General features: G+C 37.2%; 6 protein-coding genes and 3 long non-coding RNA genes across 70 annotated transcripts in view; 5 read left to right on the plus strand and 4 right to left on the minus strand.

Moving 5' to 3' along the window:
- Positions 1-121,171, plus strand: part of LRMDA (leucine rich melanocyte differentiation associated) — a 669,624-nt gene extending 548,453 nt beyond the window's left edge. Inside the window, 2 exon segments of the mRNA XM_083843533.1 lie at positions 16,839-16,923; positions 119,291-121,171. Coding sequence (XP_083699659.1) covers positions 16,839-16,923; positions 119,291-119,370 — 165 coding nt within the window. The 3' untranslated portion in view covers positions 119,371-121,171.
- Positions 121,172-158,545: 37,374 nt separating this feature from the next.
- LOC310902285 (uncharacterized protein) lies at positions 158,546-244,339 on the plus strand. 5 transcript variants are annotated; one of them, XM_083843597.1, is made up of 10 exons: positions 158,546-160,250; positions 164,071-164,138; positions 164,264-164,310; positions 167,212-168,727; positions 173,465-173,642; positions 202,318-202,469; positions 206,948-207,034; positions 207,598-207,633; positions 231,655-231,782; positions 234,932-237,885. In XM_083843597.1, the coding sequence occupies exons 7-10, from the start codon at positions 206,981-206,983 to the stop codon at positions 234,987-234,989; spliced, it is 276 nt and encodes a 91-aa protein (XP_083699723.1). In that variant the 5' UTR covers positions 158,546-160,250; positions 164,071-164,138; positions 164,264-164,310; positions 167,212-168,727; positions 173,465-173,642; positions 202,318-202,469; positions 206,948-206,980; the 3' UTR covers positions 234,990-237,885. The 5 variants fall into 5 exon arrangements, with proteins under 5 accessions (XP_083699723.1, XP_083699719.1, XP_083699720.1 ...); XM_083843593.1 differs by lacking the exons at positions 164,071-164,138; positions 164,264-164,310; positions 167,212-168,727; positions 206,948-207,034 and having other exon boundaries at positions 158,546-159,366; positions 207,598-208,795; positions 232,770-244,339; XM_083843594.1 differs by lacking the exons at positions 158,546-160,250; positions 164,071-164,138; positions 164,264-164,310; ... (1 more) ...; positions 173,465-173,642; positions 206,948-207,034 and adding an exon at positions 193,314-193,540 and having other exon boundaries at positions 207,598-208,795; positions 232,770-244,339.
- A 4,389-nt stretch (positions 244,340-248,728) lies between these two features.
- KCNMA1 (potassium calcium-activated channel subfamily M alpha 1) lies at positions 248,729-721,326 on the minus strand. Of its 17 annotated transcripts, none has more exons than XM_083843583.1 (31): positions 720,030-720,746; positions 590,592-590,756; positions 501,336-501,397; positions 437,186-437,279; positions 433,541-433,652; positions 409,881-409,956; positions 405,382-405,457; positions 403,302-403,472; positions 401,548-401,639; positions 388,240-388,350; positions 386,218-386,323; positions 384,698-384,780; positions 381,931-382,000; positions 380,934-381,089; positions 367,205-367,314; positions 364,943-365,011; positions 360,769-360,780; positions 352,390-352,476; positions 348,386-348,462; positions 311,629-311,722; positions 299,814-299,937; positions 296,641-296,865; positions 293,280-293,472; positions 271,034-271,147; positions 270,234-270,317; positions 267,647-267,777; positions 259,830-260,024; positions 258,619-258,737; positions 257,319-257,543; positions 255,219-255,247; positions 248,729-249,519 (listed from the first exon to the last, which is right to left on the minus strand). In XM_083843583.1, the coding sequence occupies exons 1-31, from the start codon at positions 720,348-720,350 to the stop codon at positions 249,365-249,367; spliced, it is 3,738 nt and encodes a 1,245-aa protein (XP_083699709.1). In that variant the 5' UTR covers positions 720,351-720,746; the 3' UTR covers positions 248,729-249,364. The 17 variants fall into 17 exon arrangements, with proteins under 17 accessions (XP_083699709.1, XP_083699710.1, XP_083699701.1 ...); XM_083843584.1 differs by lacking the exon at positions 255,219-255,247 and adding an exon at positions 338,657-338,830 and having other exon boundaries at positions 248,729-249,516; XM_083843575.1 differs by lacking the exon at positions 255,219-255,247 and adding an exon at positions 338,657-338,830.
- Positions 721,327-724,336: 3,010 nt separating this feature from the next.
- On the minus strand, positions 724,337-895,068 carry DLG5 (discs large MAGUK scaffold protein 5). 39 transcript variants are annotated; one of them, XM_083843544.1, is made up of 40 exons: positions 894,622-895,068; positions 855,011-855,079; positions 840,858-841,023; positions 836,289-836,432; positions 834,699-834,882; positions 830,588-830,847; positions 826,774-827,086; positions 823,051-823,281; positions 821,519-821,703; positions 820,827-820,952; positions 819,961-820,093; positions 817,241-817,368; positions 816,390-816,565; positions 815,844-815,947; positions 815,429-815,521; positions 813,509-814,528; positions 811,226-811,364; positions 809,142-809,286; positions 808,525-808,646; positions 807,332-807,421; positions 805,882-806,050; positions 801,993-802,155; positions 800,942-801,075; positions 800,235-800,399; positions 799,706-799,889; positions 798,624-798,772; positions 798,143-798,313; positions 796,840-797,036; positions 795,974-796,117; positions 795,672-795,799; positions 794,778-794,887; positions 793,210-793,319; positions 771,930-790,813; positions 760,749-764,454; positions 760,535-760,624; positions 746,830-759,186; positions 746,181-746,266; positions 745,815-745,987; positions 732,844-733,106; positions 724,337-728,100 (listed from the first exon to the last, which is right to left on the minus strand). In XM_083843544.1, exons 1-33 carry the CDS (start codon positions 894,923-894,925, stop codon positions 790,710-790,712), a joined length of 6,060 nt encoding a protein of 2,019 aa, XP_083699670.1. In that variant the 5' UTR covers positions 894,926-895,068; the 3' UTR covers positions 724,337-728,100; positions 732,844-733,106; positions 745,815-745,987; positions 746,181-746,266; positions 746,830-759,186; positions 760,535-760,624; positions 760,749-764,454; positions 771,930-790,709. The 39 variants fall into 39 exon arrangements, with proteins under 39 accessions (XP_083699670.1, XP_083699663.1, XP_083699661.1 ...); XM_083843537.1 differs by having other exon boundaries at positions 746,830-755,938; positions 756,546-756,617; positions 757,816-764,454; XM_083843535.1 differs by having other exon boundaries at positions 746,830-764,454; positions 771,930-772,059; positions 772,698-790,813.
- Positions 894,603-903,109, plus strand: LOC310902289. 3 transcript variants are annotated; one of them, XR_014586624.1, is made up of 5 exons: positions 894,603-894,685; positions 896,122-896,208; positions 896,336-896,487; positions 897,068-897,220; positions 898,327-903,109. It is a non-coding gene; the product is annotated as an uncharacterized lncRNA (long non-coding RNA). The 3 variants fall into 3 exon arrangements; XR_014586625.1 differs by having other exon boundaries at positions 894,617-894,685; positions 896,062-896,208; XR_014586626.1 differs by having other exon boundaries at positions 894,634-894,685; positions 896,158-896,208.
- A 4,270-nt stretch (positions 903,110-907,379) lies between these two features.
- Positions 907,380-945,312, minus strand: POLR3A (RNA polymerase III subunit A). The gene is made up of 31 exons (XM_083843574.1): positions 945,131-945,312; positions 944,874-945,009; positions 944,200-944,337; positions 943,494-943,665; positions 942,788-942,942; positions 941,671-941,910; positions 940,784-940,946; positions 940,464-940,600; positions 939,799-939,902; positions 938,624-938,765; positions 937,989-938,129; positions 936,707-936,776; positions 935,873-936,000; positions 934,292-934,430; positions 932,109-932,273; positions 931,674-931,846; positions 929,336-929,447; positions 928,107-928,225; positions 926,647-926,784; positions 924,904-925,074; positions 924,092-924,205; positions 919,356-919,442; positions 919,188-919,270; positions 917,550-917,720; positions 916,786-916,879; positions 916,587-916,679; positions 915,931-916,095; positions 915,113-915,277; positions 914,637-914,768; positions 913,078-913,210; positions 907,380-910,112 (listed from the first exon to the last, which is right to left on the minus strand). The coding sequence occupies exons 1-31, from the start codon at positions 945,172-945,174 to the stop codon at positions 909,964-909,966; spliced, it is 4,173 nt and encodes a 1,390-aa protein (XP_083699700.1). The 5' UTR covers positions 945,175-945,312; the 3' UTR covers positions 907,380-909,963.
- Positions 945,313-945,448: 136 nt separating this feature from the next.
- On the plus strand, positions 945,449-951,391 carry RPS24 (ribosomal protein S24). Of its 2 annotated transcripts, XM_083843598.1 has the most exons (7): positions 945,449-945,579; positions 946,288-946,353; positions 946,709-946,918; positions 947,421-947,531; positions 948,394-948,411; positions 950,277-950,312; positions 951,192-951,391. In XM_083843598.1, exons 1-5 carry the CDS (start codon positions 945,577-945,579, stop codon positions 948,397-948,399), a joined length of 396 nt encoding a protein of 131 aa, XP_083699724.1. In that variant the 5' UTR covers positions 945,449-945,576; the 3' UTR covers positions 948,400-948,411; positions 950,277-950,312; positions 951,192-951,391. The 2 variants fall into 2 exon arrangements, with proteins under 2 accessions (XP_083699724.1, XP_083699725.1); XM_083843599.1 differs by lacking the exon at positions 948,394-948,411.
- Positions 951,392-1,057,908: 106,517 nt separating this feature from the next.
- Positions 1,057,909-1,153,433, plus strand: part of LOC310902288 — a 455,554-nt gene continuing 360,029 nt past the window's right edge. Inside the window, exons 1-4 of the long non-coding RNA XR_014586613.1 lie at positions 1,057,909-1,058,450; positions 1,058,676-1,058,763; positions 1,068,042-1,068,193; positions 1,073,593-1,073,688. This is a non-coding gene — a long non-coding RNA (uncharacterized lncRNA). The remainder of the gene's footprint in view (positions 1,058,451-1,058,675; positions 1,058,764-1,068,041; positions 1,068,194-1,073,592; positions 1,073,689-1,153,433) is intronic.
- On the minus strand, positions 1,111,178-1,114,730 carry LOC310902290. The gene is made up of 2 exons (XR_014586627.1): positions 1,113,937-1,114,730; positions 1,111,178-1,111,590 (listed from the first exon to the last, which is right to left on the minus strand). It is a non-coding gene; the product is annotated as an uncharacterized lncRNA (long non-coding RNA).

Genomic DNA, 1,153,433 nt, shown 5'->3' on the forward strand with positions numbered 1-1,153,433 from the left:
TGGTCAGTGCAAGCTGTGGCCTTCACTACTGACTTTCCTTTGGCTTTGAAATAATGTGAAGCAAATATTGCACAATTTATTTATATTACTAAGCTAGAATAGTACAAATTCATCATGGCACGTGTTTAATGAATTAAACACCAGTGAACAGGTTTCATGTTGACAAAGTAGACATGCTTTCATGGAGATCTTGTTGGCCCTGTGCTGTGTAACGTATTTTATTGATGAGATACAAAATAAAACCATTAGAGAAACAGTTACCAGATTATGAAATAAAATTGGAAAACCAGTAAATAACAAGAAATTGCAAGTCAAACTGGGTGCAAGCAAGCAGCATGCATTTTTACAAAGCCAGATGAAAACACTGTATTTCCCAGCTAAGAATATAGACCATGCTTGAAAGAGTAGGGATTCTATCTTAGAAGTCAATGACTCTGATAAAGGCTTGTGATTATTCAGCTGAATATGCTTTCCCAGTACACACACCTGAAATAGTACTTTAAGGTACCAAGTATGAGCAGGAAATTTAACACCGCCATTGTATTTATTAGTGGTACAACCACTTTGAGAATACTGTGTTTAGTTTTGGAGAAACCTGTGGTTATAGAAAGGTGCTGGGACACTGAAGAGGGAACAGGGTGGGAGTGGTGGGGAGATGACAAGGCAAGTGATTTTTTAGAAGAGTAGATGAGATGGGCCATGGTGAGAAATTCCAGGAAATTCTGTCTATCTTAAGTAAGCAGGGGTGTGTGAAGAGATGCATGCAAATAGCATCAGTTCAGGTGAATGGCAACATGAGGAATAAAATTCAGCACTTCCACCTACCCAGCAATGGATATGAGAAGAACCAGCTGTTGCACCTGGAACCTTACACACCCAGCACAGGAAAAAAGAATGTCAATGGCCCGGCTAATTTGTTGGAACAGGTTTCCTAGATTTGCAACAGACTGTATGTAGATGGCAGGGTTTTAGCTAAGACTGGAAGTGCTCTGTACACGTAAGCCTTGTAATCAGAGGAACAGCTGAAATCAAGAAAAATATCAACAATACTCTAAATGAGTGGTTAATCTCAGCCTTAAAAAAAAGACAAAACAAAACAACCAACCAACCAACAACAGCAAACACAAAACAAACCACCCTACCCTCATCCCTGAACTATAATATGTCCTAAAGATGAGCAAATTTGGGGGGAGTAGTTTCTGAGGGAAACTATTGAGCTGAGGGATGGACTCTGTCAGGTGCTATCTTCGTTTTACAGGTAAGGACCACTAGTTAGAGCATTTGCTCACTGAGAGCATCGAAAGCCGCTCAGAGAGGCAGAACCTAATGCATTTTGGGATGATGTTCATTAAATCCATCATCTCAAGAAACAAAGAATTCTTACCAGTTTTTCATCACCACACTCATAAGCCAACTTTTGGGAACCTCACCATCCATCTGAACTCCTCTCCTCTAAATAAAATTAAAAAATGGACATCACTTCTTAATAAGTTGAAGAAAAGCAATTATAAAAATTAATTATGATATGGAGTTTACCCTCTTCTCATTATGCATTGCTGAAATAGAAGTATGGATAAGAAGTCACAGACAGCTCTGTACTGCTTTATGTAGGACATTATTTTAGATGTAGTTAAGGTAAATTCAAATCCTAAAGTGTCAGCCCTGCAACAGTGTTTTTTTTTTCTTTTGTGTATAGCAGATTTACCTTTGTGTTTTTGTTTTTCACAAATTTGTATTATATTTTCCATAGCTATTTTTGATTGTTGCTCCCTCTTATAGCGTCTAGTGTTTCCCAGCATTTTTAGTTTGATTCACTAAAATAAAATCTAGGTAAATATGATGTCATGCTGCTGATTTAGCACTGTAGTCTAATGCTTTTGTATCTTTTATACCTTAATTTGTGAAGATCCTAATATTATTTCTTTTTCATTTGTTTAATCATTCCCATGGGCATTTGTTTTCTGTCTTCTATGCAGGTGCTTTACAAGTTAATGATACATCAGTTAACCACATGATTTATGTCCCCCAAATTTCCTGTATTTGTATTATGCTGTGTCATGCAAGTCATAAAGCCTAAATGTGTTTTCCATGACAGCTCAGCTTTACTGTGACATTGCCTTCTTTTGGTTAACCCCTCTGGAAACAAATCTGAAGATAGAATTTTGAAATCATCAGCTTCCAAGAATGTTTTACATATTGGCAGGTGGTAGCTGAAAAGCCAAAAGGAAGAGGCAAAGTGTGTCCTGTGTACATGCTGGGCCTTCTGTCTGGGAGAGAAAAAAACAAAGTCAGGCAAGGGGGAAATCTCACTGTATAAGCACATGAACAGTTCATCCTGCTAGTTTTCTGGACATGATAGGGAGTCCAGTTCTTCTAATTGAGATCCAGATGTGAGACCCTTCAGAAGATAATTCTTCTGCCTCTTGTCTTCCCCTCCCCCAAACCTTGGAAGCTGTATCTTCAGTCAGGTCATCAACTCTATAAAGAGAGAAAGCGGAAGTCTGTTCTGCATTCTTCCTTTTTTTTTCCTTCTCAGTGTGATATTGGTGTGTATTTCTTACTGGATGAACACCAGCTTCATCTTTGCCTCCTTTCCAATTCCTATAAGCATGTTCAATTAAATAATATTTTTCATGCATCTGGAAAAGGTCCCTTCAAAAGTTGCCTTTGTAGACCAGTGCTCTTCTTCCTGTTGTATTGCCTTACTTTGATGCAGCGGACTTACTTTAAGATTATCATAATGATACAGCACAAAACTTTGAGGGTATAGGTCTTTTTTCATTGATTTATTATGTGGTTGGTTGTTGTTGTTTGAACACTGAACATTTGACAAATACAGCAAATTGAACATACAAGCTATTTCAGCAAAACTATCCCTAGAACTTTCAGGATGGTTATCATGGATGAGTTACCAATACAACATTTTGTAACTGGAGTTGTGTGTGTTTGTTTGTTCTTTTGTTTATTTTTTAAATATTATTTCATGCTCTCTAGTGTGTTCTGAAGGAAATCATGCTTCAGCTTAGCCCACATAGCAAGCAATACCCTCAGTAACTTTAAAATTCAAACCTTTCATTAGATGACCTTTTCCACTGGCAGCTTTCCTTAAATTCTGAAATCCTTCAAAAGACACTGTACAACATGAAGCTATCATGCAAAGATGGTTTTATGTTTGCCCAGTCTCAACCTACTTAGCGCAAATAAAATTTTGTGTGAGTCAGCTGGAGATGTTACAGCCCTGTTAAAGCCCAGCCTGTTAATTACAAACATTTTGCACTGTTTGTGTGATGCACAGATTTCATGGAAATACAGTCACTTTGGCAGTGCGTAGTTTTACAGGAGTCATCAGTCTGTTGGACAATAGTGATTATAGGAATAAGGACAATGCACAAGCTATTGGAGTGAACACTTTAATGTTGATACTTTTTTTTTTTTCTGGTAAAAGGAATTTAGATTAGAGGATATGCAAGTTATTGTAGCAATTAGTTTTTCTAAGATGTCTATCTATAAGAAATGTTTCATGGTAGAAGAAAAAAAGCTAACAACTCTGTGGTAGAATACAAAGTTTATTACATTTCTAGACTACATTATCCTTGTCAGCTAGATTAAAGCATTCTCCTAGTTTCTTTCCTATATTACCATAACAAGTGAGGAAATAATGTAGTGTTGTTACACAGAGCAGCTTATAAATTTTGACATAAGTGTGAGAGAAATCACTTGAAATGTGAAGCAACCAAGAGGAATAATTAGGAACAGCAGAATGATCTCAGTAATATGACAACAGTTTCTAAAGCACCCCACAGGATTGAAATCATCAGGTTTGCTTGACCTATATCTTTAATAATACAGCTCATTGCCCTTGTATTGAAGCTAGAGGGTAGGACAAAGTATAAGCTTTATCATGTTTTAGGAGAAATTGCAAAAAGTTTATTTATTAACACAGCACAAAACGGCCCATTTCTATGATTACCAAACAGAAAAGCAACTTGGGCCACAGTTCACCACACAGAACGTTTCACAGTCAGGCATGGCTGGCAAAAAATATTATGTAACACTCAAATAAGATAAATGGCTGCACTGGCAGTGGAAATAACCTTCTGTTTAATTAGAAAATAAGAGCTATATGGGACAATAAAAATGGTTACTGCTGCCCTCAGTCACTGTTTAATAAATATGATAGTGCTGAAGATAATGCTAAGTGTTATTTATTTGTGCAATATTACAGCCTCAGTAATTGTTCATGTTCTTGATAGTTACCCTGCATGTAGAATGAGTCCCTTTTGCATTTTCTTTGTTTAATTCATAAAAAGGGAGGAGGATTTTTTAAACCTTTAAACTGGTTTTATAAGGCATGGATGTGTGATTGAAGTTCATTCACCTCTCAGTGGTACTGTAACCAAACTACTGGTTTTCCTAGCTGACCTTTGGGATAATTAAGCTTTGAGTCTAATAGTTCCCTGCTTTTCTGGCTGGATTGTCTATCTGCCTTGATTATGCTTCTGCATCTATGAGACGAGAGCATAATTCTTTTTTTTTTTTTTTTTTCTGTCCATTTCATCACAATTGTGCTTGTAGTTAGTGTAGTTCTAAGGTCTGGCTTTGGCTTCCTTTGGAGTTGTAAGCACTGAATGAAGTCCTGCAGGGCACGTTGCTGAAGATAGATGATTTCAGTGAAGGCTTCTCTCTAAAGGGAATTTTTACTAGTAAATTGAGCATCAAATTGTGTTATGTGCATATGTATCAAAACTTCCCCATACAGCATGTTGATGAGATACAGACTTTATTGCTGGTTTCGTGTATTTAGGAATGCTCACATTCATCAAATGCTTGATAGAAAAGCAGGGTACGGGATGTGTTTCACAACATGTTTTTCACAGGCTTGGTATCCCACCCCTATTGCTCTAATTTGAATCTACAGTAAGTACAGGGATTTGGAAAAAGGATGTCAAAGATGTTGCCTGTTATTATCTAAGGGGAAAAATTCAGATGTTTCATGAACAAGTTTCAGCCCCTCCTTCCTTGCTTACTCTCCATCCCCAAAAATTATACTATATATCAAGAGGCAAAACAAAACAAAACCCCTTTTCTTCACACAATTCACTTTAAGCTTCAAAATCCTCCAAAATCCCCAATCTCCCCTTGCAGTCTGGTTCCCACTCTCCAGCTTTCCTCATCTCCCTCTGAAAGAAAAAAGCTCTTCTTTAAGGGACTGATAGGTTGTAGAGCGATGCTTAGCAACAACATTCCTGTGCCTTAAGTAGCTGCAAGCCCCTAGCTGAACCCTTTGATGTGACTGTCAGGGCAGATTTATTTTGTTTTAGCACATTGTCTACTTGTCCAGATGTATCAGGAGATAAAAAGGAGTCATGTTTACACTCTTTTGGTGAGCGGGAGGAGGAGGAGGAGATGTAATTAAATCGCATTTTTGATGAATCTCTGAGAGATCGAGATGAAGAAAACAGAAGTTGGCTTGAATATAGAGGGGAAACCCACTTGCCAGCCCTAACACCTGACATTGTCAGAAAATGAAGTGTAAAGCCATAGCACAATGTGTTGATTTGGTTCTGCTGAAGTCTTTTGATTTCGTGTTTTCTCCTGTGCCGATGGTTCATGAGCGTCTTGAAAGACCTATTAGAAAGAAGTGGTTGTGCACCATAGACTCTTTCCTGTCTGTCTTATTTAATAAATTTGTTTGTCCAGGTTGAAAATAACTGTGTTTTTGCCTAGAATGTTAATGTTATAGATCACATATCCCAGGACTTCTGGCTGTGGTAAGTGGCTGTCAATCAAATACTTAGGGGGGAAAAAAAAAAAAGGAACCTCAGTGATCTTGGATAAACAAATGTGCAGTGTAAGGCAGGCCTTGCTGAATTCTTCCAGAGAACAAATACCACAGATAAATCCATTTTTGTTTATTTGCTTTTTAACTTGCACATTTAGCAACACCACTCTGAGCTCTATTAATAACCTGCGGTGCGCAGTGACAAGTCTGATTCCAACATTCAGTATGCTGTGGGTATGCCAAGTGAATAAAATGCTAGTTTTAATCTGCTGTTACAAAAGTCACTCTATTTGCATTTTAAATAGGTTACACTACAGCACCCCCTTCTGCTGACTAAGTAGTGTGACAAGAGGTTTTAGCTGCAGTTCAGTTTTGTTCCCATATGGCAGAATGAAGGTGCCTTAAAAGCATTTTTAACCTTCCAGTTTCTTAGTTCTCACTAAGCAAGCTGATCAATGTAACAGAACACTAGTTAATAAACTGATGTCATCATATAATTTTTAGGACTCGTCTTTCATTTTTGCAACATTGTCCATACTTCTGAAAAAATGAAGAAAGACGGGGCAGCAGAATGAATAGCAAAGCAAAGCCAACCCTCTAACATTGCTAACAGTTATGTTTGGGCAGTGAGACATGCATGTAGTTCTGCATTCCACTGGTTGTCATTGACTTGAATGTGTTTGCAAGTGATGATATTAATGTTACTGATTTAATTTATGGGAGAGTCTCAGAGGTTCCTACCCAGAAAAGCAATTTACCATACTGATTTCCCCTTGACTTCTGGAAAATCTGTGGGCATCAGATTTGCAAAAACAAGTGTGGAAGCCCTGAGTCATCTATATTTCAAAATATCATTCTGAGAAAAGCAATATGTAACAATACTGTAGATAACGTGTGCTTGAGCTTTGCATCTGGGTTTATATGTACTTTGTATGCTACTAATAACTGCCATAGTGAAGCATAAATCACAGAATTACTCCATTTCAGGTGTTTTTGAAAGTTAAAGGTATTTTCTTTTTGTAAGAGAAGGTATTTTCTCTTGTAAGAGAAAATGTATTGTGAGTATCTTGTTTTGGACACTCTTTCTGTTTGTCAGACTAGTTTGATAATTATTGTATGGTATAAGGCAATACACAGAATAGCATATTTTGATTTGGAGGCATTCGTGTGAAATTCCTAGGGAAATGCTTCACAGTATGTTTATATGCTCAGGATAGCATTCTAGCATATACGGTATTCCAAAGAACATAGAGCATTTCAGGACAGTCTGCTTGAACGAAGGTGTATAAGAATCGTCTGTCATTCAGTAGGATTTAGACATGAAAGTTTAAAGAACTAGAGTTGTGTTCTGCAGTTCTGATATCATTGGTTAAAAAATATTTTATGGGACAACTAAAAGAAACTTGCAGTCTAATAGATTATCAATGTATTTCCCTTCACATAAGTGACCTGCCTGTGCTTTTGCACCTCTGATGAAGTTATATAATCTAAGAACTCAGTACTGTTCTCTCACTCCTTCAGAGCCACTGTGCGATGAGCGAAATGCAGTGAATGGCACTGCTTGCATCTCGTGGTTCATTTGTGGTTTGCTCTATAAGACACATCAAAGAATAGTTGTGTATGACTTTTCAAAATTCTATGGCAAGATTTGCAGAGTTTTCTGTTTTGGGGTATGACATGATAATTTATTTATTTTCTTGCATTTTCTTTATGACTGTACACCCATTGAATCCTTCTGCATACTGTAAATGAAAAGAAGTTAGCACATGTTCCCATAAGGTGAACTGGTGGAAAAGATACTAGTAAAGAAATTTAAGAAAAAATGTAAACTTCTTGGTTGAATTTACTGTCCCAAACTCAGAACATCAGTCAAGGCAGCAGATTCTTCTGCATTGCTTTATACTTTTGGGGGGGTCTTGTGTCAATTTCCTGGTTAATTAATGAATCAATGCCTAAGAGACAATATGTATTCAGAAATCCATTTTAGGGAACAGTATGATTTAGCAACTTTGAATCTATCTTGTAGTGTGATTTTATTCTCCTTTTAAAACTGAGCCTTAAGATTTACAACAAATAGGTTTCTTGTTGGGATATATTGATGGGTAATCCTTTAATTCACTGTTGTGTTGCTAGCATTGGTAATTGGTCCTTTGGGGACAGATTCTATTATCTAGCATAATGAAAAATATTGAGCCACTTGAGGAATAACTCTCAACTTGTCACAAATGAAAATATTAGAATCTGGGATATGATTAGGGAGAAGTGGTCATACTGAAGTTCTTTCCTTAAGCTCATGAAATGGAGTGACCAAGCAGAATCTTTTGCATCCTTTTGCCACTAAATGCAGGTAGCTAAGATACAAATTTTAAACAGATAGAAGGCAAATATCATGCATTAAGAAGCCACTTTTTCTGCTGTGTTTAAAAAAATAACATTAGGTAGTTGCTAAAATACTTGGCTTTCAGTGACAGAAGTTGAAAATGATTGGTCTTGAAAGTCAAAAAGCCTTATGGGTGTTTTCATGTGTTATGTGTTACAGTAGAACAAATCAATTCAGGCTTCTTAGATGCAGTCATTGCCTTGTGATTAAATTTGTGTAAAGTCTTGGAGCCTTTGATCAAAGGCATTTGTGACTAGGTCTAATCCAAGCTCTTTAAGGTGTTTAACTTGGTGGGGGTGAGGGGATGGGGGCTGATAACAGCTGGGATTTAAATTTAGTTTTGCTGAACTTTTGTTTTGAAAGGATTTCTATTATACACTGCTTCCTTTTCCATACAGAAGATGGATCATTGAGTAAACCTAAAAGGGAAAGAGGAAATGGGTGGGGACTTTGAATTAATCTTCTGAAGAAAAATGTTTGATCAGCGGGTAGGAGAGGATGAAAACCTCTGATGTTGACGGCAGGCAACTTTCTGACTAGTGTGTGATTGACAACTTTGATGCTCCAGTGGGGAACTAGTGTCCAGCCGTGCTCAGGCATCCTCTGTCTGTGGGTGGTAGTGTTAATAATGTGGCAACTGGAAAGATTAATTGTGGACAAGCAGCAGGATTACGAGGAGGGCTTCACAGGTCTAAAAGGAACAGTGGTAGGAAGGCCTCTGATCTGTCAGCCCAAAAGGAAATTAGTTAGGGCAGGCTGGAGCAGGCTTAAAAAAGAGGAGGGGGGAAGAGGAGGAAGATGGAGTAATGGGAGAAGGGAAACATTTAGGATATTAAAGCAAAATGAAGAGGATATTGAAATAGGTTGTAAAGGGTTGGGACCAATGTTCTCAAAAGACCTTAATATGCTACATCCTTCTACAGTACATTCAGAGTTCAGCTTGTTTTGCAGAGAACTGCAAAGTGAGTTTTGAGGTGGTTAGAACCACCACATTAGGTAAAACCTGTTGTTTTCAAAATGAACCTGAGAATAAACTTAAATTCAGAATTTTTAAAGACTCCTTAGATGGAAAATACACGGGAGAGAGTTTACTTAAGCTTCTCCTGCAAGTAACTATCTGCTGTGTGTTTTACTTCCCACCCTTTTTGGTAGAAGTAGGGATTTTGCCAATAAATTCTGTGTTACCATTAAAGAGGCCATTCATCATGCTTACTAATGTTATTAATCAAGATACACCACAGTACCCTTAAAATGAGATCATTTTGATAAATCATGTATGACATGAAAAGACTTTATTCCTTTTAAGTGCAATTTAGACTGTAATTTTTTTCCTCATTTATGATTCATGGAAGAAACATGGATAAAATTCCCTTGCACATTTACACCTTATCTTCAGTAATAATTCAAAACTGCTCTTAGATGAAAATCCAAGGTCTGATTCACCAAAGCTGAATGCCAGCTCGTTATTTTCTGGCATTCAGTAGTCCAAAAATAATGTCCATACATTAGGTGCTTTTCACAATAGTTGAATTTGGCTGCACACCAGACATATCGATTACACTCAATTAAGCCTAAATACGTAAGAATTATCTTATGTTCATTTACATCTTTGATCCAGTTGCTTTCAACATTTCAATATAATATTAAGTGCAAACCAAAAGGTAAAGTAAATTCAAGGGAGAAGTTATAACCTCTCTTATATGAGAATGAGGGAAATATATTCTGAAATGCATTGCATCTCCTTCAGCTCCACTACTTCTGTTAAATAAGCAAAATCCTCTTGCCTTTTCTTGTTAAAGGTCATTGGAATTGGAAGGTCAACCAAAATATAAGATTGCTGTTCTTGTCTTCCTAGTACTACAATAATTTGATCTACTCTGTTAGTAGCATCAGATATGAAAATAGCCTGGTAAAATGTCCTGAATGAATATTTGCTTAGTTCAAAGTCACACTCTTCATTGTAGCTGAAACACTTGTGTTATTTATTAAACTAAAAAATGTCAGAAATGGGTTGCGGCATTCTTTGCTAACACAGGTATGGATTTGTTAGATAAATGCTTGTTTATTCTGGCATTTAGAAATATGGAAGGGAAATGTCTAGTAAAGAGATTTAATTTGGGAAACAGAGTCATTTAAGTTTTGCTGTTTCTGAACCCATGACTGAAAGAGGATTGGCTTATCTGAATTACAGTTCCCCCTTTACTTTCTTCAGAAGCTGAAAGTATTTTGAAAGAACATGTGTGGTTGCCAAAAATAGCAGTCCATTTGTATTTTTTGAACCAATGATCTATACAAATTGGTTTCTATGCAGCAGATGAACAGTATATCTACACAAGATGTTCCCTTCCTGGTACCTTCTGAATATTGCCTTTTTTATTATTATTTTTTTTTTTTGTTCTTAAGTCTAATTAGGTTCCTGGACTCTTAAGAGCTAGTTGCCACTGTGGGCCTGATTTTAATTTCCTCTGGAAGTTAGAATGTGTTACCCATTCTTTTTTGTTTGTTTATTTTTCCTTCATGCTTTATGTTTGCATACTAGAGAAGCATTTTTCACTTCCATGAAGTAATGCCCAACAGATTTAGAAGTTCAGAGTTCTGTTTATTATTATTATTTTTTATGATTAAGATTATTATATTGGTAGGATGAAGAAACGTAAAGCCAAATAAACCCCTTATCCTACCAATACCTGCCCTTAAGTTCCCTTCTAGTCTCATGAATTCTCTTTATTGCTGATAAGAAAAAAACTTGGTGAAAAGAATCCCTGTAGTTCACAAGGAAATTATTTGTAACGAGGTACATTTATAATAATAAATTAAAATGGTGTATTAGTTCAGAGTAGTGTAATTGTATTTATCTTCTTTATTACGACTGGTTAAATTACTGGTTTTATTTATTTTTTTAATGTCTGCTGATGAAAGAAAGTTGTTCAGATCTTTGTGACATTAGGCAAAACATAAAACTGAGACAAAAAAAGTGGTACCTCTTTTCTTCAGTTCCACCTTCCGTACAATATTCATTTGTGGTGCTCCTGTTTTATTTCAGTACCAAGGTCTAACGTCTAAAACCAGATTTTGAAATAAATCACTGTTTCTGTGCAGGGTGAGGAGGTCATCTCAGTAAGCCTCTACAGATCAGGCAAGTTGTGATAACACCATGCCTCTGTTTCCCCCTCTCCCTCTTAATTAAAAGTTCCCTTAATTTATGCTGGAAGTTTAGTAAAGACAACTGCTAACCTGTAGTTAATTGTGCTTGGCTGTGGAGCAGGGGAATTGGTAAATCCCATTTCATCAAGGAAAGCTGTCTCCCATGTAATCATGCCATGCCACCTGTTGGTATTTCTAAACATATCAGCGTATTGGGATTTGTCACAACTGCAGGCTAGCCCATTGGAGACCTATATCCCAGTTCACAGGAGGGGAAAGGAAAGCAAGACCTTTTGCTTTTGTAGCCTGCTGTATATAGTTGTCCTGTCAGGTTCTACCTTTGCATATTTTTCAGTATCCTTCTTTACCCCTTTTTTGAAACTTTATCTTTCTTTCACTGACAACCCTTCTGTGTGGTTCCTGAATTCACAAAAAAATGAACACATTATAAATAAAGTTCTTCCCTAACCATTCCCTAGGATAAAGTGGCTAAAGACTTAGTGTATTATTGCTTTCTATAATATTTTCTGCTATCACGAGACTCTCAAAGACCTCACAGTGAAATTAAAGCCCCATTGTGCTTGGTGCTGTGCGAATTTACGGGAAGAAACATTCCCTCTAGACTAGTGTTTTGATACTCTCTTCAAGCATGTAATAAATTCAATCCACAATGAATACATTTAATTTTTGTTCTATTACTAGACAGGCTATGTTTCTGATCACGCATCTGTACACGATGAATATACATAAATTAATATTTTATCTGTAAAGGATGAATTTCTAGTTATGTCTAAATTTTTGAAAAATGTTGATGAGCAGGTGTGTGGAAAGTTTCTGAATGTTTTATCACAAACATGAACAAATTTAGATGGTCTAATATATTCGTAGGATTGAGACACATAAACTGCTGCAGCCAGTGTTAGGGAGTGAATCAATAAATGGCTGCCATATTGGTACATACATATTTAGGCAAGTTTTTAAAGTTCATGGAAATTATTGAAGACTGTTGCTATTGTGTTTCTTGGGGACAGTATGTGTGCCCAAGGGATCCAAAACTAGTCCTTAGACTAAATAGATGTTTATGTAGAGAATTCTTAAAATGATAGTAAGCCACCTTTTTGTTCATGTATAATTAATTTTAAGTCTTGAGTACAAGCACATTGAAGACAGAATAGGCTTATCATGAAAATATTGCTGTGTGTTTAGATAAAACAAAAAGTTTTTCAAAGGCAAGTATGAGTTGATAATTTACATTGGAACTATACCACAGATTATCTCATTTATCGTTCTGGAGAAATGTTTTTGTCAATTAAAAAAAAAGAAGAGGTAATGCAGTGATTTGCTTAATTGTTGTTTCCCTGTGCATATATTAAAAATCTTTTGAATATTCATATTTCCTTAATGAATTCAAGTTTTGTATTTTGTAATGTGATAAGTACCATTGGTTTTCCATTTTTATTTGAACATAAGTCACCAAATGAGAAGCAGCAAGCTTTCAAATTGCTAAGGTCACTTCTCTGTGACCTTACTAGATGACTTTGACAAGTGTTAAAACTCTGATGAATGAAAATAAACAACACTATCAGAGAACACAAGAATTCTTGATAATCGTGGCTCAGGCTTACAAAATGAATATCATGCTGTCCACAAAAAGAATTTGCTTCTTGGTCAGTTCCCTGGAAAAAAAAATTGACAATTTGAAATGCTGGAGATTTGAGATAATCATATTAATTGAGAAACACACTGTAAAGGAGAAATCTTACACCCTTAAAGTATTTCTGAGGTTAGAGATATACAAGAGAAACTTTATGTCTTGAGTTCCACATTAAGTAATATATTCTTCATTATTTTGTTTTTCTCTGTTTTCTTATCTACCATTCTAATACTACTTGTCAAGTTATATCTAAGTCTTTCCTGAGTACATATTTTTCTTACATGGTGCTGAGAAAATATCAGCAGTATACTTGTAAGGTTTGTCACTATGCACATGTGTGGTTTTTTTAGATGCCCAAATATCTGTAAAGAGATGCTAAGATTTTTACTAACATAGCAAAAAATATATCAACTTATGCAAACGATAGAAACTAGATATCCCCTCACTTCATGCTTGGTAAACCAAAAAAGTATGGACTACTGAAGCTGTACAGCAGTGTTTCGAGTTCATCTGCTGTGTACAGTGCCTGCTATAAGGATGACCAAGGGTGGTGTTAGAACTCAGCATGAGCTGAATGATCATGATTCATCATGGCATTGTTGTCTTCTGAGGTGTTTGGCTATTAAATTGCTTTAAATAAAATTGCACAAAGTTTAAACGCACTTTTCTCCCCCCCCCAACCCCCCTCTTTTTTAATTATAGCACTTCTTCCTACTGTAGGTTCTGCAGTATGTCTAATTTTGATGAATGTGGTTTGAAGGTCTGTTACTCTTTTACTATCTATTTAGGACCAAGTACAAAAATTTTTAGCTCAGACAAAACTTGTAGGTTAATATCAAGACAGAGGTATAGACCTCAATTTAGCAAGTGTTTGGCTATGTGCATAACTAAGGCTGCAAGAAACTTTATTGGCCTTGTAACTTTTATACCTTGTACTGTTATATACTGCAAAATTTTGAAGACTATAATGCTTGCGAGAATACAAGCTTCCAGTAATAATACTGTTAGAATTTCCTTACTAAGCTCTCTGGTTACGTGTACCTGTAACACTGAAGTTACCACCTACTTTAACCAGGTTTCCTCAAAGCTGTTTATATTTGTAGTTTCAACTGCGACAAGAACTCCTGATGCATATGTCACCAATACTTAAAGACATAACTGTCACATGTCACTGCTATCACTGTCAAAATATTCTTGTGAATATTAAGAATAATGCGATCTATACAAATCTATTTGGAAAATACTTGGGGCCAAACATCAATCTGCAGTAGGGAAAACAAATTGTCTTTTTGCTGGGGCACAGGCTTACTCAGAAATGTGATTCAGAGCTCCAGACAATGTTTTTTTTTTCAAAACAATCCTAACCATGGATGATATTCCATAGAATTAAAGCTGCTCTAACTGAATGCTTAGCTCAAAGATAATGAAAACTGTTCTATATTTGACAGTGAATTATATACTGTACATAAAGTAGCAGCAAAACACCAATAAACAAAACCTCCTGTTCTTGCTTTTCCTAAAATTGGAAATAAAGCTAAATTCTCCCTTTGCTCCAATATCCTTTTTAGAAGCTCTTGAATTTTGCTCACTCAGTGGTATATTGCTGAAAAGGCAAAGTCTCTTCCAGAAATTTTAGGAAAAGCTATCATCAAGCTGTCAAGCTGTCTAAATTGAGATTAAAAGTACCAAAGAGAAACCTTCACTATTATCAGAGTCCCAACTAAGTACACTTGAATAGGCAGATAACATACAGAGTGTACAGTATGAGACCACTTATTCCTCCAGGTTTAGGAGTGATTTACAGGGATGAGGTCTTATATTAAACAGTTAGTGACATTTTTCTTCTTGTCTTTCCCAGAATTTCTAGGCCCAAAGAAAACAGGTAGCTGTGGATAGATGCCTGTTCCTGGGATTATTTTCACATGTCATATTGCTGGCATTGATCTCATCCTCTGAGGTGTTAGATTCCCTCAGCTCATAATGGTCATCAGAGGGAGGGTCTCCAGTCCCTTGTAGTCCAGGGTAGATTGGGCTGCATGTTTACAGTTGGTTAAAATCAAAGGATTATTCTCTTTGTCTGAAGGCAAGAGCTGTGTTTATAGTATTACCTCTCTGAAAAGGACAGCTTATTGTCACTGGTGAGACAGCAGACAGGATTTTCTAGAGTTTTCTTCATGTTTTGGCAAACCTGTCTCTATTATGACGTCTGTCTTAATACATGATGCGTTTTCATGTTATGCACTGAGTTTTACTATGGACAAAAATGGGACTATAACTATGGTCTGACATAAAAATTGAAAGCAAAAGCTTAGTATATTAATCTACTCGGTCACTTACCCTTGTACATCTTAATATGCTACCATCTATATGGCTATAAAAAAGAAGATTTATAGGTACTTTAACAAAACATTACCACTAGTAACTTTTGTTATTATGGATTTCTGCTTGTTGTTCTCAGGTTTAGCCTGGTAATAAGCTTTTTCTTCCACAAGTACTATTTTATGTTTACTTCTTAACCCACCTTTTTAAATCTGGTTTTGAATTAATTTCAATTTATATATATATATATATATATATATATATATTTGAAGGTATGATTAATTACAAAATAATGAGAGATGTAGGTGGATTGCTTTGGTTGAATTTTGTTGTTTATAAGCCAAAATATAATTTGAAAACAACCTGCGCAGAAGATAATTATTTTCTTAAAATTCCCTTAGTAAATTATTATGAGATTCAAGAAATAATTTAGTTTTTGTACTTCTTCATTTTACTTGACTTATCTTTTTAATTAGAAATAATCATGTAACTTTTAGTGAACACTGTCCTTTGTCCTTTATATCTTCTATTAAAAACTTTATATTTGTTACGTACATTGTGATGAGTAGATTTTAAACACTCCAGAGCAAACTCAGTGCCTGAAACTCAGTGCATGTCACTACCATGGTATCAATCCATTTAACTTAAATTAGATGTTTTAAAACACTGTGACGATTCTTTAAGATTCTTTATTTTCATATCCCCTTCTAAGAATGTAACACTACTGTTCTATAACTAAAAAGCAAGATGGTAAACATGGCTTGTCATTATACTGCTCTTTCCTTCAGATGAAACCTTCTTCAACTGTCTGAAGATTAGTTTACAGAAAACTATAGCTCCAGAATCTAATCTTCTAAAATCAGAATCATAGGATCTTGAAATATTTCTTTATTATGGGGGAAAAAAAAGTTTCCTCTCTTCTTCCTTTAGCATTTTGCTTTTAAGGATTCTGAGTAAGTCTTCTTGGGACTTGTTTAAATTCCTTAGAATACTGAGGTGGGTTTTTATGTTTATTATTAAAGAATCTATATTATTTTTTTAAAAAATGAAAAAAGTCCACTTTTTGTACATTATAGGTATTATCAGTTTAAGAGATTCCTTTGTTTAGCTTACAGGGCAGTGGAATTATAGAATCTGGTTTTTGCTTCATTTTGAATAGTATGGTACCTTATCCTAGCTTTCTATTTTCCATTTTCTTTTTTTGTTTGTAGATTCATAACTTCCTTCAGGTAAATGTTTTTCTGTTTCATCAAGAGGAACATTTTTAATATTGCCCAAATATTTCCTGATAAAGATGGTAATTTTTTAAAGCTGTGAGCTGTACGGGGAATATTATTTTAGTAATGATACCTAATATCATAGTGTAAACTCTTGTGAATACAGCTTTTTAAAAAGATTGAAAGCAGCCTTAACAAATTAAACTTTCTCTCAGTTATCAGTAATCTTCCATGACTGGTGATTCTGTGCACCTGTAAGCGCATCATATTGCAGATATATCCTCTTTGTTTAATCACTGACCTTCACTCAAGAGTACTGATAATATTTGTTTTATCACACAGGCCTCCAGCGAAGCTGTCTGCCTCTCTCCAGAAATGAACTATACACCTCTGCCTTCGGGATCCAGGGACCTCACCAATCATAGAGGTATGAACTAAACTTTTATTGGTATGGACTGCTGCAAGGTGGTAAACTTTGTTGTAAGGCCTTCTCTGTATTAGTTATTGCTGTATTAGCACTTTATTTAACATTGTGCCTTTCAAGCACTAGATGAGAAAACCATACCTGTCAAGACTACAGATTTTAACTCATATTAAATAGGAGTTCAAGGTGGTCTGCTGGGAAAGCAAATAAATCTGTGGAAAACATTCAATGATTTTTGTGTGTGTGTGTGTGAGAGAAAAACCTAAAGAGATTAGAGTACTTAAATATTGCTAAGTAGATGATTACATGCAGTATTGGTAATTTTGAGAGAATTGTAAACTTTCTAATATTTGTAAAGAGAGAGCTTTTTGGCAGTTTAATAATTTAGGGCTATAATTTTGAAACGTTAACATGTTTTCCTCCCAGTAAAAATTGATTCTTCTATGTTTTTCAATGTTAAAGGTGGATCAGTGTTCAATTTCCTTTTTCACCAATCCTTAGAACTTAAAAAGCACCTTGGGCAAATTCTTGAATTCCTTCTGCATACCTATGGAGCAAAAAGTTCAGAGAGCAGGTGAAAAACTAGATCAGTCAAGAAGGGCAAATTCCAAGCTCTTTCACATTTGTTATATAAAGGAAAAATTTATAAAGCTTGCAGCGTTTTTCAGTATGAAACCAGAGCACCAATACTCTTGTGTTTTCCACAGTATGCATTTGATTACATGGGGATTTTAATAGTTCAACTTTTCCGAGCTGTAATCATGTAAACCATTTCTGTAGAGGAGTGTTTTGTATAGAATACCAGAATCAAAGTAAATCTTGTGTTTATGAATTGATGGTAACTTGGTTTTAGTGTGTGTTCTACGACAGTGCAGGTGATCAAGGTAGTGTTAGTAGAATGCCTTATTATTTGAAACCTTAAGAAAGAACCAGGTAGGCAGCGCAACTGGACAAGGATCCATGATTCAGATGGGAAGAGTGAGGAAAGCAACTGATTAGGCTTTCATTCCTTGCAGTCTGTATCGCTGTTGTTTTGCAAGGGCTCAGATGGATATCAGGCCACATCCTGTCCTTGGCGTAAACTGATATGTTGTACTGAAAATCAGATGTCCTGAAAGTGCTGTAGTGTGTTGTGTTCTGCCACTGAGGTCGTGTAAAGAGAAAGGACTGAACCAAAATCCTGGATTTGAGCATACACCTGGACTTCAGAGATTATAAAAACAAACAGACCAAAATAACTTCAACCCTCTCTATCCCCCATTTCCTCATCCCCCCAGATAAAATTTAAGGGGGGGGGGGGTGGGGGGGGGGGGGGAGAAAACAAACAAAAAACCCAAGGTATGCGTTGTGGTTTTGATTTCCAGGAAAGCATATTTGCTTTGAGGTTGGATTGCTGCTGTTGGATTAAATAGCCAGGGTCTAGCATGACAATAAGTAGAATAACAGAATGTTCTAAATGCCTAAGATCTATTAAAATACATTAAATATGTATCTAAGCTAGGTATCCTCAGATATGTTTATTTATATGATGGTGAATTAGGGGTGCGGCTTCATGGCTGACTTTGACATAGAGATGCCAGTAGGTTTGTGCATCAAAAGTTGTCTGCTTTGCAGTATGGATTGACTTCTGGAGCTATAGCAGGTGCTACCCACGTGTCTATATGGGTGCCTGTTCAGATCTGGAAATCACCAGATACTGAATACCACTGTCTTCACTAGGGTTTGAGAGTGCCTCCTGCCTTGCTGTGAAGGGGGAGAATGATATTTCCCAAATTATCAACTTTTTACCCTTAGCTATTCACATACTTCCATATTATTTCTGTCTTTACTCTTCCCAGAAATATTCTGCTTTGCATGCTAAACAGATGCTGAAAATTTCCTCGATGATTAAGCACAGTTATGTATTAAGTGAATAGAGAAGAGAGTGTCATCCAAAAAAAAAAAGGGGGGTGGGGGTGGGGGGAAGGAGGTAAAATTGGCCCTAAAAGAGACATTGTTAACATGCTTCAATAAGTAATATGTATATATATGTATGTATTCACAAGGAAATCATTAAGAAATCTTTCCAAAATTCCAGGTGTTGTAAATAAAGCTTGGAACAACCTGCTGGCAGGGTTTATTAACTCAATCAACTTATTTTACACAAAGAAATATGTCCAAGTTCACAAGCCCATAAACGATTAATTGGAGTCAATAGAAAAATCTCCAAGAAAAGAATGAAATACTTATTCGTAACCTAAAATAGCATGTTTATCTTTTTTTTTTTCCACTGAATGCTTTCAGTGTTGTAAAAAAATGATTGAATCAGCTGTTGTATATGTAAAACGTTGGCAGTTTTCGACCCAAACTGAAAAGAAGAATGCTCTAAGTTTGTCAAGCACTCTTATTTGTCCCTGGAGAAACTTGTTTACCAGAATCTGAAAGTCTGTCAAATGGTTTGGTACAGCTGTAAATAGATTTTTGGGATTGGGAGGGGGAGCAGAGCAAACAGTGTTTGAATAGTAGAGTTTTACTTGCGAAATTCATAGCTATATATAGGGAGAAATATGCAAGGGGAACAAAAGCATGTTGTTCTGCTTGTGTTGCACTATTTATCTTAAACCTTTCACGTTCACATATTTGTTTCCAGACAAGATCTGGTCTTTTGGGGTTGACTCAGTATTTTGTACAAATAACGTTTAGGAATTTTAAAAATCTCCCTCTCAGTGTCAGAACCCACAGAATCTGCATATGACAGTGCTGTATTAGAGTGGAATAAATACAAGGGTATAATCACTGTAAATATTATATCAAATGCTACGATGCTTGTGTCTAAGTACATGATGAGAGTGATAAATATTGAATAAACATTTTTAAGCTTTAGAAATTTTCTTCCCATAAATTACATTGTTGCTCAGAAGCTCTGTTCTATGCCGAACATTTGCTCAGTCCCATTTATTTCTTAGTAGAAAATGTATTGGCCTTCTTTGGTGCAGGTTTTGGGCACCTGACAGCAATATGATTTGATTCTTTATGAGATCTAATTACTGTCCCATTAAGCAGGCCTTCCAAAGTGGTAATTTTATAGCTAGCTTTATTTTTGTTTAGATTTCAAAACGATGATCTTAAACTCCTAAGGGTCTTTGTTAAATTAGTATCTTATATTTGATTGTATATTTATTTTTATATTGTTTTAGACATCAGTGATTTAGTTGTGTGAATTTTGTACAATTCTCTTACCCTGATAAAAATAAGTCAGTTCATAGACACCTCCCCCTGTCATACAGCATGCTTTAAAAAAAAAATAAAAAAAATCCATGATTTGTATTATAGTAGTTCTCAAATTTGCTACTGAAACAAAATAAAATGGGCCTGACTTCTCTTCCTGCTTCTCCAGATCTAAGAAAATAGCTACAAAAAAATCAAACGTATATACTGTTGTTTTTAAATAGAAATGGCCATGCTCCCAGTACACAAAATTAAAGAAATGTAATGTGTTTTAGTAAAAATATATTCTGAAAATTTTGCTTATACAAAACAGTGAAAATGACATATGTTGACCTGTTACCTTTCTGTTCCTTATCATCATCAATTTATTAACTGAGTAAATATAAAATCTTAAAATAGAGCTTTAAAATACTTAATGTAGTCATAATTGATGGAAAAAGAAATTTTAAAATTGTAATATCCTAATTTGCTGGATGTGCAGAAAAATGCTACTTTCTCCCCTTCCCCTAAGTTAGGTTGTATATTCCTTCTTCTTAATGTCATCTCTGGTAAGGAAGTTCCTTTGTTATGTTTAAGCATTCAGACTCAAGTTGCCTTCCGAAAAGAACAGTGCTTTCCATTTGCTGGGGAAAATAGTAATTTTTCATTCTATCTCTTGAGAAGCAAAATTATTAAATCATAAATATAATGAAAATCTGTTTTTCCCATATAAAAAAAAAGTGCTGGATGCTCTTTGTATAAACAGAAATTTTATAACATTGTCTAGTATCTGATTTACTTGAAAACCTATTAGTTTGCCAAAGCTATTTGGTTTCCAGTAACATTTTATAAATGACTCCCTTTCTTGAGATCTTGCTTCTGGGAACAACCAGAGGTAAGTCTTCCCCATAGGTTACTGGTGGAAGGAAGAAGAAGCAGTTTCTGTTAAAAACTAAGCTTGTATTTATGTATGTAGTTTTTAGAGCCTTAGATTGGATTTACGCCAAGTTTTAATAGTTCCAATCTATTCTGGCTTGTAAGAACTTCCTGAACAAATCCACTGTCCTGTTCTGGTATCTATTCAGTTAATTATCCAAGCATTCTGGTATGCACAGAAATTATTTTCTCTTTTTTCCCCCCTCATTTTGAATTATAAGTGCCTGAATGAAAAATTGTTATTTACTCTAGAAGTATGTTTGAATTACCATACTGACACATTTTCTTACTTTCTGAAGCAGTCCAATTTGAGAAAGAAAGTCTTAAACTACATCCAAAAGCAAAGCCTAGAAGTCCAGGGACAGAATATTTTTGTTTTCCATTAGTCCTCTTTTTTTTTTTTTTTTTTTGAGACAGAGAGATTGGAAAAGAAAAGAAGTTCCTTCTGAATTTCTCTTTTGCTCTGACGGATGTATTGAAGAATTGTTTTGAAATTAAGACTTTTCCAAACTTTAGCATTTTTAAGCAAGCAAAAGTATGTTGGCATATAGTCTGTTACAGAGACATCTGCATTCAATACACCTGTTTTTGTTTGATCACAGAAAAATAAACAATTATACTGTGCTATAGTACTCAGAGTATATAGGTATAGAATTTTTAGTAATGACTGGTATGACTGTACATAATGCATTCTGACTGATTTTTAGGGTGTAAAATCCAGCTACTAGCTTTGTAGGAATTGAGATATGTACTAAGTCGAGGCAGAAGTATACTTTGGAATGCACAATGAGCACTGGGTGACCCAGATGTCCTAGAATTTACTATCCACTAGTTGTCAGAGAGACCTACTACTTTCCAAGTCTGGTGTTGCAGACAGAAGATGGAATTTTTGGAGAACCGGGAGGAGTGTGTGTGAAAGAACCAGTTGATGTGAGGTGTGAAAGTCCCAAATGATCCTCCAGGGATTTTCCTGTTCTACCTCAATTTGCTCAGCATGTGCAGATTTTAGACATAAATATTCTGTGGTTCATCTGGAACTAATATGTATTGATCATTCAAGGACTAGGTCTTGATTTTTAAAATGATGCTTCAAATTTAGAAGTAAAATTATAGAATTGGCACACACTTCTTAATAATAAATGTTAATACACACAGTCCATATTTTTGAAGGCTTTCAACTCAATATATGTTCAGTCTGAAAAGCCGTGCTATCTTTAAATCACAGACATAAAAAGAAATCAGCTAGCATAAAAACTTACTTCCAGAGAGATAATTATCCTGTTTATATTATCATTGCAGTCTTCTCTGTTATTATTATTGACACAGTTGTTAGGTACTCATTGTGTTTTCAAGCCAGAGGCTTATTTAGAGTTTGAAATTGATTGCTGGAAAAGTCACAAAGCAATTTACGTGGCAGCTTATCATAATTAGTTAGTTTCCTTAATGTGAACTGCACTTTATGCTTATCAATTGATTTTTCTGTATAGCTGCATAAAACAGCTCATTGTGTGCTGTCCAAAAAGAGAATAATAATCATAAAATAACTGTGAGTAGTATTTTATCATTCAGCTAATCTGATAAATTCTAAAATAAATTTTAACAAAAGATGTATATACATGTATATAGGAATATTTGCTTAAACTCATCTGACAATTCAGAGCAGGATGAATAAGAGAACTGCAAACGGATGCAATATATGAAAATTCAGAGGCAGAGACCTGTGAATAGTGGGTAATTCTTTTTTTGTTGGTTTTCATGAGGTGCAACCATATTTCTAGTTTCTAAGCTACATTATTTCAGAGTGAGTGATAGGCTGCACACCTCTTAGGCCAGGATCTTCTGAACGTGAGATGACTGACCATTTAAAAAAAAAAAAAAAGTGGTGGTGAGGTGTTGCAGTAACATGGAACAGAAAAATATCTTCCAGGAGCAAGAACACTCAAAAGCTGTGACATTTCCTATTGATGGCAGAAAATATGTCCCATCACTGAGTTGTACTGTGCTCATGACAGCCCCAAGGGGAGTGTGTGGAAATCCTCTTCTTCTGGCACTGTAGGAGATGACTAAAATAAAGATTCTGTTATGATGAAAAGAAAGAAATGTCATTTGGCTTGCCTTCTGTGATATGAGAAATTGGGTTCTAGTGCCTTGCTTAGTTTTTGAGTTTGGAAAATTTTCATTAATGGAAGCACAAGTTACACTGGAGAAGTATGGGAAGCAAAGTGATGGTAAAGATGAGTGCCAGTGCGAGAGGAGATTTGAATAAGAAAAGATTTGGTTTTCCTGTCTTAGTTTCCTTTAGTTAAAGACATTTGAAAGACAAAATCTGTCAGTGGTAGGCTGGAGTCCTTGCAGTTTGGAGGTGTAAGAAGATAACAGGAGATGTTTACAGGCTTCTCTATTGTGAACTAATTGTTTTTGATGCTACTGAGAGGGGCTTATCCTGCAGCCACTGCTAGATGGGCTTTGTATGTGCATATAGACCTGCCAAACCATATACTTGGAGCTGATTTGAAAGGTATGGTCCTCTGTTTCTTCAGTGGTGAAGCTGATTTCGTGTTTCTAACTGTGTTTTTCCCTTCCAAACTGCACTCGAGTTTATTTCCACTCAGTTTCTCTGATGCGGTTGCTTTGTGGGAATGGAGAAGAATAGGTAAAAGGGATCAGTGGAACAACGTAAGTGGGGAAAAATGCTAGAAGGCGCGTTTTCTTAGAGAGGCTTATTGCCTTGAAGTGCTTCCATCTGATAACAGTAGCCCACATGTATTGGTATTTGCCCTGAGTCTGCAAATGCATTAGACATGTGTCCCCCGTTGTGTGAATTGACACACAGTCACAGATGTTGCCTTTCAAAGAAATCAAGAGGTCCAGCACACACAATCCATTCAGCTTTCAGCCTTGGAGTGGTTTATTGCTGGGCAGTAATGAAAAAAGCAGATTAAGGAGTGTCTCATGTAGTACCTCTCCTGAGCCTTAATCTGTTTGTTTACTGGAATAGAACCACCACAATAACAGTGGTCTTTTGTGGACCAATTTACCTCACTTGCTCAGTAGTGATAGTCTCAGCCAGTGCTTGCGTGTTTCTGTGTAAAGCACAAAGACTTTCCCAAATGCGGAATAAATTGTGGTTGGATTTGAGTGTGACCTTGACTAATATGGTTCAAGAAATACACTTTCTGGGTCATTGAATTCATGTTCTTGACACTTAGAGGGTCAACAATTTCTTGTCTGTGTACAAAAGGAATGTTGGAGTTGAATCAGTGTACTTCAGATTATTAAAAATTCAGCATTAAAACACGTTATTTTCCATGATGAGAGCAACTAGGCATGTGAAACCAGGGTGGGGTGAAAGAGTTGGGAATGGTATATAAAGTGACTTTCAGTTTTGTTCAAAGCCTTTCCTGATGGTTAGAAAAGTTAAGATTAATTTTTAAAAGACAGTATAGTTTTAATTTGTGAGTATTCTCTGTGTTCTGGGGTTTGAAAGTGAACCCAGGGGGCTGAGACCAAGTGGACAAGAAGTTCTAGGAAGATCACTTCCTGAAGTGCTACTTTTATGTGGGAATGAAATAATGGCGTTTTGGGGGCAAGACTTTTAAAGGCATTAAGATTAACTTAACCTTAGGTACTTAAGGAATTAAGTGTTTAATCAAGTTTAGGTTAAAATTTTGTTCAACATCTAAGGAGTTATGTGCAAAATTCCAGTTCTATATCTAATGGGAATTAGGAATATAAAACTCAGCCTTTCAAAATTATCAGCCTTTTTCTTTTCCCAGATATTACAGTTTCATTTTTTCCACAGTGCATGTTTTCTAATCTGACTGTTGAAGCCTTGAAGCCTTTTTTTTTTTTTTTCCTTCAGTATTCCCATAACTTCTGTTGTTTTCATTGCAACTTTCCCCACATTTGCCAAAACTAACCTGGCAGTCTGGGCCTCAGTCACCCATACAAGTGTCACATCAGAGTGAGTATGATTAATGAGGAAAAAAAACTTAGTTCAGATTTTTGGGTAGACTAGAAGGTGTCTGATATTTCACAACATAGCTCATTTTGTCATGCTGGCAATAAGAAAACATGAGAATGCTCAAGCTCCAAGTAACATGAGTATAAGGTGGCAGAAAAACATAGAAAACATTGGCTTCCTTTAGTGGAAACTTGGGATCCAAAACCATAAATCTGTCTAAAATCTTCAGATATGCAAAAGAACTAAAGATGCAATGAGTGTGCAACTGGAGATTAAAAATAAATAAATAAATTGTCCAGTAAATTTGCCACTTGGCTTTATAATAGATAACCTTTTACAATACAGAAGGTCAGACGTAGGCTGTGCTACTTACAGTCCTTCCAGAAGAAACATGTTCAAAGCACATACAGTCGCTGAGCACATACAGTCGCCTGAGAGATCCCCATGTTTGGTTAGCACTTCAGCCTAGCCTGTTTTTTGCAGGAGTCCTCCAATTTTATCATTCAGGCATTTTTACAGCCTCATTGGAACAAATAAACAAACATCTGGAATCATGTGGTATATTTAATTAAAAACTTTTTGTTTGGCCAGAAATAGTAAAATCATGAAAAATTGCCTGTCTCCAAGCTCAGAAAGGCCAAATGATGAAGCTGTTTGCTACAGACAGTTTTACAATGTATTGAAATTCATAGATATGCACACCTGCTACAAGTGCCCCCCCCCCTTTATTTAGATTCATAACCATTAATGAGTGTTTAGTACACAGATTGTAACCCTTGTTTAAATAGGAATTTACTGTTTTTAATAACATACAGACACATGTTACTATATTCCAAACAGCGTATACTGTTCCATAGTAAACAGAATAAAGCTTTATAGTCTTGGTTTAAAAAAAAAAAAAAAAAAAAAAAAAAAAAAAGGAATCTTTACAGTACAGGTTCCAGCTGAATATTCTGTCAGGTGAGCACATGTTAATTCCAGAGGCAGTAAATATCTGCCTCATGCCATGAGTCTGTATATCAAATGTTGGAAATGTAGTGATGGCAATTTCTCTTCAAAATTTATTCTGTATAAGGAAAAAGTAAATTTTCATTCTTTCATTTCATGCTTTTTTGAGGAAAATTTCTGGAGTCTCTTGATGCTTTTGCAGATGATACTGCTTGCTAATGATCTGAGATATTTTGAATTGCACATGCCAGTTGGTCACAGAATATTCTACGATTCAGGATTATTATTTATGAAAACTAGTTAGCCTAATGGACTACTACCATTTTGCATGCACTAATAAGGGCCTTTGAACATGTGACACAGTCTTATTTTTGAGCTTGTACATCTCAGTTTCTAAATAGCTAAATCTCTACTGAGAAAATGATATGCACACAGGAAGATCTCCTGCAGCTGAATATTGATCACCATTCTTCATATTGCTTATGATGAAAATAATTTGAACATTCAATTTTGAGCTGCTTTTCTCTGAGGATTTAAGATTTCTTAGTGGGATAGGATGCTTACATGACCTTGGCCTCTCTCCTCTGGTTAGTTACTGATTTGAATGAGGGAGAAATGGGAGTCATCAGAAACAAAGTACTAATTCCCACATAGTGAGTACATGTAGAAGCCTACTTAAAAAAAAATAAATAAAAAACTAGGAGGAATAGGTGAGGAAATAAATTTCCTGCACAGTCAAAAGAGCAGACATCTGCATAACAACAGTGAAACTATTTTACTCCCTTGTGTGTTGGTTCTTTATGGTTCACACATCATACTGTAATATACGTTTCTTCCAAGCTATGATCAGCCAAAAAGATGCAATGTATTTTGAATTTCTTCATTCCATGTACGTAGTTTGTTAGGAAGCTGTGGGTGAAGGTTCCTTTCTTTAATTTTGCTTTCTGGAAAGAAAGGGCTATCTTTGTGTTATTTTACTGCATGTCCTTATGCAAGAAGAAGTTGTCAGTGTTTTATAGAATATGAATATCTGTATTCATGATCTAACGATATGTTTGTTGATCAAAGTTTCTTTCAGAGCTCTGAAAGTAAATGTTAGGAAGGTTGACACCCCTACCCCCTTTTTTTTTTTTTCCTGTTTTGTGATGTTTCAGTGGTCTGTTAGTAGCCTCAGTGCTAGAAAAATAAATGATAGGAAGTACCATGACATCCTTTGTTAGCTTTGTATGCCCTTAAGCAGAGAGCTCACACCTGGGGAGAAGGGAAGGAAAGAGGTGAACAGTAAGTATAAACAAGGGAAATTGTTTTGTGTTCCTTGCCCAGAAGAGGATGGTTGATCTTTTTTTTTTTTTTTTTTTGATATCCATTGTTCTCCCTCTTGCAGTTTGGGAGATTTTGCAAGTTATTTCTATTTACACAGGAAGGAATTCTTTTACTGCATGATTGACAACATTGGTGTGTTTTTGTAAGACCTTTTTAAGAAAGCTTGTCTATGACTCTAAAGTGCCTAGTAAAGCTAAGCAACCACCTGAAAGACCCCCCACCTGTGGCTGCATAAAACTGAAATAAAGAATGGAAAATAACCCATTGAGTATGCACTTTCCCACCTACTGAGAGCAAAATGCAATGCAATTTTAGTACTTGCATGCCACTGGGGAAAATAGACTCCTAAAATCACATAGTGAAACACTGGAAAAATTCAGTGAATTTGTACTAAGCACTATGTTATAAAACCTAAGGAACCGTAGTCTCTGCTTCTCAAGTGAAACAAGATTTGTATTGCAGTTCTGTTACAATGCCTACCAAATGTAATGATGATATTTAGCACAGTAGGCTGGAGGGGAAAAAAAAAAAAAAAGTAAGGCTGGTGAATAAGGGTCCTTTCGCAGGAATGCTATGCAGAGGGGGATGCAAGCAACCCTTGTTATGTCTACTTAAAGACCAAGCAAGATTGTAATCCCTGAACTTCTTTTGCTTCTGTTGAGTGTTGTGGGGTCACACACAGAGAGGTGGAAAGTGAACATGGCCTGAGTTATCTTTTTCAAAACTATTTATGGTAGTAGACTTGATTTCTCACAATGAATGGAGAACTAAATTGCTGTTAATGTCTGGTCTGAGTGTAGTAAGAATACATGTGTACCAAATCTAAGGGGCTACTATGCCAGTATGCTGAGTTTCCCTGCATTGGCTTAGCTTCCTCAATACCAACTGCTGCAGTAGGTTAGGAACTGCATTCAGATTTGTTTAGATAACTGCATCTGTCCCATCTCTACCTTTTCCTTATAGGATGGAGGCAACTCCCAGATGGTGTTTTTTTGCCGAACTGTATGGGGGAGCAGCCTGTCTTAACAGTCATTTTTGTTCACATGAAATAGAAGGAGCAGGCTCAATGCAAATCATCCCTTGGGCCCTGCTGGGCGAGCTGGACAACCCCCCACCAAAATCAACCAAACCAACCCCACCCAATTAATTCAGTTGGCAGATCATTTCCTACTTTGTGAAGACAGTGAATGATAAATTCCACTGGGGAAAAAAAGAGAGCAACTTTATAATAAATAGATTAAATATAACCTACTAGATCATTAAGAAGCAATTTGTGCTTCTGAAGCAAACATTACTGATGTAAAGCACATATGTTAAGAAAAAGAAATACCAGGTGGAAATGACAATAAGGTAAGAAGGAGGTATATAGACATCCCTCAGGCTCCAATTGTAGATGTAAAGTTTGTCTCTGTCCTGTTATCTGATGTTAGATAATAATGACAGAAGTGTGGAGGAAGGCTGAAGGAGTCCCTTGCTTAACTGTTAATCATTGCACTGCTTTTTTTCCACTTTTGTTCCACTCTGTTATTGTAAAAAGTAATCCCTTTACCAAGGTGAGTTTAACAATAAAACAGAAGCCATCTGATATTTTTTTTTTCTTTAAAAATGTGTTTGCAATAAAGGAGTACAATGGTTTTATTCAATGGACCCACAAATGAGCAGAATTAGATCATCAAAACATGCTATGAAGGAGAGTGCTTAGTGTCTATAAGTTCTCTTGTTCTGCTGATCCTTAAGTACTTTCTACTGTCTGCATCTTTGGAAAGATGACTGTTCAGATCTGGAAGAAGTGAACTAGTTAAAATAGACTGCAAGGCTAGTAAATGACATTCATTTGGGAGATACAGGAAACATCAATCAGGCAGAAGAGGTTCTTGTGCAAAGTTAAAACATGAATTGAGGTTTGATAAATTAAATAAAAATAAAAAATTAAGGTACAGGTATGATCTGTACAGTACAAAGAAAGCCAGGAAGAGTTCTAGGGGAGATTCGACCAGTGAGGATAGACACTGGCTTTCTGTAGCTAAGATACAGTAGTTAGAAATGCACTGAATGGGAGATCCACACAAGACAAGTCACAAGCAAGAACACACTTCTAACCCTAAGTCGTCTATCCTGCCTACAAACAGTGTTTTCCTGGCGGATTAATATTTAGTTTATACCAATATAACAGTTCTCTAAAATCATTCTTTGTCAACTTACGACTTAAAGAAGCTGCAGCGTTTTACCAGGGAGTCAAATTTTGCTCTGGCATTCTTTTTTCACTGTCACAAGCAGGAAAGGCGAAGAATTAATACTGTTACTGTAAAGCTGTGGGGGTTATTCTGGATTTGTTCTTGCATATTTAAGAGCTCAAATATAGAATTATTCTGTGGAAACTCTGGAGGATGCCAGTTTCTAAGTCAGCTTACAAAGTTGTGCACTTAGTTTATACCTTATTGACAGTTTGGGAGGGCAAACAGCATCTGATTCATAAAATGAGGTCTCGAGAGTAATGAACAAAGTTTTCAAATCTGAATAAATATTTTGGTTTATATTATGAGTTATTTAAAATTTGAACAGGATAATTCTGATAGCACTGAGTTTTAACTAGTTCCCTCTTCAGAAGGTACTTTTAAATAGATAAAGGTGCAACAGCAAGGTCTAATCATTTTGATCTGTGAAGGTCAAACACACTTTGTTTCATCATAAGTAGTTTTTAAGTATGGAGATGGAGCAAAGAGTGAAACACAAAGCCAAAACATGGCGGTCAAGCTGATGTTTATATTTTTAAGTAAAAGAATTAGTTTGTTCCTTATCTTAAGTTTTTGCTCGCTTTGTGATTGTTTGTCTCTTAAGGGTGTTGAAGGATTATTATTTTTTTTAAGTTCCAAAGTAAGCTATTTAATACCAGTTTGCAGGTATTTTGGACTTTCCTAATTTATGGATTTTGAGATAAATCTTTTTTTTTTTCAAATTCTATATTATTTCTTAATAAAAAGGACATCTAATTTTTGTTTCTTGACAATTCCCATGTTTCACAAGCTTAACACAAAAAAATTCAGTCAATCTAGGAAATGGTTTCTCTGATCTGTAGCTTAAAGTACTGCTTTGGATACAAATATATTAGTACAGGAGGGGAATCTCTAGGCAGTTTCTCCCTCTGGCTGTAGTTAGACCTGCACAGATTAAGGGGAAGAAATCCATACACATGCTAGGCACCTCTGTACTCTGAAACAACTAGCTGCAGGTGTTTTAGCCATGCACATGTGGATATATGATGAGGCTTTTCAAATTTTCAGCCTAGTCTTCACTTTCAGGGTAATGAAATGTTGAAGGAGCGGGGAAACAAGATACGTATATATGTTGATGTTATGATGTTGTGCATAGTGAGTCCATCTCAGTGTGGCTACAGATTGTTAAGCATCACAGCTATACAATATCAGTTTTGTATCACATCCTAAAGAGTCACCTTAGGTAGCCTAAAATTTGTTGACAGTATATTAGAAGAGTAACTTAAGAAGGAGAATTACTTCATAAGTGTGAACATTTCCTGTAGTGCCTAGATAGATACTAGGAAGCCCTCATCCAAATATTGATCATGTTTTTTGTTCGTTTGTTTTGCTTGTTTTTATATGTTGTTTGCCAAGCTCTACATGGCAACAGAATAAATTGAAACTTCTGGGTGAATTCTATCCAAGATGTATATGAACTTTCTGCTCCTCTTTTAAAGTAGTTTAAATATTTTGTTCGATTGATCATCATCAGTATTATTTTTTTGGTGACTCTTGATTTGAAAGTAGACTTGGAGATGCCTAAGAACAGCTTGATGAGATTTAACCTCTGTAATAGGTTGATAGATAACATGTTTAAATCAGAAGGAGGAGGGAGGCATTATGATATAGATCATAGTGTAATTTCGGTAATCAAATTCACTGAAATATGTCATTGAAAATATACTTATGAATCCTAAATCATAGGATGACTGTCAGATTTCTTTTAGTCTATGAACAATGGCAATCATAAGCTGAAGATGAAATACGGTCAGAGCTTCTGTCTCTTTGACAATCACTCCAATATTTAGACAATGTTCTCATAGATTTCATTAGTTAGCTCATGCGTTTTACCTTTTCCCTCATGTAACTCTAATACCCCATGAGAAGCCAAGACAAGCAGAATTGAGTGTTATCTCTCATAATTATAAAAGAATTTACATATGAATATGTAAAGCCAGAGGAACTTTCAAGTATGATCCCATGGATTGCTCGTGTGACCTAGGGAATAATAGGGCTGAATTTGGTGAGTTTCGATGTGCTTTTGAGCAATTACAAAACCTTCTCTAACTGATTTAGAGCCTCCTACCTTTTCCTATGCCTGTTGCATAGCTGAATGAGGTTTAAGTTTATTTTTTCATATGCTGTTGCCTTGATGTTTAATAAAGAAAAGGGAGGAAAAAAAGAGAAAAACTAACAGCAGTGAGACAGTCTTGAAGAGCTGCTTTGGCTAACAAGCCAGAGAGAGTGAAGAGATTCTGATTAACAAGGCAATCTGCTTTTATGAAGTATCTTTTATGCAGTCTCTCTGGGCACTTGCAGTGCAATAATCTGTGGAGCTTGGCTAAGTAAAGCAAAATCTTGAAAGAATGGAAATTTTGAAAGCAAGGAAAGAAGGGAGCTTGATCTAATGTCATAAGGCAGGGAGTTTTGGAGCCTTGGGGCACAATTAACAAAGGGTCTGGCACCTGCCGTCTCCAGTCTTTGTGTTCGTTAGAGAAAGATTTAGTAATCCTGCTCATGGGATGTAGCTCTTTCTTGTCTTGACTTCAACCCACCCTGGCTCAGAATTTATCTGAACACCTGTGTGGCAATAACATATCATTTTGGGCCCCTCACTAAAAGAAAGATACTAAGTTGCTGGAACACATTCAGAGAAGACCAACAAAGTTGGTGAAGGGACTAGGACGCAAGGCATATAAGGAGTGGCTGAGTGAGCTGGGGTTGTTTAGTCTGGAGAAAATGAGGCTAAGGGGAGACCTCATGGCTCTCTTACAACTATCTGAAAGGAGATGGGTGTTGGTCTCTCTTCTCAGGTAACAAGTGATAGGACACAAAGAAACAGCCCCCAGTTGTGCCAGGGGAGGTTTAGATTTTATATCAGGAAGAATTTCTTCACAGAAAGAGCTGTTAGACATTGGAACAGGCTGCACAGGGAAATCATGGAGTTGCCATCCCTGGAGGTATTTAAGAGATGCGTTGGATATAGCACTTAGGGATGTGGTTTAGTGGGGAACTTGGTGATGGTTGGCTAGGTGATGGTTGGACTCGATGATCTTAAGGTTTTTTTCCAACCAAAGTGATTGTATGATTCTATCTCATCTGCAGTGATCTTTTAGCCTTTGGTGATGTACAATTTGCATTTTAATAAATGATTTTCATTTGAATATATGATACAGTGCCCTTAAAAAAGATTCTCTGTTTTAATAAAGATCCCACTTTTTGTAGCAGCCTTTCTGTTCAGCAATTACAAAACACGGTTTGAGGGAAGGAGCAATACCATATCATTTAGTCTGTTCAAACCCACCGTTCTTTAAAGATATTGTGAAGAAAGTGACAGCAGCCCAGCTCAGCTTTAATGGGCAGGTGATGAAGAAGCCAATGGCTTTTTCATCTAAGCACAAGTTTTTTCCTGTCCAGTAAACCCAAATATTGAAGTGATCCACGCTATACTTTTTCGAGTTATTCACAAAAATAATTAACTGTTATGTGATCGCTTCTGACGCTGTGTCATTTCTTTGCTGAAGCTGATGCTATTATGGCTATAAACTACTATAGCATAACAGCTGTTTATCAAAATATTCATGAAAATCTTCTGTGACAGGAGAAATGGGCATACTTGTAATACTGTTTCCATGGAAAAAGATGCATGTGCTTAGATTTAGTCAAAATTATGGCATACTGTTCTAAACTTGACAGAAGTAGTTCAGCACATAATCCATAATAAAATAGGAACTTGTGGTATTTAAACACTAATTCAGTGCATATGGGTTTGTATGGAAATACTATGTTTAAGATATTGCAAAACAGGTTTTTATAGCCAATGCTACCCAAGCTATGGCATATATCCCAATCCTGAGTAAGGTCTTTATCTGGGGTCCAGGCTGTGGTTCCATGGTTTGCTGTCTCTGCCCTGTAAAACAACTAGTGGATGTTACATGCATTTTTGATTGATGCGGTATTGAGGAAGATTTGGGAATTTAAAAAAAAAAAAAAAAAAAAAAAACACAACATAATTACAAAGCTTAGAGAACAGTAGGAAATGAAGCCAGGAATGTACCTATAATTTAGGGTAAGGAGTAATAATGAGTGCCCATAAAAATAAATAACCATGATGTTAAATAGACTGCAGATCATTTGCACCTTGAGGCTTTTCTCAGATTTTGTGCCAGTAAAGAAATGTGGTAATAAGTCCTCATGCTTTTAGCCAAAAGAGTTTCTTGTGCACAAATTTTATTTGTTGTAAGTAATTTGGATAGTCTCAGAAATATTTAGGAGTATGAAGGGGGGAGAGGAGGAAGATGAAGGCAAAAGTCCTAAAAAAACTTCACTACTTTGAAGAAGTACTTTACATTCAATTGTCCTTGATCACAATTTTTATACTCTTTCTGACTCTTTCATATCCAATAACGCCATTCTGAAATCTATTCTGAGCAATTTTAATTATTTCAGGTCTATTCAATAAGAAAACATTTTTGATCACTGTAGACATGCAGAATAAATTGGTGTGATTGCTGACCAGTTCTTATAACAGCCTTGAATGTTGTCTCTTAGCTTGTCCTTCCGCGTGTCAGTCAAAAAGTAAAATGCTTTGTGTCTTTGTTAACTTAGAGACATGTTGTTGCATGTAAATATGTTGGGCTAGAGAGTGAAGTATAACTTTTCCTTTACTCCCAACTGTAGGAAAAAGTGAAGGATCAGCTTCCATAGTTGAGGAATTAAAAGCTTCTGCCCAATGTGTGGTGCTACTCAGTGCTTCTGCTTTATCACAGAAAAATTTGGCTGATTAAAAATTACCACACTGCTGATTTTTGAATAACATTCTTCCATGTCAATATTTATTCACAGCCCATGTTGTAATCCTATTTGTTGATAACATAGTACTGTCTATATGTGCTAATTAGCATTTTACAGCTTTCCTTCTCATTCTTGAAGTTTCATTGAATTTATTAGTTAGTTATGTATTTAACATTGCAGATCAATGATTATCATCTTCTGTACAGATTCAGGCAGTTTACACTTGATTGTGTCATACTGTTGTGTAAGAATTTTTGTGGATGTACTCTTTCTCTCTGACTAAATTTGTTGAACCACGCTGAAAAGAAATTTGGAAAGCAACCTGATTTTAGTAAAACTTTATTAGTTCAGTGAAAGGTGGAACAGTCAACAACTTCTCCATACTTCAGGTTCCCAAAGCAAGAAGGAAATTTATCCTCTCCATTGAGACATAAACTAGTTTATTTTCAGTCATTTATCTGAAAGGTTGGTGCTCACCGCAGTAATTCATCAACCATTTTTTGTGAAGTGTATCTGGCAGGCCTTCTTGGCATCAGCCTTTGAAATTCTAAGAGTTCTTGCATCCTCTGGGAACAGAGTGACTCTTCTTCTTATTGCACATCTGGAAGGAATGTTTCTGCCTTTTACTTTCAACAGGGAGAGATTTTTAGGATAGTAATTTCACTTCATGGAACTGTGTGCTGGTATCTTCAATTCTTTTTTTTTTAAGATGGAAAAGGGAAAAATGCTACTATTTATAAAGTATCTTTGTATTGCGATTTTAATTGCAAACCATAAAATTATCATTATTGTATAAGAATAACAATGAGAGCAGAAAAAAACGACACTGGGAAAGCTTTATTAATGTTACCACTAAATTAAAGATTTTATTAACAATATTAGTGCATTTTAATTTGTTTAAACTAATATGAGTTACCCTATTGTGTTATTTGACCTCATCAAGCACCTGGTTTAATGAAACTGATGCTTACTTCTGTTGAATTTAATGTTCCTTTATAATAACAGCTTAGTAACACTTCATACAGAAAGAAAATTTTCATTGTAAATTTAAGGTTTCCAAAGGTGAATTTAGCTATTAGGAATTTATTATATTTTAGGAATTTAGGAATTTATTATAATTTATTATTATTAGGAATTTAGCTATTCACACCTTGTATTCAGTTCTGCAGCATTAAGTGAATGACAAGAAATGTCCTAATTCTTTGTTGCAAAACATCAGTTGTAAATGTTTGTGCCTAATTATTTAACTTCTTTATTCAAATGAACAACTCTCAATTCAGTATTCCAATGTAAATAATTATCTAAAAGCTCATCCTCTTTATTATGAAGTTATTATTTATTACCATTATTAATCATAATTATTTAATAGGATCAATTACATTGCTTATCCTAATCCAGCAAAGCATCTGAACTGTCACTTAAATTCCATTATGTGCTTTGGCCTTTTGTTGAATATGGATGGCTTTAAGCATATGCCTAAAAGACTTATTGAATGAAAGGCTAGTTATTGGAACAGGGGTTAATGCTGTTTGCAAGCTTTATGTTAATAAAAATCTAGAAAAGATTGAATTTGGTTTTGTATTTCAGTGAAGAATGGCGTAAGGCAGAATGCCAACAGGAGATGCCTTAATAATCCATAAACCTGTGGTAGCCAACTAATTGGGGACATTATAGAAAATCTTGGCTTTATGTTGGCCAATATTTCTAACGTGAGTTTCCATCAATAAGTGCAGGAAATACTATGCATCTAATATAATACTAATAATACTAATAATATAATACTATACATCTGCATGAAGAAACTAAAATTCAGAAAGTTCTGAAGACGTTATAGGCGTTAAATTTTTATCCACTGCATTATAAAAGAGACATAGATTGTTTTTTGGTCTTCAGAGTAATGTTTTCTCATTACTAATTAGTAGCAAAATCTCAATAATCTTTCATAAGAATAGCTCTGTTTCCGCCAGTTTCTGATTCAGTCTCCCACATCTCTTCATTCCTGACTGGAATCCCAGTCCCAATATGTATTTACTACTACAGCTAATGATAGTTATCATGGTGTATGTACACAGTGTTATCAGCCTTCTTGCCTCTGCAATACCATAATTAATTGTTCTATGCTACAAAGAATTGTGCAATTGAAAGTCCAACGTTTTCAACAATATTCTGAGAAGCAGTGTACAAATATAAATCAATTACTACTGTTAGTGGACATTTATGATCTCAGAATTTTCACTGTCCTTGGCAGATCTGCTTTCTTCCTTGTGGCTTGCCAACAGGGCTTCCTATATGGGCTGATGAAATTTGAATGTTATGAAGATGGTATATGGGTTTTGTGTTTAAGTGAACACAAGGAGGTTTTAGGCTGAATAATGGTTTTGATTTGATTTCAGAATTTCATTAATTGTTTTCTTTGTTTTTATTCCTGTTTGTAATCCCACTTTGTTATTTTATAGGAATTTCTTGGTTCACCTTTCTCTTAAAATTTCCACGTTCTTAAGCTGAAATCATATCCACACACTGTTCCACACTGGAACTGAAAGACATGAACCTTGAATTGTATAGATTCAGGTTCTTTGTCGTGAGTTTTCTGTTGTAACCTGGCCTTCATGCAGTCAAGACCTAGGAATCAGGTTGTATTGTCTATCCAGTATTCACAAGTTTTTCATATTCAAATATTTCATGCTATCCCACTTATTGTATGCTATTATTGCTTCCATACTGTGGGACTATGTTCGTTAAGGTGTCTAGATGCATGAAGATGCTTCTCTCTTAGTAATATGAACCTTAAAAATGTAGCCTTTAGACAAATATATTCACCCTCAATAAATGCATTTGAAAGGTTAAATTTTATGAGTGGTTTCACATTCCTATGTTTCTATGATTCCATTCAAAGATTCCTTCTCCTTGAAAGCTGTGAAACGGAATGAAGTTTTCCTCCCATTGTTCCACCTAATCAGGTGAATTAGTATATTCCAATTGATTTTTTTTTTTGTTAGCTTTTAGTGCTCATATTTTGTCCCTTTGGGCTCTTACACTGTTCTGTGGATTTTTCCTACCCCTTTCTCTTGCCTATTCTATATTGGCTCTTCTTTATGTGAACTGACATTGTTTTTCATCTAGGAAGATTTTAGAAACAACACCGCTGTGATATGCAATGTGATCTGACGGCGGTCAGAAGCTGTCCCTATGGAATTGTATCTATTTGACTGTTCCTCTGAGACTTGCATTCCCAGGCCCTTAGTCCATCTCTGAACCTTTTGCTTGAGCTGATTCATCTGAACCAACTTCTGAAGAACTTAATAATTGTCTTCAAGATCAGTTTGCTACCAATGCATTGATATGGAGCACATAGTCAATGCATTGACTGTTCTAAGAAGAACACAAAAGCGTTAGTACATTGCAGTCCTTTTAGACTGCAAATTCTTATACAGCAGCCTCGTTACTACGGATTTCATGACTGCTAATCCACTACAGGAGACTATATGATATTTTAGCTCTATTCCATATAACTGCCCAAATAACAGATTTTTCTACCAAATCATTTGGTAGAAATTTCCTTTTCATCTGTGTCTGTTTGTTAGAAGTTTGCTGATAGGAAATGTGTTGAAGTAAAAATTTACGATTTCCCAACATATCCCTATATAGTGTTATTGATTTCATAGTTCAGCTTTCCTTTTGCTGTAGTGAATTTTACTTTTAGGGGATTCTACAGTGCTAATCTCCTTGGAATTTAGTGATTATCACACCCAAAATAGGCATTAAGTGCTACATTCCAGAAGGAATTATCACCTTCTATCATCTAGCTAAGCAGGAGCTATGACTAGCACTTTTCTAAGGGAGAATGAATGAATGAGGAATTTCTAGTTTCAATTCATACTGTAGCCACCACCACTAGAAAATGAAGAGGAACTTTCTGTGAACATCTGCAGGCACCAGAACAGAAATACCTCTGGGGTGGATTGTGCTCTTCCTAGTCTTCATACTTCCAAGAAACAAATTGAAAAACTGTGTGGTTAAGGATCATTTTTATTATTAATTATGTTCTTGATCTGTATATAACTCACCAAAGAAATCAAATACCTTTCCCTGCTTGATCTGGAATAGGCAGTAACATCTACAGTGAAGTTAGGGTATTACTCTGTGAAAGTAATACTGCTTATTCGAAGAAAACTGATAGAGTTCTATGGTTTCCAGTAGGGGCACCCACATGGTGCCTCCTGCCCATACGTGGCCTACTAGACCAATTTGTCCATCCTGTGTTCTCTTTCTGGATGCTCCCTTTCTCAGGAACCCCTCCAATGCAATGCTGGCACGGCGTATTCTGTAGTCATGATGAATACCTAGTATTAATGCTGAAGGAAGTTCATTGAATTGAGCACTGGGCTTCACTCCCTTGTTTCAGTGGCAAGTTCATGCTCTGAGTACAAATATTCAGAAATAATTCTTCATTGTTATATTCTTAGGGTTCAAACCTTCTTTTTTTCTACTTTTTAATAACCTCATTATTACACACTTCTAATATCCCAGAGTAGATGGCTTTGTTCTTGAGTGACATCCACATTTCTTTTTTCAAACTACTCACCATAACCTGGAAAAGAATAGAGCTCTCAGATAGACAGTCAGTGAGTGTCTCTGTCAATGGCAGTATCTTGGTACAATCTACTTCAGTAGACTTGCAAGCCAAACTAAATTATAAATTACTGTGGAAGCAATCTTCAAGATTATGGATACTTGCTAATATGTCTTAAAATGTTCTTCCTGTAGTAGCATTATGATTAACTGGCTGTCCATCTTTTCAGTAGACAGTACAGCATGAAAGGAAAGGAAATTCATATTAGATTTTGTGAATAGATAAACATAAATAGGTTTAAAACAGTCAAGAAATGAGTACTACTATTGGTGTGTTTTTTACTCAGATAAGTGATGCTTTTACCTAATATTGCTGCTTCAGTCACTGTACTTATTTTTAGTCTAGCAAAGACTTTGGTAAAGAACTTCTAGCTCTTGGTGAAACAAAAATTCAAAAATAACCTTCAGCTCTAAATGCTGAGCTTTTTTTTCCCATTCTAATCTATTATCCCAGTTCTGTTGTGTAGTTAATTCTGTCATTCATTTCTCTGGATTTTTAAAAAATGGCTAGAGGAATTGGCTGAATATGAATTGATCAAATATTAGTGAAATTTTAACACTAGATATTTCACTCAATGGAACTTGTTAACTACAAATAGGAAAAATAGTTTTATATTTCATTAGTTGAAAGTAGGAAAAAATATTAATGTATATAAAAGATATACCATATTGATAATTTCATAAGATATTCAGAAGTCTATTCAGTGTAACAGTTGGGATACTAAAAGTTAGACTGGATTCTGAAGCAAATGAAGAAGCACAGGTCTTTACAATAAGATAAAAATGTAAATTTTATAAAAGAGCATCGATACAAACATTGATTTTATGTCTCTTTATAGCCTAGTAATTGCTGAGGAAAGAGTGTCTTCCCATTTGGATTACGGTTTTCACAGACATGGTGTAATCACTGGAACCACGGTAATGACTTAATCTCCCTAAAGTTATCCCATTGTAGTTTTCTGAGAGATGTTAGGTATTTACTCACATGGGATACAGCATGAAATTCAGATTGAGTAATGAAAGAGTTGTGATTCAATTCTCTTCTACCTTCTACTGGACACAATTCCCAGAACTACAGTACATGTGAAGAAAGATAATATCACAGTTAAGCTGAGGTTATATGCTTCCTGCTGCAATGCTTGCATATTGCTCTGATGAACACGAATAGTATGTGAATTGTATGTTGACCTCTTCACTTGGATCCAGAGGAAAAATAGAAATGATGGGAACATGAGTGGATCATGTTATGAAATCCCACATGCTATTTTTTTTTGCTTGCTTTTACTTTCCCATATGCCTATTTCAATATTTAGGTCTCCCAAAGTAGTGTAGACTACCTTTTTTTTAGTTATGGGGACTTAGCATTTGTCCTGCATCCCTTTGTCATGATGGCATTTGCTCATCTCTCATTTTCTGTCTCTCTGCAAGACCCTGTACTACTTCTTTCCCTTATTATTCTAATCCCTAGATTGCATAGAGTACAAGATGGGAGTGATGCCGTGAGCCTTTTATGACTTTTCTGTTGATGATGTGGAAAATTGTTTGTGAGGACAGGGAATTAACATAGGAGAATTAAATAAGCTAAAAGTATAATCACTCCTGAAAACAATGCAAGATAATCTTTTAGGAGAAAGCATGCAGGTTAAAGAGATTCACAGAGATGAGGCTAGGAAGTATATATAAATGCATGTCATGACACCTACTGATATATGTGAGAGTGAAAAAGAAAGTTAGAAGATTACAATATGATAGAGAAGAACGGTGGATGAGCTGGGGATTGAACATGCATAACCCCTATGTTACCCTCCTTAGGTGTCTTTGATGATAGATCCTAATGTTGAGTAACTCGTTTGAAAGATATTTGGAGATTGTTAGGAGTTCAATATGCTAATGAAAGTTGTCAGATGTCTAGAAAAATTGCCTTTACACACACACACACACACACACACACACACACACAAAAGTAGAGTTAAATACCAGACGCTTGATATATCTTGGCTAAGCAAAAGGAAAGAGCACTGGTTGACTAGGAGTAAGTATGTATGTAATTAATACTGCATATATAAGCAAGGGCATAGAAGAATAATTAAAGTTAGGTTAATTAACATCCTTCAGAGCTGAATAGCTCAACAGGAGAATGGAATAAGGAAAATAAAATTAATTTTCAAAACCAGATAGCTAATAAGTAAAAATAGTAATAATAATAATAATAAAAAATGCAGGACCTACTAGAGAGAACTGTTGAAGAATGGTGAAAATAATGTGTGTAGCTGGCCAAAAAAGTCTGCAGCTGTCTAGTGAAAGGAGACAGAATTATCACTGGGATGATTGTCCATGGTATATACAATGAGGAAATAGAAATTAAGTGAAATAAAAGCAGAAACAGTACTGGAAAAAACTGCAATGTTATTACCTGCAGAACAGCCTTCTGAAATCAGTAACAAAACCATAATTTGAAAATGGACTTTAGCCAGCAAAGGTCAATATGTAAAGGAGAGGAAATTTAGAGATAATGACTTACATGCAAAAAAACATTACAGAGGGAAGATTTGGGAAATTATTTATAGGTTCTATGTTGTTTGGCTAATCAATGAGAAAAGAGCACAAATACCACTTGCAATCTGTAGGAATGCAGTAAATGTTTGTTAAAATATTGAAAGATAAAAAGATTTTATTCAACTTTGGTGCAGTTTACCAAGCTTTGGATCATGTTCACAGAAGATTTGTCTTTTTAATTTTTTTTCACTTTTTAAAATGTAATTAAAGGCACTCTCTACATGGTTGAGCTACGTTTGGCATTTTTATGTGTCATTAATTGGATTAATGGAAGATTATTTGCCCTTTTCTTTATTAGAAACATTGATGTGAAAAAAATAATACAAATTTTACACCAACACTTGGTTTTGTAGCTTTGGATAAGTTGGATTAGTATGGAAGCTTTATGCTCAGATATGGTGAAGTTTATGTGATTTTTCAATCTGTGTGAAATTACAGCTGTTTTTATTGTGATGCCATAAACCCTCAGATTTTCCAATCTAATTTAATCTCCTTGAAATAGAGAAAATATAACTTGAGTTGTTAAAGGATGTCATAATTTCAGTTAAGTCTATTTCAAGCTTTCTGCTTTGTCTGGATGAGGATGAAATCATGGAGAGAAAAAAAAGCAAAAAAAAAAAAAAAAGCGCAACGGAACAGTCTCCAAAGGTTTCTTTGGAAAACTTAAGACCTCAAGTTGCATTTCAAGAAACTAATCTGGGCTGTGTATCTGGTAGAGTATAGTAAAGAAACTTTTTTTTTTTTTTTTTAATGTCACATCTCTGGAGAGAAATTCTGAGTCTTTTTTTTTTTTTTTTTTATTGCAATCAGGTTTCCTCTAAATATGTTACACCTTGCAGGTCAAAATGATTTACTTCTATATTTTGGACATCTGAGTTCTATTCTACTGTTGCCAGTGTGTTTTCAGCTGTGCCAAAACTGAGCAGGTCTGTGGTTCCTTTGTAATATCAAAACGAAGACATTTATCACTGAGATTTATCATGGGACAGCTAGCCAGATGGTTTGGTATTTTAAAGGTGAACTGTTTGGGTCCTGATTAGCTCATGCGATCTTTTAGTTAAAGACAACTATATCAGACGCTCACTGGCAAGGGTTAGTGTTTTTATTTTGTTGTTGTTGTTGTTTCTTTGTCCCTTTTTTTAGCCATGCAGAAAACATTAATAGAATAGCAGATGTGGCATAGATTGTCATTTTAGAAAGGAAACTAAGTCATAACCAATTCTATTGATTGCATTCTAATTATAATGTGACCTCCTGTTGCTTTGCATTGAAGCAGCATTCATTTCAGACACATGCTGATAAACAACATGCACAATAAATGACCCTTTAGAGGGGCAATTGCAAGATTCAGGTTTGGAATTTTTGCTCATAACAAAGGCATTTATTTTGCCAAGTCTGTAGTATTAGGCCAGAAAGAATGAATTTCATTATAAAGAAATCAGACTTATTGGGAGCAGAGCCCTGTGAGCTTTGAAATGCTTTCATTCAAATTATATTCAGATTTTAAGTCATTATTGATTATGATATAGACTGGCCATTTTAAGGCACCGAGGAGACAAATGAAAGGCTAGACTCTTGTCTGTGTTCTTACTAAAGCTAAAAGAATCTTCAGATGGTTGTGTGTTTGGGTACTTATTACTAACGAAGGTGGGAATGCTTATTTGACCCTGAGCTGTAAATCAGTTTAGAAATCTCAAGAGAACGCTGCTTCCCATGAGATTTTTGTTACTTCCTGATGCTTGTCAAAATGGAGGAATCATGACAGTAACTTTCCCTATAGGATTTTGGTACTTTGCATTCTGGTCTTATGCATGACTAAGCAGGGCAGAGACAAGGGGAGAAGGAGGTATTTTTTCACTTACTGAGGGAATTTTCATGGTTCTTTAGGATGGCAAAAAGGAACACTGAGGTTTATAACACCAGGTAATAGCTTTCATTACAGCAATCGATGTAGAAGGGAAAACAATGATAAATGTTTTGGACACATATGCTGTTCTTCAGGTCTGTTGTCAGGACACAAAGCTTATTTGTTTAATCAACAGACAAAAATGAATACAGTACACAAGTATGGAAGGAAGAGCAAGCCTGAAGAAGGGCATATGTGGCAAAAACATTTTATGTCTGACTCTTTTTTCTGCATTAGTTGCTCTAATTGTAAATGTATTAAATTGTATAAAGGCATACTTCACAGTGGAAAGTAGACTGTGGGATTGAGTGGTTCTTTGTATAGAACGATGTCAGACTAGAAATTACAGGAAGGAAATTTGAAATCCCAACTGATCTATAAGATAAACTGGGTATTGTTACTTATTTTTACATCCAACAATTGGATTTAGATAATCTTGATAAATGACATCAGACAGATAGTAAAAATAATCTGACAGCAGACACATTTTGAGTATCTTTAAAAGTAAGTCTTTTTCTTTTTCTTTTTTTTTCTTTTTCTTCCCATTATTTGTCTGTGGAATTAAGGACGTTTATTTCAATTAAAAACACTATTATTTCTATGAAAATAGAGTCAAATGAGCATTATCGGGATACCAGATTAACATTTCTATTAAAATAAAAGTCCACCTGGCAGTATGAAAGGGGAGTCTCAAACTCCTCTTATACCTGCCTCTACCTCCACTTGGAAAGACAGAGATGATTAAGTTCTCTGGTTGTCACTCTTTACTCCACAGTTCCAGTCCTTGGTGCCACTGGTGGCATGTAAAAGCACTGATAAAACATATCAGCCTAAAAATATCTGAGTCTTTTCTACTTTTCTGAAGTAACTGAAGGCCATGGGATTTGTCCTGCTCACTTTTGCTTTTTTCAGCTCTTTCTGAGTTGGAAGCTTTTGCCATGCGACGCTTGAGTGCATTCAACTCAGAGTTTGTTTGTTCTAAGCATATCACCCTGGGTCTCTCTTAAGAGTATAAAAATGTTGCTTTCACCTCTCATTTCAAACTCTTGAGTTTCACATCATTAAATATTCCTATTATAATATATATAATATTTGTATCATTGTACCCATATAGATTTCAAAATAATTTGTTCCCCCCAAGCCCCACCTTTTTTCTACTGATTTTTCAAGAAATTTGTCATACAAACTGAGTCCAAACTAGCCCATGAGATTGCAAAATTGTATACTGTCATAGTCTATTGTATGTGGTTGACTGAAATTAAATCTGTTCTTAATAAAAGTTACCTCATAGCTCTCCAAACTGCTTAGGCCTTCTTTTAAATTCTGTGGTCTCAGAAAATCAAGTTATCTTCTATGTAAAATCTGTTGCTGGGTCGGAACCAGCATTAGATTGATTATTCAGAAAAATGCATATTCCTTATTTTGGAATGAAAATGGAACAACAGATAATACATCCCCATGGGTTGACTGTTTAAGCTAGTCAAAGCTTCCTTTCAGCTTGAATGTTAAAGTTTTTTTTTTGTTGTTTTTTTTTTTTTTTGGCTTAGAAGAGGCTGCAGTATTTGAAGACTAGTCTTGGTTTTTTTTCCTCTCAAAAGACAAGCATCCTTCTGATTGTACTAGTGACAATCAGTGGTTAGATGTGTTTCAATAACTAAAAGATGGGAAATTGATTGAATGGTTTCATGCTGCTTACTACCAAAATGTTCTTTTCCAAAGAAAGTAAGGAAGATACTGAGGATTTTTGATTATATATTTACTACGTCTTAGTTTTTTGTCAGATTGGAAAACAAAACACAGACGAATACTTTGTCGAAATTCAGTTTGCATTGTTGATAAGAATCAGAGGTAGAAAAACTATTTTGTTGAACTTTCTGTACTGTTTAGGTCTGTTAAGTCTGATGCGTTACCTCTCGGCTTTCAGTCCTGGTTCAGTAGGAGCTATTTCTTTTCAAGGATATTCAGATCTTTTTATGTTTAGGAGTAAGGTCTTAATTCCACATTCACACACATATGCAAGCACAAATGTCTCCATTTTTACATGCCCACTTCTGTCAAGAATGGTTGGAAAACTTTCTGCATTGTTGAGTACTCCTAGATGGAGTACTATGGAACACAGTACTGAAAAGTCTTTAAGGAGTACACTCCCTTCTCTTTACTCACTTAGTCTTTGTGTTTGTTTTCTGACATCAGTTTAACAAGATGGTTTGTTTGAAGATTTTATGGAAAAGTCTTACATTTAGGAAAGAATGACAGAATCTTAATTTTAGTCATTTTAGGCCATGAATAGAGAGCTGGAATGTCTCAGGTCTCTATGTAGTTTTTAAAACTCGTGATGTTTGTTGATTTCATTAACTGACAGGTATTCCTCTTAGAGCATTTAGACATCAGACAAGAATGTATTATGCACAATTTTGTCTTGTGATGATAATATAGTAGAGCAGGAATGCAGCAATATCTCCTACAATATGTATTAGAGGTGAATTTGGCATGCAAATACTAGTTGGGAATATCACATTCAATAATCATGTTAGGGTTATATATTTTAAACATTGTAAGAAAGCATCAAGTAATATCTTATTTTCAAGAGTCTCTTCATTATTCATTTGTGTTAGCTTGTTGCAGTATGTGTGTGTATAAATAAAAGAAAGGCAGAAAACAAGTTAGAAGAGATGGAAAACTAATGATTCAAGAAATCACATAGCATCAGATAATTCTATTTTGAAATCACAGCAGTAGCACCCAGCGGCATAAACTCCCCAAATTGTTAGTGAAACCCCCTTTGATATATCCAGTGCTACAGGAGCCTGAAGGCACTCTTTTTTATTAGTGCCTAATGTTTCCTGAAAGAAATGTTTAACAGACATTAATATATATATACCTGTTTAATTTTATAATCCAGTTTCTTTGACACTTATTTACTGGTGCTTCATCTTGCTATTTGGCTTTAATGTTTAGTATTATTTTTACAGCTTTGAGTATTTCAGATTCTCTAACAGATTCGTATGAGTGATTTTGGTAGGCAGTTTTTGTCCTGTCTTCAAGACTGTCTTTTACCTTCACCTTTCAATTATCTTTTTAAATATCTTTTTCTGATCTACTGGGCTATATGGCTCAGCGTCGAGTGTAGTGAAAGCCTGGGAAGCACATATCCACAGTCTTCTCTGCCATCATATTTATGCAGAAATATGTAGTCTGGGGTTGTTGTTTACAAATGCAGTTGGTCTTACGAGTCTTACACTCGTAGCATTCTGATCACCTAGTGAAGAGGTGGAGGGAGAAATTGAATGGACAAACATTAGTAAGCTACTCTTTTTGAAGACAAAACTGTTGCTCCAAATGAATTGCACACTCCTCTAACTTAGCCCCAAATAAGCTCTATATATGTAACCTCACTGTACAGGAAAAGCTCTCTTCCAAATGATATATGAGTATATGCTTTCATTCTGCTGAAGTGGGACTTAAGCACGGTTTACTGACAGACTGGTTAGAGAGTTAAGATCTTACTTTTCAGAAAAGTTTTGTTTGGGATAAGCTTACTGTGCTGAAGACATGTTGGGAAGGGGTCAGTGTGTGTGTCTGTCATTCTGCTTACAGTAAAATTTCCATTGAAGAGAAACTTTGTAGCAGCTTTCCTTAAAAAGAACAGAATTTATTGCCCTGAAGTTGAATATCTAAGCATTACTGGGAACAAGGGAAGAAAGGAGGAGCTTTAAGGAAAGTGATTCCTGAGGTTTCAGAAATTGGCACAAGTTCCTTCTTGTTTCCCATCTGGTTTAAAATGAAGACATCTTAGAACAGAATGGAAATATTCTCACCTACTTTGTCATCCTTTCAGATCATGTCAATTCATCAAAGAAAAATTCGATTATATGCCTCCCTTCCATCTCCCCTTGTCCTCTAGTAGATGAAGGGATAAATACTTGGATTATGATAAAATTATGAAGTTGGTCCTGATGAAAAAACACAATGCAACATTTGTATGGAAAAATCAGGGTAAAGTATCATTTTAATTTGAGAGGACAACTCACTTCAGTTTAAGAAGTTGATTGGACGATGAGTTTTGACAAGCAATGTCACTTCAAGAAGATTCAGATGAATGAATTCCAGAGGTCAGATCTAACAGCTGACTCCCAAATACTGTAGCTTTGCCTAGTAATGGATTGATTTGAACCAGGAAAAAAAAAAAAAAAAGGGTATGTAATTATGTGGTTAACCTTAGCACTTAGTTTTTTTTTTTCTGTCTTTGCAAAGCCAGTAATTTAAGAAGGTGATCAGAACAGCCAAACGCCTCAGATTTTCCTTTTTCATCCTTATAAAAACCCATCTGATTAATGATGGAACTCAATAAATTACAAAATAAAAAATTGGGCTGGTAGATTTGGTTTACAATCTCATGTGTTACTTATTTAAAAATTGGATTGCACTGGAAAACGTCTGGCTCTGTGGGCAAAGGAAATATTGGTAGATGTTTCAGAGAAGATGGAGTTGCATAACCATATATTTATTCCTATTAATCTGCTATATTGAAAAGGAAAATGTAGGACTATGTTTTTGCAACTGGAATCTGGATAAGAGTGGAAGCCTGATTCCCAACATACCTCCTTGCAACTGCTACAGTAGTTCTGTGTGTCAATCTTTGGGTTTGTTGATGTGACTATATGCATACTTCTGTGTAGTACCTGTTCATTTAAGCTTTAAATTTGCATAGAAAATGTTTTACATGGATGTGGATCACTATGATAAATGCTTCTTTTGGTCTGGTATCTACTGCTGTTTAGATGTGGCTTTAGATCTGTTGTGGTCCTTCTGTGAAAGGGTAAGTAGGAATGTTTAACAGCAATCTGAGAAACAATCCATAATACCTTCTTCTCCCTTGGAAGCAATCTATATCTCCAGGTTTGGCAACGAGGTGTTATCAGTTTAATTCCCAATGCTTTCTTTTACACTGTTTGGATATTCATTTTTAAGATTAGTTTTCCTTTTCTTTTTACAGTTACAACTATTTTGAATGTTGCCAATTCATGAGATACGAACATGGCTCCCTGAAGCCATGACAAAAAGGATCATTACAGTCCAAATCCTAAAAGGTTGACAGTAATTGCTGGACAAATTTTTAATAGACTATAGGTCGCTAAAATCATGATTCTGTTTGTTATTTATTTCTTATGGCTTTTGGTTTTCCTACCCTTTTCCCAAAAAAATTATATCCTCATTTAACATTCTGTCTAACAAGCTGCGACTTGGAAAATGGTTTAAAGGGAAGAGTTATTGCCAGAAGGGTTCTGAAAACACAGACTGGTGAAACTATTTGCAATAATCATCATAGCTGGAAGCTTAGATTTTCTTTCTAAAGTGCTTTTGAGCTGGAATCTGCTGCCTTTGAAGTCAGTGAAGAGTTTTGTTATTGACCTTATTGATCAGTCAATTGGTCTGTGTTTCCATGAAGTGGGGATGGCAAAAATGCTGTTGTTACTAATTTTAGTATTAACAAAATCAATAAAATTTTCAGTTTGATTTATTTGTAATGCTTTCCTGACAAGCTACAGTTGGCATTACTGATTAACGTACTGTTTTTGTTTTGTTTTGTTTTGTTTTTCTCTCTGGTAAAAGAATTTAGATTCAGGCAACAACTTTGTGCCATTGTCAGGCCTTCAGTAGAGGCACATCACATACCCTTTGTTCCTGTTCCCTTCCTTGCCATGTCTTTTTTCTCCTTGGAAATCCTCAGTTTCCAGGGGTATGTTAAGCTGGCGGGCAAGTTTTAGGTGAGATTTGGCTGAAAAAGTAGGCTGCAAATTGTTTGAGACAATAACTGTTAATGAAAACTGTGCTTTCTACAACAATGGTTTTAATATTTGGGTGTGCCCATATATGTGAGTGTGTGTAAGATAGGATAGTAAGGAGAATGGGATAGACCAAGACATGTACATTAAGGTATGTTGGAACTGTGCCAAATGAAAATTGTTATTTGGTTCCTTCATGTCCTCATTCTCTTTGATGGTCTATGAGTCTCAGCTGGACTAGCAATCTATTTTATAGACACATTTCTCTCCTTTAGCAGCCAGTAATGTGTCAATAAAGTAACACAGTACCTTTTCAATTCATTGGCAGTTAAAAATAATTGAAAAACCTGGGAAATTTCAAAACTGCTTTAAATCAATAGTGAGCATAGTTTTAAAAACAAATAAATAAAAGTTATGTAAAACATTACATTTCTAAAATTAAAAAAAAATAATAATATTTCAGGGTGTCTCCCTCTTACCAAGTTGAAATCAAACACAAATTCAGGAAATACTTTAGTGTCACTAAGTCTCAATTTTGTTGCTGAAGGAGTTTCACATCAAAAGTTTTGTTTGGTTGTAAGCAAAGTATCCTAATGATGTGTACAGAAAATATTTTTATAGAAAAGAAATGGTAAGAAATACATTGAAAATATATGCCATGCCTTACTTATCTCTTAGTTCATTTTTAGTAAGAAAAGAAGAGCAAAAAGCCATATATATTTTTTTAACAGTACAAGTTATTTGTTCACCACTTACGGTGTGCTGACCATCACTTGGTTGTCAGAGTCACAGAAGAATCTCACATCAAATGCTGAATTTTTGTCACCAAATTTTACATGCTACAGAGGAATAACTGATCATTATTTGGAAGATTTATTTTCTCCTGATCTTTTCCTTAAGGAAAAGTTTATGCCATATCTAACTAAATGTTGAAGGAAATACTTACTTTTGCACAGTATCTTTGCATGTTTAGCTAGTCAATATAGTCAATATAGTCATTATTTATTTAGTTCTTTTTCCCCATTGTAGTTCAAACTGCATTTTTTTTTTTGTAACTGAGATAGGCTAATCCATTTTTTACCGAAGCAGTATTCCCAATTTTTTTCTCATTGGCATGTTCTTGCAAGATTCCAAACCTTCCTTCTAAAAAGTATTTGTGTTACTAGAACATGATGAAGAGCCTTTGTTGCATATTTCATTCGGTATTCAATGCTGAATATTTCATTCACTATTCTATATTATGTAATATAAGTGCTAAAATTCATGGAAGCAATTGTCTTTTTTTTATTATTATTATTAATTTTGGTGTAGCAGCTCTCTTGTTTGTTTACTTGTCTTTCGGGTCATACCCTTAATATTGGTTCTTTATATTGAAGATTGGATTTAGAATATGGGGATCCCATTTCCCCTTTTGGTTGCTACTCTTCATTGTCATTCATTTTTTTCATTGTGTTTTCTGGAGAGTGTCCCAGTTCCATCTCTTCAGTGGTTGATATTATCAATGTCATGTTGTCCACATTAATTACTGCTAGGTAGAAAACACCTAGCCATGTGTACTTCACATTTCTCTTATTTGAATTAGGTGCCTTGCAATCCATGGCTCTGAAATAGAATGAGCTGATATCATGTGCCTGGCCCTGTTAGTTTCAAAGCAATTCTGGCAATAAAAATGTTTTGTGGTTTTGGGCATGACATTAACATTTGTTTTCCCTTAGTTCTTGTTCCATTTCCTTGATAAAAAGTCTTTGATGCCTAAGGGGGTGACCTTTTCCTTCATATTTCCATAAATTGAGTATTCACTTAGTTGCTTAAGAAATTACATGTGTAGCCCTCCTGTTCACAATCCGCATTTTGGTCTCTGTGCTTTGGCTGGCTTCTGGTGGCCCTGTCTTCCCTGTATGCATGTTAGGGTGTCTCCATGTCAGTCATATGTCAGTAACCAGAAGCTTGCAGGACAGTGGAAAGTTTTAAATTAACAACTCACTTTAAGAGGCAAAATTTTACAGCTGCTGTAGAAGGCATTTTGCTTCTCTTACCTAGTATAATGTCTCACTACCTGACCGGTTTCTCATTAGCTGAATAACTGTCAGTCTGCCAGTTATTGCTATTCTAGGGTGATTATTTTGCTTTTATTTTCATTTATTTTGCCCCTCTATTTTTCCCTTTTTTTCTTTCCCTTCTCTGGATCTTGATTACTTCAGTGTCACCTTTGCACTGCTGGAATCTAACCAGCTGTTCGTATAAAATCTGAGATACTCCCTTCTCCCCATCACAAATATACAATATAATTTACTCTAGGCACTAGTATCATATAATCATATATTGCAATTCTGGAACTATTGAAAGAGAGCAGCTTGTATTTCACATTTTGAAAGTTAGGCATGAATAAAACTTAAAAAAGTTTAAAAATAATTTTAAACCAACAATTCATTTGAAACTTCATAAATAAATTTATAAGCTAATTTCTATAAAACAAACAAACACAAAAAACTACCACTGGTTGAGTGTAGTTATGTAGTAATTTACACTGATGGATTATCTAAGGAATCACAGATGCTTGCTTTTTTTTTTTTTTTTTTTCCCCACCAGCCATCCTAGAGCAAGAAATGGTTTGTGTCTAAGTGTGTGGTATAGGAGGATTGATAGGCCTTACGTAGAGTTGGGAAGTATATTGGGGAAAGGAAGTTGCTACAGAGTAAAAGAAAGATGAAAATGAATTTCATTTGCAAAATGAGATGCTTAGAATATAGTTCTAATCTACTGTGCTTAGCATTTCACTAGAGGCTTCCACATTTTTAGATGTGTAGAAAATATTGTGGCAGTATGTATTAGCTGTGTTCAAACTTTGGGCTATATTTGGTTTACTCTGTGTGTGTATGTGTGTGTCTGCCCATGGCAGGGAGGGTGGAACTACATCATCTTTAAGGTCCCATCCAACCCAAACCGATTACACCTTTTGGGGTTGCTAGAAGAGAAGGAAGGGGAGTTGTGGTTTAAGTCTCACAAGTAAAAAGGATAGCAACTTTATGGATTAGCCTTAGGTTTCTTCAAGAGTTAAGTACTTCCAAATGGAAACAGAGTTGAGTTCAGAAATTCTTATTGCTTACTTGCGTATGAGGAGAGTATGAATATAATATATACAAACATCAAACAATAAAAGTAATAGCCTCTAAGGGGAAGGGAATTATTTTCTTTTGAAACCATGATGTCATGGTCTTACCTCACCTTTAGTTTCAGCCAAGCAAATAATGTGTACTGAGCTCTCTATCATGTACCATTATAATTAGCTCTGTCAGGTCTTAGCCCTGCAACCCTCATGCAGATAATATGATAATATGTCTTCATAACCAAGTGACCTTACATGCACAATATTTCTCCCCTTATGAAGATTGCATGTCAATAAAGTAATTGAGTCTCAGAGGCTGCAGCGAGTGAAGATTTAGATGATTGGACTTTCAGGGCAGTGATGTATGACCGTTATTATTCTACTTGTCAGAAAGCTGCGTACAAGCGAGGATGGTCAGAAGATGACAGGGATGAAAGGTTGTGTTTCATTAAAAAAAATATTGCTGTTAATCACCACTCTATTCTTTTGAAAGTCATAGAGGAAAGAAACTCCTTTTTCATTTTAGCTCTGGTTAAGAATTTAAACATGAACACATAGGCTTTCAGAGCCAGTTATCCAGCTTCATTATTACTTAATTAGGGAAATAAATTATTATTTCAGTTAATAAAATACAACAAAATGATAGACACAGAGACCACCTGTATTCTTCTATCGCATCATTTTAAATTAACATTAAATAAATCATGCTTAGCTTTAAAGCAAATTTTGCCTACAGCTTTAAGTAATTATAACAAGTGCTATGAAGCTGGTACAAAATCAAACCATACTCAATTCAACTATTTTTGCTTGTGCTAATTTGTTTGGACAATTGCAGTGCTTGAAACATTTATATTTCCATACTTTGTAAAAGCAAATATTTTTTTTTTCTCACTAAGCTGTTTTGTAGCTGTAAATTTGTCTTATGATATCATAACAGCTGGAAACTTGTAGCTTGACAAGGTTTTGTTTCATATTTAAACAGCTTAGAAATTATGTTTGAAACATAGTATATTTCGTTCTCTCTGTGAGACTTTTTTATTTTGTTGAACATTATCTTGGAAGTATCTGCAATGCATTTTAAAACAGATTATTTATGCATTCATTTAGTTAATAATCCCTAATGATTTATATATAGCAGAGCTTTCTTATATACATAAAAAGACCAAAACTAGCCCAAAATAGTATTTACTGGGTAGTACTATATAATGAAATACGGATGTAGGTTTTGGAAGGCTGATGAGCAAAGAAGCTTGACAGTGCTTTTAGTGAGTAGAAAATCCTAATGGAAGCACATTCTTTTTGAAGAGCTAGTTTCAGAAGTCTTTAAATCTTCACAGTTAGGAAATTGACTGAGATATAGCAGCTCTGATGGAGAAAGAGCTTATCAGATGATTTTTGGCTATATGTAGTAAAGCAATAATTTATCAACTAAAATTAGCCACTGCATCTTTTCAGGACTGAATGCTATAAGGACAATTTTGTAAACACAAGCAATAGAAAACAAGAATGAAAACTTTGTATGAAAAGTGAAAATGATGAGCTCTTTTATGCTTACTCCTGAACACATTTTTAAACTAGCAAGGTCGTTGTTTGCAAACTCGTCTTCACTATTATTAATGATTTTTTCAACAACAATGTTCCATGTGACTAAGGCCTTGTTGTTCTAATTGCTATATGGAAGGTAAGTGATATTCTCTGTTCAAAGGTAAAATGGGCATTTGAGTAAGAAAACAGAAAGCTCCCAAATTATGGGTATTTAATATCTGTATTGCTGTGTTGTTGGTAGGTGTTGGACAGGAGCAAAAGCCTCAGTCTCTTGAGCTCTTTGTTAAATAAACTGATCATTGTGTCTCCTTTTCTTTCTGTGTATATATAACATTAAGAATACAGCTGTTGGTAAATCAAAATTGGTGTCTCTTGACATAGGTTTTCTTGAGTCAAATCACAATCCTGTTAAGTCAGCCACAGCATTAATGAGAACATTGGTTGCTTTCTCTGGTGCAGCTGTAGAACAAAGGCTTTCAGCTCTGAAAGTCCTGGAGAGTTCAGAACGCGGAGGGGTCACTAAGGAACCGGAGGGGGATGAAGAACTTAAAAAACAAACTTGAATAGCGAAGCAAAAAGAAAAGCTAATAGCCCATTATATTTTTATATGCCCTTTTAAATAAGGGAAGAAGATTGATACCTTCCAGTCAAATGGAAGACTGATGTGAGTGATCCGACTCCCCTATCAATGTGACATGTGACTCGCTGTTAACAGTTATTGGTGTTGATAGGCACACCCCACACAGAGAGCCAAATGCAGTTGTTTTGATCCCTTGTTCTTTTATTTCTGTCCCTTCTCCCTGTTTTCTGTCACAGTGTCATGTTAAATCATTGTTCGGTGGTACATGCGGAACCTCTCAAGTACTGAGATACCAGACTTCAGGAACCATATTAAAATGAATATAATAATGAGAACCAGAAGGCAGCACAAAACCACTTCCCAGGAAAGGAGGCAGCTAATAAGTGGTGTTGGTGGATTCTGGGGAGAAGAACCAGAGGTGCATCCTGTGGACGAGTAGGTGTAGGCTGGCTTGTCCCAGGGTCCAGTTTACAGGTGCGCTGAGAAGATCAGTGCTGATGTCTGTCACTTTGTACACATCAACATGCTTATTTGAAAAAAAACAGAGTAGTCACTGGTTATCTGGTAATCAACTCTGGTATGAAGAACAGTTATAAAAAAATAAAGCGCTGTGTTTTTTATTCTTCCGTGGAGGTCTTGCTAGCCCGGCTATCTGTATTCTCCCTGAAGGAGTGGATACTGTCTTCCCTCTGCTTTGCCTAGGAACATTACCTTGTGATCTAGAACTGCCTATGTATTCAACATACACGCAAAATGTGTGTTTTATTCTCCAGTTGTTCAGGCAGTTAGTTGGGACTTGCTTTTCAGATTAATTAAGAGTGCTTTTTATGTTTGCCTGTTTGGAGAGTAGAATACAAATTTGCTTTCTATTTTGTAAGCTTTTAACTGGAAATTTGGATATTTGTCGCATTTTATCTGAGTCAAAAAGTTTGGCAAAGATGAGGAGTTTGAATAATATTCCAGCTATAGCCTATTTTTACATGTGTTGATGTATATATACATGCTAGCTTGACAATAATTCTATTCACAGCAATAGCAACAGCAATGATTGATGTGGCTTAAGTGTTTCCATTTGTTTATAATTATATGAAATTTTTTAGCTCTGTGAGATAATTTGGTGCCTTATTTCTGTCCAGAGGAGAAGGCTCTTTCAGTGTTTCTTTTTCATTTTCTAATATTTCATCAGGTAATCCCATTGTTTTTTACGTTTATAGATTCATGCAGTCCAAAGCCATTCAGAGCGGCTGTTCTGCAAAACAGACCGTACATTTTGCATAATAATCCCTTAACTGTGGTCAGTAAATTGTATTTGCTAAAGCCTATTTTACATGGAAGCAATGGCTTGATTCAAAAATGTAGACTACACTGATTCACCTGATGGTCTGTTCAAACTGTTAATCACTGTGGGGCTTAAAAAAACAAACAAACAGAAAAACCTGCTTTCTGGCTTGCACTTTCAACCTTGCACTAGCTTTATAATATTAATACTGAATATTAGTCCTTTAATATTTAGTATTTTTTTCTTGTCTAGGGTAATTATGCAATGTAATGAAATGGCCTCAGTCTTTTTTTTCTTTTTTGATAAATTAAAAGCATTGTACGGTTGAAACCCCTCACTCTGAGTTATTTCCTCCAATTCTCAAGTATAGCTTGTGACTCTTCATCACCTTTTCCAATTTTCCAACATGCTTTAAAAATTATGGCAGTCAGAACTGTTTGTACTGATCTAGTCTCATGAATGAACAGAAGTAAAACCACTTTAACCATTTTCCATACCTACTCTGTTCCTCTCAATTTTCTCTCTCTACCCCTTTACACATACAGAGCTTTCTTTAACCCACCTTGTTTTACCATCATATTAGATTTTGTTGAATTGCTTGCCCACAGTGTTCCCTAACTTATTTTCAGAGGCTCTGCTTAGAGTTATGTAGTCTCACATTTTAAGGATGTGGCCAATCCTTCCTCAGTCCCTGATAAATACTCTTAGATGATGATGACATTGATGACAGGCGTTTCTTTTATTAACTTTTATTTTATTGGCACTAATGGTACTAATTTGTTTTTTTTATTCATTTATTTTAGTGCTGCATGGTACCAGTTCATTACTAGGTATTTATTACAAAGTGAATCTGTATCTCCTTTTTGCCTTTCATCAAAACCCATACCATTTGTTGCTAGTGTATCTGGACAAGGAGTTAATGTCTGTTTGTGAATCAGTCTCTACCCAGTGCTTCTGCCACCACCAAAACTTGGGATGTTTTCTGTGCCCAAGCAAAAATAGGACAAGGTGGGCTGCTGGCACACTGCAATCATAATGCTCATTCATTTACCTTCCAGAAGTGGCCAAAGATCATGTCACGAGGCTAGATAGTTTGTAAATGAGCAGAAAGCAAGAATGGCTTGAAGCCATTTTTAGTTTCTGCTTCCTCTTCATTCTGAGAATCTGCATCATTTTGTCTCTAGCAGCATGCATATATCTCCATATAAGTATATGCTGTACCATCTTTGCTTAAATAAATTATGAATGTATTTGTCTGTTTTTCCTTAATGAAACAGCTCTGTCTTCCATTCCTTTCTACTGCTTTTACCATGAACTTGCAGCCTGCCTTGGATTTAGTCTTTAATGTAATTAGTTTGCAACAGAAATAAAAGTGATTGGTGGCTTACCAATGTTTTCTCCACACCCATCTGTTTTCTTTTCTGCCTTTTAATACTGGGAAAAGAATGCACTCTTTCATTAAATCTAGCACAACTCAAAGGTCACTTCTAATTTGCATTTTGAGAAAGAAACTGCATAAAAATTAATCAAATTCTCTTGGTCTTGTCACAGACAAGTCTAGGGACAAAATGTCTTAACTTTTGTTTGTCTTTCTGAGATAAAATCAATTTACTCCTAAATGCCTTTGCTTTGAAAAACAAATCACAGTGCCACTGCCTTTCATATTTTAGCAGTTATAGTTCAGCATGCAAAAATATCTGTAGTTTTCATGACGGCTGGAACTCTGCTTTACAGTTATTTAATATTAAAGAGAAATTATCTGTATGGTCCAAAATTGTTTTACCTGGAGATTCTTTTAAGTTTCCGTACTAGCAGACAGTGGAAACCTTGCCACATTAAACAACTTTTACATGATGATGATCTTGAATGTAAAAAGGCTATCTGGGGAAATTGTTTAGAATTCTGTACTTATTTCTTCCCCAACAAAGTTTTGTTAATTGTATCACCATTTTTGTTTTAAAATCAACTGTCCTGGTTTCAGTTAGGACAGAGTTCATTTTCCTCCTAGTAGCTGGCAGGGTGCTATGTTTTGGATTAGGATGAGAAGAGCGCTGATAACATGCTGATGTTTTAATTGTTGCAGAGCAGTGCTTACACCAAGCCAAGGACTTTTCAGCTTCTCTCTCTGTCCTGCCAGTGAGCAGGCTAGGGGTGCAGCAGGAGCTGGGAGGGGACAGACCCAGGACAGCTGACCCAAACTGGCCAAAGGGGTATTCCATATCATCTGACGTCATGCTAAACAATATATAGGGGTGGCTGGCCGGGGTGGGGGGCCGGCTGCTCGGGGATAGGCTGGGCATCGGTCAGCGGGTGGTGAGCAATTGCATTGTGCATCACTTGTTTCTTACACATTATTATTATTAGTACTATTATTATTATTGTTATTTTTATTTCCCTGTCATAATAAACTGTCTTTATCTCAACTCACAGGCTTCACTTTCCGGTTTCTCTCCCCCATCCCAGAGAGGGAGGGGGGAGGGTGAGCAAACGGCTGTGTGGTGTTTAGCTGCCAGCCGGGTTAAACCACAACAATCAACATGTTTAAAATCTTCATGATGTGATGGAGGTTACCAAAAGAATGGTGTCCAGAAACATTAGAAGTAGTGACATGTTACTAATCATATGGTAGTTAAGCTATCTGAACCACAGAAAGACAGTCCCAGGTAAGGACTAGATGTGGAACGATCCTCTCTCCAACAAGAGGATATTGGCTGCCACACATGTTTCTGGAGTTTTATTTATGTATATGTCTTTTATTCAAATATCCTCCTCTGACCACTTCTTAATACATGCGAAAAAGCATCTTTTGAAATTATCATGGTAGACTGACTAACTAAAAGTGTATTCAGTAAAACTATAGGTTTTATCAAAGAAGACTTGTGGAGTTCTTCAGGTGGGTCAACTTCATGTATGGCCATTCACAGTCTTTATGTTACTTGGCATCAAAAGTCAGCTATTGACTCAGAAGCATTCTTCAGTGGCTCTGAGTTATTTTGTCAATCATAGTAAACCTTTTTAGCAACAGTTGTTGATTCAAATAGAGTGTTATTTTCTTCACTAGCCTAAGTGGTATATTTGAAGTATTTAACATAGTCTCAGTAGGTGCTAAATGATATTTTTAACAGCTTAACAGTGGAGGTATAATCAAGTTTCTTTAATAAGTTATTTTTATTGTTGTTTTGTGCCCCTCCATGTGTTTTTTTGTTCCTTACTTCGCAAGTACTACTATGCCTGAGAAAGAAATAAAACACCAATGTTCTAATTCTATTACTTCATTTTAAGATCTTAATTCTTAACCTATTTTTCACAGGGAGTCTTTGATGCCTGCCTGAGTAGTAACTCTTCAGAGAATGAGTTGTGTGAATATATAATTTAATAAAAACATATGTTATAACTGTAAGCCCCTGTGGCCTGCCAACCATTACATTATCTAGATCTTGCTGATGTGTTTGTGTTGTCGGATTCTTTGACAATGGTGTTACTTCACTCTTGAAGATATGAAGAGCACCCAAAACTGCTTAAACTGGTAGCCAGTGGAAAGCAAAACTGGAGCTGATGAAAAATTTGTCTTGAGTGGAGGAGTATTTTAAAACTTGAAATGTGTTGAACCTGCGACTGGCCACAAAAATATGCTCCAAGTATTTTCTCTTTGCATGCTGTCCTGAGGAGAGCTGGTGGGGAGGATGTCCTGTAAAGACTCACATAAGAAAAGACATTCTGTCTATCTGTATCATAGTGAGAGAAAAGTACCTGTTCATAGCAAGGCCAGCCTTTAAGAGCTGCTGCTCCTACAGGTGAGTTGGAAAAACTCATGGAACTAAGTATTACAGTAGAGATAAAATAGTCATTCAGAGTATGTTTGGCCTGATCAGTCCTGCTGTCATTTACAAGTGAATAATTAGAAACTATTGGAGTCTCTTAAGGTAACACCTTTTTCTTAGGTACTAATCTGACAATAATAATTCTTATAATTATGTAATTTAACACGTGTGAATATTATTACCAATTCAAAGTAGAATATTCACAACTTCTTTTAGAGTTTTCAAGGATATGTGTTAGGTCCTTCTATGAGTAAATAATACATTTCACTTTTAAGGCTCTTTTTAATGGGGTTCTCAACATGCCTGTGCAGTCTATAAATAATGCATCTAGATTTGATGTTGACTAGTGTTGCTTCTGGTAATTTGTTTTAAAGTATGTAGTGTGTCAGCTCTAGGTTGATGTAAACTAACAATTGTAGCATGAATCCTATACTATGGACGTTTAGCAGTAGGTTAGTTAAGTTATAGGAAAACAGATCTTGTTTTTTATGTGATTAAAAACTAACTGGTGAATCATCATAGTGCCATGATATGCATACACTGAAGTAGAAAATCCCTGCAGTTCATGGGGTAGAACTGTTATCTCTTCTCAGGGGAGTTCTGCTGTATCTATGACTATCAGGAAGAATGTTTGTAAAAATGACTTATGAAACTGCTGTACTTAAGCTTCAAAACTTGAGCTGAAGCTCTTTCAGTTGTTTTATCAGCATGTTCCCCACTACGTGCGGTGAGGACCTTCTAAACCACTCCATCAAAATTATTCTCTGTCCAGCAGCAACTGCCCCAAAGAGAAGAGTGATTATGTACACTGGCACATGAAGATTAAACAGCTTGCTCCTGCTAGAAGTCTTAAGCTTTCTGGCCCAACCTCCAGCACAGCAAACAAAGCACTACAGAAACATTTTGACATCTGAGTGCGTGTAGCTTCTATTTTAATCCAAAGGGGGGTGTTAAAGTATTCTGATAGCCAAAATAAATGTAGAAGGGTTGGGAAGGTGAGGGGAGAGTCTCTTTTCACAAAGCTGATATTATTTGCAAGAATAGCAACTTAGAATCCAGCCTATTTCCTCTTTAAGCCTAGAGATTTGAACAAAATTGCTGCTAATCAAATACAGTAAAACAGCACGGGTTCCTTAGTTTATGAGGATTGTTGGTTTTGTTTCAATTGTCAATACCTGAGGATACTGCTAGTAAGCATAACAAGAGGATGAATGTGACATTAAGTTGCATGTTTTAGGCAGATTAATTGCAACTGGGAATCAAGAGAAAGAAATCTTGTTTTGTGTGGCAATATCTTACAATGCAGGGCTTTTTCAGTCAAGAGCAATAAAGCATAAGGTTTTGGAATGATAATTCAGAAGTATATGTCAGCCATCATTGTTTCCTCATTGGATTTATGACATTTTTATTGCTCTTTACACCAACAGAAGTACTAAAATATTCAAGAAAACACTAGTGCATTTTCAGTTAATTTTAAATGTAAAAAGAAAAAAAGAATCCAAGACATGCCAAAAATCACTGCTGGTTTACACTAGAATAAAAAATGCAGTGCTACCAATTCCTGAAGGTAATTGAATTTCTGAATGTGACTGCAAACTTCAAGTGAGTATTTTAAAAATACATAATATTTTATTAATTGTTTAAATACTATTTTAGAAAGAGACGGGACTTTGAAGAAAATGTAAATAAATAGACTCTGCTAAGGAAATTGGAATGGATTAGTTTATAAGGGGAAATGGAGAGGAAGCGTCCTGTTGGGCTCAGTAAAATCAGAGAGAATTAAAGCCTCGGTTCACCAGTTTATAATCTTCAACACATGTATGCACGTGGTAATGTCCCATTGGCAGTGGGATGGTAGCAGAAAGTATCTTTGGAAACACAAGTTGCTTGTGAATTTTTTTGAAAATGTATTCTGAAATGTGACTACACTGCAAGTCTCTGTGATGAGCAGACTGAACATGAAGGGCAGGTGTGACCATCGTTGGTGACTTGGGCATAGACACAGTTTAAACCTAGCAGACGTTTAGGATGTTGTGGCATGTTTAAGTGCTTTGACTCTTGAGAAGAATTACTGTTAGGTTCCTTGTGTGCTTCAGTAGTTGTATTTCTGTTCGTTTTTCTGTCTGGAACTAGAATGCTTTGGATTAGTTCTTTTTTTCTTATTCTTTTTTCTTTTTTTTTTTCTTTTTTTTTTTTCTGGAAATTCTGTAATGTAGGTGGATAATCCTGCACAGCAAATCTGAGACCTCAGCCCTGACATCCCAAGTTTTTCTGCTCTTACGTGGTAGCACCAGGACAAAGGATCCAGAAAGTCAAATTGCATATTTTTGTGATGACTGTCCATAGGGTTGGAAATAGGTCAAGTTCCAGAACAGAGCAGACTTTGGCCAAGAATTTCAAATATCATTTCAGTTGCATTGATGCATGCATGGAAACTGTGCCGCAAAATACTTTTAGTTAATCTTCTGGTACTAACTTCAAATGAGAGGAAATAGTTGTGCCTTTAAAGTCAGTCTTGTGATTTGCATCAAAGATGATGTTCTCATTATTTCTCTGTTTCTAAATAACTAGGCTACTGTGAGCTAATTTAGATTTTTTTTTTTCATTTACCACATGTTTTAGATGTCCAAAAAAAAGTAACATTCTGTAGCCCTTATTATACCTCCTTGTCATACTCCCTTCCCTCCCCCCCCCCCCACCCCCCCCCCCCCCCCAATATCTCATTTGAAGAGTCATTAGTGGGAATGATTTCCATCCAGGGTGGGCTAGGTAAACAGTCTTCTCACTTTTCAGTCCCATAATATTGATTGTGATATATGGTGTGGCTAGGTATATTGTGGTTGCTGTAGCATAAACACATTATGCTTTTGTAAAGGTAAGAGGGCTCCGTCTCTATCTGTTGTATAAACAGAAAGAAACACAGCAACTCATATATCAGGTCTGGTAATTCACCTCTAAATTAATGCAGTGTTTTTTGATGCTATGTTTTTACTTGCTATTGAAAATTTGTAGAAAATGATAATTCTGAGCAAAGGGAATGTCTGGGAAGCTATATTTTGAAATGAAATGTGAATGGTGAATTGTATATATTTATATTTTTATAATAGAAATATACAAATACATTCATATTTAAGCAGAAGAAGTAAAACCAAGAGTATGCTATACTGTCAAAACAATCTACTACTAAGTTTACTGCTTTGAAACTTTATAGGTTTCACTTATTTTTTGTAAAATACCTATCTTGGATGAGAAGATTTAACTTTTTTTACCTTTTCTTGCTCTCATAAAATGAAAATAGTGTTGCATTCTTCTTCTTACTATTATTAATCTCTGCTATGTGAAGAAATATTATAAGTTAAGAAGCAAAGGATTCCCAAAAGACCGATATTGTTTACCATTCTTTAGCTACTGACAGACTGCTACCCTGGCAAAGAATTATATTAATAAATGTCTTCAACTTGGAAACTCAGTCTGAAACGGAACACTGAAATGACCTATAGTAAAGGGGGAATATGAGCCAGGGTTATCACCCAGAATTCAAAAGAGGAAAGATAGGGCTGAAATGACCTGACATACCTCTCAAAGGGGAGCTGTATCGCTCAAGAGCTGATGCTGCAGCATCAGTGCCACACACTCTTCTGCACTCCACCTACCTGGGATACAGACAGGGCTTTTTACAGAACCAGTCAGAGCATGACAAATGTTCGTTATGTTTAGGTGGCTAATGGGTCTGATGCCTCATGGACTGTTTCTATTCTTGTGTTTCAACTAAGTCGATCTACATTCAGATGCACATCAGTGTAGACTGCTGTCATTCAGGATTTTAAAGGACAATACCTTTTTTGATGGTTTGTTTCACTAGCAGAGAAACACAGTTTTTTGGGACCTATTTTCAGCAGCCTAAGGCTAGAAACCTCCATTTTTCAACAATATTGTTTACTGGAAAGGAAAGGCTTCAAGATCTTTGTGACGAGTTGAAGACCGTTGTCTCAATAACTAGTGATGGGGCTCTGTAATACTGATAAGTCTCTGTAACAGACAGGGCAATGCTAGAAGATTTATTTATTTATTTTTGGTAACGTAATGCTATGATAGCAAGCTTGTAAAGCCAGGATGACAATAATGAAGAATAAAATATATTAAAATAATTATAAAGTCTGTCAGTCCACTCGTGTGTGCTACTCTCTGCCATGTTAGAAACTTTTTTTGAGAATGCAAGAAGTGTGGTCTGTGACTTCCTAACATCACTTTTAATGACTTCTAGTCCTATTTTTGTCATTGTGACATACAATGTAATCTCTCTGAGCAGGTTTTACTTCTTAAAGCAGGGTTAGAAGCTTCACATGGGAGATCTGAAATGTACATTTGTTTAGTAAACATCTGTGAAATATCTGAGAGGTGGTTCTGGAAAATGATAGGTTATTTTATTGCTGTTGCTGAAGCTGTAAAGCAAACTGTTGTTTCAGATGTTGTGGTATTTAGAGATTTCTATTAGCTAACTCAGTTTCATCAAAAATATTGACTGAAAATGCATGTTAACATAACCTTTTATTAGTCTTTACCTAAATAAAATTCTGGCACCCAATAAGAATTTGGACATTTGGGTGTCCATTTTATTAGTCAGTATTTATTTCTAATCGATCTTGGCTGATTAGAACTATAGCATCCTTAGGCAAAGCAAAGCAGATGGTAGTCTATAAAATGCGTTTTATCAAAGTGGAGTCAAGAGTTAATGCTATCATTTTATCTATTTCAGCGCACTGATTACTTCAGCAACTTGGGGATAGATTTCCCTGATCCAGGACTTCCCTGTGGTCAATTAGCTCTTGTTGCTTTCAGTGGCTTTCAATGTTTCTTTGCTTAAGAAAAATGTTGATAGTCTTCTCATATATGTTTTCTGGAAAGTTGCAGCCAAGATTAGTAGTACTGTCCTTCATATAGGAAGAATTTGATGGTCATCATAATTATTGATATTTTTCTTTGGTTAGGTGAATCTTTCTAATTCTTGTGCTGTTGTTGTCTTTCTCAACTCCTTTCTTCTCATTCTGTCTCAAAGTCACTTCAAACTGATGACCGTGATGCCTGCCATTGCTTCAACACTGTTTTCTCTTATATCTCTCTTCTGAAACATTGCTCATGGTGCCACCTGAGACTGTAACCTTTCATGACCAGTGGCCATACAGCTTTAGAGATGAGCGAAACACTGATGCCAAATCAGTCAAATCAGTTACAGGGCTGTTAGCCTGATTACTTGTTTTAAAACTCCTGAATTATTATCAGAGAGAAAAATAAGTGTGTGTAAATGGTGTATATTATACATCTATAGTAATGAGAAAAGTTTTCTAAAATTTTGTTTTAATTCCTCAAGCTAAATTGCTGCACGCATCATGTGAAGCATAAGTGGTTTTTGTAAGTGTGCCTGTAGAACCTGTGGTAAAACTCATTTCCTTTCACCATAGTATTGTCAGCACTTTAGTCTGGCCAAAATAATTTTAATTCATCATTTACCTGTAGCAGTAGGTTATGCGTTACAAAAGAGTCATGAATTATTTTATCCACCATGTCAGTACTATCATATCTACTAAAGATTATGTAAGTTTAAGTTCCACAGTAGCAGTGAACAACACTACCGGAGATGAAAGTTCATAACAAAATGAAAATTTTTGCATAATTTTTGCAATCCCTAGTGCATAGTAGGGGCTGGCAAAACAGTAATTATCTGAAATCTGATCTGGAGACTCTCAACCAATGAAGAGATCTTTAACTCTGAGATCCTGAAATTAACCATGAGACTTATTAAACAAAATGATACCCTCTTCCACACACACTCAAAACCTGGATTCATGGGATTCTTTCCATTAGCTTTCTTTCTGAGATTATAAGATTTAATTCAGGTCAATTTTCAAACTTTTCAAACTTTTTCAAGCAGGAAGCCTAAAGTCTCACAGAGATATGGTAGAAAAAAGATGTCTTAATTACAGCAGCTAGATGTTAAAGACAAACATAGACCTGGAAAACAGTAGGATTTACAGTGCTTCTGTTTCAGATGCACAGCCCATATTAGTGACTTAAGAACATTAATGTGTGGGATCATTGACACATTTTGTAGAATTTTCTTATTTGAGTATCAGGAGAAAAAAAGATAAAATATGTATGCTTCATCTTTGTTTTTTATCCTTAGGTGAACTTTCTTAGGCACCTAACTTTCATAGGAAACTAAAATCCCATCAGCATCCAATAATATTTAGGATATACAGTGTACTTAAAAATAGGAACAATGTAAAAAATGCCTTGATAATTTTAAACATTTCTTCCTTGTGCCTTCATGAGGATTGACTGAGGTTTGATGTAATTTTTGCATATACGATCAATGATATTTTAGGATGTATCAATAGAAGAGTAATACAAGTTTACTGGAGATGATTACAGGTCTTGTGTCACTGACCTTTGATATAACATTGGAGCTGCTTTATTTTTAACCCTGAAAATAAGCCTGTTGAGATCAGAAATTCCACGCTGCTGCTTTTTTTCTCCTATGTAAGCAACAGCTGCAGAATTGAAATGTTGCAAATAAATTTACTTGTGCAAGTGTTTTAGGAGATACAGACATTCCTACCAGCCACTGAGGCTCAGATAGACAAGCTCTTCTTATGCTGTCGAATACCAGAAGATTACCTGGCTGCTGACGATCATTTTAGGTTATGGCAGGAGGAGATTAGCTGAAATTTATAACAGCTCACATTTTCCGTTTTTTCTCGGTTTTCAGAGTGGCATGGAAATTATATTTGTGAATCCCTGGGGATTCTCACATTGGTGTCAGTTTTCAGATTTTGCCAGATACATCTAAATGTGGACATAAAATGTAATGGAAAGAAATTGAAAAAAATATCAGTTTCTTGATTCTTTATTACTGCAGTTAAGAAAGCAATTCCTCAGGCTATTACACAAATCTTAAACTGGGAATAAATGTTAGGATGAAATCAGATTCTTTAAGATTCCTTTGCCTGTACATATCTTTAAAAGAATCATATCAGAAATACAGCAGCCACGTGGGCTTTGAACATTTTTTTGGAAAGGTTGTACCTCAATCAAGAAAGGTTGTACCTCAATCAAAATTCGGATAAAACGATTATTTTAAGATAAGTTTTATAACAAAAGCTAAATGTATTATATGTATGTGCTGCCAAAGAATCTTTCATTACCTCACTTTCATGTTCACCAACTCTTTATCCACCTCAGTATTAGCAGCTGTTAAGCAAAATATATTGGAAAAAGTTTCTATATATTCCTTACAAAATAGTCATTTTAAATTGGCATTATACAGGAATTAATGTTACTTTTAATTAAGCAAATAAATTGCATAAATTTATTTCTTCAAGATATTGTATATAAAAATTGTAGGATATTGTCAGATAAAATGGGGCTTACCCATCTTGTGAAGTGCAGTGTCAGCAGGACATACCATCAGTACATAATACAAAACTCGTCTGGTGCTTTCTCTACTTTTCTCATGGTTTGTCTCCATGGATGCTAATCTAATAAAGAATATAGGTAAAGTTGCTATGGAGGAATTGAAGTGACAAAAAGCATTTCAAGTGTTAAAGTGAAGATTGACTCAGACTTCATTTTTTTCCGGTATTTAGAAAAAGGAGAACTCAGTTTTACAAATACTTCCAATCTTTATTTTGAGCTGGATGTGATGATGCCTACTCCAGAACTTTGGAAAATGTATATGCAGATACTAATGTCATGGCTTGGTTTTTGTCTTAGAAGTTTTAATATATATCTGAAGCTGTTAAAAATGGAGCACTTTTATCATTCTTAAAATTGTGATTGGAATTTATAGGAAACACAGATACATTGAAGAACCCAGAGGGAAGGAAAAGGATCTTTAATATTTCAGTGGTGTTCCATCAGATTCCAACTGGCCAGAGTTTTTGAGAAGTGTCTGGACTTCACCAGTATGTAAGGAAACTAAGAACACATAAAAGATAATCTTTTACTATATGGCAAAACAAACAAACAAACAAAAACAACAACAACAAAAAACTCTTAATACCTACATTTTCTCTTAAAAAAACACTAGAAACTTGCTAAAGTGAAGATGAAATGTACCGATGGGGTAACCACAACATTATTCATGCATCTTTTCAGTGTCACTTGAGAAAGAGTGAAGGTGAATTTCTTGTATGGAATTTAAACAGCTCCCAATAAATTTGTTTTGAGGAATGGCCATATTATACTGTTTGAAAGATAAGGCTTCTGTAGTTGATGTCGAGTGGAGAGGATACTGGAAGAGAAGTTGCTTCTTGTAACCAACTTTCTTCCCTCAACCTCCTCAGTGTATTCCTGCAATAGTGATCAAGAGTTGGTCCATGTGTATGTATGTATCCTTGTCTTTTTGTTTTTGTAGTATCTCTTGTAGTGTATTAAGCTGGGTAGTAAGTGATTGATTGTTCCTGGAGAGTGCTGTGTACACCGTTACTGCGAAGTCTGAGCTTATATTTGACAGTTGTAGCTTGGAAATGTGTCTGAACTTGCTTGTTTGTGTTACAGCTTAAAGGTGATTTATTACATTTGATCTTTGAGAGGTGCTACAAGAAATGGTTTGATAAATAACCGCTCATAAGAGGGTAATTAAACTTTTAAGTTCTACTAAATAGTGCTATTGTTATTGCAATTTAAAGATGCTGACTTTGTTTCTTACCTATGTCTATGCCCTTCGGTGTCTGTTTTCTACTTTGTATATATAGGAGAATATGTCAAATATTTAATCTCTATCACTAGGCAAGTGTGTATTATTTGCAGCTTTCAATCTGTAAAAGCCATAATTGACTGGCTTAATCTTTACAGCAATGTGAAATGTGCTTGTTCATCTAAAACTTAGGTGTTACTTTATCTGAAATAAAAAAAAAAAATACCAAAATAATTACAAAAATATACTTAAATTCCATGTTTTACAATTATGGCACCATGATCAGATTTGTGCCAATATTTAGCTGAATATAAGAAAACTTATTTTGATATTTGCATAGCACAAAGTGGTGACAGTAACTAGTTAAGATTCCAATATATGTGGATTTTCAGCTACTCATAACTATGATATTTGTAAGCCTGGGGTATTTTTTTAGTTACATTTTCACCAAAGGTGAATATTTTTAAAAACAAAAATTAAAATTAAAAAAGTTCAGTGCAGGGAGATGTAAATAATTGGAGGTATAAGGAGAGGAGGTATGCAGTAACCACTCAATTCTCATGTATCATTTCAGGTTATAAAGAACAGGCTTTGCAGCAATCAGCTATGAATGTTTCAGTTGCATTTTTCAGAAATACTAAACAACAACAACAACAACAAAAACTTAGAATAAGAATGTGCAAGTGCATACTTAACTACCTAGTGAAAATTATCCAAGAGACATTGTAAGTTGAGGCAAGAACAATCCTCACTGCCACACACTAAATGTCTGTATTCTATCTAATCTGAAGGGCTGGACAAGGCATTCCTCTGAGTGTTAGCCAAATATTTCCCAAGTGTGGTGTTGTAAAGCGAGCTTTTCTTATGAAGCAGTAAAGCTTCAAAATCTTCATGTGTGCAATTTATGTTGTGGGGTGTTTTTTTCTTTGTTTTTGTTTTTTGAAAATAAACAGAATAAGGAGTTCCTTATCAGAAATATCATAAAGAAGATATTGATGTTTCACTTTTTGTGTAAAAAAGACTCTATCATTTAATTTGCGCAAGTAAGAACTATGTTAAGAATATTTATACTTCATTTTCTGCTTTCTGCATTTGAATGTACTCAATTACAGTTTTCTTAAGTGAAAATTGCCCGGTACCTTTTCACATAGACAAGAAAGATCTTAGAGTATTGTACAATAGTTTATTTCAACGTAATTTACTAAACAATTTGGAAAGCATTGCAAAAATTACAGTGAAGCAGTGAAGTCCTTTCACTTAAATTATGCCCACGTCTAAGTCTTCTCAGCTTGAAGTACAGGTTTATATGATATCCTGCACAGAGATCCTTTTCTGACACAGGCTAATAGTTTTTGACTTTTTTTTTTGAAATTCTAAACAAAACAGACTATAGCTTAGTTAAAGTAGCTGAGTAGTAAGGAGATTTTATCATCAATTTGATCAAAATTTTGTATTTGATTTTATCAAATATAGATGTATTTGTTGCTTTAAATGTGTGAGTATTTACTCACTTTTTTCTATATACATTGTGTGAAAAAGTCACTGTTACTTTTCAGTAAGGAAAAATATATGAAATAGTAAGTAGCAAAATACGTTAAACACTAAGTAGTTCATTTAAGTATTGGAACAGGTTGCCCAGGGAAGTGATAGGACATGACACTAAGGAACATGGTTGGATGATGAGACTCTGTAGGTCAGGTTTATGGTTGGACCTGATGGTCTTGAGGGTCTTTTCCAATCAAGATGATTCTATGATACCATGATTCTATGAAATGAAAACTAGCAAATATTAGCTTATTGGTATTATTGTTGCATACTATTTAATACTTATTTAAATACCAATATATACCTATTTAAATATTTAGATACTAATTAATTACTATTTTATATGTTAATTAAAACTTATGTGAAGTAGCTGAAAAGTAATTTAGTATCGATGTACGGTATTATCAGAGAGAGACTAAGGAATCATTTGACCAAGATATATGGAATCAGTTGACTTCAGCACACAGGTCAGTGATAAGATTTCAGGGGATAGTATTGATTTGGATATATACCTTTACTTTGTGCTTTTCCTATTTTAATATTTCCAGTGCATTCACTGTATGCAAACTATCCACACTTTGTGTGAAATATAGAAATCTAGAAGCCCTCATTTGGAACTGATTACAGTTTTCTTCTTGTCCCAACAGCTTTGTAATTTTTAGCCAGAAAGAGAGAAAATTACAATATCTTTATGCAAAACTATTAATACTATATAGTTTCTTGGTATTTTAAAGACTTTTAGGTTTGCAGTTACTGGTTATGAGTATACAACTTGAATTAAGTAGCTATTAATAAGAAAATAGGGGCCACAGATCTTCATGTGCTGAGCTTATTTAAATATCTTAAAGTTTATACATCTAAAAGTGATGTTAAGCGTCTAAAAGTTCTAATGGTGGTTAGGTTTCTGATGTATATTGTTCAACTTACTAGTGCATATATTAAATATGAATACCTCTGTCTGTAACTGTATGCTTGTTTTCCCATATCAATAATAGTTAGGGCATAAAAGAGCTTAGATCAAATTAATATTTTGTCTATTTAACCAAGTTTTTTGTATACTTTCAGTATAAAGATTCTGCTCATGTTTCATGTTCACAGTAAGCTGTTTCATCACAGCTAGTTTTTATTCTCTTTCCTTCAATCCTTTTTTTTTTTTATAAAGGTGTCTTATTTTGTTTTAAATAATGAGATTTCTGATTGTTTGCATAGGCTTGCCAAGATTGTGACGTATCTTTGTATAGTACTCATATGCAGTTTTTTGAACACTTGCTTTGATTATTTTCAAAATTACTTTAATGTTATAATTCCTAGTATCCACGGGAGAAGCTTTCAGCTAGGAATGTTGCCTTCAGGATTTTGCTGTGTCAGCTATTCAGAAATGCTAAGAATACTGAACACTTTATATCACCTTTGATATCAATTCTCTGCCTGTCTGTTCATTGTAGAACTGAGTCAGAAGTGTTATTTCTGCTTATTCCAGTAAATCCTTTGCATCTTCTTAATAAGCTGAGTTGGTGGTTCTACCCTCCCTGCCAGTTCCGTTTGCTCCTTGTTCACTGCTGAGTATCTGAAACTGGTCAGAGTTTCACAGCACCCAGAATGTGTTTTTGAAAATCTGTGTTGAATATTTCTATTTTGATATTTTTATGTATGTTTTAGCTGCCTCTTTTTATACGGTATTGATTTTGAGTTTAAAGAGTGTATGTAGGCTTGGATCTTGAAAACTAACTGCAACTTACACAGTTAATTATAATAGTGGAAGTACTATGGCACAACTCCTATGCTTCCAGTGAAGCACAGATACAAATGCAAACGAGATTCATTTTGATGTGCTCACTGAAAACTGAAAGCCGTATTCATTTAAGTAAGGGACAATATGGACTGAGATAATTAATCTGCTATATATTCATATTGCAGTGTCCATACCTTACTTCTGATACTATCTATTATGGTGCTGTAGCATTTTTCATTCTTTCTTTCAGTTAGGTAGCATGCTTCTGACAGGTAGAGGTGGTTTTTGTACTGAGGGATTAGGAAGATCTAACCCACACATTCTCACCTCAGCACCATTTGCGCTATGGCCATTAGTAGCCCGAACAATGACACAGTAGTTTTTGCCGTTGGACTGGGGGGCCTGAGAACAGAGCTGCTTTTGCTTGGGGAAGTGTTTTAATATAAAGTCCCCATAGGTACTTGCCTATGACTGTACTCATCTGTATTTAAGCTCCAGACTCCTTTTTGGTGAGGCACCCAAACCAAACCTGGGATTTTGGTATTTACCATTTCTGATGTTATTTACTGGTAAATACATGAGTCCCACCGATTTGGAAAGTGTAACATTTTGTGTGTTTCATATCTGTGTTAGAACCAATAGAAATAATCCTGTGTTAATTAGCTTTGTATGTAATGTGCATGGGAAGAGAAAAAAGGACTAGTTCCTTTAGTTACGTACTTGTCTTTTGTGTCTGTTCTTGAAGCTTACCCACAGGCTTACTGATACAAGAGCACTTGCTTTTCCCCTTGCTCTCCTTTAGAGTTATGGAAAGCTGTATCAAGGAAGTGCTTTTTTCCCCTTTCTCTGTCAGGTCATCTTCATCTAGTGTGGTCATGTGAGAAAGCCTTTGCTGTCTCAAAGGACAATTACTTCTTTTCTCTTTATTTGAAGGCCTTTATCCAGCTCAGACTAGTAAATTAGTACAAAGTGCTTGCTCAGAACAAAACTGGAATGATGTGATTTTATTAAATGGGGTTTGCAAAGGCTACCGTAAAAGTGAGGAATGATTTTCAGTCACTTCTTCTGAACTGTGTTCAAGTTCATGTCCCTGAGAAAGCTTAAAAGAGCTGCAAGCACTAATTATTTGTTTAATGATTTGGCCACCTTTATAAAAACTGCAAAACTAAGTTTTTTCTTTACTGCTTTGAATCATTGCTCTAAAACCTCTCTGTTTAACAGTTAACCATAAATCTTAAGTCTTTATTTTTTGATAGTGTGTTTTGATATGTCCTAATACTTTCACAGTCATCCACAATTGTCATTAATGATTACACTTGTGGGGATGCAGGCCAAGAATAAAACATAACTGATGGGTGATCACAGTGATTAATTTTACAGTATTGTATTTGATTAAGAATAGTGTTTCACATAATATTCAAACTATTGCCTACTGTAAATTGTGCAATTTTTTTAACCTGTATCCCAGGGATTTCAACAGTGGAACATCTGTTTTATTTTGAGAAAAATATGATAACCATCTGTTTGCTTGGAAGATGTGAATGAAACCAGACCACATTTGTTTGCAGTGTTATGGATTATCTGGTCTTACATTGTTTATGAATAAATCATGCAGGATGGATAGCACTGGTAACCACCATAGTATATTTTATACTTCGTTTAAAGCATAAATTTATGTATTTGTGATTTTTCCTGTAGACGCTGAAAAAATTTATGTTTTAAATAAAGAAGCAGCCTGTTGCATTTCTAGGCCAGTATTAAGCTCATGGATACCAGAAATTCTTCTAAACCAAACCATGCCCACTGTTGTTAATACGTATGAGAATATAGGATGATAGCTACAAAGAAAATGAAAAAATTAGCCTGAGCTCAGGAAAAACAAAACATTTTTTTATTTGAGAAATAATGTTCTGTCATGCATCTGTGCTGTGGCATAACGTGGATAGGGTTAACTTTGCATGTGTAGACTGGAAAACACCTCTTGCAAGCCCTCATGCCTGATTGCGTTACTGACTGTCATAAATCCTTTGTGTAGAAAACAAAATATTTTGGATTCAAGGGAGTGGGTGGATGTACAAACATCTTTGTGTTCAAGGTAATGAATGGGGAGATGCCCAGGTTTGAATAGGACACTAGTTTGTGCAAATGTTTGTGAGTTGTGTCCATCTGTTCAATAGTCACTGTATTATTATAGTGTAAAAGTTAGGTCTGCATTTGGTTGTAGCTGTGAAACTAATGCGGTCTTTTGGTTCTGCAACACAAAAATATGTCTTCTACTGACAGTTTATGGGCTGATTTTATACTTAGTAGCCTGCCAGTGTTATACAGCTGCTTTGGGACTGTTGTTCCTATATCACTTTTTGGTATTCCTTGGAGTCAGTACTCCTGGGCTCAGTGCTTTGAAGATACCTTACTAAAGCAACCCACTGAAGTCTTAAAATACCTTGTAAGAATTTGTAAACCTCTTGGTGGGTATGCAGCCTAAAGTCCACCATGCACAAAAGATTCTGATGAGGCAAGTAGATCAGGACTTCAGACCTAATACTAACTACAGGATTCATGAAATGTGGGCACCAAGTTCAATGCTTGATTGGTAACTTCATCCACTCAGCTGTGAGGTGATTTAAATCGACTGCTTCCTCTCAGTGGTTAGGTACTGCTCCTCTCACCTTTGATGTGTTGCATATGCCTTTGTGTGGGTGACGTAGTACATATTAAGATGTGAAATGTTAGCACAAATTTGGTGTGTTAGCATGAATGCTGGAATGAATTTGGGATTTAGTGAAATCTCCTAACCACGTACGCATACCCTTAATCTTAGCCACTGATTTATCTGTTCAGCTGCTTGGCTAGAACTGGGGATGGAACACCTTATATTTCAATTGGGCAAGGGTGTCTATATTATGTATTAGTTAATTGAGTTTCTCTGTCCTGCAGGAGTCGTTCTTTCTGAATCTTTCTTCTTTCCCTTTGTTTTGGGGTTTTAAGGGTATCTTTCTTGTTACAGTTGTGGCTTCAGGGCTATTTATTTATTTATTTATTTATTTATTTTTACCTCTCTCACCGCTTCTCAAAGTTCATCTTCCCAGTCAATTCATCTGCAAAACAGACTGGCAAAATCTAGTGCAATATTGTAATCTGCAATATTCACTCTAATCTATTATAACCTTGTAAACTGGGTGCAGATTTCTTCATCTTGTCCTCCAGTGTCCTAAAAATACATTGGTCTTTTGTAGTCTCTTTGAGGTCAGCTAAAGTGAAAAAGGCAAATTAAATTCTTTATATGCACATATAAGAGATGAGAAAGGGGTTTTTGAATGGAAAATTGGTAGAGGGAGATACTGGATAACTGTATTGTGTTTTCTGTTACTTTTTTAAATAGGTTTAAAAAAAAAAAAAAGATAAAGGGGGGTGGAGAGGTTTCTTTCCTTCTTTCCCCCACAGCTCCAGCTGTTAAAAGAAGATGAATACTTGCTGGAAAAGGCCAGTGGAGAGTTCCTTTTATGGGAGCACTTGTTGATGTAAAGTGGCTGGGGTCAGTGTTAAGGGTGGCAGGATCTTTCCCTGCTCCACCACGGCTTTCTAATAGCAGCAGGGAAGGGGGAAAGGTAGAATTTTACTCTGCTCTGTCAGTTCACAATTGATTTAAGGTTCCTGGAGGAAGGTATGCTAGAGAAACAATGTAGAAAATAGTTATGTCCTGACAGCTTCTGCAGGAGCAGAATAAAAACTCTGTGCTGCATCTTTCCTGTGCAGCAGACCAGCTCAGTTGCAGAGAATTAAGCCAGCTATTTGGAAATTCTTTCTTAAAAGCTGCTGATTAGACATAAACAAATGCTTAAATTATATCGTTCTAGGTAATGCACAGTAATTACTGTAAAGTGTTCATAAAGATATAAAATATCCGTGTTTTATACTATGTTTTTTAAAACATTCCTGCATATTTATTGCTTGGGAATAACGACAAGAGTGAACAGAATAGAATCTAAGAAACAATCTAAGGAAAAGTTCTAGTCTTTTCCTTTAATTGTGTACACCACGGATTTAATGTTTTATTGAGAATTATTTTATTACTCATTTGTACTTACTATTTTGACAATACTGAAATACTTTTCTATAATTTATATCAAGGTTAACACAGGAGTTCATTAGCAGTGATCTTCCAAACATTTTAGCTGCACTCTTGAGAATAGTGGCTTTAAAATCCTGAAAGGTAAAACTAGTGCACTTGGTTACTAGGTTTTGAACTTTTGAGTTCACAGTCTGAAAAAGAGTCATACTAAAGAATTTCTTTTGAAAGCAAGTAATTCCTTGCTACTCAATGATTAAAGAATTACAGGTTTAATGAGGAGTACTAGACTGAACGAGAATTGACAATATGAAAACTGGTTCCTTCCCAGAGGACAAAGGACAGAGGCTGTGTTATGGCAGAGAGCAAGGACTTTTGTCCATTTTTGAATATTGAATTGGATGGACAAATCCAAGTATTTTCATTGATATTCTAAGTACTTTTTTTTTTTTTTAAATCCTCAATTTGTTAACTGTTGCCAAAAAAAAAAAAGGCGTTGGGTTGCTTTTCGTTAGGCAAAAATTCAAGTCCTGGAACAGCAAACTCCTCAATAATGTAACTAGTCTTGGAAATATTGTTTCATGAAAAATCAAAGCTTTCAGTTAACTGATCAAGGTTTTGAATCATAGTGCATTGAAATAGCAGAGGTGATACCTCAAGCTCTTAAAGTATAACTGCTAAAACAATTACAGAGGAGTGTTAATAAAAGGAGGAGAAAGATAAATCTCATTGAGGCCAATTTGGATAAACTGTTACTGGAATTTTATTTTCTGTACTCTTATCAATATTATAATGAAAATTGTTAAAGTGGTAATCAATGTTTGTGTTTTAGCTGTTATTTATTTATTTATTTATTATTTCTATTTATAAAAAATATAAATATTGAGGAAAATAACCCTGATTCAAAAAAGACCTTTTTAATGGAAGGACTTCGAGGTTTATATTACAGTTGCAGATGCATGGTGAGAGACGATTTGAGATTTAGTAAAAGAAACATACAGATGAGTGAGTCTTTCTTGTAATACTTCTTGTCATGAATGTTGGGTTGTATTTGCCTTTCAAGATCTTCTATTATTGTGACTGCTGACATTTTTCTCTCTCCCTGGATCAGTTCTTAAGGTTGAGATGTTCCACTGAAGATATTTGCTCAGAGCCCTGTGGGATGGTAGAATTTGGCACTGTGGAAGGTGCCTTTTTGTCTCGTTTCAGCCTTTCTTCAGTCTTACTACTCCTGTGGTAGTTTTGTGATGGGAACAGTTTACTCTTCTCTCTTGTGTAAGCCTAACTTTCCTCCATGGTTTGTATGTACGAGGGAATGGAATGATGACAAGGAGTTGTGTGTTATTACAGTGCTCCTTCACTTAGATTCTTGTTCTAATTCTTCCTTCCACGAGTCTCTGGTAAATGTGCTGGAGTAGAACAGGCCAGGCAGGAAAGTCTCCAGACTGTGTTTTGTGTGTGCTTGGAAGTGCTTATTCACATGCTGGACTGGGAGTCTGCCAGCTTATGATTATGACAGTGGTGACTTAATTGCATGTGTAGAAGACCTTATCTGTAAAAACAGTTAGCACCATATTAATCATAGACTTGCAAATGTAGAGGTGCTTGTTCCAGACAGAAATGGGGATGGCTGGGTTAGAAATATCCTCTTTGGTGGCACTCATCTGTACCATGAGGGAAGCACTGATAAGGGCTCGTTCTTTAGAGAGGATATGGAGTCCCCTCGTTCTTCCCCCTCTCCAACCTCTTGTGCCATGCCCTGGATCATCTGCAATGAGAGACCAGAGTGCTTGTGCTGGGTTCCCTGCTTCCAGCTCATGGCAGAGTATGGGGGGTTAAGGAGCTGCTGAGAGCTGCATGCTATAGGCAACATGTGAGATCAGTGTCCCATTTTGTGGATGGATTGTAGGAAAGGTTTGGGACAAGATAAGTGGAAGTCTGTGATACAGTTTTCAGAGTACCTGATAGGTGAGGGGTGCAGGAATGGAGGAGTGGGCATGATTTTTGTGACAACTGAAGGACTGGAAAGGTAAGAATATTAACTGTTGGGGATGTACCAGCAGAGCACAAGTGTGTTGGGATCCTGTTTTGAGCAGTACACACCAAGAGGCTGGGAAATGAAAGCAGCAGCATATGACTTCCAGTAAGGCCTGGCCAAGAACCAGAAGCTGTCATTGCTTTGGCTTGTTATCTGTACTGCCAATGGTGCCAGGATGATTCTTACAAGCTGTCTTCACTACAGTTTAATTTGCTTTCTAAGCCAGACATGCATCTTATTCCTAATCCAGTGTTCTTGTCTCATTATGGATATCTACATGTATCTAAACCAGGCTTTGGCTGATTTTAGCATGTAATGTGTGTGTCCAGCCTTTTTTCCCTTTTCTGCAGGCAAAGTAGTGAAATGCAGTTGAAATAAGGTGCATGAGCTTAGAGCAGGTCCCTTGCAAAACAGAAGAAAAATAGGCAATTCCTATTAAAAAAAAAAAAAAAAAACAGAATGAGGGAGAATTTTGCACAGTCAAAACTGCTCCCCCTTTTTTAGCTTACTGTGTTGCTTCTAGAAGGGATTATTGTCCATGTCCAACACCTATACCATATTCAGAACGTATTTGAAGCCTGAATGTCAGGAAAGGGTTGTAAGAAGCTAATATGGATTTTATTGAGTTCCAGGTTAAGGTTCTGACTGCTAAAATAAATCTCAAGAGTCAAAGTCATAGTATCTAATATTCAGGACGGTTTGTATTTCCAGTACTATCAGTCTTCAGATTTTACTTACATGTAAACATTTAGATGAACATTAATGGGCTTATTGATTGTCTCAACATGGTATGATTTATTGATACTTTTCTCAGACTTCATAATATTAATTTGCTAATTGCTCCATTGATTGGTGTTCTACAAAGAAAACCCCAAATTGAGGAGAAAAAAAATAACAAAACGAACCAACCAAACAAACAAAAAACAACACACCACCACCAAAACCTGTGGAAAGTGAAGATGCTTTTTTCTGCATAGTATAGCTGTGTGTAGAAACATGTACTTAAAGTTAATAAGAACATATAGCAGTTGTAAACCAATATAGTTGATTTTGAATATAAAGCCACAATCTCTGCTAGTTGCATTCCTGACAGGAATCTGTGTTACAAGGTTTGTACCATTACTATAGGCTGCAATGGTGGCTTTACAATTTAGTTGTTCATATTTGAAGGATCATTTAGGGACTGCAAACTTAAAGCAGACTCATCTTGATTTTTTATTTTATTTAGTTTATTTTGGGCAAGTTCTGCCACCCCCTTTCTGTAGCAGCTTGCAGCAGCTTGTAGTAAATGTTCCCCCACTTCAAGGTAGCTGCTTCAGCCTCATGAAATACATGAAAGTTGCAGCTTCTCAACTTTGTTTCATCTTTACCTCAACGCTCCCTTTTAAAACATTTTAATTCTGCATTTAATTTTTATATATTAAATAAAGGACATAACTTACTTGTTACCAAAATCAACACAATCGTCCATTGTTTATTACAGTGTGTTAGGATGCTTTATTTATGTATTTAACAATTCCTGATGTTATGATTAAGCATTTCTGAACCTCCCTTTTTGAATTAAAACACTTAAATGCACTTTGAATTCCCTTGTGTTGTTGTCTGGAAAGATGGAGAAGACAGTAGATCTGCAAGCTTCAAAGCATTATGGAAGCTTTTAACATCAGGTGCATGAGTTAACTTGTCTGCCTTCACGAAATGCAATGAATTCAAGGAGATAAAAAATTGAGCATGTACTTCTCAGTTTTCAGAATTAATGCTAAATTGTGTGCTGAAGTAGTGTTTGTCCTTTGTTACCTTGTAAAAGTAAAACACTGGAGAAGAGAGGTTCCACTGACTATTAAATTCCTGCAAGTCAATATTTTGTTCCTAATATTAAAAAGAGTATATGCATTTTAATAGTAGGACCAAAATAGTGGTGAAAACCTCATTACTGTCTCTTGCAGATGTACTGACTTCTCTTATAGAAGAACTTGTATCGTCTAAGCAAGAGTAGCATGGAGCTTAACTAAGTGGAGCATTTTGCCCTTAGTACTGTATCACTCTGTCCCACAATACAAAACCTAATTAGTGCGTCCAAAGAAGCGTTAAATAGATTTCATGCTGTTTAATAAAGGCATTACGTGTTTTTGTCTATTGCAAAACATTAGAGGGAACGTTCATAGTGCATGTTTCTGCTGCCTCTTTCACAATTAAGGTGCAGTTTTACATTGTATCTGCCTCAGGAAGGCTCAGTAACTTTTTTGCTCATCAAATCTTTCCTCTCGTTGTTATGCTCTATTTGTTTTCATGTTATTGCGTAATGGTATTGAAATAGACTCTTAATGCACATCTTCACTACTCATTTCAAATTGTGAGGGACAGCTCTTAGCATCAGCATATATCAGGCTGTGGTGACCTGGGGTTCAGTAATTCTTTTTTGGTGCTGATCTTTCACTAGTAACTAAGAAGAAAGAGTTTACTTTGTGACATCTGTAGCCCGAACCTTTTCATTCTTTTGAGTTCTCATTAAAATGTGAGATTTCTTCCCAAGGGTCACCATTACTGTCAGGTCTACACAGCCATAATGGTGACGTTTTGTTTCTGATTTCATCCCTTAGCTGGCCTTGTCTGGCCTAAAGTGTCTGAAGTGCAGACCTTCTAGACTATATATGCTGAAGTTTAAAAGGGAAAAATATCACCTTAGGGAACGGTAGAAAGGCTTCTTGAATTCTGCCCAATCTTGCCTTGTTGTACATGAACCTATAAAATTATCTAAGCAACTAATTAAGGAATACCTCACTGTATCTAGCTAACATGTTGTTTGCCTGTTGGCAAGGTATCCTTTTTTTTTTTTTTTTTGTAGGCTCATCTTTGGCTTTAGCTCAGTTTCTTTAGATGTTTTTAAGTGATGTGAGGTTTAAAGTATTTATTAAAAGTTTTATGTGAAATGTTACACATTATTCTCATCTAACATGTTTTGCTAAACATTTCTAAGACTTGGAAATTGTGCTGAATTAATCTTCATAACTTGTGTTTTATGTAGGTTTGTGGTAGTATGAACTCATGTAGAGAGCATCAGTGACAAAGCTCTGAATCAACCACAGAGCTTTGGTTACCCTTAGCCTACCGTAGACATTTGATCAGGACCTAGTGATACATGCATGTAACTATCATTGCATGACATCTGCTCAGAGAGTATTTGAGAATGGTACTTGCCAGCTCAATATTTATCAGGAAAGCTGCTAAAGCTGTGTCATAGCACTTCAAGATCAAAACACTGTGGGAACTGTTCCATCATTATGCTCTCAGCTGCTGGTGCAACATAAATTTGTTCAGCCAGCCTTATTCTGTATCTTGTAGTACAGCTAATCAGCGTAAAATACCTCTAAGTCTTGCAACACAGTCTTAGATCCCACCTTGGAGTCACGAACTTCTCACATATATGTCGTTTCAGGAGTATTGAAAGAGCTAGCCGCTTCCAGAAACACTGAAAGCGCAATAAAAGGCAACATAAGAAAACACTTAATCAAGTCCAGAGACAACCAGTGTCTTTATGTAGTTACTTCATGTAAGCCTGCAAAACCACACAAGTAGGAGTGCGATCTGAAGGTCACTGAGTGCAGTGAATTTTCCAAATGTTATATAATTAAAGAAACACCTGTGCCCAAGCCAAATAACTTCATGCTGATCTGCTGTGAAAATGTTATGCTTAATAACCCTAAAAATTTCTTATGCCCAGTGGAGGTTACAAACAGAGCAAGAGGCATATATAAACATGAGACATTAGTTCAAGATGTCTTAATGGGTCTCTTAAGATTGATTTACTAATGTTTCAGTGTGTTTTTCTTAGTTGCTGCAATTATGTTTAGCACACTTCAGGTGGGTCAAAATGAATTTTAAGACTGCCAAAGATTTATGAAGACTTCAATTCTACTCCTGAATTGCTGATGTTCTTAAGCCAACAGAGGTTTGGAAGGGGGATCACAGGTCACATATCCTATTCTAAGGAGAAAGTAAAAAAAATTCCCAGTGCTTGATGTTGGTCACCATATCGAAGTGTCCTCGTTTGTCTCTGAAGAGAGTGCTATTGGTAAAACATCTGAATGTTATAGATTCATACCAGGAGGGAAGGAAGTTGGTGCCAAATCTGAGTTTCTTGAGGCATTTAAACTTTTCTATACAGAAGGAGAGCAAGAAGAGGAAGGAGAGATGACGTTAATATTTTAGGACCATGAAGAATCCATAGAAATTTGGAGGAGGGAAATCCCACATAAGCGAAATAAGATTTTGATGTGGGTGGAACACATTTAAAAGCAGGTAAAATAAGATAAATGAAAAGGCAGAACAGATAAGCTGCAAGGGTATTTTTCTGCCTCTAAATTTTACATATGCATCTCTTTCAAACCTTCCCCACGGAGTGCCAAACTACTGATCACTCCTAGGTTGCACAGTGAAGCAGGTGAGAGCATACTAGTAAAAGGTGTGGTGACGGTTCTGTATTCATAATCATTTCATCCTAACAAGCACTTATCCGTTCATGCAATTGATGTATATACTTATCTTGCTGTTGCTAACCATGTGCTAAATATTAAAGTTCATTCTTAAGGATAGATTGGCAAATTTCTGATTTCACAACTGAATAGGTTTACCCATGACTGATAACAGCACTACTTGGAAGAGAAATGCTCATCTACCTGCCTCTCGCCCTTAATCTGGAGCAGGTCCTTTCTGTTATTGAGTTCAGAAAACACTCTTAACTATCTACATCATATTAAATGTCTAAACTGAGTGACTGATATGGGCTAGTTTGCATTTAGTCTCAGGTTGCTCTTGACTGTAACTGAAAACCACACTGATTTGATGTTTGCTAATTGGAATTTATGAAACAAGTAAAGGCCATAAATCTTGAAGTGGTAGTGATATCCAGGCGTTTGTATCTCTAAATCTGTGCATCATCTGTCCAAGAAAAAAAATGATCTTATGTTTGGAGAGTCAGAGGTTCAAATATCTATAAAGAAATTTAAAGTCATTATTAGTTCCTAAAATGTAAGGTCTAGAATAAAAGCCCACTGGAAGATAAATGGTGGTGGTATTGAATTGAGCATGCAGAAACAAACTTACAAGAGTTAAAAAAAAAAAAAAAGAAAAAAAAAGTCTCAGATCCCTGGCAGTGAAGGTACCTTTAAGATTCACTGGAATTTGTGTAGTAATAGTCACCTGTCTATACAGATCTCAAACAGAAGGAGGATAGTCATTTACCAAAATACTGTTGAACTGTGAAGGCAAAGTCAGCATCTTTACTTGGTCCAAGAAACATGTGCAAAGTGCAAATGTTTCGTATGTGAAACCTCATAAATTACACAGCATACTTCCACACAGTCTGAAGTTTCTATTAGGTCCTCTTGGGTAGCTCTTGAAGTTACAAAGGTAGAACTAACTGTGGTTAAGGTCTGAGGACACAGTCTTTTAGCCAAAGATAAAGGCAGAAAAAGCATGTTGGATATCAGGCAGAATTAAAAGTAAGAGCTGAAGGAATCTGATGCTCCCTATGTCCTTAGCTAATTAAACAAATCTTTACACTAGGAAAATCAGTATGCTCCCTCTCCTCTCAGACTTAGCCAAGTCCTCAGTCTACATACAGTTTAGTCAGGGAAGAACATCTTCCTTCCGCAAAGGAGTGAATAGCACAACGTCACTGATCTACTGAGCTCTTTCCATTCTGCATGATGAAATCTGACTAATTAATTAACTTGAATCATGTATATTCAGGAATGGTCGTCCTCAAGCTACATAACCAGATGTATATGTGTTGTAGGTTGTGATAGCTCATTAAAACAAAGTCCATAGTTTGCCATAGATTCTCACTAAATCAGGACCTAAAAGGTAAAGCAACAATATTTATAGATAAAGGTGATTACAGTTATGCTTATTTTAAGGGAGTGTTGCGTATTAAAAAATCTTGATAAGTAATTTTACCAGATAATTAAGTTCTTCCAAAGTTACAGTGCTGTGTGAAATTGTTTGTTTCACCTAGATTTAGTTGCAGAGTAATATGTTGAAATCTTCCATTCTGGCATGGTTTGGAAGCTAACCTTTTTTTTTTTTTTTTTAAGTGAAGCTTTGGTTTTGACTTCTTCAACTGGATTACAATGCTAAATTAAGAAAGATGAAATTTAGGGAAGACAAGCTAGTCAAACAAATAGACTTATTTTGGAATTTTCTCTCATGGAAGACATTTTTTATTGATTATGTTCTCAAATGGACTGAACACAGATCTAGGATTTTTAAATCCTTCCTAAGACAGATTTTTTGTCCCATACATTCTAAGATGTTAGTGAGTGCCAATAAATGGTGTTCAAGAACAGTGAAAGTATTTCTGGGTTTTGTAGGATGAATAACATGGTTTCTGTATTCTAAATGCTTCCTTCAGCAACACTTATCATCTATTAGCAACTCCTAATCTTTATTTTTTTTATTTTTATTTATTATTTTTCCTTTTAGATTCCTTAACAAGAAGACTGATTTTCAAACACAAGATACCCAGCAGCATTCAATCAATTTAGCTAAGTCATTGAAAGCTGCTGAACAAAACCTGGGCTTTAGCAGCTTAATTTTAAGTAGTCAGTTTTGTATTGTTGACATAGGTCTTCAGACTCCATTGACTAAAAGAGAATAAACATGTAAATGAATACCTGGCCAGAATGCAAGCAGAGTTTGAGTAATCAGGAATAACAGAGCTGGACACTTCAGCAAAATGAATATGGTGACTAGTTGCAGTGTTTGACAGCACTTACCTCAAAGCAGCATCTGCAAAATCATTGTTTCTGCTGCAGCTGGAATAGGAAGTGATTATGCGATGTGTTATACACTGTTATGTGATAACTCTGTGTGAATGTTGACTTCTTAACAGAGATCACTAATCTATGCTATCAGTCCTGTTTCATAAAAAACAGTGCAACTGTTGTGCAATGCTGTGCAATTGCAGTGCAGTGCTGCTCTTTTATACCCAGTAAAGGAATAGTTCTGGGTTTCATACAGTGAATTCATATGTTTGACTTGTGTTCTGTGATGTTCTGAAACGGACCTTGGATCCTGAGATCTTTAAAGTTTTATGCTGAGTATATTTCTCAGATGATGTGCTTGCTGCTTGGAGGACAGATAAGATTTATGGCTCCCAAAGATTTTGGTCTATTGTAACTTCTATGTAGGGAATAGGGGGCATTGGCAATGGTAACAGAAGAAAGGAAAAAAAAAGTACTGGGAAGGGAAATAGCAGAAAAAGAGAAATTTTCAGGTTCTGAGGCTGGAGTTTATTATTTCGGTGTCAGACATTAGTAAGTACATTTTCAAAATGATGCCTGTCTATTTAAGAGAGTGGTTATTGAAGAATGATGGATAATCCCACATTGGTGTTGCATAATGTTTTTGGCTTGAGATAGTGTGTGTTGATGCATGAAAGCAAACATTAGATGCTATGAGGTTTTTGAACCAAGCACAGAAAATGTGTGTTGCCCTGCAAAAAAAAACACAGTCCTTTCCAATGTACAGTTATAGGCAAGACTGGTAAGTGCACATATATGTTACTGTTGTAGAAACCAGAATGTTGAAACCATATGGAAAAATGTTTTTAATGCCCTATAAATTGCTAAAGATTGCTGTGTTTTCAGTTTCATTGTTTCACTTTTAGTTTCTAAAACTTAGGACAGATAATTAAAAGTCCATGTAATAAAATAATACACCATACTCTGTTCAATTTTCTCTAGGCATACCATGTATTGATAAATTCAGTAATATGTTTTAAGAATAACATATTTATGAAAATTGCTTTTCATCTATTCTAATTGAGATTGGGAGTTAAACATTTTGATAGATTCACTGTTTTTTATTTATTAATCTGAAGAAGAATACTGCAGTGATCTTGCACTTTTGGCATTTTGTTTCAGACAATAGTGATAAGCTAGTTTTTTTATCCAACTAAATAAATTGATAAATACAGCAGATTCAGAGCATTTACATAATCTTTCCAATGTCAACACTCATTTAAATTATCCTAACTTTATTCTGAATCTTCAAAATCCAATTACCAGCTAATAATAATTGTCAGTTTTACTCTAAACCTTTAATGATAGGTCACAAGGGATGTTGTACCAGGATTAAATCGTTGTAGACTGTAGCTATGCCCAGCCTTGAATTACTAGCCTCTTATCTCACGGTAACAGAGCTACTATATGTTTTGTCACCATTTTTGCTAAATAGAATAAATGTCACCAAAATTAATTTCATCTTTCTTAAATTAGCTTCTTAGTGTGATTTTTCACTTCAGTCAAAATTTATTTCTTGAAGAATTTAATTTCCTTCTTAATCTATTTTCTTTGAGAAAGAGGAGGAAGAACATTCAGGAACAAATGCCTTCTAAATCATTCTGTGGCTAATTTTGAAATTTACCCATTACTAATAATTGCTGACCCCTGCAGGATAGAGTTTTTTAAGTTGCTGTATACTTAAAATTAGACTGGTTCTTCCTAGATCATTCTGGCTAGATTCTAGGCAATAAAAGATGAAAAGGGGGGAAAATTCTGCTTGTAAGGAAAGGTAGTGCTTGATCATGTGAATACAAGATTTTCCATATGATGAATGATTCGAGGGAATGTTGTAGTTACGGTGTTTCATTTAGTTGCACTTATTATTTTTTAATTGTATTAAGGACACATACAAGTGAAGGAAAATATACTTCAGGTAAGGAATAGCTGTAAAGCTGGAAGAAATGCTGCCTTGAAAACAAGGCATGGAGAGCTGGCATTGTTGTACAGTATAGTGACACCTATAGTGACACCTGGCATACTTAAAAATATTTCCAATGAAATTAATATTTTAAAGGCGTTAAATACGTGACTATTGGCAAACTGCTTTCTATTACATTTCTCTTTCTTTTGATTTTAATGACCTCAGTCCAAAACTTCTTGTAAAGTTACAATAGTTCTCCTAAAAAGGGAAAAAAAAAAAAAAAAAAGGAGGATTCAAAAGATTAACCTGAAGCGACAACCTCTTTTTTGAAATTATCACTCAGCTGGTATGAAGAAAAGAATGGAGTAATAGGTAAAAAGAAAAAAAATATATTTAATGCTCATAAATAACATCTATTTGAAATTATTGAAATCTAGAGGGAGTATATTGGCTGGAATAGTAAAATATATTAAGTGCTTATGATTTCCTTTTGGAATTTTGTTTCTCTTTAAGAATCTATAACATAAAGAACAGGGATGACTAGAAAAAAAAGAGTGATTTCTTCTGTCAGCTGCACATGATTATCAAGGTTTTGTAAACTCAATTAGTAAAGAAGAGTATATCCAAAATCTGTTTAAATATTAGTGCCAGCAGTGCAGAAAATTAAACAGAGCATACGCATTAATAATCTATTTAATGTTCTATCAACTTTGAACAGCTGTAGCAGTTGTAATCAGGCATTTCTTTGTGGCATACTACAGACTTGTATAGGAGTAGAAAGTCACTACTAGATTACTGCAGTGGGTGGAAAGTCAGAAGTGTCTGTCACTCTTCTGACTGTGAAGGGAATCTGTGTATAGGAAAACATTGCTTTTGTGTTTAGCTGAGCTGTCAGCTCCACTTTTATTTGAGATGTTGATATTTTTCTGTATCGTGGCACTGTATCTGTATCATGATATGTATCTGGAACATGACTGAAATATGGCCTCAGAGAAGAGGAAAGTCATAAGAACCTGTACCAGGATATGGCTACTCTTGCTACCTCACCATTTCTGAAAAAGAAAGCATATACCAGTCAGGTTGGATAAATGGAAGGTCACTTTGCCAGCTGAATGATATTCTGAGGAATTGAGCTTTAAATTCTTTCATGAAAGACAAGTGATACTCACTAGCCAAATTAAGTAAAAATAGAAAAAATAGAACATGGCATAAGAATGTGCAGAGTGCTTGTGCTGCCCACCTGTCCTGATATTCTCTCGTTAATTGTTGTTAGAAGCAGATGTCTGGAGAACAACTGAGCAAGGGTATATAATTCTTCGCCTTACTACTTTCTTAGTTTACTGACCTGCAGTGGCTCTTCGGTCTCCTCTGGCATTCACGTAAGTGTCTTCTATGCCCAAAAGCCTTCAGCAAGGAATTTCAGTCTCATGTTTGTCATGTAAAGAGTCACATCTTTCTGTTTATTTTGAATCTATTTCCTACTTCTTTCTTTTGATGAACTCCAGATCTTGAACTGGAGAAGACAGTTGAAGCTTAATTTGTCCTAACCTTTTCCAAATCATACCTGATTTTGTAGACCTTTAGTAGTTCCAAGTCTAAACCTGGTACAGCAGGATTTCTGCATGTTAATTAAGCAAAGCTGAACATGTGTAGGGCTGGTATTTTGACAAACTTAAAATTGAACAATTTTTGTGTACTGTAATCTTGTATGTACAAATGAGAGAAAAAAAAAAAAAGGAAGAAAAGAAATTTAATCTTTAGTTTTTTGCTGGTTCTATTCCAGACTGTATTTAGGTAAAGAGGACTGTGGTTCCAGAGTACCGTCTCCAGAACAGGCAGGTGATCTGAATCAGTCTCTGCAATTTCTGGTATCACATGAGGCAGAAAGGAGGGCTCCCTTGTTAGTTACTATTTGCCCTCAAGTCCTTCTTCCTCTTAATTTATGTTAAAAGAAACATATGACAACAAATACCTTTCTGAAAAAGGCAAGAGGTTTCTACCTTTGTAAATGCCCCCCTTGGGGGTATTATTTTAATGTTCCCTTGGAGGGTTTTGTTTTGTTTTTGACTTTTTTAATAATTTATTTGCTTTGTTTTCACTTAATAGAAGTGGAAGGAGACAGTATAACCAATTGTCAAACAGCAGAAATCTGTGTTGAAGTGGGAACCTAGAAAGTCTACAAAAATGAAGTTTGAGTATGAAACAGGTTGAAGTTCTGACTCTAATTTACTCCTGAGAGCCAAGGTAATAGTAAGGTTTTGCAAATGGTTCATGATAACTAATAGTATGTTTCTTATGTGTTCTAAAACATACTCCAAAGAACAATTTTCCAAAATATATTTCTAGTCTAGCTTAGCATTTTGATTTGTTAGGAAGTGTTTACTGTGCTCTCATGGTTGTAAATAATCATGCTAATTTGGGCAATGCTAAATGTTTTCTTCCAAATTCTAATTGTATCTGGGTTTAGTTATAGTCACATCCAGTCAAAAATTATTTTGGTAAGATTTAAGTGCATATTTCTAACCTAGGAAATGTTCTGGATTGAGTTATGTGGCATCATTTCTAAGAATAGCTTTTACAGTGACCGTAAGTAATCCTTATTACATTAGTCATCTCTCTTTTGTTCCTATTTAGTCTTTTCTTTGAGTTGCCTTTTTTTTTTTTCCCCTGTTGATCTTCATACAGGCTAGATTAAATAAATAAAGGAAAAATATTGTTTTGTTTTGGCCTGAAAAATCCAAGTGTAAGTATTTCTTTTGCTCATCTTTTCAGTTAGCAGGAGTACAATTTACTGCAGAATGGCACAATCCCAAATGTCTTTGCTGCGCAGTGAACTCAAATTAGGATTAAAGATTGTCAATTTTATTCTGAAAAGCAATGCTAGGATAATATTGGCCATCTACCAAAGCTGTACAAGCTTGAAAAGTTTTGCTGAATGTGCACAGAACTCCATCCAAGCATGGGCAGTTCACACTGGCAAAGGTCAGCTCTCTTTTTCATTCTGTAAGACCCCTAATTTTTCATCATTAGAGTCTTTAAGGATCGGTATGGAGTTCCACAAGAGATAAGGAGTGAACACAGGTTTGTAGTATGATGGCACAGGGGCTGCTCAATATTTTGAGCTACATGCCAGGGAATATTTGTAGGTGGAGGAGGATGCGCAGAGCACCAAGAAACTAAAATATTTCTTTCTTCCCTATGGAAACCTGGGCTTTTGATAAAATAACATATATAAAGTCCATGCTGCTGTGATCATATAAGTACATTTCTCCTTGGTCTGCTATATGAATGTTGTTTAAGACATGCAACAGATGAATGGGATTTATTCAGTTTAGGGGTGGAAAAGAACAAAATCAATTGCACTGTGCTAAGGGAATAAAATATGTGGTTGAACTAAATAAACAGGACCAAAAACAAGTACTCTAGAGTAAATGTTGCATTGCATAATGTTATGTACTACACGTGTTGCAGCAAATAGTGATAACTGACTCTTTACTGCAAATATGCTATTTTTCCACCCCACAGCTGAGGAAGTGTTATACTGTGCTGATATGCTTTCTTACTTTCAGATGGGGGTTATTTCATATCTCACCGAGTTATGTTCTATTTGAGTTCTTGACCTTTCCGTGGCAAGTGTGTAATGCAAGCCTCTCCTACATTATTTTTTATAGTGATATGGCTATGCAAACATGGATATATCAGGATATTCTTCTAGTGAAGAGACAGCTTATGACAACAGATTTTTTTTTTTCTAGATCTAGGCAGAGCATCTTGAAAAATACAAGCTAATTCTGTGGTGGGGTGGTCACCGCAGAAACATCTTGTTTGTAATGTTACAAATTACTGGCAAAGTCAGAAGGTTAAACTGGGTCAGAGCTAAGCTGCAAGAGGTTAGCCTAGCTCACCGTTGAAGCTTTTGGAAATTCAGTCAGCTGACTTTGCAGTGGAGCAGATGATGGGTCTTGCACACGCTATTCCACTAGCTCAGATGTAATGATAGTGACCCTCAGCAAAGGATGTCAAAAGCAGTTAGAAACTGAAATAGAGATTAGCATCCTAAACAGACACAAGCATTTCTCTGGTGACAATTTGTCATTGCTTACAGGACTGATAGATTCAGCAACAACACTATATTGTAAAATTCAATATTGTCCTAAGCATGGAAGATCGTCAAATGGTCTGACTTTGCAATATATCGTATCCTTGCCACATGTGTGGGGGTGGCTATGAGTATTTGTTTTTAACAATAGGAAAAATCTGAAATATTGGAAGAAAGGGGATGTATCAGTTGAGCCACTTATATTCAGTAATATCAGCTATTTCAAATCTGGATATTCCAAGTCCATTTCCTTTATGCACAGTGCTGTTTTAAGCATATTGGGATCTTCTCATATTTTGAAAGTAGTTTACCTACGTTTCTGTGGAACAGCACCAAAGGTAGAAGTTCTTATTTACTGACAGGCTGGCTACCTTAGGTTCCTATCAGAACTGCTGCTGTTTCTCTGGTAGCGTAACGACCTGGATCTCCCCTTACAGTCTGTTGCAAGATGTAGGTGTGCTTTATCTTCACTTATTCCATTGGTTATCTTACCTATTTTGTTGTTGTTGTTTTGGTTTGATTCCTTTTAAATGGTGCTTATGACTACTCGAGGAAAAAGGAAATGTGAAAATGGACACAGTAACTTTTTTTGAATCTGCATTTGTGCCATTCATCAAAATATATTTCCTTCTGACCCTGACAACATTCAGGGCTATACTTGGGCTTGGTGATTGCAGGTGATTCCTCACTCCCTCAAACTGCTTTCACATATCTCATTTTCAGGTGAAACATGATATTCATGGTGCATTCATTTCCTTCCATTTCATGTAGGTGAAAATACATTTCATGTATTTTCATATAGGCTATGGGCAAAATCTTTGCTTCCTTCTCTGCTCATTATTTTCCGGCAGAGCAGTAATGTGTAACCTGAAAGGCAGAAGGATGTGATGTTTGCCCACCCTCGCAAGCAATAAAGGGAAAGCTTCTTTGTGCACCAGCCATCCCCTGTATGTGCTAATAAAACAGTTTCTCTTGCTTTTGAATAATACCAAGAGGAATCAGAATAGAACTGTGCAGTTACTCATTGTAAGCCTCTATACCTCGCATAAATGCTTCCCCAGCTCTTAGCGTCCTCCAATGTGGTTTCAGCCCACCTGTAGTTTTGACCAGAGCAAGACCATGTAGCTCAGTGAAAATGTGGATATCTATGGCATGAAAAATAAGAAAGCATTTGACAACAGACATCTCTTTATTGCAGTGGTGAAAGGTTTTATTTGGCTTACAGAATTTTTAATAGAAGTTTAACAGACTTGGGGTGGGTAGGGTGTGTGTATAGTTGCACTGGATACGGTAATTAAACACAATACTGGCTGGCTGCTGTATTATGAAGTGGCTTAGATAATATGAAGGTATCTTTTCAGTTCTTACATAGAAGAAATTTACTGTGCATGTATTGTAAACCTTTGATTTATAAACTTCATTGGTTTCATTAATACCTAGGGTCTTCATTCTTGTTAGCCCTGAAAATGTCTGTTAAATTTTAAAGTATTTATTCATTTATTTGAATTGTGACCTCATTAGAGTGAAAACATGGCTTCAGATCCTTGCCTACTGTAAATCATCCAAGTCTTGTAACTAATCCCGGCTAAAGATCCAGGCTGTAAACTGAAAGACTGCCCTTTCCATTTGCCTCTCTCATTCCTAAATTCTGGTCCTGGTGTTAGGAACATCCCCATACCAACATCAAAAATTGTTTCAGTAACTTGTTTTTTGTGGCTTCTCCTGGTTAATACAGTAATCTCTCAATGCACCTAAAACTTATGTGGACAGGTGTATGAGAAGTAATGTGGTAAATTTCTTCAAAGAAGGAATTAGAGGAAGGTTGTTCACAAATAATATGAAGAAGTGGTGAAGGTTGGGATTGCAAAAACTGTGAATGCCAAATGAGCTTAGGTTTCAATTTGTCTTTTTTTTTTTTTGTGGTAAGAACAGCTTCATTTTTGAAGTTTTCTAAAGGACTGCAGTTAATCTGTACAGCGTCTCATAAAAGTGGCTAAAGGGGTAAAACAGAATCATAGAAATATTTTTGAAACTAAAGTTGGCAGATTCTGGTTAATGAGTGTCTTTTTTTCTTAATGTTTCGTAATTCAAATTCAAAACCATCTTGAGATTATTGTTGGACTGTGGCAGTTGCATAACTTGTTGGGGGTTTGCTCTGCGTAACAGGTTTCTTTTTCTTCCCCTATTTAAAGATATTGGAAAACCCTGGTACCTAATCTTTTACACTAAATCCCAAACTGTTTTATTTATAGTTGCCAGAAGTAAGTTCCTAATGTCATCTTAATTAGAAACATGTGGTGAAAAAGAGGCAACTTTTAAGCTGACACTATTTTTGAGTTAAAATCTGGCATCCCCTTTCTACTGACAAGCCTGACAACTGCAGCAGCAATCACCTCATCAAATCTCTCCGTTGTGTCTCTCCTGGTTTTTGGCATCCTTCCTGTCTAAATTTTTATCAGATGAGTGCTTTTTTCTTGGCAAGTATTTTAAATACCTTCTTGTAGCTTTATCTCTGCACCGTCACCCTTTGCCCTTAATGTCATTTCTCACATGTAAGGCTGTGGCAGAATTCGAAACAAATTAGTTAAGAACGTAGATTCAAAGACCAGTTTTGTTCCTTGGCTCACCACTCTGTTCTCCCCCCACTTTCTAAACAGCAACATGTCCCCGATACCACAGGAATGCTCAGTTTTTAAGATGCATTTTTGATGCTTTAAATTTTTAGCGCTGCAAATATCTTCTTTCTGCTATGGTGTGGCCTGTGTTGCTTTTCTTTGTCTTGCTTCTTCATGCCATTGAACAGTTTGCAGCTGGTGATAGCTGGACATCAAATTCCAAGTTTTTGAAATACTTGGTAGGCTATGTCAGCATAAGAATGGGATAGTATGGTATGGATGCTTTAGACCGCAGCCAAACTAGGTATCTTTTCTGCAGTTTTTCTCAAAGCTGGGCTGGAATAGACTTTCTTGCAAGAATTCTGGTATTTCCTCTTATAGTTGCTGTTGATTGCGAGGTTGATTCTGAACCTTGAAATTCAGATGAACGTCAAGAAAAATGTTTTCTGAGAAAGTTATCCAAATGAATTTGTTTTTTCAAATAAATGCTTAAATATTGGATGACATTTGCGATTTGAATTCTTATGAATAATGATAATTTTAGCATGTGTCCAAAGGAAATTCTTGTTTATCCTACACAACGTCAGTTATGTCTTTGCTTAGATTAGAAACGTGTTCGATCTCAGCTGACATTTGTAAGTAAAGGAATATAGAAGTAGAGTTCTGTCTTCCCCTTTATATATTGTTTTGAAATGAAAAATAAGTTTCATGGAAGCAGAATCCTATCTGGCCTTTTATTTCTCAGTTGAGGTGTATGGTTTGTCAGACTCTTAGAATTTATGGTTCAACATCCAGCCTAAGTTGAGACTGTTTTTTGTAGCTTTGAAGGAGGAGGAAAAAAAAAAGAGAGAGAGAGAGACAAGGCAAGAATAAAATGAAGACAGTTTTTGAGCCTTAAATAAATCAATGGGTCTCAAAGTGGTGCTTCATAGGCAAACGTATTTTGTGATAACCCGATTTAAGAATTGTATAGAGTTAACCTATCAGCAAAATAACTTTATGTATAAAGAAATTGACAAGTCTTGAGAGCTTTTGTGGTCTGAACCTGAGATTCAAATATGTGGTCTGCAATGTAGATAACGTCCTGTGTGAAAGTTGTAATGCATGGACACAACTAGCAATCATTGATCACATATACTGTGGACAGGACTCTTTAGAAGAAAGTCTTCCTAGTAGGACTGTTTTTTCAGTACTACAGAGATGTTAAAAACCTTTTTGACACCTCTTCTAGTATTTAACTTTTTTGTGAGACTGTTGTATTAATATAAAACGACACACGACTGCCTTAAAATGAATTTTAACCCTGAAGAGGTACCACAAAATTAGTGACAGTGTACACAGGTCCAAATGCCAACACTGATGTCAAGGACAGCCTCTGTGGGCAAAGCTCCATGTCCAGTAATTTCTGCCCAGTCATGGGAGTTGATAGTGTTGGCTGTTAATGTGTCTGCAAAACTGAATCCTTTCCTCATAGAAACCACGTCAACATTGCAAAGCTCTATCAGAAGCTGCTGGAGTACCATTGGGTTTAAATGTATTTATTTTTACATTACTACAGAGGATATACTTAAGCAGGTGAATTCATTAACGAAAGATGCTGGTGCCAATTCCCAACTATTTCTGTATTGTTAAAATGGTCCTTCTTATGCGCCATTAGAAAAAAATATTTATTCTGTTACAAAGGGTGCATTTTAATTAAAATTTTGATGCCAAAGAAGAAATTTATTTTACCAAATTCCACTTTGTTCAATACACCAAAAAACACATTCATCATCCTCTAGGAATACAGGAAATAATTGTAATGTGGAGTGGGGTTTTTCCTGGGTTGTGTTGTGTTTTGAAATTCAATTTTTAAAGACATTGTTTTACAGTAAAGATTAGGATCCTTTTCCTTGTCAAACAAACTACTACTACTACTACTAATAATAATAACAAAAAAAGCAAAACAAAAAACGCAGGTGTTCAGGTTGGAAAAAGTGATTTTGAAGTTATTCAACCACTTTTCAAAAGGACTGTTAGAACAAAAATCCATAGAATATAAGTAGTGGCATTCTAGATCTACTTTCAGAGGGCACAGATTATCATAACACCTCTTTGTAATTTGTGAATCTGTACTGCAGCATGGCCTTTTTATAGATATTCTTCCAGTGTGCAAAATGATGTCTAAGTATGGGTCTCTGCAGAGCCCAGGCAGTCAGTTCGTCCTCTCCATTACCTGGGGAAGGAGGGTGGAGGAGAGTCTGACTGGGTTTTAAGATGTAATCTATCGTAGTAGTGTTCTCTCCACGTATTACATTTGTGACCTGCGTTGTAGGTTAAGATTTTCAAAACATGAGCCTAAAATGAATCTTGCACAATTGTATTTTCAAAAGTAATTAATATAGTAACTCTTACTGAGAACACTGTAAGCTGCTGAATGCTCAGTAAATGAAACCCCTCTTCAGGGTGCCATGAACAGGCAATAAACTTCAAATGGTTTTGAATTTGAGTAATGGAGCGTTAAGGAAACATACTAATTAAGGTAAATTTGGCAATTTTATTGGATCCAGTTTTCTGGTTTCTTTAGTCAATGAAGGCCACTGTAAACTGCTGGACACAGGGCATTCTAAGGTGCTGGCTGCTTCTTTTCATTGCCTAATGGGAGTTAAGCTCTTCTGAATATCCAGACTCAGTTGTAGTGCTACGTTCTTTTGAAAACTCCAGTTGTAAATCCCAACTTAAGCAACTAATGAAGTGGACTCCTTTTCCAGTGCTCAGCACCAACCCTCCCCTGAAGGCAGTAGAAGCAGCTAAGCGTGCTGGGTTCGTTTCTATCGATACACATCTGAAAACACCTGCCCTGGGAGTTTAAACTAGCTAAGAACTAGTTTCTGAGGGCAAGACTGATGTGGTTCAAGCTTTTAGGAGCAAGAGAACAATGTACAAAATGCTGATCAGGTGCATAAGTGTCTGAAAGTCTCCATCTGTCTGTGCTTTAGTTAGTAAAGTTGCCTAAGCGTGTAATGCTCCGCTGCTGCTCGTATCAGCAGAGGCTGCCATTTTGGCCATGCTGTGGCTTTGATGGCTGAGTCCTTTCCTGGTCTCTTGTGATGTGAAAATCCTAAAGCCTTTGGGAGTAACAGGGTATGTCTGACTGGGCACCATGCACTCCAGCGCTGGTCAATGCAGTCACAGGTACATTCACTCTGAAATACCAGGCAGAAGAGTAACGAAATACTAGTCAGGGTCGGGGCTATTGTGAAAGTCTGGGAGAGGAACATGGTTTTTTCCACCTCTCTAGTGCCATCTGACAATTTATTTTCGGCTTCCTCTCTCACAAGGTGACCTCTGATGAGAATACTCTTTATTAACTCTACCTTATGCTGTAGGTCACAGTGCTTGGTGGTGTGTCCTGTTGTCCCAGTTTTGTCAAGTGCACCCAGGCGACATCCCAGCTGGGGTTTGTGTTCCCCATGGTGCACCATGGAGCTTGAGTTTGACCCACCAGAACCTGTGCAGCAGCTTCTTAACCAAGATAGTCAGGGAAACAGAGCAGAGCCTTGTCTCTTCCCTGTACAGAGATGTGCATGGGGACAATATTTGCGGTACTTTGCAGAACACAGATTCAGTCTCTGAAAATCTTTCTTCATTATCACATTGTAGGGATCTTAGGTGCTAGCTGGAAACTCAGAAAGGCATAATGGTCCTCTTTGTTGCCAGTGTAATGTCTTTCTGGGTTTAGGTTTTCGTATGATTTTTTCTCAACCACCTAAATTAGTTACGAATAGGATTTAGGGACTCCTGTAAATTTAATCCTTAAATACCTTAAATTCATTGGAAAATCTCATCATGTATGAGCATTGTAATATTTTTTTCTTGTTGTTTATGGTATAATATGCAGTCACTCTAGTAAATCGTCTTACAGAAGAGCAATCAACCATCTAAATGTATGCAATCCTGCTTCAGTGTAGAGACTTCCTTCCTATGATCACCATCATGAACTAGTTCAGTCACCGCTTTGTATTGCAATGCTATGTTGTTACTTAACAAGCAAAAATATTTTTGGGGTGCTTTGTGTATTAGGATGCAGGACAACTAAGGCTGTAACTGACCTGTCCCCTGGAAATGAAGATGAATGGTAACTCTCCAGTCTGCTACTGAATGTTGGTGCTAGTTATTTTCCAGTCTTGCATAGAACATGTGCTGCAAGGCGTAGGCTATGGCACAAATGGACTATGAGCCTTCTTTCAAATTTCTAATTCTGTGCCATTATAGGATCAATCTTGATGTTACTTAAAACAACATGTAACTATGTGGAGAAGTTAAAGCTACAATCTTACATGCTAATAGAAGAAACTATTAGGAACTGAGATGCTGATTTATTAAAAAATCTTGTGGAATAGCAAGCTATAAAGCTCTTGAAGCCTTTGTTCAAAGGGAATGCTTAATACAAGGATTTAACACTAAATGCACTTATTTTTCAGTATAATGTGATGCTGATTTGTAGAATCAGTGCACAAAAAAATATTATAACAATAATGTTAGAAGAAGGTTAAGCACATCTTTATGAAAAACTAACATTGCACAGTCTCATTGCTGGTATTGTTCTCTTATTGCATTGTAGCATGTGCAACATCCAGGTCACTGCCAGTGCAAACCAGACAAGCTTAAGCTGTGATGAGTGATACTGAAGGGGGGCAGCGTGAGGGGGGCTGCGTGTGCGGATCTGGATTGTCTCAAACTCAGACCCCAAGCAGAGATCCAGTGCTGGCAAATACAGTGAGAGTCTGTGGGGAAACTTTGCAACTGAATTCTGCAGGGAATGGGAAAGAGTAGTTCCAGATAGGCCACCTTGACAAAGGTATTAGGTGTAGCAGGACATGCTGGTGTTCTGAAAACATTGACAGTTATGAGCTTTTTAAGCAAATGTTTCTCATTTCTTTTCTCCCTTTGTTAGTTAAGTTGGATTGGGTGGCTGGTGCTGAAACAATTTAATCCTTGTCTACAAAGCAATTTATTGCAAGTTATTGCATCCTATTGCAATTGATTGCTTTATTGTTGTTGGCGTGTTCTGTGCTTTTTCTCTTAGAAATTTCATTTTGCAAATGTAGTAATAATATTTTACATGTGTAGAGTGCCTTTCATCACAAAATGCTTCACAAACTAGATAGAGGTTTTTCAGTCACTCAGTTTCAGCTGTTTGAAAGGGAGTGATGCTGGCATCAGGACATGCAGTCATCTTTGCCCATGCAGTCTGGCCAGGCTGAAGCTTTATCATGCTGTCTACTTTCTTGTAACTTATATTGACACCTGAGTAATAAATAGCCATCTTCCATTCCTGGCTCAGATGCATTTACTGCTCTGGCTCAAAAACTGAAGTACATGTTGGGTAGGAAAACAATTTCAATTCTACTGGCTGCCACCCTGTTTGTCTGACTGGCCACAAAACTAAGGAGAAAACAAAAACAAAAAACAAACAAACAAAAAATGTAGAAGAAAGGAACTTCAGACCAAAACAAATGTATTTTTAAGTCTCGTTATCTTGTGAATTGTTTTAGGAGAGTTTGATTTTAAAAAGTGTTACTGATCCAGATCCTGTATTTATTTGACCAAGCTCTGTTGCTTTTAAAATTTGCATTTGTCTTATAGTTATTTTATTGTGTGCTATAGCCTAAAGCTAAGACATTGTATTAATAAACCAGCTAGAGGTAAGGGCACAAGATTTGGTGTTCTGTGGTAAGCTGGCCTTAAATTTGAGCAAATCCTTGGAAATCCTATGGCATTCAGTGGAAGAGCTGAATTAATTTAAACTGAACTACACACAACCTTTTAAAAAATAAATCTACTACTGATATGGATAATACTACTCTCTTAAATATTCAGCCTCGGTTACTTACTTTAATTCAGTGGATTTTTCACTGTCTCCACATAACTTCCGTGTAAAAGGAAAGGATAATCTACTGGTTCAGACAAAAGGCTTAAGCACAGCTGATCTGTCTTCTGTTTCCTTTGTATCATGTTCTTGCATTTTTTTCCTCAGTCTCTAAAAAGGAGATGACAGCACTTCACTGCCTCATGATTGTGTAAGGATAAATACATTAATTGTGATCTGTTCAAAATGATTGAGCTGAGTATGTAACTAGGCCAATGTTTATAGAGAGAGATGCTTTCAGATGAGAAGTTGGGATATTTGGGTCTTGGAGCTCCAAGTATGGAGGAAAAGATTATTGATCTTGTTCAAAGTATTTAGTAGTGAAACGGTTAACAAAATATATGTACAGGCAATGTTTAGGTTTCAGAGTTAACACCCTATTGAGATGATTGAAAATAGTTCACATCTTGCTGAACTGTCATTTTGAGCTGTCTGCCAATTTAAGAACATATTGCTGCCTCAGTTAACATATGGTTCGAGTTGATACAGTTTTCTGTGCAACCATGAGAGCCAGACACATCATTATATGAAAATGAAAACAAATGGCTGAGTCCTGAGCTCCACTGCTTTAGCCCCCCTGGTGCAAGCACGAGTTCAAAGCCACCTACTCTTCCCATTCAGAGATTCTGCAGCGTGAGAGAGTTCCCATGCGATGGTGAGCCGTGGTACCCAGCTCCCATGCCACAGGGCCATGGCACACAGCCTGCGAGGTACACTGGCTATGTTAAAGAGCTGGATCCCAACCTCTTGCTGTATCTTAACTGTGTCATACTGTAAGTTAATGCTAGCAAATTGAAAAATAAAGGTGAAAGTTTCTAAGGAAGCACTATCTTTGGTAGTACCATGAGGTAGCTTTTGCTAATCTGCACAAGTAAGTTGAAAACTCTTCCACAGGCTATATAATAGCTCTGTTCTGGGACACCTGCAAATGTTTTGCATGCTATTTGACTTTTTTTCTTTTGTGATGTGATAGAAATTCCATAGTTGTGCTACAATTTGCTTTGCTTTTCTTATTCTAAGTTGTGGTTTTACCATTGCATATTTTTTCTACTTAAGCTAGGTAAATTTTGCAATATTCCCATCCCACTTGTTATCAGCGTATTTTCCTTGCTGAATCTCCTGGTATGTCTCCTGTCATAGCAGGAAATTAGTTCACTACAAACAAATTATATTTATATTATTTTGAAGGTCTAACTAAAGCTGATAAAACCAAAACAAAATAAACCCCATGAAATTCAAATTCATCTTTTCCTTGTGCGGTGGGGCAAGATGCAGACCAGAGTGACTCAGGTTATGTATACAGCATAAAACTATCCAGCTTTGTACAAATTGACTTTTTTCCTTGTCCATATGGCTTTGTAACTGGCTCATTTCCCAACATTCTTTTTGACTTGACTTTCAGATTCAAAGGAATCCAAATATCTGACCAAAACTCATTAAATTTTCTCCTGCCTATTAGAAGTAAGTATTTGTGCAAAATGAAACCACAAATCAGCTCAGGCTTGCTTGTGAGATTGATGAACCATAATGAATCTTTCAGTGAACTCAGTCTAAATTTCAAGCATGTTATAAAATACAAAAGCGTATCCAAGATTCACTTTGACTACATCCCAACATATCTGGTAATTTATTTTAAGGTCACTTATTTGGCGGCACTTACAAGGCAGTCAACTGACAGAAATGCTCCTTAGCAGTGCCACCTGCAGACTGCCTATATACATGGTGGTATACAAATTGCCGAGACATGCACCAAATGGCAGTTTTTTGGCTGGTTATATAGTGGCAGGGCGGCATTTATTTCTTCGCACTGCTTGAAGATATAGGCCAAAGTCTCATGCTGCTTCACAGAGGAGGGAGGCTGTTTGGATCCAGTGTCACCTCCTCTGCACTCTTTGGACTTGGTTAGAATTTGTTCCCCGTTGTGCCTTAGCAGAGAGCATCCTGTGATGGGATCATAGCTCACAAGAGTGTGAGGAGCCCAAGCAATACTGCACAGGCAGGCTCAGCATGGCATCAGCCCTTCCATGGTGAGGCTTGCAACAAGCAGTACAACACCTTCACGGCAGATGTTTTGTCATTCACATGTGTAGTGTGCACCTTTTCCAAATCTTTGTAGAAAATCTTTCTTTGGCCCTAGGTCTCCCAGAGATCCAGGGCTGTAGTTTTGACTGTCCTCTTCCCCAAACTTTCTGAAGCTACATACTTGTGTAGCTTATTTAGAATGCCTCTTTTGCACCTATGCCATGGCTAGGTTTGTGCCAGATTCAGGTGCTCTCTTCAGGGTTCTCTTCACCTGGATTGATATTTAACAGTAAGTCCATTGCTGGTACTAGAAGCAAATTGTCTCATACTTCCTTGCTTTCAAATATATGCATAAATCCATGTTTATAAGATGGCAGCACAGGGATTGTTGCTGTAGGTGGAGATCATTAAATCCTAGATGATGTATTAAGCCCACCTGGAGATTTCTCTGATACAGGGTGGAACAGGGAACCTGTCAGCTTTGTCTTATATCAGATCTTCAGTTTGGGGATCTAAATTACTGCCATTAGGCACAATGAGTCTAATGCTGTACCACAATGAGTTTAGCTCACACTGTTTAGCTCACTCTTTTATTTGTAGGTAGCAAAGAGGAAAGAAACCAGGATGCATTTCATTGATCTTTCCATGTTGTAAATGTAACATTCATGTGCATTTTTGTTTGCTTTATAGCTGTTCTCTTTCCTTTTCCTTATTTAATATGCACTTCATACTGTGCCAAGGGGTCAGTAGGGCAAATCAAGGAGCCAGATGGCTTACCTCTACCCTAAGGAAACATACCAATATTTAGCTGGGCATTCTACCAAATAAAGGCAGGACTGGAATCCACAATAAATGTGAGAGTTGGTTAAAGCTGTATCCTTTTCTTAGATTCACAGCTACAACCTCCTTAAGGCATGAGCTTTTCATACTTCACTGCCACTTTCCAGCTTTCTCCAAGTAACTGCATCTTAGGAGATATTAGAGGGGGGTGCAACTCATTTTATTTATGGCTTTTGCACAGAAACAAGTTTCAGTTATTTTAATCTGACTGAAATAAGAAACCATAATCCATGGATGAAAAGACAGTGGACAAACTCAGTTAAATCCCTTGTACCCTGAGGACGTATATTTTGTCCATTTCTGTTTTTTTATGTTCCTTTTTTTCTGCCGTTGTTCCCAACTTTAACTTCTGAAAAACCAAGCAGTTTAAGTGGCCGGGCCTGGGGAGCTTATTTGTATGCAGCACAAATTTCAGGATCTGTTCCCAAGCCTGTGCAGAGTGAAAAATGGCCTGCATTTTCTTGATAGCCCATGTGGTTGTAAAGAATAAATGGCTAATGAATTACAGATGAACATTGACGCAAATTAATCTTCCTGATGTCCCTGGGTTATATGGCAGCCATTTAAAAGTTTAATCAATACACTAAAGTTGAAAACATGCAGGCACTGCAGTTGTTTGGATGTAATAAACATCAGAGGGAAACGGGAGGCTTGTACCCAGTCCATGTATCATAATGACAGGTATTTATGTTTAATGGACTAAATATTTTTTATTGGAAGAGAGCAAATGTCAGCTTAACTTTGTAAGCCCCGCATTCAACTTTCCTTTGAGGTTGGTGAGAGACGGCTGACATGTCATTGAAAATGAAATGTAAAAAAACCAATTGAGACAAAGCGAGGATAAGGAGCTGTTTTGCCGACGAGATGTTGCTTTAATGCTCTGCAACTATTCATTAAATAAAATGTAAACTCTACAATTTCAAACGTTGCAGTAAAATGGTTTACTAGGGCAGACTTTTAATGGCTATTAGGGAAAACAAGAGCCAACCTCTGCCAAATATTCTTTTCTGGGAAGCATTTTATTTGAAAAGTCTTTTCCTGAGTTAGAATTTCAGAAGATTTATAATTACAGAGTGGTTCCCCCCCACCCTTCTTTTTGAGACAAAGAAAAACCAAAAAAAAAATAACTTTCAGAACAACTATTTGATAGTCTTTTTTTCCCTTTTTTTTTCCTCCTCCTTCTTTTCCTCCTTCCTTCCCTCCCTCCTTTGAACAGAGTAATAGCTTTATATAAGCTTCCCAGAGGCTTGGATATTAATTGCACTTGAAGTCAATAAATTTTAGAGCCATGTGTGTCCAGGACTTACCCATCATTGCTATAAATGGGGAAGGAGGTTATCCAAGACTGCCACATTCACCAGGCCTGCACAGTCACTTGGCTATGTGGAATTCCACATGAATTTTTCTGTAGATATTAAAAAATATATATAATCGTTGTCATATCATTTGGTCTTATTAGAAGACAAACTTCTTCCATGTTAAACAAAAATACTCTAATAAATGGAAGAAGAAAGGAAGATCATGTTCTAGCATCTTTCTGTAATTTCTTTTAGCGCCCTCTTTCTTGACTGATCTTATCTGAATGGACGCTTGAGAGTCTAGAGTGGTCTCATGAAACTTCTGGTAATGTGTACTATAGAAGAAAGGGAGAATGGTCTCAAGGTTTGTTTCTTTCGTGAGTAGCTGAACTGGTCCTCTCTTGACTTTTTCATCTCTTTTAAATATTCCATTCACTTAAATCATTGCTCTTACTAGCTCAGTGAATCATCTGTTAGAGATTTGATGCCTAACGTCCCACTCCATGATACATCTTCAGACATATTTTGTTGGCTTCACCAATGACTGTTTAAGGCAGACGTATTGGCAGAATTTTCATACTTCTTCAAAGGCACTCAATGTATCTCACTTCTGTTCAGCAGGTAAGCAACTTCATTTTAACAGCAATATTAGTCTCAGAATCAGCTTGGTATGTGGTATTAGGTTCTACTTCACATAAGGTGGCTACTGACACTGTGAATAAAGCCAGATCTGGCTAAGTAATGTAGAGTGATAGTATTGTGTTTATAAGATGTTACAGACTGCTTCCTGGTAACAGAATAATTGTTGAAGAAGCATCTGGAAATATTAATCTTGTCTACTTCCTGGATGATGAACTATTTGCATTTTTAAGCAAGCCCATAAATAATTATGTTTACACCATGGAAAGCAAAAGACTGGACATTGGCCAGACAGTTTGCAAAGGCCAAAGAACTTAGTGCAGCACAGCATTGAAATAATGTAAAAATTGTCTTCTCCACTCTGGTCCCATGCCCACTCCGCCCCACCCTCGTGCCCCTGCGTCACTTGTCCTAAACAGAGTAGCTTTCTAGCCTCAGTGACCCAGTATCTGATGATACTTCCAGATATTCTCCTGATCTTTCTCATAATCTTATATCCTGTGGTAGGCAGTGGGTTTCTCCTTCCATTGTATGGCCATATCACACTATGGTTAGGATTTACCTGGAATGCAATGGGAGACAACTGAGCCATGGCATACTGTTCCATGGCCATGAGATATGGTCTACTGCATAGCTCCAAGCTGACTTTAACGTGACTGGTGAAGGGGAAGTTTGCAGCCTTATCATTGTCATAATGAAGCATCAAAGACACAGAAGCAGGGTTGCATTGTGTTGCTAAATTAAGTTAAAATTTGGTTCAGTTTCAAAAATTTTCTGTTCCATAAAGCTCAAAAGCAGTTTTTCTGGTAACCTTTATTAGTGAAGTAAAACAGCAGGTATCTATAGCATATTATTAATAAGATTGCACCAAACAGAGCTGGTGCTAGCATAAAGTCAGAGATAAAGATTGGGTAACGTTAGTTCGAGTCTCATTATCAGACAGAACACTCCCTTTTCAGTAACTATTCACAATAAAATATGAAATCCTTTGTAAAAGGGGCTGTTGGGGAGTGTTGATATGCCACTATCCAGCACACTACTCCCACAGCAGCAAACCTAAGTTATTTTCTTGGTCAACCCATCATACTATCTGAGTAAATTACTCCAAGTTAGAATTTCTCAAGAAGTTTGAATTTCAGTCAAAGAATATCCAAAAATATTCTTTTTACTGTGGTTTCTGTGTATTTAATTTCTACAGAGAGGCTGCTGCTATGTACTATAGGCTTAATGGATAAAATAGAGGAATAATAATAATAAAAAAAACTTCTGTAAAAAGATTTTTTTTTAATGCAAAAAGCAACAAATGGAGAGCTTTAAAACTTCACATTTGGAGATAGGTTCAACTTCAAGAAACTATCTAAACGTATGAAAAAATATTGTCAAACGACAGAATTATTAGTGATTAAACATGGCTCTTTGATGGCATGTTTCTTTCAGTTCAAAGTTACGTGGGTGTATATATGTACTTAAGTACAGCAGCCTCACACAGCTGTCTTGAAGATTTACCAGCCCAGGCACACAAATCTACCTGCTCACCCTTTGCCTTAATAAGTGAGGATGAAAAATTTAATGGCATTTTATCTGTCCATCAAAAAAAAATGCCCAAGACTACTGGCTGGCTAATGTTTTGCAAGGCTGATATGTACTGTGTATTTATGTATATTTTTGTGTTTCACTTCTTTCCTACATAACACCAGTGCAAAACTGATGCAAAAATGTCAGTCCTATAGTTAAAATATTAATAATAATATAAAACTATTATTCTAAAATGATTTGAATCTAAATGAAGAAGAAGCTAGGGAGCCAAGATTTGATGTAGTACCTTCTTCTTTACTGTGTTCATCCTGAATTTCTGAGAAATATGAATGTGGTGTTAGAGGAAGATTCCAGTCACAACCTTCCTGAACTGGGACCCACAGCCCTGACAGCTATTCAAAAATGAAGTAACTTTTGGTTCTAGTTTTGTATAATGAGTGTATATAAAAAGGGGTTTACTTCTACATTATCCTGCAGGTGTAACTCTGCTGTCTGTCAGTTTATCCTGTATTTTATTTTGATGAAGAGAAAGCATTAGGGAAGGGGAAAAAAATCTCTTCATCAAAAGCTCAACGGGTAAGAAAAAAGTCTCAAGACAATGTCATGTATTGCTGGTTATTTGTGATGGTTAAAAGAATTATCTGAAAACAAAGAAGTCTTTCACAATGAATCTGAAACACAAAAGCTTTAATAACATTTACATCTGTGTATCATCCGTGTCTCCAAATGCAAGTCATGAATAACACATAAACTAGAGTATATAGGGAACAGAAGTGCTAGCACATCATTTAAAATCCAACACACCCCATCGTCAGTGGAATCAAATACACAGCAGGAATGGTTCCAGTTGATAGACACACAATGAAGTCATTGAAAATGAAAACATATTAATTATGTTCCTTAAGTTTAAGATAGTAATGGTTGAATTCTCTGATCCTGGAATAATATTAATGCCCAAAACCCATGCAGGAAAAGTGTGTAAGGCTTCAAAAATTGTGGAAGATTTTGTTTTAAATTCACGTGTTTGTGTCTCACCCATGACTGACTCCACAGCATGGAGGGTAGCAGCAAGAAGAGCAGGAAGTGCAAGACAAAGACAAAACCAGAGAGAATTATCAACAACAACAACACAAAAAGATGTTCTTGGTCCAAACAAGCCACTTGCACTACATGAGCTAATTGTAAGAATAGACCATTTCTAAACTGCAGCTGTTATGTGCTTAAGCAAACCCTGCTGGGAGAACTGCTTCGTAGAACACCTCTGCGAACACAGACACAGAGAGCCCTTTGATAGAGGAATTCAAAGTGCAGTGTTTAAGGGAAACCTTTTCCTTTTTTGAACTTTCCTGAGCTTATTGCAGGATGTGATCCTAGCTTGTCACTCTGCCATAAATTTCCCTTTCCTATTTTTTTTTCTGTTTTCATTATCTTTTTGCCGATGTTGAATCAAAACAACAGAGGCTAAAGGTAGTGTGTGTGTTGAGAAGGGGGGGGAGGAGGGTTGTTCAGGTTGTGTGATAGAAAATGATAGGTGTCAAAAAAACAAACAAAAAAAAACCACCTAGCTTGGTTGTGGTCATTTTCTTTGTATAGCAGTGTTTTTTGTTTGTTCCTGGGGATTAGTAATATCACTCATATGGTAATTAATTTTTAGATGTGTTCTTTACTCTTCTTTCTTCTCCCTCCTGCAAATCCTCATCCGTGCAGCTCTCACACAAGACTATTGCACCTGGGCTTCTAACTATATTAACTCTATTGTGTCAATGTACTGAGTGCCCCTGATCCTTAACATCTTTATGCTAAAACCCAAATCCTCCCAGCAGCAAGGGGTTAATTGTCTTCTTTCAATGCACTTTAAAACTCTCAGCTCTTGGGAATAATGTTTCCATGAGGGTTGAATGTAATTACACAATAATATAGGTACTCTGTCTTATCTTCAGTGAATGATACTTTAGTCCTCGCTGTTGTTGCTGCATGTGTTTATTTTGGGGCTCTTCCTTCAGCATATTTGATGCAAGGTATTTCCAAATCTGAGCCTTTGGGCTTTAAATGTTGTGCCACTTCTTCTGTTCCTTATTCACTACAGATTATGTATAATTGATGACCTGCATTTACAGACATGGGTGGTATACAGATGTAAATGTTATTATAGCTTTTATATTTTATGTTCTCTCTGAAAGATCATTTTGTCTTTGAATAATACTCCTGTTCAGATTTTGGGGGGTTTATCTCTAAAAGAGAATATGAAATGGATATTGCACATCGTATATTTCTTAAAAGTAATTTGGAATTTTAGGGTATGGGATTGGTGGTGACTGATACACTGCCTAGATGAGATATATCCCTTTGAAAATAACAGCGCCAGTACATGCCTGCATCTGTCTCACCTCATAATTCACTTTCACATTGGGTTATGGATGTCTGCATTCAGTGAGTCTATCTTCCCTTTAGGTATTATTTCAGCCCTTTGAGATAATAAGGAAAGTTTAATTGCGTTGTTAATTGATTTTTTGCACAACATTATTACCTTGATTGATTGCAGAGTTGATGAAAATGTTAGACACAGGCAGTGTAAAGTATCAGCCCAGTAAGGAGTGGGAGCCTTGTGGAGAATAGATAACCTTGATGTTAAGAGCTATATCCTTCAGATATGTCTTCCCTTGACATATTGATGGCCCTTGAAAAGGGAAAAGCTGATTGTATGCAGAATGCAATCATTAAACCCACTTCAGCTGGCTGTTGATTAATTTGTTTTTTCCTGAAGGATCTAGTTAAAGAGAAGGCCTCACTAGTATCAACAGCAGCCATTTTCCAAGCTTCAGATTATTCTTAACCCTCTCTTAGAAGAAAGAAAAATGATACTGTCTTGGTTTAGACGGGCAAATTGTCTGAAAACATTCAGTCCAACTGCAATTTGGGGATTATGACACTCACTTTATCCCGTTAACTACTGCTTCCTTGACGACCTCTCCTCCCCCTGCCTTCAGTATTCAGCTTCATTCCAGCCACAGCTAGCAGGAAGTCACGTTTGATGTTTTCTGGGTAAGGCCTGTGTCTGTTCTCAGCAGAGATGCCAACCGGGATGTCAAGTTTGTTTTGCCCAAAGACTGAAATACTTCAGTAGCGTATAGCTCCTTCCCAGGAGCCTCTGAAAGGACCAGAGGGTTCACTGCACACATGTAAGTGGTTAAACTTTCCTTATCCCTGAAAAAGATCTTCCTTGAATAATTTTTTTCTGTTATTGCTTTTGAGATCTTTGAGGTCTTCAGCAGGGCAGTTGTATTGTGTATTGCTGCAGTCAGAGAGCACAAAGGATGCCGTGGAAGTTGGTGTGCCTAATAACACTGCCCCTGGCACTTACTCCTGCAGGACAAAGCCCAGGTTTTAACAGCAGCAGTCACATACCGTGCTCCTTGATATGTTTAACCGAACAGCGGCTGTACGTGACCAGCTCTCCAGCCAAATTCACGTGATGGCTAATTCCAGAATAGCTGCTACCTCCATAGCGCTTTCTGATTCTGTGTCTCAGTGTCATCCACTATGAGAGCAGAGGTGAGGAGTGTTACCTGTGAGAGCCATTGCCTAAATGGCCTTCCTGTGGCAGATGCGGCTTCCTTGGCAGAAAACCATTCTCTGGGTTGGGGGACAGCTTCTGTCCTAAGCAATTCTTCCACTTGTATCAGCAAATGACCCAAGCCATCTAAAACGTTTATGTGGCTTTAATCAAGCAATTGACTGTCTTGGAAACAGAATGCTGTGGAGGCTTTACCCTTCAGTTAACCGTTTAAAGGCTATTCGGTAAGGCAGTAGGCAGTAGGTTATTGCTTCCTGTTTAGCTTGGTAGTCTCACAGACAGTCGCTGTTAATTTGTGCTTGTGAGTGATACAGTGATCAGTGTTGCTTGATTGTTTGGCCAGATGTGTTTTATTAGGTCCAATGTGCACATTTGCCAGTTGGCTCCTTTTTAATATGGGGACATGTTAACTTACGACATAGTCAAGTCTGACAAATTTGAACCAGCCAAATAAGTGAGTAATATTTTCAAGCTGTCAAAGTGGGTGAATACTGATTAACTGACACACTCCAAAAGCTCTCACCAATATCCGTGCTCCAGTGCAAAACGTTTACTAAGCATAATACTTGTTAGAAAGTCTTTGGTGCTTTGACTAAACTTTAATAACTCTGACCCTAATGGAAGGGTTTTAATGTGCCTCTCTTGAACTATTCCTTAGCCTCCTATCTTTTATCTTTAGCAAAAGCTTCCATAGAGGCTACAAGTGTGCTTGTAAACTGCATTCTGCTGTCCTCTGTGATTTAACCTTCAGCCCCTCTCTCATTAGCGTATTTGTAAAAGGAGGCTGAGGAAGGGGGAGAGAGTTGAAGACAGGAAACCATGACAATATTTTGGCATTCAGTATTGGAGGCAGGCAGTGTTTGGGAATTAGACTATGGCCAGTAAGGATTTGGCAATAGGCTATGGTGGTGTAGATGTGATATAGTATAGAACTAAATTATGCTAAGAGACAAGCCCAGGCTTGGTCCAGAGAACTAGGCATTTAGTGAACGTTTAGGGTGCTTGGATCCAGATGCATTTATGATTTCATTTGGTGCTATACAGCAATAGCTACAAGAGGGAAGGGAGTTCACCAGTTATTTGGGGTCCGGATGTGTCTCACAGAGTTCTAAATGCCTTTAGCTTCCACTGGAAATCAAGGGAACCCAGGGCCTTGTAGTATCAGCTTCTTAAGAATGTTTGTTTTTGTATTAGCAAGAATCATAGCAATCCTATCATTAGCAATGAGTTAAATGTTTCCTTTGTTTCTGAGGAAGGGCTTATAGAAGGGAGCAAGTAATAGCATGCAAAGAACGTTCCCTTAACGGTATCATAATGTGACAGCAGCACTATTTCATTATGCTCTTTAATTTTATTTGAGAGACTTTCTTTCCCAGCTTTAAAAATAAAAAGCAACTTGTCTTTATTTCAGATGACTCTCTTGAGAAATTTCAAACCAGTTGAACCAGACTAAGTTTTGTATGGCTTTTTTTTTTTTTCCTGATGTGAACTCCTCCAGCAGGAACACATCTGAGATCCAAAAGCAAGTTTTACTCATGAGATGAGCCAAATTTATGTCTAAACTCTCCAGAAGGGCTCTGCCGCTCAATTTTTTTCATATAAGAATTTGTAATTTTATTGGAATGCTTGTAGACTTTCTGAACAATTATTCCAAAAGTTTGCTTTCTGCCACATAAATCACGGTACATTTGTTTAATTCTATCACAGTTACTAAAAGAGCTTACTTCCCTCTTTTTCCCCCCTTACATTTACTTGTAATGCAATCTGTGCATGGTTAAAGTTTGTGAAGTAAAATATAATTATATTCACTTTCTGTTTTCTTAATGACCCTGTCATTCTTTATAGTTTAATTCCATTGCTGATTAATGTACATATTATTAGTAGAATGTTGTCCAAAGTCTAGAGCAGCCTATAGAAATGCCATTTTTGCATATGTTAGCCAAATTAACTGAAAATCTTGGACATTAATATGGTGAGTGTATGCTCAACAGCTGAACTTTAATATACAACCTCCTTGCCCACTACACCAAAGGCATTAAAAGTGTCTCTTAATGTCGCTTCAGTGATCACACCAGTGCATTATCAAAAGTAATAGACTGTTGAAAACAGCACTAACATTTATGTTGTGAGGGACTACAAAGTGCCACCCCAGCTGCCCTGGGAGCCGGTGGTGTGCACGGCCATCACCACCCCGCGGACAACATTTTGAGCCTTTTGTTCAGACCACTGCCCGGTGACAGCCTTCTGCAGCCATCTGTATACACAGACTGATGCTCACTAAGGTTAGTCCAACCAGCAGTCAGGCTCCTGGGCGAAAGGCTGAAAGCAAAGACTGTATGAATATAGGCTTTGATCATGACAGAACAAGAAATTGGCTGCAAAACTAACAAACAGTATTGCTTTAATTGTCAGCGCGGCGTATTTCGCTTGCTGGTGTGGTCCGTTTTTTAGACAAATGCATGCTGCCCTCTAGTGCTGCTGCTCTCAGCGTGGAGCTGCTGTCGGGGAGTGGCTGGTGGTCTAGTGGATGAAATTACTGGTCCAGTTTGGGTGCTTGGCCATCAAAAGAAAGCAGTGCAGCCTTTGTGACGTTGGTTGAGAGATGGAGGATGCTTAACAGATGCAACCTGATTGGCACTGGATCCTTACAGTAATTTGTTCTGCTTTTAGTCTACTGCTTTTATTTAGACCAGTACGAGAAAATGAGGTATATGCAGAAGTGTTCAAAAGACTAAAAGAACTATGAACCCATACTTCTTTTCCTCCATCCCCCTCAAGAGTGGTATTCTATATATACGAATTTAAGTGTCATTTAATCCGTAATACCTGGTGTGCTGGTATTTTCTGTGTATTTGGGTTTCTTTGACTGCAGTACCTCACTGAATATACAATTTATGTGCCTGAGTATTTAAAAACATCTGCCTAAAAATGTCAGCATATTCAGCAAGAAATATTTTGTTGTAAAGTCTGGATTAATTCAATCCATGACATTATCTGAGAGTGTAAAAACTGTAAAGACACAGTAAAGAGACAAAAGCATTTGGATTTTTTGTTTGGTACTTTTTACTTCATTTTCATTAGAGAGACAGATGCACACACCCCCCAACATATTTCTCTGATGATGATTACAATAAGCATGGAAAGATTCCAAAGAAATCCCAAGTGTGGGACCTTAAATTGTAACAACGATACCCAGAGGAGTACGGGACTGGTTAATGATTTAAAGTATTATGCCCTAAATGCTCCTATTTTAGCCAACAGTAAAGAATCTGTAGACAGCACATGCCCAGATCAAAGCTGATCATGTCAATGTCATTCAGGGAGGGAGAGATACCCTCCTTTCTCCCTTTTCTCCCCCCTACCCTTTTTTTAAACAAAGTATGACATCTGAGGAACAGTGTGTTGATTGTTCCACTGCCAGGATATGCATAATGGAAACATTAGCTCCAAGATAACTTTTAATCTGTCAGCCTAATGGCTCCTTAATGTGTAGAGGGCTTTAAATGTATGTCAGCCAGGGCTGTATAAAGTAATATAGTTTGTGGCCTGAATGGATCTAGATGACTCCGCACCATGACACAATATGGTTTATTATTAAGTATCAGCTCATCAGCTTATTCCCACGGACTTGGACAAGCTTCTCAATTTTCCAGTAACAGATTATGTGAGAAAAAGCTTGCAGTGCATTTTTTTTTCTTTACTCTTTTTTCTCTTACTTCCCCCTCCCTCCCCCCTTCCAAATTACAAGTTTCATCCCCAGCTGCATTGGGAGCCCTGAAGTGTATTTACAGCAGGCTGCACTTTATCACACATCAGCTTGACTGCTAGTTTACACTGAACATTTATGCAGCTCCCTTGGCCTGGGATGCAAACTTCACGTCTTTATATTCCTATCACCTTCATAGCAAATTTTTCCAATGTCTCCCTGTTGACTGCTTTCCTTCCCCTCCCCTACTCTCACTTCCCCCTTTTTCCCCCCTTCCTACAAACAGGCCAGTGAGACTTGACATGTCGCAGTACTTGTCTGTGCAGGATACTCGCAATAATTCTGGGTCTTAGTTTGCCTGCCCTGATTCCTCTCAGCTCTAACTTAGGTGTGTAATTCTAACACCATTGCCACAGAATGGATATGGATTTAATTTTGTGCCATTCAGTAATTTCTTTCAGTCTGAAGGACCACTTTATGCCCCATGCTGTAGGGTGTCCAGAGGAAAATATTATCATTTTTTGGAATCCCTGTGCAGGGAGAAGAGCAAAGAGGCAATTCGTCTCCCCTGAGCATGAAGGCTGCCTTCCTTTAGCATTGCAACCCACAGAGGGAGGGTTGTGATTAGGACAGTTGTTTCTGCTGTCAAAAGGACATATTGAAAGGTACTGAGTCTTCCCATGAGGTCCTCACAAGCTTATAGGTCAAAATAGGCAAGACAAAAGAAATGGATACAGGATAGTGATGCAGACTGTAACAGATGCCCACTTTATTCTTCTTGTGTCTTGACTGCAACCTGTAGTGGGGCATTTGGAAACTGCAGTCACAACAAACAGGTTGAACTGTAGTGGTCAGGGATTCCTTCACATTGCCAATGACGGTGGCAGCTCTTCTGTTCTTTTTCCATGTCATGTTGCAGTTTTTGAGCTTCAGCTCCTCCATACTGACAGTGGTCTGTTTGCTGTGTGTCACTGCATTTTATCTTGGTAGGGCAGGGTGAAAGCTTGAGTAGACTCTCTGTGTTACATACCTGGCTGCTCTGAGGAGGACTCAGTGACCCAGGTGGTCCCTTACACTTTTTATTATGTTACAGTTGATCTTTTCATGTTCTTGTGTCAGAAAGTTCACGGGCTGGAGCATATTCAATAGAAACTTGTTTTGTTCCACCAAAAGTAATCACGAAGAACAAAAAGCCTGCCTATAATTCCCTCCATTCTTGTCCTACAATAAGTTTATCATTTTAAATTTGTAATTAATTGGCCGATTTTACAGATTATGGGTCAAAAACATAACTCAAAAAGTGTTCTTTTCTGCTTTTGGCTCTAATAGATCTCCAAAGGTAAATGATTTCTTGTTCCTAAATTGCTCAGACTATTGTTCTTTATAAAAATGCATTTTCTACATTTTTACAGAAACAACTAAAAGGACCAACTACAAATGCATAAATGCGTGAAAGTTAAAGCAGGTGAATGAACCTTTGAAGAGTGAGTGACTTGGACAAGCACTCAACATTTGGGGAAGGGGAGGTTCATTTTTTTTCATTTGTAAAGTATCTCCCTGCTATTACAGCCACAAGACTCAGTAGAACTAAAAGCTCACTACTTGGGCCCGAGTCAACTTTTTGTTTATTCTTTTTTTTTCTCCTGTCACTGTGAAATATTTAGCATCTCTCCTCCCTCCAGCACCCTCCTCAGGTTCCCACCCTTGTGTGCTGTGAAGCTTTGTACAGATTTATGCTCACTGAATACCAGGCTGATTTACCTGAATTTCATTTTTTTTTTTTTTTAGTTTTATTTACTTGCTTTTAAATAACTAGATGGTCCATTTCAATTAATTTGTGCCAGACATGATTTACCGAGGATTAAAAAGTGAATATTTTGAAGGAGTATGTTTGAAAATATTTTGATGCTTTTTACAGCATTCAGATGCTTAATGTTGTTAATGATGATTTTAAAATAAATAGCTCAGGTATAATTATTTTTTTAAAGAGAAATTATTCTGACTATAATGACTGTGAATATATATATAATCTAATAGTCCTGATTTAGAAGGGGATAAAAGAGAGAACCTATGTGCTATTGAAGGTCTGTAGGATTAGGCTCCTAATTTCTTGAGAAACCCTAGTGCTTCATTTCTTATAAAAAAATCAAAGTGAAATTCGAGATAAGAAATTGTCAACTAGACATAAAGTTATTATTTACGTGAAGATAAACATAAAATGAAAAAAATATTAAACTCCTGTGCAAAAGGATTTTTGTTTCAAACTGGCTTCACTTATACCCTTAGAGAAAAAAGTTTTAGAGTTTTAAATTGTAGCAGCTGATGGATGTGTTTTGCCTAAATCAGTAGCATTGTAGATGTGAAACTGTTTGTAGATAGGTATTTATTCTCCTCTGAATGTTGTAGGTAGGGAATTATTTCCTGTAAAGGAAGTTCGTATTAATATTTCAGGGAATTTTGCAACTTCTGTTCATTAATTGTAGGAAATGCCCAAGTGCCTATGAAAAAAATGATAATGGTATTGATATTTCATCCTGAAGGGTCTCAAAACAATTTACAGACTGGTAGTATAACCACACTGAAATGCACGCAGCTTCTTGGTGGAACATGGCAGCTGTTTAATAGCCCATAGCAAAACTATACAACAGCAGGGTGTGGAAAAAGAGATAAATATGGATCAAATACAAATTGGCAGTGGAGGATTTAGGTACCATACTCAAATTAAACTTAGGCAAAGTGGAATCCTCCTAGAATATCAAGTCTGTGTGTGAAGTCCTGCACTTTATCTGACCAGAGTGCCTACCTAGTATGAGGACCTGTGGTTAGCCCATGTGAGAGACAGGCAGAGGACTGTATGCTGAAATGTAATCCCTGCTGTGTACTGTAAACCAATGTTTGACAGACAATTTTAATTGTGAATACTTTGCTGTTTGCAGTTGCAGAGGGGTTTATTAAAAACATTTGATGTTAAAATGGGTGCCTTAGGGGATCTTGGGCAGATGTGGCAATAGTTTTGGAGGGGGGGTGGCAAAAGTTTTGGCTTGACTACTTAGTTCTAGTAATTACTTTTTAAGGAAAACTGAATGCTGCTGGAGAAGGCTGTGCTGCTAGCAGCTGCCCCATCTGTGATGGCTGAGAGGTGCTTTTTAATAGGTACAGAGCAGTTATTTACTAGGAAAAAGCGTGAACCAAGATAGACAATGAGATGCTACCAGATAACAATTCCCATATGTTTCTGTTGGTCTGATCTGAATTTGGACCTATGGCTGAGGCTGTATGATCTATAGGTTTAGTACATCCCATTGCAGCTTCTTTTTATCATTTTCCCTGTAATACATGAACATCTCCAAACTTTTTCTACTCTATGAAAGTGTACGGAGTTCCAACTGCACAATAGCTCTCTGCAACACATGCCCAATTTAAAAGGACCAAACATGACTTGAACAATTTTTCATGTGCTTTAGTATGCATGTATGTGTTTATTTATTTATTTGGATAATTGGGTTTTCCCTCAGCTAGGGAAAAGCTGGTGTTGCTGACATTACAATGTGTTTGTGAAGAAAGACTGATACCACAACACATGCAAGCAACTGCAAGGTCATTACTTACCCAGCATAATTAGAACATCCATTCCAAAGGGGGAAAACATTTAAAAGATAAAGGGTGAATTTAAAAATGATTTTTCCCAATGCATTTTTTTCATAATTATAGTTTTAACAGCTTGTGGTGATGGTAGAAGCAGCTACTTAAGAAAAATAAGAAGCCTCATTCAGGGAAGATGATCCCTCAAGAGACTTTGTGTTGTCATTCCTCAAGAACCGTGAGCAGAAACCTCATTCAGGATGCTGTGTGTTGTTTTGATGCATAGGCTAGATAGTTAGCTTATTATAGCCAATGCTGGATATTTTAATTAAAAAACACCACAAAAGTCACAGATGTCACTGATTCCTGCCCTTGTCCGTGTGCAAAACCATATTCATGCTCCTGGACTGCAAGGACAAGTACAATTGCAGATGGGCAGGAGGCAAGCTGTAGGTTTCCTAAATTCACATATCTTAGCATCAAAACCCTTATTGCAGCACATAAGCCTTTTGTAGTTCTTGGTTTTCTGCAGTTACCAAAGGGAGGTGGGAAATGGAGAGGAAAAACAAAACAAAACCCAACCAGTCACCGCATTTAATTTATGAGCCAGATTATTGTTTTACAAATAACCTTCATGATAAATAAAGTATCATGGCAACATTTTCAACTGTGCTTTTATCAAGACTCTCTGAGCAGTGTGTGTAATATGCCTGGCAATCGAATCACAGCTGTGTGCCTTGGTAGGGAATCTCTGCGGAGACAACACTTCCTTAATTTAAACAATTGTAGGCTGCAGGAGTTCAAAAATTTCAGCTGACTTTAACTGTCACTAGCCCAAGCACCTTTATCCCCAGGCGAGCAGCAGCAGCTGGATTTCATTTCCTGCTGCCAGACTGTCCGACATCTTTGCTGAACATCCCGGGAACCGAGCGTCTTTACTTTAAGGATTTTATTCAAGGTGACAGCTCCTCACACTTTAGCGTTCAGATCACCTCAAGTAGCTGAGATATCAGTGAAAATGAGAGCACTTCTCCAGCAAACTCCAAATTTAGATTGACTGAGGTTATCCTTAGGCCTGTAGACCCAACCTCCGTGACAGAACAGGCCTGCCAGTAACTTTAAAACTACAGTGGAGTTTGTAATGATGTCTGGGGAGAAATATTCTGCCGGAGCAGTGGAGAATACTAAAAGCGATAGGAAATGATGTCAGATTTAGTTAGGGCTGGAGACAGCGCTGGAATATACTTGGCATAATATGGCACCGGTATCTCTGTCAGTATCTCTGTTTTCTGTCACCGCACACAATTCGGGGCCTGTCTGTAGTCCTGACAGTGTCTTTTCAGATCAGGTTATTGCCAACTCGGAGACTCGCTCAGCGCAACACCATACAGCACCCTTTGTTTGAAGTCTGCCCTTTTGTCGTTAATGCACTTGATGTCTATTTAAATCTGACGGTGAATGCAGTATCTGTTTTCCTGTCAAGAGATCATTGACAATATTAATACCTCATGTCCTTGCCTCATTTTCTAAGTGCTGACACCTAGCTACAGTCTCCAGCATTCATCAAACAGCACTCTCTCACCAGCATCTCTATAAACAGTCTCACTTCCAGTCCTCAAGAAATGCGGCAGACCTCAAACAAGACTTTTATCAATGCCAGTGAAAAAGGACTCTGAAGAATGCCGTAAATAAACTGTTCGTATCCTTTACATTTAGAGCTCTAAATGGTCTTGTTTCCAATCTAATGCCTGCTGCAGTTTGACTTGGAATATCGTCTGTTTAGGGGGAAAAGCTGGCTTTTTGTTAGACGCTTGCTTAGGGACGATAACATCACCCTTTGAGTGTGGAAACTGCTCCACTACAGAAATTATGGAAATTGAAATTATTGAAGAATGCTCTGTGGAGAAGGGGAGTAGCACCAAGCACTGCACTTGTCCCCATTTTTTGCTCTCCTGAAGAGGAATGTGTTTTTCACAGTGAATGATGGGAGTATCGTTTTTTTGTTTTTGTTTTGTTTCGTTTTCCACCGGAATGTGTTACCATGATGTTTGAGAAAGAAAGGAGAGCATGGGTTGACATTAATCTTCCACATCCCATGCCTTCCAAGGCTTTAGTTGCTTATCTGGCACACATTGCACTGGAAACATAGATGCAGAATATAAAAGCTTACATATCTGATTCATACTGCAGGTGGATACAATACCTGCTGTGTGAGTCCTGGCAAGCCAGAACTGAAATGAATCGAGGATCTGCTCCTTCCTAATCTTTACCCTTTATGTAAGGCAATGATAGTCTCCTTTCGGCTAGGTTATGTGTGCCCTTATGGGGGTGAACTACGTACTTCAGCGACAGCTGTGGCAGACGCTCCCAGGATAGGAGAGACTCTTTCACCTTCCTTCTGTGCATGGGAAATGACTTTAATTTGACTATATGTGCCTGGGGGCACAAAGAACAGCTCTGCTAGTAAAATTTAGCGTCTTTGAGGATGTTCACAGGTGGGATGTGACTGTGAACTTACGCTTTCACATACCACTTAGTACCACCAGAGGGGATGCTTTTGAATAACGTAGTGAGATCTGCAGGTATATATGTTTCACCCACAGCAGTTAAGGCTTTGTCAGGCATCTTGCCTCGTGTACACACTGAGAATAATGTGCCTTTTCTCCCAAAAGCAGCGTTCTTGGTAGTTTTTGAAATCATCCTCTATATGTAGCAATATTTAGCATAATTAACGCTTGAATTGTTTTTAATCATCAGGAATACCATGTAAACACATAGTAGGGAGATTGCAGACAGTACAAAATGTAAGTCCCATCCAGACTCTCTGTTTTTCAAAAATGGTCGAGGGTTACTGTGATTTAAAATACAGCATATGATGTTCTAGTGTGATGTCATTCCATTTTTGAAGACACTTACAGGTATTTGTTTAACAGGATAGCTCGCGCAGCTATATGAACACAAGTTTTCCCACTGGATTAAAAGTTGCTGATTGAAATGGTAATACTGAATATTTCTGACGTAGAAACTTTCTTATGCAGAACGACAAGAGAACTGTTCCCTTTCCTCCTTCAAATTTCCTTGTTTGTGTGCCTCTGAATGTTGTGCCACCACTTTCCTAATTGTAATTAATTTCCTGTTTCCTGTAGGCATTTTGGGAAAATGTCGCTACATTTACTACGGAAAGCATTCCGAAGGCAACAGATTCATCAGAGATGATCAGCTATAGAACACAACGCTCTTTCGTGCCTCTTAAGTCCCTCCACATGAGAAGCAAAAATTGCATCTAAATTTTAAGCATGTAACTAAAGTCCTCTAGTGCCTTCTGCTGACTTTGCCAAGCCTGTCAAGATCATCCTTCTATCTTAGTCTGAGTAGCCACACAGAGATTGACATGATTGCCTTTAAGCAGGCCCCATCCACCAGTGTGACAGACAGCTGCAGCCGAGCACCCGGCCTGACAGGAGGAGCACCGTGATGGATTGCCTGGTCCAATTGCTGCTCGCAGAAGAGCAGGGGTCACACCTGGGGCTTCAGTGAGCATGCTCCATCGGTCGGCGCCTTAGCAAAAGCAGCGCGTTTATCTCCTGCTTGCCTGTTGAGCGAGAGTGGCTGGCGATATCAAAGTGTTTATAAAAGAGAGAAGCTATAATTTCAGATGAAAAAGCCCCTTATCTGTTCTAAGTTTTTTTCCCTGTGAATTAAGTGATAGTGTTTCTATCATCTCCTACATGCTCACACAAATCCTCTTCATAGAGCGTGCTTGGTTTTTCCACAAATGATCCTATATGGATTATTCTTTCTTTCCACAGGAAAACAAAATCCTGAAAATATTTCAGCTATGCAAAGTACTATCAATGTGTATTTTTGATTATATGCAAAGGAAAAGGGTTTAAACAATTTCTCAGACAAAATTTGCTAATTATTAAATTACATCTCAACGTTTGCTTACTCTGACCTTCAGAAAATGGGTCATTTTTTATTCTGTAGTGGTTGCACAAGGTTGTCTGTATACTTGGAAAAAGCCCTCAATTATGATATTGACAGTGTGCATTATTCCTGGTTTATTGCACAAGATATTTTTAACTTGTGTAGAGAGTGCATTTCAAATGAAATGCTTAAATTTGGAATGAAAAAAGAGCTTAAAAAGAGGGATATAAAATAAAATTGCCACCAGATGGGTATGATTACTCAGATGGGAAAAAAGACAATAAAAGTAACTGGTGGAATTAACATAATTAACAGCTTTACTAATATATTATAGAGAAAAGTTCTGATTAATACCTTTTGAATTCTACATAAGAAGGGCTACTGTCAAGTTTTCAGTGAAAAACCAAGAATGTGTAGCATATTTCCTGCTGGTCTGTGAAACAGGTTGGACATGCTTAAAATCATGAACTTCTTACTGTGAAAAAAAGATCCCAATGTCTAATAAATATATAATGTTAAACACTGCTAGTTACAATGTGAGTGACCTAGGCATATGCAAAAATTCTGCCCTCTGTTCCAAACTTATCCATATTGGTCCTAGTTGAGCGTCATCGCTGTCTGGCTGTTCTTGGTTTGTTTGAAATTACTTGATGCTCCTAATTTAGAAGTTGCCTAATGTTTTTGGCCATTGTCATGGCTGGTGTTGCATGTGGAAGTAAATGATATGAAAGCCACTTGTAATACCTCTGCTAACGTCATAGATGGTCACCAATGAAATGCCAATTCACCTTAGAAATCCTGGGAGATATTAGATAAAGGAAAAAAAAAGCATACTTTTTTTTTTCCCACAAAAATAATTCTTACAAGTATTTAGGGCACTTGCCTTCTCTCTTGGTTACCAGAATAACAGCAATTCTAGTTTGTTCATATTATTATGTCTGTTTTGAAGCCTCCACATGCTGTGGCATATTATAGGCAGCAGGGTTCTGCTGGGTGTTGAGAATAACCTCATGTCACTTTCAGTCTGGTTGCATGTATGTTCTTGTCTTTATGAAAGGCTTTAACCCTGCCTCAAACAATAAACAGCACTTGCAAACTGACCGCATGATTTTTCCATCTTTATTTTGCTTGTTTACTTTTCCTAATGTCAAAACCATTTGTATCATTTTCAGGAGTGTTTTGTTCCATGCAAGGCTTTGGAGGCAAAAAATATTTTTGGAATGAGAGATGTGATCACAGTCTCATCCATTTTGGTTTCTTTTTTCACTTGGAGGATCATATACCTATAGTTAAATATGATAAAGCCCTAATTACAAGTTGCTCAAAGCGAATTGAAATTAAATGTCACTGATTCTGGAAAAGCAAAAGGATAATATATGAATAATTATTTTATATTGCTAACAAGTGTTAGGGTATTGTTTAAAAACTAGTGTGTGTGGATGTTTATAGCTGTTTATACAAACATCATTCCTTTTTAGCATGTGGAGCATTTTCAAGTATCTTTGCTTCTTCTGGTGTTGTAATCCACTGGTTAGCCTAAGTGGGTTTAGCTAAAGAGAACTGGGCACAAACAAGATTTGAAGACATGTTTGAACACCTGCCTCTTGAATGCTGCAGTGGAAATTCATAACAGATACAAAAAATACATATATAAAAATGTGCCTTCCCATATATGCATTGAACATTTGTAAAGCTCTTCACTTTTTTTTTTTTCCCTCACATTGTACAGTGTCAGAAGATAGATTTATTCTGTATGGACTATAAAGAAAGCTTGAGCAAAAGTCTGTCATTTCTTAAAAGCCACACAACCAGCAAATCACGAACACCACACAACAAAATAAAATAATAAAAAGAAACAAAATATTGTCCATTGTTATGGAAAATTATCTTCAGTAATCTGCTGGACCTTTATGCTGGACATTGTACAAGCTTTCAAATTTTCTGATCTTTTGTAAGTACAATTGCTCTTAAGATAATTCAGGTGAAATACCAGTTCATTTGGCAGCATACTAACAAATATTTATAGTGCAAACTGTGCATATGAAGTTGTACTAGTGCTCCTCTGTTTAGCACAATTACTTATTTTGAAAAGTCACTGAATTTCATCCAAATGTACTGAATGTGTTGAACCTTGCAAAGTTACTGTTACAGTCTGCTGTTTATCTCAGTCTGTGGTGTAACTCTTCTAATCTGGACAAGGGAGGCTTTCCATCCAATTTCTCAGTGTTACCTGGCCCCTAGGAGTGCTTGGGTTTAAGGGGGACACATGTGCATGAAGGACAGCAACATGTACAGGTGTCCTGCCAACAACTACCCTGTGTTGTCCTTCTGTTAGAATATCAGATGAGCAACCTCTGTGCCCTCTTTTGTAATGGAGGGGCTTCTCAGAAACAAACAGCTGCTCTTGTTATCCTTTTCCAAATTTTTCTTAAAACTGTTTCTGTCCATAATACCTACAAATAACTTCACAATAGTTTGCTGTGACTACAGCTTCCATGCTGGGAGGGTGTTGTCTCTTCCTCTTTCTGAGCTTTTTCTGCTGGTCAGTTCCCATCTGTTGTTTCTTGTCTGAGACTGAAGTTCTGTGAGGGTGAGGGTATGTACGTGAGGATATGGCAAGGGGTATCCTCAGCAGTGCTGGGGGCACAGTGTCATCTCCTGTCCCCAAGAAAGGGACAGGCTGCTCGTCCAGCCTGCCTCTGCATCTATGGCAGTTCACAGAAGATGGCCAGCTGTACTATGTAAGCTTTAAAGCTGTTAAGTCTTAACTAGCTGAGAGCCAAAATGAAGATAGTTTTCTCCTCTTCTGCTCTCAAGGTGAGAGGATGGCATTTCTAGGTCTTCTGGGGAAGAATACGTGGTGCACAAACCAACCCTGAAGCCCCTTAGTTGTGACCTCATGGTATTGCTGTGGAGACCTCTGTTACCTTTGCAGCTAGTGGGTCCCCAGATACCTAAGTGGTCTTACTGGATAGAAATAAAAATATTAGCTTGTGCTTGAGTAGCTCTGCTAAACAAATAGTGTAGACCCAGCTCTACCATCTTATTTTAGGTAAGCCTTCTGCCAAAATCCCAGTATTTGTTTTTATTTGAATAAAAGGTGCATAATCGAGGCTGATGGGTCAGACTAAGGGAAGCTAACACTGAGAATTTTCTGAATCACTGGATATTGGTCTTATGTTGCTCCCATTTAAGTCAGAAGACAGAAGCAAACCTGCCTGTGCTTTTGAAATTTCTTTCTTTAAATTACAGGGTTCACTTGCTGCCAGTGGGTGTATTAATATTTTTTTCCTGCCAACTATACGAGCATGTTGGGAAATGTTTACCCCCCAGCAGAGCTTTGCTAGATGCAGTCTATGTGGGGAGGTTCTGAATCAGCCCATTTTATACTGACTCAGACTGAGCCTTACCATATATTTCTACTTTAAGTGGTGTGATAGCTGTCACAGGAGCCTCTGCTTGCCCAATTTGGGGAGATTTTTTTTTTTTTTTTTTTTCTTCCCTATTACTCTGTGTAGATTTGTCTGTCTGTGTTGTTAAATGGTTGGCATATGTGAAAGAAAGAGGTGAATTTCAGTTTTCCAGAGGTGTAGCTGTATAGGCAAGATTGTGGCTGGATGTTTGGCACTTTCTAAGTAGCCATTTGCAGGATTAGTCTGGGGAATTTGACAGTGAATCAGGTGATATCAAGTCAGGGTCTTACATGCCTTGCCAGCTGTTGTCTTCTATTCCTAAAGATCTCTAGCTGTGTCTGCCTCAATTGCCATGTCATTGCTCTGCAAACAAGTGATGGCATGAAATAGGTAAGTGCTCACATTTTCTTTTTAAAGTGAAATTTCTACTTCGCTATAAGAATTGAATTCGGTATAAGAACTGAAATGCATAGTTTGCTTTTTCAGTGTTTTTGTATATACACCTGGTACCCATTACATCTCACTGTCTAGTCTACTTTTGCTGTTTAGTTAAAATTTGTTTTCTGTATTCCTTTCTACTTGTAGTAATGGGAATAAAAGAAAACAAGATATGATTGTGAGAAGACAACCATCTACTGTGGGACCATGGCTACACTAACAATTTCAACTAATGCCCAACAGGTGAGCATTATTATATATCGAAGCAAGTCTGAATGGCTTGAAGGACCAAGCTGGTTTATGCCTTCTGGTTTTGAACCTACCTGAAGTTAACCTGTGACTGTGAATAACTGATATAGCCTTTGATTTCCTTATGCCACTCTGGCAGTATTAAATGGTTAGAGAGTGTTGTCCTACCTACAGCTAACGCTCATTTTACTTGTAATATGACCAGAAAAGCTTACAGAGATCTCAGATTATCTGCGAGTTCAGCCCAAGAAAAGTGACTTCTTCCAATCATTTATAACTTGTTCTTAAGGAATCTTAAGAGTATTTTCTTTGGCATTTGTTATGTGAGAATGTGCAGGATACAGCCAGCACTCCTGTTTCATCAGGTCTATTTGAATTAATATGTTTTCTATATGTGGTACTAAAAGAGATGAATCTTTCTTAAAGTTACCTTTTAGGTTAGGTGACTGTGATGGACTTGCCTCTGGTGGTGTTGTCAACCTGAAGCTGACCCTTTCTTAGAGTTGCTGACAATTAGATTAAGGTTTCAGATCAGGATTTTCACAAGCCTTCAAGGAGCAGATATTTTTAAGGACAAACTAAGTCGTGGTCATGGCACATTCACAAAATATCATCATCATCTCAGCATCCTGAGCATTTTAAGGTAACAACATCTTCGAAAATATATTTAGTTCAAAGTTAGTTGCATTTGGAAGTTATAAGGTAAAAATCTATTTTATCTTATCACATTACATGCAATGTTAGGGCTGTGAGAGCAAGTTCCTAAGTACGTTCAAAACCACTTCCCACCACAAGTTTAAAATTTCTCAGAAATATTTTGCATTCTGATTGAATGTTTTGCTGCCAGTTTAAAAACAAAACTGTGTAAGGTCAAGTTTTTTTTTTTTTTAACTTATATCTTAATCTAGAAAGTTTTTTTAATTGACTATCTCACCCCTCATCCACAGTTCCACCAATCCTCCTAGAATATAAATATGTCCTTATAGTATTATACTTTTATAATAAAGTCTGTAGAATATAATATGTTTAGAAAAGTTTTTACTAACGTTATGTTTTAGTTTATTATACTTGGAAGTAAAGAGGAGTTTCACAGAATCCCTTCAGATCACAATCAAATACTCTGGAGAAAATCAGTGGCAGAAGAGTGCAACTTAAGAATTTCTACATCAATTTTACATTTGCATGAAGCAAATAAATAAATAGAATACTAAGGTAACTGAAATTGGTATTGCTGGCATAACTTTTATCTCTGCACTGTTGCTTTTATGTTAATGCTATTTTTTGCAATTCGGTATTTAAGATTCAATAGAGTAAAAACAAAGAAAGGTTAAGATTTCTGAAGACAATGTGCTTATTCATTTTATAGGCTTCTCTGATTTTATAAGACCTTTGAAACAATGTATGCACTCAATTATCTGGCATTCAGTGTATCTATCGAGTAAGCAGACAGTTGTGGACTTCAGGGAATTTTCAAACACACATGCTGTTCAACCTTAGCAATCTTCTTTTTACCTAGGAATTGTTTTCAGAAATTCCCATATAATGAAATTTCTGTTTAAGTTGATAGCTGTAAATGAGGGCACAGTTGCTTCATTTCCTTTTGACAATAAGCCAAATGCATCCCTGGTGGAACTCCATTGATTTAACTCTACTTGAGCTAAGCTACACTGGGGATGAATTTGGCCCAGCTTGAGATTTTTTTATTCATCTTTTCTTTAATTTCCTTTAGCTTAGTAGTCAATTTAGGGCTGGTCAGAGGATTACAATGCAAGAGAGGGGAAAAGAAAAACTTCTCTGCTCAAGATCATTTCCTTTTTAATACCCTACTGATTTAACCATGACTTGTAATGTGTTTCAGGTAGCCAAATTTCAACATCAATTTTGGAAAAAAGTTCACTATACTTGGAGTCTCCTTCCTTGGCTACTTCCCAAACCACCAAATCACCACCTACTATACAATGTGCATATTATAAAAGGCAATGGAAATGTCAGTGAGCTGGGAAACATGGATAAACTGCAGTTATCAACTGGTGCCTAATATGGTTAACTTGAGCCCCACTAATTGCACACCTCTTTGGCCATTACTTCAGATGAGGGTGGAGCTGCAAGATCTCAACATCTGTAATGCCTAACATACCACATACCTTTCCCCCCAGCTACTGCTTGCTGTGCTTGGGTTTCTGAGAGCCTTGGGTGGTTTCTGTTCATGTGATGCTCATGCCAGTCTTTTTTTTTTTTTTTTTAATAAGTTTTGGTTATTGTGGGTTCACACCCAATAAGTTTCAAGATTGAGCAAAGGCTGAAAGCATCATTCAGCCAAAACCACTACTGAGCTGTATGTGGTTTTCATCTGAAACCGTAAATCAGCTACATTCACTGAGGGGTTAGCAAACCTGGCCTGAATGTCAAACCTCCAGCAACTCTCCCAAATCAGGCTAGCTCTGGGTTTCATTATGAAAGGTTTGCACAGCTCTAGCTAAGCCCTCATTTTCCACTTTCAGATAAATGCTTTTTCAGCTGTATTTATGAGACTTAAGAGTAAAAAACCTACCAGCTGTTAATGTTAATCACAAGTTTATAGCATAAGCACATTCTGAGTCTTATCCTCTTCCCTTTCATGTCGGTGGCAAAGCTTTCAACATCAATGGCAGTAGGAGCAAATATCACAAAACATAGGAATACACACCCACTTTAAAGAGAAAAAATAGAGGTTTGCTTTGAACAAACAAACCCAGGAACAGGACACGGTACACTTGCGTGTTTTGCTCCATGTGCATATTCATTCTCTCATCAGGATGCACTCAATGGCAATATGGAAGCAAGCACAGGTTTCAGCTTAATGCTGGAACGGTTTGCATTTTCTTATGAGACACCAAAATACATGTAAAAGCAGACTCTTTGACATAAAGAACCAAAATATGCAATATAAAATCACGAGCGTCTATCACCTGTGGTAAGAAGGAAGCCCAGAATTGTTAGTTCTGAAGCAGCAGCTGGCTGATAAGTTTCTGCAGGTTTTGACAGTGGAAACAGTCTGTTATCTATCAGAATGGAAATTACTGTTATTTTACAGAGGTTTAGTCTATTCCAGATATAATTATTTTTAACCATTTAGCTAGGTCTGATGGTTTTGGCTTTTTTTATTTTTTTATTTTTTTTCTCAAATCACAGCATAAATGATTCGATCTATAAGACATTCTGCTACATTTGTCATTTGGGTTTTGAGGCTTATAAAAATGTATGTCCCTGTTTCCATACTGGAAAAATATAGATGATAGCATGCTCTTCTTACCTGACAGGATTATAAGACTTAGTTAACTGAAACTTTCCCAGCTCTGTTGCAATAACATATCACAAAAATTGTGTTCTCACTCTGTTTTTATTTTGTACAAAATGCTAAATTTTAACTTTATATATATATATAAAACTGAATCCCAAATAAATGTCATTGTTAATGCTATTGTTAAAATTTATCCTTTAGGGCATTCTACCCAAAGTAGCGGTGATAACAGTTAACTTTTTTGAGCAGTTTGAATTTGAGGCCGTATTTTCTAAATATTATTTTCATCCATCCATCCTGTTCATGTGTTTGAAAATGTGTAAATACTACAAAAAGCTTTGGTTGTGTTTTCTTGTTTAATTAGGTCTGTGTCATGCTTGCATAAATTGCAGTAGCTCCTAGCTAATGCAGAATACTGCCTTTTATCAGAAGTCTGATATCACACTGGCAGTCCTCCTTTCCTTATCCCTGCAGAGAAGAAAGGTAACATCACGAGAGGTTTGGAAATCTTGTTTATCCTTAGCTAATAATCACTGCATTATTGACGATAATAAATATATTCTGGTCCTTTCCACCTTTCTGCCTGCCTTTCACTCACTGATTCTCCAATTAGGCTGAATGCAGTAAATTCTTGACTGTGTGCAGTGATAATTCTGGTTACTTGTTTGGTATTAACTTTTTCATTTAGTCTTCAGTGCAGTCTTTAAGCATTGACTTTTAAAGTAACTTATCTAGAGTTTAATAGAAATTAATGAATTTTTGCTTCCAGTTATGGTCTTTCGTCTAGCAATGAAATTAATGGTGAAACAGTGCCTCAGAGGAAAAACAAAACAAAAAATTGTAGGATCCCTGGATGTCAGGATTGAATGTACAATGAGGTGCATACACAGCAAAGATAGGGTGCAGCACTGAGGACTGGATTGCTCATCTATGCAGAGCAAGAGTGGATGCATTTTACTTGAAGGTTTGGGAATGCCCTCTACAACGTCTCAGGTTACCCCCTGCTAAATGAGCATCTCACATCTGAGTCCAGCTTTCTTCACTGTCAAATGTAAATAGGCAGAATGGTTCTCCTAAAAAGCAATCGCTATCGTTAGGATCCCTCTAGGGGATTCCTCTAGTACTAGCAGGGATATGGGCCAATATGATGTATTTTCAAAAAACATGATTAAATTGCATGTTTGCTCATATGTGTCACCCCATGTGCCACCATCGCATTTTTGTTCTTGAAGCTAATTTTTTAAAAATAAGAAATTTAACTAGGAGCCCAAATAATTATTTTAACAAGCTAAATTTTCTAAGTCCAACAGCTAGTCAAATCTAGCTGAAACATGGCCAGTTGAAATGGGTAAAGAGAGCCCCAGAGTAAAATTACACAGTGTTTAACTGTGTGAAACATGTCTGGCTGCCCATACACAGTCACAAATAACTCCAGGAGAATCTGAAGAACTCAGGCTGCCCAGGGAAAAGAAGAAAAATGACAATGTATTGTATCAATTAAACCCAAAGGGAAAATGTGATAATCAAGACGTCCAGTTCCAGGCTTTTTTGTTTGTTTATCTTAATTTTCAAAGACAAAGAAATCCCAGTTTGAGCTTAGAAAAGATGTGCATTTATTTTACATAGATGATAATGATATGAGACTGCTCTCTTCTTCTGAATTGTGTTTTCAACTCCTGGAGTCCTGCCCTGAGAACCCTTAGTGTCCATTAGAAGATCCGTTTTGTACCCTTAGACTATGTATTCTTATCAAAATGTTAATTCTTCCAAGTCTTGAAAAAGGCACCCTGTTATACTGTGTATTTTGTATGCCAAATTAGTCCACTTTAATGGAAAAAGAACAGAAACGTTAAGGAATTCATGTGTATCTGAGTTGTGCACATCAATCTTCTAAGGCGGCACATAACAAAGGTCAGAAATAGCCTAGCGCTGTGTTTTGTGTAGCGCATCATTCTATGAGAAAATGTGCCCAAGTTCCTCCTAAAACATTGTTTTCAAGCATGGTTACTACTGAATATATTTCTAAATGACAAGGTTTATTTGCCTGTATTTTGATATGTTTAGGGGAAACTCAGGCTGACAGTTAGAGGAGGCAGGAAGAGGGAGCTACAATAAGTTCCACCCAAACACAAAATGTCATCTCTTCCCTAGCTAGGATACAGAAGCATCCTGATGAAAAAAAAAGAGCAGACATTTAAAAGTTTCTGACATGTGTCACAGATGCAGCCATTGAGCCACTGTTCCTGATGTAGCTCGAAATGACAGCATCCAAGCCATTGGAACTGGCTGCGGGACATTCAAAGTTTGGTGTGTGTCGCATTCAATCCTTGTCATGGCATATCTAGGGAATAAAAAAGACAAATGGACACAGGCAGTAGTGATAGTTCAAAAAACTTAAAATAAAGCTTCCCAGTCTAATTGATATTATCAAGCTGTGCTAACATTTACCAGCCACCAAGTAGGCAGACAGGAGGTCAGCACCCTTTTTTCCGGAAATTTTCCCCCAAGTCAGAAGGATAAATCTTTCAAGCTTTCTGTAAGGGTGACCCAAATACATGAACTGTGTACTCAGAAATAGCACTGACTTGCCAAAGAAACTCCTTAATAATCAAAACGTATAAAGACAACAAGGCTTCAGTCGCTGATGAAGCAACTTGTCATGTGTGCCCCCATGTTATTTATTTATACTAGCTGAGGATCCAGCCAATAATGATGATTATTGTACCAAAGAGTTGAATTTATTGATTTATTGATTGTACTACCTCTGGATATTTTACAGCCTGCATTTCTGATTATATCCTTGTAAATCTGAGGTGCAGACAACTTAAAATAACATTCTTTTTAAGCTATCATGTTGATATTTTCTTTGAAGTAGTGCATCTTTTAATGCTGGCCCCAAAAGTTTGTGCAAATAAAACTGATTGTTTGTAATGGCTCAGGAACTGCAGCACAGATCACTGGAATCAAGAGCTTTGTGTTGAGGTTTCCAGAGAATTTATGGTCAGCAGCCCATTAGCTTGTCATTGATTGCAGTGGATGAGCACCTGCTCCTCATCTAACTTCCAGTTCAACATAGGAGATACCTTTCTTTTTAACAGCCTGGGAGGTGAATACAGAGGATTCAATTTTAGCATTTTCCAAATACAATCAGACTCTGATAATGCGAATCCCCTGGCAAGTTGAAGTTGGAAAAAAAAAAATCTTTTGTATTAAAAAGTCAGTGGTACCTACAGGCTATTGGAGTGGTTTCTAGTTAAATCTTTTGGCTACCTAGGCATAGTGATAAATCAAGCATGGGTTTAACAGTATTTCCTTCTGTATGTTAAAACAGACATTATAGATGTTAGGATGGAGGAAAAGAAGGTTCAGTGAAGGAATGTGTTTAAAACACACACTTTTTGTGCAGCTTTATGAAAGGACTGACAAATAAATTTGTTACCTTAAACCATCCATCACATTACTGGAGAAGAATGTTGTATAGTTTTGTTGTCTGAGGTTCTAAAATATTTTTTTAAACATTCTTTTTCTCTTTGCATCCAAAACTAAAGCTAAAAGTTGAAAACGTTGAAACAACAGCAAAAACAAAAACCCCACATTGTTATATTTCTATCCTGGGTCGGAAATATGAAAACAATATATCCCAAAAGACCTCTTTTTTATCCTCGTATAAAATACAGCTTTAGGAGAAGTCAAGTTAGCATGCTAACTTAGACCTGAACTCTGAATGCTTTGAGGTTCTCCCTTTGACAACCTTAATACCAGCTATACTGACATTCAAACTTGGTTGACTTGGTTGCCCTCTGGAAGAAAAGGATGCTCAGAGTTGGACTCCTCCATTACACGATTTCTTATGCCTTGAGGGGTATGTTCATGAGGTATTGCCTGGTGAACTCTTCCTGTGTCTAAATTAAGAGACTGGTGAGGCACATAGTTCAGTGGGGCGGAGGTTGCAGCAGGCACCAGTATTGCTGAGGGACAGAGCAGGTAGGTGCTGACCTGCCCATAGAGATTCCCTTTGTACAGCACATTGTTTGCCTCAGTACCAGTGCAGGGGAAAACATACTAGCTTGAAACTCTGTCCTTTCTGCACAGGACAGATAGATTGAAGCGCCCATGGGAGGCTGGGTTCACCTCCAAAATTCCTCTTCAAAGATATGTAGTCAAGACCTACAAGGATACGAGAGCAAAACCAAGGTAATGATATATTTTTCTTTATGGCATATCACAGAGAAAATAAGCCTTGGTCAACTTTCAGCTGGTTTTGACTGTCAGCATAAATGTAAATTAGTAGTGCAAGGTGGTTTCATTGCTGGCAGAGAACAACATTTGAAATTGTTTTGCTGAGGCTGTGCACCATTTCTGTGTATTGGTGATTGATGCACAAAAGACTTGGAATAAGAGAACGTGGTGCCAGCTGAGATTGTAGGTTCTCTCTCTTTTGGATCATGTCCTCTTGTTAAGCTTCTTGGACTCTGGAAACGTTGTGGCTGCACATCTGCTTCTTCCAACAACCTTTTTGCATGTTTATGGTCCTACACACAGTGAAATTAGAAAGTAACAACAGAAAAATGAATTAATAAGAAGAAAGTTGTAGAGGGGAAAAGGCATGGACTATACATCATTCTTTTACAGTAATGACAATGAACAGAGGAAAGACAGTGGGTGGAAAAAATATTTTTAAAACTGTTTTTCTAATATTTGTGGCTATAGGTGGCAAGCTTCATAAATCATGTAGAAATGTTTAATGATCTCTAGCAGTGACTGTGTTCCACAGGGCAGAGTTAAGGTTGTGGCAGAAAGCCCACTCCTAAGTTTTCTTCATTGCGCATCATCTACTACTGAAAATAGGGTGTGGTTATTTTTTCCAATTATCATAAATGAGCTATCAGTTCAAAGAAACTAGACTAAAGTGCGGGAAAGAATGTCTTCATTCAAATTATTGTGTTCATTATTTCTCTCTGTAACGGAAACTCAGTTGTATTTTTTTTCCCTGCCAGATAATTCCAGAGGATTTATGTAAACTAGGGATTTCCTATTTGCCTTAATGGCAGTTACCCCACATGGTACAATAGATCATTGGCACAGCAAAGGAAGATAAGTCAAAAGACCCCTAGAGAGCAATGTTGATTTTAAATATTTCTCTTCTGTTATAATAACTTCCATAGCATTCTATGCATTATGAAATGCCTGATAGAGTTAATTTGCTGCATTGTAAAATAAAGCCATCATTATCATTATTAACTGTAATTAACTGTGCATCTGATCACGGTGCATAATAGAAAAAGACAAATATAGCATAAAAACACTTTAATATCATAATTACCGGTCCATTTGTATTGTTCTTTGTAAATATGCAAATGCAAAGTAATTTGATTGAATGTGTTGAGCTACGTTGCTTTTTGCTTATCCTACTCTGATTACAAAGATCCAGTCTTCTCTACGAACATTTTTGGCTTCAGATGTTCTTTTAATGGCAACCTGTGAGAAGGAATGAAAACAAACAGCCCCAATAAAGTGTGCTGGGGCCACTCTATAATGTCATTTCCTAGAATTTTACTTTCTAAGAACATTTTAAGCAAATTTATGCATTTAATCTGTGGACTCAAGTCTTGCAGTGGTAAACCTAGTTCTACAGAGATTAAGTTGGAAAATAGACTTTGCTAGGAAAGAAGAAGAAAACGAACGTTGTGCTGTGCAGCAGTAAGTCATAATGTCATGGACCAGAATCTTTAGGTAAATTGAGTATTCTTAACTGCAGGTCTGGAGTGGAGTTACTAGTTTTCCTGGTCTGTTGAGGACTCTTGGTCCTAGCACTGATTGCCTGGCTCGTGAAAAGAAGTGGAGTTCCAAAGTTTGTATGGCCTTTGAAATAACAGTCTTAGAAAAAGCTTTCATCTCATAAATGAAGGTAAGCCCAAGCCTGAAAGCCTTCCTAAAACTAGATGAAATGGCCTGGATCTTTTCTTCTTTTGGGAACTGGCCATTTTTGTCTGCATTGATTAAAGAGTCTAAACTCAATGAGATTGCTTGGGAAATGAGCTAATTAATGAAAAAAGATTTCAGGATTTGGCACTTTGGTAGGAATGTCATGGACTTAATGGGATTATTGACCAAGGGAAGAGCTTGCAGGACCTCACCATAGGCAGTTTATTAAAAAGAATCCATTTAACTTGCCTCTGAAATGAAACCACTGTAATGATTAGCCTTTCTGAGATCTGCCTGTTTTTATGGTCAGATGCCACCTCTTTTTCTGCAGCATTAGTCCTAGTGCTTGTTGCAACATTATTCTGGGTGTTTTCTGCTTAACTCAGGGTGCCACTGATTCCCAGAAGCAGCATATTTCCAGTTTCCTTTAAGAGCTGGTAGTGAGGCTCGGGGTGCTTTATTTTGGTTTATTTTTGTAACGGTCACTCCAGTAAAGCAAAGTTACAGTTATGAAAGGTTTTAGTGGGGAACAGGGTTGGAGGAGCACTGGTGGGAAATTTGCCCACAGATGGGTAAGCAACTTGCTGTGGTGCTGGACTTTTTCATGTACTCTCTCACAGAGATTGGTTACCTTTTTTAATATAATAAAGGATGAAATGGTTAAATACATCACAGTTTTGCCAATAATAGGTGTTGGTGTATAAGTCTAACTGGCAGTCAGACTGCCCAGGTTATTGATTTTACTGTCTAATGGCTGAAAGAGATGTTATCTTGATTAATTAGAAGTCAAAAACAAATGCATCTTGCTTCTATTAGATCTTCTGGCATTTGCTTTCTTTTTTTTTTTTTTTTCCTCCCTCACCAATGTTGTTGTACATGTACCTTTAAAATGTTTTAAACTGAAAAGCTATCAAGGTCAGCAGTATACAAGCCCAAGTGACTTTATTTCAGCTGTCAGCGAGTCCTTAAAGCATACACCGATTTTGGTGGTTGGAAGGCACTCTTTTAGAGCATAACACTATTCATTTAACCTCAAAAAAGGAAAATCCAGTGGGCTACTCAGTGGGCTACCTAGTGCTCTTGAAGTAACTTATCACCTCATTGTACTTTTGGGCAGAAATGCTGACATGCTGTCTGACTATTACTTTATATATTTGCTGATGGTTTTACATGAAAAAATATTTTCCTCTTTTGAAGTATTTGGTGTTCTTCTGTAGAGGTACTTGATGCTTACTGTGAAGAAGCTTCAAAAAAAAAACATTCCAATAGTGAAACAAATAAAAGCATACAACTTTGTATCAGCTACCTGAATTATGATCAGTAAGATGATAGAAAAAAATGGTAGATGATGGGGTGGGGGAAAGCCTACGTTTAGTCAGCAATAACAAAACCTGTAGATTATATTATATCACATTAATTATGACTTCCTGGAGGTTTACATGCTCTCAGAAAGCCATCAGCAAAGAATTTAAATTAAAAAAATAAAATAAAATAAAATAAAAAAATCTTGTGCTTTTATAAACAATTTACACTTTACAGAATTTACCTCAATCCAGTGAGTAGTCTTTTGTTTCTACTCTAGTTTTTTTTTTTTTTCTTAAATATGAGCATGATCTAGAACTAAAATTACCTTACAAAATATACAGAAATATACTATATTGCACACTGGGTTGCGAATCAAAGTGAAATTACCGCATAATTACCGCATTTGCATTTCATAACTTTAGAACAGGTTCTTGTTATCATAACTGGTTTGATTCCAAAAATGCTATAAAAATACAAAGGGCACATTTCATATCTTTTCAAAATCTTGGGAATCTCATAAATGTAGTAGCTTTCTGCTCATAACAGTGTGTATAGTATAACAGAAAAACACACAGCACTGACACAAGCTTTGCTGCATCACTTACTGAGCAGACGGTTTATGTGCCTTCCTTTTTTTCTTACTTTCTCCACAATATTTTAGCATATAGTGAATCTGTTTATTGAATTCTGAATTTTCTCCTCTAGATCTTGTTGTCATGAAAGAATAGTGTCTAAAGAAGGATGGCCTCCAGCACTGTACAATTTATAGGTGTGGAGTGGTTTAAATAGCCAATTTGTAAAGCTTCAGAGTCAATTTATGTGCTGTTTTTCTGGTGGAGTTTACCGAGACAAAGTGTAAAATGCACAAGACTTCTAGTCAACTATTGTCCCCACTTTGCTTGGCAACTTGGTATTCCCCAAAAAAGACTGGGAGCCTGTTCAGCCCAAGCAAGGAACTGCAAGTGTTTTCTGAAATAAGGACTTCAAATATACTCTGAGAAGGACAGGATGTAAATCAAGGCAGCACTGTGGTTATTTTAATAGGCATTCTTACCATTTGTGCAGGTCCATGCAACTTCTTACTGTGCAGTTAAATAAAATGAGAAGTTCCCACAGCAACATCCATGAAAACATCCATGGTCATTTTTGACTATAGGCCTGCTGAAATATTGACCTGAATTTGATTTAGTGGAAATTCACAGTGCAATTTCAGTAAACTTAGTGCTGCTGATTGCTGTCGGATTGAGTGCATTGGATAGCAGGTTTAGGTAGCGGTGAGATTAGCCATCTTGCATTGTTCTGCCACCATCCTTTGTCACTGATCTGAAAGGGCATCATCTAGGCAAGCCTGTAATTCGGTATTTATTTTTTATTTGGAGACTAACTGGGAGGGGGTGCCTGCTAGTAACAGTTGTAATGCTGAACCCTGTTCTGTAAAAACTGGACTGAACTATATGAGTTGTATGTATCTAATAAATATGTGGTATGTATATGGTTGTTTCCATCTGGAAGAGATGTTGACTTCTTGTTCTCTTACCAGCAACCACATCCATTTTGACTGAATTCTTAGACAGACAAGGAAGTAAACTGGAGGGCAAAACCATAGATAACGAGGAGTGCAGACCTAAGTCAGTGTTGTGATCATCATTATTCTTATTACTATGCCCTCTATGCAAATAGGACCCAAATTTGTTAAGAACTGACAGATTTTGTCACATTTTAGGTGCTTCAAGGTCTAATCTTTAGAACAACAACAAAAAAAGACCAAATGCACAAACCAACCAAAAAAAAAATCATTATGGCTGCAATAAAAATATTAAAAAAGGGACAGAGTAACTGATGCAGTGGCTTTGGACTAAGTGGTGCATAGGAATTTTTACTAGTTTGCCACTTACATATGGCACAACAACGCAGGGGCCCTGAAGAGGTAACATCCAGGGCACTGGGCTGTTTTAGCATGATCCTGATCTCTGATGGATGTGAGAGTGTCATGCTGACCAGGCCCTCTTTTTTTTTTCCTCTGGCATTTCCCCTCATTTTCCCCTTCACAGCATTACTTCTGATCCATTCCTCTGCTCCAAATGAACTTTTTTTTTTTTTTTTTTTTTTTTTTTTCCCTGAGCAATGTCACAGTTCCTTTGTGGAATACAGGAAAATAAAAACTGTAAAATATTGATTCTGTAAGTTTACATGAGGAAAATGCAAAATCTTTCTTCTGAGCCTTGCAATTGCTGTCAGAGGGCTGCCTCAGCTGTTAAGCAGGGCCCAGCTAATGCAGTCAGGTTTGTTCCATCTGCCACAGCTTTGAGTGACAGGTATGGCCCACTGCACATCCACTGAAAACTAGCATCAGGGAATGACATACAGTTTGATAACATAAGATGCTTAGGTTTTTTGGCTCAAGTGAGATGTTCAGAGCTAATAGCCCTGTGAGCAGATTTTCAGCTGTGATCTGTACCTTGAGATATCGGTTGTGTCTGGCTCAGGAAAAAGGGGAAAGAATGAAAGCTTATTTCTAGAAAGGTTTCCGATGAGCAGCATTTGTCATTGAAGGGGAAGATGGGTATAATTAGCTTGTCAGTCTAGTTTGGGCTGAGCTAGCTTTCTGTGGTAAGAAAGATGGACTAACTGCCAGAAGAGCTGACAGGCAGTCGATAATGCAGCAATTAATGTCATAAATAATTCTGGAACCAATTATATCAAAATGGACTCCAAGCTTTAAAAAGGAACAGAATTCCCTTATTCTTCCTGCTAACAGCAAGAAGCAGCTTTCATTTTTCTCTGTAATTACTTTTCATTGTATATAGCAATAAAGTAGGGCTTCTCTGTCCATATTTAAAACTTGTCTTTCTTGCCTTCCTCCTCCTCCTAAACTGTCTTTACTCCACAGGACAAGGTTGTTACAGCAGATCTTCACTGAGGTGAATGTATAATCTTTTCACATGGTTGTTACATGATAATTTCTGCTGCACCTAAATGACTAAGAGCCAAGTTTTCTCAAATGTCATGGGCAATGACAGCAGAAAGCACCAAACAATGGCATTTGGAAATAAAGACATTTGTGAAATAAACTGATTTGTCTTATTATTTTAAAGGTTGCTCTGACTTTGATTACACTGAACTTATTGATTTTTTTTCCACCCCTCTTCCTGTGCTGTTACAACTATGGAATCCGAGCCAAGCTATTCCCTTTATACTGCAAACACAATTCAGAACAGCCCTGTGAGTTAATGGACTTCCCTTACAAAAGACACCAAGTTACAGACACCCTCTTGAATGATATTCTCTTTAGCTGCTTCCCCATGTTCTGTAATACATATGTAGATAACACAATGTCTGTACTAGCAAAACCCCACACAGTACTGCTTTTGCTAATGGTCTTTTCTGTAACCCCATCTGCTGTTTAAAAAAAAAAAGGGGGGGGGGGGGGGGAGAGTGGGGAATGTAGAAGAAGTAAATTACTGTAGCATTCGTTCACAGCTTTGTTCAGAGCCTGACAAACGTTTCCAACTTTTCAACTATGGTGGCATTTACTCCTGGGAGGTTGGGGAAAACAGTTCATGAAATTCCCACTGTTTTAAAACCAGAAACATCTGTTGGTGTCACATGCAGTTTGTTGGCTGGGTCCAGGACTAAAGAAATCCAGCAGCTGATCAGCTCTCTCCTTAGCAGTAGGTGTCAGTATGGTGAGTGGTAATTACAACAGAGAGTTTTAGAGGACACACAATAATTAGGCTAGCTAACAAAAGCATAAACACTGGCATTTACCATATCTAAAATGAGAAATGTGTCTGCTGTGCCTATACGTTTTTTTCAGACCGCGACAAAAGAAGCATAACTAGTTTAATCAAGCTTTTAAGGAACAAAGGCTTTCAGGTTTGGGATATACAGCTCATTGTTTTAGTAGGAAGAATGGGAGAAAGAGTGAGAGCTCTCTGGTGTGCAAAGCCCAGGCACGCAGCGGCGCAGAGCTGGCAGACCTGGCGTCCCTTCCAAGCCCTGCTACAGAGATGCTGCTGAGCGACTGCAGGGAGGTCGGGGCGCCTGTCATCGCAGCTTCCCCATGTGAGAAGCACAGAGACCGCTCACCCCACAAAGGCGGTATGCATATTAATGCAGGTAAGGCTTTTTTAAGCAGTTGGAGATCCTCCATAGGAAGGGCATGGAAATTCAGTATTATTGAGGAAAGACCATCTGTTTCACATCTCATTAATTACTATGTCCTGTTTCTACCCTGCAGCCCAGTAAGGCCTGAAAACAAGGAGCTGTGTTTAAATAATACTGCCTCAGTTAAACTACAGCATATGTAAATTAAACTCAGTTTTAGTCCAAATGACCCACCTCAACCTGCAGCTCACAGGAGTTACTACAAAATATAGCAGTAAGGTTTGCGCAGAATCTCTGAGGGACAGCTCTGTAGCCTTTCAGTGGTCTTGCTGTCAACATTTTTTTTGCTATGTTTCTGTATTTTTAGGGACTGTACTTCACTGTCTTCAGGCCCCAGATCATTCAGTGTATCATTTCTCTTCAAAGGAGGTTTTGATACTCTCCTTTTATTCATAAAAAATGATTTCAAGCACCAAGGTAAAATCAGTTGGCTCTAGTCTGACAAGAGTGGTCTAGCAGGCAGCATCTCTGTTTTGTCTGCACAACTCCTATTGACCTCCATGCTGGGGAAGTTCTGTTCCATGGTCAAGTTGACTTCATAAACAGGCCAAGCAACTTAGAGTAAAATGGCAGATTAAATGAGCCTAATTTAGCCACCACCACCTGTGATGCTACCTTTCTCTAACAGTTCAGCTTTTCTGGTAAAACTGACAATATCCTTGATGACACTGTAGGAAATTTATGGCTAAGTGAGCAACTGCTAAGCTTAAAACAAGTAACAGATTTCCTGTTGGTCAGGAAGGTGAGTTGTCACAGAACAATCAATATTAGCAAAGGCTTCTAGTATCATTACTTCTACTTCTAACAACAAATACGGAATGAGCTTTTATTTTATTCTTAAACAGTTTTAAATACTCTATATTGTTAGTCATATTTTAATGACTCCTAAAGATATATCCTATGAGATATTTTGTAGTCCTGAAAAGGCAAATGCAGAATAAATTAATGGCATGTCTTAGAGATTGCTGATCCTCTATCCTCTAAATGCCTGAAAATAGCTCTTTGTAGAGGTGAAGTGCAAAATATAAAGACTTTGACACCTTGGTTTAGCTCAAGATGGGTGATATTATTTGGTTTTATTCTGTGTATGTTAGGATGTTATGTGTTTATTTTATTTTTTTTTCTGTTGCTTGAAGGTGCACAACAAAATTCCAACCTTGTATGGCTATTTACTCCTGAGATCACTGAAATCATACATACTAGTTATAATTTCATGAATTTGTGCTATTAATACAATAATGACTAGATTTTCATCATAAACTCTCATAAGTATCCTTCTGGAGTAACCTTACGGTACTCCAAAATACAGTGCCCTATGTCTAAAACACAAAAGTAGCAGCAGCAGTGTTAGGGCAGTAACAAAGCACGCAGAAGCAGAAAGCGGAAGGGGCAAGAATTCAGCTTCAGTAGGTCTCTTTCTCTTCTAGAAAGAGGCTCACAGACATCAGTATAATTGATGTGATTTTCTTTCTTTTTTTTTTTTTTTCTTGATGACTGACTGATTTACATAATCATATAAATTTTTAAACATACCTTCCTTTTTCCTTTAGGTCTAATTAGCTGCCATTTACTTCAGAGTTGGGTTTCTTGTGCCTTTTACTGCAAACCCTCTTTTGCTGCATCACAGTTTGCATTGCTTGCTCAGATCTGGCTTGTCAGAAGGCCCAGCATGTCCAAACAATGACAGATTTTTCTGAAGCTCAGTTCTCCGTCATGCAACCAATTAAGAAGCCAGGTTGATGGTGAGCAGAGAATGAAAGGGAAAGGAGGGAGAAAAAAATGAAAAATGTCATACTAGTTCAGCATACTTAGATCTTTGAAATGTGGCTGTACATATCACAGACTTCTTCCAGGGGTTTGAAAACCTGACCTTCATTAGGTGCCTAAATGGGAATTGAGGAACTTTAATATTGTTGTCTTTGGACCATGAGCTCTGAGGGCACTAACTTTGCACGTGAGCTCCTAGAGCACTGTTTCAGAAGAGATTTTCTGAATGACTTTAATAGAAACAGTAAATAATACAGCATGAGTGCACAGGATATGAGTTTCTTCCTAGCAGTTTTGTTATTGAAAGAAGTGTTTTATCTTCTGTGGTTTCTCCAGCAACCAGACTAACATACATTTAGTTTTAAAGCATCTATCATATTTTATGGCTTTGGTAGATAGGTGTGCTTAAAAATATTTTTGTTCTTGGCATATATTTTCTTTATTTTTCTGAATCTTTCTAGATCAGTTCTTGAAACTGCTGGAAACAGAACAAGGGAAAAAAAAAAAGAACACAGAACAGGTTAATGGAGAGCATGCTAGTTACTAATAATAGTAAAACCACGCACCGTAATGTGAGCAGGTCTATGAACCTATCTTTGGCCCAAAAGAGCGGGAAAATAAATCTTGCTGAGGAAAAGGAAGAAAAGAGGGGCAGGAATATAGAGCGCTATCTACTACAGTATATACAGGCTGTTGTCTACTGAGCCACCAGACTTTGTATCAAGGAAGTTATGGATGATGATGCTATCACTTCTGTTGATGCTGATACGGTTTTATCCGGTGAGTAATTATTTCTTGAGTGAAAAGAAGGACATTTAGGTTAGTCTTATGGTATTACTGATTCTCACCAAAACTCTGATCTTGGATTTCATTTTAAGTTTGTAATGGCTTTGTTTTTCTTGGTTATTGAGAGTGAGCTTAAAAATTAACCAATCTTGTGCCCCTCCATAAGACTGCCTTCTAATGCTCCTACGAAAATTAATGTATTTTTAATGTTTTGATTTTTGAAGAGGAGGAACTCATCACCACTTGAATTCTAGGAATCAGAAGTCCTGCTTTTCTCTGGATGAGAAATAATGCCAGATGTGGTCTTAGAAAAGTCTTAAGTCTGCTTATGGAAGAGGAAACTGCTACCCTGAGGCAAGACCCAAATGTGAAGCTACATTGGGACTCAGAGAGCTCATACATTCCAGAAATGAATAAAGACAGTTAGCACAGTCAAAAGATATACAAAGAAGTGCAAGAGAGTGATGTTGAGACTGTCTTTTCTCATAAAAAATATAATCTGTTGATAATATAGCGTTGGCTACCTTTCTCTCAGAAGATGTAAAGCCTTTATGCTGTTCCTTTAAATGGACAAATAGTAAAGTCACTAAAAGAATTAGGACACCCTGAGAACATAATGATGTTATCTCCTCCAGTTCGTCTTCAGAGTGGAGGGTAGAAGGGTGTTAAGTTACTACCCAGATTATTTAAGCATTTTCCTTTCAGGGACTTTTGCAAGATTAATGCTGATATCCAGTTATAAATTTGAATTTCACCCATGCTTTTTCCTGAGGTGCCTTTTTTTTTTTTTTTTCTTGGTAGACAGCAGGTGAGGTTAATTGCTCTTGATTCAACATTAGCAGGATTAAGTTTTCTTGGCCTCTCCTCCTGCTGAGGAGGGTTCAGTTTCTTTCCTTTGGTTAATGTGTCAAATGCCTCCTTCTCCTCTTACCACCCCTTCTGCTCCCCCATTAACTAACTTTGTTGAAATACATAAGACAATAAGAGAATACACTGTGTAATCAAGAATGAAAAATAGTATCATTTACCACAGTAAATCATAGCCAAACAACACAGTTATAATAGAAATACCTTTCCTATGTCTGATCCACTAACACATACTTAGTCAGATAACAAATAACTTATTCTTGGAGAGAGTGCCCTGGATTTGATTTATCTCTGAGTGTAAGTAAATACGAAAAGGCTGCCAAATCTGCCTATATAAATCTCAGCTATCTCAAAATGTTGTGTATGGGGGAAATGAAAAATTAAGAAGGTGTTTCTATCCTATCAGGGTATGGAGGCAAAAGGTTCTGCTTTTAATTCTTTTTAGAGATGATATTTCTCTGCTTGATACCTGGGAAGAATTAAAGCAGAGCTGGAAAAAATACAAATATATATATATTGTGCCAAATTCTGGTCTTATTTTTGCTAATGTAAATCTGGAGTAGATCCACTAAAGACTCTGGAATTAGTCTGGCTTTGTCCCAGTGTAGCTGACAGCAAACTGAGAGCCTTTCAAATTAAGTAATGGTTAAATCTCAGTGTTGTTAAGATTTTTTCATTTTGGTTATAGTGGCTATTGCTTGTTTGAATAAATAGAACAAAAAGAAATCATCTGAAGATACTTATATACTGCTGAACAAGTAAGAATAGAAAGACAGGGTCAATGTGAAAATCAAGGGTAAGAAAATAATTTCTGTAACCGTTGGTTGCATATGTGTATTCTTGTCTTGCAACACCACTGCACACTTAAGTGTCATTTTAGACAGGAAAGAAAGAGGAGGCATGCAGGGCTAGATCATGCCACTTTAACTCGAGTATTAAGTAGTACCATAATCCAGGCATAAATCCTGCCAGTTTGTAAATTCTTGCCCATGGGCTTTATATTTCTCTCACTTAATTCAGTGGATATCACTGGAATTACACCACAGTGGTGAGTATCAGAATTAGGCACTCTTTCTCCTGAGTGGGCTGGTGAACAGGATGCTCTGTGTGACAAAGCGTGTCAATTAATCTGAAGTACTTGCTGAGCCCCAGTCCATCTGGGATTTCAAGGTAGTTTGTTACCTCCAAGGTGGAGGGTTTTAGTTGAACGTGTCATCCTACGCAAATTCATTAGATGAAAAGTGAGTATCATCTTACATTACATAGGTTCAGCTGGAATGCATACAATGTCAGCAGTATGGGAGAAGAAAACATGTGTTGAATACATCTAGTGTGTCTTGGGTCTCTGAAGGTCACTCCACTAAAGTAATATATAGTGCTAGTGCTAGTGGCTCAAGGTCAAGTCAGCTTGCTTTTCATAATGCATAAACCTGAAGCTCGCTCAGACACCAATCATCTGACCTAAACCTTGGAACAAATATTTTACTAAGTAAATCAGTGAGCATGCTGGCATTTCTATTAACCTTCAATGCACTGGTGACAGAAAATGAATAATGATAAATAATAACTCAGGCCTGTAAATCATGTTTAGCATCAGAGGAAAAAAAAAAAAAAGAGGAAAAAGAAAGAAAAAAAAAGGGTCTGGTGTGCTACCATCTGCTAAGCTGGATGAGCCTGTAGGAAGAAACCCACAACAAAGGGAAATGTGTTCTCCCCCTCTCCTTCCCACAACCGTTTTCTGGACTCGAAAGTTGGGGGTAGAATGGAGGGGGCTTTTCAGAAGGACTGGTGAAGGAAGCACTTGAAAGTGAAAAGCTGAATGTACACAAACTGCAGGGAGTCGGAGTAAGATGTGCATAGTTACACAAGCTGGTAAGATTGTTTGGCAAGCCTTGAAATGGATGAACTCTTCTCTTGTTCTTTCCCACTGTCTGACCATCAACAGCTGTCTGGTGATAATAGCAGACCTACAGCAATTTACCGGGGTTGAGGAGCTGCTTGTTTTATTTTTCTTCTGTTTTTCTTTTTCAGTTGTTTTGCTAATGGTTAGGGTCACCATATCCACAAAATTGCCTTAAAAATGCCCATGAAGTAGGAAGAATTGAAACACGTTTAGCTACACCTAGCTCCTACCCTCTGATACCTGCAAATCTTTCAGCTCATTCAGAAGTGGTCTGTTTCTCGTATCCTTTGGATTTTAACCAGTCTAAGTTTAGACAATGCAAATCTGAATATTGATTTATTATAGAGTTCATTACAAAGAAGGATTTAAGAAGGATTTTCCTAGCAGCTGTCTAAAATACTGTTTGCACTTTCCAAATGTGCTTAGACATTTTTTATTATTATTATTTTGATCTATTTTTGATAGAAAATAAGTTTTGAAGACTCAGTGGTACAAACCGCTTGTTGTGTTGAGTTCAATGTCTTAGCTGGGAATGTGTTTGTAATGAATTGTCAGGTTGGAGATCTTGAGCATACTTTGCACCCCTGCTGCAAGAAGGGAATGCAGTAAGCATCTTATGAGGTTGCTGCTGCCAAAAACCATACTGGACTCTCCAGCCTTGTCCCTTTGCAGGAGGGTGTGCTGTGACTCTTGGATGGGAATGAAGATAGAGACCAGGAGCATAGAATGATGGTTGCTGTGTGTGGGATCACAGCAGGACATATACTCAGGACCATTTATAGGTTGACAGCAAGAACGTAACAGTTGTTCCTAGGCTCATTTTGTAATTGTGCTTTAGTCTGCTGGGGGATCACAAAAACCAAACCAACCATATCTAACCTGAGGAAGAGTAAGGACTAACTCCTGGGAGGAGAAGATAATCAGAGTTAGGTACTTCAGTTAGTATCTGTAATTCACTTTTACTTAGAAGTGAGTGTAGAGTAGACTTTGAACTTTTCAAAGTTTAAAAGCATTCTTTTCCTTCACTGGACTGCAGTCCAAAATGCAGTCAAGTGCCAGCCATAAAGTTCAGGTTCTTATCTCAGTTCAGATTCCAGACCAGTCTTTGTCAGAAAAATTCCAGGTCCTTGAACCTAGTGTTCTTTTTGACTAATTCTCTCTTTCAACCAAAATACTAATAAATGTATTCTTTACGATCTGGACTTATGTTACTTCAAAGGTTTGTGTTTAAATTATATTCCCAATTGGTTTACAGTAACATGATATCATGTACAGTACGGTTACCATGTGACATAAGAAACAAAAGCAAAAAAAAGAGTAGGTCTACACAACTCTAAAATTATTTTGTATGTATAGGTAAAATCATATCTTGGATGCAGCTCCTATTAATTTGGGAAGTTTTTCCTCCATATGTAATTGCATGAATCCGATCCCTGCATCTGGCCCCGAGAAAGATCCCTACTCAAAAATAAATAAATAATAAATCAATAATGCTCATGGCAATCCTAACACAAGAGATCACTCAAGTCCAAATTAATTTCTGCTATACCCATTGCATTCTTAAATACACTTATGACCGATTCTTTGAATAAATTAAATATGCATAAAAATACACACATCTGAGTGATTCTTGACAAGCAGTAAGTATAAGGTTGAGTTCTTTGTGGATTTCAGACTCCTCTCTCTTTAGATACCAGCCAATTCTCCTTTGAGGTCTGATGTTTACAGAAATGCATGAACTATTGACTTTGTGTATGGGAATTGTTAACAAATGAAGGAAGGAAGGTTGAACTACTCTATTAATACCTAGGACTAAATATCATCAAATCAAAATTCATAGAAGATACGAGATATTGTAATGGTGTAATTAGAAAGTGGTCTACTGTCCTAAAGCTATCTTTCAGTCTAAGGGGAATCCAGCATTTTCACTCTGTCAGATGATCACAAGCCTTTTTTTTACCGAGTCAGTAAAACTTCTTATCTGTCTTGCTTGGTATAGTGTAGGTACGGTGCAATTCTGTGTTTGCCTTCTTGCCAATAATGCTGTAAAATTTTCTTCATGTTGAGTGGTGAACTGTTATATCAGACCCCTAAAATATTTATAAGATGTACACATGAAATTTAATGTTGTACTACTGAGATATGGCAAAAGACACTACTACCACTTCACCTTATCGATGGTAGCCAGAAAAGGTTGCAGCAAAGGCAAGCATTCACACACTAAATGACAGTATATTCACCAATGAGGATGGACATCAGTAGTAGCGACTATAACAATTCTCCTTGCATGATGGAAAGGGTAAACCACTTTATAGATCAGAATGTATGCTACATAGCTCCATCTAAACACAGAGCTGCATCAGGTACTGAGTGTGCTGCAGGTGAAAACTTTAAAAACATACAACTTTGAAAACAACGTTTGTGTAACTGAAGTGAACCTGGCTTTGAAGCAGGTGCTGTAGGTGTCATATTGGCTATTTATAACAAAGTATGTTAGTCAGTTTATCTCCATCTCCATACCTAAACCTTTACTCGATTCTTGTGACTCACATGCTACAGAATACAGGGGAAAGTATGGAAAATCCAGTATTTCTGTCATTGCCAAAGTATTATGTGTTTAAAACCAATTTGGAAAATGTCCTCAACATAAGAAAAAGTGAAAAAGAATGCCATAAACCAGCCTCCTTGCATCAAACTCAAAACAAGTATAATGACTAATAGTATGTTCCTTAAGTTTGGCTAAAGTATTTGTTTTATTAAAGATCTGTTTCATGAAAAATGTCAAAACCTCAGAAAAAGACATCAGATTATTTTACTAAAATGGATGTATGGACACTACTTCCAAAGAGAAAACTTATCCTCAGAAATTAGGTACAGTTGGCTGCTGCATTATTACATGCACATTTTGCAGATTTCTTGAGGAAAAATTAGCCTCATCCCAAAGGGACCATCATAAATATACTTTATTCAGTCTGCTGCGACATCATGACTTGCCCTTGAGAAGGCATTGTCCATTAAGCAAAAGTAAGCCCAGCTTGTATGTATTAGGTATCTGATGCTGATCATTCCCAAGAAAAGCCCGACAAATTGGTTTTCAAGCTGTAACATTCTGTATCTGCATTGGTAATGTGGATCTTTGCATCTTGATCCTCACTTTTTTTTTTTTTTTTTTTTTCCCCTGAACAAGGTAGAAGTAACTTGAGCAAGACTGAATAAACTCAAAAAAAAAAAAGTTGCAATGAAACAGATTGTGAATAAGAGGTTATGCTATTTTCTTTGTACTTAATTTAGATATTTTATGCCATGTTTCTGAGGTTGCTCACAACTTTTAGGGTTGAAAATAACCCTCAAAAAACTATGGCTGAAAATAATAATTCAATTAGCATATCATCACCAATGAATAGATTTATATTAGCCTTAATACCAAAAATCCTTAGAGATTTGTTGCCTATTTGTTCATTTCAAGTGGTTCAAAGAAATATAAATCTTTTTTTATTATTATTATTTTTTACAGATTAAGAAACTAAAAAGAGTTCAAGTGATTTTCCTGAAGTTTCACAGCAAATCGGTACCAGAACCATAAATTATTCTTTCTATTAGCTGTAAACTATAATGAAGAATGAAGATATTGTTAAAGGGGAATCCCAGGTTTCTCATCTGGAGAGTACTTAATGGATCAATTTTATTTCTGACCCTGTTGTCAGTCCTATGCATTTACACACACACATACACAATGGTGAAAAAACAAAAAAACAAACAAACAAACCTACATGAATCCAAGTTGAAATTATCATGAGCAAATGAGTACCCTGACCTTCTTTTTAAACTTTTGATGAAATTGGCTCTATCCATCTGTAGGCAGACAAGGGAAAAAAATAATTAGTAATTAGTACTTACTAACCACTTTATAATGAGACTCTATCAAATTAAAAATAAAAGTCTGTAGTTAAGATTGGATGTGTAATTTTAGCCATTCAGATTTCTAAGGATTTCAAAGATGATCCCAAACATGAGCACAGACTGGAAGAATTCATTGAGATAAGCCCTGCAGAGAAGGACTTGGAGGTTCTGGTGGATGAAAAGCTCGACATGAGCCAGCAGTATGCACTAGCAACACAGGCAACCAACTGCATTCTGGCCTCATCAACAGAGAAGTGCTCAGTAGGTCAAGGGAGGTGAATGTCCCCCTCTACTCTGCCCTAGTGAGGCCCCATCTGGAGTACTGCCTCCAGATCTGGGGCCCCATGCACAAGAAAGACGTGGACCTGTTAAAGCGGGTCCAGAGGTGGGCCACAAACATTATCATAGGGCTGGAGCACCTCTCCTATGAAGAGAGGTCGAGAGGGATGCGGTTGTTCAGCATGGAGAAGAGAAGGCTCTGGGAAGACCTCACTGTGGCCTTTCAGTAAGTAAAGGTGGCTTATAAAAAAATACGTCGAGTGACTTTTTACATGGGCAGATAGTGATAGGACAGAGGGGTTTTTAACACTAAAAGAGGGAAGCTTTAGATTGGATATTAGGACGAAATTCTTAGCAGCTGGTGAGGCACAGAACAAGTTGTCCAGAGAAGTTCTGGATGTCCCATCCCTGGAGGTGTTCAAGGCCAGGTCAGATGGGGCCCTGGGCAACCTGATCTAGTGGTGACATCCCTGTCTATGGCGGGGTGGTGGTGGTGGTTGTGGAACTTGACGGTCTTGAAAGTCCCTTCCAATCCAAGTCATTCTATGAGAGGAAGGACAGTGTGCTGAGCAGAGTTTTGGGGCACGTGTTATGATTACACTCCCAACTTTGTCAAAATCTTAATATAAAACTTTAAAATATTACTTAACTGTAAGCATGTACATTACAAGGCTAGGGTGAGAGGCTGGTGCATCTACAGTTAAGCATGCATTCAGAAATATGACAACAATGGAAGTACCTGTGATTTGCTATTGCATAATTGGGGACCTAAGTTTTATTAAGCATTCCTAATGAGAAAGGCAAAAAGTGGTCCTTTATACCTAGCCTTCTGGCCATCTATTTTCCCAGGAAGTTTGCCCTAGTGTGTGTAAATGTATGTAATGAAAAAGAAAACTCTTAATTAGAGTAGGGCACAGCATCTTACATCTTCTCATGAAAATCATGTTACATACGGAAAAACAATCTAATAACTAACCATTTCTTTTCATCTATATAAGCAGACTTGTTCTTACTGAAGATGAGTTCATAGCCTGAAGATTTTGTTGGAAATGCATTTTGAGTTGTGAAAAGAGTGAAGAAAACTGAAGTTTTCAGAAAGAATTGAACTCGACTTTTTTTCCTCTATTGCCAGCTTTTCAAGAATATATTTTCTGTAAAGAATGTACATGTGAAGAAGGTTCTATATAAAGGAGGTCTTTTTTCTTTGAAAATTGCCCTCTCCTTTGAAATTTGGTTTTATTACAATAGCCGTTATGTTTTGTTTTTTAACATGGATCTTTAAGGTCTCATTATAAGCATTTCCTCGTGCATTATACTGTTCAAAATACAATACATGTAGAAGGGAGGCAAATATTTGTTTCGTAACAGAGATTTTACAACTGGCTGACAGTACATCGACCTCATGATTTAGATACTGAAAAAAAAAATCTTGTAGATGATATATGTGCATCTCTCTCTTTGAATAATTCAGTAGTGTTTAGACAATAATTGTTGTGCATGGTATGTGTCTCTGCACCCAAAAACTGGATTTTTCCAAGTATGAGAATCATGGATTGAGTACATATCTACAGATAACAGAATAAATGCCTCATGATGTTGTGTTCTACCTAGCTTACAGGTTTTAAAATTCTCAGGGTAAAAATATCCATTTTAACTTCTAGAACTTCTGTGTGCTCGCTGAACAATCAATATGTCAAGTACCCAAGCCTAAATAGGCCCTTATCAACATAAATGTAAGCTGGTATTTTCTAAAAGTACTTACATTCAAATTAAACAGCAGCTTCTTCTTTTGCATTGATGGGTCTATAACTTAAAGCACTGAAATCCATTTCACAAATAAGTGATTGGCCCTTCAACTATTTGCCTTACAGACAGGCAAATGCAATATATGTCCTCTACAGACATCTCAATGAACATAATCATGATATCACAATAGATCATGTTACATCAGTATATGTTCAGGTCACGTAATTTACTATCGGCAATGCTAGGATTAACAGGGCTAGGTTATATGGATGCTGCATAGAAAGGTTTGGGTGCATTATGCTGACGCTTTGGGCTTTAAAATGTTAATATTGCAAATGAAAGGTACGCTTTGTGAATCATAAATCTAAGTGTCTATTTTTCCTTTATGCTCAATAAATATACTTCTCATCAACTTTTAATTATTCTGTTTCCATTATTCTGTCCTGAAGAGGATAGCACTCTCTAAATCATCCACTTCTAAAGTACACCACAGCATAAGTTTAGTTAATTAAACCATATATTTTATTAGTACATACACTTCCATCTTGTAAAACTATACACACTGCTGGAAAAAAAATAATATAGGGAGGTTTTTATTTATTGCAGCTGAATTTAAAATGGCATTCAAAAATTTTAACATGATTAGATATGCATATTGCTTAGTAACTTTATTACAAAAATCCAGTCTCAAAAACTTATAAACTTATTGTCTACCTATTACTACAAGAATGGGAAACTTTTTGAACAAGTTGACTTTCCCACAGAGCCACTTGCAGCGTATTTAATGCTTAGTATTATCAGAACTTTATTGGGTAAATGCTCATCCATTTAAATAATTCTTTACTTTATTTCACTAAATAATGACATCTCTTAGAATGAAATTCAAATTTAGTGGAATTAGAAGATCTTTCTATTCTTCTTAACTTTGAGTTTCTATTTGTTTATTGGATCATGTACCACCTCCTATTTTAGGAAGCAAAATTTTCAAAGCAGAGTTATTTTATGGTCCAGTGTAGGTGCTGGTAGGGTGGCAAGTCATTCTTGTTACAGGATCCGAGAAGATGCCACGATACACATGAAAAATAGTAATAAAATATTGTGTCACAGTAGCATAATTTCATGAGCTGTGTAAATATTTACCATAGCATCAAGAGCTCTATGAAGATTAAAATCAGCTTTGGTGGGTACGGTCCCAGGTATTTTCTGCTTAGATGTAAAATCAAACCAAACCAACCAAAAACCTCAAAACAAAACAAAACTGTTTGAACATCTAAGTACAAGTTCCCTGAGATTTGACCTCAAGAGACATGTTTCTGATTGACATAGCTTCTACCATAGTACCAAAACGACTGAACACTTTCCTTCCCGACTTCGATGTATAAATTAAAAAAAAACCAAAACAAACAAAACAACAACAACAAAACTTAATCTGTCTTAATCGGTCGCCTCTTGCCGAGGCGACCGGCTCCGGGGCAGACGCGTGCTGCAGCGGAGCGCGGGATCGGGACAGGCAGGGCTATTTTTCGGGCATCGAGCCTACGTGAGGGAGCCGCCAGGCACCGGCAGCCCTCGTGAGGGAGGCTGACGAGGCGTAGGCGGAGCCAGCAGCGTCAGCGACAGCTCCTCCCCCCGGCCGTTCAAAGGCAGCCCTTAGGGAGCGCGAGCGACCAGGAGCGCGGCGACCAGGGCCGGCAAACAGGGAGTGACGTGGCAGTGAGCGAGGCAGTGAGCGCGGGCAGGAAGGGCGGGGACCCATCGTCGCTCTGTTGCAGCTGCCTCTCCCTTCGGTGCTTGTAACCTGCTTGCGTAGAACCTGACCATGGTATCAACCAGGCAGAAAACCGTGGCCTCTGCATCTCGTGCGGCATCTCCAGCCACGGTCACCAGGGTGGCTACTCAGACGGAGGGCTCCGGGAAACACGCAGCCGTCCAGGTCCTGGGCTGCAGAGTGTGCCCCAGCCTTCTGTCGGTCTCCGACAGCAGTGGTGGGTATGCCTGTGGGAGGTGTGCCCAGGTTGAAGAACTGCTCAGCCAGGTAGCGGTGCTCCGGGAGGAGGTGAACAGGCTCAGGAGCATCAGGGAATCGGAGATGGAAATTGACTGGTGGAGGTGCACTCTACCCTCTCTGAGGCAGGCTCACGAGCCTGCCACAGCACAGGCGTCTCCTGTTATGCAGAAGACGGAGGTTCCCTCCTCCTGCCAGGCAGCGGGAGGAGACCTAGATCAAGGGGGGGAATGGAGGCAGGTGCCTATTCGGGGTGGTAGGCGAGCCCTCTCTCTGCCCACCTCACCTTCTCATCTACCCTTAAGTAATCGATATGAAGGACTAGAACAAGACAATCTGAATGACAAAGTAGATAAAAACCCATCCCAGTTGGAGGGGGCGCCTAAGACAAGGCGACCTACACATCGCATTGCCACATCATCCTTCAAAAAAGAAAGAAGGGCTATTGTTATGGGGGGCTCCCTTCTGAAAGGGACAGAGGGACCGATATGCCGACCGGACCCAACCCGCAGAGAAGTCTGTTGCCTCTCTGGGGCTCGGGTGAGAGACTTCGCCAAGAAAGTCAAGCACCTGGTACGGCCCACTGACTACTACCCGCTACTGGTCTTTCAGGCTGGTAGCGATGAAGTAGCAACGAGAAGTCCGAAGGCGATCAAAAGAGACTTTAGGGATTTGGGGCGACTACTTAGAGGATCAGGGGCGCAGGTTGTGTTTGCCTCTGTCCTTCCGATAGGGGGGATCGAAGCTGAAAGGCGTGCTGTTCACATAAACTCGTGGCTTCGAGACTGGTGTGACCGGCAGAACTTTGGGTTCTTTGATCACGGGAAGGTCTATGCTACACAGGGCCTGATGGCACCGGATGGGATGTGCCTCTCTCGGAGAGGGGTAAGGATCTTTGGTCAGGAGTTGGCAGGGCTGATAGATAGGGCTTTAAACTAGAGTCGAAGGGGGAAGGGGCTAAAACCAGGCACGCCGGTGAAGACCTAAGGGAAGGTACGCTAGAATCAGAGGGGCTGTGTGCCAGTGAGGTCCTTCGGGCAGATCCACAAGGTGCTGAGTGTAAGGAGACGCACCTGAAGTGCTTCTACACGAACGCACGCAGTATGAGGAATAAAATGGATGAGCTAGAAGTCCTGGCCCAGTCCCGCAACTACGACATCATCGGCATAAGCGAAACCTGGTGGGATGAGTCCTGTGACTGGGGTGTTGCGATAGATGGTTACAGGCTCTTCAGGAGGGACAGGCAGGGTAGGCGAGGTGGTGGGGTGGCGATGTATGTGAAGCAGGGGATGGACTGTGTGGAACTTCAGGTCAGCGATGGCAAAGTTGAGAGCCTCTGGGTAAGGATCAAGGGACGAACGAATAAAGGGGATGTCGTTGTGGGAGTCTATTACAGACCGCCTGGCCAGGACGATAGCGCCGATAAATTATTCTTTACAGAACTAAGAGAGGCCTCGAGATTAACTCCCCTTGTCCTTATGGGGGACTTCAACTTGCCAGACGTTAACTGGGAGTGCCACACGGCTGACACGAGCAAGTCCAGGAGGTTCATGAAGCACCTAGATGATAACTTCTTGGTGCAGGTGCTAACGGAGCCAACTAGGAAAGGTGCCCTCCTAGACCTGTTGCTAGAAAACAGAGAGGGTCTGGTGGGAGATGTGGTGATTGGTGGCCGCCTTGGTCATAGCGACCATGAAGTGGTTGAGTTCAAAATTTACGGTGACAGAAGGAAAAGTGCCACCAAAACCTCATCCCTAGATATGGGGAAAGCGGACTTCAGGCTGCTCAGGGAACTAGTCAGCAAGGTCCCCTGGGAAACTGCTCTTGAAGGCCTCGATGTCCACCAGTGCTGGTCATTCTTTAAGCGATGCCTCCTAGAAGCACAAGATCAGGCAATTCCTAAATATCGCAAGTCAGGCAGGCGGGGCAGGAGGCCGGCGTGGCTGACCAGGAACATTCTAATGGAGATTAGGCGGAAACAGAGAGTGTTTCGCTACTGGAAGGAGGGCCAGGTGTCATGGAAAGAATACAGGGATGCTGTTCGTGTTTGTAGGGAGAAAATTCGTGTGGCCAAAGCACACCTAGAGTTGAAGCTGGCTGTGTCTGTGAGAGAAAATAAAAAGGGCTTTTTCAGATATGTGAATGGAAAAAGGAGAACTAAAGAATACATAGGGCTGCTCCTTGATAGGGAAGGTGTCCTCACAGACAATGACATAGGCAAAGCAGAGACGCTTAACGCCTTCTTTGCCTCTGTCTTCAATGCCGATGATGGGCTTTGGGACCCAGGGTGCCCTGAGCTGGAGGACCGAGACGGTGGGGATGACAAACTCCCAACCGACCCTGAACGTGTGCGGGATTTGCTACTCCACCTGGATCCCTACAAGTCCATGGGTCCGGATGGGATTCATCCCCGGGTGCTGAAAGAGCTGGCGGACGTCATCGCGGAACCTCTCTCAATTATTTTTCAACGATCCTGGGAATTTGGAGAGGTCCCGGTAGACTGGAAGCTGGCAAATGTTGTGCCGATTTACAAGAAGGGTCAGAAAGAAGACCCTAGCAATTACAGGCCTGTCAGTCTCACGTCAGTGCCTGGTAAAATCATGGAGAAGATGGTTCTCGAACTTATTGAGGCTCACCTGGGGGACAAAGCAGTCATTGGTCCCAGCCAGCATGGGTTTGTGAAGGGTAGGTCCTGCCTAACTAACCTGATTTCCTTTTATGATAAGATCACCCGTATGATGGACCAAGGGAAACCAGCTGATGTGATTTTTTTGGACTTCAGCAAGGCTTTTGACACGGTTTCCCATAGGATCCTACTGGACAAAATGTCTACCATACAGCTAAATAAAAACATCATACGATGGGTGAGCAATTGGCTAACGGGCAGGGCCCAAAGGGTTATGGTAAATGGGGCTGCGTCAGGCTGGCGGGCGGTCACCAGTGGGGTCCCTCAAGGCTCCATTTTAGGGCCAGTACTTTTCAATATTTTTATAAACGATCTGGATGTAGGAATAGAAGGTATTTTGAGCAAGTTTGCTGATGACACCAAACTTGGAGGAGTTGTGGACTCGAATGAGGGTGGAAAGGCCTTGCAGAGGGATCTGGATAGGTCGGAGAGCTGGGCGATCACCAACCGCATGAAGTTCAATAAGAGCAAGTGCCGGGTCCTGCACCTGGGACGGGGAAACCCTGGCTGCACGTACAGACTGGGCGATGAGACGCTGGAGAGCAGCCTAGAAGAGAGGGATCTGGGGGTCGTGGTAGACAGCAAGTTGAATATGAGCCAGCAGTGTGCCCTGGCGGCCAGGAGGGCCAACCGTGTCCTGGGGTGCATCAAGCACGGCATCGCTAGTAGGTCAAGGGAGGTGATTGTCCCGCTCTACTCCGCGCTGGTGCGGCCTCACGAGTACTGTGTGCAGTTCTGGGCACCACAGTATAAAAAGGACATGAAACTGTTGGAGAGTGTACAGAGGAGGGCTACGAAGGTGGTAAAAGGCCTGGAGGGGAAGACGTACGAGGAACGGCTGAGGTCACTGGGCCTGTTCAGCCTGGAGAAGAGGAGGCTGAGGGGAGACCTCATCACAGTCTACAGCTTCCTGGTAAGGGGGTGTCGAGAGGCAGGAGACCTTTTCTCCATTAACACCAGTGACAGGACCCGCGGGAACAGGGTTAAGCTGAGGCAGGGGAAATTTAGGCTTGACATCAGGAGGGGGTTCTTCACAGAGAGGGTGGTTGCACACTGGAACAGGCTCCCCAGGGAAGTGGTCACTGCACCGAGCCTGTCTGAATTTAAGAAGAGATTGGACTGTGCACTTAGTCACATGGTCTGAACTTTTGGGTAGACCTGTGCGGTGTCAAGAGTTGGACTTGATGATCCTTAAGGGTCCCTTCCAACTCAGGATATTCTATGATTCTATGATTCTATGAAAACAACAACAACAAAACTTAATCTGTGTTTTATCTCCAGGATAGTTTGAAATTAAACATTCAGTATTCTGTTCCTTGAAGTCAAGTAACTTCTTTCCACCTACAGAGTCTACAGTATTGGAAGAATAATATTGTTGAATGAGCAGAAGAGTGTTCTCTAAATGCTCCTTTCCATACCTCAGAAAGATATTCGGACCAAAGGTCTCAATAGAATGGCAAGTTTCTAACATCAAATTCCAATCATTTCAACTGCAAGAAAAAATAAATAAATAAAGCCCTCTCAAGGGCTTTATTCATCAAAACCAGGAGTACAGTGTTCAAGAAACTAGTATGATGTAGAAATCGCATGATTAGAATCATGTTTATGCACTATTTGATCACTGTTTGGACTTGTCCTTTCCTGTGACTTCAGGATTCTTGACTGGATAAAAAAACAGGGTATAGAAGTTAAGATTGTGTCCTATTCTTATTAGTTAGAAGGTGTGATAGGTTAACTTTGGCTGGCGGCATTAAGGGATCAAGAGTGAGCAACTGCTTGAAATATCCCTATTTTCAGTGTTCCCGGCCTGCAGATGATTCATAGAATCATAAAGGTTGGAAAAGACCTCCAAGATTGTCTGGTCCAACCATCGCCCTACTACCAATGTCACCCACTAAACAATGTCCCTAAGCACCACTTTGAACCTTTCCTTAAATGCTCCCAAGGATGGTGACTCCACCAGCTCCCTGGGCAACCCGTTCCAATGCCTGACTTTCTGAGAAGAAATGTTTCCTAATTTCCAACCTAAAACCTCCCCTGGTGCAACTTGAGGCCATTCCTTCTAGTCCTATCACTAGTTATCTGCGAGAAGAGGCTTACCCCAAGTTCCCCACCACTTCCTCTCAGGTAGCTGTAGAGAGCAGTGAGGCCTGCCCTGAGCCTCCTCTTCTTCAGACTAAACAACCCCAGCTCCCTCAGCCACCCCCTCACAGGACTTGTGCTCCGGCCCTTCAGCAGCTTCAAAACCCTTCTCTAGACATGTGTCAGGCCTCGATGTCTTTCTCGTAGTGTGGGGACCAAAACTGAACACAGTACTTGAGGTGTGGCCTCACCAGACCTGAGTACAGGGGGACAATCACCCTCCTGGTCCTGCTAGCTACACTATTGCTGATACAAGCCAGGACACCGCTGGCCACCTGGACACACTGCCAGCTCATGTTCAGGAGCCCTGTGTTCATGTTCATGGAAGCCCTGTGAGGGGCAGCCCTGTGAGGAGTAGTCCTTTGAAGAGCAGCCCCTGAGGCTCAGCCCCTGGCGGCCATTATCTGCCCGAGGCCGCCCCTCCCCGAGGACAGGTGCGAGGCCTCAGCGCACCACGGAAGGCCGCCAGTAGAGGTGTTTCTCTTGTCTAAATACTTCTTACTGATAGCACCGCAGTCTTGTTAATAGCATCCTCTTACCCCTGGCTAGACTCACAAGGTCTTGACTCACACATGATATAATTAAAACTCCCAATTTACTTGAATTTGATTTTGATATGGACTTTGGTATTAAGTTCTTCACCTGTGTTTCATGACTACCGTCTGCAGTGTCTGTATTTCCTTCCCCTTGTGCAGGATGGTCCAAATCAAGAACTAAGCCAAATGGAAGATGCTCTGTTTCCATTTTTAATTCTGCAACAAGAACAATGCTCTAAAGTAAATAATGATCAGCTTCTGCGAAATAAGTGAGAGTAGAAGAATATTTTTCCTTGATAGAAATTTCTCACTACTTCACATTTGGTACTGAATTGTGAGATGTGTCTTTGCTTTTTTTCTGTGTTTGTCTTCCACCATAGAAAAGGTGTTAGGTATTAGTGTAAGGTACAGTAGAACAGAGAGCTATTTCTACGTGGTTTGGTCTCTTTAGACACAACTGCCTCAGCACCGTTGCACAGCAGTTCGTGGTCTGGCACCATTGGTTAAAACATGGTGACATTAGCTGGTTTCTTCGATGCTTCTTTGATTTTTAAACAAAAATACCTATCGTTAGTTCATATAGTGGTATGAAAGTGTAAGGACATAAAAGAAAAATGTAAAACTATGGTTTTCGGTCAACAAAACCACACAGAAAACTGAGTTTTAGAAAGGCATTTTAAATGCTTATAAGCAACTGCAAATCCCTAGGAGTACTGGCAGGATATATGTTTGGTTCAGTCTAAAACAGTGTATGAAGATTCTGTATTTAAGAACAATAAAAGATTCTTTTTCTCTTAACTACTGCTGAGGCAGTTAAGAACCCTGTATGCTTCTTATACCCCTCAGGGTGCCTATGTTTTATTGATGGTGTGGACTCTTCCCTAACCCTAGCGTACGCTGTGCAATGGCAATCAGCCTGGCCTGGAGCTCTGAATCAGCATGCCCAGCTCTAAACACAAACAGCAGTGCTGCAGCTTGCTGCAGACTTTGACTTTTACTCACATTATTATCACCAGCTAGAGAGGGGTCACATGAGGGAAAAACTCCTTTTTCTTTCAGCGGCAAGTGGGGGGGGCGGGGGGGTGTGCTGTGCCCCTGAAGCAGGCGCTGACTCCGTAATGGATACCAGCTGACCGGGGCTGCTCACTGATGTTCTCCAGTCACCAAGCACCTACACCTTTGATTTCATCCATGGAGGGTCAGTGTGTTTGGGTCCATGAGCCTGACCCTGCAGCTGAAGTTAGCTGAGTATACTGGTATTCAGAAATGAACCTATGCCAAGTGGCTCCACTTCCTCACTATTTACAGGCCTCCATTCCATCTTCAGGGGTATTTTGAATGTGTTTTAAATATATTTGCTTTCTAGAGGCTGTTACTAATTGAAAAGCTTGAAACAAAGTGCTTTATTCTGATAATGTGTCTGGGATTTCTCGAGACATCAGAGTTTCACTCTGCGAGAAGACAGGCAGCAACGCCTGCCAGGGCCTAGCTCACCCCTTGGTGAGGGCGTGATAATCCCCACAGTGTGCTGCCATCAGGGAGAGCCTGACATCACCCTGAATGTGAGTGCTTCAGGTTACAACTTAAACACTGAGATTTTACCTCTGTCTGCCATGAGCACACGTATGAGCACATTCATTATTCTTATCAGCAGAGCTGGGATTTGGAGAGCTGGGGAAAGTGAAACTGAGGAGTTAAATCCTAGCAGGGATTGCAGGGCCTCAGCTGGAGAATCTCCACAAGCTTGGAGCAATCAAATGCAGCTGAGGCCAATTTAAAACAAAACAACAACAAAAAAATATGCCTGTTCTCCTGGCAAGGGGAAAGGGGAATTCGTAGAGCTGTTCTCAAAACAATAGCTCTGATGGTATAAAAAGGCATGTTTGTGCAAGAAAATTAAGGTATACATGTCTGTATATGCAAGTATGTGTGAGTACAGGCTGGGTATTTGTTTGATTAAGAATCCCAGAAATAAACATGTAACAGCAGAGGAGCTTTTCATTGTTTAATCAGGGTGCTATGTGATCTTACAGTGGTTATATTCTGGCCCTGCCAAAAAACCTGAAGGCTGAGAAAAAGAGCAAAATTTTTTTTCTTGTAAACTCTCCAAAATAAGTAATTTGTCTAACCAGTGAAAACCCTCTTGCTTTATAGTAGGTTTGTTCAGAATGTTGAAATTGTATTTTTTTTTTTTATTTGTTTGTTTTAACTTGATAATGAAATTTCCCAGAGAATTCTGCAAGTAACTCAGAATTGCACTTATTTCTTATGAGCGGTTACTGTAGTTGGGTTTTGAACTTTTAATAGGTTGAAATCTGGTATGTAAATCAACATACAAGCAATATTTTTTTTTTTCCTCTCTAGTAAGTATATCTACCAGAACTAGCATATTGATATTAATATTTATGGTCTTTTAATCCTTAGTTCAGTACTTATTTAAAGTTTGTCACTTTTGCTTACACTAATGTCAATAGAATGATTTGTTAGATCAGTGAAGAGCATGTAGTAAATCTTAACGCTGGACTTTAACTGGTCCTTTCAGCAGTTTGAAAAAAAGCCTTCTTTTTTTTTTAAGGGGATTTTTTTTTTTTTTTAACAGTTGCTTGAGTTTTTCTCTGCTTCCAGGTAGGCTAAGATAAATCTTATCTGGTTACATTACCAGTTGTGTGTCACGCTATCTTAAAATGTCCTGCACATATCTAGTGTCATTGTAGGAGGGATTTCAAATTTGATTATCATGGTAATTGTACTCAACAGAAATCTACATTCCTGCTAAGTTTACAAGGTACATTTTATTCTTTTTTATGTTTTAAAGAAAAGCCTCATGCTATATTCATTCAAAGGTTTCCAAACCTTTGTTTTTCCTTAGAAGGTGCCCTAGATTTTATTCTTTAATGTTGTTCCTGATTTATTGAATGTCCATGTTTCCCAGGATAGTACCATCTTTTGAGTTATACATCATCAGAGTGACTCATTCCAATGATGTATTGCATTAATACATCATCAAAGCGCCTTGCTCTGCTCTTGCACTAATGATATGTTAGTACAATACATCATCGGAGTGAACTGCACTGATGATGTATTACTTAGATGGTGATGGCATTCTGTGAAGAAAAGGTTGAGGAGCAGGTTCAATACAGTCACAGGAGAAAAATTAGTCAATACAGGGTATAACTGTTTCCCTGGTAGTGATGCTGATGCTAAATTAGCACCATAGCCCCTGATCTGTACCCTTGCAGAAACAGTGAGACATGCATTATCCCCGAAAGAGGAATGAATTCAGAACACTCAGCAAAATGATTTTACAGAAGAGTGGAGAGGTGTAACTATATGTATCACTGGAAAGCTAAAGGTTATACATATAGCTATAATTACTGGCTACTGAGAGATTGAATGAATCAAAGAGGGCCAAAATAGGACAAAAGTCTACATGTGTTCAGAAGCTACCTCTCTGTTGGAGAACGAGTCACATGGGAGTACAGAGATTATAAGGGCTGTAAGTGAGCTGTCTGAGTTAAAATGGCTGCCACTTAGAAACCTCTATCAGGGATATTAAAATGTTGTGAGGCATCTAGGAAGGCCATGCCACAGTATTTATTTAACTTTTAATTATGTTCTCGTCCTAATCGTACTATGTTGGGCTAACAGGCAGAACATGTCAGTAACTCAGTGCAGTGTACTTTCTTGTGAGTTCCTTGTGCACTCGGTTAAACAAAATTTCCAAGTTAGGTGTGCACAGCTGTTATATATGGAAATTAAAGGACAATAAAACCTGGTCTTTAAGTTGCTTAAAAATGTCTTTGTCCCAGATTAGAGGGAGAAATTCTGCTGCAAAATATGTCTATATTATGCTGGTATCTTTCTAGAAAAATATGTAACTGACTTATTTGTTTTTACATGAACATATCTCTCTAAATTTCTTAATACAAAATAACATGTTCTCTTTATTCTTGTTTAAATAAGAATGAGTTATTGGCCTTCTCACCGCTGAGGTTGTACAGCCTTTCAAGAGAGGGCAGCTCCTTTTCTCCTAATTGTGGTGGTGTTAGTGATTTCTGGAAGAAGGTGTTGGAACTGCTGTTTTGTGAGTTTGCTTTCTAGAGGGATGGAGGTGCAAATTACAACATCGATGGCTTTCATTTTAATGTTGAGAACAGAGACAAGATATTATACCTGGATTTATTTATTTATTTAATACAAGGGATAGGCTGCTATTTATGCCCCAGAACCGTACTCTGGCTGGGCTGGCAATGCATTCACGTCTCAGGCTGGGTGTCTTTTAGCTCTGAAACTGAGCAGAATTACTTTCATGCTCTAATGCAGGTGCTTGCCACACTCTGCATCAGCCTCATGGTCTCATTCTTGATTCCAGACTTAAAAAAAAAAAAAAATATATATATATAAAACAACCATTGCTTTTTTCTGTGTGGACAGCTTTGGATGCTAGTAATGCTGAAAGGAAGGACAAGCGTGCAATCTAGGTACATGGCAGCATGTGTCTATGCTTCCTACCAGTGTGAAGGGAAATGCTCTTGTCTGCCTATACCAGTAGTATCACTACACAACTGTTTGAGGACTCCTATTCTTGCTGGTTCAGAGTGTCATATATTCCCAAACCACCTCTTCTGTCTGTCTCTCACCTTTTATACTTGCCTCCCTTTCTTTCTCTCTCTCTCATTTGTTTCCCGCTCTTCCTTTTTGTGACTGTATTAAACTCGAATAATGTAGTCAAGATACACTTTAAATATAAGTTAGCCTTTCAAAAAAACCATATTGTGCCAGTTCTTAAAAAGCCATAATGCTTTGTGGCAATATTCCCAAGATATTTATCAAGGCAGAAAGTCATTGCTTCTTATTACATTCTTATATTGCTGGATTCTACTCTTAGGGACTGAAATTGCTGTTTTAAGCTTTTATTTGGAAATGAATGCTTCAAAGCTACTCAATATTTGCATCACTGTTGTAGGTATTTTTCAAAATAGCTCTCTGTTCTAATCCTTTATGGTCTCTTTATAAGAAACAGCAAACATTTTGAAAAGCTACCAAGAAATTAGTAAACTTATTTTGTGTCCACCAATTTCTGATGTATCTGTTAGACAAAATAAATGTGATGTTCCAGTAAATGCAGCAGAAAGAACTGAATTATTTCTTAAATAATATTTTGAGTATTATTTCAGTGATACTAATTCTGATTACTGAAATATCAAAAGTATCTTTGTCATCTTCCATTTGTGGATTTGTACTGAAGCCAGGTGATATTGCAAACAGCAAGGCATAATGAGGAAAACTGTAAATGTCATGAAAAGTACTGAGGTTCCCACTGGGTATGTTTGAAATATTATGAACCTTTGTCCTGAACCTGTTTGCTTGACTTCTGTATCCCTATTAGCAGTAATGGTTTTTAATAATGTAAGAACTGGAACGTATCCTTTGGGTCTGGACAAACCGAAGCTGTTTTATACGTGGCTCATGCGTATGTGTTTTACATCATCTAAGACAATCTGCCATAACACAGGACAAAACAAGATTTTTTTTTATATAAATCAAGCTTTCTTTAAGATAGAAATTACTAATTGCAGAAATACACAAGTTGTTCATAATTTATAAACAATAAACACTCCTTTTGGCGGGCTGCCATGCAGATTCTTTTCTGCTCAAGGTCTAAACTGTGAATGAGAGATTATGTGAAAGTTACAAATGGTGTGACTAGTGGACCTGGCAGGGTTTGAAGTAATATTGGTGCCCATTAGACTCTGCTAGGAGAGGCTTGCTTGAAGATATAATACAAGTTACTGGAAGTGACTGTATCAATGAAACGTAAAGTGAAATATACTGTAGTCTTACAGCCATGAGGTAAAGGCAGAGCATCATCTGAGTCTTTTGCCATTCCTGACTTTAATGTAGTTGTGGGAATGCAGATAAGCAGTTACTTGTACATCTGGATTTCTAACGATTCAAAGTTCACTTAGCTTTATGCTTATAAAAGCAATTTGCCATAAAGTGAACTTTTTTTTGGTGAAAACGTGGGAGTTTTAGGCCTCAGACGTTACCATATCTGGCAAACAGTTGAACACTCATTACTCTGAACTGGCAGCAATGTTCTTTCTTTCTCTGGCCTCCTCTGACCTGGCTTACTTGCTGGGGATCACCTGTGATGTTGTTTCCTTCTTCTCCTGCTTGCCCTGCCAGTGAAAAGTGGGTATACAATTTGAAATGGGTAACCCAGCTGCCTTGCATCACACGAGCATCATGCTCAGGCTTTTTGAGTTAGTAGTGGATTCATAGAATCAAGGAATGGCTTGGGTTGGAAGGAACCTTAAAGACCATCTGGTTCCACTCCCCCACTATAGGCAGGGATGCCATCCGGGGCCTTGTCCAACCTGGTTTTGAACACCTCCAGGGGTGAGGCATCCACAGCCTCTCTGGGAAGGATTGTTCTTGTTTGTTGCTTGACCTGGTTTTCTGACAATGCATAAAATGCTTATGTACCATCTGTGAGGAAGCGAACAGTTTAATGAAGTTAAAATATTTAGTGAATTTAGTTTAAGTCTTGATTTTAGGGAAGTTAAGAACCTAAACGTTTTTAACGTGTTCATCTTCTTTAGTTAAATTGCAGCTTACCATCTCCGTTCGGAATCTGTACCGAGGAATCAGTACATCTTTAAGATCCAGTGTGAGTTACTCTCCCACCTCTGTAACCTAATCTTCTCTTCCTGTATAATTTATATACTAGAATTGTAATTCCCCATTGATTCACAATCAAAAAGCCCATTGATTTTTGTTATTCCACTGTTTCAGAAATGGTTTGCTGCATTGACTAAAGGCCTGAGCCGAAGCTCACTGAAGTAAGTGGGAGTCTTTCAGATGCCTCTTAACAAGCACTGGATCAAATTCTAACAAGCACCTTTTTCTACTAAAAACCAGCAGCAAAACCTTTACAGATTACCAATAGGGGAATACTGTAAGGAGAACAAATTCATGTTTATACACACATTTTCTCTGAGGAATGTTCCCTTAGTGTTGGGGACAGCAGTATAATAAATCAATTATCTGATTAAAACCAAAATAATTAATGTGCAATTATGACAGATGCCAGGCTCATTAATATGCAAATATTCACAAAATAGCTGACAAGTTGCACATTTGCAAGATGAAATCTTTAAAAATGAACATCCCTCTGTGTTTGCTGAACATAAGGGCAGGAAATCTCTGATTTGGTCGGGGAAAAGAGCAACATGTATTTCCAAATAATTTTGCTTTCGTTTATCAAATACACGTTCCCAAGAGTGAACAATGAGCTGTGATGTGTATAAATAAAGTCTCTCTCAGTATTCCAAAATTTAAAAAGTTTACTTACAAGTGGCAAAACTAGTGTAAATCTGAGTCATTCAAGCTCTGATAATATTAATATGTATATGTACTTCTTCAGTAAAGAAGCTACAGTTTGTTACGTCACTATTTTCACTAGTTAACCATTCACTAATTAACAATCTGGGTTAATTAGTATTTCCACATCAATCATGAATTAATTTTTTCATCCTTTGACTTTACTTAATTGCAAATTAATTGCATATTAACTGCTCATAACCAGATTTACACATTAACTAATGTTAAGGTAACCTATGTAAATTCATTTCTCCTCTGAGTTAATTATTAGTTAACTACCTTGGAAATTATTCACTAGCTATGCCTACTTCATTATATTCCACCTTACAATCATTATCTAGTCTCCTGTTAATGATTGAATAAACTCCTTCCTCTGTTGATTTTTAACTAGACATCTCTTATTAACCATTAAATAACCCCATAATTGGTATATCTGTTCAAAACCTCAGTTTACATGTGTCTGCGCTAGTCTCATTGCCACGTAGCAGTAAATTAACCCTGCACTTGACAACTTCATTAAATATAACAGGCCAATGTCTGAGCTGGATTAAACTTTTACCTCCTTTGCTAATGGCCATCCTGCTGTCAGAATGAAAGCACCACTCAGGAATGAATGTCATTGGTTTTGGAGAAGATGTGGTCATAGTGAAATGTCCACAGCTCTAGTCTTTTTTTTTTTTTTTTTAATTCTTCCTTTTGGATTTAATAGCCAAAAGTCTAAAGTCTATTGCGTAGCTATAGCAAAGCTGGGGGAAAACTTCCCAGTCAGGCTCGCTACATCTTACATTTTTTTTTAAAACAGAAATGTCTCTATGTTTAGACAAAATGTCCATTTTGTTATCAAAAGTGGCTATTGTAAGAAGCAAAAAAATAAAATAAAAATCTAGTTTCGGCCACAACTTGTTTCTTTTGGGAAGTAGAGTAGAGGATGACATTCATCTCATGATGGATGTTCATGTGCAGAATATGTACTTGTCACCATTTGAATAAATACTTTCCTTCAGTCAATAATATTATCATAGGAAAACAAAGAAAAAGATAAGACTCAGATATGTACTGCATCTAAGTTAACAAAAAAAAAAAAAAGGAAATGCCAGGTAATGATTTTCTAGAGGAGCAAACCAATTTGTCAAAAAGAAATCACTCCCTGAATTAGAAGTAGTGCTTTATTAGTATCAATTTACTGAGTGTCTATACATAATGACAAAAAAGCTTTTCTCAACATACAGGTCTGAACCTCTGGTCTGTGGTTGAGAATAAGTGCATGGCAATAACTAGTGTAGCAAATGGGTGACAGCAAATAGGAATTTCCTTGCCCTTCATATTTTCTGCATGAGAGTTCAGAGTGGGTGTCTGGGTAAACGAGAAAGGGAATCTGTGAATTGTCTCATTTGTTTTACTCTTGATTATTTCAGTCTTTTCCTAAGTTATATAGTGAAAGCTCTTCAAAACCTTTATGCTAAGTGGCTGAACACAAAGTACTACTGGATAAGCCAATTACTTCAAAAAATCTTGTCTTTTATCACTTTAAAAACACCAATTTGTAGTGTATTAAAGTGTGAAGTTTTGTTACATGTAGCAGTTTGACAATCTTATCTGGTGTTGGCCTTTCATTCCTTAACAACTGGAATGTTCACTGACTTCACGTTTTCTTCAGTGTCAAAAGACAACTTTGATGCCAGACTGTTACAGAAGCTCTAAAACCATGTATGCAATTAAGAGCAGACCTAACGACTGTGCAAGGAATTACTTTCGTGGGGTTAAAGATGTTTCTTTTTGAAGGCAAAGCAAACCATGAAATAAGATACGGTAACAATACTGAGATTTATATATTTAAACCCTTCTAAGCAAAACTGTAGATGAATTACAGTCAGAAGAACCTGTCTTAAGATAGCAAATATAACCAGCAGAATATTTTTTGTATATATATAATAATATAACAATAATAAAGTCTGATTAAGGAAGTAGGAAAAGGGGAGGGTGGGGGAACGATGAATAAATGCGTCAGAAACAAACAAAATTGCATTAGAAATACCGCCTTCAGCTACAAAGATAAATCCATAAACAGCCTTATGGACAAGGAGCTACTTAAAGATTTTTTAAAGGGAATAAAAATGGGGAAAGTGAATAAACAGATGAAAATCCTAAGAGTGAGATGAATTCCATCTGTGGCCAAAGGCATCAAATGACAGACTGAAAAGAAATTGTTAAAATAAGAACTAGTTTGGCAGGTATAAAACCAATGCTTTATTGCATGAATTCTTCTGTTATTGTCAGTTTTTCTGTAAGCAGCTCCTTCAATCTTGTACCCTTTTTTAAGCAGAATTTTGATTTTCTGGTTAACTGTTTCTCTTAAACAGTTGTTTCAAAGGCTTGTGACACACTTTTGATATTGTCAAGTTATCTGACTCCGTGGAAAAACTTCGCACTCGGACAAGATGACTCCTGGATCTGCACATCATGAAAGAAAATGCTATGAAATTTTTTTCAAGGGGAATAGGAGCTATTCATTGTTTAGATAAGCACTTCCTACTAGCTTAGCCTGGCTGACGTTTCAGGATAAACTTGTTCTATGTTCTGCTTCTTTACAATTCATGTGCCGCTCTTTCAATATCTTTCCTCTAGCAAGAAATCTCCCTGCTCCATCCTAAAACGTCATGCTTTCTGCTAAGCTACACCGTTTTCAAGTACTCAAATATCATCACAGCTGTGATGCCATAGACTGATTGCCCATGGCATGTTATTCTCTTCGTACAGATTGTTTACCTGTATATGATGTAAGGCTATATAAGAGTTTCCCCTGTATGTATTTGAAATATAAAGCCTGAAAGTGTTGGTGTTGCCTTCCTTGCTCACAAAGATGGACAAAGCGGTGGTTCAGCAAAATGGTGGTTCAGTGTTGTCACATGCAGGGATGACTGCTAAATGAGGATGCAGGCCTATCTAAATTTGTGTCATTCGTAAACTTCTAAATGATATTTGTTTCTGCAAATGGGTTTCCCTAGGGTGTTAGTGCACTAGGTTATAGAATGAATATAACCATCTGCAATTAAAATACATGGTATTTTCAGTTGTTCATTGTAGTGTTATCTCCTAGGCTTTATACTTGGTTTAGGAACCAATAATTTGTTTATCTCCCTATTTATTGGTTCATTTAATAGTTGACAATAGAAACATCTTATCAGTCAAATCTAGTCAAATAATTTCTAGTCTGACAATACCAGGAGAGCTAAGTACTCTCATATCAATACAGAATTACCGTTATTGATACCATTACTGACTGCAGAATGCTTTTCATGAAAATTAAGATATTCACATTGTGGCTTTTGAGTGCTTGATTTCACATCAAATATTGCCGAAAAATGTCATGTACCTGATATGTGCCTTTGAAAATACCAAAGACGACAACAATAATTCTGGACTGTGTTCTCAAGCTCCTATAACTTCTAGGAAAAATAAAGAAAATGTTACTTATGTTGTTCTCTCCTCATTGATATCTCAGAAATAACAGAGCAAATTTATAGTAATAGTAACAAGATGAGAAATTATTTATATTACTTGTACATGTTGCATGTAGACTCCTGTTGGCTATACATTGAAGCAGGCTCAGATTTATGCTTTATAATACCCAGTTTAATCATCTAAACTGTTGTAGCTGTAATGGAATAAAGCACTAAATTTTGAGTATTGGAACTGATGACAAACTTCCTTGTTAATTGGCTGCATCTGGAGTAGAGGACTTGATGAAACTGAGTACATACAGCTGTTTTTAGCAAGTCTGAAGTATTTAACTTCTAAAATGTATCACTTCAGTAAGACACTTAGGGGGTGAACCAAAGTCAGGAAGCTTTTGTATGTTAAGTCATGGTCAAATAGGTAAGACAAAATTCCTGGCACCAGAAGGTAGACATGGAAGTCTGAAAGAAAAGCTATTTTATGTGATTGTTTTTTATTAAGTGGAATTATTTTGATAATTAAGCCATTATTTACTCTTCTTTTTGGGTATGTCTGAGAAAACTGATTAGGCAAATACTGTTGATGATTTGCTTAACAATTTTTAAAAGGTTTAAGTCATCAAAAACAGATAGGTCTACAATATATAGCTGTAAACTGCATTTGCTAAAGACTTCCATGTTTCATAATAAAATAACATTAGAAGTGGAAAAGATAAGATGATCTACTTTGGATTGCAAGTCTGAGAGCCATTCTTCAGCTAAGGGATGCTGTTAGTTAATTCAGAAGTAAATGAATTTCTGATCTCTTGGGTTTAGGAATTCAAGATAGTCAAATATGATGTGCACTTGCTACATGATTCCTTCAGAAGGAAAGATTTAAGTTCAAAGCAATACTGAAATGGCAATGGTAGTTGAAATCATACAAGTTCCTCAGATATTTCCCAAAAATATTTTCTTTGAAGGAAAAACATGTTCATTGGAATTTAGATATATTTTTATTTTACTCTTTTTAAGTTAAAACTCTGATTTAATGCTTTAAAGAAGTGGTGGTTTTCTAGATGCAGCTCTTAAAAATAACCAAATTAAATTTTTTTTTTCTTACAACATAAATTTTTTTTTTTTTTATGATCTTAAACTACTATTATACTTCTCAACATTTTTCCTGTATACTCTATTGCCCCCTTTTATTTTTAGGGGAAAAACACTGTGTAACCTGGAACAGATTGTTTTGTTTGTATGGGATCTTGTGTAGATTTAATTAACACTACACTGTCAAGACTTTAGGGTCAGGGCAGATTGTATTAGAAGAAGGACAAGTAGTTAATGAATTTGCATTGACTAATCCATACAAAGCTAAAGATTTTTCTGTCAGGATTAATGTCCAAAACGAGTAGGACACACTATTTGATACATTATCTTACACTGAATCACATTCTTATTGGGCATAAGATTAAAGAACTATGTTATTTTGTCTCCTTCCATTCATATATACAACTGTTTTTTGCTATAATGCTGATGTATAGTTATTGCATTAAGAATTCATTTAATCATCAGTAATGTCCTGTTGCAATTCCTCTGTTTAAGATATGTGTACTTGCAGTAATGGGATAAATACCGAGTCTTGCAGATCTTCATGTCATAATAGTTACTGCTGATGTGTAGCTGTTCAGATTATTACAAATTTTTATTTATGCCTTCAGTTTGAACAGAACTGTTGGAAGACCTGGTGATGAAACATATTTTTTACTTTCAGTTGCTGTCCGGATATGTTGTGACCAAAAAGAGTTGCTGTTTATTTAAAAAAAAAAATAGTGGCCTAAATGAAATGAATACTTGGTGATCCTGTGTTATTTCAGGAGGCAGAACTTGACTGAAAGAATTGCTGTAATGTTTTTTCTAAGGAAATAGGGCATTGCTAGTATTTTGTCAAAATAGTAAGAAGAGAGAGGATAAGCCCTTGGTTCTGAAAAAAAGGGGTTAAGGAAGATGTCTCATCAAGTTTAGAGCACAATTTTGGAGACTATGTGAAATAAGCCAATGAAAAAATATATCGTCATTGTCATAAGAGATGTCCGTTTAAATCCCAATAAAGAAATTAATCCACACAATAGCAACAAATGCTTAAAGAGAGCACAACAGGGGGAGAGTTAGGGCAAGCTGTTCTCTTTAAGCATTTTTTCCCTTTATTTTTAAAAGTTGATTGCTTTGTTTAGGACTTAAACCATGTAGCTGGCTGGCAAACGGAGACATTCACCAGATCTAATGCAGCACCTTTAAATAGTGCAGTTTGTGCTAGTTGTGTTTCTAAGAGGATAGTGAACAAATCGTGATCTCTTATTTACATCTTCATTAGTTCCTGTTGTCTGTTATATATAGAAATGGCTACGTAAAAAAAAAAAAGGGCAAGATTTCCAAACAATGAATCAGTAAGTACCGTGTTCAAAATATATTTGAATTAAATAGCAAGGCAAACTATAAATGGGGACAAAATAGTAAAATACACTTCTAAGCAAGGAAACAGGTGACTTTTTTGACAAATTAGGCTATTAGCTTGATAATTCTATAAAAATGAATATTCAGGAACAACACTAATTACTTAACTTAAAAAACAAGGCTTTGGGTTTATGGTAGTTAAATGAAAATGGCATTTCTATTCTATGTAATGGTCTTAAAAAAGCAAAAGCCAAAAAAAAAATTACATTGTACTAGGAAGATTAGAAAGCAAAAAAGGAAATGATAATGCTACTCTATAAACTCATCGTATTCGTACATTTTTAACACTGCAGCGCTGATCTTTCCAACTTTAAAAAAAAAAAGTAGAATTGAACAAACTTCAAAAAAATACAGTCATACAGTTAACAAGGATGTTCTCAGGTATGGAAAGAATTTCATATGAAATTCTAAATTCAAACTAAATTTAGTGAGATTTCTTAATCTGGAATGAGAGAACTGAAAAGGTGTGTGGAGAGAAGAATCATTAATAAATAAATAAAAAAGACTTTTCAAATTTCTCCATGTGTAACTATGAGTAATTCTCACCAAATCAAATGTTCTGAAGTCCATGGATGACACCTCGAGCTCAGGGATTTGCTGAAGGCTTGACGAACATAATGGAAAACTTTTTGGTTTAAAATTATTTTGTGAGAATTGGTAGTAGATGGAAGTTACTTTATCATGCATCCAGGTCCCTCTGCCTCTGTTACCTAAGAGAGAAAGTTCATATCTTGTGTAAGAGTGTTTGTAATGAAGTCCTTTTGTGTTGTTTTCCCATTTTAAGAGAGAGCGATATCTTTTAGTTCAACTAGTTAAGTTGCTATTTGAGAAATGTTTTGTTGTCTGAGGCCCAAGTCTAGTTTACTCTCTATATGAAGTCATTGCACAGAAAATGTCTGGCAATATCTAAAAAAGCTTGAGTAGTTTCAGTGCTGCTTAAAAGTATCCAGAAGAATAATACGATAATATAAAGAATAAAAATTAGTTCATGAATAATATTCACCTGTAAGATAAGAGCAATGGAAGGTTGTAAATTAATATTTAGGGCACATCCTTCAAAAGTGGAGAATACTAAACGTGATTTACCTTGCTAGTAAAGCTGTTGGCTGTGCAGATTACATTCATCATTATCACTTATTACAGCCATCTCAAGATGAATGTCACTGGCTGACACCAACCGTTTGGTTCCTGAGGTGAATGTGATCATACACCCCTCGTAAATACTACTCACTTATGTCTCCTGCTGTCTTATTTTTGATCAACTCTCTGCTGTAAATACCAGCCGCCTACTTTCATACCACATGGTACATCATGGTGCATTTAGGTGTTGTATATAAGTGCTTTCACAACTGATGCAGCTATTTTAAACTGAGGATAGATCTCTGTAACTTAGATAAATCAAATGGAAACTCTCTCTTCAGGGAGAACTCTAACATTTCCACTATCCAAGAGCTTGCTCAGGCTCTATATCTGTGTGCTTCTCAGTTTCTCATTCATGACCATGGAATTCATCCATGCCAAATGTTCTCTTTTTATATTCTCTAAATGTTAGTAAATTTATTTTTTATCACTTTTTCCTCGATTGCTTGTATGTGTAGTGAAATCATTCCTTGTGCATCTCTTTATTCTTCTGTTTTGCCTGTGGCTTTTCGAGTTTGGTGTTTTTGATAGTCAATTGAAATAGTACTGTTTGTGAATCTGAAATATCAGCTCTTGCAGTGTATTGGTGAAAATTTCATAAAAATCTTACAGAACCTATATTTGGGTTGGACTGCAAGGAGAATGGATTTCATCTGTTATTCAGAAGAGATCGTTTAGTTTCATGGGATATTCAGAAAACTTGGGTGTTCTTCCCTTATCAGGATGCCCTTTTCAAGATTCTGTTGCTATTTCTTTGACAAGAATAAGGAGGGGAGAAAAAAAGAACTTATAAGAACTGTTGTGCTGCATCAGAATACTACAGATAATATTGCTATTTGCATTCTTCTAAGCTACAGATAAAATTGAGGCAAATGAGGTAATGATAATGGTGCCCCATTAAACTCCTTGGAGCTCTAAGAGGAAGGAGCGCTCAGAAGTGTAGTGGTGGCAACAGTTTTAAGTGCTTCATTAAGGAAGTGAAGCAGTACTTAGCTTTGCTATCAGATTCAGAAAGATTTCTGTTTAACCCATGGAATACTGTATTTTTGACATAAATCTGTGTAGTTGCTAAATATCTTTTGAACATATTTGATTTCCATATAAATGATTTCTCTGTGGTTAGGAAATAATTACTTAAATGGGAGATCATATCCATACCTTAGTCTTCTGCAGTATGGCATTTTTGCATATTGGGAAGCAGGGGGAACAAATTTGGAGCGTTATGCAGTTGTGTGCTGCCATGCCAGAGTGGTGCTAGTGGGGACAGCTGTAGTTTCCATGTCCTTACCTGTCCCCTCCATATTTGCCTTCTTAAATGCTCTCTGTATTTTAAAAAGTTCACTCTGTCAGTCACTGTCTGTTATGTGGTGCAGACAATTTAAGTATGGTTTTATATTAATAAATGTGTGATAAGACTCCTGCTGCTTTCCCATGTGGAAAGCCACTATCACATGCTTTAAAGACAAATACTCGTTTGTACTGCTCATACTGCATTTTATTTCTCCTTTCTTATTTTTTTCTCTAGTTAATCAAGCAGCAGAAAAAAAAAGTCTGGATTTTAGATGTCATGAAACTATGGCAATGCAACTGAAAACCACCTTTGGCATATTCCTCTGAAACACCAGGTATGAGGTATGGTGCGGTGGAAGGAAAGAGTCCAGCTTGCTTCACAACCTTTGCCTGGAGCTGCCTTACCTCTCAAGGTAATCAATGCTTCAGCCCACAGATCAGTGGTAAGAATACAACTGTTAGCATGGGGACGGAGGAATGCAAGTGTAACACTTTAAGTTCCCATCAGCTCTACATTAATCAGGATAAGGCAATGAAATTCTACCCCAAACTACATTTGTTCTCTCATTTTGTTAATTGCAATCACTTGTTAGCTGGCCAATTAGCATGGTAAGGTTGTAATGCAGAATGCAGTCAGCCAGGGGTCAGTAAATACAAAGCCCTATGTTGTCACATCTTGTAACTTCACAGGTTGTTTTGTTGTTAGGAAAAACATCTTTAGTAGTAGTGTAGTGCAGCAATAGAACAGGTGATCCAGAGAGTTTGGGCAATTTGCTTGAAGGCTCTTAGAACTTGCCTAGACAACACAGTTGACCTGATCTACTGTTGTCAGTAGTCTGTTGTGAGGAAGCAGGGGCAGCTCACTACCATGGAAGCGGTGGAGTTCACCAGCAAAAAAACACTGGAGACCTCACATCTTTCTTTGCTGTTGTGGCAGATTACTACTATAGATGTTTAGCTATGTTGTACAATGTATTTGTTATATCTGCAATGACTTACAAAAATAATTATTAATGCAGTTACTCTGGGTTGCAGAGTACTCATCATTTGTGTCTGCATGGTAGCCCGCTGTAGGATTCTTGTGCAGGTTTGCATTTGGCAACAAGGGCAGAGTATGAAAAGGGGCATGCAGAAAAGGGACATTGCAAGATCCTTTACAAAATGGTGTGTTTTTTCTTCCTGCTTTCAGACATACAGCAAATCAATATTCTAATCTTGCTATAGAATAACCCATACTGTTATAGCTGGTATGATACTAATCATTTAAAACTGGTATATTATAAGTATCTGTGCACTTGTGGAAGTGCATGCACACACAAAAGTGTGCAGCACACTTGCACTACAAGTGTTAAACATACTGTAACATTTTCGACAGATTTCCAACAGATGAAAAGCATTAGAGATGCCACTGAATGTGAGGCTGGTCTGGATAACCTCCAGAGATCTTTTCCAACTAACATTTCTGTGATCAGTCTCTGAGTCACTCTTCAGGAAAAGCTGAGTATTATCATAGTAGAATAGATTTAAGACTGACTTAAGATCAAAGGTAGTCAATTCTGTAGGCATTTTAAAACATTCAAGCAAATTAATAAGCAACTGCTTACACACTAAGAATTCTTTCTTAGGGATTTATAAAGCCAATGAGTGTCCATGCTTCTATTCAAATAGAACTGATGAAGCAAGTATGTGTCTCACTGTATTTTTGTTTTTTTGTATTTTTGTATTTTTTGTATATTTTGTATTTTTGCTTTAAAGATATATGAGGACTTCAGGGTAGGCACTGCTGTATATGTTTGTACAGTCCATGATCAGTGTCTATCAGCATGGTTATTTCACAAACGAAACATATTACAGTCCTGCATTACAACGTAAACTCTATAATGTTGTGATGAAGGATCCAAGAAAAGAAAAAAATATATATATACATGGTATGATAATACAGGTACTAAGGCTCAAATTCAAGAAACTTTCTTATGCATAGAGGAGTGATGTAGGACTAATTTGTATATATAATTTTTAAAATTATGTGTTACTAGGCTGTTTTCATAGCTCAGTGAAACACTTATTTTGTAACTAAATAGCATCATTGTCAGTACTGTTTCATTACTATCATTCAAGAACGGGCTAATTTCTTTTGGTTCAAACTCCTCTTAGTGAGAAGGATTTAAAATATATATGCATATATAAACTTATAATTCATATTTTATTTTTTAAAAAACATAATATATAGAATATATTTATAAATATACTATATAATAATATTAGATTTTATTTTCTATTATATACTACATATATATACAATTTTGCCTTTCTTCTAATGAGTTCTTTGTTTCTAGTATCTGTAATGACTTACTAAAGACTCGTGAATGTACTACAGATCCACTAACTCTAGTATATAGCGTAGCTTGGCAGAGGGAATGCACACAAAGTTACCGGTAGAAAAGAATTAAGTGGATTTCATCACTTGACATCAAGCTGTAATGAATCTAACAAAAACTCTATTGTAGATCTTATTAGATTTTAGATGCATCATGGCTTAGATTCATGAGAAAATAGAGGCTTTTAATACAGTGTTGTAAGTGGAGGCTGTGCTGCTAGAAGGATGGGAAATTTTCAAGTAAATGTTTATTTGTGGGGGCTTGGAGCAATATTTTACTGTCTAAAACTAGTTGGGTTTTGTTTTTTTCAGAGGTAACTCAGTGTGCTTACTTGCACCATATTTTTTGTGTGACCTTTCCTCTTATACCTTGTGAAAACAAAATGTTGCTAATCTAGACTGAGAATTTTTGCTTTGTATAATTTGACATTAGTAATGTGGATGGTCTAATGCTGAACAGCATTGTTTTAATTACTTGTTCCTTTCATTATGAGAGTTCCATTCTAGAAGAATATGAAAGTCAGAATCGAAAATATCTGAATTCACTGCATCCCAATTTGAGTACAGTTTCATTGTATAGCTAGAAAAAAAAAAAGATTACATTTTCATTTGATTAGACTCATGTTTTTAAAAGCTAATTGTTGGGGGTGGGGGGATTGTAGGGACATGTAGAGACTTGATGTAAACCAAAAGTGAAAAAATATACTTTTTTTTCCTGGTGGAACTATATTACCCACTTATATGTTAATTTATATTTTTACAGACAGACATATTGAACTTGTAACTCATGTTGGTTGTTCTTGTACTGTCTGTGTAGCAATTTGAAAGGGGAATGCATTTCTCTTGGTCCATCAAGGGAGTTTGTTGCTGCTACTTTTCATCAGTTCACACAAACTGCCAAAACCAATGTCTGCCTTGCCTTCCTTATGTCTAATGCACTTTCTTTATAAACTCTGGGGATTAGACCAAGCTTTTATAACTGGCAGCATGGCAGAGCAAGGGAGGAAGGCAAGAAGGGGAAAAAAAGATACTAAAGCTTCTTACTAGGACACTAGGACCATTGCTTTTCATCAGAGCTGTCCTTGTGAAATGGTGATCCTTCCAGCAGCCCTTGGAAAGTTGTACTCCACCACTAAATGGAAAACCACAGTTATGCTCTGATGGATGTTCAAGATTACTGTATTTCTTATTCTCACTTTTTACAGTTTCAAATAAATGTGTCTCTTGTTTCCTGCTGCCTTACTGCTCCGCAAAAGTGCATTCACATGAGTGAAGAACTCCTTACGAATCCTCACAGATCTGCTGGACTATCTGTTTCTGTTATGCCTTTTACTACTGTCATGAGAAGTCAATATTTCATGTACATCTCTTTCCTCTGAAATCCAATCTCCTTCCTGCCTCTCTCTTCATTTTCTGAATTTTAGAATCAGGGTGCGTTTTTTTTCAGTTTGCTTATTTATCCATGAACCAACTCCTCCGCCTTGTGTTACTGCTTTTTCCATTGAAAGTTTCAGTCCTGCTTATAACACACATTTAATGCTTCTGCTCCTTACTAATTGCTTATTGGAAAAAGTAATATCTCGATGACACTTTGCTCATAGAGACTAATCGCTAAAGTGCCTGCCACACACGCAATTTTCTATTCTTTAGCCCATCCTATTTCTTTGATATTTCTCTACCTACAAAGTCCTTGGCTTGGACTGGCGTACGCTTCGCTGGGTTAGAAACTGGCTGGATAGCCGGGCCCAGAGAGTTGTGGTGAATGGAGTCAAATCTGGTTGGAGGCCGGTCACTAGTGGTGTCCCCCAGGGCTCGGTACTGGGGCCGGTCCTCTTTAATATCTTTATCGATGATCTGGATGAGGGCGTCCAGTGCACCCTCAGTAAGTTTGCAGATGACACCAAGCTAAGTGCGTGTGTCGATCTGCTCGAAGGCAGGAAGGCTCTGCAGGAGGATCTGGATAGGCTGGAGCGATGGGCTGAGGTCAACTGCATGAAGTTCAACAAGGCCAAGAGCCAGGTCCTGCACCTGGGCTGCAACAACCCCAAGCAGAGCTACAGGCTGGGAGATGAGTGGCTGGAAAGCTGCCTGGCAGAGAAGGACCTGGGAGTACTGGTTGATAGTCGGCTGAATATGAGCCAGCAGTGTGCCCAGGTGGCCAAGAAGGCCAACAGCATCCTGGCCTGTATAAGAAGCAGTGTGGCCAGCAGGTCTAGGGAGGTGATTGTCCCCCTGTACTCGGCTCTGGTGAGGCCGCACCTTGAGTACTGTGTTCAGTTTTGGGCCCCTCGCTACAGGAAGGACATGGACGTGCTCGAGCGAGTCCAGAGAAGGGCGACCAAGCTGGTGAGGGGTCTGGAGAACAAGTCTTACGAGGAGCGGCTGAGGGAGCTGGGCTTGTTCAGCCTGGAGAAGAGGAGGCTCAGGGGAGACCTTATCGCTCTCTACAGTTACCTTAAAGGAGGCTGTAAAGAGGTGGGGGTTGTTCTATTCTCCCACGTGCCTGGTGACAGGACGAGGGGGAATGGGCTAAAGTTGCGACAGGGGAGGTTTAGGTTGGATGTTAGGAAGTACTTCTTTACCGAAAGGGTTATTAAGCATTGGAATTGGCTGCCCAGGGAGGTGGTGGAGTCACCATCCCTGGAGGTCTTTAAAAGACGTTTAGATGTAGAGCTTACCGATATGGTTTAGTGGAGTACTTAGTGTTAGGTCGGAGGTTGGACTCGATGATCTTGAGGTCTCTTCCAACCTAGAAATCTGTGATCTGTGATACAATTTACTGACTCCTCAAAGGAAAAAAAAAAAATACATCTAAATGTACGCATTTAAATACTTTTTTTTTTTAGTTTTCAGGTCTTGCATATATATTTGAGAGACTAGACTAAAAATCAGAAATAGGTATAGGCTGTGTACCACAGATACTTATTAAGGTCCTTCCTTCCTAGGCAGGTACTGACAGAGTTAAGTGAGATCTCCAAATTATATATTCAACACGTGGGCAGGGTTAGGAATCTCAAAACAGCACCTACAGCATATACTATTCTCAGTGGGGGGTAAAAATGCTATAGGAAGTTCAGGAGAGGGGAGTACCTGACTTATGTGGAGATACATTTCTCCATAAGGAATATGGAGATAGAGTTTCAAACCCATTCTTTCCACCTCTGCAGAGCTCACTGGTTCTTTGCCAGAGCCCCCTAGGACTAAGTATTTAGTCCTGCATAGGATTTTCTAGCGTGTGTGCTCTCCTGGCTGTGATGACATATATGTTGCATAAAATAATTAGAGATTCATGGGTGGACTCATGGGAGAACATGATCCTTCAGCTCTGAGACTCTGTGGTTGCAAGTGGGAGAAGGTGTAAGGTTTCAGTCCCAGGCTCTGCTCAAGGACTATTGTTTACAGGAGGCAGGTGAAGACATTTGTCTCAGCTGATTGTTATGAAAAGTTGGGGGGGGGGGGGGACGGACACACAACATGTGACACCTGCAGGGAAGTCTTGATGGTTTTCTTCTAATTAATTCATTAAACTATTTAATTCCATAAATCAAAAAACTGTGATACAACCTATGACTGTAAAAAAATGCATTTCTTCCCTAAGGAGTTCCCCTTTTGTAGGTGTGATCTATAAAACACATCACAGCAATCCAGCTATTAGAATTTACATCTTAAATATTCCATGAGGTTAAACGAATTGGCTGTAGCTGTAGTGGTGGTACTTTGGCATTACTCTCCATGCAACTGTAAAATCATTTTAGACTGAAGACAAGACACTTGCACCATATTTGAAGTTTTGTCCCTTTTTTACTCTCTCCTTCCCAGCAACCTTGGTTAACATCCTATGATCTTTAAACAAAGATTACTTTTTTTTTTAATGACATAGAATTAAGATCCCTCTAAGAGCAGAGTAGGGCAAGGTTTTAAAATATCGATGCTTATTTACTTATTCAGAATGAGTTTTGAGCGTAATGCAGAATTGATTGTAGGATAGGAAAGACTGGTAAGATTTGAAGGTCTGAATTGATGCAGTAATTTGACAGAATGTAAGCACAAGTTAGTAAGATCTCTACCAGTTTTCTTTGAGAAGATAGCATTTTTTTCTCTTTCAGTATTGCAGCACCTTTTTACAAGTCTGGTTTACACGGTGTTCTTTATTAATTCACTAATTTTGCACCAGTACAACCAGATTGGTTTCAATAGAGTATGTTATGATTTACATTACTGAAGGACAAAAAACTTTTCTTACACAAAATAAATTTGACTCAGTAGGTTTCGCTTTCCTGTTGTTGTTTATTCCATGTAGTATGCTTTTTCAGTAATCTTTTAATTTCTCCATTGTTATCCTTACCCGTGTATATCCTGACAGCTGTCTCATTTGTTCAGAAAGTGTGAGAATAGCCGAAAGACTTTTATTCCTTCACTTTCCCTTTCCCACAAATAACAGTTAAAACACTAGCAAAGAATGAGTAAGAATAAAATGTTGGGAGAAATATATAGATGGATCTCTGTAATGGTCTCAATAGTTCCAAGATAATGGAGCTGTTAGATCCACATCAGATCATGCTTGCTGATAAGTAGTTAGTACAATCTGTCTGCTGCCATGAGATCATGTATGAGGAAAAAGGATTGTTTTCGCTTTCTTTAAGTGGCCTTATTTACATAGCTATTTTCTCCCCTGTCAGTAACAGAGCTGTGAGAATTCTTTTAATACACAAATTTTTAAAAAGACTGTGTTGCTATCCAGATTTCTATTTTTTCTTTACTAGTAAGCAGCATCCATTTTCTCCTTGTATTGCAGATCTTTTTTCCTTATTTTATTGACTTCATGCCTTTATCCGAATCAGCACAGCTTTTAATGTAACTTGTAAGCCTGTCATTAGGGACTTGATGGAAGCCTTCCTCAAATTGTAAATAAATTATACTTTATGTACAGCCATTATCATCTTTCTCTGGGGGTTTCAATGGCTCCAAGCTTTTGTGGTATAGACCATATCCCTTTAGGCAAGATATCCCTTCAGGATATTTCCCTTCAGGCATGATATGCTGGTTATAGTCATTACAATATTACTTTGATTATTCTCCAAATTACCCCTCATTACTGTACATTTTCTCTGCTTTTCTCATTACAGATATAAACATCGCATGTCTGTTGTGTTTTCAGTCACCCTTCCATTCAACTCTGTAATATACAACTTCTCTCAGTAATTTTTAATGGATTAAGAAAAAAGAGAGACCCAATTTCTTGTTATGTATGTTAAGTTTAAAATACAGGGAAATCAGAATATGGTTTGTTATTTAATTCAGAATTTAGCGTGCTTAAGTAACTAATCAGCTGCAGTAGCATGTTATAAAAGGCGTCTTTATGGTTCTGTTAGGAAGTATTATGAAATAGTCCTTGCCTTACTTCTTGATTGTCAACTGACCTGGGCTCTTTCAAAGCTATAATAAGAGAAGCGAGTTCCAGAGTTGAAGAGCCTTTGCTGAGAATTTCCTGTCAACATCCCCTGACATTTATATTTAGCGACTCAAGTGTTGCAGCTGACCTCAGCTGTCATGGCGGAACAAGGGGAGAAGTAGGTTACTTAATTACAGTCATTCAAAACCTTGACAATGCTTAACAAGTTATCTGTTATGATTCCCATTGGGTTACATGATTTCATGGACATGAATGCTATTGTCTGTTACATCATGTCCTATGGGAACATACAAGGATTTATTATACAGAGAAAAATTTGTGTGACAGCATCTTGAACCGACATATTCAGAAATGTCTTATGACCTTAACGACTTCCTTTTTAGTTCTTTTTAATATAAAAGATATACCCCCAGCATATACATGTAACAGATACAATAAACTTCTGCAAGTACTAGTCTGTAATTACTCTACTTTTTTTTGACTGTTGAAGAGTCACAGAAATTTGAGTCTCCATTTAAAAAAAAAAATTCTTTCTTCAGTGCCTACCATAGAAGACTGTAAGTGTCAAGTGTTCCTCTTGTCATCACTTTTCATAAGCTCATAGGTTAATCTTCATTTTCAGCAATCTCTTCACTTACTGTCCACGTATAATGTAGCTTTTATTCTGTTTCCACAGAAGACATTATCCTTGTATTTGAGGTTGTGTTCCAAGGAAGTCATGAAACTAGAGTCTTGGGTAAATTCCTTTGAAGGAGTTTCAGTTATACAAAACTCACGGGAACTACAGGTTTTCTGTGAAACATCAGTAACCAAATAATTGCTTCTGTACACTTTTTTCCCCTCTTTTTTAATGTTTGATCCTGTTGAAAGTTCTTAGCAACATTAGCCATACTTTAAAGCTTTCAGGAAGAAGCTTGGTACCACATGGAATTTCAACATTGTTCTTCTGAAGCTGACCAAATCCCACTTTGTATAATAGTCAGGCTGTGTAGCTTATAACATTATTGTAACAGAAGTTAATTATTGAAGTACATCTTTTCTTACTCTTGTGTGAGCAGTAACTGAATGGTAATAGTGGTCTTAAAACTACAATTAGTGGTCATGAAAACAGAACCTGAATTCATCTATGAGGTAGCACCACACATCTCCCCAAACCATTTCAGTAGCTGATGCAAAATTTACTGAAGCAAAGTCAGAAGATATGAAGCATGAAGATGCATGTTAATCATTGGAGATTTGTGTGCTATCCCTTTCTTTTTTATTTTTCACATTAACTCTATGTGGTTACAGCCAGGAATTTGACAGACTATTCTGCTACTACGCTGCAGTAGCAGAGAGCTCTGATTGGAGGCAGAAAGATAACTTCAAAAAAATAAGTAGATAAAGCTCTTGACATCTTCCTGTGGAACTTAAAAGAAGTTTAAGCAAAGGTATAGTTCTAAAGGACACCTTTAATTTTAAAAACAGCCTTTCTCTCAGTCACACCTTTGGTTCTTTTTGAGTCACAAATTTCACGGAACTTGCAAGAACATAAATTATTTGTGAGGCTTCTGAAATTTCATTTATGGGACCAAAACGTTCAAATGGTATTCTTGAGGGACTCGGGCCTTGCTCACAGGAGAAATCTGTCCTGGGGATATGCTTAGTGATTACACCTAACAGAGCCTGAACTGGCAATACAAGGTAAGCAGGCGTGTATTCCATATAACCACTGATAAGTTAGGGCCTTTATTCTTAGTTTTCTGTTTAGCCATCTTTGTATCTCTTGGTAGTCCTGCACATCATTTAATGTCAGTTCCTGAATGCTCCTGAATCTATGGCAATGCTTCAGGATCACTTTGGTTGGCTGCAGGTAACAGATGCTTGGTCCTAGCTTTATCTCGACACAAGCAGATTTTTATGCTAATAATATGAGGTTATTTTTCTTTTTAGTTTTCTCTTTTTGCAAAAAAACTTCTAAAAAAATTAGTGTTCTGAGGGCTTGTTCAGTCGCTTCAAGGTACAAAATGATCTGGAATACAAGTCTAGATTGTGCCTTAGATTGAACAAGTTCTAGGAAACAGAAATATGAGTTTGTCTCCATAACCTTTGTTTTTGATGAGACGATGAAATACCATTTGTGGCTTTGGAGGAATTATGAACTACAGGGAAACAAACAAAAAACCAGCCAAACAAAACGTCTTAAAATAGCAGCACTATTTGAACAAGAACTTTAAGTAGACATACATAAAGTGTCATGCCAAAAGACTCATTGTTGAAAATATTTTTCTCCAATATGCATTATTCAAATCTTCCTTTGTATTTTAGTTTTTGATCTAAGATTTAGTGTAGTGAGAATTTAACTTTTATTTACATATGTGTCAGCAAACTTATGTTTCTTTTCACACTAATCCTTCTCATTGATGCGGGCACCATTCAAATGAAAATTAAAATATTGTCACTTGATAGAGACAGTAATTGTCATCACTGATAATTATGAACTACCCAGAGGAATTCCTGCCTAGCAGTCAGGAAATGACTCAATTTTAATATTATCTATGCCTATTACAAACCTGAAAGGAATACCTCATACCGTCTTCTATGATCTGTGTGATATCACAAATGCAAGTTTCTGTCTTCTCAGAGCTAATGATTAATGAAAAATACGCTACTTAATTTTAAGAAAAGTAGCTTTTTTTTTTTAAAGTTATTGGAATTTGTTTGCTTTTTTCTTTTCCTTTAGAATGGTGTGCTGTCTCGTCAGCTTTAATTTGCGTTTAATCACAGAATCACAGAATTGAAGGGGTTGAAAGGGACCTCGAAAGATCATCGGGTCCAACACCCCTGCCAAAGCACGTTCCTTAGAGCAGGCTGCCCAGGTAGGTGTCCAGATGGGCCTTGAATATCTCCAGAGAAGGAGACTCCACAACCTCCCTGGGCAGCCTGTTCCAGTGCTCCGTCACCCTCACTGTGAAGAAGTTCTTTCGCATGTTGGTGTGGAACTTCCTGTGCTCTGTCTTGTGGCCATTACCCCTTGTCCTATCCCAACAAACCACTGAAAAGAGGTTGGCCAAATCCCTCTGTCTCCCACACCTCAGGTATTTATACACATTGATGAGATCCTCTCAGTCTTCTTTTCTCCAGGCTGAACAGACCCAGGTCTCTCAGCCTTTCCTCACAGGGAAGATGCTCCAGGCCCCATATCATCTTTGTGGCCCTCCGCTGGACTCTTTCCAGGAGATCCCTGTCTTTTTTGTACTGGGGAGCCCAGAACTGGGCACAGTACTCCCGGTGAGGCCTGACGAGGGCAGAGTAGAGGGGGAGGATCACCTCCCTTGACCTGCTGGCCACGCTCCTTTTAATGCACGCCAGGATCCCATTGGCCCTCTTGGCCACAAGGGCACGCTGCTGGCTCATGGTCAACCTGTCGTCCACCAGGTCCTTCTCCTCAGAGCTCCTCTCCAGCAGGTCATCCCCAAGCCCCTTAGAAATAGAAGAATAGAATAGAGTAGAATTTCTTACTGTAGAAATAAATCATTATACCTCATTTTTTGGCTAACTTGGAGTTTCAATCATCATATAAAATGAGAGCTCTTAGTTGTGTTTCAGAATTAATATATAAAAACCTGTCTTTTCCCAGTGTTCTTTCTCATGCGTGCATGTACTGTCAGATTATAAAGTAATTCAAGATTAGTGAAACATGGTCAGGTTGATTAACAACCAACAATTAAATAATTTCCCAGTGAAAGACCTTAATACTTTTAAATTCTTGCTATTGGGTTGTACAGATCTAGTACCTATAACACAGACTGCCACTGTGGATGTAGAGAATAGTGTTAGCTGTACTTTATTGAACTCCAGCAGAGCGTCTTGGAACACCATGGGCAGTATATTTGCCTATGATTCTATCTAGAGAATCTTTTATTAAAAACATTTAAGTAAAATATATCAAAATAATAACGTATGATTATATCAATGCAAATTTCATGCTAAAATGGTAAATTTGTACTCAAATGATAAGTTTTCAGTTTGCCTGAAAGCAAATTGCACAGGTTTACTGATGTATATGTGCTCTACCCAATTATGCAAAGTAACGAGCACTGATGTGAACCTTTTGTGCAACATAAACTAATCAAGATAAGAATACAACTGTCAATTGGTGAAGAGAAACACACATCATAAAACCAAATGTTGAAGAATTAAAATAAATGCTGCACATATGACTGTATGTCATTACTACATTTACATTATGTTTGCTCTCAAGGCAAATGTGATTAGGAATCCACTGTTAAAATGTTATCCTTTCCTACTTGGGATTGTGGGAGTAACCAGCTGTTTAAATTTTTTACTGCCTGTTGAATAAAGCCTGAATCAAGCACTGAGGTATTTAAATGAATTCTGTGTTTTTTAGCTTGTCCAGTTACAGTTCAGAGTCTGATAGATTTAAGACGTAGAAACAAACATCCTCTGTCATATACAGCCTGGCCAGCATTATGGCAGCGCTGCAAACTTTCCCTGTCTGATCTGTTAACCTCTGGAGGGCATGACGCTCAGCAGCTGATAAAGTGCTCTATGCTGAAACCAAAATTATGGGTTCTAATGAACCTCAGAAATGCTGCTGTCTTTGAAATGTGACTCCCTGTCCAGTGAGAAGTGGGCTGTTTTCACAATATTGAACAGCCACTAGATGATAATGACCTTCAATAGCTACAGCTTGGGGCTAGATCTGAGTTTGATACTAAGAGGTGAAAAGCTTTCAGACTCAGTACCAGTCCCTTGAGCTATTTAGTCCTCCCAATGACTTATTTCTTGGTAAACATAAATCCCTTTTGTCCTCATAGTGCTTGTTACTCTGCAGCAGCTTTTGTACAGGCTTTGTATCATATCTGTATGGTAGATTTTCTGTTGGTTTGAACCCTAGTCTGTTCTCATTCACATCATCCGAAGAAAAAAGAGAAAAAGTGCTATTGGTATGAGAACTTGTTTCAAAGTCCACCAATGTCAATTAGCTCCAGCTTTGCTGGGCTTTGAATCTTCAGTGAAAGGAATTTGGGCAGCTGTGTATTCTTCCTTTTCCTCAGTGCAATCCACAGCTCAAGCTCAGCATTGCAGTGCGTGTCTCAGAAGTCTAACTGGTTAGGTTCAATTCAAATCTATTGCCAATTTTGGCAGTTAAAGTACATCTTTAAAGCAATGTGTGCACGAGTGGTAAAAATAATCTCTCAGTTCTACTAGCAGATCAGATTTTCTCATTAATACACACAAAGCATTCTGCCTGTGATTCTTCTTTCCTCCTTGTAACTTCTGTCTTCCTCTTGATTGAGTAGGTCAGTAATGTAAACTGATAAATTGCAGAGAAAAAAGGTGTGGACGTGAAGACTTTCATCATCCTCATCACTTTAGAATGGCCTCTGGTGAACGAATCTATACCTACATGCTTACACAGCTTTTTTTTATATTGAGTATTTGTTAAACATTTTCATGATAGCTATAAAATAAGGTACATAATGTGCCCATGTTTACTAGGGACATACCGTGATACTGTATGGTTACACTAGAAGTTACAGATCTAAAGCATCTTTGAAGTAATGTTTGTATCGAATATTCTTTACTTATCTGGAGTAGGACCCATATGTGTAGACTGGCAAATACAGAATCGTTTATTTTCCTTCTAACATCAAATTCACTTTTATTGTTGTTGTTATTAAACCACTAGCTGATTATTACTGTATTTAGACTATACTTTGTCTCTGCACATTTATTCACAATTTGTAACTCCTGTTACAAAGAAATTAATTCAGGTCCATTCAAATATAGCTTGGCTTGGAATGTATATTTAATATATATTTATATTGATGTACTTGATTGTAAGGCCCCAAGTAGATTGCAAACATGATCAAAATAAGAATATAAGCCATAAAACCTTGTGTGCCTTTGTTGTTGTACTTTAATTCTGTTAATCGCCCTAGGTAAAGATTAGCTGCTGTTGTCAATTTAATTCAGCCTCAAACAAAGCAACAAGGTCACTTTTTTCTTTCCTTTTTTTTTCTTTCTTTCTTTCCTTTTATTTTTATTTTTTTTAAACAAACAGGATTGAGTTGTCATGTAGTTCTAATAGGCAGCACAGGGAATCATTAGTCCACCTCAGCTCCCTGACTGATGGGCATTTCACTTCAGTCATCTGACTGAGCACTAGTGGCCCAGTACTATTGACACCATGTCAGAGCTGAGAGAAGATAGCTTAATCGTCTCAGACACTCTCTGCATTGATTTGACAAGTTGCTGTAATGACCTTCTTGTTTTTCTGAAGGATTACTGTTTACCCAGGGAGGTGCTGCTGAGTGCATGTACTGCATTGTCATGGAAACTATTATTGTTGCATCTTGATCCCATTAATGCTGTGGTGTGTGACACAGATATGAGAAGCTGAATATTTCAATGAAGCACAGTCTACCTCAGCAATACTAATCACTGACCGTTCATCAGGCTTACAAAATTTGCAGCTAATTCTGCACAGCTTGGCCAACAGGAATTAAAAGGCCATAGTGACTTAGGGTACTGACCCGTCTTGTCTGGGTATTTTGTGAGGCCCAGGTAGCTTCTTAACTTTAAAGGAAGAAAGTGCCACTGCTTCTTTTGTTTGTTTGTTTTCTTTTATATTTTTTTTTTCTCTCTGACATAGATAGTTTGCCAGAAATTTAATTTAGGGTGTTTTGTATTTGAAGGAAGAAAAAAAAAAAAACACAAAACACAACAGGAGAAGAAAATACTCCTCACATATGAAGCATGAATAACCATCAAAGAAAATTTTTTTTTTTCTTTTGGGGGGGGGTGGGGGGGAGTTATTTGGTGTACGGGACATTTTCTGGATCATGTTGGAAGTGTAGCAGTCTATAACTAATGTATTGTTTTTACCCCTATTTCCTTGTACCTTTAATATAATAGCAACATAAGACATACCTCACACCTTATAACCTTATATTCTCCCTTTTCCAGAACAAGCATATTTTTTCTCAGCCATTTCCTTCTGGCATTTGGTATATGAGTGTGTGATAGTTTGATCTTACTGTCTCTAGAAATTAGTTTCTTAGTACACCGCATTTGGCAACAGGCTGAAACAAGCATGGTCTCAGCAGTGATTTTGACAAAAAAGAGTGAAAGAGCCACCGATAGGAAGCAAATAGTCCTAACAGGTTAGTCTGTAAGATGTGATAGCTGATTTCTTGGAAAAGACAGTATAGCAGGCTCCCTTGCAGGCTAGATCTAATGATTAAGCAGCAACAGAAGTGGTTGTTCTGACAAATTTGAGCAATTTCCTGTACATTGATTTTTGATGAGAAGAAAAGAAAATCCCCAATGTTTTTTACGTGAAGAATCATCTTTTATACATGGCTTAGTAACTAGGAAATATTGTTGGAAAACATGTCAATAGAAGATGAGCTCTTAGCCAGTGACCATAAGCTGTGAATGAAAGAATGATGTTATAGAAGTAGCACTTTAGGAAAAGGGGGTTTTATTTGAAGATTAAGATTTATTTCAGTTTTATTCTTCATTCCTCATCTTACGTGTTGCAAGGATACCCAGGCTTAGAATCTGTTATATCTTAAGATGTCTAACTGAATTAGACGGTGAAATCAGTGCCTAGCTGTAGTAACACCCACCATTTCTCTTCATTCAATCCAATGTACAACTATCCAGTTACCAGTTAGTAGTTTGGGTTATTGACAGATGTGTCTTATTGACTTCCTTGTTTAACCTAATGAATAATGAAATGCCTTTCACCATATTTGAGAAAGTACTGAATAATATTTCTTGCACCGTGTCATTGGTTTTCATCTGATCACATAGTCATTAATCCATCTGCTTTGATTCTAAGTGTTCTTGGTGAGATACTGTCGTACAGTTCCAGTACAGTTCCTCGCTGCATGGTATAGTGTACCAAATGCTCTTTGTGGTGTTCTTTGAGAAAGATGTGCAAAAATCACTGTTTTTGAAGGTTTATTTCTCATTAGCCGGGCTAGGAAGGTTTTTTCCAGTAATGTTGTCTGGAACTGATGAGACATAAATATTTAAGGGTTTTTTCATTGATCAGCTATTTCAAATGATGTACTAAGGTCAAAGATGGTTATGATTACATTTCCTTTTTTTATGGAGAGGAGTAAATCCTTCACAAGTATAGAATGGCCTGAAATCTTCTGAGAAGAGCTATTCTTGAAAGACAGAATTAGAATACAGACAGAATACAGTTCCTGTATTTGCATTTAGGCCTATTTCTCAGTGGCCTCTGGGTTTGTTCTCAATGTGGGAAATGTGCCTTTTTGTGCTAAGGAAATCCTTTGTTTTAGGGCTCACTTGAGCCAAAGTAAATCTATAAAATGACTTCTGGTTTGGAAAATATTTGTCAGGTTCACATTCTGAGCTTTTGTTTGCTTGGAACTTCCCAGTCCTCCGTTGCAACAACGAAAATCATGGATAGCGGTAGCCCAGCATTACATAAGCAAGTATATCTTGCACTGAGTAAGCTCAGGAACTAGGCAGGATCTGAGACTCTAAGGAAGCACTGTGTTCATTGCTTGACTTCTACACGTGCAAAAGTGTGCTTGGTTCCATTAGGCAGAAGAAATTATTTGACCGGGACAAGAAATGGTTCTTTTATTTTCTGTCCAATGTCCAAGGCAGCTGCTTGTTATGTGCAACAGGAAATAGAGCCCAGGAATTCTTCCTTCCCTGATGCAAATCTAATCTAATTTATGCCATGCACAGTTATTTGTTTATTAAAAATACAGCCTGAGGTTGTCAACCTTAAATAATCAGGCATAAACAAATGTAATTAGTACCATTTCATATTTTTAAATTCTCTAGAGATTAATCTTTTGCATTTATTAATGTGTGTATGTGTGAGATGTATACACAGCTCATGTACAAAATAAAATGCACTTCTATACGGCTATGTCAGACAGGAAAAGACCAGAATATGTACTACAGTAAAGTAGATCATATGGAGTTTAAGTAAATATTAAAATGACGGACTCCAGAAGAGATTCACTGTAAACCTGCTGATCGACAATATGTTGTCTGCTGTATCAATATCCTAGTACCTATGATTCAAATTAAAGCGTGAGTGAATATGGGATTATGAGTCACTTTAAATTCAAACATATTTGAAATTGATAACTCAGCATAATTGCAGAATACTTACTTGGCACTAGAATGTTCATTTAGCCAAAAGGGACACTGCGTGCAGCTGAAATAACACCTTAAGACATTGAAATTAAAAGTGTACCTAGCTTTATTTTATTTAGTTTATTTTATTTATTTATTATCAAAATCCAAATTTGAATACCAATAAAAATGAATTCTACATTTTTAAAGACTGCTTCAGTCCTGTCCTGGTAGGCTTAAATTGGGATCCTTGTTAGAGCTTGATAGGAAAGGGGGAAAAGGGTTAGGAAAGAGCTTGATAGGAAAGGGCTTTTATAGGAAAGGGGCTATCTTTCCCATTTAAACCAGGCAGTAGGGTTTTATGGCCCTGGGACTGCTTTGAGGTGACATGGTTCTACTCTTGCTTCTTTAAAGGACACTCAATCTGAAAGGTGTTTAACCAACTAACAAATAAATACTCATTTAATATCCTTTTTGGAGAGTTACAATACATGTATTTGGACCACTAGGACCAGATTTCTGCTACAATTTTAAAGCCAGTTCTATAACTAGTGTTGTGTGGAAAGACTCGGTCATGACAGCTAAGCACTAATGTTTCAGGACTTCATACTTCGCAAATTATCTCCAAGAGCTATGAACTGAAACTTCAGGATGGGTCTGCTGAGAAGATGTAAGGTCTGGGAAGACAAAGTTATCCATTAAGCTTTCTTATTCTATTGTGGTATTTCTGCATTTTATACAATCTTGCTGTTACTACAGTTAAAAATCAAAAAAGCACTGGTGGAGCATTTGATATTATGTTAGGTACAAAGTGTGAACTTTAAGGCTTGGTTGACAAAAAGATAACTTGACAGTGCACACAAAGTAACACAAACTGCAACTAGAGCAGCTGCTGCCTTGCATCTGAATGAGTTTGGAAGATGAGAAAGATGATATGTGCGCTGTGAATTTGTCTCAACTAAGCATGAATTGCAAAGCTTTTTTTTTATTATTTTTTTTTTAACCCCAAATGTATAGAAAGAGTTAGTGTGTTTAAAAGCAAACAAAAGGGAAAAAAAAAAAGTCAATTTTTTTTGAGGCATGGATCAGCTCTTGTATTGATTGTGTACTTTACTTGCCATGTCTCAGCAGTCATAAAGGTGTTCTGTATGCCTAGCAGTCTTAGAAGAGTGTTGTTAAGCCAAGTATTCATGGAGCTTTTAAAGCTGGTGCTTTTAAATCGTGATCAGTCATATGACGCACCAGTTTTTGTGCCACTTTAAAACCATTGAGAATGGAAAATAGGCCACCACTAAGGGATTTCTGTTTGTGATGAGGCATGTTAGACCCTATCTGCAGCCAGACTGTTACAGATTAAGTTTATACAATTAGAAACAGATTGGACAAAGAACTTGTAAATATAGAATGATGAATAAGTTTTTACTGGCAGGACAGTGATCTACTTGTTGTAATTTCAGTGGACATTTGATATGATTACTTTTGTCTGTGATATGTAATTTCATAGGCCCAGAATATTCAACATGAAGCCACAGAAAAGACAACAGAGGTTTTCTAAAATAAATCCCTCCTGTTTTATGCCAGAATTTGCGTTAACTGTAATGATTGGTCCCAGTCTGAACAGCTGCTTGTTGCTGGCTAACTGCTATAACTATTTTTTTCATATGAGACATCAATGACATATCCGTTTTCTCCAGGAGAGAATGCATTTGTTTGCTGAAACCAGTACCTTCACATTTTCAAGCAGAAGTTCCAATTGCCAGTCTGGTAGCATTAAAAGATTCTTTACCAGGATTAAAGTTTTAAGAAATATTTCACAAGAGATGATGTAGACAGATTGTTCCAGGTATGCGTTGCACACAAAGTATCTACTTTAATTGGTTTTGAATTTTCATTTATGATGTTTATAATAACATCATAACTCTTATTTCTCATAGCACGGTACCAAATATTCTCAAAACTGAAGTCTGATCAGTTTTCATGTTGCTGTTTGCAATCAAGTATCCTGTAGCTATCCAACTTTTCCAAGTAGAATAACTATGAATTCTGCCAGTTTTTAATAGATGTATGTTCCATCATGCTTCTCAAAAGCTTTATTTCCCTTTTGTGGATCTCTTCAATTCCACTCTATTGTACTTCTGGTGAGGCAAAAACATACAATACTTCATATGAGGGCATCCTATTGTGCAGCACAAAGAAGCCCCAGCTCTTCCAAATAATTTGCTTCGGTTTTTATTATTATTATTGTATATGAAATGCACTTCATTTAGTAGTAATGGAAAATAAGAATTTCCCAAAGATATTTCTGTTGAAGTCAATTGGGAAAGTATAAATCTGTTGGCAGTTAGGTGGAGCTCCTGGAGAGTAAGAATATGAGCAATTATTCCTCTGAATATTTCATTGAAAATGTAACGTTTCTGGCACACTTGAAGCATTTGTTTAGCTAAGGGGAGTTGGACAGTGGTTTTTGTTTGGTTGGTTTTTAAGGAGAGGATATAAATAATTTATTGTTTAGCAGACCTGCCATGTTGCAGTGAGAAGTTATTTTACCCTGCCATAGGGAAAAGACCTAGGTCTCCCCGTGTCTTTTAGCAGAGTGCAGCATCAAGTAGCAAATGAAGATTTTTACTAGACACAGCTTTATTTTTGTCATTCAAAAGGATGTTCTTTTTGGTTCCCCAAGTTTTTGAGTTTCTTTAGTACCTTTTACCCTTGTTCTGTTTTTCCTCCTGTAAAAGGGACAGCAGAAGAACAGAACCAAAGAACAGAATTTAATTGCTAAAGCTTAAGCAGAACCTTGTACTCATAATCTGGACCTCAGTCCAGCTCATACATTCTTGACACTCCTCAAGGTAAATTTTGGAGAAAACATTATCGAGAAAATACTGTTGTCTTTCTTTCCGCAGGACACATCATCCACTCTTCCTTTTTTTCCTGCATTTGCTTATTTAAATCTCAAGCTATAACTACTCCAGCAGTCTACCGGAAAGTAAGCAGGAGTACGCTCATGAGACAGCAGTTGTGCTGTGGTAGCTGCCAGCATACATCTTCTCAGGTAGATGTGATGTAGCACAGGGCCCTGGTTGACAGATGCAGGTGATGTGGTATTTGAGGATTAGCAGAATGCCCACAGCTGTGGCTACAGAGTAGGGAAGCACATGTCCTTGATCACCTTAATCTCCTGTATAGGTACCTTTGCTTCCTTGAAGCAGGATGCCTGGAAGTATTCTTTATAAAATAACCCTTCATTTTGCTAAGGGTCTGCTGCAACTGCTTTTAAAGATGAATTGATGTAATTGCTGCGACAGCATTCCTGGCTTGATTTTCCTCTCTCTTCTGCCAGTGTGTGAACAGCAAAAGGTTCATCAAACTCATGGGAGTGGGTGAGATTGAGTTTGGATTATTTCAATCCGTATTTGTGTTACTACCTTTGCTATAGTACTTTTGAGAAATTGCAATTTTTTTCCTGTTTTCTTATTCCACCCATTTCTAAGAAAACTTCTAAATTTCCTAAAGCGTACTCTACATATGGTAAAGGCTGTGGGTGTTGTTTTTTTGTTTGTGTTTGTTTTTCCTAAGCTTAGTTTTGTTAAGTTAGTATGTCTAAACAATACTATTTGATTTATTCATTCAAATGTCTCATTGCTGCTTTGATCTGTTTCAGTTGCAACTTTTCCATTTTGTCTGTAGTTGCATTTGCTATAGCATTACCTGGTCTTCATAAGTCAGTAGAGTTTTGAGCAAAGGAGTATGGTGATTTCTGCTCTCTTTCAAAGTCTCTTATTGAAAGTAAACTTGCTAAGATGAGCTATTAGCAGCTTTACTACAGTCTGTAATTTTTTTTTCTGGTTTCTACCACACAGCAATGAGTGGCAAGTCTGTCAGCATGGAAAGAAAAAAAGCCTTTGCTTATACTGTATCTTGTGGTTCATTGCATTGTGACACTGATTTTTTTTTATTATTATTATTTTTTTTTGTGTGCTGGCCATGGTAGTAAATACAGCTAAGGCTGTTTTACATCACTGATGAGAATATTTATTTCATAGGGCTTGGTTATGAGACTGACTTCAAATCCTCTTTCCCCATTTAAATCATCCAAATGTTTTTCTATGTCATTATATAAATATTAATTAATACAGAGAGGAAATGTTAGTTATTCTTATTACATAGTTTTTTGGACATTCAAGCCTTCTTTGACTTTTTATTAAACACTAACAATTACAAATTCCACTTTGTCTATGAACCCTGTTTATAGACGGCATTATTCACTCAATTGACTGTAACAGTTATGATTACCATCAGTGATTTAAATATATGTTTATGTTGGAATGCGGAAGGCATTTCATTATTAATGCATTCTTATAAATCTGGCTCTCATTTAGATGACAATCAGTTCAACCAATGCATTTTCCAGTTCTTACTTGTGTTTGACTGCTGTGTGGAAGTTGCAGACTCATTTAAAACATCTTTGAATAAGGCATACAGGTGTGCATTTTCCTAGATAGATCGCATATCCATGAAAGTTGTAAAATCATATGGTATTTTACAGCCCTTTAGACAAACTTGCCATCAATATTTTAGTGTATTTTAATCAAGAGGAATAAAGCATTTATTTTTTAGTAGTTGGAGTAACAGTTAATGAATGTGATTTCTTTTTTTTTTCAAAGCAGTCATTAACTTTAAAAAATTAATAGTCATTAATTTAAAAAAAATAGTCAAACAGAATTCTTGGTGTTCTTTTGATACGTAAGCACTAATAATTAGCCTCTTATCTAACCTTTGTTTCAATTTTACTTTTGATCAAGTTAAAAATGCTTCTTCAAGGTTAGATAGATTTTATGCTATTTCCAAGTGTTTGCCACAGTAATGCCTTAGTTTGTTTAAAAAAAAAATAAGCAGTGTTAGCATGATTTGCAGGGCATTTCCTATTCCCTTCTTCTGACACCTTTGTGTTATTGTAGAAAACTAAAGACATAGGGAATCTGCAGATTTGTTATAGCGATGGGAAGTATTTCCACCTGGAGGTCAAGCTGGATGCAATGGGGCTGAGATACCATGCCGACATCTCTGAAGCCCTGTGTGGTTGAAAGCGAGTCAGAAGGAAAGAGAGTGAAGTGCTAGGGTTATCATACTCAAACGGGAATTCTTTGTGGAACAAGCACCTAATAAACGTTAGGTATGTCGAAAGGCCTAGGTTTTATTGGAGTTTTCTGGTAGAAACAAGTTTCAGAACTGAAAAGCGAGCTGCTTTATGTGCTTGATATTGCACTTTCATTACTTTAGGAAGTTTGTTACTACAGTAATTCATGAATCCATTTTTTATCTTTCTTCTCTAAGATATTTGCCAGTTCTGTCTTTATTACAACTACTGTCATTACTCATGTTTCGAAAGATGCTGTAACTTAAGTTCAATATTGTATGTACTGTAGTGAGAAAACCTGCTGCTGCCCTTTCTCATCTAATGAATGCCAGAATTGTCACAGGAATAATATATATAGACCAATTAAAAAAAACCTGCTATTTTAGTTCTTACAGGAGGTATATGGTGGCAACTATGATCTTGTAGGCAGTGGCACTGTATTTTGACACTCAAATCTAACCACATGTAGCTCCTTAAAACATTTTGAGTCTTTTGAATTTGTACCTTTTGTTGTCAAGTAAATAAAATTATTGTAATTTTAAAGTATGAACCCCTGAATTTTTCTTTGCGTTCTCTGATGTTGTAAAAATAACTTACACAGCCAACCTCCTGAATAGTATAGTGGGCCTGACTAATGTTAGATTCACTTAGGAGGTAGAAGAAAGAGTCCAATTGAATATGTCTGTCTGTGAGAAGACATGTTGATTTGCTATCTCCGTTCTTGTGAAAGTAATGTCATTCAAAACGATATACTCTCAGAATGTTTTACCTAAGTTGCTGCAGTCGTGGTGAATGGGGAAAGCCTATTTCTCTGTGAACATGACTACATCACTGACTGAGAAATGTTAGAGCTGTGTAAAGCTGCGTCAGCCATATAGCTGGAAGGGTAAAGTGAGCATAAGTTCTAAAACACTGCAGTCTTTCCAGCTCTGCTCCAAAAAACAGTACGGAAAGAAATTTTTGCTGCCATGGGACTTCCAGTCCTGAGGAGGTAAGTCTGCTCAGTGTTGGCTTTCTTAGGTATTCAGATCTCCAAGCTGTTAGGAACCTACAGCTATGCTCTTTGAGTTTAAAACCAATAATCCATAAAATCAATTTGTTCTCTTGAGAAGACATCTTGAGGTGCAGAGCTGACAATAATCTTACTTATAGTTATAAAAAAACATCAAAAGTAGTTCAATAACAGCCACTGGACAGAATAGTCCAGGGTGGGGTTTTCAAAAGCGGTTTAGGAGCGTAACTTACTCTGAAGGTCTGTGAGATTTATGCCGTTACACACCTCTGGCACCTGATTAAAAAATCCCGTTTCAGCAGATAGAATTTAAGTACCAGTACAGAGTCCTGTTTATTCAGCTTTTACCTGCTATTGTGGACCTGCTATTTCAGTTCTCTGTGCCAACCTTATTTGTATTGGCCATTCTCTATAGAAAAACATTTTCAATGACCTCAGGACTTCCATTGTGCAATGGCATTTAAACGCTCATAACTCTCTGGGTCTTTCTTTTGTTGAGGTCATCCTTGGATTGCATGGCTTCATTAAGTGAAGACTATGTCCTAGAATATGTTTATGATGGACTTGGGTTTTGATTGTGGCCTCTGAATAAAGCTACAATACAAAGAATGATTATCTTTCTTCATGAGGTCAAGATGTTTAAATTGCTCTGAGAATATGAAGACTTTCTTTTATTGGATTGTTTTAATTGCAGCTAACAACTTTTATTTTCTTAACACTTGTGTTTTGAGTTTCATTAATGTAATAAGAATGTTACATGGATTCACAGTCCTATAAGGAAACAAATTTCATTTGAGCTTTAATGCAACAGCGTATGCAGCAGAGTGCAATAGGATATAGAGTATTTCATCTCCAGGTCACTAGCTTGCATTTGGCTCCAAGGTTATTGACAGAAAGTAATTATAATATGACAGTACGATATAGGCCTATGGTGATTTTTAGTCCAAGCATGTTGCAAAAAAACACAACCCCAACAGCTTCCCTTTGTGCTCAGAAAATGTATTTAATCTTAAGGCAGAGACGTATGAAGACACTTGTTTGCATGTTTCTTTAAACCACTCTCTCTGAGCATTTGAAACACCAAAACCTTCAGTGGAAGGGTTCTCCCTCTGTCATATTTGCACAGCACCCAAGGAAATAGCGTTGATTACTATCCAAAATCTGTGATTGTCTGAGAAGCTGAAAATGGGTTTTGGATTTTCAGGTGTATTGTTCATAGTAATGAGTAAATATTATATTGGGGCCTGATCTGAAAAATCATTGTTTCTGTCATGACTTGCATTTTCTGTGGTCTACAGATGATCAACATGAGCATCCAGCCGTAAATTAAAAGCAATTCTGTAAACAGTAGCATTCAGACAGGATTAAATATTTCAGCCTCATTTTTAATTTCAGTTTCTGATTAAGCTTTCCTTGATGTTGGCACTTACAAGGCTTACGTCTGGAGAAATTTTTAGGTGATGAGCTAGCAACATAATTGACATTGTTAGAAGAAAGCTAACTTAGCTTTAGCAAAGGGGATTCTGGAATCTCTCTTTCTGTAGATGCTTAGAAGAAGAATACAAAGCAAGCTAATCTCTCAGCACTTAGATGAGACACTGTGTCACTCACATCATTTTAAGGAAAAGAAAGTGGAAAGGATTCAGGTGCAGAATAGCTACATTTATTGATTCCTTCTTCAAAAACAACAAAGACTGTAATATTAAAGGACTTAGAAGTTAACTTTTTATTTTCAAATCAATGAGTTGCTATCATCATCCAGCTACTCTGTGGTATCTCATCTCCTTTTTATGGCATGTGTGTGGTTAAACATAAGTCAATTTTTTCCTCAATTCTCTTTACTGTCAAGGATAACAGAAGGGTGTTTATGTATGTATGTTTGTTTACATTCAAATCATACCATGAAGGATGTATAGCCCAGCACAAAGCATGCACTTCACTGTATCAGCTGCACCATTGCACTGTGTATGCCTTGAATATCACATGCTGACATCTTTTTCCATTTTTTAAGGAAATATGTACTTTTATGTTGACAATACATTTCACAGTCCATTGCGTCAAGGAGTTTTAACATTGCTTCAGGTCTGCCGATAGATTTTTGTTATTGCTGGTAAAGCTTTGCTGATCAGATAGTTTGTTATTATCTTCCACCAATTAACTTTTTTCACAACCCAGAAAAGATAAATATAGTAATTACATGTAATAATTAGAAAACCTTGTATAATGAAGCAAGAATTTTCAGGTTAATAAATAGCTGAATGTGAGCCTGCTTAATTAATCACTAAGCTGTGGACCCACTGCAATTCATATGTCAATCCAGGCTCTTTTATGGAAGTGATTTGAATCAATTGCTAATGAAATTGAGAAATTTAGAAGCGGCTTTCCAACTTTCAAGTGACAGGGCTCATATTTAACTCAAGAAATGTGACAGTTAATGACAACATAAAAGTGCCGTGAATCATTTGCTAGATCTTGTGAGAATTACAGCATCACCCTATTGAAATAGCTCATAGCTGATGAGTGTGAAAATAAACAGTCATAATTACATATTTAGATATCTAGGATGCTGCTTAAAATGTAAGAGAGTCTGTCAGAAATAACCAAAGGACAAAATCCTACAAGTGTTACAACAACATTTTAAGAATTCTCCTGGTTTGCCTCGTAGATGAATTTACACTTCCTACTGCTAAATCCTAAATCCTAATCCTTTAGAAATTATCATGCACTGTCTTTATTGAATCAATTTCTTTAAGCTGTCAAAGTATTTTATTCAGTAATTCTTCTTTTTTAATGTAATTAACATGCTTACTCTTACTCAGTTCTTTGAATTTAAACTATTCTGCTGGTGCGTTTGTTTCCTTAACTTTGTACTTCCAGCCACAGTTTTAATTAATTAAAACTTCATCCAGATATAATGAGACAGTTATTGTGTGTTAATGAAATATCAGTGTAAAGTGCACTAATCAATAATTAATTTAATTAAGGTATATATGAGACTATTGCTATGTAATTAACTGAAAACTGCATAAGTAACGCATGCATATTTAAATTTTCATTAATAAGTTTGTTAGGAATTTTCAGATCATGCTGTTTTATGGATTTACATGAAAGAGATAAAATTAAAGTGTTTGCCAAAGAGATTCTGAAATAGACATTAAATGGAGTCCTGAATCATTCTGACAGTACTGTAGCAAATTTAGGCAATTGAATCCACACTAAGAATGAAAGCGTGCCTTCTCGGAAATGGAATAAAAATCTGCGGGAGATTTCTTTTAACCTATGAGAGTCAAATATCTAAAACATCCTATAAGATGAAATTACACAAGAGAAAATATATTCTATATTTGAAAAATGTGCTTTAGAAAGGATTATGAATTATGGAAGCATTTTTGCTATTCCCTGCTAAAGCTGGATCATCCTACTAACATGTTCTTCAGGCACTTTACTTGTTAAAGACTATGTTCTATTAATATTGATGAAGTTATCTCCTTTGCTCATTGTGAGTGACTTTTCTGAGAATTTACCAACGAATCTGATATTTAAATGTGCTGCTAATTCAATACATTTGCTAAACTTTTAAATTCCAAATGAATAATACTCTTCATTTTTCCTGTATATTCAAAATTCATTGCAGTTTGTATTATTGATGATTATTTGTATTATTGATTATTATTTGCAAGGTATTTGAAATCCATAAAGCTTTTGAATCAAAAAAAGCTTTTTAACAATAATTCCTTGGGGTATCCTAATAATATTCTACTTACCCAGATGTTCAGCACAGAAGTCACAAAACTGACTCTCAGACTGAGTCTCTAAATTAAAACTTCATTATTGTATACTAGCAGTTGTAAACAGAATGAATTTTACAAGGTAAAGTAATTGTCACAAAGAACAGCGGTGTTTTTCACAATGGAGTTTGACCATAGTTAGCAGATGGAAGAGTGAGAGATTTGTGATGATGAATGTCTTTTACAAAATGTAGCCCATAGTTTGGATCTGTGTCAAATTTTTTAAGTTCAGTCAATGCACATGTTTGTTTCTCTGTCTAGGTGAAGCACATTGAGAACTGGTCTGTCAATTTTTTTTTTCATGTTGTTTTTGTCACGAGGCTTTCAGCATCCCCAGGGCCATGCAGTCCTTCTCGTGCATAAATGAGCATTTTTTTTATTTTTTTTCAATAACATTTAATAGGAAGGACTCTAGCAGAGCGTGATTGGTTCAGGCTATATATCTTTTAAAGAAAGATGGACGTAAAAGACCTCGTTTTCTTTTGAAATAGATCTCAGACATCAGTATGCTCTATTTGTTATTTCAGAGAGGAGTATTTCTGAGAGGGCATATGCAGTATGTGTCTTGTGACTCGAAGTATTTTGGCTCAGTTCCACGGGTTGCAAGACTTCAGTCTTCCATCAAATAGACTTAGATCCATTCAAGCCAAATTCAATGATTCTACTGTAAATTTCAAGTGGATATTTTTTTCTTTTTAGATCATAAATTCTTGCCTAAGTTTTCATTTAAAATGGCATGTTTCAATGTAAAATTACATTTCATGAGAATTATTTTAGTACACTTTTTCCTAATAATCATAACAACCTGCCAGAAAATACCCCAGTCAATTCTAGAAATAGTGTTCTAGAAATTTTCTTATAAAAACCTAAAACATACTACAACATACGCAACTGACAAAAAAGTCCATACAAAGAAATAAATAAAGTGGAAAAACATTTCAAAGAAGCATTTGGAGGTAACTTAAGCAGTTATCCCAGGAATTACCTCAATCCTGCTTTGTAAAGAAAGCATGCTGTGACATGTTGTATTTAGAGTTCCAAATTAGAGCGAAATGACTTCTTGAGCTATTTCTAGCAATGCAGAATAAAGGTGGTTTGTTTTCATGCCTTATGGATCATATCCTTTGTCTTGTGAAGTGTTGCAAACATATAGTAAGAAACAAATTTGGACATCAAGGGAGTTTAAAATAAAATTTTAACGATACCTGTTTGGTATTATGAAATAAGTGCACGCCACTTTTATGCCATTTATTGTGTGGGTGATGTGTTTTTGTTTAGCTGAGTTCTGGTTTTACCTGTAAGAAACTAGAATTTTCAAAAGTTAATCTAAGTCATTCCAAAAAATGTGTTTAACTTGTAACGAGAATTAATCATCCTCAGTAGCTGTCATTGTATATCAGTTTTGGAGGGAGTTTCATAACTAACTTATAGTTGCTGGTTAATTTTAAATGGCGTATATTAGGTGAGATTAATTTTCACCTGTATTGCTTGTATACTCAGTGTATGTTTAGAAGTAATTTAAGTTAAAAACAGCTGGGATTTTTTTTTTAATTATTTCATGTTTATACAATAGCTTAAATAATAGCTTTAAAAAACCACTTGCCTTACTTCTCTGGACAGCTGCCACAAATCAGTACACCCATTAATTATATGATTAATTTTTTTTAACATGTTTAGCAATTTAGTTGGATTTGGAATGGAGTCATAATTCAGTATTTTATATGAGCATTGGTTTATACTTGTTACAGTATTTCAAAGGGATGCTATTCACATAGAAATGTCATATAGCCACATGCTTATACTGTGAAATGAACCATAGGCCTTCTTTTCTAAACCTACTAGGAGGAAATATTGCAAAATTTCTCTTTCAAAACTGCATATGTTAATTTATTTATATTAAAAAAAAAAAAAAAAGTTGAGCAATTTCTCCACCTCCTCTGCTTTATTAAATCAGAAATTTCAAACACTGGTCAATACTTTTCCAGGAAGCTGCTAATCAGAGTACTAGATAAGACTGATATCTAAATGCATTTTCAAAACCACAGATTCCTATTCATCTGTTAAGTTAGAATATAGTAGTCCTCCATCTGCATCTGTACCTCTTATTTAAAATGGGAAGTAATACTGGAAACTGTAAAATTGCAGAAATTGTATATCCTCAAAGCTGAAATTGAAGAACTGATCCTGCATCTCAACTGATTTTCTGATCTCTATTTCAAGGTCAAATCAACCTCTTTTAATGCCTGGGTGTGACCCCACAGCACGGGACCATAAAGACTCCATCCACAAATTAAAGATTTCTCCTGCTGGCAGGCCTGCTGAGTAACCAAGCCCCAAGTCAAAATCACCTTCTGGTAAACACAGAGACTCTGGTAAGCTTCTGCTTGGGGTAGGAAATCTTTGCAGGGAATTGCACTCCCAACAAGAACAAACCTGATAGCCTGGATGCAGAGTAGTCCCTGGTACGAAATACTTGCCGCATTTTAAGAATGTAGGTCTTCTGCTCACCTCTGTTAAACTGTGGCTTTTCAGGTCTATGTGCAGGTGCAATTGCATCTGCTACGCACCCAGGTTCACCTTCCGTTTGAAATTTGGCAGGTTTCCCCTGAAGTCTCTTTCTCTTGTTGACCCACATCAGAAAAGGCAATCTTCATCTTTGTTTTGCACCAGTCTTAAGATCTGTTTGCATTTATTTGTTTCTCATACAACTCCAATGGTATTACTCAAATGCTATAAAAAATAGTAACGGGTAGATGTCATTTCCTATTCTTGTGACAAAGCAGAATCTCTGTTCGTTTGCCTTTTTCAGGACTTGATAGCCTACCCAGGCCTCACTTCTAAACTTTTCCTCCTTTTGCTTCTCATCCCAGGAAGAGACTCTTTCTCTTATAAGTATCATGCAGAAATGTGATTTAAAAAATAAAAGCAATGAACATGATAATTACACACATTCTATTATTTTTATCTTTTCATATAAAAGTGTTTTCTTGTAGAGAGCTGTAACATACTATGCCATACATAGTTTATGTAGTGCTCAGGGACAAAACACAAAGGGGCCTTCCCAGTTAGGTTGGCCCATTAGGTTAATACGTATAGACAATTTCTGTAGCTCTCATACAAGTTGGATGTGGATAGCCCTACTCAGACCCCAGGATCCCCATTTGCAGACCCAGTTCACGTTATGTTCCGAGTAGTTCTGAGAAAACAGGCATATTCCCCTTCTTAGTGCCAAAACAATATACCTTAACTGTTCTGTTATCCTCTCGTTTATAGTGAACGTAGTACCAAACATAAATTACTGCCCAGAAACAACATAACTATTAATGGGCTCTGGATGAGAGGGGAAAAAAAAAAGAAAGAAAAAAAAAAAAAAAGAATCCTTCAATTTTCTTACTTTTCAAGCTTAAGGATAGTGATGTGACATGCCATCAGTCCAATTTACTGGGTATAAAACTAAATTAAATCAATGCATGAAGCTCTCATTGAATATGCCTCAAAATCAGTTCATCTACCATTATTGAAAAGTATCACATTTAAGTCTTAATAATTCTTTACCCTAGAGTGCTATTAATGTCATCATTATTATTATACTTCCCTATCTTCGATATATCATAGTTGTTAGAATTCAAGTACAAAAATCAATGGGAAATTTGCATTTGATATAAAATATTCTAATCTATCACAATTAATTTTCTTCCCTGAATTATGTTAATTATCCTCTTCCCCACCTGGGAAGAAAACCCTATTGCATTCTTGACTAGATTTAGATCTAAAGCTGGTTCCCTGCAGTGCAAATCTTTGATAAAAATTCCATACTTGCTCTCTCTTTGCTTCTATCTTTTGTACACACACCACAGTGAGAAACATTAAATGAAAGGTTTGGTTTGACCAACAGCTTTTGAATACAGAAGACAGCTGTTTTTCATTTGAATAGGAAAAAATATATATATTAAAAAAAATAACAAACCCACAACTTACTCCCTCAGCTCTTGCCGATGTGCAATTAAGCTGTACACATGCAATTTCAAGATCAAAAGCAGCACCAAAAACCCGCTCATGATTGACTGCTCAACAGTTTACACACATCAAAAGAAATATCTTTGACAAGCAGTTTTCTTTAGTTGTTTCAAAGGTTAATATCACCTCTTTGTACCTTGAGGAGAACTTCTCATCCTCAAAAGTCCTGTTAACTCTTCTTTATTAAGAAATTATTTTAGACAACTGTTCATTGAGGACTTACAGTCTTGTATCTAAAATATTAAATGTCTGATTTATCATAAGGACAATTTCTTTAGTCTCTTGACAATCAACATCACACTAATCATTGCTGGCTTTTCCAGGTCTTTCCCCAAATGTTTGAGTAACAGAGTTTGCATCAGTTACCACTACTTGCACTGTTTTATGTAAATCTTACTTATCTCTAGCTTTAAGTTTCCCCCGTGAATTTTGCTTAAGGTGTCCTTTCCACCCAGATCCTCGCATCTGAGGGATGCTATGATCATTTGTATTTAAAACACATTTCCAAATTCACGGAAATCCTCAAGGCCAATATATTTTCTCCCAGTTTTTGCTCATGCAGATGAATCTCACAGTGCGTGGTCATGAATCCTAGCTCATCTGGGGCCTTGAAAGATACATATATACCACAGGAAAGTGAGTAATTGTGGGGGGAAAAAAAGCAGCAACAAACAGGTCTGTGCCAGGTCTGTAAGAACAGGGCTTTACCCTAAAGGTTTAGGCTGGTTGTGCTGTTTATTCTGAATTGACATCCAGGAAATGTACTTTATTTAATACTTTTTCCCATTAGCTTGCAGTTAGTATATGAAAACTTTCTAGTGTAATTTGTTAGTGTCCGTTTTTACACTTGATCTGGGGAGATTTTATAAGAGGCTGGTGAGATGTGACCACATCTCTCACTTTAAATGTTGATTTTCAATTTGAATGAGGTTGTGAAGTCAAAATGCAGGACAGACAGGGAAGGACTCTCTCTCAATGACTCTTTTAGATTGCAGCAAGAAAATATGAGGGTAAATCCTGTTCTCTAAACACATAGATTTACTGGACTGTGTCTTCTTGATATTTGTACTTTTGTAAAATTACCGTTTACCACACAGGTCCAGAGGTTTGTTGACATAGGAAATGTTTTAGCAAGATTGATTCTGCTAGGTGTAATGTGGCCCGGTCTCCTGTAAGGACGTAAAGAATTAGGTCATTGATTACAGTGCTTATGTGCTTTTGTTCACTTCCCCAACCTTATAATATTTTTTTCCTTAGCAAATAGATAACTACAGAATAATTAATATTCCCCTGGAAATCCTAGCAATTACATTTTGAAACAAGGGAAATGACTGCTAATATCTTACAGGGAACAGACAGGAGGGAACAGACATAAGTACACAGGAATTTCTATGTACTTAAAAGGCAATGCATGAAACTAAAAGCAAAAATACATGGCTTTTTATGAAGAGGCTTTCTGTGATATATTTGCCATATATTTGAAATTCATTAAAATAAGACTTTCCTGGTGTCAGTTTGATACAGCTCAGACACTGCTGGAGTGGGTCAACGATAAAAGGACTGGAGGTTTCATCCCAAGTTTGCATACAGAGAAAACATTTTTGGGGACTCTGCTCTTTCTCGAGCAGAACAGTGCACTCACACACAGCGCAATGGTGTTTGCCCGGAGTTCCACATTTGTGGTTTTGCAGCATGTATAGCACTCTCAGGGTTATCCTTTGAGTGCATAAATGACTGCAGAATATATTCAAACAGTTCTAATTCAGTCAAAAATAAATTTAGAGCAGTCTTAGAGAACAGGCCACATTAAGAGTGCATATTGGTATTTCCTGTCTTTCAGTCACTGTGGGAATCAGTTGACATCACTTGCATTCAGAAGATGTAAAGGTGTCAGAAAACTGGAGCTGGCACTGTGCACTAACTCAGTTTGGAATTGCTATTGCTCTCCTCTAAATACAGAATGAGTCTGTGCCTTGGGTTTCTTCTTCCCTTCTTACCACCTCATATTGCTTGAATAGTTGATAAGTCATTTCTTGTCTTTTCAACTGGATTTTGTATACAATACATTCATATATTGATAACCTCAGATACTTCATTCAAACTTCTGTTGCATGAGTTTCTGTTTCTCTGTGTCTGTACTACATGTGTGTGAACCAAATTCTGTGTGATAGATTATGGGCAACGTCTGCACTTGGTTGTCCAAGCAGCAGCTGTTTTTGAATTGCCAATCTTATCTTGAAGAAACATGTCTTGTTAAGCTCTGAACCAGGTAGCTTATCTCACCTCTGAGGCTGCATATCAACCTGAGGTCTGGAGTGAAATGACTTCAGTGCTATCAGATCAATTTGCTGTGAGCAGCCCACATCACAATACTAGTGCACATAAATCAGCTGGCTTTGGCAGTTTGCTCAGGAGAGAGCTAGGCCTACACCTTCAGGACCACTGAATTATTTCTTCTCTCTGGAGAAGTCTGAGAGTCAGAAAAGATCCCTTCAGGTCAGGGCTGAAGTCTCAAAGGGAAGCCATCAGAGAGGCAGCTAAATTTTACTTCAGTATGCTGGGCATCCAACACTTTTAAGTGTTTTTAGGCTGTGTTTTAGTTTTAAGCTAAGTAAGAGAAGGTTAAGAGGCTAATCTCAGGCACAGATAATCAGAGAAACCAATGAGATGCGTACACAGATTGCATGTGGCTTCCTGATTATTATATATACTAGTTGCTTTCTCTGAAATGAGGGTCTTTGCGTTACTCGGCAAATAGTACCGTCTATTGTGTGAGCATCCAGACGTATGGTTCATCAGCCTAAAAGAATTTTTTTTTGATTTTACTTCATAGAAACAAATTTATTGCCCTTCAAAAGCTTATTTCATGATGAAGACATGTTCAACAATTTTGATATTTAGTATGCATGTAACAATGCAGGTAATACATTGTTTTCCTTTATTACTGACAATCAGGTTGTACTTTCCTTTCCGTAGTAACAAAAAGTAGTTTTAGCAGTACACCTGTCAAAATATTTACCTCGTAGGCCACCAAATTTCAAGTCAGCATCTGCTTACAATTTTTAGTTCTGTTATCAATACCTGAAGGAAGCAGATGACAGTGTGGTAGTACGTTATGCATTTCACAAGTTAAAATGAAATAGCAGTTTAGATTTGGGATGCATCTCGGGGTCCCTAAATGTCTGTGAGCAATGAGTGGGATCGATGTATTTATGTTATTGTTCCTTAAGGTAATGGCATTAGTGCAGCACTTTTCAATAACTACTTTTAATTTGAATCAGTGTGGTAGCTATTAACTCTTGTCAGGTAGGTTTTTTGTTTGTGTTTTGTTTTTAACTCTAGGTATTGAATGTGCCATTAGTTGTCCTCAGAACACACAGAGATCAAAAAACAGATACCAGAAATTGCTGCCAGTAGAGAGACTAAGGACAGAAAAAAAGGTTTAGCCTCTCTGAACCCTTTCAGTCTCCCCGCTTTTTGCAGGTAACCCTAAAAGGCTGCCGAAGCAGAACTTGTCTGGTAGGTTGGCCAAAACTCATTTGCTAGCAGCAGCATCTGTACCCCCTGCTGTAAACAAGATGAGAACTGCTGCTCACACTAAGGCATGCTTGGTGTTTTCCTGCAGCTTTAAATGTAATTAAAATAAGGGGTGTGTCTGACAAATGGAGGAGGAAGTATACAAAAAAAAAAATCAAAGATGTTTTTTCAAATGCTAGAGATGTTATATGAAGGAAACATTATGGATGAGAGATGGTTAAAATTATTTTTCTAAGCCCTCTCCCCCCTCATGCCCCTGCTCTTGTTATCAGCTCTGAAGCAGGAAGAATCTATTCTCCTTTCACTTACCCACATTTTCTCTGACACCTTTCACTTACCCATATACATTGTGTTCCCCATGGAGGTGTTCATCTTGTTGTAAAAATGACACTTTCACGGATATGACTGTAGAGGCTGAAATGTTGATTACCAGCATTAATCATTTCGGGAAATACCAGTTTCTAACAATGCTACTTTTCTGGTGTGCATATAATGTACATAGAGAGGGACAGACAGATGAGTTACATGCTAGTGTATGGGACAGGGGAGGAAGTGCCAGTACATATTTACTTTTGGCCATTTGGGGATTGATCTATCCTTTTGTGGTCACGTTTTAAAAATAGCGTTGACTTCCTGTTCCAGTTAATTAATTTAAGGAGTCCTCCTCTTTGGTGGTGCTTGACGCTGGTTTCGTTAATGTGTAATGAGATTTCCCCTTGCGCCTTCATTGTCAATGTTTAAAAGTGCATCTGTAGGGAAGGCTGTAGACCATCAGTCTGGAATCCCACTTCCGTCTCAGCTGCTTCTCTCCATATTGATGGCATACAGGATAAACAGAACAAGTTAATTTGTAATCTTAGATAGAAAATGATAGCTGCGCTGTTTCTGTCATTGAACACTCTGCCAGTTTAAACAGCTGATTAGTCAGCTTCTGTGGAATCGATCTGAATCAGTTCCACCTGCGTGCACCCACCAAGAGCCACTTTATTGTAAATCAATCATTCTGAAAACATCTCACAAAGGGGCCAGTCCTCACTAACAAGCCATCAATTTAAACTGTCTGTCTGGAGCACTCAAGAAATTAGAAGCGCAACAAACATTTATTCTAAAATTATGGAGAAGTCATTTCTTTAAACCACAATCTGTAAGTATTTGGTGTTTGTGGTAATTTTTTTTCTTTTAATTCATACGCATTGGGTTACTTTTCAGACATCCCAAAAGCGCGTGTGCTTTCTCCTAGGAGAAAACAGTATGTTCGGAATTTTAACAATAGTGGATGGAATGGATGGCCTTTATTACTAGAAGGCAGCATTAACAGTAACTCAGAGACTTTATATCCTGCCCTTGTGCCCCTTGGGTGTTAAGATCGATCCCTAGAGTCAGAGAAGTTCTCCTTATTCTTTGACATGATGAATTGCTAAATTTTGCCTGTGTAGAGAGTGGGTCTTCCAGCTGGCAGTGGCTGGAGAAGTTGCCCCAGGGGGAAGATACAGATATATGGTTTGGTCTCCAAACTCTTCCTTTAAGACGCTTCATACTACCCTAAATAAAAGAGAGTGAAGAAGGTATATTCTATTTTTTTTCTCCTTTTATTGGCCTGTCTGGGCATTTCACTTATGTCAACAAAAAAAGCCGTGAGAATCATGTTTTCAGGTTGAGTGCATTGTTTAGAATCTCTGGAGTCTTATTCAGCTTGAGGAAAAAAAATATGGCAGCACTACGTTTTCAAGGCGCAGTGCAAAATGCTACGTGCAATGTTATGCCATGTAATTACATGTTGCCACATGATTGTGTTGTCAACACTGTGTCTGATTACAAGGTAATTGCTTAGTTACTAGCTTTAATGCAAAGCTGCTCAGAGACTTGTGTGCTACACAAATGTCCCAGTCCTGGAAATAAAATCAAAATAAAAGTTCAGTGAAACCTCATGTGATAGCGTGGAAGGTAATTGTACTCGCAGATGGTGTTGGGACTGATCTATCTCTGATTAACCTCAGCTTAAATCCTCTTATTTATTGTAGGATAGTTTGGTGAGATATCTCTTAGAAATAGTGTAGCGTATTCACAGTAAATTTGGAGCTCTAGCGTCTCCCTCTCATAGCATTGGATTGTGGGTGGGTTTCAGATATTTAATACGGCTATAGTTGTCGTGGTCTTCCAGCCCACACAAGTGACTTCTGCAGTTAGTCTCTCTAACCAGCCCTACTTATTTTAAGAAGTTAAGAAGTGGTAGATATGAACAAGACGATGTCAGCTGGTAATTCACCATACCATTTGACTTTCTAACTGTATGGATACCAAAAAAAAAAAAAAAAAACCACATTACTATTAAAATATGGGATGACAGGAATTTGGGTGATGCCTCTTATGTATACTTTACCAACACTCATTTATGGGTCCCCTCAGTAACATCTGATTGATAGTATTCCTCTAGATAAAAGCTGCAGAATGTGGCAGTGCTCCCTCCCTTCCTCTTCCTGAGCACAAATTCTGCCCCTCCTTGCCCATTGGTCTCACGGAGCTTTGGAAGCCTCTTCATTCTCCGTTGCATAAATCCCCTTCCGCAATCTGTTCGGGAGGGTAGATGCGTGAAAATCTGTGCAGCTGCCTTCAGGAACCAGAAAATACAGTAATCACATCCTTAGGTATCACGCTCCAGACACTCTGAATCAGTGGCAGGATTGTTATTACTTAAGTTGGAAGCAGTGCCAGAGCCTATTGATTTCTAATCCGAGCTATCGAACAAGAGAAGCTCCTTTTGCAGGTAAGTGAGCTGTTTCTGGGCTGAAGGAAGACAAGCTTTGCAGGGGGAGGTCCTCTTTTCTCTATGGAAAGTTCCCATGGGACTTTTCTGTTAGGGCTTTCTTCAAAGGAACTTCATCTGTCTTTGTGGGCTGGGTTATTTTAAATGAGACTCCTGTTCCTCAGCTGTTTTCAGGTAGGGCTGGACCAGCTGCTTCCTGGATCTGCTGCCTAAGTGCACTAAATTACTACTTCTAGTGTGAAAAGCCTACGTGATAAAGATGATCATTCTCTTGGTGTTTTCAGTCAACTCATGCTTTTGCACAAGTGATATTCATGCCAGTGTTGGTCATGATTTCACAGAATCACAGAATTGAAGGGGTTGGAAGGGACCTCGAAAGATCATCAGGTCCAACCCCCCTGCCAAAGCATTTTCCTTAGAGCAGGCTGCCCAGGTAGGCGTCCAGATGGGCCTTGAATATCTCCAGAGAAGGAGACTCCACAACCTCCCTGGGCAGCCTGTTCCAGTGCTCCGTCACCCTCACTGTGAAGAAGTTCTTTCGCGTGTTGGTGCGGAACTTCCTGTGCTCTATCTTGTGGCCATTACCCCTTGTCCTATCCCAACAAACCACTGAAAAGAGGTTGGCCAAATCCCTCTGTCTCCCACACCTCAGGTATTTATACACATTGATGAGATCCTCTCAGTCTTCTTTTCTCCAGGCTGAACAGACCCAGGTCTCTCAGCCTTTCCTCACAGGGAAGATGCTCCAGGCCCCATATCATCTTTGTGGCCCTCCGCTGGACTCTTTCCAGGAGATCCCTGTCTTTTTTGTACTGGGGAGCCCAGAACTGGGCACAGTACTCCCGGTGAGGCCTGACGAGGGCAGAGTAGAGGGGGAGGATCACCTCCCTTGACCTGCTGGCCACGCTCCTTTTAATGCATGCCAGGATCCCCTTGGCCTTCTTGGCCACAAGGGCACGCTGCTGGCTCATGGTCAACCTGTCGTCCACCAGGACCCCCAGGTCCTTCTCAGAGCTCCTCTCCAGCAGGTCATCCACCAGCCTGTACTGATATGTCCGGTTGTTCCTCCCCAGGTGCAAGACTCTACACTTGCTCTTATTTAACCTCATTTAATAACCTCATTTCTACTTAATTAATTTGGTACTATCCATTCATCAGCCAAATCCCTGTGCCCATTTATCATCATGATATTTTTAATGGCAGGTTTTGAGCTGAGCAGGAGTACCTGATGGAAACTGCGTGATGATTATAGTTTCCTGAAAGGGGAATGATTTCAGCCCACGGGTGGGGAGGGAAAAAATAGTAATAATAAAAAAATCCTAGAGCTAGATAGGAAAGTAATCATTTTCTATATTATTTACTGTCTGCCTGCCCCATTCATAGAATTAGACTGCATGCCCTTACCCCAGTTCTGTAGGCCACCATCAGGATGTGGATCTTTACTTCTACCTAATCCTCCCATGGTTGCTGAAACTAGTAAAATTCACCAATGGAAGAAAATTCCCATGAGCCAGTAAATGTGCTTTCCCTCTGGTGCAGTTGCCTGCTGTCTGATGCTGAGTTCTGTCTTCTCTGTGGAGGAGAATATGGCTTTAATTACCAATTTAGTTTATTACTGCTATTTTAATATGACAAATCTGATGATTTTATAGTGCGTACTCATGGGATCCTGTATATGAAATACCTCACCATAGGTGTTTGATTATCGTGAAAGCTTGTTTCAGAGACATAGGAAAGGTGATATTACAAAGCAAGGAGTTGTCTGCTTGTAGCGAGCCCTGGATGAAGGATAAACAGGAAAAATGATAGTCTAGAACAAATCTGGAGCTCAAACTCAGTACAGCAGAAGTATGCAAAGCAATTTTAAGCAGTGGGATTCTGATTTCGAAAGAACTGTACAAGTTCAGGAAGGTGAAGCTATGTACATAAGCAATGGCTTAACTAGGGGATGGCATAAGCTAGCAGGAACATTGACAGAAACAGTCCATCTCTGGTCTTCTGGTCATCCCACTGGTCTTCTTACAAGATGAGTATGTATTAATGCTTTCTTATTGGTAGTTCTGCAAATTACCTTTGTCATGTTGCACGAGTTATGCAGTGACTACCAGGTTCCTACAAGTATCTTCTTTCTATTTGTGCTCTATACATTAAGGTGAACACCTAAATGAACAATGCAGTTTAGTATCTCTTTCCTGAGTGGTAATTTTTGGTAATTAGGACTCCTTTTCTCTGTGTACTTTATTTCTTGGTATTGAGTGCTTATCGCTGCTTTGTAACTGTTAGTATATTTTTACTGCTGTCTTGCTGCTAGTTATCGTGAACGTTATGAATTGATAATATTGGACCGAATGCTCAGGGGGCACAACAAAAGGGTAGGAATATTGTTTTTTTGTTAATGTTGTCAATTTCTAGGATTTTTAAACTGAAAGATGAAGAGGGAAAGTGCAAACATAGTTACTTCCATATTATTTCATTTTGTTATTACAGGATGGTGAGTTACCATAAACTACAGTTAAAATGCCTGCGTTAAAGAGATACCGTGTACTTTTTCACTACTACTATGTGGTGAAAAAAATATTTTAATAGAAAGAGATGTTGTTAGCTTATTGTGGGAGATGATATCTGGAGGCATCTAGATCATAGTAGCTAGTTCTGAAAATGTAATTTGTTGAATCTCTGCTGAGACTGTAGTCTGACCCTGGTGTCTGTCTTACGGGCCGCATTTCAGTGTATTTCAGGGTGAAATGGGACAACCGAACATGGTCTAGCATTATGCAAGGTCATCTATCTTCCCTTCCAGTCAAGTTATGCATTATGGATTTTTTTCCATGCCTTTTTTCAGGAACCAAGTAAGGAGGTGACTAGCCAAGTCAGAATAATATGATGGGACAATGTGGTTTTAATGAGTATAACAAGTTGTGTTTTCTTTGGGACCCTTGTATGCAAGATCCTGCACGAGGATATGCACACTGGTTTTCTGTGAGACTGTGCAGATCTATGCTGAGATTTCAGACCTCTCTGGCATTAGGTGTTGACTCCCATAATGCAGTGTAAAGCCCTGGGCACTCCTGGCATTGCAACAGTTGCCAGAGTCCAGAAGACCTGCATTAACCAACTTGCAAGGAGGTGCATTGCAGGTATGGAGATAGTTATTAGTATGATGATAGCTTGTGCATAAGGGATTAAAGGGCTGAAAAATGAAAACAGCTCCATCTGTTCTTGCCAAAAGGAACCAAGGTAGAAATTCACAAGTTACTTACTGTCTTTAGTATGTAAAGTGTATGTTCCATTAGTTATAAAATAGAAAAAAAGTATTGTAGCAAGGCACGTAAAAACTGCCATAATTTGAATCCAGATTTATCCATATTTTTTCCTAGTCTGTCAGTGGTTAGAACACTTTCTGTTGTAGCTCACCCACGCTCTAAGCTGCATGTGTAGTACAGCACTGAAAGTGGCTCTATAATGTCATTTGGGGCTTTGTATTTATTGTTATGCAACACTAGTTGTGCTCATTTTGCAACCAAGATAAATTATATTTACATTTAAATGCCAATTTTGCAAATTTAACTTGGGAACGGGGAGTAACAGTTTCTTTTTGGAATCGTATTTTGACCCTAGCAATAAAAGTTGAGAATTGCCAGAAATTTCCATAGCTTGGCTGAAGCTATTCTCTAGTCCAAAGTCAAAATAGAGTACCTGTTTAAAAATAGTATGGATTATGTGTGATCTGAAAAGAATTACGCTCCAGTTGCTGTAGCACTTCAGACCCAGTTGCACCGCAATAATAAAAAGTGATAAAATGTATTTGTATCAGTCAAGTGAACAGATCTATTTTAGGATGCACGTGAAAGAAAAGATAAGCAAATTCTGTTCTATTACTTTGATTTTAGTCTTCTATTATTCCGTCGATTTAAACTGAATTTCTGTGGACTTCTGCTAGTGTAACTGTGATCACATTCAAGTCTATGAAGTAAAACTCAGCATTGATGTGAACGATGGTCTAAATCACACTACCTGTTTGTTTAGAATATATTCCTGATCATCTGACACTCGTACTTCATATTCATATCCTTATGCATTTTACCCAGACTGCTCTAGCATGTGTATCCAATTATTCCAGGCTGTTTTACCAAACTCGACTTCAAGGGGGAGCCCCTTCAATATCCTGTTTGTGCTGTACTCCAACGGCATTGTGCAGTTTAACAGAATTTGGACTAAAGGCTGTACGACAGCAAGCATTAAATGAGAGGAATAGTATAAAAAGACTGTGAAATCTGTGTATTTTTGAAAAGACAGTAAATGGCATCTTTAGAAGCTATTCTGTCATATCCTTTGCTCATATTAGAAATCCAAATGTAATATTTATTTCTGACGGAGAATTTCATTGAAGCACTTTAATAGCTGTTTTGAGAAGTGTTGGTGTTTTCAGGTCTCAGCCAGTAGTATTTTTGGGTGGGATGGACTGCTGCCTGAATTAAAAAGCAAAGAAACAGAAACACTCTCAGAATCCTGTTATTTACTGGCATGATATTATTATCAGACTAAATGCAGAGCTGTGTGTAAAGAAGAATAACTCTCTGCCCAGGCACCCAGTCCAACATAACGCTCTACAGAAGGCTACTCTATTAATTACAAAATATAGTGGTCCCACTAGCAATTGTAACAGGACTGATCAATCCTCCTCAGCAATGAAAAAATCAGACAGTCTAAAACGCTAGTATGACAACAATGTATAGTTTGGGACCTAAGAAGTGCAATGACAATAACGATAAAAATTCCCATTTATGGAGCACTTTGTCAAACAAACATCTCAAGACACCACACAGTAAAAACATAAGAAAATGAAATCAAACAGAGCCACGGGCCTGATTGAAGGGAAATCATTGATCCTTATTCCTAAAAGTACAATGAAAAAAAAAAAAAAAAGCCCTTTATCTCTGAGGTTTGGCCTAAAAGTTAGAAAGCCTTGGAGGCCTAAACATAATAACCTGGAGACAATTTCTTTTCTTGCTCATTCTATATTTGTTCTGGCACTACACGGGATTGGGTGCCCGAAACAGTAGATTACAGCTGATTTAGAGAGCATGGTTACCACCTTCTAGCCCAAAGGGCTTTTCATTATTATAGAAATATTTTAGAAAAATATTTCTGGGAGTACTATCTGCCCTAAATTTGAGGAATAGTGCAAGAACTTATATCAGGTCTGATCCTTTAGCTGTTTTCTTTCCTTTTCTCCTTTGCGGCCTTCCATCTCTGCCTCAGAGTCACGCAGGCAGGTCTAATACGTTAATGCTGAAATAAGCCACAGAAATTTCTCTCCTTGTTTCCTGCTCTCCTAGTCCCATGTTCCCTTCAGTTGATACTGGGATTCCTGTCCCGCATCCAGCTGCATTAAGCTTGATTATGGCTGTAATCCCAAGTTCAAACCTTTTTGTCCATTCTTCAAATGCAAGAGTAGGCACAGTATCAGTTTTCATTTTGGCAGATATGCTAGGTAAAGAGAGTTAAATATCAAAAATGTCATCACTAGTACCTCATTCCGCTGCCCAACAGCATAAGTGTGGAGGAAAGAAAGTCTATTAGTCATTTATGTCTTATAGATTACAATGACACACATTATAGTTCCATGGGGCTACACAGCTACTCATAAATGCCAACTGTTTGTTTACATTTAAGACCCCCCCCCACCCAATGAGTTAATAATAATTAGGATAATGACATGATAAGGATAATAATATGACATAGTAAGGATAATAACTGCATTTATTTTATCGTTAATTTTCCATTTGTTTTGATTTTAAAGGTGAAAGTTTATACGAGTAAACTAACAGGTGTCAATCTATCACCAGTAGTGCTCTGAGGTATTATTGCTACCGGAGGACTCCTCAACGCTCCTTATTGTAATTGCAAGAAAGTATATGCCAACGTCTGTTGGGAGAAAGAATTCCCTAAATGGAATTAATCATAATTATTTTATTATTTGGAATGTGAAGGCATGAATCCTCACTGAATACAGAATATGCTTGTGATTTGTTTTTATTTTTCCACATTTGTAAGCGTGTAATTCTTTGCACTGGTTCCACTGACGGGGAAATACTTGGGCCATAAGGTTCTGAAAAGTGTGTTAGAACCAAAAATTGGTGGTATTTCTAAATGTGTGTATTTGATAGCCAGTAATGCCTAATGTCTAGCAGGAGTAGTTCTGTCTTTAGACTAAAACCAGTTTCTGGACATCTAAGTCTCAGTCTCATTCACTTATCTAGACAGCATAGACACTTTCTCCCCAGGAGTTGACACAGCAGGAACTCCAACTATATCCTCTATGTGTGACTCAGAACAATAAAATAGTTATGATGTAAGGAAAAGAGCTAGAATGAAGCTCCGAGGAGGACCTCCCGAGTGACAGTATGACCCGTTATGGAGCTTCCTGCAATATCAAATTGGGACCAGTAAGAAAATGGGTACTGGCAACTGGAGAAGCCTATAAACTATCCAATTGCTGCAAGCTTTCTTGCAGCAAAAAGAAAACTTTTTGTGTCTGTGTCTATCCCTCAGATGTAGCACAAGTTGATGATTTTCTTTATGGCCACTCCAACCTTTCAAATGGTTCAGGTGTCTGTCTCGATCCTGAAGGGACCGACAAATGAGCTGAGGGTGTTCCTGCCGGTTCCCTAACAAAAACGGCACCCCCCATCTCCATGCTCAGAGGGACGTTTATGTTAACCATCAGGTGCAATGAAGAAACCCAGCAGAGCTCCCCATTGATATCCTTTTCCTCAGGTTCAGCTGTTATTGACATTACTCCCATGTTTGCTTGGATAATGCTACCTTTTGTCATTTTTGTTTGTATGAAACCAAATGTTGGATAGAAAAGATGCCATGTGAATAAGGCTATCTGTAAAGTCAACACTGTTGATGAATTTCATCACACTGGTCAGTCTAGGTTGTGTTAACTCTATGTTCTGTGAATTCTGCATGAGCTGCACAGTTAGAACCTAGAAACTGTTCTCTTGAAACAGAAGACAAATGATAATCTAGGCAAACTGTGCCTACACCAGGTGGAAGCCTGGGGGGGGGGGGGGGGGGGGAAAAAGGCTGTTGACTTGGGCTAGGAGTGCAATCCTTCTAAATGTTCCCTGGGGATGAAACAGAACTGAAGTTAAACCCTCTTGCTCAGCAATATAAAGCAAACATAGAAAAGCACATAAGTAGGTTTGATTGCTCCAAATTTGAAAATGTATTTCACTCCTGTAGGCGTTAAATGGTGGCATTTGAATAAGAGCAAATCTGGATTACTAAAGGTCTCAACTAAACATTTTTCTTTCCTCGTCAGGAAAGTTTAATCTGCAAGCTATTAATTTTTTTAATAAATGTTAAATAAACTTTTTTTTTTTACTTAAAGCGTATTGTAAAATAGTAATCATTGTGACCTCAGACAAGTTTGCAAAAAGCTTCTGTTTAAAAAAAAAAGTGTTTGCATTTTATCTAATTTGAAGTCGATGGATAAACAGAAAGAAACACATTCAAACCGCATTTTGCAGGAGGTGCAAAGTCACCGAATTCATTAAATGTTCATTAACAATCATTAAATACCCCTTCTAGAATATTCATCACGATCAAGAATGTGTACCAATAGTTGGAAATTTTACCTCTAGATAGATTATAGAGATTATAATAGGTTTTTCTTACATGTCTGATCCGAATATACTGATATGAATGAAGACCTCTATTAGCTCAAGTGACTTGTTAACAGAAATTATATTTGGGATCATTCTCTAGTCCTGCATCGCCACAACAGTTTCACGGAAGTTTGATAAGGCTAGCTGGTAGGGCATACTCAATATCACAAGTAGCATGAAGAAGTAGCTCTCAGGTTTTTGATGAAGCAGAATGATCATGAAGGAGTAGATCTCGGTCAACCGGGACATCTTATTTTGTTTAGTAGTATTGGATCCAAAATATTGCGAACAGCTGTACTGCATATGCAAAAGGTGTCAACTACTTTAGAGATAAAAAATCTTTTTGTTGTTGTTGTTCCTAATTTGCACTGGAAAAAAGCAATGCCTCACTGAGGAAAATCTTGCATAACAAAAATCAGTTGGACCATGTTCAGCCTGGGGACTGCTACCACTTCTGGGAATCACTACTGTAAATTTTCAGTCCTACTTCACAGTTTTTTCATATATGTCCATAATTAATATACCTTCACGTGGCTCCCAGGCTGTCGCCTTGTAGGACCATCAAGAAAACAGACCGATTACACCCCATTGGGTTTGATGCCATGTTTCTTCATACAGTCATTCATCTCCTGCCATGGTAGTCATTGACTGGCGAAACATCAAAAAGCATCTCTTCCTCCAGAAATGAAAAAAATGAACAGATCTAATATTGTTCGTATGTAGCGCTAACGTTGTCAGAGCCCTTCTTGTTTTCAACCTGAAATAGAGCATGCATTACACAGTACATGCGATGGCCTAATCACAAGTCTGCTCTGTTAATGACAGACTAAATATGAAAGAGTCCAAAGATTTTCTGGCCCAAGAAGGCAAGAAAGAGAGGGAGCTGTAGCAGATAGACTTTGAGAAATCTTTGATTTAATAATCCTCTCTTTTGAAAGGTAAAGGCCCAAGATTTCTACTTTTAACTTTATTAACATTCTCTTTTAACACACTTCCTTTTGTAATGATAACAAAACATACATGCATTGTTTATGATCTGATCTAATACTGTTTTAAACAAGAACATTAATAAAGCATGAGTCATGTTGCAGGTAAGAAAAAAATGAGAGGAATTGCAGGAACGAATGCCCAGTCAGAAAACCGTGGCTCTTCAATGCAAAAATATTTATTGTGTGATGCCAATAAATGAATCACAGGAACTGACCCTTTAGTTCTTTACCAAAGTCCATAGAAGAGGAATGAGATTCAGAGTAGACGCATATTATATGTGGGACTCTGCATCTACTTATATAACAAATATATATATATATATAAAAAATATGTTGTTCCTCATAATGATTTGAAGAATTGAATACACGTCAATAAATTGATTACAGTGCAACAAATGACTTACAAACTAATAAATTGCCATTTGATTTTATGGTCGATAGAACATTTAAAGAGAGGATATCTAAGCAGTAGGTGCCATGATACAGGCACACCTGTGAGAGCAGCATCCCCTAGCTAGGGTTTTGAAATCCATGGTGACAGACTCCAGGGTGTGTAGGTGGAGCAAGGGGGAGAGAGGAATAGGAAGAGAAGGTAGCCAAGAAACCTTTGAACTTACTCTCATCGTTTTTATAGCCCTAGCTAATAGAAGGAGTCACCACCAGCACCAGTACAGAAGAACCAGTAAGAGGAAAGCAGGCAGTAGAAAGGAAGAAGGGCGTGCATCAAGAAGGAATAGATTATTATTATTATTTTTATGCACAGGTCCATCAAAACCTGGCAGCCTGCAGCGATGGGAAAGAGACATAATATGATAAAGCTTGGTAACCAGCATGTGTGATTGAACAAACCAATGAAGAGATAACATTTGAAAGCTTTACAGCTTGGAAAGCTGTTAGCAAGCTGGTGTCCCCTTCATCATTTTTAATTTTACTTTTACTGCCCTTCATTTGCTTTGACGGGTTGATGTTGCCATGGTGCAGTTGAAATTCTCATAAAAGTGCTGTTACCCTTTCAAGATGGCTATTTTTTCCTAGGGTTTATACCACATTTTATAGTTATGTCAGAAGGTTTACTTGGTTTATTAATTCTCCAAGCTCTGATATTGCTCTGAAGACTCTGGGTTGCAGTTCGGCTTTTGCCTTTTAATTTGTGAGATTTAACAAGCACTACATCAGTGTGTTATATCCCTCCATAATTTAAAATGTATTCTTTTGTTAATCAGGTTACATAAAATTTCAGCCTGTCCCTCAACTCTTTGATCTTTCGTTTCATTTTAAAAAAAAAAAGATCTGTATACAGCTATTTGGTTCCTTTTCATACTAACCCCCCAACTTGTAAATGGTTTATCTGGTGTAGGAAAATAATTTTAAAATATGTTTTTATTCCATATGAAATAACATCTCAAGTATTCATAGAGATACTCTTACGCTCACAGTGGAAGTCAATTCATGTCAGATGCGAATTGGTCCCGCGGTGTTTTTGCAGTCACAACTAATTTCCCTTTTGCTTGCTCTGTAGCGATTCAAGTTAAGGATATATGGAGTGAAACGCTTGTCAGCAGCGGTGCGAGTTAAACTTTGTTGGAAGATGTTTCTTTTAAAACCAAAGTACACGTTTTGATAAACTTGAAAGGCCGCTAGTCATTAAGAAATGTGTTATATGACCCCTACTCAGTGTGAACAATAGCCTAACTTCACAACTTGAGTAGGACTTTGGGGAACGGATGGGTAGAAAGGACAAGAGGAGAGTGAAGTATGACTCGGTATGAAAAAAAGAGGTCAGAGCCGGGCCCTGCTACGTTAAATTCTAGAAAAGTAGTTCATGAAGGATAAGTCCTGTAAAGGCAGCTGGTAAGATTTATTCGTTTGCTAACATTTCCAATATTGTTTTGGAAGAAAAAGGGAAGTTAATAAGTGAAGCATAGCTGGCTTTCGTAGCGATACCAGTGTTAGGGGAAGGATGGAAAGTTTCAGACACAACTTTATTGACTTAGTATTTAACCCTTTCAGCAGAATTAAAACCAAAAATTAGAAGCTCAGATTTTGCTGTCTCTTCCAAAAAGCCCTCCAGGAAGGCTCTGAAAAAGATATTAAGCGGTGCGGTTAAAGGCAGCACGAACTAATCCAGAGATGAAGTCAAGTTGCATTTGGACATAATATTTGAATGATCACAGTTTTTGAGTTTCTCAAACCTGGTTTAGTCCAAATTTTGGCACTAAAATAAAAAGAAATAATCAAACAATTTAAATGTGAAATAAAAGTCAACAAGCAAACATAGGAAGACCCAGAATCAGTCCTACAAGGAAGTACTGGAAACATCAGTTCTTGTGAGCAAGTCCTTTGGCAAAACAATATGTTGAAGAGCAACGGTTAGGTATAACTTCACGATACTTTGGGCAAAACCTACAGAAAATCTCGGATATCTACACCTCCGGAGACACAAACCATATGGAATGCATAGTCTAGCTCTAACGGGAACAGCTATTATTAGTGTCTTCCACAGCTTTGCTTTTATTTCCCTCCAAGTACCTCTTTTATGCTGTAGAGTACCAACTGGTACAGTCGTTTATATTTATGCATAGCACAAGGACTGTTTCCTCACGTATGACAGAGTTATATCCTCTAAGTGACAGGAGAACTCAGCTAGTTTTTCTGGATTTAGTACGCACTGAAAATTAGGTTCGCCCCTAATTTAAATGTTGCATATTCAAAACCCTGGAATTTAGAAGAAAGCTTGTCTTTGGAAAACAAAAGGTAAGAAAATTTCATCTAGTTATCCCAGTCATCCAGCTATAGATCCAGACAGGTCATCTGAATAAGGAACACGTATTTGTTCCTATTTGCATCTGTAAGTTAGGAAGGAGCGTAAGGGAAGCGGAAAAACAGACGGTCTCGATACAGAAGTATTACAGCATCAGGCGGTGATGCGTTTTTTCCTCCTAAGTTAATAGGTTTGTTCCCATCACCCTCGCCAGAGTACCGTGCAGCTCTATGTCATTATGTTATTTTAGTTGAATGACAATGTAAATGTCATCATAATCGCGATCTACCCCTAAAGCTGTATCATTTCATTTTGGTCTCTTGTTAAATACTTTCATCCCTAATTGCCTTTTCCTTCAATGAGAAGACTTACAATGACAACTACAGCATAGCTGAAAAACAATTAATCGTATCAGTCAGACTCTCATAATGGAGCACCTTAATAAGAGCAAGTTCTGTACTTCCTGAAGGAACAAGATAAATTAGGTTCGTAGTCTATTATTTGAACAAGAGTATCTGACTTATGGCAAATCTATCTGAAAGAGTATTGTAGAATAGTATTTTATCTTTAAGAAATGCGTTTTCTAAAAGTAAGATATTTACTTCTGTTGCAGTAAAGGATTTAAACGGAAGAATTTCTCTCTAATGTTTGTCGAATCATACTAGAATGATGAGGTAGAAGAGAGCCATACATCAAACAACCAGCGTGAAAAACTTAGCGTTGTATTTTATTTCGAGAGGGGAGGCTGAGAGCAGAATGCCCAAGGGTTTTGCCAAGAGCCAACTCTCTCTTCCTTATTTACCAAGCTATATATACCACGAAGAAGGTGACAGCACGCTCTTAAACTTTTTCTACCGCTGAAATTTACAGAGGCGCGAGTTTACTGTTTCTTTTGCAAAGAACATCAGAATGTCGGTGCCAAAGACTGCATTTCTCCAGCTTTGTATAACAGCTATAACGTAAAGAGAAGGAAGGCAGGTTTCTTTCTGTAGCTGCCCCATCCGTTTGACCTCTCTGTCAAGTAGAGGGCCAGCAACGAATGAAATGAGAACTCTGGCATTCTTCCCAGTCGTGTCTTTTGGTCTTTCTTCCTCTGCAGTAATGACTAGTGGCAAGTATCACAGGAAGGACTTACTGTGGTGGCCGTTTTCTAATGAGGTGTCCTCTATATTAAGCATTAAACTGACACTGAGGACTCATTTTCTGAGTGTCTGTGAGACATCATCAAAGAATTACTGTGTTTTACTGGAGGAGAGTCCGACTTGCAGTGTAACATCTGAGAAATGCTATACCATGCTGAAATTTTCTATACGAGTTCCTTGGGTTTAGCTCAAATAACACAGTCAGATTTGATCTTCCCATGTAAACACTTGCTCCTAACCTTTACCTGAAGCGTAAAGAGGTTTATGAGTCAGCCAACACTTTATTGATAGTTCCTGATTCCCGAGTCGGATACAGAGAAGATTTGAGGTGGTCGAAGTATCTCTTTATACAAAGTTTCTTAAGGTGTCTTACGGAAGGAGACTTACCATGATTTTTTCACTTCCACATTACTGTTGCCTTCATTTAATTGACTTGGTGTCTTTGGCTGTAATTTTTAACTCCTGTGATGAGCAGGGCTTTTTCAATGATTTAGATATGTTGGGTTAAAAAAAAAAAAAAAAAGTTTATCAAAAGGATGAAGTTCTCCATTCTTGCTATGTTTTCTACTACTACATCTGGAGACTGAGGAAGAAGAGCAAGGCGGGATGGTAAACCCTAGGTGCAAATGGGCCTACTAGAAGTAGGGTTTCATAACCATCAAAATGTTAACAGGGGTTGAGTTCAGCGGTGCGGTTTTTCCCCGTCATGGATACAGACTGCCTACCTAACCGGGTGGAGATAACGGACCACATAAGTCCTTCTGGTAAAGCAGCTTTGTTTCAGAGGAGTAGATGTGTTGTTGCAGGCACTTACAGTGATTTTTGGAAAACCCGCACTAGAAATGATATATGAAGAAGCAAGAAGACTGAGGAAAGCATTTACAGATACTTCTTCCAACATTTAAGAGTACATAGCTACCGGGAGCCTCTCTCCTCTTTCTTGCTTGAATAAGTAAGAGTTCATCTCCTTCCGAAAGACCGGGCTAGATACCATGCTGCAACCACAGCAGCAACTGTGGGCTCCGTTTTCTTCCAGTTGCGGAGACAGACCTCAGGCCTAAGGATCCGTAAGTGAAATTAGGAGGGCTGTACGTCCATGTATAATTACTGCTATAGTTACAAGATATTTGGCCCTTAAATATATATATATATATAAAATCAAGCCACTTTAGAGACAGGTTTCTTGAGTTGCAAGAAGAATTAAACTCCTTTCCTTTTTGAGACTTCAGATTCATACATGGCAATCATCCTTCTAGGATTCCTTTGTGCCTTGAGGGCTTCACGGGTCAATCTGTCAGTCTTCTGTGCATGTCCCGCTAGTTCAGGATGGCAACAACCAGCGTCTCCTTCAGCATGTGGGCGCTTCATCACATAGGACTCTACCATAATGCATTATAGTAAGGTCACGTTTCTGGCCTCTAAAGATGTATTTTTAACAACCAAGATCTCAGCTGAAGTTCTGGACTGTCCCATGTCCCGGGGAGACAGACACATTTAGTCTATACAAAGTAAATGTAAGGTTTGGAGTGAAAACTGGCTTTCTGAACAGATGAAAGACAATTTGATGCCTGTTGCATTGCAGCAGCAGGAGTGATAGTACTAAAATTAACTCAGCCATTAGATGTATTATGGTCTGCAGTTACAATAACGAGTCGGTCTGTAAGGTATGTGGCAAGTTTCATGGAAAACCCTCCCGAATATGCCAGTAAACATTTTCCCAGATGCAAGAAAGATCTCCATAAAGATCACATCCCAGTGTTTAGCACTTTGAGACATTTATCATTGACACAACAGTAGGACTACTACTCCTACCATGACTTTTATGAAGTTTACTGGTTTTAATAGAGATCCTTTCCACGATGTGGAAGCGGTCCCGCAATTCCTTACAATTTTGAATAAGTATTGATACTTTTAGAGCAGCTTCTTTCTCGTAAGGGACCGAGAGGTGTGTTGTTTCAGTGCTTGCATAGAGACAAGTTTGGCGGTTCCGTGAGGTGGTTGACACAACGTTACATCTGCAATTGAATATTTTACAAAGATAAGACTTCTACTGATATCCAATAATATGATGAAACACAAAAGAAAACATGGTATCACGGGGAACAGAGGTGATATTATTTCTGGAAAAAATACTCTCAGGAAAAAACATCACAAGCGTTGATTTTCCAACCAGAAATTTACAAAACATCGTATTTGCCATATTGGTAGTATAGGCCTCATCTTACACGCAAATAGCATCCTGCGACCTCACCGATAGTAATCGAATGCCTTTCTGTCGTAAATGGCAAGATCAGGACCGCAGCGATCGCAGCAACAGTTGAACATGGTGTCAGGTCTGCTAGAGCTATTCTTCTCTTATTCCTATCCTAATCTGTGCAGAGGCTAATATAGGGGGCCTCTGATCTAGAGGCAAATGCTGCAAATAGTAATACTAGGTCGTTTTTGCTTGTTTGCCTAAGATATGTGTTTCTCTGGGTTAGGGACAATCAGTATTCAGAGGTACAAATGTTTGTTTAGCGCTATTTTGCTAGGCCGCTCTAAATGGAGGAAAGGTTTGCCAGATGGTTCGTACAAGGAAGTTGTACTGTTTCATTTCTGAATCCAAAGTTGTCAAACTTCTGAATCCTGGGAATAACAATTTTCCTCTCGGCTTTTCCTCCTCAGCTTTTCTTGTATTTTGAAGCGTAAACGCAAGGCTTTATATCCCATGTTTCCTAAGATCGGAGGTTTGGGGATCCTAGGAGCATGTTTCCAGCGAAGACTTTTTTTCTGGAAGAACTTTATCACGAGCAGCTGGGTGGACTCTGGTGCAGCTGAAATGTCTGATACCAAGGCAAATGACATTGCTTGAAAATGATGGCTATGAAATGTGAGTACACTGCAAATCACTCGGCTGCAGAGTCTCAGAATAAGAGCACTGCAGAGCTGATGTATGGACCAATGTTGCCATTTAATGTGGTTTCCCAGCAAACCTTTCATAAAATTCATGACTGTAGCTGACCTCTGTTACTCTGTCCCACTCAGGGGAAAAAAAAAAAAAAAAAAAGCTGTAACGCAGCTCTCTAAGGCAGTGCACTGAATAGCGATGTGTGATGTGAAGCAAGGTGAGAGGAATCCTGTTTGCTTCACCACAGACACTAGAGGTAAGCCTGTAGTCAAACAGTTGATTAAATGTCACAGCATATTCGACAGCCTTCAAGACTGACGAGGTTCTCTGCTGACCATGTTCAAAGCAGGAGTCCGATTCAAATCCCATTACCACCACCTCCGTTGCCCGTGAAAAGTCCAAAATGGCTTTACGGCTATTAAAATAAAAGCAGAATCCACAGTCGCCTGCCATCAGGAAACATACAGCTTCTTTATATTAGTATTACCACAAAATATGAGACACGATGCCACTTACAGTGTTTTGCTCTCGTATTAGGTATAGGTTCTCGGCATCTGGCTTACACGTAGCTGTGAGCGCCGATGTTTCCTGAAAGTAGCAGTTCCTGTCCATCCTAGAAAGTCTTAGCTTCTAGTGTTAAAACCGGTGTACTATTTTTCACGTTCACCATATCCGAAGGACAAGGGACAGTTGCCAGTGTTATATATTAAGTAAACGAATGCCACAGCAAGCTGAATCAGAGAGGCTAAAGGACTAGCTGACATAGTCGTGTCCGACTCGCTTCCAGAGAGAGAAAAGCATTGGAGGTGTGTGGGGGTATATAGCCTGAGGTGCTCAGGTACCATAATTACATGGAAAAAGGCAAAGAGCGTCTAGACAGATACGTGACACATTTAAAAGGGAAGGGAGATGGACAGTGAAGAAGCACTTGATTTCCTCCTCCCTCTGTGCACAAGGTAAAAACCAAATCCAACTCCCATTTCTACTTCCCTGCGTTTCAAGTTCCCACTTTCCTCAGGGAACCTGTTTAAACTATGAGAGGTGAGAAGGTGTAGTCTTTCACATTGTAAAATGATTCACTTAGTTTGTAGAAAGCGACTTGACGCAAAGGAAAGATATCAGCTACAAGTGCACACTTGAGTTGCTATCACCCAGTAAAAATATGTGAGCTCTTCCATTCCTTCAGATCATAGTACTAAACAAATATGTGCCTAATGCAAGTGTCCATGTGTTAGTCTATATCTACCCGATGAAAATAATTGGTGAATACAAATGGAGAATTCAAATGGTGAATACAAATACTACGTGGTTCGTAATCGCGTGCGATTTTGATACCCACACCATCAGTAGAGCATGCCATGGTATATTGGCTTCTCTAGGAAGGCGATGTATTAGTCCCTAATGTCTGTGGCACAGGTGAGAGCAATTGGTTTCTTCTCCGTAACTCCACATTCTCTCTTCCAGTGTGTGTGTGTAAAAAATGAGGGAGGGCAGAAAGATGTAGAAAAGATCGTGCTTCCTGAGAGGAAAGGAATATCCCTTGTTCTAAGGCTGTAATAATTAGGGAATGTCACAGGGTTTGCCTACCGAACAACGCGCCTGAAGTTTTTGCAGGTCAGCTACCAAAACCATTCTCTGTGGTAGTGATATGATAATACATGGTGGCAGCTGCATGTCAGACCTTCCACAGCTCCATCCCAGTCATAGCTCAAACAAGCTGTACATACAGTAATACAGTGCAATAGAGTAAAAAATTTACAATATAATTAATCTGTGTTATTCCAGTTCTCTCTGGACTATACAGTACCTGACCTGACTGTTCTTTTATTTACTCCATAGTTATTCTCGTTTTGTAGCTATTTTCTTTAGCTTGCAGCTCTACGGTCAGTCTAAGGACAAGATGTTCCTTCCAGAGATTAGTTGCAAGCAGTAACAAGCGAGCTGCGTAAATGTCTCTTTTCTTTTGCGTTGTTCCGAAAACCCAGAATGAGGGGGAAAAAAAAAAGTCTCCTTCAGCTCAGGATTTAGGTCGTAAATTAAGATTTTTGAGGTTGATGTTATTCTTTTGATGTCTGTGAGTAATTACAGTAGAAGAGTTGCAAGGCGAGCCAAGCCACACCCATGCAAGTTGTAATTCTCTAGGTTGAGAGTGTTTTTGAAGTCACTAAAATGCAAGAGCCAGATATTTTTTAATTTTTCAAGATTTTAGTATTTCAATAAGTTTGGTTTTTTTTTGAGTTTTAAAAAATTTGATTCATAAACAATGGTAGGGATCGCGCATCCCACCGGCATCATCTGTCCCATGCCAGGACGTTTAATCTAGGCATAAGTTACAGCTACAGTTGTAAATACCTCTTCCATGAGGACAGAAGAGGTTAACATTTAACCAGCACGATCAAGTAATAGAAAACGAAATGGTAGTAGTTCCATGCTCAGTTCCTCTGTTTCTTTCTTCTTCTGGACAATATAAATGTGCTGGCGGTACTAAATGCCTTCATTCATAAGCGAGTACAAAAAGATTAGTCTCTAATTATTTCTGGCACATGTCCTTTAAATTCAAAGTCTGTAAATCACGTCGGGCAAAGGGTAATATGTCTTAACAGGTTACACCTCCTGAAGGATTTCGTGATTGACATCAAAATTGTTTCCCCTCCCTCTCCTCTGACTGACAGAATGGCAGGTGCAAAGCAATGGCAGCGTGCTCTAATAATGTGTCAAAAGACCTTAAATCAAGACTAATGCGTCTTCAAGGATAAGCTCCCAAATGTCTGTACGGCACAAAATGCAACTGTAGGGCAGGTTCATCCTGGGACTAGTATATCTTTGCATTCTCCAAAGGCGCTTTTTAGTTAGGATTCTGGGAAGATTACATGGCAGAAGTTTTGGAAGTATTTCTCCTTACAAAGTCATCATCGGGAGACAAAACGTTTCTATGCTTACTACTCTAAAGAGAAGGAACCGCTCACTTACATCTAGTGGATTCTTTGCACAGCGATCCTTTAGGTAAAGTGTAATCTGGAACCTGAAATAGATAAAAATATACTTGGTTCAGCAACTACCAATGGTCACGCCTTAGAACAAAGCTCAACATGTAACGCCGGAAAAAGCATATGATGGTAAGCATAAATAAGGGTGAACACCTCAGAGAGAGATTCGTATAAGGCATCTCCGAGGCACAGAAATTTGTGACCTACAGAGAAAGCGAACACAGAGTCAAAAGGATGACAGGTCCATGTTATTTTACAGAGCAGGTCTCTATATAAAGCCACTGTGTATTTGTACAAAGAGACCATTTATGGCATGCATAAATGTAAAGTATTGAATGAAATAGCAAAGCAGCCGTTGAAGTCCAGTCAAATGAAAAAACAGACTGTGTATGGAGTCCAGCAATGGCATGAATTCTGTCCAAGAGTAGATGGACATTATCCGAACCCCGCGAAGGTTCGGACCGGGGCCTTGTTTCTCACTTCCCATTTTTGAGGGAAGTTGAGGGGAGGAATCAAGAGTACCAAATGCAGGGATTTTTTGTGTACAAAACGCAGAATGCTTTTATGTGTTGTTACAATGTCTCTCAAGACAAGAGATGTTGTATTTGTTACACAGGTTTAGTCAGAATATTATGAATTTTAATGAGGAAAAAACGGCAGTCCCGTTGATTATACCTCTTCTTCGGAAAGCAATTTTTGTGCATTAAAATGGTAGGGCATTTTAAGATAATCATTATCCAGAGAACCTCATGCCGAAAATTTGTAGAAAACCTGGAATTGGATATTGGCATGGTCAATGTAAGTAAAAGCTTGTCTATAATAAAAAATATATATAAATGCAAATGCATATATAGTATTTATATGTGCAAAGAAATGGGCAAATCATTTTAGGATAGGTACGAGGTACGGGCATGGGAAGACAGGGATTTTTCCCTTTAAATTTACTGTTCAGCATTCGCACAAGGTGCTAAGAACGGACGGAAAAGCATCTGTGTTTCACAAATGGCGTGATGGTCGATAGTGAAATGTTTTGGCCAGCACAATCTAGTCGGTATCGAATGTTCTAGTAATACCGTGTCAATGTGGACAGCATACCAAGGGTAAAATAGAAACTCTGATAACAAACAGCAACAAAGGCTAATTATTTCTTTGGCCTTAGACAACACGACCATGGGTAAAAGGCAAGCCATCCTGGCAGGACTGGTGGGATAAACTTCCAGTAATTCTTCCTGACCTGTGAGAAAATAGAGGTTTTAGGCCATCAGGGCTCCCCAAATAAATTAAACTAAAGGTAAAACAATTTAAGAGCTTTGTGTAATGTTTATGTGCAGCGTCTTGTTTCATGCTCAGTCTGCCCGGCAGCAATGAGCCTGGGCGAGAGATGCTGGAGGGCAGTTCTTTATGGAAAAATCCAAGGAATGTTTTGCCTCCATAGAGACAGCACTCTTTAAGGGTGTTTCCCAAAACATCTGTTTGGGTATCTTTTAGTCCTCAGCAATAGGATGACAGACACTGGGAAGAAGGAAGGACTCACACAATACTGCAGTCCAGGCCAGGAAAAAAAATACAGAACACCGTATTGCACAGCACTCTATGGTTTCTGGACATGCCCAGTCTGAACAGCAGCTCCAACTTCCCAAGTTGGTACTTATTCCCAAGGAAGCGGGTATGAAGAAGTTACAAGAGACGGCAGGGCAATTCAAAACAATAACACAAAACAAGCTAAACACAGCTAAAGTGAACTAAGTTAAAGGGAAAAGGAGAAGGAAAGGAAAAGGGAAAGGAAAAGGCAAGGCAAGGCAGTCTCTATATGTCATAATTGTAGGTCAGCTAAAGGAAAAAAAAATACCCAAAGAAAATCTTGCTGTCTGGCTGACAGTGAAGCAATAATCATGAGAACTTTGCAGAAACAGTCTACCCACCTTTTTGAGCACAGCTGGGAGCCATTTCTTTACCTCTGCAAACCACAGTATCCCATGACCTACCTTCACAGAAGCATTATGGCCTCCCGGCCCGTAATCCCGTTCTAGGATCAAAATCCGGTTCACGTAATTGCTGCACTGTTTTTTCAAGGTAAACCGCTCAGATATGCATAAAATCAATGATCGTCAATGCCAGAGGCACATAAAACAAAGTACACTGACATATAGTCAGTAATTGGCATTATATGCTGTTTAAATGAAGATATACGGCTAACGGCTGCGGACAAAAGTTTCATGTTTGCAAGCCAAACACCTAACCTGAGAAAGAAGTTAGGATTTTTTTTTTCTTGGATTAGCAGTAATATTTAGGGAAAAAAAAATTTTAAAAAGTTGAAATAATGGGTCTTTCTTTGTCTCCAAAGCAGCATTTTTGTGGTGGTTGTTAGCGCCATTTGATGCGAGCTGACTAATTTGTCAGATTGTCTATATTTTAGATAAAACGCTACAGAAATGCACACTATGATCAAGTCGTAACCTTCCACCCACTCAGCCTTTTCAGGAAACATTTCCTTTGGAAAAGTTGGTAAAATACGACAATACTCCTAAAACTCATTTTTCCCTTTGAAGCTTTACTTAACCTTTAGGCAATAAAGTTAATCACTGAAGTGAGAAATTGAGCCTTTTAATAAGGCTTTTAACTACACAACCTAATGGAACTTAATCGAATGGCGTCCCTGCCACTGTGTTAGTTGCATGCGTGTTTATGTATACTGCAAAAGCAAAAGAAATACTGTTCATGCCTAGAGATTTATTGTCCTATGGTAAGTGCAAACCAGGACTGGAATATAAACAGACAATTCTTTCTTTTTAAGAACCACAGTTTGCCGGCTTTCTTCTTTGTGACTAATGACCACCATGAAGAGCTTCACAGCAGTGTGGCCTGTTACCGGAGCCAGAAAATACTTGTTTTTGCCTACAAGGGCAGTCTGTGCATTTTAAGGTATGTTTATCATTATTTGTCGTGTTTAGCTGTTTGTTTCTTTAAAGACGACTCACATCTCCAACCTCTGACAAGGTTTAACCAGTGCCGAGGCTGCGGCAACAGAAATTTCCTAAATCCAGGCATTTGCGACGCAGTAATTAAATGCCCGCATGCTACTGTCGTCCCCCCTGCCTCCTAATCCCAGTAAATTTTGAGCTTTCTAAAATCAGGCCATTTCAGATATGAATAAATCTATATGTTAAACCACCCTCTTCCCCACAAATACAAATCTGAATATAAATGTCAGGACCTGTGCACGTGTCTAGTCGTTATACGAGAGCATTCTGCCTATCCGGAGAAATGATTTGACTGCTCTGTATCGCATTAGACCACTGTCATTAACGACAGAGGTGTCATTTTGATGTGATCTGCGAGGCAGTAGAAGCTTTGAAGGTGAAAGATAGAACAGTCATGGATAAATTGTGCTCTGAGTATGCTGCTATCGCACCATTATCGCTCGCAATTATTTCACCGAGCGACACTTCTGATAAAAAGTCATCCGCCTCGCTATGGAAAGAAACTGCAGTTTGCTGAAGCACATGGCAGATCTGTTGATTTTTAGAGCCTGACAAAAAGCTCATTAGTTTTGGCCCGATCATTCCGCACTGATCTTGAGCTCTTTTGCAACGTTCCTCCCTCCTTTTCCCCCTCCGCCCTTTGTTTTCTGTCAGCTTCCTTGTCTGAGATGGCACTTTTGCTTGTATATGTTAGTGTGTCGCTATTTTCTGTCTCCTCCATACCACTTTCCTGGATGTAACCCTTTTTTATGATGTTCCTTACCTCACCCTTAACAGTGCAACGTTTATTCCTCTGTTGGTCTAATGAGGTTGTGGTTTTTTTTTCAACCTTTTTTATTTTAATCTGCCAAACATACGAGATCTACCTTATACATATAAATAGCAGCAGGTCGCAGGCAATGAAATTTCATTGTTACTTTTACATTAGACATCCGATACTGATTTGTTGCTTCAGCCAAGCTCCACGGGTTGAGAACTACACCTAAGTAGAGTGATATCGTGGGCCTCCACCCAAAAGCGAAAGCTTCAAACAAGGGGAAGCATGTAGAGAAGATAAATTCCCTCTGGAATGTGTTTATATTGACTCATTTCCTTGGACGCTGATGTGTCTCCGATGGGGAAAAGGGGACAGCAGAAAGCGAAAGAATCCCTTAAGTCAACCGTGTGATCAAGAAAAAGGTAAACAAAGTTACATACCTAAGCGTTTAGGGTGAAAGGGCAAGACAAAAGGTCCATAATTCATCATCAGATGTTTCTTTTCTGACTAAGCAAACAAACAAAAAACAAATGAAATAATGAAGACGGTGGTCGTAGAGCAACAGAACAAATATGTTGAGAGATATTATGAAAATGAGATAATATGAAAGGAGAAAACTGTAAAGATCATGGAAAGCAAACAGCTTTGGAGCGTGCTGTGCAAGATTTGGAGAAAGCAACGGGTCAGTTTCCAGCAACGTGAGTTTTACCAGGATTGTGCTACTCAGTCTGGGGGGTTAAAATAATCAAAGTCTAACAGACTATTATTTTTGCTCTAAATTAATGGCCTCAGTCTAGTCCTTATAATTATGTCTTTGCAGCATTTATTATCAGGGGACAGGAGATATAACCGGCGGGAGAGTCTGTCCCGATACGAACAGGCCCGTAGGTCAGAGGTGTAGTAACGAGAGAATTGCAGGAGGACGATGAGTGGATCCCACAGCCTCCAACAGCATGAACCTGATTATGAGAGACCCTATAGAACCGAAAAAAATAATTAGCTGATAACTATGCAAATTGTACCGTGGATACAGCCGTCATTGTGAGTGCAAACACTTTTACAGCTTGTGGGCTTTTTTCGGATGGGAGGAGGAAACCGCACCGCAGCTTGGGCCACATATAAACTCTCTGGTGGTCACTGTGCAGCGCACCACAACGTTTTAGAGGGACAATGGGAATAAAGTTTATATCCATGTCTTCCAGGACTCATATCTGCTGTAGCTTGAGGCGTAAAAGATGCTTGTTTGTAGAGGGTTTCTCTGATCTGTATTCCTCAAGAGTATCTTAGGAGTCGAAAATAATACAAGTAATAAACAGCATGACATACAATGTACTGTTAAGCATTTTAGGGGACAAAACCGAGAATGTTTAGCTACTAGAATGTAGCATTATTTGCATTAGGAAAGCATGCAGTAGGTAGGCACGGCATATCACGACCCTTTGCCTTCTGAAATGGACCTCTAGGTGTATCTTGGAATTTCCTAATAAAGATTAATATAAAGCATAGTTTATAACAAGTATAGATTTTCACATCTGTGTTATAGACAGTTTTGACTTGCCTCTTGCAAGCAAAGGACATGAGAATGAGAAATGACTTGAAGAAAGGATGTAAGTGAGAAGGGACAATAATCCTTAAAGCTTCTGCACGCAGTAGGCAGTAGGTTTCAATCTGGGCAGAGCGCTCGCTTTTCACCGAGATTTGAGACATCAAAGAAGCATTACAAGGCCCCGCCTGCTGATTTCCCTAAAAAACTCTCTGCAGTCATTCAAGGTTGCATTAACAGAACTGTTTCTTGAAAGTCCAGCTACAGCAAATTGATTTGAATGACTGTGGGAAGTGTCATCGCTCGGAACTATGATCTTCCCTGCAAAATCTTTGGACAGAGTCCAAGCACGAGAAAGCATCTGCAGAACCTAAAGTTACGAAACAATGTATCCTCGCAGAAACCGATCCAACACTGTAGGGAAAGGGGGAATGCCGAATCAATCAGCGATTTTAAAGGGGTTTCTTTGTCACGCGTACCGTCCACACAAACAGCCTAGTTACCCGACTACCAAAATCTATGCGGCTCCAAATCCCATCCTCTATTAAACCTTCCTAGCTATAATTGTCTCCACACCTAAGCATCAATTCTTTGTCTCGTTGCAGGTTCCCTAGTTCAGTCCAGGAGTCGTTTAATAATTAGAATAGAATCTGTCAAATTCTGTTTCTCAGAAAGCCATTCAACAGAGCATGAGACTACACGGTAGCCTAGCCCGATGACTTTGTGTTCTCTATGTTCCCCTGTCTTTTGCAGTTTTCTATTTCTCCTTTGCATGTACGCTTATATGCAGGATGAATGAAGGATACAAGTGTGCAGTATGGACCATAACATCGCAGAAGAAGCGGTGAAGTTAGTGTGTTATGAAAAGACAGAACAGAGGTGGCTAATCACGCGTGGTGGGGGATTGGAAATGAATTTTACGGCACACCTCAGAAAGTCTATCGTAAGGAAAATTTATCTTCGAAGCAATTCCTTCCTCGGCAGGAAAATATGTATGAACAAATCATCACCTTTCTTGGCCTTAGCTGATATTACCAAAGGTATCCGCCAAGGAACCGGTCCTGTTTCCTTCAGTTGCAGACGTTAAACGGATACAATGCTGGCTTTTAAGAAAGCTTTGCATTCAAGCTGTAAGTTCAGGGTGGGGGAAGGCCGGGAGGCACCAAACTCAGCCCGTACACACAGATTACGCATCCTACGTGCAAAGTCTTTGATTTATGCTGAAACCAACAGTTAGTGATTTGTTTTGCACTGTTGCCTGAAGTAAACACATTTCAAAACATATATTGTACTTTAAGTAACGTCAAACTAGAACTGTGTGCTGGATAACACTAAAATGAGTACACTGAAAAAAAAAACACCCACAAATCTGTTTACAGTTTCTCAACAATGCGAAATCTCAAACCTAAGAGGTTATTTTACAAATCTTTTATGTGATTGGATTTGCAGTCCTCTGTGGAGAGTCTAAGAAGGCAAAGACGTTGGAAATAACGATTTCTTCTTCCAAGTGGAAAGAGAAAGTGGGAACTAAGTAAAGGGGGAAAAAAAAAAAGTGCTCTGGAGAGTTTGTCTCTCGCAGACACATCCACCGGGACGCTCTGAACTCGCTCTCCCACTGATCATAAGATCTTTTGACAGAGACTGAGTGCCTGGTTACTGGACGCTAGCATCTCGTTGCAGGAAATCAACAAGAAAGTAGAAACAGGCCAACCACACTCAGAGGCAGATGAAAAGTTTGGCATAAGGGATAGTCCAAAAAGAAGTTGGAATAATGTGTGTTTTTAGGCTATGCAGTGGGGCGGAGGCTGGAAACAGAGGGAAGGAGTGTTTTTTTAAAGAGGTCAGTCACGTACCAGAGCCAGAAATCACGTGAAGGACCTGGCATAACTGCAGAAACACTACATACCATGAGTCCTCACGGATACGTAATTAAAGTTAAGTGTTTTCTGAACTAACCAGGACCACACAAATTCTTTGCGGATCAAATCTGCCTAGGTTACTTTCCAATTTACTGTGTTTGGATATTGTTATTTGTTCACCCCTTTCCCTACTGTCTTTCATAGCTGGAATTTCTTAAATACATCACACCTCTTCGGAAGGTCTTTCAGAAGCCTTGCAAACTTACTTGTTATATAAAAAAGTAAAGGTCATGCATAGCCAGTACATGAAACAAAGTAAGTCCAAATACTAACTCGGAGCAACCGATTCCATGGATCAATAGGAGAGCCAGCATAAGGCAGTACAGTTTCAGCTGAAAAATAGCACCGACATCAGAACCGGAGTCCCTTCTGAGAAACAAGAAAGGCAGCTAAGTGACAGAGGATAGACAGGGAACTATCACTTGCTAGATGATCGTCTCCCTTTGATCACTCAACAGGGATAGTAACTGGATAGTAGCAGGCCCAGGGCCTGCTCCCAGAGGGGCTCTCCGCTGGCCTCAGCCTTCTCCAGGCCAGATCCACCAGCTCTGCCAGGGGCTCCTCCGCAGGCCGCAGCATGGAGATCCGCTCTGCTGCAGGACCCACAGGCCGCAGGGGGAAATCCCGCTCCACTGGGGGCCTCTCCACAGGCTGCTGGGTGTCCTGCCCCACCTCCCGCCCTCCCTCTGCACTGATCCTGGGGTCTGCAGGGCTGGTTCTCACTCCTCACTCTACCAGCCGCCGTTGCGCAGTAGCTGGGAGAGTGAGGAGTATCTATTATAATGTCTAGTAGTACTTTTCACAGTACTATTTTTATATGCTCTGTAATATAAGAAATTGTAGTGATGTTTAGACCTCAAAGCTGCAGGAATTGTTGATCGATCCACAAAGTAGTGCATTTTTCATAGAAGAATAGAGCGACTTGGGTCGGAAGGGACCTTAAACATCATCTGGGAACAACCCCCTGCCAACACAGGCAGGGATGCCACCTGCTAGATCAGGTTTGCCAGGGCCCCATCCAGCCTGGCCTGGAACACCACCAGGGATGGGGCGTCCACAACCTGTCTGGGCATCCCATTCCAGTTCCTCACCAGCCTGAGTAAAGGTAGTCTTCCCCCCATGCAATCCAAATCTCCCCTCCTGCAGTTTAAAACCATTCCCCCTTGTCCTGTTGTTGTCTACATGAGTAAAGAAAGAGTCCATCCCTGTCCTTTTTATAAGAACCCTGTAATTAGTGAAAGGCAGCAGTGAAGTCTCCACAGAGCCTGCTCTTCTCCAGCCTGTACATCCCCAGCTCTCTCGGCCTCTCTTCGTAGGAGAGGTGCTCCAGCCTTCTGATCATCCTCGGGGCCCTTCTCCGGACCTGTTCCAACAGGTCTGCACCCTTCTTCTGCCGGGGGTCCCAGACCCAGACCCAGTACTCCAAGGAAGTGGGGCCTCATGAAGGCAGAGCACGGGGGGATGATCGGCTTCCTTGACCTGCCAGCCACTTTCTTGATGCAGCCCAGGATACCATTGGCCTTCGGGGCCACAAGTGCACACTGCTGGCTCATGTTGAGCCTCTCATCCTCCAGAACCCCGGAATCCCTCTCCACAGTGCTGCTCTCAGGAGGTTCTTCTTCCAGTCTGTACTCATGCCCAGGATTGCCCCGTCCCAGGTCCAGCAGCCTGCACTTGGACTTGTCGAACCTCAATTGGTTCACAAAGGCCTACCTCTCAAGCTTATCCACATCCCTGTGGATGGCATCCCTTCCTTCTGTCAACGGCATCACTCACTCAGCTTGGTGTCATCTGCAAACTTGCTGGTGGTGCACTTACTTACTTACCTAATCCTATCATCTACGTCATAGATGAAGATATTGAAAAGCACCAGTGCCAAGACAGGCCCTTGAGGGCCACCACTTGTCACCGGCCTCCACCCAGATGTGGAGCCATTGACTACTACTCTCTGGGTGCGTCCATCAAACCAATTCCTTACCCACAGAATGGTCCACCCTTCAAATCCATATCTATTGATCAATCATCTCTCCAAGGTAGAAATCAGGATGTCATGTGGGACTGTGTCAGAAGCTGTACAGAAGTCCAGGTAGATTACATCATTCGGTCTTCCTAAGTCAACTTGCTTGCTTGCTTACTTTTACTTGCTTACTTAAATGTGGTCACTCCATCACAGAAGGCCAGCAAGTAGGCCAGGCATGATTTGCCCTTGGTGAAGCCATGCCAGCTATATCTTGTATCACCTCCTGGTCTTGCAAGTGCCCTAAAAAGGCTTCCAGGATCGGGTCCATGATCTTCCCAGGCACAGAGGCTTAGCTTCCTGGTCTGTAGTTCTCCAGGTCCTCCTTTCTACCCTTTTGAGAAATGGGAGTGATGTTGTGTGCTGTTTTCCAGTCACCAGGGACTTTGCCTGACTGCCGTGACTTCTTTCTTTCTTTTCAAATATGATGAATGATTGATGGAGAGTGGTGTGGCTGCTTTATCAGCAAGTTCCCTCAGAACCCTGATGTGTATGTCACCGGGCCCTATAGACTTACTTATAGCTGTTCAGTTGCACCAGAAGGTCCTGAATTGCTCTTTGCCTACAGTGGGAGGGACTCTGCTCCCTCAAGCTGTGCCTAGATTTTTGGGAACAGGAGTGATGTGGGCAGCCTGAGTGCCAGTGAAGATTGTGGCAAAGAAGTAGCCGTGAAGTACCTCAGCCTTCTCCCTTCCTGTCATTACCAAACCTCCAACCACATTTGTTAGAGGCAGTACACTCCTCTCTGTAGTCGTTTACTTTTCTGGCCAGTGTACCTGTGGAATCCCTTTTGTTTGTTTGTTTTTGCATCCCTCACCACAGTTAGGTATGTCAGTGCCTTGGCTCTACTGATCCCATCTATGCATGTCCTGCATGTCCCGACAGCGGTTTTGTACTCGTCCCTGGGCACACAGCCGTTTCCACTGTCTGTGCAGGTCCTTCCTTCTTTTGTCTAAGGTTGACTGGGAGGGCATCGGCCAGCCGTATCAGTTTCCTACCCTCCCTGTCTGATTTATTGGATATGGGAATGGAGAGCTCTGGTGCTTGCTCTCAGAAAAGCATCTCCAAGGAGTTGCCAGCTCCGATCAGATCCTCTGTCCCCAAGGACACTGTGTCCCATGGACTCTCCTCCACTAATGGGGAGAATAACTGGAAGTAAGTGTGCTCCCCTAAAGGTGAGGGTCCTGACCTTGGTCTTTAACAGGCTCACATCCCCTGAGATCACAAAGTCAACCAGGGCGAGGTCCCTGCAATGCAGACTGCCTCCAATCCTAATGTGTGTCTCGAGGTCATCCACAGTGGTGAGAACCAGGTCCAGAAATGCCTCTCCTCTGCTTGGCTTGGCTAATACCTGGAGGAGGGAGTAGGTCTTGTTCCCAGCGCACTCCAGGAATCTCCCGGAGTGCTTGCTGTCTGCCGTGTAGCTTTCCCAGCAGACATGCAGGCTCTCGTCCCACTTGGTCAGGTGGGGCCCATCCAGCGTCAGCATTCCCGGCCTCTCAGGAAAGCGTCAGAGATCGTAGCACCCGAAGCCCCAAGAATGGCACCAGCTGTGCAGCTGATCTTTCACCTGATCTGCACATTGCCTCTTCCCTGGGTGACAGTCTCTTGACAGGGAGGATCAAGGAGAACCATACCTGGGTGCCTGGTCTGTTCAACATCTTTCCAAGGGACTGAAAGTCCCCTTTGATGCGGTGTAGTTTCCTTGTACTGACCCCAGTTCTCTCTAAATGAAAGAGTAGGAACGGGTGGTAGTTGTGTGGAGGAACTAAACCAGGAAGTCCCTATTGGTGTTATTATCCCTGACTTGTATGAGCCCCAGAGCATCATGTTTAGCGTGTAGGGGCAACTCAGGGGCCAGGGGGAGGTTCCTCTGTCTGCTCTGAGCAAAGATGAGGGTCCAGCCTCCCTCGTCTTGGGAGTCCATTGATCACACCAATGCAGGGTTGGAGGCTCCCTCACCAGTCTCCTGAGAGGATGTAAGGCAGGACTACGGCTCAACTGGTGCGGGTGCCAGTGCCATGTCTCTCATTTGGATCGCCAGGTGCTTCACAGCCTGTAGAGCTCCTCTCACCACATGGCCACTTGCTCAAAAACTGTACCCACCAGGACATGCTTGCACCCACAATGCCCAATTCGGCCCTGGGGCCCCCGGGGGACCTCGGGAATGTGGAGCTCCCCACAACTCGGGGCCAGGAAGCTCTTTCGGTCCTCAAGGGCTGTGTCTGCACGTAGGCATCTGCCCCCGGGGGGCCACGGCTCCTCCGTCCGGCTCGGGGGCTGAGACCGCGAGAGCGAGTCCGTGGGAGAGGCCCCTGGAGACGCCGACGCCGCGGCGTTCCGCCGGGTCGGGACCCTCGCTGGGCTCTCTACGAGGGGGTCGCCGCCACCGTCGGACGAGGCCGCCTCCAGAGAGCGCCGCTCCCGCCCGCCGCGCGAACTGCCGCGTCCTGTCCCTCTGCCGGCCCCGCCCTCCGCGCTCCCTAAGGCCCGCCTTTGTGCACGCGCGCCGGCGCCCACGCGTCGTCAGCGGCCCTCGCGAGGCGTGCGGGGCCCGGCGGCTCTCCCGGCTGCTTCTGGGGGCCTCGGTGCTTGAAAAAAGGCGGTGCCCGCCATCTCTATGTCTGCGTGTATACATATGCAAGCGTGTATATATGTACATATATATAAAAATACACACATATATAATACCATGTATCAGTCCATTCTCCTGGTGCTTAAGAAAGTGGAAAGATGACCCGATCCTGTATACATCTATCTGGCCTTGCAATTTCTGCCACTCTCTTACTGTGTACCGTACAGGACACCAGGTGCCACCGCTCTGTGATGTGCTCTGTTTCAGTGCTGTACAGCAGGCAGTACTGCGATGGCATGACCTGACAGCGCTACTTCTCACAAGACCATGCGTGACTAAAGGGGAGGTTAAAGGACAACAACCTGCACGTACCTTGCCCACGCATGTTCCACAGGCACGGTCTGGTGACAGGAATCCCATTTCTCATTTTTACTTGACTTCTTTTCCTGACTACGCCTAAGGATTATCAGTATTCAGGGGGAGAGAGGGTCAAATGTTAGGAAGGCAGCACTCTTGGTCTAGCAAAGAATACTATTGGTAATCTCAGGGGACCAGTGCATACTTTCACCAGATTTTTGTCAGTACTTCTGTCACTACCTGAGCACTGTTTCACTGCCACTGTCACAAACAACAGGCTCACGCAGTTGAAAGCTGGGACTGCTATGAGGCACTACAGCTGTTCATTAGCTCTGGACTCACTTTTTAATTAGGGTCTTTAATTGCCATGTCCTCGGTACTTAGAAACAGGCCTGAACATCCTCTACCTTTAGACTGCACATATGTACATATACACATGCATCTACATATATTCACAGACAACTACACCTGGACAAGTATCTCCTTTGTGCCAGATGCTTGTGCGGGGACCAGGCGTCACATTACACCTGCATTGACCCTTATTTTCCCATCTCACAACAGATACCCATTCACGGTGACTACTGAGCCAGTCCCTCACTCCCTTGTTCTCATTCTCCTTCAGTACTTCTAGCAGTCAGCCTTACTAGTTAGTGCCTGACCACGACAGGGTATGAGGTCTGGTATGACCAGCTACAGTATCTATCATCTCAGTATATGTCTCTGTGCAGATTTACTAACATTTAGGCACTCATCCATCACACTGTTTTACGCACAGAAATTTCAGTTTTTATGGCACAGTTTGGCCTCCTTTCCCCAGTGAGATTATTTAAGGATGGCTTTGAGGTGCACTCAGGGAAGTCGGAACCAGTTAGCTACCCTGAGGGTGGTACCAAACCACATTGTTGCACAGTTCTGCAGAGTTCTGCACAGGTACTATTGAGCATTGCTTTTTCCCTGGGGCACTCTGTTATTTGCCTGGATTGCATCTGACGCCAGTGCTGACGTTCAGTCCCAGCTTTTTCGTATTGTTCATCTCCCAGTCGGAACCAAACTAACTGCTTGCAGTGCTCTACCCTCCATCTTTCCTCTCCATGGTTTTATAGCAGACAGGGTCTATCGTACTGCGGTTCCTTACCAATACAATGCCCCGGTACTGAAAACTACTGATGTCAGCTTTGATGACACAGTTATTTTAATTAGCAGAATCCCAAACACGTGTAGGTAATCTTATAGACTCCAAAGGGATTCTCGGTCTTCTTAATATAATTCATGGACACATATCTGGACATAGGATTATACCTGGTTCCTTGTCTGCAATAGAGAAAGCATAATGCAAATTTTGCCATTGGTTTTTACGTACTTTTATGATACGAAATCAGAATCCTCCGGCAAAGTTTTGGGTCCATCTTAACCTGAGCAATCGGAGCTGAGGTTGTCAGGAGATGCTGTGTTCAGCCGCTGAAAGTAACTGAATTGTGCCAGAATTATGACAGTCGTGACTAGAACTACGTAACTGGTGCTAGGGTGACAGTAGTTGTTACAGCAGACTTATTTGCTTACAGCTCTCGCGGGACCTTCCGCATTGGCTGATATGAATTATTATTAGACAATGGCTGGTCCAGGAAAACACGCGAGGGCATTAGGCGCCTGTGTTCCTCTTAGTTCAATGTATTAATAGCGCTGGTTTCACAACTACAGTCTTATTTGTGACTTGGTGTTACAAGTTAGACAATATTTTGGGACACGGCCTGTCTCAAAGAAGATGCAACACACAAACAGAGAAATCTCTCCTTGTTTTAGAACACAAATACATAAATTTTAATCTGAGAAAAATACAAAATGAAACCATGTACAAGTTATGTACAAACCCTTTTTACAGGACAATATATTTTTCCATAATTATTACATGTGATAAAGTCAGGTAGATCATTTCTGAGCACCACCATTTGTTCTCTCGCCAATCCTTCACGTTAAAATGTAAAATGATGAAGTCATACTCCTTTTTCTCCATGAACCTCCTTGTAAGTTGATAGCTGCTTCTCAGTGTACTTTTTCCCCAAGCCCACACCAACCTACAACTACATAGACAGGTGTAGCATCAAAATATGCTGTATACATGACTTTGTGTGTGGTTTCTTGGCCTCTTTTTATTTTTATTTTTATTTTTGTCTACTTATTTATTTTTCTGAGGAAAGGAAAAAAAAATTAGCCATGACCTCTCCAGAAATGCAAAAGTTCATGTTCTATCACTGACTTTTCTTTTGCTTTTTCCTTTTTTTTCTTACTTTTTCTTTTTTTCTTTTTTTCCCTAAACTGACGTGACATTCTTTGCATTGGCTAGGCATGTGTGTCCCGAGATATACCGTCACAGTAGCGGCACTCTTGAACGGCTACTTGGTGTAACTTCTGCTGACCTTTTTGCATGGCTCCTTTTTGTAATTGTCTAGTCAACACAATGCTCGTATGCCCCATTTTTGATTTCTGAAAAAAAATCTCTTTTCCTATTACGTGAACTCAGCTGCCTATATATCATTGCTGTTGTTTTTAGGTTATAAAGCTCTCCTTTAAATTGCATTGATTGAGGCAGAAGGAAGCTTTCCCTTAACCTCACTGAGATTCTAATTGGATGCAGCATTATCGTCTTTCAGATTCATAAGAAGTTAGCTATTGCTGTTATTTAGACCCAAAGTGATACACAAGTGCTTCTCACATTTTCTTTCCTCCCCTTCCCCCTTCTCATTTTGACAGTTACCAGTAGTACAGCATTAGATAAAACAGAGACGTTATACTGGCAGCATAGAAATCTATTGATTTCAGTAGAATTTACTTGGTTCTATAGACTACTGAACATTAGAGACTACTTAGTTTCACTATGGCTGCATGTTCTATAGCAGAGAATATTTCTCTGTGCAGGATAGCTACACTGGTTGCATAAATATAGCTTTGATAAGTGCTGAGGCAGACTTGACCCCAGTGTAGGCCTCAGTACTGTCACAAATGGTGGCCACAGCTGAGTGGCTTCTTGATTCCTTTCTTTGTTTTGGATGGGGGCTGTACCGACAGCTACAGCTCACTACAAAAACGCTACAGATAGTATGCCTGCTAACTGAATATTACCGGATCTATAAATGACATCTACATATATAATGAAATTAAAAACAAAACAGTCTGCCAGGCATGGGATTGGTAAAGCACCTTTGGAATCTACATGAAATAAAATTCATGTTCAGATGTTGTGGTCAATGGTGGTTCGGATGGCGGGGAGAGGACAACAAATAAGGGAATACACAGACCTCTTCTTTCACCTGTTTTTTTTTTTTTCTCTTTTTTTTTCTCTCTCTTTTTTTTTTTTTCTTCTACATCTGCCATTGACCGTGGCTGATGTTCCCAGGCCCTCGTGACACAAGGAAAGGATTTCTGTCTTCGCTTTGTCCTGCTCTTCCCCTTTTGCGTGCTTGATGGCTTTTTTTAAACAGATTTTGAACTAGAAATGGAAGGTGGGACACATGCTTCCTTTGAGGCTGAGGAAATTCATAACGATAACAGCTTTCCCCATGAATTTTTCCCCACACCCCATCCTTGGTATGCTCTCATTTCAAATACATTGCTCTGCAGCAGCCTTTAGGAACATGCTTTGCGATGAGAACATGTGAATGCCTGCTCTGTTTTTTCTGAGTCCGTGTGAGTCGGCTGTCCCGGGGAAGTTGTTAACAGGTTTATGGATTAAATGGCAAGTGACCGGGCAGTGAGGACAGACATGTAGGATTTTTACATTACTGCTTCCATCATGCATCCGTTTACGCATCCGGTTACTGTGGTACTTTCTAGACTTAGCTCACACCCAAACAGAACCGCCAAAAATAATCCTCTGCGTTTGAATACATTTTTCTTTCCTTCTCCTACTCTATAAAGACTTCAGGATGTGCAAATACTCCTTGTGTTGGCAAAACGAAAATCAAAACCAGACCACACAACAAACAAACACCAATGGAGTCTCCTCTTGCTACCCGTCGACCTGTAAAAAAAGGCTTTAGACACCATTGTTCTAGTATCCCGTTGCATATTCAGTGTCAACCCCTTTTCCCATTTTCTATATTTGGCCGAGGACAATTACGCCTTTCCCTGTGCATGCGATCTGACTCATTGGGTTGCTTTTCCTTTACAAGTGAAAAATAGTAAAAAAATATTCTTTACTGTGTCTAAATGTGGCTTCCTGTACATCCACAGCTGCTACAACAGCCTGTAGGCTTCTGAAGACCCAGTGACTAGACATCTGTGTGGCTCGATAAGGCTACACAGGGTCCTCATTACAGTCATTTTTACCGTCTTCACCTTGTATAAGTATTGCTGAGTTTCCCTTCATACACACATGGGAAATAGTTACACACTGACATTTGTACGAGAACCTGGATGTCCCTGCCGTGCTCTTGCTTGTTCCCTGTCCTCACGCGCCTGTCTTTGGGGCTGCTAGGGTCGCTGTGTGCCATAGGTGGAGTAATAACCTTGTTCATGAACCTGTAGTGCTGCTTAAGTGACCATGTCCCCAACCAAGAGGCTTGTACTTTGAGCCACACATGCACCTGCTGTTTAACCACAGATGCTGAGTTCAACACGCAAGAGTTGTCAACACGGATGGCATTTTTAGACAGTCTTTGCAGTATTCGAGAAGCTGTTTGTGGTTGCCTTTTTTTTTCTAATTTTCTCCCTACCAAACAATATATTGTGTGCCCATTGCCTTACATGCACCACTGAAACAGTCACATTGAGGCCTTAACCATTGCATTTAGGCTCAGACTATCCTCTTTCCGCATTAACTTGTGCTGAGCGTGGCTGTCAGGGGGCTGTGCACAGTGCTCTGCCCAGGCACACCCTGTCCGATGCCGGGGCAGCAGGCAATTTTGTCCTTTCACTTTGGTGCTGGTGCGATTCAGGGGCTGAGTTAAAATACTGCCCACTAGACAGAGACCAGCTGGCTTGCAGGCACTGTGCGAGCATGCCACCATGTGCATGTGGGACATAGGGCTGACAGCACAATGTAAGCATACGGCCGGCATGCAGCTAGCCACCTAGAGTGGCTTCTCCGTGTTCAGACCATGTGAGACCAGTAGATACATTTCCTCTATGTGTTAGCCCTTGGGTAATATATGCCCTTTCTCTTTGTGTACGTCTTCACCCCATCTCTCCCCCACCCCCCAAAAAAAAAAAAAAAATTCAAAACTGTCATCCTTTGGTGGTGGTTCTGACCTGCACCCAATACTTACACACGCCCCATATACATGTATCTGTATCCACATATATGTGTGTGTGTGCATTCACACATGTGAAAACACACACATGGTATCCACCACCTGATTTACACCAAAGCCTGTTTAGCCTTGATTGATCGTGCATGCAACTCCTGCGAAAGCACAAATTCCATTTTTTCCTTCTCTTTTGAGAGAGGGGTAGGATTTCTTCAGGAACCTCAAAATTTCATTTCTCCTTCAGTCCTCATATTGCCCATCAGCTGTCCTTAGGTGGCTTTCCCAGCCCCTCGCTGTGATGCCACATAGCATATCCAAACCTTAGTGCTGACCTTACTGTGGCGATTAATGGTTGAGGTCAAAGATCTCTGAGAGGCTTGCTACATACTCCTCCATCTAATTGCTAGAAGCCAGTCCTGAGCCTTTGATCACTGAGAAGAAGAGCAAGAAAGTATTTTTGATTTCTCTTAGGTTTTCTATAACTGGGAAGTCCAAACAGCACAATTATACCTGCTTGTCTCTCGTTTATTGATCTATTTTCCTACCCTTATATACAGACCTATCTGCGAGAGTGATCAGAGCTTGTCCTTTACCTGTGTACAGTTGGCAGCTTGGCATTTCAGTGTGTGACGGTTACCCAGGACAGACACACAAACCTTAACGATGTAGGACTGTTGTGTTTGATTCGTTAGTGTGTTTTATACTTTGAGTACTCTATTCTGAAGGAAGGATGCTCAGAACTGGCACCATGTGCACAGGTGTAATTTGCTATGCCCATAGCTTACACACCAGTCTTAGAAGAAGACAATTAATGTGCACTTGGTGAGGTCCAACACCGTTTTCGAGATTTCTCCTGTACGCGGGACTGGCTTTTTCCACTGAGGTTAGCATGAAAGCAGTTCATAAATGAAAAAGGAGCGCTGACTTCAATGAAAAGGCCTAACACGATCCACTGCAGAAACTGGATGCAGATTATAACATGTCGTTAGCTCGAGTGGCATAGATTGGAAGAACTCGCCCAAATCATCTTCTGTTCTGGGACTGTGAAATGAGATAAACATGGTCTAAATAGTAACGAGAAACTGCTTAAACTGTTTCGTTTCTTTGCAGGAGATTGAAATATTTTAAACGATCCAATTCTACATATACCGCATAACATTTCCTGTTATTTTCTTTAAATACCTATTCTACAAAATGTAACAACAAAGTAGTCGCAGTCCAAGAAGTCACTCCAGCATAAAGCCTATTAGGTGGTAGTATGGTTACATTTGTACCGCAGCCAGTGGACAAACATCGAGGCCGAGAGAGCTTAGCTTAAATGTTGGATTACATAGTGGACATCATTGTTTTGACAACATATTAATCTGCTTTGTATCAGGTTGATTCACGGATATTTCTCTAATGATAAAAGTAGCATGGTATGTTTTATTGCGGTATTTCACAATTCTGCGGAATTACAGAGCCTACGGTTATCTTGCACCATGAAAAGCTGCCTTTCCTACTTGCTGGCTCCTATGTTTTTGTTTTATTCCTTAGTAACACAGCCTTTTCATTTATTTTTTTTATTCACACAATTGTATCTGATGTTGCTACTTTGAGATAGATAGGTTTACTGAATCATTTAGACCACCAAATGCTTGGGTGAATAGATACTGCAGCACAGATATGAGACCACTTTTCTGTCTGCTGGCTAGAAAGCTTGTTGGCTTACACAAAAGGCACCTGTCGATGGCCTTTTGTAAGGTAGAATAAATACATTCATTATTTTTACTTTGATTTGGTTATTGCCGTACTTTTAAGTGTGGTGTCCCCACAAAGCAAACTAAAATAGATACATAACGGGGAAAAAAAGACAGTGCCAAACTGTGATGTCACTTGGTACAGCACATCACTGACAACAGTGCATTGACATGTTGTCAAGCTGAGGCAAAGCCACGGGTTTTTATCCTGATCAGCGCTCAGCAAAGGCAATTCAATGCCCTTCACAGAGGCTTGGGCTATCACCACAGGTCTGGGGCTAAAGCTTGCTGCAGATCAGGAAGAATTTGGGTCGGATACGCAAGACTGATGCGGACCCATCAGCACTTCAGAGGTAAGAAACCAACAGAATATGGTGGATGAGAAAGCTTATGGCTTATGAGTTCACGCACTGTTTAGGCGCTCCAGCTCGCACTGCTGTAATGCGTGGCAAAGAAGGAATTGTCTGGAATAAGCCTCTGCTGATGCCGGGGTTGCCATTTATAACAAGTGCTGCCTGTGAGCGCCCTGCCTACGTGTCCCTCGGCTTGTGGTGGTGATGTTCCACAGTACACTTGACATCGCGGAGGGCTATTGAGGATGCGGGGCTTCTGCTGGGGCACTACAGTGCGTGGGGTGGTTGGACTTGCATGTCACTGGCAACGAGGGTGAGTTGCATATGGTAATAAAACCAATAATGTCTCAAGAGTGTTATGTGTACAAAAATATGACTTTCACCTTTGAAAATAAATAGGTTCAGTTTATTAAGAGCTGGTGTCAATGCTGAGCAAAATACACATCCTTCCGTAAAGAAACATGTTGTGGACTGTTCTTTTTTTCTTCTTTTTTTTTTTTTTTTTTTTTTCCCTTCCTTTTTTTTGGGGTTTACTACAATACAAGTTGGGCCTTCACTTATTTCCTTTTTGTAAATATCTCTTTTGTCTCCCTGGATTATATAGCCTTATAACTGTGACCATCATCCTCCTTTAGGCCAAAGACTGGGGTGTGGTGTTTTTGATTATTATTTCCTGTCTTAGGAGTCCGGCCACATCTGCAGTTTTTGAAAGGGAAAATACTTTACAATGAAGAAAAAAAGAAAAAAATATATATTTTTCCTAATAAAGAAATATAATTTAAACTGCTAGAGGCTATACATGACTAGTTCTGATTATGTTCATTTAAAACTGAAAGTTTCCAAAATACATGGAAGCAATATTAAAGGCAGACAAACAAAGATCTGTCTACTTTGTTTCCCCATTACGCTTGCCCTTCGTAACTTCTCCGTCAGTGGTTCGGCATGTAAGAGGAATAAATGTCACGTCACCGTTCATGAAGTTTGTCGGGCTTTAAAAAATTAGTTCTGGCCTTGAAGGAGTCAACATTCGTCTTCAACTTCTCTGATCGGTGGTATCAAGCTGCTTGTGGATTTGTATTGATTGATCTGATTGGCCATGTGAGTGCTCATGGGCTTGATTTGAATGTTTCTGGGATAGGCATTATCCGGCTCATCTGTAAACCATTTCTTTTCTGCTAGGGAGCAAAGTGGGTAGAGACAGAATAAGGAGGGAAAATGAGAATTTCTCATTAGTGAAGCACACAGACACACAGACACCATAACAAGGGGAGGGGGTAGCAGTCAGTAAAGTCTATAGAGAAAGGGCAATCAATAGAAGGTGACTTTGACTAATTACTAGTGGTACAGTGCATTAGATTAATGCCTCTGAAAATACTTTTTATAGATGGAACATGACGTGTTGGCATATTTGATAGAAGTTAAAAAAAACCTGGCAGTTTGTTTGTTGGACGTGACAGCTTTTGTACTTATTTTTTTCATGCTCAGGTGAACGTCATCTGATCCCTTTTTTGAACTAATGCTAAAAATAAAGGGTTACACTGAGAAGCCAGGGAGAGCGGATGGAGTAAGGGTGATGTAGGAAAGAGCATGTGAGTCCTATACAGAGAAGTACCCCAAAAGTCAAAGACGTCTCTGAACTGTTTCAGCTGCAGGTGCTCGCTCTCATGCACAATGAAGACCCGCAGGGTGTCCCACAGCTCTTGTGGCCAGAGGGACACAATCCTGCCAGGGATGGCTGTGACTCAGCCGCCCGGCTGCCAGTCCCTTGGGTCTGGGATGGTGTGTGACCTACCTGATGCTGCGGGAGACTGTAGTGGGGTGTCACGCCTGAATGGATTGGTAGTGATGCGTGACAGCAAGGCAAAGGAAGTGAGAACGTCCTTACAGGAATATCAGAGGGGACCCTGCTTCTTTCATATCTTTCGGCAGAGCCTGATCATAGGAGGAATTTTACGATACTGATCTGGGGTGGGCTGGGAGCAATGTGGGAGGGAGGGTGGCTGCTGAGAGGCTGTAATACTGCAGCTACAACCTCACTGCTTAGGCTTGCGGCTGCTGTCCTGCATTGTTCATAAGCAGGTGTGGACAAAAACTTCTCAAAATTCACAGCGGAAAAAAACAAAATCACCATGATTTTCTTATGCACTTCAGAGAGCAAGTACTGGTATAATTTCTAACTGACAGATAAGGAACTTGGCAGGATAGCTCCATACAAGGACTTGGAAATGGCTCCTCTTTTTGTGGCTTACAGTCCTTGCATGCTTGTGCTTTGACACGGATTTGTGAGGAGGCTCTCCACTCTCCCACCTCTCTCTGTCCCTCATTTCCAGAGGTGGGTGTGCAGAGCAATGAGCTCACGTGGTTCTACAGATGCGATTCTGCAGCGGTGGCGTTTCCATTGCTGCATGCCATGTTTAACGTGAGCCACCACAGAGCTGCTGCGCTTACATTTATACACTGCTGCTCATCCCAATGGGGAACCCAAATAGCTTTGGAGGCCTTGCTTTCTCACCGTATGATACAAACTAGCACTTCTGCTTACCCCTGAAATGCTGCTGTATCCTGGCTGGAATCGGGGCGGGAATGGGTGGGGTGCTCATTTACAAACGAAACACAAAATGACAACAACCAAACCGAACGCAACAACACACGCACACAACTAAATCCACCTCAGACCAAGCACAAAAGCTTGGGAGGTGAGGCCAAGAACAGAAATAGGAAGACCGGGAAGAGTGAGGGACAACCATCTGAGCGCAGATGCATTAAAAATAAGCGACTAGCTTCAAAGGTCAGGGCTCTGAAGAGCTGCATGGATTTACCGACTTACTGACTTTCTCAGTCACTCTGGTGAATATGAAATTTAGGCAATGAAACCTCCTGCGTATTTAAGGTGTCTACTTGCAATGCAAGCACCAAACCCCAAACTCATGAGGGCTTAATCCCTCTTTTTTACTGATATATTTGTCACCTGTGCTTATGCTATTATAACAATAAAAAAAAAAAAATTAGAGAAAGAAGTTATATCAATTATTAGGGGTTGTTTATTGAGGGCAGGCAGATTTGCTGCATTTCTATTCCTATACTCAAAACTAGATTTTTCTTCTTTCTACACTATCCCACTCACTTCAGATTAGGGTACATGTTTTCCTGCCTGCTTACAGTTGCCTGAGTCGGGATGTTGTTTCTTCTCCCATCTCTCTCTCTCTTACCTATTAAAATTAAGTTCCCTTTGATTTGAACAGATTGGACGATAGGAATTCATAATGTTACATCCCGCACACTGAAGCTAACTGATTAAGTGCTTTAAATTATTCTTCCTGACACAATGATAAAGTTACAATCTGTTCGGAGATGATCTACAGCTTGCCAGACTCCTACTGCTTCTTTCTACATTCATTTATCTTTTTGTCAGGGAGCTAAAAAAAAAGGGGGGGGGGTGGGGGGGGGGGGGGCAGGCCTTGATTCCATAGATCTTTTAAAGTCATCAGAATATCTGAATTATTAATGAGACTTTAAGGGAACAGCTCCTGATGGGGGCTGGTTTAGGAAAGGTTGTAGGAAAAAAAATTTGGGAATGTGTACACATCAAAATAATTTCGGCTCCATTTAAAAAACCATTTAGTTTGAGTGTGACACATGAACCATTATGCATTTGTGGAAACCAATTTTATGTGATCTACGATTAAACTAACCTTTCCGAGAGGTGTAAAGTGTGATGGTTATCATATTTTAAAAGCCTTGAGAGATCACATAAACAATTTCAAACTAACAGTTTTCTAATGGGTTGTGTTTAAAATGATTTTGAGGCGAGTTAAGCGCCGTGAACTTTTATCTCTAGATTATTTTTTACCATACGGTGCACAAACTTTCCTTGCCAACAGAACTTGCTGCAAGTTATTGCGATCTCTAGAACAAGAAAGGGAAGAACGGTGCTAGTACTATGGATCTGGGATGAACTGTGGCGAGCGAATAGTGATTCCATTGCCCCTGCTTTCCCCGGAATGTGTACCGCAAGCCACTTCTTTATGTGTTACTCTTTACAATAAAACTCATGTCAGAGAGCTGATCTTCACAAATTGACATCATCAAGTCTCTTTCTGCCTTCGCTTGGCAAGTAATTAATACGGACGATAATTAGTAAGTGCAGAAACCTGTAGATTCTCCTTTCTTTGGCTGGTTACATTTTGTTTTTAGGTGAGACCTTGATCCGGGAATTATCATCTCCAGCATCTATGCTTGGACCCGGCTTTACACCTGTCTCAGCTCTTTTCTGCTGTTCAAAACGCCTGTTCTGTCCATTGCCCTCTACACTTTGAAATGGGAGGTGACTGACACTCCCCATCTTCACTTTGGGCCACTGGTGTGTTTTGCTCTCAGTTACTAAATGCCCTTCTTTGATCCCTCACACGGTTTTCCATATTTTCCTTACTATGTTTTCAGTCTTCCAAAGTCTAGGTGCAGAGCTTTAGGTCTCTTACTAACCATAAACAATTACACCAACAAAACCACAGCCTTCTTCCTTTAAATCTGTCCAGACAAAAAATTTCCAGGTCTTCACATACTGGTTTCTCCTCCAAAATAGTGGTGGTTCTCTGTCACGTTCTGTCTGTTTCTCTCCTTTCTGGCACATGGATATTGATCCTTACCATATGCGTTTCTGTGTTACAGAGAGAACGAGCCTTTTTTTCCTATTTTTCAAACAGAGCTCTTTCAGAGAGTCCCTGATCTTACTCTACTTGACGGGTTTGTTTTTGACATCACTTGGGAGATGTTGGAACAGCTAGGTACCTTCAAGTATCACGAAGCGGAAAACATTTACTTCCTCTCAAACGTGCGCTCGTGTTTCTAACGGGCTATCAGTGCCTGAATGCATCTGTGGGGGTCTACAGGGCTTCATACTTGTATTGCAAATAAATAGGTGCTACTATCCTGTGTAGGACTTCCCTGCGGCATCAACATATATCAATGATTAATCGTACAATGATCAAAATTGACATTTCATCAACTTCCGTTGGACTCCCACACTTTTCCTGAACAAATTTATTGCTCTGGTGCTTTAAAAATTCTGGCCTGAGCAATCATGTTTGAATAAGTGTCAGTGTGAAACACCCTCTCGTCTGAGCAGAGGCACAGAAAGTCCCGGCTAAACATGCTGCAAAGTTTTATTAAATCTGTATTCTCACCACAATTCCTGGTTAGTTTACAATCCTTTAAACAAGGATTCTATTTTTTTTTCTTTTTGTGACACCTCCATCTCAACTGCATGCGTGGCCTTGTGTTTGGGTAGCCCCTGCCCCCAAATGGGTAGTGTGTTTAAAACTAGGCTGAAAACTCTCCTCTGCTGTTTCTTCCCATCTGAGAATAATTAAATGAAAGTTCCTCTGCTCTCTTAGTGATTCTTGGTTTCGCAGATGCATATCTCACTTGAAGTAGGCAGGAAGTAATTTGCAGGGATAGAGGAAAAAAAAGGAAACTATTCTTACCTTCTGGGCAGGCCTTTATTTTGCTCTGAGACAGTTAAAGATTTGGGACAGAAATGCTATTCTGGACTTCCTCTTGTTTTTTTCTTTTTTTTTTTTTTTTTCTTTTCCATTTTTTCAAGTGGCAAACTCCCTACTTTGACAAGGGGATTTCACTGGAAAATGTCTGACTCTGCTGGTTTAGGTCAGTGGGAACCCGTGCCGAGAGCCTGCGGGTGTGCAAGATACTATTTTGTGTCAACATACAGATCCACAAAGTCACTTACAATCCTAGTTTCCATTGTAGAAACCATGCTGGGACTGAGATAAGTTGCAGGACCTCCATTTAAGACTCTCATTTGTCATCTGTTGACATCGGTAATAGTGCAGTTTTTCCACTTTCACAACTATCAAGGGTAGCTACTAGGAATGTTTGATTTGGGATAGATGTCTGAACAAACAGGAGATTTCTTGGTATTTTCCAGTATAAAACTTTACTGTTCCTCTACGTTTAATGACCGACCTTCCAAAGTCCTTACTATTTCTGTATCAGAACATTGTCACTGAAAGGAACTATTGGGTCACTTAATGGTGAAAATTGCTCAAGGCATAACTGAAAGCCACAACTTTCGTCCTGCAGACTTAAGGTCAGAGGACAGAGGAAAATAACTTCGATATGATCTGAAGACTTCAGATATTAGATATTTCTCTTCTGTTGCTCACAAAATAGACAAACTGTTTCTCTAATGCAGACTGTTTATGTTTTTTCTTATTTGAGTTGCACTGTTATACAAACACCATTTTTTGGTAAAATCATTATTATTTAGTATGTGACAAGTGGCTACGTATTAACACTCTTCCTTCCTCTACTAAATGGAATACAGATAAAACATTAATGGAAAAGCATTTTGGTGTCAAAGCCATTAGCGTTCCTCCAAAATGCATAACTGCTCTCCAGTATTTTCCGTCAATATCACCAACATAAAAAGATGCTCATGTGCATACACGAGGGACGGGATAGCAGGGAGGGGAGGAACGGGGCTAGAATGAGGAATGGGAAATTACAATAATGTCTGCACTGGGGTAGGCGTCTTCATTGGGCAGGAACCTAGGTGTTTACGAGAGGACACGTGCAATTAGAAAGGCAAGCAGATGAGAGGATCAAAAATAAAACAGGATTGAGCAACAGCAGCAGCAGCAGCCAGTTTTACTTCCGGTTTGGAGGGAAAAAAAGGCAAAAAAAAACAACAAACAAACACCCAAACATACAAGCCAATAACTGCATAAAGTTTGTAACTACTTTTTTTTTTTTTTTTTTTTTTTTTTTTTTAATCTCACAGGTTTTCACAAGGACAAAGTTATAGAAGGAAACCCACAGCAGTTGCTAGGTCATGCAGAACCATTAATTATCATACCTTGGCCCATTCTATTCATCCTTGTTGCACTTTAGAAAAAGAAGTAAGCTATGTAAGTTTTACAATGCTTTTAAACTGTCATATTTCCTGTTGAGCACTTTAACTGGCACATCCTTGTAGTCATAAATATTCTCGGGGCAAAACACGATAACTTTCTTTGAATGAAGAAACACACGAATGTGTCTTTATGATCAAGAGCAACTGTAATATACTCGTTTGGGGGGGGGGAGCGACCAAAATTTGCCTCATATTTCACTGACAGGAGTTACAGATGCGTTTGAATGCACACATACGTATATACTGCATTCCAATCGTGCTTAACACTGCACGGTGGCACTCTCCGTAGCCCGCTTAGATGGTTCCAGGTTTTGTCAGTAAAAGTGCTTGGCTTCTTTGTCAAATCACACAGCAAGCAATTCTTCAAACTTATCATGCTTGGGGAAGGGGAAGGTAGAAAACAACACTAACCATAAAAGCACCTTGTCTGGGTTGGCTGTTACAATGCTCATCGCTCCCGCGTCAAAGTACTTATTTTCCCCCTGCATGCTTTCTTGCTGGGTAGCGATGTGGCGTGTTTCTCCCGGCCTTCCTACCTGTTACCCTGGGCACCTCTTCACATGGCCTAGAACTATTTCTATATATTTTGGAACGTTGGCATTTGGCATTAAACTCTAGGCCTCGAGTATCCTTTTTGTGGCTGTCTAGGATAGATTCCTTTCCACTACTTCATTTACCTCCTTGACACAATCTCTGGCTGGATGAGTAATTGCTGAGAATATGCAACAACCAGACTCTGGCATGTGCCTAGAACATGATGCCTCGGCATAGTGAATGTTTTCACCCCGGCCCTCTTGTTCTGCTCGTTAGCCATCTAGGGTGCAGCACCTTTTCTTTCCAATTGGGAGAGGAACCTCTCAGATCTCAAAGGCGCTCTGTTGTCTTCCCTCGTGTTCCTGCTTAACGTGTACTGGCACACCCCTGTTATAAAAAAAACAGCTGGAACATTGCCTGGGATTTCCAGAGGGTCCTTGCGTATCAGGACTCTCGTTGGAAGATTTATACCATCGCTCTAACTAGGAAACACTAAACTACCATCTGGGGAAAGGAATAAAGTCCCCCGAGAACTAATACTTAAATGCAGAAAAATGCGTGCTCTTTTCTGAACATTATTTATTCTATACATAAGGTGACTAATTCACCTTTTAAAGATGCAAAAGTCCCAGCAAGGCAGTTTTTATTGACTTACGTCTGATATTTATGATACATATGGCTTTTTATCCCAAATGTCAAAAGTGAAAGAAAATATAGCTATTTCTGTGGCCGTATAAATAGAATAATAATTTAATATGCAATTAGACTCTTTCTAAATTGAAATTAAACCATTGGAGTTTGACAACTCCATTCCCAGACAATTTCAGGATTAAAGGGTAAAAAAACCGCTATCTCCAAAAGGCTCGTATTTCAGAGAATAACCTAAAACGAGCAACTTCGTCCCTGATGTCGCTTTGGTATAAAGCAGGTGCGTAGCAATAATCTATACAAAGAGTGTAAGCCCTATACAATATAAGCTTTGAGAGTGAAAAATTAGTGTTTTTGCTGTTGTTGTTGTTTTGCAGCTGGTTAGTTTTGTAAGCTTCAACTACATGTGGCAACTCCTGTAAATACGATTATAAAAACCTACCGCAACATACATCAACGCTTCTGTGCTAATGACTTCCTTTGTGTAACTCTAACATCAAAAGTGTTGACATTAAATACACTCTGTTTTTTGATACGTAGAGTAACTGCAGTGAGTTATTTAAGTTTTCAGTGTGCCTATGGGTTTTAGAATTTTTATCTCCCCTAGCATCATAAATAACTTTTTGGTCCGTCTGCTTTGTTGCTGTTGTGCTTAAGGGTTTTATGGTGGTGAAATAAAAATGACAATCTCATGCACACTGTCATACATATGCAAAAAATGTGTACAAAAAGGGAGAGCTCCATGGCAAAACGGGGAACGTTACTGTTGGACACATTAACTGGGGAGAATGAGTGGTGAATGCAAGTTTCACACACAGTGGGAGCAGGTACACACATCAAAGTCTATCTTCCTGCACGTACTTCTGTTTTTCCCGGGAATCCCTGGTCTTGGTGCGGTTCGGTCGGTTTGCTGTGGATGGGATGGAGTGAACAGATGAGCTCTTCTTGCTGGAAGAATAGGAGGAATGGGAGGAATGAGAAAGACTGGCTCGGGACTGGCCGGCGTTGTGGTCAAATTGCATCAAACAGAAGATCAAGTCTGTCGGCACAAGCTCAAACTCGTACGGTGGGTTTGTGATAACGTAACTGGAAAGACATAAAAGGAAAGAAAGAAAGAAAGAAAGAAAGAAAGAGAGAAAGAAAGAAAGAAAGAAAGAAAGAAAGAAAGAAAGAAAGAAAGAAAGAAAGAAAGAAAGAAAGAAGGTTTAGATCTCACCTAAAAAATTATTCTAGAGATGTTACCTCTTGAACACTTATCCAGATTTCTGCCTTTCTGTTTCTTCAATATATACCTGATTTTAGCTGACATATTACCAATTATTTGGTGCTATCTCATGTTAGATATCACTTTCTGGATGTTTGTTGAGTGGGACAGACATACTGAGTAGGATGTTCTCCAAGGGAACTGCATCATGATTTTTCAGAGAATACAGCATACAGTTCACCCTCCTATCTCTAGCTGCATTGGAATGCAGTGACTCTAGCAAACAGATTCCCATATTGATAAAAAGCAAAAACAGACCTACCAGCAATGTCATTTTCAAGCAGGTTCAAATATATATTTACTGTATGTTTATTAAATACTTAAATACTGTCACCTGAGCAAAGAATACAATTATTTGTCTGGCTTATGACTGTACCTAACACAAGTATATCAGGAAGGTCGCAGTGAGGTTAATTTATTTTCACTTTATTTTTTTTCCATTCCACCTGTGGATTCGTGACGTCACCAAGCATTTATAAAGAGAAATCCACACGTACAAGGATCCAACATTGCTAATATATATCACAGGCCTCACATACACATTTCTCAATTTCAAGATTCCACCACTTTCAACCAATCCTCTTTGAAGTGTAGGAAAGAGCCCAATGCTAACATCTTTCACGCAAAAAGCATTGTACATGCTCAAAGCAATAGGAATTTTTGGTATGGGCAAGAAATGAATACAAACCACAAAGCTCACTTCTTTTTTCGTTTGTTGGTTTGTTTTCAAGTGCATTCGGTGCTGGAAAGAGATCTGGTTTGGCTGCCTCAGGGACGGAAGTCTCTTATTATTCTGACCACTAATCCTAGGTACAGTGTCAACCTACACTGATTCCTACTTCTACCCACTTTGTCCAAATCCATACAGATGCAACTCCTTTGGTGGACTGGACTTACCGTTTAGTGCATTGGCTGGGAGTGCTTAGATGTGCATCCCTTAATCGATAAATTCCAAAGCAAAGCATATTGTACGTTTTCAGTGCTTTACAAAATAGATCTCCGTAACAACCTCCATCCTAGGGTTGAAAAAAAAAAAAAAAGGAGGTAAAGAGAAACAAGAGAACAGCACTTTTTTGCTCTTTTCTCGTTCAAAACCATGACAGTGCAGTGGATTTTCAGTAGGATCTTCTACAAAACCGACAATGTATAGACAGCCTGTTTTTAATATGAATTTCCTTACCCAAGACAATGAATAAACTACACATTTCATTTCACATAAAAACAAATATATAAAATGATCATTATTTTTGGCAGCCTTGGTCCATGAAAAGTTACCATAGTAGTAAGAGTGAATTACTTGCTTTCGGATGGAAATGCAATTTGGATATCAAACGAGGCATAATTCTACACATTATATTATCTGTTGTCCTACTATTATTCATAGTTTTGACTCTTTTTGGCAGTAGCTGTACTGTCATCTTGACAAATAAAATCGCTGACAAAAACAACTGAAATAAGGGATCTGAGGAGTTAAAAGGATACTAAAACCTCTCCCACTTTAAAAAAATGCTGATATGTATGCCATATTTCATAAATGATATCAAATAATTGCTTTGACTAGCAAAACACATTAGTTTTTAACTAATTACTTTTTAGCTTTTCTCTTGGGATAGTGGAGTGAGAATGTCGGAAAATTAGGCTTTCAGTATAGTTCATCCATAGCAGAAACCAAACCTTGCAGCTTGGTTCCCAGGCTAATACGTATATTTTAACTGAGAACTGAAAGCTCCGTGCAAAAACTAAATAAACTTATCAAAACCTGATGAGGGTGTACATATTGCTCATGTTTACAGCGCATTATGATTAGGAGGGTTCTTTCCTCCAAATTGGCTCATCCATCTCTTTAGATGACATCTAGGAACAGCCAAGCTTTTCTTTTTTTGACTCTGCTTGAAATACTCAGGAAAGTACACTAGGAGGTAATGTAGCTTCTTAAAAAGCTTAAGAGCAAACCTGACAGCTGCGTAGTAAAGTTTCAAACCATCCAAAACATTTGAACCGAATAATCAGAATGATGCACCAATTAGAATAGATTTTTGATTCGGTCTCAGACACAACACATAGACCACGGGACCGGCTTTGGTCCTACCTCTCTGTTGTGATCTTACCCCTAGGTCTGCAAATGGCCCGTCATACAAAGCCAACTGAGCAACTCGACACCTGTCCCTGTTTGCAAGTGTCTGTGGTGTGCTGTAACCTCCTCTCAATGCATTTTCCTCGGCAATCAGTGCTTCCAGCTCCGGTGTGGCTCCTCCTGTTACCAATGTCCGTATCAGTGTGAGGATATTGTCATTGAAGTATGTCTGCCGAGATAAAAGAAAGCTCTTTAGGCAAATACCATTAAAGTCACAACCGAAGACATCCAAATTACAACTTTTCTGGGTTTCTGCTGTTTAAAGTTCTTGGCTGTCTCTTCAAATAATTTTATATAGAAAGTGAAAAGACAGCAGCCTCCAATTACTCTATTTGCTTTTATCCCATTAGGCTCCTATACTAGATCCTTCCTTTTAAACACCAATTCAGGCTGATTTTTGTTAAAGTACAAAAATTTGAATGATTTATGTTTCCTATAATTGGTGTTAGTAGTGATGCGATGACTGCTTTCCTTCTCATTGCCTTCATGTCTAATAATGGGCTTTAGGACATGTAATTGTAAAATTCAGACCACATTTACAGCTTACGCAGGCTAGATTGCCTCTTTCCTCTTGTCACCAATTCGTTGGGGAGCTGCCTTTGTGCTGCAAATGTCATTACTTATTACTGCGGCTGGACTCTAGCAGTCTAACCGAGGTATTGTACTAAACATCTTATTACGAGACTTGACAGTGTTCAGACATAAGCGTGTATCAATTAAACATCTCGAGTTCATTCCAGATAAATGTATGATGAGTTTGGGATCCTGGTCGTCCTTTTAAAAAACTCTAGGGTATAGGGTAAGAGTGGTTTATTAGGAAAGATTTACTCCACACTGACATTTTGCCAGCATCTGTACCATTGCTGGTCTGTCAGGCAAACAATGGGCATTTTAAATATTAATTTAATGCCAGATGAATGACTTTCAAGTTCACTTGAAAGTATACTGGTATAGTTCAGAGAGACGCAGTTAGGTATCTGCAGTGTTACATACTGGGAAAAAAAATAATGATCAACAGAAAAAGGAGACACCATCGCTTACGCCGACACCAATGTGTGGGTTTTCAGAAGCTTTGTGAGTGTGGAGAACGTGTGAGAAGAAAATGAGCTAGCTGTAGAGTACACGGGATTCACATTACTACACTTATGACTTTTATTGAACTTAGAACTTGGAACAAATCCACTCCGACCACGTGAAAAAGGATACTGCACTCTCAAAGAGCACTTGTTATCCAAATACCTCGATAACCTTTTCCAACGACATTCATTGCTCTATCCATATAGTGCAATTTTCTTTAATACATGGGTAAACTGAGGTACAGACTGAAATGTTTTATCCTGAGATAAAAATGCAGACCAGACTCCCTATCCATGTTACTTTGATAGTCTTTCTTTGCATAATGAAACTTCAGTGTCATTGTTTCCTTGGTATGACAGATAAAACAGGCGAACATGAATTCTACACGGCAATGGTTTTCACCGTTACACTGAAGTTTCAAAACTTCAGGCACCTCTGCTTATTTCCATAGCCATATATGCCATTCCCCTCTCGACAACATTAGAATGAGAGGAAAACACTGTTACTGTTATGCAAGTCCTAAAGCAAATCTTTGCATCCCATTAGCTCCAAATGTTTAAATTACCCTGGATAAGGCAGTATGTATTTTCAAATACGAAGTGTACTGTGAAGAGTAGTGTGACATTACCTGGGGTTCAGGAGGAATCGGTCTAGAACAACAGCTATTCTCTAAACAGCTCTTACATATGTGGATGGGCTGTGTAACCATTCAAGTGTAATTCAAACCTTTCTAAACATATGGAAAAATCATTGTGACCCCTTGCGAGACTGTAAGTCTGGAGTGATTATATGACGTTTAATAGGTGAGAGACCAGACAACCTGGTGTGACTGTTTATTCTTCAATTAATTACTTGTTCCTCAATGTCACTGAGGTGGGATTCACAGGTGCCCTTTTTGGCAACACTTCCCACTCCACATTATACTGGGGCTGTATTACTCAGTTTATTATAGATCTCATATTAAACTTGTAAATGAAAGCAGTGGTACAACAACTTATCAGGTCAGGCACCAGTCACAAACTTACTGGCACCAATAAAATAAACTAAAACAACATAAAATAAAATTGAACACCCCCCCCCCCCACCGCCGCAACCCACTTAGGATAAAAATAAGCCCAGTTCTGACTTATGTCAGAATATGCCAACCAGGAGTAACTCTGGGAGCCATACACTACTATGAAACTGATGCAAATGAGAAACGAATCAGGTCTATTGTCAATGCAACTGAATGCTGTCACCCGAGAAGGGCCTCCCACTGCTAGAAAAATGTTGAGGCAAAGCTACGACACTTATTAGCAAAGGAGACACCATTTCTCTTGGAACAATGGCTTCCTTTGGGTTTCTCGCCTGACTGATGTGGATGCCACCATTTAATCAGATGGATGAGTGCAGCCAAATGATGGTTTTGTTTGTTTGCCATCAATGAGTGAAAAGATTACAGCTTTCAGGATGGATTGTGTTGGCGTTGCAACTGACCGGAAAATGCCCAGACGTTACCAAGAAAGGATGGGTGAGGAGGAAGTGGTCTCTTGGCATCTTTTGCTGAATAGGGTTGCTTCCTCCTGTACTAATATTTACTGCTCCTCAGGAAAAACCCATCCACCCCTGCTTTCAATTGTGACAACAATCAGACTCCTTTCACTGCCTCTTGCCAGTTTGGAGCTGGAGAACACTGAAAAGCTGAACTAGCTGATATCCATTTCCTTTGGAATAATAATACACTGAAATTAATTTGAGAGTGATCTTGTACTTGCTCTGTGGGAGGGTACATGGCCTGGATATGCCAGTACTTGTAAGGAAGCAATCCACAGAATGACTTTGGAAAGGTGCTGCTGTGCTTAAAGTAACACGGCACTCTCCAGTAATGGCAGTGATTTCCTTTTCTTGGCTGTAAAATCAGAGCTGAAGACAGACTTGTTTGCGGCTGCCATTATCTGTACCCCACAATGAACATCTGTATAGTGTCATTATAATCAGCGTCTGCAATGCGAATATGACATAGGTACCAGCTTGATAAAATAAAAAATGAAATGCATGATAGACACTAGAACTGGGTAAACAGCAAGCAAATCCTGGCATAGATATCTGAGGTAGCACTGCCACCTAGCCTATGTGTCCGAATTGTTGTGTGGCTCTTTCTGATGTTTCGGGGACACTTTCCTGTTTGTTCAATCATTTTTTAAAGTATAATTACTAGAGCGCTTATGTTTTGCAGTTAATGCTGTCAAGCCTCTTAAACTAATTGGTCTTTTACAGAAAATTTAACTGAAAATTAGCACATCTTTTAATAACATTGCTTTAACTTTAATAGCACTTTTCTTTTCATTTATAATTACTCTAAAATTGTCATTTTCCAAGTCATATCACCATTTTTTTAAATGTTTGCTAGGGTGTTTTTTAATATGGATTTCTTCTAGGAAGGCCCCTCCTCTACTGCGTGCTGTTTTTTACCATCTCTTTCATGCAATTGTTTTAACTCCCTTTTATTTTGCAGTTGGAGGAATTCTGATGAATGGATAATGTATATCCAAACATGGGGAACGACTGAGCTAACACCAGTAACTTACTAAACAGTTACTAAACAGTTCTTTAGGACAGAATAAAGAGCAGAAAAAAACAAAAGGGTTTTATGGTGTTTGACAGTGTACTGCTTCTCAAAATAGTGTCCAAAATATAAAGAAGTTTGAAGCACTTTGTGGTAAATGATGCTGTTTGCTAATCACCTGAACAGACTCGCGCAAAAAGAGTCTTGTGTTTCACAATACCCATATAATAGATTACACCAGTTTATTTTCTTCCTACATAAGACTGTAGGAACTCTGAAGAGGGAAGAACTATTGAATACAGGATGTACTGAAAAGTTGCTTTTACCTGTTTCACTTTCTTCCACTCTGCTGCTTTTGCTTATATGGAGAAATAGGATTTTGTGTTATAAAAGAAAAGCCTAGACCTGAAGATCTAGCACAAGGACATACATTCTAGGATATCAGCTGTTAAATTTTACTGTCTGGTTCTGGAGATCGGAAGGGAGAAACACAGATGCTATCTGGTCTAATGCCCGCGTGTATGACAGGAATGCCAACCTGCCAGAGCTTCTCTGGTTTTCCTAGGTTAGGCACCAAAGGGAGACACAGGCAAGCTTTGGCTCTCAGGCCAGATTTGCAAGCCTTTGAAAGTACTGCGTGTTGATAAAACTGGTTTGCTCACATGCACTGGATTTTCTGAAATAACTGTCGCAACATCACCCAGAAAAGGACAAAGTCCTTCTCAGAAAACCAAACACCTTGCTTCTCTTATGTCATGTAAGTTTTGTTTAGATGAAAACAATCTCTTTACAACAACTTCCACATTGTCTAAAAGATGCTTCTAATCCCCTGGTTATCACTTTGGTGAAGAAAATGTACCTTGCTTTCCAGGACTGGCCCCACCTTGAGTCTGACTACAAATATTCCTTCCCTGTTTTTGCATATGTTATGACAAAACCAATATTACTATATCGCTCAAGTCTCTGATGTCTGCAGATGTCTCTTCACAGACATAACAATGACTAGCTGGTGTGCTTTAACAATAGCCACTGCTACACTTGAAACTTGAACCACACATGTGGTCTTCACACAGAGTACAATCAGGCACTTCAGCTAAAGCCTGGAGAGATGACTGTTACCAAGTCATCAGAAGGCAGTGCAGTTTCTGAGCTCATTACTCTCTTCTGAGCAATGATCTTCAAACTGCCACAGTGTGAATCACAGGCTTTGCGATACTCTGCCTTTGCTGCAGAGGACAAACTGTAGATAGCCTGTAAGCGGCCTTTTGAGAAGTACGCTTAATTACGCATTTTACCTTTGATCTAGGAAAATATCAGACAATTTCAAATTTCAAATGTCTAATACTATCAAGCACAGGAATAACAACAACACAAAAGTAATGACTTCGAGCATTCAGAGTTGATTCAGTAAGTGACCACAGGTTTTCTGGGATTTGCGAGTAGGGTTTAAATCACTATTCCCATATTAATAAAGTTACATATACTACAATACTTTTTCAACACTGATTAATACTGTTGAATTGGTATTCCATAACTGAATACTTTAAACAACGCATTATACTTGGCAATGTGATTTGAGGATACAACTCTGCATAGACACTTCATAGAAAAGGATTACTGTGCAATACATATTTTGTCCCTCTTTTTCTACATATAAGCTTCCTTCAAGTTTCAAATCGCCTGGATGTTGGAAAGACTACTGTGTGAATGGGTAGTATGCCACTGTCTACTCTTATTCTATTTTCTACTCTTTCTGACACCTGTTTTTCTGCAAAACTCCACTTCTGTAAGAAGCAATTCATTCTTAATGAAGCAGTTCACGCAGTGTGCATTTGTATTTTAGCACACATGAGGAAGTGCCATTCCTGAGATATCGACAGAGATCATAAATTGGAACTTTGCTATAAAAATTAGGAAACAATAAAACTCAGTCACTAAGTGGACTGAATAGTGAACTATTTTCTTGTCCCAAAATGAATTGGGAAAGGCCTGCAGAATGTGATTAATTTTCTTCTGACAGAATTCCACCTAGTTGCATTGCAGACTGCAACTAATAGGATGAATGTACAACTGCACATCTCACAGTTTATAGGATTTGGGGTTTGGTGTGCCATTACTGGGTTGAAGGTAGGCACACTATATAGATGATGGACCCCAAAACCGAGCGCACTCTAGAAAACCAGGGATAATACAGTGCAGGTAAATTAGTTTGCGTGAGAAATGCTCCTTTCCTTGGAGAACTGTTGAAAGAAGCATACATCCTTCCCATGAGAATAAGGACAGTAAAGGGAAACCATCTCACATATCTTACACTTTCTGGAGGGTTAGGAAGATTTTTACATTTCCAACTCTTTACTAGGCCTTTGAGGAACGAAAGAGAAAATAACACTGCCACAAATCAGCAATGTGGTGAAACAAAAGATGGAACAGTGACCAATTCTAAGTGGCTGATCCTTAACTTGTCTTCTTGATTTTTTTTCTTTCTTGGTTGGAATTTTCAATTCCTGTTATCACGCTTCTCTGGCTTCACGCTACATATAACATGACCACTTAGCTGTGCCATTGTATGAAAAAGGTCTCTGTTGAAGAAAGGAATTACAGAAATGGAGGGACGTGTTGTCAAAATCTAAACGTGAATGAAAGATGGCAATAACTAAAAATCTTGTGAGGATCATGTGATGAGTTCCAGGTAGAAATTTCTACAGAGTATTGTTCTATACGTTCCTTACTGACTCTCTATTATCTACATTATGTGTGTTTGCACAAGAAAGCAATGGTGTACACAACATTTTGCTGTCTTTTTGTGGAAATGTCAGCGGTGATCAGAAAAATTAACCCAGCTTCTTCCAGGACTCTGGAAATGGCCTGCAGAGAGATTCATTCGGGGACATTGCTTCGAATAATGTGAGTAGGTGAACAGTTCTCAGTATAAAAGTTGGAACTTTCCTGTTAAATTACTGCCATTTACAATGTGAAAATGCTAAATATTTTATTCCTAGAGATTTTAATTAGAGAAGGTATAGCGTTTAGGTGTGTTTGCTTAGGCTTTCTGAATTTGTCAAGTCTGCAAAACATAGCCAATAACTTTTCAACAAGGTATTTTCTGAGCTTATTGCAAATTCCTAGGCTGCTTTAGAATAAAATGTTGTCACTGTTGACTGATACTACTCGGCTGTGGATGGATCATAGGAGGAATATAGCAGAGAATAAAAATTTGAAATATAGGTACATAAATATGAAATGTGAATAAAATATCAAATAATAAAGATCAATGTGATTTTTCCTTACAGGCAGAAAGCTTCATTCTGATTTTAGGTGAAGGTCAGTCTTGGCTCCTTAAAAGAAACCCGTTTGCTCTTTTCCAATATCATGTGGGTTTTACAACAGTTGATTTCCAGCACCATGGAACTATATTCCAGGGGGAGCTCTGAAAGCTTACGCTCGAATTTTCAAAAGGCTACACCCTTGCTATGTTTAGCAGAGCTTAGGGTTCCTCTGAAAGAAGTGCAGCCTGCATGGAGCAAAACTGTTCTGAAAACGTAGCCAATATGAAGCAGGGGAGGGTGAACAGGAGCATGACTGAGACGTTTGATTTGAAACTGTACTATGGCTACAAAACAAAACCCTACTGTAGACATAACCAAAGGCCACCATCTGTAGTTGGTGGCATGAATTTATAGTTGGATTCACCAGGCTGCTCGTGAAAAAAGAGTATGACCTCTCTTCACATAAATACAGTTCACCTGATGTGTACATTAGCTTTCATATGGTTCTATCAGTGCTCCTCAGCACTCACAGAATTGTTCCCAATTACAAGCTTAAAACACGGTTGACGCTGTCGGACATGCACAGTGAGCACAGAGACTAACACTGAATTTGGGTCTGGGTTTCAGAAGGGAGATACAATATTGTTTGGACACTATGAGCCTTCAGGCTGGACATGAGACTCTGCTTTTAAAAATCGTGGATTCGTGGTGGTCCTGGATATCTCAGCTGCTTAAGGGTCTCTGGATCCAACTGAAAAAAACCCTTGCTTATGCTCCGGAATTCTCTTGACATCTAGGAAAAAAGTATCTTTTCCTAACTACCTGCGGAACAGGGATTGCACTTTCATACTCTTTCACAATAAGTCTGATGGAGGAGAATGAAAAAAGGTTTGGTTTGCTTACTGCGCTCATGAGAGAGTCCAGCACACTGACAGCAAATGCGGTTCCACATGCAAAGGGCTGCGTGAGATACAGTTCTGTGTCTGGATCGTCGTCATCATCTTGGTCCAAGAACTGAACGTTTGAATCATTTACTGAAAACGATAATAATAATAAAATCATAAGGTGCTTCTGCATCTCCAGCATGTGACCTCACATTTTACACAGTCAGAAAGAAAAAGAAACGGCATATGTCTGGAAACACAGACTTGTGTCTTTGACATCACTGAAATTAAAATCAGGATGGATGTGAAAATGTGCATTTAAAAATCTTTGGGTCAGAATCCTGCTCATAAGAGGTGACTCTCTTGCTCTTCATAGGTGACTCCCTTAGCCGTAAAAGTAGTTTCTTGGCACCGCCTGCCTGCACTCCACATGAGATCCACAGGGCTCTTTTATATATTGAAACAATCTTGGTGTTGGTCGGGTACAGTGGCTAGGGTTGTATGCATGTGTAGTGGAATGTTATCAAAAGACAGCAAGTCTGAACCCCTTTGTAAAATCGAGGCTGCCCATAAAACTCTGATCTAGCCCACAGGCATCCGTTCGATGTGCTGCTGTGATTCTTGCTGGAGTGGTGTTAATGCACTTACAGCTCAAAAGAGGATACATTGTCCCTTCAACGGGCATCTGTCTGAATGAATGAGCAATACTCCAGCTGTTCTCTTGCAGCATCGCCTTTCTCACGTATTTGTCTCCCTAACCTCGCTTCCACAACCTTTGTCTTAGCCAGTGTGAAAAAGGATCTATATCGGGCTGCTTTAAAGAAAAGCCCAAACAAAGTCACATTTGTCATTCAGTCTTTCTTTGGCATTTCATTGTCACAGTTAGGCTCTCTACTTCCACCTCATGCCACTAAAAATAGTTGTTTCCCTGAGATCAGTTTATTGAGTGATTCGTATTTCATTGCATATTTCATTTCCATATTAGTCCTCCTCTGGCATGAAAGCACTGATTGCTTAGTAGTGCTATTGCAATACAATTTACCTTAGTAAATGACAAACTGATTCAAATTCCCTTGCAAGGAAAGGAAATTACAAACTTTTTTTTTGGCATTTGCTACTGCGCTCTTTGACTATGTCCCTATTCCTTGTGTGAGCCCATCTGCTGAGCCAACACAGGGAGCTTGGAAATCAACATGAGAGCTGCTGTTAACGTTATCAGATTCTGGCTCTGAACTCTTTAGTTTTAGCCATTCTGCCTGCTATTCTGATCTTCCTTCGTGTATAGTTTCATTTTCCACCCAATCCTTTTTCAACCTGTATATACTATTGCACTTGCCGTGCTTAGCTTACAGAACACAAATAATTACAGAGAAAACCTCGCTACATCTTTCAGAAAGAGGTGAGCATTGCTATACTCCTTCTAGAGCACTGCTGAGATAGTACTTGGCCATGATCATACACCAAGTCAGGACCAGAGCTGAGGTAGGATTTAAAAACCCTGCCTTCCCACTCCCAGATGTAACCATGTGAGCATGACACCTCAGCATTTTAAATGGAGAAGTGTTCTGCTCTCTGAGTTGGAAGATTTTCACCCTAGCAAACACCGATACCTATGCTACTCCTTTCTTTGTACAATGGCTATCAATTTATCCTCTGGGATCTTGAACAAAATAGTATTTGAAAGCCTGACGTATCGTTTCAAAATGTACTTTTTGAAGAGCTTGTGCCCTAGTTTAATTTGCTAGCTGAGAGCAGGCGCTATTGACAGTAGCATTCTTTTTCCACTTACATCTGGCAGACTAACACCTGACTTTGACACGCACTTGCTAGCCGTGCGTGGTGTCAGTTTCCACAGTACTACAAATCTAATGTGAATCCTGCGAGTAGAGCTTCATCCTCGATATCTTTATCTGCCTGATGCAAGTTAGCTGCTATGATTGCTATGAAAGGTCTTCAGGCTACGTGAGTTAGGCTTGAATGTGTGGTGCTGCGCCATAGGAAATGCTAATCAAACACTGCTTGAAAAAGCTTCTGAGATCTCTCTTTACTGAGAGGGAACAACACAGAAGCTTGGATGCTTTTTTGCAGCTTCAAAATCCGAGCTTCTGAGAGATGGCCTGCTCCCCCAAATAAACAAATAGCTGGAGGGAAAGTGTGATACTGGGGTTTCTTTCCTGGTTTCTTTACTTCTTCTTTGACTTCCTGTGAGAACTGCTAGGGCATGTCCACCAAATTGACAATAGGCTGAAATAACAAACGGAGAAAAAGAAGGAGAGAAAAGGAGAGAAAACTTGGTGGGGGAGGGCCCGGGAAATGGGAATCCAGGTCAGAGAAAATGAATTGGTGAGAAGATGCTATGAAAACAGCCGGCAGGTCAGACGAGTGTGATCAAAGGTTTACTGATGCTGCATGAAAAAAAAATCATTAAGAAAGGCCAGAACGAGACAGTCAATTTCAACCAGAACCACAAATAAAACACATTCAAAGCAGTGCCATGAGGGTAGCCCCTCTGATACAGCCAGATAAATAAAGAAAAAGCTGATGACAGTAAGAACAACAACAGTGGAAAATAAGACAGTGATGTGAAGGAAAAAGGCACTTCTTACCCAGTTCAGTTATCATTAGAATGTGGGTTCCACTGTTTTTTTCCTGACTGATTGAAACCAAAGGCAGAAGTTTGCCAGGCTTAGCTAATAGGTAAAGTATTTAGGGGGGAAAGAAAGTACAGAAAGAGAATAAAGTAAGGGAAAAAGACAGGTAAGGCTCTAAAAAATAAAACTGAAAAAGAAAATAAAAGGACAAAGGACCACAAATCAAGTTTGTATTTGCCATGAAAAAAACAGACCAGCTTCTGCACTTCACATCACACCACTTGACAACATAAATACCCACAGCCAGAGTGGAAATCAGAGCCTGGTTACCTACCATCATCATATTCTCAGGGGTAAAATTTCTCATACTGTTATACAGAGTTGGTTACACATGATTAAACAGTTCTGGACCATGAAGAAATAAACCAATGGCCTCTTACTATTGATTAAATGCACAGGAAATGTCTGCTCATACTTACAGTGCTTCTTTTTTTTTTTTTCTTTTCCTAACCTTATCCCAAAGAACCCTGTTTATTTGTTACACTATGTAAAAAGCATCTTGTCTGATAGTGTTTATTTAGGAAAATTGAGAAAACCCAAAGGAAAGAGAGAAATATAATTCAGTTTTACACATAAACTGAAACAACGGTTACTAATCTTTCTTTAGAGGGAGTAATTCACAATAGTTATCAGAGGAGAAAACATGGCAGTATAAGATACAGTTTAGGTAATTTTCTTATGCAGTCGCGTAAGAAGGGAGGTGGGGAAACAGACAGGGAAGAGTACACGAACGGATAAATGTTAGCTTCTCTTACCTAGCTCTGTTATAATAGGGATGTTGGCGCCTGTTGTAATGGAAGGTTGACGTAACAGGCCATGGACCGGACTGTTGTCTGGAGATGACCTATCCATCCCAGGGGGTGTAAAGCCTGACAAATAAATAAAACAAAATAACATGAAGAAATTTTAGACAGGAGATTCTGTATGTAAAAAGTTTATTTAGGCTGTAGAAAGATATACGGACAGAAATTAAAAAAAAAAAAGAGACAATCAGCAGGGAATTTCCTAACCATTTTTTTTTTGGGGAAAGGTACAGTAAAAACATCTGCCTTTCTTTTTTAAAAATTGACTTGATTTTCACAAATTATTTCTTAAAAGCATAATCCTTCAGAAATATACAAGTCATTTAGAAAGTAGGTTATTTGGTAGCTAAATGTTGTGCTTGCCTAAGTAGGAATAAAAGCAATAAATATACAAAAGGACTTTGGCTTTATCTAGGCTTATTTTAGTGTTTCAAATAACCCTTAAACAGGTGTCTTTCCTTAAACCTCAATTACCACTATAAAGAGTACTGTTTGTACACAGTAGTACAACCACAAGAAACTTCCATTATCCTGTTGTAAGCTTCTATTAGTTAGTCTGATGTTTGATCAACATGCAGCATTTAGGATTTGTCATTTTCCAGGAGCAGTACAACGCAGACAAAGTTTTTTTTGCGTTTCAGACGTACCTTCCATACCCTGCATTTTTATGGGGAACCCCAGTTATAGGAATACTGTGATGAAAGGGCCCATTCTTACAGAAAAACAAACAAACAAAGAGTAAAGAAGGACAAAGATTTTCAAAGAATGTTTAACAGGGACACGTGAAAAGAAACTAGAACAAGACTTACATCTTTGAGGATGTATGGGAAACAAAGGTGGAAGAGGAAACGCATCAGCTGGCACTCAAAGAAAGAAAAGAGCTGGAGAGCAGCAAGGTTCACCTCTAACAAAGATTGTGTTTTCAGCCTGATTCTCTGCATGGTTGGAAATGAATCCCTTGACAATTAGCATTTTTTCTTTTATTTTCTTTTTCTTTTTTAACTAAAAGAATACCCAGGCAAAGCTTTTTGGAGTTTGATTGTCGGTGGTGGAAGACAGGTAGTTATACAAAACCTCATGCAACAGCTAGCCTAGCATGCATTCCATCTCCCTTGTTTATTGCAGTTGTAGAAAGCATGGGAATGTTCATTTAACATCATCACTGCTGAAGTGATGGTGAAGCCAGCGTTTGACTTTAGGATTTCATTTAGGACCACTATCAAGGCGATATTTTTAAGGAAATATTTGTCATTTGGAACACGACTGACCCAAACTCCCTTCAAAATACCCATTTGTGAGAAAACTTTTTTTTTCCTAATTTGGGCCTGAGTTCTTTAACCTCACACTGGACATCCAGGACCAGATTTCTGACCGGCTCTCATTACTGATCTGAAATACTTTTGATTTCTTTATATGCCAATTCTGAATTAATCACAGCCAAATTCGTTCCTGATGTAACTTTGTTATTTTCTTGCAGTGTGGAAACCATTTTCCTGAGTTTAACTCATTGGTGCATTCATCTGATACTAAATTCGGAATGAGATGACGTGATATTATCTACTTTACTTTCTTCAGCTATAGGACTAATTTATGAAGTAGGAAATCTGAACTACACTGTAGTTTTTAACATGTGGTACTGGTTCTATATGGTCGTTGCGAGGACTTTTTGGTTCTTTTCCAGTGATGATTACCTTTGCTGCCAAACTGTCCCAGAAATTTTGACCACTCAACCTGGACTTCTTGATGTAATGGGATTTTAATTCTTATGTGTCATTCATTTCACTTCTCCCTAGGTTTTTTCTATATCAAATGTAGAATAGATAACTAATAAAACTAGAATCATTGATAAGAGATACTTACTGAGCCCTCCAAAAGGTGGCAGTACGAATTTCCTTCTATCATGAAAAGCTATACACATTAGGATAAGGGAGTGAAAAGTCTGTAAAGGAGTTCCTTAAGAGAAAAGAGGTGAATGTGGTATCTTCAGCAGTCTTGCAAGATAAAAGCATTGCCACAGGCAAACCTAAGACAGCAAAGCACTTCTATATCATATTATCGGTGCACAGAAAATCATTTGACTGCAGATTTCTTAGAGACAATCAGAAATGTTGGCTACATGAACAGTTGGTCATTTAATACCAGTCATTGCACTGAAACTATTTCGGTGAGACCAGCATGGTAACAGTGGTTTGCATTTCCAACTGGTATTGTTTTGCAGACATTTCCTTGTGTCTGGCACCAGAACTGATAGCCATTTTGATTCTTGGATTCCACACTGCTGCATGACAGAGCCTAGGATTCCTCACACTCACAAACTGAGTCTAATGGAGATTTTCCAGGAGCCACTTCACAGGTCAGAGGTAACTGTGACACTCCCACAACAGCAGAACAAAATTAAAGTGGGGCCCCAAAGGAAGGGAATGCTATCTGAGAACAGGTAGATAATGTGAGACCTCCTTCTGCAGCAGGCTCCTATGTCTAAGTTTTGCGTTCTATTGCACTACAGGAAAAGCACAACAAGGCCCTTGTGACACTATATTAAAAAAGTTCAAGTAGCTGTGGACTACTTGAACTGTTACAGTGGCAGGACTGACCAGGTTGTCTGGAGAATTACAAGTCAAAAATGGCAACAGCAAGACTTTTGGCACTCATATGAGAGAAAGCTATTCTTGCTCCCAAGCAGCCTAGGGTTGTACTGCTGGGAGCATCCCTAGAGACCCTGCTTTTCTCCTTTTCCCAAGGGCTCTTCTCTCCCCATCTCTCTCTCCCTAAAACAGCTTTCAGTAAAGCAGGCTCTTCAGATGGAATAAGCACATAAGCATTTCCCCTATCAGCTAAAAGCAAATTGAGGAAAGTTGGCACACCTGCCCCTAAATGCGTAAACCTTTCTTGCCCTGCCACTGCTGCAATGTGCACACAGGCGCACACAACTGCGCGCACACACACATACACTCTCCATAGGTGGCTATTTGCAGACACCTCTCTCTAACCCTTCAAATATTTGTCTTCCTATGATGGTGTTAGAAGATTGAGGTAAAAGTGTCATTTCTGTTAGACACAGGCTGTCAGGAGCTCTATAATTGCACACTGCATACCCAGTGCATTCAGTCTGAAATGCAGGAAGCATGTTAAAGGGATTTTGTTTTCTCCTTGAGTGAAACACAGACTCACGCCTTAATATTTTTCATTCTATGGTCTGGGGAGATGTAAGAAATGTCTGCTATTTTATTTTAATTTCCCTGCCTGGTGAAGACACCTCTAAAAATCTGCTTTTGAATAATATAAAAATATTGGAATATTTTGAGAAAAAGAAGAATTGGAATTCTTGGAGATTTGTTGTGCCTATGCTTGGAGGCAAAAGGCATCATCGACCTTCAGGCCACACTCCTGCTCCCAGCTTAAAATGTAAATTCCATAGATAGCCTTTCTATTTTTTTTTTCCTTTAGCAGGGAAAAAAAAAAGTGCAGGAAAACTAACCTGCTTTATCACAACTTTCATTTAAAGGCATGAAAAACTACAAGTGACAGCTGTGCAAATTCAGTGAATGTGACATTTTTGAATTTCTTCAACTTGACAAGTAAACACCTTAAATCGGTAATACTATATGCATAATACATGACCTGTATTTTGACATCCATCATCAAATGCTGACTTGAGAAAATACAGGTTTGTACATCAAGGAATAGCACCCATAAAGCAGGGAGAAATTCAGGTCACAGGGTATTAGGAAAACTCTATTTCATTACAGAAGCTGAAACAAGCTAAGGCATCAGATTTAAGATCCATTTTCAGCTGTGAAAAGATTCAATTCCTCTGCAGAGAGCATTCATTTAGAAATGACATGCTTTCCTCACAGCCTCTTTTCATTTTCCTTTTCATATTCCATTTTCTCCTTCAGTCCCCAAACCTTGTTCCACTAATGCTCATAAAAATGGTAAAACAGGGCTGATAGTTGTGATCTTCTTATAACCACAGTGTCTCCTTGCTCAACAAACAACCAAGGGGGTTGCAGCTACAATTGCTTAACAGCATCAACCTCTAGAGTAAAATTCATGTGGCCTCTTAAAGCTTGAGCACACTAAGGAAATACAATGGCAGCGAGGGGCTTCTGAGGAAGGACAGCTGGGGTCATGCCTCCACAGCTGGTGATAGTGCTAATAGCCATAACCTCCAAGGGAGGAAACGGCTTAGACTTCAGCAGGATGTAGCAAGTCCCTGTCTTTCTCTGAAAGAAGATGCTGCCAAACAGTGGATTAATTATATCACATCTCTGAGAAGAACACAGAACCCGGGCTCCTTACATGCTCAGTGTCAATGAGGACCAGCAGTCCCTGCTTCTTTCTCAGCAGCGGCCTTCCATGTTGGGAGGCTGGGACTTCTGTGCCCCAAATCCTTTACCTACACTGAAGCAGTCTGAGCCTCCTGCAGCCACTGTGGAAAGCAGCTGGTTCCACACCTTGGTTCTGTGCAAAGAAATATTTCTCAACTCCCTCTGGGATGCTACTGCTAAAGTGGGTGGACTAACCAAACAGTTGCATTAGAGACAACACCCTGTCTCTTTAAGACATTCTGTGTTTTGCAGAAGGAAAACCCCTGGAAAACCTCCTCTCAGTGAGGTAACCTCCTGTTTCCAAGAGTTGCTGTGGATACAAGTGCTGCCGTGCTTGGAGCTTGGCAGGGCCTGTCAGCCCTGACCCCTCCTTGTCTCCGTTAATTCCACCTTCAAACACATGAGCAGTACAGGGCTTCTGCGAGACCTGCGCCTGATGAACCAGGCCCTGGCACTCTCAGGGGAGCTATAATACTGGCTTAGCAGGAACATACAGGTACTCTGGGAGCCACAGTGGCACTGTGATTAAATTTGAAATTATGAAATGCTGGCATGGCTTAACAGTGACTTCTGCTGACTGAAAGCACTGACAATAATGTTTGCTCTGCTTATGCCTTGTTTGGAGCAACTGGCCCGATGGCCACATGATCTGCTGATTTTGCTGGCCGGAAACTGCTTTTCCTTTGTTTCTGTGCAGTTCACTTGACTGAGTAAAGTCCTGAGAACTGCAGGAAGGCCTGCTCTATGTAGCAGTAGATATATCCTTTTACTTGGCTGATACACCAGTAAAGGCTTGCTGGGGTTTTGAGGTTGAGACAATTTTGGCTCTTGGATGGATGTACGCCATTTGTGTTCCACTGACTTCACTGACACCCAGATGGGCATATTCCCAAACCAAATTTTTATTTTAAATTCTAAAAAAAAATCTTCCATTGAAGAGGGTCACAGAATATCCTTTACGGCCTCTTGCCCCTTCCTCCTTTGCTTCCCATCCCTTTCCAAACATGCATGTTTTCCTAAACTGGAACTCTGTGTAACCAGAATGCAGTTTACCAAACTGAAGACCCACCTGGCAGATCTAAAGGTTGTGATCCTGTCATTAAAGTGCCATTTAAATTGATAATGCATTTCAATTAATGCTATCCTAGGAGAAGGTGCCATGTGATTCATTGGGTACAGTAAGCACTACAGTCCACAAAAATATAATTTATAAAGCATACATGCTATGAACTAGCTCTGGCTCATCTGAAAATGATGAAGTGCCATTCATATTTTGAGTAGCACGCAGGTGGTGAACTACCAAACACATCCCTGCCAAGTTATTGCACAGGAATATAAGACAAGGATTTTCATTAGGCAGAGCCAGACAAAAAGAAATAATTCACTTACAAAAGGACCTCACAGCTATATCCCGTTGCTACCATTTGCTGACAATGTCCATTAATATTCCATTGCATTCAAAGTAATGATAGACTATACCTGTTAGTCTCCAAAGTACAGCCACTGGGGTACACCTGGAAAGTTCAGCAGCAGTCATGCAGATAAAGAGCTGCTGACATTCATGGGAATCTGTTACCACCATTCAATTTAGAAACAATTCTAGCATCAGTATCCCATGCGATCTCAGTCAGAGAGTTGTAGTTTGGCCTTAGACCCTGGATATCCTAAATTCTGATTTCAGTTCTGACTTTTGCTGTCATTTGTGCCTGAAGATATAAAAATCTCTTGGAGGTTATCTCTAAAGTTCTTGAAGAGACGAGGAAAGTGGGAGAGCAGATGTGACTGTATGCTCCCAGCTCTCTTAGAGACTGCAACATCTTCAGAGATGCTCTCTTACCTGCCTGGGCCCAAACACAGGCCACGCTACAGACAGTGGAGGGTGAAGAAGGATACCGGTTTCAATTGTAACAAGCCTCCAATGATCTGGGACTGGAACAACCCCTGAGGCACTGAAAGCTGAGAAACACCCTTATAGAGAAAAAGCTGTTCATCTTCCTCCCAGGAAAGTGCTCTTCTCTGATATCAGTTCTTTCCCGTACTGTTAAATTACAGAATGCTCATAGTGAAAATGTCCCAATCAAAGTTCTTAGGAAAGCACGGGGTAACACTGGTCTTTGTTCTCCCAGGATGTGTAAGTGGTCCCACATAAAACTGTAAAGATTTTATAGGTTTACGGGTTCTAGCACTGCTCTTCTGAGGCAGAATTCAGCTGTAAAATCAAAGACTAGGAGAAGGCTTGATTTTCATCATTTTGAGGTCTAGGACTGAATGATACCACATTGTTTCTGTTTTCCGTTGTGAACAGCATAACATGTTAGAATTAGAGCTATATTTTAATCATAGCACAGAATCCTATATAACTTTGAGCCTTTCATTCACAGCCATACATGAGTCCTTTCCCAGTATGAGTCTCATTTTGAATTTCACTATGGAACACACACAAAAATTCAGATGAAGGCCTTCTGAGACTAATGCATTTTTACAAAAAATCTCACATGGTAATTACCCAGACCATAGCTCTGCCCAGTTTCATCACAAGCTTACACAACTCAAAATTACCAAAACAAATGGTCTTTCTTTACCACTGCTTTGCAAAGCATAGCCGTGATATTCTCTTGATATACTCTGTGCTTTTTCAAATTTTGTTCTGGAAGAATCAATAGAAATAAAGACGTATTTGTCAAAAGGAAGAAGAAAGAGTAACACTTGTTCTTTCAGGATTTTTGGATCAGCAACTATCCAAAACGCTTCACTTACTATGGAATGTCCTTAAATTCATAACATCATCAGAAAATATAATTCTGGCTTTTTTACCTACTTTACTTATAACTTAAATGTTCAAGGTGTACATTTTTTGAATTGTTCTTACTCTCCATTTGCCATTTGATAGGTTTCTATACCACATAATTCTACAGTATAAGGTTGGTAGCATCAAAGTACAGCACAGGTTTGCAGCTAGAAGATTTTGCTATATAACGAAGCCAAATCCTTCTCGGTTTACTCATTAATCACCTACACATATCTAGACCTCAGGCAAACATAAATAAATATGGTGAATAAAACGTATTAAATAAATTAAGCTATATTATCTAGTTCACAGAGACAGGTATTCAGTAAATGCAAAGAAAATGGAAAGCTTAACGTTAACAATTACATACAGGCATGTTAGTTGAAACTCTACATTATGTCATTATATCAAATAAAGTAAATTTTTCCTAGTCAAATAAGGAAGAGCAAAGCTGGATGTTACAGACAGAAATCAATAAAAATATTTTAATAAATAAAAATAACAATGCTGTCCACCGCATGATTGGCAACTGCTGAAACATAAATTAAACAGATTTCCCATTGCTGCTTATGGGAAAATTATGCAGATTAGAATGTGATTAGGTTTATATCATGAGACTCAATTTGGACTTTTAATCTATTAAGCTCCAATAAATGAGGCATCTGAATAGCTCCCCTGAGCTGTGACAGTAATAACCACAGCAGTCATTTTTTGCAGTATGTATTCCTGCAATTTCTTTAGCAGATGAGGTTAAGAAAATTCCACATCTTTAAGTACAATTACTTAGAAACTTCTACAAAATTTTCAGGTGTATGCAGTGAGGAAATGGATCCATACAAAATGCTTAAACAGACATTTTTTTGATAATCAGCATCTGTCACTATTCTAGCAATATTGTTTTTACATCAACTTGGATTTACTTACGGTTGACTTCATGGTCTGTGTGGGCTAAACTGTGCCAGCAGACTTGTAAATTACTCAAGCTGGAACTGAGCTGGAAACCTATGGTAAAATGTCATTACGTTCTCTATAGGCTGGGTCAAAACTAAAATCCCACATTCAAGGCTGTCTTGGGGAAAAGATTTAACTGTAACGGCTAAGGCCTCATTTTATCAAAGGAATCTGAACTGGATTCCCAGAGCTGAGTGCTGAGACAGGCTGGATTCAGATCAAGACCACCTCTAATTTATATGGCAGGTATGCTCCACAGGCTTACTGCACATTTCCTGTAGTTTAATCTCTTTACAAGTATCTGAAAGTTCTCCAGTTTTACTCCATTTTGTAAAAAAGCAACTCTAGGCAAAGACTGCCAACTAGGGAGCATTTTGTGCCCATGTCCAGTCCTGCCACATTTCACCATAGCCTGTCACCACTCTTTAGCTCTTTAGTGGCCTGGATGTCATAAAAGCACACAGTCAAGTGACAGTATGCAGGTGATTCCAACAGATTGAATTTGTAGGGTTTGATTGAATGCTTGGAATAAAGGATCATATGTTTTGTGTTTTGGCATGAATATATTTTTAAATATATTAACAGAAATATTAACATACATTAATAGATATCAATTAAATTAATAGAGAATTATATGTTAACAGAAAAATATATTAGCATATATTTTACATATTTTAGCAGAGAATTTCCTTCCTGTCTTCACACTTTCAGCATACTAAAACAAAGATTCTCCACAAGCCAATTTTTTTACCAGAACTCCACACTGGACTACTTCAGTGCTGGAAAAAAATCAGTCAACTCTTTGTCGCTCAAGTTTTGCCTTCTATTATGCATACGACTTCAGAGTAACATCTCTTTTAAAGACTTGTCATATATGAAAACAAATATCAAGTCTGCATAACACTACCTCAACCAGCTTTTCCAGAGAAATGTCACTCTCCCCAGGGTTCAATAAACACTGTGGAGAATGATAATTGCCTAAGGAGCATTTGTATACTTGAAATAGAACCCTCTTGATCCAACAGGGGGCATCCTACATCCCTACTACAGTTTAATCTCAACCCTGAAAATAACACATGGTGCCCAATTTGACATGGGAATAAGGAAATAGCATTTTAAGGATTGTAGAATATTTTCAAAATGCATCATTCCAACAGCAAAATTATTTGTTCTGTAGAATTATCAGTCTAACTGGCCTGTATGAGGACCAACCCTGTCATGTACAATAAAGTACCTCCAGAAAGTACTTCCATGAAAACAAATGTCAACCCTCTGACACTGAAGTTCACAAGAACAGCTAACATATCAACCCAGCCTTATACTCTGATTAGCTCAAGAAATTATCCCTGTTTTGTATGTCATATATACAGAATACCACATTCTATTTTGACTCTGGTCAGGAATATACGGACAATAATGATCTCCATTTCTTTCTACTTCTCTCTCTCTCTCTCTCTCTCTCCTTCTTTTCTTTTTTTTTTTTTTTTTTCCCCTCACATACAAAAAAAAAAATTGAATAGAAATTGCAGAGATATGGATTCAGGAAGAATTTGAGGTAGTTCTCTAATTGCATATTCTTGAAGGGTGTATTAGCACCACCAGATTAGCTACACATATTTCCTAAAGTTATGTCGACACGCCTGCCTGACAAATAACAGTGATACTACTGGTGGTACCCAGTCTGAATCTCTGCTTTGGTCAGTACAGGCTCCAGAATCAAAAAGCCAGATGCAACCTACACCTCTTATGGCCATTGTGAGGGAAAGAGTATCCAAAGCACATAGTCACCAGTTTAAATAAATAAATAATTTGCTAATATATACACATATATGTAGGAAAAAAAAAAAAAAAGTATACAGAAAACCATTGAGATACTGTCTACTCTTAGGTAAAAAATGAACTTTCAGTTGTTACCTTTGCACTGTTTTGGCTCACAGTTTTTCCCCTTTTCTCTGAATATTAATCGTAGAAAGAAAAGTAATTTATTATCATGACAGAGTTACACGTGTTACATTATTTTATTAGAGTTTTTGTTAAAAACCTTAAGACTTTTGCTTGTCTCACTTGGTTCAAATATCTTTGTCCATTTTAAAAAAAAGCACCAGCGGAAGTTTCTCTACACCAGCTCTGCTTCTATATTATTTATATGGGATCCAAAACCCATTTTTACTAGAAACTCAGATGATCAAGACAAAGGCACCAGTAAAATGTTATGTGATATTCTTTAGGTAGTGAAAAATCAAGTGGCAACCATTACATGTATGGCATGCTATCCAGTATACAGTACAATTACACTGAAAATTTACATCAAGCTGTTTTTTAGTTTTCAGCCTTATATTGACTGTTTATTGTCACTCATTCATCTATATATTACTGTTTATGCCACTTACAAATGGCATAATCTCTGTAAGTACTTAAACAGCACTTAAATACTCTATACACATCTCCATAATCACTTAAAATTTCCTACACAATATTATTTACTGTAAAGCTAGACAGATCAATAAAAATTCTTTGCTTTCATATTGGAATTTCATTACTACAAATATCAGTAGAAACAGCCATCCTTTCCTGTAGGGGTTTTGAACGCTTTTGAACATCTATATCTTGTTATTTGCTTCTAATAAATATTCACGTTGACATGTGATTTTTTTCATCAGACAGAAGTGAGAAATAATTCAAAAAGTTGGCATCTGTGGTTTGTGGTGGGGCCAGTCTGAAATTTAAACCTGCAGATATATATTAAGGTCTTCCTCTAAACTGCATTATAACAGAAAAATGAATTACCTGTTTACATTTGAAATCACAAAGTACATGACCATAAAGGACAAACATCTAAGTAAGCTTAATAATGTGGAATCAGTTTCCTCTCTTGCAAGGAAACTATACTGAAATGTGTATTACAAGATACCTTGCATAAGGACTTCCCTTCCTTATCTATCCTGACAAACATTCCACTAGTAAACAAAGGATATCTCGTGCTTGGACTCATATGAGGAGAGTCCTATAGAGCTGAGAATTGACAGAATACTACTCCTGGAGGAAATGCTTGGGAAGGCTCTGCTGCTCCCCTGCCTCCCCTGGCTGTACTCTCATGAACACTTGGAAAGAACTTCCATAGGTCTTTTCTAGATTGCAAGAGAGGTTTCTACTCTTTGACCAAAAAAAAAAAAAAAAAGAGGACATTTCTTCCCTTTCATGAATTTAGGCTCATCAACATCTAATAATGGAATCTAAAAACAAAAAGCCTGTGATTCTGATCAGTTTTCAGTAAAGTTACTGTAGGTGCTGGACACTAAAAATAATCAAGCGGGGTTGAGAATGGAAGCAGTACTTCACATGCCACATTTCTGGCTAAGAAAAAGTTGCAAATATGGCTTCAAGTCTGTGTTTGAATGACTGCTATAATTCCAGGAATCCTTTTCCATGATTCTGTGGCAAATCCCTTCCCAGCATAATACTGGTTTTATGAACTCTAAAGAAGATTTGGTAACAAGGGGCAGACAAGGAAGTGAAGTACCATATAATAGTGTCTGAACATGTGAGTTCTTAGGCACACACTAGAAATAGCTAGGTTGATAAATTGGAATTACATGGGAAAATCTTTCTGATATTTGTCTTCTAGGAAAGAGATCCCCAAAGCATTATTTAAAGTAGACTTAACACAGATTAGATAAATACATTTAGATAAATTAAATAATTAAAACAGATTAGATAAATAAATTTAATAGTGTCATGTACATATAAATATACATATACATATATTTATATATATATATATGTGAAATTATTTCGGAAAAGTTTTAAGTTACCATTCTAGAAAGATATCTTCATACAGGAACAGTTAGAAGAGGAAAAAAATGCAAATTACTGTGGCTTTTTAACAGATATTATTTCTAAATATACAGCTTAATATCCTAAACAAAATCGTGCACATACCTTTTCTGCATTTATTTTTGGTTATGGCGTAAACTGTTTTTGAGCAAGCTTCTTCTTGTCAGTAATTGAATGTTTGTTCATAAGAATACCTCATATACTTGTAGCATTATCAATCTAATCCATCTGTCCTCAATAAAAGGAAGAAACAATTCCACGTATTTTTCCAGCACCTATATGACACTGTCTAATTTCAGAGAAATCTCTCTCTTTTTTTTTTTTTTCCTCCCCTCCCTTCCCCCCCCCCCCCCTTTTTTTTTTTGGTTTGAGGATACATTCTTTCAAAAACGGCATTCTATCTTTGCCCTCATTTGGAGAATTAGTCAAGGAACAAGAAAACTGCCATAAATTTACCAGAAATAAAAAGTCCTATAAAGACATCTCATTACAGAGTTATAGTTCTGCCACTGTATTTTAGGAAAACTCTGTAAAGTCAAACAGAAAATATATATTTACAACGTTGAGATACTTCATCTTCCAGTACTAACCAGTACTCATACTCCTGTATTAGTATTATAGTATTCAAAATTTAAAGTTGAACAACAACCAGTCCTCAAATCAATACGAAGAGTGCAGTCTCAACCATACGCTCATAGGATATACATTAGAACTCTAACGAATGTTTGCAAAAGATCATGTATTCTTAGGACATTACCTAAACTAGATATTATCTTACTCTTGTATCCAATTAAGTCAGCATAGAAATTCTATTTTATTAATCTTGTCCTGTTGAATAAAATTAAGTCACAATACCTAGACAAGACCAAAGCTTACCCTTCTTCCTTCAATAACAAAGACTACTATGCCCTTTGTAAAGTTCATGGCTTTACTTTTCTGGGTTTGATTTGTTCGGATAGTAAAAACAAAAGCTGTAAAAATACAGCATAAGGAGCACAGCAGGTATCGAGACCCAAGTGAAGGGAGTGCCTCAACACAGCCTGCATACCCAACTCTGAGGATGCTGAAAGCTTTGGATGTTGTAGGTAACCAGAAGCTACCAAGTTTTTAGAGAGTGCCTATTTTGGAAAGGCTGAGATGCCTCCAATTTACCCATGTCAAACTTCAGGATCAAATATGTTCTGATAAAAGAACTATTCATTTAGCTTTACCTTAATGCTGTCAAAGTTTACTGGCAGTTCTCCAACTTAGTAGTGAGTGTTAACTTCTACACTTCTACAATGGATATCACAGACCAGGATTTAATTGGCTAGACCTAAAATCTTGCTTTCTCCCGGAGCCTTACTAGCTCCAGTGGAATCTACTGGATATGGACGCTTTGCATCTCTTCCACATTAAAGACAAAAGCAGTGACATTGATCTCTGAAGTCATGTATGTCCTTTTACAAAAAGTACAACCTTTATGCATATAAATAACCATCTATTAAACAAACAATACATACAAAAGAAAAGAAAGATAGTGGAATAGTGCTCAAGAGGCTGCCTGTTATGGTATATAACTTTCAAACTATCTACTAATCCTGTCATATATTATCTATATGTTCCATTTTCTTGAGGTTATCTTCATAATCAGGATGCTATCACAACTATCATGGGCATTGGAACTATTTTTAATTTTAATTTAAAGAGCAATTAAAGAAAGACAATGGATACACAAGATAATAAAGTAAGTGATTAGCAGCATGCAAATGACATAGGCTTAATGATAATACCCTGTTCTATTCTCCAAAGGGCCTGTTAAGAGAAGCCCTTCCTACATGTGGTTGTTCAGCTAATGTGCCTCAGCCTACAATTACAACATTGCTGACACCATTAACCACTGAAACAACATCACTTCATGAGATCCTTGTTGTCTCATTAAAATGCAAAGGGTCAGGTAATTTACCAGCATTGTGTGTCTACTTCTGTTGAGGGTAATTAACAAGCATTACCCAGCACGGACTCCTACTGAGATCTAGTGAAACTCTCTGAAATATTAAAAAACATTTTTTCATATATTTGATGGGAATTTGAAAGATTAACAATTATAACCTCAACACACCTTTGTATTCAAGAGCCCTAGAAATACAGAAATATAGATATGTTCTTACTATCACAAGACTTTATGGTTGGTTATTTTAGAAACTAACCTTTTACTTTTCGAAAATTTACTCTTGCATACTTGGATCTAGATATGTATCTCCTTCTGCTATTAAGACTGTTTAAAACACAAAGAGGCAGAGCAGCAAAAGACCTTGTAGTTTCTTGAAGACTTAAAAAACAAATGTTTTTTTTCAAAAAGACATTTTTCTGTTAAACGCAGAGATTGGAGTAGTACAGCCAAATGTCCACGTTATCTTTCCTCCTAGTAATTAAAAGTCCATACCAACATTTCAAGCAACCTTGATGACATTCACTATTGGTTTACATCTCGTCAGGGAGCAGAATGGTCTCTTATTCTTTAAATGGAAGTTTTGGAACATAAAACACATTCCAATAAAAGTGAACAGAAAATTATGAATTCATTAAACTACTTTGGTATCTTGTGCTATATATAATATTTATATTCCAACTACTGTAAAATATGCTTTAATATCTTTAGGCAACTAAAAGGACTTAAATATTTATAAAATGGCTAAAGATAAAGTATAGCTCTCTTATTCCTACATACAGATGATGTAAGGCATGCAATCAAAGACAATAACACTTTCAACCCATTTGTCATCTTAAAGGAGCCTTTCAACTTCAGATCCCTTGTGTGCAATCTACATAAGAGTTGTTGCCTACATAGGCAACTCCAGAGGAGTTTGCTCCTTAAAAACTACCAAGAGTGCTATACTTCACATAAAACAGGGTTTTCTGAAAATGGAGACAAAACTATAAATTTGCAGGCAAAACAGCTCCAAGTGGGGCTTCAAAATACTGCTGTATTTATCTCTGGGACATCTGGGAACAGGAAGCATTTTGATTTAATATTTCATAACATAGAGGCAATTGCTTCCTTGCCTGGTGTATAATTAATGCTCATAAAAAGAGCAGGTTTTTTTATTCCTCAGCATCAGAAATGCACAAAACAGTACACCTTCATAATAGGGGGTTTGCTTTCAAGATGTTGAACAGCAAATAAAAATAAAATAGAGTCACCGTGGATTTATATCAGTCTTGGGATGGTTAAATATATTTATAGTATAAGTGTGAAATCACGTGCTTGATATACGGTGCTATCTACCTCTTTTGCCCAGTTTTATCTTTCTCTGGCTGAAGCAGAAGGTATCTTGAAAGCAGAGGAGGAACAAGCAATTGTGAAAGTTTGATGGTATTTGAGCTAGGACCTTGCAGCATTTCTCAAATACAAGGAAATTGCATCAAAGAAATGTCTCTCTCCAACCGTTCACCAACACATTTTTAGTTCATAAGCACTAGAATCACAGAACTCTTTTTTTTTTTTTTTTTTTTTTTAAAGCAGTTTTTCTCTCCACCTAGCAGAACTCTGAGAGAGACAGAAAACCCTTCTCCATGTGTTCAGGTTCCAGCAGTTAATGCTAGCATCCAGCTACAAGGAAAATACAAGAAATGCAAATGGTGCTGTGTGGGAACTTTTCTCTCAAGGGGGTCTTGTGAGGGCTGGAAGGCTGGCTGTGTCCTGTTTGACAGAAGGGAATGACTCCTAACATAGATGGCTTCTATAGCCCCTGAAACAAAGTTAAGTGAACAGCCTCTCTCCCATCTAGCCTCTTTAGTTTATTTAAGTCACAATCTTGCACATAATCTAACTTTACACAGGTGGATAGTTTCATTGAAGTCAAAGAGATTTATTAACCTGTATAACATTAGGCACATAACTTACATTTTTGAACAACAAAGCATCAGACTATAAACTTGCCAGGGCAAAGGCCATATTTTATCCTTGTATATATCAGGACTATGACAACAAGCTCTTAATCCCATCCAGAGCCCCAATGTGCTATCATCAAATAAATAACAGCTATCAGTTGATCCATCTGGTTCAGGAGGATAAGAAATGATGTGTATGATGCCAAAAGGTAATACTGAGTTATTTATCACAGTGACCTCATCTTAAAAAAATTATTTATTTTTATTATTATTTTTATTTATTTATTTATTTATTTTGGTGTGCAAATTATGATGTGGGACCCGTGGTGGGAAGTTAGGAAACCCTTATCTCATTTTTCAGTTATTAACTTCATTACCTAGGATGAAGTTTTGAAAGCTAATAATGAAACAGAACTACAACAAACATTCCAAAAAATCAGTTGGTTAAACAATAACAACCAACTAAATACATTTTTTTTAATAATCAGATTATGAATTTTGTTTGTCTACACAAAAGAATATTTACACAAACTGATGCTAGCAAAAATACGTGGAGCACTCAGGAACACAAAACATAAGACTATCCTTACCAGGTGTAATCCCTGCACTAACCTACCAATCCTGACAAAATGATCATCCTGATGTATTTGAAAGTAAGGCCTTTAATTTTTACTTTTTCATATGATATAACAAATGAAATGTAGGAAGCAATGCTGGAGTTGCCACAGATTATTGAATTCTGTAACAGTCTAAAAGATAACTGCATTTATGATCATCAAACCTTGTATTTTGAACTCTTCACTTTAAAGCTCTTTCTCATGACTGTAAAGTCAGAGAAAAAATTCAATATTTACTAAAAAAAAATACCCTTTCAGGATTATTCATATCAGAAATTTACTTTTTGCCTTTTGAACTTTAAACATTTCTAACAACACTACAATACAGTTATCTCTGAAAATGACACAGAACCTTTGCTAACTAAACATTTTCAGACAGCATTTATCCTTTCTCTTCATTTAAGGACTTTCCCTTATTTCCAATCCTGATAACACTATTGTTCTCTCTCTTTTGCTAACATCTTAGATAAAACAATCAGGAATAATTTATTAGTAGAGGTGAAAAATAAATCATTACCTGCAAAGACAACAGAATGTAGATCTGAAATTGGTTTTAATGGGAGTTTTCTTGCAGCAGATCAGGAGACAAAGTCCACCAAAAGTTGCAGTAATATAAGACTCAACCAACAGGTTGAGAAATGAATCTAACGACACTCAGTGGCTAATGAGTACCAACATCTTCTCTTGTCATCTTCCTAAATCAAAGCTTAGGCTTGCACCAGGAAAAAATGATGATGAAAGCACCAGTGATTTTTAAAGGAACCAGATCAAATGAAACTAAACTTGTACGAGGATATTTAGCTTGTATAATCGGATACACGTGAAAGTCCGTGTATAAAATCCTGTGTATGTTTACTTGATTTTATAGGATTTTCCCCAGAAGAATCCTACCATGATGTATGAGAGATGTATTACCCTGGAGTTCATCCTCTATTTTTTATTCTTTCTTATTTTTCATTAGAGGATCTATTATGAGAACTGTAAGTGGAGGCCTTAGGAAGATCTTTCGTGTTGAAAGGGAGTTCCTAGGGAAAATTCTCGTATGTTGAAGTCCTTCAGAAGAGACCTGCAATTGCTACTATGCGGAAATACAACTACCTTGCTGTACTGTGATTTGTCTTGTAATGTCCATTAAAAATATGTTACTATACAGCCTCCCCTTTCTGTCCTTTAAACCTGCTTGAAGCCATGACTGCTTTTTTTCTTTTAATTTTTATTTTTCTACTGTTTAGTAAGTGCTTTTTTAATGAAATGTACTGCACTTACTATGAGGGACTCAAAATAAGATCTAAATCACTAACCAATAAACAAAAATTATTGAGTTGGGTATCTGAAGTTACTACCCAGAGGCTACTCTGGTACAGTATTTATAAATCTCTAAACAGTTAGGTATAATTGTCTTTCTGTTTTTTTGGGAAGAAAGCCAAATAGCAGTTTTAGTTACAACTGAAGAAAAATATTTTGTGTTGGGTCCTGTTCATCTGGTGGCTAAACCGACAAGTAAAATTCCCACAATGTAAGACTGAAACAAAATAAAGGAAACACGAAAAATTATATGGAAACAGTCATTAGGTGCTACTTGAGGAAGAAAGGATGGAAAGGTCAACAGAAGGAGGGAAAGGAGAATTACTGGGGCTTTCCCAACATATTGACCAAGGCAAAGACCATCCTAGACTCCTTCCTGGGTGTCTTGGAGAAATGTTATTGCGAGGGTACACAAATGCTTACCATGGATCTAGTATTCTTTGGGCTTCTCTCCAAACTACCTCTTGATAAAATAATCTCACTTTCTGGTTGAGGGCACAGACTAAGAATTGGAAAGAAACAAGGGACAGTAAAAACAAATCTCCAGTACCTGAGTGTGGCTTTTTCTTTTTTTTTCCACCACCACAACTGTACCTTTGTATGAACAGTTCTAGAGGAAGTGAACGATATAAACAGGACTTCTTTTATCACAAATAAGACATCTGACTGAGATTATGAGTCATTTTGTGAATAGGCAGGAAAAGCTCCAACTCTACAGCATTTCATATTTCAGAAGCTGAGGTATCTTAAGGAAAATGATAAGGTTTGCTGCAGCTTCAGTGGGATATGCTTTGGCCTTGTGTCCTTAGAATTTACATCTCCCAAAGGCAACAAACTGCCCCGATGATTTCAAAAAGTTCATTTTCAGGACACCAGTCTGTACCCTTTACATTTAGTGGGTCTAAGGAGTTGCCAAGTCAGCCTTGAAACCTTCAAAGGCCCTGAGACTGCTTTCAGCAGGAGAGCCTTCAACGACACAAGTTCACTTTGAAGAAGTGTCTTGTTCATTTTGAATAGAATTACATACTACATTTTATGAAAAGAAGATTAGCAAGTACTTCCAGAACAGTTAGTATGCTTTTCCTTCTAATGTACGTTGCTTCATAGTTCTGTGTAGTCATCAACTAGACAGCTGATGATGACTGTAGATCTGACATCTTAGATAATTTAGTCTTATCTGCTCTGGGTAATCCAGTGTCTGCTGTAGCTCTGATCCAGTATATATTTTATTTTCTGTGCCTTGGAAGCATAAGGACAAGCGAGCTATTTTTTTTCCTTCTTCTTCTGGAGGTTAAAGCAGAACACTCCAGTCAGTTCAGAGGAAATTTTGGCAGGATCAGTTAGGACTCAAGGCTAGAGGACGAAAGTGTTGTCACAATATTTACAGAACGACTGGATAATTCATTCTACCCAGTCCAAAGCCCAGATGTATTTTAATGGTATGAGGAGACACTAGCAAGTCTTTGTTCCTGCATGTATGCTTAATAAATTCATCTTGACCTAGTAATGATAAAAATTCAGTAGATTTAGCTTCCTTATGGAAATTAAATAAATAAATAAATGAATGAATGAAAGAAAGAGAAAAAAAAATCTGTTGGGAGCTGGAGGTCCTGTTGTTACAGAACTTTGCCTATGAGGAAGCCTTGCTGTCATATGTCCACCCTTTTTTTTGTTTTACAAGGCCTTTTCTCTCAGAACTCATCTGATTTCAGTTGTTGGTGCAATGCTACTTCCTTGGTTGGAAAGGGGATATTTAGATGGATACAGAATGTTGGCTAGTGCTGAATGTTTGTGCAGATAGGTTTGGAAGAGACTTTGCTGGTAAAGGAGGTGAAGAGGGTGAGACTTTGGGGAAAAGGGAATGAAATCCCAAAATTTGGGGGGTTCTTTTCCTCCTACTAATAGAATCACAGAATCATTAAAGTTGGAAGAGACCTCTGCGATCGATCATCTGGTCCAGCTGTCCCCCCTACCACCAGTACTGCCTGTGTCTGCACACACAGGACTGAAAGCAAGAGCTGAAGTGTGAACCAGAGCCATACCTGAGGTCAATGGACTGTTTACTATCTCACTCATTCAGACAACTGATTGCATTAGTTCCCTCTTTTGTTTTCTCTTTTTTTCCTCTTCTTCTCCTCTTAATTGTCCCTAATCAGAAATCTGTCAAAATCCTCTCATCTTCTCTGGACAGAAGATCACTCAAAAACACAAAATGAAGTAAAAAAAAAAAAAAAAAAAAAAGGAAAGACAGCTAAAAAAGAACAGCAACAACAAACAAAACCACTCCTTGTTTTACTTATGGTGTAGTGGGAGCAAAGAGGCATTTCCACCAAGCAGTTGAGCATCCTGAGCCCCTGTGAGCTGAGGTGGCAGGTCACCCTCAGGGAAGGGCTGCAGAGATGCTCCTGGTTTGGCAGTAGAGAGCTGCAGCCACTGGCCACAAACCCCATCAAGCCCATGGATGTGGGCACCCATGGGTGCCTGCCTGTGGCTGCCAGAGCCCCCAGCTCCTCCTGGTCCCCCTGCCTGAAGCAGGCTGCCCACAGCCCTCCTTTTGGAGGCTTATACAAACTTCAAAGTTTGTATAAGCTGATGTGAACTGGAATGTTTAAGCAGAATAAGTACATTGAATAATACACAAACGTATAAGCAAAAGTACAGTGACTGTTCATGCTGTAAATAAAAATGCTTACTTGCTAGTAATAAGCTGTGAGGTGGTTCTAGTATGCCACTCCTTGACCAGCAAAAGTTGAATCATGTTGTTTATATGATTTTCACAATAGTTGTGACCACTGTGTTAAAAGTTCATTTTGTCAACTAAAATGCTGCACTGGATATAATTTCTGGTAAAGTTTGTGCTATCTATTGGTCTAATTGCTTCCAAAAAACTAATCATTGCATTCAAGGTCTTTCTAGAAAATTTACTGCACTAAAAGCAATGCAACCAATTCAGTAGTTATGGACACCGTAATCAGAGAATTTACTGGGAAGATACTTATGAAGCAACTAATTTTAGAAATAACACCTCCTAGTCAGTGCTCCAAACTAAAATAGGCTCCTGGTCATCTGACTTATATTATGCCTTGTTTCCACAGAAAATTTGCAGAAAGAGTCACCTTTTTTACACACAGAATAATATTTGTCTGAAGAAATGGACAGGAATTCCAATGAACTAGCCTATTGTCCCTCTGCTTCTCTGTATCAGCACCACTGAATAGGTCTAAAGGGATTTAGACCATGACCTCAGTCTACATTTCCTGAGCAATAGGGGCTGTACCGTAGGAGCAACCTGAGTATTACAGTCACAGATCCATACAACAGTTCAGGCTGGAAATGACATCAAGTGATGTCTAGTCCAACTTCCTGCTCAAAGCAGGGTCTGATATTAAATTCCTTTTTTTTTTTTCTTTTCTTTCTTATTCTGAGCGTTTTCCATATTTGAGAAGTTTCCATATTCTATTCAAGAAGATATACTTCTGAGCCTCTGATACTTGGCTCATAATTCTAAATTCCTGATTAGAGTGTGAAGACAAAGAACTTAGTCTTAGTTCTCCCTCCCCTTGAGGTAAAACTATCTCTAGGTCAGGCTCACAGGGAAACTGCAGACCAAAACACTACCCTTTCTACACCTACATTTAAAGCAGGGCTGGATCCAGAGGGAATATTTGCTGCACCACTTCCTATGTTTATCAAAGGTAGGGCTTCAGCTGCATAAGCTGCAAGACCCTTCAGGGATGGAAAGATGATTAATTTTACACTGATAGTCTTTGCCAGGGTGCTTATGACTGCTTTGCAGCTGCTTTGCACAGCCACAGTTGGTGTAAAATAGCCTTTGGCTACCAAGGAATCAGTCCCCTACTCTCAGCAAAGACTGAAAGATTTTGATCAACATCCTTAAATGGGATGAGTACATGTCAAAGCATGGGAAGACATCAGCTTTGAGTTACTTCTAAGTGGCTTTTTGAGCAAGAAGGCACAGGAAGTATAAAGAGATTTAATTTAAAATTTTTGCTCTTTTTGTTTAACTTTGTGGCTTGTACTACTCAGCTCTTTTTCTCTCTGGCTGCAATGTGCTTTACATAAAAGAGAAATGTTTTTATACCGAGGCTTAAGGTATTCCAAAGTTACTATGACTTAGCTTTGACTCTATAACATCAACTGCCCTGATAAGAAAACCACTGAGCAGGGGATGGTGAGCAAGCAATGATTTCATACATTTTTTAGGACAATTTTAAAAAAAGAGAGAGAGGGGAAAAAAAAGAAAGAATGAAAAAAAGAAACAGATTCATGTTCATTCATTTTTCCTCTGCAAGATGTGCTTTGTGATATAGCAGAGACACTACGTGACTGTCCCTTTAAAAGCCATCATACCAATCAGCAGGTTTAACTGTCAGGGAAGCTGATGTAGGGCTCTTTGAATTACTGAGTGAGGGATATTCTTCTTGCCAGGTCCTGTCCCCTGTAGGCACTGCAGAGAAGTATTATAGGACAGTCCTTACCTTGGGAATTAGCCTGCAAGACCCCAATGCTGTCATCAAACTGCATAGATTTGATGTTGAGTGACGCCAAGATGCATTCCTTGTCCTGCAGCGAAGCATCATCAATATTATTCTGATTGGCTGACAGGATAACGCACATGTCGCAGAGGTTGATGTTGACAGCCCTTAAATCAGCCCGACTTAATGGCGTACCCTTCGGCACAGAGAAAAAAAAAGGGGGGGGGAATTGCAGGAAAGGAAAAAAAGAAAAACAAATTAAAGATTGAGAAGGAGCTTTGGGAAATTATTTAACAAGTATCTTTTTTATGCTCTGACATTAAGCTGGTCTAACTATGTGCCAGGGAATAGGAGATGTGTGCTAATCTAAAGGGTAGTTGGTGCTGATGGCAGCATTTTGGGTTCGGTCTCAATACTCAGTCAAGCTATTACTAACAAACAAGAAATAGGAATAATGCCAGCATTCTGCATCTCATCGGTGACTTGAAATTGTCTTGATTTAAGTTGCTATCATGTGGCAACCTCTGGCGCTCTGAATATAACACAGGGTGTGTTTTAAATGTCTATTTATCTGCTACCAAATCGCAATGGTCTTGGGCAAAAGAATAACAATTTAAACAGGAAAGCATTGTGTGTCCTAGACATCTGAAATGCAATCAAGATAAAGCTAGTTTTTGTACCTGGAGCAAGCCACAAAAAAATTAATCCTTTTCACTGCATGTTTTTGGTGCTTCTAGAAGGAAAACACATTGATCTTCAAAATTGTGTGATTAAATGCTTGGAAATAGAAACAAGACTAACTAAATGGTCACAACTAATGCACGAGTCTCTGTTACCACAATCCTCAATCAGAGATTGCAATATTGAAATGAAACATTGCGGTAGATCACGGGTTTCATAGTTAACACAACTAAGACGTGACATAACCCATTATGTTTGGTTTACAACACTTGCCTTTCACATCCAACAGTCCATATCTCTAGTTAGAACATATTGTGTCTATGTCACAGAGGCTGCAAGTTCCAGGAAAAAAAAAAAAAAAAAGTATGGAAACTAGATTCTGCTCTGCTGCCTCGCATGGTTTGGCATCCAGAGACCCTAATGATGAGAAAGAGACTACGCTGTCCCCTTTTTACACGACTGTCACAAAACAGAGTCAAGACCCTATTCTTCTATCTCCTGATCACTCACGGTGAACCACTCCACCAAGAATATTCAATGCAAAAGTGATTTTAAAATACGCCAAGTGAAGGCAGGGTTCAATTCTTCTGCAGTGATGGCCAGCTAGTTTCAGATACCAGCATGACTATTTCAAGTTACTTTCAAAAATTTTAGGCCAGAACCCCTGTGGAAAACAGCATCTATTGAAAGGATATGCTTTCATTGTAAAATACTCAGAGCTTAAGATATGATTATTCTTGCCACCTTAATTCTGCTCTTTGTGTCTGTACTGTGCACCAAGTGAAGCAGGATTCCTGTGGGGAAAAATAATATGTAATCATGTAATTAATTGAAGGCTTACTCCTACTGATTTTATGCAAAGGGACAGAATTAAAGCTGCCTGAGGATATTTAAAATTGGCATTTGCCTACTTTTTACGAGTTTACTCAGCAGCTTAAACACAACTTTCAGTACAAACTTTGTATGAAATTTTTAGGTAATTTTTTTTTAAACACTAACAATTGTTTTTATGTCTAGCTGTAACCACATTCCTATCAGATATAAGCAGCAACCTTACTTTGTGAACCAAAACACTGTGAATAAAGAAATGAGTTTGAGTGGCCTCCATTTAACACATGATCTCTACCAGCATGATCTCAGTAACTTTATTAGACTTTTAGCAGAATAATGCTGATAACTTTTACTTTATATCACCATTTTGAAGCACATAGGCTGAAGAAAAAAAAAAAAAAAAGGCCTTGAAGTCTGTGCAGTCTTCAGCTCCCTTGATATATAAAATACAATAATTCCTTTACGTATTCTGTATTTTTAAAGGTATACTAACCAACAATTTAGGCTGTATAACCTGAAATTAGACCAAAATTTTCTACAGCTGGATGCAAACTGGGGAAAGTAAAGGTGGTATGCATTTCCTTAATGCCTCTTCAGAATTCAGAATCAAAACTTTACAAACACACGTTACAGTAATGTAACGTACTGGATACAGCTGGATTCCATTTTGCTCACAGATCAAATATTATTATTTTGATTCTGATTCCTTAGTCTTTATCCTTCACAGTGACTGGAATTAAAAGCGATTGGCAGGATTAACTGACCAAATCTGATACTGACACCATTTCTGTGACAGCAGAGAATCTTGTGACACCATCTGTTGGGTCGGTTTCCAGAAAAGAAAGCCAGAGGCTAACACTAAAACTGCGTTTACAGTAACAAGGACATACAGACTGAATTAATCATAAAGTGAGGGCAGTCTTTCCATTCTATTGCTATCTTCCTGATTATTCACATCAGATTACATCCATTATTTATTTATTTTCAATTGCTGAAATGTAATTATTAAGAACAGGTAAACTCCAAATTTTTCATTCTGATTAAAACACCCACCCTCACTTTACTCTGTATAGTCTAGAACATTGCTTTCGTGCTTTTACAATAAGATCATTTCCCTCCTGCCTGCATCTTTGTGGGTCATTTATAGCTATGATCATGCTAGTGATCTGATATGCGTCTTCATTTGTTTGTACTGGAGCTCATGTTTCTACATTTTGTGCACATAAGTGAATGATACTGATACATAGAGTGGAGAAATAGGACCTCTGAATGGTGGTTTTAGTGGCTGTCCCTACTAAAATCAATAGGAGCTTTTCACTGATTTCAAAAGGGTCAGGGTTTTGCCATACTTCCTCAACTGTCTTTTAGAATGGGTATGGCAGAAACTGAAATACTACAGCAATGTTCCTATAAAGTTGGCCAACCTACAGTAAGTTTTTATAAATTTAGACACCTATTATGTAGATAGAATAATGATTTTTTTTCCAAAGGTTTTGCGAGTATAAATGCAACAATAATGTCATAAATAACTACTGTCATTCTGTGATGGAAGTCACATAAGAACTGGCTACATGCAGCGCACTACAGTGAATGTTCAATATATAACACAGCTAATACATTTGATAGCAGCTGAAATTCATCCAATGAGGATGACGAGGCACTGAACACTGCGGCAAATATCTTCTAATAAGGTCTCACAGGGCTCTCTTTTCATAGACACAGTAAGGGAAAAGCTAAGTCCTCAGGCCTATAAGTAGACAAAGGTAAAAAAAGCCTAAGATCAAAGTCAATATGAATCTGTCCAGCTGGTGTCCTAAATCACAAAGTATCAATAACATGGCTTTGGACTTACAGGCAAGATTGAAACCTTTGGGAAGTTATGCAGCGTCTCCCACTCCCTTCTCAGGTATTCAAGTGAACCCACAAACACAATGTGCTTGAGTTCATGGTAGTGAAAGTTGCTGGCTCGTAATGGCATCACTAAATTTCTTAATCCAATCAAAGCAGATTTAACATCCCCAAATATGCAAACGACTACATGCCCACTTAAAACTGTCATCGCTGCTTCACTTCGAGTCTAAAAAACAAAACACAACAAAACAAAAAGACAAAGGAGAAATGAAACAAAGGGAAGCTTAAATCAGATATTGAGTTTTAAACCAGGACAAATACAACTGTCAATGTTGTTCATGCACAAAGAAGCACTTTGATAATAGCTGTTCATTTTTACACTTATTTATCCTTCATTAAATGTGCTCAGCAGAAGAAAATTCCATTCTTGTTCACAAATCCTTCAGCATTCAGAAAGACATTGTACTGGACCAAATTCTGATCCTGTATATGTTGCTGCACGTGTGGATTAAGACTCTGGTTACAACAACAGAAGCACTACGGATTTAGCTATGAACAGATTTTGACCTACTGTGCATTCAGCCATTAGAAGGGTTATAGGAAAGAGATGCAAAACCATGCTTTAGCTTACAAATCACTAGTGTTTTTTCAGGACCAATCTGAAAAGCAATGTGTGAGTGCTCAGTGGTCTTAATAGGGTTTTTGTGGCATCACAGGTATCTTGTGAGTTGAGGACCATATTCTCTTATAGTCAATGTTCTCATTTTAGAACAACCTGCTACCACACTGAGAAGCAATCGAAGAACCCTCTACACTGCTCCGCTTTACCATAGATGCCGACCATACTTCAAGCTTCTCTCAGAAAGAAAAATCTAGCATGCAAGATCATGACTAATACTAACTTCTCAGGCCAATCAGACTTCCTGAGTATTTGGATAGACAGAAAGAAACAAATCTCATGAAGTATATTTAACTGATGTTCAGAATTATCTTCTTGTCTCAGTGACAAGAATTACATTTTTGCACTAATCTCACCAGTGGTAATATCAGTTGAGCAGGCAATTCAAACACCAAGATGATTACATAAAGTCATTAGGAAACCATGACCTTCATTTCTGGAGCCAATCTTAGCATTACTGCACTCCATCAAGTAACTGAAAATCTACTGATATCATATTGCCAAGAAGTTTTGCCAATGAATAAGACAATGGTGAACTGCATAATTTACCTCTCACTTATCCATAGTATATGTCCTGTTTCTGAATTGTGGAAGCATGACAATGTGCAATATGGACCGGAATATGTAGCAGAGATGTTCATTATATAATAAGAAGGGGAACTCTGATTAGAAGTTCTCTAATCTGTTAAAAAGAATACAAGCTTCCAGTTTCTCTTGGGCAATTAGCCTGACTTTTGTACAATTCTACCATAAGAGTGGTCTTGGCCCTTCATACAGAAGAATACAAGAGTGAATGCTGAAGTTAAGCATGTAAGTTGCCCCATGCCTCTACAGATAGGTCTGCATGGACTACTGAGACTTTAGAAGGCAGACCAAGTCTTTAAAAAAACATATAATAAAAGGCACCGCACAGTTGTTAATCTGTACGTAGTCATGTCTATCTGACTGTGTCAAAAAGAGGAGTCCTTACTACCTGATACTGCTCAAATGTTGCAGAGCCAAGAGACGTTGGGCAGGAAAATGAATTATTTCCCGACCAAGACATCGTCAAGTATCAGTTAGAAGACAACCTGGGAAATCTTCAGATTATGTACTAAACTGTATTTGTGTGATATCTAAGGACAATGTTAAATTTTCATGGATCTGAATGTAGACATAAATTGTGAACTGTGAGCTTGAAATGGTGTAGGGAAGCATTTTGTTGGCAATGTCTTTATTGGTGATACTGCACAAAACAAAAAGAACCTGGCCAGACTCACAGATTCACAGGCTAGTAGGAGGAAAAACTGACATGCCATCATCAAGAGATAAGAAGTGAGGGACTCCACAGTGACATTTTCAGAGAAATACTCTGAAGAGTGGGACAATATATAAAGGTTGTACTAAGTCATCTTCTAAAATGTGTTCTGAACATGAAGGCAGATTTATATCGCTGTCTGTTACAAAATATTGTGCAGCAGGGTTGCTCCTCCTTGCCTGCTGAATACATACATATAAATGCATACTAATTAAAGCTGTTCAGCCAGGCTCTGTCCCACAGCTCAATCTCTAGAATTTGGAATTGACTTGCTTGACTATCTAAACACCAATACTGCAATTCTGAGCAATGTCATATTTAAAACAGAAACCCCCAAGGAGAAGTGGAAACAAGCTTTTTACCCCTGATCATTACAATAAACCAGGGCTGTCACCATCATTGGCTACACCATACCACAGTGCAGGAAAATCTAAGATAGCAAACTCAGGAAAAGCTTTATAAAGTGCAACAAAGTAAAGATCCACAAGGGAGTTCGTTTCAAATATCATCAGTTTTGAGAATGGGATCTGGAGTTAGTTACTTGTTACTCTTAGGCATGAGTACATGAACACAAGTGGCACAAACCTTCACTGAGCAAAATAGACTGTGATAGGCCTTCTAATTATTTTTAATGACTTGATGCTTCCCCAGTTAAACAAATGAAACAAACAGACTAGGCTCACTGCAACATGCTAGAAAAGCAGACTAGTAGTACTACTTACTCTGGCCTATTTGGGCATCTTGACATGTTGGAAATTGAGAGAGAAGTTTTAAGAGAGCAAAATTCATATAAAAAAATAAGAGATAATGCAAAGCAGCACTTGCCTGTATTAGAATCATTACTAAATTGTGTAAAGACATAAATGGGTTACGTAAACATTTAAATATTTCCAGCATGGATTCTCTAAAGATTTAAACTCGATATGCAAATTTCAGTTTATGAAAAAAGAAAACAACAACAAAAAAAAAGCAGTATATTTTGGACTGATTTTTTTATTATTGATTCTGGTATACAGATTTATATAATAATAATAATAATTCCTTAACCAAAATGCTAGCTTCAATTTTACCACATCGTGTTTCTGATTTCAATATGCTAGTTTACAGGATAGTAGAGATTAATTTATCAATATGTTAGACATCAGTGCTATTTGTTCAAATAATCTCTTTTCAAACACAACTTATCATCAGTACCTACCAAAATGACCTTTTCAATGTCCTTGGCTGGACACCAATGAAACATCCCAGTAGAGTCATATTTTTTCACATTGGCATCCATATTGTCAATCTGTTCATTGCCAGGAATTAACAAGGGGTCATGCCTGGGGAAAAACAAGTTGAGGACAATGTAAGTGGAAAATATTATGAATTATGGATGGAAAAATATCCCAAGAGCTGTGTACAGAGGGAAAAAAAGTAAAAAATGAAATGTATTTACACTTTAACATGCTTTCTGTGCAGGCACTTTAAAACAAAGGCTAAAAAGAAAAAAAGATTAAGTTTTAAATTTTGGGTGCCATTTGAAAGATTTTACATGCTCTTTCCACATCAATGACCATTTAGTTTTAAACAGGGCTTCCTGACACCATCATGTACATAAAAGGTTTTTGTTTTTTTTTTTTTTGCCAGTCCCACCCCTCCAAAATAAATATCAGGGTTGCTATTAGCATCTGCAATGAAGTAGAAAGGATAGGAATAGAGCCCCATGCTGACTGACCGGCATAAGTATGGAAAGCCAATTACTTGCTTTTACCACATATAACTTCTGACGTGATGCTCTTCACAGTAAAAGCTTTAACAGGCTGCACTTTAAATATTTTAGCAATTTGCCCAATCATATTTTGCTTTTCCAAACTGAAGCCCTTTAAGAATTCAGCAGTATGTCATTTTAGAGCGGACTGACTAACAAATGCCCACATCTGGAATACATGATTTTAATACCAAACAACAATGTCCATTTTCTCTGACAACTGTATCTGTAATAACCTCCTAAGTGTGTGGTGTTGTTATTTTTTTCCTTTTGTGTGTGTGTGTTTTCTAGCAAGATTTGAAAACACAAGGCTTCTCAAAGGAGAAGCAAATAAAAAGATATTTTCATAAATTTGCTTCCGGCAGTACAGCTACACCTAAGCACAGATTCATACAATACACAGTCCTTTATTTATACGCTGAAAAACAAAACAAAACAAAACAAAACACATTGGGCTAAGAATTTCAACACTCTCACACTCTCAGATGTTAGTGAGGACCCCTAAGTGATTACATTATACAGCACAAAGCATTAGATGGAGGACCTTCTTCACAGAGAACCAGGTAAACTGATCCCTGAAATCTTACAAGTAAACAAGGAACTGATCTTTCTCTGGCAAAACTACGGTCTTTACTTTAGGTTTCTGTCATGACTTCTAGAAATATACTGACACACAATTGTAACCTTTCAAAGAAGACTATATTTCTACTGTAGGAATGTGCCAAATATTCAGAGACAGGTAGACCAATTTTAAAGCAGTTTCCTTTTTGAAGACTTTTAAGGAAATGCCCATATTGGCTGAACTCTCAAAACTGGAAAGTTTCCTGCTTTTCAAGCACTTGAGCCAGCAGACTGTGGTAAGACCCTTTCTTTTCAACTGTCCACTAAAGGAAACCTTGAATGTTGTGCATGGCATAGGTTAATTTACACTGAATATAGGACGATAAGTTACCATATTTAACACAGTTACACTTGCATGACTAAGAAAGGTATAATCTCTAATTCCTTCAGGGTGATTACTTTGTGTAATTTCATAGTCACTGATCATATAGCCATTGAAATCAGTGGAACATTCTCATTCATTTCATTCAAACAGGGTCAGCTCCAAAGATGGTAGCTTAAAAGAACTTGAGAAACTATTAATATAATGATCCAGTTAAACCAGAGTCTCTTCATGCTTTAAGAAACAGCAGTGCAGTGGACAGCTAAGTCATAAATCGGACATTTGGAAAGAAGAAACACTATGTTTTCAAAGTTTTTTTACATTCACTCAACAGAGATAGAGTTCAATGCATTTCACTGGCAGCAGAAGAATCTCTAGGGGACTGCATGCAGTCTCTGACCCTGCTCCAGGTTTAGTAATGAAAGTTTTTGCAAAATTGTGCTCCCTGTTCTGTGGGAGACAGAGGTGACTTGTTGTCACCTGTACCAAAGTTTTTTGTTTTGTTTTGTTTTTAATTTCTATAAAAATATCCAGACTCTGCATACTTTTTTACTCCATTGGTGAGTGAGCTGCAACCACGGCAATTTAGCTTGAGATCTGACTCTAATGCTGTTCGTAGTGTGCTCCTTTCTCATCGTACTTGCACGTGGTACAGTAAGGTCTGCAGCCATGGATGCAATACTGTTTGAAGGTAGTACTGGAGTTCAGACATTTAATGGGACTTTATCCTGGTTATTGTTTTCTGATGGAATGCGTTAGCTACGTGTTTCCTAATAAGAAACTTTTTCAAAAGGTGAGGAATCTTCAGGAGAAATGTTTTTCTTTGTCCTTTTTTTTTTTTTTCTCCTCAAATTTTCATAAGACAATTCTCCATGAGCCTTTCCTAGCACAGCGCTAAAAAAAAAAAAAAAGCAAAGTTCATTGATCAAATATCCTCCTCTCGTTCTTTTCCTCTGAGAAACCAGATGCATATGGGAGGGAGTTTTCCCCTTTATCAGAAAAACTACCTTAAACCAATTTGTAAAAAATGCACCATTCTAATTTTCTAATCAGTGTATCTTGACTGCTCTGAGACTTGAAACTAAATAGATCAGTTGAAGCTTTCACAAAAATTAATATTTAGCAATACTGTAATCCCTTTCACAGAAAGGTTACAAACTGAAATATAATAACAGATATCTGACTTGAAATGATGACCAACTGCCTTGAGGTCTGAGTCAATTTTTAGTACATGAGTGCTTAAAGCCTAGTTGTAGTCCTGTCTTGGATAAGGGCTTTGCATCCTATAAGGGAAAATTTAAAGTAGTTTGTGCCAAAGGTAAATCAGAATTTTACCTCAATACTTTATTTTCCAGTTACATTAGGTTTAAACACAGGAGTGCTGTAGATGGCATGAGGAGTGTGAATAATCAAATATAAGTTTCCTTTTGAAGTTTTAGATAATATGTATATATATAGAGAGAGAATTAATATGTGCACTTATTTGTAGGATGATAAACTATTTAGATCCTCTACTTTCACTGTTTGGAGTACAGCAAGTGGTGGTCTTAAAAGCAGCAAATTGGAAGGGGCACACCACATAACAAGGAAGTATGCTAATAGAGCCTGTTGTACTATTTTTTTGTAAGATAATGGATTATTGCCTGAGAAGGAAACTGTGATAAGACTAGCCATGCTTTGTGTTTCAGAATCTGTGTTTTTTACATATAATTGTGTCCATTATATTGAATGTATGAATCTTCTGAGCTAGGCTAATATTTTCATCTCTTTAGTCAATGATTTTCCATCCTCCGTAAAGCAATCTCTGAAGATGTCTGCAGAGGTTGAAAATTGTTTACAACTTATTGTTTCTAGGGTCAAACTTTGTCCTCAGATGATAGCGGATACTTAGGGAAAAAAAAAAAATATATATCTTTGGACTTGTTTGTTTTGCTGTTGTTGTTTCTTAACCCATGTTGTGTTTCTGAAGTACTATATTAACAACATAGTATTACTAGTTTAGATATATACACATTCATAAATCTGGTGATTCAAACTTGTTTTGCGAATAGTAAAAATTAATTAAGACAGATAAACAGAGGCCAAGGCTGTCAAATCTGCCTAAGGGGTTTGGACACCCTCTTCCCATTAACATTCATACTACACATAGCATTATATTTGTCCTTACAGCCAAATCAGGGACTGAATGTTTCTAGAGCATTTCAGTCTGCCTCACCCTTGAAAATGGCCCTGTCAAGCTATGCTTGAGTCACATTGGCAGGTTACTCTGGAAATACTTGTATTAGTGCTGTAGTTATGATGTCCTCCAGGGCTATAATGCTATCTGCTTGAAAAATGCTTGAAAAATTCACATTATGGAAAGGAAAAAAAAAACAACCTTCTACCAATTAAAATCCAAATTTTTTAATTTTTTATTTTTAGATAAGATGTTGGCTTTTATGGCTTGCAATGACCAAAGCATTTGGTCCTTCCACGTAGGAAAAGACAGGCATGAATAGCATGCATGGAAGAAAAAGAGCGAAAGCTACATTTCCCTCATTCATAACCCCAGTTAAAAATTTGCCTCTCTGGTTCTTACAGCAGATATTGCATACACATGACTTAAAATGAAGAGCAAAATGCCTTCTTTTCAAGGTTTTCAAGAGCATATTATGCCACTTATGATCAATTAAACTTGAGAATGACATTAAATGCCATGTTACAGCAACAACACCAAAAAGCCTGCCTGGAAGACAACAGCTAGACCATAAATCCCATTTGCTGCAACCCTACTGTGAAGAAGCCAACATTACATTTCAAAGAGCACTGCTTTCCTTGCAGACATTTATAACCACTCCAAACTTACTTGCAGATTTTGAGTCTGGAACTTTGGAATAATAACTGGGGATGGACAGAACTGGAAAGACCACTGCCTCATTTAATGACTAATGTTAGCATATCCTTTGTCACCTTGTCTTTATCCTCTTGCTATCTCTTGTATGCAAGTGCGCATTAGAGCAATATACCCTCAGTGATCTCCAGTGGAACTCTCCTGTATGTTGGGCACCGAGAACAAGACTTTCATGGCACCAGAATGGACCCTGGTATGGTTTGAAAACTGACTGTAATCTGTTAGTCTTTGTGCATCAGTAAAACAATGCCTTGACTCCTTTTTATTCTGTCCTACAATAGAATTGTAGAAAAATCGATGGCAAAACAAGCCCAAGAACCATGCAACTCCTCCTTTTCCTGTGTTTTTTAAAGTCTGCAATTTTGCCCTTCTCACATAGATATGCTATGTCTGATTCTTGCACACAATGAAATGGTAAGCAGTCTCCTAGTAGACATTCAGGGTCTTGAAACTCACCATGTGTATGAGCCAGGAACTTTGAGTTTTCCTACCTTACTTTGTCCACGGATGTGGATGTGTGTTTGCGAGCATAAGCACACACATATTTAATTTTAGGAGGAAGGACAGGGTTTGCTGAAGATAAGGACTGAAGATACACTAGAGAATGTCTCATGCCTTTGAAATTTCTCCTACAACTATCCTAACAAATTGTGGCAATTAACATGCTGTTAGTGTTAGATGTATGCAGCCAGTGCAGGTGCTAATAATTGAAAAAGCATTTAGAGCTTTTACACTCTGGCTGAATATTTCATGATGTGCTGCATGTTTCACTATTTACTCCATGGGCCTCTGTCACTTCAATCTTCTCTGACTGCTTTGACTTGTGCTATAAAGCTCAACCAAGATAGACTGACGGCTTGTCACAGGCAAACTCCACCAACTCCTGCAGTTCACTGGGACTAGCTGTGAAGGTTGTCACGACATTCTGATGGAATTCGGCAAATGTTTTGTGACTAATACACCCAACATTTGTCGGCTACCATTAGCCATTCTCCATGACCCTCTGCAGTCTGTGTATATGGCTGTGTATATTAAGTTGTAATGAGAATTTGTTGCCTATGTATTTTACACTAATGATGCTCCTACTGATCTTTACTTTCACAGGTTAATCAGCAATTAATTTTGTAAAGATTCAGTGCACAGATGCAAGGAGCTTTAGAGAATAACATCTAGTGCAACTTCAGAAAGAAAACCTGGTGTTTTACTGTTAAATGCTTTTATTTGCATATTCAGAATCTACTAATATTGGCTACAATCCTACACTGTCTTACATTTTCCATAGATATACAAAGAGGAATGTATCTAATACAGTGGCTGGTACACAGTGCCCTGTGCTAGCTTACAGGCTGAACTACTGTGCTAAGAATACTAATGATTCTTCCTCCCCTGTTCTCCTTTTCTCTACTCAAATATTGCTAAAGTTTTTTGTTTTGTTTTGTTTTTTTTTTATCCTCAGAAACCTTAGTGATGAGTTCATGTTAATTTATCAAGACTACTGAGGATGCTGATATAGAGCTGTTTACTGTTAGAATCTTGCTCATTAAAGTATCTTGCTACCTCAGGACATTCTTAGAATATGCTTCTGAGGTATCAATCCTTTTACACAGGAAAGTAGCAAAATAGTTAACTTTCAGAGTTTTACATAAGCAGCTTAACAAGGGGGAGACAGGCACACAGCCGATGCATCCTCTGTTCTTAAAATTTCCCATTTATATGTACTCAAGCTGCAGAGCTAGCAATCATTGAAAGGTAGGAGAAAGTACCTGAAAAAATAATTTTTCATTTGAAAAATATAAACTCACAGTTCAGTGGCATCATAAAATATAGGAGTGATGTTTTCCACTTAAATGAGGTGTAGCCTTTATACCTTATGATAAAAGCTACCTCTGTTGCAAATCAATGTTATAAAAATTAGCTATTTTCTTTAAACCTAGTTTAAGGCTGAAGAGCTTCTTCTTTCCTTTACCTTGATCTGAGTGGGTCTTCTCTTACTCTGAACTTTATAAAAGAGCTTGTTGATTATTTTTTTTCTCTGGAAAATTCTCCTTTTCTTTCCTGACTCTGTTCTCTCATCTCAAAAACATTTGCACAAGATTTCACATTACTCTGAAAAACAATCTGATACTGTTCTTATTTCCATAATTTATAACACAACTACCAATGGTAGCAATCATCAGCGGGCTAACATATACTACTCCCTACCATTCAAACCTTTTCATTCTATAAACTTGGTAAAACCCGGTCTAAGAAAACATGGTGATTACTGAACCTGGTGCTTTTATTTGCAGCAGTGAACTATCGTCAAACAGAACCAGGAAGTGAATTGTGCTATTAGGAACCTGCTGTGTCACAGCTTACTTTTAATTTCATATTATCACTGCATAAAGTTAGCCTTGCAAATCCTTAACAAAAACTGTCAATTTAGAATATGTTATGAAAATCTCCAAGGCTGAAGGACATGAATATAAACCATTAGTACAATTAAACTGTGAGCTTTCACTGCTTCAAAACTTGCCTTCATACCTGGTTTAGGAGAGTCTCAGAAAATGATCAGATTAAACTCATTTTACCAGTTTTTGTTAAAGAAATATTCAGCCTCTTGACCTCTCCTCATTTATTTATTTATTTATTTATTCAATTCCTGCATGAAAGCTCCCAGTTTCAGCTTTTGGAAGGGCAGTGCTACTGTGGCAGGGGCTATGCAAATTTACCCTGAGAGGCACCAGAAGAAATGTGTTTGCACATGCGAGGACATGGAGCTGGGTGGGCAGATGAGGAGATGTGCACAGCCATTGTTCATATATTTGGAATATTATAGCCAGCTTCAGAAAAACAGACATGAGGTTTCCCCGTCAACTTCAGATAAATAATCTCAATAAGGTTTCCAAAAACGTATGCCAAAAAGCTCACTTATTCCATGTCACTTAGCTGGGTCTTGACAGTCTCTGAACTAGTTTTATGGTTTAGCTGGGAATTATTTTGGGGCCTTGATCAAGAAAAATCCTCAGGCTTACGAAATTCTCCTTGGCAACACACTGAAAACCCAGCATCCTCTGATGTTGCTGATTCGTATATGATCAGGGACTCTAATGATAATGACCCTTTGCTGAGTATGCTACTTGTCTAGAGGCCTATGTCAACTACACCACTCCGTTCAGAGTGGACAGGGACAAACTATTTGTTTGCTCTTCAGGCCCCTTGGGCCCTGTCATATGCTATTTGTTCTTGCATTAAGAGGTAGTTTGACTCAGCTGGGCTGACATTTCCTTTAACTCAGTGTATTCCACTCATGCAGTAGCAGCTACCAAAGCATTAAGTGAAGACTTGAGCCCCAACAACAATCCTTTTAAGTGGCTTTTTTGATTTAAACCCAGGGCTTTTCACATTTTTACTGGTCACTCTAGAATCAACAATGACACTTTCTTAAAACTAGCTTTGCTACTTGATACTCATGTGACATAGCCTGTTTACCATGGCTGTTCATCAATAACAAACATCGAAACTTGTGACTGTCAGATAATGAACAGGTGACTTTATGTCACTGCCTGACACCAGAAGCATCAAATAGCCCCACTTTCCTCTCCATCTCATGAAGAAGGAAACTTGATATGTGATTATTATTCACAAATTTCTTTCCTTTTCCTTTCACTTCCCATTTTAATTTTACTTCTTTTGTAATAGTATGCCCTTGTGTTTACATCTCCACAGGAGAAGTATCCTTCCTTTTTCCTTTTTGAGTTCAGGTATATTTGAAGAAGACCCATGTTCTTGTGGGTTTAATGGGAAAGACTTCTGCTGGTGTGAAACAGATAGAAAGTAATTCTGACAATGCAGAGTGGCTCAGTATTTTTCTAATTAATTCACATTTATAGCTACAGTTGCATTCTGAACTATTTTTACCTGATTGACCACTGGTTCTTCTGGCATTGCATCAGTGTGATTCTGCCTACGTCATTTGATGTGATACAGGAGTCAGTTAGAAAAGTGACTTTCTAAATGTGAATCTAAACCATGTATGACATATACGAAGAACATTTGAATATGTACCATTTATTTATTTTGGGTAGTGACTTATTGACATCTAGAGACAATAACATTAAAAAATTGACATTAAAAAGATGTCTTCAATCTATCTATCAGCATCAGATTTGATAATACGGAATTCTATTTATGTGTGAGTTAATGTCAGGAATGCCCACCTTCTGACCAGTCTAAATAAGCACGTGTCAGAACTCCCAGGGGATACCTGTGATACAGCTTCTGGTCCTCTGTTCTATTTCAGTGACAGCAGAGGTCCCATAGTTTCATCTCATGGCATAATACCATCTTCCCTGATTTGCCCCAGCCACTGCGGAAATCTAAAATCTATTCAGCATTTTCAACATTGTCTTAACTGTAAGGCTGCTCATGAAGTGACTCTAGAGTCACAGCTCTGATTAGAATTTGCTGATGAACTTTCCACATACTACTTCTCTTTTACATGCTCCAGTCTTGTTCTCCAGGCCCCCTCTAGACCTAGGTCCGCAGCTGAGGAAACAATCTGCCAGCTGTTTCTGTGGGAGGGACAGGGGTGAAGCTGGATTTGAAAAGGAGCTTTTAGTGTAAATTTATGAAGAATATTGCAAAGCTATATATCAACTGCAGACATGACAATGTTTTAGCTGACATTTTTTTTGTGTACTTTTAGCTGACTTACACTAAATATTTCTGGGCAGGAAAGCAAATACCTGTCACTTTAGGTAACTGGCAAGTATACAAACTAGCAAATAATACATCCCACCTTCGTTTATTGTAAAGCTGAAAGATGGACATTGCACACAAAGCTATGCAGAGTTTTCTTCTGATTTAATCAGCTTTCTCTTATTTAGCACCTTGAACCAAAGGTCAGTCAGTGTAGATAATGGATAAGACAAAGAGACCATTGGGTTTGGGGAGAGGCTGAGGGTGCTGGTGAATAAATTTAGCAGTAAGAGAGAAGAAGAAAACAATGTCTAGATCTGGAAGCCTGGCAAGTTCTCTGCTTGCTGCTCAACCTGTATTTAGCAATTCTGATATGCTACTGAGCAGACAGCTCAGGCTCAGGACGACCACTCTCCCTCAGTCCCTCTTCAGCAGGCAACGAAAGCAGGCTCCACTTTGAAAATCTTCCCCCATCATGCAAACTGACACAGGCATGCTTTTCAAAAACCCACAGCCAATCTGTTGATCATTACTTATTTACAAAGGCCTTCGGGCAGAAAGTCCTGTAAAAACCATACTTGATACGGTATACACTAGCTTTTTCTGCTTGTGGAAAAAAGTACCCCTAAGGCTACCTCAAACCATCACTTTCTATTGCACATAAAATGTACCGTGTAACACTAAAGTATTTAATATATATGGTATAATATATCTACAGGAAAGGCATTTGTGTAGAAGTATGTTACCCTGTATTTGGTAATTTGATGTTTTGCTGAAGGCTATGACTTGAAAAAGCCTGCACCTAGTACAGAGGACCTGTCATCTCAGTACCCAAGAGCCAATAGAATAAAGAAGTACCCTTAAGCAGCAAAACTTTGACACAGCTTTGAAGCATATGAAAACAGTATAACTCCCCAGAATTATTATTACTCAAGATCAAAGAAATGAGGCATACTTTACATAGCAAACAGGGACAGTGCACTCAGCTCCAAATGTTTCTTTTTTTTTTTCTCTCTCTTTCTCTCTCCCCCTTCTCCTTTTTCTTTTTCCTTCCCCAAAAATTAGTATTTGGTGGCAAGACACTTTCTCACATTTTAAAAACTTTAAATGGTTAAAACTATTAGCACCAGATAAGAGGACTGTCCAAAGGTAAGTAAATTGAAAATGATGCTAGGCTGACAACTGGCATCATAAAAATGAGAAGCTTGCCAGTATGCTCATTTTATTCTTCCTCATAAACTGTAAACAAGCATGTAAATCAGTGTCATATGGGCAAGACTGAGCTAACAGGAAGGCAGAGAACTTTTAATGATACATTTAACAGAAATAGATGGTCAAGAGTCAAAAAAAAAAAAAAGGACACAGCTGGGTGCATTTTCCTCTGTGAATCAATCTCACTTCTGGTTCTATAGTCTAAACAGAAATGAAGAAGACTTGTAAAAGTTATGTCCTTGAATATGCCCTATATTGCAGAAACAATAAACAAATATGGATGCTCCTTTAAAAATTCCCAGTCTACTGACTGAAATGCAAAAAGACATATTACCTACCTGTAACCCAAATTCTTAAAGGAACACAATAATTGTCAACAATAAAAGAAAACACAAGTGAATTTATATAGGAAAGAAATATACATTCATATCATTTTTTTCACTTAACCTTTGCGTTTGCAGAGCAGTTACTGTTACACATATACCAAAACCCCAAACTGCATGAAGGTGTCTCTATCTAAGGAAGTTTGCACTTTTTCTATACGCAGTAGCAAATCACTGCTATGATATTTAGTTATGGATACAACTATGGACCGAGGTTCTAGTCTGGTTATTTTAGATATGCAAAAGCAGAGGAGGAACTGCATCCTTACAGAGGACTCCACATCTACTATTTGATCCTCTCCTGACTGACTTGAACAGGCAAAGGGTGAAGGAAGTGAGACAGAATGCAAATGTCATATTATTTTAATAGATTTCAATTTCCTGTTGTAGTTCTAGTTTTAACAACACTCTTAGAGGAAAATTGTCCTATGAAATGGAACTACACAGCTATACAAAGATGTTAGAAGTGTAAAATAATGTACATATAGCAACAGGGGAAAAATATCACTAACAAGATAACATTTTCATCACCCACTTTTAGAGTATATACTACCCTTTTAAAAAATCCTCGTATTTCATAATTAATATGCTTTTAACCTGAGTACAACTGCATTACTTTTGAACTTTGCTTTGGCAAGTACATAGATTATTAGACTTTTTTATCAGTCTAAATCAATTAACAGAAATTTGATTTCAATCGACAGGATAAAAGGAAGGTAATATTCAGGTTCATTTTTGATTGTGATGATACATCTCACATATGGCCTTAAGTACAGAAAACAGTACTCAGAGGGAATCCAACAAAAAGAGAATTGCCTGAGGCAAACTAACCACATGAGTTCCTCTGATTGGATAGTGCTATCATTAGTGCCACTGCTGTTTAAGAACTACACACGGACAGGACAGGGTGACAGCTAAGACTTTAAAGCCTATGTATTTTTCAAACAGCTTTTCAAACTGTTTTTCATGACAGAATTTTTTTCAGCTCTATCATTAACTGCTGACAAGCTGACAGAATAAATACTTCAGCCTTTCAGAAACCATCTAACAATCTTTTTTTCCACCCCCTCCCCTTATTTTTTGATGTGGGGGGAGGAGAAGGGGAAGGGAGGAAGAAAGAAAGGAGATGAAGACATGAGTTTCTTACAGTCTTACCTCATCAGTTTGGGTGAGGAGTTGGGTGAATTTCTCATGCCTCCATTTCGTTGCTTTTTTTTGGGTGATAGTGTCGATGGCTGCTCATCTTCAACTGGAAATATAAGGAACTCATGAGATTAAGCACTGTTCTAAGTGCAAAATGAAATACAAGTGAAGTAGCAAAGAACACACACTCTATGTCCATTCACGCACTGATAGTTCATTGCTAACATAGGCCCAACAGTAATAAAAATCAAATACATGTTAGTCAAAGAAATTGGTTTGAAGGAGAAGCAGGGAAGAATACCAGGGTTTTGAACACAGGCTTTCAAATTGCTTTCATACTTCAAAAACAAAGGGGGGGAACCACACTTGGGTTATTCTTAGCATTATTTTCAGTTAATCTGCACTACGGAAAAGTAAAATTAGTGCTTTGCTATATTCCCAGAAAGATAAAGCACTATTTGCAGTACCAACATAACAGCTGCCAGCCTGCTTTTGCTAATGAGCCAGACACCAGTTGGTTCTTGCTCCTCACATGCCAAACAACAGAGTCTTCATGAAGAGATGTAAAATATTCAATGCGTTGATGTTCAATGATTCAGTTAGTTGGGACTGTGAGCGCAGCCTGCCATTGTGCACAGATCTCCAGCACAAGTCAGACCTCATCACTCTACCCTTCTCACAAAAGGGAGTTGTAACAGGAGAGAACAGAATGAGGTTGAATGGAAGTGGGGAGACAATACCTGTGTAACAGAGGATGCATGTGTTACACAGTCTTTTAATGAGGATGAGGTGCGCTTTCAATGACAGATCAATTTCCAGATGTAGAATCACTTATGATTTTGCCAATCATAAACTAATCTTGGATAACCTATGTCACAATGTTTATTGTTTAAACAAGTGCAGCTTCCTAATAGCTCATCTATAAGAATTAACCGTCATCGTTACTGTTTCAAGACTGTTATTGCACTTAATAATCCGTGCATAAGGTTTACATTTGCTAGCAAAGGGAATTATGCCTGCTTTCTCATACTCACACTAATGCTGAGTTATTCTAATGTAAAGAAGGAAAAACAGACTTTTTTCATCCTATTGTTAACTTGAAAATGAACTAGAAGGTAATATAACTGACGCCTAGAAGGCTGTTACTTTAGAGCTAAAAGGAAAGAGATTAGTAGCAGCAGTAGTATCTGTATTAAAAGAGCTTAATACACATTAGCAGTGCACAAGCAGAGGCTGGAAAAAAAATCAATTTGCAATGAGCTACATAGGAGCGACAACAAAACCACAAACCTGGATATCACCTGCCCTAGATTTATCTGGGAACAAATTAAGCAATATCCTTCTGCTATAGCCCTCTTCTGATGCTACTTTATTACAGTCTGTGTTCTAGCCTGTCATGTCTGTCTGTTTTCCAAAGTCTGCTGTGGAACTTCATTTTGCCTTGGTCAAGACCGAAGGACTGGGCCCTGAAAAGACAGATGTGCTGTCTTTTTAAATGACCTGGCATCACGTAACACATCCAGGCAATCAAAGCAAAAGAAAACTTAGCAAAAGAGAACAAAAGCAAATGAATCAACCAAACAAATAAAAAAATGCCCCAAACAGTTGCGTAAAAGGTTATACTTATTTCAGAGCAATGACTGTCTTATAATGATTTATTTCACTGATTTAACTCTCTGTTCTCTGGCAGCATCCCCAAAGACAAAGCCATTTCATTCGAACTTTTTTTTTTTTTTCCTGATGCTTATTGATGACTAGTCTAGTTCTATTCTTTGGTTGAGATAGAAATATGTCCATATAAAATTATCAGAAATATGCAATTGGAAATTTTCTTTCTGGGATTAAACTAGATCACTTCGTTATTCAGTTATTTGTAAACTGAAGTGAGTATTTACAGAATTATTTTGTTGGTAAGAAACTTTTTTTTTTTTTTCCCCCTGATTATATCAAAGTGCAAGCATTTGTGCATTTCAGAATACCCCTCTTGGAAATGGCATAGTCTCGCTATAAACTTGTCTATCAAAAAGTTATTCACATGCTATCCCACAACACAGACAATAAACTGCTTTCAAGACATACACTGTGCTTTCTTGTTCTTTATAGTATACAAATATTCAGTTCTAAACTAATGATTCCAACACTTAAAAGATTAAATGACCAAAAACTATGCAAAACATTCCTTACAGAAACAAGCTACAACTGATATGTTTCACTCTCCTGGTAGTAAAAATTCTAAGTTTCACTTAATTTAATCTACTACCGTGGAGTTACAGAATATTAGTAAAGAGATTCAGTATTACACCGTAAGTATATTGATATACGATTTTAATAGTGTAAGGAAGCTATGTACCCATCAGGACAATATACAAAATCTTACAGGAATACAAGACAACTGTAGATTGTATTATAGCTGTTATATTTCTATGAACAATAAAAAACAATACTAAAAAAGAGTAATTTTCCAAACTTTCAGCTAGTTAAAAAGACCTGTCTGATCCTTTCAAATAAGGATCTTTTGTACTGCATGGTCCAGCATTCATGTTCTCCACTGCTACCAGTTGGTACTACTTTGTTGCCCAATCATAATACAGTCTTGGTACTAATCAGCCAGAATAACCACCTATAGATTTCTAGCAGTCTGAAGTTATTTTTTTTACTGCATATACAGTAAATAAGCTCCCTCTTTTGATATGTGCTTGTCATACTCAAACTGTTACTTTCACTAATTGGCTGTAAAGTCCAAGGTTAATGTGGCTCACTAGTTAATACCTGTTAGCAAAGCCTTCTGAGATCTCAATTCATTGCTAAAGCAATGCCTTGCTAAGCCAGGAAGCCATTCATTTTCATTGCAGCAATGAAAGATAATCTGTCTTAATCATATTACATTCAAACAAGATTTTGTTTTTCAATGAAATCTGTGTGCAGAGTTTATAGTGCATCTGCAGTTTAGATATGCAGCTCTGTAAGAATGACAGAAGGGAATCTATGTAGCTGAAATATATGAATGGAATGGAATAGAGACCATTACCTAGGGTGTGGTTCCTAAAAGTGTTGCAATGATCACTTCTTAGTAATAAGTAGGATATAAAACATATTTCATTACATACAATTATCAATTTCCTGTGTATTTAAAGAAACAGATCCAGAAAAAAAAAATAGCAGTCATAAAATATCAATTTAGTTTCATGGTTTCTGTGTCTGCATTGATTTAAAAGGGAGTGTTAAATGTACTTGTTCTTCTGAAAGACAACTATATTTGAATAATGGGTTGTGATATATGATAACTCAACTCTGATGTTCTGTGTTTGACTTAGTGCTTTTGTTAATGAGAATGTGCCCCCATTTTTAGTATATTTGATGTCTTTATGCTACAGCAGTCGTATTAAAATGCAGTCATATTTTATTATGCAGACTTTCCTTACCAGCTTTCATGAAAAGTGCAAATAAGTTCAAGAATTGGACACAGAATTTTATAGAATCTGAACTCAATCCAGCCTCTGAGTTCTAATAAAATTCAAGATCTTGTTTTGCGCATCCCTAAGTATAACACTTACTGTACTGTTGTAACAACCCAGTGCTCACTTGTCTAATAGGCACAGAATCTAACAGTTTTGCAGTTCAGGAAGACTCAGTGCTAGAAAAATGTCAGGCAAATCTAATGAGGCTTCAGATACTCTGGTTTATGCTGGGGTTTAATTTAAAGTTACACTGATGTTTTAACATGTTTGCTTATTCTTGAGTAAAGAGGATTCATTATTTCAATGACATAACTTCCAGACAATGTTCCATGAATTGATTTAAGATGTGCTGCTAATTTTAACAGCCTTAATGTGGAGCTGAACATCTGTAACAACATATTACTTGACTTTCATCCTCATTTCATTTTTTAGGCAAAATAAAAGGAATGCCTTTCAGAAACGGTGGACTAGTTCATAACTTCTTCCTTTGTTATTTTGTTACCATTTTAAAATAAATATGTCTCCTTCACTGTCTCCCTCAGGTCACTACTAGCACGGTCTATAGACTCCATTTTTTAGGCCCTAAAAAGAGCTGTAATCTGAAATAGCATCTACGTTACTGAACAACACACAAACTGGAATACCTGGTAAACTTCTTTTGCCTAGAATGTAAATGCTTCAGAGCAAATAAACCATATGAAAGATAAAGCACAAACCACCCAGAAACATTAGTTGACTAGCTATCTTGATTAACTTATTAATCACCACATCTGGAGAAACCCACATCTGTAAGCACTTAACAGAGCATTAGTAATGTCATAGTCACATTGAAAACAGATTGCAAAACCATGCACAAACCAATCGGAATTGCCTTATGCATCCAACTACGGGGCTACCTACGGAGATCTTGGTTCAACCCAGGCTTTTGGGAGTGGTAGCGGTATTTTACAGGCAAGCTGAGTGCCCTTTGCAATCTACAGTAGGTAGATTTTCCTTGTTCAACAGAACTCAATAAGTTAAGGTGCAGCAGCGAGGGATTGTTGGGTAGGAAGAGGCTCCCTTTACGGTTATTAACAAGTGGAACAGGTTCCGGGGCTCCTTCAGTGGACTTGGCACCAACCAGTGCATTAGTAGTTGCATTCTTGAATTGATATGAACTTTTTGGGTAACTTGGTCTAGCTGCATTCTTTACTTCTAAATAATAAGAAAAAATGTAAATTAATGTCTTTGTATCGAAAATGATTTCAAACCATGAATCAGTTTTGATATCATGTGGAATTACAGACTTTAAAGCTTAAAGTATCAGTTTCTATAGTTGAAATAAAGGTTTATACCTGCAGCTTTTTTTTTATTTTTTCCCCAAAAATGGCTTTTTATAAAAGAATACTTATAAAAGGATTATTCCACAATATTATTATCTTTAAGCAATAATCCCATCCTAGGGTAAGTGTGTCTGAGGCAACACTTATTTCCCACGTGTTGATAAAGGCTTTGAGATCTACTAGCTGTGGAAGATGTTTATTCCCCATATTCTACTGAAAATGACAGGGGAGTTAGAACACTGCTGCTATTCAAATACATAAGGAATAATAGAAGAAAGGTCAACACTTTAAAATCGTGCAAGTGTACTTATGGAATTAAACTAGTATTTAGGAACCTACATAATAGTAGTTGGGTGTTCAGAAGTGCTGAGTGCTGTAAATTTCAGGAGGTCAGATATGTAGCATCTCTGAAAATAAGGCTAAAGTTTAATTTCTTATAAACAGGTTTGATTTGAAACTGTGACCTTTTTTTTTCATTTTTTAATATATCAAAGCTAATTGAACAACAAGAACATGCCATCCTCTGAAAAAAGACAATAATACAATGTTCGCCAAATATTTTTGGTAAAAATACACAGTAATGCTTGTTTCATTCTGAATGAGTATATTATAGAGAAGAAGGTATACTACTGAGCCAGTAAGATCTTATATTCTGTTATGTGTTATGAGGTGAGGAGGTTGGGTAGGGAATAGTTTATGGACTGATAATCTTGCACCATTATTTCCATATGTTTCAATTGCCTTAAAGTTTCCATGGAGAACTTTGAATATACAGTAGCTCAAAATCATTTGAGGAGGTCAGTGTGCTTTTTGGCATTTTCGTCTAGTTTACTATTAGCTAGAATCATTATATTGTAGATGGACAGATACATAAATAGCATCCACATGCTTGCCATTTGTGCTCAAGCACTAAATCTGTCTCTATCAAAAAAGCTGATTATATGTGAATCACAAGAATACTTTGAATGTACTCTTTAACCAGGTTCACTAGGTTCAACTATTTGGTGACAAAGTCTCCATTCCTATTCAAAGATCTCAGAGTTAAAAGCTTGCTGCTACTCTGAGTGATTTAGATTTAAAAAACAAAATAAAATTAAAAAAAAAATCAGAACAGAACCGGAGTCTAACTCAGGGTTATTTTGCTCTTTTTCTAATAATAGCAACATTTAACATGTAGTAAGAATAATGCATATTCAGGAAAGTTGAGATGGCTTTTAAACCACTGGAGGATACCATATATCTTTCACTAGGAAAACTTCCACAAAAGAATTGCTGTGTATCATATTGGATACATTACTCAAAAATTATCCATCTTACCTCAGAGTTACTGCTTTTTGGTCAAATCTTGTACTTCTCTCTTTGGTATTCCTCTAGTGAAACAATTTTCAGATGATAAAATAAACCTGCAGAGCCCTATCTCCCTATGCAAGCCACTGGTCAAGCACGTATTTGTACAATTCAAAATATATCTATCCAGTTCAACCTTTAAACTACAGACAGTAACATTGGAAATAATCTATGTATATCTATATGCCTGCATCAAAGCATCTTCACACACAATGGAAGGTAATAATGCTTATCCACCCTCCAATCAACTTAAGAAATAACATCTTTTCACAGTCTCTTCTGGAGTTCAATAAGTGATAACCAGATACGAGATGTAATCCTTATGCACTAAACTTCTATAACAGTGTATGTCTTATGGTATATTCTATGCAGATAAAAGCAAGGATTGTGTGCTTTCTCCATTCCTCTAACACAATTATGTATTTTTTACCCTAGGAGAGTAAAATTGTTTGCTTTTATTCTAAATAGCCTGTCAAGATATACTGTACCACCAACACATCAGGATACACATGGATATACATGTGCAAGCACAGAGATGCAATTTTGAAAAAAAATATAACTGTGTTCTCAGATTAAGGAGTATTGTATAACTAGGAGAGAAATATAGGCCAATGCTGTCACTTCTGCAGGCACATAATATTATGTGCAGGACTTAAAACACTTTTAAAGTATCCTGTTGTTCAGCAAAAGCAGATACTTTTTATGAATAGTTTCTTAAAAATCTGATTGGGTGTTTGCACTAGTATGTTGGTTCATTTCCATGGAAAACATATTTGTGACACAGAGATTGCTCTTAATTATATGGAACTGAATGCATCCTTACAGACTGTCACTGCCTCACAAGGTTTGGCAACCAAACTGCTTGGATTGGGGTAATTTGTTGTACCACTGTGCAATATTAAACCAGAACCTCCACATCCACAAGAGTTCTCCTCTAAGTATGTGATGAGTTTAGCACCAGCAAGTCTACTGAAAGAGAACTATTTCCTTGTCACAGTTAAAAAAGTTTTTCTTTATCTAATATGATATAAGCAATTATTTTCAATGAAAATGGTCACAGGATGAGCGTGTTGCCTGCATTGTACATTTTGCCACAGTTTGTTAGAACTATTCAGGACACTTACCATGTACCCAAAGGCGTTATTATCACTAAATAAGAATCATAGCATTTATTGGTCATTTTGAGAACAAATGAATAGCTTACTGAGAATGGCAAACAATAAGGAAGTGGATAAGCGTAGTAATTTAGGAAATTCCATGTTTTCTGTAATATTTCCTAATTGCACTACAGGAAAATACTGTGCAGAACTTGATCAAAAAAAATCTGTCAACATTAGATAGGTAAAAAGTAATACCTTTAAAATGTGAGATATTAATGGGATTTAGATAAAGGCAGTTTGAAGCTGCATACGTTTCTACCCCCTTCCCCCCACCCTCAAGAATTCTCTTTCAAGCTCAATGATTATACACTTGCCTACAGACTGCATTGAGGAATCATGCTTGTTTCTATTTCTATACATTTTATTTATTATAATGAAGATAATTTGAAATGCAATCTGCAACTCCCTGAACATTTTTAAAATAACCAATGTAGTTAATATAATGCCTATGGCAATCTCTATTTATTCTTTGCAAGCACACACTTGCCATAACTTAAAACTGGGCTGAGCTTTAATTTAAATGTAACAAGGCAGAATACCAGTACAGCGCTTTCAACAAAATGGCTGAAACTGGCTTCAGCATGATTTGCCTGGAAGGGAAGATGAAAATGTGTTTTAAAGGGGAAAAAATATCCTGACCAAAACCAGACATTCTAAACAACCACCACCAATGCCTACCACTCCCTTCCTCCCCCATCTCTATCAGCTGCTAGGCTTTCAGCACTGTTTTTCGCCAGACACTAACACAGTGTTTTCCTTCGTAGTCAGCCATCAGCCAGAGCTGTCACTTGCAGATACTTCATTTTTGTTTCAGTCTAATTCATACTGCACCCCCTTAATCTCTGCAGTGAGTAATGCCATGTCCCTGTATTGATATGCCAGATCCAGCACTAGAATCATAGAGAGTGCTTTTAACAGTCAGACTATCATTGTTTGAAACAATATTTTATTCCCCCCTACCCCCCCACCCCCATTGTCTTTCTCCTAAGCATCTTTCCAGCTGCCCTCCAAAGGAGCAATCACTGCTCTGCAATCTGACTTGTCTTCCATAAAGCTCATCTTTCATATGCTAGGTGAAGAGGAGCTGCAGCTCAGTATTACTAAATGCAGATAATCAATATGCCGATTGAGCTTTTGGCTACCAGAGATCTTTTGATGGGAACGACAGTGAGCATGACTTCCCTCTTTCAATGACAAGCCTGTTTAGACTTCGCTACCTACCACTTTGTGAATCAGGCAACTGAAAATACCCACAGCAATTCCTCCAAACTGTCAGCTATTGCTCTGATTCTACCCAGCACCCCCTGCACAAGACAACAGATTAACCATTAGGCTAGATATGTTGAAAATATACAGCTTCAACCTTTCCCCAGTTAGCTCAGAGCGATGTATAGATGAGTATTTCAACCGTCAGCTGCCGCATAGACTTAAACCCCTGCACAATAACTCCTGGATTCATCTGCCCCTTGTCAAACTTGCACAGCTTTAGTTTGAGCATACATAGTGTGGCAGTTTCACTGCGGATCTAGAATAATCCAGACGGCTGCTGTCTCTTTGTTAACAGGAAGCTAAACTGATGAGTTTGTAATGCATTTCTTATCAAAGGTAGTTTCAAAAAAAAAAAAAAAATGCCCAATCAGTTTGGGTTGGAATGTAGCAGAGTATCAAAATATGGTTTATCCAGAACATCAGTTATTTGTTCAGAAAAAAATATATATATTTATTCTGTCTAAAAGTCACTTTATACCAATAAAATATTTTAAAACAAATTCGTAATTATTACTTGATTTTTTTTGTAGTAACATATGATGAAATCATTGGCTAGAAACTACAGTGCGACGGTGCTTGATAAGATACAAGAATTTTAGAAACTGCAGAGCAGTGCTTGGTTTTTGTCTGAAATGGTAATTCAAATGAAAGAGGATGGCTGTTTTGGTTTCTATGTGCATTGGAAACTCAGGAAAATGCATTTCATTTTTTACTGTTGTTTGGTTTTTTATTTTGTTATTTTCATGCAAAGAGAAACAGATGTGCTGGATATCTGTACATACTAGCACCATTAGAAGTGCAGGTGAGGCTCACTGACTCTTAGTTGCAGTTTGTGCCTTCTGAAGCAGATAAGAAAACATCAAGATCTGAGAATGTCAAGAATGCATCATTTCAGAATATTTTACAAATACTGAATGGTGCTTACATGAGACATTCTCTTTGAAACAGCACAGCCCAAGAAACATTTTATTTTTTTTGGTCCCAGGCTTGCCCCTTTTGGCTAAAGGTACCTGAAATTGATTGAATGTCAAACAAATTGCCTTTTTTTTTTTTTTGGTCATTCAATGTTTAAATTTTATATTAATACAGTATCTTTCTGTCTTACTTAACTGTCATCACACAAAAGCAATTGAAACAAAGCTACAGGTTTCTACCTCACCTCTGCTTTTCCCTGAATGCTATTAAAAGACAGTTAACACAAAATGTGGATTGCTGCTAGTCTGGATGTTGCTATATGTTCTATATAGCTGCTCTGATCTTCTGTTAAACTATGATAAAGTTAAAGTTCATGAGCTTTTAGGGTTACACATATATATAGAATGAAGGACAAACTGCAGTTTGCAACTGGAGTTGCAACTGGAGTTGCAAACTCCAACAAATTTTTAGCTTGCATCATTTGATAAAAAAGCTCAGGCTATTGTTTTATGGCACTTACAGCCTTTAATTTATTTCTAAGAGTAGAGCAACCCTCTGAAGTTACTGTATAACTTTGATTTTTCTTTGCTCCCTCCAGCTTAACTCAAGAGCATAGATATTCAAAATGCTTTCCAGAGATGCCAGTTGTTATCACTTCTCTATTACTATGACTTCAGACTTCATTTAAGGCTATTCAAATTGTGGCTGATCTACAGTCTATTGAAGTCAGAGAAAACACTTACATGGACATCAGTGGACTTTAGATCAGGAGTTGTTCATATATCATGCTTCAGGGTGCAAGCTGATAAAATAGGACAGGAAGAAAGCATTTTTCATATATATATATAGAGAGTATTTCACAATTGGCTTGGGCATTTTAGAGAAGAAAGGCTTCCAATTTCAAGGACCTAACTTCTTGTTCCTGTGTAGAAGTATATATGAAATGTGATACTGCTTGTATGCAACAACCATCTTCCCTTTCCCCTGAGAAGTATGCACAATAGAAAAAAAGCTATTTAATTTAATTTCCAATTAAATCCTAATTTATACTTACTCATATAACTATGACTAAGTCATAGTTCCACCAAACCTTGAACACATTTTCTGGTTCTAATTTTAGTATTCCTCACGCATTTTTCTTGATTTTGAGAATCTCCGTTCTTCATTGTCTTCTCATCTTAGGATTCACTCTGTAACTGCTTATGCAAGCCATTACATTGTTATTGGCATGCTGTCAAATAAAAAGCTACAACAACTAAAAAAAAAAAAAACCACACAAAAAAACACTTTATTTTGCCCTGTCCATCTAATTATCCAATTGACTTCTTCACATGTTGCATCCATACACAATACTATTCAAGTACAGTAATGTTTACTTTGGGAAAGGGTTAAGAAAGGAAGATATCTAAATTATAGAACTTATAGGACAAAACTTTGTCTGTGTTCACAGGGGTGTGTTTTTCAGGAAAATATCAAAGTCAGGGCACTTGACTTGTCTTTTGAGAGCGCACTTTGTAGAATAAGGAAACTCAAAGTCTCTCATCAGGTATGGTGGGAATAAATATTCTCCCAGTTAAATTTTAAATTTTGTTATTCCATTTTGGCACACTGTTCTGCTGTCTGAACACTGAGGAGGAGCAACGGCAAAACATTATCCTTGTGTCTCAAACAAGAGCTGTTCAGAACCTGTGTGTCCTACCCTGTCACAATTAGTGAGAAGCTCCAATTTTAGAGCTCCAGCTGCTGCATCTGGCAAAGTACAAAAGGATTGCTCAAAGCCACACGTTAACTTTTTAGTAGAACATCTGATGGTACCATGACTACAAAGACAGGACTGGGAATCTCCTGACCTGAAATTTAGTTCTGCTACTGATCTTTAACACAGCTTTGGGTTGCTCGTTTACAGTCAATGCTATCTTAAGTGAGTTCCTCACTCAGAGCTCTTGCTATGACTCAAGTGACCAAATTATCTGAAAACATTGCTGATAATGACTCATTTTCACAGGTCTGCCAGGTATAACATGATGAGGTTCTATCGCTGTTTTGAAAGTACATTGAAAATATATTCCATAAAAACATACAACGTGCATATGTGATGGTCCTTGAGTGGTTCTAGAGTGTTTCGTTTAGTTAAATTGGACATGAAGGTGTGTATCTTTTCCACATCAGAACATCTTTTTATACCATATACCATATTTTTTATTTTGATTAATCTATTTTTCTTTCCTTAAAAAACAAACCAACAAAAAACAAGGCACAAAAACCAAACAAATAGAAATAATACAGTGTCTATGAAAAGACACTGATTTATTTATGAGTGGTCCTTTGGCAGTTCCCCATGGCATGGCATGTAAAGTCACAAGGAATGTTTTGGCGGGGATTATTTAAGAGTAGTATCACACAACAAACTGTAGCGTTAAAATTTTCCACACCCACAGCTGTAAATTCAGTGCATTGTCAAAGACTATTCTTGTTTCAATACATAGCAACCCACAGTGTATTGCCCTCTGTCCTCCTGGCTCGGAGAAGATTTTTGACACCATTGATAAAGGACCTGGAGGCAGAAGTTGCAGCAGTAGGAGGAATAGGATGTAGTTACTCAGTTCTGTGTAACTGTAGGAGGAATCTGACCTGTTGCTACAAAGTAGGGGAAGTTTCCCCTTTGTGACTGAATATGCTCAGTCACTCATCAGTCACTGCTAAAACCAGTGGCTTATGTGGACAAAAATAAGCCCCTATAAAAGAAAAGATGGAATTCCAAAGCCCACTCACCACTGTGCCTTGCTTGTACAGTTTCCCTCAGCTCTATTAAATTCAGTGGGAAAATATACAATGCACTGAAATAACTTAGGGGAAAAAAGGGAGCACAGGAGACCTTGGTGATTGCTCTGCTCCTTAGGATTAGAAATCTTGTATTTACAGCACAGATTCCACAGGAAGAGAGAGTTACTCAGTGCATAGGAAAGGGATAGTTATATGCTTACTTATTTGGAGTAGGCCTCTACAAATCTCAGCTAGGTCTTGCTGCAACTGTTTCCTTCCTAAGAACGTTGGGAAGTCTAGATTTCACCCTGCAGATATCTAATGAGAATTATTACTTTGTTTTCAAGTTCAAAGTGCCAATTTATCTCTACATCTTAAATATACACATTTCCACTGCAATTCCAACCTACATATCCTGAAATTTTAAACCAAAATAACCTTTTCCCTAGCCTGTTCATGACAAGTTTAAAAACAGATTTGTGATGAAGATGTTTTAATCAACACATTTCCTGAAAAAGACATAGGAGGTCCCCTTGCCAATTTCCTTACCAGTATTACATTGCTGAGTAAAGAAGAGATTCGCATAAACTTCTTATAAATCTATGGGACTGTATTCCTAACTTGCAAGATTTTTTTGAATTCTTCCTCTGCTTCGTGGTCAGTTGTCTTAGTTTCTTAGTTCTTAGAAACGCACAACTTAGAGGACATTGCTCTTTTTTTTTTATTATTATTATTTTTTTATTTTATTGTGTGCGTGTGTGTTTATATATATATATATGAGGTTAATGTGTCACCAGAAAATTCTTTTTTTTTTTCTTTATAAACTTTGCTACCACTGAATTTCTTTTCCTCCTGGCAGTTGTTTACCCTATACAAAAGGGTGTAGTACTGTCTGTGTCTCTGAACAAGAAGAATTGAAATCCTGACATTTAACTTTAGCTTTCTTATCATCGGCCTTATCTGGCTTTCATCCACATCAGTGGAAAAACTTCCATTTATTAAATGTTAATAGGATCAGGCTCAGTGATCCCCAAGACTTTCAGGTTCAGCTGCAATATTCCTTTGAGATGAAGGTCTTCACACTACTGTTACCTGTGAACTCCTAATATAATTTTCATGTTAACTAAGCATAAAATGCTGTGTATGTTTATGTACATGTTGGTCTTAGATACATACGCTTACAGAGTATATACCTATTCAAGAACATCTGTATACAATTAAAACGAACCAAAATAGTAGAATTACTTTTTTTTTTTTTTTTTAAATAATATTATTTCTTCACAAAAGAAATGCATTAAAAAGTTCTTGGGGGCTTTTCTGGGCTACTTATTTCTAAGCTCGCAGCACCATCTGCTGGTTATATTGAGTTTCAAGAACCAGTGCTGTTTTTGTATCTTCCAATCTATGTACAAGTGTAGAAAAGGATTTCTTACTGCTGTTTTACATAGAAATTGTATTGTCAGAAGACAGATTTTTTTCACACTGGTTGCAGTTAAACAATATTACTGGAAGTACGTCTTTCACAAAAATGGGGAATGTTAAGAGCTGACAAACTAGTTCTCATATGCAAAGTACTGTAAGTTGCAGGGTACACATCCAAATTATGTATTAAAAGCCTATGATGTTTTTATCACTTAGAGATACAAAGTTTAACACTGTTCATGACAGTAAGAAATCAGTATTTTTTTCCCCTAGGTGCTCCCTACTTCAGTGATTTCTATGATGTACCTCAATGTTGTAAAGCTCTATTTTTCTCCGATAAAGTGTATCTAAAAAACCAATACCATCTGATGAATACATCAATATAACAAAAACCCAAGATAAAAATAACTAAGACTAAATCTGCATAATAATAGTAAAAATAGCAAGAGCTACAATAGAGGTGGAATATAATTCATTGTTATTGAGAATTAGGGAGGTATAGCAAAAAATAACAAAAAAAAAAAGGAAGAAAAAAAAAAGGAAATGGATATGTGATGTCTACCTCTGACTGTATCTGCAAAAGAATTAATACTTACACCTCTGCCAAAGCTGAAATTGATTGTTATGGGTAAGCAAGGGCTGGCAATTTCATAAGGGTAGAAAATAAAGTGTAAGCTAACAAATCCAGTGGTGATAACTAATAATGTTACTTACAACAGCAGTTTGATCTCTAACAGAGTACTCAGAAGGATCAATGTACTTGGCAAGGATCATATTTTTCAGATAAAACCTAAGCAGGATCAAAATACGTCCATACCAAATAAATAAATAAGACTGTTATACATTCCCTCTGATTAAATCTCTAATACTTAAAAATACTACACTGATAACTCTGAAATACACGTAGAACTTAGGATTGAACTATTTAGAATTACTGTAAGAGGGAAATGCATGCTATCTCACACTTACTTCATGTAAGACTAGCTATAATGGCATAAAATATGCAGACTAACAACATATGAATGAATAAAATAATACTGACTTGACCAGCAAAGTAGATTGATAGTCTATTTAAAATAATAACAAATCTGGTTTGTTGTTTTTTTAAAACAAAAGATACACAGAGATGTCATGCTTGCTTATTTCACAAGGATCAGGAAGATTGCACAAAGAGATCATAATCCATGATGAGGAACAGCTTTAGAAAGGAAGCTTCATCAAAGGTAAATGCATTGTGCTACAAACCATGATGTGCGATACGCACATAGACTTTATGAGAAGTGAAAGTAGCCTAACAGCAGCATCCTCACTTTTATCACACAGCGGCAAGAGGAGAGGAAAGAAGGTAATGGAGAATTTTGACAGATTGTCACAGTGTTGAATTAGCAGCACAGGTTGGTTAGCTATGTCCCGCAAAACAGTTGGCATGTTCAGTGTTATATCAAGGAAATCATTTATACCCTGAGTGTAAAATAAAAGGCAGAGGATGTTCATTTCAAAGGAGCTAGCATGATGAAGAAGAAAGAAGACTAACAAGAAAACAAACATCAAAACAAAACAAAACAACAACAACACAAACAAACAAAAAACAACACAGGAACAACACTTTAAAGCAAATTCTGTAGAAAATCACCATAACTAATGCTGTTTGATTATCACACCATTTTCATGATAAAGTCCACAATCACCTGGAGAAAGAGGAGCTCTCTTCCACAAAGAACTGATATACTGGCTATCATGAGATTTATGGGTCAGTTACTACTCTGAAAGTAACTATATCAACCACAAATGCCACAGGATGTCCATATATTTGGAAATTGTGTTGCTCCCAGATGTTTTGAGAGTCAAATACTAAAAGCATCCAGAAATCCAGTGCTCAGGGGACAATGACAGCTGTCAAGAAAGCCATCTTCCAAAGCCAAATTGCTTACAGCTCTACCTCTGAGGATTTTATTTTGTCCATCTTGAGGAGAAAGAAGAGGGAAGACAAAAGACTTATACGCTAAAGGAAGATTAAAACCAAATGCATATTTTGACAGATTTTTTTTCCTCATGGGCAAAACTCCAGGATACTGCTGAGGAAATCTGTGGCACCTGAGGGACAGCTCCAGGATATTTCTTGAGGAGTACACGGAGTTTGAGTATGAAGGCTGAATATATCAGCCCAAAGATACAAGTCTTGCATTCCCTCAAGCTACAATTTGAGATGCAAAACAGAAGCTTGTCTATCTATTTAGCAGAAGTCCCAGTAAAACTGTAGATGAATAAGCTGAAGCATTCAAAGAGTCAATCAGCCAATGCAAAGACCATTAGAGCTTGATCATATACTAGACATGATAACACCATAAACTTGATTCAAAAATAAGAGTATATATTTTTGTTCAAGGGGGAGATAGTATATTCAGGAATTATTCAGAACAAAAAAGTTCCAAAGACCATGTTATAATAAAACATGTGGTGGTCACAGAGGAGATCTAATACAAAAATTAAAATAATTGCATGCTCAAAAAGAGACAAATTTAAGTATAGGGTGTTGTAAGAATGGCAGAATTATACAATAGTGGTGTATTGTAGAGGAGGTACAGGATTCTTATGATGTAAATCAACATGCAGAAGACTTTGGTGCCAATGGGTTAAAAGATTACTCTTGCAGGATTTCAGACTGATGTTACATCAAACAAAGCTAGACTATCTGGTCACAGAGCCTTGGTTTGAGTCTTTCCTGTCACTGCAAATTGTGGGTTCTTTCAAACATAACCAAAGACTTTTGCTGAGTCCTATAACTCTCCAAAGTAAAAGATACCTGTAAGTTGGACTCCTTTTATGGAAGATTCTTGTCAAATAGCTAGGATTACATTACTGATTCCATTCTCTGCAAGTCCTTATGTTATAATTATCACCACAGAACCTGTGCCGAATCTGACATCTGTCCTAAGTCTACTGTTCTCTCATCTTTCCTCCAAAGGCTGGATGATATGTCTGGATGAAGAAATCAATAAAGTATATCTTGTTACTCAGGACAGTGAAGACTCTTGACTGGTAACAATCAAAATATATTCAATGAAATGTTTAAATACATATATTCATCTTCCCTTAGACATTTTTTGTGTGGAACACAAGCAAAAAAATCCAGCTTTTAAGAAGTCTGGAAAAACTTAGATCTTTACCAAATGAAAACCGATTTAAATTTCTGCAGATTTTTCTGTGTGCAAAATGCATCAAAAACAACGTTTCCATGCCTACTTAAAAAAAATACAATTTATCAACAATTAAAATTAAATTCAGATAATACTAGATATTTTCTCTGAAAATCAAAGGCAGTTCTTAGTATCCAAGAATTGGCAAAGTGTATTTTGTTGCTTCCCCTGTCATTACAAAGCTTATTGGCCTATCTCACAACCAAGTAAAAAAGCAGTATTTCATGACACAAAAAAAAAAAAAAAGAAAATTAAAAAAAAGGACAAGGTGCAAGAATGGCTATGAGTCTGATTCCATTATTGGTTAGAAATATTAGTATGACATCCGAAAATTTCAGGAATGTTTTACATATGTTATAAAGGACACTACATTTTGGAAGACAAAAAAGCACATCCTGTTCTACTCAACAGTGTATCTCACTTCTTTTCACCCTTCTGCTGCCTCATCATGTAAATTATATTCATTTTCACACTCATGATTCTAAATAAATATTGTATCACTTCTTCACTGCCACCCATCTTATGAACAGCTGATCCCTGAGAGCTGGACAGTCCTCTAGCATGTTTTGGTAAATCAGAAATAATTCAATAGAGATAAATAATGAATAAAAAAAAATACTTGGCAAATGGCATTGGTAATGGAACATATTATCAGTGTGCAACTGTGGATTATTCCTCATGTTACTCATGGAACAAGAATAAGCATCATCTCTACATTAGCCTCAAATGCAGTAGCTTTTATTCTTTGCTAAACAGAATCTTGATTTTATTAGCTGATGGAACTTTATCACCCAAATGTTTATCCTGACTTCTAAGTTGCTGCCCCTATGTCACAACTGCGTTACTGCAAATCCAAGCAATATGTCTTCTATAGGATCAATAACTACTATAGAAAAGAGGCTAGTTATAAAAATAAACCTTCTGCAATGCTAGATGGTACACCTGCTAGTCCATTCAGGCAAAAATTTGCTCAAGAACAACATCTCCATTTCTTGTTGCCACTCTTCCTCCACAGCAAAGCTATTGTGATGTACACTCTCTCTCCATACTGTAATGCTGTCAAACAACATGTACCATTAGAGTTGGAGAGTGAAGATAATATCAGGAAAATGAGAATAGAGATAGCGGGATGTTCAGTGCAAATAAAACCTTTTATGCAAGAACAAATGAAGAAGATTGCATGACAAAGATCAGAGATTCTATAATGTGGGTGGGTTTGGTGTTTTTTTTGATTTCACTCAGGAGTTCCTCACAGTGAATAAGGTCTGCGTTCCAATTAAAGTTCAGAAGCTGCTAAAAACCGTAGATGATTTTTTTTCCCCCAGAAATCTAAAAAGAGATTCATCCCTATTGATGCAGATAAACAGAATTTATTCAAGCCCTCTTAGTATCTCCTTTCACTTTCCTCTCCTCCTCACTGCGTATCTATGACTTCCTTCAGCAAAGATCAGAATACATGAAAATTGGCCTGCGTAGGGAATCACTATGTCAAAAGGATGCCTATTCAGCTTACATTCGGTACTTCAAAATATAAGGATCTCAGAGCACTTCTCATCACAAAATATAATACAATATATGGAAAAGGAACAAAAGTCACATAATAAGTCAGTGGCTCAGTCAAGGTAAGTATCTCTGTCTTGTGCCATTTCTGTTTCACTTTTGCCTAGCTAAAATTTCTATTCAAACCAAAATATCTGCAGGAATTTTTAACTACATGTCACTAGCCACATCTTACACTTTATTAATGCTTTTTCCATCCTTCCTTTTCAGAATTGTACTGTACTAACAAGACCTGATTTGTATCAGTGAAACATATATGTCTGAAGTAGCATACATTATGTTTCCTAAAGTCACTGATAAAAAGTGAATCACAACAATACAGTATTAAATAATATATAAAATATCACAATGAAAGCTATATCAGTGTGTTATAAAAAGGTCAGCTAACAGAAGCTGGTAAACAGTTTCACAAACAGTAAAAGTACAACTGAAATTTAACCTAAAGTACGTTATCAACATACTTAAGAAATTATATACTAAACAAAATCTATGCTTTTTTTGTTGCTGTTAAATCAATTAAAACTCTTCCTTTTCTGTTCAACTACCACCCCTCTACTATAAACTCTGGCAAAGTGATCATATAGTATGGGTGCTGGTTTTGGGGTACTTCAAGTACCCCACATGAAGTTACAGGACAAAAATCTCTTTTTAGGAGACACACAGACAAAAATCATGAGCTATGTGTATTGGCATACACAAATACCTGGAAAGGTCCTAGGAGCTCAGTAGAAAATATGATGACCCAGAAAAAAATTGTCTTGCAAGTTGCCTCTGGCTCCCAGGGACAACTCTGCTGAACCTACACTGGACTTGATAAAATCCAAAGGTCTTTTGTTTTAATTCAATGGACTCTCCTAGCTAAGGAAAGCATTAGGTTGGCTCCTTCTGGCTCCAATTCTAGCACTTACTGAATCACATAGTATGTGAATGAATGGACACACTACAGCTAATGTGACTACTAACCTCATTAAAAAATATATCTAAAATATATTGAATTATCAGATGATGGAAACGCTGTGCTTTTTTTTTTTCTTTTTTTTTTCTCTTGTTTTTACATCATCAGAAACATTAACAATCTGATATATAATGCAAGCACATTTTAACTGAGTTTGGAGGGGAGTTAGTCTATTTTTTTTTCCTAATAAGCTGTATTCCATTTTAGATGTCAATATTATATCATAGTCTGTTGTATATTTCAATAAGCACCTCCTTGTGTACATTACAATAACTTTAGATCAAATGAAATATAGAAGACCTAGGCCAGAGAGAACTTCTTTTTCTATGAACATGATGGACAATATTCCAGGTCAGGGAACAACTTTTTTCTCTGAATTACAAAACGATCCAACCAATAAAGACATCAAATGAAAATATATATGTGTGTGTGTAATAAATACAAGAGTATGAGAAGTACAGGCTTTACAGATCAACTGTTCATATTAGTTTGGAAGCCATTTGAAAAGAACACAAATTATGCATTAAAGTATATCTATGATTAGCATGAGCTGATAGCTTTCTACTGTTATTGGTTCAATATTAATTTGAGACCTTGCCCAATAACATCAACATAAATTAGCTCAGACTCAAAATGGCAATCAGCTTGGGGGACCTATCCTGAAAAGTGGTACTAACATCTTCCCAGCATCAATGAGCTTCTCAATCCTGCAGCTGTTTCTAAAAGCTTCCTCCCAAAGGCACATTTAAAACTAAATTAAATGCAACTTTGACTTAATTAACGTTTTAAATGATAATGAATACAATGTAGATTCATAGAAGGCATTTACATTGCATTATAAAACTGATAAAATTTTAATAACTCTTTGTTAATAACTTATGTCTCTCCAGACCCATAAAGCCTAAGGCAGTTGGTGCGGTAGTCTAGGGTCTAATCTAGGTTCCTAATGCAGGTGGAATAAGGAGGCAGAAGACTGACTTGACATTTGACATTTGCTCCAAGCTTGCTCTGGATCAAGCCACTGTTTGTTCATAAGTACTTTATTTCATATAGTAAAGGTCAGAATTTGGGCTCAAGGCAGGGCTATGACAGAAATGCTCAAGCTGAAACCGAGCCAGCTATGGCATCTGTCGCTTGAAATAGCTCAGAAAGAGTAGAGATAGAGAGCTAACCGGCTAGCATCTGTCCCACACCAAGGAGGTAACAGGAAGAATCTGCTGCCTGGTGGTAAGAAACTGTCGTGATGAGTTTCATGACAACCAGCCACACTCAGGAACTAAAAATGCAAACATAATTTCCATGTCACCTTGCATAAGACCCTCTGTTTAATTCACTCCACAGGATGCTGACAGCATTTTTTTCTAGCTTGTCCCTATCAAAGCAAGCCACTCAGTAGTCTCTTCCCTGTGACCCTAGTAAGAATCACTACTCAATATAAAGGCCTAAAGGAATTAAATCTAGACTTCTTGATCTCTCCCTTCTCCACCTTCCTAATTCTTCAAAAGATTTGTTGCTAAACTTAGCAGGGCCTCCATGGTGACGTGAGATTTCATCTCCTTGTTACAGACATAACAGATCGGGCAGAGCACCCTCTTATCAGCCTAGCAGTATATACCACATCAAAAAAGTCATCTGAAAAGGCGTGTGCTTCATTATTTATATTTTCTGGTCATGGATAACAAGCCAGATTGTCTGATTTCTACCATTCTACTGCTTGACAAGGAACAGCTGGGGGGGGGGTTATTTTTTTTTCTACTCTTGCATTTCTACATCTCGATATTAATCTATATGCTTGTATTATATCCCAAAGAAAAATAAATAATTTAGCAGCACTCAGGTTCTATTAAAATATACAATAATAAAAGGAATTAATTTTTTGACTGTTAGACCTACCTACATACTTGAAGTCACCTATCTTAAAATACATTATTTCATGCTACTTTTCCCCCTCTTATATTAACATCTTCTATTCAGTGACTGAAAAGATAATATAAAAGTTCCAGCGCATTCATACACATAAAGCAATACACGAGACTTGTGATTTGCCAATACCACAGGCTACAGAGCTGGCTGCAAATATGGCCAAACTCTTGCACGTACAAGCACTGACTTCATATCAGAGTCTACTCCATAAGAACCTCCACAGAACAGCACAGGAATCTCCCACTTTTGTATTTTCTTTCCCAATTGTTCCACTGCCTAGTTTTATATGCTTCAGGACCCCATTACATAGTTTTGTTAACAGCAGCTTTCTTGACAGTAGTTCATTCTGAGAAGAAGGCTAATGAAGATTAGTTGTTTTTCTTCATTATCCAATAGCAACATAGACTACATTTAGATGATACACTGATATACCTGACTTTTCTTCTCCTGTAGTGGACTACTATCTAAACTGAGTTATCTAGAATACTTTGTCTCTGTAAAAATGAATGCTCTCTAAAACATCCACAGCTGTTCGTTTTTACATTATTTTTGGTACTTCTAAAAGACACACAGGCAGACTTGTAGAGGTATTTAGAGGAAATGTTATGGCCACGACAATTCTCAGGGGCACAACCCTGGATCCAAGTAATTTTATTGACTTCTGTGGGAACTGATGTAACTGAAGTAAAAATCTGTCACTTTGAAAGAAAGAAAATTTTTTGCAACTAGGTTTACGTAAATCCATCTATTCCACACAGCACGGTTCACAGGCTTACTTCAAAATTATTAGATGATTATAAATAGCACTGTATGATTTACTTCATATGTGTTTTTGAATTAATATGAATTTATTTGGCACTATATCTTATTCTAATTGTCAATTTTCACTACTCTCATTAAAAAAAATCACTACATCATTTGTGTAAAGGTTATACAAAATAACGCCATTGTTCTCCAGTATACAGAGGTAGGTTTTTTTTTGTTTTGTTTTGTTTTGTTTTTTTTTTCCAGAAAAGTAAGCTGTAAAAACAAATCGGTTTCTAAACATTTGTTTACAACCTTAGAATGCTGCCCTGATGGGCAACATCTCTGTCTCCTTTCCCAGCAGACCTGATCAGTTGTTTATTCCTTCCATTTCTTCATCCTCAAAACACTAAAAGTGTGCTATTGGCACACTTTTGGTCCTGTCTGTGCATGACAGAGTAGACAGTGTGACCTCAGAGGGCTCAGTAGGTTATATCTAAGAGAGTCTCCATCCCTTCTGTGGCCACAAGACCCAGGTTCATCACAATATACCAACCTTGGCTTATGCTACCCAAAACACTGCTCCACTCTTGTAGAAAATGATTTTAAGGCCTTTGAGAAAGACTCAACAGCTAACTTGACTGTTTTGTATAAACCACGTGATGGCACTAGAAGAGCAGGTGGAATAGATGCTTCTCAACCAGGCTTAGCTCAAAGGTAGATACATACTTTGGCCACTTTCAAAAAGTAAGCTTTCACTTTTGTATCTAGAACTTGTCTTAACACAGTCTTTCTTTCTAAACAAGATGAATGGGAGTTTGGGCTGAACCATGAATTAAAAGTACAGTGAAAATCAGCCTTGTCTTTTGCTCTAGAGATCCCTGATATTCACCAAAGTCAGAGTCTTCTTGTAATGCTTCTCAGAGATACCAGACCATGCCAATCCATGTTTTCTCACAAACTGAATAACATATTTCTAGGCCTAGTATCAAGAATGTCCTTCCCTCAGAGCACAGGGAAGTTTAAGTTCCCACTACAGTAGGCATGGCATAAAATCTTGACAAGTTTAGATAAGGTTTCCTTTTGGAACCTGAACTTCTGATCTTCTAGAGAAGCAGCAGCCATATGAAACACAGAAAACAGAAATTAAATGTTTCAGGTTAAGATTCTGTCTGCATCAATTAATCATTTGAATAGCGCTCCCCAGGATTTGGCACATTCCTAAACAGAAACATCACACTTACTAGTAAAATAATTTCACTGTATAGGCCACCTCAATTTTTTCAGTTGCTGAGTGCCTCTCTTCACTCTAATTTGCATGAATCACAGAATCATTAAGGTTGGAAAAGACCTCCAAGATCATCTGGTCCAACCACCACCCTACTACCAATGTCACCCATCAAACCATGTCCCTAAGCACTATGTCCAACCTTTGCTTAAACACCCCCAGGGATGGTGACTCCACCAGCTCCCTGGGCAACCTGTTCCACTGCCTGACTGCTCTTTCTGAGAAGAAATGTCTCCTAATTCCCAACCTAAACCTCCCCTGGAGCAACTTGAGGCCACTCCCTCTAGGCCTATCACTAGTTACCTGCGAGAAGAGGCCAACCCCCAGCTCCCCACAACTTCCTCACAGGTAGTTGTAGAGAGCAGTGAGGCTTGACCTGGGCCTCCTCTTCTCCAGACTAAACAACCCCAGCAGTTCCCTCAGCCGCTCCTCATAGGACTTGTGTTCCAAACCCTTCACCAGCTTCATAACCCCCTCTCTGGACATGTTCCGGGGCCTCGATGTCCTTCTTGTAGTGAGAGGCCCAAAACTGAACACAGTGCTCGAGGTACGGCCTCAACAGAGCTGAGTACAAGGGGATGATCACCTCCCTGACCAAATCTACATTACCAAAAAAATTACTTGGACCATTTGACCACTGTTCATGCAGCAATCTACCAAAAGCAGATAAACCTGAAAATATCTGCAGACACACACAAAACTATTTCCTTATGTTTAGAAAGATCATCTCTATTTGTGTTTTTTTTTTTTTCCCAAACAGCTGCCTATGAACTCAAAAGCTATTTTAATGTAATTATATTTAACCATAATAGGTTTTTCATTCACTGAAAGTACAGACAATATTATAGCAGAGAAAATCATTCACAGTGGAAAATATACTGCAAGTGTTTCCCTATGTATTATACAATTAACACACTAAATCCTGCATACATCATTAAATACGTAAATTGATATCTTCTACTTGACATCAGATTCTTACAAACAGCATCAATTCTTGCAAAAAATACTTATTTTTTCAAGAAGTTTGGCCTGTGATTTTATCTACCTTAAAAAAAGAAAAGCCTGCTTTTGTAACCAAAAGGAAAAGGGAAAAAAAAAAAAAAAAGAGAGAGAGAGAAAGAAAGAAATGCATTAAGTGATTGTAGAAGCAAACCAACCCAACTGAGGCACCACGACCAAAGCAAGCCCTGTAATAGTATAATGACCTTTAATGAGTGTCTGGGGAAACAATACAGTCCTAGCATAAAAGACAAAGGGCAAAACCCATCACGGCTCCACTGACACTAATTTAAAATGATTTTCAGAACAACTAAAGAATGTAAGAGAGGTAATCTGATCCACCAATCTGACCTCACTTTGATTATGGGGCCCTGCTGCTGCCATTTCTAATTGTCAAACACTCTACATTTCACATCTGCTCATATTTAATGAAAAGCTGACTCTCACCACTATTCTTTGAGTTAACTAGCTCTGTCAAGATGGGCATCATACGACCCCTGTGCACTGCAAAAGAAAACACAGTGATTTCTATTGAAGCCGTGCCAGTGAAATTTTGCATGTGTATATATATATATATATATGTATATTTAACTGGAAAAGAAAGGCTTCTGCTGGTTTGTAAAGAGCATGAATTGGTATTGATTTTCATAGTTATTATTAACAGTCAAGGGTGAATAGTTGCACAAGGAGAAGAGTAAGTTCTCTTTTGATTTGATGGAGTGATGAAGGGGGAAAAGCCCCTTGAAAGATAGGATGCTAAAAATCCTCAAAGCTGTCAATACCACTTATCCTTCAAAATATATTTAATGTGTTTCCCAACAATGCTGATTCTGGTGGCAATAAAACCATGCAGTGGATATTTTTGGCTCAGCAGGCAACACAATCAAAAATGTTTAATTTTTCTGCCTCTGTATAGTCCTAAGTGAACTAAGTCCTAAGTCCTACAAATTATGGTTTTTTATTTCCTTGCCAAACAAGTGCTAATAGCAGAAATCTCACCCATTTGTAAGGGACATATTCATTTAGCCCTGTCTGCTTGCTGTTAGCACCCATACTGGGACCTAACCACTTAATCTCTGTACTAGTCCATATTAATGTAAACAATAGCAGACGTTGTGTTACAGAGGCTTTTAGGTTATTGAGGTAACACTGCCTGCAGTAACTCTCAATCCAGGAAGTTTTTACAGTCACTGTTCTTAACAAACAAAAATATTTTGTTCTGTTTTACCCTAATACAGGACTCTCTGAAGGATAAAAACTCCTGTAGCTTAGAATAATATCTAAAACTGTCTTTCCCCTGAGGTGATGTACAAGTTACAACCAAGTAAATAAAAACGATATTCTGGGTGCTTATACACATAAACAAAGAGAAGATTTCTGGCAAAATCTCTTAAGAAATCCTATTAAATTCAACTTAATTGACATAGTCTTCAGGTATAAAAATACTAACAAAAATCATAGTATTGGTATATACTCCACATTTGTATCTGGAAAAATATTTCAAATGTCAAAAGAGCTAGAGAAAAGTCATTCACCACATGGACTACATACTGCAATACACATATGGCATCAAAAGGCAACCAGATGCATAATCTACCAACTACATTATATTCTTAGTAGTGGAAGGCATTTTTATTCGTGATGACTTGTAATGTAAAGCGGACATATTTCCTGATCAAAACTCTTAATATTCCTTCTAGATGTATCTGAATAATTTGTCAGTTTTTCTTTGCTATTTGGATAGGGAAAGGAAAAGAATCCCTGTCCCAAGATAAAGTTTTGCCTGTTACGGATGTCTGTAGAGGATATGTAAAAAAAATAAAAATAAAAATCACTATTTAACAGTCTTCCTCAATAGTTCACACTGATAAAGAAAGCTTTAGAAAGCTTTAGAATCCCTACCACTCAGCCAAAGAATTAATAGATACTTAGAGCTGGTTCTAATTTCTCTCTCTTCTCCTTCTCAAACTCTGACCTTTCAAAGAGCTTTGGGGGCATATTCCAGAATGGTACTGTCCTGCAAGGCATATTCCACAGCTAATTTCAAACAGTTTGCATCACAAAGTTTCCATCAGGCTAGCCCTTCTACAGAAGCACTACAAAAGGTACATCCATTTTATTAAGGTTTCTGCAGTTTCAGTATTAGATGGAAGGTCTCCCATATTAATCATAAAAGACTACAAACAAAACTAAAGACAATGGTAGCAGTCTAAAATAGAATGCCAGCTTCAGAATGGCAGTCTAAAACAAAATGCTAGAAGCAGTTCAGCAACTAAGTTGTATCCTTTATATTTACTCACTACCTATTATATATTGCTCTATTGCTAAGCCTATTACAGCTGCAAACTTAGCACCAGTCACAGATTTAGACACAGATCTGTTCCTCCAGTAAAGCATATACTGGTTAATTAATGACAATTTATATTGTATGAATTAAATAAAAATATGTCACTAAACTGCACTACTAAGGTCCTGCATGCTATTGCAAGAGCATGCTTCATAAAGAGCACACGAAGCAAAATAATGAATTCCATTTTTTGTATTAAAAATAAATAGAAACAGAAATATAAATACAGAGCTGTATTAAAATTTGGTTTTGAATTTTTAAAAAAGCATCAGCCCAGTAAAACTCACAGAACTACAATGTACGACACAAGACGGGGATGATACCACAGACACCACAGACATGGAACAGCATGTGTTGGTGTTAAAACTTACAGGCACGTAAACTGGTGGAGCAATCATTAACAGAGACAGAAGAAAGTGGGAAGGCTCTCTCAAGGGTGTCCATGTTACTATGTACACTGCCTGACATGCAAGAGCAGTCACGCTCAGAGCGTCCGCAATCAAAACAACATGCCAGTTTCATTCTCTTGTAGATGGACATCTTGGCTATAACCATGTGTTGGATGGGAGGAGAGGAAGAGCAGCAGGTTAATGGCAAGGTTATATATATAACAAGGCAGCTGGAAGGTAATTTAAGGGATTTAATACAGGCCTTAGTTTATGTTAACAGTCTTGACCCAGGAAAAAAAAAAGCATGAGATTATTGATAACACTTTGGCTGTACATTAAAAGTAGGGCAAAAGATAAATTGTTCTTTATTTCTCTTCAGTCTTAAAGGGTGACCGCAGATATAGGAAGTATTACTGATTACAGTCAAGTGTTTGGATCAAAAAAGAACATGGTAAAAGCAGAAAATCCCAAGAATATATTTTTCCCTTGGCACAATTAATACTGCAGGGCTAAAACAACAAGAAAATATAAAGCTGCTGATCCACTAGAAGTTTTTGATCTATTCTGCTTCCTCTAAAAGTTAAAAACTTTTATATATATGTGTGTATATATATATATGTATGCATGTATACACAGACGAAAACACACATACACATATTCTTACATACACACACTCACACATATACATGTATACACATACACACATATATATAAATTTATCCTCAAACATATGCTAATAATTGCTTTGTATTAAACTGTGCCAGGGAACTCCTTTATTGCAATAAATTACATATTACTGGAGACTTACAAGATGTGCATAAAATTTTCTGAAAAATTGACTTCATTTACATTATATCTTCAGGAATTCAAATTAACTCTTGACAGAATACCAAAATTTGCCAATATAACAGACACAACTAATAATGGCAAATATGCTTGACATTAAAATCAGTTCACAAATAAGGCATCACCAAAAGCACACAGAGCATTGGTCCACTGAAACATGCTGAACCAATCACTGGCACGCTTTTTACTCTGAGGAGTACTGAGTCTGGACAATGCAACTGGATTGAAAGGTAGATCAAGAACCAAATAACTGGATGTAGAATTAGGCATTGATTCCAAAAGAAGTGCCAGGTTGGAATAGAAAGTTTATGTTCTTTAGTCATGGGAAGGACAGTCTTATTGTTAAGTATTTCTAGAATCCTATTTTATAACAGCATCCTATTTTATAAATGTACATGTAATTACCGTTATGCAATTTTGTATGTTACCTCAATCACAAGTAAGTTTAATTCTCAAGAACTGCAAAGGCCACTTAAATTGTTTCACATGTTGCACTGAACCAACACTTTTGGTAATGGTTTAGATTGAACTGACTCAATTATACTAAAAACAAAACAGAACACCAACAGGCAAAAACAAAACCTTACAAGCAAATGCAAGAAAAAGGTAATGTTTCTCTAGCCTGTACCTTCAGTTTAGGATGTCTTTTTTTCCTTACTTTTATTTATTTATTTATTTATTTTTGTATTATAGCAGTAACATTAAATTATTAATGATTTCTCTCTTTTCTTTTTCCAGTTTTTTAATGCTACAGTCAACAGGGAAGAGGGATTGAAATTGCTCAAATGGGTCAAGTCCTGTTCTAAGGCCTTGATGACTTGCCATACAGTATATTTGTCAAGCAAGGGTAACATTATGATTGTGGAAAACAGGCATTGAGGGAGATGGATGAGTGATCTCTTCAGCAGCGACTCCATTCCTCTAAAACTTTGCTCACATCACTACTGCCATGTTCTTTCAGCATCCTAGTAGAGTTATCTTAGAGCTGTTCAGAAAGTCATCATGCAGCATCAGGCTTGTTCATTGCATGGTACATCATTCCTCATAGCTTGGCTTTTAGTTAGAAGGTTTCCACTGAAGCTTTTGATGCATACACATTCAAACTACACAGAAAATTCAAAACAGCATTTGTTTTCTCATAGTTTCCCTCTCTCTAACTTTTCCCAACATATTCTTTAAAATTGAAAAGTTGGGCAGAGAAAAAAAGTTACCAAAAATGTGGAAGTGTTTCCATTATGCCTATTTTATTATTTTCACTTCAAGGAAATGAAAGAAAAATAAAGAGCATTTGTGAGACACGCTAACAGTAGGTGAGGGAAAAAGAAGGCCCATTTTGTTTTAATTACAGCTGTTTTGAAAGACTTTTTCTAATCAAATGCTGTAAGCAAAACACTGCACAGAAATTCTCAACTGCTATGTTATTGGTTAGTAACAGTCCCTGGTTTTCATTTACTTGTAGCCATTACTTGTTATTGTAGCCATTACTTGTCAACAGTCAATAATAGGATAGGACATATTTATTAAAATTAAAAGAAATTATTCTTAAGGACAAACACGGTCGGGAAGGAAAACTTTTTGTACCATTTTCATCAGACTTAAACCAATGAAGTTGGGAATTTAAGCACTTCTGTTCAATTGGGGAAGGAATCCATGGTGCTTCTCAAAAGTAATGCCCTTTCAGGGACTGTTTTTAACTAGTATTATCAGTTGTTCTGGAGATCATGCATCATTTTAATATTTCACATCATTAACATGCAGGAAACAGGCTTGAACCTGAAAATGTAAGTAGCAGATATGACTTGCTATAAGGCTTTTGATCAATATATAAGCAACTGCATATCAGAGCAATACATTTTGAAAAAAAAAAAAAGAAAAGCATGCCGTTACTCTTCATTCCTTTTAAACAGTCATTGTTACATTCATACCAAATACAATATTTATTTTCTTTTAAATAAAACAAAACATGGGTTATTATTAGGGATGGCTAGTGACAAGATCAAAGACAAGACAGAAATGATTTCAAATGGTACAAGCCACAAACATACCATTTCCTATTAAACTTCCATAAACATTAACAAAAAATGGGAATCATCAGAGAGACAGGGGGACCTTAAAAACAGCCTATGGGTGGGTGTTAAGTTCATTTGACACCTGTAGTACCTGCATAAGAATAATCTCATTTTTATCCATAGAAATGTTATGGATGTTCAATAGAACTGTTATTTGTTAGTAAAAAATTAAGTTGGGACATAAAGGATGTTAATTCCCTATTTCCAATTGAATAATAAATGGATAAAAAGGAAGAAGAGATCCGTCTATTTAGTATGATAACAATCCCCTAGCATTTGTAAAAGTGTCAGGGGAAGTAATCATGGAAACAGAAATCAGACTAATATAATAATTTACTGACAGAACAAGGCATATATAACCAGAGACATTTTCTGATTTGGTAAGAGCAAAAGGAAAGTAAAATTGTTGAGTTATTTATAAAAACAAATAAATACTTTGAAAACTTTTTGTTGCAGTTTTTCTGAAAAGGCAATAGCCTTCCATTCTAATGAGGAAGGAATGTGCCTTAGATGTCTACACTTCTAGCAATACCTTGCTTTCTCATGTCAAAAACTCAAAAAAGTCCAGTCAAAATTTCTAGATTATCTGGATCTGAAGTGTTACTTAGTGTTCACAAATAGTAATGGGAAATATTTCCAGCTGCAAAAATAAGCAAAGGAAGCTGCAGAATATTCTCTATCTAAGATGTCATGGAACAGCTCCTTTAAAAAAAAAAAAAAAAAAAGGCAGAACAAAGTATCCCTTCATCTTTGCGCTTTTTTTTTTTTTTAATTATTTTTTCTCTCCTCTATTTTGTTTTGTTTTTAACTTTACAGACTACCCAATCCTAGTATTCCACCCATCACTACAGCAGTTTTCCTTGTAACCTCAACGGTAACAAAAAGTAGATCTACGAGGACACCTAGTGGATCTCCATGAGACAACAGCTGGTTAAGAATGAACTGTAGTTTGCTTGACCAGCAAATGGTTAAAAAAGGGTCCCACTACACTTAAGAATTGAAATGCATATAGTGTCATTCCAATTCATCAAGTTCTCATAACCCACACTAAGAGCAAAATAACAGCAGCGTTAAAGGAAGACCAGACTGATTTAATCGCTTTTAGGGATGTTGGTTAACATGAGACTAAATTATTGAATGGACTTTGCCCAGCAAAATTTGTTTTCTGAAAAATACAGCAATACATCTTAATCTGTTTGTGACAATTTTTCTCTTACCACAACAGGCAAAGCTCTCTCTCCACTATTTAAGTTTTACAGAATAACTTCAAGACCACCTACTCAGCTTGTTCACTAATCTTACAATTTTTCTAATTAAAGGCAATTGGTTAGTTCTTTGCTGTAATTCATATGGTGCTGTTCTTTGTCAAAACTGTAGAAACAGTGGACATTCTGCCCTATTTTAGTAGCTAAAAGAAATAATGCTGTATTTATAGACCAATTCATTTTAATATTCAGTTATCTTCATGAACTTTGCTTCATTGCCTTAAAGACTCTCAGCCAATGTACTCTCGAAGCTAGCTGCATTTCTAGGCAAACCGAAGGTATTGGGGATTTGGGAGAAAAAAAAATAAGCCAAACATGCATGAACTTTTTTTTTTTTTTTTTAAATACTCTTCTAGCATGAAGAGCTTTTTTGATTGATTATTTATTATTATTTAAACTAGTTTATCTGAGTTTATCTGGTCCAGAAAGGCTTTAATATAGAAATAAATTTACAATAAATACATTGTAATAAATAAACCCAAATTACTTCCATTGTTTTGCCTCTAGGTCAATTGGATGCATTATTTTATCCATAGCAATTTGTTTCTTTTTGGTTTATTGATTCTTATTATGCTGTCCTGACAATCTGCTTTTCTGAGTTCCCTGTTTTTCTGCTGTGTCATTCTCTTGGCTAGCAATAGATACTTGGAGAAATTTCTGTTCTATGTATGAATAATTTCTATTACAATGGGATCTCAATCCTTTACTGTAGAAATGGCACCACAATTCATGATTAAAAAAAAAAAAGTGATTAATGATTATCATAATGAAGGCCATCATAATTACAAGATGGCCAACGCTGTATCATGCAACTCCAGGAGTGTCAACTTTTCCCGTATTCTTTTCAAGACCCTACAGTGTGTACAGCTGAGAGGGGAAAAATATCACAACCCGGATTAAAATCTGAAGTGTTATCAGAAAACAAATTCATAATATACGGTGAAATAGTGAAAAAGTCTCATAGACTCACTTATTTATAATAGCTGTGGTTGTATAGTATCACTAGCACCCTCAACCTGGTACAGTAATGCTTCATTGCAGCTATGAAATATTTGATCCCTCTTGCTGTTTGAAAGATCAAGCCAACACTGCCTCTAACCAATATATTTTTTGCAGTGTTTGTATTCCTAGGGAACTAATTCTTTCCATGTTTTATGTATTTAAATCATTATGACTGTGCACACTAAAAGTGACTGACAAGAGCCTCCATAGATTCTGTATATTTTGAAGTGGTATGACTTAGTTTGACATGAAGTGGTCTATAAATTTCATATTCTATATATAATAATAATAATATAAAACTTTACAGTTTAGGTCCTGAAAAAACAGCGTGGCTCTCTACTCATGTAATTATTTTCACAACAAGCAAAACTGTTATAGCTGGGGAAAATAATCACTGTACCTTGTTTGCTGTTGAGGATAGTTGTGGGTTTATATATTAAAGTTAAACATATTAATTCACTGTCTGGCTTTCCTCCTACCTCCCTTATTTTTGTCAGTGGGGAGAAGGGAGTTAGATAAGGACAGTATAAGACTGTTGTGTTGTCCCTTGTGTCAACTATGCAATTGAAAAGACAAAGTACAAAAAAAAAATTCTAACGTATCTGACAATTAATTCAGCTTAACTGGGCAAACAGTGCTATAGTGCTATTACCCCAGCCTAACCAATAGCCCTGAAAATTCATGAGAGATCTCTAGAATCATTTCAAGGAAGTGCCACTGCCAAGATCTCACTTTCAAATAGGGATAAAAGATAAGGTTGTGAAAAAAGGGACAAAAAAGTGGAAAAGGGGAAAACTGCTGTATTTTCTTCAACGTCACCCTAATCTCCGTGGGTGTAAACGATGAGAAACTTGTGGGTATGACGTCACTGCTACATGCAACATAAATAAAGAAAAGAACCGAAATACTGAACAAAAATACTCTCTGCTAGAGAAAGACAGGTTGGACCGCACTCTGGGCTACAGGGAACCCATTTTTACTCACAATAGATCACTATCAGTGTGCAGTTAAAATATAGTAGGGGCCGTGTTCCAAGGCAGCAAGAGGAAAAATAAATCAAAAGTTTGTCAATTGTCATAGATTACAAGAAATTCCTTCAAACACATCAATGTACACATGATATGTCCCCTCTGGGGTTCAACCCCCATGGTTCACAGCAAGCACTGTCACTGGAAAAAATATATGCAGAATTAGACCACAGCTGTTGCACAGAATGAAACAAACAGGAGGCGTAGGTCATCCACTTAAGAGTTTTCATCCCAACATGGCTTCATTTTATCTAAATATATACATGTATTTGGCCCGTTGTGAAAAAACTACAGTTAAATGGAATTGGAAAGAGATTGAAAGCATTCCGAAAATATATTAACAATCTGTGAATAAAATTTCCACACAAGCATTGCTCTGGACAATGTGACATCAGCATTCATATGTTATTCAGGGATAGGGATGGGTAAGGAGAAGGAGGGATGGCAGAAACTGCAAAAGGAAAGCAAGGTTACTTTAATTATCCCTGGCCTTGTGGAAACGTACTGATCTGCCCTGAATTATTAATATTAGGCTTAACAGGTTTGGACAACTGGCTATGTAGGTCAGACTCACGTTTAGACCCCAACAATACCACAAGCTAACATTCAGATAGCATCTAAATTGATGTGCAACCTCAGATGCATTATTAAAGAATGTGATTTTCGAGTGTCACAGGAAGCTGCAATAATTAAAGCCACAATAATTCGGATTTCCATGTAAAGAAATATTCTTTCACATATAATTCACCTGAATGTGCCAATATTTTTACACAAAACCTTTCACCTTACACATTTTCCACATTCAGCTGTCTCTAATTGCTATGTTGTTCACTAATTTATATATATTTATCATATAGGACTATATATATGCATGTGTGATTATTCACAATGTCTTTTGAAACTCACATTGACAGATTAGCTGTTGACAGAGCAGTTGACAGTTTCTTAATTCAGTAGGGAAAGAGTTTTCATAATTTATGCTTTGTTTTGGTTAGACTGCACTTTTAAGACCAACAATTTGTGTAGCTTACAGATGGATAACAAAGTTAAGATTTTCAAAAGTGATTAGTGATTTGAAAGCTAAAACTAAGGCATCTTACTTGAATAATAGACTGCACTAAAGACTTACCTTAAAAAAAAAAAATCCAATCCCGTGAAAGGGATCTTAAGATCACCAAAAATCACTAATTACTGTTGAATTTTTTTTTTCTGATTGACAGTACTTTGAAAGCAAAACAATGATATTATTCCTAATAGTTGTGAACATGCTGCTAAGTGGAAGCTGTTCTCAGCTGTACTGAAAGTTGCCATATATCATGGTGCCTTCAACTGTATGCCTGGGGGGGAGTGGGAGGCAAGGAGGCAGATAGGGATAAAGGGGAAATGACAACAAAAGGGAAATTTAAGATTTTGCTGTCTTTTTTTTTTTTTTTTTTCTCCTTTCTCACCTGACTGAGAGGACTCCCTCCTTCATGCTCAGTGCTCACTGCAGCAGCTCTGACAGCCTCCTTCCTCAGCCTCAGCCTAACCCCATCACCCCATCATTTTGCTTCTACATCTGGGCAACATCCCTTCACTTATTGGACTGATACAATGATACATATCCTTCCTTTTGGGACATTTCCTAGTGTCACACATAGAAGTTGTCACTCTCTCCTCTCCTTGGCCTGCTGTTGGCAATATGGCCATAGTGTTGGCTGGGGGACAGGATACTCTGTTTCCTTCCTGTTTCCTAGCACTGAGGTTACATGAATGTTCACACTCTTGTACTTTGTACTGTGTTTTCCAGCTTCTTCCAATATATAGATCTCCCATTAAAATGGCAATGTTCGGATTCTTTATTATTATTATTATTATTTTTTGATTTAGCATGTGTGAAAACCATACACCATGTGAAGGAGTAGAGAAGAATATACTTTTTTTTTTTTTTGTGTGTGTGTGTGTGTGGTCAGCATTGGACAAAATTTAACAGGTAACATATTTCTCCTTCTTAAGCATTGGGTAATTTGGAAAAAAAAGATCGGCTTTGTGAGTTACAGGCACCCTAAGGCATCTGTAACTTGCTTTACCAGAACTTGCTCAGAACTCACATTGGCTTTGGCAGCAGTTCAAAGGTCACATTCTCACATGGATAAACTGTTCTTGAACAATACATTAGGCAATTTTTATTTTTTTTTTCAAATATGTTAGGCAATGCATACATTCCTTTCACATCAGGCATGCTTTCCATGTGTTTTACTCTCCTTGTGGCTACTGGGAGAAAAATCCCATTTTCTGTCAGTGCCTCAGCTGTTTTCTCTCAATTATATTACTTTGTTCCACACTCCTACTTTCTGGGAGAAGAGTTTATTTAAAAACTCTACTGACATGTTTTTTTCTTTTTAAAATCCATCTTTTAGAATTCATCAGTTTCAAATGCCCCTTAAAGTTAGATAAAGTCCAGTTTAGTTTGTAGTGTGTTTTTTTATTTTTTTTTCCTCCAAGAGAGTGCAATGACAATGAGGTGACTGGATCAATAAATAAGACAGTTTATGTTTGTTTGTTTGTTTGTTTGTTTTCCTCCTCTTAAAAGTACAGGTAGAATAGTTGGGATCAAACTCTTCTGAGATTTTTCGTTTTACCTAATCAGTGCTTTTGTACTATATGATCTTCTTCATAACAGAAAATCATGGAATGCACATAAATATTCACACATCAGTTGAGAAAAGGATCCCTAAATCCTTTAGATTTCAATAGTACAAATACGCATGGGTCATATACAACTGTGTCCCAAATGAGGTTGTGACAGTTTCTGCAAAACATCTTTTAAAAGTATATATAGATAAAATACTAATGTCTACATATTTATAAATATACAGATGCAAAGTCTGATTTAAATTTCCAAGCTGAATTATTTCTTCACACACAATTTTCCAAATAATTTAAACAGCAGACTTAAGAACCTTACTAAAACAAATGTTAGCATTAGAGCTACGGAATCTATTGAGAGCAGATATTTAAGGCACTAGTATTTTATTTCTTTCAGACAATCCCTTACTTCAACAGAAATTATAATTTATTTCAATAATAGTTTATTTCAATAGTTACAATATGCAATATTAATCTCTAGATTCATCTTTTGCAGAATTGTGTTCAGCAAGGAAAACAAAAGCTCTTTACAGAAAACTATTGAAATTACTGGATTACTGCATGGTATGAATGAGAGCCTCACTGTTAACTCATTCTTAATTTAGAAACCTCCAAATTAGATCTATCTTGGTTTAATTTAACTCTTGTCTATTTTGGATGCTAATGGACTTTTCTATATGGAAACAGGTGTGACTGGTGTGAAATTTAATAAAAATATTTCCAAAATGCAAATGCACTTATTATTTTGTTGTAAAATAATTTTTTATCTTTTCTGTACCACTGTGTAAAACATGTAAATGCATGTACAGATATTCTTCAAGGCTGAACTGTTCATGGAAAGAAGAGGAAGGGAGTGATAGAAATATTACTTACGCCGTTTGCAGCCACATTTTTTTATCCTTTTGGGATCTGTGATGTCATCATGACAGGCCTTGCAGTAAAAAAATGCCCTAGAGAGACAGAATGGAAAAACTGACACATTTCTTAATCCATACAAATGAAATTAGTCCCACATTTCCTCTTGTTGCAGTGCCAAATTAATGAAACATGCCAGCACTAATTTCCTTTAATCTCTGAAGTTTTAGACATTTAAAGTAGGAAATATTTGCTGCAAGACCATTACATTCAAACATAAGGCTTCAAATTAGTGTTTCTTTTAATATACTTTTATTTTAAAGTAATTGGGAGAAGGGATGATAATTATTACACAGTATATCAGTGCAGTTGTCTTTTTTTTTTTGTCAAGGCCATCTAGTATCCTGGGCCAATTTTTCAGCCCAGTCACCAATAGGACATAGTTTTAGATAAAATGAGAGATTGTAATGTGATCAATGTGACAATAGCAACAGACACACCATTTGCAAGAAATACAAAAAATAAATTAAAAGAAAGAAAATCCACCCAAAATTAGTTAATTTCTAAAGGAATAATAAATGAAAGAACTGGCATAGTCTTGATTAAGACTACATTTTTTTCTTTGATATTGGGGCAGAATCATACCAGTTTTGAAAAGTCAAGCAAGTCAAACGAAAAAGTCAAAATAAAAAAAAAAAAATAAATAAAATAAAAATGCAATTAATAAGGTGAACAGTCTAGGTCTCCATGTACCCTTTTTGCTTATTAACTTCTACTTCTGTATCAAAAAGGCTCACCACTAGCTGAAGCACAAAGAAAACTAAGGTGGAGATAAAGGGTAAATATTTGGTTTTATATAAGATTAAAACAAAATTTCAGTTCAATAAATATGTATCAGACTGCCCACAGGAGAGTTTAAGCATATCTGTCAAATCAACATGTTGTGTAAGACAGCTGTGACACATTCAGCGAGGATCACACAGCTGGCCTGTAGCTGGACAGTTACAGCTTACCAGGATTCTTGATGGAACAACACATTAAACATACTTTTTAACCTGCTGAAATTTCCCTGTGCTTATCTTTATTCAGGATATGTTAGCTACATACCTATCTTTCCCAACCCTCTCTCATTGCATATTTCTTAATACAAATTTGCTGTAAGAACCAAAAGTATCACTTTGCAGACACCCATGGACTTTGCAGATTGTACTGCTCATTGACTTAGGATGGTTGGATTGCTACAACGCTAGAGAGGTCATTGAATCTACGGTCAATCTACGGTCAAAAGTATAAAAGTATAAAACGAAAAATAAACAATATATACACAGTCTCTGCATAAACACAACCTTGGTAAGTGCAAGTAGGACTATTGCTAGAGTTATTAATTCTTTTCCAGATTAAATAGATACTATATTAATGGAAATGTTCAGAAGTATGAACTAGTTACCTAATTCATATAGTCACAAATTTATCTAAGATATTTCACATCTCTGAATTATGGAAGATGTAGTTCAGGAGAAAGATGGCAGGTCTAGTATATGAGATATTGACCAAAAAATACAAATTTAAATTTTCAACAAGACTTCATTAAATGCTATTAATATTTCTAACATCAAGATACCATGCAAACTACTGGTAGAAAACATAAGTCTTAAATGTAGCAGACTTAATTTCTCTGAGACTTCCAGAAAATTTACTCTTCCTAGCTGTGAAATTGTCTTAGTCTTTCCAAGACTCAAAATGTAAAATGAAAGAACCTTTTCTGAGCATGTGCATACTTCGCTGCAGTAAGATTCTGGCCTTTAAAATATTCACCTTCCACCAAATAGACAACTACCACCTCTAAGCAAATGTGAATTAAATATTTTTCACACCATGAGTGTGTGAGCAAAGACATAAGGAAAGAAAAGAAAACTGTCTCCAAATTCTATGCTATTCTTATTTTCCACTTCAGATGTAGTTCCCAGTACCAAACAAGAATCAACTGTCACAGATATTCCCTCATACAATCTCCTGACCTGCATTGGACCGAGGTAATTTCTACAGCACGTTTCTGAAGTCCACTAAAGGACAAATGTCCTAAGGAGTTCCTCCAATTCAATGTGCAAAGAGCTGTGCAATGTGCAAATCTGCCTGAAGTAACTGCTGTAATAAAATCATTCCTCTATATAATTAGGTTGAATTAAGAGTAGTTCTGATGTTAGTACTAAAATGTAAGTAGATAAAGAAGGATAAATATATAGCTCATGTACTTCGTATGATATTTAAACACTCAGGATTTTACACAAACATGTTTGCCTAGATATAATTGTTTCTAATAAGAAACTATTGTTCTAAAAATGCAAAAATAATTCTAGCAAGATGAATAATTGCACATTTCATCGTAGAATATATGACTGATAATTATTTAAAAAATAGCCTAAAGGACCTGCAATTTCTCCATTAGTATACAACCCATAATAATTTGAATTTCAGGTATATAACTTGTTTATTTTCATCTTATTGACCTTAAGAAAAAATAAAACTTTTTTTTTTCTTCCTGAAGAAAAAAAAAATCTAGAACATTTTCCTGACTCTGATTCTCAGCTCCAAAGGTTGAAATCAACAATTTTCATAATTGTTTTTTTTAGTTGAAGCACATCTGATAATGATTTGCTTTGCATAGAACAGCTAAGGAATGTGGGAAAGGAGACGGCATGTTTCTAAACAAAGCCTTCTGCAAAAAGCCATGCAGAAATGGGAATTCCTATTCAGCTTGCTATTAGATAAAATATGCCTGATGAATGATGTGCAAATTTTCTCTGAACATATTAGTAACAGTCAACTGGCCATAAAAATGATATGTCAGGTAATTTACCTGAAATAAGTCTGAAATAATTTCATAATAATAATTTCTATAAATGATTCAAACAAACACAAACACCTAGTATCTCAATATAGGAGTGTGTAGACTGATATTTAAACGTAGAAAAGCGAAAGAGAAGAAAAGAACGCTGAAAGGCAGCGTACCTGAGGCTGTACTGGGTGCAAAGATGGTGCTTGAAAAGTGAGAGGACAGAGGCATTGCTGTGCTCTTTTGTATGCTTCATCTAGACAAACACCATCTTAACTCTTCCAACAAAAATATAATTCAAGTTCTTAGTGATTTCACTATTTTGATGTTTTGACTTTCTTTAAATATTTATAACAAACATGCATTACTTAAATATTAATTTCATGTTAATTATACAAAGTTTAGGATTAAGTAAACATTATCATTTAATATTTTATCTTTTTTCAATCCTATGGATAGACATTAAATAATTATTTATTTTAAAAACTATTTTCTCACATTGCTATTTTATTCCTTCAAAGCATCTTATAATCATAACAGACCAGAGTTCGTATGTTTTGTCCTAAACACAATACCATAAAACTCTTTTTCATCTAACACAAATCTAAAACATCCAAATACACTGAACCAGCGAAATTCTCTACAATGGTTGAATACATTATACTTTTCTAGTTTGATTTATGATTATGTGAACATAGAATATGTAGTTCCATCCAAGAAAAATGACAAGAACGTAAATATTATTATGCTAATGCAGTTACTGAATAAATACAACAGCTTGCTCACATCAAATATTTGATAGTCTCTATATAAATAAGAACTACTCTAAACCTAAAACTTGGACAAAACTTTCAACCCAGTTCTCTCCGAGAGTAACTCTACTGAGACAAATTAATTTATAGAGAAAACAGATCAAAATATTTTACACTTTCCAGTAGGACTCTGAAAAAAAAAATCTTATATTTTTTCACATTTGTTGTAAAATTATTTCACTTCTTGATACTTAGCACTACAGTAAAAAAATGGCATGCACACATCTCAAGACAAAGTTGTTTCATTAGTGTGTCAGTTCAATTTTCCCTGAGAATCTTTCAACATGTTACAATGAAAAGTAGTTGAGGTGTTTATAAGAAAAAAAAAAAAAAAAAACCTATATCTTTGAATTTAAAGACAAAAATGTGTGAATTACCTTTTTACTTCTTTGGCATCACTTGCAATGAAGAATCCTAAGGTACCTTCCTGAATCTTGACATGGTTTCCAGGATTGATTAATATGCTGCTCAATGAAACAGAAACAAAAACAACAACAAAAATAAATTTAAATTACTTTTAACTGAATATTCAAAAATATCTTTATTTTATTCTATTATAGGGGACCTGCTAGTTAGGAAAGGCTGCAAGGAAATTTTAAGCCATTCTTCCTTGAAATTTCCAATCAAATAACATTTTCCACGTGCCATTGCTTTAACAAAAACATAAATTTGAGACATTCACATGCTTTTCCCCAAAATCACATCATCCAAGTGTTTACATCTCCATTCATATGTTTTTGTATGAAATGCATACTGTACAAAATAACAAAGCCTCTCAGAAATAGGATGTGTGAAGCTGAGCTTTTTAGCTCTCTTGCTCTGTCATACAGTGGTGAAAAATTCAAAATATCGTGAAAAGAACCAGCAACCACCACTCGATAACAACACAAAAAGTAATTTATGAAGCTAAACCCTTTTATGCAAATTTGTTCCAATTTCTAGTGAAATAGAATGTTAGTGGGACCCCTATCTGGACATACAATGTTATTGCTTAAAATAATAAATACACATACACTCAAGGGGAATGGTACAAGACAATCAGTCACGATAGCTGAAAAAACATAAAATGAATTAAAAAAAATTAAAACACTGCTATGCAGCCAAGGAAGAACAAAAATAACCCAACCACACTGACAGAATAGCCTTAGCTAAATATGATGAAGGAAATTATAAACTGCTATAAAGAACTGAGGTACCCTATATTTCTTTATGAATTATTGTATTTTCACTAGATATTACTTAAGGAAAATTGCAAACCACGAAGCTAAATATGCATATGGAGCTAGAGATAGACATAAATATATTCTTCTATTACTACTGTGTAATATGACTAATTTTTTTAACTCGATAAAATTAAATAAACTTTTCAAAAGTTCCCACTTTTTTTTTTTTTTTTTTAAAAACTCAGTCTTTGTAAGTCACAGTGTAGTAATGGCACACATGCAATCCAAAGTGCATAAAGACTACTAGCAATTCAAATGCCGGTATAAAGATACACATAGAAAAATAGATAAAGCACATATCTGGATAGACATACATTACTTAAATTAAAAGGTCACAAATCTTTGATGTTATTGGTAGGAGAAAAAATGGATCTCAGAAGATCCCATATTCAAAATAGTATTTAATTTCTATATATTAGTAATAAATATTTGTGACAAATAGTATACCTAAAAGCTTTATATATTCACATGGTTATGTGTGATTACACATGCACAAAAGGCTGTATAAAGGCTGTATAAAAAGAATACTCAGGCTGCAAAATAAAACACTTAAGAATTAAAAGGGTGGTCATACAGCCATAATTTAGCCCCCATTATGCAGTCATTATGATAAAATCTTTATTTATGATAAAATTATGATAAAATCTTTAATTTAATATTCACAAGCTACATTTTTCTTACAATCTGAGACTACATTCAGGAGCATCTTGCTGCCATTACTCTAGACGTGGATTCGTGTAGTTTATCTTTCTTACGTACTGCAGTGTTCATCAGAACAGTGTACAAAAGATTCAAAGATATGTAATTTATTTTACAACAAAAATGAAAATATAATGCTATTCCATTTTACAGATGAGTCACTGATGACTCGATAGAGTCACTATGAGATAAACTAGCTATTAATTTGGGATGCCTACAGCCTATTTTTTTGTTAGTAGCTTATCTCCTTATGCAGTTTCCAGGGACTTTTGCTGCAAGTAAAAATGCTTGGCATTTCCAAAAACCTAGCCTCTGGTTCCCAAAATAACAAACACTTGATCAGAGATCACCTGTAAAAATTTTGATTTAATTTGTTAGCTCACTCTCACACAGATTTTGTATGGCAGAAGCAGAAAAAGAAATTAGTTTTCAAAGTAAGTGTTTACCCAGGTATCTTTCATTTTCCTCATTCACAGTTTCAAACTTTGCAACAGTTTGAAAGGAGAGGAAAACTAGAGAAAATGGAATGTATCACCACAGAATACAGGTTCACCTCCACAGCATATTTCAGCAGTATTGCAAAAAAAAAATGAAACATGAAGGTTTAAATACATTCTATAGTATAATGCACACAGATAAATGGCAATGAATTAAAGGTTGCATAGCTAAAGTTCACATCTGGTATTTCATTTCTCTGTGTTTTGGGCTTACTGGTTGGGCTTGCAAACCAAAACATTTATTTAATGCAGTTTTAAAATGTAATAAAGCTGACAGAAAACAGAACAATCAATCAAACAAAAAATTAAAATAAAAAATGATTTCTTCATAGGAAATCAGTCACTCAAGTCACAAACAGGTTTGGAAAATTTACATTCCGTGCACAAACTTTTGTCACTTGAGTAAACAGAATGCTTATTGGCTGTTCCAGAGACAGCTTAGCTGGCCATCATTAAGACAGATAAGACACATACAGTCTAATACACTAATACATTCACAGAAAAAAAATAGAAATAAAATTGGGGATGGCGAATCTTAAGTCTCTGAGCCGAGGTAAAACACTTCTCAAGAACCATCAGGGAGTCATTCTGCCAGTAACTCTCCAAAGTGTTTCTGCCAAAACATTCTATCATGTCCTTTCAAAGTACGTGCTTCCATCTTCAGGCTTTCCTCCTCCCTGCCTCCTTATCCTTAATCTGCTGTTTTGCTGATAATTTAGCTATCTTCTACAGATGCTAGTCTCATTTGCTTCTTTTAAGCTGCTCTTTCTAAAATATGCAAAAAAAAAAAATTATATATATATATATAATACAGTTAGGTTTGGCTATTTTTCTTGGGTACCAATGAGTACTGCTCTGTCAGAACACTTTTTTTTTTTTTTTTTGGACCCTATTTCATTCTTTGACATTAATCGTGGCAGTATTACAGCCTTTCAGTGAAAACAGATGAACACATTTCTTTACATAGACACAGCTTTTTTTCTTTTTTTTTTTTTCCTCACAGAACTTAAAACTTGACAACATAATAAGCAGCTCTTTTAAGAAGCAGTGAATGTAATCTCAAATCAGAAGGAACTGGCTTCATTTAAGTTGCAAACATACTGAGAGCATGATTTTGTATCTCAATGTTTTCTGAGACACATGAAATCAGTTCACTGAAATCAGTGCATAGACTTTATTTTTGTCATACTTCATTCACATATACTTATTTTCACAAATACAGTGTATTTATAGCTACAAAATATAGATGTGATCACAGTTAATGTAGTATGACCCCAGCAGCAAAATCGTCTGTTGGGAATAAAATATAATTTGCTCCATCACTGCTATTGACAATGAGTTACAGAAAAGGCTCATAAAGCTTCTGTTTTATAGGGACACACTGATATTTAACCAGAGCAAATTCATGAACAATTTCTACTGAGTCTATATGGATTTATTAAATATGCTACTTATTAAAACAGCAATCTCTCTTATGAGACCCGGAGTGTCATTAGCTAAAGCTATGCTTTGATAAGCACTCACTTTAATATGTACAGCAAGGGAAACGTTTTGAATTAAAAGACTTAAGTAAAAGGAAAAAAAAGGACCAAAAAAAAAAAAAGATAACAGGCTTAAGAGCATACCAAAAAGAATGCATCCATCAGTCACTTAGAGATGCATGTATTTGTTAAAGCAGTTCATGAGAATGTGCATATATATATCCTCCCAGATGAGAAATACATGACAAAGGAAATTTGTGTTTTAAGAGGGAAAGCTTCAGCTAACGTCTCCTGTTTATATATTGCCAAGGCTGGATGGCTTTGCAGGTATAGGAAAACACAGGAAAAGGAGAAAATGACAGAAATCCATTATGTTTAACGGGAAGATATACGGATAACCCATATTCATTCTGTGCCATGTATTGGAAAATGTTATTTAAAATGACATCCCCGATTTTTCCAAATATGTATGTTTTCATCATATAACAATTTGATTTTCATGTCTGTGAAAAAAGCACATGAAATCAAGCAAGGAATAGCTAGTAGTTAAAATCTAAGATCTTAATTACATTTTACACCTTTATAACATTTCTAGTTTAGGCTACCTCAGACACTAATCAAGTAATAGCAATCTCAAAAAACTTTCACTCATAATTTCCTTAACAATTCTAGTTCCAGAAATACATTCCTCAAAACAAACCTTTTCATGACAGGTTTGACGTGACATTGCTATATATATATATATCTCTACATATATAACCTTTTGAATTGCTTGCTCCTTCATACATGAAAATTTAGAACACAAGGCAATTACAGCCATGGAAGTTGAACATGTGTAAATCAAATATGATTTAATGCGATTAACAGTAATTTCCTTTACTTTATCAGCATGAACTTAGGAAAAGTCATTTCCATTAGCTTATGATAAGACTAAAATTTGTTTGTAAGCCCCTTGTGGAATGTAAAATGACATTTAGAAAACTCTGCTTTACACTTAGCTGTTATATAGCAAAGGTTAGTCCATTTGCTACCAGAAGACCTGGTAACTATATGCAAGACTGCATCTAAGAGTAATGCTAATGTCATACATCAAAAATATGGAAATCATCTAGTTGTACTCTCAGGAATCATGAATGATAGAAGCTATACAGTTGAAACTGGGTTCCCAGATGAACTGAAAGCACGTGAATCACAAATAGGAATTAGTGCATATTTAAGAAGTACAATTTAAAAAAAATGGAAAAAAATATAGTTAGAAAAACAGTAAAAGAATGCTTGGGGACGTCTTTTACTTAGACAGTTCAATGGAAACTTAAGATAAGACATGATGACTTTTCCAAACGTCAGTGGAGAAGAGGTATCTAACAGTAACTGTGTTAATTTTGATTGATTTACTCACTTACTGGATTATATACTATGATAATACTAGTTGCAGCTCTTTTATGCTTTGCTTAACTTCAATTACTGAAGAATATCTGAAGGAGAACCTGATGGAGGTTTGAACTGTATGACAGTTTGTGAACTGACACTTTGACACAAAACTAATTCCTTTCAACTAATTATATTTTACTAATTTCTGCTGCTGGGTGATATTTATTTGTCTCTTACTTTCAGATGTCATACAAGTTGGAAGAGAATTATGTTCCTTGTGTTGAAACACCCTTAGAAAGTTTGATGGCTGATCTAATTCCATTTTATTAGGATTTATAAAATGTTATTTTTAATAATTTATCAGTATACTAAGTTTTTAGTAGTATATGAAAAATATGTCCTGTAGCTTTCTATAATATTTAGCACTCTATTATATGAGAAGCATATGGGAAAAAAAAATAACCAATCAGCTTTAGAGTCTGAATCATAGTTACACTATCTGCATTTATTGGCAGGCAACTTGTGAAATGGCATGGCTCTGCAATTTTCAACTTGAAACTGAGCAGGCTTCCATTACTGCGCAAATTGAAAATGAACATAACTTTGAACTCTTAATCTAGGCATAGCATTTCTATGGTAGAAGATTCTTAGATTTGTATAACTGTCAGTCTTTTCTGAGAAAAAAAAAAAAAGAGGCATAATTTTAGCATGGAGGAGCTGCAGTAAAGGTCTTGAAACTAAGCTGAAAAAGGCATGCAGAGATGCCCAGCAAGTACAGTACAGAAAACAATCAGGCAAGGGCAACAACATTTTAGAAGCACTATATGCAAGCTAAGACATGGAAGATATAGATGAGGTCAGTCAGCAGATATATAGACCAGAAGAGTTCTCCTTAAGATTTTCCCTTGTCATCAGCCTCCGTTTTGTACTATTCTCATTTGTTCTTAATTTCAGTGTTGAATTTTAGACAGCACTAAGAATAAGATTTATCTCATCTATCTTAGAATGGAAGCTGCTTTCAAGAACTGTCTGTCTTCCCCTATAAGCATGGAAGGCTGAATAACTAAAAGGAGACTGTTCTATACTGAAAAATAAGATGATGTGAATCTCAGTATCAGTGACCAATTGAACAGTTTCCTTCATCAAGGAAACTTGTTTGATTCAGTTGCACGCCCTTTTTTTTCCCCCAGGATTTAAAACTACCCTTGTAACTGTCATCCTTGTCAAAAAAAAAAAAAAAAAAAAGAGAGAGAGAGAGAGAAATTTGTTGAATTAAATGTAAATGAAATAAAAATGGCAAAGTTTGGACTAAACAAATGACAAAAGCTGTAACAATTCTGTTTTAAACCTTTTGGTAGATGTACTGTACCATTCCCCATGTGACTGAAATAGTAACATCATATATTAATCAGGAAGGTATAGTATTATATGCTATTAATACATTAACTAAACCAAGACTATTTGGTATTACTATCTAAAGCTGCCACATTGTTAAACACATCTAGTATTTTTGACTGTTTCATGCCATGCCCAGATGAAATGCACCATTATTAACATAATGGCTTCTTAAAATATGCCATGTCATTCACACAATTACAGACTTAAAATTACAAAATCAGTTTGAGGCAACATGTATTTTAAGGGTATGTTTCTAAGTGGAGTGTGAGGGGGGTACATAAATCCCAAAATGGGAGTTGCATGCATACCAGCTTCACACTGATTGTAACTTGTGAGTATTGTTTTTTTCTTCTGGGCTCTGTCATTAACATTAATTCAGACCCATATTGCTCTACACAGAAAAATCCAGTAAGACACTAAAAAGAATACAAGGCAAAAGACATAGGGCACATTACATGCTACAGTATATTAAGGCTTAATTACTACAAGCATATGAAAAGGTTGCTCCCAGGAGTTAAGTCCTCTACAATAGCAAAAAAATAAGTTATGGACTACAGGATGTGAGGCATTTTATTGGGGCATAATCCAAACTAGTTCAATGGTGTTGGTGAATTCAATATACTTTAAAGCAACTAAATTATTCTTTCTGGTTCCAGAAGTGATTATCAATACAATGAAGCAGCACAATATATTTTATTCTGGGAGCAAGCAACTTTACTTAGTACAACACTTTTTCATATTGACCATCATGCCAGCGTTCACATGCCTTAACCACAAGATAATATATACTTAAAAGCAAGAAGCGAAGTAGAGGTGCAACAACTGCAGATCCTTGGAGATGCTAAGTGTTGCAGTAACTTCTCTGCAGTTGGATCATATCAATAATGCCAAACTGACAGGAAGCCACCTCTCTTTTCACACATCTACTCAGAAACCACAGGAGAATAAGTATAAAAAATAAATTTAACATAAAGCACACGCAACAGAACAGACATGGAAAGTAAAGTTTGGGGAGAATGACGAGGAGGGACATCAAAATGTCTGGACAATGAGAATGGGTCTCCAAAAAGCACCATCAACAGTCAGACTGCTATGAACAATAAGAAAAAAAAATGGCTGAAAGGGAAGAAAGATGAGGAGAGGGAGGAGAGGAGATGGGACAATATGGAAGAGCATCCCTTCTTGATTTCATACAAATCAGTAGCAGCAGACATCATGTAGGGAGCATAGAGAAGGGCTCTCAGCATGGTGTAGCAAAAGAAAATGCAAAACATGCAATTCCAAAGGAAAAAATTGAACTTAGAAACAAATAAATTCAGTAACATCTTCATAAATGAGCTTAATAAATGTCATTAAAATGAATGTGACATATAGTACAAACTACCCATGGCACTTTCACTGGAACAGTACAATAACTTTAATGAGTACTGTATTATGAATAACTGGGCTCAAAACAGGGTCAGCAATGCAAAGAATCAGGCATTTGGTTGTTGTTAATGGAAGGTGAGACTACAAGAGCAAATGAACTTAACTACTGTACTGTCAGACGTATTTTAAAGGAAGACTGGGGAAAGAAGAACATCAATGAAGGTGTGAATATGGAGACAATATGGCAGCACAAGGGCTGGTAAAGACAAAAAAATACACTGTCACAATACAGTACAAATAATAATAAAAAAAAGACGAGGGGAGATGTTAACAGTAACATCTGTTTTTCAAATATAACAGTCTGATACACCAATGACTGCATAAAGGGGAAAAAAAATTCCTAAAACATACTTTTTTATTTTGTATTTCCTGCAAAGAAGTTAGTGCATGAGTCACAAGAACCAACAGAAAGACAAAATGCTATCCTGTCTCCTTTTTGAGATTGGGGGCTCATATATAAATACACACACATATAGATATATATATATACACACACAGACTAATGAATATATATATATATGTATATATATGTGTGCATATACAGAGAAAGATAGACAAAGATGTTATCTTCCTGTGTTCTTGACAAGGAATTAGTCCTGAAGTTAGAAGGAGTGGAGGTAGGGTTGAGGTTGGAAGGAAAGGTAACGAAGAGGGCATACCGCTTTCGGCTTCTGCAAACGACAAGAAAAAAATTGCAAATCAAACACTTTGATAAGAAATCAACTGACATCAAAGCAAAAGCAAAAAAACCCTTTATATAAAAGTCTCCAAGGCTCAAAGGTTTTTCTGCTGAGAATGAGGACAAATATATGGATAGACAAAGAGAAAATTTAACAAGAAGAGTAAACAAAGGGTGCAGGAGGGAAGAATCTTTCCTTCTTGCTTACTTATGTGGAAAAAAATTAAAAAAAATGGGGAAAAATTAAGTAAAAATATTTGTAAAAGGGATTTCAGATGAGGAGTTTGAATTACTGTATTTTGAACTTTCAAAATTTTCCTATCTATTCAGCAAGCTCTGCTAGGACACTTTCAGGTTGATATTCTCCATATTCCTTTAGCATTTTTTCTACAGCAGAAATAAAAGCTCCCTGCAAATGAACTATGAAAGAACATCTTGTAAATCTAAAGTATTTGGCTTGCACAAGGGACACAAAAAAATTACTTAATAAATGCTTACTGCCATTAAAAGCAAGGATTATAATATTCCCAGGTAGATAGAGATGAAGGAATGGCTGACTCATATTGTGACCTGGAACTACTAAAATGCAGATCTGAGTAGCTTGTCAGAAACTCACTAAGTTCAGTCACATTTTGTACACTGAGAGGTTTCTCTGCTAATTGAACAGTAATTCAAACATTATTAAATATATAAATATTAATATATCTAATCATAGCTATTTTCATTAATCGTTAAGATATTCTGATGAGAAACAGTTATATAAATAAAAAACATACTATATTTTGCCTATTATTTGAAAATTATTTTATACATATCAAATCTAAGAATATATTGCCTACATCAGGCTTTGCAAAATTCATTTTATTTCAAAGCACTTTAAAATTCTGCTTTTAAACAAGCATTTAAAATCATGATTTTTTTATAATTAACAATCAATACTATCAAAAGTTGTTACCAGATTTTGTTTACTGCTTTAGGTACAGAGTTTTATGTACAGCTTTATGCGCTTTATGTTCAGAGTTGTGAAAAGAGGTGAAAAAAATGTGAGCAGGAAACTCAGCTATTGCTAACTGATAATACTGACTGAAATAGAGTTCTGATGATTTTAAGTTAACATTGATCTCAAATTTCCTATGGTAGAACTAACAGAATCTGGTTGTAAATCAGAAAGCTTTAGAAAGGAGCACCTAGGAGACTCTAATAGACAAAACAAACCAAAAAGAAACACATAAGTTTGTAGGTAAATGAGTACTTGTACTTTTCTACATTTACTGAAGATACTGAAAAAGTCAGTGAAAAATCTGCCACTGACTTAAAGTGGTACTAGGATTTTTTCTTAACCTTGAGGTGAACATTTAGAGAGGGGATTAGGAGGTCTAGAATGCCCTCGAATTACCATTTGTGAGAGCTGCATGCACTTCTGAATTCACTTTGCAGTTGCTTTAGCAGTGATTACAAAGTGATGAACACATATAAAACTAATCAGATATATAATTATTTTTCTATATTAAATTTATAATATATTTTAATATATATTAAAACTAGTAACAAAAATCAAGTGGTGGAAGATTTCATTCCTTAAGCAGAAAATGATATGAAAGTTTTCTCTGGTCCTAGACCTACTTCAAATATAGGAGCAAATCGTGCCTCATACTATGAGGGTGACAACTAGATAGCATTCTAAATTTGTATTTATACATATAATTGTTGCTATAAATCATAAACTATGTAAACTTCTCAATATTTTTACAAAATATGAACCTAAACTGAAAACATAAAATACATCAGCATGTATTTATCAGTCATTCTCCTGATAGAATGAAGGTTGTCATATTCAGTTTCCCTATCACATTTATGAATTATCAATGAAGAATTGAAGACGTGAAGTAGGATAAAATATCTCCAAAGTTAACATCAATAAAATAATTGGTGAATGATAAGTTTATCATGTTCAAAGACAGCTTGCACTTGTAAACCATATTATTCTACTTTTTATCTTAATTCCTCATCTTGTCATTTAAGAAGACACAAGAAAATGCAAGTATACCTAAAAAGCAAGAAATAGAAGTTTTGTTCCATTACCTTTCTGATTAGACTAACAGACTCCAGCTCAGAAAACCAGAAATACGTACTTAACATATTTGTGTTGAAGAACACAGGGACAAGTAGAAATGTAAAGATATGCTGCAGGTAGCAGTGTGATTTACCAAACAGTGACCATAAAATTATCACTGTTTTATGAAGTTAAAAGTTACTACTGTGGATCAGGGTTAATAAAATGATGCGAGTATCACAGCCTACACACTCTCCTCTTGTTATATGTGTTTGCAAAATCTAGCTGTTAACATCCCTTCATTACTACTGCTTCCTGTAATTCTCAGGCTCTTTTTTCCACTAAACTAATTCATTATGAGCTGTTACCTGTGTGGCTTTAAGTAAGAAGGAATATATGATTATATCACATTGTGTTACTTTTTGTGGGATCCTCTGCATCACCTTGTGATTAAGAACTCAATCCAACTCCCACTGAAGTTAGTTCAAAGAATGATATGGAAGCCATGAAATATCTGTTATTACTGGAAAAGACTATAATATTAGCACTTAAGAAACTAAATGACAAGTGAAGTAACGACAACCTAAAGTTTGTTAATAGTTCTCAGAGAAACCCAAAGGAAACCAAATACTTTATAAATATTTTAAATGCAAAATATGGTAAACAATGTCATTGCTGTTAATATTGCAGTTGTTTATGTTTTTGCTAGAAAATTTAGATTAAACTGCCCAGAGATAAAAGAATAATTACTCATTTGCTTTACATTAGGTAACGCAGAATGAGATCAATGAGTGGAAAAGTACTTATTTTAAGATGAGCCTATGGGAGCTGGAAACAGTAAAAAAATATGATATTTCAAAAAAGGATTTCTTAATCAGCATAGTGTGGACAAAAGTAATATCCAGTATCACATACACCACTTCACATACCACTTACCACATATAAAAGAATAAAGCAAAGCCATGTACAGGCCATGGAAATACTGTCATTAACAGTTGCAATATTAGATTTCTGTGTCAAATGTTTTACAGATACTATCACAGGTTTTATAGATATTAATACTGAAAAAAAAGACATAATAATAAGCATTAAATCAAAACCTCAGAAATTGTGGTATGAACTCAGATAACAGAATTGGTTCTCCTTCAAGAAGAAAAAATTGCCCTCAAAGGTTTAGGTAATTGGTGGCCAATTACCTGTAAGCTGATGTAATATATATCATTCCAGATTTACTGCAACACTTATGAATGTAACTTTTGACAGAGAAAATAAAATTCAGCTCAGAGTCAGAATAATCAGATTTCTATTACATGCCCCTCCACATGTTGCAGACCACATTTATAACATTTTTGTTATACAATAATGAATGTTGTGTAAATGCACTGATGGACAAGTTGACAGAAACTTGACTCCAGTATACACTCAGATTCTTAAGATTTGTTGTACAAAAGGTAGAAACGCCTCCTGTCGGTGAATTTGTACTAATTATAATCGTGAAATTTCTTCGTTTTGGATGAAGAAAGGTGTCAGTCAGCTGGAAATTTCACAGCTAAATTAATCTTCCAATTACCTGATGGTATTCATATATACAGTCTTTGTCAGAATAGATACCATATAAATATTTATTCTATATTTCCATTTGTCCTGTATCCTATGTAGAGTGGTACTTCCGAACTTATTTACATGAAATTATTATTTTGATAAATACAAATAGCCATAACGAACTGTGATTTCACATCTGCTTTCCACTTTTCCATTTTCAGTAAAACATTGGACTTCTGATTATAGTTGATAGAGTATGAACAAAAAAACTTAATAAAGTACATTTTAAAAAAAATAAAAATTGCACTTCTGGAGGTGGGACACAACACTGTCCCTCCCACCTTCTACTAAATGTTCGGACTTTGATTTGGCAGAGGAAAAACAGGGCAGAAATACAAACCTTTCAGTGCTATGTGAAATGGTGTAATGTGATGGCATGCTAATTATACTCTGAGAAGTTTCAGAAGTATAGGGATACCTATGTGAATTCTGAAAAATAAGTAGGCAAAATTATTGACAGTGCATTCCAGAACTTCTGAATTTGTAGTCAAGGACATACCTGCTTTCTCGTTTTTCCGACTTGTATTCTATGGCTATCATTAAGAGCTTTAGTTTCGCAAACACCAGTCTGCAGAAAGACGACGACAAGAGTCAGTTCTTTTTCATAACCAAAATCATGTTTATAGGGATGAATGAAAATTTACACTTGCTAAGATGTTTACCCATTCTTCACTAAGATATACAAAGATCATGTATTAAGGACTTTCTTTTTTGAAAATAATAAACACATTTTTTTCTTAAAAATATAAACTAACAACTCTCTTGAGTTGTCACACGGCTTAGCATAAGGAGCAGCACTATATTACTCAGTCTACTTAAGCAGTAATTACAAAGGTCATGACACAAAACATAAAATTGCATTTGAGTATAGCTGTAGATACGTTAGGAAATTTTTTCAAATCTTTGCCAGAAGTTAGTCACATGCTGATTGCAGTGCACACCCCTTAGAAAGTATGTATAAACATACATTCACTATTAATAAGTCAACATTTGGCAATTCCTGTCACAGAAGAAAAGCATAACTGGAATCTATTTTTGACCAGTATATGGGAAAATACAGGCTGATACTGTAATATATATTTATTAACTGAAGCAAACTTTTCATACTTCTGAAAAGACAACTGACGTGGCATTAAGAGAGCACAGTAGGACCTTACAACCTCTGCTTTCATGTGCTGGCTCTTGCTGTCTCACAGGTGTGTCTACGAAGACTATTTAGCATGTATTCCTTGGTTGGGTGGGGGTGAAGGGGGTGGCCAGCCTTTTTTATTTGAGGGGAGGGAGGGAGAAGGGGAGGGGGTGCAGAGGAGAGTTTATGACAGAGATTGGAGAAAAGTGTCAAAAAAAAGAGATTTCTCTGGCAGAGTCAGATGAAGTCTGATTTTAATCACAGTTAGAAAATGGGATGCTTTATTTAGAATCACGTTTATTAAGAGTCGTAGAGGCTGGCTTGGCCATTACTTGAACTGAGCTCAGGTTTGTGGTGTCTAAAATTTGACATGTTTGCAATGCTGAATAAAATCCCGAGTTTGGGAAAACATTTAACAGCTATGGACTGATCCAGCATCACTGCTTCAGAGAGGCAGAAAATTGAAGTGGGAACATTATGTGTGGATTAAATTTTAACAGTCCAAAAATACAGAAGAGGTACCTCACCCTCTGAGATAAGTTAAAGAGAATGACTCAAAGATAGAAGCAAGAACTTAACAGTGACAGACAGTCCACGATGTCTTGCTCTGTGATAGTCAGTGGCTTAATTTGGAGTCACTCTCAGAGTAGAAACTGCTACTTCTATGAGTACACCCAGAAGAGAAATAATCTGTTCTGGAGCTGTGAGAGAATGCAGACAAATAGTGAGCGTTGCCTACTTGCCTAACTTAGTTCTTTGACATGAAAGTGTAGTCTATGACTTCTCTGATTAGCTCCCCAAACATGGCCTATTATAAAAACATACAAAAAATATCATGACTTACATGGGAATATATGCCATGGTTGTAAAACATGCAACAATACACTGTACAAATGAAGAGCAAATAAAATCTTTACAATTTTGCCTTTTCTTAAAATGGAAGAGAAAATACAACTGTGCTAAACTGTTGTATTTTGGTGGCCATAGTAGGTATCACTGCAACCCTACACATACAAATCTGTCATCTACAGAATGATTCTAGTACAAATTTAAAGATTTTCAGTCTCTAGAATTAAAGTTGTAGCATGTCTTATGCTATGGTTATACACTATATGCTTAAAATACTCCCTTTGCCTTACAGAATATTTTTTTCAGACATACATTTCTCTTGGTAAATACAGTTTGCAACCAGTTCCGTAAAGCTCTGGATGCCACGCTGCTTGCATGACTCCACTACATCTGCTTCAATTAATGAACAGTTTCCTTGGAATGGGACATAAGCCAAGACAGTGATGCTGACAAACACTATTCAAAGAATGGAAATCATTAGAAGAAACAATAGGACAAGTAAATAACTCAGCTTAAATCAATTGCTGGTTAATTTGTTCAACACTGAAAACATTTACGCTTTCATTTACAATCACTGAATTCCAAATCTCTTTTGAAAATGGGCATTATAATGTTTGGAATACTTCCATGCTGTGATTGCTTTAATGTTTATTTTATTGGCTCCCATCTGATGTAGGAACAACATTAGGACTGTAGCAGAGTGAGAAGGTCTCCTACAGAAACCTTTGGTTTCACTTGAGAGCAGGCAAACAATTATGTCTATTAATATGTATTTCTACTTACTCACAAACTGCAGGGAAAGACAAACCCACAAAGGCACTAGACAGATATTCTGTATACATTTCATTTGCAACTCCTTCCAGATAGTATTTCTGCCACGTATCCTCCTCAATCTAAAAAAAAAAAAAGAGAGAGAGAGAGAGAGAGAGAGAGAGAGAGAAACACAGACTTAGAGTTCTGAGTAAATTAAAAAAAAAAATAAATCTTTAAAATTAATTAAAAACTTCTTAAACATGTATCATTTTTTTAACAAATAAGTTAACTGACCACTCAAATGTTATGGCATTTATTTTATTTTATTTTTTAAACCAAGAAAAAAAAAGAGTTTATAAAGACAGTAAATCCTATGTAAAATAAAACACTCAATTCTTGGCAGGCACATTCAGTATGACATGAAATAAGGTGGTGGAGAGCTTAAGGAGAAAAAGCTACTCAATTTTCTGTTTTTGAAAATTCTCTAGTGAAATAGCTGCATTATATTGTTACTGAGTCTCAATGTTTGTTTTCATGTTTTTTGGAAGTTTGTCAACACTCAAAAAGCATCATTTAAAATTCTAAATAATTGTTCATTAACAAGGTAATATGAGAAGCAGATATACTCAAATGGTTTCAGTGTGTAATATAAGACTGTATATATGTAGAAGAGTAGTCAGAAATGGAAGTAACGAGAGAAGCTGAGATATCAGAGATTCTCTTTTTCTGAAATAAGGTATGTGATCTTAGAGATCATGAAAATATTTATGTTTACTTTGTGTCTAAAAGCTGTAGATCGTTCTTTGCAATGAACATGAGGAAACATTTAGTTCCACTGCTTAGGTAGCCCCATTATGGTCTTCATCTTACAGAGCAGAAAGTGAAATGATACTGATTTTAGATATAGAGGCCAAAAAAAATATAAATTGATACAGTGAGAAAGTATTCATTCGTTTATTTTAACTCTTGGTAGAAACTTGCAAAGCTACCTCAAAGGTTGAAATACTAAATACCAACTGATCTGAGGACTTCGATAACTCTCTCTATTATTTCACAAATTGTCTTTGTCCAACATCTGCAGCTTTTCCCAAGCTCTGCCCACACTGCGCAAACAGGCAACAATACCAAACCAATCCTGCAGGAAACAGAACTGTAGCGAGACCAAATGAGGTGGCAAAAAGATGCTTCAGGAACATCCATCCTTCCAAACTGGTGCAGGTAAGGCTCAAGCGCTTTAAGCTACACTGCCTATCTTGCTTATCTGAAGTCCCAGAGCCAGTGTAACTGCAAACAGCTAAAACTGAGCCTTTTTTTTTCCACTACGTAGGGAACTCTCAGCACGTCAGAATCTTTATCAAAGAATTCATTTCAATAAGATAAACAACTTGTTACTGCTTCAAAACTTTGTGCAGCTACATTACTGCCCACCATGTCAAATTCCTTGGATAATATCCAGCCAACGATTTTTATGGTATGGAAGGCCTTATGGCAGTAACCATAGGTTTGCATATTCTTTATGGTAAAACCATTACAGTATATTAGGAGAAGTCTGGGTTTTGTTATGAATATATATTACAAATATCAATATAAATGTACATCTCTGTCAGTATTCAAGCAAAGAAATTAAGACGTGATGTAAGTGAGTAGGGTAACAGCATCCAAATGGATTTTTCAGGCATTAAGCAATAAATCAAATCAAGAAAAGAATCTTTAAGCAACAATTTATCTTTGTCTGCTCTGTCAGACTACAGCTGTTTTAAAACAACATTAAAGCAAGAGGTTCTTGCATTACATACAGGGCTTAACTGAAGTATCTCCACCTAAATTCAAAAAAGGATAAAAATTTAGGGTGGAAAAAATTAAAGCACATACTCTGATCGCCAGACAGTTCAGAACTGTGACCGACAACATAACATATGCAGCATCCAGTAACTGGCTTTCTGGCTCTTAAATTGAAAAACGAACTCATACCTACATAAATGTTATTCAAGATTTTTTTTCCAGGTATTAATCTTATTTTTCATTTAACTAGCTTATTTATACCGTTGCTTAATAAGTTTTATTTCTTATTATTTTAATCTAAATTATGCTTCTAAACCAAGGTAAAAGCAAAGGAAAATGGTAACTGTGTAACAATTTATAAAGTAAGAAGCTAATATTTTTTAATTTTAAATTAAATGTTTAGGAACTGGAAAAATATTATTTTTGCTTTTAAAATCTTGTATAATTTAGGAAAAAAATATATGAGCACAAGTTGTAAATGTAATCTGCATTTTAAAAACAAAAACTTTAAATGGTAACTGAGATCTCTTCATTCCTTAGAAGTCCAAAACCAGATGTTTCTTGTTCCTTTGTATACTGTCCTGGTTTTGGCTAGGATAGAGTCAATTTTCTTCCTAGTAACTGGTATGGTACTTCATTTTGGATTTAGGATGGTAATAATATTGATAACATCCCAATGTTATAGCTGTTACAGAGAAGTACTTACACTAAGCCAAGGACTTTCCTGCCAGCAAGGAGGATGGGGATGCGTAAGGAGCTGGGAGGGAACAAAACCAGGACAGATGACCCAAGCTTGTAAAACGGATGTGACACTATGCTCAGCAATAAAAATGGAAGAGTTGGCCAGGGGTCTGCCATTGCAGCATCAGTCAGCTGGTGGTGAGCAATTGGGTGTGCATCATTTATTTTGTGCGTTCTTTTCTTTTTATTTTCTTGTTTTTCCTCTCTTTTGTTTATTGAACTGTCCTTATCTCAACCCATGAATTTTAATACCCAACCCCCAACACTCCGATTCTCCTCCATCCTGGTGCAAGGGGAAGGGAGTAAGCAAATGGCTGTGAGGTGCTCAGATGCCTGCCAGGTTAAATCACGACACACATTTGAATTATACTGCCATGTACCATATTCTTACTTTTGTCCCAAATCATGAAACTCAAAAAACCCATAAAATCAGAAATATACAGAAACACAGTGACGTTCCTTTTCTTACCGCTTTCTTTATCTTTCTTATCAGGAAAGCTGCCTTCATCCTGACTCCCCGCATTGCCTGTGAGTTCTGTAAGTCTGCACTTGAATTTGCCTCTTTCTATTCTCCACCATTCATTACCTGACATCACAAGCAATTCCAACTGAACTGTTACTCTAGGCTAATGTCCCATATATCCTTCTATTTCCCTCTTAACTACTTTATCCAAACTGAAGTCTCAGCTTTCCTGACATTTAGTTGTGCAGGTATAGCCTCCAACTCAAAGGTTAGTTCTTACCTTACCACCCCATTGGCAATGTTACTACCTCTTCTTTTAACCAGTATTGAACCACACCAGCACACAGCATTGTGCCTATCTTTCAAGCTAATAAAGCGGGTATTTTCTTTGCCTTCTTCAACCCAGCCACTATATGCTTAGACCATACAAACCTTGTTTTCCCATATATCAGTATAATCTGTGAAAAAATGCCTAAAGTGTGTTAGGAAAAAAAAAAATCACCTTTAAAAGCCATATAAGACAGTAGGACCAATTCATTGTCCTAGCATTTTGTGGCTATCCAGTACCACAAGTGTGAGAGATACAGTAGTCATTCATGTTAAGCTCACTGACTAAAATCAGGATGATATTACCAGGAAATAAAGCAACAGTCCCATTGAAAGGATTCAGAAAAGGAATTACATTTGAGCCTCTGGGGATGCAAAAGCACATGTCAGGAGTGTAGAGTCCTAGCAGCATAAATAAGACCTACAACTGTGCTGTCTAACTTGAAGATCCATTTTCATACCATGTCCACACACAGCTTGTACTGAAATGCTATAATTATGATGAGCTTTTTAAAATTTTACAACTTAAAAGCATCTCTTCCCTGATCCACAGCTCATTTAAACCACTTGAACCAATCTCTACTGATTGTGAAATGCTTAGGATCATTGTCCGAACAGCACAAAGTAAAAGGAAACTGAATTGTGTTTGACATGGTCATTCAGGTGAGGGAAATAAAATTAAGATATTATTATATATTATGTCATTACACAAAGTTTATTAGATTGGTATATTGTATTATTAAATATTATTACACTTATAATTTTATGTATTATTTTAGATTATATTTTTCATTGGAATTTAATGTGACATAAATCTCTGTTGCAGAATTTTCCAGTATTAAAAAAAAATAAAACACTGCAACAGGTATTTTACCAGGACTTGTACCGTATTTTATGTATCTTTTATCCTACAGACTTGGTACTAATTTGGGATTCACCAATCATTTCCTAATGCTAAACTATTCAAAAGGCAAACTTTCAAAGGAACGTTCTAAAGAACAGAAGAATTACAAACTTTTTAATAACCCAGTAAAATATCAGTTACAAAGAAATTATTTTTTTTAAAATTTCTTCTCCTGCTGACAGGCTGCCAGGTAATGAGTTACTTCGGTTCTGGAAAAGTAAACAAACAACTGCAAGAATAAATTACAATATGAAGATGATCTAAATCGTACACTCCCTGACAAGTGGGCTGCAAACAATCAAAAGAAATTTCTTCCATAGAAATTGTTTCACCATTCGGAGACCATGTGGGATGCTAAAAGGGATTTGCATTGTGTTATTCTCCACCACACACAGAGAAGTCATATCACATTTTTTATAACCCTTTTATTTATGTGAAGCTTGCAAACGTTGCTGATCAGAAGTTCTTTATATATGAAAAACAGATAAAGTGCTGACTGGATAAAAAACAGAGTAACGACAGTTAGAACATGTTTGTGACAAGCTCTATTTTGTGGCTTTTTCTTAGATTGACACCACCTGGGGTTGGAAAAAATATACAAGGAGAAAAAAGATAAGCATAAAGATAGCATAAGGAAAACCAGAGTAAGGTAGTTTTCTACTCCATTTCTCCTTTCTACTTTCTTTTCTGGCTTTCTTTTCTTTAAGCCACTAGGCTTGATTTGGAGGAAGGAGCTGCAGGCAGGTCTGAAATTCAGCTAACAGCTCATCATTAGTTAAGAATTCAAGAAAGGACTGAAAAAAAAACTTATTTACATAGTAGTGATCAAGATTCATAGGTATTGGTTAGTGTTAAATTTACCTTCATGTAGTGACTGGAATGTTGAAGATATGTTCTGTTAGGATACTATGAAATGTTGATTAATGATATATGGGATGTTATAAAAGATTATTAAAATATAATGGAGAGAAGATGATCTTTGCATTTTGTCTGCACCTGACCTATGACTTTTTCCCTGTAACTTCAAAGAGATAGATGGTCACCTGCCTGGTATTTTGTGAAAGGCAGTATCTGCTGGTCTGCTAGAAATGAAACAATGATTAATAACCTCCAGCGTTCAATATTTAATTTCTAATTCCTTGAGTCATGCAGCCACCCTGCATTTTAAGTAAGGGCTCCACAAGAAAACACACTCAGTTTCTCCCATAATCCATATCAGCAAGGTACTGATTCTAAAACATTTACAATGACAAAGAAGTATCCTGATACTCCTGAAGTATTAGGAGTTACCGTACTCTTGACTAATTTAGGGCTTTCTGATACTTTGTAGTAGCTATTAACCTCATATACTGTATCCTTAAATAAATTTGCTTATTCAAAATGTGCATCTATTTTATTTTAAAAATAACTTGAATGATTGTAATCCATTCATTTTTTTTTGATTTAGTGATACTCATCTTTTACTTATCTACTCATTAATAATTTGTCAAAATTTAACCATTAATGTGCAGATGAAAAAATCTGTCCCATATACACTTACAAAACAGATGTTTTTCATGTCAGTCGGCTAACAACAATGGAGAATAATAAAATGTTTTGCTGTGTTCAGCAAAAAGAGCTGAATTTGAGGTGAATATGGTCAAGATTCTACTAATCAAGGTTACCATAAATCTCAGTCAGTAAAACTATGAAAATTACTATGGTTAGTTAAAATTATATCTTGTATTTAGCCTAGCTGAAAATGTCACCAGTGAAGAGAACAACCTTGATTTTAAACTACAAAACTTTCAATTCTATGGTAACCCATTTCACGCTGATCTTATTGCACCCTACTATCATTTAATATTTTCCCTTCTTTCTTTTTTAATTTCTTGCATGTTATTTCCATTTTATTTTATTCATTTAATTTTATTACGATAGGCCCCTACAGATCTTATATAAGGTAAAACTGTTAGTCCCACATTTTGAGGGTGAGGAGAAGAGAAGCAGAAGCTTCTAGTTCAGGAAAAACACAGAGGTTTTTTTTAAATTTTTTTTTTACTTGATCACTGAATGAAAAAGTATGCTTTGAAAAAGTACTTCTAAAACACCGGAGCCTAAATGTTTTCAACCTTCAGCATATAAAATTATAACTACATGAGGACAGAAAAAAAAAGTCAGACATGCTTTAAGAATGCCCATTCATGTTTCATATACAGCTCTTGATGTTCCCTAGATTTTGACTATAAACAAAGGCAATAGGCAGTTCCTATAACCACAGATGCCACTTACCTCTGCAGATTGATAGGAAGAAAATATTATTATTATTAATCAGGTACTTAACTCTACTGTTAATTGTTGGTAATTCGGTTATTTAATATATCTGTTTTGGTTTTGGCAAGTCATTCTTATATGCTTTGTGCATTTATATCTCAGATCTCTGGAGTTCAACAAATCTCAGGAAATTTTCTTCAGTCTACTCTATATTGAAAGTACAGAAGAATGTTCTCAGGGGGATTTTAAAATTAAAATCTACCATACTGCATGCCACGTATAAAAAGCTTTCCTTTGTGTTGCACTGTTTCTACAGAGGATAATCACACTCTTGGGGTAAGATCTGCTCCTCTCTGCCACTCAATAAATTACTCAGAATGGAGTAAGGCAAAGGACTGTTGTCCAAATCCTCAGTCTGAGTTGAATAAGACATGAACTCACTTCTCTTTCCATGGATATTGCTCCTAGCACATTTCAGAAACATCTCTCCAGAAGTATGTCAGTGATGCATCAGCGCAATGAGGACACTCTTATTTTTTGTAGCCAAAACACTATAGAGACAACTTAATCTACCTCTCTACTATAGCTTCATATGTTCTAAATAAATTCTCTTTCAATTTCCTCTTTATTTGCTCTAGAATTTGTACTCTCTTGTCCACCTAAGCCTATTTACCAATGTTCTAGAAAAAGGAAAATAATATTTATTTTACATATTCTTTATAAAGGTTATATGCTTTAGCCAAATGGATACAATTTGTGTGTGAATTTTCAGATGAGGTGACTTGGGCTTTTTAAAGGAATTTGTCCTCTAGTCTCCCCATGCATATTTTCCAAAGATTTATTAAGAAGGTGGATGGGAAATCTGCTTAACCTCATGCTATCTTAAATTTATGGCTTGTTTTTGGGCTGGGAGAACCAGAGGACCAGGCTCCACTACATTTCTTCATTTCTTATGAATCTGACTTTCTAAGAACCAGCAGTGTTTTTTTCTGTCAAGAAGCTACAATAAAGCACAGCTAGAAGAAGCAAAAATGGTCAAAGATAGGTTAACTGAAGAAAAAAGATGATTTTTCCTTGGTAACTAGATGAAATGATAAAACTTCTGCAGTGACGCAGATGACAGACATTATAAAAGCTACAATGATCTTTGTTCCTCTCTGCACCATTAAAAGACCAAACTTTGAGGTCTATAGGAGAGAAGTCCTTTTGAAATGTAGCTTTACATTTCCATAACAACTACAATCAGGCAACCTTCTTTAATGAGTAGTAGTATAATATACTCCTTTAACATATTCAGCATCAACTAGATAGCTAAACACATAAGGAAAATCCACCTGAACAAGGAGGGAGAAGTGATGTTTCATTTACTCTTCAGGAACAGACATTTTAAGAGAGATTCAGTTTGTAAATCACTAGCAGTTTTGTCACTTGATATGAAGAAACTATTTCAACCGTAGAAGAAGAATATTTGCAACAGAGATGACGTGTTTGTTTTCAACTCCTAACTGGAACTGAATGAAGACAAAATAATTAAATAATTGATCAAGAGCAATTCTATTCCCAATCTCGCTCTTTTTTTTAATATAATTTAAATATGGACCCCCTACTTTACTTATGCAAATATTGTACACCTCAAGCATATTACCAAGCAATGACAAAAGACAGACACTTCTACATCCCTTTCCTTTCCTTACAGAAAAGGAACATTCTTCTGTTTGGAAGACATTCATCTGCATGATCCTAAGTAGCAGGCTTAGCAGGTCATTCTGTTATTTTTACTCCTGAAGTTAAGTAACTAACATACTTCAAGCAGATACTGCAGCAACATCAGTAAATGTAACTTTCTAGAAAGATAACAAGACAGTACAATTAGTGATTTATGATGCAACAACAAGGAAACATTCATGATCATTGACTGACAGCCACACTATAGCATATACTATATTCTTTTGATTTTGATGTTGAATCATAGCAAAATGTTATCACAGGATGCTATGTTGGTTCAAATAGTAAGAATTCATTTCTCTCTTCAGGGACTTTACAAACTCAAGAGCAAATTCTAACAAATAGTGACAAAAATTTAAGCTATTCCAAACAAAGCTAGGTAAAGAGCACTTATCTCTTTGTGTTGGATCTCACACAAAATGTGTCATAAAGTGATCTGAACCTACATCTCTCACATTCTACTCTAGTACTCCCTCCTCTGCTCTCCTCTATCTGTATATAGGCACAATGTTGTTACCAGCAAATACATTTACATAATATTATCATTTACCAGTGAGACAGAGAGATCAAAAAATGATGTACATCTCACAAATACAACCATTAGTATTGTCAGGAAACCTTAACACACCCAGCCCTACCCCCTGTCAGGATAATTATCAGCAGCTCTGTAGCCCCAACTGACCTACTAAAGCATTTGCTTCTCATTGTAATGACATAGTTACATGTAAGAAATTGAGTGTATCTGAAGCTGACAATGCTATATAATCTTCTCTGTCAAAATTTAGGTCTCACTATCAAGACAGAGAACTAAGACTAGAATTGTAGTATGACTTGGGATATTATACTATACTTTGCATTAAGCAAGGAAAAGCAGGGAGAGGATGATGGAATGTCTTTATAAATATTAAGGAAGTGACAAAATGAAAATTCCTTTATAGCACAATTAAAATAGCTGTAAAGCCTGCCACCTGGCATCGAATAAGCTCAGCTCATCACCATCCAGGGAAGAGCAAAAGGCAGCACAAATGCTTCAAGACTAATTTCAGATGTTTAGAAGAACACTGTCCATTATACATTTTGAAATACGTTTTATTTGGTAAGCAACCCTATTTTATTGGATAAAAAGAAAAAAATAAAGTGCTGTAGAAACCACGTGAAAGTTGTCACTATTTACTTTTTAAAATACATATAAAACTTGCTTTTCAAAGATGCCCAGAAGGTCATGTGGAGAAATGTTTTACCAGAACTGCCTAGAAAGTAACTTCTTCACTGGAGCAATTCATCTGAGCCCTCGCTAAGCTGTTTTCTTCTACATACATCTAACACAGGGACTCCTGCTAGCACCTAGGCTCACAATGCTTCCAGGGCTTCCTGATAATTTTGTAATTCTCTTCTCCACCACATTTTTTTTTCTAGCTACATACATGGAAATAAAGAGGAAGTGCAAACATAATATTTTTGACTGGTGGCTGAAAAATAACTTCTCCAATGTATTTTTAACATTTCCTCATCCTCACTCATAATGCCCTTTCAGTCTACGCAAATTGCTTGTGTGAATGTCTGGCTTCATTGTACCTTTAGACACAGAAACCAAAATCTGACAGATAAGTGTCAGATAATTGGCTCAAAGAAGCTCATAAATTCCTAGCAAAGATTTAAGCTTCTCAGATTTAGTCTTATAGTCAAATTTCCTTAAGCATCATTACGTGTTAACTATCTTTTTATTTGATTCTATCATTTTCCTAAGTCAAGGTACTCTGTTTATTACACAGCCTCCTTAGGAGCCTCACACTACGAGAAGTTTCATTTTTCACCTATTTACAAGTTCTCCTTTATTAGAGGAAACTCACTGAACAAACCCTAGTCTCATACTTTAAAACTGCCCAAGACTGCCTAGGTGGCCAAAAATAAATAGAAAGCCAGTTGATGTGTTCCATCAGTGTGATGTACACCCGTCTGATGTAAATCTGCATGGCTTCATTATGTCCATCTATCAGCCTGCACTAGAATAGAATGTATTGAGAGAAGCGGGCATCACATACGTGTGGGTGTGAGCAACAGATGCCAAAAGAGCCCACAGAACATTCCTGCTCTCAAAATAGCTTAGAAGAGAACTGAGACTGCTCTAGATCATTTTTCAATTCTGGAATGATGCCTACTGTCTTACCAACAGAGCAAAGACAAAACTAATTCATTTTGTGGACTTGTGTTACACTCAAGGACCACATTCCATACTTTATTAATTTATGCAACAATACTAACTCATGTTGGATTACATGATTGCAGACACGGACAAAATTTGACCACCTCTGCCTTTTATTCTATTTACTTACTTTTTGCAATGTTTTTCATATGGGTAGACTTCTGGTATGCATTTGCTAATCCAAACAATACTGAAAATGCACTACAGTACAGTATTTCAATCTTTTGCTGGGACTACGCAAGCAGTAAGTCCTGATTTCTTTATTAATACAACGATAGCACTTTCTGCTATAAAAAGAACAGACTATTGAAATACAGTTTACAGGTGTAAAGCTTTTGGCTTTTTTTCTCCCCTCAACATGATTTGTTGGACAGTCTTTCTTCCTTTATAAACCCTTTTTGTTACAACTGTGTATCACATACTCTTTTTGAGCTGATTTTCTTTTTATCCAGTTGGTGCCAAAAGGAGCATAAAAGATTCCATGTGAGATTACATGTCTAAAACCAAAAAGAAAATATTAGACACGAATATAATATTTTGAGGTTTCTTAGTTTGTTTTACCTTTAATACTAGGCAGACTGTTTACACAAATCATTTTGTTGTAAAGTAACATATAATGAGTTAAATGTGTGCAATGTCACCATCAATCATGTTCATTTTTGTTTGACTGCCCAAGCATTTATGGCACATTAAATGACTTTCTGATCACATTATGAAGAAGGAGGAACAAACACACACTTCAAACTTTTTTTTTTTTTTTTGAGAGAAATTTCAGTAAATATCCCTGGCAATCTCCTAGCTTGTGTGAGACTCTACTAACGTTTGCTCAAGGAATTTATGAAGGTCTGACAGCACTTAAATTCAGTGCTCTAAATGAAAAAGACTGGAAGTCCTTTTAGGGAATGTACATCTTTCTTTAAATAGAATCCTCCTTAACAATTCCAATTAACAAAGCTGCTCTTCTACCATACTCTCTCTAATCACAGCCATCACTTAGTAACAGCTTTCTCTTTCAAACACAGCTTTTGGAATGAGATAGTTTGCAGAAAGAATATCTTTTCAGTTAAATAAAGAAAGAAACCTTTTGCTATCACCAACTGAGTTGAATTATCACGGAAAGGAGTATATTCTCAGTTCTTCTATATTTTACTTTAGATTTTAACACTCAGAGTTCTTTGAAAATGATTACATTCATTTAACTTACCTGGATCACTCATTCTTAGTTAAACAGCAACATTTTTAACCAATACTAGCAGAGTCTTGCATTCTATCAATGCAGTATTTGACAGCATTCTGTTAGTGCCACCTGAAGTAACACAATTTAAGGTATGTCTGCACGCTACTCTGTTTATAACTATATATAATCACAGATACAAGAACAAAACTGACAGTGATACCTTCCTCTAAATCAAATTTGTTGTTATTTTTATGTTTATTCTGTACATATAGAAGCAATCACAATCAATAAAATGCAGACTGTCTTAACTCATTTAGATCCCATTACAGGATTGGGACGGTTTCTACCTCAGCAAAGGGGCAAAGTGCTTTGCAAAACTGAGCATTCAGCTTAAAATTGTTCATCAGTGAAACAGTCATGTTTCATGACATGGAAATTATTATAAGAATATCTTATAAAATAATATAGGGTTGAAGATGGGTAAGATACTGGTGTAAGTGGTCAAAGACATTTTCTGGAAAGATGTTACCTTTAACTTTGCATTTTTTGACTTGTATAAATATTTTAAGTACAAATCCAGACCATAAGTGTTTGTCTCTGGCACAATTCCCCAAAGCCAGACACTTTCTGAATCTCTCTCTCTTTTTTTTTTTTTTTTTTTTTTTTTCCTCACTGCAAGTTCAATTTCGACATTAAAGTAACTTGCATTAAGGCTGGGGCTTCTGAAGATATATACTGGATTTTCTTGGAGATAAATCATCACTTCTGATTTTGGAAGACAGGAGCTGAACAAAAGTTTTTGACCTACTTCTGACATCAAGAGCAAGTTCACAGAAAACTTTGCCACATTAATTTGAATATATTCGTTTGACTACTACAAATTTTTGAGACTCCTGAGAGTGAATGACCTGCAAAAAGAATGAAGTTCACAAAAAAACTGAATTTTCTTCAGGATATAAGTAGAAAGAATTAATATCTGAGTGACTATATGCTGATGAATCATGGACAGTTTTCAAGTTTGGCTTTACTGAAGTAAAACAGCTTTTTTACTTGAACATGAATAAAGATGCAAGCAGCCTAACTGCAGACAATAAACTGCAAAGCCCAGATTTATTTCCATACTGAAAATGGGCATTTTTTGACAGTATGTAGTAGACACAAGAATCTGTGGTCTCCATTACAAGGAGGATTCCAAAGAACACCTTAATAAGAATTTCAGGACTTCCTGAGAAGTGAATAAAGACTCACTACTCTACAATGAAATGTGCACCTCTGTGGAACAGTCCTGGCTTTCTCACCTGATAACATTAGGCTTTATGTTGGTATTTCTTTGTTGGTGTTTTTGTTTGTTTGTTTTGCTTTTTTTTGTTGTTGTTTTTTGTTTGTTTTCCTTGCTAACTAGCACAATGGACTTGAAATGTCCTTCCTTGAACTCCAGTGTTTCCTGTCCTATTAATAACAATCAAGGGATTGGAAACTGTGCATCCTTGATATTTGGAATTACTGTCCCAGACAGGGGAAGGAAGCATGAGAGAAGCATTGACTGCTTCAATCAAGGCCTTGGTCCAGTTGCCATAGAAGTCTGCATTAACTGCATTAAAATTTTGCCATTTAAGTTTGAAAAAGCTCTTTTACTGAGAGGAAACACAAATGAAGTTGTAGGAAGTTTAGGCTTTGGTTCCAATACATTTCTTATTTACTCTCACAGTCAAAGGTCCACTATCCACTTGATGTAAAAGAACAAAATGATCAGTCCTTTCTTCTGGGCACTTTTTTTTTTTGCCATATGGGACATATACAAACCACATTTTTGTTTTAGCAGAAGGGACTTTCCTCACAGATAAACACATGGTTTGTTTAAAGCAGAGCAAAACACAAAACACCAGAAATATCCCCCCTGAAATGGATGATACTTTGATCAATTTTTTAATGCCAAACTTTCCAAATAAAAACAAAAACATAACTTTGACAGAACCTGACAGTTTTCCCAATTTGCAGCAGGGATCTTTTGCATGCAAGTGTGTGCTGTTTTCTTTGTTTGTTTGCCTTTTTTCTTTTTTTTTTTTTTTTTTACAAAAGTTGTTAATGTGTTCCTATCTGTTGCATATTTCAGCCATTTTCTCTATACAACTTTCTGACAAACTGAATTGCAGACTAAAACATTCTAATGAGACAAGGCATTACCTTTATGAACGATCTCATAGAGAAGAGGTTGGCTAACATTGTTGAAAGGCCAGGTGCCAGGCAGCTCTGGGCTATGAAACCCAGCTTGAGCTCAGCGAGACAGATTGCATCATCCCCTTCTTTCCAGTTCCAGCTTGGGATATTTAGTAGATGGGCCTGAAGAAATTAAAATAAAATGAAACAAATAAAATAAAATAAAAATAAACTCCACAGGTGAAGAGGCAGAAATACTTCTGTAAATACAGTACAGTAATGAAGGAGATAGAAGTGAATGACTTTGTTACTGGCTTTATTTATTTATTTATTCTTCTGACTAGCGAAAATTACTTTAAATACCTAAAAATTAGTTTTATGCTAAGAAGGACTCCAATCTCTTATGTATCTTTTTATTATAGACAAAATTTCATATTTCTCAAGCCATGTTCTAGATGCATATATGTGGCTGTGACACTGCCAGGCCCATACTCACATCTGAGTGAGCCTTCATTTTCACCTTAATTATTATTTTTTTTTGAACCTGCAATTTGGCAATTACAGATCCACATTGCCATTTAAGAAATATAAATTAACTATAAATGGTTAATAAGACAATAATTCCATGTTTTTTGTAACTATTCAGAAAGAATTGACTTTCCACAAGAGCTGACTTGCCTAGAAACCACCAATTCATTTCAGATAGCTCTAGTGCAATAAGCTTGACAAAATTTACAGATTCTGAGTGGTTCATCTGGAATCAATAGCAAGTATGGACACTGTAGCTCTGAGAATTATATCCTAGGTAGTTAATAAATGTCAGAGGATTTTGATAAGGTCACTTGCATATATAATAAAATTGAATTACCTTGTAACTGGATTACGTGACAAGGCTTATTAGGGTGTTTGGAAAGAAAAATGCTTATTGTTAGTGAAGCTAGAAAAAATAGTGTATGAGTGCAAGGTAGCAAAACACAAAGCAACTAAAACCTGTGGGGAGATACTCTACTGGTTGTCACATTACCTTATTGTGATACTGCAACATCTGAGTGATAATTCTTATCTTCGGATGGTAATTCTTTATTGAAATAACTCTAAAAGTAAAAGAAATATATGATTAAAATAACATTTAGTTGGTGGGATATTTGGATGTTGTATCCCAGCACATCTACTTCACTGTGTTGTCAAGTCCCACAGTTAAAACTGTACTCATGTATTTTGCTGTAAAGCATAATAATCAAAGTTAAACATATGCAAAATTTACATCTAGTCAAGTTCATTTAACAACCATCAAGTAATAATAGAGAACAAACTTGAGGATTTACTCAGTTTAATGGCTTCATTACTGATTTTGCAGATAAAATAAAAATATTTGTTTTAGCAGCTTTGTTCAGATATCCCATTCTTTATGTTAAGCAAATAATACACTTGCAATTATTGTCATCTTTAGTGATTATCTTTGTTTCTTTGAATCAATGTAATCAAGTTTTCCAATGATAAATGTCTGAAAGGACATTTCATCCCTCCACCGTTATTTGTTTATAGTTTTTAGACTTCTATCATATTTAAACACCTTGAAAGATGATTTTATTTGACATGAATCCAAGTGCAAATTCATCTTCATTTTTTCTGCATTATTCCTAAGCTCGATATCGAAACTGATATCTGAACTCTGAATTTATAACAGATAGGTCTACTTCCATAATCTGCAGCTGTTACAGCTATTCTTCGTTATTTAATGAGGGTAACATATATTCAGCTGTGTACATATTGAAAATGGCTGGAAAGAAAATGCTGTAGAACTGAATAGACTTATAATGTGTTAGGAAGAGAGAATGAAAAAAAATGCAGTAAAATTAATGAAAGAAACAAGCCATGTTCTGTATGTACAAACTTAAGAAAGAGGGAAAAAAGAAGGTATTCATTATTTCAATTTACATCATCTTGTAAAAGGACAAAACATTTATTCCTACTAATTTTTCATTTCTTTCTGAATTATTCAATTAAACATTCTATTTAATTGAATTAAATTCATTTAAATTTGAGAAGACACAAGAGAATTCCAGTCTTGAAATTACACTTTTGCATTTTATTACATTTAATGTATTAAAGGTATTAAATGTGTTAAGAATGCACTAATCTGCAGCTGAAATACTTTTAATATATTTATGCAACTAACATGAAAAATATATATTTTTTTGCATTAAAACACAAAAGCATGACTGAAAAATAAAATTAGGCATATATAAGCCCTGCCCCTTCCACAGACACTCAGGTATCTTGCGCATAGTGAACTTTTTCTGGAGAAGTAGCTTTACTAAATTTCTTTTTATTTCTCCTATTTCCTTCAACTCCTGGAATGCAAACATTTGACAGACAAATAAAACTGGTTCATTGCACTGGTCAATTTTGTTTGAGAATTTTTTAACTGATCTTTGACGTTTTAATTTTTAAAAGGTCAGACTGGTCTCATTAAAACTAAGATCATATGAACAAAACACAAAAAAATGGAATGGCTTAGTTTTACTGTAACTCTAGCTGCCATCCACTAATTGACCCATTCATCCTCTTCCTTCAGAGAATACAGGGAGGAAGCAGGACAAGCTTTGGTGACCCCTAATATAATAAGTGACTTGTTAATCATCATTAAGCAATGTTAGTCTTCAGTGTTAAAAAGGAGGATGGAGCTTGGAGACCACTGTATCGTTGCTATCATGAAGTTCATACCTCACTTTCCCCAAGTAGTGTGATTACTTGGGATAGCAGATTTACTGAGGAGCAATGAGGTATGAGGTGATCGAAGGTCCTTCTGTCCCGTTGTCAACACCAGCCCTTGCAGGGCGTGCATTTATGTAATTTATTGTTGCAGCAGCACAACGACTTTTCCTTTCCTTTCACTTCTGCTGTTCCTGTGTGTAGTTATGAATACTTCAACTCTAAGGTCTACAAAATGACAAAGAGTACCAAAGCTCATGCTCCATGCAGCCATGTCATCCCTCTCTATGACATCTAGAAAAACTGAGTTCTTAAAGTAACAAACACAGCAAGCAATGAAGATCCAGAAGAGAGATGTTGCCTGCCAGTGGACTTGGAGAACATTAGTAAATTACTCTGCTGTAGGAACACAACAGTAATCACAAGCCAAATAACTGCAGCTGATTCTATTTTGGATGCACTAGTTTGAGAACTAGTACTGTAACATGACCTGTAAGTGGTTATAACAAAGAAACGGAAAAGATGCTACATAAAGCTTTCATGTCCCTTTTGAAAGGATGAATTTTTACCTACACCATGAAAATAGAGATTGACAGGCCATTTCTGAAAAAAAAGAGAAATTAAAACCTGTGTGATTCCTTCATTGACTTAGCAGAGAGGAATACATAAATTGTTAGTTGTTTACACAATTACAGTTAAACTATATTGGAAGAAGAGCAATCAAATATCTGAATATGGAAAGATACTGTAAATGAGAAAAAACGGCCAATATACAAAGTCCAAAACAAATACCCTGATTTCAAATTTCACTTTTGGTTCAGTTTTTCCTCTGATCATAATTTTCTCTTCTAATATGCTATTTATAAAGCAGCTAAATTAAAACAGTTTAGGCAGGAATTTAAGGGGTTCTGAGACAATCTTAAAATTTGCCCCCTAAAGAAAGCTCTGAAATGGTCTTCAGGATCATTTATCAGCATTGATCTTCAGATCAGCAATAAAGCTATGTGTGGCTATGGCCTATTTGAACACCAGAAGTTGGCTAATCAAACTTAAGAATTAAAAATTAATGACATTACCTCATAATATTGGAGGCATCTTCAGCATCTGGGTCAGCGCAGTATTTATTGGCAAGAATTAGGCACGCATCTGCTGACTCTATCTGAGACACCGAAGAAAAAGAAAAATAATTAGCAACCTCTGTTTTCAGCTATTTGTTCATGATAAAGTATTAGGGATTCCAACACTGCCATCCTGATTGTGAATGTCAGTTCATAATACTAATAAGAAAAAGTGTTACAAGACTTTATAAGCAACAGGGGTGATGGCAACAGCTTTCATATACACATAGCAATTTCTTGAAGCTTGTTAATGGTGCTCAGACCAGGTTGATAGTTCCATTCATTACTACTACATTGTATAAGCTAAAGCATAGAGTTTTTAATGGATATATCTTTTGTAATCAGATACTGAAATTTAGACCCCTAAATCCATAGGAAGTTCCTGTTATATTAGTACAGTGCTGCCACAAGTCCTGCAGTTTTGATTGGGAATTTAAGTATCTTCTTCTTAGAGACAGGAAGAGATGGCTGAACCTATGATTTAGAATCTGAGCACCAGTTTTCAGGAAGCACAAGGACGAGAGAACATATCTGTTCACAGGACCTCTATGTTCATACAAACCTTAGCCCTATTTAACTCAAAGCAGATGACAAAAGAATTTTTCATTGTATACAACCAAATATCAACACAAAAAAGGGTGTAACAGAGAACAAAATACCAGTATACAACTTCATGGTCATAATGAGAACACTGATGAACTGAAACACAGTATGTGTTGGGCTACTAAAGGTTAAGCAATTTCTGTAGCCAAACTGGACAGAAGACATGATTACTACTCCAGAAAGTGCTAATGCTGCATTAAAACCTTATTGGCTTAAGTAGCTGGTTTACATTCCATTTGAGGGAAATTAAAAAAAAAAAAAAAAAAAAGAGAAAAAACAAGGTGGTGCTCTATCTGACAGATACAGCTTTCCACTTTTCTTCCTCTAACCTTCATGCTTTGCTTTAAAAGTACAAAAGAATTTACTACAGAGAATTCTAGACAATGAACTACCTCATTCTAACTACCAAATATCTTAAGTTGTATTTTTATCAGGATTCTAGAGAATAGAAAAAGGATTTGACTGGTGAAAAATCATTTTCTAATTGTTCTGATGAAGGTAAGACAGGAGCATTTTAAGCAATTACAGTAAGACAATGTTCTATTATATCAAACATTAATGTTAAATAGACTCTTGAACTAAACACCAATGAATAATTCATAAAGAGTTCAATAAAATGGCATACAATGTTTCTTAAGTCACAGCATTACTGTAGCTTTGAAGATCTAAACATATAAAGAAAACAAGGTTTATGGACAGATGGATAGATATTGTAATATTGGAATTTATTAGACAAGCTAATACAAAAGGGGAAAACATTTTTGGGGGAGCACCTGAATAAAAATATCACGTTTTAGATATTATTTATTAAAATAATGCAATGAGTAGTTAAATAAATGTCAGGTAGCAGGAGAACAGAACAAAAGAGCTATTACCTTCACTCTTGCCAGGTCATGGGGATTAAGGACTGAACCCTGATAAAATTCCACCTGAGTGAAGTGTCGTTTAAAGAGAGCTTCCAGCTCAAGGTTAGGGGAGATACTGCATCGGGAAGAGGAAGAAAACACAAGAGAAAACAAGAATTCAGTTTCCATAACTGTCCCATTTACTTCATTTATTTATAAACTGACCCATTTATTTATTAGGTGTTCAGACTTCTGCTGATGCTTTTCCTGTGGTGTAGAAACAGCATGCAGTACTTAAAAGACAAATACTATACTGCTTACACTTCCTCTCTTCTGTCTACAGCACGTCTGGCCCATTTAATTGTGCCACTCTGCATGTTCTTTCACACTGCATGTCACTTTCTCACAGATGTGAATCCAGAAGAACTGGTGCAAAAGTTTGAAAACATCCTCTCACCTCATCCTTCCATAGAAGTCATCTGCTAATGCAACAATCCTCTGCATGTACCTACCACTCTCAAAATGGTTGATTGCATCAAATAAGAGAGCTCAGTGCGAAATCACTAAAATCCAGGAAAGGAATCCCATCAGGACCCCTGTAGCCTGTAAGAACTAGAATTAAAACAAACAATTTTGCTGTGACTTTCTGTCTCATTTCATTCTGCCATAAACACACGACTAAATGGAAGAGCATCTATCATATAATGGGGAACAACCTTGGAAGTACTTTTCTTAAATAGCTATGTTACAGGTGCATGAGATCATTCTGATGCCAGATGTTAAATTAATAAGCAAATAAAACAGATATATGCAAATATTTGTTGGGGGGCGGGGGGAGGATAAAAATAAATAAAAAAAAAAACAGGCACAAATAAGTAGACAGGTGCTGAACTCCCTTTACATGCATATAGTTTCGCAGTTCCTATCACCATGATTTTCACTGTGGAAATTCACTTTCCTCTTGTAGTCCATTCCTGTTATTACTTAGAACTGGCAAAAAAGAAAATGAATAAAGTAGTTCCTTGAGGATATCATCTGTAATTCAATTCAAAAGGTATAGATAAGAAAAGAAAAATTGTGCAAGTGCTGATTCTTAGTTTTCCAGCTTCATTTGTTGAATCATCACAAATGATCAGCTTTTAATAATTTTCTTTAAAAGGAATAAAAGTATAGAACTTGCTGCTAAATACAAAAATATCACTTATTCATAGTTTAAAGCACTTTGAAATAGATGCTATTCCGGATCAGAAAAGAATATTCACACTGCCTCTCTCCCAAGCACATGGCTATTTCTAACAGATTCTTCCATACGTACACCTATTTCACTTTATATCACTTGTAAGGCAGAGCCTGTAACTACCATCAACCACCTTAAGGCATTCTTCCAAATCTCACATGAAAAAAATGCAAGAGACGTCATGTGTAGGTATGTATATATGGGTAAAAGAACAGTACCAAGTATGGTGACAAGAATTTCTCTTCTACCTTCACTATAAAGTAATGCATCACATTTGTATTAAAACTACTTCTATGCCTACATTTTTCTTTTTATAAATGTTTTGCAATACAAAATATGCACTTTTTCCTAGTGAAATGAAAGGTGAAAAAGTGTTTTCAGATAGCATAAGTTCATACAACACACAGCATTTTTCACTAGTTTTACAGATTTTACCAATTATGCTAGTTTCAAATAAATATTTTATGCTAAAGAACTCTCACATCTATTTATATTTCAATATATATTTTTTCTCTCATAATTACACTCCTATTTGAGATATCTAAACCACAGTTGACATGACTGGCTCTGAAGTCTTCTTGAAATACTCATACAAGTGGGCTTTGCAATGCATTATAAAACAATTGCACAAAACTTATCTTTCTTCAAAATACCTTATACTGTTAAAAAAAAAAAAAAAAGGAAAAAGAAATTGCATATATTCGTTTTAGAGTTGTTTGGAGTTTGAAAAGTCCTATATCTTCCCACACAAGATATGACTTAATTCAGTGAGTTTTAGTAACCTATGATAGGACTTATATTGAAAATTTACTCACTTATGGAGAAAGACGATTTCTACGTTGACATCATCCCTATCCTTGTGCAGGAAGTCCTTCAGGAAGTTGGACACACTTTCAAGTGTTATGTGACCACAGACAACTATGTGCCTGTTATAGAAAAATCAGAGTTAGTTTTGCAAAGAAAGTAAAACAAGCAAGAAAAAAAGCAAAGAAGAAAACAGTAATTTATTGGCCAAAAGAGTATTAGTCATCTTGACATTTCTCTAACACCCATTCCACAAAGTCAGAAAAAATAAAACATCAATTCCAAAAGGTGATTTGCAATTCAAAATACATATACATTCTCACCTGCAAAGATTACTATCAACAAACCATTTGGTCAAGCATACTGCATATTTAAGAGCAAGTGGCATCATTTATATACATATTTATATGCTGTATTAACCAGTCCATTTCAGAGTCATATTTCTCTATTTCATACACTTTTTTTTAAAAATCTTTACTTCCTTTACCGAGAGATACTATTCAAAAAAATTTTTATGACATAACGAGACAACAAATCTCCCTAAAATTATTCTATATTTTTCCACAGTTAAAAGCTGACAGTTAGGCCAATGAAGGCAACGCAAAGCTTGCCAATTATAGGCCATAAGCAATAAATAATAAAAAAATCTTGCTGTAAGTCCTACAGGGAGAATACATTACAATAAGAAATTAATTAACACACTATTGCAATAGATCGCTTAAAGAACCAAAGCTTGCACATACTGAGGTTACAAAGGTTCCTTATACTCAACATTTTTCCATTTATACTGAACTGATGTATCTGACTATGCAAGATGGAAGCACATACCAACATATACATTCTTGAATTATACAAGAAGCTGAGGAAAAGGCCTAGGAAACTGCATTCTTCCTGACTCAATGGATCATTGTTCCTCTATTATTGTAAAGCAAAGTCCAAAATGTTCTTGATTAGAATATCCTACGTTTTCTCTCAGTTTCCTTCATGGAATAAACTCAACCCATATTCCATTACTCTGTTTTATGACAGATGGTGATTTTGATATGCCTAATGCTAATACTTCCAATTATCACGTTGCTTACAGAAGTCAGGAAGATGGTGATACAGACAATTACTGAACTAAGAGAAAGCCAACTTCATTACAGTCATACGGTCTACACACAAATGATTACAAAGACATAATTTCACAAACTTATACGAGCACTTGAGCTGCCAATCCGAAGCATGGTATTTCAAAGGGAAAAATTAGACTGCCCAACTCTCACTTATTTCACAATTATTCTGTGGACAACTCAGTAATGCAGAAACCCCACAGGCTGGAAGCAACAAATAACAGGTGGCAGCAATGATTATTAATGTAACGGGCCTGTTCTTGCTTCATAATTTGGTGCTTGATGAAATGTGTGTGAAAGTTGCACAGAACTCATTGGAAAAAGGATAATGATGCAGAGCAGAGAATAAATCAACAGCATATATCATGCAGTAAATAATATCACCATCACTGTACTGTTACTTTTGCATTGGTTCAGGTGGTCACTAGGAAAGCAAAACACAATATTATACCAGTCCAGCACACTTTATGGTATTTTTCTACTACTATCACTTCTATAAACAGCATAGGACAGTTTTAAAGGCTTATTTAGAAATACGATAATCTCAAACGCTCCTCCTGCACGAGTTCTCAGTGACATCACCAGGCCTCAGATATAATTTTAGACATAGTAACCATAAAAAACTTATATTTTTCATTCCTTTTGACAAGAAAAGAATACACGTTGATATGAGATATTTAACATAGGACTCAATACTATGAACTTTTATTGCTAAACTAGCTATCTGGAGTGTTAGCTTTGGATTCACCAAGATTTAGCTCAATCTTAACCTAAGATCTTGGTGCAGGAAGTATACAAAGCACTGCATGCTTCTCAGACTGTAAGCACTTACAAGCACAAAATCCCTAACTTCAAGCTTTACTGTTTTATGAGATAGTAAGCACAATATCAGAAAACAAGACAAAATATATTAGTTCATACCTTTTTGGTGCAAAGGGTCCCAGAGGTTTCTTCTGGGATCTTTAGAGTTTGGCAAAGTTTCCAGCAGCCTCTGTGCTGCATAAAACCATGCCTGCATTCCCATTCTGAAAAGCACCTTTCCACAGTTTCCCTAAGGGATCAAATCACCTGAGCTCCTGGCACTGCGTGTGCGTGTATTATTGTGCATACAGTCTGATCAGAGGATAATAGCCTTTAATATAGGGCAAGATATGATTTCAAGCACTAAGATTCCCACCCTACCAAATGGATGAATGTCCATGCATTAATGAATCCAATACATCATTGTAACTAGAATTTTTCAAGAAAGTTCAGATTCTGAAAAGACGTTCAATACCTTTGTGGCTTTTTTGTTGTGTTTTTTTTTTTCATCATTAAATTCCACATTTTGAAGATATGGACTAACCAATGAGAAAAACTACAGAATAGACAGAGTTTGTAACCCACGTTAATCTATTACAGAAGAAATTTTCATAGGATTGCAAGATTACAGGATAAATGAGGTTGGAAAAGACCTCCAGAGGTCTTCTACTCCAAAAACCTCCCCCTAAAAGCAGCTGCATTTGGAACAATAATTCACTCTTGCTATGATTCTCTTTCCGTACGGTTTCATACCAATCTGATTCAGGGAAAATAAAACATTTGGCTGTCAAATACACTTGCATTTGAGCATCAGGACTGATTATTTTGGAAGTGTCAGAAGGCATCTGCACCATGTGTTCATTTTAGCACTCTGATTTTGGGTTATTTAGGCATTATCCTTTCTTCCTGTCTTTGCTGTTCTTATATAGTGCAAGACAGCATCCTGAGCAGTGATTGTAACAAAAAACCGTCCTGGTTTTCAAACAATGTTTTCTGATGAGAGACTAACATTAATTTTTGGTTGGAAACTCCCACAAAGAAATCTCCTTTTACCATAAATTATATTTTTGCTTAGAAGTAGAAGAAATTGAAAACAGCTTTCCTATTTGCCCAGAGAGAGTTATTCAGTACATTATCTTAGAAAACTAAGAGAGTTTATATTGTTCCAATCTGTCCTGTGTATGATCTGAAGATTTATAGCTTCCTCTGTTTGTGCCAATAATCATTCCCTTTCCATGCACCACCCAGTTTTTGCATGCACCATGAGCTAAGGTAATGCCAATATATTGGATATCTTTTGCTTGCAGCTGGAGGTGCTTGGTAGGAAAATACTGTATTAATAACTTTGGTTCAACTGAAATGTCTAATCTCTGCATTTAGGTTTTGTTTATGAAAATCCTCAGAAGTAATACAGCATTCATCTAAATTATTATTTTCTTTTTGTTATTTAAAAATGAAATTTAGAATTTCCCCTATAATATTGAAAAGCAAACGTCATGATTTTAGACATTTTCATTGCCGATAAGTATTCAGGAGGACTACTACTTCTGTAAAGTAACAGTTGTCAGTGCAACTGCATCAGAGGTAAAATTTGGTTAATAGAAGCATGGAAATCCATACTACGCAATTGTAATGTTGCAAAAATCATATTTTACAGAGAATACAAAGCCTATCAAGGGATATATGTTATCAAGCAATGTGTCTGACTAATCCATTCTTCTCCCATATCCATCTTCCTAATGGTCATTAATTATCAAATACAGAAGAAGAGTACACATATAAAAAAAATTATTCTACCCAGCTGAAATTCTCTACGGTACCTTATTTTTTTCCTCTCAAGTACTGACAATGAAACATCATCTAAAAATGCAATAGCTCCTTATAAAGTAAACAATATTGCTGATATAAGGTCCCTACCCACCACAAATACAAATAGTTTCAGGAAGAAAAAATGAAACAAGCAAAAGCTAAAACATCTAGAATTCCAACATGAGATAATTGAGAACATATGCTTAATCCACGTAAATAGCACTGTAAATGAAAACAGATCCACTGTGAACATGATTCTTCAAAAAGGTTCTTTACGTGGTTCTTCCTTCAGAGGACACAATACAAAATGTAAATCTTTTGCTTGTTTATTTTCAAAGAAATTATATCCATTTTATTGGAACAAGTATAAAGAACTTGAAAAAACTCACTTTAACTAGTCTGTCATAATAAATCAAAGATAATAAATAGAAAATTCTGTTCAGCATTCAGTTGAATACACGGTGTTCACTTGTCAAGTAACGAAATGATATATAGCACATATTGATCTAGATGTCTCTATAAAACTATAATATTTATATCAAATACATGTGCTCAGATATCTTTATCATCTTTCTGCTTAGTTTTCTGATCATACCTTCAACTATCAACCATCTCAATTCTTTTTTTGCATACCAGTAGCAGACTGCTGTGGTTGAAATCAACATGCCCTTCTAAAGTCTAAGTGTTTTTTTTTATCAACAAAGGACAGGTCTCAGTCACTTTGTCTTCCTAACAGAAGTCAATAAATGGCAACAGATTCTGTAGATATGATCTTCTTGTTTATCTGTTAGATCAGCATTCTTTAAATATACTAATGTATAACACATTGCTAGCTGCTTGTGCTTTTATGAGTTACCCCAATATTAAGATACTATTAATTCAGTTCAATTAAGTGATAATTCTACACTTGTGCTTGTGTCTCCCCCCCATTAGTCAGTTAAACACATGCCTTATTTTAATATAAACTCCTCTCTCAGACTAATACAGACAGAGTAATAAGTGATGTACAACCATGATTTGATGTTTTTCCTCACAGAAGACTTGATGAAGCTCTAAGGACCACTTACTGTTAATATTGGCTGTAGCCAATGTGTACAGTGAGACTTTCAAATAGCCAGAATAATATATTACAATATTTTAACCATAAAAAACAAACAAACAACAATAACAAATCTTGACTATTACATATATGACAAAAGCAAATACTGAGAACCATCCACCTGGAGTGGACACTTTTGGACAAAAGAAAAAAATAAATATTTAAAAAAAAATCTGTCTTTATCTTAACCTACAAGCTTTTACTTTTTTCTGATTCTCTCCCCCATCCCACTGGGGAGGAAAGGTGAGCGAACGGCTGTGTGGTGCTTAGCTATCAGCTGGGTTAAACCACAACACCATCTGTAAACTATTCTCTCATAGAAATTATCTATTCTTTCCAACAGGTTCTGCACTCTTCAGATTCTTTCATACATTATGCATGAAGAAAAAGGAATTAGTTAATATCAGAAAACGCTCAAAAGTGCAAGATATACATTCAGTATAGACTATACTATATAGGTCAGTGGATCATACATCAGATTAAAATAAACAGAAAATCATTAATGTCACTCATTTAAACGTTACCTCTGATACAGACATGAATTTACTGTGTGATCATTATATGTATTAAGAACCAAGAAGAAATCTTTTCAATTTCTTAAACTCAAACTTGTTAATGGGCACAACAAATGTACAGCCACATACAAGACCCTGATTAGTTGTGAATTATGACAGCTACAAAACTGCGGCAAGCACACATATATATTCAGGTTTCAGTCTTGCTCAATGAATATTGGTGGTATGTCACTGGCAACACTTAAATGCTAGAAAGTGTTTTTCTGAACCACACAGAAATAATACAGAAGAATTCTGTTATGTAGGTTCTCAAATATTTCATGCCCACCAAAGTGAGATTTGTACTACAGAAGAGGCTTATAGAGTGCATTTCAGTGACTTTATTCCTGAATAAATGGCACACTCCTTTGTTTAAACTGCATATTACAGTGTGCATCTAAGTCTGTTTGCAATAGCATATTCTCCTAAGTGATTCACTGTGAGCTTCTTTATTTCAGCTTCCTTGCTCAGGTACAGTTAAATGAAATTACCTTACGCTATTATGTTCTAAGAACTTGTGCAACACTTGTCTATAAAGCAAGTTAAGAAAGAAAAGTTAATATTCTTAGCTTGATGCATGCCTATGAAACTGCGATAATAATAAGAAAATACAGTAATTTGTTTCTGCTGGGGTCTGGATTAGATAAGAGGCTTCCACCAATTTAAAGGATGAAGACTCATTCTTTCATTCAGTCTTGATGGTACTATCATCCCTATCTACAGTACTTCTACTTTCATAAAAATACCACAACATTAGACACAACACAGCTGCATCACCATGAGAAATTAGTGCATAATTTAGTATAAAAAGAAGCAGTTAAAACTGTTAAATGTTACTGCATATACAAGAGGTCCATACTAGAAAACTTGTAGTGCAACACAGGAGTAAACCATACCTCCACTGCTTTCATCTCACCTGCAAACAAACTTTAATCTGTTGCTATAATCACACAAAACCCTAGGCTTCCTTGTACTATTTTGTGCAGCAGGTTATCAGACATCAGACACACCCTGTTATTATTTATGAAATTCATTATATTTTCTTCTGAATTGATTGTTATGCTTCCACCATTATTCTTCTTCAAAGTTGCCTTATGGGTTTTTTTGAATGCTCAATAAGCCTTTATAGACAATGCAGAAGGTAGCAAAGGCTTTAAATTTTTTGAGTATTTCATTCACGGCCAGAGCCAGTGCATTTCTTTCCACTGAAATCACCCCAAAGTGTCATGACTGATTTTCTGCAAGAGCACCTGAGAGGAAACAAAGAAGTCACAATTCCTTAAAACTTGCTGATTAATTCACCAGTTCTGGCATCACATGTTCCCTTTCGTGGAATGTCCACACTGAAAATCATGGCTTATATATTTTGTGGAACATGGTAAATCAGCAAATTTATAGAACAGAGTCAGTCTTTCTTGGGACAAAATTTGGACAGCAACAACTGCTACTTTGATGCCTAACCAAAAAAGCTTTTTCAAAGTTTAGGCAGAGAGAAAGAAAGAAGTTGAATTTTTTTACACTTTTAACTAGAAGTATAAAATTATTCAGGATCTGAACGTGACTTGAGACCTAGAAGACTCTTTAAAAAAAAAAAAGTCATAATATTGTTATATATCACTTCCCACACTTCCCTTCTTGCTTTCGCAAGAATGGATATAGTTTAATAAGTATGCAAAAATGAGGGGAAAAGTCTGTCCTATTAGTTCTATCTGTCAGTCTACTTAACACTCATCAGATTTTCTTTATCACTAAGTGAGACTTTATTTGAAACAGTGGGATTAGAAGAATGGCTAGCAGATGGGAAATAGAGACACCCCTGGGGATCATAATGCAATCCATGTCACATTCTCTTATTACAGTCTCATCCCACTGGAAAATAGTATCTTACATATTGTATCAAATTATTTAATATAATCTAATGTCACTTTCTTTGGAGCTATGTCTCTCATTACTGTTGCAAGTGGACCTTTGCCAAAGTATTTGGATAAGCATAAAAAAAAAAAATTGTTCTAATTTTTAATCAAATTCAAATGTCTAATGAATCCAAGATGGTCTGTCAACTTAAATTATCTGTTTGTCTTTCTGTTTACCATATCTATCTGTCCACAGTTTTTATTTTTCTCTGTGAAGTTTAGTTATTGAATCCCATGTTTCCTTCTGGAAGGAATCTCTAACAGATGATTCTTCCAATTGACATACTGATGATTTGCTAATTTATGGCTTGTAAACTTCAGAAATCTGAAGAAGAATCTGCTTCTCTGGGAAGCAGAGCAGATCATGAGAGAAGGGAAACAGGAGATTTGAATAGCTTATGCAGTAAAGAACCGTGATGGCATTAAAATACAATGTTTAATCTTGAACATTAGAGTAATGTGTCAAGATCATTTAAAACATCTTTTGAAAATTTAACAAAGTTTAGTTTATATACTATCAGGACAACAAATAATAATAAAATTCCTTTTCACTGTCTATATTCATGTGAAGCCATGTTGTTGCCTCATAAAGAGTTTTCATCGGAGCTGATAGGAACATTGCATACAAAAGGAAAAACATTTTAGCCCATGAAATTAAAAGGTAATAATTAAATGCAGAGGAAATAATGGAAAAGACAAACAAACAAACAAAACAACAACAACAACAAAAAACACATTAAGTTATCCGGACCCTCTTTCAGTCCATCAATTTACCAATGTTGATTCCATCTGTTTTCTAGAGCTTTGTGCAGGCTAACTTACAAAAAGCTAATGCCTTCAAATGGAAAATACTTCACAGAATTAAAATCCAGTCTGATCATATGAACACATGAATACAAAAATGAAAAAACTTATTAGCAACAATCTTGATTCTCAAATAAATGAGTAAATTCAGAACAAAAAGTTAATTATAAATTACCAGTAAAACATATCTGAATCTTTAACCAAATCTCAGACGAGACCTGGATAATATGAAGGTTAAAAATAAATAAATAAATATGTGTTTATATATATATATGGCTTAAAAGGAATAACAGACTATTTTTAAAGCCCTATTCTGGCTAGGACTGAAACTGTAAGTTCCAAACATCACAAAAAGCACATTAGCAAAATTTTAGTGATCCCCAAACCAAAAGTTTATTGAAGAAAACCTCACTCATGTATGACTTAAAGCTTGAATTCTATAGTTAAGAGGTTAGTTGGAGCACTTCCGAAAAGCATCCAAAGCCAAAGTGATCACTGCCTCTTCCATCCTTCCAGATGTATCCATGCATGAGCTAACCTGTAAGCTTATTGCTCTTAGTCTAAAAAATAATAGTCTACCAGCACAATGAAATTAATAATAGCATGACCTGTTCATCCCTCTATGATACTTCAGTTAAAAAGGACCCCTTCAACACTATTTCATGAGCTCTACAGACAAGTAACAAAGAGCCTGGAAAAAGTAAGTCATCCTGAAAGTCTCAAAGAGAAAAGAGCTAAATGTGGATAGCATGTACGGAAGTGGCTAATGGTCTCAAATTTATTCAGAAGAATGGCAAATATTAATATCATTAACATTCAAACTGTATATCATTTCAGTTTGTTAGTGATGAAAACAAATGTCAAAACCAACCAAACAAAAAAAATCATAAAACCTCCCCTGCTTTTATATATAAATACATATTATTTTATAAACTGATGTCTAATCTAGACCTTTGTAGAGCTTTTATAATATTGTAATAAATAGATCATATCTTTTCCTTCTCCACCCCACAACTTGTTACATCTAGCTTTTAACTCCAGTATTTTGTCTATTAAAAACACTAGTTATTAATGATACTAGTTTTTCACTAATTTACTGAACATTTACTTTATTTCCTTACCTTCTGCATTAAGCAGATTTTATATAAGTCTATGTTAATAAGATTCCATGTCCTATAGAATATTGCAGATATTTTTCACTGCAATGACATTATCCTTAGTGATGAAGCAATTAATAAGAGTTTAACTTTCATTATAAATTTTTGTCTACTTTGTATTTCAAAAGCATTCATCATCTTCATAAAGCATAAACTTGACTCATTTAAGTCTCACAAAAATTCTGTCAGGTAGTTACCAGTCTATTACAATAAATAGTATTTTTCTATAATACTAAAAGTATTTTATTATATCAGTAAAACATTGGCTAATATATAAAGAATATAACATGCATTATCTGCTTTGCAAAAATTATTTCCACAAAATGTAAAATCATATACTACAGAATTAATCCACAGAACTGGATGCAGAGACAGGAAGTAAAAACAGCAGTAGTGACTGATGTGAGCAGTAGTGGCTCATGTGATATAACAGAAACTACATAGAAAACTATTTAGAAAATTAAGGAGGTTACTTTATTGTTATCATAAGATACCTCTTAGGAACATTCAAAAACAATATTTTTCAAGTTCTGATTGCTTCTTACGTCTGAATTTTATTTTACAGTTACATCTTAGATATCTTAGATTTTTATTTATTTATTTTAATATCAAAATATTTTCTGTCTTTGTAATTACAGCCTGCTCTCCATGTCATTTGTATTTAGCAGTGATTCTAGCAAGAAAAAATTGTTTTGCGTAAAACTAAACTAACTAAACTTAGAAAGCCCTTTTTTTCTTCTCTACTGACTATCTGATTCGGTGTATCAGGACACAGTAAAACCTTTAGAGAGTCTTCTGATGAACTGATCTGTGCACAGTAGCAAAGCAGCTGTTTAACACTAATCTCATTACCTATCAGATCTCACTGCTTACAAATCTGAAATTCAAGGATTATTATCCTTTTGAGTAATTTTTTTTCTTTTTTTTTTTTTGTTCCCACTTGGTTGCAATTGTGACAATTAATCATCAAATGATGCCTGTCATCAAATGTGTATGTTTGATCTTGGTCACATTTTGTATAGATATGCTGGTATGCATTTTGCCGTATATGCAACAGCGAGTACTGCTGCTGTTTTAACAGATGAAACTTCAGTCAAAGGCTGTAATAATATTCCTATTTTACGTTCTGTGAGACCTTAGAAGTCTCATTACAGGAATACATTATTAAGCAGAGATTATAAATCAAATTAAAAAAAAAAAATCCCTGTGGAATTTTGTAACAAAGCTATCTAGTATCTAGTAGATTTAACCAGTGATAATTGCATACAGAGAGAGAAGTATGTTTCTTTATTGTGGGAAATTATTCCTATATAGTTTATGAGACCTTTGGGGACCTTACTGGCTGAAAAATAAAATGAAATGTGAGATTAAAATTGCTGGTGTTTTCTTTTTTTTTTTTTTGTTCTCCCTTTAGGAAGTGGAGCCTGTAGAACTTTTCATGCATACATTCCATCTCCCAGTTCAACAGTTAACAATTCTTGAGCAAGACTCTCCTTTTAGTAATAAAGCATACAGTGCAATCCTTAAAAGATATGAAATCATATGTTAATTTTAACTACCCATCTAAATTTTTAATAGTCATATGTTATTCCACAGACATAATTCATTAGGACGCATTATATATATAAATACTACAAAGCAGATTCCATGTACTTATCTATTTTGGATAAAGAATTAAAAGTACACACATTTAATATTTTTATAGTTGAAACAATCTCTTTCAACAAAATTTAGCTGCTTTCATTTTCTACATGCATTTAATTTTATCTGGAAATTTTCTGACATTAGAAATAGAACAACTGTAGTTTCTCATTATGTTTGCTGCCAGAATTTATGCTTGGTTGTTCAACTAAAGACCTTATATTGCTAATTACTACCACATGTCCATATCCCAAGCAAAGGAAAACGTATTGGTTCTGACAATCCATTCTCTCATCACTGAATTCCAAATGAAAACTTAAATTTTGGCCAAACATAACATTTCATCAATCTTGTTCTACTGACTGCAGAAGCAACATCAAACAGGGATTGTTAATAGCTTTTTACTGTGCAGTTCCCAAGCTTAGATTCTCTGATGAAAGACCCACATGAGCAAAAGACTTCTTTTAACTACTTAGTAATTAACATTTGAACCAGAAAACAATGCATAAAGTAAATTGAACATTTTGTATGTTGATGACAGAGCTGAGTTCCAATTGGCAAGTTATATGGGCAGTAGAGGTCAGCAGAGAAACCCCCAATGACAGTGAGCTAAAAACAAACAGATAGTGCAGATAAAGACAAAAAGAAAAGGTGAGAAATTAAAATGAAGCATGCCCCAAAGCTATCAGGAAGCCTTCGATCTAGAGTTGAGGTTTTCAGGATGTGGGGTTCTGACTGAAGATCAAGTCCAAGTTCAGAGACATCTGAGCAATGCTAGGTACTAGTGACAATGTAGAAGAGGGGAGACTACAACTCTGTATGCAAAATAGTTTTAAAGCCATATTTACATCTGCCATAACTCTTTTGTAGCTTCAAAACCAAAAATGTAAATTCTCCATTTGAAAAAGCTCTCTTGAGAAAATAGGTATGAATACAAGTATGAAGCTGAGTAGGCCTCTGTTACAAATACACATTTTGGGAAATTAATGACACTTCTTTCAGAAATACAGTGCAAGTTTCCAACATTACTGTTTGCCAGAAAATAAATAAATAAATAAATAAAAAACCAAACAACTTTAGACATTTGAGGGTAGCTTAAAAATAGAATTATTGAAGTTGTCATTTATATGCCTATTATTCGTTAAGCAATATTATAAAATATAACTAACAAAAAAAAAAATTGATCTATCTACCCGGCGATGTAAATCAGTACTCTTGAATTAGCTCTGTGGGGCATTTGCAGTCTTTCTGCTCCACAAAGAGGAGAAAGAATTTACTAACCACAGTACACATCTACGAAATGAAGCATAGGTGATGATTTGAAAGGAACAAGGTGAAAAACATATCTGCTTGAAGTACAGAGAGGGACAATTAATTAGATATGTGTCTTGGAGATCTTTCCTATTGTTCTATGGAAGCGATTTCATATAACTTGTTGTTCAGGGCAAATGTATCTCTACCAGTGAATTTCATAATGATATGTAATGACACAGAGGATGGCAACGTTAATGGTGATATAAAGAAGAAAATAATATATCTACAAGTACATCTAGTTCATTAAAGGCTATACACCATCAGATCTAGATGCTGGGAATGCCAGAAAGAGCTAGTTTTAACTTGGTAAAGAAACAGGCTTTCAAAAGAAATGTAATGAACTAATGTGGTCTAATAAAAGATAGTTGTTGCTACAAGCCAAAAATACTATTTTTATTTTTTTCTCATACTTCATTGATACTAAGGCTACTACTTTCTCTTCTTAACATAGACTTTACAAGGTTAGTGGAAGAGAATCACTTTAAAAACCCCTCGTCATAGATACTAAAACTATGATTTTGTGCAATACCCATTTGCAGTTAATAGTTGGTGCATGAAATCTGAATCTGTTTTTTGAACATTTTTCTTATTGAAAGATTTCTTATTGAAGATTTTTCTTATTGAAACAGCACTATTAATTGTCTGACAGAGTTATGGAATAACCTAATCAACATAAATGTCTTATTTTGCGCAACAGCAAACTGGAGTTTTGTAGTCTGAGTGGTATCCAGGTTCTCTTGAAGCAGGGCCAAAATGTTGTGACTTGTACCGTAGCATAGCCCAGGTCTCTATAGTGTGACAATTCTCTAGTGGTAACATCTGATGACAAGGAATACAGCCTTTTAAGCTGTAAGTCAGCTATTACCACCTTCAGGGGCTGTTCAAAGTCACACAACCACACCTGGTCTTTTTTGACTTACTTTCTGCCTCGAGTTGAGTTAAAAGTCCCGCCGTATTTCTTCCGATTAAGGATGAGAGCAGCAATTTCTGGCACGTAGCGAGCAAACATTGCCTACATGCATGAAACAAAAACACAAAAAAAAAAAAAAAAAGAAAATGGCATGCAGAGAGTGTTCTACTGCAGCAGAGGCAGCAGAGCCTCTTGAGATACTTACTTTCTTCCACTAACCGCACTATAGGAACCACCATATTTCTTGCGGTTTCCTATTAACTCTATGATTTCAGGGACGTAGCTGGCAAACATGGCCTAAGAAGAAGATAGGAGACAGAAGAAAAGACTAAAAAGAGAGGCCAAAGAAAGGGGGATGATGAATATTTTCAGAAGATATATATCCTTAAGATCTGAAAATGCAAAAGAATTAGATCTGGGAAGGCGTTTAAAAAGAAAATTTTAAAAATGTGAAAGTTCTTATCAAACAAAACATGAGGGTTCAATGTAAAAGTTGGTCTTGGAGAAGGTGCATACTTTATAAATTAAGAAAATGGTCAAAAGAGGAAAAATGGGCTCACAAAACAAAACAAGAACAAAATGAATTCAAACTGCTATCTAATCATAAAGTACAGTTATGTTTAATTCTTCCTATAAATGGGAGGGGAAAAAAACTATCCATCTCCACTGCAAAAAAACAAAACCAAAAACAAGTATTACCATAACGGTTGCATTTCTATTTTAAAAGACAGACTTTTTCCCCTGTGATTAGGATTTAAACAAAGACAAAAAGATGTAGTCAGGGTCAAACCCCCTGCTGAGAAACGAAACAGTCACCACCACCCCCCCAAAAAAATAGGAAAAAAAAAAAAGCAAAAGTTTATGTTTTTTAAAAGGATTGGAATAACATATGATGGGAAAAAAAGAAAAAAAAAAGGGTTTAAGGAGAAAAAAAAATATTCTGCCATGTTTTGTCCAACAAACATCTTCCTTGTGGCTGGATACTTCGAAGAGCTACTGCCAGTTGGAATGGTCTCTCTCTTCATATGTCAATAAACATAGATGGGAACGCATATATATATATATATGTATTTGTGTGTCTGACATATACGGCATTCATAACATCAGTTATATACATATCACCTTTGTAAGATGTATGTATACGTGAAATCAATATATAAGAGTAAAATAACAATACCTATGTATGTATGTGAATTAATATATATTGTTAGTCATCTGTAAAGCACTTACCTTGCACTGTGTGAATATTAAAATAAACCTTGCTGTTTTAGAGAGAAACATTGCAACAGGCCCCATAATATTATTAATATTGATACATAATAGAAAAGTTGACACAAGACAAGTAGCAACTTTGGTGCTATGTATGTACATGACAAAAAACACCAGAATTTGCTGATATAAAAGGACACTGGTTATGGCCATGCTTTGTGTGATAAACTGTGAGTTAAAATTGTGCTACATGACATGAAAGGATGTTTGAAATTAAAGAGAATGTGGTTTGCCATCATCAGGATCAGGCAAGCTGCTCTTTAAGGCAGTCCAAAGCCACAGTGTTTGTTGGAATTCTGGGAAGGAACACAGAAGGGTGGGTAGACTTCTGAAACCGCAAAGTGCCTCTAAGTAACAACAGCATTCTCAAAAAATTCCCTACACTCAGTTACTGGAAAGTAAAAAACTAGGAATAAGTTTATAAGCGGAAATGTTAAAGCACTTCATGTATTCACATGCATTATGCATTTAAACGGGATAATAACAATTCTGACTCCACTAACTGACAAGTTCTGCCAAGTATTAATCTACAGAAAAAATATGGTGTGCGTTAAACTTATTTAAGAGTTTAATAATTAATTTTAATTTACTAAGACATATTATTATTTCTTCAATTATAACACTGAGATATACAAGGTCAAGTTTTAAGGTAGAAGGAATAAATAATAAGTAATAAAATTATTATTTTACCAGTCCTCCAAGGATGAAGAAGACCATGAAAAGGCGACCAAGGGTTGTTTTTGCATAAACATCTCCATAACCAACAGTGGACATTGTAACCATCAGTAAATAAACACATTCCCAATATGTTAGCTGTTGATTATTTTGGAAATTTTCCCATGGATCCCCTGAGTTCTCCACCTAAAATGTACAAGAAAATATGTAATAATTAAAGAAGTAACAAAAATTAACTCTATTGATAAAGAAATATATATATCAGCATGTAATATAAACTCTGGATCCTTTCCTGTGATTTATTTTGAAGAAACAGAGAACCTAAGCCTGTCCTTATTATAGCCTTACAGTTCTTTTGCCAATATGCGTAGTCTTGCCACTCATACTATTTATGGAAAACATTTTTTTCCAATCACTGCTAAATAATATAAATTACTTATAAAGAACAATAGGGTTCATTTCATACCAGTTTGTTCAGATATTTTCCCGTCTATATTATTTCTAATGGAATCATACTGCTTAATGTTTTTGTTTGAAACATGCAGCTGTTAATAGCATTAGTGACATGCTAAGTTTCATGATGAACTACCACAATACCATTTTTCCAATTTTTATTGGAAAGCTATTGTATGTGACAAAGGTAAGTTATAAATTTATCAGTGGGAAAGGAGTATACCCTCTATAATTTCTGTAAAAATTTGTTCCACAGTAGGAAGCCTGGAGTTTGAGAATTCCTACACAGAGATGTTAAAAAAATAATTTTAAAAAAAAGTATACCACAAAAGAAAACATCCAAAACTTCCTAAGAGTGAAAATTAAATGCCAAACATTTCTCCCTGGTAACCATTGATAGGATATTTGTGACTGGCACAAAGCTGTGCCAGGGGAATTATCAGGCTACGCACTAGAAAAATTTATTTACAATGAGGGTGGTCAAACACACCCAAACATGGTCTTCCTAGCAAGACAGTTGATGCCCCATGCCTGTCAATGTTCAAGTGGCATTTAAATAATGTCCTTAATAATATGCTTCAACTTTTGGTTAGCTCTGAAGTGGCCAGGGAGCTTGACTTGATGTTTCTAAGTCTCTTCCAACTGAACTATTTTATTCTATTCTAAATGACTTCCGGGATAACTAGAAGATAAACAACTGAATTTAATGTTATATAGGTGAACATAGCACAAGGTAATTCAAGCGAAGTCAATGAAATTACTGTAGATTAACACCAATATCATCAAATTATAGTATTACTCCAAAACCATTCCAGAATAACTTATTACTACTAGCACCTCAAAATTTTCCTGATTCTAAGTTGGTCTTAAAATGTTCTTAGTGGACAAACACTTCAAATACTTAAACATATTTAATTATATTGATTAAATAATTTAGGAAAAGCTATTGGTTTTAAATGCATACAATTGACATATACCTTTCATATAAAAGAATATTAAAATTTATGAAAACATACATAATTCTATACTAAGTATCTTACATTTTTCAGGTACTTTTAAGTGCAGAATAAGAATTTATGAAAAAAAAATCTGTATTTCGTGAAAGATGCATCCAAAAAAATGAAATTTAAGATCAAAACAGAAGGCGTGCTACCCTGAATGTTAGCATGTTAGTAATCCTGTTACTTCTTGTGGAAATACAGTGTGTTTTTTTTTCTTTTCTTTTTTCTTCTTTTTTTTTTTTTCCTGGTACAACCATTGATTTACCAGGACCTCACTCAATTCAGACTCTGCCTACAACTTCCAGGAAGCACTTTCAGGTAGTTACTTAGGAAACATTGCCACCTACTGGTAAATTGCAATCGTTCAAGAAGTTGCATCAGTTCAAGCCTCATAGTTAACTATTGCTGAACCCAAATATAAATGTTAATGACGTATTACTTACTATTCAGAATAAATTTTGATTAAAAGCCTGAACAACTGGGAACTGTGATTTCTTTTTTTTTTTTTTTTTTTTTTTTTAATTGTACTCAGTAGATGTACCAAGGGCTTAACCAGAGCAAGAAAATTTCAGGTAATAAAGTAGCTCAAATAGCAGGTGATCCATGAAAAAAGCCAAAGAAATATTTTCAAACATACTTACCAAGTGTATGAACCCAGCTGCTGTCAGCCATGTGCTGATAAATATAGAGCACAGATTCACGAGCTTGATGGAATTACTGTGGAGGGGGAAAAAAAAAAAAATAAAGGTAACATATACCGAAATTTATCACTCATTTTTACTATGTACTTGCATACAAATGTATATTTTAGACTGAAAGATTTTCATGATGATTTCTGAACAGAACCAGGCTCCCTAAAAAAACTTAATCAATGGCTTACGCAAACCATGTATTATTTTTGTCTTTGCAGAGATCACATCCGTGTAATTTAGATGGTTTGGAAGAGCTAAGAAATGGATTGAAAGGGAAACAAACTAGAAAAGTTCAAATGGATTTGAGAGCAGAAGGACGAACAGAAACCTTAGCTACATCTGGACTTCTAACAAGATAAATTAAAAAAAGAAACCTTCCAGAGAAACGAAACAAACTCTTTTTAGTCCCACTGAGTAGTATATGCCCTACTGTAGTCTGAATTGATTTTGAAGCAAGGACCTCACTCTGAGTTCAGCAGGAAAACGCCATACTTAACAGCCTCTGGATGAGGTTTAGGTAAAGCTTGGTCCCTCTGTTCTTACAAAAATCACTATGATTTGAAAAGCTAGGAAGGATGTTCAATAAATATGCAATGAACTGAAGTTCATGTATTGTTATGTCCAAATGATCTTAACCATTCATGGAATTGTATTGAAAGCAGCTGTCCTTTGTTTCTGAAACCACATCTAAGAAAGAGCGAAGCCTCAGAAAAATCCCTATTATTCCCAAAGCAATATGTTCCAAAAGAAGAAAAATAGGGAAAAACTCACTATCAATGTGTATCACTATCATGCATTAAGTTCTAAACAAAGTTGAGAAATGAACCTGGGAAATAAGGCAGACATTAGCTCCACTGGAGATATTTTTTAAGAATTACAGTTGATGAAGTGGGCATCTGTAGGGACTAGGAAAGATGCACAGTTGCTGTAATGATTATTGGACTCAAAATTATGATGCTATAACTTCAGTTTTGCAACTAATTAATGTTCATGCACATCAAAACATTCCCTGTTTCACTTTCTGAAGGTATGGTTGATTAATATTCATATTTTGTTGATGATCGCAATCATAGCACAAGACTCTAACCCATATGTTCCAAGATTAAACAAAATGATAAATATCATGCTGATGCAAAGCTCCATTATGAACGGCTAAATATCATCCTTCACCTGAATTTAGGCCAGGAGAAACTCCTGATGCAATAATGTGTCAGCTGGTTTCCACATATTACTGTAATACAAGTAAATGCTAGCAGTCATTAAAAATAACTATTTACATAACTTGTCTGTAACATTTTAATTTTGCAAGTTTATTAAAAATTGCACCTTCTCTGTCCTCTATGAAATACTCCTGTTTCTACCACAGTCTAAATATAGATGAAGGATTAGTCACAAACATTTTCCTGCTCTTTAAGCTCTTTCTAACATCTGTGCAAAATCCCTTACTGTGAGTCCTAAATCCCTGTAGTTTTGTTGAAAAAATATTAGAAAACAGTGAAGTGGAGGAGAGAAAATTTCAACTCAACAACACACAATTCATTATGTTTCATAAACATGGGAACTAAAAAAAAATTGTGAGATTCACTTCATTTCAAACTAGGGAAAAAAAGATCATAGGCAGAGTACTGTCTCTTAATAGGCCACTGTCAACCTTTGCTTTTTTCATATAGATTCTTTTCAAATATAATTGATAATTTTTAAGATATTCTCATAATTATCACTACTTTGCTACTCTTCTCACTGCCTCTGTTTTTGCAGTGTTTAACTTCTTCCTTTGGACTCTAGTATTTCGTGTGGCCCTTCTTGTCTATTGTGTGATTGAGATGTGTTCCTTTAATCCCCACACCCCAATCAGTAACCAGTAGTAATTTGCATTTAAAGTAAAATCTTTTATTTAATGAAGGAAATAGGACAAGGAGGACAGAGCTTCTTCTCTAATTGCATCAAATATTAAAAACATAGCAGTGCCCTTCTTACCCTATGAATTTCTTCTCCTGTCAGTAGTTACTTTTTATTAGTTTCAAGCACACTAAAATACCTTTAGATTAATTATTTCCATATTTTTCATATGAACACGTCTCACCTTAAACAAAGAACTATCTTCTTTTTTTTTTTTTTTTTTGCATAATTTTATATACATGCTCGGTTTCTTTTTCTGTAATATCATTTCAGAGCTAGTAATGATATACAGAATTTGATATTTCAGTTCAACAGTTCAAATTCTGTCATTAGTCCCTTGATCTTATATACATAAATTATCTATGATGTTGAAAAATTCATTGAAAATTAGAAATGGATTGCAAGAAAAGGTGAAATTTCTTTTTCTTCTTTTTTTTTTTAAACTGAGCATAATTTGAGATTTTTTTTATTTTTATTTTTTTTAACTCAGCAAAACAATGTTGCAGTAGCTGGTCAAAAGTATGCAATACAAAATAAGAGTTTAAGGTAACAATAAGATTTTATGGCTACTGTAACTGAAACTGCTCAATTTTAGGTAACTAAATTTTATTTAAGCAAAAAAAAAATAATGAGAGCAATAGCTTAAATGCTCTATCTCTTGAAAAACTACTAAAGATTGTCCATTTGCAAAAAGTGCTTTTTTGCTTCCCTGAAAGATTAATAATGCAGAAATAGGCCAAGAAAATAGTATTTTGGTACTGTAACAGCATATTCACATATCTCAGACCATCTCTGCTAAATAGGTTTTATTTATGGTGGTAGTTTAGAATATGCTGAAAAAAAATAATTCTCATTTAAATTTAGCAGTAGTAGTAACAAACCCTTTTTTTACTTTCTGCAAGTCAAATCCATGTAAAATAAATAAAAAAGAAGGCACTCACATGTCAGATGTAACTAAAAACTTTTCTAAAATAAATAGAATTTTTGTCCATTTGTTGTAGTTTGACTCATCCACTTTACAAAATGCTGCTTTGTGAACATCAGTAGTAATCCCAATTATTAAGTTCATTTCAGGCTTATTAAGTAAGATACACAAGAGAACAGATGATATATTCTTCTATTGAATAACTAGAAACAGGGAGAGACATAAAAAAGTGTTCTGAGGTACTGACTGTTGATGAACTGCTGGGGGTTTTATCAGATGAGTAAACTGAAACAGTCACATCAGAAAGTTCTGCCTTACAAACTTTCTAATAGTCAGCATTTGGGTTTTACAGATATTTGGGCATTCCGATAAGATAATTACAGAGATGATAACTGATCTAAGAGTTAATTTTGAATGAACAGGTCAATCTTGAATAAGTGAACATAATTAATGCAATATCCCTTCATTTATGAATCTGGAGGTTTACAAGTCTTCCACGTTTGAAAGGGACTTTTAGTCTTTACCCGAAACTCTCTGAGTTTCTGGGACTTTTCCATTGATTGCTATGTTTTCTGTTGAGGTTTTTCAGTGTGTTGCAAACTTATTGGATAGTCTGTGCTCCTGGACAAATTAATCCCTTTCTTTACCAAACCTGTAACATTCTAAGCTACCGGGCTATATCCTGTATGTTTATTTTCTCTACTTGACAACAGCTGGGTTTCTTATAGTCACATAGCTGAAGACAGAGTCTGACAGTTCCAGAGAACAGAAAATAATTTTAAGGTTAAGGAATGAAGAAACAGCTGTGTACCATGATTGCCTACAAATCTGAAGGATCTGTTTGCCCACGACTACTAATTAACATAGCATGTAGACAGCTATCTGCATATTAAATCCTCACACATGCACCTCAACTGGTAGAGAGAGCATAGGAGTTCAAAATGGAACTGAGTTTACAGTACTTACTGGAAGTTAGGTTCAATACTTCAGCTGGAGTAATTTAGGAAATGATGAAAGGCAAAGCATCTACTACTGTGAGGCATGGGAAGGTTCCTTTTTTGTTGCTCAAAGTGGTCTTTTGTTCAAAGTTGTGCTTTTTCTACACAACTATCATGTATTAATGGCTCAAAGAATCAGTGAAAAACAGAAGGTTAACTGGGGAAATATAAAATATTCTTTGAAAGGAATGCTAATGACAATGAGCACAAAATAAAGACAGCTGAGTGTGAAATAATGATTATTTTCCAAAAAAATTTTTTAGCTGTATTCCATTGTTTGAATTTCGATTTCTGTTTTGGCAAGGCAGTGGAATACTGACTGATAATGTGAAAAGAAATAATATCTAATCAATGAAGAGCTCTGTAATTCATTCAACTTTTAGTTTATCTGCATTCAGTCTAGGTCAGATATTCCAAGTAAAACCTTCTACAGATAGCATGGAAAAAGATGCTTATACTGGTAAATCATTCATCAGCAAAGTAAAAGTTTTAAAGAACAGATAATGAATAGGTGTCTTTATTTATTTTTTTTTTCCCCAGAAAAGAAAATCATATATTACTAGGACCACAAAGAAAAGCCATTTCTGTTCTGCCATCAATACTCAATACACAAGGAAATGTCTTACCTTGTTTTAAGGATATTCAGAAACTGCAATATTTCTGAAAACTGTATCAGTCTAAGGGCTCTTAAAAATCTTAAACCTGCATTAAAGAAAAAAAAAAGACTCTAGTAAAGAAAGTAAAGAATAATCCATATTGTAACAGCATTTCACTTCCAATGACAGTGACTAGTGAAATCAACAGAGGTAGCATACAAAATGTCAAATACCTTTGAAGTGTTCTTCCATATTTAACAGTTCCAAGATCCTAACCGTAACTTTTTCAAATTGTTTTAAACTTAATTCTTTAACTGCTGAAGTATCCTACCAGAAAGCCTTAGTTTAGGTAGGAAGCCATGGGAGGCTTATATAGGCTGAAAACTAAGGGGAAAAAAAAAACACACTGATGTTCTGCTTGTAGTTCTAGTACGCATGACTTTCTCTTCCAGACTGCCAAAGACACAAACACATCATAAACTTCTCATTCCTCCAACGTCCCACATCGCTTAGTGAAAAATAAGAGATTATGGGCAAGAGATCTGATAACCCAGATAAACTAGGCTGTGGATATGTCTGATTAAACTGGTAAATCTTAATGACGTAAAATCTTTTATTGTAATAATGGTCCCTATCTCCACCCCGATTTCCAAAAATTCAACCAGAAGAACAGGCAGTACACACACTCTCTCCTAAAAATTAAAATCTGCTATATAATTCTGCCTAGTAATAGATTACACTCTATTAAAAGTAGCAATTTTTACAAAGAAATAGCATTTTGTGTTGAAATCAGGTTGCCTGAATTTCCCAGGCAACTGACAAGCCAGTGAAAGGCAATATGCAAGAGAAATAGTATAAAGGATTAAGGGCTTAAATTATTAAGAGAGACTTAAACTGATAGTAAATTGTCTGCAGATCTTTGGCATATGAATAAAGGTACATAACATACTCTACACACGCACAACTTAAAAAAATTAAAATATGGCTTTGAGGAAAATTTTTAGTAGACAGTGCAGCCAAGAGTTACATAAAAATTGTGTAATATACTACTGTGGATGTTACAGTTGTGTTGAGGGTTGCTTCATCTCATACATCCCCTTTATTGACATATTTCACCTACTTCCAGTGCTATAAAACACTTTTTTTCTTTCCAGAAATTTAAGGAAAGAGTGATCCTGGTAAACATATAAACTTGGGCACAACCTTCCTCTTCTCAACGTACAGAGGTTCCCCTCAAGAGCAAAGATGCATGTGATGAGATGTGTGTTAAATCAAGGCTTTCTTTCCACAATACTCTACAAAAGTTACTAAATTTATTTTATTTTTCACTCTTGGTAACGAGACAGGGAACAAGATAAAGGATGTTGATTCTGTAGGTCTTAGCTAGCTAGTATGTTAACGACTCCAAAGATAAGGGAGTAAAAGACTGTATGCATAGAACCAGAAAGAACTGGCTTGACTGCTGAAGTCTGTCAAATGAAGGGTCAGAAATTTAGAAGACTCCTGGCCTTCATCAAAAGACCACCAGAGTACACCAGATGACCACCCAAGGACTCCAGTATGCATGTGAATAGGTGCGGGAACCTACGTTAATGATTCTTTGGAGGCGTGATGAATACGCAAGAGACTTATGGGTAAATGAAATGAATATGTATTTGTCCCACTAATATAAACACACTACCAGTAACCCTTGGTGTGTGTGTGTGTTAGGTGGAGCGATCCCCCCCCCTACACCCGGTGCCGTAATAAAGAATACCTGCTTAATAACTTTGGTTATTGAGTTTTCACTGCATCAGTAAGGCTCACAAATAGCCACGAGTGTAGAAAATATCTGTGTATCACAAACATACAGTTTCTTTTTAATTAATGGCTATATAGAAATATGAAGATTAATCACAACTTAAAAAGTGGATTTGGGAATCTAAGCAAAAAAGCAATAAAATGATACTTAATAATTCCAAGTGTCAGATCCATTTGAAAGAAGAGAATAATCATTTTAGATCATAGTTCTCAAATTGAGAGAGACATATCCCTCTGCTGCACTTGCAGTAGTTCCCACAAATGGTACAATTCAAAATTATGTGCATTTTGAAACTGTCCATCACTCCACTCCCTAGCAACTTTTTAATATATGAGTGGTCAGAGAAAAATCCCTCATTTCAAATGAACTGCATCTTAAGAGAAGTTAATGAGCTATCCATTGCAACATTTCAAAATGAAGACTCAAAATTTAGCAGTAAAACCTTTGCTACCAGTCTTACAATGTTTAAGATACATTTTAGTTGTCTTACAATGTTTAAGATACATTTTAGTTGCTACGACATTGAATAATAGAACAAAAAACTGTAGCTTCAGTGTATACTTTGCTGAAAAAGAAGAAAATCTTTACAAATTAAGTTCTGCATCTGCTACAGCCTGCACTATTTTAAAGAATTCCCTTCAGAATTTTGAATGTGTGTATGTGTGCGCACGTGCATGGTGAGGCTTAAAAGTTCAGCTTACTTGGTCTACAAATAGAACTGGCTTGTAAAAAATCACCATGCAACCTCTATATCTTTTGTAGGACATTACTAGTGAGGTTGTGTTTTATAGCTGAAGGAATTATTACACAGAATGGATCAAATTTTGATTCTCAGAAACCTCAAGGTATTACCTACTCTGTGTGGCTCACCTGCGAGTAAAAACGAAGAGAAAATGACAGTTTTCCTTACCATCACAGTATATGAATACTTTCCAATATTCTACTCTTTTCAAGACCTAAATGATACTATTATTGGATTCCTACACCCATGTCATTTTAAATGATTTTCTGTGCTTCCTGTCTTGTAAATAATGAGTTTCAACACACTAGAAAGAATACAACCTTTAATAATAATCTCTTCCTATGTTCATAGTATCAAGCCATAACAAGGCATAAAGCCTATGAAAAGGCACTAGAAAAAGGAGGACCCTCTAGATGATATTGAAAACTTCATAGTCAAATTACCATGATCCTATATGATACTACTTCATATTTTCTAGAAAACACACCTAATATATAATTATCTTTTGTACAGAAATCAAACATTTCAGAAATATTGATTTTTTGTAACTAGGCTTACAAAGAAACAAGCAGAGGCTGGGAGTAGAATTTTTAGTATAAACCACTGTGAGAAAGGCAGACTGTTTGCAAATAAGGTTAAGGTAAGGACTGTTTGCTTATAGTTGAGTGGGGAAGAAGTTAATTTAAAGTAGAAAAAATCAGGTATATGCATAACAACAGGACATTCCAAAACAGCCTAAAAAAGAGCTCTGAAAAGTGATCTGAGCTAAACAGACAAAAGAACTGGACAATGGTAGGAGTACAGCTGGCAGGTTGGTGTAACCTTATTTTCGGGTACTTATAGTATCCTGCTCTCAAGTTTTGAGTGTGTAAGCATCAGTTCATTGCCTGTTTGTAAATGAAATCCATTATGCCTACAATCTTTATTCCCCATAACACCATTAACACAGAATCAGTCAGCCAACACAACTCTATATATTAGAGCAAAATTATACTAATTTGCACATCTCCCCAGTGGGGTATCTTCAAATCACATGAAGACTGGGTGGTTTATTGGCAATATCCACTAATACTAGCTGAACTGAAACAAGGGAGAAAGGGGAATTCCCAGTCTTGAATAATTAGTTTTAAAGCTGTGAAAGAGATAGGAGGTGCTGTCTTTGAATTATTGTTTCACACTCTAAAATATTTAATAGCATGGGCTGCACAACCATCTGCAGCAAATTCTGTGCATTTTGAAAGACTGCAGGTAATTCAGAAGTTTCACAATTACTCTTCAAATAAACTACAAAAGCAATGTCTAGGAATAAAGTGTAAGCATAAAACTGATGAAACAAGTCTGCCCCAAATATGTTATTCATGACACCCTGCACTTAGCAAATGGATGATGAATCAACTGAATAATTCCCAGAGGAAAAGTCTGAAGAGCACTTCATTCTGGTGCTGGAATTAATGACATGCCAAAGTGTGCTTGTAATCATGTATGCACCCATAAGCTGATGACACAGTAATCCTCACAGCAATAACCTTGTTGCAGTGAAACTGTTGTCAGACTAAAAATAGCCTGAATTATTCAATAGGTATCTTACTATAAATCCACACTAGATCAAAATTAAACAAAGTTAAATAGAAGAGATTTTGATGAGTCTCACTCAAGAGTACTTATCAAGAACAGGTCCATAAAGAATAGCCTGGCTTTGAAAACTAATAACATGCAATAAGTAACACAATGACCCATGCTATGCTCTCTCACTGTTTCCACCCAAAATTTGACTCATTTACTACTAAGATGATGTTATCTCTTTCAGGCTCACCAACTCACCAGGAACAGAAATTTATGACATTTGTTTATGCATCAAAACTACAAACGAAAATTCTGTAATAAAAACACTGACAAAAATTTCTGTTTTCAAAAGCTGTGTGAGCTACTCATACAGTTGTGTACATATCTCTTTCCTAAGTAATATTTGGGAAGGTTTTATGTATGTGGGAAAGATTTCTTTTAATATGAAATAACTATAAAACTGCTTTACATTTAAATGATATTAATAGTAATTGAAATAGTGTAGATTTCTTATGTATTACAGTAAAGTCCATTCTAACTTTGCACATTTAATGGGAACCAATTAACCTAAAGTTAATTGAGCAAGCTGCTGAATAGAACACTCAAGAAGTAATTGCCATTTTGTCTCTATCATGTCACTTACCTTTTACTTGGCAAAAGTTTTTTATATGGAAATTTTCTCATGGGATCTGATTGGAATAGGATATAATCCTATATACTGCAATTTATAAAAAGAAAAAACAAAAGTTTCAAAAGATTTAATTTACCTAGAAAATCACTCTAATTAGAAGAAAAATACACACAAAATCAAAGGCCTCTTCTGTTTACAAATCTTCAGCTTCTAAATGCATACTAAGGTATGCTTCTGACCTGCAGTTTCTCTGAGCTGCAATGCCTAAGATAAAGCTATGAGATCCATAGATTTCTAGACCAGAAAAGACTATTATGATTGTCAAACCAGATTCCTCTAATATAACACAAAGTATTTCAGTCAATAGTTTCTGCCTCTAGTGCAATAATTTCAGTTTTAGATATAATGAATGACTCAAATGAGCCTCCAAGAATACCACAGGATTATTTTCTTACTGTGCAAATATCTGTTTAGCTACATGTGTCACTACTAAGAACGAACAAGCAATTTTCAAAGTACACTGAAAAATTAAAATGTGTGTAACTTATTCTATTCTTTTTACCACATAGTTTTCTAGCTAACATAGGAGGTTACTGGGAATAAAAGAAGCAATTATATTTCAGAATTAAAATTAATTTGCACAATGCATATATTTATTAGAGCAGATAACTACCAAAAGTTAACTGGTAAATTACTTGATTACATTAAGCTACCAGAAAATTAGATATTTCTAGTAACAAGGGAGAAACATGTACCAACCTATGTTTTTGGAAGTATCTACAAGTTCAGAGCTGTCAACCTGGGATATAAAAAAAAAAAAAAAAAAAAAAACCTGACTCCTAGAGATGCCTACCTCCTGAAAACCTATGCACTGAATTTGGATATGAAAAAGTGACACATCCAAATCTCTCAGACCAATTTTGAAAGGTGACTAAAAGTATCACCCCAAATAACTGAAAGCAGTCTCAAATATTACAAAAGCCAATGAGCTGTGCAAAAGGAAACAACATATTATGTTGTTGAAATAATGGGATAGATACAGAATACAACAGGAGTATTTTGATTCATCTTTCTGCGTACTTGTTCACTTCTGTGAGGTTCAAATATTCTGCAGCAATTGCTTTCTGAATCTTTACTAAGCTCAGCAAGATGAATGCTTTAAATCAGAATAGTGGTATAACTGTGACAATAAACTAAGTGACAGTAGCAACAAAATTAGAGTAGAAAATTATTTACTCGATGAAGTTTACAAAGAAAAATGATTTTAAACTTTGATTTCATAGACTTAAAACTTGCTCAAATATGGTATTTTCCTGTCAGTCAGACAGTTCTGCAGTCTTGACCGAATTGATGCTTTCAATTGGATAACAATACAGCAGTGATCAGAAATTGCCATAGGTTACAAAACCCCAGAAAGGAAATTTACAACTGTAAGTCGGTAATGAAGAAGAGGAGAAAACAACCAAATTATTATTTGTCCTTAATGAGATTGTACAAAACAGAAACAGGAACCGGATTATTTTCTCATTCAATATAAGAGGTCAATCTAGTGTAACAGAATCAATTAATACATTATTATATGTATTAATATATGTATTATATGTATTAATTATTATTATAATATATTATTTCTCATCAGTGAAATACATAATACCTTTCTTAGTGTCATATATTGCTTTTTCTGTCAGTTGCATATCCAGAAGTACTGGCATAAGAACTTAAATCCAGAGAGTTTTTGTGTACTATTTCTATTATTTGCAAACCATTCACTCATTCATCAGAATCTTATCTTCAGTGAATTATTTCACTGTTCATCAAACCTATGAATGGCTACTGCTACCCTGTATATGATTGAGACCATATGTTTTACAGAAGAATGAATAAACAATAAATCCTTATTTAGGAAATCACTTCGAACCTTTTCTGAGACCAAAAAAAAAAAAAAAAAAAAGGAGGGGTAATTTTTAGGATGCAAAATAATCATGTTCTGAGTGCTTTCACACAGTGTAGCAGAGCAACCTGAAATTCCACTCCCTGAAAATGAAAGCTCAAAAAAAAATGGTTAGAAATAGCACAGGAGTAAGAGAATCTGCAACACAGCCCAAATATGTTGATACATTTCCCGGTTTCTGTTATGCAAGTGTACAAGCAGAGAAAACAGGCCATAGCATGAAAAAATCAATAACCTATGAACCAGGGAAGTGAAACTGCAAGTTAAGAATCTACACAGGTTGTATAATTCCTTTAAAATAGTGCTGTATCAAAAAACTGTTAATAAATATCTCTGCTACACATTTCTTTAACTTACATATCCACCTATTAACATGACAGCCATTAAAAACAAAACAAAACCAAATAAACAAAACAAGAATTTCTCAATAACCATATCATCACAGAACTTTACTTTCCAGCCTTCAGTAAAGACTGAATTATTTGATTCTAGCTGAAAACCAAACCCCTTTGAGGAGGTGTTGGAGATATGGGCACATTACATCATGTGAGTTTGGGAAGGAATTTTTCCTAAAAAGCAACTGAAATCCTGTAGTGTTATTTTAAATATGAAACAAACAATGAAGCAAACAAACAAAAAAAAACTTTTCCAAACAGAATTGCACTAACACCAAAGACAGAATCACAAACTACAGTTCTGAAGAAAACGTTTAAAGTTGGAGTTGGACCTTACCCCAGTAGGAGCCGACCCTATAAAAAGACACCAAGGAGTTTTGAAAAGTATGTTGTTCTTCCTTTTCAGGACTATTATGTCCAGCTTTAACACGATATCCATTCTGGAACAATTCTCCAAGAGACTTTTTACGCCTTCTAGTACTTTTATAAGTTTCTGTACGCGTGCCCCCAGAAGGGTTGTGGTAGACTAAAATCTTGCTGGGAATCATGACTACGTATCTTCTGCTTCAGAAGCACTGCACATAAGAAGTATTGTGGTCCAGTCTTCAGTCACAGCATCCACTAATAATGAAGTTATTTTTACATCTATATCCCTCTTTTTTTTTCTTTTTTTTTTCCTTTTTCTCCTAATTAAGTATCACAACAGAGAGACAGCTCAGAGTTCTTTCTTTAACAGAACTTCTCTTTGAAAGCAGATTTATTTAACTGGACACAGGATAATGCAAAGTTCACCTTTACATGTTGTTATCGAAAGCTACTTCTGTATAACCTATTTCTGTTAGCATGAAACAAATAGAATTAATACAAATACAAAACTGAGCTTCACAAAACACACTAAGAGTATCACCAAGAGGGTGGACAAAACAAATCAGAGAAGCAGGCAGGCAGGCAGTACAGATGCTCCTCTGATCCGTGATGTACTAGAGCTTAAAAGCCATCTTCTATCTGGATATTACCACATAAGCTTCTTTCAGCTACACCAGAGAGCCACACCCATCAATCCAAAACCTACAAATATGATGCTGTTCACTTGGAATGAAGAGGTACTCTCATAAAGAATATAATTGTTGTAGATCATGTACATAAATAATAAATGTATATTGTTTTCTTTGGCAACTTTAAACGTGTATCTTCTGGTGAAAGTTATTATGTAGAAGGCAGAAATCATGTTATCAGCCAACTCTTACAGGATTTTTTCCCAGATGAAATAAATAAAACACAACAGCCCTTTATCTAATCCCAGCTACATTACAGAAGAAAAAAAAATTTAGCCATCAAGAGCACAAAGAATAGAGCACATTAGGTCTCTCAAGCAGACTTGCTCTATGAATATTCAGAAAATGGGATTTTTGTTCAGCAACTATCTCAATAAGAAAAAATAAATAAAAATAAAAAATAAATAAATAAAATGTAAAGGTGAGATGGTACCTTCCATGATATATGATGTGCTTTTCTAGTCAACTTCCTGACTTTGAGCATAACATACACATTTCATTTTGAAAAGTTATCTTCATTTCAAGGAATGTTTATCATTCCTATCTTTTGCCACAAAAGTGCCACAAAGATGTGTATGCCAAAAATATATCAATGCCATCTGTATTACAATGAAATGCAGACACAAAAATAGACTACACCATGTGCTTATAGGAAATGTACAGTATCTCAAAGCATTTTAGAAATGTTATCAAAGTGTGACAATGCCAAATAGAGAAACGGGAAGCACAGTACACATGAATTTCAAATTTCAAGTGTTATGCAGAGACTGAATAAGAAGCAAATCATTTCAGTGACTTCTTTACACTGTAACGTTTACACTATGTTCTTACAAACAGCCTGGTCGGGTTCCCACTGGTCACAATAGTAAAGCTCCCCTGAGTCCAGTAGGTAGTGTTTAAATCTGTACAAATGCATGCAGACATATAGAAAAAATATCTGTGAGTATTTGAATTATTCCTCTCAGATTGGAAGGATTTTAACAAGGTAGTACTTATCTGTGTTACTAATCACATCCTGTACTGCTCAAACTGAAAGAACATCCTACTTATTTTTTACCACGTAAGCCATACTATTTTTCTTTCTTTTTATATTTCACCTTGACTAGAATTATAATCTTGTTTTTATTCAATTTTAAAGCTATCATTAGTGTACTTTGTACTTGGTACAGCAAATGTTTGGGTGTAGAATCCATTAGTCTTGTGAGCCCAGAATATCTCTAAAGCAAATCAGTGTTCCAGTAATAAATTGGAATAGCCAAGCTTTTTGTTTACATAACCTATATTTTGGCTTTAGTAATCTGACAGTATTTCTTTAACTCTTTCAGCTCTCTGGCATAGGGGATGATAGATTTTTATTGATTTTCCCCCTTTTTGTTTCAGTGCACTGCTAAATCTGTTGCATATATCAAAATATAAAACTAAAAAATAAAATAAAATAAAAACTGGAAATACATCTGAAATAAACCTGATTCACAAGTTAAAAATATTAATCTAGACTTCATTAGCAGGAGGATGACAACATTAGTCCTGAGAAGGACTAATCAGCATCACAGACAGATGTTTCTATTAATTTCCAAAAAGTTTCAATTACTAATTACCATGCAGAGATGTTTTTTACTTTCACGTCCCGTGCAGAGGCTTCTTCTAGGATAGTTTTAGCATTTTGTGCTACAATCTGATTATGCAAGATAGCTTATTGTTTTCAGTAAGAGTAAGGTTCTCCACCATCTATTTTATCTAATCTAAACAGGCAGCAATGCACATATTACAGGTTAATTTCAATGGCACATTTGAAAAGCTTTAATTAAACAGAAACAATCAGTGCTTAGGGGACTATTTTTTTTTTTTTTTAACATGATTATTATCTAGTTAAAAAGTGAATGAAAGAAACAATGAGCAGCTTCATAAGTGTTTGACCAAAACCTGAAATTTTGTCCTGACCAACTTTTTAGAACAGTAGATGTGACTGTGATAGGAATTCAACAGGTAAGGTGGCCTTGTTTTCTCCAGATTCAGCAGCAAGCAATTCATTGTAAGGTGTTAAAGATTACTGTACAGATCAGTCACAAGATACCAGTCTCAGTGCTGAACCAATTTCCCACTATCATTTCAGCAATACAAAAAAGTAAATTAATCTTCAGGACTGCATAGAAGAGTTTTCTCAATCTCAATCTTAGCTGTTAAATTTGTATTCGGAGAAATCCCACATGTTATCTAGACCTCATCTTTACATCCAAATGGCATAGGGTTAAAACAAACAAACAAAGATGGTTCTTCAATTATATCTGATCCCTTCAAAAAAAAAAAAAAGATTTGATTCCCAACTCTAATATAAATAGGACAAAGGACAGTTCTCAAACGTCGTGAAATTTTCACAATAAAAAATATAACATGCAGGAAGATAAGGCCATATTTTTATTGCTTGTATTTTTAAAAATTCTTCAAAGAAAACAAAGGCAAGTAAAACTAAAATTGTAATGCTTGTGCCGACTCTTTGTAAACCCTCCAGCAGAAAATTCCCTAACACTGAAAATCAATGAAACGATTTTTAGATAGTGATTTAAATAAAGCAAATGAGGCAACACAGGGCAACATTATGGACTACAGATAATTAGTCAAATCTTTAGCATTTTAGAAAAATGTTATACATGAGAACACGTGCTTAATGTCTAGCCTTCATACAATGCGTCAGGAAGGCATTGACTATATTCCCTCACTGATGGGAAGGTAAATCATACTTAAGCCATAATTTTCTACTTCAAGAATATTACTTGCAAGCAGCTGAGCTCTGCCTTCATTTTAGCTGTGCAGGAATTGGGTGCTTCAAAAAGCATGAAAGTATTATTCAAAAAATCCACAGTATTACCCAGAGGGGGAAAAAAATGGTTTGTATGCATATAAAAACTATACAGGTTGGCCAACAACTACGTCTTTGTTACAAAGCTGTAACCTGTCAGTGAGTTATGAGAGAACGAGAACGATCTGATGTCTTAACTCTCAATAAATGATTTAGAAGTTAAACTTAAAGTCCAAACTTAAAGTCCAAACTTAAATTCCTGAAAAAAAAAAATGTATGTACATGCATTATTTTTATCTTTCAGTCTAAAACAAAATCTTAAGATATTGAATGACACTCAGAAAGCTTGGCACTAGCAGCAACAAAAACAGTCACTACATGCATAAACATTACCTTTGTTGTCTTCTCCCTTAACGTAAAATCATGTTTAGTTTATACCACTTCAGGCAATGACTATGTCACATTCCATATAACAAACAGAGATATACTCCAGGACTGAGTGAATAGTAGATCTTCACATAAAATCAGAGAATTTTTTATCTTGTAAAAATTGTACTTTGGAAAGGATAAGCAATATTCATGCCCACCCTGGCGCGGGGGGGGGGGGGGGGGGGGGCAGGGAGAAAATGAAGTTATTAGTATCTTGTTGCTTTTTTTTTTTTCCTTACAGTTGTATAATCCTTTCTAGATAATGAAGTCTGTACTCAAAAAGGATGTAAAAGATGCCTTTTTTACTTCTTTGATTTTGGAGAATATACTAATTGGACAGTTTAAATGATGATGCTACTAAAATCAATATGACCCTTGAAATCAGAAGTTACACTTCAGTGAGCTGAACTTGCAGACAGGTGGCACTGAAGGTTGGAAATTTTGGGGTTGTTTTTTGAAGTGTCCATTACAGCTCAGAATAAAGTAATTTCACTTCCTGAAGAAATGACAAGTTAGCATCTTGTTTAATTTTCCCTGGCATATATCAGGAACAAATTGCACTAAAATCAAGAATATTATATTCTGAGAGGCTGTAAACATGGGGCAGGACAGAATGATAAGAATAAAGGCAATAATAAAGGAAGGACAAAAGCCAGATCTAAAGCCTGACTCATGCTGCAGGACTTTTCATTTTTTTATTTATTTATTTTAACAAAGACAAGCAATTCTGCCTGTGAGTCACAAGGCCATAACCGTCAAAGAACCAATGAGCATACTATGAAATAAGACTTTAAAAGGTTTCATATCTCTCCATTCTAATCAATTTGTACGCAACTTTCTTTAACCTTTGAATTGCACATAAATGAAACATTTAAAGAATAGAATTGAGCATATACATACATATTAATTATGAAAAACAGGTTATGAAAATGATACTCCACAAAATTGTATGCGATTATGATGCAAGTGTGAAAAGAAAGTTCAATTTCTGACAGATGTGTGCCAAACACTTCATAAAATATTTATGCCTGTCAAAAATGAGTGATGCCCTTTTTCTCACTATAGAGAATGACTCCTTGCATGTGATGTAAATTTATACTGTAATAACAAAAACCAGAATGTTTCACACCAGCTGTTAGGTTAAGAATTTAGCTATAAAATTTCTCAGAAGTCAAAGATTATGGTGTTTTCACTTTCTGGGGAATATGGTTGTCATGTATGTCCATGCATCACTTATCAGTATCCCTTATTTCACCTCATGTCAGTAGTAAAAGATGTCTTTGCCTATTCAGTCTTATAATGCGTTCATATACAAAATCTGAGACCTGGAAGATTCAATTCAGCACTAAGGCATAATCCAGAATAAATCCAGCAAAGAGAATAGTATTTAAAGTGTCACTCTTCAAATTAATTTCAGACAAAAACTGCCTGTGATGTGACTGCTGAGATGCAAATTCTCAGGCCATTTTTATTGTTCACAAATTCTTTCAGTAATAAAAAAGACTAACATCAATTACCAATATATTGCCACAGAATTATCAACACTAAGAACAGATAGTGAAAATGTATATGTCAGAGAAGATTAGAAACTGTTTCTAGAAAAGCGTGTGTCTCTGATGTTTTCCTAGAAGACAGCCTTCCTCCAAATACACTCATTTGATCTTTTCTAGTGATTGTAACATATTTCTTACAGGATCCATCCTCCATACAATTGTATACCATTTGCTTTAGATATGTTTCTACAGTAAGTTTGAGTATGAGAGACTCCAAAAGTTTTCTTGGTTCATTTTCATTTTCTAGGTGTGTCTGTTTTTACAATGCTGTACATTTGTACATTTTACAGTGCAGTACAGTGAAGACATTTTGCTCATAACAGGAAGGAAAGTGAAGCCAGGCAGAAGAATCCAAACTCAGTGTTAATATAAAATTTTATAGAAAATAAAAAGCTGGAATCACACTATTTCATTTACAAATTATCCCATCTCATTTAACTTATACTTGTAATATCTTCGGTGTAGAGACTCAGATTTCCATTGACTGACACACTATCATGATATATATTGCCTGCTAGCTAACCACTGTAAACTTTTTTCTTGAATTAGAATTGCCCTAACCATATATCTAGCTATTACTAAGTGTTTCATTAACTATGCTTTAACAGTTCGAATAATATCAATTTGATTGTACATAAATTATATATTAAAAATATACAAAATGTATATATGTTATACAAATTTTAATAAGAATAGTAAATTATCTCAATTTGTTTTATTTCTTCTATAATTAATCATTTAAGTGCCTAATTAAAAAGTGAACTTTTAAAGAACATACCTACTACTTACAGCAGCCTTTAAGTAACAGCACATTGACGAAAATCCCTATAGGATTTAGAATTTCAATAATAGCTATGGAAGTTGTATGTTGAATAGGAAAGGGTCACAAAAGTTCAATTAGGGAAAAAAATAAATATGAAAGTTGCAAAAAAGAAAGAGAGAATACATACTCAAATCATATTAGTATTTTGCATTAATCCCATTATGATTATTTCCTCTTGTGTCACAAGGCTGAAACAGCATTACATCCTTAGCTTTATTGACTGACTTGGTGTTCCTTAGAGAAAAGCACCCCAGAACAGAATTAAGTAAAAATGAGCAAACTGATATAATGTGAAAACATTCGCTCTGATATCAACACAATGTCAATGCCATACTTCATCGGTAACATTACAGCTGGCTAACTGTTAAAAAACAGAACAAAATAAAAACAAACAAACAACAAAACCCTTTCTGCTAGGTTATGAAGGTATGCATCCCCCATCCCCAAAGTCTAGCATCACCTGAAATTATAATGCATCTTCAAGCACATGATATGTTGAATGACCAAGGGGCAGCACTGTAGATAATTGAGAATGCCATTAAATGCTGGATGCACTGTGATTGGAAAGGCAGTGCAGCATGAACATATCTCCACACAAAAACTCAGACATACGGTTCTGAAGGAAAATGTTCTACATAGTAAGGGGTTGAAGAAAGGAAAACATAACCAGCAATTAGGAAGAAAACAATAGTTGATTGAAAATTTATACTGAGCAGCTGAGTAACTGAAGTGATAATGGACAAATAACCACTGGTTGTTTGGATATACTTCAAAAACCTCATAATGCAGTAGATTAAACCATTTTTGCTCTGTCATTTTTGCTTCTGAGAGACTACAACATTTTCCTGTTGTTTAGGTAAACTGTCATCTGCAGATATCCTAACTTGAAAAAAACCCTTGAAATCAATCTTGGCATTTAAAACACTGAATGGATGATGCTTTTCAGCTAAATTCTGTAGTGATTCTACAATATTATTGTTTATAAAAACAGCACTCCTTATAGGACAATGCTGAGCAAAATGCTGTGTACTAGATCTCATCCTGTGTTGCATGCTACCATCTCCCTTACTGTACAGAGTCTGATTTAAAAGAAAAGCAATATAATTACCTAATATTAAGGAAATTAGGGTTTAGGGGAAAAAAAGTTTTACATATGGGAAGTTTTACTTATCTAGAAAAGCAGAGTTTCCCAAGTTTAAGAGTCGCGGTTTTGTGTGTATGTTTTTTTGGTTGGTTGTTTTTGTGGTTTTTATTATTATTTATTTATTTTATAAATAGAGATGTTGTTCTGGTTTTGATCTTTATATGCCATAGTTTTACTTACAACACTAAAATTGCTGATGAAATCAAATAGACTGTTTTTCCAATATTTCTGCTTCTGACCTGAAGTAGCAGCAAGGAAGATTTCATATGAAAGCCTATTTCTGGCAAATGTATGTGCAATCTTGAAGGCAAGATAAGCTTAGACAGTTTGAACATAAATACCGAGAAAATTTGAATTCTTTGGCCTTGTATTCCTTTACAGATAACAAATCAGAAGACTGGTAGATAGATTTAGTGCAGAATGTTTTCTATGTAACATAAGCTTATGTAACATTTGCAAACACATTGTACTGATTCGTTCAAAAAGAATTAAAAACTAAATGCCTGAAAGAAAAAAAAAATATTCAAAAGTTTAGTAACAGCTCATTTAACACTGTTCTAAATTAAAAACTCCCCTGAACAGAAAAAAATGGGAAACAGAAAGATGCTAAAGCATGCACACAAAGAGCAAGCAAACACTGCCCTCTGAGCATCGTTAGCTTTGTCAGTAATGTCTTTTAAGAAATCCATCAGGTACACCACTGCAGTTCAAGCTGTTATGGAGAAGATGATAATTTCATTGACGCTTTTATGAAGTGGAGGAATGTCCTTCCATTCATGGACTTAATTTCCTCTGATGTGTATTTATTTTTGTTATTTACATTTGCGACAGCATGATACAAAACACTGCTGAAGGTGATACCAAGGTTAATGAATTCTGAATGTCTGGGGATCGACTGTGAATCAAGAATAAGCCCTGTATAATGTAAGCATGGATGTTATAAATAAAGAAGTACTAGAGAAGGTTAGGAGTTCAAAAATTGATGTGAAACAAGCGGCAACTCATGAAAGATACTGTTTTCTTGACTTGTCTCAATATTGTATGAAACTTTGCCAGATGGTAAAAAAAAATAAAAATAAAAAAATCCTGCAGTTCAAATCCTCAGAAGAAGCCTTAGATACTTTAGCCAGAAGAACACTTATCACTATATCCCAAATTTTACTTCTCTTCATGTCACCTGACTTTTTATGGCATCAGAATACTGATGCAAAAATTGCATAGTGAATAAAGGAACAGATAGAGGAATGTAGCATTGTTACAAATCTATCCAAGTGTTAATCTGTGATATCACAAAAGCATGAAGGTCAGAATTCTGCTGAAGCAGAGAAGGTCAAGAAGTATTTCTCCCTGTCTCAATGGGATATTTGCCTACCAGGCAATTGTCAAACAGTGCAACTAAATACACAGTTAAGTTTCTCCTATTGTACTTTATAATAACAGTGTAAATCTTAATCCAATCCTCTCTTGACTTTTCTTTGATTCACATATATATTACAACTAAACAATCCAAAGTGAAGTCTCCTGAAGTGTTCCCACTTTGACCAGGCCTTGCTTATGAAAACATGGTGGGGGAGGGCTGTTCAGAGACAGAACATTAACAGATAATGACAATATACAATTCAGGTATATCAGATAATATAAAGTCTAGCTCTTTTTTTTTTTTTTTTTTTTATATGTAGTACACATGGAGAAAAAAAAAAAGTGTTTACCAGCTATGTTAACTAAGAGTTAAAGACTTTATTGCATATTGCAAATAAAAGAAATATTATTGCAGCTTTATGTTAGTAGGGGGCTGGTAGACATTTCAATAGTTATAAAAGCAAGGCAGAAGTGTGTACCATACATGATTTATTTAGAAAAAAAACAATCATGTAATTACAGCAATACTCGCCTTCCTAAAATAACTGTGGAGAATGCTAAATACATCTGTTAAGCAAAACATATTTAAGTCATTATGTCTGGATACTTCACATTCAGTCATTTTAAAATTTTGCTCTGGGTACTACTTAACGTTGGTAACAGTGAGTGTGGCATTGTCTATTGTAGTTCCAGAAATATGTAAGAAAGTTAATATTATTTTCACATATTTAAAAGAAGTAACCACAGACCACAGTTAATCAAATCACAGGAAAAAAAAATCTATTAAAAAGTAATTAGGAGGTTATGATAAATAATTATACTTCTGTATGCATTTTAGAAAAAAACTTATTCCTGTAGCTTTTCCATTCGATTTCATATTTGAGAGGTAAAGTTATAAATACTGATGTGGTTTACTCAGCATTGCTACAGCATCCATTAAACAGACCAAGGACCAGTAAGTCTTTAAATGAATCTGGCATGCCTTCCATGACAATCTTGTCAGGGATGGGTTCTTAACTCTAAATTATTTTATACTTCTATTAATATTCTGGAGTGAAAATAAAATCCACATTAATAAAGTTAACAGATGATATTAGGGGATGATAATGTAGTAAGCTAGTAAATAGCTAGGATGATAATGTAAAGAACAAGCAGCGCTTGGTATCATATCTAAAGCAACAAACTATGCATTTTAATAGGTAACTATAAACTTATGACTGAATTTTTCTCCACTAAAGATACTTTCTGTCTCAAACAAGTTTTTCGTTTGAGAAGGAGACAGGAGGAGAAGAGATGCAAAAGGTCAAAGTATCCCATCCCTTCAACCAGGTACACTAGAAGCACTTTCATTTAAAGCACTAAACTTGGTTTCAGCTATCATATCAACTTGTGACAGCTATTCAACACTCACAGAGTGAGACTAGCTTGGAACTGCCACTTATTCACACTGGAAAAACTGGAGTGCCCCCTACGTATGGTCCCTCCAGTCAGAGTGGACTAGTAACCAGAATGAATTTAGGGTCAATTTTCTATTCAGTGTTTCTCTGCTTCTGTGTCTTTTGGTTAACTTTTTTTGACTTCTCATCAGTGGAATAGAGAGAGAGTGAAGTTTGTCTGTTTGCTTGCATCAATACTCATTAGAATTAGTTCTGGATGTCATCACAAATACCTATTTGTCATAAGTTTACATTTTCCTATTAATTTACCAACTCAAAAGTCTGTTATGAAATATCACTATCCGGTACCCTGACAAAGCACACATGCTCTGTGAAATCTGAACTGATTCAAGTTCAGGTTAGATTAGAAGAAAGCAAAACATTGTCTTCAATATAATACATATGTGATATAGTCTTTTCAATGACATATTATTGCCAAATGACCAAGCAGATAGATTATTAAAGATGATTGTCATCAAAAATCCTTACACCTGTTTGAAGTCATTTGAAGTTTTGAAGTCAACAAAAAATGTTGCTGCACATAAAACTAGTGCACATGCACATAAACAAAAAATACATTTTTCCTACAAAATTTTTCCATTATGTATAACTTCTAATGCAAGTAAAACGGCATAATATGTTTTAACTAGCTTTGTAAAAAAAAACCTGCTGTGAAAGACATAAATATTCTATAATTTGGATGCGTATTTGAAGTTCTCACCAATAGGTGGCAGAAATGCATAATACTTAAAATCACTGAAAAAAATGACTGCAAATTAAATGTGCTAAAACAAGTATACTTTTGAGAGCTGCGAGTACATCAAAACACAGGAAATTATTACAAAGTTTGGTTCTTATAATTCATCTACCTCACTGGTATCCCCACTATTCAGTTATTAGCGCACTTCTTTGTGTCACTGTAACTAAGGTACTGCTCTAAGTTCCATACCATTTTCCAAAAGGTATTAAGTCTTCTGTGAATTCAATTTCAGACTGAGCTGTTCTGTAGAGGTTACATAAAAAATGACTACAGGGTATCAAAATAAATGTTGTTTTCCAGGTCAGTTTTCCCCACACAGACTTTTAACTACGGCTTCATCTTGAAGCACACTTGCTGGATGGCCAGGAGGCATTTGCATCTTCTGTTTAAACCCTGTATAAGAGACACTGTTTTTTCTCATCATTTATCTCTTTCCACTAACCACAGAGGGAAACTAATTTCATTCTCTGACTCATAAAAATAGCTGAATGTCTACCAGAGACATTGGAAACCATCTTCTGAGACCAGGAATTGATACTGAAACAACAAGTCAGAACAAAATTACTTGGGACTTCTGTAAGAGTACCTGGACAGGATTTGAGCAAGAACTTGGGGGGGGAGGGAAGCCCTCTTTTGCTAAGTTCTCTTGCCATACACACAGAGAGATTCATTCTCTATGCTGTGGATATATCTACACTTGTGTCTATTGTCTGTCTTCTTTTTCCCACTGTAAATCTTGAACTATTTTTCTGAAAAAATAGCACACCTTCAGCAGCAAACTAGACTGACAGGGAGTTTCAGTAGAGAAAGATGATGAAAAAATCCTTCTGATAGTAGAATCTATTAGGAATCTAACAGCAGAACAGATGAAGCACTGAAAGCATATAGTCAAGAAAAGGAAATGGATCTTTTTCTTCTGTGATTCAATGATTCAGTATGGGAAACTATCATATATCTATGTAATTACTAAGGCTTTATTTAAATCACTGTAGTTCTACAGTCAATTGTTCCTCATTCACATGTTCTTGTAAACATGAAGCCAAGATGATTTTACATACCTAATCTTCCTCTATCAATATCACCCTGTCAAGGCAATTCATTCCTTTGTTCCTTATTACAATCTGTTCATAACTTTAATACTTTATTTTTAATAATCATGCAAGTGCATGATAAAAGGCATTTCAGTTATCTGAAGTGCCTTTGCTATCACGGAAGATAGACTAACTGTTTCAAGTGGAGTGTAGAGTGTTTGTAAATCATTACTGAATAAGGCTGGAAGATATTCATGCGTTGCAGGGCTCTCCAGCTTAGTAGACTGCAAACTATCAAAGAAAAAAAGATCTGATCTAAAACTTAACTGTAACACTCAGATCATAATGACTTTGTGTTAAAAAATGAGTTTTGTCATGGCATCATTTCTGCCACTGGAATTTTTTTTGTTTTCCTCCAACAGCATTTTCAGCCTACCTTCACTTAGACTGTAAAGAAAGCACATAGACAGTAATTCACTGAAATTATTTGGTTGAATATAACTGTGAAAATGACTTGTAAAATCTTTGTAGCCAGAAACTCCATCCTTTGCATAACCATTTTTCCCTTGGGAAGATTCCCTCTATTTCACAGAAGCCTGTGCTTGAAGTAGAGAATTGTCCTTTTATCACTATCAACAAATTTCTTGTACAGTGTGGTGCAAGAAGTGTTTATGATTTTATGAAGCATAACTTTAGTTTACATGTAAGTATCTGCACAATTGCTACTGTTTGCAAAACAGTGTTGGAGAAATGTCAAGGGGATCTAGAGGCAAATGAACTTCATCTGAAAACACAGTGATGTTTTTAACTATACAGTTTTAAGTCTCAGCATAGTGGATTTAACTCCAGTGACTATTGCAGTATATCACTGAATTGTTTACAGATTTATTTCCTCCCTTTCTCTACTTATCACCTATTCTTTCAATAATATAGTATGCAGATCATTCCATGTGCCAGCTGTATTCTGCTCGTATGTTCTCTTTGCTTGTGCTACCCTTTGACAGCTAAGAAAAATGATACACTAGAAATCTTTTCTAAAGGGATATATCAAATGTAAAGATGTGTTATTTTTGTAGGTTTTAAGTGCTGTTGTGCCTTCAGCTTTATATTAGACAGTAAACACCCTACCATTCACAAGAACAGTTTGATGGTAAAGCATAATCTGATCCTTTTTAAATTCTGAATTTTGTTTGCATACTGGAAGCTAGCTTGAGGATTAGGTCTGAAACATCATCCCTTATGAATACTGACTGAAAAATTAATTATGAGATACACAAATACATTTCATGAACAACTGAACCCCAAAGAGAATCAGGAAAAGGGGAAAGCTTCACATACTGAGTTAAATAATGGTTTAATAGTGGCATTTCTGAACTAGCATAGGAGTAGGAAGAAAACCAACTGGCTTTCCACTACCGTATACAAAAAATTATTTATTCAGATGACACGTCCTCTACTACATGTCTTTCTATGAGCATTTAGTGCTCTGACGACCAAACTTAATTTTGACTTAGGACAGTGCATTTAAAAAAAAATACTATTTAAAGTATGTGTTCATATTTACTTTATTATCAGTTAGCTAAACCCCAATGGTTCTTGTGAAATCAGGAATTCAAGACACATTCTGGTGACTTTCATTGTTTAATACTTAGACAACTCATCACAACTGACTAAAATGAATTAGTAGTAAATAAGCTGGAAAGACCCTGGTGCACTATACATTCCAGATAAATTTATTTTTACCACATTTGGGCTCCTGAATTATTTTGAAATGTAAGGTATAGAAAGGAACCCTGCTTCATCAGTAACTGATTCCTAAACATGCAAAGAATTGCTGGAATAGAGTGAATTTTGAACCTGTTAGATGGTCTTTGTGTTGCCTAACATTAAGCATTCCCTATTTACTAGCCTCACTAGAAGACTAAAATCCCTGCAATTCCTATATCCATGGGAATACTTGGAGCAGAAACTCAAACTTACATGTTTTGAATCATCCTCTGGATAAGCATTTTTCCCTCAATTACAAAAATATGTAAAAGAAAAAGGAAAAGCGAGCACCTAACCTGAAACTAAGTATTACACTCAAAACACCCTCTTTTCCTTTCACCCACAATTCCTGTCCTTCCATACTTCCATAAGTATGTTCCAAGCATTTGGCTTCAGCAGAGTAAATTTAGCTGTCTCTTTAAAAAGAGAATAATACAATTATTAATACAATACAATTATTAATACAATAATTCTGTAAAAGAACAGACAGTCTTCATTAATACACTTCTGTGTATTTGATTAAAAACTCTTTCATCACAGCATCACAAAATAATAACTTTCTGGTCTAAATTACATTTGTCACAGACCCCAATAATTCACATTTTTTAACTAGTAAAATATTTCAGTAAGGATGATTTTCCCTCAAGCGGAAATTGCTCTGGAATAGACACAGTGAAAGGAAATGCAAAGCTCAAACACTGTAAATATGTCACGCCTAAGCCAGCTACATAAAATAATAATAATAATAATAAAACTGTGTCTCAGCAGGTGATAAATGTCTTAAAAGGATTCAGTCAAAAAACAGGTGAAGCGGAACTATAAACAAGAAATCCAGGAAAAGTGACATTGGTGCAATTAAGAAAAAACAGAAATCCTTTCAAACCCACAAATAAATATAAGTACAACACTTAACTCTGCCTGTAAAATGACATGGATCATGAAAAGTTTCTCCTTGATAGTTTTTAAAGTGTTCAAGGTCTCTCGTTATTCTTGTTGGTACTGTTAGATTTGTCATGTCACCATGAGTCCATCTGTTGTGCAATCACAAATGGTATTCATCTCAAATAATTACCTCTTTGCCTCATTTCCTTTTTTTTCCCATGTGTGCTATTTTCTCATTTCATATTCATTTTCTGTGGATACTGTGATTCTAATTTCTAGTCTTTACTCTTAGATCACCTTCTCACCTTCACCTCCAATTTAAATCTGAAAATTCTGGGAAACCGATATGTCAGCTTCAAGTACGAAAACATATCCTTCTAATTCACATACCAAAAACAATCTTGGATTGAGTGACAGCTAGTGAAATGAGCAATTTTCTTTTAAGGGTAAGTTCATTTGTTATTAACATTCTGAATTTTATTTCCTATCATATAATATGAAACTGTATCACATTTTCTTCTTCAAAAAGCATTATTTAGTTTTACACACACAGTAGAAGAATATGATGAAGACACTAATCATGTGATGATTTGTAATCATCTTTCCTGGCTGTATTACTGCTTTCTTCTTTGGTGTATTATTAACCACTATAGTGTGAACCCGAACATAGTTATACAATCTATTACGCTCCTTTCATAAAACATTGAATCATAGATCATTTTTGTATCTTTACATTTCTGTATAAAACTGGAAATATTATACTTCTATAAAAGATAGTCTGTTTTATTTTCCTTTCTGAGTGAAACATTCCAGTAGACCACTCCCTTTGGTTTGTGTGACAATGACTGCTTGTATTTGTAGAAAACTGAACTGAAAAATGTTAAGGTTCCATATGTTGTCCCCAAATAAAAACTCCCAAATTTTGACCCTCGTTTTACATACCAAGTGCATATTCCTTTCTAGTTACAAGAAACTTAACATGCAAATGATGTGTTCTTTTTTTAATTGATTTTTTTCTTCTCTGTTTCTTTTTGCGATCCTTTTGACGTGTGACATATTTTTTTCTGTTGAATTCCTAGTGGTCTTTCCTATACAAAGGTTAAACTTGGTAATGTCTACCCAAATGTATTGCTTCGATTGATTTAAAATTTAGCTATATTGGTGTAAAATGTGAACAGAACTTGCTGATCTCATTGTTGAAAATGACTAATGACAATAGAGTTAAGTAAATAATGGTCTGGATCAGATTGTAAACTGTGACAATTACACTAAATTCCCATTTTTTGTAAAAGCAGCCTCACATTAGTATTTTCAAGCTGGACCTCACCACAACTTGCAGTAGGAGATTATATTAGTCAATTGAGAACAAAATGAACTTAATAAGTGCTTTTTCTAACATAACCCACCTGTCTGCTGAAATAGCAAATTAACTGCAAGAATAATTTTGGTACTGTTCTTCTGCTTCCATGATGCCACAAGATGAAGGTATCCTCTATCAAAATATGTCAAGCTGTTTTTATAGCAGCTTTATTTTTATAACAGCTATTAAAAGGAAAAAACATTTTACTCACCAAGCCAACTTCTGTTTAAATATACTGACACAAACACTGGAGGGACCGTGAAGAAATCTACTACTGAGTTAACTTCTAGCCAAAACCATAGCTTGTCATTGGCTGCTATGAACTGCAAAAAAAAAAGAGGGGGAGAGAGAGAAGAATCAGGTTATACTCATGGTGATTGCAAGTGGGTGCAATATGTTCCATTCTAAAATATTAGATTCCATAGTTAGTGTAGAAGTAACTGATGTTTTTAGGTCAGCCCAGACAAGACAAATGGCATCACTTAGAGCAAGTCTGTATTGTGCATTGCTTCATAACCACACTGAGATTAAAGTGAAGTTTCTTCTTCTAACTAAAGAAGCAGAAAATTGATGCGATGGGGTGCAAGATCTGTGGTAAAAAACCTGTTTCTTCCACATTCATTAACAGTGTATCAGTAATATAAGAAAAGTGTAGGTAAGTATAAAATATTTCAAATTATGTCACCTTTGCTCTAGCACTCCAAACATGTTGGTAGTAGTCCCATCATGTATTTGCTGTTCACAGATTTCTAAATACATGATAGCTTACAAAGATCCAATTGTCATCCTATAGAGAGAGCTAATCACCAGGCTGAGCCCTACAAGGAATAATTCAGGATAGCAACCAGACTTCAGTCCTGTGAACTGTGCTGTGGAAGAGGTCCTTTCTCTCTGCTTACTATGAAATCACTCTAGGGAATCTAGGAAACTCAGAAGTCAGACATCATAGTTTGAACTTGCTTATTTATGCTTGCTTGTTTAAACAAGGTTAAACAACTATTCACATTCAAGTAATGATTAAAACATAAGCTTTGTATAAATACTATATATATAAATACAAAATTTTAGCACATAATGGAGATATATAATGGAGCAGTATTACTCAGGTAAGACATAAAACTCGATCTAATATACTTTAAAACAATACTTGTATTTTCTGAGTTAGAGACAACATCCATTGTCTTTCTTTCAAAGCGTGTACTGGTATTCCATCTGATTAGCTTTCTCCTTTTCTACAGTTACATTAAAACTTTAACAGTAAATGTTTATGGTGCATACCAACTTTTTTAGAATCCTAGATAAAATACTGGAAAATGGATTCTACTGATGTCAAGAATGTTAAAGTCATACTTAAAAAGAAAACAAACAATAGAACAGAACTTGCCTCGGAGAAGAGTTAAAAATGAAAATGTATTGACATTTTGTTGTTGTGTATTATTCAATTAATCAAACTTTCAGCATGAAAACTGAGCAAAAAATAACCAGTTTCAGCAAAATCTTTCATTTCCCCTCTGTTGAATTTAAAAGTAGTCAGAATATTTGGAACTCAAAGTTTTTCAAGATCTCAGATTGATATTTTCTTAATTCACAACATGTATCCGGATCAGCATTTTATCTTCCCATAGGGCTTTTCCATAAAGGCCACTCATACTTTTCTATGGAAGTATTTGAATAGATATTCATTTAGAAACTAACAAAAGCACATTTCATTACAGAAGAAACCCTTACCATGCTTAAAGTGTTAACATGCTATTCTAGAAGAATGAACACAATTCTGTCTTCCAAATAAGCATTCCGTACTCAATTGCTTCCATTCTCTGTCAGACCATATTGCTTGATTATCTGCTAAGTCATGCAATTTGGGCTTAGTCAGCAGTTTGCAGACTTCTGAGTTGTCCCATATTTGGACACTAGCTAACAACAATTTTTTAAATGGATGTGTGTTTGAATGTCTTGTAGAACTGAAGTTATGGTAATATTTATATGATTTTGAGTTGTGACATCATTTCAGGGAAAACAGACGGAAAAGGATGAGATTTTAAATATTTCTTCAAATATTTTAATTTGCCAGTGAGTCCTCACAGGAGATATTTAACAGAAAAAAATAAAGTAGCTAGAGGTATGAGATGCTTGTTACATAGCTAGCAAAATCATTATTGACCCAATTCTTGCATCCAAAGTTGAGTATCACCTTTTCCTCAGGAACTCTTGCTTAGGCCAGCAGGACTCCTAGAGAAACAAAGTTGCACCTGTACGAGCATTTTAACTTAGATAAGGAATATAATTTTAAGTGAATCTTTATTATCCCCGCTTACCATACTTTGGCTTGCATCACAAAGCACTTTTGGATAACACAAAAATTTGTGTTGGTTCAAACTAAAAATGAAAAATTTTCTAGCAGCACATCTCACATAATGCAAATAGTAAAGTGTGTTCAGTCCACAGAATGAGAATAGAAAGAGTAAATGACACTCTCCTTTTCAAAAAAAACATAGAGTGTGCAAGTATTAACATCAGTATATTCTCTCCTATTGTGCTCTGTTTCTTGATAATGTAGCCTAAATTACTGCTTTAAGTAGACAATATGTAATTTTAATTATCTTAGTAAGAACATACAACCTTATCACCAACACAAACTTCAAAAAGTATCTGGATACTTCTAAATACAGGGTTCTTGAAAGTTCATATGTATCATGCATCGAATCTGCTGTGTCAAAAAGTCAACCTATACTGAAGGCCTTGTGGACATCTACAAAAGCTCCTGAGATGCTGAATAATTAGAGGTTATTATATACGTTTTTTTAAATGCAGCTTAGAATACATATATAGTAGTTTAAATACTGAATGAATTTATCTGTTTAACTGAAGGATAGACGCTGCACTTAGTCTGGGTAATGAAATAACCTAGATGTGCAACAGACTTACTCACTGAAGCACCAGAAAAAGTTGGTTAAATTGGTCAGAAGAGAAATAGGAGGAGCTAAACTGCCACTGTGACAAAGAAAAATGAGCTCCTGTGATTTGGAAGAAAAATGGGCAAAGGAAAATCGTGAGACAATGTTTGTATGAAATTTAAAGGCCAATCTGGCAAGCTTTCTGCTCTTATAAAGTTTCCATCATAGTTCTGCTATGTTTTATGCCTTGTTTCCCCCTATTTTCCAGTTATCAACCACCAGTTAACCTCAAAGCATATCTCAATGTCCTGAAGCCATAGGAGGTAGGAAAGAAGGAAGGGAAAAAGGAAACATGGAAACACTTGAATTGCAGATATTACTGTCCTTTTCTTTTTTTTTTTAAATGCTCGTTTCAGATGTACAAAATTTTAGACTATGAAACTGCATTAGTGGATTTTCAGAAAGTGAAAAGGATACTTTACTGATATATTTTTCAGCACATTGGCTGGTATTTTACAATTCTGCAAAGTATTCATTAGCAGTCTGGGAAAATGGATGTTGATAAAAACTGATTATAGCAGCTGTAGCAGCTGTTATCTCATCTCCAAATGCCAAAGACAGATTTTACAGCACAAGAATAATTCAAGTATTCACACTCACTGAGAACACTGAAACTACTTTTGACTTTACTGACCAGCACTGACCTATAATAATTTTCACTTCCTGTCATACTAGAATATACTGGAACAGACAGTTTAAGCTTATAAACTATGGGTTTCCTTAGTTATCCTATACACTTATCCTTACTTCTTAAATATTCTCAACCAAAAGTTTTGCTCATACATTTTAGAGCTTGGCTTAATTTTGTTCAGTCATTGTAAAGTCAGTCTGTCTTCAAAGAGTTTCCTATCTAATATTTATATTCCCTCTCTGATGCATGTTATCAAAGACACACTACTTACACGCAAGCCGAAGTAGAGTAGGAAGAACACATTGAAAGCCATGTCGATCTGTAACGTGAAATCTTTGTAGAAATTCTGGCAGGACTCTATCGGGCTATTTGGAAGAAAAAAAATCAAAGTAAATTGTCAGTATATGAGTTTCTAATCTGGTGAGAATTTTATGCATTTCATTTAAAAGCTTGATCAAATCTCTATTTTTCCAGTTGTTTACAAGATACAAGCAAGCATTTCAAATGAATTATTTCATTCATTCAGTTAGTCATTCATACAGTCTTAATATTTACATGTTCAGGTAATATCTGAAAATTAACATGCAGATACCTTTAATAAAAGACAAGCAGGAAAATAACCCAGGATTCCTTAACCCCACATTAACCCTTAAAGAACTGACTTCTTTCTATAGGAACGTACCTAGTAGACTTAAGGAACAAACATAACAGGCACACAGCTACAGTGAAATATTACATGTTTTTAATTTAATTTTTATTGTAACATAAAACCTTAAAAAAAAGTTGCTTAGAAATACATTACCCATTAGCAACCTGAGGCACTTATTTTTGTAGAATCCCTTGCTTACAGTAAGTTTTGGGTTTGTTTGGTTTTGTTTGTTTGTTTTGCTACTTATGTACTTGATGACAGTACTATGAGCTGAGTAGAAAAGCAGCATAGCCCGCTGGTAAAATTAAACAACAAAATAAGTTGAGAAATTTGAAGCAGTACTCTAAGGGTTAATTCTGCATGCAGGTTAATTAAATACCTTCCTGTGTGTCAGGCAGCCATTGCAAATTCTAGCTTACTATATTATGCTTTATTTAACAGTGGGACAAGTCCAAAGCATACTCTATACAAACTGGTAGTTCATAAACATACTTTAATCTAAGGAAGGAGATAACTTCCATGAGTGTGATTAGTGATTTATTTGTGAGTTTTGTAAAACAGGTTGGTGAAGCCACAGAACAGTGTTGAATTCACAGACTGCAGTGAAAGTCATGTCCCAATATATGCTGATGTATATACTACGTATATATAATGTCCCACTATATATACATATATATACACATATATTGCAAATGATCATGTATTCACAATGACTAATAAAGTAGAAAACTAAAATGTAGATCATTTGGGACCCCTGAAAACATTCTTTCAGGAACGAAGAAATTCTTTGGCTTCCCAGGTCGAATAGATCACTGAATGTGACTGTAATACCAGTTCATATAGCTGCAGCTCTGCAAATATAATGCTAGACTGCTCAACAAGCAAGATTCTATGCATTATGAATGTCCATTACCTAATTTAAGGCATAAAGGAAATTACCCGGGCTACCAGGTCATTACACATGCAGCCAAATTTTCCATTCCTCGTATACATCACAGATCAAAACAAGTTAAATACAGCATGCCCTCTCTTGGCTTTAGATGCATGAATGCATACAGCAAAATTCTTCTTGATGTACAATAGCTTTATATTTTAAGAAACTTCAGTGATACAGGAAATTATATTAAAATTTTATTTTAAAATATATTAAAAAAAAAAGCTATTTATAAAGACATTGAAGTTATGAAACATTTCTGGTATAGATCAAATAAAACTGATTTAGAAAAGCAGGCAGAAGTTAAGAGAAGCCAAATGTTAACATATAGGACAGAAAATAGCATTTTGTACTTCACAAATACAGGTTTAGCTATAAAAAGAGTGAATGTAATCTGAGAATCCAACATACTCATTTTCTGTATAGCATTACTGAGAGGAAAGCATTTTGTTAAAATAAGATCGCTATCATCTTATGCACCCTATCAACAGAAACCACAGAAAATGCCACAGAAGCAGAATGAAAAATCCTGTACCAACCCAGAGGCTGAGACCCCTGATTCCAGGTTAAGTTTCTGTAAAAGCTGCAGGCATTCACTGAAACTAATGAAATTGCACAAATACAACTAGGATAAAGATAGCTTCATTATCTTCCTCTCCACAGTGATTTGGTACTTGTCATAAATGTTAAATAAGGTCAGCTAAGGTTGCAGCTAACTGCTCTCCTTTTGTACTATTGTCCTTTACAAAAACCTGCAAGATCTCAAAAATTTTCTAATACATTGTCGTCGTCTTTGCAAAATACTTAGCGGTATGTAACAGTGAATCATAATCCTGATTTGGGACTGCTGTTTATCAGTAGCCCTTTTTAAGCTACTCTTACTGCTAGTTCTCGCTCTGTAAAACATCCTTCATTTCAGAGATCATCCCTCTTTTTCAATTTCTAAATTATCCATCTATAAAACAATCACAAATCTAGCACCTAGGTTAGTTTACCTAAACTAGGTTAAATTATCCTCGGTTAATTTAGGTTGGATATTAGGAGAAATTTATTTACTGAAAGAGTTGTGCAGCACTAGAACAGGCTGCCCAGAGAAGTGTTTGATTTGCCATCCCTGAAGGTCTTTAAGAAATGTGTAGATGTAGAATTTAGTAGCATGGTTTAGTGATGGACTTCAGTACTAGGCTAAAGGTTGGACTAGATGATCTTAGAGGTCTTTGCCAACTGAAAAATTCTATGATTCTATGGTCCTCTTTATTTTAAATGAAGATTACATCAGAAAGGCACATCACTAAGGCTAAATAAATGATTACTTATACACAGGACATCTAACATTTTGTACTGCAAGTTATATTTCGGTGATATTACTCAGTTTGGATTTTTCAGTTTCATCTGTAGCTTGCATCTGGGCTGAGAGGAAAAAAAAAAAAAAAAAAAAAAGAAGACCACTAAGCTTTATCATTGCAGAATTCAGCCTGCTGCAGAAAGGAAGCCATTTTGAAACTTCCCTTGCACCAAGTTTTCCCAAACCATAAGTGCTATAGTTCTTACGCTCCCAGGCAATATATTGCTAGGATCTCCAGGGCAAACAACATGTTCCCTATTTTGCACTAAAATCAGATGGCTTTTCCTTGGGATTTCACCCTTTTAGGCCATCAAAGGTATCACCTTTGAAAGAGATGACTTCTTGTCTTTTCCAAAGAAAAAGCCATAGCACCAATTTTATTTGATTTATCATAGGGATATCCTGTTGATAATCTATGAAGCACTATAATATCCCTTTGCCATAACGTCTCTGTATGTAATAAACTATATCCCATAAAGGATGCCTGATTTGAGGCTGGTGGCTTTATTAATCTCAATGTTTATATCAAATTATTTGCTGCCACTCTATGCTCCATGCTACCATTCAATATAAATTGCATATAGAGATAAAAGTGGGCTTAATTTGCCTAATCTGCAGTAAAGACAGAGCCTTACTTATTTGCCAGGTATGGGTTATCCTCTGTTAATTTTCTTCCTTCCTCTCATGCTCTTTCAACACTACTACTCATTTCAGTTTCACGTTACCTTTATTTACTTGTTCTGTTTATTATTACAGCATTTTTACAGCAACAGTAGCACTTACAAAGCCCAGTTATAGAGGCATTATAAGCATAAATTCATTCACTAAGCAGGAATGACTACATGAGTAAGAAAGTTAACTTTACACAGATGGAGCTAAATGTTGACAAGAAGTAAAGCTGACAGGGCTTTGAGCTGCAGTTAAAAATGGGCTGTGCAGCTTCTATCAATAAGGCATGATATATCAGTCCGTGTCACACTGCAACCATTGTCATTATGCCATTATGACAGAAGCAAAGGGAAGGAATTCCACATTCATTCAGACTTTACACCAGTTTTGCCATCATAGTGACATCTACCTGGATGATTTTACATGAAAATTTCTCCACCGCAATGGAAAATGTTGTGCCTACCCAACTCAGTACTTTAAGTAACTACTCAATATGTAATTTCCATCTCTATTTTTTTGGTGAAACAAAGTGGACTATTCTGGTTTTGACACATCATGTCCATCTATTCTTAATGTTTTTTGTCTCTCTCTCTCTTTCTTTTTCTTTTTTTTTTTTTAATGACAAGGCCTGCAAGCCTAGCATAAGTGCCAGTTTTTAATCTAGGTGCAAGTAGTTACACACTGAAATAAAAGAGGTTAATTCTAAGTCAAATTATTCTGGTTAGAAATTATCAAGCATTCTGAAGAAAAAAAGTGCTTTGCAAAGACACATAGAAGTCCATAAAGGAAAATGATTTGTGCTGTAACTAGGAAATTACTAATGTTAATATTGCACTACAGCTTATATAAATTTGGATCTTTAAGAAGTTATTGAATATTTAGAAATTGAGAGAAAACGTCCTAATTTAAGATCTTAATTTTTGGAAGCAAATTTGTCTTGTGAATAATGGTGGAGGAAAAGTTAAATCCATTATTGAAATTAGATAAGCTAAAATATAATGAATAATGTTAATTAAATGAAATGTAAAATTGAAAAATTTGGAACTAAAAAAAAAAAGTCATTACAACCTCAACATACCACAGAAAGAAATAACACGATCTGATACTAAGAAGAAATAAATTTCAAATTAAGTTGCACAGTAGACCATTATATGAAAATATGGTACAATGTTAATTTTCTATCAGAAGGAATGTCCGGTGACAGTGAATTTTAAGATCAAGGGATGGTTTTGTCAGGAAATACCAGTAGATGTGGCTAAAATACAACCAACACAAATAAATAGATGAGAGAAACCACTCAATATTTAGAATCTGTTTAGTATCATATATTTTAAAGACATTCCACTCACTTGCCATTTTCAAATTTAAATTGAATGCAATTAATACTTATCAATTGAATATATAAATTATTTGTTCATAATTTTGTCTGAAATCACCTTTTTTTCTCAATTACTTTCAGTGAAAGCTCCCCTGTAATTCCACATTCCTTCAAATTTATTTATAGAACAAACCCAGTGCTACAAGATTTAGAGTTTAAAAAAAAAAAGTCACAAATTTGATACAACAATGTTCCTTTGCACCCCTTTAATATATATTCTTAACAGTACAAGGAATGGAAAATTATGGGTGTTGTGATTAACTTCTTGTTTCAGTGACATAGTACTAGGACTAAACTATAGGAAAAGATGTATCATTTAGTATAAGCAATGTTCATTCGGTGCAGAATACTTTCTATTCCTTTTACTCTGGTTTAGTTGTACTACTCAGAAGGGAATGAAAAGTTAAAATATTATTTACAGAAACTGGTATGAACATATAGCAAAATTCTAAGGATAGATGGATGCCTAGCAAGCGTCATCCCTGTGAAATAAATATCATAATTATAGTACATCAGTGAGACTAAATAAGAATTGAAGTTGTCTAAGATCTCACAGAGTGACAAAGAGCGTAACAGTTTTTCCTCTCTTAGTTCAATGGCTTTCATTTATTAACCAAGTTAAGGTAACAGAAAGAAAAAGTATTTTCTTGCAATTCATGTTACCTTCTAATTGTAAGAAAGCTTGATAAGCAATTCAGTTTATAAGGCCTTTCTTTGAATTATAACATCAATAAGCTCATCATTTGTTTGATGGAAAATGTCTTCTAAATTACTTCACTCTCACTTGACATGATGTCATCTACCAACAGGGAAGCTTTGCTGCTAGCATTTTGATTTAGTACTGAAAGATATCCAGGAAAACTTAAGCATTCCCTCCCCAAGAGAGAAGAGCAGTCAGCTGGATCAGAAAAATGCCTTAGTGAAGGCAAGAACTAACTTTACCCCGAGCAGAAATGCAATGTAATCTGCTGTCACACCCCTAGGACTCAGGATCCATAAAAGTCCATAGGCCCATTACATTCTTTGTTACCGATATTTTCTAAGTTCTGCGTACCTGAAGGTAGTAAGTGAAGGAGTAACAATCCCTTTCTTACTGAATTTTATTGACAATTATCCCCTAAGTCAAGGTTAATGCTGTAACAATTTTCTATACCTTCTTGTCAATGGTAATAATATATTACAATTATTTTTGATCACTTAACCTCCTACTTCTAAAATTAACTCTGTTTCTCCTATGCACACACATACGCAGAGAACTTTCTGCTCCCAGCCATTTCTGTGTCAAATCTTGGAGCTTCTGTTTTTGTACTCATAAGATGCTGACTGTGCTTGGTTGTCGTTCACCTTCATTTATTGTAGCTTCTCCATGTCTAAACTCCGTATTGCCTATTACTTTCTCCTCCTGTTCCTTCTGAAAACTTCAGACAAACATTCCTGTATATTTTCTTAGGACTTCGACAAGTGTCTTTTTCACATTATCTGTTCCAACTGACCTCTGCATAATGAATTAAACCATGATTCCCAGTCTTAAAAACTCCACAATTTCAGTATGCAATCAAATTTTCTTGAATTAATCCACACTTTTCTTTGTTTTCACCTCCATTCCTGCCTTTTCTATATGTGAAGTGGACTCCTTACTTCGCTTCCACATGCATCTCTTTCATATTCCTTTTCAAAATGTGTTACTGACCTTAGGCTCATAGACACTATAAACCATGTCTTAGAATTACGCATCATCTTCTTTGTTCAATTTTAAAACAAATTTTCAAAATATAAATTTGATCAAGATAAAAGATGAAATGCCAAATAATGTGAAATAAAGCTATCTTGCAAGATTTCTGAGACATTTGCTTAGTTTATAAAATTGTAAGCATGTAAAGAAAACTGCTTTTCTCACAAACGCGTGTACACATGCACACACAAAAGCAGGAGCAATGCAAGTAACTGTCCTTATTTACCTTTACCTTTCTATCACAGCATTTTCTCTTAATTTTTAACGTGTGATAGATCATAAGCTGGCACTACAATATTGCCCTTCTAGTGCTAATCTAACTTAAAAAATGCATCATGACCCCTCTGCTCTACAGATACTTTCTACAATTAAGTACTCCTCTATTATGTCCCTAGCCCACAGGGAAACCTTGACAAATTTTAGACTAATTTGGGGTAAAATTAAAAAGTTTCTTCAACCTTTTTTTCCAAAAAGTACACCATCAGAAGTAATAAGCAACAGCAAAAACAGATCAACCAGTAATAAACTGGTACAACAGAATCATTTAGTAAAGATTTTTCTGAGAACCACTGTTAGAGACATACTGTTTTTCCTTATAATTCATTTACTTTTCTGTCTCATGATAAAGAGGAATATTTTTTCTCTAAATGTTCGTTCTATATATAAGAATATATTTATATTAAAATATAATTTTGACAGATTCAAACCCTTTTTTTTTTTTTTAACGGTATTAGTTTCATGGTGAATGCTTGCTGACATGTTCATAAAGAAAATTAAGCTTCTTCCAACTAGCAGAAAAAAATGGCTATGCAACTGAATAGAGGTTGTTGAAACTTAGCAATTAGAATCCAGTCACGGAGATTTTTTCTTCAGTCAAATTCCACAAGACAAATTGTTACAAAATAATTTTCACATAAGAAAACAAGCACGCATCACAAAACAGAATAAGAGGCTGCAATTTGAGCGTCTCTTATGCAAAAATAATTTAGTTTAGAAAGAGAGACAGAGAAGGACTTCTGGTTGGAAAGACAGAGACTACTAATTTTAATTTTTGTCACATCCATGTATGAAGAGTGAAATGAAGTTGGTACAACTGCAGAACCAGAAGTATACTAACCCATCTCAGATGCTTCAGATTTTCCCTAGCATAACTCTGACTTTTAAAGAGTTATTCGTAATTGACAACGTATCTAATGACAGAAGTAAGTAACTTTGCTAGTGCTTACTTTATCTAAGTGAACTAATACAACTTGGTAAAAATCAGTGGTGATGTAATTGTTGTGTTTCTGTGGGGCTGTCTGTGTTGTGAAAAAGATGTAAATAAGGAATAAGGCAAATAATTTAATACTTGTGCTTCTCTAAATATGACCATGATATTCTGCAATCTCATGTCTTTCCTGGTTGAAAAACTACTTCCCAGTATAACTGCCTCCCAGACTTCATCTTTCTTATTCAAGTTTTCCATGAATTTTAAGTACATTTTTGTTGGCTGGCCTTGTAAAATATAAGGCGGCCTACCACAAAACTCAAGCAAAATCAAATTCTTACCTTCCTCAGCCCCTACTCTAAAATTGTAAAGAAGTATGACTACAGGAAACTTTTCTTCTTATTTTTATATTTAATTACTGGGAACTACAGAACATTAAATTTCTCACTCTAAAAACAGCATATTTCCTAATACCATCAGAATGTACATTGAGTACTGCTTACAGCATATGTCTTCTCTAATTACTGACTTGCAAAAACAAAAGCTAAAGGAAGATCCCTGCGGTACAGCTAAAGTTTCAGAAAGCGAGTGCTAAAACAAGCATAAGTAAAAAGCCCAGTGTCAATCTCCATAACCTTGCATGTTCTTTAAGGTGTACACACTTTTTTGCAAAATACTCCAATAAGTTCTCAACCCTGCTCAAGATATCTGCATCTGAAGAGCTTTGCCTGAGAACCACATAGCTACGTAGGTAGTATTTTACTTTGCATTAGATTTACTAATTGTTTACCAAAAGCTGAGAACACTGGCAATTGAAAATGTTCTTACATTACCTTGACAAAACAATCTCACTGATGAAAACCCAATTATAAAAGAATGATGGAGCAACAATTCCAGGGATTACATTTTTAATTAAAGTTTTTTTTTTTGTATGAAACTACTGGGATAATAAAGAGAAAACTTCCAGTATACTGTTTCAACTAACATTTTATTATTAACCTTTTTGACAATATTTATTAAGTCTCTTCAGTTCTCTCTGCTATGGTAATTCTGTTAAATTGCGTACCCTATTTACTGAAGTTGGCCATCTTGCATGTTTCTACTCTGTAATTAGACACCTTTCTATTGCTTCTGTTCTGATTATATGATTTAATATAGAGATGCTATTTAATATTCTTTATCAAAGTCTGGCAAGGAATAGTAAGTTGTAGCTGTTTACTCCAGAAAACAGAAAATAATTGGCGACATGAAAATGCAAACATTTTATATGATGCTTCTAGAATCATAATAATCCCTTCTCCATGTTCCCACTGAATTGAACAAATGGAATCTAGTTAAGTTAGCCAGAAATATACCAGAGGCATAAAACCTTTTCAGTTAAAACATGTGGCTAAACAATAAAATAAATTCTTTAGGGAGAACAGAGAATCTCAAAGGTTTTTTAAAACAGTGCCAAATAGTACTTTTCACACAGGGATTTATGGGCTACTTACAGTCCCTTGGATATTTCTAAATGATTTCTACAGAGCAACGTTTTTACATATCAACACAATGATCCACATATGTGAAATTTCTAACATTTCCTACAGAAAGGAAGAGGAGAGGAGAGGGCCTGAAAACAACTGAACTCTTAGCTAAGAGCCTGTTGGAATAAATATATGTATAGGCACCTGACATTCCAGCAGAAGGAGGAGTAGGTGACTTTCTGAGATTTTCTTCTTGCTCTATTTCACATGATTCTGTTTTGCAGCTGCTGTCTTCTGAAGCTACCCAGAGATGCTTTCCACACGTGCTATGAACACTCAAGACTGAAGTTTTCAACATCCAACCATCACCATTGGTATCTAGCTTGAACTACTCCTCCATCTCAGTGCTTTTTGTCTTTCTACTCTGTTGATGGTGCTGTCCAGCTTTTAAGTCTTCCTCATCTGGCTGCACTCTTCAAAGAAACAGGTACAATCTTCAAAAATGAGAACATACTTCTGCTTGACCTACTCCAGATGGAGACTATTAATCATTTTGCTTTTGTATATCAACATAAAACTGAGTTTTGATTTTCTGCTTGATACATAACAAACATTAGATTCCTCCAGATAATTTTGAGGATTGTTTCCATACGCTTCTTCCTTGTTATGTACTGTAAGTAAAAAAAAACAAAACAAAAACAAAAAAAAAAAACCTCTAATCTTTTCCTAAGAAAATTACAGCCTAAATTCAACTATCCAATCTGGAAAATGACAAGAGTACCAGATGATGTGAAGCCTTAAAATATTTACAGTTCATTAATCTGACTGTTCTTTTTGGAATTTGCCTCCTGTTTCCGTTAATTAATAAAAATAACTGGCTACAATCTCATTTTTACTGATTAGTTATAAGCTTGAACCTAAGGTATACTATTGATTTTAATGTCAGTGAATGACATAAATGAGCAATGAAATCCAAAAGCACTGTAAAGTGGTAGAAATCTGACATTACATCACTGGGCCAGCTTTTTCAGTCATGCTTTCTAGTGCATGTACAGCTGTTACTCAAGTCTATTATTATCATACAACTATAGCTATATTTTTTAAATTGTAATTTTAAATACCCTAATAAACAGTTACACAAGGCAGGATATATTGTCTCATATTTCAAAGACATATATATAAATATAATAATAATAATATATATGTAATATAATATATAAATACAATATACTATATATAATGTATATGATATAAATATATAGATAATAATAATAATAATAATAATAATAATAATAATAATAATGATGATAAATAAAGCTAGAAAACATGGTAGTCACAAACATTTAATAATTTTAGATTTTCCTCTCTCTCATTCCTCAAAAGGACCTGTTAGCCTTATCCACCCCATCAACACAACAGTCCTTAAAGCACCTTAGAAACTTAATACCTAAGATATGCTTTGGGTGCCACAAATCTCACCAGAATTTTCTTATGAAACAAGATCATGCGACTCAGCTTCTCCCAAACCAAATTATTATACATACAATATTTGTATAAATTATCACTGTGAAGTCTGGATTCATATTCTTACTCTACTTTATTAGGAATAACAGAAAGGTGAGTTGAAGCAAAAACCTTTTAGCTACAAAGAGTAACCATCTGATATCTTTGACTATATCCTGAACATCACAGTATAGGTAAGTTTAAATTTTTCACCTTTAAACCAACTCCACGATAGTTAAGGTAACATTTACTCCCCAAATACATACATATTTATGATAGCCCTTTCTATCACTTTTTTTTTCCCCTCCCTGAACTCCTGGAAATTCTTTATCATACATAATTTTCAAAGTAATGCACACATACACAGGTTTTTCTGACCTCCACTACTGCCTGCTTGCCAGGTGGATATAACTACAACCAAGTAAATTTTTCTGCTTGGAACTTTTAATATCATAGCTGTTCCAACTGTGGGACCTGCTTATTTACTGGTAGTCTTAAGAGCAGATTACCATATTCTTAAGGCAAAATGATGATCATATGAAAGACTCGCTAAAAAATAAAAATAAAAAACAACAACAACAACAAAACATTTACCTTGCAAAAGAACATAAATAATTTAAACAAACAATTCAAAAAATAACTCAACTCTTTCCTAATTCAACTTATCAGACAAAGAGACGAGCCTGGAGCCTGACTGACAGTCTCAACCACAGTGACTTTTTTCAGTGGCAAAGACAAAGCCCTTTAGATGAATGGCAATACATGATTCTTTTTTAGTAGTCCCTTTACCTTCATTAACAAATGGAATAAGGTATTGCCAACACCTGTAGCAGTTGCTCAAATGAATTATCACAAGCCTGGTATAAAACTATTTTATGTCAATGTAAGAAGAGGAATACAATGATATAACAAAATGAATACATAGCAGCACTTTTTTTCTAGCACCACCTTAGCATGGCTTTCAAACATGCACTATATCGTCCAACACCTTTTTATCCAGGCTGCTGTGTGTGGGAACGTAGATGTGCAGTCAGGTTTAGACGCTGAGCTACTGGAAAATCAGAAGGACTGGTGTAATAATAGTCCATATCGCACTGATTTCAGGTGGAAAAGCATCATGCTGCCCTATAGATATGTCTGATCAATTTTACAGTCTTAAAAGAATTGTTCTCCATTATAAGAAAAAAAGAAGTAATGAAATATAATTATGTAGAATCTAGAAATTAAATAAAAATAAGTAAATCATGGGTAATCTTGAATAGAAAATATTGCTAGGGCAGCAAGGTATCAACATGATGGTGATATAACAGTTGTAGATTTGAAACTATTTCTCTTGTTTATTGTTTTGAATATATTGCATGTTTTCGTTAGCTTGCTTAAAAGTAAACGCCAAAAGCATATTTTAGCTTTATATATATATATGTTCACAATGATCATTGTTCAAACATTATAACATTTCACTATTGTTAGCCCTCAAAATTAAGCATAATTTTCATTCACCAAATCAAATATTAATATGCAATCTGTAAATTAATGCTGCCCCCCCCCCAAAAAAAAATGAAGCACATAGTATAACCTTTTATAACATACCCTCAATGTTTGCACTGATCAATGGCACTAAAAAAATGTTTCAAGTCACTTCCCAAAGTGCTGTTTCATCATTTTATCAGGAAACAATAGGATTAACATTAAATCATATCTTCTACTGTGCTGATGTAAGAACATATGAATAACAGGTTGCTTAGGATGGTCATAATGTCTTTTTTAAAAGGATCTTGGAGCAATGTTACAATTCTTTGTATGAAATTTCATTTTAGTGGAGTTTTGTAAATAAATCCATTTTATTTTTCAATTTAGAAGTTGCACTTCAAAATTCTTCCCAGATTCTGACCTTTAAAAATTATGTATAATCTTCCCTCTTGTCACTGTCACCTGTTGCTAAAATTGACAGCAGGTAAAGGTTTATCTTTCTGAATGCTACTGGCATCATTCAGCCTTTGTCACACCGGATAGTTGGTGCACTCCATTTTCCCACATCTTGATAACACTGCAATTGTCTATCTAGTCCATGAACTACTTTAATATGCTGGATTTTTTAAATATATAGACCTGGTACATATTAAGTCCTATTCATTCTATGCTTAACTAAAGATATTGATATGTGTAATTTACATTTGCTCAAACTTTCTAATTTTATGGGTTCTTTTAATTCCAGTTCATGCACTTAATGCTTAGATTGCATTCAATGTATACACCATTAGGGTAAGCATGTTGGCATGCACAGGCAATACAAGAATAGATTATAATTAACCCCATAGACAACCAAAAAAGGTGAAGTTGCATCATGCAATGAAATCACAGCTTGGCCTGGACTGCCATGCAGAAAAAAACCTACATCAATGAGTCTGCAGTACGGCTCCTAGGTAAGAGTTGATATGAAAGAGGTGAGTTATTTCAGTAATGATGTCACAAGCTGGAAATATTTACACTACTGTAAACAAAATACTGTACATAGCACCAGCATGACTCTTCGGGGGGAAAAAGATGCTTTTGAAGAAGGACAAAAATTATGAGGAATAGGAGAAAAAAGGGAAGGGGAAGTACAGTAACAAGTCTGAAATCTAATCTGTCCTTTTTAATAAGCATGTTATTTCATTCAATATAATCTCATTGGAGCTTTCAAAGAAAACCTTAATTTTCAATGTATTTTGAAATAAAATATCAGATTACATAATGAGATACAGGGCTATTTCAAAAGGTCCACAGTGTTCAGTAACTGATGAATAACTGAAGATAATAAATGCATAGGTATGTAGAGGTGAAATTTTCAATGCAGGGTACAGGACCTAAACCACACAACTTCAACGGATTTCAAGGTCAGAAAGAACCATTTGATCAGTTAGTTTATTTTAATGTAACGCTCATACAATAGATCCTACACTGTGATGGGAAAAAAAAAAAAAAAGTATGATACCATGTGTTTGTTCCATTACAGAAAGATTTGTTGCATATTTTTAAATAGGCATGTTGATTATCAAGCACTTTTCCGTAATTATATTTAATTAGAGGCAGTCACTCTATCTGTATTGCAATTGTCACATATAACAGCTAATTATGTAGGGTAGTAATTCATGGAACATCAAAAATAGTTTCATCAAGAAAACTAGTTTTATTTACTGTAAAAACTTTTCAATAGAAACTACTGTTGTTCCAATTTCAGAACAATAGCTTTTGGTATCAATTTTACTCACTTTTCACAGAAACAGAATCCACAGTCGTAACTGGTACCTTTAGCTACTATGTGCTATTAACAAGGATAGGAAGGTGTTTCCTTAGTTGTATACTAAAGATGTGAACGTTTTCTTGGGTGTACAGGTACGCTGTATGTTATACATACATACAACATATGTTATGTACATATATGTACAACATAATGTTGCCCTGTGCCTTCAAATACTATTGACTAAAAATAGTCATCAAAACGCTGCTGGAACACAGAACTTGCCTTTGTTCTACAATCTAGTCACTCACTAGTATCTGCTACTAATTCAACAGAAGATAATGGAAACTACAAATGTGAGGATCACTGAAGATCAGGTTAAATTCCAGTTTAACATATATCTTCACTGCAGGTGTTGGCATATGAACAGTGGCTATTGCTATTAAACCAGAGCTACTCTTGGGAGATCAGCTTATCAGGTTCAAGATGAGATTGTCTTCTGTTTTCAGATCATTGCTATGAACTAATCTCACATTAGAAAAGTCACTGTGCCTCAGGTGGAGAGAAGCTATCAACCGACGATTTCCTAGCAAGCTATAACAACAGAAGTTTCCTCCATTTCAGTGTAGCCAGAAGCCATAACAAAGTTTATAAAATTCATACAAGTCTGTTGCAAACTAAAAATTATAATCACTATGAGGGATACTGTAACGTTGAAACTAAATGGCCAGAGCTATTGACTTTCAGTAAATTAAGGGAGTATTTTGCCCTGGAGCTTGCTTTCAATTCCTTGAACATGAAATTCCTTTAGTAAATGAACTATTGGCAAAGATTATTCTGACACATAGGGCATCTGATTCTAGCTTTGTTTTCTCCCTAGGCATTCTATGATGCCCAGCAAAGAAATTAGATGGTCAAACTACAATCTCAATGTTATAAGTATTTCTACTTATAGACTCCATAGATTTCACCTGGGTTATTCACACAGAGTTAAGCATATTTGCCTTGCCTAAACAGTGACTGAAATTACTAAAAATATCCTGCACTGCTAGGAACATTTTAAAGCAAACTGGTCCTACCTACTCACTAAAGAAGATTCATTTGTATTCAGAGCCTTTTTGTCTAATCTGTTCTGAACACTTGCATAAACAAAGACTTGAGATCTCTAGATAGCTTGTTTAAATGCTTCATAGCTCTTAAAAACAGAAATACATCCAGTCCAATCATTATTAATTTCAATAACTAATGACAAGCTTTAATCTTTATTATTCTTAGCTGCTTTTGTTTATACTTTTGTTTATATTAAGAAAATGTTTATGGCAACAAGAATTTTTCCCTCTGATTTCAGAGGGAATTTTCTAACCTCTTGATGTCCTGGCCATTACTTGCTTTCAATACATGCAAGCTTCCAGAATCTAAAAAGAATACTGTTTTATCATGCTGCTTTCATTATTTTTGCTTAGATTTGCTAAAGCTAAAAACTGATATTTTAAAGAAACCTAATGATTAAAGCTTCTGGGTACTTCTAAAAATATAGTTTATTGCATGTTACACATTCCATACTCTAGGACACGTATAAATATTTTTCTAGTAATTGCTTTTCTCTATGTACTGTTTTTCTACTGACATTTCACAATTTCCTTGCTTTTAGTCAGATGTGCTGTTAAAGTGAAATCACAATTCAACAGAGGTACAATAAAAACCTAATTAGACATTCACCTATATTTTCCTAAGTATAAAAAGAAGCAAAGACAAAACATTAAAACTCATTGCATTTAAAATTGAAGATTTATATTAATGAGCCTGATAAAAATTTATTATGTAAAGCGGTACATAATGCTTCAATAAGGAGCCTCACAAAATTTCACATATTCCTTTAATAATAAACATAAATGACTAGAAAAAAAAAAAGATATATTCTCCTTGATATTTCACTATGTCACTACATTCACTGACTAACTGAAAATTAACTTACTCATAAATTATGTTATACAAAATAGCAGGCTATGGATATTCTACTTTCCCTATGGTGGAAGCACTTAAGCCCAATGATTAAAATGAAGATTTGCAACAATAGTGCAATAAGCAACCTGTTTTCTCAACATAAAAAAACATCCATCAACCAATATTATTGCAACTTTATTACATCACATGGTATAATAGAAATTAAATCACTGTAAAGCATCATTGTCACAGAAGTTTTTGCTTTGGAAAATAAGTAGCCAGCAAAGGAGATTATTATTTGTTATTTCTATGTTCCATAATATAAAATAGATACTTACTCATCAATTAGAATTTATTCTACCAAACTACAACAGACTACACTAACTGTTTAATGGAAAGCTAAAGAGATGAAATAATGATGTACATAATTTGAAAAAAAAAAAAAGGACTTACTCCACAGTTCCTTTTCTAAAATACAAAGATCCAATTTATGTAATATCAGAATAAAATTCTACATTATAGATGTCTGTCTGTCTATATGTTATATCTGTATTCCAGTTCTGAGTCTGTATAAAGCAAAGTATAAAAATCAGAAAATAATTTGTCCTTTGACAATATAAGAACTAATATTTAACACTAGAGACAGAGGATTACTGTTACAATTATATACTGATATAGGGAAGAAGCTCTTTCCAATGAATACAACGCAAAGAGTGACTTGAGACAAGACTATTAAACCAGTCCTTAGTAGTTATACCTTCACATACAAAGGTAGACTGACACCACATCTCCATCCCTGAAAAATTCTTAAGGGCTCCCTTAAAGGGCCACATCAGTTTGACCCTGTCTGCCAGGGATTTTCTCTATAATGTGCTTTTATACGCTGCCGTAACTATTTCTGAAAGGGCCTCCCTTTTTCTCACATCTGTAGGTGGTTAAAGGATTGACATGCAGGCTAATAAAAATGAAAGAGAGAGAGAGAGAGAGAGAGAGCGCCAGCCACTACCTAGCTGCCTTCTGACCAAGAAACCATGGTCAACTGAAATGAGTTACTCCTGGACAAGAACATTGGCTTCCATGATTAAAGGACTATCTATTCACCTGTGTTCCCTGTGCAGGAACACCTCTGTCTTCCCTGCATTCACTACTTTATCCACACTCCTGGTCCCTTTGCCAACTCAAACTAGAGGGAAAACCAATGTTATATTTTCTCTTGTACTAGAAATGGAATTAAAAAACAAACAAAAAAACAACTGCCTAATACCAATTTAAAACACTTGCATCAGTGTTTTCCATACAAGTGAATCAGCAGTACAAATACTACTGACTGTTAAGTTAAAGCAAGGGCAGAAACCTCTGGCTCTGCAGAATGTATTTGGGATAAGATGCACAACCACTGAGCAGGTGTTACATTTTTTATTTATGAAAGACAGAACAGAAAGAAATAGGAGATGAATAATTTTCTTTAAGTCAACATGGCAAAAGGGAATTTTAAAAATAAATAAAATCCTTTTACATTCTCCTGAAAGAGCATATCTGCATAAACACACTTGGCAAGATAGGGCACAGAAATGACCTGGAAGCTTACAGATAACAAGGAGAAAAGCAAGACGCAGCAAGTGACTTCTGACCCCAATGGCCAAGTTTCCAAATTCTTGACTAGTCAAGGGCTTAGGGCAGAATAAGCTATGGAAATAGAACAGATGAGAATTGTAAGCTACAACCTATTCATGGAAACAAGAGTTTTCGTTATAATACAAATTAGTAGGGTTCTAAGTTGCTGACTGGGAATATCATAAAGACTATTACTAGAATACTCAAAACACCTTCAATCAGAAAAGTACTTGTCCAGGAAAAAAGAGGAAGACATTAAGTCAAATGTATTGGGGGAACTAGGAACAGCAGTGTACAAGGAAGTCTGGGAAAAGTTAAAGTAGTGGACTAGTAGATAAGGTAGTAGATACATAGTAAGGGCCAAAACATGCTAACAGATAGATACTAATCTCTCTCTGATGATGGCTATAATGAAAATGTTTCTATTCAATATCTGCTTTTCTAAAAAGTAGTCATGTACTGCAATAATCATTAGCTGCTAAAAGGGACTAGTGTAATGGAAGACTTAGCAGGATTTTGCTTTTTGGACCAGTTGGATCCTCAAATATTATTTCTAATGTCTAATTATTTCACTTGATCAAAGAGCTTAAGTTAAAAAACATGTATTACATATTTTTACACAGTATTATTGATTAGCTTGTTAGCACACCCATTATCCCATCATTGCAGAAACTTAAATCTAGTGGCCTGTAAGTAAAACACCCGTTTGAAAGTTTGTATGGGTTTTCTGCTTTCACGATGAAAATGCCAAAGGATGTTTTTTTGTTGTTTGTTTGTTTTAAACAAAGTGTCAGACTAACAGACCTAAAATTCTGAGTTCAATAAGAGCTGGAGAGGAAGTTCAAATACTTGATAAACATTTTCACAAAAAGTATTGCTAATGGTTTTATTAAAACAAACATGCCAACAAAACTTCAAACAAAATTTCACTATTTAGAAGTATTTATAATTATTTTTTACTAAATCTACTGAAAACTAAGACTAAAATTCTCATACTATCTAGTGAAGTTTATGTATTTGACTCCAAAGCAATACGATCTTTGCACTGAACCTTCATGTCCTGCCAAATTCAGCAGCAGTTCTTAGTGCTCAGTACTTCTGTAAATTTAGCCATTTATTATAGTGAACTCAGATGCTTATTTTTGGATACTAAACTTTGAAAAAATACCATTGAAAATTGCCATAGATTATAATCTGGATAATAGAAATTCAGGAACTTTTTTACTTCTACCACTGTAGAAGCTATGGAATTAACTGGGAAGCTAGTAGAATTAACTTTTTAACCAGGGAAAATCAGCTCCAAGCCTCATTAACCATACAATCATCACCAGTACTGTAAATCTTGTCACTATCTGAATAAAGAAATCAGACTGTCTACAGTCTACAGGGGGATTCCCTCCCTTTTTGATGTTTGTTTAGATGGAACACAGACTACCAGAACCATTATCCTGTAAGTTCGTTCAACCTCTTTTAGCAGTCTGTATGTGTCCCTGAGGCCTTAAAGAGGGTTATATTTATGATACATGACAGCAGTAACGTATTGGAGGTTATGAATTACTGCAATTTCACTCACAGACATGGTTTTGCACTCACACTAAATCTGATGGTGAATTACGGCCTGAGGAAAAACAAGGAGTTGAAAGATATGCTCTTGACTGATTGTGACATTTCTTCAGTTATATACCAGTAAATAAACATATACATACGGAACAAACTCTACTTCCATAAGTATCAAGGTTTGCAACCTCAAGTACTTTGAAATGATATTCTACCTCTATTCAAGCAAAAATTTTTTTTTGGCTTATATTTATATGTGTGGAAATGCATAATTGAAGGAATTATATATGTTCAAATACATACACAGCTAATCTTTGTGCACCTGCAAAGTACAAACATTTTTTCATTTACAAAAGTGGCATAATGGTTTGGCTTTGATTTAGACTGGCCATATGCCACAATTGTTTATGCCTTTATCTCTTGCAGATAACACAAGCAATTTTATTATGTTAAAGTGAACATTGTAAAGTAATTCAGAATCAAAATATTTCTGTGTTTTCACACAAATGTGCTGCACAACTTTCATATTGAATGAACAGCAAAGACTAAACACATCATTCCCTAAGAAAGAAGTTACTGTATTTTTCACAGTAAAAGGGTGTCTGTCTTTAGGATTATGCATATTTAAAAATCTGATCCTCTTCTGCCTAGTCATTTTTCACTGCATATGGTGAGCGTCCATGGACAGATATAAACTTAGTCCTAAGAGAAACAAATGAAAGATTTAAAAATAATGAAATAGGTACGAAAATGAAAGAGCATGTGAGATATTTAAATTACTGAAAATATGCTTCTACTGTTTTTAGATAGCTACATTTCAAGTTCATGTTCCTAGAAATAAGTGTAGAAATATATATCACCTGTGCTCTAAACCCTCTGTTGCCTTCCAATTTACTTTAAGAAACTACACAAAATGGACTACCACACTTGATATTACATTAATATGATGTTGTGAAGTTAGTACCCAAGATGATTTCAGAAGTTTCCATAGACAGTATTTTCAGTGAGAGATTTCTCTAATTTTTCAATCTATTTGGCAACTCTCAGATCTGTTGAGCTGAACAATCACATTGCAACTCAGTTTTCCTCATTTCTTTTTCTTTTATTCTTTGAGGAGACAGATAAAAGTGGATAACAGGTGGCAAAATAGTGCGTTGCAGTTTTCACTGATGAGCATACTCCATCTAGATTCACTTGTATGGAAATTTCACATTAAGACCATAAATATGCATATTAGTATCTGTGGAAACATATAGAAGTGTATGAATAGTAAACTTAATGCATCTAAAGACCTTTATGCAAATAAATTTTTTACATATGTTTAAAAGTGTTATTTATCTGAAATACCTATTGAAATCAATTTGAGCTACATTAGAATACTGACCTGTTTAGTCCTGCCTATATGCACTACCCTTGCATGATATGCACTTGAAACAAGACATTTTTTTTTTTTATCCTAGCTCTACACTTACTAGGTTACAAAGATAAACATTCCAAGATATTCCCAAGATAAACATTCATAGGACCAATACTAGAACCTCTTAATGAACTTTGCTGTATGTCTTGTACATCACAAGCCATACAGCTTCACACATATAATTCCAAATGGTGTCATGTAATAGGCATTTTAACTTAAGTATAATTTATATTTTGACAAAGCACATCTTTCAGGAAAAAACAACCATTCCCAACATGAACACAGAGGTGACAAATCCTCTTGGTTTTTGATAGAATATTTCAGTGGGTAGTCCACACAATCAACACTTTATGCCTTATTTTCCATTTGAATTAGGCACTAGCTTCAAGACATTGGTACTTGTCAAGCCTTTATTATATTAAACAGCCCATTACTTTCTTCCACGGAGGTACTTATTACTTTATAACCAAATCACACATCAATTTTCTTTTTGATAAACCAATGAGATTAAGTCCTTTAAATCTCCTACTCTATGGAATTTTCTCCAGTGATCAAATTTCCTGTGCTCTCTACCCTTCACTTATTGTGTCCTTATATAGTGCATCTGCAATATGGAGATTATACCCCAAAAATGTAAGGCTGTTTATTTAGAACTATACTTTTCCAGTGGAAGGCATTGTTATCAACAGTGATGCCAATGGCATTATTTAGACAGCGTGTAGCTGACATTCTCATATGGTTCTGGAAGCTGAAAGCATTTGAAAACTGTTGCAGATCTTCAGATATACATTTCAAATCCCATGCTCCCAAACCATTAAAAAAGGCTCCCAGATACCTACAGAAGATGAAAAATTGCCAATTTCACACGTTGAACCTTTCATTTTCTTAAAAAACACTGACAGGCTTAAAAAAGGAATGCAGACATTCAGTTATCCGGTATAAATGTACTGTGTCATGTTTGATAGAATATTGTTCACAGTAAATCTCTTGTACAATTAGACGGCTTTCCAAGTGGACCTACATCAGTCTTTGGGGCACAAATTAGACTCAAAAGCTGTTCTCTGCAGTTTTTCCTTTCATGTTAGTAATAACATAATTAACTACATCTTTCATTATTTGACCTTTGAAAAAGCCTTATTTTTCCTCTTTTGTTACCTAAAGTTCCGATCAACTGTCCTTTTTCTATGGTGAAACATTGCATGTAATATTTCCTTACATGCAGGTGGCAATTTCTTATCCCTTCAGAAGTGTAAGAAAGTTTGTGGGAGTGTGACTAGTACTTCAATAGCAGAATAGAGCTCATTTTATTTTGGTCTTTGATTCCATAAGCCTGACTGTAGTGTTTTCATTTAGAATTAAATCTAAGCTTATAGGCAAATAATACCTGTATGATATTAAGACTCATAAAAACATATGAAGGCACTTAATCACTTGTCTTTCAATAAGAAATTTGTTTCTGATATTGTACTTCCTGAACTCTGAAAGCAATATATAAATGTTTTCCGCTTTCCCCAATAGATGGAAAAATCTTTATTCTTGCACCCAATTATTAGTCTTCAATCAATAAATTAAACTGAATGGGTTTAACATTTGGTAACTGATTTGACAACAGGGATCCTAAAGTCCTTTTAGAAATTATGCAGTTCTTCCTTTTAGTCAGTTTGCTGTTTTCTTCTCTTGTCTCTCCTCTCTATAGTTCATTCCTTAAAAGTTTGTATGAGACAAGATATGCCCAGTAGTATACCATACACACCTGGAATAAAATGCGGTATTCATGATGTCAGCAGCCCCAGAAAGGTCAATTTAAATTGCAATAAGTTCCACAGAGAACTACAGACAGGACTGAAAAATTAGAACGTGTCCTGGTTTCAGTTAGGACAGAGTTAATTTTCCTCCTAGTAGCTGGTAGGGTGCTATGTTTTGGATTAGGATGAGAGGAGCGCTGATAACATGCTGATGTTTTAATTGTTGCAGAGCAGTGCTTACACCAGGCCAAGGACTTTTCAGCTTCTCGCTCTGTCCTGCCAGCGAGCAGGCTGGGGGTGCAGCAGGAGCTGGGAGGGGACAGACCCAGGACAGCTGACCCAAACTGGCCAAAGGGGTATTCCATACCATCTGGTGTCATGCTAAACAATATATAGGGGTGGCTGGCCGGGGTGGGGGGTCGGCTGCTCGGGGATAGGCTGGGCATCGGTCAGCGGGTGGTGAGCAATTGCATTGTGCATCACTTGTTTCGTACACATTATTAGTAGTAATACTATTATCATTATTATCACTATTATTATTATTGTTATTATTATTTTCCTGTCTTAATAAACTGTCTTTATCTCAGCTCACAGGCTTCACTTTTCCGCTTCTCTCCCCCATCCCAGAGATGGAGGGGGGAGGGTGAGCGAACGGCTGTGTGGTGTTTAGCTGCCGACCGGGTTAAACCACAACAGAACGTCATTTAACGACAGAAAATAAATAAATAAATAAATAAAGTTATTTAATCTAGCAAAGTAAAGAATCTAAATAGATATGATTTCTCTGTGAATACACTGTAGATAGGTACCATGTAGGGGCAGAATTTTAATCCAAGTTACTTAGAAGAAAAATGACTATTCACTGTTCAGGCTTAAATTTATTTTGGAAACAGAAATATTTCTAACTATTAAAGTAGGAAGGTTATGGTTCAGCCTGTTAAAGGAAGGACAGAGCAAAAGAAAACAACCATTTTATAAAAAAATAAAATTTGTTTTATTTATTTTACCAAAACACTATTGAATCTCTCTTCTCCTTTACTAAAATAACTTTTAAAGAATTCACTATGATCATGAAAAGGATTTATATAAATAGCTATGCACTTGCATGGAATTTTTCTAGCCACATGCTGTGAAGTTGATACTCAGAATATTAATTTGCTTTACAGGTCTGCTGTCATGCTAAATTCTATTTTCATTGTGTTTTAACAGTTTTTGCATGGAAATGTTTACTTGGATTATTTTGTTTCTATGCAAGTAACTGTTCCTGAGGGAAAAGCTTTTCTAAGTACTAAACACGCATTTGTATATAATACACAGACTTGTCTGCATACTGTATCACCTATTTGCCGTCCTTTATGAATGTCAAAAAGAATACAAGTCTCAGGATTGCTTTTCAAAATGTTGAAAAAAAGCAATCTTCAGTATGATGTTTAAGATCTAAAACTTACAGAAAATGAAAAATCTGTCTTTAAATAAATGTTGTCAGTCTGCCAAATATACTATAAATTTTTCCATCTTTGTGGTATTTCTTTACCACTAACCTGTACTTGTCTGCCTGTTTACTAGAATTCTAGACTTAATTTTCTTGTCTTCTTCCTGTGTTCTTTCATCCTGAAGGCATGCATCCTCATTGTGTGGTGGTGTTTTTGGTTTTTTTTGTTTTTTTCCAGCATACAGAAAAAAGGCAAGGTCCAAATGTTCATCAGGTACTAGCCCTTTGAATGAGACACTTATCATATTAGCCTAGTCTCATCAGAGTTTATTCTCATACAGGCAAGTCATTTATTTTCATTTACCTCTTGCCTGAGAGGTTATTCCACTGATAAATCTACACAGGCAGTTTCATTCCCATCTCTCCCAGACTCGAAGCTGTTAGTGACAATCCTAATCAATACAAAAGAACACTGATTTACTTTTTACTGTTATTCAATCACATGCAAACAATCTCTTTCTCCATAAAAGTTTTATCTATGTAGCAACCAAGAGAGAAAACTTATTTCTGGAGTATTAATTAAATTTCCCCACATATCAGGTATTATTGAGCTGTGGTGAAAAACTTCCAGAAGGTTATCCATGTTCTGTTCATTCTTGTAAACCTGGGTTGAATGCATCATGCCATTCAACACATTTTCTATTTACTGATAGATTGTTTAGTTGACAAGCACAGACTTTGTCTACAAGGCAAAAATGTTTTGTACTTGACAGCTGTATTAATAATGATAACTAAGCACAATTAATAAGAACAATCATCTCACCAATTCCTTAGAAACAGCTTGTCCCCATCAGCAGGTACCATCAATGAGACAAATGATATCCTAGCAATTGGGACAGATTTTGCTTTCTATTTTGCAATTTTTTTCCTGATTTTTCAAAAACTATTTGAGAAAGACAGTGTCTAGATGGGTAAACAAAATTGATCTTTAATCAACTTTATAAAATAATCAAATTTTAAAAGGAAATGTTGCCTTACTTCCAAGATGTCAGCAGGAATTCACCCAAAGAGATCAATTTCACTACCACTGATGCTATATGCAAAATGACACAGGTAAAGCCAATTTTTTTTTTTTGGGGGGGGGGGGGGGGGGGCAGAGATTGTCTTCTTCTGAACAAGAAGTTATTTGCAGAAATACCTTTGAGTGGTTGTGAGTGGCAGTAAAAAATCTATAAAGCTGCAGGTATTAGTGATGAGAAAGAGTCCATGAAATACTTAAAGTCTCAAAGGGGAGAGATAATGGTTTTAATTTTTTCAGCCTTCCTCGCTGTTTCTGAGAGATTTTTTTGAAGCCCAAGCAGAAAAAAAGGAACATATACTGAAAGCACCCTTAAGAATATATCAGTTCTAGCTACTATACACTCCTTTCATAGATATGTAGATTTACTTATTCTTAAGTTCTTCTGAAACTCAGCCTCATAAACTGGGAGAAGGAAATGGTAAATGTGTCCAGTGTAACCAGAACACCTCAATTTGACATTCACTATGAACACCTCAATTTGACATTCACTATAAACACCACAAAAATTATTTTTAGTTTAAAAAATCTTCTTTCATATAACAGTGGCTCAATATTTACAGGGTAGGTCTAGAATTTGAGAGTTAGGTGGGGCTCAGTTAAGTTGCACATTGTAATTTTCTTTAAATAAGCATGTTTAAGTACTATCTAGGGCACAAATTACAAATTTAGCTAGGGAACATGTCTATGTGGTGAGGAACATGTTTACCAATCCGCTGCCAAATTAGTTCGTGTTTCCATCTCACAACATGACACCTTCTCCTTCCAAAATATTAAAAGATTATTGCTTTAACCAGGTACTAAGCAGCTATGGCAGTGCTCTGTTGTCAGAAAATCATGGCTCTTGTTCCAGCTCCCATAACAGCATGCTTATTAGTCATGGCTTTGTAAATTCTCTCACATGCAGTATGTGAACAATTTAAGAAAAAAATCCCAAGTTTCTCACTGCAAGCATGTACTACAAGCTGAATCACAAAGTACTAAGACTTAGTACACAGGTAAAAAGGCACTCTCACCTAATGGTAGATAAAAAGTTACAGACTCTTGAAAAAGCAATACTCCTAATGTCATACTGGCATTCGGTTCTGCCGACTTTCACTTATCAAGATCCAAAATCTTAGAGAAATTTGGTGTTGAGGAATACATAGAAAATAGACTAAAAATAGGCAGTCTTCATATTATTGCACTTAAATGAACCCAGATAACCTTATCTTCCACCGATTACCTAGCATGTGTTAAAATACCTCTTAAAAACTGAACTGAAAAGTGGGAGGGTTTTTAGTAATAACTGCCTACAGAGGAATGCACAGCAGGCTAGTATACACCATAACCATCCTGTCTCTCCAGATACAGGATATAACTCCCATTGTATTTGCCAATTCCCTATTACATGATTTTTTTTACCTGCTGTTGCTGAAATGGGATCTCCTGAAATGCATCCATCACATGGTCACTGATGTGCCCAACTGGCAGTTTTAGAATTTAGAATTGCCTGTGACCACTACTTGTAAACTAAGTGCTGGAGCAAGTAGCAGAAACAAAAAAAAAATCAATATTCAGGCAGCTAAAGGTTACAGCTTAGGTTGGAAGACTCTGCTGCAGCTTTAATAGCTTTAGTTTGACCATTGCCCAGGACTCACAGGGCATACATAGCTTACTTTGCTGCAGCAGTGGCACAGAGCAAGACTCTGAAGCTCATAAGGACCAATGAAAATCAGATTAATTTTTCTTACACATCCAAAATACTACTACGAACACAAAGAATTTGTTTCGATTATCATCTAAGAGAATTTTCAATCAGGTGTGAAGAATTTCCTTGCCAACTAAAAGAAAGGAAAAAGCAGAGCAAAAGCATCACCTGGAGATTCCCTTAAATATCAAAGGGTGACATTCCTTAGTCTGTTTTCAAAATCCTGATTCCAAAACTTGCACTCACACCTTTGTCAATGAAAATCATGCATGTCATCATCTACCTTGTTCATCTGTCCTTCTCCATTCCACCATTGGCAGAAGTAGATTAACAGAGCAGAGAGAAGAAAGAACCAAGTCTACTAGCAAATACTTGTTCAGCTTTCTGGGAAGAAGACTAGAGATATTACTCCACTACTTGATGGTCTCTTCTGATGATAACCCTAATTGTTCTTTTGCCCATTTCCAATTTGCCTTTCCATTCTCCACAGAAAGAAGGAAACTGAGCAAGCTGCTATTCAGGAAATACAAAATCTGAGAACAAACGCATCCGTCGAAGGCAGGTGAGTACTGAAACCCACAATTACCAGCTGGAACTGCAACTGCTTAAGAAGATCAGCCAGAAATTCCTGAGCTAACAGCAGCTGCTCAAGAGATTGTTAACAGGTGCCAAAAAGCAGCAGAAATCCATGGGAGTCCCAAATATTTTGAGAGATCTGGCAAGTAAGACAATAATCATTACATGCTAAGCCAGAGCTCTATATCCAAAAAGGTGTGGCACATTGCCTAAAATGAATAAGGCTAGAGATCTTTATTTTGCACGGAATAAATGATCAAATCATTTAGGAAGGTGGTGAAGACAAGCTTTTTATTTCTTTCTTACATTTTTTCCTTCTCCTTTCTGCATGTCTTTCTGTAGGTTCTGTGCACCCATATATTTTAAAAGGTTAAGATTCACAGGCCTCAGGCTTATCACTAGCTACTTAATAATGTTAAAAACTGTAACATACATTCTGTAATCACAACAAAATGTTGCTGTAATGACCAACATGCTGCACGCACACTGAAAATTCACTTTCTTTTGCACCAGAAATTGTTTTTCCGAGCACCAATAGAAAAAAAGTTATCTTGCAGCAGTACTGCTATATTGCTATTACATTAAGAAAGATTATATTTCTTATGTATTTCATTCAGAAACCTTTCTTACATACAGATGTATTTCACACACATGGTCAGAATTTGAACCATGAAAAGCTATCTGAGCCACAATATTCAATGAAAAGCAAAGGTTTGCTGTGGGATGAGTTAAACAAGTAAGGATAATACACTTGAGTTTGCTTTGCATTAAACAAGAAGAATTCTGAGGATATGAAATCCTAAAATGGAGTACTGATAACTGTAGGTAAGGCAAATGACTAAAAATGAACACGTGTTTTCCTCTAATAATTCTGCCTGTGCTGCTCTCCTCCAGATGTAAAATTGGGATTATAAATTTTTGGTTTGTTTGGCTTGGAGTTTTGTTCCCTGCTCCTTTCCCCCAGCCAATTGACTAGAACCTTGACCTTGGGAAATTAGTGTCTACATTAACACAAATACAACACTGTAAGAAAATGATTTATCAATCTTCTCCCTGGATGCCACTGAGAACTTCGGTGTTACATGAAAACCCTGCTGTGTTTGGGTGTACAAGCCTGCAAATTCCTGAGTTCACAATCTCAACTTTTATAATATATATTGTTTTGGTGTCGAAGCAACTTGTAGCAGACTACAGGTAATTTGTATAATTAATGTAACTGCACTACATCTTGGTGAATGTTTGAATTATTAGAAAGTATTCTACTTGTACAAAACCACATTATTATGACATAGAATAGTACAACTACATAATAATGTGTTAAAAAAATCTCTAGGGATATTTGTGAGGATAAAACAAACAGCATTCTGTATCTGGTTGGTAGCTCACATAAAGGTATTGCCCAGGACACTTGAATTTTTACCTTTAAATTAAGGGTGTCCTTAAAGGAAGAACTAGGAGAATAAACTGAAGAGGAAGAAAGAGTATAGAATTTCATACATTTTTTGAGTTAACTATTTCAAGGGAAGTAATTATTTTAATCTCTCCTTGACTTGTGGGTACACTCAACATTAATTTTTAAAGATTTCCAACAATAGAGGCTTCACAAACTCTATCAAATACCAGGCAGAGTTCTATGGTACCTCTTTATATGTCCAGGTTTAAAATGATCACCAGATTTTGAAATAGAAGGGATTTTTTTTTCCCCCTCAGTTAAGATGACTGAGAATTACCAGCAGCTTCCCCCTCAAGTTTTCTGATTATTTCCCAAGCTTGTCTGGAAATTCAATTTTATTTTATTTTCTATTTTATTTACCTTGAAGAGTGCCTGAACAGTCAAAATGCATGTTTATGTCACTGACATATCTTACACAACTTACTAACACTGTATGTATGAATGACTTATTTTACTGCTGTTCTGTGAAATGGCTGGGCACAAAGGGCACTTCTCCCTAGCCCAGGCCAGCGCAGAAGAGTGGTGCCAGAAACAAGTCCCACCACGGGTCTCGGAAAAGCAAGGTGGCAAAGGGAGGTCTTCATTGACCCAGGAGATCTCAGGAAAAGCTGGGGAGTCAGGCAGCACTGCTTGGGTTGCACAGAAGGGTCCTGGGCCATGTGCCAGCAGCCTCCTGGATCTGTCAGGCCACCGGGGCCTGTTGGTGCCACAACAAAATTTCTCCTATGCCAAAACCCAGCAAGTGAATATTTAACCACGTTAAAAATTTTAATGGCTAACTTCAATAGGAATTTTTCTTGAAGGAAATAATATCACAGGCTTACGTACAGGAGGCTGGCTGGGAACTGCAAGACTATAAATTGCTGCTTTTACCTTTAAGTAAAAGCTGAAAAGTATTATTTGTGAGATTGCTTTCTTAATCTGTCTTCCCCAGGAAGAGATCTCAAAATAGACTTCCACAATAAAAATTAATTTACAGGGCTTTAAGTACTAGGGGAAAAAAAAAAAAAAGACAAAAAATACAATCTTCTGGCTGCTATGCTGAGGACATAAATGAGATGGAGCAAACTGAGAATGAGCATTTAGCTGCATTACTTGGTTTGGTAATCACTACTAGTGTTATTTTCCATTAAAGCAAAAAAGTAATTATACAAATGTGCATCATTAAGAATATGCCATTCCTAAAATATATCCTATGCCTTCTGAGGGCACTGGCAAACATTCTGCTTAGTTTGATCATGCATAGAAATTAATAGAAAAGAGGGATTGCATTTTCCTGATCCATCTTATAGCAAAGTTACCCTGTTCCATTTCAGAGGAAATTCATGAAAAATTAAATAACTTTTACATAAGTGCATTTTTGCAATAGATATTTGTTGAATACATTAGTAAAAGATATTCCAATATTAATAGGCGAATAATACGAAAAAAAAGGAAAGTCAAGGTAAAGAGCTAAGTTATGCTCAGATAACAAAGAAAAGTAACATGAATACACATAGTAATAAAATATTCTGACTCTGTCTCATAGATCGGCTGTTTGCTATAAGGAAAAAAATTGCATTTCATAACAATGATGGCTCTATAGATTGAAATACTAGATTACTAGAATACTAGATATAGATTGAAATAGTAGAGAGTTAAACTTTTGTACTTAAAATGAAAATTTAACACCAATATTAACACAGGTGCCTATAGACTGTTCGATAGAGCCTTTTAAGGAGGTCATACAGATATTATTATTGTTGTTGCATGTTTACATCTAAATTTGTCAATCTTGATTGAATCTCATGTTTAACCACTACACAGCAGCCATTGAAATGAAACCTATACAAGCCAACTCCTTGGCCATATGTTTCCTGAAACACCTACAGCTTTTAGCGCTCCAAGCAGTCTGACATTTCACTACCAATATTTAGTAGCATACTCCTGCTTTTAGGGTCAAACATCATTAACATGTTAATAGAAATCATTTACAAAGATGGATGGTGCATCTTTCCTTTTCTGGCAACTTTTTCCCTTATTAACATTTTATCTATTAGGATTTCCTGAAAGCACAGAGAGTGATACACCATCACAGCAACAACTTACTGAAGTTGTGGAATAACTTAGTTCTCAATAATAATGTTCTCAGTGCCAGACAGTGAGCTAATGGAAGCCTGTATGATTTCCTGAAAATGAAAGAACACACATCACCGTTATTACAGTAGACAGTTTTGCTATGTCCATAGCTTTGAAGTTCTCACTGTAAAACATCTGCCCTTGATTCAGCAGTAAAAAATACTTCAGCTTTCAACCCACAAACTCCTCATACAGCCTTGTCAAGTTACCTATATTTTGACATCCTACAGAGTCTAACAGAGATTTCCAAGTCTGCCATGTAATACAATCTGAGTTGCTGGCAGCCACAACTGCCTCCGCATGCCATGTCTTTCTGATCTCTGTTGTTAACACTACTTTTAAGTGTCAACAGATGTCATCATGTGTAATGTGTCAAGAAGAGCCAACCCATGTGTGCTAGAGTTGACAGATTTCCTTCCAAAGACATACAGTATGTGTATTAAGTAGGTAGGTAAATTATAGCCATTTTGACGATGGAAGCTTAGTTCTGTGTTCCATCTTACAACACAAACTGCTTCAGGTTTCTTTTGGCAAGAGGACTGATTGGAGAAAAAAAAAAAAAAAGTCCCTAAACAAACCACTGATAGTTCCTTCCTACCCACGAATATATCACATGTCCTTGGCAACTTGGAGATAATGACCTCTCATATCTCTGGATAGACTCTTTGGTGGTTTAACTTTATGTTAACATTTAACCTCCAAAGCTCAGGGCAAACTGTGAAATCCACTATGTTCTACACTATAGCACTTGCACATGCATAAGAAAATGTTCCAATATGGTTTCCAGACCACAGTCACTGAACTTCAAGAGACAGTGAATATTTGTGGATTAGAAGCATCTGTGTGCCCTACACATATATCGATCAAATGAACAGAAATTCCATTTCATTTAAATGAGTGGGTTCATTTAATCGTCTTTTGAATTGAATCAGTAACTTATAATCAATTTCCTAAATTTATGAATGCATATAGTACTAAATTTGCATATATGCCAGACCACAAGTGATCAACAAAATATTATGGTAAGTGATGACAGTCTGAGAATCTCTAGTCAGGAAAATGATACTTCAAATCAATCACAAATTGTAAGAGGCCTTCACCAACAATGTTTTGAATGTACAAAGCTATTTGGTCAGCTGAATTCAGATAACTTTTAATATTGTATATTAATGTAATAAAAGAAAATAAAAGAAAGACACTCCCACCAGGGCAGAATTATTCACTATTCCCCAGTTTAGAATGATTCCACCCTTCAATACAATCAAAAAAAATGTTTAGAGGCTACATTAGTCAAAGTAACAGTTCACAAATATACCCTAGTCTGCAGTATGTTTGCCAATCAGTTGCCTGTTCTCCCATGTAATTTCTCAAAAGCTGTCTAAAAAAACAGTTCTGAGAAACTGAAGAATAGTGCTTAGTGTAAAATGGTAACCCTTTAACAAGCACTTACACGAAAAGAGAGTTTTCAGTCTTGACATGACTGATCAATACTATTATTATTTAACAGTAGATGTTGATCTTATTTAAAATGATGCACATAACACACAAAGAATAGCATTACACTACACTCAAATGAGAGGACTTATGGAAATGATTACCACATTAAACCATTCACTGGTATTCAGTAATGGTTTAAGGGATTCATGTTTCCACCAGTGTTGCTTAAAGCAGTGAAGGAAGAAAGGAAACTAAGAAAATACAGATTTTGGACATATTTGATAAGATTGTAGAACACTACAGTTCCATTAACCTGTAAGGTACTTCAAGGCCTAAAATGTCATTCTTTTCAGAAAATAAAAGAATGTAGTATTACAAAAAAGAGTCCAAATATCCATACGGAAAGCAACTGTGAATGAAAAATAATGAAAGAGACTGTGCTCAGCTGAACATATAGCAGATCAGCACTTGGCCAAATAACATCAGCACTTGAAAGCGATTTGGTAATCTCTTTGAAGCTAATCTAGAAGTACCAGTGTTTCACAGGAAAACAAAGCCAGCAAGTTCAGAAGTCCCTTTTCACCTTCATAAATAAAATAAATGACTGGCTAGATCACTATGATGCAGCTTACACTAGTTAGAATCCACTCAGGTATGCATATCATAGAATCACAGAATCATAGAATGGCTCAGGTTGGAAGGGACCTTAAAGATCTAGTTCCAACCCACCTCCCATGAATCCCCAAGTCTTTCTCCACAGGGCTGCTCTCAATGAGTTCTTCTCCTAGTCTGTACTCCTGTCTGGGATTGCCCTGAACCGGGTGTAGAAATATAAACAGGTGGAGCTGTCTATATACCCTGGAATGTATAATGAGCTGATATATTCATTATGGCACTTTTCATAAGTGGCAGACAAACACCAATAAATTCAATTATTACAATTATTACACAATAACAGGGTAGGTAAATACAGAGATATAATTCAATCTCTCAACAATTAAATAGAGAAAGCTGAAATATTTAGACAAAGCCCTAAAGCCCGGGAGTTACTTGCCCATGTCAATTCTTATTTCATACACGTGTAATGAAATAAGAAAAAATTCATACATCTACCTCAGTCACAGACAGCTACAATGTTAGAAAGAACAAGAAAGACACATTCTAAATATAACATCTCAAAATAGACAGCCTGTGAAATAATAAGTAATAAATAAAAAGAACCTATATAATTGTTTCAGCCAGCAGAGCAGTACAATGTTTTCAGTAAGAATCTGTTCTTTATGTATATTATATTTTTATTTACCTATACATTATATTTATATTTATTCACATATATAATATATAACATAGGGATAAATTCCCTGTGCTGACAGCTTCTCTAAAAATTGCTGTAACAATTACTTTGGTATTGCAGACTTGACTCCCAACTATATTGTTACATTGCTTATATTAGGAAGGGAGAGAAAAAAGTGTTGCAGTGAACTTTAAAATGTAACAAATCTGAAGAATTTTTATTCTATTCTTGCTAAATACAATTTTACTTAAATTGTAACTGCCAAACTGATTACTTTCTTTTACTGAATTGCATTACAGCAGGAATCGAAAAATCTCACACGTGTCAGAGTCCACTTAAGGTTCCCATCTTTTTTTTTTTTTTTTGCAAAGCTTTTATCTATAAACAGGTTTTAAATCCAGAAACAGTCAATATTCTTCAATATTAAAATGAGCCTTACAGAACTAATTTGATTACTAATGCATGTGTATATTCTAAACCCCAATTAAACGTGTTTCAGCTGCCTCATACATTTCTTTGCAAAGCCCCAGACAGCTTGAACTCAAACTGGACATTCAGAAATGGATCATCTTTCTTCAGGCAGGAATCAGGAAACCAGGACAGTTGGGGACAGAGGGATGTAATGGGAAAACTAAAAGTAATGTCAAGGCATAAGATCAGAGAAGTGCCTCAGAAAGACAGTTTGGGAATGGGAACTCTGGATTGGAAAATACTTGGAGGTGCCAGACATTTTGGGCCATTTGTCTTCTGGCCTAGGCACTTCAACCAGCTTCTGACATATACTCTCATTTGGGCTCAAGGACTCAACGACAAAGATTTTATCTGCTTCCTCCACTTTTTTTTTTTTTCCTTTTCATTTCCTTTTTCCTGTTAGAAAAGATGCAGCCCTAGACAAGATATACCTGAAAGCTGAAAAACCTGAAAGAAAAGAAGAGCATTTTTGCTAAAGCTCTTTTTCCTCCTCACTTACATCCTGACAGAAAATCTTCCATAGTTCTAGTGAAGAATGTAAGCATTATGTAATATTTAGTATGATATCTTGAAGGTGACAACGCATACCACATTAAAAGGAGAGACAAAGGAAAAAGAAAGGGGGATCTTCTTTAGGTGAGAAAGAGGTCAAGTTTATTGGAATGGGAGCACAACTTCATAATTTGAAGTGGCAAAAATCTACACATTTAAAACAGTCTAACATCTTAGGAAAAAAAACTTCAATTATTTTCTGATATAGTCTCAAAGGAAATTGAAATTGAAATAGGGTCAATCTCATGTAAAACCAGACCAAAATCAACTTTTTAAAAACTCTCTGTTGTCTTCATAAGCCATCAGCTAATTCATTTGCCACATCGTATTTTAAAAGTTCTAACCTTATATCTAATGCAGACTACAAACCACTAAAAGCACTTCCACAGATTCTGTGCAAAGATCTTCTGAAAAACAAAGGAACCTATTAATTAAAACATTCAGCAAAACAGTTTATAACAAACAACTTTAGAGAGTCTAGTAGATGTCTAACCTACACAGGTTGAATTTCTCAATAAGGAGAGAAAGTCCTGCATTCTGGAAGTTTTTGAATCCCGTTATATATCACTTGATAAACATCAGTTCTTTTTTAAATATGGAACAGGATGTTCTAAAATGCTTGGAGATTTAACAGTCTTTTAGGGTCTGAACACTCTTAGCTTATGAATAATGACTTCCAAGCACAATGTCCTCCCTTTTGGTAGCTACTGATCCTATCCTCCCTGATGTCAAGTTCCATCAGTTTGACTACAGCACTCCAATAATCAAAGATGAGCCCAAATCCTAATTCTGGATCTGGATACTCCAAAGCGTATGGATTAAGATCTGGGAAAAAGGCAAATTAAGTATTATTACACCTTTACAAATATGTACTGAGCATTTCTGTAACAGCAGCACACTATGATGCACTAAGTAGTCCCAAGTGACACAGTAATGACTTCGCACAGTAAAAGAAATCACCCACAGTTTACTTATCAATGCTTGTTTAAATGGCAGATCTGGCTTTTTGTTTGTTTGTTTTTTGTTTTTGTTTTGTTTTTGTCTTTTTATGCTCCTATTAACACAGCAGAGTTTTGTGTGGTTTTGCTATACTGTAAATTCGGTTTGGTAAAGGATAACAGTGAATGATGCAAATGATGAACGATGCAAACTTTGTTTACATAAAAATATGTTTTTTAGCAGCTCTTAACTCTAAAGTCACTGGTTAGGTAAATAAGCAGGACAAAAGGTGGCTTTATACAGAGACCAACTGACTAGGAAAGAACTGAGAATGCATCCTTCATCACTAACTTCAAGGAAATCCTTTAAAAAAGATTTCTACCCCCCTACTGAAGTAAACCATATGCTATAACCTCTTCAAAAGCTAGCATTGATGTTGATTTTGCTTTGTTTACAACCTCTGTTTTCACTGCTCAGAGATTTTAAGAAAACTGCTTGGTGGTTAGACTGTGCAAAGTCCTCTAGTACTTTAATATGCAGAGCATATTACACTATAACATCAACAGTGTTTATGAGACATGAAGTCAATGGACTCTCTAGAGAACTGCAGTAACTGTAACAAATAATAAAATTGTACCAGAGAATGTTCTTCAGGAAAAAGCATATGGAAATCTACCTAGTGAATTCATTTTATATATTAGCATGCCAAACAGCACCAACTTCCTCCTTAGAAATGAGTTTCAAGTCGTAGGTTGACCTCTGTTTCTATATACCTAGTGGAAATACTAAAAGCTAGAGGGGAGAGCTTTTTATTCTCTTCTGGGCTAGTGCAAAGAGGTGAAGGGATCTCCTTCTCACACTACTGACAGCATGAATTAACAGGCAACATACAATCAGCAATAGATCAACACTTAGTCTTCTAAACTGTGGGATTAATATTACGTATAGATATTCCCTTTTGAAACACATTTTCCTCTCTGTTTTTCTTATTAAATTATGTATATACATATTTGTCTAATACAGTGATCTGGATAACTTCTTTCCCTCTGTTTCTGTTGGCCTCTGAAAGCTTCGTATGCCTCTTATAGAACGTGTCAGGGCTGATCTTGCTTCTGTTGCATCTATCATCCAATCTCTGTATGTAATGCCTTATCAGACACATGGTTTTAAAGAATTTATTTCTGTCTTTACATTAGTTCCTTTGAATTGACTTTGAATTTGTTAGAAAATCTCTCGTGAGTTACATCATGATTATGTCATGATTCTTTCCTCCTGTTGTATGGGATCTATTTCAAACACCACAAGTTCAGGTGGTCCTCTGTGTTAACAGATATGAGTTTACTGAATCAGATAAAAATCAACATAGACTATATTCAATTCTATCAGCATTTGATGTGAAAACCTAGATCAGATGCCAGGTGGGGGTTGGAAAAGATCTGGCAGCTGGCATGAGTGGGAGTAAGCAGCCTAAGGACAGTGTGCAAAATGCAGCAGTGAATGACTGCTGTTCCCATTTTTATCAGAAACTGAGCCTGGGTTTGTTAAAGAAACTGATCTGCTGCTTAAAGTTATACTTCTAACCTGAAAATCTTTCTTATTGCTACTTTCAGCACTGAAGTGAATTTAAATTCATTACAAATGTCTCACTAATATGTGAAAAAGAAGAGCAAGTTATCACCTTAATGAGTTTTATGGTTCCTCCATTTTTTTGATTGAGGCCACCCTTTAGGTCAAAGTCTGTGCCTTCTGAAAATAAAGACTAGAATTTCTAAATAAAAATCTTTGGACAACCAGAACCACATGTATGCATCCATGCAACCACAAGCAGGTCCAGCTAAAACACTTTGTAAGCCAGTGAGCTGTACTTGTGTAAGAAAAGAAAAAATGTACACTAAAATCCTCAGCTTTATTGTTCTGAATCTGATTAAAGCTAAGTGGCTGTGAATCTTTGCTTTACTTACGTTCAATGGTTATCTACAGAATGCTTCAGATTTTAAACGCATACATATATATGCATGCACACAAACATCTTGAGAAAATAGAAATATGACAGAATATCCATATTTATGATAAATTGAAAAGATTAGTTTAATATAAATCCTTAATGGAAAAAATATATATATATTTTGTATTTTTAGACATTGATACTTCAGGCAGAATAATTTATATATTGATATTAAAAAACTAGTAAATGGACTTGTTGTAGAGGGGGGAAAAAATGTTACTAAGCAAAGATCTAGTTTTGCAGTGTATAGCATCTGAACCACCGAGACACCAATAATGTTTAGCTCCTACTGATTTAAATAATATCAGAACTATAAAATACTCCTTTTGTATTATTTGAGTGTTTGCTTAAAAAATGCTTGGCTTTCTGTCTGTGAATTAATGTATATTGTTAATTAAATTAGCAACATTTTATCATTTAACACTGCATTATGATGAACAAACATCATCAAAATTATTTGTCTGTTACTACAAGATCACCCTTGTGCCACTTCATTGTACTTTCAAAGAATCTTTAGTTAGTCTCTCTTCACAACATAATGAAAAAAAATATATTTGTGAAACACCTAAAGATAGTTGAGTGCAGATTTTTTTTTTTCATATATGAATCTTCTCATTATCTTCTATATGTAGCAATCTCCTTAGCTGTTAAAATGCACACCTCGGGAGAGACTTGTTGCAATTTCATATTGAAAGTAATTTTTTAGTATGCAAATCATTTATTAAGGATGCCCCATCTAAAATAATTGCTTTCCTATCATTGTTAGAAGTGGTACGTGACAGACGGTAATCTACAACGTGACCACTGGGGGTCATTCATTTTACACAAATATTCTAGTCCAGTTATTTACTGTTTGATTGGGTAGGAATATATATATATATATATAAATAGAATTAAATATTTCTAAAGAGAAGAACACTTGGAGATTAAGAACCAGATATATTAACAACTTTTGGCCTCTCGTTTCAAATGGTAAGTGTGAGAAATGAATACTACGTTGTTCGAAGAGCTATTGAAATTATCATCAAGAAACTGAAGAATCAGATGCAATAATTAATATCTACATAGGAAAAATTTAACACATTTTCCAGACATTCTATTTTAATCTTAAGGTGACAAACAGGAAATTGGAACTGCTCTGACATGGATTATGTAAAATGAAGCACTGTGAGCTCAGATTTACCTTGTATGATTTACTAGGGCTTTAATCAAATTGTCCTCAATCCTTCTACGCACTGTATAGAAGTATCAGTGAAAATAAAGCTCATTTCCAACATTCAGAGAAAAACAAGCATTTGATTCATGAAATTGTATGTGATAAACAAAGAATGATATAATCCTTAGAAGCATGAATCCTATACACTTGTTTATCAGTCAACTGTAAATATGACGTAAAAATCAATGCACACTTTAAAAAGAAATGTAATATGCTTATCACAGGTTCATAACATTTAAAGAAAATAAACAATAGGCATCTGTACCTAATATCTCACTTCCAAAGTTTTTAAAAGTTCAGGAAGTAGCTTGTTTTACCTTTTAAAAATACAAGCCTAAAAACGAGCTTTATAAATATATATTTATATATATATATATATTTATATGTGTATATATATAATCCATAGTTAAGAAAATGAATCACTCAAAATGTCATCTTTTCTTTTTTTTCCCCAGTAAGAAAATACCAATCGTATCTTGACAAGTAATGATCTTGATGTCATTTTTCCAGTAAGACACTAAATTTAGGTCTTCACCTACTTGCCTGTATAGTATCTGTACTTGGAAACAGATCACAAGAGATACATATAACCTTCTAAAAATCTGACCAGTGTAATATTGACACTAGATGTTCTGGCTGCTAACTTCTGATCAAGAAATCATATGCTTACAAAGTAAGACAGTCCTCCATTTCAATGTATATTCTGACTCATTACTGTCTCCCAATTTGTTACTCCTCAGTCTCTCCTAAGCATACCTAGTCTCTTGACTATAGGTACAAACTCATATTACTACTAAGAGGACACAAACAAATTCACTGTTAATAATATGTTCAAAAAGCTTTACATCTATAAAATGATAGGGCTTATAAACTATACTAACTGATTTTTTACCACTTAAACGTAAAAAACCAACCAAACAAACAAACAAAAAAAAACTAACAAACAGTAAAACAAGCTGAAAAACCAGCCCAATCTGCTATATACATCCTACAGCTTTATGACTACTCTCTCTACCATCTTCAGCATTCCAAAATGACTTTTGCTACAGACTTTTTCATAGTCATCCACATGTCCTGAAATTCTATCAGGCATTTTAGACTATGCAAGTAACTTTGCCAAAAGAGGAGGAAGGTTGTACAGCAATACACCCAGCTATCAGATACGAATATTTTGTAGTGGGAAGGATACTCTGTCTTTCCATCCCTTGTTGTGTTCATTTACATTGTCTCTTGTCAATTAAATTGAGTTGCTCATTTTAGAAGCAAATATATCTTATATAAACCAAACTGTAACATATCCTCAACAATAGAGATTACCACAACACAAGAAATGATGTATTATGCCGTTTAATCTTAACAATTAATGCCTCAGCAACATTCAGTCACTAAGCCTTCTAAAGCTTTTGAATCCTTGCCCTAAAACTGCATCTGCCCATTCATCTGATTTTTGAAAATTCAAGGGCATGAGGGGCATGAGCAGCAGGGGTGAAGGAGGAGGACACACTTCTATTTTTAATTAAATACAAAAATTGGCAAAAATTCTATCATATTTGCAAATTTGGTTACACTTCCAGTGCCTCAGAAAGAAATGGAGCAATCTAAGAGTTCAGACCCCATCAAAATATTTTGGACTGTGTAGCGTCAGTTTGCCAAAGGTTAGAATTAATTGCCTGGAAAAATATTTCATGCAATAAAGATCTAACTAAATGCTGTTTAGTAGCTAGCTAACTGAGCCCAAAATGAGCCCGAATTCTGGGACCTACTCAAGTACAATAATTGGCCTACCAATTCAACTTGTTACACACCCTAGAAAGCTTGCCTTCGCTAAATAACATCTTATTTTCTCTTTAGTATAGACCAGTGTTACCAGTCAGTGATAACAAGAAATTTTGAGTTTTGAGGTTTACAAGAAAAAAAAAAATCTGAGTTAAGTACTTCAGGAGCATAGAGTTTAGATCAACAGTTAATCAAATAATACAACTCTCTCACAGACAAGCTTTGATGTGATCATAAACTTCATCACAGATCACAGTATGAGACAAGCCATCTGAGTGTTAGTACCATCCAGGACCACCTTGCCAGTACAAGCAAGAATTTCTACTGTAGACGGAAAGGACAAGCAGAAAAAAAGTCACACTAAGCCAATAAAAGAAATTAATTGGATCTGAATTTTCTTAATTCTCTATCTTAAATACATTATTTCTTATTAAACAGAAGTCCAGGGTGGCTAGATACTGCTGCAATCAGTTTTCCTGAACCTTCCTGAACCTCATATCAAAACTGGAAACCTGTCCAATGAGGATTGGCACACTAACCGCAGGATGTCTCACAGCACAACTTGAATCACGTTAAAACCCACAGAAGGCTTCCTATTAATGGAACTCAAAGTTTATATTCAGATGTCTGAAAAAGACTTCCATCAGCTAGACCTTCAGTATTCCTTGGCCTACTCAAACCAAAGCACTGAAAAAAATGAAGATTTTTAATGCATCTACAGGGAATCACCTATTTCTAACACAAAGACTATCCTACTGATCCCCCCCAGAATCACTACGGTTTGGGCAAAGTTAAGCATAATGCCTTTTGATCTCGAGTTACGTACAAACAAGTTTGTAGCAAAGATCATGCAATGCCTGATGTGGCACAAAACCTGTATCCAACTGTTGGAGCCACAAAGGAGCGCTGCAGTGTGTGGAGGCAGAGGCTAGATACATTGCTAACAAGTTAGTGTGTGCCTCTCCAACAGCACCAAGGGAGTTCTATGACATCTTTACTAAAACTTAAATCTGACTTTCTGCAGGGAAACCTCCTGGGAAAGACAGGTGTGTAAACAGCATCTGTCCCATCTTTGGAGTGAATCCAAGCTACTGCAGCCTCTCTTGGTCCTATGATTCTGCAACTAAAACTATAGTAAATCTAAGCAATTTTTATTTTCAGCATTTGGACAACTTGAACAATGTATTAGGAAAATGAGATATCGGAAGTGAAAAAAATCCTATAAAATCCCATGCTCGTAATTCTGTCAAGTAAACACAAAATGCAAACACATGGTGAAATAGAGGGGAAGAGGGAGACAGTGCAACATCTGGCACAGATCAATAAACATTATAGTTTTTGAAGGAATGTACGTTTGAGTCACAGATCTTTTTCTTGAGTCAGACTGCAAAACAGATAAGAAAAATCTTTTTATGTCTCCCTTCCTGCCTTATCCTTATTCTTTTGTAATGTAATATTTGGTGTGACAAAATAGCACTAGTTATAACTAGTTCCAGCTGGTACCATACTACTGCATAATACTTGCACCAAGATCTTAAATCAAGGAAGTATCGTATCACTGTGACAACAGAAGAGGAAGCAACCACTGGTATGTACCCTGAGTCATGATAGGGAGTATGAAATATATTTCCTTTAGTTCTTTGGAAAGTCCCAACATTATCAGTCCCTGAGTAACCAAAGGAAAGTTAACTTTGGCTTCACTGACTCACATCAAGATGAGAAAGCTCCAGAGAATTTTTTTTAATTATTATTTTGTTCCCATTTTTAATCTATACATTACAAAAATGCCAAAACACAAATATTTATGTATTTATTAATTCATTTCCTATTTATAATTTCCTAATTACTGCAAACTTTTTTTCCTTGTGGTGCCTTTCATTCAGCAACACCAAACTACAGGAATGAGGAAGACCTCAGTACATTACAGAAATTAACACACAGAAATAAGGTTTTCTTCAACTCTCAGATCACACCTCAGAACTGATGTACAGAATTTAGATGTTCCACAGTGAAGTCTCTCAATCTTATCCTATTTACTGTATCTCCCAATTACATCTTGTCTATATCAAATATCCCAAAAATAAATAAATAAATAAATAATAACACAATAGGGCTAGAAACTAGATTTCTGAGTATAATATTTGCTATTAATTCTGTGGAAGCCACAAATATTTAGCACCCCTGGAGAGAAAAAAAAAAAAAAAACAGGCTGTAAGCAGCTTGCATATGGTAATAACTAAAGTTTCTGATAGAGCTAAAATACAGTCCAGATATCTGGATTTTATATGATTGACTACTAGGCTGGGAACAGCAAAATAAGATTAATATCATACTACAAGTAATTTTCACTAAGTGCAGTCAACCAAGAAGAGAAAATCATTTCAGCAAAGGTGGCCTTAATTTCAAGTAATAAATGGAAATTTCTGTGTCATATGGTCTTAAAGTAAAACAGTAGCTATAAGCTCCATGAAATAACAGCAGATTAGACTTAAAAATAAAACAAAAAGTCATTCTGTGAATGTTTATTAAGATAAGCTATTGTATTTCAGGGAACTGGGGTGGTTTAGTCCGGAGAAGACGAGGCTCAGGGCAGGCCTCACTGCTCTCTACAGCTACCTGAGAGGAAGTTGTGGGGAGCTGGGGGTCGGCCTCTTCTCGCAGGTAACTAGTGACAGGCCTAGAGGGAGTGGCCTCAAGGTGCGCCAGGGGAGGTTTAGGTTGGGAATTAGGAGACATTTCTTCTCAGAAAGAGCAGTCAGGCAGTGGAACAGGTTGCCCAGGGAGCTGGTGGAGTCACCATCCCTGGGGGTGTTTAAGCAAAGGTTGGACATGGTGCTTAGGGACATGGTTTAGTGGGTGACATTGGTAGCAGGGTGGTGGTTGGACCAGATGATCTTGGAGGTCTTTTCCAACCTTAATGATTTTATGATTCTACAACTGTGATGAATAACCGCTCGTGATACTGTCAAAGCCATAACTGGGAGTTGATAAAAATGTGTGGAAATTCTGAGTTCTGTGATACTTAAGAGGAAAATGTTTGCAATAAAGCACACTGTTTTTCAGCATGCTAGGGGAAAAAATGAATAAATAAATAAATAAATATTGAAAACTCTTCCTTACATCCTGCCAATATTTGACTTTTCTTCAGTAATTTCTGCTAAACTTACAATTGTAGGGGTCTGGAAGCTCACAGAAGCTGTTAGCATTTTAAGTTCGGAACCAAACCATGGTTTTGAAGTTAATCTCCCGACAATGCCCATCTACGGAATTTTAGTCTCTATCGCAGAGTAGTATTAGAGCACACAGGCTAGATTCCTTCAGGATAAAACTCAGTAGGAAGATGTGCTGCCAGGACACACCACATAGCCCTTACTTGCTGAAGAATCTTCACTGACTAGGAGTAAGTACTCGCTAATGTAGACATAGCTTTTCTTTTCATGTTTGCAATTTTAATTAATTTATTTAAAGGTAAGGGATTTCTTACTTGGACAAATATAGTTTAAAATGTCAGTCATTAGAATCTGATTCACCTGCCATTTGTTGCAGATAGTCACTATGTAACTTTTTTGACTTCAGTAAACTTGCTCCAAACTTGCATAGGTATGAGAGAAGAATTAAACAGACTTTTCCTAAGTTCCTTGCTACCTCTAAAATCCCACTGATCCCTAGGATGCTTATCCAGTACTGTTGTTCTCCTTCATGCTGATGAATCTGGCACAGACTGCTGTCTTTGAAGTGGAAGATGTAAGGATTCTTTGAAGAAAGGGGATTTGTATTTGATACAGTCCTGGTCTTCCTTATACAGATGCTACTGAATCCATTGATAAAGGACACAGAGGTGCAGTGGCAAGCCAGAGGGATTAAAAAAAAAAACCTATAATAATAAAAATCTTTTACAACCTTCTCCTGTTCAAAGCTGCGAACCAAAAAAAATTATCTGTTTAGTGGACAAATCATTTGCAATGTGATAAAGAAAAAAATATGAAAGCACACTAATAAATTACTAACAGTAAAACTGTTATGCGACAACAGAACCTTTTATACCTCAGTATGTCTTCCAATTCATGTTCTCACTGAGTGCTGTGTATTTCATGGACAAGGTCACCACATATATGTAGGAGAATAAATTGGGTTATTCTACCTATGCTCTGACAGCATACCTCAACAAAATCTAATTTAGAACTCATCTGTAAAAGCTTTAGCGTTAATGGTGACTGCAAGAAAAGCCACACTGATTTGCACATCTCATTTTGTTTCTATATGGTCAGACAGAGAACCTATTCATTTTCTTTGGGAAAAAAAATAGGGTTGAAGAAATGCAAATGACACCTAATTTTCTGAATAATCACACTTGCTAATCTCTTTTGAGAAATATTTATTCCTTCTGCATTTTATCAGTCCGTTTCAGTGCTACCATACCCAAAAACAGCATCACTACATAAAAAGCCTTTCAACTTTGTTTCAAAGCTAGTTAATCCTACGCATCTTTATTTGAAATATTAGGATGACAGAAAACAGACACAAATGCCCACCCTCCTACTAGAGGAATTCAGAAGTTTAAGTCGAATATAGACTTGTTTCCATTTAAGTCCTGGAAAATATATCCTGCCACTGTTCACAGTCCGGTGACTTAGCAACAGTGCTTGAAAAGGAAGTGTGTGTGTGGGGGGGGAACCACACACCTAACATACATATTCCAGACAATATTGTTTATATATTCACTGGTCTACATCTCATATTATCATCTTATATTTAGTGATGATTTGTACGAAACAATCTTTCTTGGTTTTAATAAAATTATTTATTTACAGATTGTAAAGTCAAGCAGCATAAAGCATCTTGATTTTATTGGTCATATATCACATGATTATATGACCATGATTTATTCTAAAAAAGAAAATCCATATCTGAGAAGAGTAATGCCTTCATTCGAATGGTTTCCAGAGTGTGCCCTGCTATTCTACATGTTCCTCTCCTACGGGCTTTTCCAAACAGTCCCAAACTAATGCTACAACAGCAAAACTGTCCAGGAAAATTTGAAACAAATTTTTGATTCTATTCATTACTGTCTTTGTACCTTTTTCTTTGTATTGTGTACATCATAGGAGTAGTGAGACAAACTGGGAGAAGAAAGAGTAGTTGGGTATAAGAAGTTGATGCAAGGTACTACGCTGATCTGTGTGCAGGTTATTTAAATGAATTAAAGCTTTGAGAGGACATTTTCGTAAATGGAATTTCTGTGCACACACAAGTTATTATGACGTGCTAAGATACACATGTAATATGTGAACATGCATACACCTGTCATACAGGTTTCACCACTGTAAAAGAAATCAAATTCTGGGCTTCAGTTCAAAAAATAAACAGTTTCTACAACATGAGCTAAAGGAAAAGTTTTCTTCACTACTAATATATTACACTGTTTTTGTTTTGGCTAAACACTCAGTAGTGAAAACTGAGCATTACATTAACTTTGACCTTCATAACCCTCCTGACTTTTATAAATAAAAAGAGGAGAAAATGAAAATACAGAGTTTTCATTGAAATAAAGTACTCAGAATCACTGAAATATGAATGTCCACTGGTATCCAATTTTGATTGCAAAATGCTTGAACTGAACTGGTAGAAATAAAATTGAAATCCAATAGAATTCAAGAGAAAAAAAAAAGCTGCCCCAATGACCTAAAGTCTAAAAATTTGTACTATTTTAAGATTCCAAAAAATGAGTTAAATTCAGTTAATTTTAAGAAAAAAAAGAATGAGAGAGAAATGTGAATGGAAGATTAAAAGATGAAACAATATTTGGATTGAAAGTTAACACATTTTTAACAGCAAGGTCAGTTAACTACTACATGTAGTTTTTTGGATAAATGGAAGGCTTTGCATCATATCATATCTTTAAAATGAAGTCTGAATAGCTTTCTGTTTTCACTTGTTTGAAGCAAAATACTACAGGGATGACTACATTAACAAATGTGGCCTAACAATCATAGTAGGCCCTTGGCCTTAAATTTCATAACCAACCGTATTTCACACTTTCTTTCAGCGTTTTCCTCAGCCTACTACAGAACTCTAGTGATGGAAAGAAGTATTGAAGAAATCTTCTACCTAAGATATCACAATACGTTCATATGTATTTAAGCACAAATTAAAAACATGAAATATGCCACAATTTCATATTGGATAAGTAGTCAGCAACAGCAGTCAGATGAATTTAACTCAGCTCTATTTCTGACTTCTTTCAAGATCAGTAAAAAAAAAAATCCATTTCAGCTAGTATGTTGAACTCTAACCTCCAGTAAGAGTTCATGGTTCAAAGAATTTCCCAGGTAGCCTTTGCAAATTAATTTTAATTAAGGTAAGCCAAGATAACACTGAAGTTACTTTCACTTCATTTTTTCCACTTCTATTCCACTCTTAATTTTACACAGAAGACTCTCAACAATTCAGATCTACAGGAAAGTATAACACTGTACAAGTGTTATAATGGCTTTGCACAGAGTGAATTATATGTAATTGGACAGAAACTAAGCATGGGAGAAATGGGAGAAACACTTTTAATCTGATACAAGTTTATTGATCCTAAAGTTTGTTGATCCTATTTATTTCTCACCTAAATTTTATGCTGATAATATAATGCATGTCACTGAATACAAATTTCAAATATAAGGTGAGAAAAATTAAGGCTGAAATTAATCTTTTTTTTTTCTTCTTAGTATTATTCAGGAAGATTATATGCAATGAAAAATGTAATTACTGTAAATAATGGTATCCTAACTGTTGGCTTCAGTACTGCCTTCTATTTTTTTTAAATCTCAGTCATAAAAGAGTCTTTTGACTAATATGACTATTTGTGCAGAGCAGAGCAAGTTAATTGAGTTCAGTTACACTAAGTTGCCCTTTACTGGCAACGAATATTGTGGACTATTATAATCATAAATAATAGCAAAACATACTTCATATATTCAATAGAACCTTATTCTTATAATACTATTCTCACATAGGCATAGAAACTGAGCAATCTTTGTTGAAAAATGTTAATTTTTTTTCCAAAAGACATGGTGTATAACTCATACAGATTCAAAGAATGTTAGTAGAAAACTCCCTTGTTTCGAGAAAACATGAAATTCAAAAGGGTAACAAGAACAACACTGTGCAATACTTTTTAGGGCTATTAGCATCAAAATTCCTTTGTGTAATGAATCTTACAAGTATCACATTGTCTCTTGCAAACTCCTGCAATTTTCTGAATTATAAGAATTTTTTAATGGATGTCAAAAACAAAGCAGCATACATAGAAACCCACTATTTCTTAATGTTTACCAAAGTGGAGATCCTGCGAGAAAATCAAGTCTGCAAATCACCACAAATTTGTGTTAATCCATTTTTATGTGCTTGCAAAGCATTCCACACAAGTGGCTGGCCCTTATTTTTAAAGCCAAAACATTCCCACCAGTACCAGATGCACAGATATGCCACAAGCTAACAATTTTGCTACAGAACAGAATCTGACCTGCTCCCTCTAATTGCACTAGGTTTGATAAGAGGGGAAAGAAGAAAAAAAAAAAGATTAAGTGAACATGATGACAAAGCAACATATAATCACACGAAGTAATCTCTTTTTTAGGCTAGTAGAGGTTAGCCTACCACTTTCACCTTATGCTGAATACAGCTGATCAATTGATCACAGTTCTCTGAGCAGCACTCTGGCTCTGCATATTTAAAGCACTTCACAAATAAAAAGATAACAGTATTGTAATGTTCCATTAGTGCTTCTTTTCTGTGCACACCAGTGAGAACTTACAGTTCTCTTTGTGAAGGTGGTGTTGTCTCAGGTCTCAGAGGGCTTTATGAAAAAATTACAAAAAAAAAAGAAGAAAGAAAGAAAGGAGGGACAATGGTGTCCATTAAATTGCACCAGTTACCTCAGAAAGGCTAAAAAAAGTCATTAACATACAGGAGAATAAAAATAAATAAATAAATAAATCAAGTATTCACATATATGTAAATTCCTACTTCTGTTTTCATTGTTGTTGGGTTCTAGGTTTGGTATTTACTGAAGAGAGAGCTTTTTTTTTTTTCTTAGGTGCTTAATTAACATGGCATAGTTGGCCCTGCAACTCTGTCAGAAACAACATATGCGTCAAAAGTGGAAAAAAGTGGAATGGGTGTCCTTGCTGCAAGGAATTTTATTTTTAAACACAAATGACTCATCAACGACTGGCGTGTCCCAAAAGCTACAATTTGTCAAGCTGTCCGGAGAAAAAGGGAAGAAGAAAAGGATAAGAGGTCATATCTTTATTTGTATTTGTAACTTGAAAATCAGGGGATAAGACACTGAGTGTGTATGTTAAACTCAGCTCTAAAAGGCAATCCTCCATTCAAGACATGTTTTGATAACAGAAATGTAGTGGAATACTTCTTTGAAAATGGTATCTATTCTTTTAAAAACATTGTCCAAGTTATCTCCTTTTTTATATTAGATGGATTTATAAATTCGTCCAGTGGTAAGAACGAATACTGTTAATACAGTGTGCATAACATATCTGTCTGAAGGGGAATAAAACATTGGATGAAGTACTTGCAGATGCATTCCCAGATGCTTCAGGATGAAACAAAAAATGCAGAGTTTAATTTGAAAAGAGGAAAGGTATGTGAACTAATAAAATGTTTTAACCTGTAAAACATGGAAACATGCAAACATGGAAACACTGTACAATTATTCCCTGAAGCATATTCTTCAGACTAATGTCCAAGGAACATTTTATATTGCTATCTAGGGAAGACAAGGAAAATAGTAGTAGCAGCATCAGTCCTTACACTGAATCAGGAAAAAAAAGAAAAAAAGATAGAAATTAACAAAGGACATTGGTTGTAACTTTTTGAAATAACAGAGATACTTTTACTACTCTAGTTTCACTGTCCTCACAGACCAGTTCCTTGCAGTTCTTGCAAAGATATGAAGCAAGTATGGTATCAAAACTAATGCAAGATTTATGAAAGCAGGGCAGCAGAAGATAAACTACAGAACTTAAAACTTTTTTTTAGAAGTATGGTTTTCTCCTGTTGCCTGATTATGTCAGGCATCTGCCTGGAGCCTTCAGGGGAATTAAAACACACTTAGGCTTTTTTTGCTCTTGCGAAAATCAAGCTTTGAGATATTGCCCTACAAACATTAATAAAATTTAAAGCAGATAGGCACAATCTCCCCAAAACAGAGTGAGTAAACAATGAAGAGTCAGGAATCAACCTGATGCCTTTTGATTTCTCAGTGCACAAAGGCAGAAACAATTAAATGGGAAAGAAAGATGTAATCTGGTACATAGGGATGTTGAATACTAGCCAGTTCCACTGCCTTTATCAATGAGTACTTGCTCTGTGAAAACTTGCCAGGTGAGTCAACCTTCTGGTATACATTCTTTGTCCTGTTTATGGAGCTCAGGTATCCCACATAAAGCATAACAGCATTCAAAATAAATAAATAAATAATTACACGCAACAGAATCTTAGGGAAAAAGAATTTGCTCCTCAAATGCAGATTATCACATAGCAGTGCAAACCTCTGAGAAAATTAAAAGATGGATTATCAGTTTCTTGTTTTTCATTGCTATAATAGCTCTAATCTCATTTACATCTTACTCTTTGCTAACATTCCCATGCAGAGCTGCAGGAAGAAACATTATGGTAGGCAGTAAAACCTGGAGGAGAAAAAAAATGAATTAACCATTCTCCTAGAAAGCATGGCTTTTCTGGGGGACTATAGATATTTTCATGCCTTCAAATCTACTTCAGAACAGCTCCAGAGTCACCAATATAAACTTTCTTGCTGTGAATAACATTTGCTGTTGAGATCACAGAACTGATCTGCAACACAGCAAGTGAAAGAAGAATTTTGTTTTACATTTTCTGTGTTGGTACTAAATACTTGTTGGATTCATTTTCTGATAAGCTACAAAATGCATCTTTCTGCAAGTTGTCAGAAGCATTCCTGTGTACCTACACACAGCCACTGGATTTAAAAAATAAAAATAAAAATCTATTCCTCTTGATCAGCTACACTAAAAAACAAACTCACATCTGTGTTACCGTGAACTACAGAGTGGTTATGAAAAAGAGAGTCTGTACGGGCCAGAAAGGGTCACACATCTTCCTTGTGCCTGGATCCATTTCAGAGTCTTTTGAGACTCTGAATTTATCCTCATAAATGATAAACTGTGATACAAAAGGTGAGCATGTTAAAAGTTAACTTTTTTTTTTTTTAAATCAAGACTGTTTTCTAGCAAAAAAAAATCTTTTTAAGTTTGAAATCCTACAGATATCTTTGCTGCACTACAGGCTTAGATCCTTCAAGTAAAAACACGGTCTTCATTTCCTTTCAGTGTTCCAGGCCGCATAAGTCACCTTTATATTACGGAAGATATTTTTACAAAAAAATGAGAAAAACTCCTTACTTTTTTCTTCACTGTCAACTGAAAAAGGTGAAAAAAAAAATCACAGACGAATCACCTGAATTCTCAGTTATACTCTTCCACAAGGCTGAGCACAGTCCTGTGACCCAAAAACATATCAGGTTGATTAGGACACAGAAGGAATATGACTGTGCAAAAGGACCAATGTGCTGTAAGCAGTGTCTCCCCACCAGAGCCAATGAAAGAGCTGTAACTACAGAACTGGAGAATATTCTACCAAATCCAATAAAGGATGCAACCTTACCTCTTTCACAGTACATGATTCAATAACATTCAGGTTGCAACAGTCTCACCCCCTGTCTATAAAACTGGTTCTTGGCATCAGTCTAGATATCATTCATGTTTCCTTGTAACCAGAAAACACACGGTTAAAAAGACTTGAAACAAGAGGAAACAAAATCTTGAAATAAAGACTTGAAAATTCTCTAAAAATGTTACAGGGTCTCTTAGGGAGTTTTTAGCATTCAGAAATAATAGTACAACACAGATTTTTCATAGTAGCAAATTTTCCAGACGAAAGACGTGGAAATATGGAGATTTCAACATGCCAGTTTCATTAATCTGTACAATGTTATTACAGTTCACATTTTCACCAATCACCACATTATTAAAACTCAAGATGAAAAAGATGCTGCAATGGACAGCATTACAGCCAATCTTTATAATCAGGTTATACCAAATTAGTACTGAGATGATCATACTACATACATGTGTGCATACTGTATCAAACAACTAAAAAGTAAATGTATCTAGTTCTCTATTCAACATATATTTGAAATCTACTTTCATTTAGTTCCCTTTCACTCATCTAGTTGATAGCTTACTGTAACACATGGTACAGAATTTCACTTCTCTGCTCTATTCCACTGCTACATAAAAAAACTTCATTTGAAATTCTGCCTGTTGCATTTAATTGCATAAACTGAGCAAGCTAGATCTGGAAAGGGTAGTCTGCATCTCTCAGAAGGCAGACAAGTAGTGACCAGAATCAGGCCCAATTTTGTTTTGAAAGAAATTAAGAAATGCAATCACCCACATAGTATGAGTTAAAATAATTGCAGACCTACTCAGAAAACTGAATTTGGAAACTTGAAGCTCCTATGCACATACACAGGACAGTAAAACTGTATTTGGCTACAGTAAACTAGTCTTCACAGGTCAGAGTACTCAATAATGGACACTGGCACCATCTAAGAAAACTGCATGAACAAAACTGAGGAATTTCTTCTACCTGGTCTAGTGGAAGGTGTCCATGCCCATGGCACGGGGGTTGGAATTAGATGATATCAAGATCCTTTCCAACCCAAATCATTCTATGATTCTATGATTTCATGACAATATTCAGATTTTGTTTAAGGGAAGATGTTTGATAAATGAAAGGCGAACTGCAGAAACCTATTGACAAACAACAGGAACAGACAGGAATGGAAATGGACAAACAGGAATCAAAAACATCTCATGCCAGTGACACTGTAAGGACAGGATATCAATAAATGAAAAATCAAGTGAGTAAGATAACACTCGGAACAGTGCCTAAAGACTACAAAAACTTTGGTTTAACATTAGACATAGAGGAATTTTAAAATAATAGACTTTTTAAAGTGAGCAAATTTGAATGAAGACCAATTGATAGTAAAGAAACTAAACAGAAAGAGATGTAGAAGTTGCTACTCAGACCCAAGCAACCCAAACAAGTTCAAAAAGATCCAAAAGATCTAAAAAGATCAACAGCACTATTCGTATTGGTGTAACAGTGTGATGCCTATGTTAAACAAGACAAACATGCTGCTGTCATTAAATTAGATACTGAGTAATGGAATGTGATGCCTTTTCCTTCCTCCTTTTGGTGAAAGAAGAAAATTATTTGAAAGAAAACTCATATATTAGAACATATATTCATATATTCCTTTCTACACTCTAACCAAAAGCAACGCTATAGTAAAGGGTATTTATAACATGGAAAATATTTTAAGCAACACATTGAATAAAAATACTATAAAACTAATAACTACAGATTTGCTGGAGAAGCTAGCTAAGCCAGAATCCACCAAATCAATATTGAACCTCAAAAAAGGTTAAGCCCATAAAACAAAACAACAGAACCTTCGTCAGTGAAAATGAAGCTAATTTAACATCTTTCAATTTTCCTTAGTAAGTGTAGACATACTTCTGTTTAAAAGTAGCTTTTTAATAAAAATAATCAATATTTAAATACGTTCAAGATTAAACATTAACATTTCATGCCATTGTAGCACTGGAATAACTGTGTTGAAACACCAATCAAATGAATTAAAAAATATCAAATTTCTACAAATCACCATTTTCTCAAAACAAAACACTAGACAAAAACACAAATAGTGAAGATCTGGACCTGATAACACAAAGTTCTGTGTTGGATTTAGCCAGATGTTACACAGTGAAGCATTGGTATCTGCAGCATCATTAAGGAGCTTCTAGATATCCCTTTCTTCTTTTATTTTTCCACACTAGGATAAATAATCTCATGGGCAAAGTACATTTCAGCCCAGCTGTGCCAATTCTCTAATTTCCAATCTGAGTTTACAAACTACATCATCAAGACTTTTTTTTTTAATATATATATTATTATTTGTGTTGAAATTGTCAAAAAAATTTCCTTTCTCCATCTTTTTTAAACAGGAATCCTACTACACCATAGTCAAAAAAAAAAGAAAAAAAGCAATAAAAGAAAAAAGCTGAAAAGCTGAAGTAAGAGAGATGAAACAAAAACATTTATACATCTCATTACTGAAATCTAGAAAGATTAAGGAGAAGAGAAAACACTGATATCTAAAAAAATCTAGAATGGAAAGTAAATAAAAAAGCAGGATATCAGGAAAGTGTCTTGACTGTCAGCAGACTCTACCATACAAACCCTCATAAACACATAAAAAAAAGTGGGAAGACATTAATTTTGTCTAATAGTCCAAACTGTTACCTACTTATCAAAATGGAAAATAGGTAGAGAAAATGGGAATTTCACATTCTGAGCATCAAACTCCCCTGGAATTCTAGAATCAATAACATAAAGAAATGCCAATAAATTAGCCCAACATCCTACCATCTGGAGTATCACCAAGTGTATGTAAAACTAAACTACCAGTTATTTTATGTTATTTTCTTCAAAGCTTGTTTTACAGAAAATTCCACAACCATTCTAGGTTATCTTTTCCAATACTTCACAAGTATCAAGTTTTCTTTAATATCTAAACTAAACCTGCACAGTTGTAAATTGTGCACATTTTACAATTTCTCCAGACACCACAGAGAAGACCTTTGATTACCCCTCCATTTATATTGGAATGACACCATTGGAATGGTGTCATATCTGCTCTCCCTACAACACAACATGGAGGGTTTTTTTCTTCCCCAGATGGAAAAAATCCTGCAACAACCACTCCTCTTTCTTTTAACTTATCCCTCACAAGAAGATGGATAACTACACTTTTGATCATTCTCTTTTTCCACCTCTTTCTTCAGTTCTTCTGCTTATTTCTGATACAATGATGTAGAAAAAATATATATACATGCTTTGAAGCATTATCATGTCTACGGATACTCTACTGTCCATAGTCTAGAAATTACACTGCTGTAATCTTTTCATTTCCTCCTCACAAAAAAAATATGAAACAAGGTTTTTGTGTAAAATCACGCTCCCTTGAAGCAGCCTATATTTATGTAAATATAGGTGAAAGAGTATTTAAATTAGACAACACTTCATTTAGAGGTTCCTCCTTCATCCTTCAAACAGATGAACTATGTGGAGCAACATGCCATGCCCTCCTGCCAATGTGCCAGTGATACAGATTTTTGTCCATGTCAAAAACCCATTTCAGCTGTTCAGTACAAATTGGGTAAGGTAGCACTACTGGTAAAAATAAATAAATAAATAAAGGATCTGATTCTTGAAATATTATGCTCTGATTTTCCTAGGTAATATTCCAAGAGAATTCAAACTGTATAAGTATTAGCTCATGAAAAAAGATGACCTAACTTCTTGAAGATCAAACTCTTAAGCTAGCTGTTTTCAGTATAAACACTATTAATTCAAGTGATGCATTTATATATAGGCCTACCTGGCAAGATTTTGATACAAATAAAGTCACTAAATATCACTGCATTTATAAGCTTTTGCTATTTAAAACACTGGCATATTTTTGGAATAACAAAATAATACTATCTTGAACTTCAGTGATTCCTTATCGTGCATCAGGTTCCAGCTGTAAAGCAGCATTGCAGAAAAGGACCTTAGGGTCCTGATGGACAAGATCAACATAAGCCACCAATGTCCTCTTGCAATAAAGGTTTGCAGCATCCTGGGCTGCATTACGGAATTTATCTCCAACATGTCAAAGGAGGTGATCTTTCCCCTCTGTTCAGTACTGGTGAGGTCACATCCGGAGGCCTGGCTCTGCTCTCCATACAGGAGAGACAATGACACAGAAGAGTGAAATCCGCGAAGGGCCACAAAGATTATTGCCTATAGCATCTCTCACATGAGACCCTGAGAGAGCTAGGATTGTTTAGTTTAGAGAAGATAAGGCTCAGCAGGATCTTATCAATGTGTATCAACACCTGATGGAGCCTCCTTCAGGAATAAAGAAAGATCCAAACTCTTCTCAATGGTGCCCAATGACAGAATAAGAGGAAATGACATGAACTGAAACACATGAATTCCCAATTAAATATAACAAAACAAAAAACATATTTGACTATGAGGGTGATCAGACACTGGAGCAGGTTGCCCAGAGAGACTGTGGAGCCTCCACCTTTGCAGATATTCACAACCCAGCTGGACATAGTCCTAATCCTGTTTGAATCACGTGATGGGACTAAGCAATCTCTCAAGGTCCCTTTGAATCTAAGCAATTCAGAAATTCTGCATCAAGACAGTTGAAATAAAGTTACATGTTCAAATATAAACTGGTTAGTTAAATACTAAAAATGAACCAAATTGAAGATGATAATGGCTTATTTCCAGACTGCATATACAAAACAGATGTGATTTATGCCATGAGTTGATTTATTCATTTTTTATTTTTTAGATGTTTTTCAGAAATTTCAACCCATTTGAAATGTTTTACAAGACTTAACACTTAAGAAAATTTAGCCCATTGCAATTTATCCCATCAACAAAAATATGTGTCATGATAAAGCAAATTTCTCAATAACACCAAGGAGTAAAAACAATAAAAAACAATAACGCAAATTTTCCCCTAAGCTTGGTTTGCCAATTTTTACATAAGGAAACTTGGGGGGGGGGGGGGGGGGGGGGGGGGTTGTGCATTTTATCTAAAATCTGTCCAGAATATTTCTCTTTTAATCCATTTTCAATGATTCATTTGGACTATTGAACAAGCACAAACCACTGCTACTGATTAATAGAAACTTCATTGCATTCTTTTGTCTTGAGAAAACAGAATATTTACATGTTGCCTAACTAGTGATTATATACAGCTAATAAAAATCATTCTAATCCAGTGTTGATTCACCAATATGATAAACAAATACAGAGGAATTAACTCTATTTATGATAATAACCTAGCTGGATAACACTACAATTTTTTTTTTAAGGAGTTTTAGAGTCTTCCTCAATTCCTAAGTACACTGGAAGAGCTATTCAGGCAGTGTTTTGCACATTTTAGTGCATATAATTTACCAAATTGAAGTTCTCCAAGCATGTCAGAGAACAAATGCAAACACAGAATTATGAGATGGACAGTATAGAAAACATGCATCTAAATTCCATTTGTATGTTTCAGTGTATTCAGCATGCGAATGAACAGTTTAAGACAATACCTATAATGATTGATTGCTGTATCACAAGAGACAAACATCTATCAATAAGCCTAAGGAACATACAAATCATACCTAATAATATAAAAAAAATCACAGTACAAGATTTTACATCTTGTCATGCATTATTTGTGTTAACACTGTTAATTTTGCAACTACTTTTGAAATTATCTTCAGTCATTCCTCACATCTAAATTCAGGTAAGGCTTAAAAAGCTGCCACTTATGAAATCTCAAAACTTCACAGAGAATTTTTTTCCTATATACAGTGTTCACTGCAATGCTATTCTACTTTTGACATTGACAGCTAAGAAAAACATGGAGAATAGCTATTTGTTCCACTGCAGCCCCCCTCCCCCCAACCCCCAGCATTGTGGTTTGTTTCTTTTGCTTTTTGCCTTAAAATAATCACATCATTTTTGTTGCTGGATTTCACTCTTAGATAACATCTGTACCTAGCAAAGGCCATGCATCTTTCTGCTATTCAATTGTTTTCAGAGCCCATGCACTGCACTGCACACCTACCTGCCTTCAACTCTAGCATGCCACACAACAATGACCACTGAATCTTAACTATTGATGTTTTCCCACGAAACTCCACAGAGCAACGAGGAAAATTAAAATTCACTGCAACAAATAAAGATTTGTTCTGCAAATTCCCTTTCGATTAAGCCAACAATGGTGTACACCCAGTTGTCTACTATAAACACTGTAAAGATAAAACTAGCTTTGTCTGCCTTCATTTATGACTGAGAACCTTATTCAACGCTGTATGAGTTTAAAGGGTATTGAGTCCTTACAGACCATACATTATCACTTGCCAAGAATCATCAGTAGAAACAGCTGACGTGAAGTTTCTGTTACAACAGTAAAAAAAAAAAGTGATTTGAAAGTAATGACCCAAGAGAGCTTCATTTAAACATTTAACCTAGAGTTTCTGTATTTCCAAAAATAAAACCTATCGCTCAGTTTAACTACTGAGCAGTAAACAAAACTAACACATGTTTTTAAGAATTAACCCCACTTTATTTCTCCACCACCCCCCCCCCCCCTTTTTTTGTTGAGGAAAGGTGGTTAAAAGAAATTCACCTTGATTTACTTCAGCATTAGACAAAATTTATCATCTCAAAGCAACTCATGGAAGCTGCTGCAGTATTAACAAAACTTAGATGAAGAAAAAAATCAAAATTGAGAAGGAGACTGGCTGCAGGATACCATGGGAGATTTGGACAGTCTGTATGAGACTGTATTATTTACAACAAATTATCCTTATGAAGGGAATAATACTGTTTTAATCTACTTGCGAAGACACAGACCACTGTAATTTTAGCAACTTGAGCAATGATAAATATAATCTAACAACATTTTATTGAACCAGATCCCAGAATTTAAAGTCAGCTTCGTCTCTATTCATGTGTCATGAAACAAAATACGCAAACTCTAAGCTGAAGCTTATAACAACATGTATTAGTCTATTTTTTGTTAAATAAGATCAGATCAAAAAATTGAATTTACTGGGAGAGCTGCTTTTCTGAGAATCTTTAACATCTTAATTATTATAAGTCAGGCCACTAGGATTCACCTGAAATTCAGATGTAACTATTGTATTTTCTGAGTTACAGTAGAGATTTCAATTGTGGTTTTTTTTTTTCCTCCTAAGGGTCATGAAACTGAGGAAGTTACCAAAATGTTCTGCTGATTAGTCCAGATGATGTGGAAAAGCTGACTGATCTGTAATGAAAGTATAAGATTGATATCTAAAAATATTTTATTTTTGGCATTTGAACAGATTTACTACCTATTCAGTTAAAATTCATATCTCAGATGTATCTATAAAGTTTATATATATGCCTATTTATAGATCTATATATACAGCCTAAACAAATAAGAAAAATTTGAATCCTCTTGGGCAGTGACAAACTGTATCCATGCTAAAATTAAATATATAATCTTCATCAGGCTTGTCTTATTTCTACAGAACACGTTATTGCACTAAATTAAATGTCTTTCACAAGACAAAATGGCAACAATAGCAAACAATGGCAAGCCAAACATCATACACAATCACAATTTATCCTCAAATATTCCCACAGCATAACTGAATTTATAAGGACTTGAAAAAAAATTGACATAGAAAAACAAAATTAGTTCTGCTAGTAAAACATTCCAAGAAAATGTAGTTGCTTTGCTAATAATTTCTCTTTGTGCAGTCATTGAGTAAATTCCTAAGAATATTTATTTCTAGAATGCATGCTTCCTAATCTTTTCCCATACAATGACAAAAGGTGCAACGTGAATCCTAGAAAACCCGACTTCTCATCTTGCATTGTTTTTGGCAAGTGATTTCTAGCATAGCGTCTCTGATGGCTTGTTTTCCAGATAATACTGTTATTAAGCAAGTAGGTAACAAAGACTTGCTTCACTCTAAATAATAAAAACTAGCCAAAATATAACTGCAAGACACCCCAGGAGACACTGAAGCTCAAGGATGGAATGACAACACCTTCTAAAACTCATCTACATATAGAACCTAACACAAGAATACAACTGGTGTGTCATTAACAGTGCATTTTTAGGCAGCCAAATATATATGCATCTACTTTTTTTTTTATATATACCTAATAAAAACTATACTGAAGAATGGATAATGATGCACTAAACAGAATGTCAGCAGTTAAGCAGCAGACGTGACAAAGTAACTTTAAAAGTAAATGTTTTCTTTTTCCATATAAAATTATTTGATTAATGTTTGAAATAAACTTTGTGACTCATTGTCAAAGAACACTACCTCAATAAACCACTTCCTTGAAGAGAGCCCTAAAGATAGTTCATCTAGTCCATTAAAACTGTGTTTTAAATAGCATTCTTACATACTCTTCAAGGATTAATTCTTAAGCAATACAATCCCAAATATGTCAAGCTTGCTCAATCCCACAGAGCACAGAATGACCAGCATCAATCAAGCCTGAATTTGTGGTGACTAAAAGTACATATTTTCATTCTCTTTCTTGAGAAACAATTGATGAAAAGGGTTCAGAGATGAAGACATGTAAGATGTTTTGATAGTTTTGAAACTTGGTAAATTTTAAGGAAAGTCTAGAATAGACACATTTGTGGAAAGCACAAAGTTCATATACAAAAAAAAAAGTTGTTTTAAAATTAAGCTGTGATAAGAGCATTTTCCTTACAGTGTAGTTAAGACAAGTGTGGTAGTTTTACATTTGGACAGTATTCAGGTTCCCTGGATATCTGACCTACACAAATGGGATTTTACACAATCAATATGCAAAAGGAGCAAGTACTTCCAAAACCTTCTAAAATATACAAAGAAAAGTAGAACAAAAAATTAGAGTGTTTTTTTTTTTCCTTCCCATGTTTAAAAAGAAATAAAGCTGTCTTATTAAGAGGAGCAGCAGTTAAGAACAAGCTCAGGGCTCAGCATGATCCTATATGCTTGTGTGTACATTTGTGTACATCTTCATATTCACAATGGCACTGTTATTCTTAGATCCAGCTGTTTTACACTCATTGCCAGATGGTATGTTTATGTACAATTCTAATTAAGTATAATATGTGGGACAGTACTGGAAAAAAAAAGCTATTTAATAATGACTACACTAATGCCTTTGAAAATACAAACAACTCCTAAAAATAATAAACCGAAAAACTCCGGTGAGTAGAACAGAGCAAGTTGTGAGACTTAGGTTTTCACCTTGCCATTGTTCGGTTCTATTACTTCTGCATGATTCCAGTTTTTCAGGAAGGAATTCCAATAAATGAGGTAGACTTCAAGAGACAGTGCAGCAATAGCTTGTCATTAGAAGGCAAGCTTTTTTGCAGAAGTATTGAATTTCTGTGCCTGAAAAGCACAGCTCATATCTATGGTTGCATACGACATTGCCTTGCATCCCAGAAGAGAAAACAGAATCAGAGAAAAGGATATTCACATCACAAACAGTTTCCTTACTACCACCATTGCAAGAAAGAGAAAACAGGGAGCCCTGAGTTACCAGTTCAGGAGAAAATTGAGAAGTCTTTGCAAGTGCTTTTACTGATGATGCCTAAAGATGGTAATAGCAAGCAAATGTTATTTTCTACTCTATTCAAGTCACTAGTGCAGTATGAAATGCAGAGGTCAGGATGACAAACAAAAATAGGCAATTCACCTTCACTGTTGATGTCAACAAAACTCAGAGAAGTACTTCCAAGTACATTTGTTAAAACATATTTTAAAAACAGAAAAACAGAACTGGACACAGGAAGAAAGTTTTGAAAACTACATATAAAAAGGCATGGAAAATGAAAAAGTAATGGCAGACATCAGGCTCTCTGCTCTACAGGAGCACAGTCAACAGACTCTAGAGAACCATCTAAAGAGTGTACAACAAGTCAGATTTTCTTCTTTAAAATGAAGGATGATTCCATTGTTTTCTTACCTTGAAGAATTAAATCATGAAAAGTTTTAAAGGAAACATGAACCAGGAAAGAACCATTATTAGGATATATGATGCTATTATGTACTAAAGTAGATCACTTTCTTAATCAAAACTCTCCTGAGTAACTGCTTATGACTTTTTCTTTGAATGGTCTTTTATTCAAACTAAAAATGAAAGACAGGCATTAAAGTGAACCAATCTCTAAAAATAAAAATGTAATGTTTTGGTTGTTACCCCAAAAATAAAATAATTTTGTGGATGATATTGACAATATATCTTTGGCAAAATTTTCATGTTTAACTATTCCCGGTATTGAAAAATGCCATTGTCCAAGGAAGCAGTTTTTTTATGAATGTAATGCTATAAATAAAAGAATGAAGGAGGCTAGTACTTAGTAATAGGTGAAACATTTCCTACTGGGATGTGACTGGATTTAATTGGTAGGAATGCTAAAATAGTCATTTCTCTGCTCAATGATTTTCCACTTTAATGACTATAATCTTCCATTAGTTGCTAGCACGCAAAAATATTCTATATATAACTTGTGGTACTAAGAGACAATGACTGAAGCTGGCAGCACGTAAGAAGCAAAGGCATTGAATTTACACTCCTTTCAGCTGTGATGTCATTTGTTTTACCTGCAGTCACCTTCCCTACACCATGACTGTAGCAGAGGGAACAATGAGTAGTATCTTCAATATTGACCTTACAGAATTCCTCAGTGCCTTTCACTAGAATTAATCATGACAAGTCCTTGACTGACAGAACTCAGTGGGGTCTCCTTTCTCTCCTTCCCTCACCACCCAAGAAAGTGGTGGTAAAAGCTGTGCCCATTTTCTTGAGGCCTGTTGTGTATGAAGTCATGTAGGATTCCTTCAAGTACATAGCTGTCCATTGTGTCTACAAAACTACTGGTAGATTAGGATGAATAAATCCAGCTTTTTGTTCTGGACAAATGCTTACTTTTCAACTCTGTATTGAAGACATGATTTTTGTCACTCTAGGTGTTAGCTCAAATGACAGCTAAGTGTCCATGGCACAGGTTGAATACAACAGCTATAGAATGCATCTTCAAGAAAAATCTCACAATGGTATATGTCACTGTCCAGTGTGCAAACTAGACCCTGTTTGTCTCTACACGCCAAGACAGTTTCCACTTGTCCAGCTGTTTTATCATGGTCTTCCTCTCAAACCACCTTCATCCCTTCCCCATTTCCTGTTTGACCAGATCCTAAAAGGAATTACTTAATCATACACTTAGGACCTTAAATAGACCGATATATAACTACCACATTTCATTCTACATTGCTGCAGTACAAGTCAAGTAAACTGTTAATACAAAATGAAGCAAAATTTTTCACTTCAGGGAAATATCTGGGGAGCTTCTAACCTGATTTAAACAACTAATGAACATTAAAAAAAAAAAGAGTGTGTGGGAAGAAAGCAAGGTAAGAGAAGAGGAGGAAAAACAACAGGAAAAGTCTGTAAGTGTAATATATTAACTTGAGGTCGCTGAATTTAAACTGCAGTTGGGTGTTAAACATTGGCTGAAAGCTTACAGAAATGTACAGTTAAAACATTTTTTTAACCCCACTGAAAAAGCAGCTAATAAGCTAGTAGCAGTACATGGTTTAGGTAGCCCACAGAAAGCTTAAGCACCCCAGAAGCATCTCCTATTTTGTCAGCTTTGCTGTCCTTGAGGAAGAAAATTAAACAAAGGTTTCTAGAATACAGGGCCTGAAAGTCATTATATAAACAATCACTATCACAACAGACAATTGTTCTGAGAAATAAGTATCTGTTTTTTTGGTCTGAAATTGAAACGAGTGGAAGCAGATCTTATTCTGTTTGACGCCTTTGACTTGGACATGTTGGGCACCAAGAAGTTTTACCGTTGTGCTTGAAAAAGATCTTCAGAAAAGCACCACCTTATGTGCTTCAGTGGTGACATATTAAAGGAATAGGTTGCTAAAATTGAGAACACTCTATTTAAGGAGGAAGAAGCATAGACCTTGAGTTTTCTCACCACTTCATTCGTCTCCACAAAGAAAATCTCTGCCTTAATTTACTTGGCACATCTAGACTACAAAGGTATGACTTGACTCACACAACATATTGCTGACATTCATATATTCAAGACCACCTTTTGCTGGTGCTACAACCTGCCTAGATATCCGAAAGTACAAACAGCAGAAGTGAAACATCTGATTTTCTGGGTCATGTAGGGATTGTATCACATTGCCCCCACTGTTACTACCGACAGCTAGGCAGGCTCATATGAGCAACTCCAGCAAAGTACCTTAACTGTTAGAGTAAAGGTAACCCTAAAACTCATTCAGAAAAAAAAAAAAAAGAAAAAAGAAAAAAAAAGCAGTAAATGTACAGTTCAAAAGCTTTGAAATGCTACTGACATTTCATTATATCATCCTCCCAAAACAATTAAATTTAAGAGAATAATGTTTTACTAACTATGGTTTCTTCTGAGTTGGGCTACTGATTTGCTTCTTCCACCAGTGCCAGCATCCAGCTTAACAAGAAAACAAAGGTGGACTATGAATGGGACTAAATGAAGGATATTCCTAGTTATGCTGTTTTGTACCAAATCATCACACACCTTAATAGGTCAGGATTAAACTTTCTGTTGCCTGGCCAAAAGACAGTACTCTTATGATAATGTTGGTGTGTGACAATTTAAAAATAATTTAAATTTGATAATTTAAAAAATATTGATATGTTTTGCAGATTTTAATGGCCTACCTTATCTTGGGAGATATCTATCAAATGCAGGAGCTGGAAATCTGAACAGATATGTGAGATATAATGCTCATACTGTCTACTTCATTCAGAATTTTTTGTTGTTTTCAGAAGTGTTCCTGTCAGTCTCCTGAAACACTTTTTTTTGTTTTTTCCTCCTGCAAACTAAGTTTTTGGCGCATATTCTTCCTCTTTGGTGGATATTTATTACCCTGGTCTTGATTTTGAAAGATTTTACATATGCCCAATAAAGATAAAAAACAATTTTGCAACAGTATGTATAAACTCAACACACAGAAGTACTGTTTTTCTGCCTACGCTTCCTACAGATCCAATGGCATCACATTCAATCCAGTTAATATTGGATATTTTTCCCATCTTTGAGTTATTTGGTAGACCATGCACCATTATAAAGTTCTTCACACTCAGGCAATGAAATCAAACACAGAGTTGAAGTAGATTAATGGAGCAATTCAAAGATGTATAATTGCAGTAGGAAAGAAGAGAAAGGAAAATGTTCTAGAATACTCACTTTGATGAATCTATGAAGTATATTACAAGAGCACCAATACTAAGAGCGAAGACTAAGACAACCTACAAAAGAAAAGTAGGAGTGATTATTAACAGTGTTAAAGTGAAACATTTATTCTTCTACACACAATAAAAATCATAAAATAGTATTCTTTTTATTTCATCTGTCATTTGCTCTATTAAGGTTGTTACTCCTTGAATTTCAAACAGTATATATTATCACAGAATGCTTTCTTGCATTGAAAAAGAGCCACAAACACATCGAATCTCAGAGCAGGGCAATCCAGTAGACAATTAGGTCTTAAATCCTAACCTCTGCTAACTTAGAATCTTAAATTTCGAATAGCCAGCAATCCCATTGTATGCCATTAAAGTTGCAGTATACGTTTAAAAGAACTGTCTTTCAGGACTACAGTAAAAAGCACCTGCTCAATGGTAGGTAAACCAAGAGCAATGACAGATTATGCTGAATTTCCATTTATAAACGTGCTTTTGAAATCCACCGGTTATGTATAAGGCTGTGTAAAAATATGTATTTACTTTGCACTCTTGTCCACTAAAACACCAGTTAACTTCCAAACATATTAAAAAATAATAGCTTGATGCAGCTTGTATACAAAGTATACACACCCAGGGCAATTTTTCCCCTTTTAAATCTGTTGAATTTTTTGAACAAATGTATTTTGTTACGTATGGCATCTAGCCCTTATTAGCTGTGTAGAAATTGCTCTTCTGCCTAGTACATCAGAAGCTGGACGAATCACATCTAACTTTTTTTTTCCCCCCCCAAACATAAAGTCTATTTGTCTATTCTACTGGCTCTAGCACTTTGGGAACATTTAGTTTCACATCCTACCCAAAGTGGGTCTGCATCTACACAGGACAGCATAACTGAAGTTTCTGCATTCTAATTTTGTCTTGAAAAATCATCAACTACACAATAGTTTCTGTACCCATTGTAACTTAGATGTCTGATATGGTAATGATAGGCTTATTCTCTTGAACAATGCCATCCCCTGGGTAATTTGGAATTTTAAAACATGGATCCAATAAGCTATTTTTCGTATGATAGAATATGATTTTATTGGAAGAAATCAGAAAAAAAAAATACTGTCTGCTACAGTGAAGATACAAAACAGATGAAAAATTATGTCTCCTGCAACTCTTATCTGATCTACTGGCCTACAGAATCAAAACAGAATGTTCTTGAGTCTTCTGACAGGTACTTCTCAAGTAGCTGCTTAGAAGTAACATCCCTTAAGATAAACCCAGAGCATTGGTAGTTCAAGACCAGATAGACCAGAGTACTACTAAGGGGACATGCAGCTCCTCACAGTCCCAGTTAAAATACAACTTCTTAGGTCAGAAATGGCTAAAAACCACATCATGTAAACAACCATATTTGTGAAATAAACTAGCAATGTCAGTCGAGTTCTGACTAAACAGATTTATTCATCTGTATGAATATCACCACTAATGTGTACTACCACCACTATTGCTACTTTTCTTGACAATCGCAACTGTTCAAGGAACAGATGGACAATGAAAAAAAAATTTGTTCATTCAATATAGGCTTCAGATCTAGAAGCTGGCACTGGAAATTATTAGAACTGCATTTGGCTAATGAACAGAGAAATCAGTTCCCAAAGACTATCTCACTAGATCCTTGAACCAGCCATGATTCACTAACACCTCCGCTCCAAATATTAGAAGGATTTGGAATGAAATTCTCTTCCAGCTACAAATTTCATTATAATGATTAAGCTAACTTCTTTTTTTCCCAGTCAAAGGACATCAGCCACAGTTTTGCTTGCTTTCTGTGCAGATCTTTCTTTTTTGCTAAGTAATCACAACATAGTATTCTATGTTTTGAGATTATTTTTCACGTGGATTCCAGAGAAAAGTATTTTTATTTTCATTTTAGAGATGAAAAGATTTAAATAACATATTTTTGAAAGAGCGAGACACTTTCAAAAATAGAAAAATTCTTAATAAATATAAGTTAAAACACCTTTTTCTGAAGCTGTCATAATAGGAAAGAAGCTGACTTACTCTTCTCATTCTTTCAAGTTCTGCAAAGTACAAAAGTAAAGATGGATTTTGATTTTCTTGTTCACTTGTCTTAGGTCACAATATTCAGTCACTGCCTCCTAGCCAAAGGATACCTCTGTAATGAAACCAGCATAACTGTATACCAGTCTTGCATTTTCATCATATCCAGTCTCTCAATAATCATCACTGTGGTGCTTAAATCAAGTTAAATAAGTCCTGGGTAAGATCTTCCAAGATGCTTAAAGAATTTAAATGTTCTATGAGAATTCATATAACTTCCATTAAAATGCAAATATCTAAATTTTGTAAGACGCTTGATTCCCATGCTACTCCAGTGAGATATGACAAAACAACTACACCGTTCCCCTGTTGTAGTATACACCTGACTTTAAGTCAAGTCTTGCTTCCTCTTCTACTACCCCAATGCACATACCTGGCATTACTATTCATAATGTCCCCAAAAATCACGGAAAGGGAATTAGAAGAAAATGGAATCTTAAACTCCATTATTATCCTGCCAGCAGAGAAACACACTTTTCATTTGCTTAAGTGACAGAGTTATCGAGCTCAACACAAATATGCTAAGTGTGAGGAAAAAGAAGGGCCTGAATCAATCATTTTAAAGGTATATTAAAATAAAAATAAAATTAATGCCCTTCCATGATAAATAAATCAATTTGATAGAGTCTCAAATGCAAGGTTTATTTAGCTGTATTCCCACCTAAAAACGCTGAATGTAACCTGGTTATTTAGATCCAGGGAGACAATTTTTGAGTTTAGGTCTAAATTCAGATTTGAGTCCTTGCAAGATTTTCCATGGGAGCCAACATCTATTTTTGAGAACTTATTATGTTTGAAGAGAGGTATAAACCTAGACAGATTGATACCCCAAACCCACAGAAACTAGAAACTAAGGGAGTGAAATAGCATATATGTATGTGAATTACTGCCATGTTAACTAGGCCATGGGGAGAAGCTTGCTGGCTCTGTTTATTATTCCAGTGCATTTGGCACAGCACTGCAATTGTTACACATCTATTATAGCTTCTCTCTGGAAGGAAAGAATCTTTTAATTTATAATAAATTACTGTTTGTTTAAGATTGAGAAATGCGAAATCATATGCTAGCAGCTACACTGACTAAGCATTTAGCATTGAGTTAAAAATAAATATCAGTCTGATTAAAAGAAAGGGAGAATAAACATGGAATAGTTGCTACATATCCTTATTTTTTTCATTAAAAATAAAATTAAGGAAAATCCAGACAGAGTTCAACAAAAGTATACACTGCCTTTTTGAAGCAGAACCCAGACAAACTCCAGAAAAAAAATCCACTTAAAGAAAACTGTAAAAAAGATTTTGCTCTCTCCAATTCTGGTAAGATGCCCCAGAAGATCTTTGACTATTCTTTTGAGATACTTCATGCATCCACACTAAGAACAGTCACAGGAAATAAAAGGGGAAAAAGGGGGGAAAAAAATGACATTTTATAAAAATAGAGTAACATAGCAAAGCTGCAGGGATAGTATAGGCATTGAGCAAATACTATTAGGATGAAGCCATGATAACCCCAAAGGGGCTCGGCACACCTTCCAGGGCCAGACCTATGTAACAGATGGATAATAATGATAATCCAAGGGGTGGCACTGTTTCTTCTACAACTGCATTGAACTCATGTCCTGGCATTACTGAAGAAGCATGGAAAAATGGAAAGGCTGTTCACATTAGAAAGAAGAGTTATAATTATTACATACACAGTAATGAGTAGTGTAAAGATTCTAGAGTAGAAACATTTTTTCCACATCAACCCTGCAATGAATGCATCAAAAACATCATATCACAAATCCGGACTTCTTATGTACTCTTATACAGCAGTCTATGTTCCTTTAAATTACTAATGAAGTGTTAATACCAGAGATGTTCTTGAATTACATTTTGATGTGTATATCCACATGTAGCACTTCAGTCGAATAACAATCCCACTAAAGCTATGAATTCATCTTGAAGGAAGTATTATTTGCATACACAATTTAGAAACACCTATCTGACATCAAAAATAAGCCAGAAATATCAACAGTTTTCAAGGTATTTGTTGCACTAGCTAAATCCTAGCTTCATTATTTACAATCTCACTGCATATGTTTCCTCCAGGTTGTATATGGAACCAAGTAAAATACTTCAAACAGCACTGTTTGCTTCTCCCTTTCCTTCTCCCTGCCAATTCTTCCTATATATAGCAAATGTGCTATAGGTCTAAACATTACTGATAGACATGTCTCTGATAAAGACTTATACAAAGTAAACCATACAATAATTAAAATTGGCTTCTTTCTCCATGTTCCCATACTCTGTACTCCTCTGTTCTTTTTTCTTTCTAATGGTTTCTATGAACTATTCCTATGAATAAACTTTCTGGTATTCTGAATACTAAATTAAAACATAACATATCTATTTACATACACACACACATCTATACACACACATAGATAAAGTAGATGAAATATATCCCTTGCTTTCCAACTCAAGATCATACATTACACTATTGGCATTCTAGATTGAGAACATCCAAAGAACATCTTTTAAGTAAATGCATATCAATGGTAAACGTACCAGCACAGAGGTTTCTGGGGTGGAGGGGGAACATAATATGTTGAACTTGATGTCTTTGAAGAACTTAAGACATATTTTGTGCTTCTTGCTATGCATTTGTTTCAAGATAGGTTATTTCAATATCTCAGAGGCAGGATGAGATCTCCCATATATGCTATGCAGTAGGCAGGCAGCAGAAGCCATTCAGCCATCTACTTGGAGGGTGCCTGAGGGCAAACTTGTCAATCTCTGCCCATAAAGAGTCATTTTTACTATTTCCCTGCTCCTGAAATACAGCCCTTTTCTCTTTCATGTCATCAGGGTAGAAAACTTGTAGTGTGATACACATATTTCATCTTCTTTGAATTTTATTTTTTTCCCTAAGATGACTGAACTGGATTTGTCTTAGAGCTAATGAATGGAAATATCTCATGTGACATCCATTACCTTTTATTTAACACTAGGTTTACAGAGGCCCTAGAGAGTATATGGTCCTCATTATATTGGGGAGGTGAGGGGGGGTATTTGTGAAAAAATAAAACATTTTATGCTTTGTAGAGGGTGGAAAAGTTCTTATTTTGTTATCTTACAACAATTTATTGTGCACTGCTCTTCAGAAATCTGTGTCTGAAGCTCTTACCATGCTAAGATTACGTTTTTGACCCCTACGCCAACTTTACTGTTTATAATATATTAAATTGTTCTATTAACATTTATAATTTGAATTACTTAAGGATAATACAAACCATAACATATGACCACAAAGCTACATCCTGGTTAACTCAAGGATCCACTAATTTTGTAATTCTAAAGTTTTCATCAGTAGCATTCCAATAGCCTGAGGTTTTGGCCTAATTTGAGAGAAAAATTACACACTTGAAATATCAAAATAAACTTCCTTTGACCAGAAGAAGGGAAGGCAATTGTATTTCTTTTATAAACACAGAGAATTTATTTGTCTGGATTTATTAGGAACGGAAACCTACATTTCTAAGGACACACCAGCTACAAGTTATATTTCAGAAGGAAGAATTACTTGATCTTTGGCAATCCAATGTTAATTTGCAGACTCTAGGATGTGCACCAGCATCTTTACAACTAATGTAGTACAAAAAAAGTAAGACTTGAGCAAGACTAGACCACAAAAGAGCCAAAATGCCTTGCTTAAATTGATGTCTCATTAACTGATATCCTATATGTAAACAACAAAATCCAGAAAGCATTCCATGTAGGCAAAGTGGTAAGAAATTATGCATTGCAGCTGATATCAACAGCTGAGCAATTAGTATCTCTGAGGTTACTATAAATACAGATGAAGAAAGAGCTGTTTACTATAATAAGAAAGACTTTCCAAAAATCAGTGTTCTCCACTCATTTTTGGTAGCACTTCATTAAGATTTATTATTATTATTCCCTGCGGATATATCACAGCATATCAAAGCAGCTGCATGATGTTAAATTTATACAATTCACAGAATCACAGAATGTTAGGGATTGGAAGGGACCCTGAAAGATCATAAGAAAGATCATGTAGTCCAATCCCCCTGCTGGAGCAGGAACACAACTCTCTCGATCTACTAACCACACCCCTTCTGATACACCCCAGGATGCCATTGGCCTTCTTGGCCACAAGGGCACAGTGCTGGCGCATGGTCATCTGGCTGTCCACCAGGACCCCCAGGTCCCTCTCCCACTCACTGCTTTCCAGCAAGGCAGTCCCCAATTTATAGTGGTGTCTGTAATTCATGTTAGTTCATCCAACAAAATGGTCGTCAGAACTTCATGACTTGTCAAGACAAATAAAATGTAATATGCATTTTTATAACAATTAGTAGAGAATTTCTGTTAGAGACGTTCTCGGCTATACCCTGATAAACAGGAGTAGAGACAGGAGTGAGTATATCTGAGATCCATGAGTAGGACAGTACCATGCTCTGGGTAGAGCTTCACACTGAGTTTTCTCTGGGTTTAAACACATTGCCTCTGTCCAGCTTTTCTGCCTCCACTTCTCTACCTGGTCCCCCCCAGGCCAATGCATAAATAAGTGAGATGAGGAAGGCAAAAGTATAAAACATTAGGAATATTACTTTCCACCATCTACTCTGTGAGGATATGAATTCCTAGGGGCTCTTGGGAAGTCATTCTACCAAATTAAGGTTCACAAGGTCATCTTCTTATTGACGAAATGCTCTCTTAATATCTAATTAATACCTTCCGGAACAACTGCATACAATGTCAGCTTCTTTTAAAGAGAAATATCTAACCACATGTCAGCCATCATGAGCCACCTTACAACAGCAAATCACAAACAAGCGAAGCATGAAGCAGGGGAATTAGATGAGAAACCTAGTGATAAAATAATAAAGAGAGAAAAATAAGATTCCATCTTGTTCCTTCAACCAATAAATAATAAATACAAAGTTCAAAGACTTCTAAGAAACTAGGAAGTTTCTTGTCATTTACCTGTTATTCACAAGTATAGGGAACAGATTTTGCAGCTAATATACTCCCTGTAAAAGAGCCGTGCTTGCTGGGACATAGCAGAATGAAGAACCAGCAGTGATATATATATATGAGTACAGCCCAAGAGCAAATTCTACAGTCAGCATCTGCTGCTGATGACAAGAAACATGTTAACAGCTATGAATCTTAACGCATGTGTTCACTGGATTGTGTGCTAGCTAGTACATCTGCCTTGGTGACTTATTGATCCTGCCCTTTTGCATGCAGAAAAGGCAGGCAGCGGAGTTAAACAAAACATTTCTACTATTTCTTCCACACTTTGAATGCCACATAGGATTTAGAACCTAATTCTGGAAGGAACTAGGCACCTCCAAGCTAGACAGTGAACAAACTCACCTGTTAGGGAAGTCAGAAAATACTCAAAAGCACCTAAGTCTTCAGAGCCAGTATTTACCAGCCCTTAGTTTTCAGTTTGATGCAATTAAAGCACTAAATCCAAACATTGTAATTTGATGGCCACATTATAATCTTCTCAGAAACCCCAAGACTTGCAAATATTTGCATGCAAATTCTTTCCTTTCAATTACAGTGTCTGCTTTATTATACAATAAATTGCACTACAAAGCTAATTAGCTATGAAATTCTACAGTAAATAAACTGGTCACCAACATGCAGTAAAACGAGTACTAAAAACTTCATCAGCTTTATGAGAACTGCTGTATAAATTTTGCCCTTGTAAAGCAAAGTTCAAATAGGCTTTCTATTTACTAAGAAAACTAAAAGTTTATACAAAAGTGGAAGGGGACTACCTTTATGAACCAATAGGCAAAGTCTCTGTGAATTTACCTAGGGAAACTAATAGCAAGGATTTTATTATAAAAATAAGACTTAAACAGCAATAAACAGGTCAGCATAAGCTCTGGCTGACAATCATAAGCAATCAGAAAAATTGGTTATTAGCCCTAATTTGGCTTCTTACTTGGTATATGAACTACAGCATGTTACTTTACCTCTCCACGCTTCTGATTCTCCCTCTTGTTTTCATTTGGCATGGACACTGAATGCAACTAAATAAATATTATCTGAACGGGTCAGGTAAGATGCACAGCAAAGGTCTGAATCACTGCAAGCTTGTTTAACTATTCATACCTGTAGTAAATAATTAAGATAACAGGTCATTAGGAGTCAGATAGGTAACACCTCTGGGCCAAAGGAAAAAAAAAAAAAAAAGGCAAATTCAGCCTGTTTGCCATGAGCTGGTTTTTGTTCTCTCTCCAACAAAAGATACAACTTACATACACTTTAGCAGACTACTGCTTTGAGCAGACTGCTTGAAATTAAGTCTTTCCTTTTAAAGGGATGCTGTTGGATCAGAATTAAAGAATCATTAAAGTAAACATCAGACCCAGAAACATGAAAAATCAAAGCAGGAAATGAACCAAAGTAAAAGACTACCTTAATACGCTTTTATTTTATGCACACATACTCATTTTAGGAGGAATCTTAAAAGAAATATGTTTGTCATTTCATGTTCTGTACATGCTTCTTCTAATAAAGCAAAACACATTTCACCTTTATTTTTCCTTTCATTACGCAGTTATTTTTTTCCTCTACTTTTACACTGACATATTGACAATAAAATGAAAATTTCTGTTTAATCCATAAATTTGAAAAGAGTGAGATTTTCTAATTAGTGAAAAAAATACAAGACAAAAAATCCCATCTGTTAATGGTGCTGTGTAGCTTGAAGTTAATTAGGTTTGCTGGGAGAGTGCCTGGCAATATGACCAATTAAAGTACATACAGCTTTGCCAATCTAGTATTTAACTGCATTATTAAAAAAACAAACAAACAAAAAAAAAACAACCACATAGTACTTTCTGTTACACTGTGCCATTCTCTAGAGATAAATGCCAAACTTACAGTATCACATGTATGTATATTATATATATATATAATATATGTAATTCCTCCAAAAAAAGCCCTTCCTCCTGATTACCTATCAGTCATCCAAATTATCCATTAATGTCAACAAAAATAAAATTAACTTATATATATATATAATGTTACAAGCATAACTCACACTGATTTCCAATGGATGCATGACTGGCTCTATAGTCACACTGAGCAAAAAAGATATGTTGATTACAGTTATCTATAAACTGTTCTTCTCAATTTTCCTTTTTATAAGCTCCTCATAGCATGACTGTAGCTGAGAGCCAATATTGAGCCCTTAGCTACAGTGGAAATAGAAAGTTCTTGATTTCAGTAAAATCCAGTGAAATTTAACTTATGAAGACTGAATGAAGAAGAAATGGTCAAATCATTCATTATATATAAAAAAAGCACTTGAACACCTGTCAAAAAATGTACTTTAAAACATATTAAAAACAAGACAGTCCTCAGACTCAGGGAAAAGAACCACTGCTAAATACATCTGATGAACTGCAAAAACAGTTTGCTGCTGCAGTACTCACCATTAGAGCTCTTATCTCTCCTTTAACATTACTTAATTTATATAAATATCTTCTGTAATTATAAGGATGTTTTCCAGAACTGTAATATTTCCACTTCCATTTCCAGAATGGTACATAGAGTATAACAAGTGCTAATATCTGCAAATGAATGAAGCCTTGTATTCATTGGTCAAGTACTACTTTAAGTCTAGGAAAACCCATAGCTCTTCCACAGACTTCTAAAGAGACGTAGCCAACACCAACATGACTTCTTAATAGGGACAATGATATCTTCAGAGACTTGCATGATCTGGAGCTCACTGTATCTTGATTCACATGGTCTGGTCATTGATCAGACACAGCTTACTGTCAGTTACTTCAGTAGCTTTCCTGTGGCAATTAAATGAAATACCAAACACCAGACATCAGTGAACAAAATCAATGCAAAGAAACCCTGCTAAATAGGATGGTGGAAACCTGTTGAGGCAGTTGAACAACACAGTAGTTCTGAAAGACAGCTTTGCAAGGATTTGTTTTATTTTAGCTTGTTCTTCATCTTTTTTTTTTTCTCTCATATTGTTTGTCCTTCATTTGTTTCGCTGAAATTGACAGCTTTGACTGATAGACACAAGAAAGCATCTCTCATACCAATCTGCTTTAAAGACTGAAAATTTGACTTTTTTGATCATTTTGATGATTTTTGATCAACCTACTTAATTATCCAGCCTTATGTGAGAATTTGGAAAGACAAAAAGATGTCTTTAATTAGCATATAAAAGAAAAAAGTGGAGAAAGCAACAGTGTGAGCAGTGACTACAAATTGTAGCAGTATATTTATTAAATTTTGGTCATTGTATAGACTTAAGATGTCTGAGATAAGTCTATACAAGAGCATTATATTTCAACTTATCTGAAAACAGCAAAATTTTCAAGCGGTTATTTAAAAATATAGCTCTAACCAGAACTCCCATTTTCCCATGGCAACGTCAGTATAGACAATGTGAGCTCTTTTGTTTTTAGACAAATTTGAACTGAAAAGCCTGTCAATAAATTCTTTGACACATTCATTAATTAGATAGAGATCTCTAAGATCTCTATGTAATTACACAATAAAATTTAACAATTTCATTGGAGCAGCTAAACCTAAAGCAATCAAATTTTCAGGATCATGGTGATCTTGGTTTATGGCAAAGCATTCCCTTGTGTTAAGAAAGTCACTTTTACAGGCTTTGGAAGTAAACTGAAAAAATGTTCATGTAGTGATTTCTACTCCTTTAAAATACATGACCGTAAGTTTTTCTTTTATTTTATATATAATATGCACAAGTATAATTATATGCTACTACAGGTGAAACTTGGTTCACAATTTGATGGAAGGCTGTATTCTTACATGCAGGTTTCTTCACATTTCAGAGAAAGGTGTGGAAGCTTTTGATACCCTTAAGTACAGGCATCAGAAATTTTCATGCTCTAATCATCAAGGAAATGCTGATGGTATGTTTTCAGAATAATTTGGAATTATGATTCAACATGTGACAAATGCTGTGAAATCCACACAAGGTATGAAACAGAATCATTGTTTTAAAACTATCACTGAAGATCTAATGCAAAAAATAAATATTACAATGATGTATCCAGCGAAGGCAAAATGTTATTTTTCCACAATAAACGTCTACTTATGGTGAATATTTTGTCTATTTTCTGAGGGCTAGGAGGGAAAGAAGAGCAGTTTCTTTGTAAGGACACAAAGACTGATTTATTTAGCAAACTTCTTCAAGTGAATGTTTCAATGTTGCTCTGTGGCTATAATTCTAAAACTGAAAGCTTTTTTTTATGAGCATTTTTAGTGTGATTGAAAAATAAGATCCAATAATCAGGTGATAAAAGGCTTGTAGAAACAACTTCGAGTTTAACTCTCTCCAATATCCTTGTTTACTACCCTTAGCTTTCAAAACTATACAGTAGTGGCTAGAAGAATAATGTCAAATGTAGTCTAATGAAAATTAAAAAAAAAAAAAAAAGAAAACACACACTTGTACCAATCCAATATATGAGAAATAGTTATTTTCTGCTGATGACAAGGCACAAAAACAAATGCTATCATGTTCTAATAGCATAATAGCAATAATTTTTTCTTGACACCTTGACTGACATGCTTCCTCTGTGACTCCCTAACAGAGATGGAAGAAAAAGCTTTCAACGTTCATAATTTCAAACATTAAATTAAGTTAAAATTCCTTTTGTTGATTGCCTAAAACCTCAGAAATCCTCTTTGATCAAAAAAATCTTATGACAAAGACCTATGTAAAAGTGTGCCAAGGCTGCTAAACACTGCTGACTCAGAAAGGAAGTCCACCTACTGATTAATTAACATGATTGCCAGCACTACTGATGTATTCCTTGGAAGTCTCTTGTTTAAGCAGTTTCTCAAGACATACTTTGTTTTCTTTGTTCCAGATATATTAAAACACCAGGAAGACCAAACACATCCATATCTGCTTATATATCTGACTTTAAAGCTGCAGCTTTTTCTTAAATACAAAAGCCACAGTAGGATGTCACTAGTACCCAGAACATGCTGCAGGGCTATTCCACAACATAATGCTGCAGGGCTATTCCACAATGTAAAACACAGCCAGGAGGATGAGCTTTTGTGAATGAACAAAGCCTTTGTTAGAATGGGTGACACGAACTGCTTGTACTGACAAGGAAACCCTGGAACAGGCATTCTGCCACTGGCAGCAGAGGTATAAGCTGCAAATTTACTGAACAAGCTGTCTTGCCTTTGCTCCAGTTCCTTGCTGGACTAGAAACAAATGACCACTGCACTGAAAATACAGAGCACCTGTTTAGATTGTGTTAACTCTTCATGTATTTTCTCAGAACAAATTCAACAAAATTTAAGCAGAGTCCCTCTATTGACTAAAAAACAGCAGTCATTATTTCACTGTCTTACATCTGCAAACACAAGTAGTTATGACATTCATTTATGATCAGTTCATGTTTTGAAAGGTATCTTCAAGAAAACAGAGGCCAGAAATGTGCTGTGTTAGAAATCAGAGTTTTTTAAAACAGGATTAAAAGCTGATAAGAAGTATCTGAGCTAAGTTCTTATCAGCATGTTTGATAAACACATAGAAACATTGTCCTCCTTCATAGCATCATAATTATGTTAAATAAACCAAAACTTATTGAAGTTTTTAATGTGTCTTGCCAAATGTATCAGTTTGGTCTGTCATTTCATTTTATGTCCCTGTTTCCTGAGCTATGATAATATGAATATTTCAGATTTCATTACAAATCACACACACAAAATCAGCACATCTAGTTATAAAAGTAAGAACCTTTAATCAGAGTGAACCACTTTAATGGCTGAAATCCACGAGTTTAACATGTAAAAGTGAAATCATCTAAAAAGCTACCCAATTCAAAATTTAACACCAAGTTTACTGTGTGTGTTTTAAATTTATAGCAACAATTTATGTCCTCCTACAGCAGTAAATTATTAGCAAATAGTGGCAGTTCTCTGCAATTCTTGAATCAAGAATAACAATATAAACTATCACAGTAAGAGACAAAGAAATTTTGAATATCTAAAATGTAACAGTAATGTTAAGTTTTCTGGGAGAAAAATAATTGTCAAAATATATTGCTTCAAATTACCTCTTTCTTACTAAAGAGGTAGATGACTGGAAAACAAAAAATAGAAAAGATGGAGCACCAACATAATTAGGTTACTATAGAATTGCACTTCTCTGCTCATAAATAGCAAGAAATAAAGAATGCTTTAATACATATGATTATATATGATGATGGAATCAACTTATGTCCAACTGGAAATTTGCACATAAAACAGATTTGCTTATGTTTACATTTTGCATTTGCTTAATTTTTACATTACTTTTTAAGAAAAAAAAATCAATTAAACACAATGCTTCGTGTTTAAAGCATACATATAAGGATGAGAATTTCATCAGATATGGGAAGAATTCTATTCCTTTCAGAGAAATCAATGGTTAATGGGAAGGGTATTTGCTTAAAATGCAAGAGATTAAGAAAAATCTGAATTGGGTGTTAAATCTCAGACTCTGAACACAAGAGCTTTGGCTGCATCTTTCTTAATCCCTCTTGTCTGAGATGTTCTATTTTGTGTAAATAATTAAATATGCTATGGAAGAAGAACATGACATATTTCCCACAACCTAGATAAGTGCTATAATTACTCTGCTACTGAGAGGAGTTTGTAGTCTCCTTTCTCTCCTCTCAGTCTCTTTTTCTTTCATCCTGTTTTTTTTTTTTGTTTTTGTTTTGTTTTGTTTTTTTAAGTAACATGCTTTTATCCCAAAGCATTTTTTTTTTCCATAACTGGACAAGTCTTTACAAATGAGATTCTATATTCTTACCTTCTACCTTTATTTTTTGCCTAGTACTATATACACAATATTCAGACTATTAATTTTTTCTTGAACTACTGTTCAGAGTTGCTCAGAAAATGACCTATGGAAAGATATATCCCTAGGGACAGTGCAAAAGGTACCACATGGTAATTTATCTCAGTATTATTAGATAGATTAAGTTGTATAACTCAGGTGTAAATATAAGTTGGTTACTCCTGTGACTTTTAGATTTTGCAGTCTTGTAAAAGATACAAAATTTATCAAGTTGTTTTTATCTTTGGCCTAAAATGTCTAAGCATATTTGAGTATACCTGCTTCAAGGACTCAAAATGCATTCCTGAACAATTTTGTGTCAAGGAAACAAACACTGAGCCAAGTGTGTCCTGACGTTCAGACCTGTCTTACAGCTCAAAACACCTCTGTCCAAATCCATGGCAGATGATGTTTTACTTCTCTGATAACTCTCTGAACCAAAATTGCAAATGTGTTTAAACATATATTTGTAATATATGTGAGTGTGAACATAAGTTGCTCTTCTGTAAATGTATACCTCTTTATACAAACACATATGTTTTGACCAAGTTAGAAAGTAACCAGCAAAGAGTAAATAGTGGGCTCTGTGTAAAAGGTGACAGGAAGAAATGTTATTTTATTTTATAGTTGTCAGTGTTGCTCATTTATCTGATTTTGGCAATGAACCTTTTTTTTTTTTTTTCCCCCACAGAAAATATGAGCGCTGGCATTCTGCTGATGCTAGAAAATCATGTAGGACTCCATTTCACCAGAACAAACGACAATGAAACCACCAAAAAAACAACAGTGATGCCTTACTATCCAAAAGACGAGAAGGTAAAGCCCAGCTTCACTTGCTGTGGAACAAATTAAAGAGTCTACTGCCTCCTTCAGCACAAAACTTTGATAAGTAGTTCTCCGTTTTAATCAGATTTCTATAAACTGTATTAGGCTGATTATGGGGTTTGAATTTGGGGGTTTTCTTTGCACAGCTAAGTTTATGATACAACCCCTCCACTGAAAAGGTATATAAAGTGAATCCAATCACTTCAAACAAAATTCTGGGAGTTTGACATTTAAGAAGTTATATTATACTTCATAGGATATCAACAGCATAGGTCCTGCATCACCAATTAGCTCCCTTTTTGACACTACAAAAGTTTCTGGAAAAAATAATAATAATAATAATACAGCAAGTAATAAGAATTTCTAGCCAGGAAATTGAGGTGAATGATGATAAAGCCTTACATCACTAGATCACATTCATTTTCTTTATCTCACAAGGCTAATATGTATTCATTAATATTAGTAACTAAATTTCAAATACACCAGAATCTCATCCTACTCAGTACGTCCCCTCTTTAGCGACTAAATATTTCAATTTTCCAAAAGTGAAAAACTATGAATTCTGAAAATACACAGAGGAAAAAATTGTAGTGGAGTTTAGGATATTTCTTTTAGAAATTTAGAATTTATTCTAATTAAATTTAGAGAAACTTCATAACTCAATACAAAAAGGTGCAAGTTCATAACACAAGAACCTTCCTTAAGACCAAGTATAATGAATTTTTAAATAATTTGTTATTCTAGTCACAACATACCAGTAGAAATGTTCATTATTTTCCACTAGTTACAAAGCAAATATAATAAAAAGCTTTACTATTCCCTTTGTTCCATTTTTTTATTCCAAGTGCAATCACATGAAGTTTTCTAGTGCTAAATAAATGGCATTATAAATAAAGTAAATAAATTGGTATAAAGATAAACAAAAGGCAATAGAGGCTGACTGCCAGATAAACAATGAGTTCTATTGATCTGCACACAGAATCTGACAGAGCAGTGCTAGTCCCATCAAAAGCAACTTCAGTCTGAAAGTCATATAGGCATATGTGGTATCGGTAATCCGAGAGCTTTCAGTCCTAATACTTTAGTATGCATCAAAGTTGCATCAAAGAGTCAAAGAACATGTGGGAGTAGTAATGTGACTAGCAACAGCACAACTGAGATCTAACTAGAAAAAGTATTCCTTCAATGACCAAACAAATTCAAGGTATACCATACAATAACTCACATGTCCTCCAGAAATACCAAAGTTTACATAGAAATCATACTTTTTATATTTGGGGTTGTTTTTGTTTAATTCCTCAAAATACTAAGTATATTTTTATCTAGAAAGTATATTTAATAAAGCATAAGCTTTATTTAAATATATATATATAATAGTTAGCAGTCCTGGAGGAATAGAAAGGTAAATTAGAATGACCAAACTCTCTGTAGTGCTATCAGGCCAGATATTTAAGGTTAGTAACTAATTCAGTTTAGGCTTTTTAAAAAGGTGGGCAGATTTTCATGTGAATCATCCCCCATTTCAAATAATCTTGACGCTAAAAAACGCTTGGCAATGTTTGTATCCAAGCACTTCTGAAAATCCAGTCTTTAGGAGTCTTTAGCATTCAGTTATAGGAGTTTTCTCTTTTAAACACTGGGGCCAAATCAATATAGTCCCCTGATGCAAGCACAAACTAGAGAAGAAGGATGTACATTAAATAAGTGCATTGCTATCCTTTTTCATAGTAAAAATAATAATAATAGCAACAGAGAGAGAAATCATTATTACTCTGTGATGCCAAAACAAAGTGTTTTCAGCATAGGAATAGTGCTTTTTCATGTTGACAACCTGAAAGTATCAGGATTTTATAATCTTAGTTTTGCTTACTTTGTATTTGTTCGTGTCCTCAAAACACTGCCTCTAGCAGGCTGATAAAAAACACACTTTCATCTTTTTTACAATTATAGAAAACATTTTAATGGACAAAAATGCTTGTCTTCCACTAAAGCAACTCAAGTTGCTTATCTGTGACGCAGAAATCAAAGGAGAATTTGAAATAATGCTTTAAAGGAGGCTCTGACAGACAAGAAGTCATGGGACTTTGCAGATTTCCAAGCTCTGACTAGAGATGACAGTTCATGATCGGTATTACTGTAAACCTGGATAAACGTTTCCATTCCCTTACATTTACCTCAATTTCTGTGAGATGATAATCTTCCAGTATATAGATCTCAGAATTCTCTAAGACTTACCTATATTTGAATAGCAGATGGCTTTCTCTAGCACACTGCAGAAAACTCTCTCTACCACATTATTGAGTTCTCCACAAATAACAATTCTGTTTAAATATTTTAGGTTCTAGAGGCACAATATCACAATTCCATGGCTTTGAGGGTAAATTTACAATTGCATAGTCAGGTGGCCCTATTGGAAATACATAGACTGCTCTCAAGTTCAGATCCACTGCCCTCTTTGCAGCACATAAGGTAGGCTGTGTCTGGCGAAGACAAGACGCAACGCACAGACAGAGCTAAACAAGAGCAAGTGGAATTTGCCCAGCCACATTAGCTTCTATTTAGCTTCAAAATCCCACACCTCTTAAATTTTTCTGTTTATAGCATGCACATTTTCATCACACTATTCCTTTCATACCATGTGGGCTGACATAGTTGAAATGTAGGCCATACAACTTTTTGCATGAATACTGTACTTTAAAAACTGTTCTGGCACTTTGTTAAAGATCCAGGTAGTTCTCTGCTGGTCTTTGTGCAACGAGATGCATCTTGAGTCTGTGACTTATTACATTTGAACTTCCTGCTGGAAGACCACAATTCACTTTAGCTGTGTGAGAACTGAAGTTATTTCTTAAAAAGTAGGCACATTAAAAAAAAAAAAAAAAAAAAAAATTAGTTTTGTGCTTATTTTGAATTCATTCTGCATCTTATATGTTCAGCCAAAACTCACTTCAAACATCAATTTCCACTTCAAATAACAATGAATTTGAGAGAATCTGGATTATCTTTTTTCCTGTACCAAAACAAACTCCAGTTTGAACCATCAACTTACTCTCATCCAGCTTCATTATCCTTTTTCAGTGGTATGACAGCTTCAAGCTTTAATGATAAACAGCATAGCAGCACACATTAGTCAGCTTTTTAACGTCACTGCAATAAAGGTGCAGCAGGTGTAAACTTGAGAGCTCCTTTAGTTGCAACATAATACACCTATGTATATTTTTCTTCACCATAAGGAAGCAACTTTTCATTCATTACCGATCAACCAAAAGTGAACTTGTTAATCAAAACTTTTTCTTCTTTTTTTGGTTCAATTATATTGTATGCCTTCATTGTCAGTTTTGTATGATTACTTGGAAGTAGAATAATTTGGAGAGGCCTGTAAAGCTGAGAGATTCAACAATAATAAATGCAGAACAGACAAAATCTTGTACGTTTGGATGCTGAAGATGATAGAAATTTTCCATGTTCAGCAGTATCAAAATGGGACACTTGCTCAGTTCTTAAAGATTAACCCCCAAATACTGAAAAATACTATCAGTGGTGCACAAAAATAAGCAGCAACAAATACAGTATTTCAACATTTAAAAAACTTGAAAAATTATTAATATTTATGTTATTTTTCTCACTTAAGAATAGAGACAAGCAGACTTCATGGCATCATTCAGTTCAGAAAGCATACTTAAAGCATGGTTAAAGGTAAATCTTACGGCACAAAATACTGTTCTTTGACATTAATCAGTTGGATAAACTGTTTTCATCCCTTTTTTCCTCAAGAACACATGTTTTTTCAGTTGTGAAATCTTGTGTATATTTTTCTGTAGCATTTTGAGTAGAAAAGAAAGTATTATTTTGAGCATTTCAAAAATGCTCAAAATTGATTCAGAAATGATTGTATTCAAACAGATAAAGGTTATTTAATAAGAAAATTAAATTATTTATTGCTTTGTGCAAAATTTAAAATAGTAGCAAATGAAACTTTAATTGCAACACATTGTTAGATGTCACAAAAATAACCTGGCCCATTATCTATTTCCATCAGCCTAATTATTCTTTTACAGCCTCTACTTTGTTTTGAAATGCAGCTGCTTTTTACGGCTAAAGTATTATCCATCTGGAAATGCATCTTCCTCTCAAGGGCTTTCTGATTTACTAACTAGCAACAACTAACTTCCTCAGTGAGTTTCCACTCTGCAAAGGTGCTCATTAAAATTCACATTTTTAAGTGTTTACTGCTTTGTTCCCAAAGCAAGCACTGGAAAGTGCTGTTGGGGGTGGCGGGATGAGGGTGTGTGTGTGTGTGTGTGTGTATAAATAAACCTTCCAAAGAATCTTGTGAATAAGTAACAAAATGGAAAGTACATTATCAGGTTTGGCTCATTGTTCTCAGCTCCAATATGGTGTCACAGCATAACAAGGCAATTAATGTATAATGCATGGAGAGGATCACTTTCCATGATGTGAATGAAACCACATCTACATTCTGCTTCAGTGTATGCCTTTTTATGAACTCCATATAGCTGGCAAAGAGAAACTCATTTTGTTTGTTTTTGTGATGTTTGGAATAACATTGAAGTTCCAGTTCCTCTGAGAGACTCAACTTGAATTTTGACTGAACGGCCAACAGTATTTCTATTCTTATGTCATGTCTCTGACAAGCAGTATTCAACTGAAGCACACACTGGCAAATATCTTCTAAGCCTTTATAAAACTTTAAAAAGTAAAAATATCCACAGAATTTTACCCCATACCAACATAATTTACTTTTAGCAACTGTCTTGTCATCTCAAATTACACTCCATGACCTGGAAAGAAGGGGCAGCCCATCATCTACCAGCACTTCCAGTAATATTTTTCCTGACAGGTTCTGTTTACCTTTCTTTTATTGCCTTCTACTCTCCCACCTTTTTGGCACAAACATTTTCTTCTCTTCATAAAAGAAGTCCAGACTTTGAAGTCAGAAAGGTTTGTGTTCCACATACACATACACAGATTATTTTAAATGTGTGTGCCTGGCCTCTTGAGTTAACACTAGGGACAACATCTGACTGTCAGCCTGGAGGAATCTTATCTGGCCCCTTGCTTCCTTACTGACTGATAACTGGCCATAACCACTTGTGGCAAATGTGCTTTTCCTGCCTCTCACAAAAGAGCTTCCACACGGGAAAGAACTCTTATCCACAGTAATTATTTGTATACCTATCTGAGCCACGGATCAGCAATTGCATGCAGGTAGTTACTAGTCCTGAACTGAGAAGTGGTAGATTTCTAAAGCATATGCATGGCTACACCAAATCTGCCTTGCTGTGCTCCGTGGAGCTAGGAGGAACCCAGTTAGGAAAACAGGATCTGAACATATACACACACAGTAACATAGTAAGGAAGGAAATCCATACGTACTTTGGGGGGAAGAGTAGCCCTGAATCCTCACTTAAGGAGGTAGAGATGTACAATAAGAGGATAAGGAAAGTAGCTGAGTCCACTAGCAGTCTGAGAGAGAAAAGTGTCTATAAGGGAATGAGATGTTCCCTTCAAATAAAGCTGCAAGTAAGGATTATCAAATTATATTGAAATTTGGCAGTCCGAGCTGCCAGATTTCCTTCTTTTCATCACTCATCAGCTGTCCCAAAACCTGACCTGCTCAGATGAACTGCTACCTTGTCTTCTCCTGTAATATTTCCCAGTAAAACTTCACTGCAGATTGTCAGCATAATTAGTGACAAAAGCAATAGCCCAAGGAAACAAACAAGCTAAAAGGAATGTAATGACTAATAAGTGGGGTTGAAAAGTGCAATCATCCTAGTTAATCTGAGGTAGGACGTCATATTAGAGTTTGAGGTTTGAACACAGTTACTTCGACACACCCCCAAAACATGTGGTTTGCCATCAGTATATCCTGATCTCAAAACAGTAAGAGAAATTCCCCTCCTCAAAAAGTCAACTGTTGACAGACTATTCAACAGAGGCCTTTAGCAATATCAGCACCATCTCTTCTACTTCATCCTGATACAAATGACGTAAGTACTACTCAGCCTCAGTCTCTGCAGGGCTGAACCTATAGGAACTCAGCATTCCATTGTCATTCAAAATACTGCAGGACAAGAATTATTTTATTGAACATAGTCAAGATACAAAGCAAACTCTTTAAATTAAGGTGGTGGAGGGAAGGAGGGAAGGAGGGAAGGAGAAATAGGTTGTGGACTTTGATGGAAAAATTCTTGTTTTTGAAAGGTATTAAAGCCCAAGTTAACTAAAGAGTTAGGAGACAAAGCAGTATTCTTGAATTTTAACCAAACTGTTCATCATGTGCTCTACTCCTTCAAGGATAGATACATCATTTTGTGTAGGACTCTCAGTCTTCACAGAAGCCTTGGGGGAAGTTTATTGTCAATAAAGCCTGGTAAGTAGCACATGCTAATATTTGGGTACTTGCAAGAATAGTTCTGAAAAGTCCCTCACACAAAATAAGTAATTGATTAGCTTTAGCATGAACAAAACTTCAACTAGGTATCAATGAGGCATTCCCTTCCATTTAAGTAGGTATCCTGCTCTGAAAAGTCTTGATGTCTATTGTCTCTTGACAGACAGCAACAATGTCCTTTGAATCTGAAAATGTAACAATGGCAAATTGGCATGGTGACAGGATGCAATATTCTATTTAGAGCAGGGAAAAATTAACTGTTTTAGGAGTAATGGGAAATAACATTTTCTATAATGAAAATTTTACCTGGACATCTGGTGTTTTTTGTTTGTTTGTTTTTGTTGTTTGTTTGTTTTTAAATCTGGTTTAATTGACTATAAGGCAGTAAGGAAATATTTCAGTTTCTTTTACAGTGCACAGTGTATAAGAACATCACTAAATGCAAACTGTTTTTTTCTGTTTCGGTACAGAGTTCCAACTGCTTTAATAAGTCCAGGTAAGTGAGGTTGTCAACATAACCTCCTTGAAGCTTGTCAAAAACTCCCCAAGCTCCCTGATATTTCAACCTGCCAACTGGAGAACACAAAAACTCTGGCATCATCTGTGTGTCACATCATTTTCGACTGCTTTTCCGAATCAGGCAAGTGTTTCTTTGACTAGTCTGAAATTACTGGCAAAGACAACTACCATATTAGTATAACTCTTTTTTTTTATTGTTAATTAATAGTGAACAGAAGTTTATTTCATGTGGGCTCTGATATCAGCCTGTGTAAAATGAGATCCTAGTTAATAAAACTGAGGACATGTCCGTTTTCTGGATATGTAAGTAGCCTAAATCCTGTAACTATGCCTCTGTTGCCATGTGGCCATATCCAAGCCAATCTCACTCAGCTAGCTGCTCTACTTAAAATAGTTTAGATGGCAGCAGCCCCATTGCAGCATAGTGCACAGCACAAACAAAAATTTCCCAAGAAACTAAATAAATAGTCAGGCATCTAAAACATCTTAAATTCCATCTGCCCTCTATCACTGGAAGTACTCTATCTGATTTTCATAAAAATAAATTTGGCACCCCAGTACTACCAGATATATTCTGAAGAATAGTTCTGATACATCCTGCCATGAAAACAGCATCTATGCTGTTCAAATGGATGTGTAACAGTAATATAACATTCTTTCAGCGTTATCCAAACTGAATAATGGCAATGTCTCACAGCAAGTTTAAAGGGTAGATTAAAAGCAAGCAAGAGCACCACTCTCCTGCTGACAACTGCCACCTTTCATCTTTTTAAATACTACTTAGCATACCAAATTTCTTACTGGAACAGAATTAATTTGAAGATACTATGTAATACTTGAATGGATAAGTGTTTATGTGTATTTTTTTCTATCCACACATGCATGCACTCCACAAAAATAAACTACTCAACCTACATGAATATTCTACATTGATGTTCACTGCAAAGTTGTACATTTTTGTCACCCCAAAACATTAGAAATGGGTCATTACCCAACACTAACATATAGATGTGACAGTAAGAAATAAGACTGGTTTAGAAAAACAAAGATGCTGCAGTCTATTTAAAACTTTGCATTAGCCAGCCCTGATACATTTTCATACCTCTAAGCACTGTAACAGGACTGTGTCTTCCAAAGCCCCAGTTCTAATCTCCCAATTGCCTCCAGCATTCCTGTCGTATTGAAGAAAGGATTTTTTTCATCTTTCTGTGGAAAAAAATGGCTGCCAGGACATAAATAAACTCACTATCATATTTTCAGGACTTGCTTGATTGACATTACTTTGACTGCAATTTAAATTTGTTTTGGTAATCCATTTTACTGCTTTTAAGGGGGAGTGGTGGAGATTCTGATTCAGTGATTCCTGAACTTTATTCCTTAATGAGTTCAGGAGCAGAAAGAGAACAATTTAGATTCCAGAAATGATAACACAGTTGATGACATACAGTTTTGAGTCAGTCAGTCATGGCTTCCCATTCATGTTGTTTCTTCCATTTCCCAACTCATCTGTTTCTCCCTCTGAGTTATTCATCTCACTGGAATGCCATGAAAATTCATCATGTAACATTTGCATTGAGTTTAGGAAGCAAAAAAAAAATTATTATTTTTTTAATACTATCTAATGCTCCACAGCACAAAGAAGGACATAATCAGAACAATAATCAGACCATGTTGTTCTTAACTAAGAGATTAGCTAGCTAATGGGATTAACAAAGAGGTTTACAACCTTTCACTAAGACAAAGCTGAATTTAGTTGATAATAGTTGATAATAAACAAGTTAGAATGTAAGAGTTGCTCAGCAGTAACAGTAAAATGTTTTCCTGAATGAATGTTTTCCTTAATGAATCAATACACATTCCTCATCTCATCTACTTTGAGCATAAATACTAAATTCTCCTTTACTAAAACTTTTGAGTAGCTAAATATGAAGACGGGAACTGAAATCTCTCTCTTGAAAAGTAGGTCTCTATGGACAATACAATGTTTATTCTGTGTTCACTTTAACTGGCATCTCTCTTTCCTTCCCAGCTCTTTCTTCCTGTGGCTTTTTTTCCACTCACCCTATGTTTTTTTTTTCTCTGCCTCCAACCCACACTTCAACTTCTGCCAAGAGAATTTTAAACCATTAATCGCTGAGTCAGATTTCAATACTCACAACATTTAAGTGAATTCAAACAATTCATTCATCCATAATATAGTAAAACAAATGAGAAAAAAATATTTAAGAATAATGAAGTGTCTTAGCTTTCTAGAGTCTGATAATTTCACTTTGAACACATTGAAGGGTTAAGCAGGCATTAGTGAGTATTGGAATTCCCATCTATTCATGATTTTATGATAAGACGTTTACATGAAGAGAATCAGATTGCATAAAAGAATAATGACACAAGTGATTAGCCACTTACTGTATTGTGTATACTTGTAATAAACTGAAACTTTGTTTGCTACAAACAATTTCACCATCTTAACATATCTACTGACAGTCATTAAGAAAAAATTTCCTTAAGAGGACAGTGCTACACTGGAGCAGTTTGCCCACAGAGCTTATGAAATCTCCGTCCTTGGAAGCTTTCAAGACTCAGTTAAATAAAACCACAGCTGACCTAATCTCATGTTAGCAACTATTCAGCTTCAAGCAGGACGCTGAACTAGATGACCTCCAGAAGTCATTTCCAATGAACAGTTCTTTGATTCTATTTCTGAGATTCATGAAAGCTGCACTAATTACAGATTATTTTTTTAAGGATTGTTTTGTCATTACCAAAACATAAAAAAAAAATACTTTTTACATGGCTAGAAAAGACAAAAGAAACCTAAAATAGATAGTCCTAAGTCTCAATTTAGATGTTTAATATAGAATACAGGTTGGAAGCTAACTAAGCAATGTATAATGGCTGTAAAACAAGCGAAAAGCAATACTAGGTTTCAGACTGCTTGAAGTAAAATACAGACTGATTGACTACATACAACTATTTAATAATCCTAATAAATTGCAAAATAAAATTTGAAAAAATGGATCCCCAACAGCTACTTGGTTTACTGAAAATAGTGTGAATTGATAATGTCTTTGAAATAAGATGTATGGTTTTGTTATTCAGATAACAAAGAAAAAAGAAAAAAATGACTTGGGTTACTTTTTGTTGAACACAAAAGGGGAAAGTAGAACAGTTACTTGGTTATTAAGTTGAACATAAGGAGGAGATCTGGCAAATGCTATAGACTTATTATTATAGACTTATTATTATAGACTTATTATCAATTATTTTTCAACGATCCTGGGAATTTGGAGAGGTCCCGGTAGACTGGAAGCTGGCAAATGTTGTGCCGATTTACAAGAAGGGTCAGAAAGAAGACCCTAGCAATTACAGGCCTGTCAGTCTCACGTCAGTGCCTGGTAAAATCATGGAGAAGATGGTTCTCAAACTTATGGAGGCTCACCTGGGGGACAAAGCAGTCATTGGTCCCAGCCAGCATGGGTTTGTGAAGGGCAGGTCCTGCCTAACTAACCTGATTTCCTTTTATGATAAGATCACCCGTATGATGGACCAAGGGAAACCAGCTGATGTGATTTTTTTGGACTTCAGCAAGGCTTTTGACACGGTTTCCCATAGGATCCTACTGGACAAAATGTCTACCATACAGCTAAATAAAAACATCATACGATGGGTGAGCAATTGGCTAACGGGCAGGGCCCAAAGGGTTATGGTAAATGGGGCTGCGTCAGGCTGGCGGGCGGTCACCAGTGGGGTCCCTCAAGGCTCCATTTTAGGGCCGGTACTTTTCAATATTTTTATAAACGATCTGGATGTAGGAATAGAAGGTATTTTGAGCAAGTTTGCTGATGACACCAAACTTGGAGGAGTTGTGGACTCGAATGAGGGTGGAAAGGCCTTGCAGAGGGATCTGGATAGGTCGGAGAGCTGGGCGATCACCAACCGCATGAAGTTCAATAAGAGCAAGTGCGGGGTCCTGCACCTGGGACGGGGAAACCCTGGCTGCACATACAGACTGGGCAATGAGACGCTAGAGAGCAGCCTAGAAGAGAGGGATCTGGGGGTCGTGGTAGACAGCAAGTTGAATATGAGCCAGCAGTGTGCCCTGGCGGCCAGGAGGGCCAACCGTGTCCTGGGGTGCATCAAGCACGGCATCGCTAGTAGGTCAAGGGAGGTGATTGTCCCGCTCTACTCTGCGCTGGTGCGGCCTCACCTCGAGTACTGTGTGCAGTTCTGGGCACCACAGTATAAAAAGGACATGAAACTGTTGGAGAGTGTACAGAGGAGGGCTACGAAGATGGTGAAAGGCCTGGAGGGGAAGACGTACGAGGAACGGCTGAGGTCACTGGGCCTGTTCAGCCTGGAGAAGAGGAGGCTGAGGGGAGACCTCATCACAGTCTACAACTTCCTCGTAAGGGGGTGTCGAGAGGCAGGAGACCTTTTCTCCATTAACACCAGTGACAGGACCCGCGGGAACGGGGTTAAGCTGAGGCAGGGGAAATTTAGGCTCGACATCAGGAGGGGGTTCTTCACAGAGAGGGTGGTTGCACACTGGAACAGGCTCCCCAGGGAAGTGGTCACTGCACCGAGCCTGTCTGAATTTAAGAAGAGATTGGACTGTGCACTTAGTCACATGGTCTGAACTTTTGGGTAGACCTGTGCGGTGTCAAGAGTTGGACTTGATGATCCTTAAGGGTCCCTTCCAACTCAGGATATTCTATGATTCTATGATTCTATGACTTCATAATTTCTTCCATAGTAAAGGTGTACCAGGGAAAGAACCAATAAATAAGTGAAAAGTACCATCAAGTAAAAATTATGTTTTATATTAGCAATAAGAACACAATCTCAGCTCTCACTGCACAATCCTTTGTTTCAGCAAGTCTTTAGTCTTTCATTGAATTATTCATTATGGCACTCTTTAGTTTTGTACAGGTTATATGTAATGTTGCAAAAAAAAAAAAAACTTCATCAAATGGTTTCAGAATCTGTTACAGATTTTATTTATAAATAGTAGGAAAAACATAAGTTCCATGTTAGTTTCATTCAAGTTCGGTAGACACATTCAATAAATAATTTCCTAGCAGTTCACCACTGTAAAGATGACATTCATCCAAAAATGTTCCAAAGTTCTCTAAGATACATGTTAAAATCATATGTTGGGGAGTCTCTAACTGAAGTGTTATGAGTAATTCATAATGGTCAAATTAACCTAGAGAGTAAACTAAAGGTTATATTATTATGCAGCCACGGTCTGAGTCTCTTAAATCAGATCTATGACATTACCAAAAGTAATTGCAAAATAAAAAAGATATGGTATGATAAATATAACCAACTTATATAGTCACTTAGCTGCAGAATAGAATGTTCTTATTTTTACACAATATGGTTAGAAAAGGAATTCTAAAAATTTAAAAAGAATAGAATTATTTAAATTAAAAAGTTAATGAAAACAACATACAACATAAATTTGAATCTTCAGACCAAGAGAACCATCAGTAAGATGCAAGTAGAATAGCTGGAAAAAAATATAGCAAGTTCAATTCACTGCCATACAGATGAACTACAAATTACAACAACAATATAATGGTTGAAGTGTTTATTTTGCCATTGTCACTTTGTTTGTTTTGAAGTATTTTATTGCATCCCTTTCAAGTTAATGTTGGAAATGCGGATCATTCAATATTTCCAAAATGTATGATACTGCTTCTCATTGTAATGTTCCCTTAAAATCATGTTTTCCAGTAGTACATACAACTACAAATGTAAAGCTCCTTAATTTTAAACAGTCTTTTCAGATAGAGGCCCTAAAGTGTTTGATGAAGTTCTTATAAACAGACCTTGACCTAAATATCCTGAGATTAGGCAAGTCCTTAAACAGCTACAGTTAAAAGCATTACCTGCAGAGGATTAGTCAAGTAGTCACATTTCATACCAAACTATGACCTTCATCTAATACAAATGTCACATTCACCTAGGAAAGGTAACTGTACAAGGAAAACAGCTCTCCTCTCAGTTTTCTTCAAACTATGTGGCTCAACATATTTGATTTCATTCAGTAAGTGCCATAGAGACCTGTAGGATGAAACTTTGCAATGCTCCATTCCATTGAGTGGAAAGCCAGACAAACACACTCAGGACTGTATTCCCGCTTAATGCATATGTAACTTCATCATTGATAATGAAACTTAATTACACTCACTGGTCCTATTCAGTGCTTGCTATTCAACATACTGATTGCTACAGGACTTGTGCTTCAGGATGCAGCACCGCTAAAGACCACGCATAGCAAAGCAATTGCCTCATCTCCATATTATTAGATTTCTGTTCAGTTTCCAAACATTGTGTTTTATTTGGAGATTTGAGGATGGCCTGTATAAAACTGACCTAAAGAAAACAGAAAATTATTTTAAATTCAAAATTAATATATAACTAATAAGTTTGCATTCTGTTCCTTCCCCCCCGCCCCCCCCCCCCAGCAAATTGGGGAAAATACCACATGTATTTTTCCCATGGATTAATTGCATCATTTTAGAGCATCAATCTTCTGCTGGAAATGCACACAGAAGAGAAGTAGCATAATCATCTTGTTTCAAACCAAGTTAATTTGTCATGGAAAGGTACAGAAAAGAAAGAAATACTTGGACATGTACTGAGTTAAATTGGGCACTAGTATAAATCAATTATAATGCAAAACACTGATAAGATATGGAGGAAAGGGAAAACATAGTTTATGATAAATTATTAAGCTTTAAGCCAGGCTACAGTTTCTCAAATTGTATTACATAAAGAAAAGCTACTACCACACCGATATCACTTTGGAAATAATTTTTTTATGCAAGCCTGCTGAGGACATGACAATTTAAATATAGACTAAGTTAAACCTTTTATTATTTATCAATATTAGACAGACATTCTCCTTTATATTATAGAGGTTATAGCATTGAAAATACTTGTAAATTTGTCAACTATAATCAGGTATGGAGCATTCCAGGCTTCCCTAGCATCATCATTTGTTGCAGAACTGTGATCCAAAATCTAAGCTTTGATTTGCTTAATTATCATTGTCATTTACTCTGGAAAGCTGAATTAATACAGTGTTATTTGCTTCATACTGCAGACAATATGAAATAATAGCTTAGAGAAATAAAAGCTGACAAAACTCAGAGCTTGTAAACTCTTATTTTATAAATATAGGATTATATATATATATATATATATAAGAAGTCAACATTTCACATTTTGCTGAAGACAAATGCATCAACATTTCTTCAATGGTCTATTTCTTTCCACTCCCAGTTCTAACTTCCCAACAATTACACTCTAGTTCATACTTCCAACACTAGTCCTTGGAGGATACAGAGTAAGGAGACAGAGCAACAGTGGTAGGAGCTAAAAGAATAGTCTATCTAAAACAATAAACTTAGTTGCTTAGGAAATACTGTGGTCACTTAAGCACAGAGATGCAGAATGCAGAGACCTAGAACATGACTGACTGTAAATTCCCTTCCCTTCTCTGTCCACTCTACATAGAAATCAAGGCCATCACAGCAAGAACTAAGGAATGGCAGAGTGGTGAGCAGAGCTGAGACAATTTGTAACTGCTCTCGTGGGTATATTTTTTATTATATTTATACAGCATGGAGAAGGGCACTATCACAATAAAGTAAGCTAGAATAAACAGACACAGAAATTAAGCAAATTCACCTTGTTAAATATCAGAGTTACTATCTGTATATTAAAAGATCATAGAAAATATTTCAGATGATAATATTTTCATACATATAAAAAGAAGAATGTATAAGCATCCAACAGACTTTTCTAACTCAAGTTCTGTCTAACTTCACACACCTTTATATGATTAAGAAAAAATTTCTCAGCTTGTAAAAGCTTCTACAACAGTCCCATGGTCCTGGTTAATCACCTACCTAAATGGGAGTCTATGTGCCAAATTCAGAGCTGGCATTAGCAGAAGCACCACCATTAACACCAGTTACACTCTGCCTACTTCCACTGTAGTGCTTTGGGCCTTTAGAGTCCAAACCTTTAGGGATCTCTTACTACAAAAAAGAAAAGCTCTTACTACATTTTGATAAATTACCAGCATATCCTAACATTTACATAGCAAGCAGTTCTACAACTAATCATTTGTCTTCTTGGGACTCCAGGGATACTACAATATAAAGGTGTTCAAAGCAAAAATGTGCTCAGTATATTGCACATACACATAACACGGTCAGCATGTTTGTTTCCTTGTATGTCAGGTGGACTTCCTGCCAATACTACTATAAACTGTCTGAATTTCAAATATTACTAGGAAAAATCTTGTGGTTTTTTTGTTTGTTTGTGGTTGTTTTTTTTTTTGTATAATAAATGTGTTTGTTAATATTTTATGGATTCTAGTAATTAAGATTTTGCTTAGTTCTGTAACAGGTAAAAATTAAAAAAAAAAATCATCTATAGACTTGACATTTTAAAAAAAGGCAAACAAACAAAAAACCATTTTGTGTGAGAGTTGTCTCAACCAATCATTATAAATGGCAGATGACTCTCAGCCCTCCTTCAGGAATGGGAGTGGAAAAAAACATGGCACCATGTTGTATTAGCAGCCGAATATTACACACAACTCCTTCATCTCTCCATTTTTGTGCAGGCTCAGACAATCATAGTTAGTCTTCAGTGAAACAGAAAACTCATATAATTAATTTCAGAATGATGGTTGCTTTGAAACATATTCATTAAGTAAAAAGCACCAATTATTTTAATAGGCTTGAGGGAAAAGAAAACTAAAGTAATGCCTACTTTTATAATCTGATTCCATCAAATTAAGAAAATTAATTTGGGGGCTTTGCTTATTTGCCTTTTTTTTTTTTTTTTTTCCCTAAGCAAGGGGAGGCACCATTGTCTTCTAGTAGAGCGAAAAATCAGTCTTAATTTCATTGTGGCCTGCAGTATCTCTACTCATGGGTTAGACTCTAGGTCTAACAAGACAAGATTGGCCTATTAAGTTAAGGGCAGCAAAATTTTAGTTAAATGTTTACTGCGTTCCCTATGGTTCTTTTCATATTGAACACACATACCCTCCTGTGGTCTTATTGTACCAGCTTTGCATGAACTCCACTGCAGCTGAGCCTGTACCTTGCTTTGTACCTCATGGATCCAAACTCTGATCCTGACCAGCAGACTTGCCTTTTCCCGGCTTTACCTCAGACCTGTTTCATAGCTTGACTGGCTACCTGAACTCTTGGTTGACCTGATTACAGCTGTTGAACCTACTCTGCTATTCTTGTTAGGGCACTGCTCAGTGAGTGCACCCTGCCACCCTTGGCAGCCAGCTCCCAGCTGTGCTCCACACAGCAGCTGCCTTTTTGCCCCCTGACAGTAGCGACTGAGGTGAAACAGATGAAATCAAAGTTAGAAGTAAAAGGTGGAAAACAGGTAAAATAACTGAGATAAGCTTCATAATCCACAGCCCAACTCCAATTCTAAAAGCAAAAAACTCTGGAGAGTCATACCTGCAGTTTCCAACTGCTTTGATCAGGTAAATTACGGGTATGAAGGTATTTGTTCCTTCCTATCTATACAGCATACCATTGAAGACTTTTCTTGGTTTGATTAACAGGTACAGTTCTAACCTTTAAAATAGTTATGATGGTTAGGCCTAAAGATTATTCTTTTTTTAACCAATGTTTTTTTTAAATAAACTTTGCCTATTCCCATTCCCAAGGACAGGCTGACAGTGCAAGAGAACCACAGAGCAGGAAAAAGACCAGTACAACCACAAGAAACAGCCTACAGACTATGCCTAAGATGCTGAGAAACTTGACTGATTTCAGCTGGACTTCTAGGAGCTTAGTAACTCGGGAAGCCAAGTGAAACTCATGCATACATAAAACATTATTTAGAAACCTTTCTATCAGTTACATCTTACTGGATGTTGTACAGGCAAGCAATCTGTCATTGACATGGAAGGCAGGGAAGATTTTGGTTTTCCTTCTTAACCTATCTTGTTCTCTTTAATGTGAGTGAATACAGAAATAACATAGCTCCTTCACAGCAATAAACTGAGAATTCAGCGAGTAAAACTGACCATAGTAAGTACTTAGGAGAAACAAAAAATGCTTTTAAAGAAGTCTTAAAAAAACATACCTGAATTTTGAACAGTACAAAGCCATTAATCATCCTCTTCAGAACCTTCTGTGCCCCTTCAGGCAAAGATATTCTTTATTTGTTTTCTACCTCCTTTTACCTTTGAATTGTTGCATATATAATTCTCAAAATGCCATGAGCTAGCCTATGAGTTTATTACACAATCATGTGACATGGTCAGCATTACAAAATGTACTCATTTAAAAAATGTACTTTTGTGGTGGTTTTACTCGGGTAGGCAGCCAAGCTCCACCACAACCGCTCTCTCACTCCCCCTCCTCAAAGAGGAACGGGGAGAAAATACGATGAAAAGGGCTCAAGGGTTGAGATAAGGATGAGGAGCTCGCACAGTTATTGTCGTGACGGGCAAAACAGACTCAGCATAGGCAGATAGTAAGATTTATTGCCTATTACTAACAAGCTAGAGAAGCGAGAAACAAAGGAAAGAAACCAAAAGCACCTTCCCCCCTCATCCACCCTCTTCCACCTCCTCCCCCCGAGTGGCATGGGGGAACGGGGGTTATGGTCAGTCTATAGCGCTTCTTCTCCGCCGCTTCTTCTCGGTCACTCTCGTCCCCTGTGCTGTGGGGTCCCTCCCACGGGATGCAGTCCTTGTGGAACTGATCCGGCGTGGGCTGCCCGCAGGCAGCAGCTCTTCAAGAACTGCTCCAGATATGGGTCCGTACCGTGGGGTCCATCCCTCAGGAGCAAACTGCTCCAACCTGGATCCCCCACGGGCAGCAGCTCCTGCCAGGTCACCTGCTCCTGCGTGGTCTCCTCTCCACGGGCTACAGGTCCAGCCCGGAATCTGCTCCGGCAGGGGTCTTCCACAGGCCGCAGCCTCCGTCGGTGCAGGCCCACCTGCTCCACCGTAGTCTCCTCCACGGGCTGCAGTGTGGAACCCTGCTCCACCGTGGTACTCCATGGGCTGCAGGGGGACAGCCTGCTTCACCATGGTCCTCACCACAGGCCGCAGGGGACTTCTGCTCCGGCACCTGGAGCACTTCTCCCCCTCCTTCTTCACTGACCGTGGCGCCTGCAAGGCTGTTCCTCACTCCTCTCACTCTCCCAGCTGCTGTGTGGCACAGTGTTTTTTTTTTTTTCCCTGTCTTAAATATGCTCTCACAGAGGCACAAATCAACATCACTTATTGGCTCAGCTGTGGTCAGCAGCGGGGCCCTTAGCTAACATGGGGCAGCTTCTAGATTCTTCTCACAGAAGCCACCCCTATGGCACCCTGCTACCAAAACCTTGCCACATAAACCCACTACAACTTTATGGAAAAAACAAAAATAAATTAAAAAAAATAATAATATTAGTCTTCCTGAATGTACAAAACTTTTCAGGCAGGCATCATGTACAATATGACTTTCTTTTAAAATTGAATTCAGTGTTCTTTGTAGTTATTTTCTGGAGGAAATTATTTTAAAATCATGTTTTAGTCTTGGCCCTGAGATTCTGCCCAAATCTTTAATTTTTTTTTTTTTTGTGACTTTAAAAAAGACACATGATAAAGTTGTCATATTTGCAACAGTTCTGTGGATGGCCTTTCCACAAATAAGTATTTAAGTAAAGCCTTCAGTAAAACATTCTGAGATGAAAACAACAATCCATCTTTCGTATACCCTAAAAGATCAGGTCTTGAAAGGTGAATACATTTCTCTACTCTAAAAGATGATTTAAGACTGACATGTAAGGCAATGTAGAGAGATTATTAGAGGCCAATAAAGATAGATGAACTGACACATTCAATTTTTGGAGGCAATGAGAGAACAGAAATGCAGAGCTATTTTAACATTAGTTAATAAGAAAATGTGATCGTTTCTAGTTGTGTTACAAGCAGTCAGCAAAAACCTTAGGACATCATTTTTATAATCTACTCCACATTAGAATATTAAAAGTTGTTATATATTTTGTAATGTTATTTTATTTCAGCACAAAAATGTTAAATTCATTAGCATTGTATTGTGTAATTTACCTTCTTTCTCTGTACCTGTTGATGATTAACAGATACATAGAGGTCAAGCACATGGCTTATTAAAAGAATTATAGCCAAACAAAATGCAATCTGTTAGCAAAAGTGTGGTGCTCCCAATGCTGCAAATATGTTAAAAGAGTTATACAAAAAGCCATTCCAAGTGAAGCATAGGTAACAGATAACTAGTTTTGTGGATAGAAAATTAATTGCTGTGGAGTGTGGATGAAAACAGATTTTTTCAGTAGATAATTCTGTTTACTTGAAAGCTATTCAGTTACTTCACAGACATCAATAGGATTTTCTAAAATCTCAATATCTAGACTGAAAGGAAAAAAAAGATTCTTTTTGATGGTATCCTATTAACTCTTCTAATCTTTGTAACTGCAATTAGAGATAATAAGCTCTGCAGATAAAGGACTGATTTTTATGGTATGCTTATGCAGTGTCTTCTGCAAAAGGTTCAAAGCATAAACCACTACTGTATATACAGGGCGGGGGGGGGGGGGGGGGGGGGGTGGAGTGTATTTTCTCCCTATAACATTCCTGCTATTAGCTTACACAGGACTTTGATTTGTGTCAAGGTATCTTTCACTTCACTACATATTTGTGATGAAATGCTACCTTAACACCACCACCCCATTGTAAAGGCTTCCTTTCCCTGGTGAATCTAGGCTCATTACAGCCCATTCAGCACATCTGCTGTAACATTCATAAGGTGATTTGTCAACACTGACACGACTACATAGAAGAAACAACTGCAAGGTATCAGACACCAGCCTGATTAATGAGGAGAATGAAGTGCAATGAGAATTTCTAGTGGCTAATGTAGCAGCAAGAAAGAACAGAAAATAACAAAGAATCTTCCTGTTCAGGCTACTTTGTAATAGAACTGTGTGAAACACAACAATACTTAAATATCTGAACCTATCTAAAACAGTAACAGTGAAATAGTTCTAAATCATGTCAAAGCCACATGAAAAAAAAAAAAAGTTATACACATACTTCGAAATATACTAGAACAGTAGTATATTGCCATCTATTGCCTCTGCCCACCCGAAGTTTACACAGATTATTTATTTTGTACTTGGCAAAATTTGGCTTTTCAATTTCAATAGAATGAAGCTGGGACCAGAAAAAAACATGAAGCAGTGAATACAGTTAAACAAGAGAAACTAATGGGAGATTTTCTACTGTGAGGAAACAGGATACATATTCAAGTTGATGGCCCTGCTCAATGTTTTGAACCAGGAAAAAGAAAAATGTTATTATATATCCAACCAATTTTGACAAAGCAATTAAGATCTTAAATTTAGTAACATCTTGCATTTTCTTAATAACCGGTGTCTGAAGAGAGTGTGGCAATCCTATTAGTGCTCCCTCTGAGTAAACAGCACAGACAGCTGAGCCTTTATCCACTTTTATCCATAGGGCAACAGACAGTGACTAACTAGGTCATTAGCACACACCTAAGTTCAAACAACCAAAGTATTTGTCATCTATGGTCTTCCTGATAGGTCACACAACTGAATGAAACAGATTTCAGAAGGATTTTAAGACGTGGGGTAAAGAGGGATGAGACAGGATAGCACTAAGTGTATGGAAGGAGGTAACTGCTGGGAAAGTTTCATTGACATAAGGTAAGTATAGTTTTAGGTCAAAAGGGAACCAGGGAGGGTCTGAGGATGTGGCAGTTAGGAGAGTAGTAAGGATGCACCATAGGAACCATGTTTCACTAGATCCATTAATAGCACAATGTATAATAACGAAATATTACTTTGAATTAATAACAGCACACAGACTGTATGTAGAAAAGCTGATCAGTTGCACATTGAGGTCCCACAGCTTACAGTTAATTAGACAGAGGAAAGGAACTGGGAGTTCTGTTCAGAGCAACGTCAATGCCAGATGAAAATTTGTGGGGAAAACTAGAGAGGAAGGCGACTTCATCTTTGGCATTCTTAAACTGTAAATCTATAGAAATATATGAGAGTTATTTCATACTACATTTCGTTTGGAATCAAGGGAACAAACAAAAAATTAGATGCAGTCATTACATCAATAACCATCAGTGACCACTGATGTAGTGGTCGCAATACCATTTGATTGGTATCAAATCATCAAATTAATCAAAATCAAATTAATATGTCAATTTATCACATTAATTTACAGCAAAAACAACTCATCTTGAAAGGCAATGCTAACCAGGAAGTCATGCCTGAACTTGTAAACTAGAACAGTAATCTCCATACCAAGTGTGCCTTTGGTCAGCATTTTATTTTATTCTTTAGTGCCAATGTTATTGAACAGCACAGATGTGGACATTTTGGTTTAGCATCCTACTTAAATAAATTGAAATAGCTGCAGAAATGTGTCTTGATACTGTGCCTAACATTGCATTTCACAGAGATTCCTCAAGGCAAACAAGAACAGGTTGCCCTAATATGACTCAGGCATCTTTTGAATCACACCTGCTATTATAAATTAACTTGGAGAGCATCTTTGTACGTTATTTTTGGTTTTGGGTATAATAGCTATTGCTGCTTTCAAATTCCAGCCCTATAACCCAAAAGCTAAATTAAAATGTTACACAGTTGCATTTTCGTACATTTGGAGATTCTCTGAGCATATGTGGATATATTTTCACTTATAGGAAAATTCTATTAAGAAAAACTGAGATATTCAAGAATTTTAGGAGAAAAGTAAAAGCATAATGGAGGAATTTAAATATTTCCTTCCCAAGGCAATCTTTATAAGTGAAATAGAAGTAGAAAATACTGCTGCTTTTACTTATTTTTTGATTGTTTTTGGTTTGTTTATTAAACAGAAACTTTTGATATTGTATCTATATTAAAATTTGTGAAGAAAAGAAGTTTTATTTTAGAGTATGCCCAACTGGCTGAGGTAAATTAAAATCTATTTTGGTTGCTGTACATTGTGCTTTAAAAATTCCTTTGTATTTTTTTAAGGTAACTTTTATCCAGTCTAACCAAGATCAGTTTGGGACCCTTTTCACTGCTAATTATTATTTATTTAACAATTATTTTTATGTTTAGTGTTTTTATATTTCGATTGAAATTACTGTTAGGGAAGAGAGCAAGAAAGACAGATTACTATGTTACTAGTAGTTTGGTGGTATTCCCTTATGGAGCTACAGACAGCAGTGAACCAACAGTATATGTGCTGTACTTGATTCAGAAAAATATGTTGGGTCCAGGCTTCCTGCATTTCATTCTGACTACTAAGTTACTGTTATTACTTACATGTATTGTCACATTAAAAAAATAATAACCTGAGCTTAACTAGGGCCACAGATGGAAGGAATTTTCACTAAATGCTGTTTAAATCTTAGTTAACTCATAGAAACTTGCTGGCAAATGTTGTATTCACATACGAATACTAAAAGTTCAAACTCTATTTAAAATGTGAAACAAGAATGAATATTGAAAAAAATAAATAAATAAATCCACCTTAATTAGTAATACTCTTAGCACTTGCAAGAGTATTCCTGACCTGTAATTCTATTTCAAATGCCTACTTCTTACAATAAACTGAACATCCATGTATTATATATAAGCTCCAGGAAGCAGGCACATATGCCTAGATTTTTTTTTTAAATGCACCACTGTTCATTGTAGTTACTTCTGTCATTTAGTAAGTCTCCATTACAGACAACCTTCGTATATGCAATATTGTTATAGAATCACACAGAACTAATTTTAACCATTGAAGTTTGTATCATCTTCATCTAAAATACATATTATAAAGGTCCCTTAATGATAAACATACAACTTTAAACACATTAAATTATTTTGATTTGTCTCTCTTTTTAGTGGTTTTAGTAGTCTAGAAGCTATTGCCAATCATTTTCACAATCATATCATACCATATATGTGGGTATATTTGTGAGAGGAAAAAGCAAGGTAAAATCCTGACTGGCATACAATCCTTCTCTTTTCATATTTCTTTGCTATACAACCAGGACTCGCACCATTGACAATGACATAGTTGCCAGAAACATAATTTTTTTATTTTTTATTTTTTGAGTGCTCATTTGTCTTATCATACTTTGTTTTGAAAGACTAAGTTATATCAAATTCCTACTTCCTCCCAAAATTTCTTCATCAATGCAGTCTCTGTACCACCCATTATTGTATTCTTATCTGCCCTGGGATTTCCAAGACACAGTCAGACAATATATTTAAAACACAGCAAAAGCTTAAAAAGCTAATAAATACAGCATAATGTATCATAGAATCACAGAATGGCTCGGGTTGGAAAGGACCTTAAAGCTCATCTAGTTCCAACCTCCCTGCCATGGGCAGGGATGCCACCCACTAGACCAGGCTGACGATGACCTCATCCAACCTGGATAAAGTACAATCCTCCCTCCCCAAAAGTTTCTCCCTGCACCATGCAATACCTGAATTGGCTCACACACTGTTTACATTTCAAAATGAAAGACTTGACCTAGAGCCCAATGAGCTAAATAGAAATCTTTCCACTGATGTCATTTAGTTTTGGATCAGGCCCTAAACTGACAAAGGTTCTTAAAATGGTTTCTTTTTCCTTCTTTTCTCTCTCCCCCTTAGTCCTGCTCTACTGTGATGCCACATAAATATAACACGTGTGATGCCACATATTTATGTGATGCCACATAAATATACACGCGTGAACAGAAATATTCACGCGTATACATATTTATTTTTAAGTAAATTCCAGTTAGTGCCACATCTTGGCTTAGTCAACTAGCACCAGTGAGATCATTTTTGGCTCCTCATCTGAGACAAACTATAGCTGTTCGGGTCCCCAAACTGGAAGTTCTACAGAAAGTGCTTGATTGATCCTGTCTGGAAAATGACATTAGCAGAATCTGAATAGAAACTGAGGGAGAGCTGAAAATGCTAATCATATACTTGGAGAAGAAAGAATCTCAGTATTTCAACAAGATGGCTATAAACAAATACAGGTGAAACGAAGCACTGCCTAATTCACAGTTTCATGTTTAAATACTTAAAAGTTCTTAGTAGGTTTTTGTTGTTGCTATTGTTTTTTCTTCTAATACTTATGAGTAAACTGGCCTTGCCAAAGGTGGTAACACCACTATTACAAGCTCAAGGATTTTTAAGACTCAAGGCAATCTGAAATCTTTTTGTCTAGCACAGCCTAAAAATCACTCACACAATAAAAAGCCCAATAAACACCTCATTGCCTCTAGCAACCACCTGGTCTGTCCATATGTGGTCACTGAAAAAAACAGTATACAAAAGTGCATGTGAGAGAAAGAGAGAGAGAGAGAGAGAGCGAGAACAAAAAATAAGAAAGAAGGAAGCCTAGTCCTCAAGAAGAAATGCTCAAGGGTTTGGAATATGCAGTTAATACAAAAGTGAATTGATCCAGGAAAACGGTATTTAAAGACACTAGCTGTTCCAAATGACCAGTTAAGAAAGCTAAGGGGCATACAAAACAAGATTATATGGAGAACTTTATGAAACTGATACTGTAAATGAAGCCCCTTTGAACTTTTCACTTAATTCTTAAGACTGATATATGAAAGTTTTCTGGTAGAACAAGCTGCCCACCTGCATCTACTTCCCAATAAAGTTTTAGTGGTCAACCTTTTCCCTAGCTTCCTCAGGCCTCACAAATCATGAAAATTTGCCGGAACTGGTTGGGAGCAGTTCCAGAGCAGAATACACTGCCTTATTATATTTGTATTCTGATTTGAGGCTTTCAGTCTTCTTGGCTGTCAATCTCATATTCTTTTCTAGGATTACATTCACTTAACAAGGAAGAAAAAGGATGCAAAATAAAGTGATGTCTACACGTATTTTCCTGACATCAGATATGTACATAATTACATACATCACTGAAGATCCTTGTCAATACAGCACTGTGAGTCAAGGTACATATCTGTGAATATTTCCTCTTTGTCACAAATTGAAATAAAATGTCCCTAATATCCATGTGCAGAACAAAACAAGGAGACCAGACTTATTCATGAATTTTGAATGTCAAGTGTCTCTTTGCACATCTTGCACAGAACATCAGACCTATATAATGAAATGCATGATGTCAGCTGCTATGTCTGGATGTGGCAAAAGGATGCAAAACATCCTGATGCCGTATTTAAATTGACAGAGCTTACTATATTGGGATTTTTTGCTGTCTCAGTGGGAGCCCGGGGACATTGCTGTCAAACCAAGAAGCAAAGATTGCCCTGTGAAAGGAGCCCTGTCAACTTCTTTTGCATCTTCCATAGTAAATGTTTCTCCATGTTCACACTTGGAGTCTCCATGTGCTTATTTCAGTTTCAGATGCACGTCTTTAATTTGTCAGTCATTTGAAACACCCTCCACCCTCATGCCTTTCCACCAAATCCAAGAGAAGCTAAATAGCAATGCAATCACCCCTGTGTTATGCTTTCTGGTTAAAATTAGTGCTATCGCTATCGGACTGAGTAATTCCTACTTACTGAAAAACAGACAAGCAAAAATGAGTAGTCTCTTCCTCCTCAACATCAGTGAAACCACTGACCAATCCTCCCTACACTTAGTGGCACATTTATACTTAGTATGTTCTTCTGCTTATCAGAAGCTTACTGATTTCATGAAAATCAGATTAAAATGCATTGTACAAAGAAAGCTATATATTCAGTACAGCAAACAAAGCCATTTTGACCCAGAAAAAAATAATGCTGCTTGTGGCACATCTCTAGACTTTGCAAAATCCACTTGCCAATTTAATTTGGCTCAGGTACACCAGACAGGAAGAGAAGCTGACATGGAAATTAATATTTCCATGAGTCTGGCATTCAGACATATGATTTTACATCCATTCATTACGTCTTCTTACCTGAGCCCAGCAGAAATAGAAAGTTAGGCTGCCCTTCAGATTCATATGAATCAAATACAAAAAGTCATCCAAATATAACGGAATAACTTGAATCATATCCTTTGAGCATCACATTATTCATACATAAAAAAGAATGCCACACAATTTTTTAGTAATCTACCCTAACAGTTCATTTGAGATTCTTGGATAAATGAATATTTTACAGTCATACAAGGGATGATTCATTAGGATCCTAGTTTTTATTAGTTTTTACAGACTAAGAAACTAAAGAAATCAAAGGAAGATTGTTTGTTTTCTGAATGTGAATTTCAAGCTTGGTTCTGTTAGGAAGGATAATGACTATTCTGCATAAATATCCCTGTAATCTAGTCTCTAGTATCCTGATCTTTATTTTCTGCTTTTTATTATTCTTAGATATTAGTTGCACTGCAATATAAACATGGAAATGGATGTAAATTTGCTCTTGTAGATGTATCACAATCCAAATACCATAAATGGATTTAGAAATTATTCCAACATTCAAATGACATTTTTGCATTAAGAAAATAGATTTATAAGTGGGCTGCTGTTAGTGCTCTGCCTCACTAATATCTAAAAAAAAAAAAATCAAAAAAAAAATCTAATGTATATTGCTACTTGCTACTTCTGTTCTTCAGAGCAAGAAAAGATGAGGTTTGTTACTTGGGAGACTTGGGGACTTGGAAAATCAGGCCCCTGAGATTATGATGAGTAAAGAAAATTTGGGGTACCCAGAATCATCACCCACAGAAAAGGAATGACTTTAGTCTTTGTAATGGTTTATACACAAGAAAAATAAAGCTTTAGTTAACTGCATTGCATTTTTGTCACACTGTTTGATACTGAAAGCTTTTCCCAAGCAATCACAATTAAGGTTTTTGGGGCATGTTTCCAACATGAACAGGTCCCTATGTCAAATAGCTTTTCTCTGACATGCTTAAGGCTTGTAAATCACTCTCAATGGAGCCAGTTATCATTACTTACAGAACAGCTGGGAGTTCATCTCCTTTTAAAAAAAAATATATATCAAATAACATAATTTTCCATTTCTCATCCAATTTTTAAGTTAGCAGATTTAAGGTATTTAACCAAGCTTCATTAATAAGAATAAACACGAAATGCTGAAAAATAATAATTCCAGGCAATATAAAATTTGTAGGTAGCCAGCTTTCCAAGTAGAGATGAATTTCATGACATCTCTGTTTAATCGACTTCTAATTTAACATTAAATTGTCTGACTGATGGACAGGTGACAACTGAAATGTTGCCTTCCCTGGCAGTATTGCAACAAGATAAAAATAACTGAGATTTATTGTAATGAATGGTGATGCCAAACATTCAAGCTGAAAAATACAGACAGACATATTCATCCCGCAGCTAAACTCCAATGGAGGTATTCATTTGGAAACCCTAGAAATACCCATAACAGACAGTTTAGTTATGCTTCATTTCTTAGGCAACGTTAGTTCATAGATTAAAATTCATATTAATCAATATTTTTACGCGTCTAAGTGCATGTCTAGACCCAATTATGTACTTACAAATTAGTAAAAAGAGTACAATGACACTAGTTTTCTGTAGAATAGAAGCTTCACTAAAAAAGAGCTAAAAGGTTTAGGGAAATAAAAGTGACCATAAAAGCATTTCAAAATCCCAAGTCCTGGAAAATCACCTGGTAGCATGTTGCAGAAAATAAAGATGCTTTACTTGCCTGGAAAGGCTGTAAGAATATTCTTCTCATTTTGACAGTGAAGTTTTGCAAACTGAAACTGTCTGAGTAGGCTATTTAGATAAATCTTTAGTACACTTAATATGGCAATGCACTAAATCTAGAATTGCCAGGACATCAACTTTAATAAACCATTTATCTAAAATCACCTCCACACAAGTTTCTTCTTCCATATTTAAAGCTATTATTCTCCAAACAGGATAACAACTACAGGATACATTCTATCAACGGGTTCTGACTGCTTTACCTAAGTGCCCTCTGCACACTATATGAACTACAACAGTTTTGGCTTCCTCAAGGAAATAAAAGTCATCTCAGTAAGAAATAAGCTTGAGACCACTGCTCTAATTACAGAGTCAGTTATATACACTGTGAAAATTCATCTAAAAGGAGATCCAAGAAGATACTGTCAAAGCAATTTAATGCATTAAACACCTAAAGAGCTTCTTGTATAATATTCAATAAACAGAAAGATGAAGTGTGTTTTCTCTTTATGCAGTTTTACTGTTTCTCAATAGATTAACTCTTCTTTTCTATGCAAATAAAACAATAAGAAAATAAACAACTTATTTGGGTGTGAATGATTACACACCAAAAGTCTGGCAAGAATGAAGTAACTAAAAAAAGATACAGGTACAATCTAAAGGCTTTACTGTACAATGTTAGCAAAACAATTAATGATGCCAAATAGATTTTAATTTCTAAAAGCTGTATATACTACCATGAAAAAGTTTTGAAATGGAGGTGGAAAAAGAACTTAAGAAATTTTAAAAATTCTGAAATATATCTCAGACTTAATTAAGACTTTAAGCAAACAATAGTAATTAAAAAGGAATCATTTAGGAGTGTTTTTGAAGAGCTACAAAACATAAGGCAAGAGCAGAGGCATTACCCATATCTTAAAGGGTCTAGGCAATGAAAGAAATAACAGAAAAAAAAATGAAGAAATAGTTAATTAGCCACAATTTACATCTGAAAATATTTCCTAATATTGAGTAGTAGTATGGTTGCAGAAATCTGGCAAATTCTTATTACACTACAAAAAAAAAAAAAAAAAAAAGGACTAAAAGATGTAGAACTGCTTTTAGAATTTACAAGACTGCATTTATTTCAGTTGTAGATACAAAGTTTATGAGAAGAAACAGGAAGTTGAATTTATGACACACACAGCAATGGCTTATGGAAACTGGTCATGTTCCCTAAAAGTCCTTAAAGTGAAAAGTCACAAAAAAATCATTTTTGTCATATCAATATGGCATTGATACGATATGATCTGATTATTTTCTAAACATAGATATGAAAATCTAAGCTCTACTAAAATTAGTCCATGTTGATATGAATAGAAAACAGATTATCTGGAAAAATCTTTTAAAACAGCAATAGCATATGTCATATTGACAGGTAGGTGACAGACAAAAAAGGTTGTTAAGTAGAGCCCCTCCCCAACCTGAATAATTTGAAGTTGGGAATTATCCACATTCCTGCTTTTACAAAAAAAAAAAAAAAAAACACACAAACAAACAAACAAACAAAAACACTTCCTCAAAATATTTTCTTTATTACATTTTACCCACAAGAAATATGATAGACCAGATGTCAGCAAAATATTATATTGTACAGAGCACAGCTACTTAAATCATTCTATGAAAACTGAATGCATTCTTTAAAGCTGCTCAACCCAGTATATTTAGTGTACCCCATCATGACTAGTAAGTGGATTTTTCCATTTTTAAGGGGGAAAACAAAACTTTCATGGGAATTTAATGCAAAAAACACTTTTTTAAAAAAATTCAAAATCATTTTCTTTTTTTCCTGCATTCTAAAGCTAAATTAAAAGCAGGTTTTTTATTTTCTTCTAAAGCTTTAGGTACAGCTATTCTGAGCTAGAATTGATCTTGACTGCTTTGTACAAGTTGTTACACCTCATTCAACTGTAATCAACACGATTGAATGATATGCTGAATGATACACTCTCCATCAACAACCTCTTCCACAATATTTTCAAATTTCTGTTTTCAGTATTGATACTTATAAATCTAAGTTTAGATTCTCTGTACAACCAATCTTGTAAGGACAGAACTGGTCCTTGCCAGACTACTATGCTTGGTTAGAATTGGAGATAGTTCAAATACATTCACATTCAGCAAATTACCACTACAAAATAATTCTAATACTTAAAAAGACCCTCTAAGACTTCTAAAGGTTTCTCCACTTTAGTAAATAAAATAAATTACCAACATGTCAAACAACAGAGACAAAGATTTTTCCTGTGCCACCTTTGGCAAATGAAGAGTTGGCTCTGCTATAGAATATATAATCCGCAAGTTATTTGCAGATGTTTGGTACCATATAAATCTCGTTCTTGAATAACAAAGCCCTTTGGAATTCAAACTAGTGATAATGAAGTAGAATGCAAATCACCCACTTCACAGAACCATAGAATGGTTTGTATTGGAAGGGACCTTAAATCTCACATACTTCCAACCCCCCCCCCCAGTTACATTGGCAGGGACAGCTCCCACCAGACCAGATTGCTCCAAGCCCCATCCAGCCTGGCCTTGAACACTTCTAGGGATGGGGCATCCACAGCTCCTCCGGACAACCTATTCCAGAGCCTCACCATGCTCACTGTGAAGAATTTCTTTCTAATATCTGATCTAAACCTACCCCTTTTTTAGTTTAAAACTGTTACCCCTTGTCCTGTCATACAAGTTTACATGCAAATACTACATATCATGTAGTCCTGAATAACGAGGCATTTGAAACGATAAATTGAAGCTGTAATATATGGATTCCCATTAAATAATTAAGTAATTGTGGCAGTATATTTAGGAAAACTCCTAATCAGAAAGATCTGTCTACATATACGAAGGTTTATTTGATTTGAGATCTGTTATTTTTGATTGTCCAGAGTGAATTTTCATTGACAGGGCTTGGAAGAACAGAAATTATTTTTATAAAAAGCTTAGATATTTTGTAATTACTTACGTCCTTTAGTATATCATTTACCTTATTTTTACCACTAACATGCCCACTTCTAGAATGAAGAAGTATGCACTAAAATACAAAAGGAATTTTTACTCACTAAAGTGTTTTTGAGGTTTAAAATTTGTAATATGCTTGAGCAAAGCATCATCTGATACTAAATGTTCTTATATGAACATTCCCTAATATTCTATAGTTTTCAAGTACATATGAATTCATACGAATACAGATGAATCTACATATGAATTTCAGGCAGATTAAAGAACTCAGGGCAACTCCATATGTGCCCAGAATATTTTCCATCCCCACCCCCCCCCCCCCAAAAAAAAAGCCAAAAATATTACACACGTACAAGATAGATCATTTAGCAGGTATTCTCCAGAGTAGTACAGCTGAACAGCATTTAGCAACGTGATAGAATCAGTCTTTTCAACCCAGTGCTACAACCACGCATATTCTTTGTAAACAATTTTTTTTCTCATTATCACTAGAGTAGAGACTTTTCTTAGCTGCTCCTCTTGGTTGCTTTTGTTTGGAAATTCTCTAACATATTACTCCAAAATGTGGAGGGAGAAACAAGACACTTGTAAATTATTTTTAATAATTCAACATAACTTAATCAATCAAGAAGTGTTTGGTTGTGTTTTTTTTTTTTTTTAATATATATACAACAACTGCTTATTCTTTCCATCCATAGTAATTTAATCTTTTTAAGAGACCACTATCAACCTCTGTGGACTTGAGAATGCCCCCACACGCCTTTATTTGACTGAGAGTGATAGAAAAAAAACATGTTTTCAAATACTTCTAAAATATGCTTTTCAAGTACGGAAGTGGCAGAAACATTTACATCCTGGAACATTAAGGAAGAATTAAGTTTATTACATTTATGACTTTTTATACTGCTATACTTGCTTCTAGAGCCTTCACTGGATTTGCACCTAGAGTACAAATAGCTCTTCTGCATTTGAAAGAGAATTCTTTAGTTCTTCTAAACTTTTAAGATAGGGCCCATCTTTCTAGAATAATTGACTTCCTAGAAAATATTTTATGAAATATTTTTACTTAGAAAATGATTCAAGAATTATATGCTAACTGGACCACTAAATCACAGCAATCTGCATGAAAAGGTAAGCCAACAAACAGATAGCTACCTAATATTTGTGGTTGTCATGGAGCAGACTTTCTTGTGAATCAGAACTCAGCAAAACAGTCCTCCACAGTGCACAGAATATTATTGTACTCAAATACCTATTGGGGGGGCGGGGGTTGTTTGTTTTTAATTTAATATAACCCTTACTGCTTGTTGTCATGAGAGCACTAATGCCATTTTCCCAGTAAGTCAAAGTATTGACACTGATGTCCTGACAAACTTCCGGTGCTAGTAACAAGATTCTTCTCTTTCCATCCTTGACAGAGGCTTAATATTGCTTTCTGAACTTACTAGCTGCCAGAGGTGGGTGTAAATCAATTACAATCTGAAGAATAAGGGGAAGCTGCTTTGTACATGCAGCTGTTATAATATTCTTGAAACCGAAACACCAGTGTTTTGTATAAAATGATTATTCTAGAACATAGATAAATAAATTAGAACCATACAAATCGCAGTCTTGTAATAGTTTCCCAGTTAACTTCATGTTATACACATCGCTTATTGTGAAGAATTTTTCCTTTTAAAAACTTTTTGAACTTTTTTTTTTTGAAGAACTTTTTCCTTTGAAAAGGTCAAAGTAGAAGAAAGGTAGTTTTTAGGAAAACATTAAAACTTTGAAAGGAATTTTTACCTGCAAAGCTATTTTATTTGCAGTGGCGCCCTTCCCCCTTCCAAACACAGAAATGATTCTACAAACACGGCTGTCACTTTCCAAGGGTGTCGTTCAAGCATGCTAGGTTAATTATTATTTAGAAATCACTAAGTTGTATAAAATTCTAAACCAACTGAAGCATCAGAGCTTATCTGAGGACCACCTTTATATAACTGCTTGGTCTAGTGTGAAACAAGAGCAGAAGTGTAGGAAGTGAGCTAATACCTCTCAGTCTAGTGAATTTTCTCACTTGTTTTATGGGGGCTGCATCAACATTTAAGAAACTTAGTACAACATTATCTTGATTTTATTGTATTGCTGCTTGTAGAACAAACTTGCATTTAACTAGCATGTGCCACAGAACTATATTAGAAAATGTAAATGAATACCACACACAAAAAATGATGAACTTACTAAATTTACAATACAAAACTTGTTTGAATTTGATATCTTCCTTTCCCAAAGCAAAAGAAAACAGAAGTTGATACTGTAATTTAGCATATTCAAAAATATTTAGATTTAATTTTAATAAAAAATAGAAAACAATAGTAAAAAAATAATTGTGATGAAATTTGTGTCTAGATTAGACAAAAAATAATTGGATATTTTGGAGTGTAAATTTCATTGCAATTGGCAGACAACTTCAAAAGGGTATTGTTTTCCTATCTCCCAGTAAAATTGAGTGAGTCTGAGGACACAGATATGAGGGAAACTTTATAAAGTTATTCCAGCTAGGCATATCATACAACCGAAATGTGTGTAGGTTATCCACCCAACATGTACATGTGGGTGGATTTTCTTATATTTGATCATTTGACTGGTATTTCAGATGTGCAGATAAAACAGAAAAAAAACTACTCTGTCCACTCCTACTGGATGATCAGATCAATGCTTTGCCTTGGGCTTTGAGCATAAGCAGGAACAAAAAGTGAGTCACACAAAAAGGTGTGGGCTTGGAGCACAGCAGGCTGCCAGCCTGCAGTGAGCTCTGCCTCCACCAGCTGCATTAGCTTCTTGAAGTTGTAGCATATTCATCCAGATTGCCATAACTGAAAAAGCTTTTTTTCCATGAACCACATTACTGGAGTGACTGTGCAGTTGTTATTCAGTCCCAAAATAGCATATCCATCTGCCGAAATGAGTGTATAATTAAAAGATTTATTGTTGCATAAGCTATATATTCCATACTGTTCCACGTCAATTTTGGAAGGTGTTAAACCAAATTCTTTTCTGGGGCTTCCCTTCAGAATAATTCAGATCAAATTATGATTCAGCCCATTATTTTGCTATTAAGAAGGATAAGATAGTGAATGGGTGTGGCTAACCTACCACTGAGAAACAATTCAACTGCAAAAGATCCCCCTGATCATGATCTCCTGAACCAGCCTATTTCAGCCAGGACATCCCTGTACAACTCCCTCATATGCCGCAAGTCACAGCTTCTGTCTTTGCACCTTCAACAAAGATCTGAGGTTGAGGAAAGTCTAATGCACAAGGATCTAGTCCTCAGCATCACACTCTCTCCTCTGTATCAGGCTTCCTGTCCTAGTCTTTATTTTCCCAGCTCTCGAGTTCTTTCTCCATTATTATTTTTACTTTGTCAGAAATAAGGTAGTCCAAACTGAGGTGAAAGAACTCAGACTACAAAGTTCAATGCAGTCCTTGTTATAACTTTTAAGCTCACTTGATTGTTTATCATTAAATTTCAAGTTCATTATAAATGATTTTTTCACCATGCACCTGGAGGTCAGCATCCCAGCATCGTTAAGTCTTCTGGAACCAGTTCAAAACACAGATTCATAGAATGCTGTCTGCCCTTTTTCCAGGTCTTAATAGTGTGCTGAGATAATCACACAGCTCAGTCATGCTCTGCAGGCTCCAAATCAGATGTTAATGCAATAGGGAACTACCAGAAACTGCTGGGAGAAGCCATCTCAGAGCTGAAGAACAAAATAATTAAAAATGACTGGATGTTAATTCTTTTATCAATTTCTAGGCACATGTAACTATGTTATTGTTGTATGCAATCTTCTACTGCTGCACAGGAACTACATATTAACCATAAAAAATAATTAATTTTTTTTTTTTGAAACTATAGTCCAGGATCCAGTAGGGGTTCAAGACACAAACTTGCCCACTACAGAGATCTGAAAAAGCCTTATTGTGTCGGTTTGTGTAAATTGGAAACTACAGACTAAAAAAGAGGGCCTAACGGTATGCGGTTTTGTTGTGTTTTTTTTCTTGTTTTGCCTTTTTTTTTTTTCCTAACTACCGAATACTCATTACACCAAGGACACTAGTTAAGTAATATTCAAAACTGTAAGTAAAAATCAAACATAGTGTACTTAACCATGGATTTAATTCAGAAAAAGGATCTTGTGGAAGTTTTTTTTTTGGAATCCATACTAAGACTTCAACACCAGACTAGGCGGTCAAGAGTTTGGTGTGATCACATAAAGTGTTTACCCTTGGGCTTTGAGTGGATTACAGGGTTGAAGCTAAGTAGCCTGGAGGACAGCTTTATTCACTCTTTCAAGAACATATTCTACCCAATATTTATTGAGGCCTTATTCTGTTGCGACTTTTCTAAGCCATTTCAGAACTCTGTCTTACTTGTCTTTGAAACACAAAGTAATTTATAAACTAAAAAAAAACCCTTATGCTTATTAAAATGAATAATAATAAAACATAGTATAAAGTTCATATCTTTGCCAACAAGAGGCTAACAATGCATTCTGTAATTTTTCCCATTATCACTGATCACAAGAACAATGTGCATTCAAAACCATTTTGGAGTTCTTGTTTGTTACTCTTATGTTGGTCACAGGATAAAAGTTGCTATATTTCAACTAAAATTGATTTTAGAGAATGAGAGTTATGCTATTACTAAATAAAATTTATGGTTGCTTGTGTTCCAGGAATAGCTACACGTTTAGAGGAGGCACTGTGAACGAAACATAGGCACACTGTATGGACTGAAATCTTTACAGATCTTTAAACAATGGAGGCGTCATTTCAAGAGTATGCCTGAGGGTTTTCAATAGTGGCAATCACTGAAGAACCCAATGAGGCAAAATTGTAAACATTAGAACTCATTCTTACTTCTTATCAAAACAAATACATTTCCATTTGAGATCTATAAAGAACTCTTAGATACATTTTAGAAACTAAGGTAAGCTTAGCATTGCAACCACATTTTGCAAGGGCAAAAGAAATCCCGCAAACGTTCCTTCTCTCCAGGTAAGACAAGTGTTCCTAGGACTTTTGGCAGAATTAACATTTATTTATATTGCTCATAAAACCATACATTATTAATCAGCTTTTCATAGCCAAAATCTATGTGTTATGTAAGAGTGATCCTTAACACTTTTCCCTAGAAGAGCCACAGTTCCCAGTAATACAAAGAATCTAAGGCAGCCTGTAGCATTTTATCAAGTATTACTATTAAATTTATGTAAATATATTTTGATACTTTAAGGTGCAGTCACCAGTTTAAGGTGGTTTTATTGATACAGCTAGTTATTTGCAACAATTAGATAAGCCAGAATTAGTATCACAGAACAGTATCACGGAATATCATAGAGTTGTAAGCGACCCAAAAGGATCATTGAGTCCAACTCCTGGTTCCACACAGCACCTGGTTCCACATAGAAACACAAAACAATCTGTTTGCTTTAGTCAATAGGCAGATGCTGTTGAGGTCAACTGATATGTCCTAGCAGCTTGAAATCATCTGAATGAGCAGTAGTTTGAAATAAATATGGAAATGACCAAACCAGCCATCATAAAAGTTAGCAATGGAAGGATCTTGTGGCAGGAATAGCAGATCACTGGTAAGGCTTGAATAAAGACTTGCTGTCAAGATAAAAATGTCCCAATGACAGTAGATCTGGTAGAAGTGTCTTAACAGAATTTGTCTTGGCTCCAAGCTGATACTGTGTGCTTCCCTAATGAGAAAAGTATTACCAACATAACCCTGACCTTCATGATTTCTCATGGTGGAGAACACACATATTTAAGACCAATCAAATTTAGAATGTAAACAAAGAAAAATGATAATTTAAATCACCCTTACATTACAATTAAAGAGCATCCATATAAAATATCCATAGAGTGCTACTGTAAGACATAAGAATTTAGCAAGCCAATAAAAAAATAATTCTTGTCAAACCTAAATATATTTTATTTTTAAGAGTTCATTTTGCTACAAATGGCTGTCATCCCTAACCCATGTACTGTGTTTGCAACAGATGTTGCTTTAATAAAGCAATCTGTTCTGGAGATGTTTATTAAATTGCACACAACAGAGCAGGATTTACTGCTCCATTGGCTCATCCTCTTGGATTTCAGATTCTCCTCCCCTCAATGGAAATTTTCTATCAGGCTGGCAAAAACAAATTTTAAAAATACTGTGCAACAGACTTTGACAGACCACTGATAGAGTACTTTAGAAGATAAAGTAGTGCATGGTTTGGATGTCATAACAAGCAGGATCCCCAAGGCAGCTAGAAAGAACATCACCTTAAGCATCTACACTTTGTGTTATCAGCTTTGTCATGTCAGTTATCAAGGACTATCACTACTTATAAATATATTCAAATTAACTGAAATTAATCAATAATTCCAGAGATGTAGTGGACGGGATGACATGTTTATTCTGTTCTTCAACTATCAGTGATCACTGTTTCACAACTAGCAGGGATGGAAAAGCACATTTCACAGCTGCAAGACCTAAGGACACAGCAGGGTTAAGTAGATAGACGGCACACAAGGAAGACCCAGGACCTGTTCCTGCCCAATGCAGCTTCTGCTCTGGTCCTCTGAAGAGATCTAGCTTTATTTCTAATGGAATTTCCAAGTGAGGTAAATTATTACCTTTACAAAAAAGAGCACAGTCCTTATTGTTAGAGTGTGAGACAATTCACAGATTCAACTCCTAGCAATGCCACTGTCTCCTAATATGGCCCTACAAATACTTAGTTTGATGGATTACATTTTCAATATGTTTTTTTTTTTATTATTTATTTATTGTTGGGGTGGTTTTAATATTGTGTGTAGATAGAAGTTCTAAAATGGGAGCTCATTCTTGTGTTTCTTGGTTAAATGTCATACAAAACACTATTCTCAGAAACCTGCACAACTGAAAAGTCCCACAAATTTTACAGGCAAAGATCAGAAAAGACACTGCACTTTCAAATATCTGCTTGCCATCTAAAGCAATTTCCTTTTTGGTCTGACGTGCAAATCCTAGCAATACTGAGCAATACTGAAGTAACAACAGATAACTGCAAATGTCAAAAAAAAAAAAAAAAAAGAAGTGAAGAAGTGAACATACTTTCTGCTGAGATACCTTTTAATAGTTGAAGATAGACTTGAATAGACTTGTATAATACAAAGATTGGGAACTTGGGTTTAGATTTGGTCTCCTTTACACACTATCATTGCTTACAGGAAAAGGAAAGCTGAGCATGTGAGGTGGGAGATACATATTTTTTCTTTCGGTATATAAACATAAGAGACACAAATACACTAAAACAGATAATGCAAGACTATAGAATTATTAATTTATTAATTTTGAGATGCTAAAAATATTATTTGGAATTCCTGCACACTGTTCATGCGTTCTGCCTGTTGCTCTCCTGTTCATAAACTTACGATACAAATCAAAGTTGTTTTTTTCTCTTAAGAACAGCCCTATATAAACAGATAGGGCATTGTGTAATGGCATTGGAAAAGCCACTACTGTGTTTTAACAAAATAGATATCATCATTGGTATTGAATTTAGAATAATTTAAATTCAGTAGCTTCAAATAGTTGTTGAGTAAACTTTAAATGAAAATGAATCAGCTGAATGACAGGAGTTAAGACTTTTTACACAGTCAGATACAATTCTACAGATGATGACAATTCCTGTGCTACTGTCAGTGACAGTTTCTTCATGCAAGTCACCAGAGACAAGAAGTCTGGCCTCTCACCCAATTCATGCAATTACAGCAAACTTTTCTAAAAACAATCAATCAAAACAACAACCACCGCAAAAGAAAAAAAAAAAAGTACATCTAAAATTTACCTTACATACTATATAGCCACTGATTTGAAAGAAATTGACTCTCTCTGCACACTAGAACACAGTGATGGCATTTGTTATTACTGCACCGTTACTTTCTGTTATGTCTCTAGGGAAGCACTTCACTCCTAAATGAGTTACTTCTCTTTTTCTTTGACCTGCCAACTGCAATTAACTCAACTCAATACACTTTTGTAAGAGTTAACAAATACAGTTACAAAACCAAAAACCCAAATGTAGCACTAGAAAACAGGTGGGCAGTACAGACAGTAGATAATATTAAAAGTCAGCATACAGTGTTCTACAGGGTCTGTACGGAAACAAGGAGTACTGTATTTCAAAAAGTAAAGTGAAACTGTTGATAGGATCAAGTTAAAAATAAAAACAAAATTAAGCACCATAATCTTCTTTTAATGGAACCAATTTGTAAAGGTAAAAGAAAGACACCATGAAGACATATTATTTGTTCTTTTGGACAAATTTCAGAACATGAGCACTGAAATAAGTCCTCTGTGTTTGGATAAATGTTTTTGTCACCTAAACCTTACTAAAGGAAACACCTGCAAGATCATCCATTTCTATATTTTATAGAAGTTTTAGTCATCATGAAAATTCTTCTGACATTCTGCAGAGAGTTTAGTAGGGACGGGAGGTTATTCCTCAAATCCATCTGCTAAATTACTTGGTAAAACTGACTAATATCAAAATAAAACCTTTCCGTCTAATACTTGTTAGAATTATCAAGGATAGCCATGATTGAAGAAGTCGAAGTTGAAGAAGATATAACTGAAGAAGTAGGAGAAGTTCCACAGGTCCACGGTTGCTTATAGGAAGTTAGGCAGAAAACCTATTGAGAAGCAATCGATCTTAAGTTTGAAAAACACTGATTTAAATGAATTTCAGTTTACATGCAGCAAACTGCAGCATCCGTATTCACTGTATTTCTTTTTAAAACATCAATGACATTTTGCAATTCTAATTAAGCCTTGCCTTCCACATCTTATGCCAATGCTCCAACCACCATGTTATAAGCAAATTAAAAGCTACCACATTTTTCCTTTCAGTTCTGTCATGCTCACTGACACACACTGGTGAAATATTGGCTCACGCCTCTGATACTTCAGCATGTCAGTCAGGAAAAAAAAAAAAATCTGGTATAAACCTGCACAGTGGTTACATCCTTACAGAAAAATACTAAATTTTACCCAGTTTTATCATTTGAGCATCAGTTATCTCAGACGTAAAATGCTTTTTTGCATTTACACTGACTTGCATTCTAGCACTAGATATAACTGAAAAAATCCAAAGACATTAAAATATAACAAGACTTTTTTCCATCTATTGTAGATTGTTCACCACAATATACACATCGCAAATACCTACTTAATAGGTTAGGGATAATAAATACTCCCTCCTCCTCCCAGATAAGTTATCATTCTGGGCTTTATTTCTTCCACAATAAACTTCAGCATACAACTTTTTTTTTTCTCTCTTTTTTTTTTTTTTTAATAGCAACAGTTAAGCAATATTTTGAACTAGGAAAGACTTAACAAGAGGACAGATTTGTCACCAGCACCCCGTGGCACAAAATTGGGCAGGCAACTGCTTTGCTTCCTTTTCCTTTCTAGTTAGATCAAAACTCTTTATATGTGAATGGCCATTTTAGTTGGACATTCCTAGGAGGACTAAAACAGAAGTGCATGCTTTGTGTTTCTTCAAACACCAGCCATAGTAACTAGACTAATGATTTCTGCATTTCAGTTTTCAGTGGCAGTTTGACCTCACACTTGGAAGCTAAATTGAAAGTTTATTCCTTATGGACTTGAAAACTATCAGGGCAACGACTGAGTTGGTGACTGAGGAGAAAAATGAAAAGCAGAACGTGAAGAACTGCCACCACGAGTTTCCTAGGTTATGTGGTCTGACTATTCATTCATACAATTCAACTCTTGCCTTAAAAACTGAACACTGGTATCTCCTAAATGTACTATACATTCTGTAAATTAATCAACAGTATTTCACGCATTTAGCAAAGGCAGGATTAGGTACCACTTCTACTGGTTGATATGTCTGAATTATCTGTTCAGAGAACATTCTGGATTAGCTCTGTAGTTTGAATGCTCACATACAAATTAATATAAATTAAGAATTTCTGCAGTATCACACCTTTAAAATCCAATTGAAATAACTGCATAATCAACAGTTATCCAACTGCAAAATCTGCTAAATTTTCATAAACAGACAAGTTGTCTCCCAAATTTCTATAGAGTCTTGGAAAAAATTGAAGAACTGAAGGATATTTCACTTCACAGTTAGTAAGGAAAAATGCTTGCAACCAACCCTGAAAATCAGTCTCACCTGACGTATTTAAATTTAATCCCTCTGAGTACAACCCACAACTCACAGTGAAAGCTGAAGTTATTAAAAATTCTATGCACAAGATTATAACTTAGTATACTATTTTAATAATAATAAAAAACTAAATTTCAGAAGGCTGTCATTTTTAAGTTCAACCAATTTTAGAGCATTTAACAGTTTATTCAGGACCCACAGCAGTTGCAGCTATAATTTCTCTTCAATACAGCATTACCCCAAGAGAGAAGAGAAAGGCAAGTAGGAAACAAACTAACCCTCAAAACTAAAACAAAACAAAGCAAACACCTCCCTCATAATAATAGTTTGTTGCAACAGCTCAAGTTGTTCACCCCAAAATTCACATACAAAACTCCCTAATTTCATATATCTACTTGAACGCTCAGTGTTGTCTTGTCATCTCAGTAGTGACTTGAGGGAGGGGTTGTAATCTTTTGAATAGACATACTAAAACAGTTAAATTGCTGCTTTGATATCTATAATGAAAAGAAACTTGTGGTCTTTTCTAACAGTTGGCATTGTTATACAATAACAACTGATATAATATTACCCGTGAAATGCCCTGTAAAATTGAACTTGTCAATGTCACTTACATGAAATTTTCCATTTCCATGCAAGTAAATCATCTTTCAGACAGCAGTAACTCTTTTAAACTCTTTTACCTTTCATCATCTCCTAGAGAACAGACCTATTCCATAAGAATTTACTGTAAGTGTAGAACTTAAAGATTGAAAGGTAAAGGTAAAAATCATAGTAATGGATCTTCTCTGCCTCTACATATGTGTTATGGCTAACAATTAATCTTGCTTTCATATGTTGTTAAAATCAAATACATATATGTGATACAATCTCCCTTGCAATTACTCTATTATTCTGTCTCTCGCTCTTCAAGATAGATACTGGTTCTCACATGACTTTCCTCCTCTTCCTGCCAATATCCAAGGATTTTATCCTTTCTGTGCTGTTTTTCACCTTAGCTTTCGAGATCGTCCTTGGCATCTTTTCATTCTCTTTACATCTCCAGATGCGTAATCACACTAGGGTTCAAAAATGTTTTTCATCTCCCAGAGGTATTAGCCATCACATATGCTCACTTAGTTAAGAGGTAGCAATGTCCATTCAGGATACTCAGGAAGAATTGTGATAAGAATTCAGGTGTGTGTACTAAAAGTAAAAAGGGACTATTAAGAAGAACAGTCATGCTTTTATTCCAACATGGAAAAAAATTAGAAAAGAAATCATAACAAGTTCCATCATGTTGGACTTATTATGCAGTTGTATCTAGTTCGTGGTGAAAAAGAGATTGATTTCAAGGGTCAAATATGTTTCCAGTTTAAGTAAGTCCCAAGATAATTAATTCTCAATAGGGATTCATTTCAGTTTGCAAATGAATTCATCTATTCACTATCTTTTCTGTGACAAAGGTTCTAGATATGTAGATTAAACTCTCCTTTCAACCTCAAATCCATCACCTTGCACTCTCACCTCTCCTCAAATTGAAAGTAAGGACCATTCATTTGGAAAACCTCTTAGTTCCCTATTAATAGAACCATGACCTTCTTGTCAAAATGACTGTCTTCCTACTCACTTGAATTTTTTGTTCACTTGAATTTACAATACAGAATTACCATATTTAACTCTTTGCTGACACTTCAATTACTATTAAACTACAATAGTTTCACATTTGCTTGACACATACACAGCCATTGTAGTTTATCTAGCATGTGAAATCACAAATATATCAAATAAAGACATATCTCTGACATGAATCAGATTATCTTAGTGTTCAGTTTCATATATCCCCAAGCATTATTTTATGTCTGACAACATCAAAGACTCGAGGAGAAATTTTAACAACAGAGGAACACCTAACACTGAAAAAATATACATGCATATATATATTTTGAACCTCTGACAGCTGGTAATTTTTTCCTATGTTTATCTTCTATCTCCACAAACTTTACATTTCTGCCTTTTTTCTTTTTTTTTGGCTCAAGTGATTATAACTGTTCATAGTATAGTAACTGAGAACACACCATCAATATGTATATTATCTAGTATGGCACAGTTTACGCTTTGGAACAAACTCTCATTTAGGTTATATGCAGAAAAGGATTTTTGAAGGGTTCTTGATGGAATTTCTGAATTTCAAACTTACTTTATCCCTTCCAAATTGAAATCAGTGCAGAAGAGTTTATACAAGTCAGAACAGGTTTACTCTCTCTACCGAATAATCTTCATATAATTGGAGATAGCAATTCAAAACTCAACCTTGCTTCTGAAACACTTTTACATGCAAAACCTCTTTAATAAGTGTGGTTCTAAGTTGTATGCATTACTAATAATTTTACTTTTTTTGATATTTTCATATGCCTCTTAAGGAGGATTAGCTAAAATTGCCAACTCTTCTTTGACAGGACAAGGGTAAGGAAACGCAGCTACGTAATAATATCGTATAATATTCCATAATACTAAGATGCGTGTTCATGTGCAGCTTACCAAAGACACTTGCCTTATCTGGCTCTCAGCAAGGAGCACTCTTCTTGTTTTAAATTAATGACGAAGACAGAAGCATACAAGTGAATATGTTAGGAAGCCTGATTTAGTACTGTAGGTTTTGATAAACCTTGTCTTACTAGTATGTGCAGTGTTGTCTGGCATAGTCGCAAAGCAGGCATCTGCTCCTAACAAGACTTTACAACCATTAATTGTTTTCTTCTCCTGCCTGAGTTCTTCAGGAAGAATAGCAACAATAGCATTGCCTAGCGTTCCCCAAGGTTAACTGCTATATCTGATGATTTCAGCATGCATACTAGTGCGCTGAAATATTGGAACACTCCTCCCTCAACTATTAAACCCAACCACAGTGCAGGGTTTAAATAAATAAGTATTTAAAATCACAATTACAAAACAAGCATTTGAAAAGTGAGTAACATTCTGAACAGCTTAACTTCCAGGAGAAATGCACATGCATTTCGGAGAAATACATTTCCCAAGCTTGGATGTACTTTAATGTTCTGTACGTGACACAACCTCTTCGCATTGCATCATTAGGACTAGATGCTTCCTGCTTAAAAAAAAAATATGAGACTACAAAACATACAGCAAAGCACAAAGAGCTGGCAACAGTATTGGCCAGTCCCCAGAAACTGTTTTACATGGAACAATTTTGAAAAGGAGGAGGAAAACACTTTAAATCTTCCCTTTCCCAGAGATTCCTCTTCTTAGTGGTAAGCTGTGCTGCCAACTAATCAAAATCACGCCTCTGTAAAAAGCAGTAGGAAATAATCATACATACATATTCAGATAATCTGTGGGCAAGAAGTAAACTGGATTAGTCCTCCTAACCTGACAATGCTTTTTGCTGGTTTCTTTCATATGCTCCTTTATTTCTGCTCTGTCTCACTCTGGACATATCTAACATGAATAAACCTTCACACCACAAAAAATATGAAGCCCTACACAGTAGTTATTTATGTTGCTAACCACCAGTGGTTTTAAATTTTAATCGGTCAGCTTTTTTTGTTTGCTTGCTTTATTTATTTATTTATTTATCATTTAGTACTTTGGTGTTTTACAGTTACTGGAAGGGACACCTCACTATAGCTGGTCAGGTAGTTACAGTTTAAACCATACGGTGTGAATTCCGTTGCAGCCTATCAACATCTTTACTTTCTCCGTTAATGAAAAACTAACACTAATTAGGAAGATAAACACAATCTGAGATCAGGGATCTGTGAAAATATCAGCTGAACATTATCATGGATTCTTCTAGTCTTGGGCATGCCAAGTCTAAAGTATAACAATTTACTATGAGTACTACTACAGTTTATTACAGAAACCCACGCCACAAGTAAAGCAGCTTTGCCAGAAAGCACTTTGTGCACTGATTTTTTATTTTCCTTAAGGGGTGGCCAAGGGTGGAATTAATGAGCTGTCATAAATCCCTTAATATTTCAGTCTGTTTTCATTTTAAAAATAGGAGTGCGGTATAGGTAAAAAATATTAATAGTGCCTTCATTGGAGTTTTGTATGTCACTCAACTTATTTTAACACATTCAAAGTTCAGAAATATAGTTATAAGCTGCAATTCTACTTATCTCTTACAAGAATGTTTCTACTTCCTAGAAATATAAGGCCAAAACATGTTGTCGATGTCCTATTTTAGGCAGAAGTCACCATTAAAGATACTAAGAATTTTGCAATACATGAAAATGAGTAGAGCATCATCACACTAACATTAATTTAAGATATGAGAAATGTTTCTGTAGTTTCTGCTATTGAAATAAAAGACATTAAAAATAAAACATAATTCAGATGTAGGACGGAAATCGAATTTTTAAAAGACCAAAAGAGAAGAAGAGAGAGAGAGAGAGAGAGAGAGAGAGAGAGAGAGAGAGAGACTCCTGATTTACATGGTGAGAAACTAAGGCTTTGCAGAAGGGTGCTAGTTTACCTGCTTCCTCTAATTTTTTGTCTTCCAAGTTTATATACATACACAGTGTGAATATAAACACATATCTAGCAATTCAGAAAAAAAAATCATGAGACTATTCTGTAGACATGCTAGTATGAGTGTATCTTTGGACAGGGCAAAAACATGACGAGATTCAATTCTGCCTGGAACTATTGGAAAAAACATTCCTTTCAGTAGCAAGTGATCCTGTTGCACAGAATGGAATAAATTTTCTTTGTTAAAATTAGTCATACAGGTTTTCTCTCTACAAGGTGTCTTCAAATTTATATTACAGTCTTGCAAAGATTACATGTATAAGTCAATGGCATAAAGTTATACATATATTCAGACATTTTTGAGCTTGGAGATTTACTAAGTACTGGCACCATTTCTCTGACATATAAATCATGAAATACCCTGAGGTTTAGCAAACAGTGGTAAAGGCACATAACTCAAAAGTTTAATGCTCTTAGGTCTCAATTATGCCATATATTCGTACTTAGTTATCCACCATGCTACATATTTGCATTAATTATCTGGCATTCCATCTGATGAAAGATTGCTTTGAGGCTGTATTTATAGAAGCGATGAATTTTGCATCTCCTAAGCAAAGTGCCAAAGAAGCTCTTGAAACTTTTGTAAACAACTGAAGAGTGTTTAGCAGAAGTATAGATATTTTTTTCTTAAAGCAAGTGATATTATAGCATTTAATTTTGCAAAAATATATGAAAATGAAAAAGAAAACTATGCAAACTAAATGATGAGTCATTACTAGAAGGTGACAACAGGTTAAAAAAAATCATGTTTGGGGTAAAATACAAATATACTTTTGTAGACTTATAGATAATACCTAGGCAATGCACTTTCTTCCTTACACTAATGCAGGACTAAAAAGAACTAGTAAAAAAAAACCTGTATTTACTGCATGTATTCTATCTAAATACCCTTTGCTGTATCAACTGTTATTCTTAAAATAATTAAGAGTTTACAATAACCAGAATCTATAATATTCAGAACTTCAAAACTGTTATCTTTTCTTTCAACACTGGGGGGTGGGAATCAAAAATTACAGCAAATCATATTGCTGGATCTTCTAGATAAGTATCAATTTATTTATTGTTTTTAACTGCACAAATGCTAACCTTAAGAAGCAGGAGGGAAATTCAAGATTTCTGTATCAGTCTCATAGAGAAAACAAACAAACAAAAGAAAAAACACATTTACTGGGATAACGCATTATGCCAGTGATAAAATGTATTTGGAAAAATTGTGAAAAGCTCTTAATGAAAATCATTTTTGCTACCTGACATAGCAAGTGAACCAGGATACATCAATGTGTCAAAAAGCAAAACAAACAAACAAAAAGAACCCCACAACCAAACACATTATTCAATAGCGTTGAAAGCAAGAGAAAAGTTATGAAATTCTTTTAATTTCCTGACATCCCAGTTGCAAGAGATGGACAGGATATGGTGCTTTTAAGGACAACAAAAAAGTGCACAAATCTGCATCCTGTGACCAACATACCCACACATATTCATCCGGAATGTGGTCTATATGAACATAAGTATATGATCGTAGTGAAAGAAATCAGAAAGATCTAGGATTTTCTTTCTTTTCAAACATTGCACAATGTTAATGTAAAATGAAGGGGAGGAGTTCTTGGTTTTGTTTTATTATTTGGGGGGGGGGGAGATATTAAATGGAAATTCATATTTCGGAAATGCATTTGAAGCAAACTGCCCCGTTTCCCTACAAAGATCATGGCGAACCATAGCCAAACAAGTGCATCCTTACTTTTACAGAATAAAAACAATAGAAAAACAAACATAAAACAAAACAGGGAAAAAAATGAAAAAAAAAACCACCCCTCAAAATAGCAGATGTCTCTGGGACACAAAATCCTGATTTGCTAGAATCATCTCTTGCACTAATTTGCAATGTTTACCCTTTTTTCTTTTTTCCCTCTTCCACCACCCATTCCCTGATTTACTTGGCAAGTACAATTAGAGGTACATATCTTAGGACTACAAAATTGACAAATGATACAATGATATCCATGCATGATTATGTTACAGATGATTCAATCATCAGGACTAAAATTCCAAACTGGTCCAAACTTCAAGATTTAATTTCTTACTCAATTATTACAAAAAGCATTGGCAATTCTGCACAAGCATTCAGTCTTGGCTCCCAAAATGAAAAATAACCACATACTCTGCCAAACTTCTTGGTTTGACTCTAAATCACAATCTCATAGGAGATGCCTCCCTTAAATCAAGCCTGATTCAATATATTCAAGAAAGGGCTAAAGCAAATGAGCTACAGATGACATTCTGGTCAGCAAAATAAGAAGCTTCAGTTCCTCCAAATCTAATTGCTAGACATGCTTGTTTTTCTAAATCTCATATCTGAATTCAAGCCACAGGCTCTTTGTTCAGACATGCTGTATATATTCAACTTTCACCTATATATGAATCTTTTAATTTTATTAAAGTCATATTCTAATATTGACCCAATTTTACACGGCTCAAACTCCACCAAAATCAACGGCTTAGATTTACAGTGCCACAAGATACGAGGAAAAGTGGATCCTCAGCTCAAGCAAGGATCATGAAATTAAAAACATCCTTCTTAATACGGTAAATATCTTCTGTGATACAGATATGTATGCAGACTTTAAGAGTGAACTTAGAATACCATGTAATCATCTTGCAATTGATGAAAGGTTTTGTTCCTACGTTGCAGCCCAACAGAAATTACAGGAGTGACAATAGTTAGAGCATGCTAACAGCATCTTAAGGAGGTAAACAGGTACAAATTTCTCACAGGAGACTAATGCAGCATTAACTTTTTCATTAGCTTCAGCTTTCTGTTCTCACATCATACCATCCACACGTGGCTGCTGCCCAGTGCTGCAGTTTCCCTCTGGAACTTCAAAACCGTGTGATTTAGTCATGTTCAAAAAAAAAAACCAAAAAAAACCCACTGATTTATATATCTATCAATATATATATATCAATATCAATAAATAATACATATCAATAAAATTGACATTATTAATTTTCCAGGATGTTATTTCTAGGACTCCTCATTTCATAAGAATTTAAGTAAAAATAATAAAAAATAAAAATAAAAATAGTAAAAGCAAAAAACTACAAAAGCAAAAAAACTAAAAATAGTAAAAGCAAATCAATTTCAGTGGCCTTTGTGACCTTAGACAAAAAAGTAAGACTTCGCTTGTTTCTGGAAAAAATCTTGCAGAATTATTTAATAGGAATTTCCCTAAGGACAATGGGTAAACTAGCATCAAGAGAATGAAGAAAATAAAAAAGTAGCCGTATACTGTCACAGCAAGAAAATGAGGCAACTACGTATACTCTGTTGGTTAACAAGAGAAACTTTCCATAATTAAACTAAACTAAATGTCAATTAAGTTAAATCAACATCAATTCCTTACACCCAGGGATATACACAATTAAGATTTATTACTATTTCATATTATTTATAATGCTTTGTGGACAGGAAAGGGGTGAATGAGGCTCTAGAGATACAAAAAAAGACTATCACTTTTGCATGTTTTGTTCTGTGTCAACAGAACAGTCTTAAAGAACAGCTTGCATTTGCTGTCTGTCCCCACCTATTCTCCATATTAGAAATGCGGTGCACTAGCTACTTGCTTTTCATATAAAGACATTCTGTATTGGCTATATGATAAAAATGTTTGGAAATACATTCCTAGCCACCTTCCCTAAGCAGACTACAATCAAAACCAATTCAATATGACTCCAATATAAATCCCAGTGCAGCTTGTATGGGTGGTTACACCTTCCCATGTATCTTTGTTTTGTCTCACAAGGGCGACAAAGGATAGCAATTTTTCCTTGTAAATTTTTTTCATAAAAATCAGACAAAATTAGGATTTTCAAGGCACAGAATAACTCACTGATTTGATTTTATTTTATTTGGTTTATTTGCCAGCTACCTCTGAAACAGTTAAATAAACTGAATTTAACTATCTTTTAATTGGAGTCACTCCAACTTGATAAATGATGCTTTACATGAGCAGTAATGTGTTGAGGACTAAAAATGATATTACCATGTACATCACAGACTGAAGTCTATCTTCTTTCATCGTTGAGTCTAATCTCACTCCAAGGAAAATATAAGGTAAGTGGTGTTCCTTCTGATTTACAGAAAGAATCCTGAAATAACGTATTCTTTCAACAACTTGAGAATCTTCTGAATATTCGGGCATGTTGAGGCATGATTGTAACCAAAGTTGCAAATGAGTTTTGCCATGACTCAAGACTTCAAGGCACACGATCCTCTAAGATTTTAGATTTATTTTTAGGCACATGACCACACTAATAAATTCTTCTTCTCAGTTGAACTTATTAAGAGGGCACAGGAAAATGTCTATTTCTCATGTGGCACTATGTGCTAACAGTGAGCTTTGAAGTAAAATAGACTATCTGCAATTAAACATATGCTTTAATATGGGAGCTATTTAGTTTCTGTTTTTATCCAAGCTAAGTTCTGCTTTCTAATGAAGAGACTACGATGAAATATTCACCTCTATTTACAGCTGTGGGTACCTGTCTACATTAGATACATTAGTGTCCACATTTTTAGGGTAGAATAAGTTTCTTAGCATATGCTCTATTATTTAGCCATGTGGAGGCCATACTTTTCTAGGTCCTACGTTGTATCATCCCTCCCCAGTAAACATTTTACATCCTACACAGGCATGAAAACAAATTTGAAGATGGCAAGCTAGTAATAATTTCCACTTACAAATGGAAACCTAAGGACAAGCAATATTAGTGTTAGAGGCTGCATAGCATGTAAGTGGCAGTCAGTCCCTATTCTCAGCCTTAAACACGAGATACTCTTTATATAATATATACATATTATAATACACATATTATATATACATATACTTGTATACATATGTACATATTATACATATACTATGTATACATTACATATACACAGAGATATTCTTCACATAGATATGAATGCACACATACATACTCTCTCAGTGAGCCACGAATATAGCCTGTCTTGATGTCATTTCCTAATCAAGGGGTTAAATACAGTTTTATTTGCATTTGCATCTAAGTCAGTTACTTCAGCTTTGAAAATCAAAAGAACCAAGCCCAATTTAGTTTCACCACAGTAAGCAGAGATGCAGATCTTGCAGTAAGCAAGATCCAGATGTACTGAGCATAATGGGAAAACTTTTTGCCAACTCAGAAACGTAATAAAATTTTAATGCTAATCAGAAATCAAAAATGCACTGTGACACCATAAGCTTTTAATTTTAAGAATCTTTTTGACGGTTTAACTTCTATTCTGTTTTCCTCTTCTCGTATTAAGAGGGGCAAGTAAACAGGCTGAAAATATTTACAAATTTTTCAAGCTAGAAAAAAAAAAGTGTAATGCAGGAGCTGAAACTGATATTACGCTCCAGCTGTTCACAAACTGGAAAATAAATAACCAATATATAAATGAGTTCCACTGAAAATGTTGAATCAGACTGGAAATGAAATAAAGCAGCAAATTCTAAAAATTGTATAGGATTCTACAAATTAGTCTGAGGAGGAAAAAATATACTTAGGTTTTACATGGTTCCACTACTATGTAGTTATTGAAACCACAATCTGCCTTTCCTTGGCACCCACAAGCTACCAGAGCAGCTGGGGTGACACAGGGCCTCTGTGCAATGGGCCACGAGCCTTGCAAAGGTCTCTCAGAATCCATGGGGCTTGGCAGTATGGGTGGCAGCCCTGCCAGCAGAACCTCCACTCTCTACAACAAATGTGCACGTGCACAACCTGGGAGAAATACGCCTAGGCTTTTCGTCTTGTAATCACTAACTGTCAGTCTTTCCTAAGCCATCAAGTATTGCTGCTCTAGTAACCAACAAACCACCTTTCCCCGTGTCCATATCCACCTGAGACAAGGAGTGTTTCTAATGTTTACAAATGTACAACTATCTGTAAATCTTCCTGTTCAGCATAAAAAACAATTCAGAAGCTTCTATAAACAATAAAATAAACAGAAATAAGTAAAATGGTATTCTTAAAGAGAAAAAAAAAAAAAGACTTAAAAGACATGACATAAAACGATATGATTGTGTTAAAAGAAATATTTAAAAAAAAGTTCAATGAGATGTTACACAGAAGAAAATAAAATGACAGCCTGGAACCAAGATGGGGACTAATCTGACAGTAAAAAGTCACATGAAAAGTATGAATGAAGAGAAAATGAAAAGTGAAGTGTTAGAATTACACCTCTTGCAGCAAAATAAATGCTGGGACACGTGGAAAGCATGGGCAAGGAAGTACTGTCATTAAATATTTGATGGAAACTTAAGCCAGTTATAGAGAGGATAACTTTGTAATAATGCAAGGCAACAGGACTTGATGACTCAGAACCTGTTTTGAGCATGAATCCACAATATTTCTGCAATGCAATGCTTCTGTGAAAGTTCTGATCATTTTGCTTCTAGAGATGCTAACTACAACTCTTTTTATACCATTAAGTACTTCAAGGTTTGGTAAAGAAATAAGCATGTCATAGTGCCACCAGCATGAATTTCCTTGCCTAATGCTAATATATTTTCATTTTCCATCATCTGAATGAACTATCAGCTAAATCAAATGTTGAAGAAAAAGATCTAAGGACATAAGGAGTTACAAAATATCTAAGCTTAGTTATAAAAATAATCACAATTCATTCTGGACAATCAAAAATAACAGTATAGGCAGGTCTTTCTGATTAGAAGTTGTCCTAAATATACTGCCATAATTATTTAATCATATATTATAGTTAAAATCATATATACTACAGTTAAAATTTATCCTTTCAAATGCCTTGTTATTAAAGACAACGTGACATTTAGCATTTGCATAGGATGAGGGGTAATGGCTTTAAAGTAAAAGAAGATAGATTTAGATTAGATATTAAGAAGATATTCTTCACAATGAGTGTGGAGAGGTACTGGAACGTGTTGCCCAGAGAAGTTGTGGATGTCCCACCCCTGCAGGTGTTCAAGGCCATGCTGGTTAGTGCTTTGGGCAACCTGGTCTAGTGGGTGGCATCCCTGCCAATGTCAGAGGAGTTTGAAACTAAATGGTCTTTATGATCCCTTCCAACACAAACAATCCTATGACTCTATGATTTATGAAATTATGTTTAAAATATTTTTCATTGTAATTCTTAGTTACTGAAATTTGCTAGGGAGGTTTTTGTTCTTGATGCATCAGAATACATTAGACAACCTTATTCAATTTCTAAGCAATAATCCATCTTTTTGTATGACCATTCTAGGTAGAGACCGACTGGGAAGCATAATCAGTGCTGCAAATGAAGACATTGATTTTAAAGAACTCCTTGCCCTGACCCTGCTCCTATAACTATCAGATTTCTTCCAGCTGTTATGTCAATGTTTCAGACTGAGCACACTGTATGTCTATTACAGATTATATTAGACTGCTGCAAAACAAAGTAAAAAGCTACCAAGATTTTTGGAAATCTCTATTATTATCTACCACACATGTTGATAACACAACATATTGTTGAACATTAGTTCAACATGAAACACAGTGGAAACTAAAAAATAATGCATAAATCTAATTTTCCATAATGTTTTCTATTACTTTATTTTTTTACACCCTTAATTTGTCTTTTTGCAATTTAAAACATTCTACCTGATTACAAAATCATGTATTAGTTTTCTGACATTTCCCTGTGTTCAGGAGATAAATCATACACAGCTATTGCATCAAGACTATGTAATAAAAATAGTTCTAAAGTATTCATTCTTCATCAGTTGTTAAACTTTAAAGTCAGGTTGTAAGCAAAGCAAACATTCTGCACAGATTTTCATCTAAGATTTTCATCTTAGGTCAAAATGTCAGTGACCTCAGTTTTCAAACAAATTAAAAGCAACTTTTATCTCCATACAAAGTCTAAAGAAAAGTCTTGATAAAGACTTTTCAAATATTTTTGCACATGTAATTTGTTATGGAATCAATGCTTTAGCCTTATGCCAATGAGGCATGACGAAAAAATAAAAAAAAGTAAAGATTAAAAAATTAACTAAATCTGCAAGTTAACAAGGTATAGAAAACATTTAAATTTCTTAGCTAGCAGAAAAAATAGCCTACAGTTCAGAATGAAGATTATGGACCCGTCTCTCTGTTGCAGCCTATTAAATTACAGAATTATCTCCCTAGAGAACTGCAGATGTTTGGACAAGATATTTGAATTGGACTAGACAAGCCAGTATCTCATCAGTGTAGAGAGAATATAGGCAGCTGTGACAGCACAGAGTGATACTATTCTCAAGGTGCACCAAGGGAGGCGTAGATTGTATATCAGGAAGAATTTCTTCACAGTCAGAGTGGTCAAGCATTTGAGCCAGCTGCCCAGGGAAGTTGGAGCTCCCATCCCTGAAGAGATGGAATTTTAAATTCCATCCCTGACGAGATGGAATTAAATCCCCATATTTAAGAGACACGTGGACATGGCACTAAGGGATATGATTTAGTGATGGGACTTGGTAGGTCAGGTTGATGATCAGACAATGATTTTGAAGGTCTTTTCCAATCTAAATGATTCTTTGATTCTATTTGTATATCTATATCTGTAGATGTAGAAGAGGCAGATTGCTGAGTTAAAAGACCTACACAATTTTCGTCTTGTCAGTTTTTGCGTGTTTGGTGTGTTGTTTTTCTTGATTTTTTTCCCTATGTAATACTATTTTAACTGTGACCAGCATTAAATTTGGTGGAATTTTTATATCACTCCAGCTCCATGTACAAGGTAAAAAAAATAAAAAAATAAAAATAAAAAAATAAAAATTTAAAATGTCTTTTTATGATGAGAAAAGTCACTTAGTTCTTCAACAGACATTCTCACACTTGGATCAAAAACAAATAAACTGGACACCTGAATGAGGTCAAATACCACATCAAGGGACAACTGAAGAATTATTTATCTGAATAATAGAATTAGGCTAGAATGCTAATTACTAGAATGCAGAAATAGATATCTTTCTTTAACAATGAGACCAATACAAAGACGTCTTTTTTTTTTTTTTGAAAGAAGACACATTTTTCCATCTTTTTTTTGTCCTGCTTATTCAAACTGAAAGCTCTGCAGAAAATAACTGTGTGCTTCTGTTTATGTAGTGCTTAGCAAAACGTAACTGACTTATAAAAGACACTGTGAGAATCTTATAATAGTGTTTATATACATTTCCTAGACAAGGTTTCTTTCAACTTAGTATCAGTGACCTTATTTTTCTTCAGGGCATCAGTAAAACACAAGGGCTTGAAACTCTAACTTTCAGTTAGATTTGAATAGCACACCCACCCAACATTTGTTAAATAGGACTGATATGACAAATGTATGAGCAGCTATACAATAAATTAAGACTCCATTTTCTAAGAGCAGAAAAATAAATACATATGGGGGAAGAACTGATTTTATTACAAAACTTAATTCTTTCTTTCTTTTATTTTTTTTTCCTTTCTTTCAGCCAGTATATCATGATTCTGACACACTCTGTATTTCAGGAGAAAAGATTTTGTTCAATTCATTGAACATACTACCCTTCTCCAAACTACCCTTCTCCAAACTAAAATCAAACCTAAGTGTTTGTGTTAAAATGGAAACATACAAAACAACTTTATCACTTGTTCTGTATTAACATCCAGAAGGTATTTAAAAAAAAACTTTCTGGTATTATCTTCTGCTTTCAGGAAAGCACAAAGTTAGAACGATTGCTGATTTTCAGTAGAAGTAAAGGTTCAAGGAAGTAATGCTCTGATATTAATGAGGACTGGATCTTAGATAAAACTGAAATAAAAATTCAAGTGAAGTTTAAGATTTGTGAAATTATGTTTTGTCTTTCCTAAAGGGTAAGTTGCATGAGATGGCTAGCAGTGATGCAGCTTTAAGCACCCAAATTAGCTTTCAGACAGAAATAAAAGGCCAGAAAGGCTTAGTTTACAGAAAATACTCATTAGAAGGTCTGAAATTTTATGGAAGATGAATGAAATGCTTAAAATCAGAGGGAGGGGGGATGAATTATTTTACCTTTCTTTATGAAATAGAATGCAAAAGGGAGGATCAAGGCTTAAGAATTAAGAAGCAAAGAGTTTAATTTCTACTCCCATATAAAGATTGAAAGAAACAATTGTTCCCTGAGGTATCTGGGAGGACATGTGACATACACATATGTCCACAATGGAATACAACAGATCAGGTCACTTTTCTTCATAAAATGTAGAAAATGATGTGAAAGGTGATATGAGATCACAGAGTATTCCACCAACTAGTGATGTTCAACTATTACAAAACAAACAAACAAAAAACTACAGAACTGTAAAACTGTCTTTTCATCCTACTCACCTATGGGAATCTCCACTTAATGAAAGATAATGACAAAACAGAAATCAGCAAAAAGCACTGAAGAAACAACTAACAAAAATACTGAGAATTCAGGATTCAGGATATGCATGGCAATTGTCTTTAAAATGCAAATGGATGCTAAAAAAAAAAAAAAAAGGAACTATCTGCATGCCATAATCAAGGCCATAATCAAAATGAACAGGAAGAGTACTAACAGGCTCAAATGAAAGCATGAATAATTCAGACTAGACACTAGGAAAGTCTTCAAAATTTAAAGGACTCAGCGCTTAGACTGCTAAAGAGTCCTTGCAATCCTTGTCAGATATCTTCAGGAACACATTACACAACTAAACGTCAGGAACAAAATAGAACTGACCTTACTTTGGGGCAGGGAGATCAGATGGCATACTGAGATCTCCAGTCTTCTTTCTACCATGTGATAGCACCAGAATCTCAGAATTCTTATGAGACTGTCTCAACCAAACTGAAATCCGTGACAGAGCCTGTCCTGCTTCTGGTCTGACCAGACAGCAACACTTTGCAAAGATTCATTCTAGACTAAAAATGTTTGCCAATTTGAAAATGGCAAAGAGGGTAGTACTGAATAATGTAAAGGGTTTATTTGTACGAAAGGTGGAAGTCTTCATTACTATATCTTGATAGAAAAAAAAAAAAGTTTGAAATACTAGGTAACTGTTTTTGACGTTAGAAATAAACTCTTCTGGGAAGAGAGTTTTTGTCAATATAACAAATGTCCTACTATAGGTGACGTAAATACAGACATTTTAACCATCATACTCTTGACTATTATACTGGAGGGGAAACAAATAATGAAGTCAATGATGTACAAAGTGATGGCTCGGTGCTCTGTAGTCATCATCCAGCTGAACAAGCTACAGCAGATTTACTGTTTAAGAGATAGAACATTGCCACATAAAATGTCATTTTGAAAAGTCAAATGTTGCTGGCTCCACCTAGAAGCAATTTTCCAGGTTTTGTCTTACATAGACATAACTTGAGAAGAAGCAGTATTACATACCTGTCAGAACACTAAGTTATCCTACTTCTGTTCTATGTCATTTTACATCACTGCAAGTTAAATTTCCAATCACAGTTAATTGAAACCATTATGTTGTCAAGATATTTCATAATATTAGCAGTAGATTTATACTCTTTTCATGCTACTATTTCAAAATGCTTCTTAAAAGAAATGTTTTGCAATTTACTATGTTAATTTATGTGTTACCATATCTATTGATTTTCAAGGAAAATGTTGACAGTAATACAATGCTTTCCTTATAAAATGAAATACCTCTTGTAGAAGACTAGCTTAACCTGGTTAAATACGGAAGACTCTAGCACAGTAGGACAAAAAAAAAAGTTAAAACAATTTTGATTGTGCTTTACCAACACAATTAATAAAGCTGAAATATACCTCCCACACAATAAAGTCTTTGTTACTTCTACCTGATGTTTAGTGAAATACTGAATGGAGACTTCATTGCAGCAATGGTCGCATTAAAAACATTTTGTACAATCACAAAAAGAAAATATTTTGAGGAAAAGAAAAAAATAAAATCAAGTCTCTGCATGGCTAAACACTAAACACTAAAAAAGTTTTCTAGAAAACAAAAGTACACTTATCTGTAGACCAACAGACAATATACTATATATATATAGTAGTAGGAAAGCAGGCATTATTTCAAACAAAACTTGCAATTTATTTATTTTATTTTTAGTTCTCACAGAACACTGGAGAATTCACAGATCTAATTAATTTTAGGGAGATAAAGTTAAGAAGTGAAGTTATCAGATCCTTTACAATAAACGATCATTTGTGTCTCTCAATAGTGCAAACAAACAAGTAGGATTTCAGTAATTAATATTATGGGTAAACAGATCTGCTGAAATCAATGGAAGACATACGAAATCATGAGTTCACATTTCCTTTCCTATCTTTTAAGGAATTACTTCCCAGGTAAGCAATAAGTTTGATCATTTTTACTGAATTTTACAACATTAGTTACCCATCTTGCGACTCATGCAGTCAGTTATACAGACTCAGTCTGCGTGGTATTACAAATCTGAATGGATGCCTAGAAAACCTGGAAGTGCTATGGAGAACCATATAAAAACAATAATGTCTTCTCTAAAATAAGAAGCTGCTTCAACCAAATTTTTGCTCAACCTATAACTGCTGTTAACATTAGATAAGAATTGTGTATGCACATCTGGTCCTACCAAGTGGAAGCCTTGACACGGGGATTTTTGACAGGACTTCATTTCTATCAAACAGCATCTGACCTTGAGTCCAGAAAATTCCCTAGAGGATTATGGCAGACAAGTTTTTCTGTTTTAATTCTAAATCCTATTCATCTTCCTTTAAGAAATATACCATAATTAGTTTTACATTAATGACATGCTTTTACATATATTTGCCTTCACATTTCTTGTAATGTGGCAGGTCTCTCTACTTCTGATAAAGTTTGGTTTGGCTCTCTGACAGGAACAGGCTTTTCCAAATATGTTATTTTCATCTTTGAAAATAGCAGGCTACATCTGTCCTCAGTTAAACCAGTGTAAATTTGGATTGACTGCACTAACTTCAGTTAAATTATACCAACTTAGATGAGAGCAAAATCTCACCCAGAACCTAGAAACAAATTTAAACTTGTGTTTTCAAATGCTTTCAGTCTTACAGTTCCTTATATATTTTTTTTTTTGGTCTATTTTTAGACATTTTCACAATGTCCCACACTATATATTTTTAATCCAAAGCAGTAAGTAGGGAAAGATAATTCAAATAACACATTTCTGATAAAATTTATAAGTTAAATTTATGCTTTTTAGGATTTTTTGTTTATTTATTTTTGCTAGCAATAAAGACGTATTATGACAGTTCTTTCTATAATACTTAACAGTGTTTCAATTGTACTTAGAACGAACTGTTTATCATAGCAAACATACTGCAGCCACCTTTTTCTACATGGAGAGTTTAATATGGAACAGTGAACTAGCACTGAGGGTATGGTAACGTCCATAATGTAGTTACATGCTATACCTTTTAAACAATACTACATTGCAGAACTTACCTTACAACTATATATTAACTATATTCTTGAATATGAACCCATGTCTATATAGTAACTGTCTATATAACTGCAGTGATATAGCAAGTACCCCAATACAGGTCAAGGGTTATTATATTTACATGCAAGTGTGTGTGTATATACATGTATACATTTTAGGTAAAACAGTATCTTATTTTGAAAAGTGGTCATTCTTAATATAGCAGAAAAGGAGGAATCATTTGTACTTTAACAACAAAGTACAAACATTTGTACTTTGTAACAACAAAGACTGATGAGAATATCTGCAAAATAAATGATTTTCTTTCTTCAAACACTTTTTTCCTATATTACTGTTACATTCTGTGCTATGATGTATTTTTGTTAGTATAGTGATTACCAATATTACAGTAAAAACATCCTGCTGCAACAGGTAAAATACAGGTATTAACAGCTCACAATGGTTTTCTATGGCCATGACTTATAGGATGATGGCAGCATTCACACTACTTGTCAGAGATAACCACAGACATTCATGATGTCTCCTCTTATATTTACTACTGTCCATCAGCAAGACCAATAATTTTGTCCCTATTTGATCATACAGTCATAATATTCTTTCTTCTATTTTAAACACCCCCCCCCAAATTAGTATTTTATTTTGTACATCAGTTAGGCTGAACAGTAAAAGCCACATAAGCATCTAGTATTCTCATCTTGTTTCTTTGATCATCTACCTGCTTGGACCTTACTTCTGCAAACAGAGATGGAAAAGATGCAATTAGCACCTTTACAGAACAATGGCCCAGTCAAGCTACCAAGACATTCTCCTCCAACTTCTTTCCTAAATTATTCCATTCTGTTAGCTTCTAAATTGCATTATTCATATTTTATATAAAATACTATTTTAATTACTTTAAAATACTTTTAATTACTTTTTTAAAGTAATTACTCATTACTTTTATTTATACTTTTTTAAATTCGAAAGCCTATTCATCTTCCTTTAAGAAATATACCATAATTAGTTTTACATTAATGACATTTTTTAATATATTTTTTTAAAATTTATACTTCTAAATTACTTTTTAAATAAGTATTACTTATTACTTTTAAAATAATTGTAATTACTTTAAAATACTTGGGTGGGACTCCTAGGGATTCTTAGGGAGCCATTCCACACATTATCACCCATAAAAAGCAATATTTTCCATCTTCATAAATTACTTTATTAACTATCAGTGTGACTATAAATTGATTAAATTTTTAAGAAAAACTGTGGCTTTTCATCCTTGGTTTACTGATAAAAGGGTTGAGGGGAGGGGGACAAGAGACATGAAATACAGAAAGTTGTCTTGACAAAATGCTAGCACAAATAGGGCTCTGAAATTTTAACCTTAATATTTGTAGATGAGATAAAATTCAGGAGAAGCTGATCTTGAAAAGCTATATTAAGGTGAGAACAACCTGTGCCTTACTTGTACCAGAGTATTCTATCAAGAGAACTAACTCAACTTAGTTACCATAATGCAACAGAACAAAGCCACAAGGAAAAAAGTTTATAGTTGATAAAACATTAATTAGTGTAATATGAAGAGTGAAAAGATATTCACGTAACTATTTATATGTCCTTAGTTATCAGTATTCCAAGGTAGGAAACACTATGTTTGACACTGTTCATGCTTCAAGGGGTTTCAAACTGCTGTTACTCCAACATAAAACTAGAAAGTTCCCTTGGCTTTCTTAATGAATATTTGAGAAAATCATAAACATATATCAAGAGTATATTTCTCCCCTCCTTCCCCCCCCCCCCCCCTTTTTTGGGGGGGATGGGGGGGAATGTAATATTTTTTTATTATGTAATTATGAATTACTAGTAACATATTCATGTATACTCAAAGTTTTTCAAGTGAAAACCATGTTTTAGACTTTTTTTTTTTTTGGAGTCAGCTGTTCATTTTTAGGCAGTATTTTTGTCTTCATACATTTCTAGAGCTGCAACTTAACCCAACATCCAAGATCCATAAACGATTGTCAGAAGGCACTAAGTGTCTTCCTTTATAATTACTTCATTTAATGTTTAAACCAGAATTCTTCAACATCAGTTTGCACTCTGTTAGAGAAATCAAAGGACTTGATACCATCCACAACAATGAAATTCTAGGACATTCAGTAGCTTTGGAAATAAAAGACATGTATGTATCTTTCTGTAGACATAAGAGAAGTAAAGGTGCTTTGCTTTCTTTTTTTACCTGAGAGACAGCTGTGACAGAAGCCACAGCTTCTCAAAGTGCACTTTTTATTGTCTCTTTCTATTTAATGGTAAACACACAGGCACAAGAGCCCACAGTTCACTTCAAACTAACAGATCTCATAGATGAGGTATATATTTAAGCATAACCTTCTGTTGTCCTTAGATACAGCTTGCCAGAGCATAAGACAGCAGACTTATTCTTTTGCCAGGCTATCCCCGACTCCTACTGAGGACTTGGAAACAGTGAAGTAGACAATACCCAGTTTCTGCTTTTTATGGCCTTTCTGTTGGGCAAGACTCTGGTTGTCTTCTTTATTGGGTTAGATCTCCTACAAAAAGTTTCCTTGACAAGTCAATCTCTTCTCCTCTCTCAAATCACCTCTCCTAGGCTGGAAGATAGCCTAATGTTTATAGAAATCATGCTTTTGTGCAGTAGCTTTTAAACCAATCTCTGCTGCTAATTTACTCCTCTTATGCATTAAATAATTAAGACAGTTGGGGAAGTTGAAAGACCAATTTTACATTGAAAGTGAAGTATTTAATCTGACACAGACATGGTTTCTCATCCAAAATAGAATCCTTCAACTGACCGCTGAAACCTGCCAGTCTGGTACTGCCTGATACATTCAATACAAAAAGAAAACATAGTCAAAATCAGAGAACAGGAAGAACCGAGACTTTTGAAAGTTTAAGAATAAAGCTTTTGAATCAATAACAAAAAACATGAAGTCTCCCATTTGCAATACCTAATATAATTAACCAGCAGAGAACTGGTCGGTTCATGTTACTGTAGTTAAATTTATATCAGGTGCTGACTACCACACCTGAAGGAACAGAAAAGCAGCCTTACTTCAGTACCAAGTGGACACATTGAAATATTCATTAAGATAATGATAATGTAAAAGTCTAGAGACATACAGTATCATCAGTATCAACCTCCAGAGCTCCTAACACATAACCTTTAACCTCATAACACATGCCTTTGAGAATGCCAATCCAAATTGTCTCTGTAAAGTACTTTAATGGCAGTTACATATTCAATCCTCATAGAATTCAGGCTGTTACTGTCTGTCAGTGAGAAAATCTGCATATGGATTTAGCAACGACTTAAACTATTTCCTCTATGCTTTCTGTGCTACTGATTAAATCAATGGACTTTCTTGATGATTATGGCATTTCACAGAAGACACAAAGGGAATAAATGAGATTTCAAAATATGTAACAAGCTCAGGGGTTAAAAAGCTCTTACACAGCAGGCAAACAAAAATGCAAATGTTATCTAAACCTTTCAATGGCCAAATACAGTTCATGAATTATCTTCATAGGTTTTTTTAGAATCGTTTTCCTAACTACCTGTTCATTTTTATGAAAGTCACAAGGGTTTACCCAATGGGAATATGAGCATATTAGCAGTAACGTAAAGATATGAACTATCTCAACTACTGATATATAGCTCCATTTAATGTTTTAATGTGCACGCTTCTTTAGAAGTGTGTATTCAAAATAGTTGAGGCTGACATTGTTTAAAAAAGCTTGCTACTCTTGATATCATTGTAAACTATATTAAGCTGTGATGCTTAATTTACAATGAAGACAGTTTGCTAATTACTGTATATTTATTCAAAGTATATTTTTATATGTATTTAAAAATTATAAAAGCACCTAAATAACACCTAACTACAACTCTTTTGGCAACCATCTCCATGCCAATATCTATGCCAAAACAGATGTTACCAACATATTAAACCTTTTCTTTAATAAAATGTAAAAGAGGATTCCTACATACTTATCTTTGTGCCCATAAATAAGACCTAAGTGCAGGTAATAAAGTTGTATATGATTGACAGGTTCATTTTGGAAGTGCAACAAAAATGAGGATTTATTTTCCAGGCTCTATCATACATGCCTGTCCCACCCTGTCCTCCTTCTGCTCCCCTCTTCCTCTCCCGCCAAAATCAGAAAGTTAAACAAGAGAATTCCCTTGTAAGTGCAAACATTTGATGTCAGTATTCTTCACTATACTTGGTAGGATAAAGCTGAAGCCTCTCTCAAACTGGTGCTTACTTAGTGGCAAATCAAATAAAAAAATTTCAAACTTCAGCTTCTGCTTATTGCTGTAATTCCATTATCAGTGAATTAAACTCGATTAATTTTCAACTAGTAATATAACAAAGTTTTATAAAAACAGATTTCACTTTTTTTTTTTTTTTTAAACCGCAAGATACATTCCGTTACGGGAAACAAAACATCTCACATAGGCAGGTTTTCATTTCTTGAAGTAAAAAAGTTATATATCTGTTGGATATGCAGCAGAACTGCATCATTAAAAAAATAGGTCTTTCATATCAAGAGCCATCAGCTCTGAAGAGACCATGAGCAACTGGTGTTGATGCCCAAGGTTCTTTCCAGAAGGGAATACGTAATGAGTCCAATGGACTGAATGGCAAGGAAAATTTCATATTGTTTATCTGTCTGCACCTATCAGGCACAGAAAAGACAAAAAGCAGAAGTGCAGAACTAGAACACCAGGGAAAAGACTCTCTATGATGAAAAAGTATTTTGATACATGGATATGTCATCTTCAACTAGCAAATATGGAAATAAAAAAAATGAAATAGATACAGAGATAAAATGTATATATAAACACAGAAAATTTTATAAAGTGAGCAGAAATATATATTTCATAAATGCAACTATAAAGACCAGAAATATGTTTTGGACCTGAAAATGTGCACTAGTAGAGTCAAAATAATAAATAAATAAATAAATAAGTTAATTTATGATCAACTCACCCAACATTTGGAATGCTTAGCATAAGAGAAAACAAGACTGACCCGAACAGTAATCCTTAGGGGAAAAAAAAATAATTCTAGAGCTTGATAAAAAGGATCTACAGGTTTTTCAGACATCTCTTAGTGTAACATGCAAACCCATTATGTTCAAAATGGTGATTTACGTTACCGTTGTATAATATGGAAGAATATCCAATTCATACATTCTTCAGAAGGATGGAAGGTTAGTTTGTTGAAGAGCCATACTTCACTTTATCAAATTAAAATCTCTCAGGGTGCTATTTTCAAGCAGTCTTCCAATTTAAAGACTAGCTTTACAGCTCCATTTTCAATACTATTTAATAATTGTTTAAGGATAGCAGAAAAATATTTTAAAATCTCATAAAGTGCAGCTTAGTTGTATTGAAGGAAACAAATTTTTAAGTGTAAACATCAATTTACTCAGGCTTTTGTCGAGACCAAACAAGAGCAAACTGCTATCGTGTTCAAGAAACATCCTGCTGAACTTATCTTTTTGTACCTGGACTGAGTTTTCATACATAATACTTTTGAGGGTTAGGAGAATGTGACAGTTCATCTTTGTTTATATTGTTTAGAGCAGAAAGTAGAATTATTTAGATAGACCAACAGAATTGATTCTGCCAGGTTCTGTTTAAATATGCCTGGTCACTAAATTGTAGCATGAAGTAAAAATGGTAGCATGCAGCGGCACTGTCCAGACACGCTAGTGACGTTTGAAACACATATAATTTACCTATTGGTAAATTTTAATGACAATGAGCAGTCTGAAGCTGAATGCTGCCTCCCTTCTCTGACCATTCTTATACTTTCTCTCATGGAGTAAGTATTGAGCTGTAAAGTGAAACTGGAGAGCAAATTCAAATGATGTCTGTCCTAAAAACATTTTTCCCTTTATACCCTCCAATTAATACAGTTTTCCTTTTGCAGTATGTGCAAAACTATTGTCATATTGAAAGCCTGAGTAGAAGATACTCCCAAAGTGACATTTAAGAGACTCTCCAGTTCAAAATTTTCTGCACAAGGTTTTACCTTACAGGCTGTGAGTTGGATAGATTTAAAAATTAAAAAGAAGGCAGCCAAAGTTACAAGACTAGACTTCCTTCCTATCTTTTCCCAAGCAGGAGTAGGTTAAAAAAAAAAAAAAAAGAACAAATTAAGATATCATTGACGCTACAGCGCAGACAATATACTGCTGCTTGTGTCCCAGATACATAGCTACACTTTCTCAAGGTACATTCAATACCTTCAGAATGCATGTTATGGGAATAAATATGCTAATGTCAGTCATACATTACAGCTACTCACTTTCAAATTAGGCTTGCAAGTCCTGTACGTCAGTAGCCAGCATTTTAACTCGTTCTATCTGAGCAGCATGCTATTCCTACAGCAGCAGGAGAGACACTAGACTTCACAAGAAAAGTGGGACTTTCAGCAGCTTTAGTGGTAAGCTGTCAAGTTGTCTTTGCTGCAGCATTTCAAGCTGAAACTAAGCATTAATTACACCAGAGAGGATCCTCCTGTGCCAAACTAATGCACATTTAAGGAGCCATGTAAAACTTTTCAAGTCAATTAGAATATACTGAGAACATTCGTCAGGAAGCTTGCACAAATTCAAGTAACTGTCAAACAACCATTACAAAGAAAGCACTAAATGAATATATAAGACACAAAAAGAAACTGATTTTAATATACTGTATTTTGTATGGACAAACTATTATTTTTTTGCTAAACACTGAAATGTAGATTTTTTTTAAACCATGAGTTTAGCAGTTGATTCCACACCTCAAAAAAATATCACTGATGGCAAAGCTGCACAAAAACATGCATAAACGTCTTCAAAAGTATTCATTATCTCATCACTGCTTCATTTGTGATTACAAGCACAATTTTATTAAATATACTAAATGTAGCGAGAAAAATATTAAACAGTATTAACTGCATCATCAGAGCAGCCCTTTGCATGAGACAGAATAGGTTCCTTCAGGGGAAGCTATCTGTCTCTCTAGTGAGTTTTGCAAATAGGCTTCATTTGCACCAGTTGTGTCCATATATTTTTGTTAAATGTCTGAGTATTTTAAGTGGCCCATGGGTGGAAGCTAAATTTCCTCTGCACCAGTCTTATCAAGAGGATGCAACACACCATTATCATTAGGAACACATGTATTTACATACTTTCCTTTTAGCTGTACTCAGGAAAAATTATCAAGGACTTATCCGAACTTGTGTTTGACCTTAATGTAATGATACCGTCTTACAAATATTTTTCAACAACGAAGACTTGTATAACAGAAGTCACCCTCTTCAGCAATAGTTTCCCTAAGACAGTATTGCTATAAATCTGCGTGCTAACCATGCTCTTGACTTTCTCAAAATAATTATCTATTTTCTCTTGAGAAAACATTCAAAACATGACACAATATGATTTGCAACTATGTTTGCTATTCCTCATTATAACAAATGCCACTAGTACCTTAATTTAGGGGGAAAAAAAGGTAGATGTCAAAGGTGTTAGCAGAGTATTTTTATTCCCACTGTAGGAAAAGTTTCATGCTGTATTATATGCATATAATACACATTATATTGTATTATAATAGATTCTATAGGCATGGCCTATCTAGAGGTCACAATACTAAAGAAATATGTATGCTAGAAGAACTTGTTCTCCCACAGGACCATGCGAAGAAGCACATCCTTCAATCCAAAGCAGAAACCCTGCAAAACGATGCTTGGTATTGTCAATAATAAATAAATATTCAGAAAAACAAAGCACATAAACATAACTTAAGCTAGCTGCAGTTACCAAGGAAACCAGCAAGACTTCCTCAACACTTCCTACTCTATTCCATTATCATTCAGTATCTCATGAACTCAAATGGAGAAGCATTGTTCCTCTTCCCATGGAAACCAAGGAAATAGCCTACATCCTTTTCACAAGGAATTAAAGTAATCTAGAACACACCTCTTGGACTCATTTACATGCCACCAAGGACTAAGAATAAAAAGAACTAAACAGACAAACTCATTTCTCAATATTGAGGAGCAGAATCCAAACTATCCCTGATGAACAGTAAATTAGCAGAGAACATTTGCAAGCAGTGTATAATCTGTGAACAAATGTGATGAACAGACCTGTGCAGTTACACTAACATACTGATAGGTGCATTCTCAGCTGCTTTCTATCCAGTCTTAATACAAATTTCCTAACCTGATAAGGCTATGTTCTTTAGTCTCTACAACATGTTTTCTTATTTGTTGACCAGGGTGAGAAAAGGGGAACGTCTATACAGATGTAATATTATATAATCTAAAATGCGTACACTTTTTCCATCTCAGAAGACCTAAATACTACTAATAATAATAATAAAAGATCTGCTACAGACACGTTCAGGAATGTGCATATTGTTAAACAAACAAGATTCATGAATATTTGAATGCCTGTGTGTTAAAGGTTAGATACCTCTCCTTCACTCCCTCTGGCTAGGCACATCTATTCTATTAATCTACATATGTATAGTCAAGTACACCTGTGATCTAGTGATTAGGAAGTACAACTGCAAACTGCAAAAAATGTCAATCTGTCTTGTTCTTGGTGATGCTCAGAATTCTATCTTTCTATGACCACAAGTGCAGGGTCAGTCAATTACTTCAGAGAGCTATCCATGATGACGTCAATATCTTTCCTCAGCAAAATCTGTCAGTTCTAGTCTCAGAATCATTTAAATGTTTTTAAGGCTTTTTTTTTTTCTCTTGATTCATTTCCCTATACTTACACACACTGAAGTTCATCTGCCACATACTTGCTACCGTGGTTATGAAAGTGCTACTAATTTCTACACTTGGAGGTCATCAACAGCTCCTTTATTTATGCTTTACTTTCTTCATCCATAAAATAAGAGATAGTCTCAAGAAATAGCTGTATACTTAATTTGTTAACATCTATCTACTCATTGCTTTAGCATCCTCAGAGATGTGTAGAAAGGCAAATTAATGGTTAATGTAATTAGATCATTTATTTTAATGTCCCTGAAATGTTTAAGAGTCCCAAATAGTCAGGTAAAATCATGATTTCATGCTAGCAATCGGAAGCAGATTCAGTAACAAGCAGATAAAAAGAAGTCCTTTCTCCTCAAACAGGATGACAGTTAACCTTGCACTAAATCTTTAAGGTATCTTTCAAAAACTGTTAACTACATGCCGAGAAACCCATTTTCTTTTAACTTTCATGAACTATTTTACTTGCTTCTTGAAATGAGTGTTGGTATAGGTCTTGGTTTGATGAACCAGGTTTGAATGGCTGGACCGATGGGCTGAGGCCAACTGTATGAGGTTCAACAAGGCCAAGAGCCAGGTCCTGCATCTGGGGCGCAACAACCCCAAGCAGCGCTACAGGCTGGGAGATGAGTGGTTGGAAAGCTGCCTGGCAGAGAAGGACCCGGGAGTACTGGTTGATAGTCGGCTGAATATGAGCCAGCAGCATGCTCAGGTGGCCAAGAAGGCCAACAGCATCCTGGCTTGCATAAGAAACAGTGTGGCCAGCAGGGCTAGGGAAGTGATTGTCCCCCTGTACTCGGCTCTGGTGAGGCCGCACCTCGAGTACTGTGTTCAGTTTTGGGCCCCTCGCTACAAGGACATGGACGTGCTTGAGAGAGTCCAGAGAAGGGCAACGAAGCTGGTGAGGGGTCTGGAGAACAAGTTTTACGAGGAGCGGCTGAGGGAGCTGGGATTGTTCAGCCTGGAGAAGAGGAAGCTCAGGGGAGACCTCATCGCTCTCTACAGTTACCTTAAAGGAGGCTGTAGAGAGGTGGGGGTTGGTCTATTCTCCCACGTGCCTGGTGACAGGACGAGGGGGAATGGGCTAAAGTTGTGCCAGGGGAGGTTTAGGTTGGATATTAGGAAGAATTTCTTTACTGAAAGGGTTGTTAGGCATTGGAGTGGGCTGCCCAGAGAAGTGGTTGAGTCACCATCCCTGGAGGTCTTTAAGAGACGTTTAGATGTAGCCCTTAGTGATATGGTTTAGTGGCGGACTTGTTAGTGTTAGGTCAGAGGTTGGACTCGGTGATCTTGGAGGTCTCTTCCAACCTAGACGATTCTGTGATTCTGTGAACATTTTAAAAAAACACTGAGGTCAGGGGGCATCCTATGGTTCCTGCCTGTGTAGTCAGACCTGGAGGCCAAAAACCTTTCCTCCTTGCCTGTAGTTCAGAATACTACAGCACACAACAAAGGAAGATGTGGAACTTCCCATGAAATGGGAAGGGAATTTCTAGCTATTTTTGCCTAACTAGGGGGAGTTCACACAAAACTTTCTTTAACTAGCTAAGAAAAATTGTCATGCCTTAACCAATAAACTGCAAAACAAGTCCTGTTATCGAAGAATGTAAGTGTGTCACTGCTGAAAAAATAATGTCAGGTTCAGATCTATAAAATGCTTGGGATATAATGAGTATGAAAGACTAAAGCACAAAAGAATGCATTCTATTTCTCTCATCAGGTCATTAAATACATTTGATTCTAAATGAAGTTCTATTCTAATTAACTACATCATAAGAACATCACAGGTGATCAGAAAAAAAAAAGCCTGTTAACGCGACAAAAAGATCAGTTGCAAGAGACCTCCTCCTGGGTGATAGGGTCCCACACTGGAAAGAAAAAGAAGGAAAAAAAATTACAAGAGCTTTGTTTACCATCGAGAAATCATGCTCGACTCTCAATTCTGTGATATCGTATGCTGCCCAGGGCTTCTCTTTCTGCTCTGCAAATGTAGTAAAATAGCTGATATTGTCAAAAACGTTGAAAAAATTGTATGTATACCAAATGTACCTGCCTTCTCCGAATTCATATTTGTCAGGGATACGAATTTAACCTTCAAGCACCTAGCCTCATTAAAGTCATGAAAGAACTGTTATTGCCTTTGGAAGCACCGAGAAATCCCAAATAATTTCTATGCTGCTAAATTTTACTTTGGCTGCTAGGCAACTGTAAATTATTGCAAAAGGGTTTTTGTGTGTGTATGTTGTTTTTTTTTCCCCTTAACGTTAAAAGAATTTGAATCCAATCCTTAAGAAAAAAATAAAAAAAGTAAAAAGAGTAAAGCAGGCTGTAAAAACGTCCTAAAAAAAAAAAACCACCAACAAAAACAGGATATAGCATATTTATGTATTTTTCCAGGAAAATCTACTATAATTTATCATTTATTTAAAAATCCACTGTTGTATTGTTATTTTGTTTGCTTTTTTTTCAAAACACTCTACCAGCTCTCAAAATATTCTTCTGAATATAAACAACCACAAGAAAAAAAGTATTTTTCATTCCATTGCTTCATGTATGCTTTTTTTTTCCTCCCATCTGGCGTACTATTATTTGCTATCTTTTTTATAATAAAGGAAAGGATCCTATTTATTTAGGATCCTACTTATTGACAAAAACTACAACTTCTCCAACAAAAAATAACTGACAGTTATTATTGCTTGAGCAAGCAATAATAAAGCACATTTACTTGTATTTCAGTATCATATGTATTTATAATTAAACTGTGATCGTTACAAACAAAACAGAAAACTTGACTGTTGAAAAATTTCAGTCACAGAAATACACCACTCTTTTACTGAATGAGCAGTTAGGACTTACATTTTCAGCCGTTCCTCAAAATTCCAATCAAGGGTCTGGATGTTTCAGTAGAAAAACTTCATTGTATTCTCTATTGACTTGGTGAGCTTTAATTCAGACTTCTAAAGTTTTGGCACCAATTTCTCAGAAACTATGATGTTCAAACCTTACAGAATGCCAGGCAAAACCTAGTCACAAGTTTTATTACTAATCTCAAAGCTCTGCTCTATCTGCCAAAACATCCACAGACTTGCATTTTTTATCCTGTGATCCTGCAAACAAGCAGGGCAGCCAGAGCTTGGGGGGGGGGGGGGGGGAGAAGATGACTGTTGGAACTTTTTTGATAGATGAGGAAAATATAGCTACAATTACACTCTCCAGCTGAACTATGTTATAGAAACTCCCTGATTCATTTTAAATGTATACTGGGGAATGTAAAGCTACTTTTAAACTCAACTCAAGAAAACACCTTCACATAGCACTTCCTCTTCTTTAGATATTTAGAGTTAAAAAGCATTAAGAATATTAAGAAAGCAACCTGAGAAGTCTTCTAATGAAATAATTTCATTAATATACTACTGTCACTATTTGTCTATGTCACTCCTCTTTCCCTGCCCACCCCCACCGCCCCACTCCAAAAAAGGCTTCTGTTTTCCTCTTTCCTTCAACATTGCCAATTTAAAAGACATTTTCCTTATGCAGTGATTAAAAAGCAAAGCTTTATACATTCTAATATAACACAAATTGGCCTCTTTCTGTTACTGTGAGTCAAGGCAGCAGGCAAAACCACCACATGGCACCCAGCACTAGATAGCTAAGTAAAGCTTCTATCTCTGCTACGCATTCACAGGCCATGTGCTAAAATACAAGAAAACAGCAACTTGCTCTGCCATTTTATTTCTCAGATTTGCAATTGAAATAGTGATTTTCTTTGTTGGTTTGCAGGAGAGTCCACACTCAACTGTGTCCTAGATTGAACTGTGGTAACTTCAACAATACACTTACAGCTTTCTCTTATATATCATGTGCTTTAAATAGTAATTAACAGAAGTCTTTTTCTTCTTACTTGAACGCATAAAAGGACTAATTTCAGGAAGCAAAATCAGTTCATAAACGCCTTCAATTTCCTGATTGTTCAGATTAATTATGAATGTGTCTGATTCTTTTTTGAGAAGCTCACCTCAGGAATTTTTATCTGATACTTCCATCATCTACAGTGTTATATTGCACTTAAAGTAAAACAGCACTCCCTGAACAGATCTTCAGGCAATTTTTACCATTTTTGGTAATTTAGATCTATGCCATCAACTGCAAACAGTATTGCATGGGTTCAGTTTGCATGTTCTTAAATCATTTGCTTATGTAATTTAATATGGAGACATTTTTAAACAGTATGTAAAATTCTTATCTGCATTATATAACAGCATGAGTCACATTTTCAAAGGTTGTGCCACCAAGAATATTAAGTTCCAGGCATGTTTTTAAAACCTCAAAAATGAGAAAAAGGATATTCAGACCACACAACTGTAATCATCATGCTTAGCTAACTCAGTTTTCTGCACCACTTCAGGAGACAAAAAGGGATTCTAACTGGAAAACATTCTGGATCGTCTGCTACAAATGCCTTCTTCCAAAACCTGATAAAACTGGGTAGTGTGAATATTCCTTCATGCACAAACCACTTTTGAAATGTCTGCGTGGAATTTAAGTTCCTACAGCAGTAAGAAGTGCTTAGTGCAAAGAGTGATTTTAATTTAAATTCTCACAGTGTAAAAAAGTACTATAATATCCGCAGATATCTCATACAGTTTTGATTCTGTAGCACTGTAAGGCCACTAGCTCATTCTCCAAGGTAAAAAAAAAAAAATCCACATGTTGATTCAGAAATACAATAGCTAGTAGAAACAGACTGTTCAGTTAGTAGAAATTCATGAGTAAGTCATAATATTTTTAAACAGCATTTACTTTGATAAAAATATTGACTTACCTTAGCTATATCCTATATCTACAAATAATGTGAATATTCTCTTCAGCACAAATGTTCATTGAAGCAGTTAACCTTTAGCAAATATAACCATAATGTAAATTTTAAATGAACAGTTACTGTTGATACTGGGAATGGTCCTCCAAAAATTACATCCTATTCAAATCAATTCAAATCCTGAAACTGGTGAGTACTATATTAAAATAAATGCCTCTCATTTTCTAAACTAATGAAAATTAACATGCCCCATAATGACCATTTGTTTCTCAAATTGATGTGCCCAGATGCGTACAGTAGTTGCTGTCCTATTTGAGAAGGACATTGAAATATTCTCAGAAGTAATCTGACTCAATGATGCTGTTCATCTGCCTACAAATAAAACTCTGAAATTAAACTAGTTCCTTGTAAGGTGTAACAGTAAACTCAGCACACACACTCACAAAAAAAAAAAAAAAAAAAACAGAATCAAATGGAATCAAATAAGTTCTCCTAGTATCTTGAATAAAAAGCACAAAATAAAATGTGTTTTATAGTTTGTGGTTTGGCCTAGACTGTTGGTTTACTTTTGTTCCTATTCCCCTCAGTAAAAACAATATAAGCTTATTTCTGATTGCATAGCTAATAGCAAAAGACTGTTTTGCATGATTTCTAACCTTGATACTTAAACTAGAAAAAGAAAGGTGACTCTACTATTTGTCACTTTTAATGCTGAAGATGTCAGAAAAACATGTGAAAGATCAATATGCTGCTTCTCATAAGATGATTGATATGTCAGTTTGACATTGAATAGACGTAATGCTAAACGTGGCACTAGAACATACTTTTAACATTGATGTAAGTCAGCATTTAACATAAGCAAATAGGCAGAAAGTTGTTTTTTCTTTTTTTTAGGAATAAATAATAAAATAATATTAATGCAGAACTGAACAAGACAGTCGCAACTAAGCCACCTCAACTTCTAACTGTAAAGGACTTTATTAGGAAGGGAAATTTAATTTCTTTTCCTTTCCTTCTAACCCCACTGACAAATAGTTGTTCTACATACAAGAACTGACAGTAAAATATCTCTTAACCAAGGTACACTATCAAGAACTCAAATTCTGCTTGAATTTTAATCCAAACTCGTTCAAGAACTTCACTGGAATCATACAAGATTTAAATAGGATTTGAATTGCTTCGGCTGATAGATAGTAAGTATTTGCTTTCTAACAGAAAACTAATCAAAATCACACATGAGACACCTTTAACTGCAGTGGATTCCAGAGGAAACCTTTTGTAATCAAGTATGATTTCACAAGGCTATAAAATAATTATATTCAAAGTGAAAACTGCAAAGTTTTTCACCACAACTTTAAATCACAGATTATCCTAATCTGATATGTGGCTCTATTTGATATATAACTGCTTCATAACAAAAAGATTTCATATCTTCATAAAGGAAGAGATCAAGAGAACATAAAATCATTCCTAATCTATTGGAAGTGTCTATGCACAACTACCATCGCATGTCCTGTTCAGATTTGTCTCTCCTTTACAGTTCTGACCACTATCTACACGTATTATATAACGCTTATTTTCCAAGTTGGCTTCCATTTTTACTAGCACAATTTTCTTCCAGACAAAGTAGACCTATAGTTTTACAACATAATACGAACATGAAATTATTAATATTAGTGTTCAGAGCTCAGAATCCTGGTGCCAGAATACTGAAATAGGCTAGGGCAAAGGTGAAACCATGGCAGAAAGGGGCTTTTCTTTCTTGCCATCTCTGCTTCACTTTGTAGTGGGAATTAGTATGCTATTTTACTTCCAACAGAGATAAAATTGGGATTGACTTCATACTGATGCAACAAACCAACCCTAAATCCTCCACTAATGCTGGGACACAATGCTTGTTTAACAAATGCTCTTTAAAATACATATATAGAAAAAAAACACAAAAAACTTACAAGTACTCTGCCAGTTAATGTCTGGGCAGATATCATGACTCCTGCCCAATCTTTTACAGAGGTCATCCATCCCACTTCTGCTGCCACATTCTCCTCTTTCTCATCCGTTGGTTTGCAGGCCCCATCTGCCTGTGTATCTCCACCACCATTGATCTTCTGGGCCTCCTGCAAAGTAAAGGTTTGGGTTTGTTAATGTTTAACAATTTGACAGTGAAAGTCAGCGTACAGTCATGACTAAGAAATGCTATGAGCAATCCTATAAGCAAAACCGTCCTGCTAGATGAAAGTATGCACCTACTCAGCCATGTCTCTCTAGAAATAGTTGTTCTATAAGGTACCAGACTAACAGCTAGATAATAATATTCTTCTTGACATTAAATCTTAAATCATCAAATATGCTATATGTTACTTCCCTATAATTACATAATTACCAAGAGCCACGTATGCAATTACAGAGCTACATATAAAAGTCTGAGACATACACTGAAGGTCTGTTTGATGTATTTGTTCAAAACGTGTGCAAAGGGTAAACATAAAATATGCACAATTTTAATTTACTGTCACTACAATTAATTATCTGTGTAAGCCTTTGTTAAGAAGCCTGATATAACAAGACCATAATCATGAAGTGTGAGGTGAACAAAATACTCCACAGAGAACCTGCAGTGAGCTGCCATGCTATCAGCAAGCAGTGTTTCAATGAAAGTGTTTAATACATCACAGGAATTCTTCTGTCAGTAAGTGGCTCTCATAGAACAGACAGTTAGAAATTAAAGAGGAGCTTCAGCTGAACTAAGCTAAATGATGAGTCACATGCATTGGAATTCAGATCAGTCTCTCATGGATGCTTCAGCAAGGATGTCGTGCTCTGTAACTGCCTGCTATCTGCTACAGTCGGATGCTGCTATCTGCTACGGATGCTGCACAAAATTCAAGGGAAATGATAATAGGAAAAGCCAGCTTGGATTGTACAGCATTTAAAACACATCATATGCAGAGTATCAGACTGTGCCATAAGCATGCCTTTGGTGACAGCATAATACTAATGACTTCCTGAATACTTGACAAGTTATGCTAAACAAGCAAAGTATAAGGGAAGCAGCAAAAATTCAGTGCTAAGGTAAGTACTGAGTACTTGAACTGCACCTATAGATCTACATTAGTGCTTCAAGCATGTAGCATGGACCAACAACTTGAAAGATCTTTTTTATATATCAATCACTTACAGGCCACTAAGCAGAAAATCAATTCTCATTAATCCTCTTTGGGATTTTTGTTATAAATACATGTTTGACACTAGTTGAGTAATTATTACTGCAACAGGAATACTGCACTCAAGGTCAAAACTCGCAGTTCTGAGATGACCTTGAGGACACAAGTGGATATAAAAGTAATGACATTTCCTGAGAGCAGTACTGAACTAATAAAGCAGTTACATTGAATCTGTCAAAAAAGAGCAGTAGAACAACATTAAAAATGTAATATGGAGACCAACAGTTGTTTTTGTAGAATCTCAGTTTTGCATCTTAATTAGCTAATCAGATTCCTATCTGCTACTCTCCCACCCAAAATGTGGGCTATGTCTTATTAGCAACGTGCATGATGTGGCTGTATTGTTAATAACAAATTACTCACACTTACAACAGTAATTCAGTGCTTTCTAAGCAAATAACGAGACAAAAGATAAAAGCTACTCTGTATTTGCATAACTGGACCTCATTCCCTGATAAATATGGATGCAATGAATCAGATGTTTTGCACTCAGCATTAAAGGAAGTATACTGCATTGCACAGGCACAAAGCACAACCTACAGAAATGAGCTCATTGCTTAGGACAGTAATACATGATGCACTCAGCACAAGGCATTTCCAGGAAAGTAATGTTTGGCCAGGGATGATTTGTGACCCTTATCGTCACCAAGCCATACAGATCAATCCTAAAGAAATGCCTTTAAATCAGGAAAGAGTGAGCAAATGAGAAACCTTTTTTTTTTTTTTTTCTTAAGTAGTAGGTGTGGTTGTATGTATTACAGTCACTTTAATGCAACAGGATGTTGATGTTTAATCAAACTAGGCACACCTCCATGGCTCTGGGAGACACATAGGCCTCACAGGCCCTGACCCCTCCCCTGTGAGGGCTCCTCCAATCCTGCCCATGGCCCAGGACTCCATGTCAGCCCTGCCCACAAGTTTTAGCCCTACCCAGCTGCAGATGCAGTCGAGCATGGCCACACTAACCTGGCTGCCCAGCAGCTGTCTCTGACCGTGGTTCCTCTCACTGTGCCTGATCCTGACCTTCACGCAGAGGCTGACACCTCAGCCTGCACCCCCCCAGGGCACCTCCTGGCTGGGGCAGTGAGACAGGCCCTGGCTGACAGGCCCTGGCTGCTAGCCTGGGTAGGCCCTGGCCCTGCAGGGCCCTGACTGCCTCCGACGTGTTAAAAATTACATGGTCTCCACACCATTTATTTCTATCTCTCCACCAGTTTGCCTTTTGTAGCTGTTAGAGCCAGTCTTCCAGGTTGTAAACTTTTCAAATCAGATTTTACTGCATGATGCTCCTGTGCGAAGCATGTAGGCTCCAATTTATGCTCTGAACAAGCTTATACTGAATTACAGTATTAATGTGGTTTTCATAGTAAGGGAAATATAATTATCTCATCCACTCAGATAAGAAACTGAGACAGCGATTAGTTGCCTAAGTCAGTCACCAGAGAAGTCAGTAGCAGAGCAAGGAGGAATCATACAATCATTAAGGCTGGAAAAGACCTCCAAGATCATCTGGTCCAACCACCACCCTACTACCAATGTCACCCATCAAACCATGTCCCTAAGCACCATGTCCAACCTTTGCTTAAACACCCCCAGGGATGGTGACGCCACCAGCTCCCTGGGCAACCTGTTCCACTGCCTGACTGCTCTTTCTGAGAAGAAATGTCTCCTCATTTCCAACGTAAACCTCCCCTGGAGCAACTTGAGGCCTTTCCCTCTAGGCCTATCACTAGTTACTTGTGAGAAGAGGCCAACACCCACCTCCCCACAACTTTCTCTCAGGGAAGAGAGCGGGGAGGCCTGCCCTGAGTCTCCTCTTCTCCAGACTAAACAACCCCAGTTCTCTCAGCTGCTCCTCACAGAACTTGTGTTCCAGGCCCTTCACCAGCTTTGTAGCCCCTCTCTGGACAAACTCCAGGGCCTTGATGTCCTTCTTGGAGTGAGGGGCCCAAAACTGAACACAATACTGGAGGTGCGGCCTCACCAGACCTGAGATGAAACCACAGACTTCCTTGATTTTCCCACCCAGCACTCCTATTTGAAATCACAAGGATGCATACCTTGCTGAAAAACATTCCTAATTATAGATTGTTATAAGAAGTCACAGAACTACAAGTCTGAAAAAGAAGAATGAAAAGATCTACAGAATGAAAAAAGAAATCTACAAGAATGAAAAGATCTGAATGGAAAAATCCATTTTGTGACAGTGAATTTTAAAACATTAAACTTGGAAATATTGTTACTGTTTACATGTTCCTTACCCCAAACTTCTTGTCAATATATCAAACAATTTGCAAGATGTGATTATTCATAAGAATATAAAAATAATATTTCCTAATATACAATAAAAATAGCAGATGAGTTTCTTACTGAACGAAAAAGGTAACCTTGATATTTTCAATAGGTTCCAATTCTCTGGTGTTCTTTGTGGAGTTGTATCAACTTCTGGTTGCCAGCAGAATATAGCAATAAGACAGATTTATTCAGAATTTCATTCTCTGAAGGTACTGAAGTCTGCAATACCCTTGGATGGCTGTATTTATGCATGTGTACTACTTCTTAATTAACATGTAAGTAATACAATCATCCCCTGCCAAGTATCCTTTGGAGCACAGTCTCGTGATCAGCTACACAACAAGCCTAACCCCTGCCGTCATTGTAGCTCTAACTACTATTCAGGCAAGTCATTGTTATGTAATATTCATATTCAGTTGGAATGTTTTTATATTTTCATCTCCATGGATAACTTATTACCTTACTTAATTGGCAGTCAGGTATTAAGAAAAGTTTATTCCCAAATCATTATGCGGTTGTGCAGAGATCACTAAGGGAGATTTAAACTCCCCTTTCATTTACACTGTGTACAAAACAGTCCTGTTATTATCTGTATGGTCCTGTCCTATTGTTACTTCTTCACCTCAAAGCATTAACTAACCAACACTGCAACATGAAAAAGGTGCTTAAAAATAATCTGACAGTGATGGTAATTGTTTAATTATTTACAGGCTTAGTAGCTACAAGTAAGATAATACTATCTTTACCCAGTCTGCTTACCTGTTGTTTCACAAAGTGCTCATTATTTTAATTACTTGATGACAGGAACATTCAGGTAGATAAAGCAAGAAGAATATTTTGTCATATATATACATACACACACACACATCTTTCCTGAACTTAGCGTCAAAATGGAACATAATGCATGAGAAGAGTTCAACACAAGTTGAACCAGTATGCTCAGTTTAAGCAGATGCTTAAAAACAGTAATTGAATGGCCTTAAATAGATTCTCTCACCATTTTGATAACTTTGAACAGGGGTCTTAAAGCCCAAGGATTATGCTGAGTTCTCAGCAGCTGGGCATCATACAGTGTATGTCAAAATGTCAGGTACCAACTGAATATTTGCCATGACAGATGTTCTCGATCAGATATAGTTACCGTCTGTAGTTTACAACATAATAGTTAGTAAGCACCAGGTCATTCAGTGTTAAAAGCAAGCAAAACAAAATAAATAAATAAATAAATAAAACACAGAAGCATTTCACCTGTTCTACTGTAGTTTATCCACAGGTTTTCAACAGAATATTGATCGGGAAAGCAGATGGGAAGATGAGAAATAAATCGCTGTATGGAGACTTAAAACCTCTTTGAAAAGAGTAAGTCATAGGAATGAGAAAGCAAAGGCAAAAGTAACTACATGTCATACAGGAGGTATTCTGTATAAACTGGCCTATCCCCAGCACTTCTTTGAATATTAGGTTTGTTGTGAATATTAGACTACATTGACATCAGCTATCATACTGTAGCTACAGTTTGGCTACATTAAAAGGATTAATTATTGATATCCAGAAAAATATTCTTCCTTTCACTGAATAAAAGGCAACAGCATGATCTGTGGAAAACATATCTGATGAGATAGCCAAGCATTTTTCTCTCATAAAATATTCACATGCTGTGTAATTTGGTGTTTGCAAATTTGGCAGGATAAGAAAAATTAAGTCATAAATAGATTCCAAAACGTTTCTTATTAGTTTAAGTCTGAGATGGCAAACTCTGAGACAACTTTTCGTTTTCTGCATTCCTGCAGAAATTCTGACCAGCTCCTTGCCAGTCCTTACAAAGAGAGCCTCACTTTCCTTGCTAACCAAAAAATCCTTCACTGTGAAAAGTCTAGTTTGTGGGGCCAAATATGTTTTCTCTTCTTCCGGTGACCATCTTCTCTGCTGTGTTTCCATATATTTTCAGTAATCCTGACCAATTTTTTTCTGTGTCCTTCATATTTCCAGTATGGGTTATTCATATAAAATCCCCTTTTCACGTCATTGTTTTGACTGACAAAAATTGCTGCAGTAGAGGTATTAATTCTAAAACCTTGACCTGAGAGGCAAGGGAAACTAGATTAGTAAAACACAGTGTTCCAGCCACGATCCCACAACTAGCATAGCAGTCTATCAAATGACAGGTTATGGTTCTCACTTGAGAATAAAAAACAGCAGAGACCTACATTATCTGAAAGAAAGCACAAGAAGTACTGAGTTCAAAGTCTAGAACTTCATACATGTTAATGAAGGAGTTACAGTCTCTTGTCCTCTGCCATCTGACATAAGAAAAAGCTAAAATACTTGGAGACCATCGTAGTAAACATCAGCAGACAAAGACTTTGACTGCTGGTCTTCACAGAGAGCAGAGCTTGGATGTTAAATAAAATTTCTGAGTTTCCAGTACATGAAAATCTAAGGTTTTGATTAAGGAATTTTAGATAGATTTTTCTCAAAGATACAGCTTTCTATTTTAGGATGGTGCCCTTAGTCTCAGATCTAGACAGAAAAAGACCACATAACAATAGGATTCATGCAGCAATTGAAGATACTTCAAAAAAATTGCAGAACACTGCATTATGTTTGTAAGTCCCTAACAGAAAAGGCAAAATAATGAATAAATAAATAAGGAAAAATAATGAGGAAAAAAAACACGGATGTATAAACAACTTACAAGTCTTCTGCTTCTTTGTCCCTAACTTGCTTTTGAGCCTTCTGTGTCTTATTTATTACTTGCCCTTTCTTGGGCATAGGCTTGGGAGACCACAGAACATTACTACTTGAGAACATTAATTAACATTAATTTGCCCGTCAGTTTTGCCTCATATTTCCCTTCCTTACTATTACAGTTCATAGCCAAATTTATCTCAAAGCTTAAGTTTACTTCTTTTGTTTCTTTTCAGAAACTTTTAAGTAGGCAAAGGGAGCTTCAAACAGAACTTAAATTTGGATGGCAGACTATCTGGAGAGAAAGTCCAATGTATTGAAATAGCATAGCAATTTAATATAAAAGATAAGTTTACAAGTGAATTGTTTGGACAATTTTCAGACATGAGGTCATAAAGTCACAGTTACTTGGTGATCAAAAGCTAAATACATAAAAAAAAGCCACAAAGAAAAATATGATGTAAAACAATATTTCTGAATAACTGGAAATCTGCCTGAGTGATTTCCACACCAGTCTAGGAATTCGGAGACAGGCTGAAGTCCCTTTTCTGCCACCAAAATTTTGAAGTCCTCAGCCACGTTGTCTATTCTTCATTCTATAACTATAGAATGTGAGTAATGGTAGCTTCTGTTGTATAGAAATCTTACCAAGATAAAGATATTTAGGATTTAAAGTGTTTCAATATTACACATATAGCAGACAATGCAAGCATACTATATCACAAAGTAAGACACGCTAAAACATACCGGGAAAGATTGTTAGACTAGTTACACAAGACAATTATACAGAAGTGTAAAATGGGAGGAACAAAAAACTCCAGGAGTTATGGTGAGATGAAAAAGCAATTTAAATCTTAATAATGATACCAGGAAAGTAAAAAATAGGTCATAACAATAGGGCCCACTGAAGTTATAGAAGAGGAAAAAGGGGAAGAATATAGAAGGATTGGGGAATATTTCCAACAACAATTAAAAAAAAAACTGTTAAAGAAAGAGATAGAGAGAAGGAGAGCACAATTCTTGCAACTAAAGTCTGCGATATAAGCAAAGTCATTACAAACTTGCATGCATTCAAACGGACAAACAGGATGTTTTGTTTTTTTGTTTGTTTTTTTTTTTATTTTAAGAATTTATGATGCTTTGTTCAAATTAGCAAAGTTTTAAGACAATAGTTACACAAACATTGGCTGCAAGTTCAGAAGTTTGTTTGAACTATTTCATTTCTATTTATTCATAAAAACAAATCCGTAAGTTTTCCTTTTGTTCTTTCAGACTGTATATCAGACCACCATTTATAGAAATAAATAACCAGTACACTTGTCATAAATCTAGACAACAATTTACTGTCCACAATAAACAAACAAAACAGGACAAGTCGGTGATGTACAGGTTGGGAGTGTTCACTGAAAGTATTTCACAAATTTTCAAAGGATCATCTGGCCCATATCTGTTAACTTATTTTCATTTTCTATAATCACCAGGTCAACTCCTTATTAATTTCCTTTATGAAGACTGAGCTATTTATCACATTAAAATATTCCTTAAAGCCCCTGTTCAATTATACAATAGAAGGGAAAAGAGCAATACAAGCATTTCATTTTATTAAACGAAAAAAAAAAATCACACAGCTTAAGTCAAAGGAAACATATCATTATCATATAAATAGGTGTATTAAGCAGATCAGACACTTAGTTTGTAAGATACAGGATGAGTGTTTAACTGTCTGTTTCATGGTTCAACTATTTTAGTGAGACCATTTGTTCAGAACGCGTACAGATTCACAGATTCACAGATTCACAGATTTTTCTAGGTTGGAAGAGACCTCAAGATCATCGAGTCCAACCTCCGACCTAACACTAAGTACTCCACTAAACCATATCCCCAAGCTCTACATCTAAACGTCTTTTAAAGACCTCCAGGGATGGTGACTCCACCACCTCCCTGGGCAGCCCGTTCCAATGCTTAATAACCCTTTCGGTAAAGAAGTACTTCCTAACATCCAACCTAAAACTCCCCTGTCGCAACTTTAGCCCATTCCCCCTCGTCCTGTCACCAGGCACGTGGGAGAATAGACCAACCCCCACCTCTCTACAGCCTCCTTTCAGGTAACTGTAGAGAGCGATGAGGTCGCCCCTGAGCCTCCTCTTCTCCAGGCTGAACAAGCCCAGCTCCCTCAGCCGCTCCTCGTAAGACTTGTTTTCCAGACCCCTCACCAGCTTGGTCGCCCTTCTCTGGACTCGCTCGAGCACGTCCATGTCCTTCCTGTAGCGAGGGGCCCAAAACTGAACACAGTACTCGAGGTGCGGCCTCACCAGAGCCGAGTACAGGGGCACAATCACTTCCCTCGACCTGCTGGCCACACTGCTTCTTATACAGGCCAGGATGCCGTTGGCCTTCTTGGCCACCTGGGCACACTGCTGGCTCATATTCAGCCGACTATCCACCAATACTCCCAGGTCCTTCTCGGCCAGGCAGCTTTCCAGCCACTCATCTCCCAGCCTGTAGCTCTGCTTGGGGTTGTTGCAGCCCAGGTGCAGGACCCGGCACTTGGCCTTGTTGAACTTTTTTGTTGTACTTTAGAAAGAAGTTTAGAGTAGCCATGCTAGATCACTGACATTTAACATGATAGAAACTAAATTTGTAAAAATAAATGAAGCAATGTCAGATGGGCCTGAGTTATCAAAACTATAGAAAGGGAAAGAATTCTTGATAGAAAACCATATACATTTCCTGTCATATCCTCCCATTTTCTTTCCTCCCACCTAAGAGTACCCAAATCAAAGAAATACACAATTGAAAATACATGATACAGGACATTATCATGAAATGAACACTGCCAGAATACCCATGTAGCACTGACTGATTAATCCAGAAGCAACTTCTGTCATACATGCTAAAATATTTTAAATATCAATAATTAATCAAAAATTTGCTACAAGCAATGTATTGAAATATTGATTATATATATTGAAATATTTTGAAATTTCACTGTCTTCAAACTCAACTCATTTTTGTGAAAGTATACCATTTACTGCAATGCAAAAGTCTTGAAGTGCTTTTCTCATGAACACGAGAAAAAAGTCTTAAGAAAAAAAATACCTAACTTATCTTTATTATAGGAAGTACTTCAGCTGATTCCTTGTAATTTTGTTGTTGCTGTTAACATTAATTAATACACAACTCCAAAAACATATCCAGTTTTTCAATCATCATCTCTTCATACTATTGTTTTAAAGTACTAAAAATGTGAAATGTGAAAAATGAATGAAAAAATAATGAATTGCTTGATTTTGCCCAATTTTAAGACAAGAACTAACAGTAAATCTTTTGTGATATATGTGATTGAAATGAATGAGAGTAACTTAGGTAGTAAAAGCTGAAATAAATAAACTGCTAAGAAGACTATTCTCTGCCATGTACATTCATTACGAGAATAGATATTAAAAGGTTCCAGTGGTAAAAGTTTTATTTCATTGAAAGATATAGGTAAACTCCATGTAAAAAATAAATTGTCAAACTGCTTTCCCAGTGAAATTAAACTTCACAATATCTTTACAGCTGCATGCTTTTCTCCATCCTGCTGAATTACAGAAGACGAAGCTTTTACCCATTATCAACCAGTACAGTTTCTTTCATACTACCAATCTTGTAATATAATCTTGCTTGTGGAACAAGAGGTATCAGAGAGAAAGAGATGCCAAACTGGTTCATGGAAGGTAATTCTTCCCTTCTTCCCAACTTATCTACTCTGCCTCCAAAATCACAATGAGAAACAGTGCAGTTAACAATCTCTTCCAAAAGGATAATTTTCCAATAGCTCATCTTCTACATACTACAGAAGACGAGAAAACTAGAGCACTTAGCACTGTCAACTCTTTACCGCCCCTTTCTAATGCCCAGAAAATCACAGAGACTGGCTGGATGAGGAAAGGCATTACACAGCTTGAGAAATGGCCTCTAAGCACAAGGTACCAACGCTACCCTAAAACTGGTATCTTGGTCCTGGCATAACAGAATCAGCTCCTCACTTCCTTAAATTGCAGAACTCCCTAGAAAACTTGGTGACAAGAATCTTTGGTCTTCGTTTCTTTCAAATACAACATTTGCACATGGGGAAAAGGACTTAAACACTTGTGGTCTTTATTATTCATGAAATAGCAAACTATTAATATCGTTTGGGAGTATAAGCAACCTACTTCTGTTTGCACTTATGTTTCTACAAAGGAATTTATGATTTTTCATAAAGTTTTAAAAGTAACAGGACAGAACATGAAATATAGAGGCAGTGGGATGAAAGTAACTATGAGACTTGCTAATGTAATTGTTTGGCCGTACCATTAAATACATAAATCAACACCACTTTGAAGAATACCAGGGAGTTATTAGGTTATCTTCCATACTGAACAACGCAGTCACCTCTAAAACCTTTTTCTGATTCAAGGTTACTATATAATGTTTATGCTCATGATGTTATAATTACAGAGGAAGTTCCTACGAATTAAAGGCAGCTCTGTAGGATATAAGCTATTATCTAAGCTTTTGCTGACATAAGAGTTTAAGTTCCAGAGTGTAGCATATTTAAAGAGCAGCAAGTCAGCCAATAAGTAATAAAAAATATTTAATAGCGCACAACACTCTTCACCTCAAAGATTACATAGTCGAATGCAGTATTTGTACTGGAAGAACTTTATGGGAGTTAGAGACAGAGCACTGTCTCTAGCAAATATGCAAAACGTATATAAAAAATAAGCAAATATGTAGGACTCTGGAGGAAAAATACACAGCTGCAAAAATGCTGAAAATGCAGATTTAGATGTAAAGCAACAATTTTAATGATTACTTTGAAATAATTATATTCAAGTAAGCATTCCCTCCCCCACCCCCCAAAGAACCAGCTGTCTTACACTAAGAAATTTACAGGTGCCATTGTTTAATCAAGTAGCTGTGACATCATTCATTACCCACAGCTATGGAAGCAAACGTGTGTGTGTGTATTATTAAACTCATTACTGCCTTGTATAGAAAACTAAATAGATAAAGTTTTTAAATTTAGAGGAAGAACAATTCCTTGTGGATAAATTTCTTTTAGGTAACATACATTACTTCAGTTCACTTTCCAGACAAAAAATATCTGCATCAAAATTATCCACAGCAGTACTTGTAGACTACAAAAACAGAAAATAGACTACAAAAACAGCAAAAATGATGCAAATAAACATACAAAGTTTCTGCAAATTCATAGATATTTACTAAAATCTAAGGCAGAGGAGAGGAAATCTAAACCTATTTGACTTGCATACTGTAGCTCTATGGATTAAAAAAAAGGAGTGTGGGCAGCAGGTCAAGGGATGTGATCCTCCCCCTCTACTCTGCCTTGGTCAGGCCTCACCTGGAGTACTGTGTCCAGTTCTGGACTCCCCCGCCACAAAGATGATATGGGGCCTGGAGTATCTTCCCTGTGAGGAAAGGCTGAGAGACCTGGGTCTGTTCAGCCTGGAGAAAAGACGACTGAGAGGGGATCTCATCAATGTTTATAAATACCTGAAGTATGGAAGACAGAGGGATTTGGCCAACCTCTTTCCAGTGGTTTGTGGGGACAGGACAAGGGGTAATGGCCACAAAATTGAGCACAGGAAGTTCCGCACCAACATGCGAAAGAACTTCTTCACGGTGAGGGTGACGGAGCACTGGAACAGGCTGCCCAGGGAGGTTGTGGAGTCTCCTTCTCTGGAGATATTCAAGGCCCGTCTGGACGCCTACCTGGGCAGCCTGCTCTAAGGAACCTGCTTTGGCAGGGGGTTGGACCCGATGATCTCTCGATGTCCCTTCCAACCCCTACAATTCTGTGATTCTGATTCATGCCATATAAAATAAGCACAAGCCCAAGTGAATTCTCTTTGGCCTTCTTAACCTCATCTTGAAACCTGCACGACAGGGAAAATTAAATCTACCTATCAAAAGCAAAGCAGTACCAAGGACTGAACAAAAAAAAAGGGAGAAAAAGATGGAGATAGAACCAAGCATTTGATATTAAATAGCTACTTCCAGAAGGGCATGAACCAGTTCTTTATGAAGATGTTGGCTTTTTTCGTTTGTTTGTTTTAAATGGTGGAGGCATGGAGGGAACATGGGCAGATGTGTAGAGTGACAAGGAACAGACAAGACTGCAGCATCAAACCACTAAAACTGCTATGCAAAAGCGTCTTAGCAGCAGAGATCAGGAGTAACGACAATCACTGGAGTAGCTGCGACCAGTATGTGTCGCATCACTTGTTGCATCTGACATTTTTATACCAAAAATAACTGCACAGTACAAGTGTCAGTCAAAATTAATTGACTTATTATTGGTCTGTTGTTACACATTCAGGTTTCACGTAAGGTAATGTTTTCACCCTTTGGACATGCACTGCAGAATTGGTTCAACTCAAACCATAAGACAATTGATGGTTGGGGTATTTCCATATGGTTCTTTCTAGTATCTGAAGCTTTTGGGACTGTCTTTCCAGTTTTTTATGTCTACAACCGTTATGAGCAGGAGTAACATGGCAAAACCAGTGACTCCAAGAGCTGGGGCTTGTAGAAAAATAAAAGCAAGATTATGAGCTGTATCAAAAACATCAGATGTCAGAAACAAGAAAACAATAATGGACTTTCACAGAGAGCTCAGGCTGTATTGTATTTCAAGCTAAATTACACTTATTTGGGGCTTCAAAGTAATTAAGTGTAAAGTAACAGATTAAAATCAACGCGGAAGTCAAGATCCTAAAACATTTTAATTTAACAAGGTATTTGTCCAGTAATGTGAGGCTGGCTGAAGATCTTTGCTGATTTGAAATGAAATTCCAGTCTTTGAATACTTTATATATCCTAGTTATCATCACTTTAATTGGTTTATTTTGAAGTTATTTTGTAAAGACCAAGCATTTTAGTCTCTGTTTATAATGTTTCAACCAATGCTAACAGACCATTAGAGTAGGTCCCATCCTATGATTTGCAACTCTTTTGTATCTTTTAAATAACAGGAATAATTAGAATATAACTGATGCAGAGATCTGGTCCTTCTCTTGTGAGCATACCAATAATGCAGTACTGGAGGTTGATGCATGACTGTGACATTAAACGTAGCCTTTGTAAGCAAGCAAAAGGCTACTGGAAAATAAAGATATCTACTGTCAATTTTTAGCTCTCTTAACAGGACAAATTATATTTAAGTCTTCTTTCTCAAGCAGGTTCAAATCTGCTTGTACCAAACCTCAGAGATGAAGCTCCCAATCTGACAGGTTATTTTCTGAATGAGAACAGCAGCTCTTTGAATCTGCTCAGAGACGTGAATTATAGCCCCAGAGAAGCAGAGAAGCAGCCCCTGACCCAGCCGCAAAGGACAGATGAGGTGCTTAAAAGGCAGGTATTGTTCTGACTCATTATTTTGCAGCTTTTGGCATTTACCAAACCAGCAAATATTGCATGTGCCATAAGAACACATTACCTCTGAATATTCAATCTGTCTGTAAATTATGTGTGACACAGCTAGCAGCTGTTGCCCACTGACCAGAAAAGATAACAAACAGAAGTGAGAGGATAGGTCAATTTAAATTTTCAGCTATTCTTCTGAGATTAAATAATAGACGGAAAGAAATTAAAGGATAGCAGTTGTTTAATCATCATGGAGCACAGTTTTAATTTGCTCAGCCATCAGGGTGGGAGAGGAAGTTGACAATGGTTAATTCTACCACAGGAACTTCATTCTTGAAGAGAGGCAAAAATCAGCTATGGTCTTTGTTTATAACATGCAGTTTTGAGATAATCTGGTGATATTATTACATGGCCTAGAATTTGAGTTTTCCTTTTTACTTTTATATAAATTATTCTGGTGAAAGAATTTGCAGTAGCATAAAGAACAACTGATGCTTTTTAAGCAAATAGCTCATCAAAGCAGACTCTTCCAGTTTATACTATTCACAAGCTGTGTTTTACAGAAGTAGTCATCAGCTTGAATCTTTACTCTTGCTCCATTTTTAGTGCTGCATAAGTACCCCATAGCTTCCCAAGAATGCAAATACTACCCATAACTTTTTTTTTAAATACTTTTTTAAAAGCTTCTCTTATTATTAATCCTAAAAGAAAAAAAAAATGAAGCCTGCATTTTGATACTAGTCATCTCTCTGAATACTACCATTTCTACAGGAATCACAACCCCGAAAAAGAGAGATCTATGTAAACAACTCTTGTGAAGCACGACGGGATACTATTAAGTATAAAATGATATGATTCTATCCAAAACAGAGATAAAGGTGGTTGTTATTCTGATTAACCTCCCCACCTCCATTCTAAACCTGCCTTTTTCTAAACCTAACTTTTCTTAAACCTCTCTTATTCTTCCCTCTTTATACACCCACGACCTCTGAACACGTTAGAATGTTTATCCTAACACATCATTAGATGGAGAAAAAAACCTCTTAGCCTTCCAGTTAGTTCAGTGGAAGGCAACTTGTGACAAAGTAAAATAGTAAAAGATAAGATTTATGATTTAAGACAGTTAATTCAGGAGATAAGGATGTATCTTCTTAATTTCGTATTTGCTATTTGCTTGATTTGGGGGGGAGAGGGGTGTTTATTTTAGTTTAGTCTGTGGTTTTTTGTTGTTGTTGTTTTTGTTTAAGTCAGTATATAACATTTGTATTTGATGGCTGCAACTTTGGCTCATAGCCATTCTCTTCATGATGATCTTCTGCTATTCCCATCAATTGTGGTGGCACGAAGTACTGAAAAGATGATCAACCGCAGCACACATCCTTCTGGATGAAACTCCGCCAGCCTCCTGGGGTGACAGCAGATGCTTTGTTTATTCTTCATGACTTATAGGAGCCAAAACCAACCCAAGGAAGGAGCCAAAAACCAAAAGCAAGACTGACAACAGAAATATCATGGTCCAATGGGCACTGAGGTCACTGTTTAACTAAATAAGACTTGCATGGAAGGATACAAGCCAAATTAGCAAAGGGGTTACACAGCCTTTCAACTTGCTGGAAAGTTTCTTTTTGCTAGAAGAAAAAAATATAATTGTAATAATAATAATAAAACATTATTAAGGGTCTAAACTCAGTAGCATGCTTGGCAAGGCTAGCGCAACTGGGACACTGGAATAATAAAAGCTACCAGATACAGTAACAGGACACCAGGGGGTGAATGAAAGTTGCGTTGTTTTCACTGTTTAATTGTAAAAGTAAGCATACAGGAATTCCGGAAACAAATATGCAGCCACAATCAGTTTGCTGATACATAGTTTACAGAAGTTAGGAAAAAATGAGTTTCTGAAAGTTGTATAGGCTCAAATTTAGATTTATCAGTATGGAATTTATTTGGAGAATACTTCATTATTAACCCTTCAAACAATTGTTTTGCTTAGTAGATTTAGAATTCAAATCTAAACATAGACCTCATTTTCAGATCCTAGAGGCAAGATATCCTCTAGTTTATGGAGGCAAGAATTCAAATTCTGTCATAGAAGGAAACCTGAAATATAAGGGCATTCTCTCATGTCTGTACTGTGGTGTGTCGTCAGTTTACTTCATGCAGTCAAGTTCTCCTAAGTTTTCTGAAAAAATAAATTCCAATACTGACCATTTTTTCAAATGTTTTGAAATAATGACAATTCCAGAAAAAATGTAACACAATAAATTTTATGTACATTTAATATAGCAACTATTTTAAATTAAACAGAAAAAAATACTAACGATTTTCTTAACGGAACTAAGGGACAAGTTGAAGAAAGTATCTTTCACTGTAAAATATAGTGGCATTTTACTGGGACATTTTTTCAGGCCATGAAGATTTCTATGCAAATGAGTTACTGGCAGATAAACAATGCTATTCTAAAAACAAACTGAAGCATGTCTACTTTTTAAAGCAAAAACAAAGCCATACAAAGTTTTCATCTGGTACCTTCCAACTACTCTACTCAGTTCAGCTTAACCTTCATTTTCAGTGGTAATTAACAAAATCTGTAAGACAAGCTTAAATATGGCAAGAAGAAAGGAGAGAAATAGAATTAATAAATCCCTGCAATTTATGTTACAATTAGGGCAAGCTTCGCATCACACATGAGACTTCTAACTAGATTACATGACTCACCTCGCCTTGTGGGAAGAGGAGTACCAGACATGTGAGCACAAACCTCATTTCTGGCTACCAAATTAGTGTACATGCCATACCAACATTTAACTCATATGAAGAGAAGGGGCCAATTTCTTGATAAGAGTTTATGGAGCTTTTACCTATTAGTTCTAGGTTACAAGAACACAGCTTTGAGTCAGCTTCCTGACATCTCAGAGATGCATCTTGAACACCCAGCATCCCAGTGGTGGTGGCATCGCTGGCTTGCTGTGCTCCAGACACTAGGCTCAGAAGAATGATTTCATGACTCGGAGAATTACCAACAGTGATATTTAGTAAAATGATCATCAGTCACCAGAAAAAAAAAAAAAAAAGAAAAAAAAAATTTTAAAAATGTATCATTTTCTGCTGTGCTCTGCACTCACTGTAATCAGCAAGTTCTGCTGGAATCCAAGTGGGGGAAATTTTTCATCAACACAGGCATGTCAATTACGAGAACGCCAGCCCTGCTGGAAGCCAGACTCAATAGCAGGAGCAAAACAGTAGAAAAGTATAAAATAAATGGAATCCTTAACAGAAACAGTTAGGTTAGAATTACATACAACTTGCATGCAACTCCCAGGTCACAAAACCATAATTGTTCCCTCCCTCATCCCTTCAGTGAAGCTTGTGGTTGTATTTGTGGGTTGGTTTTTTGTTGTTGTTTTTTCCTCCCAAATTAACTCTGATCATGCTCACACGCTGTCCAGGTATTTTAAAACACAGGTAATTTTGGAAATACCGATACATGAACTATTTTTAATGACACCCTCATCCACTGGAGTGTGATCACTTTTGCTGCTAACTACCAATACAGCACACAATACTGACCAAAGATAACCTAGTTGATGCTGTTGCCCTTCGTATTATAGGCATCAACAACATTAAAACACTTCTATTCTATAAAACTTGCCTCGGGACTTCTGTTAGGCCCAAAGTTCGTAAAATACCATCCTGTATTTGGTAACTACACACTGATTACTAAAGAAACACAAAGAGACTGATTTTGTGAAGGAATTCCTACTGAACAAGGCTTGCTAAGAGCATTTACATCAAAGAACTGCCCCCTTCCCACGCTTCATCCTCCACCCCGAATATCAGTATAGTCACTAGGATGAAGAGAGATTCTAGCATATACTCCTACTGGATTCTAGAACCAAGTTCCTTGAGAGACCCTAAAGCTGTTTGAGACATGCTCCAATTGTTGGCATATGTACACACAATCTCCATGATGAGACAAAAATATCTGGGAAAAATGGTTTGCTCAGGTTATCACTATTTCTGTCCAAATATATACAGACATACAATGATACTTCTGGTAACTCTGAATCTTTTACTGAGTCTTCTGAAATCCTTGCAGGTCCCTGAAGAACTAAATACGGGTTCCTGAAGAAATTTATGCTTTCGTTTCCATGAAAACATGCATACCTATCTCTAGAGCACAATGTCCGTACTTCGTTTTGGTCCTATTTCTCTTTGTAATCAAAATGTAGCTTGTTAAAATACCTACTTTCTTTAAAATGTGATAAGAGAGCATTGCCATCAGATGACTTCCAACAAAATCCCCATTATTTGGGTACGCAGAGTAGAAATCCACTTATTAATACAAAAAAATGGTGTGATTTTTGTTGTTGTGGTGGTGGTAAGGGAAAAAAAAGGAGAGGTGGTGGGTGGGTGGACAAGCCAGTGACCTAGACAGTAAAAGTATGTTGATTTATAAGAACTTAGAACCTGGGCCAGCAAGTATAAATATACATTTCCTCCAGGACAGAACAAAACATATGGCTTTGTAAATGACTCCATAAGACTTCCATGTGGCTTTACAAATTATCTTTTCCTTACCTATGCTGTATTTGATCCAACATTCGTTATCTTTATTACCACACATTTTATTATATTCCAGAACCATACTCCATCATGCTTAACAGCACTACATATAGTATAACCTGAGAAGGATTTTTTAATGGGTTACATACAAAATGAGTAAAACTGTAGTCAGTCTTCAATAGCAGAAAGATATTGTACAATCTCACGTGATTCATCCCAAGATGTTCGCTAGATTTACAGATATATCAAGGGTAAAATATACACCCCAACTCTGCCATGGGAAAAATCACTAACATGCTGATTTACTTGCTGCTTTGTCCACAAACCATTACACGCAGTTAGTTATGACCTCTTCCACCATGCTGTGAAAAGTAACTCAGATGAATTATGTACTCTGCTGACTACTTAGCCCCTTTCACTGAATAAAAGCAACTGTCATCCAACCATATAGAAAGCTGGCATTGTTCATTTTTAATATTTTTACAAAGGAATTGCCATATTATTTCTCTGGTGCCTTTCAGAGCTGAAATAATTCATATTATTAAGTACCCACAGTTTTATAGCCACAAATCAGTCAGTAGCTCACTTGGTTCTATTGATTCAGTCTGGGAACAGGAATTTACCTACTAATTACAAAAAATATGTACAAAAAATCCTATACTTATGTCAACCATGGCTGTGCAACAACCACTAGCCTATGTTACTTGTGCAAGATGAATGGAAGTGAGATCTCTTTGGCTTTTTATACATGATCCAGAGAGATATCAGTTCCAGAAGACAGAAAAAGGATTACTGAAGTTTGAGACATGTACACATTACACACAACACAGAACTTGTGTACTGAAATTATTTCAAACAATATTTTTACTAAAAAAAATATGTAAGAGTGGGTCTCACCACCGATTTTCATTAAATATATCTTGCCAGCTTGGCCTTTTCTCAGTTAAAGGTCTGATAGACTGCTATCAGTGCAAACAAAAATGACTCAAGTTAACACTTTGAGGGAACATAAGTGTGTCGTTTGTTTTTTTTTTCCCCTGAAACATTAGAGATTTTGCTAAAAAGATTTAAAATGTTAATAAAAAAAGACTTTTACAACGATGACAATACTAATAGCAGTCCAACATTAAGTCCACTTTTAAGTAATGAAACAAAACTTCAAAAAGTCAAAAACAGCTATTTGAATGTATGCATATATTGTGAAACTGGAAACATTGTTCTACGAAATTCAAATTATTTAGAGCATGTAGCCTCTATGACACAGTAGTTTAAGTTCAGAATTTAAGAAGCATTGTGACTGTGCACTTAGTCACATGGTCTAAAATTTTGGGTAGACCTGTGCGGTGCCAGGAGTTAGACTCGATGATCCTTATGGGTCCCTTCCAACTCGGGATATTCTATGATTCTACGAATGCTGGAGAGCGGAAGAGAAGTCGTAGTACAATTGTCAAGACATAAGGGGAATTTCGGGAACCGCAGATGAGAAAGGAAAAGATTTACCCAAGTTTAAAAAAAAAAATAAACCTCAACCTTAACTCTGCTTTTCTTTGACACATAATGACGTTGATATTCTTTTGTCAGTTCATCTTTACCCAGAATGCATGCTATGAAATAAAACCTTCTCATACTTTGACTATAATAAATAGAAGGTGCTATAGCTTGAGTAAGGGGGAGGAGGAGGAAGAGAATAGAAGAACTAGTGCTGGGAAATCCAGGGAAGATAATCATCAAATATTACTGCATATATTAACTTACACCCAGCAGCAAATACAGCACATTGATAAAAGTGAAAATTACTGATGTCATGTTTAGTACTGAAGCTTAAAATAATCGTGTTGGGGATAAGAGAAGGGGAACAGTATGTGTGTTAAAATATTTTTGAAAGGTTGCACTATTTCAAATCGGAAAATATCTCCAATTTATACCATAGTTACAGTGTACAGAATTCCGTTCTCCCCAGAGCAATAGATGCTTCTCTGTTAAATACATTCAGATGTGCAATACATTTGTGAAATCTGGTAGAGAAAGACCACGTCTCAAAAGAATAGGCACAGTGAGTTGAAGCCTGCAACAGAAGACACCACTACTTTTGTATTTCTAAGACAAAATAGCTATAGGGGAAGGGGGAATTGTCTTGAGCAATAGAGAATTCCCATTATTGCTGAGCAGATTTTTATTAGGTAAAATAAAAATTTCTGCACTTGAATTTGACCATGGTAGCATGTTTAACTTGCCTTTCACTTGCAAAATGGTAGTTTTTTTGAATCATTATAAGCAGTTGATTTTTGTCTTCTTATATGCCAACTTCGAGTTCTAATAGAAGATGCTGAGATGAATGTGTCATGTGTCAAGCTTCAATAATATATTAAAGGCATTGTGCTCAGATGAACAATTCTTCCATATGCATTAACCTGTTTGAACTAATACAAACTCTAGAAATGTGAAGGAAAGCAGCACCGCAGGAGAGATCTTAATATTTGCTGAAGCTGCTTAATAGATTACTTGCAGTCTAAGCTTGCTGTGCAGAAGGATGATACAAAACGTTCTCTGTGCACCTGAACATAAGGGCCCAAAAGTAATTTTCACTATTAGTGTCCCAAGGAACACTGAGAGCTAAGGTAGTTATTGTTTACAACAATTTCCAATTTCTTTTAGCTTCCTTCTTAGTACTTAAAAGAAATGTTGAATTAACATCCTTGTGGAATAAAGTCCTTGATTTATTCTCAGAATAGACAGTACCACACCCTGAATATTTTACCTTTCTTCATCTTCCCTGTTAGCATGGTTGAAGATGAACCTAGGCAGCAAAATATAAGCAGAGAATTTTTTTTCATTTATTCCATTATTTCTCTCCTTAGGCTACCTTGATGTATGATGGGTGAAGTAAAGCAAGGGTGAATATGCAGACAAAAGTGAAGTCATGCAACTAACTCAGTGCTTCAGCTGAGAAATGAGTGCAAAAAATTTTTAGCTGTTTCATAAAATTTTGAATTGGCTGTTAAGGCTGTTTTGACTATTAGCAAAATGATCAATTTGACTGAAAGTCAGGCTTAAATTACAAATTTCAATGTTGTATTTCTTAGTTTTAAAACAAACTTACTTGACCCTAACGATGTACAGCTCAGAGCAACTTCTTTGAATTAGGCCTTTGTGCATGAGTGTGTCATCTTGTTTTTGAAAGAGCAAACATACAGTAGTTATAGAATCATAGAATATCCCGAGTTGGAAGGGACCCATAAGGATCATTGAGTCCAACTCCTGGCACCGCACAGGTCTACCCAAAATTTTAGACCATGTGACTAAGTACACAGTCACAACGCTTCTTAAATTCAGACAGGCTCGGTGCAGTGACTACTTCCCTAGGGATCCTGTTCCAGTGTGCGACCACCCTCTCAGTGAAAAACCTCTTCCTAATGTCTAGCCTAAACCTCCCCTGCCTCAGCTTGACACCATTCCCATGGGTCCTATCACTGGTGATTAAGGAGAATAGGAGGTTAGCACCTGCCCTTCCACTGCCCCTTGCAAGGAAGCCGTAGACCGCGATAAGGTCTCCCCTCAGCCTAAACTACTAGTCCTAAACTACACGTTATTTGAAATTTTTCAGACCAACCGTATTGTTGGTAAAACTTCAACACCTTAGATATTTTTCCCTTGCAATATTAGTGTTAAATAATCCATTTTGTAAGCACAACTTTACATGCAATACCTGTAGAAAGACTGAAATCTGTTTTTACCACATACATTAATTTTTAAATTTAAAATCAAAAAAAATCCAAAACCTCCCTATAAGGCTTTAATTAGTAATGACCTATTATTAGCAGTTTTATTGCTTCCACAAGGAGTTTCTACTGATGTTAGCAGGTATGCAAATAGGAAAAATAGTTTATCTTTTTTTTTTTTTTGACATTGATGAGATAGGTATGATAGGTTTACTGAGGTTTTTACCATGAAAATACAACTGTTTCATGTTTAAAGAAGTGATGAACAAATTACTTCAGTTGAGATGAGTCAAAACTGGTAATGATTTTAGACTGGTGTTTCATTCAATTAGTTACAAGCAGAGCAAATAAACCAACTATCACTAGTAAAAATACAAAGAGAAAGAGTTGCTTAGAGCCAGTATCAAAATTTACTTATAACAATGAGAAAAAAATAAATCAAGTGTCTTTGAGCTTGGATAATTGTAAAACTTCTGATATTAGGTATACATGTGTACACAAGTCTAAATACATTGCCATGCTGTCAGACAAATCAATATCTCAGGTAAGAGGAGTAAAGTTCACTAGTCAGGAAAACGTCCCTTTGTCATCAGAAACATTTTTTTTATGTAGTTACTGAATAGTCTTATAAGATTGATAACATAGAATAGCAGTACATACATAGCAATACATAAACAACAAAAAAACACCAAAAACATCTATATCCAGTAAACATGCACAAAAATGCTCCAATAAGTTTTTCAAATTGTTTTTTTTTTTTTTTTTTTTTGATGGAAGGACAAATGGAAAAAAAGTTACATGACTAACTAGATTGGTTAGTTTGTTTTGGGGTTGGTTTGTTTTCAACTATGACAATTATTGTTGTCATATTATGATATTCCATACAACATAATACTTTGTGACATTTTTAATATCAGACTAATTTGCCTTACATCTAGTATTTAACATTGCTTCTATACTTACTTGTTTTCTTGAACCTTCACAGCTTCAAATCTAAGTATATTACATAGCAATGTTCATATCAGATCCTATTTTGAATGCACAGGTGTGCGGCCTTCATCTAGTAACAAATATCAAAGCATGTCATTACATCTCTTATTAATTCCAAAATTATTTAGCATGTTCAAGACCTTAGTGCCCAATTCTCTATTAGGTGATAGGTGGATATACAGAAATTGCTTGCAGCTATTTTAACACTGATAATATAGTAGCAATACACACTGATGCCATAATACATTGGAATCATCAAATACCAGTCTTCCTACATCAACACTGACAGTGCTACGTAACTGATAACATCACATACTGTTACAGTACCATTCACCTGAGTGCTACTGGTTACCATCTACTACTAAAATAAAACGAGAAGTTTTTAGTATCATCAATTTTGAAAAAAGGATTTTATGTCCAAGGTAAGCAGTTGCCAAGAAGCAAAAGTTGCAGACTAAAATCTACTTAATATCATCTGATCTTTTGTGCAAGAAGGATGAGGAAAAACAAGATTCTGTAATTTTATTACCTAGAATGAGAACAGTAGGCTCGGGATCCAGAGAATATATGTATTAACCAATGTGCAGACTAATTTCTCTGACCTCTTAGGACAGTTCATTCTGTTCTGTTCTAAGCTGCCTAATTTTCTATGTTCATTCTACAAATAGAAGACAGAGGGTGAAGCACATGTAGCAACAAAATAAGCTTGAAGACATACTGCCATTTCAACTAAATGTTAGTTTTTTGTATAGGGAAAATTATATTGAAGCTCTGACAAGAACTGGCAGCTCATCATATAAATGACCGAGTGAAAGTGTTCTAATTCGGCACAGGTCACATACCTCCACAGAAGAAATACAGTTTAGATTTTTCCCTATAAAGGACATTTTAACCAAAATTTAACACACACACAAAAAAGAAGTACTTTGGAGCCTGAAATTCTTTTCTATGTAAATAACCAAATATATATATACATATATATTCAAACTTACACTTCTGTAGGAATAAAAATGTAGTACAAATAACTTACTGACGTGCACATGCACACAAATTCTTAAGTATAACATAACACTGTAAAGCAGAAGACATCAATGAACATACCACCAACAGAAATAAAACTGTCAATTCCCTGGTTCATGTTGAACAAAGCCAAAGCAAAAATACAGTACTGTATAAAAAATAGACTTCTAAAAGTATAGTTCTCTTGTTATTGTGTATTTTCCAAACTATTCCAAGTGCACACATTCTTATGCCTAACCACAACACCTTGAAGCTAATGAGGGTTCACTCAGTCAAATTTGAACACTGTCTGCCAAAGGATAAACACAAACATCTACACATGATATTATTCTGCCTTCCAACAGAAATCACCACACTAATCCTGTAAGGACTACCTATATTAATATTAGTATCAACTGAACAACAAAAATCATTTATTTTCAGCCAGTTGCTTCTCTCAAAACATTATTAGTTCTGTAGAATTGGAACTGTTTTTTGCATGCAGCAATTTACAGACATAATTTGATAGCTTAAGTCTCACCTACCACAAACAGACGTTTGAAGAACAGAAAGCTAAAGGGCTGAGGGAAACGATGGAGACTCTGAGGTCTGACAAGTTGTGTTCATTAACAGTGAAACAGAATTTGGGGGGGATTATTTTGGATTTTTCCAACTAAAAAATGCAGGTACAGAGAAATTAAAAAGCATGTAGAAATCCTGTAATAACAGAGATGAATCCAGGCTACATGTTTTAAGCTAAAGCATTAATGAGTGGAATAACCTTCCTCTTTCACGTGATGAGTGTAAGCAGAATCCTTTGCCTTGCTCAATAAACCATACGCTGACTTAAACTATTTTTCAGAAATCTGTTGCAAATCCTTGAGATTATCTCTTTGAAATAACCTTATGCTACTTCGTGTATAGGTAAAATGTATTCCTTATAGTCTAAGTCCTTTGACAGTTTTGTATTCTAATTAGTTTCCATTGGGATAGAAAACAGTTCTTCTCAGGACCATGGATTTAGCCCGTGTCCTCATTCATTCCCTTCTTTAAAGAGAAAATGTCATCGCAATCAAAGCCAGCTGATAACCAAGTTGTGGTAGAGTTTTTGTAAGACATACTCTTATCATAAGAATTCCTGCAGTAAAATTTCCATTTAGACATCTGATTATCAGTTTCATTCTTCGATCAATTTTTATCTGCTACCAGCAACTCAGTCTTTGAATGCAATAAGAGCCGATGGACAGCTCAGAAAGGTAGCTTCATCTAACACTTACTCTAAACCTTGACTTCTAATCCTAAGCAAAACTTGTCCTTGCTAGTCGTTTTTTTTTGTTTGTTTTTGTTTTTTGTTTTTATTTTTGGAATGAGTATTTCTGAAAGTGTTTTCAGGTAAAAAAATCTATTTAGTATTTCGGTTCACGTTTATGAACTCCTATCTATGTACAGAGATGGAAATCCATCTGGAATCCTGCATGGCATGCCAAGGACTACACTTTTATTTTCTTTCTATCCAAAGAGCTAAAATCTAAGAAAAATAGATTCAGTCCCATAGGTGGATGTTGCAGGAGCAAGAGAATAAAAAAATGCATTCCAAACATGGACATGTTTTCACATGTGGAAGTTTAGAAAGCCAGAGCTAATCATTTAAATTAAACAAGGCATACTGCAACACTTTCTAGAGATTGCTGTGTCTCCGAAGTGATACCCTCTATTATTTTACGGAAAACAATTTACTGAGAACCGTAGCAATTTGTGGTTTATTTATTTATTTATTATTTTTTTGGTTGCCTAGAGAGTAGGAGGTGAGCATTAGACTGAAGTTAATTAGGACCAATAATTGATGCCATCTGCTATGATTTCTGAATATTAAGATATTGTTTAATGCCTCAGCTTTGCTGGTATCTAGCATTCAATCAGCTGAACCAGCACTGTAACCAGGTAAGCACATTAACCACCAGATTGCAAGCAGAAAGGTGATGTGTCCAATCCTTAGTATGCAAGGAAAGCAATATTTAAGCATGGCAACGATAAGTCTACTTGAGGATTTTTGAAGCATTATTCTAGTGTTCAAACAGTACCAAACAGCTACTAAACTAACAGGAACAAATAAAGGGCTACAGAAATTTTCAAACAGTTCTTTGGTATCAATAAATCTAATAATTCACAGCAACACTTTTGGAAGATATGTGTATAAAACACAGAGAGAAGGCTGCTCTTTGAAGCTCTCCCACTGAGTACATTCACCTTTCTGAAATCAGCAGACCTTGGAGAATAGCTATAAAAACTGCACGTCACAGGTGTCTTAAATTCTTATTATGCCAATTAGAACTGTTAGCTTTAAATTTATTTCTTCTAATATATCCAATTAGTCTTTATTTTTCTATTATTTTGTTTTTCTGCTGCCAGATTAATTCAAGAATAGTAAGCATCTACATAAGATTGAATTACAGAAGCTGATGTTTGGTTCACTGAACTCGAACTATACTCATTCAATATTTAGAAAGTTAACGAACAAAAGGACTTTGTTGTTGTTGTTGTTTTATCCTCTGCTGCTGGCACTGGTGTTCCACTTAATGACAATTACGTTGTTGTAAAAAAAAATAAAATAAAATTCCCAGGGTCTGTGAAGATCATCAGTAAAGATCACCTTCCTAATAACATGGAAAAAGTGAAGAAACATTTCATCACATCTCTTGTGACAATAAACAAGAACTTCTCTGAATTTCTTCTTGTAAAATGACACAGAAAATTTCCAATATATGGGGAATTCTCTCAAAGATTAGCATTATGCTTTTTAGTAATTTCAAATGCACTTCTGAATTATACTTCATATTCACTTGCCATGAAGGCAACAATACATTCCTGAGATCATAAAAATCAGAAAATATTGACAATTTAACCTTTTTCTTTAATGGAAAAAGAAATGAAGCTGTTGGGAATCTATAAAATAGGTTGAACAGTAGCAGTGATTCTACTTACTTTTCCCTCTGATAAGCTATTCCATGTGTTAGCTAACATACCAGTGGAAACAAAAAGTGTGAAAGAAAAGAAAATCTGGTAACTTGAAGACTACAAACAAAAACTAGTCTGTACATATTTGTTTTTTTCATTGTCTTATCATTTGCACTGGTGTTATATCTGGGAAGAAAAAGATACTGTATACCTAGGTTTGATTACTTTAGCACCAAATGCGGAACACCTGAGCGTTGAATCTGATGTGCTTGTTTTTTTCACTTGCCATTCTTCACATAGGTCCATTCTTAAATTTTCCTTAGACAAAACAATGTGAAAAAGACTCAAATTACTATTGGTTTAGAAAGGGTGAAAAATGTCATGTGGTAATTGAGAAACAGCTGTCTATTACTGTGATAATAACCTATCAAACAAAGATCTTTTCCACTGGAATATGTTTCTGCCCCTGAGTATAGGTTAAAATCCCAGAATTAAAAAGTCATTCATAAGGATTTGAAGGCCTGAGCTTACAACTTGGCCTCCATATGTGCCTGCTTTCACAGACAGTGGGATGCTACTCCATCACTGCTCACAAGAGCAAACAAACAGAACAAAAACATGGCTATGGGGAACATCTTTAAACTATAAATGGTTATTAACTGAGATACGGTACATGCTGCATGCCTTATTATGGTCTGGCAAAACAACTGTGACTGAAAAACTCCAGAAGCCTTAAGATTTCCCTACTTAATACAGAACACTTGAGCAACACAATTATTTCTTAGGCAATTTGTATGTCACTGGCCATCATGTATTTAAATTTTGTACGTATTACTGCATTAACATGATTTTTTAATCAAAAGAAAGCATTTTCTTCACCCATCACTGCCATTTTCTATTGATTTAACAGGAGGCATAGAAAGGGAAATGCACTTAAACTGAGTTTTTAAAGATATTTTGATACTTTATAAAATCCAACAGTGCATGAGAATAGTGTATTTTTTCACAGTGTAAATTATGATAAACTATACTTTTCTTGCATCTAAATGGCAGCAAATCAGTCCTGACTCAAACGTGGTTCACACCAAACAACTGTAGACCACAAGACAGTGCTCACAAGCTTTGGTCTGAAATACAGAACCAAATTTCTGAATGGTTTTCTCTACAACATACACAAATGAAGATCCATGTTGGAGTCCAAGTTCCAACTGAATTTAAGAGGAATTAATGTGGTTTAGTCTGCAGTACACAAACACCACATGTTTACCATTTGCTACAGATGCTACATGCATCATATTGCCCACTACTGTGACAAGGCTGGGCTGCTGCTGCAGGCTAGAAAAATACTTCTCTCTTTTTTCAGCAAATGAATTTTGTTTACTGCCTTTGCTGTTCACCGAGAGAAAAACCATCACATTTGGAGCTGAAAACGCAATAGAATCAGTAGATAAACTCAGCAGATCCGTGCAGCTAATTGTTTTGCTTTTGGCTATGGCATATGTATTACTTGACTGCTAATTTCACGCTCTGATACTGCTTCTTTATAGCAGCAGATGAAACTGAAGCTTTAGTACCCTGTTCAAATAGGCTGATAAATATGTATTCCACCCCTTCGCAATATGTTTGACACACTCCTCACCCATTGTTATGCTTCTCTTTTATGAAATCTAAATCCCCCCACTAATTTAGCTCTTATTCCTGCCATTGTCACACCAAACATATATGCTTCTAGCATAATTCAGTATGCAAGGAAGAATTCTCATTTTGCTGTTCACAGAAATTCTCTTACAAGTTGGATTCATCTCTGGAGTACTTAGGTTTGAGGTGGGTTTTGGTTTTTTTTTTCCTCGTTTTTTCATTTGTTTTAGGCATAAAACAAACCAACACACTGCTGTACTCTTCTGAGAAGCTTCAAGAGAATAAGAGCAGCACATTTCCCTGCAAATGCATAAACAAACACTGAAGAAATCATACAATTCCATGTGCACAACTGAACGCCTCAGTTCCAACTGAGATTCTGATTCCTTTTGGGAACAGCAAGTATTGCTACTTGCGTTAATTTAGATCTAGCTTTAAGGACTAAGTTGACAGAATAGCTGTGCATTGGCAGTCTAAGTGGGTTGCTAAAAACTAAAGCTCTGGCTGCTTCCTGGACTCCTGGACACTACTTTGAAAGCAACATTTCTAGTACTACCTTTAAAAGAATTAAAAAAAAAAAAAACAAGAATATTGCTATCTATCAAATTCATGACAATTACACAAGAGTGGATCAAACAATTAAAACAGAAAAAAAAATGATTATAAAATCAAGCATAAATAGGATGAAAATAAAAAGAATGGAAAGTAAATTTAAGGAGACAAATCCTACCGGTCTAATTCAAACACATATCCATTTCCACTAAGATACTACAGTAAGATTACATGAACTTACACTGCTGATACACCAGGAAACATCTGCTATACTTTAGCTGTGAAAGAACACAAAACTGTTCCAACTCCGTATTTTGAAGAGGCGTGACAATGAATACCGACCCCACTTTTTTTTTTTTTTTTTGAGTTATTTTGGGTATTTGGGTAATTAAGGAGAGGATCAAAACCAGATAATAGATAGTAAATAGGAGGTGGAAAATGAAACAAAATTTTGGAAAGATGGAGTGTTCCAGCCAGGTCAAGAATGAGAGGACCCATAATGAGTAAAAGTCTTTATGTTCCAGTATGAAATCTAAGATGTGAAAAAAGCACTAGTGTGAGCAAACTTCCAAGTTCATACTTGCTTACTAAATTCACAAATATATACAAAGTCATGCATTTCTACACAAAAATAAACACACGCAAACATGACATGCATGCAATTTTAGATCCTGGGCAACACAAATCTGGTTTCCTACAGAACAAATCTTCACTGCCTAGCAACGAGAGCTATTTTTATGTCAAACTATAATAATTCACCATTCCAGCTGCCTTTACTGAGATCGGGGAAAGGGGGAGACCACTTAAATCCCACCTCTGCAATACCGACACTTAAACTTTTGAAAAATATAATTCATTCTTTCACAGAAGCCAAGTTCAGACAATTTCATCATACAAACTGCAAAATTGAGAAGAATTCTGAGTGACAGAAAAGGACACATCAGCAAACCACTCCTTTGGCCCCATGTATGGGTATGTTTTACTGTTATCATTTATATTTCCTATTTTCAGAATCCTCTGTAGGTTTGGAGGCAATAAAAAATGTCTGTGAAGGTAACGCTGCCAAATACTAAACAAATACCTTGGTTACTTAGGCTAGGAGAGGAAAGACAGAGAAGGCTTTGGAATTCATATACTGATTTTAGTGCATTAGAAATCAGAACTGATTGTAACCCATCTTTAAAGAGTAGTGATCAGCTGTGCTATAAATAAAATTTAAGATATTTACATAGTTCAAGTACAGTCTAAATATCAGTATTTCTGGCCTCATGTGAACCTAGAAAAAATTCTGAACACTTTGAAGTCAGATTAAGGTTCAGACTGATGAAGTGATTGGACCAGATTTGATAACATATATGCATGTGCAAGCTACATACAGCATATGTATAAATAAAGTATGAGGAAAGAAGTAGGAAAGAAGTCATACTGGAGACCTTATCTCTCTGAATTCTATAAGCAACCCAAACAAATAAGAGTACGGTATTGAATGGTATTTTAAAAAGGATGCTGACATTGCAGCATCTCTCAAAAGAGATGCTTTTGAAATGCTCATGGAGAGCACTTCTTAAATGCATGAAACATCCTATGGTTATTAATAGGTTATTCAAGAAACTGTGCCAAAAATGATTACATCAATTTCAGTATCACTAGTCGCTTAGATCATTTATGAGACTGGTACACTACAGTTCTAAGTGTAGATAGTAACAAGAAATACCTAGAGATACAAGCAGAGTGTTGGTACATGTGCTAATTTGTAATCCATACTCTTCACGCACATTTCTGTACATAAAGTTAAAGGCATCTATGTATCTCCATAAGGAAGCACAAGTGGATATGAATATTTATAATATTTTTCCACCCTGCATGTAGAATGCATAGAATATAATTGCAAATCTATGGAAGAAGAATGTCTGTAGGTTTATAAAACATAAAAGTATGGCAAATACAGATATTAATAGTAGTGATGAAGTTCAGGCAGCACACCTGCAGACACACACAGCATTTTGGGTGTTATTTTCATTATTTTTATTATTCCTTTTAACCGTATGATCCAAAACACAAGCAAGTAGAATATTTTGACATTCATTTCACATACCTAAACAACACTGCACAAACCACCACCTTTTTTAACCTCTGTTTTTCCCTCTGGCCATAACCAGTTATCAAGCGGTTGGACAGGAAAACAGGCACCTGTAAAATGTCTGAACCTAACTTAGCTCAGCTGCATTCAGTGATTTCCAGTGCAAATAAGAGGCTAACACCAGGGGACCATGCATCCCTACTCCATATTTACAAATATAACCCTATGCTATCTTCTTTCTACTTTGGAGTCACATAGCTATTCTGGGTCACTATACAGTGGCTGTGATATGGTTGTGTCACTGAGAACCCTGCACTTACAAAGCAAATAAAACCAAGCTTAGAAGCTTAATACGGATTTTTTTTGCAGTTAGACATTCTAATTCCATGTTACTGTAGGCTGTTTGATATCTTCAAACTACCTAATTAATCACCAAAGCTGTATGCTAGTTTTCAGTTTATTCGGCCTAGGTTTCTACCATTAGAACTACTTCTAGAACATTGTTATGTATGTGATAAAGGCAGTGTAAATATGGAGTTATGACCATAACATTTTAGATGATATAAAGAATAAGCACATGCAGCAGCAGCCTAGAGTCTTTAGTATTCAAGTGGGCAAAATAAATTCCAACAGGCCTATAAACCTTCTGTCTTCAAAAGTCTTTTATTTTAAAAAATTAGTCACATAACATCAGTAACAAGAAATAACTGCATTTATTGCTTGAATTTTTTGTTCCCTGTCCCGCAATCTCCTCCCTTGCTTTCTCTCTCCTTTGGAACACTGCCCATCCCAATCTAGGCAGGCAATGAAACAATCATTTCGATCTTCATTAGGAATATAAAGGCTACAATGTTGACCATTAGATATAGCTGTATATCATTCTCAAAGTTGGCTATACAAAAACAATCTTCAATGAAGCAACCAATTAATATATATCTAGTATATCTAAAAGGAAAACCAATATATAATAAAATTCAACAATTTGATTAGTGTTGGATAATTTTAAAGTAAAAAAAATTCAAAAAAATCTACAATTTTTTAATATGTATTTTTACCTCAGTCATTCAAGTCCTTACAGTCTGTGAAAACTAGGTAAGATCATGTAATTTCATTCATGTAATTCTATTTTTCTCTTTCCATTCAGTTTTCATTCTTCTGTGGCTTCAACCCAAGGAAACATTACTTACAAGAAATAATCCGGACTGTGCAGTTGCTGGGTTTTTGTTTTGTTGTTTGATTGTTGTTATTGGTGGTGGTTTTTTTTGTTTGTGGTTTTTTTTTTTTTTTTCAACTCTATGATTGTCTTAAGAATCTTTAGCCAGCCATAGTGAAGTTTTAACGTAGGCCTAACATAGGCAAGGTGGAACAGAGGCAAAACAGGAATAAGAATAAAAATATAAAGGTTCTACTTACTAGCATTGTCCTCATAAAAAAAAAAAAAAAAGAAAGGATACTAAGAGTACTTGGCTCACAACTGCAGCTAACATTAGAGCAAGAGGGACAAATTCCCACGTGTTATTGTAGTAGGAACACTCTGCCAGAAGGACTTGTAATGATTAAAACCCATCAGTTAAAGTTATTGCAATTTCATCCTGAAGCGATGGGGGTTGGGGAGACCACAACACAACACCTTTTCTATGATGGACAGTTGGACAGTTATAGCACAGCATCATCTTTAACAGCTCATTTCAGTCACTAGTGAGAATTCAAGATCATAGAGGAAAAAATATATATATATCCCATGGAAATGAAATTAACTATTATGTCCCCTTCACTTTATCCCCTAACGTAGAACTTACTGTACGGAACACAGCAATAGTGAAAACTTCCGTTATTGTCAGTCATATTTCAGACAGATTTAAATGACCATTCAATTCAAAAATGCAACATGTAAATCTTTATTTCACAAGGAACAATTAGTAGACCTGCAAGATGCAATAGCATCTTTAAATAAATGGTACCACTACCGACAAGACACTACAAACCACATGACGTGGTGTGTTTCACATCTGTTTCTGTTGGAACAGCACTGAAAACTCATCTTCTATGTGTAGCTATTTCATTGTCAAATAAAGCTTAAGCAGTATAAATCATGACCATAACCCACAAGCAGCTCAGATCTGCTGCTTGAGGAAACACTCAGATGTATTACAGTCAGCATCATTAATGCTTTGTCACTTTCAAAGAAATGGAAAACTTCACATCCTTTAGATCACTAAGATAACCTTGTTAGCAGATATATCTTGTGGACAAAGGAACCAAACTTTAGATTATTTTAGAGATGATAGACTTCATAGGTATTAGAGCTACTATAATGCAAAAAGAACAACATTAAGATTTTTTTGAAATATTAACCATTAGAGGTTTTCAAGTTATTCATCTCTAATGCCTTAAATGGCCTAGTTTTCCAGAACTGGAAATAACAAAGCATTCTGGAAAGAAAAAAAAAAAATCAGGCACCTTGGAAAAAGGCTAATATTTGAGTCTGCTTTTCAGTTTCTTTTAAGTTGCAGATGTTTCACCTGTCTTGGGTTTTTCCTACACAGGGGCAGAAGAGAACGACCTTCAAAGAAAAATGTTCAAAAACCACCAGTTTGTTGAAAGAATTCCTTACAAAGCAAGATTAAGGATACATACTGTCGGTCCTTTAGTTAATCACCAAAGAAAGATTGAGGTATCTGCCTGAAATATCTGAAGATTGCTGCTTATGGAAATAGATATAAGAAGGCAAAAACAAGACAAGAAATCCCAGCTAACATGACAGACTTTCTGACTGTGTGATAACAGTGTGATACTGATGAAAAATCCTTCTCAGTGATCGAGCAGAAGTTAGTCTTTTAAAACTAACTCAAAAGAACATTAAAAATCAAAACACAGAAAAATTTACCTACATTTTTGCAGGATAATAGAGATGGAAAAGTTTATTCTTCTTGCCAAATAAGTCTACAATAGCTATGCAGAATAAATGTGCACTATAGCTGTGTAATTGAGCTCACTAAAATCTTGAAGAAATATTATATGTAAGCCTATAAAATGATAAATTAGATTCACAGCTGAATTTCTAAGCATTGTCATTAACCTAAAATTGAAGGTTAATTTCACATACCAAAAGTCACGGAATAAATTGTTATTAACGGTAGTGGGAATGTATTCAGCTTGAACAATGAAATCACAAATAGTCTAAGTTAATTTCTGGTCACTTTACTCTGATACTTCCAACTACAGAATAAATTATATATGTTCCACAATAAATAAAATAACAGCTCTTATTCACCAAGCAGCATGTGTATCTGTATTGTCCACATAAACTAGAGCAAGTGGCAAACAGGAAAGCAAGTCAGGAGAGATTTAATTGGCTTCCAACTGAGATCTTGGCTTCTGTGATTCAGAAGCTCTAAAAACAAATTTTCTTCCATATAAATATTTCAAGGGAGACAAGATCAAAGCCCCTACCATTTTGCAGGTATCTCACAGCTTTCATCCCAAGTAAATATACAAATAGTTAGAAATAATATTCTGAAATAGCAGTCAGAAAAGCTCTTCCTCAGAAAAGGTTTAAGAGTGAAACCATCTAATCCAATAAGAGGCACCTGATGACATGACAGGCAGGCAAACTCTAAAGAATCAAATCCAAAGCAGCAAACATCCAGCAGAGAGAAATTAGGGTGCAAGATAGGAAAATGTAACTTTTTAGAGACAGATCCTCCAATAAAAACTCAAAAGAAAAATACTCAAAATCTCAATGTTTTCTTCTCTCCCTCCCTGCTTCCCACAGCCTAGACATCAAGTCAAAAAAATTCATGAACATAGGTTCCTGTCCTTCAGGAACAAGAGAGAATGTGGACTATTGCCCTACCACTGAAAGTCCACATATTATATGTATATATATTTACTTAATATATATATACGTATGCCACTGTTCCTTAGTTCACTAGCAACACTTGTATTCTATTTGTAGGTAAATCTTAGAGACAGATGGACTATTTTTGTGGTATACAGCCTACTTAACAAGTTGCTTCACCCACAAATCATGAATCTAGTACAATACATTTTTTTTAAAAGTTAATGGGTTAGCCAGTAATACATCTGGATGAATACACTGCCTTCATGTCCATGTATTTTGTTCATTAAACTTCATTTAAAACAGCAAGCTCCCTGCAGAATTATTAGAATAATTTGGATTTTTTTTTTCAATCAAACGTGATGGAAATTGTCAGAATAATAAATGGCTGGTTTTTAGTTTGTTTAAAAAAAGATATATATTTTCAGCTACAGCTAAACAGATGGCCAAACTGCCATTAGGACCAAACTTTTCTGTGCCTTCAAAAGGCACACATGAGCTTATCCCTGCATTTCTTGCCTTTCCAACATGTGTAGATCAATACAGAATGTGGGGAAGCATTCTTTGATTTTGGATAGTTGGAGATGAGTAGAATAAATCCATGGACATAATAAAATTCCACATTTATACCATGGCTTCCTCTGGAATCATAAAAGCCTTGTCTGATACCTTTGTGTTTTGCTTTTCCATAAGAAGTCAAAAACATACATCAGTTCTGTAAAATAGAATGGTACAAAGGTTTTTGTTTCATTTGGTTTGTGGTTTTTTTTGTTTGTTTGTTTGACACTGGAATCACCACATTGATTACATACACTTGAATAAGTGGTTTGATTTCTTCATCTCACAGTAAAGTTCACATGGAAGTGATAATAATTTACTAAGTCAAACAAATTAATAATAGGGCTGATTTATTACTACTAGAAGAGGTAAAAACAGGTTTTAAACTCTCAGTGGAACGGTAGGCTTAATAACAGGTTTTCATATGTCCTATCTCTGTTAGCATTATATGCATCATTTACTTCTATAGATTAGCTGTACCTAATTAAAAAATAATTATAAAAAGTAATTTTCAAAATCAATGTAAGTCACTGAGCACGGAAGTAGCATACAACAGTAGAGATTTTATGGGGTTTGGAAGAAGTAATGAAAAACTAGAATGACAAAATAAAGTATCTAGAGGAACAGGATGAGCTCCCTACCGAGTCTCTCTAAATGGAACAATATTTGAAATTAATTGTGCTGTAAATAACCACTGTTACATTTATAATTGTCATTTACACAGTACTGTTGCTTTGCGCATAGAAATGGATTTATTTTATGGCAGCTCCATGCAAAAAATGAAATGCAATTTAACTTCATAATAGCTCATTTACAAAACAATTTCCTGGAGAAAGCACAATCCCTTTACTTATGTATACATTCAGATCTTCTCTTAATGCTTAATTAATCTTCTCTTAATGTGTGGCCAGCAAAAGGCTGATGTGTTCTCTAGCAACAGTAAATATTTTCAAGCAATAGCACTTAAAGACTGACGATGCGCAGCATCTCCAAATAAACTCAAATAGTAATTCTCACTTACAGGACAATCATAAAAATAAACGGAATCAAAGTTACCCTTAGTGTTTGGAAATCAATTTCATTACTGAACTGAAAAGCATACGAAAATTGTCTTGTTCTAAACACTCAGTCATATCAAAGATATCAAGGTGCTGAAAGATAAGCACCACGAATCTGTTACAGTAGGGACCTTAAGCCACCAAGTTCATCTGATTTTACTTACTGACCATGTCCCATTAAACACTGTTTTTATACGAAAAAGACGTCCAGGGAGGGGGAAAGCATTAAAGACCGATTTCACCTGGAATTTTGCAATTGAGCATATGAAAAAGAAAAGAATCTATTATTTTTGCCCAAGACCACCCTAACCATTGCTGCACTAAAGTAGATTGTCCGGAGATATAGCTGGCAGGAAGGTTTATCAAGAGCTTAGAAAAGCACCATACCTGCATCATTCAAAAATTTCAGAAAGGATAATAGCATAATTCTGAAACCTTTTGAAAGTGTCTGTAGCTAATTGTCCTGGTTCCAGTTAGGACAGAGTTAAGTAGCTCATAGTAGCTGGTAGGGTGCTATGTTTTGGATTAGGATGAGAAGAGCGCTGATAACATGCTGATGTTTTAATTGTTGCAGAGCAGTGTTTACACCAGGCCAAGGACTTTTCGGCTTCTTGCTCTGTCCTGCCAGCGAGCAGGCTGGGGGTGCAGCAGGAGCTGGGAGGGGACAGACCCAGGACAGCTGACCCAAACTGGCCAAAGGGGTATTCCATACCATCTGACGTCATGCTAAACAATATATAGGGGTGGCTGGCCGGGGTGGGGGGCCGGCTGCTCGGGAATAGGCTGGGCATCGGTCAGCGGGTGGTGAGCAATTGCATTGTGCATCACTTGTTTTCTTACACATTATTATTGTTAATACTATTACCATTATCACTATTATTATTATTATTGTTATTATTATTTTCCTGTCTTAATAAACTGTCTTTATCTCAACTCACAGGCTTCACTTTCCCGTTTCTCTCCCCCATCCCAGAGAGGGAGGGGGGAGGGTGAGCGAACGGCTGTGTGGTGTTTAGCTGCCAGCCGGGTTAAACCACAACACTAATAAATCATTTTGTGTTTCTTGAATCTTTACCATGCTGTCCATGAAGCGACCCCATTAGAATCCAAGTTCTAAGACAGTAATGATGTGTGTTTATGTTAAACACAATGCTAAATAGTTATTTAACATAATTATGTTAAATAAGTTTAGTTAGTTAATGTTGAAAGGTTTTCCCTCTCTAAAAATTAGCCTTATTTTCACAGACTTTTTATTGTTATTACCCTTCCTGTTCTCTTAACGTCACCACTAATCACAATTACTTGAGTTTAGCACGTCAACTAGAGACCATAATTTCTGCCAGTTACTTCTTATCTGGTGTTTTTGTTTGTTTTTCAGTACAACTGTTTTGAAAATTAAGTTCCTTTAACTATCAGAATAAAAAAATCAAGCATTTAATTTTGTCTTTATTTCACTTCACTTTTGTTATTTTAAAAATGTACAAGTGACTAAATTATTGCTTCTGTTTTGTACAGAATGTGGATTGCTCTTCTGTTTGCTTGGCACAGTATTTCATGAGACAATAGTAACGTATCTCGAAAGTGTGTAATTAACATGTCTGCTGGTATTCAGTTTTCAATCCTGATCCAGAACAGGAATCAGAATAAGAAAATGAAACTGATTTGAAATACAATGTTTTATAGTTTCGAAATAGTTATTTTGCATACATGGAAGTTCCATGTACTGTTAAGCAGAAGGGAGGTCTAATACATACATGTGTGTGTGTGTGTGTGTGTGTGTGTGTAATTAAGCTTAGTTGCTCTAATACCAAAACCAAACAATTCCTTGAGTATTGATTCAGTGGTAAATCACAGGCTTCCTGAACAAGAAAATGCTCTGAATTTTTGTCCCCACTTAACTTTAGAGATCTTGCACAGTGTGAATGCCACTGACTTGCTCCTGCTCTGACCCTTCTCTGAAGTTGTAAAGAAAGAAGACAAGGAAAAAGAGTACAGAAGTCAAAAAATATATTGGCATTGTTCCCAGAAGGACTCGCTGAGAGCAGTTCTGTGTTGATAACACCTGGAAATACCTGAACAGGAGCTATCATTGGCAGGCTGCCCTGGCTACTGGCAGTGATGATGAGCACTGTCAGAAACACAGTCTGTTCCTACAGTAATATTCCATCAAGTGGCTCTGTTTTCTCAAACCACACAGCAGAGATGCAGAAAATGGTTTCCCCTAAAGGTCAGGGACCTGTTTGGGCATTTGGTCATTTTAGCACCTAGTTAAAACCATATGTTAAAAGAAAATTACAAAGATATATGAAAATCATCAAATATTAAAAAAAAAAAAAAAAAAAAAAAACATTACCACTGCTTACACAGTAGTAAAGACAGGATTACTGGTAATAGAAGGAGAATGTGGTTTGTGATTCTTAGGCCAAACCTAAGATTTTTTTTTTTTTCTGCGTCTTCCCCCTCCCTCTCCTGTAGTATAGAAAATTAAAGTAACTACAAAATAATATATATTAGATTCCTGGCAAGGATCTAGCTTTCAAAAACATTCCTGCATTTGAAGATTTTGGAAACACCCATTATGTTGGTGCTTGATTAGAGCATCAACTTAAAAAATATAAGGAATATAAATTGCTTATATTGCCTTCAAACACCCCCACACACACCTCACCCCCCCCGCCCCCTGAATTTAGTTAAGACCAGATTTGGACACAACAAATTGGTGAACAAATATACATGTGTTGAGTTCCTTTGTCAATTCTGGCTTCTGACAACCCCAGCAATCCTACCAACTGGCTAAGACTGCTATCTCAGTCTTACAATCTTGTCTTAATCTGCCTGTCAAGGAGGGAATGGGAACATAAAGCACCACTTTACAGAAGAACAGATAAGGCTTATCAGTGATTTAAATAAAAAAAAATAATAATAATCCAAGGAGATAAAGCTACCTCAGGAGGTCTACTGGTGATGGTTAACATCTTCTTTTAAATTTTCCAAAATCATTCTAAAAAGATTTCTACAGGAAAGCCCATTGCTACAAATTAGTGAGGAACTTTATTCAATTGTACATTTTACATAGGGATATAAAAATTCTCCAACATACAGGCCATTCGTGTGGACTTGTTAACTACAGTATATGCAAATACATTTATTATAAGGAGCTGTTATCAGATCACTACTTGCAAGAACAAATCAGAAGCAGTATTTCTGCTATCAATTACCCAGTCAAACATCTGATAAATTCTGTTTATTTGGGTTATTAGGATGGCCTCCATTATTGTATGATATTATAACTCTTTGTAATTGTTACTTTCCAGAACTTGAATAAGATCATAGTATCAATCAATTGGTAATGAGCAACAGATGCACAGATTTCCCCAGTACCAACCAGGCAGCCTATGACAAGACATATGTTTTAACTGAGGTCTCCCATGTCCAAGGCTGTACTCTATCCTTGAGACTTTATCCTCTTACAAGTTTTGCGTTGAACAAGAGTAAATTAAATAATCCTACATGCAGAATAACCACATAAACTGTGTAACAGAGATACACAGAATCATAGAATGGTTTGGATTGGAAAGAACCTTAAAGACCATCTAATTCCAATCTCCCTGCCATAAGGCAGAGACACCTCCCACTAGACCAGGTTGCTCAAAGCCCCATTGTGCCTGGCCTTAGACACTTCCAGGGATGGGACATAATATGAGGAAGAATAAATTATTGTTCGAGAGATATTAAAAAACAGGGAATTAAACAAACGTAATTCTCTCTCAAACTGAAGAGACTTGTTTGAAATAAGTAATATGCATAATTCATTATTAAAAACACTATTTTCCAGGGAAAATGCTTCTCAGTAAGAGCCAACTGCCTGGTCCTGGAGTGCCATCTAGTTTCATACCTTTGCCTAATAGTCTCAAAGGTTAAGTAATTCGGGGGGGGGGGGGGGGGGAGGGGGGGGGAGGGGAGGGGGGTTGGTTCTGGAACCAGTAGAAATTTAGAAATTAGCTCAGCATATATTGAATATAGTGTGATTTATTATTGACTCTACCCTGAGTTATTAAACCAATAAAAAGATGTTCTGAAAACTCAAACTTTCCTGCAGCTGGAACAGGTAAACCTCCTACTTCTGTCCTGTAAGATATTTATATGCAGTAGGGTTGTTTGCTTTTTAATATTAGAAAAAAAGAACAAGCTTTCATCCTCTTTTAGTAGTATTGCTCAATGTTCCACTCAAAGTGGAAAAGCTCCAGATCACAGAGTCAGAGTTTGGTCAATGAGCTCATCTGGTGCTTCTCTAAAAAGATTACACAGCACAAGGGGATTGACGACAACTACTGCTTCCAAATACACACCAGAACCCAACAGCTTTCTGTTCTTCATCCTTCCATTCATATGTTCATATTTATATACGGACACCAAAGATTTCCACATCTTTGTGTATCAAAATTGAAATTTCTTTTTTCATAAGCATTAAATAAAATACAGAGCAACTGTATCACCCTCTTACAGGATGCAGAGTTCCAAGCACTGAACTTTAAGTGCCCTGTGGGAAATATTGCAGGAGGCACAAACGTTCATTCATTATAAAAACTGATTAAACTTTTCCCTCTTAAAGCCTTAAGGGTATTTTCAGATTCTTCCTTCCAAGAAGTGGGTCACCTTCATTTTTTTTATCCCCTGAATACATAATTTACTAGCATTAATTACCTTAATTTAAAATAAATTCAAATAAGCAGCACATGAGGAAAAAGATTACAGCAATACAAGGATTGTTTCTAGAAACCTTCTAGAGAAGCATCAAGAAATGAGCAGGAGACTGAAACTAAACTTTTTCTTCTCAAAAATCAAACAGAAACCCGTATGAATTTTCCAGACAGAAACTTTATGCTGCTATCTATACTCACTGCTTTCCTACAGGTTGCCTTTATTAATAAACTTAGATTAAATTAATCTACAATATCAACCATCTTTGAGCTTCCACAGGGAATTCCCTTTTGATCCATTCTGCACCCCAGTCTCCCAACGGAATAGTGACAGTTCATGTACACATAAAGGCATCCAAGCTAATAATTCCACCTGGCCCTCAGAAGGCACCTCCTTTCCAGTGTTGCTACCCATCCCCTATGCTGTGATCTTTAGATAGCGTCCTTGTACTGCATGAGGAAGACCTACCATGAAGAGGTAGATTTTGACACAATCCTTGTTCAGAACTGCATATTATTCTATGGACAAGAGAAAGTACAAGGTAAGACAAGTCTGTAACCACTACGCTGCTTCCACTTCTGAAGTGCCAAAAGTCCCAGTCCACATGCCACCCATTTAGATGATTTATTCTGTTTGGACATGGTGTAACAGTACACAAGGCAGTCATACAGTGGGAACGCAGGGAAATAAAAATAAGCCATTATTTTAGACTGTTCTTGGGGATGAAGAAAGCTGCTCACCTGGGATGACCAATTACAAGAGGAAAGCACATGAGGCAGGTCCACTTGAAAAGAAATAGCTTAGAGGTTTGGGGAAAAGGGAAAAATTTATTTTGCCTGTCCATTTTATAACCAGAATTGAGATCAAGGAGGGGAATGATCAAGGAGTAAGAAGCTTGTAAGAGAGAAACCAGCAGCTGAAAATCCAATGCTATCGCTTGGCTTCAAAACATGCAATATCTGTGCTCCCCCTATGAAGGGGGAAAAGAAAAGCAGAGAAGTGATATTAAGGACAATGGAAAAGTGGAGTCAGTTCTGCCAGTGATGAGCAATTAATAAAACAAAGGAGTGCAATCATATTAAAACTATTTCCTAATTAAAATAATTATATTAGCTGGCCTTTAAGGAGATATATTTATAGTAAGTGTGACAAGCTATTAAGGATTCAATTTAGTTGAGAAGTCTCAAATTGTGTCTTTAGGTATGGGGAAAAAGTGAGATGCTTGCAAGCAAAATAACTCATTTCACATTAGATTAATTTGTCTCTGGCAAGGAACATAATGAGTTATCCTGCTAAAATCAGAATTCAAATAACTTCTGTACTTGCACGCATGTAGATTAGAAACCATGATACATTCAAGAAACTACTGTAGTTGTCAAATGGGAATCATTTTATTTGTAGTGTTTATGTTGCAAGCTCTCATACAAATATCTCCTTTTATAATGATAGGTTTTGATTGATTGTTTTTAATAAAAATATTTTCTGTCCACTTTATACTAAACCCTATTAAGCTGTCAGAATTGTATTTCTCCTATGTTTTAATGTTGCTGAAGACATCTGAGGTCTCTCACCTATGAAAAATCTACACTGATTCTATGTGTATTAACAATTTCCAGAATGAGCACATTAAGAAAGGCTGAAACCTCCACATTGAACTATCTAAATAGCATGGAGTTTTAGGAGGTGAGAAGGTGAGGTCCCTTCTCTACAGGGAGAAAGGAAAAATCCTAAGAAAATTATCCAGGATTTTTCCAAGTACTTAAATGGCAAAAACGTTGCAGAACTGTAGTTTACAACAGCACATGAAATTAGTGGTTTGATATTGCTCTTTCTAAAGAGCATTAGTAGAAAATCTCTGTTGCCATACAGGTCACTCAAAAATTTAGTCCTAAAGGATAAATTCACTTGGTTTTGCACAGAAAGGTCTCTTGAAACGACAATTAACAAAGCTATTGCAGGTACACACCAAGAGCTTTTCGCCCGTAACATTCAGAAGAATAGCTGCTTTGTCAGTCAAACCTGGCACATTATACCTATATACTGTAGTTACTGCAATCCCTAGAAGTCATCACTAAAAAGTTTTCAATTATTATAACCACAAGTCAACTGGGGTACAGTGGTATGTAGAAATACAATGTACATTAAGAATACTTTAAAAAGTAACTTGACTAGCATTTTTAAATTAACCTGTTGTCACCAGCATTTCCTACCCCACAGAGGTTTTTTCATTAGATTTCCAATGCTTGTCTGCTCCATAATCATAAACCCTTGCCTTGGGACCACTAAGGACCATTTGATTCATTTTTGTGATGCTGTTTCATTCCCCAGACACTGCTATTTCTCAGGAGTGAGCTTTTCCTCTGGAAGCCCTGATTGTTATCCGTCTCCAAGCACTGATGTGTATTTTTCATCTACCCCAGAATTATGGTTATCTGCAATGATTTACTGATGAAATTAGTTTTGTCCCCCAAGTGCAGTGGTGTATTAATAATCCAGAGATTACTTCAATATGTTAGGTTTCCCTGTAGCAATGTGGGAAGCTCATTTGCTACCATGGAAAGCAAAACAGAGTTCAGCCAATAGCCCAACTAAATGGGATATCCTACGGTACTGAACGTGCTGGGGATCAATCGGTATGTACCACAATGCTTAAAATTTTCTTTTTGAATTTCTTCACTATGCAGGTTAAGTCTGCATAGACTTAGTTAAATGACTGTTTACTATTTTATCCCAACTTCACTGTCTTTTTCTGGAGAAAAAAGAATACAGACAGTTGTGGTACTGCTAGCTTTAATATGGATGTTCACTTACTAAGAAGATCCTAAGAACTAAGAATGGACAGCACCAGATCATTCCATACAAGTCACAAACACATATGATAAGAAATACATTAACTGAATGTATGTCTGCTAAATTGAAGTCAATAATGAAATTATTTTAAAAGACATTTTGAAAAATCCATATTTAACTGCCTACATTCACTATAATACAATTATCCTTTTCAAGTGTACATATAAGCTTTTTCTTTCCATGACGCTGTTAGGCTTGGAGGGTTTCACTTTGCACTTCATACAGCTATTAGTGCACCACTTTCATGAAGGCAATTCCATTTAAATCATTGGTCTGTTCAGCTAATAGTAAGTACACACTCAGCAACGTAATAAACAATTGAATCATAGCTCCTTGATTTTTTTAATTATTGAATAAATAGCAAATCCTCTAAAATGAGAATATTTAATATTACAACCCTCCCCCTCCAAAATAATTGAAACATTTTCCATATTGACTTCTAAATATTAAGCTGAAAATGAAAATAGTAATAATGACCTCCACTGACAGTCTTACAGCTCTCGTTTAGACAGAGCTGATCTAAGAGAGAGAAAGAAGACGCATGTCCTCCATACACTTACATCAGGAAGACAGAGCTCTGAGGTTATTATAACAGTCCAAAAGCAATTTATTCTACAGTATTCGAATGAATTCTTAAGTCCCTCCATTTTATTTAATCAAAGCAAAGAATTCATTTTAGATTTGTACAGTTCATTCATCAGAATGAATTAAATTTTTGATAAGCCATAGTTAAATTTTTCATAATAACGATCTGCAGTATAATAGCCTTTTCCCTTTTTTCTCTTTTGCCTTTCCCATTTCCATACCATCAGGCAGACTGAAGGATTTAGGCACAGCAGAAGAGAAATATCAGCTGCTTTAAAATGCTCAGTATCAGAATATTCACAGAACTTCAGGTCAAGCATGAGTATGCACAAAGTGTTAATTTGGCATATGTTGTACTTTTATTAAAAAAACAGCGGAATCAAGGAGGCAGGTTTTCTTTGCAGGATATCCAGGTTTAACTTGAGGGTTTATCCTTCCAATTTTCTCATAGATTTCAAATACCAAAAAAAATAAATATATATACATATATATATTCTTTTACCTACAATCCTATCAAAGACAAGACAAGAAATTCAAGAAAACCCTTTTATACAGTGTTGGTCAGACATTTTTGCATGAAATGTTTATTCTGCTCTTTGATTTATTTAATGCTACATAAAATGAAAGCCTATTGATGGAACATATATGAATAAAAAAATATCAAGTACCTCTGCTCCCAACTCAGAAAAAATTATTTTCCTAAAAACAGTATTTGTTGTTGTAGCTACTTCCTGTTGTTGTAGCTACTTCCAAAATAAACTCCCTATTTGGCAGCAGGAAGAGGAAGAAGAGTTGTCTGATTTTTCTGATGAGCTTCCAGTTTGTCTTCATTCAGCATATAACTAATTAATTTGCCAAGTACTCAAGGAGTACTTAATTTAAAAAAATACATATTCAGCAGATATTTACATATTTTCTTTTAAAGTGAGCACTTAATGAGGCAACAACAAAAATCTTTTAAACTATCATCCCGTCTCCCTCAAAATCACAGTTTCAGTGAAAAATTCAAGCTGGCAGGGACCTCTGGACGTCACTTTGTCCAAGCTTCTGCTCAAAACATGGTCTATACTGAATTCAAAACAGGTTGTTTTGGACAACGTCCAGTCAGGTCTTCAAACATCACCCCACCCCAGTTGGTGGTCTCTTTCTCTGCTTCTCCAGAAATTCTTCTCAGAACATACAGTAGAATACGCAGTAGCTGCTGACTACTTGATGAAGTAGACAAGCTAATACAATCATTCTTTCTTTCTGTCTCAATTTATTACTAAGCCAATGAGAGGATCCACTTTTCAGTTCATACACTTGTGGATTCATTTTGGTAATTACTAGGTAGAAACAATGGTATTTCTATGGCTTAGCTGTTAACAGTCCTTAAAATGTAGGCTCCTCAGAGTCTTCTCACTAAAATATCGACTGTTTTAGTCCGTAGTAAGGCCAAAGAAAGAGAACCAGAGAATTTTATGAGTCAAGCTATTAAAGGCAGCAAATATGCCAGTTTTCCCAGTGCAATAAAGTGTGCAAGTCTCCAATAGATAAAGCCTGCAATACTGGAGCAATATTTATGTATGAACAAAGGCTATGTTCTATAGACATAAAAACACTACAATAGACAACTAATAAGCCACATTGCCACTATTTCCACAGTATTGCTAGCAAAACAGTAGACATGAAGTATGACTCTCACAAAGATTCAGTCTACCTTGTACAATGCAAACATTTCATATTCAAACATTTGTGCACAAACTTTCAAAAAGGCAATAGCTTCATATAGCAGAATTAATTCCCACTGACTGTGGTTTTCTAATAAATCATGCAGTTGCACATTCTATTTTCAAAACAGAAAAGCATGCCCATCATTTTTGAATCCAGCCCAACAGTTCAAAAACACAAAGCAGAATCACATTTGAAAAGTCTAGTATTTGATACTGTCAATTTTTGTCTTCTACTTACAATTGACGTACGTTATAGAAGTCAACACACTAACAGCAAACTTCACTCATAACATGCAAATCCAGATGTGGAACCTATCTTTACTCAAGGTTTAAGTGTTGGACTCTAACTTTCTGATGCCAGCCAGCTTTTTGAAGTTTAACAAAGTTTGAGAGGGATTTGCCTAGGTTTTAAAACGGACATAGATTTTAAATTGATGTTAACAATAAAGTTGCTGATCTACCTAAAATAAAGACAAAATAAGTTTTTAAAAATCTGAGGAAAAAGCCATAAAAGTGAAACAAAGCACCGTGTTTGGATACAAGTATAATATAATGCATTGTTTTTTCCATTGGTAAATTCGTATTAAAAGAGTGTAGAAATGTTAGAGCTCTTCTGCACAAATTTGTGAATTCAAGCATAGGTACTAGGATTTAATTCAATAGAAATCTGTTCTTTTGTTGTTGTTGTTGTTTTAAGTTATGCATAATGAAGAAAGAATGTTCAAGACAACAGCAACAAGAATTACTACAGGACAATGCCAGAATGTTGGATTTGACTGCTTTGGGCCCTAGGTGAACTAAATCTATGCACCTTATTTGGGTTAAGAGAAAGTGAACACAAAATGAAGGGATAACAGGTGCCATTCCTTAGGACTCAAAATGGATAACTACTTTGTGGTAATCATCGTAATTGAGGAGTCACTAGAAATATCTATGAAGCAGGCAAATCTCTGTGATGGTCATCAGGGATATTAAGACATCGGAAAAGATAGAAAAGATAAAGACAGATTCCTTTTACAATAATTAATCTTTGAGAGATTTGCTTCTAGTAATGAGAATTCTTGAGAAACATCACTAAATAGCAGTCAACATACAGCTAGAGGACAGAGCTGCAGATGCTTGGATTCATTCAGACCAGCAAAGAAAGATGACCCACATACAGGGGAAATACTGCAAAAATTATGTTCCAGATTAAGCACAGAACAAGACCAAAAAGCACAAAGAACATCAAGATAGATACTGTACTTATATTTAAAATACAGGATGATGGTGTTTTTTCCCTCAATGCCATTTCAACAAAATAAAAATAAAAAACTACGCTAAAAAAGCCAAAGATTAAAAAATGTAAAAAATCAAATCAAAAAAAAATACAACCACCAAAAGAACACATGAGAGAAAAACAAACTGATAAAACCAACACCCACAATTTTGATACTCCTGCCAACTCCCACACTTCATTATAGCCAAGCATAAAGCATCTTGCATTCAACCCCCCCACCCCGAGGCAGAATCATAGAGTAAGGTGAAAATATTTTATAAACTTACAATTTCCTAAACACAGAGTATTTATTTCTACATGTAATATTTCAATAGCTAGGCGCACGTCTAACCAACTTGTTGCCTAACACTAGCTACATACATTGAAAGCATCCCAGTAAGTCTTTTTCCACACTCTCAAGGAGAGAAGTAGAAAAAAACATCCTCAGGAGCTGACAGAGCAGTTTAGCCTTATAATTGAGGTTGAAATGACACTATAAGACTTAGTAGCATTTTCAGTGGGGCTGTATGGTCTGTAGTCTACATATCCATTTTAGATACAGCTGACACTGGTGCACCCAGAAAAAAAGAAAAAAAAAACACAAAACACAGAGCATAGCAATGGCTCAGATTTATGCAGTTTTAATCCCATATAATTCCACAATGGGCCCCATGCCTGCTGGTTTTTATTGGTTGGCTCCAAGCTTTCAAAGGCATGTAGCCAGTAGGAAACGTTAGACAAAAGGAGTTAGGTGGAATTACAGCTGTGTGAATCTGGGCCATACTATGCTATCCTGTTTCTGGCAGTGCTAGTGTGTTTTGACCCATGAAGAAGTAACAGATTAATGGGAAAGAACTGTATGTACAATCTATGTCTGTTTCTGATATATATTTTCAATTCAGCCTCTGCAACATCAGGTTTAGAGAGTTTCAAGGACACTAGTCCAGTAGAATGAAGGAAAGATGCAGTTCCATAAACTGTGTTTTTTTTTCCCCAGTGACTTAGCCTGTATAACAATACTAAAAATTCCTGGTCTGTAACATATTCTGCTCAAGTGTCTGCCCTCTCCTTTTCCTAAACGAACAGTTTTTCCTCTCCTTTTCCTGAACTGTTACCTTTCAATGTCAATAGTAAAAAGCTATTAAATAGGTAAAGAGCCAAGAAAAATTAGTGATTGATTTCCAGGAATGCTAAGAGAAAGAACTGTGTGTAATCCAGTGACACTACAATCCTACCCAATTTAAATCATTCTTAATATAAATCATTTTAAATACACAAGTACAAATAAATTAGGCTTAAAAAAAAAAAAAAACACAATCCTTGTATTACACTCCCTTCTACTTTTGTCTCTCTGCTTCTTGCGGTATTTCTCAGTATCCCTGCAGATCATAACAATTCATTGTCAGATATTTCTATGCATAAAATCAACTTCTAATGAAATTGAGTTTTCTGTAATGTTAAATATAAAAGCTTGAAAATTCATCCAAAAACTTACCCCAAACTAACTCAAGAGCAGCTCTGTGTTTCTCTGGTCGTGCACACAAGAAGGGTGGTAAATTTGTCTTTTAGGACTTTACACAAGGAAAAGTTAGAGACATACTGATAATCCTCCACCACAGTGGTCTCTAAAGTGGGTTATGCAAGAAAATACTTCGGGGGTGCAGTAAGAAAATATTAGAATTTCAGTAGTACATATATTTAACTAAAAATACATATATTGAGCATGCATGTCCAGAAATTTTTTTCTGATAGGGGTGCACAACCAAAGAATGTTACTCAGATATTCTTCCTCAAGTATCCCAGTGGAAAACTGAGAAAAATACAACAAAACCTTGACACTATGCATGTGCAAACCTTCTAGGCTTCCTGTTCCAGGGAAATTTTTCTCCCAGAAAGTGTATCCTTAGTCCCTGAACTGTTGTTAACATGATCAAGTTCTATCGCAAACAAGACACTTCCAGTTTGCATACAAGTGATTAGGACAGTTTAGACACTGGCTTCTCCTCCCTCTTCAGCTTGCACACAACTGCTGGAACTTTGCTCTGGGATCATGTTGTCTTTTGTTTATTTCTGTTTTCTTTTATGATGATTTTTAATGGTACAGCCCTGCATTAAGGATCAGCATGCTAGGTAGCTCCTATCAGATCAGAAGATTTTGTCCATGGTGGTCTCCAGCAACACCAACTTTTCTAGCCATGAAGTAAATACTTCATTAGTAGCTGCCTCTTCTCCACAGCCTCATGTCACATCCCTTAGGCCAGGCACACTGAATGGATAAAACCACCTGCAAGTAAGATCTGAGTTAACAAACCATGAAGGACCTTTCATCTCAGCCTGAATATAAGCCTAGTTTTAGGATTAAATACAACCAAGATCTACATACTACCTGGTTGACATTAGAGAACCAAAGTACAAAGAATAGTTCTTTTAGGAGGGATTGTAATGCAAAGTAAGATAGACAACACCTAGTTTTGATCAAAGCCTAGTTTATAAAGATCATGCTTCGCGAAGGGGAAAGGAGAATGCACCTATCCTCTCAGGTATTTCCTAGTTTATTTCAAGTACTCAAGGTTTATCTTATAACTAACTGTAGGGAGACAAGAATAATTACAATCCTATTAACTAGTTTTGGCTAGCAGTTTTAAGCACTAGAAATAAAGGTGTGAAATGTATCCTGTCTACAGTGACTTTACCTGTTTAATGAATCATTCTCACAGGATTCATTAAAGAACGAACATATGCCATTCACGTATTCAGCTATATATAGTTATATATAATATATATATATAGTTATATATAATTATAACACAGTGTAGTGTAGTAGGCTGGATTGCTCTGTACTCTCCAAGTAACAGATACCATCAATTAATAACAGCTACATCTTCCTCTAATCAGTCCAAGTAGCTGGGATGTCATACAAGAAGCACAATCGAAGTTACAGGTAGGAGAAGGATCACATTGTCACTCAAACTGATGAAAACTTCAGCTTTTTGTTGTCTACACCAGGAGATTTAGTCTTAGGCCCTCAAAACCAATATTGTAAAAGGATCCATTGCCAGAATTCACAGTGCACACAATAGTGACTACTACATAGCTTGTAAGACTTTCTTGATTCTTGATTACAGGAGAAGGAAGCATTCAGGAGACATTTCTATCCCCCTGCCTTTGCCTCATCAGTTTCATAGTCCTCTTAGCAAAACATATAAAAATGTTAATCTCCGTGCATGATTCATATAACTGTTCCGTGACTTAAATCAAAAAGTACCAAATTAACCTAAGGTTCCAGTCAAGTGCTTAAACATGTTTGTGACCAGATCATAAGTACTTCAGCTACAAGAAGGAAGTGTAGGAAGAGAACAACTTTTTCCTTTTTAGCACTTCAGCACATTCCTCCTCTGTGACTGACACATGGTGCCTTCCCCCAACATGTACCAGCATCATTTACATTAGGTCTATGTAAACAAAAAAAGTCACAGATGAGAAATAGGTCTTCTCACTGAAATTCATGTGCCATAATTTATTCAAGATATTTAAAGTTTATATAGAACCAAGACAAAAGCAAAGATAAGAGCCTTCTCAGCCTGAGAGAATTAGATACAGAGTTAATAAACAAGCAACAGAATTCTCATCGTGGTTCAACTTGCTGTATTGTCTCAAACTACAATTGAACTTCTCTTACCCCAAACACAGGAAGCACTTAGAAAAAACACAGACGAACATTTATGGCTACAATGCTGTTAGCTGCACCAGAAACTGAAGCTTGTGTAGGTGCTGCAATGAACTGATTTTTAACTCAATTGCTACAGAACCTGCAACTTATCTCCCTATCTTTTCCAGGGAGGCCTAGATAAGAAGCTAAAGAAGTTAATTGTTCTATCGTAGAATCATAGAATATCCCAAGTTGGAAAGGACCGATAAGGATCATCGAGTCCAACTCCTGGCACCACACAGGTATACCCAAAAATTCAGACCATATAAAGTGCTATAAAGTAGTGTTTGTTTTATTTTTCCCCCTTTAAATTTATTTTGCTGACTTTGCTGTGCTAGTGCATTATCTCCTTTTTTTTTTTTTTTTCAGATGGACCAGGGACTTTTCCAGGTAAATTTTGCTAACCATTCAAAAGACGTTAGTGATCCAAGCAGGGGTTCTACTAAAATCCTATTAGCCTCCTATATAAACATGAATATACAGATAAAAATAGTCATTTCTTACGTTTTCCTACATACCAAGCCTGACTGCATGCCTCTATATTTTTTTCTATTAGAAAAGCAAGCACCATTGTAATTTAGGTGTGTTTTTTTTTTTCTTTCTTTCTTTCTTTAAACAACCAGTGGAGCTTTAGTAGAACTCCAGTGAATGTTATCAGCACAGAGAAAAGAGAGGGATGCTTGCCTTCACTATTCAGGGCAAATAAGATTATTTTTTTTCCTGATTCTTTAAACCCTCAAAGATTAAGGAAGTATTTGAGAGTATCCTTTGCATCTTACTTGGATATATATATATATGTAATATATATATTTTTTTTGTCATCACAGGCAGACAAATCAATGTACTTTTCTAGCACTCCATTTTGTTCTCAAATATTTGAATACCACTTCGGTAAAACCTAGTCTTGGATGGAAGGTTATTTTCACACATTTGACTACTTAGTTTTTCTTTCTTTTTTTTTTTTTAATGGCATTTCTTTTAAGAAAAACCTGTATTTTACAGAGACCTTTGTTTTCTCCTGAAAGGTTGCTGAGATGCAGGTAAATTACCTTTCTTAATTAGTTACAAATCTTGTTCTTCCTATTGATATTTTCAAACAACTATACATTCTAAAGAAAAGCATGCTATAATTAAACATCATTCAAACTCTAGGGACTGGATTTCCAAGCAGATTTTTATTTTACAATTTTTATTACGTAGAACTATACTAAATACTAAATACTCAAGCTTTTCATGATTTGCAGAAATGTGATAGTTACAAAAATAAAGGTAAAAACAGTCTATAAAAATACTCTAAACACCATTTAAAATTTGGTATGTCATTAATATTATGCTTGATGGCACTGTAGGACATCATCAACACTCTACAGGGCTATGGTTCTCTGCAGACAGCTAGATAAAATCCCCTGTACATCCAGTCTTAGACATCCTGCCTCTGGCTAAAACAGATATGGGTTAAAACACAGCAAAATTAAGCAGCCAAGCAGAAATCATTCCAGAATTTAAAATAAATCAGTAATTAACTGACCCTTTTCAGAAATATGATCTCAATTCTCATTTCCTTTTTTTCTATATACTTTGCTGGCTGTTATTTTGAGGCAGCTATTAACCACTAGGTTATTTTTAATGTCCTGCATGTGACAGATGTCTCTGAACTAAAAGGCAGCTGAAGGACAACAAGCTCATTCTCCAAGATGGTTTTTATGCCCAGTGTTACTGTGGGGATCAACCCCAAATATCCTCTAATGACCTCAGAAATTACACTGACAGCTTTCATAAAAATAAATGGCCATTGTATATCACTGCACTCTCACACACACAAAAAAAAAAAGAAACAATTAAATAGACCGGAAATACAGTGAAAGTGGGACCTTAGTTGAAATTGAGCCAGTGGACATTGAAACAAGTTAAAGGGACTCTTTCAGACAAAAATCTGTGATTGATTTTGCTGCTATAGTTAAGATGACAAGAGGGACCACCACACAGGCTCTCTAGTCAACAGTTCCTAAGAAAACTGCCAAATATGTAGTAACTGCTATGGAAAAAGTGTGGTAAAAGAAGAAGGAAAAGTGGAAAGAGAAAGTGTCTGAGAAACTATCTTTCAAACAGTATTACATGAGTTATCATTATAGTCCTACCTATTGAAAGAATTAAAAATTCCTCCATAATATAGTATTACATTCATCTGTAACATGTCAGCACTTCTGAAAGTAGGAAGTAAATTGAGTGCTGAAGTGGTGTGGTCAGACAGTAATACCTCAGCCCCCGTCTCTTTGATCCAATGATATGAAAACACCAGACCGCTCAAGATGAAATAGTGGATTCTTTACTGAAATGCCTAAAATAGAATAACCGGTCTTGCAAGCTTGAGACAGAAGATCCCTTTCTCTGAATCAACATCTGGGCCTGGTATTAACTGAAATTTGCAATCTTCCATTACATAGTAAGGAGTACATTTGCACAATAGGACACGAGTTCATTCTTCTGCTACATCAGCTCTCCCCTGCACTGGCACTGTTACGCTGGTACCACAGCCTTAATCACATTTGGGCTTCAATGAAAGGGTAGTTAAGATGTGATGAAAAATACAGTCCATCATTTTTTTTTTTATTTTTTTTTTCCAAGTAGGTTACATCAGCCCTTTCAGACGTTGCTGAGGCAGAACGTATAACAGGTGCCAGAGAAATCCATCTGTACTCCTTGGAAGTGCCAAAACACATAAATGGAAAATGTTGCAGCAGATATTCTCAGGTCAAAAATGACCACAGAAGACAAAGTGAACCACCAGCCAGGGAATCTAGTAATTTATGGCAGCAGTTCTGTTCTTTTCCCAATTAGAAATAAAAGGCAAGCTTTCATAACATCAGTACTTAGTTGCCTGATACTCATTGTGACACTAGTGCTAAAAAGATACCATGTAGATGCTATTACTGTTGTTTTGCTTAAGCATCCAGCACACTAAGTCACAGTAGAGAAGAGACAGACAAGACAAAGTTCCAAATTTAACTTGGATCCAGATATATTAGAGAGCTCTGAAACTTACTATCAATATGAATATGAATGCTCAAATACTGACTTGGAAACACTTGCATATAAGCTGTAATAAAGCATGCTGCTTGTGATTCTGATCAGCCAAAGAAAACTAACTCTACCGGTTTTCTGTGAATCACTGTCTGTAACTTGACTGTGACGTAATGTGGACTTCAGATCAGAGTTTTTATATATCTGAAACTCAAAGGATCAGAAAACTTGCCACTACCAACACTGAGGAAAATGGAAGGAGGAGAAGAGCAGCTTACTGAGCCTTCAGTTAGAGTTGCCATCAGTCTGCTAAATATGCTACCAATTAGTGGAAATTGGAGCCATTTATTGACAGTTTATTGACTAATTTCACCATTCGCTTATTGGCCCTGATTCTTATGGGCTTTATACAGTAATCTTCCTTCAGGAAATTTTCAAGCAGTTATCTTTGACTCCTTGTCTTGTATTCATTCATAGTAAAAATCCAAAGCCGGGTTACTCAGCTACAGCAAGACTGCTCACATTATGGAAGAAGGGTGGCTGCTGTACTGTAGAATTCCCTCAGCTTCCAGATAACAGAAAAACAGGAGCCTGTTAATACAGAGGTGTGACTAATATCAAAGCATGACAGTGAGGAATTCCTGTTATTGAAAAACATTTATTTATTGAAAGAGTTATAAAATTCAGCAAATATAGAACTGGAGCTAGAAGTCCTCTCAGCCAGAGGTCAAGGACACTCCCAATTTGCAGCTGTATCCTAGAAAATACATTTTTTTCAATATCCTAGGAAAGTATTTTTGTCTGTATTAGCATGAAAATTTAAAGTTGCCAGCCTATATTCCATCAATATAACACATTCACAATCTTACATGTATCCGAAGATATAACAAAGCAGTCAGACCAAGGGCTAAGAAGTGTCAGATAGCATTCCAGGCAAAATTAGAATTATATTTTTGCCTCTAGTTTACAAATGTACTTATTCAGCACTTAGAATTTTTGATTTAACCATCACTAGGAAGAAATAGAAGGAATATCTATGTGCAATTCACCTTAGTTTTGCAATCTCTAATCCAAACGTCAGCCTCTGAAGGAAGAACATGATCTAAATCCTAGTGACTGTTCAGGTCATTTTAGGTTTTGGTTAAAAAGAAAAAAATTTATTGAAAATTAAATATAAACAAATGCCTCAACATCATTTCCTCATTTGAAGTGGAAGAGAGAATGAACTCCCAAGTACAAGTCAAGAATTTCTGAATTGCATTCCAGTCTGCCACCATGTCCTTTAGAATACTTGTCTTAATATTCAAGACAATATTTGCTTACTTGCTTTTTTTTAAAAATAGATGTAATCAGTTTAATTGAAAGACAATAAATCCTTTGTAAGCATAAATTCTATATTTATATAATGCTTTTAAAACAGAAATTCATAAGTAATAGATCCTCAAATGAAAATATTAACACAATTTGGAAGCATCTTTCTTTGTAAAGATGTCCGCATGATCAAAAACTGTATTAAAAGTCACGATGCACAATGACTTACATTCCACCTTCTTCATTTTGTGAGGGCAACAAGGATATGGCAAGAGAACTAAGCAATTAGCTGTTTCTGCTTTGCTCCCTCCTGCACATACTTGCATCTCTCTTGCATGAGAAGGAAGAGAGTAAGAATACGAAGATAATTGCTACCATGATTTTCTCTAATAGGATTTGTATCTTTAGTTCAGCAGGACCTAGATATTATCTCCAGATCTCAGAAGACTATAAATAGTTCTTGCTATTTCTTAACTGCCATGCCAAACTACTAACACAGAGGGCTCTGAATGTTTGTACTGCCCTGGCTGAAGAGTCACTGCTCACTCTTTGCAAAAGCACAGTGCCACAGTAACGTCTGTTCATACAGCAAAGCTTAGACAACTGAAATTTTACATTTCATTCTCCAGTAAAGCCCTCTTACTTTATTCTTATTTTCTAAAAATCACATCAGATTTCTGCTTTCTCTATCATTTCAGTAGCACCTTAGGCCCTTCCTCCTTTTACTCCACCCTTTCCAACTAATATGGTTCTGTTCGTTAGTGGAAAACTTATGTTTGAATCTATTGGCAATAATTCAATAGAGTCTAAGAATATTCCCCAAGTCTGGAAGCTGAAATCACCCTCGAGTTCTGGGGCATTTTATTTTTATTTTTTTTTTTACTTTACAAACTGGAGAGATTACATGTAAAACAATATCAAGCGAGTACAAAACATTTTTAGACTGTATATACTTGTTTGCTTCCTTAACCTAATTACCATTAGTCTTTTTTTTTTATTTTATTTTAACAACATTTTGCCAAAGAAGCCTGCTCTATGATGCTTTAAGCCTTTTCTTAAGATCTATTAAATAGAGCACTTACTTGCTAATATAAGTGTACTCTATTTTTCCAGGAGATCTGAAGTTGCCAATAAACTACAGACCAATTAAATATAAGAGCAATATGCATGTTCCTGAGGGAAAGGATAATACATAAAAAAAAAAAGTTTTATCTTATTTCTATGCATTAGCCTGCACCCTTGCTTCTCCCCTCCAAACTGTGCTCTTGGTTTTGAGGTCAGGAGAGTGTTCTATTTTATAGGGCAAGGGAAGTAAGAGAAATGTAAAATTATTTAAGGCATTAAAGCACCTAAAACAGCTTAAAAAGATCTAATGCCATAAGCTGCTTTTAATGCCTTCAATCTGTTTAAAGAAGGAGCAGGGAAGAAAAAAACAAGAAAAAAAACATGAAGGAGAGGGGAAAAAAAAAAAGAAAAAATGTGAAGGAAAACAGTAAGCATATTTTAAATTATATATATTTTTAGAGGTGGACATTTGTAACATTTGGAGCAAAGGTATGAAAACTTAAGATTATCTTTTAGGAAGATGCATATACTAGTGATTTGGTGGTGGTGATGGAATCAAGTGGATAATTCACTCTTCATAACATGTGGTTACAGTCCCAGCCTGATTTAGGATAATTACTACTAGTATTGTAGCTAAAAAGGTGGGCAGGGTGGGAGATAGAAAAGGCAAATAAATAGAGCAAGGGAATGACCGCAAGCACAAGAATCCCAAAAGCATAAATACCAAAGCATCCATATAACAAGTAACTATAACAATAAGGCTGGATCATGGAACTTCCAATACAAGGCCTTTCTATAACAACAAAATGATTTTTACCTTAAGTTTTTACCATACTGAGCTTCGAAATTTCATATTAAGCAGAGACAAAACTCAAGTGGAAGGGAAGGAACCCACCTTTGGAAAGGCTCTACCCTGAATTATCACATTAAATGTCTTCAATAACTTTCTTAGTTGTGCTGGTCTGTTTATTATTCTCCTACCTAGATACCATTAATCATCTAGTTAATGTTGGCAATACCGAACAATATTAATGCCTGTAAGAGGCAATTTACAATTAGGAGAGAATGTATCTTGTAGTTACCGTTTTCTAAACACTAAAGGAGACCAGCTTCAGCAATGTACTTGACAGAAGCTAGTATCACATACACTGCATGTCATAACAACCGCATTCACAGCCCCCATTTTATTTCTAGCCTTGTGGGGAAAATACAGATTAAAACATTGGATTACTATTGGTATAGGTTTGTAGAAGAGGTTTCTCTCTTACTCCTTATAGAAAATGGACTTTTTTTCTTTAAACTGCTTTAAGTATGTTTATTTCACAAGTACATTCTGTTATGTTGGTAGATCTGAACATAGTTTCGTTACTATAGAAGAATGGTATCATCTGATCTATTTGGACACTGCTGTTCCATACAAATGATCATTCAGAAATTATTTCATGCACCAAGATGAATGCTGGGAATTTTCTTCTAGAGATCTAGATTGAAGAGCCATTGACAACTTCTGAAGCTGGGCCCTTAATTGCTCTTAAATGCCTTGTTGCTACTTATCACTTATGTTACTTCACTGACAACACTGTGGAGTCTAAGCATCCCAGTCCTCTGTGCTACTCAGAGATTCATCAGATAAACCACATCACTTCCTGGGAAGTGAATATGAAGAAATCTATATTTTCTGGGGTCTGTAACTGACAAAAGAGCTGATAGACGTGTTATTGTAGACACGAAAACAAATTACCTAACACAGGGGAAAAAGAAAAAAATAATAATAAAATCAAAAGCCTGAGATACCTAGGCAAACAATGCTACTCTTGAGACTATTTATGCTCTTAAAGAGCTTAAAATTAATATTAAACCTGAACTATTGCAAGCATTTTTAAAAGTCTCCACAAGATTAGAAACAGTATGATTAACTGAAGTAGATGAGACTCCCTCTCAATGAACAATTACCTGATAACCATCTCAAGTGAATATCATGGTTATTTGCACAGAATTGTAGGACTGAAATTCACACTTCCCCTACTCCAACTCTGCCCAAGGACTTGTACACTTATTGTTAAAAGACTAAACACAAATGATCTATACCAGCCTAGGAATAAGAGCACAGCAGCTGTACATTATCCAGCGTAACTGAGCTGCAGATGACAGCCCTCTGAAAGAATAAAACTTAAGCTGTTGTTTAAGTCTCAGTGAGTTTGAGGAAAAAAATAAATAGTACTTCAAATGTTTTTCTCTGTATCGTTGTTACAGTTAGACTAAACAAAGTCAAAAAGTTCCTGGAAAATTCCCATCAGTAAACAATACCAAGATACAAGACTGATGAGTCCACTGTCTATTTAGCATCCAAAATCTATTTTACTCTAACAGAATTTCACAACAAAATAAGACTAATTGAAACTGTTTGGAATTTTAGTACAGTTAAACTCGATATAAATAGCTTAATTATTTGTTTCTTAAAACATAGCTCAGCTTTTAAGTTACACTGGAATATTTTCCTAGCTGAGTAAATCATAATTTTTTCCATGTTAATTCTCCGGTTATTGCCTATTGAATAACACCTCGGTGACCCTTCTTACTTATAGCTATAGGCCAAGGAACATTTCCAGAGTCAAAGTACATCAGGATTATTTCAAAGTCAAACCAGTGAAACGTAAAGTTATTTTTATGCCTGTATTAAATTGTTCATTATCTACCTGGTATTATGAGAATAATTAAGGACACACAGTCAAGGTAATATTTCCTAATTAGAACAATATCTGTACAGTTTGTGACAAGTTCTTGCAAGCATGAAACTGAAAACTGCTTCTTCAATGAAAAAGTTTTTATTTCTATCTGAAACCAACAGACAAAATATAACCCTCTGATAGACTGCTGGAACTGAATGCATTCACATTAGAAATGCTTAAATGCTGTTTTTATTAAGTGAAAAAAGTGAAAAGGTATTTTGATGACATGAGGCAAAAGCAATAGGAAAGAAAGGATTAGACAACGACAGTTTTGTGAGTCCTTCTTAACTATCTGGAAACCAATATTTATTTTTTTTTAAGCAATTCGAAGTGAGACTATGATTCATTATATTAACAGCTACTACTATGAAGAAGCATCATTACTACCGCAAGAAACATTTTTTTCAGGAAGGATAATGCCCATTCAAATAAAATATTTCAACTTATATTTGATTTAGAGAACATGGAAAAACATGTTCTGTTTATACAGGAGCAGAAATTCCCTTGAAATTCATGCCAGCAGCATAATATTCACTGCATAGGTCTGCAGTTAAAAAAAGAAAGTAAATGAATATTCCTCTTTTTGAAATACCATCATGGCTTAACAGTACTTCAAAAGAATCCCATGAAAAACATTAAAAGCAAGGCACCACCATCTTTTTTATCCACTTCCCATTTTAAACACTATTAAAGTGCCATCACATTTTAAGCTATGTTTTTATTTCCCTGTAATTTTTCATTTTTCCTGGTTAGATACTACTACCACACAATTGTATCCACTGATACTAGAAATCAATAGGTAATGCTATCTGTAGTAGCAGTGGTTCAGATGGATTTTGGAACTGATAAATACTTACTCCAAGGGAAGAGAAGCCCTACCTCTCCCCCAGACAACAGAAGTATTTTTGAAAGGTTTTGTAGGTTTTTGACAGACTTAAATTTTTATATGCCTTTGGTTAGATACAGAAGGGATGGTGCTTAAATAGCAAGAGGGTTATTATGGAAATACTATGGAAGTCTACAGAAATTTCAACAGATAAATCACTGCAACCAGATGCTATTTCCTCAGATTAGCAGGTCTGCACAATTTCAACTACAGACACAAACAGCTGTTGAATACAAATATTCAACAATTTCTATCAAAACACTTGGATGTTAACCATTTGTGAAGTAGTCATATTTACTTGAATGTTTATTATTTAGAAATATGTCTTTATCAGCCATTCTCAGAATGGCCAAAAGTATTATCCATATTTGTTGTGATGGCCCAATTCACAGCAGAGACAACTCACTATGACAGGCATCCTGGATGCCATCTTCACATGATTCTCTTTGCTCCCACCTCTCTCATTGTTCGGATAACTCTGCTTCAGAGGACCAAATAAATACTTAAGCAAATGGCTGCCATTACAACAATTATAAAATCTATTTCCAACAATAAATAAATAGATAAAACAGAGCTTCTAGCTTCATGTTTTTCCCCCCATTCTGTACAGTTCAATCATTAGCATATTCATATTTTCTGGATCGTGCTATCAAAATCTACATAACAGAGATGAACTCCCTCACACAGCAAATACGTGTGAACATCTCTTAGCAACAACCGGTCATGAGCCAGCAAGGAAACTTAACAGCGATCCCACTTAAAACATCCCACTTATGCATACCAAATGATAATGCCATCAGTAAAAATCTGAACTGTTCACTAAAGCAACATGCTCTTGAATGCTTGAAATTAAATCTTCCCCACAGAAGCCAGACACCAGAAGGAGCTGTGCTTTGTCCTTGACAGCTTTACCAAGAACACTTGTAAGGAACAGTAACGTGTACTCCTGTTCCCAACTGTTTCAATTCCAGAAATCTTTCACATGCAGGCACAGCTTAAAATTCACTATGCACATAATGTGCCTACATAAGCATCAAAGGAATAAAGAAAGAAAGAGGAAAACCATAAGCATCCTTTTGTGCTACTCAAACGTGATAAATAGTGGTACCAGACTTAAATGCAGGTACCAATCACTGCAGCATTAAATCAAGTTTTCCAGCTGGCCTTCACAAAGATGCCTGAAGAATAAGAAAGAACTTGATGACAGTGGCCTCTTCACTGTGTATGGAATAGCAAGGGTAGCTATCATAAAGATACCGGACTCAGGTTTTTCAAGTCAGGCCAACTTACTGTTCTCCCAACTGAGTGGAGAACATTAGGATTAAAAAAAAAAAAAAAAAAAAAGCACTCCTAATAAGCATGGCCTTCTCCCTTTCTCCTCCTGCCCTTTTCTGCCCAATAACCAGGCCTTTAATGATAATCAGAGAAAAACAGGTAAATACAGGCCTAAATCCTCTCCTTTGCCATCATGGGGAGTTCAGCTTTATGACAGATGCTCATGCTTCAAAGAAGGTGATCCTCTTGAAAGGTCACATTTATATGCCTACATGTGGATTTGGTGAATTGTTAATTAAGAACTCAATTTCACTTACTGGAGTTACACTGATTTATTTATTTTCTTAAATCCAAAACTTTTTTCATTTTACTGTCGGTTCTAGAATCTTTAGCTTTATAAAGCTTACTTCTCAAAGAGCTGCTATGTACTAGAATCACAGAATGGTTTGGGTTGGAAGAGACATTGAACATCATGTAGTTCCACCACCTTCCACTAGACTAGGCTACTCAAAGCCCCATCCAACCTGGCCTTGGACACTCCCAGGGATGGGGCATCTCTGGGCAACCTGGTCCAGATCCTCAGCACCCTTATAGAATTTCTTCCTTATATGTAACATAATTCTACTGTTTTTTGTTTAAAGCCATTACCCCTTGCCCTGTAACTACACTCCCTGATAAGAAGCCCCTCTCCAGCTTTCCTGTAGGCCCTGTTTAGGTACTGGGAAACCACTGTAAGGTCTCCACAAAGCCTTCTGTTCTCCGGGCTGAACAACCCCAACTCTCTCAGCCTGTCTTCATAGGAGAGGTACTCCAGCACTCTGCTCATCCTCATAGCCATCCTCTCGACTTGTCCCAACAGGTCCGTGTCTTTATTACGTTGGGGGCCCCAGAGCAGGACACAATACTCCAGGTGTGGTCTGATCAGAGTGGAGTAGAGGGTACAGGTTAAATGCAATTAAGAATTCACAAACTTGCTTGGGGTAGGTGTGAAGAGAACAATGCCATTTAAAGGAAATCAAGGAGAGATGAGTTAACAAGTTCAGAAAGCTGGATGAAAATAAAAACTGACCTGACTTTGTGTAAAGTGCAGACCACACAAGAGAATGACCAGCATTAACTTCACAGGAGAATATTTTCCCCAAACAAGATAATAAGATAAATGCTACTGATGCTATGCTGAGGAAGGGGGAGATGCAAGCATAATAGGAAAGACAACAAAAAGACGAGCAGTGTTTTCATTAAATTCCATCTCATTTCTCAAAATAGATATTTAATGCAGGCAGCAAGTTTCAATTAAGTGGAATGTATAAAATAATCGTTTTTTGCAAAATAGAGGCCAAAAGAAAGACAAAAATATTTTCGAAGTACTTTTTCAATAAAACTTTCAAAGAAATCTAACTACAAATTCTCACAAAATTTAAGAAAATGCACTACATGCTTATGTAGCAGTCAGTGTTTACATTAAGTGAAAAACAAAATCCGTCAACCTATTACATTATCGATAAAATCTAACATTTTCTGAAGTATTCCTTCTCCTTGTGTTTGTCATCATTTATTTAACCTTGGTTAAAAACAGATACGTTTCTCATCTTTTTCAGTATACACGGACTTGTTTGAATTACAATAATTTCACTGAAAATTACAGTGCCATTCAGCTAGCTGTGACAAAAATAACTTTCTGAATTTTTATGTAAGGTAAGCAGCCCCCCAGTTAAGACCATTATCTCTGCTTAGCTGTGGGTTCTATAACGTGATCACTTTTTCATTGCCTTTTTTTTTTTTTAGAAAAACATACACTGAACAAAAAACAAATTATTCTTAAATATTCAGCACAAAATGATCGAAATGTTTTGCAGCTTAGCAATTCAATATTTACATACTAATTTTAAACATACACCACAGTTGGTTTTTGTCTCTAAAATTCCAAATACTCATTCTAAAATAATAATACTTGGTAGCTTGTGTTACCAGGTACTGAACTACTCAGAGTTTTAAACCATTCACTTTCCTGAAACTGAATGACCACTTGTTCACTACGCTTGCCTCAGGAACCCAAAAGTCCTTAGCTGATTTCTCACACTGAGGGCTTCAGAAATTTTTTTTTGCTGGCTAGTTGAAGATGACAGTCATTGTCTATCTGTGATTCTATCAAGCTGAATACCAGTAAGGTAGGAGTAGTTTCCATGAAATACTGTAAATAATAAGCCACGTTAAAAATAACGTGTTAATGAGGCATGCACGGCCTCTGAAGAACTGAAGACAAAGCAATAATCGCAAGTTGAACAGCAAGAAAGTACCATGTATTGGTACATATAAGATGCATAAATAACTTCAACCATCTTAACAATCTTTAAAAATTGCTTCATAAAGAATTAGGTATTACAACCTGTTTCTTATCTGATTTTAAGATTTAGTTCTCAGAAGTAAAATTTTGCTGTCAGGTCATTCTCACAGTTTGCTAGAATCCTAATGAACAATAACAAAAGCAATTTAATATGAAGTACAGCATGAGGATGTATTTCACTGGAATCCTGATTTCACATTCATATACTGTGTACAAATCTTTGCAAACTAAATCTTTTGCTTTTCTCAAGTAAGACTATAGTGTTTTTAACCTTTAAGCCTGTCTGAGACTCATTTAGGTGAAAGCAGTACACAAACCACATTACCCATGCTCCCGAGTGGTAATGAAATGAGCTGAAGTGTGGTGTTGGCCAACTACTTGGGGCATCAACGACCCAGATCAGGTTTGATGAGATTTAGGCACCATTTGCCTCCTGGCTAGATGCAAGAGTAAGTTAGAGGCTTGATGTCACGCAGTGCTGCCTTTTGCGAATCAGAGCCCTCTGGCAAGAACTCAGTGGAGCAGAGTTCAAAGTTCCAACCATCTCCCAGATTATCCTACAGTCATTCTGGGAGATTTTTTTGCAAGAGAGGTCAGCACTGAATAACCAAGGAGAATGAGCATCCCTCAAAATAAATAAGTTTTAAGAACACGGACAGACTAATTCTAGGCATTCTGCACCTGTATTGCATTTTTTTGCTCATTTCATACCTATATGAAAAGCAGACCATAAGCATGTTCTTATTCTGAATGATGATGGCCCATTTTTGTGACACAGAAATGCATTATTAACAATTCTGTGAAGACAAATCTGCAACTAAGTTTGAGAGAGGGCTTTCCAACAAAGGATCACCTATCTGCTGATTAAATATTTTGGGGACCGCTGGACATTGAAGATGGTAAATGACAGCACAGACTCAGGTTGGCCATCACCAGTACAGCCTTCTACAAGACTTGAAAGAGCTTCTCACCTAAAGCCTTTCATACTGCCAAGAGCTTTAAACATTCTGTATACTTTCTCTTTGAATGTGTGAAAGAAACTGGGTTAAACCCAGCGGGATGCTGTCACACAAAAATCCCTTACCAATATTCTCAACCATTAAAATTTCGGAATTAATTTTGTTCTGTTCTAGACTGAACTAAAAAACATTCAAGATGCATAATATAATAGAACATAAAGAATAAGGCAGAAAACATTCTCTTCTGGTACAACCAGGATTATGAATGCCATTTGTTGTTATGTAGCTAAACTGACTCAAAGTTCTACATTAGACCTCATATTGCAGCCCCTTTTACATACTAAATTGCCAGCTTGAGTATACTCCCACATTACAACAAGCATGCCATGAAATGGCTGTGAGTCACAGATGGAGCCAGCAGAGTTCTCCCCATTCTCATCTTTAGTCATTCTGCAGGCACAGAAATGCACCAGCTACAGAGAACCCACCTCCGGTAGCTTCAGCAACAACTCAAGAGCTTTGCTATAGACATTCAGATTATCTGCTTGTGCCTGCCTCTTTGGTCTGAAGATGTACTCTGCATTCACTGCACACAAAACCCCTTGTGTATTCCTGACACTGCAGCACTTTTTAAAACCCCTACATTAAGCCACTTATTCCCTGCCTTGGTCTGAAGGCCAGTTCTTACTCGTGGGTGAGCTCTGTCAGAGATCAAGAGCACAGGATAACACTGATGTTGCTCCAAACCTGTTCAGCTGCATTCTACCATGTGACTTTTTCTGTAGGTGCTATCTTCACAGAATACAGGAATCAGTAAGCAAAACAGAGTCAGAAGTTCCATTTTTTAAAAGTATCAGAAAGAAGTATTTCAGCATATCTAACATTCAACATTTTCAAAGCAGCAATCTGGAAAGGAATAAGGAAGCAAAAATAAGGAAGCAAAAATTACTGATTTGGTGCAATTAGTGTATAGTTCCATCTCTATTTAAAAACTTCACTATCCCCCAAATGTTTAAAACGAATTCTAGATTACGATGGAGAAGCAAAATATATTGGTCTCTTGACTGACACCATTATGTTGCATTTCACCCTTCCTACTTTTTCATGATTTACTCCCCACGTTTCCAAAGTCACAAGTTTTTCTTTCTCAAAGAACATCCAAAGATGCCTCTTCCTGCCCAGTTTTGGTGAGAAACATTAGCTTACAAGTACAGAATCATCTAGGTTGGAAGAGACCTCCAAGATCATCTAGTCCAACCTCAGCCCTAACACTAACAAGTCCTCCACTAAACCATATCACTAAGAAGCTCTACATCTAAACATCTTTCAAAGACCTCCAGGGATGGTGACTCAACCACTTCCTTGGGCAGCCCACTCCAATGGCTAACTAACAACCCTTTCAGTAAAGAAGTTCTTCCTAACATTCAACCTAAACCTCCCCTGGCGCAACTTTAGCCCATTCCCCCTCGTCCTGTCACCAGGCACGTGGGAGAATAGACCAACCCCCACCTCGCTACAGCCTCCTTTAAGGTAACTGTAGAGAGCGATAAGGTCGCCCCTGAGCCTCCTCTTCTCCAGGCTGAACAATCCCAGCTCCCTCAGCCGCTCCTCATAAGACTTGTATCTCTGACAGATATCGGGACAAATGTTACAAGGCACTGAGTAGTGGCAAGCACTAGGTTAGCACTGTGGCTAAAAGGGAAAGAAACAGAAAAAACTCCAGAGTACTTAACTAACTCGTCTTAAAAGTGGCCTGGGATACCTTGCTGAGACAATGACTAGGTCTACGTCACAGACCTCTGCCTGCTACAATCAACACGCGTTTATGAAAAAAGCTGAGTCCCTACCATGCTGTGCCAGCACAACCTGTCAGCAGTGCTGAAGCAGCCTGTGCAGCACAACAGGATTGGTTTTGTTATCATTTTACCAGTAAAGTATACCACTGTCCTAGAAGACTAAAGCATTTATGCTGTAGACATGACATAACATACAGAAATCATACAATGCAGGCATTGTCAAAATAACAATACATGGGAGTTCGAGTTTGCTAGTGGACTGACAAAATCTGTGATAAGTAAACTATGACTATATGCCTCTTTTCTCCTGCCTTCACTTGCTGAACAATCACTTTTATGTGAATCGCACAGACTAAACTTAGTACACATGTAAAGCCAGTTCAGCTGCATTTAGCCTTTAACAGAGAAATAATGTGTTCCCCTAAGGAGAAAGTGTGTTTACTGGTAAATTCTGCTCGCCTTCCTTTGAAATTGGGACAAATCACCTTCCACCATTGACCTGCTCCCATTCCTTATCCGCTAATGTGGCTGTGATCTTCAGCAGTGATGGCAGCGGCTTGCTGAATTGTATGCCTGAAGTCACTGTGACTTTCTTCTAAGACTCTGAGTTTGGAGCTCATAGATAGAGTATAGAGAGATAAAAGCATACATGCACTTTTGTATTACGCATGTGCACACACACACACAAATATGGTGCAGAAAAAAATAATTTGCTCTTAACAGTTGCTCAATGACTAGAAACAGTAATCCAAGGTTATTTGGAATGTATTATTGTTAGAAACAGCAGAAAATCTAATCTTTTTTCATTCTTTCAATAATTGTCACAGTTTTTAAATAATTCCTATCCTAGAATTGTACAACTCAAATCTAAAATACTGCCAAGTTAAAGACAAGTACTCATAAATCAACCGAAAAAATGTATAACAAGCCTTCTATTTACACTTTTCTGAAGAGTTTGACTCTCTGAAGAAGACTAGAGAGATGCAGAGATGTTCTTATTATTTGCTTTCAACCCTAATAGCTTTATATTTCTGCCTAAACTAAGATACTGAGCATTTTTACCACGCAGTATTTTGTTAGCTGAACACAAAGGTATGTTAAAACAGCAACAGAAAATCTACAGAACTACATTCAGAAAGGGGTCCACATGAAAGGCTCTTTGAAAAGAGGTTTTTATCAGGGACTCTCACATTTACCACTTGTACAGCAGAAATATACTACTGATAGTATCAAAATGAGGAATTGCATTATTTCAGTATTTTCAGTACTCGAATTATAAATTCTGTGAAACTAATACAGATTGGAATGTGTACATCCACATGAGTACCACAGCTGACCGCTGTTTTGTAAGAGACTACAGTTGCCTCCTGCAGTCAAACAGAAGTTTATCACTCCAATTGCAGTATTACAGTGCAACGGAATATTTGAAAGAAACATTTAAATTCAAACCCCATTTCTTCCCACAAACAAAAATATTTTAGCTCATTTATAATGGTTCAAGTGTGATATACATAACCAAAAACAAGTATGTAGATTCAACGTTCTCAACAAGAAACATTTTCATTTACAATTACCTTCACAAACATTTTTTTCTACTAAATTTCTAATAGAAGACTGGGAGTAAATCAAAAAGCCATCCTCTTGCAAGTTCTGTTTACAGTACAGGATAATTTGTGATCCTGAACAAATTCAATTATTAAATTCAAACAGGAAACAGAGCTCATATTGCAGCCATGAACCCCAAGTACAAAGTTAGTGTAGGAAGGTCTCATTGTGCAACATGTAGCATCTCTGCTGGAAAGAATCAAATCCCTGTCTACTTAGAATTTACAGCTGGGCATTAGGAAATCAACCAGTTAATTCTAAATGGATCTAACATTTTGCAATAACAGTTTTTCTTTTTCTTGAAAGCCAGAAACCACTAACAAAATAAACTTGATCAACTTGGAAAAATACTTCTTGTTCCTTTTCCCTTGTCACACAGAAAACACCAAAATTAGAGCAACACAACTTTTTTCTACCATGTGTATCGCCTAAGATTACACATGCATATCATGAAGCCTAAAATTTAAAACCAAGCTAAAAATGACCTTTTGTTTCTCTTTAAATTCTCTAAGTCTCTTTAAACACTACCTATGCTGAACAATGTGCAGTATCTCACCACCTGTATCCCCAGAAGCTTGTCCTGCAGCACAAAAACAGGTACAGAAATAAAGGAAGAAAAAGAATGGGAAAGCAACTAGTTGACATCCAGTGCCCTGTACTAGGGTGCCATAAAAACAAGACAACAATATTTCCTTCTAGGACAGGCTCACAACTGTCCATGACCGCTGTCTACAGAGCTAGTAAGCAGGTTGCAGTTTCCAGGTAATCTCTGCCACAGAGCAGATACCAACCTATTCTGATTGAGTTAAAATGAAGTCAGCAACCAAAAAACTTTTACCATTTAACATCTTCCTACATAACTTAAGATAATAATTTTGCTTATAACTTTTCTCCCCTTTTGTCTCCATTTACTAAATATTTTAGTAAGTGTCCAGGCATGTTCTGTGCCTATCAAAATACTAGACACGGGCACTATTCCTTGCACTATTTCCTACTCCAAGTCTGAGAATGAGAAATGTTTTGGCACTGCTCTCCCTACAGCCAGCAGAAACATGCTGTCATCTGCTACGGTGTTGGTGCACTAGGTCTACATGTGGATCTTCTCTGAGTAAACAGAATCTTTGGAAAAGCCACTACCGAGTATTTTAAGGGAGGAAATCTGGTATTTACTAGACCTAATTATTCTAGAGTATTTTGCATTTTATTACTATGTATTTAAATGTAAGGGAAGGAATAAAAATATTATCTTACACACTATTGTCTGTCTGAAAGAGGAAGCCAGAGCAAAATCCCTTCTTTGACAAAACAGATTACTTTTTACTCTCCTTAAATCAAATCTAGGTCTTCCATCCTGGATCTTTCACATTCCAAGCAGTACTTTTTTTTCTTTTTAAAATCACAAAAAATTGTCAGCCATTGTCCACTCAATTTGTAACTGGCATGATATTTAAAAGGAAGAGGCTCACACAGGCTTGAGTCTTCAAGCTACTAGTGAAGAATAACTAAGATCCAACAAATAAGGAAAGAGTGAGAGTAGAATCCACATCTGCAGGCTACATGAGAGTTACGCAGACCAACAGTCTGCATCGCACATTTGGACATGTGAAGTACTCTGTGGAAAGGTCTGAGTCTTAAAGTTGATCTCTCCAGGTAAAGGATGAAACAATGTGTGATAAAAACCACTTGCCAGGAATCCTTTTCCAGCTGTAAGCAGCATTCTCAACAGCAGAAGAGAAATAGTTGCATCTGATGTGCTTCGTCTCTAAACCAGAAGAGACTAGTCTGAAAAGCCTGTTTACAATGCTTAAGAGATGTATTAACACAAGAGGAGATGGAAAAATTATTTACAACTACTGGGTACTGACTACACGGGAGGAAAAAAAAAGTAGATTACAAGGCGAAAAGAAATTGTAATTGACATTTTTAATTGCAAGGCAAATTTGCCCAAAGGGGGAAGAGATTACACCTTTTCCCGAAGGGGCTTAAGTCATGCTGTACAATAAAAAAAGAAAGAACCTACAATTAATGGAGCAAAATATATTCTAAGTTTATTTTTGTACAGACTACAGCGTAGTTTTTTGGGTTATGTGAATAATCAATCCACAGTTCAGCATGCCATACATAATTAGCCTTTGCTGCTCTTAGCCTTTGCAACATTTAGCGTGCTTTAGCCTTTGCAACCTTTTAGCATGAAGTTTCCTTTTCCAGTTAAATTCAGTGGAATTAACCAGGTGACAAATGGCAGTTTAGTCAATGACTAACCTGGCAAATATTTTTTCAATAACGGTAACAAAAGAGTAAGTACTAACAAGGAACTGGATGTTTCAGCAAATCAGTATGCCTGGTAAACCAAAGGGCATGGAAAGAAGCCAGCCTCTGGCCTTGGGAATGCACCTCTGAAATCAGTATCAGACCCAAAATCATACGGATTTTGGGTGCAATATGGTCTTGGCAAAGAATCGCCCTTCAAGCTACCATTCATTCCTATGAAACCTGTGCCTAGAAAAGCATTAGATCATTTTAGTAATCTAGGATATAACTCACAGCAAACAGCAAAGACTCTCCCCCTTCCACAAGGATGAACTCAACCCCGCTCTGCCCTCCCAGAGGACTGTTAGTTAAAGGAGCAAGGAGAGAGTGACGATGAGGAAGCCAAGTGCCAAGCCCAGAAGCTGTTGCTTTGCCAGCTCCCCCAGGCTGCAAGCCCAGCACCCGTACCAGGTACCTCTGCCACCACAGGCAGGCATAGCTCACTCATACTATGTCATTTTTCTTCTCACCTCTAAAAATTTGCCCTTTTTCCATCCTTCTCTGAATACTCAGCAGAGGTTTTAAATTGTACAGGACGAAATACGGCATTTTCTCTTTTTTATTTTGAGCTAATCTGTACGCCTGATTACAAGACAACCAGTTGTATAAAGTCACGCTTGATTTCCAGCTACTAACATGCTATATATCCTTCAGTTTTGCAGAGTACTTCTGTTACACATTAAACATGCATCACATCTTATAAGTGCTATCTCACACAGCCATATCTTGTTTCCAGAGGAAGAAGAGAGGGAAAAAATATCAAACACCTACTAAAGCTGTGCAGACGGAATAAATTCATATTACATTTCCTTCTTACCAAGGATAAAAAATCACTAATTAGATGCTTACTCCATTAAGAAGCCTGTTTTTCCTTCAAGGCACTGACTGACAAGTGAGGTACCTAACTCTGTGAGACAGGAGATCCTAAATGGTGTGAGGTAAAGTCTTAGTTTTTATATATATATGCGTCCAGTATAAGCAAGTAAGTTTTGCAATGGAAACTTGCTAGTTTTCATTGCTCGTTACTAAACAGGTCAGCAATACATTAACTTATATCAAACTTCCTCTCTCAATCAATAATTCAAGTTGGATAAACACAGAATTTTTCAGCTTTAATATTAATAGACTTCTCTTTACTGTGTTCTCCACAACTCTGAAGAGCAAGATATTCCCCATACAGTGCAGAATAAGAGACATCTGAAGTAACCAGGGCTCAAGTTATTATACTCCACTGGAGTAGTCCTCCCCAGCTTTTATCTTGCTTTATTTCTGTGTGTAGGAAGCCAGCCAAAGAACTCTCGATTTGGTGTTGTTTCAGTCAATTGCAAAAGGGACCTTTCTGTACAAATCCCCCTAACTTCATTCTGTTCTGGCCTGCTCAGAGTTGTCTTCTATCCCATGTGGTACCATATTCTGTCTTCCATTTCTGGCATCAGTGCCTTCCCCTTCCAGTAATTTACCTTGTGGAAGGCCACTGCAGCAACTGTATTTTTGTCTCTTCCCTTCCTCCCCTCTCCCTCTCACCTTCCTGACAGCAAAACTACGTTTCCCTATTTTAATTTAATTTCTGGTGTCCTTTGGCACGATTTATTACAACACAAGAGCAATTTTACTTTAATTTAGGGCTAAAGTGTACTGAAGCTTCTAACTTAAAGCCAAGTACATCTAGAGCTATACAGCTTCCCACTCAAACTGACCTATAAGCTGTATGGACAAAGAAAAGAGAGAGAATATAAAATAATGTTTGGAGACATTTTCAAGATACTTTCAAGTACACAACAGATGATAAAACCTGTAGCAGAAGACCAAAAACAGAAACCAAAATGATTCTGCAAGAATTGGTCTGGAAACCTATGCACCCAAGAAGTAATTTGTTTTATTTAAAAAAATTTAAAAATATCAGGCATTTGACTGGAGATTTCAAAACTTCATGTTCACACAGACACATGCTAGAATGGCCTATAATGTGAAACAAATATCATTTGATTATGTTCATCTAGCATATAAAAATAGGTCAGTCTCTGCCACCTGGGTATGTCAACCAAGAAGCCAGAAAAAAATATAAAGTCAGCACAATCTGATAGTCTTGAGAATTGTTTTTTTTGTGTCTTAGATAAAGTAGCCGTAGCAGGAGATAAACTTAGGATTCTTTGTGGCACCTAGACTGTTGTGCGTGTTGAGTGCAGTTACTGAAAATTCCAACAATTTGTTGTTTTTTTTCCTAATTTTTCAGCATCTTGTATGCATCTCTCAACACTTATCCTAATGTAGTCCATTACCATACAGAGACTTCATGCAGCAGCGCCAAACTGGCAAAAAGTTTATTCCTCTGTGCCAGACCTGCAATTTACTCAAGTGGCATGCTACGTCTCCAGGACATTTGAAAGGACTAAGCCTTTTTATTGCCCACTTTTTTATTCCTCAGATGGCATTACTAGACAGCTGTGTTTTCTGTTTGCCTCACATACCTCATATAGGAAAGCCTATAAAATCTTTCTTAATAGTTTTCTAGTTAGCTAGGAAGTTCACGCAAAGGCTGAAATAAGATGGATGAAAACTACATCAAGGATGAAAATTGCTGTCCCATACCATAGCAACTGATATACAAAAAACAAAATATAAAATAAAAATAACTGGTATGCTGACTACTAAGGAACAAAGATATCTCAAGGATTTAGAAATGATGTACGGTCTGCTCCCTGAAAGTGGTCAGTACAATTCCAGACCAGGTCATGAGAGCAGTTCAAAATTAGCTTTCTTCTGAATAGGTAAACAAAATTGTGCTGAAACTGCAATCACAGCTGGAAGCTTTTATTAATGCCATCTATAGAGAAACCCAGAGTTAAGTGACCGTGGAAGTTGTTCAGAAACTTAAAATATGCACTTTGAAGAGCATAAAGACATAAATGGGTGCAAGAAGATAATTACTGAACAGGCCTGGAGAGCCTGTTCTCCTAAGATTGCCCAAACTGACTCATTGCCAAAATAATAGATGACTTTAAAAGGAATAAAACAAATCTATTAGCATTTAATGTGATTCACAGCACCCAAACTGTATACTACAAAGATGAAGTAGGTCATAAAATCCTGTGCAGAAGTACCACGTGCTATTTCTAGATAGTAGTGTGTACAGTACAAGGGACTTCTTTTTTTTATGATTAAAATGCACTTAATGACAAAAAATTTAAACTTATTTCTTTGTACCAATAGGCATACGGGTTTTCAGAATAATTGCTTGCTTATTAATTGGAAGCTAACTGAACATACACACCTCAAAACCATATACACCCACTAAGACACCAGACCGAAAGGAAGCAGAACAACCAGAACAACATACTCATGAGTTTGCAGCCATATTAGTACTCTGGCATTTATGACTCAAGTGTTCGTTTGTTTTTTTGTTTTTTTTTTTTGTCATGTAGCAATAGAAATGCAGGAGTTTCCCAGGAAGGTTCTAGCAAGTGAAAGGGAAGTATATTACTAAGTGTGAAAATAAATATACCAACAGCTTTTCATGTCACTTTTAATACAGAAAAAGTTCTGAAAGTTTTTTTTTCCCATTTTAAAGAAAATTGATTTTTTAAAGATTTTTCAGACATTTTGCTAAAAATAAGTATTTGGGTATTACGCAGCTATTACTGTATTGTAAATCAGCATCTAAGATGTTTTAACTTTTCTTAAGAAATCTACTTTTGGACTGAACACAAATAATACGCCATTAGCATTTTGTGTCTGCTAAATAACATATTGCGTGCCTGTCAGAATTGTGTCAAGAATTATGCTATTTCACTACAATTCTTATTTCATTTTAATTTAACTTGATGATCCTCCAAGTTTATTTTAACTTGAATCCTCACTTCCTTTTAACTGAGGCTTCAAAGTCAGATCAACATTTACTGAACAAGTTCCTGAGTTTCACTGGGTTTTTGACAATATTGATGAATGGTGCTTTTTAGTTATTCTAGGAATCCAATTCTGGCATTTTAAACAAAAGCTACTTGGCATTTTTTCTTATAGTGGTTACAAATTATAAGGCCTTCTGTTGCCACTATGTCTGTTAAGGTCTTAAAAAAGTGTAACTGCTGATATGGATATAATGGTCAAATTCTCAATTACTGACGTTTATATCAGTAAATTTCTTGTAACACATTTTTGCAATAAATGTGTATTGCACTGGATTTACATTTTTTCTCTCTTTGAAACCGTTCGACTTCTTTTTAAATGTTGAGCCTTCTTACACATTGACAATTTGGAGATCTTTCTGTATCTGGAGATGATCATTTGTGAAGTAGGTTGGCCTTATCTCCATTTTGCAAATAGACACAATGAAACTCAGAACAGATCCAAGTGGTTCTCACAGAAATACTCACCAATACATTTCAGAATCTATTAAAGAAGCACGTTGCCTCAAATTCTAACACTTTTCCCAGTATCTGCTTCCAAACTTCATACAAAAAGTTGCATATTAATAGTTTCCAGTGAAAAATGTTGCTGCTTCCTGGGATTGAGATGTGTTGTTCCAATAGAGGAGCCTAGAGAGGGATTTTAATTCTTTGGGGTCCCACTTTTCCATATATACAAATAACCCAAAATTATCCCTTGTCCTCTTGCTGATGTTCAATATACTCTACCAACCTACCCCAATCAATCACTATTTTGTTTTAAACTTCTGTTTTTGTATAACCAACTATCTCATTCGTTCTAGTGAAATATCTTTGAAAAGTAAGTACTTTTTCATAAGTTCTAACACTAGTCAGAAGATGCACATAATTTGTTTTCAGAAGGAAGTGTGCCATTTCAAAGAGTATTTCTAGGAGAAAGTTGTTTTTTTTTTTGGGGGGGGGCGCGGAGGGAAGGGAGGATTTTTTTTGTTTTGTTTTGTTTTTAATTCACTCACACTGTCTAATCAATTAACAGCATAAAAACTGAAGGGACAAGCTTGGAAGTACATTATTTAGGTGTGCAGGCCTCGAGGTCAATTCACTTGTTATCCAGACCAGAATTTGTTTTGTTTACATGTGCATGCATAGGCATACATAAATATGGTCAATGCACATTAGAAGAAAAATCAAATTTCATAGCTACTAGATCTGAACAATAGCTGTTGTCACTATGAACTTTAGACCCATCTCTCTTTTTGTAATGAACATTGGATAAATATCAGGATTATGCTTTGAGATTGCAGCTAGTAAGAGGGGTAGCACCAATTCTAAATCACACTGCTGATGTCCATCAAAAATATACTAAGTCCTAATAAGTCAAAAAGTAGACAAATATGCACAATGCCCACTGTTTTGTCACTGAATTAGTCACCAGCAACTCCTACTACAACACTTGCGAATTTTCCCACACTGTGGTATATTTTCAGAGCTTTCTGAGTCATTGGGACAGGAAGGAGACACTCCTGAGTACACTATCTCCCTGAAAAAATGTCATGTCACACTAAACAGTATTTACCATGATAAAGTACATACTTCCCACTGGTATTATTTAGATATGAGGAACCCATATACAGCTTCAGAGAGAGAGGAAAAAAAAAGAAAACGAGGAAGAAAGAAAAAAAGCAGCCCTTCAACTTGAGCCACAGCAAATTAAAATTTGACAGCACAGATATTTGTGCTACTATTTTGAACACCATTCAATCCATCTCTCTCTAGCATATTTTCAGCAAATCCCAGAAGTAGCAATTAAGCTACTTCATTTGTATTATTGTTCAGCTGATACAATCTAGAAACAGACACTTGGGCTAGATTATCCCACCTTTGACCCTACTAAGCATTATGTCACTCCCTGAACAGTTTCATTTAATATAATTTGACTTAACAAGGGTTTAATGAGCATTAAAGTATCATTCAATGAAACAGAGTATGAAAACTTCTAATTCTTATTTATGCTGCATGTTATATTTGTAAATCTGCTCTAAATCACATGAAAATACCTTTATTCTTCTAGAGGAAATCAAGTGTTCCAGTAAGGTAACTCATTAGGTAGATACAAAGCTTCAAGAAGAAATGAGTGATGAGCACTCAGAGCTAAGCAGAGGTGCACAAGGAGCTTAATCACATTTCCTTTATTCACTGTGGACCTGACAAATTGTTTTCTAGTGTTCTGCAAGCAGGTAGGAAAACCTGAAGAAATAAGGCAGACTTAGTCACACAGGCTGCAAAACCCAAATACATATTTACACTGAAATAGTCAGAGAATCAGACAAGCAAGGGGTCTTAGCATCCCATCTGGTTATTTTACGGGTGTGCACACCATTTCCTTGTTCTTTACCATGTTTAAAGACAATATGTTTTGGCTCCCAGAAGGAACTGTGAGCTGATTCTTCATAGAAGTGGGATATGTCAGTGTCTAAGATGGAGATGATTCAACATGCTTGCTTTCCAAAGGATTTTTCTTGTTTACTATCAAAAAAAAAAAAAAAAAACAACGTAATTCAGATGACATTCAGTATTCAAGATCCCAGTTAAGCTTCAGTATCTAGTACATGGGATTAAATATCTTCTCCTGAATTTAGCATTATTTTTTCTTGCAGCACCTCTGCTCCCAGTCTAGTACTCAAATACCAATCAAGTCTAAAAGCAAAGACCTTTAAAAAAAAAAAAAAGGTATCTCTACAAACATCTTGGAAGCACATCATTTAGTCTAACAGAAAACGTCACTCCATTCACTACTCTTATGAGAGAAGCTGTCGTATCAGTGATGAGTCATATAAGTTTATTAAACATGTTCCAGATCAGGCCATCTCAATTTTGGTAGGTCTTAAAGGATTTTGAGTAGGCGCTGGAATGCTTTATAACAAATATATTAACCTAAACTAGCTCAAATTGACATAACTAAAGATAAGCTGTCACGCTACTGGAAAACCAAAAGAGTGATAAATTATGTGAATGAGTTTTCTACCAGTGGTAAGATAGACTAAAAAACAGAAAAACTCATACATGCATTTGCTGCGTATGTACTAGTGTACTTTAAGACAATAAAAGAAAAGCTCTCTGAACTTTTCATCTTAATTGTAAGATGCAAAAAAAAAATATCATGCTGTATAGATTTATTTTGTTCATATTGTATTACTTTCACTATATGTTTCCTGTTTTCATTAACAGTCCTTTACACAAAATTTCTGGGAGGTGGGTTCCCTGGATTCTTCCCTCATATTTGAGGATCAAAATCAGAAAAAAAAAAATCTGCTAACAGCAGAAGGCCAAGTAAAATGAAACTAAAAAGTTTCCAAGATTAAAACAAAAAAATAATAATTAAAAAAAGAAAGGCAAAGAAACAACAAAAAAACAGAAGTCCAAATACCAAGTCTAGGTCAGTGACAAAAGTCAAGATGACTCCAGGTCCCTTTCCAGAACCAATTTCCTTTCACCACAGTTCCTATTTTTCTTTCCTTTTTATGACTCATTTACCTGGTAGAGTCTACCCACTAAATACGACTTTGCTACTCTATGAATGTGTTCACCTCCTCTCTTCCTGAAGTGTGTTTATTACAGTTTCTGTTCTACATTTCTTAATTATGTGAATCAAACAAATCTAATACTCAGAATGTATTCTTAAACAACAGCACATACAGCCTCTGTAGGATTCTAAACAGAGACAAAAGTGTTCATATCTGCATAACGTTCATAACAATAAGTAGAATACCCAAAGCTTCAGGTTAAGATAGATGACTCAAGCAAAATAATAACCATTTTCTCTGTTGTATACTACTCATTAAGCTATTCGTTAAAATGAACAGCCAAAAAGCACAGGAAGTGAACAGGAAGCCTGGCTTTACACGTCATTGCTTAGTCAGGATGACAGTAACAGTAACAACCAGGAAATGAGAAAATGCATGGATGACAGCCTTCCACCTCAAGAAAACCAGCACTGACCTTCAAGATGCTCTTTTCAGAGTTATTGCTTATATCTTTGCAGTATTACAACACTCTGGAAGGCTCCATAAAGTTTATAAAGTACATGAAAAAAATAAGTGAATTCATACTCATACTGTTAGAACAGGAACACATGCATTTGGGATACTGCCTAGCAAAGCACTGGAAGCTCCAGACCAGAGCGTGGCATCAGAAACATTACGGTTGCAGACCCCTATTGTGCAACCTCACTGGACTGAAGCTTGGCTTTTTCATAAACACAGTAGTTAGAGCAGAGCAAGGGGGTGGCAATTTTTCATGACATTTAAGGAAAGAGAAGACATCCGTAATAACACTGTTCTTCATTTGTAACTTGATTTCATGTGTCTGATAATATTTTCTAAATTTTGCCATCACATTTTAGGGTGTTGTGTTGATATACATATGTAATGTATATATAATTTTATGATTCAAACAGAATGTATAGAAACTACTGTATTTAATGAGTTTGGAAAAAATATCTTTAAGATCTCTTCAAGTTCACTGAAATACTTATATTTTTTAATTATCTACGTAAAATGAATCAACTATGACTGAATAGATAATATCAACAGGAAACATTTTGGTAAATCACATCCTAGAAAAACGTAGCTGAAAGTCCACATTACGTACAGCGCTGAGAAGCCCTGTTACTTGCTAACTGATTCAGAGAATCACAAAAATAAGAATATTTTCATTCTGGGAAGTCTGTTCATGTTTGACTTTGATCATATGTTCTTAGCTCTGTTTCACATGCTTAGTAGTGGCTATAGTGTGCGACAAAAACCAAATAAAATGGCTTCCCAAATTAATTAAAAATACTAATGGTGTAGTACACAGACACCAAACCTCCTGGCTGACTGACTCAGTTCTTACCCCCCACCCCCCCCCAAAAAAAAAAACAGTTTCTACAACACCTTGAATTTTCCAGCTAGCTAGACAAAGGCCAAAGATCAATGTTTTTTTCTGTATTTCAAAGTCAATCTTCCACTTAAACACAATTTAATCTTTTTTTCTTGTCGTTACTTTCTCAAAACAGTTTCCAGGGTTTTTTTGGATATGACTTAGAGGTACTTGGCAAATGAAATAGCATTTTTGTATGTAGCACTAACAAAAACTTAAAGGAAACTACTGCATATACTTGTGGTAGGTATAGTGACAGGACTTTTGTTTACTCACAGATTAACCTATTTCTTGTAATCATTTTCTACTGAGAATAACACTCCTTACTCTAGTAAATTTTCTGATACTCCTAAAATGATGTGGATTTTTTGGTTTGTTATCCTGAAACACTTCTTAACTGCAAAAGACTATTAAAATATTTCCTTAAACTGAGTAGTCCAATTAGGATTGTCATCCTCCGGCCTGCCTCCCCTTCATCTGTACAGGCCTCAGACAAATAATTTAGACGCGAACCATTCTCCTGTTCATCAGTGCTAGTTATTGATGCCTCCCTACAATAAATATATGAGTGAAGAGAAAGAAAAGAAGTCAGGTACCGGTAACATGGTGAATAACTACTGGTACACAGCGCACACCAAATCTTCGCGGGACATATTCCATAAGCCTTATCTACACGTGGAAAAGGCTTACTGAAGAACAGATAACAAGAGCCCACTTATTTTTAAGAAGAACCTCTCTTATGTTTCTGCCTTAGAGCCATCACTTCATCTACAAGCTGAGTATCTTCATATTAATAGAAATAATACAACCCATCATTGTCTGAAAAGGAAAGGACGGCAGCAGTAGGTCACAAGGAGCACAGCAGAGGCAAACAGTTCGACAGGTAAATGATGAAATAAACTTCAATGACAAATTTGCAAAGACGGTGGGAGTAAAATCCTCATTATTGTATTCTCAGCAGCTGTCAATCCTCAGAGATAGCTTAACCTTACAAAAGGGATTTCATAACAGTGTATTCTGCTATCACAGCATTAATCATACAGAGACAGTAGTTTTAGACATATGTATGTGACTATAGATAGATAAAATAGGGTAAGACCAAAGTAAGACAGAATGAAACTGCCCTCAGAAGCTAGAATTAAATCATTCTGGACCACACTTTATAAAGGGCATTAGATTCATTGATAATTCAGCAATAACATTCTCCAGCGCTCATTAAAAGCACTCAACTCCAGACTCATTTACACAGCATTACCCATGATATTGATCTTCTGGGACCTACTCTTACTTTGAGCTGTTAATCTAAGTTACCTTAAGCTGTAAACTTTCTGAATACACTTGTATTAAATATCTTCTAAAAAATTACATGTGGTGTGGAAACTACTTCTTCCCACTGCAGTACAGCAGCATCTCTTACTCTGAAATGCATCCAAGAGCTCATCTCAATACTGCTATACTACAGGATGGTCACAGAAGGATCAGCATGTTTTCCTGAGGTTTATATAAAGTACTGCCTATATAATCACTGCAGAAACACCAGAAGGTTGCCTTGGAAAAGACAGCCTCTATTAATACACGGATCGAGTACAAAAAGATAGCAACAGTGTTCTTCTACATAACATCCTAACAGAACATCTCTGCCCCAAACCAGAGACAACAACTGTGCTGAAGCCACATTAATGTTTCAGCTTGTTTTTATTTCCATGTCTACATAACGTCTTTGTACCTACTAAAGTCACTTTAAGCCACTGTATGTTTAAACTGGTTCTGAAACCAAAACTTTCAAACGTATTGAATCAACTCCTCAGTACAGGTTAAAGTGTACTTGGTTCAAAACAGACAGCTTGGGAGTGCAGCACAGTGCCCATAAGCACCATGTGCTGCACTGACCACAGACTAGATCCAGGTAAACAAATCTCTGAATTTCTACTCTACAAAATTCAGTCATATTTATTGTTATAAATATGATTTTGTTTCACATCAATCATGGGACAGATGTTTATGATGAACAGCCAAAGAAGGAGACCTGAAAACAGATGCCATCAGGTCACAGCATTTCCCAGAGCTACAAAGGAGATGGGCAGGACCACAGCCCTCAGCCCCAGGCAGCAGTTGCTGACAACCTTGAGCTAACAAGGAACAAGGTAGTTTCCAAAAGTCTTCTCATGTTCTAGGGGAAGCTCATCAAATCAGATTTCCGTTCTGACTAACTGGTGCTTTGTGACAAAAAGAACACATTTAATTGGAGCATTCCTGACGAGTCCTGCTCATAGCTGATCATATATCTGTAACGTGCAGATTGAAGAACAAGTGCCACATTAATCACACAGAACTGGGATCTTGCCCATTCAGATCCAAAAATACAAACCACGCCAGTTTACTCTCAGCAAGCACTACAAGAAGGTCAAGTAACCCCTGTGGGTGGCATGAGAAGTACAAGTACTCCTGCTGGAGCCACTGCCACACTTTCAGGAGGGATCTGGTGCTTCATTGGCTCACATTGTGCGGGAGTTACTGTAGCCTCCCACTAAGTACATTTACTACTCTTCACACCAAGTAATTCACTTCATAGGATAAATCACTGGAAAGTTAACCAACGCCGTCATGACACCTTGGTGACTCAGACTGTGAGGCACAGGACTCAGAAGGACAAGACTTATTACTACTGCTTCTTGGGTTTGGGGGTATGGGTGGGGGTTAATATAATACACATATTTAGATGTCCTCTATCGCACTTGTACACTCCTGTAGGCCAGTAGACTTCAGGAAAATTATTCCCTAATTTACACTACAATTAGGCTTATAACAGAACTTAGCATCTGCCCTTGTCAACTTGACACCAAATAAACCTCCTTGACAGTTTTTCCACAAATTTCTCCAGAGTGTTAGCCTGCAGATGTCAAGTCTTTTTAAATTGTTACCAATCAATTTAAAAACATGATGATGCAAAATAAAGTCACTATCTTTTCTAGAAGCTTCTGTGACTTGCTGACCTTTTCTTACCTTTTAAACCAATTTCTTTCTTTCTTTTGTCAACCAAGATTTTATCCTGGGACAAACAACATTAAATATACTCTGGAGGGGGAAAAAAGTCAACTGTACAAAACAATCATCACTAATATCAAAATGCAGGTGTAGGAAGGGTTTTGGTTTGTTTTTTTTTGATTAGAAGCAATTATATGGCAGGATTGCTGCACTCCCACACTGGACATACATCTTAAAGTTGTATATACTTGAACATTTCCTATCACAACTACATTGTATTTCCTACATTGATCTCATCCTTCCCCTCTTGTTGCAGCTTCATGAAAAAACTCACTTTTCATATGAAATCGCCCATTTTCTTGGATATGCATCCTCCACTAAGCAAACCCTCACCTGAAATATCAGGTGAGATGTTCTATACTATTGCTTAGCCACCTGGCATGTTAGCCAGAAATTCAAGTTATTTCCCATGCTCAAAAATCTTTTCCTACAGCAGCACAACTCAAACTTCTGTAATTTGTAGGAGCTGATACCTACTGAGCTCTGAAATCTTAGTGACAGTAAATGAACAGGCCTGTTTAGCATGCTAAAGATTAGCAAAAGCATGAAACATATCCCTTGCACAGCACCACAGGAAAAATGCAAAGCAACCCTGCCGAGGTCTGGCATTGCCAGGGGCATGACCAATCTTATCTTCACCAGCCCCTTGCACTACTATAGGCACACGCTGAAGCCAGTAGAGCCCTCTAATTTCATTTATCCCCAAATTCTTTGCCAACTAGACATGAAAACTGACTGTAAACTGATTTGAAAGCCCATATGCCGCTACAGAAAAAAATCCATATAAACTATTTCATACTAAATACATGAGTAGATGGGAACTTGCTTGATAATCAGAAGGCCAATACATTTAGGTGGCTTGAGGAAAGAGGGATGATATACTGTTACCCTTTGTTAATGACAACTGTTCAGTTCATACACTGCCTAAACCCTTATGACTTCAAAATTTTACCAAGGTGGTCACTGGAATGATTTATTTTTTATGAACTTCAAATGGGTCATTTTTAGATCTTTTCTTCCTTGGTGGTTTAAAAATGGGTTTAAAAGTCTCTATTTCCTGAAGAACCAGGTCCGGTTAGGATATTTCAATGCTTTTAATTTCTGTTGAGATGGATTTAGACTTCTGTGATAAAACCCTCATTTTTTAAACCTGATAACAAAGTAGACTGATTTTTATAATATATACACATACATACACACCTTACTAATATATATATCAATATACAATTTATTTGGTGGAGTGGTAAATACAATTATTTATATATAAGTTATGCTTGTTATACATTATATAATTTACACCTTAATGTATATAAAGACCTCATTATAATTTATACACAGCTCATGAACATAAGCTGAAATGTCCAAAGACAATTAGGAAAAAAAACAGGTATGTTTTCATGACTTTTGGCCGTCATTGGGACAGGTAATATAAAGGCTAACTTAACTTGTTCTGGCCTGTTAACAAGACCTCCTTTTTTCCACACACATTATGTATTCCACACTAATTAAGAAAGAAAGTGAAGCTGCACTCTGTGTAAGGCAGCCTGCTTGGCTTGAGAATAGGAGCTGCCCTTCATCTCCTCTCCAATCAATAATCCATAAACCAGGGTTGAATGTGCAGGCTCTCTGCCAGTCAGCTGACGCTGAGATCTCAGCAGCTTTTTTAAGCCCTTCCTTTTATACCGCCATATAGGTAAGTTTTACAAGTTCTATTTTGAAGCACAACTTCAGCATGCTTGATGTTTAAAGCCTAGTATCACTGAAGCTACTGTATTTAGCTTGAATTAACCATGCAGTCTATTGAAAACTTTTCCAATGACCTCAGAATTTAAAACAAAAGACAGGCATGTAAAAGCAATATTTCATTTTTAAATAAATCTAGGAGAAAAAAGTATGGTACTACAATGACGATGCTAAGAACAATAGAGTACCATCTATTGGTCTGGTAGGTTTTCTATTATCATGCATATATTTGGTTTTACGTTCAGTTAAATATTTCTGTGTTTATTCCCTTGGTGCATTACAATCACTCAGCTGTTTGAGTTAACACATGTTGCCAAACAACTATTTTAAATTCTCCGGAACTCTATTTTTTCCCCTAGGAAGTTGAAAATCAAGATCTTCAATAGATCTAAAAAGATATCCAGGACAGATTTTTGTCTTCTCTTGGCATATATCTTCAGTATAGATTTAACTAGAAAGAAAAAACAAGTAACAGACTGTTAGAAGTGTAAGAATACCATAAAGTGAATGATTGTATCTATAGCTCCTACAAAAACAAATCTCTTCAATACAAGATTTCTTGGGGAGATGGAAGTGTTGTGTGTGTACACAATGCGTTAGCCAGTGATAGCCCAAATTGTAATTGATACTTGATCTTGTCAGTTGACACTGAAATAAGAAAAGAACGGGGGGGGGGGGGGAGGGGGGGGGGTTAAAAGCAGTCTTGCAAGTTTTTGTTTTTAATTTTTAATTTCAGAATGTGTCATTTCAGCTGCAGTGAAACAACTACAACTACATTTGAATTTAAATCCTTTGTCAAGCTTCTGTGCTATAGTAAGTATTACATCTGAAAAAAGATAGGATTCATTTTAGCATTTTAAATTCCCTCTGAGCATTTAACTTATAATTTTAGCTTTTCTGTCATTATTCCAATCGTAACTTTGAAGTTAAATTGTCAAATAAATTTAGACTTCCATGCCTGTTTTTATATAAGAACAGGCTGCAGAAAAAATAAATAAAAATAACAGGATGCCCTGAAGCCTGTTATTCTGAAGAAAGACCACAGATATTCATTATTATCACCACCTTGCATTGTTTCCTCTCCGTAATTGTCACTTCCTAGAAAGTTTTGGACACAGCCATTCATCTGATGAGGGACACAGAAAATGCCACACATCTGGAGGGCAGCATTATTGCCTCTCCATCCATATTGAGTCACATGTTCTCAAAATGACTTGAAAGTGTATGCATGCTTAGCGTTGTGGTTTAGTGGCAGACTTGGTAGCTTTACATGATGGTCAGACTGGATGATAGTATTACTTTTCCCCAACATAAGTGATTCTATAATTCTATACATGGATATATATATATATTAAACTAAGTGCAATTCCAGCTGGAATGATTTTTTTTTAAAAAGAAATCTACGTTTAACAAAAAAGAAAACGGAAATTTTTCAGTTTAAATAAGTTGCATACAAGAAGCAGATTTGTAATTATTTTTTGGCAAAAAGAAACATTTTAAAAAGCAAGCCACCTTTTCAGTATCGCAAGGCTGTTCTGTGAGCATGTCAATTTTCAATTGAAATCCTGGTGTGGTGAGAGGAACTAGACATCTCCCGTATTTTATTCTCAGTTCCCAAGACACCCTGATGATATTCCAAGTTGGACTGCAGATAACATCCAAAAGGGATGTTTTGGATTGTAACATTACTACATGGCAGCATGTTCAAGTCTGTGGTGTAAACAGCTGCAGGGAACCTGACTGTAGGTAGGAAGCTACGTATATGCACTTGTCACGGGATGCAAAATTAAACTACTAAAATTCATAGGGCACAATAAAAGACCAAGAAAAAAGAAATAGGAAGATTAAGTAGAAGGGATCAGGTTTTCCTGATCCAGTCGAGTTCTTGCTCACGTAACTTTAACGCACTTGCCACCCAACCAGTCATACATACTGCTAGCAGACAGACACTGCCTTTGGGGCACTACTTCTATTTTTAATTTCTAGGGCATTGCTCTAACCAGTACACAGGCAAGGGGGGAAATTCCTTAAATGAAAGCAGAGTGAAGACTAAAGCCATTCAGCATTAAATGATCTTATATTGTACCAAGGAGGAGACCATGCACTTGAATAAACACCTCAATCATGTGTCTAAGAGCTGTAGTAGTTATTTGCTTCTACCCATCACACCAAACGCAGACTGCTATATTTACACAGTGACATCATGATGTAATTTTACTGCACTGGTTGCATGAAGAGTAATATTATCTGGAGTGTAATTACACATGATGCAGCACCTATTTGGATAACACGGCCACAGTATTGTATGATGAAATATTGCACTCCTTCTCAAGATTATCTCAAAATTACTCAAAATATACTTGGCACAAGCATACCTACCAGAAAGGAGGAAACTTCAAATTGGGGCTGAGCCAAGGAGAACAACAATTTAGAATATATGTTATTCACTGATCAACAATTTATTTCAAAAGTAATCATTAGACTATGGTGCAACAGCAAAACACAGTTTTGTTTCCCAGCTCAACTGCTATTGCTCTCCCTGTAACCATATTTACTTCAGAAGAGATGCTGAAATCCAGTGCACAGAAGGCAAAAAGCTTTTAAATAACACAATTTTGCTGAAAAAAATCTTTAGCCTCTCACCAGATGCTTCATGAACATGGATACTTTTGTGTTCTCCCCCGGGGGTCAGCACAGCGCTGTGTAGTTTACAGCTACAGCATGTGCAGGCAGTGGAGAACATCAGCAGTTCAGACACCACATGCTGTATGCAGGCCAGGTGCTGCTTCTGAGACCAGCAAGGGCAGTTTCACCTCCTGACATTCTGCTCAGCCCAATGGTCCAAAAATTTCATGTGGTGAGATGTGCTCCTCTCCTCAAAGAAACTACAAAATGCATTTATTTTTAAATTTTCCAGTTCCAAGAGGCATTCCTGGAGAAGCCAGCTGCTGGGAGCACTGGTTTTGCTAGAGGCAAGTGACCACACGTGTGACAGAGGTACAGCCAGAGACCACTGCAACTCCAAAAATATTTGGAAGGCAAGTCCGAGCAAACATTTGGACCTCCTTTTTGTGGTTTAAAAAGGACTCAAATTCCTTTACCAAGTATACAGAGCTTTAACGTTTTTCTTTTTAAACTTATTGGTAGGTCATTTTCTCACTGCAAACAAAGCTTTTACTTAACAAAGCATCAATGAAACATTACTCTGATTTTACTTACCTGCTGTAAATAACAAGTGATCTACCACCTCAGAGCCCTTACTGAACACTGGTCCACTAAAATCTCAGGCAAGGAGCCAAATTCTGGATTATGCATGTGCCTCTCACTGACTTCAGTGTGAGTCACGTGAATGAATCTGAAAGCTGAAGTTGGCTTTAATTGATATTTAAAGCCTAATGAAGTGGTAATAATCAAATGATTTGCTCCATTTTTGCCTTGTATTTTTAATGAGATATATTAACAGCAAGCTTAGGTAAAAGAAACAGAGCACACCAAAAAAATCCCAATACACAGTTCTTCACTGATGTAAACATTTTTAGTATCACTGGTAAAGACAAATGACCTAACCAAGTTTTGGAGAAAGCAAGATCAAAATTTAGGTTACTAATATTTTCTGTTCTATGATGGATATCATTTAAAATGTACATTTATTCCACATAATGAAAATTATATTAACCAATTCACTTAACTTCACCTGAATTAAGTTTTATTTATCACAGAAGAGTCTGTTAGAGGAGCATCCCATCAACCAAAAGCACACAGGAGAATGAGAATGATTGATGAAGATTGATGAAAAATAAAAATAACAGGGAAAGGGGCGGGGGGGAATACAAATACCCACACAAGACTCACATGCAGCAAGAGCAACCTAACAAGTGCATGGGAGCCCCAGACACACATAGGAGCCAGCAACCCAGCAAGGGAGGGAAAAAAAAACAAACCCTGCGGAAAAGACAACTCCAGCAAGCAACATGATTATAGTGCAATTCCAAGTCAAATTTGTATTGACTTGGAACTTACTTTCGCTATCAAATCAATACCCCTCCCAAACCATTTTGCAGGTTAATACTCCCGCCCCCCCCAACACAGGAAAAAATAACAGATACCAGATGCAACTTAATTCTCTGAGGAAAGGACAAGAAACTGCATTTTTTTGTATTGTTGCTACGTCAGAATTTGACTCCCTCAAATGTTCTTTAGTCCCTTTTTCTATGTACACACACATTTAAAAAACACATTAAACAAGACAAGTATACTTTTAGCAACTGCCACATAAAACACGTATAAGCATGGGGCTGGGACTCCTGTGGTGCAGGCTGTTCCGAATTAAGATTGCATGCTCTGTGTCCTCAAAGGACAAAAACTACTTGTACCTATTTTTAAAATGCAAATATATTTTTATTTTATTAAATACTTTAAGCAAAAAAGTTAATATTATGGCTTATCAAGCCTAACATGTTTGTTGTTTGCTAAACTAAATTAGTAATGTTTCTTGGATTTATTGCAACATTTGTAATAGATTTGCCAAACTGCTTCACTACAGCCATCCACACTCATCCCAATGGGGAGCTTGAAATCACAACCATTGATTTCTAAATAAATATATTTCAAAGTCACTCGCCTTTTAATGTTCCCTTGAGGAACTTTTGACCCATATAAACACAATTGTGTTTGATTAATTTATAGAAACTAATTTAATTTAATGAGTAATGGGTTGTTCTTTTCCCAGTTGGGTTGGGAAAGTAAAACATATGTGCCCCTTAAGAAGATGCAAAAAAAAAATGAAAAGCTAAGGGCCTCCCATTTTGGTGTGTACAGTGAAAAGGTACATTTCAAGAATTATTGCATCTTCGTGTTCCTTATTTAAAACTAAAACTCTGCAGATGACTGACAAAAAAAATCTTCAAACCAATACTACAAGTCCAGAATCAATCCAATCTTTGAGGTAGCAAGTCTTTACCTATTCTTGAAAGCCATGTAGGACTGACTAAAATGACATATTCCTGCCTCACAACCAGCAAAGGCATTTGGGGTTACTACCCAAGGAACCCAAACTCCAAACAGCCTTCACAACACTGATCTTAAGCAGTTGCTTCCTTGCTTTTAACAGTTCTTCACAGCTAAGCCAAATATAACTGAGCTGGGATCTGGCTGCCTCCGTGTATGCTGCTGCATTACTATATTTACAGAAGTGAACTTGCTGGAAGATTTAAACCACCAAGATAATGTTTTAATGAAACTTGAAAAAAAAAGCCAGAAGAAGATAAACCTTCAAAATTGCAACATGACATCTTCTGCATCCGATAACAAAAAGGACAGGACCTGTTTGCCAACCTTGTTTTCTAGCTGATCCATTTCTGCTTTTTTCTCAAGTTGAAAAAAAACCTATATTCCCAGTAAAGTGTCATAATTGCTTCCAGGTCTGCTCCTTATGGTCAGCAGGATCCTTCTCAACCACAGTTTCTCCTGATCGGCCCTCCTGCTATCAGTGCCCTTAATTCCTACCTCTTTGGCTGTCTCCCTTCCTCACCCTGTCTTCTGTAAGTTTCTCCTGCTTGACCAAGCTCTTTGCCCTTCCCTGTGAGGGGGGTGCTTGTGACCTACACCATCCCAGCAGCACAGATGAGCTACCCATCTTCTCACCACACCCATTCTGGCCATTTAGAAAATATACTTAGTGAATTGTAAGCAGACAAAACCTATCACCAAAAATATCTAAGCTTCTCTAGTCCTAATTTAACTTGGAATGACCTACTTAGCTGTATTAACTCTTCATGTTTTGAGCAATAGAGATGATGGTTGAGAAACTACTCCCCATTTCTTATGAGAATATTTTTCTTCCTGATTTTTTGTTGCGAATTTAATAGAAAAGAGTTTTCCAACAGGGCTGAATATTTTAGCATGAAAAAATAACACTCATTCTGAAGAGACTTTGTTCAAAACACAAAGAAATAAATGTGTGCTGTTTTTGCCATGGAAGTCCTGCATTTCCCCCTCAAGTTTCAGGTGGAAAAGGTCCAAATGCCCCTTGGATGGATCTCCTCCTAGTTAGCCTAAAACTGGCCCTGCTGAGTACAGACAGAAGCAGAACTATGACAGCCTAGAAATTCAATGCGGGCTTCACATCTTGCCTAAAAGAGGTTCGGCCAAGCAGAGCTCTGTGTTGCCATAGCTACACCATTGTTTTTTTTACCCAAACTACCTACCTAGTTTAAAGTTAGCAGCAATCTGTCCCCACAAGCTCCAGTCCCACCTTTGAGTGCTGTGGAGACACACAGTCTGATTACTCAAAACACACAGGTTTCCAGCAAGGAGTCATTTTCACAGGGTCTACAGAAATAGAGAGTTCAGTTCCTCCTTTCCTCCCCACCCTGCTGCCAAAGCAGGAAGGCATTTCCTAAAAACGCCCTACTGAATTTCTAAAGATGGTGCACAAGTATAAATAGAAGTGGTTTGGCATGATGAGATCCCGGGGAGTAAATTGGCTCATTCCAACTCCCAATACAGAAATACAATAGTCAAATTGGAAAGGACAGATCTACACTTAAAATTACTTCCTAACTATTAAGAAGATGCTCAAGAATGACAAAATTACAGAATATATGAAAATCGTGATAGATTTTTTTTTCCTCATAAACAGAGCGAGGCAGTTCATTCCTGAGGGTCAAAACAAGTCACTTGCTTATCTTCTACAATGGAAAATTACTTGGTCAGGCCCAGGTCTCTGTTTGCCATGCTGTAGCCCCACCTGTAACCTCCATTTAAATTAAGATCTGGTCCATAATTTTAGTTCATTTTTATTCTTAATTCCGCATGTCTTCAGAAAAAAATAAGTTCTTATTAGGAAAAAAAAAGAGCATTTCTGCAGGTGTTAAGGATATTTCAAAGCATCCTATATTTACACAGAACCTTCAGAATAAAAATTAGCGTGCACTTCACAAACAATTATGCAATGGCATAAACACTGGATTAGATCCACACGTTCAGAGGCACCACTTGCTGTACCATTGTAATGCATGAACCACACAGACAGCTACTAGCAGCTCTCAGAAACACTATCCCTAACACTGCAATAATCTATTAGGTTAGGGGCTAGGACACTGCTGAAAGCATTAACGTCCTAGTTCACAGAGTAGTAATTTTATCTTAGATACAATAGCTGTGCATAAGCCCAAATCCTGCCTGCAAGCTCCTTTCTAGCAAATGGCCATACTCTCTGAAGACGACTACTGGGGGAGAGGGTGTTTAAAAAAAACGTGAGGATGGAATTATTTGTGAAAATGCAGAACTAGACTTCTGATCATTATAAAGTTTAAAACCTGTGTAAAATAGCACAGCACAAAGGAAAGTACGGACTGAATAGGGTGCCATGTGGCACTAGTGTCAATGCATGCTCCTTGCAGCTTGCACTCAAGCAGAACCATGCCTCTTCCCTCAGATCCTTAATAAACATATAAACCCCTATTCATTTTCCCTGTACAGGTTTGCATTACATGTTTTGTAGTACTGAAACACAGCCAATATTTACACAGTTCTTTATTTTTGCCTCTGCAGAACATGAGCTGATAAGCTACTTTTTGTTTCAGGTTTTGTTATTTATAATTTCTCACATTGCAGATAAAACTCATCTATAAGCCATGCAAGGAGCTAGGTCAAATAACAAAAAAAAAAATTAGCTATTGTAGTGGCAGCATTATATAAGAATCTGATGCATTTTATAGCTTCAGCTGGTCTCCTGCCAGACTGATAATGCTTCTGTTTTGGGTGACTTGTATAAGGGCACCAAAGATTTAGGGATGGATGTGCACAAGTATCAACAGAAAACTGCAGTGGCTTCGCTGTATAACACAAGCACTCACGTTATTAGTCAAGGGCACCTTCTCAAGAGGTAAGAGTATGATGCAGCTGGTAAACAGAGTAGAAAAGGCAATACAACCTTTTATCCAGAATCTCATATGAATTCAAGTGAGAGAAGGTACCATCACCATGTTCTCAGCTCAGGTTCACTATGTCACACTCAATATCACAGCACAGGCCTTGAGATGGCAGAAAATAAATTACTACTTCGCGCTCAGCACGCCTGATTTTTATAGCTTTGCCACAACAGGATTTTCCAGCTCATCATAAAAGTACAATAATTCCCCCAATGATCTGAAAGCAGCATAAGATCAGAGGAACAGGGTTGCTTATATATTAAGCCACTTTCTAAAAACCTTTGTACTTGAACTTCAAGAAATTCACACTTAAAAGGCTAAGAATCTGACTTCTAATACACTTCTAAAACTTTCATGTCTTTTTAGTCACACTATCATTAGTACTTTATGCTGTAATTCCAATAGCAGCAACTATATGATAACCACACTGTGCACTCTAATCAACTTTTGCCAATAGCTAAACAACTACCCCATTTTCAGTATTTTACAGCTCCAAACAGAGAAGGATCCACACCCTTTCAAAAGATATGTCAATCTTTCACTCTCTATGGGCTTCTGGTAGAATGTAACAATTTGGACTACCACCTCCTCCACCAGAGCCAATTCTGGACATGGGCAGAGCAGACAAACTGTGCTGGACAGCAAACAGAGAAGCAAGGAAACAGTCATAACTTCTTTACCTGCACCCTGTAAAACCCAGCTGCTACTGCCATCCATTGCTGCATGGAAAGGTTCAAGTAGAGAGGGCAGCAGCTATTGATGAGACCAGCCAAGAAACAGGAGCTAATGATTAAACCTGCTCTTTAGCCAGCGCAAACAGTGCCAGCCTCTCCTCATCCCCAGTGAAGGCCATTGAGCCCTGCCCCATCTCCAGCTTTCATTCCTTGAGAAGGCAAGCAGAAATCTGGAATCACAGCATCAGAATGCCAGGTGTCACTGAGTCTCTTCTCCAACATGGTCTCACAGACCTCTTTCCTTTTAATTTCATCTTCTTTTTCCTGTCCCTTACTTCATTCTTTCCTAAAGAAGTCCACTCCAAAACAAAGTGGCAGTAACTCACCACTTGCCTGTAATTCCACTGTCCGTGTTATCTTTTCCTCTATGCTTTGTCTGCCTATTCCAAATAGTCCGTAAGTCCCTCAGGGCAGACAGATATGTAATGTTAAGGTTTTATGCACTGATGAGACTATGACTTGATAACTCCTATAAAGATGCTATTATTGATTATATATAAATATTTATGTTTCCTTAAACGCAACAAAGCAATATAAATAGAAATATTTTTAACCCTACTTTCTTAATAGCAGCAGTTTTAGTTTTCCAAATTACTTTCCTTTCTCTCTATTCAGATCAGCCATTACCATTTTTCCATAATCTTGACTTTCAGTTCAAGTGATAATGATTCATAAGATCTACAAAGAACAGGTCCCTGGAAGCAATCCTCAGAATAGTATTTTTGAATTCATTAATATTCTGCTGATATTCAGGCACTAGCTTTTGTTTAAGTGTATTTGTACTAGAGGTTGCTGGTGGTTGTCAGCCCTTGAGAAGGCTGGCACTGCTGCTATGCTTGGGTTATACTAAAGCTGGCTGGGTTTTTAGAAAACAGCCTTTGTTATTTCAAGGACTCCTACCAGTACAATATATTAGCTGAAACCAAGCCTAAATAGGATGCTAACACTTAGCAAATATTTCTTGATGAGGTACATTTCTAAAAATATCACTTCAGAATATCTGGGTGCTGTTGTCTGTTCATGCATTATATATGGGACCAATAATGCTGGCTGAATTTCTCAATGGAGCCTGATCAGGAAAGAGCAGAGGCTGCCAAAGCAGTTTTTGATTGACAGATAGCTATTCCAGGAAACTGAGCTTAGAGCAAGTACCAATTACTATGATGGAGACTTTAACTCTCAGAGCACAATGAAATAGCATGAGCTTGACAGACAATAGGAATCCTGCTCTTCTAATCAATCCAAACCCAAGAGCTAGGCCAAAACCACTGACATCTATACCTGTTATCAAGAGTTACATGGAGAAGACCAACTTAAGACAGCATCTGTCCCACTCTCAATTGAATGAAATGCTTTACAAATAACCCCCAATGATAACTGAGAAAATTTCTGTATTCTTCTCCGGTTAACTGCTCAAGCATTTTCTTTCATAAAAAACTAAGAGCTAGACTTTTGCTGATCAGAGATAACTCACTTCAAGAGCAATCATGGGCAGAGGGGGAAAATATTCTAAAGAATGAACTGAAGGCAACCAGTACAGCACAGGGATTCTTTGGTGGCCACCACAGAGTAATTTCCCTTGCACATCCACTTCGGTGATAATGAATCTAATGATCCCTTCCAGTAACTTGAACGAGTCAGAAGTGGAGAGACAGGCATTATACTAACTTTTCATACTTGCATGTTATAATCTAGAGCAGCTTAATGATCTAGACCACCTAGTCTTGCTGTGCCACCTTGCTGTAACAGTAGCATCTGAGGAATTTTCTTCAGTTTCCTTAGCCATGATTATATGAGATTCTCTGGTTTCATGAAAAATTCGAATTATTTCAACATCTTCATGACTTTAGGGAGAAAACCCTAAAGGCTGAAACATGTGAAATGTAAACTTGAGAAACTAAAATGTACCTTAGTATTTTGGAAAAGGAGCTATCTACGTTTCTGCACTTCGCTTCAAAGTAACCTGCAGAAAGTCAGCCAGGTAACATTAACAAAACCTGAACCAATGGTTTAAACCAATTAACCACCTTTTAGACTCATCTCTTCAAAGGCTGACAGCGATCTGTACTGCAAACATACACCACTACCTTCATCCAAGACCAAGTTCCTTGACAGCAGAGTCATTACATGAAGAGCACTTCATTTTCCCTAACAAAACTGTAACCTTTTTTCCTATTAATATTTAGATGATTCATTTTAAGCTGATTAAATCCTGATCAAATTTTAGTTTTATAAGCATCCCTTCCCTTTCCTCATATTTGGTAGGTAAGTCACATTTGCACCTGTCTCTTCATAAACATCCTCATGACAGAATCCCACAAGTAGGAACCGTGAATTTGATACTTTACAGTATTATGATCCTACTACAAGCCATACTCTTGACAACAGTGATATAGACTGTTGCATCAGACTATTTATATTGTGTTAAATGCATGTAACCCAGCCAGCTTCTTACATATATTAATTTTCTTAACTCTTTAAAGGACATATGCATGGGAAAGTTATACTGCCACTGTGGATACAGACTTGATTTTATTTTTTTCCTCTGTTGCTTTGGTGAGGAGTTTACTTATTCTGAATCATTCTTTTTCCACTGTTTTCGTTATATCCCGTGCTGAAATACTAGCTGTAGTAACTAAGTACGGGACCAACACCAAAGACTTGGTTTACCTAAATATCTCCGAAATCATTCTTAGGGTAGCTCTACTAATTATTTTTGCATTGCATCTAAGGATGAAGAGAAGACACTTCAGGACAGCAGAGGACAACTAGATTCATCTGATACGTGGATGCTCAAAGTGACTTAAACACAGTGAAATTACAGGATCACAGAATCATCTAGGTTGGAAGAGACCTCCAAGATCACCGAGTCCAACCTCTGACCTAACGCTAACAAGTCCTACACTAAACCATATCACTAAGAAGCTCTACATCTAAACGTCTCTTAAAGACCTCCAGTGACTCAACCACTTCCCTGGACATCCCACTCCAATGCCTAACAACCCTTTCAGTAAAGAAATTCTTCCTAATATCCAACCTAAACCTCCCCTGGCGCAACTTTAGCCCATTCCCCCTCGTCCTGTCACCAGGCACGTGGGAGAATAGACCAACCCCCACCTCACTACAGCCTCCTTTAAGGTACCTGTAGAGAGCGATGAGGTCTCCCCTGAGCTTCCTCTTCTCCAGGCTGAACAGTCCCAGCTCCCTCAGCCGCTCCTCGTAAGACTTGTTCTCCAGACCCCTCACCAGCCTCGTCGCCCTTCTCTGGACTCTCTCAAGCACGTCCATGTCCTTGTAGCGAGGGGCCCAAAACTGAACACAGTACTCGAGGTGCGGCCTCACCAGAGCCGAGTACAGGGGGACAATCACCTCCCTACCCTAGCCCTGCTGGCCACACTGTTTCTTATGCAAGCCAGGATGCTGTTGGCCTTCTTGGCCACCTGAGCATGTTGCTGGCTCATATTCAGCCGCCTATCAACCAATACTCCCAGGTCCTTCTCTGCCAGGCAGCTTTCCAACCACTCTTCTCCCAGCCTGCAGCATTGCTTGCGGTTGCGTTTTTTTTGTGTTTTTTTTTTTTTTTTTTTTTTTTTTTAAATTACAGCAACTCCTCTATTAGTTCAGCTTGTCCAGGGAGAATAGGCTAAACCATTTAGGAAATTAATTAATCTTAGAGTTTTTTTACTCAAACATTTCATCAACTTCATAATCACCAATTCTTAGTCAATTGGAAGAATGGAAAAATAACAGGGACTGTGGAGAAGCTCCTTTGTCCCAGCTTGCACTGCACTCTCAAGAACAAAATGAGTGAAAAGACAGGGATGGTATTTGCATTGGTGGTAAATATCTTACTTATAGCATCCTAAACTAGGGTTTGGAGGATGTAACTACTTAGATTGCACTTTGAATAATACTAAATTAAACTATCAGAGTTAAAAGGACAGAATTTAATACTGATGGACTGAGATAAAATTCTACTCCAAATCAGACTTGAAAAAGCAGCAGGTATTTTAAACAAAACACTTTTAAAAGCTCGAAAAGAGTTGAACTGCAACCATTGAGAAGGATCAAAGGGAAAGTCACTTGTGACTTTGCTTGTTTTTTTGTTGTTGTTGTTTGTTTTAAGATAGAATTGTCTTCATTCTGTACAACATTTTAAAAAGCTATTAGAAACGGTCTTTCTTTTTATCAGCCTTCCCCCCCCCACCAAAAAAAGTCGGAAGATGTTTAAATATGGTGCCACAAAACACCACTTCAGAAGAAGTAGAGCAGGTTTAAGAAGATTAGCTCTTCCCTGTTAAAAAAAAGAATATCCCAGATACGTCATTTTTTACCGTAAATAAAACATAACTTGCTCATATACATATTATATATGAAGTCAGTGTAGAAAGGACCGCACACAGTGAACATGCATATATGTGTGCGTGCTATGATACATGCTATGCTCATATCATCACCCATACGTAAAAGCATTCATTTAAGCATCCCTAAATATTAAGAACAGCTAAAAGGTAACAAGAAGTTACCCATTTGAAGGATCGACTTCAGAAAATGTATGCTAAGGTATGCTTTAAGTCTCTCAGTCCCTCATTTTGCCACAAATGGTTAGCTACTATGTCAGGGAGAACAGGTCAGTGTGTTCTAAAACAACCCATTTGCCAGACATATGAGCCAGGAACTCCTGATTATTTTGGCTACATGTTTCCATCCAGTATCAGCTTACACAAGGTCACAGGTGCTGAAAGAGCAGAAGCACCACCTGGCTGCCTCCAAAACAGGTTACTCTGAAGATGAAAGGGACTTCCATCCAAGTGATGCAAAATACTATTTGGCACATTGCACCCATATATGAGAATCACCGCTACCGTCATCTAGGTATTGAGCTCGCTTTTATTAGAACATATGCCATATGTCTGGCTAAGGTGTAACATGATTCACAAATAAATCTCAGTTCCCAACAGCCTGCACTCATAACAACCTCCACAGAAAGATTAAAGCCAAGAGATCATTACACTGAACGTACCTTTGAACAGGACAGGACATAGATTCTAATTGCCCAAACACCATGCTACGGAGTCCCCAGGATTATCCCAAACCCATCCACGTAGCAACAAACTCTTTACTACCAGAACCACTGGTGTTAAAATGCATGTTGGAGAGCATTCTTCATAATCTGAAGACTTAATAATCTGAAGAAAACTTAAATCCTTCCTTCCTAGTTTTCTACATATGCCAGAAGTTCTTGCTTAGTCCACTGTACTGCAAGAACACTTGCCAAAAATCATAAAAATTTAATCTTCAGTAATGAGCACGTCACTCTTGAAAGGAGCTTCATTCTGGTCCTTGCAATCAACCCCAGAAGCTCTAGCTGTTCCTCTTCTTGGTTCTTTTTCTTTTAATTAACAAAACAGTATATAGGAATGTAAGCACAGCTTTACTGGAATTCATTTCTTTCTGGAAAAGTTTTGTTAGTTAAAGAAAACATTCCTCTTTTTAAGAATAATTCCAATTTCTCTCTGTGACAGACACTGTTAGAAAAATTATGCTTGCTATACAATTTCTAATCATATAACCATAAGTAATTATTAGACATATTTGATATCACCTCCGAGACCTTCTATCTCACCATAAGGAAAACCTCCAACTATATCAATTTCTTTTATTCAGGACATTACTTTTCATCAGCATCCCATTTAACAAATTATAGGAAAGCTCCCTTTTAAACCGGAAAGCATTGGTGTAGCCACACATTAACAAGCAAGTCCAGTATATTCTGAATACTCTTCTAGAAGTGTATCAAGTGAATATCATTACGGATTTCAGACAGTTCGGCAAATAAAGCATTTCAAAATGAGCACAAAGAAGGGCTGCAGAGACAGGAAGTGCTCTCCTTACAGATCAAGCCCTTGTAAGAGTGGAGGATCACCACTGAATGGGACAAGAGAGAAGCGACGCTATTAGGGAAGCAATGCTGCTGCCCTATGAAGCAGAAAGGACAGCCGATCAGACTGGGGGCATATATTCATCTGAATGTCCCTATCATCACTTAGAAAAATCTTGTTATTCATCTTGATACAGTTTTTGTGAACATTTATATCATCTATTACATTAATATAAGTGATATATAGTGATCCATCTTCTACTAAATATTTCTTAGAGCTAAAAGTGAGAATATCGCTTTTGGTTTACACTCCATTAAACAGGATATAACATAGAACTTGGCTATTTTTCTTCAAAAGGTCAGTAAGTCCGCCTATTATATTACTACAGCACCTCACATGGCAAAAAAAAAAAAAAAAGAGTTTTTCAAACCTTCAAATGTCACCCACCTTGCAGAAAAACCTTCTGCATGCAGGAACCTGGTCAGTATTTAAAACTGATAGCACACCTCTTCAAATGAGGTCTTAAGAATTAAAAAAACTAAACTTTGTGCCTCTTGCAAGTAGATTTTCTTGTAACTGGACAGCATAACATTGTCAGGATCAGAACACTGGCCCAGAACCTTACTGTCTGTTCTACAGAGATGTGTTTACACAAGCTGAGGTTTTCATTACCAATACTGCTCATTCTACAAATGTGAAGGTGGGCACATGTAGACTTTTGGTGGAGTTCTTGATGATTCACAGCACCACATACATAGTTTCCACTCAGAAGTGTTTGTTGGTGGGGCTACTGTGACTCACCTCCAACGCACGTTATTCCCCATCATCACAGTCCCTTGGTGATTCATTAATGCATGGCTATTCACTTCAACTCAGTAAGTTTGCCAGATGACTACACTGTGACTTCTGCTAGCTGTGCAAATGAAACGTGTTCTTCAACACCAGTTCATACCTCTAGCAGCTGAGTTCTGAAGGCAGAATTCTTCAACCAGCATTCCCACGCGCCTAGTCCTTCCAAGTTTTTCCTTGCCCTAATTATTTCTAGAAGCTACTGGAACACTTTGCTTTGGTATTCCATCTCAGGTAGCTACAGATAACTAAGAAAAGGAACTTCAAAAGACCAACAGCACTTCCAGCAGCTCAGCCAATTACACACTAGGTTGAATCCCCACACGAAGAAAAGAGAGTATCTTAGCTACAACATTACAAAATGTTAATAATGCTAACCAGAAATCTAGCAGTAGGCAGCTGTGTTGACAAGCTGTGGACTTACCCCTAGCAAAGATCATTCTTATTTGTCTACTAGGGAATAGCTATCATAAAATAATATAAAAGAATCTTACGGTACAGTCCAAGAATTACTATTAGTTAAAAAAAAAAAAACACCCACACACTGTAAAACCAACTCCTAGAAAGTTCTTCAATAGCCTGTCCTGGAGGAAAAGATAAAATAGGACTAACTCTGAAGATGCAGAAGCACATGGCACCAATACCTGAAAATGTTCTAATCCAGAATATGCAGACAACTATGGCATATTACCCCATAGGTATATGCATATAACAATAATTATGCTGTTTATAACTAATATTGTTATTATGTTCTTTTAGCCCATTAACTGAAAATACAGAAGTTGCAAAAAGCTCCAGAATGGAAAAGGAAAATAGGCCTGTTATCACAGTTTCTAATGTGAGCAGGGAAGATTTTTAGGACTAAATTAATAGCAGTTTAGTTCACCCTCAGTTCCCTGTTAAAAGCTTCCCCACTGTCCTGTTTGTTTCCCAATTGCCTTCATAAATAGTAATTTGAACACATGAGAATTAACTTATTTTTAAAATATTTCAAAAACAACTGCATTTGATGATTGACAATTTATTTTATCACAGTTTTAAGTGACACTATACATTAAGTCTGACATTTCCCATGTGCTGTGGTAGTTGAGGTTACATGTCAATCATAAGTGTTCTCATTGCAACTCCACTCAATTAAAAATACATGTAAACCTGTAGCCCATTTTGTGCTGCTGTCACTGTTGAAGACGTTGTCTATTGTCCATTGAATAGAAGTCCCCCCCAAAAAAAGTCATATGACTTTGCTGAAGTCCTCCTTATGTCCTTTAGTGAAAAATTAAATATTGTTTCTTTTCCCCTCTACCAATCAGTCACAGCTTAGATTAGCAATTACTTCCGCCTGTGTGTGTGTATGTATATATCTCTCTACAGATCACCTTTGCTAGTCTAAAATGCTACAGCTTTCTCTTCTAAACTTCCAGTTTTAGTTTACAATAAGATGTCCAGCCTAAACCAGTTATAATTGAATGCTCTCTGCAAAAATTCTCAAATCTGTGACTTTCAGAAAGAAACAGTTCATTTAGAAGTAGTTCACATTTACTGTTACTTTGTTCTTAAGTTAGTACCTATATTCACAATTACTGATCTACAAAGGAAGACGACATAGCAATAGCAAAATGCTGTAATGCTGGAAATTACCATACCAATGATACAGGAAAGTGAGTAGGCATATAGGAAGGAAGGACTTTGTATGTTCTTATACTTTATATGTTATGATCATTCTGGTTTCTACAGCATAAATCCAGATTAGCATCCCTGTATCCAAATTGTTGTTTCAGATCAGTAGAGCCAGACATTACACATTTGAGGCTGAATGGATCAACAACTTAGCTGTACAGACAGTAGAAGTTGTCAGCAGCATGACCACAAAGATTTATGACCACAGCTCACACACCAAAAAAACCAAAACTATAATAGAGTGCAACTGGAAAAATACTCATCAAGAAAAAGTCCATAGGAAATATAGAGCAAGAGCCCACACAGCCGACTTCATCTCCAAAAAAAGATCATAGCCAATATTTCTGCGCACACCCTCTGACTCAAGCTGAAATCTAACGGAAAAGGATGAATACAAGTACCCACCTCTCGGGTAAGAAGGAAGCAAGCTATGAGCTTATAGTTTATTACTCATAAACCTCACCAGAACATGAGCCCATATAGCATGCCTTAGCTTCCCCAAACCCATGCCAGGGAGGATGCTTTCCAGTTGTGTGAGTAAGGCATCAATGCTGCTAATCTACCCCATACAGGTATATTTTATTTACATTTAGATCCATAGTAAGACTTCAGAGGCTGCAATCATACAGAAAACATTTTGGATAACTGAATCCAGACAGAATGGAAGACAGCATGGCTTTACCTTCGGGCCTGTTTAGACTCCCTGCCATCCTCCTGCAACTAGCAGCCACACCAAGGGAAAGAAAGAGAAGCCTTCTAACACAGCACTAAGTACTCACAACACTGCGGTAGAACCAATAGTGCATTTGAGCAGTGGCTCATGTTAGATGCTTTAGGGTATTTTTCCAGCAACTCCTACTGCAAAAGGCACAGGTATCTCAAAAGCTTCCCATTACCTCTGCCAGACACATTACTATCCTGCAATCTTCAACAGAATTTGCATCTCTACAGAATCAGTAACACTAGACACATTAACACACCAACACCAATATCTATGTATTTATTCAAGCATATAAGTTCCCCCACTATATTAATACTTTGTTCTTCCAGTATCAACACTAATGAATTTATCACTGGAACCTACTAACCCCCTAACAGCCATGGCATGAGAACATCACTGAAGTGTTTCATTTAGCTTCGATCACCAAGGGCAAATTTGAGCCTATGTACTCCTGTGTACGCTGGTGACTACTAAATACCTCCAGAACTTCCTCAGATGGAAATCAGGTACTAAGGCAATCCATAATCTGAAAGACACCACCTAATGCTTTGCCCGATCAGCAAAAGACATTACAAAGAGCCCTAGACATGTGCAACATTGCATAAAACCAAATTCAAACCTCAGGAGCATGACAGAAAAACAAGAAAACCCTCAGAGCACTACAAATTTGTCCCCAGACAGTACTAAGAAGGCTGTGCTTTATCTGTGTATGTTCTAGTGCCAAAGATAGACAAAAAGACTAAAATACTCTTTAAGTACACAGGTGTTAGACTTACAACTCAGACCTGATTATACACTGTAGCACATGCATAACCCAAAGCAACAAATCCAAGATCATTCAGCACCTGTTTTCCCTTTTTTCCCCCTACTACCCAATTACTCAACTTCAATCACATCTCATGTATGAAACCTAAGTTCTTCCTGACATGTAAAAAAGTTTCTAATTATCACTTCTGCAATTTGAGATAACATTCTGAAAGCAAGCTGAGACACCAGAACACAGTCAAATTAATACTTGTGTTAATATTCAAATGCATCTAAGTTGTCCCACCTGTGATTTATTGTGTGTAAATCAAAATTCTACTCAGTTTTGACTTCTTTTCCTGAATACATAATAACAAAAGCTAGCACAATTAATTTTGAAGGGAAAAATAAATACATTTATACATTGATTTTATTCAAGGGGGTGAGTGTTTAAAAAGAGTTCATATTTTAAAGTCAACTTGATTCCATTTCCATCTAGTTATTTCTTCACATTTTGTTCTTAGAGCAAAGTTGTAGTCCAGAATTCCTTATCCTGAATTACACAAGAATCTCCACAAAGTATACAGGAATTGTACATTTAGTACATGATGAACCAGGCTGTAAAAGACACTACAAGAAAGCAGACGTGTATCACCCATTACTTTGGCTGGGTAAAGCTATGAAAACAATCTGTTGTTATGACAGCTGCAAAATCACCCCATTACTCAGGTCTCTCCTCTCTGCCCAGCTTCACATCTTTCTTTGCCTTGTGCACACATCCATTCACATGTGCCCTGCTACAGTGGCTAACTCCAACTATTAGCTGGGGCATTAGCACTTGTTTGTTCCAGCCTCCCTCACAATCAGACTCACACCAACCTGTCACTTCCAGTACCAGCCTGCGTCCCCAATGGCACTTCTGCTCCAGCCACTGCCTTCTCCTTCACCATCAAGTCTAGCCAGTGTCCCTGAAAACTTCGTTCTCTAGGGTTGATCACACTCCCCTTATTGTACACCAACATACTGTCCTCATGCATGTCCCTCTATTCCTGCAATTGCCTTTAGCTATTGGGTTAAGTCAAAGTCACTGGAACTGGCAACAGCATCTATAGTATCAGATATACCCTCACCCTAGTAGTATTATCTGTTCTGAATTTTGCAATTAACGATCAAAGAAATGGAAGGATTTCAAAAGGTGGAAGGATAAAATGAAAAGGATTTTAGAGTATAAAACAGTAACTAAAAGAAAGGACAGGGAGGAGGGCAACCTTCAAGTAAACAGCAATTACTCCATCCCTTTAAGCATAGGCTCTGATAGAGTAACACACTGTACTAATATAACATGTAAATTCAACTTGTAGTATTATTTAGCCTGCTTTGTAGGCAGTTAAATTTATTTCTTCAAAACTGAATAAAGTAAATAGGCAATTTCATAGCCACATTGTAAAATATCTCAAAGTGTTTTAGAATATTCATTAGGCAGCTCCGTAAATCCTACGTTCTGCCATTCTTCTGATCACTCCAACAGGAAATGCCATTCTGTATTAGCTGACACTTCTGCAAAGTGAATGTGAAATTGTATCGACAAACTAGTCAGTGCAAATCTCTGACTCAGTGTTCTCTCACAGTTTAAACAGCTGTCTCAGGAGCAGGGCAATAAGGAATCAAAAAGCAGAAATCAAGATTTGTTTTCCCTGCTTTAAAATAAAACTCCAACAAACCAGAACTTCAGCCTAAGTTCTCAAGGTGGTCCTACATGCTTTGGTGCCTACAAAATGAAGATCTTGTACATGCATCCAACAAAATTACAAGCACAGGAAAAACAGTAAGAATTCTCCTAAAAAAACAAATAGCTGTACTTCCTGAGTTTGCCCACAAAAATTTTTATATATATATATTTTTATATATATATATAATTAATTCTTGAGAATACTTCGAATTTTTTATTGTACCTGTCCTTTAGATTGAGTCTGTGCTTATAAGCATTGATTGTAAAAGATGTCATAGTAATAGATTACATATGATGATTGTAAAAAGAGACATATTGCAATCCTAAGCTTGCCCACCTGTTGTACTTGGACCTGTGTAGCTTTGATTAACACAAAAAAAAATATTTAAATGGAAGGAAGGATAAAACTTAAACCATGAAGGACTTACAAAGAAGGATGGTTATGCAACACAGTCAATTATGTATTCAAGATGTGCTGTTGTGGCTTTGCCCATGTTCAAAGACAAGATTGCTCTTGATAGTGGGTCAGTTCTGGCTAATGCACTAAACGCAGAGAAGCTTTTTAAGGACTGGAAAAATATATCCAACTGAATTTGTAAAGCACAGTTAAAAAGTTTTCATTTCACTCTAAACAATTCATACTTGAAATTCAAAACAAAGTAGACAAGTTTAACATTCATATACCATTTATCTACTAGAAGATCATAGAAGATCAGGAAGCAGAGGTACTCCTGTGAGCCCGCAGGCTGCAAGCATTTCACATTAGCATTGACACAAACAACTCACAGCTTAAGTCATTATATCAAAATGGCAGTTGCAAGCAAGCCAGCTTTTCACTACCCCTGTCTTGATGTTCACCCACTGCACTTCAGCCCTATTGCTAGCTAAGGGGAGTACAGAACATGCATGTAGTTCAAAGCTAAGAAACGCCCTCCCAGGTTCCTGCATGGAAGCCATAAGCGTGGGTTTCTGGTATCATAAAAAGGTAAATATCAGAAATAACGCTACATTTAATTCACTGGACACTTATCTCTCAAACAGGTAACTTGCCATATAAAGCTGGTAAAAATAATGATTAAGATACTTTTTACAAACACAGAAAGGAATATTGAATGATGCTACTAAGATGAGACTCCACAGACCTCGCTTTTGTGATCTTGCTTCAGAAAGATTATGCTTGTGATGTCAGAATTACTGTTGAGATTCCATTAAAAAAAAAATCAAAATGGGATCTCTAAACCATAAAATCTTTGAATATCATCCCAAAAAATGAAATATGGACCCAATTAGATAAAATTTTCCAGTTCGGATTTGGATTCTCTGACATCCTAGTACACAATAAACTCAATTATGCAGGGTTTCTGCATTATACCTAAGTCTGTACCCTGGAAGTCTTCAGCATGGACACTGCACTTATCCAGGTTAAAACATTAGGATTTCAGAGTAAGGCCAGCCATAAACTAATAGGTAGACTATGACAAGAAAAGTATTTATGTCAGCAATACATGCCCTTACAGGGTAAGTATTTTTCTGAAGTGAATAAATATCGGACAGTTTAAAAACAGATCCCCAGCCTCAGACACTACTGAGGAGAGGAAAAAAAACACACACCTCTGCAGTTCTCAGGCCTTGAACTAACATCTTGCAATGGAGCATAATCAAAACACGGGTCTGAACTGTTTGCCTTTCCTCCATGTTGAATCAGATGGAACTGTTCTGGTAAACAGCAAGCTTCATTTAGGCAGTGCCAGCTGTCACAGCGCAGCATTACAGAACAGCTCCCTGGGCTGGGCACAGCCACAGCAGAACATGTTGCCCAACACACCATATTTACAGAGGGGTGGAGACAACCAAAACACCCTACCTGTGCCTCTGGACTTCCTTTATTGCTAAGATACTCCCGCAGGAGTGGAAATTTCCTGCAACACTGAATGTTAGTCACCAGAAGAAGACGGTCAAAAAGTGCTTACTGTCTTGAACCAGATTCATATTTGAGGTAATTTTGTTTTGAACCAATTAAAGATCAGTCTGGATACTCAAACCTCAGACTTCTTGTTTACTCAGTATAACTGTGTGTGGTCTCATAACTTCACTTATTAAAATTCACTTCTTGTTCTTTTATTAAGTCAGAAGAGAAGGGAAAAAAGCAGCTAAATGTCTCACGACAGTTCTCAATATGATCCGATTCAGCTGTATGGTCCTAACACCTCCAATTAAGACTACATTTTCTCTCCCTCACTTAAGCAATTTGAGGTTACCATTGCAGCTTCATCTCAGCCTGACTGAAGCTGAAAAGCCTATTCATGGTTTCTAGGCAGAAAAAGTTAGAAGTACACCATGAATGCCACAGCTTAATCCTGTTTCACACTTGGTATGATTTTTGCATGACACAATAAATGAACTATTATAGATAACTATAAATTCCAAGGATGCTAATATCACACAAATTAATAATTCATAAAAAAGGAAACGCCAGTTTTACAGTCCCACTAGACCCAGTGCTGAATAATCTAACTGTTCATTTGCAAACACACACCAGAAAGAGAAGAGGAGAGAAGAGGAGGCTGAGGGGGGACCTCATCGCAGTCTACAACTTCCTCGCGAGGGGGAGTGGAGAGGCAGGTGACCTATTCTCTGTTATCACCAGTGACAGGACCCGCGGGAACGGTGTGAAGCTGAGGCAGGGGAAGTTTAGGCTGGACATCAGGAAGAGGTTCTTCACCAAGAGGGTGGTCGCACACTGGAACAGGCTCCCCAGGGAAGTGGTCACTGCACCAAGCCTGTCTGAATTTAAGAAGCCATTCGACTGTGCACTTAGGCACATGGTCTGAACTTCTGGGCAGGCCTGTGCAGTGCCAGGAGTTGGACTTGATGATCCTTATGGGTTCCTTCCAACTCAGGATATTCTATGATTCTAAGACACATTTTCATGTGTTCATACTTTTGTACATGCAAAGAATTTGCCATGTTACAAGTGTTAAAAGCACCAACATTTTATCTCCATCTCTGCTGCAGAACAGCAGGTGCTACCATCACCATGGGAAGTAGGGGAAGAGAGATATTCATCAGCCATTTCAGCACTATGCTGAAGAGCCAGTTTCTAGAGGTTCAGAATACTTGCAGATCCACAATCAAAGCTTCAGTTTCAATGCTCAGAGCCATAAGAGCACTTGGGAGAATTTCTGTTATTGACAGAAAAAATGCTTAGGAATACTGAGGTGTAAATCTCACTATGTATTTTCTACAGAGGCAGCATCTGCCCCTACATTGTGATCCAGTAATTTCCATGCAATAGTACTCCACAAGGCAGGTTTTATAACACTTCTTTTACTTCAGATTTCTCTATGGCACCAGAAATATATATACACACACATATTTAGTTTTTTTTAAAAAAAATATATATATATATATATCATTTACCTTTCATCTCTTCGACCACAATGCTTTAAAGATTTGAACCATGCACCTAAGTAGGGGTCAATGATTTATTTAATATTTTCAATCATTCTGCTTCTTTTGTCTAAGCAGCACTGGCATTAGATCCACAGAAATAGATGTAAATATCACATTGTAAAGACTGTTACATAGCTCTCCAATTTACCAATTGCCATAAAAAGTGATTGTTGAATTAACAGGCATACCTGGCTTCCTAATTACATTGCTTCAAATTAAAAGCAAATAAGGTATAGACATTTATGATTAGTAGAGGAAAAAGACACTGATGCTTATATTTCAGCATGGGATCACAGCTGTGCCAAGTTTATCTGCTTCAATTAAAACTCCAATCACCTCATAAAGCTGAGATACCTGCAAATAGGAGCATAAATGTACCCTGGCATCATACGGGTTTCTCTTCCTTCCATGACATCACACTACTACAGTCCTAACTTCTTAATCTTGAACACCATGAAGCAATTTTCTTCATGCTTGCACTTCGGAACTGGCATAGGTCATTCATATTTACAAAGCCCTTTCATAAAAAAAAAATAAGTAAATGACAGAAAGGCAGCAGTATGAGGAGAATTTCAAGGGTTATAAAGATGTCATTTAAAAAGCTGCATTTCCAAGAGATGTACGATGATTACATAACTGCACCTTCCATTTATAAGAAGTAAATTTCTTATTCCTGTTGTGAACATGAATTACTCTCGTTTTACCAGATGTGATGTTTCTTTTAGTATCCTAGGCCTGTCTTAAAAAGTGGAACTTGCACAGCAGTCCACTGGTCTTCAAATGCTCTAAAGAAACAAAACTGGCAATCTATTTAAGGAACTGTTTTTCTAACACCAGGGAGAAATATTTTGACTTTGGATAGAACGCAAAATTCCCACTGAAGTCAGTGAAAGAAGCATTTGGATAATAAACTGAGACCAATAGTGACATACCCCAATCTTTTCCTATTTATATTGGATAAAAAGAGACCAGTGGACACTTACCAAGCAAATGTAAAAACAAGATATTTTTTATAGTAAGTAGTTTACTGCAGGCTATCCAAGTCTCCCACCCATCATTGCAATTCATCATCCTGAATGATGTGGTACCCACTGTTGTTTTGTGGTGTTTTATTTGGTGTGTGTTGGTGGGTTTAGTTTTTTTTTTTTTTTTTTTTTTAGGGGCGCGGTTGCCCTTTCCCTTCTCTTCATCTTTTAAGACCAACTCATTTAATGAAAATATTCCACACCACGAGGGTTCATAGTAGCCATTCCTCACTCCCTTTCTACTCAAGTTTTTATCTACTCCTTGCACTAGTTGCAAGACAGAGCTGATAAATTTCTCTGCATAGTGCAGTTTTTCTTTCTATTAATCAGGCTGGTGACTGCAATATTATTTCTACTATTGCTGGGTTTACTGAAGCCTGAGAATGTTTTTAGGCCATTTGCTGTGCCCATTCAGTACACTACCTTCCCTTTACAAGGTTAGAGCATTCTCGACCCTCCCACACAACTGCTGTATCCCTCCATTTTCTGGAATGTGCAATATGCACATTCTTTGCCTGGGTGATTTGATACTCTCTTAAAGCATAACCTAACCTCCTGGCACTCATTTTTCTGTAGGCAGATTTTATGTTATTCTCTTCTCTTGAATAAAATAGCATGATGCACCCAGTCAGAAAAGCAGATGCAGGAACAGGAAAGAGGAAATGCGATCTTACATAATGTAAACAAAGGAAGCCTCCACAGAAGCTGAAGGGTTACAGTATACGGCACATGGACCACAAAAGATATAGGGGTGCAGAAGCAAAGAATGTTTTGAAGGCTCTTACATGGTCAGAGAACTTATCTTTTTACTCTAAAGATCGGCTTTCCATCAAAATCCAGAATTGGCTTGTTTCTTAAGTTCATTCACAACTTTCAGAGTATATATGTGCATTCATGTTTATTATAATTTGAAGCTTCTTGTGAAATTTCATTTTGAGTAAATACCTACACATACCTGAAGTCAAATTTATGTTGAGTATCATATTGATCACTCCTCTGTCTTTCCTGGAGTGCTTCCATGTGCTCTTACACAGCTGCTACACTCCACTTCACCAATGATTTATGATTTTCACACCTATACACATTTTTTCCCCAAGATCTACTGTTGCCCAGCTGTTTTACTAGCTAATACACTAACTAATACAGTAAAATTTCAGCGACTGCTGTTGCATTCTATTTGAGCGTTTTGCATCTATATTTTTATATTTTAATGATGCTGGAATACCTAAATGAATATGCAATTTTACATTTCTTATTAGGGACTCTCCCAAACAAACAAGTATAGCTACAGGAACAAAATTTTAGACATTTCTCCTAAACTTAAGGGAAACATCTTCTTGTTTCAGTAAGTGTTCTTTAAAGGAAAATAAAGATAAACATGAAATTATCATATCTCAATACGAATTCTCAAAAATAAAAAGATCCCCCACATCATATAAATCTCTATTACCCTCTGTGATCTTTGTTGCTAAAAGTAAAACACCAAGTCACAGTATGTCTGGTGCTATAAAAAAACAGTCCCTGTAAGGCTTTAGTACTTCTGTTTGTTTTTCTTCTTTAATTATTCATCTCGGTGGCAAATTTCAGTTTGTCTGAGAGTCTCTATTTAAAAAGGTTTCATCTCTGGAAGCAGTCTACTCAGGGAATCACAAAAACCCTCACATTCTCATGTTTTCAAACTCAATAACCCCCTTATGACTGTTATCAGCATATTTTCGATACTTAATTTAATTAAACAGCTGACCTTTTCAAATGCTGGAATTTCACTGAGATGATAAACAGCTTTGGACCTAGAGTATTCGTACTAGAAAGCCACCAGTCCTGACCTAGGATTTGCTGAGTTTAGGCTGAATTCTTGGACTGGATTCCAAATCCCTGTGTTTGGATATCAGCCTTTGGCACTGGCTCATTTCTATCCATAACAGTAATAAATTACACAGTTAAGAATTTCATACTGATTTAAGAGCCTCAACTGCCAGCAACTTCAATACAAACAGAAAGTTCTCAAAACATTATGGAACAAGTGTTTCAGCTCCAACAAGATCAAAGTGATTTAAATTCAAGCTGGATTCCACTAAGACTACTTGCTATATGCATTAAAAAACAGGATGGGATAACACTTTTTTGAACACACTATGTTATTTCACTTCAGGGATTGTCACATCTCTGTTAACCTCCACCACCTCCACCTCCCAGGAAAGGCCTCCAGTCAGCCAGCCCAATGAAGATGGCCGCTGACAGAACACTGACTAAAAGTGGCACAGAGCCAAAATTCAGATTGAGAACTGTCAAGGAAATTGTTTTAATCATAAGACTTATTTTATGTTAGTATCATAGTAAGACTTCACACTAAAGTGTCAGGAGGACCATAACTGAGGCAAATTTAAAAAAAAAAGAAAAAACTTGATAACTCTTTAGGCAAAGTAATATACAGGCTGACAAGGAAAACGCACCCAAGACTAGACAAGATCTCCATAACCATACACTATAGTATCACACTGACACACCACCTGATTCTAATTCCTATATGATGCATGCATTAACACAAACAAACTGGTCACCCCCAGGGTCATGATATCATTAGAAAAACCACAGGGGGACTAGCACTCAGTCCTGTGCGGGCATTAAGTAGTACATTGTAATGTATTTCTTGAAGAAAATAACAGATCTATATGATACTTACTCAAAGTAATCCAAAAATGACATACTAGAACTAGGCATTTGTACCAAGCCACAGAATGGCTCTTCTTAACAAAAGAAATGGGGCACACAGCCAGGAGGTGAAGACAGGATAAAGGTGGGTAACCTAAGTGACGTTTGGCTGAACAAACAGTGGGGATCATCTGTGATGACAGAACTATTTCACTGGAAAATGGCTTAGACAAAAGAAGAAAAAAAACAACTGTTTAGCCAGTAAAATGCAAAAATAAAGCTGCTAGGAAGTCACGAAGGAAAGTAATATTGCACAACTTCTTTTAAGGCACCTCTCAGTGCACTGTATCATAGCATCATAATTTAGATGAAGAAGAAACACAATAGAAAGAAAAACTAAATCTGCACTCATCTACTCCTCTGAATGGTTTCAGGTGCATGTTTGCCAACTGTATTTGCATAAATGCCACACACACAAAGATCCTAACTGAGACCTCAAAAGTATTAAGACAAATAAGTCACTCTAGGTAATGCTGTAAAAAGTTACATTTTTCAGAGGCCTCTATGCACATACTCTGTAAAGTTTCCCTCTGAATTTTTAGAAAAAGCAGTTTCCAACAAATACTTCTACAGCACTTGCTTGTGAAGTATGATTAGGGGCTGTGATAACATAGTACACTATTTGTCTGCCATGCAACCACATGTAGAAGTTTTAAGAACTTCCTTAAATTGCTGTTTTATTTGAAATGACCAAAAACTATTTCTTGATAGCTACTAAAAATCAAATTCCACCACTAACTATTCTAAGAGAGCAAACATTAGTTTTTTTTCTCCCTGCTGCAACTATCAGTATATAAAACTATAGTAATCTTGTTAGCCTTTTTTTTTTTTTTAAACATCTAATCAGGAAAGGATAAAGTAGAAGGCTTCTGTTTTAACCTTTATCTGGTGACTAAGCTATATTTTAAGCATCTACAAGATTAATGTTTACTTCCTAACATGTTCTGTAGCAAGAGTTTATCTTCCAAACAGAATACAAGGATCGCATTGTACAGCACCAAAGTAATCAGAAAGTAATCTGGGTAAATTAAAAATCATTTAAGGTGCTATTCCTCTCCAATACTGAGCATTCACAGATTAAATTGAAGTCAGACTGCAGAATCTCAGCATGTTTTGAAGCCCAAGACTTCAGAGCACCTTTAAAGTGCATATCTCTGCTGTACTGATCAATCAGCTCCAATCCTTCCTGGCCTAAATCCGTTTCTAGCCTAATTCAGCTCAGCCTAAGATGCCCAGTGGAGTACTCATGAGGCTTAAAAAGAGGGAAATATATGAGGGTGGGTGACAACTGAAACTATTTTAGATGCAAGACTGCTGCATTCAAATTTGACTTGATGTGCTATGCATTTTCCGACTCGATTGAGCAACCCTGTGGAGTAGCAAAGTTTTGAGTAACATAGGAAGCATTACCCTCCCATATATATTGAAAATAACTATTTTAGGCCTCTCTTTGCAACAGGGAATCGTCTGAGATATCAAGCTATTTCTCATGTAAACATATATAAACAGCACTAAAGCCTCCCTGACTTCTGGTAATCAGTCTTGTCAAAATCCTGCCACAAACCAGGAAATACAAAGTACAGAACATGGAGACCCATTGCCTCCGGAGTGATGTTCACTTCTGGAAAAAAGAAAATTTCCAAACATGGAACGATAGCCTCTATGTAATTTATTGCCATGCGTACCTCATTCTATGTTAAGAGAAGAAACTTCAGATAGTATGATCAAGAGCTAAATCCAAAAACAGTGCACTGAAGAGTTAAATGAACTATACAGACACCAAAGAGTGTGGGAATGAAATGTATGAATGCACCAAGAACTTGAAAAAAAAGTTAACATTCAACGCTTGCTTTTCACTGTCTTTTCACAGGTCAGCTACGTCTGCAACGTATATCGCTCTCATCTTGCAACTTCTTACTTTCATTCCAGTCTTGGAAAGCTGCATTAAAATTTCCCAAGGGCTCATAATTCAGCAAGTTTGCCTGTTGCAGCATACTTCTGTGCTTCTGCTATAATACCAATTTCAACAAACAAATCACCAAGTTCTTAACAAATCTACAAGGGTATGAAAACTGAAGAATTATTAAAAACCAACACAACATATCAAATGGTTGACTACAGCTTTTATAGTTGTTTAGCTGCTAAATCCTTCCTTATTGTCCAATTGATTTGAACGGGGTTGTTGAATTTATATCCACAAAAAGAGAAAAACAAATTGCATGCATATTCTTGCATGCTTTCCACAATCTATTACAGACATGAAAATGAGCATAAAACTCATTTATTCTGATAGAACAACACAACATGAAAACACCTAACTTTTATATAGTTGTTAATAAAAGATTTAGTCATAAAATTTGTATTTTTGTATATTATATATGGACATAATTTTATAACTATATCCTAGGAATAGAAACATTCACAGAACACAGCTAGGCAGAAAACATAACTGATGGATTGCGTAGATTTTCACAATTGACAAATTTGCTTCTACTTTGGAAAGAGCTCCTTGCAATTATAAAGACTTGTCAAGACAATTATTGAAAGCAGAATGTGAAGAAAGCTTAATTTGCTTCAATTTTTAGCCTCATAGTGTGAAATATTTTTAAAAATAAGTCAAATATTTACTTTCTGTCAGAAAAAAGACTTTTAGTATCACCACCTTCTCCCTTTGCTGGGTATATAAAACCCAGTTAAACTGACAGTTTTGTAAGCATTCAAATTTTGGCAGGCTATTATTTATTGAAAGTGAATTTTAATGCCCTCCACTATGGAAAGACAACCAATGTTATGCCCAACCACCTACAATCTTTCACGTGAGGATTGGAAACTCGGGAAATACAAGCAAGAAATTTCTTCCATTCTTCATAGAAAATACTATCATAATTGTGTGTGTGTGCTTTGTTCTTTTCTTTCCCCAAAAAGGTGAAACTTACACAGTAGGCAGGAACATAATCGGTGGATGAGGATGAAATTTGACTTAAAGGCAGGTGATGAGATTTCCATAAGCCAGATAAAGATCTACTCACTCAGCTCCTAGGGCATAGAGCTCTTGTGAACTCTATTTCCCCCATTTCTTTTCAACTCACGCCAAAAGGCCTAACACCTGCTCTGCCCTCACGAAACATTTCCCCAAAAACTGTGCATTATCAAACATATGCTCCATAACACAGTCAATGACATAGAAATCATGCCTAACTTGTGCCATAACAAAATGCAATGTGCATTACAGAACCCTGCCAAACTACAGACACAATCTTGAATATCTTCATTGCCTTTTCTTTTCTAATCTAATTCACTTATTTCCAGTATTTATGCTGCTTACCTTTTGCATGCTTCCCAAATCAGGTAATACAATTCAATTTTTACAGTCATTTTTGCATTCCTATTCCCAGTATTGCAATGACTACATTCAAAGTACTGCAGAGAACTTCAAGAACAAGGTAATTTGGGCAACAAAAACATCTGCGCAGACATCTTGTATTCTTCTTAAAGAAATATAAATTTCAGAGTGAAATTGAGTATACCTGTGACAATTTTCATTTTGGATAATAGCTTTTCAACTGTTAAACAATTTCACTATTGCTCTGAAATAGTAACCTAGTTTCATTTTCATTTCAAACAATTCAATCCATTTATTTTCAAACCAATCCATACAGGGAATTCTATATCATTTATAAGAGAGGTTAAATGCATGTGACTTATTAATAACAAAAAAATCTACCTTATTAGCAATACAGCAGAAACAAATGTTTCCCATACAGTATTACATGAACCCTTTGACTTATAAACCATGCTCTAAACAAACAGTAAGTAACCTAACACAAAGATCAGTCTTCATTTGTGATGTGCCACAAATTACATTACATGTTATATAACACATTGTATGTTTATTCTGGCTCAGATTCTTTCACCTGTTCTTCTCCCCTGGCATTGCTAGCACTACCAGATGGGTCCATTTTAAATTTAATTAATTTGCCCTGTCTCCTGGGATTTCAAAGAAGTAAAGCACTGACAGGAGCCCTGGTTATTTCCTTTCTTGGATAGAAAAAAAAAATCTAGACAGTGATTTTCCTTTTAAGAACAGAATACAGCATTCACAAATAAATATCTGGGGAGAACATGTGTGGTTCAAAGAAGGTAAAAATAGTACAATCAACAAGCATATGCTTAACTGGGAACTTCCCTAGACTCTAAGAGTAACATTATTCTTTAGTCAGTGCAAATGGCTCAAAAGCCATTTTATTATGACAGTAGAGCAAGCATATTCATCAGTGTCTATACACAGACAAAGTAAAAGCCGTACACCCTGCATACCAAACTACACAGATTCCCTTCTTGGCAGTCTTCATTCCCTCTATCATGTTACTTGTCGATTCTTTCAACCAAATCCTGTAACACATTACAATTAATTTTTCATCTCATCCAAAATAAAGACTTTTTAGTTCTTTTACTATCTGTTTCTGAAAGTTTTAACCACCTGCAGTTCCTTAAAAACAGTAACTGCTGTAAGGGACTTGCAAGCTATGTTTCCTTTGCAACTTGTACAAATAGAGCAAATGGATACTAACAAAGTCATCTTATCTTGATTACTAGGTTGCTTTACATGGACTTGGGCAAATCAGTACTTTACAACCCCCCCCCCCCCCCTCCTGTATCTCTCATTATCTACACACAGAATGCATGAGGCACAGAATTGCCCCTTAGTTAAAACCAGCAATAGAATCTGGTATAACTACACCTGCAAAACTACATGGCTTCTGAATACTACAATGATTTCCAAATGTAACATTCAGATTCCTCCTTGGGTATTTTGATGTTTCAGATGGCCTTTTCAATTGTTAGGTCCAATTTCAAATACACTATGCTCCTTGTATCAAGTGGTACGTTTTAAACCACTGTCTTTGAACCCTAACAAGAAATTTTCCCACTTGCAGAAAATACTGCAAAAATACCACAACCCTTTCAGACCTATAAAAGGAGCTTAAATGGTGTAGAAAAGCCAACACAGCACAGGAATGAGTTTTGCTTCAAATATATCAATATGAAACACAGACTGACTTACAACCAGTGCTGCTACCTCTCTAAAGTCTGTCTGCCTAATGGACACGTTACATCTCTCCTGATGTTAAAACATTCCCATGAATTTTTGCTCTTAATGTCACAGAATCATGTAAGAACTTCAGGTTTTCACCTTCTAGTGATATGCTTATAGGGTGCAGATTCAAAGCTATGTGAACTAATCAAAAGCCTGAGGCAAGAAGACAAATAAAAACAACCTATAATTAAGTTCTGAACAACTGAATGAGCTTACAAATACTTAACATCAACGAAGCATTGCCTACAAAAGAATCTGTACTGAATTAAAACACAAATTTTAATTATTTTAGTATAAAAAAAAGGAAAAAAAATTTAGCTCACTTCGATGTTCTTTTAAACTATTAGAAATGAGCCCAAATACACCAAAATAATCTGACCAAATGAAAACAGACACCCAGGAACCAATACAAATGTAGTTACAGAGATGAAGAACCCTCTACTGTAACTGATATTATTGATTAAAGCACTGCTATAGTCTTAAGACAAGCAATTTGCTCTGAGATTTTTAGATGAATTGCCATCACAGAGCAGATTTCCATTTACCTACCACAGTTAAGTTCATTGATTTCAAAAGACACAGATGCAACATTTTTTTCTTAGGGAGTTGAACAATAGCTTACATCCACACACTACTTTAAGACAAACAAGTATTTTACAAACCAACAGAAACTACAGTCATGCACTCACAGCTGAAGACAACCCACTCCCAAGACCAACACTACCTGTCCCAAAGAAAAAGACAATTAAATCTGAGAAATATTGCTACTAAAAAAGCCTACACTTTAAATGATGCCTCTACTTGTTTACAAAACGACATTTTAACAGACCTGAGAGAATGCTAATACACACGAGAGAATCTTTACAACTCAGTTTATATTTCCAGAGTTTTTTAGAACTTTTACCTTTAATTGAAACTGTCATGACCCTTCTCTCCCCTTCCTTTAAAAGTTTTTAAAGGTAAAAGCCCCAGAGCTCAAATTTACAGTGACATGAAAAGCCCTCTGAAAACAGCTTGGGCACTAAGCTCTATTACCTGTTATCACAATCTGTAACACTTATTTTTCTCTAAATCAAACATACCACACCTGCTTAAAAACAGTCTGTCCCCAAACAATTCCATTTCTCCTCAGTCAGGATATAAAATATCTTTATCCATACCAACTTCATACACCCTTCAGAACCCTCAGAAAATCAATAAATAAAAGATTATTTTAGAATATTTACACTGAAATGGATCAATAGTTCTGTCACAGCCCAACACCTATGATATTTTAAGGCAATATTGGATCATCCAAAGTCATAGGTCTCACTATCATCTTCGCCAACCTGTTGGTTCATTTTCCCATCTGCAGTAGCCTGCCAGGGTCACAACAGCCAATGCACAGAAAGAAGTCCATGAAAGAAAACTGAACTCCAAAATTAACATTACAGCACAGCAGAAAAAAAAAGAGCTCTCTAGAAGAGCAACTGTAGGAAACTGTACATACATTATAGTGATTTAAAAAGTCCACATCAAAAAGAAAGAAAAATAAAGCCAGAAGCATGCCAAAAACACTAACATGTTCCACCCCCCCCCCCCCCAAAAAAGCACTGCATAATCAGACTAACTGCACATTTACAAAAATTGAGGTATATTAAAAGAACATAAGAGCTCCACACTCTCTGTGCTTCAGCATTTATACCCTCAAGGCTAGCTCTGGGGACTGAATACCTGTTAGCAGGTGCAGTGAGTGTATTAGGTGTGCTGGAGCTCATCTCCCTACATAGTTTCACCTGAAGGCAATCCTCTTACCAACTCCAGAAAAGCTGGAATTTACTTTTAAAAGTGCATTCCTTATCTGGCTAAAACACTGAAATGAACAAAGCTACATTCACCAAAAGGACATCATTAAATTAATACTTTTATGTCTAATAGAGTAGAATGTCTATTGGAGTGATGTCTAATAGTGAAATCCACCTCACTTTTAAAACTTTTTGGTATTTAAATTTTACCCATGAGATCCTTTCTGCTCAGCAAAAGCACCTAAAAATGCAGTTAAGGATCAGGAGTTACTGTTGGCTGGGGGTCACAGCCTGTCCTCAACACAGGTCCGCTACCTTGCAGAGTCTCCTCCCAGACTTTACAGTTTGGATTTATTAGCAGTATCAAACCATGACCTCAGGATGATAAAGCCAGTCTTACAAGACATAATCTAAAACACTGCAGCCAGAAAACACTTAACTTGCTCTGCGGGATTTTTTTTAAGTGGTAAATGATGTAACTTTGCTTAAACAGACATTAGAACAGATGAGGTTTGGCCTACATCACTTTAAATTCATATGAAGCCATAAAGTTGATGTAAACGTAACATCACATGGCTTAAACACCTTCACAGAATTAATTGTGTAATCAAACATACTCTAATCCAAATTCACTCACTCACACCATCTCAGGAGTGCACAGGTGCAATATAAATGCTCACTAGCCACCTCAAGCTTTACCTGCCATGATCCCATCCCTTCCCCCCCACCCCCCTGCCTGCAACACCTACCCACATCACTCATATCCATTCAGAGTGTAATCTGGCCCACCTGTTAACAGGACACAGCAATGCCCTATCTGATCACTAGTGAAGGATTTTGATAATTAGTAACCCCAAAGCTTTCTTTTTTTGCTGTATGCAATGCAAGCTTGGAGTCTTTTCTGCAGTACCCTTGGCCTGTTTCATACTGAAATACTACCTATTTCAAAACCTAATGTTCTATTTCTCCATGTACTTAAAGTAAACAGAGAAGCCCATAAAATTCTGCATTTACTTTGTTGCTTGAAAAGTAAGTAAACATTTCACCCTAGAGGTTTAAGTATTTTCCACCGCTACAAAGTATGAACACACATCCTCTCATTCAACCACTCCTTAACAAAAAGGAAAGGTTTCTGAATAAACTTTCTACAGTCAGTTGTAAGGACACACTTCACTTTCGTATGCAGCTGGCACAGGACTACGACTAAGATCTATTAACCAAACCATTAGCATTTCTCACCTTATGAACACCAGCCCAGACTGTACTTTTGCATGTAGAGTCAATCAAGGCAAAGTTTATGTGCAGCCTTATTAAAATCACTGTAGCCATAGAAACAATAACCTGTTCTGATTACTCCCCATAATTTTAATATGGGAGCATGAAAAATTTGCTTCTCCCCTATTTTTAGTGAAGTTATTTCTAAAAAAAGCAATTGGCTTGAAATAAATATTTTTGTTTAAGGGGTGTGTATCAACCTCTTAAGTAAAAGAACATTAAAATTAGAGTATTAGATGTTAATACAAAAGACACTACTGCTTTTAAAAGCTTTAAAACAGTGTGTAACTTCACAAACACTGAAGTACCTTGTCCACTGTTTAAATATAGAAAGAAAAGAATCCAGGAGATTAGGCAGACCCTATTCAACTTGAGGTCCAGTATACGCTGTTCCAAAAGAAAACGGTAAGTACCTGGATTTTAGCTATGCTCACTGACAAACACCTAAATAAGGAAATAAGTTTTCAAGACTAGATTAACAGTGCCTCTTTCTGAAACCATCTGAAGTTATCACTGTCTCTGAAATCAAACTTTTTATTCAGACCTTAAAAATAAAATAAATTTTGGTGTCTAATAAAGTGTTTTGTGCAAGTGTTGACTTAAGTTACACATACTGGCCTAAACAGCTGCTGTATGAGTTTTCTTTAAAAAAATACTCATAACTTAATAACAATCATAATGCCATCAATTGAAAATTAAAAGATTTTATCTCAAAACATCAAAATGTTTTTTCTTCCATTCCTAGAATCACATCTTATCATTTAACTGAAATATGCCAAGGTTTTCCTACAGTACATACCATTATTACATTCATTACATATCATTATTACATATCATGAAAAATGTATCATTTAAATCATTCAGGCAGAGTCAAATCTGAACACTTTGGATAGCATTTGCCACTTTTAGTAAATGAAAACTTTATTCTGATGACACATTCCAAGGATGCAAGTAAAATGATTTTTTGTGAATAGGAAAAAAAAAGGGGGGGGGATTTTATTTTTTTTAAGGAACAACAGATATGGAATTTGAATTCTGCTTTTATTACTCATGAAAAGACAACATTATAACTTACATGTGTAAGAAGGTGTCAGAGGATGAAAAGGAGCATTTAAGTCAAATGTTGTATGGCCTTAAACCAAAAGAAAAAAAAAATCCTAAGCATATAATCCATATCTCTGTAAAAAAGCGTAACAGACCATAACCTTATCCTGCAGACAGCAGAAAAATAAAACTGTGGTAAAAGACGCAAGGTATACATTATTGCTGAAAACCTGAAACGATATGAAGATAATGTGAACATAGAAACAGCTGTTCACTGTTTCTAATGCTGATGGAATCTGAAGCCTTCGATATAAATGCACCTGCAATAGAAGACAACTAACACAAGAAGCTGGTAAAAACTTCCCACATAATACAACCAATTTATCTGATGTGTATAACTAAAGCATTAAAAAATTGCTTTATGCAGAGAAACATTAGCACCACATATAGACAGACCATGCAGTTTTCTTCTAACTAGACTGTGCTTTCATTCCAAGTAATAAAAAGAAAAAGGCAAAAGGAAGGTGTTTTTGTGTTGTTTTTGTTGTTGTTGTTGCTGTTGTTGTTTGTTTTTTTTTTCCTTCAGTCCTTAAAACCCATGTAGAGCGTATCAGCTTCCTCATGAAACCCTATTTATAGTAGGGTAACCTAGAAAATGTAAAAACATGACACAACATTGACCTGTTGACTGGCAAACTCACCGTCAAAAGAGTGACGGCCAGTCACTGGTAGTCAAAGGATTTGCCAGGATATTTGAAAGCTTCTGAAGTACTCCACACTAACTATGACTGTTGTTACAGGTCAAAGAAGCTAGGAACCTGTTTCAAATAATCTGTCCAGCAGAATACCAGTGCATAATCACAACAAAGATGAGTTTAATAGAGTTCATAATATGGAGAAAAAAAGAAAAAAAAGATGCTAAAACAAATAATCAAATACAACACTATTATTCACTTTATTCATGTAATATAAAGGCCATCATTTGCAAATTGTTTTGTTTTTTTTTAAGACATATCTATTATGTTTCCCCCAATCTTAAAGTAGAAAATAAATCCAGCATCAATACTGCTACAGTTGAACTCATTATTAATAGCACATTTAGAGTGAGTCACCTTTTCAGTTTAACAAGTAAGAGATAACACATTACATAAGAATCTAAAAGATACCGTGAAATTGATGAAATATATCAAAAAGAAAATGACAAATATTTAGTTAGCATTTGCTTGGACAAAGGGGAACAAATCTGTATTATAACTGTATTCTTCAGTATATAAAAAGTAATTAAAAGTGCAGCACAGTAAAGCTGCATCTAATATTATTGTGACAAGCCTCTCAAATTCTAGCCCAGTTGTTTTGTTATGTTACAATTGTTTATTATGGTACAGCATTTCTCAACAGCCTTTCGGCTCGGTAATGAGACTTGTCTTTTTTTACCCACTTTATGTTAGCAGTTCTGATATCTATGCATCTATATAAATTAGGTGGTGAAAAGGGCATTCAAAGGGATTTCCAGGACTGCAAACACATCTCTGTCCTGCAGGTGAGCCACAGGGCAAGGGACCTTTGCCAGTTCCATCAAGTGGGCACTTACTGCGTCCCTAAAAAATACCCAGTGCTTGTCCTTGCACAACAGCTTGCAGGAGAGATGCCATGATGAGATATTGCCAACAGTTCAAGCACGCAAATTTTGATTTCCAAGAGCAGGGGGGCTGGAAGGAGGTGCAAGTCTTAACTGGAATGGAAACATACCTTGTGTGATTTTTAAGTATTGTTTCTAATGTGGAAATCCCAGACATAATGGCCACAAGCCAAGTAAATATATGCCTCTACAATAAAAGAAAAAAGCTTTTAAAAGCTTAAAATGTTAACATAAGAATCATTTGGAAAAAAAATATATACATATATCGAATTCATCTAGAACACTGTGAACATCTAGGCCCGAGTCCAAAACCATTGAAGTTATTAGGATTGTCTCCCTCTATTTCAAGAGGCTTTGGATAATGCTCTCAGTTTCTGTAGCTCTGAAGCTGACAAATATATGCAATATATCATCTCAAAGCAAACTGAACTCAACACATGTCAGTGACAGCACATTCATTTAAACAGAACCACGCATACTATATATGGGAATAAAGTGTTCCTTTCACAGATGCAAGCCCGATGTATTCTCAGGCTATTAATACCATCAGGATTCAAAATGGGCCTTTCCTGACCAATGCATCTCTGACAGGCATGGCAGACAGGTATCTTTCTTTTTCATTTATTCATGCAGCTATATTATTGGCAAAAGTGCTAACAGCAACTTCTACTGCATTGCCACCTTCTTTTGTCACCCAAGAAGACCTATGTGCCACAAAGAGTACTTGCACTTACAGACCATGAGGTTGAATCTGGAAGGTGTAATCAGCCCTGTGTAAAGTTGGTATAAATTCTGCTCAAGCCTTATGATCTCATAGGGTTTGGCACTGTCCTGTCACAGGACAGGAGCAAGAGTTAGGCCTTAAGCACTCAACCATGTAGTAGCAACTGAATCCAGGACAGAAACAAAGCATACTGAGATAGCTTTTTCAGTTGTAGTCCCTTTCTTTTTCCCTCTGAAATTACATGTGGGAGAGAAAAATATTTTTTGACTATTAATATCCACACATGCAATTTTCCAGCAAACTTTCCCTTAGAAAAATTCCACCTGAGTTGTATTCACAGTCCTTCTTAGACTTCCCACTGACAATTTGATAATCTTCGTATATGTGAAATACATAATTATATGCAGGGTTACTATAAGCACTTAATAGAACCCAGACAATACCCCATCCCCTAATTTCTTCCAAAATTATTTTATTCTTCCATCTGACTAACTTCTCTGGAACTTCTGTCCTACCTTTAACACTAGAATGCATCACTGCTTCTGAATGAGAGCCTGATCTTGCAGAGGAATTATTACCAGCCAACCCTGAAATTCACATAAACTTTCATCAATTGGAGCTAGATTCCACAGAATAGCAGAGCCAATCTCTGCAAATCCCTCTGGGGGGAACAGTGACCACTGTTCTGCATTTTGCCTGCTGACTAGAGATTACTGCTGCTGCTTAAGATCTGTCTCAGGAAGGACACTCAATGACTAAGATTCGCAATCCACCTTCTTGCAACAGTACAGGACAGACATGGAACATCATTGCTTTTCTAATTATAATCATTAGATCCTGTCCCTACAGAGATTATACTTATGACCAGTGCTCTCTAAATTTTCAGTGTTTCTGTATCCGGGGCTATAAACTGCCCTCACTCTGTACCAGAAATCCCACAGCATCAAAACTGTGTACATAGATCATTGTTACTAAAAAGCTTTTTGTTCCCTATTACAGGCATTTCTTCTGTTGTGCTAAACTGGAAAAAATTGTGAAATCTAATGGTTTTCAACCAACATCTACAGACTCGCAAATGTGTGACAGTTGCAAATTCTTTCTGAGCACAGATTTCCTCCTCAAATATATGCGTTGCAAAGCCTTGAGAATAAGTATTACACTGCATCAAAATAACATTTCTGTCAAGATTGTTAGGTTTACAGCTTAAATCCTTGTCCATACATTTTCTTTCCTGCATACATAACCAATTTTATCATGTCTTTATAAAATGTGAAATCCATTACGAGCTTCAGAGAGCTGAAAGTGCCTTCTATTTCACAGGAGACCAGCAGCGCGGCAAACAGCCGCACACCCCTCTTCATATCCCTGTCTCGTTCACTTGTAGGAACACCATCTGCAAAGAGCCGCAAGCACCTCTTCTCCCAGTCCTTGACCTCTTGAATGTGCTTCTGTCTCAACTGCCAACCTGTCCAGTGGGACGCTCGCAGGGCACTTACACGCAGACCGCCTGATAGCCATGAGACGGTAACGCTCCTGTTTCTCGAGCCAGATTGAGCATGTGACTGAAGAGTGAAATGCTTTGCAGCCCACTGATAATCTCTTGAGCCTCCCAGTTGTTCATACACTTCTGTTCAGTCCATCTTCGAGAGAGTCAAGGTGAGGCTTCCGCACACAGATTTAGGTGAAGGTATTTCCAGCGTTGTCCCCACACAAGCACCTTCTAATGTATTCTCCTACTCTTCTGAGTATACTGTGCCTGCCTTGTTTTTAGTTTGTTTCTTTAGTTTTATTTGGAGAGGAGGTTTACTTCAGTACTGTTAGGGAATCAACAAACCTAGCTATCGAAGAGACAGTGTGGCCGAAACACTTCTTCTTTTAGGGAAATCAGAAATTTTTCCATTTACAAACTTCCCCAGGCCTTATAGGCCTGGGTGAAAACTCTCAGCTTCTCAAAGAGGCCTTCTGCAAACATTGCACTTCCAGTAAAACTTCCATTTTTCTACTGACAACAAACAGCAATGTTGGTCAGTTTCTACTGACCCAATCTAGCACTGTGTAGTTTATTAAACTTCCCAAATACGTAGACTAATATCAAAGAATACTATTGTGGCTTGTCATTTCAGGCCAGTAACTGCCATCTATAACCAAGGACTTCATTTGATATACAGGTGAGTCCTGGATTGTGGGGAGAAAAAGCTCTAAAATCATGCCAACGCAGGCATAGTGATGCAGACAGCACCTAGCCTAGCACCTGCCTTGAAGACAAAAGCGGCACACAGGTACCACCCTGGGGAGCCCAGGAGCAGTGGTACAGGGTCCAGTGTGGCATTCTTCAGACGGGTACAGTGTGCACTTCATGCTGGACTTCAGCTCCTCAGCTTCGGGAGCTGTCCTGCCCCAAACTTGTTGTTTCTCATTTCACTGCACCTTCTTGTTTAAGAGATTGTTCAAAGCCAATATACAGCATCATTAATGTTTATGAAAAAGAAAATGCTCTTCAGGAGCACAGAAAATGCAGAAGCAGATCTATAACATCAGAAGAAATACAGATTGTACAATAACTATTTAGCTATTGTGTGTAACTGCAGACTTCATTGCGCTATTTTATTTTCATTATTACTTTATTTCCAGAAACAAGAACAACTAATGGAGTTGCTCAGAATGAAGCCATTGAATTTGAAGCTCGTGTTCTACTTTTAATATACAAACAGGAATGAGTTGGTCGAGGGACAAGGACAAAGCAAACAGAAGACAAGTTCTTTAACAAAATCTAAGTGTTTCTTAAAATGCAGACGTAAACACTGAGGAAAAAAAAACATCATTTGTTATATCTCCACAAAATCACTGTAGCTAATTTTGCAAGAATTACATTTAAAATTATAAACCACATTAAGTAAAGTAAAAGAAGGGCTTCAACTGTAATGACTCACATTACATGAAATACTGACAACAAAGGTCAAGATTTATGTTTTTCTTTTCAGCATATTTTAACAAATGTCATCTCACAAAGGAAGCATGGAGCATAAAAATTCTGTAACTTCAGCCATTATTGGTACTATATGATTAATATTAATGTTCTATTAGTACATAGCGATATAAATTGGAATGGAATTTCAAGGGGCAATGCTTGTCATTCTATTACCAGAAGTTTTAGTATTCTCAACTTACTATATCTTGACTTTATCTCAAAAAAAAAAAAAACCAACAAAAACACAACAAGACACTGTACTGAAATTTCATACCACAAAGTGTTAAACTATTTATGCCACATTTTTGAATTCCAACTTGAAATTCAGTTAAGGAGGAAAAAATGTTCTAAATTCTTCTATGCAGCCATTAAAAAGGCTTACATTCACTATGTTAAGTTGACCATCACAGATAAAACTGAGAAGTCCGATGTGGAAATTAGAGTATAGCAGGAAGAAAATGAGATTTTTGCAGTTCCTTGCAATAACATACATGGATATAGGTGTTAGGATAGAAACTCTGTGCCCTCTGCCTTTTAATATACGAGTTATCCAGCAAGAAGCCAAAGAAAAGATATGAAAAAGACTTCTCTTAGCTCACTCTCTGGGACCACTCTTTACGTAGATGATGAGAGGATGTTGGACATCCAGCTTTCCTACAACCCACAGAGTAGCAGAAGAGGCAGTATGGGGAAGGAAAGGTCCTACCATGAAGAAAAATTCTTCAGTTCCACAGCAGGAGGAGCTACTTCTCGTAAAACTGCTTTTGCTAGCAGGTCCAATACAGTCGACAGAGTATGAGTGTGCATTTGCATTTCTCACCTGGGCACCGTTGCCCAAGTTACCATGCAGCACAAAGTGAGTGTTTGGTAACAGCCAAGTTTACGGCATTTCCAGTTTTTCCTTCAGTTAGCATTCATACCCTAAATAATTTAAAAAGTGTTCTGCAGTACCTCATGGCTCCTTACACACAGAATTCCCTCCAATTCCCCATTTTAGCGTGGAAGGAATGTAGGATCAGCCCTTGAAAGTTCTTGTTCAGAGGCTTGAAAACCCTTGGAAGTGTAACAGGCATGCTCTAAAAAGAGACGTCATCTCCCCCTACCTGCAGAGCCTTCTATCCTGCTGCCCCAGGGAGTGATACTCATGAACTTAGCTACTTCAAGTCTCGAGCATGGAATCAGCTCCGATCTTGCTACCCCAGGTAGCTGACGTCTGTCAAATCATTCAGACTGGGAGAGCTGGAACCCGCTGGCGGTATCTGTTATTTAGCTAACGGATACATTTAGCCTAAGAAACTTTAAGGACAACTTAGATATGCTTTTCTGTATTGTTTAAGAGATAAATGATCTTCTTTAACCATGTCCCAGCAACAGCTATCACACCACTGAGACCCACCAAGACACTATGCAGAGGAAGTCTGCGCAGAAGCCTCTCAGCCCTAACTTTTAGTTAATTCAATGAAAGAAGCAATAGGTGATAACCTGTAGGATTTTCTTTTTCTTCAGGATCCCTTATAGCCCTTGCAGATTTGTCCCATCATGCAGAGAGGAAAATGCTAAATATACCTAGAAGGATAGTAATATACAGAGGATAAGTCTTAACTACTCCTCCATTCTCAAAAAAATGTCTTTCACAGTTGTAGGAATTGATATTTTTACAAGACACATTTATTATCACAAATTCATTTGAGCTTTGTCATCATACCTGGCTAATACATCTGAAAAAGTTCAGGCTTGGTTTTGAATAAACTTAAAAACGTCTATAGAGAAGTGATAATGCCTGGAAGGTTTCCTGCAGCTTAAAGTTGAGTTAAAAGCTTTTATTTATACCGTATCTCTAGCAAACTCTTCTTCCATAGATAGGCCAAGTTCCTTGCCAGTGCCCTACTTCCAGCCGCAACGGAGGGGTTCTTTCAGGCAATCCTAGCTGGACACTCACCTAGCTCAACACAAACGCACCAACAAACTACCCTAACTTCTCACACTCTAACTCTGTTTCTGGTTTCCCTAAGTGTCAGATCCTTGCGGAGCTGGGTTATGCGCCGTATCAAGCCTGTTTAGGGGGAGGGGACAGGAGAAAGGGGAAGACAGCTCACTGTACGTCAAAGCAAGCCAGCAACCTAGCAACCATATATTAAAAGGTGTGTGTGTTTTTGTGGGTGTCTGTGTGCCAGGAATAACTGAAGCAGATATTATTCCATTTGTAATCCAAAAAATGTGAAAAGGGAAGGGGAGAAACTCCAGCTGCTGGTCTATTTTGGGGTCTGTCAAAATCTACTTTCACAAATATAGAGTCTTAACGCTTTCTATCCCATTTGTCTTACACAAAAATGAAAGTCTGGACCTGAGCGGATTCTTAGTCTTGGCTTGAAGGGTCTCCTTCAAACCAGAAGGCGACCTTACGTCACGTACCACACTTTCTTCCAGCTCGTAATGTGCAAAAACTGAAAGAGTTGAGAGGTTGCCTCAAAAATTTTGCAATTGGATTAGAGGAATACTGACCTAACGTCTTTCATTGGAATTCACGGAACACCGCTGGATATCTACACTTAATTTATGAGACAGACATGTAAGAGATTCTCAGGGAATGGAACTAGCTTTGACAAGATTTACTTGAGTGACAAGCTTACCTTCTTAATTTTCCCCAAGTTTCTCACACCGTAGGAGAATCAAGAGTTTAGCTTGGCACGAATGTGCTCCCACCCTACGCGGTCCCAGGGGGTGCGCACCAACTTCTGAACCACCCTGTCCCGACGTGCCAGTGCGCACCTTGCCAAGTGGGCGAGCTGGCCCCAGGCACACCCTCAGTGCCACTGGACCAAGACCCGTGTGCATCCCTGGGAGGGCTGTGAGGAGCAGAAAAAGGTGAGGGGCACCTGTCTGGGCTGCACCCAGTGCCTTGCCCCCCAGCCACACTCCCCGCATTGCCCCAGGCAAGCCCCCTGGAGCAGCACGCTGCCAGCCTACACCAGCCCTGTGGCACCTCCTGCGCTGCAACCTCGCCGAGGTGTCCCGGGATACAAGGCTGGACTCGTACTCCTCCTCCTCACCACCACGGCCGCACCAGACCAGCACCAGCAGCACAAAGGGAAGGAGAGGGAAGGGGTGGGGAGTTACCTTGCTTTTGACCCCGCAGTGGCAGCAGACAGTCCACAGGTACTTGAGGGTCCTCCACAGCAGGATGATAAACAGTCCCCCAAAGAAAGTGACCATGGACGAGGCAAGGAAAGCCCACCACATGCGCTGTCCGCGGCTATCGCAGGGCACCTCCATGGTCACCGGGATGATGAGCGCATCCATCTTGGGCACATTGACGGGGGAGGAGGACGAGTCTGTGTTGAGATTGTTGGCGTTGATATTGTTACTCATTCTAAGGCCGCCGCCGCCGCCGCTGCCGCCCGGGTAGGAGCCGCCGCCGCCGCCGCTGCCATTTGCCATAGCTAACGGCGAGCCCGGCGCGCAGGGGCTTCCGAGAGCTCCTCCCGCCGCCAGCGCCCCCCAAAAAACCCATCACCAGCCATATTGCTCCCGCCGCCGCCGCTCAGCGGGAAGAGGAAAACGAGAATAACGGCAACGAAAAGCCAAATCAAAACAAACGAACCGACCGACACAAAAAAAAAAATAATAATAAAATTAAATTAAAAAGAATAAAGAAAAGCGACCGCAACAATCCCCGGGTCCCTCTCGGGAGCCGACAGGCCGGTGAATTCCGAGCGTCCTCCTTGCACGGCGAAAATAATATCAAAAAAATAAAAATAAAAATAATAATGGAAAGGTAGTCCGCTCCTCCGACTCCCACCCCTTCCTTCTCCCGCAAACACGGCCCCCACCCCGCCCACCCCCCAAAAAAAAAATCAGCCACCACCACAGACTGATGCCTCGGAGCGTCTCTCCAAGCTACCCAGCGCTGCAACCCCGCTGGCCTCCGCGGGGACCGCTCAGCCTCCGCCGCGGATCTTCCTGGAGGTGGTCTGTTATTATTGTTATTAGTCTTTAACTTGTTATTAGCGATACTCAGTCCCCCCCCCCCCCCGCGCACCCTCCTCCTCCTCCTCCTCTTCCAAGTCCAGCCCCTTCCTCTCGTCTTCCCCCCCCGGTGCCGGCGGCAGCCTCCTGTGGCTCCTAATTCATCCTCCGCTGGCCCAGCCGTGCGTGTGCCGCCTCCTCCTCCTCGCCCATCCTCCGGGAGCTTCCTCCGGGCCGCAGGCTGCCTCTCCCCCCGGTGCCCCCCCACGGGCGGAGAGAGGCGCCGCCGCCTCCCGCCCCTCCCTCCCGGGGGGAGGTGGCGATGGAGGCTGGGGGGCTCCGGCTTCGGGGGGCTCCCGGCCCCCCGCGGGGCCGCCGAGGCAGCTGGCGGCTCGCGGGGCGGCTGGCGGGGGGGCGAGGCGGTGCCCGGGATGCTGCCGCTCCGAAGCGTCCCCCCGGCCCGGGCGGGCTCCGCAGCCGCGGAGGGGCGGGGGCCGTGACGCGGGGAACGCCCGGCGCTGCCCCCCCGGCGCTGCTCCCCCCGCGCACACACACAGCCCCGGAGCCCGGCTCCCCCCCGAGCTGCTCCCCCCGGAGCTCCCCCGCCGCGACATGGCCGGGCCGGGGGCTGCGAGAGGGGACGAGGGCGAGCGACAGCGGGGGGGGGGGGCGCGGGAGGCGGGTGAGTTGCAGCAGCAGGTGCCCGGGGGTGCGGGAACTGGGGGGAGAATGCTGCTGCGGGCGGGCGTTGGAGGGAGCGGGGAACGAATACGTGCATATCGGGGCTTTTTATTATTATTATTATTATTTATTTCTGGAATTGACACGCGGAAACGTGGCGAACGCGCCGCGAGTTGCTGCACATTGCCAGAACGTTCCTGAAATTAACCCTTAGGGATTAAAGCAGCGATTTGCAGGGACACGCTTGGGGGGAGGGAATGCAGGGAGAAAATCTAAGAGGGGGAAGAATCCAGCAAGAAAATCTGGGTAGTCGTCTCCTGCATTTCTATTCATGTATCTACTGTAAAATGTGAGATTAATCATTTATTTATTTATAAAAAGTCTCCCCTTGGCACATGATCTGATCACCGGTTGCCTGCACCCAGTCTGGTGCAGATCCCCTTGTCGCTTTTCCCTGGTGAAATACAAAAGCCGGTGTGTGTGTGGCATTTCCCCACCTGATCCACTCACTGCTCATGCACAGAGCCAGCATGATGAAGCAGTTACCTCTTAACCTTTGCCAGCAGTAGTCCCTGTTTTGGCATCTGCCATGGGTCTGTTTATTTTTGTTTTTTAGTTAAGTGACGGTAATGAGATTTTATGGGTTCTCGGAGCTTTTTATGGGTCTATCTAAACCTCTCACCTCCACTTTTCGATGTAATTGCAACACCGTTTGACTAACTTTGTGGGTTTAGCATAGTATATTGCTCCAGTGTGCACCTTCTAGAGGGGGCTTCCTTCTTCAAGCATGGATTCATAGAGAAAGCGTTAGGCAGTAATATGGAGGTATATACAAGTGAGAAAACACTACATTACTGTATCCCAGGGGAAGACAGATGCTCAATTACATGGCGCACCTGAAGCAGCATGCTCCCAGGAGACTGTTGTAAGTAGGAATAAGTAGAGGATTTCTAAATGCAGAAAACAAGTTGGGCTGGAAAGAAGTGGCATGTTGTAGCTCTCTCGTGCAGCCCCTGACGGAGCTGCCACCTCCCCTGCCTGTCCTTACCAGCCCTCCCCACAGCTGGAAAGCCACCAAGGTGACCAGGTGTCGTGGTGGCAGGGTACACACCTTGAGGGAACCTGGTCCTGACGGACATTGGCTCTGGGTTTCTGGGCTGGAGTTGAAGGAGTGTCCCTTCCCCAACTGTTACACATACCTGCAGGTATGTTTGTTCGTCAGCTAACAGGCATGGAACAAGGGCAGGGGCATCAGGACACAACCACTCGATGCCTGGTCTTCAGAAGTGCCAGGTGCTCACAGCTGGTGGAAACCCCCAGCCCTTTGCACTCGGGAAGATCTGGGCAGTGAACAACAGAAGCACAGCATATCCGCGGAAAGGTTTTTGCATGTAGGAGTTCCTTCTGTGTCATTGATTGGCAGGCAAGGGCTGGACCTCTGAAGCAGAGGATGTGCCTGTGTCTTCTCTTGCTGCTAGTTGAGAGGGTCCAGCAGGTATGACAGAGAGGACTGCAGCCTGAAAGTCTTACTTTTCCCAAGAAGCACACTTTATACAGTCAGAAGATATGTGTTAAAAAACTATTTGACCCTGGGTACCATTGCAGCTGAGCACTTCACGCATTGGATTCCTGAGCACTCCAGATACAAATGAGAGCACAAGGCACTTCTAAAATTGCATCCCCATAGGACACTATTTAGGAATGCAAAGAATGGTCCTACATGAAAGTTCAAACTAAAGCAAACCAAGTACACTGAACTATATAGACTGTACTCTAAAATAATTGGCTTTGAATATGTTTACACAACATGTAAACATTGGAGATGTATTGTGAACACTTATAAAAAGCTGACTTAAGTTCGTGTACTCAAACCTTCGTAAAACAACCAAACAGTGGTTTGGGTTACTAGTTTATGAATGTCACACTATATACCCAGGGAGTAATCTTTCCTGTTACCTGTATAAACGAACTCCTGTTATTTACATAAACAGCTCTCAATCTTACAAATATTTATGATGAAACTCACACACAAAGTTAAACTCATTGATGTCAGCTGGTGAAACTCACACTGCCTCTGAAGAGCTTGCCTAATATGAGTTGTCTGCTAAAGACAAAGCATATATAAAGTAAGCGACTTTGTATTTTGTCCACTGATTCATAGGTAGAGACAGAAATGACAATTGAGTGAGTACCAGCCAGGTGCCGTTTGGGTTTGCTCTGTCATGAATAAGGAAAGCCCCACTTTCTACTGGAGTTTTTATAAAGTGCAGTTTGAGAAAGCACACTGAAGCTGCCTGCTTCATTTATGGTGGTAATGCCTGCCTTTTACATTGCCTTCAGAACAAACAAGGATTGCCAACTATGTTTCCTGGTACAACCTATCCTCGGTAAACACAAAATTTAAACAAATTAGTTTTCTATTTAATATTTCAACACAAGAGCTCAAAATTTGTTTGACTGAATAATATGTACCGAACTTAATGAGCACTGTGTTTAGCTGTGATTTTTCTGTTGCTACCATACACCATAGTCTGGGACACAGCTTGACATAAATCCAGACGGTTTGGTTCCAGAAAGGAGTATTTTAACAGCAAGCAAATTGCTCCTCTTAATGTAAAACAGTTCCCTCTTGTGGATATTCTGTGCACAGTATATCACAGAAAGCATTTAAAATATGCATCCAACCTGGATCTTTGCAATTAAAAAATAAGACCTCCACTCTGCGGTGATCTCAGCATACAGGACAATCTTCTTGCTAGCAATTACACAGACAGGTAAGGAAGAACAAACTATTGCATTTTATTCAGATATAATTAAGCTGCAAAATAACTCATTATCAATAACAATTTAATTTATTGCAATAACCACAACAAAGCTAAAGAAAAGTTGCATAACTGTACCTTCATGAGTCTAGTATAAATCACAGTAGTTTTGTTTGCTTGTTTGTTAGTTGTATTTATATGAGAAAACCTTCTTTGCTTTACATAAAGAAAACAATGATTAAAGAAGAAGGAAAGCATACACTGTGTAAAGAAAGGAGACAATAACAGCAAAACAGTAAGGATTTCCAAGGGTCCCTGAACTAAATACTGAAGACAGAGAAATTCCTTAGAATGACAAAATTTTCATTAAAACGGACGAGTCCACGCAATTAAGTGGCACAGCTTTACTGGTGATACAATATTGCACCAGGGCTTAATTTGTCATGACGGTTCAAACAACACATGGATGCAGTAACCATATAAGATATACAGGTTCCCTAAATGATGACTACATTACACAAAGAATATATATATATATTTTTTGTTGTTGTTAACAAATGAGATGTGAGAGACTGAACACATAGACTGAACACATTCCCCAGTTTCACCGACAGGCGTCTGGTCTAGCTCAATCTGGGGAAATGATGGAAAGCAATTGCATGTTATTAGCATGTTATTGTCTTGAGGGAAATGAAATAAACAAATAAATAAATAATAATAATTTACAAAAAAGGATAGAAGCCTCTGAGAGAATCCAGTATAACAAACTTGTTTGCCACAATTTTTTCAATGATAATATTTTAAACCTTCCTATTTGATTAAAGGTACAGCATGAATGTTGAAAAAACAGCTTAAGGTTTTTACTTTTTACTTTTCCAGGGTAAAAATTTCCAAATTCCAGCAGTGAGGTATTTATTTATTCTCCGCAACATCAGGCTTTGGGTTGCTATCTGAACAATCCCTTATAAGATGCACTGTTGTTACCTTCTGTGATAGTTTAACCAGCCTAAATAATTACTATTTGTGACCTCCTTCTTTATGTTTTTGTTGTCACAACAGGACATACTGTTGGCTTTTATATAACTCGAGAAGTTGTGGCAGAGGAATAACTTACACAAGGAAGTACAATAAAATAATAATAAAAATTGTTTACTTCTCAATGGGCTAGATCTGCATTATTGAGCTCAGTGGGACATTTGTTCTTAACCACAATGTTGCAGACACGTTATCAACCAGACTTTACATATAGCCACAGATGTCCTGCGTAATTAACTCTGAGCATTGCTTTAATAATATTCCTAGTTTGTCCTGAGAGACAGGTGAAAAATAACAGATTTCTAGTGATCAGACAGGTACGGGAAAAAAAAAACCAGCATGAGATAATTCTAAGGGATTTGTGATTTAATGCAAAACGTTTGCTCTCTGAAATGCTGAGGAGGATCTCCTGCTGATGTAAAACACACATAAGCGTGGATCTGCTGTCCTTGTTTAAAAGACTCTGAAGTGGAAATACTTACAGGAGGTGATACTAATGTGCATACAAAACTAGCATGACTGCATATAGCTCTATATTTGTATATGACAAATGATTACCATTTGTTCTTTTAGTACAATTCAGTCAAACTATTTCAGTGAGTACTAATTGACAGTCTTGCTTAGCTTATTCTGCATATACCCAATGCCCATTCAAAGACTGAAGTACATATTTAGCATGATCATAATTTGCACTCTCTAACACCTTCTTATCAAAGCACTTTGCAAATACGAATACATTGAGCTTCATCACATCTCTCTGTAGCAGTATACACGAACACTATTCTTGGCAGGGAGATTACATAACAATTTCCTTGAATTAGTTAAAACTTCAGTATTGAAATCTATTTTGGCACTTAACCCTGGCAAAATCCTCCAGCTGGCAGGACAAAAGACATACCTCAGCAGAATGTTTTAATGGGTCACCCAATCATTCAGAGCGATCGTTTCCAGAATACTGGAACCCTTGCACTCAGTCCAGCTAAATAAAATATTAAAGAAAGTGCCCTACTCATATTAAGCCACACAGTATGAATAGAATTTTAATACAGATTAGTATTGTATTGCAAACATATTTTCACTTGGCTTTCCTTTTTTTTTTTTTTTTTTTTCATAAGTGGGTTCTTGAATATATTTTGTTTATTAGCTGGGTCCCACATCAAGACCTAAGCATACTTCCTTGTCCTCAATTTTCCCTTACCAAATGAAGTATTTGGTCATGCAGTATTTGGTAGATGTGATATTTGTTGCCAACAGGACCCCTTACTGGAAAATAAGTATTCTTTATGCAATAATTAAACATTAAGAAGACACGGCTAGCATTTGAAAAAACGTGATAGCAGAAATGGTTTCAGCTATATTACACCTTCTGGGCTTGGCAAGTGCATTTAATAAATATCAATCCACCTCTGTGAAAGGACTCTTGACTTCTCAGAATCAGAGCCTGTTTATTACTTTTGGTACTTACGATTTTTCCTTCTAGCCAGGGATTTTATCACAAGGCAAGAGAAAGCGGAAAGACATCAGGAAATATTCTTTTTGAAAGATCATTGACTATAGCTCTGCTTTGATTTTTCATAGCTTCTGCACCTAAAATAAAAACCACCACTACCACCACCAATAATTAGAGGTACAATGAACAGAAACTAGAAAGGAAGGACTGCAATTCACCATTTTTTCACTCCCACAGATAGGGGGAACAGGCTTTTTTTTTCGTTGTTGATTTTTCCTTCAAAAGTTCCTATAAAGCTTTCCTTTTCAAAATTAATAATCTAATTTGGTGAGCAAGCATTGCATACAGAGGAATAGAACTCTATTGCTGCATATGTGCTGAGATACCATATGAGCAGGGAGAGGTACAGTGGCAATGCCTGTTACAACAAACATGGGACACCCTAAAGACAGAAGTGGAGCAAGCACTGTTAAAACCCAAGTAGGCTAAATCACTATCAAGGGAAATACAGGAATAGCACAGTATTATAATGCATCAAAATGTATCAACATAGAAAAAGACCTTTAAAATGTCCCTCTTATGTCGCTAATTCCCCTTTTTCTGAGTGGGCTCTGATGTCTGTCCAAACCATTGAAAGAGAGAAGAAGCCAACCCTTCATCCCTTCATCCTGCCCTGAATGTAACGATAGAACAACAGAGACAGGAGTTACAAGAAGTGGTATGCAAAGAACCACCACGTAAGCAGGGTAAAAATTCTCTAACTTTGCCTTGGGTTGCTTTTAGCATGCCGTATCACATCAGGATGGCAACATCACACTGCAACAGCATCAGCACAATGCCAGGACTTCATTCTGCGTCCCTTTGCAGGTTTGTTTTGTGGGTGCAGCTCTCCAGTTCTTTGTACAAGTATCTGCATTCTCTGGTGCTTTCATCCAGGCCCAGAAAAATTCGCATGAGGAATACAGCAAATATTACAGTAATACAGCAAGTATCTAGGTCTGCTATGTGCTACCATCATGAAAACACCAAGTAGGGTGGGTGCATCTCCCATACCTTTGGACAGCTGCCCACTGTGCTGTTACTGCCAGCTACAAATAAAGTATTGCCATAGCAATCACAAAGACCAATACTTCTTTTTACAAATATAATTAATTTGCAGGAATAAAGGGTTCTTGTCTCATCTTTTAATATTTTCCATTCATTTTACTTGACATCTTGCACACTGAACATGCGTAGATCAGGTAGCTTTATGTAATTGCTCCTAGGAACCATTTGACTTGGACTCTCAGCCTTTCTAAGGAAAAAAAAAAAAAAGAAGGAAATTCTAAAAAGGAAGGAAGGAAAAAGACATTTCATTTTAACATATGATTTGTTTGTACTGGGCAACCCTCTGTCATGTCCAGAAGCCAACTGTGCCACGTGGCACTTGCAGAGAGACGCTGCTGGCAGAATCAGAGCCCCTACCATGGAAACACTGCCCATCATTCCTGAAAGCAGCTGCCAGCTTTCACATACTGTAGGGTTCGAAAGTCTGTGGTGTGCAATTTAAAACAATTATTTGGGGAGTAAAGTGGTAGCAGCAGCACTGTGCTGTTGCTCTACTCTGATTAGGCCAGTGGAAATGTTCACCAGAAACATTTTGTTTCTTTTCATAAAAGTCAGCTAATTTTGAAAAAACAAAACAAAAAAAAAAGTGAATATGTACTGAAAATATCCACTGTGAAAAACACCTCTGAGTGCTAGGTAATTGAATGTCCACCAGGTGTAAATCTGCTTAACTCTGACAAATCAGACATCAGGCATACTAAAACCATAAAGGAGACACCATATGTTTACAAGCAGCCACTCCATTTATTTGCAGCTTATTGTCACACTTACACTTTGTTCTCCCCAGGATATATTCACATTAAGGAAGCTGGTGTTTATTTTTGAGAATAGCTTCAACATGATTTCAGGAAGAGCTGAATTTGTGATGATTTGCTTAGCTTACTTGTCTCTCACATTTGTATGGAACAGAATAGCCAAGAACAGGAAATATGCAACAGAAAATAAATTAGAACAGAAAAAAATCGGGATTGCTTTCACTATCAAACATTAGCAAATACAATAAGTTTTGCAATGCTGAATCTCAGCATACTCAGAGGACACACTCATCCCACTGCATAAGCTCATATCCACCAAAGAGTCTGAAATGAGGAAGAGATAAGATGCAGTTAATGCGCAATCCAGCAAAATGCCGCCCATGCCTGCTTTGATCCACCAAAGCATTTAAACAGGTGTCTAATTTTATGCACAAGTAATCTCACAGAATTCTGTAACCAAGTCACATGTTTAAAATTAAGCATCTGTTTTAGGGCCAGGGTGACAAGGCTCAGCACCTTGTATGATTAAGTGACTAGTAAGCTGAAGAGGTTGTGTAGGAGTCATGTCCTTAATTGCTTGCTGACTTCATCAACACATATCTAACTGAGGTTGTATTTTCTAGTGTGCACTATGAAGGTGACCTTTAGTTCCAGAATGAATATGACCTTAGGATTCCCTTTCCTGTTTGGGACTATATGTTCTTAAATTAGCAAATAATGAAATAATAATACCCAAATGTAGGAGTCACAATTTTGGAAAGATCGGTGATTAACTGATGCTATAGTTGTATTCCTGAGAATAGACAAACCTCTGGAATACTAGTCTGAAGACATAAGTTTCCTCACTGATATGTCCTCTCACAAGTCAATGGTGCTGCTAAGGATCGGATACATACCCGTAGTCACAGATACGTGTCAGATGACGGAACTCTGCTAATGCAGCAGTCCTATATGCAGCACTAAGCCTGCAGCAAGCTATAAACAAAATACCCTCAGCCTGAACTCAAACTAAGTGAAGTCAAGTCCATAATGAATGGCTGCCTTAAAAAGGCAATATTTTCCAATAGGGCTTTATTTATTTATTTATTTTCAGTGCTTAATTCAGTGGATTGTTAATTCAGTAGACACATAATGGCAACCAACAAAATGAAACTCTAGTTAAGACCTCCAGCTGCAGCCTATAGGCAACACGATAATGATGGAATGAAGCTTTATTGACTGAATGGCCTCATATGCTGCATATACTCACAAACATGGCTTTAATTTAATCTGATCTGCAGGCAGATGCTCATTTCTGTTTCCTTACATAAACTAATTGTAATTCACCCTATAGTCTGAACTTGGAAAAATTATTTGGGAAGAGGCATAGATTGTTTGTGTCTTATTCAGTGGGTGCAGTTTTGCCTTCTAATCCAACTTTGTGGCTGTATCGATGAAAGATACATGTAGTTATCTAATAAAAATTTGCATGTGCATATCTAATAATAGTTAGGCACAGGCTAATGTGGAATTGGTGGGGCAATACCTTTGGGGAAAAGCATAATAAAGAATTTATTTTCATACATGTTTGCAGGTGGATATCCTGCAGGTGTTTTTTATTATTATTAATTAACATGGAGTTTTTAGGCAATGGAATATTAAATTTTATTTGAACACGAGGTATTAATCACAAACCTTCCATCTAGTCACCATCTCGGTCAAGTCTCATTCAAAGCTTCTGACAATAAACTCTTGTGTATTATATATATTGCCTTACCTCACACAACAGGTTTTCCCAGTGCCTCTTTTCCTAGGAGGAAGTTTGCTGCTATACATGTGATAATAAACTATTGCTTATCTAACGTCAGTATTTTAGAAACAACTATATAGAGCCTATTGACAACTTTGGTAGTTAGAATATTGTTAATTTTTACATAAGGCATTTCTGCAAATTTTATAGTGCTTGAATATGGCCTGTTTCTCATAAATTCAGGTTGTCATTAAAAGTGTATTATAAACTATTACTTTTATTATTAGCCACAGTAAGATTCTGTAATATAGAATAATCAATCCTTCAGTGGTCTGAGTGTAGCCCCAGAGGAACCCTAGTAGTGAGGTATTCATTCCCATTAAAAACAAAGAAAATTAAATTAGAATTTCAGGGATGCTTATATTCACTCCTATAGACAGAACAGGTTTATTACTAACTTGCTTTCCTAGAAGGAAACTCACCTTCCTTATCTAAAAAAATAATCATAAAACACTATCTTTTGTTTGTGGAAAGATTCAGCTATTTAGTGACAGGTAATCACTAGCAAATTATTTACTAACTGTGACAGAGCAATAGACCAATGAAAGTCTGTCAAGGGCAGGTTAAAATTAATATAAATCAATACTGTTTTAACAGGCACTATTTAGACAATACACACTGCTCATTGTACATCAGGTTAGTGTCCTTTCAGTGACAGGCACTGTCAACTAATTAGGGTGTGATAAAATCCTGATTGATGTATCAATACAACACCCTTCTGTGTGCACTGCATTGATAGATTTAACCAGTTCTTTTTATCTGCATCAATAAAATGAAAAACAGAACCTAGATTATGTTAAACAGGACCAAATTTTATGAGTAGAAATAAAGTCCGTAATGCCCACTGAGCATTTTCATTCCTTTGTTCTAGCTTTTTACAAATCATTGAAGTCATTTGATTTCAGACAGGAATCCTACAGACTTTGTTAAATTCCCACAATGACTGACATTGTAAAAGTATAAATTCACACCACTATTACAGCATATTTGGATTTTCTATATTTAAAATGTGTTTGGAAATTAAAGTTTGGGAACTGTACCCTGAAAAAAGTAGTCATCCATATGATTTAACTCCTTTTCATTATCAGTTCCCAAAACTTTTGTCTATAATCTTTGGCTGTTGCCTATATTTTAGACCACAAGCTTCCCTTTGAAACCCAGTCCTTGTGATATTTTATTCTGGCCTCTGGAAGCTCAGGTATAGCACCTTTAGCCATTATTCTGCAAAAACAAGAAATAAGCATTTGAAACGATTTAAGAATAAGAGAAACTAATTATTGTTCAGTCTGAGAGATGATATCCACTTAGGACATAATCACCGTTTATCTATTGGACAAACTTCTTCCAGCCTTGTACCAAAAATTGCACAAGGACACTTATCTTTGCACAGGCACTATCAAATGGGCAAGCAAGAGATGTCACACTTCATTCTCTGTGGTCTCTTCCATGCAATTTTAAATTCAAAAACTGTGCCAACAAATAGTCAGTCTAGATTGTAAACCCTGAAACAATGTCTTTTCTTTGGCCAGCAGAACTTCATGGAAAATCCCCATTTCCCTGGTGGCAGCAATAGCATGGCTATAGGGAGGTACATAGTCAGAAGTCATTTATGCTCCTCCAATCCACTGATGCCAAAACGCTTGCATTTGTGCAGACCCTGAGGGACTGCATATCAAATGCATATCAAAGCGAGTCTGTAATTACTGTCTGTGGTGACTGCAGCATAGTGACAGTGTAGTCAGGAAACAGACAGAAAATGCAGAAGTCACATTTGAACATACATACACACCAGCTGCCTTTTTCTTTCACGTAAACCAGAATGAAGAGCCTGGTATAAAACTGAGGTGCGTAGACTTAGCCCCTTTCTCCTGCTACAAACCTCAGCACTGACACAACTCAGCTTTCTGGGACAGGTGAATGATGTTCTTTAACATATATATCATATACACCATTAAATGTTTGTCTACATGGAACACTAAAGATATTGCAAGTGCTTCTGACAGTAGAGGAAAGCTCTTGTTCTTTGTACTGCCTCCAAACACATTCTTGCCTAGGGTAGCAGCATGTTACAGCTACTGGGAAGAGATGAAAATAAAAGCGGCAAGTGTAAAGTTTTGAAACTCTTGAAAACTTGAGCTTGAACACCTGAATTCTGCTGATCTACCTGGAATTAGAAATAATTTATGATGGTTAGGTATTTCAGTAGATAATTCAGACGTAATGCATAATCTCTCCTTAGACATTATTATTGGGTCATGTGCTTTTGCTGTTGGCAGTAAATGGTTAAAAAAAAAAAAAGGAGGGACAGGCCTTTTTTCTCAGATGGTAAAGTAACCGCTTTCTAACACCAACAGAAAAATATAGCCAGCCTTTCTCAGTGGCTTACCTTCCTTTTTCCTGAAGAATTCCTGTGTCCCAGAAACTAATAAAATCAGTATTAGCCATTTTGAAACATCAACTGTCATGTCTTCAGTCTTGTCAGGCTTCAGGAAATACTAAAGATTGAGCTATTTCTTGTTAGGGCCAGATCACATTTGTTTTACCTTCTTCATCTTGGTCCAACCTGTTCAAAGCTTCCATGTTATCTGGTTCTCACCTTAGCTCTATTCTTCTGCAGAAACATCATCTTCTTATCATCTCACTCTAAATCTAGTAAAAAAAAGAAAAAAAAAAGTTCCAGTTCTGTCTCTTTTAAACCCTCCTTAAGATGAAGGATCAGCTCCTTACAGACTCAAGATACAGAAGATAACATTAGTCTCATGGTGAGAATAAGCTTTTTGTTAGGAGTCAGTGCTTTTCATGCTTCTATAATGTGACAGAAGACAGCTATGGACCTCCTGAGCATGAACAACACCCAAACAGAGTCTCTGCGGTGGAACCAGAGGCTGAAGGCAAGAAGATATTAGAGTCTGAGATGATTTTTTCAAGTAGTTGGTTATAAAGGAAAGGCATGGTACAGCTTCAATTATATCCATTTTTTCCCCTCTATTAATGTTTAGAATATTCAACCTAACTTCATATTTAACATAGCTGCATTGGATGTGGGTCAGTGTACACACGCTTTCTGGTGTGTTTTCCTCATGATGCCCAGAGTCTCTTGTGCAACGCGTACACGTTCTTGAAAACAAGACAGAGGCGTTTAAACCTCATCTAAACCAGGCAAAGTAACTATTACTAGAAAGTACTACAGATGGCTGACTAATTGAACTATGGAGAGCATCATCACACCATTTCTCAATTTAGAGCTCATTATTCATTCGAGTTCGGTCTCATTTCATTACTGTTATAATTCCACACAAAGTCAAAGTGAGCTTCAAATTTACACACCTGCATGAGGTTGTTTTATAATCTTTTCTGAACCGATGCTTCACTTCCAGCCACTCCTACCAGACCACTGGGGGGGGGGGGGGGGTATTTGTTTATTTTCTGAGAATGTTGGATTCAAGCTTACTTATTAGAGCAGAAGCCCTAAAGTGAAGACATGCATGCAACCTTGGCTCTGTGACCTTGAGCAAGACACACATGCTCCCTGGATCGCATGTTTACTTATGTGCAAAGGCTGCTGTGGGGGTTAATATTTCTGCAGCACTTTTAGAGCTTCAGATATAACTCACTGTAAAATACTTATTCTTAATAACTCATTAATAACATATATACATATTTCCAGTTCATTTCTCAGGTATGCAGCACAGGGATTTGCATTTCTGCAGTGCTGAGGGTCTTCTCCAATAAGAAAGACTACAGCAGCTACTTATTTAATGTTCTTTTGCACCAGATTAACTGAATGCCTGAGAGACTGATACTAGGTCACTTTCTTAAAATGGCCTGAATACCAGAGGAAGATTAAGAAATGGTGGGAGTGACTATATTTTGTTACACTGAAAGCGTTGCAAAGTGTATATGAGCAAAGTGACATTCAGTGACAGATTGAATTGCATTATGATAAACTAAAAATGGCAGAGAGACTCAGTCCTTTGGAATAATAACTCTTGAAGATTTTCCATTTTGATAATCAGTTGATTGACAAGGGAGTTACAATAAGAAAATGGCTGTGCTTTTCAGTTCAAAAAAAAAAAAAGCCACCTTGTGATCTGACATAGTTTCAGCATTACATTGGAGTAATGACCTGCAGTTCTGGTGTTTCTCTATGAATCCCTGATCACTCTTTAAAAAAATCATCTAATCCTTGACTTTCCCAGCAGTAGCACAACAGCAGCTGTAACCACATACTCATAATGCCAGACCATACGTGATGGAGGAACACGAGCTACCTTTCATCTGGCCAGGACACTTACAGTGCCACCCTATAATTAACTATCGCTATGACTTAACATCATGTGTGTTGAAGTATAGTTGGAATTCTGAGATTCTGAAGACCTTACTTAATACCTTCTATTAATTTGTCCCATCTCTCCCTGACGTATCTTAATGCAGAACTTGAGTGTGGGGGTTACTTTAATTGCCTTGGCATAAACATGCAGCAGAGAGTAATGCTGTATTAGTAAAGGTGAAACAAAGAGAGAACAGAAAACACCCAAGAGTAGGCAAAGCTGCAAAAATCGAAGTAGGAAAACAAATGTAAGACAATACATTCTGAAGAAAGATAAGCTAAAAACAACAACAAAACAAACAAACAAACAAACCACCTTCACTGAGTTTCTAACTGCCATGTTTGTAAGGCAGGTTACCCTTCTGTATTTTTTTTGGCTAGTTTCCTATATAACAAAAACATTTGCAAAATATAATCTCAAGGGTTTCTCTAGTCAGGGATAAGAAAGCACTGTTTGTCGATAATGTATAATTTTATTTGAGCAATGTCTAACTGATATAGCACAGGTGTTAGTAAGGGACTATTAAGCATGAAAATTTGCACTCTTTATAATACATTTCTAATACATCTGTGCACGTGTTTTAACTGTTGTTTTTTAAAATGAAAGACACGAATGCAATTAAATCTTCACTTCTACCCTTTGAGTAAAAGTTACACAAATGTTACAGGCCAATGAAAAAAGTCAACATACAAGATACATATAAATTTGTTGTGCTCTTTTCATTGAACAACTAAGGCATTAGATTTACTAGTGGACTTTGAAAAGATCTGATGCTATAGTTGGCAGTAAGTGACAATCTTGCAGCAGGAACGGCATGAATGTGATTTTATATCATCGTACATTTACATCGAGTGCTACTGAATGCGATATAATACCATATAAAAAAATGGTTGCAGGATTTCCTAAAATATACTCTTCATATAGAGAAGTTCTTTGTGAGGCTTCACTGCTCTACTGGAATTTCAAAAGTTTTCTACACATTACATTTCTTGCATTTGCATTAAGGAAGGCGTTTCTGTTCTTTACAGCCATATTCCAACATGCAGAGTGGCCGTAAAGAACGTTGGCCAATATGCAGAGTTCCTATTACAAACAACATTCTGTCCCTGGAACAAGTAGAAGCACAGCTAGACCGGTTAGATTATGCATTTTTATGTAGTAAAAATGCAGTGCAAGTTTGTCATACTGTCTTTTGTGCAAGTTAGGTAACAATAGCAAATGAAAGAATCTGGAAAGGGCAATTCTCTCCATTATATTTAGCATACCTTCGTGGCCATTTTACACGCTTGTGTTTTTTGTTGTTGTTTTTGTTTTTTCTTTCATTTAATTTATTGGTGTTAACACGTAATTTTACTATCTTACAGAATTAATTTTCAGCATTACATTTCACACTGAGAGACAGGATGTTTTTTGTTTGCTTGTTTTTTTAATTCAGCTTTTGTGAAAGAAAGATGCACTGTGAGAATAAAGTTACTAACTGGCCAGTATCAATACAGAAAAGGGAATACTGTTTTTCCAGGCCTAGTAACATTGAGGTGAGAAGGATATCTGTATCCTCAGTATGTCATGAGCCAGTCAGTCAGCCACCGGCAGCTCGAAACCAGGTCACAGTGGAGTACAGTGATCCTGATGCTGGGTAGTATTCTTTAACAGACAACATACATGGGCAAAGGTACAAATTGCATCAGCAGCAACAGCTGGGTGAAAGAAGATTTAACTGCTTATTGGAAGCAGATGGTGGGCTATTAGAAATAGTCTAAAGCTGCCCTGGAGGAGCAGGAACAGGCATGAGAGAGACTGCGGCAGGCAGGAACTGAAAGCATTAGTGTAAGGACTTTGTAGGATGAACATGTTGAGGCACTCATTCCTAATGTCTCCCTACCTCTATTATAAATTTTAACGGCCGTGAGCAGAGGAGAAAGATACAAATTATAGAAACAGATGGAGAGCCAGTGAGGCATAGAAATGCAGGTGCTATATGAACAGATGGAGTGACAGGAAAAAAAGGAAAGGAAGAGTGCTAAGTCTGGGAGTCAGTGGACTCTGCCTATATCTGGATGCACAAAAATGTGGAGGTGTCTAGCAGTTCAGTCTTAGAGGGGGATTCAGAAATTAATTACATCACTTTCCTATTCCGATAGGTCACTCTTTCCTACTAGGGATACTATTTTTTCCCTCCCTATGTGCACGAAAACAAGTTAACTTGTCCTTGAATGTATCTCACAAGCAGAAGTTTTCAGAAATCTTGTGACAAAGCATAAGTAACTAGGAGCCTTTATCTACTTAATATGATGTCATTGCCCTTTTTCCAACTATAGACAGCGTTAGTTTACTGATCAATACTGTCAAAAAAAATGGCAAAGCTGGAATGTTCCTCCTTTCAATCCCTATTTTATTCCCCAAGACTGATATCACTTTCCTAAAAGATGGTGCCAGTAGAGGCCTTCAATTTGATTAACCTTCTGATAAACTTGGATTGCATTCACCAAATGCCAACTCCAACATCACCTTTCTATTACACAACAAGAAGCCATCTCACTATTTGATGTTAATTACATTTTCCCTTTTGTAGTAAAAGGACATAAGATGGCTGTAACCCATCTGCAAAAGTTAGTGTGTTGTTTGTATTTATTTTTTTAAGACTTACAAAATGGGTAAGAAACTCTTAAATTCGAAAGCAGAGTACATTCTTCTCTCCACCTCTGCTTATTCAGCACAGCAAAGTGCCATTACGAATGACACTGCTCTGCAGCAGAACCATCTCTGTGCAAGCTGCACGATTGAGCCTAACAGAAGCCCGTGCTGGCAGTAGCCTGGGGCTGTGATCTAGGCTGGCCAACAATCTGGTGACTGAAACTCAGAAGTTATACCCACCATGCCCAGCAGCAGCAGCTGGACACACAGATGAGGCCATTTACATCCAAAGACCAGTTCTGTGAGTAATTTAGTTCCAATTAAAATGCACACATGCATGCTGTCCTGAGGGCTCCCCTTCGAAATACCATGTTTGGAGGAATTTACATTTGAAAGCTAGGCATGGCATTTTCTTCCATTTATCATTATGCTTTCTTCCATTACCTTTTGGAAAATGAGGACTTAGTATTCCACGCATTACCTGCTGGATATCATTGATCACAAAACTCTCATCTTCTCTGTTTTCAAAGAAAATCTCTGGTTCCTTCCTTCAACACCATGTCTATTTGAAAAATAGGATTACTAGGAAAGATAATTTGTCTTTTTCTCATTAAGTCCAGAAGTTAAAACGCAAAAGATCTGTTAGGTCAACTAGTCTGCCCTCTTTCAAAAGCAAGACTTCTCCCTTTCGCACATTTTATGATATAAGTTTTGCAGGTCTACTTTTGGTACCACTTTGAAAGGGTCCTGTCCACATCAACACTTGCATGCAAACCCCAGATATCACCCTAAACGCTAACATTAAACAAGGTCAACAGTCAAACCTTTTCTGGCATATGATCAGAATGGAGGTGAGTGCACACAAATGCAGCAGAACATACTGGGATCCCAAAGCCTCATGGATGCCATGACACTCATTTTCTGCATAGTTTCTGGGTCACTCTGTATAACCCTGTGCTTTGGCCTTTGATTCTTTAGTTACCTCAGTTACATTAGTGTGGTTATTTCAGTTAAGTTACCTTTAGTTATCCACTAAACTTTAGTTCAGTTGCCTTTTGTTATATCAATTCAGTTATCTTCAGTGATCACTGATTCACATCAGTGTTTTACCATAAAATCAGAATGGTGTCACAAAGGTCTGCCAGCTGGCTGCAGAACAAAGTTGAATGCTTCTGAGATTTTGAAGGCAATATGCAATAGACTACCATTTTAGTAGATTTATGCAAGTCATGTAGCCCTACTACAACAAGATGTCTCATAAACTATCATCTTTGGGAACACTGCAGGATAAGGCATACATTAAGCAGATTGCAAACAAATAGGAGGTGGCAAAAGACAATAGCAACCATTAAAGGAAGGATCACAAGATCTGTTGGACAAAGTAAACACTCTTAATGTGGAATCACGCTTCTATAAAATTAAGCGTCTCAGGCTGCTGCAGGGATATTCAGAGCAGTAGGGAAAAGGAAGATGTCAATGACTACCTTGAAAAGCAGTGACAAATTCAACGCAGCCGTCCACCACTACCACAAGGGACTCCTGTCCTGAAGAAACCTTTCTAACAAAATATCTGAAAGATATTCGTATATTGAAATAGCAAAACAATAGGTCATGATTATCTGCACAATTATTGTTTTTACAATTACAAAATAACTTTTTAGCTTGGCTAACATATCTAAAGGAATATGTCCTTTGATTTATCCAATCCACAAAAGAGCTGAAATCTTGGCCAGACAAAAAATTATATTTTCATATTAATTTAATTATCAGAAAAGTTCCCTGTAGATAGGAGGAAAAAAAGACTTTACTATCTAACCTATTAAGAAAAAAAAAGTGGTTTGGCCTGATTCCAGATGTTTGTTCTTATATGACTGAAGAAACAAAGGGAACAAACAAAAAAGAGTTGACAGAACCCTTTGCACTCACGCGCAAATACACACAAGAAAATGTTTCGAATCTACAGCCCCTAGCATGACAGATGCACCCAAGGTCTTGCTGACATTGGCAGCCTTGCAGGGGCAATCTGTATATAAGAACAAGATGTTCTTGAGCAATTCCTCCTAATGAGGTAGGCGTAAAGATTAGTTCCTTTAATATCTCTGGCATGAAGTCTTGTCTAAGTCAGTCTTTTTGCTTATGAACTGAATACAGCAGAATCATTGGAGGACAATACTGAATAATAATAACAATATAATTTGTTATCAGGCCCTGAAATAGATCCCTGGAATCTTCTTACCCATACTAAATACTTTTTACCCCCCTCAATTGGCGACATAGTAGCTTAATAAAAGGTTTGACCATTTTAACACCGTTTGACCATTTTCCATTAACATGAAACTGCAAAAGCAAAATCATGCAGACTGTGAAAAGTAGTCTAAAGACTATTATAATTTAACCATGCCACATGAAACACCGAAAAATGCAACTTCTACTTTCAGGAAGGAATATTCACTAGAAAAACTTACTTAAACCTTTGCATATTTAAACAAATAAAATGGTATTTTTATTTTAGTAGGTAATAAATAAAAATTTCTTTAGAAACTGGTTGAACACATCAAAACTGATATGTCATCAGAAACAATGCAATCCTGTAATGAAAGGTATGTGGCAAATAGTCTCTATTCTGATACTATGACAGCAGTACGAATTGCAACTCCTGTGCAACAACACCAAGAGGAAGAGCCACGCCATATGAAAGAAATAGCTTTCGAATAGCTCCTGTCCTGCTTACAGTGGTAAAATGGAGCAAGCTCGTGGGAGCCCCTGGCTACAAATTCAAGGTAAGCTGGAGCAATTCATTCCCATATAGAAGACTTAAAATGCTTTCTGGATCATGGTTAACCCATCCTTCATCCCTAGGGTTCTTATAGCTGCTTCTTAGCTCTGCTTTTGTAAACAGAACAATTACCCAAAGAAATGCCACCTACTTGTTTTCCCTTCCCTTCCCCTCCAAAGCTCCTATTAACCTTAGCAATTCTTTATCCAATCTATACATAGCTGATTTTTTTCCTGATTAAACACTGCACTCTTCTAACTGCAGTTTTAAGAACAAACTTTACACTGTTCTTCCCATGTGAACTCATGAAATGTGATTTGCTGTCATGGAAGGTGCTGTTTCATATTTAATTCCTTTAAAATTTCCTTTAAAACAAGATTTCCCCCCCCCCCCCAAAAAAATCATTTAATACTTCCCTTGTGGCCTCTTTCTGCATGCATGCATCTCTGATACACATGGGTATAGGTATGGATAGCTTCTTAATCAAATTAATGTACTAAATATACTTACATAGATAGTATATCTAGGCATATTATCTGTATGTGTTATTATGTAACTTGGTTGTCCTAATCAGGATCACTAAGATTCAACTGGATGCTGTAATTGCCATCCACCCCAAAAGCTCTGTTTTCACAAGGTTGCTTAGTAAAGCAGATACCTCGCAAATAATGCTTGATAGACCTGATGAAGTAGAAAAAAGGCATACAAATTTTTAACTGTAACCTTTTCTATAATGTCTGTTATTGTATCTGAGTCTTTCATAAACAGTTAAGGTACAGGCTCTAATTTGTCTACAGTATTTGTAGTCATTTCTATACTGAGAGTGAATCTAAAATGTACCTGATATGGTAGCATTATTTTCACTTGTGGTAACAAAAGTGACACCTGAAAAGGTAGTTCTGCGTCATCTAGCCTCCTAAATAATTGATATAGGAAGCATAACCATCTGCACTGTACAGACCAAGAATTCAGCCAGAGAAATGATGTTATATGTCCAATGGCTCCCTGTAAGCCAAAATTAAAAACAGAAACAGAACAAATGAGCCCACATGCACTGAAATGCCTGTTCAATCCTCTTCAAACAGAGTCTGGGGACTGGAGATCAGCTGCAGCAGGAAGATGCTGACAGGAATACACTTGCCTAAAAACTTTCTGGAATTCAATTCCACTTAACAAATAAATACTGTAGGAATGCACTGGATTTTCTGTAGGTTTGCACCAAACCAGGATTTGGACACTTCAGGTCAGTTTTCTCATTTTTAAGCACCCTATTTAGATCTGAAAAAGTGCAGCTCAGTTATGAGTAAATTGATAGACAAATGAAGAGGAGAGCTCATGGACAGTCCATGTTAACGTTAAAATGACTTACAAGACCTTATTCATACACTTCCTGGCATTAAGAGAGGCATTACCGCGTACTCAGGCCAGTCATACAGGTAACAAGATCAACAAGGTATTTCAATCTAAGTGACACAAATAGGCTTCACCAAAATGAGAGAAATGCCTGAGTTGTACAAGATAGAGCATAGCTGACATTTTCATTTTGTGCTTTGGGCTCATTAGCTCTAATTAGCTGTCAAACCAATTAGCCTGAACAGACACACCAATCCTCCCTGTAAGACCAGCTGACGTGAGCGAGCCAGGGACTGGGGAGCTCCATGGACTCCTGGTGCAGCCAGTCCCCACCAGCCCCTGAGCAGCAGGAACCTGAGCGCCCCTTCTTACAAGCAGAGGAGGAAAGAACACAGCACATAGCAATGACAGCTCCAACTTCACGTGATACAGAGAGGGCTGTTGCTGAGTCAACCTCGGTGATCTGCGAATTACTGTACCTTTCATTTCCTTTCACTACCTCTTATTTATTGCAACACACCTTCATAGATGAAGGGAAGGTACAAAATTTGCCCTGCATTTTTTTGTGAACAAAGAACCAGCACAGGGTTTATGTTTCCCTTAAACTCTCAAAACAAGGATTAAGTGTGATTTGACTGCTGCTGGGCCAGCCTGTTCTTTTACAGAGATGTGTGAAATTCGTCTAGTCTGATCACAGCAAAAACATTTTCGTCTCCTTTTCCAATTGGTATTAAAGCTAACTTCTGCCAAATAAGCCTTTTGCAGGAACAGCTGCAGTAGCAGTGGTTGGGGAGGCAGGAGGAGAACCCTCAAATTTTGCAAGCTTTTTCAGCTCTTCCTAGACTTAGAACTGTTCTAGCATGACCACGTTTTTCCCATTTTTAAAGCCGCTACTTTTTTTGTCCTTTATTAGATTTTTGTATTGTACATTTTCATATATTTATATATATTATAGCTATATTTCAATCATATTCCACTTCCTGGAAAATTAAATTCTAAACTTAAAATTACTATCCCTGTTCTATTACATTGAGCATAACATCTTTCGTAACAAGACTATTGTGCCCAGTTATTTAATTTCAGATGCTCTAAAAGTGTTGGTTTTTTGGGGCACTATCATGGTAGAAGCAGCTGATCATATATTTTGCAGGGGCATGATCTTCACAAATATACTTTGTTAGGTAGTCTTTTTTATTCCCTAAAGCTAAGGCAACGTAGTTGGAGGCTAGGTCTTGAAGTCCTCATTTAATATTTCAGGTAAAATCAAAACAGCAACATAGACAGCCCTGAAGATGAAAAACAACAACCCAAAGATGACTCAAGGGGAATTTGCTAAGACAATGGCTTCTGAATAGAGTTAACAAGAAAAATCCCACTTGCTTGTAAGCAGTAAAGTATGATACAGGATTGGGATCATTCTGAAATTGGACACCCTCCACCAAAACTCTCTATTAGACCACCTACACTAGAGCTTTCGGTAAGCCTCTAACTGAGCTTGTGTGAACCCAAGCCTCACTGTGGCCCCCAACATCTGTACAGAAATATGAGAAGAATTATCTCTCATGCATGGCTGGAAAAAAAAAAAAAAAGACAGCTAGGTAACCTGCACAAAAGGATAGAGCAAGGTGCAAGCTAAGCCTTTAGGAATGCCAATTGTCATTTACACTCCTTGACACTTGATTTGACTATCTTTCTACATGCTGCATTGGCATATCTTACTATGTATAAGAGGTACACACATGCTGTTCTACACCCCTTACTGAAACTAGTCAACTTTCCACGCTAGGGCTCATCTAACATCTCACCAGCATGACACGCTTGGAATGCACTGCTCAGAACATGTGAGCTGTTAATTCACACAGCACAAGATTTCTCTTGGAGGAGAATTCCCATGGTGAGATTTGTCTGCAGAGTTTACTCTATGCTACTTAAGAGACAGCTGTTACAGCAAATGACAAAATCCAAAAACAAATTGAGACAAGCATGGCTTTGATATGTGGAACTGCCAAAAGGTTTACATTACAGCATGGCTCTAGAGGTGGAGTTGCTATGAAGCTTCAAGGTCTGCATTTGGCATGTAATGTGTACCAATTTAAGGAGATGTGGCTGGCAGGACACTGCTACTTAAACGTGTAACATATCTTCATTAAAAACATAAATGTTCGATAAGTTTTGTCACCAACAATTTGACTTTAAGAAGGTAAATATGCTATCTTTGTGCACCATCTGAGACTCCACAGATTTAACTTTAAAGATTACCATAAGGTTTCCCAGAGTAACTTTGGATGTTTTTACTTGAGAGGCCAAATCTGAGACACCGTTAGAGAGATCTGCTTCTCCAGTAAATCAGCATGTAGCCTCCAAAATTAGTTCAAGGGGTCTCATGCCAAATGCCCAAAATAAAAATCATGCATGATTGTTTTTAAATTCCTTCACTCAGGTCTTTACTGATTTGTAATTCTCCTCTTGAGGTAAAGAGAAGCCAACACATTTCTACTAGAAAGAATATCCAGTTGAGACACTGGGCCCTCAACACATTCCCTGCAGGCAAGATCTTCAGTCTGCTTCGGACATACAGAATTGAATTTTGTAATAATAGGCATAAAGATGGTAATATATCTCAGCTGACTGAATAACAACAAAAGGTTCTGAAATGACAACGTGTTTTCCCAAGAAAGTGAGAGTATTAAATTACAGATTGTAGTCTGTCTACTGAAAAATCGGAAATTTTGTAGTTAAGGATAATATATGCTACCACATGAGAGCTGTTTATTATTACTAAGCTATGAAATGTTTTTAATAAGATTTATGCATATGCTAATTATATATATAGTATATATTAAACAGATTATATTAAAACATACTATATTATGTTATGATTATATTATATACATATGTTGTATATAATGCGTAATATAATATGATTATATCTCTGCTAATTTTTCCTTGGATTTCTGTTTTTCTGTAACTAGTGGAAGAGTCATACCTGGATATTAACCTCTTAAATGGGAAATATCTAAAAAGAATTCTTTTGATGCCATCTTTTTAGATGGCATCAAAAATATAACAATATTATTCCCTTGCTGCCCTTAAACAACATTAAATCCTGTCATTACTCATATATGGTTGTCTTTGAACCCCCTGCTCCTCCCAGAGCTGGCGCCAAATCTTAAAAAAAACAAACAAAAACAAAAAACCTGTACTCTTCAAGACCTCTCAGCAAATACAGTTAAGTTTTGATAACCGACTTCTAAATAAACAAAATGGCTAACGAGTAAAAGAAGTATTGTTACTTTTTGCAAGTGGACTATTAGATTGGTCTTTTATTCACTTGGGATTTCTTTAAGAAAAACAGACTGTAAACTGTCTTCATTACAACTTCTCAGATATTCAGCAAGGACAGTAGTATGCACCTTCTCACAGCAACCATCTCTAATTCAAAACCAAAATTTTCAGCCAAGCTCACACTCCAGAATCTTCCACTGGAAACAAGTCTAGTCCCAATTACAGACGCAGTATATTTTTAAAACATTTTCCCTAAATAAATTAATAATTAAGATACCTTGAGCTCAAGTATTAGTCAAATGCATAAACACATAACTACCAATAGTAATTTGAAATTGCAAAAATGAACTTCTGTATTGAATCTATATATATATATATTTTTTTTTTATAGTGACAAAGATCTTAAACCCTTATGATGAGGGATTGTTTCTCTTGTAACATCTAGCATATTTTGGTCACAAATGCAAACAAATGAATAAAAGTAATGATAACACAAAAATACATTAACACACTGTTTTAAAACTCGTTTCTTTTAGCCCTGCAAAATTGCCATATCTTTTCCAATGAAGACTTCTCCATGAAGAGGCAATATTTTTCATCACTCATAGCTATATGTCACACTTACAAGTGAAGCATGGAAATATATCCATTTGTTTTCAAACACTCAGTTTTGATATGAATGTTTTATCTATAAACTCACTGAAACTTTTTTTTTTTAAAAAAAGAATCTCAAACTGTTAGCTTCATAAACATTTTAGCACTGCTTTAGACTGAAGAAAAGAAAAAAAGTAAAACATACTGTGTATTTAAAAGCTATCTGCTTGGGGAACCATTCACTGGCCTAGAATCAGCTTGTGCCAAATAAGAAGCTGAACAAGATCTGCAGTGTGCAGAGGAAAAGTCAGAGCCCTTGGCAAGCTGGACTGTGTGCTCACTGTAGCCTTGCCAGCCTGCCCAGACATATACACTTTCACTTACTTTAGAGAGTTTTCAGATCTTGTCCCATTGATTTAATTTCATTTAAACATCTATTCGTTTCATGGCCCACTGCTGACAGGAATGGAAATCTCATCCTGGATTCTTCCTCTAGCTTTTAAATGTTGCTAGTCTAAAGATCTTCACTAAAAGAGGGGCTTCTCTGTTTGTTCAACCTGTCAAGAAAAAAACCAAAACTTCATAACATAAATTAAACACATCCAGGTTTGGGGTTAAATCTCTGCCAGCCCTTGTGTTAAGCAGCTGGTGATAACTGGGCTGTTAGCACACTGTGGTGACATGAGCTGTGGTGACAGATCTGTCCACAACAGAATACTGGGACGGCCCTCGAGCTTCGGGATCCATTACCCCCCACACAGCTGGCCCCGTCAGAAAGGCTGAGCTGAGCCCGCAGACTCCTTGCACGTGCCCATTGCTTGTTCTTCCTTCAGCTCCTGCATTTAGAAAAAAAAGTAGCTCTAGCATTTGCCCATCAAATAAATTCAATTGCAGGATGAGGGAAAAGCAGCCCCAGTCAGGCTCTGGCTGGCCAGCATTGCCCTGAGCTGTCTTGACCCCCATCTGCTTTATCTCTGCCAGCATTCTCCAGCTCCTGCCACCTGCTTCCTCCATCCTGCATGCCTCCAACTGAAGAGGAGGCAGTATTTCTTGGCCAGGCAGGGCAATTACTGCTTTTCAGCCGCATAGCTTTCTCACAGATATCAACAGCATTGCCTTCAAAACAGGATAGAGTCAGAAAATTTATGTCTCAAGTTTAGGCTCAGTCTTCTATTCACAGCATAGGCTGTAATAACCAGAGACCACATCTAGAGTTCATGAGAAAGAGCTCTGCTCAAAGCAATCACTCAAAGTATGCTCCCAAATACTTTATTTGACAGCCTATATTACAAAATTAGAGCATTTATCTTAATCATTGGCTAAATGAATACTTCCCTGCTGTGAATATAAAACATTTCCCTATTTCTTACACAGAAATTGTGAATCAATCCTCCCTTACCTCCATCGCTTCTTTCATCAGTATTAGAAATAAGGTCTGAAGCAGACAAATGATATCTTGGGTTAATTTGCTCAACTGATTGTAAAGAAAGTGTTCTGAGTTAGTGATTTCACAGAATATCTAGAAGACAGAAAAGGTAAGCGGAAAGGTGTTGCTTTTTGAAGACTTCCACTCTTCAAAAGACATTTCAACAGTTTAACATTTTAACAATCTCACCAACACACTGACGTCTGCCCTGTGCACTTCCCCTGACTTGACATACCACATTATAAAATATAACAGCATTTTAGCTGAATCACAATTACCTCCATCCTACTACAAGCTACTTAATTAGGGATCAGTTGTTACAAAGGCAAAATGCAGAGGCTGTCAGCCACTTCCTACTAAAACCCCAATCTTACAAGCATGACATGATTTCACTTCTGTCAAACCTCCCTTAGTAGTCGTAATGTTGTACAGCCACATAGTTTCTGTTTCTTTACTTGTTTTTTAAAAGCATTTGGAAATATTATTGGCATAAACGATTTAATTTATGTCTTCCTTTCAAGTTTTACTGCAGTATAGGGAAAAACATCTGAAATACAAATTCCAAATTAATTTCTTTCAAAGGCGACTTGCAACAAACGTCAATGTGCTGTTAGTTAGCTGTAGTAACGGAGCTCTTTTGTTTAGCTCCTACAAAGATGCAGTGCTTGTAGCCCTGGAGAGACATGCCATGCAGAAGAGGCACTTCTCTAAGACTATTTCTCTCAAGGCCTTTTTTTTGAGATAGGCAACTGATTCATTTTTTAAGCTTTCATTAGAAAACAAACTTTAAGCACAATGTCATCTCACAGAGCACCTCAGGCTCTTAGCTACTGAGTCAGTGATGCCAGCTCTTCAGAAATGGGAGGTAAGGCCAGTACGGAAGCAAAGATTTGGAGTGAGTTTCTACATTCCACCACCAAATCCCTTTGTGCTGGCCATGCAACCTTGTGTCCTGGCCCACTTGCTAAAGGAAGAAAACCTGCTCACTCACCAGCCTCCTTCTCCTCCCACCCCAGAGGCTAGGGAGGCCTCAGCATCAGCATGCCCAGCCTGCTCAGAAACCCTCGGTGGTCATGCCAAATATGATGGCAGAGTAATGCCATTTGTCAACCTGCAGCTGCAAGACCTGTGCACCGTGGTCTTGCCCAGTCCTGCATTTTGACCACGTGGCATGAGGAGGAGGGTTTGGTGCCGGGGCCCTGTCTGTTCTCCCAGAAGGGAAAGCTTTAATCCTGTTACTGCATGGAGCCGGCTGCGCTCTGGCGAGAGCCATTACGAAGTTATCTGCAATTAGCAGTCGCCTCCCCTGAGCATGCATTCTCTCCCTAAGGCAAAACAAAGACTTTCTCTCTCAGGGTTTCTTCTGTCATAAAAAACAGAGCTGAAAAAAAGCCTAACTGGCTCATTTTGAGCATTCTGTCACCACTTGGGCAGGCTGTGTGAGGCCTGCATTTTGTACAACGCAGTTTTAAACTCTAAGGCATCTGTTCCTCAAGTAATGGATCTAATTGAAAAAAAAAAAAGTTTCTCCTTTAATCCTTACAAGGACATGTGAGTGCATTCCTCCTTTAGAAAATAAAAGTTAATGGTTCTCTCTTTTCAGGGGTATATTTGATTAGTCATTTTATATGTTTGAAAAGGGTTGTTTGCATAGTCTGAGATGTAATATTTGATTTCTAGGCCTCTGTCTTAAACAGCAGTTAGCATCATTAGTCATTTTCATTCAATAAAGAAGGCTAAATAGGGATAACACTAATGGACGCCCTGTCACATCTCATCCATCTTTTTTTTTTTTTTTTTTTTTTAAAAAGCATCTCATAGTAAACAGAGAGCCTCTAAACACAGGAAGATGCCTCACTGCCCTGGATCCTTTCAGCTGATCAAACTATAGTCATTCAGATCCTACAGCCACTATTCACAGCACCTTAAAAATGAAATCTCAGCCCTGGAACACCTGCCAAGAGAATAATATGAGAAAAGACTGTGTAGGGGGATTCAGAAGCCTTAAATCACTAAGAGAACTATGATTAGCTGGCAGATTTAGATTTAATTTTTGCTAGAAAAAACTTTAGACGCTGGGGACACTTCATCATTAGCAACAGAGCAGAAAATAAAATGCAGCAGCTTTTACCATATATCGCATTTGAAACAAAACAGATACTTGAACCAAAAACTGTTCTCAATTTAGAAGCACAAATCAATATAGTCAAGATAGACTGCTGAAGACTTGGCCAATATATGTCTCAGGGGAACTTTAAAAATTTTAATCTTTCCTAACAACAATTCTGAAGAAGCTAGGTTGGCCAGCAGGTCTCCCAAAGTTAACCATGGTATGACAAAAGATTCTTATACATACAAATGAAACATTTATTTTCTTTGGAAACATTCCAAGGAAAATGACACAAAGTAAGTAATTAACTTCAGGGTTTTTCTTCCTGTTTCCTTTCACCTTTTCTGTTTATTTAATCTTTTTTCCCCATAGAAAAGAAGCATGGAGGAAAAGAGCTTTAAAAACCTAATTACCAAAAATGTTTATGTTCAAAATAGCTGAAAAGTTTCATGGGGGAAAAAAATGAGGATTTGAAAAAAACTGAGTCCCCTCTGCAGCTCTACTTACATGAATCCCAGCAATTTTTATTTCTATTTTTTTATATATAGCAATTAGAGTGACTGCTCATGCAGGATGAGCAAGCGGCATTTATCCTGCAGCCTCTCCTTCAGTCAGATCATTTATAGGGTCTCCCCTCTCTTTTTTGACATATTTTCACTTGATCTACAGAAATGAAATTCTCTTACAGACTTTTTTTTTTCCACTTCTGTCAAATGAGGATGAAAACAGCTGCTTTAAAAAGGATTTCAGAAAGACAGTAATTGCAGGAAACAGACAGCATAGAAAGTCTTCTTTCTTTTGGAGACCAGACTACAAAAAAAAATAGGTGAACGTTGTATGACAGTACATTTTTTGCGAACCAGCAGGCTGTGAGCCACCACTATCTGCTTCTATGTGGAACTTTGAAACAAAAATGCCCAAGGAAAGTTTCATGGCTAATGAAACATTTTCCAAAATACATATGATGTATTTTATGAAAGAGGTCATATTATTCTGACACTCCATCTTCCTAACAGCAACTTGAAATTGAATAGAAGAAAAAAAAGCAGATGACATTGTTTGACAGGAACAATTCAGGAGGCAGAGGCATGCAGGATGCACATGTAAGACTGTCAAGGGCATTGGCTCAAGGCTGTGTTCTGTTCCTGACCTTGCTGTTATCTTGTGGCAAGATCTTAAACAAATAGCTCTTTTCATGAGTTTTCTTTTTCACTTCACCTCTTAACTTTCTTGTCCATTTAGACTAAAATATCACAATGCTAATGTTAAGAGGTGTTCCTCAGGATTTGTGTTTTATTTGCTGTCTTTCATACTTTCTTTTAAGAGGGCAAGATTTTTAACAGAGAATTACATCTCTCTGAACTTTCAAGTCCCTCTTAGCTTTTCGTGTCTTAGTGCAAGAATTAACTTAAAAGGCTTAAAGACTATACAAGCAGTTATTTTACTTGAAAGTAATGAATAATTCAAAACCATAATTCAAGCAGTGGTCGTACTCTGGTTGTACTTAGTAATAACCAGGAATAACAGTAATCAGCATTGGTCTTTTAAAACGTCTGCGTAGATTTTCTCCATCACTCCTATAAAACACTTCAATTTCTGTTCTCTACATTCTACTACTACGTTTTTCATAAGCATCATTGTAAACAAAGGTATAAGAGATGTCTTATTTATTCTTTAGCCTCTCCCTGTTTTGAAGTATGATTTAGTTGAATTTTTTTTTTGTTTGTTTGTTTTTTGTTTTTAGTTTGGGGTTGGGCCAAAACATGTTTCTTGGGATTTCTGTTTGGAAGGTACATCTTAGGGAAATAACAGTATTTTCTTGTTCTTTTCTTCATGTTTTCATTTGTAAGGTGTTACTCAAGCTATACATGCTATTCCTTCTCTCTATCTAGGCTTTTCCTACCCACACACCCCCAAAGGAATCTCTGTCCTTCTTAAAGATAGAAGGATGGATGTTGATTTATTCCAGAATTGTTATCAGGTAGGCCCAAACCTAGGCATCAGTATGAATAAAAATAATAATAATAAAAAAGCTACAGTGTACTTTAAAAGGCAGACAGGAGCTGAAAGTTAAGATGTTAGGATAATTCTTTGGTAATAAGAAATCCACTCCTGAGATGTCATATATATAACAAAAGAACAACTAAAGGACAGAGCATCCTGTAATGGATGACTGTATAGGACAGGGAGGGGGACTGAAAATAAACTCTGTAAACTCTCATTGTAAACTGGGATGAGACCCTTGCGTCACATCACCAGCAGTTAATTAAAAAAAAAAAAAAGAGAGAAATAGGCATTTTCTGCAATGCAGGACACTTCTGTGGGTAAGGAGATCCTCTATAACATCATGTTTTTTCTCTCCTTTTCAAGTTTGATTTGCTAAATAAACAAATGATTTGAATGTGAAACATGACAGAAGGATAATAAATACATTAGCATATGAAATGAGCTGCCTGCTGGTATAGTTCTAGCCCTGAGTAATGAAAATCCATGTAATTGATCTGGGGCTGATGGATAGTTACTCCTCATCACTGCCCGAAGTCTCTGATCTGTCAAACATCAGATAAATTTTCAATGAGCTTTCTTCTGCCACTCCTTCACAGTTATATCAATACGTTGAATATGTATGTTGCGTTAAATGCTCACCCAAAGGCAGACAAAAGAACCCAAACAACTTCCTACCTGATGATTGTTAGCCTGGCTTGGGCCTTCACTCCAGTTTCTACAAAGGGGAAGACCTGCTGGAGACCTGCTAACAGCCTGCACTGCAAGCAGTTTATCCAGATCAAATGAAGAAAAGCTAAAGTTCTCCCTAAGGCACCATGCATGCATGAACTATTTCTTTGAGGGCTCTCTGGTGCTTTGCAAATCTTACCCTTTCACACTGCAACTGTGGGTGAGTTTAGTTTTGAGAGCAACCTAAGACCCACAGAATTAAGTAGAAGAAATTAAACGGTGGAGATGTGTTGTAGCACTTCACAAACTTCTATACATGCTAGAAAGAAAATCCAAGATGAGATTAATGAAGAAAGTGGCATTTTTTCTGTAGAATGATTTTATTTCTAGCTTCTTTACCCTGGGAAATGGCTCTTTGCCAGAAAACACTTTCTGTTCAACCCTAGTTCTATACTAAGAGAATAATAGTAATTCAGACTAAAGTAAAACTTGACATTTTTAGGCTATGGGAAAACTTGTTTGAAGAATTTCCATGCTGATGGATTCTACTGTTATGCCAACAAAGGAGGCCACAATGCAGCTCTTCACATCGTACCATCTACCAACAATACTTCATTCTGTAGCATTAGTTCAATAGACAAAGCTCTTGAGTCTCCACAGAGCAGAGTTGACAGGAAACCATCCAGATGTACATGCTGTTCAAAATCTTTCAGTTTGCCCTACAGTCCAAATATAAGATCTCCCTGAAGCCTTTGGAATCCATAAACTTCTCACCTATATAGGCAGTACTGTTTTACCTTTTCTGGGTAATATTTTGTGTTCTACTTAAGTCTCTGAGAATTCAGATCATAAGAGCATTAAAAGAAACTGCTTAGAAGGAAAACAGAAAAAAATAAAAATAGATTTATGTGAACTGAAACTACCTTGCAAATATTAATTGAGAAAGAAGGACACCATGGCAAATCACTAAAATGAAATACCAAAAATCAAAGATGAAAGCAGTTTACTATATGAAGTCACCTAAAGAACTGGAAGTACAGCTTGTATCACACTCATCTCTCTGGTTTCCCTTTTACATTCTTTTTGTTGAGATGTGTGTGCATGTATATATATACACACATACAGACACAGAGAAACAGACACAATAGATTAAGCAGCTGAGAATTTCCAGAATCAGTTAACACTATTTATCATTCTAATCTCTTGTACTGTGTAAACAATTGCTATTGAAATATTTAGAAGGAAAATTTCCAGAAAGACAGTAACACGTCAGAGTGACATGTGTCAACAAAACCTCATAATCCCTAACACTGGCATACATTGCGTGGTATATCAAAAAAGAAAACAGAAAAAAAGAAAAGAAAAAAGCATCACAATGTTCTTTCTTGTCCTGGATGAACTTTTTACTTACCTGAGTTTGAAGAAGATGAGAACTGAGAGCACCACTGAAGAAAACGCAAGATTTCAACTGAACTGTTAGAGAACTGTATTGCCCTAAGACCTGCTTTGTCCCTTCCTGCTGGCCTTGGTACTCAAGTGGCTGCGTGAGTCAGGTCTTGCTCACTGATTTGCTTGAAAACTTGCAGCTTTTCAGAAATGATCTACCTGATCAACTAGATGATCTGGCACCCTACCTGGCCACTCTTGAACTTGTGATGCAACAGAGCACAAGAAACAATACTCCACCCTGTTAAAACACGGGTATTCTGTAACTAGCCAAATTAGCAGGAACCAGAACATGGTGTTCCCTACTTGGGCTGTAAAAGAACACAATGTTTGCTCTAAGGAGCACAAAGGGCTTTCTTTGGCCACCTGTGTACGGATTAATTCTGCAGAGATGGGCAAGGGAAGCACAAGGCATCCAGGCAGGGACAGGAGTTCCCTCACTCCCACCTGTCTTCACCTTAGCATGGGTAATGGGCAGCCCACAGGATTCAGCCCCACCAAAAACTCAGATTAAAGGCAGTTTAGCATAACACTGGATTTAAAAACAATTATGTTTAACAATTTAAATTATGTTTCAGTTGAACTCAGCACTAATATAAGCCCCAGTGATTTACTGTTGCCACACACGGGATGTAATGGAAAATAGAGAATGATAGAGAACAGTAGTTCTGCTGATCCTACATAGGATACACAGCCCATTCACAGACATGAGACTCACATAGCAGCTCAATGCCATCAGAAATAGTAAATCCCCTGCCCACTAGCTGTGCACTCCTGCTATTTCTGCTGTCAGCACCTGCATTCATCTGGCTCTGCAGTGAGCTGGGCAAGGATGTTCACCCAGCAAAAGACTAGCACTTCTACCTCTCCTCCTCTGCCTTCTACACCCACAAAGATCATCCTAGGTATCCTATCAACATTTCACCCTTACTGTTAAATCTAATTATTTCTCATTTTGCTCAGAAAAAATTCTTATTCCTCCAGAACTGAATGAAGCTGGAAAACTACACGTTGTTTAGAGACACACCTCATTAGCTTCATCAGTAAGCAAAATCTTTACGCTGTATAAATAAGGAAGCATCAAATTTAGTTCTCAGGTCTTTGCCCGAATTTAGACATCTAACCAAAAAGGCCACCTATAATTTGTGACAGAACATGGTAGTAATATAGCTACCCAGCACGGTGCTGGTACCATGATGCGAGCTTTATAGAGTCTACCCCCATCTACAAGTTCACATTCATACATTTCTCTTGCTTATCCCTTTCCTTTTTATTAGAATGCACTGTGTTGTGTTTTTTTTTTTTTGGTGTGTGTTTTGTTTTTTTTGTTTGTTTGTTTGTTTTGTTTTTCATTAGAGATAATACATTTTATCACTTGTGATAGCAGTAGGGAATTATATACTTCTTTCTTCCCTTCTCCCAGAATACAGCTGCTTTGGGAGTTATTTCCTTTGTCTGAAGTTGCAAGATTTAGTATAATTCACATTCTCAACGTTTTGTTGGGGATATAAACTATGAATCTTATCCTCTACATGACAGAAATACAGATTTGCTGAGCTCCAGAGTCATCAGAGTAAATGAAAAAATTACCCCGTTCCAGCCATCTATCATACTGCTCTAGTCTCTTCACTGAAAATTGGGCTGAAAATTATTCCTTGCAAATTTTAACTCATAAGGATAACATGCACAATATGTTTCTAGAGAACACCTTACAGGAAGGATTGCCCAAGAGCATTCGACACCCTGCTGTCCAGTCATTTCTGTTCTATATTCCCTGCAGCTCGTTTGCAACCATAAACCTTGTCCCTTACATTGATGCAAGCATTCATCCTGCTAAGTTCAGGTGCTGCTAGTCATATGGCTACTGCAGACTGATGCACCTAGAAAACTTACCAATGAAGCTAAATCAATATTCAGGTAGTGAGCCCACAATGAATTCCTGTCTGCCACAGCTACATTGATGGCAATATTTCATTTATTTCAAGTCTAGTTTCTTCATCTATGCATTAGATGAAGTCACAGCAGTACTGGTAATACTCTCAGGAACATATGTAACATAGAAACAGGGACTGCAGAGCAGCATGTGCATGACCAAGTCAAGGCCCCCAGTTTCAGGCATCTATGCAGTAGGTGGCTGTCTAGTTCAGAAAGAGTCACATCTACTGTACACACAGAGCACGGGCCACAGAATAGTGCCGTAAATATACCACAGCAGAAAACAGACTCAATCCTAATGTGCCTCGTGAAGAGAGCAGCAGCAGTCAAGGGAAACAGCACCTAAAACTTAATAAATGAAACATCTAGATAACTTCAGGTAGCAATCATGCAGAGAGGTGCTGGAAACCTTCAGTGAAACTTTAGCCCGGCCTGGGCCCTCCCCATCTTGAATGAAGAATGTTACTTGAAATAAACAACAGATTCTTGCATACAGATGAGGGTACAGGTTACCATCAATGAAATTTGAGTTTGGTGTCTAGCTTCCTAGTTCCTGGTGTTGAAAATGTAGTTTGGTTCAGCTTTTATTTTTTATGTATTTATTTTTTTTTAGGGGGAAGGCATTGAAATTCCATCCATAACTCTCTACACCAAGGTGATCTGGAAGGCAGTAAAACCTTGAGGAGTCTCAGGACCCCTGTTTATTTCAGTTTTAGATGCAGTTATATTTAGCATAGATACTCTTTCTTTAAAGTTGTAATAAAAATAAAAGTCTCTAAACTACTTACCAAAGAAAGCTTGCGCCCATGTATGTATCCTGTATCATCACAGCTCACGCACTGCTCTGAGTCTTAATGAAGCTCATGTGATATCAGTTATAAATGGGAACTATGCAGAGCAAGTGACACAGTGTATCTGAGAAGGAGTTTTAAAAAAAATGCTAATTCTGAAAATAAGATTCTTTGAAGGAAATGTGAATACATTGGTGGAACACTACAGAAAGCAACACGTTCTTCCACAAAGAATTTGCTGTTGCCAAGAACCTGTTTTTACTTTTCTTAAATGGTTACTTGACATATATGAAGGACTGGAATGTGCTTTTACAATAAAAAGAAGGTTCTCTCTGAGGTGCTCACATGCTCTTGGGGATGCAGAATCTTCAGCCGGCCATTATGTTTTACAGCTTTTCAAACATCTCTATCTCCCAAAATCTGATGGCTGAAACATGTTTGCAACAATAACAGCTATAGTTGTAAAGACATGTGCCTTTTTGAAAAAATATGGTTAATGATAGTTTTTTAAAATGAGCTTCTCAGTGCTCTGTATCTTCTAGAGGGCTGGTGGGAGGACGGGATTACATGCATTCCTGGGTGCTCCCTTTAGTTCCTCATTCTATTTCTAAAATCTCTTCTATAGCTTGATGAACTAGTTGTTGTGAAAAAAGCACAGAACTGTAGCTCTTTGTGCATTTATCAGTTGCATCTTCACCCAGTCACAAAATACTATCTTGGAAATTACTTACCTAGATTGTTCCTTTTAAACAAATATTCTGTTCATTTTTGACTTCTTGCACTCTTAGGTCTCTTGACACTGCCTTCATTGAAAACAGAGAATTGGTGGAAATTTTTCAAATGAATCTTTTTTTTTTTTTTTTCCCCACAGGAAATTTTAGCTGTTTGGTTAAACAATTTCTTGGTTTTGTTTTGTATGATTTTTTTTGTTGTTTTAGAATGCTGACTTTACACAGGTTATTTTGATTTTAATAAGAAAAGGGAATATTTTCTATTATTCATTTGAATGTATTTCCAAAGCATCATGTTAGCATTTCATGCTACCTGCAGCTTGTATTCTTCAACTTTTTCCCCCCGTGAGCTAGGATCCCTCACTGAACTATGTGCCCATGCAATGGCCTAGACTCTGTATTAAGAAGTGACTACGGTGTATAGCCACAGATTTAATTTATGCAATACAGGCTGTACAAAAAGACCACCAATCCGTTCCAAGATACAAATACAGCAGCTTTCATTGAAAATATTACATATGTTATTTTCTGAGTTTTTTTATTAATTCTCAGTCTATATATTCTCATTTTTCATATGCCTCACTTCCAATGCCAAGTGAAATGTAGTGTGGCAAAAGTATTTGCTATGGATGCTGTGATATGTAACTTAATTCACGTGCTATGATTTCAGTACTTGGATAAACAAATACAAACTCTTAAATGCAATAAAGGCCAACAACTAATAACCATTAATGAATTAAAGCACACATCTAATTGATGTAGTTGTTAAAATTATGGTATCGGCTTGTATGTCTCTATTCTGTGGCTTCGAAATTTACAGTATTGAACCAGGGTCAGTACTGTTGCCCCTGGAGACATTATGTTATACAGTGCCAAGGAAGTGGAATATAAAATCATGACAAAAAAAATCCATAAATCAATACAAAACCAACCATAACCTTGTTAATTTGTTTAGTAGCTTTAATAGCTAAAATATTTCTGCCAGAAATGAAGCCTCCTCTGCTTTTTCCTTATGAAGATATTGATAATTAATGTCAGAACAACGCAGAGAATGTGCATTTCTATTGCCTAAAATATTCATCCAGAAATACTTCCTGCTCTTTTTTAACTTAATAAAGATCAGCATAAACGTACTGCATTTCTTTCTTTTATATTATCCAAATGACAATGAAAAGCAACGTGAACTGCAAACAGAGTGGAGAGTAAGCCCACCATGTCTATTAAATTGACAGTTTATGGAAAATACTAGTGAATTCACTATGTATTTTACCATTATTTCAGCTTGTATGGTGTATCTGGGAGACCTCCTCATGTCTACAAGAGTTTTTTCCAGAAGAGAACATTCATTACAGTTGTCTTGGAAACATAAGCACCAGGGAAATATAAATCAGAGCTTAAGATGATTTTGTTTAGAAACTCTGAAACAAATGAGAATAAAAATAAGAGGTCTACATGAGCCAAACTTCATGATATGGTATCTGCTAAATACATGAAATGACCTGATTCATTGCACGTTACAGTATTCCACCTCCCTTGGTGTTGTTGAGACTTGAGGTGGAGTTCAGCCCGAAATAAGAGCCAGGAGCCATACACAGAAAGAGGTGCAAGAAGGCTGCATGGAGCCCACATTTATACATACATCACGATAATAAGCTTAGAAGAACAGGACCCTTGACAAAATTAGAAGGAATTCAGAATAGAAAAGACCAAAGGGACACATGATCGTGATTTTTCAAAACCTTGATGCTGCTAAAATGTATAAAGAGGATGAGGATTAATTTTCAACATGGCTGTCAGGAACTCAGCCTTCAGAAGCAATGCAGGGAAAGACTCACAAATTCAGCTTAATTGAATCATTTTTTTAACCTGTTAATTAGTGAATATATTTGAATAATGTAATAACCTACCTGGAAAACCTATCATTTGTAGTTTTTTAAGCACAGTCTACACAACAGATTTTGATCATTTGTTCTCAGGCAGTTTTAAATAATTTCAAAAGTTTTGTAAAATTGTTATATCTTGTATCCCACTGGATTTTTTTGTTGCAAAACCCATCACTCCCTTCCTCCTATAGTCTAGCTGAACCCAGCGCACAGCTGTGTGCTTCCAGGGCTGCCACCTGTGGGACAGATGAACCCAGACACAGAGCCACTTAAGCAGGTACACAGTCTGGCTTAGAGCACTTGCTGCTGCTGTCACTGCCCTCCTATTAACGTTTATTGAGAATCACAGACTTCACACTGGGAACCAGAGTCTAATAACCTCTCTTCTCCTGCTAGCCTAAAAGACTCGTCTAGTAGCAATTGGAAAGGGAGAGCCAGGATGATGAGCCTGGAGGAAAGTCCTTCACCTTTGTGAACTGCCTCTGCTGCCATTACTAGCTTTGGCCCAATACTATACAGGAAAAATATCTAGTGAAAGCCAAGCAGGTGTTTGAAGCATTTCAGGCTAGCCACCATGTGACCCTAAGCTCATCTGGGGACAGATGAAAAAGTATCGAACTTACCAAAAGCCAAATTCACTTACGAAGGGTGACACACACAAAGTAGATTTCAGCCTGGATCCAAATTTCAAGATTTTTCTGTACTTTTGCAAGAGCATGGGATGTCCTCTGAAGGTCTTATATACTGCTCAGCAGTCACTAGTAAATGTACACAGAAAATAAACAGTTCAAAGCAACCTCACACCAACCAGATCTCAAGCAGTTTGCAGCAGCAACACTTAAGACTGGATAAATGCTCTCTTACTGGTGCTACTATATTTAAACCGGGTTTATAATCTAAAAAGAATATGTGGATTTCAAAAATTTGGCTAACACTTTTTTCATTACTTTCATCTTTTCCTAATCTCAGAAATTAATCTCAGTATAGCTGATATTCTCAAAGCACTCCTGAGAAAACTGTTGACAAAACAATATAGAAGCAGCAGGTCTGGATAGGAATCACTTAATGTCCCAGTGAAACATTTGTTTTCTAAAAAAAAAAAAAATACTATATATATATATAAAATCTGAAAGATCTGGAAGATCAAAGTCTTCTGAAAACTTTGGAAACTCTTAATGTATTTCTTTTAAAGTGAAAATGGCGTTCTCACTTTCTTTTCCTGTTCTTCCTCCTTCACCCCTGTTAAGCTTGAATATAACAAAGCATCTTTATGACAGCAGGAAAGACATAAAATGCACACCAGTGATCTTAAGCTTGCTCTTGTCTTCATTTCAGATCTAGCGAGGGCAAGTAACGCCAGTCACAGGAAGGGTTTTTGATTTTTCACCCGTGCTACATATCACGCAGTACTGATGTGAAAAGAGAAAATTGCTCCCAAGCACGACCCACTCAGAAGAACAAAGTCAAAGTACAGAGACACAATGACAAAAGGGCACTTACTGAAGCTCAGCAAGACAGACTCCAACGTCAACTTGAAATTATTTTTTCAGGAATTGATATACTTAAAGATTATCCACATACTTAAGCCTGTTGTCTGCTCATTTGGGTAAGAATCTGCATTGGCTAAATGTGTTAGATTTTATCTTTCTTGAGGTAGCTACTACCTCTGATTCTTCTGAGCCTCACATTACTAAAGTATCTATTGAACTTAAAGTGTATCATGCACTTAACTTCAAAGGATGCCTGTGGAAAAAAAAAAACAGGTATGTTTTTCCCCATTTTATTGATGGGTGAGAGACAAAAGACATTTATGGTCGTGCCTAGAATCTCATAGGAAAACTGGCAGAGTGAAGAAAAGAACTCCATTCTTCTAAATTTCAATCTGCCATGTGCAACCTGACTGCATAAGAAGCTTTCTCTCTCTCTCTTTTTTTCCCCCTCCTATTTGCTATGCCCATTTACAGTCTGTGAGTGTCTCCTGATAGCAACAGTAAAAGAGCAGAGGAAATGAAACCCAAGATATGCTTATAGCTTCTTGATATAGCTTCTTGACCTTCCTCCTTATTTGTATGGGGAAGGTTTGCAGTGCTAGCAAAGCTTCATTACCTTAAATCAAATCGGACTGTGTCTGAAACAGGTGATTTGACTAGTTTCAATGTCTTTTCCCCTGTGATTCTGTGCATCTCTGGAATGATCCTATTTAACTCCAAATTAAGAAGAGCAAATTGGTTACTTGTGGCTGGGTCATGCAGATATTCTTATACAGGCTGAAATTCTTTGTTTTGTTTCTCATTTCTAATGGAGAAGAGTGTATACTTACATGATAGAAGAAGGAAAATGATGTTTAGCTTTTAGTTGGAGAAGACAGATGCTGAATTTTCACTATTGCCAGCAAGAATGTGTTTTCAAAAGATTCCAGTCTAAAAGCTGCTCTTTCACTTGCCGTATTGCCCTCAGAGACAAGTTTTGCTCATGTCAAGGTTGAATGATCTCAATATCTGAAATGGCAGCATGATGACAAGCACAGAAGAGAATGAGAAATAAAAGTACTCCCTCTCTATTTTGATCTCTTTTCATTTGATGCTTGCTGGTGATGCCACTGGGGCAGAAAGCATTTTATTTCTGGTACAGAGCCTCTGGCTGGAGACTCAGAGCTGGTAGATTTAAGATGTGATGTTGTTCACTAATCTTCTGATTGTCAGGAGATACTTTCACCTTATTAATGGAATCCAATGCTCTTGCTGGAGGATTTTCCATGCATGGGAGTGTATAACTATCATAAGAACTTAAACTTTCTTAACTCCAAAACTGGTTTCCTGGCCTCCAGGCTGTTAAAAGAAACATGCAGAACGTGTATGCATTCTGAAGCAGCAAAAGAGCAGCAGGTATATGAGACCAGGTCTTATCTGATACTAAGGTTGTAAAGCCAGCATAAGTTAGCAACAAGAAAAGAGAAGGTAGCAACTCCTAGAAGAAAGAGCGTTTGTAACACGGTTGTTACAAACCCTCTCCTTTTTTGGCTGCCTGCCATCTCTCTCCAAATATTGTACCTCAGCTAATTTTCTTTTTTTCTTTCAAGACCCTTTTCAACATCACACTATAACACATGACACAAACTCAGGTCTCACAGCTAGAAAATCTGACTGGAAGTTCACTTTTCTATAACACTCATTCTTATCACCAGAAACAGAATAAAGGTTGTATTATTTACTATTTTAAGTTAGTATAAATATATTTGTTTTGTGATTAAAGTAGTATTTTCCAAATGTTTTGTGCTTTTACCAAGTGCAACTTATTCTTGAAGGCATTCACAAAATACAGTGTAGTGTGATAGCTATAATCCACTGGAATTAAAATTTAAAAGCATGATGCTATACACCAGCTGGGCAAATAGGTATTTAGGGGATTTCTTAATTCTTTCTTTTTCTGATTTTTCTCTACAAAATTGTTTCTTTACATTTTAGAGATTCTGTAAATCTCACCGATAGTTATTTTAGAGCATAGACTTAATGAGACTTTTTTAATCCTTTACACCTGCTGCTTGACCTCCTCCCCAAACGACTGCTCTAAAAGCACAGGATATTTTCATCTAGAATTCAACATGGTGCAGTCTAAAGTTCAGATTTGATTTGTCTGCTATGTCAACCCATAAAGTGCTATAGAACAAAGTGATGTGAAAAAAAAAAACAACACACCAAGCTCTACTCTTGTATATATAAAACTAGATTGTTAGACCTAGGGAACAGTTTCAGGGCTAATAGCTTTGTTCCTCCGGTGTCCATTTGTAAACTGTGAACAATACTATTCATTTGGTCTCATAGTGATATTACTAAGCCAAGTTAATAACACATAGATGGGATACTTTAGGGATGAGTCAAAAGAAAATGCCATGGATCAAGTGGCCTCACTGCTACTTTGCCCTCAGAACAAGGTAATGGTACAGGAAATGGTATAAGTGAAAAATAATCTTTCATTACTACACATCTATTGGGGAAATCATTGTGAAATTAATAATTTCTATTATAAACTGATTTTGGACTGGTCTGCTGGCTTATCTCTCTCAACAGAAATACTAAGAGCCACTGAATGGCCATGAGGCAACAGCATTCCCCAACCTCTCTGGCTACAGCACATTCTTAAAAACTGCACCATTGGCCAACTCCTAGTCACATGGAAGTCACACTGAAATTTTGCTCAAAATGGCCAAAGAACAAAGGAATGGGCTCCTGTAGAAAATACATAGAATTAGTAAAAACAAGAATACGCCATGTTAAGGTTACCATGAAACCTTGTTTCTCTGTAAAGCTATGTTGAGCTGGGACGTGCATACAGCCTGTAAAATATTTTGTCAAAATATGTTATGCTATAAGGGCTCTGCTACACATTTGCACAGGAATGAATTTTAATAATTGTACTGTTTGAGTCAAATCAGTAGTTTCGGTTGCAAAGATGTTCACAAATAATAATACAGGTGTTTGGTTTTTTTTTGTTATGATCACATTTCCTTTCCCTCTTAGTCTCACCTAGCCTCACCAAAACAAACAAACAAAAAAAAAACACCATACCCTATCAGAATTAGTTGTGCTCCATTCAGCTTCAGGAGTTAACTTTCATACACACTACAGTCCTGGCAAACAGCTTATAGTCTAGTATTTGAGTTATTAGGAAAATTTGAAAAACCTTAACTGGATTCTTCAATACTGGCTTCTGCTGATGCCCTAACAAGACTTGGTCTTGATTTCATTAGCATACAGGATCACATTGACTGGGAATAACACTTTCCTGTTTTACTATGTTTTACATAGCATGAAATACTATGTTTTACATAGCATGAAATGATGTTCTGTAAAACAATGTCATTTTAGACTGTGAAATAAAAATAAAAATAGAATGTTAATATCTAACAGCATTCCAGTATTTCTAAAATATTCTAAGTATAAACTACAAAATATTTATCCCTTATGTTCTAATATACACTATATTTTGATACATTCCAAATACAACTAAGACATATCCGTAGCTCATGATCAGAAATTTTTCTCACCAGCTATGAGTCTGCCTTGAAAAAGACATATGCTACCATGCAGAGAAACCTCATGTTAAATTGCTGTTGGAATAACAATGTACATAAAAACACATTAGCATTAATGCTTTTCTCATTATAGCTAACAGCAAAACCTCATTGATTACAACAGGAGCCCTTTTCAGCGAGCGTTTCTGCTTACTTTTACTGCAGGCCAAATTATAGCCCTGTAATCTCTGGAACCCTTAGTATTTTCCATTGCCACATCAACAGCTGCTAGCAAGTACTCAGCCTTTTTTCAAGTGCATGGTTCTCTGCCGATGTCCCTAGCCGGCTCACTCTGTGAGGTCACATCTGAAACATACACCTTCTGCTGTGTGAATTGTCCTTTCCCTCCCATTTGGTAACTAACCTCAGCACAGATTTATACAAACTCAAATGAAAGATGTAATTGACATGGATATTTAGCTGTAAATCTCTCTGTGTATACTTATTTTGGGGGTAATACATCAACTTAATAAAGACCAGTGACAAGCCTATATTAGCTAAATCAAGATTAATCACCAAAATATCAAACAATCTTGTCAGCAATTTCAACTAAACAATGTTTGTTTTTAATCATGCTTCTTGTTAGTTTGATTCAAATCTGGTTTGATTAGCTACAGTGTAAGAATATCGAAGGACAGCAGATGATTCTTTTCTATGTGCAGATAAATTGCAAACAAAATTTGTGATATAATTTAATTTTTAGTTTTAAAGTAAAACTGCTTAAATTATTGTCCATTATTTTTGTTTTCTATGACTATAAAGAATGGGATTTTGGTTTTGAGGATTGGCTCGTGTAGATACTGAACTTAAAAAGCTCCTACCTGTCAGCATCAGTTCCTTTCCAAAAGTTTAGGCTTTCCCCTTTTCATGCTCACTCCGCGAAGATACCCACAACAGTCTGTGTAACCAAATACAGCTATACACAGAATAGTTAATGTTAAAAATTGTAATAGACCTTGGAGAAGAAAAAAAAAAGTTATATGATTTTAAAACTCACTCCCCCTTCAGGTATTCCTGAACTCAAAATTTCTTAAACTTCTGCATAAAAACATTCAATAAGGACCTACATATGTTTATGGTGGAGCTGCCATTTGGGATTTCATCCAAACTGCCATCTAATGGACACAGATGCACACACACCCTGCTTCACATGGCCTGTATGAATTGGTCTAAAGGAAGGTGCAAGGAACTGTCTACAGGCACAGGAAGCTGCAAAGAAAATCATGCCTATAATGCTAATTACTTTCCAGACTCTGACAATCAGTTTCAAATTTTTGGTCATGAAGACCAGTATTTTTCATTTAGTTAGTACTGTCACACAAAGGCACTTATGATGACAAATTCCTCCTACCAAACCAATGTTATTTTCTCCATTTCTGTGCTAAAGTTTCTGTACTTGTTTGATTTGTTCTACTCAGTGAAAGAACCAAAAGCTTTGCCTTTTGGCTGTACTTCGTCTCCTTCCATTTCTCTGTTGATTGAGAGGACAATGAGTTCATGTTTACAATGGAGTGATAAAGGATAAACCTGTACAGTCCTTCAGCCCATGCCATCTGCAGAGATGGGTCATCATTTATTATGATGCCAGCTGCAAAAATGCTGAAGGCACCATTTGCAAAAAAGGGGGGGAAAATTGACAGATGTAAAACAACCATAAAGATACATTACTATTAATTAGTCTCTTTTAGTAAAGTATATGTTCAGTGTGCCAAGCCAGAACAAGCAATATCAACAAACTTCAGCTATCTCAGAATCGATTATCAAAACAAAGACATTCATAGCTTTACCAGCAAAGTCTGTAATCGCAATGCACATTATACAAAGACTTTTCATGTTGCAACTGAATAAAGACTTGAAGCTATTATCAAATTGACAAGGCTGCTGACAAAGCAGGCAGGCAATTATTTTAGCGCATTGATGGCTAAATCTCTCACAGTATTTCAACACGATAACTATTCTTCTCCTTTCAATGCCCATGTGTAATTCTCATGATCATTATTATTAACTATGCAGAGCAGCATGTTAACTTGCTGGATTCTGTTTGCAAAGGGTTGGATTCTCAGTGTTTTGTTCTTATTAAGGGATATACTTTGTACACATTCATATCTATCTGCCTTGCTTTCATCCCATTAAATGTTTCTATAGACCATAGAAAACCTAATGACCGTGCTGAGTTCTCTTTGAGACAAAAAGAAAAGAAAAAGGTTTGAGGATGCATGATACAGGAAGCCCACCTGCAGAGTTCAGCAGTTCCATGTGTATGGCAGTAATGACGTTAGTACATACTAATGGGTATGAGAACAAAATTAATAGGAAACAAACTCTGTGATCAGAACCAAAGTTTACTCCAAAGTCAGTTTCCCATCAAATATGGTCCTTTGAGAAGTGGCTTGTGAGAAAAATCCACATTGGTTCCTGACACGAACTTAAAGAATAAATTACTGCCTTCACAAACACAGACTTATGAGGTGTTGACATCTCCTTTTAAACAAGCTGTTTTCTCTAGTATATTATAGCTACCTGTGTGTCTATGAATTGTATTCTATATTACAGGTTCTACTAATCTGCCTAGTATGCAAGCCAAGCTTACAGTCAATCTGCAGTCATCTCTGGAGCCAGGCTGCCGATGTCCCAGCCCTGTGCCTGGTTACATTTTGAGGAACAACTAACATACCACATTATTTCCTAAACAATTCCACTTTTAATGTATTTTTGAGCATGAAGGTAAATAATTAGTGATCCTTTTTACAACTGAGATTGACATTTTTATCTTAAAAAATCTCTTACAACTTCAATGAGATTAGGACAATTTCTCAAATTAATGAGAGATTAAAAAAAAAAAAAAAACAGAAGAAAAAGTTCTGCTGAAAGAACTTCCTTGATCAACTTCTCCCTGAATACTGATGCAACCCATGTATCAATTTAGCTTTTCAGCAATGACTTATTTTCCCTGACTTCTTCATTTATATCTGAAACTTCAGCCTGCTTCAAACAATACTCTGAAAGGCTTCTTCGGTTCTGACGTGATAAAACCAGATTTTGTTACTAGCTTTCATGTTCTTAGCAGGATGCTCCGGTGTAGTTTTATCTTTAACTAGTAAAAGGTTAGGCTTATTCCTAGTTGCTTGGAAATAATTTCTACATTGACAGACTTATTTATTTTACTTCCTTTGCATTGCTGTGAAGTTATAGTAGCTTTTGAAGGTCACTAAAAACATAAAACGCTAATACAGTGGATTTGGTTTACCCCTTCTCCTTACATAAAAGTTATTCTTTACAGAGCATCTTTGCTGCAGTTAGATCTTAAACTAGTACATGTCACTTCAATATGGCAAGTAACAACATAATATGGAATGTCATATCATGCATTACAATCATCCTGCCATTTATGTAAAATGTCATAATATGGCATGTAATACTTCATTATTTTACTTTTATACAATATTTTATTTCATTAAAAAGACTAAGACAAGGCATAACGTAATATGGATTGACATCTCATCTAATTTATTGGGTAGCCTGTGATACAAATGAACACCAAATACAATGAAACTGTTTATTACTAGGAAGAAGAAAAACAGATAAGAATTCAGTGTACTAATTAGAGGAGCAGCTATTTTCTGTATATGTCTTTTAGCCTGGAATCGTTTTTGTAGGGTATTGAAAACAGATGCTCTTTTAATTAGAAGCAGAAATTCTGAGTTTCAGCTAGCAACACCCAGGAGTATGCCTGATTGTACTGGAGATAGAACACAAACTTTGTATGAGTTCCACCACCTTCTGTTATGTAAATGTCTGCTTATGTATACATCTGCTAGATGGCATCAGATCGGTTAAAGCATGTGCATCTCCATGTGGCTGTGCCAGTCTCCTTTTCACAGGGAAGGGACTACTAGTCAATAAACAAGCGTGAGCTGTTCTTCTTTAGTATCAGTGGTCAAGCCCCGTAGCTTTTTAAACATGGGATCCTGGATTCTATCCCCAGTGCTGTCTATATGCAATTTAGTTGGCTGTCTTCTATGACTATATATAGAACCAGATTTATTACTATGGGTGTGATACCAAGAGAGCAGATCCAGCCTGATAGAAGGAAAAATATTAATTCCCTTCAGCTGAAAAACATCTTCTGTAGTCTGCTTATCCTTCTCACTTTTATAGCCACAACAACAGTGATTGATGCCTAAAAAATACCTAAGCTAGAATAAATCTCAGCAGAGGAAAAAAAGTGTGACCTCTCAAAAATTTTCATTTTACAACAACAGAAACACAATAGCAACATACTACGAATGACAGCTTCATACACACAAAGAAAGTAAACTCACATGTTCACCACAGGTCATTCCATGTCTAAAAGTGGACAGCAAGAATAAGAAGGAAAAAGCACAGTCTTGTTTATAATACTTTCTCTTGAGATTTGGGCAGCCATCCCAAAAATAATAGCCAGAAAGTTACAATAAAAATCACAGCCTAGACCTTAACTACTTTTGGTTCTACATAAGGTAAAACTATGGCTTTTGTTTGTTCCTTCAGAATGCAGGGCTGTCCATGACAACACAGCTAAGAACAGTCTCATATTATACATTGTTTTAACTGCCCAAGGTTGCATCCTGTTCACTGGGCTTTTCTAAAAGGCAGAAATATCCTAATGCTTTAACGTGTCTCTGGTTAAAGTCTTGGTTGGAAGCTGTGGAAGCTGAGAGAGAAACGTGCAAGAGCTACCCTGTTGGCCTGAGATGATACCATTGGTCATGAGACTTGCCTAAGCCGAGCCACTGAGCTGTTACCTTAAATACTCTGAAAGCCCTGAAATCTCTACCAAATGTCTACCAAAGACTGCATAGCTCTGATAAAAGAAAAGCATTACTCCTTCCTAAGCTCTCTTAGTTAAAGAACGAGGAGGAGGAAAAAGAACTAGTGGAACAGGACTATAGCCAGCTCAGCAGTGCAATGACACCTGCAGTCATTTGTTTCCTCGATACACTCTCACTGGATTTGAGTAAAAAAGGTTGCGTACTGCCATACCGAACACATGTACAATATCCAGTCTCTGTTTGCAGACCTCAGTCCTAAGAAGATCACAGGACATCTGAATGCAGACTGTAGCTGCTTGTTACTATAGAGAGGAGAGTGTGGGAGGCAAGCTGTAGAGTTTTAAATAGGTTTTGAGACCTAGAAAAAAAGCCTGAGTCAACTGCAGTGAACAGGGAGAGTGAAGGGAAGGAAAACTGATATAGTGAAATGCATAAGCAGATTGGCAAGACTTGTGACAGTTGGTGTTTTCCTTAGAACCTCAGCTCTTAGAATTAAGGACTAAAGAGAGTCTGATTTAATTTAATATTAAAACATTTCTAGCTCTTGGGAAGGTCATTTCAACATTAAATTTGTAATGCTCTCTCCTACTTTACACATCAGTTTAATAAAAATATTGAATTCTTTAGATAAGGGAAAAGTTCAGTATGCATGTCATTTTTACAATTTAACTATTAAAAGCCAAAATCTTCTTATTGTAAATATGATTTCGTTTTCCAAGTCAGTATTTGTCTGACAGAATCGTGGAAGTATATAGGGAACTAGCAAGATTCTGGACAGCAGAAGGTTAAGAGAGAATAAGGTAAGAAAAAACGAGGTTTCTCTTCCTATCAAACTGTTTCTGTTATAGTTGCCTTGGAACATATAATTTAAAAGCTAACTTCAAATCACAGTATTGAGCAAAGTAAATCTAGAAATCATGGCAACTGGGGCTAAAGATTAGAGGATGCATTATGGATGCCTTAGTCTAGTATGCCAAGACATATTTTCAAGGAATTATTTGAACTCGTCTATTGTAAAGTTATTTTTCCTTTAAAATTCAGAGGAATGAGTACCAAATATACCCGTGGTCTCCTGCTTATTTCTACTACAGCTCCAAGGATCTTGAAGTTCTCTGCAAAAAATGAATTCCTTCATTTACACTCAGGAGTTGCAAAACCAGCATTATACCTACTTTACAGGCAAATAGTTGGTGGTTTGGGTACACCACGTGACAAACTCAAGGTCACAGAGCAAAGGAGGAGCTTGGAATAAACCAGGACAAGGCTATAATTCTTGGTCCCCCTTGGCTGGCATTCTTTCCTACTCCTATGCTCGAGTTTAATGACTATACAGCACTGTAAATACCAGCCAGTCCTTCAGCACAGAAGGACAGGGTTTGCTTTAGTGCTATTTTTAGTTGAGCAGATCCCACTTTTAAATCTGCAACGCCTCCATTATTCAATATCGTGATTATGCTTAATGTTCCATAGGAAGATAAAGGAATTAGTATGAATCAGAAAGCACAATGCAGAGTAGGCAGTACCACGCTGCCTTCTGAAACACAAGCACAGAGCAAGCAGGAGCTTTGGTGGGGGGGCTTTGCACAGGGAGGAGGCATCAGGCAGCTGGACATGTCAGCTGGGTGCCTCGTCAGGCAGCTGGTGCAAGTGGAAGGTCAAGAGCAAGTTTACTGTTTACTGAATTCATAAATTACTAATTATTCAGCTCACTAAGCAAAACAGGCTTATTGCCTGCACATGATACTCCCCCTTCCGTCACCTTGAAGCACATAGGGAAGAGCAGGAATTCTCAGCTATATTTTGATAGATGGACGTCATTAAATCACCATAATAAAGGGCATAAAGAGCTATAACGGGTAGGTCACTAGTAAGTGCAAGAATACTTGCATGTTTGTCAGAGGACACCTGTAGAAGATAAAGCCCAGCTCTGTTCTGATAAAAGGCAGTCTCAGCAGAGAGCTTGGGGATAGCCTTGCTAACCAAGGGACAGGGAAACGTGGAATCTATGTGCATGGTAGGTGGTGGCCTAGAATGAGCTAAAGGGGAACTTGAAAGTTATAGGGAGACCTCTGTCACAAGGAGAATCAGAACTTCTGAAATGAAAAGGATTAAGGGATGCAGATATTCTTTCTACATAGTCACTGGTTGCTGCAATATACACCAAGATGCTTTAGCATTCTCCCAGACTGAAAATTGTCCCTTTGCTGTACTTAACTGCTCAGACAAGAATGGGAGCGAAGTTTAACAAATTAGCAAATGCCTAGGATAAAGAGGGCAAGTCCAGAAAACTCAAGAAAAGAGGAATTATAGGTAAAGACAATGTTTGGCATGGAGGAATAGAAATACAGGTCAATTGTAGCAGAAGAAAGAGACAGCATGATTTTCAAAATATTGGAAAGAGCAACAAACACTTCGGGTGGGAGGGGATGGACATAAACACACCGAGCGAAAACAAACAAAACCTCCATTAAACAAACAAACAAAAACCTCCTTAATTCAGTGGGAAAAATAACAATAACGAAAAGCAGCCCTGAAATCCAACAGAGACTGACAAATTACATTGTTTCAGAACAGGTTCTATGCCAGGATGCTTTTAAGTCACCCAATCTATACTCTCCTCTCCTCTCCCCCCCCCCCCCCCCCATTATTATTATTATTATTATTTTTGAGTCAGACCACTTTAATACAGGGTTCCACAAAAGTAAGTAGTTGGAGGCTCTTTTTCAATCAGTTTGATGTGCAGTACCTCTGTTTACCGTAAAAGGCATGAAATCCTACCCTGACATCTTGAAAGACCCGTTTCAAAAATAAGAAGCACCATTAACTTCTAAAAGCGTTTCGCACAGCTCAAGACCCAGGGGATAGATCCTTACACCAAGGCTCTGTCTCTTCACGTTCTTTTGATAGAGTATTTCAGTCTCGCTGTGTATATATAAAGCCATTTCACTGTTTTAGAGTGTACATGAAGCTACTCCTCTAGGCCTCTCAGTATCGTTTATGATGACGATGAGCATCTGGGATGTTTTTGTAGGTGCTGTTTCAGGTTACGGTCCAATGACAATACACAGCGGCCTTCTATTGCTCTATGGTAAGTAACCTCTTGCGTGAGATTTGAGCAGCTCTCGAGTACTGGAGCTTTTAAGGATACTTGAATAACTCCGTCAGTCATGATGACATGCTGAGCTGTATATACACGGTACTGTGAAACAGTTGTTCATAGTAAATGATAATGTACAGCGGGGATAGCTGCACACAGGTTGGGGGGCATTAACTGAGTTTGGGAGCTGACTTCTAAGTGACCTGAAGACAGAAGAGGGAAGGTAGTAGCTCATGTTCTGTTTAACTAGAGAAAAGCTTTTTTGACTGTTAATTTTAAAATAGTCATGTTATAAAAGTTAGGGCTTTGCCATGCAACTACTAAGGAGGCCTGTGGGATAAATTAAACTGGGCTGAACTACGGTAGAATATAATGCAAACAGTAAAGAAAGGCAAGCAACTACTACATATTCTGTACGATACAGCTAAAAACAGCTTCTCCCTCTTTGCATCTTCTCCCAACCAGAAAATGTCCCAACAGAAATCCAAGGAAAATCTTGAAAGAGATAAACGTCACGCTTACCAAGCGGCTTCCATCTACCACCTTAGTGAGCAGTATCTTGATTCCCTGTGCATTTCAACTCGGTTCCTTTCTGAACTACGTTTCATCTTAGTTTGCTGTTTGAGCTTAACAGAATAATTATGAAGTGGCACTTCAAAGAAAAAAAAAAAGCATATTTAGAGATCCTCTGGCTGTTGAATATCTTCGGCTGTTGGAAAGGGCAGCAAGATGTGGTAGACTACTCCGTAGTGATTTTAGCACAACTTTTCAGCAGTCATATACATATATGCATGTGTGATAGTTTTGCTCTGATTTCTGCAGAAAACAGAGTAACGTTAGCCACTTTGATCATAAGCCAGAAGCTTCTTTTGGAAAAGGGCAATGGTGAGACTTGGAGTTTGCATAAAATGCTAGTGACCACTGCCATTTTGTCAGTGCCTCTGCTGCACTGCCTCTGGTCCTCACCCAGTCCCAAGCTGAGCTTTCAAAGATCCATTAAAAATTGACTGCAGAATAATTACTGCAGCGCTTGGCTCCAGATCTAACTTGGAAAGTGCTAGGTCATCAGCTCTACAAGCCATAAATTATCAGTTCTGGTCAGTCTCAGTGAAAAATATGTGAAAGCCACAGCTTCATTAGTGATTGTCTGGACCTAGCTGAAAACCCAATCCAATTAAAACAAAACCACATGATGAAAATGTTGTGTTATGCTTTCTCCAATGGATTGTGGTGTCTTAAACACAAAGGGCAACATGGGTAAGGGTAGCTCTGAGACTGAGCAGTACTCACCCTGGGCATGTTGGTGATGGTCTAACCCTGGCCTGAAAAGCAGGGAAGAATTTTATACTTAAACATTTCCATACTGTTAACATAAAGGCAATCTTCAACACTTCCTTTTTTGGAGCTCCTTTCTCCCTTGCTTTGTGCCTGACTACAGGGAAAAAAAATAATTTAGAAATAGCACTAGCAGTCCAAACAGTAAACATATTGGAAAAACAATTTCATTTTTGAATTACCATTGAACATGTTCTGATTGGCACATTTCCTACTGTACTCTAAGTAAGTTCTGCAATACATTTTTGGCCTAAAGATGGTCTGTGAGCAATTATAGTTTTTTTTTTTTTTAAATCCTAGCCTTGCAGAGGCTATTGAGATATTGAGGACTATCAATAGGCTGGTGTGATGTTTCAAACATCACAGACAAATAGGAAATACACAATTCAACTACAAAACAGGCCCATCCCGAGCAAAATCCTGAGTCAAAATTATCAAAATTCAAGGAAAAAAAACACCCAGATTCTTACGTAAAATTTTCACTCTTTGTATTTTCAACTTTGGCCAAGACTGTTAAACACAAGCTATAGTTCAATATATTCAATATACATGAACAGTTAAATGGACCAAAAGAAGGAGCCTGAAACACCCTCCTGATGCTCTCAAAATCTGATTGCAAGATGTAATAAGGCAAGGATATTTTAAGCCTCTAGGTGATAGTTGCCAGAGCAGAAAATGAAACCTGGATACAGGCACGGTGCTCTAGAAAGGGAGATGCTTCAAAAGGGGTGTTCAGACAGAGCAGTAAAAGCTCAGTAAAGGCTCAACCGTCAACATTTCCAGGAGTGGTGTTGGTGGGAAGGGTTGGATGGTTCAAAGCTGCACCTCCCTTCACTGGAAGACTGTAGGATCACAACTGAGAAGGGTCTGTGGAAAGGAATGGACAAGTGAGCATTCAGAGTGGCACTTGGAGAGAGAACTGATCCAGGAAGTGTCTTTTAGGAATATTCCAGGCACGGCTCTTTCTTTTAGTCTCTGACACTTTGTCTAGTTTCTGAATCCCAGTGGTACTAACATAAAATGCAGTTTGGCACGCTGTGAAAAGTCCCAAACTATTGTGAAAGATTTATTAAGGTAATGTTTGTTAAAAAAATTTCAAAAAAAAAATAATGGAAGAGTCTTTACAAGTACCCACATTTACTTCAGCTTTGAAGTTAAAAAATCACTAATGCTTTAACAAGCTAAATATTTATAACAGCTTCTCTCATACATGCAATGCATAAAGCCTTCCAAATACTTGAACAAGCTAGAAATAGAGAAACATTCAAAGCTGAAAGAGCCATATTTGGGGGTGAAAAATGGAAATTGTTTAAAAACACCACCTTCAGCTAGAAGACAAACAACATATTTTAATATATGTGCTATTTTAAGTTAAGTAGGCTGTAAGGATTTTAGTTAGAATTCAGCCAGCATACCATACTTGCAGAAGAGAACAGCTGCCAGTAGTGCAAGTAAATAAGCAATAGGAGCTCTCCAGAGACACTGCACCTATGGCCAACCCAGAGCCTGCGCTCTGGAACGACCCGTCTGCAGAGCTGGTGGTGTTCCTTCCTGCAGCATCTGGAGTTTCCTTGTAACAAGGCATTCCCTGAAAACCATTTACTGTCCAAAATCATCTGCAAGACGTCCAAGGCATGCAAAGTAATTGTATTAATTTGTCTTACAGGGTTCTTGTCCATTTTCTTCCTTTACTGGCATTTTTTCCTCACTCAATATCAACAGTAATGCTCGCTTTTATACCACTTGGATTTCTTCCCTAAACACCACAGCTCTCTGATTGCTATAATTCTGCAAAGTGCCAGCACAACAGCAAGACCAACAGGTGAAAGTCCTGGGCTGTTTTCAGCACATTCCTGTATTTTCTGCAGATATAAACCATTTTTTCTGAGAAGTCAAGATGCTGGCAGAAACAGCCAAAATGTGTATTCCAGTGGTGTTACAGCTGTCACTGCAATCAGCTGACCGCAGATGACAGAAAAGCTTATGGCTGAAGACATGACCAGTCTTCTCTGTTCTGGGTACTCTGAACATCAACTCCCACTTTCTCTCCTGTCACAAAAAGCTGTTTTCTTTAATGGGAAAGACTGAAAGGGCCCATATTTGCTCTGCAGTCAATAAATCTCTTTATATTATTTTAATACACGATATATATTCCATTAGCCCATTTTCTGCAGCTTGAAAATTATTATGAGTGTCTGCAAAATACAAACTTATATTCCTTATAAAGTGGAGATAGCATTGTGCCATTTCTGTCCTTCGTATCTCCCTGCTCTTGAAGGCTGTTTTTCAAATGCAGTATTTCTCTTCCCTGAAATTTCATGACAGATGGTGGGTGCGGATTGATATTAAGGCATTTTCAGAAGCAATGAAAATGCATTTGACCATTCTTACAGACTCCTGAAGAACTCAAGCTCAGCAAGGCAGGGCAGGGCAGGGCATAGCAGGAAAGGCTGGTTCTCATGTCCCTTTGCTGTTGGGACTCAGCTGAGGTACTGAAAGCATTGAATGCCCTGTGACCAAACAAATAACACCTATTTTTTTGTGTCAGTTGCTATTTCAGCAGTTCCAGATCATCTCCCTTCCTCAGTTAGTCACACTATCTGAACGTTATTACATTCAGATATTCCTCCATATACAGCAGTTCTACACATTTTCCTATTGGGCTGCACGAGGGCCAGAAAGAACAGTCTCTTTCTACTGGGTGCTATACCAATTATATATCAATTGATACCATCTGATTTCAACAAGACTGGCAAAAAAAATTAAATGGCATTCTTCTTCATGCAATTGAGACACAGAATGGTGACCACTTTAGGATGCATCTACATAATCTAGACAGTTTGGGAAAAAGGTACATTAAGGAAAATAAAGATAATATAAACAATTCTTCAAGTTTGGGTAGATTTATGCCAGTTTAATGTTGACTATAGTATCTTCCTCTCTTCTCTTCAAGTTTGCTAAGATTTTCATGGTATATATCCAATGTCAAACCAGACTCACTTAACTAAGATTCTACAAGTATTTCCAAGAAATGGGAGACAAATTTTCTCCAGACGCCAGCTAGCAGCTTTATCATCACTTTCTTATTTCTGCATCTTTCAACACCACTGTAAAGTGAATGCAATCTCTGCTTCGAGGAGAAATATATCAGTTATATAGAGAGGAAAGAGCCGTCTCTTCTCCACTGGCCAAGGTATGCTACTAGCCTTCCCGTTAACAGTCGTGATACACAACAAGAGTTTCAAAAGGGATGGCAGAAAAGTAACTGTCAAGATCACACGGTTGATAGGAGAATCTCCCATTATATAAATATGCTACACACACATAGCATAAGTGAGTATTTCTGTGGAAGCATACACTTGACATCCCATGTTGTATTTATCCCTAAGCTAGCGTAGCTTCAGATGTACTCGTTCATATAACCCTCAGAACATTCATCGACTCTCAGTTAAAATACAAAGGCATCTACTATGCCAAAAGGAGATGTTCTGTGAACTACTCTCAGCTGGGAGTCTCATTTTATGCATCTTACAGAAAGGCTTCTGAAAAACAGCACATGAACACAAAACAAATGATAACTGAACAGGGTACAAAGGGACTGTTCTCACAAATGTCTCATCAATAAACATCATAAAAGACTTGCGTCAAAAAATATTACTCCATCTACCAGCATACTCAAACCATAGTAAATAATGAAAACATAAATATGAGAACAATAAGGAAGACAAGCAGGGAGTACAAATGATATAATTGAAACACAAATAAAGAAGCAAGGTTACCAGAGAAAATGGAAAGCATTGTCTTCAAGGGAAACTGTTCTGCTACAAGAGAAATTAATGCTGGGGATAAGAGAAAAATGCATGGACTCATTCTTTTATCAAGATGCTGGAGTTATGGGAACTGAGTTTTTCTGTTTGCAACGAGTCACTTGGGAAAAGTAAGTTGACTTCATTTTTAGTTGAAGTACTTGCACATCTCACACTGTGGCGTTAATGTGCTCATCAGAATTCAAGAAGTTTTTGTTTCTGCAGTGTAACTCACTTCAACATGCCTCTATTCTTGAATGAGTGTATCCATACTGTCCATTTTGGTTTCAGTAGTCAACATTACATTCACATGACTAGATTAACCGTCTGAAGTGCCTCCACACAGACAGGCACTAAATGAGAAAAGGGAACAGAGATACACCAAAGATGATGAAAAGAGTAAGACAAAACTATAAAGCTCATTCTATGTTGTGCTGCAGGCAACACTTGCCTCTAAAGATAAAAGTTAAGCATAAATGCAGTAGAACATTGTTAAATTCATTCAACATATGCACAAAGCACATTTGCACAAGAAAAAAAAAGATTTATGTGAAAAAGGAATGCATTAAGAAATTGAGTTAATGATAAAAATTCAAATCTATTTATGCAGCGTTCTTACAGCACACACATTTTCTTTAATTAGAAGCAAACATCCATAAAAGAAATGCAACCTTGTAACTTATAATAGCTGAAGCATAAGCATAATTACTTGTGATGGAAACTCCAGATTACATGCTGTCATCTCTCGACCTTGGAGTCGACACGTTTCTCTCTAGCTGTAATTGATACCCATGTTTTAGGAGGGCAATGACTTTGCAGGGAATGTCAGTAAATATAGGTATTCTCACATCCTTGGTATTGACAAGTGCTGCAGGTCAAGTCCATGTTTACAGCTGAGAGACACCAGCAGTTGGGCAGCCAGCACCTCTCTTTCCTATAGGTACAGGTTGTGCACAGAAGTTCAGTGTGGACACCACTTCAAGCAGTGAAAAGGGCACTGGGAAGTTGACCCTTTTCTAAATACATCTTCCTTTTCCCACTTCAGATATAGGCCTGCAGTTTTTTTCACAACAGAGTTGTATCATCCCAATACTTGATACTTGGCGTGCAGAAGACGAGATTTTTTAGAAAGCTGTGCACGTTTGCTTGCAGCTGGTGCTACCACCTACTGCTCTGTATTAGGCTTGCTTGCCCTTATGCCTGCTATTAGGATCTGGAGATGGAGTAGTGGAATGGACAGAATGCAATGAAGAAAACCATCCAAAATGCATTCTGTGAAATTTAGGAAGATGTGGGATGAAAACTGAGTGGCCTCTTCTAATTGATTTATCATACTGCCAAAAAAGCAAATGCTTTGTAGGAAATGAAATACAGGCCTTGATAAACAAACAAACTAAAAACAAGATAGGAAACTCTATTAGTCTTTGTCTTCCAGCAACTTAAGTTCAAAATATGTGTAAAAGTGTCAGCTTCGGTGGAAGTCGATCTATAGCAGCCATTCTAGACCACTGTCTTTCAGAGAGCACAGCACTCATGGCAGCTGGGAACAACCACCACCAAGCTGTAGTTTTGTACTGTATCAAACGTCTCTACTGCCAGCTTTTCAGAGGTGCTCAGAACTCCTTTTTGTCATTAATGAAAAGAGTAGAATATTGGTACTTAGTACTTGTTGGAAATCAAGACTGTAACTTCACTGTATTATAGTTCTCCTGAAAATCTAGGGCTACCCGAGATGCTGCATAACAACAACTAATCCTCTAGTAGGAAACACTGGTAAATTAGAACAAACTCCATTAACCGAAACACTACTGTGGTCCAGACTTTTGTCCTTCAAATTCCTTTGTTCTACAAGCTTACAAAAGAGCAAACACAAAGCAGCCAATCAGAAAAATGTTGGCAACTGTTAGAGAGGGGAATTTATGTCCATCTCTGCCCTTCATCAGGTTAAAACTGACTGACTCTTCCTCCAGCTTTGGCTGTAGTCCATAGCTATATCCATTGTGTCGACTGGTATAAACTCAGCTTTACTTCAAAACAGGACCAAATTGATCTTTCAGCTGTCTGAGCAACAACAAAAGGTAGCAACAAGCTTTGCCTTTGAGCTGCCTTCAGTGGCACTAGAGGGAGAAGTCCTTTCTGAAAGGCCAGAAGAAATAGGAACAGAGTGATGCAAGAAGTAAACTAGAGAAATGCTGATCGTGAGATACTGAGATGTTATTTCCTGGAGTAATTATTTGCCTCACTGAGTGCAATGAAATCTGCAGTCCTAAGGTAGTTTGACTCTTTATGCACCATTGTGTAGCACACTTCTCCTGTTAAGCAAAACAACTGGGCTGACATGCCTCTACTCTTTAAGGCATCATTTAGAGTACTACCGTAAACCAGGGCAAAGGTGCTAAGCTGCATAAAAAGGTCTCATCTTCTGGGATATGACACAGGAGCCAAGAGACAACAGCACTGGAAAACCAACATGTGGCCACCCCTGCCATCACATCTGGTGTTGCTCAGCCTCTCGCAGACCACTTCACTATTCAAGGGCTTGTTTTCATTATTTTCCTCTGGGTCATTGCAGCAGCTAACCATTCACTGAACTTGTTGTCCCATTCCTTTTCCCTATTGCTAGATTTTCTCCAAACACAACCAGGGAGGCCACCTGTAGAATCCAGGTAATTAAAACAGCTTTGAAGTAATTCCATAGTCTCAGAGCAAATGGAGGTGTGGGGGGGAAACATTAGCAAGTGGGGACCCTGGGGCCTCTGGCAGGGTGAGGAGCGATAAGCAAGAAACCCAGCCAGCATCTCAGTCCCTGAAAAAACAGCAACCCGAAACATACAGGGAAAACACACAGCAGGCAGTGCTGGACTGCAGCCATGCTTCTCCTCGTGCCAGAACAAGACCGTTTCTTGTGCCCTTTGATGGTAGGTGTTAGCACTAGAAACAGGGCACAGTTCACATCAAAACCTGTACTCAGAGGTGTCTGTAACTTGAATAAAGAAATTTAGAAGTGAAAGGTCATGGCCCAATGCATACAGCGCAAAAGGAAAGATGTAGTAACTTTTAGTTCGGCACCGGGATAATCTGCATACGCCGTGTACAAGACAGCAACACATGGCAGAGTGGTTAGTTGACAAGTTAATGACTGTATTACTTACATAGGTACCTAAGCAAAACAAACATGCAAATCTGTGGGTTTTTTTTTTTTTCAATTTAAAAGGAACTTCTATAAGTAGATAATTCTAGAAACTGGTACTCATTAAATTGCATGTTAGGGGAAAAATGCTGTTACCATTGAATTCTGGACCTTTAAAATTTAAAGCTCGAAGTCAACATAACAGGACATTGGTATTTCAAATGCTTGTGTATTAAAGGGCTTTCTCTCTCTCTATTTGTATGAATATATCTTGGAGGACCGTAGAGAGCTTTGAATAAGTCCTAAAAGGAACATGCTACTCCAGCTGCACATATGTTTCTATAACGAGACAAGTGTTGAATCTGTGAAGGCTTATACAACAGTGACTTCTGCTGTGAAAGCTTTGTCAAACAAGCATATAGGTTATTAAGGTTAAAGCTTCCTGGTATTGCTCTGATCACTCAAAATACTTAATATGCTTTAAATAGAACTTAACAATATGCTTCTGGCAGGAGCGTTTATAAAATGAGAGGCCTCAGTTCCTGTTCTTGTGCCTACAGCAAGGGGTAAAGCGTCTATTTCAGGGGGACAAGAATGGAGGGAAAAAAAATCAAATTGTTTCTTCACGAGTCCCAAAACAAGAAGAACACAACTTGTTCCACTATCAGGAAATTGTAGACACTTCATTTTAAACAAAGATGGATTCAAGAGCAGTTCTCAGGACCTATGTCTTGTTCCATTGCACTTTACCTGAGCTGAAAGCAGAGACAGTTTTAGCAAACTAATATTATGCTTTAATCGTCTGAACACTTAAGGATACTTTTTTCCAGGGCTGAGTTCAACAACATGTTTAACGCTCTTTGCCTCTTAAACAACAAACACACACCACTACAGAATATAATAAAAAAATAAGCATTGGTCGTTTCAGGAAGTCACTTTTTTTCCCTTTTTAATTAAAAAACTCAAGTGGTTTCAAGAAAGAGCTTTAGCTATGAGAAAAGAGCCAACAAATCCTCACAAGGTCTACTACAGTTCTATTCTGTAAAAACAATTACTACAGAACAAAAACCATCTGCTGCCTATAAATTACAAACAGTTAAATGCCCATCGGAAAATTTTTATTTGACTAAACAAAAGAACTGTCTGCAGCCCTCCGTGTTTAAAGCCAATTTCCTTGCTTGTGTATTTATGAATAGGTGGAAAATAACTCTGCATAGGCTATACACATTGAGCTAGTCAGCATAAACTGTCACAAAGGCTTTCCATTTTAAGTCATACCTTTTATAAGCATGACTTGACACCGAGCCAGTCAGCTTGATGCTCTCTCGTGCTTTTTGCATACTTTAGAGACTAGATTATTATTGTCTGGTCTCAACTAAAGGTCTATGTCCATACAAGGCTTAGTATGCCTTCATCAATTTACAGTGATTGTTACAAAATAGCCCATATTAGGCATTTTGAATTAACACACTAGTAACGCTGGATTTACAGATAAGAAATATGCAATTTTTTTTTCAATCTCCTCAGAACCCTCATTATTGGAGCTCTCATTAGTTGTGTTATAGACTACTGCATACACTATTTTAAGATTCAGTCACTTTGTGCTTTCATGTAATGTGTGAAAGCTGTTGATGTAGAGTCATCACTAACGTTGCAATTCTCACCACTGATCTTGCTAACACTGTTTTAAAGAAGAAATTGTCATGGAACACGCATTCTTTTATTTTCTTTATTCTAAACATAACTGTCTGACTCAGCTCTTGATTATTGAAGTACTTCATAATATACAAAAAAAATCTGTCAGGCTTGTGACCTTGAGGATGACAGTTTAAAACTCAATCTTCCAAGAAAAACAAACAACTACAAATGAAATGTTGTAACTAAAATAAATAATCAGCTGGCATAAAGGGATTTTTTTCAAATTTGAAAATAAGATTTGATAAATGCCAATGATCTATCAAGTACTACTATTTCTGAAAAAAAAAAAAAACACTTTTAAAGGTCTTTCTTTAAAAAAAATTCTTGCAGCTTTGGTACTAGCAATATTAACATACTGGGAAAAGTGAGGTTTAGTCTCACACTCACCAGAATTATTATTTTTCCCCCTATTCAATGCATTCTGTCTACTATGCACACTAAATATCCCCAAACAAAACTCTTAGTGATAATTATCCAGTATAACTCAATTTTTCAATAGCTGGCTTGAGATACGTTTACAAGTGTCCTTTCTCTTTCAAATATTATTAAATATCTGGCTTCTATTACTGTAAAGATTGAAAAGCTGCAAGCCCCTTCAACATGTCACTGGCCTATAGCTTGATTCAGATGGGGGGAAAAACATTTGTATTGAGAACAGGTAAAGGAAAGTGAAAATGAGATATTTTCTGTGAGAAGCAAAAAAAAAATCCTGCAAATAGTGCGTATCATAAAATTGGATGAAACAGAACAACAGCTGTCCTGTTGCTGAAACTGAATGCCTTATTTCAACACCTACCAAATGAAATACTTCATTTTCACTATATTGAACATTTTCATTTACATTTTCTAAATATAACTTTCAGACTCATACCAGTTTTTTAAATTGTTATCGTAAAAATCAAACAAGGCTAAATGAAAAACAGAACACTTTTTTTCTTAACGTAAATAATCTATCAGCCTCGTTCTAAACAATTCGGTAGTTTTTGTTTCATTTTGACTAAGAAACCCTAAATCAGCCACTTACCTATCTGTAGTACCACTGATTTCTAAGAAGTATTCATGTTGTGTATTATATTTGCAGAATTACATATAAAAACAACAACAATAAGAAAGGAACACCACACCCTTTATATATTCTGGTGGGAATCCCACACTGGACAGGTTAGCTGGCCTTTTATTTTTCCAGTAAGGAACGAACATCAGTTTGGAAGGAGTACAGAACCTTGAATTCACATCATCAAGCATGCCAATTTAATGATGGAACAAACCCTTATTTAAACAAACACATCTCACAAGTAGCATGGGACAGAAGAAAGACACACACACACACAAAAAAAATTTTAAAATGATATAAACAAATTTGTTTTGCATCTGGTATATTTGAAGAAGTGTCCCTGGATTAAAGAGCTCCTCTAAGAATTCAATGGAAAACTGACAGTGTTTTAAACCACAAAGTAAGATTGTGGCATAGCTAGAAACTTTTTGTAAATGGAACCTTCATTGCTCCAATCAATGTAATTGTTCTGTACTAGAAGAGAGCAACTCTGTTCTTTTACAAGTGTTAACTTAATTTAATGGCTTGAAAGCCACATTTCCATTTGCTCATGTGGTAGCAAACCTTGGTTATTCAAAGTTCCTTCATTCAACCTATAAAAGGCACAGAGAAGAGCTTGCAGGAATGAAGAACCTACTATATGAGACACAACGAGGTAAGTTTGTTTATCTTAGTAGAACAAAAGCTGAAAGTGCTCTGCATCATCAAATACATACTGAGGCAGTGAAGTTAAAATAGAACAAGAACAAATAAGCATTAAGGTGCCACTGATGCATTCAGTCTGGACACAAGATGATTTCTAAAAATAAGGTAGTTTGAAAGTCATTATCAAAGTACTGAAAGCAAAAAAGAAAATGTCTTTCGAACTCTGGTGTAATTGTTTAACAAAAGCATTTGTATATATATCTGAACAGACCTCGCAGTAAAAGAACCAAAAGTGATCTTAAGGGCCCTTAACTTGTAACATCAAACAACAGTTGTTCTTGTTTGTCACACTGTGTATTGCAGACTAAAGAGTGATAACACATAGGAATTAGAGTAAGAATTGGGCTTTAGTGCAAAAGCAGGGTGGGGAAGAAATGAGACAAACATGGCTACTTCAGGTGAATTCCAGCACTTCAGAACTCATCAACTGACTTCTGTTAACTTCAGTAGCATCCTAAGTTAGAGCAAACAAAATTAGAGCAGCAATGGTTTATTTCTACTGAAGCACCGTTTTTTGATCTCAGTAATTTTACCGAGTCGGTTCAGCTATACTTCTGCATACCTTACCAGTGCAGTGTGACTGCAGAATGCAAACAGTGTAGACAGAAATCAAAATCAATTCAAAAATTGCAGCCTCTGCAAGCCAGAGGTCACAAAATCCTAAGGCAGGTGTGTGTACTTCCTCAAGTTGTCTTTTGTTGCTTACCAAGTCAGTTCTTTTACAAACGTAGTGCTGACACTGCTAGAAACACAGCAAGGCATCTCCTTCAGAAACTGCAGACTTGGAAGCCTTGCTAAAGCATCAGGTCAGTTGCTACTGCTCACAAGATCCTCAACAATGAGTATAACAAGTGTCTAGAATCAAATCAGTAATTAATACTCAACTGCACAGCATGCTTTACAAAGCAGGCTTTACATAACGTCCCAAGATACTTTAACATTAGGTAACAGGCTGAGGAAGAGAGAAGTTAGGTTGCATCAGCTATGGAAAAAAACGAACAAATCAGAGTTCAGGTAAGAAAGTAGTGGAGTACTGACGCAAGTGATGCATGAAGGAAATGGCACTAATACGAAGTCTGCACTGGAAGACACACCTTGACAGAGGATGCATATACTAAAGGTAGCAAGACTAGAGCAAAGAGAAACTAAAGCTGCATCTAATTAAAGCTGCATCTAATTGTAAAAGAAGGAGCTTGTGATGTATCCATAACAAAGATCTTAGATAAACCTATTCCAAGGAAAATTTCATGGAACACTTACTGAAGTTATGTGTCTGTGTATATATGTACACAGCAGCCAGGAAATGACAAATGAAAAATGCAGCAGCAATTGCTGGTCAGAAACCCCATTTCAGAAGCATTCTACTCTATTTTCTGTGCTATCCCAGAAAAAGGAAAACTGTCCCATTAAAAGGACAAGGTTTCCCCCAAGGACAAAAACATTTGCATGCTCTTTTGAAGCACCAAGTGGCCTCAGAGGGCTTAGACAGCCAAGGCACAGTGTGAAGCCCTGGAAGGCTCAAAACAGCCACCATGCCCTTTAAGTCATCTGAGCACGCTGGGGCCAGGACTAAAAACATCTTGCTAGGGTTATTTCATGCCAAGATGGACTGAAGTGTTAGGAAGTATCACATGGAAGAGAATAGCTGTGGATTGAAGCCAGTGCAGACCCACACTTCCGAACTCAATGTCTCCTGGAGTTCAAATCATGTGGCTCTGAGGGAAACCCTGCCACGTACGGTCGAAGGACAGAGGAGGCAAGGATATGCAATTGTTCTTACAACTTCATTCAAGTTAGACTGTGGCTGTAAAATAGTCACTCTGGAATCAACTATGTGGTGCCACCCTGAAAAATTAATTCTAAATAATTGAACTGCAAATCAGTCACAGCAGGTCTCAACAGGTCACACCATAATTGTGGCTATTAAACACACATTTTTTACTACAGAACAAGTCAGGATATAAAAGTCTGAGTAATCTCTTCACATTTGAATTTTAGAAAAACATTTGCAGCCAGAAGCTGCACAAGGTCAGACAGTTCAACCAGCCCCACATATAAGCAACGCTGATTTGTAGCCATGGGACCAACCTTAAGGGTTGCTGAGGACTTGCAGCTTGTATCACCATCCTGGAACTCCACTCCATACACCTACGTTCTTCAGAAATTGCACTAATTTATCTTTGCATCACAAACCTATTTGTTACTAAAATAATAAAAGCAATCGCTAGCTTTTTCAAATCGTATCTTCACAGGAGAAAATAAGTTTCTCTCTCATATGTGAGCCTATAACTTACCTTAGGACCTTTCGGTTGATTCCACTGGAATCAAAAATTTTTAAGTAATTGTCACTACAAAACTACAGGATACAAAATCATACTTAGACCCCTTACCCATATGTTGTGGTTTAACCCATAAGACAGCTAAGCACCACACAGCTGTTCACTCACCTCCCACCCATCCCCGGTGGGATGGGGGAAAGAATCATGGTAAAAAAAGTAAAAGCTTGTAGGTTGCAATAAAAGACATATTACTAAGATAGAAAAGAAAGAGAAATAATAACAACAATAATAAATAGTAATAATAATATGTACAAAGTAAGTTACCACCTGCTGACCAATGCCCAGCCCGTCCCTGAGCAGTGGTCCCCCACCCAGCCAGCCTCCCCATATTAATTGTTCAGCATGACATTACATGGTATGGAATACCCCTTCGGCCGGTTCAGGTCTGCTGTCCTGGTTGCATCCCCTCCCAGGTTCTCGTGCACCCCCAGCCTCCTTGCTGGCAGGGTGGTAAGAGAAGCAAGCAAGTCCTTGACTTAGTGTTAGCACTGCTCTGCAACAATTAACGGTCATCAGCCTGTTATCAACCTTATTTTCACCCTAAATCCAAAACACAGCACCATACCAGCTACTAGGATGAAAATTAACTCTATCCTAGCTGAAACCAGGACACCACATTTGGATGGAACGATGCATTTTCAGACTTTTGTTGCTTGCACTATGTAAACGTCAGAAAAATTCCAAACATACTCAGGTTTGTCACAGGTTGGCTGCAAATAGTCTTAATTGGGTTAACCAATTAGAGGATTTGAGTAAAGTTTAGTACTTGAAGAGTAGGCAGATTTGGCTCATTAGGAAGTTATGATTATTTTAAATGACTACCATTATTTCTAATGAGATAAGATGAATCTGTACCAAAACCAGAAGCAGAAGTTCTGGGAAAAGGGTCACTTGCTCTGCAGAGCAAAGTCACTGTTTCCAGAAAGCCAATGATCCCCTGCCTTTAGAGAACAGGAAGTATTACATAAAAAAGGCATTCCCACCTGCCCTGAGAAAACAAAACGAAAGAAAAAAAATAAAAAGGCCTTTGCAAATCAAAGTGAAACATTACCAGTGACATTTTAAAGCATCTAGCATTGAATGACTGGGTTCCAATCTTAGAGAAATCACTGTATTCTGTCAGACGTGCATCATGTATCGGGATTAAATTAAGAGGCATGTCTTGTAGAGGAAAACTCATCGCAAGCTCATACTTGGATGAGATACACTACAATCAAAGTACCTTTAAAGTTCCTTTCTCACTGTTTTTAAACTAAATTACTATATGAAATGAATATAATATATAAAAGAAAAGAAAACTTTTTCAGTACTGGAAGTTGTTTTGTAGGTTTACAGTACTGAAAATATTTTGACTTTTTTTATTCACAATATTCTTTTTATGCACAGTTTACTTGAAGAAAAAAATCCATCTAGACAGCTTTTTTATTGAAAAGTTACAAAGTTAACCTAAAATTACTCATAGGGAACAAAATTGTTTGTTAAAATAGTGCTGAATCCCAAATTAAGCTAGTACATTTGCACTTCAGTGACAGAATCCCCTATTCACCTGGCTTTTGGTTGCATTGTTTAGGTTATGCTAGCAAAAGCATGTCTTTGAATACTAAAAGGAAAAGAATGCAACTAGAATAATTGTTTGCTATCAAACGATCATCAGAAATGTACTTCTTCAGTGAAGAACACTGAGACATTTTCTAAGCAAAATGACAGAGAATTAAGGTTGAAAAAAATAAAACAGCTCTCTTCAAAAGCAACCAAATAAATAAAAAACACCTTACACCAATTGACACAGCAGATATAACAAAATTTAGATATAACAGAATTTAAAGGAAGAAGCCAAACACCTTTTTTATTCTGTTCAGTTTCTGCAGGTCTGGGACCATTAATGAATCAGTGCACAACTCTGAAGTCTGCCTTGTTGGATATTCGTATTTTTCACAGATGTCTCTTCAGTTTCCAAATGAGTGCACATTTCTCCAGTGTCAGCATATTTTAAAAGAAATCATCCATTGTGAAATAGAAATATTAGAAATTATATGCAGCCTTAAGCATAATTTTAGAAAAGATTATAACGCTTCAACCATGAATACATCTATCTCAGGTGTATCTAGAAAAGCTGTTCAAGACTGCTTAGCACAATGATTGGCATTCACTGAAAGGGATTATGATATGGCCTACCAATTTATCAGACTCTGAAAAAAAGACCCTTGTCTGATGCAGAGGAGTTGGCAGCTGCTGGACCGTAACTCTGTATCTAACAAACCCTTGCCCTGCAATTCAGGTCAACGTGAACAGAATGCAAAGGTCTGTAAGTACGTAAGACAGATGCTTGTCAACGTATTAACAACAGATCATACAGATGGGACACAGTATCTTCAGCCATTTTATGCCAGTTTAGCTATGGGAAATAAAGTAAAAAGTTAACTCCATACCTACAGCAATACACACTGCACACATGGCAGCTTAAAAGCAGGAGGGTGACATTTGCAGATTTTGTCATATAACTATGTTACCTTTAAAGGATTTACTAAATAACCACAGAGCTATATTCTCTATTTAAAGACCTGTACGAAGTTATTGTTTTCAGAACAATGGCCAAATCTAGCTCCAGCATGTAGTATTATAAAATAAAATGGTGTGTCAGGTAACTCTTAATCTGAGCTGAAGGAAACTTATTCTGTGTTTAACCAAGCCTTCAATTCTACTTTCTTGTGATCAGAAGGCATGCATGGTATGGCTTTTTTTTTTTTTTTTTTTTTTTTTTACTGACCTGCCAAAGCCTGAGCATTCTCATTCTCTTTGTCCTCTATTTGAAGATGGTGTACAAGTCCTGTACTCAAATTACTAGAAGACTGATCTTCTTCCAGTCTGGTTCATGCTCAAGTTGACCATTTAGTATTTGAGAATAAAACAACTGATAAAAAAGAAAAAATAATACAAAATAATTACCTTCTCTAAAGTTTAAGATAACTCAATGAACAAACCAGGTTGGTTTATTTGAACTGTAAAAACAGAGCTAAAGAATACAGGTACAGAGTACCTTAAAGCTATTAATAAATATTTTGGCGATTGAGGTTTCACCTGAACACAGGGCTGGAATTCTCAGTGACACTCTCGTCAAAATAACTGTAATAGATTTGTTCTCCCATCAAACCTTGCATTTTTAAATACAAAAAAATATCTGCTTAAAATCCTTATGTACCACTTGGACACAGAACGTTAAAAATAGGCAAACAGAAACCAAAATGTCCCTTCTTGCAACCTGCTGTTTTTTAAAGTCTTTGGTATTTATGGCTTTTAGCTATTTTATTTGGTATTTATGGGCCTGTACACAAGGCAGGGGCAAAAAGACAAAAACAAAATTTGTTTCTTTCAAGGTGGACACTTGTACCTATATACACTCATTTTAGGCAAGAGATAAAACCCTGTATTGGGCCCTAAACAGAGTCAAACAGGCCATGAGGTATAAGCACCTTTTACACACAAGTCAAGTTATAGAAATTGACCTTTATTTTGCTTATAATCAGTTTCTTCAACCTTTTTTTTTTGATACAAAGTGACATTATTTTAGTACAGAAAATCCATGTCAGAACAGTACCAGTTTCAGTTGTACCATTGTAGTCTACTCTGACCTCAAACTTTAAAAAACAAGCTAAAAGGAGATAAAAGAAAAACTGCTGTCCCTCACCATGACAAATACTTTGATTAGTAATTCATCCATACCACCTTCTTAATTTATATATATATACACAGTATTATAACAGTATGGTTTAATACTATATAAAATAATACTGTATACATATATTTTGTGTGGTTTACAGTTCAAAAATACTCTCTCTATATAGTATATAACTATATATAGTATTTTGAACTATAAAATAGCATCTGTAAAACAATTTATGTTTTGGACCAAATCTTTCTTTGAAGACCTGTACAAGAAGAATCCCTTTTTTTTTTCTTTTTTTTTTTTTTTTTACTTAAGCTGCAAACAAACAAAACTGCAGGCTGTAGTGTAAAACTAGAAACCTCTACATAATGAAATGTTAGGAACAGTGATTGAGAAGCAGTTCTACTCAAATAATATTTTAAGAACAATTAAAATACAGTACTCAAAAAACATGGCACAGAGACAGAAGAGCCAGGTAGGAAACCTGTGTTAGGAACACAGAGTCAGAAGTGCAAAAAAAAAAAAAAAAAGGGAACCGATACAATGGAGTTTGGTACAATAGGTAAATAAGTATTGCAACCAAAACTAAATGATCACTTTTTACAGTGAAAACATTAACAATTCAGTACCTTCCTAAAGGCTTTTAATCAAAACCCTAAACCTGCGGCTGGCCTTAAATAAAAACAAATCTATGTGAATGCTACACACTGAAATACAAAGATAAGAATTACCCTGCAAAATTGCACCAACATAAGCTTTCCATATTTACAGTATCTAAAAGAGACAGGGCACAGCATGCTAGGCCTAGCTTAGGACCGTTCTCCACCAGTATTTAAACCAGGCCCAACAACCAAAAATCAATATTTCTCAACACACTTAAGCTTGGATTGTTCAGATATATTACGATGTTTAAATATTAGATTCATGCATAAAACAAGAAACAGTATCTTCGACAGACAAGTGTTGACATAATACAAACAGTGGTCTGCTCCGTAGAGGAGTGTACTTCCTTCTGAGCTTACTCCCAAGACGTACCATAAAATCCCACATTATTATCTGGTTGTCAAGTAAATGTGCTTAGAAATAGTAAAAATTGCAAGTAAGAGTCACGTTGCGCATAAACCATTCACTCAGAATTTCACTCTGTTGTGGAGAGTTAACTCATTACATTAAAGGACATAGTTAAAAAAAAAAAAAAAGGACATTCAAGTAAACAGCAACAACCAAATACTTAGAAAAGGTTTTTGTAAACTGGTCATTCTACAGGGTTTTGCAGCATTGCTAAATTCATTATTTATGGAGAAGTACACACAGGTTGCACACCACATGACAACCTGTCGCATGTACACGTACAATGTAAGAGACAAGCTCAGTGAAGTGACGAACCCCTTCCCACATGCATCGTGTTTTGGTTTTTTTGTTTGTTTTTGTTTTTGTGTTCAGTGTTATCGTTCCCCTTCATGAAACAGAAATCACTTATATCTTTATAAAGACAGAAATGGACAGAGTCCATTGGATAGAAAGTTAGTTGGTTATTTACACCTGCAAAGCGGTTTCACAGCAAAATAAATCTACAGTGGGCCAGCTGGGATCCACAGGACTTTGTTTTGTTCTTGATCGACAGTTGTCATAATCTGAGTGCAAATGCTTGAAAGGGCTCCTCCCTGGACAATGCCTAAAGAAAAAGATACCCCCCAAAGAAAAAAAAATTAGGCTGAAAAACAGTTATGATTAAGTACAAAGACCAGTCTTAGGCGTTTTTCTGCTGAGTGTTTATCAACATATCACAATTAATTTGCCCAATTCAATATTTGCCAGATGCATGACCATTGAGACAGGGAGAAGAATAAACAGAGCAAGGAGGTCAAACATTCAGTACACAGTCTCTTCTGCTAGCTGTTAAAACAGCTCTGGAAAGCAGTAGACCCGATGGCTATAATCAACTAAGACAACTGTTTTGTTAGAGTCCTCCGTGTGCTATTTTCAGACACATCAGGTGGCAAAGTTTAAGTCTAAAGATGGTCAGAACCTACCATAATAAACCTCTGTTCAGCATGTGGTGCTAAGAGTTTTGTATTTATGTGATAATATACATAGAGACTATAGCTGTAGCAACTAGGCACTATTTACAAATATTAAAATCAAATTATGAAGCAGCTCACAAAGTTGAGGTAAAACAAAACAGCCACAGTTGCTACCCCAACTCTTATCGACAACTACATTCAAGGAATAGAAGGCCAACTGCAAGCAACTCCCTGAAGATCAATTAAAAGTTAAACAAAGAACACCTTGCATTCTACCCTTGTTAAAGATAACAATCATAAAAAGCAAAATACTAACACTGACACAGCAGGGGAGAATATAGGAGCTTTAAGACATCAAAGGTAAGGAACTTCAGGACTAAAATGTGTCAGCAAAGCCTCTGGCCTCAGCTAACGCTAATGCTGGAAGACTATGTCAAGCCTTATAAAACTTAAAGGTGTAATTCCCATTTTTGAAAAATACAGACTTTATTCTTATATAAAAAAATAATTGATTCTGCAGTGTATACTATAGTTAAGGATGTCACGTGATTTTGGCTACAGAACATGCAACCAATAAGGTCTATGAAAGGTGACAAAGCAGTTAGGCAGTGATTCAGATAAGTTTTGCTTAAAATTTTGTGCAGGCAACAAAGGCAACTTCAATGAGTTAAAAAAATGCACTTGATGAAGTAGTTGCGGAGCTCAGGTTGTAAAGTGTACCATACAACTAACTTCATGAGGAAGCTGCTGTATCCAACATGCTAGTCTAATGCACCAAATCACAATTGCAGTTTGCTTACACGTCAGTGCAGTTTCAACAGGAAACCTGACTAACAGCATCTGGAAAAGCTGATGACAGCTGGAGTCCACTGCACTTGACACTAACAGAGAGGCCCTTCCCGCAGGCATGTAAGAAGGTACACATAGCACCTTGTTCAAGGGAGTCCACTTCCACTACCAGGGTGAAAATGGAATGTAACAAATGACTTAACAAGGAGCAGATGATAACGTATAGTTCTACAATCTGGCCATGCACAAGTTAAGTTCTGTGAACAATCACTCAGTATAATTTAAATGAACATTTGTCTTGCTATTACATACCAGGGAACCAGCTTGGCTGAGGATGTGCAACTTTTCTCAGGATACACGGATAGCTCTGCGCTAAATGCATCCACTCCCCTGCACTTGGCAGGTCTGTCTCAAAAGCACTTCCATAAGAAACCCATTGTTTTGGGGGTGAGGAGTTGGTTTCTGGGCGTTTCAAAACACTTCTGTAATGAACCCATTGTTTTGGGGGTAAGGGGTTTGGTTCTGGCTGCTTTGGGCTTTTTTTTTTTTTTTTTTTTTCCTTTTTTATAGGCTTTGTTCTCATTCACATCAAGATGGATAAAATTTCATCCTTACTCTTTTGAATGTAATGTAGAACCACATGGAAATTTACTCTGAAATAAGACAAGGCAGCCTTCAAATATAGCAACACTTCTGTGGTGAACAGCCTATTAACTTTAATCCAAGGTTCATATAACACACTTTAAGATGTTAAAAAGGTCTCTAAACCTGAACTATTCCCAATTACAATGCACTTGAGACATCGTGGACAAAATCTGTCCTTTTTTACAAGATTTGAAGTATATCTCAAATAATTAGTTCACCAGTTACAGGTTGTTTTGGTTTTTTTTGTTCGTCTTTACCCAATTCTAAAACAATATTCCTTACATGGTATAAAACTGATAACACCGTGTCATCTATCATACTCAAATTAACTTCACTGTATTTCTAATACTCCTGGGCTTGTAATAAAACATTCTCAGAATCTCCTTAGGTTTTAAGATGTGTAACATACTAAAAACAAAGCACAAAAAAGCAAGGGATAGTACTTATATCTGCAGATTTCCTTTCCCTGTAAAATGAAACACCAGAGCATGAGGTTGCCCAATCAGGAAGTAAAATGAATAAAAGAATTCTATGAAGGAACATATTTGGAATTACAGCGTAAATTGAAGAAATTGCCACTCTATTCCTAGCGATATGTTGATTAAATACTAACCTGTAAAGTACTTGCTATATTCCTGTTCTATTTTTTGAGCTGTCTCAAACTGTTCTTTGGAATGTTTTTGTGTAACTTTGTCCCTCAGGAAGATTGGGTCTTTTTGTTCTCTGCAAAAACAAAAAGGGAAAAAAAGAAAAATCTTGCATAACAGTAATTTTATTTTAAATGGACTCAATATGATTACCTCTAGATTGCTGCATGTGAGAAGCTAATTAATTTGCAGGCATAATGCTGTGCACAGAGTGCCATCTACTGTGGTTCAGCAGTAGTTCATCAGGTTTAGCAAAGTCATCGGGATCATTTGTGTGCTAACAATTTTTGTTCGGTATCAGAGCAAGACAGTCTTCCATATAAGCATAGTTTCTTAGTGCAGTGAGAAAAAGAAGCAGTATTTTATTTTATAAACACAAAAGTCACTATGAAAATTTTAGTGATCATTGCTGTGTAGGATTCTTACGTTACACAGCTTGCGGATGGGGAGTACACAAATGTACTGTGTACAAAAATATATACAGAATGTCAACAGAATCTGTGGCAAACCAAAAAGGTTCTTCAAGGGAAACCTTTGGTGCCCAGAGGAGACAGAGGCAAAAGCCACTGCATCTTATTTGATAACTGTTAGAAATCCTTGCTTTCTGTCTCTTTCAATAACCTACCAAATAAAATAGCTTTAATGGTCATTACTATATTTTCAGATGGGCTCAAGACATGACAGCTCCATTTATCATTCCATGTACGAACATACAATCCATACTGAAACAGACCTTTATGTCTTTCTTTAATTTGAAAGTGGTGATACTCATCTTCTTTATTAAACAGAATCAAATTTATCTAAAGATCAAGAATCTAAGTCTTTTGCTATCTTCATTTTTGAAGTTGAAATAAAACAAAACTGTTTCTTAATACTTATATAGGGAGATTATGTCACTTCTTGCACCTCTATCAGAAGGTGCAAAGGCTTAATAAAATATCAAGGGATATTTTATTTAATAAAAGATCAAGTGGTTTGTAATTCCTGCGTCCTGCTTCTGGACAGGAATTCAAGTAGGAAATTCACAATTACTTAAAGAGCACTACCTGACAAGACCACAGTATACACACTCGATGACAAAAGGTGACTTTTCTGGGTGGAGAACAGAGGAGTGAAAGCCAAAGGCAGGAATCAATTGGCTGCAGTGTAGGAGAGGAAACTGGCTAAGCATCATCATACTTGGCCCCACTGAGATGAAGCTCTAGGTCATAGTTACCACTTAATCCTCAATGTCATTATGGATCACGCTGTATTTATCTTATGGCTTAATACAGAGGTAAGTGAGAAGGATTTGAATGACTCCTTGAGTACATTCAGTTTGGAATACGTTATTTAATTTCTGTGAATGATTGACTTAATTGCCATGCAACCTAAAAGAAATTAAGGCCATCTACTTCACAGGTGATTTTTATGATAGTTAATTTCTGCATTTGAAAGAGATTCAACATGACTGGGATGAAAAAAATAACACCAGCACCAAAACTCATTTTAATCGAAAATAAACATCCCTGAACTATACCCCTTACAGACTTACTTGATCTGTTTAGCATTTTTGTAGCGAATAAAAATTACAATAGGGTAGATATGAACACTGTGGAGCCGTTCGATGGCATGAGGAGCGATGTCAAGCAGACAATGACAATCCTAAGATCAAATGTAAATGCAAAACACTCATTCAGTTAAAGAGCACAAACACACATGCACCCCCCCTTTTTCTCCCCTACTTACATCATAGCAACTCAACATAATCTCACTACGTGTTTAGCATTTTTAGGGCTACTGATAAATTTGTACCCAAATAACTTATAAGTTAAAAAAAAGACAGAAAATGAAAAATTGCAAGAAATTCCATTCACAGTACCAAAAGCATGCATTGATAGAAATAAGAATATTTTAAAAACTAATGAAATGAAAACTCAGACTGAAACATATGCAATGTTTTTTTTTCCAATTTAAATGCACATATTCATTTTGTCTTTGAGAAATCAAAAGCAAACAGAAGTGTTTAAGTAATACGATTTTGTATGGTTTGACAAAAAACTACAAGCAATGAACAGATTTTAATTTATGTCTGTTAATTAACCTGTCTTCAGGATCATTATGTTTACATTATGGATGACATTAAATGGAACAGTTAAAAAAATCCCAGTTTTACAGGGAGGTGAAACCTATGGATTCTAAGAAGAATAATTTTGAACTTTACTTAGTAACGCTGAAAAATAGGAAAAAAATATCCCACTTTCTGCAAAGGTGAGCTTACTGAAAGTGATTTTTAAACTGCTACAGGTAACCACTTTGCGGCCTTAGGAACAAGCCTCTCGATGGCTTAAATGACGACAACGTTAAAATAAATTTTAGCCCTCTCCCCGCCAATAGTATGACAGCATATTACAAATTTTACCAAGAACTGTACCATTAAGTGACTCACCTTTTCTGTTATCTCCTTTATTGAAGCTACAGTTGTCACATCAAAATGTCCACTCCTCCGTTTATAATCTATAAACAGACAATCCTTCACGCCCCGTTCAATGGCTTGTTGGGAAGCTTTCATAACCTCTGTTACACAGAAGCACAAAACAGCCATTGTTCATTCCTATTCCTTCAGAACAAAACTAACAGAACAGCCTGTAAATTAAGATTCTTGCTTTTTCCATGTTTGTGCTACCATTTAGTTCACATACGGATATTATTAGCTAAGGGAGAAAAAATTATTTATATGCACATACTTACCAAGAGGACATCTGCAAAATTTTCCAGGGGATTCTTTGACCAACATGTCTTTCACAGCATCAAGTAATGGTCCTAGAATAAGCACAGGCCTAGGAGAGGTACAGTCCACTTTCTGTACACGCTGATATGCCAGACTTGTAGAATCTACACACACAGAAGACTTATTTATAGAAGTAGACATTATTCTCCTGGCATTCCTCAGATGAGATAACCTCAGATGAGATAACAGTAATTGTGAAAACAGCTCCCTTGCAGCAGATAAGGTCCTTGAGAAGTACAAAAATGCTCACTAGCCATTATAGCATTTCACAGCTTAAAATAACTATTTTTATAATTGAACCTCCTGCTTCCGTCCTTCACCCCTCCTACAGCCCCACCCCAATTTTTAAAAGCAATCATTCCTGTTATTTCTTAACAATGTGAACAAGACACAATAATCAGTCGGTTTGCTGGTTTCTTCCAAGAAGTGTTGTAATCAGCATGAATTCTGTACAGCACTAAACAAATCAAAGTGAATATTTTTGAGTGTACTCAGGATTTCTGTCTAGATTAAGTGACCTGGATAAAAATTAAAAAGTTGAAGGAAAGATCAAAACCCCACATCAAAAAGCCATTCCCCTCTGCAAATGAAACATTAATGTCAGTAGACTTAGGAATGAACAAGAAAAAACAAAATGACTTGTCTACATTTGAGATAATCTGTCTTGCCATTTAATACATTATTTTTTGTTGTTATTACTAAAAGTAACGTAAGCTCATCACTTAAAAGCACACGAAAAAGATACCTATTTTATTTGTAAAGGGTCTTGCTGCAGCAATTTAAAAACAAAAGAGAAAGGCTAGCCCCTTCCAAGTAAGGTACTTGCCATCCAAGAACGGAATTGAGTCTGTACTAATTGTATCAAGAGCCAGTAAATCCTTTCCATCTTTGGAACCACTTCGCTTGTGTTTATGCTTTCTTCTGAAGAATGACCTTCGTGCTGCTGCTGACAATGTCTTAGATGAGCTGTTTTCATCTTTAGCCTCTGACATACTGTGTCTCCTATAGAATTCCTGATCCATCCTACAATGGAACAGAGTAAGTGGTTGGTATTTCAACACATATATAAATATATTAGTTTTTTTTTTTTTTTGACAAACAGTACTACTGCTGTATCTGGAACACCTTCATGACAGAAAATTCATCAAAAGCAAACATATATAATAATCAAATAAACAACATTTCAAAACTCACCCTCCATCATTTTTTCAGGTTCTTACATTATAAATAGCAACAAAGCACGTAGGGTGACCACTCTAACAGCCAGGGCAAAATTTTCCAAAGCTCCAAGAGCAGCATGCCCCTACTTGCCAGTAAAGCCAGCCTTCGCATACAACTGAAGATCCCATTCTTTATATGAAGCTGCATGTTATAATCATCCATAAAAATCATCTCTTATCAGTCCAAAATAACATGTAGTTTTATTTTAGATAAGCACAAACATTTTGGCCACATAACATGTGAAATGTAGTTAATTTTACTAACCATCTTCTAGTAATAAGCCTATCAATGATGTGTATGCGTCTGTATGTATATAGTGCACATTCTACATAATACCATTTATTCCATGATCAGGATGAATTTTGAGTTACAACGTGGAGAGAAGATTATCGGAAAAATATAAAGGAAAGCAGAGGAAAAGTAACCTTGAAATGAACAAATATTTTATCACTGAGTAATAACTCATGTGATTTTGGTAACTATTTAAAACTTTTAGTTCTTCCATGCTCCTGAACTTTTCTACCCATGTTATGCAGTTGAGGTGAATACACAGTCTTATATTAAAATTTATATCCACAGATAACTAAAACCACTGGTACTTTGCAAGAATGAGTGCAGTGGTGAGTTAAAGGATACTTTTGCTGTGGTTAATATCACTTACCGTTATTGAATTACCTGTCACACCATAAGGCTATGTATCCATTCCATTTCTAATTTACTTCTCAGTAGCATTAAAGATGACTTGGTAGAGCAATATATTTAAAATTATTAAAATATGTCACCCATAAAATGACATATGAGAATTAACATCTCCCAGAAATGATAGAAGCAAACACATTTTACATCACATCTCATTAGTCAGACATTTTTAAAGACCAAGGTAAGTAACTTGTATGGCTGTCACTCACATATATTTACTGGGAATCTGTCCTCTTTCCAGTTTTTGAGCATTCTCATCTAGCTGCCAAGCCATCCAGCAACCAAAGTTTCCTTGTGGTAGAGTATCATCAACATACAAAATGTCATCCTTCTTAAAACTTAAATCCTGTTCCACCTCTGCAAGACGGTCATAAAGTGCTCTGCAAAGGAAGACATAAATAGTCTCTTCAACTAATCTCCATCAAGTCAAGGGTAGAACAGATGCATTTTGAAGAAAAACTATAATAGATTAGGGCCACATTTTACATTTCAGGAGTACAGAAGTTTACAGTGAAACATGCAGCTTTTAACCAGTGTTACAGGTTGCGTACTTGCTGTCAGAGACTAGCTGGGATAAATCAATAACTTGGAATTTATAAAATGTAGTACAACAGATGTACTCTCTCATATGATGGTCAGCATGCTACCCTAAACTGCCTTATATTTTCATTACCAGCCACACTCAAATACCTAATATAGAATCCATCTCCAGGAAGCTCTTTTATCTTATTAAATTCTTCTATTCTGTATTGAGTCTTTATTTTGATGTTTTCTCCAGGCTTCAACATTTCGAGATAAGCTTCCTCAGCTGTTTTATTGCGCATATCAATGGACCCATACTGCAAAACACAAAACCCTTAAGTGTGATACAGATCTCAATGTGCAATAGAATCAGGTGAGCTTGAAAAACATGTAAAATTAGTCTTTTTCCTACTGACAGACTCAATATACAAGTGAATCTTACCACTTAACTATACTACAGTTTGTACTTCAAGATGTCTAACAGAAAATTGAGGGTTTGGGGTGGTAAGCAAAGTACTAGCTGAATACAGCATACATGCCCTGTGAGAGAGAGTCTACGCTTCTTTAAATAATTTTCAGAGCATAAACTGAGAACTGTAAAATTCACACTGGAAAGAAATTAATATTTTTAGGGGAAACAGGTAGTCTGAGGGAGAGTCCAACACAATTACAAAGCCAAGTCTGCATCTGGTTACTAGAAGCACAATGGGAGAATCTCAATGCTCAGAAAGTATCAATGCTCAGCTGTATCTGAAAAGCTCATAAACAAATACACATTTATCACCTTAACTGACCGGCCAAGAAGAGAAATATTCCCATGTCAAATTGAGAAAGCAGAGTCAAAGACATGACATGTTTTCCCCTGAAGCCTCATTACAATTTCATTGGGTAAATACAATATTCTTCTCTGTTTCACAGTATCATCCCTATTCCTGTCTTTGTCATACATACAGCAATTGGATTCAAGGTTTTCCATTTAGATGGAGAGAACAGCTCTTCATAATTCCAGTAGACATATATTAGTCCTTCAAGCCTGTGCAACTTAGATTCTCAGTGGTAGCTCTCCAGGTGTGCATTATCCAGCTCTTCACAGGTTGCCGTCAGAACAAAGATTACACACCATTCTCACCAAGTTTTTGTGGCAGGCTCACGGAACATCTCCCATTGCAAGACATCAAGATTCTTTGTACAACTCCCTCTTTATACCACCCTAGATATTTTGTCCGTATGCTGCAGTTCTCCTAACTTACCTCAAGTATCATGTCACCTAAGACTAGTCCATCAGGTCCTTTTGCTGGGCTATCATCATCTACATCTGACACAAATATTCCATAGAGGTTTCCACCACATATCTGGATCCCAAGATCCACCTGGGATTTTTTAACAACAACAATTCTTGGTTCAGGGTTCCGTTTATTTGTGTCCACAGGGCCCCTTCCAAAAGGAAGAAAAAACAAATGTAATTCACTTTAAAAACCTGTATTAAGAGTACACAATGAACTATATCCCTGAACAATACATGTTTGCATAATTATTATTCAATAATTATGCACCTACAGATACAATAATGAGAAAAACTACACATCACTTACTGATCTTCTCAACTAAATCAATCTTTTCTTAGACTTTACTTCACTCATTGTAGACCCCATCTTTCAAATCCAGACTGAAATCCTGTACTTTTATCCTGGGTCCACCTAATTTCTCTGCTGACTCATTTGAACCAGCCACATCTACTCTGACCTTTTTGCTTTCCATTTTAAAGACAAAAAGTTTTACCTTAAGGAACTCCGGGGACTTGTAGTTGGTGTGGTTTGCTTGGATGGGGGTGTCATTGTTCCTTCATCTTGTTCACTCACAGTATCAATTACGGAATGATTGTCAGGTGTCGCAGCTCCACTGCCTTGAGGGGTGGAATGATTACTCACAGGTTCTAAGCGAGAACTAATAGAAAAAAAGAATAGAAGGCTAGTGGTTAGAATTTCACCAGTGATGAGTATTTTCCATGTAGACACACAGTTTTTAATTTGACCCCAAAACAAGTGTAAAGCAAGAAAAAACACCCCCAAACAACATGCCAAATAACATGCTCTCCACAAGTCTGATGAAGATAAAGCTCATTCTTGAAATGTGATCATGCATGAAAATGGTATAGATAATTAAGTCATATGCCTTGTCCAATTTGTTTCAGGAAACTTCTCAGCTATAAAAAGAATACAAAATCGGTTTGAAGTACTGGAATCTCTTAATGCTAGTATGAGGTAATCATCAGTTTTGGTTTAATGAATCTAAGGATTATGTCTTAGGTTAGAAAAAGTATAACTGTATACAATGTTTTTCTTGTGATAAGCACATACACATTACTTTTCTATGCAATCACACTACTTATCAACACATTTGCATACAAATTACTCATATAGAAGTTACCTACTATCTAGATAACTGCAAGGATTAGAATAGTTCTTTAAAAGCCTCGCCATCCTTACCTTGATCGTGAATGATTCCCAAGCTGATACATGTGTGGGTTATACTGAGCCAGAATAGTAATGGTGTCACACTGCTGTCCAATGATTAGTCGAGCCTGTTGCTCTGTAGCATTTCTCAAATTTATTCCATTAAACTATGAAAAAAACACAGAAACCAGGATACAAAGTTTTAAAACGGGAACTAGCAAAACCATTCTTTCTGTCTCCTAATTAGTTTAATATTTAAATGCTGATTTTTTTTCCCCCCACTGGAGTAACCGGAAGTATGGAAGAGCTGCCATGCAATGATTCCTAGGGTTTAAACTCTTCGGAAGGAATCACTAATTTTATTATTTGGTAACCTAACCATGAGTTTAAAATCCTTTTACTACTGAAAGACATAAGTATTCTGAACCGTGTTACGACTTGCTATCATTGATTAAATGAAAGTTGGTTCAGATGACTGATGTGAAAAAATTCAGGACTGAAAGGTAAATTCAGATCCATAATCCTGTTCAGGTCCATTTTAAGTCATCCGCACACTGTTTAACATACCTATGCTTTAACATACATTTACAAAGTGACTCTGTACTTCATATAATGTTCCTCTACATACTTATTGAACGCCATATGCCAAAACGTGACTGTAGCTAATAGCCTACCTGAGTATTTCTTAAACCAGCTATCTCAGGTGTAGGTACAGCACAATAGCAGCACAAAACTCAGTAAACGCTGAGTATTTACTCTCCTTATGAGGGAGACTCATAAGTTGAGTGAAGTTTGACTTTAGGACTATTTTGTTTTAGGCAACTTAACTAGCTAACTTTAATTTGAAGAATATCTATATAAGATGCAAAGCAGTCCTATCATCAAAAGACATTATTTTATGATAAAGCCTGATAAAAGCCACTAACAGTCACAATTACTGGACTACGACAATACAGAAAGAATAACCTCTGCTATTTCTCACAGCAGACAAACTTTCACAAGATAGTCTTTTAAGAAAGGCAGTTATTGCTGGACTCATATGAACTGAATCATTAAACCAAAGGAATAGTAAGCAAACAATTACCTCTAGTAACTGATCACCATACTCAAGGCCAGCTTGATGCGCAATGCTCCCACCTGTTACTTTAGAGACAAATATTCCACCATTTTCTCCGCTCACAATGGAAATCCCTAGTGGCTCAGAACCCTTCTGCACTTTTACATGACGTGGCTCTTCCATGTAGGGCCTTTTAGAGGAGATAGTTAAAACTGATTTGGAAAAAATTGCACTTGAACCATAACAATGAGATTTACATGCAATATTTTATGCCTGTCTGAATTGCAATAATAAAAGAAGTTTAAACAGTTACTTAAAAAAGTATTGTCAACTGTTGTAAATGCATTCCTTTAACTCCATGCAATGTACGGTGGCAGAACTAAACATATACCAGGTACACAACTGGTCTAAAGCATTATGGTAAACATGAATTACAAATAGTATGGTGGAGAAGTTGGTAGGAAAAGAAACTTCCAGACCCATATTATATAAAAGTAATTTAACTACTATATATAATATGTAATTTACAAGCGATATTCCAGAAGGGTATGTTACTTATAAATGCTGAGAGTCTTTACTGACCATAAAAATAAACATCATAAATGATGAAGTAGTAAACCAAGGAATAACAATGCACAATATCAGATTTTGTATTTGTATGCAGTGAAACATAAATTAGTAATGAAAATTAAGCAGTTGCAAACCCAAGCCATTAAGACAGCAGTTTGCATGGTAGTATTAAAATTACCATGCAAATTCTCCTCAGGGCAATTATCCAAACGTAAAATAGCACAAAGTGCGCAATACTGCTTGAGAAGGACAACCTTATATCAGGCCAACCTCAAACTCCTTAGTGATGAGAACCTAGGCCTAGGAGCCACAGGGATTCTCAGAAAAGACCTATTACGGAACAGATATCTGAAAGACGCAGAAGATTTGAGAAGAGAAGAACACTTAGAAGAAGACATACAGTAATACAACACCAGTAAGTATAACAAAAGAACGGATTATATGAAATAAAACCCTGATGCGTTCCCCTGTCCGCCCCCCATAGTTGGGAAGTATCCACCCATACAAACATAGCTAGTCCCTTCCACAGTACGTATAAACAAACAGAAGCATCCTAAAAAGTGCTGGTTCATATTACAATGATCTCAATGGTATCTATACAGCAAAAGGCATCACCAGGTGCTAACAGCTAAGCTAGTTCAGAATGAAACAGATGAGGTACCAGACGTACCTGAGGGTGTCTAGAGCACATTACTGGTGACAGCAGGTCTTGGCAGCCCTTCTAGTACACAATTTTAATAGCATTATACTACTTCTGGCATGCATTAATTGGAATGTCTTCTTTCTGAACTCTTCATTATATCACTTAGAGATTCTCTGAATTGTGCATACTGTTCAAACTATTTAAATCCTGCCGCGTTAACTGCACTTCACTCACTGCTATTAATGTGACAGATGAAAGGTATCTTTGGGAAGACCAGGATTTGGGGGATGCGAGGGGGGGGTGAGAGAAGGGAAGGGGACATTACTTCATAAATTATGCTTATTGTTACAGGCTTTGAAGGTAAACATTTGGTAGCCTTCTGCAGCTGGGCATAATATTTTGTCACCTTGTTAATGTATAAAATATACAAACTGTCTGATAAGTATGCAACTCTGGGACCTGAATCTTTTAACATCAACATCACTATTAGCAGTAATGCCCTTGAAGCTTGTCTATCAATGTAATGAAGATAAAAAAGCGGAGTAAAATATGTAAATTATGATGTTATATGAAACCTCTTAATATCAACGTGATTACGTGTTAATGGGCCCAAACAAAATCTATCAAGGTCTATCACCTCACTGAGAACTAAAATTACACCTTTCTGCTCTATTGTATTTTTCTGCCTCCATCTACCACATGCATTTTCAGTTTTGTTTGTTTTGCATTGGAATGATTAAGAATCAAGCCCATACAAACTGCACAGGATCATGTCTTAGAACTCTAGCAAATTCAAAATGAAAGATAACTAGTAATGCATATAGTAGGGAAACAAAAATAAAATAAACCAGCATTAAAAAGGTATCTTACTTGATTAGCAGCGTAATTAAAATCAAGTGACATGCACTCTTTTATAATATTCAGACTGCCTGCTACAATCACTAAATGATGTTTAGAAAAAAAAAGTAATGAATCTGATTTCTTTTCATTTTCATTTAAATTGTTCTCCTAAAAAAATGAACACAACAGATTTTTTTTTAAAATCTGTGTTATATATTATATGGAAATGCCAAGCAAATTGCTTATATTTTATGGGGAGGAGAAGGGATAGAAAGACCAAATAACCATTTAACATGGCATCATCTCACATATGCTTAAAATATTTCATTTAGCCAAGTAGCTATTTTAGGAACGATTTTTGTGTTTTGTCTTTTTTGTTGGTTTGTTTTGCTTATTCTGAACAAAATCATATCCTTTTTAGACTGGGAAAGTCATTTATACTACTGTTTATATGCAAGTACAGCAAGAGTTGAGGGGCTGGCACCTGACTGTACTTCAATATTCTGATCACCATTAATAGAAGTTGTTAATTCCTAGACATTAGAACGTCCTCACAATTACAAAAGTTGTAGGGATGTCAAAAATCTAACTTTGCTGCTGAACACTAAACATAATTAGTCAGGTGAAGAAAATAAATTCTGACTTTGAATTTGCAATTGACAATTACAGGAACATTTATATGAGAAAACAAACATAGTACAGAAGTCACAACGAAGTAAAAAAGAATGAAAACCCACAAAGACCTCTTTATATTGCCTTTCAAAGTAACAGAGCACACAATCTATAGTGTCACTACAATAACAAAGATTCTTTAAACGAGACAAAAAAGTTTCATATAACATTTTATGAATAACTTTTTATTACTACCAGCAAACTTAGAATACAGAATATCCTTATTACTTTGTTCACATTCTTATGGTCAGTCTTTTTACAAAAGCCATGCAATACAAAGGGGTCCTGAAGTACACATAAATATAATATACTCCAACACACCATAGTTCCCGGTATGTCATACACTGCCTGAGTGGCATTCAGCTGCCTCAGTGTAAATAAAAGCCTGATTCAGATTTGCTTCTTGTTGTTCAATGCTTTGAGTTCATGCAAAATGTTTCATATATTCAGTCTAGCCAGATCACAATAAAATGAAATCAAATGCCCAAGCCCGATACCAAAAACAACGCATCTTGAACATACTCATCATGAGATAATAAGTCATTACAACACAAAGCTCATGATCTTAAGAAAACTATCATATGAGGTTCAAATTGCACAAACAGCTACGCATATACTTAACGCTATTGCTAGTAGTGGTCCAGGTATAACCAAAGCAATCATGGTCACAGTAGTAAAATAGAGTCTGTACATATAGATATATTCCTGCACAGTTAGTTTATTCTTTTTATTCATCTGGCTGAATTGAATCAAGGCACAGTGGTTAGAATGCATATTCTGCTATACTGAGGCAGCTGATATTTAGCTATCAAATATTACTAGGTATTTTATTTTCTAGGGTATAGATGAGGCCTACCATTAATAAGCATCTGAGGTAGCTCAGCTAAAGGAGTATATTCCATTTTAGACTATTTGCATTTGGTGTGGCCATTAATCTACCATGAAAAAATAAAATCCTTATGAAATTCATTACTTTTCTGAACTTAAGACTTAGGTTTTGAAAAAAACAACAAAGATCTTTTATATACTTCGTTAAGAAAGTAAAAACATTAAGTAACAGGACCTGAGATGCTTTTCTGTATCTTTATATTTTTCATTTAAACTAACTATTCATATTCCTTCTGGCCCAATAAATGTACAAGATTTCTTCAGACACATTCCTATTAAAAACAAATAATGTGGGGACCTTACCTATCTTTTCTACGTTCTCCAACAGATACTGGGCTAATAGAAATTCTAGGTAAAGTAGAAAGGGAGTTCTGAGATTGGCTGCTGGCAAAGGAAGATGTTTCCAAGTTAAGAGGTGACTGTGGAGGAGTTATCAAGCTGGGACTGCTGCATTCAGAGTGTGACAAGGAGCCTATAAAAAAAACAAAACAACAATCAAAGTCAGGTTTCAGTGTCCTGCATTTGTCATACTTCGGAAGATCTACAGAGACATAGGGAAAGACACCATACACATCAGACACAAATAACGACCACACCATTCACTAGCACTCTGTTAGCCATCAAATGAGCTTAGGGAGCCAGCTTCCTAACTTCGGTAACTACCATTAGACAGTGCAAACTCGCTTTCCTTAATATCTTAAGTATGTCTTCTATATGTGCGCATAAAAATATTTCCATTCTCACCATAAAGAACTGGGTACATACAAGGGCATGTCTGAAAACACTTAGCATTCCAAGTTAAGGAAAAATAATGGAAAACAGTAAAGTAAAAATTAAGATTTAATATGTTGGTTTAGTTTCAAATAAAATATTTATTTACTGCCTTTTCCTTTGTGTATGAGAAGCATTACAAAACACCTGAAAACACCAACAAAACCCCAGCATGAGTTTTACACAAAGACAGGAAAGACTGCAATTTTAAACAAGCCTGACTTGGATTTTTTTTTTTTTTAATCTTTTCCCTTGTTGCACCCTCGAGACATTTACTAAACAAGTTCCCTAATAAGAACATTCAGTCATCTGCTTCTTCTGACAAAGCTACAGAAAATAAATCTAAAGTTACTTATTACAAACAAAAGCCATTTGCAATAATTACATTTACCCGGTTAGAGAAAACAATTGCATACAATCGATTAAGGCTATAAAATATTTGAGCAATAATGGTAGCAATCAGCTGCTATTTACTGTAATCAAATTTTGAATTCTAAAGCTCTTGTGCACTCCAACTGGTATTAGTATGATATATTAAAAATTGCTCAACAGAAAATATGGTGAACTACTAAAATTTTTTCACTGGATTTAAAAACATGATTTATCATCTGTAATGCAATAGCATACAAAATAATATAAAGAATTGAAAAAAAAATAAAAAATATTACTGCAGGTCATTTCACTGTCAAAACATTTAAGATATCATTCCTGAAGAAAATTACAACCATAAAACACACAGCTATGCTTACCCTTACTTTTTCGTGCACATTTTCTTGCTGTGTTCTAGAATCAACTAACAGAAGAATCACCTTTCATTATAAAGTTTCTTTTCTTTACCTTTTTTGTTGTAAAATACAAGTTTTGTAACATTCATAAAACTGTCATATTTAGATTTTCATGCAACTTGATAGAGCAACTGCAAAGGCTTTGGATTAGCAATACTTACAATATTACAACTAAAATTATTTATGAAATAATTCACCTCTGTCAGAGCCCACGATGGACCTTGGATATCTTGGTGTTAAAGGGATCTTAATTCGTTCTGTTCTGTATTGCAAGTTACTTGAAGAACCTATTTTTACAAGAGAAAAATTACAATTTTACAAATTGAAAAGCAACAACATTGAATAAAAAATACATTTAGACTAATTTTTCACCAAACACTAAAAGGGGCTCTAAATTTCTGCAGAAGCACTGATGATTATGAATATATATCGTATACAGCATACTTTTTGTTAATGGTCTTGGTTACATAGTGAGTACAAACAACGTAATGCAGCCATGCACTGTGTGTGTACATACACAGTATATACCATATATATCAACATATATATCAACATATCAACAACCTTCCATTCTTGATTGAAAAATATTCAAAACATTTTTTAATAGAAATGCAGCTTAACCTGAAGTCTGAGCAAGAAACTAATACCTGAGATTACTAAGAACCCATGAAACTTTCCAAAAGGTATTTAAAGTATCCTGATTATATTCTGCTTAGATGAATGCATAACTTCTTGACACTGTTTCCAAACTATTGTGCCATTTTTTCTGTTGTGCCTACAAAGCTTTCAGGCTCTATTCAAATGCAATTGCAGTCACAGATGGAACACAAGAACACATACACAAAGAAGTATTACATAATTTAAAATGAAAGAAATTCTACAATGTTAAATATTACTGCTATAAAGCATATGTTTTCTTTGGTATTATTAGGACAGGCATAACCAATCTTAAACATCAATCAAGTAAACATAATTGTAACTTATCTTCCAACAATACAATTTACATTAGGCCATTTGTCATAATTTCTTTGTTCTGCAGGCTCTCTCCTTCTCTCTTCACCTCTCCACCTCACTGAATCTCAAAAATACTGTCACTAGGCCTCCCACACCTTTACGAGAATACTTTCAAATAATAAGAGGCATCTAAAGAACAAGTTTGCATCACTCACAAATAATATTTTAAAGACTATACAGGGTGAATTAAACAAGGCTACTTCCAGGAAAGACCTTTAATCATAAAACTGGAAATATGACGCAAATAAACAGGAAGCCTTTTAGGCTTTGCCAGCTATAACAATCCCATTAAGCATGTACTTAAGGAATTTTCCATTCATTACTATTCTCCAAAAGGCAGGAGTGTCACATGAAATAAATCATAAAAGCAAGTTACCAAGTCTTGCACTGGATGGCAAGGAATTTGAGCCATGAGATGCTCTTGTACGTGAATTTTCAGAGTAATCATTGGAGTGTTTATGACTTAGGTCCAAACTCAAACGACCTTGATGCTGAGCACTACATCAAAAGCAAAGAATAGGGCAACAGTCAGAACCAGGCAAAGCATCTCAGCAAATAGTAAATGGCCACACAATTTTGATTATCCTTATCCTGAGTAAAATAAATGTTCCCCTCCTTCCCACCTCCTAATTGCCCCACTACTTTATGAATTAAGACAAGTGAGAGAAAAGAGCCTAAACTGCTTTAAAAAGGAAAAAAGAAATGAGAGGCTTATTTTGTTTTGATAAAGAAAAAATATGAATTAGTTCATTAAAACAAGTAACTTCTTACTGAATATTAGCCCATGGAACAGGACAGAAACCCAAAACATCAGTTGCTGAAAGCAAGGTGAAAGCAACTAGCACATCATTTCTATGTAATAATGGTATTGAGAAGTCTGGGTCAAAATAACAGACAACAGCAGTCTTTCACTCTGCACTGTATAAACCAACTACCAGAAACAATTTCATCCTAATGTAAATAAGTATTAAGGTGATATCACGCTCAAAATACCTGGGATGCAGATGTTGATGGCATATTTGGCTGGCGACTGATGGGCAATTGTTGGTGTGAACTCTATGGCTCCATGCAGTATAGATGGGATTTCTCATGACCGCAGTTACTGCAGGGCATGGTGCTAAGCTTCTTGGTACAGTACCTGTTTAAGATGATAGAAAGACATTCTTACTAAAATTAACAGCATATAAATTACAGATTATATTTATAATATGTAATTATATAAATATTTAATTTCTGCATATATGTACATGAATCTCTAAGTTTACTAGCATAGAGAAGAATACTCAGTATCATTAAACACCTTTTAAGTAGTACATACATAAAATCTGGATTATAATTTTGTAATGAGTCAATAATAAAGTGCCTTGGATTACAAAACAAAAAATTTTCAACATCCTTTTCAAATGCACTGCTAACTACAAGATTTCATCTATTTTCAAATATTAAACTTCTTTATACAACAACGAGCCTGTTTTTCTCTCCATACAGTCAAGATTTTATTCAGTACTTGAACTATGCACAGCTAAAATCATCTTGTTTCTGTTCAGACTCCCACTTTTGACATGTCCTATGACTTTAGCTTGTAGTATTCCATTATTTTATTATTCAAAAGAGTTATTACTCAAGCTGCTCATTCAAGTACACTCATCCTTCAGTATTCTAAATCTATTTGATCAATACCCTCTTCAGTGAGTTGGTAGCATAGCATACAACAGCAAAAACTTATTCTCGTTTCAAGACAGAATCATACCATATAATGTAGGTTTGACTTGATTGGGTTATTATGCAATCAAGGATACCATGACAAGATGACTATTTTAGGAAGAAAAAACTTATGATAGTTTTCTGCTCTCTCTCAGTGAGAAGGAAAGTGAGATAGAAAAGAACAACAGAAACCAAATAGCAGAAGCTTCTTTAAGCTGAGACACTCTTGAGTATGTCTTCTGAGACAGTCTGAAGCTGTCCATTCTTCTACACACACTATTCATTACCTTCTCCATTGTCTCCAATAAGAAGTACTCTAGAACCTGTGGCAGCTTGGGACTTGGCAAAGAACTGAGAGTAAGTTCATAAAAATCAATATTGTCTTGGTTTGAACATCAAGTGTCATACGCAACTGCTGGAGCACTGAAAACTGAACAATCCATCTGGCCACAAGTTTACCAGGTCTAACCAAATGCATCTTGACCAGTTCAAAGCAACCAGCATACAATAGCCTCATTAGCTCCTGAAGCACTCTGCTTAGCCCATGCCAACTTTAAACCAGCTAACAATTCTAAATTCAATACCAACAACTGATTAACAGAGACAGTAAGTTAACTGTTTTCTGTTTTACATGTGAGCTACTTCTGAGTCCCCACTTCAACAGTATCTCAAACACACTGACTTTTAATCTTTTATTAAGACAGAATAAGATTATAACCAATTTGGGCATTCTATTTGAGATATTCCAAGCATTTTATTTCCAATAGGCAGAGTTTGATACATAATACTTCCTGAACACCACCTCTTTTTTGCTTTAAAATATTTCAGAAGTTGAGCATCCAACACTCGGGATGCCTTCACTTACTGTTCACTTTCAAAAACCTTGGACATCTCATTTGTCTCCCTAACGTACAGGCTATACCTCGTTCACCACTAAGACATTCAGAACTCCTTTGCACACAAATAGATGAAACAAATCCTTCAGCCAGGAGCTGTTCAGTTTCCTTCATGGTTAAACAGATTTTACTTCTTTATAGTCCAGAAAACCAACACATCATGCTGAGATTACAACAGACTACAAAAATACATTTTGCAATTCATGTTTGTTCCTCAGTTATCCTGACTGATAGGGACAGATTCCTTGGGGCATTCCTAGGAAGTAAATCTGAGTTCTTATCTAATCCCAGGGTAGATATTTAGAATATAGTAGTTTAACTAAGCATATTTCTGGAATAAAATAATTCAGAGGGGGAAATTTTGCAGTTATTATTCAGAATATCAGAAACACAGGTCACATTAGATATATCTGTGACTTCAGCATAAAGAACCATACTGACACTTTATATCTTGCCATCCACATCAGTGTCACGCACCTGATGACATGCTTCCAGTGTATAAGGTGGAAGACACAAAGCCATCACTGTGCCTAGCAGAACGTTTTGGTGAATATGGTGCCCATTCCTGTAGCTCTGGAGACAGATGCTCCTCACTGGCTGGAGTATACTTCTGCACCTACGTAAACACAGAATTTGATTACAGGCAGTTGGAGATTTAGAAGAAAATACCCGAACTCCAAAGGCAGTAAGCAACTTCAAACTTCCTAATGTCCTTCCACAATGTGCTAGCCATCACTTAAAGGTGTAACAAGAACTGACATTTTATCTTCCACTGATATTATTAACTCCTCTTCCTGCACACTGCTGTTATATATTATTTTGTCATCTTTTTAGGCCCGTATTTGCAACTTATCTGATATATTTTCCTTCAGAACAGTACACTTAAGTTACATTTTTTATTACTGTTTTCACAGGATATTCAACTGTAGATCTCATTCTGTTCCTTTAGACATTATTGCAAGTGTTGCCAAAGGACACCTGGCTATCGTGCCAGAAACTGTTTTCCTCTAAGCCTGCACTGTCAGATATATGTGGAGCAACCTCTCCTCAACATAGCAATTCAGGTTGAGGAATCATGCCAATTTGTTCTCTATATAATAAATAGACACTGGTGAGCTAAGAGACATGAAAATAGCTCAGATATTGACAGTGATGCTACGAAGCTACAAGTTCAGGGTTCAGCATGCAGAGTTTACGTATTTTGAAACACACGACATAGAAGCACGACATTAAAGGATGTAATAAGTGAAAAATGGTTACAATTTTTTATTTTTTTTTTTTAAATCCAAGTAGTATTTTAATTATACAAAGCTACTGACAGTATGAAGACTATAAAGTGAAAAGAATCCTTCTTAGAACCAACACTTGAATAATACCATGGGTGTGTTAGTAACCGTACTACCTGCTACTCAGGGATGAAAATGCTCTTGAACTTACTATTTTACCAAACCACACAAACTTAACAGCATATACACACGCTATCAATGTAATTGATGCCATTCAATATGGCTACAAGTTCAGCTACATTACATGTTCTATCTACATATTTTAAATATTATAGACACTACTTCAGTAGTGAATACATGTAGACTATACACTACTGTCACACAACCTAATGTAGTCCTAGTGCACAAAGACCATTCCAAAGTTATTTTCAGAGCTATTGGTGTCTACTCTGAGGCAGAATACCACCACTGCTCTCTAGATAAGAACTGTAGAGTTAAAGCTCTACCTATTGTCTTTGAGACTGAGAAGAAACTAGAGAAGGGGGAAAAAAATCATTGAACTTGATGTTAATCTAACCCCAAAAATGGAAATATGCTAATGCATCGAGTAACCTTAAAAAAAACAGTAACTATTACTGTTAAATTCTGTTATACATTTCTTTTCACCATGGACCAATATCTGTATGATTATTCTGGTATGATCAGGTATCGGGGAGGAGGGAAGGCCAAGGATATGACAATGACATTTTAAGTCATTTTGATGTTGGTTAAATACAAGGAGAAGTGACTCTGAAACTTGAGCCTTCAGGTAGCAAATACAGGTAATATTTTTTCTAACTGAAAGAAACCAAGATGAAGGATCTGAAACTATATTACTAATTACACCACTTTGTATAATGTGGTCAGCTAAATAGGCTAGTCTTCCTAGACCACGCACAATTTTTTCTCTACCTAATCTGGAAAGAGATGACACACCATCTCCAGAATAAGATTTATTCAAACAAACAATAGTCCTATTTTGAATAATGATGTTAAATCATATTTTTATAAACGATCTATCTTAGCAATGTGACATGCCTAATGCCCTATCAATTTGAGATTACATTTACAGACATGTAGACATATAGAAAGACTTAGAAAAAACACTACTGAATTGTATACCCTTTTCCACTAATCATTACAGTGTGCCAATGTAATTTTTGTAAAACCTCAGAAGCTTTAATTTCAGCTTTTCTAAGACTGTCTCTTTCTATTTATTTATTTCATGTTGTCAAAAACATACCAGAAAGAGCCCTGATCCTCCATCAAGCAGCATTAAAAGTCAAGATGTGGCCACTAAACAGAAACCTATCATTCTATTAGGTGACTTTGTATTTTTTGATACTGTGAAGTGACAAGTGAGTCTCAGGGGACTTGGACCTTGAGAACGGGCTATGTTTCCCCTGTAAAGGTATGCAGCTGGCTACCCAAAACCACACTTCTGAAAATACTCATATTGAAACAAAAGGCAGAAACCTTCATATGAAAATTCTACCTGAAGGGCAGGATTAGGAATGGGCACAGGGGTCATTTTATGTCTCAGAGCAGGGGCTGATTTTGGCCTTGGTCTTTTAATCTCTGGCTCTTCAACTCTTTGAAAGCCAATGTCATCTTCACAGGATTTCCTTGAAGACAGATGAGTGCACTCAATTCCCTCATCACGATAATAATGCCCAGTGTTTCTGCTGCGCCCCTTGAGAGTAGCTGAGTCCTGCTTAAGTGCCAAGGAAACCGGAGCTTGGGCAGTGGCTGGGCTGGTGGGTGGTGATCCAGTTGTTACTGTAGACTCAGATGCAGAGCTTGCCTGCTGTTTATGTTTAAATTTGATAGAGTCACTTCTCTTAGGAGGGGTTGGAGGAGTTGAAGCCACTTCAGCTTTTGATGGCTGAGGTGAATGTCCCGTCACCTGATTAGGAGAAAGGTACTCCAGCTTCGGAGGAGTTGGTGGTCTTTTGAACGTATCAGGATCAAAAATAGATTTCCTTTGTTTTGGCTTTTTATAAACAGAGAACTTTTCTGTTTCTGTTGCTGAGATATTAACCATGACTTTTGGCCAGGTACCACCACTATGCTTAGCACCATGTCCTTTGTCAAATGTGGTCTCGACCATCATACAGTCGGTTCCCGTAGGTTCATAAGGCAGCCTCTTGTTGTCCAAGTCAACAACTCCATAGCCTCGGTCCCCATATGCCTCTGGGCTGAAGGAACTGAGACTGTGTTCTGAATTACTGTGGCAACTGTGCATTGTGCTCCTGTGAGAGTCTACTCGTAAGGTATTATTAGGGAAGGGTTTGTGATCACAAAATGAACGACTGCCCTGATCACTCTGGTCCTTCTTGCCATCCATGATGTCTGGATTGAAAATGTCAGTTTGTGTTGAGCTGTTGAGTTTAAGATTCCTTTTGTTTTGGGCTTGTATCTCTGATGCATGAACCCTACAATTTGATATTTTTTCTGAATCCTTCAGATTTTCAAATATATTTTGACCACTCCAAGATGAACTCTGAGGAAAAACCTAAAACAAAAAACAGAACCATATTTTTACAGCTGATTTCTGTTTAGTATGAGGCATATTCTAGCCTCCTTGATTTACCTCAACCTGAATATAGATGTACATATGCATAGATAATGTTGGGAAAACTTTAATAAAAAACTTGCAGATTTAAAGCACAGATCGTCATATAAAATAAAGACCCCCCAAAATTGGAATATTTCTAAAACAACCCCAGAAGAGCAACTCCACATGGAAGTGGATGCATCAAACTAACTGCAAAGGGACCTCCATTCTACTTATACTTCTGTTAGGTTGTGCTTGCAATCATCTTTCATTGCCCATTGCGCTTCACACATTTTATCTTTACAGTTTCTTAAAAACTCAGTCTCTCTGGAGCTGGAATTGTCACTGACTAAACCGGTGTGACAGGCCCAATATAATGGGATTCTAACCCCAACAAGCTGAGCAGAATAATATTTTTTTATAACATTAACCTTGAAAAAGAAAGCCTAGTACTTATCCCTGACGACAGACAGAGTTCAATTTTCTGTGCAACTTCCTTCTAAGAGTAAACCTTTCTGTAGTCAGGAGACAATTAATCTTCCATGCACAGAACTGGTGCAGCTCTGAAGCAGAAAGCAATAAAATAGAAGCAACTGTGCTAGGAGTCATTCCACGTGACCAGCAAACAAATGACAAAGAAGAACAACAAATAAATTTTGTTTCCTACCAGATGCCACAACAGCCTTAGTTTGGAAATAACTATTAAGTGTACTACCAGTGAAATACAGCCAGATGGCCCTATTTATAGCAGAGACTTTCCCATGGTGATATATTCATTTTTAACACACACTTCCCTTAACAACTAAGACAAGTCTGTCAAAGTTCAAGAAAACTGCAAATTGAGCTTTTCTTACTCACCTTCATCAGTGACAGGGTAAGAGAATCCCTGCAGTTTCGTAGCAAAGCTTCACATTCAGTAAGTGACTTATTATCTAGTGCAATGCCATTGATCTACATGTAAAAAAAAAATCACAACAGAGATAGATAAAACCAAAATGGCAGGTGGGGAGCATCTTAATGTACCAATGTACCATCTCTGAGACAAGAAAAATACTAGTTCTACATGCATGTATGACTTAAGTCTGGTTGACCTTGCCCTGTTCTCCACTAAAAGCCAGGTCTCTTGAATAAATTTTTCTATTCCTAGTAGAGATGCAATTTAATAACATTTTTTTGATTACATCAGCACTTACTCATTCGTACATCCACAGTTATCTTCTTCTGTTTCACAGGAAGTTCATAAGAAAAAAAAAAACAATGTATTTAGACTTACAGCAATTATTCTGTCTCCCACAGAAAGGGAACCCTCTTTGGCAGCTGGGCTTCCAGGCACAACAGCAGCAACAAATACTCCATTTTCTAGGCTGACCCCACTTTCTGAAATTCACAAAATAAACATGAATGTACTCCTGCAGTTCAATTATCTTGCTCAAATAACTGCATGATAACCTGCCTGCATGAGAAAGAAATGTAACTACCAAACCAAATGAGCTTCTCCATTACTGAAATTCCTTTTAAAGAAATAAGAAAACGCTGTGTGAAAATGGGGATTTGGAGCATCCCAATATTTAATATAATCAGGGGTGACTGATGGTTTTAGTCAAATAGAACTAAGTATGAAAACAAAGGTCAAGGTACTTAAGGAAGAATCCTATCATCAATATGCTCAATTCCTAGTTTGCTAGATACGATTGATTCAAATGCCTATCTAGGAGGTAGTAACGGGTTAAATGGGATTTAAACAAAGGCTCAGAACATGTACCTTTATTTTTGGTTGTATGAACATGTACCATTTACATCCAGCCTTTATATCCATTACCTTTATGCCCAGAAACATTGATGTGAAGAGGTGTTATCACTCGCCCACCTAAGGACTTCCTTCTTCGAACCACCATGTTAATAACACCTCCTCCATTTAGAACAGCTTTTATAACTTGCTTTTTATCCTTATTAGTAAGATCCACATCATTTATCTTCAGCAACCAATCATTCACTCTGGCAGAAAAATTCAAATAGAGAGGTCAGTATTCCAAAGCATACTTATCTGGACATTGCACATAAATAACATCCATGAAAAGGGATGCAACATAGCTGATATCTCAATATGCTAATCCTTAATTATCTGGAGTTATCCATTCCTTAAAAAGCATTAAGAAGTAGCTAAGTGAAAACAATAACTTAATTCTAGTCTGCTCTTCACTACGAAAGGGAAACCATCAAATCACTGATGAGTACTCCTTATTTAAAAGGAACTCTTTGAAAGGAACAAAGTGTTTAAGACCCTCCTATTGAGGATAAGAACAGAAACAGGTTTCAAATTATACTTGACCCCTAACCAAAAGCTCACCTTCGTCTTGCCCAAAATTTAAACAATCAATTCAAAGTTTAAAGAAAAAACGAACAGAGTAGGAGAGAGACAGAGAAACAAAAGATAGAAGCATCATTTCAAATCCTGGGGAGTTTCAAGGGACAAGTCAAAAAGTTTTTAATTTCTGTAACACTTCTAGGTATTGGTTTTGTCAGTGTCATTTCCTAACTTACATTAATATAGTACACATGTCAATGACAAAAGAAGAACTTGAAAAACAGTTAATACTGAAGACTTTTCACAATATGCTCATATTTAGTTTATGATCAATCAAAGATGTATCTTCCGAAGTAAAGCCTTACCTTAATCGACCATCCGCAATACTTCCTTTGTCTACTTTGGTAACAAAGATCCCACAGTCTCCAGGGAGGTATGGTTCATTCACACCTTCTGCCACATCGAAACCAAGTGCTTTCAAGTCCATATCGTCCTAATAAATATTATTAACAAGTGACTCCACAGCACTGCCAACCCACGTGCCTCTGTCTGTTAATAAGAAGCATCAGTGCAAGCTTGTACTATGCCCTTATATTTACAGGATATATCCATTATAGTAAGTTGCTGCATTTTGTACTGCGACACAAGCTCCCTTTTTCATCAGGTATTAGACATTCTGCATCATTAGAAAATTGATTCTCCCTCAGATTAAGGCTGAAATAATGCACTAGCGGAATTTCACAGAAGAGAAATGAGAAAGCAGTCGAGCATGGGAGAAAGCACTTTCAGAAAGCACCTGTTTTTAGGCATGATTCTGGATGTGTCATGAGAGAAAAAGGGTACGTTCACCAAGAATGGGCATCACTTCGGAAGAAAAATAAATACAATTATAAAGTTAAGACAACAGTATTGCATCTCAGTGATGAATTCAGAAAGAATAGGCTTTGGTATGGGCAGAGACCACAAGTAAAAAGCAAAAAAAGTTTTAACATTATAGGAGAGTGATTCTAAATATATGTTAGAGATAACATCCTCCCAACCTTTGTCGAAAACAGGTAATTCTCAATGTTAAAAATTATAAACATCTTTAACAAATCAGTCATTGAACTAACGTGGGAAGTGTTAATTTAGTGTTCATTTCGGTAAATGGGAAGGTCACTGCCAAAAAAAAAAAAAGAAAAAGTTGGCCAAAGCGATAAACTGATTTGTTACTGTTATTTTCAATGTTAAATGATACACTTTAAAAAAAAATTAGGGAACTCTACTTGAAATCAACTGGACCAGAATTATACTAAAATCCTTGCGATTCTTCCAGGTGTTCTATGTAATAAGCAAGTTCACAGGGAAGAGAGTGAGGCTGCTAGAAAATAAAAATGGAGAGATCATAGAATAATTGCACAGCCTCAGAGCTAAGTGAACATTATTCCTCTCTATTTTGAGTTGAGAAGTGAATATTATTTCCCTGTTTTGAGCTGAGTAATTATGCAGAACTCAGGCATAAGCAGACAGGTGAGGCTGAAGCGAAAATAAAACAATGTAGACTTATTTGACTCTATAATCTCCACCCAGAAATTCAAATGCTGATAAATCAGCAAGATTTCCCCATGTATCTAATCAAGGTTGGCACAACAGCATTATTATAATTTTATAACAGAAAGAAAAGGGGAAGGCAAATTCAAATGATAAAGTCTACACTCTTGAACTCAGTATCGCACACATTTAGAACAATTTTTGAAGTAAATAATAACTAAATAGCTGTAGATGAATAGAAAATTCATCAGGCCACTTTTTTTTTTTAACCAAAGGTACAGCATACATTGGACTTGACAGTTAATTTTCCATATAATTAAAATATGAAAGTATTAGTTTTCAGTTAAAATAGATAAGATGGCATTGCATGAAATAAGTCAGCGAAGAAGCTGGCCCGAAGAGATGGAAAACATGGTGAAAGAGGAGGAGATGTCCTGGAAAGATTCTACAAGTGCTAGTCCTGATGAACCAGCATTAGTACTTGATTCATATTGTCTTTTTCAATATATAATAATAATAAATATTTTGAGTGTGAAAATAGGAATGTATTAATGATTCTGTTGGGATGCACCATCAGAACAAAAACATTGCACGAGTATTAAAAGCATAACCCGAAGTACTGCAGCAAAATAAAAGAGATGTGATTTGAAAGCATTCCATTGCTAATTTGGTCATTCAGGATTCAACAAGAAATTCAAGTATGATTAAAAGCTGTTTTAGTTGAAACAGAACCTGGAAAACCACTTGTAACTGTTGTCAGTCAAAAAGGACTATTAGCAAACAGCGTGACACTGCAAACAAAAATTTCAAATAGAAAAGCATACACAACTAGCATACAGAGCAGTGAAATTTAAATTCTAGACTGCAATGAGGAAAAATAAAATGAAATGGAGTAAAGTACTACTAGGATACGAAAAGGATGTAAAAGTTATTTAGAACACTAAATAAAAAAAAAAATATATATTAATATACCAAAGTTGAAAAGGCATTTAACTCTTTCTACAGAGAGGGAGATTAGCATCCCTTCATCACAGATGTTTAAGCTGAAGAGCAATGTTGCACTAAAACAGTAGTCATGATGAACATATTTTAAATTTTCTAACCACCAAATCTAAGCAAAAGTAGGTGAAATAGCTTCATGAAAGAGCTCATCCATCCTGTACACAGGTAGTAATTGATCTTGCCTATTACAGTAGACATCAGTGTTTCTATCACGTCTTAAATTTTTCCTGCTTTAGCATTGCCATTTCTGTTATAAATCACCAATTTAAAGAACAGAACATTTAACTTAAAAAAACATTTTTGATAGTACATGGTACCCGAGTATCCTGCAAGATGTTTTTACTTATATACTGTATGAAGACAAAGCTATAGTTTGTATGTTAACAGCTCGTTTTTGTCAAGTTTTTATCTACGTGTTACCACAAATGCATGGTTCCTATCGCAATAGAAAACTTAAAAATACTATTTTTCGTCATACATATTATCAAGATGTTGCAGTCGACCTCAAAAATACCCAATACACAAGACAATCCAGTTAGTATCTTTGACTTACTCTGTCTTTTTCAAATTCTACCACTTCTGTTTCCCATTCCAGAGAATCTGTGTCTATGGCTGAGTCATGGGAACTATGAGCCATCAATTGACGGAATCTGGCCTCCTTTTCCAATTGATTCTCCATCTTCTCCCTAGGGAAAGAAAAATATTATACAGACAAACCTTTTAAACAAACTGATCCATAACATTATAATTATGAGATAACTTGCATTTTATATTCTAACTCAAAAGTCCAAGGTGTGCCAAAAATTTGTCCCCTGCTTCCATCTTTGCAATATCCTTTGGCTACTATCAAATAGACTTTCACTTTCTATATATCATGCTAACTCTTCCTTACATTTTTTGCATTGCTTTTAAATGATTATAGTGCACAGCTCGATTTCTAACATGCCTCCCTGACAATGCATCTATAATTTACCCTGAGATGAGCTGCATCAGTATGCTTATCACAAATCGGGCATGATAAACACCAGAAGGAAAACCTCTACCATAACACACTGAAATGACATATAATGCGGGTTTTCTTTACATTATTTTGGAAAGACAGTGAGAATACAGTTGGGAAGAAGTAACGTGCACTTAATCCAACTTCAATGAAAAATTCCCATATTGCTTAAGTGTATTTACACAGTACAATCTTTAAAATCTTTGTCTCAGTAAGATAAAACAGTTGAAATTTTAAGAGTTTGAATCCTGTCAGTCACAACAATTTCCACAGTAACTAAAAACATAAGCAGTGTTTCAACATAAAAAGATCGTGCTGCCAACAGGTATAACAACAAACAGCTCATTCACAGACAGAGCTAATGAAGCAAAGTTTTAATCACAAAGATTCCATGCAGTTCAATTATTTCTATAACATACTTCAGTTCCTTCAGTTCACGCACAGCATCATTTTTCTGCTTTCTCATGTCGTCCAGATTGCGAAGAGCTTCAGCCAAGTCACTCACAGCCCGGTCTCTCTCTCTCCTTAAGTTGTCACACAAAGTCCTTCAAAAGTAAAGGAAACAGTTTCAAAATAACTCAGAAGAAAAAGCTTTAAGGAAAAAAAAAAGCTAGTTTTTAAGGAAGAGCTCATCAGAATTACTGAATCTTTCTTCACCCTTTACAAAACTTTTTTTTTCTTCTGATCTTTATACTAGGAGAAAAAAATCCGATAAAAGTATTTTCCCTTATTCTTTACATGTGCAGTAACAAGTATGTTAGGTACTTTTTCTGAAGTGTTCCCATAGGTGAAGAATTATTTGCAAGACTATAGCTATAACAGAGCGTAGTATAATCAGGCCTAGAAGAAGACATGATTTGTTATTCTTTTGTAGCGGTGCTGCTATGCTCTTAGGTATTTACTGGAGACACATTATAAAGATTAAAGTACAGACCAAGCAAAGTGTCTGGTAATATGCCCTCAACTTTAAAGAGCAAACAAAAAAACTGATAGTGCAGAAGTTCCAAGAAGTTGATACAAGTGCTAGCAAAATCCATTATATCCTAGAATTGCACTGACAGCACACAAGATGTTACAAACATCGCTCATGTACCATTTAACATGTATTTACCGTATACTTTCCCTTTCTGCAACGATCTTATCCCGCTCTTGAAAGGCCCAATCTCTCCTACACTTGGCTACTTCTGCTTCCTGGACAGCTTCCTTTAGCTCTTGTGACATTGCCTCATATTGTTTCCGAAGCATTTCAATTTCTTTGTTTGCTCTTTCTATGTCTAGTGTAGCAGAATCTTGTATCTAGAAATTAAGAAACATAGATAAGGACAGTTTTAAATATGCACTCAAAGAACCTTTACTGTATGTTACCTGAACTAGCTAATTGTCACGTTTTCATGAAAAAAATCTACTTACCTTAATAACAACTTTGGGTTAAAAATTAAAAACAGCTGTAATGTATTTCATTCACTGACACACATTTATAGGAATAAAATCTACATGAATAAGAAACCTTACTTGAAATTAACATCAGTGAACATTTCATGTTGTATAATGTAAAAAACATTGCGTGCTTTTATCCTGTTCTGCTTATCAGACAAAAATCTTCAAGGACATTAAGGAATTAGATACACTATTATGAGCAGTTATAATACAGATTTCCTGCATTAGTGTCTACTATTTACTCAGGGACAAGTAGATGAAGAAGGTCAAAAAAGTTGCAATGTTTCTTGTTTTAGATAAAAATTTAGATAAGAACTCTTCTTAAGCTAACTTGTTCCTCTACCATTCACTATTTTGAACGAGAGAGATGATGACAATGGTAACACAGATGCATAAAGAACACCTGAATTTTGCAGCACAATAAGCAGAAGTAAACTGCAACGGAAAACGTGGTTTAATTGCTTCCACAAATATTCATTCAGGGTTGGCAAATCCTGACAGTTAAGACTAAAAACTTTTTGTACTGATAAAGGGTTGGTTAGTATTCAGTAAAAAGAGAACACGTATTTCATGAAAAAAATCTGCTTTCATATTAAACAAATCCATATCCCTTTTTTTATTTCATGAACATAAAAGTGATGATACTATGCATTTTCAAATTAAGTTATATGAAAGCATTTACAATTGTATGTGGATTGACTTTTACTAGCTCACACAGGATGAGCACCAGTAAGAACTCATCAATTTTAAGAATGTTACTATCCATACACAGAAACAGATAGTCTTTATAGTAAAAATGCATGCAAATTAGAACATTTACAGTCATTTTATTTAACTTCCTTTGTCAATTATTAGAGATTACTAACATCCTGAGCAGGTCACAGGCATGAACAACACGCAGTATAGATGGCAACAAGCCTACCAGCAGGTAATAAGCTGCCTAGGAACCTGCGGGGTTACAACATTATATTAGCTTCTTGTTATTGTTCTTTTTAAAAACAAACTTAATATGAAACCTGACTGTATTTCTTGCCAATACGAAGCTCTGTCACTGCTTCTTAAAGAGAAATGCACTCTATATGTAGGCACTCTAGAGTGACTCTAAGCAAAGGGGGAAAATAACCTATGCGGCCAGATCTTGATCAAGTCTCATGAAAATGACCCTTTGAAACTAATAAGGAAAAATAAACTGAAAACTTGCAATACCTGACGGGCTTGATAGTATTCCCTTAGTAGATGGTCTCTCTGGATGATAGCTTCTGTCCTCTCTTTCCTGGCAACATCTCTTTCTTCCTTCACCGTCTCTATATCCTTGCAAGCTTGATCAAGTTCCTTCTGGGCCTCAGCTTTGTCCTTCACTTCATGACAGTATTTTTCCAGCAACTCATTCCTCTCACAAATTGCTCGATCTCTTTCTACTAGAGCTGAGTTTAGCTCCTAAAACAAGATCCATTGTTTGCAGTAGGTTAAGTACAGAAGGAAATAGTTTATCTTTGCAAATGGATATACACTGACACCCTAAAAATCCTACAGAGGTGGTCACCAATTTTCTGAAAAATGGAAGCAGAACAGTACTGTGCTCACATTACATACAAGTAACGACTAGCAAAGAATATTAAGTGTGGTGCTACAGTTATCACAACATCACCAACATGTCTAGCAAAATGATACCACAGAACAAAGAAGATATGCATGAAGTGGCATATGTGTCTCATGACTGACTCAGAGTACGGTTACTTGGTGCAACTATGCAGGACTAGAAATAATATATTTATTTTAAGGTGTTACTGTAAGAATGAGGCATTGAAAAAGTTAAATTTCAGACTGCTGCATTTTTAGATGGTACAGCTTTCTAAGAGCATTCAGCAATGGCTGAAGTCCTTCTACATACAGGCACTCTTTCTGGCTGGAAATCATTGATATTTTGATCTCAAGAAGATTTAAGACAGCTGGTATCTGAAAGGCAAAGAAAAGAAAGGGTCCACATATTTCAAGAGAGAAAGGCACCACACAATGAAGTGACAGTTCTGTTCTACCTTCATGGACAATTTGCAAGGAATAAAATTGAGAATTTAAAACATGGAAGACCATTTTATTTTGCAGTACAAACATAGTTGCTCTTGAGCAACCTTAATTAAAGGTTACTCAAGCTGTTAAAACATTGCTGTGATGGTATTAAAACGGATAATTTTGTGCTAGAGTAAGACAACTACTAGAAATCATGACTCGCTTTGTGAACTTCAAACATATCAGCAAATCTCAATTAACAGAGCACTTCAGTTGTGATTTTTTTTTTAACTGAAGAGAAAAATTCCTAACCCATACGGTAGTGCAAACAAATTTCAGTACTGTAAGCAATGTTTTGCACAGCTTAACTGTAGTCTGTATCAAAATGTGCGTTCAAGTGTATGTGCTAAACTGCTAAACTTACAGAAAAATATTAAGTCTTCTAACATGCAGCAGAGATGAAAGTCACCACAGTATCAATGCAGATGGAAAGCTGTCAGAAAGCCCTTCATTAAACAAGAATTTAAAGTACTTTGAAACGATTAAAAAAAAAGTATTGCCACAATTTAGTCCAGAATGCTTGGTATAAAGTGTGTGTAGAAGAGCAGCCATTGCCTCCAGTGGTCAGTAGTAAAATTTCACCTCTGTCTTTTTCTATGACGTTTGCACAAAATTACAATGCTACAGCACAGGACCACCTGCTATTTGGCACTGATTAGTACAAACACTGTTTTGACACATTACAGTGCTTTGGTTTCAACAGAATTCTGAATTTGTAAAGAAGTCATACGTTTGAATAAAGTTCTCACATCTGAAGACAGTGCAATCACCTCATACAGGATAAAACTCAACAGGCCTGTTAAACAGAAGGGAGGGCTGACTACCAACGAGACAAAACAGCATATTCTTAAGGATTTGCTGGAGCTAAAAGTTATGCCAAACCAAGGACATGACTGGTGGGAAGAGGGTGGTGGTGTTGACATCTATAACATCTGTTGAAATCTATAACATCTGATCCCTAGTTTGGAATTTAAATATCTACGTAAGAAATGGACTCACCACCACCCTTCACAGTAACTGCTCAAGATGTAATGCTTAAAAATCAACCCCTTCTCAACTTCAGCAGCTTTTACAGTTCTTCTATATGCAAAAGGTATACTGGTATAAACAAGCTTCACAGGAGAAACTACATTTAAAACAACCTCAATGCGCAAATCCCAATTAGTCAGTGGACGCAGGGTAACTGCGCGTAAAGCTGCTCTACATCAGAACAAGAACACAGCACAGTGAAGTAAAATTCGGCAAGCATCGGACTAGTCACTAATAGGAAAATCCCACTTATGTAGGGGCATCTTGCAGGATACTATTTCAAGTGAACATATCACTCGATGAATCATTTTTTTCAACCTTTCTTACATATGCCTTGCCAGAGCTACAAAATCCCTTCTGCATTGAATGCAACTGCTGCTAGCCAATACAATGGGACACAGAAACATAACTGTTCACAAACACAAGTCTCAGATACAGGAAAAGAAAAAAAGAAAACTTAATACCAATATTTTACACTATTTAGCACATAACAGAAACAGTTATTTCTGCTTTCTGATGAGACTGTCTAGGGGGTAAAGAAAAATGCATGTCTGCCCCCTCTCAGCATCTCACTCACCAGTTCTAGTTCTAGGCCCTTTTCCGTTCTCTATCAACCACCTGTTCAAGATGGTCATCCAGAGAGAACACCCATTTAAAATTTGTCATCTCCTGCCTATTAAAGCACTTAGGAAAATTACTCATAGTGCCATGACAAAATATACAACAAATTGGAGCAGGTGTGCAAAGAAAGAACTCATGTCTACTGTCACCAGTACTCCTTATATAGCTACCCTGATTCCAATGAAATCAATAATTTCCTGTTGGTTTACTGGTTTAGTTTGATTGACTGAGAGTTAGATAAAAACCTCACTCAATGTAAAAGCTCAATTTCTTGGCTGGCATATATACAGCTTGGAAAGTTTTGAATTTTTAAAACCAGAAAATATAGTTCTTTTTTAAAAACTCTGATGCCATATGTCATAATCCATACTATGTCTCTCAACAAGGGTGTAATTTAAAAAAAGCTCTACGCCTTGAATTTTCATAAAGGGCATTTTGTTGAGTTGTAATGCTGTGGGGAAAAATATAGTAAAGTGAGATTCATAGGCAATGGAATACATTTGCTTTTATCGTTTTCAGGCCAAATGAAATATTTGTAAAGCAAACATTGAAGTGAATGCATTTCTGCTGAAATGAAACCGAGCAGCAAGCTGTGTTTTAGGTATCTTAACAGCATTGTTGTAACAGTGTTGTGTCATTAACATTTCAAGAACATACTGCTGAAAGATATGAAGTTCAGGTTTCACACACTTTAAGGCATGCCTCAGTTCAAGAGAAATATATCTTCAAAATATCCTCTAACTCAACGCAAGGCAGAAGGAGGGCAAATGAGTAAGAATATGCATATCAGTCTCAAAAATATTTATGTATTAATGCAAAGCCTATGCTATTTTATCTATCATGTAACATCTTAAATCAGGGTAGATGGCATCCTGTGGTTCCTCTAGTAGTTGTTAAAAGTTAGAAATAATGGATGTTTAGACCTAAATCTTTAGAGACAGCATTACTTGAAAACGGCCTACGAAACTAACTTGGAAAAGGATGAATTGGTAATACACAGAAGAGCGTTAAGTCAAGCAAACAACAAATTTCAGCTGACATGCAATCTATTTAAACATGGAAACTTAAAACGGATTGCTGTAAGGGAATGTGAGCATGGAATTTCCTCTTTGCCGTGCATTCATATTTTCCACCAGTTGGTCATACATTTCCAATTCTAGCACCAATAACGTATACTCATTTCCCTTCCCCATCAAAACAATAGCTTAGTACCTGTCTCAAAGCTTCCATCTCTTCACTAGCCACTCGTTTCTCCGAAGAGGTGTTCTTCAGTTTGGACTCTGCAAGCTCCAGCTCTGTTTGAAGCTTATCTACCTCTTTGATTACCTGATCTCTCTCACTCATTATGAGGCGGTATTCATTGAAAACTGAATCCCTTTCTTCCTTGTATTTTTCTGCATCCTTTGCTGCTTTCAGCTGCATTGTTTTGAACCTTGTCACCTCTGACTGTAATCGCTCCATCTCTCTCTGCAACTCTTTGTTTTGTGCTGTGGCGTTGTTTAGTTCCTGCTGTACTGACTCAAATCTAGAAACAAGCAGAAATGCCAGTAAGATACTTATTCCTCACTTTCTCTTTTATATACATTAACGATTGTGCTGGATAACCAAATGTATCCATTGGTAAAACACAACTGCAGTAGGTATCTTAGACAATGTACAGTCCTACAAAATAAAAGTTACACTAATTATTGCTTTAGCAATATTATCATGGAAGGCAGAACCTGTTTGAGGAACTGAAAAAATCCTAGAAGTTAGAATTACTTTTAATTATGAAAAATAAAATTATATTCCATTATTCAAAAAAGGAATACAAAAAAAATAATTATTTAATAGCACAAGCTTAACCTTATTTGATGTGTTGAGTTCTGATTATCTTAGCAGGTACTTCCTTTCCCAACACACACTCCCAGGCATGTGGCAAGAAGAGAAACAAATGTAGAAACCAGAAAAAGACCCAATTTCCACATGCCCAGATATATGCCACAAGATGGGTATCAGACAGGTTAGAGGAGAAATAAAGCAGGCTTCTAGTTAAAATGCAAACAATGGAACTAAAACAGGTAATTCGAACATGCCTATTCATTTTAATCAGTAGGTCATCCAATAAAACTCAAATGCAACACATCTTTTAAGATGTCTTTTTTTAAAAAGATTGACGCAGATGGAAAGCATATGTACTTGAACATTACACAAAATGTTTAATTTCTTTGTAGGTAGTAATTTCTGTATTTATATTGACAAAGCATTTTTACAAGTGGAAATGAAATTCCACATATAAGTTCACAAATGAGGCTTGAAAAGGAACTTGCTCTCCCCCCACCTCATACTGTTTAAGTGCGATTGCATGTCTAATCCAGCATGTTGCCTGACCTTTCCCCAGGGAGAGCTATAAACCCAATTTCAAATATTCCCTTGAAAGCCTCATTGAATTCAAAGGATTGCCATAGCATTACTGAGGCATCTGCCAGTGATTTCAAAACCATCTCCCTGCTCCTTTCGGGAAATTCTTCAGTCTAACAGACCATCAGGCTGGCAGTACAGGACTCCTAACATTGCAAATTATATATTTTTTCCCCTTTCTAAACTGTGAACATGAAGATAAAAAGAATATACTTTAAGAGAAATACAAGGATATATAACAAATTTAAGACAAACTATGTCAAACAACCTCATTGCCATGTAAGAACCCACACATTTGCAAACTATTTGGGAGTCAAAACGAGGACAACACTGGGAGGACACAGGGAAGAAAGAAAAGGAAAATGGCAATTTCAGGCAATTTTTGCCAAACCAAGGAGATGTCACGAGTAAGGACAAAAAAAAAACATGATAAGCAGACCAACATGTGGAAAAACAGACGCCTTTAGGAAAGCAACCATAGGGAGGAAGGACAGTCTCTGCCATAGAAGGCCATGCTATATTAATATGAAATTTTATTATATATTAATATATATATATTAAATAGTGATAACTGAGGAAATCTTGAAGTTCTATCTGAAACACCACAGTCCTGCTTTACGTTGCATTGTCTCCTAAGAAGGAAATACAGGCAGCTGGATCACATTTTTACAGATGCCTTCTGCAGAGAAAGACCAATTGCAAAAATTGTCATCAATAGGTTTTAAGTAGCACGGTTTGTAGCAGTAAGAATAGAATTTTTAAGTAGCAACTAGGGCGACCTGCTTTGTCTTCAGTATAGTCAGACTATGGGCAGATCTTTCTGAGTGCCACAGCCACATTCAAAATGAAGAGAGAGACATCAAAAGTAACATTTGGCACACAGGAATTCGCCTGTTTCATCTGCAATATATTCACTAGGTCAGTCATCTTGGTAGAGTTCTTATGCTGTGTATTATTGCAACAACTTCATAGATAAAAGAAAAATGGCTGAACATTTACGATATTTCTTAGGGCCAGACTCATTCAAAAATGAGAGCTGGGACACTAAGTCTTGTTCTTCCTGCTCTCTTTAAAAGCAACTGGTTTCCAGTTGGTATTACTAGGAAAATGCAGTGCTGCATTTTATGACTCATTCATAATTAAACTGCAAACTCATTGAGTCTTGTATTCTGAGAAGTACACCCACTCAATACATGTATTAAAACTTCTTGTTCACCTAACCAAATACAGTCTTGGTTATGCAGAAAGGGTATAAAACATAAGACTGAGTTTCTGTAATTAGTAACCAGTACAGAGAAGTCCAGACCCAAAGTCAACCAAATAGACAGCATGCATTCCTGAAGTGCAATCATAGTAACTTAGTTGGCTCACTGGTTCACAGGAATAACGAGATCAATCCTGACATTCTTAAAACTGACCTTTGCTCAATATCAAGCTACATGTTTTTTTCAAGAAAGGGAGCTAAATCACAAGACCGTAATACAAACACGTTGAGCTTCTCCATGTATTATTATTAGTCTGGTTCCACTGTCTGCTAATAGTACATACATCGGGCTTTTCCTCACTTTCAGGAATCCATGGCAGTCTGAAGTTACAGGTCGGAGGTTGGACTAGGTGATCTTGGAGGTCTCTTCCAACCTAGATGATTCTGTGATTCTCTAACTTATTCTTATTACACATACTCTTTTAACTTACTAGTTAGGTCAGAAATATGCACATGCTATTCACAAGTATATTATCTATGCTCAATTTCATCTTTTAAAACTACTACAAGTCTATGAACGTGGAAAACAATACTTTTTTGGCTTTGGTCGGTGGCAGTAAAAATATTCTCAATGCCTATAGATGTTCTTTGGACTCCTTTTGCATATTAGCATTCATCCTACCCGATATAGTTATCTGTAGGCTCAGTATCAACCAGGACCAAAGAGAGGTATGGTGTGACACTGTGCCCTTCTGATTTGGCATTTGTGGTGCTCATAGCCACAGCATCTTCCTGGTGAACCAAGACCTCCAGGTAGCTGCAGTCAACTCTGCTGCCAGCCTGAGGCCCTGTCTCAAGAGTCCCCTATGGTCAGGGATTCTTATGTCACAGATGTTAGCTTGAGAAAATTTTCATTTGCTGATCATCTTTGGAAATTATATGCACTTTTTGAATATTTTTTTTTAATATCTCTATAAAGATGCATATGCCATTGGACTCATCACTCTTTGAGTTAACTTGGAACACTAAACCTGATGTTTAATAAAGCTTTGGTTGTGTTTTATTTTGCTTTTTGATGGTTTGGTTTTTGCCTTTTTTTTTTTTTTTTTTTAACTTGAAGGGCAGAATATCCCTTCTTCACATGAGGTAAACAATGGCTAAAATTCCTCATACAATTCCAAAACCCTGATCTGGAAATCCTTTTCTCAACAAAATTCATTTTCTCCAAATAAACATCCCCCTCACACCTTCTAGGCCCTTCTAGAAAATCTTATACAGAAACACACACTTACTCCACACAAAACTAATACCAGAGAAAAACTTTAGGAAAATATTAGAGATTTTACCACAGAAAAAATTTGATGCTATATTAGGAAAGACTCTGCCTTCACAGGGTATTCATATATCAAAAACTTATTATACCTTCTGAGAGAGGATGAATATTGCTGTTGAAAATGAATTGCTGTGTCCCTTTGCTTCATTAACATGTCAATCTGTTTCTGAAGACGTCTGTTCTCCTCCTCAGCCTGCTCTAGACGGCTAAGATCTGTATTGTGACTTGCTATCTTCTCATTGTACCGCTTCCTTAAGGCATCATAATCCTTCTTCACACCTTCTAGCTTGTCCATTGCTGTATCATAGAGCTTATTTAATATCTCTGATGACCCGTTTTGCTTCATAACCTCAAAAAAAAAGACAGAAACTTTGTTAAATTTGAGCTGTAAAGAGAGAAATAAGTACACATCTTTTCACTTCTCATCAAGGGAACATGATTTGTTTTTACTTGGTTTTCACAACTACTGTCCCCTCAGGAAAAAAATCTGTATTTAAGTAGTATTCAGACAATGCAGTGATGAAATATCTAGAGAAGAATCTTGACCTTCAGACTAATAAAAACTTCAGTCAGGAATTGTATTGATAAGGTGTTTTAATCAGTCCAATATTTTTATTAGGACTAGGTATAAGAATATAATAATAGAACAAAAATACACCAATTTTAATGATCATTCTTTTTATTGATTAAGAAAACATGGAGCTTCTCCTTAGCGTTACTGCTACTCTAACCATCACTACATCCACTTCATTTTAACTGGAACCAAGTCTGCTTCATCACAATTTAGGGTCCATAAATGTGTACATCTCTCGAATGGTAATTGCTATCAACATTTATTAAACTCACATAGTTTTCGAATAAGTTCTTAGTTTGAGCAACAAGTAACTTGTTTGGTGGCCGTGCCGATAGCTGTAATCTAGGAAACGACCACGAGGTGGCACCGACGACAGACTGCCTATATCCCAGAGACATACACTCAGGCATGTATTTTAATATTCATGCAATATTTCATCTGAAAATAACCCACAAACGTTCGAGTTTCAAAAGCTATTCATAAAATATTAACAGGGACAGAAAATCCATTTAAACATCAATAAAGTCTGACCAGAACCCTGGTTTCAATTAATTTGCATTTAAAAAATCTCGCTGTTAAGTAGCAACGTGCATTACAAATAACCAGCAACAACAAAAAGCCATAAAGAACGTCAGCAAATCTAGTCCTTCTATCTGAAAAGACAGAAAAGAACTTGCACGAAATTAAGACTGACTTTTTTTTTTTTTTTTTTTGGTAATGTCATGCTTTTTTTCCCCTCGTCTTTTTGTACTTTAAATTGAAATTTGAACTTTATGTAGTGGGAAGAAATAGGAAGGCTCAAGACAGAAGTGCCAGGAATTTATGTAAGCTTACCATTAGCCTACAATACATTAGCCTACGTTCCCAACTAGCTGAAAGGGGGTGTGTGTGGGTGGGTGTGTATGCATGCGTGTCTTAAAAAGTTGGGGAAAAAAAAGACAGAAAAGCTGCACTTTATAAAAAGTTGCTAACAAACAGAGTAACCACTCCACAAATGAAAGTCAAATAGACTTCAACCAGACTTGTCTTTTAGCCATCTGCTGCAGAGTTGTGATAGCACAGATTCAGTACACAGTTGGAACACACTTTCCCCACTATGCACACATACACCATCTCAGTGACACTTTCAGGTACTCTTTGGCTCCTCGACTTCTTTTGTCTTACATTCAGAGTAAGTACCAGTGCCTGACCACAGAAGAGCGTGGATGCCTGCGGACCAGAGACAGCTGCCACCATGCAGAGACTGCCCACTTTGTGCGCTGCTCACCGCCCACAAGCAGCAAGTAACAAATTGGTACTGTCAGAAAAACGCTTCTGTACAGAGGCAAAAGAAGAGAAGTTCTTCATCCTGACACTGGTCTCCTTTAGCTAACCAAGGTACATAAATAAAAGCAATGAATCACTGCTCATAAAGTGGTCCTGGAACAAGGCCGGACTTTGGGGAGTCTCACCAGCATGGCTGATTGCACACAGTTCCACGTCCTCATCAGCTTCAGCAGCATAACTTGCACAGAGCTGGGCCCATGATTAGCCAGCGTGCTTCACTGAACCAATTTAGAGAAGCTGAAGATGCTGATGTTGCCTCTTATTGAAGAACATACTACTATTCTGTGTAACGAACTGTAGGCATATATAAAGTTAGATACTGTGTTGATTTATATGTGCTTGAGTGCTGTTTTTCCTGAAGAGTACTTCCCAAAGCATATTTAAAACAGGTTTGAGAATGGAATATTTGAGAATACACACAGAAGCAAGCCACTTCTCACTGCCTAAAGCATACATATATTGGTTTTTTTTGTTTGTTTTGTTTAAAATGCTGAATAATTAAAGAAGGACAAATATACCAGAAAGTTGATGAATTTTATCATTAATTTGCTAACAGATTTCACAAAGGAGCAAAGAAATACCATAAACAGGAAGCAGGGGAATAAGGAAAGTCTCCCATTCAAAATCCCAGTATGAGGAAAAGTAAATAGTCCCAGATGGGCCAAAGACGATAGCTATGGCAACAAGAAACATTGTGAGCTGCAGAAACATAATCTGGTCAGCTGCTAAACAGCAAATCAATGACAAGCCCACACTAAGAGTAACTCAATCAGAAGTTTATGCTCTCCAAGGCCACTGAGATGCTGTTTTGCTACAGCCCGACAATGGAACAACACTTCAGAGATCAACATAAACAAAATTAGACTAATTCAGATGAGAAGTGGCACAGACAAGATAAAGAACTTTGTGCCCCTTCAAGACAACAAACATTATTCACTTGGACATGCTAAGAAACAGAGTTACACGACTTTCTCATTGAGTGTAACAGATACTTTTCTCTAAAGGTCTTATCATGATGTTGATGTGAGAATTTCTTTCAATAAATACTTAAAACAATGCTTGAACCTCCTTTTGTGCTGCAAGACAATTTCAGATTTCAAGACAGTCTAAAAATACAACAACCTTCTCTTGAAGGTTTTACACCTCTGCTTTGCAGACTGAGAAGCTGATGCACAAAACTATTAAGCCATTTATCCAGGTTAACACAGAACATTTACATGAAACAGCCATTTCTGCTACACAGAACATAACCCACCTTCTGAATGAAGTCACTAAACCACTTCACAGCACAACTGTCAGAGGACGGGGTCACAACCAAATACTAACCTTCATTCCTTTTTGCACTAGCCCCAGAACACCTCCGAAAGTGCTACTCAGCAATACAGCTTGCTCTTTGACCTTTGCCCCTCCTACCCTAGCAAATAATTATTTTTGTTTGCATAGGTTTTGCTTCTGAAGCCTCATGTTTGATTTGCAAGTTTGCCCTGTGAATCAGCTTACACACAGTTAAATGGGATATTCTATTTAACCATTTCATGTTACTGTAACTGTTTTACCTTAATGACCAGACTTCCAGATGTGAACGATGGACTTGATAGCACCAGTTGCTCCTAACTATTCCTCTTGACTTTCTTTCTCCAGAATGTGCAAGCAACTTTGCTCTTGAGACAGCCTATTATACACAGTACTGAAATGCCCGCTTCTTCCAGTCCTGAAGAGATTGCCTTTTTTTGCCTCAAGTTCAAAAACATTAATCAATCTGTAGCTTTGTTTTAACTCAAGTGTCTGTGACCCTAAATAAGCAACCTTAGTTCAATCATTGGCCTAGCGTTTAAGATGTCACCAAAAATAAAAAAAATGGTCACTCTTTTTTTCTGTGACACTTTGAATAAAAACAAAAAGAAAAACAGCATGCAAGTTTAAAGCTAGCCCGGTCCTATAAAATACCCTTTGAAAACAGTATTTTTCATCTCTTAGCAACTTCAAACTAGGTTTTTGATCCCTCCTCCACCTACTTAATGTCACCTACAATATTCATCACGTAAACTTAGTTCTTCTCTGCATCAAAATTTCTTCATACTATTTAATATTCTACATCCCTTGTTCTTTCTCCATCTAGCCACAGAAGAAAAAAAAATCGCATTCAAGATCTCATGCTTCACATTTTACAGCACTGGGGGAAAAAATATGTTCTAGACTACGTGAGACAAAATCCGGCAACACTACATCTTTGGTTTTATTAACTTATTTACCAAAGGGAAAGCTTACAACTGCTTCTAGCATTTGCATTACAAGCTTACCTGCTGCTGCTGGCTGCGTAGATCTGTTATCTCTTTTTGATCCTCGTCATGAAGTCTTTTCATTTCCTCACATGACTGCTGGAGATGATTATGTTCTCGCACCAACTGTGTGTTTTTCCTCTTCAAGGTATCCATGTCCTCCTTCAGCTGTGACTGGTCACTCAGCAGCCGACTGTGCAACGTGCTGTCATGGCACACAGAAAATATGCTCTTAGAGGCAAATTTGCCTAGACAGATTCTTGTACTAACTAGTTTCAAGTATGAGTTTTCTACCAAGAAAATAGATCAAACTAACTCGATTTTTCTAATTTGAGTATTCCAAGAACAAGACAAATCAGATAAATCAGAGAAGAACAAATCTATAAGTATAAAAAATGTTTAAATATACAGTAGTACTCTTACACAGCATCAGAAGAGATGATGGACCTATACCACCACATCAATGCCACTTAAAAGCAACCAGATAGACAAACAGGAACTGTTTGTGAGCCAAAGATCATACTGGAGATAACAGTAATTATCCCACTCATTAACTCCCCTTCCTCCTTGGCCTCTCCAGCTAACCAACATACAGATTAAAACTAGAAAAATCTTGTTTCCTACTATAAAAAACAAACAAACAAAAAGTTTGTCAACTACAAAGTCAACTACATTCAAGTCGGTAAAAAGCCACCAAAAGTATTCCAAATTTCATTATGTAAGCCATAATTATCGAAAGATATTCATTCCCACTTAGAAACTAAATAACCAAGACACCCATGATAAGGCTAGCATTCAAATTAGAATTCAAGGTAACAGCCCAAAATTAGACCTAATCATTGCTGCATGAGAGCAAAACTCACTTGAACACATTACACTACTGCATATTAAATAAAGACTGCTAGTTTGATACTCTCTTCTGTTGTTGAAACAGAATAATACAAACTGAACTCTAAGCCGATGACCAGCAGGTATGAAAGCCCGTAATTCAATAAAAATCAGACAGAAGCAATGAATAGGACCATTTTACGTTTTTGAAATAGCTGGTAAACTAGAGAAGATACTTGATACTCCTTCCTTGTAAACTCAAGTTTATTTGTCTCCCAAGTAAATAGAAGTTCCCTATTTGCATCAATGATTGATTTTTAAACTAAAACACAGACTATGATTATTCAACAATTGCTGCCTGTTTTACTGCATTTTCATGAATGCTTACAACTGGTCTTGGCCTGTGATAAAAACTTACATAAGTCAGCAAAAGAGCCATCACATCATGCAAGAAATCGTGAATTCTATTCTCTCAAATTATATTCTCGTCTCCAGCCTGACAGTAGAACTACTGGACTGTAATTCTAAATCAGTAACTAGGCTTTCCTTGTCAGTGTCCCACCAAGTCATGAGGGATTGCCACCTCAAATTCTTCAAAATAAGACACAGTCCATACCTGTCTCATTTCAAATAGTCCCAAAGTGTTTTTATCTGATGCATTCAAACATTAATCTTGCAATTAAAGTGGAAAAATAATATAAATAATGGTTTGATTACCATGTTCTAATACGTTACAGCAAAGATTGGTTAACTCTCACCTTTACTAGCTTTACTAGTACTTACTGATAAAAGTCTGCCTCTTTTGCTGCTTCTTCACACCTTTTTAGTGTCTTGGTATGTTGATTCTGCAGAGACTGAAGGTCCGACATGGCCTTCATGCACTGAATTTTCAGCCTTTCATAGTCATGATTAGGTTTTGGACTAGGCCTACCGCAGAAAAAGAACATTAAGTCAAATAACAGCTTAGGATAAAATCCAATAAGCACTGTCACACAGCTTAGGATATATACAGGCTATACTTACGCTACATTATACTTTAAATGAAATAGCGACCGCTTCACATCAAGATGCAACCACAAATTAAGATAAACCTGTACCAGTTTTGTACTGAGATATAGCATCTAATAACGAGATAGTTGTCCAACGCTCAATCAAATGAAAACAGTACTGTGAGTCCACATTCATCTCTATGGAGCAGCAGTATTATCATAGACCAGAACTGTCACTTGACAACCACAGAACACACTGCTTCCCTGCATTATCATGCCCAGACTTCCAAGGAAGAAGCACAGAGCTGCAGTGTGAGTGGGGCTGAAAAGAGGCTCCCAAAGTCAAGTGGGGGCTGCATGGAAATCTATACTAGGGAGAACTCATCATCTTGGAAACAGCTGGAGGATCTTATCTACAGCTCCCTAGGAAAACCACAGCTAGGGTTAGGGTTAAGACACACAATCTCAACAGGACACCAAATACATGCATCTGTGACAGCAAAATTTGATTAGACTAGTTTGACCATTTACAGTAAGCTGAACAACATGAAAGCAAAAGTCCATCAAATGATATTTTGATTTATTTTATTTTAAGTATATCAGGGTAACTGGGAGAGGAGAAGTTTTCCAAAATAACCTATCTTGTCTGGCAATTGACCAGCATATATTATGTCTAAAATGTGTATCCAGTGTACATAACACCTCTATTTATATTAGAATATCAGAAATCGTTTTAAAAACTAAATTACCAGAATTATACCACCTTCTTCTGGAGCACTAAACTCTTCAAGACACTCTACACTGAACTTTATTCTTCCTCTGCAGTCTCAAATTTTTTTCACCAATGCATTTTCTACTTTCAGAATGAAGCTACTGAAAGCTGTCTCTATGGCATCGCCCAGGTCTCACACCTCTGACAAACAACAAGAAAAGAAAGATATTAATTGATGTCTAATTTGACTGCTTATTCTCCTATCATATTTGCTCTACTGCTGCACAGATCACCCTTTCTCTCTTTCCTTGCCAACATTCTCCCCCCTGAATGGCTTCACTGTAAGCTCTGCCTGAGAAGTAACCACAATCCTCTTTGCTTCATGTAAGAACAGCAGCGTGGATTCTGGAACAGAAATTCAGCTGGCATCTGAATCGAAATAAAACGGTTTTGCATGGCTGCAGTGCTGATAGTAACAGAAAAATAAATAGCAGTCACATCTGATTCACAGATGCTCAGGGAATGTGTGCGAGATCTGAAGGTGCATTTTCGCAACCTACTTGTGTTTAGGTTGCAGAGTAGTAAGGTCTTCAATTTTAATTCCTCTTTTTCTCCTTCCTCCCTGAACAAGTGCTCCTGGGAAAAACAAAGTCAAAGGAAAAAAAATCCCTTCCTCAACTGACATACTGTAACAACAATTAAAAGCCAAATTTGTATAAAGTAACATATAAAGTCAGATCTTCAGGGATGTCTTTTCGATGTTTGCTTGGAAGATTTTCTGTTTGTTTTTACTTCACTGTTTATGGGTGTACAAAGAAATACTTCATTCATACAGTGTTACAGACATATTACCATAACTATTGCAGTGTTAATTTCTCTTTGAAAATATAACCCCAGTTAGTGTAAGTAAAACTACCTGAGATGTTCACACCCTTGACAAAATCACTAAAAACACAAGTATTGATTTAAATTACTCTTTAGGGTGAAATCATCGTAGGCAGACATCATCTGTCCCACAGTCATTAAAATGAGAATATTAATTGAAGCATGGTTTAGTTCAACTGAATCTGTAAGCTGAAGTTCCATTAACACATGTTCATATTAAGCTTGTAATCATAAATGCACATTCCTGCAAAATATTTGTGCATTTTTTTTTTTCTCTAAAAAATAACTTAAGTCAGCCTCAAAGCTATGGTGAGAACTTAAACATATCTAACATCAATCACACCTGTATTTCATATATTGCTGAAGCATAATTCTAAACAGAAATCCTATAAACAAAGATACCATGGTAAATACAAAAGTTAGCCTACCTACACAATGAGAAACAAACAATGCCACCAGTAACCTCCCGCACTCTAGTTCATCTACATGGAACAGAACACCTGCACTGCCAAGGCAGTTATGTCCTGCACTACTGTTTCAAGGGCTTATTAATCAGCAAGAATATGGATATGTAACTAAACATTGGTCAGAAGTCAAAAAATTAACTCTTGAAATAAAGCAATCCATTCAAAACCACATAGTGATTGAATCTCATTTAAATAAGACCACCACAGTATAATGCTAAATTGCACCAGAACACACAAAATATTATAATTTCAATAAAGGAGAGGCACCAGTTATTGCTTTGAAAGCATTGGTTCAAACAAGATACAAATTATACAAAAAAATTTCAAATGCTATGGTCAGAGGTCCAACTGTTGTTCTGATATTCCTATAACAACTCTAAAAATACTCTGCATCCCAAGGGAATCACCCTGATCATAAATGAGGGCCACATCAAGACTGACGTTTAGATATATTTGATTAGGATGTCAAAGCTAATGCCAAGAGCAGCTCCAACCTTCCTGTGGACAATGCTTGACCAACAACTTTAAAACATTTTCATTTACAATAGCAGGTCCATGAACAACAACAATTACAGAGTGCACATAAACCAGTCCTTTCTCAAAAGCAGTTTTTAGGTGTTTTCTCTGTATTGCAGTTCTCTAAGGGAAATACTATAATTACTAACATCAAATGTAAGTATATAAAGCTCACCTTGATCACACTAAATAGTTTAGTTAAATCTTTGCTTAATCACGGCAACACATGTGTGCGTAGTCACTGTCAAGTGACTCAAGCACAGCATGAGCAATCCTACTCCTGTCCAGCAGAATGACACGTGCTAATCTGATTCAGCTCATCACAATCCACTTCTGTGGCTCCTCTTCCATTGCTCTGGACTTAGTCAACACCAGTTTTTGAAAACAGCTCTCAATTTTGTAACTGCCAGCCTTCACAACCAGCACAGCCCAGCCTACGAACGTGTTGCAAGCTGCAACCATTTCTAAGCATGCCACCATAACGTGTCAAGATTTGTCTCTACACCACCTGTGTTTGGTACAGTGATTTTTGAAGCAGCACATGCAGATAGGAAAGCCAAAGCCTTTTGGCTTGTCAGAGTCACCACCTAAACAGTAGTCTTTCAGACTTGACAATTCAGGGTGGTAGCTGGCAATATCTGGGCTTTAACTCTTGGAAGGTTGACGATTACTTTTATATGAAGTGAAAAAACAAAAAGTGAAAAATAAAAAAAACTTTGTTTTGAAAAAACAAAGTGAAAAATACCAACACATTTTCACAAACCATAGATGTATATTTAGATGAGAGCAGTAATTTCCTTCTTCACTAAAGGAAAACAGTAAGTCATCTAATCATCATCTAATCATCTTCATTCATTTCGACCTCATCAAATACTTAATTTTTTTTTGGAAAGTAGCATCCTCCATCTAACAAACTGTCCAAGCACTGCACAAACACAATGTTTATTTTAATGAGATTTTTTTAAGCTGTAAACATTTATATTTTCCACAACATACAAATCCTACATTGGCAGAAAAATGATTTGACAACTAAAAAGAGAAAACTGGGCCAGTCTAGAGGACAGCTCATCAGAACTTTATTAATAGTAGTCGGGATTATAGAGAACAATATTCTAAGCTGTAAAATCCTCAATGCCTAAGCTCTACTGACTTCAAATAAGAAGTTCCTTGGTGTGAGCAAAAAGTAACACAAAGCTCAGCAGATGATGTTAACATTTGACAACCTTTTCCTCTCCCATCCCTGAAACTCTTTGAGACCCTCTGACAGAACACAAAAGTCCTCAAGCCCTACAGTATCCCTTGCAACCATCCCAGAGTGGGGAGCCTAATGAGGTTAACTAAGGAATGAATGATAAAACATTCTCTCAACATCAGTTCACTGGTTCAAACCTCAGGACCTCATCTCCTATGGACAAAATACTCAATTAATCACCACTTCAAAACCGCAAACTCTTCAAACACACAATCTTCCACCTCTTTCTGTAACATAACCTAGGAATCCTCAACAACTTGCTTGCTTGCTTTCCTCAAGAAAGAGTTGAGCCCTATTCCCCTCAATCCCACAGCAAAACTACTGTAAAAAGCAGGAGGAGACATCCAACATGCAGCTCTGAAACCTGGATATGGTCACCTACATGTACATCACCACAAAGCAGGTACCTTACAGGCAACATAACTGCACTGCAATATTATTGCTGCTTTACAAGCAAGCAGGAGACAAGACACTTGAAAATACTCCTGAAGACTGAATTCAAATGTACATTTGTTTTATTTTTATTTTTACCTGCAGTCATCAAAAGTCGATCCAGGAGATGAAAGTGCAAGTCGCTTGCGCAGCTCATCCCTCTCTCGAGTTACCTGACGGAGCTGAAATAGTATCGTCTCCAGCTTCTCGCTCATCTGTCTTGTGTCTGTTACAGGTGGTGGAGATGATGCTTTACCAGTTGTACCTGACCAAAAGACAAATAACTGACAGTTAGAAAACTCCTCACAAGAACAACACAACTTCACCGAAGATGTCAGTGCTAACAACAACAACAAAAAAATCACATACTTTTGGTTGCAGAATCCCGTTCAAAACCAAAGTAACTTGTGGGAGTTTTCAACAGCGAGTTGGCAGAAGAACAACTCAATTCAGTCAGACTTTACATTATCGGAAAAACCCTATCCATGTTGCAAGTTAATTTTGCGCAAGTAGGCCCCTTGCTTCCCCCCTACTTACAAGTTACCAAAGAGAAGACAAATAACTAGCAGTCACAATTGCAAAGACCTCGAAAGCTACAACAGTGACAAAGAACTCATAGATACAAGGTTACTTAGAGAGAAGAGACATGTTCCATGCTTCAAAAAAAAAAAATCAAGTAGAAAAAAAATATACCAAGGTAGCCCAACAACCAAGAAACTGCTACAGCATAGGGGCTCTTTTCCTGCTCCTTCAGCCTCACATACACACTATGCTATGTGCTACTGCCTTTTTTTTTTTTTTAAAAGACAACTCATGTTTTCATATGTCACAACTTATCAGTCCAGTACATAAAGATTTGACTTGCCAGCAAATTATGAGAGATAGGCTCCATGTTAACACCGGTTAAAATGAGCACATGACAATAACTGTAACTGGAGAGCACATCAGATTTCCTCTAAGGGGCAGTCATACATTAAAGAGTTTGGTGCGATCTTATTCTGTTTTCTTAATATCAGAGATGAGCAATGAATGATGTCTGCTGTCTTCTCCGATACCTCAGATATCAATACAAAGAGGTCTTCCACCTAAGAGATGACAGTCTGATATATTACGTTTCACAACATGCTGACAATTAATTCATCTCTGATTTTATTTCTACCCATTTTAATCGTAGACACATGACAGCAAAGATACAGGTTGCAAATGTGAAAGTTGAAGTCCTGATGTATACCGGAATTTACTGTATTCTACCCAAAAGAAGTTCTAGAACTACTTGGCATTAGCTTTCGAAGATGTGCCTTTATAGTGCCTTTTTTTTTTTTTTTAAATGAAACAACAAGAGATCCATTCATAAAATAATGATCACGGATCTTTGTCTTTTCAAAGATAAAGAATTTCAAAGTTATTTCATCTGATCAAGTGCTAATGAGTTGCAAGGATTGACTTCTTTATTATTATTATTATTTATTTTCTTCCTCTAAACCCAGTTCAAGAAGGTATTACGGAATGCAAAAACTCCCTCCAATTTTTAAGTAGAGCTACCTGTGCTGAAGTTTCCACACCAAAGTAACATTAGGGTTATGACTTCCATACATACAGCGTAAGGATCATTGTTCTTACTCCCTTCAGCTGCTCCTGTAATTCTGTGAAGACAATTTGGGAGCATACTCTCATTTTTAATTTTAGCTATTGCAAAACAGTGCACGCAAACGCTTTAATAGCAAATGAAGAAATTAAGAACTGCAGGAACAACCTGTCTTCTGTAGAAAGACACAAAGACAGATTTACATTGCTCTAAAGAATTCTAAATGGAAGCTGCATTTGAGTTTTTCTCTCACTACTCTAGTCCCCTCCTCCATCCAGAAGACCCCTCTTCCGTGAGGGCCAAGGATCTCACACTTGAAACACAGTTCTCCTTTCTTTTCACTGTTTTTATTTTCTACAATAGAAATCATTCTACATAGTTTTTAAGGAAAGATTATACAGAAACCAAAAATAATAAACATGCACTATCCTAGGTTCATGATGTAAGGAATAAATAGGGGAAAAAAACAAATGCAAAAGTCAAAACGCATATTAACTTGGAACCGTTTGGACATGAGTAGGATCATTTCATAAAGAAGTGAAAAGGTAGATAAACACACTCTAATTCAAGTACTGACAGGCTGCATGGTCTTCGGCAAATTCAGTCCCAAAGCTATGCCAAGCAAGGCAAGGCTGCTTTACATAAAGACAAGCTAGCTAACCTTAGGAAAGAAGCTTTCTTGACTAATGTGAAACCATTAATATTAGTATCAGAAATTGTTTTTTCTTTTACTCGTCCCTTTTTACATGCACATCAACAAATACCTGCATGTCAAACTCAGTGATGATATTGTCAGTGTTTAATACCAGCCAAGATTTAAGTGCTATAAAAATTCAGATCAATGCAGTTCGTATATTCCCCTTCCTAACCTTAGAAGGAGTCCAAAAAGAATATCATTGCTCAGTTTAATCTAACAATGTTAAATCAAATTTGTGGACACTCCAAAAAGCTTCAGTAAACTTCTCTTTCATCAGAAAAATTCAACATTCTTCATTTCCTTTAAAGGGGCTTTTATAGCTGGATGCTAAAAGCCCTTTATTGCATTTGACATCCTGATGCAGTGTAAGGAAAGCAACCTGTGCTTCCAGCTTTGTATTCTTTTTCCATCTGACTGCATATTTTACGCAACAGTACTTACTTTCTGCTCTTTAACTAGACAAACTGGTCTTAAAATGTACAAGCCTAACGGCTAAATTTCCATTATCCAAGTGATGCCACCTTACAGTAACTTACCTGCTTTCTCAGATAACCAGCATTTGTTAAAATGGATTTACTGCACATCTTGCCAAGTACAACTCATTCATCTGCTTCGGTAAGCCTCAAAACTCATTTTTCATGTTAGGTCCACTTTGGCACTGAGAACACAACAGTATGCAAGCCACCTTGCTGGCCAGCCTCCAGGTAAGCTGTGCTCCACTAACGCCTGAAACAGCCCTACGCTGAGGGTGTGTTATGGACAAAATAAGTTCTGACTCCAACGCAGTATATGCATTAAGTCCTGAGTACACATGAACTTAAACTAAAGCAGATTTTCCAACATATGCTGTATTAAAAAAAAAAAAAAGAATCTGAAGCAATCACATCTTCCCTAACTGTAGTTCAAACACCTGACTTCACAGAAATCACAAAGATCCATGAACATGGTACATACCAAATACAATTATTGATGATTTTCCTAATCATCAATGAGTCAAGAGATAATACAACCACATAGAAACGACAGCACTGTTAACTTCATTTTCATGTCATCCCCATTATTTGGGTGTGGGGTAGTGCACTCTTTGAAACACACAACATGAAGAGAAATAGGACTGCGAATTTTTTTAACTGACCAAGATGTATAACACTGAAACAAGACCTTGTTGAGGTAGGAAAATGAGCACCAATGCATGAACAACTGTTTTTTTGTTTGTTTTGTTTTTAAGAAATACCATGAATATATTTTAAGTTATAATAAACTCATTAATTTACTCTGAGAAATACACTTGTATGAGTGTTAACCAATTCAAAATGCAATCTATCATAAGCTAACATAATGCTTCAATTTTTACTTGAATTTTTTCATGTCATCTTAAAAATTTGTGCCGATTCTTGCTTGCAAGCAATCAGACTAGTCATTGTACAGCTGAGCCTTCCTCACTGCTTTCATGCCAAAAAAAACAACATGGATAGTCAGAATATCATTTCTTTATGGCCTTGTAAATCATGAAAGAACATGTTAATAAAACAAAAAGAATTTTGCAGAACAAGAAATAAGTTGTGTTGCAAAGTATGACCAATAGGGAGGGTTTCTCCCTAAGCTCAGGAAGACCTACGCAAGTTGTAGGTCTGTACAAGATAAAATATTGACTTGCTCTCAGTAATTTACAAGGACTAGAATGGGATTACATTACAAAAACTATCATTTAGATATATTTCCTCATATGTATCTTTTGAAGTGGTCTTCAAATAACAGATCAGAGAACAGAACTGCCTTGCAAGTGAAATAAATCATTAATGAAAACAAGCAGCAATGCATGGAGGAAGGGAAACTGAAAAGTACAATACTGAACAGTGGAAAGAGTTTCATCTGACAGACAGATAACTTAATAGGTTATGAAAGCAGCAAAGATTATGTAACGTGCAAGAACAAAAACATATAACACTTCAGTATTTGCCTTTATACAGAATATAACAAGCTAAATCAACTGTCCAGAATGTGAAACAAACCTCAACTTAGATAAACTTAAGACTTGAGAAAGAACTGAACAGTGGTTCTGGAAAGATCAACATGAATGATAATCCCAATCTAATACCCAGTAATTACAAGGAAGGAGAAAAAATACCAGGTATGTCAGTTCAAAAATTCCCTGCAGAACTTTTCTTCAGTAAAATAAAACAGAGAATAAAATCTGTAAACCTGTACCGTAACCATGAAAATACAGCTGAAGCTTCTGCAACTGAGTAGCCAAGAGCTCCCTTGTGGGAAAGATCAAACCCTTTGGAAGGCTTACAACCACACAGCAAAAGTATAACTTGGGCTCAAGAACCCCATGCAAACCTGAGCAGGACAACTGCTAGGGTCAGCTGCTGCACCCCGACCGAAGGGCTGAGACCTGCCAACACTCACCCCTTCGAGGTTTTTCCTGAGGGAGTTCTGAGCATCATTCCACCATACTGTTTTACAGTCCTGAAAGAAAACTGCTGACACCAAAAGGATTTCCTGAATGCACAGACTGATAAAGGACCTCAGGGAGTAGTAACGACACCGTGTTCCAGACGTGCTGTCTGGAGTGCAGGAGATGGGTATTCACACATGCTGTATTCCCATTCAAATCATTACAGATGGACTCTTCAGGAATTCCATCAGTCAGCTGCCAAACATTAAGAAGATACTGTAGCATGTGAAATGTCATGAAGTGGTCAGATACTAATTACAGGTTTACAAGCAGAATCCTTAAGAGTCCAAGAAGTAATTCAAACTGATTTATTACAGGCAATGTAAAAAAAATAAAAAATAAATAAATCCCCCCCTCCCAAGACTATATATCAACAAAGTTAACTTTTTTTGTTGTTACTAGTTTTTAAAAAGAGCATCACGTCCGCTGAACAATTCTCAAGTACTTCTGAAGTGACAGAAGTTGAAAGAACACTGCATGACTACATATCAACACATAGCTACAAGGAAATGGATGCCATAAGTCAGTAAGAATACAATAAAGCTGTTCAAAGAGCTTAGTAGTTAAGAGAAGGTGGTTATTAATAAACACACTGAAAATCAGGCAAAGAGATTAAGGATAACCTATATGATTCATGAACCAAAGCGAAAAGTTACTCTAAGTTTGTGGAAGAGAGTAATTTCATAAGCCTTGCTTCCAGTAAACTTAACATGTACTACTCAGATCAAAGAAAAAGCAAATTACATAGGATTTAAATCTATAGAAAGCAGTTTACCTCAACTGTTGAGGTCAAACTTTACACACAAGAAAAAATGACTTCTGAATAGAGAGAACGACTGGGATGGAGGTAGAAGGTCAAAGGCTGGGATGCCCAAAAGGATCCTGATGTGCTGTACTGGAAGCATTCTTAACAAGTTTTCTGCATCATTTGTGACTCTTCAGCAGGTGTAATGTTAGCACATGCTGACAAAGGAACAAGTGACAACCGTCCAGGTGTCTTCATCAAATGTAAAGTTTGTGTTTGCATTAGCACAAAACCTGAAAACGTTAACAAAAAAGAGAGATCTACAGACTGACTGTCAAGGAGGGGGAAGCAAAGGGAAGGGAAACGACTTTTTCCAACAATGAAACAGTGTTTATCACTGAAGGAGTATCATAAACCACACCTGTAATTGAACACTTCCTATGAATACTGAAAACAATTACTTTGTTATGCACAGCTGTACGAAGTGTGAGGCAATAAATGGAAACAACAGTAATATAAAAAGACAGTTGTCAAAATGGCCAACATGAAGCGGTGAAAGAAAGACTACACATTGTGGGGAAGGAATTATTATCAGATGGGAGGGGCGTAATGTTTGCTTTGGAGTAAGAATGAAGGGCCTCAGATTAAGCACTTGAATTGCAATTAGTGAAAAACTACCTGTAAATAGCCTGTCCCGCTGATAAGCTAACAAAATGTTAAGCAAGGAAACACTGTTGGTTCAAGTCAAAGTTGGAAGAGATCAGTGTGGACAGACATATGACACCTGATGACTGCAAGAGAAAGTCATAAAAGGATAGCGCCAATGATGGTGTTTGTTACAGACGGGAATGGAAATTCACCTAGTAAAAGGCAGCACAGTGATACTAACAGGGAAGGGCCAAAAAAACCACTTAGGACTAAAAGAGTGATGCCAGTTGCAAAGAACTGAACAGCTGGAATAATAGCATGGTTTCAGCTGCAAGACAGAGGCTTAAATACATGATGAAGAGTACAGGGGATACAAGATTGACAGCTGTAATCACAACAACTCAGATTTAGATATGGAAAGAAGGAAATTATAGAAATGCAGATGGAGAGCCTATTCCATTCTGGAAATTCACTCATTAGTATCTTGCTATAGTTTTGAAAAATGAAGAAGAATATAATGTCATTCTATTTAACATGCATCATAAAAAAGCGTAATGCGGCAGACTGTCCTCAGAGCTATTGCCTGATTCCCAAACGTAACTGCTTGTTTCTTTTACACGTTTCTGAAAAAATAAAGATTAAAAAAGAACACTGTGCAACAAGGAGGGGAAGAAGAATCACTTTTTTTTGAAAGCATTAAAAGAAAACTTTGAAGTTATATTACGTTACTAAGATATTTAAATAATGGCTTGATTCCAGAAACTATAATCCTGTCATGGCAAAACATTGCTTAGGTCAATAGCGTATTATTGGACACTTGGTATCAAAACTCTTGAAGCATAGACTAAATAAATTCATAGAGACTTTTTTTTTTTCCCCCAAAGAACGGGAGTCAGAGCAATGACTTACCTGCCTACCATAAAAAGGGACAAAGGAGCCCGGAAAATAAAAAATAAGAAAAAAAAGATGGGAAGTCAAGTAGATAATCCATATAGGCACAGAAAGTAATTAAGATGTTGCATTACTACTTCCTGTAGCAAACAAATTTGACAATTTCATGCTGAAGTATAAGCAGGGTGGCCTTTGGCTGATGTTACATCATCTACAGGCAACGAGTCAGAACAAGCCTTCCAACCTTCCTTACAGGTCCAAAAAAATCTGCTGGGATACAGCAAGAGTAAAAATACTTCAAATATTTTAAGAGTGTACTTCAAAAATACAACACTTCTTGTCTGGACTGTTTATTCAGTTTGAGTATATCAAGGTAGGGTAAAGAACTCAAGATACACTGTACGTACGGTATTCATATAAATTCCCAGTAACTTAATACTCATAGGAACTATCACTCGGTTCCTCCTAAGTAGCTGGAATTAAGTGACTCAGTAGTTAGCATCTCTTTCCCTGTAATGTTAAATCTATGGAGGTTTCAGACAATGCTATACAGTGTGGTAGCTGATACTGTACAGAATACTTACTGTACAGCAAGAAACTGAGACTGAGATTAACCTGACATTAGGAAGTTAAAACTATACCACACTTTGGAAAAAACAAACAGAAGTCCAAGATGCACATCTCCTGAATACTTCCACCGTCTTGCCTACGTCATCTATTCCTGAACATCAACAGGAATGGACCCTTGCGCCAGTCTGGCGCATTGGCACTAGAACTGACTTCAGCGTACCCTACAAGTCACCTCTGACATATGAGCTTAGAATAGTTCACAGAACAGCCAAGGTTGGAAGGGAGCTCTGGAGGAGGACATCTGGTCCAAACTCCCTGCTCAAGCAGGGCTGCCTGGCACTGGTTGTCCAAGACTGTGTCATACAAGTTCAGTTCAATGCTTGCTGAACATTTATCTTCAAAATTATACAAGTCAAATGTCTGAGTGCACTATACAAACTGGCACATTATAAAACAAAAAACTACCAAACAAAAGGTTTCTTTATTCTGTGCTCTTTCCCTCTCCATTACCATTACTGGTCAAGTGGGAGATGGGCCAGTGACTGTCACATACAGCTCTGGTACTGGGCTCTATCCAATTCCTAAAGTAACACTGTTGTTCTGTGCCTGGCACGCCAGGCACTCCATCTCCATAAATAATTATTCTGATGTCAGAGATGCAGGATTGTAGCTCCATTCAAAGAGTCTGCTGGGCACGGGGAGTGGGCAGATGAAGGATGCTTCTATTTACACACAAAAATCTTTGTGACTAACAGAGAGCAAAGAGAAAGGAAATACATAGAGAGCATAACAATTTAATGAGGATTTATTCCTTTGTGGGGAAAAAGGTGGGGCTGAAGCACAATGGTGGGATGCAGGGATTACAGCAGCTTATATCATAACTCTTTTGGGAATTAACAGTGACACCACCATCACCACCACCACCCCCCAGTGCTATCAAAACTATTTCCCATGCACAGCATGAACTTTATTAATACAGGGGAAAGAAAAGGAAGGAAATTAAGGGAACAAAGAAAATACTGTCATCTAAACAAATTTTGAATGGTAAGGAAGATACACGAGAAAAATTTGTAGAGTACAATAGCCTGTCACTCTGTAGTGTATTTATCTACAGACTAAACAGACAAAAAGGCAGATACATCTATGAAGAGCCAATTCTTTCTCCAGGTCTGATACCCTGGCTTCTACTCAACCACTTCTACCACGTGTGGCTGGGATTTCATTCCTGCTGTATCCATCATGCCCTGCAAGCCCCTCTAAGCAGGGGAAGGGGAAAAAGCTGGGATAACAGCACAGTGTTTGCTATAGAGTGGCCCTACATTCTTCTGTGAGTCATATCAGTAATTATACATGTTACATCGCTCCTTGCTCTCTTCTCAAATCAGGACTGGAACAGCTACTGAAGGCTAAAGAGGAAAAAATTCCCTGTGAATATACACCTGCAGCAACACGAGAGGGAGAAGAATTTGACAGTCTGGCTCCAAATCCCATCCATTTGTGTGCTTTCCTGTTTTGGGACAGTGAAAAGTGCATGAAACACTGAAACAGTTACTGTGGTCAGTGAAAGAAAACCTTGTTCTGTTTCAAGAATCCTACCTAACACCTAATCATGCAAACATATTGCTACTTCATGGTATAATTGTCAAGAAAAGCCTATTTCCCCCCACTCCAAACAAACAAAAACCCCAGCAACAGCAGTATTAAACAGGTCACGCTGTACCTTAGTTTATTGTAAGGAAATAAGTGTGAAGAGACTACTTATTGTCATCCTGCTTATCATAAAAACAAAGGAAAAAAAAGTTCACAGGTTATTTAAAAAGCTAAGAAGTTAGAGAGGAACCTATGCTTAGGAGCATCAAAACCCTTTTAGTAACATTTCTTCAATACCTACCAAAAATCCCTTACTTTCCTATTGGACGAACACATTGGACCAACGTTCCATGTTTACAACAATAATTAAGGCTATTATGGTAATAGAAAAGCTCATGGATGAAGACAATGATTTTGTAAATTTAAAAATCCTGACTCTAACCTAGAAAAACATACAGCGAAGATGCATGGACTTCCAACATACTTTGAAGAATCACCTTGTGCATTTACAGCTAGCTCTACCTTAAGAATTCATGCCTCTCTTTCTATATTCTTCTCATTTTGGAACTAACTGTCAGAAAGCTTAATTTTTTCCCTCAAAAGACCTTTGCCCCTCAAAGAGACATTCTTCCTCTTTCACAATTAGTTCTGCACTGGGACACGAACAGACAGGCAAGGTCATTTTCTTGTCTTCCTGTGGGAACTGCTGCTTCTCTGATGAACGTCACCAGCCTGTCCTGCCCTGAAGGGTCCAAGTGCCTGCCCGGCTACTGAGAGCCTGCAGACACAGCCACAGAGCATACAGCAGAATAAACAGAGAAAGTAGTTCCAGCCGCAAATTGAAGCGAGAGAAAACAAACATGAGGGACACGCACATTACACTGCACAATGAATGCCTTCCCCATATTAATCTGTACTCTGTAATACCAAAACTGTGAGATGTAACCAGCCTTTTTTTCTGACCGAACTTAACAAATAAACAGTTAACTCGCTAAGAACAGAATTTTAAAAAGATGAACACTATTACACACGGAAAAACAAAAACAGCGATGGAGCATCTGACATGGACAGAATTAAGCCAACGTAAAGCAAAGGTAGGTACACAGTGTGCTTATTCATTTATTACATTTTTTTCAAGTACCATTAGAAAAAAAAAAAGTCGGTCAGCAAGGATTTCCTCATGCATTCACGAAATGCGGGAGAAAGCTTTGCAGTCCATCATGGTGCCAAAGACCTAACAGATTGATCCACAAAAAGTAATTTTCCTTCTCTATTTCACTACTATCAGGTTTGCCCGTCCCACAGCAAGTACAATCTGCTGATCACTTCTGTTTCAGCATACACATATCAGAATTAACAATCATTAGCATCAGTTCATTTATGCCACATGACAACCATTTTGTGTTACTATTCCCACTTTCTGGGGATCAGAATTCCAAGCTATTCATGCCATAAAATATGCACAAAGAAGGTAGAAACTTGTCACAGACAGTGTGTGGAAAGCATTTATACCACTTCCAGCACTGATGCTAATGAGAAAATAGATACCACAATTTTACAGAGCAAACTTTCATGCCAGCTTCTGAAATATCTTGAAGAATAATTAAAAAAAAAAAAAAAAGTTGCCCAGAATTCTTACTCTCTCTAGTAATTGTCAGCTCAGGACAATCACCTGAGCAAGAGGTTTTGCCTTCATGAACTTGTCTAGTTGTTTGTCAAGGCCACATCAAATGTAAACACCTAGAGTATCCTCTAGAATGAAGCTCTCTGATTCAAGTATAAGTTACATGAAAATATTTGTCACATGATAGTTTAAGCTGATGCCCATCCAATTTTGTATTATCCATTCACCTTCCTCAAGCCGTTGATGACTTAACAAGCATCTAACATGTCTACAATTGTCCCTTACAGACCAACGAAACCCAGTGTATCCAGCTGTTCCCCACACAGAAGCTGCTCCACAACCGTGCAGCTGCGCTCCTGCTCTGTGCTTGCTGTCCTGTTTTCTTAGGATGGAAGATTCGGAATGCAAATAACCCGAGACTCGGGCACACCACGGGTTCATACAGTGATAAAAAAAAAAATCTTTTCTCTTTTCTTCTTCCTTTCCCAATTCTAACACCATGTTTGCTTTGACTGAGGTTGAACCCACACCTTCTTCAACCTGTCTTTTAAGAACTGCCTTAGAACTATTTTAGTCCTTAGATCAAGGTCTTTTTTTTTTCCTGAAATAAGCTTATTATTATTATATACATCAGCTCCATAAATTAACTCAAACCCAGCATAGCTGTAAAATTGATAGAATCTTTTAAATTTCACAACATCCTAGCTTACTTGGAACTTTTTCAGAAAAAGATAATTTAACTGACAATGCTGGCAGCAGAAACTGCCTCCAACATTAGCTAGGATTATTAAGACTGGAAATAAAAGATGAAACATAAGGACATACTCTTCTCTATTTAGTTTTATGGTGAGAGCCCAAAGACTACAAGAGCTTGGATTATCTCTCCTAGTTGAAGATTCTAAGATTGACTCTCTGCTTCTTTACCTGGGTTAAATTAGCATCCGTAATACTGTTACGATTTTCTCTGAAAGGTCAAATTTCCAAGCTGCTTGACAAATGGTAACTAGGCACATCAGAAATAAAAATTAATTAAATGTTAACGATAACATGTGTTTTGAACCCAGAAAAAATAAGATAAATCCCTTCTCTACCACACAAGGAAGATACATGTGAGTGGAGAAATTTAAATATTCCTTTATATGCATGTGTGTGCACATAATTATCCACAGTCCAGCGATATATTTCAAACCTTATATTGTCTCTAAACTATGAGCTATTTACCTTTTTATACCAATGCATTCATTTCACTAGCAAAGAACTTATTTCCACCGCCCAACGTGGTGGAGAGCAGTGGTAGAAGGCAGATGTATGTAACATTCCTGAAACACTAGAACAACTCAGTATCTGTTGGGATTCCATCCAAGTAAGTCCTAAGAAGCCTTCAGGGAGCTGGCACACAAACATTTTCAGTTATGATGGCTTGTCACTCAACAAATCAGTCACTATTCAAATAACCTGACTGCAGCTTTGAAGTGACTTGCAAACATCTATTAGGACATGTTGGTTATTAAGCAGAGAAAATTTGCTATTGATATTAGAACACATTAAAAATATTATCTCTTGTAGAACAAGATGTGAAGGAGAGAAAATGATTGGGAAAGAAGAATGATATTCAAGACTAACAAGTCTATAACCAGGCTATAAAACGAACATGACAGCTTCAAACAAGGAAATCCCCTGGCTGTTAATGTATTAAATATTAAACACCAAATTTACTTAAATCATTTGATAAAAACAAAAGCATGGAGATCACAAGTTTTGTTTAAGAACGGTCACTTTTTTCTTGTTTCAAATAACTTGGACCACTGCACACAAAGGCATAAAACACTTCCAAGGATAGCTCTTAAGGTACAATACACAGGCCAGTTATTTAGTACGCACTTCAACATTTTCAAATATGAAATGAACAAAACAGTTTCAAAATAATTCAGTTCTGACTCACATATGGGAATAAAGGAAGTTTCACAAGTAAACTGCCAAATTCTAAATAAATGTGCAGAAACAGGAAAACAGGAGTCCCGCACTTGCATAAGGTACAGAAAATCAGTAAAATGGAAAATGGAGGCTATATACGTGTAACATGCAAATGATAGCTGTTGAAGCAAAAGTTCTCTCCATGATGGCAAACACTAGCTGTTAATCTAGCTTTACTTCCAAATTTATAAAGTATCAGGTACAAAGGATCAACTATGTGCATTCACAAAGTTATAAAACTTGAAAAAAACAACAAGCTTATGCATACCCTTCCTTTATTAAAACCGGGAACATGGGACTAGAAAGGACCACCTGCATCCTCTCATATTTCAAGCATTATTTGATCTAATTATTCCCCAAACTTAACAGTATTTCACCTTTGAAGAGCTTCCTTTGGAAGGTTCTTTCTGCAAAAAGAAAATACAATCTAAAGCTTCGAAACTTTCTTCTCTTCCTACTTCCAGACCATCCCCCCCTCCCTTTTTTTTTTAAATAACTCAAATCATACCCTTCTTTCAGGTAGCAGCATAGAAGTGTGACCTTGATAAAAATCAGACTAACATGTCACTGCTTTCTATAGGTTCAAAAAATAGTTCAATCAACCCTAAAATCTTGTTCCTGCATGTTGGAGTTAAAAGTTCACCTCAATGACTGCAACAGATGTCTACACACATCCTTAAACAGACAACTGACTTGCCTGGTGCTGTCAGGGCACTCCATGGATGCCTGACACTACAATGGAACTTGAAATATGCAAAAGCATACATTCCCTACCCAAGACCAATGACTCTACATGGATTTCACAATAAAATTATAAGTAAAGAATAGGAAGATTAACAGCCCATATGTCTATTCTGAGATCATCTTGAGGGCTTTTGTCCACATTATTTTTTCCTCCAGTCTTCTTTTTTTCTTTCCCAATAGCTTTAAAAATGCAGAAAATGAAGCAACTCATTACACTCAGGTAAAAAAAAAAAAGAAAAGAAAAAAGGTACCTTGCAGCCAGTTACGGGAATGTTCAAATACTATTAGCCAAGGTGACAGCCTTACAATTTCTGTGATACTTTTGACTAACAATTTTTCTGTTTATGTAACTATATGCATCCACATATATGAATGCCTGTAAATATGTGTATGAATATACATACTAGACTTGCAGAAACCTAACATTGCCATTTCTACATCATTTTACTCAGTAACTTGCAGTATAGTTATATCATTTGATGTATCAAAACATCATAGATTTTATTGCCAACAACTGCATACAGATACAAAAATGCTTAAGTTGCACTACACAATATGGATATATTTTTTCCTCGTCAAGATGCATAACTCTATCATACAGTTCAACTTCTTTGATGCTATGACTTGAAGCCCTCCACCCTTCATAAAGACAACTTTAAAACCATGTTATCCCAGCTCCCAGAAGATTTGCTCATCAAGTTCTTAAATTAATCCTTTACTCACCAATGCTACTCAGAGAACTGCTGCTTTCAGAATCAGAAGGCATTATGGACAGCACACTGTAAGTAGATCCTAAAATCAGAAAGAGACAAACAGTATTACTACTACTTCTCTTTTCTTCTCCCCAAATCAAGCTAACCATTTGTTTTCTTGACACTGTAGAAACCAAACACACTGAATTAGACTTTTATGCATTAGTAACATTTATGCTCTCTAATAGGAAATGGATAACTTGTAAATAAACATCACAGTACACACCAAGTAGGAAATTATTCCAGGTGAAGTGGTAAAACTGAATTCAGCAAAAAAAATGAACTAAAACAATGAGTATTTCTGACAGTGAAAATACAAAATTTCTTCTCTGAAGTATGAAGATTGAGTGATGTCTGTCATGATCATCAGAATCTACTTTGATTACTTGTCTTTTTAATGAGCCAGCTCCAACTTCATCACCTTACTGATTTGTATTCCTTTCCTCAGACTTCGAAATATAATTTCATTGGTAAATAAGTTTTGCTTGCATACATGTGCAACTTCAACTATCTGATCCCAAAAGCAACTGGAGCTAACTTGTCACTGATGGTAATAAAAGCATTTTTATTTTTTTTCCCCCACACATAAATAGACCAATAGACAGAGTCGTCTTTCATTTTAGTTGATTTAAAAGTATGCTAAGTTTGACTTCCCAGAAGAACTGGAAAAACAGGCCCTAGTTCAAAACCTGAACAACTAAACAGCTCCACCATTCATCACAAACAAGATGAGCATCCAATAGTAAAGGAAAGGGAATCATTTTGTGGCTAAGTGATTTGAAATCTGGTCCACTTCCAGCCACAACCAGAACATGAGCTAAAGCATGAAGTCAATATATTCGGGAGCTGTCTTTCCTATAGTCCTCCTTTCTATGTTTCATGATTTGTTTCCTCCAATCTTTTTGAAATTAAGAAATGAAAGGTGAGAAGCATCACAATGAACACATGGATCTACTTTTCAAGTGGATTAAATAAAGAAGTACAGCTTTAGCTCATCTCCTGTGCTTCTTCAGGAAAAAAACTAACACCTATAATCACAGTATCAGATAAAGGAAAGACAAGAAGTGACAAAGAGAAGCTGACCAACAACACAAGCAATAACAGCAAAATCAACTGAAAAAACAAACACACTTAGGGCCAGACCCCCAGCCAGTAAAATTTGGATGGACCCCCAAGTTTCAATGTTTGCTATCTCAACAAAGAACCAGGCTCCCCAGTCTGATTAAAGGGACGATGGCTAGGCAAAAGCCAAGTCAAACTCCTTCCAAACAAATCCCTTGGTTTTGCTAGTAGACATTGCTCCAGTAAGTACAAAAAAAAGGAACTGGATCATGAAGTACACTGTTCCACCTGACAAATCCCTGTAAATAATGATTCAAAATACATTGGTCACAAGTAATTCTAGTTCATTATACAGGATGTAAGGGCTTACTTTTGTTTTGGCTTGCTGTGGTTTTTAAATAAAACCTGACAAGCACAACACTGACACACCAGCTTCAGGAAGAAGTCTGCTATGTATTTTTGCTTCCATTTGAACCATTTTCAGATAACTATTTAAGCTGTTTCTAAATCATTAGTGCTTATTAAAAGCAAAATAATTTTGTCATTAATTAAAATTAATGCCTGCCTGTTCTAAACTCAGATTTCTTGTAGTATGAGCTGGAAAGATTAGAAACAAAGGGGTAGCTGAAGAAAGCAGATCAATGTATTAAACAAAGGAATGCGTATTTACAACAGACAATGTATGTCAAGATCATATCAGAACTGCATGGGACTCAAAGACAATGAAATAACGTGCCAAGAAGTGAGACATGATTACACTCAGCAACTTAAAATCACTCACTTCCTCTAAAAACTCACATAGGAGTCCCGCATGGAAACACAGTTCAAGTGATTGTTAGCTGCTGCTGCTTCTTTTTAGGCATGGAGAAAGAAAATGTTTTCACAACAGATAATGTGATTGAGTGTTCTCCTCTTCCTTCAGGATATTTGAAAAAAAACCGATTGCCACAGCCATAATGAAAAGGATGGAGAACACTGGAGTTTTGTAAAAACAAACTTACAAATAATTCATTGACTATTTTGTGAATGGACAGGATGTCTCCAGGTACCCAGAAAAGTATCTGCAATACTATTTTAAGTATGGTATATCAAACTTACACGACCTGGATTTTGCCTCTAGCTCTTTCACAGTTTTTCTGTGCAATCTTTACTAAATCATGTATTTGGTACATCTCAGTTTCCCACCTTTAAATATTTTATTTGAGGATAAACTGATCAAGTTGGAAAGCCCTGAACATGGCTTGCTACATGTGCTGTACAAAGCTGAAGCAAAATAAAATTATGCACAGGCTTTTCTACCTGACACCTCAGTCTGATTTTCTCTACAGTCAGATTTAAGAATCAACATGAAAATTTTAACAGACACTTAAGATATATTCTAGTGTTTAACATCTATCATCTCAAGTTTTAAACATGGATCACATTACATTTAGACATTGATTAATAACACCAGTTTAAAGTAATTACTACTATAAATCTGCATATAATGATTAGCTTTAGAGTTTGTCTTCCAGAAAAATATAGTAACTCTTGTAAGAGCACTTGATATTTAAAGATAACTAGAGCACCTATATAGCATCCACAAAGTAAAAGAAGCCATACACGAATCGACAGAGGCTGTAAGAAAAATCAACAAGGTGACATTCCGCAGCTGTCTTATAACTATACTTGATTACTAAAGCCATGAACTACATTTCCCACACAACTTGGGTCAATGACAATTTTTCCAAAACAGTATCTTATTTTCCCCTTATATTTTTATGTCAACATTCTGTTTCACATGCATACTTTCAAATGATGCTCAACGGATTTCCAGCATTCAACAGATATGTCGTAAGTTACACTTGACTACATTTGTTTATTTCAATTCACAAATTGATGAGGAAGGAGGAAGGGAAATCCATATAAGTAGTAGTGAAAAGAGAAATACATTCTTAAAATGAGTGGGCTTTTTGTGTACCTTTTTTTTAAAAAAAATACTGGATAGAACACCTTGATATGTAATCAAGGATTACAGCACTTCTCATATTTTAACACTAGTGTAAGCAATATAATAACTTGGATCCATTGTTCATAACATAAAATGCTTAAATCACACATCAATGATTGCGCAAGCTGATCTGAAACAGATACTTAACTACTCTCATCATCTGAGCTGATCTTGTTTTTATTTATCTTCAAGAGCACTAATCCCTTCTGTCCTCATTCCCTGAATTGAAAGCTAAAGCCAGAACTTAAAGCAAGTCAAATTCTGCTCTCTGGAATAGATAGAAAAGTTTTGTGAAGCTGACTTCATCAAATCAAGACATATGACTCTTTCCAGCAATGTTCGTAAAACGTCAGTTCAGATTGCTAAATGCAAGATCTGGCATGTATGGTATGTTATCACAGGAAAAGTGAGAAGTGCGAAAAGGGGAGGAATCACCAGACCCATTCATAATTCCTCACTACTAACACCCCAGCCCCCAAAAATCCAGTAGCACTGTTGTTCATGTTTCCAAGCTGTTTGTGGGGGTGTCTGGATTTTCCAACTACACAAGTTGTGAGTTCATTATCTCTCACGTGCCACCATTATCATTATCAGCAATATTAAATGTCAGAAACAATTACTAGAGAACTCAGTATATCTTTCATAATATTAAAATTCATTTTTAGCTGCTGAACTGAAACATATCTATGTATTCAATTCATGCTCAACTAGCACCATACTTTACATGTTCAGAAGTACTTGAAAACGGTCCTCAAGAGCATTTCCCCACCCTGTAGGTTGCTTCCTCACATGACATAGGAAAATGCTCCTAATCACTCCAACAGAAATTTAGATACAGAGAAAAGGCAAGAAAAAAAAACATACGCAAGATTTTATAACCAAAAAGCACTACACAATCTATTCATGAGCTCTCCTCGCTGAGCAAACTGTTCTCCTCTTTATTTGAAATTCTTGAACTTTTTGGCTGTCCATCTTGTCAGACTGCACAAGGAGTAACATCAGAACACAAAACCACCAAGAACCAGTGAGTACGTTAAGTTAATGTTGAAAATCCTTCGCATCTGGGGATTTGCATGCCTTTCACTGTACTTGTCCAAGTATCTGCCTTTCATATGTTTCCCACAGTATTCGTCACACATGCCACAGTCTCCCAGTACACAAACTTGTTATATCAGACATCAATTCACTGACTCAAGTTCAAAATTACAGCTTGAAGTAAAAAGATATTGGATGAACACAGTACATTTTGCTCGTACTTCATTAAAAAAAGTGACCAGACATTTACAGATACACACTCATACTAAAAAGAAAAGCCTAAACAGGCAAGTCTGCCATGCAAAGGAGAGCCTTTTTTTTTCTCTTTTTTTTTTCTTTTTTTTTTTTTCCCCCTATTTTGCTCAACCAGATTGAGCTTCTGATTAGTTCCTGGCTACACGAAACAGCTTTCGAAGAACAGAGCAATTTAATAACTGCTACATTATGTACACAAAAATTTAAAGAAGACCGTTTCCTTCTATTTTAAACAATTACAGCATGTCAAATGTCCTCAAATTCTTGCTGTTCTTATGAAGTTTGATGAGAGGAAGACCACTTAAAAACTTGGAAATTGAGGAACAGAACTAAGAATTAACAAAACTACTTGCCTAGCTGTGGAAGTCACACAAGCTGAATGCCAGGTTTGCTACGACTGTAGAACCTTCTCCTCTTCCAGAGAGCGTACAAACCGGCTCTGCTCACGGCCCTATAATGAATACTGTACTGAAAGGGATTACAGCAGCAAAAAGAGATATAGGGGACTCAGTTTTCTCTAAGTTCATCTCATGTGTCATTAATACTTACTTTTCCCCCCAGAACGTATGTTTTACTCTCCAATACTTACAAAGTTAAAAGATAAAATTCAACTGAAAGAGAGTTCTCGTCAAGTCTAAAGGCTATTTCACTTTCTAAAGTTTCCTATGCTGAGTAACTGTGTAGGAATAAGAATAATTACTCCCTCAGATATACACCTTAAGCACAGAGCCAAAGAGATGGGTCTACTGAAGCAGCTTCAGTATGAAGAGCCAGGATCTAACTCACAGAACATGGGGTGCTTCATCCCTCAAGATGTGGAGTGCTCTGATTTGAGCTGCACAGGCCCTGGCATGTAATCCATCTTTAAAGGATTGTATTCCCAATCTGCAGTACTGCTGACTCTAAATTCATTACCCTTCCCAACTAGAACACTTAGCGCTGCAGGACTCAGCCTAGAAATGCTGCTTTGCCCACACAAGGTTTTTCACTACACCTCTACTTTTAGGATGACATTAAACAACTCCCCATGCTCCCCAGCTGCAAATTTCCACTGTTAATTAAACTCTGCTCTTCCTCCCACCTCCCTTCCCAGCACTGCGGCCACCAGCTGATTCGGCTCCTTGTCAGCAGGGGCTGTTTCTGACAGGGGTCCAGCACACCGGATGGGAGGGCAGCAGGACAAACATTTGTTTATCCTCATCTCAGCGCACCAAGCTCATCTGACTTCAGCAGGACTCCTACTTGCTGGGGGGGGGGCCAAAAAACTTTGATTAAAACCGGAAATGACCCAGATTACAGCGTTTTCATTGCTTTTCATGTTACAACAAGCAAAACTGCCCAAGGAGCTGAAGACCACATAGATCTGCCACGGTCTGTCTCTGAGGCTATTCCTCTCTTGGAAGCCTGCGCAGCCAGGTTTGTCAGAAACCATAAAATGCAGTCATCTTTTGCCAGTTGCATGACATTCAGACCTTAAATCCTGACCTCACACAACACCTTGAATAGGATATTCGCTTCTGTCCATGTCATCTTCAGTTTTGATGCTTTGTAGTCATTTACCTTTAAGGACACGAGTAACTCCAAAACCAAAAGGCACTGAACTGAACAATAAAGGTAAAACAGTTGCAGAGGTCAGATCAGCAAAAGCTTGCTCTCTTCTCCCATCTGCTTTTAAAGACAGTATTATCATTTATTCATCATACCCACAGTTCCCAAATACTGTGCCTTGAAGCCTAGAGTGATTTCTTATTTTTAGGACAGTATGAAAACAAAAAAAGCCATTAAATGGCTTTTTAAAGAATGAAGCAGTTGAAAATGTATCATTTTGATTTCCCAAATACCTCAGCCTATAATAATTTCACATAGACAGTGAGGGTCAGGGCACTTAATTTCCTTTTACAACCGAGACAATATTTTACAATGACATATTTAAGAAGATAAAAATATAGTTTTGGAAAAGACATACTTCAGAGATTAGGCTATCTTTCAATTAGAAAAGGTTCAGAATAAACTCTTATTAAGGACAGAACAGTTCACACACGTAAAAATAAACGGTGGCGACAGAATAACAGATCAGGCTGATTGTAATGTAATGTGACAGTTTCTGTGCAGCTTGAGATTCAGAAAAGTTAAGTAACTTGCCTGAGGCCAGAGACATCAGTAAGCAGCCCTGAGTTCAGATGCTCAAGTTCCAAGCCATCAGTCATGTAATGAAGTACAACATCCGATGTTCAGGTGTTAAAAACAACACTACACATCCATATCTGGAAAATTCCTATTTTCATGAACATTTGTTCAAAACACTTCAAGTAGACTGAAGACACTCATTGGTATTTCTAAACATGCATTCCTAAATATACCCTGTTTAGTAGTGACTACGCTCACTGCTATAGATAATTATTTTGATAGTCAGCAAGGAATTCGGTGAGGTACTAAAAAAAATTTATAATGTATCTTTAAGAAGAATATAAGTCACTAGAATACTGCCGTGCATCTTACTGCAGTATGAATTACAAAAGGAAACAGAAGTTGATGTTTTCAATAAACAGGGAAGAACAGCAGAAAGATAAGGAAAGAAGGAAAGGGATGAGAAAGATTATTAACTTTAATACATTTTCATTTTATCATTAGGATACACTTGCTGCTATCCACATACTTTATTAGCATTATTTGTTCTTGTTTACTGCATTGTGAACATGGGGTCAAATCACCCTCTTTTCACATAAGGATGGACAGAGAAGATTAAACCACTTTACAAACCTAAATTTGCGCAGTTTGGTCCAAAAAAATCCGCGTGATGACAGTGCTGTAGTAGACAACATACAAGCTATTTTGCCATAGATACAATGCTCTAATCATGTCTTACGGAGATGCTACAAAAGCAATTTTTAAGAGCCAAATGACCATGATATTTTATTAGCAGGATATCAGCTTACATATATCTATTGCCATCTGGTGACTGCAAACAAAGAGGTAAGAAAACCTTATGACTGCTTAAAAGCTAACAAAAAAGACACCCAAGTATATGAGGTCAGCTAGAAATAATATGACCCTTGCTACCTTCCCATCTTTCACTTATTTCTTCACTATTTACCAAACAATTTACTTAATTTCTTGCACTCTGTGAAACCACAAGAGAAGCGATTAAATGCATGTGCTGGAGCAGCAGGACCAAAGATGCAATGATAATTACTACTGCTATTACTTATTCAAAAAGTCCTGCAGCAATACAGGTTCTGAAGCAGCAACAACAGCTTTAACCTTTGTCTTCCTGCTTTTTGACTGGGATGGCTTTTAAATCTGCTCTAGTCAGTGCATTTTGCCTTGACAAGTCATTTGTCTCCGACACTCAGCTTCAAATGAGAGCTTCAACAGCACACAGCCAACCACTATGCCCCTCTTACAGCCCTGAATTCCCATTAGGTAGTGCTGTGAGATGGGCGATGGTTTTTCAGCAGTTATTTAAGGCTAACAGCAACATACCTAGCTACTGTGGAAATATCAGCATGCTAACTTACATTACACTTAGATTCTGGCAAAAAGAACAACTTGGCATTTGTAGAACTGAACACACTGCCCTCACTGGCAACCTTCGTACAAGAGAAACGTTCATTTTTGTAGGTTCACACTCAAAAAAGGGATGAAAAACCATCTCCAGATTCTTTAACCTCAGAAGTTCATACAGACAGGAAAAAGCTGCATTTAAAGACAAGTCTTAGTAAAACTGCAATGCAGGCAGATGAATCAACTTGTCACATATTCCAGCTCTTGCGACTTACAGTTAGTCCTTGCATTATTGCCAGAGCATTGGTGCTGTTTTCTGTTCTAGAAGTCTCATGAGATATTACTAAGTGATCAAACAAAAGTCATTTTGTTCAAGAATCATAGTTAATATAAGCTCATCAAACTGCAAGTTGGCTTTTCCCAGAACAGGCCACCTCCATTACATTGGTAACGAGTCCATCATATTCATTAGTTCTTCTTTTGCTTCTAGCCAGCAGGAAGTTGACATTTTCTTGGTGGATTCTGTATGATAAGCCAAAGGAGAAAAAAAAATATAAAAATGCCTTGTAGCATTTTACTTGAACAAGCTTCCTGCAATCTCATTTTCACATTCTTATGTTTCTCTCAAAGTTATCTTTCTGATCTAGATTCCTCTGTAAATTATATATAACAGGATATAATTAATTTTGTTTATTAAGGTAGAAAGATGTAATGTTTCATTAACCCTCACAGATGACTAAAATCTAACAGAGAACACACACCAATCCCTTTCCATCTAGTGAAGGCAATCAGATAACCTAGAACCTAAATTCACTTGGCACACCACTGCTCTTCCAGGGCTCTACCTGCACTGTGTCCAGCCAAACAGCATCCTGCCCTCTCCCTAGGTACTTCTGACACTGATGTAGGACCCAAGGCTCCTTCAGCTGGACAGTGCAGTAACAGCAGTCACCAGAAAGCAGCAGGCCCTACGGACCCACATCACGTTGAGCGCACTGCTCTCAGCTCTCCCCGTGAGATGCCACCTCCAGCAGGGAGTAGCTGCACACCAGCGGGAGAGCCGTGGCACATGGCATGTCTACTCCGCTCAGGGAGCACCCGCAAATTTCCCTGTTTTGGTCCCTGTAGCACTGCTCAAGGAGCATTCGAGTTCTGTCTGCTTTTACACCTAGCCTGGTCCCATTTGGTCCCCAACCCCTTTTCTTCACCACACTCCTAACAGATCAGGGCACTTGAGACCCATTCCTTTCTAAAAATTTTCTCATCTGCTCTATAACTATAGTGACTGGTTTTCATCAGTCAGACATTTAGTAAATGTCTTTTCTAAGGCCACTATGGAATCCATCTGGTCCATTTTCTGAGTTTTATTGTCACGTAAGGGGCAAATAAGAAGCTGAGGCATCTACATAAGAGAAAAAGCATGGTAAGGAATTGTCCAAGCACACAAGTCTTGCTGCCAGTGGTCTCTATCCACAGGACCTCATGCTTCAAGCCTGCTGAACCTGAATGCAGGGTACCTGGAGAGCTGGCTGGGGAGTTCCAGACACCAGCACCAAAAGGCCACAGACGCCATCTGGGCTCCTGCTAGGCCATGCCTGGAGGATGGCATTGCTCACTACGACTGCAGAAGGAAGGTGAATTTGGAAATCGGACAAGTCATCTGGCAGGATTAATCTAGAGAATACCTTAAAGCAGTAACATGATGCTAGTTAGTCCTGCAGGCCAGGGAAGTTTCATCATCTTTATCCTATGCAGCGTCAGTCTAAGAAAAACTCCAAATGCCCCCCCGCTTTCTGCTGGTAGGTGAGCATATTTTTTGAAAAAAGGTTTCATTGGCTTTTTATGGCCAGAGGACTTTGTGTGCTGTAAACACAGCATTGCCAATAAATCTGCAAGTGATACCACTTCTAAAAACGGTTTAACAGAACTGTGGTCAGTATAATTTCTTTAAACAAACAAACAAAAAACACACCTGTGCACACAAGCAGAAGCACGTCTCCAGCCTGCAACTAGAATATGAAGCTTGACATAAATGAAATGAAATTATCTTTTCAGCTATCAGCGTCAGAGCACGTTTCCCATATGTGAAGTAATGAAATGTTTCTTTCTTCATATCTGTACTCAAGGGCTTTGGCAAGTAAATATTTTGGCTCATCCATTTCGTTCAAGGTTAACTATAAAGCCCAAATGCAATGATCAACTGATTATTATAAATATCCAGTATCAGCAGGACCCCTGGACTCCACTGCCCTAGGAACAAACACAGCTTAAGTCAGCTCTGAGAAGTCCTTACACCCTGCAAAAACCTGAAGCATTTTATACCCAGTGTATCAACAAGTGAGTTGAGAAAACAGGCAGAGTAAGCTGTATAAGGAAATCAGAGCTGCTACAAAGAAAAAAACACAGTGAAAGCAAAAACTGGGAAAGGTGATATGGAAGGAAAGGTAATAAATCAAAAGAAGGAAATGACTGTAGTAGCAGCGAGCACAATTTGTCCTACTGTGCGGTGCCATGAAGTATTTTTAAATGTGCACAGCAGTTGAAGATCTGGAAAACAAATGCATAACAGTTTATATATACACCCTTAAACTTCACTTGGCAAACAGAAAAGCTGGACATGGAAAAAACACCTGGTCGCTGTTCCTCAGCGCCTTCCAACCCGCATCGCAGAGAAGTTTCTCCCAACCGCTCTAATGCCGTGGTACAGCTTTTTAAGAATATCATCGAGTTGAGAGCTTAGCAACAATTCTTAAAAATAAGGAGGTTATACATCCTTTTTTATTCTGGAGGGAAGAAAGGACAGACAGATGATGCACTGAGTTACCTAACACGTCATTATTTGGGCCGGGAACAGACACTTCTCAGAATATTGCTTCTGTCATTAAGCTGTGGCAGAAGTAACATTTCTGATTACCTTCAATTCTCCTTGCTAGCTTCATTTAACCTCCGACAGTAATATATTCACACCTACTTTTCCTAGCACGCTAACCAATTCTCGAGGTTTGAAGAAAGACTTGTTGGCTGCCTATTTTGTTATGCAGCAGTCCTTTCAGGGAAAGCTCAACTTTGCAAAGAGAGTTCTCTCTCTAGAGACAATTTTATTTTATTTCTACATCAAGCTATTTTCCAGACACTTTGCAAGTAACATGGCTGAGATTTCTAAAGGATGATGAAGTCTGCCCTTTCCAACTGACCCCAAAAGATTTAAGTGAAAGGAAACAATTTTCAAAACATACCCACGTACTTACGCAGTCAGAAGGAAGAAATTGGTGTGGGATGAGGGTGGTAAATACCAGATCCCTACAAATACATTAACTGTCTATAACAGTAGGTCTACAAAATTTGCAACGGTGAAAAGAAATTTAAACTTCATTTAATTTGCATAGATATACACAGAGCTTTGCAGCATCTTATTTCATCAAATAATTGTGCAATCACGTAATATGAATGGCAAAATAAAATTAAACCCTGTAACTAAATGCTATATTTAAAATTTAATTTAAATTTTGGAATTAAATCAAAGTAACCACTTAATTATGTTTGTAGACACAACATGCCATAACCAAACCTACATGGAAGAAAAAAGAAAAAAGGAACTACAGGTATTTAAAACTGCAGACACTGGCATTCAGAAGACCAGAAATCTACAAGGTAACAAGGAAAGCAAGCACTCATTCAATGAGAACCGCCTCTTACTGCATCCAACACTCCATGAACTCACAGCCTTGTACCTGTGTTTTTACACAGCAGAACATGCCGGGTGCATGCTTGCTACTGCAGGCAACAGCAACATCTCTCAAGTGCCTAACTTGAGCTTTTTTATAGCACCTCAGACTTCTCCCAGAACAAACAACAGTCACAGATCACTTTTTTCTTTTTGAGAACAAGTCATCAGAAACACACATATCTACATCCATTCATAAATGTAGTCGAAACGTAAGAATTGACCTGCTTTAACGATAATGGTACGCTCTAAGTAGTACCGGAAGAGAATTAAATACAAAAGAAGAAAGTACTTAAACCACAACCATACCAAGGGATGATGATGTTTACAACTTTGGGGGGTGGGAGTTGCATTTAGGCCAATCCTTTGTGATACTAACAGAATATATCGAAGTCCAAAGAATCCCCCCCCAACAGTATGCATCAACTTGCCCACACACAATTTCATCTTACAAAGCTATCTTCTCTGAATACTTTTGATTTCTACAATTTTAGCACGCTGACAGGAAATACATTTCTTACAAGAAATATAACAAAATATTTTGAACGCACTTCTTAAATAGCAGCCTTTGTTATTATTCAAGAATTAAAACAGCAACTGATTGAAGAAGTTACAGTTATAAAATATCTACTCATATGCTGCTCACTATCCCCCTCTTCAGAAAACAAGAACAGGAAAAAAATGCCCTGAGATGAATAGTTTCATTCAGGTACCTCAGCCAAGGCTTTACATTCAACTTGGTTGTGTTCTTACAATGGAAAAAACTACATGCCTTTCTATATAGAAGATGGCTTGCATCCAGGCTTCTTCCATCTTTTATTTCACAATGATTATTACTTTAAATGGTAACAGAAAAGAAATAGCTAAGCTATATCATTTAGTCTAAGACTTCACATTTCCTTCGCAAATTTTTTTTCCAACGCTACCTGTATAAAAAGAAAAAAAACCAACAAAACACACAGCTTCCCCCCCACTTAGTGCTGGAGAGAGCCAGAAATCCTGCTGCCAACAGTAATTCCATATTAAAGATATATATATATATAATGTAGAGCAATATATATATTAAACATATACATTATGTATTAAATATATCCGTTCTGTAGGCACAGAGTCCAAGGCTCTGCTCATCAAGCAGGGTACAAGTCCCTGTCACCTACAGACTTCAGGCCTAAGTCCTCCTGAGGAAACGTCCAGTTACAGGAAGCTCCTCACAACTGCACAAGTGGCACTACCGCGTACCATGTGCTGCAAGGAACAAAAATGTTGAATGAACGGTGAAGTGACTGAAAATCCTCGCTAAAATTGGTCAAATTGGAGCAAACGTTGTGTGTGTGTGTGTCTGTACAGGACCTTTCCAGACACGTACAAGTTCTCGCAAAGGTAATAGCTTAACCAAACAAGTTTCCAGAAATGAATATGCCAAGTACTGATACAAATGACCTCAGAAGAAGGGGTGGAGAAGGCAATGATATCAATTAAGAATACATTTAAAGCATAGAATATATTTTTTCAGAAGACAAACACACAAGTACAAAAAAGAAACCGCGCCTACGCTCTCATTTAAACAACATAATTAAGCATGTCCTTAAGTGCTCTGCTGTACCGGGTGATTATTACAGCAGCCTATTACCTATGAACTATTTACAGCAATAATTTGTTGCAGAAATCCCCAGGGTGAGCTTCATGCCTCTTCTGGTTGCAGCTGCACCACCCACCGGCACTTCCCCTCCCTTGCCAGCGGCAGCGGCCTGCTACCTCCTCAGCCGGCATGGGCAGCCATATGCTTCCAAATAGGAAAGGCAACGTGGGGAGCTGAACCTGACAGGGCCTTCTTTCTCCAGGATGCCCCAGTACAGCAATGCTCACTCTCCTGTTTGAGGCAGGGAGGAGGGAATGCTGGAAACTCATCTGGAAGCCGTGGCAGCACGCATCTCTGTCCTCCTTTTGGCCTCTTCTCTACAGGGCACCCGTGTGGCTACTTATCCTTCTTCCACGGTCATGGAAGACCATGGGAGGCAGGGCTGCCCGTCCAGGCGGTTCTTGGCAGGGCTGGCCAGTTGGCTTGCTTAGACACAAGTATTACCAGGGGGTCCCTCTTCCAACTCCCTCTTTTTTGTCATTCCTTGATGACAAACCCGTCTTTGAAGACTAAATCAGTTTTAGAGTCTAGAGAGCTTTTTTGTACACAGCAAGGATATCGACATGCTACATGGGTCTTTAGCTTCTTGAGATGATTTTTGGGGGAAAATGTGACTACAACTGCCCCAACTCCAGCAAGTCAAAGCGTAGCTCGTGACTTGAAAACAATGACCTCTTAAGCCAATAGGTCTGGGTAAGGAAGCAACAGCAGTGAGCATACAAAGAATAACTGAGAATTTGAGCTATCAATGACAACCAGGCAGATCTTGGTGATGCAAGTATTTTTATGAGTCTAATATTGACCATTAGATCAATTATGAGGAGAAAAAATGCCAGCACTACTGGCAGTCAAATGCTACTCACTTCATCATTCTGGAGAAAGTTTTAAAGCTTACTGGATAGATGATACATCTACAAAAGGCTGAAATTACACCCCTAGCACAAAGTGGTATTGCCATCATCATTACATGACAGTGCACACTAAGACTAATGGAGTGCAACAGGCCTCTCCGGAAGAGTCGCAGGCTGAAAAAGAACACTCGCTGAATGCAATTCGTGTCCAGAATGTGATTCCAAAGGTGAATGCAATGCCTCAGTCCAGCATTCAGACAGCGATGCACGAGAAGACAAAAGAGAACAAGACTCCAACACCAGAGAAATGGAATGTGGCACACTGACAGCATAAGTCAGAGCTGTCAAGGACAGAAAGAGCGGCCTCCCACCTGAGAGGAACAGCGGAGCCAGGAAACGAGCCAGGAGCTGCCCTGCTTGGAAGGGCAGCTACCTCAGCCTCCTCCTGCCTGTGTCTCAGAGTCAAAAAACAGAAGGATGCTGCCTCACCACCAGCACTACTTGTCAGGCACGAAGGCTGAGTGAGGACAGCTCTAACATTCAGGTTCAGGTTTACAGTGCACTGGGACTACTAGTGCCAGCACAGATACACGTTAAACACGTGTGCTAGGTGGCCTGGAGTAGCAAATAGAATAGGTAACATTTTTCAACCTCTTCCTTCAACTGTATAAACATGCAAGTGTTTTTACAGTTCCCATATCAACAGAGGAAGAGGCAGTAAACATTGTGCCTCCACAGGCAGGCTTGAAATGGGCTGTGACATCTCTGCTCCGCTTCAAACCTCTGGTGAGACGGCTTGCTTCACATCTCCCTCTTTGAACAGACTATGACTATACCAGAGATGCTTCTACTGAAGATGGTGTCAAAAAGCAGCTGCCAACAGGCTCAATTGTTCCATTTTATTTCCCATTTCTCCACAGCCATAAGAGTGGCAGCAAGGCACAGTATGCAGAGGAACAGGAACGACATGAAGAAAATGCCAGAGCATTAAAAAAAAAAAATATCCATTACATTCACTGTTCTCTTCACATACAAAGTACTTCCACTGTGAAACGCTAATGTACAGTTAAGCGCTGATTATATTATAACCAAAACCATGCACCTTCCTCTGCAATAAAAAAATACTTCTCCCCACATCAAATAAAACAAATGAACATTTCTTATCATGCTACTTTACCCATATTCATCAAAGTGTTTGAAACAGGTTACAATGAAGACCGACTTCAACTAGTCTGTAATATATATATATAACCACTGGATGAGATGGATCACTGTTTGGAAGTGTAGGATTAAAATCTACCCTATGACGACTTACTTCTACCTTTGATATAGCAGCTCTGTTCTACAAGATGTTTTTGTTTTGTTTTTAACCTAATCTTGCATATTATGGCATCATTTTCTGTTGTTACAGCACATACTTTTATTCTATGTTACCATTACAAAAAAAAAAGAATATTCAAGATGTTTAATTTACAAACAATTAGGCTACATTTGATTACAATCCAACAGAGTACGTGTCTGAAAAAATAGGATGTTTTATTGCATAAACTTAAGTATGTAAAAAGAAATAAATAATCTGAGCTCAGGTCAATAGTTTGACTTTCCTAATGGTGCTGTAAACCACAAGTTCCTCAAGAGAAATGTTCTTATCTCTTCATGGATAATGCCTTCCAAAAATTGACATTTTGAATACATTTGAAGATATGTCAGAAATAATTAAATGTGAATAATAGCTTTGATCCATTATGAAGTGGTTCCCACCTCCATATCCATAATGCAAATTTCCAAGTCTTTTAGTGTGTGTGAAAGCATATAACTAACCCTTCTTTTTTTCCCCTCTCCAAAAGAAAAACACCATCAGAACACGAGAGAAAATTTTGCAGCAACTTAAATTCTTCCACTGAAAAGATTGATAGCATGTAGATTTTTATCATTGCTTTCCTTTCCTGCGCTACATCTTATCCTGCTGGGAAAACAGATATTGCAACGTCTCATTTGAAAAGCTTAATTTGATGTATAATTAGCAATGCTTATGATGATTCTATTTTACTTCAAATGAAATGCAAAGAACCATCCAGAAATATGAAATAGATCAGTGGTTGGTTTTTTTTTGTTTTGTTTTGTTTTTTGATGGTGGTCGGTTTTTTAAAGAAAGACAGTTAAATGCACAGAATAGAGATAAATAAAAAAAAAAGAGCAAAATGAAATCCAAGCTATTGTAGAGATCCCTGAAGGAATAAAATGAAAAGGAAAAATAGCTTGTTTCTAACCATAAAAAAAATTATTTATAGACTTTCAATCTGCTCAGATTTATTTTTTGATCAAGGGCAACATCAGATAACCTCATGCTGCTATCTTCAGCGTGAGGATAATGGGATAAAGCAATGAGACTTGATCTGGACAGCATTCCTGTTTTTTAGAACATTCTTTGCATGTATTCAGTAATATGTTCTGACAGGTATGAGCTTGGAGGCTGGTCATACTTATTTTTCAGTTTCATAAACTATGTTTTTCTCCATTCCCTAGGCAAATTATCAGTACAAAGGCACCCAATGCACAAATGTAATTCAAATGAGAAAAAGGTGAAAGAAGGGCGTAAACTGAGGGAGAGTTGCTGTAGTCCCTGTCCCACCTATTCAAACTCCCTGCATTGCTCAAGCACTCAACAAGAAAGCTAAGATGGTGAGTTGGCCGCGGCTCCAGATGTATGACACACAGGAGCTGATTGTTCAGTCTTCGGAACTAAGATAAACTGAGCAGAAGCATCCTCCAAGGCATATAGAAGCTTTAAAACTCAAAAGCAAATCCAAGTTGCATCCAGGAAGATTTGGAACCTGTTTCATTTTTCAAAACATGGAAGACTTCTCTGCCCAAAAAGCACAGCCTCAAGTGCTTTGTTGGTGATGATGTCCAGAAGCAATTACAACATGGAAAGGGGAGCCGGTAGAAAATCTTTGAGAAAGAAAACTTGGGAGTATCTGAGCTACTTGGCCCTTTGGATAGGAAAGCAACATCCCTATCCTGGAAACCTATACAAGGCAAATATGTTTTATTTAACAAGTCAAAGGAAGCACCTTGCCTGTTTACAACACTTATCTCCCCCCGCTATGTCTATGAGCCTGTGTGAGCATTCTGGGAAGAACAAATAGTAGTCACTGCTATAAAGCACTTCATGTCTGGACACAGCACATAAGCATTATTTGAGTAAATCCTGCAGAACCAATTATACAGCATGGATGACCTGGTTCTCAAGATGACATGCTTCCAGTCACAAATTAAGTGCTTTTAAAAAAATTATCTCCCCAGTTCCTCAGCTCACCATAAGCACGGAGGATACTTGCATAGATGAGTTGTTCAGCCACTGATTCTTGTCTGCCTGGCAGGTATGATCTCCCTGGCTAGAGAGGTCCAGAACCCACCAGAAACAACATATTGGGCAGCTGAGGACCTGGAATGATTTCTTTTCCCCCCGCCATGCACACTGATCACCTAAACGTAATTAGCAGTAGGTAAAAATAAAAGCAACATCGAACAAAAAAGTATCAGTGTTTATTGCAGCTAAGGACGACAGAAAGCACAGGATTTCAAAGAAATGCTAAAGATTAACATTCAGAGTCCAGATCAGCCAAACCAAGCAAAAAAAAAAAAACACGCTGTCATCTGGGAGCAAACAGCCTTATTTTCATTGGTCCAAGAAGTCCCTGCCATGACCCTTGACTCCAAACCAACACATGACAACCTCTTAGAACACGAAACATCATGTCAATCTTCTCCTGTCCCTACTCAGAAAATTAATAGTCTATTTTCCAAACTAGAGACCATGCCTTTATCTTCCACTTGCCAACAAATAGGGGAGGGGAGACAAGGAAAAGATGATTAGGTCCTGGAGTAATCAGATTAGGAACATGTAAAAATAAAGAAAAAAACCTGTTTCACTCAACAATGACAAGAAGTCCCTGCTAGCTACTTCAAGACATTTGAGCTGCTATAAAATATTTTTTATTCAACTAATAGTGGTTTTCCGCTTCAGTAAATTATCTAAGAAAGCACCTTGCTGGTGCTTTAATATAAAACTATAGCAGGAAAATATAATTCACAAAGTGAAAAAACAAGCCTTAAATGATTACATCAAGTGACAACACAATTAGGAGGCAAGTGGGTTGCTGACTTGATTCCATTTATCAAGGTAAATTTTGCATTTTGGATTAAATCAACAGATGTCATTTGAAACAAATGGCATTGTTTTTCTGTTGCAAGTCTTAGTACAAGACAGTAAATGTGGCTGGATTAACTTCTTCAAAAGCAGAAAAAAAACAACAAATCACCAAGCATCACTGCTGATATACAGAAGCAAGATGTGTTTTGACTTACCTTCCCAAAACTGTAAACTGACATAAAACTATTATTCCCCTATTCCAAACCTCTACGGTTGCAAGATTGACGAGATTTTAAGCCAAACACAGTAGCCTACATTTACAAGAGGAACATGAATACGTCTAGCTATGACTGAAAGCATTATTACTATTTTTGAAACTTCAGATGAAAATTTCATTTAGAACACAGTAAGTCTATTCATGGTACACTATACTCCTATTGTTCTTTCTACAAACAACAAAAACAAAGAGAAAAGATAACTCATGTTTTTAGACAGCCAGAAGTTTCAGCCAGTAGAATACAGCATGAAAAAAAAAAAAAAAAAAAACAGAAATAAACCTTCAGAGTTGTTAAATTACTGGGCATGTTCCCCAAAGTTAATGGGAAGCAGACGGCTTTCTGGGAAGCTGCCAGCATACTAGTATCACTCATAGTGGTTACAAATCTGTTCTCCAATGGTAAAGCTTTGAAAGACCAGAAATATTCATAAAACATGGCCTTATTTTGAGTGATGTAGGCATGGAAGAAGCTGATAAAACAGGATGAGAAACAGACAACTTGCAACGCAGTTGTTAACAACAGGATGTGGACAGGAGAAAATCCTGAGTTACAATATACGATGCTCACCTATTGAGCAGCCATCTCAAGGGGAACACATGCCTCAGCGTCCTGCTCTCTGTGCCAAACCTCCTAACAAACTTTCAGAGCACTCTAAGGTGCCTTTTGTGTCCCCGTGACTACAAGGTTGAAGCAGATAGCTTCAAGTGGCATGGAACTAGCACAAGGATCGAGGGTAGCAAGGTAAATGGGCATTTGCCTTGACCCTGCACTCTGAATCATGGAGCACACTTGAAGCACACAGCCACATAAGGCATGACTCATCTCTTCTCTCTATGCATTTTGATATTTAAGCACACACATACTAAATGAAAACTTAAATAGCAAAATACCCATTTGAAAAGCAAGAATTACTCTTACCACACAGGCCATTTCCCATCAAAAAACTCTGAGCAACCCCAAAGCACAGAAATCCTACATAATACAGACTACAATTACAATTTAGCATGCACATGCTTTCCACAATTGTAGTCAAGCAGCACTGAAACTCTAACAGCACATTTTAAGAGGAATAAGAGACATGAACCAGGAAGTCCTAAAGAACAAGTCGTAACTTCATTTTAAAAATATCCTCTTGCCTCTGTGCCTAGCCGTGAATGGCAGGAAAGCTGTCAGCATGATTTGCATATGCACGCTGAGAAAATGGCAATGATAAAACCCACACTTCCATCTAGACAAACCACTATACAGTGATATTTTCTTAGTTAAGAAGGCATGGCTAAAAGATTGGGTGGTCATATCTGTCTGAACAAAAATACTACCGAGAAATGGATGGAGCAAGAATTTTAGAAGAAGGTGAAAAGCTTTTGGACAGCTGGAAAAAGATTAAATTGAGAACCTGAAGAAACTGGAGCTACAGCTGAGGCTAATGTCACTTAACCTTAATATCCCTACAGCTGCTCCGACAGTGACACTCGATGGGGTGGCAATTGCAATTTATTAGACTAAAAGCTGAATTTATCTTGTAACATTTCATCTTTTACAAAATCCATGCATGTGGTAATATAAAACATAGCAAAAGCAAAGTCTACATCCCCCATGAGATACTTATCTCATGTAATTAAGTGCCACGTCAGTGAAACAGATAGTGAAGACAAATGCTATTCACAGTGTCCCAGGAGTCTGTCCCTATATTTGCCTGTGGACTGAACAAGAAGCTAGCGACTGCTCAAATCAGGCTTCACAAAAAGGTGATTGTGGTCCCCATTCTGCTTACTTTTCCACAAAACAGGCAGCAGATATCTATGACATGCAGGAGGTACACAACTATCTCTGCACAGCCCCCACAAAATGCAACTCCTGCACACTCCATAACTCATTCATTTTCACCCTTAGTCACTTCTTTTTTTCTGTGGAGCGAGAAGCTGATATGTAGGATGAAATGCTACAAAACTTTCAAAACTTAGTTATTTCATTGCATTGCTCCTTCTGAAACCCTTTCTCACTACTGAAAAATTACACTGTTGCAAAGGAAAAGGAACAAGAACAGGTATTATTTAAGTTTCACACCTTCAGTACACGATGCTTAAAAATCATCTTTGCGTGAATGCCTTGTGGTGGTATACATCACAGATGTGCCTAGCAATCCATGTGTGTGCATAAAAAAATACACTTTTTAACATTATCAGTTGAAACATCAGCTACACGTATTATTTTTCTCTTTAAGCAGATTTTAAAACAATTATGAACATGTTTTATAAAAAAACATTTCCAAACTGCAGCCCCACCAATGCCTTTGATCAAGAAGGTCTTCCAGGACAGCCAGGCAACCCTCAGAAAAAATACTTCCAGCCATGCTCCATCCAACACACACTGTGCAGAACTAACGTTGTTAGAATAAATCAACTTCTCCCAGAAAAGCTATGCATTAATGTCCCTCACTCCATTCAAAATATAGGCTGTGGCATGTCCAAAACACAACAATTTCCATTTGATCCCCAGCTTAGCATAAAAAGGTTGCTACAGCTGCAAATTCAAAGCTTCGTTACAAATAACACTGCTAATACAAACCCTCTCACAGAATTTCCAGGACAAATTCTGTTCAGTGAGACCTTAAAAACAAAAACATTTGGGGAGGTGGGTACAGAAATGAAAACACCATATGTTTGAGGACACTGACTAGCAAGACTTCCATTTACAAAGAGAACACTTGTAGAAAGTCCTGGCTGTCAAAATCCAGGTTTGTAATGCCTTGATTTTACAGTCTCAGCTGCTAGTGAGACTGTTTCCTCTATACACAGTCAGAAATGGAAGAAGGTTAGTTGAGGGGTATAAACTGGAGACACCACATTCACATGTTCCTAACTTCAACGTCACTTAGAAGGAACTTTCCTGCCTTTTACACTATTTATACAGTATCAGGCACATGCAGACCAGTGAGAGGTGATCCAACATTCCTGAAAATGTTTCAATAACCCATTTTATCTATTGCCAAACTATTACCAGAAATCATTTAACATCTATAGAAAAACTAACAATATAGGAACAAACATAATGAAAACATATACTGCAGGATTGCCTGCTCTCTACAAAGCTAAAAAGGTTAACATGGCTCATGAAGAAATTACTCCATGGCACATAGCTATATCACATACACTATCCTTTATGGAGAAAAAAATAATCTATATTTGAAGGAAAAAAAACAATCATTTTCGCCCATGTGTGGTTTTTAATCAGTCTCAAGGTAACCACAGGAAGCCAGGGTGGTTGAGACTTAAGCTGAAGAACCTCATATGATACTGAGCACCGTAAAAGGGAAGTGGGTTATGACACGATCATAAACAAACCACAAGAAAAGCCTGATTCTAGTTTCAGAATGCTTCACTTCGTCACATTGCAGATTTCTTACCAGGAATCATATAAAATAATGCCTGCATTGGACATCAGACTGCTTGATTTGTCAGTAGAAGTGTTCTTCCTTCTCTAAAGGCATTCTGGCAATTCGTTTCCATTAGTTTTTGCTTGTGAACAGCAACTTTCTGTACTACCGCAAAGAATAGCCAAAACACAGAATACCCTGTCCAAGATGCAGATCAACACCATAATCAAATCCCCCAGAAAGAGAGAAAGGTAGCATAAAGGAAGCATAGGAGTGAAAAAAAACAACATTAACTCAAGATTTTTCATGTGCTTTTTCCATTTCCTTTCGAAAACCAAGCAGAAAGGCAAAAGAACAGCCAACACAGAGCCCACACAGCCACTCCACACTGATGTAACCATTCAATTTGCCAATACCTTTCAGTGCAGCTCTACAGTAACGCATTTCAGCTTCTGCTCTCTTCCAACTCATCTTCCACCTCAACTCAACGATTACAGGTTGATCTTGCAGATGGTAAAGTATATATGCTGCTCCCCATGTCCTCCCAACCCAGCAAAGCTTTGTTATTATCACTTGACTACTGTCTTCCTCATCAAGCCCATGTTCTGCAAACAGGTCTCTGATTAAAGGCGGACAAGTTGCGTAATGACCATAGTAATTATCATCTAGTTTCATGTGCTTTGTGTAACATTTTATTTTTATTTTTTATTTTTTTCATCATGTCATAGCAATCTTCAGCTCTGCTTTTAAGATGACTGAGACCAGAAAACAAGAGTTCATAAAATCCAATAAACTCTCAGCCTGAGTTAATCAAGCTTAAAGAAGTTCAGCATCAACTATGAAAAAAAGCATAAAGGAAGCATCATTAGAAGCAGTCACAGTGCCTTCCCAGGCACTCTACATGGAGCAACATACATTCTATGCATATGTATCAAAAATCACTACTCAGCATAGCCCCTGTGATTTAAAAATATAAGTTAATGCTGGGGGGAAAAACAGCTGAAGAAATTATAGTTATGCGCACCAAACAACCAAGTATTACTGGTACTCCATTAGTCAAGCTCCAGAATGCGTTTGTATTAAAATGGCAAGAACATATAAAAATCAGAACTAACAATCCTAGGAGCAATGTCTGAATAAATGTGACACAGATTCATAAGAGCTCCATGGAAATCAGTTCAGATGCAGTTTCAAAATACTTCATATGCTTCCTGACATGGCAGTATTCTTATAAAGCAACATCTCTGAAACAACCCAGATCACTGGGTTTCCAAATCCTTGGAAATATAAGACAGTTCGCTTGTATCAACACTTACTTTCTTAAAATTTTATTCTTGATATCAGGACATTTATGCACACAGGTCTGGAGAAGGCAACCTAAAATAAGTTTTCATAGCAAACAAATACAAGTCTCTGTCCCAGAGTTGCTAAAGGGAGACAGTTAAAAGACAAAACCAAGATCTCTTTTTACAAAAAAAAAAAAAATAGCTTGTAAGCTTTTACAAGCCGCTTCATTGGTATAACACGTAAGCAGAGTACTTGTGAGAACATGAGGACACGGACAGAGAAGTCCAAGCTGCCACAATCTGCTAACCCACCCAGGACACCCCATCACCCTTGGGGCACCACAAGCTGTGCTATTCCGCAGACAGGAAGCACGAAACGTCGTAGCACAGCTCTTCACGGTCAGAACCCAGCGAGGCACTACTGATATCCTCTGGACTTTGTGCTGCTGCGGAAGGCAGGGTGATTTATTAGCACAAGCCGCCCGGACGCTGGCTGACAGGTTCGGCAGCCCCCAGGCCAAGCAACCTGCGGCAAGGCCTGCGCTGCCCAACAAAGGCCTCTTGTTCTCGGCAGCGCTGGGCCGCAGCTCAACCAGTCGGCCCAGTGCCGTGCTGGTCGGTGCGGCTAATGGCGGGACTGGCCGCCACCTCAGCTGACAATTAGTATGTGCTGGTGTAGAGTTACAACGTTGCAGGAGGTCACTCAGATGGATTTTACTACTGCGATACAACCCCTTTCAAAAGGGAAACTGGGGCATTTGTTTGCTTTCAAAACTAGCTTTTGGATTTTGCCCAAGTCTAGGAATCTAACCACAGCACTTTTCTTCCGTATAATGCTACAATACTGCAGTGCAATTGCACAGATGAGCTAAGTAGCTCTCACATAACGATTTTAGTTGGTAAAGGGCATATACCATGGTTCTTCCTCTTAAAGTTCCTGATATCCACTAAACTTAATTAAGAAGCTGATGAGGAAAGGGGTGAGCATCTGTGGAGAAATTAGCAAAGACAAAAAAGCATCCTATATCCAAAGACACTAGAACTACAGCGTTAAAGTACAATATTCCCTTCAGAAACTTTACTCAGAACAATCTTCTCCACAGATGGGGAAAAAAAAGTGATGACAACTTAAGTAAAGCCTTTCAGTTCTGTACATGCAGGACAAAGACAATTCAAGTCGTACCTCCTTAAAACAAATGCCAACTGAGCTTTCTTCTCCATCCAAGATGCTGCCAGTGTCAACAGCATCCATCCCATCACACAGCAAAGGGCTTCTCATCAGCTCAAATCCCTGTGGTGCTGTCCTAGGAGGACTATTTCCTCTCTCAATAATAATGCTCCAACAGACCATTTCCCCTTTTCATCACCTATGCCTAAAGTAAAGTACAAAGCCATACTAAAGACAGACACAAAGCAAGTAAAAAGGGGGCCAAAATGTGAAGACATCCCAATATCTTAACTGTCTTTTAATTGAATACAGAGGAAAACACAGGTTTTGGTTCTTAGATGATCAAGTAGTAAAACTGCGATCAGATTTCTTACTTCACTAACACTCAGCATGGCTCCAGTAAAGCTAAAGATCACTCATTAATCAGAGATTAGCTCAAGTCAACTACTCTGAACAGCCACGTAATCAAGACCATTTTATGGCAGGCCTTCCCGTAATCCTGTAATAGAGGGTTCACAGAGACCACTTCTGTCCAGCTGTAAAATACCACAAATACTGGAATTACTTGGCTTTACTTTCTTTCTGTGGAAGGCAACAGACCTTATGTAGATTGCCGTCAAGTGAGGAAATGCATGAGAACTTGTTGTTATTTATGAATGGCATAAATAAAAGTAGATAACATAGTTGTTAATATCTGCAAGCAGTACACAAAGTTGCATATTTTCGAAACATAGATTATGTCACAATAAAAACCAACTTCATTTTCCTCGTTTTTAAGGGAACCTTAAAATGGTGTATTATCCCATGATTCAGTTAATTAACCGAAAGTTTTAAGTAAAATCTTAAGTATTTTTGATGCTTTTTCTTCAGTTTAGCATTTGCTTAGAAATTAAGAGTATTCTGAAAGATCTTGAGCAGAAGCAAGTAAAGACCAACTTAGGGCAGGTAACTTGCAAATGTTGCCAGGAAAACTGTAACACAACTGACTCTATACGAAAGCAAATTTTATTTGCAAATTATCTTATCAGTAACTCAGGCCCTGGTTTGACAGGATGATTAAGTATGATCCTAATGCTAACTCAGGCAAGCAGCAATATCATTATAAAACCCAAGAGAGGAACTCATCTCTTGCTTAAGAGCAGCATATGCTTATGTATCTTGTTACACCAAATTGAACCTTTAATGTGTTGCTGTTTAAGGAAGGACTTCAGAACCAATTCCCAGCCCACACTTTTTTTGGCACACATGCCAACCAATCATTGAAGGAGATTGGATTTCTCTACCATTCTTCAAAAGACTATACCCTGAGAGTTTGCAGAATGCAGTCAATGTTAATTCCTGCACATTTAACTAACTACTTCCAAATCACAGCTTTCAGAAACAGACTAACTTCTGCCAGGACACCACCAGACCTTAAAAGAACAATAATAGTTCAGCCTTTGTATTGTATTTCAAGAACCCAACTACTTATTTCTGAAAAATTTGATACTTTCCAGAACAGTATTGATTACCAACACTAAAATATTATGCACTCGGTTATAAGCGACCTAGTGTATACACATCAGTCGCAGAACCATGTTTAACAGCAGTAAATTTCAAAACCAAGAAAAGCACGGTATTACATAGCATTCAAAAATTTTATAAATCTTACTGTGAACGCAGAAAAGTCACTTTTACTTGCTTTTTCCTGCTAACTATAAATGCAAAGAGGAATAAGCAAGATGACAGAAGCCGAGAGCAAGATAAAAAGAGAAATAAACCAGATGGCATGGGAATATATTTATATATACTTAAGCTATTCCCAAATTATGAGAAGAGAAAGATCAAAATGTTTTCATTTGCCCTATAATCAGTATTCTTTCAGAAAAGAGTTTTCAGATATTTTTTATGGAAAGTGGATTCTGAATTCTAATTAAGATATAGCTGTAAGCCAGGATCCTTCGTCATACAATTAATCTTAAATCCAACCTCTTGCAGAGCAGGCTGCAGATGGAGTTAGACTGATGTAATTACAAAGTCCATCAGCAGTAAGCCACTGGGAGAGGTTGCAGTATTTCCTGTATTTCTTCTTTGGACTGGGAAGTAGGCTGTTTCTGTGGAAATGTACCAAGAAGATTCAGCTACTGTGACACTATCACAGCACTCAAATATTAGTTTTAATTTACAATGTGTACTTTAAGAAAGCAATTTTTAAAAAATGGCAATTATATTCATATTTCTGTGGGCTGCACTAGCGCAGGGTGTCTTCCAGTACTAGTCTGCTTCTGTCCTTTGGGATGATCTCCTCCCTTCGCTGCCTCCCCAACTACAAAACCACATTTTATCACAATTCTAAACCTGTAAATTTAGATTAACTGCTGAAAATGTAATTGGGAACATAAATTCTAATAAAAATGCAATGCAATATGGCAAGTCATTTATGTCTTTTGAGGCATGATTCTGGTCTGCCATAGAGATTAATATTCACATATTAGTTTCGTATGAGTGACAGAAACCTGCTCCAAAAGTCTCCAATTTGATATTCGTTTACAGTGTATACATTTGTAAAAATGTGTAATTTTCACCAATTTTGAGGACACAAACACCCTGTTCCACCTAAGAAGTAACTTCTTACATGAAAGTGAACTGACATCTTTATACTCATAGAACAGTTGTAATCTTAAGTCTAAACAAAATATAGCAATTTTAACTATATGTCTGTAATTTCCCATTTTCTTACAGCTTCAGCTTTGAGCAGGAATATTTAATAGCAAGGGACATGACATTTAATTTGACATGTTCCCCATGCAATACCATGAACGCTCTTCCTGCTTAGTGCTTGAAAACAGCATTAGACTGCATATTTAAAACTTGAAGATGTCTCCATTTCATTTTCAAGCAGCATTTGAACACTAGCAGCGCTAGTAAAAAATTTAGAGAAGAATTTAGAAAGGTTAGCATCAGTAAGGCTGGACGTTCAGTTTAGACGTATGATGGGGTGGTATGGGGAAAACAGTCTGTAGGAAGTAGTTAACAAGACACCTTGTACCAAAGCTCGATTTAGCAGTCGATTGGTGCTGCACATGGCTGAGGAACGGGCTGAGCGCAGCCCTTCTGAAGGCACCAGCGAGCTTTGGCTGCCACGAGACTACACCTCTTCTTTCTGCCATTCACGGAATGGCTAAAGGGACAGGAAGAGTTGGCAAAGAAAGTTTCTCTCTAAAAAGCTATTTTTAGAAGCACTATTTAAAGCTGAAATAATTTTTTGTATTACCATGAAGTGAGCGTTTTTAGCTTAAACACTACCAGGTCGATCCTTAATGAAACTGTTAACGAGCACAGAGCTGTCTAGAAGACGATGCAGAGTAACAGCTTTTTCCCTCTGATGTTATTTCTCGCCAAAAATGCAGACACGCACTGTATCTGATGGAAACAGAATGAAACAGTCAAGGACTGAATGTTATTTTATTGAAAGCCTGTACTTGATCTGAGAAAAGGTATAGACAATTTATATATTTCATTGTTGTCATTATTCTAATTGACCTGTGCTTAATGAAAACTAGTCTTAGGTAACTGCTTTTTAACAAGAATTGTGCAAATTTCTCCAGGATGATATAAAATGAAGAATAAAAAAATAAGACCGACCACACAGAAAGCACTTCCTTGAAGTGAGTTTAAAAGAATAGAAAAAAGATATTAAGTTCAGTAAGAGCTGTAATACTAATAAATGTTTTGACAAGCCCAAATTTTATATTCAGAAGGCTGCAGATATACACTTATTTACCAAAAAATAAACTGTTGAAGTAGAAAGACTAACTTCCCTAAATCACTTCTGTCACACGTAACAGAACAACTTGGAGAACAAGTTTATATCTTCAAAACCTTTCAGAAAATCACTCCCAGAGAAGTCTCTCCACTGGCTTATCTTTGCAACAGCCAAAGACACAGATGCTTTGTTACAACTTCCCAACGCGCTGCACATTCAGTACCTTTGCAACTGCTCAGAACGATGTTATCCAGGGTAACTTCAGAACATGTTCATGTTTTATGTTTTTTTAACATAAAGAGACAACATGCGTTTCTTGTAATTTCTTCAAATCAGAATTTACGTACTTTTGAGAAAACTAAGCGATTTTTGAATCTCCCCTAAAGCTAACTAACATTGGTCATTAACGTGAGGACATGTTTTAAGGGAATACTTAATGAATGGCTTATTAATGCTTTCTTATATATGCTTATCTTGTATAAAGCCCAAGTGGGTCTCAAAAAAATTGTTCCTGGATTCTTTAACTTACAGTGCCACACAGTATCTTACCAACACTATAAACAGTACCTAAGATCATGCTGCCAGGGAAGAGATGGGGAGAACAACACAAGTACATTTATATTTAAATTATCTAATATTAAAAATAAATAACTTCAAAATACTCCATTTGATCACCTTTTACGATGTCCATGTTTTTGTGCATGCGGTAGTACAGGTCTCTTAATGCCACCACCACAAAATGATGCCCAGTACTAGATCACAAAAGTTGCAAAGAATCTCTTTAATACTAAGGATTCTACATTAAATGCAAATATTATTCAACATCTGATATTAGTCACCATTAAATCAAGGGCCACAATCTCCCAGTTTCACCTACAGGGTCAGAAATTCTAAAAACCCTATGATCCAAAGTCAGCTTGCCTCACTAACAGGGAACAATTTCCAAAAATTGCTCTAACCATGGCAAATTTCTTCTCTCACAAACTATAATTTCACCACAATGTGGAATGCATATTTCATCCACTCTCTCCTTCCAGCTTTTTTTTGTTGTTGTTAACTAGCCATCTATAATCAAAAGAACACAGTTGAACATGACACAATTTTACCAGATGCACAACTGAAAAGAATGCAAGCATTTCTGAAATACATCATCATAAATTGGGAAACTGATGCCATCATCTCTGGTTCTGAACAAATAAAGAAGCCAGCAAAAGAAACAATGAAAACAAACATGCATATGTTCTTGTGTAAGTGAACACACACAGCACACGTAATGAAATCATTCTGTTTCCCTTGTATTTGGCCAATACAAAATGTCCTCAGTTTTAATTCCTTTTTGAGGTCTTGTCCTATAATGTACTGATATCAAAGAGTTACCTAATCTTGAATTCATTCGCATTTGTCTTTGCTTCAATACTCACCCACTCCTGGTAAGGTATGAGTAATCTTAAAATGAATAACAGAAGGTTTAACAGCTTGTATTGGTGATTTTTTTTTTTAAATTTGTCCATTAAATAATAATGTAAACATTTCCAAGGTCCTGTGAGGTAGTGTTGCATTTTTGTTTGTTTCTTTTTTGAAAGCACTCAGAACAAAACCAATACCAGCTGCCTATTGCTGCAGTCTTTAGTAGTCTACTAAGTATGCAAAGAAAAAAACATTCCCCCCCCCGAACATCAATTTTCATGCAGTTTCAAGCACTACCTCACAACTGACCTTTCTGCTACAGTCAGAAAGCTGTCTGAAGAGCTCATAAGCTGTATCATCAATAAATCCAAAATCCTTAAGTTTTACCAGACTTCTCCTATGCCTGACTGCACAAAAAGCATTTTCACCTGTATTATGTGGAAATGCTACCAAAAAAATAAAGCTTGTGTTATACACAAGTACAGCAACTGCATCGTAATTTAATATTTCTAATACTAGAAATGGATGCCTTTCTGAACACATCGGAGGTGTGACAAAATCAGTTACAAATAATTGCAAGTCCTTTTCATTTAAGAACAATCTGCATATATCAGAGGCTGACAATAGAAGTTTAACAATAAAAGGACGCAAAAAAATACAAGTATTGCTATACAACATCGTAGCACGCTCTGATGAAAGCACATGATATCATATCAACTGTTGCTTTTCATTCACTTGCCTCATTCGTTTAAATTTATAGCATTGTTCAACATCAGAACTATTTATCTTACTGCTCACATGCTATAGGTAAGTTTCCAAAAGTATAAATAGCCCAACAGGAGCAAGAAACTTCCAGTGCAAACTCATACTCAGTAACTCACCAGTAAACTGAAATGTGCAGAAAAAAATACATGGAAAAAAAAAAGCTAAGAGAATGGAAAAAAACTTATTAATGAAAGATTTCTAATATAAAAAAGGGATGAGATATTTAATGCAAGTCAAGACTTGGAGAATATATTTACTTAATGCTGCAATTATTTAGTAAAATCAGGCTTTGCTATAATTTTTCAGTGAGCAATACAAGTCCCAAGAACACATCTTCCACACACATTTTCCCAATGTCAGACAAAATTTTTTAATGTTTAAAATACTTGGATAGCAATGAAAACATAGTTGCACTCAAACAAGCACAATAAAAATAAAGAAAACAGCAAAATGCAGAAATTAATTAGGATTCCATTCTTTCAACCTGAATACCTCATGTAAGGGACTAATTGAGACCTTTATAATTTATTTTTTCTCTTAATGAAAATATACTGTTTTATACTGACTAGCCTATGTAAGACACTACAATAGCTATAATTTCTGGTTGCCTTTAAGAAAAAAAAAAGTACTCTGATAATTTCCTCCCTTATTAGCATGAAGGAAAACAGTCTGGCTACTGCTAACAGATACCAAATGTTTCTTCCTTTCATTTCATCTGTATCTATTTACCCCACTTCCAAAAAAAAAAAAAGTTTCAATAATTACTGTGGTTTCTTGTCTTATACAATAATGGTAATGTATACAACCATACTTCAACAAAACCTGAAATTTTGAGGATTTTTTCTTTGTTGCTCTCTTAAATGCATTGTAGCAATAAGCTGAAATGTTCTAATTGGAGAGAACAGGTCTTCAAATTCTCACTTACTTTCATTACAAAGTTTTTTCCCCAAGAAGTGTTTTTATTTACATGAGCAGAATGTATTAATGTCTGGACACTCATGATGATTTTCAAGATTAAGTTAAGTTCATACCCAGATGTTTTCATTGTGGTGATGCATACAGCCTCAAAGAAAACCTTTAAATAGTCTGATTTCACTACACTCACTTGCACACTACTTGAAAGCCAGATAATCACGTTTTAAACGCGAAGTAGACCTTCCAGAAAATCTCTGCAAGCATTCACAAGATTGTGTAGGAAGTATTAAAAGAGAACTTCAAAAACACATAACAAGAAGCTTTCCTGAGAAAAGTCACTAAAACCATATCCATCTCCTGCTGACTTCTAGTTGAAGAGCTAATGACAATCAACTGTTCTTTCTTCAAGAGGATCATGAGGAAGACCTAAAATTACGTTAAGTGGTGAGATCACATGGCTCAATCAAGAGCATTAAATCTATTTCCTCCTAAACTTATTTTTCCATGTAAGTACACAACAGGAGAACACTATCCACAAAAACAGTAAAGGACATAAATATAATTTTATGCTTATTAAAATAACATGAACATCTACATAGCAATTTAGCAGCTATATTTAGTAATTTTGGTATGGATGTCTACTGCATCAGCTTTGTTTTTCCCAGTCCAAAAGTTCTTACACTTTTAAAGAAAATCATACATATCCATACCTGCTGGCCTGCCTGTCTCAGAGAAAGAATACACTCAAAAAGCAAGGATTTTGGTGCACTTGCATCAACAGGATGCAGCTCATCTGCACAGAGCACTTGGAAATTTTCAGCTAAATTACAGATCAATCCTCAAGACAAAGTTTCCTGTAACAGCTCCTTTTAAGTATTACTGAAAGGAAAAAAAATAAATAAATAAAAAAACAGCTCTCAACCATATTTACTGAGGCCCAATGTATAAATGGCAGCTTACTGAAGATCAAGACATTGGTTAATCCAAAGAGCTTCATATAAAAGGCCTTGATCCTGCCAGCATATGCATGTGTCCAACTTGATGCATATAAATGGGGATTACTTCACATGGTCAAAAGCAAATACACAAATAATACCCATATTCATGAATCAGCAACTATGGCCAAGGTACAATAAAAAGCTATGGTGAAAGGAGAGGGGACGCATGAAAGTTCTCACAGTGCATGTAAACAGTCGTGAGAAAAGTTTCTTGATTTATCATTGGAATTTTTTCCTGTACATTTTTGAACACACAGTTGTCATTTACATAAAATGTTTGCCAAAAAGCAACCCTTGGTCTGCCAATTTTTCCTCAACCCACCAACTCCTCAGCTGAAACATTCACTGGCTTTACACGTCCTCTTGCCTTGTTTCTCCAGCTAGAGACCCAGTTGTATGCCTGGAAAACTTCTAAACCAGGTCATAATGTGCCATTTTGAATTCAACTCCTTTATCAGCCAATAATTCAAAAAAAAAAAAAAAAGGGTTTACCAAAATACAAATAGCAGCAATCCAGAGCAAGCTAATTAATGCTGTGAACAAGTGAACTGCTGAGCAACTCAGCCCAGGAATTGGGAAACTGGAGATTGCAGAAGCTGAGGGAGAAGGCAGTAGCCTGCTCTTAACTTCCTCTGACATGACTTTGGGTAAAAAGGGCCCTCCAGTTGTATTATGTTATTCTGTATGGCCCAACAACCACACATCATCAAGAAAAATATCTTTAATTGTTCAGCCCAAGTGGGCAAGTGATTGTCAGCTTCTTTAAAATGCAGCAGTCCTCCGTATCTGCTCTATCCCCAGGTTCTTAACCCTGCAAAGAGCATCCTATAGAGATCAGATCCCTCTCACACAACAGCTCACCAAAGGCGTTCCCAAATTTGATCTTACTTATTAGTTGAAACAACAACAGATGCTGGTATAACACCAATCACCATCAAAACAACTGTTGCTGCAACACAGCCTATGGTGAGTTCATAAACACACCAATGACACAGCAAACACTGTACAGCAGGCATTTTTAACTCATTTCTGAGCAATAGTGCTGTGGGTTTCCTTGAATATTTTACTAACTCTGCCTTGCATTGACAAGAACTAATATCCCAGAGTGACACCCAGAACCCCCAAATGTGGCCCTCTTGGAAGAAGAGAATTCAAATGTCAAGATGCAGTTAGAGTGCTCGTCTCCTCAGGGGACAGCCCGTTCCTGGATGCTTACATTAGAAAAGTATTGGTTACCCTAAAGTCAAAGCTCAGTCAGTGCAACATTTCCACCTCCTACAACAGGATGATTCAGTTCTACATCAACACCATTTACTAAATAACAGCTAATGACTTGTACCTTGAGGGTGATAAATAATGTATCAGCAGCAACTAAACAATATAATTTAGAAAATCACAGAAGCATAGATTATGTTAATAAAGCCCCAACTTTATTATTATAAATCTTCTACAAAATTATATGCACCAACATGTTTTGCTACCTAGATCATTTTTAGTTTTATTACACGTTCAGCATTTCAAGACTGTTTATATATAAAAAACAGGAACACCCTGAAACATGCTGGGCAATGAACAGCTCTGAAAGATAAAGTAAGATCCTGAGATCTTACAGGATAAGAGGTCTTCAAAATAAGTGCAAAATTGAAAGAATTTACCAAGACTTACTGGTATATGTTTATTGATACAGATTTTGATTATGAAATTGTTGTGCTATAAAAAAAATAATGGAAATAGCAAGTAGGACTGAGGGGAAAAACATGAAAAGTTAACAGGACCAAGGGAAGCTAAGAAGCAAATAGAAAGAAACAAAAGGGGAGGAGGAGGTCAGAAAATGGTAAAAGCAAACAACAAAGGGAAAAAAAAATTAGCTCAAATTGCAAGCTGTTAACTGAACTGGAAAGCCCAAAGTCACTAGCCGTGTAGTGGCTGTGGTCTTCACTATCTAGGGTAGAGGTCTAAAAAGCTCACAACACCATTACAGCTGCAATAAAACAATAACATTAAGAATGATCGTTCAATTTGCCTAAGCTTGTTTCAGATCTATAGACTATCTCTAGCTTGAACAAGTAAGTCACCAGTTACAGAAAGCTGTTGGTTTGTTACTGACCATGTCTGAAAGTGAACTGCTGCTATTTCAGAACACCCATGGAAGTGAGAAGTTAAAGGAATCCTTCAGAAACATATCACACTCTGCTCTGTTTTGTCATTTTGTAAGACATCAAGTCCTGCATGTCTCCAAAGCAGCTCAGTAGCTGTATGCGCTGATACCACAAAAATTACTAGTGATTTTACACTGCCAAAAACAGTGGCCCAACGAGTTTACTCTAGCTACCTTTCTCCCTCCCATCTGAGGGAAACAAAAATGCAATAGAGAACCACCACCCTTGGGACTTCTGAGCTGCTAAAACAATCATTTCTTTCTTTGGGATGGAGAGACTACTTCCATCCACTTATTATTACCTATTTAGTTGTGAATACCCCTCTAACACCTGCCAGAAGCTTCCTGCATTTTTTTTCCCTGACACTTCCAAGAGACACCATGTATTTGAGATCATCAGAAGACACAGGTACTACAAAACTAGCACTGGGTATTTTAGCAACTTTAATTACTGCTCATCACTGCCAGAGACCTGTATTTCTCCTAATGTGACTTCTAAATGCTGCCTGCTTTTTGATCTGCACCATTTTTAAGAAGTCCTCTAAGGAGGCTTGAGATGCTACCCTGAGAACTAATAACAGGTCTGAAAGAACCCAGACATACTGCTCTACTTCTCCCACTCTTCAATTTTCAGCAGTGGAAGAGAGCATAAATTGAACGTAATTGCAAAATTGCCAGTTCAGTCCTTGAATCAGTCAATTATGCTTTTATAATTTCTCTTCATTCTCCCTCCTTCCCCAGGGAGTGTACACTTCCAGTGTTATTTCTTATCTTCTCCCTCACTCCTCCCAAGCCTCCCTGCTTTCCCACTTACTCCTGCAGGACACCACAGCCTGTCTCCGTATTTCACAGCTTAACCACTCAGGGTCTCGGCTCCTCGCTCCAGCTCCCTGGCTCTTTTCCCATCATGGGGCACTGTTCTGGGGATGGGGGCACAATGCAGAGACCCCAGAACCAGCCCTGAGCTGTTGTGCTCCAGCCTCCTGGGTACCCCCTGAAGTACTGCATTTCTTCTCTGCTCCTTGCCCCCGAGCTGCCAGCAAGCAGAGGGGGTCACACCTCCACACTTCATACATACAGACAGGCAGTGTGTCCTCTTAAATGAGGACTACAGCAATAATTACAAGTAAACTCTGACCTAAAATCAATTCTGTCTGAAACACTGCACTTTTTTCTTTTCAAATAACACTGAGGGAGGAAATTGATATAATCCTTCTAAAAAAAAAAAAGTTTCAATTCTAACTTCTTTCTACTCCTATAAATGCCCACATTTACTTTCTGGACTGGAAATTAACTTCATCCTTGACCAAACAGAATTAGGAAAAATAAGCCTCATAAAATAATAGAAGGAACCTATTCAAAGTCAATTTTCAACCATCTTCCTTCTTTCCTTCACACCCCTTTCGAGAACTTGTTTAAAAATGCAATCAATCCAGAGTTTTAAATTTTGAAATTTTAAAACTAAAATTCTAACCTTGAATTGTATAAATAAAACATCTCTGAAGACTGACATGCTCTGCTTTTAAATTCACAAGGGTGCTGAATGCTTACAGGTAAAGAAAGTCATTATGTTGTTACTAATCTTACAGACACACGCTTACTGCAGCAAGATGGTTACAGAAATGAAGAAAATCAACTGCTAACGTAAAAAGGAGATTGTGAACCTATGAGTTTAATAGTTTTGAAACAAGCAGCAAAGCTTTTTAAGTTTAACAATTCACTCAGCTTGAGGATACAGAGCTGGGAGCACCTTTGCAGCCACTCTACAAGTTCATATCACAAACGAATTTCAAGCATGGCAACCCAAACAGCCTCTCCTACTTTTTTTTTTTAATTATTATTTCTAAAAATCACAAAAATAAATAAATATTTAAGTACAAAGCCCCAACATTATTTTATGCAACCTAAACAGATGTGTTTTGGCCATTTTATTAAATTAATAAAAAAAACTTTAATAGCATTTTTCACAAATACGTCTCTTCTGCTGTATTCTTGGACAAGTTTTATGTTAAAGAAATGTGTATTACATGAATGTGAAAGATCATTGGTTTAGTAGGTATCTGAAATACAAGCAACTTCTCGGAAGTGATTTAAGTCCACATTAGAAGGATGTATTTGACTACCAGAATACAGTATTTCTCACATGAACAATTGAGGTAATTTGCCCAATCAAGTATCAAATAATATTCCCATGGCTCACCAAAATAAAGAAATAAAAGCAACTAGCACACTACTTAAAAGAAAGAGTAAGTCCCTGTTCAAAAAGCACTGGGAGATTTTAAATCAGCAAAGCATTCGCTTTGAAATGGACAGAGCCCATTTCTCACAAAAACACTTGCACAGAAGTGTAACATAATAACTAAAGGTACTATTCAAGGAAGAACTGAATGCCAGCTCTAAACATGACTAAGGAAAACACAGCTAATAGTACTCTGTTTATTGCTTTGACAAAAAGTAGTTGCCCTTTTGATTTTGCACACTGTTGACTGACACTGTTAAAGCACAGTATTCTCAAAGTAAAAAATAAACAAGCTTACAAATATACATTTTATTGTAAAAACTGTCATCAAACCACTACGAAGTTTTATATTTAACATAAACAAGTAGAAACTACTGTAAAGGACAAAGATACTTAAACACGGACTGGACTGGGAAAAATTCTACAAAGAAAGCAAGCTCCTTGTAACCTAACTACAGTTATCCACACTTGACGTCTTTCAGCAGATACTAGTACCCCAATTCTTTCCCTTTAGCCATCAGAACAGCTGTTGACTTCCTTTCCTGCTGTGTAGATAAATACTTGTAAAAGTGTCAGCTATACATTGTCCAGCCAGCCACAAGACCTGTTGATATAAACAACAGCCTACATTTCCACCACAGTTCACATGTTATGTTTCAAATCTGAAAGGAGATTATATTTAAAATTGGACAGACAAAAACACAGGGTTTGCAATGGAAAAACAAAGGGAAAATGCAAGCCTAATGACACACCACACACATGGAAACGTAAGAACAACTCTCTCACTTGTGTCACGAGCAGACTACATGTGAATTCTACATCTCTGAACCAAACTACGTTGCTGACTACCTTCCCGTTTCTCTCACAGCAACATCAGATGGAAGAAAGGAATTATCGGTTATAAATAATTTTCACCTAAAACAAGCATTCAGGAGGTGTCCTTTACACAAGTATGCCACTGCAAACTGTCATTCTCCATATACTAATTGTAATTCTAAAAATTAATTCAGCCAGACAAGTTAAGTTAAAGGGGTATTTAAGATGGAAGTGTTTGTTGTGTTTTTTTTTTTCCCCCTTTACATAATATATGCTGAGCACTGTTTCTCTCGAGTATTTTAAAACCAGAATCCAACAGCATTTCTTACTACTATGTTTACAGTTTGCTACTACACCAAAAGAACAAAAAGCTGCTTGACTCATCCGCCTTCAGCATCCACAGTGAAAAGAAGTGAAAATCCTAAGTGGCAAGACAAGAGAAGATGGGTGGTCAGACTTCCTACAGGGAGACGCTAGAATAAAACCTGGTTACATCTGAATACAGGTTCAAACAAGAACCTTTCTACTGCACTTACCCTCAAACATTAACCCTTCACATAACATATTCAGGATGAACTCGTACAGCGGCTGTGATTTTTCAGAGGCATTCAGTGCACACACAGGCGGTCTCATGACTACTTACCATGAGACCTCCTCAGATGAGTAACGTGGGAATACATAGGGCAGTCTTTGAAGGCTCGGGTCCCCCACCTTCATACATGCATGACAGCTTATCCCTAAGCTCACTGGTAGCAATCTTCTGCATACTCATTTATAGACATGTTTATTGCAAGGCAAAGAAAAACAAAGCCCTCAAAGTTAGCTCTTCTTTTGCTTTCATTTATCGGTAGTAATGAAAACCACCCTGTCAGGGGACCATCCTTCCCCATGCAGATGTTAATAGAATTCAGATGATCCTCAGGATCACATTCAGTCAAGAAGGATACGGTTAGTTTTGCTAATTAAACTACATTTTCTTTGTGAGCTCAGTGTTGGGACATTCTGCAATTCTTCCATATTAAAAATAAGAAGTATTACTAAATACAACATCTACTGCATTTTTTCCTGGCATTCACATTTTACACCTCTTTATAAGGCTGGGGAATGCTGGTAGCCCAGTACAATTAATATGTGTTCTCAACAAGACAAGCCCCAGCATTAATCTAATCATACAGAAACATCATGGGTCCCATTTCTGAAAGGCAGCAGTGCCCTCATCGCCCATTGATGTCAGACCACATAATGCCAGAAGTGTTGAGGTCCATTGTTTAGTCTGTTTTCCCTCTCCTGTGAGGTCCCGCCATATATTCATTAGGCAAGGCCATACACTATAACACGCGGATATGAAACAAAACAGAAGACCCTGACACGTTTTTCTATTTGGCTAACTATTACCATCAACAGCACAACTCAACCAGGGGCAGATCACACAGTGCAAATGCGCACACAAGCACCATTTTCCTGACAGAAGCAGCTCTGAAGAGTTATAATTTCTTGACCAAGTCCTATAGCCTGTAAGGGTCAGGAAACCCTCCCAGAGCAGTTTCTTATGTAAACAGGTAGTCATCCTGCAACTCCCAAAACTGGTAACAACAGAAAAAAAAACAAAAAAACACGCTCTTCTTAATCACTCTGCTTGTACGCACACTACAAGAGGATGCCTGCACATCGCTTGGACAAACATATATTTCTTTAGCTACAGATTTAAACACGTATTTATTATTTAGTTCAATTTCAGTATTCCTCATCTAGAAACACTGCTGGACTTGAGAATTACCACCTCTTTTTTTTGTTGTTGTTTTGTTTTTCTTCTGAAGCTTGATATCGTCCCAATAAAAGCAGACTGTGGCGTGCAGAGGGGAGGAAAGGGAAGACCCCTGGACCAAAGCCCAGCTTCCGAGGGAGGTTCATGCTGAACTCCTCTCACCTGGACGTGCAGTTACACCCACCTCGTCTCCTCTCTAAGCTCATCCACGAGCCACAACACCACAGCGCGCAACAACCGCGGGACCCCCCACAGCAGAGCGCCCGAGGAGCCTGAGCACCCCACGCCCTGCCCGGAGCAGCCGGCGGAGCAGGACTCCCGGTCCCCGGTCCCCACCTCCAGCCCCGAGGGGCCCGCTCTGCCCGGCGGGGCTGGGCGGGGGCAGCCGCTCGCCCTCCTTCCTCCTCCTCCTCCTCCCGGCGCCGTGCCCGCGCCCCCCGCCCCGCTCACCCGCCGTCTCCTCCGCCGCTGCCGGCGCTCCGGGCACGCCGTTGAGGTAGAGGATGGAGAGCAGGTGGGGCTGCGTCTTCTCCAGGGCCACCCGCAGGTCCTGGAAGTGGTCCCGCTCCTTGGCCAGCAGCAGGGCGATGAGCAGCTCGGCCTTGCCGCCGCCCGCCGCCTCCAGGTCGCGCAGGTCGCGGGGGCCGAGGGCGCCGGCGGCCTCCAGCAGCTCCACCACCTTGTCCACCTCGGTCATGGCCTGCGCCAGGCTCTGGCGGCACTGGGCGAGCAGCTCCTTGTGCTTCGGCTCCATGGCGGCCGACGGCCAAACTTCGCCCCCCGGCCCCGGGAAGGCGCCGCCGCCGCCGCCGAACTTCGTCCCGGGGAAGCGGCGCCGGGCCGGGGCCGGGCCGGGCCGAGGGCGGCTCTGGCGCTGCCTCCCTGCGGCTCACGGGGGGCGGCCGCTCCTCGTCCTCCTGCAGCCGGCGCCCCCCGGGCGGCGAGACAACTTCTTCTTCTTCTTCCCCTCCTCCTGCCGCTGCCCCCCGGGAAAGGGGCAGGGGGAGCCACGGGAGGGGGGTCGCTGCTGCTGCTACCGCCGCCTCCCGGGCAGCCGGCACCCCCGCCTGCTGCGGGGCGGCGCAGCCAACTTCTCTGCCCCGCTCGCTGCAGGCCACACGGCCCCAGGGCCGCGGGGCGAGAAGGAGGAGGAGGAGGAGTGGTGGCGGCGGAGGAGGGGGGAGACGGCCTCAGCTCCAAGCGCCTCCTTTCATTCGCGGCCGCCCGCAGCCATGTTGGTTGCACAAGGCTGCCGCCTGCGCCCAGACGGGGCTGCGGCAGCGCATGGCGCCGCCCGCCCGCTCCTCGCCGCCCGCCGCCACCGGGGAAGCGCCGCGGCCGCCCCGGCCCCGGCCGAGCACCGCCCGCCGCTCGGGGGGTCCCCGTCGGCCGCCGGGGGGTAGCGGAGGGGGGCGCGGAGGCGGGGCGCGGGCGGGGCAGGGCCCGAGCCGCGGCTCCGGCAGGAGGTGGCCGGCCGCGGGTAGCGCTCCGCGCCCGGAGGGGGCAGCACGGGGCACTCGCAGACCCGGGGGGGGCCGCCCCGCACCGGTCCCGAGGCCGTGAGGGCGGCAGCGGCGAGACAAAGGCCCCGCTGCGCGCCGGGGGGTGCCGGCGGCGCCGCCCGTGCGGGACGCGCACCGCCATCTCGCGGGGCCGCCGCCGCGCTGCAGCTCTGAGGTCTCCCGGTGCCGAGCCTGGGTCCTGAGGGGGTAGGAGGCCCGGTATCCCAGCAAAACGTACCCCAAAAGCGCCTGGTTTGACCGAAAAGCACGAAATCGTACCGCCGCGGTTGGAGCTTGGTCCGTGAGGAAGTACAAAAATCAGAGTTTTCAAACAATAGATGTAAATACTATGTGTATAGATGTAAATATTATAAATGTATACATGTAGGTATGTATAAATGGCTCATCTTCCTCCAAATGTGATTGCATCTGTTTCATAAATCACCAGAGACCGGGTAATTTTCCAATATCCCCTTCTCAGCAGCTGCGGGATGCAACAGTTAGGCAAAGAACGAGTAACAGCGTGTGTCTGAAGGTAAGCAGCTTGAAACGAATCAATAGCACCTTCATTTCCAAACAACAAGGGAACAGACTGCAGAACGACCACAACCACTCATAATCTGAAATTGATGCTTTATCTGAAAGACTCTCTTGCCTTGTAGGTATGCTTCTGAGGTCCTTCAAAGATAATGATGGCACTAATGACATGGCAGGGCGTTACCAGTAATTGTGTTATCCCCAGGAACAACTGAACTGGTCCGAAAGTCAGACTCCTGGCCAAATAACTGTATTCTACAGAGCTGGAGTCAGTGAGGTACAACGGGAAACAATTGTTTGTTAAATTTTCTAATAACACACTGATTCAGAGAACTCAGATGCTGCACCCTGTTTCAAGTTATATTATGTAGTTCAACGGATGAAGATGGTGTCTCTCAGATGGGAAAACAGCCTTGGGTTATGCGCATAATCATGATATGAATTCCAGTGCTGTTCTTAGAGGAGGCAGATACAGAGTAAAGGGATTTGGGGATTTTTCTCTGCCTTGAAGGTCATTATTCAAAGCAATCCTCTTGATACTTGACAATATGCCATGGTTTTGAAACAAGTTTTTTCATGTTTCATCCATTGTTACTTATGCTCTTGTAGATTCCTTTCTTCTAATTTTGCATCCCTGGTTGTCTTAGGAAGACTTTTAGTAAGCAACATATACAGAGATTAGCTGTGTTGGCTAACAACTGATGTTGCAATACCTGCAAACCATGTTCTTCCTAGATCACTTGATTTTATCTGAAAATATGCCTATTCCTCTCCCACAAACTTTAGCCTGTAAAGCAGTGGTACATGACAAAAATACTAATTAATCCTGGTCTCCATGCATTTTTGTTTCAACTCAGCAAAAAGAAGCAGACGGGAGTGAAACCAGTGGTAAGAGGTGAGCCCTACCTGGGGTCACCCAGACAAGACAGACAGCAGTCACAAGAGTTGCTACGGCAGTATCCTTTTGTGCCCGCAAGGATGAGAATCATGTCACTGGCATCTTTCATGAGGTACATACTCCAGAAGACTGAATACTGAATAAAGTTTGCACAAATTATTTGGCTATTTCACAGTTTTTAAGTATGAGATTTTATAAACTCAGCAGCCCCGTAACAGTAGGGTTGTGTTGCACATGTGCTTCTGTAGTTTCCTGTTAGAAGAAGGAAGCATGCCACTAAGTGCCATCACAGGGCATTTAGAATCAGAGCCATGCTTCAGATCTACGAAGCAGTCCTCTGCTCTTTAAAGTAAAGACTGATCCTAGGTTTTTGTCCTCTGCCTGACTCAGTCCTGGGGTAGATGGGTGCTGGCTGCAGGAGGCTGCAGTAGCAGAGTAACAGCAGCTTAACAGACACCTCCAGTCCCTTTCTGAAGTCCAGAGAGAGGTGCATCTTCACAACCATTTACTCAGACAATTTACTCCTGCCTTTCCCAAATGCGTGTCTTGGTCCTCTGCTTTCTCTTCCAAATGGAACAGTCTTCTGAGCCTGCAATGCCTGCCTCGCCTTTTTTCTTTCAGATCCTTGGCAGAAAATCCACGTCTCTGCCTTGTATAGAATATACAAGAATTTACCCTCTATTTATCACAGTTCCCAAAGACAGAAAGGTTTTTTTCTTACTTGAAACTAACAAAAGGAAGGATTTTTTTTTTTTAAGATGTAATTAAAATATGCTCTGTAATTAAAAGCTCTGCCAGGGGATGTCATGGGTGCTTGTGTAAAATTGGATTCAAGACAACCTGACAAATTAACAGAAAAAGATCATTAGATTTTCTAAGCTGCAGATTTGTAAACTAGGCTACTGGGAATGTATGCTATGGGCATTAGAAAAAGCCACTGACCTTCAGGGAGCATAGTCGACCAGCAATACCTTTAGTCAGGAGTAAAATAATTGTTCTTTTGGAATTTCAGGGTAAGCAGCAAAAAATTTGGGTGTGGAAACAGTGTCGTGTAGTAGGCAATCTAGTAATTAGTCATACCAACCACATGTACATGTTCAGGTTTTTATTCATTCCTGAGTTGCCTATACAGTTTAAGAAAGATTTAGGGGACAGAACAGGCATACGGAGGTGGAAATGAGGTTCGTATTTTGATTCAATATTGTATCTTCCTTACAGAAAGAAGTACAGAAACACTAGTGTTGCACTAGTGTTGCCTTGCGGAAATGAAGTACTCAAATACAGAGTTTGAAAAATCAAGTAGGATGCCTTCTTGGTAAATAAGTGTCTGTGAAACCTCCCTCTCTAGATTGACAATGGGAGCAGAAAAAGGCTTTTATGCGCTTTTCTTGCAGAACTGGGAGGACAGTATCATCCTCAACACAAGTATTGTTTCAGCAATTCAGAGTCGTGGAGCTGAGGACTATTTTTGTTTTTAGTCCATGCAACTCAGTGTGGTATACAAAATCCCAGCAAACTCCACAAGATTAACTGTGGAGTTATATTTATATATCTGTGTATGTATGTATGTATGCTCATAGTAAGCAAGCCCGTGAAAACGTTAAGAATAAAGAACAGCAAGAGCAGGAATCAAGCTATAGTACGAGACGATTTTTGTTCCCATAACTGTCAGTACACCTTTTTTATTATGCAATCATTATCACGCTTGTGTATGCAAACTCAGCACATTTCCTGAAATACAATGTTGTGTCATACATTCACATTAGAAACTAAGAAGAGATTCAAGTTAATGCAACCTAGCACAGTTCTCATTATAAAAGCGTATCTTCCATAAGGATTAGAAAAATGTAGATGGAAACTAAGGTGATTCTGAGCATCATGACAATCACATGGAAAAGGGAAAAATGAAAGGAGAGGACAGACGAAGACAAGAAAGAGAAGGAAAGATAGGAAAAAGAACAGCAGAAAAGAGAAGCCTACCTGTTTTCAAGATGGCTTTCTGTGCTGTAATATAAAACACTGCACCGGCAATGACAGAGACTGTACCCAGTGACTGTTCTTCTTCATTGAAAATTCTTTACCTCCCAAAGACATTAGGTAATGACATTTATATTGCACATTAGTGATCCACCTACTGAGTGACACTATTGTGTTATTTTAGCTTGGGCTTTTCTGATAAGACATCCTTTGGAAACATCCAGGCTTTAAAACAGATTTCTTATACTCACTTTAATAGGTCTTACTATAGTCTTTCAGTGCCAAAAATACCTGTCACTCAGTCTCAAATACTTCATCCTTCTCTCCATCTACCCGCTACTGCTGCCTGAGTCCCAGCAGCAGCTTTGCTGCTAGAATTACACTGGCAAATCTCCTCAATATCATCAGTCTAAGCTATCAGAAAGTTTAATGCCCAAAAGGAGAGGATTTACTTGAAGACTAGGATTTTTTTTTTCTTATATATAAATACACAGGAGACATTTCATGTCCTCTGTAGTTTCAGAGACCTTCAGATTCAGGTCTTCAAGCTTCACTGGCAGTCACATAAGCTAGAAGCATAGTTTGGTAATGAAAGCTAAGCTTCTCACGTACTCATGTGACTCAGGGAACCCAGAGTTTAGAGACAAATATTGAGAGAGTTACAGTAAGTTAATGGAAACTGACAACACTGTGTGGAGCCTGGGAAGGAAGATTATATATTCTCCCAGTAGGAGAAATAGAAGCGATTATAGAGGTGAGATTAGAGCCGTCTAGATACAAAGTAAACAAAGATTTTGTAATAGGCATTAAATGGAACAATAGCAGTTAAGCAGTTCTCAATGGGAGTGTATTGTTCCAGACTGATATAACTGGAAGACAATAAATTAGTGCTTTGATGATAGGAAGGCGCTGGTTTAATGGTCCAGCAGATCAAAAGGCCCCGTTTACCCATTAAAAGGAAAGAGACGGGTATGTATGGAGTGTCTCTGCCCTGCCCAGGCCAAGTATTTCAGCTGGCAGCAGCACCTGCAGGCAGGGGCTCTGTCTGGAAGCACCCAGACCCCTGGCTCTGCTGCTGGAGCCGCAGCCTGAGGGAGCTGCTGTTGTCCAGCTCACAGACACACAAGGGTCACTGGTCTTCCTAAAAATGTGTGACCTTGAGCTACAGCAAATGGGTTAGCACCTTCTTCAGAGAATTCCTAAGGCACACTGCATGAAGTAAAGCAAACCAAAGCTTTACATTGCTTTTTCTGTAGCCTTAAAATCTATCAGTTGTTTCATCTTGCACTGCATTGGGCAGCTTTCAGATGGTGATTATATGGGTATATTTCTTCTCTGGGCAGGGGTTGAACTGGTAATTTAGATTAAAATGAAGAAGATCTGACAGTTTCCTCAGTCAGCTTCTATAGAAACAAACTACCCTGTCTGCTGAAGGTTTTCAACATTCCTGGAGCTGTTGAAAAAGGAAAAGCAAATCAAAATGATTTGTTCTATGCAAGCAACTAAAAATTTACCTACTAGAAGAAGAAAAGGCCTTCCTCTGGGGCAGGATACCTGCTAGGAGGGGTCTTGGCGGTTGATGGATGGGAGGGAAAAGACATGGGGAGGTACACCAGCTGTTCCTGGGATGCACATACACACGGTTGCTGCGATTTCTTAGACAACTGCTTCCAGAAACTGTCAGCAAAAGGAAACTTGCAATGCTACAGGGCTACAAGAATTGCATCTTCCTTAGGGAAGACACCCAGCACACACATCTCAAGTATCAGTCTGTCCAGAGCAGGACTAGGGGCAACTAGATTTTCTTTAGGAGGGTGGGCTAACTTGTGACTTGCTTACCTCCATCTACAAGCCAGCGGATCTTAAACATTCCCTTTTTAAGGCTGTTGCTTGTACTTGGCTGTTGGTTTAGTTCCTAGGACAGTTTTCAATTCAAGTAAATACAGGCTATACCAGTCATTTGCTTTTATTTCTTTTTGCGCCAACAGGGAGATAAAAAGCAAACAAGTGCCCTCAGCATCCCTAGGTATTATCTGTGAACAAGCCATGCACAAGCTGATCATTCTTAAGAAAAACTTCAGCTGAAGGTAGACAGCTGTCATGGTAAAAACTTCTGAGTTCATCTTTATTCTGTTTCAAGATCTTCCTTGTTTTCCTGTCAAGTCTTTTGGCTGTTACCGCAATGAATGTTTTCAAATTGCATTTAGATCTAGAAAAGGCATCTTCCCATTCATTTTAAAAGGCTTTGGTTCATGTCTTGTTCATTATCCACAAAAGTACACACATTTTATTCTACCAGTAGAAAACATATTTTAAAAGTGCCACAAGAAAGAAAGAAGTTGTTTGGTTAGAATACAATTCATGTCAGACATTAGTCCGATGGGTACAGAAAGAACGCAACCCAACTCATGGTGCCTAGGAGGCAGAAACGACAAAGCAGAGATTTAGAAGTACTTACAGGCAGAATGCTTGCAGAGCCACATCAGAAACTTTGCCTGAGAAGCATGAAGATGCACGCTTACAGATGGGGAACATGGGGCAGCGCTTCCACTGTGGGTTGGCTGGGGTCACAGATAGACTTGAGGAAAAAAGGCTCTGGCTACTCATTAAAAGCCAATAATCCTTTAAAGACCCAGGGTGCTCCAGGTGTCTCTAGTCCAAGCCCAAAGAGGTCCCTGAGGGAATGGAGATAGATATGCATGCAACTTCAGTTCTCTGGGGTTTTCTAGATGCTGTGCAACAGCTGAATTTTCACAGGATTTATCTAGGTAAATACTGCATAAATTTCATATGCTTGCAATTTGAAAATAAACTTTTAATTTTTGCATTATAGGATATTCTTTGTGGGGTTGAGAACCCAGAGAGAAACCCTCGTACAACTTCCTACAGTCAGCTTGCTCAGACAAAATAGGCTATGGTCCAAGATGCAACTAAAGATGGAGGAGTGTTCAGCATTACAAAAACACTGGACCTTCCTAAATCCAGTTCTGAAAACATTAACTAACATGAAACCAAGTCACTCCCAAGTCACACTCTATTTTTTGAGGGAAAAGGAGCACAGACTCTGAGCCAGTCTACATGCCTTGGCAGGGATGGGAAAGACACCAGAGACTTTCAAAGACTTCCAGAATGAAATAATGTCTTAGCTTGGCACAGTGGCAGCTCCGTTACTAACTTCCACACAGTTTGGTCATCCAGTTTAAACTAGCTACAAATCTTAAGCACAACTGTATTTTTCCATCTCTCACAAAACAAATCTATAAATTAAAAATTCAACAGTTCATGGTCATTAATATTTTTCAAAGACAAGTGCCGTAAAAGTAATTTAGAACTTAAATTATTGCAAATGCTTAGTTCTGTTAGAACTGAACAATGTTTTATCTCTAATCCCCTCTTTCTGGAGGAGAATAAATACGTTGAGCTGGAAGTCGGAGGATCTGCCACTGCAGACTTGTCAGTGGGCAGCTAGGAAAACGCAGAAAAAAAATCCTCATTGTTTAATACTATTGACAGAGAGAGAGAGAGAGAGAGAAGTCACACACCTCCATACCAAATGAAAAATAACAGAATATATAGACAGTGTCCCTAAATACGCAGAAACATCTGAGACATAGTCCTGAGCACCATGTGAAGCTTCAAAAAGGATGTAGGTTAAAATGATTCTTCCGGATCATGTCTGCAGTGATGCTGTTTAGAAAAATGTTGTGCAACTGGTTGAAATTTATAGAGATGCATTGACTGGAAGGGAGTTGATGAACATAAATATATAAAGCACATGTATCAAAGCTCATCCGGTTCTGCTGAGTTAGAGAGAGTTCTTTAATTGGTTTCCAGGGGACTCAGATTAAGCTCCAACTTGGTAATAAAACTACCATGCAAAAGAAAACTGAATTAAGAAGTCTTTATCCAACTCTGCTAGGGATATTCCACAAAGGATAAATACACTTCATCAGTAAGGCAAGCCAAATATTATCCTTTATACCACGGGCTATTTGTACTGTTATATTTTTTTTTCTTAACTCACCCTCAGAGCTGCCACCCTCGCTCCCACAAGACTAGCAGCAGCACAGCAGCTCACTACTTTGTCCTTGCCTGTTCCCACTTCAGTCGGTGTCTGTCTTACATCTCACTTCAGGAAGAGCAACTTCTGGACTTTCTCTGCTTTCTTTGGAAGATGAAAGAATTAAAAGAACAAAGAATTATACACAGCAACTGCTAATCATATTTCTTAATCCAGACATCCTGGCAATAAGAACCTATTATGAGAAGAAGATATACCCTTTACCAAATCGTCTGCATGGCATATAGCTTTCACAAACACATCCTTCACTCACCATGACGATCCTGTCATTTCCTTTCACAATCATGTTGCTGAGAAAAGGCTATCATCATTTAGCGGTCTTTAGTAGATTAAAGTACAGAGAGCCTAAATGTTTCCCAAGGTCATGCTAGTGTGCGGCAGGAACAGCTGATTTCACATATGCCCATTACCACACTTCTGCACTGAGCATCGCTGCTTCTTCTTCTTCTCTACTGAGTACATGTAAACACAAACAAGTGAAACGACCTTTGTGTCAGGTACACAGGAAGGAACAAAAACAAGACAGAGAAAAAATAAGTGGAAAATTCAACAGCTGAAGAGTTTTCAGTAGTGACAGAATGCCACATCTAACAGGGATGCCTTGCCTTTCAGTTCAGAGCACAAACACATTTCCTTACATAACAAGGTCATCAGTTCAGACGTTATTTGACCATAACCGGAATTTTGATGGCAGTACATTTCCACATCCAGATGTGCTGAGGAGGTGTTTTTTCCTCAAGTGATTTCATTATCCTCCAGGCAAAGGTTCACAGCAACCTCGCATGGCTGAGCTGAAGCCAGCCAGTGGTACAGTATGGTTGATGTAGCACTGCTGCAGGGAAGCAGTGTCACCAGCAGTGACGGTCACCAAGGCCCAGAAGGAAGGAATCTATGTGAGAAACAAGGACAGGAAGAGAAAAAATAAATGTAAAGGGAAATTAGAAAATGCAGAACAGTGGCGTAAGTCAGAAGAATTAAATATCTTCTTAAAACTTAAGTGTAGAGGAAGTCTCTAATGGAACTGCAAAATACTTGTATGAGCTGAAAACCTGGAAGATGGGCTTATGGGAAAGTGATCAAGAGTCTCATGGGCTTTCCAAATTACCTATACATATATACAAGGAACATTTTAATATCACTGCACTCGAAAAGTGCAGGAGTCAAGTAGCAAGCAGTGAAGCGTGTCCGTCCTAGGGCGTGCACGAAAAAGGTCTCCTGCCCTCTGTGCCCTTCACCACCCCACTGCAGCGATACGGCCGAGCCCATTCCCACCACTCCAAAGACCAGCAGCAGCTGACAACAGCAACAGTGAATCTGACTGACTCAGAGAAAGCCTTACCTGTGACTGCACGTTGCTCAGGCTGAAGAACTTCATTCCTTAAGGGAAAAGAAAAAAAAAAAAAAGCCTTCAGGAAGCAACTCCTATATGAAGTAACAGGAAAAAGTAATATCACAGGATTATAAGCAGGGATGAATCACACCACACTGCTAACCAATACTTCTCAGAAGTGAGCAAAACACTGAATAACAAATCAAGTCTAAGAACTTTTAAGTCTGACAGGCCTAATTCTGGCACTGTCTGGGACACCTAAAGTTTACCACAGTGCAGTCTCACTACTGATTTTGCATTTCTTGGCAATTCTCTTTATTTTGTTTTTAAAATCTGCACAACGTAGTATTTAAAAAGGGGTGCATGCAGATAAAACAGCTCTATGTGTGGGAATATTAGCCAACCAACACCCACTTTCACAAAAAGGAGAAATAAATAATCCAGATACCTGCTGCTTTCACAAGAGCTTCATTTCTGGTTGACAGTGTCTCCACCAGATTAAACATAGCCGGAGGTGAAAGGAACCTAGTATGAAGTCCAGTGGAGTATCCCAGCTTTCAGTAGACAATGAAAGCCACCCACAGGGGTGCCTGCATATCCTCTGGTCTTTTATGTATGTCTTCGGACTCCTCAACACTACCCAGCTTCGCTATCAGCATGCTCATAACGCTATGGTGGCAGACATACACTGCAAATCTCTATATGCACACATATGTGTTTAATTTTACATGGAATAGTTTTCCTACTCAAACCTTAGCAAATTATTCACCTGATCTTCATAGATACCGTATCCTCTCTTCTAGTGGGAGCCATACCACCACTAGGAACTTAATTGATGTCATTTCCATATCGTGGCCTAGCAGCAGGAGTTACAAGCTCTCATTGCGAAGACCCCATGAACTTAGTTACACATCTGAAAGGCACTAACAAAACAACAGCATCCCAGTAGGTTTCAGGCGTAAAGGGGAAGTCATCTTACATAACTTTGCTGTTTTCAATTGTCAGTACGCTTGGAAGACCACCTATTTCATATTGTTTTCAATCCTAGACCTTGGTCTCTTGCATCTCTCAGCATCACCTTCAAGCATTAGTAATCCAGTCTTGTTTGGGAGCTCTGCAGCAGCTGCAGAATACAGAATGCTACCCAGCAAGCTGCCAGGGCTTCATCCTTCAGAGAAGCTCTTGCAGCTATTCTTTTAACACTTACAGAGACCAAACACGCTAGGGATTATTTAAACAGACTATAGAGACCAAATGCAGATTGTAACAAGCATTTCTGCACGGAAAGTGCTGCAACAGAAGACACCATCCACTTTCACAGTAGATATACTGCTCTCCCACTAGTAAAGAGCAGTTAGGTACTTCAGTTCCTTTGGGAATGATTACATCCCTCAATCTCAATGCCACATTTATAGAATCATAGAATATCCCGAGTTGGAAGGGACCCATAAGGATCATCAAGCCCAACTCCTGGCACTGCACAGGCCTGCCCAGAAGTTCAGACCATGTGCCTAAGTGCACAGTCCAATCGCTTCTTAAATTCAGACAGGCTTGGTGCAGTGACTACTTCACTGGGGAGCCTGTTCCAGTGTGCGACCACCCTCTCGGTGAAGAACCTCTTCCTGATGTCCAGCCTAAACTTCCCCCGCCTCAGCTTCACACCGTTCCCGCGGGTCCTGTCACTGGTGATAACAGAGAGTAGGTCACCTGCCTCTCCACTCCCCCTCTCGAGGAAGTTGTAGACTGCGATGAGGTCCCCCCTCAGCCTCCTCTTCTCCAGGCCGAACAGGCCCAGTGCCCTCAGCCGCTCCTCATGTGTCTTCCCCTCTAGGCCCTTCACCATCTTCGTCACCCTCCTCTGGACACTCTCCAGTTTATTTTTTTTAAAGCCAGATGGGGCAAGAGATAAGCAAGTCTTTACTCGATCATGAAAAAAACATGTCTGGACTTCCTTCTCTCCTTATTTCCTTAGGGAAAGGTACTCTATTATCCTCCTTCCCCATGTATACAATTTTGCCAGTTTACGTTCCTTCTTGTAGTTCTATTTCTTAATCCAAAAACAGGAATTGCTACCCAAACTGATCTTTTCCTAAAGAAAAAAAAACAAAACACTGCTCTCTAGTGGAAGATGATCGTATGATCTAGTCATGCCTCATGAAATGCTTTATAGCTTTCATTTTATTATTTACAGAAAGCCTTCATTTTTACTTACATTGAAGTAGCAGCACTGGTTGGTTTTATTTCATTCTTTCAGATTGTCCTGTGAGATTTGGGTATTTATTCTTTCTCAGAGATAATTTTGCTCTGCCAATCAAAGCTGTAACCACATCGAAGTGACCTGTACTTTTGCATTAAAATATTAATTTACTTTCTAATTTGATTCCTTACGATTTTTCTGTTCTTGGATAGTTTTCTGTTCTTAGTAGTGACAAGCTTTTCTACGTCTCAATGCACAGCTGTAGCTAGCTATCTTGAAGATAAAACATTCATGAGTTATACTCACAGAAGAATTTAGGCACATAAATGGATAATACTAAAATCTTTATGCTGTATGCTATGGGCTTCTAAAGACATTCCTATCTGCAAGCACTGTGATACCAGTAATACAAAATTGAGGACTGCCTATTGCAATGGCTACTTCAGACATTTTTTTTCCTTCCTTCGATAAAGACGCTGCATAGATCCCAAACTGCCATCACTTCAAAAGTACAGCAGTAGTATATGAAGCTATCACTAATGCCTCTTTCCAGCTACTAGAAGCTTCACTTTAGGAAACCTCATTAATTGTCAACTGTCTTAACTAAGCAGATGAGGGAGAGAAGGTCAGGTCACCCATAAATTAATTATGCACAAATTATAATGCATCAATAAACAAACACGAGGTTTTCATTTTTATCTTTGCCTCTTTTTATTGTCATAGTAAAGGCAATGATAACAGATGTAATTCACCAAATACTTAAGATGCACAGAAGAGTAAGCCCACCATTTAAATAGCTTCATTTCACTATATTTACAAAAGAAAACTAGGTGGTTACTCATGTCAGCACAAACCTCACCCAATTACAACTGTAGAATAATCTCTATTCATAAAAACGCCAAGCTCTTTCATCAGAACTTCCCATGACAAAACAAAGTACTTATCCACAGCAAAGCTTTACCGGCTTTCTCTCCATTTGGCCCCTACCTGTCTTATACTTGCATCTTTAAAGACAAATAAAGCTAGACTTGTATTAAGACAAACTCTTAGGTGGCAATCTCGCAGAGATTACAAAGAAAATTTAAATTTATGCTTAATTCTTTAATTATTGCAAGAGAGGTGGCAAAATCTATATGGCTTTCAAAGCACGTACCAAATGCATTACATTCCCAACCTTTACATTGGCAAAATCTAGGCAGAAGTATACTCTAGTATATCCTACAGAAAAAAAATATAAAAACATCTGAGAACAGCTATGTTGAATTTCACATCGTGTCTTCACTGCATAGAAGAATTAAAAACAAAACAAAACCCTAAGAACAATGGCACCCTCAACTTAAACCAACACGTTTTACATTCTCTTAATATAGCCTTACACTTTTCTTTTGGTTGCCACATGAAGACAGACTGCAGCTCAAACTCATGGATTTTCAAATGCTAGATTATTGAGCAGCCAGCTTTTACTTTGTGAGTGCAACACTTCGCTTCTCTTTGTTTCTCTCTAACCTTGACCCATAATATGAGCACATTTCAATATCCAAATACTGCTGACAAGAAAAAGAACCAAGATATTTGCCCCCCACAGCGCTAGAGTAAGTTTAAACATGCCACTCTACAATAACTTAAAATGTATATTCATTCTGAAAACTAGTCTAATAGGCTAAAGATTAAAATACCTGAATCAAATTATTTCAGGTCCATACATGAAAACAGCTTTTTTATTCCTGCATTACGTATCAAAATAGAATTAAGTTGTTCCAATGACCCTGCTTACTTATGAAATTTCCCAAACTAAGCTTGCTCTAAGTTGCAGAGTCCAGCAGTATAACAACTGCTATAATATGAAAAACTATTTGAAAGTCGGAACATTATTCTAACAGTCTTCACAGAACTTAGTAAGAGCTTCACAACCTGCCACTTGTTGTAGGTATGTCCTAAACCAGAACCCTGGGGAGGAAAACGATTTCCTGAATAGTAACTTTGGATAAGGGAGAAATATTTTTTAAAAGTGAGCAAAGAGCAAATACTTCATATACTTTTAACAACACTCCTGAAGTTAACACAGGATGAATAAAATCAGAAACTCAGTTCTACTTTTCTTGAAATACACTTCGTTCTTAGGAGCTGTAGAATGACCTCTGCAGCACCTGCTGAAATGCCTTTTCCTAACATACAGTGCAACCTCACAGAATTCTCAGGCAGGTGTTTTTTATCAAATCTGAATACAGAGTTGGTCTAATACTGAGTTAGGAAGAAATTCCATGCATTAACAGTAACGCAAATAACAAAAAATAAAGCAAGCTATCATACTGCACATATTTTATGGACTACTTGTAAATTACAGAAATATGTTTATACTACAAATGCCTACTCTTCACCTTCACCTTTAGACAATATTACAGCTTCACTAAGTACACAATTCTCCCAGTCATCAATTTCCCAAAATTTCCTTCAGCCTCCAGAATTCATACAGCCAGTTCCCAGGAAATAATGAGCAAGTTGTGGATTATTTTCCCAAGCATTTGTGAATTTACCATGAGGTTTTAGCAACCCTGTTTGCCTATAAGAAGCTTTAGTTGCCTACAGAACCAGAACGCATGGCAACAGTAGCTTTGATACTTGATATCCACCCACACAGAGCACAAGTTTCCAAGTACAGCACTTCCTTTCCTACATCATCATGTTTTAACACGCATTTCAGTTTTCCTTCACCCATGCTACAAGAGTACCTGAAACAGAATTATTTCTCATTATGTGTTGTAGGCTAGCCATAGGTAATTTCTTAAGAAACAAAACAAAACAACCAAACAAAAAACAAAAACAAACCCAACACATATATGTTGTAACATACATTATATTCTGAACACTTTATTTTTTCTTCATAAGGCAGCAGAAAGTACATGTCAAAATTTCAGAACTTGACTTGTGGTGGTGATGAAACAAGCTTGCTTCCTATACAAACTAGCATTAACTAGCCTGGGAAGTCATTTTCATAAGGTACTGACAGTTTCAGGTCATTCCAAAGCATGTTACTACAGGAAGAAAACCATCAGCCAAAATCCACCTTAAATGTATTTCTACTCTCTGGTGCAGAGAAGCTTCTCGTATCAGAGTCCGTACAAACAACAGATGGTAAACAATCGGGCAACTCTTTTGCTAGTATTTCACCTACCAGTTCAGTTATTGAGACACACAGCACTAATAAAACTCTTTCTTAAATTATGTTTTCTTGCTATTTCTTGTTTTTCTATCTGGTATTATACACGAGTGCTATGTAACAATTGGAATATGAAACTCATTATTATCAAATATCAGAGGCCTCCTAGGAGGTGTTGATTCTTTGTCTGCTTTGTGCAAAAGTTTAAAAAGTCCTGTTCCAATATTCATTGGAATTCCCATGATGATGCATTCAGAAACACCTAGGGAGGGAAAAAACAAAAACAAAAATAGACACATTGAACAACCAAACAGTAAAGATTTACAAAACCCTTAATTATTTTAATTTGCCCATTCTGAACACGTTACGTATCACATCTCCTCGAACCTCACATGTGAAGGCCAAGGTCTCTTCACTAGATGAACTGAAATGTTATGGCTATCAGAATGTTAGCTCAATATATTACTTAATTGGTGCTACTGCTATTCTAGATAGCTAGGGAAAAAAAAAATCAATCTAATCTAAACACCACCTCTAGCAATGAAAGAAAGTATTTTTTTCCCCAGAGAAGACATGTTTCATTTGGTGCCAACATAAGAAGTTACCCACAGCAAAGTCACTTCATATTAATTTTTTAACTCAGTGCAAAGACTTCAGTCAAATCTGACCAAGCTCCCTTGAAACCCCTGCAATTTCCTGTGAAAGAGGTGTACTTACTATTTTAGTTTGGAATTTTTATTGATTTATTTATTGCATTTTCATTATTCAAAAAGTGCTTGGTTTGAACTCAAATACTTAGTCTGTCTATAGTATTTTTCATAGCTACAAAATTTCACAGCAATGTGCTGACATATATTCCAAATACACTGATGTATACAATTTTTCTAAAGAATATTCTCTATTAGAAGTAAGCTACCAGATACCAGTGTTTTAACTTTTGCCTACAGTTACGATCCAAACAAAAATTTCACACATACTCAGGAACATGAGAATGCTGTCCTTCATATGAGCATTTAAAAAATAGCTACATCTATAAGCTATAAATAACAGTACATTTGAATGCACATCCTAAGATGAAAACTGATTTCCTTAAAGTTCTGGCAAGATTTGATTATTTCATCGTATGCAAGTGAAGATTCAGTATTTTCACTCTTAGTCCAGTGTTGCATTTCTACATGTTTTCCAGCATTATGCACTTAAAAAAAAATTTGAATGTGTAATAGAAATCTTAGGTATTACTGTAAATTTAGTCCCACCTCTTACATGTTGTAATGCATAAAGGAAACACCTTTCTAAAACTTAACTAAATAAAGCTTTCCTGGTTTTGCATAATAACGTTTCAAGGTAAGCCAGCCTCTGAACCATGTAAACAGCATTTAGATTTTGGGAGTCCTTCTCCCGTGCCAATGCATTTATACAACCAGGAGCCCATTCTTCCCACTTTCTTTTGCAGCATCTGGCAGTAGTCACATATAGCACGGAGATGTATGGACAGAACATGCTGCTGTAACAACCAAGAATGTTATATATGTGCTCAGCTTAAATTCTAGGAACCCATTCTGCCCACTGAAACGTGGCATCAGCAACTTGCAGAAAAAAAAACATCGTCTTCATGTACGTAAGGCATGAATCAGCTTTGCCCGTTTTTCTCAAAGGAAAAAAGGCCTCTTACAAGACGAGAGATTCAAAAGCCACATTGTCTACAACTACATCCAGACATTCTGGAGAACCACTGATTTGAAATGCCATTCACTTCTGCACCTATGCTGATATTGGGCACATACTCATTTTTCTTGGCCATGTTTATAAGTTTTCCTGCTCTGCAGATGCAAGAATGTGAGATTCTCTTTTCATAGCAATTCAAAGAGATAACTAGTGATGACCAGGTCAGGCAGCAGCACAGCAATTTTTCTTATAAGCAAGCCAGTAAGATCTCTTCTGTTTTGGGACACACACAACCATTTTCTGTTTTGTCCACTCTGTTTCCTTACTTGAACTAAACCATTTATATAGAAGGCAACATGAAAGGATCTTTGGTTTCCCTATCATTCAAAACAGGATCTTACTAGGTCAGGTGACTTCGAGTAAATTTTCTTTTCCCTCTGTCCAGGACACTATCATTCTGCCGTAGGAATTTTGCTTAAACCATGGGCAGGATGATAAAAAGAATTAGTAAAATCCCACCCACATGGGACGCTGGACAGCCAGAAAGTGTCTGATTTAAAATGCAGACTAGTAATACAAACATTTCTAACAGATTCCACTGATTCAGAAAATATTCCGTCTACAAAGCACTGACTACACTTTTTAAGACCATCGAGAAATACACATAAATTAGCAAACCTTAACCTAACACAATAATATTTTTATACTTCAGTAGCACCCAGAAACTCTAAATGAGTAGTTACTGCTCCAGGATTGTAGGTCTTAAACACTTGATGAAAAGGGTGAAAGATGTTTGACTTCTTTTCCCAGTTTAACTTACTAGATACAGACTTGTTAACAAATAACTCCAAAAGGAGAATGAAATCTAGGAGAAGTGTTGTTAAAGGAGAGGAGGAACAAAACAAAACAGAAAATATTTCCATTCCAAATAACATGTAGCAGAAATGCAAAATTGAGACAAATGTTTATCAGTTTCTTATCAGATTCCTTCATTGCTTCAGTGAAAAGACAATTTAGTGGACATTAACGTTATCTCTAAAACTTAAAAACCACACATTTAGGAATAAATTTCTCAGGACAGGGACCATCTCTGTTCTGAGTACTGACAATATTCACCTATATTACCTGAAAAATAAATGTCTTCCTACTTCTCTGGAAACTTAAATATTAAGTGGGGTACTAGATTCCTTAGGTAGCTCTAGGTGTTGAAGATGCACAAACTTTTGTGATTGAAAAAGCATAACTACTGATAATGGGACAAATGTCCCGGTATTTCACTTATCTAAGTAGTGAGAGAAAGAAAATCCACATAAATCCACGTCTACTTTAAGGAATGTAAGACAAATGTCCGACTGACTTCAAAATCTCTGACGGAGATTAGAAGTAAAGAAAAATCCACCAAACTTCTAGGATCAAGAAGTAAGCATCAGCCTCAGACCTGAAGTTTTTGACACTTCAGCTGAACAGAAATCTTAACGAGGCTAAAAAATCTAATACGTGTCGAAGAGGTTTACAGCTGCTGCATGAGAACCTCAAACAGCAACAGAATTTGCAATACCTACCACAAACAGAATCCTTCTGTCCAAAGTAGGCAGCATCAAAGAGATGGTCTGCAGTCTTTTCAAAAGAAGCCAGCATCAACACACTTTCCTTCATTTTTGCCAGTCCAAACCTGGTAATACCCAGCACTTCACCCTTGAGTGATAGAGAAACCCAAAGAGAGACTCTCATAATAGTGGCTCAAGGTCACTTTACCAAGTTATACTTGGTGAAGAAGCAAATCAAGTTAACAACAGAAATGTGTTTTGCACATGAAAGAAGTAGTGAAGTACTGTCTATAATATAGCATTTTTGTAATAGGCTGCTTTACAGCTAAACATCCTGAAGGTTAGTAGTTCTGCAGTAACAGATACTTCAATAAACCAGAAGAGAACACTCATATACTACAGAACCAGTTATAACTGTTGTTAATATTCTTTCTTCAGAAAATATCTTATTAAGATTGACAGAAACATGGACATGAGAAAAAAAAAAGAGAGATCAATTTGCTGCAGAGCCACAAACTTCTGTGGTCTCTCACAGCAGTGCTATGAAAGCACTATACTCAAGCTACCGCCTATTGTCTACTGATAAATTTGATTTCAGCTGCCAGGAAATTACAGAACATGTTAAATCTTAATTTTTTCACTCTCCAGAAGAAAAAAAAAAAAGCTTCTCTTTTTAAACTAGCTTGGTATATCTCTGCCCCTTTCTAACAAACATCCCAGTTATAACCGACTGCAGTTTTGTAGCACAAGTCAGAAGTACAAACAAAAGAATGCATGCATGCTAGGAGTCCAACAAGAGTAAAACAGTGTACTCCGATGCCCTTTTTCCTCATTGTGTGGCAGCTGTGCACAGCCAGCCCTGGGGACTGTTGCAGCTCAGTACAAAGCCCTACAGTTTTGGGAAAAGTCTGAACTCCTCCATCCATTTTACCCAAATTAAACCCTTGACCTCTGGCAAACAACAGCAGAAAAACTGGACTTCACTAAGTGTACTTAAATATACCTTTTTAAAAAAACAACCAACCCCACCCCCCCCTCCAAAAAAAAAAAAAAAAAGACACCACACCACCAATATTTCAGATGCAAAGCAAGAAAAAAAAAGTTAAAGAATGGATAAGATATTTTTCTTAACAAGTTCTGGAAGCCTGTTCATACTCTAAACGTAATCTGATTCTATCTAATGCCTGTATTCTTAGGCTCATCTACACAGTGCAGCTGCTATGAACCACACCCCATGAGGTTTTCTGCACAGCAAGCCTTAAATTGCATGGATGGTTATTGAGACAGTTGATTTTCATCCTGCTATTTTTAAGCTTCAGATTTTGAATATGAAACTATGATTCTCTACTCCTTATATCAACTTGTCTTCTATCAAAATAGAACTTTCATCTGCCCTCCAAGAACTAGATAAATAATTTTTGTTTGATACACAATCAACTGTATTTGTACTACTTACAATTCTTTACATCTGTAACTGAGTTCCATCTCCCTAGCTGACCTGTTCTTCTCAAAAATGGCAAAATTAATTTGTGTAAGCAGGTCAATGTAACATTGAAAAAAAGCACTGTACGAACCTTGTAAGTCATTAGATCAGACAGTAACATAACATGTCTCCTGTCAATGCTCATACCATGGTTCACCATTGTATACTGAATCTCATTGATAATGGTGGTCCGAGCAGCTTCAATTCCTAGTGTTTTTTCTACCTGCAAGAGAGATCACAAACTCCATGAACAACCTTGGAGCACATATGTTCCTGGAACAAATACCATCTGATGTCAGATAACACTCCATTTCCATTATTATCATTTTGGATTTCTTTGTTTTAAAACTATTTATAGAAAAAGCTTTCAAGTGAAGTCCACTGCCAGCCAAATTATTCTCTTGTGTTAATGTATTCTGACAACTATTAGTGAAATCAGGCTTGATTAGATATAAATTGTGGCATCTGAGCACAAACAAGCACTTGTAATCAAGATTCTACTGGAAAAAAAAACAAAACAAACCAAAACAACAACAACAAAACACACAATAACCATTTAAACATTACCTCGTAAGTGTTGTTAGAAGATGTTTTTGTTCCTTTCACTCCATGAGTAGCCATAACAGCTCGCAGATTATCACCTTCAACTAGAAGTTTGTACTTTTCCTTACCACTTTGTTCATCAATATGGATAACAGCTCGGGAAACCTCTGGTATACCTTGCACTACAACCTTCACAAAACAAAAACCCAAATAACTTTGATGCATACAGTAATGCAGTATAAAGGACTGACCCTAATCAGTATTCCAACTGATTTTGAAGCTTCATTCTTTGGAGTAGATAGTGAATTAAGACATATATGAAATCAGATTTCACTATTAAATATGCCAGTACAAACGTGATCTTCACACTGTACTATTAACCTTACATTTTATATTTCATCCCATATATCCTCACATTCAGACGTCTCTCTCAATAGTAGGTCCACACAATTGAAAGTGCATCCTGCCAACAGTTAGGTTCACTCATCAATACTTTTAAAAGCAGAAAGTAGACAGTTCTCACACAAAGCTGCAAAAACATCAGATACTGCCAATGTGGTTCAACTCTAGATGGAGCTACAGGACGATAATCAGTTCATACATTTACAACTGCTGCATTCAGAATGCTTCAATAAGTGTTTTAATGAGGGCTATGTACCGAGGCTTCTTTTTTATTTAAAACACTTAGTGACTAAGTCTTAGTTTCTGCTGCACAGCAGTACAAAATGTACTCGCATTACCTTCAATCTTGTCAATACTGACAATAAATACTTCATCTTCCCACTATAAAACCCCAAATTATTATTACCGAATACCTCCTAAGATAGAGTCTTTGTTTTTACCTTTGGTAATTCTTCTTTCAGGGACTGCAATACATAATACATTGAACTCTTGCTATTTTCACGAGGGGTCACACATACAACTGCTTCTCCATGGACAGCAACATCCCCAGGCTTCACTCTGAGTTTAGATATGCAAATAGAGTAGCGCACAGTCTCTGCATTCACCTGGGGCAAGAGTCAGTCAGCAAACATCCAGATATCTCTCAACATATGTAAATGTGCTCAAAGACATGCAGCAGTCAATATTTCTGCTCTTTCAACAGAAAATCAAAAGTGGAATGTAGAAAAAAAACAACATAAAACCAATTACTCTTAAAAGTTACATGACATACCATCCTATGCTGAAGGTACATACAGGTTTGTATGTTTCTAACAAACAGACAAGAATATTCATTCTTGTCTTGAGAATGACACCAAGAAATTAATTCACATTCTAATTTCCAAATAGAGGAAAAAGTTACCTGCTTTACAAGTTAAAAAAAAAAAAAGTAAAACAAACAAACAAACACAACAGATGTAATATTGGCATAGAACATCCTTGGTTTTCTTTCTATTTTCAGTTTCACAGGTCTGATGATTTTTGTTTCTGTGCAAGGAGTAAAAGACCTTCTGGATCCTTCCTAAAGCACATTCTGATTAAGAGCTCAAAAACCCACCTCTAATCTCAGTAGTCTAATGCGCTCTAGAGACAGCTTCACTAGGATGAAACAATCATCTGGAAGAAACACTTCTTCAATATATTCTGAGATCTTAAAAAGGTAAGGGCAAAATAGTTAGCATGTGAAAATGGTTAAAATGTTCTATACTGGCTAACATTTACTTTTAAGGCATTACCAATAATACAGTTTTTCCTACCTCTCCTAATAAAGTTTTCTCAATTCTTCCTTTAACCAGACGGGCAAAATCAGGATCATCATCTTTGTCCAACTGTGCTGTTATAATAGGTGTGCTACAAAGAATAAACACGCAAGAAAACAGTTAGGAAATTGCTATACTAGATTACAGATAGCAATTGGAATTAAAGCTTGCCTTATGAAGCTAATCACATTATCTAGATTAACTTTTAAACAAAAATAGGAAAACCTTCAGTTTCCTCAGTTACGTTGAAGAAAGTTATCGTTTATGTACTGCAGGACGGCAAAAATAAGCAAACACAAGAGAGATTATAATAGTACAATAGTGACTATTTTGATGGCCTACAGAACTCCGGTATTGTTTAAGAATACCTGCAGTATGCCCAGGTAGTTTCGGCTACCACTAAAAAATGGTTAGCTTCGTAATATGACAGATTCCTAACACAATATTATAATTAATTATCAAGTTTAGCTAATTTAATTTTCAGAAAAAAAAACAACACACCAACAACAACGAAAAATAAAGCACAAAACATTTCTAATTTCAGTCTTTAAATCATCACTTAGTTGTACTGAAGCTAGGTTCTTCTCATTTGGGTGGTGTTCCATGGATTCAATGCCATCTAGCATGTTACCGACAACAGGGAAATGCTATCACATAAATCCCAAAAATCAGAATCTTAAAAATATATCAGGTTTCACTGAGGCAAAGAGGAAAGAAAAAAAATGATTCAAAAATGAAAACCAAACCCACAATGTTAGTACCTAATTGCCTTTGAAGCATTAATAATTTCTTTGATTCTTGGCACACCCAAAGTAATGTTCATGGAAGCAACCCCTGCAAAATGGAAAGTCTTCAGCGTCATCTGTGTGCCAGGCTCGCCAATACTCTGTGCACAAAGGGCTCCTACTGCAGAACCAGGCTCCATCTGTGCCCTGAGAAAGAAATGGTCTCATAAAAAATACAGGAAGATTCAGAACTCAGTAAGGCTTGCAATCCTACACAAGCAAAGATAGCAACTCTTCTGGTAGACATAAAGGAAGTGTATTACTTTTTAGAGAAGTTAAAAGATCACCAATACTCAAAGACACTGCTCTCATTCAAGGCAAGAGCATGCCTTGTTATACACACATTACACAGCCCCACAATAACATCCCTAACAGAAAAGATAAAATGCTTGTCCCCTCCTCCTCAAAACCATCAAGCAGTAAATTCTGGGTTTGCCATTCAGGGAACTCCCCTACATTAATATTTCCAAAATTCCCCTTTATATTTTGAAGCAGAACAGACCTTTACCAAATATTCTTCAATAAATTATTATGCAGGCTGCTTCTAATCAGAGCAAAATCCAGATATTACTGCTTTTTTGTTTCCAGCTAATTCTTAAGCCACATTACTTGCTTCCCCATCAAGTTACGCATGTAATGGGCTCAGTCCCACATTCGCCTCTTCCTAAAATTTCTGTTCCTTGAAAACTGGTTGTCATTACAGGATAGAAAATGAAGGTGGCTACACTGTATCATGAGATCTCTAAATGGTTTACAATTCTTCCTTACAATTTTCTTCCTGCAGTTAGCATTCTGAAGCTCACAAAGAGTGTGATGTGATTAGCTTTTCCAGAGCAAACACAACCTCTGAACTTAAAGCACAATACCACAAAGATTGCTATTGATTTGAAACTGACCTATTCAGGTATTACTGCTCATGGTCTCTTTGGAGGTTTGCAAAAATCTCCTGCAAGAGGAGGAGGAAGGGAACATGTCTACCAGCAGGTATAAAAATGTTGCTATTTAAACAACATCCTATCTCCCTTCCAATCACATTGCTTTTGGCTTTTACCAGAATCTGCCGTCAAAATGCAATTTGTGGATATAACTGGTAAGGAAATATAGAAGAAAATTGTGCCCGCAGATATGACTAGGACTATTACAGAAGACAGGTGCCCAAATACAAGCAGATAGATTTCTACACTCAAGTCTCCTGATATAAAGATTAAAGAAATATAAAACATTTTTTTCTTCTATGTTACAGGAAACACAAAAAAGTTAGTCATGAGAATCTTTAACAAAACAAATCTCATTAAGATTCAAGACAGAAAGATGAAAACTTCAGCTCTGTCAAACCTCAAAAACTGTCATACAAGGCTCACCTCTGCCTTAACAGTTCCACCTGTAGATGGTGATACTTGACTTTTTGGCATTTTACCTTAGTCTTGCAAATTTCATGTCACTGGGGACAACTGTTTCTTATTCTTTATTTGTTTTGTAGTCACAATAAAACCAACATTTTTGGAGTAACAATAGCAAACACTCAGTTTTGAGTTACTCCTAGATTGCAAACAAAGCAACACATACTAAGCTGGCAAGGTAAATAAACAGAGAGAAATTAAGCCCAAAACTTACCTCATGTATTTGTCCCTACATGTCTCTAGAAATTTCTCTAGTTGTGTTGGTGTAATCCTATCCAACTGATATAAAACTCGTGGCTGAAAAGGAAATGGAACAGTTGGAAAAGGAATAGCTTGTGAAGATGTAAAATAACTACATTGTTACCCCACTGAAATTATTTACCTCTGTTGTGCCATTGTCATTAATACCATACTTGTCCCTTGTTTTTTTTATTTTCTCAGAAACACCTTTGATGAATTTTTTAATTTCCTGAAATTACATGAAAACAACAGTAAGCAAAGTTATGTTCTTCATACTGAAATCTTCAGCAGTAAGGTATTTGATTAGAGATCCAAATGAAATGTTTAGAATAAAAAATTATCTGCACAATATGAAGAGAGAAACATCAAAACTTAACACACACACCAAATTCACTCTCGTGTAACCACAAATTAGTAGCAGCGCATGAGGAATATGGTCGACACTCAATAAAAGCATCCTTCCTGAGCACACACTGAAAACAAAAGATTTGACAATGGTTGATCCTTCCTTCCTACTCACCACTCACTAAAACTTCTATGTTCTCCCATCAAAAAAAGTCACTTGAAGTAAACCCTCAAAATCACCATTTTCTGAAAATACTGACACAATGACACAAAAAAACATTCTCACTCATTTCTTAGCATTCAAAATAAGTCAAAGTGAAAAGACTGAAGCAACAGAATAAAGAGCAAAGAATACCTGATGAATAGGTTTCAGAGATTTAAGACATACTTTATCGGGGAGTAGAGAACAAAAAATAAATAAAATACAAACAAACACTCAAAACTGATAGAAATGTATCAGTCTACCTAGTATAATTCAAATAGCAACTTCTCCGTGCTGTGGAGAGGTCTTGCAAAAAAGTGCATTCAATGTGTAATATTAATACATAAGCCAGTCACTTTCTTATCAGGATTACGCCAAAGTAGTTCTAATAGTCTTTACTGGAATAGAAAGTGAAACAAGACTGTTAGAAATATATCCAAAGTTTCTATGAAACATCATCCAGGCTTTGGGTATAGATATGTACACTAGAAGTCATGAAATATGATTCAGCTTGCTCACGCAAGTGGACTCTGTGCAAGTCATTACCATAAGAGGCTTACCAAAACCAAAACGTGAACAAAAAGCAAGAGGAAATCATTGCCATCTACTTCAATAATGATTTAAGAAAGCCTCTGTGGAGGAGGAACAAGTTAGATGTTTAGAGTCCATTTATACCCCAACAGCCCTGCTTGCCAAACAGACCAAGTATCCCCTCTTCTTCACTCAGTACTGGACTCTTTCCAACTACTGCAATAGCTGAGCACTGAAAATTACTTGCAAAATTGAGTAAATATTTGAGCAACTGCCCTTTTCTATGACTCCATTCACAGACAATTATCTAAACACTTCTATTATATCCTAACAGAATCCTCAGATTCTCAAAATCTAACACTCTTACTGGTATTCCAAGTATTTTCAGATAGTTCATTATGTTCTGTGAATACCAGCACGAAGTTCAAATGAAAGAATTGACAATAGAAATGTGCTGCTGGAATGGATGCTTCAAGTTGTTGCCCACTTGGATGACACAAGTTGCATTCATACATTTCTGCCCCTTTTGCCCTGTAGTAAGTCACTGTAATTCACAAATGAAATATTGTGTGACTTGGAAGATTTTTGACCCTGAAATCTTAAGATAATTTTTTTTTCTAAAATAAGTTCTAAACAATAATGTGGTGTTGGCAAGATTAATATTTTTTATTTTGGGTGGATAAAAAAAAAAAAGAATACTGTAGGACTGGAGAAAACTGGAGAAGATCACTCAGAACACATTATCTAAAGAGAAAACACAGCAGAGAGGTCCTTTAAAAGTCACTCCACTTGGAAAGATACTTCTTTTGTGGAGGGGTAGAAAGGGGAAGAAGACAATGTGTGACACTAACTTCTCCTTCCAGAACAACATAGACTAAGCTCTTTTATGTTTTCATCTACTCATACAAAACCAGGGGAATAATAATAGTAACAACCACAGGAACCCAAAAGCCTTGTTATACTGATGGAAAAATTAGTCATGTGGCCATATGGGGAAAGTCTGCAATAGGAAAGACAAAACACCAAAGCAGCACAGCACAGACTGTAAATACCACTGTGGCCTATTTTATCATCAACTGTTTCTCTTTGACAATCCCGAGTACTAAAATACGTTTGTTTGTCTGTTTTTAAACTTCTAACAAACTGAATAAATCTGTTACACATCCTTCTGCAGAGTAAATGTAGGGTACTCTAATGACACGTTATTTCCATGTACTAGAACAAAGAAAGAATGGTGAGAAATGTATGATAAATCTCTGAAGATAAATGTTTTTCATTGTCAAAACGTTTTACTCAAGCAAAATAGAAAATTAACTATTCCTCTCAACTTTCAGTTATCTTTTGGCAGTTCATCTAAACTATGGCTTAACTGAGGCTACAAATAAAAATAGAAGGTAGAGATAGGCTAAGTAAAGAGTCAGCTGTCTGAGTTACATCTTCAGTGCGATGCTCCACCAGCACACCTATGCAGCTCCCACAGCATGCAAGATGTCATTTTTCACACAGTCCAAACCTATAAAGTCTTCTAGTCGGGACAATTTTACCAAAAAGGCACCAAACCAACTCAGTGATCTACACAGCCAACACTCAGTGAAAATAGCAGTTTGCATTCATTCAGAGTATAAAGCCTCATCACTCAGGTACTTGCACCATTTTTCCATATGTGAAGCACTGCTAATATAGGAATTCCAACATTGAGAAGCCCACTGAATTACCAAGTGGTACAGACAATCCCACGTGATTCAGCAGGAATCCTTTCAAGCCCAGTCAGACCCACCAGGCAAGTTCTCCATGTGCCACTCACTGTCTAAGCCTTTTTTAGATTTGGATCACACTTCCTAGTGCTCGTCTCCTACCATCTCCAAAAAAAAAAATTATTTTTAGATTCTGTAGGTTTCTAAATTTTTTTCTAATTTCCATACGAAGAAAATAAAAATTTCCCTTTAGCTGTATCTTTATATATTCAAGTATGTTTGCATTACAGCATTAAGCCCTGATGAATTAAGCCGTGAGCTGTTCCAGCCAACAATACGCTTTTTCATCAGTCTATTTCCCTCCAGTGAGGACACAGTGCAGGCTGAATGAATGCTAGCCTGCTTGAAACAGGCTATTTGGACATCCTGTTTTCTAGACTGGAGTGGATAAGGCCATTATAATAACCTCCTTGTAAAATAACAGCAGTAAAAAATGTCTCTGTTCTGGAAGGGAAAGGTAGATGAAGGGAGAGGAAAAGATCAAAAAACTCATGTTAATATCCATGCAAATTCAAAAAACACGTTTTAGAATGGAATGTTGTGTACCAAAAGAAAGCTTCCTCAAATTCTCAAATTCTTCAAAATCTTCCAGTTTGACTCTGGGAATTAATTCATGTCATGGTTTTCATCACTAAAAAAGGACTTGGTCAAATTATTGGGTTGAACACCTCCCTTAGAATTTAACAAGCAGTAATGTATATATGCTAATCAGTTACTTTAGCACTATACACACATCTTTAGCTAAAAGCACTAACATTAATGCTCACACAGTGCACACACATGCTACAATTACCTCATTATATTTTTCATAACCTGTTTCAGTTAATGTCTTCAAGGACGAACAGAAAAAAAGAAAAGGAAAGAAGAAAATGTAACAGTATTTGAAACTTAAAAATCAGAAGTAAAGCTCATTACCGTTACTGTGATGTAAAGAAATTACCCTACTTTCAGGAGGACAGATATAATTTTTCCTGGTATGATAAAAAAGAATCACACCTTAAAAAGAACAGCATTATCTCTGAAGCTGGATGTAAGTATATTTCATTTTTTTTCTTTACAGGTGCATAAGAAGGGAGTATTTCAAATACAGATATAATTTATTTTTCTACTCTGCTCTAGCAGTGGAGTTACAAATCAGGTTTCTTACTGGTTTTGTCACCTCACAGCTCTAAAGCGGTCTGTTCTACTCAAAAGAACCCATCCAAAAGCAGGTTACTAATTTCATATTGTAATCATTCATTGCCAGATATCAGAAAGTTCATCAAGTGAACACTTTTACATATACACACCCAGGTTAACTCCACAGGTTTTAATCAATGTCTCCTAAAGTAGTCTCAAGTATAGATACTTTCATAAATACTTAAATACTCAATGCTCTTTTGAAAGAACAGTTCTTCACAACTCAAAGTGAAAATTCTCTCATCCTTGGAAGACATGCAGGTATCTCCCAGAAGATAAAGCCCTTTCAAGCAAAACACTTCATGTGGCTAAAGACTTTTGCTGAGTTAGTATTAAAGGAAAGCAACATACATAGGTATAAGCATAGAATTTATATTAAAGAAAAACAAGCAAATGCCTAAAAGAAGTTATTCAGAAGGTTGATAATATCAAAACCAATGTATGAAAGGGATCATGAAACTTGACCCTAGTAGTCTGCTATATATAGTCATTAAAAATTATTTAATTTCTGACATCCCAGATGAAGCATGTTAATTACTGTACCATTGTGCTATAAGCAGAAATTCCAACAAGGTATCTCAGATCAGATCAATGCTCACTCCTACACAAAAAAAAAATCACTAGATTCTTCTCTAATTTCCTGTTTCTGTGGTCAGTGTGAACATCTATTATAGTAAGAACTACTTGTCCTACCTCCCCACCCCCAAAACATACAGAAATATATTAATGAGCAAACTTCTATTCCTTTTGTTAGTGCATAAAATTCAGTCATTTCTCCTGCAGATTGATAAAACCATTTTATTTAACTTCCTTGATTTATAAGGTATAGTTAATAAGTGCGATAGGAAAGTGAGATAATGACTTCACCTGCAGAAAACTGTCTCGGCAGCAAAGAAATTCATTCTTCTTCATGATAGATTCAGATGTTAACACCAATTCATTTTTACTGAGGGCTGGTTCACTTCGGCATGGATATACAGCCTTAAGAGGAAAAAAAAAATACTTCTTCATAACTTCTTCACATAAAGTAAACAAAACTTCATTGTAAAGACAGGACAGAGACACATACAACTGATTAAGAGTTTAATTTAAAAAAAATACACAAGAATTCCATCTTTGACTATCGTGAAGGGCCACATACGTGTCTACCTAATGAAACCTGAAGGTATATGCATGCACAATCCTAATTGTTTCAAATCATCACACTCAGATTACAGAAAAAGCCAAACCACAAATAAACTATCCTGTTTTCACACATCACAACATTTACAAAGTTATTCATCAGTGTGCTAGGTCAATGACTTAAGAAGCAGTCCAACATAAAAAACATGTATATCTTGATTTATTTATGAATCACTCTGTAATTTTAATCTTACCTAGTACACAACTGAAACAATAGTAACTTAGCTACTGTTTAGTATTACACCCTAGAACTATACCTTAGCACTAAAGAAAACTCTGCTTTTTACCTCTCATTAAGTTTAGTTCCAGTTGCTCTGTTGTAACGTAAAAATACATATATAACCACATACACATGCTGGAAGACTGTGATCAGGACCACCATAAAGGTGATTTAAAAAAAAAGTTACTATTGTAATTATTCTCTGCATAATTTTTTACTTCTTCCTTAAGGCTTTGCACTCTTTTCAAATTTCCAACAAAATTTCAGTAATCCTTACCCTGATATTGTCTAGAACCCGCTTAAATTCCAGTGGTTCATCCTTCCCTTCCATTGCTGCAGGATCCAAGCCATCTCCTCCATAAATAAACTGAATAATGTCACCAGTAGAACTTCTGACCGTCAAATCATACTGCGAACAAAGATCTTCAAGAGATTTTACCAGCCGCCTCTAAGGGATAAAAGGTACAAAGGAGGTAAATGGGATCTCTTTAAAAATAGCTATTAGTTGGGATTCCATACATACAACTAGAGCTTCACTGTACATTCCCCTAAGCATTAAAGACAGCAATAACAAAATTTAAAGCAAAAATTTTATTCTCACATTGTCCCCTATACAACAGAAATTCTAAATGCTAAACTGCCATAACATATTATATAAGTCTGAAGAGTTTTTACAGTCATTTGTGACAAGAAAACTGAATTTTCAAAGCCTTGTATTCTTTCAATCAGGTTTGTTTCTCAAGCAATACTAACTTTGCGTATGGCAGCAAAACAAGCCAACAATTATTTTCACTCACAGAAAACAGAGCGCTCATCCATCAAAGCCAGTAGTTGCCATTTGTCCACCAGTATTAACTAGCTACTGTCTCTGACATTGATTCACTGTAGTGGGAAATCCCTTTGCTACCATTTTCCCTCCTCCATCTCCCAAAAAAGAATGCATGCTATGAATCATCAGTGGTTAAGAACCTTTTTACTTGAAAGATGGACTTCATCATTCTATCAATGTAAATTAGCTCACTAAGAAATATAAACCGGTAATTTTTTTTTCCGCTGAGGAAGAAAAAGGTGAGATAACATAGAAGTTAAGAGATTTTTAATCCAAATTCCAATTGCTATTTATATAGGGTAAAAGTTGACAAAAATTTGCAGGTTACATATTATATTTATATACATTTATGCACATACAAGAATTGTTCTTCAAGTCTGGGAGACAAGTGGTGTCACTAGCTTATCACCCCAACAGGAACTGATTTCTTTATCTTTGTAAAGTTACTTGTGTACCTCTGAACGCATTCTCAGCCCCACATCATCTTGCTTTTTCTAATGCCTACTACCTTGGAAAGATGCCTATACCTAAAATCCTGAAGTATTTCCACTAAATTCTCAAGACTGTTCATAGGAGCAAGGAGCTTTGGCAGAGGGACATTTATTTTCACAGGAGATACAGCCAAAGACACTAGCAACTTACAGAACTTTAAGTCCAAGTCTCTACAGCCCCAGGGGCCTGCTACTTGAAGATGACAGCCATATTTCTATCATCCAATCTTTTTTTTTTTTTCTTTTTTTTTCCTTTTTTTAAATAATCCAAGTCGGGTATTTACAGACAAAATTTTTGTTTCTCATTGTCAAAATACTGTGTCTGAAAAAGCACTCACAACTCAAATCAGTGCTATCTGGACAAACCTTACAGCATAGCAACCATGTGGATTTGAAGCACACGCAGTACGTAAGAAAGCAGTCCTCAACAATTACCTAGAATAACGGCTTTTATCACCCATATCCAACAAGAAACAGCTTAATACAAGCATATTACTGTGCCATTGCCTGAGGTCTGTTTCACAAGCTTCATGTGTCTACTGGAGAACAGACAAGTCTATTTTGCAGTACAAATTCTATTAAATTAAAAATAAACATCAACAAAAACCCACGCAAGATGTATGCACAACCCCCCAACAAGCACAAAAGAAATAGTCTCCTCTGGCAGGTTAGATAAAATCCCCACCCCACAGACAGTTACCTGCATGTATCCAGTTTCGGCTGTTTTTACAGCTGTATCAACCAGACCTTCTCGACCAGCCATTGTGTGAAAAAAAAATTCAGTGGGAGTCAACCCAGAATAGAAGCTGTTAGCAACAAAGCCTTTTGCTGCTGGAAGCTACATGAAAGAGCAGAAAAAAAGTTAAAATGCAATGTCTATTCTTTACGTACGTAACAGAAAAACGTATGTTAAATGTGATCTAAATTCCTACAAATAGTCAGCGGATACATAAACAGAGCAATTGACTCTGTTATATTTAGCTCTGAAATTCAATGCATTTGAGATCTGACTCAGACTTCAAAACCCTCATCTAGGTTTTCAAAACTAATACACTTTGCAAACACCACACCAACTTCTAACAATTCAGCTTCCCTTATTGGTAAAAGAATTGAAAGGATGATATGAACATTCATGCTGAAAACTAAGGAATCCAGAAAAAATATAGAGGTATGTACAGAACTAACTCTTTTGAACAGTTTCCTATCACCATTCAGAAAAGTTCTTGACAATGAACTTGATGCAGGCATCCCGCTAAGCCAAATAACACCATGCTGTCTCTATGATCACATGGAACAATGTATAGACTACAAAAAGTTTAATCTTCGAACATTTCATTTGCCACTATTTAACAGGCAGTGCTTTCTAATTCACTAAAAAAGCTGGAGTTAAATTTGACATTCCTCCCCATATAATACATGAAGTTTTTCTTCTTTTTTTTTTTTCAGGAAATAAAAGATTTTATGTTACAGAATTCAGAAATTCAAATTTGGACATTTAGTGACACATGCAAGTGTCATGGCTATCATCCGACACAAGCAAAATAACACACTAACAAGTCTGATGGTTGGTACGAAGAACTTTCTCTACTGATTGTTAAATTCAGATAAGCACTTAAAACAAAACAATGAATCTCATGGATTTGTATTGACAAGTGCATGAGACTCCTCATTGTTCCTTGTATAAAGCAGCCCATGACATATATCCTAGCTGAAAAAGAAACAAACCAGACTCCAGAATGGTTTATATGGCATGTTTCACCTGACTGAAGATACCAACACACACCCGGCAGTTGTCCTGAAAAGTCTTAGTACAGTGAAACAGAGTGCAAGACAGATGTTTTAACAAATTATTTTCAGGACTATCAGAAGAGCCAAAATGCATCATGAGACTTAATTTAAACTTACTGAATTAAAAAGGTCTACATCACAGGAAACAGCAAGGCTTAACTGTAAATATTCAAGCTAACGAGATGTCCTACTGCAATTCACAACATTACTATTAATTCCCAAATCACATTCCGAACGCTTTACATTAACCATATGTTTTTGTTTTCCTGCACCATGCCGCGACACCATATCCTATCATGCATCCTTCTCAAAATGGTTTAAGTTAACTTGTCTCACTTCTCCTTCCAGTGAACTGTAAGCATATGCAATTACCTTAGAATGCTTCTCAAAGTGAGGCAAGGACCTGTTCTCAAATCCATCGGGAACTCGGGACCCACTGATAGCCTGTTGACCTACACATGCAATCATCTGGGAAATGTTAATGAAGGAGCCTGAAATGGAAGAAAAAAAAATTGAGTGATGAGGAATATCAGCCTTCCTCTGATGACTGAATTGCCTTAACTTCTATGAAAATCTGTTATTTAGTTTAGCAGTTCTTCAAAAACGCATTTAAAATTGCATCAGTTAAAAAAAGATTTCCTATTTGTTGCCCTATTCATATTAGCATTTATGCAGTAACTAAAGTAGTTAACCATGTAGCTAAAAACTCTCTTTATTTTTTGAGTCATAGACATTCATGCCACCACTATTTTACTATAGGCCTTATATTATCCTGATTTTTATTATGGGTTGTGGTTTATATATCCCATGATCTTAACCTCTAGGCTTTGCTTCACAATTTCTTCAACAAGCATATCTAAAACATTTTTTAAAATCAAGGGTTCAGTGTCTATCAAGATTCCTACAACAAATTAAACCTCAGAGAATTAAGTCGCTAGTTAAGCTTTATTTGCTGAACATTTCTGCAAAAGATGACTCCCACCTTCCCAAATCATACATTTGATGCAGCCTTCTTTTTAGATTTCAATATTTCTGTAAGACTTTGAAGAATGTCTTCAAAACACAGAAGTTTCATGCCACCCTGAGGTTTTCCACAATTTCTAGACAGAGGCAGAGTTAAGTAGTTTCTTCAAAATCTTACAGAGAACAAAGGAAAGCTCAGATAAGAATTTGAGTATAAAACAAATACTATATAGGATATCCTTTCAAAGAGAAGCAGTGAAAATGGCTTTATTATTTCCAATTCCTAAGGAAACATTTCTGGATGATTTTTGTGTGTGATACAGATAATTGAAATGGGAGGTGCAACTGATGTCTCTGTGCTGATTAATTCAAGATCAATCATCTAAGAACATTTAAAGTTCTCATACAATGCTGTTCAACTTGTGCCAAAAAATAAAAGATACAGTAAAAAGTACATCAGCTTGCTTTCAGTTAACTAGAACCAAACTGTATTTATCGAGGAGTCACTTTGAGTTCATATAATGTGAATTTAGTACTTGCACAACTGTCTGTATAAAACAAGCTATAAAGACGGAACAAGTAACTCTGAGAACAGAGATGGAATGAGCAAACTAATTCCAAAGCTCGGATAGTCCTACCTTTAGAACCACAGAGAGCCATAATAAGGGGACTATTGCTCTTGTCCAGCTCTCTGAGACAGGCACTGCCAGCATGATCTCTGATAACAGAGAGTTCTTTAAGGATCAAAGCCTAAAATCCAAGAAAACAGAGATGTGATATTAGTTAAAAATACCATACACAAACAATATGCTATCACTTGTCCGCAATACTGTCAGTAGTCAATAGGGAACTCAAAGCAGAATTAAGAGAAGGTTGGATGTTTCTTTGGGTAAAGTAAGTTTTAACTTAACTCGCGTAATCTTCCATTTTGCTGCACAAGAATTCTTTGTTTGGCTAAGACATGGGTGGCTGGGGACATTGCAACCTCTTTTGCTAGTAGCACCAGCTTAAGCTAATTAAACCAAATATTGGACTGAGCTGTTCACTGTTCAATGTGAAATATAGCCACAAAAAGTAATTTTGGACTGCTCTCACATTATACATTGCCAGTATCTTCAATTTTTAAGAAAACAGTTATATCAAAAACCATAGGCATCTGAGAAGAGGAAGAAGAGTGAAGAACATGGCAAAACTTTGTTCAAGGAGAGTACAACTTCACAACTTCAGACTAGACAACTGTGACAGTTAAAGTACAGTGTGGGGTTTTCTACCCCCCCCCCCCCCCACACACACACTTCCTTTCTACTTTTTAAAAGGTAAAAAACAGACATTGATAGCCAATAGAACAAATGTATAAAACCATTAAAGGCAACAAAGTGAGTATTTTTCAGTTGACTTCCTTAAGACCCTGTCTGTAAGTTTTTGGGCATTGCTCTTAATGTAAGTTTACATAGAAGAAAAAAAAGAAAACAGAGTAACACAAGTCCACTCGACCGTTGCCCTAATAAGTAACAAGAAAAAAAAGAAAAAAAACTTGTGTATATACAGAATTGTAACTAAGAGCATTTTGTTTCTTGAACTAGATTCGTTGCTGTTAGTGTTCTTTACTAACTTAGTACACATGGGTAAATGGAATTAACACTATTTCGATTACTTGTGTAATTTTATTCTGTGTCACCTCCATACTTCCAGTGGGGTGGGAGGATCCCAGTTGTTAAGTATTTAGCTAGCATTTGTAGTGGGTTTGTGTGTCAAGGTTTTGGTAGCAGGGGGCCATAGGGGTGGCTTCTGTGAGAAGGATCTAAAAGCTGCCCCATGTTAGGTAAGGGCCCCACTGCTGACCAGAGTGGAGCCAGTAAGTGATGTTGATTTCTGCCTCTGTGAGAGCATATTTAAAACAGGAAAAAAAAAAAAACGCTGCACCACACAGCAGCTGGGAGAGTGAGAGGAGTGAGGAACAGCCTTGCAGGCGCCAAGGTCAGTGAAGAAGGAGGGGGAGAAGTGCTCCAGGTGCCGGAGCAGAAGTCCCCTGCGGCCTGTGGCGAGGACCATGGTGAAGCAGGCTGTCCCCCTGCAGCCCATGGAGTACCACGGTGGAGCAGGGTTCCACACTTCAGCCCATGGAGGAGACCACGGTGGAGCAGGTGGGCCTGCACCGACGGAGGCTGCGGCCTGTGGAAGACCCCTGCCGGAGCAGATTCCGGGCTGGACCTGTAGCCCGTGGAGAGGAGACCACGCAGGAGCAGGTGAGCTGGCAGGAGCTGCTGCCCGTGGGGGATCCAGGTTGGAGCAGTTTGCTCCTGAGGGATGGACCCCGCGGTACGGACCCATATCTGGAGCAGTTCTTGAAGAGCTGCTGCCTGCGGGCAGCCCACGCCGGATCAGTTCCGCAAGGACTGCATCCCGTGGGAGGGACCCCACAGCACAGGGGACGAGAGTGACCGAGAAGGAGCGGCGGAGAAGAAGCGCTATAGACTGACCATAACCCCCGTTCCCCCATGCCACTCGGGGGGAGGAGGTGGAAGAGGGTGGATGGGGGGGGAAGATGCTTTTCGTTTCTTTCCTTTGTTTCTCGCTTCTCTAGCTTGTTAGTAATAGGCAATAAATCTTACTATCTCCCTATGCTGAGTCTGTTTTGCCCATCACGACAATAACTGCGCGAGCTCCTCGTCCTTATCTCAATCCTTGAGCCCTTTTCATCGTATTTTCTCCCCGTTCCTCTTTCAGGAGGGGGAGTGAGAGAGCGGTTGTGGTGGAGCTCGGCTGCCCACCCGAGAAAAACCACCACACATTTAACATAGAGATGCTTGTATGCATCTAAAAGATGAGACAGACAACTAAAGTTGTGTACATAAGGGCCCTACTTGCTCTTCTTCTGAAGTTTCAGTAGACACCTTTGAGCTTTACAAATTATGTGCATGTATTCACGAACTTCCTACTGTATATATATACAGTGATACCATTTAAAGTGTTTACCTCTAGTGTCTCTTCTGCAGTACAACCAGGCTGCTGCTGTAGTTTTCCAGTGTTCAGAGCTTCAATATACTCATCACATTTCTTATAGCCAGCATTCAGGAGTTCATACTTAGCTTTTAGCAGGCCCTGACCTGGTGTGACATCACCAATTCCAATTGAAAAGCCACGATTAGCTGTCATAAAACAAAAGGATTATAGTATTAACTCAATCTCACAGAAATAAAGTAGAAATTAACATCAAGAAATGTTATAATTTGTAAACATATCAGCTGTTTCCCCATTTGTCAGTTTCAGAACTGGCTTGTGGTGTTTTGTTTGTTTCCTTGATTTTTAAATGGGATACATTGTATTTGAAGCAAAATTCTTGCTTTATTGTTGGGTTATTTCTGCTTTAAGATAAGGTTTCACCAAGAAACTTACTTCACTGTCACTTACATAGATAGACAGGAGCAAGCCTGGCTAGTCGTGACATGGCATCTGCAGCTTCTACTTGTCCCCAGTCTCTCAGCAAGATGTAAAAGATATTGTTCTTGGATCCAGAACCTAAGGTTCCTTTGTCCATGCTGCCACTCATTAACTCACTGTTTTGAATTGTGACATCTACAAATAGAAAAGCAAAAATAATTCATATTTTTTCTAAAACATTACCTAAACTCTTGTGATATGTTATGGAGCAGGTTTGTAAATACTTTGTTCAAGAAAAAAAAGATAGATATTTACCATTTCTGTGGAAGTGTATGAATGAGTGAGTATAAGGTAGACAATCTACAAACTAATTTTACCCAGAAAAGCAAACATTTATGTATTTTCCTTCCTCCTTAGAAGGGCAACTGTATCTATTTAAGACTTCTGAGGATCATGTGAATAATTCATTTCATTAAAGAAAAAAATCAATAATAAAATGCTAAACTTCGCTTCCTTAATCAGAATCAAGGTTTTAACCTTATCTGTCCAGAAATAAAGTCCTCTATTGTGCATAGTTCTTGATTTATTCTGTGTTCAAACCACAGTTCTTGATTTATTTATTTTTTTATTAAAGCAACAAAACTTCAGAAACTAAGCTACAGTTCTCTTTATTTGAAGATTCTGATAATCATTTCACCTCTGGAAGTACAGTTTAAATTTAAAAGACATAGTGGAAGCAGATGTCTCTAGTTAGAAGCATATCGTGAAGACATCCATGCTGGCTTTAGGCCTGTGGCCTGTACATAATGCCTCTTTTAGATGACCTCCTTCTGCTTCATCATGAACCTTCTATTTCAGGCACTGAATCTTCATTGTGACTTTCAGCCTTTATGCAGTTAGAAAAGTATCTTCTGCATGTGAAATTTAGACATATTTGGTATGCAAACCATACAATATATATTAATTCCTAACTTTATTATGCATCTTTCAAAGAACTTACACATGAAGATAGATCCAATTTAAATCATTTTCTGCAGAACACTCTAGATGTCTGTATATGATACTCTATGCTCAATATTTTCAATACAAATTTAGGTACTCATCTTGAACTGCAAGTCAATGGTCTTTACCACTTACTACACAATGATAATGCCATTTCTTGAAACTTCAGAGATTTTGCACAATTTTCTGAATAGAATTAGTGTTGCTTTAGGAACCAAGTTTGTTCAGAGAACTGAACAGAGCCATCCAAAGGTTTTCTGCAACACCTGTTACCCTCAAACACTGAAAACAGGACTTCAACCTATACTTCCTAGAACAAAAAGGAAAAAAGGATGCAGAGGAAAGATGATTGTGTATGTTCACACAAGGGAATAAGACAGATTGTTTTGTTGCCTTTCACCCTACATTTTTTCAGGCTGAAAAAAAATAATATCTTAATGTTTACAGCCAACTTGATGATCACAGAGTGATCCTGTCTTCCAAAGAAATCTCTCAGAATCTGGTGTGGAGTGTATCTGAGTCCTCAATGGGAATTCTTTCTCATATCACCATTGCATGCCTGAATTACTATAAATCAGTGCTTCCTCCCTACATACCTATGTTCCTTAGCTCAAATTTATGATCAGCAAGGAGACGAGCTAATCCCACCTGTTCAAGTTCTCTTCCAACTGTTACTACATAACGTTAAATTATTAATTGGAGAAGCCTTGCTCATCTCCTAGAGCCTCTTCAACCCTGATGCTGTGCGTGCCACTTGCCACTTTGACTTCCCCAAATGGCAGATGGTCTGACCTCCAAAAGATTCTTTTCTTCCTGTCCTTTATTTCCTAACTCCTTTCACTGTTTGACTTATAATCACTGCATCACTACCCCGACTTGAAATATTTAACTTTTTCCCCATTTGCCATCTGCATAATCATTTCTTAAGCTTCTTGGCTTCTCTTATCTTAACTTTAAATACTTCAGCATCATAATAAGCCTATCATCACACAACAGAAATTTTATTACAAGAAAACACTTAAGTCTTTTCTTTGATGCTTAGCATGACTTCAACTTTTGAGGAAAAAAAAATAATGTATTTTTCCATTTCAAGAATACTTATGCAAGGCACTGTTTTAATTCCTCCAGTAAGCTCAACAATAAACTCAACAAAACAGTATCTACAGTTTTGCTGAAGGCTTCCAAAACACAGCTTTAGAAGTGTCACTCACAAGAGTCATTGTAACACAGGTCTTCCCCTTTGCCACAATACTGTTTGCCCTTGGTTCGCAGATTCGCTTTTACAGGACAGTCATCACTGGGTTTGAGAATGAGGCTGAAAACCTGCTTTCCTGTCCAGAGTGTTACAGGCTTAGGAAAACAAAAGGACAAGAGACAGGGTTACAGAGTTTATGATACAACAGCAGTAAAACCAGCAAGCAAGAATTGTATTGTAAATTTTTGTTTTTAATACATAATATTGCTATACTGAACTATACTTGTAGCAGTATATAACAGCATTATTATGAATAGGGGAGTATTATGCACTTCCAAAAATATAAAAGCACTGATTCACAAAAGGCTATCCTTTACGTAAAGGTATACACATGCATTTACTGAAACACACTCTATTTCTCCCTTTGTCACATTTCCCTTCTTGATTAGAAAACGAAAAAAATACAATGCCACATTTGTTTCATTTCCCAAATAGGGTGCCACATTTATATTTAATTCTTTATATAATGCTTCCTATTTAAATTTTTAGGAGGCTCAAGATTCATATAATTATGTACTTCACTCACCTGTAGTTAAACAGAAGTAACTGTCACATCTAGTGCTAAATTTACTCATTTGGAATGACAGAAGCAGTCAAAGAACCAATACTCCTTGTTATCAACATTCATATAAATTCATAAAATTCAAATTAAATATCATTGCTAAATGCTCTGACCTTGCTTTACGTTACTATTATTATTATTCATTTAAATTTTATTTTCTCTTTCTGAATAATTATGGAAGTTTCCTTAATATTACACATGTAACAGTTTTAAAACTATCTACAGACTATAAGAACGTTTATTTGAACACTTAATGAGTAGTTAACAAGTTAGAAAATGTACCAAATTCTCTCTAAACAAGTATTTGCCTTATATACAAGGCCAACCAAATAGAGGCACCCTGAAATATATTTGAAGGAAGGCTTAATAGACTCTAATCCAATCTAAGAAATGATACTACAGCTCTCTTCCAAGTTTCTGACTGATACACAAATATTCAGCCCTTAACAATACTTTTTTTTTTGTGTACATGATATAACAAATATCACATAGAACTCATTTTCTTTAATCTTAGACACACTGACGGGTTAACAGTTAAAATATACTATCACCCAGGTTTGACACCACCTACAGCTGGGATACTGAAACCTAGAACTGCTGAGCATTTTAACAGTACTTCAGCACACCCAAGGTACAACAGTTTCTCCACTTAGCCCCATGTTAGGTTTGTCTGCTATATGACCATCAACAGCCAAGTGGTCTTGGAGTGGACAGTAATAGGACAATAGCAAAACTATGTTTGAACCACAAAGGAATCCTGTATCTGGACCACACTATGCAAGGCTGACTCTATTCAGTCTCAGGAACCATCAAACAACTTGAATTCTGATCTTTGCACTTTATGCCTTATAGTATCAAATATAATACAAAACAAACGTCAGAAAACACAAGGACTGTCTCTCAGCTGAGAACATCAACATGGGTCAAGAGAACAGATGGTAAGTCTTTGTAATGTTGAAAAATAGTTTGACACACCTTCAGAATTGCCGGAGGTGGAAGACGAACTTTAATTTTTTCATCCTTACCAACCAGGATAGAAGCAATGATTTGACAGGCTTTGGCTCGATCAAAAAAGGTATCTTTTAGTGTAAGAAGATAGGCACCTAGAATGTAAAACATAATTAAATTTAAAAGCTATTATAAAGATTAAAATATATTTAAAAGCTAAGTTTAATACTATTCAGTATTAATAATTTGATTCTGATAATAAGTAACTACTTACTCTGCAAAATACCAATGTTTTAGACAGCTTTGCTTGTAAACCCTTTCCAGATTTTTTTTTTTAACTCCTCCTCAATGAAACTTCCAAAGACAGTGCATTGCTACAATCTATTCTCTTTCACGCACCATCCCATAGGTAAAAAATAAAGCCTTTGTATTGATTTTTTTACACTTTCTCCCTCAATATTCATTGTACTTTTCTCAAATATATAAGTAAACTTTAAAGTACTTACTATAGGTTAAAACTCATTTTAGGCTAATTAGTTCAAATCCTCTCCCATAATTATAAGGGGTTTACATTACATAGTGCACATGAAGACCCTAAACATTTACTTTTAACATCAGAGAAAAGATTGCCGAGCATATGCTAAGCTACTAAAAATTGCACCTACAAAGGTTGACAGTATCAGAAGAAATCTGAATGTCATCATCATATTTCAGACCAACAATAGCCTTACTCTCATACTGTCAATTTGACTTGTGAAAGGATAAAATTTTAAATTAATAGAGAAAAATTATAAAGAAGAGGGAAGTGATTCTTACAGAACTGTTAAATCACACAGATCTAAACCAAGTTTATGTACACACCTGTAAGGAAATCTTGAATAGCAGCAATGAGGGGTTCTCCATTTCTTGGTGTTACCAAGTTTGCTTTAGTCTGTAAGACATAAGACAAAAATTACACACTTGAAGACACACTTGCTACTCAGCAGTAAACCTACTATTTCAGACAGTTTTGTTAGCAATGATAGCAAAACCTTCTTCTGACTGTAGCTAAGCCTAGCTATGGAAGATCTTGCATATAGTTAAGTCTCCGAAGAATTCAAATAACAACCAAGATGCAAACTCACAGTTCAGTCTCCTGCACAATACTGCTAGGCTTTGTCAGGATTGGCAATTAGATCTGACACTGAAGTCAAATGTATTTAGGTACCCACTTCACTCCTGAATATTTTAAAAATATATCACTTACATGCACTAAATACTAAAACCAGTATGTTTTAACATGCATCATATACATAAACTAAAATTGTTCTCCTCAGACCTGATTCTACAGCAAAGAGATCGGTTAATAAAATCAGGGTAATTAGTATGAGTTCCCAGTCATACAAATTACTGCTCCAGTTACTTATCCCCAGATCCCCACCTGGGCAGTATGTGGCTGCCACAGCTTTGCCTGAACTATTCGCAGGCCCACAGAAGCCTAGGTCACGCACTTCATTTTTCCTTTTGGAAGCTTTCTTTTTAAACTCTCAGATTAATTCAGCAACTCAATACATGCTGCAATGAACTGTTGTAGTAGTACTGACCTTCACTTGCCCTGAAGGAACAACGTACTGGAAAATCCTCAGATTATTGCTACTGACTCCACTTTCATGCTACATATCAATGGCTGCAACAACCAAATCCCTCCACCTGCTATCTTTTCTCCCTTTTCACCTCCTAAAACCTTACTTGTACCCTGCCTTCTCTGGTAACTACTACTCCAGTACAAGCACACTATTGCTGCCTCATTTCCAGTTTAGCCATAATCCAGAAACTGCAGGCTGTCAGACCAGAACACGCATCTGTTCAGTAACAGCCACCCTATCTTGGTAGCAGTTGTTAACAGTAGTCACGTAGAACCATACTAATGACATGTACTTACTTAAAAATACTGGATTTTCTAGGAATGCTAAATACATATCTATTAGACTACCTATACGGCTAACAGCCCTAGTTATTCTTAATTCCCTTCTGCATGACTCTCAAGTAGCTTCACAGCTGCATACTATCCATACCCAGGCATCTTAATGATGATTTCAGATTTCATATGCAACGTAAGAACTACAAGGCATGGCCTATCCCAACACCAACTTGATCTGCATACCCCCATTAAAACAAGTGCTTCTGCTTTTGCTTCTTCTGTCTGAGGAAGGTGAAGGTTCATCTCATCTCCATCGAAGTCTGCATTGTATGGTGTACAGACGCATTCATTAAATCTGAATGTCCTATGAGGTTTTACTCTAGCCTGTAAATAGAAGAAGGAAAAAAAAAAAGTGATGCACATGCAGTCAAGCATGCTAACAGATGAAAAAACATGCCCGAATGCTTCCTTGTAGGCTTTATACTTCCTCTTTATTACAGACATTAATGAAAATTTCTGATCATAGGATTCAACTCAGCCAGAAACCAGACCTGGATTCCATTACACAAATGTAACTAAGTTGCATTACAAGAAATATTTATACAAAGCATGGAACACCATATGCTTTGTAAAGACCACATCAACTCTGCAAAAATGAAATCCTTACACAAGAACAGATACTGAGGTCAATCATGGCTATTCACAGAATCATCCAGGCTGCATACTACCCAGTTACACATTAATTCCCATGCAAACAGCACCTCGTTCATGTTTGTCCCTGCACAGTTAGAGAAGCTGTTTATTTCAAACAGCAGCAAAGGTAAGCCACCTAATGTTCACATGATGCAGTACCTGTCTGTTAGACTGCGTGCACTTACAATGTGAGCCATGATGCTCAGCTTATGAAGAGAGGGTTGTCGGTTGAACAGGACTATATCACCATCTATAAGATGCCGCTCCACGATATCACCAAACTTCAGCTCCTGGGCCATCTTCTCTCGGTTTCCATATTTCAAAAATCTTATGGTAACACATGACAATGGAGTCAGAGACATAAAGACAACTGAAAATAAATCCTGTGTTTATAATGCAAGTTCCTCCATTAAACATTGGAGCATTTGTACTACAACGACTAAAAGACAAAACTGGTGTTGGCCACATCATTAAACATCAGCTTTGTTGCTATTTTAAATAACGAACGAATTTGTAATGTTACTTAAAACTACAGTTATACTACAAGAACTAAGAAAAAAGCTAATCCATACAAAGTATTTGTTTCAATTGCAGCATGGAGAATAGGCCATTTCAGTCACAGACAATTATGTTTTGTATCACAGTATGGCTTAGGTTGGAAGGGACCCTAAAGCTTGTCTAGTTCCAATTCCCCTTCCATGGACAGGGGCACCTCCCACTACATCAGGTTGCCCAGGCCCTCATCCAACCTGGTCATGAACAATTCCAGGAACGGGGCATCAACAGCTGCTCTGTGCAACCTGTTCTAGTGCCTCACCACCCTCATAGTGAAAACTTTCCTCCTAACATCTACTATAACCCCCCCACACCCTTTTTTTCAGTTTAAAACCGTTCCCCTTTGTCATATCACTATCTGCCCATGTAAAACATCACTCTCCATAAGACGATCCACAAACTGACTGCACATTAGCCCTCCCATAAAAAAAGTCAGCACAAAGTGACCAATACTGTCTGTTTCCATTCATCACCTGTCAATATGACCCAAAATGCACATCTCAGTCCAGTTCTATATTATCTAGAGTATCTTAGCCTCTATGCTAAATAAAAGATGCTCAGTCATAAAGCAACCTAATTGCAGTTCACTATCCTTATTATGTACACTTGATATTTAAATCCAACATATAATCTCCTAAGGTTTAGTGTGTGAGTTCTTTTTAGGTGATGATTTTTGTTACTGCCCTTTATGAAAAATGCTAAAAATTAAGATCCATTTTAACCCCTGTAGACATTACAGGTTTCACAAAACAGTAAGAATGAGTTGGTGAGGAGAGATGAAAAGTGAATCATTAATGACAGGTACCTTTTCATCTGTGTGTGCCTTTGCTGAATGAAGTTGGCTCCAGGATGAATATCAGGACCATTCCGGACAAGTTTCCTCATAAAATTAATATTTGCTTTGTTAACCTGTTGCATAAAGATTTCAATCAGGAACAAGCGAAACATGTTTCAAGACCTCTTGTTTTTGCTGGTGTTCTGTGTTTTCAAATTTTAGGCTCAACTGAGAATTCCCCTCACAACCTCAGCTGCTGAAACGAACAGGCAGGAGGAAATAGAGGAGGAAAGTTTAAGCCTGTTTTAGAGCACAACATCACAGTGAAATTACATTAAGAAATCTGGGAAGTAAATTCAGAAATCAAAAAACCACAAAACCATTCCTTAGACAGTTACACCAATGAACATATGAAGCTATATAAAAGTTTAAACAACATCAAGCTGAACCGTTCTCTCTTGATGTGTCTGTCACTCCTTACCCCATATGCTTTCACAGCACTTGTATATATCTGATACTACAAGCTTCACTTACCAGCAGCAACAGAACTGGCAAAACATCATTGAATGACATGCTGAACATATAAACCACACATTTACTCCCTCTTACGGAGGGATCATGAAGAAGGACAAAACTGATACATGTTTAAAAACCAAAACAAAAAGGTACAGAAGTTTTGGTTTTACACTACCCACCTTTTCAGGAAAAGTTAATATTTTAGCAACATGAATAGGCACTGCTACTTCATCTATTCTTAAATTAGGATCTGGGGAAATGACTGTTCTGCCAGAGAAATCCACTCGCTTTCCAGACAAATTGCCTCTAAACCGACCTAAAAGAACAAGCAAGTGAAAAACTCTTATAGAGAAAGTTGATTTCAAAATGCCGTCTGCTAGGAGAGCACATTAGAACATCTTTCAACATGCATCACAGTAGCACAACACAATAGTAACAAAGACGTGCTTCGGAATACCAAATAGTTATGACTTCATTAAAAACAGCTTTCTAGACAAACCTTGCTTTCCCTTAAGTCTTTGAACAAAACCTCTGGTCCATTTTTTAGGTGCCATGTTCAGAGGAATTCCCGACAGCTCACTGTTAATGTACAGGGCACACTGCAACTGAAGGAAGTCCCAGTCTTCCATTATCATCTGTGTTTTGGCTCCTGATATCCTGTGCTAAACAAAATAGTCACCCAGTTCAGAAAATAAGCATAGCAATAGACTAAACCAGTTAAGATGTTTTTTTCTGATATTGAACACAATGCTTCTTTGGAAAATAATGTTAAAAACCCTTCGTAGTCATAGAAATGAAAAAGGCATGATAACTTTACATTGCTATAGCATAAGGCTGTTCACGAGAGAACCCAACAGAAAACCTAATTGCTTATGACTTATATCTTTTGACAAACACTCACAAAAATATGCATTTGTTTAAATTGCTATTTTTTTCCCAAGCCAGTGAAGTTAAGCTAATATTATTCCACAGCCAGGAAAATCACCGGAATTTAATCATTCTTCAGTCGTGGGAGTTACTGCTCATTTGATTGTTTTAACCCTTTAGGAATAGTATAATGTTTTCATTGTAAGCAAACACTCAAAAATGTTATAGTGATAGACAGGGGTGGGGAAAAAAAGTTTACAAACAAGAACTCAAATGAAAAAGTCTTCTCCTATGGGCTCCTGCAGATATTCAGGAAGTCCTATAATGCAAGCAGCCAGATAGCCAGCTCCATTTGGAGCAACTTTATTTCTTTCAATAAAATTCCAAACAGCACAGCAGTACAGTACAGACTGCTTGATAGACTGGGAACAATGAGATAAATAAAACCACTTCCTGTACTGAATTCTAACCAAATATTTTGGAAGGCAACAATCTCAGAGAGCTTGAAGAATGACTCACCTTTTTTATTACATCATTGAGGAAAATGATCTCTGTCAGTTTCATTGTCAAGTCGTCCTCGTTGGTGCCGGACTTCAAGTCGCTCACAACAGAGGGTCTGATACACAGTGGTGGCACTAAGAGTCGTGTGAGGATCAAATCTGAAGGCTTACCTGCTTCTGGATTCATTAGAAGCAGAGGGATATCTTCTGCTGGGATTCTTTTAAAGAGGTTCAATACTACTAATGGATTCAAGTTTTCCTACAAAATCCATCAGAAAATGTCAAGATTAAGCCATCAAGTAACAACTTTCAACCCTTCCTTCCTCCCCTCATTTACTGATTATTCACTCCAACTTTTGATTGTCTCATATACTTGGTATGTTTTCTTTGTGTCTGTCTTCCCTCATTTTAACTTATGTGTTTTGCCTTGTACTTACTTATGCTACTTTTTTTGAAGCAGTATTTCATAGCTCCTTGTCAAAATAATATAATAAATGTTACAACAAACTTAAAGTATGTTTTCTCTCATTTCATTAGTAGAAACTTACAAGAATTACAATACTTTCTAGTGCTTTTAAAAAAATAAATACAAACTTTATTTCTCTTATGGAACAGCTATTGATGCAGCATAAGAAATTCAAAATGCTCATTCCTTTTTCTGCTCATATATCTACCCTGAAATCTTTCCAGCTTGATAAGAAGCAAACACAACCGCACACAATGCAAAGCTGGATGAAACAAAAAAGCTGATTAAGCCTCTTCTTTCCTCCTCCATACTAAGTTCTTTTGAAGAAGATATCTCTGTGTATTGCAATCATCTCAGAGTTACAGTAAATCCATATGTAAATGTGCTATTTCTATGAGCCTACACTTTTTCTTTTTCTTGCTTCTTGACGTTTCATACACCAAGAACACCTCCCTTCTTTCCGGATAGAAAAGTACGTATCTAATAAACAAAGCTGCTCATTGTTTGCCAAGTTAACGTTATTGCAATGCTAACAATATGGCAAATATGCTTCACGTGTCTTGGTATCCAGAAGTACCGGACCACCTTAAGCTGCTACAGTGAAAACCTTTGAGGAGTTTTATTTCACGCACAAAAACCAGCGTAAAATTCAAGTTGTAACAAAATTCACCTGAGCTCTTCCCAGTAAGGATTCTACTTCTTTGTTATGTTCTATGGCAGTTTCAAAGGACTGGAGAAAAGTGGATACCACGGGATCTACCACTTTCTTATTGGTCTTATATTTTTCATGTATTATTTTCAACAAACCACACTTCTTCACAGTTCCTGCAAGCAAATAAATGTTGTTGTGTTTTTTTTTTTAAATTAAAAACTTAAAACAACTAAGTAATTGTTCCAAAATCAGTTACCCTCCCAGAGAATGACAAACATATTTAATCTTATGAAGAATAACTTCACAGAATTATGACAAATGAAGTTCAATCAAAAGTAAAGTCTACATGAAGTTTAATCAAAATTAAAGTCTTCCATGTTAAGGTACTGATCACTGACTAAAGCTTCCAATATTTTATATATTATATATATATGGTTGATCAAGGCTTTTTTGCCATTATTCAAGTATTAAATACTGTTCACTGCCAAGAAGAGATATGTAAAACAAAATAAGTTACTAGGCCAATGTCTATATCCACATACACGAGAAGTGAATAAGCCTGTGCTTGGCATTAAGAATGCAACTACCTGTTTCTTAAAAAAGGCCGGAGAAACTACCCATTACCTATGGAATGAGTATTTGAGATTTTGATGCCTACCACAGCCACCAAGGTAAAAACCATCACAGTAGATAACTATCACTAACTACTAATGCCAACACTTACCATTAAAGGCACCACAGTAAGGACAAGTGTTTTTCTTCCGGCACTTTTCAGACACTTTCTTCTTTAGCCCTCTCTTCTGAAGATACGTAAGGCCTGGTCGCTTCAGGTAATCCAAAAACTGTTTTTTTTCTTCCACTGACAGCATGATACGGCAACAGGTTTTGCAGATCATCTTTAATATAAACACACATAAACACGGTTGTTTAATGCAGCCATGGAGAATTTTAACAGCTATTCGAACCTAGGTCCTTCAATAGTATGCAAGTTTTTATTGAAATACAGCAGTCTTGGTTGAAAGATAAATTCTCATAGTGTAACACACAAACAAAAAAAAAAAAGGACAAGGGGAAAATAATACAGGCAATAGGGTAAATTCTTATGTAAGTTCTGCAGGACCTTAACAATCCATACAAAGCAAACAGAGCTTTGTTTTATTAGAATGTTCTAAAGGGTAAGTTACATTGCCTACACTTAGCTCAAACTACTATAGAAAGATAATGGATTAATGAGTCTGAAATCACAAAATAAAACTGATGTCTTTATATTACTAAGAGTGATACTTAAACATGGGTACTTTACAAAACACAAGATCCAAAAAAATGTATAATGCAGCCTTATTCTTGTCTTCTAAACTAATGTCTTTAAATCAATCTTTACTGATCATTTTCTTTCTCTAGCCTAGATATTGATAACAAATCACGTTTACCTGTAAGATGCCTATCACAGCTTTGAAGTATCCAACATGAAAACAGGGCAATTCTAAGTCAATGTACCCATAATGTCCCAAACAATCAGCTAGGTTTTTTCCACAGGTTTCACAGGGGCGGTCTTTTTCACTGGTTCCCTGTGAGAGCAAAGAAACACATACTGATAATAGAAATTTATAGCTATAATGAGCTGAACATACAGAAGATTCAATAGTTTTTAAGCTAGTAGCTATCCTGACAGCAGACCCACAGCACTTAAGCGTTTTTTTTCCAGCATTAGAAGCATGCCAGTAGCGCTACATTTGGCCCAACCCTTAAGAAGTAAAAATGGTTTTCACACACTGCCAATCCTGATAACAGTGATGCTAACTCATCCAGCTATTGCCAGCGATCTACAGCCCACGGGGTCTCCTGTGTGATGGTTTGTAGATGACCATCTCTGGGTCTCTGACAGGCAGGCAGAACAAACACCTCCTGCCCCTTAAGATGCTTTGTGGAACCTTCTCAAACCATGCAGGAAGCAGCTGGCACAGCGACTGAGAGCTTGTGCAATTGGAGACACATACGCACGTATTTTGAAAGAACAGTGTACTCCAGTTATCTCACGTTTTCACAATTTTAAGCAACTCTACGAAGAGGACGTTTTTTAAAGGAAGAATGATAAGCCTCTCACCAGGCGGTGGTCGAGCACGCCGTACTGCAGCGGGGAGTGGTGGTTGTCCTGGCTGTACAGGTTCTTGCTGACCACCTGGATGTGCGCTTGCTGCCGCATCTCCTCGGGGGACTTCATCCCAAAGCAGATGTGGCTTCTGGCAGGGGGGACACGGGGCTGAGTGCGACCCGGGGGACACCGACACCTCCACCCCCGTCCCGCTCCCCACCGCCCCCCGGCCCCAGCCGAGCCCCCCTCAGCCCTTCAGCCCCTCTCACATCTTCTTGGCCACGTCGCTCTCTCGGAACTGCTCCTTCACCATGGCGGCGGTGGCGGCGCGGCCCCGCGGGCCGGCGGCAGACACGGAGCACAGCACGGAGCCCGGCACGGAGCCCGGCACCGAGCACCGCCCCACGCCGGGCCGGCCGTGCGGCCTCCCGCGGGACGCCGGTTGCGAGCCAGTGCCCAAACCCCGTCAGAGAGACGAGCGGGCACAGCCGGACAGCGACTGAACCCGCAGCGGGACCTGACGCGAGGCGCCGCGACCCGCTCCCGAGCCCAAGCGCCCCCCCCCGCCGCCCCAGTCGCCTCCCCCCGGTCCCGGCGCTGGGCCGAACACTCCCGGCACAGCTCCGCCCCGCGCCGAGGCCCCGCCGCCTTATGCCGGGCCGCGCGGCGCCGCCCCTTCCTCTTCGCGCCCGCCGCCTGCCAGCCAGCCGCCATCATGGTGAGGGGCCCGCGCCATCCGCCCGCCGCGCCGCCATCCCCGCGCTGAGGGGGCTCTGGGGGGCACGGCACGGCCGGGGGGGCTCGGCCCGAGGGGGGCGGGCGTGTATGGGGGAGACGGGGTGCGGGCACCGGCCGTGCCGGCCGGCGGGGCTGCTGCGGCCTGGCAGCGGTACCGGCAGTAGGGAGCCGGATCCCTGCTGTGTCGCCTGGCTTCTGCCCGGACGGAGAGGCCGGAGGTCCTGCTGTTAGGGTAGTGCTGCGCAGCTTCTGGCCCCTGAAAGGGGTGCCGTGTGCTCTGCTCGTGTACTGGCTTCATGGCTGTTCTTTGCTGAGAAGCCTAATGAGACCAACCGTTTAGTTCCCCAAAGGAAGCTGTCTGTGCGTAACTGCAGCACTCGGCCTTACAATTGAGGTCTTTCATTAAAAGCCATTTCAGCGTGTTAGGATAGCGGGGGCACAGATGTTGCTGTATTGCTTGCAGACTGGAATTAGTTCAGTGTACTTTTCTGAGGTGGTTTTTATAGCCTAGGACCAGTGTGCTTGTGAGGACACACACATGAACTCACACTTGTGAGTTCGCTGTTATCTCATGGTGAACTATTGACTGTTACTCCACTGTGTATGGTTTATATATTTGTTAGGCTTGGAATTATATATATATATATAACCAGGATTTTGTTTCACTTCTTTATACTTCATTTTGCAGAATGACACGGTGACCATCAGAACCAGGAAATTCATGACAAACAGACTGCTTCAGCGCAAGCAGATGGTAAAAATAGTGAAAAACGCCTTTATTTTTTTGTTGGTTCTGGGCTGCAGGTGTTCTTTTAATCGTTATAAGTAAGGGGCCCTGGAAATTGTTTTGGCTGTCACTGTGTAAGAGCTTATGTGTTTAAATGTCTTCGTGTGCAGTGAAGGTAAATCTTGATGCCAAAGTAGTGAGCTGACCTGTCATTATAAGCAGGAAGCTATTAAGAACATTTCTGCATTAAGTTAGTAATACTTCGTGTTGCTAAGGTGGATAAGTTCAAGTTTTAAGCTTGTGGTGGGAGTGTAGCACGTGGCTGTTGTACTGGATATTGACTGGTTTTTGTTTTTATAACAACCTGTTAATGTCTTCTTAGGTGATTGATGTTCTTCATCCTGGGAAGGCCACCGTCCCCAAAACAGAAATCAGGGAAAAGTTGGCAAAAATGTACAAGACAACCCCTGATGTGATTTTTGTATTTGGCTTCAGAACTCACTTTGGTGGTGGCAAGACAACAGGTTTTGGCATGATCTATGATTCCCTCGACTATGCAAAGAAAAATGAACCAAAGCACAGGCTTGCCAGGGTAGGTTTTGTTTTCCAGTAACTAGAAAACGATAGGGATGGCTTTCAAGTGTTCAGGGGTTCATTTACATGTATAAAAACTACAGTTTGTGGAAGTACTGATGTATATGGGGAATTCAGTGTTCTGTAAATGATGTTAAAAGTACTGTATAGATGAGCTTTTGCATTTGAAAAGTAGGTTGCTTTTTTTACAGCCTATTATAGGTGGCAAGGGGAAGGCAAAATCAGTGCTATTTCTGACATTGGGTAATAAAAGTCTACTAATTGCTACTAAAGATCTTAAAGAAGTGTAAGAGAGGGGACTGATCCGTATAAGATATTAGTGCTTGTTCTATTGTGTCATTCGTTAGCTACTGAAATTTCTAGCTATTTAGTATTTCAGGTTCAAACAGTATTTCAGAGTTCCAGGAACAGTACAATTCTTTCAGCTCAAAACATGAAAACTTCATTTTGGAAGTTAGTATCAGCAAACAGACGTAAAATATAACTTTGTTTTTTGATAGCATGGTTTGTATGAAAAGAAGAAGACTTCCAGGAAGCAGCGGAAGGAACGTAAAAACAGAATGAAGAAAGTCAGAGGCACAGCTAAGGCTAACGTCGGTGCTGGCAAGAAGGTAGGATGAGATGATCTGTAAGCTGAACTGTGTATGTTACTTTTGAAATGTCGAGTAGAAATTTTTCAACAGAATAACTTTGTATTTCTTCCCTTTCTTTTACCTGTTCTACGGGATAACAGAAGGTAATCTGTGTGGTCACATAGAGCTTCTTACCAGCCCAGTAGCTTAGTTCTGCTCATCACTCCTGCAGCTTAACTGATACACCAAGAAACCGTGCTTCTTAAATTATTGTTTCCTACATCACTTGACTGAAGTTAAACTTTCTTAAATCTAACCATGTTGCTTTAATATTGTAATTTAGTCATTCAGTATACAAATTAGATGTTCTTAACGCTTGTTACTCTGACTGCCTAAATATCTAACACTTAGTCTGCCAAGGTAGTGTTCTATTAGAAATTCTGTTAAGGATATGTAGTGGTGTGGGTGGTAAGGACTCTGTGTAAATAGGAACAAAGTGGAAGGGCTGCTTTATATTGGTTCTGAGGGTCTGATTGGGAAAACTGGGGGTTTTCTTCCTGCTGGGAGCTTCCTGTGCTGTGGCTGGAACTTGATACAAACTTAAAAGGTATGCAGGTTGGAGGGAGATTGAATTCATTTATCATTAAACAACCAAAACCACCAAAGCTATGTAATAGCCTGGCTGTGAAGACCGTCACCTTCCTTTGCTGAATTTTGCACGTGGGGAAAACACTGAGTAGGTTTGTGCTGCTAGGTGGATTTTGCAACAGTATTTTAATGAGGGAGGAGAGGGTGATGGGTTTTGATGCTTAGCTTTGTAGCTACTAAGTTGCTTTAACATCTCAAACTTAAGTAATCTTCACTTTTGCTTTTTTCTACTTCCTTGGGGACTCTCCATCAGAAATGAAGTATCTAGCAGGTACTGGAAATAAGCATGGATGTGGTGACTGAATCACTGAAACACTTTGTTCTCTCTTGAAATGGAAGCACTGTACTGCCTTGCATGCATACATGTTTACTTCAACTGTCTGTCCTGTAAAGGTTCAGATGACTACATAATGATTTTTATTCTGCGTGACTTAAAAGTAAAATTTGGCTAATAACAAAGGAGATTTTCAAAAATAGCAAAATACCACAAAAGTAAGGAATTCCCATCGAGAAGAAAGCAAAGCTATTGATCTGAGACATCGGTTCAAAACACTACAGGCTCTGGTTCAAAGTAGTACGGTGCAATTGCATGTGTAACTTGACCTTTACACAAAAATAGTTGTGTATCTTTATGAAAACTTAAGTCATGTCACAGCTTAATGTGTTTGAGACAGTGGTTGTTAACTATGAAACTGTCAGCATTAAACTTCTAACTAACTATTGGCCTGCGATATTGAAAGCTAAGACAGAAATCACAGCAATTGTTCTGAGAAATTATTCCTGTGTAAATGAAGTCCTTGTAGTCATTAGATATGATAAATCAGCGTTGTGGCTAACAACTGGGTGAGGGCTAGCTATTGTTTGGAACCTTTTTCCATTTCTGCTTCAGTGTTGTTTCAATAGCAAAGTTTTAAACTTGTTTGCAACGTAACAGTGTAAAGAGCACCCTCTTCTAAGTGTTAAGGGAGTCATTCAGTGTTGCACTGGTGGCAGTAGTGTGGGTGACTTTATTCCCTTCAAGAATTTTGGTATTTCAGTGTGGCTGTTACTGAGTGTTAATACAGAATGGTTAAGTAACTGTCACTTGAACTAAAACTGTTTCATCTAAATTTTCTTAAAGCCTATAAGCATTTTAGAAATCAAGACACGGTTGTCTTGTGATAATTACACAGCATGTGACTTCACAGAATTGTAGGGGATGGAAGGGACCTCGAGAGGTCATTGGGTCCAACCCCCCTGCCAAAGCAGGTTCCCTAGAGTCTAGTTCCCTAGACTTGTTTTTCAAGTACTTGTCAAACTAGCATGCATTCTCAGTAATAAGAGAACTGTTTTGGTTAAAGTTTTTTGAATGTCCTCTAAAATGATCCTTTAGTTTATGACTACAGGGTTTAGATCTTCTTCGCCAGTCTTGTTAGCCATTGTGTCTTTGCATTAAGCATAAACTAAAGACTAATTGGCATGCGTTCTGGAAAATCTGGTTGGGAAGAGTTCTGTGCTGTATCACAGAAAAAAGCTTGCAGAATACACTCCTGTCTTAAAGCTTTGTCTTGAAAAACATGTGTTTGAACATAATGATGTGGCATGGTTCAACATGCTCTTTAACAGCTATCTGCGGTTTTTAATAGAAATCCTGAAATATGTTTTATTGTCCACCTACATGATATGTGACAATTGTTTATCTCAGAAGTGTGCAGGGACTGGATTATTAGACTTCTTCAAAGGAAAGTCTGTAGTTTTGAGAGTAAAAACCCATGTCTTTTAACATCACTATTGCACAAATGTCACTTTTGACAGCCTTTGACACATGAGCCTTTCAAACAAGTATTTTTCAAGCATAATCAAACAGTAATGTGAATAGATAGGCAAATAAAGGCCTTCTATCTTGGAGGTATAATTGAACATGCAATTGCATCCTGAGAGTTAGTTGAGCTGTAAACAGCTATTGTTAGATCTGATCTTAAGTTTGAGGGAATGCATGAAACCTAAGTCCTTAGCTTCTACAGTAGTCTAGACTTCAAGGTTTTCCTATCACGTTGCTCTGTAGCAATTGAAAAAAGTATATTGTCTGTATCTTCTGCAGTAGTAGGACCTTGATTAAAACTGTTCTCTTATTAAGTAATGCTTTTTGTTTTTCAGTAACTGCACATACTTAAGATGGAAAACGGAAAACAGGTATGACTTTGGAATGCTTTGTAAGAGTACACATTCAGTGGCCTGTAGTCTGACCATGATGTAGGTTCAATGTTTATTTATGCAAAGAGCATGGTCCTTGCACTGATATAGAACATAGTGCAAGAGTTGAAGACTAAGGGAGACTTAAATATTTTAAAATTCATTGTTGTGCTTACTAGTGAGCTGATAATTTGTAACTTCAACTTGCATGAGATACCTGATCAGCAGATAAACTGGAGTAATGGCTCAGGCTAAGCTCAGATTTACTGTTGTTAAAAGATGATATTTAGTCTTATTGTAAAACATTTCTGTTTTTAAATAGTGTAAGTGTGCTAAGGGTAGGGTAGGTTTGTATTGTCTTAAATAGGTCGAAGTTGCATGACTTCTATTTTGGTGCCAACTTTGTTTTCTTGCTGATACTTCAAGTTAATGCCTTCTAAACAATTCTGATACCATTTTAGACAAGTCCTAGATTTCATTTTTCTATCTTTGCTGCAGAAACATAAGTGAATTGGATATGTTGTGGGCAGTAGCAGTTACAGACCAAAGTCTGGTTTTACTGCAAATGATTTTGAATGGCTTATTTTTAAGTAACTGCCTGGGAGTTGATAGTGAGTAGTTGATAGTGAGTATAATGTCTTAAGCAGGAGGCTGTCAAAGCAATTGTAGGTTGTTGAGCTTGTCTAGAGAAATGCTGTAATCTAGGCTCTCATTGCCATGACGGTTCAAGACTTCGCTGTACTTTGCATTCTTCTAAGAAAGGCATTGTTGTTCACCTGGCCTTGGCTTCTTTGGTAACCAGTTTTTCAGGCCGTATAGTGGTGTGACTACAAAAATGTGTTTTATTCTTGTGGAACTGATATTTCTTTTCCTTTACAGACTACATGATTTTGTGAAGAAGTGCAGGAATAATTATTCTGGAGAGAAGCTGCTCATCTGGTTGTAACATCAAATAAACTATGTCAGTCAATTGCTGTTTTGCCATTTGGTTTTGATTGGACAACTACTGTTTTGTAAAGCTTGAAAAATTCAAGATTGGTGCACTATTTGCACTGTATTAAAATCTTTTCATAATTAAACAGCTCTTGCTTTGAGTATCAATCTGAAGTATGAATCCAAGCTTTCTGTGGATAGTAGTTTTAAAGACATTCCAAGCAGGCAGTGTTAACTCAATGGAGGTAGGCGTGCTTTTGTCATCTATTGTTTAGGTTGTGTTTTGCAGAGTCCTTTTAAGGTGTGCTTGACTGCTTGTATAGACCTGCAGAGTACAGCTGAAGAGAGAGGAAAAACATGTCAGCAGAGAGATTCAGAGCTGCATGTTTCACAGTTCAGCTTTTAGCTAATGAAGGAGTCTAGTATAACTAGTGTTTGGTTCCTGGGTTGTCAAGACAGGCTGTGGGGTCTCTGTGAATTGTGTAGTTTATCTCTAATTTTTTATCTGGTGGTGTTAAGAGTTATTTGAGTTGGATTACTTGTTGGATGAGGCATGCTTTATGCTTTTAAGAACATTCTGGTGCAGGTCTCTTGAGTAGCAGGTAGAACAGAAGTTATACAGTAAATAGGACTGAAACTGACGGGGGCAGCTCTACTGGACATGCTGATAAAGGTTCTGACCTCATTCTTAGGTAAGTGCAGTGCGTTTAAATTGTACTACAGTTGTACTGAGGTGTACTGAGGCAGGATATTGCAATACAGGTAAGACATACAGGTAAGACATAGTGTTTGGGGGTGGCAGGGGGAGTGGGAACAACCCTGGAGCCACAGTTGAAGTGATTGGGATACTGTTACCCTATTAACTTCAATACAATATCAGGTAGGTACAGATAAAACCCTGTCTTTTCTAGTACCTTCAGTTGGTTTTCCAAATAGTGCGTTTGCTATTCTCAGTGTACAGCAACATCACTCTCAGCTGTGCAATAAAGTTGCTGTACCTCATGCTATAGTATTTCTGTTTTCATTGACGTTGGTATTTGGGGTTAGGCAACTGACCTAAAGAAAGGGTAGTTGCAGTTATTTTTTTATAAATGTAGGTGAAGTAATGAAATTAGGCTAAGGGGATGTATAATCAGGGACTAATTGCTTCTACAATAACTAGTTTTGATTCTTAAGTCTTGTGGAAGTAAAGGTGTTTTTTATCTTAGACCTTCAAAGATGGATGCTAATTAGATGTTCTTCCAGAAGGATGTATGCAAATTAAAATCTGAGGAGTTGATAGAGGGGAATTAGAAATAAGATTTGTTATGCTACTTGGTGTGTCCGCTGAACTCTTGACTCTGTAGGAACGCTTGGAATAAGTGACAAATTCTGACTAGCAAAAGGATTTTGAAGGATATGGAGCAAACATTATTCACATAAAGCATTGAGTTAAACCGAAACCTCTTTTTAAGGTAATACCTGGAGTAAAAACTTTCATTAAATGTTCAAAACTAAAGGAGAGAATTCACATTAAATATAACTGAATACTCACTAGGGGGTGGTGTGAACACAGCAATACAAATATGAGACTTAAATACTTATTTTTCATAATAAATAAAGCTGGAAGGAAGCAGAAATGTCCTGCCAGAGATGTCAATTCATTTGAAAGTAAGCATGAAAAATAGTTGTTGAGGATGTGAGGCTTTGTGTGATACTCTTGCATTTTTTTGTTTTGTTTTTAATTGAATGGAAGTTGATTTTTCAGTAAAGACCACATATTCAAAATATTGACTGCTCTAAAGCTCTGGAGTACTGACGCTCAAATTCAAGTTCTTTTCAGAATCTCTCTTACCTTAGTTATAAGCAATCAATCTATAAATAAATCCTGACACAGGTGTCTGTCCTGCACAGTCTTGATGTTTTAACGTAAGAAAAAATACTGTTTCCCAGGTCATGTTCGTCTTGAAGAAAAACTTAGTTCTGGAATTGAAGGTTCTCTCCGCAATACTGTAGTATCTTCAGTGATTTTTCATTAAAGGTTCGCTTAAGTACAGTAGCTGTCCAAAGCAAATGGCTTGAAGTCAGTGGTCTGATTGCCTGGTACCATGCTTCGGTATTTGGTGGTGCTTTATTATGACTGAAGATTGACAGCGAAAAATACTGACCTAGTGATTCAGTGTAACAATTGATGTGTTTTGTTACGTGGTTAGCTTATAACCACACATTGATAAGCTGTGTTCTTGTCTTACAGCGGGAGACAGTAAGCCCAAAAAATGGGAAGGGGAGGAAATAATTTAAAGTGATCTGAAAGTAATTAGTCCAATCAGATTTTTTCCACTATTTTGCAACAGTGTTAATGCGGTTATGCTTTTCTCCTGTCATTCCACTTGGAAAACGGCAGGCAACTGAAGAGCTGCTGTTGGAAGTCCTGTTTCCACAGTCTGGAGAGAGAAGTATCTCTTCATGCAAGTTTCTATTCTGCCAACATTTCGCCTTCGTATGCTGCACGTTAAGCTATGTGTAGCAGATGTTCTGTAATTCAGAAGTTCAATACACGTATCATACTGTGAGGAGACTGTAGGTTAATCCCCTTTCCTGTGGGAGGTAAAACAATTAAGTGGAAAGCACTGATGAACAGGAATCTTCACTTCTTTCTCTACTGTGTGTTGAAGGTACCCTTTTATTTCCTGCTGATCTTGGTGCATCCCATCATCTATAGGTGATAGTTTTTGTCGCTGTTAGCTGCTTTTGGACTTCAGCCTGACCTTCATGTAACAATACCCATTTTTTTAGAACCCAAGTTTCAAAGAGAACTTTTAAATATTGTATCTATTTAATGAGCCATCTGGAACCCAAATTAGGCTACAAAGGGTTTTTGGAGAAGCAACTTAAAAACGAAACAATTGATGAATAATGTGAAATTGTTCTACATGGAAAGACTTCCCTTAACTACCATTTTAATGAGTAGGACTTGTTTGAATTATGTGTGTGTTTTGTTTTTTTTTTAGAAGGTATATCAATGTTGCAGGAAATGTGTGTGGTTTTTTATAGTAGTAGTAATGACTTGATCATATGGCTAGACAAGTGAGATTAAATCAAGTATTTCTGTGAAATATGTTAAAAGTTGTGTGCAGCAGCCTCAGAGCTTGACTTGAAGCTAGATCAAGTAGTCATATTTCTTATTGAGGTTCCACCTTTAGGTTCACTGACATAGATAAGGCATGGTCTTATATGTAAGGCAGCTTCTGTCTTGAGAATGTAATCCTGAAGGCAAAAGACAAACTACAGCACATGAAGAGATAGAGGGAAACTGAGTCTGGAGGAGAAGAGGTTAGTGTCTTGAGGTCAGAAGTTAGATCTGAACAACAGAAGTTGCTGGTATGGGTGTGAATATTTTTGTTCATTGTCTACCTAATGCAATAGCAGTAAGTTACTTTTATGAACAGATTGGTTGCAATGCTTCTAATAGGTACAATGAAAAGGCTGAAGCTTTGACAACTCAACGTCAGGATTAGGCACGTTGGAGTATATTAGTTATTGGTTTCCTTTGCTGTAAAGAGATTAAATGGAAACTTAATCATATGTTGCCTGTTGGTAACATTGATGAAGTCTATGAAGCTGTATCTAAAAAGCAACGGAACCCCCTCTGTGGAATTTTATCCTCATCTGGACTTCAGTAAGCTTCCTTTTAATTTCAGTCTTGAATCCGTGAAGGCTGTGTTTAATGAAGCAGCTGTGAAAGTGACTAAAAGACATCCTGTGCACTAGAAGACAGCTGTGGGGCTTTTTGCCTGAGTTGGCCATCAATAACCAGTTCTACAAATATAATAATAAAAAAAATCCTCCATCTTCCTTTCTAGTTACTGCTGTTCATATACACAGCTCCTAAGTAAGGTGAAGTAGTAAGGTGAAGCAGAGGTAAATTCAGAGCGTCTCTGATTTTGTATGCTGCAGATGCTTTACAATCAGTAAAAAAAAAAAAAATATCAAATGCAATGCCTTGTCATGGGTACATGATGATGGTTTGTACTTGTGTTCACTGGGTTAAAATACAGCTTGTTATCTAATAAACTGGCCAGACTCTAAACTGACCTGTGTTAAGAGAAACATGCTTCGCTGCCTTTCATGATGATCTGATTTGATTGTGCTGGAGCTACTACCTTGCTATCATTTTCTGTCAATTTTCGCTAGCCTGTTTATTAAGCCAGGCATCATTTGTGTTGATTTGATAACAGGTTTCAATCACTGATAATAAAACTTCTGCATCAGATGACCTCAGATCTGTATCTTCTGCACAGCGTTGGCTGTAAGTAGAAAATTGGGTCTGACACTTCTTTTTGATATTTTGTCTTTTTTAACAAGCAACTAAAATGACAATGCAAGTAGGTTAGCACTGTTAAAGTAAAAAGAGGAAAAGGATGATTTCTAAATGTTGTTCATGTTTTTTACATATTTTTACTGTTACCTCTATAGTTTGACAGGTCCTGTTGCAGACCAGAAGTTAAATGAAGTCTTTTTTAAGGGTGAACCATAGGGTTGTTACAAAAATAGGGAGCTGTTAGAACTCAGGTTTTAAATATTTAATTGATCAGTTCTGGTTTTGGAAGAAAGGTTTAAGATTTATCTTCAGGGCTTTACGAAATTAACTAAAATGTAGGAACATAGAACTGGGAGAAGTTTGTGCTCACATAGAAATATTAAACTTACAGGTTTTGAGGTGTTAATTAAACTTAGAGGGCTATATTTTGATTAGCACTAAACTGTATAGCATTTGTTTCAACAAACACTCAAGCACTGTACTGGGGCATAAACCAGAGAAAACTTGATGGAAGTGAGTTGTCCAGACACCAAGGAATGCTAAAAAGTAAACATCTAGCATTAAACATGAAGTAAAACAAAATATCCATCACTTTTTTGGCATTTTTATTACATAGGAAAATCTTCAAGGGCTTGGGTGCTTGTTAGTTGCCTTGCCTGTTTGTGTCTTATGCTTTAGAAAAGATGTAATTTTAGTATAGTAGAAAGTTGCTTTCAAATATTTTTCGGTTAACAGTATTTTTTGGCTACTGGCACTATTTCGTTTATATGGCATATGACCGGTGGCTTATGTGATAGACTCAGTGTAGGACAAAGATATTTTACAGAAGCTTTAACACAGACCAAACCTGGGAGTGTTGTCGTAGGAAAACTTAGACCAGTATTCAAGGCAAGTGCAAGCACTCAGGTTCTCTGTCAGGATGGTACCAGGCAATCTTCCTGCGAGATTTGGAAGTTCTTGTATTCCCACTTAACAGATGAAGCACAGAAGGGTAAGTACAAAGTCATTTTTTTAAGTACTGAAATGTTTTAAAAATGCAAGACCCTGTGCAAATAAACTAACTTTTTATTACTATAAAATAACTCCTTCAGGGGCTTGTCCCTAGGTCAGAAAACAAGCAAGCGTTACACTGGGGAGTTGAACAGTATCAAGGTAATGCTCTGTCTATCTGCTGCACTAGCTCTCTTTCCAGCAGACCAGAGGCAGGATTTCTATGGAAATGGTCTCAGTGAGTGCTTCGGTGTCCACGAAGCACTGAATTCCCCTGAGCCTCAGCCTGAGTGAAGTGCTACATGGCAATCTTTGGGTCAGTAACTGTGTGGCGTCTGGGCTTCAGCCCAGCTGTTAAGTCCCTGTTTCATGTCCCAGCCGGTGTTTTCAGCCTGCTGCCATGCAGCTGCCTAGGAGCAGGTAATTGTTTCTGCTGGGCTGAGATAGCTTGTGAAGTCACTTTTCCTTTAAAAGCTGTCCTTAACAGTGCTGAGCCTAGTTGGTGGTATTTTTAACCGTTCTTGCTGAATCAAAAGCTCCCATGCGTTAGCTGGCTTGAAAACAGATTTGTCTCAAATATTTTCAATGGCTTATGTGGGAATTAGCTTTTGGTAGTGACAATGCACTGAGATGATTTGGTACCTTGTAGTCTCACAGCTACATTAACCTACATTAATCCTAAATTAACAGACTTTGTTTAGTAAAGTTTAAAAAAAAAAAAAAACCACTCCAGAGGGTTTATTAATTTAAAAGCTGTTGTCTCAGTGACTGTTTTATTAGAATTAGTAAATGGAAGAATACTGTAGCAGACACCTATGACAAAATACTGAACTTAAGGTATCTCTGAGGTCTGTTCTTCTATTAATGTTCCTCAGTAACTTTAATGACAGTTACAACAACCTCACAGAAAACAGATCCTCCAATCTCAGATGCTGTGAAGCATCTCTTTTGCTTTTCAGCTCAGTTCTTACTAGTACTTCTTAACCCAAGACTTTGTTCTTACTTGTCTTATCACTTGAACAGCTATCTTGCAATGTGAAATGCAGGATCCTGTGTAAAATACTTTTAATGGAGTTTGCATAATCGAAATTGTCTGGGCATTTCCAATAAGCACAAACATCAAGAGCAAAAGTATCCTGCTTTTCATTGAATGTACATGACAGAGAAGAGCTTAGATTGTCAAGGAGGTTGTGCAAAGGAATCATTTAGCCAGCAGAGGACTGTAGAACCACACATCATACAGTTATTGATGCAGAAATGTTTATTCACAAAGAATAAGGAAAAAACCTACATAGAAAAGACGGTCTTTGAAACACAATAAAATACTGAAAAGTGAGGGCTCAGTTCTTTGTTTCTCATTAAAGAATTTAATTTGCCCCAGGTTCCCTTTGTTGATGAAGATCTATGGGAATTTTGTTTACATTTGGAAGCACATTGTCAAGAAGAGTACTTTGTGCAGACGACTGAACCTTTTGGGGGAATCACAGCACTGTACTGACACAGAAATGGTGGCACATTCCCTAAAGGAAAACATACTTCATTTGTAATGAACATTATGTCTGCAGAAACTAATGGCACAACCTCCTATTCAGTTTATGTAAAATAAAGCAGGCCCATATGTTGCTGCTTTTAGAGTTTGGTTGTTTAAATTAAATGTTGTTTAATGAATATTCAAGCACATTTGCTCAAAAGTTGTGCTCAGTGTAGTGTCTTTTTCTTCTGTCTTCGATCCTACCTAGAGTATTAAGCCATTTCAAGAAGGTGCTAAAACTGAGGCATCTGTTTCTAACAAACGTGGATATTAAAATGCCAGAGCAGATGAGAGGGTAAATAAAGACATACAGTAAGAGTATCGTATTATTTTTTGTTTTGTAATTAAGACTGAGAGGGGTTTGATATGCATGATGCCCTTTAAGAAACAGGAACATTCACTGTGCTATTGCAGCAGCTGCAGATGGGGTATGTTAAAGCATATTCACTCCGCTTCCCTTCTCCTGTAGGAGGTAAGTCAGTTTGTTCAGTACATGTGGGCCAGATGCTTATGCTGGGCTGCTTTGGCAAAGGGACTTAGAGGAGCACTTACACCTATGGGGGGCCATAGGCAGCTTCTAGATCTGTGTTGATGTAGGCAGGAGGATCAGCAGTACTCTGTAAAAGTTGGGGTTCATGTGTTGCCAACAACAAGGTGTAACATTTTGTCATTGGTCCCCAGTTTGAAGTCACATAGAAATGTTAGTAGGCTGGAAGAAATGCTCTGGAAGCAAGATCTGTCCCTACAAAAGGGCTCTAGACCATTCAAATTTGAAATGCATCGCACATTTATGATCACAGGTAAGTAACTGCACTGCGGTTACTCTGAGCTGGGGAAAGAAGGCTGATACAGACAGATGATTGAGTTAATCTCATTGTGCATTTACTTATGTCTATTACATCAAGCTTTTAATTCATGAAAACACTCCAGTGTATGTTTAAATTATATGTTTTCAGGAAAATCTCTCAGCTCTAAGGCAAAAACTGAAATATGTACTTAAATGCTTCCGTGAACTTAATCTCCAAGTCCAGAAGTGACAGCGCCATCGGCTTTTTTTTTTTTTAATGGCATGGAAAAAAAATCTCATTAGAAGACAGCTGGAATGTAAACACAAATCACAATAATTGGCTTTTACTTGTTTTCATGAGGGTTCTTCAGATGCTTGTTTTTACTGCACAAGTGCAATGTTGTAGATATACAGTGAAGCCCTCTTCAGAGAATAATTGATACATGGATAAAATACTTAGAAGATTTCCTTAATGCTGTAAATGTAAATGAAGGCCAAGACTATTACATGGGAAAAGCAAATACACAAACCCTCAAATTCTTTAAAATTCTGCTTTTGCTAAAGCTTCCCTTACCGAACTAATTCCACTGTCTCTACTTAGCTAGGTTGTTAAGCACCCGTTAGTGCGAGAACAGGACAAGAAATTGCCTGCCCGATGAGGTGTCACCTGAAGATAGTTAAGCTGTTCTGGGCATGTCTGTAGACTTAAAAATTCACCATTTATATGTCTCTTTTAGAACATTTGTTAGATATCTCCAATTAGAAAAAGAAATACCTACATACATTAAAAAAAAAAAAAGGAAAGCTAAAAATAGCAGCACCCTTCTGAAGTGTGAACTTCTGGAATGAACTGAACTTGAATTTCCTCTTGTATGTCGGTGGGAAATGTGCTGGCTACTGTACAGTAAGCAGTGAGAGGCAGTTCTACGCTGAAGTACTGGTTATATTTTACAACTCAGTTTTGATCTCAAAAATCTTGTAATACATCAGAAAATTATTTTTCTTTTAAAAATGTTATATGATTGAGGAAGACAGATTATTTTATATACAAAATGGAGCTCTGTGTTATATCTATTTCTTATGTGATACTTTGTGTATAGTCATGTATATTCAGTGAGTTTATCTGCTCACTGCAGTGAAACAATTCTTTCTGATTTTAGCATTTATTATTTCTATGGAGCCATCCCAGACAACAAGGGAAAACGAACCATCCTTTGCTGTTTGTCATTAGTGGGACCCCTCCATGGTTGCCATCAGGCACAGGTTTCTAAACCATCTATGTGCAGAGGGGTAACAGGAGAAAACAAAATGTTGGGATGTTTTTGGAGTCAAACTGCACTGCAAGCAAATATATGTATTTGTGCTGTATTTGCAGATAATCGCCACCTCTTAGCTATAGGATAAATATACTCTGGACAATCCACAGACTGCTTGAGTTCCTTTTTTAGTGTGTTGGAAGTGTCAGGTAATGCATTATGTGATGGGATGTGGGCAAATCGCTAGTTAAGTTCAGCATTCAGACTTTAGACCATACTTATGGTTCTGTTTCCCTTTGTCCCTCCTTTTGAAGGACTTCCACCCTTGACCAGTTAGAATCTGTTTAAATCACAGAGAGCAAACTCTTCTCCAAACACACACACACAAAAATAAATATAGAACCCTTTTTGTTTATCATGCTTTAAAACATACTAGTGCTTTCTTCTTCACCTTTCCTCTTGTCAGATAGAACAAACACAAACTGCCCTGAGGAGAAAACAAACACTTGTGGTTTGCAAACACTCTATGAATTCATGACATCAGTGTTAACGTGGTTTGTTTCAGCACCGATTTAAAATCCATTCTCCTGCACCTTATGTCATCTCTTTCTGGCTATCTATCCGCCTTCTTCCAGCTTTGTTGTATTCATCTGGCATCCACCCTTTTGAATGCTAAAATGTGCTATCCTCCTTTTCTATAGTCGTGTGCATGTTAAAACACTGAAATATTTTTGCACCCTCCTGAATGCTCTATAGGAGAGATGAAAAAGCCTGTAGAGAACAATCGTACATCCTGGATCTAGCCCTCAGGATAGAAATGATACTGAAGACAACCTGTCGAAATGCTGAACTCATATTGTTGTTTGGATTAAAGGGAGAATGCAAATGAGGGATAAGGAGAAAATAAAAGCTTCGGGATGGACATGGGGGATTTTCCAGCAACACAACAGCAAACATTGTCAGAGCACTTGTGACTACAGGTCATACAGTCCTCTACTCTGGGAGCCAGATATGTCTCTACATCGTTTACAGTCCTTCCCAAAGACATTATAAAGCCTAAAAGAAAATAAACGTAGACAGCTTCCACAAGCTACAGAAGAAAGATTTGCTTTATAAGTCTTAGAAAAGATTCGTGAACTCTGCTTGCTTGCTTCCTGCTAGTAGTTATCTTAGCGTAGGCTGTGAAAGTTAATGCATTTCTGGGGCATTCTGGTTTTGCATGTATGGCAAATTCACATGATTAAAATATTTGTTAAATTATTTGAAGTAATTTCTTCATGTAGATGTTCTCATTTGGTTTCAGTTCATCTTCTAGGAAGTTGTTTTAGGTTAATTAGTTAAATCAGTGCTCTTGTCCTTTATAGAAGAGACCTTTAGGATGATACCTAACTACTGAAGTTAGTAGTAAGGCTGCACTTGACTTTTTTGGAGTAATATGAGGTATAGTAACGCATAAGTCTGGGATGTATTTCTGCACTTCGTTGTAGATACGATGCACATCTTTCTAGAAGATGGCCAGTTACTGCATTATGCATGAAGAAACACATTCCCAGAGCTCACACAGGTGTTTTCAGGGAGAGAACAATTCTGGTTTCAACCCAGCTTTTAGGCAGAACAGGACTACAACCAGAAAAGGAGGAAGCAGCAATGGATAGAATCGCTATAAAGAGGAAACCTGATTCTCTCCAGTCCTGTCTTTTTCTGTACTATGCCCTCGCTTTTGCTTCCCCCCATTGCCTTGCAGGTAGGACATTAAAAGAAGTTGTGTATAAGGAACTGAGAATAATCGGAGCACAGCAGTCTTTCTTGATTTATTACTTTATTCATTAATCCATATATAAAATGCAATTTAGGACAAGGCTCAGAAATCCTCACTCTGACATGTTCTCACATATTTGATAAATGATTCCACTGGCAGAGGCTTGAAGGGCATCTGCAGTAAATTCTGCCGAGATCTATTTCTCAAAACGTTTTTACGCTTTCATATCAAATTAGAGGATATCTCTTAGATAAGGGTAAGTGATGGGATTTCTATCACTTGGGTGCATGTCTCATAACTCACATGGGTGGAAGAGTACAAGTAACCAGCACCGTAAGAATGCCACAGCTTTAGGACAGTCCCCTTGGAAATAATTCTCAGAATTGTTTTTCTTCAGCCCAAAGTTTTTAATAATCATTGAGATGCTTGAAGACCTTGATATAAATATTTTCTCTAACTATGCGGAGGAAGAAGTACTGTGATGTATGGATTCCATTTAAGTTATTCCAGGCAGAACATGGGTTCTTAATACTCATTTGAGGGAGTTGAAAAAAATTTTAATATGCCAGTCATATAGTCTCCGCGTACAGGACTAGGATGACTCTGTAAATTTGGAAACTGCATTCTTTTGAATAGGATAAAGAGGCGTGGTGGAGCAAACAGTTTCTGTTTTGGTGAACCTTCCTGTTTCTCTAAACTGGCTCCAGAATCACTGCTTTGTCCTTAGACCTTTGTCTCCCCTCCCACCCTTTTTTATGTATTCTTCTTCACCCTTTCTCATTTTTATGCATAAAATTCCCTCCTCCTAGCTTACTTTACTCTTCCAGAAGGCTTTTGTCAGGCTTTTGGTTTGTGTACTCATTGTATTGTAATATGCTCATGCACATAGAAATGCACAAAAGCACACTCCTGTGTTCCTGCTGTTTGAATGCCAAAGAAAAGGTCAAATGATTCCTGAGCTGTCATGGTTATAGCAGAAAAAAAGGGAGATAAAGTGGGCATTCCCCCTCTGTTCTGTGCTGTGCTATCCCACTGAAGAACAAAATCAGTTTGGGGAACAAGACAGTACTCAGAACCTGTTCATTTACAGCTATTGTGAAGACCTACTGTCAGCAGTGGGGCTTTCTGACAGGGTGAATGAAGCTTTAGCACTTTATTTTTCAATGGCACAAAGGGTTCTAAAAAAAGCAATATTTGGTCTTCAACAAACAACTCAGCTCAGAGCTAATAAACTGATTTCATATCTATTTAAAATCTGAGCTTTTAAAAGCAGGAGTACATTGATCGAGGCATGTAAGACCTAGAAGCTCAATTTTCTCTCTTTTATTTGGATCATGCTTTGCTGGGAAGGTAGCAATTAGACTCTGAATTCTAATGGCTACTTCTTTCTCATTCGTGCCAACCCTTCAGTTCAAGAACCTTTTGTCCATTTCCCTTGAAATCTGGTACAGTGTCATTCTGAAGACCAGCCATAACCTGCTGATTTTGAAACTGATAAGCTTCTATTTGTGAATTCAGGGATGCTGGTTTCTAATAGAAACTTAGCTGCAACATTACCTCTGCATCTGTAGTAAACATAGAATGCTGCATATCTCAATCGGATGTTTAAATTGTCTGTGGATATATAGATCATTGCTGCTGTGCAGAGGAAATCTTTCTGCTACCCTTGAGTAATATCCTTTAGCCTTATTCAGCTTGGAAGTATTTATCAGGAAGTCATTACAGCTGTTTTGTTTGCACATAGCTTTCACTTCTCATATTTTATTGTCTGGACAGCATTAGCTCAGTTAGTCTAATGAACGAGTAGGTCTTCTAATATTTACTATGTAATTAGTTTGTTGGCCCACACGTAATGCGCTAGGTCAAACTGTGTGACGTCTCTAGCCAAGGCTAGTCTGAAGAACTTTGTGGTTTATTTTTCTGATGTTTTGGCCCAGTGCTTTCTGAGGCGGAAAGAGCAGGCTAATTTTGGTGTATGCTTTCCTAAAGATTGACAAAGCAATAAAGCTTCCTGGAAAGGCGATGTTCTTGTCCTACAAAACTCCTAGCCAGAGAAGTCTAAATCCCTTTGGTCTAGGGCAATCTGGATAGTATTAGAAAAGTAAAATAAAGGGCCATCGTTTGATTTCCAGTTGATACCTAGCATGCAACACTAAAGCAGAAAACAACATAGTAGAATAGATAAGATACCAGGGATTACAGAATGCTCTACTACATGCTTTTCTCTCCCCACAGGGAATAGGAGAACAAATGCATAACAGATGTTAGTTATATTACTTATTAAGCAAATAGAAAGTGCTGAGATGTTTCAATGAAGAGCTGATATCAAAACATATAGATACAGCATGAATGGAAGAAATTAGAGCTAACGCTTCTATGTATAACTAAAGTAACTCAAACTTTTCCTAAGAAGCAGAAAAACAAAACCAATCATACTTTTTTTCTCCTATTCTGTTAAAAAAATAAAAACAAAAAAAGACAATTTAGCAAAAGACTCCTGATAGGCTGAACAGTGTTACAGATTGATTGCTGTTAGCCCTAACATCACGGAGGTTCCCACCTGTAGCTACTGATGGTATAATGCCTAGCTGATGCTCATTTATCTGTGTACCAGGCAGCAGGTCTGTGGTGTAACACATACACCCATAACACAAGTGGGGTTTTTTGTTTTGTTTTGTTTTTGCCTACTGCTAGTATTTCCATTCTGAGGGCTGTGTTGCTTAGACTTAAGAAGTCATAATGAAAGAGGAGTGGAAGGGAATGGTTCAACATTCAAGGGTTTGTTTTCTCTGGATGAGAAGGTAGAAGAATGACTGCTTAACTCAAGTACACCTGGAGTTTTTAGGGATTACCAGCTTCACCTAGAATTCAAGGAGAACAAATTCAAGACTCGTTGAACTTAGATCAAGGTAGGAAAACTATGGATTCTGTTTAAGACTGATAGAGCCTCAGTAATTTTATTCAGTAATTGAGGATACGTAGAAGGAAGAGACAGAAGTTAAATATGAGTGAAATAATGTCTAACTGGAACTTAAACTTTTTTTTGCTTTTAAAGTAAAAAAGTTTCATTTACTTCTAAATTTAATTTTTCGTATGCCAGAAACAAGCAGGAAGAGAATATAAGAGCAAAATAAATGGTATCGAGTGGGTGAACAAAATATATTAGGAAGAAGTATCTGGAAAAAGAAGGTATTTCTTTTGATTGCCTTCACTTATTAGTGAAGTGAACCCTTACCTTTTGAGTCAAAAAGTGGCTTTTTAACATAGGTGTTCTATAGTTGATTATGAATATTTCAAGCTACCCTTAAAACTAAAACTGGAATATGGAAACAGAATTTCTTCCTATGTGCTTAGAAACTGCATAACATATTTAACGAGTAAGAGGTTGTGTAGCTTTATGTTTTTTAAATTGTATCTTCTATGGTATGTTTTTTATTTTTTTAAATGCTTTTTGTAATTTAGTGACACAATGCACAGCTGCAGAGCATAAAAGGAAGATTTACAGGGCTGTATACTTTAATGTATATGTGATTGTGAAATTACTGGGTGTATCCATTAGCGTGCTTCTATGAGTATTGGAGACTCTAAGGCATTCCTGACGTTTGCTACAAGATACTTGTATTTGCGATTATAAGAAGTTTGTCTCAAAGGAAACTTGTGCTGTCTTTTAAGCCCCCTTTAATTAAGTAACTGGGTATTAAAGGCTTCCAAAGATAGGTGTTGGTTTTATCTTTCAGGTGGCTATCATCTAGGGGTTAAAGTTATGGCTAGATGCTACAATGAATACAGGACTCTGTTCACAGAGCTTGAAATCACATTATGAAGGGCATTCTGAGATGCAATGGCTCAGATATTCTGCTCTGGAAGTACTTCTTGGGACGATTTAGAGATCCACATCTAAAATGGAACGGGCAAGGAGCTATCTTAAACTTAGGGCCCCATTTGTTCTGTAGGGCAGCATTACTGCTGATGTTGCTGGATGGAATTTCTAAAACACCTATTGTGAAGCATCTTAGAAATTTCTGTGGAAACCTTAAGGTTGATGTAGGATGAAAAGCTTTATGGAAATAAAGATGGGGAAAAAGCAACTTCTCACTAGTCCATATTGTTTATATTCAAAGCAAACTTATTTAATTAATGTGGTGTCAGCATTATTTTAGTATGCCACAGGTATTTGAATGAAGAAATGCCTGAAGGCAAGGAAGGGAGGCACTCCTTAAACAGCAATTTTACCTCCTGCCTTTCAGGAAGGTATTTATATTTGAGTGGCAGAAAGGAGATGGACTTGGCTCTTCATGTTACCAGGTTTAAGAAGCCTTGACAGTTATCCTAGGGTGTGTCAGTTTTCTGGTTCTCCACCTCGCTAACTGCTACTGTATTTCATGAAGAGGGTTAATGTGCTACAGGTGCCCCCATAGTCATGGGCAGTAGAACACTTGCTGTTACTGACATCCAAATCACTACTCTGTTTCAGTACTAACAAACAAATGATGGTAAATATCTCAGACCATCTTTGTAATATTTCAAGGAACTGATTCTATTCTGATTGCCACTGGGGGAGGATTAAACCAGTGAACTGGATCTTTATAAACAGCTTTAGATAAAAAGAAAATTGCGTACCAATGACAGAACTTGAGGAAGGTGTATAACTTGCCAGAAACTTCTACCTATATCTTTAGGCACTTTAACACCTGTGAAAGCTTGGTGCCATAGTTAACGGTTGTGGAAATAGCAGCTTGCATGGTGTACCGTTGTGTCAGCATATCAGGAATCTGTTCTGATTGCTGTACCAGTAATATCGATTGACTGTGATCAATAACAGCGCAGTCAAAAGTAGCAAGAGCAGTGCTTATGCTTCAGCTTTGGATCTGGCTTTTGGCAAAATAGGAATATTTTGCATTCTGACAGTGCTTTTCCATCTCATCTAATGCTGCTTCTTTCTTCCTCAGTGGAATTGTATGTAATCGGCGATGGTGCAACTCTAAGACAAGCTGGAGTCCTGCTTTGCAAACATATATAAATGTTTATAAATCGGTCCCAACATATCCTGTTATCTTATCTCTGGGCTCTGAGTGTTGATAGAATAATTTCTGATCCCTTCTACTTCATCAGTATACATTCACATAAATTCATGTGGCAGCTCAGAGCCAATTAAAATTTATAAGCCACAAATAGTGAGTGAAATTCTGAGGATTAATTTACTCACTGGAGTATTAATCTGTGTAATGTAGTAGGTTATCCTTCAGTAAACTTGGCTATATGGAGATAGGGAGATACATTTCCTTGCATGTTTTACTGTAAATGCAGTAATTAGTCCCACTGGGCTGTTGAGCTTGAACGGTTACAGCCGGCAGTACCACTGCAGCCTTGGCCTGAACCCTGGGAGAAAGAACCCAGTCAGCAGCACAAAACCCAGGTAGCAGGATCCATTTTGCTTTTTGTTCCCTGTTTTGAGTTAGAGATCAAGAAATAAGTGAGATAAAATTAATTTTGACTTATTTTTAAAAGGAAAACAAGCATTGTTCTGAATATCAGAAAGTATAACCTATTCCCCCTGTCATCCCCAAACTTCTCCAGTAAAGTAGCTATTGGGAAAAGATTTGAGAAGGGGGACAATGATAATAAATGACTTTGTATGCTCAAGAAAAGGAGCCTCATCCTTAAGGCTGTGAGCTAGGATCCTGCAACACCAGGAGAACCTAACTGATCAAGCCTAGTAAATCTGACTCTTGTTAATGGTTTTTTAACTATCATTTATTCAGCTAATGGTCTTGCTGATAGGGAGTGGGGCAGAAGGATGTTGTGGCTTGTAGAGAGCCACAGAAACAGCTGGTACCTGATTCAACATTTTAATTTAGATCCTTTTCTCTCTGCTTTAAGATTGTTCTTTTCATCAACTTCTGCCTTTTTCCGATGTTATTAACTGTGGATCCGTTCATGTAAAACCCACTGGAATTCATGTGTGTTTTTTTTTTTTTAAAAAAAAAAGGCAAGTACAAAAATCTGGTGGAAAAACAGGTCTCGGGAGTGTGGCAAGATAAATTATTTCCAGGGTTTTGTGTGGAAAAACTCAGTCAGGACAAGCAAATGAATAAATAAATATGTTATATGAACGTGCATCTGGGGAGCATAGAGGCTTGGGGATGAAGACCTGCAGTAAGGCTTCCTGCCCTAAAGGAGGCTCGGCCTGGTGTTCACGCTGGTTTTTCATTGTTGTCACTGGCTGTGAGTTGGAAAGCCAGCTTCCTTACTGTTATCTCACATTATTGGATTTATCTATCATATTTCCCCTGTCAGGGATGATACTGAAAGGCCAAAACCTGCTGAATTGCTTTTATCTGGCTGACATGTGAATTATCCCTGTCCAATCCTCTAGTCCCAATTCTTCTGTTTGTCAATTGATGTGGAGCAGAAATGAGTGTAAAAAGGTAAATATGGCTTTCAGCAGATAGCTCCGTGTCAACTGAGAGCATGGCAGCAGAAGGCGAGTTCTCTTCCTGCCCAGCAAGCCCTGCCCTGCCTCCTAGGTTGTGCATCCCTCCCAAACCCCAAATGTTGGCTCCTGGGGGAGCTGCCTGCCCCTTGGGCAACCTCAGTCCCTGCGGGTTGTGGTCATTAAGGCTGCTGGGGGGGGGGGGCTGCAAGGGCTGCTGGCCACCAGCCATGTCCCGCTAGGTGTAGGGCAGAGCCCCCCAGTGACTGGGGGCTGGCTGGGCTCTGGCCCCTTCGTGTGAGCTGCACTGGAGCACAGCCTGGAATAAAGGGCTGGGATTTAGCTGGAAATTGTGCCAGTGTGAGGTCACATGTGCAACTGTTAAAATGCCATTATTAAGGTTGTCCAAGTCTTAACATAAAAAAGGTTTGAATAGGGTCACGTATCATACAGGTGCTTTTGAAAACGGTATGTCAGAGAACCTGCTGCTTATACATGTATAATACATCCTAAATAAACCAAGAATTGAAGTAGAAATTGCCCTTTGGATTTGCATATCTGACAGAAAGAGTAACATCCATTTCAATTATATCCATTATCTGGTTTTAAATAGTATAGTATATAAGTTGCTACACAGGTACGTAGTCCTAAGGAAAAAACCCACAACCTTGTGTGGTACATCATGAACTAATTTGTGGGAGAATGCAACCTTGTTTTGTCTCATATTATTTCTAAATTGTTAACACTAATTCTTTCTTTCACCTTTCTGTCTGGTTATTGAAGCTTGCATACTGTTTTTTTGTGTGCAGTGCCTTCTAATTATCTTCTGTGAGATATTGCTGCTATATCCCCATGGAGAATAACAGAACTTGGTGGAGGTTTATAAAACGCATTTAAGAAACATCTAATGGATGTGTGCATGTGGGAAAAAATAGTTATTTTTGTTCTTGTTTTTAGCTTTTTTTTTTTTTGATGTCTACCTCTATTCAAACAGTGGCCTTCAGGACACAGATTGGATAAGTAGAGGCTGTTGCATGGCATTCTTTTCTTGGGCAGTCTAGTAAGAGTTACCTTCCATGAACTTCTCCTTCATAAATAGTAATGCCTGTCATTCATTGTCACAGTCTTACGAGGAGCGGCTGAGGGAGCTGGGGTTGTTTAGCCTGGAGAAGAGGAGGCTCAGGGGAGACCTCGTCGCTCTCTACAGGTACCTTAAAGGAGGCTGTAGGGAGGCGGGGGTTGTTCTATTCTCCCACGTGCCTGGTGACAGGACGAGGGGGAATGGGCTAAAGTTGTGCCAGGGGAGGTTTAGGTTGGATATTAGGAAGAACTTCTTTACTGAAAGAGTTGTCAGGCACTGGGATGGACTGCCCAGGGAGGTGGTTGAGTCACCATCCCTGGAGGTCTTTAAAAGACGTTTAGATGTAGCCCTTAGTGATATGGTTTAGTGTAGGACTTGTTAGTGTTAGGGCTGAGGTTGGACTAGATGATCTTGGAGGTCTCTTCCAACCTAGACGATTCTGTTCTTGATCATCTGGTGTTGTTTTTTTGTTGTGACTCAAAGTGAGTCACTTTTACATTTTTGTGTGTGTGTGTATATATATATATATACATATACATACACACACCCCCACATATAGTGGACGGAAACCTTAGGGAGGGCTTCCTGCCCCTTGGTTTGGGGGCAGCTGGAAGCTGAGGCTCTCACCCTTGCTCCCCAGCTTCCAGCACTGTTGCAGCCATGGCTGTGTCCAGCCCATGTCCTGCTGGTGAGGGCCTGTCCCCATCCCCAGGGAGGTGCCTGATGCCAGGGCTGCCCCTGGCTGGGGCCATGGGATGGGAACCCTCTCATTGCCTGTACCCAGAGTGACCTTAACTCTGGTAGGAGTTAAGGACAAAGACAATAAGAAGCTTTTAACTGAAATAGCAGTACTCCAAGGGCTTAATTAAGTTTTGGATCAGCACTTTAGGTAGTTATTTGTAATTTGTTGCATACAGAAACTGAAGCCTTGACCTGACGTGCCTAAATACATAATTACACAACATAGTGGTGCTAAGTGCTATTGCTTAAGGGGTTAATACCATTGACTACAAAATGCACGTCACACAGACAGGACGTTTCTCCTGTTTGTTGTAGAGAACGCCTAGAACAGTGCATATGCTCAGCTGGGAAGGTAGATTGAAATTTTTTCACAGCACAGGGAGAATAAAGCAGGATCAGGTTTATTTCAAATCTGTGTCTATATCAAGAAGAGTGATGAGATTTCAGACAGATGAGGTTTTAAGCAGATTGGTTAGACCTCTGGGATTATTGTGATGCTTTGTTTTCTCAACGTCAGATTGTGGTCCTTTTTGGGATAAAATTGCAAAATTATGTGCTTGGTTGTCTTTGGTCCTTCAGTGACCTGCGTATATTCATATAAAACTGTTAGATTTAAATTCCTGTAATGTAATTGAAATATTCACTCTTATAAATGAGCTTGGAGGCCACTGTGAAGCAGTGCTATCTTTGCCACCCCATTGCTGCTGGTGTTCTCTGCTGCTGAGCCACTTCACGTGCTGCAAGGTGCCCGACCGTTTCACAGAGAGCTCGTCGACCTGCAGCTGTACTTTTCCTGAACTACTCTGGAGTCTCTGTCTTCTGAAAGTCTTTGATTTGATCTTTCTCTCCTCCTGTTAAATGTTGTAGTGGGAGATGCTATTCTCTGCTGATTAAAATGCAGGATGAGCCGGCTGGCATTGCTTTTGGCAAACATTGCCCTAGTCACTGGGGTGGGGAAAACATGGAATAATGAGCTTTAATCCTTGCTAATGATACATAGGAAACACACAGACAAGCCAGTCCCAGTTGTCACAAGACCATGATTTACCAAGCCTCACCTCTTTGGGAAGAGCCCATGAAGATTAATCACTGCTTTTTGTCCGTCTGTGTTTACTCCACATTCATTTTGTTCGTGACCTTTGTTCCTTGTGAGCTTTATCACATGTTAACAGACCCCAGCGTGGCCTTCTGCATGTCAAAGAGCTGGCTTGTCAGGCAGTAGTTTTAAAGTGATAATTCCTTTTTATGCACCAGCATTAAAACTGTTTAAGTTCATGTAAAAAAAAAAAAGTATATATATTTATAAAATTTGATATATGACAAACCTGATGGTGATGGCAGCACAGCCCTCCTGAGTTATAGCAGTGTGCACACAGCCGCTCTCCCAAGATGAAAAGCCCTGGATGGGTTGTGATGGGGGACGTAACAACAACTTCAGTACACATTTTGATTTTGACCAGAGTTGCCCCAGAATTCAATAATATGTGGGACCCCTTCACTGTGCCTCAGACCCGTCCTATCTGGTGTCTTTCAGCTGTAGGCTGCTCTTGGGGTGGCAGAGGAGGAGCCTATCAATGCCTGGAGCCGCAGTACTGTATTATTGTGCTGCTTTTGCTGCTGCATCTTCTGGGCTGGGAGGGAGAAGGAGCTGCATGAGCTGGCTCTTGAGGCTCTCTGTCCCCTGGCTCTCCCTTGCAGGGCTGGTGCAAGTTGTGGAAGGGAAACCTGTGGCAGCTCTGCCCAGCTCTCTCCAATGTTCTGCATAGTGCATGGATGGAGAGTATGATACAGCTGTTGGTGTGCATTGTGATAGCTAATGGTTTCCAGTATTTCATGTCTATCCAAGTAATTTAAGTGTGGGCACATGGGGAAAAGTATTTGATTGGATTCTTCCAAGCAGTATTCATACCATTATCTTGATCAAATGTATTTTTAAGGGCTTTTTAATGAGATTCTCTAATATTAAATTAGTCAGGCAATGGCCTTGATCTTTTCCAAATGGATTGCATAAAACAATATGCTTTGGTCCCAGACTAGTGGTGGACGAGAGGGGAGGTGAGCTTCCTCGTTAGCACTTCTTTCTCAAGCTGGATCTCTTTCTGTTCATACCCGTAGGCTTAGGGGTGGGTTAATTCAGTAAGCTCTGTTAAGAGCTGCTATGCTAGATAGACACATGGCTGCTGCTATTGGCAATATTCCCCAGGTCCTTGCTATATCATAGGTCTAGTTGCCTCTCTTTTCCCTAATTGTCTAGGTGACTTGTTATTTAAAAAATAAAATAAAATTAAAACAAAAAAAGAGAGAAAGAAGCATCAGAAAGAATGAGCTTCTTGAACTCTTTTGGTAAAGGACAACTTAACTGTATGTTTCACGCAATAAATGGCTTGGATTTGCCTCTATGGATCTGCATAAAGTGAAGAAATGAATACATTGCAGTGGGATCACTTCAAGAGGTCCAATATAAAGCAAAACACAGAAAACCTTCCTTGTACGTACCAACTTCTACCACAAGGCCCTGTATAATGCCTCTTTTAAAAAAAAATAATTGCTGTCTTGGGTTAGATGCTGGGAGGTTACGCTGACTTTGAATATTGCTGTATTGCATATGAAGTCAAAATACAAATGATAGGGCTACTTTTGAATGCTATGTTTTCTTCTGTAGGAACTTGAGTATGCAGATGCTATTAGTTTATATCTGTCTTCCCCTGAAAATGGTGCAATAAGGGCCTAGAGTGTGGAACACAACTTGTGCTGTAGGCTGCACACGAGGGCGAGCCTTCGCCAAGCTAGCCTCATGGTGCTGGTGGCTCAGGAGAAATCATGTTAGGTAAGAGAAACGTGTTCTGTGGAAGGACCATAAACACATGAAATGAAGTCTCTGGAATGATTGGACTTTGTGGTTTTCAGCGGCATGACGTGTTATCAGTCAGCAACTTCTATATATGCATGACTATTCACAAGCAGACTCAATCATTGCAGCTGGTCAGGTCTTAGTCTTCACTATGCAGTACTGGTATTCTGGAAAGTGTTGAATATTCATTAGCTGTTCTGTCTGGGAAAACTAAGAAGGATGCAGTGTTCGTTTTGTCTGTGGACCTTGTGCTCTTGACGTACACCTCACAAATAATATATTTGGGAAATGCACAACTTGATCTCTTCCGTGGATATCACAAGGGACCTTTCAAGGAGTTGGACATGCCACACAACAATATGGTATCGTGCTGAGTCCCCAGAGGTCGCACCGTCTGAATGCTTAGTTGAGAAAGGTCACCAAGATGCTCCAGTGTTCAGCTCCTGTTGACTCCTGAAGTGCTCTTGGAACTTTAAGCCTTAACTGCAGAAAGTAGTTGTTCCCTGCTAATCGTAGTTACGGGTGAAGTTTGGGTGCAAAGCGAGTTTGAACAGTGGGATGCAGCCTTGCCTGTGCTGCCTGTTGTGTCTCCCAGTGCTAGCCAGGATTTCTTTGATGGATCCTGTCTGGTTAGAATCACAACCCCCTCTTCAAGCTGGTACTTGATTTTGAGTTCCTCGCGGTACTTGGAGCCTTCTCCCCTGCAGAGTCATTAACAGTGCCTTTTTGCTCCTCTGCCAGAGGCTTAAAATACAGCTGTGACACTGGCTACTGCCACATAGTGCCTTTCTTCTACTGCTTAGTGTGTTCTGGTGGTCTAAAACTGCTGCTAAAATAAGTGGATTCTCACACACACAGTAAGGTGAACGCGTCATTTAGTCCTATTCAGGGAAACAGATTGGAACTGATCAGGCTGAGTTTCTGCTCTAACATTCCTTTAAACATTGTTAGTGGGCAACTTGCAATCTATTAGAGAAATGAATTCATATGATGTGTTTTTTTTTTTTTTTTTTACTTTTGATATATTGCCATATCCCAGGACTGTATTGGTTTGCCTGATTAATTATCTTTTATAAGCAGTAAGCACAGTACCCAGCTCTGACTCTGAGGCTATAGAACAGGTTATTTCAGGAAATGTACATGAATATTTTGAAGCATAAAGATTTCTCAGCATTACGAGATGAGGGATTCTCCAGTCTCCATCTGTATGTATATATAAAAAGCCTGACCACTTCTCATAGTCATAATCCTTGGATTTATTATTGCTTTGGCATTATTAAAGAGGGGCTAACTCCTTTTTTGGGAACAAACATAGGGAGGATGTGGTTTAAATGTTAATAGCTTTTAACTCCGCATTATGTGGTTTGTTAACATTAATATTTAATGCAGTCAAAAGATTAATGCCTATGTTTATTTCAAAAAAAAAAAAAGACGAAGATGCTGCAGGACAGTTATCTTGCTCTGCTGTGCTTCAGAAAATATAGCTGAGGAAAATCCTCATGCTGCAATTGTACAAATACACTGTTCCTTCCCCTCACCCCTCTTGAAATCTATCCATTCTCTCATTCCTTATTCCTAAAAATAAGCCATAGGGTTGTAATGGGGACACTGATTAAATATTCTGCTCTGTAATTTATGCAAAAGTGAATCCCAACAGGAATCAGGGACTCTGAAAATCTGTTGTGAAATAATTATCCTGAATGACATTGTAGAAATGGTCCATGAGGATGTTGTCAATAATACATTACATAAAATCTGTTTGAAATAAAACTTGAAAATTACATGATATTCAAGGGAACCTGAAAGAATTATCAGTAAACAAATTTAATCAGCTTGATGTTATGCATACCGCTCAACCTCTTATTATCTGATCATCTAGGTTTTAGAATGCTGTAGGGAATTGAATGACAATTAATGCTAAGATAAAACTGTAGGAGCTTGTGCAGTGGCTGCAGGACTACCTGATTCTCTTATTATTTGCTCATCTCTCTTCATCTGCATTCATTTCTTGCTGCTACAGAGTCTTTGGTGACACCCACTGACGGTAACCTGGCTGTTTGTTGTATGAGCCTTTCCCTTAACAAGAAGGCACTTGCTAACAAAGAATGAACCTGCTTGAAAACGGGATCATTCCAGTACTTCCCACATACTTTGAAATGGTTACGCCAGTGTCTAGGTGTTGCTTGTTGTAATATCCAAACAGCATTGTGACAGTCATGTGCAGCATGAACTACTTGTGAAATCATGTCCAAACTCATTGATGTTACTTGATGTAAAAGCCAGGGCCATGGTGAACTCTATAACAAACCAGTTCACAAGAGATGGGATCTCATTTGGCTTCACTAATGTCAGTGGAAGCCTTGCCACTGACTTCATGAGGAGAAACAGGATCAGAAATTTATTCACCTGAAATCTGTTTCCAGGCTGCCGGTTACCTTTTTACTTTTTGGGAACATCTCATATAGATAAGTGTGTAAGAGGACTCTGCCAGTTTCAAAACTTTCTTTTAGTAATCAGCAAAAGAGTGCAGACTTAAGTGGTACATTCCTGATGCTTCCAGTCTTCAGTAATATATATGCTAGCACTCAGGATCCCACCTTCTATCACTTCTACACATGCATTTCTTAGAGGGAATTTCTGTTTTGTATTGAATGTATTTGAGTGAAATCATCCACTTCTAGAAGTGTGCTGTGATGTCCACGTGCAAAATATGACTTGTCTCCATTCACTCTTCTTGAGCATTCAGGTAAGAATACTGCCAAGAGGAGCTGCACTCATTCACAGAAGTAGCAAACTTGATCAAAAGTTTTTCTTTCTGGTGAGTTTATGCCAAGGTGGCAGAAATACAGCCTGATGCCTTTTAAAAAGGATGCCTATGAGTAGGGTAAGGGGAGAACCATATGATAGACATTAAATTTATAGTTCTGCCCAAAGACGGCCTTATCTTTAACAAGTCACAATAGAAATGAATTCTGCTTCTGCATGTGATAGGTATATCCAGAATTTTAAGCTTATAATCATGAAGCAACTCTGCTTTTTCCTTAAAAAATGTGTTATGATATTTACCCATTCAATGGGGCTGGCACTCAGTTGATTATGTTTGGGCAATAATGTAATAGTAAGGTGATGCCGAGTCAAAGGGTCTATAGTGAAGATCCTGTAGGTGATGCCTTCATTGAAGATGTTAAAAGATTCAATTCAAGTCTTCTGGCCTGGCTAGCTCGGGTTCAGTATACTCTGTCAATTCTTTAACTTACAGGGACTATTGGACATCAACTATTTGGATACATTGCTGGAATATCTCGAGACCATATTCATGGTCTGAATTTTTGGGTAGACCTGTGTGGTACCAGGAGTTGGACTCAATGATCCTTGTGGTTCCCTTCCAACTCAGGATATTCTATGATTCTATGAATTAAGGGGAAGTAGTAGGTATGAAAGAAAACTAAGATCTTTTCCATTTCTGCTTTAGCTAACACATTTCTTATATTTACTGCCTGTTTTTCCCTGATGCCACAATAGCATTCTGCTGGACTCCACAATTGAAGTTCAGTTTTCCTCTTCCTCGTGTCTCGGTTCTCTTAATAATGATGAAATGAATCTGGGTTGCTCTATGCATGTGGCTGTGGTTTCATTACAATAGTCTCAGTCACTTAGCAAAACAATCATGATTTCTGAAATATAGGGCAGTATTTTATTATGGAGATATGTTGTTCTGATTTCTTTTTTTTTCACCTTGAAACATCTTTGTTGCCAGTTAGATGAGCATGGAATGTGCATTCTACCTTACTCTTAAGAGAAGTGATATAACATTTTCAAAGTTTCTTTTCTTGATGTGTTGACCTCTGCTGTAGCATGATAGTATATGTTGAAGGGACATCTGTCCATATTAAAATTGTGTACCAGTCCAGAAATATATTAATCAAAACTACAATGTTCACTTCACTAATGTGAAGCTTTTCCTTCAGGTCTCTTCACCATTTCAGTTCTGTCATTTTCCAAGTTAAAGGGGTTTGTCTTTGCATCACTTTACCTGAGCCACAGGAAAATTTTAATGAAAATTAACTAGTCAAGCTAAGTATCTATTTTTCTATTCTCAGAATAAGAACACTTCAGTTAATAGCATTTTATTAATGTTTAAATAAATTTACTTCAGGCTGGAAATAAATGAAATTGTGAGACAGAAGGTACACTTTATTACCAAGATAAATTGTCTTAACCCCTTTGTGAGAGAAGATGACAGAACTAGCTGGTATTAGGAGGAGACAAGATCTAGGTCAGTTATGATTGTATCTACTCAAGAGATGTCTTTAAATACTGTATCTCTTCATGTGGATCTGATTCAGTTAAGCACTGTGATCCGCTAAAGGACTTAGTAATAAACTGTTCAAGAAGGTAAGTGGTGGCAAGGAGGGACAGGACTGCAAGAATTTAAGACCAGTTTATTAATGAACCACCAGCAGAATAACTTGATATATTTTAATGGATTATTGTGGTTTATTTTAGCATGGGTTAGGGAACGAAAACATTTAAAATCAAGAATGCTGTTTCACAGAAAGTGGGATAACACAAATTAAAAGACAAGTCTTCTTCTGAGGTTTTGATTTTATGTGAATTTGTACCTAAATCTGGCAGAAAATTGGTGCCTGATTGTTGTCATTCTAAATTGTAGATGGTCAAAATGCAACGAATTAACTATATTTCCTTGCACATGCTAAGAGCTATAAACTAAGCTGTTGCAGATTTGTGCTCAGTAAGAAGTCATCTAAAACTTGCCTGTAGTCAGTGCAAGAACTGAATTGTCAAAAACCCATATGGGAAGGAGAACCTCTAGAAAGGCTCCTTGATTGAACTTTTTTTTTTTTTTTACTGAAATGATTAGGCAACCCACTTTCTATAGTGACTGTTGTTTAATTGTAGGCCAGTGCCTACATGGATGCTGTTATTTTCATCAGTGAAGTTTTTTGTCTGGTGTGTAGTCAGTCTTAATCCTCCATATCATTTTGTTTCTCCTTCATTTGAAAAATACAGACCTTTAGGTGTATGGTTGAGCTGAAGCTTCTGAAATCCACAGTTTCAGATGTACGGTAAGTTCACTCTTTAAACATGTACTTTAATACAAATTGCATTTTATAACACTAATGTCAAATTTCCTGTGCTGTTTTCAGAATGTTTTGTTCAACATGATGCATTACAAATCAAGACTGGACTACTTGTAGCTATAAAGTGTGTGGGGGGAGATAAAGGTAGCAGGATGGCACTATATGTTAGTAATGCAGCTACCCTCCTAAATTATCTGAAGGAAGAATAGAAAATCAATAATGGTTTGCATTGCTACACTAACTTCACATAATCACTACCCAAAGTGGTAATTGTTTTCCTTTTTTTTTATGGTTCTAATCTGGATAACTCTAAACTTATGCTCTTCTAGCTGTGGACTTTGTTAGTTTATGATTTTTTATCTTGTTCTGCAAGGTCAGGCAAGTGGCTAGTTTATCTAGGTGATGGGTAAGACTTACTTGCCCTTAGCCTTGCAACTTACTCTTCTCCATGGCTGGATGTTATCTGATAGTTGCACTCTTCCTTATGCTCTTGAAAGGAGAGATTAGAAGGGAGCAAGTGTTTTGGCTTTTTTACTGACAGTCTTGTTTATAGGCAGTCCTGATCAATTGGGCAAGAAAAAAAAGTTTGTGAACCTGATGTACAGACAAAGTGTATAAAAGACTGGGGAAATGACATGACACGTTGGTTTTGGTGGGGAGAGCATTGACCTTAATCATAGTAGCTCATATGGTGCTGTGTTTTGGATTTGTGACTAAAAGTGTTGATAACATGCCTGTGTTTCATTAGTTAACGAGCACTGTTTGCAGAGTGACAAGTTTTTTTTATTTTTTTCCCCTTGCTCTGCCCAATCGGTGAGAAGGCTGAGGGGTGCCCAGAAGCTGGGAGGGGACACATCCAGGACAGGTGACCGCCAACTGGCCAAAGGCATATTCCATCCCACATGTTGTTGTGGTGTTGTGCTTAGCAATAAAAGATGGGAAAAAGGGAGAGGTGTTCAGAATTGTCTGTCCTCCCAAGTAACTGTTATGTGTGATGAAGCTCTGTTTCATTGAAGTAGCTGAACACCTGACTGCTGGTGGGAAGTGCTGAATGAATTCCTGATTTTGTCTTGCTTGCACATGCAGCTTTTGCTTTACCTATTGAACTGTCTTCATAACCACCCACGAGTTTTCTCACTTCTACTCTTCTGATTCAAAGGGAGTGTGGGACTGTCTGGGGCTTAGCTGCTCTGCTGGGGTTAAACTACCACAAGGAGCTAACAAACTCTCCAAGTCCTGATCCCACCTTTGCACCTCCTCACACAGGCAATAGTACAAATCTGAATTCTGTACCTTTCTTATTTCTACTACAGACTCATATCGGACCACAGAGCTATTCCTTTTTCCTGTTCTTATAGGTTAACATGTGAATATGAAACTAAAAGCCTCTATATCTATCAGCTGAGATACATCTTTGTTTCTTGTTTTCCCATGTGGCTGGTGCTTCAGTCAGGATAATGAAACTCAGCACCCAAAGTGTTTTCCTTTATTATTTTGTATCCTGCAGAAGAATTGTAACCTGTTTGTGAGAAGTGATTGACTTAACTGAAGTAGTAGAATAAGGAGCACAAAATATGCATGAAAATATGACTGATTTGAATACATGTAATTCTGTAAAATCTTTTAATATTTTGCGGTATACATGTAATAGAAAAATCAGTGAAGAATGGTTAATCTGGTTAATAAGCTTTTGTAGTTTGTAACAGGTAAACTATGCTGTTTTATTTACACCATAACAAATTGAAAAACACAGATGGGATTTCATACTTGGTCAAATGAATAGAACGAAATGCCATTTTAAACCCACATGAAATGTGAGAAGGGCTGTTTAACTACGCCAATCCATGTAAAGTGCTCAGATGTGAAAGCCACCTGTTAAATACTGCTTAGACATCTTGTCCTGTGGTAAACTTTTAACAGACCAGTTTTAGAGTAGGTAGTCAGACTTCCTTCTCTGACACTAGCGTTCTTGACAGAGTTGTTTTTTATTGCTTTAATACATCATGAAGCAAATACGACTTGACAGCTCCGGCACAGTGGTGAATCAGCAGAACCTAAGTTTGCAAGACCATGGTTCACCACTGAATGGAACTTGAGAACATGACATTCTACTGCAGTACATATTAAATATGTCTTAAATGTTTTTTTTTGGTATGATGTATGTGGAAAAACGTGGGAGGGACATTGTCTTAACCCAGTTTTAGACTTTTTTCATTCCTGAATTTCTTATTCTTCTTGAACTTGTGTTAGGAATGCCACCTTCTTCCTCCAGTTTTTATGTATGCTTTCTATGTATGCGTTTTGCCATGCACTGAGAATGCAGCAGAAAAAAATCTGGGTATTCGCAGGTATTCAGGTAGTCTATTATTCAGTTTTTGTGGACTTGACTAAGCCACCCTCAGTTGGCCTTCCTGCTCCATCACTTTGTATTTGACATTCTGAAGCTTCCTCTGTCTTTTGAACTGTCATTAGTTTTTGCTGTAATTTTGCTCTGACCTTCCCTATGGGAAAAAGCTGAATCCAGCAATATGTCTTCTGAGCAAATACGTCATGTTTCGAAGGCATATCTGTCACTGCGTTCAGCAGCATTCAGGTACAAGGTCTTTGGTCACCTTGGACATCTATTTCCCTTTTCTCTGACTCTTCAAATCATCATTGTCAGGATTGGACTCAGCTGAACAACTCCTAGCCAGGTTTTGGGTATCCTGGGCTGCCCTAGTCTCAAAAGGACCGTTAGCTTGGTGTGCTCTGCTTTTTGCTTATCAGCCTCTGCAGCTCCTCCAAGATGCTCTCCACTCATCTCTGGATCTGAGCGCTCACAAATGCAGCACGCCAGGTCCTATTTCATGGGCTGTTGGGGTCAAGCTCCTGTGATGTCTGAGGATAAGATTGCAGACCCAGGGTGTGAGTGAATCTGCATTTTGATGAGTCAAGATTGCAGGCTGTGAGGTGGCACCAAGATTTGGAGATACCTCCACAGATTTGCTTGTTGCGTACCTAGTCCAATGTGTTTGTCCAAATGTATTTGTCCTCTTTTTGATCTTCTAAAAGATTATATAAAACTGGAAGTGGCTTAATATTTTACTCTTATCAGATCTATTTTATATCAGTCCTTCAGTGACCAACTGGAATCTATTATTTTATGGCCAGAGAAAACATTGTCCTTTTCACATTATCTATTTGAGACCCCAAATAAAAAACAATATCCAGTCAATCATAACTTGTTCATTCTGGAAAAACTGTGTTGATGAAGCTTATTAGTGCAGGTCTAAAGTATTCAGTAAATCTTCGTTGCTAGCAGGTGTTTGAAAAGGCTGGCAAATCAAAATATATGTAGATCTGTTCAATAATAGTCCACCATTACTTGACCACTTCTACGACAGACTGTAATATTTCTCCAGCACTTGTCACTTGTTTTCTCTGCTTTCTGACCCATATGGTTTAAATGATAATACTGTCTGTTTTCCTTAAAATAACAAGTGCAGTTCAGTTGTAAGGTGACCATTAGGTTAAAAAAAAATTTTATACATCTATACTTGTTTATGTACTTGTGTGCATACATAATGAATATATGTAGTAGGTTTGAATGTTAGTATACATACACGCATCTGGATAATAGAATGATAGAATATCTGACTTGGAAAGGAACCCCAAGGATTATCAAGTCCAACTCCTGGGTCCCCAAAGGACCACCCCACCCTCAAAAATAAATAAATCAGATTATGTGCCTCGGGGCATTGTCCAAATATTTGTTGAACTCTGGCAGGCTTGGTGCCATGACCACTTCCTTGGGGAGCCTGTTCCAGTGTCCATCCACCCTTTTGGTGAACAACCTCTTTCCTGATATGTAGCCTGAACTTCCCCTGTTGCAGCTTAAAGCTGTTCCCTCGGGTCCTATTGCTGTCACTAGAGAGATCAGATCAGTAATAAAAACATATATAAATACAGGCACATTTAGATGAACTTAAAGAGCGTCTTAAAGAGCTTTTTAATAAGAGAAGTCTAAAACAAGTGCTTCAACTAAATGAACAAAAAAATCTGTAACATTTTCATACAGGCACTGGCAATAGGTCTGTGGGAGTTCTTTGGGAAGGAGATGAAAGTTCTCATTCAGAGCTGAACTACTACATGTTGATTTATAGCCCAGTTTCCAAAATGGAATGGAGAAAATATTTTGCTCTGGGAGAGCAGAATTTACTAGTGGATGCAAGTGTAACTTCAGCAAAATATGATCGTATTGGAAGTGGCAATATCACAGTATTGTCTCACTGGCAATTAGATTCCAAACTGGCAGGGATATATGAATATAATACTCAGTTATGGGACTGTGGTGCTTTAATGCCATCTGTCAACAGTTTGCTCCTTATGCCACAGCATGTGTACCTTGGGAGGGAAAAAAATGATTTAATAGAATGAGCTAAGAGGTAAAGCACACCAAATTGTACTCCACTTTTTTAACAAATGCTGTCACTTATGGAGTTCATGGTATAAACAAATTTACACTTTGAAAGCCCCACAAGCTCTATTGTCTCCTGGTTCGTGTGATATATTGTTCAGATAAATAATATATACCGTTTGAGACCTCTGTGATCTAAGAATGCTTGCAAAACTTGATACATGTGTAAAAAGAAAAAAATAAAATGTTGTTAATTCCTCTGAGTTGTTTTGTGTCTGAAATAATACATAGTAAATGAAACTAGCCTAACTGTATGTGGACTTTACAGATGACCATGGAACTCACGGCCATTGTTTGTCCACTGACCAGGTGAGGTAATAGTATTATGATTGTTCATGATGATTTTATTATGTTCTTCATGAGTATTTTAAGTTCTACAGAAATTTGCTACCAAATTGGTAATTATTTTTCTAATAATGGGTTATACTTGGTCTCCTAACAAACTGTATGACAGTCTTGGGCTACTGGCTGTAAAAACACAACAGTGAACTCATTAAGATGAGTTTCATCTAAGCAGAATGGAAGAAGATAGAACAGCGAAGAAGGCAGGTATGGTCGGATAGATGTCCTGCTTTTAATTCCAGATTGGAGCACTAAGGTGAAGTCACCAAGGTCCTAGATGAAGAGCCCTTTGTAAATAATCTTGATGTAAGATTTGTTTTAGTATGACACAATGATGATAAAATTAATAACCTCTTAATAATTAGGCCTTTGTACTTAGGAGAAAAATATGTTGGAGGAAGAACCTGTTGTAGTGACTAGATGATATCAGTCTGGCTCTGATCTGCAATTGCCGATGAATATGTTTAACTTAATAATACGAGTAGTCCCGTTGAAATCATGGAAGTGATTGATATGCATGTAAAAATGTATGTAAATGCTTTCTGGAAGCCCAAAATTTATACTTGCATATAAAGAACCGTATTATGAATTTTACCTAACAAGTCAGATTCTAGCCTGTCTGCTTCCAAAATAATTAGACAGTTTGAACTTGTTTCCAAATCTTATTTCTAGCTTGGTTTTGCTTGTACCAAACACAACAGCAGGCACAGATTGTGTCAAGTCTTTATTGAACTACAAAAGCTGAGGTTCCAGTGTCTATTAATGTTGGTGGAGATGATGAAAATTTGACTTATCAGTGTTTTTTTTATCTTGAATGGAAAAGGAAAAGCTTAGTTGCGTACCTGGGAAATGTAACCAAGTAATTACTATCTGAGGCACTATTTATAAACAAATGAGTCACTGTAAAAGTATGTGATAGGATGGTATCTTATTAATATGGAACAGTAAACTGTTCCATAAAAGATATATGTAAGTATATTGAAAATGGATATACAAAATGTCTGAATGTTTATGTGAATTTGAGCTGTTAACGATGGTCAATAACGGTTCGTTTAAATTAAAAACAGCAAAACCTTGATGAAACCTACTAAATATATAGCTTAAGGGTGGGGTTAGAACTGAGAAATATAGGACACAAAGCATTCGGAATGATCAAATCTTGCTTTGAATTTTTTTCGTGTATAGCTTTGTCCAGATTGCTTCTCTCTTCCATAACATGAATGGCAATTTAGATTCTTGGCTTCCTTTTTGGGGGAGGAATACGTTAGAGTAGATGTTACCATTTTAAACTAGAACAAATTGTGAGTCATTCTGAAGGCTTTAAAGTAAATACCTTTGTGTGAAAGCCGTGTTTGGGTGGGAGAAGAACTCAATCCTACTATTCGTTGCTCAGCTGATTCTACTTGAACAACAATCCCACTGAACTGGGCTGCTTCTATTCTTTCTCTGTCAGGTAGCTTTAAGATGTGATTTGTTTGCTTATGTCTTTCTTTGTTTTGCTTTAAGTAGCAGCCTAGAGACTGGAGAACAGAGCTGGCAATGCTATAGCTCTGGGCCCAAGACTTGTAGGAAGAGAATCTGCTGTCAAGCTAAAGGGAATTGGGAATGAATATAGGGTCAAGTTTTCTACAGAGTGAGGCAAAGCTGGCATGTGAAAACAAGGAAATTGGGTGGGTGGAGGAGAGGAAAAAAAAAAAAAAACAGAAAAAAACATTGAAACAGGCTACAGAAAAATTGTTTCAATGGAAGGAGGAGAAAACTGCTGAGGCAAAGGAATTAATGGCAATGCATTACTAGTAAGGAAAGCCATTTGGGAAGGAGTGTGTGTGTGTGGGAATAATGAGAAACATGGGGTTAATTTCTTGAATTAAAAATCCATATTTTTCACCTAGTGAGAAAAGAATACAAATGGTGAATGCTGCCTTTAGTTTCCAAAATAGTGTTTCACATCATTCTGCTTGTGAAGCTATGACATGGGTGTTCCACTTTTTGAGTATTTTCCGCAATGCATCAAGCTCCTGGGTAGGTAAATTGACAGCTACTAAAATGTCTTGAAGATTTTTCTCTGTTTCCTACTAGAGTTTACCATGCTTTTTATAGTCATAATTGTTTGGAAATACTTGCTTAGGGAACAATAACTCTCCCCTCTTCATGACTAGCTCTGGAGAAAAGTTGCTGGCATCTAGCAGTGCTTTGGGAATTGTGCATAGGCCTCAGTATAGAGCATGCACGTCTCCACAGACCTGAATGGTCTCACTGTGGTCAGTGATGCATTCTTCGGCTGCTGACCGTTCACTTATCCTGTTCAGAATCTTGCTAACCTGACTTCCTGATAAATTCTCATGGGTTGTTCTAGTTCACCAAACAAAGAAACTAAGGTGAATAGCGGGGCAAAGTAGATAGTTGTCTCATATCTTGATGTTGTCGTTGTGTATAATATTGCTATGGGAGGAATAAATTCCTTAGGAAAAGGATAGTAGCATTGTAAAAAGGCCACTAGCCTGTAATACGTGAGAAAATTAATTGATTAAATAAAAAATGACAAAATAATTGGTAGCTGAAGTTCAATTTTGCCTCTGAAAGGTCAGGTTTGATGCGTACTATTACCAATTGTCCTGGCTTTGTTTTTATGATAAAATCTGTGTTTAGATTATTTTTTTTTGGTCTTGATCAAAAAATGCTGAATGTCTGTTTTTTTAAGTAGACATAGGCTTTAACTCTAATACTTCAGCATAAAAGCTCAAAAAGTTAATCCTAGAAGTTGAAATAAAATGTGGCAAATAGAACTTTGCATTATTTTAGAAATTAGTTTCAGAAATATTTATTTTGATCTTGATTTATTTTTTTTTTTGAATTATGGGATCTTTTAATTAAAAGCTGACAGAGAAGCCTTCTCATGCATCTGTGGCTCACTTAAAACATCAGAACCTTTTTAGGGAAGTAAGTAAGCTCTGAAGTAATGTTGGAGGTGTTTCTTAGTAGAATCTAAACTAGAGTCCCGGTGAGAAAGTAACTGTGTATGATTCCTCTTGTCCCCCTCGCCATACACAGGCTTGCTTAGGTCACTCCCCTGGGTTAGAGCGTCAACCTCTGTTCTGTCTCTGAATCAAAACGTTGCCAGCTTTAGCAAGGATCTCGTTTTTACAACAACTATGTTAATTGAATAATTCGTATAAAAAAAAATGAAAATAAAAAATAAAAAAAAGCTGACAGACTGGAGTCTTCTGGCTAATATCTGCCCTGGCATAGAGGAATAGGAACTTGAGTTAGACTTCAAAATAGGTGTGGGTACTACATCTGATGGAAAACTCGTTTATCACTTGTCTACTGGTTATCAAGCCACAGATGGCTTCATCCATCCCTGTTTCTGTTCCACTTGCATAAAAGCTTCAAAAGGTTCTGGATTTGACTCAAGACTGAACAAATGAAGTGAAAGACAGAATTTCGGGGTGGGGTGGGGCGGGGGGGGGGAAGATAACACTTGTTTTCACAGCCAGCTGTTCTGGCAATACTAGATTTCATGGCTCATGCTGGTCTTGCTGTGCCATCACTGCTGATAAATACGTTATTCCTTAGGGCTGACAACCTGTGATCACTCATGATCGTTACTTTCTCCGTGTTGTTTTCAGGGATGACATAGAAATGGCATGTAAATCCTAGGAAGTCATAAATCTAAGTATCTGTATTCCACTGTAATTTAAATGTTATTTATATAAACTTCTGCTGTGAAGGTCTTTTTGCTCCCTTATAAGTTATGAAGCATCCTCCTGTTGAGGTTGCTACATCTCTGCAAGTTGCTGTGACTGACAAGTCAGATGATGTGTAGTTAAATGGGAAAAGGTGTCAAAACTGACTTGAATTGCTTTTCCTCCATTTTGCAACCGTATTGTTACTTAGGCTGGGCTGGTGTTGCTGTCGAACACCTGGACTGCGGAGGGACAGTAGTTGAACTGCCAGCCTCACTCAGACCTTCAGGGCACATCTCAGGTTTGTTACCTTTCTTCACACTGGTACTGTAGCAGCACTGAAAGAAGCTCTAAGTCTATCATCACAGACAAAACATCTCCTGCATCCAAACCACACCTGTTGGAGCCTGAGGCTGACTCTCACCACAGCTCAGTCAGTCTTGAGGTAACATTTTGCCTTTCAAGCAATCAAAGGCCGAGCAGTTTTTCTGTTAGCTATGGAGGTTTTTGCCACTTGGTATAGTAAGTAGGATGGTAAAACCTGGGGGAGGGTATAAAGACGGAGAAAGAAAAAGCTCCAAGTAGATCTTGACAGATGGTGCTTGAAAATGAGTATCTCTTTGGCACCATGAAAGCTCCCTGAGGGGTTCTTCATTCTCCGACTCTCTCTTTCTTTTTTCCCTTCACTTGCTCCCTGACACTTCCCTTCATTTGTGGTAATTTAAATGAAAGCGCAGAAAAGGCATATTTGGTTTTAATATGTAAAAAGCTACTCCTGGGTTTGAAGCAGCCATTTAACATGCAGGATGAGTGAGGAGAGAGATGGAGACTGGGGCTGCTGGCTGTCAGTTCCTGCCACAGCAGTTGCTGCCATTGCTTGGCTGCTATCAAAGATTCATCAGGGGGGAAGTCGCTGCTTTGCAGACAAAAATAACAGATGGTCGTTCATGTTTGCCTTACTCCGGGGGCCTTGCCACAATACATGAGGTCCAAGAGAATTTGCATTACTGGGGGTGGTTGCTTTTTGTGTGTGTTCATGCATATTTGAACAGATTTTTTGTTTTTGGATTTTATAAACTTGCTAATGAGTTTAATGATGAACCTATAGATTTTCTGAGATGGTTACAGGATGTGTTGGTTTTGAAGTGAGTTTTAATTAAATTTTCCAGCGCTCATCCACAATTTAGTGCTGTTGTGTTGCAAAACAAGCTTCTTACCACAGGTGGCAGGGCATGGATGTGACTCAGGAAAAAAAATCTCTACTTGCTGCCAACCCAAATAAACACGGTCCATTTTGGAAAAATACTAATCACATTATTTTTGTCTTCAGAAAACTGAGTACTACGTAGTCAAAAATAAATGCCTGTTTCTGTTGAAGGCAAATAAGCCAGAAGAAAATTAACTTCAAAGATTTAAAAAGAAAAAAAAAGTTTATGAAATTGAATTTAGAACATCTTTACCAAGAAGTTCTGTTACTTAGAACTTAACATTAAACTTGTCAAAATCAGGTAGCTCTCAAATGCTGTGTATGGCCAAGAAATATGTTCCTTGGTCTTTTTGTCTTCATCTTATTTTATGATTTCCTGTTAGCGAGGTCTCAGTATTCAGACTTGCTATATAACTCAGTCATTGTCAGCTATCAGTGAATGAATCTGTGAAGAATTGGCATTGCAAAGGAGAAAAGCTATTAATGATTTTTCCCCTTTTCCCACTATATTAATAGTTTTCCTAGTTAAGATGGTAAGCCTCCTTATGATTTTCTTAGTAATGCTTCTTGGAATCCCACTTCTGGCTCACATGTATTTATGAGCAAATTTTTGAAATGAATATAAATGTGATTAACAGCATAATGTTTTGTAGAGCTTAACAGTGAGGTGGTACTTTGTTGTGTACACACTTAGATCTTTCAGCTCTTACACATTATTACATGCTATTGTTGTAACTGGACATCCAAAATGTAGGCATTTTAGGTTCTAAGCCACTGGAATCTGCAGAGCTTGGCTGAATATATTAAATGGGAAGCTTTTGAGCTGTTAAAAAAATCTCAATATTTCAACAGAGAATTTCCTGGAAAAATACTTAATGTTATCATTTTACGTGACCATTTAAATTTTTTTCAAAGTACTTATACTATGCTGAGGTTACTACTGTTACAGGCTAAGAGAGAAAAGGAGTTTTGCTGATAAAGCTTGGCTGCTTCATCAACTAAGGCTGGTAAATGGTGGAAGCAATGGTAAATGCAATAAAGAGGAGGGGAAAAAAAGAAAAGGTTGGCAGAGATCTTGAATTCCAGGAAAATTGAAGTAATTTTTAGTGAGCACTCATTCAATTCAAATATGAAGACTTTTTCAAAAGGGAAATGTGTTTGAAAGCAGAGTATACAAACGTTCTTAATTTCAACAACTAGAGCTCCCTTTGCTCTATAGCAGACAAACACATGGGCATAGTTTAGCATTTAGGTACACGTATTTCGTGTCTCTGTGGAAATGAGACATGTTTTACTCCCTTATGGTCTCTTGAGGAACCCATGTTTGGCTACAACTTTTTGTAATTTTAACGGAAGAGATCTTACTTTAATTGACAGATTTGTTTAAGGAAAATAATTTGACTTCTCTTAGACTTCCTGTATAACCTGCAATACATCCTTAAACTTCTGCACTTTAGTATTCCGATTTGTAATACTGAGAAAGCAGGCAGAACGAATATCTCTTTTTTTGTGAGGGTCAAGTCAGTTTCTGTTTCATGGTAATGCTACATTATTTTGAGCTGTCTCTGAATAATTAGAATATCCCAAGTTGGAAGGGACCCATAAGGATTGTCAAGTCGAACTCCTGGCACCGCACAGATCTACCCAAAAGTTCAGACCATGTGCCTAAGTGCACAGTCCAATCGCTTCTTAAATTCAGACAGGCTCGGTGCAGTGACTCCTTCACCGGGGAGCCTGTTCCAGTGTGCGACCACCCTCTTGGTGAAGAACCTCTTCCTTGACTTCCTTAATTGACAGCAAGAAACTAGTTTTTTTAAAGCCTTTGTGTAACTGCATTGTTTAAATAGTTGCTATCATGACTATAAACTATAGCAATTTGGGTGCTTTCTGACTGTGTGGAAAGAGATCTTTGATTATGGACTTTTGGCTCCAAAATGACTATATATTCTGACAGAGGTGACTACTGCCAGTATGATTTGTGGCAGCTGGGGGAAGCTTGTGAGATTTCAGAGTAAATCGTTCTCTGCTCGTAACTTCATGAAGTTCCTTATGCTTTGGTCTCTGAAGATGATTCAGAAAGTAAAGCAAGGAGGGAGCGATGGCATGGTTTGCTCCTGATTTTTTTTTAACCGATTTCTGTTTTTTTAATGATTATTGATCTCTGCATATGTCCCCAGTGGCAGATGTTTACCAAAAGCCAGAGGGAGAGGTAAATGTGTTTATTGCTGGATTTCAACGTATCCTACTATGTAGTTCCAACAGTGTAATGTATTGAGCAATAAGTAAATAAAAAAAATAGAAGAATTTTTGACTCACCCAAACAAGTAGACTTTCACCTTCAACCAGGCTAAAATACTTGGATGGTTTATTGAGCTAATAGTGAACAAGAGTTTAAGAAGGTCCTCAAATGGAACTTAGAAAAGAGCAAGCAGGTGAAAAATGATTTCTGTTGAGTAACTTAACCCCAGTTTATAAGGGTTATTTATAGATAAAATGTGTTATGGAACTGTTGAATATGGGGAGTGAACTTGATTGTGAATTAGGATTTTTGTTAGTTAAATTTGATTCCAGCATTGGAGAAATGATTGGAAATGATTAAAAGTTATATTTAAAACAAACCACAAACTTTAATTTGCTAGGTATAAATATACAGGTAGTCGAGAAACCAACATTCAACACGTGTGTATATTTACGAAGTGATGCACACAGAATTGGAAGCATGCAAACACCATGTAGCATCTAGTAGGTCCAGGACAAAGCTGCAATAATAGGACAAAAAATGGAGGCAAAAAAAGGGAATGGAATTGTCCCACAGAAATAAAACATTAATACATGTGTACATTTTTTTTTTAATTTAAAAGCACATTTTCATGTTGCTCTGACTGAGAATATATGCTTCACTAATCTTGAAGTGCTACGGTCTCAAAACTGCATAAGAACTCTAGAAAGTAACTGATGTTATAGTGTACAGGACTTAATTTGTACTGAATGGCACAATGTTTTGCAGTTGCGGGAAGTAAAAGGAAAAGTGATTACAAGGAGACAAGTGAATCTGGACATTTCTACCTGTCTGCATGCTGTTTGATGTACTCAAGCAACTTGAGGTGTTTAAATTCAAAAGAAGGAAGCCATCCCTATGGGGCAATTGTAGTGTTGTAGTGCAAGTTCCCTGAACTGGATATTTCTGACCGATATATATTGCGACAACAGTGTAAAGACCATGAACCGATGCAGTCCATAGTATTCTGCATGATTGCTTTGTGACAGAAGCCATCAGCCAGTAATCATTACGGTTTGTATTCACACGTCAATTGGGAGCCCCAAGCCTTAGCTCAGGACATGCTGAAGGTACTAACTGGGTACAGTATCCTTTCCCAAATGAGTTAGCAATCTGAGTTTTGACTCTGAGCCGGTTTTAATTGATTAGTTTAACTGATCTGCAACTAGTAAGCTGGGAGGAATTTGCATCTTGCCTGTGACCTAGAATATAATAGGCTGACTTACTGCAACATACACAATATGCTCTGGGCACGGTGGATTCTCTTCAAGTTCGGTCTGCTGTCCTCTGGCTGGTCTTATCTTCTCATATCATCTCCATAACTGCCATATGTTTTTAATCCAGCTAGAATCAGAAACTGGGAGAGGTTAATGCCAGATGCTTCAAAGGAAGGCAGAGCCCTCCAGAAGGCAGAGGGAGCAACTTCACAGGCACTGGAACAAACCCTTGTGGTTGATCTGTGAGGAAAAGCTCTTAAATGTATGTCAGCAGAGCCTGTCTCCAGTCAATTTGACAAAACCGTGGCCAGTTCATACTGGGAACAGGACAAGATCTCTGGTACCGATATGTGAATGGTCAAAACAAGAAAAAAGCAAGAGATGATCTTAAATCTGCTTACACTGTCAGCTTTGGGTAACAGCGCTGTTGCAATGGTACAACACTGTCATACCTGTAACATTAACACTGTATTCTTCCAAGTAATAAATTAGATGTTAATCTGCACAGATCACAGTGCTGTTACCTTCTTTTCTGATGGAAATTAAGTTCCATAAGCATGTATAGAGGTTGAGAGAAAGGGTAAGAACATCATTGCATCTGGGCAGCTTCTTTCTTTGGAGAGTAGTTAGAGAAAAACTGATTTTATCCTTTAACGTTTAACTTGGCTCCTCACCCCATGTTTTTTAGTAATTGTCCAAATGCAACAGAGGTAAACTTTAAAATGTCCTATGTAGTGTCTGTCTGTGTAACAGGAGTGGAAAGCTTGTGAATTTTTGGAGAAGTCAACATGGTTACAGAAATGAACTTAGAGACCAAGTTAATTGTTGAATCTGTCAGATCTGCCAAATCTTATCTCAAATCTAGTTGTTCTTCATTTTCTTAGTCTTTGGAGACTTGGGTGGAAGATAACTACAGAACACCTGTGCTTAGCAACAACAGGCTATGTTTAGGAATCCTTTGTTGGGTTTCTAAACTAATAGCGCAAACTTGTGTGCAGATTAGTGGAAAACTATGCAGAAAGTTTTTGTGCTCAAGGTAATGATACAGCTGGGCACAAAAAGCTCAGTGCTCTTAATCCTTATACATCTAACTCTTAGAAGAAAAAAAAAAAAAGGCTATCCTCTTAAGTTCCCTACTGGAAAGGTTGTGACATAAATAAGATGAAACGGTAATGAGATGAAAAACTACTACTATAAAGAGGAGCGCATTCTCAACTCTACACCTGAAGTCAAGAAATTTTATCAAATGTTTTCAAAGCTATTTCAACATATCAAATTTCCTTTAAATCTCTATAAATTATAGATTTCTGAATGCAAAATAAGATGTTCTTCCCCAAAACAATGGTGTTCTAATTCCTTAAAATCATTGTTTACGGAATGAAATTTGTTCATGAAGGGGCAAGTCTTGCCATTTCTCTTATTCTCTTTTGATACTTCTTGCACTGATTGTCTTGGCCTACTACAGCAATGTAAACCAGTGCTTGTTTCTATACCACAATTTCAGGTTTTCAATGCCTGTTTTCTGAAGATAGAAAGGCAGTTCAAAATGCAAGGCATGCTTATTTTGCATAAGACGTGCCTCAGGAAACCAGCCTTATTTTCTGGATAGACCCAATAAGAGGGCAGTTCAGAGAAAAGGCCCACCCTGCGAATGTTGCTGCTGCTTGCTATTCCTACACAAGAAATGGCATAAAGAGTTGGTTGTTTCTGGTCTATTAAAAAAAAAAAAGTTCAGATCATTGTTTTTATACATGGCAGATAATACGGCAAGATGTAACTAAACAATGACATAAGAAAAGGTCATGATTTTTTGTGCCGTAAGGGTACAAAAGTTACCATGTACTTAACCATAAGGGTGCATAGAAAGGAAATCAAACTAATAGCACTGGACTGACAGCATTTAAAACGAACTAGGTTTACCACCACCTGAATTCTTAATATTTCAAAAAACATCAGACCCCAAATCTAATTTCCCAAGCCTTCCAGCACAAATCTGGATTGCAAAATGTTGTAGAAATCTTTAAGCTTTATAATCCAAATACAGGTAGTTAATGAGTTTAAGCATCGCTTCAGTAATCCTGAAATGCTTGCTTGAGTTTTGGTGTCTTCAAAGGAAAGAAAAAAAGTGTAACTTTATCAGTATTGATCACTCAAATTTAAGAATGGTTCATCTCATATTCAGAAAGTTGTTGCTCAGAATATTAGCATACTATTTAATTTGCATTGTCTTTTGGTATTCCAAAAATTACTGTTTCTTGTGTTTTCCTTGTCATAAAGGAACAAAAAAGGCCTTGTCAAGGGAAGCATGTATATTTGCTTTTATATAACAAATGCACCATGTTTAGCACTCCAAGTAGGGAACAGTTCCATGTGGGACTGAATTGTCATGAGAATTGCAATGTGCCATCAGTGTGGTATATGAAAATAATTCCTTTCATGTGGGAAAGAACTGAGGGTCCAGCCTCAGAGCTAATAAATCGTTGTGCATGTGTGATGGGGAAGTCCTCAGGAGGATCTTCTTCCCCCACCACAGGGACAGGTCTAATAATTTTTTCTTTAAAAGAAAAAAAAAAAAAAACAAAATGGGGCGGGGGGGGGACAGAATGGAAAGCACTATAAAATGACCATCTGAAGATGTTCATCAATTTCACTAACTGTTGTAAACTGCTGCAAAATTACCTTCATAGATGTCTGCAGTTGTCTTTGAGGCTCTGAAATAACTTGGTCAACAGATCATTTTTGTCCAAGAGTTGGCTTAAGGTGAGTTTTCATCACCATATGTTAAAGCTATGCTGTAATGTCACATAAGGCTCAGGTGACAGCAGTGAGAAGAAGCAGGGATTTCTTCCCCTCGCAAAGGTTGGCAGCTTTTGAACCTAGGTTGTTCTTAGGTTGCAAAAGAATAGAGCAGGCTGAAGATAACACCGTGAATACATGCAAATAACACGATAATTCTTTTTTTAAAAAGCTATGAATATTTATGTAGAACAGCCTTGACACAGCTCTGAGATAAAAACATTACCGAGCAGGGAAAGCCTTTAGTTTCCCTGCTTTTGCTTTTTCTGGCTCTGACATAAGGACAGAGCAATTGCTCAATTGCTTTCCCCTCTTGATGACCCTGAAAGGTGGTCAGGTGCTTGGTTACAGAACACTCCAGGTTTGGATTACTACTCACCACTCTTCATTCATATGTATGACTGTGGTGGTACGTGAGAGAGTGTATTCTGCGAAGTTCACCTAGTTCATTCAGGTTATAACCTGAATGCCTAGCATTGAAGGCATCTGGCAGGGATAGAGTTAAAGGTTTTAACTTCCATCTCTAGACCACCAGATGCTCTTCCATGTGCTAACAAGGATGGGTGGATTAGCAGGTGCTTCATGCAGGAAGGCTAATGAGGTTCATTGGCAATTGGGGATATGAAACAGCAGGGGAGGAGTAGGAAAGATTGGGGTCTGGGAGAGTGGTGGTGGGATTTCTGGCTGAGTAAGACTGTCCAATCTGTACAGCAGCTGCTTATTCTTGTTCTGAAACTAATAGAAACTTTTTAATATATATTTTGTGTGTGTGCTGTTGGTGATGAATAGAGTGTAATTCTTTTTCATGCTTGCAAATGCTAGTGTTTGGATTAATTGCTTTGTCATCCCCTGACTGCAATTTTTACTGTTTGATTGCAATTGTTTGTAATTGTATTACCCATGCTTATTCTGTGCACACTTGGTTAGTATAGTTGTCCTGAGCAATTGTGCCTTACACTGCCAACAACTCACCTTAATGGGATGGACCACAGATGGTGGAAGCTTCCTTTCCAAAGCTCCTCTGCTCCAGCTGGGCTGTCAGGGTGAGTTAACCAGACGAATTTGGTCAGTACAGCTGAGGCAATTGTGATAGTGCAATAGCTGGTGGAAGGCACCAAACAGGTGCCAAATCACAAACTGTTTGGGATCTGCTTATTCTTTAGCTCAACAAATAAAAAAAATAAAATGTTTTACATGCCAAAATATATTTTTTTAATCTGCAATCAAATAAAATTGGTTTCATAACATTCCCTATACATCTAAAAAATCAAACATTCTTGCAAAGCTTCATGTAGATGCAGGAAATTTCCTTGTGGAGAAAGAAGAAAATTTAAGTCATGATACGGCCATAACATTTACTTCTACCAAGCAAACAGCAATCTGACGTGAAAAAAGATTCTCTGTCTGTCTAGTATCTACAATAAGTCTGGTGTGGTCATCTTTGTTTGGATGACAAGAAATACTGTTTTGAAAGGTCTCTGAAGTCTCTGTCTGAGGAAGTATGTTTTCAAATAAACAGTGGTAATAAAGACGCATAGCTTCTCTTCTCAGTCATACATACTGCTCTTCTAATGAGACTTGGTCTGCTATATTGGGGCTAAAATTATAGATTTTTACCTCTTGTGAAGAATAATGTCAAATCTGACTGAATCCAAATGGTTGTATTTACAGATAAATGACACTCGATTGAGTTTATATTTAGAAAGCAGAAAATATCCTTGCTAGAAAATGACAGTACATAAACCCAAGGACAGGATTTGCATTTTTCTACAAAACACTAGCGGTGTAAATAGCTATTGTGTATATGTGTATTTTGTGTGTATATGCACATATTCCCTCTGCACTTCTCTGTTCAAGCTATTGTGCAAACTGAGAAGTGGCAGTTGGCCAGCTAGCGGGTCAGTCGTACTCGCATCTTCTTTCTCAGTTTGGGATATATCAAATGACCTGGTTTTGATTCACATAAACTCTTAAGTGTGTGTGGGAGGGTGGGGTGGGCAGTAACAATATAGATGAATTCTGTTATGGGTTTTTGAAGTGGTTCCTTAGGTCTAGGCATTGGAAGTCTTCGTAGGACTTCCTGGTTACAGCTGAGGTGCGGAAGATGTTAACTCTGAGTAAACTAGTTTGTTTTTAGGGTCTTCTGGTCCAATGACCATGTTGAGGTGGACAGTTATATAGGCTAGGAATTATATAGGTAAATGCCTCTAGGCTAGGTTCTCTCAGGAGTGTGAATGGCTTGAGGTGACCCGGAAGACTGGAGTGACCAATATGAAGAAAATCAAGATGCCATAAGTGACCCAGTTGGTTTGTGTGACCTCAGTGCTGTATGGCAAGAAATGCCTGACTATAAGGACCGTGTCTATGGACACACAGGGTTGATGATGCTACTGAAAACTGGCAGTTCTATGTTTCCAGTGCCAAGTGCATTGCTGAATAATTCAGTCCTGTTATTGTACATTTTACTTAAATTTTGTTTGGGAAGGGATTTATTAGTTGGCACAGTAGCCCTACTATTCTTCTCAGAGCTTGGCTGTAGGAATGCAATAGGGTGTACTTAAGAGCAAAAAAAGAGGTTTCTAGGAGACAAACTACCCCGTGGTCCATCTATTGTAGAGTTTAGGATACAGTAGTTCCAATTTACAGTTCCAATTTTGTATCTCAATGAGCATTATTCTTGGTGCTCTGTGTTGCTGCGAGCTCAAAATTCCACGCAACTAACTCTAATATGAACTAACTAATGTTCATATTCTTGCAGTAAATTTGGGGCAATTAACATGAGAAAGCAGGCATCTGAATGACAACCAAGTTGTTTCTATTAATTATCTTCGAAGCATGGTTTATGGTTTAAACTTAGTGGGCAGTGAGGGATGGTGGGGGAGCAATAGCTTCCATGCTAGAAAGCTTCGTTATGCAAGAACTCAAAGACCTGTCAAATCCTTCCAAATGCTGTGCATTTACTGAAATATACTGTTGAAATTCAAGGCAGCTGACTGAGATCTTCTGGTGCTGAAGGAAAAAAACGGTTAGAATTTTAGGTTATGGCCTGAGTCCTTGCACTTTTTCTGGCATGTTCTCTTTGATGTGAAACGAATCATATGACCCTTCTAGCGCCACTTACATGGGAGAGGCTTTTGAGAGGAGCATGTTCACTTAAGTGTATTACAGAAGAACAGCCTGTTTGTTTAGATCATGTTGCTGTATTGCTGTTCTGCAGAGACCTCAAGCTACAGTGTAAAGGGGCGGAAGACTGGTCATAAGCACCTTGGGCTGCTTCCCTGATCATACTGAGATAATAGTCTCAGTATTTATATGGGTTTACCAAAAGTTATTCAAGTTATTGTCATGTCTTGATGCTTCAGGATTTGACAACATGGGAGCAGTGGTCTTTGCTCCCCATTGTGCAACTCTGTTGACAAATGTTGGTGAAGATCTTTGAGAGATGCTGAATAATTACTAGACATATTTCCTTGCTGGTGTATCTCATTAAAAAATAATAGCCACCACCTCTTTTCTTGCTGCAGTATTTTGCATGTATGTGTGTGCATGGAATACCTGAATTTTTGACTGAAGAAAATAATATTAGCAGAAGAGGGATGAGAGCCTAGGTTGTGCATAAATGCTGTTTCCTTAGAAGAAAAAGGGGTGTATGGGTGGGGATGAACCAGAATCTACAGTGATTATGACCTTTAATGAATCGAGGCTCTTGTGGAATTGAAGTGGTAGACTTGAAAAGGTATTAAGGAGTTTTTATTTTTCCTTTTCTTCTGCTTAGGCTGTATTTGAAATATAACAATACTTCTTAATCAAGACATGGAAGTCTTGCAGAATACCCACAGAACAGGACAAGAAGCAGTGGACTTGTACCACAGTCAACAAAAGCCTCTAAGCTTTTACAGCCTGGTGGATAACACAAGATGAGCTCCTACTGCGGTGTTAGGCTAACTGTGTCAGTAGCGCTGCTGTTTTCTTTATCAATAGGGATTGACTCCTATGTGTGAGATATAGCTTTGTGTTTAGTATATAAGTATATAAAGTATCTAAGTTTCTGTAATTACTTCAATTGACAATGTCAGTGCCCAGACATCCTCCAGCAGTTTTTCATACTCCTTCCTTTTCAGCTGGCTTCATCTGTCCAAGTTGAAGCGTGTCCCTCTCTGACTTTGTTCTGTACACAACTGAGGAGACAAAATTGAGTTACCTAGTGGTTGCATTTAGCCATCTGTTCACATGGATCCCTGGCTCACTGATTTACTCTTTGATTAGTTTTTCATTTTTTTTCTTTCTCTTCTTTCAGATAAACTTTTATTCTGATAACTGAGATTTTTTGGAAACTCATTCTCATGTCTTTGCATGTTGTTACAAAACTCACAGGGAAATATATGGTAGCAAATAAAATGGAGTTGAGGCAGCACATGAAACAGCCGTAAGAGGTTAAGGTATACAGAAATGTGGGAAAAGTGGACGGGATTTCCCCACAGGCAGATGGAAGATGTTGTGGGTGGGAGACTGGGGAGGAGGGTTCTATCCCTCAGCTATGATACTCAGCTGGACTCCTTAAAGCCAATACCAGTGTTACTCCTTATGCAGGAAAGCACTTGAGTTTGCCTCATTATATTCAATTGCTGCTGGCTGCAGAGAGAAGAGCAGAGGTAACCTGCCAGCTTTGAATGAGATTGCTTCTGATACCTGAACTATCGAGGCATAGAAGCACAGAGTATCGTCTGACCTGCTGAGACCAGCCTTGTTTCTGGAACTGAACTGGTAGGCTGTGTTGTAAATGCAAGCTCAGGTTTTCCACACTCCAGGCACTCAGTAGTTTAGACTAATCCCCAAATACATGTTTAAGTACATGAGGGCCAAGCAGCATGATAAACAGGAAAGAAGACAAGGCTTTAGAGTGATTTAAATGACTTGGTGACCTGTGTCTGTCTGAATAAATATTTTTAGATGGCCCAAAGCAAGTTTAGACATCTAGGGCTAACAAACCTGTGCATTCTGAATAGGCAGCTACATCTTAGACAGCAGTGGCTCCTGGTTACCGTAGCATATTAGCAACTTGGTGCAACTCTGAGCACACTGCGGTGGTGAAAAGGACCAAGTGAAGAGCAGCGATGAACAGAGGAATAGCTGTTAGGGATGGTGTTATGCCTTTGAGCACAACTTGGTACAAAATTCTAGGCCAGAACTGAAATGCTCTGTGCTTGTTCCAAACTTTGAATAGGACACTGGGACCAAAAAAAAAAAAAAAAAGGCGTGTACGAAAAACCACAATGTATTTGAGGGCTGTTTGTCAGTGGTGGATATTAGGAGCACAGTGTGTTTAGTGTCCACAGGATTAACCAGTATCTTGCTGGTTGTTGGTACCTTTACTTGCAGGAAGTTCTATAATACCTTTTTCATCTAATGTGGAAACATAATAAACATGGCTGTCTGAAAGCTGAAGCCAGACTAATTCAAGTTAAATATAAAACAAATTTTTGTTAGGTTAAGTTGATTAACTGTTAGACAAAAATGTCAAGATAACTGTGGAGTCTGTTTCCCTTAATTCTGTCAGGTTAAGACTAGAAAATATAATTTGATCAAACAAGTTTTGGGTTTAAACATGCAGGTAATTGGTTAAAATTTCAAGTGCTATCTCAAGTAGGAAATTATGTTACCCTGTAACGACATTCTTTAGTTCTCATATGTGCGATCAGTTATGGGGAAAGAACAACAAAACATTTTTCTGTCACTGAAAAATTATATTCCGTTAGATTTTGGTCTGGAGATGAAAAACTCCTTTGATTTTTTACCTCCTTACAAATAAATGCATTTCTTTTTATAAAAATGTTCCTATTACTTGAAAAGTTAATGTCGAGAGAGTGTATTTTCTGTGCTCATTGTTTATTTTGAAAATGCGTTTCAAGACACTATGTTGTAGTGGTGGATTGTTGCATATCTGATAAATCGAGATCAGGAAGAGAGGACTGAAGCTCCTTAGAGAAAGGTGTATGGTGTTTGTTTACCTCCTACTGCTGTGCTTTTGAAACACATATGTGAGCAGAATATTCTCGAGAGATGTTGATAATATAAGCCAGGAGCCTGTCAGCCAGTCAGCATTTTCTCTGCATGTTGGAGAATAAGCTACTTTTCCTTTGTGTTTTCCTGTCCTTCTTGTAAGACAAAAATAATCTGAAATCTGCAGCAACGCAGACAATTATCTGCCAGCTGGGGGCCTGGCAGCCCAAGTATCCTTTTACGAAGAGAATTGGCCTTGGCAAAATTTTTCACGTTCCAGGGAGCTCTGCTCATGCTGTCTGGCTGGAGTACTGGGAGCCTCCTGCATGCTTTCATCATGCAACTCCTAGATAATGCTTACTCATTATTAGAGACGCCTTCCTTAAGTCTTCAGTTTGGTACTGAGTTCTGTAAAACACTTCACCATGTTGGCCTTAAAGGGATTTATTAACTCTGACTTTACAGAACCATGCAATCAGTATACATGCTTGCATTTGTGTGTGATACTTTCTTTGCCAGTGCTGCTTTCAGGGGCTTGACTGTTGGTATTCCAAGTATAGTCCCTGTTCTAATGATCAACAGTGGCATTTATTTAGCAGAAGTGGAAAAACAACTGTCTTCAAAACAAAACAACAAAAACCCAGCGATCTGATAACAATAGTCAACTTGGATGGCATCTTATGCCTGAAGAAAACCACACCATTAATGCCTGGAAGTGCATTAGAGCTTCAAAATAAAAATTTGGAGATTTTCATCTTTGTGCTTAGCTGAAAATAGACTTTGGATTTAATATGAATTTATTTCCAATTTTTTTCTTGTAGCAAATTTCTAATTGGAAATTGTACCATTAAAAAGGCTGTCTTGTAAACTGTATGTTACACTTAAATAAAATGTAATAAAATAAGTTCTGCTATTTTTATATTTCCTGGGGCTGCTCTGACAGTGGTCAGTGGCAGTTTTTTAGTGGAAAAATCATTCAAGTTTCTTGGCCTTTCTTTTAAAAATCTGCTTTGAAGAAGAAAAAAAAAAAAACAGTAAATCCTCAGCGAATTATATCGAGCTAGAGTAATCTGAGGCTCCTAGTGCCTCTTAGAGAAGGCTCTTGGAAACATCAGGTAATTAACTTTTAAAATAGTCTTCTGAATTTCTCTTTCAAATGTAAGTTTTTCTGCCATACACTTGAATAATACAGCTTACAGTAATAGTGAAGACACTGTTCCCTTGATGCTAAATTCAATGGAAGTAGTACAATTATTTATATTTAATATTCTCTTCAGGAAAATGATACGTGGGTTTCATTTACCTATATTACACACCAGCTACATTTTGTAGCTCATTGGATATTTTCTACATTTGCCGTAGGCATCAAAGGTCTTAAAAACTTGATCTAAAAAGGTGGAATAGCTGAAACTGGCCAAAGGAAGGGTGGGTGTTGGGGCTGAGGGACCCAAACTAAGAAGAGTGAAATTCCAGTTGCCCAGTGTTTGAACACATCAGTTTTGAAGCTGGTTGAAAAACGTCTACAGGAAATGGTGTTTGTGCTTTGCAGAATTTTGGAAGTTGTTCATGGCTGATCTTTAAAAACAAACAACAACAACAACAACAAAAACAACTACAACAAAAAAATACCCAAATCAAACAAAAACCCACCTGATGTTTTAGGATTATATCGAGTCAACTTTACTCTAGGTCATTCCAGTGTACTGATCTGTGTAAAATACATGCTGGTCAGCTTGCACAGCCCAAAGAGAAGAAACTCTGGTCTTTCTGCTTCTGCGCTCAGTGTGATGATGGTGCCTGCCCCAGGGGCAGGCAGTGAGCTGGCTGCTGCCTGCCTGGGGCTGTGGCAAGGCTGTTCTGGCTTCCCAGCATCACAGCTGTGCCTGGCCTCACCTTCTTCCTACTGAAACTGGCTGCATTGATCCCTTTGATCTCAGGGTCAGTCTGAAGGGCCATGAAGAGCAAGCACTCTAAAGTCTTGTAACAGATTTTGTGTGATAGCTTGGGGCTTCACTGTGTCTCAGCTTTCTGTTGCTTAGTCATCTGGCATCTTGACTTGGTGTTTATCGAAGACATCTGTTGAACACAACTTTATGGAGGGGGAAATGTAAAATTATATCAAAGTTTACCCATAAGGAAGCAGTGCATCAGCCCCAGGTTAGCCAGGCTCTGACATTGCTCCGCAGACGTGAACTACATTGAAGTCCTCAAGCCATCCTTCGATGGGATGGGTGATCAAGGCTCTCCAGCTGGAGTAGGGGATACGCTGTCTCTGGGACCTTGAAAAAAGTTTGGGCAAAATTTATTTGTAGTCCAGGCCTGGAGTAGTGAAATTCAGTGATTTGTGGTCTGTGTGTGTACCTGCTTGCTAGACCTGCTACAGAAAACTCCAAACAGAGTAATTGTGTAGGCATGGTGATATGCAAGGAAACTCAAGTTCACAGACAGATTTTTCCAAGAGAAAATTTGGTATTTAGGTTGCTGAAGTAGATATTACTTTAGCATTTTGAGCTTTCTCATGTGTAGCATTGAAAGAAAGATTTTGTTTGCTGTACACAAAACGATGTTTTTTTTCCTTTTTTCCCATTTAGAGATGCGACTTGAACTTCTGAATCAGGTCTCAGTCGTTAAGTCTGTTTATCATGCTTTGAACTTGAAGGTACTAAAAATATTGCAGTGACTCATTTCCTGGGGATCAATCGCTGTTTCAATATGTTGTTGTAGTCTTCTGTGTAGCTTCAGTTTAAGAAAAGTGCTTTATGTGGCTCTTAAAGTTGCAACTGGCTGTCAGCAGTTTCTCTTGTTTTAGTTTGAAATGTTTGTTTAAAAAATAGCTTATGAGTTTGTGCAGTTGTATTTGACACAAGGTATAGGAACATCATTGATTTTTTACTGCATGGGGAAAATTGTATCGAAACAGTGAAAAACTATATGACGATAAGCTCTTCTAGGCTTGAGTTTTGAAGGCTTTTAAGAAACATTTTCTCTGTACTTTTTGACTGTAGTATATCTAAGTAGTTGATAATCTTGATGAACTGTAAGACTATGGTCTTCCTTGTTTTTTAAGCCTAGTATCTACCTAAAAATAGTGGTACTGGAAAAAGCTATCCCTGAGCTTCACTTATTGACAAATAAGTCTATTTGATAAATCAGGTGCATCAGCTACTACCATTTGCGCAGCATTATCTGTATATAATGACAGAATACCCAAGAAATTATTGTGAGAAAATCCACAGCAACTAAGATTGCCAGTATTTAAGGAAGTCTGCAACTCCGAAATAAGTGCAGGATCTCTAAGTACTAAAACCAAGACAGTGCACTTGGCTGCCCTCAGTAGTCTGTCATCCTTAATGTCAGGAGCACTGTGTCAGGTGTCATCCATTGCTCTTCCTATCTGCCCTCAATAATACATAAATATCAAAATATTGTTACTGCTGTGTCTAAGCTGTAGTTTGCATCCATTTTATCACAATTTCTTAACATGCATTACCATTCAAGAGGAGTCTGTTAGTGTCTGTTCCTGAATAAATAATTTGATCCGAGTACCTGGTGATACATATTAACTTCAGGCTCCAGAGGGAGGCACAGGAGGGGCTTTATCTTCAATCCTTGGAACAAAGTTTTTAATGGTATCTAGAAAATGTTCCAAGGTTTCCTTCGGTCAAAGGGAAATGCCCTGTTCATTTGAATAGGCAGAATTTCATCTTTGCCTATGGGCCCTATACCTCTAACACCACTCCTCATACAGCACTGTCAGGCCACCAACTTTGAGGTTATCCGCTTGTCCTGTTGGCTGGCAGAGACAAGCATTTGAGTCCAGTGTATGAGATGGCTTTGTAAATCAGACAGCACATTTTCTTGCTCGTGATTGTTGCTCATAAACACAATGGAAATCCCGGGGGTTGCTCAGAGCAGGACCTCCTCCATATGCTCTTGCTGGCTGCAGGAGCCAGGGCTGGGGTGAGGGGGCTGCGCTGGTGGCAGGAGGCCCAGGTGGAGGGCTGCTGACAGTCAGGAGCTTCTGGTGCAGTCGGCGTCAGTACAGAGGTAAAGAACTTAGATCAGTGGGTTTACTGCTTTAAGATGAATCCAGCTGGACCTTTATTGTAAACGCAAGCTCTAGCAAGCTGGGGAATTTAAAAAAAAAAAGAAAAAAAAAAAAAGGCAAGCTTTTTGGCATAACAGTGGTGATGGTGTGGAACAGAGTGGACAGTGTGCTAATACTAGAAGGTTCTTGACACAAACATTATAGTACTGCTGTGCTCTTCTGATAACTGGTTTGATCCAAGGGAGTGTGAAACAGTACTACATCTCCCTCTGGTCTGAGAAGGAGTACTTGTGCTGAGTGCCACAGAGATGGGAGCTGATGCCAGGAGGTGCAGGCTGGAAGGCCGGGTCGTTTTCCACACCACAGGCTCTGAGATAAAGGCGTGTTTCTGCACATGTGAATCAAGGTGACTTCTGGGCTACTTGGTACAACGAGGATTAAAAAAAATTTTTTTTCCCTGACCTGGCAGCATTCCTCAGCAGTCTGGACATAACATGCAGGTCAGTCTTTATGAGGAAATTTAAGAAAAAAAAAATCACCAACTCCCACTGCCACTTGTCATTTAAAATACTGCCACATAATGTATGATGACTTGATTAAGTTCATTAAAACCTCTGTGGCAAAGGACTCTAAAATTGTATCGTTTATTTTATAGATGGGCAAGCTGAACCACACAGCATATCAGTTTCAAGTCTTCTGTAATTTGGAGGCTTTCCTATCACTTGTAAACATTAATTTAGTAACTTGATTTCTGTTGTCTTTTAACTGGGTGGACTTAAACTTGAAAGAAATTTGAATGAATAATTAAACCTTTTTATTATCTTGAGTAGTAGGCACTGAACTATCACAAAGTAATCTGAAGTTTCTAAGCACGCTCTTGCCTCACTGAAACCTTGAGGAGGGTTTCCCTGACTTGTAACTCCTAGACCCATGCTCGAAGCATAAAAGATCATCAAGCCTGTGTCAGAGCCTGTTGTGTGTGCTTGTTGATCTCGAAGCTCAGCTGTCTGTGTGGCACGTCAAGGTAGAAATGGAAACTAGTGAAGTATCTTCCTCTGCTTACTTCCATGGTGGAAGATGTACAGTAATGTGGGGTCTTTGACATAAGTATAACCTTAAAAAATAACAATGAACATCCCTGTCCTTGAAAAGAAAGCTTTGTCCTCAAAGGAGCAGCACCTCATCCAGCAGGCTTCTACTGTTATGAAAGTAAATAGGTTTCAAATCTGTTCTCCATAGATAATCTCCCCATGAGCATCCTTCTACTATTTTTGTGGGTTGGTGCACTGGAGTGAGAAGCCTTTAGAGGTGAACAACAGCATCCTCTGCGCTCGTGGATCCTGTTGATTGTGTGGTGATGCTAGAGCCAACTGCCTGGCCAGGAAGGCTGATGAAGTAGCACCCTTGACAGTAGTGCCTGTCCACCTGTGTCTGTGCTAGGTACTCTGCCATCATTAAGGTATGCTTGGCTGTGTTGCTTATGCAGCCTTCAGGGTCAGTATCGCAGTGTGCCCTAAGAAACCTAGCAAGGCCCACATTGAGCTTAACTCGAAAGTTCTAGTTTCAGTCAAAATATTTGTGATCAAAATCTTGCCACTTGGAACTTGAAGAGATGATAACTGTTTACTCCTACAGAAGGTCTGTCTCCTGTCCTTGCCTCAGAAGATGTATTTTACTCCCACACAGCTGCCACGTGGAGTGGATCTTGTAACAGGACCTGAGATTCAGAGGTGTTGGGTACAGGAGCAGTGGTGTCAGAGTTGTTGTGGCTGCTTTGGAGATGTACTGTCTTCGTGCCTTCAGATTGGCCTGGTTATATGTGTATTTGTGGGGCTTTGCGAAGAAACGGCTTGATCTTGCTAGCTGAGAAGGAAAACAGTGTATTGGCTCTTCAATAAATAGTACATTTTAATTATATCTGGGTGTGGAGGTGATCTAATGGGAGAAGGGGATGATGATTTTGGACCAGCGCACTAAATACCTGATTTGCTTGAATAGCGGCTTTTATATTCTTAATACATCACTTTACTATATGCAGGAGAGAAAGTGTTTTCTTTGAATCTGACTTAGTCTGTGTTTGAACTTAACAACTTAACAATTCCAAAGGGTGTGCATTACAGCAGTATCTCATTTTCATCCTTTGTCACTGCACATATCCGTACAACCTACTTCATTTTTCACTCTTACACTAGGCACTCATTTATTCCAGTGAAATTGTGCTTAATGTAGCCCCACTTTCTCCTCTTCCCAAAATATTTTATCTAGAGTGATTTTTTTTTTTTCTAATTGAAGCTAATCCATGATGTTCTTCCTGTTTGGTTTCCCATTCATGTATTGATAATTTTTCCTCCTTGCATTAGGGCCAGGATGGATGCTTGGTTTGTTGGGGACATCCTTTAGTTAATTGTAACTTCTTTATGGTGGGATGTATGCTACAGCAATTCTGTGCTATGGGAGATACATGGGATACAATTATCAGCGGAGTAATTTATTTTGTCATTCATTTGAATCAGAGTAATAGGCTTGGAATGACATGAATTTCATTTCCAGATATAATCCAAGAGTGAATTAATTTCATTTCCTGAACATTATGTGCACTTGGAATATGGTCATGTATAAGCTCTTCCTGTTCTCATATTTTGATAGTTTTTAGGTCTTGGAATGGACTTGTCCTCATACTTACCCTTCTATTCATACTTCTTGAATCATCCTTTAAAAAGTGAAATGCATTTTATTTGAAAGTGGCTGGAATTGACAGTGGGAGATGTTAAAATATTCTGCCTTTAAGTAGCTTGTTCTGGACTGTCTTTAGCTAAGAAAATGATTTGACGTGATGTTGTTGACTTCATCTGGCCGTGTATTGAATGATTTTTACAATTGAAAAAGAGATTAAAATATTAATTAAAAATAATTTTATTTTCCTTATTTCATTCCCTTCCCCCCAGTTCTTTATATTGAATTCAAATATCATTTTTCCTGAATGAAAGAAAAGAAATGAGCTTGACACAGAAAGGAGTCATCTCCCAGGGGAAAAAAATGTCATTCTCCTTCTGTAAGATACTAATATGTGCATTTCATCCCAAACTGTCTGAGAAATCTGAGCAAAAGCAAGGTGGGATAGGGGAAATTAAATCCTTGTTTTCTCCTGCACTAGTATTTGTAGTGAAGTGTAAGTTGACAATACTTTAGGTTGCTGATACTTCAATTTATTATTTGTTCTGCTGGCTGTATCGAGGGTGTACATGACTTAAGGATTGTTCAATAGGACGATTTGACACTAAATTGGTGTGGCAGGACAATAACTGGAGGGAAAAAAAATCATACATAAACCTCGTCATTAGTATTGCCATGGCATAGTTTTGTACTTGTAAGTTACATGCACTTAGACAAAATCTCCGTAAGATTATGTAGTTAGACAAATAAGGAGGAAAAAGAAGTCTGCTCAACATGATAAGAAGCTGCTACCTTGATCGGTAATTAGTTCAACAGTGCTTGACTAACCCTTTCCTTACATTCTGTGCTTCAAGGATATTAGCTAAATTTTCATCCAGTGCCAAAGATGATGGGAAAGCATCACTTAAAGTAAGAAGTAGTGTCACAGCACTGAAAAGACAGTAGCTGCTTACTGAATAAATTGTATTTGTTTCCCCAACGCCCACTTCACAGCATTTGATATTTTTTTCATGTATTTCACAATGCTGTTGCCTCAGCCAGAGGTGAAGAGGGAATGTAGGTGCTCTGCATACCTGCGAAAGAAGCAAGAAACTGGAATGTTCCATCTCAGAAAGAGCATCTGCATTGTAAAGACAAGATGCTACATCTCCTGGCCCTGGTGTCCTTGTTATTTGCATCAAGGCACCAGCATGAATCAGTTCACTGCGGCAGCAGTCCAGCTGATGTGACTTGCATTATTATCAGGTACCTGATTGCAGTCTCTGGATGGATGGAGGGCTGGATGTGACTAGCATACTGATAAGTGTGCTGCTGCTCTCTGACAGTCAGCTCTGAGGACAGAAGCCCACCCAGCCCCACAGAGAAGTTCTTTAAGGACACAAAGAAAGGGTTTGGTGAAATCCTCATCAATTGCAATGATTTTGTGTTCTTTCAAACATCCTGCCTGCATGTCCAGAAGATGCTTTGGCAAACATGTTTAGGCTGTGTATAACAAAGAAGGTACACAGCTTCAGTTGTGAAACCGCACATATTTTCTTCTGACAAAGTTAGTTTGGAACCTGAGATATAAATCTGTGTGGTTCCAAGGCTACAGTGGTCCAGGTATTGGTTTCCAGCATGATTTTCTTTTTTTTTTCTTTTTTTCTTTATTATTGCTTGACAATGTAGTTACATCACTTCCTAAAATTTGGAGATAATGCTCATGACTTGTTATATGCTCTGGTAAGTGGTTGAAATGCAGTTTCCTGACTGTTTACTGATCTCAAATCTCCATGATCTAACTGTACCATCTTTAGCAGAGCAATTCCTGATTTGTATTGGTTGCAGACTCTGTAATGTGTTATTCAAACAAGACCTTTCTGAACAAAATCTGATTACCAAAAAAATAAATTGCATACAATGATAATACAGATATTTAAATTTCGGTGAGGGTTTAGCAGAAGAAAAGGCCACATAAGTTATTTCCCTCGACGGTCCTTCTGGAAATAAAGACAACTTGATAACATAAAGAAACTAACATGCTAAACAGTTGGAAAAATATATAAAAACAAACAAAAAAACCCATGCCATGAATACAAAGAAAAATGAGGCTTTTTAGGTGCATACAGCAACAAACGAATGACTGAGATCCTCACCACTATAGAGTACTGTGCTTATATTATTGGCCCTGGGAAGATGGTCAATGAAGGCTATTTCTGACTTCAAAACAGGTCTTCTAGTCAACTGCTTGAACAAAAACTGGTCTCACTGAGCAGGGGGAAGGTGTTCCAAAAAACTTGTGTTTATGAATCACTTAAACTTTGTGAACTACTCACTTGGTATGGTGACTACTCTTTGTATTTTTTTTTTTGTATGAACATGTTTAAGAAATATTAGATATTCAGTATGTGAAACAATGAAGTCATTTTGTAGAAGGAAATAACTTTTTTTTTGCATTCTATTTTACTACCGTAGACCTCTGTAAATTACTGATGTGCATTTTCCATAATGATATGATGTGTTTTGTGTGATTTCTCTGGTGTTCTTTGAGTACAGCTGAGGTTTGAGAAACACAAAACTGATTGGAATTTAGTTTTCATCAACTTTATTCAATTGTGCTCTTTTTCATTTTCTGTTCTTGTTGTTTTTAAGTGCTCTCTGGGCCAGTGTGCCCAAGAGCAGTGTCTCACCTTCTAGCTTAAAGACAATGAGGAGAAATATAATTGCTCATAATGAGAACATGCCACTTATGGGCATAGATCCTTTTCTTTTAAGGACTGCAGGCAGTTGTCTAACAGGCAATAAATATTGCAAGTAACATAAGGTAATGGGCTTGCCCATTACCTTATCCAGATGGAAAGATTGGAGTAGAACTGCAAAGTTATTGCAGTTGTGTTGCTAGTGTTCCTTGCTGGGCCAGTAACAAATTTCTTTGTTGTGAACAAGTCCTTTCCCTATTGACTTGTGTTTATCCTCAACTATTTTCTTTTCTGCCATTTTCATGGAGGCTTAATTGCTACATGACAAGATGACAGTGTTCCCTGTGTTACAGTAGAAAAAGGAGAAGACGATGACGGGAGGTTGTTGTGGTGTGTTTTTAGCGAGGTCAGATCAGCCTGTTGTGATGCACAAATGACTAGTTTAGTCAGCAATGTCCAAGTTAGGCTGTTCTCCCTCACACACCCATATTTCTACTTGTTTAGTTGCCATCTCCTGCTACTTTTCATCACTATTTCAATTTTCTGGATGTAATCTAACTTCACATTGAATATTATCATTTGTCAGTATTGTTAAGCTTGTTGTTACCATGTTAAGGTTGTTGACAAGTATTTGTCCAGTGGCTGGCCGTGCTTGCTTTATTTCCTAATTTTTGAAACCTTACCACTAGCTTAAATATCATTGTAGTGTGTGCTTCCATTTTTTTGACAGATTCACTTCATGAAATGTGAGAGTAGCCAGGTAAATTGGCGCATATAAATTACAGTATTACCTGCAAGACTGTTGAATGATATGGACAGTGAGGTATGTATAAGCTGTGTTCTACCTGTAAACTATACAGCTAGCCATCCATCATACCTTAATGACGTTCTTATTTAAGCAGTAAATAAGATTATTTGTAGTTGCAGATGGTGAAGAGAGATCATGGGTGGGGGGAGGAATAGCTGACATAAATAGGATCTTTGCCTCTCAGTGGCTAACGACCTCGAAGTTTGAAGGTCATAAACAGTTTCTGTATCATGGTTTCCACATATATTTCGATGAGTTTCACATGCAGTCCATGCCCTGGCTTTCTTGGATGTGTGTACTCCACAGGATATACACAAGCTCCATTTGGAGTTGAGCTATTATCGTTAGGCAGTATGATGTATCGAAACAGACCGCTGAATCCAGGACACAATATTTTTTCTCAAATACAGCTGGATTTTTTTTTTTATGTCTGAGAGCTGAAGCAGAAGTGAGCATATTCAGACACTTCAGAGAAGAGTCTTTCCTCTAGGACTTGTTGCAGGTTGTGCAGAATTGCATAGGCTATGAATTTAAGCGTGAACAAAAAGCTGTGTTCCAAATTCCACTTAGTACTGGAGGCATTCGTTTCCAGATCTGCCTTTGAGTACCAGTTGTGTAAGATCATGATGACTATATTTTTGAACTCTTCCAATTATTATTCATACAGTATTTTGAATAGTTTAGAGAAAATGTAAAGTTTTTATGCTCTTTTGAACAGAAGTAGAACTATTGCACCTTTTCTGCTGATAAAAAAAAAAGTGCGCTGTATTGCAGTGAGCTCCCAGTGTCATCCATTCTGTGAACTACCCTTTGTTAACTGCTTTCTGATCCTTTGCTGAATTATTTATATCTTTATTTCAGCATCCCCCTTAGATGAGGCACTGGAAACTCCAGGACTTCTCCTATCACGTTCTCAGTAAGAAAGTGCAGGATAAAACAAAGTGAAGCTTTCAGAGTAAAATGCTAATTTACAGTCCAGCAGGGAAAAGAGAATTGAATATCCGTCAGGGTTATGAGGAGGAAAATCACATTCAGATGGAAGAAGACATTTTTAATTTGTGTGTTACACACAACCTTATTGTGCCTGTAGGATGATCTTGTTTCTGAATATGAGGAAGGTGTTTCAGTAGACTATGTCCTACTCAAAAGTGGACTTGAGCAGTTAGACAGACAAAGCTCATTCACACTTTGTTTCCCTTCTTAGTTTTCATCTAGTGAGCTATTTGTGATGACCCTCAATGTTTCCCTTTAGTCTCTTTAGGGCAGCATTTTAAGTAACAAAACAAACAGACAAAAAACCTAAGCAAAAATAGGACCAGGCCCAGTGGAATTTCTGGAACAGGTGGTCCAAAGATTAGGCATAGAGTTGACCTTGGATCTATATAAAACAGGTAATCAGGGGCTAACAAGGAAAAATAGATTATTATAATCGAATATCAAAGAACGCTACATTACATGAAAGTCTCTGAGAGTCCCTATACTTCTGTTCATGTACGGCAGTAACAAACCAACCTCAGAAAAGTTGAATTAGAAATTAATTGGAAAAGAAATTAATTGCTAGTTAAGTGTCAGTACAAATGGAATAATGCTTGTTGATCTAGAAGCAGAATACTGAAAATTCTGAGGTGTTTTAGATAAGTAGCAGAAATAAAAAGGTATGGAAACATGATCTAGCAGAAATGATAGGGCTATCAAACAACATGGTAGAAGGAAGGCTTAGTAACAAGTTCATGACGCTGTCTGCACTACAAGAAAAGATGGGATGCTGAAGTTGCAAAAAGGCACAAGTAGTTTGTCGTAAGACGTTAGAAGCCCACAGCATTTAAACCATGGTTTAGACATAAATTTCTAACCATGGGATATAAATAATTAGAGCAGGTTTTCATGGGTACGGTAAACCATATATTACTTGGACTAAGTATATAAATCAAAATGGTATACCTTAGTAAGAGGGACAGTCCCATTTGACGTATATTAGGCAGGAATCACCTCAAAAAATCATAGGAAGTGAAATTCAGTGTAAGAGACTGACTGTCTCCTTGCCTTTACTTTAGCCATTTGTAAATAAAAACGTTGAGCTTTTTTTTGACATATATTTCATGCAAAATAGTAATTGAATAATTCTGTTGGAAAGGACCATCAAAGATGAAGTTCAGCTGCCTGACCATGTAAGGGCTAGACAAAAGTTAAAGGGTGTTATTGAGGGCATTGTCCTAATTCCTCTCAAACAGACAGGTGCAAACAACCACTCTCTAGGATGGCTGTTCCAGTAGGAAGGCTGTTCAAGCATTTGACCACTCTCACGATAAAGAATTTCTTCCTCATTTCAAGTCTGACCCCCCCCTCCCCCCTGCAGGCAGCTTTGTATTGAAGATAAATGATATTCCCTTTCCGGGTTTCGTAAGATATTTCTTGTAATAGATCTCAAAATGTATTCACTGTGAAGTCTAAGTCCCTATTAGTATTTTCTGACTTCAGGAAGGAGATAAGAGTCTTTCTGGTGTGCCTTGGTGTTCATAGCATCACATTAGATGAGTTGTTATCAGTAGATTAATTGTGCTGACAGTTGATGAGAAATCAAGAGTAGTTGATGGTTTTGACTTGCCAGTGTATGTGGACTTGGAATACCATCTATAGTTACATGGCATGTAAAGGGAATTTCTATCTACAGTTTAAAAAAAAAAAAAAAAAAAAGAACTTAAGTTTTGACTACCCAGATCTCATGGTGAGCCCCACTCTTTCAGGAATCCATACTGTGCCTGATCAGTGCTAGACAGACATTTTTAGGCATAGTAATCCTCATTTGCAGTGTGGTACTGTTGATTGCACTATTTAAGTGTATAAGTTATTACATTGCCTTCCTATGTTTTATTAAAAATGAGAGCTAATGTAAGTGATAAAACTAGAGAAGGTTAAGTTGCTACTTACATAGCCTTGGTAGTAAAAAATAAAAAAATAAAAATCTGTTTTGCTTCTTTATTTGACAAGCAAAGAACAAGAATTTGCAAAATAACTGAAACATACATTTTCAGTTGCAAAGTCATTTTCAGTGGTATACGTCCCCTCTCTTAGGAAGAGGAGGAAGGAAAAATGAGGCACAATATACTAAACTATCTTTTTTCCCAGTATATGCTGACATGAAAAGTTTGCAAAACAAATCTTGTCCAAAGGAAATGAGATGCGTACACAAAGAATACAAACAAGGATGAAATGGAAAGCAAATTAAGTCAATCTAAAGTCAATCACAATAAGTGCCTTCTAAAAGACTCTGTACTGCAGAATTAAAAATGGGAATAATCATGCTGTGTGCTTAAAGAATTGAGAGGACAGTCATGCACACAGTTGGTTTTGGGAAAGCAAAGGGTAGAAAAGCTCATAGTTAGTTTCTGTAGGAGATCAGTATGGTAGCTGGGGTGCCTTTTGCACATGGGGAAGCAAGGAGACCAGCGAGGCTTGCTTCTTCCAGGGATTCTGACAGAATTGTCTGCAGTCACATCACAAAGGTTCCTTCTGCTGCACTGTGAAGATGTAGGTGCTTTTGCAGTGCCTTCATGGTGTACCTAACGCAGTACTAAACATAGATTATTCAGTGCTTTACACAGTTTCCTTGACTGACAGCTGGAGATAAGAATGTGTGTGTTTTTTTAGGAAAACAGGTTCTAACTCTTGTCTTTGAAAAAAATAAAAAAAAAAGTGGTTCAAGTTTTATGCTTCATCTCACTTGCTTCGTGATAATGGTTTCTACTGAGTGCAGGCTTGTTTTCTGTTGAATTGTGCAGATCTTATTTCGGTAGCAGTCAGATAATTTGGGGGAAAGCATTTTGTCTTTCTACATGCATGTAGCATTCATGTTTGGTTTGGGATTTTAGGTTACTAGCTGCATAGCTAATTTGTGACAGCATGTATGTACATGCTGATTCATAAAGAAATGAGCTTGTTCAATTTGTCTGTATCAAACCAGAACTTAAAAAATAATCTCTTAGTGGGAGAAAGTGTGTTATTGGGTCAATTAAAATACCCCTGTGGTTTAGTTTTTTCAATTCTAATTTTACTATTAATACATGGTTTATCTTTTAAAACAATCAAAACCTACATAATCTCTTGGTATTTTTATGTTTTCTGAGTCCGAGTATACTTCTGTAACAATCCTAGCAGAAACGAATAAGCTTATAGTGATCTTTTAGCAGAATTGTTTCCCCTTGAAATTTCTGTAAACAGTAATAACGAGGCTATTTACGTAGCTTAACTAGATAGAGCCAGCACAAAGCAATCTCTTCTGAATGCTATTTCCCATTTCTTGTGTATTGTTGGTTTTGGATGCTTTAGCTGCAGCTGCCTGCCTTTTGCACCGTGCATTTCAGTTCCCTTTTGTGCTGCACAGTGAACTAGGATGTGGCCACCCTAGGCTGTGTGTGTTGTTAGCCATTTGCAAGATTACATAGGTATTTCAAGGATTTTTCTCATATGCTTAACAAGATTGTTTCACTTTTTGCCTCCCTTACTCATCTTTTTGGTGGATTCTTCTACAAGACTATCCTCAGAAATACAGGCTTATCTTGTGACTTTTACTTAGTTTATCATTAGTTAAGATAAACTGGAGTTTACACCTGATGCAGACTGCTCTGTTCCATGCTTCTGTATTTTTCTCTGGGAGTTTGTGCTCAGCATGGAAATTACACTGAATCTGGAGAGACTCTTCAAAACTGAAGCTGAATTGAGTTATGGGATCTGACTTGGAGAAAACCACAAATAGAGATGAGAGAGGAATTTATTTACACTGCCACTTCTTGTCCATTCAAATTGACCCCAATGGAATTGAGCACAAACATACATCGATGCTGTCACGAACAAGATGTAGCCTTTCAAGCTGTGCAGATGCTATCAGTGTATGTTCAGGGTGAGCCCAGTGCTGCCGTCCATACTTTTGCCACCTACGTGCGGCTGCCACTGACCAGAGGTCTGTTGGCCACTTGAGTGTAGAGGTGAGGAGGTGCGGGGTTCACTTGTTGCTGCCTGCTTTCACAGGGTGTCCTGCATGGCCTGTGGCAGCCCTCATGCTTTTCAAAGTGCCTTGGCTTCAGCTGAGGGGTTCCTGGAGGTCTCAAACACGGCTGAGCAAAATGATGCTGGTTTAGGCATTTCTCCAAGTGGAGAGAATCCAGCAGATGGAGGGGCATGGTGTCAGTCCCAGTACTGGGCTGAGCACTGGAAAATGGTTGGGAAAGCAGGGCACGTCCTGGTTGGAATGGCTGAGGCTCAGTAGGGACAGTCTGAGCAGATATAGTGGAGACATAACTTGTGTGTTCTTCACACTTGGAAAGATATCCATGTATTTGTGTATGTTTAAATACATAAAAATATTTTAAAATATATTATTTACTAGACTCTGGAATACACATATTTAGTAATGGAAAATGTTAAGAGAGAAGCATGTAACTTCAATCTAGCCACCAAGCCAATATATCTGACTCTTATTTTTCTTGCTCTATTAAGGAAGAGCACTTCTTTTTGTGTGTGTTTGTGCAGAATCCACAGAATAAGCCTATTTTATTGCAGTTGGTTGTGAAAAACTAGAAAAACATTCTGAATGTCTTATGTTCTAGACCTAATCATTATCTGCTGCATTACTTCCTTGCAATTGTTGTGTCTGGCAAGACACCCTGCCAGTGGTGTTTCATTTTGGTTTATTTTGTTAGTTTTCCTTAGATGTCCATGAATAGAGCTGGTGTGTTTCTCAGGGATACATGCAGTGTAGACCAGCCACAAGAGTTCTGATGGGAATTTTGTTTTTATGGATGTATGAGTCAAAAATGACCAGCATATAATCAAAAAATGTAATAGGTAATGAAGTACTTGAAAACGATTTGCAAAGCAAAAAGACTACACCTAATGAATGGTAGAAAGCTGGAAAAAAAAGAAAAAGGATATACAGGAACCAAAACAAAAAAAATAAATAAATAGATGAAGTTGAGAAAAATAGAAACTTAACCCAAATAGAAACTTAACCCAGATCTCTGACTCTTCTGTTAGCAATAGCCATTATTTTCTCAGGAAATCAGGGATAGAACAGTTGTCTTTCAAATGGTTTCTATCCAGTTTTCTTGGTTTACTGAAGAAATTTGTCCTTTCCAAAATATGCTTTCCTTGCACTAAAATGTTTCATGAAGGTTTTCAGCAGTGCAAAATAAGTGTAGAAGTTGCCCTCTTATTGATTTCCAATACTCTGTGTACCTTTGAAAATCATCACACGTTTACTTTTGAATTATATTTGTTTTCGTTGTTCTCTTGAAGAGTATAATAACACTTTCTGCCTCTACCAGCTGGAGAATCACAGCCACCTTATATAGTGTCTCTGTATTCAAAAATAATTTTTGGAAAGATTGACCATGGAAGAATTAAAATATGCAAGGAATCTTGTAATGATGGGAAGGAAAAACGTCAGTGTGTTTTTTAATAGTTCTGTTCAGTTTTTCCCTCTCTGTATAAGGAAGAGATTGAATTTTCTAGCTTTGGTTACTAAGCTTTCAGTTCCTGGAGCTGTAGTTATTAATCAGCTGTCATGGCACACCATAAAAATGTGGTTTTAAAAAACGTGTTTGCTTTTTAGGCTGATAATACTAGGAGGTAAAGCTGAGAGTGATACATAATGCATATATTGTAATGAGCCTGTGATAATGTTGCAGTCTTTAGTTTGAATGACTTGTATTAATTCTCAAAATAAATGTCTTAAGACAATTTGCCAACAAAGCTGATTCTCCCCTCCCCAGTTCAGTTGACTTAATTTGTATGCCATAGCCTAGCAGATTTGCTGTGGCCTCCTTTAAAGATTTCTTTTATGCTTTTTAATCATTTGCTAATAGGTATAATGAAGCAGAAGATGACAACTCAAGGTATTGCTCGACATGAAAGAGTAACTTGGACAAAAATCTATATCAAGGGAGACACGGAGGAATCTGCAGAAATTCCTCAGTTCGTGTCTACACTGGGTCTTGGTCTGCCCATGGATTTGTGCCAGTCTGATGTTTGATTGCATACAGGCAATGCTGCTGCCTCTCATGCTCTCTATTAGTTCCCCTTCTTGAAGCTTGTTTAATGCCCCAGTGCCCACCTATTTTAAGTACTGAGACAGCTTAAACTGGGGCAAGACTTCAGTGTAGGCAAGATATTAACACTGAAATATTAGTGTTTTCCTTCAAACTGAATTTGACTGAGACATGAAGCATGGAAAGGAAGTTCTGTTTATCCACAGGGCAGTTTCCACAGAGCATAGCAGTCAGCCTTCTCTGACACTGCTGCTGCCAAAGCCAGTCCCTAGCACACGTCAGTCACACCTGCGTGATTGAATTGGGGCTGGTCATACTTCCTCACTAACTTATGGGAGTTTCTTGTTAATTATCAGCTTTAATAACTTGAGAATGCAGCAGAGAGGAGTAGAGTGCTTTGCTCACGGTGTCCTAGTTCTTTGGGAATCAAGTATAACACAGCAGTCTTATTTTGGGAACTGTATTTACAGCAACACAGGGAATTTTTTGACACCTGACAGTCCAGAATGAGCCTTTAATGAGCGAGAAACAGCTACATATCAAATAATATGTCCTTAGCTATTTACCAGTGTTGTACAACTTGGATATAGCACACTACCTTGGTTCCATTGCTTAAAATAGCACGGAGACTATCATGCTATTTCACAGGCCCTTGTTTTGAGCATGCTTCACTCTTCCTACCACTAAATCATGTGAGACTCTCCCATGGTGTTGAAGTGTACACCAAGTCCTAGCACTCAAAAAAAAATTCTTTCAAAAAAAGAAATGAGGAACCAGAACAATAAGGGGCAGAGTATAAAATGCTTCCTATGAGATTTTTTTTTCAGTTAACATGAGATTTTGGAATAGGTGCCTAACAGAAAGACTGCTGCTTGTGCAAGCAGCTTTCCACTGTTCTAGTTTTAGTTATGTATTTTGCATCATTAGTAATGTACTTGTTTTCCTATATATCCTCAATCCAATTAGTACTGAATAATTGTAACACAAGCATAAAATCTTGGCATTAGAACTTACTCAACCAAGTTGGCACATTGAACCCCTTAAGTGAAAACCAAGACCATGTGCACTCAGATTCCAACAATAATACTTTTGCTGCTTCAAAATGGAGCCCAGGAGAGCTTAAGTCACTGCAGCCTGGCTGGTCTAACCCCATGGCAGTCTCTGACTGACATCCTGGCTCCCCAGCCCTTGGGAGGCATTCTGACAAGAGGGTGAGCATAGCAGTTGTTTTCTGTGGGAGATGAGATCAAGCCTTTCAGTGATGGTCTTAGACTAATAACTGCAGAAAAAGAGTTTTTTTTTTTTTTACTTTTACTTTTACCTCCCATGTCTTATTTTACAGTAAGACTCCTTAGATTTGAAAAACAGAGTGTAGTGTAAAAAATAAATTATTATTACAACACTTAGCTGTTGCAATTTATTCCTAAGAATTAAAACTCAAGATTAAGGGTGAGAATAATCTTTAATGACACATGGATAGAAATGACATCGAGGTCTTCTCATCAATAAAAAGATATCTATTCTGTGTTTAACTACAAATCTTCAGTGCACCTAGGCTCTTTTTAGGAATGTAAGCAATACTGTTTTAGCAATTCATAGAAGTAGAATTAGTGTTTAGAAATGAAGGTGTCAAATTATTCGCAGGGGGGAAAAATTTACTTGGTCAGTGAGAAATCATTAATGAACTGTAACAATACCAAATTGCTGGTTTGTATTCCGTAGTGTTTTTTTTTTTCATTTTATTTGATCAACACAAGAGATGTGGGCTTTGAGTGTTTTATCAAAACAAGTGGATGATGGAAGGGATATAACTTGATTTGCTATTGTCTGAATATAGTTTGAATGTGCGTTTTTTTTTTTTAACTCCTGCACACATTAGTAGAATTCATACCTTGGGATCTGTGCAGTGTTGAAAATGTAAAGGGTATCTGTTCCAGCTGTACTAGCTGTGCTATAGTTCTGCTGATGCTGGGATGAACATAAGAACTTGAACATATAAGCTGCTGGCATTTTTTAGAACTATCATGTTTCTGAGTTTTATCTTCAAGTTTCAACATGGTACTGGAATTGTTTGCTAACATATGTTGCCTAATTGATAGAAATGGACAATTCCTAAAGCTGATGCAGCCACAGGAAGTTTTTTTCTATTAAAAAAAAAAAAAAACAGCAAACAAACAAGGCATCTGTATTTTTATGTGGGTTACAGTGAGGAATATCTGTTTTTAGTTCTTCCCACAGGGGAATTTGTTATCGTTCATGTGATTAATACTAGTCTAAGTAATACAAAAGACACTTAAATGCTGATTGGAACAAAACACCTAGAGAAAATGCAAAACATCCTCCATGTGTTATCCATGCACTTGCAAACTGTATATTAGAGGACTTCTAAAAGTCTGTGCAAGCTGAAAACTTCCTGATGTTTAATTTTCATCACTCCTTTGCTCTAGCTGCTTAGGTGAAATAGTGTTTCAAAAACTGGACTTGTTAACCACTTGTTCTTTACCACTAGTGGAAATTCACCTCAAATTATTGAGATGTTGCATACAGAACGTTAGATAAGCCAATCCTTGTGTAGTTATGGCCATATGCTACTTTATAAGTCAGACATACCAGTAAAGCTCTGAGGTTGTCTGAAATGACTAACAATTTTAATTCAAAAACTGTCTGAGGTAATGATACTTGCACTCTGTAGCACCATTGAAATGAGCGTGTAGGTGGTATCTGTACACTGAGATGATCATTCTGTTAAAAAAATAAAAATAAAAATCCTCAATTCACGGGGCTAATTGCAACTTGATGATAAAGGACTGTAGATGCCAGAGCAGGATCTAGATCAGAAAGTGATTCCTAACTTAATAAAGTAAATCTCATTCCAGAGGTCTCTAAAGAAGTCGTATAAAATACTGAACTGTTTGAATGAACTCAGTATAACATTTGAAAAACAGGTTGAAGCATTTTATAGCTAAGTGATGAAATCTTGCATATTTGCAAGTGACAGTGGTAGTGGTTCATTTCTATTCCTGTTTAGCACTTTGATACTTCTGACTAAGTGTTGAATAAATCTCTCTACCAAAAATATTTCAGTTAGCTTTGTGTCTTTATAAATCCATTGCCAAAAATAACTGCACTCCAAGCAAGAGTTAAAGGGAAACAGTGATGAAGACAGGTGGAAAGGTGGTGAATGTTAAATAGCTGCTGTGTTAATGTGCATTGTTTGGAAGGGGTCTATTCTCCTGATTCTCTTGCAATGTAAATGTATAACTACTACATTGACTACTTCTAAATTTTATTTGTAATGTGTAGGCTGAACTGTTGATTCCCTGATTAAACTTAATTGTGTTAAAACACATTAAAAAAAAAAAAAGAGCAAGCTAAGGATACTACAAAAAGTGTGTTGTCAGCTTGATGAACTCTTATGAAGAGCTCCAGAAATAGTCTTTTAGAGAAATTGACTATTGGTAACAATTCTTAGACTGGGATGTTTGATCCAGATAGAAAAGCAGCTGTTGCAATACTGTGGTCCCCAGTGTAGGAAAGGGGGCACCCTATTTCCAAGTCTTGCATTAGGTTCATATTCTTTCTTTTTCAAGTTCTAAACTTCCTTCCAGATCTCATACAAGCAAATGAAATCAACTTCTAAGGGCTGGATAAGTAGGAAATTCCCCCAAGGATGCACAGAGGAAAAGAAAAGGAAGGGTTGAGGGGTGACACCTTGGAGTATAACTCAGAGAGAGATTTGCTAGCAGAAGAGTACAGCAAGTTTTGATCACAGGGAAGATAAGATCTGGTTGTGCCTTTTTTGTTTTTTTTCCCCTCCTATTTCTTAAGTGATCCCAGAGGGAAAGATAGGCTTCCAGTACAGAGGTACTGACTAGAACAGGTTTTCCTGTAATAAGCAGATAGAGTAGCTTGACTATACATTATTTCAATCATATCATTCACTGTTCATCCTAATAAATTAAATTAATGATGGTTTGGCTGACATACGCCTTGCGGTCATAAAACTCGAGATCCACCCTTAATAGGCAGATGAGGGACTTGCAGGCAGCGTACAGCTCATCCCCATTTGTGACCTTGTGCCTAAACAGAGACCTGCTAAAAGGAGGAGGGGAGTAGGCACTCTGGGACACTAATTCAACTTAATGCTCGAGTATGATTGAAGCTGTCTCTGTAGGCAGTAAAGTATACACTCCATAAGGTCTAGGAATAATGACATGTTGTAAATTCATTTAATTTTAATTTTAAAAGCTTGCTCAAAGGTAGAATTACTAGAAGCTCTTCATCTTTAGCATGGATCTTGGGTCTGGCTTTTTTTAAACCTACTGTCTCTCCAGGCAGCAGTTACTTAATTACAGATCTGAGTTTAAACATTTGATATACTGGTTACAGATTGTGTTACTGTTGTGGGATCACTCAGAGCAGGAACCAGGTGAATCACCTTAGTGGTTTGTCATTTTCCTTTGTTGCAAGTATAGTCAAAAAAAAAAAAAAAAAAAAAAAATGTCCTGTCCTGTGTTTGCATCCATACAGCATGAATTCTGAGTTTTGCCCATACAATGGGTGTGCAGGGCAGCAGAAGAAAAATGAAATGTCACCCATTGTCATAGTAGGCATGTGCTTGCAGCCTGTGTAATTACCCATCTCTAGCCAGGCTGAAAAAACCTGTAACCTCAGAGTGAACTCAAGCCCCAGACCTCTACACTGAGAGTAGAGAAATGGCATGCTCCAGCAACCACTTAGAAACAACACATCAGAGTGTACTCACGGGCTGATTTCATCCTGAAGGAAGGCGTGTTGGTTCTTAGCTTTATTGAAAATGCAGTTTTCTACAGATTAATTGTCTTAAAGGGTTCCTCTAGGCATTACATGGCATTATTATGGTATTCTTAAAAAACACAAAAAAGTGCTGTTTGCTATTAAAGGCAATTATGATTGCTGCTGCCTGGAAATAGCCATTCGTAGAGCCTAGTAGTGTTTTAAATATTGTTAATAATGCTGTATATCCCACTAGCAGAATTCTCCATTCATCCTGCTTCTGCTTTACTCTTAGCTGACGCAAGTCCCTCCTCCATGGTGATTTGATTCAGATGCATTAAGATCTTTGCTACCAGCTTTGCTTTGGTTTCAGGGAAAGCTCCTGTGCATCTTCATCTACCAGCCTCCAGTGGTCATTAACCTTGACTAGTGGCAAAAAGAAATCTGTTTTCACCCTACGGGTGATTAAACCTTTCTATTTTTATTTTATAAGGCTCTGAAATCTTTTTGTTGTTGTAAGCAGTAGTAGTATAACATGGAAAAGTATTTATTTTTTTACCTGACTTAGTACCAATTATGTTTTTAATTAGTACTTAGAGAAGTGATTTTTGATAGAATATCTGCAGAAAAACATCGCGTGAATATTCTTGCAGCTCTACACAGGTAAACTGTCTGCAGTAAATCCCATGTATAGCTGTGATTATGGTTCATTGTGAACTCTGTTTAAAAGAGAAGAGTGAGCTATACGGTCCAAAGCTTTATGACCAATAAATACTGAAATCACTGCAGAAAATGCACAAGCAAGTGATAGGTAACTGTGTACCCTCTGTGGTGGGGAGCTGTGAGGATTAGATAACTCAAAGGAGTACTACATCTATGCTTAAGTTCATCTCTGTTCAGGAAACCAATTACTCATTTACTCTTGCTTTCTAAATATCCAAAGGGAGTGGTATGTCACCATGTGTGTAGTTTTAATGGTGACATATAAGCCTTTGTATTAAGGGGAAGACAAGGAGGCAGATGCCTTTTGGATCTAGGAGACTCTGCAGTAAGGAAATGTATCTGAATGTAATTCAATAGTTGTTTTTCTTCCAATATTGAGCCTGATACAAATGCACTGCAGGGAGGTAAGAGGGTATTTTAAAAATAAAATCAGTTAATCAAAATACGGCTTTACACCAGGGTGTCGATGTTACACTGATAGGTCTTTGCTTAATGTATTCCAAATGTAAGATAATTTTGCTTGCAGTAAGTCATAGAATTTAAAAGCTGGTTTAGAATAACTTCTGTTAATCTTCTAAACAAAAACACTGCATTTCCAGTAGGCTGGAAGGAATTCAGCCCAATCTTGCATTTAAATGCGAACTATGCTCCTACTCTGAATCATTAGTCTGCCCCCTGCCAGGAAATAACAGTGTATTGTCTGCTTCCTGGGGAAAGCAGCCCTCACCTACCGAGACCAGGCAGTAATAGCTGGGGAGGGGGGTGGTGTATGTGTCATTCTGTGGCTGCCAAGAGCTAGTTCTCTTTTTCACTGAAGAGTATTTGGACATCTGCAAGTGTCTATATTCCCAGTTTAATGCACAGAAAAAAAATCCTGTTTTCAGTAGGACAAGGTTAACTGAACAGTGAGTAACCTGTCATATCTGCTTCATCCTAAATGCTGTAATTAATCTTATGGATATTATTGGAAAGACCTGTGAATATGGTTTGTTTCTCATAAAAGCAGAAAAACCTTGTTTCTAGGATGAAAAATTGATCTTGGTCCCTGTTATTGAGGCCTAACAAGAGTCAATATTGAGCAAGTCTTTTTTTCTTCTTCTGCCCTTTCCTCTTTTTCGTCCTGTCTCAATAGCCACGGAGAGTAAGTACACCTACACCATTTCACAGCAAGCCTTTCATAGAAGTGACTCAGCAGGGATGTTCAATTCTCTCTGACCTCTGACAGTCCCTTAAACTTGCGTAAAGGCAGAAAAATCTCCTAATATGAATGCTCTTGTGGTGGATTTTTATAGCTGCTACTCTACATGTTTCAAAATGGTAAGTTCAGTTCTTAATTCTAAGGAGAGGATCAAGTGACAAGGGAAGCGAACTCTGTACTTAACTCATAGCTACTTTCTGGAATAGTTTTTCCACAGCTTGACATCTCCCTTATTGTAAGGTATATCACTCCCCATGCATTAGGCTCTTTTAATTTCACAAGCCTGCCAGGACTGATGTTTCATAAATCCATCTACATGTGTAATCTTTTCCCATTACTCAGATAAATACTTGTACTCTCTTGCTACAAACCAGAGAACTAGAGAGAAATAGAAAGTTCTTCTGTAGGTAAGAAAAAATTCTGTCCATCTACAGACAGAATCAGTCAATGCTTTTTAATCTTTGTAAAAGTCTTTCTAAAAGTCTGTGGTTAATAAGCATTTTTAGCAGAACTGAGATGGAATCAGGAAATTCTCTTAAAAAAAAAAAAAAAGACAAAAAACCCATGATATTACAAACAGTATTTTTGCTCCAACTTGAAGGGATTTTTCATCAGGCCTGTAGTGCAATTGTAACAAGCAGACGCTCAGGTTTAGTCATCCTGTTGTCGTTACAGGGTGTGTTACAAGCATTCACCAAAAAGCTAAGACAGTAGCAAATGTCTGGGCTTTTAAACTGAGACCCTCAGACTGGCTTTGGGGTAGCTAGGTATATACAATTGCCAACTGATTCATCCCAACTGTGTGGTAAGTCAAGTCCTTTTTATCATGCTTACTCATGTCTGTATGTAAAGATAAGCTAAGACACTCCAATAGTAAGTTGATGTATTTCTGAAACCTTTTTGTTCACCTATGCTTTGCATAAGTGTTATAATAATAATAAATTAATAGCAATCATATTATAATCCAAAAATTCAGCTTGCTCAGTGCTGATGTGGAGGTGATGAGGGCACTATATGGTCTTCTCAGAATTTGCTCACCTGCTGGTTTATATGAACTGTGTTTCTGAAAATACAGATCTTTTTCTAGATGCCTGTTTTTATTTGTATTATTATTTTATGCAACAAAATAATAATAAAAAATGTTATTAGTGAGGTTGTAAGTTTTTGCTAGAGGATAAAGCATTCCATTTCTTCTGAGGGGATGTTATAAACCAAAGAAAACATGAGATAAATGAAGATATAATTTTATATTTACAGTGCACAACACACTTGCCAAAAGGTGCCGCTTCTTTAGTCAACCTCCTATGCCTCAAACTGACAGTAATTAGGATTACTGTAATAAAGGGGACCCTGAAGAATATTAAAATGAAGTCTGTGCTAAAATATACCTAAGCATTATAGATCAGACCTAGCACTTTGAATATCCTTATGGAATGAGAAGAGTTCTGTGTTATATAAAACAGCAGCTTAAAAAATGCCCTCTGGGAAAGGAGTATGCTTGGATGCTGTGGCTTCGATTTCTGGAAGGTAAAATACTATGGGCAAATAAGTAATCTGAACTGCTGCTCCAGGGGATAAAATTGTGTTTTTTTTTTTTTTTTTAAAAAAAGTGCTTTTGTCATTTTCTCCTGATATTAATTTGTATAAGATGCTGGTGAGGATGTTCTCCTGAAACTACTCTGGACCAATTCAATACGAAGTGAAGATTTCGCTATCAAGATGTAGCTATATCACAAAAGCATCATTAAACACAGTGTTGTAGATGTTCCCTTGCAAGGGGTTGAACTTCATAGTAATTTTGGCTGTGAATTTGGGCACTGTAGTCTAACGGGAATCCATTTTGGGTGCACAGCAGCGTAGACTGTGTGAGTGGGTGTGGAGCGGCCTAGCTGAGGGTGACTTCCCAAGGTGGCGGGCTGCCTCTGGTGCCAGCTCCTCCCTGGCACACCAGAGGAGATGGGGCAGGTGTAATGCTGGCCTTGACATACTTACTCTGCCTTTTTGAAGAAGGGAGGAAACGCTCATGTTGTCACATTTTGAAGTTTCTAGTGGGAGTCCCATGATAGCCGTGTTTTCTTTAAACTGTAGTTTATATGTTGTATAACCATAATTTTAACAGCTACTGAATTCCCTTCTAAAATTCAATTAATGTCTGGAACTATTTATTTCTCTGTGTACTTCATTTGCCATTAGCATTATCCAGTTGGCTGACTCAGTCACAAAATAGGCAGGAAGACAGAGCAAAGCCAGGAAATGGTAGCCAAATTTGAGATACCCTGAATCCACTGCCCTCCTCTTTCAGGAATGTATCAGACTTGAATATGTGAAAGATGGCATCAATATATGCACGCTCTCTGAATATTCATGCCTTTCTTAAAGCTTTAGAAAAAAGCATCTCCCTGGATTTTAGTGCAAAATGTGTACTTCTACAAGTGTATTTTTGGGGGCATTACTTAAGATATTATTCTACATTAAAAACCAAAATAAGTAAGTGAAATCCTTTCTCTCCTCAGTGATAAACAGCCAAACATCCCCAAACACTTCCTGCCCATTTGTTAATTTACGTTTATCCATGTAGCATGTTTTCCCTGATAATAGCTACTTATAGCCAGCTGCCAATATTTTCCGAGGAAGGGAGGTCAAACGAAAAATCACCACTAGCTCTACTGCAGCAGGCAAATCTCAGTTTACCATCTCTGTCTGTCTTGAATAATGGCTGCTGATTAGCTGTATTTCCACATGTAGTAGCTTGAGTAGTTTGGGCTTTTTACTGAAACAGCCTCACTATGAGGGTGGAAGATTATTTTCTGCTTGCTTTGGTCTAGAGCTTTAGGGTGGTCAGTTTTGGAGACAGAAAAAATAAGTTTGGATACGCAGAGCAACAGAATGCTACTGGACTGTTATATCCTTGCTTGCTTCTCTAACCTGGTGCTAGTATGTAAAATGAAGTCCCTGGATTGATCTGTCCCTTTTAGTGCTGTTGGGAGAGGGGGGACAAAAAATCACTTAATTCTGGGGGAGTGCAAGGTGAGACCCAAACTCTTCTGCCTCATTTGTCTGGTATAGGTGGCTTTGTCAGAGTACCTGTTTCACTTAGATGCTTTTGCGTGGGGCTGTTGCATACCTGCCTGGACTATTAGCCACTTAACAAATATGTCTCTCATTGCTCTCCTTTACTGTTCAAGTTAAAGACTCTGTTCAGTGAATTTGAAACAACAACTCCTGCTTTTCACTCCTTGGACTCAAGTCTTTCAAGTACCATGAAAGGCCACAGAATCTAATTTCTCCCCTTAAACTACCTGTGCCAAATACATGTACAATGCTAACAGCCATGGTTATGAATTTAGACTTCCCTAGACATGCAATAGCTTGTATGTATGTACAGATATACTGAAAGGTATGCCTGACATTTCCAAATGTTCTTCTCGCAGTTATATCATCAATAAGAGAAAGACAACAATGATATAAGGGATGCAAAATGGTGGAATAATAGTTACAGTACAACTTATTTCCAGTTGTGTTGTGTCTGGGGTCTTCTGAAAACAGTGTTTCACAGTTTTTAGTTGAGATCTTAGATTTTTTTTTTCTCTTTAAAAAGAACAGTCTTAATATTTGCATTTTTCTGGGGATAGTAATTGTGAACTTGATTCAGGTGTCACTCATTCTGCTAGAATTCATTTGATTGGCATGGTTCCTAGTGGTAGATATCCTAAAGAAAATCCACTCGAACTTCATTGAAGTCACTAGTGTAAAATTGCTCAAAATCAACAGTTTTGAAGGGTGTCCTCCATTATTCTCAGTAAAGGCAAATTGTTTTGATGATTACATGAAAGACTGCTTACTTGCCAGCAGTAACTTCTAATATCACTATCTGTACACCTTGAGCTTAACAATATGCTAGAATTTTTCGTAAAGTTTTTTTTTGTGAACGTCTTCGAGGCCCCTATTTTGTGTTTGTGTCCAGCACCACTCATCACAGACCCAGAGAGCAGTATGGTGGTGTGTATTCAGTTAGAGCATTTAAACAGTGGAGCAGCTTTGGCTACGTAAAAATCAGAGATGGCATTTTAGCTGATTACTTGGGATTCTTTTGATTTGTTCTTTAAGGATTGTGAGGGCTTTGGCCACAATCTGGAAACTGGGAAACCAAAGCTGTTTCCACTTTTGGCTAAGTGGAGAACATATGAGGATTAAATCAAGTCCTTGTTTTATTCCATTATCATTTCTAATACTCCTTCCGTTGAGCCAAACTTGTTTGGACTATGTTTAATGGATTAGTACTCAAAGCAGCCATGATAGCATAGTGTCAAAACAAACAAACAAAAAAAAAAAACTTTTTTTTTTCTTGCAGGTATTGGGCACCCACCCTCAAACAAGTTTGTTAACAATTCTCTTGGTATTAGTAGATGAAGCTAAGCAAGGTAAAAGATTGCAGCAAATACATAGCCATCTGCTTCTTTGGTACAGGAACTGATCACCCCATGTGCGGTTTTTCTTAAAATCTACATGTCAATAGTGGTAAAACAGTTTAAGCAGGAAAAACAGATTTTGGAAACTCATGTTTGATAGTGAATTATTTTTCCAGTTAATTATCTCCTAAGCAGTTCTCAACTGGTTTGAGAAGCATAGAACCATGCAAACTATTCGCCATTTTTCATATTTCTAAAAATCTTTTCATAAACTGACTTCTTACTTAATTTCTGTCCTTTTTACTTAGACCTTTAAGAAGAGCAGCTGTTCAGACTATGTCTTCTCAAGTTGCTTTCTAAAGCATGAGGAATCAAACCAGTTAATTCTGCCACTTAGAATAAGTTCCTTTGACATATATACTCATACAAAATGACTCATAAGTGTTGCTGTTAGAACAGTAAAAATAAATAGTTCATTTGTGGTTTTAAGACTATACTGAGATATGCATCTGTAGGATTTGAATTGGAGTTTACTACTACAATCAACTCTTCTAACATTATTTCTAGCTGGAAACAATCCATCATTATTAAATTGATTTCTTTGAACTGCTATTTACTGTTAAGATGAACATTTTTAACAATTACATTTACAGTGCAAATCATAAATGTGATTTATGGCTTAAACGGTTAATTTACTGCAGTTGATTGTGCACCTCTGCTGCCAATTACCTGACTGTAAATTTACAGGATTTCAAATTTATTTTCCGCGTAGCAACTTGGCATTGAGAGAAAGAAGCTCAGCCACAAACAAATCAGATGGGCAGATCAAGGGACAAAGGCTGTGTTTTCTGCCATGAGAAATCTGGAGGCAGCTGACTAATTGAAGGTTTCTGTGATTCTGAAACTTTGAAAACCATTGAAACGCAATGCCAGTTGCATTTACGTGCTGCGTGATTTCCCTACTAGACTTTGGACACCTGGCAATAGTGAGCAATAGGAGAATGAACGCAAGCTCCATAGCGGCTCTGTTGTGTACTCTCAAGCAGATTGTTGCGTGAGTAAGAACGTAGCAGTGGGAGGGATTATATGGTTACCCAACTACTAGCTGCCTAGTAATTTCAAGCAATTGTGCAGCGGACAGTTGAGAGGAATCCACAGAATATCTCGTGCATGCATATACATGTGGGTATATATGTATATAAAGTATATAGTTTCCATATAACAAAAAACATTACTAGATATTCATAGACTTCAATGCTTATCTCTGTATGTAAGACATAAAAAGCGAATAGGATAGATCAATGACCCTGTAGTGTAAGTGGAATTTTTAACTTATTGAATGATTCTCTGGATGGTATGAAAACAGAGAAGGTAAAAAACAAGCCAAACACACAACCCCCCTTCACAATCCTGCTCTGCAGCAGTCAATGCAAATCTGACCTGCAGGAAGAATATTTTGGCCAAAACCCTGGTAATGTGTTGAAGTGTGAACATAAGAGGAATATACATCTGCAGAATGCTACTCTCATTGAAAGTGTTAGTACCCAAACTCATTGCCTAGCTGCATAAAATTTTTATTTATTTTTTGCTTTTCTCCCACAGGAAGAATATGCTTTCTTCCTCTTTTGATTTTTTTTGCCCAGAATTAAAGTTACGCTTTGAGGAAAGTGCATCCTTTTCCAGGCTTCTGTAGGTTGCCAATAAAGCAAGTCCTGATGCACAGGATTTCTGAGTGCAAACATAATGAAAGGAAACCACGATCTAGCTTCATTTTTGGTTCTCTCCTTAGAAGACCACATCAGACACAGATTCAAATATCAAGATCACTTCATTTGTCTTCTGAAATTCTCGTGTGGTGTCATTCAGTCTATTTAATAAATTGATTGAGCTCCAGCTCAAATCAACCTTTGGTTTCTTGTACCAGCTACCCTGAAAACATCCTCTTGCAGGACTAGATTGAATAATATTCATGACTGAAGTATAGCCCTTTGATCCTTAATCTGTCTTAAGCAGTTTTTATCCCTCCTTGATATTTATTCCTAAACATATTTCTGAAGTCAGATAGTCTCTCTTGGCGTTTATTTTGCTAGCAAAACAAGCCGTCCTCTCAATATCACTGCAGACATTCCATTTTTCTAATCACTGCAATAGGTCCTCTATGAATTAATTCCCATTTAAATTCCTAGTTCTTGCATACAACCAGTACCATATATAGTATTTTAAGTGACGTCTTACTCAAAATGTGTAAAATAGTGTTTACTTTCCTATGTCAACTAAATACCTCATTTGATAGAGCCTGAAGTCCCAGTATCACTTGCTTATCTCAGCCAACTTTGTTCTTAAACTGCAAATAAATAAGACAGGATCAATCCTAAAGTCTTCCTTGGGTAGCATCCAGTAGACTTACATATTTACGTGTTGAAAATTGATGCATTTTCTTGGAATAGGTGCAGAGATGGTAGCAATCTGGGTAAAGTGCAGCTGTATGTATTTTATGCCTCTGTTTGAAAGAGCGTGGCTTATACTGTGACGGATGGTGGCTTAGAGAATACATGCAGAAATTTCAGCAGAGGCTTGTCCTGTTCTCACTCCTGGAGGTATTTGGCATGCATGGGGTCAGTGTCTGTTTTTCCTGTAGGGGTTTATAGCTAGAACAATTCTGGGGGCATGTAATAGTCAGGAGAGACCCCTGCTGATTCACTTCAGTTAACAGCATTTTTGTCTGAATGGAGGTTGCAACATTTCCTGTCATTTGGAGATGCTTCTCTGAAATCTGATTGCCCAGAATAGTAAAAATGTGCTTAGCTTCAGTACAGCCTGCTGGTTCTGTCCACTTAGCTTTTCCATCTAAGTAACACTGTTTAACAAACCCATACAATTTCACTCCAGTTTACGCACTGAAGAAAGCGTTGTTTTCTGTAAATATTCATGTTTTGCTTCTGTTGTTTTCTAAGTGGGTGGGTGGCAGTGACCTCAGTGTCAAAACAGAGGTACCAGAAAACTTGCATCCTGGGGGGTGAGAAACTGAGCAGAGGTTTTCAGGAGCTAGCTTCGGAGTTGGTTCCGTAGCGGAGGGGTGAGGCAGGGTTTCGACACCTCCAGGTTTGTCAGCCCTGCTGGCTTACCCCATAAGTGGGAGGATTACAGAAAGTCCTGCTGGCTTTCTATACACACATGAAGATATGTGTGTAGGCGTATATGTGCATGCTCATATGCAACAAGTGATCTATCCTGAGCATTTTCATTAACTGCACTATATTTCCCTTTAGCATTTCATAGAGCGTGACAAGCAGTAATAACTGTCAAATGAGGCCTCTTTGGCTACAGGAGAGCTGTGATTCAAAGACCCCTGATGGAGTCAAAAATAAAAACAAAACTTGTGATATTTGCCTTTACAAGGTACCATGAAAGCTGGAATTTAGGAGCTCTTCTCTTTGGCTATTTCTATTTATGTATTTTGTTTCTGGTTTATGTTTCAGACAATGTTCAAATGCTAAAGGGGGGTTCCTAACAATGCTGGATTGAGAAATTTGAATCAGTTGCTGAAGTCAATGAATGTTGGTGGAAAAGTTTGTGCAAACATAAGATTGTTGTGACAGCATGATGTTTTACGGCAGCCTTTGATTCAATGTTTAGTTGATGCCTAGTGTCACATAGCTAGGCAATGTTAAGGGATTGTTAGGGATATATGAGAATATGGCCCTCAGGTACTTAGACCTATACATCATTTTGAATGGAGTCAGATAAGCAGTGTTTTTATTTAAACAAACAAACAAAAAAAGCCAAAAAAACCACTTGATAAATGTACAAGAAATTAAGATGGATACTTCTTCATTACTGTCCTCGTTGCTGTGGCTCTTAACAATTTTACTCATGACATGATACTTGAAATTGTAGTTTCATGGTGATTAAAAAAAAATAATAAAAATCTTAACTTCATTAACATGTTCTTACAAAATTAAAAGTTGTGTAGAAATAAGAGTGAACAGTTACCAACTCAAGTGGCACAGAAACATCCCCCGTCCATTTAATATCAGAAATTGAAGTTTATATAGCATTTTTTTTTTTGTTTTCCCTCATTTCGTTCACAAGTCATTCTGCTGGCTACCAGGCTGACATGCTTCTGCTGAACTACGTTCACCTCTGAGATGTTCCTAGTGATCAAATGGTTCACAGCACATTGCAAAGCTCCGCGGAGGTGAAGGTTCTGTCCCCAGAGAAAGGGCTCTATGTGGTGAACAGACCACATCTCAGCCTGATCTCTTTGGTCAGCTTGTGGGAGTTAAGTAATCTATAAAAGTTCTATCCAGGTGGGAGATGACTCTGAAATTTGCATTGATTCAGCTCATCTCAGTTAAGTCATTACAGTGGAATGGATTGTATCAGCATGGGACTGAAGAAACCTCCTTTTGTCTTATAGTTGGTGTGTGACTGAAAAAATTATTTCAGCTGGTGTTTTGTGGCAGATGAACAGTTTTGCTTGTTGCTGGGGACCCAAAGAAATACCAGGAAGACCTTTTCAAGGCAATTGCTCTGGAAATCGGAGCTGTTTTGAAAATATCCTATCATCTGTCATGTGAGCTGTGGCTCTGTTAAAAATGAGGGTGTTGTCTTTTGGGCACACTGTGTAAATATCTTTAAATGCTTCAAATAATTAATTGTCTTGATCACCACAAAGTGAGCACGCTGAAACTAAGGGTCCCTACTGCCCTACCTATTTTAAAGTTTGTGGTGGGGTTTTATCTTAACAGTTTCCGAGTCCAATAGCAGCATCTTGGAAGTTTAGCTTTAGATTTCTATGATGCAAGGTTTGCGGGTGTACAACTTGGTTCATTACTTCAACTGTAAAACCTCTAAGCTGGAATCTGTAGAGGTTCTTGCTAGAGCCTGAGTAGTAACGTATCACCCGTGTTAATGAGCTGGTCACAAATAGCACTTCTAAAGGCATTTGCAGGGGAGAGCATGCATCAGTGTTCGCGTGATGATTTTCTTATGCAGATTTCCTGTTCCAGGATCCTGGAGGCACTGTGAGAGCAGACAGGCACTGGCACAATGAATGTGCTATTTATACCCCTCCGGCTCCCGCGGGGTTGCATGATGTTTGTTTGTTTCTTTGTGCCTTTCTTCTCTGTTACAGCCTTTTAGTCTTTAATCTGAATGAAGGAGTTGAACTGTGTAATATCTGGTGAATTTCAGGTAACGCAGAGCAGGGAATGCTGGCTGTCAGACAGACAGTATCGGGCAGTGTACAGCAGGTGGCACTATTTGGTGACTTTTGCCTAAAACAGTGTTTATTATTTCAGCGCACATGAATATATTGATACATGATCATTATTCTTCTGGCTCTTTATGGAAAGATTAAGGTACACAGTCTGAAGAGGTATGTACATATGTGTCCTCCCTCCCAATGAGTAATAACTACAGTGTACTTTGCTAAGCAGGTCAGACACATCTGTTAGACTGTTCTGTGTTGTTATTAATAACAAATTAGACGTATCTTGCTAATTTTTGGAGGGATGCTTGAAATAGGTGGAACACTCTGGAGGACTGGAGTAATAGTGATTAGCTGCCACATAGTGTGGGTTACATATTTTCAAGTGGCTTAGAGGTCTCTACCAAAAAGATTCTTTCTAAATACATAGGTTTATTTTAATGGCCTCTTTAATTTTGTCACTGTACCACAAAAGGCGAAGCAAAACCTGCTGTTGCTATCTTTATTCATGATGGGAGAGAGACTTGTTTTTGCCTTGCATTTTTTTTAGCATAGTCACTTACATACTAAATGCATGCTCTGTTAAACTATGATGAATGAATGTGTCTAGGTGCATGCACGTGTTTACATTCTCTTAAGTCATATTCTACTCTCATACTATCTTTGCAGCAGGGAGATTTCTTTGAGCCACTCTAGGCTAATGTGGGTATCAGTAAACACTTAAACAAGAAAAATATAAATACTACTCTCAGCTTATTTTGTATTTAGTATGGATGTTCAACAAATGTAGTGAACCTAAACACGTGAAATGCTACAGATGAATTGCATCTCTTGAAAAGAAAGAAAAAAAAGAAGGAAGTGATGAGTGATGCAGGGAGAGAAAGCAGCTTGCGAGCACACACGGGTTTCTGCCACTGCTTCTTTTTTTAATGTAGCATGGAGTTATTTTTAGCACTAGGAAGTGCAAAATATGTTTAAGAGAAATAGACTGGAAAATGCAACATGCATAACCCATCTTTGTGGGTGAATGAGGTTTCTCTGTTAGGGTTGATCTGGTCTCATTTTCATCTTCTTGCTGCGTACCATGCTCTTTTGAATTACAGATGTGTTTTGTGGCTTAGAAACCCTATCTGAGAATATTACTACATGACTGGAAAATGTATTTAAATGATATAACGTACACACTGGTGTTGTTGTTCTAATCAATTTTGGTAAGAAATAATTCTTAATATTTTGATTCAATATTTCTACTTTGTTTATCAACCTTAGAGTAATAGCAGACTTAGAGTGAGAAGGAAGCATTTAACATGGTCTTAATATAACTTCCTATTTTGTAGGAGCAGGAATTAAACAAGTACTTCATGGTTATTTTGAAGGATGAGTAGTATGCTTCTAGACAGGATAATGGAGGAGGACTTGAGACTATCTCTTTTTTTTTTTTTCTTCCACTTTTTTAGTTTTGCCACTGGCCTCTTGGGACAAGTCTTTTCATTTGTTTTGCTTACCTTAGCCTTTGAAATGAGGATAGTGATTCTGAATTTCTTGTTCAAGCACTTAAACATGTTCAGATGAAAAGCATTTCCTAATGGTGTATTAATTTTCATGTGTTTGGCTTCTGCCATATGCCTGTTTGCTGGACTACTTATTCAAAGGGAAGAACCCATGCTACACCCTGAAGTGTTTTCCTCTTCTCTTCAGGGTGCTCAAAATTGGGAGCTTGGGCACAAGTAATTGGTGATTGGGTAATTTAATACTTAAGAAAGCAATCTCTCTGAGGAGTACACATTAATGTGGTTTTAAGATAGGAGAATGCAGGGAAGGCCTCTACTCCAGTCTCACGATGGAGAGAGTTGAGAGGAAAAATTCTTTTGCACGTGTATAGCAACCTGCAGCTCCTCTGCACTTTCAGTCAGAAGGAAGAACTTGATTCTTACTTCCAAAGAGCTTGCTTATCATGCCAAGTTACTGATCTGTACCCAGCCAACTTGCGTGCCCATCTGCCAGCTCTACAGGTGTCCTACCAGCAGAAAATGGGGTCCTTGCTCAGGTGAGACAGTGTCAGTCTGTGTCCAAGCTTATGGTCGCTATCATTACTTCACCTCATCTTTTTTCCTCCTTTGAGCTCAAATTAAAGATGCATGAGCTCAATAACCTTGATGTAATTGACCACAAAGGTACACTATTGAGTGTTTCCAGGCCTGCCATACCACCCTCAGATACCTTCTAAACAGCTGTTGCAGAGAATGTAGGTTTTTAAGATTTTTTTTTTCCTTGAGCCTTTTCATATTTGCATATACACTTCCTCTGTTAACCTTTTTGGGTGGATGGAATAGGGTGGTGGTGGAGTGAAAGAGTTGTAGTCGGTCAGCTCATTGCAAAGAGAAAAAACATATAGGTAGAGTAGCTCTCTTTTGAAAAACAAAATAAAAAAAACAAAACCCAAAATGTTACGATGTCATCTTAATCTTAGCTAAGTCTAGAGGGGGAAGGAACTTTATACCAAGAAGTGCATCCAAATTCAATTTTATTTTTCCTTGAGAAAGTTCACAAATAGGGAGGTGACGCTAAGCTTTGCTTTCCTGTATGGCGAACACAGATGTTTCACCCTATTGGTATTAAAAAAAAAAAAAAAAAGCCAGTGTTTGTGCACATACGTGCAAAAAGTTAATCAAGCTTATCCATTTTAAGTATCTGCTTAGGCTGCCTTTTTGCCCTTATAGGTGAATGCAGGTGTTCCCAAATAGCTCTGTCAATAATGTAAACTCCAAAACTCTACCATGAAGCCTGTTACTATTTTGCTTCTTAGCTCTGAAAAAGCTCAATCTAGGAAATAGGGACATAGGAAATGCAAGGTGTGCAATGTTTCTGTAAACGCTGTGTTTGTGTCTGATGTCATCACACTAGAGGTAAACTGTGGCAGTTGAGATAAAAGTGCACCCTGGTTTTGCACATGTTGAGTTGTCAGTTTATTGCAAATGTTGGAAACCACTGCTCATATTGAAGATGTTTCATAAATAGTCCTTACCCTTCAAAAGAACACGGGAATAAACATCTATTTTATGGGCTTTTAGCTTGTGTGGCATTTTGGAGCCTTGTTTATTAACTAATGCAAGCACTAAAATGTATATGAACCCTATTATGTACAAAGTCTCGCAGTCGTATAAACTCTTACATATTTGCAAGCACGTTCTTCGGTACAGAGCTGCTACAGGCATTAGTCTTTTACTTGAGGATTACCACAGGCTGTAGAGAAAGGAACAATTTAAACTTCATTTTTGTCTACAGAATCATTCTGAACAGTTGATTCTCACTTACCCAAACATGGTTTACAAACATACACCTCTTAACAGCACTGAGACCATCCTTGATGACCTGAAGTCCTATCTAAATATGTTCATTGATCCAATGATATTCAGATGATTAAGATTGTAAGCTTTGTGCAGATTAGACACCTAGTATTTAGGTATAATTCCTTATGACATCTTGATGTCGTCGTCATAGGCAGTGTTTAAGGTGTTGAAAGAAACAATGTCAATGAGCATATGTAGCACCAATTGGCAAGACTCTGGTTTCACATACACAACTTGACGAAGCTATCTGAAAAGGTGCGGGTCTCTGGTGGAAGGGCTACAGGACATTTTGCAGGCTGACTGTGTGCCGTTATCAGCTGTAAACATTCATGGCGAATTCATGTTCTTGCTGCCTTTCCATTAAGTAGTCCTGTCTAGACACGGCCTTGCACTAAGTACAGGTAACCAGCTGGAAAACAGAAGAGAAACATCTGCGAGGAAGGGGGTGGATGGGACACAACAAACCTTGGAAGTCATAAATGATTTTTTTTTTTTACAATAAACAACATGTGTCTTGTTCTAATATACAGGATGTGTTTTACCATATATTTGTATGGGTCTAGTGTTGTTTTTTTTTAGTCATCTTTCAGATGCATCTTGCTGTGTCACATGGGGAAATATTTAGAACTTCCCTCTAAGTTAAAATCTCGAGTTGAGTGCTCAGAGGCATTTTTAAGTGTGAGCTGTGTAATTTTGACATGAAACTGTGTTGTTCATTGTCCCATATTATGTTTCCTGTTTTGACTTTTCATTACAATAAGCATGATGAACATACAAAAGAATAGACACAAGGTAAATGAAATGTGAGGTTCATTTTCTTAGAGCCATTTGTTAAATAACTACTTTCAGATAGTTTACAGTTTAAATAGTATTTTGAATATTGGTATGAATTTCTCTTTGCTTCTGCAGGTGCTGGTTTCCAGAGACAAATATAACCTCCAATTCCCAGCACACTGATCTGTCTAAACACAATTTGACATGCGTTGCTATTAGCTTAGCACCTTATCAAATAATGTGCCCTGATAGAGATAAAAGGTTTTACAACCTTGCAGCCTTTGTTTCTGTGTGTGTTCACCCACAGAGACAGCTCTGCAGCAGCTAATAATTAACACAAAAGACAAAGACAAATCTATATGGCTCAGTGTTGGAGGCTCAAATGTGCATGTTAAGCAGTTGGGGAAGTGAAATCTACAGTGTGAGGGTCTGGAATAGGATCTTCAAATGAGTCTTTAAAATGAATTGAAGTTGGTCTTCGTAAAGTCTTATTTTTACATGATGGAGCAGATGTCAAATCATTGTCGGGAAATCAGTTCAGTTCTGTGTGTCAGAGCATTTACTCAAATCTTCAGAGAAGCTCTTGCTGCTCTGTTAGCAGTAACCCTGTGTCGCTTTGCATACCAAGTGTAAGCAAAACATCTGAGAATGGGATTAAGCGTGCTGAAAAAATCAGCCAGGGAGATGATATAAAATATTCACTGAATTGAAGCTTTTTCTTCCTTCCTAACTTATTTCAGTTTTGTGTCTTTGTGGGCATACACATACACGCAGTTTTAAGTGGTGGCGTGGGGGACTAAGCCCTAGGCCATGCTGGCTTTCTCATGCTGTCTTATCTCCATTAACACTTCAGAGACTGGTGAGACCTCTCACATTACTTTCTAGATTCACTCAGCATATTTAATCTACCTAGCATTTAAAATGTGGCCTTAGCCAGGTTAACTGCTCCAAAATAGGAGTTGTTCTGCAATGTATGGCCAGGTGGTCCAGCATTACACAGGACTATGAAGCCAAATAGTCACCCTCACCTTCCCCCCAGAGCTAGGCATGTTCTTAAAAAGGAAAAAAATAATCTTACTTTTAGACTTCTATGGCCATACTTGATCTGAAAAAGTCTGCAGTCCCTGCTAACTGAGAACAGCAAGCTGTTTGAAAAACTGGATCAATATTCTACTTTCACGTAGATGTGTTATGTTTTATCTAAATACATTAAAACCTGACTTTTGGAGATTTTTGATAACCTAAGTACAAATAGATGCCGTAGAGGATTTCGAGAATTGCATATGTGTAGGTGCTTTTAAAACTCAGTAACTATCTATCTGTTCCAAAGCATGTGAAAGTCTGAACAGCCTCAATGAACGCTCTGAAAAAATTTATTCTGAGGTTTATTTATATTCCTGGCCTCGTAATGAACGTGATCCTTGGTAGAGTTGGAAAGAGTCTGCAACACCCAAATGAGAGTACTTAGCAAGAGAAGCACTGAAAAATGTGACTTCTGTCATACAAAACAAATAGGAGATACTTCAGCTAGTTATCGTTTGCATCACTACACTGACTGACGTTGAATTCATCGCCCTCTCAAAATAACAAAATGAAGCCGGAAGGTCTCAATGAGTTAGAGCTCTGATCATCAGCAGAGACAAGCAGTATAAGTTAAAGAGGAAACAATGATACTTGGAGGCTTAAATGCATCTGTAGAATGGGTGTTTCACTTTGATGCATTGTGGTGCAATGCTGATGCCAAAATTCAAATCAGATTTGTATAGTTGCAATTTGGCTGAGATTATAAAAAGGAATCTGAGTTTTGATACCCAATTCCCACTGAGTTTCAGTAAGACTTCTGCTTTGGAAGTCTTGGATTGCTGTGTTTCTTTTTTTTTTTTTCTTCTTTCTTGAAGCTTTTTTCCTTTAATGCAGCTCTAACCATCTTGCGAAGGTAAACATGCATGCTTTTACTTTGCTACCTGACGTAGCTTTCCAAAGGGATATTTTCTGCCTGGCATTTAGTGTCTGTTACTTTATTAAGCTGGTTAGAGGTGTATCATGTTGTGATTTGGCTTCACTGGCAGTGATGGCAATTGGTTTTAATTCTATGGACCAGCAAACACAGTTTCAAGCACTTTCTGTGCACTGTAGAAATGTAATGGCACAGCATAAAACTATTCTCCTCTGCGGGACTGCTAAATGTGCAATGGAAGCTGGTTGTGCTGTTGCTTACTGCCTGATTAAATCTTTGATTTTCGTTGTGGATGTGTTATGTGATAGCCTTGGTAGTACAGCGAAGCTGCCAAGCTTTACAAATTCACCAGGTCACCAAGGGCAGTAGTCAGTGTTTATCAGCAGCGCTAGACAAAATGATGGAAAATACTTTGTTCTTAACAAGTTCTTTCAGAATAATTTTTTTTGCCTTTTCAGTTTACATTGTAAACCACTGAGTGAGACTTAAAAGATGGCCCAATTACCCAAACCCACATGTTGGTCTTGCCTGAGCTGAAAAGAAAAATGGCAGAAAATGTGGTCATGAGTAGCTATGTCCTTCTGTGACTTGTGTGTTTAGCAGCTGTTTTCTCATGTACTAAAGTTAGAGTGGCCTACTTTATATTTTTATATAATTTTGAATTTTCATCCTCCCGTGGTCTGTATATTTTGCTCCTGCATTTCATTGCTGGTCCCCTTTCCCCTTCTGCTATTGCAGTTCTGGAACTGATGTATTCTTAACCAGTACGTTACTCACTTTCTGCTTCCTGAGCATATTTCTCTCCTGTTTTCTACTAGTTATACTTTTTTTCAGTTTGTTCTGTTCTGCTTGTAGTGATGTGTTAACCTAGTTATGTGGGTAGATTGGTTAGTAAGGCTCTATCCAGTAAAATCCCAAAGCAAGGAGCAAGTGCTAGGAACTGAAGTACAGTGCAGAAAGCCTTACAGTACTGAATTGCAGTGAAAAGCAACAATGAGAAGAAGCTGCAAAGGTTTCTTAGAGGAAATCTCATAACAAGTGCAGGATCCCTGGGGACGGATTTGGGTAAGGCAGTTCCTTCATAACGCTGTTCATCTGGGGTTGAAACTTCCACTTGGAGTTCATGACAGAAGATGTAGTTATAAAAGACAAAATGATCTTAATAGTGGAAAGCCCTAAGCAAAAGTGTGGTGAAATCCCAAAGCATCCCAGATTTTACAACTTCTTTCTATAGGCCTAGGTTTTTCCTTCAGAATCCAGGGAGCTTGTATGCCTTCACAAAATTCTGCAGCTCACTGTTGCCTTTAGGTAAAAATTGTAAAGACAACAGTGTGGGCATGAGTGCAAGAGGTACTGTGGTTTTCAAAGTGGTTCTGTTGCAATGAGATGGTGAAATTAGATGGGCGCACAAATTCCCTGAAATACTGCTCTCAATGATGATTTTCAGACCAGTGACGTTTCAAAACACACACAGACACACACACACAAAAACCAACCAACCAAACAAACAAAAAAAAACCTTTGGTTTAGTATCTGTTACCAGTTAGGGGACTATGTCAAACTGTGTGGCAGGAAGATGGACACTTGATATGTTCCTGACCTGCGCATGTACCCAAGAAAATAATTACCTAAGCTGCTGTCAGTGAAGTAACTCAGTTTTCAATACACGAGGGTAAAGGGGCAGGGTAAGGGCTTTAAATCCCAATATTACTTACTCTGAAGTCAAGGCTAAAGAATTTTACTTGATGTTTTTAGTTGAGGCTCAGTGAAGAGGTATTGCTGTATTTTCTTAGTTTTTAAGAAAAAAAAAAAAAACAAACACATTTTGTGCAGTGATACTGTGAGAGGAAAGGATATGCCCTGGTCTTTAGTAGGATTAAGGCAGTCTGCCCTCCTGTTCTTCAAGCAGGGTGCAACAGTGTAAGGGAAGAGGATGGAAATCGGGAAGGGACCTGGCGGTCAAACTGAAGACTGTAACAGGCACCCTGGGAGGTGGTGACACGATTTACTTCCCTCCCAGTATTAAGGAGATATGGCAAATCCACGCCAGGCATATATGCAGAGAAGACAGTAATGTACTGCTTTTACTCTGTGCTGAACATAGGTGTTTGTTTTTTTTGGCTAGTACCTTCAATGAATACAATATTCCTGAAAGTGCAGGGGAGATAAATCCGTACCTGTACGGTCTTACTGATGGAAAGATCCAGGAGAATTAGATGGGGGAGATAGCACTGGTTTGATCCTGATACCTGTAAGAGAAGTGTTGTGCTGGGATGGTGATGAGCTACTGCTCATCTTTTCTAACTAGTTCTCTTAGTGTTTTGCTTAAACACTTGATAAAATTTTCCAAATGGCACAAACAGTGATAAAGACAGTGTCTGAACTGCTATTATAGTCAGTTACTTTATTTTTAAAAAGAAAGCTTGTAGACTAATATTTGTTTCTAATAAATTCATTAATATTCATTATAAAGAACATTAAGCATCTAATTTTTTATTAATAAGACACATTTGTGTTTTAATATTTTCTTTTCTATTAGCTGGTGACAAACTGAAATTTACCATTTGTGCCCTGACCAACCTGAGAACCTGCTCATCTTTTTTCCTGCCTTATAGCTCACAGAAAGGACAGATTGGTCACTGAGTTGTGATTTATCTTGTGACTGACCCTGCTCTGACAACTTAGCTTCGTTTCAAGGCTTTTGATTCCACGTGTGAGGCTTTTTGGGAGAGCTGCTAACAAGGTGTAGCATCACTTTCTTATAACTCAAGCAGCTCTCTCGCACTGTGGGACAAGCTGTACATGGGAAGCATTCAGTGCCTACACAATTAATAGTACTAACTATTGTTTTTATTTGGTTTCTAACTAATTAGAACTTCTGAGCAAGTGTTACAGCCCTGTTGTGCTAGGCATTGTCCATCTTTAATAAAAGAATAACTGGCATTTGATTACACACTGAGGCCATAGGTGAATGCAAGAAAAATACAAGATGGTACAGGGATGATAATGGCTAGTGTAATAAAAATCCTCAGAGAAGGCTCATTGCATGAAGTGTAGTGACTAATAAGGATACAACAAGTGTTATTACCCTGGAAGCAGTGAAAAGAATAAATCTGAAGCAACAGTAAAATACTTTCCTGCAATCTCTCATGGGAAAGAGGGATGATGGCTGATGCAGAGGAATGTCATGTGGACATCAAGTCTGTCTTGGCCAACAGCCAGTACAAACACTTACAGGGCTGTGTCCTAAACTGTTCAGCTTCTTCAGGACCCTGAAAACATAACCCTGGTGAGTGATGTGATTTCCTAACTCTGGAAAACCAGGGGAGAAAATTGTATGCATAACACCTTTCCGCCTCCTTTGTTACCCTTTCATTTTTCTATAGGGGAGTTGTTTACGGTTTATCTAGTGAGGTTTCTGGCAGATGCCTGGTGATAGCCAAACCATTGGTTGTTTCACCGTGTTAAGCTCTGTTCATCTGGTATGTGAGCAGAGGCGAAATAAGAACAACTAATGGTAAATCTAGCTCAGATGTTCTGGCTAAGTTTTAAAAACTATTATGTTCAGAAAGGAAGCTTTTGATTGAATTATGAAAGACATGATCTCTGTGGAAGTTTTATGATTTTCTTTTTCTCTTTTTTTTTTCTTTTTTCTTTTTGCATTTCAGATCATGCTAATTCATTCCTCTGAATGTCTTTCCCTTTAGCGTCTTGGAGTTTCACAGATTTAGTTCCGTGCCCATTTACATAATTACCTAAGTGGGCAACTCTTTGTCGTCCATCATACTTCCCCCTCAGGACCTCTTGATTCTGCCTGCGATCTTTTGAAGTCCAGCCCCTGATTTCTGGGGTGTAGGTATTGGCTTGATTAACTTCAAAGAGACACACCACTATCACATTATTCTGTCAGTTGGCCTCCAGCACACTCTGTGATTGTGAGTGGAATTGAAGAACTGTACTTATAGGTATCTTTTTTTTTTTTTTTTTCCCCTCCTCCAGAGCAATGGAAAAATAATTAAAGATGAAGGTGAAACAATGTCATATAAGGTATCCACTCACCCCCTGTGCTGCTCAGGGGAGGAGGTAGAGTCAGGAGTGAAATGGAGCAAGGAAAAAAGGAGGTAGGATGGGGGATGGGAAAGTGTTTTAGTTTTTGTCATTGTTGCTCACTGATCATCACTTTTTAATTGGCAACAATTAAATTAATTTCTTGTAAGTCGTTTGTTTTGCCCATGATGCTAATTGGTGCATGATATCCCTGCCTTTATTTTAAACCCTTAAGCATACGTTCATTTGCTAGTTTATAGTATATCCTATAGCTTTAAATGGCCAGTTTGAGAGAAAAACGGAACATCAGAAGACTTCTGTTGTTCACTGTTCTGATGTCCCAAAAGAATGTGGGGATGTGGCAGAACTGTAAATGAATTGCTTCCCTAGGACTTCACTAGTTTGAAGTAGTGGAAGACGTGCAAGGCTATCTTGGGTTAAACTGAAACTTGACTGACGTTTTACCAGCAACACTGTCCATATTTTCTATGCAGTACTATCTAGAGGTCAAAGCAACATTTCTTTTATGTTGATAAAATGATAAATCATGTATAATTTTTATTAATTGCATATCGCTTATATTGACTATAGTAGTTCATTTCTTGCTGTACTAGTTTTCCTACCTTACATTTGTAGTTTATAAGATATTTAAAGATGTCATCTGGCACCAGTAATAGGTTACCAGAACTAATTATGAAGAAATACCTTGTCATTCTGATCAACTAAACTGAGAATTTTGGGGCACAAGGAGAAATTTTCTTGGTAGAGAGGCATAGGTATTGCCAGTTTTCCTTAACAATTAGAGATGAGTAGAATCCAAGTGATTTAGTTACTATAATAACTGTAATTAGGAGTTATCCTGCTACCCAGAGAACTAGCTAACCTGAGACTAGATTTGTTCACAGGTTTTCTATTGACATGAACAATTAGATCAATGGGGTTCTAAAGGGCACTCTTTAAGATGTGTTGATGACGAGTAAACTATGACTGCATGTCTCTCAGGTTTGTTTCAGATTATTCATTTTATATATATCAGTTTTTAGAAATGCTTTCTCTTACAGTGCAGTTTAATACATTGCAGTCTCATACAGTGTCTTCTGCACAAATCAGGTTGTACTTGTTATGCAATCAAGTTCTGTAAGTGGCAGATATCATGAAAAGAGAAATGACAAATTAAGAATTCAGACCCATGGAAACCCTTACATGTCTCCTTTGAGAAACCAGGCCTAACCATACAACACTCCAATTAATACTGAATACTGCATATTATTTGATTACAATTCAAAAAACTTTTTTTGGTGGCTCGCAGGAGGATGGCTTGATTTAAATCACCAATTTAAATCATGATTTAAGTCAGCAGGCAAAGGGAACTTATATTTAAATAATGAATATTAATTTGTTTTTAATTATTTTCCTAAAGAAAGTTTCAGCTCTGTTGTTGGGTATAAAAAATTAAAACATGCTGATTTGCAACCAGATAGATTCTTCTGATAATAATTGGTAATAATTTTGGTAATAAGGAGTGTATATTAAAGACATACTTAAGTAATTGTCACTTAGTATACATTTATTTATAATACTAATTTTTACGTTTTATAATAATAAAAATGATAAATGCTATTTATCTGTATAAGGATACTTAGTTACCTAGAATTCTTTTGAAGAAGCGTGTCTTATTTCATGAAATGAAAATGAATCAATTCATTAAGTTAAAGAGAATCTCCTTTAATGAGATGGGTATATAATCTTTAAAAGCACATTTGTAAAATATTTGGTTTGCATTTTCTATGGAGTCACTTAGAAGAGGTATTAGCTATAGTCAATTTATCTAAGTTCAGCATGCATTGAGTTTCCAGAAGTGTTCAGATCTGGAAGTAACACAATTTCAATTTAGTTGGGCGTTTTCTACCCACTTGGAAAATGGAACTGGGCACTCAAATCCATCTGTAGATGTCGTCTTGAACGACCTTAGGTGTCTTTTCCCATGTTTTGGAAAACTTTAGAATTGACTCGTTTTATCAGCATCCGCATTCCCCCCTCCCTCCCCAGACAGGACTAGAACATTATCTCTCTGCTTTCAACTTACAATTGGATTTCTCAATAATGAATTTGTTCCAATGAATACCATTTTTAGTAGATCTAAACTTAAAAAAAAAAAAAAAAAAAGGAAGAAAAAAGTGGTTTAAATATGAGTTAAAATATATTTAACCTTGAGTATGAATGAAAAATAGAATTGGGCACACCAAGAAAACAGATTTTCAGAGGGACAAAGCAAGGAAAAAACATGTTCCTTCAACAAAGCAGCTGTTCTATATAGCTCTGCTTTTCATGGCAGTGCCTGAACAGACATACTAAAAAAGCTTCGAAGGATCCATTACACCGTATTAGATCAATGACCTAGGAACTAAAGGCTCCTGTTAGCAAGCTTTGACACAGTTGCATCTAAAAAGTCTGGTTAAAATAAACGTTCTCTGGAAAATATTGTGATTACAGTTTAATGAGGAAAGAATGCACTTTCTACCAAGTCTGTAATTATGTATTTATCTCATCTGTAATTAGAGATTTCAAAATATCTATCACTTCGGAAAATTTTAAGATAAAATATGCTATATGCTCATTTAATAGTCAGTGCTGGATTAGCAACCCCTAATGCAAGGGAGTAGTTACAGTTTAAAACCGTGTTTTACTATAGCTCATGCCAGTGTTTTAGCCAGGATGTATTTCAAGAAAAGTAATAGCAGAATCTGTTATGGGGATACATGTTGCATTAGGTTCTAGGCTGAGCTGAGATACTTGTGGTGAAGTGCTCCCTTCTATGATCTCTAGATGGCAATGGAAGAAATCATTTGACACAGAGGTTGGGTTGATAATGGCAGAAGAGCTGGGTGCCTTCTAGACAGTGGGGATGTGCTAGGTGCTGGGGAGGTGTGCACGGAGGTGGTGCTAAGGGGATGCTACGGGAGCTGTGCAACTTCGCTGCAGCGATTCCCTCCAGAAGTTCTTCCTGCCAGTACCCAGGAGGAAGAGTTGGCATCATGGCTTACTGCCATCATCAATAGCGTATGCACCCACTGGAACAATCTCCCATCTTATGAGCAGCTTATTTCCCTGTGGTCTTTGGCTGAAACAAATTCGAAACAATTCACATTATCCTAACTCAGTCTTATCCCTGTATTAACTGCTGAATAGGACTGCCTGGGGTTTTTGAGCAAAGCTGTGTAGCTTGTCAGTAAGAAATCTCTCACCAGGTTGGTGGGATTTACCATCACAACAGGGAGTGTTTTTCCTGTAGCAATGCAATGGAAAAAATAAATTCATTTTTCTTCAGCTTCATGAGAGGCCAGTCCAGCTGGTGCTGATTTCAACAGCCTTGTGATGCAGGGAGAAAGGCAAATCTACACTCTCCGCAGTAAGACCCTGGGAGTGATCTTGACTATTATGTCAGATGAAAATTCATGAGTCTGTGCTGTCACCATGTGAGGCAGCATAATAGAATATGGCCTCATTCGTGTAAATTTCTGTTTTCTTCCCCTGCCACTCGTCTTTTTAGCTATTAAACAGGGTTAAGGGCCTTCATGTCACTATTATTAATAGAGAGAATCTACATCAGGGAGGCTTTTGCCCTTCTATTCCTTGGGAAGTTTCTTTCAATGCTAGAATTAGAAATGAAGATGAAAGCTGAAAAAAAATGGGGGCTGAGGAAAGGGTAGATATTCAGTAGTTCTTCAAGAAAGAAAACTTAAGGGAGATTATATACGTAATCTGATACGAGGTGAGAGAAGGGTCTCCAAACTGATATAAGAAAGGGGAACAAGATTTAAACGGATGTGTGGCCTGACCATGCAGAATATTAAAATAGGCTACAGCCCAAGTCCTTTTCTAATGATCTTGAATGTTAAGGGTTTGTTATTGATTTCAAGCACTAAATGATTGCTGTTACTATAGGGATTCACTCTTTAGGCTTCTCAGCTCAGAGAACCAAACCTTTGCTTCAAGAGGATTACTGCTCACTGCTATAGACCTAATCAACATAAACCTTTAGCCCAGCAGGCAGGTGTCACAGTAGCAGTTGGTTTATAAGGTAAGTATGTACAAGATCTGAGAAGTTCAGAATTAGTAATGCAAGTCTTCTGTCATTTTTATCATTGGGCCCTGCAGGGAGGATGTGATTAAATGGATATTCAACTCTTCGCATTAATTTGCACCCAGATTTAATTTGCATATAATTAACAGCACAAAAAGTATAATTTTATTATTTGCTGTTGGAAAGCACATCTCATGTAACGACCTACATGCAGTTGCCTAAGTGTGATATAAATGATATCTCTTATCTCTTCCTTATTCTGTTTCCTGCAGCATATTAGTTTAAACATCTAGTTTTTAGCATAAAAAGCAACATCCAGGTAGTCTCCCGTACTAAGTTGCTTCATATATTGCTTTATCTTGTAGGTTCTTTACATAACAATAACGTAACCTTATGGACCTAGTAATCTCCACAAGCACTATACAGTTTCAGTGAGCCATGTAGAGGTAAGGTACAGGGCATAAATTACAGTATAGGGATTAGATTCAGAACTTGGAAGGCTTTAGTTCTAGCCACCTCTTTCGGGCATTCATCTGGGATGTGAGTGGGAGCAAATCAGTTCACATCTTTGCACCTTTGTTTCCCTTCTTGCTGCTGCCTAGCTGGTCAGTTGAGACACTTAGGACCAGAATAGAACAAAACTGGAAGAATACTTGCACTTTCACCCTGTTGTTGGGCATAAATTGCTTCTACAATCATCAAAAATTTAGTTCCCTACTATTTTTCAGTAATTGATAGGCTATATTTGAATCTACATGTTAAATATACAATTATTTGAGTTTGTTACCCTAAACAGCATTTGGGGTCTCCTAGGAAGAAGTCCTGAACTTGAGTATTTTAGTAACATCCCACATCATTGTCATGATGAGGCTGTTTGCAGACTAGTAATGATCTGTATTTTACCTTCCTGAATCTTTTAGTTGCTGGTTGCTGAAATATTGTTGGCTGCATCCAGAAGATGGTCCTGTTTTTGTCTTGTATCATTTTCCACAACATATGGTACTGTGGCTATGCAGGATAAGAGAGACCTTCAGTTCAATTTTGTATAGCTGTTCTCATAATCTTATATTACCAGGTGTGGTGCCTGCTCCCTACTAACTCTTGAGCATTGCCTTTCTGCTCAGAAACAATACCCCCAAGATACATACCATCAACACTTCTAAATGGACAGCCGTGGTATTGCGTGCTCTTCCAGCAGTTCTAGATTTACAGCTAGTGGTTCTGTTGTCTTGTGTGTCTACAATATTGCCGCTGTTATAATGGTCATCTCTGATCTTTTGCTCAATTTGGAATTTCTTAGGTCTTCTTTGTACAAAGATAAAACACTTAAGTTTTAAATTGAGAGAGAAGCAGAGGTCTAATTCTAAAGAATATTCCTAATTATCAAATATTTTTTATCCCTTTGCTGTGAATATCTGGAATGGCAGTAAAGTTGGAAAAAAATCAATGAAGTGTAGAGAACAGACATGTAATTTATTGGTTCTCAGTTCTGGTACAGACTTTTGGGTGATATTCGGGCAGGGCATGATTAACCCTGTTTTTCCATCTATAAAATGATTAGAATGATTCCATTTTATGAAACGAGCTAGGAATGTGTAATATTGTGTAATATTCAAAAGTTTACTACAAAAGCATAAAATGAGGAATAAACTTGTATTTGTAAAAAGGACTTTCTAAGTTTATAAAAGTCACTAAAAGCTATTAGCCTCCTTTTATACAAGGATTTGGAGTAGCGTGTGAGAGAAACCATTCAGAAATGGTGGAACTTTTTGTGTGTATGTGGTTTGAATAAACCTTCAAATGACCTGAACGTTCCTTGATGGAGCTCTTTGCATAGCTGGCTTCTGTATTTTTCCCCTGTTCTCTTCCATACTTCCAGTGAGAAGTCTGAGTATTTAAATTATCTTAAATTCTCTTAAATAATCTGTAAATGCTTGATGTAATAACTATTAAAGATAACGTACTACAGATAACGTCCTTTTTTTCATATTTGTATGTTTTCATTCTACCGCTGCCTATTCTTAAAGATGAGAGGTTAAGGCACGGATAGGTTATTATGGTTAAATATTTAATTGCTAATTAATGTACTCATGATGCCAAGTATTTAGATAACCAGCTGCTGTTGTAGTCTCTGCCTACATGAAGTTAAACATGTAGTCAATGTGATGTGGCCAGAAACTGGAAGTAATTTTGCAAGAAACTCCATAATTATACACACAATCCACGCTGGGATGGAAAAAAAAAAATGATGGGACTTTCCAGAAATGGAAAATGTAGAAATATTTTGATTCAGCATATTTGAACAGTGTTCATGAAGGCACATTTCCCTGGCATTTTTACGGCTTATAAAAGGGAATAGAACTTAGTCCAGTAATTAACAGTGCTAAAAACATTTAGAGTCTGGAACCAGCCTTCAATATTTGACTCTGGATCAGAATATAGATATGTAATATTATTTATTTATTTAACTCTAATATTTTGTGACTATTTCCTTATCAGAATAACATAGATTTAGAAGAATGTGTTTAAACATCAGCCATACACGCTCTATGATGAAACTGAATGCTTAGTTTGCAAAATTGAGTTTTGCAGTCTAATGGCAATGGAGGCAGACAAGCCTCAATGTTTCCAGTTACTAGGTAGAGGAGGAACTGAAGCAGTTCACTGAAGGGCTCAGAGGATAGGTCAGCATCTTTGCTTTTATAACTGTACCAGGAGGCCACAGCTTATGGTACTGTGGCATGAAACCCTGAAACCCTCCTTGTTCTAGTCTGGTTGCATTAATTATTTTAAGAAACCTCTAGCACCATGCAGATTTTTTTTTTAAACCCATTGAGGCAATTGAAATCATAATTGGAGCTGTCTGTTCCTCATTTGGATACCTAGTATATCTCCCATTTGTTAGCATATGGTCTCTGTACCTTGTTGTACCTTGTCCTTCTTAGCACATCTTTCCTACATTGATGTGTACCTGGAGAGAAGTTGCTGCACTTTGTGTGGTCAGTAAGCAGCAGATCACTGCTGGAAAGGAATTACAGTAATTGACTAGTGTGGTCACAGTTAGCTCTGTGGGAGAGTTGTTAGGGCTAAATGATGTTATAATGGCATTTTGGCTCAAATAAATGGTAGCAGAATAACAAGATTTACAAGTAGTTTACAAATGACCAGGAAATGCAAGTAACAAGTCCTAAATTAACACGTATGTTCTGTTAACAACAATCCAGCTCCATCAGTGGGCAGTACAGATGACTTGAGGGGAAGCAAGTTCCAAGCTTACTGAGAACAAGTGACACAACAGCTGTAAACTGAATTTGGGGTTTTCTCTAAGTACTTGCACTAAAAGTCCTCACAAATCTTTCAAGTGCTCTACTTAAAATGGAATTCTTTTACCATAGGCAGCAGAGTTTCACTGAGGATGAAGAAACTTTTAGTCGAGCACTGAGGCCAGATTCTCTCAAGAATTTAGGCACTTAATTCCTATTTAAGTGTTCCTAATCTTACCAATGAGAAATCAGGAGTGACAGCGGTGGATGATGTCTGTAGTGATGCAGTCATACTGTTAGTGCAGTTGCTATGACTTTTTCCAGAGGGATGTTCCTCACCCAGTTCCCTTGTGCCTCTCTGTAATAAGGCGTGTTATGAGTGTGCTGCCTCTGTGTGCTTTGCAGTGTGGGCTTCACCCTACAGTGTTGTCTGCAGTGAGCTGCTCTCCCATGGAAGGGAATCGAGCATTACTCAAGGATGTTATTTACGCAGTTACAGATACCTATATTTTTAGGTCTAATCACTCAGTACCTCTGTAAGCTAAGGAGATTTCTAGCCCTGTCTGTTTGGTACTCCTACATTGCAACTGCATATGGAATTGGAAATGGAGCAGGCAGAGACTTTATTTGCTCTTGTTCTTGAGGTCACCTGCTCTCTTACTCTCACAAGCTGTGGCTTTTGGTCTTCTGCTGCAGAGCATTGGCTTTTTAGCTTTTGGAAGTATTGTGAGGGGCTTGCAGTGCATGGCACATGGAAAAAGAGTTTCTGGGGCTCTTCCAGGCAAGACAATGCATGCTTGTTTGCAATGGAGGGTGGACTTGACTGGGTGTCCTGTGGGAAGGCTCCCTGATATATGTTCTCTAAAGCTGATGTATGTTCTCTAATGCTGGCCTACGTAGGACTTTCAGCAACAGCTAAGTGGTTTGGGAACCTGGAAATTCTTCACTTGAAATTGTGTTCCTTGATTCATCAGATAGTCTTTGAAAAATGCTATTTGTATTAGTTATAAATACACTTTTCTAAATGACAGATTGAACCTTTGAGATGTGTTTGTCAAGACACTTAAAAGATTGTTTGTTTTTACTTATGTTTGCAGTATATACATTAACTGTGACTGCGGACCAGGGTGGCAAACTTACTCTACTCAGATATGTCTACACCTTTAGTTGAGTAAGAAAAAATGTATCTGAACTAAGGCATAAATAGAAACAAAGTACTACAGAAGTGTTATGTATTAGGAGTTTGAGACACGTGCAATAAAGGAAGTGTAGTTTAACTGTAGAAAGTCAAAGGCTCTGAAAAATCTACAAATGAAATATAACAACTTATTTTCAGGATACGAGTGGAAACAACATATTTTTTCCAATATTCGCTCTTCTAATTTAGTAGAGGGAAGCTTTTACATAGCTGTTGTTGCCATGGTAACCACTTCCTTCATATCCATGTGTTCAGCATGTGTGTATCACTTTATCTCTTAGCTCTCAGAGGCAATATCATGGCATTGCAATTGGGAAATGGTTTTTCTAAAAGCGTATAAAACCTTTTAACATCTAGAAGATTCATTAAATGATCTTGCTCAAGAGAGGCTTAAATTATTCTTTTGGGGTTCTTTTACACTAAAGCTATGAATGTGCCTGTGTCTTATCTCATCAAACTCAGTGCAGAAGTAAATTTAAAAGTAAACAAGCCAGTGTCAATAATTTATTTCAAATGCATATGTACAGTGATTTATGGATTATACATACAGACATACATAAATAGATGGATTGTGCTTATATATGTATGCAGCAGTCATTGATAAAAAGAAACCTAAAGAGATTTTGCCACCTTTACCTTTTCTGTGGTTGATATATTTTGGTGCCAAATTCTATTAACTGTCCAGTTAACTTGAGACTGGGTCACATGAGCCATTGGTATCAAGCAGGAATACCCACAGCAGGAGTGCTCTGGTACTGCAGTGGCTTGAGAAATACACATAATTTCAGATATGTTCCTGTGCAGCTTACACAGTGACTAGCAACAAATGAGTGATTTTGCCCATTTAAGTATTTGTTGATTGTTTCCAATGTGCTTCTCCAGGGAGTCCACATACAGGTAGAAAAAGGGCTAAAAATTATGGCATAAACGAGTATATTGAAATATCTCGCTTGAAACACTAACAAAATGATTTTTAGTGAAGTTGAGCAACTGCAGTTCCTATAGATGTAGAAGGACCATCAGCATGCAGCTTTTGGAGTTTGCACTTACAAATCTTTGTTAGCCTTGTGAAGAGGGGGAAAAAAGCATCTAAAACTTGGAATCCCATGGAAGTTTCTTAGGTGAATAGTTTTGCACTATTTGCTTATTTCTTCTTTGTATGTCTAAATTTTAACTTAGAGCCTAAAATAAATTTGGGCTGGTCTTGTGACTTGGAGAGGAAAAGAAATAGATTTAGCAGTCATTAGATCAGATCCTTTGAGTAAGGCATGAGAGTAAAACAATTAAGCTTGTCCTTAGTTGAAGTATAAAACTCCATGCTCGACTTTGTTGATCTAAAAGTTCAGGAGCTGGGTCAGTGTTCACAGAATATTCTCAAACTCAGGAGAGAAACTGTATTGGAAAGGATCATCTTCTGATTGTAACTCAACTTTACACTGATTAATTATCAGCATATTTGGTGTTGTGACTAAACCTGAACAAAAGGAATTGATTAAAGTACTTTTTTGATTTTGATCAAATTGATTAAAGGTCTTTTTTCTACTGTACAGTATACAGGTAAAATTAGGCCAGAATTGAACCTGTGATACCTGTTAAAGGAGAATCACTTGGTCAATGTACTGAAAGAGTCTTGAGAATTTACCACACGTGCTGAAAGTAAAACTGTGTGGGCAGGTGTACAAAGAATATTTTGATAGTGTCTCCAGCACTGTGTTATTGCATTCAGATTTTCTTGATTTTCAGTGCAATGATCCAGCCTTCTGCTTTTAGCTATTTGCTGTTTGAAGGTGGTAATTAGCGTTGAGCAAGTCCCCTCTAAGTGAAGTCGCAATTTCAGTGTGGTATCTGTACTGGAAGATGTTCCCTTCTAGCTGGCAGTTGTGTTACCAATTGCTGCTGTGCACCAGTGTTAATTACTAGTGAGTAGGGGCTGACTTCAAGTCCAGTTGCTGAGCAAACTAACAAGCATCAGTTTCCTGCAGTGAAGCGATTAGCCCCTAGAAGGATTTTTTTGTATACTTATTTTCAAATTCCACTCAAGTTAAATGTATACATACCAGTACTTTTTTACTTGACAACAGAAGTTGATTTTGTTATTTTGGCTGCAACACAGTGAAATGGAACGTGATTTTTTTTTTTTCCTTTGTGTTGTTCCAGAGCACTGACAGTTTTTTATTTCTAAATTCCACTTCGTTTTTTTTGCTTTTTTTGGTTTTGTTTTGTTTTCAGGTATTACTTGCAGGGGATACACTGTGCTTTTTTGTTGTTTGTTTTCTTGTTTTCTGTAAAAACATGAGGATCTCTCAAGCATTCCTACTTCCCAACTGCGTTAATGAGCAGTCGCGGTGCTTCATACTAGTTACACAATTTGTTAAGTTCGGAAAGGTAAACCCAAGTCCAGATATTCATCCTGTCTGCCTAGTATCTGGTATGGCCTGCAGCTTTTCCTGTCCTGAATGGAGTAATCTAGAAAAAAGGATGCTGTGTGAAATTTTATATTGCTGAAAACACTTGTGTAAAAGCTAAGAGAAGAACTTGCATCTTTACACGAAATGTCTCATCCTCAAAATCTGGTGTATCAGATTTTGAGTAAAGAACCACCAAACTGTACCACTGAAATGAAGGTGGGCACTTGGCTTATGGTTGCATTGCATCTCTTGGCCTGTGGACTAAAGATACCAACTGAACTATAGCCCCTAAATCAGAGTGGTTTCAGACATTACAGCTTCAGCTGTCTGCTTGTTTTCCAGAGTTACTGCCCAGAGGCAAAGGTGTCAAAATGAGCTGTGTTCAGCTACTTGCATTTTCAGTCTGTCATATACATGCAAACGAGACCTTGCTGGCAGTTGAGGAAGCCTCAAATCCATTGGGGTGTGGTAAGATCTTGTTTGCTTTGGATCCTTCCATGAATGCCAAAATTGCGCTCAGCGTTGACAAGGGATGTCCACTGGATGCAGAACGCAGGTACTCAGAAGTGCTGCTCTGCTCTGGGGTCAGTAACCTCCTGCAGAGGGAGAGGACGGACAGATGAGGGCAAAAGCATCAAATCACTCCAGGTAAGCTTGCTGGAAGATGTCTGTCAGTTTCTAGGATCAGACTTACTGAAACTCTTCTGATTGATCCTAAAGGCCAGAAGAAACAGGATTTCAGGTCTCAGTACAATCGAAGAATGTAAACTGTATCAGTTACAAAATATTTTTTTGTGAGCAGGAACTCGGCTCCTGGCAAACTGCAAGAAGTGATATGAGCTAAATTATTCACTGTTTTCAGCACAAAGCTGAGTTTTAGAACAATAAATCCTGTTCTATTCAGAACTTCCTGCTGACCAACATCATGCTGAAGAATAATTCTTTTCTGCAAATGCTACTTGTGAATTTACTTCAACCATCTTTTCTGTATTTGGAATTCCTGCCATCAGAACTGTCTTTGAACACTGAAGACATCAGCTGGAATGAAATTTGCATTGAATAGGGGCAGTGCACTTGGTTTGCATTGTTGGCATCCAGAAATTAGAGCAATTCTCTTATCCTGCCACAAGCCAGCTCCTGCACAGCATGTCCTCCAAGCTCTGAGGAGTTCTGCGCAATCTCACATGACCATATTGGACATAATTCTGCCTGCAGTCTTGAGTAGTTAGTCTGAGGTTTATTTACACGTACAAGTTTCCTCACAGGTAAGAAGACACATACACACACACTGCCTACAGATTATTTGATTAAGAAAAAAAATGCTTGGGGAAAAGGACTGTGTTCTGTAATGGAAGAAGAATAAGATATACTGGCATAAAGAAAGACGATACTGGCATACTTTGGCTACATGGGGGACAATGTCTGGAGAATTAAGAAAAAAGTTCCTGTGCCAATATTGTTGTTTTAATGTCCAGACTACTGTTATGAATATGTACATTAATGTAATGATCTAAAAATCAGCCGTATGAATGTCTTTTTTTCAGTTGGCTTCTATAAGCTTTGGTTTAAGGACTTGTTTAATGTCTAGGCACACAAATACACACAATGCAGAGACCAAACATAACGGCTTATTTCCAAAGCAAGATGAAAAAGGTCATCTGCTTTTTATTATATATATATATATTTTTTTTACTAGTGTGAAGCTCTTTGTAGTTGCACATTTTCCTAAAGCTACCTCAACACAGCTAATGTCAACGTGTGGATGATTTAGTTCTTTGGCTTGTTTCCCTTGTGTACTTCAGGATTCCGAAGACATTATACGTTGTATGAGAGCAAAACTCCTTCCACTGGGAAATCCTAGACTTGGGTTATAACATAATTTCCTAAGTAACTCAATAATGATTTTATAATTGGAACTACCTAAAATATTAAGTGATTACTAACATAAAACTAATATTGTGTGGGATAGAGTGTTTGTAAAAGGGGACTTTCAGTCCAACATGTAAATATATAACTACTAGTCCCAAGCCATCTCACCCTTCCTGCCACCTCACCACTGGAGTTTGAAAAGGATCTCTAACATATAACTAGGGCGTTTGCACAGCTCTACCTATAGTGTGAAGAAAGTGGGTGATAAATAGGGTTATGCAAATGTTTTGGTACCTTAGTGAATGCATTAGCCTTCTCTCATTTACTCTCCCCATTCTTTTATGACATCTGTAATAAAAGGCTGTTTCCCATAACATTTTATATTTAAGAACATTTTGCTCTGTACTTGTGTGTAACAGTTATGGTGTATAGTTAGAAGGCAAACAGTTTGTATTGAGTATTCATTTGAATATCTCTCTTTTAATGGACAATTTAGCTTTTTGCTTGGAAAAATCTACTGATGACATTAACAGTAGTATCTTTTTATACTACTGCTATAATAATACTACTATATTTTTAATAATAGTATTATTTTTCTTTTACCACTGGAAACCTGGGAATTAGGAGACAAGTAGCAGTGCCTAACAAGTAGAAGAATCATGTAATTTCAGCCTTGGGGAAGGGCATTTCAAGATAGCAATAAACATACTTGTGCAGTGATTATCTGTAAAGTAAATACCCATGAAACTCCAGGTTTTCACCAACACAGAAAATATAAACAATTGTGTTGAGACAACTGCTGTGTTAGGCAATGCTTTCAGACCAGATTTGAGTAAAAAGAAATGTATGTAATTTTTAAGATCATGTAAGGAGTGATTCTAATTTCCCTCTTTTATCGGTTTTGGACTTAAAATTGTCAGCCAGCATATGCAAGATGTGGGGAAAAACTTTCTCTAATGACAAACTAAGATGGCAACTGTGTTAAAGCAAATCCAAGTAAAACTTCTCAGCCAAGAGGCTGAGTAGAATGCAATGGAAGTGGCTACTGTGCTCTGTTTTTACTATGGCCTGGTGTTACACAGGAGATTTTCTCTTTCAAATCAATCATTACAAACCACTTATACTAAAAACTGTAATTTTTCCAAATATCTAATTATACAGTCAACCAACAATTAAGTGTTTCAGCTTTGGATTACAGTATATGTTCTGTATTTTGCCTCATTCATTTGTTAAGAAAAGATGCATTAGTTTTGTGAAAGTAATGGCAAGCTTTCAGCTTGCATAAACTGAACAAAAATTGTAAGGTTTCAGTACATATGTTTTACATTTGGTAGAGACAGATCTTTCTGCTGGAGGAAATAATGTGATCGCAGCAACAAAAATAATGACCTTTGAATGTGTTTTTCTTATTTTTCTGAACAGCTTCTCCTTAAATATTAGTTCAGTCTAAGAATCTCTTGCATTAGTTGAAGAGGTTAGGTTTGTACCTGCTCACTTCATTAGCAGCTGTTACTAATTACCTGAGCTTAGCCATTAAAGAACCTGCAGGGGTTTGAGGAGAACAGTTAGTGTTTTTGTTTTGTTTTTATTTTTGTTTTCATGGCATTTAAGCCCGTCTTGTCGGTGGAAGAGTTTCAGCTGGGAACACTGAGGTTGTAGCTAAGTTCACACCTCTGTTGTGGGCTATGCTGTAGCTGTAGTCGCATAGCCCCACACCAGAGGCTCAGTGGAGACCCAGGTGCTCCAGGAGGGGTGATTCAAAGCAGTCTTTTGGGGCTGAAGCTGTGCCTGCAGGAGGTGGTGGTGTGCATCCCACTCCTTGTGTCTGGGGAAGTTGCATCCTTGCAAGTTCTAGCATCAAGCAGCCTTTGGACAACAATTTTCATTAAGCTCCAGTATGTGGACAACATGATACCTTCTAAGGGTATGGGGGAGGAGAATTGCTTCTTTATGGGTTGTTCAGGGCACATCAGGCAGTGTGTGCACATGGTGTAATTCATTTGGAGGGTTCAGGCTGTTTTCCCTAATTCATTATTTTTGTTCTGTGGAGTGGAACTGCTTTCTCACTTTTCTTAATCTAGCTGTTCACAGGTAGCAGTACAGTTTGTCTCTCTTTCCAGAGCATGTTGCACTGATGAATTCCAGTATTAATTCCAGAAGATAGGAGTTTTTTATTTTCTCTGTCATGCTCCTGTACAAGCTCTGATGGTGAGTAACCCTGGGAAGTGTGAAGATGGCAGTTCTGATGACTTTCAGCAGTTCTGTTGACTTTCTCTGCTGGGGAGAGATGAAAAAGGAAGCCTTTCTGCTCCATCTTCCCCTTGAGCAGCTGTGTAGGACAAGTCACACACTGCTCGTCTGACTCCAAGGTTAATGTTTGCCTCTTACTGTTGTTAATGGCATTTTACTATCGTGTACTAGATAAATCACATTGTTGGGACAGTCCTCAGAAGGTTGTGTTGCTCACAGTCTTGCCAGATCCAACTGGCTGTGTTGGACTTGAACTTGAGACACCTCCCAAATATGTGTGGTTATGCAGTTTTTGCTGATGGTATGCATGTAACAAATGAAGTCAGTTGATTGCAATAGAAACTGCCTGTACTTCAAAATATAAAGTATTAAAGCCCCATAAAATTAAAAAATAAAATGAAAAAAAGTCTACGGATTGTTCATGTTGATGGAGGAAAGCCTGGCATGATATCCAGATAGAGGTGGTACTAATGGATCCAGTCCACTTGGTTATACTTTAAACCGTGCACATACATGAAAATTAAAATAACCAGTGGTGATATGACTGAGCTTATCCAGTAGCAAAAAAGCAGTTGAACACTGAGGAATTAGCATAGCAGGGATATGCCACCAACATGAACAATGGATGATCACACACTTCTGTCTTGAGCTTGAACAAATTGAAAAGATGTACCCGCAAATCAGATGGGTGAGATAAAAAGTATCTAGACATGTATTTCTATAAATGCTATACTATATTGTGACGATTATCAGTGGTGAACTTAAGTGGGTTTTCTATTTCTTTAGCATGTGCAATTAAACAAGAGCAACCCGTGGATGTTTCAACCAAAGGACTTGCACTGAGTGATTTGTTTTCTTCTTGAGATCCATACTTACTATAGTGATAGTGTATCATGGTCTTGAGTTTATGTAGTTACCAGCTGAAAGATGGAGTCCCTATGGGAAATATCTTTAGCACAGTCCCTATTTGATGGTAGCAGTTGTTGAAAGGCAGTGCACTACCTCCCTGAAATTATTTCTTGGATAAAATTTAACAAGCCTCAGAAAAGATGTTTGGCAGGGATGCTTCTTAGCACTATTGATAAGATGTTTGAGCTGCATCGGAGGAAGGGAAAACATTCCCAGTACATTGTCAGGACCTAGCCAATACTAATTAACAAATCTGTGCGCCCCTTTAGTTGGGTGGCAGAACTCTTAACAAATGACTCCCAGGAGTCCATGAGGCCTTTCCAGTATATTGTTGGTGACAGCCTGGAACTGTTGGGATAGCTCATTAAAATGTACATTGGTGTGATGGAACAGACGAAAAGAAGCAGCAGTGTAAGCGAAACTGGGAACTAGGAAAAAAAAAATCTTTGTGGAACATGTCCACTGTATAAATCATTGTTCAAACGATCCCGAACTATCCATTTCATTTTACATTTGCCATTTGTTCCACAAAAGGTTTGGGCATAGTGCATTTACAGCTGTATATATCAGGCCCACACAGGCATTTAATTCATTTTTGGCTTTACCAGGTACTTTAGCTGGAGTCGTTATTCGTGGGTCAAGCACAGATTATTTTACAGAGCAGTAACAAGACACGGGACCAGACTTCTTTCCTCGCTCCAGTCCCTTTACAAGCCTGAAGGATCTAAAAAGCTCTTGTTTCTTTGCTGGTGGCAATGCCCCTGACAGAAGCCTCCCTCATATAACCTGTAGGGCAATCTTTCTGGATAATTCGCTCTAGTGTGGGGGCACATGTGAGTGTTGTGCGAAGTGCCAGAGCTTGCTTCTGTTTTCTGGCTGGTACAGGGGCTGCTGGAGGGCACAACAAACAGGATTAGTCCAGTGGCAACCTGTAAGCTGCAGAAGGACAAAGCTGGACAGCGGACAACACTTGTGTTTCAAGAAGCATTGGAAACATAAAAGGCAAATTCTGCATCTCAGAATAAGCTGTTGCTAACTAAAATTGAACTATTTTATTCTGGAAAAGCATTGTAAAAATTTTTTGACAGTATGGGAAACCTCTATACCTCCTCACCAAAATGTGCTTAAAAAACCCTCTTCTGGCCAAAGGGAATTAGCTTTGCCAATTATTTCTGTTGTTTTTATGGGGAACCACAGGGGCAGTTATAACTTACGAAATCAGCTCTTTTGGGAAATAAGTTGTGGCAGTGTAGCCAAAGCCACTGGAAAGTAAGATTTACCAGTGGTACAGATAAAATGTGGCTGTCCTCATTAGTTCCCCCACCTCTTGTCTCCAGCTACGCAGCCATAGCTTGGGTTGGGTATAGGATTGATAGGTCATTCCTTTGCATATGTCCTTTCTTCAGCTGGGATTCTGACCTGTGCCTTCACCTTCCACAGCTGTTTTCTGTTTCCTGATGGGTTAGCCTCTATGTCTCAGAGAAATTATGCAGATTTGTTTGAGACTGTGACCGTTTTGATGATGGTGCCTTGACATGAGCCTTTTCCTTAGGCTTCAGACTACCTTGAACATTGGACAAGGACTGAATGAGTTTCACTGGCTGATGAGCCTGCCTGCTTGCTTGTTTTAGAAATGGAATACAAAACTGAACTAAACATATGCCATTTTCATGGTGCTGAGTCCTCTTTACTCTTTTTTTGCTCCCACAACCTTCATCTAATTTTGAGGAAAAGTCAGATAAACTGTGGTGCTTTCCAGTATATTGGATTTGTTTTTCAGATGCATTTCAAGGCTAAGGTTAAGAGTAAGAACGAAATGTTGAACCTCATTGAAATCGTTGGAAACTTTGCTTTTAGGGGCAAACTTCACCAGGAAGAATTCCTTGGCAAATCATCTGTGTAGTACTCAGACTGTGGCTTTGCATGGTTATCCTAGGCTGCAATGTACACTGCCTATATACCTAAAAAACAAGCAAACAGAAAACACTCCCAGTTTTGATAGAGCTATCAGCAAAAACCCGAGCTTGAATCCTGAACAGAAGTAGTACTTCCCTTGGTATTTGTAGACCCACTGCCAATATAGCAGCAGCAGCTTGTGTTAGCCTAGTGGATAAGAATGATGCACTTCAGAGAGATGAGAGGTTCTTCACATGCTGTACAGCACTTTAAAATGCTAAGTACTTCCAAATATGGCAGTACTTATCTTTTCGTTTCTACAATATCTTAATTTAAAAAAAAATCATATTAGATTCTTGCAAGTGTTTGCTTTTATATTAATATATCCTCAGGGAAAACACATATTTTTTTCTGATTGATTTTATAATTTAACACCTGCTTTTAAAGATATTTAAAAACAGTGTTAAGCCATCGCATCCGTTTCTGTTGGATGCTATCACATGACAGTAACAGATAACTGCTGTCTTTCAGTAATTCCATTACCATTTTATATCAATGAATACTAGAGAACAAGGATGCACACTTCATAACAGTGCATTGTCTCTGGTATTCCTTCCTTCCTGTTCCTTTTAAGGGCACTGTAAAAATAACTCATAAGTTATAATGTGGCTAATTTTCCTGCCATGAGGGTGAACTTCCTTTTCAGGGTTTTAGACAGGAAATTACTGCTGATGAAATGTGTACAATTTACAGAAATGTGAAATAAAAAATTGCACTGAATAATAGAAGAGATGAAACAGACCTCAGAGCTACAGACTTTCATTTCACCCCTTGGCAAAGATGCCCTGGTCTGACCTGGTAGGTGGAGAGGGTCACTGAGCCTCCACTAGCATTCAGGCTCTTGGCTCCCTGTTGAAGGTAAAGGCAAAAACATGCTTTCACAGGAGTTGACAGGAGGGCATTTGGGCGTTATGCTGGCTTCAGTCAAAATACTACACCAGTAGTCTGCAGAGGCCTACAAACTAGTCTGAGATCTGTCATATTTCCTCATAAACCTAACCTCTGTTCCTTTGTAGCTAAGTAATGGTATGTAGTAAGTTACATGTATGACAGGCTTTTGCTCACTGAGGTTTAAGAACTATCAGATACGTAATACTGAATTTAGTGAGAAATCATGGTTAATCAGTGACAATACACTTCAGCAGAAGGAACATATATTCAAATATGAGACCTGCACAACTGTGTTCCGAAATGAACTGAGTTCTGCTGTCAGCTCCAGTGCATCACACGTGGTGATGAAGGTATGAGAGCTTTCAAATCTGCAGTTACCCATGTTCGGCACATAGAACTGGTAATGAAGGGCAGTGAATGGCAGGTGATCAGAGTGAGTGTGATTTTTGCTACAGTACCAAGAATTGGGTACACGGTGCCAGTCCTTCATGGTTATTTCTCTCCAAAAATAGGCACATTTCTAAAGGCTAAATATGACTTCTGGTTTGAAATTTTGCATAAAAATCAGGGAGCTTGTGGAACATGATGTTTGCACATTTCTCAGTCTGTATCGTGAACCTGGTAGACTTGCAAAGCTGTTCAATCCCCAGCCAGCCAAACTACAGTTTCAATGACCTGATTTTGACATTTGCAACTTTAAATTTAATTTAATAAGCAGAGTTATTTTTAGAGGAACAGTGCTGTTATATGGAAGGGCCAGCTCCAGGCTTACTGTAAAGGGGGATGGTCAGAGCCACAAAGCTCTAACTTAAACACCAAGTTCTGGTACAATCTGGTAATTATTCCTTTTGGTCCCCTTACCTGTATCTAGTCCCCGTGGCTTGTCTTACTGTCATTTTACCATTATCTTATTATCGTTACATGCACAAGACTAGATGCTATTTATTAGTTGGGCAAAACTGCTCATAGCTAATTGCCTACCCCATGATATGTTGCTTAATATTTAAATAAGATCCTTTTGTATTCAATATGTTAGCTTCATGGACAAGTTAAGGGACATTTGATCATGGTGGTTTTACTTTCTTACTGTTTTAACATTCCTCAATTAAAATTTGAGGAAGTACCTATTTTTGATAATGTGTTGAAAATACTTCTCCCTTGGTGAAGTTTCAAAAGCAATGACATTGGTATTCACCTTGATATATATATATTTTTCTTTTACCTAGGAGCTAGTATCTGAGGTCCCAGGAGCTGTGCTGATTTGAATCTGCCGAGAGCTGATGTGGCTGTTTTTAACTTTGAAATGAGCAAAGTTCTCCAAATGAGGGGTTTGAGTTGCTAGTTTCTCAAGCCCTGCATTTCATGCTGTCTTTTACTCAAAGAAAAATGAGTAAGACTTTTGAAATAGAAATACCTGTATTCTACACCTGTAAGTCTTTCTCAGACTTGATACAAGGCTAAAATAAAACTAAAAATAAAAAAAATCAGGTCACCTTAGATATGCATTGAACACCACTACTGTGGAAAGCACATCTGCATTATTGACTGTCACAGCAATCAGTATGTGGGAAAAGCCAAGAGTAAAAAAGTGATGGTGAGCACAGTACATTTCTATTAATCGGAGGAAGACTTGCTTTAAAAAATAGACTCTTTTTTAAAAGGGGATGATGAATTTAAATTGTGCAATATCCTAAAGATCTCTTTAAGCAAGTATAAGTCACTGGTATAAACTCTTGATCTTCACTGGGAGGAGAAGACAGAAAAAAAGATGTGGTCAAACTTCTTGCCAAATGTTTATCTTCACAACATTGTTTATTCTTTTTATTATGACAGAAATGTCATTTATAATCACAGGCTGGTAAATACCCACTTATTTAAGCAAAATTGAAGATATCTGACTTGTCTTTTGTAGCACTTGGTCTAAGATTTGTTTTACATGGCATACAACTTCCCAAACTTTTGTAATTTTGAAAATTACTTGGATGTTTCCTAATAAAAAAAATCAAGTGAAACGTGGATTTAGCTGAACAGTGATCATATTCTAATCAATCCATTGAAAAGCAGTGAGATAATCCAGAGTTAGGACTAATGTTTTGATTATGTAATGAACCAGAAGTGCAGTGTTGCACCAGAAGGTGAATCAATTTTTAAAGATAAATTGCTTGCCTTTGTGTTGAATGAGGTCACTCTTGCGGAATACTTTCAAATAAATTTTGGTAGAATTAAATACTTCTTTGTTATGGAGGCTTTTAAATCATTTTATAATGATGCAAAGAAAGATCTCTTCAAGACAGACAACAGGAGATACAACATCAGTTTACCACATGATACCACTCAGGTCCCAGTCTCGTCCTCCCTTTATTTTTAGTCCTGTCTAAATTCTTTAACCATAAGTAGCAGCAGGGTGCTGGGAGTGTTGCTCATATCCTTGGAAATAAACACTCTGGCGTCCCAGCAGTGCCAAGCATGAAGTGAAGAGAAGCTGTATAACGCTTCTTCTGACACAAATGGTTAAAGACTCCCAGGAGACAGTTTCTCTGTATTCTCTATCTGGGTTTTCATTTCTGAGGCATTTACTGAAATAAGCTAAGGATGATATAGCACCTGCTCTGCCCAGATGGTATGTTTGTGGGACTACATCAGATGTTGAAGATGCATGAATGTTTTTTATTATTATTATTTTTTTTTTTTTTTTTAACAAACGTAGGGGAGATGATCACTTTTCACAACCAGCCTCTCTCCTCCAGCATAAATTTTGCGTAGTGGTTCAGGAGTTTAAGTATATACAAAGCTTACCAAATTCTCTGTGTCTCATTCACTGAATCTAGCCAATAATACAGCAGCATCTCTACCTGTCCACACAGACTGGTATCTGTTACATACTTTGTTAAATTCCTGGATGAGAGGACTTCATTCTGCTCAGGTACATTTACATTAAAACTTTAGAGCCTCCTATGAGTATTGACTAATGGGGTGTTCAGCCAGTGCATCTTGCCTTTGACAGTGGGCCAAAGTGGGTGCCCTAGTATGAGTGAGAATTGGGCACGTGTACATGGTACCTCCCATATACTTTATGGCCATTCACTGTATGTTTAGTAATCCTCAAGAGATTTTTGGTTTTCTTTCTCTTAACTTGTACATTTTTCCCCCGAACTGTATCTACTTGGCTATATTTTTGTCTAGAAGTCTCAATTGTTACTGCATAGTCTTGAAGCATCATAAGCTTTGAGCATACCTTGCACGCTTTTCTCCCTGAGGTCCTTTAGAATTCTTGGGTGAGCACCAGCTGGTCCTGGGAATTGGTTAGTTTGCCCAGGCCTTCCCCTGTTCTCCTTAAAATCACCTGAATTTTGGAGAAATCTTTTAGGTTTCTGCAAAAGTAAAGGCTAAAGTATGGGCCAAGTGTCTAATAGTTCAAACATCACATTTTAATACATGATGGTCTTTTCAGTGGTCAGAACTGCCATAAATAACCTGAGTTTCCTGCTTTATCTTTGAGAACTTTCTGTTCTGATTGTCATCTGGCCTACAGATTATCTGATAGGATTTGTGTTCCTATGGTTAATCCAACAGTATTCATGTACATTAGGTGTTTGAAGAAAGATTTATAGGCAGTTCAGAGTCCTTTTGATAGCTTCTCTATCACTATATTAAAATATATACATAAAACACATGTATATAAGTAGTGTGTACCAATTTTATTGTTTTTCTGGAAATGTGTGCATATGCAATTTTTGTTTTTTATGACTATGATCAAACTTCATTTGAAGAAATGTACCAAGAGCTAGAGAGTTCAAACACTGCTCAGCTGTGTGTGCTAGAGAGGAGTTTCTGACAGGGAGTGAATGAACCAAGTGAGAATGATTTATATGTGAAAGCCTCCCATCATCCATAATAGTAATAAAAAAAATATATTATTAAAATGTGAAGTTCAAAGTATTAGAAACTTGGCTGTAAACTAAGAAACAGCTGGAATCTTTTTTCACAGTGAACAATTTTGGAAAAATCCAGAGCCAATATTAAAAAATGTGATAAAATTGAATATGATCAATTAAATAGGATCCATTAAATATAATGGAATAAAATACTGAAAAATGGAGGAAAAAGTCTTCATAGGGTGTTTATAAAAGTAAGTTAATCTTCTGATAAATAGGTTGTCATTAACATTCACAGATACCCTAAAAACACAAAGCAAGACAAAAACAAACAAACAAAAAAGCCTGCATATTGTTTTTTAAAGGAATTGTTTATTTCACTGTGAATTGCAATCAATAAAAAGGTGCCAATTTTCCAGTAACTTAGAGTCATAACTTAAGGGAAAACAGTGTCTGTGAGTACAATTAGCATAGTATGAATCTGCTCCTCATTAGAATTACACAAATTTCATGAATATAAAATGAGAAATAATATGAAATGAGAAATATTTCACTGGTCATATGAAGCACTGAGACCTGGGCCGTATCATACTTAATTGAGGAATTTCCTTATACTTGAAAACATTTGATAATATTTTAGTAGGTTTTTGATCTGTTTTCTGAAAATAAGCAGTTCAGAATGAAGTTTTTGGTGTTCCTATGAAATCATAGATCATTTAAAAGCAGTAACATAATGAAATAAGAGGACGCTTAGAAATAATACAAATACTTCTATTCTAAATAATGAAGTTAAAAAGCATTTCCTAGATAAATGTTAATTGTAGCTCATTGTTTAACATGTCAGTGGCTTACAGAGAGATTAGTTGAGAACATGGGGAAGATTAAAAAACAAACAAACAACAAAACAAACAAAAAAAAACCAACAGTGCTTTGTTCTGTGAGTCTTTCGATATCTTTTCTTGGGATCTTTTGCTGGGATCTTTTTGCTGTATACTGATTTTGACAAAGGATATCATAAGCTCTTTCCTGTCTGCAGCCCAGCAAAATTTGATGTGCAATATTTTTACTCTTTACTTTTAGTTTTTCTGTGGAAAGGGAGTATCTTTGTATAAGTTGTACTTCCATGTCTTCATTATTTGTATGTGGAATATACTGGAAAATCATCTAGCTAAGTAGTGTGGGTGTGATTGATCTACTCCTTTCCTGGGGGGGGGGGGGACGGGAATCTTAAGGAAAAACTAGAGCTCTAATGATTCCAAGCAATACTTGAAAGCCTGGAAATGGGTTCAGCAGCTGAAATTCAAGGATAAATGCCCATTGGCTTCAATAATTAAAATAATAATAATAAGAAGAAAATTCAAAACAGCTGCTTTGTCTATACTTAATCAGAACCACTTGGGATTCCTCAGGCTATGAATGTTATCAGGAAAGAATGTGATCTCTTTTTTTTTTTTTCCACCTACATTTCTCGGTACAATAAAATGATCATGTAGCTTTTGAGGGCTATGAATGTCATTGCTTTAAATTTATAACATACAACATTAATATTGACTTGTTAAAAAGCTATATGTTGCATCTAATATTACTTTGTTAATTTGCCCACAGGTTGATAATCACCTATGTACAGTGATAGGTCTGAAGACCACATTTCTCCTGTGTTCCACAAAATGGATCAATAGCATTCTAAGGACAAAGAAATCTGATCCTCTGCTGTTTAATTAGTGTGCACAAAACTACTAGAAAAATATTTTGCCCAGGTAGTTATTGATGCTGTTATATTTTCCTCTTTGTCTTCTGTGTTCCTGTGATGGCCCAGCCACTTCAGAGCAGCCTGCCTCGTCTTATTCTTCCTTCCCAATCTGAGTAGGATTTCCTCTGCTTTCTAAACGACCTGACTTTCTCATCCATTTTTTCACCTTGGATGCAGGGGCAACTGACACTGGCATAGCCTGTTTCCTTGGCTAGGCCGCAGGGCCTTGGCCGGGCTGCAGGGCCTTGGCCGGGCCACAGGGCCTGTCGTAGGGCCTTGGCCAGGCCGCAGGGGTTACAATGGCATCGATTGCAGCTCAGTAAACATAGGCCAAGCCCCAGCACGTTGCAGTCTTTCGTGTCTCTTTGGAATCACCAGGGTGATGACACACCTTTTTGAAGCTTTCTGACAGTTTTTTAGGATTTTGCATTTGTTCGGGGGGGAGGGGGGGAGAAATTCCAAAACACTGTTGCTGCCCACTGCTGTAGATGCCTGCTCATATCCTCCCACACTCCCTGCCACTCATAACTATCCTGCCTCAGGCCAGGTCTCTAGATGGCATACCTAAGTAGTTTTTTAACCTTAAACAAAACTTGAAGTGCATTCAGGAGACATAATAATAAGAACATGCTGGTTTGAACATCCCAAGGATATTCGAAGTTTTGAAGCGCTATTGTAACTAGCCTGCAGAAGAGGGGGATGAAGGAGAAAGAGAGAGTGAAAAGGTAGGAAAAAACGTCTCTCTCTGTCCCTTCTATTGATGGGCTTCCTGAAGAAAAAAGGTAGAAGGTGCAATTATTAATAGTTTCTGAGATATAGTTCCCAAAGTATGGAGTTGACGGCAATGCTGAGTCCAAATACTAGATTAGTCTCATGATCATTAATGGCTCAACATGACATCATATGGTATGGAATATTCTTTTGGACAGTTCAGGTCAGATGTCCTAGTTCTGTCCCAGCTCCTGCTGCAACCCCAGCAGCCTGCTCACTGGCAGGACAGTATGAGAAGCTGACAAGTCTTTGGCTCAGATTCTCAGCCACAAAGTTTCCATTAACTGTGCTCGCTATGAGAAAGACACGATGCATTTGGTAGATCAAGTCCCTCACCTAAATCACCTAATACCACTAGGATGCAACCTTTGGTCTTCAGTCTGTTTCCTGCAGTGCCTTAGAGGCAAAAAGTTGCAACAACCAGTCTTCTGTTCTGTTTCCTGTTACTTTTATACAGAGAAATGAAGAAAAAAAAATGTATGCAAGAGAAGAGGTGTAGCTGCAAGACTGCTCAAAAAGATATATAACTCATTTCATACCCTTTCAAGAGGTGATAGTGTCCCTCTTCATCCTTAAGGAACTCCTTAAACCCTCAAAACTAGAAGTAGAATTACCTCATGGTGATCTCATTTTTTTTTTTTTAGGCATGAAGTTATGAAGTTTCTAATCCAGTCTTTTATCTTGTATTCACAATTATAATGTCAAGATTGAATAATCTGCCTTTATCTCCAGGGTGACAGCTATGTAGGAACTTCAAAAGGGACAGTTTTGCCAGCATCTAAAGACTCTTGTTAATTACTATCATAAAGTAAAGCAGGATGAAAAATGGTATTTCTTTCTGATAGTGTTGTAAAAATATCAGTGATGAAGCAGTACATTTTAAGTACCTTAACAATGCATTTAACTGAGATCAAGACCATTTAATCATGTTGCAGGCTAATCTCTACAGGATACAATATAAAAAGACGTGTGTGTGACACTGATGGTTTAGAAAGCTCGTAATTGGAAATAAAATATTTTGCTTCCATTTTTCTATTGAAATTGGCTAAGATGAGTTAGTAATAGTGTTGATATACAGTGTACAGGAAGGCTTGTATTGTTATAAGTGTCTTGTAAATAAATTTTAACTTATATTTTCTCATCTTTTCATATTGTATATTCCAGCTTTATGCTGTTTTGACTGCTGTTGGACTTAAATGACCTAATTAGCATAAAGCCAGATTATATATTTTAATACTACCTGTAGCAAGCAATGTGCTGCCAGCAGAGAATATGAAGTGTATCAACCATATGCCCACATTTCTCCAGGGCTGGGGTTCTGCATTGAGCGTAGGTTTGTCTTTGTGGTACTTGTGGAGAGACAGAGGCCAAGTGAAACTCTGCAGATGGATGAACGGAGTGGCATTTGCTCCATAGGCTTCAAGAGCCATACGAAAGAACTCCTTAGGTCAAACCAATAGACTTAGACCCATGGCCAACAACTATGGCTACATTCTCATCTTTTAAAGTGGTTGTGTCCTGCTAATTCTTTCAGAATCTATGGAAGTCTAATATAAATAAGCGCCCAAGCAGTCACCTTGGTATTACTAAGGTGAAAGTAAGTACTTCATACAGCCTAATGATAGGTAAAAATAAGACTGAGGTTTTCAGAAAATATGTAGTATTTTCTTTACTTTTAAAATCTGGTTTAATATAATTTACCACTATTCATATCACTAAAAACATATTAAAAACACTATATAACTTAAAGCTGAATTGATGTTGGTGCAAGAACATAGATTCTTATAACTAAGCTCTTGCAGAACGGTAATTTTGTGAGTTTAATATTATATCAGCAAAGGTTTTGAATGGTAGTTAGTCATAGAATCATTAAGGTTGGAAAAGACCTCCATGATCATCTGGTCCAGCTGTCACCCTACTACCAATGTCACCACTAAACCATGTCCTGAGGCAGAGAGTGGGAAGGCCAGGCCTGCACCTGATGCCCCCCCCCAGACAAGGGCTGCCTGCGGGCCGTGTTTGAGGATCAGCCGCAGGGACAGAAGCTGTGCAGCTGCCACAGCCGCTACCTGGGGCTCGGCTGCTGCTGCCCCATCTGCGAGCCCCTTTTTCCCTGCGTTAAGGCGCCTTTATGGCCTATCCGGCACTGCGCAACAATGAAGGCACACAGTTATTGAATCATAGAATCTTTAGGATTGGAAAAGACCTCCAAGATCATCTCGTCCAAACATCCCCCTACCACAAATATCAGCCACTAAACCATAAACCATGTCCTTAAGCACCAGGTCCAACCTTTCTTTGAACACCCCCAGGGGTGGTGACGCCACCACTTCCCTGGGCAACCCGTTCCAATGCCTGACTGCTCTTTCTGAGAAAAAATGTCTCCTTATTTCCAACCTAAACCTCTCATGGTGCAACTTGAGGCCATTCCCTCTAGGCCTATCGCTAGTTATCTGCGAGAAGAGGCCAGCCACCAGATCCCCAGCACTTCCTCTCAGGTAGTTGAAGAGAGCAGTGAGGCCTGCCCTGAGCCTCCTCTTTTCCAGCCTAAACAACCCCTGTTCCCTCAGCCGCTCCTCACAGGACTTGTGTTCCAGGCCCTTCAGCAGCTTTGTAGCCCCTCTCTGGCCACGTTCCAGGGCCTCGATGTCTTTCTTGAAGCGAGGGCCCAAAACTGAGCACAGTACTTGAGGCCACGGTGTGGCTTCACCAGACCTGAGTACAGGTGAACAATCACTTCCCTGGTCCTGTTGGCTACACTATTCCTGATACAAGCCAGGATGCCGTTGGCCTTCTTGGCCACCTGGGCACCTTGTCAGCTCATGTTCAGGTAAACATCAGTCAGCACCCCCAGATCCTTTTACTGTGCACAGCTTTTGAACCAGTCTCCACCAAATGGCTGTCATTCCAAAATCCTTATGCTGCTAGTAGCCCATAGATGATGTCCTTAAGGGAGATCATCTTATTATGAGTATAAAGGGAGTAAGCAATTGCAGAGACTTTGGGTAAGGGGAAGAAGAACCACCCTCCCTTGTTGCTATGCTTCACATCCCAAAAATACAAGATTTGGCAGTGGTTATTCACAGTTTCCCTGCAGAAGCTCCACTGTGACTGTACAAGGGATGACAATTCACATGATATGAACTGGTCCCTGCTGCCAACAGCTGATTTTAGCAGTGCTGCTCACTTGTTACCTACGTGTGCTGCGTTTGTGCTTTGTGATGTCTTGAAAAACATCTAAAAATAAAGGGAAGCTGGAATACTCAAGTGAGATAATACTGCCTCCTGGCAATGGAGAATCAACAAATGGAATGTTCCTTGTGTCTGTATAATTTTGTAATGGTGTCATCAGTATGAAAACTGCAGATATATCTAGTCCAGGCTTGGAGTCTCTCCCCGCGTAACAGAAGGAAATGCCATGTGTGTGGCTTTCCCTGTGTACATAATTTCCGTTATTTCTTTTACTTAGGGAAGAGACGAACTTCTGAAGCAGAAGCCGAGTGCATAGATCATTGTGGTTAAATGGGGGGTCCTGCTTTTTCAGTGAAGGGACAGCTTTAAGTAATTACTAAGGTGCTCTCAAGAAATCGTAATGGTTAAAATGAGTCAAGCGTGGTAACGGGAGCATTGTAGCACTTGTGCTTTTAGAAAAGTGAAATGTCCATTAGAGCTAAGGCTTGCAGAATAGTTGAATTTAGTGTTAAATTTAGTGGGATCTGTGGGGTGTTTTTTCAGTTGTGCTTGACACTGAGAACCTTGCGTATCATTTTAGGTTGGGGTGAAAGTTACTGTTTGAGTTTATTACCAGGTTCTGTTTTAAAAATAATGAGGAAGTTTAAAGGAAGTACTGCAGATTTTTATTTTTTGAAGGTAGTTCTAGTGCCTGAATAGCTTTCAGAAGTTAAACTTTGTACCTACAGGACATTAGCTTTGTAGTGCAAATGCCCCTTCTGAAAGTAGGTGTGAAAAATTAAATCACTTGATAAGTCCGTGGTGGTGTTAGTACACCGGGACTTCTGAAAAGCTGCAGTCCTCAGACAAACTTGTATCAAGTGAGCCTGAGTAGTCTTTGCTGCCTGCCTTGCCATCAGAGCAGTGCCCACAGTGTTTCCAACATGATTATGCTTGAAAGCATTGTAAGTGGAAGCATTTTATGTGTTCTGTTATTAAAATGATGCATGCATGCAAACAGGCACAGCAAAATATCCATAATAAATCTAAAAAGAGTGATCTGTGAAATGTGGACTGTCCCAGGGTCACAGAGCCAGAAATCATTGCTATTCAGTAGAAGTGGTAGAAGAGAGCAGCATGCAATGAAGTGGGCACCCAGCTTGGGGGGCAGAGTCTGTCCCAGGTTGGAACTGCAATAGTGTTCTTGCACAGCTCTTTGAATTGCTGTACTAGAAATCACAATTAAAATAGGTCATTTTATGTGTGTCTATAACAGCAATCAAAGTGCAGTGGTGGTTTAAGTGTTTTAAAATGGCTAAGCCAAGTCATTTTCTCACATGGCTGGTTTTGATATGTAAATAATAAAAAACACGGTATGTGCATTTATGCTTTTAGAAATATATGATTTGTTACTAGGAGTAACTTTTAAGAATTATTACATGTTGGCTTATTTTATTCACACAGAAAATGATGATGAAACTACCCTCAGAATCCAAAAACTAGAATGGGTCAGCCTTCACGTGTGTCAGTTAATGCATCTGCCATGCTCTGGCCAGAGATGTAAGTACAAATGATTTTAACATTTCCTTGTATGTGATTATTGGAATTTTGGTCAGAACTAACAGATGGGAAAAAAATATGTCATATTCACTAAGACAGTTGCTTCTACTGATGTGGTGGATACATTCATTGTCTTAAATGCGTATATATGTACATATATTTATGTATTTCGTTAAGTTTGAATTACTTCCCAACTGGTACGTGAGAGGACCTTATATCACTTTTAATTTTCAGTCTAAAGTTTCTTAATCAAAATTTTAGAATAACTTCAGTTTGTGGTTAGAAATAAATGAAAATGATTTTCAGTGACAGTAACTGAAGTTACATTACACATAAATATTCTTGGTAGCAGAAGAAAAAATCTTCCTTTTGCAGTGACTGAATTGCACAAGCAAGAAGTATGGTGAGTTATTACACAGCTCTACTGTAGAAACACATGGATACAGAGGAAAAAACTTGCTAATATCTTCAGTTGCTTTTAAATCCTAAGTAACATGTACTTGCCTGAACTACAATACAGGCTAGTTTTTGCTGAATACGTCAGTGAATTACTGGTGCAAAAAAGTACAGTACGCAGTAGCTACTTAATCAGATTTCCCTAAAGACAGCTCTACCAGGCTTTTTGAAACTAGCATGTCTGACTACACAGAAGGAAAACATACTTCAGTGTCTCTTCTGCAATTTCATTCAGACCTTAAATTAATGTGCAGAGTATAACCAGTTTTCAACCAAAAAACTGAGAGGATTAGTGAGTGAGGCATGAGAAACAGTCAATCTGAATGAAGTAATTCTCAGAGTATACATGAATAATTGCAGTGATGCTGCATCTATAGAAAAGTCTGGATTTTCAGTTGGCGTTTGCTCAGATCATCTGAGGCAGAAGGCTGGGAACAGCACTGCACTGTCACAATGTAATGCTTCAAGTTTTGGGGTGGTTCTGCTGAAGATTTTAGGGATTTTTCTGCTGCTTGTGTGGTCCTATAATTGGAAGTGTAAAATTGTATCTGCTGTAAATATTCAGCCACCGAATAAAGACAAAGAATGAGACTACATTTTTGTTCTCCTTTCCATCCATTTGTCTGCAGGAATTGATTCACGGTTTTAATTAGTCTGCCTTGTTTCACAAAAATCTCTTCCAAGAAGCAAAAGTTACAAGCATTTAAGACTTTTTTTGCTAGGTGCTTTCTTTGGTTTCTAAATTTGTACTCGCAGTATTATTTTTTTTAGAAATGCTAATTATTAGCTCATTCAGAACTTCTGTATGTAAAATTAGTGAAAGCCTGCTTATAAACTACTGATGCATGTGTGTGCTTTGTTAGGGAAGTACAAATTCTTTCAAAACCTGTGTCATTTTTGTTAAGAGTATCAGGAAAAGGCCTAGGTCTACATACAGCTGATGAGAAAATGCAATCAATAGTGTGTTACTGAGCCCCTTATCTGTTGCTGGGAGAACGGCTTTTGATTTGAAAGGAACTGGGTAGTTATTTGTGTTAATCAAAGGATCTGCTCAGAAGCAGCAAATAATCCCATTTATTAAAAAGGAGCATAGTCTCCATTCAAATCTCTGGCTGTCCTCGGAGCATAAATACCTATGCTACTAAATAACTTATCTCCTTGCTTTACTCCGAAGTCCTTAAACCTTTTTCATCCATGCTGTGTTCATGGGTGCCTTATTCCTTGGCCTGCTCTCAGAACAAGGCAGCTACTACCTGTTATATGAACTCTGGATGGCTTGCAGGATAGTTGGCTCCAGAGACCTATCACTCTAAGCAGTATTGATATAGTAGTGCTCGATCTGTCAGTCTTTCAGTCCTTCACCACTGTCCCATGATGTATAGATCTTCAGAGATCCCTGGGGTGTGCAACATGCAATCTCACAACCATGCCATAAAGGAAGGGTTCTGGCAGGCCATGCTACAGCTCTCACTACTTAGGGTACGTGGAATTGGAGGAGGGGATGCCACAGGCGTTCCAAAGGACATTTGTCTGCTCCTGCTGCTGCGAAGTGAAGGCACAGCCAGCAAGCCCCGTAAGGGAGTGATGTGAGTGGCTATGACAACACGCACACCATTTAGGGCTGTCTGGACCTACCCACTGCTTCCCAGGACATCTGCTTTAGCACTGTAGCTCTAGCACTTGATTTCCATGTTGTAGTTGAAAAGAAAACCATGGAGACTCTTTCTATGCATACTCTGATTCTGATCACCATTAAATGTAATGTAAAAGTATATCCTTCATTTCAAGGTATTGGCTGAAGGAAGACAGCAATTCATCTGACAAAATGTTTTCACATAAGTGTATCAATTCATTGCTAAATGCTGGTCTCTTCTTCCTAAACATAGGATTTATAAGTCGTTGAAAGCTGTAAAAAGGAATCCTGTCCCAGTACATCAAAATGAAAATCATTGCTTTTGTTTGGAAACATCAGTTGATCTGATTTTTTTTTTTTTAAAGCTAAATTAAGTATTTTGATTAAAAGGTGAAACTATTTGGATATTTTTCCCAGTCCATTTTTTTTAGTCTGTACACTTGTCTTTTTTTTTTCTTTTTTTTTTTTTTTACACTTAAACATAAGAAAATCAAGAAAACATTGGAAATTTCAGACTCTAAATGCAGGGTAAACAGTTGCCTGCTCAGCTGCAGTATCAGAAAACCTGTTGCTGTATTATTGTCTGTTTTAAACAGTTCAGCAAAAATTATCATACTGACAAGTCCTAACCTGAGTGCTTAAATGCTGAAATGCCTGTGGTAGTAGATTTATAATAAACACAGTAATTAGATAAATTCTGAAATACTGACTTATATTAATTTAGTTCATGGACACCCAAATCCAGCAAAACATTTACATGTAATCCCATTAAAGTCAATATAATAGAAATTATGTATGTCCTTAAGTGCTTTTTTGGATTAGGGCCTAAATACTTGTTCTTTTCCAAGAAAATGTTGTTCAGCTCCTGGCTCTTAGACTCCCTAATAAAAACTAATGTTGCAACCTGAATATCTGAGTAATGAGGCGGTCACTACACCCAGCTATTTGTGAAGCTCAGTCTTGCCACTCTGCACTTGCCTAAGCGCATCTGACTTGAGTCAAGAAATACATGATGGTAAAGAGCTGAGAGGCTGAGGAGAAATGAGCTCCATGAGACGATGCTTATGGGAGAACAGGCTATGTAACTTCACAGACACGAGGAGCGAGCATGGATGAGCTAGGGGAACACAAGTTTTAAGTAAATACAGATTATTGTAGATTAACCATTGTAAAGCAATTCCTTTTTCTGATGTCTTGCCACAGTTAAGACAGCAAGCCTTTCTCTTAAATGCTTTACATTTCCTGAAGGAAAGGTCTTTGAATTCACTGAGGAGAGTAACTCCTCTAGAAACTATACCCTGGAGATGTAAAATATAAGAAAAAAAATAGCCTCTTAACAGCAATGCTGTGGGAGTGGGGCTATCAGAGAGAAGGATAAGAGTCCTACTCTGGAAAGGGACTCCTGAATAAGAAAGCTGAGAAGGGGTAGGTGGTAGTTGAGCACGGGATACTGTCATTGTTGTGTGGATTACAGAGATTAGATGCCTGACAAACCTGAGATTCATTTTTTGTTCTTAGAATTACTGTTCTTGTGATGTTTTGGTATTTTTCCTCTTAAACCTTTCCTTTTTTAGGAATGTACTTAGGGCTTAGGAATTTAATGTGGATATGAAAAGAAAGTGCTTGGGAACTCTGGAAAATGATTTCAAGAGCTCTGTATTCCAAAACCTTCTGGTTGCTACATACAAGGGCTTCTACCTAGAATCCTTTTCACTGTAGATCACAGCACCTTGCAGGAAGATTGAAATATAAGGAAGACAGAAAGAATATATCTGACCATCAAATATTCTACATGTAATAATTAAATACAGCTACTTGGATGCCTGCAAATCTGTGTATATAATGTTCATTTTCTACTTCTGTCTTATTCAGACTTTTCACTTGAGTTAAAAAACAAAAACGCCTTCCACCTATGCAGTATTCTATTAGGCAGATCCACTTTCTTTTATCTGCCTTATATGCAAGCACCTTCATCATGAAGCTCTTTACTACTTTGCTCTCAGATCTTCTCATGAGACGTTACCCTGCGCCAGGAGCAGGGAGTTTGTAATTTGTAGTGTTTTCTGTTTGAGTAGCAAACCTGAAAAATCCCAGAAGTAGAAGTGGGAAGGTCACAATTTTCTGCTAAAAATAAGGATGAAACATAATGCAAAGCTCTTGTCATGGGGGAAATGCAGACATGATTCAATCCAGGTTTAAGAGCGTTCTGCAGCAGCACTGGAATCAAAAAATAATGGTTGTACTTAGCTTGGACTGTAGGCACAGTGCTGTCAGGATGTTGTTCCTGTATTCATGATTCAGACAGCAAAACCTATTCTGAAGAGCTGGCACTGCTGGATCTATGGCAGCTGTTGCAATGCATAATTAACGCCGCCCTGGGATACAGTTTCAAATACCGTGTCAGTGCATGCACGAAGCCAGCAAAACGGGCAGTACTTCCAATAGTCAAATATTTATGATTAAGTAACATTTTAATGGCATACACATTACACGTTTTCACAAAATTCGGTGTGGAGAGGATGGATTCCCAAATAAGTTGTAACTGAGAGATTCCAGAGGAAATTAATGCCATTTTTTGTCCTCTATAATGATCAAGAGAAAGATGAATTAATGTTTGCTTAAGCAGTTTGGGCTATGTACAGCATAATCAACAAAATTAGTAGAGAAAGAAACCTCTAGTTGGCTATTTCACATCTAAGTAGGTCAAAATAAGAGAAGGAAGCAAAAATGTGATCAACATTTGGGTAGTATGGTAAGTGTTTTGAAGCAAGCTTGTAGGTGAAAAAGGTTTCTCAGGGAAACAGGTATGTAATACTTATGTTGAACTGCTTGCCTGGCAGGTTAAGGAAAACAAAAATGGCTCTGTTTAATATGGCTTCCTTTTGTATGTGCTGGTAGCCTTCACTGAATAATAGGAAGAGCGTCTTGTCTTTTAGGTATGAATTTGGCTCCCAACAACTGAAGATGTTACTAGAGTGTATGCTTAGTCTTCTGTTATCCAAACCTCTATGTGTTTGATCAGCTGAAACTGAGCTGCCGTAATAAGAAATTGTCTAGGGGAAAGTTTGAAGTTTTGTAAAAAAAAGAGAAAAAATTATCTAAAAATAAACCACAGCTGTGGGGAAGATCCACATTTAAAAATCTACTCTGACTGTAGACTTCATTCCTGCAGTGCGTGTTTTTTTTAGAAGACTATCCCTTGTTGCATATGAATTATGTAAATTTGAATTGTATTCCCAGTGCCCACAGTAGAAAACCTGCTTCATGTGTGAAATTTAACAGATGAGAAGTACAAATTGATTTTGAAATTTAGATTGTACTCCACCAGTTTTAACACTTGGGTTAAATTAATGAAGCTTTATACATTCCAAGTAGCTCAAAACGTTTAGTGTATAGACAGATATACAGAGTGTATAGACAGATATATATAGTATATAGACAGATATCTATGTATAACATCATTTCAGGATCTGAAATGTTTCTTGAAATGTTTTATGAATTTAATTGAAATATGAAAAAATCATTATCAGGCTGAAAAAAGAGACTGTGTGTAAAATATGCGTGATATGGGTTTTCTAAATTCCTTTGAGATGTAAGGCTTTATTTTATTCATTCTTTACTACATAGTTGACCATAGACTAGGGATAGTGGATGAAGCTTAAGTTAAATGACTTTTCTATCCAGAAAAGATGCTTAATTCAATAGTACTAATATAAGACATGTTTTTCATCCAGTCATCTATGTGCTACCCTACCTTTAAACAAGCTTTTGTGAAAATTGGAGTTTGTAGCCATCAAATGAAATCCACTAAGTAAACTAGTATATGTGTTGCAGTAAACTCGTTCTTCTTGTTGGTAACAATTTGTAGTAGATTTTTGTAGGTTTTTTTTTTTTTTTGCTTCTTCAAAAGACATGCAGTAGAGTCCTTCAAGAATCTCTTGCATAGGTATTGGTAACTCGTGGAATGAATAATCAGGTCTGTCAGGAAATGGTTTAGCTGCTACACTTCATTTCAACAAGCTCTGAGAGATCTGCAGCAGTGTAATAGGAAGGCCAGCTTTTCTAGTAGATATCTTTTTAGCTAGCATGGTTCTCAAAAGCCTGGAGAAGTATGAGGACCATAGAGGCTCTGATAAGCATGACCCCAAGTCAGGAAACGGTAGCTAATGGGCTGGCACTGGAATATGCTATCCTCAATCTGGCTAGTGATTGCTGGTATCTCGCTACCTCTGTTTTGTGAAACAAATAAATTATCCTTCAAATTGAATACCTCCAATTTTGCAACGTAAAAAGACGTGTATTATGTATCTGGTGTAACTACTTCAAGTATACATATCTAATTTGTCGGAGTAGATTGTTATTTACAAATTAAAACAAAAATTTATCTGAAATGGAAAAATGAGAAGAGAGGTAGACTGCATTTAAAGTGAAACAACTGCCCCCCAGTCCCATAACAACAAAAAAGAGGGGATACCTAGACCAAAGAAATTGTTTGTGTTTTACAAGGCAGTTTTGGATAGTTCTTGACTCCTTTCTAAACTCTTATTGATAAGAGCACAATTTCTTGGCTTACAGACTGCAGGCTGTTGAGCAGTATCTGCCCCCCTTTTTATGAGTAGAATTTCATCTTGATTATATTCGAGCTGGGTGTTACACAGCTAACTTAGAGTGAACAGAGGAAATTGCTCTTCTGCAGAGAGTAATATCTAGTTAATACATGGAGTTTTATTAATAGTATATAAATGAATAATTATATGTATTTTTAGAGTCAGGAACAAACATTACCTAGTCTAAGGTTACTTTAAAATAAGTAAAGAACACCCTACCACAGGGGAAAATGTAGGTGCACCTTGTTATGTTATAGGCTTGGGTGATGCTTAAATGAGCCAGAACAAAGAATCTATTTGGAAAGAAGTTACATTAGGACTTGGTCCAGTTACTTGGTATGTGTCCCCTTTTGTTGCCAGCTGCAGAAGGCTATCCCATAATGGGTGGCCCTATCAAAGACCATTTAGGTATAACAGAAGGAGTCTCCTAGTAAAAATGGAAGTAAATTTTTCATCTACCTACAACAATGAGCGCAAATGTTTCCAAGGCGCGTGCGTGTGTGTGACAACTAAAACCAAGAGCAGTTTCGTTTGTTTGTTTATTTTATTTATTTATTTATTTATTTATTTTGTATAAAAGGCTTGGAACAGCCCTGCAGTGCAGTTCTGACCTTTTCATCTACAGAACTAAGTGGTAGGGGAAATTGGGTTTCCTGTCAGCTCTTACAATCTGCTATTTCTCTCCTTTTTCTTGTGGTCAATACTTGGCTTTTCTCTAAAGCCTTGCTGGGGATATTGTTATTTCAGTTAGACCATAAAGACCCTCACCTGCCACTGCCAACATGTTTCCTAGCAGAAATAGATTAGCTCAAATGACAGGATCCAGGCAAAAGTTCAACTTTAATGCTTGATGCCTTATAGAAAGCTAGCAGCATGCAATACATGGCTTAGCTGCACTTCACTGTCAATATGTGCTTTATTCAAGGTTGGCACTTCTATATTTTTCTTTTTTTTTGAGATGATTTTAAATGCAGAGATAGAATAGAACTTTTTTTTTTTTTGTAAAGGAAAAATGTGTCTGGTTTGTTGTAAGATGAGATGACAGGAAAGAACAGAAGAAAAGTAGAGGATGATGACACAGAAAGTATTAGAAGTGAAAAAGATTAATTAAGTGAATCAGTCTGATTTGTGAAATTGATTAAATTAGGCAAATTTCTAAGCCAAAAGGGAATATTATTTATTGGAAGTGATTTATAGGAGCTCAGACAATGAGTAAGCTCATCTGTACTGACTTTTTTTTAAATGGTAAAATTCTTGTTGAAATTTTTAAAATGGAAGTAGCTGAAAATCATTAAGAACGGGACTGTGCCACGTAAAATACATCAGAGGCCTAGCGGACTTCGCTTGGGGTGGAAACAAAAGCTTAGCTTCAAAATTGTGATTAGAACTGTTTTGTTAGAAAGTACAAAGATGAATAAATACACAAATGAAGATCAACCCTCAAAGTGTAGATGATTCTGTGGCTGTTGTGATCTGCAGCTCTCTCTCCCTGCAGTTGTGACACTGTAATTAAGGAGAATTAATTACCATGGAGGTCTTGTTAAGATTAATGCTGGTATGAAAAGGGGCTAAAATGGATAGCCTTCTATATCCTGTGCTAATCCATGGACAACCTTGTGGAAAATAAATGATAGGAGGAAAGACTTAGGGGAAGCTGACTTAGCAGAGCGTCAGGGTATCAAAAGGCTTCACATGAAGAAGAGGTAGAGAAGTCTGGCACGATCTGGAAAAAGTGAAATCGGTGGGACCAAGGACTGCTCGCTTTTTTTTCCTGTTCTTTTGTTTGATGTTTTGTAAGGAGCTTAGTATTTTGCTATTTCTGAAAAAGATGTTCTAGGGAATCCTTCTCAAGGAAAGTGGACTTATGAAAGGTACTGTGCAGATAAGTTATGGAGAAATTCTTTTGTATAGAATATACTCATCCCGTAGATCATGACAGAGAGGAAAGAACAGCAAGGTAAGAGATGGTGTAAAAGCTGTTATTGCAGTTTTGCTTACGATAACACACTATGTTTAGTGCAAATTAAAGGCAAAGGATATAAAGATCTATAAAGATATCCTATCCTATATCTATAAAGATATCCTATCTTTATAGAGGACAGTGCATTTTTACAAAAGGTATGTTGTGGCAGAGCTGAAGCCTTGACTGCATGGACAGATTATTGAGAAATGCTGCTAAAATATTCAGCGAATGGACAAATAAGCCATGAGAAGCAGAAGAAATAGCTTTAAGTGGGAGCTCATCGGGGGCTGCCCAAGCTGGTTGGTCTGCTGAGGGGAATGCCTGTGCAACTTTTTTCTGAGTATTGGTCAGTATGACTTTGACTTCTTGCTTTGCTGAACTTTGTGGGTTTTTCTTTTTCCTTAAAAATAGACCTAGATGAAAAGAATAAAGGGTTAAATAAAAGGACAGAACTGCAGATAAGAAAAGAACATCTACTTATGAATAAAATATTTCCAATCAATCCATAACACGTTTGAAGGCTTCAACTGACCTAACTCTTTTACAGTACCAGCTGATTTAATTTGACTGAAAAACCAGAAAACCCTCTGTTCACCCAACTGTATAATTGACTTAAGGAGTGTGAATAGCCTGTTTCTCCTTTCATTTGATTTTTCTTCTTTATTTCTGGAAAGAATGTTGCAGATAGGTGGAAGCAAAGGTCTGTTACTTTGCAATGTTTGTTTTTTTTTTTTACAAATGGAGGCTCTGTTTGTGAAAAGGTCACTGTATGACTTAAATTTGACAAGGTCCCCTTTAATAAAACCTCTAGAATGCAGTTAGGCTTTTGCTATTATTTTTGACAAAGTTCAGGTGGCAAATCATAAGTTCAGTGAGGACAAGTAAATCTAAACTGCCCCATGCCAGCACAAGTTCTCCTGGTACTACAGGTAAGCATACTGAAAAACAAAACAAAACAAACAAACAAACAAAAAACAGGAGCCCATGCAGAATGGTATAGAATTACTTAGGTTGAAAAAGATCTTCAAGATCATCAAGTCCAACCATCAACCTGACCCCTACTGAGTCCTATTGTTGAACCATGCCCCTTGGTGCAACAGCATAGACTCTTGGTCCATCAGTCAGGCACAGATCATTAGCATTAGATGCACAAAAGGAAAAATAATAATAATAAATAAAAAATATGTAAAACATTAATGTGGGGAAAGTGCCTGGGCAGATTCAGAGCAATGGAAATTGTAGAGTCCCTAATGCTGAAGAGGTGCAGCTTTTTGTAGGGAGAAGGACCAGAAGAGTCACACCATTTTTAAATGCTGCTTTCTTTTGTCTGGTGTAGGACTTCCTTGCAGTTTCATCGCATTTTGCCTCCCTGCTGCTTTCTTGGCGGACTACAGTCATTAGTCACTGACAGTATCCTGCAAGCCAGTAGGACCGGCAAGAGGCCAGGTCAAGGATAGGTGCAACAGACTGCTCCACTGAGAGGGGACAGGATAAAGCAGCTGAAAAGACCTGAGCACTTAGGGTGCAAAGAAGTTGCAAAGGAAAGCGATGCAGCAGCTAAGCACTCTGAGTTTCATGTGACAGTAAGGTCAGTAAGCTTCCATTGTCCTGCACAAATTCCTCCAGGCCTTACTGAATGGCTTCATGGCATTTTCTAGAGTAAACTCTCCTTGTGAAGAAAATTTCTTAGGGTAAAGACCTCAGAAACAGCCTATGGTCACAGCACGTTTGGTATAACAAAAGATATGCAAAAGACAGGAACTCAGTGGCTGCCTCAGTCTTTACTGCTAAGAGCAATATTCAGGAACCTGAGGTCCATGAAACCTGTGGTAAAGTCCAGAGCAAGGAAGACTCTTTCTTGATTGCAGGAGGATTAGGTTAGGGATCTTCAAAATCAATGGGACATGCACAGCTCCAAGGGACTTGACACACCCACATGCTGAAGAAGGTGGTCAATGTCACTGCAAAGCCACTCAATTATCTTTGAAAGGTTGTGGCAGTTGGGGAGGTTCCTGAGAACTGAATGGAAGGAAGTATTGCTGCCTTGAGCAGGGAGTGGTTGGACTAGACAACATTCAAAGGTTCCCTCCAATTTCAACCAGCCTGTTCTGTGAAATTGAGCTTTTCCAGTAAGTGAATGAAACTGCTTGTACTACATTGCTACCTGAATTCTGTACTCTGTTTGAGGGATGCATAGAACTAAGCAGTTACTAGAAGGATAAGGCTCTTGCTGACAAGAACATACAAGCTCTTTGGTTGAAAACCTGTCTACAGGGCTCCTTTTTAGATTACGTAGAGATGTGATACTCTGTGGCTGATCCTGTACTTCATAAAAATCAGTGATTAAATTTCCACTGGGGATAGGATGTAACTGGTGAGCTCAGGGAGGGCTACGGTGTCATAAATATAGATGTTGTCTTCTCAGGAGTGCCTCGGGGAGCAGGGCATTTAGAGTAAAAAATCTGCTTCTTGCTTGCCCTCTGTTGTTGCTCCCCCTGAAAGCTGCTGGGCTTTGTTGATCCTTGGGGGGCAGCTGCTAAAATTGCAGTGGAAACCCTACAGATAACAGACGTTATCATGGCAAAGAAAGAAGGTTGATTCAAATTCCTACATTCACTTTTTTTCTAGTGAGTTACTTGAAAGAATAAAGTTACCTTGTGCTCTCTGCCAGATATTCTGTTCGCATTGCCTTGCCTTCACCTTCACGTTGGCAAAGTATAAGTTTCTTTCAAAACTTCACTTGTTCTGGTGCAAATACGTAAGAAATGTCTTTTCTATAGCCCTACTGTTGTTGAAGAGATTTCTGACTTCCCTGTGTCTAGCTCAGTTAAATTGTAAGTTAAAGATGCGTGGTTTCCTATGCTTGTATGTGAGATCCTACACGACTAGTTCTGAGCTCTATATGCTGTTATAAGAGAATGACGGAATAACATGAAGACTTCAATAATACTTCATAGCTGATGAATAGCAGATGACACTTGCGGGGTACGTGATTGAATGAAATGCTATGGAATAGCATCAAACCAGCTCACTGGTGAGATTAGTGACTGCAGAACTAGACTTTGCTAAATAAACTGCTGTATGTTTCTTCATCTTGTCTTGAACTTAGGCACTAAATAGCTTGCATGTTCTCTAGCCAGAAATACACTGAAGGCAGAAGAAGGCTTTTTCATGGGATTAAAAATAAATAAATAAAAAATCAGACTACACTTTTCTCAGTGATGATGAATGGATTTTGTAGATGTTCACCTGTAAGGGAGATGACTACAAACATGTCCATTGCTAGGTGTTTCTGTGTGGATAGAATCATTTGTTCTAATTCAATTTGATTTTTCTCCCTTCTTTACATGAATTTAGTTGTGAAATGATGATGGGAATATTTTGATATTTCGGTGACATAAAGTTAATACTAGAAGATTTTTTTCCAAGACAACACTCTGTTAGCTGACTTCTGTGTGTTGTCTGATACCCCTGTTACTATAAAAAGGAAAATAATCTATTCTTGAAGAGCTGTCAGAGGATTTTTTTGCTAACTTATTCCAGACAGTAGTTCTCATAGCAAAGACATCACATTCATACTCAGATCTTATTTACTATTCCTAATGAGAACGAATGTCTGTATTCCTGTTATGGTCAGTTTGCTTATCCTTAATTTGTTTATGAAGAAGCAGGACTGAATGTTCTGCAGCATCTGTGAAATATTAACAATTACTTCCCCATTACATCATTACTAAATAGCATACCAGTTTTCTTGTGGATAGATCTGTGTATCACCAATTAAAGGAAAAGTTTTTAGAAATTTCATTTTTAACAAAATCACCCTTTATATGCAGACAGCTTTAATATTCTTTATTATAACTGCTTTATCTTTACTAAGTCTCTGCAACTGCATACTGTGACTTTTGTTACGTAGCTGTCTCGTAGCCATCTCCTTTGGGTGTACAAACGGATGTCTGGGTAAGCCAGAAATGAACAGTATGACTGTATAGAGGCACTGAGCAGTTGGTGAGATTTCAGAGCAGTCCACCAGCTAAATTTTCTGTTTGACAGAAAGGGGTCAGATTGTTACCATGCAATCTCACACTGGCCACAGCAGTGCTACCCTAGGAGTACAGGAAATCAATGGTGACTGACAGATTCTAGTTGTGGGTACAATTTGCTGCTTGTCTCATTCATTGCTCTGTGATGAAAGAAACCTGCATTGGTTCTTTTGCTCGGATAAAATTGCTTCTCTCTACGTGTCAGTTCTGGTGCTTGATTTAGCTTGCAAGGGACCCAACAAACTGCTATTTCCCTCCTGTAACTGCCTGTGCCCTCCGCACTTTCAGAGGGAGGAGAGTGATAATTCAGTGGTGGTTTCTTTTCCCGCTGGTAGTTTCAGGGATGCAGGCAGTCTCTGTGCAGAAATTAGGGGGGCACTTGAGCTGATTGCAGGTCGTGTAGCCAGACTCAGGAATACAAATGATAACAGATGTATCCCAATGTGTTCAAGAAACAAAAATGCTCTGGGAAGTGCACTAATGCCAGGTGGTTACCTTGCGATGTAAAGTGTGTGTCAGCGCTGCTAACCTAATAGCTGCATTTAGGCAGATGAGTTACAGAAATGATGTAAAATACACATGGAACTTCGTTTTTCTCTTTCAAAGCCTGTAAAACTTTCAGAGACGAACCTTCAGAAAATTAGGTGCTGTATAAAGCTGACCAAATTAGTTGAGGACTTCTCTGTCATTGTGGGCAGTGATATAAACAAGTCCTTTTTGTTATTTAGTTGATGGTTAAATAAGAAAGTTTCAGCTTACAGAATCAAGAGACCAACTTTTTTTTTTTTTTTTTATGGCTGTGAAACTGAAGCACCCAAGTTGGTTGGAAAGTAAAAAAGTTCTAAGTATTAGACTCTGCAGTATGATACTGGAAACATGAAGGGTATGGACTAATATATTGTTGTGTGTCTGGAACAGTGAAGCTTGGGCAGTGAATGCACTAAGATTTCACTGTTAATATTAAATTTGCTTTTTTTTTTTTTAGACGGTTTCTGTGAGAGAACAGTCAAGGACTAGTAGTAAGAGAGGGATTCTGTATGGATTTTATTCTTTTCAAATAGAAAATAAAGAGAATATAGAGATTTTACTTTCTATAGCTGGGGCCATTAGCTGGAAATAGAGGAAGAGAGAGACTTGTATGTTAAGTCATTCACATGACAACACAGCTGGCTTGGGGTGAGGGGGCTGTAAGGAAAATGAAGCAAACAGTGCTAGAGGTTGCCAGATGAAGTATATCCACTTGACATTGAATAGCGTTAATTCAGTAGTGCAACAAAATGGTCAGACTTCATCACAAACACTGGGTATAAGTTTGTTCACCCATGTTCAAGAATGATCGACTTTAACTGGAACAGGTACACAGAACTGCTATGAAGTTAATGAAAAGCCTGTCTTCTGAGAAGAGACTGAAAAGAGATTGCTCATTTAACTTAGGAAAATGAAGCTGAGTGGGATCTGAGTGCTGTCTATGAATACATCACAGAGTACAGAGGTAGGTGAAATGCAGTGGAAAGAGATGAGCTACTTAATCTCTGAAGGACAGGCACAAGAACAAATGGGTACAAACTGGTTATGAATAAATTTTAGGTTGGAAATTAGAAGAAGGTTCCTTGCCATTAGAAGAGTCAGACTTTGGCATAGCCTTAATTAGAGTAGCAGGGGCAAAAAATTACCAAGCAGATGATATTAGATAGTGTGTCACTGATAGCAGGGGATTGGAATCAGTGAATAAGAAGGTCCATTTTGGGTTCACTTCCTACATGCCCTGTATTCTTTCCTGGGAAGATAAATATAAGCTGATCTCCATTTGAAAATCATGGCATTATTCATTCTACAGTACTTTCATACATAGTTACTGCAAAAGGTATTTAGATATAACCAATCATGTATATCACTATTACGCTGTTGACATCTCAGTACTGCTAAGCTCAATACATAGAAGAGAATTTGACGTAGAAGAAGAAAACTTTTGCTTTGGACTAAACAGATTGTTCATTGAGAAATTGTAAAGATAAAGCCTGTATATTTTAATTCAGCCAAAACACCAATAAGATAATTTAGTAATGAGTGTATCCAAGCTGTAGGGAACCAAAGGGGTGGAGTGGGGGGAAAGAAAAGATGATTTAGATTATTTAGTAATCTCTCAGGGGTTACAGTAAAATTAAAAGGCACAATGATACCTTGCCATTCTGTTTTCTCCAGCCTTTTCTAATGTTCCTTTCATAGGAGATAGAGCAAAATGTAAATGATTTGAGGTGTACCATAGAGAGCAGACTGGTTTTAGGGATGGGAGTAGTACTTAAAAATTATCTCATTACCTTGTTTCTTTTTATATCTAAATCAATGCTATGCTATCCCAAATGGATAATTCAGTTATGCTTTGGTTTATGAGACCTAACAAGAAAGCTGAATCAAAAAAAAAAAAAAGTTGGGTGAATTTATAAGATGCCATCAAAACTAGTTCATGCTTCTATTTTAACATTGATTCAGTTTACCTGATATAAAAAATGTGTCACTTGGTCTAGTAATAGAGGCAGGATAAGTGTTCAGGGTAGGCGGGTTTGTAAAGTATAAATAAATGTTTATATTGTTCTTCAGGGCTTACTGTAAGGTCAGCCTGGTTCAAGCTCAAACTTAGATCTCCTCTGCAGCTAGGCTACAGAGGTGCTCGGCCTGTCTTCAGACCCTTCTAATATTAGCACAAAGCCACAACAGGCAGTCAGAGCAGAGTTATGCATCACCACTGAGGAGCTGAGAAAACTACTTCTGACCACCACCTACTTGATGCTTTTCAAATGAGCGCCATGAGTGCCCGTCTCTGTTCTTGGGAGGTGGGACCTGAAGGTGCTCCTTACAAGCAGAAACCACTGCCTGCCACCTCTTTGAAATAAGTCAAGGAAATAAAACTTCTGTGCAGCTGGGCTCCAATCTCAGCTGGAAGGGGGCAGCAATGGCAAGTAATACGCAGCATAGGAAGTATGTATTTTGTCTACGTTTGGGCATATTGGAACCCCACCCCTAAAATTAATTTTAATCACAACAATGTAAGAAGATATGTTGATTCTTTGAGGGTGAGTTCTTTCACATTGTAGACAACATCACTGCAACCTAGGCAAGTGCACCTAGACAACTGAAATTGAAGCATTTCTGCTGAAAGTCTTCCATCAGGCACAAAAAATACAGTTTTACGACAAATGTTTAGCTTTTAATAGCACTAATGACCTTGATAGAAGGTAGTCCTAGGGATTAATGAACACCTGAGGTTAATGGAATCAGCTCCACCCAACCAATCATTAATTATGAGTCAATGCCCCAGACTTTGATCATTAGTGTTGAAAAACAAAATCAATTTTACATGGTTTAGGGCACCTTTTGACCAGCAATATCAACAATACAGATTCTTAATTTTGAAAATGACCTTCCTGCTAGATTTTTTTTTCCTTCCCCACATTTACCTGCGGTTCAGTAATGTTTAAACACAAAATGAAAATGCCAAATTTCAGCACGCTGTGTTTTTGAAATAACTAGTTTAAATCTTGAGGTGGGTTGATAAGCATAACTGCTTTTTACGTGGAGCACTTGCAGGTTCCAGAGTCTTGCAAATGGCAGTTCTTAACATTTCTGAAAGTATTTTCTGAACACTTTGGACTTTGTGTCTGAATTTAATAACGTTTGAGTTTAACATACTATTAAACACGTTGCTTTTGTGCGTGCCCTAAACTGTAGGTAAGTACATGGTGGTTAAGGAGTTGTGTTGACACACATTTGTGCTAATGTCCATTTTAGATGCAAATCCTGAATTTTCTGGGACTTCAGAAGTACTAAGCGAATTTTCAGGAATATTTCAGTAACTTCAGGGGTACTACTGAAGACCCACAGTAGCCTAATTTTTCTAACATACTGCATATAGGCTCTTTTTTCTAGCTCTATACAAATATATATATATATATATATAGTGTACATTGTAGTAAAAGATACTACTTGTTCACATGTTATAAAATACAGCCTGAGACTGAGCAGACAAAAGTAATGCCACAATGCTGTTTTGGTATGGAATAACATGCACATCACTAACCTCCTAAACTGCATGGACTGGATACTCTCCCTTCCATGTTAGAGTGTCATGTGTAAACTTGAACGTAGCACTCCATTTCTATGATGTTGATGCTAAGCTTTTTATTAATATAGATATGCATACACAGTCAAACAGCAAGAAAGCATTCGGAAGGAAGAGTATCTTGCAAAAATAGCACTATTAAAACACATTTCTTGAAAACAAGACAAAAACAAATAACTATTTTCTTTTACTACAGAATTGACTTTGCTTTAACTCCCTATATATATATTCATATGTATATATTTATTAAAAGACTCAGTGGAGTCCTAGCCCATTGAAGACTGTGACAGAATATCCTGTCTCTTCTGTACAATTAAAATTAAATGTGAAAAAATCTTATTGCATTATAAAAAAAAAAAGAAGAAGAAAGAGAGAGAGAGACCAGAATAAAAGAATTTGCTTGAAAATTTATTACAACAAAAATAAAAACCACTTGGCTTATTCGAGTGTCAAGGCATACTTTCTAGAAATTCAAAATGCTTTGATGTTTCTGAAAATGTTTCTTATATAGTGTTATAGTGCCTGACTTAAATGGTCAGTTTGCTTGAAAAATCTTAAACTTTCGTACATTTCATCTGAATTTTCTTAAGCATGAATCTTAGTTGGTAATACAGCTATTTCTGCTCAGTTTAACTAGAAACACCTACAATTTCAATCAGTCTGTTTTTTGTTTTTTTTTAAACTTAGTTTTACATGAGAAATAGTTGAAGAGTTACTCAAGTGTCACACTGTTGTCTGTTGTACTGTGAATAAATTTGTGAGGTTTTTGATGGTAGCACCTAATACCTCTCTCAACCACAGGGACACATCCCCCTTTATCATGGCAGAGCTTTATTAAGGTTATTTTTCATAGGACGGTTGGTTTCCATGGATGTTTCTCCATAGGCTTTTCGTTCTGGCTTAACCTACCAAGGAAGAACTTGTTCTAATAACGTTATCCACCTTAAGGTGCTGACGGAGTTGGCAGATGCGATTGCTGGGCCGCTTTCTATCATCTATCAGCAGTCACGGTCATCTGGAGAGGTCCCGGATGACTGGAGACTTGCTAATGTGACACCCATCTATAAGAAGGGTCATAAGAAGGACCTGGTGAACCACAGGCCTGTCAGCCTGACCTTGGTACCAGGAAAAGTGATGGAACACGTCATCTTGAATGCAATCACACAGCATGTGCCGGACAACCTGGGGATCAGGTCCAGTCAGCATGGGTTCATGAAAGGCAAGTCTTGCCTGACCAACCCCATCTCTGTCTATGACCAGGTGACCCCCCGGGTGGATGAGGGAAAGGCTATTGACATAGTCTACCAAGACTTGAGCAGGGCCTTTGACACGGTCTCCCACAGTGTTCTCCTGGAGAAGCTGGCAGCCCATGGCTTGGACAGGTATACTCTTTGCTGGTTAAAAACCGGCTGGATGGCAGGCCCAGAGTGGTGGTGAATGGAGTGAAATCCAGCTGGCGACTGGTCACCAGGGGTGTTCCCCAGAGGTCAGGTGTTGAGGCCTACCCTCTTCAATATCTTTACTGATGACTTGGATGAGGGAATTGAGTGCACCTTCAATTAAGTTTGCAGTTGACACCAAGTTGGAGGGAAGTGTCGATCTGCGGGAGGGTAGGAAGGCCCTGCAGAGGGACCTGGACAGGTTGGGTCGATGGGCCAGTGGGATGAGGTTCAACATGGCTAAGTGCTGAGTCCCACACTTTGGCCAAAACAACCCCATGCAGCACTACAGGCTTGCGGGAGAGTGGCTCAAAAGCTGTGCAAGGGAAAAGGATCTGGGGGTGTTGGGTCGACCCCTGCCTGAATATGAGCTGGCAGTGTGCCCAGGTGGCCAAGAAGGCCAACAGCATCTTGGCTTGTATCAGGAATAGTGTAGCCAGCAGGACCAGGGAGGTGATCGTCCCTCTGTACTCTGCTCTGGTGAGGCCGCACCTTGAGTACTGTGTTCAGCTTTGGGACCCTCACTACAAGAAGGACATCAAGGCCCTGGAACATGTCCAGAGAAGAGCTACGAAGCTGCTGAAGGGCCTGGAACACAAGTCCTATGGGGAGCAGCTGAGGGAACTGGGGTTGTTTAGTTTGGAGGAAGGCTCAGGGCAGGCCTCACTGCTCTCTACAACTACCTGAGAGGAAGTTGTGGGGAGCTGGGGGTCGGCCTCCTCTCGCAGATAACTAGCGATAGGCCTAGAGAGAATGGCCTCAAGGTGCGCCAGGAGAGGTTTAGGTTGGAAATGAGGAGACATTTTTTCTCAGAAAGAGCAGTCAGGCATTAGGACAGGTTGCTCAGGGAGGTGGTGGCGTCACCACCCCTGGGGGTGTTCAAAGAAAGGTTGGAGGTGGTGCTTAGGGACATGGTTTAGCGGGTGACATTGGTGGTAGATGGATGTTTGGACCAGATGACCTTGGAGGACTTTTCCAGCCGTAGTGATTCTATGATCTTGTAACTGCGTGCTCCATCCTGGCGCAGCGCTGGATAGGCCATAATGGCGCCGTAACGCAGGGAGAAAGGGGCTCGGAGGCAGGGCGGCAGCGGCTGAGCCCCCAGGTAGCAGCTGCGTCAGCTGCTCTGTCCCTGCGGCCGATCCTTAAACACGGCCCGGGGCCAGCCCTCATCCGGGGGGCAGCGGGTGCGGGCCCGGCCTTCCCGCCCTACGCCTCAGGCCCGCGGCCAGGCCCGGCCCCCTGGGGCTGGGATCCGCCGGCATCGGCCCGCGCCGGGGCGCTTGAGGGAGGCGGAGTGCGTCGCTCCCCTCCGCCCGGCGGGCTGTTGGCTGAGCTGGCCGGCGGCGGGCGAAGCGGCCCTGCCGTTGGGAACAAAGACGGCCCCTTTCCAGCTTTGGAAACGCCCTGCTCCGCTTCGCTTGTCAGATGAGGCCCTGACAGCCCCCGAGCGCCCGGGCCTGGGCGCAGCCGCCCCCTGAGGGCCGGTCCCGGGCGGGAAGAGCCCGCCCCAGCACCACCCGGTGGCCGAGCGTGGCCGGGGGGAATTCAGGGGGCTTCCTGCGGGGTGCGGTGGGGCTCGGAGGGAGCTGCCTGGCCCCCGTGGCTTTCCCAAGGGGTAACGCAGGGCGTCTGGTGCTAGCGAGCCGCTGCGAAGAGCTGATGGCAGAAAGGCAAAGCGAGGAGCTGAGAAGTGCGTTCTGCTATGCGTGCACACACGCATGCAGAGATAATCGCATGATTTTCCATCAGACGAGCCTCTAGTGTGACAGAGGGAGGGAGAACAGTCACATGCATCAGCCTCATAAAATCTGCAGAAGCCCTGTTCTCAGTTCTGCCATCGGCTGCTCCCAGACCTCATGCAGAGAATTACAACGAAATTCTATTTGCAGACTGACGTCCCTAATGCTGCCATGTCCTTATGTTTACTTCGGTTAACTGTCAGCCCTTATAAAGTGCACCGTACCACAGCCACTGCGGTGGAAAAAAAACCTCAGCGTAGCTGCTTTTGGGGAGATATTTAAGAGAAACATAAATAGAAGAAGAGGAAATATTAAAAAAAAGTAAATGGGGGGGGGGGATAAAAAGCTGCTTGTATGCATTTGCACAACATCAGATTCAAAACAGGGATCATTCAAGCCTTGTTTTCAGCACATTTCTTGGTTTAAGTCTTCACTGATAAAATATTTAACAGCCATCTTAGCACTCAGCATAGCAATAACCAAAGAACATCCAAGCTCTCAGCCTCCACTGAGACAGAATTCCAGTGACATGAAGTTTTCTTTTCCCCCTTCAGATGTGATGTGCTGTCTGGCCTAGCTCAAGGTTTAACATGAATTCTTTAGGGGAAAAAAATAAAAAGAAAAAAAAAATAGGCCCCATTACAGCATATCCAGTTACTGAAATACACGTGGTTTTCTGGAAATTACCAATTGAAGGATACCACCAGCACCACTATATTTATTGGTCAGATTACTGTACTTTCTGCCTTGAAAAATGTGTATAAAACAAAGGTTACTTAATCTTGTTGTTTTATTTCTTTTGCTTGTAGTCCCTGATTAGGATGGAATTTTGGTTTTTTGCCTGTAGACATAGAACAAAAAGCCATCTCTACACTAAGGAGCATGCTTTCGAAGTAAAAAGGTTGGTGAAAAGAATCAGCATGGGAACTCTGGCAAAGAGAACAAAGTACCATGTAGAAGATTCCCCCTGTTATTCTCTGCTCTCAGGCCAGGAGCTGAAATAAGGAATAGCTACAATCTTGCCTGTGTGTTAGTACTATTAATTTTAAGATCCCTGGATTTATTTTTTTTTTTTCAGATAGGAAATTAGGAAAATGTTAATGAAAAATTGGATATAAGATCAACTTTACTTGTGAGGGATTTCATATAGAAATACAGTGCATTAATTGCTATACCATCATTACTGTCATGTAACGATAGGAGTTGGATGGTTGTTGTCGTCATGGTGGTTGTTGTTGTTTTCCCCATCCTCTCTTTGAGAATTACCAGAGGGGGCCAGCCCCAGTTCTGACTGAGCAGTATCTTTCCAACATCTTTGCAAGGTTGGCTCTCCCAGGCGTTTTGTAGGAGAGAGGCTGTATCAGTTTTTGAGATTTTTATTAGAGCTGTCATGGTCTTTGGTGGTTTCCTTTACGTGCCAGCTGCCAGAATCAGGAAATTACACCATCTATTCAGCTGCTGTTGCTAAATAAGTAAATATGCCTAACTCTTTCGGATGTGCAGCTTTGTGATTTTGGCTCCAGAACATCTTATCGAGAATGGACAGATTCTTATGAATTTTGTCCGGTTAGGTTCTGATATAGGTTGGATGATGAACACGTGCTTGTAGGTAGAGCCAAGAGTTAGGCTTTTAGTTAAGATTCTCATCCTTTTCCTAGATGCTATTTCACACTGCCTATAGCGTCTATAGGATTCAGCTTTTCAGAGCAAGTTTTCTCATGCCAGGTTATGTGTATTGCTTACCTCTTTTTCTCTTTTTATTTCTGAATTTTAGTTTTTACCTAGGATGACATCAGAAAACTGTTGGGTTTGAATGGTGTGATATTTGTTTAGGTAGTGATCGTAAGTGTCTCGGAGTTTGATGACAAATCTGAAGATTTTCAAATGAGCTGAAAGTACTCTTTTCTTCAGACTTCCAAAAGGTGTTTTGTTGTTGTTGTTGGCTGGAATAACGGTGATGAACATTTTCTTAATAAAACTAATAAACTAAGCCCTGAAACTCTTTTCCACGTGTGTCAGCTGCAGCTTGGGTTTTAATGACAGAAAAGATGAAGTAGCATTACAGCTGAGTTCCTTTCTATATCAGGGATATATCTGGGGAACTTAAACCAGTTGCTCAGCATGCCAAGGCCTGTATTTTTTCATCTGTAACGTGTTGAGAAGCTTTGTGAATTCTCGTTCTCTAAGTGAAATTGCAAAGAACTTACTTAATGGAACATTTAAAAATTATGTTCTTCCCAAAATTCTAGCCCTTCCTATGCCAGCCTGTTGTGGTTGACCCCAGCAGGCAGCTGAGCAGCACACAGCCATTTGCTCACCCTCCCCAGGTGGGGTGGGGGAGAGAATTGCCAAGGTCCAAGTGCCAGAACCCACGGGCTGGGATAAGGACAGTTCACTGGGGAAAGCTCAAGCTGCGCATGCAAGCAAAGCAAAGCAAAGCAAACCAAGGCATCCATTCACTACTTCCCATCAGCGGTGGGCATTCAGCCGCTGCCACGAGCGCGGGGCTCGTCCTGCGGAAGGATTCCTTGAGAAGACAAATGCCATCACTCTGAATGACCCCCTTCGTCTTCCTTCCCCAATTGTTACAGCTGAGCATGACGTCACACAGCATGGGGCATCCCTTTGGTCAGCCTGGGTCACCTCTCCTGGCCATGTTCCCTCCCAGGTCATGGTGCACCAGCTCCTGGTGCTATCCCTTGTTGGCCGGGCAGCACGAGGAGCAGAAGAGCCCTGGGCTCTGCGTAAGTACTGCACTGCAGCAGCTCAACCATCGGTGTGCTATCACCACTGTCCACGTCAAAAATCCAAAACGCAGCACCATACAAGGTTCTGCGTAGAAAATGAACTCCATCACAGACAAAACACAGGCTAAGAAGCTGTTAAAGAGGGCTGAGCTACTCTGAGTTCAGTGTTTTTGTTGAAGGTGTCTGGTCGGATGCTAAAATGGGCTCAAAGGATTAGGAATCAAGAAGTATTGGGTTGTTCCCAACGTGAACCTAGGTCCATAGTGTGTGCCGGCACAAGTGGAAATAACACTTTTCGGCAGTCAGCATTTTCAGTCATATGCTGCAGTATTGCTTCCATATCTATATTGCTAATGACCTACACTACTAAACTTGAAGGAAGGGTGAAAATACAATTTGTTTCTCATTAGATCTTTGGTAGCAGAGGCTATGCTGAAGGCACTGCTGTTGCTAGCACTAACCAGTGTCTTTGCTGGTAGGGTGGGAGAGGCAAGGACAGAGGAGAGGCAGAGCTGCTCTTCCTCTCCAGCAAGCAGCTCAGTTTGAGGCCTGCCGTTTTAGTGTGAGGGGAAACTACCATCTTGATGATTGGTTGTGGGGGGTGGAAGTTTATATTTATTTAGATGAGCATATGCTTTTTTATTGAGAACGCTTTGAAAAGTTCATATTATTCCTGGGTTGTGTTGCTGAGATTGTCTAGGTAGTCTGGTGATGATCTGAACTGTTCCACTGAAATGCATTCTTCCTTGTGAAAGAAAACATTTGCTAAGCTAAAGGCTGTTTTGAATTGAGATGAAGGTCCATTTCCTTTATTTGATTTTAGTTTCTTGCTTTCTGAAGGGCGTTGTCCTCCTTTATGGAGCCTCTCCAATACCGCTACTACATTAAAGCAGCTCTAAGGCTGAATGAGAACCTGCATATACAAACAATCTCCCTAATAACTGTATTAATTTATAGAAAAGCTGAAGGGAAGTGGAAATACTCAATAACATGTGCTGTATAAGGTGGGTCCTTGATCTGTCAGCATTTACCAAGCACTATCAAACCCTGTCATGCAGGTAAAGTCATCTATAGGCAGTGTACAAGACGGATTTTGTCTTGAATTACAACTATGGAAATCCTAGCCACACTGAAACCCTTTCAGGGATTAAATGTGGATCTTTATTTTCTTTATTGTTGCCTTACAGACTTCCAAGAATTTATACGTTTTTATGTCATCCTTGTTGGTAAACAGGCTTACGCTTTGGTATTAGCTGTTTTTTGCGCACACAACACAAAAAATAATGACTTCTTCCAGTGTTAATATGTTGAGGAAATAAACCACAAAAAACCAAACATCCTAATGGTTGTACAGTGACATAGCACAAACAGTGTTGGCATATGCATGAAACAATGTGAAGGAGACCTGGATTTGAGTCATAGATTGTTGACTGCCTCTGTGAACGTATAAACTCTAACGTTATGTTTATTGGAGATGACTTACAAAGTGTATTTGATATGAAGGTACCCTTCAGTTTTCTAACTGAAGTCTCATTTTTAATTCTTGTTTGAAGATAGCTAAGCTATTGCAATGAATACTTTAACTTACTGGCAAAAATGTTTAGATTATTCTGCAGTTATGAATGTTCCACTCTGTTTTTCTAGGCAAATGAACACAGTTAATAACATAAAAACGATAAGGCATTTACTATTTACCAAAAAATATTTAGCTCTGCTGTCTCTGGGGATTTATTTGTAATATCTGTATTTTCACAGCTGCAAAATACAGGTGGCGTGGGCTGTTGTTGAATGAGTATGACATGTTTTTCAAAGGCAGAAAAATGAAGTCAATAGTCACACGACTAATTGACAATCATTAGTGAGTTGATCTTTTGCACCAATTGTTGGTTTAAGGCTTGAAAAATCTATCATTATCCCTGACAGCAAAAATTAGCCTGGTGAGATTCCAGCTCTCAGTTGACTAATTAGCTTCTCTAATGCTGATAGACTTCCACCAGGTACACCTAGGAAATATAGCCACGTTAAAAATCCTCAGACACGGATTCATTTGCAGGTAGTCTCTTTTGGAGAACTACAGTGTCAGGAGATATGTGAGCAGTCTATCAGCAGCGAAGGTGTTAAAGGAAAGAAATCACTATCTTGGTTGCCTTAGAGAAAAGGGTGGTCATGCCTAAGCTAAAATCTCTTATCACAGTTTCGAAAGCTGACTTCCAGATTAGGGAGCTACCAAGCACTATCTTAAAATTATATACAGCATTGTAGATGCTTCTGATTTGAATTTTTACTTGCAGGAGCTACCGAGTAAGACTAACTAAATACTGCTGGTGGAGCAAAATCATTTTGAGAAAATGCTGCAAACCTGATATTTTGATCGAATGCCTGAAAGTGGATTTGCAATTTTGTGTTATTTGACTACTTTTTGAAAATAGCATTTCTAATTCTGTAGAGCAAAGTTATTAACAACAACAACAACAAATGTAATTAATGGATATATAGACAAATATTCAGTAACATTAAAAGTTAGTTTTCAAGATAATGTGATTATTCCTGTATTTCTTCAAATCACTGTGACCAATTGACTGGTATTTCATAGCAAGAATGTGTAGGTCTTTTGGGCAAAACCTGACATTTACTGTCTTGGCTGAGACAGATCCAGCACAAATGGCATGTTAATAATGGCAAATAGCAAAATGTTAGATGAAAGGCTCTATATGACAGGCAATATGAAGATATAAGGTGGGTCCATTTTATTCAGATTTTTCTTTTGCTTCATCTAGCTATATAGTTCACTAAGCTGAGGCTGAAACAATGATGAATATTATTAAGTTAGATGGCTTATACTCCGCACCCTGATGTCTTCCTGTCATTTGGGCACTCAGATGGCTTTGTATTCTAATCTGTTACTATCACAGACTTTCTCTGACAACCTAATGAGTTACTGTCATTAGTTTTATCTTTAATTTGACCACATCTGGGTGTTCAGTAGGGATGTGAAATTAATAATGTGCAAGTTCTTGAACACTCTTTGACATAGCGCTTTCACATAACTTATCACCTTCTCACAATGTATTTTTAAGTACATTTTTCAGTGAAAATATTGGTATCTGGCAGTGTTCAAATATGTTGGTACCAGCTTTTCCTCATTGACTGAAAATATTTTTATCTTATATTAATTTTTACATATATAATTATATATATAATGTATAATACATACATATATTAATATATAATATATTACTTTATATATTAAGAGAGAGTAGTGTCGAATTTGAGTGTTGGCAATTTTTTTTATTTTCATATGGTTTCCTTGCTGTCCCCACCCAACAAGATAAAACCAACCAAGCAAACGAAAGAAAACCAACCACCAACCCAAACAGTGTGTGATGATTGAAACATCAGGAGCCGGGATTTGCCTTGTTTCAACTGATCAGGAGCGGTTGCATTACACCGCAGAGTTACTAGGATTGTCAGAGTTGTCCCATGTTCTTGTGCATGAAGCATGTGCTCTATCTCAGAGCCTGAGGCAGCCTGCAGTGAAGGAAGGGGATTTCCCTTCAAGGGCTTCAGTGATGGACAGCAAGAATATTTCTTGGTACAGAGCACGTTAATGACAGATACGACTCAGGCACAGTTCAGCGAGATTAAACACAAGTTGAGAAATGGGAAGGGTCTGGACCCAACTGCATGGCCACCCCAGTGCAGGTCAGGCTCTCCCTGCCCCAGCCACAATGTCACAAGAAGTGGCAGTGGAGATCAAGGGCACACCTGGTTGCCCTTATGCTCACTGTAGAGTCTGCAAAACAGAGTATTCAAGCCTAAATCAAGTTTAAGTTTTTCAGGAGTAAGAATGGCACAGTTGTGCACTTACAGTTAAACATGTTGTTAAGTGCTTTGCAGAAGTGGAGTTGAAAGAGTTGAGGGAACCTAGTCCATCTGCAATCCATATGCAATCTGTATAGGACCTACAGAAATTGATCCGGTCTTCTTAGGTTCAGTGTAAACAGACTGCTCTCTTACTAATGAATAATTATAGTCTCAGAACGGCATAAAAGGTTTTTGTTCACTCAGTTTTTTTCAGCTCAGTGATTTGTGCACTTATTTTTTGTGCTTGCAGTAATCCTTACCAAATAAGTGCATTTTGCTTGCAATTGGTTCTCTCAGTTTGTCCTGCTACTGTCAGTGTTTTCATTCCATAGCATGTATCAGAGTAGCTGATTTATTTAATTTGAATGCCCCTTTTGTAAGCTTTGGGTAAAAATTAAATGTCTTAGAAAAAGAAGGTAAGAATAAAAAGTCTGGCGTTAAATTCTGCTTCTGTGATTCAGCTGAAGCCAGGAGCAGGCCTTCAGCAGCTGCGTACACCCTCAATTTACTACAGGATAAGCATCGGTGAGTCACGTATTCCAACACTGGTCACATATCAAAGGCTTTTTAGAGAAAAAAAGTGTGCCATATGAGGGCTAGTCCCTGAGATAATTGCAGGTGCTACACTGTGTATTGCACCAGTACTGGGAGCTTCTGCATGCCTGCCCAGCCCTGGATCAGACTCATTACATTGTGTTTTATAAGCACACCTGAAATGTCTTTGGGAAAGTCTTACAATCTCTTATAAGAGAGATCTTACAATCTCTTACAATTTCTTTATTAATTCTTACAAATTTCCCTATTTGTGAATCAAGACCTGTAGGATATACTTCACAGTGAAGCAAGTTAGTTACTGCCTTGCAAAATTGTAAGCATTTAAAATTCCCTGTACTTTACCTACTAGTATTTAACAGGGATGTATGAAGAAGCAGTGTGCCTTTTAATAGTTATTCATGCAGTACCAATCAGTTCCTCTCTAGCATTTGTGTCCCCTCCCCCAATTAATTAATCTCTTTCTCTGTTCTGTTTTAAAATTACCTAATTACCTGTAAACAAAAGGAAACATGTTTCTATTTTTTATGGTGGAATTTAATTTTTACTAATCTTATTAAATAATAATAAGACTTAACAGTTTTCATACAAAGAGAGAGAGAGAGAACACTATAGAAAACATGAATACATTTAACCAGTGTAAAAACAGCTTGAGCCATTTTCATTTCCACTGTGTATTATGTATTTTTTTAAAGAAGAAAATTAGACATGGGAGAATTAATTTTAACTTCATTGCTTCTGAATTATTAATTCCTTATGACTGGAGTTATTTACATACTGAATAGTTAGGCAAAGAGCAATTAGAAAGGTGTAGCTTTCTCAAACTTTAAGAAGCCAAAATAATGGGCTGTTGCTGCCTTTTTTATTTTTATTTAAAAAAAAAAAAGCCTTATTTGGTTTGACAGTCACATTTCCATCAGTTTTCCATTGTGGATGTGTACGCTGTGGCATGTATTCTTGCAAAGCTAGTATTGTAGCTTCCATGTGCTCCGCTTTTGTATCTACCTCTTGACCTACCTGTTGCATTTTAGCACTTTTGTGTTTCAACTACATATTGAATATTTCCTTTTTGACCATCATCATCTCAAATTCAATTGCCTTCCTGTAGCTTTGCTTCCCTTTCTGTAGCTCAGAATTTTGTGCTGTTGTAACCCTCTCCTGCTCGTTCTTTCACCCCTTCATTGACTGCCTGTTTATTTTTCCGTAGCATTCAGCTCCATTTTTTCCTTTTAGATTCTCAAACATCTGACTCCTGGCTGATTTCCTGACGCATATTTTTTCTTACTCTGTTCTGAACTTTTGCCATGCAACTGTTCCTACTGTTCCTTTACCTACCTCCTTTCTATTCTTAGCCCTTGGCCACGTCTGTCCGCAGAGCCTTACCCTTCTCAGTTTGCTTCCAAGGCTTGGTCAGTCTTTAGGGGAAGCAGAGAAGCATATAACATTGTTCTAAAATCCTTTTTGTCATCGTTCTTTGTTTCCGCAGCTGTAAAAAATTGCAGTTTGGTTTTAAAGAAATATATCTGTTCAGTGTATACCTCAGGTTAAAGAAACTTTCAGGGGGAAACTGAAAGTTCCTGGACACAGGTGAAATTAGGTGACATGATAAACATGTCTGTAAGTAGGGCTGTGCTGGCTGTTAAATATTATCCCAGGGCAGATAAAAACTTGGCACCTGATGACTAAGGGGAGCAATTAAACCATAGGGCCAAATTTAGCTGTGTTACATGATGTGGGCTATATTGCTTCAGTGAAATGTTTTAATGGGATCAGAACTGCAAACCTTCCAAAGCCATCTTTTGTCAATGCTAAATAAATAAAAGGCCTGTGGTAGGTTTGTCACAAGTTGTAATCTAAAATTGCAACTTCCTACAGCAGTCTGTCTTTCATATCCTTGCTGACTTGGATTGTCAATGACTTCAGTTTTTATTTTCTTTTCCCTAGTTTTGCAAATATTTATGTTTGCCAAGGAATTTTGGCCTAGTACCTAGAGCCAATATGAAGTAATGATGTTATAAGTTACAAATACTGTAGGAAGACAAAGGCCATGTCTTTATGTCTCAGTCTTCAAGACAATTTTTAAAAGCCCTGAGACATTAGTAAAACTGTAATATTATAGTATTTTGAGTGATATGAAAGTATCTGGGGATCTCTGATTAAAAGATCTCAAAAGCTATTCAAGATTTGTACTAAATTGCAAGAGAAAGAATACAGGCTTGCATATTATTCCTTCTTTAATGCCAGATGGATTAGTGTTATGATAATGAATATCCAAGGAATTAAATGCGATTTGTCACTTGTTGCAAAGTTTTGCCCAGAATAGCAATCCATCATTGCTTTTTCATGAAAGAATATTTATCGCTGAGTGAGATCTCAAAGATATTACTCTCTTCATAAAAATGCCTATTGCCACTATTAACATAATGTTCTAATAATATCAAAGCAGGTTAAGCCCTAGTAGTTTATCAGGAGTCAAGAGAGTCAAACTGACACTTTTAATGAGATAACATAGGCTTGCTTTAATGGGTTAATTTTGTACCACCCTCCCTCCTAGTTACCGTCATGCATGACTATTCCTCTTCTCTGCAGCATGCAACAAGCAGATGGAACGGTCAGCAAGTCAAAATATGAAATGTTGGAAAGGTCACAGTACTACAGGATGCTACTGTCTTTCTCATCTGTCTTACAATTAGGATGTCTCGTTCTTGTAGCAAGAGTCATAATGAGGACTGTAATGAATACAACTTATATCTGTTCCTCTCATCCAGCAGCTGAAAGCAAAGGACAGGTGAATTTGTACTAATGAGGGACCGGGCAAGGCAGCTTTTATTTACATGAGCAAATGTTTCTCGTTATATGCTCATACTCAAACTGGCAATTATTCAAGAAAGAAGGGATTGCAGGTCACTCCAAGACTGTTTTGAGTCTTAAACTTTTTAAGGTGGAAAAAAGCTTGGGGAACTAGAAGTGTTTTCAAAAAAAATTTTGATGGGTATGTTTTTGATCAGTATACTGGATGTAGGCTCAGGAGACCCAGGTTCTGACCAACAATTTCATGTAGAATGTAGTGGAAGTTATTCCACTACAAGGCAAGGTGTCTTTTCTTTGGTGGGAATAGAGAGCGGAGGTAATGGAATATGTTCTAATCTGTCTCTCTGTTCTCTATTTTGTTTCAGTTTCTTGAATGTCTTATGAGCCATAGTCCAAGTAAGTTTGGGTGACATGTGCCAGAGCTCCATCACTGCAAAAACTGCTGTCCAGTAGATCTGCTGCTCTGTGCAATGATCTCATGACTTACCAGGCAGTGACTGATGGTCATATCTGCCGTTCTAGTAAGCAACTTTCAAACAGGTAAACAGAAGAGTAGAAACAATGCCATGAAACTTGGTGTATTTTTGAAGGCCCTGTGCTGTCGTTAGTGTTGTTATCTGGATCATAGTAGTGCCTAATGCTACACGTGAGCAGTTCCTGGGCCAAAGGCACCTAAGAAGCAATGAGGAAAGCAGAAATGTGATTAGACAACCACCACGATTTCCTCTGGTTACATAGCTGGTCAGTGGCAGAGCCAGCAATATAACGCATTCTGCGATTTCCTGGTCATCTCTGCTATCTGTGCGAACTTACAGTAAAAGTATCTGACTATACAGTTATACTTGGAGACGTTTTTTCCTCAGTGTTTCTGTCTTGAATAAGTTTTAAAACATGGTGTGTTTTCTTGCTTTCTCATCATTTATGGAAAAGTAGCAGTGCATGTAAAAGTATGTATTCAACTGTAACGTGAACCACGAGAGATTCGTACACAATGAGCACTTTGCATGGAGGCATAAGGCAATATATGGAAAACGAATACTAGGAAGCTAATAATCCTAGTAAAGAAAATGCTAGTGTTTATTCATTTTGCAAGCTTTTCACACATCATTCAATGCTGGCTGGTTTTTATACATGCCACTTAAGCAAAGCACCTCATGCATCAGGGAATCTGGTATGCCTGGTTGTGGGGCTGATTCTGTGCTTAGAAACTGCACCATGAAGTGCTACACCTTCTCTGTCAATAACTCAAGAAATATGGGAGATGGAGAAAAGCTGTGTGTATTTTATTCTGATTCATGGTAGAAGCTTTACACGGTGGTAACATGAAAAGGTTCAGTGAGTGAATTTTCATTAGAGTTGCAGAAGTATAGGAGTTATGGCAATAGCAGAAATGTATAGGAGTTTTGCAAATATTTTGTGAACGTTTTACTTTTGGTGAAGAGGAAAAACTTCAGGAATTTACACAGATCAACTTTTATTGTTGCCAGTCATGCAGTGCATATTTTTGGCTGTAGAGTTTACGTGAGGAAAAATAACCAGAAAAATATACTAAAACATACCAAAATATACCAGAAACCTTTGCTGAGTTATACTCCACAGTTTTTACTAAAGCTTTACTAAACCAGAATTTCTTATTTGTCTCTATCTCCCGCAGTTCACAAGCTGAATCTCCACAATTACATATAACATCCTTTGCGCTGCCATCAAAAGCCTTGCAGCCAGATCAGGATCTAGTTCCTTCAGAACATCGAAAGATCAGTGGAGGGAATCTTTCCACTGACTTCAGTGGGTTTGAGTTTCACTGTAACTCACTCCTTAAAGCAGTACAAATAGAAGATCTGAGGGCAGGAGTGCATTTGCAAATCTCCTTTACCCCCTGAAATACTAGAGGTGGTTGGATTTTTATGCTTTTTATGAAACTTCTGTCCTCCCCCTCACCCTTTTCTCTTTCATGCCATCTTTCCCCCAGGCTTGATTTGAACCCTCATTCTTTTTCTCCACCTTGTATATAGTCTTTCTTTCATGGGGGGGAGGAACAGGATCTGGTTAGCTCTACAAACCATTTCAAAAGCAGGCACAGTGTGCAGAGCTAAATAATTTGGATATTTTGTATGCTGCAAAGATACCATTCTCTGAGTGTTCCTGAGTTAGGGATTTTTTGGTTTAGAGCACTTTTGTTTTTTTTTTTTAATATATCTGGCCAATGTAAGCCTGCTAAAATTAAGCAGAGAACCAAGCTGGTACCTCACTTTATGCTGATAAAATGAACACTGAAATGCCCAAGCTCCCCAGTTTTTCAGGGGTTCTAGTTGGGATTTGGCTCTGTTGTAGGGTTTGACCTGAGTTTACATAATCCTTGAATGACAGGCTGTATAGTCTTAAGGTTAAATCAGATAAACTGAATCTGCCACAAACTAGCAAAAAGCTCTTAGAGTCGTACAGTCATTTACCTTGTTGGTTGACTGACTGGCTTTTTGCTGTTGCATTAAGTGAAGGGGAAATACCACCATGGTCTTGTTTGCATTAGGTCGCAGATGAATCAGTTTCCATAAAGCTTTTTCAGGTATTAATACTCGTTTCTCGCTATTGTCGGTATGAGAGCATTAGTGGGAAGGCATCCTGATATGAAAGGGTTGCTTTATTAGGTTATGCTGTTGCTCTAAATGTTTCCTAATTATCTCTGTTATGGTAGAAATCTGAAAAAGTGCAAATTGAGTGCTTTGCATAATTTATAAAAGCTGAATGTTTCTTAATTAGTTCTGTTGGGTTAATGATACCACAGCCTCATTTTTCCATGGCCCTGAGCAATGACCTTTACCCTCCTCATTTTTAACACTTTCTTTTAGTTCAAAAACATGTGGTGACCTTCCTCATCTTGAATGAACTTAGGGAGACATAACGCTTTGGAAAATGTTACAAATCCCTTCTCCCCTCTTCCTTTGAAAGTAAAGAAATGGCCTGCTTTATGCAGGCAGAGTAAAAGCCTGATTTATACAGATCCTCTGAAGAATGCTGGTGAAGTGCATTCCTTCAGTGTTTTCATAGAAACTGATGTGAGCTGCATTAGCAGAAGATGTGAAAATGGTGAGGTGGGGGAGAGAAAACCTCTCTCAAAAGGATTCTAAAATAACATTTTGCATCCTCGAGTAATTCCCAGCTCTCCCTGGCAACCATTCATTTCTTCCGAACAGCAGAAATTTGCAATATGAAAGTGGATTGGCTTGCTTTTCCCATGGGGCTCTGTATCTCTTCATCCACCGCCTAGGGTAAAAAGCAATGCATACGTTTACAATATAAATGTGATTTAATCGACCTCCCTGTCAGCGAGAAATGGCAAGCATATCAAACAAGCCCAAGATGTTAGGAAGAAAAAATCATAAATTATTCCAGTGATGAGTTTCTGAGCAGCATTTTGGACTACTAGATGATTCTATGTAAAGCTGTTCCTTGAAACAATAATTAAGATAATTCTGTGTGACAAGGAGAAAAATGTTCAGCTTTGTATGAAATGTGCTTTATGTTTAGCAAGCTGGATGTTCACTGTATTGATTAGAATTTCCCTTAGCTGCTGCAGTGCAAAGCTAAAACTAATTGAATGATGCACCATCTTTATTTCTAAGTCCTTATTTATTATATCCTATGCAAAATCAGTTGGCTTCTAAATCAGGAAGATGATGGCTTCCTTTATGGGTGGGTCACTCTGCATGTATATGTTAAGGTTTTCAATAGCAGGATTTTTTGAGCTGTGAATATACAGCTATGTGGAAAATTAGATTTATTATTATTTTTTTAATCTGATTTCTATTGCTTGAAAGACACTTGAGTTGTCCTGAGAAGAAAAGCAAAAGGATTCTTCAGTGATGAAGTGCTCACGGTATTATGGCAATTAGCTTGTCTCAGAGCCAGAATTACTTCCTATTTGTAGGCACAAATGCACATTTTCTTTGTAGTCCTTATTTCTGAAAAACATAAGAAATAAGATAGGTGGAAAAGTGTTTTTGTTCGTTTGTTTGTTTTGGCAGTTGGAACAGTTCCATTCACCAATATGATCACAGTCACTTCCTCCTCTGGGCCTCTCTCCCCACCAATGGACTTTTTCTTTGGTCAGATTGTCCAGATTGTCTGAAGCTTCCTATGCCCTTTATCTCCTTTAATTTATTTATTTATTTTTTCCATCTTCTTTGCTTTAATACCAGTGAAGGAGACAAATGGGTACCTTAGTTCAGAACTCCATCTCCAGATCTTTTTCTGCACAAAATCTGGGCTTGTCAATATATTAAATTTCTGAATATTGGAAAGATAACATGACTGGATTTTCAGGTTGTTTCTACTCCTTTCACTGATAATTATTATTTTAAATATTATGCTACTGCATATATCTCTCCACTATTAGTATAACACAGTAGTAGGTGGTGGAAAGCTTCATTTTGCCTCATGTCTTTAAGAAGGGAGATTTGGTACTTTGTGTTACCTTCTTTTGTTATCTTCTTTCAGTCTACTTCATTTACTATGAAAACGATTTCTGTTGACCTCTGTCCTCCATTGTAATGCTTAATTTGTACATTGTTTATTTTGGACATCTCCCTTTTTCCACTGTTAGGTACTTACGACTTTATTTACAGTCTCATCCCTATCATCACTGGCTTCACATCTGCCCGGTACTGCTAAGGCTTTGGTTAAAAACAATTAAGATCTGATGGATTTTTCCAAGTCGTTTCCTACATTTTTATGTTTTGACCTGGCGTAGTATGTTTCTTTCAAACTCCTTTGACAGAATGTGTCATTTTTGAACTTTACACTTGGATTCTTGGCTCCAGCACACTTTGAATTACTGCCTTTCTCCCCCTCTTGTGAATAAATTATAGTTCCTACCTCTTAGAGGACTGTCATACTGTCTCCTTCACTGACCTCATGTTCTTAATTCACTTGAAAATTTCTTGTTATTTAGCTTAACCTCTTGTGTAGCTTTGCTTTCTTCCTCTGCAGTGCATTTTCTCTTTTTGTGCTCTTGGATCTTCAATGTATAATCTTCCCAATCTCATTTTGTACTTGCTATTTTACCTCTTAAAGGTCTTTATAGCAAGGTTGATATCTCTAGTAGGCTGGCCAGATTCCAGTTTAAGTAATTACATTCTGTCTTTCTAAATTCTTCTTACCCTTTAAATTGATCATGATGGTCCCTCTCTTCCTGTCCTTCACTATTGTGTGCATTGCTAAGCAGTCCCTGTGCTTCAGCCTCAAGCTTTCTTGCCACATTTTCCTTTCTGATGTGTTTTGGGACGAAAGGGAAATTTAAGATCCTGTTTATCATTACTTTAACATATAAGCCATCCGTCCTTTATGCTTTACTCTTAGTAAAGCACTCTTTTAGTAAAGCACTAACTTACTTTTTCTTAGTAAAGCACTCTTTACCCTTTTGCAGTACTTTGGGTCTTTTGTCCAAAGTGTGTTTCTCTCACTTCTCTTGTCATGGGTATTGAGCCCTATTTTTTTCTTTATTTTCCTTTTCTTCTCTCTCCCCCACCTCCCCCTTGTTCTAGCTCCTCTTCTGTGCTTTAAAATCTTCCATCTTCCATTTCTAGTGAAGTTCTCTTTGTTCATATGCTCGTGGTGAATGTTGCATATATATATATATATATATATCCCGTTCATTTCACATGACGTGCGTAATGCCTTGCCCTACTGCATATGCCTCAGCAGGCAGACCAGACTCTCAGGGCTGTTTGCAGAGTTGTATCAGGCTCCAGTAGGCTTGAGATAGGTCCATCTGGTTTTCTGATCTGTGTGGACAACTCAAAATGATGTATGAGAAGACTGAAATGTCTTGGATCTCTGCAGCATCCATGGTGCACAATAAAGAGAAAGAGACCCATGTCACTTACAGTCCCGTTCTTTCCAAATCTGTTCTGAATTATATGTCTCGATGTAGGAATGGATGCTGCAATGATCTCTTGGTAACAACTAAGCGTTGTTATTAACCAGCTGCTCCCCAAATACTTCGGAGGCTGTGGCAGAAGTACACCAATGATCAGAAACAGGACCCTCACTTCTGTTGGTGTGTTGGCCTTCCAGAAATGAAGATGACTGTGGCACTGCTGAGTGAAAGTCATTGCAAATGAAACAGTGTGGAAGCATACCTCTTTTCCCAAGCTTTGAATTTTTTTCTTAAAGGGAAGTTGTCTTCTAAAATGTACTATGTCGCAATGAATAGGTGCTGATAGCTCCGAGTATAAAATAATTGTGTTGAAATGACATGCAGAATGAATGTGATGCTGATGTTGTGCACTGGGATGAACATACTGAGAAATCTGAAGAGCTTTCCTGTTGTAGAAGAGTTTGGCTGATTATTTGACATAATCTGTATGATTCATGCCAGAGCCAATGAGATAATGAGGCTAGTTAAGTTTGGAGCTGCTTTTATCCACCCCTCTGCTCCCTGCCCACCAAATATATATATACATACATATATATATATATATACACATTTTTTTTTCCCATAAGCAAGTAGAGTTTCTGTGAAAAGCAAGGTATCCGGGAAGAAGGCTACTGCTCTGCTAGGTCTGATTATGGTACAGTGTGATGTAAAATCAATGGAGAGATTAGGATGGTGATTAACTGCCTTAAAAACAGAACCATACTCATCGAAACATTTTTATCTCCCTAAATACTGTGTACAGAATAGTTTAGGGCTCATACTATTCTGCTGTTCTTTAAATCAGTGTTTGTTAGCCATCAGTGCCTATTGACGTATTGTACGATTTCTTTTAAGCCTCCAACGTTCCTCAGCTCAGAAGAAAATGACTATTTTAGTTTTTCGCATTAATGTCAGCAGACCCTGTTGCAAAGAGTCTTATCTAGGGACTGGATCACAAAGAGTTTTCAAGAGCAAGGTATATAATTAAGCAAAAGCAGTAATATATCTGTCATAACCATAGAAACAGTCTAGTTAAACTATAGGCATGAGAGTATTGTGGTGAATTTGATGCAGATCCATGTGACAGGCAGGGTGTACACTGTGTGACTGATTCAGCGATAATAATTGAAGACTTACAGGGATGCAAAGCAGCATGGGGGAGAGCGTAGCAAGTGGAAATTAAATACACGGCAGGAAGATATGTTTTTCTATTGCTGACTGGATTATTCACATATTCAAATCTAGATGTAGATCCCTCTCTTATTCAGAGGGCTAGCCATAGCCAGCACAATGGGCTTCCCCCACGCTCCCCCCGGCTGCGGTACAGGGAAGGAAAGGCTGTGCTGTAGGAGTCATTTATCATATTTCGTTTCATTTTCAGGAAAACAGGGCTAAATAGAGACAGAGCTTACAAATCAGCATTAAGTAGTAGGAAAACAATCTACTTGAATGATAAACGCTGCGGCATGGCTAAGGAATACAGTTAGAAACCTGGTGCATTGTTGATATTGCTGTAAGCAGATGGACAGTCAGTGCATCTGCTGCCAAACCTTCCCAACCCCCACACGCCAGACGTGCAGCATGGCAGGAAGTTGGAGAGCAAGTGGCAGCTTGCTACCTTCCCTCTTGCATTTGTTTTTAACTTCTGTGGACGTATACGTTTTTTAATATACATATAGAAATGTGTATACATATGTGTAAGTAAAATGTAATCCTTATGAAAGGGGTTGTAGCAGGGACATAAGGAGTGCTTATGTCCCTGTTAGATAGATGCCTGCCACTTCCTGATAGTGTTGATTGATGATGAAAACTGTGGCCAAAATCCCGACTGTCACAGTGGTGACAGCATCCTCTGCCACGGGCAGGACTGAGCAGCAGACCCGAGCACCGCAGGGTGGCTGCAGCAGAAGCGGCGTCCCCACCATCTGGTGGGCAGCAGCTGTTTCTAAAAGCAGCGTAGTGTTTCTCTCCTGGTGGGCTGTGGCACTTGAGGGAGGCTGTGGTTTACTTACGGTGGCTATGAGGAGAAATGGAAAGGACATTACTGCATGTCTTCCTGTGACATAAAGCAAAACGGTGCTCCTTCACACACCACCACCCTCAAGACCAAGTAGCTGTTAGCCTGTTGTTGTATGCATGCAAATGCTATTTTAGATTTTTCTCTGGGGTACATTTTCATTCTAAGTTCTCTAAGTAACAGAGGCAGTGGTGGAAAATATTCCTTTGAATTAGGATATTCCAAAGCAGCTTTGCTCTAGATTGCTAATTTTCACAGTGACCTAAACTGTTAAGAACAGTGAGACCTCCTATGACTTGGGACACCCCTGGTGAAAGAGGTCATGGAATTATGCCAGGCTCTGGCACTAAGAACTGTAGAGCTTAGAAAAGATCCCATTAAAAGCTGCAGTTCATGACCTTCATTTTGGATGGCATCTGGCTGCCTGGGCCAGTTCTAAATATCCTTTCAGACAACGTTGTACAGCCTTCCCTTGTCAGTCAAGCAATGACAAATTTGCCTTTATAAACCTGATAACAAAAATATTTTCTAGTCCTTCTAATATTGATATTCTCTGGAAAAAAAATAATAATAAAAAAAATAAAGTAAGTACCATGGTGTCTGTTTTCTAGTTTTTTGTTTGTTTGTTGTTGTGTTTTTTTTTTTTTAACAGGTTTGTTTTCAACTTGGAACTTGGTCAACAGGTAAAGGAAAATATTTTCTATATTTTCACCCAAGCACTCAAAGCTGCCAAATCTTCTTGAAGCTAAGTGAGGACAGACTGAGAAAGGATGAAGCACGCTAAAAATGAGGAAGGCCACGAGAGAGATTTCTAAACATATTTAGGCAAGGAAGAGTGTAACAGCCATTAATATCAACAGGCCTTAGTCAACTGCCAAATTAAGGGGGGTTGAACGTTGGCATTGGTATGCATCTTTGAGCACATTAAGATTCTGCCAGAAATTTTAGTCTTGTTTGTCTGAAAGAGTCCGTTCATTTTAAACCCTGGTTAATATTTCTAAATTTCTAAACAACAACAACAACAACAAATTAACATGCATTTTGATTAAACCTTTACAACTTATTTAATGCTCTCAAAATAATTTAAAATGTTCTTATATGTCTTAATTACTTTCTTTTATAGTTTGTATAATGAACAAAGTAGGCATCACTTACCATTCTCTTGAACAATTACAACGGAAGAAATAAAAATTCTTATTCATAAATTAAGACACACAACTTGCTAAAGTATTTATATACCTTTCTCTAATTAGAACTTAGATGTACATGTGCATACTCTGTTTAATTGTCTGTGTATGCCTTTCCGAGAAACATAGGGCGTTGTCCCTGTTAGAAAAGAGTACTACACAGCTGGTGGGAAGGCGTTACAAAACAGCATGCTTCAGGGCTTAGGCTAATCATCAAGAAAAAGGTTTTAGAAAAATAGCTGAAGTACAAATTGAAAATAAATTTGGTATCATTTACTTATATTCGTTCACTGCTATTCTCTTTTCAGTTATGGTCCAGTTCTGTGATTGTATTAAATCAGCCCGACATGGGTGACTCTGCTGTGCTCTTTCCTTCCTCCCTCCTTGCCTGCTTCCAGTATAAATAGATACCTCAGGACAAAATGATACGATGGTACTTCCACTATTACATCTGAAGTTTTGGTATCAGTGGAAAAAACTTGTATTAAAAAAAAAAAAAAAAAAAAAGCATAAGCTGCAAACCGTGAATCTAAATAATACTGTCAATAGAACAGGTGAAAAAACAAATGGGACTAAGTAATTGCTAGTCTGACCTCCTCGTGCACGTGCAATTAATTCAAGCACTCTTTCTTCTATGAGTTGTAAGTACAGTACATGGAATTCAGAGGTCTTTTTATATATTAGTATACACATTTGCTCATTAGTGCATGGGTATCAAAGGAGAGGTTATCTGTAGATACTATAGTTGTTATATTTGCTCTTAGTTCAGTTGGTGCATTATATGATACCAGATTTATCTCTTTCTCTTTCCCTCAGTACTGGCAAACAATTCTCTAGACATTTATCATTTTAAACTGTCACAGTCCAGTGCATGTTCCAGGGACCAAAATCAATACTGATCTTGGTTTGAATACATTTCTGGCAAGGTTCTTTTTGTAGATTCACAAATAGAACTAATATGTTAAAGCTATTCAACTTTGTATTTCACAGCCTCACTGACATATTAAATATAGTCATTAACCATGACTATTAACCTTATAATATTAAGAAACAAAAATCCTGTGTGCATGTTTATAAGTTTAGTATTATATTGTAACATGTGGTAGTACAAAACAAAATAGAATGCAGCATGGAAAATTACATTAAATTGGACAAATACCCATCAACTTTGCTGATATGCTCTACCAAATTGCTTCACCTGCTAAAGGTTTCACCAAAGCAGGGAGAACTTCCATCCTGAGTATGCAGACCTACAGCTTGATTGTTCCCTGGATGCTTCCCCATGCAGAAGCAACATACTGCAGGGACTGCAGTGGAGATTATGTATCAGGAAGGAGGATGGCTTTAAGCACTTTTTTTTTTTTTTTTTTCCCTATTTGTAAGTAACTGGGAACAGCAGATGTAAACTAGTTACATGATTACTTGAGGCTACCACATCTGTGATCAAATCACTAGAACGTAAATACCATGTGTTCAGTCTTTGACTGTTTTGCTTTGTTTTGGAACACAAACACACTTTTCCTTATGTATGTGGCTCTTTCTCTTTTAGATTGTCACCAACTCAGCTGACACTTTATCAGTCTCTTCAAAGCCATGTGTTATCTATATCTAGTCCATAGCATGTGACCAGCTAGCACTCCTCCAGTTCAGTAACTGATTCTGCATGTTAAAGGATATTGAAAAATGATTGCATTGTGCATGCCTTTTCTCCAATGCATCTGTCCTGAGTTAGAGATCATCTAAAATATTTTAGTGATCAGTTTATCTTCTCCTGGAAGAGTGACTGGTACAACTATATGCACAGATTCAGTAAAACAGGTTGTCAGCCCCCTTCTTGCCTAGGGTCCCTCCATTCTCACCAGGGAGCAGGTGCTGGCACAGATACCAAGCCCAGTCTTTACACCTGTCTCTCTTCCAGAAACACCCACAGTGTCACAACTTTCTTTGCGGAGCTCCAGCAAATGGAGATAATACTTTGCTAAACATCTGTGCCGCTGTCAGTCACTAAAGACACCTACAGGTCAGTGCATGGAAAAAGGGGGCCTTCTGCTGCCTCCTGCAGGAGGAAAACCTGTAGGGACAGGTTTTGTCAGAGATGCTGCTGTGAACCTCGGGATATATACCAGTGTCTCATCCTTGGGTAACATGCTTTTAGGTTTTCTCTATGATTTTTTTTTTTTTTAATCTCCTGCACCTTTCTTTTTTAAATGATAACTCAAGGACAGGGAATCTACGTTGAAGCTACTTGCATCTTAATCACTGTTTTATTCTATTCCTTAGGTGGCTTTCAATGTTTTTTCTTACTTCTTTTCTCCCTGCCTTATTATATTATCATCAAACTTCTCTTGAAGCTGTTTCTCTTTGGACTGCTTTCTCTCACGAATATGGGTACAGTTCTGAAAACAAGTCTTCAGATCCACAGGCACTTAACTCACTTCTACTCTCCTCTGATCGTTAGAGACTCTATTTGCAAAGGGGAAAAGTACAGCTGAAAGGAAAAATTTGCCTTAGTGACTTCCAGAGGAAACGGGCCATTGAAAGGGCAAAGCAGAGATACTGTATCCCTCAGTAATCCAGCCAAGAGATTAATAGGCAAGATAAAAATAGAAAAATATAATTATTCTAACTTCATTTCCTCTCTTAGAAAATATAAGAGCAGGCAGGGCCTTCACAACCCTGATTCCCAGGTTTGCATCTCCTTATCAGATTTGCATGACTTTAAGTACGGGGAAGCTTTAGTAGTAAAACTAAGTGAATAATTCATGGTGAATAGCTTATTGGATGAATTACTGAAGCCCCTTTTTCTGTTTATGTGAAAATTTTCTAGCAGATGACAGTTTCTTTCAACTTATGTGTTATTCAAATTTACTCAACCATTTATTTATTTATTTATTTATTTTTAATTTTTCTTAGCATGCTGATTTACTGCAAGCAGCTTCCCCGGTACTGAGCAGTACCAGACTTCTGACACAGCAATTGGTCCCCAAAGCCACGTGGCAGAGTTTGTGTTTCCCGGCTGGCTGAACATAACCTTTACACTGAGGAAAAGTACTTGGAAAAGAAGGCAATGGTCTTTGATTTTCATAGAGAGAGGCAGCAATTGGTTTGAAATTCCCTCTAATTCTTTAATCTTTTTTCCTTTCTGGGTCACAGAGGCATTGTATGAGGTGTCATTCTTGTTAGGTAAAAGGCTAATGCAAGATTTATTGGCTGTGGGTAGAGTTAAGATTTAAATTTCTCCTGTCACATTCATAGAGTAATTGCCTGTGCCTTTACAGACCTACTAGAAAATGGTACAACCAGACCCCTATCTGCTGCTTTTAATTACTTCCATATTGGGACTGTGGAAAGTGTTTTTATTTTTAATTTATTTTTATTTTTAATTTATTTTGCTTTGTTGTGTCAAGCAATAGGTCATCTCACAAAATCTTCGTCTCTTGTGGTGCAAAGGCTTTATGTGTTTGTGGTAGTGAGAAAGAGAAAGATTATTGGGATTTGTAAAACTGAAATTCTTTGCAGGGAGCATGATGGCAAGCTCCCCTGAGCCTGTTGTTCAGCTGAACACATACATTAAGAAGCAGACCTGCACTCAGCTTCCCTTGTTCAAGGGAAGTATAATTTGGTAGTCTGTAGCCCAGGCTCAGGGAATAGTGCTGAAACAGAAGTTAAACACTATAGCTTTTGCAAACAGTTAATTATTGGGGTTTCTTTGGAGATACTTTGTGGACATTGGAGACTTAGAGGTGCAAAGTAAGAGCTGAGGGGTCATTTGGCAGGTAACATCCTTTAACATTTGCAAGAGAGGAATTTGTAACAGCAAACCTTAGCAATTCTTCCTCTAAATCTCTTCTCTGTTTTTTGAGTGTTCTTACCCATTGTTGTGAGTTGTCTGTCTTCACAGAATTGTTTTTATTTATAGAAAACAAACAAACTGCCTTGTGCTTGGCATGCTGTTTTCTTTCGCTGCTCAGCGTGTAAGCTGTGAAGTTATGCCCTTCACAACCTGTGCACCACCTTACTAGGTCTTAGCCAGTTAGATGGATTCCTGTGTTAAGAAGGTATGTCTTCTAGCAGAGAGATCCTCAAATCCCATCTTAGTCTGCTCTGCATTTGCTGCTGAGGTGAAGAAATTTTTGCTGCCATACCCAGGATGTATTGCTTCAATTAATGTGGGAAAAATTAGCATTGCTTGTTCTTACATGAAACATGTGTAAGGCTAAGGAAGAACTGACAGAAATTGTATGCAATAAGTTAAGGGTGCAGTTTAACAAGTCCAACCTATGTCATGAGAAATTATTTGGGATTTTACTTGACTTATACCTTCTGATTTTCCTTAGAAAAGCAGTTGTTTCCATAGTAACAGCCACATTACATGGTTCTATACTTATGATACCTCTGAGATAGACCAGCATCTCAAAGAAATATACCTCTCAATATGTCATGGAAAAATCCTGTACTTGTTAGTAAGAAAAATCTTATTTTCAGCAAAGTGAGACACTTGTTTGAGGTTTCTAGGCTATGGTTAATTTGTTTATACTTTCTTTTTCAATCCCTCCCTCATTTATTCCAGGTGGTGCTTATACTGCTGCCTATTAAGGTGTCTGACACTTCCCATTATAGGTCTTTGTTTTCAGCACTGTACAGCTTTTACTGAATATTAACTGTTTGTACTCATGTTTCTACTCAGGATCTCTGTCTTATGCATAATCCTTTTGGAACATCTCAGTCAAAACTGTACAACCATTTCTGAGAATTATTGTGTCTATTATTTTTTGTAGGCTAATTCCTCAATGGATCTTTTTGAAGATTCCTGTCCTAGTATAGGGTGTTTTGATATACCCACCAAAATCTGAAATTTCACCAAGTTATAAAAGTTGGCAACCCTTTAGTATCCATGCTGTCATTTCCTTACATTTTGATGCTTGTGACAGATGTTAGTAACATGCTCCAGATGCCTATCTCTTTCTATATACATATTTAGTAAGTATATACATATAGACGTACACACACACACACTGAATGGAGGTATGCATTTAATAAGTACATTCCAGTGGTGGTCTGGAGAATGACAGGTATAACGCTACTATTACTTTTGTGTCAGAGGAGGAAGAGATCAGGTATAGATACTGTAATAATTGGAGAATGAAGATAGGAGAGAACTCCAGGTCTCACCAATGCCACTAGTCCAAGGAGAATCAAAAGCGGTAAGGATCTCAGCAGTCAGGTCATGTGATTTTCGCAACCTATTCAGAAGCTGCTATGGAGACTATTAATACCTCAGATATTTCTTAATGATTTTTTTTTTGGAAAAAGGATGTGTGCTTGGTTACTGCAGTGGAATGCTGTATTGTGATTCATTCCTTGCAGAAAATGTACTGCGGGATATATTTATGAGGCCAGTGCTGTTCAGTGCATACAGAATTACTTCTCTGGTCCTTGGTATGACACTGTGAAGAATTTTCTTTTGGTATTTTAGTATTTCAGAATTATGGTTTATTTTCTGTCTTAGCTTTTTGTTTTGTTTTTGTACTTTGGGCTCTATGGGTACGTTGCTCTGTTGCAAAGTAACGCTATGTCAGTATACCTGAGGGAGCCCTTGAGTGCTGGTATGGCTCTTTTGGTGATCTGCTCTGTCACTGTTCAGTGTAGTTGACCTGGCTGAGCCACTGCACAGACACAGATCCTGACACCTGAATTCTCTTCGCTACAGGTAGGCTGCAATATTGTCACAGAATCACAGAATGATCTAGGTTGGAAGAGGCCTCCAAGATCAGCTAGTCCAACCTCTGACCTAACACTAACAAGTCCTCCACGAAACCACTAAACCATATCACTGAGATTATGTTGTATTATGTAAATTTAAGTTGTGCACCATTTACTGAACTCATCCAGATGCACGTTTCTTCTGGTGTCTGGAAGGACAGAAGTCTGCCTGGAAAGCCCTGCCGAGGCCTAGGGCACCGTACCTCTTCCTGTTTCCTGTAGAGAACAAAGGTGGCATTAGGAAGGTCATGTTGGTTAGTTCAGGAGGGAGCAGAGACCCACCATCTCCTGTAGCCTCCACAGTGGTGCTTTCATGGCTGCTGCTTTGACTTGTCACTGGGGTGGTCTTCTTCAGTCTCCTCCTCGTGTGAACATAGCTAGTGCTGTGTCATTTCCCTCGCTAGTGCAGATCTGAAGTGCTTGGTTCGTAAACGGGAGCTGCCACCCTGAACGTGGCAGGCAGAAAACAAATCAAAAACAAATCAAACTCTGTAATGCAAGCAAGCTCCCCATAATTCATGAATTTCTGAAGCAGTAAAGATAGCAAAAGGCATATTTGTAGGTGGGCACAGGCTATGTTATACTATCTCTGTAACACTTTATTTTGACAAGCTAGCAGATTTGTTGTTGTTTTTTAGCTTGGGATTTCGATATCTCTCGAACTAACTCTGGCGTTACTGATTGGACTGTGTGTAATGGCAAGTTTGCCATGGGGGGTTGTCGGAGCACAGGAGCAAAGGCACAGATGGGCATGAAATAGCACGAGCTGTGTGCTGCGTGGAACATGTCCTTTGCTGTGCCTTGAGTAAGGACTTCTCGGGCAAACAAGTAAAAGACAACAGCACACAGGAGCCACCTCAGAGGGACAGATGTTGATCAGAATAGTACCTCTGTATTACTTCCTCGTATTTGATTTTATTAAAAGAATTTAACTACTTTTCTCTTTCTTGGAATTCCTCATTTAAGAGCTGGGAAGCAGTATAGTGGACGTAAGCAGAAATACAGCAGTAACGTAAATGTAGAAGTTCTGTCAGTAGGTTTTGGGCCTGAGACAGGAAACCTGAGTGGAGGTAGTTGAGCGTGGGTAGTGTATTTTGTGGTAGATGATAATTTGAGGAAAGCCTTGAAGTAAGAGCTGCAAGTGAAGTAAATAATCTGCCTATTTATTTACTTATTCTGCCAGCGTTCTTGGAATCTGCGTATTGTCTTTTCCTCCTAACTCGTTATTTAATCCTGGACGAAAAGGCATACCAGTGGCCTGAAGCTGAAGCAAGATAAATAAGACTAAGTATAGATGGAAGCTTCTAAAAGAGAGAGCATTTAATCAGCGGAACAATGTAGCTACAGCTGGTGGGTTGTCTGTCACTTGGATTCTTTAGATCAACATTGGATGTGTTTCTATACCTAACAGGGAGCTTAGTGCAGAGTTTACTAGATCAGAAACTATGGACCGTGTATTGTAAGCCATCCCACCAGGTGAAAGTTTGTGAGTCTTTTGGAAGAAGGATCTCTAACTCTCATTTCTCTTGGCTAATTTTTTATATTCCCTAACTGACATTTATTTTAATTACGCCTAATGTCAACACTCTCAGATAAAATATCTGAAAGTATCTAGATGAAAATAGGTAAATGTACCAAATGAATATCTAATATTAAAAACCAATATACCGTGTTAACCAAAGAGGCTGTTTTTAATATCAGATCTTAAAATTAGATCAGCATAGGTGTATCTTTGTGTCCAGAGTTTGTTACCTTCAATTTTGCAGATTTGTTTGCTGGAATAATATTGTATGTTAGGATGACAGTGTGTATGGGGCCAGATCATTATCTGAAAGGTCATAATACTGTGAGTGAGTCATAAAATGAAGGATAAAATTAATTTCAACAAGTGCAAATAAATATATTGGGGTGAAATAACGTTCAGTTTGTATTTATATGTATATAAAACCACGGTTCTAAATTAGTTATTCATGCCTAGGGAGGTGATGGCAGAGTCCCACCTTCATTTTAAGGATGTGGTAACTGTGAGCCGCAGTGTGCCTAAAGCTCTGGTTCTTCAAGTGTGCAGACTAAAGGACTTAGTGGAGCACAGGGTCTCTGTTTTCCTGCTTAAGCATGTACTTGCTTTAAAAAGCAGATCCTGTCTGTGTGTGTAGTTGAGATGTGAGGATTCCCACCTGGAAACTAGGAAGGGCTCCTTTTGGTGCCATGGTTTAGACTCACCTCTTACGGAGGGTTTTGTGAAAACATCAGCTGTCATTGCTCAGAAGTTGTCAAAGGGCCAATAGAATGATTACAAAGTTAAGAGCATTTATAGTTAACTGTTAGAGGAAAATCAAACAAACACGTTAAGTCACCATAAGGTACCTGCACTTTCTGAGTACTTTATTCAGTTTTGATCATTTCATCCAAGAATGAATACAGTAAAGGAAGGAACAGTACACCTTAGAGAAGGATAAAAAGAACAATGTAGAATTACAGAACAGGTTTCTTGTAAGAAGAGACTGAGGTCTTTTAGAGTGAAAAGAAATGACAGAATGGAGACTACTTGAGAGTTTAGCAAAACCTTGAAGGAATAGAGAAGATGATTAGAGAATGATTATGCACTAATTCTTTCAATATAAGAATCAAAGGGACCCTGGTTTAACATGACCAAACTGAAGTTTTTGTTGTGTTTTGCCCACATTATGCCCAAGAATTACATTGTGTAACTTAATAATGCATGTATGATGATGTAGGTGCTTAAATAATTTAGCACGGTTCTTCAAATACAAAAGTCTTGATGGATTACCTATATTACAAAATCCCTGAGTTACTGGCTTCTACAACGTAGTAGGATATGCAGGGGAAGTCAAATTCTGGTTTTGGGACTTTGTATGGGAATTCACTAATGAGTGGTAGAGCTGATGGATCCTTGGTTTGCAGCATCATAGTGCTAACATTCTTAACCAGTTAGCTTATTGTAACTCCATTGCAGTCAAAGGTCTGTGCTGATTTATACCTAGGACTTTAAGGCTATCTCTTGCACAACATTTGCATCTATTATAGCAAATTTTATCACTACTTAGTTATATAACTATTGTTTTCCCTTAATGCTTTTACATGGAAATTTATCTTCAATATTTATTTTTAATTATTGAGTCTGTGCCCGAAGTAACATCTGTCACCTATTTTTATCTTCGTTTCCATGTGAGACTTTAAAGACTCCAAATAAGAAAGTAAAAGCACAAAATTACCTACAGTGTGGATATGGTTTCCCTAGACTGCCCACACATTATAAAGATGGTGCTGCAAATGCCAAATTAAAGGATTGGGTCCATTTCTGGTATAAACCAATCCTATTATATTGCCTATAAGTAGCATCGTGCCATTTCTCTGGATCTGTAATCAGAAAGGGAGCAATAACGAGTCCCTGTGACAACCCTACAGGCTAATATGGGTGGATGGGGGGAGGAAAAGGGGAACAAATTGCATAGGTCAATACCTCATTGATCAGTTTTTCTAGCCACATGAAGTCCTTGCATTTGTAGTCTCTGCTCATCTGCATGATGATGCTTGCAGTCCTTTTTGCTTCCAGCAGGGTTGCTGCAGTGTTAGCGCATGGTCATGCTTTGTCTCAGGGAAAGTCAGAAAAGTAAAGACAGGGAAAACAAACAGAGGCCAAGCAAACAGAAATGAAGGAAGCATTTGGCTCCCTGTCCTGATTTTCACCAATCCTTCTTAACCAAGGCAAAGCAAGTTGATAGCAGTTTGAAGTGCTTAAAAGAATTTCTTCATTTTCTCTTAGAGCCTCAGTGCAACTTAAATCCCTACTATGTGTTTGTTCATCTGCAGGGAAAAAACAGGTGCCATAATTTGTATGATTCCCAATGTAAAACACTGAAATCGTAATGCAAATATTTTGAAGAAAACATAAGGCAAATATTGAATGCTTATTTTCCTCTGATGAAAACAGTATGCTATTTTTTTGTGAAATGGAGATGCATTCAAAATTATATTGCAGCTGAAGAGCTATATTCCTTCAGTGACACATTATTCTTACTGCATACGGTAACTCTGAAGTTTCTGTGTTTCCAAAAACTTTTGGCATATGTTCTTGAGTGTCATCCCAGCTGTATGTCTGCAACTTATGCTAAACTGCAGGATAATTTATAATCCGTTCCAAAGCCAATTGAAGTTGATAGAAAAAAAGTGTTGACTTTTAGGAGCCTTGTATGAGGGCTTTAAAGATTTTCTTGTTTGCTGATTCTGTGTGTCAGCAGCACTATTATCAACACCTACAGACTTGTTACACTATAAAGAAACAAACCATTGGCTATTTTCATTTCATAGTTATGGAAATTAAAGCACAGGAAGATGAAGCAGTACACCAGCGGTCCTTAGGCAGACAGTAGTAGGAGCAAAACTGGTTCTGGTGCCATCAGCACCAGACCATAGTGCATTGCACTGCAAGAGGCTTAATGCAGTCTTATTTTCTAAAATATCCCTTTGCACCACAATGGATGCTTCTAATGGAATTAATATTGCAGGTCCCTAGCTGTATTTATGAAGAAATGAACAATTTCATCCTTAGAATAGCACCTGGATTGCTGGCTTCCATCCTGCCCCTTGTTGGCCCAGATTCATAGAGCAAACGTTCTTTAAAGCAATGATCCTGAAGTCACTAGATTTTAATGGCAGCTGCAGATAAATGAAATAGTAGTAATCAGTGATGTGAAACACAGTAATGATCAGAGTCTCTGCAATCTGTAGTAGCGTGCATTGTCTGCACCTGCCTTTTCAGTTACTATCATACGTAGAAACAGTGCATTAACAGGAAGAATGTGTTATACGATTCTACCTGGCTAGTTTTCTTCCACCTTTAGATTTACAAATAAAGGAAGTGGCACATGGCTGATACTGTTCTTACTCTAAAAACAAACAAACAAACAAACAAAAAAACCCAAAAAAATACAAGAAACAAAATCCCACCCCATGTTAGGGTTCTGAAGAAGCCCTTCAAACTGACAGCCATCTACCTGGTGTGTTTCCTTCCTGTAGTGACGAACCTTTGTTCATTCTGCACAGCTACTGGGATGTCTTTAATACACCATATAAATAAGGAATCTGTATGCAGCTGGGGGACAGTGAAGAGTGAAGAGTTTCAAACAGTAAGTGGTGTTTTTGTGGTTAGTTCTTGGAGATGTGTTTCTCCAAAATCTCCATCATCATTGGGCTGCTAGAACCAGCTCTAAGGATAAATGGTATTTTATCATAAGCAGAGCTATTGTCTGCCCATCTAATAATCAGTAAGGCCACGTGTGACCACTCTTCAGCAGTTCTGGTTGATGATTCTTCGGTGGCTTGAGCTAGATAGCTTTTGGCTTACTGTGGGCTTTCACTCCGTATTTCGTTGCTTCTCCTTATTTCCACAAGCTATACTAAAAATGCTTTCTGTGAAAGCAGTTCCTATAGCTGTATCAGGAATACTATTAGTCACCATTGGAAAATGACCTACACATTTGTGAACAGGAGGTCAAGTCTTCCATGAGACATTGTATCTGTTAAGTAGTGCTCGCCATGCAAAAAACCCCACGACCAACAAAAACAAACAAACAAACAAACAGATTTGAGCCTCTGCCAAAAGATGCAATTAACTACTCAAACATAATTTGGTGGTCCTATTTGCATCTACCAAAGATGTAGCCCTGCTGTGTTTCTGTCGGTATTTATAAAATACTTATCTAGGAAAAATTTACTTCATTTTTCAAAGCAGCAGCCAGAGAATTTTAGCTACACAGATCCTGGTACAGCCAATGGGACTGTTGCTGTCTCAGGTAAAACACTGAAAGTATTACAACTACAGAATATAATTATGTATCTCTGTACCGCACAGCCTATGTTTGACTGTTCAACCATTGCTTTTAGGATGCAGTTAGGTAAAGATAATGCACAGTCATGAATGTAATGTCATGCTGCTGTCAGGAAAACAAACTGGTGTCAATTGTCACAGTGTGTTCAGAGGCTTGTATGCAGTAGTGCTGCGTTTACTGCAGACAAGTCGCTCCTTTTTCTAGTTTAATATTATGCTCATAAAATAACTCAATCCATGACAAACAAATGTTATTGCAATCTCTTTATTATTTATTATTCTTTTGCAGCACTGATAGCATTGAAATTCTGTTCAGTTATATTTTTATACTAACAAAACTTCTAAATTTGAAAATCAATATGGGATTTAAACTTCACTGCAGTTATGAGGAACACTGAAGTGAAATCTCCTCTTAGTTTGTAGTTGTAGGTATGTCTAGATTGCTGTTTATGTCTTGTCACTAGAGATTTTTGTGTGTCTGAAAGCATTAAAGGCTAAATGGTTGCACTCCTTCAATAGGTAATAGCGGTGCAATGTTTGTCAGTTTACTGTTGTAATTGTTTCACTTGCACCTCAGGTTACATCCTTTCATTTGTACTAGTTCGCTCAGCGCTTTTTCTGCAGTTGCAAGCTACTGTAAAATTCAACATATCCAATATTCATAGAATCATAGAATTCTTCCCTTTTCGATTGCTGCTTAGTGAATAGTAAGTCTAAGACAATTTTCTTGTTTCAGATAGAGGAATTGTAGAAAAGAATTTCCTTACTTGCAGCAGCTTTGGCAAAGGCTTAGCATGACCATTCCCTGTAACCTAGGCTGCAATAATTAAGTAAGGGATCACAGAGAAACTGTACTAGGAAGAGATGTATAAAGAAAAGTTAGACCAGAACTGGGTGCTGATAGCTCCGTTATCCTCAAGCATCTTTCAACAGCAAGTACAACCATTGCAGCATACAGCTGGTGAGAATGAGTAGTAAAACTAAAACTCCCCCAACTCCTCTATGCTGTTACCATCCCCACCTCACAGCTGACTACATTTGTAAAGTGGGAAATATCTGCTTGGTGATATCTTCTGTTGCTTTACAGTGTTTTCCCATTATATCCACCAAATTTATTTTCCTTCTTCAAAGTAAAATTAATTGGCCTTCAAGAAAACTAACTGTGGGGTTTGAACCTGGGACCCATTGTCATCAGGTGGAGAGCTCAGAAAATTCCTTATTTCATGAACAAGTCTAAAATCCTTTTGTCATTTCTGAAAAATCATTTAAAAGGTGTATATTTTTGAAAGTGGACTTCCCTTCTGTTATCCAAACAGCATACAGTCCAACCTGGGGACCAGAGACAATAGGTAATTTGAAAGCAAGACAATAAAACAAAAAGTATTTCCTAGCCTATTTGGCAGTTCTCTTACCTGACCTACAGCCTAGCTTTTTCTTTACATATGGGTAATTTTTGATGATATGTTTGAAAGGGATGAGTTGAAAGCTATAAACAAATGTGCGCAGCCTAATACAGGAGGAATGGTGACTTTTAGAAAATTATGTAAGTAGATACACTGCCACTACTGTCTGGACAGAGGTTGTGAAGTGACATTTCCCTGCTGAACGAAAGACAAGTAGGGCAGAGACATGTAATGAACAGCTTTGCGTTTGAAGAAAAGTAGTTGCAACTGCCTTAAGCAAAATAAAGGTGCACATCTCCCAGTGACTGCCATATTTCTATATGGCTGGTGGGGCCTGAAATGTATTGGAGAAAAGTACAGTTAGGTTTTCTAAATGTGATTTTCTGTCAGCTCTCTAGGGACTAGCCTAGAAAATAAATTTCATGGGAATAGATTGAGTTTCTCGGTTCCTGTATGCTTTTCTGTTGTTACCCATTTTGTACTAAAAATCTCCTTGTTTAGGGATATCAGAAGTGACAGCAGCAGCTGATTGGATGCTGTTCCCAGCAAACCAACCAGCCAACAACACCATGTCTCTGTGAAAACAATATCCCTCTCCTGCTGTCTTGTACTCTGAAGCCAGGAATAGGCAGTTTGAATGACTTCTTAGCTCCCGGCTACGTGCCAGTATCATTACCACAAACTCTGCTTGGATATCTTTCCACCAAGATATGAGAAGGGAACATCCATTCTCCCCTGTTGTCAGTGGGTCTTCCTTACACAAGAATGCACATACATGTTGTCCAGGGAAAGAGGTAAACCAACGCAAAGCTATACTTTTCAGAAATGACCTCTTCTGCATGCCGGGTATGTAAGTTTTGAGTTCTTAGATGAGTTCTGTGTGAGAGAAGAAAAACAAGCAAACCAAAACCGAATCCAAAACCTTAGCCATCTTCATACTACTAGCAACCACTTTGAATATTTTAACCTCAGCTGCATGCATCACTGAACCCAGCAATCTGAGTTTCCATGATCCTTTTGTAAGCAATCCAGGCTGAGCCCTCTCCATGACTTTCTAGGATATATCCAGGAATTATGTACTTACAATTGTACCTTTGCAGGTTACATCCAGGAATTATGTAGTTGTAACCGTAACTGTGATGCAGCTAGATTTATTTATCTCGCACCCCCCTCCTGACATTGTTAGCTGATCATTGTTGTCTTGCTATGAGCAAATTTTTTCCAGGAATGATTATTATTTAGTTCTCTTTTCAGTAGTACTTCATAAATAACCCTTAGAAAAAAAACAGGGCTTTATCCTACTTGCTTGTCATTTTGGGCCTGCATGTGCAGGTCTCAGGCTTGTCAGTCATTTTACAGCCCAACTGTGGCTGCAGGTTTGCAGATCCTCCTCTCCTAGAGGAAACTGCTGCTGGAGATAGGGCAGAAAACACCTCCATAAAAAACAAAATACGCCAAATGGACAAAAATCCTAGTTTTTGTGTCATAAACTGGACATGGGTTCTGCAGTGCAACACAAGAGTTTGGGAAGCAAAGTATTATTTTGGTCAAAAGTCATGTCATACAATAAAATGTGAGTGAACATTATAGGCTTTTAAGTGTACACAGCGTTGTCCAGTAGATCTGTCCTTCAGCCAGGCAGGACTTCTTAAGTGTCTGTCTGTGAGGTTCATGTGTGGCAGTTTTGTTATAACTTTAATGATCCTAAAGACTGAAGAAGGAGAAGAGTCCCCAAACCTCCCTGCGAGACAGTTCAACCTGTGGCAGACTTTTCAATGCCATGGCCTGCAGCGGGCAGAACTCGCCAGGTGAAAGTCTGGAGCACTGATTCACCACACTTTTTTCTTTTTCCATTCCCTTCCCAGCTACCAAGTGATAACCAAAGAGGTTCCTCTTTGCTCTTCCTCCTTTCATGCAGTTGGTTACAGCTGGCTGGGCAACACCCTGACAGCCTGAAAAGGTGGTCTGTTGTTTCAGAGCCCTGCATACCCTCTGGGTTTGTTCTTGCTGTCCGGCGATGCAGCTGAAGTATTTTGATCCAAGGAGCACCGGAGAGACCAGTTGTGAAGCAAAGCACCCCTGGGAAGGGTAACTTTCCCTACAAGCCAGTATAGTTTGATGCTGAACACTGTATAATACATAGCCCAAGTACATTTAGGTAGGTTAGGACCTACAGATGTCCTTGGGCCATTCCAAAGGGCCACCAAGCCAACCAGAAACCACTTACATATGTATGTAGTTGTGAAGATGAATCATTGAATCAGAAAATTAATGAAAAAAGTGTTTAAGTTGATGGGTGTAAGATATTGGATACGTGCCCCATACTACATCTGTTAGTAGGTGATAATTTTTGGCTTTTCTATAGCTAGATTTTTGGAAAGCACCTGCTACCAGCCTAACTTTTCTCCTGTTAAAAGCAATAGACAAACAGTGACATTAGCGGGGGAGAGGGTAACATTCAGCCTGTTGGATTGTCTCATCTGCCCATGGTGAGATTTTGGTGTGACAAAGAAGGGAAACAAAGGAAGAAATTAAAACAAAAAACAGCTTCACAGATTACAAAAAGTGCAACAGATCTGCTACTTCAATCCTTTTTCCCTGACTGACACGGCTGCTGAGAGGGACAGTGATAGCTGGAACAACGTTCAAGATTTGGCAATGGTTACTGGACTATAAATTGTATATTTGAATATATAACTAGTGTAAGTAACGAATACGAGTCTAAATTTACTTCCAAGCAATCCTCACAGCTGCAGACAGCATCCAAGGTGGCTGCAATCCAGAAAAGGGCTCTGAAGGTAAGCATCCCCTTCTGCCGGAATTTCCCAGCTTTTGCAAAAGGCTAGGAGCAGGAATCAGACACCCACTCGCCTTCCTCTTCTCAGATCTCTGGATATGATGTATATGAAGCCGTCAGCACCTGGTTCCCCTTCTTTCTCCAACTTCCAGATTATTTTTACTGTTTTATGGCCACTTATTTCTGAGTGTGTGGATTAGTCATGCTTGAGACATAGGAAGGACAAGTAGAAGAGGGATCAGAGAATGGGGTAGAGAAAAGGAAGGCCTAGTAAAATGACCACTTTTTCAGTGCACTCTTTTCACTCCATAGCAATGTAAAATAGGAAAGGATCTCTGAAACTATCTCATACCCACAGCTGCTCCAGGCAGCATGAACTGCAGCTATACTCTTCTTAGCAGCTTTTGTCAGCCCTGTTCTTAGAGGCTCCATGCTTCCCAGGCAATCACTTTCAGTGCTTCACACTCCTTACTGTCAGGAAGGTTTTGCCCAGTATATTATAAATTGATTATTACTTTTTGCATCCCAGGCTTGTTCCTTCTTTTCCTGGCCAACATGATTATCGAAAAAAGATCATGCATTTTTGTGGTAGGATTTTACCTGGACTATGTTTATGCTTCTGCTTGATTTCTTTTCCATGAATAGGTATCTCCTCCCCTCATGCCCCTTATTTTTTTTATTTTATTCTTTCCACGTAGGCCATTCTTTCTTCATTGGTTTCCTCAATACTTTTACCAAATGGTCTGCATATTTCCTAAAATGCGTCTGTCAAACAAGAACAGTTTCATCAGCTGAGAGGTACCAGTGCTGCTTGTATGTGCTGTCACTAAACTATTATCTTTTTGAATGCTATGTCTGATGTCCACAATGATTTTGAATTTTACTGCTAATGTCCAATATGTTTATGACTAGATATTACTTGTCTAAATAGTCATCTCTGTACCATCACTTTTCTTTTGTGACAGCATAAGTTGTACCAGATCCAGGATAGACACATAGACAACCCCAGCTGATATATTTTGATAAAGATTACTTTCTCTTGTTGCAGAGGTCTAGCCAGCTTGGAACATACATACATATATATATATAAATATATATATATATATATATATTCGTTTACTGAGAATCCTATTTACATTAGTATTTCTAGTTTTAGTTATCTTTAGCTCTCAAGACAAGCCTCTTGTTTGTTGTTAGAGTTACTGTCATAATGTCCTGCATCTTTGTCCAGAGGTCTGTCCTTTGGAGAACACCAACTCCTTTAGGATTATCCAGTGTTTAGAATTAAGATGCTGTAAACATCATCTTAACGCTAGGAACTAAATATTGAAAATAATTTTTATTACTCTTAGTGGTGGCTTTAAAATAGTTTATAACTAATCCTTGTCCTTCTGGCAAACAGTCTAGGACAGAGAAAATATCTCTTGCAAAGGTATCTTTATTTGTGTGAATACCATCCAAATCTTCAGTTTCTCCTGAGTGCTCTCAGAACATGAATCAATGAATCTAGCTCTTGTTAATCAGTCTTAAGAATGAGGTTCAGAGCAGAGAGAGAAGGAATGCTGTGTTTAAAATACTTTCTCATGTGGCATTTCCATATGTGTTGCAATGAAATGGGGTCTTGCAGGGACTTGTCCCAGTCAGAAACTCAGTTGCTGGAAAACCACAAAATTTCATAAAATATCATAGCTGTATACAATGATAAATGGTAGCAGAAAAAATTATATATAGATGAAAAACTGGTTGCCTCAGTCCAGACTGAAAGGTGTATTGATATTGTGCAAGGGTGTATTGGTTTTGTAAATGGTAAATGGGAAAATAATAAAATCCTTAAGCAGTGGAAAAGAAAAGGGAATGTTAGAAATCAGGATTAATTGAGCTAAAAAAAGATGGAGCCTCCTTTCCCTTGTGCCATTATGCTACTCTGTCTTATTTTTCCCTCTCTTATTTCTCCTCTTCTCCCCTCTTTTTTTAGCTGGCATACATAGCTTTGCCTTTTGCACCACTGTTATGAATGTCCTGTCTGAAAAGCAGTTTCAGGCTATGCATGTGTTTCAGCATAAGGCAACAGGCATCGGCAATAGAGACAAAAGCGCATTCTAGATCTGCTGGTTTAATCTTTTTTTTTTTTCTTTGTGTAACTGATTAAAATGAGGTAAGCTTAGATTGTAACAGTTCCACTTCATCTTATTGTTTCCTAAGAAAGCAGTTTTCATCATCTTCAATACCACTCTATCAAATGATAGTCAGATAACACCTTTTGAAGACAGGAGTACCTTGCCCTGTGCAAATCCTCTCCAACAACAGGTAATGAAATATCTTTTAAAATGTGCTAGTATTTTAAACACTTCAAAACATTTTTTCCCCAACATTCCTTTAACAAAGGTTGTTGAAACAGTCCAAACTCATAGTACTTAATGCCATGAATCAAGATGAACTGTAGTAGAGTGGTAAGATGACATTAACATCTCTGATCCCCTGAGCTAATTTGTTCTGTTGAAACAAACACATCAAATAGTGTTATATGTTATTCATACAAATGGCTACGGTGTGTTATGGAGTGGACTGACGTGCCTGGATTTTGTCCTTGTTTTTGCTGTTAGTTTTGGTGGAATATTAACTGAGTCATCCATGTACCTCAGTTTTACGAACAGCTCTGTCATTTGGCTTTGCTATGTCAATGACAGAAAAATGTTTTGAAATATTTGAGTAAAAGATTTGTGCACTACAAATGCTTAACAATCTAAGCATTGGAAGGATGATACTGATGACTGCTTAGTATTTTAGCTATTGATGTGTTCAAAAACAGTCATCTCTCATAGATTAAATACCCTTAAATGTGTGTGTGTGTGTGTGTGTGTGAAAGAGGAGAACAAGAAATCATCAATATATCTGACATTTGCTTTAAAGTTGTTTTGCCCTTAAACTGTAGCAAAGGAAAACTTCATAAGGAAAATGAGGGTGCTTTGGCCTGGCTCAATCATTAAACTTAACTTCTAGGAGGAGAGCATTCATGTGTAGATATAGAGAAAACTCTGAAGAGAAAACAAATCATTTGTGTTTGTTTTTGTGTTTTCATTTATTTGAAACATATATATTGGATACTTCATAGTTGTGGGAAAACAGCCATCCTCAAGCAGCAAGCCAGAAGAGTCTTGAGTGTGTGTTGGAGTATCCTCTCTGAGCCATTTTACCCAAAGAAACCAAGGTGTCACAGCCTTTCCAGAAGGAAATCACAGGCTCCTGGGAACATAAATTGCAATACCGCAGAGAGAATCTCACTGTCATTCATCCAGTTGCACTGTGTTTTGAAAACAAATTCTTGGAAAAAAATGTTTTTTCTCAAAAAAAAATTTGTTCTCTTCCATTATACTTTCTGTCTTCTCCTTCATTAACTCTTTCGCGTTATGTTGCCTCCTAAACTCATTGCTTCCCCTTTCTCCTCTGCAAGTGTTTTTCTGTCACTGCTGTTTTCTGGTAAGATAGTTGGCAATTGGCAGCTCTGCTTGTATTAGCAGTTTTGGGACTGCTTCTCCTTATCTCCAGTTAACTATAAATTTGTCCTGGCTTTTCAATGAAGAGATTAGCTTGGGGATATCTGTAAAAGCAGCTAGGAAGAAGATGAAGGCATCGCCGTGTGAGATGCAAGCTCTCGGTACATCAGTCATTTGCCAGTCACTGAGAGAAAAATACTGTTCTGTAGTGCTTCACAATGTAAAAGACAAACTATCCTGTGTTTCTTCCAGATGTTTTTCATGTCCCTCTTAATGAAAAACTGCTTGAGCTAGAAATGGTCACAGTCTTTACAGTTTGTCTGACCTCTGAAGTTAAATTATTGTTAATTGCTGAGATCTTTATCAGCTGACCTGTAGGCTTTCTACTACTTGTACATCTTAACATGTGATTCATGATCCTATCTCTTAAAAAAAAAGGGGGGGAATCATAATGTCTACCTGATATGTGACTGAAAGAGTGCAGTCCTAAACATCTTAAAGAAAAAAAAAGTACTTTCTATCTCTTGCCCTTTTATGTTGACCTTTATAGCTATTCTTGCATTACTTCAACACTTTGACAGTCTGAAAATGTATGCAAGGGATGTAATTCCTTGTGTGTTAATGGTTCCTGTTTGCACCTGAATGATGCTCAGTAAATGTTCAAGGGGCAGAAGGCCTGAACTTCTTCCCATAACTCAAGGCTTTTTCCATAACTTAGGGAACTTGAGCAGGAAATCTGACCCCCTTGGATAGCTGCCAGAATGGGTCTGGAAAGGCACCTGGAATTGTATAAAATCAGTAGATAATTATTATAAACTGAGTAACGGTCAGATAAAAAGGTAAAAGAAGCTGTCATTTTCCCCGTAAATAATGTAAGACTTTACCTTAGCTAAGTATACATAGTTAATGAAGTTATTTCATTTTAATCCCCTTTACTTGTGTATATACAGTCTCAAACCAATATTGGCTTTAAGATCACTTAATTCCACACAGGCATTTCCTGGGAAAGGAACACTGTAACTTTTAAGGAAGAAAATTCAGACAGTCAAGATATTTTGCAGCCTACTCTTCTCTCTCAGTATCAGCCAAACCTAGTTAGCAGATTCCTCTGTCAACAACCTGTTACGCCACCAGGCTGCAACAGGGATGGAGCAGGGGCAAAGACAGGGAGATTGAAGTGGTTGGGGGTATTAGTCATACAGCCCTGTGCGATGTTCTTTCCTAAGAGTGCATTCTGTGGGGGCCATTAGTCAACTGAATCAGCAGTAAGATGATGACGTGACAGTAGGTATATGTGAGGTGGCTTCATTGAAAGGTAAGTGGTGGTAATGTACGTTTTTGTGTGGCTCTGTTTACGCAGATTCCTATTGTGTTTTTCAGAGACTGCACTTTAGAGAGTTAGTTACCATGTTATACAGACAATAAACATGCAATTAAAGAAGATAGAATGCTGAAAAAGAAAATAGTTAACAAGTAAAAGCATCATGAGGCAAAGAGTTATTTCTAGAAAATAGATACAAGGAGGGACAGGGAGTGAATGTTAGAGAAATAGAAAAGCATCCTTAAAAGTCCAACAAAAGATGACTAGTATGGGAAGGGGGAGCAGTGAGTAACAGTAACTGAGGGAAATGGAGAAATAGGACTAGCAGAAATGACTAGAAGGGCATGGGGGATTTGTTCCTTACTCAGGGTTTGATGAGTAATTGTTTTGGACCAATTGGTCTTTTACACATTGGGCGTACAAGAAACTTTCCTAACTCTGCTCAGAGATGGCATTTTATAACCAATCCTCTCCTGCCTACATGCCCGTCATCCAGACGCCTGTTTTTTCACTTGGGGATGAAACCTAATGATTATTCAGGCTTTTAAAAGTCTGCTTTTGAAAGGCCATTGAAAATTGCTTTCAACTTCTTCTATGCTCTTCTTGTGTAGATGTCAAAATCGTTGAGAAAATATAGTTAAGTAAGAAAATGACTTTACTTATGGAGAGTACCCTGGTGAAGATAGAGAAATTCTGATGAGCTCTATGGTCAGTTCCTGCACTAAATGAAGATCTATGCTGTGCTGTTAGAAACAGAGATATGCCTTAAATGGCTACTCAGAGGTCTTAATTCTGTGAATTAGAGAGGAGAATCTTTAACATGTAAGCAGAGTATTTGTGGCCTCTCAGTGTCCCCTGATTTAATTTGCAAATGCCACGTGTGTTGCCTCAGGACAGCATTGCTCAGAGATTGCATCCTGTCTCCTTGCAGAGACTTCCCCAGTGTGCAGGGGGCACAGACTCTCCCCCTGCACCAGGGGACTCTACAAGAACAGGGAATGGTGATGTTGCAGGAGGGCTGTGAAAGTTATTTGTGTGACATTGTGACTTGAATTTATGTCCTATGTCAAAGAACCACAGGATGATTGAGGTTGGAAGAGACCTCTGGAGGCCATCTAGTCCCCCTCCCCCCTGCTCAGGTAGAGACACCTAGAACCATTTGCCTGGGGCCATGTCCCGTCAGCTAACAAAGATCTCCAAGGATGGAGACTCCACATCCTCTGTGGGCAACCTGTGCCAGTGCTCTGTCACCCACACAGCACAGAAGTGCTTCCTGATGGTCAGAGGGAACATCCTGTGTTCCAGTTTGTGCCCGCTGCCTCTCGTCCTGGCAGTGGGCACCACTGAAAAGAGCCTGGTGTCATCTTTGCACCCTCTCTTCAGGGAAGTGTGTCCATTGTCTAAGACCATACCCAAATGGCCCAAGGCAGCAATGAAGAGTGAAGCTTTCAATGGGAACTTGGGAATTTTAATTTTATTATTAAACTAAATTTAAATTTAAATTCTTCTGGTTGCTGGCTCCATGATGCATGACTCCATTTTTAATAATAATAATGTACCCCTTCCTTTCAGGGATTACCAGTGAAGTGCTTTTGTTACTTAAACCCTGTTTTTAAAGCACTGATTCTATGGCACTTGAGTTCTGAAACAAGTTTAATTCTGATTATTTAAATATTAAGTAAGAGATTGGGTCCTATAATTAGGATGCTCCACAGAATTTGATTCATTTTGTGTGTTGCAGACACTTTCTGCATTTCACCTGGACTACATAGCAGGTGAGTTCCAGAACAAATCTGATCTACTGATGGCCCAGAGAGGGGAACTAGCCAGAACACCTATTGTCTTCCCTCTGGCCCATGTGAATTATATTTCCTTTCAATGAGAAAGAAAAGGTGATAATGTATATTCTGGTGTTGGCTCCACAGCTGGGAAGTGCATTTGGGTCTGACTGTTTAGAAATGTCTGAAGTATTTCTGTACCTTGATATCATATCGGTGTAACGAGCATAATAGTACTGGTCTACTTTCTAGGGGACTTAGGAAAAGTATTAAAGACCGTGACCTCTTACAAACTGCTGAAATAGAGAGGAAGCCCAGAGCACACTGCAGAAAGGAAATAGTTCTTCACACACTGCCCATCCTCTCCTTGGAAGTCCTTACAATAGATTACTGTTGATGCCAGGTTTGTGCAGGTTATGATGTGGAGTGAAAGTGAGATGCATTTTTCTGATAAACTGTAGCAAGTTATATACATTGCAATAGTTATATACGTTGCGTCTTTTCCCAGACTTGCAGGATTTAGTCACTTTTTACCATAGTCAGGATCTGTTTAAAGACTGTTTTCCTGGGTTAAAATGTCAGATTATTACAGGTCACCTGTTTTTCTAGTACCATTTTCTATGCATTAAGCAACAAAAGGGTAAAAGAATGACAGTTCAAAAATGCATCAACTTCAGTACCTAAAATATACTTGTTGCTTTTCGCTTTCAGAGTACACAATACGCGTCTTCAATAGAATTAGATGTATGAATTTTCATGTGTTGTATATCCATGACCCTAGGAAGACAAGAGATGTTGTAGGCACAAGAATGAGGCAGTTGGGCTAAAAAGAAAAATGTGAAAATCAAGGGAGATAGAGAGAGGTTTTCTCACTGCTTTGGGTGGTGAGAAAATATTTGTGCTAAGGGTGAAGAGAAGGAATTCTCCTGAGGGGAAATTATGGACTGGAATATATTGGGGACAAGCCCTGGTTTCTGATGGTAGATACTACTTGAAAAGGAGCTTTACTAGGGATGCTGCTTTAGCAAGTTTCCCAAAGGAACATAGGTTGATTTATGCCTGTTGAGGCTCTTAGTTGAGGGTAACAACTTGCAGTTCTGTGTCTTACCCTGTTGGGAAGGTAGTGGCAAACAGCCTTCTCTTTGCCCTAAATGAGTAGAAACTTGTTTTAAACGGGTACTCAAGTCTCTGCTTCAAGATTTTTATGCAAGTGTGTTAATGTTGAAGGAATAAAGCAGGCTTTCACCTTGCTGATTTGCCTGCAGGTTATTTGGATTTTTGTGTGTGTGAATTGAACAGAAAATTAATTCCTGCTGTTGATATTGTTAGATTTGTTATGCTGGTGTGTATTTGTGTGCATGCTGGTAATGCTGCCGTGGCTTGAGTTCTTGATGGCTTAAAACTAAAGGTATAGCTGTTCAGTTTTCTACCACTGTTTCTCTGTGAAGACTTATGGCAAAGCAGTGAGATCAATAAAAATGCTCAGAAGTCTGTCAGTGAAAAGTAGCAGCACAAATATCAAAGTTGCCCAGTACACTAAATCTGGTAAACAACAGTTTGGGATTCTTTAAGTGACAAACCATACTGTATATTTAGGGCTGGTAGTCCCCCCGCCTTCTGCTACCCACGTGCCTCCTGAGGCTGGCAAATTATGCAGACAACCTGTAACACGTTCTGGAGGGGCTTGCTCACCTCTAGCTTTTGTACTCCTGAGATGTGCGGTATGGCTGCAGGCTGGAGATGTGAGCTCAGGTTCAGAGGCTAAACAAGCTTGAACTGAGGTACAGCTTCTGCCGAAATACCCACCTGTCATCTGAGTAGATTGCCTCTTCCTTCTCTGTTAATAAGATAAATGTCAGCTTCCCCTTCCGTCCCAGCACTGCAGTATGTGGGTGTCAGCTGATTGGCTCACTAGCACCAGAAAAAATACTCTCACTGTTTTTTCAGAGAGGAAAAGTGTTTGGCTTGAAGCTGGTACCTATTCAGAGATGGGAAAATCGTAGGACATTTTATTCTCTGTTCCTGTAGTGCAGGATTTATGATTTGCCATATCCCGACCCTGAAGAGTTTCTTTCTTGTAAATTAACTTGGAAATTGTGTCAACATTTTCTGATAAACACAGTGATCTGGCAAGTGTTAACCATGTTCTGAAATGTTCAGACACAGTCACTTCTATAAATGCATTTCTCTTTAGAGTAATTGCTTTGCAGAGTTGACCCCTGTACACAACTTGTTTCAATACTGCTTAGAATATCCTTTAAAAGTGTAGAAGTCTGAATAGCTTTTAAGCTTGAATTTACTATGAACGAAAACGTTTACTTGTTGTGCTTTTTAGTTCATTAGTACTAATTAGAACTCTTTGTGCATTGTTATTGCACTTTTATGTTGTCATAAAAATCATTAGACCTCTACAGAATTACTCAACTGTACCCTAATATAAAAACTCAGCAGCAGCACATATAAGACTAATATATTGCCAATCAGTTGGGAGTGGAACTGAGGGATATTTTTATTTTAGTTTTCCAAAGCTACTAAAACAAAACGCATGCAGAAATTAACTGTATAGAGATTCACTCCAACACCTTATGTAGTTATGCAATCCTTTTGTCTACAAAGCAGACCTCTTCCAGCTGTGCTTTTGTTCAGTATATTTTCCTTTAAATGCCCTAGCCTTTGCACTTCTGTAATAGGGTCACAGTTCTTCAAACTCTATGCACATCACTTAATTTAAACATGTAGTGTGTGGTTATGGATGATCTTGTAAAATTTACTACATTCTAAGAGGGTCAGGGTTCTAGGTATTATTAGTTATGAGTGGCCAAAGTTCCTGATGAGTATTTCCTGTCCAAAATAATAAAACCAGTCTTAATTAAATAACCATGAAATTAGTGGCTAGACTAATTCCTTTATATTTCCTTATGCTCAGTTTTTTCTGCTACGTTTAGAATTTAGTTCTGCAATCAGAAATATTTGCATTTTGTTCAGAAACAATACATTGAAAGATATATCATCATATTCACCAATAGGCTTGAAAGCAACATCTTATGGTGTTGTATCACTGATCTATAACAAATATTTTGTTATGGGGAAATCATGTTATAATTTTGACCTGTACAGTATTAAGTAGAGGTTAGAAACCTCTCATTGGACAGTTAGCTTGGAGTCGAGACATAAAAAGCTCTCTGATTCTTGCCTGTGTTAGTGGTTGTATTTGTTTTTCTTTTCAGAGGCAAAGACATATGATTTGGAAGAACTGTCGTAAATAACAGCAGGCATAGAAATACTATCTGGGGTTTTACAAGATAGGTCTTTTTACCTGGATATTGTATTTGAAGTTGGGAAAAATATTTGTATATAATAGATTTCTAGCCTGGCGTGCCCTAGATCCTGGTCAAAAAATCATATCCTTCTGGGGGTGAATTCTGTGCAGTGTGCTGAGTGATCCTGAAGTCGTCTGGTTCTGCCACTTCCTTCCCGTGGCATACATCTGTGGAAAGTGCCTGTGCATATCTGTTCATGTACTTGGCACATATTTGATGCTTCTGTTAAGGCAGTCAGACCATCTTAAACAGGGTAATTTCTTTTGCAGAAAAGGCACATTAAGATCTTTCCTCTTAGACGTGGTATGTGATCATACTGAAATAACATCTGATACTGCATATTTGTTCAAAGCCATGAAACTTGAGAGAAACTGGCTTGTACTGTTCCAGCTTTTATGACCTTTGGGGCACTTTTAAAATTTTTGGTTTTGAAGCTGTTGCCACGGGGCAAGGGAATGGGTGTTTACCTAACACTAAGAAGAGCTTTCTTTGCATCTTAAGAAATGAAAACAGTTGCTGGCTGCTATGAAAAAAATGCTATATAAAGACTAGACTTGCAAAATATTGAAAGGTTATTAGCTGCATCTTGTCCATTCCTGCTGGTTTGGGGCCTTTTTCCTTGTTAAAGAACACTCAAAGAATTGGAACTCTCTAAGGATCTTTTTAGGAGAGGGTGTGTGCTCATCTCCAATTGCTGGTTTTCGATACTAACTTATTGAAGCCAACCTAAAAAGCAACTACATGTTTTAATGTGTTAGAAGTATTTTTAAAAGTTTTCCTTCAGAAAAGTGACATAAAACGGTGGATTTTCACTTCTGTCCCCTACTAGTTTAACAAAAATACTTAAAAAATTAGGGATATTTATTTTATTGCCCATCCTCTGACATAAATGTAAAATCTGAAAACTCTGGTGAATCCTTGTCATTTCCCTCTGTATCAAGCCGTGGATGTGCTGGGAGTAGGGAAACTACCAAGACTTTCTTGGCAGATGTGATGCCAGTAATGCCCTAGAAAAGCTGTCCCTTCCATGCTCCGGCATTTGCAAGTGTCTGGAACATGAGAACAAGGCGTTTATTTCAGGTCGTGTTCCTGTGAATGATTATTCTGCATTATGTGAAGTAGGAAAGCATGGTGTGTGGAAATGTCTTGTTGTCTATTAAGTAAGCATTTTGCACTTAAAATTGCACTTGAACGTATCTTTGGAATAGAAAGCTGCTATTATGATTTTTCTTTTGAGTAGACTTATTCTTTAAAAGGAAAATGAAATTTTGTTCCAACAATGCTGAAAGTGCAGTACAATACATGACAGGATTTTGTTATGTATGTGGGAAATCAACATAGTAAATATAGTAAATTATGCATATCTTCAGGAAATCCAGAGACAGAAGTTAGAGAATTCATTTTGTAAGTGGGATATTGCAGTTGCTTTTCGTGGGATGCTGTAGTTTACAAAACATCATGGCTCCTAATCAGCTTTTGTGCTTTATGAAATCACAGTCATGTGGATATCAAAATTATTCCATTGAATGATGGAGAGCTACAAAAATGAAGGAACTGCAATCTCTGTAAAAGATCAGTAGTGCAGAAACCGATTGCACTGCTCAGTTGCGGACTGCATGTTCAGCTGCATGCTTCCTGCCCCCTGCAATTCAGAAAGAGCCAATTCCCTTCAAATCCAAATTACTTGAAGAGCAAAATCATGAAACCAATATTTCTGATACCTTTCTGGAAGTGGGGAGGATGAACAGACAAGCTAGCAGACTTCAGCATGCTGTCCTGCTCCATGTGGAAGCATTGCTCAGCTGTGTGGTGCTCACAGGAATGCGCTCAGTGAGGACACTCATTAAAGGTGAAGTGAATACGTACAGAAAATGTCTTGCCAAGTCATTTATTTGATTTCTTATGACACCTAAGGGCAGTTAACGTACTGACTGATTAGGGGATGATGGCTGTGGGCCTCAAGTCATAGATAATGAATATATGCAGCCTTGAATCATGCTTTGATAATCATCGAGTGTCAATGCACATACGATCCAATGCCTCAGAGAAGGGTTTGTTAAGTCTTGAGGTGGAGCTGCAGGCCTATCCATGCGGACCCAGGGAGCTGTGCTGAGCTCAGACCCTTGGCTCTGCTGCCTCATGTGCCATGGCCTCGCCTCTCTCCAGAGACTTAACACTCCTGGCTTCTGTACTGCTTCTTTCCTATGAATTTGAACGACCTATTTCTTATTGAGAGTCTACTGGCTACTCTTCAGATATATCGGGGCTGTATTTCTGTTTGTTGGTACTCTGGAGTAGTCTAAAGAACAAGGAAATGAAAACACAGATGAGCCCTTGCATCTGTGAACACGCTTTTTGATTTGGTCTTTGTAGTGGATTCATAGTCACACACCACAGTAATTCAATTTTCAGCATAAATCGAGGTGAGGTGGAGCCGAACACTTTACTGGTGGTAATGTGAGTGTTGTGTTGTGCTGGACGGAACTGGGCAGCCCCAAGGGATTTCCTTTGGAGTGACTGCACTGGCGTGCAATGGGGTCAGCCGGGGTTGAAGGCAGGCACTAATACTGAGCACTGGAATGGGATCAGGAGGCACCAGCCCAAATAACTCAAGGCTGAGAAAGGTGAGAGCACAGGATAGATGTATTTGTTTCCTGAATATTAGAGGGCAGGTTCCCCTTTCTCTATAGATAACAGTGAATGGCAGAGTCACAACATAATCTGTGGACTATGCTTTGTCTGTAAGCGAATGGTGAAATGCATCCTGCCTGGGAGCAGCATTTATACAGGCATTTGCTGTGGTATGAGCATGCAAACTTCAGAAGCCTTTTGAGAGAAAAGCTGCTTCTCTCCTCCAGTGCTCCTGAGACTGTGGGCTGTCTCAGCAGTCCTGAGATGCAAAATGTTTTTCTCCTTTGCAAACGGCAAAAGCATTAAAGTCTTAGAAAATCATTTTGAAGCAATAGTTTTTAATTTTTAGAGGCTTTGTAGAACCTTTATATTTTAAAATAATCAGGAGTATGGTTCAGATCTTTGTTAACACAACAGCATTTCCTGGTTGGGTGAATTTTGGGCTGTGAGGAGAGGAAAAGTATTGCTGTGTGTTTGCTTAGTACTCCTCCCTTAGGCAGCATATGGATTTGTTTTTGTTTCTAACCCTTGTGTTTTTTTTCCTTTGTCTGGAATGATCCTGTGAAGCTGGAATCCTCAGCGGCCCTGGCGCTGTGTTTGACTTTTGCTATCTGAGACACATTGGCTGAGTTTTATTTTTATTTTTCCCCTCTATGTGCAAAAATAGCAAATGGAAATTTTTATCTTTTTAATTTATAACAATAATGTGCTGTGCCCTGTCCCTAAGTCTGGCTTGACAGAATCCCCATGGCTTCAGAGTCACAGCCTAATTTGAGCCAGATCAATGAAGAGATTATTAAATAACTGAGCTCTTCCATTTGTGAGGCTTCACCCCTGTGGCACTTTTTACTTTCACCTCCAACTTTGGCAACACTAAAACAATCAATATTGACTCAAAAAACCTAGGCAGCGAGAAAATATTCCTCTTCTGGGGGACAACTTGAGAATGATCTCACTATTGCAATGCCTTGTTAATGAGCAGGTAAAGCATACTCTGCATTCCCTTTAGTTTTGCAGATCCTCTTGCACTAAGTGGGGATGAGGCTTTCAGGTCTGACTTTTACCTATTATTTTAGATAATTTAGATAGTCAGACTTCCATTTCTCCTACAGTTCTCCTTATCCCACTAGTATTATTCTCTGTCAGAGTGTCCCATTGGTGCCAACCCCACTCCACTGACCGGAGGACTCAGTTCTGAGAATTAGAAGAAATGCCTTACTGAACAAATTTTATTTTGTTCTTCATTTCTCCCTTCAGACCAACATGTTGGTAGTGTATTGTACAAACCACTATCACTGGTGACACTTTGTACTGCTTGCGGACCTCCACTAGAATCTAACTGGTGCTCAAAATGAGCAATTATGCTACCAGTTAAGTCTTCCAAGTACTCTGTATGTTACTGGTTAAATGTATGAGTATGAACTTTTTATTTTCTTATTTTAAAGATTGTGGATTTTTGTATTTTTAACAGTTGATTTTTTTTCCAAGAAGCTACGCATGTGTTATGCTCCTCCAGACTTTCCCTGTATATTTTTGTTTGTCTTTTCCTTTCTTTATTTTGAATAGAACTTTAAAAAATCATTAGCAGACAATAAAAAGTAAAAGAGAATGAAATAAAAAATTCAGAGTATGTCACCACTTGATTGGACTAAGGTGAACTGAAAGGATTCAGACAGAATGGGTCAAACTTGGTTTGCCCTTCAAGCAATGCACACTGCTAAAATTTTGCTATTTTTTGAATTGTACTAAGGGACTAAGGACAAGATAAAAAATGTAAAATATACTTCTGTTCTTTCCCCTTCCATCCCTCAAAAAACTTATACACTCAACCACACTGTCCACTATATACTTGGCTCCAAATATAACCAGTTTCCTGTCTTCCTTAAACTATGCTTTTGTATTTCCCCTGTTGTTTTTCCCCCTCTAATTCCAGTGTGGTGTGTTTTTTTGTTTGTTTGTTTTGTTTTGTTGTTTTCCCTGTTTTATCTCTGTCTTTCAAACCACGTGTGAAAAGTCACCTATGAACAGCAGTAGTGAAAGTCTGTTGAGATAGATTTAATTTTTTTTTGAGGTGTTTTGGATTTCTATTTCTCTTTCTCTGTTTTTTTTTTTTTTTTTTTAATGGAAATAGTATTGATTTCTGAATTATGGTTCTTCCCATTTGCCGGTTTCTGGAGAACTGGATCTCTTTCTGAGTGCAGGAGTTCCCTCCTGTTCTGTGGGCCAGCCATGCTGGGGTAGAGCTGAGCAGGCAAGGATAAGTTAGCAATCCAGCTGTTGGCATTTTTTTTTTTTAGTGATGATGGTTTATTTAGCCTGTTATTCTGTCCATCACATTTACAAGGTGACTCTACTAGTGGTTTTATAGACACAGCAACTACTGTTCAGGGTAGAAATGGACAAACAGACTGAGTGGGAGTGACAGAACTGTTTAAAGTGGCTCTGGCACAGAAGTACCTGTGTCCATAAACTTAATTGTGTGATGCCACAGCCAACTTCTGCTATCAAAGGTCCTGAGTGCATGTCAGGTCCTTGCCAGCTTGTTACCACACGTGGGATTTCCTTGTAGATGCTCAGTATCAGCAGGAATACCTATCTTCTTAAGCACTGATAGAATAATAACCTGGAATATATTTGAGGGTTTGTGCTACTTTTATTTTTCCTTTTGTTGATGTTATTGTTGTGTTTTTCACTTTGGTAGATGTTTCAGAGCATAGGTATTAAATTACTACCCAACACCAGAATGATTGTTTTTATGCAGGTGAAATCCTTCATCTGTAAGCCTTTGTTTATTAGTCATTGCTAAGTTGACTGAATTCTTCTTTTTCTGCAGTGACTTCACTGTTGTCTTGCCTTTAACTCAAAAACAAAACAAAACAAAAAGCACAGCTCTTTAGTAAAGCTCTGGTTAAAAAGAAAAAAAAAAAGACAAAAAAAAAGACAAAAAAAAAGAAGACTGGCTCATAGAAAAAGAAGTAGCAAAAGATTAGTATTCTGAAATTTATTCACTGATGGATACAAACCCAAAGGTATCAATTTAAATAAGAGGGAAGCATAAGTATAAGCTCTACACACACTGTACATTGTCCCTGTTTGTATTCCTCTGTGCTGGTAGCTAAATGTTTGTAAAATACAAAATGTCCCAGATGAGCAAGTTTTGCTTTCTACTGTACAGACTCAAAAGCCCTGTCGACTTGCTGTCTGTGTTGGCAAAGAGTCTCCTTCTGATTCCCGTTAAAATATCTTCTGAAATCTTCATTCTGATTTTTGGAAAGGATTTGTCTATGTATTAACACTCAAAACAAAAGGAGGAAGAGAAAAATCTTAATGAAACTTCTATTTTTCAGTTCTGTGACAGATAAAGGCTTTTTACATGTGTCTACAACCATTTCACATTTCCAAACAGGGGTGTATTGCCAGGGCTGGACCAAATGACCCATACTCTGAAATTCTGTTTACTCATGAAGTCCTTGTGTTTTTTTTTTATTATTTTTTTAAGTCTAGCATGTAACTGGTACATACAGTCAACAGCAAAACTTTGAAATTTTGGAAGCTGATGGTTGTAGCTAATATATATTGCATTGTTGTTTGTTTGTTTGTTTTCTGTATTAGTAATGTCCAATAGTCATCATTTTTCTATGCACAAAAAAAAAAAAAAAAAAAAAAACGAACAGGATTTAACTGTCCTTAACACTTTTTCTTAGTTGTACTCAGAAAATATGTGGTGCATGCTTCTCTTTTAATATGACTCTGACTTTAGTGCTTAGTGCATTTCTTAGGAAATGAAGACAAATTGCTGTAGTGAAATAAGGTATTTGGTAAGGTGGCTTTTAATTCTTTGTCTGAGAATTGCTCTGTAGTAGAAGAGCAGTGAAACTTAATATTGGATTGAAGCCATTGAGAACTGCAGTCTGTTACTCGTTGCAGTTCATACGTTCTTGAAGAGCTGCATTTGCTTATGTATAAAACTCTTCATGTCTCTTTCTAACAGCCGCTTAGAGATCTGCAGTGTGACAAAATCTCCTTTCTCAATAACAATATTCAGGAGTCCCACCTTGTGCACGTTCACGTGAACTGTAAGTGTTCTTTGTAATACATACAGCAAAAAGAGCAGCCTGGCTTCAGACTTGCTAAAGGGCACGCAGAGGAAAGAAAGCAAAAGACACACTTCAAATGAAACCCAGTTAGCTGTAACAATCTTCTTGATGGTTTGACTATTAGTCCTCGTGTCAGCTGCCAAATGTACTTTCTGCCCTGAGCCTCCTTGCAGGCCTGGTTAACCTTTAGTCGCTGCTCATCAGGCACTTGAGGAAAGTTATGGGAAAAATAGCTTGCTAAATATTTGCTCTTTAGAGTTTTATAGCTCTGCCTGTAGAGAAGTTCCACGTGAATCCCCGTACTTGTGGTATACATTTCAGCAGTATTTTAACGACAGCAGTAGTTTGCAGTTGCTTCAGGATTTTTGTCTCCTCAATTGTTAGCTGTGTAAGGAGCAGACTGTTTTTCAAATGTCTTTCTTAATATGTTTTACATTTTGATTGACAAAAGAAAAGAAAAAAAGTGTATTAGCTCTTCCACTTGCTTCAATGTTTTCTAGGGAGTGAAAAAAGATCTGTGCTTTGATGTGTTGTGAATAGGCTGATGTGAGCTTGGGGGATTAGTGTCTGAGTTGCTGGGCTCACCATCTGGGAGAATAATTTAATTTATTTTCTTTTTTAAGAAAGGACTGTGAAAGACCTTGAGGTCAGTGCAGCTTGATGGAAGTATTCACCAGGAGTCCAACTGAAAGAACCTCTGGAATTCTAGTTTTATTTACGGGCTATTTCAAAACAAATTTAATGGAGTCCAGATCCTCAGTACATGTATGTGTGCTGATAAATTTAACGATATTAACAATCTCCACATCAAACTTTGTCCCGGTACAAGTTCTTGCTTCCCAAAGCTCAGTATGCTGGCTTGCAGGCAGTCGGAGGCTCTCATGAGAGGCCCTTCTGTCTCTGTTGCATCTTCCTTCTGAGTTTGTTTGAAGTAATGAGGCCAGCTGCCCTGCCTGAATGAACAGGCACTCAGGTTCAGCTCTTTTCCTTCAGTTAAACTCCAGGGAGAGGAAGCCTTTGGTACTCATCGGGATTTCTGTTTCCTGAAATTCAGAAAAACCAGACAGTATTTGGGTCAAAATTTAGGATAAATCCACACATCATGCTACTAACTAGTACAGTTCTCTGTGTAACTTGCATTTATTTTACATAGGCAGATTGAAGGTATCTGACTCTTCTAGCCCAAAGCACTTTTTTGTGTAACCCCAAAGGGAAAGCATAGTTTCATATCTGATTATAAAAATATGTATTCCTTCAGAAATAGAGTTTGACTGAGCAAATCCTATACACATAAAATAGTGTTGTTTCACCTCTTAGCTAATTTATTAGGCTTAGTAGATACATTTTATATAGATTGCTGTAGTAGTTAACTACTAAGGTACAGGACTCCAACAAATATTCTGGTAATGAACCGTCCTTCTGTATTTGAAAACACTGGCTTTTGAATATTAAGTATTATCCCTTCACATTCCCAAATGCGAAGGAAGGAAATCAGGTATATGATGTGAACTGCAGTTATGCTACATTTGTCTAACCTCTTCATCTGAGCTTTAGTCACCCTGATGGGAGCTGACTGTTAGAAAATGGGATGATAGGTGTAGCACTGCAGATGCTCTAGAGGAGTACTCAAACATTCACTGCATGGGATATGGCCCTGTATATCCTGAGATAAAAGCTCTGTTCTAAGTTGTCTAGATTCCAGTACCCTATGGGAATCAGCATTCCTGAAACAAAGCTTGCGGGTAAGCTGTTTAGCTTACTTGTAGATGAGAAGCATCTTCTGCCTGTTTTGTACTACAGAATATTTCCGAAGACCTGGACCTGGAACAATGCAGTTGTGCTTTGTTCACCCTTATGTTGTGGTGATTGTTGCTACTTTCATATTTCTTAACAGATCTCTCACATTAACTAACACAGCTTCAAGAGAGCGTAGAAGACTAGGAAGCAGATAGCATTTGCTGGGCACTGCTGTGGCATTGGTTGTGCATGGTTAGCAGTCTGCTTAGTGTACTTTGAAGTACAAAAATACCCTTGCTACATTTATTAATTATCTTTCAAAGAAACATAGTTAATGACATTTTTACACATTTTACTGTAACATCAGTTAGTGGAATCAATTAAGAATTAGAGAGCGTATACCATTTATTACCACAGGAAAACAGTTATCAGTGAATAGACCATTCAGTGACCTGAAATTAAGATATCGTTCTTCTGTTTGTCCTGATGTATTTTATATCCTGTCATTATTGAAGGAAGAAGAAATATAATGTCTATCAGGTGTCTCCCAAGGAGAGTATACTGAATATCAAATGAATACTTCTCATCAAACAGTGGATCTGATCTAAGCCTGAATTTATCAGTAAATGTATTTTGACCAGTCTGGTAGAACTATTCATTTTTGGCACCAGCCCTCAGTATTGAGAATAGATGATATAATTCTTCCAGGAAAATACCATGGAACATTCTGTTCACAGACCATTTGTGTGGCTGTTAGTGAAAAAAGCAACAAGAGAAAGGGTTGTAGAGAGGAGCTAGAGCAGAGGAATGGGGGAGTATGCAGGAATGAGAAGGTAAAATAGGAACAGAAAGACTTTATTATAGACAGTGAAGCAAACTAGTAGGTATCAGGGAAAGAACAGCAACAAAAAAAATAGCACCCAGAAAGAGGAGGAAAACTGAAATGACTAATTCTGCTAGAGAGTTGGAGGGAAAGATTGGAAACCAGTAGTAAAAACAATGGATGGAACAAAACTGGTCAAGGAGGATGAGAGGTTCAGCAAAATGGAATAAATAAAGAAAGATCTGTTTGGGAGCTATTAACTGGTGGCCCAGTGTGTAATGCTGGTACAATGGGGCATAAGAAGTCAAGTTATCTGTAGGTGTAACTAAACTGGCTTAGTCAGATACCTCTACTGAAATAACAACGTTAGTGTTCATTCTTGTGATCTTGTGCTGGTGCTGAGGTTTATGCAGCCCCTGCTATACTATCCACATCCCAAAAAAACTCTAAAAATTGGACGAAATGCATTGAGTAAATGAGTAAACAGTAAATGAATAGAAAGCTCCTTCTCTCCCTCTCCTTCCTTCCACCCCCCACCCACCCTATGCTTCCCCCAACCCCAACTTGTTCTGAAACATTTGGGTGTGAGGCTACACAGGGAGCCACAGCAGCGGAGAAACCATGTCCCTTCCCTCCCCTTCCCCAAGGTGCGTGTAGATGTAGCTCAGCCCAGGGCACTGGGTGGCTGCACAAATGCTTGCAGCAGCATACGGATGGGGATGAGCAATGGGGTGAGTAACAGTGTTCCTAACAGCAATGGGTGCAAGTTTATGCTAGCATAAAATATACTTGTGTCTACAGCCACAAACAGCCATTTGGAAGGAAGGATTGTCTTGATGGGATTTTTTGGAAGATCTGGTAAGGGATTTGTTTTCTGGAGTAAGAAGTTAAACTGAAGTAGAGTCATGGAAAAAGGCTGTAGAAATAGCTGATTTCCGCTCAGAATGCCAATGTTATGCCATCACAAATCTGAAAATTCTGGAAAACATTAAGAGCAGGTCTGTGTTGTAATTCATTTTCTGCTCATTTCCTGATGTTTTTGCAAAGGACACTACTTTTTTGAGAAAGGTCCAGGAAAATGTAAGCCCAGAAGTTTCTCAAGAGACCTTTATTTTTATTTTTTTTTTTTTCTTCCATGGATAATAACAAGAAATCAAATTGACCTGTCTAGACTATACTTTCAGTATGAAATCTAGAATAAATGAGAAGTCTGTCAGGTTGAAAGAACATTCATTTATATACTTTTATTGTTCACATTTTTATCTCCCTCTTTTTTTTTTTGTGTGTGTGTGTGTGTAACATCCGGTGTATGTTTTGTACACATGGCCCTTACCATTATTAAGCCGTAGCATGGTAATCAGAATATTTTCAGATGCAAATTCCATTTCAGCCTTAAAAGGTCTATGTGGTCATTGATATTAGCAAGTAAGTATATGTTAACTGGATGTAAGTTCCAACTTAAACAAGGAGGTGCACAGAAAAATCCATTTGCCCCATGCCACAAGATGTTTGATTGGTCCAGGAAAACTGTGCATCTGTGACAGCAGGCATGTACAGTTGCTTGCTTATGGCTGCCATGAACCTTTTTATTCCACCTTCTTATTACTTCTTTAAATTTGCTTTTTCATCTTATGTGTATAAAATTCTCATTAAGACCTCTCTCTGTTATGCTGGCACTATTAATTTTTTTCTTCTTCATTGCCAACTTAATATTCATTTTATGAGTGATAGTCTCTGAGACGCACTATTTAGCTCAGTTGGGTCACAAATTATCTGTTGCAGGTATTCCAAGAATGCAGATGAACAGACTTAAAATATATATCATTTCTAATTTTTATTTTCATCTTAGCTTAAGTATGCTCACTTACAGATGTCATCTTCTGTCAGCAATGGGCCTCATGTGCAGAGTCCTGTCTCAAGAGACTGGCCCTGGGACCCCAAGTCTGGTGAAATTCCCTTTTCTGTTATAGGGGGAATAGATGGAGAGAGAAAGCATTGACTGGGCTTAGAGGCATGCATGGGTTAGGAATTAAGTTAGTAGGGGTCTGGGAGACAGGTAGGGAGTCACAGTGACTGGAGGAGTTAAGGATGTTTGCACAATGCTGGTTACGAAGGGGCTGTCAGGGTCTGCCTCTATGAGACTGGCAAAGGTTACAGCAGTTTCAAGTGGCTGACCCTATTGTCATCAACCATTAGCTGATGGTTTTGAAGACTGCGACAGGGCTGAGAGCTCCCTTCCTCACCTCCTTCACCTAACCTGCTTTCTTCTGGCCAGCTGCCTGGGCATGGAGAAACTCTTCTGTCCAGAAGCTTCCAGCTCTTCCTTTTGTAGGCTTTTTCCGTCTCCAACACCTGTGAGCTGCTGCTCCTGGGGCAGGCAACATTTTCTGATCTGGAAAGGGAAAGGACATGGGCATGGGAAGAACAAGACAAAAACCTTGATCTTGATGTTCCTGGTGGTAGAAAGAAGCACTTTTTTAAACGAAACTGCATGTGATTTTATTCATCTTGAACTGAAAACCTTTATGGCTTGTTGTTGACATTTTTGCAGTTCTCTATCTTACATTAGAAAGGATTTTTAATTTTAGTCCTCTACTCTGAGTTTATTTTACCGCTTCAAATCTGTAGTTTTACCTTTCAGAACAGTGCCTCCAGGACAGGAGGCTGAAGCGTTAGATTATGTATTGGAATGGCTGAGGAGCAAATTTGTGAGTACCAGCCTGTGGACAAAGCCCCCTGCCTATTGTGGTAAGCTCTACTACTGAAACCTGACTCAAACTCCCAAAGCAAACTTGCTTGGCTTGCAAGCACAGGAAATGCTACTGCTGTGATGTTTCCTATTTACTTGCACTCTAACTAGGAATGCCTGCTGTATGTATTCTTAACATATGTTAACCTCTCTGCTGCAGTTCTTGCCAAAAAACTGTCACAAAGGTATTTAGCAAACGAAACTGCATAGGAAACATTCCTGTTGTAGTGGAATGCCTGGTGTAACTAATTGGGCATGTAGGAGGGTGAAGATAAATAAAGCTACATATGTACATTGTTTAGGTAAAGTGCATGATATTTTGCATCATGATTATAATTCTTTCAGATGTTAGTGATCTCCAGAAAGGCACAAAAAACCTCATCTCAACAAGCAAATGATGGAAATGTAGTCCAGCATGAGCCTTCTCCCAGGCTTGACATTAACAACATGAGGGAGGATCATGCAGGGCTGTTGTTGCAAGTATCCAAAGAAATTATTCTTGTGTGTGTGTGTGTCTGGGCGTGTGTGTGCACGCTTGCACTCTACATACATAGTGGTTGTTTCTTTTCACCTTTACCAGCTAGGCATCCTGAGCCTCCCCACCCCTCATCCCTAAACTTGCAGGAAAAGTTGCCGTGTCGTTAGAAAACAGAGCTGCATTTGCAGAGTTTTCTGTTTAAAAATATTTTCCCCAAATAAAAGGAAGTATCACTTCCTCCTGAAAGAGGCTTGATTTTGCTGATCCAGCACAGTGGCCAGGTATATTTTGTGAGAAGCAAAGGAGGGAGGGCTGCGGGTATGGTCTGCGAGCAGAAGCAGTTTGCGGGCAGGACTGTATGGCTGGGGAGGCTGGCAGAGTGTGCAGCACGCCACCCGTCGCTGCATGAAATGAGCCACAAGTGGGCTGTGGGCTGTAGTGCAGAGGGGAAAATGGGTGGGCTAATAACACGTTAGGGCTAATACTATAGTAGTTTCAAATAGGTTTTGGATATACAAAGTGGATTAGAGAAGGAAGTCTCAGATCTTTTATCTTTTTTTTCCCTCTGCTAAATAAATTTGTTCTAAATTGTAGATGGTTTCCCTTCCCTTTCCTTGTCCCTGGACTACGTATTCTTCCAGGCATGCAAGGGATATTTTGTTTTCTTCGATTTGGAAAGTCTCTCTGAGCTCAGGAATGTTGCTTGGCACAAGAAACACAGTAACAGTCAAGAAAGACTGAGCTGTTATCCCTACAAAGAGAATTAAAAAATAATGTGTGCTGTTGTATTTAACGCTTTGCGGTGTCTGCCTCTTGTTTTAACCGAGATCACAAGTATGAAGTAAGGTAATATAAATGAGTGATTTCCCAAAAGGCAAAGGAAAGGAGTGTGTGGTCTTGTAATTTTTATTGTGAAGTTTAAATTACAAAATGGATTTACAATAATGCTGTTTTTCATTCAGTATACTAAACTGCTTTAGCATTGTAGCTTTTTAATATTGTAAGTGTTGGCCAAAATTGCACTTCCAAAAAGAGAATCATGGAGAAGAAGAAATAAAATGGGAATTAAATTGTAGATAGACCAAAATTGTGTGCTTGATGTGTATGTGTACATATATAGAGTCAGTCTCGGTCCACATCAGCATAGGTTCATTGTAATGAGGATAACCACTTGTCTTTACTTACCATTTTAATAATATATGTCTATAACTAATTGTACAATTTTCTCACAAAAATAAGGCAACAAAAGAAATCAAAGGCTGCATAGTAACATGGACAAGATTTAATTCCTAATCTCAGCAAAGAAAGATTTATAACTGCTCATATGCCTTAAAAGAAGGGTCTGGTGAGAAGAACAATTTACAGTGCTTTGATTATGACTTGGTTTACATGTAAATAAATTGGATTTATCCTTGTTCTAACACATCTGCGCAGTGAATTAGCAGGGAATAAAGATGTTTTGTGGCTCATAGCTAATATCTATCCTTCCTGTCTTGGGATCCACAGCCAAAGCTTGTGGTTTAGCCAATGCAGACTTAGGAGGACACTGGATAGGTTCTGCTTGGTATTGCACACAGATCGGTTTTATTGCTTTCCAGGGCTCACGCTTTATGCTTAAAACCAGCTGTGGTCACTGACCAATTTGAATAGGCCTCTCACTGTGGAATACCCATTGTCCTAAGTCTTGTAGGCTCTTCGTTTGTACTCAGGCGATGCCAAAAGTAGGTTGTTTGAATGTACAGACCTTAGTTTCTACAGCAGGAACATAGCCTTTCAGGCAAAACTTAAACTATTTGGGAAAGCATCTTGGGCAATACACATTTCATACGTGTTGCACCATGTAACAGATTTCAAGGAAACCTTACTGCGTGGATGTAACAGATCAAAATAAGGTTTTGTTTTGTAATGCTTGGACTCCTTTCATGTATGTTCTTTCTCCTGGGATTTTGAAGACTGACCTCTTGATATATAGTATGCTGTGCTACCAAACTCTTGTGTAGTTTTTTTAAAGTTTTCTTTGAATGCTTGGAGGCTGGCAGCATGCTGTGTATTACATGAATTCTGAGAAAATGAATCCCTGGATTTCCCTTGGGAAGCCGTGTTGTTCACCTCTTAACTTTGGTGTGATGATCCTTTAAAGTAGCAGTGCTTTCTTCTCTCGTACTCTAGGGGTGGTTGTATGTCCTTCAACCCTGAGCTTTCAGCTGTGTGAGTGCAGGTGTTCTCCTTGTGAAGGCAGTGGAAATCTGCAGGGTGCATTGCACTCTGCTGCAGGGCTTGTTCGGTTTGTCAGGTCAGACAGAAAATACCAAGTGATTCCAAAATGAATGTCAGAGGTTTCATTTCTAGCCAAATTATCCTGGCCTTCCGTCTTCTGCCATCTGGCTGAATCTGACAGAAACTCCCACTAATTT

This window comes from Anser anser (assembly GCF_964211835.1).
Source record: "Anser anser genome assembly, chromosome: 7".
NCBI classification, from domain to species: domain Eukaryota; kingdom Metazoa; phylum Chordata; class Aves; order Anseriformes; family Anatidae; genus Anser; species Anser anser.

What these genes read in the sequence shown, in the direction of transcription:
- LOC310902285 (XM_083843593.1), top strand. Translation starts at nt 240,099, where the DNA reads ATGTCTCTCATTTGGATCGCCAGGTGCTTCACAGCCTGTAGAGCTCCT.
- KCNMA1 (XM_083843575.1), bottom strand. Translation starts at nt 720,350, where the DNA reads ATGGCAAATGGCAGCGGCGGCGGCGGCGGCTCCTACCCGGGCGGCAGC. An exon ending in ACTGCGGGGTCAAAAGCAAG is followed by an intron (nt 590,757 to 720,029) that starts GTAACTCCCCAC and finishes TTTACTTTGCAG; the next exon opens with GAGGCCCAGAAGATCAATGG. An exon ending in TGGACTCTCTCATGAGCGCA is followed by an intron (nt 260,025 to 267,646) that starts GTAAGCAAACCA and finishes TTATCTCGGCAG; the next exon opens with ACATACTTCAATGACAATAT.
- DLG5 (XM_083843564.1), bottom strand. Translation starts at nt 894,925, where the DNA reads ATGGAGCCGAAGCACAAGGAGCTGCTCGCCCAGTGCCGCCAGAGCCTG. An exon ending in TACGCAGCCAGCAGCAGCAG is followed by an intron (nt 830,848 to 834,698) that starts GTAAGCTTGTAA and finishes TTTTTTTTTGAG; the next exon opens with GTTATGAAGCAAAACGGGTC. An exon ending in CATCAACATCTGCATCCCAG is followed by an intron (nt 808,647 to 809,141) that starts GTATTTTGAGCG and finishes CTTTTGATGTAG; the next exon opens with TGCTCAGCATCAAGGTCGTT.
- POLR3A (XM_083843574.1), bottom strand. Translation starts at nt 945,174, where the DNA reads ATGGTGAAGGAGCAGTTCCGAGAGAGCGACGTGGCCAAGAAGAT. An exon ending in AATGCTTCAAAGGCAATTAG is followed by an intron (nt 916,880 to 917,549) that starts GTACTAACATTG and finishes TATTCTTTGTAG; the next exon opens with CACACCTATTATAACAGCAC. An exon ending in CTTCTAACAACACTTACGAG is followed by an intron (nt 914,769 to 915,112) that starts GTAATGTTTAAA and finishes TCTCTCTTGCAG; the next exon opens with GTAGAAAAAACACTAGGAAT.
- RPS24 (XM_083843598.1), top strand. An exon ending in TGCTTCAGCGCAAGCAGATG is followed by an intron (nt 946,354 to 946,708) that starts GTAAAAATAGTG and finishes ATGTCTTCTTAG; the next exon opens with GTGATTGATGTTCTTCATCC. An exon ending in CAAAGCACAGGCTTGCCAGG is followed by an intron (nt 946,919 to 947,420) that starts GTAGGTTTTGTT and finishes GTTTTTTGATAG; the next exon opens with CATGGTTTGTATGAAAAGAA.